General features: G+C 43.8%; 12 protein-coding genes and 2 long non-coding RNA genes across 43 annotated transcripts in view; 6 read left to right on the forward strand and 8 right to left on the reverse strand.

Moving 5' to 3' along the window:
- The window catches only part of INPP5D (inositol polyphosphate-5-phosphatase D), a 79,459-nt gene extending 32,388 nt beyond the window's left edge, over positions 1–47,071 (reverse strand). For 2 of the 3 annotated variants that reach the window (XM_073360193.2, XM_073360192.2), the window contains exons 1-4: positions 44,826–45,048; positions 37,374–37,437; positions 6,160–6,310; positions 839–1,010 (exon numbers count right to left, since the gene is read on the reverse strand). In XM_073360193.2, the coding sequence (XP_073216294.1) occupies positions 839–1,010; positions 6,160–6,310; positions 37,374–37,437; positions 44,826–44,980 (542 nt within the window). In that variant the 5' untranslated portion in view covers positions 44,981–45,048. Of the gene's footprint in view, positions 1–838; positions 1,011–6,159; positions 6,311–37,373; positions 37,438–44,825; positions 45,049–46,864 lie in introns of those variants that run through there. The other variant, XM_073360194.2, reaches the window with a different exon arrangement.
- A 7,562-nt stretch (positions 47,072–54,633) lies between these two features.
- On the reverse strand, positions 54,634–58,940 carry NEU2 (neuraminidase 2). Its single transcript, XM_073358903.2, has 3 exons — positions 58,820–58,940; positions 57,061–57,265; positions 54,634–55,578 (listed from the first exon to the last, which is right to left on the reverse strand). The coding sequence occupies exons 2-3, from the start codon at positions 57,259–57,261 to the stop codon at positions 54,634–54,636; spliced, it is 1,146 nt and encodes a 381-aa protein (XP_073215004.1). The 5' UTR covers positions 57,262–57,265; positions 58,820–58,940.
- An 11,815-nt stretch (positions 58,941–70,755) lies between these two features.
- NGEF (neuronal guanine nucleotide exchange factor) lies at positions 70,756–177,658 on the forward strand. The gene is made up of 16 exons (XM_073360196.2): positions 70,756–70,884; positions 99,068–99,419; positions 103,106–103,226; positions 126,896–127,111; positions 128,939–129,081; positions 145,130–145,404; positions 155,071–155,231; positions 155,460–155,612; positions 157,794–157,923; positions 159,202–159,276; positions 161,882–161,971; positions 164,516–164,679; positions 165,785–165,940; positions 169,229–169,308; positions 172,552–172,656; positions 173,795–177,658. Exons 2-16 carry the CDS (start codon positions 99,143–99,145, stop codon positions 173,965–173,967), a joined length of 2,319 nt encoding a protein of 772 aa, XP_073216297.1. The 5' UTR covers positions 70,756–70,884; positions 99,068–99,142; the 3' UTR covers positions 173,968–177,658.
- On the forward strand, positions 115,817–117,596 carry LOC140917409 (zinc finger protein with KRAB and SCAN domains 2-like). The gene is made up of 2 exons (XM_073360200.2): positions 115,817–116,367; positions 117,034–117,596. Exons 1-2 carry the CDS (start codon positions 115,851–115,853, stop codon positions 117,102–117,104), a joined length of 588 nt encoding a protein of 195 aa, XP_073216301.2. The 5' UTR covers positions 115,817–115,850; the 3' UTR covers positions 117,105–117,596.
- On the reverse strand, positions 117,646–127,105 carry LOC144930831 (uncharacterized). Its single transcript, XR_013636234.1, has 5 exons — positions 126,912–127,105; positions 125,634–125,767; positions 123,117–123,293; positions 120,956–121,402; positions 117,646–119,045 (listed from the first exon to the last, which is right to left on the reverse strand). It is a non-coding gene; the product is annotated as an uncharacterized LOC144930831 (long non-coding RNA).
- A 2,004-nt stretch (positions 177,659–179,662) lies between the features above and the next one.
- Positions 179,663–186,220, reverse strand: SNORC (secondary ossification center associated regulator of chondrocyte maturation). The gene is made up of 2 exons (XM_073358904.2): positions 186,025–186,220; positions 179,663–179,772 (listed from the first exon to the last, which is right to left on the reverse strand). The coding sequence occupies exons 1-2, from the start codon at positions 186,218–186,220 to the stop codon at positions 179,663–179,665; spliced, it is 306 nt and encodes a 101-aa protein (XP_073215005.1).
- A 17,327-nt stretch (positions 186,221–203,547) lies between these two features.
- Positions 203,548–352,241, reverse strand: GIGYF2 (GRB10 interacting GYF protein 2). 7 transcript variants are annotated; one of them, XM_073360202.2, is made up of 29 exons: positions 352,100–352,241; positions 342,621–342,700; positions 336,379–336,456; positions 328,381–328,510; positions 318,452–318,547; positions 300,346–300,454; positions 293,593–293,704; positions 292,981–293,021; positions 265,635–265,814; positions 256,558–256,775; positions 256,301–256,463; positions 256,013–256,213; positions 255,506–255,696; positions 254,361–254,520; positions 250,958–251,124; positions 250,440–250,531; positions 249,206–249,313; positions 248,454–248,554; positions 247,805–247,905; positions 246,977–247,138; positions 228,592–228,762; positions 225,447–225,683; positions 224,338–224,460; positions 220,880–221,071; positions 220,520–220,725; positions 220,029–220,183; positions 211,212–211,366; positions 210,643–210,790; positions 203,548–205,260 (listed from the first exon to the last, which is right to left on the reverse strand). In XM_073360202.2, exons 3-29 carry the CDS (start codon positions 336,417–336,419, stop codon positions 205,193–205,195), a joined length of 3,828 nt encoding a protein of 1,275 aa, XP_073216303.1. In that variant the 5' UTR covers positions 336,420–336,456; positions 342,621–342,700; positions 352,100–352,241; the 3' UTR covers positions 203,548–205,192. The 7 variants fall into 7 exon arrangements, with proteins under 7 accessions (XP_073216303.1, XP_073216304.1, XP_073216302.1 ...); XM_073360203.2 differs by lacking the exon at positions 342,621–342,700 and having other exon boundaries at positions 228,604–228,762; positions 352,100–352,240; XM_073360201.2 differs by lacking the exon at positions 342,621–342,700 and having other exon boundaries at positions 352,100–352,240.
- Positions 275,823–286,588, forward strand: KCNJ13 (potassium inwardly rectifying channel subfamily J member 13). The gene is made up of 4 exons (XM_073360208.1): positions 275,823–275,911; positions 283,650–283,701; positions 284,318–284,805; positions 285,874–286,588. The coding sequence occupies exons 3-4, from the start codon at positions 284,328–284,330 to the stop codon at positions 286,494–286,496; spliced, it is 1,101 nt and encodes a 366-aa protein (XP_073216309.1). The 5' UTR covers positions 275,823–275,911; positions 283,650–283,701; positions 284,318–284,327; the 3' UTR covers positions 286,497–286,588.
- A 29,033-nt stretch (positions 352,242–381,274) lies between the features above and the next one.
- Positions 381,275–419,377, reverse strand: EFHD1 (EF-hand domain family member D1). The gene is made up of 4 exons (XM_073360215.2): positions 418,949–419,377; positions 397,394–397,541; positions 384,760–384,894; positions 381,275–382,991 (listed from the first exon to the last, which is right to left on the reverse strand). Exons 1-4 carry the CDS (start codon positions 419,248–419,250, stop codon positions 382,857–382,859), a joined length of 720 nt encoding a protein of 239 aa, XP_073216316.1. The 5' UTR covers positions 419,251–419,377; the 3' UTR covers positions 381,275–382,856.
- Positions 419,378–441,576: 22,199 nt separating this feature from the next.
- On the reverse strand, positions 441,577–456,854 carry SLC35G2 (solute carrier family 35 member G2). Of its 4 annotated transcripts, XM_073360210.1 has the most exons (3): positions 456,540–456,854; positions 454,945–454,975; positions 441,577–446,487 (listed from the first exon to the last, which is right to left on the reverse strand). In XM_073360210.1, exon 3 carries the CDS (start codon positions 446,462–446,464, stop codon positions 445,229–445,231), a length of 1,236 nt encoding a protein of 411 aa, XP_073216311.1. In that variant the 5' UTR covers positions 446,465–446,487; positions 454,945–454,975; positions 456,540–456,854; the 3' UTR covers positions 441,577–445,228. The 4 variants fall into 4 exon arrangements, with proteins under 4 accessions (XP_073216311.1, XP_073216314.1, XP_073216310.1 ...); XM_073360213.1 differs by lacking the exon at positions 454,945–454,975 and having other exon boundaries at positions 441,577–446,482; XM_073360209.1 differs by lacking the exon at positions 454,945–454,975.
- Positions 456,855–474,470: 17,616 nt separating this feature from the next.
- STAG1 (STAG1 cohesin complex component) lies at positions 474,471–854,791 on the forward strand. 11 transcript variants are annotated; one of them, XM_073360216.2, is made up of 36 exons: positions 474,471–474,668; positions 484,429–484,469; positions 513,744–513,795; positions 546,308–546,448; positions 553,731–553,833; positions 567,486–567,653; positions 589,028–589,124; positions 622,141–622,217; positions 629,568–629,772; positions 634,971–635,122; positions 647,891–647,964; positions 656,733–656,856; positions 672,328–672,426; positions 679,392–679,471; positions 686,801–686,908; positions 695,645–695,759; positions 700,185–700,302; positions 708,287–708,390; positions 728,296–728,388; positions 728,497–728,586; positions 728,772–728,975; positions 735,610–735,680; positions 749,023–749,110; positions 751,286–751,366; positions 766,210–766,302; positions 791,886–792,060; positions 794,962–795,101; positions 806,414–806,515; positions 814,995–815,143; positions 816,801–816,929; positions 829,746–829,951; positions 837,296–837,467; positions 838,462–838,572; positions 850,580–850,694; positions 852,367–852,447; positions 852,539–854,791. In XM_073360216.2, exons 4-36 carry the CDS (start codon positions 546,420–546,422, stop codon positions 852,560–852,562), a joined length of 3,777 nt encoding a protein of 1,258 aa, XP_073216317.1. In that variant the 5' UTR covers positions 474,471–474,668; positions 484,429–484,469; positions 513,744–513,795; positions 546,308–546,419; the 3' UTR covers positions 852,563–854,791. The 11 variants fall into 11 exon arrangements, with proteins under 11 accessions (XP_073216317.1, XP_073216320.1, XP_073216318.1 ...); XM_078854188.1 differs by lacking the exon at positions 474,471–474,668 and adding an exon at positions 475,679–483,756; XM_073360219.2 differs by lacking the exon at positions 513,744–513,795.
- Positions 854,792–861,940: 7,149 nt separating this feature from the next.
- On the reverse strand, positions 861,941–889,067 carry LOC140917420 (uncharacterized). The gene is made up of 5 exons (XR_012160827.1): positions 888,759–889,067; positions 866,634–866,715; positions 864,754–864,865; positions 864,025–864,081; positions 861,941–863,742 (listed from the first exon to the last, which is right to left on the reverse strand). It is a non-coding gene; the product is annotated as an uncharacterized LOC140917420 (long non-coding RNA).
- An 82-nt stretch (positions 889,068–889,149) lies between these two features.
- On the forward strand, positions 889,150–973,655 carry PCCB (propionyl-CoA carboxylase subunit beta). Of its 5 annotated transcripts, XR_012160826.2 has the most exons (17): positions 889,155–889,416; positions 896,919–897,038; positions 900,096–900,164; positions 905,879–905,935; positions 906,713–906,826; positions 910,747–910,857; positions 915,570–915,678; positions 917,608–917,728; positions 920,916–920,997; positions 923,666–923,789; positions 929,676–929,783; positions 931,984–932,084; positions 936,531–936,629; positions 936,864–936,957; positions 970,373–970,455; positions 971,370–971,438; positions 972,396–973,655. XR_012160826.2 is itself a non-coding variant. In XM_073360227.2 (15 exons), the coding sequence occupies exons 1-15, from the start codon at positions 889,249–889,251 to the stop codon at positions 970,417–970,419; spliced, it is 1,524 nt and encodes a 507-aa protein (XP_073216328.1). In that variant the 5' UTR covers positions 889,155–889,248; the 3' UTR covers positions 970,420–970,610. The 5 variants fall into 5 exon arrangements, 4 of the variants coding, with proteins under 4 accessions (XP_073216330.1, XP_073216328.1, XP_073216329.1 ...); XM_073360227.2 differs by lacking the exons at positions 971,370–971,438; positions 972,396–973,655 and having other exon boundaries at positions 970,373–970,610; XM_073360226.2 differs by lacking the exons at positions 970,373–970,455; positions 971,370–971,438; positions 972,396–973,655 and adding an exon at positions 938,251–939,986 and having other exon boundaries at positions 889,156–889,416.
- Positions 973,656–975,792: 2,137 nt separating this feature from the next.
- MSL2 (MSL complex subunit 2) lies at positions 975,793–1,010,721 on the forward strand. Of its 5 annotated transcripts, none has more exons than XM_078854190.1 (3): positions 975,793–976,656; positions 995,914–996,009; positions 1,006,367–1,010,721. In XM_078854190.1, the coding sequence occupies exons 1-3, from the start codon at positions 976,515–976,517 to the stop codon at positions 1,007,956–1,007,958; spliced, it is 1,830 nt and encodes a 609-aa protein (XP_078710316.1). In that variant the 5' UTR covers positions 975,793–976,514; the 3' UTR covers positions 1,007,959–1,010,721. The 5 variants fall into 5 exon arrangements, with proteins under 5 accessions (XP_078710316.1, XP_073216332.1, XP_073216333.1 ...); XM_073360231.2 differs by lacking the exon at positions 995,914–996,009 and adding an exon at positions 994,118–994,165 and having other exon boundaries at positions 975,794–976,656; XM_073360232.2 differs by lacking the exon at positions 995,914–996,009 and having other exon boundaries at positions 975,796–976,656; positions 1,006,367–1,010,720.
- The last annotated feature ends 20,221 nt before the right edge of the window (positions 1,010,722–1,030,942 follow it).

The raw sequence follows: 1,030,942 nt of genomic DNA on the forward strand, positions 1-1,030,942 counted from the left end.
GCTCTTTTCCAAGTAGGCAGATGGAACAGCGAAGGCAGCCAATCAAAGTAGATATCTCCCAGCTTGCCACCTACCCAGTCAGCCCCCTGTCCTACCTCCCTGACAGAACACCAAATTAGCTTCCCTTTGCTGTAACTTGCTCCCTGAGCCCTGGCCCATAGACACATGTCCTGATTTTTAACACTGAGGATCTGGTCACCCTAGATGTAACCAGCTTCCTCTGATGCTTGAATGGGTGTCCAGATTCAACAGGCTATGGTGCGTGATGTATTCAGACAGCCACATACTTAGATGGGGCCAGACCCTCAGCTGGCATAAATCAGTGTAACTCCATTGCAACCAATGAAGACTTGCCAATTTGCACACGTTAAGGATCTGGCCCACAATCTCTATGGTTTAGGCACATGGTTACTATTCTAGCCTCTCCGATATTATCTTACCATACGTTAGGAAATCTCTTCATGGGGGAGGCCAGTACATTGTTTTATACTTCAGGAGAACATTTCTTCCATGCCAGAGCATGAGCGCTACCTTAAGGAGTAGCCACTGTATTACTTTAATGTCTAAGAGAGAATGGACCTGATTCTGACTTCCCTTTAATTGTGTAAATCAGGAGTGACTCCTCTGAAGCCCATGGAGTTACACGGGGTAAAATAAGTGTGAGATTAGACGCAGGCCCCACATCCCCTCTCCCACAATAGAGGGCACTGAAATAGCTGTGATATCAGTGACACCTTTCCCAAATGCAGCACCTTACCAACTCCCGTGAAGGCGTCGGTGTTGATTCGATTGCCCATCTATCTACATTTCTTGAGAGCAGTGAATGACCATAGCTCACCTGCTGGTGTCCTGGGACTGCAGCCGTTGAAGTAGTGTCTCAGAAAGGGACAGTTTGCTGACTTCTGCCACCTTGGAACTTTCATTCAGAGGAGACGCTTCTTTCGTCTCACTTGCCGGGAGTGCCACCAGGAAGGGTCGTGGGGGTAATATGGGTGGGGTTGGTACAGGGTCTGACATGAAGGAAGGGAAACAAAATAATTTTGGCAACACACCTAGAGCACTTGCCTCCCATTCTGATCCACAATATCGTCTGCATCACAGTGGCAGTCAGTGCAAAATCAATCCAGATTAATTGGCCTGCAATCGCTGAACTGAAAAGATCTGAAATTCATCAGATCAGACCTTGCTATTGATAAGGGCCCAATCCTGTTCCCACTGAATTCAGTGGTGTGGTGTAGTGGGCTTAGTTGAGCGCTGTGAACCCAGAACGCATAAGCAATAATCCTGGGCTCTGGCACTGGCTTATTGACTAGATTTGGTCAAGTCACTTAACTTAAATCTCCTGATCATTATGAAGATTGATTAATATTTGTGCAGTTCTTTGAAAATGTGCACATGGTATATCATGGCTAGGTATTATTATTATTATAATGGATCATCAGTGGAGTGGGACAGTGCCCAGGAGCTACATGGGAGAGGGAGATGTATAAGGGGCTACATCTCTGGAAATATGGACAGACACACGGATTTAACTTCCATCCACCGTAAATGAAGCTACTTCAGGTTAAGTGGGTTTAGCAGCCTCCATCCTAGTCTCCATTTGTTCATAACAAAAAAAGGTCTGGGTGCCGACATGATGAGCAGCTTCTCCAGTCACAGAACTCCAGTATCTGAGTCCCTACATCTCCATGACGGGCACAGTGCAAGAGAAGTGGGTTGGGGGGGAGTACAAATAGGCTGAGAACAGGCAGCTAAAATTAGTAAATATGTCCAGAGAAAGGCAGTAACAATGAATGCTGAGTGCAAATCAACCCCTTCCATTTAATGCAGTACGGTCACAGGGGCATTCAGAGCATTCATCCCAGCTGAAAACTCCCTCCACTCTCCAGTGTAGGCCCCCCCAAAGCCACGCCATTCAATTCAACAGCACTCTGTCTCTTTGGTGGGAAGTGGCTATAGCTGCGTTTAACCCAATGATATTCTCCCTTGTTAACAATCTCCCCTCACTTTGTAATGCACATAGTACTTGGCTGTGCTTAAAAATGAGAGAGTGATGCTTATTTTCCTGAAAAGCATGGTCAATAGCTCCTGTGCACATTGTGACTCACAGAGAGAAAGAAATAATAAGCACCAGCATGACTGATTGGTGCTGCAGTTAGATCAGGGCAGGCAAACTTTTTGGCCTGAGGGCTGCATTGGGTTTCTGAAATTGTATGGAGGGCCGGTTAAGGGAGGCTGTGCCTCCCCAAACAGCCAGGCGTGGCCCGGCCCCCGCCCCCTATCTGACCCCTCCTGCTTCTTGCCCCTTGATGGCCCCCCCGGGACTCCTGCCCCTTCCACCCCCCCCACCCCCCGTTCTCTGACAGCCCCCACGGGACGTCTGCCCCATTCAACCCCCCTATTCTCTGCTCTCTGACTGCCCCAACCCCTATCCACACTCCCAGCCCCTGACCACCTCCTGAACTCCCCTACCCTCTATCCAACCCCCACTGCTCACTGCCCCCTTACCGTGCTGCCTGGAGCACCGGTGGCTGGCGGCATGGCTGCACCAGGACAGGAAGCCGTGCCACCCGGCTGGAGCCAGCCATGCATCGTGCAGCACAGAGCACCGGGTCAGGCCGGGCTCTGCAGCTGTGCTGCCCCAGGAGCTCGCAGCCCCGCTGCCCAGAGCATTGCGCCAGCAGCACAGTGAGCTTAGGCTGCAGGGGAGGGGGGACAGCAGGGGAGGGGCCTAGGGCTAGTCTCCCCGGCCGGGAGCTCAGGGGCCAGGCAGAACGGTCCCATGGGCCGGATGTGGCCCGTGGGCCATAGTTTGCCCACCTCTGAGTTAGATCAATACTTCCATGCTTAGATTCCACAGGGATAGGAGACTTAACAACGAAACATATATGACAAAGACATGCTCTAGGCTTTCATCTGGCTCCAGAATGATGGTACCTAAGCACCTTACAAAACTGAATTGTGGGTGTGACTGGCATTACACTAAAAGATCACATTTTCACTTCTCTTCCTCTAGCCCAGGAGTTCTCAAACTGGGGGTCGGGACCCCTCAGGGGGTCACGAGCTTTAAGCCTCCACCCCAAACCCTGCTTTGCCTCCACCATTTATAATGGTATTAAATATATTTTAAAGTATTTTTAATTTATAAGAGAGGTCACACTCAGAGGCTTGCTATGTGAAAGGGGTCACCAGTACAAAAGTTTGAGACCCACTGCTCTATCCAGAGGCAAGTAGAGTGGCAACAAGAACTTTTTTCAACTTCCTGCCCTTCTGTTTATTCTTCTTCCTGCACCTCTCTCCCCCATTCTGAGAGCTGGGAGATTAACAGAGCTGGGCAGAAAATGAGAAAATAACTAACAGGTTTTCCAAAAAATGGTGTCAGTTTCTCATTGAAATGTCATTCTTGTCAATATTTTCCAGCCCTCACAAGATCAGTGAGAGTGTGTGTGTGTGTGTGTGTGTGTGTGTGTGTGTGTGTGTGTGCGCGCGCGCGATGGGCAGGCTATGTCAAAGAGGTTTTACCCTGAAGATAATCAGGTTCATGGTCATGCCCAGCATTTCTAGATAGACAGACAAAAGAGGAGAGAAAGAATGGTCCAGTGATTACAGCATTAGTCTGGGTCTCAGGCACCCTGGCTTCAAGTCCCTGCTATGGAGGCTGGGAGCCCTGGCTGCTCAGGAGCTGTGTGGGCAGGCTGGCAAGTCAGCTGACAGGTTTTCCATTGGGACCCTCTCTGGTTTCTGGTGGTATTTCATCAAAAGAACATAGTCCCATGGAATGTTTAGATTCTGAAGAATCAGCACATTCTAATAAAAATAATGGCTAGTCAAAATGTTTCTGATCAGCTTTGTATAGAACCCTTAACTCCACAGACAGCTACTAGGGTCCCAGCACCAGAAACCTCACTTTCATGTCTCTTTTGGGGGGAGAACCCCATGAAGCAGTGCAGTATTCTCTCTCCTCTCCTCCAGGACTGCTCTTCACTTAGAGCACCTGGCCAACACCAAAGTCCTCCCAAGGGACTGACCTTTGATGGCAAACATCAAAGATTCAGGCTCAAACTGGCCTGCGAAGCCATGATCCTGTCCTAGTGGTATGGAACATGAATCTTCCAGACACAGCAGAAAGGGCAGCTAATGTGCCTCTGCACAAAATGTGGCTCATTCCCGGGGAGTGTGTAGAAAATGGGGGCAGCCAATATAATCCACTGCTTGATTCTGCTCTTAGTGCAGGACAGAACCATTTGCAGCAGCTGACAGAACAAACCAAAAATATGAATAAGAGTCAGAGATATTCTATACCATAGACCTTCTGCCCCCAGCTCCAGGGAGCTGTACGTGGCACAATGGGGTAGGTGCAACAATCCCCCAGCCCTACAATGCTTGCAGAGGGTCTTGTATATGGACACCGTGCAATGTGTGCATGCAAAACAAGGCAGCTAGCAAAAATGTCCTGCACTGCTGCAGCTTGTAACAGTGCAACATTGTAGTATAGACACAGGTGGAGTCCATGATTTCCTTTCTGTCTTAAACCTGACAAACTGAGGTCAGCCATCCTCACGCTACCTGTTTCCCCATCCTCAGTCAGAAGGAAATCCAACAGCAGGCCCCTCGAACCATGTTACGTCAGAAAATCCACCACTGATACTGCAGGCCTGTGATGGAAATGCCAAATCAGGAGGTGTGTGCCAGGTCCAGCCAGGACCTTCTCACCCAACTGTCTACGAGGTAGTAGTAAAGGAATCATCACTGTGGTATCAAAGCGCACCTGAACAAGCTCATAATTATTAGATATATTCTCCATAGCACAGAGGTATAAAGGGTATGTCTGCACAGCAGTGGCAGCCTAGGGTTAGTGGACTCAAGTGGGCTATGTGTGTTAGGGAACCCTGGGCTTGAGCATCTACACTTCATTTTAACCCTGGGTTAAGGATATTCTGATCCCTATTCGAACCTAGGGCTCTGTCATCCACATTGTACAGCACAGACCTGAGTCAGAGTAACCCGCTCTCAGAGTGCCAAGTGCACCCCCCACCCCACCCCAAGTGTCGACACTCTAGCCGTACAAGTGTGGTGCACTATGGGAAAACTCTACTGCCTTCTTTCCTAACTGTGACATTGCTATAGATGGGACTCAGGTCCCCATAAGGACAGTGTGCACCAAAATCTGGCCATGCTCTTGTGTCCAGGAAACAGCTTTCTTTGCAGAAAGCTTCTTTTGATCATTTTCCGTTGCAAACCCTGCAGGCTCTCTGATAGTGTGCTTACAGACCTGTGTTTACCAGATGATGGCTTAACGCTGATCTGAGGTGCTGCCGTTTGCAAAGGGAGGAGTGGCTTCCATTTGCAATAGAGTGCAATAGACTGCACCACAGATTGTTGGCATAGAGAGGACTAAGGGATACCTCTGGAGGACTTCCAGGACCCAAGTCATGCTGGAGCCATGCACACTGGAAAGTAATAGGGTCTCAGCTTAACATGGGCTTGGACCCTCCAGCTCTGCAGGGCCCTGAGCCCCTAGGTTCAAGCCCTAGGTTAACACAAGTGGTGTGTGGATGCAAGAGGGGTTAGGCCTGAGCCCAGGCTCGAGCCTGGGCTTACATTGCTGTATAGCAGAGGTTCTCAAACTTCATTTCACTGCGACTATCTTCTGACAACAAAAATTACTACATGACCCCAGGAGCGGGGACCGAAGCCTGAACCCGCCTTAGCCCTGCTGTCCAGGGGAGGGGGGCAAAGGACAAGCAACACCACCCCAGGCAGGGGGGGACGACAAAGCCAAGGCCAAGGGCTTCAGTCCCAGGCTGAAGGGCTGTAACCTCAGCCCTGCTGCCCAGGGCTGACACCCTTCAACTTTGGCCCTGGGCCCCAGCAAGTCTAAACCAGCCCTGGTGACCCCATTAAAAAGGGTAGTGACCCACATTGGGGTCCTGACCCACAGTTTGAGAACCTCTGCTGTATAGACATACCCAAAGGGGCCTGATTTTCAGAGGCCCTGAGCACTCATACCTCCTAATGGAGTCAATAGGAGTCGCAGGCACATAGCACTGCTGAGAAACTCCAAGAAAGCTCCTGCCAGCACTCCCATCATCTCCAGCATACATCAAGTCTGTTTCACTCCAAGGTCCAAACCATCTACCTTTCCGCTGGATTTTTTACCTGCATCCTCCTCTGGATCATCAGCTGCCTCCTCCTCTTCCCGTTGGACAGGATATTTCAGGTGCCATACCAGACCCATGTTCTCCTTCTTGTAAAACTCTATCAGTTCGTCCAAGTTGTCGAAGTACTTCACCGGAACGCCTTCCGATGCCTGAAACAACCCACAGAACACAGACATTGGCAAACATCACTGCAGATCATTCCCTACCACAGAAATGTCGCTCCTCACTGGAGGCAAAGTAAAGAAAGAGAGAAAAAAAATCGGCTAATACTGTCCAGAGAAAGGCAGCCCAGCTTTCAGCATCTACCTGACCACAGGCTTCCGTGCAGAACAGCTCACACAGTATAAACACAAACAGATATGCACACATGCCCCCGCCAGCATCAGCAAAAACAGCAATCTCAAAGATTCGGTGAAGCCAAGTGGAAGAGATCCCACTTCTATGGCCATTTAATTTTAAAGTGTGTTTGGCTTCAGAGTGACAAAGATCTATAAAAGCAGAAGTATTGATAGGATCGATTCTCATACTTACTGAGAGCAAGGAGCATGGGCAACATTTTATTTTGGTTGTATGTGGTAGGAATCTTCCCTCACTTTTGGATTGCAAGAGAAACACAATCAAATGCACCTATTAGTATCCCTTCCAGTATTCAAATAACTAGGCATAATTAGGCTCAAATAAATGGGCCAGCAAACCATTGAAATTTTAAAAGTTTTAAGATCAAAATGTTGACACTTGAGTGTCTCGAGTTAGTTTTCTAAGTCTATATTTAGGAATTTAAAACAAGTTCAGAGGTGAATCAACCACAACCTTGGGCTTGTCAGCTGGGACTCCAAAAGGATTATCCATGTTTTTAAAAAGTCTGACTTTATTTGGAAAGAAATGTTAAAATGTTCAAGTCCCACAAAGATGAAGGTGATTTCAAGTTCTGACTAATGCCTGTGAGATACTACAGTGGTGTCCACAAAGCTGGGTTGCTATTCAGGCAAGAACATAGAATGACCACACATCTCATTTTGCTGCCACCTACTCAGCATGTGTTGCACAAAGAGAGTCATGAGCTGATAGAGCCTGTGTTAGAGGCATCTTAAGGAGATCCAGGCACCATGAACACAGTGTATTTCATGATGCACTTATTCACCATTGTGGCTAAAGTCACTTTTCAAGATCATCTCTTGCTGGTTGAAACTCTGCAAAAAGTTCACTGCTGGCCCTTATGTCTGAAAACACATCTTTAGGGATAGCAAACATCCTGGGGTCTTTAGAGGCAAAGCTACAGATCAATCAGATCATAAGAATGGCCATACTGGTTCAGACCAAAGATCCATCTAGCCTGGTATCCTGTCTTCTGACCATGGCCAATGCCAGGCGCCCCAGAGGGAATGAACAGAACAGGTAATCATCAAGTGTCACCCTCTTGCCCATTCCCAGCTTCTGGCAAACAGAGACTAGATACGCCATCCTTGCTAATAGCCATTGATTGGCAGCTTCAAGCATAGAGATCAATGAATTGAGGAATGTCAGATCCCCCAGGCTACAGCAGCCACCATTCATGTGGTCCCAGCGTTTTGCCTCCACATTGAGACCTAGTGATATAAAATCATTGGCTCACTGTGGCAGTACACAGATTGACAATCCTCTATACCACAGGTAGCAAGCAAGGATGAAAAGGAGACACCTGTGTCAGCAGCTGCTTCTACAGTTACACTCTAGGACTATCAGATTTTAGGCGCCAATCCAAATGCTTTTCATGGTCTATTCTTCCTGGTGGAAATACAGTTCTCGTTTGTCCTGCAGTGGCAGATCGTGGGCTTTCTGAAATCATAACAAGCCCACACACATACACGCAGCAAGCCCTGATGCAAATAGGAGAGAGTAGCCTATGTGTAGATGATTTCCAGTTCCACCAGGTTACTTTCTACTGGCTTAAAGGGGACCATGAGCAACATACATTTGTGAACACAGTCCCCGTGAGCACTCAATAGCAACAGCAAACACTGCTATCAGGAGGCAAGACTAGAGAAGAGCTATTCTGTCTGATCCGCCCTAGATCACACCATTTATTCTTTAAGTAGTAGGACTTTACCTAAATTTGAAATAAATTGCTACAGAGTCTCAGTCTGGACAGTCTCAGATTGGTGGTGGCTGCGGCACATTAATCTAGTTTTCAAATTTTTGCTTTTATCATTATTAACATACATGAGCTTTCCATACAAGTTTTAACAAATCCTTCTTTGTCATTAACTGTATGTGTGGCCTTTAACAGACCCATTTGGGTTTGGTCAGCCTCGGATCCTTATCAGCATATGTATTTTGTTCAAGAGTCAAACACAGGCAAATCAAGAGCTTGAACATGAGAAACAATGGTACAAACCCCAACAAGCAGAATGACCTCACCTCACATTAAGCAGTGGGGCTCTTTGTCTGGCTTGTTGGAGAACAGGTGTTTCCCATTTAAGGGCTACAGAGCCAAAGAATTACCTGCTATGTGGCAGGCATCTCCATACCAGGTCAGCTCCCATCCCTGGGGCAAGAAGAGCGGGGAGATTACTTATGCCCACATCTGTGCAGCAAAAGCACTATTTCTGAAACACGTTTAGGGAATCCCAGCCATAACAAGATCTCATCTTGATTCCTTCGAGAGAATGAGACCACAGCCCAGAAATTAGGGGAGCAATGTTTTCGGTATCGAGCAAACACATCTGAAGGTTTGGCTACCTGTGGAAAAGTGATCAGGATATATTATTCCTAGTGGACATAAATGTCTTTTAAAAAGCATGGAAAGAAACTTTCACACAAAACATTATCAGGTGCTTTTGAGAATTCAGTCTGAAAGATCTGTGCACAAGGGTGTTCCTGAATTCTGTAATAGTTATTACCAGGACACTGTGGAAAGTGTCACTTTCAGCATAAAGCATAGTACTCAGGCTCAGACACAATGATATTTATGTAAGGCCATTACTACACCAGGTAAAAGGGGTTGCAACAAACTGCTGGTTGGAATATCTAGAACTTGCAACCTCTGCAGAACACTGCAGGTCAAATTCTGCTCTCACTTGCACTGACTTCAAGAGTTACTCAGGTTTTGCACCAGTGGAAATGCAAACAGTGCTTGGCCATATGTATCCGTCCCAGCCATTTTACAGTTGTTGATACTGACTGATGGTAATACCTACGACTCAGAGACCCAGTGAAAATGAAAGAAATATGGCTCCTGTATCTAATCCATAATACAAAAGGATCCTGAAATCAGTGAAGTTACACTGGGACAGAATTTAAGTAATTCAGACTATGTCTACACTAGAGACCTTACAGTGGCACAGCTGTACCAATGCTGCTGAGCTACTGTAAGGTCTCCTATGTAGCCATTCTATGCCGACGGGAGAGAGCTCTCCCGTTGGCATAATTAAACCACCCCCAACAAGAGGCAGTATCATAGCGCTGTCCACACTGGCGCTTCTGTCAGTGTAACTTATGTCAGTTGGGGTGTTTTTTTCCACACTCCTGACCAACAAAAGTTTTACTGACAAAAGTGCTAGTGTAGACATAGCCCTGGTCTACACTAGGAGTTTAGATCGAATTTAGCAGCGTTAAATCGATGTAAACCTGCACCCGTCCACACGATGAAGCCCTTTTTTTCGACTTAAAGGGTTCTTAAAATTGATTTCCTTAATCCACCTCTGACAAGTGGATTAGCGCTTAAATTGGCCTTGCCGGGTCGAATTTGGGGTACTGTGGACGCAATTAGACGGTACTGGCCTCTGGGAGCTATCCCAGAGTGCTCTATTGTGACCGCTCTGGACAGCACTCTCAACTTAGATGCACTGGCCAGGTAGACAGGAAAAGGCCCGCAAACTTTTGAATTTCAATTTCCTGTTTGCATGGTCACCTGCAGCTTGCCACGCTGGCCAGAGCTCATCAGCAGAGGTGACCGTGATGGAGTCCCAGAATCGCAAAAGAGCTCCAGCATGGACCAAACGGGAGGTACGGGATCTGATTGCTGTATGGAGAGAGGAATCCGTGCTATCAGAACTCCATTCCAGTTTTCGAAATGCCAAAACATTTGTCAAAATCTCCCAGGGCATGAAGGACAGAGGCCATAACAAGGACCTGAACCAACGCCGCATGAAACTTAAGGAGCTGAGGCAAGCCTACCAGAAAACCAGAGAGGCAAACGGCCGCTCCAGGTCAGAGCCCCAAACATGCCGCTTCTATGATGAGCTGCATGCCATTTTAGGGGGTTCAGCCACCACGACCCCAGTCGTGTTGTTTGACTCCTTCAATGGAGATGGAGGCAACACAGAAGCAGGTTTTGGGGATGAGGAAGATGATGATGATGAAGTTATAGATAGCTCACAGCAAGCAAGCAGAGAAACCAGTTTTCCCGACAGCCAGAAACTGTTTCTCACTCTGGACCTGGAGGCAGTCCCCCCGTACCCACCCAAGGCTGCCTCCTGGACCCGCCAGGCAGAGAAGGGACCTCTGGTGAGTGTACCTTTTAAAATACTATACATGGTTTAAAAGCAAGCATGTTTAATGATTAATTTTCCCTGGCATTTGCAGCTCTCCTGGATGTACTCCCAAAACCTTTGCAAAAGGTTTCTGGGGAGGGCAGCCTTATTCCACCCACCATGGTGTGGACACTTTACCACACCAGGCCAGTAGCACGTACTCGGGAATCATTGTAGAACAAAGCATTGCAGTGTATGTTTGCTGGCATTCAAATAACATCCATTCTTTATTTCTCTGTGTTATCCTCAGGAGAGTGATATCATTCATGGTCTCCTGGTTGAAATAGAGTGCTTTTCTTAAGGGGACATGCAGAGGTGCCCGTTCCTGCTGGGCTGTTTGCCTGTGGCTGAACAGAAATGTTCCCCGCTGTTAGCCGGGGGGCGGGGGGAGGGGGTGAGGGGCTAGCCACGTGGTGGGGGGAGGCAAAATGCGATCTTGGAACGAAAGCACATGTGCTGTGTATGTAATGTTAACAGCAAGGTTTACCATGAAAGAGTGTAGCCATTGTTTTAGAAAATGTATCTTTTTAAATACCACTGCCTCTTTTTTTTCTCCACCAGCTGCATGTGTTTCAATGATCACAGGATCTTCTCCTTCCCAGAGGCTAGTGAAGATTAGAAGGCGAAAAAAACGCACTCATGATGAAATGTTCTCTGAGCTCATGGTGTCCTCCCACACTGACATAGCACAGACGACTGCGTGGAGGCAGACAATGTCAGAGTGCAGGAAAGCACAATATGACCGGGAGGAGAGGTGGCGGGCTGAAGAGAGTAGGTGGCGGGCTGAAGAGAGTAAGTGGCGGGCTGAAGCTCAAATGTGGCAGCAGCGTGATGAGAGGAGGCAGGATTCAATGCTGAGGCTGCTGGAGGATCAAACCAATATGCTCCAGTGTATGGTTGAGCTGCAGGAAAGGCAGCAGGAGCACAGACCGCCGCTACAGGCCCTGTGTAACCAACCACCCTCCTCCCCAAGTTCCATAGCCTCCTCACCCAGACACCCAAGAACGTGGTGGGGGGGCCTTTGGCCACCCGGCCACTCCACCCCAGAGGATTGCCCAAGCAACAGAAGGCTGGCATTCAATAAGTTTTAAAGTTTTAAACTTTTAAAGTGCTGTGTGGCTTTGTCCTTCCCTCCTCCACCACCCCTCCTAGTGTTTCTCTCCTCCACCACCCCTCCCGGGCTACCTTGGTAGTTATCCCCCTATTTGTGTGATGAATGAATAAAGAATGCATGAATGTGAAGCAACAATGACTTTATTACCTCTGACAGCGGTGATCGAAGGGAGGCGAGGAGGGTGGTTAGCTAACAGGGAAGTAGAGTGAAACAAGGGGCGGTGGTTTTCATCATGGAGAAACAAACAGAACTTTCATACCGTAGCCTGTCCAGTCATGAAACTGGTTTTCAAAGCTTCTCTGATGCGCACCGCACCCTCCTGTGCTCTTCTAACCACGCTAGTGTCTGGCTGTGCGAAACCAGCAGCCAGGCGATTTGCCTCAACCTCCCACCCCGCCATAAACGTCTCCCCCTTACTCTCACAGATATTATGGAGCGCACAGCAAGCAGTAATAACAGTGGGAATATTGGTTTCGCTGAGGTCTAACCGAGTCAGTAAACTGCACCAGCGCGCTTTTAAACGTCCAAATGCACATTCTACCACCATTCTGCATTTGCTCAGCCTGTAGCTGAACAGCTCCTGACCACTGTCCAGGCTGCCTGTGTACGGCTTCATGAGCCATGGCATTAAGGGGTAGGCTGGGTCCCCAAGGATACATATAGGCATTTCAACGTCCCCAACAATTATTTTCTGGTCTGGGAATAAAATCCCTTCCTGCAGCTTTTGAAACAGACCAGAGTTCCTGAAGATGTGAACGTCATGTACCTTTCCCAGCCATCCCATGTTGATGTTGGTGAAACGTCCCTTGTGATCCACCAGTGCTTGCAGCACTATTGAAAAGTACCCCTTGCAGTTTATGTACTCGCCGGCTTGGTGCTCCGGTGCCAAGATAGGGATATGGGTTCCGTCTATGGCCCCACCACAGTTAGGGAATCCCATTGCAGCAAAGCCATCCACTATGACCTGCACATTTCCCAGGGTCACTACCCTTGATATCAGCAGATCTTTGATTGCGTTGGCTACTTGCATCACAGCAGCCCCCACAGTAGATTTGCCCACTCCAAATTGATTCCCGACTGACCAGTAGCTGTCTGGCATTGCAATCTTCCACAGGGCTATCGCCACTTGCTTCTCAACTGTGAGGGCTACTCTCATCTTGGTATTCTTGCGCCTCAGGGCATGGGAAAGCAAGTCACAAAATTCCATAAAAGTGCCCTTACACATGCGAAAGTTTCGCAACCACTGGGAATCGTCCCAGACCTGCAACACTATGTGGTCCCATCGTCTGTGCTTGTTTCCCGAGCCCAAAATCGGCGTTCCACTGCATGAACCTGGCCCATTAGCACCATGATGCCCACATTGCCAGGGCCCGTTTTGAGAGAAGTCTGTGTCCATGTCCTCGTCACTCACGTTACTGAGCTGACGTCGCCTACTCGCCCAGTATCGCTTTGCCAGGTTCCGGTGCTGCATATACTGCTGGATTATGCACGTGGTGTTTAATGTGCTCCTAATTGCCAAAGTGATCTGAGCGGGCTCCATGCTTGCCGTGGTATGGCGTCTGCACAGAAAAAAGGCACGGAACGATTGTCTGCCGTTGCCCTGATGGAGGGAGGGGCAACTGACGACATGGCTTACAGGGTTGGTTTACAGGGAATTAAAATCAACAAAGGGGGTGGCTTTGCGAGAAACTGAATGGCCCCCTCAAGGATAGAACTCAAAACCTCAAGGACAGAACTCAAAACTGGGTTTGGCAGGCCGTTCACAGGGGGAAGGAGGAGAAAATGAATACAAAACAAATCTGGTCTATTTCTTGTTTTGAGCCACTTCATCTATCTTTATACATCTTGCTGGCAGCAGACTGTGCAGTACGATTGCTAGCTGTCATTATCTCCTGGGTGCTCGGCAGAAGACGGTGCAGTATGACGACTAGCCATCATCTTCTGCTGGCTGGAGGTTAAAAGACAGTGCACGGCCTGTAGGACTGAATCGCCCCGAGACGAAACTTAAAAGGGAAATGACCTGACTGAGTCACTCCCATGTTTGCCCAGGCACCCGATTAAAAGAGCACCCAGGACTACGTCGATGACGGCTACCATTCATACTGCACTGTCTGCTGCCAAAAGGCAATTAACTGCTGCTGTGTAGCATTGCAGTATCACGTCTGCCAGCACCCAGGAGACATACGGTGACGGTTTGCTGAGCGGGCTCCATGCTTGCCGTGGTATGGTGTCTGCACACGTAACTCAAGAAAAAAGGCGCAAAACGATTGTCTGCCCCTGCTTTCATGGAGGGAGGGAGGGAACGGGGGCCTGATGATATGTACCCAGAACCACCCACGACAATGTTTTAGCCCCATCAGGCACTGGGATTTCTACCCAGAATTCAGATGGGCGGCGGAGACTGCGGGAACTGTGGGATAGCCACCCACAGTGCAACGCTCCGGAAGTCCAGGGTTGCCCCGGTACTGTGGACACACTCCGCCGACTACATGCACTTAGACCACTTGTGTGGGGACACACACAATCAACTGTATAAAACCGCTTTCTACAAAACCGACTTCTATAAATTCGACCTAATTTCGTAGTGTAGACATACCCATAGCCTCAGTCAGTCTCCTCCTTGTTTCCCTCTTGATTACTAAAGCATTTCCTCTGCTCTGAGATTCCAGTTGTTATTGTTATGAGTTGTGTGAAACTTTGTTATGAGATGAGTTAAAACCTCATTGAGATTGAAAGGCATGAATTCACCCTTCAACTAACATGACTGCTAGAGTAAGCCCCTACCTAAAGACAAAAGGAGTATGTGAACCCACCCAGGAGCTTTTGCTGAGTGTTTTTTTAGGGGTAGGGATGGGGAGGCAGAACAGATAAAAACCTGGGAAAGATAGAGGGAGTAAGGGCTTGTCTACAGCTAGGGCGGGGTAGATTCACACCCCAGTTTCTTGTGAAGTAGATGTCTGTGTAGACAAGCCCAGAGAAACTGCCTGAAGGTGCAGTAGAAAGCATGGTGGCTGACCAGTGTTCCCTCTAATTTTTCCCACACATGTGCAGAATTAATTTTGTTATGTGCACCAATATGGAGGTGATGTGTCATACATAACAAAATTCATGTGGTGGGGGTGGGGCCGAGGGATTTGGAGTGTGGGAGGGGGCTCAGGACTGGGGCAGAGGGTTGGGGCGCAGGTGAGTGAGGGCTCTGCCTAGGGTTGCAGGCTCTGGGGTGTGGCCAGTGCTGAGGGCTGGGGCAGAGGGTTGTGGGGTGGGGTGAAGGCTCTGTGCGCTCTGGGGTGGGGCTGAGGATGAGAGGTTTGGGGTGAAGGCTGTTCCAGGGCCATGGCAAGGAGAGAGAGAGGACTCCCCCAGCTCTCTCTCCCCGCAGCAGCACCTGGGCTGGGGGTGAGAGCTGCCCCTCCCCTGGCTGTGGCAGGTCTGGTCCGGGGCTGGGTTTGGGCCAGGGGAGGGGTGCTCCTCCCACAGCCGCGGCAGGTCTGGGGCTAGGTTGGGGCACCCCTCCCCCAGCTGCGGCAGGTCCCAGTCCAGCAAGTTGCCTGAGCGCCTGTGTGGCGCTTAATAGGCTGCTGCGTGGCCACGTGGTTTACAGGGAACTTAGTGGCTGACCCTGGAAGAAACCTGGGGAGAGGTTTTGGGTCAGGGATGCAGGCTGAAAAGAGTGTTTTTGGTGCTGTGAGCAAAATAAGCTGTTCCCTGCTAGTTGATTCCATCTGTTTTCAGAGACAAAGGACTTTGTACATTCTTTGTAAATACACAAAACTGCACCAGAGAAATATCTAGCAACAATTTCTTCTCCTAACTGGAACAACCTACTAGACCCTGAATTTTGGCTAGCTGCTCAGGTCAAACGGAGTAACATTATTAATACTGTAGAAGTTAAGCACATAGCCATGGATCAGGACCCTATTGTGCTAGGTGCTATACAAACATAGACAGACCAAAAGAGCAGTCCCATCCCAAAGAGTTAATGCATGAAGTATAAGACAAGAGGCAATAGGTGGAGACAGTCAGACGGGGCAAGCACAACAAAACAATTCGGCAACAGTTAAAAAGGAAAGCTGGAAATAGCTACCCATTAAAATGACACCATGAAAACCTAACCCATGCAACACATGCTGAGCAACATCATCACCTGCCTCATCTTGTCCCGCTGAGTTTAATCCATCCATGATTAAAATGACACATACACCTCTTTTTCCATAATAAAGATGAAACCAAAATAAACACCAAGCACAGGCAAACAACAGACCAGATCTTCACTCTACGAAACACAATAGAGTGCAACATACATTTCATAGACTTTGAGAAGGCTTTCGACAGCATTCACAGGACAAGCCTATAGCGCATTCTGCGGGCATATGGAATCCCGTTCCGCATCATCAATGTCATCAAAAGCTTCTATTTCAACTTTACATGCAGTGATGATCACAGTGAGCTCAGTTTTGAAGTCAAAACAGGAGTACGTCAGGGGTGTGTCATGTCTGCAATCCTCTTCAACATTGCCATCGACTGGGTAATGCGGCATACAACAGAAGACATGCCAAGAGGCATTAAATGGACACTCTTCTCATCCCTTGAAGACCTGGACTTTGCAGATGATGTCGCTCCCCTATCACATATCCAACACCATATACAAGAAAAAACAACTCGCCTCAACACATTCAGTCAGCAAATTGGACTGAAAATCAACTGCAATAAGACAGATATCATGATCTTTAATATTGCCTCAGCAGATGGAGAAGGATCAGTCATGTGCTTCGGATGGAAACTGATTCCATCACCAGAGTAGCAATAAGATGGACAGCTGAAGGCAAGCGAAAACGAGGCCGCCCGAAAACAACATGGCGAAAAGCTGTGGAAGCCGAGCTGAAAAACCTGGACACAGCTGGGGAACCATTGAAAGACTTGCCAGAAATGGACAGGAGTGGAGGAGCTTCATCACTGCCCTAAACGCAGGAGGTGTAATAGGAATATGATGCTAATGATGATGACAGGCAAACAAGCAGGTCTGTGCTATCCTCGTCTTACTGCTTAGCTTTTAAATGTGCATCAACCCTCAAGTATATTTAGCGCTAGACATTACAGAAAATTACCCGAGGGGAACAGAGAGCATTGCTGTTTGGATATGGAGGGCTCATTGAAAACATACCAAGTATTTCACACTTATTTTCTCACTTGCTCACAAAGGGCTAGCGTTGAAGGGATGCGCAGAGGAGCTGGACGGTAGTGGTAAACCTCCAGGAGGCATTGAGTCAGCCAGGGCACGCCCAGAAAGTGCATGCTGCACTGGTCTCTTTGCCGGTCTAGAAGAGGTCTACAAGAATGGGTGCTCTCTCACTTGTGCCAGCCAGTGCCACCTCTTAGCCAGTGGAGCTGGGGAGTCAGGTCCTCATTTCCACCCTTTTTGACTTGACCTACACTAGTATTCTTCTTCCAGTTCCCCACTGTTGCACTACCACAGATCCTGTGTCACAGGCAGTAGCAAGCTAGTGTAAACAAGTGACTGGTCTCAACTGCTCTAGACCTGCTCCAATTACCTTGGAGGATTGGAGTAGGACAGTGACATCAGGATCATCAGAGACCAAGGGATTAAATTAGAGAGATTAAACAGGAAACAGCACTGATCCTCACAGGAGGACCAAGGTTTGCCATCCTCTCCTTCCATTATGCTCTAATAAATTTGTTAGTCTCTAAGGTGCCACAAGTACTCCTGTTCTTTTTGCGGATACAGACTAACACGGCTGCTACTCTGAAACCTTCCATGGAGATGCTTTGCCATCCAAGTTCTCTCCCATCCCTCTCACTCTCCAGGTCCCCTCAAGATTTCTCCTGCCCTCCCCCACTCCACTTGTTCCCAAGTCCTCTCCTCCACTCCTAGATCCCCTCTAAATGGCCTTCTATTCTGCCCTAGAAGTTTCCCCATCCTCTCCCTCAATCCCTGGGTTCTGCCTATCTCTCCCCTGCCCCACAGCTGGCCCTAGAACTTTCCATCTCTCGCCTACATCCTTTGCCTCCCCTGCGCAATCTCTTCCCTCTTCTCCACCCTGACTTCCCCAAGCACCGTCCCATCTGCTTGCCTGGTCCCTGGCATCTCAGTGTTTCAAGAAGTAAACTGGACCCTGCAAAGCTCTCTTCCCAGGGACTGCTCTCTCTAGGCCAAATCCAGGCCTGGGATATAGGAAGAGGAAGGATATAGGAAGAGGAACTCCTGCTGCCAAGTGTGGGTCACTTCCTCAACACTTCCTAGTCTACATGGTAACCACAGAAAGCACTCAGCAGTAGGGTGGCTAGGTGTCCAGTCTGGTTGAAAAGAGGACCTGACCGGACACCCAAAGTCCGATTACTACGGGTGGGGGAGGTGGGGAGGAGCCAAGTCATCACCAGCTCCAGCCCCAACTCAGCTGGGCCTGCCTCTTACCTGTGTCGGGCAGCTGCAGCTCCCAGCCCCAGCTTTGCGGGCGAGTCCCTCCTGACCCAGGCAGAGATGGGGAAGAGAAGGGAAGAGTTGCGAGTGACGGAATGGGAGCAGGGCCTCAGGGGGGAAGAGGCTGGGAAGGGTTGGGACCTGTGGGGAAGGGGTGGAGCAGGGACGGGAAGGAGAGGTTCTAGCACTCCTACTAGAGTGTTTGGTTTTAAAATATTACAAAGTTGGCAACCCTACTCAGCAGCAGCCCCTGCTCCCCCTTGCGCTGGTGTGCAGGAGGGCATGCTGGTATCATCCAACAGACCCACCCCTCACCTCTGGAGCATCCACTCCTCCGGTAACTCCTCGGCCCTCCACAAGGGCTGCACTGGCAGACCCGGCCAAACCCCTCAGCGCTTGAAGTCAAGGGAAGCAGACTCCCTACTATACCCTCTAGAACTAGAGAGAGGAGGGCATTGGCTGGAGCGCACACCACCAGTTTTACAGCAAGACTTCCGCAGAGAGCTACACATCTGGCCTGAACAGCTGAAAAGAGACAGCAAAAACTAGTAAAGAAAAGGGGAACCGGATGGACCGGAGCCTGTGGGCTGCCCACAATCCAACCACAAACGAGGGGCTGGGGAACGGGCCTGCACAGCAACCAGTCACAACAGTCGGCTCCAATCCACCCCAGAGTGAAGAAAACCGCCACCGCTGCAGAATCCCCCCAGAACTGCCACATATCAGTTTTACCATCTAAGGAGCAATATTATTTGCAAATACTTTGAAAGGATGAAGACCATGGTCAACAACATTGCTCCTCTGGCACAACGGAACTCTCTATGCTGGTGGTAAAGCTTGCCAGGGGGCAGTCTCAGGCCCCCCAGGAAATAAGGACCAAACCTTCCCACATTCCACTCCAAATACAAGGCACATTTCTTTGACCTGTCTTCTCTCTCATGAATTCTGTAGAACCCATATTTTATGAACTAATTGGAGATTGAGGGTTCATAACATAGAATATCCCAAAATGACCCTGGGTATGGTACATCAGTTGCAGTATAGAGCACTGAATTGCTTTCTTCTCACCATGCAAACTACCACAAAGTGATTTCCCATACACTGACGGCACTGGAATGCAAGGGGATGTCGACTTGTTCTTCATTGACAGGACTTTCATTATGTGATTTTTTTTCCCCTCTCAGGAAAAATCATTCCTAGAATTGGTCATTCATAAGACTGGCGTTTGTAAAATCAAGGTTATACTGTACATCGCAACAGATGCATATGTTAAAAAAATCCCTACCAAACCAAGACATTCCACTGCACACACTTCTAGTCATGTTGTTTGATGCATTGCTTGAAGGCGCTTAGATACTATGGTGACGGGGCACGGTATACAAGAACCTAGATTGAACAGAAGGCCTATAATTCAGCTCCCTGTCCTGCTGGGATACTGAGTAGTCCCAGGTTCCAGAGTAACAGCCGTGTTAGTCTGTATTTGCAAAAAGAAAAGGAGTACTTGTGGCACCTTAGAGACTAACCAATTTATTTGAGCATAAGCTTTCGTGAGCTACAGCTCACTTCATCGGATGCATAAAGTGGAAAATACAGTGAGGATGTTTTTATACACAGACCATGAAAAAAATGAGGATGTCTTTACACACACAGACCATGAAAAAATGGGTGTTTATCACTACAAAAGGTTTTCTCTCCCACACCCCACTCTCCTGTCAGAGTAACAGCCGTGTTAGTCTGTATTCGCAAAAAGAAAAGGAGTACTTGTGGCACCTTAGAGACTAACAAATTTATTTGAGCATAAGCTTTCGTGAGCTACAGCTCACTTCATCGGATGCAGTAGTCCCAGAGACACTGGTCTGTTGCTGATAGACTGGGGCTGTGTCAGAGAACTGCAGAGCTGAAGAGTAAGAAATGTCACAGATTAAGAAATAAAGAAAGCGTTATGCAATCTGTAGCTATGTTCAGTCTCGTGTTCAGGTTTCTGGAGAGGCTCATCTGAAGGCTGGCCTAACCATTCCCACTGCCAAAGGGCAAGGAAAGGAACATATTGCAGGGACATATGATGTTTCAAGTCACACTTGAATTTGTGGGAAAGGATCACAGGTTGGAGAGGGAAAGGATCACAGGTTGGAGAGGAAAAGCAGAAGTACATAGTAAAATGTACTCCTGGCACTAAGTTTCTAAGCATCTGGGCTCCAAAGAGCATTGGAAAAAAAATTATAGACTTTACACTTTGAACAAACCTCCATGGGAGAACGGAGCTGCATAGCCAGGGGCCAGTCAGAGGGAAATATTGACTTCATATAATCTGCTCTGGTTTTTTAAATGAGGAACAGAAATGAAAACAGGCAATGCAAGCAGAAGTGAGTGATCTACAGCAGCCGAAAACAAGGTGGGACTGTATGAGTTATTTTTAGCATGCACACATGCACCTCTTCTCCCCACTCCAATATACACACACAGTTTACCAGGCAGAGTCAAACTGATGTTCATCACCTGTGATTCCCTCTTCAAACCCTCCCACTGTTCCTCTTTGCCCAGGATTGTGATAACTTCTTCAAGGAGAAGATCAATAAGAACCAATATGACTTTTCTTTTCATCCCTCCTTCCAAAACTCTTTCCTCCTTCTCCCCAGACACACACTTGGAGGTCTCTCACCTACTTTTAACTCCTCCATCTGTCCCTTTGGGTCTAGACCTCCTGGCCTTCTTTACCCTTGTTTTCCCTCCCTCTTTCTATAGGCATCTTCTTGTATCTCTCATCCTCCAAAAAACTACCCTCCGTCCTACATGTCTTTTCAATCACTATCCTATCTCCCCTTTCCTCTAAGCTCACTGAACAACTGCTTATATCTACTGTCTCTAGTCACTTTTGGATCTTGGAGTCAAAGGAAGCAGACTCCCTAGTATACACTCTGGCACTGCAGAAAGGAGGGCATTGGATGCACTGCCATACAGTCTAATGTAGCTTCTGTCATTTCCACTCTATGGAAACTAAAGTCTCTAATGACTCGTTCCTGGCTAAATCTTGTGGCCAGTATTTCAACCTCATCTGCATCAAGGCAGCTATAACACTGCTGATCATTTCCTCCTCCTCAACATCCTGTCCTGTCTTGGTTCTCCGATCTCTCTGACTGCTCCTTCAACAGCATTTTTTGCAGTTCCTCTTTCCTCCTGCCGGACCCCTTCTCTGTGAACATCTCATAGGGCCTGGCCTTAGACCCCTCCCCACATCTTACCTCTGAGTGACTTAAGCTTGCCGGTGCCGCCAAAATGTCTTGGCATAGAGGCTCCGAAACTAGCCTTACTGAGAATGCCTTTTAGTATTTCTGAGGGGATTAGTGGAGGGATTATGAAGACATATAAGGAAAACGGCTTTTCATATACAGAACCCAGTGCAAGCTGGGCACAGAAGGGGCTAACTAGGGGCTCTCTACTGGGGTTCTGAATTTTGGTTGGCTGTATTCCTGGAGGTTTCATCACATGACAGACATAATCTTTAATTAAAGATTAACTTTTAATTCCTGGAGACTCCAGGACAGTCCTGGAGGGTTGGCAACCCTAGTCTTTACAGCAGTGCTATAAATAGAAAGCACAGGATGATTGGGGCCCTGAGAGAAAGGGGAAGTGTTCCCTCTCCATAAACCCAGGCCAGTTAGCAAGGAGGAACTGGAAAACTGAGCATCTTATTATATTGCTTAAGGCCAACTGTTTCTAAGCTTGGTGCCTCAGGAGTAGCCTGATTTTCAAAGTAGAGGAGAACTTGCAGCATCACTGCAAGCTGAAAATCAGGCCACTTCCACTGAGGTGCCAAAAGTATTACCAGGAGAAGATTACTTCCTTTAGGCACCTGGTTTGGAAAATGTTGGCTTAAAACATACTAAGTTAGCCAGGTGAAACTAACCAGCTCATTAGACATTTCTCAAGCAGCCTTTTGCATCTCATTCAAATAAGCATTGACGTTTGTTTCAGGAACTGAAGTTAGTGCCTCATAGATGGTTGATAAATGCTTTATCTAAGGCTTGGTCTACACTACAGACTTACGTCACTATAACTACGGCGCTCAAGGGTGTGGAATTGAGTGACAGTTATACCGACCCAACTCCTGGTGTAGACAGCGCTACGTTGACAGGAGGGCTTTTCCCATCGACATAGCTACCACCTCAGGGAGGTGGAGTACCTACACGGATGAAGAAGCTCTCCTGTCAACATAGATAGCACTGTATGTGTAGACAAGCCCTTTTAAAACATCTTGTTAGCTCTTCAGACAAAGTCTCTGTTGTTCAGGTTGAAACTTGTGCTAAGCCTTTACTAAGCAATTTTAGGAGGATTTCTCAGTAACTTGACTTTAGACAGGAGTCACAGCAGGGAGTAACAGCTACTTCCCAAGCCAGCCATAAGCATGATCTATTTTAACACAGCTTTGGGGGCCCGGAGAAACAAGATGCTAAGTGGACAACATGGACTGAGGGGTAGGCTGGAGGGGCTGGAGGACCCCATGGAGGAGTGGGCAGCTGCGGGACCATGGGGTAAGGGGTGGACTCTGATGATTGGAGAAAAATTGAGGGCAGATGGGAGTGAGGAGGGAATTCGGGGGGCTGGATGACTATGAGGTGAGGAGTCTTCAGGGCAGCAAGCAGGTGAGCTGAGCATGGGGATAAGGGGGAGAGGTGAAGGAACGCGGAGGGTTGGGGGGTCTGCAGCCTGGTAACACATGCAGCAGCCTCTGAGGACCAGCTAGGACCTAGGAGGGATCTGCTGCCTCCAACAGAGGAGTAGTTCATGTGAGGAACCTTTTTAATTAGTGCTGGGGACTGTATAGAGGCTTCTGCTTGGGTTGGGGTGTGGATTTTAGGGTGCCCTGAAATGAAGAGAATGGATGGTGGTTTGGGGGTTATCTGGAAGCCAGAACCAGGGGAGGGGAACAATGAGAGTTGTAGAGGTAAATGATGGACCCTGTGGCCCTTGGAGAATTTTTTTTGGGGGGGGGCGAGAGGGAGGGCAGGTACAAGGTGAATGGCCCATGCCATTTCTGAAGCATGGAAGCTGGATGAACACTATTCATGACATATTTCATGAATGGTTTGGTCCTGAAACTACAAGGGTGGCTTATTCAAAGCTGAGTTTGATCTAATGCCTTTTTCTATGTGAGATTTGAGACTAAAATGTTGAAAGTTAATCACTGCTAAATTAGGAGCATGAGAGTACCTGATCTGACTTCATAAGATCTGGAAGAAGCAATTGTTGGCCAATGGGAATAAGGAATTATAATAACCTACAGAAAAGTCAGTGTATAACTTTTAAAAAATCGCTTTTAGCTCTTCTGAAGGCCAACTGGATGGAAATTGGATGTACATATCACTAAACAAAAGACAAACTAAAAGACTAACAACCACACTGTCAATGTGAGAAAAATTCCATCTAGCTCTTTAGAAAGTAACTGAAGGACACCAGTCTTCATTGGCCCTACCACCCATTTCATTAGTTGAAGAGTAAGCTTGACCTGGAGAGATATCGCATGTGAATGTTTGTCATTGTTACCATGCTTCATATCTTCTTATAGAAAAGAATTCTTGCTAAATGAGAGAGCATTCTGCTCTGCTTTTCACATGGCTGTAAATGAAGCAGTTGAGCAGGTTCAACATCCACTTGCCTAGTAGAAGAACACTGAAGTGTGTGTGTTTGAAGCCAGCTGTATCGATAATTGCTGAAAATAATTCATTTTAGTTAGAGATGAGCCCAGATCCAAATACATGCACCTCACAGTATTCCATATTATGGGTGAGGGCTAGACCTGAATGTAGCTGTGGATCCAAACTGCATCTGAGACCTGAAGTGTGCAAGTCCGTACTGAGATCTAACCTCCTCCCAGATCTGGTTTTCACAATCCAGGCCCAAAAGCATAACTTCCACCATTTGGAAAGACAGAGCCTTTTACCCATGCAAACTTTAAATGATTAACATTTGCTAAATATGGACCTTAAAGCACTTGGGCCTAATTTTTCAAAAGAGACTAGTGGTCTTGAGTGCCCAAATTGAGTCACCTTAAAAGGGCCTGATTTTCAGAGGCCAGTTGTTCAGCACTTCTGAAAATCAGGTTATTGAAAATCTTCCTATCCATTATTCCTCATATTCCACCCGGGCCTCATCCTGCCACCTCCTAAGGACTTGTTAATATTCTCTTTATAGGCCCTTGTAAGATATAGCAGAATTGTGCAATTTTCAAAGTAAAGTCTTCATGTGAAAGGCCTTAATGTTTCAGTGAAGTCCAACTAGCGCCCCAAAGTAATATTTACCTGTCTTTATACTACCATCCCACTCAATATATACCCTTTGCCTAAAATTTGCCAAAATATAAGCAAAGGTCAAAATAATAACTTACACATTTCCTATTTCAGGGACCCAATTCCAGTATGCTATAACACAATGCTCACTAAAAAGCCATATGTTAATTGCTAGACATCTAGTTAATACAGTTAAAAATACAAACTGGCAAGGTCTACACGTGGTTACGTAAATCTACAATATTATGTAATCAGCACATTCTATAACACCAAACAGATCAATCATTCTAATTCTATTCATTGGAATGTTCCTCTACTCCACCAACACATTGCACTATGACAAAACTCACGGAAATCAAACATAACCATAATGTTCCCGGAGACTGGATTTCTCTTAACAGTTTTACACATTTAATGAACGAGATAAAAAATCAATATATTACCATTACAGAACAAACCAAGGGAGCGGTGTTACGTTAGAGTGGGTGGTGTAAATCAGATGAGTGGATAGTGTGTGAGCAAGGATTCTTCGGCAGTGTGGAATTAGCTAGATTCTTTAACTGTTTATTTGCAGACAGCCTAATGTTTGGGTAGAGTTTTTATATAATAAAGTATAAGTTTTTGAGTGTCCTGGACTCTGTTGAAACATTTCCAGTCTTAGCCCTTCTAAAACTACGTTTTTGTTTGTCTCGCGATATTTGCTGGTTCACTTAATGCTCCAGCTCCTGGAGTCATGTGATTAAATGGGAATCTCAGCTGCCTTAAAAAAAGTAAGTTTCTAGTCCTCGCGGCTGCAGAGAAAAGCTTGAAAACTTGAAGCCTACACTCAAACACCAGAAGGCAAATAAAAAGAACCCTAACTTCAATATTTTTAAAATCTCCTGATTTTTAGGCCAATCATGATTTTTGCAGGGCCTGACATGATTTTCTGAGTACATGGTGTTGGCAAAAACTGAACTAGAAAAGCTGTTGTAGGTCACTGTTATCTGCTCCTCTGTGGGTATTTTAAATGGCATATCTGTATTTATTTCTTCAGCAGAGTAAGTTCATTTTGAAAAATGGTAAATATGTCATTACAGAACATGCTGCTGGCTTCAGAATTCCTGAGAACAGAGATAATGTGTGTGTGTACACATAACCATAGCATGGGCCAGGTTCTGTCCCCCACTCCATTTTCTGAGGTGCTCCTCTACCCAGGGCTGAAGCCAGACAGAAAGTAAGGAAACCATAACAAATCCCCTAAATACATTCCCCACCCTATCTGCTGTATTGAACGGATCTCAACCGCAGCACAGAATCAGGCCCTAAATTGCATAACCAAAATTACTATTTAAAATACACAATGGAGAAGAGAACTTATGAGGTTAAGGAAGTCAGAATTACTGGAGATATACTGCTCCCTAAGAAAATTATGTAAGTACTCTAGATGTATGAGCATATAAAACAGGATTCATGGTGTCTAACATTTTAGAAAATACTCTTTGTGTTAGTATTTGAGAAATAGCATGGGACTGAATAATTCAAAACTATATGGTAATGCAGATGCACAAGAGGTGCAGAGGTAAATTTACAATTTCCTGTCTTCAGTATGCGTAATTTCTCAGCCTTAAAGTTGCAGTACTTTCTCTATCTTAACTCCTCATTCCCTAAGAGAATCACTTGTGGCAAGTTTTCTGTGGTAACAAGTAAGTCAGGGTGAAATCGATCTTTTTTAATATAAAAGTTTCATTAAATCTATCTTTAGCAAAATAAATTAATCTCACTTTCATATATAAGTTTTGCAGTTTTGCATACTGACTAGATCTTGACTTTCTGAAGACCGAGGGCCCGATTCTGCTCTCGCTGAAGTCCAGGATCAGTTTGGTCATTGGTTTGGATGGGTGCAGGATTCCTGTGTCTTTCCAGGATTGTCAGTTTATGTGATAAAAATGGAACCTGCCATTTTTCACAGAGCCTACATGTGGGTCCAATCTTGCCCTTAGCTCCCACTGAAGTCAAACAATATGCAGCACCTCATAGGATTGGGCCCATAATTTCCAATCACCAGTTTTTAATCAAACAGATGAGTTCAACAATTTTGCATCTATAACAATGAGCCAAATTCCACAGTACTTAATGCCAGGAAGTCCCCTTGGTTCAGGTCTCATTGCATGCTGCAGGGATTGGCACAACGCAGATCACAATAGAATTGTTAGTCAGAATGACAAAACTGCTGCCGGTTCGTATGCAGTCCTCGCTCTCTGTCTGCAAAGTGCTCACAAGGGACCTGGCCGTGCATTCTCTGCAAACCAGAAACTGCTCCTGACGTCAGTGACAACAGCAATGCCACAAGGAATGCGGGTACTGACCCAAGTTAACGCTCTAATCAGATCACGCTAGATGGATCTGCCGCCATACATATACACTGACAGAACATGGTAGAGAATGGAGGGAAGGGTGACACAGTAGCTGTTCAAGGGCACTCTGAGCAGAGTGTCCAAGGACTGAATGAGCATGGACAGTGAATTTCCCTTAAGAAGAGGGGAGAGTATTGCTGTCAGGGTGATATGAACAAGTTGTCCTGCCACTGTGCATGTTCAGCTGATAGAGGATTTGGATCTGTCTGGTACCTTTCACAAACACTAAGTTCACATGTAAACATGGGACGGTCCAGCCCTTTCCCCTATACTGTTTTTGGATATGGGTGACAGGATGGAGGTGGGCAGTGTTGGGAGGAACTCTAGCATCTCTCATATCTTCAGCAAGCTGAGTCCCCAGAACGCTGCAAATACGCTGCTGGATTGGTATAAAGAATAGTATCCAGGTCTGCAGAGCCTGGGGAGGCTGATATTTCCACAGTGCCACTAGAAGGCCATGCAGAGACATGGCCAGGGAGCACTGTGGGGAGTCAGCGCCACAGGAAGTCTTGCCCAAAGACCCAGAGTGACAGTACCTTGCCACCTTCTAATTGGTCAAGTGTCTCTACTTAAACCCAGGGGTTGCCCCAGGAAGTTGTCTGGACAACCACACAGACCTTGGCCTGCTGCAGACTTCACTTCATCTCCTGATCTCTGGTCTCTTGACTCCAGCTTGACTTTGATCCCGATTTCTGCCTCTTGATTCTAACCTGGTGCTACCTCTGATCTCTGATCCCAGCCTGACTCTGACCCTGACTCTTGTTTACGGGACCTGCCTTTGCAATTCCTTCATCTTCATCCTGTCCCTGGTGAGCAGACCTCAGCCCGGCTGTGACCACTCGGCAAGACCGCGCACACCCCCGGTCCCTTACACCTCTGGCTTGAGCTTCATTTGGCGTGCAGACAGTCACAGTTTCTGGCCTGTTTATGAACTGCTCACACATGGTGTCATTCGTTTCCTGTTACATGTAGTCCTGCTATCAGAGCAGATGCTCAAAATTCACTTGATACAAAGCTAGGGACGAACCCTACAGTCCACATACATCCAGAACTCCCACTCAACTCAGTGACAGCTGAGAGTGATCAGGTTCAGGCCCCTCCCTAGCAAAAAATGATGGAAAATCCTGTATTATTAGAGGGAAAAAACACTTCCTGCAACGGTGAGTTGGTATGAATTAATGCAATGCTCATGCTCATGCACAATGTCAGATCATTAGAATGGGAAACTGAAGTCCTGTGTATATCCAGAGAACAAGTAAGGCAGCAGGATATCCATGTACTGTATCTTTAAATCTGTAGCAGGAAGTCAGGCAGCAGGGTAGCTGGAGAAAGTGAAACAGAGAGTGAGACACACACACACACACACAGACAGGCAGAGATGACATGAAGAACACCTTTATTCACATAAAATCACATTAAAAACTATTTAAAATGTTATACAAGTACAATATATACACCAAAAGATATGAAAAAAATAAAGCAACACACATCATAAACGAACATTAAACACGGCTCATTAAAGCATCGTCATCACCAAATTCAAATGACTGTTAACACACCAAGTCAACCGAAAAGTGTCCAGGTTATCTGTCCATTTATAAAACGTGTAATCAGGTTGCTGCCGGACCACAATTAGTGCATAGAACAGCCCTAGCACATTACATCGCTCTACCTTGGCCATTCTGTTCTGGTGAGATTTCAAAATGGCTAGTTTTTGCCTGACCCAGCAAAAAGTTAGCCAGGCAGGAAGCTCACTGAATGCGAGCAAGTTTCAGAGTAGCAGCCGTGTTAGTCTGTATCCGCAAAAAGAAATGCGAGCACTGTATCTCTAGAACAAACAGGGGCTTACAGAAAACCAGCCCCAAACCACTGAAAAGCGACTACAAAAAAAAAGGAATCAAACAGGGACAATGCAGGAAAAAATGAAACACTGTGTCTGAAGCCCAACAAAAAGTCACCCAGGGCCAGGGGCATCCTCCAGGCTGTATTAGGGAGATCACAGAGGATGGCATAATGCTGCACCTTGGTACACATACCACAGAGCGGCTTCTTGGCCCTGGTTGCAAAAGGAACATTCACCAAACCCTCCCAGGACAACAATCTGCCTGGTTGCACAAGGATCTCACCAGCCAGAGAGACAGCTAGTGAGTGGAACACAGGATTCTGCCTGGATGATCAATCCCTGAAATAACTTTCTGCAAATACTGAGCAGCCTGCTGAGGGAGCGCTGCCTTCTCCAACAAACGCACAGAGGGGATTCTGGCCTGAACAGCAAGAGCTGTCGCTGACCTCCAGCTTGCCCAACTAGGAACAATCAGGTGAGCCAGCCTGGTCAACACAGCCTGAGTAAAGGCAGAAAACAGGTTCCTGGAGGAGAGAGCTTCAGCGGGAAAAAGTGGGTTAAAAAACAGCGGCTCTTCCAAGAGCCATAAACTGGAAACTGCCTGGTCCAGCCAGGCACTTTGCAGAAGTTATCAGGCATTAAAATACCAATATAGAATGGGGGCAAATCTAGACTCTGTAATCGACCAGGTCCCATCACAAATAGGTGAGTGTCAAAGCCCATCACCCCCAGCACAATGGAGGAGAGAGAAGGCAAGGGACTTCCAGGTCAGTGGGGAGTCAGAGTACAGCAACCGCTGAACACCTGGAGACAAAAGGCTGCCACTTTGCTGACTAAATCAGTGAGCCCCTCGCCCCCTTCATCTAATGGCAGGAACAGCAAAGCAGGGCACAACCAGCAGTAAATATTCAAAAAAATGGTTACTATGCCTCTGTATCCAGCCCAGAAGGCCCAGGGGAGGATCCAGATTCAGTAGCCGATGCCACAATACCAAGGCCAGAAGATTGTTGGCAGTCAAAAGAGTCCAAGAAGGAGCAGTGTCATTTCTGCAGGCGACCTTACACATTCTCCTCTACCTCCTCCCAGTTCCTTAACATGAATTATTCAGATTCAAAACCGCACCCCCAAAACTTTAATCGCAGACGTGCCCCATTGCAATTGTTGGGGCAACACAGGGGGACTGCTGCGCTGCCAAGAGCCCAGTAAGATCAAATTGCTCTTAGCCCATTTAGTGCAGACAGAAGAGGCCTGGTCATACACTTGTAAACGAGTGCAAAGTGTTTGCACGGCCCTGTCAGATGTTATGAAAACTGAGATATCATCAGACAGGTGAGCTGCTGATCTGCTGATGATCCGTAGACTTTCTCCAAACCAAAAAAGAATCTTGTGGGAGGATCATCGTCATGCAGCTGAGTAAAATGGGCCCGAACAAGGGCTCATTGCACCTTCTCTTTCAACAAGCATCTCAGGAGTCAGTACTTTTCAGTTAAGGTCTGGTGAATCTGCACTGGGTTACTCCCATCAAAGTTGCCATAAAGGCCCAAGATGTCTCATTCCAGGGCACTCACAGCCTGATGCAAGGACTATGTGGCAGCCTGGGTAAGCTGCTAGCAGAACAGTTGGATCTGGACCTTCCCAACACCCCACTGCTGTCTCAGGGACTCAGACAGGGGTTTGTGCTGCTGACAATGCTCCCAAAACACAGTTAACACAATTCAAGTCCTGTAATAATATGGCATTAAAGTGGGAAGCACAGGCAGGAAGAGAGAGAGAGACGCACTGACAGAGAGAGAATGATGATCGGCCAAGTAAGTGGGAGAAGTAGAGAAGTGAACAAACATTCATGGTACAAAAATGATCCAGTTTAACCCCGGAGAAGAAGTTGGGAGTAGCTTTCAGCCAAGAGTCCTAACATCCCTTGATGTCCCAACGCCCTCTCCACTATGCTTTCTTACCAGGGGCCGCTGATGAGCCAGCAATACATGGGCAGGAACCCCTCAAATGACCAGGTCTCCACACAGGAAACATTTCATATTTTCAGAGGTAGCAAACACTGTATAATCTGCTCCATCTATGTGGTGCTTTAACATCAGGTTCAAGGGCTGTTCAGGGTTATTTAGAACCACACCCACCTGGCGCTGGAATTACATAACATGGCTCACACTTAGGTTCTTGCAGCCCAACATACTCATCCTGACAGCAGAAACTATTTTCTCACAATGGGAGAGATCAGACACTAGGGTCACTGAGAAGGAAGGGCGGCGGGGGGGAGCACTGGAAAAGTTACTTTAGTAGCAGGAGTAAACAAGGGAAAAACTGGAACAAAAGACTCCTTGACCCAGTGTCCTGTCCCAAATTATTCACAAACTGCTCCTGGGCCAGGAAGATTACTATAGATTTACTCATTTGAGCGGCAGATTTTATATTAGCACGGCCAATAACCTCACCTAAACTCAGCAACACTTCCTCCAGGGTGCAGGAGACAGCAGGCACACACTGACCCTCACACTTGCAAGTCAAACCACTAAACCTATCTACAGTGGACCCCCTGGAGAACCCACACACACACACCGCCGAAGAAAAAGGCGGTGGGGACAACACCACTAAAACAAAGGAATTGCAAACAACACAACAAAAACAAATCCAGACTATCAGAAACCCAACTAGTGCACACAGCACACACCAAACACTGCCTCACTCTCAGAAACTCCCACAAGAGCGTAGCTTTAGGGATAATCATGTTTCCCTAATTATTCTAACAGAGTTCCTTGTTCAGTATGAGATGAAAGCAACTCCTTCTGTGATACTTCACCATTGTCACATGACAGGGGGAACGGCAATGCAAGCTTCCAAATGCTCAGTCCTATTCTGGAGGGAGCCCCTTTAGCAATGAGTTCATAGTTCAGTCTCCATGCCTTTTCGATCCTTGGCCTGACTCCAGAGTCTGCCAACAAGAGTACCAACTGCGACAGCAGTTTTTGTGATGGTGACACTCATTCAGTAGGAACTAAAATGAGACCAACTCCTCTCAGATACAGTGATACTAAGTAAGGGCCTGACCCAGCCAACCCTTACTATTAGGCATTCACTACAAATGTCACCTGAAATGAGATCTGGCGGCCACTGAAGCAATACTAACTTTTTAGCATGCGTTACGTTCACCCAAAGAGGACAAGAGCCAACGGTAGCCATCTGGCTTACAATGTCAAGGCTACGTACTCTGTTTGATCTTGTCATTAAATGGTATCTCCCAGCAATGCTAGCCTTCTTGGTGCATACTAATATTGCATACTAATACCTGATATTTCGATAGAGTTTTATATACTCAAACCACTGTGCAGACATTAATTAAGCCTCACAACACCCTCCCGAGCAAGATAAAAATGTAAAGAGCTTTATGTGCTGTAAAAAAGCCTTCATTTTAAAATGGGGAGGGGGGGAGAGTGCTGAAATACATTGCCATCTGCAGGATGTGGTTCTGGGTCTCCCAAACCAATGAGGCCTCGGAGACCAGAAAATGACACACACAAGTCAGCAGTCTCAAGAAAGGAAGAAAAAGAGATGCTCATAATTTTTTAATTTCTTTTCACTTTCTGTTTGATGTGGCTTGGCCATGTATCTCATAGGACACCCTGAATACTCTCTGACACTAGGAGATTATGTGCAAGGCATTCTCAGATGTCACTTGCCCAATTTGGCTCCAGATATGACAGGCTAGAGAAGGTAGAGGGAATTTTATATCTATATCTCTCCTGCCCTTAGAGGGGGCCAGGGAAATATTTTTAGTCTTAGCTGAGAGCAACAAAGAGCCCTCATCTGTCTCTGCCCCAGACAGTTCTGCTAACATAAAGGCAAAGTTATGTTTGTTCATTCACAAAGAGCAACCAGTACATCAACCATGGACACGAGATAGCTCATTTCACAATTTTCCCAAAATAAAAACTCACACGGATTTTAATGGGCACCACAGCATCTATGGGAAGCTGGGTTAGCAAACTGTTGTAAAGCTGTTGAAGATATTGAGAGCTGCCAGCAGCTAAGTTATCCTATCTAATAAATACCTGCCACAACTGCAAAAATCCTGAAGAAATGTGTCCAAAGGTCTTTCCTGAACACAAAGATAAACTCCTCTCCAAAAATCACATATACTGGAATAGTCAGATGAGTTTAATCTCCCAAGAAACACAAAGAGTTTGTCTACATAAGGAAAATCAATATGAATTAACTAAAGGTATACATTTAAGGTGGATTAGTTAAACTGCATTACACCACCTGTATGGACACTCTCACTCAAAATTAAAGTGGTCTTAATTAGTTTAAGTCTGAATGGGAGTGTCCACAGAGAGGTCTAATGCAGTTTAACTAATCCACTTTAAATGTACACCTTTAGTTAATTCAGATTTACTTTCCTGCATGTCCTAGTGTAGACAAGCCCTAAGAAGTGGGTGAAGACAATGCTATTAGATAGATCTAATTAGAAAATGGAAATGCATGCACCTCCCCCATACTCAGAAAGATTAAAACAACTGTCAGAGACAACTTTAAGGGAGTAAGTAGCTTCACATCGTGGAAGAGGAAAAATACCCTAACATTTAGCATCACATGAATGCCATCCATGAAGGTGCAATATATTGTGTCTTTCATATTTGGTATTACCAATAAAGATATCCACTAGATTATGGCCCTGATTCCAAGAGCTGATCTGTACCGGGAAGCCACCTGCACCTGATTAATTTCAAATGGCCTTAGTGCAGGCATAATAATCTACCTGTGCACATTAGATTGCAGGATCAGGGCCTATATTTGTAAGTAACGTACACTGATCTCATCTCATGAGTCTTTCCTGTATCAATTTTAAAAAACAAAACAGACGTTAAAAGATTAAAACAATAGATATGTGTGTTGGCGCTCCTTTCTCAGGAGACTGGGACTGACAACTGCTGTACTGATTGCAATGATTTACTCATTCCACTGTATTTTTATACTCTTTTTTTAAATGACGGATTTTAAAAAGACTAAGTCACTCCCCTCACTTAATAGATATTACAGCATTGCACAGATGAATTCGACTTTTTGTAAGATGTCTTTCTAAATCACGTGAAGCATTTTGGATCAGACAAAAACTGAAGCAGGCAACCAAACATGGATTTGATGCCTGGCCCAGCTGGAGCAATGTGTCAAGATCAGAAGGCAGCAGCGCAGGACAGGAGATTTTTGCCCAGTCTCCGTTTGTTTTGACTATGCAGTTCACTTGACAGAAGAGGGCACATACCCTTGCTTTATCCCACAGATATAGAATAATGCATATTAAAAATGGGAGTATGCTGTGTTTTTGAAAACATGAATCAACAATACAGTGTATTTTAGCCCACCAAAACATACAAAGCTATGTTACCATAGTCCCTTTGCCTCCTATAGATCCATCAGAATCCCAACCAATCACGTTACAGATTCAGTGGAATCCCAGAAACTACTTTACACAGACCTTCATGATGATTGATGATTCCTGTAGAAACCTACTGGATTTTAGCAGATCACTCTCAAGTAGACCCAGTGGAATCTTAGTATCACTAACTGCATCCAGTGTCCACTATCAATAGATCCAGTGGACTCGGAGGGATCCCTCCTGACAGAGATCCAGTGGACTTAAAGGCTATGCCCATCCACTGATTCTATATATTTCCCAGTGAGCATTAACCCTCAGAAATCGAGCCACCAAATGAATACCTATTAAACCTGAATCTGGAGCTCGGGGTTTTACTTATCAGACAGAGAAACCTTCCCTGGAGGTTTAATTGTGCGTGGGATGGTGGGGTGCGGTTTTAGTTTGGTGTGCACATTATTTCAAGGCTGGGTGGGTAAATATATATTTTTCACGCTCTTGTTCACGATCATAAAGTGTGTTAGGAATTATGGAAGTGCAATAGCATTTCCCAGGTTAAGGCTGCACAAAGCACTCAAAGCCAGGATTAGATCTCTCTTGTGTATGAATAACACGTCTCCTCCCCAGATATGCAGCCCTCATTCTAAACACAAAGAAGCTTGCTTAAAATATTCAACTAAACTGCTAATTCATGGATGAGTGTTTATAGTTCACAAGAAGAAAACTGAGAAGAACAGTGGAGATAGGATATGGGCAAAAGGTGCAGCAGGGCATGGAGACAGGCTGAGGTCCTGGGAGCTGAGCTGGACGGGGCGCAGGGGAAACAGTTGGAGCTCCTCTGTTTAAAACTTTACACTGTGGGCACACAATGTTCTAACTGATGCTCCAGCTTCTCAAAGCTGGCTGACACCCTCAGGGCTGCTGCTGCTTCGAGTGAAAAGCTTAGAGCGGCAGTCACAGGAACTTGGCACGTTGGTTAAAGGCTTTCTCCATGGGATATGCAAAATTTTGGCTCCACATCCCCCCTTTCTGGTTACCCCCCCCCCCCCGCCCTTTCTAAACCCTCACAGCTAGGTGCCCAGCTCCAGCATTTACACTGGGGGGTTTTATATATATATATAAAAAAAATCAGGAAATTCCCATTCCCTAAAACAAACCTTTTATTTAGAGTTAAGGCTCCTTAACTGTATTTCCTCACAACACGCTAAAAAGTAAGGACACCATTAACTAGTCCTGGGTCCTAGTCCCAGCTCTGCACCGACCTGCTGCATGACCCTGGGCAAGCCATTACCACTCTGTGCCTTAGTTTCGCCCCACTTTGTCTGCTTTGTCTAGTTAGATTATAAGCTCTTCAGGCAGGGACCACCTCTCACGAAGTCTGTATCCAGCCCCTATCACAATAGGCCCCCAACTGCAGTTAGGACTTCTAGATACTATTGTAATATAAATAATTAGGGCTGTCGATTAATCGCAGTTAACTCAGGCGATGTATTAAATATTTTGGAATGTTCTTCTACATTTTCATATATATTGACAAAGAGATTGCACTACAGTACTTGTATGAGGTGAATTGAAAAATACTAATTATTTTGTTTATCATTTTTACAGTGCAAATATTTGTAATCAAATATACACTTTGATTTCAATTACAACACAGAATACAATATATATGAAAATGTAGAAAAACATCCAATTTAATACATTCAATTGGTATTCTATTATGTAACAGTGCGATTAAAACTGTGATTAATTGCGATTAATTTTTTTAATCATGATTAATTTTTTTGAGTTAATCGCATGAGTTAACTGCGATTAATTGACAGCCCTCAAATACTATTTATTTTGGTTTTTTACAGTGCAAATACTTGTAATCAAAAATATTTATATTCTGTGTTGTAATTGAAATCAATATATTTGAAAATGCAGAAAACATCCAAAAATATTTAAATGGTATTCTATTATTGTTTAGCAATGCGATTAATTGTGATTACTTTTTTTTAATTGCTTGACAGCCCTATAAATAATAATAGCAACCATGCCCAACACAAGACCAACCCCAAGCACTGATCTATTGCCATCATGGCATACAACCACTTCAGTACTCTAATCTCCTCTCTAGCATGCTTATTTTCACTTAAACACCCTTAGTGAACCCAGCAAAAATCAAAGTCACACTGCACAAACTTAACTTCATCCTGCCACCTTATTAAACAATGTATCAGGAGTGTACCGATGAAACAGTGCACATACCAATAATGTGTGTATATAGCTTTCTTTCATTGTATTGCCTGGGTGAGATGATTTTTTTAACAGTCCCAATGTAAACCTAAAGTAGAATCTGTGTTATCCAAAAGGTCCAGCTCAAACAGGGATCTCCTTATGCTAGGCACTATACAACATACAGGCCCAAAGTTCATACTATCTAAATTGGCAAGACAAAGGGTTGGAGAGGGAACAGAGGTGGAATGACCTGTGAAAGGTCACACAACTGGTCACTGACAGTTGGGAACAGAAACCAGCTGAGAGTCCCAATGCACTGGATTAAACTGCCTCTTAAATTCTGAGTCTGTAGTTCACTTTGTCTTCTCTGCCTGGTGCAAGGTGTGTAGAGATGCTAACTTTGTGATTTTAGCATGCTAACTGTCATTAAGTTATTAAATAACATAGTACTAGAAGGCTGGAGTTCAGGTCGTTCACTGCAGTGTGACTTTTCAGTTACTTGATGTGTGCACAGTGAGCAGTTGTATTGTTGAATTGAAAGCAGATGTGTCAGAGAGGTTATTAGTGTACTGCTACGGTGGAGTATCGTGGTAGAAGTGGGCTTAGGCTTGGAGAAGGAGATTAGTCTTGGGTTCAGTGTGAATGTTGCTTTGATGAATACAGTTAATTGTTTTAGTGTAAGAGCCATGGTGAAATGATACATATGAGCAATCTTAAGTGTCAGGGCTTGTCTATGCCGGACATCACCACGCGGCAAGCCAGGATGTGAATCTAGTTTGTTGTGCAGTAGCGTCCAACGTGAAGATTGCTATAGCACACTACAAATTCTGTAGTGTGCTTTGACATACTTTCATTTCAAACGGCAGTAAAGCGAAGTGCGCTTGGAACTTTTAGAGCACTGTAGTAGGGTCCATATGGGGCTGTAGATTTGCATTCTGGCTGGCTGTGCACTAAAGTCCCATTCAGACAAGCCCTAAGCCAGATACATATCTGTGGTATGGTGTCTGCATTCAAATATGTCTTACCTGGACAATTAGCTTATTTTCTTTATTGGGTAGAATCCTGTAGGTATAAACGCAATTCTGGAACCTGGAACAGATTGGAGGAGAGGTTGTTAGAACATAGCTATGGGGGAATCTTATCATAGCATCATTCCATAACAACAGAAATTGAATGGAAGACTCTGACATAGACTGATGACTTAATAAGAACATAAGAATGGCCATACTGGGTCAGACCAATGGTCCATCTAGCCCAGTATCCTGTCTTCTGACAGCAGCCAGTGCCAGATGTTTAAGAGGGAATAAATAGAATAGGGCAATAATCAAGAGATCCATCCCGTCGTCCACTCCCAGCTTCTGACAGTCAGAGGTTTAGGGACACCCAAAGCATGGGGTTGCGTCCTTGACCATCTTGGCTAATAACCACTGATAGACCTATCCCTCTGTGAACTTATCTAATTCTTTTTTGAACCCACTTATAGTTTTGGCCATCACATCCCCTGGCAATGAGTTCCACAGGTTGACTATGTGTTGTGTGAAGAAATACTTCCTTTTGTTCGTTTTAAACCTTATGCCTACTAATTTCATTGGGTGATCCCTAGTTCTGTGTATTATGTGAAGAGGTAAATAACACTTCCTTATTAGCTTTCTCTACACCATTCAAGATTTTATAGACCTCTATCAAATCCCACATTGGTCGTCTCTTTTCTAAACTGAACAGTCCCTGTCTTTTTAATCTCTCCTCATTTGGAAGCTGTTCCCTACTCCTACATATTTTTGTTGCCCTTCTCTGTACCTTTTCCAATTCAAATATATCTTTTTTGAGATGCGGAGATCAGAACTTCATGCAGTATTCAAGGTGTTGGCATATCATGATTTATGTAGTTGCATTATGATATTTTCAGTTTTATTATCTATCCCTTTCCTAACGGTTCCGAACATTCTGTTCACTTTTTTGACTGCTGCTGCATGTTGGGCAGTTGTTTTCAGAGAAATATCCACAGTGACTCCAAGATCTCTTTCCTGAGAGGTAATAACTAATTTAGACCCAATCATTTTATATGTATTGATGGGATTATGTTTTCCAATGTGCATTACTTTTCACAAGGGTTTCAAATATCTGTTCATTTCCTGAGGACATATTAATTAACAAAATCCTACAGTGCTTAAGTTTGGGGGCACTTCATCATGTTGTAGAGGCCACATCAGAAAGTGATGATGGACTCCTCTTCAGAGTGAGTTGTTCAACTCCCCTGCTGGCCAGAAAAAAGAAAACAGCACCTAGCTCTGGCTGCCAGAAGAGTGTGCATGCCCGAAAGGAACGAAAAGGGAGAAATCCCAGACACCAGGCCAAATTCAGAGTTGAATGAGTAAATCAAAGGGTTGGTCTACACACAAACTTGTTTAACTAATTTAAATTGAATTGCAATAGGATATTTTTATTCTGAAGTAAGAGTACATACAGAGACCTGCACTGAAATAACAATGGGTATGAGTTGAAACTCACTTGATTATTTTAGTGCAAGTAGAACAGCCATAAACCACACTTTCTTCTACCACCTCCCCAGGGTGGACAGTAAATCAAATTAGACTTACCCTGACTTTGCCCCACTCTGTGGCCTAAACTCATTTGCACCAGACAGAGATGAAAACAGAACCGGACCCCTATCTAAAGGGGGTACTCAGTCTTTGTCCAACGAGGGACACATCAACAACTTGTCAAGAGCTGGAAGTCCAACCTGATGGCAGAGCCGTGCAGAATGTGCAGCCTTCCTTGATGGCTGCTGAATTTTGCTGAACTCACATAATGCCTGGGGTGGGGGTGGGAGGCTGCTCCCAGCAGTATGGAGGAATACATGTTTATTTACTTTCCAGTGGTTACAGATGTGATCCAACAGCTCTCAGCACCTGCCCAGCACTAAGTTAAAACACACTCCACAAACTGGCTCTCTACCAACAAAGGACACAAATTTCAACCCCATTTCCCTCCAAAAACTAATCTCAATTCTGTTTTAGCATCCCCAGGGGCAAAACAGATAAGGCTTGCAGCCCATCTCCAGAGGGTCAGGAAAGGTGGTCTGTGGTCAGCCTTCCCGAGGAGGAGGGTTGGCTGATGCATACCGACATACTTGTCTCCTTTGTGATTTGGTATATATGTTTATTCAAACTAGGCTTTTCTGAATCACATCAAGAGAGAGCGAGAGAGAGATTCCTTAGGGGTTATACAGCCTTGCATTTGGAGTCAGACAGAGCATAAAACCAAGTTACTCATACACTGAGGTGAGATTTTCAATGCTGACTACAGGATTTAGCCACACAGCTCCCTCTGAACCTGGGTTCTTTTAAGCAAGATGCACAAGAAAAGAGCTGGAACGCCCTTCAGAGCGCAGCGCCACCCCACAACAGGTCTGAGGGCTCATTGCGAAGTGATCTGAGATGTTCACGCACCTACCCACGTCTCTTCAGTGCTCCCAGACCCAGCCAGGGGCAGTTCATCAGCTATCAGAGCTCCTTTAACGTCAATGGAGCGATGACAGTTGACACCAGTTGGGGATCTCCCCGCTAGGAGTGGGATTTGGTTTTGTTTTTATCTGTCAATGCAGAACTCTTCCACCACTTCCTCCTGCAGATATGCAAAAAGGGGCTGAGATGAGAACAGTGCTGATTATGTAGCTGATGAGAGAAAATTTGTGTGTATGGAGATTATGAAACTGATAAACAAACCAGCTCAATGACTATCAGGCCATCAAAGCACACTGGGTGCACAATCAGGTGGCAAGCACCGGCTGTCAGAGGTTGTTGTTATGTAGTATTAGAGAGATTTAACCAGAGGAACATCTACAGGGAAAGCTAATAAAGGGCTATAAGGTGATATATGAATGGTATGAGCAAAAGTGGCTCTCCCTGTGGGAATCCTCCTTAGCAATCTCATGACTCAGCCATGCACAAATGGAGAATGTCATGAATCAGTCGGCTAACAACCTCCATTTATCTGCCTTGCTTTGTTGTTATAACTTCATTGCTCTTAAGCTTTTAGCTCTTAAGCACCAGGACTGCTCCACCGTTGGTCCTAGATACTTTCACTTTTCACCTAAAAAGATTCTCTTTGAGATGTTTCTTAAGAATGTTTTTAGAAAAAACCACAAGCATTGCTGATCTTGGACATATTGATGGTATATGCAGCACCCATCAAAGCAATTTCCTGAGGCTAAATGTGTCCCAACATGCTTCCTCATCTGTCTCCTAGCTCCCTCCCCTGCACGAGCTCCTGAAGGCAAAAGAGGGAAAGGGGAATGAACGCATATTTCCTCTCCTCTTCCAGTGTGGCTTAGGCCTTGCTGCAAATCAGAACTGCTCTTTACTGTGTATATTATGGTAGCAGCTATAGGGCCCAACCAAAATCAGGACCCTGCTCTGCCAAGCACTGTACAGATACACAGTGAGACGGGAAACCCCCCCTAGGAATTCAGCTAATACCAGTGTGGACAGATCACATGTGCTACCCTCAGATATTGGAGAGATATTGGATACAACTCTGCTCACCTTCTTTCAGACCATCACTGAGCCGATCAGCAACTGGTAACAAGGAAAACAAATAACCAGCTCTCACTGAGTGCTTTTCATCCAGAGAATTCTAAGTCACAAAGGAAGTCAGCATCATTATGCCCATTTTACAGTCCCAAGGACTTTTCAGCATGTAGAATATGCTGCATGGCTTAGTCTCCAATAAGAGGCCAAAGGAGGTGGCAGCATGAAATGTCTTTAATTGGAGACATGTCCTGGAAAGAGTGGAATTTTCTTTTGTCAGAAGGATCAAGTCCTCTTCATCCACTGTATTCTAATTGGTTTCAGCACCAAAATGAGCTTCTGTACATGCCAGTGCCTTCAGGTGTATGAAGGGAAGCACTTCCCACCTCAAAACATCCGCTCTTTATCACACCCAACACCCCAGCTTTTTCCAGTTTCATTGCCCAGTAGATGAGGGCAATACTGGTCCATCCAGGTCTTGGTGCCTTTGTGTTTGGGACAAACTCTCTAAGAGGTGCTAAGTCCTGCAAGGGAGTTTCTTTTTGGGTTTCCTGGAAGAAATCCTTATCATTGCCAAATGGCTTCACAGTGCTACATCTGAAGAGTTCCGACGCACGAACTTCCAACCTAGTGATTTTGCAGATATTTGTTAGCGCTGCTTTCAATTGGTACATGATCTAGAGCCATTGTATCTGGTCTTTAAAATAGTGATTTTCCTAGAAGGATCTTAAAGGAAAGCCATGGGTTTTTAATAAAGACACACAAGGAAAATACAGTCTTCCCCCCCGTAGCTTCCCTCCCTGTCTAACTGTTTATGTTTTCCATCATCTTGAACAAAAGCACATCAAGACAGAAGGTCCCAGTGGAGGGATAATGCTAGTTTCAGACACAGCTGCTGTTAAACCCTTTCTGAGTTCATGAGCTAGGCAATCATTTCCCGTTGAATTCCTTGAGTGCAAGAACTCAGTAGTCATTTCTAGTTAATAAACGGGCAAACCAAGCGTTCCAGTAACATGGAAAGAAGAAGAATCACTCTGGTCCTTGCCTTTCCTGGGGCAATCAAGTCATAAGGATTAGACTACAGAACAGAGGATGAAAGTGTCTGGAGGAGGGCATTCACTGTGTATTTGCTGTTTGTACAATTTGTCTTCTAAGTTCTATTTTGCTGCTGTCGGAGCAATAAAAGAAGGGAAGGCATTATTACTTACACACACACACCCTCGGTCTGTCATTATTCAAATAATTATTTTCCTGCAACATCCCTCCAGGAAAATCTATTTGGCTCAGCAGGATAAAAAATTATTCAAGTCCCCATTCTAATTTCAATGGAGCTGCTAGATGAATATTAGCTCTGGCTGGAGAATGACAGGTCTGCTTGGTGACAACTTTTGAAGTGCTGAAGTTTGTTTTCGCTCCATATTAGAACCTTTTGAATGTTTTTGCAAAGCAGAATTGTGTCGAAATATTTGGTTTTGTATCCAAAAGGTCAGGGTTTTTATTTGGTTCTCTTTTTCTCTTGGCTCAGAAGAGACCAGAGCGCCCTGGAGCTCAGACATCTTCCTGTTGAAAACTTAATCAAAATTGATACGACTCCACAAAACATCTCGGCTTTGACTAATCATCATATTTCGATAAAAACATATTTAGTTGAAAATGTTCCGAGCAGCTCCAGTAAACATGAGAAGCACTTTACCCTTAACACTGAGAAACTGGGATGGTTTGTTGTTACCACCCGAGCTGGGAGATCTATTCCCAGTGAACAATTTATTCAGCATGTTTAGTCCCTATTCTCTTAGTGAATTATCCACCAGCAGACTTGATTTTATAAATTGTCCCAGTAATCGACACATGGGTTGGGTGACACATTTTGGCCTATAATTTGCTTATGACCTGTCCACCCACGACTACTGCTTCAAGCATTCTCTCTTCCTAATTTGCTATTTGTGCTGCATGATTGGTCATTGAAGTTATGTGGCCTGAGATTTTCAAAAATGGGGGCTTACAGTGAGGTTCTTAGTAGTATATTTAGGCACCTAAATAACAAGTGGCCTGAATTTCAAAAGTGCTGAGTGCCTAGCAGCTCCCAATGACTTCAGAGAAAGCTGCTGGTGCTCAGCACCTCTGAAACCCAGCCCACTTATTTAAGCATCTAAATATGGACTGAGGAGCCTGACTTTTGGCCCCCATTTTAGACAACTTTGGTCACCATGTTGTTTCTGTTCCCTGATTCCTTGTCTCTCAGAACTGCGCAAAGGGCTTTCAAAGATGGCTGCGGAAACGCTTCAGAGGGAAAACTGATGCAAATATTCGCAGCTTCCTAGTGTCTGCAAACAGTATTTTGTTTGTGTGTGTGTTTGTTCAAAGCAAATAAAAGGGATCTTGCAAGCGCCCCTGAAGAAGCCAATTTGTGCTATTTATTCCAAGTTATAGTTCAGGAACAAGTGACTTTGGCACCAGCTCTAAATTACATGCAGACAATCCCCAACCCCAGAGATGTAAATGTTCCATGTCTGCAGACACCCATCCTCCCTCTGCCCCCCATACACAAACACACCTACCAAACACTCCCTGCCCTCCACATGCACATCCCTTCCTTCCATATGCCACCCTCTCCACACACACGCATGCTCTCCCCACTGTGCACTCCCCTCTCTGCACCACCACCATCCCATTACCATCCAACATATGTGCAGGAGGACATGCTAGCCTGCCCCATGCACTCTTTCTGAGACTCACACTCTCCATCATGTATTGTACTGTCCCCAGAAGCTGGAGCTCAAAGGTGGACGGTTAGACCACAGCTCAAGCAGCAGCTCCTCTTTTTAGAACAGAGACAAATGTACTTTAAAGAGGAAGCAGCAGCAAGAAACCTGCTTGTTATTTGGTTACTAAGAAAAACGTGGTGAGATTTTTTTAAAGTCTGTTCCCAGCAGCTGTGAAATGAAATGATTGTTAGGCCTGGGGTCCTAGCAGGCTAATTTGATTTCTCATAGGCTGACACCATCTTTGGATGGTTTATACACAACAAATCTTGCTTCTTGGCAGGGGGTTAGACTAGATAACACTTGTAGTCCCTTTTAGCCCTATGATTCTATGGCATGATGGTTCTCTGCGACAAAATTTAAAAAGTCTCAAACTCTTGAATCTGATCTCTCTCTCTGCCTCAGCCTCTCCTGACACCAACTATATCAGCTGCACTCAGTCAAACAAGACCAGAGCCATTGATCTCTCCAATTCAATCCCTAATCTTCATTCCAGGGGAAGGGTCTTTGACTTGGAGTGAAATAGCTGCTAAGGACACTGGGAGATTTCCCCTCCCCCCCCCCCCCCCCCCCGTTTTTACCATCCTTAGAACCCTGCATCCTCTGTAGGACCACGTCCCTGTTCAGGCTGAATCAGAGACAGCCTCTGTAAGGACCAGTGTTGGCACACAAAGCTACCTGCACATTTGCAGTACACCTGCCAGACTGAAAAAGGCATTTACTGACCAACCTGCGGTGTCAAACATGTGCTGAGCTCTGAGTATTTCAATGGGAGAGAATGCCTGGTGGGCGCCATGCTCAGGGTTTTTTTCCCCCCACTCCAAAGAGAACAAGACCCAAGTGGGAGGGTCATTCAGACAGACCAGAGATAACAGGATGGTTCCCCATCTCTGAACGCATCGATCCATGAGACATCCTTGGATTTTTGTCTCCTTTTGGATCAGGGGTTTTTGGCCTCCCCTCACTAGTGTGGTTTGTTCCACAACAACTGTCACAAATGTGGTTTCTTTCAATCCCCTCCATCACACTCTGTGGCCAGGCCAGGTTAAACCTACCACACTGGTAGGTCGCACCTTCCTGATAGGTGGGGTGGCTGTGTCTCTGTGCTGGGGAGGAGGTAGGGGTAGTCCCTACACAGAGCGGGCAGGAGCAATGGAGCCCCACGAAAGGTAAGAGCTATACTTACAGAACACAGAGCGCGTACGCTGAGGAGATCGACTCACTGGCCCGCACTAGGAAGCTGCCATCCTTTCCCACTTTGGAGAGCAAGTCCTCAGCCTTGGAGCGAGTGATGTTCCCATGGTACCAGCACCGATCCATTGCCAGAGCTGGAGGAAACATTATTGACAATCCAGCAGTCAGTGTTTAGAAGCTGCCAGAGCCGTTCGTGTGTCTCAGTAACACTCAGCAGCTGCAGCTCACCAGCTTCCTGTTTCAATGGTACAGAGAGGGAAAGGAAACCAAGCCGAGGACGACTTCCTCAGAAATCAAACAGCTCAGAGTGAGCATGACACGTTCCTCCAACCTCCGCTCCCCCTCAACACTGTAACTCAAGTGGTTAACCACCTGTGTCCCCCCTATTCTGCATCAGAAAGTCCCAGCCAGGGGCGCAATTCTGCTCCCCCACTTTGGAGCAGCTTCATGGACTTCACTGGAATTTCCTTTGATTTACAGCACTGTAACTGAGAGCTAAGCCAGGTCCTCTCTTTTTCCATCCCTATCCTTCCTCCTCTCTCACTTTCCCTGCCTCTGTCCAGTGGTTAGGGCCCTAGCCTAGGGGTTGGGAGACCAGGGTTCAATTCCCAGCTGTGCCACAGATTTCCTGGGCGACCTTGCACAAATCACTTAGGCCTGGTCTGCACTTGAAAATTAGATCAACCCAGCTACATCACTCAGGACAATGAAAAATTTCACACCCTGAGCACCGCAGTTATGTCAACCTAACCCCCAGTGTAGATGCGGCTACATCGATGGAAGAATTCCTCTGCCAACCTAGCGACCGCCACTTGGAGAGGTGGACTGCCTTACTTCTATGGAAAATGCCTGTCCGTTGAAGGAGGAAGCATCTATACTACAGCAGCAGACCTAGAGCAGCTATAGTATAGACCAGGAGTGGGCAAACCATGGTCCGAGTGCCACATATGACCTTCCAGCCGGTTTAATCCAGCCCTCGAGCTCACGCTGGGGAGTGGGGTCTGGGGCTTGCTCTGCTCCCATGCTCCAGCCAGGGAGCGGGGTCGGAGGCTGCTCTGTGTGTGCACGCTGAGGCTCCCGGAAGCAGCAGCATGTCCCTCCTCCGGCTCCTACATTTACGGGCAGCCAGGGGGCTCTGCACGCTGCCCCCACCCCAAGCGCCACCCCCACAGCTCTCATTGGCCGGGAACTGTGGCTAATGGGAGCTGCAGGGGCTGCAACTAGGACGGGACAGTGCGCAGATCCACCTGGCAACACCTCTGCATAGGAGCTGGAGAAGGGACATGCTGCTGCTTCCAGGAGCTGCTTGAGGTAAGCGCCGCCTGCACCCCTGCCCGAGCCTGGAGCCCCCTCCTGCACCCTGAAATCCTCATATCTGGTCCCACCCCAGAGCCCACCCCCCCAGCCAGAGCCCTTTTTCCCCCGTGCCCCAACCCCCTTCCCCTGCCCTGATCCCCCTCCCACCCGCTGAACCCCTTGGTCGCAGCCTGGAGCACCCTCCTACACCACAAATCCCTCATCCCGAGCCCTCACCTCCAGCCGGAGCCCTTGACACCTCCCCACCCCCCGCACCCCAACCGCCTACCCCAGCCTGGAACCTCCTCTCACACTCTGAACTCCTCATTTCTGGCCCCACCCCAGATCCCACACCCCCAGTCAGAGCCCTCACCCCCTCTTGCATCCCAACCCCAATTTCGTGAGCATTCATGGCCCACCATACAATTTCCATACCCAGATGCGGCCCTCAGGCCAAAAAGTTTGCCCACCCCGCTATAGACAGACCTTAATCTCTCTGTAACACAGTTCCCCCTGTGTACAATGGGGATAATAGCACTGGCTGGCCTTACAGGGTGATGGGAGGGTAAATACATTGAAGGCTGTGAAGCACTTTGAGAGCTACTGATGACAAGTGCTGTGTAAGAGCTAGAGATTATTATTTCCCCTCTTACCCACCAAAGGCCCCTTAGGAGACTAAACAATAACAGGATTATTAGCATTGGGCTTGCTGTCCCCAGAGCGCTCCTTTCTTACCTGCTGTATTGCTGCTTTAATCTTCAATACAATCTGACCTGAAAATCTAGCAGGGTGTCATATGGCACTTGAAGGAACCTTGTAAACTATGCCCAGCCTGCGTGGAAACAAGTCAGTCTTACAGGCAAACTTTGTCCTGGGATCTGGTGACAACAACTGCACATCTCCCTCTGTGACACAGCGTTAGTCGCACTCAAAGGTAAGTCAGACCCCGAAAGCCCAAGGTGGGATGGGACAGAAACACTTGGCCAGTCTGCAAAGGGAGAGGGAGGCTGGTGCTTTCACTTCCCCTTTCTTTGTCTATACATGGCTTCTTTAGGTTCCTGTCCCACCCCTGTGCTCACTTCATGGCATGCTCAGTGCTAGTCTCCAAGGCAGTGAACATGACAACCGAGGGTGTGTCTACAGCAAGCAAACAGGGACATTGCAGAGACACTGACTGTGTGACATGTTTGGTTGTCTGACCCGTACTTACAACTAGCTGCTTTTGACAGAACCATTCTGGTACATGCACACTTTGGCCCCAACTCAAAGCGGTTGGAGAGCCAGCTTAACTGCCTGCTCCGGATTCTGCTTGCCTGGGGAGTCCCCATGCGGTGCAGAGCCAGTGTCAGCTCTACCCAACCCCCCTCCCAGGGATGGGGGAAGTGAGGTGGCTATGTTACAAGGGACATGGTTGGGGAGTCACTGAGCTCCAGCGATCCCCAGCTGCCAGAACAGACCCTTAGGACAAGGGCAGCAGGATGTAACAGAGCAAGCTGGAATTGCACTGGACTGGTCATTGCTTTTGGGGGAGGGAAATTAAGGGGGCTTGGCCCAGAATCTGGCCCCGTGTTCCTGACAGCAGTGGTTGCACCAGCGCATTTGGAGCCTCCGTATGGTCCAGCGCTGCTGTTGAGCTCAGGACTTCCGAGTTATTTCCATACACAAGGCCCTATGTTGTGGGAAGGAGGTAGGAGAATAGCTGAACTGGCGTGGCTGCAATGCTTGTGGTTTCCTGTCCATCCTGAGGAGTAACTACTGTAGACTGCACTGCTTCAGCGGGTGCCATACGAAAGACCTTGTCCCAGGCACTATCACCAATGTTTGTGAGGCACGTGGGTGGGCTGTGTGTGAGCTCAATGTGTTCAGGTGGGCTGGCACAGCACTGTTCTGCCTGGCATGAAGTGCGTGGGTGTGAAAAGGGGACGTTACAATCAATTGCACAGTCCTACACATAGCAGCAGCCTGCTAGCCACAAGCTGGGTCAGCTTCTCAGGACCGGCCATGGCGGCCGCTGCTGTAGCTTCCCTGCATTGCAGTGGTGGCTGATGACTTTTGGTAGGTGAGGCACATACCACAAAGTCTCACGAATTCCAATATATGTCCTCCTCCCGGCACTCCTGGCTGGGGCGTGTCTCTGCTCTGCCCTGCCAGGACTACAGCCCCCCCCCCTACCCCCCCGCCGCTCCTTGCGTCTGCAGGAAGCCCTCTGAAGCTCCGCTGTCATGGCACTGCTCCCTCCCTCCCCAGCCAGGAACGTGGGAGCCGTCCCTGGGCAGGACCGGTTCAGCCTCAGAGTGGCCTCCCGCGCAGCTTGTCCTCCTTGCAGTCCACTGGGCCAGGAGGACGGCAACCTCCCCAACACCTTGCGCCCTTGTGTCTTGGGCCCCTCAGCTGTGGAGCTCTGTCAGTGCTGGGAGGGGGGCCCCCAGCAGCCCTGCTGTCAGAACTGGCCTAAACTGCTGCAATCCTGCCAGGGCCTCACCAAGCCCCTGGTTGCCACATGCTCTCATGAAGAGACTCCTAGGTGTGGTTTGTCACCATGGCAACAAGACAGCTTCCTGAGGCACTCCTGCCTATACCATTATTTGAGCTTCACCCAGAGCCCTACGTTTTCTGGCATTGCGTTTCACTGCGGGGACGGGGAGAGAGCGAGTAGCACATTTAAATTAAATCACAAGCCCCTGCTTGTGGACTTACGTCCCTTATCTAACATGTACATGCTTAACCGTCCTTAAACATCAGCGTATAGACACAATAAACGCAGCGTTGGGGAGTTCGCTGCTGAAGGTGCTGGTTGGGCGTGTCTCATTCGCCTAGGCTGACACGCCGCCACTGATGCATGGTGGCTGCAGCAGGAAGCAGCACAGCTCCAAATGTCAAGGCCATGGTAAACCACTGCTCAACACAGCAGGGAGGAGCGTTCCATACAGTAACCTTACAAGCAGACCCAGAGTGAGTGTTGCTGGTGAACAAGATTAGCCTTGCTGTCTTATAGTACAGGTTCTGCTGACTTACTGGAAGTTCGTGCCAGGTAATAAGAGGCTTTAAATTCTCAGCACCGTGGTGCACCCCTGAAAAGGCACGAGCCCAGCTGATTCGGTCACAAGACTAATTAGTCTCTTTAATGTTTATCTGTGGCTGAAAATACTCCTGCAGGTACCTCAGCGAGGTGTCAGCTTTTGGAAGACTCTGAGCTGCGTCTTCCTTCAGATATGCTAATTCCAGCAAGGGGTGCCCCAGAGAGGTTTTACATGGTACTCACAGTGGAACCACTCTCACTTTAACTTCAAATGTCATGATGGAGGAGCAGCTAGGCCCCATTTCAGTGACTGGCATTGCCAACCAGCACACCAGGTCACAATACCACTCAGTTTGGGGGTCCTCTCAGATGGGAGGCTTGGGGCAAACTCCCCCTTCCTCCACACTGGTGGCCCTGCCCCTTAACTGGCACCCTGCCAATGGCATGTACCATGCATCTGGCTGAAGGCGCCACTGTGCCCAGTTGTGCAGAACAACCAAGCGCAAATATGCAGAGAAGCTGGGGTATGCCACATGTGTTTGAGGTGGACCTCAGAAAAAAAAAGGCAGGTGGCATCCTGGAGGGATACCATGCAGATTCCACTGCCCCAAAATAGCGCTCAGTCCAGTTCCTATGTTGTTAAAAGATTAATCCCACTGTAAGACCATAAACTACAACATGGTCTCAAGTGGCATGTGGAGGACATTGTTTCAAAAGACAATGGGGCCTAGTTCTTATGCTGCTGGTGGGTGAGTCCTATCACAGTGGGAAAAGACTACAGCGGGATTGCCATGTGGTTAGTGTGTGTGGACCCCCTGGAGTCGGATGCCTGATTCCCAAAGAATGGAGTGTGAATCATACTACCCTACCCAGAGACAGTAGTCTGCTCTCTAGCCTCACTTACCGTAACTCCTGCAGCAGTGAACTTTCCTTGTGTGTGTGTTTGTGTTGGAGAAGAGCTGTTCAGGAGATCTGATTAGCTCTTCCACGGGAAGAGGAGATTTTGGAAGTTGTCTTGCCGAGAACTGGCATATATACCACTGGAGGGAAAGCACAGTGATCTTGTTGCACCCTGCAGTCTCTATGATGGGTATCACTACATGGAAGGCGACATTAAAACCGCAGGGCCCACCACCAGGACAGGTACCTGCACTGTTTTCTTCTTCTACTCAGAAGATACTGTGATATCATAATCCCAGCAAAGTGGCACACGTCTGGATTGGTGCCCATTGTAAAACAAGAGAATAAAAAAGGGAAAGCCGGGCACAAGAATCCAAAGCAGAAGCAGCAGCCTGGAAAATAACCCTTTGGACAACCACAGCAGCAGCCATATTTCATTATAATTGAGAGAATGATGCCACAGCCAAAGAACTGGGACACGTTGCGGTGTTGGACAATCACATTTGAAGTCTTAGCTGCCTATGGACAAAGCCCAAACATTTTTTCCACAGTGTGGAGATGTTATTCCACCTGGTCTATCAGAGGTGGTAGGATGCACATATTACATGAACTGGGTTTTCAGCCATAGAGTTAAGGCCAGAAAGCACGACCAGATCAGCTAGTCTGTCCTCCTGCATATAACACCACCCAGGACGCACACACAAAACCCAACGGCCAAAGTAGTACAGTGTGTGCCAGCACCTGCAATTGTGAAAGCAACAGTGCACTGGATCAGTGCTATTTGCATTATGGCTCAAAGCACCCAGCAGTCAGTCACCCCATGAGACCACACAACATCACACTGCATGGTTTGTCAACAAGGTCCTCTCACCTGCTCTCAATAGCTACTGCTGAGCGTGGACAGATGAGAAGAGCCCAGAGAGGCTACCAGGTATCACGGAACAGAAAGCATTTCCTAATGTTAATGACAAGAGAGGTTAAACCTAAGGGCAGATTCCAAACCAGAGCACTTTGCTTAAAATAGCCAGAAGCTGGTCAGGCAATAGTAATATGCTGTTGGCCACAAGGGGGCACTTTGGCCTCTGGCCTAGATCTGAAAACAAACCTGCCAAGTGACATTCTTTTATCAAAAAGAAAAGGAGTACTTGTGGCACCTTAGAGACTAACCAATTTATTTGAGCATGAGCTTTCGTGAGCTACAGCTCACTTCATCAGATGAAGTGAGCTGTAGCTCACGAAAGCTCATGCTCAAATAAATTGGTTAGTCTCTAAGGTGCCACAAGTACTCCTTTTCTTTTTGCGAATACAGACTAACACGGCTGTTCCTCTGAAACCTGTCATTCTTTTATCAGCCACCGAATTGCTTCTCACTTTGTAGCTACTCCAGCCCAGCCTGTTAGTTAGTCTGCAGCTTGGGGAGGGGAGTGGAGTGGGAAATTACAGATTTCTTTGAGCTGGCCATGAGATTCCATAGTTCCTATCATACTTTGTTCCCCAGTCTGTGCCGAGGGTGGGCCGGACCTGTCTACTGCAGGTGCCTTCAGGCGGAACTAGTGGAGTAAGGGAAATTAAGTGAGATCTGGAAGTATTTTTTTTAAAACAGCCACCCAGATCTCTCACGCAAGAATGCTTTTGTGGGCCTCCAGCTGCTGCAGGCTCACCATCTCCCTTTCAAAAGCCAGGAACACAATAAGAAGCAAGCAAGAGGGCACTCAAGCATGCAGAAACTCCAACAGGCAATGGTAGTGTCAACCTGACACAGTCCTACATGGGTCACTGCTCTAACTGGCATGGAAAGGCCCTGCTAAAGCCCCAAAAAGCAAATACTTTACCTCACTAATAAAGCAAATAAATATGTTTCCCTTGGAGCCATTGTGCGGGCACACACACCCACCCAGTCTGTTATACTGCAAATACCTTGGACTGCATCTTTCTGCAGGAACAGAAGAACTGGGTCCAGAGAACTGGGTCAAACTTCCATAGCTCTCCATACTTCCACCCCAGCCTACACCTCTACCCTCCCTTCCCTGGTGTTTGCTGTTGATTCATTTCTGGTCACTCCCTTTGCCACCCACCTGGAAGAAATACTGTTGGAATTTCATGCTCAATACAGGATCACAAACTTTGGGAAGCATTTCATTTTTACTCTAGAATAGAGACGCAGTAGTTCAAATGTGTTTTTTCTCCACTGGGCAATTATTGGATTGCTGAGGCTCATCCTCATCAATAATTTTTTTAAATTGTCTGCCTGGAATTTTAATCAAAATACATGTTTATGTAAATATATATTATGGGAAGGTGTACAAATGTGTTTTCACGCTTGGTAGCCAAAGACCCCTGGCACCAGTGTGTGGATGTGCTGCATCATTTGGTTTTTGAACTTGTGAGCAGTTTTTCATTGTAGTTTACCATTGGCCACAGTGCTGTAATGAAATAAACATTCAATAAGTTGGTCATAAACCGCCCCCCCCAACCAACTTTGTACCTCCCTTCACACCACACCACATATCTACCAGAACCTCTTACTCCCTTGGGGGTTAGAGTACATGACCCTTGCGGGTCCCTTCTAACCCTATGACTCACCATAGGCCAGGCGGCTTCCTTCAAAAAACAACTCCTGAAGATCCATCTACTCCATAAATCCTTCTGGCAAGAATATGCTCATGCCTGTGTTTGCTTGTATTACACTGTGTTCTTGTGAGCCAATTGGGGCAGGGACCCATTAGCGGTTTGACACACTGCACCTCTTTTACAGGGCCACGTACACAGAAAATGCTGTATAATAAGGATAATCATGCTTTCTAGCCACCTGGACTTGCCAGAGATTATAAGAGCAATCTCCAGCCTGTTTTATTTAGAATTCTCAGAAAACACTACAACTCCGATGGTTCACGGCCCACTCCTTGGTTAATAGGACATTCATGCATCTCCCCTCTCAACATAGGTTTCAGAGTAACAGCTGTGTTAGTCTGTATTTGCAAAAAGAAAAGGAGTACTTGTGGCACCTTAGAGACTAACCAATTTATTTGAGCATGAGCTTTCGTGAGCTACAGCTCACTTCATCCCTCTCAACATAGTAAACTTGAAATTGCCATTAGTGGCCATACTTATTGGGCCTAACCCTGTAGTTCTGATGCAGGCCAAATTCCCCCCTCCCCCTTCTTAAGATCTGGTCTTCTTCCTGCAAGTGATCTACTGGAGCTACCCCCGTGTTTGAAAGGGAACAGGCTGGACCACGTAAGATTTCAAGAGAGGGAGTGGCTGAGGCTTTCTTTGCTGTGAGAAATCCTGCTGCATGGGGCAGTGCAAGAGAAAGAGCTACCTAGGAGAAGAGGCTGGGATTGGAGGCGCATGAGTGGTAGATATTAGCTAGACTGGAGTGCGTCCAGGGAAGCAATGACTTGAATTCCAGGAGAGCAATCCTGAACTGGATCCAGGAGTGCTGTAAGCAAGACACGAGAAGTAATACTTCTGCTCTACTCCGCACTGATTAGGCCTCAGCTGGAGTCTTGTGTCCAGTTCAGGGCGCCACATTTCAGGAAAGATATGGACAAATTGGAGAAAGTCCAGAAAAGAGCAAAAAGAATTATTAAAGGTCTAGAAAACATGACATATCAGAGAAGATTTAAAAAATTTGGTTTGTTTAGTCTGGAGGAGAGAAGACTGTGGGGGGACATGATAACAGTTTTCAAGTATATAAAAGGCTGTTACAAGGAGAAGGGAGAAAAATAGTTTTCCTTAACGTCTGAGAATAGGAGAAGAAACAATGGGCTTAAATTGCAGCAACGGCAGTTTAGGTTGGACATTAGGAAAAACTTCCTAACTGTCAGGGTGGTTAAGCCCTGAAATAAATTGTCTAGGGAGGTTGTGCAATCTCTATCATTGGAGATTTTTAAGAGCAGGTTGGATAAACACCGGTCAGAGATGGCCTAGATAATACTTAGTCCTGCCTTGAGTGCAGGGGACTGGACTAGATAACCTTTCGAGGTCCCTTCCAGTCTATGATTCTATGATCCAGAAATGGGTAGGAAGCCAGGGAAAAAGACAGCGGATGGCATAGTATGATATGAGAAAGAGAACAATCCGGCCACAGCATCCTGGCTCCCCAGAAGCTGAGAGAGCAGGGAGGTGCAGTTTTCAGAACACAATGTGCTGATGGCCCAGAGAAGGATTTCAGGAGAGACGGGGTAGGGGAGGAATAAGGGGTAAAGGTAGGGATGACATTATTGCAAAGCACAGGGGATACCAATGATGTCCATTTTCAAAGGAGCATCCCAGGCAGTCTATTAAATAATGTTGGGCAGGTAACGGACACCACATCTGCCCACACACTGGCTGCGTTGGTGAGTCTGAATGGCACTATATGAAAATCACATTCACTCTTGCTATTTGGTGCTGAAAAAGGCAGCCAGGCGGGAAGGGGTGGAGGAGGAAACAGCAAAAGAAAAGCAATCCATTTCATATGGCTTCGCAGCCAGGACAAAGGCAGGCGATAAAAGCCATTTGCTGACAGGTGAGACATGGCAGTGAAGTGTCAGCTAAGGTGATTCTCAGGCAGACACTGAATGCGCCTGTCCACTGTGGCTCAGCACTCGGATGGAAAGGCTTGTTTCAAAGTGAACATAAGGAAGACAATCTCTTTGTATTGCGAGCTGGTGCCAAACTCAAACAGGCAGCAAAACAGTGGGAAGCCATCAGGGCCTTGCCCCATGTGCTGCAGATCTGAATAAGCACACAAGCCCTTGAAGATGAGAGTGGGTCTTGTCCAGCATGCGGGATCTAAGGGACACTTGTTGAGGTACACTCCTAAATTTCTCCGCCCAGCTGGGTCTGTGGGGTGAGAGTAGAGCACCCAGCTGTCCTGACACTCTGACTTCATGTTAGCAGGACTTGGGAAGCCAGTAACACTCCCATGGCAGCCATGGGGAGGTTCTACCAGCTTCTCAATCTGCTGACCACCATCAAAACCCATCCCATGGTTGTAGCTCACAGCCTGGACTCTGGCTCCCTGGCTGCTTCTAGCATTGCAGTACAGCACCCTCTCTCCTTGGCTGTGCACTTCAGCTACCTGGCACTCCAGAGCACTCTCCTTTGCCACAAAGTTCCCCATTGCCCAGGTCTTCCCGTGGTCAGAACTAACAAAGCAGAAGGCATGTGGGGTGGGTTTTTTCCCAGGGTCAAGTATCCGATAGGCGTAGGCAGGAATCACGAGACTCCGAGCCTCATTGAGCAACTGTAAACCGTGGCCTGGTCCCACTGCAAAGGTGGCCCAGTCCTTGTGTGCTGTGCCAATGACAGTCTCAGTGAGATCCTTCGCGGGGCTCCAGGAGCATCCATTATCAGTGCTGGTGACCTGGCACAGATGGACCAAGTTGGTCTTTGTCTTGATCTGGTAGTTTTCAGAGACCTTTCCTGGGACAGCTATAAAGAACAGAATGAGGTTCCCAGTGACTTCATCGTACACAGGACATGGGTTCATGGAACGGTGGCCCTCCAGCTGCGCATTGACAATGGTCTCCATTTTATTCCACTGCCATGTGGGAGTGCAAAGGGGGACAAGGGGAAAAAATAAATCAGTGTTACAGAGGAAGGATCCTTGTATAAAAGATACAGGCAGGAAACAAGAGGTGGAAGAAGAAAATCTAGTGGTTAGAGCAAGAAACTGGAAGTCAATGGTTTATGCCCCAGCGCTGCCACTGACCTGCTGTGTTATTCAGAAAGCTAAATAACGAGACTGGTTTTCACAGGTGCCAAGCACCTAGAGATCGCACTGAAGTCATTGAGATGCCTGAATATGGAGTCAGGTACCTAGCTTTTGTCATCCATGTTTGAAAACTTTGACTTAGCGACTTGCCTGAAGAGACACAGCAAGTCAGAAGCAGAGCTGGGGTACAGATCCCACAAGTCCCAATTCCCTCGGTCTTTTGTTTATATTTAATAGCACACAGCATGGCCATAGAATCACAGGGCTAGAAGGGACCGCAAGGGTCATCTAGTCTTTGTACTAGTTGCACTGCAACTAGAAGATGATTCCCAAGTACAGCCATTGATTGATCATTTTTAGCCTTTGTCTTTACCTGGCATATTTAACCAATATTTTCCTTTGTGGGGTTTGTATATTTTTATTTTAATAAACCTCAGCATGCAGACAGAAATCACCAAATCTCTTTCTGACCAGCTGAACTCTATCTAACTGAATTATTGTGGGGTTACATGTGTCATTATTACTGAATATATATATCACTGTAGTGCTCTGAGACCCCACTAGTGATAGGCAGAGACAGGGTCTTGGTCCTGAAGAGCTTACAATCTAAGACAGTGGATTTCAACCTCTGGTCTGTGAACCCCTGTGGGTCTGCAGCCTATGGGTAAGATTTCCAAAAGGGCTGCACCTCCATTTGAAATTTTTTAAGGGTCCGCAAATGAAGAAAGGTTGAAGACCACTGATCTAAGACAACAAGCCACATCTGAAGGACCAGAGGAGAGGGATATAATCCCACAGATACTGTATTTTAATATATTTGCAGCTGTTAGAAGTTATTACAAATGGATCGAGCATCAACTGCCCCCAGCTTGCCACCAGCCTAGCTGTCATTAACAGGTGAATTATTAAGTTAGCCAATTCACTTTGATGGGCTACACACATGAACCAGTTCCCATATGCACATCCCATACACACTTTTGTGCGGTGTAGCGATTTTTGACTATTTGTAAGCTAGATATTTGTTTTACCAGAATGAAAAGTTATTTACCTCCTGTTTTCACCACCTCCCACCAGGCTTACCCCCCAGCCCGCCTCTCTCTGTCTTGCGTCTCTGGATCCACTCCAGCAGCCCCTCTGTTCCTGTCTCTCTCTAGCTGGCTCCCTGAACCACAGTGGATATCCCAAGGTGCACCAGCAAGCCTATTACACCCTCATTTCTCTGGTTCCCTGTCCTGGCCCCGCACCCAGTGTACTGCCCCCCGAGTAAGTGAACCAAAGCCAAAGCAGCTTTAATGAAATGTGCATTACCTGAACATGGTGGGTAGTCCCATCGTATGTGCCTCTGCGCATTGCTATCAGCTTGGCGTGTTCATCCACCTCATCCTCCCGCTCCTCGGCGAATGCCAGGATGGTGCAGGACTGCGGCACATAGAGCAGGGCTGGGATTCGATAGCTCCAGAATCCCTTTCGGAACAACGTCTCTTCTTGTAGGACAGGAAGTGAAGCCATCAGGCTGTGGGAACGGGGAGAAACGTGTCATGGTTTGATCTACCTATCACACAGCATGAGAGACAGACAGTGACGGCTTGCCAGTCCAGCCCTCTCCCCTGGCAGACAGAGGACCCATGAAATGCACTTTCTGCAACCCTATTTGGCTTTTTCTCTTTCACCTGGCTCTCTGTACAAACCACTTCATATAATCCTAGCCACGCCACTGACAGTACAGTGCAGACTCAGCCCAGGGCCTGGCTGATTTTAATAGAATGGAATAAAATAAGCACATTAAATAAATTAATTAAAATGTGCCCAGAAAATAAAAACAAACCCTTTTAGTTAATGAAATTCAAAGGCTGCCTTTGTTCAAATTAGAGGACTGGTGGGAATGAAACATTACAATATTTTCCCCAAAGAGTTATTGTGGTTTTTCACTATGTTTCCAAAAGCCAACATAGAAACAGGGTCGGTTCTTTTCCAGACAGCACCTCGATATGTCCCAGAAGCCAAAGACAGCCCCTCCCCAAACATGAGCTCTTTGAACCCTACAAAGCTGACTGCAACCCAGACTGACCCTGGTACCAGTCTTGTATCACGTGAGGCTGGCAGGGGGTGAGAGTACTATACGGGAAGTGGGTACTTAGTGTTATTCAACAGCAGACTGAAAAGCAATACTGCTGGGTTCCAAAGGACATCCCATTCAGTGCTTGTCAGCAAGAGGGTCAGCTAGCTGCATCCCAGGACTTAGGAGTGCGAGGTGCAGGAGCTGCTGCTGGAGAACTAGAGGGTGGGGATCACTTGGGAGCAGGATCTTCATGTTTCTAATAGGGATGTAGAAGACCAGGGATGTGGAAAACCAATCAGTGCTCTCCGGAACATATGAGTCAAGACTCAGGGACCTGGGAGACTTTACTGAATTTAATTTGAAAACAAAACCCCCTGAGTGATAGGTCTGTGGAGTCACTGTTGTGGAACAATGGGTCATGCGGTTTTCTGGCCATAGTAGGGGCCTAGCCAGAGAAAGCAAAGGACACTCGACTAATGCAAGCAACAAGCGAATGATCAGAATAGTAAATAATGGGTTTGTCGCCATGACTCTGCACTTGACAATGCCATGATGGGGCAGGGGAGCAGAGGTATTGTATCACTTATTTGATGGGAGGGCTGGCAAGAGAAGAGAACAAAAAGGGATGCAGGGGAAGATGGTTGTGCATCACAAGCTCAGAGTTCAGCCTCTGTAGGGTCTATGGGCCGGTTTTGTGCAGCTCTGCTCCATGTAACCTTGCAACAAAATGAACATCCCTGATTCTTCTCCCCCTTGCCCTGCCTTGGTGCAAATCCACTGACTTCAGCGGAGTTAATTCTGCATAGAGGAGAACCAGGCCCATGGGCTCTGAAGCAGTGTGTGGGCGGAGTGGCAGGAAGCAGGAGACAGTACACTGAGGAAGGGATTCAAAGTGCCTCCTACTTGAGTGGGTTCTTGCAACACTCTCAATGAGGGAGCGTCATATCCACTCATACACACATCTTTGAAAGGGCTACTGGTGCTACTATTCCCATGCAGGACCCATACCCCTTCTGAGGAGATCTTGCTCTTCTGGTAGTTTGTGTAGGTACAATGGAGTTCTCTGATGAGGCTGCAGAACCAGAGAGAGAACTTCGTCCACCAGGAGAGTAATCTGGAGCAGTCTGAGTTTTTCTGCTCTACAAGAGAAAAGAAGATGCATTTAGCAGCTTGTCTAACTGGGCAGCTTTTACTGACCGTCATTACAGTGGTGAGACTATCAATAACGCACCAAGTGTATTTACTCAGTAAGCTTTATCCCCCACTTTGCACTACATAGGCCCATTTTATCATCACTTGAAGGGGAAGTGCTGATCGTGAGCCACAGTGCTACAGGAGATATAAACAAAGAATATGTGTGTATTTTCACACCCTGAAAACACTGAGAATTTTGAACAAGCACTGCTAGGCATAAATTGTTTGGACTGTATTGTATTTATCTAACACCAGTTGTGCCTTTTGCAGAGCTACCTTGCAAGCCACAGAATCACAGTCAATCCAGACCAATGACAGTGAAGAGAGAAGTCTATTCCAGAGAGGCAAATCCTGTTCCACACTTCTGAAGTGCAGGGGACCCATATGCAGCAGAACTGTTACAACTCCACTGCACAGAAGGGCTGGAATTTGGGGAGCCCAAACAGCGGTGTACCTCTTCTGCACAGTAGAGCTCCGCTCCAAAGGGCTCCCTATGTTCTGTTAGGTGGAACGGAGGGGCTTCCCTTGGGTTAAAGGCAGAGGAAAGCGGCTGAGTTGCTGTTCTCCCGTCTTCATTGCACATGTACCTAGACCCTCTGCGCTCAGTGCCCTCCACGTGCAGCAGCGCAGGGGTTCTCAACCTCAGTGTCACAATCAGGTGTCAGAGGGTCACAGTCCCCCTGCACTTCCCACATTTGCCAAACAGGAGGGGCTGTCCCAGGACGTAAGAGGAGGTCACTGGGTGGAAAAGGTTGAGGATTGCTGCAGTAGTGGCCGCAAGTCTAGGGCCCCTGGACAGCATGAGCGGGAAAGAAAGAGGATGACAGTTTATATCAGAGACTACAGACACATTGCAGTTTACCCTGAAATTTATCTGTAAACAGCTTTCAGCCTTTCTACTTCACCAAACTTCAGAGGGCGATTCCTCTAATCCTGTTCTGTGGCACTGCCTGGCAAAGTAGCAGCCGCTAGGTTCTCTTAATAAGCTTTATGCTCTTTACAGTAAAGATTTTTAATACAGGGTTTGTTCTTTTTCATGCCAGAATTTCTGACACTGAAGTCACACCCTCTTAAAGGGAACAGCATTGGCACTGCAGTAGGAGGGAAACTGGGGGAAATGCATCCTCCTGCGAAAAGGAGGAGAAATAAAACACACAAAATCCCAACAAGAGACTACATGGAAGGTGTGAAAGTCCTTTTCCTGGCATTGGCAGAATTCAAGCTGTACAACATGCTGTGCTGGTTCTGTCTGAGGATGGACACACCTGCTGATGGTCACACATTAGTCCCTGGTGTTACTCTGTCACCTACAGAGCAGCAGGGAGGAAGGATTGCACCTGCACTTTCTCTTTTGGCCACTAGAGGTAGCTCTCAGAGCTGAGGATCGGTAGGGAGGGGCAAAAAGAAGGGAAAGAGGAGATGAGAGAAAGTGAGGCACAGGCTAATAGGAAGTGGGAGAGGGCTCAAAGCAGAGGCAGCGTGTGAAAGATGCTACGCAGAATTTTGACTACTGCCTGAAATACCCTGAGATCCAGGACAAAGCAATTGTATCCAGCACATCCAGAGAGCAAAATGGATTAACACAGAGACCGGACCAATGCTGCATTCAAGCTTCAGAATGAGCTCAATTTGTACGTCAGAACGGGGCCCTTGCTGCCTCCTTCTCTCTGCCCCCTTCAACAGCCCCTGTGGCCTGCCTATAGGGTAGAGCCAGCCCATCTGACAGCAGGGGAATGGTGGTGGGCTGGAACACAGCTCTCTTGGAGGACACTTTAAAACAACAATGCAAACACTGCACCACTGGCCTCAGCTTCTGTAAAAGCTTGTTCCTACTAAATGTAAATCTGGGCCTAAGTTAAAATGCCAGCTTGCTTTAACTGGGAGGCAACATGCAGAGGGAATTGTGCCCTCTCTGTCCTCATGAGAAGGATCTGCTGCTTTGCCCTGGAAAATATCCGTTCCCGAAGGGATTTCAGATACAGCTCCAGAAAGCAAGTATGTTTGTTATTCAGTATTGAAAAAACCCAAAACATATAGGAGCCAGAATCTGTTGCAGATGAGCATAGAACTCTTTTTCAGAGTCTTTTCCTTCGGGAGCTGTACATAGCGTCCATTCAAGATGAGCACAGAAATCCAGTCAGCCTCCTTTCTAGCTCAGTATTGGACTAGGGAGTACTTCCTGTCTGACATTAGTCTCTTTCTGCTGTGTCACACCATCAGAGAAATCTCACAAAACAAGAGAATTTGTGTGCCACCTGGAACAGAGTCTGGGCTAAACCCGGATTAGGTCATGAGATTTCTTAAAGAGCCAGGCAGCCGGTAATTCTTTCCAGGACAGCACTTTTGCCCAGTGTATCCCATTCAAAGTCAGAGCAAAGGGGAACTGTTTGTGAGACATGTCACACAATACAATCCCAAGATTATTAAAAGCATTCTGAGTTAGAAAAGAGGAAAGCGCCTAATTTGACCCACTGTTGAACTGGTCCTGAGACTTCTAGCGAGGTTGTAAGTTGAAAGACGTACCTGCAGTAAAAATTTAATACCATGTTTGCCAGGGGTCCAACCTGCCCTAGCATGTCCTTTCCGAAACAATCAAGGTCTTCTTTTCAAGTCACTGTCCTGTGGGAGGCAGGTCCTGTAGTCTATAGGATAAGGCCCACCCAGCACTGCAGAGGCATTTACACTTACACAGACAAATCAACACATTCACTGCTGTACCTTTGGTGGGGTGCAGCTCAAACGACATTCCTAAGAGATCCCACAAACGCTTCATGCACTTCCTCGCTCATCACAATGCTCACCCTTATGAAAAACAGGTAAGAAGCATACAGATTAAAAGAAACACCTCACCCACAGCGTCTCCTGGAAGCTGCACAGAGGGGGGAAAACACACAGTGAACTGGTTATGTACAGCGAAGGCTCACCACTAGACGTCTCCCTACATACTAGCATACTAGACCAGGCAGGATCCTTTGAGAGAAAGAGAAATTGGCAGTTAGTGTGGATAAGTGACCCAAATCCAGAGTTAAATCTGAACCACTTTCCCGTACAAGAAAACATTCCATCTGAACTGGATCAGTTCAGAAGAAAGACATTTAACTTTCTAGCAATAGCAGTTAAGCTACTCATGAGAGTCAGAGCTATTCAATAGAAGTAAGGTGGTGGGGGTGGGGGGAGAGTAGGATGGCTCTGTTCTAGTTAATGGCTAAAAAGTCAGATGGGATGTTTTTCCTTCATGGTCCTGTTGTCCCTTTCTAATGTTTATTCAGTCTCTTAGATAGCAGTTCATTTCAAAGTGTTCTTGAGCCCTGGGATTGGTTTGCCTGAGTATCATACAAGTCATGGGTTCTCATCCCAGAGAGGGGTTGCAACCAGATGTCAGGGAGTGCATGCTTATACATGAGAGGAGGTCCCAGGGTGGAAAAGGTTGGGGATCACTACTAGGGTGACCAGATAGCAAGTGTGAAAAATCGGGACAGGGGGTGGGGGGTAGTAGGAGCCTATGTAAGAAAAAGCCCCAAATACCGGGACTGTTCTTATAAAATCGGGGCATCTGGTCACCCTAATCACTACTGTAAGTAAAGACTGTGGCCCTAATCCACTAGCTGCATCAGAGTGGACTCTTGCACCTTAATGGAACCCCAAGAGTGCTTGGTATGGGAAGAAAGGTGTACCCACATGGATCGGAGCGAGAGATGCAAAGAGATCCAATCCCATCTCCCTGCCACTGCAGAATTGTTCCCTACAGTGCATTTTCTCTTGCTTTGTCTGGCCCACAGAAAGATCTACAGCAGTGGGGATTCCAACACTCCCTTGGGGAGACCATTCCACAGTCTAAATCATCTCTCTGCCAGGAAGTTACCTTTCCGGGGGGGGGGGTGGATGGGTGGGAACCGTTTATCCAAACAACACATTGTACACTGCAATTATTTATTAAACTGCTTTTCAGTATCCATGGAAAAACGTGTTTCTCAATGTAGACCCTAATGCTCCACTCACTCCAATGAAAATCAGGAGTGACTCAGACAGAGTCAATGGCATTAGCGAGAGGAAGAACCAAGCCCTTTATATCTATTGTTCTACACTTGTTATTTCTTTGCTCTTGAATCTGACTGTTATAATGAGAATTTGTTTAAAAAAAAGGTAAGTTATAAAAAAATGCAAATAGGATGTGTGGGTGCATTAATAAGGGGATGTAAAAATAATCCAGAACATAATATAATGACAGTATTTGAACAATGGAGCCCTCTCGTTTGGATACCGTGTTCAGTTTTGGGTGCTACCTCTTAAGATATAGCAGTGACTCCCGACTTGGAAAAGAAAACTGGGAAAAGGAATTTAGAAGTTAATATTGGTGAGTTCATGTGGAAAGAGATTAATAGGACTGTAAGAAAGGCTACACTTAAGGAAGGACTGAGATCTATTCAATTAAAAATTATCAATGCAAGTTATATTCCCCTTGCAAAATGCTGAAAACTGAATTCACTGACTTTGACAACTGATAGAAATGCAACACCAGTGCAGGGAGTTTAGTATATAGTGTTTTGTTGGAAGGTGTTAATGACTGCAATCAATCACAAACCTAGGTAAAAACAACGAGAAGTCCTTGTGGCACTTTAGAGACTAACATATTTATTCAGGCATAAGCTTTTGTGTGCTAAAACCCACTTCATCAGATGCATGGAGTGGAAAATACAGTAGCAGGTATCTATACACAGTACATGAAAAGATGGGAGTTGCCTTACCAAGGATTGGCCTTATTAGCCACCTGAGGACCCATAACTCCCATGGAAGATGATCACACTCGGTAACGAGTAATCGCCCATCATCATAGTTCAGGGGGATTCCCTAGGGACTGAGCGGAAACACAGGGACTGAGGCATTGACTGGTTGCAGTGTGTCTAAGCAGAAAGCCAAGAGGAAGCCAGAGGTGAAGTGGTGAATGTGGCCCTAGGAGAAAGCCAAGAAACAGAGTGCCTTGGGGTCAGGGCCAGTGTAACCACTAGGCGAATTAGGCAGCCGCCTAGGGCTCCAAGATTTGGGGGCGCCAAAAAGGGCTCTGGAGGGATGAGCAGCGACAAGCTCACAGGTGGGAGACAGCCGGGCGGTGCCAGCCCTGGCTCCCCCGGACCCAAGGAGATGAGGCGGGCGGCAGGAAGAGAGCTCTGGGCACCTGGGCTGTGGGGGCGAGGCAAGCCTCGGGCTGCTGGGGAGAGGGCTCCATGTGCTGCCCGGGGGACTCTGCCCTGTCAGGGGGAGGCAGGGGCCTGCTGGTGCCAGGAGCTCAGGGGGCGGACCCTGTGTGCTAGGCTCTGGGGAGAGGGGTGGCATGGCATGGCTGGCCAGCCTGGGGGTGGGGGAGAAGCTGTATGCCAAGCTCTGGAGCAGTGGCCAGGGTCCCGTGGGCCGGCCAGGCTGAGGCGCAAGCGAGCTGGGCTAGAGGGGGCTGCGTGCCACGCTCTGGAGACGAGAGCAGGACTCAGCCATGTGCTGTGTGCCGGGCGGGAGAAGGTTGGGGGGGTGCTGTGTGTCAGGGGGGAGAAGGAGGGGAGCTGAAGGGAGGCTGCGTGTCTGGCTGGATGCTGTGAAGGGTGGGTTGTGTGCCTGGCTGGGGGGGCTCTTTGTGTGCTGGGCTAGGCTTTGGGGGGGAAAGTGGGGGACCAGTGGGCCAAGCCGGCCGGGGAGGGGGCTGTGGAGCGAGGTGGAATGCGCTGGTCCAGGTTTTGGGGGGAGGTGGCGGGGATGCTGTGTGCCTCTCCAGGCTCTGGGGGGAGGCGTGGGGGTTGTGTGCTGGGGGGCTCTGGGGAGGGCTGTGTTCTGGGGAGAGTGTCGGGGGCATGGGGGAGATGGGACAAGTGTACTGCTTCACTACGGTAGACAGTGGCAATGACACCATTTTTCTTGTCGCATGCAGCCGTTAGCATGATAAACAGCCTGTCAGAATGGGTAAGTTTACTAGTTTTCGGAAGTTGTCGCCTGAGGCTAACTATTTTTGTTGAGTTGTTTCAGATCTAAGACTCTGGCAATTGCTGCTGCATCATTTTGCTAATACTTTGTGTCAATTGTGTGTGAGTCAAGGAGGTGGGGGGGGGGAAGGGCACAAGGTGGAAGTTTCGCCTAGGGTGCAAAATATCCTTGCACTGGCCCTGCCTGGGGCACAGGACTGGCTGAAAAAGAGAAACTTTCCTTTCTGAACAATGAAACTGCGTTCTGTTTGTTCCTACCGTGTCCAGGGAAACAGCACTTTGTTTAAATGTTTTGTAAATAAAACAGTGTTGCACAACAGAAATACCTGATTATCATCAATTTCTCCTCCTAACAGAAATAGCCTGGCAAAGCCCCAGATAGTGCCTAATCACTCAGGCCAAGGGTCAACAATGTAGCCTGGATTTGCATGGATCCTACTGTCACAAGATTACTTGCTCCTCCAGGCCCTTTGAGGCAAGAGGGGCTTTTGGCAGTTCAGGGAGGGAGTTCATTTCTTTCTTAATTATTTTCACTCATATCTTAGGCAATTGTTCCCATGGTCACAGTGCTCCTTCCTACGGATAGAGCTCTCAGGCTTCCTGCTCTGGCTAGCTATGTTCATGGAATCACTTATATGTACCGCTAACATTTTGTATTATACATTGCACCATGTATTCATTTTGCTGTTGTTACGAATTACACCTGGTAGGACAAAAAGAAAAGGAGTACTTGTGGCACCTTAGAGACTAACCAATTTATTTGAGCATGAGCTTTCGTGAGCTACAGCTCACTTCATCGGATGCATACCGTGGAAACTGCAGCAGACATTATATACACACAGAGATCATGAAACAATACCTCCTCCCACCCCACTGTCCTGCTGGTAATAGCTTATCTAAAGTGATCATCAAGTTGGGCCATTTCCAGCACAAATCCAGGTGTTCTCACCCTCCGCCCCCCTACACACAAACTCACTCTCCTGCTGGTAATAGCCCATCCAAAGTGACAACTCTCTTCACAATGTGCATGATAATCAAGGTGGGCCATTTCCTGCACAAATCCAGGTTCTCTCACCCCCTCACACAAAGGTGTGTGGTTTTTGGAGGGGAGTGAGGGGGTGAGAGAACCTGGATTTGTGCAGGAAATGGCCCACCTTGATTATCATGCACATTGTGAAGAGAGTTGTCACTTTGGATGGGCTATTACCAGCAGGAGAGTGAGTTTGTGTGTAGGGGGGTGGAGGGTGAGAACACCTGGATTTGTGCTGGAAATGGCCCAACTTGATGATCACTTTAGATAAGCTATTACCAGCAGGACAGTGGGGTGGGAGGAGGTATTGTTTCATGATCTCTGTGTGTATATAATGTCTGCTGCAGTTTCCACGGTATGCATCCGATGAAGTGAGCTGTAGCTCACGAAAGCTCATGCTCAAATAAATTGGTTAGTCTCTAAGGTGCCACAAGTACTCCTTTTCTTTTTGCGAATACAGACTAACACGGCTGTTACTCTGAAACCTGGTAGGACACGCACACAACTGCTGTGAATTACACCTGGTAGGACACGCACACAACTGCTGCGAATTACACCTGGTAGGACACGCACACAACTGCTGCGAATTATTCCTGACAGGTCACGCACAGTTTGAATCTAGGCTGAGGCACAGAAACAAAGTCCACAACTGCAGAGTTCCCAAAAGACACTAAGTTTATTACGCTCAAGCGTGGTGCCCCCCTGCTAGCCGGGGGGGGACCCTGAATACAAATTATACAAAGGTTATATACTTTTTAGCAAAGCATGTTGCCCTCGTGCATCGGAAACCTTAGTCAATAAACAAACCCTTGTCTTATCTACCACCTATCCCTGCTTGGTGCATTCCTCGTGCTATACCAGTATGTTAATTACACAGCACGGTCCTAAAGCCATGCATCAGTAACTTTTATTATCAGAATGGGAGGCCTCACATCAAGGCCAAGAGACAGGGAGTTAGAAACTGACAAAAACCAGATACTGGGAGTCAAGGCAGGCTGGAGACCAGGAGGAGGATTTTCACAAGGATTCAGTATCTAAGGATCACTCCTCCTGATGTATGATGTGCTGGCATTTAAACAATGGTGGGCCCCAAACCAAAATGGAGTCACATGTACTAACTTTTCCTTAACACTGTATTGATCTGAGGGGAAAGTAATTATATATTTAAAAAATGGTGAGATTGGCAAGACCCAGAGAAGGCCAAGGAAGCTGGCTAGAGGTATAATGTGGTTTGCATACAAGGAGAAATTGTAAACTCAGGATTTATTTAGTCTTATAAAGGGAAGAATCATAAAGGAGTCAACTGAGAGATTTTTAGATCCTGAAGGGTACAACAAAACCAGATCATCTTTACACTGCTCCATACTACTACAGCAAGGAGACGTTGAATGCAGCTAATGGCAAGTGGGTTTAAAAGACATAAAAGACTATCCAGCTTCATGCGGTGGTGTGTCTCATGCTGTAGACGAATCATGATTCCAGTTGAGTCTTCACTGAAACTGCTGGACACTCACAAACACTAGCTCACAGACCCCGAAACCCAGCTTGCACTGCCCACAATTTCCACACAAGATCCATCTAAATCTCAGCCTGGATTAACAATCATGGAACAAGAAAAGGAGTACTTGTGGCACCTTAGAGACTAACCAATTTATTTGAGCATAAGCTTTCATGAGTCTCTAAGGTGCCACAAGTACTCCTTTTCTTTTTGCGAATTCAGACCAACACGGTTGCTACTCTGAAACCAATCATGGAACAGACTGCTGATTGCATTGCACCCTCAGGGCTGGATCCTCAGTTTAAGTACATCGGCACAGTTCCGATCGCTTCAGAGAAGCAACACCCATTGACACCAACTGAGCGTATGGTCCATTGCCTTAAACTTGCGGAAGTCTGTGAGGCAGGAGACCAGATTCCAGAATACAGGGGAGCCAGATCTTAAAAGAGATCGGATAATTTTATAACCAACGAACATTTATAATATAGTTGTACAGGGCAAGAAGTCATGGGCTCAAATTGCAGGAAGGGAGATTTAGGTTAGACTTGAGGAAAACATTGGTTAGTCTCTAAGGTGCCAGAAGTCCTTTTCTTTTTGCGAATACAGACTAACACAGCTGCTACTCTGACACCTAATTGTAAGGGTAGTTAAACACTGGAACAAATTACCTAGAGGGTTGTGGAATCTCTGTCATTGGAGGTTTTTAAGAACAAGTCAGTCAAACATTTGCCACGGATGGTCTAGATCAGGGTTTCTCAACGATTGGTCCGAGGACCGCCTCCAGTCCCTGAGATCTCCCTGAGTTTAGGAAGGCAGCAAGCCAGTCCCTGGTATCAAAAAGATTGAGCAACACTGGTCTAGAGAGATAATACTAAGGGCTTGTCTACACTGGCAATTTACAGCGCTGCAACTTTCTCGCTCAGGGGTGTGAAAACACACACACTGAGCGCAGCAAGTTTCAGCGCTGTAAAGTGCTGGTGTAGACAGTGCACCAGTGCCAGGAGCTACGCCCCTTGTGGAGGTGGTTTTTTTAGAGTCCTGGGAGAGCTCTCTCCCAGCGCTGTGCCGTGACCACACAAGCCATGTTAAAGTGCTGCCATGGCAGCGCTTTAGCATTGCCAGTGTAGACTAGCCCTTAGTCCTGCCTCAGTGTGGAGGACATTTCTATGACTCTATGCTAAAGGCCTGATCCAACTCCCATAAAATCAATGGAAAGGTTTGCACTGACTTCAGTAGAGATGCACTGGGTTTTACAAAAAGAAATATTAAAATTGTATACTTCAAGTTATCAACTGAACTATTCAGGGGGCACAAAAAACCAGCTCTTTCCTAGATACTACACAGCTGTCCAGAGGAATTCTGAAACATCACGCCTAAGCCACCACCAGCGACCATTGGTCCGATTAGGGACAACAGAAATGTAGGTACAAATCCTACATAGAACTCAAAGTATTTTTTGTAGAGAACATTTTGCAAAGGGAATTTTGATTAATAGATTCAAAAGGCACAAAAATAGACTGGTTCTGCTTCATACATACCAATAACTAGCTACCTACACAAAAGGAATTAAAAGACAACAGCAATTAAAAAATAGCTGTAACCCTTCTGCCCGTCAGAATTGGCAGCAACAAGGGCCGGGTTCAGTATCTAGGGGGTTCAATCCAATAACACAATGCAAAGCCGGCTCGAGCCCCCACCCAGTGACCTGGGACAAATATATATGGCCCCCGCTGGGCGCCTCCAAGGGGCAATACTTCCCATCTCACAAGCACAGAGTCTGAGTGTAGCAAAAGCCTTTTAATAACAGAGAGAAACACTGTGGCATTATGTTGGGGAAACACCACCAACAGGATTCATAACACAACCCATGAGCAAAAACCCACCCCAAGCAAATTGGGGTGTGCCCTTTCGCTTTGGTTCTTGAGTCCAGCAACCCAAAGTCACTCAAAGTCCCAAAAGTCCAACAACCCAAAAGTCTCTGTCCCTGGTCAGTGCAGCGCCAGAGTTTGAAAGTTTATCTGCAGAGTTTTACCTCCCAACCTGGGTGGAGATGGGGGGGGGGGTGCGAGTGTTAAGGGGCACCTTCTGTGGTCCAAAACGGATTGCTCCACCTCTCCATGGGGCTCTGCTCCACCAGCCATCCCACAAATCACTCTGCCCTGCCAGCCGCCCCCATGAGCCACTCCACAAACTGCTCCACCAGCTGTCCCGCAAACTGCTCCGCAACATATCTTCAGCCCCCCCAACACAATACTCAGTGATTTCAGCTCTTAGTAAGCTCAGCTCTTTTGTGATTTCAGCTTGTAGGAGGGGAGCCTCAGTGCTGGTACACCATTAGCCCAAAGTGAATTGAGCTCAGCAGTCTGTAACTAGACTCCTAATAGAATCAAAATTAACTCTGATATTTCAGTGGAGAGAGAAGGAAGTGCAATTAACATGTAAGACCCTCACCAGGAGGGCCCATACCACCAGGTATTAATATCTATCCCCAACCTCTCTCAACTCACTGAGTTTTAGAACCCATGTCCCTTGCCTAGCAAATGCTACTTAGTTGATGGCGAGTCCCTCCATCATAACAAAAGGCGAAGTACAGTTCCACTGTCCTTGATTCACATAATCAGGATAATAACAATTTATTCTTCCTGCCCCAATAACCGAAAAACTGGGGATCCCACAGCAGCCAAAGTGACCATTTGGGCAGCTATGGGCTCATGCTAGGTGGGGTGGGTGTGCCGATGCAAATGAGATCAGCCCCTGAAGTTCTTTTCCACAACTTGTCACAACTCACTACCAGATGTCAGGGTGGAGCTCATCCTGACTCTGCTTACATAAAATTTAGCAATCACATTGCATTATTTACCGCCATTAGAAAAGCAATAGGAGTGACTAAGCCAGTTTTCCCTACCAGATGTATTATTTCCACTCATTTGAGTTTGGAGTTCTCGCACATCGTCCAAATTTTTAGATCCTCACTCCATCATTAAAGGTTTCTATTGGGCATGTTACACATGCATTGTAGTTAAACCTTCAACCCAGACAGCATGAAGGACGTTTGAAGTGTGTTTGCACTGACTTATCTGAATAAAGGGAGAACTGTTGCTTTAAATTATGTTTGCAGTGACTCTAGAAACTAAAGCAAACAAAGTCCTAGGGAAAACTTTTGCTTTCCAACATGCTGTGATTGGTTACAGAAAGCGCTGGGGCTGAAGGTCATAGATATTGCCAGCAGGGATTTCCCACTCCAAGGATCAGATCTTTGCCGTAAGTCCCTTTAAAAAATTTTGGTAATATAGTACAAAGTCAGTGGATAAACGTCCACTAGTAAATGGATGGTAAATGACCACATGGAGACAATGGACGAGCCATGACAGATTCTCATTAGCAGGTGAGTGAAATTCTATTGGGGGGAGGAGGGGTGTTGATTGATGATGTTGACGGAGCACAATTGTGAGGAAGGAATTTCAGCCAACAAACAAGGACATAAATGAGGAGTCCCAACTGGCACAGGCAGGGTGCCATTGTGTGTAGCTTATACTGTTGGAATGATAGTGGACAGAGAGGAAGGAAACACACAATTGGCACAGCACAGCACAGCACAGCAGTCACAAACAGGTCACACAGGGCATGACTTACTCTGCTGTGGGGCCCTTTGCACAAAACAGGCATTAACAATTTAGAAGAGAAAATGTAAAGATATAAGCAGCAAACATTCCAGGCACCACCCACCCAATTGACATCTCTTCTTCCAGGCCCATGACACAGGCTGTGATTTTGTTCCTGACAGCTATTCATCTGCAATCTCTTGCTAAAAAACTATTTTCCTTCTATTATCACCAGAACAAGCTTTCCCATTAGACTGCCAATAGTTCAGCAGCCAAATCCTTGTGAAATTGCTCAGCACACAATACAGTAATCCAGCAGTTCTCAAACATCATTGCACCGCAACCCCCTTCTGACAACAAAAATTACTTCATGACCCCAGGAGGGGGGCACCAAAGCCTGAGCCCCACCACTCCAGGCGGGAGGACCAATGTTGAAGCCCAGGGGCTTCAGCCCCAGGCAGGGGGGCCTGTAACCTGAGCCCTGCCACCTAGGGCTGAAGCTGAAGCCTAAGCCCCACTGCCCAGGGCTGAAACCTGTGGGCTTGGGCTTTGGCCCCAGCAAGTCTAATACCAGCCCTGGTGACCCCATTAAAATTGAGTCATGACCCACTTTGGTGTCTCAACCCACAGTTTGAGAACCTCTGATTTAATCTACTCTTTCCCATCAGTGAAAAGTTTTGTTTGTCTGTTTTGTTTAAAATGCAAAGTCCACAGGAGCTCAAAATCCCATAAGAACAAGCTTTTTTCTGAGATTTCAAGCTATTGATGGGCTCAGCTGTGTCAGAGGCGCTATGATATATTATTTCCTCGACTGTCTCGTCCATTCCTGGCTAAAAGCAGGAAATTGCACTAAAATTAAAAAAAAAGATTAAAAAATTACAGGAGCCTAACACTTTTGAACCTGCAAAAAGGCCAGGTTCACTTTGAGAGATGGGTGAAGGTTCAAGTCAGTTCTGATTTTCTCCAGACTGAGAAGTATTGATAAGTCCAGTTAAGACTGAATGTAAATATAGGAGCATATGCAGAACAATACTGTCAGTGAGCAGAAAAGTCCTGCCCAGAGATACACAGAGTACATATTGCTATCCGCTGCCATGGTTAGGGGGACATTTTCAGTGCTGGTGAAGGGATTAGCTATACAACCTCCATTAACTTTCACAGAATTACTCGGCTCCAGCAGTTCTGTACTGAAAATTTACATTTTGAAATTACTTATTCAAAAATTTCTACAAGCAGTTGTTACCCATTGTGTGTATTATGGTAGTGCCTAGCAGCAATATTTTCAGACTTCGGAGTGACTCTAATCCTTTCACAGGGCAACGGCCCTCTGAGGCCTGAAGTAATGAAAATTGACAGAAGCCATGTCATAAACATAAAGGGAAGGGTAAACACCTTTAAAATCCCTCCTGGCCAGAGAAAAAACCCTTTCACCTGTAAAGGGTTAAGAAGCTAGGATAACCTCGCTGGCACCTGACCAAAATGATCAATGAGGAGACAATATACTTTAAAAGCTGGAGGGGGGAGAAACAAAGGTTCTCTCTGTCTGTGTGTTGTTCTTGCTGGGAACAGAAAAGGAATGTAGTCTTAGAACTTAGTAAGTAATCTAGCTAGATATGCGTTAGATTCTGTTTTGTTTAAATGGCTGATAAAATAAGCTGTGCTGAATGGAATGTATGTTTCTGATTTTGTAACTTAAGGTTTTGCCTAGAGGGATTCTCTATGTTTTGTATCTGATTACCCTGTAAGGTATTTACCATCCTGATTTTACAGAGGTGATTCTTTTACTTTTTCTTCTATTAAAATTCTTCGTTTAAGAACCTGATTGCTTTTTCATTGTTCTTAAGATCCAAGGGTTTGGGTCTGTGTTCACCTATGCAAATTGGTGAGGATTTTTATCAAGCCTTCCCCAGGAAAGGGGGTGTAGGGTTTGGGGAGGATTTTGGGGGGGAAAGACGTTTCCAAGCAGGCTCTTTCCCTGTTATATATTTGTTAGATGCTTGGTGGTGGCAGCAATAAAGTCCAAGGGAAAAAGGTAAAATAGTTTGTACCTTGGGGAAGTTTTAACCTAAGCTGGTAAAAATAAGCTTAGGGGGTTTTCAGGCAGGTCCCCACATCTGTACCCTAGAGTTCAGAGTGGGGAAGGAACCTTGACATGGTGGCAGAGTGGTGGGATTAACCTGAAATCATTTTGAGATCAATTTGAGATTTTTTGAACAAGAAGCATAGATTTTAAAAAGGGAATTTTTTTTTCCTTTGGGCTGCTGGAAAGCAGGTTTTCAGCTGAAAGCAGTTAAAGGGTTTTTTGTCTCTGCTTGGGGGCCAGAGCAGAGACAAAAGGAAATTGTCTTTTGTGAGCTAGAGTTTTCTCTACGTAAAGGCAGGGTAGTTAACCTCCTGCAGGGAACTTCGCAAGTCTTCACACACCTGAAGAAGTTTTTTTTTTTTTTTTTTTCTTTTTTACCTAAGAGCAACTAGAGGGGTTTTCTGTCTATCTGCCTGGAGACAAAGGTGTTAGGTGTTTTTTTGTTTATATTTTTTTAAGGATTTTTCTGTAGGCTGACCATCCCTATCCGAGAACATAGGTATCTTATTACAGCACAGCAAAATTTTACAAGCCAAGTTTTTTGTTTGTTTTATTTCTAACTCTCGGGTGTAAAGTTAGTTAAAAACAGAGAGGCAAACATGACAGAGCCCAAAACAGAAACAGCTAAAGAGGCTGCCCACAGGAGAGCTATGGAGGCAAGGGGAAAAAAAAATGAAGCATACACTGGAGATGGAGAAGGCAAAGGCTCAGCAAAATAGCAATCCTTCTCCAGGTACTACTTCACATCCCAGGAAGTTCCCCACCTACAAGGCAGGCGATGATACTGAGGCCTTCTTAGAAAACTTCAAAAGGGTCTGCCTTGGGTACAGCATCTCTACAGACCAATACATGGTAGAGCTGAGGCCGCAGCTCAATGGACCCTTAGCTGAGGTGGTGGCTGAAATGCCTAAGGAACACATGAACAAGTATGAACTGTTTAAAACCAAGGTGAGAGTCAGAATGGGGCTAACACCCAAGCATTCCCGTTGGCAGTTCAGAGCCCTAAGGTGAAAAACAGACGTGTCATTTACCCGACATGCCTACCACATTGTAAAACATTGGGATGCCTGGATATCAGGAGCAAGTGTTAAATCTCCAAAAGATTTGCCCTTCCTAATGCAAATGGAGCTGTTCTTAAAGGGTGTTCCTGAGGAAATAGAAAGATTCTTCCTAGATGGGAAGCCCAAAACTGTAATTGAGGTGGGGGAGATTGGAGCCAAATGGGTAGAGGTGGCAGAAAAGAAAAAAAACTGGCTGCAGTTGGAGCGAATACCAGAAGGGACAACCTCAGACCACACCCTACTACCAGGGGCAGCCCAAGGCCCCAACTACCCCCAAGGAACCCTCCAGACACCTTATCGTCCCACCACACCATTCTCCAGCAACCCACCTCACCCCAGTGATCTATCAGCTGGACGATGTTTTAAATGTAACGAGCCGGGGCATGTGAAGGCCAGCTGCCCCAAGAACCCCAACAGATTACAGTTCATTGCACCGGAATCACACCAGAGGTCCTCAGGCCCAGATACCCTTGGAGCAGAGGGAAACTGTGAGTTGTGGGTGGGAAGAAGGTCACTGCGTGGAGGGACACCGGCGCACAAGTGTCTGCTATCCATGCTTCCTTAGTAGACCCAAATTTAATCGACCCAGAGATCCAAGTGACAATTCAACCCTTCAAGTCCAACTCTTTCAATTTGTCCACAGCCAAGTTGCCTGTCCAGTACAAGGGCTGGTAAGGAAAGTGGACTTTTGCAGTCTATGATGATTATCCCATCCCCATGCTGTTGTGGGAAGACTTGGCCAATCATGCGAAGCTAGCCAAGAGGTTGGGAATGGTCACCCACAGCCAGGCTAAACAAGCCGTCATGCCTAGCTCTGTTCTGAAAACTTCTACCAGGACCCGGTCAGAGGTGATGGACCCAGACCCCAGGCCAATGTTTGCAACAGCAATAGTGGATCCAGTCCCAGAGACCCAGACAGAGCCAGTCCCAGAACTGGAACCGGCGGAACAACCAGCACCAGATCCATTGCCAGCACTGAATCCAGTACTTGCAACCCCAACACCAGAGGGCCCCACCAAACCTGAACCGGCAGCAGCCGATAACCCTACACCAGAGACTCAGCTGGAGCCTGAACCCCAACATAGTGCACCAGCGGAGAGCGGTTCACAGTCAACGGAAACAGCCCCATCCCCTACATTGCTTCCAGAGGGACCGAGCCTAGGTCCACAATCCAATAGGAACTGATGTCTCCAGCATCAAGGGAACAGTTCCAGACCGAACAGGAAGCAGATGAACGCCTCCAAAGTGCTTGGACGGCGGCATGGAGCAACCCACTGCATCTCAGCTCTTCTAATTGATCCAGGTTTGTTGTAGAAAGAGGACTTTTATACAAGAAAACTCTTTCTGGTGGACACCAGGAAAACTGGCATCCTCAGAGACAGTTGGTAGTTCCAACTAAGTACTGGGTCAAGCTCTTGAGCTTAGCCCATGATCATCCTAGTGGCCATGCTGGGGTGAACAGGACCAAAGACCATTTGGGGAAGTCATTCCACTGAGAGGGAATGGGCAAGGATGTTTCTACCTATGTCCGGTCTTGTGAAGTATGTCAAAGAGTGGGAAAACCCGAAGACCAGGTCAAAGCCCCTCTCCAGCCACTCCCCATCATTAAAGTTCCATTTCAGCGAGTAGCTGTGGATATTCTGGTCCTTTTCCGAAAAAGACACCCGGAGGGAAGCAGTACATACTGACTTTCATGGATTTTGCCACCCGATGGCTGGAAGCAGTAGCTCTAAGCAACACCAGGGCTAAAAGTGTGTGCCAGGCACTAGCAGACATTTTTGCCAGGGTAGGTTGCCCCTCTGACATCCTCACAGATGCAAGAACTAATTTCCTGGCAGGAACTATGGAAAGCCTTTGGGAAGCTCATGGGGTAAATCACTTGGTTGCCACTCCTTACCACCATCAAACAAATAGCATGGTGGAGAAGTTTAATGGAACTTTGGGGGCCATGATAAGTAAATTCACAAATAAGCACTCCAATGATTGGGACCTAGTGTTGCAGCAGTTGATCTTTGCCTACAGAGCTGTACCACATCCCAGTTTAGGGTTTACACCATTTGAACTTGTATATGGCCACAAGGTTAAGGGGCCATTACAGTTGGTGAAGCAGCAATGGGAGGGGTTTACACCTTCTCCAGGAACTAACAGTCTGGACTTTGTAACCAACCTACAAAACACCCTCTGAGCCTCTTTAGCCCTTGCTAAAAAACCTAAAGGATGCTCAAAAAGAGCAAAAAGCCTGGTATGATAAACATGCCAGAGAGCGTTCCTTCAAAGTAGAAGACCAAGTCATGGTCTTAAAGGCGCTCCAGGCCCATAAAATGGAAGCGTCGTGGGAAGGGCCATTCACGGTCCAGGAGCGCCTAGGAGCTGTTAATTATCTCATAGCATTCCCCACCTCCAACCAAAAGCCTAAGGTGTACCATATTAATTCTCTAAAGCCCTTTTATTCCAAAGAATTAAAGGTTTGTCAGTTTACAGCCCAGGGAGGAGATGACACTGAGTGGCCTGAAGGTGTCTACTACGAAGGGAAAAGTGCTGGTGGCGAGGAAGAGGTAAACCTCTCCATGACCCTTGGGCATATGCAGCGCCAGCAGATCAAGGAGCTGTGCACTAGCTATGCGCCGACATTCTCAGCCACCCCAGGACTGACTGAACGGGCATACCACCCCATTGACACAGGTAATGCTCACCCAATTAAAGTCCAACCTTACCGGGTGTCTCCTCAAGCTAAAACTGCTATAGAACGGGAGATCCAGGATATGCTACAGATGGGGCTAATCCACCCCTCTGGCAGTGCATGGGCATCTCCAGTGGTTCTAGTTTCCAAACCAGATGGGGAGATACGTTTTTGTGTGGACTACCATAAGCTAAATGCTGTAACTCGCCCAGACAACTATCCAATGCCAAGCATAGATGAACTATTAGAGAAACTGGGACGGGTCCAGTTCATCTCTACCTTGGACTTAACCAAGGGTACTGGCAGGTACCGCTAGATGAATCCGCCAAGAAAAAGTCAGCCTTCACCACACATGTCGGGCTGTATAAATTTAATGTATTTCCTATCAGGCTGCGGAATGCACCCGCCACCTTCCAAAGACTTGTAGATGGTCTCCTAGCGGGATTAGGAGAATATTCAGTCACCTACCTTGACGATGTGGCCATATTTTTGGATTCCTGCGCAGAACACCTGGAACATCTACAAAAAGTCTTCGAGCACATAAGGGAGGCAGAACTAACTGTTAAGGCTAAGATGTGTCAAATAGGCCTAAACAGAGTGACTTACCTTGGACATCAGGTGTGTCAAGGAACTATCACCCCCCTACAGGCCAAAGTGGATGCTATCCAAAAGTGGTCCGTCCCAAAGTCAAAGAAACAGGTCCAATCCTTCTTAGGCTTGGCCGGATATTACAGGCGATTTGTACCGCAATACAGCCAAATCGCCGCCCCACTGACAGACCTAACCAAAAAGAAACAGCCAAATGCCGTTCAGTGGACCAAAAAGGTTCAGAAGGCCTTTAACCAGCTTAAAGCAACACTTATGTCTGACCCTGTGCTAAGGGCCCCCGAACTTTAACAAACCATTCCCAGTAACCACAGATGTGTCCGAGCATGGTGTGGGAGCAGTTTTAATGCAGGAAGGACCGGATCAAGAATTCCACCCTGTAGTGTTTCTCAGCAAGAAGCTGTCTGAGAGGGAAAGCAACTGGTCAGTCAGTGAAAAAGAATGTTACGCCATTGTCTACACTCTGGAAAAGCTATGCCCATATGTTAGGGGACGACGTTTCCACCTGCAAACCGACTATGCTGCACTACAGTGGCTTCATACTGCCATGGGAAATAACAAAAAATTTATTTGGTGGAGTTTAGCTCTCCAAGATTTTGATTTAGACATCCAACATATCTCAGAAGCTTCTAACAAAGTGGCTGATGCACTCTCCCGTGAAAGTTTCCCAGAATCAACTGATTAAAATCGTCCTTGAGATGTGGAAAATATTGTTAGTCTTTATATACTTGGTAGTATATTTAGAGGTGCATGTGTCTTTTCTCCTAGAGCTCCAGGAAGAAATCACAGCCAGCATTTCACCCGATCTGTGATCTGGGGGGCGTGTCATAAATATAAAGGGAAGGGTAAACACCTTTAAAATCCCTCCTGGCCAGAGGAAAAACCCTTTCACCTGTAAAGGGTTAAGAAGCTAGGATAACCTCGCAGGCACCTGACCAAAATGATCAATGAGGAGACAATATACTTTAAAAGCTGGAGGGGGGAGAAACAAAGGTTCTCTCTGTCTGTGTGTTGTTCTTGCTGGGAACAGAAAAGGAATGTAGTCTTAGAACTTAGTAAGTAATCTAGCTAGATATGCGTTAGATTCTGTTTTGTTTAAATGGCTGATAAAATAAGCTGTGCTGAATGGAATGTATGTTTCTGTTTTTGTGTCTTTTTGTAACTTAAGGTTTTGCCTAGAGGGATTCTCTATGTTTTGTATCTGATTACCCTGTAAGGCATTTACCATCCTGATTTTACAGGGGTGATTCTTTTACTTTTTCTTCTATTAAAATTTTTCATTTAAGAACCTGATTGCTTTTTCATTGTTCTTAAGATCCAAGGGTTTGGGTCTGTGTTCACCTATGCAAATTGGTGAGGATTTTTATCAAGCCTTCCCCAGGAAAGGGGGTGTAGGGTTTGGGGAGGATTTTGGGGGGAAAGACATTTCCAAGCGGGCTCTTTCTCTGTTATGTATTTGTTAGATGCTTGGTGGTGGCAGCAATAAAGTCCAAGGGAAAAAGGTAAAATAGTTTGTACCTTGGGGAAGTTTTAACCTAAGCTAGTAAAAATAAGCTTAGGGGGTTTTCAGGCAGGTCCCCACATCTGTACCCTAGAGTTCAGAGTGTGGAAGGAACCTTGACAAGCCAGTAAAAAATGAAACTGGACTCAGCTCATAGAAGAAACTCCCCCCACTGAAGCCATCCACCAAGGAAATGCATGAGTACAAATAGGCCTAGGAGTGCACCCAGAAGATCAACAAACTTGGGCTTTGCCTATCCAATAGGGAAGCAAATTCCAGAATCAAGGTCATGCTTAAAGAGCTTATCTGTACAAACACTTAGTGTGCAGCAGGCTAGGGTGTCAATCCACCCTGCACTGGCCTGTGGCACACTGAACGTCCATGTGGGCCCTGCTGCTGTGCACTAAACATTCCCCGGGTCGCTTTAATCTACTCCTGGTTCAATGCAGAGTGGATCAAAGTGCACCGCAGAACTTTTAGTGCACAGCAGCAGAGGCCACATGGCTAGTTAGCATGCAGCAGGCTAGCACAGGATAGATTCACACCTCAGCTTGCAGGGACTGTGTTCTTATAGACAAGCCCTAAGAACATTCTGCAACTGGCCCAGAGTAAAAGTCATGAAGACCAATAGGAACAGTGAAAAGCTAGAATTCCATCAAAAAGACCTGGCAACCGGCATTGTGTGAAGTGCACAGAGATCTAACCCCTGCTCTTTCAGGCTATTACAGTAGCGTCTAGAGGCCGCAGCCCAGATCGGGACCCCCATCAAGTTATGTGCTGTGCATACACATAGCTGTTGAGGGACAGTCTCCTGCTAACAATCTAAACAGACCAGACAAAGGGTAGGAAAAAATAAGGGTTCATTACTGAAGTCCCGGAAGATTAACTGACTTGTCCAAGGTTCCACAGGGAGTCTGTAGCAGAGCTGGGAACTGAACCCACATCTCTTGCCTCCCAGTCCATTGCTTGAAACAAAACTCTCTAGGGTCATCCTACCATTGCCCAGTTCACCCACACGCTTCCTAAAACAAGGCATTAGGGGAGTTGTTAGAAGAGCCCTGTGCCATCCTCTGCAAGCAGAGGCCATTACTGCTACTGTATTAGGCTGGAAGGATAAAAAAAAAATAAGTCAAAGGGAGAGAGCTGTGGAGTCAGTTTCATGTCATGCTGCTGTCAGCGAAAAAGGTTTGAACCTAGGACACATCAGCCAACTATTCATGGCAGTCTGTCAAATTAATGCTTTGCTCCAGTTCCATTTCAACCATGTCTGCTTGCACTGTCAGTGCGAGCAAGCAGATTCCCCTCCTAGCCTCATTAAGCAATGGAGCAGGGATCAGGCATCAGGCTGGTGAGCCTTCAATCTGCAATACGCTTGGACAGGACACTGGCTGACAGGCTGGTGAAGGAGGATTTGACTGTGCTGTCTTTTTATTTGTCAGGCTAATACAGACAAGTGTTGTGCTCTGAGCCAATAATAGAAGTAGCCTTCTGATAAGGTACAGGCTAAATGTTGACGCATACAGGTCAAGTCAAATTTACTTTGGACTGTTACGCTTGGAAGGGAAAAATTCTCCTGCCTGTAACTATACAGCTCTGGTTTTAAGCCCATGTCTGGGAGTGAGGGGAAGTGCATGTGCACAGGATACCAGATGATTGTAGGGTAACATCCAACCTTATGAGTTAGCCCCTTGAGGTAGGGTCTGTGACTGACCCCCCAGCCTTGCTTAGGGGGTGGTGCCGTGTCACGCCCATGGAGGGCTGGTTGTATCTCAGGCTGCACTCTCGGTCCCAGAGCAGCCTGGCACACTCACTGGGCCAGCGAGGAAGACAGTGCAAGATTGATCTTCAGGCTCCTCTCCACAAGTCTGCACTTGGCCCTGCCTCCTCCTTCCCTTCTCCCTAATCACACAAGGACTAATCATAATCTAGCCCTTCATATGACTTTTGGGCTTGGCATGGAGGAGACTGCCTAAAGAAGAGTCTGGTTCTCGTGACATTTCTTTGATGTGGAGAAAGCACGAGCTGCAGTGAAAAGTAAGGAGAGATTTATAAAACTCCATTAGGAGTAAGCAGTATGGCAAAGCCCTGCAGCAGGACTGGGCTCCCACAGGACCCACTGCCATAATAGCGGTAGTGGTAAAATGTACTTTGTTGTGGGCGGGATGGGTTGGGCAAAAAAAACTGGTGGTAATTTGCCCACTAAAACACTAAATTTCTCGTCAGTTTGTCATAAATAGAATTTCAGCAATGTAAAGTTCGGATTTTTTTTAAATAAAGGTTTTAATACTTCAATTTATTCAAGGAGTAGAAAGATTTGATGTCTATTATAACAGGAGTTAAAGTATTTTTACATGGTTTAAAACTATATATTAACTGACCAGGTTTTTTGTTTTTAGTAGCATGGTGGGAGGAGGGGGAAATCTGTCTCTCTTATGGGATTTGCAGGATCTAAAGTTTTTGCAGGTGGGAGCGGGACAAAAATGCAAGAGGCAGTGTGGGAGTGGGCATGGGAATTGCAGCCCGGGACGAGAGTGGGATTAAAAAAAACAGTCCCACACAGGGCTCTACAGTACGGGTTCCTTTTCATACCCACCTCATATAGTTTACTGCCAGAAGCAAGCCTACAGTTCAGGGGGGAAAGCCACAGTACACAGCTTAGACTTTGCCCATAAATGTTTCAGCCTTCAAGAATCAAAGGTGACTGATTTAGAAGCGACAGTTTAGGGCCATGATGACGTGACCTGGGTTTTAATCAGGAACAAAGACATGAGATGTGAGAGTTAATGGCAGGCTGGCTTGTCAGGGTCCATGAAAACACTGCAGTAGGAGGTGTATCTGGTTTGGAGGTTTTTAACCAGGCTACTTAGTAGACAGTCAGGCCTATTGCCCTTGGGACAGACAGCACTTGCATTGCCCAGGAAGAAAACTATAGCTGTGCCCATTTCTATTTCTAGATTTGCCCTGGTTACATGAGAGACACTCATTATGGAAAAAACAAGCACTGAAGGTTATTTCAACTACAGAGGAATAAGAACTCACTGGAAGTTGTACTGGAAACTATCCAGACTGTAGCAGTGAAAGAAGAGAGCTATAGTTGACCGAGCACTGAATAACTGAGGCCACGTCTACACTATGTGAACTACGGTGGCATAGCTATGGCATAATCCCATAGCATGCATCCTGCAGTGACAGAACAGGAGTTCTTCTGTCCACTTCCAGGAACGATGACAGTTAGGCCAATGGAAGCATTCTTCTGGTGACCTAGCTGCACCTAATCTGGGATTTGTGGAGGCAAAACTATGGCACTCAGGGGCATAGATTTTTCACATCCCTGAGCGCTGTAGCTATGTCAACCTAAGTTTTAAGTGTAGACAAAGCTGGAGAACTCTGCGGTCACTGAGTGGAGTATGCAGGCGAACACACTGGCAGAAAAGGTGCTAGGAAAGACGCTAAGAATCTTATTGGGCTGGATTCTACTTAAACTGGGTTTTGAATGACAGGGAGATCTGGACTGCGATTACTGCTATGGTGGGCTAATCTCGTAAAAGCATTGGGCTACATTCAGTCCTGGTATAAACTGATACAATTCTCTTGCTGACCTGTTTTCTGTGCATGTGTCTTTAGTGCTCATGAAAGGTACCAGACTGACAGCTCTGGACAATGAAATCCTTACATTTATGCACATAAAGAGTAGGGATAGGCAACACCCATGCAAGCAACCCGGCCAATTTACCTCTGCCCACATGAGTCACCCTGGGCCCAGGGGGCACGTTGTATGCAGAAGCCTTACAGCATTGCTTTGGAATGTGTAACGCTGACTTGCTGTTTCTGCTCTCTATGGTTAACAATGCCATGTGGACTGTTATGGGGGAGAACCTTACAAGAGTTGAGGCCTTGGGTGTTGCTCTTCCCAGAAGCAGTGAAGTATTGTCTACCCCTTTTTGTATATCACCAGCATATGGTAGTAGTTGTGCTCTGATACCTGTGTTACCAATGAATTCACACTCAGGGGCCCTGCACGCACATATCCCGCTGGCCAGCTATAGCACAACACCCTATTTATTACACTTTATAACACTGCTCCTGCCCATGCGCATTCACTACCAACAGCAATTGAAACCGATTGCCAATCGACTTCTCACAGGTAAGTTAACACCACCATCCCTTTGCCCAAGGAAGAGCAGGGGACCTTGAATCCTGCTTTCTCTAGTGACTTCTAAGTGGAGGTGGGCAGCACTGGAGGCAAAAAGCAGGAGGAGAAAGAGAAGGGGGTGACTGAGAGGCAGAAAGTGGCTAGGAAGTTGTCAATATGCAGAGGTAAGGCAACAGGGCAGGAGGGAGCAGGACAGGGTTTGCACAGAGTTTCACAGAAACACCGAACCCAGGAATGTACTTTTGCTATGACATATGCAATAATTTAAGGAAATTAATAAAATAAAGTTAGGCTTTTGTTTAATTAATTTTAAAGTCTTATAATGAAAACCAGAAAGGCCTGTAAATTTCCACTCATGCTTCTCAATATACTTTAAGAATTAGGTTGACTCTCCCTACATAGTCGCAGTGTATATGGCATGGCCCCACAGGGGGAATGCTTTCATGTCTAAGAGAGAGCTCTCAGCTACTTCCACGCAGTGAGACCCAGGGGATGAAGCATAGATATCTGTTGGACAGGATTGGAGACCTAGGAAGTTAACAAATGTGTCTTTGAAGCACTGACTACATTTGTAAGCTGTATTATGAGCTTGATATGCGATTTTAGTCTTTGTTTTTGCCATATAAAGAATCAACGAACAAAGTATAAACAGAAATAAAAGATGAGTCATTCTACTGGCAAGAAATATATCATGGGTGGCCAAACTGTGGGGCCCGAGCCACATGCAACTCTTTTACCATTAAAGTGCAGCTCATGGAGCCCCACTCCCCCCGTCCTCCCCATTCTCCACCTACCAGACTGGGGTAGGGGGAGCTCAGGACCTCTGCCTTGCACTGGGGTGGTGCGGTAGGGGCTTCTGCCCAGTGAGGAGGGGGGGTCTCGGGGCTTCTGGCTGAAGTCCAGAGTCCCATCAAGCACTTCCCATGGGGCTGAAGCCCTGAGCCCCGGCAGGTGTGCCCTGCCTCTCGAACTTCTGAAGATTGTCGTATGCAGCTCTGAGGGCCTGTAAGTTTGGCCACCCTGAAATATACATATTTATTAATGTTATTCATACACACATTCTGCATATATGTCAATATAGGAGTTGCTACAACTACCCCTATAATTATCTATGGATCCCCCTTTGCTAGGGCACTTAGGGGTGGTGAGCAGGGGTGGCAGGTTGTATAATTTTTGGTGGTGTCCAGAACGGGTACAAGTCCCGCCTCCCGACACCTGCCTAAGGCTCTGGGAGGGAGTTTGGGTGTGGGGGGGTGAGGGGTCAGGCTCTGGGAGGGAGTTTGGGTGTGGCTCTGGGCTGGGGCAGAGGGTTGGGATTCAGGGGGTGTGTGGGAGGAGTCAGGCTCTGGGATGGAGTTTGAGTCTAGGGTGTGGGCTCTGGGTTGGGGCACAGGAGGGGGTGCGGGGTATAGGCTCTGGGAGGGAGTTTGGGTGCAGGGTGCGGGCTCTGGGCTGGGGCAGGGGGTTGGGGTACAGGAGTGGGAGAGGGGTGCAGGTGCTGGGAGGGATTTTGGGTGCAGCAGGAGAGGGGTACATTAAACAGAGGGGCAGGGAACAGGCAAAGCTCTCAGGGATGATCGCTAAATGAGGCCCCATCCCGTAACTGCCCACAACTAAATCAATGTCATAAGAAAACCCGCATGCCACCCCAGCATCCCCCACAGGCCTAATCAGGCCAGTGGGGCTGGAGTTCAACAAATAGGGTTGGTATCCTTCTCTGCGCAGCTGATTGCCCTACTTGTGGATGGATGGTGTCCAGCCCTGGCTGGCTCCGGGTATGGTGGGGTGGGGGAGGGGTGGTTATGGAGTTATGGTCACTGCTTGTTTTCAGCCCCCATGTGTGCCACAGCTTTTTGGGCTTGACTCTCTGCTGTGCAATGATGAATGGGGGGCTCCAGGATTTCCAACTGTGAGAGTCGGAACAGCTGGTCCTCCAGATGCTGTGGGGAGCAACAACCAGCCTCTTTCCCTGCTCATGCTGTCAGTCTCTCTGACTCGACTCACGGGGGCCAGGCCACTTGGGTCATCTGAGCAAGCCAGTCAAAGCCCTGGTCCTGCTGTCACTGCCAAGGCAGGCAGCTGCCTCTGTGCTGCTCTCTGTGCCCTGAAGTCCCCATGCTGGCAGAGGCTGCATCTATAGATAAAATTAGGGAGACACTTTTTATGTGATCTATACCTTAGGGGGGTGTGTGTGTATAGTTGTATGAGTGTATACAAATACACACACACACACCACTTGCTTCTAGCCCTGAAAGATCCTGAGAGACCAGACTTTAAAGTTAGGACATTTTTATATCTAGAGAATCCATTTTAGGTCATTTTTTGAAGGGCTTTCAACGAATGAGTTTTACTCTCTCCCCCTCCAAGCTGCATATAGTTGGTCTCATGGTGACTACAGCATATGGCTTTGCAGAATGCATAAAATGGTGCCAATCCCCAAACATTTTTTAAATCTCTAAAGTGTTTCTAAAACAGGTTCTCTGTTCCACTGTGTGGCCCACACAGAATAGTGGGGCAAGATAAAAAGGCTTTGTTAGCACTAGTTTGCAGTGAGCTGCACAACGCACTAAAGGCTTTGCCTCCTGTAAATAAGGCACCAACCCAAAAGTCGCTCCAATAAAACTGTTCTGTACCACACTGTTGTGTAGTCCACAAAACCACCAATATCTTTCTATAAAATCACAAGCAGTAACTATCTTTTTACTTAGATTCCTGCACCTGGGCAGAGCCCCACTGACTTCAGTAGGGGCCCACCTGCCTGTGGAGCTCTTTAAAGGATCGGGGCCCATCTGAGTAACAGCTACAGCTGAATGAGTGAGGGCTGCAGCTGGATTTTGACCCATATTTGCCAAGCAGTCTTAGGGTGCATATTAAGCAGACAGTTTACAGCATGAGCTGTATTAGCTTCAATTCTGTGAAACACGAGGGAGGAAATCAATGTTTACTAAATGAAGGCTGTAAAGAAGGGGTGAGGCTTGTTTTCAGGTGCAAGTACCAGAGTTACAAAATAATTGAAACCATTAACAAAGAAGCTGAGAGGGTCTAGCAAACATGCATTTGTTTGTGTATTCAGATCATGCTATAAAAAAAAAAGCCACACACTCTCTGAAAGGTTGTTAGGTCAAAATATTGTCCGAACAATGGCCTCATCTGGTTTATTTTGTTTATTTTTAGAATGACAGAAATGCACAAGGCATGGTTTTTATGTTGGTGTTTTACATTTTCAGATAGAACATGAGAACTCATTGCTTTCAGATGGGTAAAACCTTCCAGATGAGGCCACTTTTAAGAGGCTAATACTTTTTAAAAGCAAATTAATAGATTTTTAAGGCCAGAAGGGACCATAATGATCATCTAGTCTGACCCATGGCATAACAAAGGCCACAGAGCCTCACCCAGTAATTTGTGCATTAAACCCACCACTTCTAATTGAGCACACCATTTCTTTTAGAAAGACGTTCAGTCTTGATTTAAAGGCTTCAAGTGACAGAGAATTAACTATGGCCCTAGGTAATTTATTCCAATAAGCTCACGAAAGCTTATGCTCAAATAAATTGGTTAGTCTCTAAGGTGCCACAAGTACTCCTTTTCTTTTTGTGAATACAGACTAACACGGCTATTACTCTGAAATCTAACAAAACAGAGTCCCTGCAGAAAGTGGTGTTGGTGGTTACGGCGGGGGGAGGGGGGCACTCTTTCCCAAATGTCAGTACTAAACTAATGGTCCAGCATGGTGTTAGGCCAGAGGGACCGTAGTCTTAGAGGTGACATCTTTTGGGTGAGAGACAGAGGCAAGATCCTCACCATCTACAGACACTGAAACATGCTGTGTGATTTGCAAGAGTATCAAAGGAAGGAGGGAGTTAGAATTTCCCCAGGAGATTGTGGCCAACTGGTGAATTCATTCACAACAGGTCTAGACACACACTACAGCAGTGAAAAGGCTGGCAGCTACCAGCACTTGGTTTACACTAGCACTCCCACCTGCTCCCCACCATTGTTATCACCAGCGGTAGAATATAAAAGTAAAATCCCCTTATAATGTAGCTGCCACTACCTAAGATGACTGATTGTTCATGGGATAACACAAATGCCTGAGCAAACGGGGTGAAGTGATCCACCATCACTGAAATACTCCTGCTGCCTCAGGTTTGAGGATCAAAAAGTCCACGCAAACTATTTCGATTGAAAATATACACAAAAACTGCTCAGGCCAGCTGCAGTTTCACGTTTCATGTCCTGATGCTGGTATTATGCTTATTTCTTGTATATAGCTTCAACATCTTTGGCTTGATGTAGCAGATAAAAAAGTACTATGCTTGGAACAAATCCAATTCCCATAACGAGTCTGATCATGCAGCCCCACAGTCTGCTCCCATTGTGCACTGAGTACTAGCTGTTAATCACATTCACCACCACAGAGGGTCCTGGCTTTCAAATATAAACAGTTCCATTCCTTTAGAAGCAACCGCAGCTTCCTCCTTCCCACACACATCCATACGACTGACTTTTCTTCCAGGAATCTTAGCAATTTTTAAGGTTACGACAAGTTTCTGGAGCTCTGTCTAACACACCAAGTTCAGCCAACTCTCGTACAACAGCATCTCCATCACAGAATTAAGCTTCTGCTCAAGCAAATTCTTCACGCTCTAAATTTTCTCTCGAGTCACAAGGAAAATCTTTAGTACTGCTTTACAAGCAGCTTTTGGCATCATCATCTTTATTTGCTCTGCCTTTTTTTTTTTTTTTTTTTTAAATATCCTCCTATTCTCCCAGAGCTTGCCATTTGGGCCTGTAAACCAGCATATCTGTCTATAAGATAAACTCAAGTATTTCAGCAAAAACAACAAGGAGTCCTTGTGGCACCTTAGAGAATAACACATTTATTTGGGCATAAGCTTTCATGGGCTAGAACCCACTTCATCAGATGCATGGAGTGAAAAATACAGTAGGCAGGTATAAATATACAGCACATGAAAAGATGGGAGTTGCCTTACCAAGTGGTCAGTGCTAATGAGGCCTAGGGTGACCAGATGTCCTGTTTTTATAGGGACAGTCCCATTTTTGGGGACTTTTTCTTATATAGGCGCCTATTACCTCCCACCCCATCCCGTTTTTTCACAGTTGGTATCTGGTCACCCTAACAAGGCCAATTCAATCAGGGTGGATGTGGCCCATTCCCAACAGTTGACAAGAAGATGTGAGTATCAACAGAGGGAAAATTACTTTTTGTAGTGACCCATCCACTCTCAGTCTTTATTCAGGCCTAATTTGATGGTGTCAAGTTTGCAAATTAATTCCAGCTTTGCAGTTTCTCATTGAAGTCTGTTTTTGAAGTTTTTTTGTTGAAGAATGGCCACTTTTAAATCTGTTATTGAGTGTCCAAGGAGATTGAAGTGCTCTCCTACTGGTTTTTGAATGTTACAATTCTCGATGTCTGATTTGTGTCCATCTATTCTTTTGCGTAGAGACTGTCCAGTTTGGCCAATGTACATGGCAGAGGGGCATCACTGGCACATGATGGCATATAGCACATTGGTAGATATGCAGGTGAACTAGTCCCTAATGGTGTGGCTGATGTGGTTAGGTCCTATGATGGTGTCCCTTGAATAGATATGTGGACAGAGTTCGCAATGAGGTTTGTTGCTGGGATTGGTTCCTGGGTTAAGTGTTTCTGTTTCTTCGTTGTTTTTGCTGATACAGACTAACACAGCTACCCCTCTGAAACCTGCCAAGTATTTCAGTGACAATGCACCTAGGTAGTGATTTGGACTGGCACCCAATTTCAGTATGGTCCATAGTTGGGTGGGTAATGGATCTTAAGAACAGACCCTTAATATATTGCTTTTCAGGGATGAATCACCAGAGTCTAAGACAAATTCTTGAATTCGCTGGAGACATTCAGAGTTTGCCTTGGTTCACAGCATTAGCTTGACTGCTCTACTAGCAATAAGGTTGTTGGATGGCAAGCCAATACCATGTTTAAACATATTATTTAAGCTATTCCTCTTTATCAAATGAGGAAAATATTGTTGCAAATTGAGTACACACTGTTTATACTCCAGCAAATAACATCTGTTAATGCTCTTTGGGTTAGAATATCTACATGGGAATTGAAAGTATCACCTCCATATTTAATGGCCCTTCTTGAACTCATCTCAGGAGACTGTTACAAAACTCTACTAGAATTTTCTGAGGGTATTAACAAACATGTGGACAAGGGGGAATCCAGGGGATATAATGTACTTGGACTTTCAAAAAGTCTTTTACAAGGTCCTTCACCAAAGGCTCTTAAGCAAAGTAGGCACTTATGAGATAAGAGGGAAGGTCCTTTCATGGACCAGTAACTGGTTAAAAGATAGAAAAAAAAGGGTAGGAATAAATGGTCAGTTTTCACAGTGCAGAGAGGTAAATAGGGTGTCCCCCAAGGATCTGTACTGGGATCACTGCTGTTCAACATATTCATAAACGATCTGGAAAAGCGGGTAAGCAGTGAGGTCACAAAGTTTGCAGATGATACAAAATTACTCAAGATACTTAAGTCCAAAACTGACTGTGAAGATTTACAAAGGGATCTCACAAAACTGGGTGACTGGGCAACAAAATGGCAGATTAAATGGAATATTGATAAATGCAAAGTAATGCATATTGGAAAACATAATACCAACTATACATACAAAGTGATGAGGTTTAAATTAGCTGTTACCACTCAAGAAAGAGATCTTAGATTCATTGTGGATAGTTCTCCAAAAACATCTGCTCAGTATGCAGCAGCAGTCAAAAAAGGTAACAGAATGTTAGGATCCATTAAGAAAAGGATAAATAAGACAGAAAACATCATAACGCAACTATATAAATCCATGATACACGCATACCTCAACATAGCATACAATCCTGTCACCCCATCTCAAAAAAGATATACTGAATTGGAAAAGGTACGGAGAAAGGCCACAGAAATGATGACAGGTCTGGACCAGCTTCCATATGAGGAGAGATTAAAGAGACTGGGACTGTTCAGCCTGGAAGAGAGACAACTAAGGGGGGATACAATTGAGGTCAATAAAACCATGAATGACATGGAGAAAATGCATAAGGAACGGTGATTTACCCTTTCACATAAAACACAAAAACCAGGGATCAAAAAATGGAAAAAATAGGCAGCAGGTTTAAAACAAGCATAAGGAAGTACTTCTTCATACAACGCACAGTCAATCGGTGGAACTCGTTGCCAGGGGATGTTGTGAAGGCCAAAAGTATAAATAGGTTAAAAATAATTAGATAAGTTCATGGAGGACAAGTCCATCAGTGACTATTAGCCAAGACAGTCAGAGACAAAACCCCATGTTTTGGGGGGCCCTAAACCTCTGGCTGCCAGAAGCTGGGAATGGATGATAGTAGATGGATCAGTGGGCACCAACCACTGTCAGAAGATAGGATATTGTGCTAGATGGACCATTGGTCTGACCCAGTATGGCCATACTTATGTTCTAATGGTTACAGCTATCCAGATGGTTAAATTTTCCCCAATCATGAAAATCCTACTCTCCTCCACTGTGCTTATTTCTGTTCAGACACCATTGGTGGGTAAGGGCGGCTGTTAGCCTATCAGTGACTCATCTGTTCAGTCTGGACACCATTAACTTCCATGGAGGGGGAGGGGGGAAAGAGTGCCTCTTGCAGAAATAACATTAATCATTTTGTTTCTTTTTTCCAACATCACACACGTTTAATAAGAACGTAGCTGCATCTTTGAACAATCTATGTCAGTAAGATTCACCTTGTCATGCAACATCTCATTCTGTACAAGGCTTCTTTCTTTAAGCTCAAGAAGGACATTTGTGTGCTTTCACAGTCATTCGGCAGGTAACTGAAAGGAATGAGAAATCACACACACGAAGGCCTCAGTTCTGTAAGTGTTTCCTCTGGAGACTTGGATGCAGTGGAAATTATCCCACTGTGGCTAATGACTCCTCTGAAGACCTCAACCCATTGTTTATGAAGAAACAATCCAGTTATCATTTGTTACACACTGACAATGATTTCAGCACCGGTATAGGACATGAGAGATTCTCTGCCCCAAGGTGCTCACAATCTAGGCAGGAGAGACAAAGGGCAAAGCACAGAGGGATTTTGGTTTAAATGATATTGTTACTCACTTACTTGTGGGACATCGTGGCAAAAGCAAGTCGATGGGGGGATGTTGCGGTTCAGTGATGAGACAGAACACAGCTTTATGCAAGCAAACAGGCTGGTCAGCGGAGATGGGCTGTTCTGCCCCCCCTGCCTTCCACCTTCTCCTTTTATTATATTTCTCCCCCTAAGCATTACACACTGCTACACAAAGGAATGTATGACGTTGATTCATATGCTTAGTTACCATCCTCTATCTACTACAATCCTGGTTCTCAGGCCTTGAGCCCAGGCTAAAGAAACCTCCCACAGTTGCTGTCCAAACAATCAAGTTCTCAGGGTTCATATCTAGCCCTTGTCCTTGGATAGAGCAATGTGTGCATTGCTCCTAGGAAACAGTCAGGGTGTGCCCCGCCTGCTTCCAGGTGGAATAGCTAGACATTAACCCTTCAGGGGGAGATGCGAATGAGGAGTGGGTGGCAGTTTGGAGAGCACGGTTGTGAGAGCAGGCTAAGCTTGATCCGTCTCCCATTCAAGTCAATGAAAAAAAACTTCCAGTAACTTTAATAATGCAAGATCAAGCCCTCTGTACTGGTTTGGGGAGGAAACATGGGAAAAGGGGGCAGTTATAGCATCTCCCTTCTTTGTGCTCTCCCCCTTGACAGCAGCTCTTCCTCCTATTTCGTTCTACTGAGCCATGGAAAGTCATACTCAGTGAGTCTCTTTACCTCAGAGTCATTTAAATACCCCCAAATTAACATAATAATCAACATATTTATCCTCAATACATTTTCTATTTAAATGTTAACACCCGAGAACAGTCCAAACCACATCCCAGCTCCAAATGCCCCTGAACTTCAGGGAAGTTTGGATCAGAATCAAACTTTGTCACTGGCCCGTATATCTGTAATGGGCTGAACACTTTTTCTGCTCCTGATCCAAACCTTATGGCTCACAGTAAGAGAGCAAAAGTGAACCTTCTCACCTGCACACACTAACAAACCCCTGCGAGAACTGTCCCAGAAGCCAGCTGTTAAGTATTTATAGTTCAGTGGTACAGAACTTAACCTGACCTTTTGGGGTCACAAGTTGTTGTGCCTATTTCTGAGTAAGCCCACAGTTATGCCACCTGTCTCTTTCCCTTGGCAGCAGCTCATAAAGGGAACAGCTCTTCCTAATATCCTTATTAGCTCCACTGGGCCACAGAAAATTGCATGTGCTTAGAGAGCCCCTGTCAGCAGTAAGGAGGATTTAGAGAGACAGGGACACAACACTGAACAGTTAAACAGTCCACTCAATCTTGACCCAATTTTTGCTGGGGAAAATGGAAGAGCTGACCCGGCCTCTCCTCCTGTCACCGTGCCTCAGTGGGTCACAGCTGAGGATGCCAGATTCAGGACAAACTGCTGAGAAATAGGACAGACTCACCCCAAACTGATGGTTATTCTGCCATTAGATATACTGAGCCAGCAACAAAAGTAAACTTCTGTCTCATCACACTGGTTAACCAGAAGTAAAAAATGCAGTCTCCTTAGGCATTCCAGCCCTTGGCTCACCACGCAGACTCTAGACTTGATGATGAGTGGTGCTGAAAATGAATTTAATCAAACAAAGGGTTCTTCTGATCTCAAAAGATCAGCCACATAGCCAGGTCACTATATAACTCAGATCTTACCCAATAATCAGCCTATTGTCAATCCTTTAGTAGCTAAAATCTAAAGGTTTATTTTTAAGAGGAAAGAAGCAGAAAAGAGTTTAAATGGTTAATTGATTATATACATACAATCACAGCAAGGTATGTAGCAGTGATGGAATAAACTGCTGGTTTGCAAATGTCTCTCTGGAAATTACCCAAACAGCTTGGGGGTCATCAGTCCTTGTTGATAGCTTCCTTGTTAGAATCTAGTCCAGAGAAATGAAGCAGGATATGAAGACAAAATGGAGATGTTTCCAGGGTCTTGAATACCCTCTCCCATGTGGTATACCCTCTCCCCCTCTCACAGCTCACTAGCTCATGAAAGCTCATGCTCAAATAAATTGGTTAGTCTCTAAGGTGCCACAAGTACTCCTTTTCTTTTTGCGAATACAGACTAACACGGCTGTTACTCTGATACTTTGTATAAGATTTGTTGCAATTGTATAACAGTGGTAGCAACATTGATATACATGGTCATAGTTCAATCATACAGCGTCACACTCCCAAATAATCCATAGCCCTTCCTCCTCTCCAGCAAAGCACTCCTGAAACCCATAGGAATCATCTAGAGCAGAAGGCTTAAAAGCTGTTCAGGATCAGCCAGCCTCCTAAGAGTTACAGAGCCCAAGGCACCTTTTGCAAGAGTAGGGGTTGCGCCCCATTTCTGTGGCCCAGCAAATTATCAGAGTGATGAGGGGTAAGAACTACCTGTGATGCTCCATGACTTATCCATGTGATGCTCCATGACTTGACAGTCATCCTGGGCAATCCCTAGATAGTACCAGGTGTTTGGCTGCTGGAGAGGCTGGTCTGCTTGAGGTGCTTCAGAATACTGTCATGTCCATATACAAATACCATAGCACAAGGGTTGCCAGGGTCCTCTGTGGCAGAATGCTCATGTTTCACTAAAGGAGCATATAAGGAAGCCTTTGGGAAATAAAATCATATTGCATTTGCAATCCCAGTTGTCAAATAAGCCTGGCTAGTAATTTCTCCTCAACACAAGTAGTTAGGGACTCTGCGCGTGTCTGCATCACAGGAAGGTATGTGTTGTGAGTAAGTGATTGGGAAATAACATGTCTCACAGGACACAAGAAAGGGGTCAATTTCTTACATTAAAGGAACCCTATAGAGAGGTAAACAGTTATTATAAAGAGGAGGGTGATAAATTTTTCTCCTTAACCACCAAGGACAGGACAAGAAGTAATGGGCTTAAATTACAGCAAGGGAGACTTAGGGCATGGCTACACCTGCAGATGTGGAGTGCTGTGAGTTAAACCAGCCCTCAGAGACCGCAGCAGGGAAAGCGCTGCAGTGTGTTCACACTGTCAGCTGCAAGCGCACTGGCGTGGCCACATTTGTGGTACTTGCAACGGCATTGGGAGCGGTGCATTATGGGCAGCTATCCCACAGAGCACCTCTTCCCATTCTGGCGCTGTGGCTTGTGGGAAGGGGTGGGGAGTGCAGGGCATTCTGGGTCCTGCCCCAATGTCCCGTGATGCATCAGTTCGCATCCCAGCAATCCCTATGCTTCCCACCACATTTGGTGACATCTTTCAATGTTTTTTGTCCTGCACACTCTGTCTTCTCTTTTGGTCTGCGGGAATGGATTCTGAACTGCTGAGGACTATGCTGATGGGTCTTGCCAGCACGTCATGAATTGCAATTGAGTTACTCCTTAAGCTACAAACTGATAGTGAGGAGTCCGACGATGATGTCGACTCACATAACGCATATGACATGAGTTTGCTTGTGGCATTCACGGACATGCTCACCATTGTGGAGCGCCGCTTTTGGGCTCGGGAAACAAGCAGTGAGTGGTGGGATCACATCGTCATGCAAATCTGGGATGACAAGCAGTGGCAGCAGAACTTTCAGATGAGAAAAGCCACTTTCCTGGGACTGTGTGAGGAGCTCGCCCCAACCCTGCGGCGCAAGGACACAAGATTGAGAGCTGCCCTGCCAGTGAGAAGCAGGTGGCTATTGCAATCTGGAAAGTGGCAACTCCAGACAGCTACCGATCGATTGCTAACTAGTTTGGAGTGGGAAAGTCGACCGTTGGAATCGTGTTGATGCAAGTTTGCAGGGCCATTAATCGCATCCTGCTCAGAAGAATCGTGACTCTGGGTAACGTGCATGACATTGTGGCTGGCTTTGCACAAATGGGTTTCCCTAACTGCGGAGGGGTGATAGATGGCACGCATATTCCAATTCTGACACCAGCCCACCTAGCCTCCGAATACGTTAATCGGAAGGGGTATTTCTCTATGGTTCTTCCGGCGCTTGTGGATCACTGTGGGCATTTCATTGACATTAACGCAGGCTGGCCCGGAAAGGTGCATGATGCATGCATCTTTCGGAACACTGACCTGTTCAGGAAGCTGCAAGCTGGGACTTTTTTCCCAGACCAGAAGATCATGGTAGGGGAAGTCGAAATGCTCATTGTGATCCTTAGAGACACCGCTTACCCTTAATGCTGTGGATCATGAAACCCTACACAGGGAGCCTTGACAGCAGCAAAGACCAGTTCAACAGGCTGAGTCGGTGCAGAATGACTGTGGAGTGTGCTTTTGACCGTTTAAAGGGCTGCTGGCGCTCTCTGTATGGGAAGCTGGACCTGGCTGATGACAACATCCCCACGGTTATATCCGCGTGCTGTACCCTCCATAACATTTGTGAAGGAAAGGGTGAAAGATCCACTTAGGCATGGACCTTGGAGGTTCAACAGCTGGAGGCTGAATTTGAACAGCCAGAGAGCAGAGCTATTAGAGGGGCCCCGCATGGGGCTGCAAGGATTAGGGATGCCTTGAGGGACCAATTTGAGGCTGAAAGCCACCACTAATGTTTGGTGCCCTGCACGGGAGTGAAGTGCAGTGGTTCCAATGTTAGTAGGAATCTCTGTTTGCTACATATGATGCACTGACTTGCAGTGCCTGTTGCTTTCTTGGGCTATGGTATCTTTTACTTAATGCAATAATAAAGAATGTTTTCAAAGCCAAAAAATTCATTTATTGAAAAGAAACAGAACTGCTTGGGAAACAGAAAGGGCATGAGACATCTGTGCAGTGTGGGATGAGGGAAGTGGGTGGGGTGGGGTGGGGAATGGGACAATCACAGATTTGAGTATGTCCTGTTATCATACTCAGCCTTCCTGTCTGGAGTGCCATGCAATGAGTGCTGCACTTCAGACTGGCTAAAATGCATGGTGATGGGGGTTGAGTGCAGTGAGTAAGGGTCGTAGTTTGCAGGGCTGGGTGGTGAAGCTACAAGTGTTGGAGGCAACTGGTGGCAATAAGAACCCAGATGTTGGGGAAAGTGGGTTGGCGGTGACATGGGGGCACAAGGAAAAGAGTTTTGGGACACGGGCTGCAAGCAGGGGTGGGCATGGAGGTGCTGCGCCTGCATTGCTACGAGCGCCTGTATCGAGTCTGCTTGGCACTCCATGATGCTTAGCAGCTGCTCTGTGCTTTGGTGCCAGCCATCCACATTCTGCTGGCAGACCCTCCTTTCACTCTCCAGCCACTCCTGCACTTTTTGATTTTCATTAAGGGTCTGGTGCATGACCTCATGCAGCATGTCCTCTTTGCTTCTTTGTGGATGCTTACTGATTCTTTGGAGTCTTTCAGCCATTAATAACAAGGATGGCTGGGATCTCAAGGTTGCATCTATAAAGCCAAAATGCAACACTTACCAGAGGCAGCATTGTTTACACCAGACAGAGCAATGATTCCCCCGTACTTAAAGACAAGCACAGTGTACACAGTAGAAGAAATTGCCCATTCCAAAACGAGCACACATAACCCACAGGAGCCCCAAAATGGTGAGTAAGCATAGGGTCAAACATAACTGATTGTTTCACAGCCGTATTGTCCTCTGGGGTTCTGTGCCTTGGCGGAGAGCCAACAGTAGCAGGGGGCCCCTATACTGAACACTGTCCCCACATTTTCCACAGGAGTTTGTCCTGGAAGATATCTCGCTGCTGAGGGTGACCTGGGAAGCAAGGGAGGGTCTTCTACTGCAATGTGGCTTCTGCCCTGGCCCACATGCAGCTTGCCTGTGTGCAGCAATGGTCCCCCCGCCCCTCATGGCACAGTGGCGCAGACATGTTAGCCTTACTGGGACAAGGAGCACAGTAGCTCTGCCAAGGAACCTGTACAAGCGGATTGCCTAGCTTCTGCATGAGACCTTTGAAGAGATCACTGAGGCCGATTACCGTGATGTGAGATAGTCCGCATCTAGGCATGCATGCAGCCCTAACCCTGCTTGCCCCAAGAGCCCACACTGAACAACTTCCTTCCCAAAATAAAAGCTGCTTACTGGGCCCCTCCTCTGGTGTTCTTCCCCAAGCACCATCCGCTGCAACTGGCTACCTTCCTCCTGGCTTGAAATCAGCTTCTGGCTGCATGCATCTAGGGATACCCGGCTGTCCCCCTCCTCCTCAGCACCCTCTCTACTGCTTTCCTCCTCCTTCTGCCTTGTTGAACTGGGCTCTGAAGTGTCCATGGTGGTACTCGGAGTGGAGGTGGGGTTGCCCCCAAGTATTGCATCCAGCTCTTTGTGGAATCGGCAGCTCATGGGGGAAGCGCCGGAGTGGCGGTTTGCCTCACGGGCTTTGCGGTAGGCATTCTGCAGCTCCTTCACTTTACTCCGGCACTGTAGTGCATCCCAGTCATGGCCCCTTTCCATCATGTCCCTTGATATCTGCCCGAAGGTACTGTAATTCCTATGGCTGGAGCACAGCTGGGACTGGACAGCTTCCTCCTCCCAAACACTGATGAGGTCTAGCACCTCGCCATTGCTCCATAGTGGGGATCGCCTGGCACGTGGAGGCATGGTCACCTGGAAAGATTCGCTGAGAGCTCTCCACGCCTGGCTGAGCAAACAGGAAGGGGATTTTCAAAATTCCCAGAGAATTTAAAAGGCGGGTCTGATGGTTGGTCACCTCAGGGAAGGGCAGTAGAGTTCAAAGTGATGACCAGAGTGACTAGAACAGGCATTGTGGGACACCTCTGGAGGCCGATCAGAGGGCATTAATAGACTAGGGCATCCACACTGGTGCTGCAGCACTCCAGCCAGGGTGTGTCAAGTGTTATGCTTCTCATGGAGGTAGATTACCAGGAGCGGAGTCCGGGCGCTCTACGTGTCTTGCCAGTGCGGACGCATCATGAGTTAGGGCGCCCGGGGCTGCTTTAATGCGCGCTAGACATTTCCTAACGATCAGGGTAGTTAAGCACCAGAACAAGTTCCCTAGGGAGGTTGTGGAATCCCTGTCATTGGAGGTTTTTAAGAACAGGTTAGACAGACACCTGTCAGGGATGGGCTAGATCAGTGGTTCTCAAACTTATTTGATCCTGCCCCCTTCTTTGTGTTTGTAGTTATTTATGCTCCCTTCCCTACCCACCAGGCACCCAGTCAACAGCGACCACTCTCTGGCCACCCAGCTCTGAAGGCAGAGCAGAGAGCAGCAGCTGCTGGCTGGGCAATACCGTGCCACCCTTACTTCTCCGCTGCTGCTGGCGGCAGTACTGCCTTCAGAGCTGGGCACCTGGCCAGCAGCTGCTGCTCTCCGGCCAGCTCTGAATGTGCACAGTAAGTTTCCCCTAAAGCTTCTCACACACACCCCAGAATATACTCCATGACCCTCCAAGGGGGTGCGTCCCCCAGTTTGAGAGCCTCTGGTCTAACTAATACTTAGTCTTGACTCAGTGCAGGGGACTGGACTACATGACCTACTGAGGTCCGTTCCAGTTCTACATTTATATGATTCTATGACACTACCCAGTAGAGTTCCCATTTTTAAATAATTTGTTCTGAATAACAAACTCATCATTGTTGTGATGTTTGTTTCATATGGGATGATGATGTGCTAGTCCAAATTAATGTTCAAGACACATCAATAAGGCTTGGAAGATGTGGGATGGCCCCCATAATCACAATGAACCAAAAAAATCAAGGCAGGTGGCAAATTCTGTATCATTGTAGATGGATGGCGCACTCTGATTTCTGAATTAAGTGGAACTTTCTCTGTTTTTTTTGTTTTGTTTCTGATTCTAAAGCAGAGAGATCTGATGAAGTCTATGGAGGTTACAGGTCTGAAGCCGTTCTGTTCCTAAACAATCATATCTGTTGTCATGGAGACAGAAGAACTGGAAGAGGTGGAAAGGCATTGCAGAAAAGCAGCCAGTGGTGTCAAGAAGGGCAGTTCTCAGCAGACAGCCTCACAGCCGGGTGTGAATTCTGAGGATGAGGAGAAGGCAGAGAGTGCTGATCATGTGACCCAGGACAGTGAGTCACAGACTCACTACATTGCCATTCAAAGAAATTCCAAGTATTATCAGTCCATGAGGCTACGGAGCAGGCAGAAAGAGAGGAATAACAGAGAGGGGATGAATGCTAGGCATGCTGTAGGTGAGTACCAGACCCAGAAGTCACTTCTCTTCCTTTTTCCACTGCAATTGGGAATGATGGGAAAAGAGGGAGCAGGCCAGTGCGGAGGGAGCTCCTGGCAGATCAACACTAGAGAAAGTGGGGGATTCCAGAACTCTTGTTTGAGGACCAGTCCTTGCCCATCTTCCACAACAGGAATTTTAGTGCCAATAGATTACTAGTAGTTAGACTGGAACTGCCAAATAGCCGACTCTTTAAACACGTTCTCATTGCAGAGAACCTGAGCAGGTTTGGAACCTATGTTCTGCCTCTCTCTGAGAGAAAAAATAGTGTAAGCAGGGAAAGCCATGCGGCAAGCAAGGAGGGAGCCAGTTTGCAGGAGCACACAGCGAGGATGGAGTGGAGAAAGCGAGACCTGTACAAAAGAAGAAGAACTGCACAGAGCATTGGGGAAATCAACAGAGAGAACAGAAAGGCAGAGTTGCCAGGGATACGTGCTCCAACATATACATTATATTCTAGATGGGCTGAGTGTGAGACAGGCCACAGAAGCTTTCTACTCTGTCATCCAGCTGAAGAGCACACTCCCCCATCCCCGGCAAATGAGCCATGCTTCTCCTGTCAGCATAACGGACATTTCCCACACCCCCAAACAGAGGCCTGGGAGATTCTCTCCAGAAAGTGGGCATTCAGTATCAAGTGGAGTGCCCCAGGGGTTGGTCCTGGGGCTGGTTTTGTTCAACATCTTTATCAATGATCTGGACGATGGGATAGATTGCACCCTCAACAAGTTTGCAGATGACACTAAACTGAGGGGAGAGGTAGATATGCTGGAGGGTAGGGATAGGGTCCAGAGGGACCTAGACAAATTGGAGGATTGGGCCAAAAGAAATCTGATGAGGTTCAACAAGGACAAGTGCAGAGTTCTGCACTTAAGAAGGAAGAATCCCATGTACCGCTATAGGCTGGGGATCAACTGGCTAAGCAGCAGTTCTGCAAAAAAGGACCTGGGGATTACAGTGGACGAGAAGCTGGATATGAGTCAGCAGTGTGCCTTTGTTGCCAAGAAGGTCAATGGCATATTGGGCTGTATTAATAGGAGCATTGCCAGCAGATCGAGGGAAGTGTTTATTCACCTCTATTTGGCACTGGTGAGGCCACACCTGGAGTATTGTGTCCAGTTTTGGGCCCACCACTACAGAAGGGATGTGGACAAATTGGAGAGAGTCCAACGGAGGGCAATGAAAATGATTAGGGGGCTGGGGCACATGACTTACGAGGAGAGGCTGAGGGAACTGGGGTTATTTAATCTGCAGAAGAGAAGAGTGAGGGGGGATTTGATAGCAGCCTTCAACTACCTGAAGGGGGGTTCCAAAGAGGATGGAGCTCGGCTGTTCTTAGTGATGGCAGATGACAGAACAAGAAGCAATGGTCTCAAGTTGCAGTGGGAGAGATCTAGATTGGATACTAGGAAACAGTATTTCAGTAGGAGGGGGTGAAGCACTGGAATGGGTTACCTAGGGAAGTGGTGGAATCTCCATCCTTAGAGGTTTTTAAGGCCTGGCTTGAAAAAGCCTTGGCTGGGATGATTTAGTTGGTGTTGGTCCTGCTTTGAGCAGGGGATTGGACTAAATGACCTCCTGAGGTCTCTTCCAACCCTAATATTATATGATTCTATGATCTTCTGCTTTCCCAGCCAAGGGGCTCACCTGACTCCATCAGTGAAAGGGCTCATTTTGCCCTGCGGACTGTGTTCAAGGAAAGTTCCTTCCCTTCTCCAAGCCAGCTTATGAGCAGACAGTGCAAGAGCAAGGAGCTGCTGCTTAATATTCTGCTACTGTTCTCAGTGAGGTTCCTGGACAGACTGTCTGTATCCAACGCAGACCTCACCTCCACCCTGTCAGCACAGCAGCATAACGAGCTCAGAGCAGTTCTCTCTGCATCTCCTGCTTACCCACCACCACAACGCTGCAGCAGAACCAGCTCAGAGGAGGACATTGCTCCTGCACACCCATAACATCATTGCACCGGACCAGTGTATAGAATGGCATCTCTTCTGTTTTGCCACAGCACCACTGCAGAAGGACCAGCTCAGAGCAATGCTGCTGCATTACATGTCCACTACAGCATCAGTGCAGTCTGATCTGCTCAGAGCACTGCTTCTCTCCTGCATGCCCACTCTGTCATTCCATTGCTGCAGTAGGATCCACTTAGAACGGGGCTTTTCTCTTGCACATCTGCAGCAATAGTTCAAGAGGGTCATTCAGAGCAATGTCTCTCTCCACCAGGCAACGCAGCAGGATTCACTAGGAGCAATACTTCTTTGCCCTGCATCACTGTAGCAAGCCCAGCCCTGAGCTATAGTTTCTCCTACTTCTCCCTCACCAAGACGGATCTGCTATTCTCTCTCACAGCAACAGGGCAGCGTATGCTTTGACACAAGCCTTAGTCTCATAACAGGAACCTCTTCTCACAGCATTTGCTGAAGTACCTGGAAACAAGGAATGGGTGAGCTCTTTTGTCTTAACTTCAAACCCGTTTGAATAGCATGAGTCCAAAAGTTTGACTCAAATGTTAATCTGTTCACATTCCACTAAGGAAAGACTCTGGAACAAAGAAGAAGAGAAAACCAGTGAAAACAGTGGGATGGAATACAGAACAGGAAGAAAAATCCAAATTGAAAAGCAAGAAGTGAGAGCAGAGAATGGGAATGAGAGAAAAACAAACCTAAAGGAAACTATACCCAGCATAAACAAGGGTCTAGTTTTGGGGGTGGAGAAAGATTTCCTTTAGCTAGCAAAAGAGGTTGGATTTTGTAACCAAGCTCCTCTGGCAGAGAAAGAGCATTTAAATGAGAGGAAAGAAAGGTATGAGAACTTAAGCTAGTTTTGTGAACCCTCAGAAACTGTCCCACAGGTTAGCAAAACCTTGGACTTCAGCCATTCCTTATGGAGACCCCGTGGCATCAACCAGGAGGGCATCTCTGAAACATGCTTCATTTAGGGCCTGGACCTGCACTCACTGAAGAGTGAGAGTTTTGCTACTGATTTAAAGTGGGAGCAGAGTTAGGATTTAGTGCAGAGTAAATCTAATAGAAAACATCCAGCCCCCAAAAGTGAGATGCACCCTTCCATTTCTGTGATTGCTATAGTGAGCCATGAACTTGATTGGGATTTCTACCACAGCTTTCGTTCGCTGTAAAAGCCACTCCGGCTCCTTTGAGGGAAAGAGGAGGAGCAATTAAAAGTAAAGCTCCTCCTCCTCCTACTGAAAGTTTACTTAATTTATCTTTCTATAAACTGAACTCTTTTACTGTGTGCCTGGAAGGGAGAGAGCTACTAAAGTCCTGGCATGGCAAAACAGATACCAGCACACGAGAGAAGTCCACAGGTAACCCTATCAAGTCACTGGCTGCTGGGGGCCAAGGTTTCAGCAGTTAAAAGTCCACTTACATGCACAAAAATGCATTTGTATGTCTACATTCATTTTCTCATTTGATTGCATATGTAATTGGAGTAAATGCACGCGTAATCATCTGCAGGCAAGTGTATGCATATGGACCTCAAGCCTGCTTGTTTGAAAAGTTGAGTCTTAGGAATCAAAATGCAGCCCAGTCTGTGTAAGTCCCTGCTTTCTCCCACCTCCTTCAATTCAAACCAGTTGTTACCCGAAGTACATGTAAAGATTGTCCCTCTTTTCTGTCATAGCTTCACTCAAAAATCGAGACAGCAGAAGCAAACCTCTGAATGTGAATGTATTATCTCGCAAGGGACCCCCAGTATCAGTAAAATCTGAAGTGAAAACCTTGGAAGAACAATGGATACAAAGGTAAGGAGGAAAAGCAAGAGGGTGGTGAGGATTGCCTAAGCTGAACAACAGGGAAGCAATGTCAGAGCTACCAGGCAGAGAGAATACTGAGCAAAATTATATCCACCAATTCATCTCATCTCACCTTAAACTGCAATGCTGTTTTCATCTCTAAAAATTATACTCATCTAGCACCTAAAACTTTTATGCCAAAACTTTATCAGTATGAGTTTGGAGGCAAAGGGTGAAGGACAGGAGGGGAGGAGAGAGAGAGGAAGGGAGTGAGGAAGATGGAAAGGAAGAAGGGGAGAGCTCCTGTCGAGTGGCATTCATTTTGCCTTTGAAGAAGCTGGAAAGCTATTTTTAAGAGTTGCAGTTTTCTTTTGAGGTACAACATGGTATCATCAGGAGCTGGTAATAGAGGTTTGTACTAAGGTACACCTATTTGCCCTAAATCCCTCACCTATGGAGGTAACATAAAGGTCTTGATCCTGCAAATCTTTCTTCAGTGCACTGTAGAGAGGTGAAGGTTGACAGATTCTGTAGATAGTGTGAGCAGACACTATGTGTGGGCACAAGTAAGGCTGAAGAATAGGTGCAAGTCCTCTACAGAGAGTGAAACCTCCACTCCGAGTCCACTCCCTTACTGTGCGCGCGTGTGTGTTGACTTAAGTGGGATCCTTAGCACGCAGATGAAGAGCTTAGCTGTGCATACTCCTCTTTTGCCTCAGTTCTGCTGCTAGGCAGGAAGAAGGGGTGGTTGCAGAGCAGGACACTCTCAAATACAGGATCATGTCCCCTGCACCTTTTACATTATGTTTATATGCACGATACTGAGTCCAAGCCTACACTGTCAAGAATCAAGCCCTGAGACTTAAATACCAGGTGCATTACACCGGGTTGTGTGGTGCCACTTATGGGCAAATGAGTATCAATGAAAGATGTTTTCCAACAACATTACCTAGGACAAGGACTCCAATAGAGAGTTTTAATGCCTAACAAATAAATCAGTGAAATCATATTTAAATAAAGTAAAATGTCCTGGCTGGCACTGGGTGTTCTTTGGTATTAAACCGAGCACTTGAAATCAGACAGCTGCAGTATGCTGGAGTGTTAAACCCATCTGCCTTCCTTTTCCTCTCCCACTGGCGTAATCCTGGCTGTCAGCCTCTGACGTCCTGACACTGCCAGTTATGCAACTATAAAGCATGCAAATTATGATCCTAACTCGGGAGTCAAGAACAATTGAACCTTGCTGTGAACCATATTTCATATGCTGAGGCTTGCAGAGCCTGACAGGTCAGTACAGGTTACAAGTCATGTGTCTACAGAAAGCAGGCAGTGTGACGGTGCTGAGGAAGGATCATATCTACTGCAATTGGGCAGAGAGATTTGGCATAGAGAATAAGACCAGAGTTTAAGCTCCTAAACTGAGCCCCTGTCCTTAGCTTCCCTTCCATAAAAACAGGTGTAATTTACAGGAGCACCACTGGAAATATTCATGGTGGAATAACTACAAGAATCTGGGGCTATCATTGTTATCTCCAAGCATCACTATTCTTACCATTTTACTTTGGAAAAGAGCTAGCTAAGAAGCCTAATGTCATGTACAGTATAGGGAAGTGTAGGACATCTCATACCTAGTATGAAGTTGGTGCCCGTCAGCTAAGGTTTATCTGGGAGAAGGAGGCTGTGGGCCTGGATAGCAGGGACGCTTCCCACTGGTGTAGTTACATAGCCCCATAAGGTGCCTTGGGGGATGCAGCACCAGATACAGGGGGCTGCTTTCTTGTCACTTTGAGCAGTGACATCAACACTGCAGCATCTGTGTCAGCACTGAGGCTGGGCAGGCACAAGGGTGGGGTTTTTTTTAAACATGGATTAAAATAACCAAAGTCTGCAGATTTATCAAGGAATGTGTGTGGAATTTACAACCATGGCAGCTATTTCACAGCACACAGAAACACAACATTATTATTTGGGAAAGGACGTGAGCAGGAATCCTATAGCCAGTTGAAATCACAGGGGAAAATTTGGTACAGATACAGTACAAAGAACCTATTTATCTGACCTTATTTGGACAGGACGTTGGCCTTAACACCCTGTTCTGGGATTCTTAATAACCACAAGTAGCAAAGACCTTGCTATTATATCTCATTCAAAGCATAGCAAATTGTGCTACAAAAATGGTTAATAAAAAGTAAAATAATAAGAATGGTTTACTGTTCACAAACACTGACAGTGATGGTTTGCGGGGTACCCAGAACTGAGAGTTACCTTGTTACCCCCTACCTCCAGCATGAGGGAGTCTTGCTTGTGCTTAGCTGGGTATCAGCTCCCTAATATCACCAGTCTGTTAGCCACTCAAACACTCCTCCGGGCTATGCTAGCGCTTTGCCTTGCAGTTTAATAATAGGTGCACCCCAATCCCTTTGAAGCATTCCCTTGTGATATGCAGCCCCGACACTGACTGCTTACAGAAATACCAGGCCTTCTGTCCCCAAAGGAACAGTATGCACACCAACTTGTAAGATTCAAATCAGGATCAGCACTGTACTTAACTCCACAGCACTGAAATATATTTATAGTGAAAACCAGAGTAAGTTTATTGTCAAAGATTCAAGTGATAGTGACTAAGAATATTAGAAACAAATGGTTACATACAAAACAAAACCATAACATGCTTTCTAAACACTAAACTAACAGGTTAACCTCAAAGTTCTCTGCAGCTTTCAAGCAAGGTTGGCTGAGATCCTGTTTTCATGAATCAAATATACTGTCCATTGACTCCGTAAGTGCAGGATGAGGGGGTGTCTTATTTCCCCTCTTAGATATACCCCCAAAGTTTATTGTCTTTGTACACAGCCAGAATACCTCCCTCCACCCCTCTAGCTTGTTTTTTCCTGTGTGCTCCTTTCTTGTTGAATATGTATGTAACTAGGCATCCATTTTGTTAGCTTACAATGCTTAATTTACATCCCGACACAGAGCTACACATTCCTTCCCATCTATTTTTCATCTTTGCTGGTGACTACTACCTTGATACAGACTTTAAAATATATTTTCAATTTACATACATAACTCCTTACATAGTATCCGTATATACATTTCACAAGGATATTAAGGTCCAGTTTGACATTGGCTTTCATTTAAGAGCCCACATGACATTCTTTGGTGAACTCGAATGTACATACCAGAACCTGAATATTCCTGTAACCCCTTTGCCAGTCAGCATTCAGGGGTTCTTGTGTCACGCTGACTTTTGGAAACACTAAATTACATAAATCCTACAATGTTTCAAGTTTCCTCAGATATATTTAGTGTTACACTGAGGTAGAGTGACCATATAGCAAGTGTGAAAAATCAGGGTAAGGGGTAATAGGAGCCTATATAAGAAAAAATCCCCAAATATCGGGACTGTCCCTATAAAATCGGGACATCTGGTCACCCTACACTGTGGGTTTCTTCTATTCCAGTGTACTTAACACATAGAGGAGGGAGACTACACAGAAACATGAGTTACCATACTGAACTAGAAGAGGCTCACAAAACAAGAGCAGTCCTCACAGAAGGACCAAGGTTTGCCATCTGGCCCTCCCATTCGGATCATTAACCTCCTCAGCTACCCCATTCTGCGCCCTTCTCAAGCTCTCGTCTACCTATAATTCTTCCTGAGCACTTACTAGCTCCCCCTAGTTCTCCCCAGCCTCCCCTCAGTACTCTCCTACCCACAGTCCCTGCCAAACTCTCTTTGCTTCCTCTCAATCACTAGCCTTGTAAGGAGTAGAACTTCAGGCCCTTTTGCTATAAGCCCCATACTATCCACTCTTTTGGCTTTCCCCTGGACATTACAGAGCTCAGCTCCTTCTGGTACTGCTTCCTGTTCTCTTTGGTACCCACTGCCATGGTACCAGAGGGAGCTGTACTAAACAAAAGCACCAGATGCTTCTCTCCTCCCCATAGTTTGCTGTTGTGGACACTAGCACAGCTCTTCAGCTGAAGATAGTTGTGGTGCTGATCAAACAGCATTGCCTGAAGCTACCTCCATCTGGGTTCCCCTTCACACAATCTTTTCAAATATCAGCCTCTACATGAGCATCCCATAAGTAGACTGGCAGACAGAGCAGTTATTTGAAGATGAGAGCCATCTAGTTTGCATCTTTCCTTTATCATCAGCTAATAAGATGCTGACCAGATACTAAATAGAATTAATAGTAACAACAAGGGGGAGGGAACACAAAGCAAAATAGGGAAAGAATTGGTTAATGAATATTTAGATAACTTAGTTGTATTCAAGTCAGCAGGACCTAATGAAATTCATCCTAGGGTTCTTAAGGAACTAGCTGAAGCAATATTGGAATAGTTAGCTCTTAGCTTTGAGAACTCCTGGAGGACAGTTGAGGTCCCAGAAGACTAGAGAAGGAAAAACACTGCATCTATCTTTAAAAGGGGGAACTAAGAGGATCCAGGGAATTATAGACTAGTCAACCTAGTCTTTCAATACCTTTCAATACCTGGAAAGACACTGGACCAAATTAAACAATCAGTTCAAAAGCATCTAGAGGATAATAGGGTTATAAGGAATAGCCATTATTGATTTGTCAAGAACAAACAAATCATGCCAGACCAACCTAATTTCCTTCTTTCACAGTGTTACTGGCCTAGTGGATGGGGGGAAACTGTAAACATGATCTGTCTTGATTTTAGTAAGTGTTTTGACAGTGTCCCACATGACAGTCTCATAAGCAAATTAGGGAAATGTGGTCTATATGAAATTACTATAAGGTGGGTGCACGACTGTTTGAAAGACTGTACTCAAAAAGTAGTTATCAATGGTCTACTGTAAAACTGGGAAAATGTATCTGGTGGGCTCCAACAGAAGTCAGTCAAGTCAGTCCTGGGTCTAATACTATCCAATATTTTCATTAATGACTTGGATAATGGAGTGGAGAAAGTGCTTATAAAATTTGTAGATGACACCAAGCTGGGAAGGGTTGCAAGAACTTTGGAGGACAGATTTAGAATTCAAAATGACTGTAACTGCCCTCCCTCTTGGGGTTAAGGCATCCTCTCTTAGCAGCATCAGGGAGTTATGTCTGTCAGCCATTCTACCTTGAGGCCACACAATCACCCAGATATCAGTTCAGGTCTGCAAAAAAGAGGAATCGACACACCATCAGTCAGCTTGTAACCCCAGCCTCCTGGCTAGGGTACACAGCAGAGACTAGGGCTCCAGCCCTCTGGGTGCAGGCAAAGCACTTCATCACTCTATGGCCCTCTGCCTCCTGGCTGGGGCGGACAGCAAGAATTAGACAGTCAATGTCGCTGGCCTACTGACCTAAACGTTAGTGTGCTGCCAGCCCCGTGCATGCGGCTGGGGTTAGGAGGATCCAGGCTCCAGCGGGTCTCAGCCCAGGGACCTAGCAGTGGCAGGTGATCACGCCACTGGGCTGGTGGGGAAACATGTGGTTGTTGCCTCATGTCCCAGCAGCACAACTGGACCAAAATCTGGTTTTGCTGAGCTACTTCTTACCAGTTCCTGCTGTCACTGCTCTGTCACTGCTGGGATCTGGCTCTCAGTCAGGCAGTGGTCTGGTCTCTCCCCAGGGTCTGCTGTCTCCTGGGGCAGTGGGTTTCCTTTTCTCCACATGGCAAGTCGTGAGCTTTGTTGAGGGCTCAGCTCCCTGCATGGCTTTCTGCCTCCATCCCTGGTCTGGGCTCTACTGAGCTGCAGGGCCCTATTCTTATACTTCCTGTCCCGCCCCCGCACTTGGTTGGCAGCACTCAGTAATACCCCACTCTGCCTCACTACACAGTCCTTAACAAGTTGGAGAATTGGGTCTGAAATCAACAAGGTAAAATTCAGTAAAAACAAATGGAAAGTACTACACTTAGGTGGAAAATGCAAATGCACACAAATGCAAAAAAGGCAATAACTGGCTAGGCGGCAGTACTGCTGAAAAGGATCCGGGAGTTACAGTGGATCACAAATTGACTAGGAGTCAAAAATGTAATGCAGTTATGAAAAAAGCTAATATAATTCTGGGGTGTATTAACAACATTGTTGTACGTGAGACACGGGAGGTAATTGTCCTGCTCCTATTTAGCACTGGTGAGGCCTCAGATGGAGTACTGTCCAGTTCTGGGCACCACACTTTAAGAAAGACGTGGACAACCTGGAGTGAGTCCAGAGGATAGCTACAAAAATTATAAAAGGTTTAGGAAACTTGACCTCTGAGGAAAGGATAAAAAATAACTGGGCATATATATTCTTAAGAAAAGAAGACTGAGCGGGGACCTGATAGACTTCAAATATGTTAAGGGCTGCTATACAGAGGATGATGATCAATGGACATGGAGAACGATTGAAGGTAGGATAAGAAGCAATGGGCTTAATCTGCAGTAAAGGAGTTTTAAGTTAGATATTAGGAAAAGCTTTCCAGTTATAAGCACTAGAATAGGCTTCCAAGGGAGGTTGTGAAATCCCTGTCATTGGAGGTTTTTAAGAACACGTTAAACACCTGTCAAGGGTGGTCTAGACTCTAGGTACACTTGGTCCTTCCTCAGCGCAGGAGGCTGAACTAGTTGACTTCTTGAGGTCCCTTCCAGCCCTAGATATCAATAGAATCATAAAAATGTAATTTAATAGATTCTTGTAATGGTGTAATGATACTACTACCTTCCATTTTCCCATTGAGCTTGAATCTAGAAATTTGATACACATTAGGAGCCACCAACTACATGGGAAAAGTAACAAAATGTGAAATTTCACCTTGATATATCTCATCACAAGGTTACCAGTCTAACAAGATACTTAAACTAGATTATTTCTTTGTTCATGCTGAATATGAAGCCTCCAATTTGGAGAGAGAAAGGTTAGCTGAGGTAATCAGTTATGTTTGTTGGACCTCAGCCAACAGAATAGTCAAAGGCACTGCAGTAGCTAACGAGGAGAGAGCCACCTCTGTCTGAAAGATGGACTATTATCAGCTCATTTGTTTGTGTGCACAGGCACACACACAACAAAGAATATATATGATAATGTAGATGATACAAAGTGTGTTGGGGCGTGATTCTGGGTGCGCCACATCGCTCACGCATGGTGACTCTATGAGAGACTGACGCAAGTCATCCCAAACACATGTTGCTAAAACCTTTATAACTGCACCACCCTGATTTATGTATGTGTCCCATATTTTTACAGAAAAAATATACAATTTTTTTAAAATGTTTTAAAATATATATTTTTCATATCCCTCCATCTGTACATCCTCAGTGCCTAGCAAGTTTAACTGGACATACTTGCAGGGAATGGAAAATTAAAACTAATAAATTTTAAATATCTAAAAGTAGCTTTTCTAGACATAAAAAGGCCATAACTTTAAAATCTAATATTTCAGGATCTGACAGAGCTAGAAGCAAGTGGAAAGCTTCTTTTGAATAGAATAAAACTCCTGTTTGTAGCACGTTGCATGGTCACACAATATCAGACCTTAAACTTACAACTGGGGAAGGACTGAATATTGCCCATACTCAACCTTGGGCCAATGTAACTTTTGTGGAAGCTGCAGGGAGGACAGAGGAAGGGAATTCCTTATTTGGGGGAAAAGGAGGAAACATTTCTGAGGCATTTTTTTTAAATGGTGTGACTTTGAGCTTGATAAGTTTATGGAGGGGATGGTATGGTGAGGTTGCCTACAATGACATGATAGGGGCATTAGATGGGGAGGGCTCTGAGCTACTACAGAGAATTCTTTCCCAGGTGTTTGGCTGGTGGGTCTTGCTGACATGGTCAGGGTTCAACTGACAGCCATATTTGGTGTCGGGAAGGAATTTTCCCCCAGGTCAGATTGGCAGAGACCCTGGGGTTGTTTTTTTTTGCCTTCCTCTGCAGCATGGGGCACGGGTCACTTGCTGGTTTAAACTAAAGTAAATGGTGGATTCTCTGTAACTTGAAGTCTTTAAATCATAATTTGAGGACGTCAGTAACTCAGCCAGAGGTTATGGGTCTATTACAGGAATGGGTGGGTGAGATTTTGCGGCCTGCAAGTGTGCAGGAGGTCAGACTAGATGATCACAATGGTCCCTTCTGGCCTGAAAGTCTATGAATCTATTTAGCTGCTCAGAAATGTGGGATGCTACATGCTAGATCAATCCTTGGAGAAACTGGTTACTCGACAGAGTGCAGGCGAGTCAAAGGAACATTATAAGCAATGTTCCCTCTAATTTTTTATATCCATGTGCGGAATGAATTTTGTTATGTGCACCAATATGGAGGTGATGTGTAGTGGGGGTGGAGCCAAGGGGTTCGGAGTGTGGGAGAGAGCTCAGGGCTGGGGCAGAGGGTTAGGGTGCAGGGGGTGAGGGCTGTGGCTGAGGATGCAGGCTCTGGGGTGGGGCCGGGGATGAGGGGTTCAGGGTGTGAGGGCTCCAGCTGGGGATGTGGGTTTTGGGGTGGGGCTGGGGATGAGAAGTTTGGGGTGCAGACTGCCCTGGAGCTGGGGCCAGAGGACTCCCCCCAGCCCTTTCCCCACCAGCAGCAGCTCCAGGAGAGAGGTGCTTCTCTCCGCTGGCAGCAGCTCCAGGGCCTGAGGAGAGGCGCGCAGTAGCCCTTCATGCCCCCAACTTGCTCCCCTCCTCAGGCCCCTGTGGCTGTGTGCCTGCGCAGCTCTTTGTATCCTACTGGCAGCTTAGAGGGAACTTAGATTATAAGTATAGTTCATCACATGGTTATGTCTATATGGCAGATGTAGAACTTGTCTAGACAAGCAGTGAGTTTGTGGTAAACTGGGGTGTAAATCTACCCTGCACTAGACTATCACAGACTAACTGTCCACATGGACCATGCTGCCATGAACTAAGAGTTACCCAGCGCACTTCAATCTACTCTTGTTTCGAAGCAGGGTAGATCAAAGTGCACTATGGAACTTTTAGTATGCACTAGCAGGCTCCACATGGACACTGAGTGGCCAGCAGGCTAGTGCTAGGTGGATTTTCGCACTAAGTGTTCATAGAAACAAGCCCAGACTGACTAGACAAAGAAACCTATATAAACAGAATCATTTCACCTGCTACTGACATGTGGCCATCTCCGAGTGCACAACAACAATTTTTAAAGCACTTTAAAATCATAGGGACACAGATCTGGAAAGGACCTCGTGGCTTATTGAGTCCGTTGCCCTGCTAACACAAGCGACCCTGTCATATAATCGCATTCATAACTATATCAAGCTCCATCTTAAAATTAGTTCAATTTTTGACCCCACTACTCCTACTGAGAGGCGCTCTCCCTCCCAGAGTCATGAGGCTGCCCTTGTCCTCAGAGTGGCGAGGCCTAGCAGCCAGAGTCCTTGGTCTCAGGCAGTAGTGCCTAACGTTCACAGTCTCAGGCAATGGTACCTAGTATCTTGGGCAGTTGCTGCACCCAGCAGCAGGCACAGCAGCAGGTAAGGAGATCTGGGTCCACCCTATTCCATTGAGTCCCACCTCCGGGGCCCTATGCAAACAGTAGTTCTGGTCATAGGTGCTGGAACTAGGGGTGCTGGGGATGCTCCCGCACTCTTTGGCTTGAAGTGATTTTAATCATATACAGGCTTTAGAGTTTGGTTCAATGGCTCTCAGCATCCCCACTATACAAATTGTTTCAGCATCCAAGTCCTGGTTTCAGGTTCAGGTTCCAACCTCCACAAACAAGTTCCCTGGGCCACTTCCTGTGATTCCAGTTCCAGCAGCTCTGCCATCTTTCTCCCTCTGTCTCTGCAGCCAACTGCGGGTCCTCAGTGGACTCGTCATCTTTAGCCTCCGCAGTCTGGTGCTCAAGTAGCTTCCTGGCTGGAACCTGCAGCGTGTGTCTGCTCTCTTCCTCAGTCAGTCCAGATTGAGCTGAGCTGCTTCCTTTTATATCCTGGTTTCAGCTGGAGCATTCCCAGCAAGGGTGAGAAGGCGTGACCCCCTGAGCCCACAGTGAATGCTTAACCCTTGCTGAGCTAGTGAAGGGTAGATACAACCCATCACAGTAAGATTTGCTGGATCAACAGAGAAAATTAGGTTCAGAAATGAGGGCTCACAACAGAAAATGTCCTGTGTTACCATGCCCCCACAATACCCAGTATCCACATCTGAGGGCTGCTGGCAAAAGTATTCCTGCTAATCTCGATTTTTAGGATAGCATGTAAAGAGGGAGGACTATCACAAAGATAACTGCAACCCAGATCACATAGCAGCTATCAAACTGATGAAGTGCCCAAGATTATTGAAAATGATAGTATATTTGAGTTTGGCAAGAGCAAAGAAAGTAGAACCCATTTCAGTAAATAAAGAAAAAACTAGATTGTGAGAGCAAGACATTTTGGCAGGATAATGTGCAGTTACGGCTATTCAGAGCAATGGGAATGTCAGTGTTGCATATGGATACAGTCCAAAATCTCCCCAGAGAAAACTTTTGTGGAATTTGTTTTCTTAACTTGCAGGCCCCTATTCCATTTTTTCTGGGTGCCTTGAGTAGAGCAGAATGCCTGGAGTAAATCTAAGTGGAAATTCCTTGTTCCTGTAGTCTTCTGGTCTCTGATTTGGTTATTTCACTAGGTTCAGACAATGGACAGAGAGCCTATGATGCCCATTACTATAGTAGCTGACTGCTCATGAATATTAAAAAGAAAAGGAGTACTTATGGCACCTTAGAGACTAACCAATTTATTTGAGCATAAGCTTTCGTGAGCTACAGCTCACTTCATCGGATGTAGCTCACGAAAGCTTATGCTCAAATAAATTGGTTAGTCTCTAAGGTGCCACAAGTACTCCTTTTCTTTTTGCGAATACAGACTAACACGGCTGTTACTCTGAAACCTGTTATAAATATTAATTAATTTGTTTTCACAACACCCCGTGAGATGAGAGGATATTATTATCCCAATGTAACAGGTGGGAAACATACACAAAGAAATTCAGATCAAAGTATTCACTTCTTTTAGATTCCCGATTTGGGTGCCTAGCACCTGATTTATCAGAGCAGTTAGAACTTTATAGGTTCAAAGCACAGCTCCCATTGACTTCAGTTGTGGCTGTGAGTGAGCAGCACTTCTGTAAATCAGGCCCCAGGGCATCCAGTCAGTCACCCAGAAAATGAGGACGATGCAATCAGTGAAAAGTTTGGTTTAAGTGACTTGCCCAACATCAGATAGGAACTGTGGCACAGGCAAGTACAGAAACCAATTCTCCATGGCAGAATTCAATGGCAGTAACCTTGACATCATCCCTTCTCTTCCTGCTATATTCACTACACACCTTCCAACTTCAGCAGCAAATGAAGCAGGGGTCCTACAGACAAGTCTCCTTTACTACTCAACCCTGCCTCATCCCCAGGGCAGGTCCAGGGGGTATGGAAAAATTAGCATGTGATCATGTTATTTAAATACTATCAGAATGCATATGCACAAAGGGGCCAAATTAAAGTTGCACAGGCAACCTTAATTCTGGCATTTCCTAACTGTTGAGTGCTTGACTTTTGCATCCTTAATACTGTTCTTATTGTTTGCAGGTAATTTCCAAGGTTTTAAAGAAAGCAAACTGAAAAGTCAGAAATTCTATGACTAGAGCTGTGTAAATAACCTATTTTCAGATTTGGCAACTGAACTGAAATTTTTTTGTTTTGGAATGACCCAAAACAAATTTTTTTAAAAATTTTCCTCAAATGATTCATTTCAAGGTTTTGTTTTTGTTTTTTAAATCTTTTAAATAAAATGTAGTAAAATTCAAAACAAAATGTCATTTCAAATAAAAAAGTTGAAATGTTTTAACTTTTTTGGAAATTTTTTCCACTGACAAACAATTTGGCGAATTTGACGCAAATTTGCAGAAGGTTGTTGTTGACCCAAATCTGCATTTTTTGGCAACAAAAGTTTCATCCAAAAAATTTCTTCCAGGTCTATATTATTGCATCACAGAGACATGTCCTACCCCCACCTGGCTCTTTCTCTTACTCCCATTCACTTCACCTAGCCAGTCCCAGTATCTACCTTTCAGGCTTCTCATCCCAGTCCCAGTCTCCTTCCTCAGCAATTCATAGTCTGACCTCTTGGGACTCCCCATCCCAGTTTCTGCCACCCCCCTTAACTATCACTCTCGTTGCCAGGCAACTCCCAATCCCCTTCCCCACATAACCCTGTAGCTGTTTGTCCCCAGTTTCCTTGCTTAGCCAGTTCCAGTCCCACCCCCTGGCTCCTCATCCAATCTCTCTCTCTTCTCCACCTTGGTTTCCAGTCACATCCCACACCCACTCACATTCCCAGGGCTTGGCTACACTTGCGAGTTAGAGCACATTAAAGGCACGTAGAGCTCTCTAACTCCGCAGCTAGAGTGCTCCTGGAACTCCACCTCGGCAAGTGGAATAACGTTTTGTGCACCCCCGCTGGAGCGCTGCGGCACCAGTGTGGACGCCTTGGTCTGTTAGTGTGCTCTGATCGGCCTCTAGAAGTGTCCCTCAATGCCTGTTCTAGCCACTCTGGTCATCACTTTGAACTCTACTGCCCTGCCCTCAGGTGACCAACCATCAGACCCACTCTTAAAATGTTCTGGGAATTTTGAAAATCCCCTTCCTGTTTGCTCAGCCAGGCGTGGAGTGCTCTCAGCAAATCTTTCCAGGTGACCATGCCTCCACGCGCCAGGCAATCCCCGGTATGGAGCAATGGCGAGGTGCTGGACCTCATCAGTGTTTGGGAGGAGGAAGCTGTCCAGTCCCAGCTGCGCTCCAGCCATAGGAATTACGATACCTTCGGGCAGATATCAAGGGACATGATGGAAAGGGGCCATGACCGGGACGCACTGCAGTGCAGGAGTAATGTGAAGAAGCTGCAGAATGCCTACCGCAAAGCCCGTGAGGCAAACCGCCACTCCGGTGCTGCCCCCACGAGCTGCCAGGTCTACAAAGAGCTGGATGCAATACTTGGGGGAGACCCCACCTCCATTCCGAGGATCACCATGGACACTTCAGAGCCCAGTGCAACAAGGCAGGAGGACCAAAGCAGGAGCAAGGGTGCTGAGGCGGAAGAAGACACCCCGGCATCCCTAGATGCATGCAGCCAGGAGCTGTTCTCAAGCCAGGAGGAAGGTAGCCAGTCACGGCAGCTGGTTCTTGGAGAAGGACAAACACCAGAGGAGGTTCCCAGTAAGCAGCTTTTATTTTGGGAAGGAAGTTGTTCGGTGTGGGCTCTTGAGGCGAGGAGGGTTAGGGCTGCACGCATGCCTAGATGCGGAATAGGGCGTTGATGTGCTCTCTCACATAGCGGTAATTGGCCTCAGTTATCTCTTCAAAGGTCTCATCCAGAACTTGGGCAATGTGTTTGCGCAGGTTTTTTGGGAGAGCCACTGTGGTCCTTGTTCCACTAAGGCTAACTTGTCCACGCCACTGTGTGTGAGGGGCGGGAGGACCATTGCTGCACACAGGGAAGCTGCATATAGGCCAGGGCGGAAGCCGCATTGCAGCAGAAGACCCTCCCTTGCTTCCCAGGTCACCCGCAGCAGCGAGATATCTTCCAGGATGAACTCCTGTGGAAAATGTGGGGACAGTGTTCAGTACATGGGCCCCCTGCCACTGTTGGCTCTTCCCACGGCACAGAAACCCAGAGGACAGTACAGCCGTGAAACAATCAGTTACGTTTGACCCTGTGCTTACTCACCATTTTGGGGCTCCTGTGGGTTATGTGCGCTTGCTTTGGGACAGGCAAATTATCCTATTGTGTAGACTGTGCTTGCCCTTAAGTACGGGGAAATCATTGCTCTGTCTGATGTGAACAGTGCTGCCTCTGTTAAGTGTTGCATTTTGCCTTTACAGATGCAACCTTGAGATCTCAGCCATCTGTGTTATCACTGACTGAAAGACTCCAAAGAATCAGAAAGAAGTAATGCAGCATTCAGGTAATGAAAATCAAAAAGTGCAGGAGCGGCGGGATAGCGAAAGAAGGGTCCGCTAGCAGAATGAGGAGCACCGGCACAAAAGCGCAGTGCTCCAGCAGCAAAGCATGGATCGGCTGATAAGCATAATGGAGAACCAAGTGGACTCTATCCAGGCGCTCATAGCCATGAGGCGGAGCATTACCAAGCCCGCACCCCCTGCAGCCCTTTTCCAAAAACTCTTTCCCTTGTGCCCCCATGTTACCTCCAACCCACTTTCCCCAACATCCGGGTTCTTACCGCCACCAGCTGTCTCCAACACCTGTAGCTTCACCACCCAGCCCTGAAAACTACGACCCTTACCCACTGCACTCAAACCCCATCACCATGCAGTATAGCCATCCTGAAGTGCAGCACTCATTGCACAGCACTCCAGACAGGAAGGCCGAGTATGATAACAGGACATAGGCAAATCTGTGATTGTACTGTTCTCCACCCCACCCCCTTGCCCTTTCTGTTTCCCAAGCAGTTGTGTTTCTTTTCAATAAATGAATTTTTTGGCTTTTAAAACATTCTTTATTATTGCATAAAGTAAAAGATACCTTAGCCCAGGAAAGAAACAGGCACTGCAAGTCAGCGTAGCAAACACAGATTCCTACTAACATTGGAACCCCTGCACTTCACTCCCGTGCAGGGCACCAGACATTACTGGTGGCTTTCAGTCTCAAATTGCTCCCTCAAGGCATCTCTAATCCTTGCAGCCCCACACTGGGTCCCTCTAATAGCCCTGCTCTCTGGCTGTTCAAATTCAGCCTCCAGGTGTTGTTGACCCTCAGAGTTCCATGCCTGAGTGAATCGTTCACCCTTCCCTTCACAAATGTTATGGAAGGTACAGCACGCGGACATAACCACGGGGATACTGTCATCAGCCAGGTCCAGCTTCCCATACAGAGAGTGCCAGCAACCCTTTAAATGGCCAAAAGCACACTCCAATGTCATTCTGCACCAGCTCAGCCTCTTGAACCGCTCCTTGCTGCTGTCAAGGCTCCCTCTGTAGGGTTTCATGATCCACAGCATTAAAGGGTAAGCGATGTCTCCAAGGATCACAATGGGCATTTCGACTTCCCCTACCATGATCTTCTGGTCTGGGAAAAAAGTCCCAGCTTGCAGCTTCCTGAACAGGTCAGTGTTCCGAAAGATGCGTGCATCATGCACCTTTCAGGGCCAGCCTGCGTTAATGTCAATGAAACACCTACAGTGATCCACAAGCGCCTGGAGAACCATAGAGAAATACCCCTTCTGATTAACGCACTCGGAGGCTAGGTGTGCTGATGCCAGAATTGGAATATGCATGCCATCTATCGCCTCTCCGCAGTTAGGGAAACCCATTTGTGCAAAGCCAGTCACAATGTCATGCACATTACCCAGAGTCACGGTTCTTCTGAGCAGGATGTGATTAATAGCACTGCAAACTTGCATCAACATGATTCCAGTGATAGACTTTCCCACTCCAAACTGGTTAGCGACCGATCAGTAGCTGTCTGGAGTTGCCAGCTTCCAGATTGCAATAGCCACCCGCTTCTCCACTGTCAGGGCAACTCTCAATCTCATGTCCTTGTGCTGCAGGGTGGGGGCAAGCTCATCACACAGTCCCATGAAAGTGGCTTTTCTCATCCGAAAGTTCTGCAGCTACTGCTTGTCATCCCAGATTTGCATGACGATGTGATCCTACCACTCAGTGCTTGTTTCCCGAGCCCAAAAGCGGCGCTCCATGATGGTGAGCATGTCCGTGAATGCCACAAGCAAACTTGTGTCATATGCGTTACTCGAGTCGATATTGTCGGAGCCCTCACTGTCACTTCGGATTATAAGGAATAACTCGACTGCCAAAGATGATGTGCTGGTGAGACTCGTCAGCATACTCCTGAGCAATTTGGGCTCCATTCCCGCAGACTGAAAGGGAAGACAGAGCGCGCAGTACAAAAAAATGTTGAAAGATGGTACCAAATGTGGACGGAAGCACAGGGATTGCTGGGATGCAAACTGATGCATCACGGGGCGTTGGGACAGGACTCAGAATGTCCCATCTCCCCCACCCCCTTCCCACAAGCCACAGCGCCATAATGGGAAGAGGTGCTCTGTGGTATAGCTGCCCATAATGCACCGCTCCCAATGCTGCTGCAAGTGCTGCAAATGTGGCCACGCCAGTGCGCTTGCAGCTGTCAGTGTGGACAGACTGCAGTGCTTTCCCTACTGCACTCTCCGAAGGCGGGTTTAACTCAAAGCTCTCTACATCTGCAAATGTAGCCATGCCCCCAATCTCGCTCCTCATTCAATCTGTGTCCTCTATTATCCCCTGCTCCTGGTCCCAGTCTCTTTGCCCAGCCAATCCCAATTCTCGCCCTGGACACTGGATCCTTGTCATTTCTATCTCTCCTTTCCTCACCTCCTTCCCCCCACCTCACTGGTTCTCAGTCCCAGCTCCCACACAGCTTCTCATCCAATCTCAATCTCCCCCCGACCTACTAGCTCCCAGTCCCTGTGTCCATCGAGTCCCGGTCTCTGCCCCCGTTCCCAATCCCAGTCTGTTTCCCTTCCCAACCATCTGACCAACATCCAAGTCCCCAGTCTCCACTCCCATAAACTCTTGCCCCAATCTTCTTCCCCTGCCAGTCCAGTTCTTGTCCCCTCTGCATTCTTATTAGGCAACTCTCTCCTCCAAATTCCCTGGGTCTGGCAGGGGTGTAATTGAGAACAAAGGACAGAACAATCTCCTTATTCTCAGTTAGATGCCTATAGGCAGCACAGCCCACAACCCCAGACAGCTGCAATTACAGGGGAAATCCTGCTCTGCCCTGGGCTGGAACCTGCTCACTGTGGACCACGTTATCAGGGAGTTTAGCTGTCAGGCTTGAACAAGTCTCTACTGAGCATGTACAAAATGGATTTTTCAAAGGGTTATAAATTGGCCAAAGTTGGGTGGATTTTCAGGGGACAGCAAAAGGCACATCACTGACACAAAGGTATATCTCCCTGCCAAATTTCAAATCCCTGCTCGAAAGCATGGGGGCACAAGGATTTTTCAAAGAAAAGGTAACCAGAATTTTTTAACATGGGCAAAACAATTCTTTTTTCCCCTAGACTCATTCTGAGAAACAGCTGAAACATTTTGGCTGAAATTTGCCACAAAAATTCAGCCCAAGGCAGACAACAGAATGGAAAATTTCAGCCCAAATGGTTAAAGTTTGGAAAAGTTATTATAAGCAACTGAAAACAGCATTTTATAAAAGGAAATGTCAGACAACCTTAATAATGGGTGGTGCGAAGGACACACAGAATCAAAGATTGCTAATTTTAAAATAATAATCAGACCTAACTGGAAGACAGAGACACCATACAAAGGATACCCGAGGCAATACAGAACTGAAATGGGACAGTCCCGGGGGCTTGGCATGTCGAGTGGGGGGCCACCCCTATTTGTCCAGTGCAGGGTTGGTAAACCCGTCACACGTTTGTCAGGATTCCCTGTTGCAATCATGATCAAGGGGCTCAGGACCCCTGGCAGTCAGAGCAAACAAGTAGTCTGTAGCCTTTGGGCCTACTGGCCAGAGCAAACAATGGCAGTTGGGGCTCTGACCCTCAGGGCAGGGCAGGGTAGAGCAAACAATCAGTCTGCAGCCCCTGGGGCGGGACAGAGCAAACACTCAGTCTATATCCAGAGTCCCCAGTAGTCACACCTAGTGGCAATTGCAGACAAGGGTGGGAAGTTTGGGGAACCTGGGCCCACCCTACCACACCAGGTTCTTAAACTGCCTATTAAGGGTTCAGGCATTGGCTCCTAACACATTCCCTGGGTCACTTACTACCGTAAAGCCCATCTCGGGCGTCTCCTCAGCTGACAGTGGCTCGGCATCTCCATCAGTCTCTGTGGTTTGCTAGTCATCCACAGCGTAGTCAGGGTCCACAGTCCCAACAACCTAGAGAGTCAATGGTTCCGCTGCAGGAGCCTGCAGCACACATCCTTCCTCCACCAGCCCTGACTGAGCTGGGATGCCTCCTTTTATCTGTCCCCTCCATCTGGAGCACGCACAGCAGGGGAAAGGGGGTATGGTCTCCTGGGCTCATGAGTGGTCACCCCCGTTGACCCAGTGCAGGGTTGGTACCTCACAGGGACACAGAGCCAAAGCAGAGTCAGAAGAGATAGAACTCCTTTGGTCAAGAATGAACCAAAGGACTCAATGTTCAAAGAATAGTGGTTGGAAGTGGCGGCCAAAAAACTTCAGGGACTGGGGAGTTCCATTGATCCCACACTAGAAAGACAAGGCCCAGGAGTGAAAATTGTGCACAGATGGTATCTTTAGAGACTGTGATTAACAAAGTGAAAAATAGAAACTGATGCCTGAATTCCTGTGCAAAAATAACATATAGGACCTGATGTAACACTCAAAACACTCTACCAAAATATAGAAGTTATGCTTGTACTACTCATCATTGCAGAAAACACTGCTCAGCAGATGCATGCTGTCTAACTGAATCATGAAACATACTTGACTACGTATAGCCTTAGTGGAAGTTATAACTGACCCCACATTTCTCCTGTGAGTCAGCTGGCCTTGGTTGAACAGGGCTGTTTGTGTGAACCCCATTTGTACCCTTTACCTATGCAATACTCCCATTGACTGGAAGTCAGTGGGGGGGGGGTCCCCCCCACCAAGTAAGGTCTGCTAGTCTGGGTGCTCTGTGTTTCTTCTTTTTAGTTTCTGTAGGAGGAAGATTAATGCAAAAAAATTAATACAAATACATATAAAAACCTCTTTTTTCCATCCTCAGGAACAGCCAAGTGAGGTTTTTGTCAAGCTTTCCAATAAAATTCACCTTTGTGCTTAAAATATACATGAGCAATGTTAGTCCAATGGGTTAATTACTTTGAAAAACTATTAGCACCTCAAAATAGGGGTTTAGAATAAAAATCCAGCCATAACTATACTATTGAAATAGGCAAATTATGAACTCCAGTAAACTATCACATTTTTAATATAGCCATGGGCCAGGTCAGCCAAATTTAAAATCTTCTCTATGCTAAAGCTAAGGACACTATGCTAAAGCTAAGGACATTTGGCAACCACTCCACTCCCTACATCCTTGAAGAAATACACACAAACTCACGTTCCCTCTCCTTAGCACAGCCACACTGAACATTCCCAGTGCCAAGAGGGCTAATGAAAGGAGGAGAGGCACACATGGGGATAATTCCCAGTGTCTGAGTGCTTCAGAAAACCCTATAATTCCTAAAGAGAAACTGTGTTGTTTTTTTTAAATTTAGAGCCCAGTCTTCAAGTTGCTTTGTGTCTGCTGTGACATCAGTGAGAGCAGAAAGCACCCAGCACCTAACAGGAGGTGCTCACCAGCTTGCAGGATTGATGCATCATTTTTAAAATGCACGTTATGCCAGTAGTTAGATTCTCTTTTTCCCACTCCTCTCCCCTGCTGGGTGTGAGGAGCCCTTTCTTCTGGTGTGCTTCTTAAGCACTTGTGCTGATTACAAGGAGCTCTTCAGTTATAGATCTAGAGACTGAAGTAGGAGTACGTGGTGTGTATTTGGCAAGGAAGAAAGGGCAACACTTTTCAAAGATTAAAGTTTAAAAATAAAAATATTCTTCCTAGGGGAAGAAAAATGAGCCTGTCACTGCTTAAAAATGGAACAGGTTTATATGGGACTAAAATGTGGGATGTTCCTTATTATCACAGTAGTGACCTCCCATGGTCACAGAAAGCATTCCATTCTCTAAACTCCTGTTTTCACCTCCTCATAGCTTTCAATTAAAAAAAATTGTGGATGCATATTTTTCATGCTTTCATCTCAGCCCAAAGGTGAGTTTTTTGTGGAAAGTTTGAAGAAAAAACATGCAGGCTGTCTTAATTAACAGGCAGTTATAGGATTATGGAAAAAAATATGTTTTCTATTTTTGCATATAACCCAAAATGCTTACGTTTCTAAAAAGTTCAGATTTGTCTTAGACTTACCCCCTGAGAGGGTGGCCCAGCAAAATAGGGGTCAGGATATCTAGGTTCTTCTCCTGACTCTGCCACTGACTTGCTGCAATTTTGAGCATCTTATATTATACTTCTCAGTAGTAACTCAATCTCCTCATCTGTAAAATGGAGATAATACTTTCCAACCTTTGTACAAAGTTTTCAGATCTACAGAGAAAAAATGCAATATAAGAACTAACTGTTAAAATATTTGGTTTAGAAATACTAGCACAAAAGTTATTAAAGTTAAATTCATTAACCTTTTAACATGCATCAGTTTCTTGTGAGATGTATCTAAATAGGTGCCCATGAAAGTTATATTTCATATATTTTCAAAGTGGCACTGAATGCATCCGATGAAGTGAGCTGTAGCTCACGAAAGCTTATGCTCGAATAAATTTGTTAGTTTCTAAGGTGCCACAAGTACTCCTTTTCTTTTTGCAAATACAGACTAACACGGCTGCTACTCTGAAACCCATATTTAATACTGTGTTCATTTTAGCACAATTGGTAAAACTTCATGCATTTTGCTGCTCTGGTAGATAGCAGATAGCTGCTGTGGTAGATAGATTGGTAGATATGGGTTTAGGAAGAACTACCTCACTCTTGGCCCTTCTCTTAAGGCAGGAGTGAAGAATAGGCAGCCCCTCTACCAGGAACAGGCTCATTAAAGTGATTGCCCTCCCATGTAAGTATCAATTCTCTGACACCCCCCCCCCCCACACACACACACAGCTATCAACTCTTCCAATACTCTTACCTCGATGACAAGGGCTCAGCTTTCAATCAGTATCCACTGATCAGATAAACAAGCCTCATTGCAACCAGTGCTCTTGACCACTTTACCCCATTTCCAAGCCTTTGGCCCTCCTCACAGTTGTCTGTCCCCCAGATCCCTCTATGACTGGTAAGTGCTGTATCACCCAGCTTTCCTATCATATTGACCCTCTAACTCGTAACAAATGCCTGCCCCCCACTTCTGGTCTCAAACACTCCTCACTCCATCATATTCACAGATGTGACAAAACACAGACCCCCCTTCCAATTCTCAAACTTCCCATTGTGATAAGCCCCGGACTTTTCCTTTTAGCTGTCAAATGCAATGACTATCCCATGATCCCCGTTTGAGTTATCAAAACCCTCTGTGACCACTAGCAGCTGTTAACCTCTCCCAGCAAACCCTCACAAAAGGCCAAATTCTTCAGTAACACTGGTTGTGATGATTTAGGAAATCCGTGTATGTACAATTTATGAGTTCTGACTGGTATTATGAAATTGCTGTATCATGGATGTGGAGTTAGCCAGGTGCTGTCAGGTCTGTGTTACATAAGGCCCAGACTAGGGACAAAGGAGAGCAGTTAACTTTAACCACTGAGCTCTGCCCAAACAATGTGTATGCTAAGAAAGGTTACCTGAGGGAGGATTGGAAACCAGTTCAACCAAGTTTGCCTACAGAGCTAGGATTTTCTGGGTGGAATATTTCACCCAAACAGGAGGAAAAAGAACTAGCCTTTAAAACTACAGAGACTGGGTAAGTAGGGTGACGCCCTGAGTCACACAGAAAGCTTGCGCAGGAGAGAAACATGCTTAAGGCTTTCATAGCAGTGTGGGCTTGTTTAATTGAGGGATCAGCCAGAAAGAAAGAAACTGGGGCACAGGTGAGAGAGACACCATGGTTGAGAGAAACTGTGTGCAAGGGGGCATCCTGAAGCCCAAAGAATGCTCAAGACTGGTGAAGAAACTGGGGTAGGGAAATACACATAGGTGTTTTATTGTTTGTCTACATCTTTACTTAAATATTGCAAGAGAGATAAAGAGTAATTGTGTTTGGAAAACTTTCTGAAGTCTATCTGTGTGTTGATTTGCTTCACCAATATGTGCCCCTCAAGAGTTAAACTAAACATAGAGCGACCATGGATGGAACTCTGGGAAAGGGTGTACTTAAGCGAGTCTGGGAGTGGGTCACTGTTGGTCCTGGGGGCTGAGGGAAGCTAGGCTTTGTAATCCCATTTCCATAAAGTGGTAACAGCCCGCCTGTGCTCAGGAAATGTGCTAAAAATGCCAAGGGCTATAACCTTTTCTGCCCAAGGGAAGTTTAAGAGCACATGAATCTAGTGTTTTGGGTCCCCTCCTCAACACAGCAGCCTGGAGTTTCCAGCCAAAAGGGGCTCTACCAGGGATGTGTGTGACAACCATTGTAAACCCAGATGGTGTCCATTAAAATCAGTTGAGTTTCTCTGGATTTATACCAGTGTAACTGAAAGAGGTTGGGCCAAATTATCCTGTTGCATTATTTAGCAAATAATACAGTATAATAGAGAAAAAAAAGCTGCTTTTGTCTATACCTTGAGACCCACATACGGATTTCATTATTATTGCCTAAATTGTATGATTATATATTGAAAAAAGCCATATTTATATATGCAAAAGGGTAAATTAAGGTTTGTCTGGGAAATTTAGCTGAGAATTTCCTGTTTAAATCCTCAGATTTTATTTGGCATGAATTACCTTTTTTTCCTGGGAGTTAGCAAATTGTAGCAGAGCAGCACCCAGCCTGTCCACAAGTTTTCAGACTGATCAGAGGGGTGTGACTGGATGCCAAAGTTCAAGCGGAGTCATCCCTGAGGCAGCATAAAGATTACCTGAATGAAGACAGATTTTAGAGTGCTGAAAATATTGATATTTATTGTATGAGCACAAAAAAAAAAATCCCTGTAGAGCTGACAATTCTTAGGTAGAGAGGGGGGTGGAAGGATGAAGGTGCAAAATCCCCTGTATTGGGGAGGAAGCTAATTGTTCTGTGTAGTAATTTGGATTTGAGAGAAAGTCCCTCTGAGGGGAGACTGGAGGAGGGAATTATTCCGAGTTCCAGTTGTCCTCCATCTCAGAATTTGCTTTCAGTAGAAGTAATGCACAATATGCACCAAATCCGGGAGTAATCCAAAAACGCCACACTTCCCCTCCAAAACACACACTCTGCTCCAGGGCAGTGACGTGCAGACGAAGTGGGAGAGGGGGGTTCTGTGCCCCAAACTGAAGGAGGCAAGGGGTAGGGGACACCTCTGTGTGTGGGGGGAGGGGGGGAGAAGACCTGTGCTCTGGGTTTAAGGGGCTAGGGAGAGGTCCTCTGTGTGTGTGCTGGGCTGGAGGCAGTAAGGGGTGGCTGGGTGCACATGTCTCTGAGCTCTGGCTGGGGATAGGGGTGGTGGCTGCTGGAATGTGTGTGTGTGGCGGGGGGGCATGTCTGCCTCTGGGTGATGTACCCAGGGCAGTGGGCTCTGAGGAGAGCTCTCTCAAGGGTGCTTCTGTGAAAGGGGTGCAGCTGTGAGAGGCTCTATCTGGACAGGTGCCACCTATCAGGGGGGTGTAGGTCTCTAGCTGGGGAGGGGCTGTTGGGGGAGTGCAGCTCTCTCCTGGATGGTCCATCTCCTGGGGGCTCTAGTTAGGCCATGGGGCATCTGGGGGCCCAGTCCATCTCCCGGGGGTTCTAGCCAGGCCGTGGGGTGAGGGGCTCTGGGGAGAGCCAGGTTATCTTCAGGTGGCTCAGGACAGGCCGGTCCATCTCCCGGGGACTCTAGCTAGGCCAGGGAGCTCTGGGGGGCTGGTTGGTCTCCCGGGGTCTCTGGGGTTGGTGTCCAGGAGGCTCAGGGGGAGGGGGGCGGTCGGTGTCCCGGGGGTCTGAGGGGGGCGGTCGGTGTCCCGGGGGCTCTAGCCGGGCCGGGGGTCCCTCCCCCGCGCACGCTGCAGGTCTCTATCACCCTCCCGCGCAGGCTGCTGCCTTCCTACCCCCGTTGCCGTGGCAACCGCCCGGCCTCCCCCAGCCCCGCTCCGCCTGCAGAGTCGCTCGGCAGCCGCCGCTCGGAGCCGGACTCGCCGCCGCTGTCACAGCCTCACATGGAGCTGCTGGCTGCGGCGCTCAGCGCCGCCTGCGCCCTGGACCGCGACGGCTCGGCGGAGAGCGCGGCCGGAGCCCGCCCGGCCGGCAGGTGAGGGGCGAGGGTTGACGGCGAGCCGGGGAGGGGACGCCCCGCCGCAGGACCCGCTCACCCCTTCCCACCTGCAGGCGGACCCACCGCCGGGCTCGCGTCCCTCCTCTGCCCCCTGACTCTGAGCCAGAGCGCGGTGACCCGCAGACTCGGACCCTGCCCCGCCAGGGGCTGCTCTCCACCCCCCGACCCCCAATCCCCCGGCTCCGCCCGGGGTTGCTCTCCAACCCCCCCCATCCTCCTGCCCTGCTGGGGGCTACAATCCCCCCTCCCCCCCAACACGCCAATCCCTCTCCCCGGCCCGGGCTGCTCTCCAACCCCTCCGCCCCCAACACGCCAACCCTCCTGCCCCGCCCGGGGTTGCTCTCCAACCCCCCCCCATCCTCCTGCCCTGCTGGGGGCTACAATCCCCCCTCCCCCCCAACACGCCAATCCCTCTCCCCGGCCCGGGCTGCTCTCCAACCCCTCCGCCCCCAACACGCCAACCCTCCTGCCCCGCCCGGGGTTGCTCTCCAACCCCCCCCCATCCTCCTGCCCTGCTGGGGGCTACAATCCCCCCTCCCCCCCAACACGCCAATCCCTCTCCCCGGCCCGGGCTGCTCTCCAACCCCTCCGCCCCCAACACGCCAACCCTCCTGCCCCGCCCGGGGTTGCTCTCCAACCCCCCCCCATCCTCCTGCCCTGCTGGGGGCTACAATCCCCCCTCCCCCCCAACACGCCAATCCCTCTCCCCGGCCCGGGCTGCTCTCCAACCCCTCCGCCCCCAACACGCCAACCCTCCTGCCCCGCCCGGGGTTGCTCTCCAACCCCCCCCCATCCTCCTGCCCTGCTGGGGGCTACAATTCCCCCTCCCCCCCAACACGCCAATCCCCCTGCCCCACCCAGGGCTGCTCTGCACCCCCCCCCACAACACACCAATCCCCCTGCCCTGCCTGGGGCTGTTCTCCAAACCTCCCCTGCCCCAACCTGGACTGATCTCCACTCTCCACACCTTTTCCCCTCCAACACCCCCTATAACCCTCCTCCACCCCCTTACTGACATGGTGTTGACCTCCATTCCAACACACACACACACACCCCACAACCAGAACTCATCTCCGTCACATTCCCCCACCCCATACCTATGTATCAACCGGGGCTGTTTTTCATCACACTCCTTTCTCCCCCCGCCACCATCTCTCTCACCAACGAGGCTGATCCCCATTTCTCTCCACTTTCAGTCCTCCCCATCTCCCTGTTCCAATCCAGGCTGAACTCCAGCAAGAACCTAGATTCAAGTTCCCTCTCCCTAAACCAGGGTATGTGACTGAACTCTCAGCATCCCTTCCCCCTGCCCCCTTCCATGTACTGGAACTGAGATGCATTCATCCTCTTTTCTCCCTACTCTATACGGACCTGAGCTGAACCCCAGCCAGAATCCCTCGGTTACACACACAAACACACACCTACTCTGAGCCTGGCTCTATCACCTTCTTGCACAGGGCTATACTCGATCCGTGATGGGATCCCATACCCCAGCTCCGGGTGGAATCAGGAGAGGTTACTGCTCTCCTGCAGGCCCAAAGCCTCCACTCCCAGTGCTCAAAGACAGCCCCTGTGGCACATAGGGGTTTTTTGGAGAGGAAGGAGTGTGCTTGCCCTATGGAGGTGAATCATAGGGTAGTTCTGAAAGATACACACTCAGGGTCCCTAAATAGTGTGTCTTGCTGGCCACTGATGCTGGTAAGTGCCAGAGCCCATTGGTGTATGTGGAAGCTGGGGTTGTCAAATGCTTGGGCTGAGGGCAGCTCGATTGACAATGCCTGACTGTATATTTCTCTCCCAAAGAGAATCCCCTTCCACGGCTGGACCAGTGCTTATCCCTGATGAGAGCCCCGTGCTCCCAGAGTGCCCAGCTGCTCTCCCTGAAACTCTGCAAATGATTCACCCTATGACAACTGACTCCTGGAAAACGCTCATTGAACAAATAGGTAAGGGCCATGTTTGTTGTGCCATAAACTTATGGGCTGCCCAAGGCATTGTGCTGTCTGACAGAAATACTGCCCCTGTTAACCCAGGCAGTGTTCCTAGATTTCTAGAGTGCGAAGACTTCACTCGTGCATTTCTGATGAGTGAAGACGCTGAATATACATGAGAGAGAAAATAGTTCAAACATTTACGTATAACCCATTAGAACTAAACTTGGCCTGAAATTTGTAAGAAGTGGTTCAAGTAGGTTACTTTCTAGCCTTTTAATCTTGGGGCAGAATTTATATTAGTTAAAGATACCATCTATATAAGATTCTCCTGGATTTTAGCTCCTTAGTGTGAAATTGGTAGTTCTTAAGGTTGCTTGAACCTTGAAAGCAGCAATAATTGGAGAGCAAGAACTAACCCCCCTAATAGCAGGCATGTGCCACCTTCCACTGCTCTCAAGGTGTGAGGACACGGGAAGTGGAAAAAGCTCCCCACAGGAGAGAGCTCCTCCTCAGCCATCAATCCAGATATTCACTGGTCTATTATCATCAATCATTTATGATACAGTAGCACCAAGAGGCCTTATTAGGACCCTGCTGTGCAGGGAGAGCAAGAAACAGTCCCTGCCCCAAAGAGCTTACATTTAAATAGATTAGACAGATAAATAGACAAACATAAAAACAAAAAATGAAAAAACAAGACATCTTTGCTACTTTTTTAAAAATTAAATTTTGGTATCCCCCCCCCACTCCCATTTTCCAGATGCTCCAGCCATTGCTGATCTAGTGTGCTTTTCTTCCACCCTGGCTACGCCACAGAGGTAGATAAGGTAAAGCCCAAATAAAAAGCAATCAAAAGGTGCCTACAAGCCAAAGATATCTAAAGGCAAACCCTTTCAGTACATGCAATCCAGTCACTCCTCTCTACAGGAAGCAGTGGGAGATTCCTGTCTCCTCCCAGGCTTCCTGGGAACGGGAGCATGGACCAGGGTTGCAACACAGCCACTTTTACACTAAGTCTAAATAAATATGGTTCTTTCAACAAAAATCTCAAAATACAAATTCAACATAAAACCCTTTTGAAAAAAGCAACAAGTTATGTATATACACATTCAACCTCAAACGCATATCCACATATTTACTTAAATTTATTATAAATACACTTCCCTATTAAGCATATTATTTGGATTACAGAATCAGTACCTCATTGTGCTGGGTCTGAACAAACATACTATAAGAGAGAGAGTCCCTGCCTGAAAGAGACTGTAAACTAAAGATCTGATCCTGTAATCTGATCCATGTGGATGGATTACTGCACCTGTGTGGAACCCCAGTGGCTTTGTCAGGCTGTGTGTGTCCACTCACATAAATCAGTTTTCAGGATTGGGGCCTAACTAGGGAGAAAATGCAACACAGATAGGGGTGTGGACAGAAGGAGGAAGGCAAGTATGAGAATAACAGGAACACAAGATTGCATATATCAGGGGTGGCTAAGAGCCATATGTAGCTCTTTTACAGTTAAAGTGGGGCTCACAGAGCCCCACAAGCCCTTCCATTCTCTGCCCACCAGATTGGGGGGCAGAGCTCAGGGCTTCTGCCCTGCAGCAGAATGATGGGGCTAGGGGCTTCTGCCAGTGGCGACTGCTACCTGATGAGGTTTGCCCCCCTCTAACAGCTTGAGTCTTGCTCCCCCTTACCCTGAACAGTTCTCCCTGCAGATCCCAGCTGTTTGCCATTGCCTCTCCTCACAACTGCAGCACTCAGCTCACCAGCTCCAGCAGCTGCCATGCAGGGAGGAGGCCTAGTGGTACCAAGTGCTGAGCTAGGTCATCAAATCCTGGCAAAATCTGGGGTGTGGTATGTGACTCCATGGGCCCTCCCAGGTGTCACCTCTGGCTTCTGCCCAGCAGGGAGGTGGGTCTCCCAGCTTCAACCCTGCAGGATGTGCCTGCTGGGGCTTGGGGCTTCAGCAGGAGAAGAGCTGAAGCCCCGAGCACAGACAGGCGCCTCCTGCGGGGCTGAAGCCCTGAGACCCTCCTCCCCGCAGGACTGAACCCTGAGCCCAGACAAGTACCTCTTGTGGAGCTGAAGCCCTGAGACCCTCCCTCCCTGCAGGGCTGAACCCCAAGCCCAGACAGGCTTCTCCTGCAGGGCTGAAGCCCCAAGATCCCTCTCCCCATAGGGCAGAAGCCTCTAGCCCCACCACTCCACCGCAGGGTTGAAGCCCCAAGCCCCAGCAGGTGCGCCTCACCTCTTGAATTTTTGAAGATTGTTGTATGTGGCTCAGAAGGTCAGTAAGTTTGGCCACCCCGGGTATATATTCTTAGCTGAATGTATAATCTGGAGACTTCAGTGGCTTTTATATTTGTTTGATATTTTAAATAAGTGGACACTATCAGGCCACTTGCTCCGCATATCCAACTTAACTCTCCAAAAAAACCCACCAAATAAATACATTGTCAAAGCATTAGATTGTCTATTGTTAAGTGAAAAACATCAGTGAATATATTTATTGGTATCTCTTTATAAGGTAATAGTTCCTGAAATGTAGATAACAAAAATATGTAAAATATAACCCCAAAATCCATAGGTCAGAGTTATGGTTGTGTTATGATAAAATGCACATCTTTGTACTTGATGAGAGTAACATATGTGGTCAGTGTAAAATATATGATATATTTAGCTGTTGATCTCCTTGTCTTTAGGTGCTTGAGTTTTTTAAATTATGTGGTAGGTAATTTAACTGTGGTCACTTAGCAACCTTAACTGGTTTCATAAATGATGTTTTTGTCTTTAATTATGGAGCAGCTGATAGCTATACAGCCTTAACTGTAGAGCAGCTAAGTTTCTATGTAAAGCTTAATTTAACATCCTCTCTAAAATTCACGCACACACACACAAAAAAGGATAAATATTGCTGGGCCAACGGAAATATACAGACCACACTGAAAGACTTATGGGATTATACAAATCAGAGTCTTATTGTATACTGTGTTAGATGCAGATCTGTACTGGCTACACATGTTATGAAGGGATAAGGTACGCTGATATTTTGAGTTTCTCATGGTCTCCATAATGAGCAGAGTTAAGATTGTTGGGGTTTCTTGTGTGGGAAGTGTTACCTTAACTGTTTCTCTCAAGGTTGTGGGGTTTTGTTTTTTAAGCATAACATGTTCTTTTAAAGAATACATGGCGTGGGGAGGGGAGTGTAAATGAGCATTTCCTGATTTTCCCATGTTTGGGTTTTGGAGTTCCATGTTCTGGAGGCATGAAAGGATAAGGTGGCTCTGCTGTAGAGCAGCAGCCTTAACTCCACTTTAACAAAGCTTTGTTATGTGGGAATCCAGTATAAAGTCCAAATAGTGACTCAGAAAGCCATGTTGTTGAACAGTCCAGGCTTTGATATCTTGGCAGCCTGGAAGAGATGCTCCAGGACACGAGTGGGGAGAGAAGGCTGAAGCCTGTCATGGGCCAAAATGGGAAATCTCCTAGAGATTCTGGTAAGCTGTCAGGCAAAACCCTATAGTTGGGAATGAGGAGACTACTTGGACCACTGAGGACATTTACCAGGAACAGGAGAAGTCTGCAGTTAGGTGTAGGGTTATTGATGGGGAGAGGCTGAGCCTTGGAGGATGCTATGGGAAGCTTGGACCAAGGAAGAAATGGAAGGCATTGAGAAAGCTTGAGTAAGTTAGATGCCAGAAGAAGTCAGACAATATTTGTCAGCCAAAACAGCAGAATTTTGGGCATAGTTCAGGGATGTAGTGAACAGTTTTAAATTTGTATACTCGCTGCCTGATCTGTTGTCTCCTTCCTGCTGCATTTCTACTAATCTCCCAAGGCAGATGTGTTATTATAGTCTTAATTTAGTGGCAATGTGTTAATGAAAGGCTTGATAAAGATGTAAAAACAGCGCTAGACACCAAAACAACCTAATTGCCAAATATCGATCTAGTTACTTATAAGGCCCTCATCATTTTAGTGTCTGAGCATCTCAAATCATTAATGGATTTTATTTTCACAACACCTCTGTGAGGAAGAGTATTACATTTTTACAGATGGGGAATTGAGGCACAGGGTGAAGATTAAGTGATTTGTGCAAGGTACTACAGGGAGTCTCTGGCTGAGCCAAGAATCCAGTGGGACTTCCCAAGTTCCAGTCCACAGCCTTAGGCACTGGACCATCCTTCTTACCCTGCTACAAGAAATGCTGCTCCCAGGAAGCTAAAAATCTGCAAACTGATGTGTGTAAGATGTACTTGCGTACACCCATGTTGTACTCTTTAGGAGAAAGATTGCCATCAGTCACAGACTGCACAAGGGTCAGCTGCAGTAGGTTAATTATTCCTATATCCCTGTTAGTGGGCTTTTTGTTGTATAGGCATAGAAGAGGACGAGGTCCTTGCCCATGGGAGTCTACAGTCTAAATTGGATAACATAAGTTAAACTGACAACACATTGTGGTAAAGGGGGAAAGGAAACAGTAACCAGTGGAGAGACATATTATGAGCTGAATCTCCAAGAACCATCTTCTGTTGTAGATCCTTGCAACGTAACCCAACAGGACCTGACTACGAGTGTTGGGTTCAGGTTGAGTCTGAAAACAACCCAACCACTTCGTCTTGGGTCATGTTGTCTCTTATCCCTCCTCCTGTCTCACTGTGCTCTGTATGTGCTGTGAGTGAATGTGCTGAGGAGTCTCAGTATCTGTCATGTTGTTCTGTACTAGATATGGACTGGTTATAGAGCTTGCTTATACACACCAGCTGTGTTCATCATAAGAGCATTTAATGTTCTGCCAGATATGCCTGAGGTTCGTTTAAAATCAGGTTTTTATAGACAGTGCCACCTAGTGGCTGAACAGTTTAGCATTCTATTACATCTTCCCCAGCACGTGAGCTGATTTTCAGTGGCACTCACACTGCCCAGGTCCTGGCCACCAGTCCGGGGGGCTCTGCATTTTAATTTAATTTTACATGAAGCTTCTTAAACATTTTTAAAATCTTATTTACTTTACATACAACAATAGTTTAGTTATATATTAAAGACTTATAGAAAGAGGCCGTCTAAAAATATTAAAATGTATTCTGGCATGCGAAACCTTAAATTAGAGTTAATAAATGAAGACTCGGCACACCACTTCTGAAAGGTTGCTGACCCCTGTTCTACATTCTTACCATTTACAGTATTTACACGGTCATACTGTCTTTGAAGTTCATTATTTTTGTATACCTGAAAACACAGGCCATGATGACTAGGTAATGATGTCCTCTGACTTTGAATAAATCTGCAGCTAGTCTCTTCCAAGGTCTGTCTGGTAGAGGTGTTTATATTCAAGGTTCTTTGTGTTTTGTTTGTCTATTAGTTCTACAGTGTTCACATGCAGATACTTTATTCTTTATGTCTGTGCTGATGCCTGGCCACCACACTGACTTGTTAGCCTGTTCATGGCATTCAATTAATTCTTGATGTTCTTTGAGGTTTAGAATGTCTCCTCTCATTTCGTTAGGAATGACGATGAAGTTGCCTTTAATCATGAGTCCATTTGACTTGCTGAAGTCTTTTGTCACTTCCTTAGTATCCTTTAGATACTTGGTCCAGCTGCTCCAATGTAACTTAGAAACTTCCTGAAGTTGCATGTCTGTCGAGGTTGCTTTCTGTAGCAGGAATAGTCTCTTTTCTCACACTGGTTTGAATGTGTCCACAATATCCACATATGCCTTTACGTCATCTTCAAACTCTCAAGTAGTGAAGTGCAATGCTGGGCTCTGTGACAGAACGTCTGCTGCTACCAGATTTTTCCCAGGAATATATCTAGCAATTGAGTTAAATTACATTAATCTTAGCAATAGACATTGGCATCTCAGAGGTGTTTGATCAGGGTCTTTTCCATTGATGCGGGTTACAAGCAGTTTATGATCTGTTATCACTGTGGGTTTGTGGACATCATAGTAATTGAGAACTGGAGCTGTTGAGATAATTTTTAACCTTTTTGAAGACAGTTTTTTGATTTGGCCCCCACAGGCAAGATGTGTTGGACTTTAACAATTCATTCAGTGGTTTTGTCACTGTAGAAAGGTCTTGTAGGTATTGACCAAGATAATTTATCATCCTTGGTGTACATCTCAGTTCTGGTACATTCATTGGTGCATTCAATTCTTGAATTGCTTTCACTTTCTCAGGGCTAGGATTGATTCCATTTTTGTTTGTCTGTCCCAGAAACTTTATTTGGGGCATGCAGAAAATGCACTTTTCCTTGTTTGTCTTCAGTCTAGACTAACTGCTTAGGTTTAGGACTTCATTGAGGGTTTTGTTGTACAGTATTCTTCCATTGAAGATCCATATATCGGAATATCATCCATGAAACCTACAACTCCATTTGTGTTCGTTAACAGTTCTGCCATCTTTCTTTGGAAAATTTCAGGTGCACTGGTAATTCCAAAAGATAATCTTTGAAAACAAAATCTCCCAAAGGATGTGATAAATGTAGTCAGTTTAGCACTTTCTTTGGCTAATTTGGCAGAATCTGCTTTGAGAATACTTTCAGAGTAACAGCCGTGTTAGCCTGTATTCGCAAAAAGAAAAGGAGTACTTGTGGCACCTTAGAGACTAACCAATTTATTTGAGCAAATAAATTGGTTAGTCTCTAAGGTGCCACAAGTACTCCTTTTCTTTTTGAGAATACTGTACCTCCTTTCACTTTTGGGAGGAAGTCATGCAATGTTGGGACTGCTTCATTAAGTCCTTTAAGATCCACACATTCATATTTTTCCATTTTTCTTTATTACTGGTACCATTGTGGCACACCATGCTGTTGGCTAAGCACTTTTCTTAATTATGCCATTCTCTCTAACTCGTTTTCCACTTTATGAAGTAATGGATGAGAATCCTGCAAGGGATATGTACACTATATGGTTCAGCGTTGTCTCAAATTTATTTGGATCGCCTTTCTAAAGCTCAATATCACCAAATATTCCATTGAGTTCATCTACCTTTCTCATTAAATCCATCATGGCTGCCACACTGTGGCTGAGAAAGGTGTTGGTCTGTGGTCCTTTGATCACATCCACTTGAATGCAAAGGTTTTGTCTTTGTAAACTATTTCTGTGATGAACTGGTTCATGCAATTAAGAATACCTCCATGGCTACCCAGATGCATGTCAAGTGACTTCAGCTCTGGAAGGGGTTAAAGGTGATTGTGAGTCCCTTCTGAGATGACTGGTGAAGTCAATTCCTAAGTGAATTGTCTTGCTATGAATATTCAATTTCACTCTCCAGACAGGCTCTATGTGAATACAAGAAATAGAGCTTGGAAAAAATGGGTCTTGATTCTCTGGAATATGAGTCAACTCCCTGACTGCTTTGGTGAAGCAAACACATGCAAAATTTGCACATTTCATGCATTTATTACATGGTGTACCTCTAGCTGGACATGCATCATCTCTTGGTATATGACTTTTTTCACACCTTGTGTGTGTAGGCTGGAATTTGTCCCTCTTAGCCTCAGAGTTCTCTCTCCTTGCCTCAGCGGTTTTATGATAATAACTTAACACTCAAATGTCTGTTTATAGTTTCTAAGCTAGTTTCAGATTTTTCAGTGTGCTCCTGTCTTTTGTACTGTTTGACTAATTTTGACTGCTTTGCCATCTGTATAGCTGTGCTTAGGGTTAAATCTCTCTTGAGTTGTAGCTGCTGTGAAAGATTTTTATCTGTTAACCCAATAACCAGCCTGTATTTGGTATTTTCATGTTTTTCATTTCCAAAATTACAGTTTTCAGCCAACATTTGCAGAGTTCTTATAAAACGGTCAACATTTTCCCTTGGTTCTTGAATTCTGTGGTGAAAACATCCTCTTTCATAAACCACATTTTTCTGGGATATAAAGTATGCATCAAATATAGCCAGAACCCTTTCATAATCATTTGTGACTGTCTTCAGTAAAGTCAAAAGATTTAAAGATATGGTTTCCTCACTTCCCCATAGCATAAATTTAAAAAGATACCTATACATCTTCAGTTTCTTTGAGGAGTTTGCAATTTGAAATCTTGCAAAACACTGCTTCCAGTCTGTTCGTTGTGAAGGTTTTTCAAAGTTGAAATTCTCTGGGGCACTGAAGAATGGCATGGCGATGAGATCCTGCGTCCTTTATTGCTGTTCCTTCTGTCTCTATTCTTAGTTTACTCCTGTCAACATGTCACATTCTTCTGTACCCGATATGGACTGGTCATAGAGCTTGCTTATACATACCAGATGTGTTCATCATAAGTAGAGCCCTGCAAATCTTGAGGTATCTGCTTTATATCCATGGACCATTTTTGTGGATAGCAGCTCAGATGCAGATACAAATTTTGTATCTGTGCAGGGCTCTGGAGCTGTAGCACAGACTCACCAGAGCAGGTGGAGGGACCTAGGCTTCCGACAGCTGCCAATGCGTCTCTCCCTCACCAGGCTCCAGCCGGGGGTGGGGGTGCCTCGGAGCCGCAGCCTAGCCATGATAAGAGCTGAGAGGGCAGCTGTGGGGACCTGCGGTGGACCCTCCACCTGCCCTGGGCGGGGGGCTCAAAAAGCCCCCGGTTCGTGTCCCTGCCCCCCAGACCTCCCGCCCAGGACAGGCAGAGGGACTGCACCATGGTTCCTCACAGCTGCCCACCCGGCTCTTACCGTGGCCGGGTTGAGGCTCTGAGGCACATGCCCCCCCCAGCCTGAGAGCCACACGTTCAAAGTTCAGAGTTCAAAGTTGCTGAACCTCCACCTTCCCTCAGCCAGGCAGGGACATGGCTGAGGGCTGCTCTCAGCCCCCTCGCCCCCACCATGCACCACGGGCAGGTGGAGGGTCCGCTGTGGTTCCCCAGAGCTGTCTGGGCTCCCCGGCTAGGCTCCATGCTGGCCTGGCCGGGGAGGAGAGGGAGTGGGGGCTTGGGAAGGAAGAAGAGGGTAAGGGGGAGGGGTCTGCCCCTGTGAAAAGTGGATGGACGAGGCTCCCCGTTTCCCCACCCTCCGTTCCGGCTCCACTGGTCACTGCTGCACAGTGCTGTTTAGAGCCCTGCAAATCCGTGGATATCTACAGATATCCATATCCATGGATGCAGATACCTTCAGACAATTTTTGCGGATCGCAGATCAGATGCGGATACACGTTCCTGTATCCATGCAGGGCTCTAATCATAAGTGTCTTAATGTTCTGCCAGGTATGGCTGAGGTTTGTTAAAATAGGGTATGTTACACACAGCGCCATCTAGTGGCTGAGCAGTACAATACGGTTTAACATTCGATTACAGTGCCTCTTACTTGGCAGCACACACAGCTCAGTGAAGCTGTGGAGGCTGGCAGTAGTGGGACACGCAGCTATCACCAGGCCGACGCACTGGGCAGGAGGTGGCTGCAGATGGATAGCCAGCATGGGGCGTGGTGAGCAGGAAGTTCCCCCAGGCCAAGCCCCAAGGACAAGGTGGTGGTGCTGACACAGGTTCGGGAGGAAGTGTTGGGCTTGGGTCAGGCTGGTTCTGAAAACAACTCAACACTCTCCGGTCAGGTTCAGATTGTCTGTGCTCAGCTCTGCCTTGGGTCCAGGGCAGGTTTTAAAATTAGGGCCAAGCAGACCTCTGCAAGTGAAACTTGGAATCTATTCCAGGTGGTTGCAATGAACCAGAATTCATTCCAAATGCCTTCAGGAAACACTAGACTATATATACTGTTACATACAAAATATTAAAAACCTGTGTTAAGTAAGTTCAGATTGCAAAATCGAACACTCATAAGTTAGAAATCCCAGGATGAAGGTTGTCCATGCACCCTTAATTCGTCCCCCTTGTGTGTATGCATTATGATACAGTCTAATTCCATGATCACATACAGTTTTCAGTTTTTAATACAAATGGACAAAATGAAGTAAAATAATAGCAGAGAGAGGTTCAAAATGGGAATATATAAAACCTATGAATAGTATACGATGCAAACCACTACTTCAGCCATTTAAATCAATGTGACAACAATTCCATACTTCCATACTCTAAGATTTGCATTGTTAAAACCAGCTAATACCTAGACAGCCATTGCCCAATAAAACTTTTGTAATAAGAGGTACACATATCTTCAGTGACTCCTTTGACTCTTTGACTCCTCCTCTGTCCCCATATTCAGGCCAATCCCAGATCATAGTTTCTCTCTCTTCAACATCTTAAAAAAATCAATTCCTACCTTTCAGGAGGTCTAAAATGCCTCTCCAGGCCATGATCATATCCTGATTTAACCACCATAGCCTCCTGCTTAAGTTTCCTGATTCTCACTTTGATTCCCTTCAGTCTGTCCCAAAATATTGCAGATAAAATCATTTTCACATGCTGCTCTAGTCACATTAACTCCCCTCACCTTCCATATAGAATTCATGCTTCCCATCCTTATCACCAACACCCTTCCCAAGTCCTTCACAGCCTATATCTCTGTTTTCATATTTTAGTATTTGGTTTTTTGCTGTCTTTGCTCTGCCCAAAGATCTTCCTACTCATCCTCCTTTCTGTCCTTCTCCCACTATCATCTTCATGCTTTCATACTTTCTCTATGTCTGGAACACCCACTAGGTAGGCTTCCCTCTACCTTCAAATCCTTCTTTAAAATGTGTTTCTCTCTCCAACCCTACCTAAGCTGACACTTTTGGGCTGAAGGCTCCTTGGGAAAGGGATGTTGTCTTCCATCTTTGGCAGATCAAAGGAAAGGTGGATCAGATAGGGAACATATTAACAAAACAAGAATTTCATTGACTAGAGTTTTATTTCATGTTCTCCAAAAACAGAAGAAAAGAATCTGCCCAACAGATCCTTATTAAAGGGATCTGCCTCTAAATGTTTACAAAGAGAATAAACCACAATTCCACAAAACAAAAACAAAGTGGGGTTATTTGCCTATAACTTTCAGGACAAGACCCATCAGCGCAACTTCCTTCCTTCCACATGTCTCCTCTACTGTGGAAAAGGTAGTCTTTTTTATATAGTCCCCTTATTCCCCAGCATGCCCCGGGGACTGCATTTCCCAGCCTTCCCTGCTCTCCTAAGGCTTGATCCTCTAAACCAGTGAACACTCTGGGCCCCAGTGCAGCAGAGCATTTAAGCACGTGCTTAAGTTTAAGTACATGAGAAGTCTCACTAAGGTCAATGCTGATTCAGGAGAGTTCCCTTCACAAGCTTTAAATGTTCTGTACATCCCAATTCATGCCCTGTGTTATGTACAGGACTGAGCACACTATTGACGATTAACAGATAACATGTATGAAACCATATAAGCAATAGTAGACTATGAGGAATTATGTAAGTAGCATCGTGATAAACTTCAAGGAAAGTCTCTTTTCTTCATTTACAGTGTAGGAAGCTAACAGAAATGTGTACGGTTTCCAAGGTACAGCTAATCCTATTGCTATTTTAATCCAGTTTTGAATATCTTTCCAGAAAGAACAGTTTACAAGAATTACCACATTCTGTGAGTGTATGTGTTTATGTACACGTTTTCCCATCATAACTCTGTCTAGAAATATAGGTTCAACATTAATTGGTACTGAGTTTCAAAAAAAATTGAAATACCTGGTACACAAACTCCTGACCTGTCTCTCACATTGTTATATAGGAAAACTGTTTATGAGATACAATATCATTTATACATTTTGCCAGATAGATTTTAACCCTTATTGAGTAAAGCAAAATAAAGTATTTATGCAATGGCTGACACCAGCATTGTTGTTCATTTAACAATCACAACACTTAGAATCATAGAAGATTAGGGTTGGAAGGGACCTCAGGAGGTCATCTAGTCCAACCCCCTGCTCAAAGCAGGACCAGCCCCAACTAAATCATCTCAGCCAGGGCTTTGTCAAGCCGGGCCTTAAAAACCTCTAAGGATGGAGATTCTCCCACTTCACTAGGTAACCCATTCCAGTGCTTCACCACCCTCCTAGTGAAATAGTGTTTCCAAATATTCAACCTAGACCTCCCCCCTGCAACTTGAGATCATTTCTCCTTGTTCTGTCATTTTCCACCACTGAGAACAGCCAAGCTCCATCCTCTTTGGAACCCCCCATCAGGTAGTTGAAGGCTGCTATCAAATCCCCCCTCACTCTTCCCTTCTGCAGACTAAACAAGCCCAGTTCCCTCAGCCTCTCCTCGTAAGTCATGTGCCCCAGCCCCCTGATCATTTTTGTTTCCCTCCGCTGGACTCTCTCCAATTTGTCCACATCCTTTCTGTAGTGGGGGGCCCAAAACTGGATGCAGTACTCCAGATGTGACCTCACCAGTGCCGAATAGAGAATAGGGAATAATCACTTCCCTCAGTCTGCTGGCAATGCTCCTACGAATGCAGCCCGATATGCTGTTAGCCTTCTTGGCAACAAGGGCACACTGCTGACTCATATCCAGCTTCTTGTCCACTGTAATCCCCAGGTCCTTTTCTGCAGAACTGCTGCTTTGACAGTCGGTCCCCAGCCTGTAGCGGTGCATGGTATTCTTCCTTCCTAAGTGCAGAACTCTGCACTTGTCCTTGCTGAACCTCATCAGATTTCTTTTGGCCCAATCCTCCAATTTGTCTAGATCACTCTGGACCCTATCCCTTCCCTCCAGTGTATCTACCTCTCCCCCCAGCTCAGTGTCATCCACAAACTTGCTGAGGGTGCAGTCTATCCCATCGTCCAGATCATTAATGAAGACTTTGAACAAAACTGGCCCCAGGACTGAACCCTGGGGCACTGCACTTGATACCAGCTGCCAACTAAACATCAAGCCGTTGATCATTACCAGTTGAGCCCAACAATCTAGCTAGCTTTCTATCCACCTTATAGTCCATTAATCCAGTCCATATTTTTTAAACTTGCTGGTAAGAATACTGTGGGAGACCGTATCAAAAGCTTTGCTAAAGTCAAGATATATCACGTCCACCGCTTTCCCCATATTCACAGAGCCAGTTATCTCATCATAGAAGGCAATCAGCATGACTTGGTCAGGCATGACTTGCTCTTGGTGAATCCATGTTGACTTTTCCTGATCACCTTCCTCTCCTCCAAGTGCTTCAAAATGGTTTCCTTGAGGACCTGTTCCACAGTTTTTTCCAGGGACTGAGGTGAGGCTGACTGGTCTATAGTTCCCCAGGTTCTCCTCCTTCCCTCTTAAAAAGATGGGCAATATATTTGCCTTTTTCCAATCATCCGGGACCTCCCCTGATTGCCATGCGTTTTCAGAGATAATGGCCAATGGCTCTGCAATCACATCAGCCAATTCCGTCAGTACCCTCGGATGCATTAGATCTGGACCCATGAACTTGTGTATGTCCAGCTTTTCTAAATAGTCGTTAACCTGTTCTTTCACCACCTGAGGTCTGCTCACCACCTCCCCATACTGTATTGTCCAGGATAGCAGTGTGGGAGCTGACCTTGTCTGTGAAGACCCAAGCAAAAAAAGCATTGAGTACTTCAGCTTTTTCCACATCGTCTGTCACCAGGTTGCCTCCCCCATTCATTAAGGGTCCCACACTTCCCCTGACCTTTTTCTTGTTGCTAACATACCTGTAGAAACCCTTCTTTTTCTTGTTACCTGTCATCCCTTGCTAGCTGCAACTCCAGTTGTGTTTTGGCCTTCCTGATTACAGCCCTGCATGCCAAAGCAATATTTTTATACTCCTCCCTAGTCATCTGACCAAGTTTCCACTTCTTGTAAGCTTCCTTTTTGTGTTTAAGCGCACCGAAGATTTCACTGTTAAGCCAAGCTGGTCGCCTGCCATATTTGCTATTCTTTCTGCACATCGGGATGGTTTGTTCCTGCACCTTCAATAAGATTTCTTTAAAATACAGCCAACTTTCCTGGACTCCTTTCCCCATCATATTAGCCTCCCAGGGGATCCTGTCCATCAGTTCCCTAAGGGAGTTAAAGTCTGCTTTTCTGAAGTACAGGGTCCGTATTTTGCTACTCTCCTTTCTTCCTTTTGTGAGGATCCTGAACTCAACCATCTCATGGTCACTGCTGCCCAGGTTGCCATCCATTTCTGCTTCCCCTAGTAATTCTTCCCTGTTTGTAAGCAGCCGGTCAAGAGGAGAACGGAACCCTGTTTGGTTCCTCCAGTAGCTGCACGAGGAAGTTGTCCCCAACACTCTCCATAAACTCCTGGATTGTCTGTGCACTGCTGTATTGCTCTCCTAGCAGATGTCCTATTCAAGTATAAACCAAACCAAGGGAGATAAATTAAAAGAATGCAATTTATATTAAATAAATGGAGTGAATGACTAACGGAAGACTAATTGGCACTCCTGTGTTGTCAAATCTAGTAATTCATATTCTAGATCCAAGGAATTGGTTTTCTGGTTCCACCGGATGACTGGAAAGGGCAACATGGGACAACTAACAGCAGCCTTATGAGAAATACTAGATCTTAAAACTTCCAAAGTACAAGATTGTTTTGTAGTTTTCTTTTGTTAGGGGTAGGACCCTGAAAATCAGAAGGAAGTTTTGCCTAATTCAGTGGAACTCCCTCTGCCCCAGATTCTGAAGGAATTTTGGGAAAATCAATGGGAACTTAAGAGTGAATGCTCTCAAAATATATAAATGACAAGACCAATACATTTAGATATTATTTAGGGCTTTGAACAGTTTTAAATATAACTGATTTTATTTCATTTCATTCAGTTGGGGGATATTTATTTTGTTTTCCCCCATTAAGAGCTTCCTGTTCTGATAGATATTCCACCTGGCACTAGAAATCTCATAACTTGTCATAGAGCAAAATCCAATGGTTGGTAGAGCTAAGAATAAAACTCAGGAACCCTGACTCCCAGTTCTCTGTTCCTAACACTAAACCCCAACCCACTTTTCTGTATTTAAACATAACATTGAGGATGAGAGAGCAGATTACCAGATTCATTGAATTAAATGAATAAGTCTACCACTGTCATCTGAAGAGTTTTCCCTAGCTGTAAGATCAGAAATATTAATTGTAATTACATATTGTTGTCAATCATTTAGTAGTTTAAATATAGTGAGGTGGCCTTTAAGACTGCTGGACTGAACAAAATGGTTGCAGTTTTCCCTTAAAGTTTTATCTATTTTTCTATGGCTGACACTTGTCACTGACATATTCAAGCATCTCATGAACATTAAATAATTTATCCTCTTACATCTCTTTGAAGTATTACAGAGAACAGAGGTGCAGAGAGATTAAGTGATATGCTCAAATTCACCCAGGAAGTTAGCGGCAAAGCCAGGAACAGAACCCAGGTCTCCTGAGCCCTGGTCTATCTGGGTCGGCAACCTTTCAGAAGTAGTGTGCCGAGTCTTCATTTATTCACTCTAATTTAAGGTTTCATGTGCCAGCAATACATTTTAACTTTTTTAGAAGGTCTCTTTCTATAAGTCTTTAATATATGACTAAACTATTATTGTATGTAAAGTAAATAAGGTTTTTAAAATGTTTAAGAAGCTTCATTTAAAAGTAAATTAAAATGCAGAGACCGCAGGACTGGTGGCCAGGACCCCAGCAGTGTGAGTGCCACTGAAAATCAGCTCACGTGCTGCCTTTGGCACGCGTGCCATAGGTTGCCTACCCCAGATCTAGTACTTTAATGACCTGATTACCCTTCCTCTCTAAGGACCTGATCCTGTCCCCATTGAAGACAATGGAAGATGCTCCCTTGACTTTAACAGGGGTTAAAGTAAAACAGATTTATATAATGCCATCTCCCTAGCAGATATGTAGATCCTTAATAGTATAGTAGCATCATACAAAGATAAGGGAAAAGCCTTTTCTTACAGACCTTTCTAAAGACGCCACTGAGAAATGAGACAGTTCCATTTTCACATATAGAAACTGATAATGGATTCATCGGATTCTGCATGTACTTCCACAGTTTTGTAATTTTATTCTTTCCGCTTTTGGTTGAGGCTGGGAAATCAACATTTGGCTTTTTCTTTCACTCTGGAATGGATGCTTTCTACCTCTTTGCTTCGATGAACTGAAGTAAAATATTCACGCCAAAATAAATCCATATTCTTTTCCCTATATTGTTCAATAATAGCTCTCTAACCATTATGTTGGCTTCTAGGGCTCTTGTATCAGGAATATCGAGATAAATCTACACTTCGGGAGATTGAAACCAGACGACTGCAAGATGCACAGACAGACCCCGAGGAGTGCTCAGCCAGTGAGGAGACGCCATTAGAGGCAGAACCCACAAATACTGCAGAAAGCAGGACTCCTCCCCAAATCAGCTTGCTCAGGAACTCCACCTCCAGGTTTAACTTGTGGCAGGATCTTCCAGAGATCAGGAGCAGCGGTGTCCTGAATATCCTTCAGCCAGATGAGATCAAACTGCAGGAGGTAATGGAAGGCATGAGAGGGAATAAAGAGTTTATCTGTTGGATTTTTCCTTAAAGTCAGTGTGACTAGAGTCACTTAAGTCAAAATATCAACATTCAAAAATAAGGAAGTTCCACCACAGCCAGTGACAAATTGTGGTCTATTAAATACCCCCATATGTAATGCTAATGAACTTCACTTTCCAAAGAGCATGAGGAAGTCCTGTACCTAGGGCTTAAATTCAGCCAGAGTCCCGGCACCTCTTGTGGAGGCGGAAGCCCTGGCGCCCCCTGACCCTTATGGGGCTGAAGCCCATAGCCCCGAACATGGCTTAGGGTTATGGGAAACTCCTGGAAATAATCTCTGAGAATTTAAGGCCTGCCTGTACCCTACCCCAATCACCAGAAGAGAATCTTGCTGCTGGCAACTTCAATAGCAACAATCGAGAACATAGCTTCTCATTACTACTACTACTGATTTACAAGGAGGTAAAGGAGTAATGAAGTACTAATAATAGTACCCTCTTTGGCCTCCCTCCATGCCAGATGATCCTCTTCTGTTGTCAGAGGCAGGAATCATACTTTCTATTATTCCTAGGAAGAATTACTTTGTTTAATATAATTAAAAATGAATTGGAATAAAAGGAATTAAATGGTTGGTCACCAGTCCCAGTGGAGTTTCCTTATTTCGCAGTGTTGATTCTTTGATTCTGTCCTTACTTTAAAACAGAATGACAATTGCAGTACGCAAAATTGGGTCAATAAGGATGCACGAGCACTTTAACTGCACAGACTAGGCTATCTCTGGACATTGTTTTTGTACTGTTAATTTATATGGCTGTGTCAAATAATGTGTTGAGTGGGTTGTTGACTGTACACTCAGGGCTGTCACAGTGGTGCACACATGAGTGAAAACGTTTATTATGGCTTCCCTGCTCCTGAGACATAGCAGTTGGCACCACCTTTCAGCAGCCCAAGGGGACACTGTTATAAGCTACTATCTAAAGGCTTTGCACCTCAGGCAGCCTCTCTGGGATACTTTTTCCATTCAGGTCAGTGAAGGGATTTAACTCCTTCATGCTTCAGCCAGGATGGTGTACAGACACCCCTTCAGCAGCACTTACTCCTGGGGGAATTCTACGCCAAAAAATTTAAAATTCTGCACACAATATTTTAAAATTCTGCAGAATTCTGTGTATTTTATTTGTCAAAATAACACAATATAATCATGCCATTTTCAATTATTTTGGTAATTTATTTCAAAATACCTGTCAACAAGAATGTCCATAACAATACAGACAACAAAAAAGATTCAGGAAATGTTTTTTGACAAATAGATTCCTTACCAGGCATAATAATACAGAGCTTTGAGTAATAATTCATTTAAACTACTATACAGAACTGTATTTTCCACACCCCTCAGAAGCAGTGGAAAGGCTTTGGAGAGCCAGGGGTAACAGAGGATCTGAGGGAGAGGGAAGTAATTGCTGGAAGTAATTGCGAGTGAACCAGGAGTGTTGTTGGGTGTGGGTGGGAGAAGTATGGAACAGGTTTTTTAGGGGGTGGAGGGGATTGTTCAAGAGTTGGGGAACCTCCCCCATACAGATGCTGGCTGACCCCAGCCTCTCCCATTTGGTCAGGCATATCTGCCCCTGGTCCCTTGTGTCCCTGCACCCCCACTTGCCCCCACTTTCCCTCCATTCCCATGTGTTCCTTCACCACTCTCCCCCCGCATGTGTCCCTGGCAGCCCCACCCCACTAACCCAATGTGGCCCTGCACCCCTACTCCCATTCAGCCCCCACCACAGTCTATTCCCTCTCACTAGCCCTTCTCAGTCCCAGTCTATGTGTCATCCCCCAGCAGTCCCATGAGCCCAGCTCTGTCTGTCTGCCCTCCCACCCATATCCTGTGCCGCCTCCTCACCTGGCCTCAGGGCAGGGTGTTGTGAAGAGTGCAGTCTCTCTTCCTCCCTATCCACTGCTGACTGCTACTGCCAGTGAGCCGGCTCCCTCTGTTTTGGTGCCACAGCAGCCCCTGGTGGGAGAAAGGCATAACTGTAGCACCTCACTGTATTTTCTGTGAAGAAAAAAAATCTGTGGAGGACATGGATTCTGCATGTGCGCAGTGACGCAGAATTCCCTCAGAACTATCTTATAAGTAAGGCTGCATGTCTGTCATGGAGCTCAGGCAGCCCCTGGGCCAGCCGCATCAGCTACTGCTGAGGCAGTCTCAGGCCACCACATCCCTCCCCTCCTCCCCCCCAGCAACAGTAGTTTGGGTGTGGGAAAGTGCTCAAGGCTGGGGTGTGGGGCAGTGCTTACCTTGGGGGATCCCTGGAAGCAGTCGGCATGTCCCTGCAGCTCCTAGGCAGAGGGGCAAAGGGGCTCTTCCCGGCCAATGGGAACTGTGAGCCGGTGCTCATGGCAGTGGCAGCGTGCAGAGCCCCCCCTGGCCTTCCCTCCCCGTAGGAGCTGCAGAGACATGCTGGCTGCTTCCGGGAACCTGCACAGAGCCAAGTAGGGAGCCTGCCAGTCCTGCCAACCCTCACCCCCAGCACCAGTGGGGATCCTGGGCCGTACACCGCTGCTGCCCTCCCCCCCCAGCACCTGCGGTGCCCCCTCCCCCAGCCCACACCCCCAGAGCACCCGCGGCCCCCCAGTCCAAGTTTTAGTCAGGGGTATATAGTACAAGTCATGGATAGGTCATGGGCCATGAATTTTTGTTTACTGCCAGTGACCTGTCCATGACTTTTACTAAAAATACCCGTGACTAAAACATAGCGTTACTTATAACACTGGAATGTCTTTTGCAGCGAGTGAAGACTAGACAATGGTTTTTGTTTGAGTGTATGGGGTATCAGCTGTCTTCATTCAAAGCTAGCAGGGTTGATTTAGGTAGGTTTTAAAATAGGACAGATGGGGTAAGACGTTTTGTTCACCCAGCTAACACTTTAAGCAGAGAAGGCTTGATTAAAAGATATGATGGAGTTAGCAATGACCAATAAAAGGAGCAATAGAATTCACTCTTTTTAAAAATACAGAATGTAAGAAATTTGGTTAATAGGTAGGAAAAGTAGGAAGTAGTACTTCATGAAACCAATTATGACCTTGTTCACACTACCAAAATATGGTGGAAGGAGTGAGTTACTGATTAGAATATTAATACAGCTATGACCCTGGATAGGCAAGACATAAAGAGGAAAGAAGGGTGAGGTGAGATTAAGGATCAGAAGTGAATACAAGAGCAGAAAAATATAAAATAATAACAGGAGGTGTGACTATAAGATAACATGGGCTGAAACATAGGAATGGGAAAAACAAAAGAAATCGTGATGGACATGTGTTGTAGACTACAGGGGTCATGAGGCAATCAGAAAAAGTAACATGCTATTGGAATAATTATCAGAAATGACTAAATCACCCATGGGTAGCTTTAATTATCCAGACATCTGCTGAGCATTAAGCACAGCAAATCATGAATCATCAAGGGCATTCTTGAACTCAACTCTATGGAAGATATTTTAATGATGCAAAAAATAGAAGAACAAGCCAAAAGAGACATTACTCAGGTTCTCACAGTGAACTGCCCTGGAGGAAGTGACAGAATGTGAATGTAATGGGGGAGGGCTTGGAACAAGTGACCATAAATTTAAATTACTTGAGTGTATTAGTAGTACCAGGGGCGGCAGGTTTGTATGATTTTTAGTGATGCTCAGAACAGGTCCAAGTCCCACCCCCCCACACACGCACCTGCCTTGTAAGCCGATATATATTTCTAAAAATAATGGAAAAATGTGAGAGCTCTGGGGTGGGGCCAGTGATGAGGGACTTGGGGTGTGGGAGTGGCTCAGGCAGAGGGTTAGAGTGCAGGGGTGAGGGCTGTGGGGTGACCCAGGGATGAGGGGTTCATGATGCAGGAGGGGGCTCAGGGCTGGGGCAGAGGGTTAGGGTGCAGGGGGATGAGGGCTTTGGCTGGGGATGAGGGAGGGGCTCAGAGGTGTGGTGGGGCTGGGGATGAGGCGTTGGGGGTGCAGGCAGGCTGCCCCGGGGCTGGGGCCAGAGAGAAGGACTCCCCCCAGCCCTCTCCCCACTGGCAGCAGCAAGCTCTGGGGGAGGGGCCCCCATTTCTCCCCTGGCAGCACACTCACCTTGCACCACTGTCACTGCATGTGATCCTAGGGCCCCTCAAGTCCAGGAAGCACCCTCGCCTCCCTGCCATCACATGTGCCCCTTCTTCCCTGCTGCTGCCGCCCTTCACTGTAGCCTCACTGGGGGTGGGGGATGGGGCTGCCCTTTGCCCTGTGTGGGGCAGGAGCGGTGATTGCGGGCGGGGGGCATAGGCGCAGACATCTGCTGGTGCCAGGGGGTGCTCGACTCCCCCGCCCAATGTCCCTGGCCCCGCCCTGTCTCCACTCCTGCCCCGCCCCTGCCCCAAAGGCCCCGCCCCAACTCCGGCCCCACCTCTTCCCTGCTTCCTCCCTTGTGTGTGCCGCGTTCCCAGTCCTCTCCCCTCCCTCCCACAGCTTGTTACATCGCGAAATAGCTGTTTTGTGGTGGCAAGCCCTGGGAGTAGAAGTGGGGACATGGCGCACTCAGGGGAGGAGGCGGAGGTGAGGTGAGCTGGGGCAGGGCATGGAGCTTGGCTGCCGGTGGGTGCTCCGGCCCTGGAGCACCCACAGAGTCTGTGCCTATGGCAGGGGGCCCCCTGTGCTGGTGGCGAGTCCCTCCAGAAAAGGGCACCAGCCTAGGAGTGTGAGACCAGTTTCAAGTCCCTGCTCTGCTTGTTTCCGAGTGATCTGGAATAAAAAACTCTGCTCTTAAAGAGTGTGAGAGTCTGTCCCTCTCTCTCTCCCTCGCCCCCCCACCCCACCCCACCCCACCCCACCCCAATTCCATGTTTGTAAACACTTCCAAAAGATTTTGTTTTTATTTCAGTGTGGAACGAAAAAATTAAAAACCTCAAATGTTGCTACAAAGCAAAATTGTTGTCTGGAAAGCTCAAATACTGAGCTAACCTTTCTTCTTCCCGATCTGTTACAGGGGAGTCACTCTTATTCGGTGGAGGTGACCAAATTTGGTTGTTATTTATTGCCTGTTTGATGAGTATAAATTTAGAGCTACTCTAAATCCACAGTGTAACTTTCACCAATATCAGATAGAGATGTGCTCAGAAATTAGGGCTAGAATGTGATTTATTTACTAACTAATCTTCCAGTTATTGTTTGTTAAATACCTTATTGTCTCATTTAGGCTTTACGCAGTGGGAAAATAAGCTTAACCTTTAGGATTACTTACTTTTTTCCTTTTGCATTTCTTTCCCTTTAGCAACTCCTAACTTCCTCATGGTCTTCACTTTCACTCCCTGTCTCATCCCATTTGCTAAAATGATCAGCAATGACATAGTTAATGCCTCATTTAAAGTGTCATCATTAGTTAACATCCCATGAGATTGATAGGGTAGTGTAGTCCATACTTCTAAGCCATTGTTTCTGGCTGTCTGCAGACTCAGGAAGATAACACTGCATCAGTTTACATTTGGCTTTAAATTTTCTATGGTTATCTTTGCAACTCTGAGGATAGAATCTTTTTTCTTTAAAAAAATATATATTTTTGAGCTATCAAATATTCCATGAAGGCCACATACATACATCAAATGGGATGGATGTTTGAGACCACTGATCTACTAGGTGCCTGGTTAGTGCTTTCCAGAAGAGAGGAGGGAGCCACATCATGCACTAAGCTGCGTCTGCCATTCCTCTTTTCCTGGTCCCAGCTCCATCATGGTCTAGAATTGGATTTGGGGTCTACAACAGTGGAATTGGTATTTTGTTGTTTCAGGAATTCAGAAGACAGGTTTGACTTCAAAGAAGTGACTCAGAGGGAAATTCCTAACATATACCCGTATGAATCCTTATGGAGGTTTGCCTCATTCAGAGAAGGCTCCAGCAAAGGCACAGCCCTCAACCTGAATAATTCTATTGTGGGTCCCAGTTATTTGTTTGGCACAGCTCACTTCTTGTACATGACTGAGTAAACTTACAGCACTAAACTACAATAGACATCTGAAGGGTTCCCTATCACTGTAGTATTTGAACACCTAATAGGCAATGAGTTAATTGTTGCAACACCCCGCAGAGGTAGTGGTGTTTTCCCTAGTTTGCAGATGGGGAAACAAGCCACATAGACGTTAAGTGAATTGCTCAAGTGAATTAGCACAAAAGAAGAGTGATGAAGTTGCAAATAGATTCCAGATCTCCTGAGTCTCAGTCCAATCTCTTAATTGTAAGGCTCACCATCGCTTAAGTCCCAACACGAAGCATCTGAAAAGCTGCTTATGGCGAGCACTGCAGGTATGAAGTCAAGATGTATGTGAAAGGGACACACACTCCCAACTACCAGAACTGTTCCTGTGAGCTGCGAAAGCAAATCTGTCTTGTGCGAGGATGTGCAGCCTTCCATCTGCAAACCTACTTGGTCTACTGCTCCTGGGGATTGGTTCAGAGGCCAGTAAACCCAAAAATGGTCAAGCAGGCATCTGAAAAGTAACATGCTGGAACTTTTTGACTCAGTTCTGCTGATAGGCCTGAAGTGGGCCAGACAGTTTGGTATTTGGATCCTCTGGATCTGGTAAAAGAGCCAGTCCTTGCTTCTGCCACCCCATCTGGATCATCTGCTGCAACAGAATCAGATACAATCACACAGGTGTCAAGTCTTTGCAATTAGTAGCTTGGGTCGCTCTTCCATGACTTTTAGAGACAGTTTTTTTCAGGAAAAGTCAAAAAAGTTATGTGGGAGAGTTTAGAACTGGCTAGAAAATCTCTGTCAGCTGAACAGGAGAGATTTTCTTGAGGCTCCTTCCCTGTAGCTGAGCAGATCAGTGACGTGAGATCTTGGGGAATTGTGGCATCCAGGAAGTTCTGGGGCTTACGAATGCACAGGGACTTCACGTGGGGAGGCTCTTGGCTCGTGAGATGCTCCACTTTTTGGGACAAGGCATCAGCTGTCTCGTTCTGGGCTCCTGGGTGGTATGTGAGGGTGAAATTGAAGTGTGTGAAGAACAGGACCCAGCGAAGCTGCCTCTAGTTCAACACTCTGACTCAGCAGAGTTGCTCCAATATTTTATGATCTATGTATTCCTTTACTGGGTATGGTGCACCCTCCAGATAGTGGTGCCATTCTTCAAAAGGCTGATTTGATGGCTAGAAGCTCTTTATCCAGAATTCCGTAGTTCTGTTCGACCACAGTTAGCTTCCATGAATAGTAGGCTCAAGGGTGGAGGTGCTGTTGGGGACTATGTCTTTGGGAGAGAGTGGCCCTAATTGCCACATTGGAGGCATCGGTCGCAACAACAAAGGGTGTGCTGGGTCGGGATGGACCAGGATTGGGGCACTGGTAGAGGTTGTCTTTAGCAGGTTGAATGCTTGTTGGGCCTCCGGAGACCAAGTGAAGGTGGTGTCCTTGCAGAGAAGTGCTGTCAATGGAGCTGTTTGGCCTGAAACCCCAGAGATAAAGCACCTATAAAAGTTAGTGAACCCCTGGAAGCGTTGTAGCTCCTTGAAGTTTTTGGAGGGCACCAAGGTTAGTTCTGCCTCCACTTTCTGGAGGTTCATTTGGAGGCCATTGGGGGACAGGAAGAGGCCAGACCCTGCCCCTGCTGAAGTTTGCAGAGGGCCACCTCTGCCAAGTGGGCCTGGTGGGGATTGTCAAATATGGTGGAAATTTCTTGGAGGAAGGCATCCCAGTTTGATAGCATTGGGCTCGCTCATTTGAGTAGGGGTGAGGCCCAAGCCAATGCATCTCACGTCAGAAGACAAATAATGAGTCCTACTTTCACTTGGTCATTTGCTTAGGACTGGGGGCGGAGCAGAAACAGCAGCAGTATTGGTAAACAACCCCCTGAATTTTTGCAGTCCCCATTGAAAAGTTCTGGGAGGGAGACTGGGTCCGGATACAGCCACAGTGCATGTCCATCGTGTGGCGTTTTCATCCTGCAGCTGGGCCACCTGCTCTTGTAGCATCTGGTTGCCTGCAGAGTGCTGTGCCAGCTTGGCCCGCAGTGCCATGTTTTCTTCATGGAGCTGTGTGGACTGCCTGCACAGAGCTTGGTTCTCTGTTTTGAGCTGTAGTAATTGGGCTGAGAGTAGCAGAGAAGTTCGTAATCGGGTCCAGGCCAGGGTCCATACCAAGGGCCAGAGTCCGAATGAGGTTTCATGGTTCAAGTCAAGAGGAGAAGCTCAAATCAAGCAGAGGTCAAGTCAGGAATTCAAGGGCAAGGAGCAGGAATGGTCATGGTAGCTACAGAAGATCTGGGCTGTTGCCTGAATACTTCCTGGAATGCACATTGGCTCCCCACCCTATATAAACTCAATCAGGAGCCATGGGGCTGCTGTTTGTCAAACCCTTGAGGCGAAGCTTCCCAGAGTGTGTGTCCACAGTGGGTCATGGGAAGTGGAGTGCAGATTGGTTACAGCAGCAGCTGAATGATGGCCTGGAGCTGTCAGCTGCCTGGTAGCTCTACAGGACTGGGTTCTAGACCCATGGGGCCTTATTTGAAGAGCAATTCTGCAGTCGTTGTTTAGCAGATACCTTCTTCAGTACCACCTCCTTGGAGGTCCTCATTGCTTGCCAGTCTCCCAAGAGGGGATCTGTATTGAACCTAGTAAAAAGAGAAAAGTTATTGACCCGTAACTTGAGTTCATCAAGTAGATCATCAGTATCGTTTCCCATTCTCCATCTTCAGAGTTTGTAAGACTGTGAGGAAGTGGAAGGAACTGAAAGTGTGCCAGAGCTCTGCCTCATTATATAGTCTTGCATGGAGTGTTCCATGGCTTGAGGCAGGGTCTTTCCCTCCCCCTCCCCCCAAACAATCAAAGCTTTCTAGTCCAGTGGCTCTCAACCTTTCATGACTACTATACCCCTTTCAGGAGTCTGCTTTGTCTTAGATACCTCAAGTTTCACCTCCATTAAAAACTCCTTGCTTACAAAATTAGACATAAAAATACAAGTGTCACAGCATATTAGTACTGAAAAATTGCTTAATTTCTAATTTTTACCATATTATAAAATAAATCAATTGGAATATAAATATTGTAGCCCTAGAAGACCTCTGTGTACCCCCAGGGTACGCGTACCCCTGTCTGAGAACCACTGGTCTAGAGGAGTTCAGGCTCGTATGGTACGCACAGGCATATTCTAAGAGTGTGGATCTGTATATTCTTAAGGAACTCCAGTTATAGGTGAGTAATTTGTTTTTGATGCTATATTGCTTTTCTACAACTATGGTACAGTAGGTTGGCTCTGCAATGCAGTGTACACAGCAGTACAGCTTTGTTTTGTCAGTAAATTAATCATGCAGGACTCAGAAGAAGAGGCAGAAGTTGTGTGCCATACCAAGATACCATTTCAGAGTCACTTTCCTAGCCATAATCATATATAGTACATAAGGGGATGCTACTGTTGTACAATTTGAGCTTTCATTGCATTTTGGAGCCAAACTGACTGATTCAGGAATGGATGGTTAACCGTACAGGACTGTGTCAGTAGCATGCAGTATGAATGCTTTCATTATCACTAAGCAATCCTATGAGCTTTCAGAGTGTCTCTTTACAGGTAGAGTGCACAATGAATGGTATGAACTCTCAACCTATTATTATGTTGTTGGTGTTTCTTTTTTGGGATTTTCCTCAAGGCCATGTTTGAACTGGTCACTTCTGAAGCCTCATACTACAAGAGTCTGAATCTGCTGGTGTCTCACTTCATGGAGAATGAACGTCTGAAAAAGATCTTACATCCATCCGAGGCTCACATCCTCTTCTCCAACGTCCTGGATGTCATGGCTGTCAGTGAACGGTAAGACAACTGCGATGAGCCTTTTGGCTCTGCTGAGTTGGGAACAGTGTCTTGTCAGTGTAGCTCAGATGACTTCTGTGCTGGAGGGAGAGAGGAGCTGGCTGGGTGAAGACTTAACCACTTTTAAAGAGTCTGCAGTGGTACTAATTGGTTTCCCCTCCAAATGGTTTGGGTCCGAGACTTTAATTACAGGTCATGATTAATATGAATTCTGGGTTTCTCATCTAGTTTCCTCTTGGACCTTGAGCAACGGGTGGAAGAAAACATTGTGATATCAGATGTGTGCGACATTGTCTACCAGCACACAGTTAATCACTTCTCGGTATACGTAACCTACGTCTCCAACCAGACCTACCAGGAGAGAGCTTACAAGCAACTTCTGTGAGTGCTATTATCTGACCTTGAATTATTTGCAAAAAATCCAACAACCAAATTGTGTAGTCAAGATGACAGCGTTTTATTTTTAACTTGGCATTTGCAGGGGATTGGTAAACAGGTTTGGAAAACATAAGTTCTACCCTTTCCCTGAACTGGAGCTGAATCTATTTAAACAAAACATACAAATAGTTTAAATTTATTTGAAGGATCAGATGACAAGGTTTAAAACTAGCATCCCAAATACATTCAGAGTTGTCATTTACAAAGTGCAAAGAATGTATAGTGTATACAACAGAGCACAAAGCTGTAAAATCTGCATGTGTGTGAAGAGCAGGTAGAGGCAAAAGTTATGAAGATAAAGATAGCTGTATGATTTCAGCTTTGTGATCCTGAGTCTAGTTCAGCTGTCTTGAGATTCTCAGAAAGGCATGTGCCCTATGGATAGCTGATAAATTCTCTTCTTGAAAACTATAAAGCCACTTTCCCCATCTTGCCCTGGTCTTACACTATGTGTAGGTCACCTGCATCAGAGCATTTTGTCCTAAGTGTTCACTCAAGTATATTCAAATCCAGCAAATTTCTGTTAGCCAGCTGGGAATTTTCTTTTACCAGATCAAAATAAGGAGACCCTAGCAATTTGTCTTTGAGCAAATGAATTCATTTCTCCTTAGTAATAATGCCCTGGATTTTTTTCAAGCCAACCAGGTACAGATTTTGCCCTGTACATTTCCACATTTTAGCAACAATCATTTTAGCTAGATTCAGATGAGTATGGAAGAGTACTGCCCCTTTCCTTTCTCTGCTCTCCAGCTCCCTCTCTTAGACTCCAAAAGAAGACACTATAGACCTACCAGATCCTCTGCTACAAGGGAACTCTCTGCTGATTTGGTATACTGCTCTTTTCAAATGTCATGCACCCCAGTGTTTCCTGGGACAGAGGTGAGCAGTGCCTTGTGGGGCACCAGTAACACAAAGAAGTCTCAGAATATGAACAATTTGACGAGAGCAGCTGGCTGAGCCCAGAAGATAAATAGAAGATTGGCTGGATTATGTGATATCACTAAAGGGGCCTGTTTGGATCTGGTGTGGTTTCTGGAGAAGGAGTTTGAAGTGCAGAGTCTTTTGGGTCTGGGAAGGAATGATCAGTTTAAAAAACGGGATGATTTAGTCAAACTTTAAGCAAGCAGGAAAACTTTGCAGTGCTTATCTGCTGCTGTATGTTGTAGTTTCTCCCTACATTTAGTTCTACACTCTCTCAGGCACACAATTATAGCCTATCTTGGATTTGATCATTCAAGCAGTCATGCAAACGTAAGAATACCTGCCTGCCTTATGAATAATTCTTTTGTTTAACTTACTTCTACTGGGCATTTCCAAGTACATGCATTAAAGACCAATTTCAAACAAAATTAATAGTATCCTGACATCTGTGCTGTTTTTGTCAGCTAGGACTCCAGTAGCGTAAGCTTCCTCATAGCAAGTTCTTGCAAGTGTCAGGAAACATCAGTTAGAGGGAGCTTTCTTAGAGTAATGTTTTGTTTATACCAGTTGGGACTTGTGAGATTTCTGACTGCAGCACTGTATTCATATTGGCAATATTTCCACCACTGTGAACTTCAAATGGCAGAACCCTGGCAATGCCCCAGGTGGAACTCCAGCAGTACAAACTGCTTCGCTGCAGTGCCAGATGAGAAGCCTGATAAGATTTTTCATCCTGTCAATAACAGCTAAGACTATCTAAGCTTGAGTTGCTTTATGGCATGGCTTGTTCCTATGACTGTGTGGATTTTACCTTGCCACAATGATTCAACTGTGTAAAAATGTATAATTATGCTTCTGATTCATCTACTTGGACACACACCCCATTCACGCACTCCTACACACTCAGCATCTGCTGCTAAATCTATATGTGCTACACATGTGAACCCACTACAGTGACTTGTACATTGTCTATTTTTCCATCTCCTAATGCTATAAATAAACCCAAATTTAAACCAAAATACACCTAGAAGTGTTCAGTTAATTTATTTTCCCCTTTGTTGAAGAGAGGGCCAAGCAGATGCTGTCTCTGGGAAAGGGAGTAGTATGGAAAGCAGCACCACACACAGACATGCCCATTACAAACACAGGTCTGATACACAAGGAAGTGAGCAAAGCAGTCTCAATCTGTCTGTCTATTCTCAGCCAAGACAAGACAGCTTTCCGGGAGGTGATATCACAGTTGGAGATGGATCCCAAGTGCAAAGGCCTGCCCTTCTCATCCTTTTTGATTTTGCCATTTCAGAGGATCACTCGCCTCAAGCTACTGGTGCAGGTACAGCTCCTCTCTGCTCTGTCTTCTGACAGTCCCCCATGCTCCCTCCAAGACTCCCCTAGCTAGCTGTCATGGAGTGTCAGCCTTTTCATGTTCTCACATACACCGATTCAGACACACACTCTCTCCCCCCCCCCTCCCCACAGCTTCCCATGTCTTACCCAGAGTCAGTATTAAAACTAGGAGAAGCAGCATGGCTTCAGGTACTGGAGGAGGGGAGAGGAGGGAAATGAGGTGGCAGTAGTTCAGGAAAGTGGTGCCATGCAGAGCCAGGCATGAGGAGGGGCAATGCTGGTTAAGGAGAGGAGGAAGCATAGGCCTGCTGGATGAAAGGGCAGGAAGGCAGAGTGATGTAGTCAGAGGAGCGTGCACATGTATGGTCATGGTGCAGAATAGACAGATTCATGTATAATCAGGGTTGGTGCAGAGTCAGGTCTATGGGACACAGGAAGTGGGAGGACAAGAGCTGAAGGGATTAATGGAGAAAAGCCACTTAAGACTCAACTCAGTATTTTCTTCTAGAGGAAACTGCCCTGAAATTACTAAATAGCCAAGGACCCTCTTCCCAAAATAAAAGTGATGCAACAGTCCCCTTCCTCTCTCTCACATACATCTGAAACCTCTGCACAACAGCGTCCCCCTACCCTAAGAGTCAGGCAATTATTTGTGAGCACCAAATGTCTCTTCACACTGTTTTGCTGGTGCTTTCCCAGTACTAACCTGAAGAGATCACCTTGTCCTGGGCTGAGTGTGTGTATATGTGTTTGTGACAATATAGTGCTTGAGAGGAGTTGTAGTGATGACCAGCCTTGGAAATCTCTATCCACAGAACAAGTCCAACAGTGGTTGTCATCCCCTCACTGCCTTCCAGTGTACCTCAACCCTGCCCTGGAGGGCTCCCTTCTAATGATGAGAAGATAGTTCAGTCTCAGTGACATGCTGTCTACTGAGATTACCAACAGCGTTACCAATTGTTGCCAGGTCGAGTGGCTTTTAGTAAAATATGCGTTTGTCCACTAGCTACTGGTCTGAGACCATGGCACTCATTTTACATAGGTTTATTCAATACCCATTTGATGGAAACAGCTTTCAGTTACTGCCAATGTGGGATTAGATCTGACTCAGTGACCTACTTGGGAAAGACTTCATATTCCATTACCTATCCAATATTTATTACTGTTGATAGTCAAATTTGGCCAAAAGGATGGTAGTATCTGAAAAATGTTGTGTGCTATCAAGCAGGGAGAGAAATTAACTTCACCTTTGCTTCCTGTGCAGAATATTCTTAAGAAAGTGGAAGAGAAATCCGAGAAGGAAACCACTGCCCTTGAAGCACACAAAGAGCTGGAAACAGTAAGTCTGGTGGCAAATTTCAGAAGATTGAGAATTAGCCAGCATCCTCAGTGTCTTTAAAAAGGTATTGGGCCATATGCATTCCTGGTGCAATTCCACTGATCTCAGTGGAGTTACGACAGAGATCCATTTGTTTCAGTGTAATTATTTCCCCTTATTCTCCCCTGAGGGCAGACCATGCTAGCAAATAATAGACAGAGGAATTGCTCTTATTAACAGACTGTGTTTTTGCTCTGTAGGAGATTCTAGAGAGAAGAGTTGCCCCCATGTCTGAGAGATTATGAATTGTTTTTGTAGGTATTTGAAGGTGATGGAGTTCATGGGGAGATTGATTTAGTTAGCTGCAGCCAGTAGTGGACTGTATGGGGGTTGGATTTCATCCTGTGGTGCAACTTACTTTTCTGACCTAGAACAGTAGTTTCTTTAATGAGGTGCTTTCTATGAGTGTTTAAGATTGTGTGTAGTCCGGTTCCCAAGAGGCCTATAGGGAGGTGTGATAGAAAGGGGAAATTATGTTAAATCAATTATGTTAGTTATTTCCAGCACACTACCTGCCAGAGTACACATTTTGGGGGAGTCTCAGAACATGGAGAAGGCCTTGTGGTGTCTTCCACCTGGGATTTTCTGATGGTGGGTCACGGTCCTCTTACTTTGTCTATATAGGGCAGTATATGTGAGCTCTGCCAAATACTCTGTCTATATGCAGCTCTGTTTGTTGGGGATACAATTTTCCAGGGTCTTTGAGACATTTGAGAGGTGCCACTCCCTTCTTTATTCTATTATTGTTTAACAGTGCAATTAATCATGCAAATAATCGCAGTTAATTTTTTTAATCATGCGATTAATCATGATTAATTTTTTTAATTGCTTGACAGCCCTGGTAAAAACCAACAAGAAAAGCCTGTGTAAGGCTTTCAGATTTGGCCTGGAATGGTCCAGGAAGCATACTGGCTGAAAATCATTCAAGATAAATCAAAGGCAAAGATCTCTAAAACTGACACTGATGTACTGGAATACTTCATATGACTATATTTTTGCATGCTGCCTTCCAATGAGTGTGATGGCCAGTTGTTTTTAGATCACACCTTGAGGCTGTTGCTCAGAAGTCTGAGGAGGCCTGCTACTGTAGTTGGCCACAAGGATGGCTAAGTTTACCTTGAAAACAGATGATTGTTGCTGTACTTGTCTGTCAATGACTGCCTGGCTTGGTCCATTTTAAAGAGCACGATGGCTCACTTGTACATTTTTAAGTTGGGGTGTAAGGCTAAACCTCATTTATCTGTAATTAGTATATATTGTTATGACAGAGCTCACCCGGTGGCGTTGTTTATATGTAATCTTACAAGTTCTTTTTCTTAGCATGTGAGCAAGTTTTTAGTTGTTGATTTTCTGATGAATTTTCTGTGGGGAGCTGTGACAAGCTACAAGAGAGTTTGCTCTCCACCTTAATCTCTCTATTCTTGAAATAGACTTGCTCCTGGTGAACTGTGTACTGGTGTTTGGGCTGAGATCCCCAAAAGAGGTTATTGCCTGCAAGCTGTTTTGTGACCACATCAATTCTAGTGTAAACAAACAAGTTGCTCTAAGAATATACAGACTTCTGCGTTACTGATTTCTCTTCCAACGGGGAGTTTCAGCCTCCCCCCTCCCCCATACACACCTGCTATTTCTTGACAGAGGGCTGACAATGTCTTATTGAAATTAATATTTGCCTTCCTTCTCCTCCATATGAAGCTGGTACTGCATGTGTACTTTCTGGATTGAATGTACAGGAAGAAGAGAGGTGATTTGTAGCATTGTAGGATTTGGGGAAATATAGTTTGATTATAGCTTTTGTACCTCCGAAAGACCAGAATATTGGCATAACAATGGAGTCAATATCTGAATATAGTTTAGATAGGTGCCATATGACCCCTAAATATAAATCCTTCCTAATATTATATCGTTTTTGTTAATCTTTAAGTGAATTTTTAATGATGGTGAAAAGAACTAACTTGACAGTACCAAAGTTGGATCAGTATTTATTAGTTAGTTCAGTTAGTCAATTTACACCAAAAATTCTCTTAGTGTCAAGTATTGCTATAGAATCTGCATACAAGATGATCCTTTTCTATGTATGTATAATTTGTTGTCTAATTCCCACAACCAATGGACATTCAGCTAAGGACAGAGATTTCTACAAAAAAAGCTCTATGTTAACTGCACTTCTCAGCATTATGCATTTAAAGAAACCTATATAGAGGAGGAATTTTATCATAGTCTTTTGTATTCTTTTAAGGCCCAGTCCAACTCCCATTGAGCTCAATGGAAAAACTTTCACTATGAAAGCTGGATTGGGTCTTTAATGTTCTTTTTCACTTTTGTAATATGTAAAAATTTTGTTGTTCTACATGAAAGTTTTCTGAAATTAAAAAACCCTGCTAACAAGATGGCCAGTTACTATCTCCTTTCCTCCATTATTATAATGCCTACACTGTGGTGCTCACTTACATAGAAAGAACATGTTATACACCAACACTTGCTAAGCAACCCATGGGAGGAGAGTACTGCAGCATGGAGAAGACCTCAATTATAATCAGACTTTTGGATTGTTCTCTTTTCCCAGGTTGTGAAGGCATGTAATGAAGGTGTCCGGAAAATGAGCCGAACAGAGCAGATGATTAGCATCCAGAAGAAATTAGAGTTTAAGATCAAGGTATAAGTACAGACTGATAACCCCTGCAGAGATAGAACAGATATCATCTGGGTATTGCAGACACCCAGAATATTAGGAACATAGTGACCAATTGTGAACATTCTGGTTTGTGACTTGCCCAGCATCACATAATGGCTCTGTGGCAGAGGCAGGGATAGAATCCAGGTCTCCAGTGCAGCATTCCACTGTCTTAACCATGAGACCATCTACTCTCTTCCTGCTGTCCCCTGCCTCATCCACTACACACTTTCCAAGTTCTGCAACAAATGAGGCAGGGGTCCTACAGACAACAGGCTCATTTGCTACACAACCCTAAGGCAGGTTGATCCTGTGCACTGACTAAGGCAGGGGTCCTGTGCAAAAAGTAGTATGTGATCATGTAATTAAAGACTGTATCATAATGCATACACATACAGGGAATGAATCAGAGTTGCACAGGCAACCTTAATTCTGGCATTTTCTGACTATTTAGCGTTTCACTTTGTAACCATAGTGTCTTTTAATGTAATTTTTTTGGATGTAATGTCTTAAATCTTTTTTTAAAAAATACCAAAAGGGAAATTCCATCTCATGGAACCATATTGACCCCCAACTTGGGACATCAGCAGGGTCTGAACTTTCACATCCACAGCACAGACCTTTACTGCTTGAGTTAATGGAATAGCTGGAAGTAGTCATCAGCAGTTATTCTCTATTTGGACAGGTCACTGGCGGGAGTAGGGGAAGGAGATACTTTGCCAGTGGGTTTCACAGTTATTTGCTGACAGCAGAGAAATGTAGGTTTCAGAGTAGCAGTTGTGTTAGTCTGTATCTGCAAAAAGAAAAAGGAGTACTTGTGGCACCTTAGCGACTAACAAATTTATTTGAGCATAAGCTTTTGTGAGCTACAGCTCACTTCATTGGATGCATGTAGTGGAAAATACAGTAGGGGGATTTTATATACACAGAGAACATGAAACAATGGGTGTTACCATACACACTGTAACAAGAGTGATCCGGTAAGGTAAGCTATTACCAGCAGGAGAGAAAAAAACCCTTTTGTAGTGATAATCAAGATGGGCCATTTCCAGCAGTTGACAAGAACGTGTGAGGAACAGTAGGGGGGGAAATAAACGTCTCCAAGTGGTCTCTTTCCCTGTTCTTTGTTTAAAATGCTTGGTGGTGGCAGCATACTGTTCAAGGACAAGGCAAAGTTTGTACCTTGGGGAAGTTTTTTAACCTAAGCTGGTAAGAATAAGCTTAGAGGGTCTTTCATGTGGGTCCCCACATCTGTACCCAATCTCTCTGGTCACTCGATTACAGACCTAAAAGTGGCAATATTACAACAAAAAAAATTTCAAAAACAGACTCCAACGAGAGACTGCTGAATTGGAATTAGTTTGCAAACTGGACACCATTAAATTAGGCTTGAATAAAGACTGGGAGTGAATGTGTCATTACACAAAGTAAAACTATTTCCCCATGTTTATTTTTTCCCCCTACTGTTCCTCACACGTTCTTGTCAACTGCTGGAAATGGCCCACCTTGATTATCACTACAAAAGGCTTTTTTTTCTCTCCTGCTGGTAATAGCTCACCTTACCGGATCACTCTTGTTACAGTGTGTATGGTAAGACCCATTTTTTCATGTTCTCTGTGTATATAAAATCCCCCTACTGTATTTTCCACTGCATGCATCCAATGAAGTGAGCTGTAGCTCACGAAAGCTTATGCTTAAATAAATTTGTTGGTCTCTAAGGTGCCACAAGTACTCCTTTTCTTTTTGCAAAGAAATGTAGAGACTCAGGACTCATGGGTTTAATTCCAGGTTCTGTAACACAGTATACTCTAGTGGTTAGACCCTACTGCCCCTGTGTCTATAGCCTATCACCCTCTGCTCCTATCTATTCCACCCTAGTTCCTGCTCCCCTCCCCTTCTGCTTCTATCCCCCCTTCCCCTTCTTCAATCCTCAGGCTCCTATCCCACACTGCTGCCCCCTGGTTCCTGTGCCTCCTCCCCGCTTCATGTGAATGCATCCGATGAAGTGAGCTGTAGCTCACGAAAGCTTATGATCTAATAAATTTGTTCGTCTCTAAGGTGCCACAAGTACTCCTTTTCTTTTTGCGAATACAGACTAACACAGCTGCTACTTTGAAACCTCCCCGCTCTGACTCCTGCGTTCCTCACTTCCCCATCCCTCCACTTTATCTCTGCATTCCATGATAGCTGCTGCCTCTCTCTCTCCACACTCCTGGTTGCCAGCACTTTAAGTACTAAGGCTGCATCCCCTGTTACTGGAGCCATGTGTACCTCTCCTCACTACTCTGAGGTTTATCTGCATTTCTAGTGTTGTGAGAGTGAAGTAAGGAGTGTGCGTTACTTATCCTGTAAGGGTTACATAGGACTAGAAGGGATCTCCTGAGTTGTCGAGTCCAGTCCTCTGCTATCACAGCCAACCCCATCATGTAATACTGTTCATAAACTTATCAAGATGCATCTTAAAACCAGTTAGGTTGTTTGCAGATCCTGCTCTTCTGATCTTTGCTGTCTCTCTCTTCCATGTAGTCTGTGCCCATCATCTCTCACTCCCGTTGGCTGTTAAAGCAAGGGGAACTGCAGCAAATGAATGGCCCAAAGACATCACGCACACTCCGCACCAAGAAACTCTTTAGAGAAATCTACTTGTTTCTTTTCAATGACCTGCTGGTACTCTGCAGGCAGATTCCTGGGTGAGTTTGGGATGTGGCCAACACCTGGATGTGTGTTATAAGCACACCTCCCCCCTTGGTTCATCCAACCAATTCTTGCTTAAGTTGTGCATAGATTCTTGTCCTATAGTTGACGAGATTATGTCTGAAATATGGCAGTACAGAGTCCTGTATCAGAGACAGCATTTCCAGAGGGGCTGTCTGAATATTTACACTGCCTCTTCTGTGAACTGTGGATGTTGATGGGCTGCATGCCCATACACAGTTTGACCTTTGTGTTACTTAAAATTTCAGGCCAGATCTCTGCTGATGTAAATCAGCATAGCTCCATTGACTTCAGTGGTGCTACACTGAGCTACAGCAGCTAAAGATCTGACTCTAGGATGTTTGGCTTACTACTATAAAGTAACTCCTGGCTGAATACCAGTATGAAGAATCCCGTAGTTTAAGCAAGTTAAACCTCTAGTAAAGTAAGTTCTGTCTGATGTGCTGGGAGTGTCTGATCAGCAGGGAGGTGTGCAAACCAGTGTGTGAGGCAAGGAATTGTATCTAGTACGGTGCACACCATCTGGGGAGAGAAAGCTGCCTCAGCTAGGAGTATAGAGTTTATGACAGGAGAAATATTACAACACAAAATAGATGCCAGAGAACAAAACATTAAAAAGACTTACTGGTAAGGAGTCTATCTGTCCAGTAAAGCATTTCTAATATGCATGTTGTCATAGTGTCAGCCAGGTGCCCAGTACTACTTGCGTAGCACTTTCCAACCAAGAACATAGAAACATTTTACAAACATTAATGTTATAAACCTCTCATCTCAGCCCTCCTGGGAGAAAACATTATCTCCATTTTACAGATGGGAACTGGGACACAGATTAGGTGTCTTGCTCAAGGTCATACAAAGTTTGTGGCAAAGCCAGGAATAGAATCTAGGTCTCTTGATTTTTAGTCTTGTGCTTTAGCCCTCAGACCATCCATCCTCATTCTATCTTGGTGGCATCTCTTCCCCTCACCAGCCAAGAATTTACTCTGTATCATGCCTTTCTCAGAACTTTGTATTGTTAAAGCCAGACTGCTCCCAACTGACTGATTGAGCTTTCCTGACCCCTTTGCTTACCTCTCTCAGCGACAAGTACCAGGTGTTTGACTCAGCGCCGCGAGGGCTTCTCCGGGTAGAGGAATTAGAAGATCAGGGACAGAGTTTGGCCAATGTCTTCATCCTGAGGCTTCTGGAGAACACGGATGATCGGGAGGTCAGCTACATGCTCAAGGCATCATCCCAGTGAGTATGAAACACTGTCATCCCATTAGCAACCTGCATTGCTATTCCCCTGCCTCCTCAAAAGTGTGGTGTCCAATCTGCCACAGTCACCAGTCTGGCATCTACCTCCTCACCAGCTGGTCTCATTGAATTCCTATCTGTGGGGATACCCTGCTATACCAAGTTGGGCTGAGTCCACCCACTGAGACAGCCCTTCCTCCTCCTCCTGATGTAACTTCTCAACACAAGACAGAGCCTTCTGGGGGGATCGGATATAAAGCTAGATGAGTTTCCTTCCAGTACAGGTGTATTTACGGCATCCTCGTGTAACACACTGATTTCTAGGTAGGTCGAGACTTAATTAAGATTCTAAAGGAAATTATATGTCTGGTTTGCAAATCTCTCAGCATAGATATCCAGATGGTAATTTAAATTAGCAGTACACATGCAGTACATTTATACAAGCACAGCTTGATGTGGATCACTAGGATTCAAACCACTTGAAAAATGTAGCATTTTGCCTGTGACTTATCCCCCTAGCTGACCACAGTCCCTGGGGTATGGAGCAGTTACTGTAAAGATAAAGGCAGGAGTCCCAGTTCTGTTCATGAGTATCAAACTCTCTTCTATGGCTGGCCCCAATCCTGATGGCAGCCCTCGCGCTGCTCAGTAGTCTTGAATTCCACTATGCTAAAGTCTGCCTGGATACCCTTTTCTGTCTGACTCTGTGCTTTTTACTTCAAGATCCAACAAGCTCAGACTGGGCAAATGATTCAACACCACTAACACTGGGCCGATTGTTTCAGATGCCCGGGGTCTGGTTTCCAGACTCGCCTCAATGTAGTCTCTCATTGTACCCACAGTTTTGCAGGCCCAGGTAATTATAGGTGTGTCCCCAAAGCCAATATTGACATGTCTACATGACATTTGCACCCTGAAATTGGTGTAGCAGAAGAGGAGACTGGAGTTCAAAAAGCCTTGCCATTGAACATAAATTGGAACAGATTTCCAATCATGGCCTCAGTCCTGCAGCGAGCCACCCACACACTCATTGCAGGATCAGCGTGAGGAGAGAGTAACATGCGATGTGACTGCTCCCACCGCCCTGCAAACTGTGCTACTCTAGGGTGATTAACAGATTTGCTGTACCTGAAAATGGGGATGTTGGGCATCTGAAAGCTATACACCACAAATAAGCACTTAGGGCAAAGGCAGCCCTTGCTTATCACAGCTAGCGTTGTGCTGATTACAGTATGCTTTGGCAGAGAAGCACTAGCATACTGAGCTCCTATTTTCAGTCACTTATACCTCTGTGGAAAAGGCCATTCTCAGCATTATTTCAGTTACCATAATTGAACATGTGGCCCCTTCTGACTTCTAAGTTCCCAGTCAATGCACTTTACGATATTACCTAAGCTCATTAGGTCACACATTCAAACACTGACCTACAGATAGAAGTGATCACACTTTCCAATCAGCACCTCTCTTTTTTGTTTTTATCAGTGTTTTTTCCCAGAGAAACTTCAGTGTAATTAAATGCAAGGTTTTAGATTAATGGTAAGCTATAGTGCAGATTTCAAATCCATAGAAGCCAGGAAATTTAAATTTCTGGCCTCTCCCAGTACCTGTAGCTTTTATGCAAGGCATAAAGTTAAAACCATACCATTTTGATCTTAGTACAGAACTTTGAAGATCCAAAATGTAACTAGTTAGTCTCCAAGCAGAGCTGCCAAGTTCCATGTAGCTCTTTCAGTGGCAAGTATCCTGAATGAGTTTAGTGGAACTCAACAGGTTTGTGTGGAATTTGCCACTGTCTCCTCCAGCTGGCTGGCTGTGGCTCAGTGGGACAGGGCACTCCTTGGCTGGAGTTGGGGTTGGGAGGTAAGTCAGGTGTGAGGGAAGAACTCAGTAGTGGAAGAGATGCAGAAGGAAGGCAGGCCCCAGCAGTTTGTGAGGGGTGGAAGGGGATGGGCAGTCACTGATGGGGAGGGTGAGGAGGGCACTGATCAGGGGAGGGAATGGCTGATGCAGGCAGCTGGAAGAGCCATGAAAGCCAGTGTGAGATGGCTGGATTGCGCGGTGCTGCCGCTGCAGGAGAGAGGCGGTAGATGGAGGCCTCCTGCACACAAGGCCCCTGCAGCATGGATTATCCCAGAAAGTCACCAGTTCAGCTTGTGTGTGACATTCTAACCAGTGTGTGGGAGATGACGACTCAGGGAAAATGCCAGAGTGTCACACAGATGAGTGATGCTTGACAGACATGGCTAAGACCTGACATGCAGAGATTGGATAGCATGCTAATTTCAGGTTGCTGCTTGCACATGGAGAGGATGTGTATGCGTGTGTGTGTGCAGGCAGCTGGAGAGGCAGCCACAGAAAAGGGGCAGGGAAACTACTCTAATAGAGGAACAGAGGAGTCAGAGTAACAGAGCTAAGAGATAAAGGGAAGGACTCAAGGGAGGTGCAGAGAAGAAGCAGAGTTGGAGAGGGAACCACACAATACAGAGTGAGAATGCAGGGAGGCAGGGAAGAGCATGCCAGGGAAGGAAGGGCTCTGACAACTGGCAGGGAGGAAAGAAATTCCAGAGGCGATCCTTTCTGCTCACCGGCTGGAAGTGAGGAAGAGAAGAGGGAACAAACCTGCCTAGTGAGTTTGAGAAGGGCTGAATGGGAAGCCAAAGGTTCCTCACACAATCTGAGCCCTTGGGGAAAGGGTGTGCACCTTAACTCTCTCAACAGCAGATCGAGCAAGGAGTGATGGAAAGCCCATCCTCAAAGCTCCAGGAAGACACCCTGTAGGGAGAGAAGAAATGGCTGGAAAGGGAAGTAGAGGGCTGAGTATGTTACACCTGTTGTGACCCCAGGTCAGCAGCCTGGGAAGAGAACTGTACTAGATCTAACTTGCCAATTAGGTTACCGTCCACGTAGTTGCCCATAGCTATTGCTACTGCAGCAAGTCATCTGTGCAGGGACCCATATAGATTCTACATTATCCTAGGAGAAACAGAGTCTAGTAAAATGCAGGGACAGAGATGGGAATCATTCAGATCTCCCCCAATTTATTCATATTGACCAGGCTAACCTTCAAATGGCTGCTTGTCCAGCTACCAATGAGACATTCTCACTGTGTCCCAGCTGCCCAGAGCAGGGGTCTCTGTTTCTAGCAGAGAAAGGAAAAAAGTTGGAGCTGGCAAACAGAGAAAGCTGGAAGTGTGGGCCAGGCAAGCAAAGCTGGTTGGGAGAGTAACACTGTGCCGCAACCAGACAATTGCACCCTCATAGCTGTGTTCTGTATGTCTCTCGTCACAGAAGTGAGATGAAGCGCTGGATGATCTCGCTGGCCCCAAATCGGAGAACCAAGTTTGTTTCATTCACATCCAGGCTCCTGGGTAAGAGATGCAGCAGAGATGGAGGGAGGGAGAGATGGTTATTTAACTTGCGGTGTGTCATGCTCTTCTTCAGAGATCCCTGCCTGGGCCATCTGACTGCTGGTTGAGTAGCAAATGCTGCAACTGAGGTTGCATCCCTCAAGGCCTCCCCCCTCCACAGGGTCTTGCCAGCACTCTGAGAGAGAGATTGACAAGATTAGCCTCTTGCCTCTCTGTGCCTGGCATTGAGGTTTCTCCCCTGTTCTCCACTTCCAACTCTTCCTCCTGCCCCAGTGACCCTTTTCCTTTCTCCTGCCCCCCTTCACTCCACCAAATCATTCTCACCAGATCACACTAGACATTAAAAACAATGTAAAATCTCAAACTACCGCCTTCCCGCCCACTGCCTCCCATTTGCTCAGTGTATCTACACTTACGTTTTAGCCAGAAGCATTAACACAACTGTAAATTCTAGTGTAGACAGGGCACCAAAACTTCTGTTCCAGTGCACAGTCTGTTCCTGGCTGGATTTCCAGCTCTACTTTCACCCTTCCCACCTTGCTGTCGTGTTTGGCACTGTTGTTCACACTCTCCTCTTTGACATCTTGTCCACCCAGGGCTTCCGTGAGAGCATCCGATCCTGGTTCTTCTGTCTAGGTCCTCCTTCCTCTCACTTTGTGGGGTTTCTGTAGTGGTTCTGTGGTCGTGTGTCCCCCCACCCCATTAGGCTTGGAGGGAGGCCACTCTGCCTTACTACATCACACAGTAAGCAGTCAATTAGCAGGCTAGGCCTCTGGCCTATGGTCAGGGCAGACCAGCACACAGCCTGTTGTCCAGCTTCCTGGCTGAGACAGGCAGCAATTTACAGGGGATTGTTCTGGCCCTCTGGATGGGCCACAGCAACGAGCAGTCTTTAGCCCAAAGCCTCCTGGCTTGGGCAGAGAGCATAACGCTATCTGGGGCTCTGACTCTCTGGGTGGGGCAGAGCAACAAGCCACAGGCAAGGCACAAACCGTCTGGCCTAGGGTGAGTAGGCTGCCACCCCAGGGGTGGGGTTGGCGGCAGGGGATAGGGGGACCCGAGCCCACCCTACTCCACAGGGCCCTGGCCTGGGATCCAAACAGTGGCGAGTGGTCCCATCACTGGGTCAGTAGGGAAGTCACCAAAACATGCTGACTCATTTTCTGATCACACAACTGGACTAATGTCTGGTTTCCCTGGGCTACTTCCTCCCCCCACCCCCTCCTTGGCATAGCTCTGTAGTCCATAGGTCCTCAGTCTACTCGAGGTGAATGGCAGATGGCAGTCCCAGCAACTCCTTTCCACAGTCAGGGCGCCACACAGCTCAGTCTTTGGTCAGAGTCCTGCAATGGGGTACAGATATGTCTGCCTCCTTCCCTGGCTCTGGCCCAACTGAGCTGGAGGGCCTCCTCTTACACTTCCTGTCCTGTCCCACCACTTCCAGCATGAGGGTGGGGCTGGCTTGGCTCCACCCATCAGGCTCAGAGGGAGGCCACTCTGCCTCACTACAGTTTCACAGAACAGTGTACTGAGCTCCCCTTTCTTCAGCTAATCTCCACTCAGCAATCATCGCTGCACAATGACCCTGCATCTTAGTCTGTCTCTCTGACTTCCTTTCCTGGATGTCTGTCAACATAAGCTTACTGTGTCTAAAACAGAGCCCTTCATCTTCACTCCCAAGTCCTCACCTTTCCGCTTAGTTACTGCCAACACCATCAGCAGCTCCATCTCTCAAGCCTGTAACCAGGGGTTTGTCTGCAAATCTTCCCTTGCCCCACAACTCCAAGCAGCTTCCAAATCTTCTTGTGGCTGCCGCCTCCTCACCAATATCTAAGACCTGACCATTTCTTTCTGTCTCTGCTGCTAATTCTGCCTGTGCTCAGCCCAACCCTCTGCACGTTCAGTCCTTCCCGAAGGCTCCCCTCTGCCATGACACCAAAGGGAACTCGCTGACTGAGAGGGGCCAGCTCGATCAGTCCCATGGGAACAGAGTGTACAACCTCCCTGGCCATTGTGCGTCAGACTCATTCCCTAGCCACTGTCTTTCAGCCATGAGCAAATTGAGGCAGGGATTATGTTGCCTTTGTGGTTGGGAAACACTGGGCACACTGTGAGCGCTACCCAAAACGAGGACTAACAATAGTTTGGGGAAGCATCCGAGAGCAGCCCAACCCATGACGCTGTAAGGTGCCTTTTTCCCCCCCCAGCCTGCCCGTGCACTTGAAGCACTTCTCAGGCTTCTCTGATATGGCTCCTTCTCCCCTCCACCTGAACTTCACTCCAGAGACCTGGGGGTTAAGACAGTCCCTTCCCTCTGTAAGCAGTTTGTCAGGCCTTGCGTCGGCTCCCCCTTGGCCTTGCTCACCATTTTGCCTCTTCAGAGCTCGCTCCTATCCTAGCTGGGTCCACTGCCCTAACAAACTGGCACACACACCCCATGAGCAGAGCAAGAGTAAATACAGGGAGGCTAGCCCATGTCTGGGCAGAGCAGGCTGCCACAACAGAAGCCCTTTACAACAAGTGTGCATGCTCCAAGGCTGCAAAAAAGCACACACCAAAAAGGTGTCCACTCTGGCCATAGCCAGAGTGGTCTTTTGCAGGTAGGCCAAGAGCCTCATCCTGACTGCCGTGGAGCTGTTCACAGAGCTGTGGGCCACCTGATTGGGCCTCGTGGGGCAGCCTCCTAGGGTTACCCCAGCCTTCCTCACACTGGAGTTAACACTCAGCCAGGGCCTCTGCACCTTCTCATTGAGCCCTTTATAGCACTGGAGCCAGCCCACTTCCAGCAGCCTACTTCAGCATTCCCAGCTCAAAGGACTGTCCAGCACAGGCATAACCCTGTAAATCCAGGCAGCAGGCATGCCACCCACCTCTCATTGTGTGGGTTAACACCCTGGGAGCATAAGGGAGCCAGGGATAGTATGATACAGCAATACCTGTTCCTAAGTTTACATGCTCCATTTCTCATGCCATATTTTGTGCTGGTACCTTAGAAGCCTCTTCCCCCATCTTGCTCTGACCAAGGGCTTGTCTACATGTAAAAGGCTGCACCAAGAGGGCTTCTCCCGTTGGTATAGGTAAGCTACCTCCCTGAGAGTGCTGGATTTTCCACACCCCAAGTGATGTAGTTATAGAAAAGTTGCTCATGCAGACCAAGCCTATGCCATTTTATACTGTACAGTAGTCACAGGACTCTGGGGCAGCTGGATTACTTTGTCCCTCTCCTTTCCTTCCCATTGTCAGACTGCCCCCAGGTTCAGTGTGTCCATCCATACGTGGCTCAGCAACCAGACGAGCTGTCCCTGGAGCTGGCAGATGTTCTTAACATCCTGGACAAGACAGATGACGGTAAGGGCGATGGGGCTCCAGGCAACCCTAAAATCATTCATCACAAGGGCGACAGAGCTTTCTCCTGTACAGGCTGCTTTTGAACACACACGGAGGTTCCTTCAGATAAAAAAGTGCCCTTGTTGGACAACCTGGGGTTCCCTGAATGTTTGTTACTCCCTGTCTCTCTTGGGACATCAGCATCAGAGGACAGACTCCTAGGGACAGTGACCTTGTAGGCAGTAGCAGAGTTTAGTTGTCATTGGGACTAAACATCCGCTAAGGCCCTCGTTCTTGTACCTTGAACTCCCTCTTCTGGCTGAGAAGTGCAGCTATGTCCTGTCCCTGCTCTGGTTTTCTGTACTGATGTGGCCAGGAACACTTAGCTAAGAGGTGGCATCTGCTTTTCACTCAGTTCTGCTTTTTAGCCAGTTTTGCAACTAGGATACAACATCAGGTGACTTGTGAGTCAGTGGCTCAGAAGGGATTAGACAGCAGGCTCTTCCTGGTTTCCTAATCCTTACCTATATCCGCTAAGCATGTCTCAAGGGCAGTAATTGAACCCAGGCCAGAGGTGGGCAAACTACAGCCTGCGGGCCACATCTGGCCCCTGGGACCCTCCTTCCCGGCCCCTGAGCTCCTGGCCCGGGAGGTTAGCCCTCAGCCCCTCCCCTGCTGGTCCCCCTCCCCCACAGTCTCAGCTCACTGTGCTGCCCGCACAATGCTCTGGGTGGCATGGCTGTAGCACCGCCAGCCACTGGTGCTCCAGGCAGCGCGGTAAGGGGGCAGGGAGGGTTGGCTAGAGGGCAGGGGAGTTGGGTGTGGGTGTGGTCAGAGGGGGCATGGGCAGTCAGGAATGAGAAGAGGGGTTGGATGGGGCAGCGGTCCCAGGAGGGCTGTCAGGGGGCGAGAAGCAGGGGGGGGTTGGATAGGGGGCAGGGGCCAGGCCTGGCTGTTTGAGGAGGCACAGCCTTCCCTAACCGGCCATCCATACAATTTCGGAAACCCAAAGTGGCCCTCAGGCCAAAAAGTTTGCCCACCCCAACCCAGGACCTCCAAAGCATAGCCCTGGTGGCTCACTCTCACTCGTACTCATTCCTGCACTTGGACATTCTACTCCTGTTGACTTGTCCCGCTACATGTTTTCCTTGCCCCTCAGGTTGGATTTTTGGGGAGCGTCTTCATGACCAGGAAAGGGGCTGGTTCCCTACCTCTATGGGGGAGGAGATTCTGAACCCCAAGATCCGATCACAGAACCTAAAAGAGTGTTTCCGGGTCCACAAGTCGGATGACAGTCAGCGGAGGAAGCTGGGCAGCAGGAATCGTCAATGACCCCTGGTCTCCCCAAGCCCTGGAGCACAAAGAATACCTAATGGCTTATGGAGAGGGATGGAGGGCAGATGCTGCAGGCTGAGAGAATGAGGTGGTGGTGCAGGTACTATGTGCCAGGGCACAGGGCCTGGTCTTAACATGCTGCTCACATCCACACCTACAAAAATAGACTTTTCTCGATTTATTAAGTTCTTCCCTCCACATTTTGTATTCCTCTGGAGACCAACCCACGGAAGAGGAGAGGCCACTTGTCTAAAGCTCAAGGAACTATTCAGTGTAATGGATTGCCAGTATTTGGGGTTGGCAGCACAAGTGCTCCCCTGTGCACCGAGGAGCTACTGGACAAGACCGCACCAGAGCCACCCAGGAGGTTCACCACAGCTGTAACATACCAGCTGGTCATATATATATATAAGGGTTGCTTCAGTTGCTTTTCTAGTATAAATGGATAGAATCAACTGGGCTGGGGAACAGTTCTACCTTACGTACCATAGAAAACGGTCTCCTAGTTACCCCCCTTGCTGAGAGATTCCATTGTAGGAATGGGTTTGTGCCACCCCCACAACATAGTTCTGTGCACACACACTACAGCTGAAGCCATTTATCTCTTCCAGGAGGCACGTGGCAATTAACACAATGGCAGTAGGGGCTTTTTGTGGAGCACATGGTGCTTTTCTGGGTCAGAGCACTTAGCAAAACCTCTAAGCTTGGCAGCACCCCTGTGAGTTATGTTACTTTATGTCCCCATTTTATAGGTGGGGAAATTGAGGCAGAGAAGTTGTCTCACCTGAGATCACAAAGGGAAACAGGGCCAGAGCTGGGACTAGAATTCAGGACTTCTGAGGCCTGATGCCCAGTCCTGCTGTTCAGCTATTGAGCCCACTCCTCTCCCCATACTGGTCTTTGAACCCAGTTCTAGGCAAATGCACTACCCCACCCTGCCTTTCAGCAGCCCTAACTCTTTACCCACTCTAGTCCTGCACGTAACCCAGTGTCTAGGGCTCAACCTCCAGGGGGTACCAAATGCAAGGTTCTCTGTGCACAGAACAGCAGCAGAGGGTGCCATCCACCTGCTGCCACAAACAGACTCTGAGAGGAACACATGATGGCTTTCATAGGAGATGAAAGCACAGGCAAGACATTAGCACCCCCCGGGACATGGATGTTGCTTTGCCAGAGTGCACTGCCCTCATTCAGATAGGGTGAAAGGAACTATGGGGCTGCTGAGTTTGCACATCAGCTGCCAAACCATTACACAAGGATGATATTCTAGCGGAGCCAGAGGCTTCAAATGTAGGCCATGGCCCAGCATGTTTGTAAATCTGCAGGACTTTACTCAATCCAGTGTCAGGTCCTATTTGGAATGTAATGTAAACTGACCATTTCCACAAGTCTCTACCACATTCCCAGCCAGCTCTGTGGGCTGTGGAATGTGTTTCCAAAGGGAGGGGCTGCACTCAGACACCCAGCTCATGCAAGGGCAGCCCAGCAGCAGTAGTTGGCCCATCCCTAACAAGGAGAACTCAAGCAAAATAGCTGGAGTTGGCCAGGAAGGTAGGGGACATTTTATTAAAGGTATGTGAGGGCCTGCACATCCTCTGTATACCCAGCTAACCAGCTGTGTGCATGAACTGTGTGTACAGTGTTGATGCCTCTGTCTATATAAGAAAGTCCTCAGTAGCCAGAAGGACAAGGGAATCATTTCCTTATATGATGCAGTTCAACACTGCATGAAACACAGGGCAAGGGATCAAGAGCTTCAGCAGGGAACTGAGAACAGACAGTGGTTGGAAACTGACCATGAATAAGCATCCTAACAACGACTGGCTATTGGGCCTGCTCTGCTCTTAGCAGTTCCAGAGCAGCCCCTTCTCTGAGTGGCCCTTTGTTAGCTACAACAAGGGCAACTGACCCAGGGAATTTATTTGCATGAACATAAAATCAGGGAATTTAAGTTATTCAGCATCTTTCTGTGATGCAGTAAAGCAGAGTCTTCCAGGCATTTCTTGACACTCAGTGCTGCTTCTGATCTCTGCGCCTTCCCCTGGCAGCCTTGCTTAACACCCCTCTCAGACTGGGCAGTATCATGTCAGTGTGGTTGTGGTAAAAAAGATGAGTGTAAAGCCAGCACCTTTTTATTCAGCTAAGAGATGAGTCACCACCATGTGCTTTAGACGCTGTCTACATTAGGCATATTTGCATTGGTGTCACTCAACAGTTGATGCAGTCTTGAGGCATAAACCTCACTGCTGCATGCCTGGATCAGAAGCTCATGCCAGTGTGACTACAGCGAGGTATTTTAGCGTAACTGTCTCTGCTGCAGACAGGCTCTTCGTACAATGCAGTCATTAGTATTGCAGTGCTAACGCAGCGCTGGGAGAGTGAGTGGGATTCAGTTGTGGCTTGCCTAGGAACAGAATTGTTGATGTTCAAGTGTATGCAAATCTTAATGCTGTATTCAACTCCTAGGTACAGCAGTGAGGAGCACCTCAGAAACTGCTGACAAATTCAGTTCCTGCTCTCTTACTCCTGAGCACATTTAGAATGACTTAAGTTAGACAAGTGCCAATGGGTACGTTTACACAGCAATTCAACACCTGTGGCTGGCCTGAGTCAGCTGACTCAGGCTTGGGCTGCGGGGCTGTAATATTGCTGTGTACATGTTTCGGCTCTGGCTGGAGCCTGGATTCTAGGACCCCTCCAGGTGGGATGGTCCCAAAACCCAGACGCCAGCCCGAGCCCAATTGTCTACACAGGAATTTTTAGCCCTGCAGCTCAAGCCAGCTGATCTGGGCCAGTCATGGGTATGCCAAAGGTCTTGTGTTCCCGTGTATTCCAATAAGGGCAAAGCTGACCTCTCAGGATGGTGAGCCAGAAGGGCCTCAGCTTGCCTGACAGACTCCAGCTTGGGTGTGTGGGGCTGGCCGTTAGAAAAACTATTGCCATTTGACTTGTAAATTGAGCATATTTCATCCAGAGATGCTATAAATACAAAGACCACAAATAAATTGTACAGTCATTTTTCTAAGTACAACCAGACTTTAAGCTCAGGGTCCAAGACTCATAACAGCAGCTGTTTACAGGTAATTAGTTTAAAGCCAAAACATGGAAGCTCTAGCTATGAAAAGTATTTAAGACAAATAGATACAAGCATATTAAAGATCATTCAGCCTTGTCCAAATTGTCATGAACATTTCCTAACCCTGGCACTTGCCTGGGACAAAAAATGATTTTTACAATGAAAAAGAAGATACTGTAGTCACTACCTAGGCTAGGGGCAATGAATTTTACCTGGCTGAGATCATTCAATGGCCAACTTCGGAGAAGTGGCATTTCCAGTCTTTCACTGGCCTTTGCCCTCTAGCTCAGAACCCTTGGACTTATGCCAACACCTAAGTAACTTTGTAGTGGTTTTGGGGCCTCCTAACTGTCACACATGGTACATTATATTCAGCCACTGAATCGGGTTTGTTCTATGTACACTTTTAACCTCCTCCATTCCAGACACACAGTCCAACATGTGTCAGTTTCAGGTGGTCTAATGCTGTCGATGGGCTCAGTCTGTGAAACATGAGTACAGGTTTGAGATCCCAGGTCATTATCAGGCTGCCTGAGTGAACTGAAAAGAACTCTTGTTGTTGTTGTTTTTCTTGTGGTGAAAATACAGCTGACTGCGCCAGCAACTTCCAAAGCCTGGCCCTCTTTGCGTTTTCATTGTCTCATCCAGAGCGTAACCATCACCACGGTTTTCATCCTGCATCACGCTCATGTAACAACGCATAGCCAGAACGGAGTCAGTTCCGTTCCCCTTCCTAGTTCTGTCCCAGACTCATGAGCATGTCAGTGAGTGAAAGCAGTAAAGACCTAAAGCAATACTGAACCTTTTAGCTCAAGCATTGGTTCACATCTGGATCCAGGCACCAGGGACAGAGTTAATACCAGTTGACAGTTGTTTGGTGGCCTAGGTTTAAGAAGTTAGAATGCCTAGCTCAGCTGACAGATGGCCACTAACAAGAGACACCATTCACATGCGACATCAAAACCTGAAGAGACCTGTAGATCAGGGGTAACAAGAGTGTCTGCGGGTTGGCGTTGGTGCATGCAAGAGGCTACTCGCACTGATCGTCCCGTGCCATTTTTGTGGAGTGAGGATTTCAGTTCTTACTGTTAGCAACTCAACACCTTTCCCAGTAAATAGCACCTGCTGCTTATCTGACATTTATACAGCACTACAGTCTGCCCCAGCAATCACTACCCTGGGGGGCAGGCACCGCCCATTCAAAAACACCTCACTAAGGGTATGTTTATACTACAGCAGCAGTGCTATGGCATCACAGTTGTTGCATAGATGCTTCCTACAACAAAAGGGATTTTTCCATCAATGTCATTAATGGACCTCTCTGAGAGGTGGTATTCTTCTGTCAGCCTAGTTGCACCTACACTGGAGGTTAGAACAACCTACTGTGTGACACAGGGTGCAAAATTTTCCAGAGCCCTGAGCGATGTAACTAGGTGGGAATAAATGTTCCTATTTAAGTGATGGGCAGTGAGAGCGGTTGCTGGTGGGACAGTCTCAGAGTTCAGCTTCTAACAGAGACATCCATTGTCTCTGGCAATTGCCCACCTAGTTTCACGGTGCTATCGTCACCCTCTCTTGTACCTTTGGATGCGAGAGCCCTTTTGATACGGTCTCACACCGAGAACGAAGGTCCTGTTCAGATCTTTGACAGGGAGCAGCTGCTGCTGCCACCACCTGTGAATGCTTACCACTATGCATCAGAGCTCTCCAGTAGCATCTCAGATATGGCACCATCTCTCAGGGGCACTAAATTGCAAGAGTCCCTATGGCGCTGGAGGGCAATATTGAAAACAGGAGGAAATATGACAAGAGCAAGAGAGCAGTCAGTTACTTCAGCATATGAAGGTATCACAGCCCAGGGATGCAATCATATATGAAAAGTTCAGGGGGACCAGGAGTGGGAATGCAACAATCCTGTAGCTGTATTGAAGGGAACATCTCCAGAATAGTTAGAATGGCAATGGCATCTCTCTAATCCTAGCAGTGGTTGTGATTGCATCACAGGCCACTGAGTATTGATCAGGAGCAAGTAAAGTGTGTGCATCAGGAAGAGTATCTGAAAGTTCGTACCCCGCAATGAAAGGGAGTGGCTCGTAGGGGTGAGTGTAACAGGTGTGTTGGTGGATCAGAAAGCCATTAAGCAAAACCCACAATAGCATGGTGAAGTCAGTTCCCTTGCCTAAGTCCCACCTATTCCTGCCCTCGATGTGCTCCTGCCAGGATCAGGGGGATACTGAAGCTCATGCTGTGAATGCTTTGCTGCTGGTGGCTGTTTGCAGGAAGCAAGGGCAGCAGCTGTGCATAAGTGCCACAGAGTCATGAACCTCACAGCTTCCAGCAAAGGACCAGAATAATTCTGTGGCTCAGAACAGCACGAGCAACCCAGAGATGCTCCTGCAGCATCAGCCCACATGGCTCTAACTTACCACTGAGGTGGGAGTAAAATGTACACGGAGGGCAGTGGTGGTGTTAAAGTCTGTTAAAAGGCCCTCAGACTCCTCATTGAGGTGCTTCCTCAATGGGGCCCTTTGCAGTCACACACAGATGGAGCAGGCCAGAGCCCAGACACACAGACAAGCAGAAGACACTTGTATTAAGAAAAAGCTTTTATTGAGTTCAGGAGGCAGAGAATTTTCGCAGGGTGATGACGATCAGGGCCACAATCACAGACGTGCCCAGGAGAGCAGCAATTACGATGGCACTGATAGCTCCAGGACCCAGAGACCCTGCGAGAGAAAAGAAAGGCTCAGAACAGCACAAAGAGCTGGAGGTCACTCAGAGCTAAAGGCATGTGGAAGAAACTGTACCCACAAATCCCTGGGCACATGGAGCACACCAGACGGCCCAGCTCCAGGACCAGGAAGGCTGAGGCAGGAATGTCCAGTGTGGTCCCCAATAATCTCTAGGCAGCTGCAGGAAATAGTATTTAGTGAGGACACGCTCCGCCCTTCCCCTCCACCCGGGTGGGCTGAATCTTCCACTCCTGCAATACTCAGCCCCCACTGCCCTTGGGCACAATCCCGCATGCCTGGGAAATGCACAGTGCTGAGTGTACTATGGAAATGACAGGCACAATCGTTACACAGAGCCGCCCCACACTGTGCATTTAGCAACAAGTGCTTGCACTGCAGGCCCCGGCACCTGTACGCGGAGGGCCGGGGCTACTGGGATTTTATGGTGGTTGATTGAAGAAAGCCAGTTTCAAACATGAATGTTCCTCCACCAAATCCCAGCAAACTCCAAGGAAAAATGGGATAAAACCAAACCACCTACACTAATAATTAACATTCATTTAAAACCCCTTCCCCATTCCTCCCTCCCCCCTGCAACACCCTGAGTGACAAGCACCATGCAGACACTACAGCTGCTGGCTTCCGTCCCCATGCCCTGCAACAGCCCTCCCTCGGATGGTAGCAAGGCTGCCAAGGAGCAGTGGTGCTGCTGCTGACTTCCCTTTGGAAACCTCATGAAAGCCACCCCCTGCAACCCCGGCGGCTCTGGGCCTGTGACAAAGTAGGGTTGGAAGCCTTGGGGCGGGGTGAAAATGAGCAAGGGAGGGAAGCAGGGAGGGGGAGGAAGATAAGAGGGAAGCACATTTTAAAGCCATGCCTGGATCTGAGTGTTTGCTATAGACTTGAAGGCAGTGCAGTAACCTGGGTGGGGAAGGGACTGTGTAGCCCCAGGGGTGCATGTTCACTAGGAGATAATTGCCTGTGGCCAGATTGCACATGATGGTTGGAGCAGCAGGCAGGGTCTCCGGGACGGTCCTGCCCTTTGGGAGAGTTCAGGAGACAGAAAATTTTCTCAGGGCCACAATCACAGAGGTGCCCAGGAGAGCCGTGATCATGGTGCCACCATAGCTCCAGGAGCTTGTGGTCTCCTTACATCATTACCTCCCTTGGCCCATCGTGAGACACAAGGTCTCGACATAGCTTTGTCCCAGCTGCCTTTCCAGTGAAGCCTTCTCTCCCTTCACCTGCCAGCTGCGCTTGTTTCATTCCAACAGGGGAACGCTCATTGGCATTGTGGGGTGGGCTGCGGGTGGAGGGGTTTCTGGTTGAGTGGTTCTCCTTGTCTCTCTGCCGTTTATCCTGACAAAGCTTTCAGAGGAGAGATGCTGTGACACCACCCAGCCACTGAATTATACCCAGGGGTCACACGGCTGCTTAGGTGCCCATCTCTCCCAGTCAGGAGGTTCAGATGGCAGCAATGCTGTCACCTCAACACAATCACTGAATGCAACTTCCTTGTGTCACATGACAGCAACTCAGGGAACTGTCACTATTGAGCAGGTCTCTGATCAGCTAACTGACCTTCTGACAGCACAGGTCTTTAGCACAGTGGCAAAGGACACTGCTAGCCAATTGACCCTTCCTGGGATCATTCACCAGGACACGTGTCGTATTTTAACCCTCCCTCCACCTTCCAAGTTAACTCACTACAGACTTTAGAAACCAGTTGGGAAAGTGGCATTTCAGTGCCCTGCCCTGGTCTTTAAAATCTTTGAGGAAGAAGTTTGATTATTCTTGTGGGCTAATGGGGAAACAGTCTCAGCATGGCCCCATGTTACAGCTGTGTTGTGGAAAGAGTCACTCAGACAAATGAGCCCAGAATTACTTACAGAGGGAAACAATAGGGACACAGAGCAAAAGGACAAGAGAACAACAACGAGAGACAGGCAGTGGAGGAAAAGAACTTTACAGACACTATTTGAACATAGCTAGAGCATGGAGCTGGAGCAAGACAGCACAGCTTTCCGGAGGCCAGGAGCTGCACAGCAGAAAGCTCTTGCACCAAAAGCAGGAACACCATGGGGAGGGGCAGAGAAGGTAGTACAGGACACACAGAGGGAGTAGGGATAGGAATAAACAAATTCCATTAGGCTCTTATCTCGCGCAGTATCAGAGGAGCGCAGCCCCAAGGAAATAACGTTAAAGGTGGAAGTGTAGGAGGCAATGCATGCGGTTTGCACATGATGAAGGCAGACTCATTTGCATTTTCCATTACTGCAGACATCGTTCTTGTTACACAGGGGACCAAAGAAGATTCAGCAAGACAATATAAACCCAGGGGACTTTGTAAGGGTCAAACATCTGAGCTCCTTGGAACTCCTAGATCGGGTTCCAAACATGAGGAACTGAGGGCTAGATTATTGGAGAGCGCAGCCTGTGGGGACGGGAAGTGCTGTGATGAGACACAATGACCCTGCAGGATGCCAGAGTCTGGTTGATTTCCTTCTCTAGGCCATCTCACTGCTAACCCTAGTAGGTTAAATAGATTTGGGGGCAGGGAATCCATCTTTGTTTTGGATAGTGCCTACGGTTGCCAGGTGTCCAGTTTTTGACTGGAGCACCCGGTCGAAAAGGGACCCTGGTGACTCCAGTCAGCACCACTGACCAGGCTGTTAAACATCCGGTCGGCTGTGCTGCAGGGCTAAGGCAGGCTCCTTACCTGTCCTGGCTCTGTGCTGCACCCGGAAGTGGTCAGCAGGTCCGACTCCTAGGTGGAGGGGCAATGCCTGCAGGCAAGAGCAGCGTGCAGAGCCTCCTGACCCCCCTGCCTAGGAGCCAGACCTGCTGACTGCTTCTGGGATGCAGTGCAGTGCCAGGACATGTAGGGAGACTGCCTTAGCCCCACTGCGCTGCTGACCGGGAGCTGCCCAAGGTACGCCCGTGCCCCAACCGTGAGCCCCAACTCCCTGCCCCAGCCCTGAGCCCCCCCCAAACCTGGAGCTCCCTCCTGTACCCCCAAATTCCACATCCCTGGACCCACCCAACAGCCTGCACTCCCAGCCCAGAGCCTGTACCCCCTCCTGCACCTCAGCCTGCAGCCCCCTCCCATATTCTGAATCCCTTGGCCCCACCCACCCCCATCCTGGAACCCCCTCCTACAACCAAACCCCTCATCCTCAAGCCCAGAGCCCATACCCCCTCTCACACCCCAACCACCTGTCTCAACCTGCAGCCCCATCCCATATTCTGAATCTCTTGGCCCCACGCCCCAGCCTGGAGCTCCCTCCTGCACTCCAAACCCCTCATCCCCAGCCCCACCCCAGAGCCCTCACTCCCTCCTGCACCCCAATCCCCTGCCCCAGCCCAGTGAAAATGAGTGAGGGTGAGGGAGAACGAGCCACCAAGGAAGCGGGGACCCTGGACTTCAGAAAAGCAGACTGACTCCCTCAGGGAACTGATGTGCAGGATCCTCTGGGAGAACAACATGAGGGGGAAAGGAGTCCAGGAGAGCTGGCTGTATTTTAAAGAATCCTTATTGAGGTTACAGGGACAAACCATCCCAATGTGTAGAAAGAATAGTAAATATGGCAGGCGACCAGCTTGGCTTAACAGTGAAATCCTTGCTGATCTTGAACACAAAAAAGAAGCTTACAAGAAGTGGAAGATTGGACAAATGACCAGGGAAGAGTATAAAAATATTGCTCAGGCATGCAGGAGTGAAATCAGGAAGGCCAAATCACACCTGGAGTTGCAGCTAGCAAGAGATGTTCAGAGTAACAAGAAGGGTTTCTTCAGGTATGTTAGCAACAAGAAGAAAGTCAAGGAAAGTGTGGGCCCCTTACTGAATGAGGGAGGCAACCTAGTGACAGAGGATGTGGAAAAAGCTAATGTACTCAATGCTTTTTTTGCCTCTGTCTTCACGAACAAGGTCAGCTCCCAGACTACTGCACTGGGCAGCACAGCATGGGGAGGAGGTGACCAGCCCTCTGTGGAGAAAGAAGTGCTTCGGGACTATTTAGAAAAGCTGGACAAGCACAAGTCCATGGGGCCAGATGCGCTGCATCCAAGAGTGCTAAAGGAGTTGGTGGATGCGATTGCAGAGCCATTGGCAGAGGTGAAAGTAAGCTGGTACGCCCCAGTACAGCATACTGGTAAGAGCTGGTGCGCCGTACCAGGACCGGCTTTCCCAGACGGCAATTTAAAGCTCTAGGGTAGCGGTGGCGGGGCTCTGGCGGGGATTTAAAGGGCCCCAGAGCTCCAGCTGCCACTACTGCAGCTGGAGCCCTGGCCCTTTAAATCAAGATTTAAAGGACCCGGAGATTTAAGGTCCTGCCTCTTCCGGTTAAGGCCACGCCCCCTGCTCAGGACTCTGACGTACCGGTAAGTTCTCTAACTTATTTTCACCCCTGGCCATTGGCCATTATCTTTGAAAACTCCTGGCGATCGGGGGAGGTCCCAGACGACTGGAAAACGGCTAGTGTAGTGCCCATCTTTAAAAAAGGGAAGGAGGAGGATCCGGGGAACTACAGCAATCAGCCTCATCTCAGTCCCTGGAAAAATCATGGAGCAGGTCCTCAAGGAATCAATTTTGAAGCACTTAGAGGAGAGAAAAGTGATCAGGAACAGTCAGCATGGATTCACCAAGGGCAGATCATGGTAATCTAATTAATCTAATCAGGTAATCTAATTGCCTTCTATGACGAGATAACTGGCTCTGTGGATGAGGGGAAAGCAGTGGACATGTTATTCCTTGACTTTAGCAAAGCTTTTCACACAGTCTCCCACAGTATTCTTGCCAGCAAGTTAAAGAAGTATGGGCTGGACGAATGCACTATAAGGTGCATAGAAAGCTGGCTAGATTGTCGGGCTCAACGGGTAGTGATTAATGGCTCCATATCTAGTTGGCAGCCGGTATCAAGTGGAGTGCCCCAAGGGTCGGTTTTGTTCAATATCTTCATTAATGATCTGGAGGATGGTGTGGATTGCACCCTCAGCAAGTTTACAGATGACACTAAACTGGGAGGAGAGGTAGATACACTGGAGGGTAGGGATAGGATACAGAGGTACTTAGACAAATTAGAGGATTGGGCCAAAAGAAATCTGATGAGGTTCAACAAGGACAAGTGCAGAGTCCTGCACTTAGGAAAGAAGAATCCCATGCACCACTACAGACTAGGGACCGAATGGCTAGGCAGCAGTTCTGCAGAAAAGGACCTGGGGATTACAGTGGATGAGAAGCTGAATATGAGTCAACAGTGTGCCCTTGTTGTCAAGAAGGCCAATGGCATTTTGGACTGTATAAGTAGGGGCATTGCCAGCAGATTGAGGGACATGATCGTTCCCCTCTATTCGACATTGGTGAGGCCTCATCTGAAGTACTGTGTCCAGTTTTGGGCCCCACACTACAAGAAGGATGTGGAAAAATTGGAAAGCGTCCAGCGGAGGGCAACAAAAATGATTATGAGACTGGAACACATGACTTATGAGGAGAGGCTGAGCGAACTGGAATTGTTTAGTCTACAGAAGAGAAGAATGAGGGGGGATTTGATAGCTGCTTTCAACTACCTGAAAGGGGGTTCCAAAGAGGATGGATCTAGACTGTTCTCAGTGGTAGCAGATGGCAGAACAAGGAGTAAGGTCTCAAGTTGCATTGGGGAAGGTTTAGGTTGGATATTAGGAAAAACTTTTTCACTAGGAGGGTGGTGAAGCACTGGAATGCATTACCTAAGGAGGTGGTGGAATCTTCTTCCTTTGAGGTTTTTTAAGGTCAGGCTTCACAAAGCCCTGGCTGGGATGATTTAGTTGGGGATTGGTCCTGCTTTGAGCAGGGGGTTGGACTAGATGACCTCCTGAGGTCCCTTCCAACCCTGATATTCTATGAATGTAGTGCGCATGGGTGGGGCCTTGGGACAGGGGCGGGGCAGGGTGTTCGGTTTTGTGCGATTAGAAATTTGGCAACCCTTGGAGTGCCATGTATATCTATGGTGCTAAACAAGCGATAAAGAACAGGATGGCTTATATTGCCAGTGTTCATTTCCCCTTTCCCTGAGATCACAGAAAACAGGACACAGATAACTGAGTTCTCAGCAATACCTTATGGATTTTCTCCTAAACCACAGTAACATTTGCTCCAAACAGAAGGGCTCGGGTGTGCAGATGATGGCTGTGTAACCGCCTGACCTGCCATGGGCTGGACAGTTCTAACAGAAGATGGTGCCGGATGCTGCCTGGGAGGCTCCTACATACCGTTATCATCCAGATGGTGCAGGTCTGTGGTGTCCTCAGGCTCATACTCTGAGGTGTACGGGGGGAAGCCTGTAGAGTCCGAGAAGTGGCTTGTGGTGGTGGCAGCATCAAAGGGGCCCCCTCCCGACGGCAGCTCCGGCGGCTCATTCCACAGCGTGGGGACAGGTCCTTGGGGATACTCTGCTGGAACAAGCATAAATCCCAATTACTCCCCGATCAACCACTGATGCCGCTACAGCACTGGGCTACTGGCAATTGTTCACTGGGATTCCTGCCTGCAGGGACCAGTCACAACTTGCAGCCTGTACTGGCCAGCCTGTCTCACCACTGCCCTCTGCTCTGCAACATGTTAGAGCCGCTCACAATTGCCAGTGTTTACTTGGGGGTGGGGGGCGCTGAGCCTTAATCCGCCCCTCCCCCCCCCAATGGCTCTCAGCTCTGGCCTTTCTGCAGCTAAAGATTCCCTCCTCTATGGCATGGGCATGGCTGAGGCACCAATACTGATGTCGTATGTAAATGACCTCAGCTGAGTTATACTACATGGCAATCTAGCTTGCATATGGACCCAGGGCCTCCAGGATCCCAGAACAGAAAAATACCCCTTATAGAACCATAGAATATCAGGGTTGGAAGGGACCTCAGGAGGTCATCTAGTCCAACCCCCTGCTCAAAGCAGGACCAATCCCCAATTTTTGCCCCAGATCCCTAAATGGCCCCCTCAAGGATTGAACTCACAACCCTGGGTTTAGCAGGCCAAAGCTCAAACCACTGAGCTATCCCTCCCCCCCACTGAGCTATCTAATTAAACCACATACACAAGAGATGTAAGGAAAGCCCCATTTAATGAGGGCACTTTCTTTGCTGCTCTCCGGGCTGCATCAGGCAGACCATCATACTGGGAAGGGGTTGCAAGCACTTTGTAGACCAGTGTTAGAATTCAAGACAAGTATGACAAATTGGAGAATTGGTCTGAAATCCACAAGATGAAATTCTATAAAGACAAGTGCAAAGTATGACGTTTAGGAAGGAAAAAAATCAAATGTACAACTACAAAATGGGGAATAATTGGCTAGATCATGTACTGCTGACAAGGATCTGGGGGTTGTAGTGGATCACAAATTGAACAGGAGTCAACAATGGGATTGCAGTTGAAAAAAGTTAATATTATTCTGGGGTGCATTAACAGCAGTATTGTCTGGAAGACATGGGAGGTAACTATCCTTTTCTACTCAGCAGTGGTGAGGCCTCAGCGGGAGTACCAGGTTCAGTTCTGAGCACCACACTTTGGAAAATATGTGGATAAATGGGAGAGAATACAGAGGAGAGCAACAAAATTTATAAAAGGTTTAGAAAAACCTTACCTACAAGGAAAGGTTAAAAAACTGGGGCATGTTTAGTCTTGGGAAAAGAGACCTGAGTGAGGGTCTGAGAACAGCCTTCCGATATGTTAAGGGCTGTTATAAAGAGGACGGTGATTAACTGTTCCCCATGTCCCCTGAAGGTAAGACAAGAAGTAACGGGCTTAATCTGCAGCAAGGGAGATTGAGGTTAGATATTAGGAAAACTCTAAGGGGAGTTAAACTCTGGAATAAGCTTCCAAGGGAAGTTGTAGAATCCCCGTTATTGGAGGTTTTGAAGAACAGGCTGGACAAGCACCCATCAGGGCTGGTCTAAGTTTACTGATCCTGCCTCAGCACAGGGGACTGGACTTGATCGCTTCTTGATGTGCCTTCCAGCCTGACATTTCTAGGAGTCTCTGAAAAGCACTAGAGACTAGGGGTGACATCCTGGCCCCATTGACATCATTGGCAAAGCCCCATTGACTCAGCAGGGCCAGAATTTCACCATAGGTGCTGGAATCAGAACTGGTGAATGAGCAGAAAGGCAGCTGCCATAGGGTGTACACTGGGGAAGAAAACCGTCCGCTAGGATGTAAGTGGGGGCGGGCAGGAAGAAACCTGGTGTGACTAATGCTGGGGGTGAACGAAGCCTATGCCAGCAAAGGGGCTGCCTGTCAGGGTTAAGGAGAGCATGCTCCTAGGATAGTTTCCACTAGATAATTTTCCATTTCACACAGACGCTTGCAGCAACATGGGCTAGGGAGTGGGTGCTAGAGCACCCTCCTGCTGGGACACTGATTAAAGCTGTGGTTCTCAAAGCCGGTCCGCCGCTTGTTCAGGGAAAGCCCCTGGCGGGCCGGGCCGGTTTGTTTACCTGCCGTGGCTGCAGGTTCAGCCGATCGCGGCTCCCACTGGCCGCGGTTCGCCGCTCCAGGCCAATGGGGGCTGCGGGAAGGGCGGCCAGCACGTCCCTTGGCCTGCACCGCTTCCCGCAGCCCCCATTGGCCTGGAGCCGCGATCGGCTGAACCTGCAGCCACGGCAGGTAAACAAACCGGCCCGGCCCGCCAGGGGCTTTCCCTGAACAAGCGGCGGACCGGCTTTGAGAACCACTGGACCAGAGTACAACCCTGTTTGTTCCAGGCCCTTGCGCTGATCCAGTGCTGTTGCTGCATCTTCTCTCCCAAACACAAAGCTGTGTATAAACATGAGAAACCATAAACACCAAGTCTAAGCCTACAAGGAAGTTTTCCCAATGGTGATTTTTCCTAGCAGCCACATTTCTCAGCAATCATCAGGACAAGTGTTTGTACTGAGGTCGCTGCTTGGATGTATTTACAACTCACTGCAACTCAGAAAATGAAAGCAAAGTACATTAGCCCAGGGCTGTTCAGCTTCTGGCCATTTTCCTCTCCCAAAAGCAATCAAGGTTTAAGTGCTGACAGGGCCTTTGCACACCTAAGTCCTCTGCCTGAACACAGTTAGCTCTGCAGGGGGAGTCAGAAGCCTCCTGCCAGTAGCAGCAGCTGTTTGGATAGGACACATTCCCTGGGAGCATGGCAGACTGGAGCATTCAGAGACTTGAACCCTCCCCAGATGGCGCCCGTTGGGGCTGCCCAGGGAGAAGAGTAAAAGAAACTGCATTCTGTTTGAGGCTGCGATTCACATCCTGTTATTTCTTTTCCCAGCAGGGTCGGCTGGGACTGAGAAGGGCTTTCCTGTTTACGTGTGGCTGGTCCAGAAGTCTGCATCAATGCTCATTTTGTTCAGGTGGGACAACCCAGAGGCCCCAGTGAGAAATGGAGACATTCCACAGGTCCCTGCTGAAACCACTGGGAATGTCACACTGAGATGGAAAATCTAGCGGAGCAGCCAAGGCCAGGGACATCTCAACGGCCACTCTGGCTATCTAGGCTGAGAAAGTTGAGGGCGGGGATCCAGAACAGCCCAGCTTCCTGGGCTGAGAAAATCTAGGCCATACCCAGGGCAACTGCTCAGCGGGGATTCTGTTAAAGAATGACAGCATCTCACATGCTCACTAAACCCTGGCAGGTCTCATTGCTGGCCCACCATGGCAGAGTGGTGAGGGTTGGCTGTCATGTGATATGTAAGTTAAGATACATGCACCCAGAGACCCTCTAACTAGGTGCATGCTATAAACCAGGGGGCTCAGGACAGGGGATCGGGGTGCAAGAGGGGTGCGATAGGGGGTCAGGGTGCAGGAGGGGTGTGGGGTGCAGGAGGGGGCTCAGGGCAGGGGGTTCGGCTGCAAGAGGGGTTTGGGGGGCGGGTCCGGCCCAGCATGCACCGGGGGCAGGGCAGGCTCCCTGCCTTCCTGTCCTGCCCCTGTGCTGCTCTGGGAAGCGGCCGGGACCTGGGGGGGCACAGGGGTCTGTGTGTTGCTTTGGCCGCTCCTCCATGTACCTTCCCCGAAGCTCCCATTGGCTGGGAATGGGGAACCACAGCCAATGGGAGCTTCGGGGGAGGTACCTGGAGGAGCCGCCAGAGCAACACGCAGACCCCTCCCCCAGGTCCCGGCCGCTTCCCGGAGTGGCGCGGGGGCAGGGCAGGCAGGGAGCCTGCCCTGTCCCCAGTGTGCGCCGGGCCGAAGCCGCTCTAGGTAAATACTGGGGGGGGGGGCGCGCTGCAAGGAGCCGGTGGGCCACGGAAAAATAACCCCACGGGCCACGTGTTTGAGACCCCTACTATAAACAGTGATAAACTCAAAACTCTGCATTGGGCTGAGTGGAGAGATTCATTCTAGGCTCCTGCTCAGACATCTGGGTGTCTCAAGGTTCCACAAAACAGAAGCCAGCCAGAAACAGTGAATTCCATTTCAGTGGAATTCACCCATGGGCTGGGGCATGCTGAGAGCAGAGCTCGGCTGTCTAAAACAGTGGTTTTCAACCGAGGGTCCACAGACTAAGGCTAAAATTTCCAAAAGGGTCCGCACCTTCATTTGAAATTTTTAAGGGTCTGCAAATAAAAAAAAAGTTTGAAAATCACTGGTCTAGAACCACATTTTCATCGGTTTGTACATACACAGTGAAATTGACGTTTATTGACATTTACTGATAAAAATCTAATCCTTCCAACTTTAAGTAGGTTGCACCTATATGCAAATTACAGGCAGTGTGTGGAGGAGGGAAACCCAGTGTTATCTGTCAAAGCTACGCACCCAAAGCATTCACAGGCTCAGTACAAAACCAGTTAACAATGCTACATAGTCTGGTCACCATCTACTGGCACATGATCTATGAACTGATTACACTTACACACATTTCTTATTATAATGCAGGGGTGGCCAAACTGCAGCTCACAAGCCACATGTGGCTCTTTTACAGTTGAAGTGCAGCTCGCGGAGCCCCCCCCACCTCCCCATTCTCCCCCAATCAGACTGGGGGTAGAGGGGGGCTCAGGGCTTCTGCCCTGTGGTAGGGTGGTGGGGCTAGGGGCTCCTGCCCAGTGGGGAGGGGGTCTAGGAGCTTCAGCCCCACAGGAGGTGCCTGAAGATTATCACATGTGGCTCAGAGGATCAGTAAGTTTGGCCACTCCTGTTATAGAGCCTGGGGTTTCAGCTACCAAGACACAAATCAAGAGGAAGGAGAGATTTAGTGATAAAGTTAGGCAAGTCAGCAGGTAAAGGTGCAAAACAAACAGAGTTGTGGCTATTTGATTAGCCGCTGGCACTACTAGCCGAGTGGTTTCAGAACAGACCAATGTGTACGAAACTTCTGAGCCCCATTTCTAAACTGCTTGGTTGCATGGGGGAAACTAACGGCCCAAGTCATGACCTCACTCATTGTGTTAACACAACAAGTGCCAGGACCAACACTGGCTAGCAAAGACAAGTGACTCCAATCGAAAAATAGGAGAGAGAATTATTTGATTACATGAGAACTCAAGCCAATATAGCAGTGCATACGCCTCCCAGCTGATCAGGCTCTAAGATGTTAGCTAAAATAATGGGCTCATTGCTTGGAGCAAACACCATTCCTCAGGACCAAGCTCAGTCGCTGGCGTTTTCATAGCAGGGAACGTTCTGAAAGTGATTGTGTGAGAGTTTGTTTTTTCTGATGAACCATACGCTAAGAGGGTAATAGAAAGGTGCTTTATATATTCACACCAGAACGCAGTGCTACATGTCTCGTCTCTCCTGTGGCCATTGGTGGCATCTTTAGCACACAGAACACTGCTGGGAAGGAACTGCATTCATTGCACTAAGGATATTCACCACTGCAGGACTTGCGCAAAACTCAGTGCTAGATAAGTGAAGGAATAACTGATTTTGACTGTGGTTTTAAAGCACTTTTACACCCTCTAGTGATTGTTAAACCTCGATATAATCTGACAGATTCTGGATTAACAGTGCATGCGCCACACGATTTTTCTGCCTTGAGCTCTTGTGGTTTCTAACAGAGTTTTAATTACTAAAGAAAAATGCAACCTCTTTGCAGCCTGTTTTGAAGTGACATTAACAATACTTGTCAGTTTAGAGTATATACAAAAACCTACACACACACGAACTTAAGTAGCCATGTCAAAGACACATGAAGAGTCTGACAGACCTACCGCCACTTGGAACTGTTTAACATATCATCCTTAACTGCCGACTCTGGAGATAAGATGCCATAGGATTATGCAATTATCTGAAACTCCTGCACTAATCAACACAAGAGGGGAAACTAAGGCTATGTCTACGCTGGCGACTGAATGACAAAAATGATCTTTTGGGGGGCGTGGGGTGTTTTTTTTTTTAACACCTCTGAAAGACAAGTTTTGCTGACGACAAGCACCGGTGCGAACAGCTCTTTGTTGGCAGAAGCGCTCTCCTGCTGTCAACACTAACGCTGCTCATTGGGGCTGGAAGTTTGTCAGCAGGAGAACTGACAAACAAAGGCTACACTGTAGCAACACAGCACTGTCACTAAAAGTTGCATAGCCTAAGTCAGAAGCAAGAGAGGACGCTGCCTCGTTTATCCCTCCTGAGCAAAGTACTAACTGCGTGTGTTAAACTAGCAGTCTGCTTTCCATGACTTGCCCTCACTTTTTCCATCCCAACTAACAGCCGTGTCTTCAGATGCCCCCTGTTCCCACTCTTCTGAAATAAGGCTGAACAATCCAGCCCCATGTGTCTCTACACTCATTTACCACACAAAAACGAGAAGTGGCCATTACTCAGATTCTATCCACTTTTACACTGTTACTGGAGTTAACACTGAATGTTCTGGCTTTAGCCAACACAAGCAGGCCCTTAGCTAGCAGTATCTAAATGCATTTTAGGCTCACTTCTTTTATAACCCCCCAAACATGCTGACTTTGTGTTGGGTCTGAGGTTGATGAAATTGATGTTTACAGTAAAGTGTAAGATTCCCAAGAACCAAAGGAGAAATTTGGATTTCTATTAGTCTCTCTGCAGTGCACACACCTGACAGAGCCTTTTAAGTTGCATGCTTTTCTAGCTGTGTAGTTGACATTGTGAAGCCACAAACTAATGATGCAACTTAAGCAGTACAGGATCTGATGTCACACATGGAACTAAATGTGTAAAAAGAAGGTTTTGGTTGCTACACTGCAGAAAAATACATTAAATAAAGTCCTCAGCTCACTATTTTAACACAAGAATGCCACCAACATTTGTGGGAGTTTATTAGTAGTTAAGCAGGGCTTGTATGTACTACCACCGTACAATCCTGGATCAGGGCCCCACTGTGCCACTGCGTTGCCAATCCCCCAGGATTGGCCTGGAGTCTCCAGGAATTAAAGATTAATCTTTAATTAAAGATTATGTCATGTGATGAGATTTCCAGGAATACATCCAACCAAAATTGGCAACCCTTTGTGTCAGGCACTGTAGAAATCCCAAATACATTCTTTAAATCTGTGAAGTAAAACTAACGCATTTAAAACTGTAAGGGACGCAAACCATTTATAAAGAAGGCTTAGAGATTGGGCAGGATATTGTCTTTTTAGACATCCAAGTATTGCATGAAATACACCCGAACTGTACCTCTTAGTAAGCCTGTAGTCTTCTCTGGGTTCTGGCAATATGTATTAACTACTCAAGCATCAGTCTTGTGGTCTGTATTGTCTTTAGAAATCCCCATTAGAAACACAGCCTTACATCCAAGAGTTCATGACAATTTATTCTCTATGGGTGAAATCCATTGGTCTGTGAGGGGCCAGCAAAATAGGGTTTAAGTGATATGCAGTCCTCTATGAATGTTACTTTATGAGAGACATTTCTCTGTTACACTGTAACCCCACTGAAACCAGCCAATGGAACCTGGTGCCTGAAGCCCCTGGGCATTTCACTGGGGTTGTAAGAGAATTTGGCATGCTTCATACACTTTTCCATAAAATCACCTGACAAGAACCCACACTATACTAATCCACTTCTCGAGCCACCATGTGGAAGGACCGATTGGGTATAAATGCAGTTTATCATCTACCAGGAAGGTGAATGTAATACAACATGCTTGGGCAGCATTGATAGAAAAGTTTAAGTATTAAGGCTTAAAATGGTGTAACTATTACGCGAATAAAAAAATGTCACCTCCCTACGAATGGCCAAGTGGCCATGACTGTATTTGGTAGGGATCTAAGTCAGCCTCCACTTGGGAAGATCTCTCAGTATTGTGTGCTCTCCCTAGGATCATCATCTGCTAACCACCACCTGGGCTGCGTAATGAAAGGAAGGAAGCTGAATTAGCTGAGGATTCTGAATCATGAAGGTAGGTAAACACAGCCATGTACATAATGACTCATTAGCCTCGTTTCCCAAAAGCTCTGGCATTTAAAGTGAGGTTACACAGAAATATGCATACTTCTCAGGGATCAATACACTTGGTCCTTAGCTAGGTGCTTCTCAGTGCATCTGACCTAGAGGATACTGCGGTAACCACACCTCCTCAATGAGTATGGCTTATGCTCCCAAGCGCATTCAGCCCTTGCCTACCGTCACCACACCTGCATCTTACCAGGTCTGAGCTTAAGGAAGCTCTGCTCCATTTAGAGTCTTCAGTCCGCCAGGCACGATGAAGGTTAGGAAGTATCGGTGTCCAGGTTCAGTACGAATAACGTGTGACACTACAGCCATGCCTCTCACACAGCAATCAGATGGGGTGAGGAGATGGATCCCACAAATCACAGCCCTTGAGGATAACCAAATATAGGATCTTTCCAAAACAGAGGCACTAGGCACCCTGCAGGCATGTCATATAAACCGCAAGATCAGCAGTATCAAAAGCAGCTGACAGAGTTAACAGCGTGGCTTTTGACTCCTGTCTATTGCTGTGGGTCAGCCACCACAGAGACCAACAGACTCTCCCCCACGTGCATTGTGGTATAGTCTCTGTGATAATGTGCTTCCCTACACCACTAGGGTGTGGTCAGGATAAATTCATTTTCTGTTGCTTTTTGTGGCAAACAGGTGAATCTGGGGAACTCCCCCACCTTTGAAAAATGTTGTTCACTGCATCCGGGTGAATGAACCACTTGTGATTATGGAAGGCTCTGCTGAGATAGTTTGCCAGCTTGTTCTGAGAAACCAGGAGGTAGGATGCTTCCAGGTGAGTTGAGTGGGCTATGCAGCTTGAGGGCTTCCTGACATAGGGGAGAGGAGAGAACGCCGCACTGCTTGTTTATATAAAACATTGCGGTCGTGTTGTCTGTCATCACCGCTGCACATTTCCCTTGCAAATGGGCCTGGAAGGTCTGGCTTGCCAGGCAGACAGCTCTCAGCTCTTTGACGTTGATGTGAAGCGAGAGCTCCTCTTGCAACCAAAGACCTTGGGTCCTGAATTCTCCCAGATGAGCTCCCCATCCCAAATCCTGACACATCTGTGACCAGGGCCAACGAGGTCTGCGGTTTGGTGAAGGGGACCCTCGCACATACCACCTGTGGTTTGAGCCACCATTGGAGAGACCCGAGAACTGGCAGTGGGAGCGTAACCACCTTTTCCAGGTTGTCACGCCCTGGCTGGTAAGTTGACACCAGCCAGGCCTAGAGAGTGTTACACGATATATGTACAAGCTGCCATATGTCTGAGGAGCTTCAAGCAATTCCTCGCTGTGGTGGTGGGGTATTGCTTGAAGCCTTGTATGATGTCTCACATTGTCCAAAAATGAGACTCTGGAAGGAAGGCTCTGGCCTGACCCGAGTCCAACACTGCCCCAATGAACTCTATTCTCTGAGCAGGGGATAGAGTTGATTTGTGTATATTCAGGAGACCCAGCCTGTTGAAGGTGGATCTCATCAAGTTGACGTGTTGCTCCACTTGTGCCCTGGAACGGCCCCTGATCAGCCAGTGGTCGAGCTACAGGAAGACCTGCACCTGCCTTCTTCTCAGGAAGGCGGCTATGACTGCCATGCACTTGATAAAAACTTGAGGGGCTGCTGATAGGCCAAAGTGGAGGACCGTAAACTGATAATGGTTGTGGTTCACTATGAAGCTGAGAAAGCATCTGTGGGCTGGAACTATCGGTATGTGGAAATACAAGTCCTTGAGTTTGAGGGCAATGTATCAGTCTCCTGGATCCAGAGATGGGATGATGGCAAAGAGACCATAGAGAACGTCAACTTCTTCAGGAACCTGTTGAGGCCTTGCAGGTCGAGGATGGGTCTGACACCCCCCCTTTGGCTTTGGGGGATTAGGAAATATTGGAAGTAGAATCCTGGTCTCTTAGCTCCTGAGGAACCTCCTCCATTGCTCCTGCGGCGAGGAGTGTTTGAACCTCCTGCAGGAAGAGTTGCTCGTGAGACGGGTCCCTGAAGAGTGACAGGAAAGGGGGGGTGGGAGGAGAAGAATTGGAGAGAATATCCCACTTCTGCAGGGTGAAGGAACCAGCAATCTGAGGTTATCTGGGACCAAGCACAGTAGAAGTGGGACAAGATTTAGAAATCAGGGCAAAGGATCCATCGAGAGGACTGGTACATCGTCCCCGGGCGCACCTTCAAAAGGCTTGCTTAGAGCCCGATGACTGCCTCGCCAAGCCCTGGCCTTGACTGGGTGGTGGATGGGGAGACTTATGCTGGCCATTCCTGTCCCGCTTCCTGGAGAAGTCCTGCTTAGGCTGGGGAGGGTAGAAGCGCGGAGGGGGTGGGGTTTAAAGTGTTTCTGCTGGGTAGTGGAGGTATGCAGGCCCAACGATTTCAATGCTGCCCACGAAACCTTTAGACTATGGAGCTTGGAGTCTGTCTGCTCTTAGAACAGCCCCATGCTGTTAAAGGACAAGTCCTGAATTGGTAGTTGGACCTCTGGAGCCATGAGCTCGTTCTCACGAGCAAAGGACATGGTTTGTGTAGCCGCGTCCAGTGAGGCCTGCAAAGGAGGTCCATGCCACTGCCTTGCCCTCCTCTATTATGGCTGCAAATTCCACTCTGGAGTCTGACTGGACCAACTCCTTAAATTTCATCATGGAGTCCCATGAATTGAAATTGTAAGTACTGAAGATTGCTTGCTGGTTAACAATCCGAAGCAGGACACCACCTCCCCCACCGGTGGAGTACACTTTCCTGCTGAAGAGGTATCAGCTTCTTTTAGTCCTTGGATTTTGGAGTTGGCCCCTGCTGCCCCATTTCTCTCTTTCATTTGCCGCCACTATGACCAGTGAACTCAGCTGCGTATGAGTAAATAACTATTTGTACCCCTTAGAGGCGATTAAATAGTTCCTCTCCGCCCCCTTTGCTGTAGGGGGGAATGGAGGCAGGAATCTGCCACAAGGTTTTCGTAGTGGCTTGAAACGTTTTAATGAGTGGCAATGCCACCCTGGATGGCCACTCAGGAGTTAATATATCCACCATGGACCTTGAGTGTGGATGACGGGGACCTTGAGTGTGGAGACCACGGTGGTGCTGAGCGGGATAGTGTCGGAGAACAGTGCCTCATCACTGCGGGTTTGCCTCTAGACTGCACCACACCTTGCTGTGCTGGAGGTGTGTCTCGGCTGGCGGGGTCACCCATTGGCATGGGCTCATGGCAGGTCCTGCACAGCTTAAACCCTTGGGATCGAGGCATGCCCTGAACCCCAAGAGGGGAGGGAATTGGGATAGAAAGCCCCCCATTTCTATCGAACTAACTTACTACGACTAACACTAACTAATGAACTATTTACAGAATAATCAAAAGTCCAATCACTAGGGGAAATGCTTGCCAAGGTAAGAAACAGACACGGCTCCAACGACCATCACTGGTGGTAAGAAGAAACTGAAGAGGCGGCGGGTCGGCAGGAATCTATGTACACTGCCATGAAGGCGCAACTCCAGGGGGCTCCACAGCTGACCTGACAGGTGCCACTAGGGTGGTACCGACTGCACGTAGTGCGCGCACACCTACTTGGAATCGACACTAGCAAGCACTCTAAGAACAGTGGGCTAGGACTTTGGGTTTGAGGTTGCCTTCTTCTTTACCATGAAATATTGACCACTGCAGGAAGTCAAGTCAGACTAGATGAGCAAGTGGTCTGATCCCAAACAGCTAATCCTTTGACCCTTTATGTGTGCAATGAGCTCTATGCAGGTGTTGAAAACCCTCAGAAACAATCCGATTCTTTATTCTGTCTTGCTAATATCCTAATTTGCAATTAATGGAGGTTTATGCTCCATAAGGGTTTTCAAGGCAATGCTTCAACAAACCGACATATATACACCTTGTTCTCTGGTGCTTCTCCTGTTATATATAGCACCAGAGGACAAGAGTCATCCAGGATATTTGGGCCAGCAGGATTTACAACATCTGCACATTGGTCCGAGGCTGGCTTCATTTTGCCCACTTTCAAGGGCTTTGCTATGGGAAGCGAGAGGCCTTAACACAGAAGGGCAGGAGCTGGGTGAACTCTGAGGCCCGCAATGGGCTGTCCGGCCCCAGGTAGCCACAGTGGGCATGTGGCCAGCGTAGAGATGAAAAGAGCCCTTCATAGGAAGCACAAAGGGCAGCCTGTGATGCTGGGAGCTCAAGTGTGGAGCTGCACAGAGTGCTGTGGTTAGACTGAATGTTAAATAAACTCATTTACAAAAAGGCAGGGGCCGTGTGCATGTATATGCAGACCAGAGGACTGTCTGTACCCCTTCACCTCTGTTGGGGCTAGGCGGGAAACTTCCCTTTTATGACAGAATGAAATACAGAAAAAGTTCCACCATGCATTAAAAGACTTGATTTAGGGAGAGAGAACCCTTCACACTTAGTGCTGCAAAATAAATCTTTTACACTTTTCGTATCTTTAACGCAAACTGGTTCCCTGATGCTCCAGTTTTAGACACCAAAAGAACTAACCCACCAGGGGCTCAAAGCTGCAAGAGAAAATGTATTTGAGAGAAAGTAAAGACACACTGCTACAAGATACATCCTACCAACACAATGCATTCTGCGGCAGTACAGGCATCATTCAATGAACCGTCCATTCTCTAGTCAGCTAGGGATGGGGTATTTCATACAAAGTATACTATGAAGATGAAAGTAACAGAATAGTAGGTGATGGTCAGGTACAATATAAGTGAAAACCCTATTGTGGTTGGGTTAGTACAACATGCTCCTTATCCCAGACCTACTGGTTATCCCATGGGAGTTTTTGCATGGTAAGTCTGAGTTCCTGTATATATTGTATTGACTTAGCTACATTGCTTTCTTGTGTCCATGTGAGGTTCTAGCTCAGTGAGGAAGCAGTTTAAGGCACCACTGAAAAATAACTAACATGCACTTGCATGGTGGGGAAGATTCTAACAAGCTTAACTATTCTTTGGGGGAAGAGATCAGCCACTGTTGTACTTTAGTTACAAACTGGAATTTAGGATTCAAATGTTTAGTGTGCTACATATATAAATCATCTTATCAGTACACTGGGGTTGCAGTCACAAATTAGATGCTGTATTTCTTAGTTATTTAAAAAGAGTTCCTAGCAGCCAAGATCTTTTCATGAAATAAATATTAGATACCTTTACTTTTCACTTGCCTCTATAAACATTGTGGTTTGATATTCTACAGAATTAAAGTTCTTGTGTGAAATTCCCCAAAAAAGAAAAGGCTAGATCAACTGTACAGCAATTTGCCAGGCAAATGGTCAGAACAATCCTTCTATGCAAGATGCCAAAATGAATTGTGCAGGAACAAATTTGCAGTGTACATCGCAAGCCAATGTAGCTCCAAGACCTCCAATGTTTGGAATACAAGATAAAGGCTTAGCAATGTGTTTAATCAGATAGACAGTCACCTCCTACCTTGCTCCGAACCATCCACTTGATGTTCACACACAGTCCCATTTACACTTAGAGAGGGAAGTCTGTTAAGAGAAGCAGTTCCGTAACATGGTTGCAATACACTGAGGCCAGCCCATGTGGAGAGGACTGTGGGCATAACATTATTTCTTTGTTCATAAAAATCATTAAAGATTAGACAGACAATCTTTAGAACAATTCTTAAATTGGTGGAACAGGGCTATGCCCTTAATATGCACTGGCCAGTGTAACTGCACTGAAACCATGTGAGATGGCAATTGAAAAATTGTTTGTAACAGTCCCATTCAAGATGGGACCTTAGAGAGCAAGCACAAGTCCTACTGATTAGTCTCCTCCCCCTGCACCCTCTTTGCTTTGTTTTTGGGCCTGACCAAGCTTTACTAAACCTCAGTCATAGTTCAGTGCTTTCCCACCCCAGTTCTTAGGGCTATACACAGTTTTGAAGGAAAAACTCAATAACTTAACCCTGCCTATGTAGCTTGGTCTTTTTAAAAATTCCTCTACTATTTGGGACCCAAACATTGCAACATTGTACTTGTGCATGGGAGACAGAAAATGAATAACCAGAAACTGGTTCATCTACTGTTCATTGTCCAAGCTGTGTGAAAGTAGTAACCCAACGAAAAGAACTGAAACATGATTTTAACTTAATTCTGCTAGGATTCAGAGCATACAACTCTTCCTCTCAGCTGCAGAGGCAACCTGCTTGATGCAATCCAAATTCTCAGTAATTCTTATTTTTGAGACTAGGCCTGTAGTCATTTTTAAAAGAGATACAATAGACAGAATTCACTGTCTCAAGCGGCAGATCAAACCCTTCCCCTGTACTAGCTACTTGAATTCCAAAGATGACTTACTGAACTATGAGGAGGGGGTACTTTCTCTCTAGTTACTTATGAAAATCTTTTGGGAAGACTGAAGAGATGGGGCAAAAGTGGGAGGAGGTGGTTAATAAGTAACAGATTCCCTGTGCTTTGGGACTGTAAATCCAAACAAAGATGCTTACCTCTTAGGACAGCAGGGACCACGACTCCAGAGAGCATCAGCAGGACCAGGTGAAGAACGCTGTGATAGGGCATTTCTTTCTCCAGGAAGAGGGTGTCAGAAGGAATTTTTAAAAACTCTTCTAAGTAGAAAAGGCTTGGAAACTTCACTAGTATGATGAAACTTTGTCTAGTCAGATCACAAACCCCTTCATGTGGGAATGCAGACACACACAGAGTGCAAACACTGTAGAGACTCACGGACACCGATTTCCAGGCAGACCTCCCTCCTGAAGTCAGGAACAGCTCCACCCTCTAAAATTTGTGCCTAAAAATTCCTCCCACAGCGTATGTACAGCTGGACCGTTGGAAATCAGTTACCCCTCCCAATCTGGTGAGTGCACACTAGTGGTTGTTGGCTGAGTTCCCCCACAGGATTCAGGACTATGTTTGAAATGCTTACCTTTGGGGTGTCCATCCCATGTCATACTGGAAATTAGAATGCAACAGTATTCATTACAGAAGCCACACCAAAAACAGGCATATGGTTCAATGGTTTACCCTCCTGTGTGTGGGGCAGTTTTATTAGGGCTGGCATCAATGAACAAGGGCCTCCAACTTTAGGGTTAAAGATGCTCTGAAATCAAGCCAGAGCAATTTCTTGGCATCTTTGTTTTCCGGACATAAAACTATAAAGGTAGATTTACAATAAAGACCACACGTGGCGCCCCCCGCACCCCGGGTCACAACTGTCTACCAAGAAGCATCTTCTAAATCACAGACACACATCAGATTTAACCTGACCATAGGCATTTTCCTGCCCCTCTTCTCTTCCCTCAAACATGCTCGAGAAAGAGGATCAAACAGCAGAGGGAAAAAATGCACATTTTTTAACTAGGCTGACCCAAGCACCTCAAATGATAAAGGGATTTGGGAAAGAATTAATCTTCTATAAAAGGAGAGCTTTCCAGTTTACCAGGGATGAGACAGTTTCATCATGTTCTCTCTCAGTGAGTCCAGAATTTTTTTTTTAAAACTGGTATGAAGATTGAACATCTAAACTACAAGGAAGTAAGTAATTTCTGTTCAGAGAAGCACTATAGTTCAGAAAGCTATCCATACACAATATGAGTATATAATCATCACAGTACCCAGTTCTCTGTGCTCTGAAGATGTAGTGAATTAGGTGGGTTTTTTGGTCTTAGATTTCAGATTCAAAAGTTTTTTGTTACAGGATCTCCTTAGAGCCATTTTCCTTTGATATGTAATTCAATACATTCTTAAATCAAGCAGGGATGCTAACCCAGATTCAGGTTTCCTTTTACAACACTTTTTTGCTAGGCTAAATCCTATGCCAGATAAACTGGAAATTGGCAGATGTAGGAAGGACAGAGTGGACTGGAAGTTGCCACCCTAGGCAACTGAGATATTAGGAAGCAGAACTTGCTTCAGAAATCACTTGTGAAAAGAGGCCTCAAATGCCTCTTGCACCACACTCAACATTATCAATTCCCTGCTACACAGAAGCCAGAATGACTCTAGTTCCATATCTTACTAGAAAAGCAAACTGGGAACTGGCATAGCTGTACACGGACTGCACCCACCACAAACTGACAAGAACTATAGTTCCTCTTTTTCACCCCAAATATTGACACAGGTGATCCTGACCATTCTTGAGGCTCATGCCATCTTCTCACAATATAAAAGGAACCAATTTTGCCACTTGAAGACATTCACTCCACTGTAGCACCAACCTAAAAGGGAAGAGGCAGGATGCCAAAATATTTGAATTCAAGAGATAGTGTGCAGTGTCCATTCCAATTTACCCCATTATTTATGGTTAAGAGGAGCCTTTCCATAGACTTCCATAGGAGTCAGATGGGGTCCTCCTTAAAGGGAATGCAAAATTCCCTTCTCCATACACTTTTGCTGTTTCTATTTAGCGAGCACTGCTCCCCTCTTACCTCTCATGTTCCTATTAAGCTGGAAATTAATGTGGCTTCATTTACATTCTTATGTTCTGGCAAAATCACAGCTTCAGAATTACCTTTTGTAAATTAAATGCTACTGGAAAAGGGAATAGGACAGCATTCATGAACAGGTCACATGCACAGTGGCTACTTTGGGACATTTAAGAATTATGTACAAAAAAGATTTCAAGATACCCTCAACCAGACAGCATATTTTAAACGAAGGAAAATTTTGAGCTAAAGCACACTGGGGGTGAAGTGGGAGCACGCCTGGAGATAAGTAGGAAACAAAGTAACATCAATCAATGTAATCCTTTTTTTAACATGTGAACGGTAAAGGACCAATTACCTCTCCATCATGTCCTCAAACTTTAGCAGGATTTTCCTCACCAAAACACAAGCAGCAGCAAACGACAGCTAGTATTTGGATTGGGGAGAAGTAAAAGCATGATTTTGTCTAAAAACGGTAAATGTACAGAATGCCCTCAGAGAGCCCTTCCCCCAAGCTGAAGTGTTCAGGGTAAACCTCTCCCTTCTTTAGTAAAGATAACTGGGCTGGGAGGGTGCTTGCTGGTTTACTCAGATACTTTGTGTGTTTGAAATTCATAACAGAAAACAAGCTAAAGGTTGATCTTTCCTCCATAAACAAGGTGACTGTAAATGCATGTGTGCGTGTATGGAAGGAAAGGGGAGTGAAGATTGTGTGGCAGTTTTCTCCAATCTCGGCCTACTGATGTTTATTTTGAATTCTAAAATTATCAAGTAGAAAAACCAGCAACATTCCACAGGAGACCAGGAATAAAGCAGCAGCTGTTGCTCCACATCCTGTGTATTTGCTTGATGTTTCTTGATGAAAACTTTGATGAAGGTCAAGCTTCAGGTTGGTTTTAGCACCAGGAATAATCTCAAAAATCATCTTAGACAAAAGCAAGCAGAAAATGCGCTCTTAGATATAATACAACCAGGTTTTATTTAAGTTCTCTCTTTTCCCCCCCCCGCACACTGGCAAAAGTTCAGAGGGAGTTTAAAGTTTTGTAAACATTTTAACTACCCCTCTTCCCCCCCTTTATGACTTTACAAAGCAAAGGAGACAGGGAGACCAGATTTGCAACAGTTCCAAGTCTCTCCGTGCTATTAGATCCAAAAACTATATACAAGTCTGCAGCAGTCTCTGTATAGTTACTGTACAAGTTTGGGGGGGAGGAGGAGGAAGAGAGAGGAGGAAGAGGGGAAGATTACCCCCCAAAATGAATAAACCAAATGAAATAAAACCCAAAGCCAAACTGCTCTGGAGTAACTCGAGCCGCCTTCTTCAGGCAGTGATGACAAAGACAGACACCTTTACACAGCTCCACCCAAATGGCAGCCTCTCCCCCCCACAAGCACACTGCAGCCCTCTGGGAATGGGAGGTAGGATCGGGGGGTCAAATTAAGTGCATTTTGCAGTTTCAGGTTTTTGTTTTTTTTAAAACTTCTGCAGAGAGAGCTGGGATTACATAAATATTTAATTATTATGGATCGGAATTGAAGGGATATTCAGCAATTGAAGGTGTAGAAGGGGAATCCGTGCCATTGCCTCACACCTCACTTTCTCCCTCTCCACGGTTTATAGGAGTTCAGATGCTGCCTACAGTCAGGTTCTCTTTTAAATCTCATTCCATTATGAAGAGGATGGTCTCTGCCCCTTAACTTGCATGCAATTGTAACACAAAACTGAATCACTACCATAGGAACCCAGCTGAGACTGTGGGGGATACTTGTTTGGAAAGTAATGTCCTTCCCCACCCAAGACTGTAGCTGTCTCTTAAACGAGACAAATTCACAGCAGAAGGGCCTCCAATAAACTGGTCCTATCCCTATGAAAGTAATATTTAAGGGAGTAATTTCAACCTGAACAGAAGAAATACACCCTCCCCTACCCCCATTATACATTCCCATTTGTCCAGGAAGGCTGGAGGTTGCTGGCGGGAGAACTCCAGTAACTATCATCACTACCTAATGAAGACAGACTCAAGCTTTCCCTCCAAAATTAATGTGCTGAGAGGGGCTGGCAGGGGGTGTGCAACATCAAACCAATCCAAGTTAAACTCCACCACCCACCACCACCTTCTCCTGCTGTTGCCAGTTCTAAAGTTAGCTTATGAATGCAACTCCTGGATTTGGAGAGCACCTCTTGTCCTGATGGAGCACTTAAGTCAGTATCTGTGTGGCATTTTGGTTTTGACCAATCTCTGTTAACCACAAACTCTCTCCATGATTGCAAAAGTTGGATGTGATAAGCATGACCGGGGAAAGGAAGATACCATTTGCAGAATCCCAGTAGACTTTCCAGATAAATCAGCAGAAGAAATGACAGCACAGTGAACGCGTGCTGCCTGCAGTCAGCCTTTTTGGGAATGGGTCCTATCTCCCACCCACCTAGGAGACAGAGCAAAGTCCACATGTCTATAGGCTGACAGAGACAACAATGACTATGCAACCTGGGGCAGAAAGATTTTGTTGGGGCTAGAAGCAGCAGCCTGAGATGATTGATTCTGTAAGTAACTGCAAGGCGAAGAAAAATGCAAGTTGGAGAAAGGACGGTGTCCAAAGGTGGAGAATCCATGGTTAACAGACACAGGAAAAGCTGGTCAATCTGCCCAAGATCAGTAGTCTTCCAAAGTCTCTATTTCTCCCATATTGAGCCGCTCTGATGAGGCATTCACTGAAAATCCTGTAAAACAAAAGAAGCAATGTTTTGGTCTGGCTGTGCATGTGTAAGTATGATATAATCAGTTTTATTTATTATATGCAACTACTGCTTAAAGGAGGAAGTGGAGAATACATGTCTAATTAAACTGTGGGAGAAATTCATTGCAGACTGTAACTACCCAAACTGCAATTTGACCAAGACACCAGGGTTGTCATGCATAGACTTGGACAAAGTGCCATAGGATCTTTAGTGATTAATCATTAACAGCTTGGTCCTGAGTCTCTCAAAAGATGGCACCTTCAGCATCACTGTGCCTGAACACCACGGATAGTACTGTCTCAGAAGGAAGAATGCTTAAAGCACAACACAGTAGTATTTCTAAGATGTTCTTCAGTCGAGTATTTAGGTGGTACAGGAAGCAGGGCTGGCTGGTGCAAAGATCTAACATCCAAGGACTGACCCTGCTCATCCCTGCTTAGCTTCTGAAGATTTGATGAACTTTCAGTCTGAAGTGGTATCAGCTTCCCGTTTAAAACCACTCTTTTACAACTAGAAGCCAGATGGAGACAGCATGCAGATGTACCAATAGGCACAAATTTAGGATTAAAAGCACCATTAAATGTTTGTACTATTTTCAATCCCTACATGCTTTTCATCTATTAACTATTATTCAGGAAATCCAATATACACTTAAAAATAACCCCCAAGTTTTAAATCATATAAATGCTGAAGATCAGATGTACTAAAGAAAGCTGAAAGGGAAAGAATGCACACCAATGTTAGAAATTCAATGCAAAGCCAGTATCTGTAGAAAAATGATTTGGATAAGGATACAAAGGTATTGTCACATCCATTCTAAACTTTGGAACTTGTCAGTTTTGTACAGATCTTATTTGAACACCAAGAGAGAGGAAGCTACAGGGAACCATGCTTTATTTTCTTTAGACAGTATATGTATTCAGAGAGATTAATATGTGATAGCTATGCAATTTAATTTGCTGCATATTATATCCACTTTTTAAAAATTGGATATGTTTAAGGTATTTACTAAGCCAAGTGGGCTCCACTGGATGGTATATTAATTCCTATAATTTGAAAAAAATGTTTTCTAGTTGAGAAAGTCCTTGTAATAAAAGGCTATACATTTAAGCTCTGTTACAAATAATTTTATTTAAAATTCTGTATCTCAATTTAATATCACTGATATATCAGTAGACTTTAACCATTCAATTAAATAACCATAACAGAGTCATTTGACATGCATGTACACAGACAGGGGAAGAGGTAATATTTTTATTGGACCTCTTCTGTTCGTGGAAGGTAAAAGCTTTTGAGCTACACAGAGCTCTTCTTCAGGTCTGGGGAAGGAAGCAAAGGGCATGTAGAGGTAAGTTTGAATTCGTGTTTGCAGTTTTCATATAGAAATGTGCGTATGAACTCTAATATGAAAATACTTATTTTGCTGAAAACAGTATGTGCAATCTAGTGGATAAGGATGCTGATTTTAATATAGTTTGAGGATCACAGTACTGTTTTCAGGGAGTGGTTTAAAATGTATTAAAATCTCTTCCAATGTGTAATATGGATGGATATGTTAATCTTTATTTTTAAAAAATAATAAAGCAGCAGTGTTAGAATATAGATATTCAGGCCTGCCTGTAAAGGCGTATACTTTAAGAACTTAGGTGTATTTTTATCACTTAGCGGCATCAGAGTTGGGAAGGGGAACACGGGGTAAATTCTCTGCAGCATCAGAGCTGGGACCAGAACACTGGGGAACAGACTAACAGCATACAGAGATAAGCCTCACTGGTGTGAAGGGCTTCGGAATATGCTTGCTTGGAAATTAACCCCAATAAACATCGTATTGTCTTCACTTCGGACTTCTGGTCTTTTGCTGCTTGATGTCTGTGTGACAAAAACCAGGGAAGTGGGAGGGTGAAGGGAAAGCCCTCTAACAAGTAGCATCTGAACGAAAATATTAGTGAATACTATCCCTTAAGTTACAAGGTAGCAGCAAACTCATTGAAGTTAATGGGAGTTATGTGGCTAAACCACAATGCAGCTTTTGAAATATTTCCCCCTATTTTTATTTATGAAAGCAGGCAATTCAGAACAAGAAGACTGCCCATTGGCTAGAGATGTAAGGTTTATAAAAAGAACAAGATTATAAAAGATTTTGCCCACTACATGACCCTTTTAAACAAGACAATTAGGGGAACTGTGAAGCTCCCACTCTTCGATTCATGAACTCTGTCCTGTTAAGAGATTCAAATGTGGGAAGGAATGGGTGGGACTGGGGAACACATGTATGTTTGTGCAGACCTCATTCATCAAAAATATCAATTACCTCATTGGAGATCACAGTCTATATGTATGAATAAAGTATGCAGAGTAGTTACAGTAACCAAGCAAACAGGATAGAATCCCTAGCTGTGGTGAAGGTGTACAGAAAGGTAAAAAGACCAAGTCTCAGGGAAAATGATCAAGGGGAAACTGGGAGGGGCTTTCAGTATTTCATGGCTTCGGGATAGAAAACACAAGGAATTACAGGCCAGGGAGAAGTGCATCAGAGGCATAGACAATGAAGCTGTTTCAAACATGGAGACAGAAATGAGATGAGGCTCCAGATTTTGAAGAGCTGTAATTGAGGGAGACATGAAAGGAGAAATTACAGCAGTAAGAGTTCTGGTAGATGAAGCAATAGTACATATGCTATATATAGAGTTGGTTTACAGACGGAGGAGGAGGAGGAGGAGAGAGAAGTGACAGGCTGAGCCCCTCGTCACGGGGAGAGGGGATATGAACAGAAGAGCTGACTGAAGGAGTTATATGAAGCTGGAATTTTAGTTTCCATTTTATCATCGCACAGACCTGGATATGTTCATCCCATACCAGTACTGCACAGATGCCTGCTTTCTCACTCTTTTCTAATATTACAACAAAAACTTAGCACTTATTTAATGCTTTTCAGCTTCAAAGCACTTTAGAGACATCTTCACATCAATCCTGCCGTGGTAAAGAAAGAATCTTCCCCATCTACAAAGAGAAACTGAGGCAAAAGTCAAGATCACAGAAGGAGTCAGTATCAGATCCAGAATTAGAACTCTGGAGTTCGTGATGCCAAATCCTGAACTCAAACAATGTCTGTGATCCTTAACAGGTGACTAGCTTTGCTAATTTCTTTTTAAAATATATTTGTGCTTTCACAGAATGACATTTGATTTTTTGCAAAAGAAAGTATTTCTCCAAACATCAGTATTGCCAATCCATCATTTACATTTGATCTAAAAAGATATGGACCTTTTTGAGGCCTAAGGAACAGAAAAGATTTAATTTTATAATATCCCCATCTAATAGTTAAATTTGCTTTATATGTAAAAAAGTTACATTAAATGGCACTACTGAATTCCTTCCAAAAACCCTAAGGTGGCAGTTAGATCAACATCCTGAATCACTGCAAAATTATTAGTGATATCTTCGTTTAAACTGAGATGTCAGAGGCCTTACTGTCATAAAAATAAATATTCATTTTTAATCTTTAATTAAATCTAGGTATGGAAAGTTAAAAAATGGAAGCAGAAAACCAATGCTGCAAATTCTGTCTTAAGAAAGAACAGATTCTTATGGGTAGCTTTTGAAATGTCAGGAAATGTAATTTTTATTATGCAAGATCCTTCTATATTTTCCCAAACTGCAGTATTTGTTCTCATGATTATATTTACTATATCAGAAAAAGGCTGAATTTAGCTGAAGAGCCTTATTAACCCTTCTTTTAATATCCTTAAAGATCCAGGATATCTAAAGTAGAAGACCAAACTTCAATTAATTTAAAAAGCAATAAAACAGAATCAGCTTCTCCTCTTCACACATCAAAGAGATGCCCAAGATATGTATATCTGATGCTTAGCTAAAATCGTATAGAACCTCAATTTTTCATTTTAACAGTTTACCCGTAATGAAAAATACCCTTGTGTCATAAATATAAAGGAAAGGGTAACCACCTTTCTATATAAAGCGCTATAAAATCCCTCCTGGCCAGAGGCAACATCCTGTTACCTGTGAAGGGTTAACAAGCTCAGCTAACCTGGCTGGCAACTGACCCAAAGGACCAATAAGGGGACAAGATACTTTCAAGATACTTTTCCCTGTGTTAAGAGGGAAGTTTATTCCTGTTTTCTGTAACTTTAAGATTTTGCCGAGAGGGGGATCCTCTGTGTTTTGAATCTGAATACCCTGTAAAGTATTTTCCATCTTGATTTTACAGAGATGATTTTTACTTTTTTTTTTTAAATAAAATCCTTCTTTTAAGAACCTGACTGATTTTTCCATTGTTCCAAGATCCAGTGGTTTGGGTCTTTGATGATTTTGTAACCAATTGGTTAGGATATTATTCTCAAGCCTCCCCAGGAAAGGGCGTGTGTAGGGCTTGGGGGGATATTTGGGGGGGGGGGAGGAGGGAGGGAAGACATCTCCAAGTGGTCTCTTTCCCTGTTCTTTGCTTAAAACACTTGGTGGTGGCAGCGTACTGTTCAAGGACAAGACAAAGTCTGTACGTGGGGAAGTTTTTGACCTAAACTGGTAAGAATAAGCTTAGGGGGTCTTTCATGCGGGTCCCCAGATCTGTACCCTAGAGTTCAGAGTGGGGAAGGAACCCTGACACCATGTAAATTCATTTGTTCTCTACTTCCACAGCCAGAAGTCTTTTCTTCCTATCTCCACAAGGCTTTGCTTGGATTCTTCCAACCTATTTCCAAGGTGAGTAATTTCAGAATCGGGTCAAGTTTGACATTTAAGGGTCAACCAACTCCTCAAGACCACAAATTACAGGAAGAATTGATTCCAAACTGATATTTTTTCCTTTTCTATAAAAATAATTTTTTAAAAAAAAATCTGCTAAATTGGCTCTTTCCATCTGTTTGTAACTGTCAGAGGGGAACACGTTCAGGATTATGCCTTGCTCATCATACTGACTCCTGATAAAACCACCGCAGATGTACCTGTCTAAAAGGCCCCCCATCTTCTTTTTCTGCGTCTGTTTGGGTAAAGTGATAAACTGAGCATGAACATAGGTACCTCCTTAAACCATCTCAGAAGCATATAATTGTATTATATATATTGTACACCACACACCCAGCATCACCTGTAGCAGTGGTAGGAGTACTGGACTGGCAGAGTCTCAGAGCAGCCTTCAAAAATGCAATGAATTTGTTGTAAATAATTTTAAAATACAGACTACTCTAAAGGGGCTTCCCTCCATCTTTCTTGCATATATTTGATGTATTAATGTCTAGGACTTACGAAAGACCCAAAAAGGACTTTGCAGATGGAACAAAAATTATGACCTCTATCCCAAATAAGCCACTTAGAGGAAGATGCTCATTTTCAAGTATCAAAACTCACCTAACAAACTGGGATCTGCTCGAACCATTTTCTGTTTCTTCTTTTTCTTGCCACTCTGCACAGCTTCGAAGTTGGATTGCTGGTTGTTGCTCTGATTCGTCTGAAAGACGGAATGCAGTGCACTATGGTTCATCCCCCACACCGAATCCTGAAACAAACCAATTCTAGATTACAAGTTAGAATTAAACGTTGCCTGCTCACTGGAAATACACAGATGACACCAAGTCACTTTCCATATGACATGGATAGTAGAATATCCATTAACCTATCCAATAAATTTATCTCTTTTCTAGAACTAATCCTGCACCATAAAATTATCTCCCTATAAAGTTATTTACACAAGATCTCAGATAGTTACACAGCTAACAAGGGACAGATAGATTCTGTACAATTCCACAGGAATACCTGAAATATGTTTCCTCCCCCCAGTCTAGATAATTTACCCCTTTCACCACCAAGAGCTAAATACAGAAATGCAGACTGTCACTGAGCCTTTGCTACCCTCTCCAGAAATACTATCAATGTACTTCAAGATCCTCCTTCAAAGCAAAGAACAAGCAAATATGTACCTGCTGCTGCTGACTGGCTTTTTGTTTGGCACGGCGCTCTAGAAACTGCTTGGCAAATTCCTTGGCCTCAGGGGTATCTCCAAGGTAGGCTCTGATGTAATCATGGACCTCATATGGAGACTCCACTTCCTTCAGGAAAGAAACAAACGTGGGAACTGCAATACGAGGGGAAGAAGATGGACCATGAGAGAGACGTGTGCTGATGCAGGAGTGTGTGTGTGCAAAAACCAAACAAACTTTGTATACTTTATTCAATATTCTTTATCAAACTATCAACCATTGTAAACAGCCTCTCCTGTTAAATTCCCCATAATATAGCCCCAGCAAAAAACGGTTACTAACCTTTCCATAACTTGTTCTTCGAGATGTGTTGCTCATATCGATTCTATGTTTGGCAACAGTGCATACAGCACAACCCATCCGTAAGATTTTTCCCTTGGTGGTGTATGTTGGGCTGGCTCTAATGCCTCTGATGCCGCGCACTTATGCACTGGTATAAGGGGCACCGCCAGCCCCACATCCTCTCAGTTCCTTCTCACCAGCTAACTTTGACAGAGGATGGGGTCCATCTCCTCGTAGCATGCCTGAATACAGGACATTATTCAGGATGAGATTCTCTGGGCTGAAACCAGCAGGGCTTTCATCCTCTCTGCTATAGCCACAAAGAGTTGCACAGATCTACAGAACAGCTTAGTCCTCTCAATGTAGAAGGCTTGGGCACGCCTGACATCCAACGAATTAATCCACTGCTCTTCCAAATTCCTGTGCAGTTTTGGGAAGAAACTGGCAGGAAAATGGCTTGGTTGCTATGAAACTGCAAGACCACCCTTAGAAGGAAAACTGGTTGGGGGCACAGTTGAACCTTGCTCTTGAAGAACACTGTGTACAGTGGTTCTGATGTAAGGGCCCAGACTTCAAAGACCCTTCTGGCCAAGGTAATCACTACCAGGAAGGCGACTTTCCAGGAAACAGCCAATAGATGACACAATGCTAGTGGCTCAAAGGGAGGGCCCATGAGTCTTGACAGGACTGGATTTAAATCCCATGGGGGAACTGGCTCAGGAATCTGAGGATGAAGTCTCTCCAACCCTTTAAGAAAGGAGATGGACATCTTTTTTTGTGTGAGAAAACTGACCTATCGCCAGTTGGTGGGTGGAAGGCTACTACTACTACTAAGATCACTACTAGGTGTACCTTGATAGATGCTGAGCCTGACCTTGTTGTTTTCGGTAGAGCAGGTAAATCCTATATAGACTGAAGGGGAGACCGGAGTTGAAGAAAGACCTCGTTGGGAAGACCATATCAAGAAATGCTTCCACTTGGCCACGTAGGTAGCCCTAGTAGATGGGTAGATCTGGTGGACTTGTTCTGAACAGGCTCTCTTCTCCAGGTTCAACCATGGAGCTGCCACAGAGGTTTGGGTAGCGTACACAGCCATGGTCTTGTACTATTGGGTCCAGGTGGAGTGGGAGCGGTAGCAGGGGTGCTACTGACAGCATGCCGAACCACTGTTGGCATGGCCACACCAGAGCTTTAACAACAACTCTAACCTTGTCCCACTTGATTTTCAGAAGGATCTTGTACACTAGAGGAACTGGAGGAAATGAGTAGAATAGGAGCTCTGTCCATTGAAGGCATCTGAAAGGGAGCCTGGGCTCTGTCCACATAGAGATAAAAACTAATGGTATTTCATGTTCTGCCTGGTTGCGAACAGGTCTACCTGAGGAGACCCCCACCTTTGGAAGATGAACCTGGTGACCTCTGGGTGAAGGCACCACTTATGGTGAGAGAAGAAAGATCTGCTGAGGTGATCTGCCAGGGCGTTCTGGGCTCCCGGAAGATGGGAAGCTTCAAGCAGGAGTCCCATAAGCGGATAGCCTCCTGACACAGGGCAGAGAAGCATGTTCCTCACTGCTTGCTGATGTAGATCATGGCCGCTGTGTTGGCTATAAATACTTTTACTACTTTACCCATGATCTGTGGAAGAAACATTTGGCAAGCTAAGTGGACCATTTTGAGCTCCCTGATGTTTATGTGTAGGGAGACCTCTTCCTGGGACCACAGGCCCTTTGTCCTGAGGCAGCTGAGGTGGACTCCCCATCCTAGATTGGAAACGACTGAAACAAGGGACACGAATGATTGGAGAATTGCTAACATAGTTCCTATTTTTAAGAAAGGGAAAAAAAGTGATCCAAGTAATTATAGGCCTGTTAGTTTGACATCTGTAGTATGCAAGGTCTTGGAAAAAATTTTGAAGGAGAAGGTAGTTAAGGACATTGAAGTCAATGGTAAATGGGACAAAATACAACATGGTTTTACAAAAGGTAGATCGTACCAAACCAACCTGATCTCCTTCTTTGAGAGAGGAACAGATTTTTTAGATAAAGGAAACGCAGTGGATCTAATTTACTTAGATTTTAGTAAGGCGTTTGATACTGTGCCACATGGGGAATTATTAGTTAAATTGGATAAGATGGGCATCAATAGGAAAATTGAAAGGTGGATAGGGAATTGGTTAAAGGGGAGACTACAACGGGTCCTACTGAAAGGTGAACTGTCAAGTTGGAGGGAGGTTACCAGTGGAGTTCCTCAAGGATCAGTTTTGGGACCAATCTTATTTAATCTTTTTATTACTGACCTGGGCACAAAAAGTGGGAGTGTGCTAATAAAGTTTGCAGATGATACAAAGCTGGGAGGTATTGCTAATTTAGAGAAGGACAGGGATACCCTATAGGAGGATCTGGATGACCTTGTAAACTGGAGTAATAGGAATAGGATGAAATTTAATAGTGAGAAGTGTAAGGTCATGCATTTAGGGATTAATAACAAGAATTTTAGTTATAAGCTAGGGACGCATCAACTAAAAGTAACGGAGGAGGAAAAGGACCTTGGAGTATTGGTTGATCATAGGATGACTATGAGCTGCCAATGTGATATGGCTGTGAAAAAAGCTAATGTCGTCTTGGGATGCATCAGGAGAGGTATTTCCAGTAGGGATAAGGAGGTTTTAGTACCATTATATAAGGCACTGGTGAGACCTCACCTGGAATACTGTGTGCAGTTCTGGTCTCCCATGTTTAAGAAGGATGAATTCAAACTGGAACAGGTACAGAGAAGGGCTACTAGGATGATCCGAGGAATGGAAAACTTGTCTTATGAAAGGAGACTCAGGGAGCTTGGCTTGTTTAGCCTAACTAAAAGAAGGTTGAGGGGAGATATGATTGCTCTCTATAAATATATCAGAGGGATAAATACCAGAGAGGGAGAGGAATTATTTAAACTCAGTACCAATGTGGACACAAGAACAAATGGATATAAACTGGCCACTAGGAAATTTAGATTAGAAATTAGACGAAGGTTTCTAACCATCAGAGGAGTGAAGTTTTGGAATAGCCTTCCGAGGGAAGTAGTGGGGGCAAAAGATCTATCTTGCTTTAAGATTAAACTCGATAAGTTTATGGAGGAGATGGTATGATGGGATAACATGGTTTTGGTAATTAAATATTCATGGTAAATAGGCCCAATGGCCTGTGATGGGTTTTTAGATGGGGTAAGATCCAAGTTACCCGGGAAAGAATTTTCTGTAGTATCTGGCTGATGAATCTTGCCCATATGCTCAGGGTTTAGCTGATCGCCATATTTGGGGTCGGGAAGGAATTTTCCTCCAGGGCAGATTGGAAGGCCCTGGAGGTTTTTCGCCTTCCTCTGTAGCATGGGGCACGGGTCACTTGCTGGAGGATTCTCTGCTCCTTGAGGTCTTCAAACTACAATTTGAGGACTTCAATAGCACAGATATAGGTGTGAGGTCTTTTTTAGGAGTGGTGGGTGAAATTCTGTGGCCTGCATTGTGCAGGAGATCAGACTAGATGATCATAATGGTCCCTTCTGGCCTAAATATCTATGAATCTATGAATGGCTGGGGGATGACAAAGGCAACACCTGCCGTTGCCGACTGGGGGTCCTTCCACCAGTCAAGGGAGGTGAAGATCGGGTCTGGAACAGTAAACACCAAGTCCAAGTGTTGTATGTTTGGTGAGTGCACTGAAGCAAACCATGTCTGCAGGGATCTGAGGTGCAGTATTGCATGCCATACCAAGTAAGTGCTTGCGGCCATGTGTCCCAGAAGTCTGAGGCAAACCCAGGCTGTTGTGATGGCGTATGCCTTGACCCTGCATATCAGATCTGACATGGTCTGGAAATGGGCCTCTGGACAGAAGGCGTTGGCGTGGGTTGAGTCTAGTACTGCCCCAATAAAATCTATTCTCTGTACTGAGATGAGAGTTGACTTTTTTGTTTATCAACAGACACAATGCTTGGAAGGTAGCTTGGACCAGGCTGATGCTGGTCTTTACTTGAGCACATGAATAGCCCTTCATCAGCCAGTTGTCTAAGTATGGGTAGAATTAGACCCCTTGCCTTCTGAGGACGGCTGCGACCACTGCCATGCATTTCGTAAAAACCAAGGGGGCTGCAGATAGAACAAAGGTAAGGGTGGTGAATTGGTAATGGGTCTGGTTTCTTCTGTGGCCTTGGAAGATGGAAACATGAAAACCGGCATCCTTCAAGTCGAGGGCGGTGTACCAGTCCCCTGGATCCAGGGAGGGAACAATGGAGACCAGGGAGACCATGTGGGTCGAAGACCACCCTGGCTCTTTGGGATTAGAAAATATTGGGAATAAACCCCTTCTCCTCGGGATTAGAAAATATTGGGAATAAAACCCCTTCTCCTCTCAATTTCTAAGGCACCTCCTCCACAGCCCCCACCTGTAGGAGGGTTTGCACCTCTTGGGCTAGAAGTTGCTCATAAGAAGCGTCCCTGAAGAGGGACAGGGATGGGAGGGAAGGGTGGAGGAAAACAGAAGGGTATAACTGTCCACCACTGTACTTAGAACCCAGCAGTCTGATACGATGAAAGACTACACCAGGCTGAAGTGGGAAAGTCGGTCTGAAAACAAAAAGGGGATAGGCTCCGATGAGGGAAACGGGTATAGCACCCTGAGCGCACCTTCAATGTTGGGGCCTCTGGAGTATCTATGCAATCCCAGTAGTGAGACTGAGGTGGATGGAAGCGGTTGACAACACTTGTAACCCTTGCTCCTTCTCCTGAACAGGTCCCATCGTGGCAGTGGCACCGAGAAGCGAGCTGGCTGGTGAGGCCTGAAATGCTTCCTCGAAAGAGCAGGAGCATAGAGGCCCAGGGACCTGAGGGCAGCCTTTAACTCCTTCAGCCCATGGAGCTTTATGTCCATTTTATCTGAAAACAGTGACATACCCTTGAATGGAAGGTCTTGGATTGACTGCTGGACCTCCTGTGGTAGCCTCAAAGATTGCAACCAAGAGCATCACCTCATGGCCACTGCAGAAGCCATTGTTCTGGCTGCGTCCAGGGTCTACTAGAGTGAGGCTCTAGCTATGTTCTTTCCCTCCTCTAAGAGAGTGGAGAACTCCTGCCTGGAGTCCAGAGGCAATAAGTCTTTAAATTTCATCAAAGAATCCCACATGTTGCGATCACATCTCCCCAGCAGGACTTCAAGATATGCAGCTGCAATCTACCTATTGAATACATTTTTCTGCCAAACAGAGCTAGTTTCTTTAAGTCTTTATTTGGAGGTAATGCTTGCCTGGCCTTGCCTGTCCCTCTCATTGGCCGGCACTGGAGCCAGGAGGAGGGTGAGAGTATAAGTACTTTGGCTGTCATGTATTTCTTCTCTTCCCTCTTCAAAGTGGGAGGGAGAGAAGATGGGGTCTGCCACAGGGTTCTGACTAGATCCAAAAGAAGCTACGTTGATGGATAGGGCCATCTTTGATGGTGCTACTGCAGCCAAAATGTCAATGTGGCTATGGAAAGACTCCTTGAGCACCTCAACATCTAGCCCCAGATTAGCAGCTATTCTCTTTAGAAGCTCCTGTTGGGCTCCAAAGTCATCTTGCAACAGCGAGCCACTTGGCTCCAAGGTGGCTTCACCTGGGGAGGAGGAGGAAGAGACCTGTACCAGAGAGGGAGTTCCACCTCATCTTCTGCCCTTATTACCTCCATTGGGCCCACATCATGTGTGTGTCAGTACTGGGCTCGGTACTGGAATCAGGGTATGGTGGTGAATGGAGCTATGTAGCAGCCCGCCTCTCGGATGCAACCATAGGACCAGTGGACGATGGTCCTGGTACAGAGGAAAATCTCCATTAGTTCCAAAATAGTCACTGCATCGGCCACTATCCTCCTGACCAGTTGCCAGTGTGTGACCCATACCCGGGTCCAGTGACATGTAGAATGGGTACCAGCTGCAGCTCTTGGGATGGGCATAGGGCTCCACCGCAGACTCCAAAAAAGAGTCCTTCTGACGTGACCATGGCTTCTGCCATTTGGTGCCAAAGGTCTGGGAACCAGTGCCGGACCAGGGATGACCTTGCAGAAGGAAGGAAGGGCCAGCTTGCCTCTAGAAGGTATCTAGGGCCCAGGTGCTGGGAAAGAGCTTGGAGCACCATGTTCTCTCCTGTTCATTGGAGTTAGTGATTGTCCCATCAGGGTTGGTGATACCGGGAGAGATAAGTCCTTGGTGGCTGCAAAGGCCTCCAGGGTAGAAGGCACTTATCACACTGGAGCCACAATGACTTCCTGGCATCAGCGGGGGTGGGTCCCACACTGAACTCAAAGGCCCTCAGGGTGGAGTCGACTGTGCCATCATGGGTTCGGGGGTGGAGGATGCACTCCACTGCCTTCCCCTTGTTTGCCTTTCTTTGGCACAGAGGAGTGTCCTCTCTCGGCTTTTTTCTCACCACCAGAGATGGAGAATGGTGCTGAGAAGAGCGTGGTGCCAGAAAGGCGTGTCACACTGAAGCTGAAGTGCTTGGTGCCGAATCCGAGTGGCTTGGCTCTAATGCTGGTCTAACAGCAACTTCCGTTAGGATAGCCCTCAGTCTAGCTCAGAGGTGAGCAAACTATGGTCTGCGGGACCATCCTGGCAGCCCTTGAGCTCCCAGCCGGGGAGAATAGCCCTCCTCTCCCGCAGCCTCAGCTCGCTGTGTCACCAGCACTCTGGGCAGCGGGGCTGCAAGCTTCTGCCAGGCATCGCGGCTGTGAGAGCTGCCAGCCTGCCCTGGTACTCTAGACTGCGCGGTGGCATGGCTGGCTCTTGCCAGGCAGCGAGGCTGCCAGTCCTGGTGCTCTGAGCAGCATGGTAAGGGGGCAGGGAGTCCCAGGGGGCAGTCAGGGGAGAGGGGGACGGTCAGGGGACAAGGAGCGGGGGGGTTGGATGGATGTGGGGTCTGAGGGGGGCAGTCAGGGGGTGGGAAATGGGAGGGGGCCAGGCTGTTTGGGGAGACACAGCCTTACCTACCCTGCCCTCCATACAGTTTTGGAACCCCAATTTGGCCCTCAGGCCTAAAAGTTTGCCCCACCCAATGTCTAGCTTCTCTGTCTTTCTTTGTATGAGGCTTAAAGTCCTGACAGACCTGACAGTGCTCTCCTACCTGAGATTCTCCCAGACACTTCAGACAACTGGAGTGTGGGTCGCTCACCTGCACAGGTTTGCCACAGGAGGCACAAGGTTTGAAGCCCAGGGATTGGGGCATGCCTGAGCCCAGGGTCAAAGGGAGCCCCTCTACATTAAAGGAGAAGGACTAACTTTCTACACTAGTACTGTTTACACTAATACTATACTAAGACTAAAACTAAGCTAAAGAGAAGAAACCATTGAAAACACCTTGCTGAAACAAAAAGGGATGTTCCAGCAACCATCAAAAGCGGTAAGAAGGAACTGAGAGCATGTGGGACCAGCACTGCCCCTTATATTGGCGCATAAGCGTGCAGTACCAGAGGGCACGAGAACTGGCCTGACAGATACCACTGAGGGGAAAATCTCCGACAACAGTGCATGCAGCACACTCACACCTAATGTGGAATGAACATGAGCAAACACTCGAAGAACATATTGTGGCAGACATTCTACTATTTTACGTACAGAAAAGGAGACAGTCCCCTCTCACCCTACTGTGATGTGCAAGAAAATTAAGTGTACAACCACGAGGGCAAGTGAACCACTGCTTCATGACTCGCAGTTCCTAACTTAAAAAGAAAAGGAGTACTTGTGGCACCTTAGAGACTAACAAATTTATGTGAGGATAAGCTTTTGTGAGCTACAGCTCACTTCATCAGCTGCATGCATCCGATGAAGTGAGCTGTAGCTCACAAAAGCTTATGCTCAAATAAATGTGTTAGTCTCTAAGGTACCATAAGTACTCCTTTTCTTTTTGCAGATACAGACTAACACGGCCGCTACTCTTAAACAGTTCCTAACTTGACTCATTTTGCAGCAGAGTTAATATCAGAAGCTCAGTGAACCCCAGGCTCAAATGGACCATAAACAATCCTCTGCTCTTATGCCGCAATCAATACAATTTTACTGACTGAAGCATCAGACCAGAGCATAGTTCATTCAAACTGTACCCCAAAAATGCTTTAGAGAGTTACAATGTTAATAATATTGCATGTATTTAGAACTAGGCTAAATTCTCATTCATCTGTGACCTGTCACCTCCATCCAAAAGGAACCATTTTTATGGGTGAGAGTGGGAGAGTCTGGAATTAGTCCCAATTCTATTCTACCTGCATATTTTACCCAAAGAGGGAAGACAATGCAGTGCAGTTTATAGCAATGCCATTTCCCAGCTAATTATGCCCTCTTGCTGAATGAACCAAACAGCACCTTGGTAGAAATGCAGTCATCATCCACAGAATTTCATGTGTGCAAATGTACAAATGTGATGTTGTTCTTCATATACTGTTACAAAGCATAACATTCATTCTTTCCTGCTTCTTACCATCTAAGTTGTTCGCTGTGTTGAGTGCATGAAGCATCTGTTCACACCACTGAGTGAATCCATCCTGGGCTTTAGTAACCCCTTGGAACAACTTCAACAGCTTCTCCTCTTCTTCCGCCTTCTTGTTCTGTCTGCTCGTAATTCCTATGGATTTACTGACAAAGAAATTGTAAATATTGCATACTATGCCTGAAACAGCCATCGATTATCTTAGACAATATTATCTAAGATAACAGTGCATAGCCTACAAAAGCCCATGGATTTACAGAGGGCCAGTAATGTTTAAGAGTCAACTTATTTTCCTAGTGGATAAGAAAAATCAAAGAAATTGGGACTCTGTGGACAGCCTATAAGCTGTTTGTTGCTAAACACTATTTTAAGACAGTGGTACAGAATTTTCAAGAACCAGAGGTGATGAAGCTATAGTTGGTTAAAATATGAGTGCAATACTAGCAGTCCTTTGCCAAAAACAAATTCCTCCCGATTCCTACCTGAGGCTGGCATTGCTCTTGTTTTTATTGGTTGAGTTACGAGGCCCCATTTCTTTCACTGCATCGTCCCAGAACCCCATATTTGAGTTTTTGGTGTCAGCATTGCTCCAGATGCTGCTGACTAGATCAGATGCCCACTGGCTGGTGGGATTAGTGTTTAGAGAGCCCCACACTGAATTCCCAATGCTGCTGTGCAGGTTAGAATGCTGTTGAAACAGAACAGAAATGAGACCCTGGTTATTAGCATCAGGTCTGGAGAAACAGCAGCAATGTCTCAGAAAACCAAAATGGAGTGTGATGAGAGGGGAACAATGCAAGTAACAATTCTCCATGTTCTGGTTAGGTAAATAAGATATGCACCGTAGTACTGCGGACTCTGTTCGGCTGCTGTTGCTGCTGTTGCTTCTGCATCTGCCTCGCCTCTTCCTGCTGTATTTCCAAGAGAGATTTGGTAGCGCCTGTTGGCTTGGTGACATTACCCCAACCTGACATTTTTTGTTGCTGCTGTTGCTGCTGAAGGGCTTTCATCAGTTCACGCTGCTGACGTCTTTGCTGTTGCATGCAAAAAGAAACAACATGCCTTTCTTACTCTCTGAAGATAATTACTATTGGGGATACTGGTTTCAGTTTGTTTGTTTTTTGTCGACATGAGCAGCAGTGTCACAATGTAGGCCTCAGCCTTTAAAGCATGTCAGACAGATATGGGGTTCTCAACCTTTTTCTTTCTGAGGCCCCCCTAACATGCTGTAAAAACTCCACGTCTTACCTGTGCCACAACAATAGTCAGAGGATGAAAATACCACCTATGTCTCTCAAATATATCCTTGATTTTTGTAGTCAAGAGAACTGACAACTTCTTGGACAAAAGGGGGCAGCAGCTTTGAACTGGCATGAAAACTAAAGAATCTACCATTATCTGAACTTCTGGTTAAAGTGTCATAAGAGCTTATGGTACTAATGAAATTTCAGAGAAATTCAAACTGTGTCAAAATTATCATCTGTATATTTTGTTTTGGGTTTAACGTGTGATAGCCTTCCATGTGTCAGTGGCATAGCTTGGCTATGGTTAGGACCTGGGCAATTTTGAACTAGATTAACATTCTTTAATAAATAAGTAACTGAAGATCTAAATCCTACTTTAGAATTGTTAACCTCTTACTCAGGTTAACAGTAGTGTAGACATACCCACAGATGTTAACGGTAAAACAAAATAGCAGCCATGTGAATCCTAAGAGGATGTAAAGATAATATGAAAGGATCCATGCTATTTCAACCCAGACGCAGAACTAGTGACTCCCTCGTCCACACTCCAGGACTTCCACTGCACTGTCCACGTGGGACGTTACTGAATGGCAACCTGGTGCACTGTAGAGTCATACCCTACTTTGCCACCAGTAACTTGAAATGTGGACAAGCCCTATGAGTTGTATCTGAAGTGCCCTAGTCCCGGGATTGAAAACAGGAATGGAAAATGGATCTCTCTCATTTGCTAAAGACGATGACAATCATGCAACATGTCTCCTGTTTTGCTACAGGAAAGGGTAAGAAAGGTAGAAACATATGTAGTAGATTACCCATCAATGCTTTTCACTAATGAATGCAAAAATATGTATCTTCTTTGAGATTCATGTTTAAGTTACTGTTAAATTTGTGTTTTGGAATGTGGTGAACTGTTTCCCAATCCAGAGACTACTTGCAAAGGAGAGGGCTGTTTTTTTTTTTACTAACTGGTAGAGGTTACCTCCCAATGTGGTTGTCTTCCCTCTGATAAAGAGACATTTTAAGTACAAGCTCTTGTTTCGCTCTCTCTGTCAGAAGTGGACAACTTAAAGTGCTAAGTGGGAAATTGCCCAGTTCCTAATCTTGATAACTTATTGTATGCAGTGTTGTTGTAGCTATGTCAGTCCCAGAATGTTAGAGACAAGGTGGGTGAGGTAATATATTTTTTGGATCAACTCCTGCTAGTGAGAGCACCAAGATTACAGAGAGCTTTTCTTCAGATATTATGGATACAGTACCATGAACGCAACTGTAGCCATGAGACCCAATATTTGCAGTATGAGTTCTTAAACTTTTTAACCGGCCAAGTAAATATACAGAAAATTTATAAGACCTCCCAGGATGCTTACAGAAAACACCAAGGGATGCTCAGATTAAAGTTTTACAGTAGTTATAATACCCACATCTCAAACTCTCATCTGCTCCAAATTTCTACTTTGCTGATCTTCTATACCACTTTCTGAATGTAAATCCACATAATATTTTGGTGCAGGATTTTTCAAGCTCTCGTAGCATTTATTATTTGGAAAACTATCAACAGGATCAGCATTACCTGGGAATTTAATGATACCCATAGGGAAAAAGAAAGAGTTCTACACTCTGAACTTGTTTCTACTATAAAAACATCTGCTGTATTGAGCTTCTGGACATCAGACATGGAAGGGAAGATAAGAATTTTTGGCCCAAAGAAGATTATTTCTGTTTTTACAAAAGGAACATCGGGACCCAAACCTGTCTAAATGAACAAAAAATAACTAAGGATAAGTCTACATAGTTCATGGCAGTGAATCTCATAGACCCGGTTGACCTCCAAGGCTCCTACTAGCACTCTAAAAATAGATGTGTAGACTGTGCTTTGAAGTTGCAGCTCGGGCTGGAGCTTAGGCTCTGAAAGCACATTCCCTCCCTGGAGGCTTGCCCACAGGCAACTTGTGGAGGGGCTGGGGGGGGGGGGGGGGGGAGATGTGGGATCATGTGTCCCCCTCCCCAAACTTGCTGATTGGCTTGTACTGAGCACGCTCAGTAACACTGTTGAAGCCAGCTGCCCTCACTCTGCCACCTCCCCCCCGCCACACTATTGACAGACACGGATCATCTCTGGGCTCACTGCTGCAGGTTGTGTAGATATATTCTAAGAGTACTACTTGTAGGTAAGATCCACAACAGCTCTACCCATATTTTGGTACTGTACCACACACACATTTGCAGCCTGTTCAGAAAGATTTGATTCTAGCTGTTGCATGCTCTTCTATGGCACAGCTAAGCAAGCTTTTTCCTCAACTGCCATTTAGAGACATTATACCTGGGGTTTAATATATATGGCATAGCTGATAATACTGCCAAGAATCCACTGTCTTTAGCCATGGCAAGTGAAATCAATCTAGGCCAAAGAAGATCAAGGGGCTAGTCAACCTAGCCACCAATCAGGAGAGTTATTCTACCACTTTAATTTTCTTCTTCCATATGCAAAAGAAAAACAGCCAAAAACCAAAAAGAACAAAAATTGCGGGTGGTCAATAACAAGAATAATGTAAGGATCAACAGCCCTCAAGAAGCACCCCAAGAGTAGCTTTATGAAGTGTCCATCTCAATCCCCACATTTTTCTACATTACGAAGACCTGCTTTGTTCTCTTAGAGTTTCATTTCCCCAACACTCACTTAATATAGTTGTGCAAATGCATCTCACCTTGATCTTCTGTGTTCCAGCACTGAGTGTCAACAAGAATTTACCAATGCACCTGTTATTCAAGTTCTGAATGTCCCCTGAACACATATCTCTAATATATTGCTGGGAGTGGACATTTGCATTCAAATACAGTTTAGGCTACAGGTTAAATTAGCTCTGTAGTTTCAAATAAGTACCTGGTTCTTCACCTGAAAGACAAAACAGCCCAGATGACTTGGTCCTATTTAAAAATTTGCTTATTACTGTTTTTCTTTTATATTTACTCACTTGATCAACAGCTAAGTAGAAACACAGCAAATTTTACTCCAACACATAGTTTACAGACCTCAAACCTACTTCAACTGAATTTACCTCCTCTCGAAGCTGCCGCTCTCTCTCTTCTTCAAGCTTTTGGATTTCTGCCAATGATAATGTGGTCTGGGACTGACATGCTCCTGAGCTGGATTGCTGGCCCCATGTTGAAGAAGAAGGGAGCTGGGAAAAAAGTAGGAAATAATAACAATTACAAATTCTCTGAAGTGAACACTACTGAAACTGCAAACATACAGACAAATCTTTTGATCCCACTGAATAGAAGGGATACTACAAGATACCCAAAGGTCTGCTTTAAAGGTATCAGTTTTTCAGTGCAGTCATATTTTTGTTATATGTGCTTGCAGCTGCAAGGCAGTGTCAGGGCCAGCTGTGTCCCATGAACCATTACGTAATAGGATACAAACTGTTATTCAAAAAAATGGCAACAACTTTGGGGACTAAAACATGTGCATTTGCCGAATAAAAAATTAGTTACAATGCATAAACCATTTTGATCATTTTTTTTCCCCTCAAAAACAGCATGGTATTTACTTGAAGCATATTTAAGGCTCAGTTACCTCACATTGGAGGCTACTAAAACAACTGAAAGCCAAACAGTATAAATGTTTTTCAAATTAAGAACTACAAAAAGGAGGAATTAAAAAAGACTTCTTGTAGGTGCTAGCTGCAAGGTGAGTTGGGGCCTGTGATGTAGAGATCACTCTTATGTGGACCAAGGGATGCCACCTTTCCACCAGACAAACTAAGCCACATGTTTTCAGGTCTCCATCAACAACTCAGTTCCTTAAAAACAAGCCATGACTCTCCTCGAAGTGGAATAAAAAAATTATGTTATTTTTCTCTTCCGGCAATCTTTCTTGGCTGGCTGAGCTCTCTCTTCCTTCCTTTCCATTTGTTTTAATTTACTCTCCCCTTGTTTCTCTCATCCTTCACCAAATATCGAGCATCTCTTCCTCCCCAACAACTCTTTGCTTTCCCTTCTCCTTCCTCCTCATACAGTTCCACCACTCAGTTCCCTTTCTCTTGATTCAGTCCAATTAACTAGACGCCTTCCAAGCTAGTTCCATTGGTCCTACACTATGGGGACGTTTTAACTGCACACATCAGTTGAGTGGGAAGGAAATTAGCTTGTGGAAGAGCATTACCTTCATCTGTGCAAGTTGCTGCTGCTGCTGCTGCTGCTGCAACCGGCGCAGAGCCTCCTGTTGCTGCTGCCTTTGTCTTAATAATTCCTTCTGGCGCTGGAGTTCCAGCTCCTTGTGCTTTCGCTCTTCCTCTTCAAGCTGTAGTCTGGCTGCCTCCTCTTCCATGTGCAACCGGTTTTCCTCTAGTCGACGCTGGGCCTCCTCCTCTTCACGTGCCCATTTGGCAGCTTCCTCTTCCTTCCCAGGATACAAAGAACAGTAAAGTCTCTAAGATGACTCAGAAGATCTAAATTACTTCATGAAACGTGATACTTGGAAGCTTTTTATTTAATTGTACAAATATGGTCAGTAAAGAACACATTTATTCAACTTTATCCTTTTCAGGCTGAGAAAATAATTTGGTCTATTGTCCTTCAAAATACAGATTTCACAATACTCCCTGAATTAGAAGGGAAGCTTTCCTTATGGTGAAAGTTAGCTACAGGTCAGACAGGACAGAGGGAAAACCAAATACTGCCCCACCTTTTCCCTGGGATTTTTATTCATATTATTACTGTGCACCTCTACTACTTGCTACTAGCCCTCTCAGTGAAGTGCTGCTGCCATGAACACATGAAATGAGGAAAAGTAGAATAAAAAAGGGAGAAAAGGTTTGCAGATCAGATTAGAAATGAGGGGGAGGGAAATTAACACCCAAAAGATAAGATTTGTCTATTTCATACCACTAGAACAGCAAAGGAGAAGGCTCTTAAACCAACAAGCACAAGATTATGTGGCGGGATAATGAAGGAAGTATTGCTAGATGAATTGCTAGAGTAGGAAGAGGAACAGAGACAGACACTGACAGGAAGTTATGAATTTTAACAGTGGGCAACTTTAAAGTGGATTCTGAAGCTTATGTGGAGACAATGAAGTTGTCTGGGGACAGATGTGATGAAGACACTTGTCATAACTATAAGGGTAGCCTAAAATTGCTCCTTACCTGTAAGGGGTTAAGAAGCTCAAATAACCTGGTTGGCACCTGACCAAAGGAACCAAGGGGGACAAAAGATACTTTCAAATTGGGGAGGGGCGGGGGGGAAAGGAGGCTTTGTTTTGGGTTCTTTTTTTCTGTGTTCGTTTGCTCTTGGGACTAAGGGGTCCAGACATCAATCCATGTCCTCCAAACCATTCTGAACCAGTCTCTCATATTACAGAAATTGTAAGTACAGCCAGGCAAGGCGTACTAGTTTATCTTTGTTTTCTCAACTTGTGAATTTTCCCTTTGCTGGAGGGAGATTTATCCATGTTTTGTTGTAACTTTGAAACTAAGGCTAGAGGGGGTTCCCTCTGTGTTTTGTGCATCCTTTGTTACCCTGTAAAGTTATCTTCCAACCTGATTTTACAGAGGGGATTTTTACCTTTTCCCTTTTTTTTTTTTTTTTTAAATAAAATTCTTCTTTTAAGAACGGATTGATTTTTTTTCAGTGTCCAAAGATCCAGGGATTTGGGTCTGTGTTCACTTTGTAACCAATTGGTTAGGATATTATTCTCAAGCCTCCCCGGGAAAGGGGGTGTAAAGGCTTGGGGGGATATTTTGGGGGAATAGGAACTCCAAGTGGTCCTTTCCCCGATTTTTTGTCTAAATCACTTGGTGGCGGCAGCATACTGTTCAAGGACAAGGCGGAATTTGTGCCTTGGAAAGTTTTTAACCTAAGCTGGTAAATACAAGCTTAGGGGGTCTTGAATGCAGGTTCCCACATCTTTACCCCAGAGTTCAGAGTGGGGAAGGAACCCTGACCACTTTTAAAAAAAAGTGTAAGATGGCTGGCAGAAGGAGTGGACACATAATGGAATCTATAAAGCTAGAACTTAGGAGGCCACAAAAAAAGGAAGTTACAGTAGCCAAGGCAAGAGGATATGAAGGAGTATGGATAAGGTTTTCAAGCAGGAGTGCAAACTTGGCAGAGTGGAGTCAGGCAGATTGGCAAACACAGGCATTGTGGGAGAAGAGTCAAGGATTATACAGTATTCTGTAGTAATGTCCAAAACACTATATCTTACAGAGTAAATATTTTACACTATCATGGTAGAATACTATAAACATTTTGCCCCCCTTTTTAAATTAATGACCACAGACTGGAAAGCTTAGGCCACAACATATTCTGGAGCCCCAGTCAAATATGTAATGGAAAGTAAAACATTCAACAAATATAGCTCTGTCACAGGCTGGCTGGCCCTTTAAACTATTCCCACTGAGCTGAGTGTGATAGTGACTTGATGATTGATAAAGATGCAGAAGATCAGAGAGAGGACTATTTAAACAGATCTGTGAACTCAGGAGAGGAGACCCAGGAGAGAGTGGAACAAGGGGATTTTCCTCTCTGGGAGAGGCTAAGTGAAGTCAGGCTGGAAGAGGCTCACAGGGAACAAGTTAGGTTCTTGGGGGGTAGAGCCAAAGATAGGACCTGTAAAGAGTAGGGAGACTTCTGACGTAAATTGCTGGAGTCCCTGGGGAAAGGAGGCAGTACGGGGAATCCTGCTAGAGGAAAAAGCCACAGAGAACAAACAAGCAGGCTGGCTCCTGTGAAGGGCCAAAGCACCAATGCTTGTTGGAGAATAGTGGCTTCAGGAAGATTTATGTTAGGCAGGACAGTGCTTGATACCAGAGACAGTGAAAGGCAGTGGAATGCTAGGAAAGGGTTGAGAACCAGGCCCAGAAGATAAGTTGATTATTTGGGACTCTGAACTACATTGGACATTTTGATAATCTGGAAGGGCTCAGAACTAGCTACTTCTCAGCCAGAACTGAGTGGCATGCAAAGACAGATGGCCTGCAGGGGGCAATAGAGACAACCCCCCCTGCAACATGGCATGGTGCAAGGAGGCGCTCCGCTGATGAATGTGAACTGCTACCTACTCCATCTTCTCAACAAAAAAGTTGTGACGGCTTCCCACAGCATAAAGTTTGTTCATCCTTATTACCAGGTTGAAAGGAAAATGTAATCCATGTTCAATCTGTTTAATTCTGCCCACATGCAGTTCCACTACCAGATTCCCATCCTGATCAGAAAGGCTCATCCTCTCCTCAGCTGGTATTACTATTAAGTCTCTGTGTTCACTCAGTTCCAGCATCTCCCATGCCTGAGCACGGTAAATCCCTTACATTCATTTTCACCTGTTTACGAAGCAACTCTTCTCGCTGACGTCTTTCCTCCTCTTCTCTTCTCCTCTCCTCCAACCTTCTAAGTGCTTCCTCCTGTTGTTGTCGTTCCTCTTCCTCCCGCTGTCGTCTTAGTGCAATTTCCTGCTCTCTCTGCCGCCTCAGGGCTTCTTCCTAAAGATGGGAACAAAAGTGATACACACCAATTCACTAAACAGAACACAAGGTGGTCTGGCCACAGGAGTTGTCTCATGGAAACCTGGGCACCCAACCTTTTTTTTTTTTGGTGTGTTAGTGTTAACACAAAGCATATTATAAAAATCCTAGAACCCCAAAAATACAAAGCCATGGGTTAACAAATATTGTGGTAGGACATGCATCCCCAAGACAAGTGAGTTTTGATGAAAACATTGGTTGTTTTTAGGTTGGAATGGTCTCCCAGCTGGTACTAAGGGCGGGGTGGGGGGAGGATGCCACGCCATGGCATGCAGCCCGGCACCCCTGTTGGTGCTGGGTGGGGGGGAAGGGTTGGCGGAGCTGGTAGGGGCTTCCTACCCAGCTCCACATCCTTGCAGCTCCTGGGCGGCAGAGGGACCAGGGGATTCGCTGCTCCAGCCACAAGCGCTGGCTGCCGCAGAGCCCACTGGCCAGGAACCACAGCCAATGGGAGCTGCGGGGGCGGGGCCTGTGGGCAGCATAGAGACCACACACCGGCCCCTCTGCCACCTAGGAGCTGCAGGGTAGCCAAGCCAGTGATACCCAGGGAGCTACCCACCCCAAGGTAAGCGCTCCCCGCTGGCCCCAACACCCTGCCCCTAGCCCTGAGTGACCTCCCACACCTCCAAACTGCTGCTGCTGGCCCAGGGGCTGCCTGGCTCCAGCAGCCCCTGAGCCAGCGCCCACCGCTGCAGAAATCACGGCGGTCATGGAAAGTCTCAGAATCCGTAACTTCCATGACAGACTCACAGCCTTAATCATAACACATCAAAGAGACACATCTTGCAGCATGCCCCAAAGGTCACACTAATTTTGGGCTCTGGTGAATCAAGGGAACGCTAAAACCATTGCCCTTATCAACAGTCCTATACCACATCATATATGTACTGCATAAATGAAGTATAAACATACAAACTGCCATACCAGATCAAACCAATGGACCAGTTTACTGTCCGGGACAACAGTAACCACAGATACTGACAGGAAACTACATAATGGACAATTATGGAATGACCTGCCAAAAGGAAAGTTTTTTATATTCCCCAGCAGTTAAATGCCCTGAAACATAAGGGTTTATATGCTTTCTGTTATCCTACCTAACATAACTGTGTTATTCCAGGAGAATGGCTTTGGTTTCCAACCAGTATGAGAAAAAATGATGACCCTTTGACCATTTTCTCTTTTTGTTTATTTAAACGCTGATATGGCATATTAGGGACGGCCCACGGGCATGCGTAACACACTGTCTGGGCTAATTATGAAGCCAATGCCTACAGCTAAAATATATTCACTCATGAAGGGAGAAGGATGCAGCAGCTGCTTTTTCATCTGTCTGATAAAAGATGGCCCTAATCTTCAATTACAAGCACTTCCCCTGCCCCCAGCGATAATGGGAAGGGACTCAAAACAATTTCTGACTTTCTGATGTGGCTCTTAGGTCTATGGGGAAGGGCTCACAAACTGCATTTTGTTTGTTCGGGGAATGTGAGCAAAGTTTTATCACAGAACATCTCCCTGCCCAGACTTATGGACAGGCACAATCTCCCAGTCAATGACTAGTGCTCAACACTCACTGCCTGAAAATGAACCAAAGACATAGGAGCCACTGGGTCCCCCTCTTGCAAGTCAACAGATCACTAATACCACTGCCCCACTTCCCCTTGTAGAAAGGAGAGCGCAAATGTAGCAAGAGTAGAGAGATTCCTTCATTCCACAGTTATGAAAGGAGAGACACTGTTGCATCATGGGCAGTTGAAAAATTAAGGGGTGGATGTGAGGAGGGAACTGATCTATTTAAGACTGCTAATAATAAGTAGGTTTGATTTATAAACAAATGAAAGCAATAATCCAGATCACAAAAAATTGGGAGCCAGGTGGTTTGAACTCCTGGGTGTGATCAACTGGACTCTGCTGTTAAAAGAGAATCTTAAATTGGATGAATAAAACAGGGTCATACTCAAGAGAGAATAATGCAATCTCCCAGATTTTCAGATACTTATTCCTTGATGTTTCTTTCCCAGCCGTTACAGGGTCTTCATATGCAGAGTCACACAAACATACTTAAGAACAGGGGATCAATAGAGAGGCATACACCACACACAGACCACTCTGACTGGCCATTTCCAGTTTTAGAGGGTCTGAGGCAAAAGCCTTTTGGAGCTCGATAATTTATGGAGCTATTTTTTCCCCCCCATCAATTAACTTTATGGCAAAAGGTTCACATGACTCCTTTGGATTAGAAGAAAAATATGAAATATAAAAGTTTTTCTTTGCAAGAGAAATATGGTTTGATATGCGGATATTTAAAATCTATCCTTGTGTAACTGTCAAAGGCCCTTTATAGACTTCTCAGCAGCTAGACGCTGGTTTAATGGTCCACCATTTGCATGTTGTAACAGAAAAAGAAATACAGGGAGCTTGACTCAGAGTTCCAATTCAACAGATTCTTTTACTTTCCTTACATTGTATTCCAAAAGACAAACAAACATACCATGGGCATGTCTACGCTACAAACTTAAGTTGTCTTAAGTTAAATCAACATACAACCACCGCAGTAATTACAGCAGCTTTTCATGTCCACACTACCCTCCTTCTGTTGGTGGATAACGTCCTCACCAGGTGCACTTGCACTGACTTAAAAGGGGTAGTGTGGGGGGCCGAGAGCACAGTCTCCCAGCTCCAGGTGGAGCTCCCCGTGCGGAGAGCCCTGCTGCCACATGTGCTCCTGGCTCCAAGCACAGATAGCAGCCTGATTCAGAGTGGGGAGCTGGGGGGCCAGCCATAGCTGTGAGCCAGGCACAGGCTCCCTGCTGTGAATCCTACCAGTCTTTCTTGTCAATTTCACGGCTCCAGCATGGAGCCGTGAAACTGACACGAATGACAGCCAACAGTCAATGTAAGTAATGCATCACACTAACTATACCAACACAAGCCTTATGCCTCTTGTGGAGGTGGAGTTATTGAGTGCAGTAGGGCACTTACATAGGCAGGAGCAAGGCTGTAGTGTAGACACTGACATAATTAGGTCAATGTAAGATGCCTTATGTCGACCTAACTCTGTAGTGGAGACCAGATCTATGGTTGCTCTGAAATGTAATCCTCTTGTTTCACATTCATAATCCACTTACCTACAAAAATTTCTGGAAAGCATTATCTGGTGTGCAATGTTCCACGAACAGCCAATATTTAATTTAATGCCTCAAATATTTAATTTCTAAGTTTGAAAGTGTACCAATTCCTCATGTAAAGGTATTAAAGATCATGGAATTGTATACATGTGCTCTGGAAAAAATGGATGATATGGTGTTGGTGCCCTTTAAAACTTGCCATCTACCACTGTGTTACTGGAATTTGCAGTACTCCCCTCACTGTATTTAAAATTGGTAATTATTGCAAATATAGCAAATAAGTGTTTATACTAGGGCTGTTGATTAGGTTAAGCACAAACTCACGCGATTAACTCAGAAAAAGTAATCACGATTAACAGTGGAATTAAAACTGATTAATAGCGATTCATTTTTTTAAACAATAGAATACCAATTGAAATATATTAAATATTTTTGGATGTTTTGCTACGTTTTCAAATATATTGATTTCAATTACAATACAGAACACAAAGTGTACAGTGCTCACTTTATATTTTTTATTACAAACATTTACACTGTAAAAATGATAAACAAAAGAAACAGTATTTTTCAATTTACCTTATACAAGTACTGTGGTGCGATCTCTATTGTGAAAGCGCAACTTACACATTTACTTTTTTTAAAAAAATACACAACTGCACTCAAAAACAATGTAAAACTTTAGAGCTTACAAGTCCACTCAGTCCTACTTTTTGTTCAGCCAATCACTAAGACAAACAAGTTTGTTTACATTTACAGGAGATAATGCTGCCCACTTCTGATTTGCAATGCCACCTGAAAGTGAAAACAGGTGTTTGCATGGCTCTTTTGTACCAGACATTGCAAAGTATTTAGGTGCCAGATATGCTACACTTTCGTATGCCTCTTCATGCTTCAGCCACCATTCCAAAGAACATGCTTCCATACGGATAACGCTCATTAAAAAATAATGTATTAATTACATCTTAGATTGGATTCCTTGGGGGAGAATTGTACGTCCCCTGCTCTGTTTTACCTGCATTTTGCCATATAGTTCATGATACAGCAGTCTCAGATGATGACCCAGCACATTTGTTTTAAGAACACTTTCACTGCAGATTTGACAAAACACAAAGAAGGCACCAATGTGAGATTTCAAAAGATAGCAACAGCACTCGACCCAAGGTTTAAGAATCTGAAGTGTCTTCCAAAAATCTGAGCAGAACGAAGAATGGAGCATGCTTTCAGAAGTCTTAAAAGAGTAACTCTTGATGCAGAAACTACAGAACAAAAACCAACAAAAAAGAAAATCAACCTTCTGTGGTGGCGTTTGACTCAGATGATGAAAATGAACATGCGTCGGTCTGCACAGCTTTGGATCGTTATCAAGCAGAACTCATCATCAGCATGGAAGTGTATCCTTTGGAATGGTGGTTGAAGCATGAAGGGACATATGAATCCTCAGCACATCTGACACAAATATCTTGCGACGCCGGCTACAACAGTGCCATGAAAATGCTTGTTCTCACTTTCAGGTGACATTATAAACATGAAGCGAGCAGCATTATCTCCTCCAACTGTAAACAAACTTGTCTGTCTGAGCAATTGGCTGAACAACAAGTAGGACTGAGTGGACTTGCAGGCTCTAAAATTTTACGTTTTATTTTTGAATGCATTTTTTTTTTGTACATAATTCTACATTTGTAAATTCAATGTTCATGATAAAAAGATTGCACTACAGTATTGTATTAGGTGAATTGAAAAATACTATTTCTTTTGTTTTTTGCTGTGCAAATATTTGTAATAAAAATAAATATGAAGTGAGCACTGTAGACTTTGTATTCTGAGTTGTAATTGAAATCAATATATTTGAAAATGTAGAAAACATCCAAAAATATTTAAATAAATGGTATTCTATTATTGTTTAATATTGCAATTAATTTTTTTAATTGCTTGACAGCCCTAGTTTTTACTGGTAAAGATTTTAAGGGCTGTTAATTCTTTTTCAACTTTCTGTACTCCCAATCTATGTTTGACCTTTGCCTTAGTTTCTTGCATTTAAGTACTAGTTTCTTCTACGCCAAGTTCATTTATTTTGTTACCCATAACAGCTATTCCTAGAAGACCCACCATGATATGAAGCACTAAATACAGGAAGAGTTAGCGTCACAGTCAGTCTTGTCCATAGAATTGATTCTGTGTATTTCTCTATGTACTATCACTCTGTAAAGGATGCAATTTTTCAATCTGATCATTATCTCAGTGAATTGTATTTCTCTCTGAAATGAGCAAACCGATTTTTTATCCTTACAAAAGGTTTTTGATTATCAAAAATAGGATCCCAACCACAAGGGGACGTTTAATACAATACAGAAAAGGTAAACTGGAAAGGAAGAAATCAGAGGGGAAAAATCGTAAATTATTCCCCTCAACACACGCGAGGCAAGTCATACAGCAACTTGTGGACAAATAATCACTGATAGCTAAGCTATAGGAGCTCTAAGTTCCAACATAAACAGTGACAGAGTCCACATTTACCTTGTCTGGTTGCTGAGCTCTCTCACCAAGAAAAAGTTTACAAGCTAGTCATCTCTATTCCATGCTCAAACAACACATATGAAGATTTCCCTGCCATGTTCAACAGTATTTGGGACCTCAAATCCTTACCATGGATGTCAGAAAGCACCCATGACACATATTGCAGGCTTTACTATTTTGTGTTGGAATCCAGCTCCTTTGTACAATGGTTCTGATACCATCTACAGCTGCTGTTTGACTCATGCCTCAATACAGGCTGTAACAGCAGTAAAACTGACAGGACTATACACCTGAAAGTTAAAGGCGACAGAGTGACAACTGGTCTGTTTTCTTCATAATCTTCTCAAACATGCAGTCTTTGGAAACATGAAACAAGTGAGTTTTCTTTTGATCCTTCCTCACATTTAATGCCTTCGAATGAAATGATCAGAAACACCACTGGTATACACAGTATATAAAGATAACTCTCTCTACATAGCTATACTGACAGATCTCAAATGTTTTTTCCAACTTTACCAATCTTTCCTATTCCCCTCATGTCTGTGTTCCTATCTACTCTTTCTATCTTTGCCTCTATATCGCCTTTTCTCTTCTAATACTTTCAACAGAATTACTCTCAGATAAACTTCAAATTGAGATAGCAGATTTTAAGCACATTTTTCGTTCGTTCGTTTTGTTTTTTGTGTTTTGAGAGATAGAGAAAACAACCTTTCACAAGTGTTTTAACAATGACCCTGGAAAAAAGTTAGAATTCTCTCTACTTTCTTGTAATATCCCAACTTATCAGAAAGCATTTTTCCACTTGAAAAAAGGAAACATTTGGTCTTAAAAAATTACTTGCCAAATAAATCTCTTAGCAGGTAAAAATAAAATATAAAGAAGAAATCTGTTTCTCCTACATCCTTTGTTCTTTCTAACCACTTCCTTAAAAGGCACAGAATTTCAAATAAATTAAAGCAGCTTGATGAGAGAAAAGGTTTATTTTTCTACAACATCAATAAAAACACAGTTTAGTGTAGCAGGCAATTTTGTAACAATGAAGCCAGTTCAAGTAACAATGACTGACCAAATTGTTTGACAGACAACCTCCACATGGGAAATATGATGCAGAGAACCAGAAAGAAAAAAACAAACAAAAAAACTTATTTTGTTAAACTGGTACATGGCTGATGTGGCCTTTGGCATTTTTAGTCATAGATGGGGTGTGATGAGGAGCTGAGAAACATGACAATTTTATTTCAATCAAACTCTGTACCTGCAGTGGCCCTCAGCCACACTAGACTCCTGGCTTTAAGGGTTGAACTTTTTATAAGGAAAGCTCACCACATTTTCCTTATTTCATTTCCAAACTCTAAATCCAGAGATGGTTTATCAACTTTGACCTCTTCTATATCTTTTAATTTTTTAAAATGTTTTTCTAGTAATATAGTGCCCAAAAATGTTCATAATATTCCAGGGTTTGTTCACACCAACTATTATGTGAAGTGCCATGATTATTCCTTCTAATTTGCGCTGTTCCTATATTGAGGAAGTACCAATATTCATTTTCCATTCTATATGGATCCTGTCACTATCCTTTTTGTCCCACCCCAATTTCATGCATCTCGCCAGTGTACATACATTGCTGTGCAAGTTTCCTTTCAGATATTTAAAATAAGACTAAGAACACCAGAGAAAATACTTATGTAGGGTTTTCAGTTTTAGATTAACCTAGAATCCATTGAAGCAGAAAAGTGATCAGTTTTTGTAAAATGTTCACTAAAAATACCTGAAATTTACAATGCTTGCAATGCTGAAAACAGCCTGAAGATGGCACTGGCAAGGTCTACAGATCTCCCAATCTGCCTGGGATCTCATCCCCTAGAGACAGGACTTTAAAGGGGGACAATTTTAGATATAGTTCAGGGAAACTATGATCCAGGTCATTAATCTATGATCCAGCTCACTGTTGTACAATGTAGTGAAAAAACACGACTGGATTAAACATGTATTACCATGGAATTCCCTCTTACATAACCTGCAACGTTTACTAGTATCTTTTAGTTCTCTTATAAAATGAATTTATAGTTCACCATCAATAATATATTTACTAACCTTATATACTAGTCTTTTATGCAGTATTATATCAAAAGCCTTCCTGAAGTCCATGCAGAATAAGTCTACAGCTTCACCCTTCTCAGCTCTCACTGCCACCTCCTCAAAAGAAGTTAATTAATTTGTTAATCATTATCCCCTCTATAAATCTGTGCTAATTATCTTTGATTAGTCTGTCATTAGTTACCAGAATTTCTTCCAGTATGGAAATCAGATTTCAAGATTAGCCTGGTTATTCTGTTCATTTTTTAAAAGTATGAACGTAACATTTTTCTTTCCAGTGAAAAGATTAAAAAACGTAATTCTGCCTGACTTTCAGAATTATGGAGCCATGGTAACAGCTCCATAGTCAACATAAGACACTTTCCACTATAAGACCAATTTTGATACCTCTCCCACTCCACCTTCAAATTAAAAAAAAAAAAAGACATTTTTCTGTGAAATTCCATATTGGTAATATCCTGCCAAAAGTGACCATTTCTGTGCAAACCCAAAGTGGATATGACTGGCCATTTCAGAGATAAAGCCAGAAAGTGACTGGCGTTTTATTTCCAAAAGTTTACCATTCTTGCCATTGTATATGTCGGAAATAACCTGGCCTAGGAGCTCTACAGTTAGAACTAGAGTGCATTACACAGAATGGACAACTGAAAAGTTATTTATTACAAAAAATGAGTATGAAACAACTCTCTACTGCTTGAGTGCTACAGTCTACCCTGGCATTTTCCAGCCACAGGAATTCAGTCCCCAACTATGCGACCAATTACTCGCCATTACAAACTGAAGTGATTCCATCTACATAAAGATCACATGCATTAAGAATGGTAAAATACAAAAAAAACCCTTCATAAAAATTGAGGTCACAATAATACAGTTTTATTTGAATGTCAAATAACCAAAACCAAGTATTTGGAAGGGAGGAAATTTTTAATCAAGGTTTCACAGCCAACCTCAACATCGCCCCAGCCTTTAAATCAGAAATCCTCCTACAATTACTCATCCTTGAGGACATAAAATTCTAACATGAGCCAAAAGCCCTTCTGTTATACCACCTACCTACTGTATATGGTCCAGAGACTTACATACAGAAAATCTTCCAGTGCACCACACACCTTTTATGGGATAGTTATACCAACGTTTTCCTTCTTATCATCTGAACAGACCAGAAACTTAACCCTTCTACATACCAATCTCCTGCTATGATTATTCATTTCTCATATACAATTAAAAAAACAATACAAAACCCAAAACACCCACCATCCCATTTTGAGCTAAAGAGATTAATCATCCATATTCACCCTTCCTGTACAGACTAGCAACACTAATATACTGCCTGTATTTGGCTGGGAAGATGACTGACTGACTAACCATCACTTCAAAATATGTATTTGGTAGGAATTTAAGATGTATCAGCAGAACCACCTTAACTTATTCTAAATTCATCATGAGTATGTTGTTACGACCTGATGTTCCCTGATTAAACCATCTGCCACCAGAAAAGCTGCCATTTGTGTATGACATTTAAGCTCACAGATATTGGGTAGCTCACAATCACTTTTAATAGCTGGTTTCAGAGTAACAGCCGTGTTAGTCTGTATTCGCAAAAAGAAAAGGAGTACTTGTGGAACCTTAGAGACTAACCAATTTATTTGAGCATGAGCTTTCGTGAGCTACAGCTCACTTCATCGGATGCATACCGTGGAAACTGCAGCAGACTTTATATACACACAGAGATCATAAAACAATATCTCTGTGTGTATATAAAGTCTGCTGCAGTTTCCACGGTATGCATCCGATGAAGTGAGCTGTAGCTCACGAAAGCTCACGCTCAAATAAATTGGTTAGTCTCTAAGGTGCCACAAGTACTCCTTTACTTTTAATAGCTGAGTAAGCATGACATGAATTACTACTTGCATTGGAGTATACTGTATTGATCAGAGGCATCTAAGTAAGGATTAGGGAACTCTGTGCTATTCACTGAGCACACATGCAGAGGAGGACAAGGTCTTTACCACAAAGAGTTTACAGTCAAAGATGAGATTCAATGAGAGGAAATAAGAGCATAAGTTTACACAGGCTATGTGCATAATTAGATTTTAAATCTTTAAAAATAAATTTCAGCAAAATTTAAATCTCCTATAATGTGGGGATCTTATTTAAATATATCAAGCCCTGCACTCTAATCCAGGTCTTGAGAGTTTGAGGTCTACCTTGAACATATCCATGAAAAAGCTACTCTTTTAGAAGAACTGAAAGTACAGTTCTAAAGTGGAAAAAACACCAAGATCACGGATTCCTCTTACCAGAGTGATGGACCATTAAAAAGACTACTCTGACAGTAAAGAGTATTGAAGCCTACTTGGAGAGGTTTGTGTGAAGAACACAAGAAAAAGCCTTCAGTATTAAGCTGAGGTTCATTTTTAGAAATGGACGATAATTTGTGGTTTTAGTCTTGAGATTGATTTATGGCTACAGGTAATATGCAGGTGGATAGGTAAGTTCTCTATTTTCCAGTCTGATTTAGATTACTTGTCCTCTCAAAATGAAGGGGACAAGCCCTTCCTTATTTAAAAAAGTTTAAACGTTAAGAGTCCACTTGGTAAGAATCTACACACCTTCTGCACTAAGCTCCAACAGGTTGATGGAAAGGCAGATCCTGGAATGAGATTCTCCCCCTTGACATGACAGGTTTCCCATGTGAGCTCCCCAGATAAAGCTCACATCTATTGTAATTCTGTTCAACAGGTGGTCTGTGAGGGGCTTCTGCCAGCAGATATTTCCCAAGAATTTAAGAATATGCTTGTAAAGGATCAGAGATCTGCTCTCCTCCCGGTGGTCCCACTGGGGCAAAAGCTTGGTTTGCAGGTATCAAAGGGAAATACCACGCCAAAGAGAATTTTGATATTGCACATTTCCCTTCTAGCAAGGCTCATTTTTCTATTGGCAGTTACGGTCCTGCTTCTTCAACTGCACAAAGGAGGCTGAACTTAGTTTTGGAATGGTCAACCTAGACAAGAGAAAATTAAGTGTAACTGGACTACTAGATACCTAGAGGGGGTTAGAGTCATGTCCTCTTTAATTTAAACCCCAAAAAGGAGGAAAAAACGTGTTCCATTCACAGAGGGAAATGAAATAGTCACAAGGAGGCTCCTTGGCTGTAGGTCTAAATGAAACAAAATGCAAGGCTGCTTCTTTCAGCCAATGGTCCAGATGGACCAAAGCAAAGCAAAAAAAGACAATTCTCACCATGGCAACAATGTCAGTTATTTCTCCAGTTATTCCTATCCACTAGCCAGGGGATGATTAATGAATCTCCCAGGACAAGAGGAAACTAGAGAGGAGCTCTTCTTTCTCCCTAAGAACTTTTCTCACTCCCTGCTTCTGGAAGGCTGCTTCTTTTTTATGCCCCCCTTCACCGCAATTCAGGAGTCACAGCTGTCAAATCTACCTCCCAGCAGTTTGAATATTCAACAGCTGCCACCTCTTCTCTTCAAGTCTAGCCAGGAGGACTGTGAAACATCTGACGAGCAAGAATCCTTATTTTCACATACTTGCCCTTTGACACAAGGATCACACCAGTTTGGTATGCAGTAGGAATTAATGAGCTTTTCTGAAAAAGCTTTACAAAATCGTTCCATGGAAGACGCCAGGAGATTTCTTGATTTAAAAAAGGAAGCTTTCCATAGGGCAGGGATTGGCAACCTTTGGCACGTGGCCCACCGGGATAAGCCCCCTGGTGGGCCAGGCACGTTTGTTTACCTGCTGCATCCACAGGTTCAGCCGATCGCAGCTCCCACTGGGCGTGGTTAGCCGCTCCAAGCCAATGGGGGCTGCGGGAAGCGATGGCCAGCACATCCTTCAGCCCACGCTGCTTCCCGCAGCCCCAGTTGGCCTGGAGCGGCTAACCACGGCCAGTGGGAGCTGTGATTGGCCGAAATAGTGGACACAGCAGGTAAACAAACCTGCCCGGCCGTGGGCGAAAGGTTGCCGATCCCTGCCATAGGGTATCAACACTCACTGATCAATTTTTCAACCTTGTCTGCTTTTGAAGTATAAAATATCTCGAACAGCTACCCCAGATGCACTGGGAAAGTGATTAAGGGGTCACTGACTTAGATCTCAGAACTTGGGAGCTGTTGCTAAGAATGCCTGAATTCTTGAAGGATTTGTGAGGAATGAATTTTATTAGATAAGATAAGGCTGAAGATTAAATCCAGGTAGTCTTTCTGAATACATTTCTAAAACAGGTCTGTTAGTTCTGGCCCATACCTGACTGAAATGGCAAAAATTTGCCATTAAGCAATAAGGTCTCAGACAGAACCTATACTGTTTCCATAATCAACAACAAAAATCTTACTTTACCCTTCCTGATGCAAAAATAGTCAACCACGGACAATCATGCCCCACTGTTCCCGTAAGAATTGCTAATTACAGAATCACCATGACCAGTTAGATACACCAGTTAACGTATCTATGGATACAAATATGCTATCCTCAAACTTAACTTACAAAACAAAAGTTAGGGCTTGTCTATGCAGTGGGGTAACGTGCTCTGTGGGGGTGCGAATGCTAAAGAGCATTAACATTCTGTACATTAATTGGCCCATGTAGACTCTGTTGATGCATTTGAACATAGTGCTGTTTGAAAGAGTACTACATTAAAGCACACTAGCGAACCTTTAGTGCACACCACCAGGGTTTAGATGGACCAATTAATGCACAATATGTTAGGGCAATTTAGAAATCACACCCATATAGAGCACATTACCCCACTGTGTAGACAAGCACTCAGTGCGGTTTTGAAGACATGTAAAAACCAAATGATCTGTAGTCCAAGTATACTATACTCCACAAATACAATGGACTTTCCCAATATTTGATGTCTGCAGGCATATGCAATGGACTTCTTTAAGCCCTTAGGAAAAAGACAGTTACCTTTTCAGTAACTGATGTTCTTCAAGATGTGTTGCTCATGTCTATTCCACAATAGGTGTGAGTGCTTGCCATGTGCACTGGTGCCGGAAGTTTTTCCCCTAGCAGTACCCGTAGGAGCAGCACCCCAGTGACTCCTGGAGTGGCGCCTACATGGCACTGTATAAGAGGAGCTGCGTGCTCCCACGACCCTCAGTTCCTTCTTGCCAGACAACTCCGACAGAGGGGAAGGAGGGCAGGATGTGGAATAGACACGAGCAACACATCTCGAAGAACACCAGTTACAGAAAAGGTAACTGTCTTTTCTTCTTTGAGTGATTGCTCATGTGTATTCCACAACAGGTGATTCCAAGCTCTATCTGTTGGAGGTGGGAGGAGTTCACAGATCCCTGGGAGAGAGTACAGCCCAGCCAAACCTGGCGTCATCCCTGGTTTGGCAGACAATTGCATAGTGCGAGGTAAACATGTGAACCGAAGACCAAGTGGCAACTCTACAAATATCCTGGATAGGGACGTGGGCCACAAAGGCAGCCGATGAGGCCTGGGCCTGAGTGGAGTATGCCTTTACAATTGGTGGTGGGGGAATACTCACCAAATCATAACAGGTGCAAATGCAAGAGATGATCCAGTGGGAGAGGCGCTGGGTGGAAATCTACCGACCCCGCATGCATTCAGCTGAGGCAACAAACAGTTGAGAGGACTTCCTGAACGACTTAGTCCGTTCCAGGTAGAAGGCCAGGACCCTACGCACGACGAGCATGTGGAGGCGGCACTCCTCACTGGATGCATGTGGCTTGGGGCAGAGGACAGGGAGGAAAACGTCCTGGCCCAAGTGATAGACGGAGACCACCTTAGGGAGGAACACGGGGTGTAGGCGGAGCTAAACCTTATCCTGATGAAAAACCGTGTATGGGGGGTTCAGAGGCCCTCCTGGACAACATAATAGCAACCAGGAAGGCCACCTTCCACGAGAGATGAGACCAGGAGCACATGGTCAAAGGTTCAAACGGGGGCCCCGTGAGATGGGATAACACCAAGTTCAGCTCCCACGGCGGGACAGGGGGCCTAGCATATGGAAAAAGACGGTCCAATCCCTTAAGGAATCGTCCAGTCATAGCATGGGAGAACACAGTGTGTCCTTGCACCAGCAGATGGAAGGCCGATATGGCCACCAGGTGCACCTTGACTGACGAGGGCACCAGGCCCTGGGCTCTAATGTGAAGGAGGTAGTCCAGGATAAGCTGGATCGGGGGTTGGACGGATGGGGGGTAGGGGGCACTGGGGAAACACCCTGCTCGGCGGTCCATCTGGAGAACTGGGACCACTTTGCCAAGTAGGCGCAACGTGTGGAGGAACGCCTACTTTCCAGGAGGACATGCTAGACCCCCTCCAAACACGTCCACTCCTCCCCGCCTAGCACTGAGCAGCCACACCATGAGATGGAGAGCCACTAGGTTGGGATGGAGGAGGCGGCCCCCGTCCTGGGAGAGCAGGTCCGGGCGGAGCGGCAACGGAGTCACTGCCAGGCCCATGAGGGTCCCGTACCAATGCTGGAGCCAGAACATAAAACCCAGGGTCTGCAGGGTCATGCGGGAGTCCTTCATGCCATGCAGCTTTGTATCGGTTTGTTCCACAAACGGAGCCTTGCCGTCAAACGGAAGATCCTGCATGACTGACTGCGCCTCACTGGACAGCCCGGACAGGAGCCACGACACCCTTCTCATGGACACCGCCGAGGCCATGGATCAAGCTGCTGTGTCTGCTGCATCTGACGCCGCCTGCAGAGATGCCCTGGCAGCAGCTGCACCCTCCTCCACCAGCACCTTGAACTCTTTTTTTAATCGCACTCCTGGAGGGAGTCCTCGAATTTGGGAAGTGAACCCCACAAGTTGAATTTGTATCTGCCCAGGAGAGCCTGGTGGTTTGCCTCGAGGATGAATAAACCTTTCTGCCAAAAGAGTCCAGCCTCCTTGAGTCTTTATTTTTCGGACTGGGGGCTGGTTGGCCCTGCCGCTCCCTGTGGTTGACCGACTCAACCACCAGGGAGTTGGGCGCCGGGTGGGTGTAGAGGTACTCATGCCCCTTGGCGGGTAGAAAGTACTTGCGTTTTGCCTTCTTCGAGATGGGAGCCAGGGAAGCTGGCATTTGCCACAGGGCATTTGAAATCTTTGCCACCCCCTCATGGAGGGACAAAGCCACCTGCCCAGTGCTGAAGAGGACAGTACATTGAACAGGGAGTCCGAGGGTTCCTCCAGCTCCTCTGCCTGGAGGTGAAGGCTTAATGCCACCCGTTTTAAAAGTTCTTGATGGGGCCTAAAATCCTCCTGCGGGATGGAGGGGGGCAGGGCCGCTATTGCCTCATCCAGGGAGGGCGAGGAAGCCAGTATGGTGCTCTTGGTATCCGCTGGCACTGGAGGGTTCACCACTTGGTCGGTCTCCAAGCACGGTGCTGAGGACATACGTCCCACCGACCCTCTCCTCAGGGGCCTGGAGGGAGAGGCTGACGTTGCCTCTGAGGCTCCGGCTACCAAGTGGGCCCCCACTGGGGGCTGCGTCAGAGGCCATGGTGCCCACTGGTACCACTGTGCTGGCCACTGGGCCCGGTGCCACTGCACCTGCTGTGGCACCGACGGCCCTGACTGTTCGGCCTGGCCCATGGAAGGGTGACTGAGTGGAGTCTGGGCTGACGAACAACCTGCCGCTGTCACAGGACTGGGAGGAACAGTGGTGCCAGGAGCGACATCGCCCATGGGACCGTGATCTTGATGCAGAGGACCGGTATTGCCTGTAGCTGCTGCTCCGCGATCTGCTCCAACTGGCGGACTGGCGACGGCACAGTGCCAGCTACCTATGACCCGGGCTGTGGAGACGGTGCCTTGGTGGAGACTTGGAGCGGGATTCTGAGTGGGAACGGTGATGACATCCATGCTGCAACCGGCTGCAGCAACCCCTGTGAGACAAAGGCCTCTGACAAAGTCTGCCTCAGTCCTGTCGGTAATCACTCCATGGCGTGGAGCTATGCTGGGAGTCCCAGTCAGACAGTACTTAACCAGACAGTCTGGTGGGAGTAGAGGACGAGCCACGTGGACTGCACCCCAAATGGTCGCTGGGTGGAGAACAGTATCAGGAACGTTCCCGCGCCAGGGGTGAATGTGGAGAACCCAGCAGTGGCTTGCCTCTGGAGCGGGGGGCCGACACCAGCGGCATTCCTGGTAGCGGCATGGTCATGACATCTCTGGATGCCTGCAGGTCCTCCGGCACAGAAGGCATCCGGACATCCAGGAAAGCCTGATCCAACGCGGCCGGGCTACTCCGCTCAACATGAGTCGGAGGCCTATAGGCCGGAAGGGATTGAGGACTGCCCAACATGGGTCTAGTCTCTGCCCCTTGTTTACCTCGGTGCCGCTGCGAAGAAGGCACTTCCTTAGCCTTCTTATGCCCCGTAGACGGGGAGGGGTGCCGACTAGTTGAAGGCACCAAGAGCTCGCCCCGCACTGATGCCGTGGTGCCGACTCGGAGTGGCGTGCCGGAGCCGGGGTCAGCGCCGACTCCATGAGAATGGCCCAGAGCCTAATGTCTCCTTCTCTCTTAGTCCGAGGTTTAAACGACTTGCAAATCTTGCAACAATCATCGGTATGGGTCTCACCCAAACAGCGTAAACAGTTTGCGTGTGGATCACTCCTTGGCATAGATCACCGACAAGTGTCACACGCCTTAAAACCTGGGACGCGGCGCATGCCCCGGCCCGGGTACTCTAACTAAATGAACTAACTGTAACAGCTAACCAACTACAGGTACTAGCACTGAATGAACGAAAAGTTCTGGGGACGAGCTACAGCAAAGCTGGAACAGAGCAGTTCCGATGCACCTTCACCGGTGGCAAGAAGAAACTGAGGGTGAGGGGAGCATGCAGCTCCTCCTATACTGTGCCATGGAGGCACAACTCCAGGGGTCACTGGGGTGCTCCCCCTACGGGTGCTGCTAGGGGAAAAACTTCCGGCACCGGTGTACGTGGCAAGCACACACACCTATTGTGGAATACACATGAGCAATCAGTCAAAGAAGAAATGAAAATTCATGAAATGAAAATTCATCTAAATTAGGAAAAAAGCCTAAAAAGATCATATATGACAAAGTAGAAATAAGGAAGGGTGGAGGGTGGAAGATGGAAGATTAGCAGCCATTCAGGGGAAGAGTAAAGCTTGTTTGAGTAACCTTCACGTTGTATTTCCATACCTTACAATGTCTTTTTGGAATGTAAAAACTATATTTGAGATTTCTAGGCTTTCCAAAGTTTTGTTTTTGTTTATATGAACTGCAAAAATAGAGACACTTTCCAAAAATTTAATCGTCTCAGCTCCAGTTCAATGCAGATTTTTGCTTGGGTAATAGTACTAATTAAAATTAAAGCACTGTAAAACATGTTGACTAATCACTGCAGCCTCCAGATGAAGTAGGAAAAACGTCCTGATTTATAGAGGAGAAAACAAAATGCAGAGAGGTTAAATGACTTACCCTACATCACACAGATCAGATCAACAAACAGAACCCATGTCTCCAAACCCCAGTACTATACCTAATCCAATAGAATCCAATGCTCTCCAGTGTTATTTTTCCACAGGAAACTTTTCACCCTCACAAGTACAAGGGATTGACCAATAATCTTTATCACCAAGGCCTGTGTACTCTGTGGCAGCATTGGGTAAACTCAAAATGTGACATTTTATTCATTTTCTTATTTAATTCATTAACAAAACTAGTAAGTACAGCTGGACTCCGATTTTGTGAAAATAAATTCACTAGCTCATGTAAAGTCATTTGTAAACTACTGGGATGTCAATATTCTGTGAAGAAAAGTGAATACGACAGCAGTGGTAAACTGTACACACTTCTAATCCCCAGCATGGGAATTCAACTATGACAAGGGGAGTATAGATGTAACATAAAATTATAATTAGGGTGTGTCTTTTTTTATGTTTATTAAAAAAAATCAACCCCCCTAAATGAAATTAGCATTTTTTGAGTTTTATGTTGATGTCCAAAAATCAGGGTTGATTGGGGTTTCCTCCTGGTATATACCATAATGAGGAAGGTATATTGTATACATTCCTCATTACAGTAGTATATACTGTATTGTAAACAATTAAAACCTAAATTCAGACACCCTAATTATGAGCCATTTTGGAGAATCACTACATAATCCTACACAGAATAAGCCTACCTAACTCATGAACAAAAAAGCAGAACCCAATTTGAACTGGAACGGTCAGACACACAAAAACCCAGTTCTGAAATCTCTGGCAAGTTTCTCATGCTAAGACAGTACTGAAAAGGAAATATATTTCAGCAACATACCCCTGGTAAAAATACTTCTTATAAACTGTCTTCACACACACTTTTTAGAGATAGATCAGACTGCACAAGATTTTGGAGGTGGGTTTTCCTACAGAACTGCAGTAATACTGACACAGATTTAGTTTTAAACTGTGTTGAAAAAAATTCACCTGCTTTCTTCGTGCCAGCTCCTCCTCTTCTCGTCGTTTCCTCTCTTCCTCCTGTTGCCTCCTAAGAAGCTCCTCTTGTTGTCTTCGAAGTTCCTCCTGTCTTTTTCTCTCTTCCTCTTCTCGTTTGGCCCTTATTTCCACTTCTCTCCTCTCCTGCTCTAGCTACAATTATACAAAACTACAATTAGATACAAGACTAGAGTAGGTAAAGCACTTCTACACCATTCTTTATAGTGATTCCTTCTGAGACTACAGTATCTTAAAATATGATGCACCAACACCATTCTTTGTTGATGATACCACCTGGGAATCTCCTGGCTAGATCTGAGTTCCTATAACATTCTTTACAGTGATTTCTTGGGGGTCTACCACAACTTCTTGTTCTCCAAATCAGTTCTCCTATGCCACTCCTTAAAACTATTCCTGAATTAAGAGGCTATGAAGAGTTGCTGTGAAGTTATCCCCAAATGGTACTTCCTACACCATTTTGTACCATGACTCATAAAAAGGTTCTAGAATATCTGTGAATGTCCCCAACAATTAGCACTCACTATTCCCTAAACTGATTTGTGCAAGAAGAGGCTGGGATTAAGAGTAGCAGTGAGGTCTGACAGTTACTGTTCCTACCCACTTCTGACTGTAAAGGGGGAAATTTAATTTGAATGTTTAGGTTTGACCCAATAATCAAAATAATCCCACTTTAAGACCCTAGAGAGATGTCTGGGAAAGTTTTATTTACAAGTATAAAAATATAACTATTAGTTTAGAACACCAACAGGTCCTTCTACAGTGTAACTCATTTTTTCCAGATGCATGATAGTCTCTAACCTTCGCGGCTTTGGCCTTCTCAAGCTGCTGAAGTTGTTCTAGAGCAGGTCCCTGAGCTGCAGTATCAATGGGGAGATCCCAGACACTGCTTCCTTCCCAAACTGGAAAGCAAAGAAAAGTAAGAGCATACAGACAATAGGATAATTAATATTCACAAGCAACAGTAAGCAGACTAGCAGAAGCCAACTACAGAGGGAAGTCTTGTGTATTCTGGTTACTACTACATTACAAATACTGAAAACATAATGGTGTGCTACACTCTTATAATTATGTTCAGTAAGAGGCCACACTTCCTTACTACCCCAGGGAGCAAGGCCTGATCACCCCAACACTTTTCTGGGAGGCACAGAAGCACCAAGGTGAGGGGTCTAGGCTGGGCTTTACCACCAAATCCCGGACAAAATGAAGTTTGCTACATTTTTACGTCTCTTTGCACAGCTTTATCTCCTTGCCCTCCTTAGCCATTCAAAATGGAATTTATCCTCGAGCATGAGGTGAGTTGAAGACCTGTTTTTTCATTTCTAATGGAAGCGGACATACCCAAACACTGATCTATCTCACCTCCTGCAAGTGGTAAAAAGAGATGCAATAGTTTAAAAGTAAGGTTCTGGTTCTGGACCTAGGGACTTTCCTAGAAGTAGACTCTTACCTGTGGGCTGTGAGGTTGTTGACTGAAGCTCCCAGATTGAGCTAGCATCCGGCACTGACACAGACCTAGTTACAGACGGCATCAGGTTCTGTTCAGATATTCTGTAATACAAACAAGAAGATTCAACATGCCACTTCCAAAGACAGGTCTAGTCTGAACACACAATGGAAATTTTTAGTTCCGTAACATGTCATTGCATTTTCCTTCATTCGCCTCCCTACAAGCCTTTATTTAAGAAAAAACCTGATGCTGACAGTACTACGCAGAAAGTTCTCTCTTGTCTGAAGACTGTTCTGTCAAGTGCTGGGTTAGTCTCCCAGTATGATACTATAAGCAGTAGTTCACAGGCTACCATTTTCAATGGCATCTGAAATTATAGAATTGACCTGCCTCTGCTAGTTGAATACCAGCACATTGTGTGTCCTTATAACAGTGTTTTACCAATGCTGACCAGGACTTTGGTGACAATTTTCCCCACAACAGTGCCAAGCCAGGACTTCAACTGGAAGAGTCTTCTCATTTTCATAAGTTCTCTCCCAAACAGAAGCCAGGGACAAAAAGGTATTCAATATCCACAGCTTTTTTTTTTTTTTTAAATAGTTCACACCCACACTGCCTGGAAAAAAGTTGAACGCACAACCCTAGATATGACCAAGTAATTCTGAAACAGACACATATAGACAACAGGAGAACATCACACTAATAACCACAGCCTAACATGGACAGTAATCAGTAAAGGTCTGAAAACTCACCTCATCTTCAGGGCCTGGAACTGTTGTAAGAGGAGAGCCAGTTGCTGCTGCTGCTGGGATGAGAGAGCTGCTTTTTGCTGCTGTGCCAACACCTGTGCATACTGTTGTCTTCAAAAGAGAAGCAGAGAGCCAATCGAATTTGTTAACTATCAAACTATGTAACATCCAGTTTGTGGAAGTCCCACATTATCCTCAGTCTCCACCCAGTCTAATCCCCACTAATCCAATAAACCAATCTATATGTACTCACACTGATTCCTGAAGGACACCACAAAATGGGATCTGAGAAGAGTTAGGATATAAAAACCACAGTAAACTGGCCTATGTGGGCAGAACAAAATTTCCTCCCTCTCACTTCCAACCATGCAATCTGACTATTCCGTTCTAATTTGCAATTCTATACTTTGTACCATTCCTACCTCCTTCTGCACTTCGCTTTCCCAAAATTGATACAAAGATAATTCATATGCTGACCCTACTTTTGTAATTGTCCAGCTAGCTGTAAAATATCTAGTCATGTCCACATTCCTATTACAATGATAGGCCTCTTGACTTTAGCAATCCTATATTAACAGCCATCATTCAAAGATCATGAAAATGGCATACATCTTTAGCACAATCAAAAAAGCTATCCGATCTTTAACTGCTTTCTTTATTATAGCCTCCTCCCATACAAGCTGTTAGAAATGGGCCAGACCCCAGGAACTCCAATTCTCACCTCACTGGGCAAAAATTGATATCACGCTACAGTCTTCAATAGTTTCCCATATCTCCAAGAAACAATGAGTCAACCGAGGAAAAGAGGGTTCTAAATGGAGTTTTCTATGTTCCTCATAACACCGAAGATGTTCTGTCGTACCCGACTCCAAATCCCCAGAACACCATTTGCAAGGAGGGTCAGGATTCATTATGATCAGGCAAGGTGCTATCTATATAGCATTATTTTATATATACTATACACACACACACACCCCCCACCATACAGACAGAGAGCGCGAGCGTGCACAAGAGAGAGTGCGCACATATCACCAGAGTAATTATGTACTGCTTAAGGAATAAGACACTGTAAAGTGTGTCTGAGGTAGCTAGCTCTAGGTTGAAAGACCACTGCTGTTGGAGTTGCAGCATTCTCAGCCCTACTGCCCAGGGAAACAATGTCCAGAAGTTCAACCAGACTTATTAAAACTGCAGAGCAGAACACAGCCACTAGCAGATCTCAGACTGTTGATCTTACTGTATCAAAAACTGTTGGTACTGGAGGTGCTGCATTTGGTATAGGGCCGTAAGTTCTTGTTGTCTAGTTAGTCGCTCCTGGTCCATCTCGCCCTGTGTTTGGGAATAAGCCACTATTAACTGTGTGAATATTTACAAGTTCTAATATTGCTCTGAACAGGTGATGGAAAGAAGGACAAATGGTACACCCAACAGTATGTAAAGATAAGAATGCATTTTGATCAAAACTTCTGATCATGCAAAAAAACGTGCAGTATCAGCGCTTTTATCAGACATCAGGACTAAGGACTAAGCCCTAATGCCTCGATATAACAAAACACAAGTATATGCTTAAAATTAAGTGAAAGCAGTAATCCCTCCCCTCTCCTCCAAGAGCTGCTGTTTTCCAGAGGGTTCCAAACTTGATGCTGAGAGCACATGAACTTCCAAGATCAAGGATTTATGACAGTACTCAAAGAATAACATTTCTCATTTAAAAAAAAATCATTGTTTGACTTGTGATGATTGTCAAGTGCTTACCAGATGTGGAGGTGGTGCTGGACCTGGAGTGAAAGGAACCCTGCCCCACATTTTCATGATGTCTCCAAGTGGCTGGAAACTCTCATCGCATGCTCTCTTTACTAACAGGGACATAGTGAAATACCCAGCCTGAAACCACTCTGCCATCTCCTGGTTACTGAAGGGACCTGCAATATCACCAACCAATACACGAAGACACAAAAGTCAAGTCCAGTGTGTAGGGAACCAAGAGCATGGAACTCTTAAAATAGATACAATATCTAAATGTCAGTGGCTCACACCTTCAAAGTTCATCTTGCTCTACTGTTCTGAATGACTTATGGGACTGCACATTTATTCCAGATCCTAGATCTGTTCCTTCAAACAACAGTTAATTCAGCACTTCTGACAATAAAGGTACTGTGTAGGATTTATATGGTGCAATTTGTACAGCATTTTTCTGTATAATTTACACACTTTGGGATATTATTTTAGTAGCAGCAAGGTGGAGGAAAGGGAAAATTGCTTACCTTGTAATTCTGCTTCTCTGAAGATATTTTGTAAGATTCTTGCTCCTGGGTTTTAGCTTTCTAGCAGAAGACTGTCAGAATTCCCTCAGATCTGAAGACTATTTTATTTTTGAAAGTAATGATGTAAAGAGGCAGGACCACACGCACTGGAAGCTGCACTTTCCCCCCCACTCAGTATAAATGTGATCCACTGAATATTTCAGTCACTTCTTTCAAACACAATGAAGACAAACTCTCACAAAGCCATTAAAGATAGCCAACATAAGATCAAAAATATGCAGAGAAATACACCTGAAAAATGGTAACCTCCAATGTGAAGAAAGAACAGAGGGTTAGTAAGAATCCTGCAAGAGGATGTCTTCAGAGAAGCAGAATTACAGACTAAGTAATTTTCCCCTCTGTGTAGGATTCTCTCTCCTGTAGAGTAAGAACCATGAGGGATATCTCAAAAGAAAAACACAGGAAAAGCTGGACAGTGTTCTTTTTTAGAGGCCAAATCCAAACAACAATGAACTATACTCAATGGTCCAGCTCTTCACCAGATTCCAATATCCAGTATGGCACAGCCTCCCACAGGAGCTTTTTCCAACTTCAGTCAAGGACGAACTCCCAATCATTCAGAGGGCAACAAGTACTCGTGGCAGTGAGTAGCAAGCAACGTTCAAGCAGGGGCCTGAATTGCACTCTGCTCCACTATCATGGACCTTATTGGTCTAAACACCTTTAGAAACAGGGGAACTCTTCCTATTTTGAGCTCAGACCCAGGAATGAGACCCCTGTGCAGTTGGCATTTTTAGAGAATATATTCACTCTTTGCTTAGAGTGCAAGCTCTTTGGGTCAGGGACTGGTATTTTGTTGTATGTACAGTGTCAAGCACAAACTAAGACAGATTGTTGCCTCTAGGCTCTACTATATTAGCAAATGTAAAGGAAAAAATATTAATAAGCTCATCTGGGCAATTCCTTTACTATACTCTTTATGTCCAGAAACTTCACAGAGGTGTTTCCTATCACCCCTAGAAGCTTGAAGGTAAGCAATACCTCTGAGTCTGGGCCAGGCACAGACCACTCTTGGAAAATCTACCTGAAGTAGATAGTTCGCAAAATTGCTGACAATAAATTAGGTTAGCTACTTACTTAGGCATTTGACCAAACTTCAGAGAATAAACTAATTATTCTATAGCTTTTCCAGTGTAATCTTGACAGGGTGGAATTGCTAGATATATACAGATTCTCAGGTAAGAATGTGCTTCTCCCTCTCTAGACCTTTGCATACTAATAGCCTGTACAATAGGATGTTCATAACAGTGACTGGGATCCCTGGAATGGAGAATTAACTAAACAACTCTGTACATATTGCAAGCCTCTGAGACATGATCAGTTATTGATATGCCTTTGGTATAACTATTGACAAAGGCTGCAGTGGCACAGAATGAGACAAAGTAAGAAAGGGAGCAGAAATCTTTAACGGCCTTGTTGATACGGGCCCACTAGAGAGTTTGCCCACACAATACTAGCATGTCCTGGAGCTGCATTAAGAAGCTTACTATTGACCAGAAAGTAGCTGACTTTTGAATCAAGTCAGCAATTTTCAGTTGCATGTCATTGGAAATTAAGACATGATCTTTGGCTGTGTCCAGAGTTACTTTCAGGTGTTGTGCCTTCAGTATTAGAAACAGGTGGTTCTTCTCCACATTGACCAGAAACTAGGGATGCAAAATGTTAACCGGTTAACCGGTAAGCATCAGTCTTATTGGTAATGTATTCGGTTAATGTTTAAACTCTGCTGTCTGCCCACACCCAGAGTCCTGGCAGCTGGGACAACCATGTAAAACATGGGTGTGCTGCAGCACCCCCCCACCCCACCCCATACCACTAGTTCCTCGCTTATGCTGTGAACTCCTTAATGGTTAAATGTTTAACGGGTAAAATTATATAGTTTAATATAAATTATACAGTTTAATAGTTTAAACTTTTACTTTTTTTTAAAACTGCTATTTACATCCCTACCAGAAACCCATGCTATTGCACGAAGATTAAGGTGGTTTAGTGCTCTGTATGAACTGTTTTCCTCAAGAGGTCTCCAACACATAGGTATCCTACAATAGTCAAATGCCTGTTTCCAACTCCCATGGGAGTGCCCCCAGCCTCAGTCTTATTTTGGTAAAGACTCTGGGACTTGAAGCATCGCATGAGATAGCAGAAATGCAGATAAATGGGATGTTTCTCCCAATTGGGTTATGTGCTGGTGTGTTAAATTTACAATCTACCGGTATCAGTAAGTACCTTACAGAGACTGCTTCTACTATGAACTTATTTTTTCACCTCAAATAGGTTGATCAATTTAGATCAAGTGCAGCTCTCACATCCCCATTTATCTTTTGGAAAATGAAGTACTTACACAATATTTCTAGCTTAATGGCATTGTTTCTATATCTTCAATATATAGATGATGGGAGATATCTTAACTCACTTTCAGGAGCTTGGCTGGGGACACGGATGTCAGGAAACCTCTCTTTTGTGTGTCACAGCAAGTCTATTGAGTATTTTCCAATATTGACAGCAAGGGTCTATAGATTTTCGGTCCCATGGTATCAGGAGATCTGATTAGCTACTGACATGTAAGAAGACAATTTAAGATTTGTTCTAACTTAAACTTATAGAAGAGTCTAATGAGCCAAAAGGCAGTCTACAGGACATGGGATGTATTGGGTAAAGGGATACCTCTTCTAAATCTCTCACTAGAACTGTGAAATCCCTGCACCAATGGCTCTTCTCCCTACACAGTAGCACAGCGTTCTTTTGGTACATTTTGGGGGTTGAATAAATTTGTTGTCAACTTCTCTTAACAGTTCTGTGAAGCAAAAGAGGAAGTGAAAAGGGCACAGACCTACCCTGAATTTCTCCTTGCGGATCCTTGTAGTACCACTTCTGCATGGCTTCATGGAGTAATGGCATGGAGGAACCCTTTGCTCTGTGCTCTTGAAGTTTTGCTGCTAGTCTCTCATCATCCAATGCACTGTCCTGCAGATATGCCACCATTTTCTCTGCCTGCTGCAGTAGAGAGCAAGACACATGTTAGAAAATACTGTATTACAATTAGCGCGCACACATGATGGCATAAGATGTAACTAATGAAACAGCCTGGTGTCGATCACAAACGTCAGGACTAGAAAGCTCAAAAACCATATTTGGTGGGCTACAAGGGGGTTAACAGACTGGAGAACTGCACCTTTAATAACGTACTCCACACCTCTACAACAACTCTGTGCAAGTCTCTCCAATGGCTTTAGAAACACTGAAGTCCCACAATAACCCTTTGAGTTAGATATTGTGCCCAATTTTACATATGGATAAGCTGATGCAAAGAGATATTAAAGGGATTTGCCCAACAGGTCTCATACAACCAATAACAGAGTCAGGAACAGAACACAGAAATAGATATGCTACCATGGGAGAAGCCTCACCTACTACTAATTACTATGATCCCTTTTATTCAGCTGTTCTAGAATGCAGTTTACACATGACAAGGAAAACATGCATATCTGAAACTTTCTTATACGATTTCTAAAATGCTCCATCACATGATCTGGGCATACAGAAAGTCTACTTGTTACTTGAAGGCTATGATACTTTGGTTAATTCATGATATATTACTGAACAGAATCTCTAGTAAGAGATTATACTGGTGAGAGAGGGTTACTGATTGCCAGATTTATGACTTGACTTCTGACATTTACTAAAGAAATAAATTGTTACCTGAACTCCACTGGAAGCAGACAGTGCCAGAGGGAACCTCAAATATTGAGAAATTGAACTACATGCTTTGATTTTTTTCTCAACATAATGACTATAGCACAGAAGTAGCCTGAGTATGAAATGACTTGAAAAACTATTGCCCACAAAGGACTTTACAAGTTACATTGCTCTATTTTTTTTTTAATAGTTCCATCAGAAACGGTTCATTCGTTCAGTGTTCTTCTGTTTTCTGATATTCTGTAAACAGAGGAGGAATTTAAAAAAATTAGAGAAATTCTACCTGCTCTAAGTGTTTGAGACCCTCTTCATCATCTGGATCAGCAGAAATGTTGCCCATGCCTGGAGCAGCTGAGACTGATGTTTGAACTGGCTTTAGAGCAGGATTCGTATTGGAAAGAGGAGGAGAAAGATGAACAGGAGAAACTGTAGCTGGAGAGATCTGTGGCAAAGGTTGAACAGCAGAAGTCAGATCTAGAGAAAGAATCAAAAGTGGGCCATGAAATTCCTCTGACACATACAACATACATACAGATCATAGGAAAATGGTTCTTACAAAGTTAAACATTTGAGAAAGATAACACACAGTAACCTGTAAGCACTAGAATAAAGATCTCCCAGCCAATTTAATAAAAATTGGAAGCACTTTCCACAAACCTTATGAGAGCAGCTGATTAACTCTGCAAATTTTCTGCCCCAAATACCCACCTTTGTCATCTCTCTGAAGATATAAACTAACCAGTACTCCCTCCCAGGGATACCAAACATCATATGTATCTCAGTCTATTACCTTCTCCTCTACTGGGCACTTTGGATGGTGGAGTGTTTGCCGTTTGATTCTCTTTATCTTCCATTTTTTCTGTTCGTTCTGGGATACACTCTTCCTTCCTCTCAAATACACTGGCCTGTAGTGGTTCTTGTGGCTGGAGTTTTGGTGGAGTACCTGACCGGGTAGATGGTGAAGATGCTCTGACTGCTTCTTCTGCTGCCTCTGTAACATTTGAAAGTTTAGGTTTAATTTAGGAGGTTGAAATCTAAGAATGCGGTGTATTATGGATACCCAAGAAATCATTCTTACCTGCTGTTATTGTATCTTTTTTATCCCCCTCCCTCTTGGTTGTCTTTTCAAGCTCTTTGGCTTCTTCACCATGACCCCCTTCAGAGTCAGAATGTTCCTCAACTTCTTCCACAGGTCGAAAATCCATTTCCTGTTCCTCGGGGATTGGCTCCTTCTGAACCTTCTATAAATACAATAAACACAAATAACTTTACAGACGACTTGCCACAACAGGAAATCTATTCACATCATATACAGAATACAAGGAAGGTTCTCACCTTTAACGAGAGAAAAGCCCCAGATGAGTCAAATGTTCCCATTTCTTCTTCTGCGTCTTCCAAGCACCATTCAGGGAGACTGTCCCTGTCATCTTCCATACTGCTACTACCACACCGCACTCGTCGGTAACCCCGCTCATCATCCCGGTCTCGGAAATCAAATTCAAACCTTCGCCGTCGCTCCATAGGTTCGCGCCAGCCTGCAGAACGAGGACCGTCTAAAGGAGGGGGAAAGTAACTTTACAAGACAGTCTCACAGGACAAAAAAACTTATTTGGAAGGGTGATGGGGTAGGGAAAAAAAAGAAGAGGACAAATAGTGACAAAAATTCAGAATGCCACTATAGGGTACAATCTAGCCGGGCATTTTAAAGAAAAATAGCTGGAGTTCTTAGACTATTTCCTTCTATAAAGCCCCACATCTGAAGTCACTGTTAAAAAAACAGCCTAAAAAGGAGTTACATGTCATGAAACGTAGCCAAAGCACCAAAATGAGACCTACAAAATTAGGCACGATTTGATTCAGTAGGATAACCAAACTAGCCCATCAGTGACTGATATATATATTTTTTTAAAACACAAAACAAAACTTTCAACAACACAGTAACAGTTACTTCTTGGAATGAAGAATGCTTCCTTTGCTTTCTATGCTTCTCCCCACCATTGAGGTATCAATTTTAAAAACTGCCCAATTAAGTGCTAATACTATTAAGCAAAATTTATTTTTCTTTATTTTCCATTTACAAATCCAGGAAATTTAATGTAAACAATAGTCAGTGAAAATTAAGGTGGAGCTGTTAAAATTACATTTTAACAAGGAAATACAAAAGGATAAGGCTCCAATATTGGCTCAGCCATATTGTATATATATTTTTTTTCCTATTTTTTGTTAGATATATAGCTTAATATGCTCTGTTTATATCTTGAAAACATATATTAGATGGATTGTGCAATATAGCAAATTAATATTCTGACACAACCGTTACAGTATTCTGATGCAAAAGTCTGTTCTATTTCATTTCTGTATTCTGATTTAAAGTAAAACAGTTTTTAAAGAACTTAGAGCCTGTTCCCCCAGAAGCTTTCATTCTGGATTAAAATCTCTAGAAATGCTTAAGCAAAGATGTAGATGCAATAAGAATGGATTAATGGGGTAAATATATTTCAGAGAACTCCAGTAACAGATATTTTTCTCTTTGATAAATACATCTCTTCAGCAGATCCTTTCTGATGGAGAGTAGCAAGTCCTAACACTCTTGATGAGGCCTAAAACATACAGGTAACTGGAAAGGAACCGTAAAAATATTTTTCTAAATGGTAAACTAAGAAAAGGTAGAGACTATAAGAAGCGGCATGTTTTGTGTTGAATTCTTATATTATTTGTAAACATTTTTACAGAATTTAAAGCAAAACATTCCAACATCCTGATAAGACTAAGGAAATATTCAAAACTTGAAAGTCCCTCTAAAATGAGGAGGAATGAAAACCTGAGTGAAACAACTAAATGACAAATGTACACTTAACTAAAACTATGTCTTAACCACAAGAAGGAAATTCCATTCAGTGAAGAACCAACAATGCTAGATATGACAGCAAAACAGAAGCACCAGGAAAAAAGAGGTTTCAGAGTAGCAGTATTCGCTACAGTATACAGTATTAGTCTGTATTCGCAAAACGAAAGAAGTACTTGTGGCACCATGGAGACTAACAAATTTATTTGAGCATAAGCTTTCGTGAGCTACAGCTCACTTCATCGGATTCATGCAGTAGAAAATACTACTCAAAACTGTTCTTCAAGATGTGTTATATATGCCGATTACTCTGTAGGTGTGTGCGTGCAAATCTTGTGTATCAGTGCAGGAGAGTTTTCTCTCTAGCAGTACCTGTAGACTCCAACCTAAGCATCTACACTGCAATTTTTAGCCCTGCAGCCCAAGCCCGAGTCAACTGACCCAGGCTTTGAGACTTGGCACTGCGGGGTTTTTATTGCAGTATAGACGTACCCTGTGTGGCCAGCATGTAGAGGCTTACAGACTTTTAAGACTGCTCTAGAATCCTATTGCATATAAAGCCTCATCCATCTTGGATGAAAATAAGGCACAGCCCTTGAAAAGGAGTCAATCAATCCTGAGCTGTACTTCTGCAGGAATCCAAAACTAAAACCACAAGTAACGGCACATAGTTATTGCTGTCACGGTGTTAGAATCATAGAATATTAGGATTGGAAGAGACCTCAGGAGGTCATCTAGTCCAATCCCCTGCTCAAAGCAGGACCAACACCAACTAAATCGTCCCAGCCAAGACTTTGTCAAGCCAGTCTTTAAAAACCTCTAAGGATAGAGATTCCACCACCTCCCAAAGTAACCCATTCTAATGCTTCACTACCCTCCTAGTGAAACAGTGTTTCCTAATATCCAACCTAGACCTCCCCCACTGCAACCTGAGACAGTTGCTTCTTGTTCAGTCATCTGCCACCTCGGAGAACAGCCTAGCTCCGTCCTCTTTGGAACCCCCCTTCAGGTAACTGAAGGCTGCTATCAAATCCCCCCTTCACTCTTCTCTTCTGCAGACTAAATAACCCGTTACCTCAGCCTCTCCTCATACGTCATGTGCCCCAGCCCCCAATCATTTTCGTTGCCCTCCGCTGGACTCTTTCCAATTTGTCCACATCCCTTCTGTACAGAGGGGACCAAAACTGGACACAATACTCCCGGTGTGGCCTCACCAGTGCCTAATAGAGGGGAATGATCACTTCCCTTGATCTGCTGGCAATGCTCCTACTAATATAACCCAATATGCCGTTGGTCGTCTTGGCAACGAGGGCACACTGCTGACTCATATCCAGCTTCTCGTCCACTGTAATCCTCAGGTCCTTTTCTGCACAACTGCTGCTTAGCCAGTCGATCCCCAGCCTGTAGCGGTGCATGGGATTCTTCCTTCCTAAGTGCAGGACTCTGCACTTGTCCTTGTTGGAACCTTATGAGATTTCTTTTGGCCCATTCCTCCAATATGTCTAGGTCACTCTGGACCCTATCCCTACCCTCCAGCGTATCTATCTCACCCCCCAGCTTAGTGTCATCTGTGAACTTGCTGAGGGTGCAATTAATCCCATCATCCAGATCATTGATAAAGATATTGAACAAAACCGGCCCCAGGACCGTAGCTCTAGCTGTTGAATCTACTGCTCCGCAGGAAGCCTGCAGAGGTGATTGAAAGGCCTGATGGCCTTCTGCGACAAGAGACTGGAACTGGTTCCCTAGAGGTTTCTGGCAATTTACTCGCAAACTGACATTGCCTCCCCATTAGAATGGTCATACTGTGCCAATACAGCCTGGTGATTGACAATGTCCAGCTGTAATCTCACCATTGAATACATCTCTCCCCCAACAAAGTCTAGTTTCTGGGCACCCCCTTCTTTGGGGGTAGAACTTTGGCCCAGTCTTGACAGTCTCTCTTTTTTACTGCTGTTACTACTAGTGAACCTACCACAGGTTATGAATCAACCTGCTCAAACCCTTGGGATAGAACTTGATATTTGCATTCAGTAAGTTTAGCTATTGGTGGAATTGATAAAAGGGTTTGCCCACGGTCTTGATGGGCTACAAAATGACCTCACTGACAGAAGGAGCTACCTTTCCTGCCTTAGCTGGGTGCAGAATGTCAATGAGCTTGTGAGAATTCTACCAAGAGAAGCCGTCATTCTTCTGAGACGCTCTTTGTAGACTTTGAAGCCATCAAGTACAGAGGAAGACACCGCCAGTACCTAAACCTCATCTGGTGATAGGGATGATGTATTCAAAGGAGACAAGGAAGAAATCTTCTGAAGTTGGTCTTCCACTGCCAAGGTTGCTCATTGCTCTGAAGCTGATGGAGCTAGTTCTGCTAATCCGTGTAAGCAGGTTGATCAGTATCAACAAAAGACCTCTTGCAACTGTACAGAGAAGCCTCTCTTCTAGGTGATCTGCTTCTATAAGGGAGCAGAGATGTTCAACTTGATGCCAGGGGCATCCCCCAAGGCATCAAATATAGACAATGAGGAAACGGATATGGTGCTGGAACCCAGCTGTCTCTCCATCATGGTTTCCAATCTCTGGCTCTACTCTTCTCATAGAGCTGTCAGAGTGCAAGAATGGGATCTGGAGGAAGCCCATGACCGTCTGAAGTATGACACTTAGAGCTCTCTTCGGATTCTGTTCAACAATAAGAATAGTTGGAAAGCCATGGCAGTGCATTACTAGGAGGAGTCCTTAGAGACTGGGACTGGAAATCTAGAGATAGACACAGAGGCTGACTATCAAGACAGAGTATGGTCCCAGCTTCAGTATCTCCAGGAGAGGGAGAGAGAACTGCGCACTGATCCAATTGTGGCAAGGGTGACATGAAAGTCTGATGATAAAGAACTTTATTTCAAATATTCTGGGCGCCACATTTCAGGAAAGATGTGGACAAATTGGAGAAAGTCCAGAGAAGAGCAAAAAGAATTACTAAAGGCCTAGAAAACATGACCTATGAGGGAAGATTGAAAAAATTGGGTTCGTTTAGTCTAGAAAAGAGAAGACAGAGGGCACATGATAACAGTTTTTGAGTACATAAAAGGTTGTTACAAGGAGGAGGGAGAAAAACTGTTGTTCTTAACCTCTGAGGATAGGGCAAGAAGCAAGGGGCATAGGACAATGAGGATAGGACAATGCAGCAAGGGAGGTTTAGGTTGGACATCAGGAAAAAGTTACTAACTGTCAGGGTGGTTAAGCACTGGAATAAATTGCCTCGGGAGGTTATGCAATCTCCATCAATGGAGATTTTTAAGAGCGTGTTAGACAAACACCTGTCAGGGATAGCCTAGATAATACTTAGTCCTGCCATGAGTGCAGGAGACTGGACTAGATGACCTCTCGAGGTCCCTTCCAGTCCTATGATTCTGGATTCATGGGACTTAAAAACTTCAGAATCAATGAAGCAGATTCCAGCAAGGATCTTAAAAGATAAGTCTGTGGGTATAAAAAGACTGCTTTAACAGCAGTAACTTTGGCCTGTCTTCTTGATCCCAATATGCCTGCCTGAAGTCTCAAAAGCTGAGCAGACCTTAGGCAACTGCCTCTCACTGGGTTAACCACCAATAAAAAAGTATTTCAAGTAGTACAAAAAATAAACTCATAAGATTAGGAAACAAGATTTGGATTTTAAATACCCACTATTTATTAACAAAAGGAACAAAAAGAAATTGGGACAGCTGCAGGCTGCTTATCCTGTGCAAGAGCAAGCCATACATAAATTCATGTGCAGTGTGACCTGACACTTTTCTAAACCCATAAAAGGTTGTCAGGTACATACATGCTAGTATGTGGGTATACGCAGAGACCATTCTGAAAGGAAAAGGCTGAGCTAAATAAATGGAAGCAGGCAAGTTGTTGGAAGGGTTTCATTGATTATTTTTAGTAGCACATATGGTTGGTAATGTCTAAAGACTCTGAAATGGGCAAGTGGAACCAGGTTACACCATTGTTGATTTAAACAGATTGCTCAGTGCAAAAACAGGAAGGTATTAAAACTGTTTTCAGGGGCCTGTGACCTACTACTGATTAAGAGAAAAATTCAAACAAAACCATAGCCATCCGAGCTGAAACATCAGTGTGGTATACCTGTTAATTCATCCACTTCTATGTCAGGAGTCTGGCAATTTCATCTCAAATGCTAGAGGATCTTTCAAAGTATGAAGCATTCTAAGAATCACAGATTTTATACCTATCTAGTATTTATAACTAGATTAACCTATAATTATTTGGCCAGCAATCTACAATACAGATCAAAATTCAAACAGGCAATAAGATTTCTTGTAAGTGAACGACAGGGAACTTCCAGAAGGTTTCTATGGAGTTTGTGTACTACGGAACTAATTGACATACACAAACTTCTGAACTTCTAACTTCATAAGGTCCGTATCTTCTTCTTTATAAGAGTAACCAATTGATACGAGATTAAAGTACACCTATATTGCAAGCCTATCCTGGGTAACACCTCACATCCGATTGTCCTGAGGTGCTGTTTTAGCAGTTGTAATTAAAACTGAACTGTGCAACAAAGCAACAGTATGTCTGAGGAAAGAACAGGATGAATCAATCTCCATGACAAACAAACTCTTTCTCCTCCACCCACGTAACAGAAAACATCTGATAATACATTAGTCTAACCTCAGGCTTATTACTAACTACTAAAAACAAACAGATAGTTTGAAGAGAAGAGATAATGGAGGGGAGAGAAGAGTGTGTAGTAATTGCAAGAATGGCTCCTTACCCTACAGTAACCGTCATTTTTTGAGATGTTGTAAACAATGTGGATGCCACTGGAGTGCGTGTGTGTTTCATGTGCACAAGACTGGATTTTTTTAAAAATAGCAGCATACACTGGGGTCACACAGTTCATGTGCCTCCTCAAGCTCTTGTGTGAGGGCATTAAAGGGCGAAGCAGTCGCGATCCTCCCAGTTGAAAGCCCATGATAGCTAAAGAAACCCAACAGGAGAGATGGAGGGTGGGCTGTGGGATCCAGTGCCGACAACTGGATACATCTAGTATGTGTAATTTTTCTCCCAGTGCCAAATATAGTTTTGGGAAGTCAATACATAAGTTGGATTGATTTAGGAGAAATTCTGGAACTCCTTAACGGACATATCTCGGAGGAGGTCTCAGCACTACCTTGTCCCTGTGGAATGTTGTACAGGGAGGGTCACCCACAAGCATGTGATGCTCACTCACTGTTTTGACCAAATTGATAGCCACTAGGAAGACTCTTTGCAGAGTGTGGTGCGTGCAGGGAGCAAAAATACACTGAGGTCCCAGACAGGAGTGGGTTCTTTGGATATGTATGAAGTAGCTCCTTCAGCAACTTCACTACAATGAGGTGAGAGAAGACCCCCCATGTGACTTAACAGGCAGCTGACAAGCTGAAATTGCTGCGAGGTGGACTTTGTTAGAACTGAGCGAGAGACCTGCCTCCTTGAGATGTGTTAGGTACTCAATGATCTTAAGTATAAAGGCCTGGGCTGGGTATAGATCATTTTGGACTGCCCATATCAAGAACCTTTTTGACTTGAAAGAATTTGTCCTTCTGATAGATGTTTTCTTGTTTTGAAATAGGACTTTTTGAAACTACAGGGAGCAGTCTGCCCTTGGTACTTAGACAGTGAACAGCCACAAAGTCAGGTGCAGTGATTTCAGGTCTCGATGGAGTATATGGCTGTGATTCTGTGGCCTGTGAGCTGGATGAACAACTACAGTAGCTTTGTGAGCCAGATCTGCCTTTGTACAGAACCACCAGAATGACTGCGGCTTTGTCTCTTGATTTTGGAAGTCACCCTGGGAATCAAGGGAATCAGTGGGAAGGCCTACAGCAAGCCCCTGTTCTACTGCAGAAGGAAGGTATTGAGTAGTGATTCTGAATTCAGGCCTCCCCAAAGCAAAAGTTCTGGCATTTTGGGTTGTCTGCAGTGACAAAAAAAAGTCTATTGGCAATAGGGCCAGTATGGTACGGTGGCATGCTGAATGGGTCATGTCCTGGTCAACCAGTTGCCATTCATGCCTGTGTAAGGTCAGTGCCCTGTGGTGAGGTTTTCCTGGGCCAGATCTGAAGTAACTTGTGAATGGTAGCAGGGAGGCCTCTCTGTTCAAAGCCAGAGAAAACGCACAGACTGGAGATGCTAACAAGGAACGGCATTCCTCAAATGGCAGTACTGAGGGATGAGGTCTCCGCTCTGATTTCAGTGTCCAGTGCTATGTTCTTGCTGATGTTGTCTCTGAAGGGGATCCCTCAGATTTCATGTGGGGGTATCTTGGTTCTGAATTTTGTGTCAGTGCCAATGCTTTTGCAAACACCGATGTCGGCAATGTCTGTCCTTTCGGCAGTGCTCTTTGGTGAAGGACTTGTTCTTATCCTTAGAGAAGTGGTGTTTCTTCTTGCCTCTCTATTTTTGAAGCCATGTCTGGTCTCAGCTTAACCTTCTCTTTCAGTTTTACCCATAAATTCGGGTGCTGGCATCAGCTTTGGCGCCAAGTTATTGCCGGAGTCAGTTGCATCGATGGGACTGGTGTCATAAGGAGGTTCTCTTTCCTACATTCTTCTCCCTACCTTGAGTGTAACGTCTGCTTCAATGGGCACTGAGGATGACCCCTCCCGCGTACCTTAGAGTTGGAAGTCTCCTTCGCATCCGAGGTAACACACATTGATTGCTCCAGCAAGTGACATTTGAGACATACTTCCCTTGACTTATAAGTCCTCAACATGAATGATTTACACATCACATACTTATGTATGCAACTCTTCCCACAAACAGGAAAGGCACTGATTATGCCCATCAATGAACGGATCAGTCCCTCACAGGTTAGAGAGAGCTTAAACCCTGAAGGCTTGGAGTCTGCTGCGGTGGTTGTAGCAAAGCACCTTGCTCTGCTGTACAGTGGAATATACAGAAAGTCTCGCTTTTTCTTTCTCCCCACCCTGCTCTTTATTTTCCTAGGACATTAAAATCAATAGAAAAATAAGGAAGTGAAGAAGGAATCATCACAAAACACAACTAATGTGGAATTAAGTTTGAAGCTCAAGGAAGCTTAGCAGGTCTAATACATGCCCAGTTCCATCTCGTTGCCTCAGGCAGGGTCAAGGCTGATCCAACCTTTATGACCTCACATGGGAGCAAAAGGAGGCATAGGCTGTATGCTCAACCCCAGACAATGCTATTCAAAAGATTCTGATCTCGCGTGTATGAGGTGCACATAGACCTACAGTAGGATCCACAATGACACATACTCAAAGAATAAATCTGGTTTCCTTCTTAAATGAAGCTCAGTGGCTGGAGGAGACAAGCACGCGTGTGTATTTTTTTTTTAAATACACACTTTGGAGCTTGTCATCATGTGGCTGTATGTTTAGAAGTTCATAGCACAAACTTAAATTTTGTTTAGTGAACAAAATAGCATGAACCTCTCTTCCTACTTTTTCCATAAGCCTTTTGCCTTCCAGTCCCTGTTCACTCACTGCCCTTTTCCTTCAACTACTTTGCTCCACTCCCTTCTCAGATCTCCTCTCACCTGGACTATGAGGACGCCACCTCTCACAATCCCTCCGTGACCCAGCCAGTCGCCAGCCTCCATCATCATCTTCCCCATTTTGCTCCTCCCTGAAGATGCGCCAGTTCTCGCTCTCAGAGCGAATAAACTCGTGTTTCCTCCCTGTTGTTGTTGTCCCACCTTCCTCAAAATTTGGTCTCACTGCAAAGAAAACAAGCATATAAATGAATATGCAGTCCAATCTGAGGACACTAGAAACACATATGGCTTGTAACTTATATCTGGAGCCATCACAGGAAACAAACATCTAGTCCCAAGAATCTCCAGCAGCATTTGAGAAGTGAAGCTTGGATAGATCAATGGGAGCAATGCATTTAGAGGCCAAGAGGAATGGCAATTCATGGGGAAAGTAAGGAGCGGTGAAGAAACAAATGAGGGAAAGGGATGAGGAAGAAACTGGGAGGGAGGCAAGGATGAGACGCAGAGGTTAAGCGAGGGATATGGAAAATAAGGGCAAAAATGAAAATACAGCGAAAAGTGTGTGGAGGGAGAGGAGAGATTGTATTAACAATGAAAAGACATTACATGCTAGAGAAAAAACTGGAATGAAGATAAGAAAAGCAAGAGAAGGAAAGCACTGTAAACTTATTTTTAATAAAATAGAAATTAAAATAATTGTTAGTTGCACAATATGTATATAAAATCTTTTTAGGGGGGCCCTATAAAACCAACTTTTATCAGAATCATTTATCTATAACCTTTTTGGCGCAAACATACGGTGTTGGTGAATTTAAGAGAGTCATTGTAGAATTATGGACTGAACAAAAAATACTGCTGTAACTGCATTACCCTATCTGGCTCTTGGATGAACCGGATTTGAAAATGAGACTGACAGCTGTGGGTGAGGCAATGAGGAAAGGAGTAACTGTATTCAAGTTTAAGAAACTGGCAAAGAAGGTGTAAAATGTTGGTAGATCTGGGACCAATTATCCTTAATCTGCACTCGGTAAACATTTAAAATGCACAGGAAAATAAGAACACAGATACTTAGTGAATACCAATATTTCCAAAAATATAGTTGGTGTAAAGTTTTACACAAAGGTATCCACATGAGCATTTGGTGCAGGATTACCCCAATATGTATGTAGTAGTTCAAACAGACAGACAGACACCCAGCTTTCAGGTACAGCGCTGGGCCATTTTAATTCAATACTGAGTATCTATGTGCTTCTACTAATTTACAGTCTGGAGCACAACACTCCTCCAACCAGTTTTAGGATGTCTAATCTAAGCACTGTTCTGCCTCATGTATTTCTTGTATTCTGTTTTGTCCTGTTATAACTTCAGAATCCTTATGAGCCATATCGATGTGACACACTACTTTCCTATTATTGTTAGCACATGCTAGCCTGGATGTGTTTTGATATCTATAAAAAGGTATCAGTTTTAGTGGTGTGGAAAGGTAGGTTGATTTTTCCAAGTATATCCAAGGTCCTTGTATGAAATAATCATGTCAAATATTTTAGGAGAGAGAATATTTGGTGAAGTTTGTATTTCATTTTGTTATTTTTCCTTACCCTAATGAACCTAGAAACGTGACCCCAACTGATGTTTCTGAAGAAAGAAAAGGCCTTTAGGTCACCTCCTACAAGATATCCTAAGATGATACTCTAAGAACAAAATCACTCAGAAATATGTATAGGTGTTTACAGATTCCTCAGCCTGGCTAACAAGATCATGAATACCTGGATGCAATGATAGGGCACAGGGCAGGATTCTGTACCGATAGTCATGATTTTCATAGCTAAACCATCTTGCCGTCACCACCTGTGTGTGGGTCTGTGTCTATGGACTCCTGGTGATCACTTCACCTATCCCCGTTGCCACTCGCCCAATGGCACAGGACTTTTATGGGTAGGGGTGGGGAAAAAAGTTCTTCCTGTAAAAAAGCCTGCGCATGAGTAATTTAATGTGGGGGAGCTGATGCACACCAGCATTCACAAAAATCTTAGAGGAAGAGGCACATGTGTCCAGTTGCAAGGAGGTCCAAGACCACCAGGGTTTTCTCCTCCACTGCAGCCTTCATCCACCTTCACAGCTGTTGAGAGGTGATACTCTTTCATCTACCTGGTCTACCATTGAGGTCTTATACTGGGTTGTGCTGCATTTTGTGTAGTACCTCGCCTTCAACCTTACCACCATGGGTGACCCTACCAGGAGAACAGGACTCCAGATGGCATTGCTCTTAGGATCTTATGCAAGCTTCTCCATCATGTCAAGGTGGCAGCTCAGACATGTGCTCCTGGACTGGGATAAGGGGGAATTTTCAGCAGCAGCTTTCAAGACTGAGCAGGCCTTTTTAGGAACCCCTCTGCTCACCCCATACGGGGAATGGGCTAGAAAAGGTGCCCCAAATATAGGCTATCCCATCATACCTGACTGGATAACCATGTCCAGAGGGATCACTCCCATTGCAGTTGAAAAACAAAAATGTTTCTTGCAACTTGGAATGTCCATACCCGACTAGACTAATCAAAAAGTGAAAGACCCAAATGCAGAACAGCAATTGCGGCCCAAGAATTCTCATGGTACAACGTCGACATCGCTGCTCTCAGCGAAACACGATGTACAGATGAAGGCCGCTTGAGGGAAGAGGGAAGCGGTTACCCTTTCTTCTGGAAATGAAAACCAGCAAGCAACAGGCAAATACATGGTGGTGGCTTTGCAATCAAAAACCTTCTAGTCAACCACCTGACTGAGCTCCCTGTCGGCATCAACAAGCGCCTTATGACCCTCCGCATCCAACTGGTCAATCAATCATTTGTCACAATCATCAATGCATATTGCACCAACTCTTGACACTGAAGAACAGAAGGAATCAGTCTACACTGACCTTGATAAAATTTTGTCATCCATTCCAAAAACAAGTGAGATAATCCTCTTAGGGGACTTTAATGCAAGAGTTGGTAGAGATTCTAAAGTATGGAGTAGCACCACTGGGAAGGAAGGAGTGAGCAAGACCAATGCCAATGGCATCCTTCTACTTAGCAAATGTGCAGAGCACAACTATATGATCAAACACAATCTTCAGACAAAGCAACAAGTACAAAACAACTGGACAACACCCCCGCTCACAACAGTGGCACCTCTTAGACTATGTCATTGTAAGAACACAGGATCTAAGAGATGTCCAAATCACCAGTGTCATGAGAGGAGTCGATGATTGCTGGACTGACCACCACCTGGTAAGGTCAGTCATGTCCATCAAGATTGCACTGAAACATAGAAAGCAATCCAAATCACACAGGCAGCAATACAGCATCCAAACACTTCAATCCTCAGTGCACCAAGAGAACTTCCAAACACTCCTCAGTGAAAAACTGTCCATATACACACCCAGAAATGACAACACAAGTGTCGAAGATGACCGGGAAGCCCTAAAACAGACCATCCATGAGGTTTGCAAGGAATCCATTCACCCTGCTACCTGCTGCCATCAGGACTGGTTTGACGACAACACCACAGACTACAGCCCTTTCTCAGAAGAGAAAAGCTTTTCTGCAACTGGCAAAACCAACCACTATCCAGTCAGAAGCAGAGCTCCTTCCATCAGCTCATAGCTGAAGTTCAAAGGAGGATCCAAAAAATCAAAAACAAATGGTGGGAGGACAAAGCAAAAGAAATCCAAACATTCGCTGACAGACATGATATGCGGAACTTTTTTTTGAGAGACAAAGACCCTGTATAGACCAAACTCATGTGGCCTCACACCTCTGAGATCCGAAGATGATAGTACCCTTCTTAAGGATAACGAAGCTATCAAAGAGCGCAGGAAGGAACACTACCAAAAGCTTCTAAATCAAGAATCAAATGTGACTGACGACACCATCAACTCCATCCTCAGCATCCAAACAGGGAAACTCTCGCCAACCCACCAACACCTGAGGAGGTCTGCAAAGCAATTAAACAAATGAAGAACAAAGCACCAGGTCCTGATAGTATACCAGCTGAAGTAGGAGGAGAAACACTGTCTAACAAGCTTCACTTGCTGCTCTTCAAAATGTGGTGCACCGAAAAAATTCATGCCGACTTACATAATGCTAACATTATCGTCATTTTTAAAAAGGGTGACAGGGATGACTGTGGCAACTACCAACGCATTGCCCTCCTGTCCAGCACTGGGAAGATTCTTGCTAGAATCTTACTCAGTCGCCTGCTCCCTCTTGCAGAGGAAATACTTCCAGAGTCCCAGTACGGCTTCAGACAACTATAAGGCACAACCAACATGATTTTCGCAGGTAGGCAGATCCAGGAAAAACGTCACCACCACCACCACCAGGATTTGTATATGGCCTTTATCCATCTGATCAAAGCCTTCTACTGTGTCAACCGTTAGGCTTTGTCGAAAATCATGTCAAAGTTTAGCTGCCCAAGCAAATTTATCACTATTATAAGACTCCTCCCCCATGACCAGATGGCTGCCTCTATCCTGTGCAGTGGATCTCCTCTGAGCCCTTTGTCATCCGAACTGACATAAAACACCGCTGTGTACTGGCACCCTCCCTTTTCTCCATTTTCTTAGCAGCTATGAAAACACTAACCCAAGACACTCTACTACAGGGCATTGGCATCCAATATCGGATTGACAGCAACCTCTTCAACCTCTTCAACCTAGTCTCCATGCCAGAACTAAAGTAATATCGGCAACAATAACGAAACTCCAGTACACAGATGATTGTGCTGTAGTTGCACATTCAAAGGAGTATCTTCAAAAGCTCTTAATTGCTTCTCTGAAGCTTACAGAAGCCTAGGGCTAACTCTTAATACAGTATCAGCAAAACAAAAGTTCTCCACCAGACAGTCCCCAGTAATCAGACCCAGCAACGAAAATCTAGATCAGCAAAGAAGAACTGGAAAATGCAGAATACTTTGCCTATCTTGGCAGCCATCTCTCACAGAGGGCAGACAGACATCGAGATTCGGCACAGAATTTGCTGTGCCAAGCTTGTCTTTGGCAGACTGTCTCGCCAGGTGTTCAACAATCACATCATCAGAACACATGCTAGCCTTTAGTTTATAAAGCAGTGGTAATCTCAATTCTCCTCTACAGCTGTGAGATTTGGGTGACCTACAGAAAACATCTGAAAAACCTGGAATGCCAGCACCAGCACTTTCTTTGGAAGATCCTCAACATAAAGTGTAAGGATCATCGCAGTAAGAGTGTCCTCACAGAGGCCAACATCTTCAGTGTTGAGGCCCTGATTATCCAGCTGATAGGCACTGTGAGTGCATGTCTGATGTACGCTTACCAAAACAACTGCTGTATGCCCAACTCACCAAAAGAGAAAGGAAACGAGGAGGCCAAAAGAAATGTTTTAAAGACACGCTCAAGATAAACATCAAGAGATGGGGCATTGACACTGCACACTGGGAGACAGCAGCCCAGGATAGGGTTAACTGGTGAAGACTTGTCAGAGGGAACGTCCACTTTTGAGGAAAATAGCCTTGCCCTGGTCACAGGAAAAAAAGCCAGAAAAGGAAAGACAATGGTCATGCAGCAATCGCAGCCCAACCCGGTCTTCCAACACCACCTGCAATATCTGCAACGGACCTGTGGCTCAAGCATCTGACTTTTCAGTCACCAAAGGACCCACGAAAAATAAAAACTGTGAAAGAGATCATCCTTGACCATGATAGGTAAACCACAAGGAATTACTGATAACAGGGCCTAGTTGGCAAGTGCAGAGCTTATACAATTTTTTATGGCTTATCAACAGACTTCCTAGTTAGTGTGTCTTTTGACACAAAAAATTCTTCTCTAGTTACTTTCTGAAACCATTCTTTTAAAAATATAAGATGACAGCGGAGGAAGGAGCAAAATTTTGGTAAGGCTTTAACTCACAAAGAATTAATCTTTGACTCTTAACTGACATGCCAACTCTGCAATCAGTGAGAGAGGAACATCTTCAGTTTGTGGTTTCAGTGAGGAGTTAAAGCCCTTCTTAGGTTATCCAAGTCCCCTCTACAAGGGATATTATATTTAGTCCACAAGGGCAGGTTCACATAAAACCTTATGACAGAGATTCAGGGTATTTTGTTTTTTAAGGGGATTTAATGACATTTTCTAGTTCACCTGCTTACAACAGTTCCATAAAAAGAGGCTGCCTCATATTCAGTAAGATTAAATTAGCTGGTTAAAACAATTTCATGGTGAGATCATGACATTCCTCCCAAACACAGCAAAGTTTACTATAATAATTCAGAAAGGATGCAGTTTCTTCCATATGATGGTTACTGTATTCAGCATTGGAGTCTAATGTTTTGAGGACTGCTCTTAATTGCACCATTTCAAATTGGTACTAATGGGCTATATGCTCTATTATATTCATAACAGATTTTGAAAATATTTGCATATGTGCATCCATATTTATCATTCTACTGGTTCCAGCCACTCTCTTGATTAAAACTGTCGTCAAGGAAATGACAGTTTTCCTGCCCATTGCTTTAAGAAAAGTAATGGTTCTGTTTTCAAATACTGACACAGCACTACTCTTGTTAAGTTCTCCATTATTAATTTACGAGAAATCCAATTTCTATTTCTAACATTGCTCGAAATGCACAACACCTAAGAGTTGACAAGGCATGATCTGGTGCATGTTTTAGGCCTGCTTGCAAGGACAGGATGACACTAGAATGACCTTGGAGAAAGGAGGTGATGATTTTACAGTCTTGAATTTCTAGTGCAGTACCTGTGTTTTAGGGATGAGGAAAGCGTGTTCAGGAATAAATGTTATGTATAGTGGAGAAAAGCATAATCTTTAGAATTCTGCTATTGGTATCTTTCCAAGCATCTATAAAAGCAGATCTAGATGGTGACATTATGTGACTGCTTTGGTGCCACGCTCCTCAATTAAACAGTAAAGGGAACACACCACGATCTTGCTTAAGTCTCCATGTACCAGGACAACACAAACAAGCCAGTCAATAGGCAGTGACAGACTACAAGGACTAAGGACTCTGATAACTACTAAGGATTTGGCAAAAAATGACCTTAAACCCTATCTAGCTCTACTAAGAGACACTGCTCCATTTTGAAAGTCCAATCAACCAAAGATCAGAAAAAAGCCTCAGAAAAGTGACAACAGTGAAGTTACTAAAATGTGGAGTAACGTGGATCCAACACAAAAATGTACATACAATTTATATAAAGTTCAAATTTTCCACAGTACTAGTAAACTGAATTTACATACAGTTCCCAGAACCCCATCTTACTGGGTTGAAATTACTTAGTATAGCAGTCAGGTTTTGACCATGGCTTTTCTAAGATGAAAAGAATAAAATGTAATCTATGGTCTTGCCTTGCACTAATTGACTGGACTTCCTGAGGAGAAGGAGCAGTAAAAGGGCACCTGTGTTCATGTCTGACACAAAGCCAGCAATGGTGTTTATGGAAAACTTCAGAGAGAGCAAATAGGCATCCAGCCAATAAAGTCTACAGCTGTGCAATTTGGAATAGCGAAGTGACTAACCTCAAAGAACAAGATTGGAATTCTGGAATCCAGCAGTTTGATAACTTGTTTATGTAGAGGATTTTCTATTAGAACAGCAAATAACTTCAACTCCTTTTCACAGTGTCATGAGTTTTCCACAAGATGTATAGTCTATATTCTTTTCAAAGTGGAACAGGATTATTAACAGAAATATTATTGGTAGTGGTGAACTGGGGGGATGGGAGTGGGTGGTGACGATATCTATTCAGTACGATGTTTCTCTCTCCCTTTCCCAGCTCTTTCGTTTCCTCACCAAGGGAAGTTAATAAATACTATGATAATACTTTGCACTTGTTATAGCTTTCAGAGGACCTCAAAAAACTTTACAGAGATCAGTAATTTGTAGGCATGTTTTATAGCTAGAGAAAACTGGACAGCACTGGACAGTCTAGTGGCGTAACACTACTAGACTACAAACATATAAACATCATAATTAAGGCTGCGAGTCTGTCATGGAGGTCACGGATTCCATGACTTTCTGAGACCTCCGTGACTTCTGTAGTGGCTGGATCCAGGGCTGCCTAAGCAGTTCAAGCAGCCGCTGCTGAGGCAGTCTCAGGCCACCACTTGCCACCACCCGACCCCCTCTCCTCAGCACCTGCAGCAGTCCCAGCACACGCGCCGCTGGCCACCCCCTCTTCCCCAGCACCATGACCATGCACCCCCAAAAGCACCCAAGATTTAGTCAGGGGTATATAGTACACGTCATAGACAGGTCATGGGCCATGAATTTTTGTTTACTGCACATGGCCTGTCCATGACTTTTACCAAAAATACCCATGATTAAAAAGTAGCCTAAATAATAATGTAATTCGTCTAATGTCATACAGTAAATCAGTGACCGAATCAGACACAAAATTCAGTTCTCCAGATTCCAATTCTAAACACTAAGTAATACTGCCTCTCCAGATTCCCAGTCTTAGCTCCTCCTCTTCCCACCTCCTGTCTCCTTCTAAGCCCTACCAGTCAAGCATCCTCAGGTGCAGTTTCTAACTAATTTTCCTGGCAAGATTCCTGGATTTCATTCAAAGTCGTCTGTTTTTCACTAAATTCATGAACATTTGCTGGCACTGAAGTTAATGTATCAGAATATAAAAATAAGAAAGAGGAATGCAGCAGGTCTAATTCCTACGTATGTCCCAGTAAAACTGTTCATCTTAAGCATGGGCTAGTATCCCAAACCACTCAAGGAGGGTCTGTTCAGAAACATGTGACCAGAACCATAAGCTTTCTACATTACAAAATATGTCGTCTTATTAAAAAAAAATAAAAATAAACCCACCCCCCCACAAAAACCCAGTTTGTCACAGTGGAAGTGCAATCCTGCTACAATATGTAAGGAAAGTGAAGGACAAATCACAGTCCTACACACTGGCATGAGTGGAGGGTGCCCCCTTGTGCTAAATTACTTTCCCTTGTCCTGGAGGTCATAACATGTCTATCAGAGTTTATGGTGCTGTGCCTGAACATGTATTAAAATGTTCTGCACTAATGAAACAAAGAATTAATGTTCTGTATTTTTTGTTTTTTAAAAAAGGAAAAACCATGAGGGGGAGATTTCATTTCCTAAGTAGGAAAGTCTACATTAATAATTTTCCCAGCAGGCCTTCAGTAGTTTTACTGAAAACAATCACAGCCTTTGTTTCTCAGATCCTCTTATGCCTGACGCTCGCTCAAAGTCCTCACATCAGCAGCTAACAAAGAAAAAAAATGTAAAACACTGAACTTCATCACAAAGATATCCTCACAGCTCATTTTAGTGGTGCTGGAAGCTGGACACCACAGGCATATTTTCAGCTAAAATTGTTTTAATTAGCCAGCTGTTCTACTCAACACTAAATTTGAGGGACACCAGAATGTAAGTGCATGAGTGGTGCATTTTATTGTCCAGAATCAGTTTCACCACATTTTCAAACCACAGAAACTTCCTCTAATCTACATAGTTTCATCACAGTTTAAAGAAAATCCCATGAGTAATTCAATACTTTTACAAAGGAGCAGTATGGAGATGGAACAGGAAGGGCAGGATCTACATCTTCTGACTAGCATTAGACTACAAATCATCTACAGTCTCCAGTGACTGTGACTAGGCTGCACCAATATCCACTGTTAGGTGGAGCCCACACCGTTTGCTAACAAGACTCAGGTGTAAGAGACCCAATGAAAGTAAGGAAGCACAGGAAGAGTACAAATACAAGGATTCCCATCTCCACCCAAATATATTCTGCTTGACTTTAGTTAGGAAAAAATGATAGAGAACATTTCCTATTTTAAAGCAGCTATAGGAGGAAAAAGTTCTGAGGAATTTTGTCCCTTTGAACTTCCAAGTAAAACCTTAAGTAAGATTATGCAAACCTAAAGACCAATCCTGATTAGTGGGAGGGGGGAACGCAGCCCTTCTCCAAATAAGTTCTTGAGGATTTCTCCTCGGCTGCTAGGGTTTGTGTTGGATAAAGAAAGCCCTCCTAACAAACCAGCATTCTTTTCCACCTGATCAGAGCTAATTGGCCCCCCTGCAGACAAAATGACCAATCACATCAGCTTCAGATGAAAACCAACCCCCCCTGCATTATAAACAGAGGATTGAGACATGTAAACCCATTTTAAAGAAGAGATCCCTACAAACTAAATTGTGGAAAGTTTCTTGCCTGTACTGGGACAAGAACATAAGATTACCGCAGTCTACTTTTTGGACCCAAAACCTCTCCCCCTTTCCCCTGCACACTGATAAAAGCTACAAAGACATTGGTAAGTACACGATAAAATTACCTTTTTGACAAAGTTATTTACAATAGCATAATTTTAACTTTTAAAACATAATGCAAATTATTTTCATTGTGTAAAGAAAGCTGAGAGCGCTTTTGCTTTTGAAGCTCCCTACTGGAATATCACCTTAAACAAAATATTTCTGTAATTCTTCTCAAATATGAACCTTTTTTCTAACTGATAATGCCCACAGTGGCATAAGAGGGAAGCCAAACTTTCCATCATTAAGAACCCTGGCAGAAAAGGGCATTGGAAGGAAACTTCACAATGCTCAGCAGATGCATACAACTGAAGCTAAGGTAATCAACTATTGCTGAGGATGGGAAAAGACCAGAGAGTCAAACCGGTATTTATTTTGATTTGGTTCAGATTTGAGTTCAGTTGCATTCAGTGTGTTTGGGTTCAGTTCTGGATCAAGCAACTAAAAGTAAATAAATAGTGGTTTGGTTACTGGTCTGAACTGGTTCAAACCAAATTTCAGTCCAAAAGAATGGAAGAAAATTTAAAAAGTTGAAATTTATTGAAACTATCTTCATTTTTGAACATTTATTTACTTTTTAACTGTACATGAGTTTTCCTAGTTCTTGTGTTGTCAGAAAACAATTTTCGAAATGAACAATTTGTTTGAGCAAACTAAAATACCATCTTCCAAACTAGACCTCTGTGGTAAAGGAATAAATTTGAGTTTGAGGCAACGGCTCTGCTTCAAGTGGGGCAACTGGCAGGAGGAGCTGCCCTGGGGTTGGGGATGGCTGGGAGATCGTCTGTCTGTGGCAGAGATAGGTTGGGGAGCCATTATCTTTCCTCGATATTGAAGAGTTATCTTTAACTTCTGGGACCAGGAGCATTCCACTTCTCTTACCAGGATGAAATCTCAAAGTATGTCTACACAGCAGTAAAAGATCTGTGGCACCAAGTCTCAGAGTCCAGGTCTGGCTCATGGGGCTAAAAATAGCAGTGTAGAGATTCAGGCTCAGGCCAGAGTGGGGGCTCTGAAACCCAGGGAAGTGGGAGGGTCTCAGAACCTAGGCTTGCTGTGGGTTTGTGTGTTTTTTATTTATGTTTTTTGGGGGTTTTTTTTGCTGTGGAGATGTACCCAGAGATGGTACATCTATCTCTGGGCCCCCTGCTCTCTCATGTGCTGTGCAGGTAGCTCCTAAACTTCTCTCTTTCACTACTCTTCTGGGCTAGCCTTCTTCTAGTCTTTTCTCATTATATTGGGGAAGGCCTTTCTGGTTGCAATCACATGTCTAATTGTTATTTTGTTGTTTTATAATGAAAATAAGATCGCAGTAGTTTTTTTGTTGTTGTTTTTTTTTTTTTTAAATGTTGAGCTTAAGAAATGCTGGACCTTTATTTTCACCAGTAACCCACATTTTTTTTCCAGCTCAGTTTTGATTCAGGTTCAGTACATAGGACAAAACCATGGTTCAGGTTAAGTTCTGGTTCAAATAAAAATAGTGGTTCGACCTGATTCTCTAGTTACGGTCTTTTCCAGAAAACCAAACTCCTCTCACCCTTCTACCTTCCCACTGCATTCATCAGAGCCCAGTAAACATCTAGCTTTACATGATGATCTTATGACTAAGGTCAGTTTCAAAGATCTGTCAATGGCGAATTGAGTGTGCCTATGAAATAAGTGTCACACTATGAACTAGCATGATTGTGTTTTGTTCATTTGAAAGCAACTATTTAGGAGCATCATGCATTTACCACCAGGCATGAATTGCACTGGTCTGGAAAATGACTGGTTATCTCATATAGGTCACTGGGATAGTTTGCTGCACACAGGACTGGGGAAGCATTTGAGAAAATGTGAAGTTACAAAGATGGATAGCTAATAGAGGTAAACATGGGCCCATTTTATCCCGATATTAAATATCAAATGTTCAGAGTTTGTGGACCAGCTCCTTGGTCCCCACCTAACTCTCCTGATCTCCCCCAGTGCCCAATAATAAACCTTTATTTAGGACTTTGCATCCAGATCTCTCTAAGAGATTTCACAAGTATTTCCCTTATGGGATGAAGTTTAAACAGTTTCTTGGTAAGGCTTTTCTAACAACTTGAAGGAGACCACATAGTATAGGGCACTCAAATGTCACTTCATAATCAATGGTTGAAATAATGGTCTAACAGCTTTAAGCAGTACAGTAGCATATCAATATTGAGCTAGTCAAAATCTCAATCAATAAGGCTTGCTTTTGGTTTACATTGTAATGTAAACACAACTCCCCTCCCCCCATCCACCCCCACCGTCAATTTTACCTCAAAGTCTTTCAGCAGTTTAAAATTTAATTAAAAATTCAGTGCATGTATTACACTTTCTTTACCTCAGGAGAATATCTTGCTACTTCTCCCTTTTTACCTCCAACAACTGCCTCAGAATCACAGAATATACAGGCCTTGGCATCTGCCCTGGAATTTATGCCTTGCAACAGAACTGTGCTGCAGAAATTAAGTTATTTTAGCTCTGTCAGGTGCAAATTAAATCTTGAAAATGTGAATCAACTGTAAAAACTTACACCTTGCCTTCCTAATTCTGCAAGAAACTTCACATGACAAAGCTATTATTCTAACTGCCCACATTCATCATAATGGGTGTTAACACAGAAACCTAGAGACAACATTGATGTTTAAATATCAGCAATTTTACTACTGATAGTTGAACCACAAGCACCCAGCTAAAGTGATTATCCCACAAACCAAACTGCCCCCGTGCCCCCACAGATGCCAAAAGCACCAACTGTTCCCTTCCCAGCTTCCCCTGACAAATTCTATGATGCAGTTATGCACTCCCAATACAAAAATCTATAGTAAATACGAAGTGTGGGGACTGCGTTAAATAAACTGGATTTAATGTCAAACACCTCAGACACTGCTGTGCAGACTGTTAAATTAAAATTTAAGTGAAGCTGCCACAGAATCTAGAGACCTTACTGCAGAATTTAGGTTCATTTTGCCATGAATTGCACAAAGCCTCAACAACAGTAAACATGAGCTCTCGTTGCTTAAGTTATAGAAATGCCAATTAAATCTGAAATAGGTATAAAACATTTTTTTGTCATTTGTGCTCACGTAATATAAGCTTGGATTTTACTTACCTCCTCACAGCAGTGGCACATTAGTCAATAGGACTCCACTAATATTCTCAGAATCATGCTTCAATACACAGCTAAAAGGAAACTGAAGTCTATGCTAACTAGAACGATAACTGTGAGCTTTTGTGCAGTTACTCCTAGCAAATTCCTTCTTTCATAGCCTTTTTCTCCTTACACCAGTTTGTTGTGAACACCAACTAGACTCCAAACAGTACAATCTACCTCAGAAGCTTTCCAAAGTCAATTAAAATAGAATTTGCAAGTGATGTAATGGAGAGTGGGAAGCTAGGGTAGCACTCTGAAAATGTTTTGCTGGAACTCTGATCCAAATGAGAAACTATTCAAAAGCCTTAACAACAAAGCAAGGTGGTGACAACCTTTGTAGGAGAACAGCCTGAAAGTGCATTTGGTACAATGTCCTCGGTCAGGGTGTAGATATGAAGAACAAATCTTAAGACACATTTGGTGTCAGAATATTCCTGTTCACAGGAATGAGGCTGAGCATGAACTGCCTAGAGAAGCAAGGGAAAGATTAGAAAACCAGGGTGGCATGAAACAGCCAAACTGCTTCAGCTGAAGAGCCACAGAGCAGAGGGCACAAGAACATATATTCAAACTGGCAAAATGAAGCAGAGTATAGGGGTTCAGGACCATGTACTCTTGTAACCATTAAACTCTATAGTGAAAAGTAGCAGCTGATTACATGAACATCAGGGGTATGCTAAAGTGGTATTAATCAGCTGCAGAGGATGGCTTTATTGTGGACAAACCATCAGGGAGCCAAGAACCAGAAAAAAATCTGATTCAATTAAAAAGCCACTTGGGATCTGCTATGGAAAAGAAAATAAAGCATGAACTACCTTGATGCTTAAAGAAGTTAGCTCTAGCTATCCTGCTATGATTTGCTTCAACTCAATTGATTTATCAGAGAAACTGGATTGAGGAATGGACAAGATGGTGAACAGGAGGTAAAGAAAAGAAATAAAAGGAGAAGAGAAAGAAGCAATGCCATGTACACTTCTGATTGAATAACCATCACTTAATTCTCAAAAAAGTAAGAGGTAACATAAGAGGAAGGACTGGAAACATTGGAATAATATATCAAAGGAAGGGGATGCAAAGGAAGACGTTGAGAAAAATCTCTTTGGTAGCAGTAGCTCTTCTAGTCTTGAGGCAGCAAGTCCTGATTGTAACTGACAAGCAGATTCATGAGATAAGAACCGGCAAGAACAAGAGCAGACAAAGGCATAACAAAATCTGATGGACAGATGTTGAAGCTAGTCAGATTCAGACTAGAAACAACTTTTTTTTTTTTTTTTTAAAGCAAGGGTAATTAACCATTGGAACAACTTACCTATGGTTGTGGTGAATTCTCCATCACTGGAAACTTTAAAAATCAAGACTGGATTTTTTTCTAAAAGATATCTAGTTCAAAAAGGAATCAACCCATGGAAGTCCTATGACCTATGTTATGCAGGAGGTCAGACTAGATGCTCACAATGGTTCCTCTTGATCTTATAATTTAATCAATCTATGAATAGGGAAAGTAGAAAATATGTAAATCATCTGACAAAGAGGCGGGGGAATAACAGGGGGAGAGGAGAGAAGTAGGTAGAGAGTGAACAGTTACCTTTCGTCTGACTTCTCAAATACATTCAAGTTGCATCTGCTTTTCAAAGAACACTTGCAGGGAGGAAGGGGGAAGAAAGGAAATCCTCAGACTTCCTAGATTTAGAATTCAAAACCTAAGCCTGTTAGTTTAGCTTCCCCCCTCCTCCTGAAACACTCCTCTCATCCTGAATCAGCTGCACTACTTTTGGACTCTCCATCCATCCCAACAAAGAAGCTTTGTCCCGTGATCTAATTTAACTTAAGACACAATAGGTTCATACCCTCCTGGTTGTTATTTTTTAATAAACATTAAATATGGAGTCTCAGTCATGTACTTTAAAATTATTCACTGCACCACTGATTAGTGACCTGACACTATAATCACTACCACAGAAAGGACTACTTTTCCAGGCCAAATGGGACTACAGCAGCAGCCTATCCTCCTCACCAGGACAATCTCACTGTTAAAGTCTGAAGTGACATTGATAAGAGACTGCTGTGAAAAGCACTGCTTAGGTTAATAAAGATGGAGATGATATTCTTTCATTCTGAAATACCTTCAAGATTGTTACAGTACTGGAATTTCACTAATAGAAAATGTCCGAAACAACTTGATGTAATGAAGAAAGCTGGATGCAGGAGAGGTTGAAATCAATATTAATAAACCATTAGTAGTAATCAAATAATCAAGTCGCTGTATCAACCGAGCTTCAAACTGATCTTGATTGTGCTCTGCATTGTAGTGAAATGACAGTGCTCTACTGTAGTGTGCTGTTTTATCAGAATATGGGGGAGGAAAATGAACCCGAAAAAACTATTCTATATTTGTAAGGGTATATAATACTCTGAGGATTCCTGTTATTGCTTGTCACTACTAGATTTAGTTTTTTCTAAGGAGTAGCTCTGCTCTGCTTTGTACTCTATTGCCCAAACTACTCGTGAAACATGCCATAACAACTGCCCTCCAGACGCCATAACAATTTACACAAAAAGTTTTCCTCCAAGAACTCATATGGTTTATCCCAAAGGCATAAGGTCCCAAAGGTCTACACATATTCATCTTCCTTCCAAGTAATCGAGTACATGTTTCTCAAGACCGCAGCTTATTCCAAGAATCTAAGATGATAAAGAGGCACTGGCTCCAATTTGTTCTGCACACAGTCCCATCATTCCTATCGACTAGCCATAATACTCATTCTATAATCCCCCTCAAGGCACTAAACAAGGCCATTCTGAGTCTTAATGCAACACTCAGCTCTTCGGACCAGTAAAGCTGATTCGTGGTACCTAAAGCACTTCGAAGATTTTACTCTGTTTACTTTGTGATTTCCTATCACTGCTGCAAGACCAGAAACTGTATTCTTGCAGAGCTGTGGAGCACCCCAAAGACTGAACTAATATAGACTGAATAGCCTCAGTGGAGGGCAGTCCGTGGAGGCCAGGATTAGGGTTATTAGCAGAGTAGACTGTACTCAGCACTCCCAATGATTGACTCAGCAGATCGTTACTCATGCTCTGTGCACGGCGGAAGGAGTGGCGCATTATTTAAGAAAATTCTGCCTTGTTTTTCAGAAATATAAAGACCACCTGAAAAGCAGCTCTGTGTGGCTCAAAAGCTTGTCTCTCTCACCAACAGAAGTTGGTCCAATAAAAGATATTACCTCGCCCATTGTGTCTGTCTTGTATTTCAAAAAACTATTAGAATCATTAAAAAAAACCACCTGATCTTAGCCATTATATAGTTGTGGCATATTCACTGCAGGAGATAAGGAAACAACTGTAATTAATAGGAGAATGGAGAATAAAAAGGTGGAAAAAAGCCCCAAGATCCTACTCAAACCATCGGTTATTCCTCAAGCCCCTTGGATGCATGTTCCAAATAGAAGTAAAACATATTTGTATGTATGGGGAACCCACCACCACAAGCAAAGAAGACAGTAAAAGATCTATTCACGATGCTCACCAGGATATGGTAATGATCATATTTAAATCTACATATGAAGATTTTATATCCAGAACAAATTATAAACTCATAAATCAAATGAGTTACAGGACCAATTCCAGGATCAATATGCCATTGATCAAATAGGAGATAGTCATTTCTATCTTTGTTAAAACAGTCCTCATTTTACCATGAACAGGTCAAATCCTAGGTATTCAAACTAAGGCTGGTGGCTACTAATGTGAATATAAAAATTGACATACTGGACTAAGCCAATGATCCCTTTAGCCTGGTATGTACAGTGGCAAGGCCTTCAGAAAAAGGTGTGAATCTTCATAACCCACTTAATTGCACATCCTCTCTTATACATCTTTATGACCTGAAGCATTTGTATAAAGAGAAACTGCTTAACTCTGTTTATTTCTTCAAAATCAATTTGCCTCTACACTAGCTAGTGGCAGTGAGTGTCATCATTAATTAATGCAATGGATTAAAAACCAGAGTTTTTTATTTGATGGCTTTTAATTGTGTGTGTTCTTGTTTTATGGGAAGAGCTAACTAGCAATAGGAGCTCCCAATAGGATTTCTTTCCCATTCAGTATTTATATAAAACTAATTTTCTATTCAAGTGTAATAGTCTCTTAAGCCAAAAGTTTTTAAACTTAGGTGCCCACAGTTCAGCTCCTAACGAACTGCTTATCAGAGGAGCTGAACATCTACAGCACCCAGTCAAGTCCATAGGATCTGAAGGTGCTCGGCACCTCTGAAAAAAAAGGTTATTCTTACTTAAGATCCTAAACATGAATGTAGGAGTATAAGGCACACAATTTGCAATTTTTGGCTCTTGACTTTTATATTCCCTCATATGCAACTTCACCTTTACTTAAAAATTTCCATGAACTTCTCTAAATTTTTTTTTTCCCTCCTGTTGTTGCAGTGGGGTTTGGAGGGTTTTATTTTTTAGTTAAAGTGACCAAAACGGATGCTGTATTTAAGCGGAGAACTTCTCATCAATTTATATAATGGCATAATATTTTCCGTATTATTCTCTATCCCCTTCTTAATACAGCTTAACATCAGCAGTGGCCTGAGTACGTTCAGCAGAAGAGGCTCTCCCCCAGGTACCAAAATTCTAGTCAATAAGAGAATACGGTTGGTAGAGGTAAAGGTAATTTTAAAGAGGCAGAAAGTCAGGAACATCTGTGAGGAAATTTTTGAATTATAGAAGTGAGGTGGCGAGACACAGCCTTCCCCAAGAAAGCAGATAAGGGGAAGAACTGTAGTTAAATATTAGCTTTTTATTATTCTTTAGATTGCTATATTGCTTTGCTAAGATGAATCTCAACATCTAATTGCTATCATCACAGATGTAAAATATTAAAGTCTGTTTTCCACACAAGCTGCAGTGCTACAGCTGCCGATCTGCCATATTAGCACAGGTATTTGACCCAAATATAAATGGGGGGGGGGAATATGACAACTCTGTTTAAATGACTAGGTAGGGGAAATTTTAAAAGTAATCTGATGTTTAACTTAGTCTTTTTTAGCTAATCGTTACCACAAAAGCAGTGATAAATTCCACTCCAAAACTCCTAAATCAATCTTCTCTGGATTGCAATGTTTAAGACATCCTTTGTTGGGTGCAGGTAGTATTTGGTCCCTGGCTGATGTGCCAGAATCTGTGAAGATTAGCTGAAATACAAATATGCAGGAGCTTAATTAATTTTCTCTTTTTAGTTTTCAGAAGATGAGATCAGATATGATAAACAGCAACACCACCAAATCTAGTGCCCCCCTCCTGGATCAAAGGCACTTGAGGATGGTGACTAAAGATGGACACAGCACACTACAGATTGATGGGACCCAAAAGAAAGGTCTGGCATACCTACGAGATGCTTGGGGAATACTAATGGACATGCGCTGGCGATGGATGATGCTAGTCTTTGCTGCTTCTTTTGTCATCCACTGGCTAGTCTTTGCAGTGTTCTGGTACCTCCTGGCTGAGATGAATGGGGACCTGGAGTTGGATCATGATGCCCCACCTGACAACCACACCATTTGTGTTAAGTACGTCACCAGCTTTACAGCTGCTTTCTCGTTCTCCCTGGAGACACAGCTCACTATTGGTTATGGCACTATGTTCCCAAGTGGGGACTGTCCTAGTGCTATCGCCCTGCTTGCCATACAGATGGTCCTGGGGCTCATGTTGGAGGCCTTCATCACAGGTAATCAGGTTTATTTCACAATTTTAAATAGGGTAGGTCCTTTCAACCACATATAGGGAGTAGATTTGGTAAAATTCTTAATCTCATTATGAGTGCTTCCAGATGGGACATAAAAGGAGTAGGGCCAGTTACTAAAAGAACAACAAGACTGAAATTTCAACTTCAAAACAGCTTTATAGCTGTCAATTATAATCCAACTCCTTTTAAGCAGTTAAAGACCTATAAAAAGGAGAGGCACTTGAACAACAGTATTTCAGGATTTGTACTGGAAACCAGAAAGTGTTGCTCTTTACGGCAGCTCCTCTCCTGACACTTCCAACGAGTTATTTTCCTCCATCTTCCTCTATCAACTTCTTTCTTCCAACCTTTCATTAATTTGAGGTTTAAATCCATTTGTTTTGATACAGACTCTCACAGGTTTACCCAAAACTTTAGCTAGTTTGTTTAAAACTGGCTAAATTTTTTTTTACCCCCCTTCACTTTATTGTTAAGTATCCATGGGTAGCCAACACCCAAGAACACTTTAGAATCCCAGTGGTACTTAGTTTAAAGTTACTTAAAATGGCTGAACTATGGAATAATTTTAGACAAATATAGTATACTGTGCAAAAGGTTAGTGTACTGTATTTTAAACAGTTTCATTAAACGAAAGACCACAATTATATACCATAGCCAGTTCAAGGAGTGGATCTTCATCAATCAAGGATCACATCTCTTTCTGCAACTGCACCCTCATTCTCCAAATATTACTGTTTTACACATGCTAACAGATTGTGGAGACAAAAAAGTTCATGGAAAAAGCCACGGCTCTTTAAAAAAAGTGGATTTATTTTATTAATAAATTGAGAATAGAAACTGGTGCCAGCAACTTTTGGTATGATGGGAGCTGTACTATGTGTAGACTAGATCTAATAATTTGAAATCAAGCAGTCTGAGGATAGTTAACAGTATGTCCATCCCACTAAGCCTCCTCCTTTTCTCATGGGCCATTCCATACAACTTGCGGACAAGTAAGAAACTAACCTGACCATCATGATTATAGTTAATTCATTCTTTCCTGTTATGTAGGTGCTTTTGTGGCAAAGATTGCCCGTCCAAAGAATCGAGCTTTCTCCATCCGCTTTACTCATTCTGCAGTAGTGGCACACACAGAGGGCAAGCCATACCTTATGTTCCAGGTGGCCAACACTCGTCCCAGCCCACTCACCAGCGTTCGGGTTTCAGCTATTCTTTACCAAGAACAGGAGAATGGTCAGCTGCATCAAACTAGTGTGGATTTCCACCTGGACAGTATCACGTTTGAGGAGTGTCCATTCTTTATCTTTCCACTGACCTACTACCACTCCATTACCCCATCTAGTCCTCTAGGTGTTCTCCTCCAAGGGGATACCCCTCGCCATTTTGAGCTAGTAGTCTTCCTCTCAGCAATGCAGGAGGGAACAGGGGAAACGTGTCAAAGGAGGACATCCTACCTCCCATGTGAGATCATTCTACACCATCGCTTTGCTTCTATGCTGGCCCGAGGTGCCAAAGGGGAATATCAGATCAAGATGGAGAATTTTGAAAAGACTATTCCAGAGTTCCCAGCTGCAGCAGACTCTAAGAGTCCAAAGAGGACTGACATGAAGATCCGCATCAATGGACAGCACACTGACAGCTTCCAGATTTCTGAGACCGGTCTGATAGAATAGAATTTGGACTTGGTGCCTTTTTTTTTTTTTTAATTACATTAAACTTTCAGGTTAAACTTCCAGCCTTCCTTTTCCCCCCTATTTTCTTTTGTGCTCTCTCTTTTCTCCATCCTTTTGATTGCAGTATAGTGTGCAGAGTAAAAAAGCATAAAGTGCACATGTAAACTGATGAGAAGCTGTTTTAACTGCACAGAATAGAACGTCAGGGACAAGTACCACACTACAAGTTGTGGGAAAGTACTAATGCTACCTGCTGAATTCACTAGACTATGATTAAAACTGCACTGACCCTGAAGTGTGAGACTTTCAGACTCCCACAGTTGACCAAAACCTAATTAAATGGTATGTGGGTAGGACACTACGTCAAAATATGCAGCAACAGTACAATGGAAGACCTAATCTAAAACTAACCTGGGGTTAAATTACACTAGTTTGGGGATCAGCAATGAGGTAGTTCCAAGATTGTTATAACCCTTTTACATTAAAACTTTCTGGGTACATGGTTACATCAATTTTCAGATGACTGAACATCCTACTAAAACCATTGACAGTCTTTTCAGTGGCAGTGAAATGCATTCCAGATGTACTTGTTTATTACGTGAAATCAAGAGTACTGACTGCAGTTCTTCATTCCACCAGGTCAGAAGGGAATACAATATCTCTGTGACAGGTCTGTGAAGACAGCAAGTGCCAAAAATCCTGAAGTGTATATATGTGACACACATGCTACAGTGGAGATATTTTCATATTTGGAAACATTTAATAAATTATTTCAGCAGTAGAAAACAGACTGTTATACAGCAATTCATGTTCTTTCATGTCTCTTGGCACAGTGAAATTTTATGTGTTCTCAGCTTTGCACATCTTACACTTCGAGTAGTTCTGGCACCACAGGATGCACTATATCTACCAAGAACTGCATCCATTTATATTTTATGTTTTTTAATATAAATATCTATATCTGTACACACAGCATATAGATAAATCATATCTACAAAATCAGACACATTTGAATTAATTTTAAAATAAAAAAAATTGAAACAAGTGCTTATTCATGGGACTTTTTTTGCCAGGAGTGCCTCGTAAGAATACCAAGAAGAAAGAACCGTGCTCCTATATGCAACAATTTCTATTATGATCAAATGGGCTAACAGTTAAGTGGACAGTTTGCTGTCAATTCACAGCTTCTCAGCAATGGAATGTGGCTTTAAAATAGCTATTCTGTATTCAGACTGAAACAACCAACAGTTACCATCAAAATAAATGTTGCCATTCAAGGATAATTAAATGACTTTTCCCAGCAATAAATGTGGCATAACCACTACTAGGCAATTTAGACAAAACTATGTTTACACACTGGAGCTGATTTTATTGTAAAGTGACCAACAGCAGGGTATATAGTCTGAAGCCATATTAGGAGGGCACTGTCTAGTGAGAGTCTTTTTTTCAAACCCAGAAGTACAGAGGTTGTCAGGCTCTGGTCACGGAGAACCTGGTAGGATAGCTGTTTTGTCATAAGGTGCCAGCTGCACCTCATTTCCAGAAGGTAATTTCTATTAAAAAGACAGCTAAAGAGATATTAAAATATTATTACTTTTCCATGTTAACTATTGTTGTAGTTGTCACAGGAATGTGTTATGTACCAGAGGAAGAAGGAGGTCCATGCAGAACTGGAGGGCAGGTGGCCATCTCTGAATTCAAAAATACTTCATTGATCTGAAAATGTTTCCATATCCCTTCCCTACAATTCTCCAGGCTTCAAGGGCTGGTTTTATTATAGAGAATGGATACTTTCAGTATTCTGTCTTTCACTCTCAGTATAATGGAACCATATTTTAGCCCACTGTAGTGCCTGTACAGTAACACCAAACACCATCTTGTATTAATACATTAAATTGCCTTTGCCCTCAATGTTCATAGTTGGTCTCGCACGTGCACTTGAAAGTTCAGCTGTTTCTCTTCATAACATTATTGGCCACGCCCCCAAGATATGGAAAGTGGTGGTGATGAGGGGTGGTTGTGCTATATTTATCCTTTTCTATTTTTAAGCCCCAAACCAATATCCTAAAAGTACAGAGGACAACCCTTAAAAAGCAGCAGCAGAACAAGAAATTGTACTGTAAATACTTCATTAAGCATGGAATAAAGTATAAATAGTTCAAACACGAGGAAGGAGCTTCTTTACATATATTGACAATTCTCCACTTTAAGTCACATAATCCTGTATAACTCAATTATTCTGCAATTCAGGAGTGTAATAATACATCTCGGTCTATACTAAGGACATTGACTGGTGAGACCATACCATAGCTATGGACATACCCAGGTAACATAAGGATCCTTAGAGTCAGGGTAATTCTGACTATATTGTACTGAGTATTTTGAATTTTACATCTTCAGTCGTTAAAACTATTCTATTTTAAACCATTCATTATAGCTCTGTTTTTAACTTTTAAAAGCAACAAGTTTAAAAGAGGTAAAAAATGTTCATGAAAATAATTAAGCATGTTTTTTTTAATATTCAAGTATTCCTCACATGACAGGCATAAACATGCACTCAGATGGAAATCTATTTGCCACATTTAACGCTGACTTTCTAAGTGTCTTGTAAATCATAAACATTTGTAACGTGTTAACAGTAAAACATGTATTTCCTGATCACTATTCCTGCTTGGAAACTGATGGACTTGTTTAAGATCAGAGGCTGTGTAAAAACTGGACTGGCATTTGCCTTTCTGTGTGATTTTTCTAGATGTCAGTGATCTAACATATGACTTGTTTAATTGGCAAATAATCTAAGCCTTTGAGAAGCATTTTTGGGTATTTCTGGCTGAAAGCCACAGGGTCTATGGCAATTTGCATAGTAATTCCTGCAATGAATAGTGTATCTTTGCCTTGAATATCAATACCAAGACTGAGGGTTGCTGTTCAGTTTGTGAATTGATCGCATCAACTGGAAAACACATTCTGAATGCTAAAGAATGTGATCATTAGCAGTATATCAATTAATTATAAAGCATGTGAAAATTAATCCTATTTATTGGGCGATTTGTACGGGGTTTCTTATTTTTTTTTTTTTTAACTCAGATATTTTCCTGGGGTCCCATGATTTCTGAATTACCAAAATATTCTAGAGTGGTTTATTGCCTGCTTTCTAGTTCCTACTTATCTATGATATTTTGACTACCCACAACACAGAGGGACACGAAGAGCTGGTGATTCAGTGAATATCTGGTCAGAGAACACGCAAAGGCCTTATTGGAGAACACACTATTATTGGTTGGTTTGGGCAAAGAAGATGCTGTTGGTGGAAAGTGCAAAATTGAGAACTTAAATCCCTTGTCAGGTTTAGCATGGATAATGGTAACCAGTCACTGCACTCCTTTTCTAACGAACTTCATCCCTGAACTTGAGAGAGCATCTCTCGGTAATAAATTTACTTTCATGCCAATTCAGTCCTTCACCTCTTTGCTAAGATTGCTAACAGTGCAAACTGTTATTTTGTGATAGGAATGTGTCCACTAGGAAGTGAAACTAGGATCCTTTTAACCTCAAATCATTTTACATAAGCCACTAGAGGACCATTACATAGCAGTGACTTTTTCCATTACTGACCAAGGTTGAAATCAAACCAAATCATCATTGACCAGCCCTTTTTGGTTAGGAGACAAAGGAAAGAAGTCAAGATTTTCCTTCTCCCGGACACACAAATCCTTAAAGGAGTGACAGGCAAATCTAAGTGGATATAGTTAAAACCCTGAGAGTATTTTATATCAAAAATCTGAACAGTTTACAAATATGGCCTTCAGCCATATTACCTCATGATGTGATCCTGTCTGTTCTCACAAGCTAAACAGGATCAGACTGGAACAGTACCAGAAAGAGATGTGAAAGAAAACAGGTGCAGCAGCAAGTTCTGTCAATGACCTGGTAGTTGGCATTCTTCCCTTTGAGTAAATACTAAAGGCAATAACTCAGAAATCTGTTTGGGGGACACACTCTTTCAGATGAGATACAAAGCCACGGTCTTGACCACTTGTGGTTACTAAAGATCCGAAGACATGCTTTGTAGGAAGAGGAGCATCAATCCTGGCATAATTCCAGCTAGGGTAATTACATCCTGCATACCTAAATTCCTCGTGCCATTTCACTTAGAAGAGATCTGCTTCTCATCCTAAAGTGACATGTAGTGTCAATCTGCATTGCTAAATTGCTGCTGTGGTTTCATTAATAAATGAAGTGAATTCTGTGCATAGTTTGGTAAAATTGCTAAGTATTTTCACATCCATCAGGATGAAACGGTGCTAAAATAAATGTAATTTCATTAAATCAAGTTATTGTTGTAGCCACTAGTGCCTCCAGTCTGCCATTTCTACCCTCATTTGCCTTTGGAAGAATTCTCTACTCTGTTTAAAGGAGTTAGTTTGGGGTTTTGTTCCTCCACAGATTTCCAAGGAAGGAGCTGCAAAACAACAGTACAGTAGCCACTTTGTAGTTACATACTAGAATATCAAAAACATAAACCATAACCCCTAACTACCACCACAGCAGAAACACTCAAAATGGCTAATCTTTTGAACTTCCCCACTTTTTCAGAGAGATTAAATACTGAAGACACAGGGAGGCAGAAGAGTTGTGAGATGAAGTTAGATGTAGACAACCTTAAATGAACCCTAATTGGTCATTCTTAGGAGCAATGTCTCCTACAGAAAAAAGAAGGTCGGGCAGAGTCAGGGACACCTCGCTTAATTTTGTTATCTTTTGAGCCAAAACCTTAGGAACCAAAAAATTAAGCAACCTTAAGACAACACGATAATCAATTCAGATACCTGAAGAGGAGATTCAGAGGGCTTTGAAAATCAGATGGCGATTACAAGCCTTTTTTAAGACACCTATCACCATGGCACCCTTGCAAAATTAGCAATACACACCTACTGACCCTAAAGGGGTGAGGCTTTCAGAGATAAAGGGCTGTTAGACACTGAGGTCCTATTGACTTACAGTAACTGGACCCTTAAATGCCCTTTGTGCTTCTGAAAACTTCCCCTCCCAACAGGCAACGTATTTTCTGCCCCAAGCCTTCCCCATCCACTCACCAAAAAGCCATCTTAGCTTATAACACTTCAAATAAGACAACCGGTACCTCTTCCACTGTACCTTAAAAATAGCTAGACCAGGGGCGGGCAAACTTTTTGGCCTGATGGCCGCATAGGGTTTCTGAAATTGTATGGAGGGCCGATTAGGGGAGGCTGTGCCTCCCCGAACAGCCATGCATGGCCCGGCCCCCTATCCGACCCCCGCTGCTTCTCGCCCCCCCCCACAGGACTCCTGCCCTATCCAACTGCCCCCAGACCCCTCACCCCTAACTGCCCACCACCATACCATCCAACCCCCTTCTCCTTCCTGACTGCCCCCCTTCCCCCCCCCCCGGACCCCTGCTCCCTGTCCCCTGACCGCCCACAGCTGCCCCATCCAACCCCTTCTCGCCTTCTTGACTGCCCACACACCCCAGGACATCTGCCCCCATACAACCCTTCTGTTCCCTGCCCTCTGACTGCCCCAACCCCTATCCCGACCCCTGACCACCCCCAGTACTCCCCTGCCCTCTATCCAACCCCGCCCCCTTACCACACTGCCTGGAGCACCGGTGTCTGGCAGCGCGGCTGCACCAGGAGAGACAGCCGCACAGCACAGAGCACCAGGTCAGGCTGGGCTCTGCAGCTGCGCTGCCCCAGGAGGTCACCCCCTGCCGCCCAGAGCGTTGCGCTGGCAGCGCGGTGAGGCTGCAGAGGAGGGGGGCAGCAGGGGAGGGGTCGGGGGCTAGCCCCCCAGGCCAGGAGCTCAGGGGCCAGCAGGACGGTCCCACAGGCCATAGTTTGCCCACCTCTGGGCTAGACAATAGCTCTGACTAATTTCCTGTGAAAGGAAAGAGCTCCACAGCCAAGAACCTCTCACTGAAAATACTCTGTTATAGGTTCCAGAAGGTATATCAAGAGAAAAACAGCAAGAGCATCCTGACTAATTGCAAATCCATCAAAAAGTATGGTGGACAGAATTGCTTGGATAGTCAGATGTCATATACTTCAGGATCTACATGACAAACACTGCCACCTTGAATGTGCCCTCAGAACCAAATTGAAGTTAGTGCCAAGAATGGAACACACGTGTGTGTGTTCGGACTGGCTTGCCCCAAGTAAGCAGCAAGCTCCAGATGAAGTTCAAGTGGAGGATTTGTTACAACTTCAAAAATGTGTAACTGCTCTCTGTCAGAAGCAATATAAAGATGGGAACCTCAAGGAATTCCTGATGAAGAGGACTCAAACAAAGCAAGAACAAGCAAGAGCTTAAAGAATGTTTTAAGGAACTTTTTGATAGCGCATTTTAGAGGAGTCTGGACCCAGGTACATGAACCTTACATAAAGTAGTAGACCAGGAACATAAGGTTTAGTATGGCATATGTACATATATATTAACAATATCTTACCTGGATCTTTTCGCCCTGGTTTTTCAAACCGCCTGTCTCCCCTAGAAAGGCAGAATAAAAGTTTCAAACAAGGCTTTGGACGCTTGCCATCATTTCAGGTGCAACTCTCGCACATTTCCTCTCTCTCACTAGAGCTATGGGGCCAAAATTTTAAGGGTAGTTCCGTGCCCAGATACTTTTGAAAATGCCAACAGGAGCCTATCTAGATCTTTAGGCATCTTAATACCTTTAAAAATCTAGGCTTAATGCATTGCAAACAGACAAAAGGCTAAAACTAACAGAAGAGCCCTCTCTCCAAGAGCTACACAAACTTTCTCCCAAAGATAGCTACAATGGAAATGACGGTTTCTAGAACACCTCAGTTTCTCACAGCTGTGCTCTGTTCATGCCCACAAGTAATCAGCAATATAAGCTTTTGAACAGTGTTTTTGTTGTAACAGCCGGGATTCTAGCAACATTACTATATGGTCTCCACTTCAGAAATTCCAAGACAATCAACCAGTACATATTCCTACAGAGCCTTTCTGAAATATCTTTTGTGGATGAAGGGTGCAAGCATGGGATCCAAGCACGTGCATCTACAGTATATTTTAAAATCTAGGCTTTTGTTACCTTTCCTCCCAGCTCTGAGATCTGTGCATTTCCCTGCCTCCTCCTCGCCCAAATCCACCCTCCACTTCGTCAAAACTTCTTTGGTAGAAACCACTTTCTCCTCGGCCTCTGCCTGCAAAGACAAAAAAACAAAGAAAAATGTTTGTAAGAAGAACTTTACTTCCCCTTTCTAATGTGAATGTAACCTCATTTTATAATCTTCTCCTTAATGAGACACTGCAACCTGACAGTAGGCAAGTCTTTCCTCCATCTCGTGAGAATAGTATTGGTGTTTAAATCCACTCACTTAATATTTCAAAGCTAAACATTTCCCAAGCAACTGATTTTGGAAATTAACATCTACATTTCAAGAGACATCATTTCTCACAAGCTTGTACACCATACTTCATCACCATGTTTGGAGCTGTGCATGAAGGAGGACAAATTAACAGGCTGCCAAATAGGGAAGGTTTAAGGTGAACATGAAATAACTTTTGGGAATTTGGAAATAAGGTAATTGGAGTCTTGGTTATAGTCCAGCACACCAAGTAATGCACAGAAGAGCTACACAGAACACGGGGAAAGGAGGTGAAATAGCACAGACTGAAGAAGAAGAGAAGAAACTTGGCCTATTATGTAACAGTTCCATTATTAAATGAACAGATTTTACACAAAAGAGAAAGACGTAATAAGTACCACACAGAAAAGATAATCAAGATGTGTCAAATCAGTTTCTACAGAGCTATAGAAAAACCTAGAAGAAACTAACTGAAGCAGAAAACTGAAGTGTATAAATATGTGGTAATATGCAATAGGTCAGTATAAACAGAGTGCATGCTAGAATACTGGCAGTATTGACACTGAAGCACATTAGCCTTATATTATACTCCAAAAAGACAAACTTAGTTTACGAACACATGCAGAATACATGAAAAAGATCATCAAGGCTTGCGCCATTACCCTGAAAAAAAGATTAACAGCAAACGGTCATATGGTAGTCAAAGATACTGAAGCCATGTCTTGACTAAAAAACTGGTTGCATTGTATGTGTTAGAAAATGTTTTAGCAAATATGATTGTAAACAGACTGTACCTAGTGCAGAAAGGGCAAAATGAGTTTATAAATAAGTTAACTGTTTTTGTTCAACCCTAGCTTGCCCCCTAATTGACTCTCCTGTGGCCAAGTTCTCCAACCTTCCCTATTTTCTTATGGAAGTGGAGTGAAAGAGAAGTCTAGAGTACCTGAGGCTGACAGTCTTGATGTAATGTGGAATAGACAAAGCACAGAACACAAGGCCTATCTGATATCTCAAAGGCAGAATGAAGAGTACAGAAGCCTCTCTAATGCAAAGATAGAGGAAAAGGACAAAAAACATGGCGTTTTTCAAAACACTATAAATGGAAGTGGGGAGCATTGCTCTTATTATTTGTACTACAGTAGTACCTAGAGGCCTCAATATGCTAGGTGCTGTACATATATATAGTAAGAGAGTCTCTGCCCTGAAGAGCTTATCTACACAGACAAGACAAAGCAAGTATTATCCCCATTTTACAGATGGGGAACTGAGGCACAGAGATATTAAGTTATCGGCCCAAGATCCCACAGGAAATCTGTAGCAGAGCTTAGAACTGAACCAAGATCTCCTAGGCAATCAGGGGTCTCTAGTCACACCATACACGTTAAGTAGAAAGTAGATGTGGCTCTAATCCCCTCACCACAAATAAATTAGCATGGAGTGTTCATGTAGTCAAATTGTATTAAGAACTGCCATAATAGCAGTGTGTAAAAATTGATCTGGCTGTAATTTATTTTCCCAACTCAGAGATATTTTAAAATAGAATTTCAGACTGTCAATGGCCTAGATATTTGTGAAATGGCAGTGAAAATGGAAAAAAAAGAGGAGAAGCATCCCTATGCCTCAGTTCATAAATAGGCAGCACAGTGCTGGGTCAAGCTGCCTCAGTTATGACCTCTTACTTGAGCAGGAAAACAGCAACAACAACAAAAAGTCTAAGTCTGTAGCCCAGTCCACAAAGACTCAAATCCTTTCCTTCTCTGACGCCCTCCTTCATGAATGTAAACATTCCAGTACTCAAAGCACACAGCTTAACTACAATCCACAGGGAGCTCCCAGGAAAACAAATCAATTAGAAAGAAAGTTCAAGAGCATGACCTTGGATTGCTTGTGGAGTATTACTTTAGAACAGGGAAAACTTGTTAGTCACAACTAAAGTGACACCACACAAAATGTGAAATTTTAGGGGTACGAGCAATTTCGCCCTCCAGCAGAAGGTTTTATGATTAAGCTGCCTTGATAATGCTAACTTAACTGTAAAGTTACACTTCAGAATACTGTTTCACTCAACATTTTTACTGACACTTATTAAAACAGCCTAAAGAAACTTCTGCATAAGAGCAACAAACCCACTTGTACATGCCTAGAAATTTATGGAATGCACCCAAATTAAGTAATGGGGTATTATGGCATTATTGCTAATTGTTAAATTGTGTTTTGAAAGATTATTTCTCTCATAGCTAGTCATCTATTAGATTTGGCAGTTAAGTTAGCCATAGTGAAAGTTCATATTTTTGATGAGAAAAATTTCTATGGCAGACTCTCATCAAACAGATTTATTCTCTGACAAAAAGATTTTCAACGGTAACCTTATTTTAAATACATTCTTCTTTAAAGAACAAGGTTAATAAATTGTTTAATTTTAAAAAAGTCTAAAAACACTCAAAATATATGTAATTCTCAATTAAGGTTACAACAGCAATCTTGACTCTGCCTTTGCTTTCTCTCCTATTCTTCCCCATCTAACTTTCTAATACTGGCCACAGATCACCAACTCTTGCCAGAAAATAAAATTAATTCTCACTTCTGCATCAGATAAATTTAACTAACTTCCAACTGTAGATCCAAATTCTGCTCTTAGTTACACTTGTGCAACTCTATTCCAGACACCAGGCTCGCACAGGTGTAGCCAAGGGCAGAATGAGATCTATAGAAGCTTTATTACTCATGATGAGTAGCAAGCTGCAAGCAACACAGAATGACCTTCAGAACCCAGATTAAGTTTGCAAGACTAACATTAAGAAAGCATTTTATTTCTGAAATGAGAAAATCTGTTAAGGAACTATTGCCATTGAGCAACAAACCATTATAGAATTTTACAATACCATTTTTACAGTCACTCATCAAAGCAGAGCTGCACTTGAAGAACTTCATCCTTGAGTAAAACATTTACGTTGCATATTAAATGTTCTCATCAGTCCTATGCACAGATTTTCATCAAAGACTAATTGATATACATCTTCAGCTTCAAGAACACTAAGGGTTTATTAGCATAATTCTGAATTCTGTCATTGCAGAAACCTCAGTTTATTTCCTGAATTAACAGTTGTCTGGGGAATCCTAAAATCACACCTTAAAACCAAAAAACTGTAACTGTCCTAAAAAAAATGCAAAGAACAAGAAGTAGCCAATATGATTTGGAGTGGACTGCTCAATGATCAATGGTTAATAAAACTATACAGGAAGTGAAAAGGCAGCGAAGAAATTTAAAAAAAGTCAGCTAAAGCTTGGCAGGAGAGACAGGCAATAAAAGAACATCAGAATGAACATGGTATGCAAAGATTAAGGGAAATTTAAAAAGCAGGTGAAACAAATGAGGATGAAATTAATTAAAATCAAGAAAGATGTCTGGACAACTGAAGTAACAAGGAACTTGTATCTGAACAAAGAAAGATTAACTCAGAACAAAAATTTTGCTATCTTGAAAACTGGGTAGGTAGTGGTAGACTGAAGGAAATACAGTAGCAATATTCAAAGAAGAAATGAAGAAGGATTCTATTAATTATAAAGCCAAAAATGTAATGCCTATCCCTATACAAACAACGGATCAAATACCGGGGGGGAAGACTTTTAAAGACAAAATTGATTGCTATTTTTGACAGAACTGAAGAATTGTTGGATTATAGCCAGATTCTGCCACTCTTATTCACAGTGAGTAGTATCTTACTTTGCAAGTAATGCCATTGAAGTCAATTGGAATATTTGAAAAGTAGGTATGTTACTGTGAGTACAGGTGGCAGAATCTGACTAAATTAGTAGATCATTGTAAATGTTAGTGACCAAGGGGAAGAGAAATGCAAGAGTTGCAAAAAAAAAAAAAAAAAAAAAAAAAAAGGAAGGGTAAAGAAATAGAAAGGGGTTTCAATATATAAGAAAAGGTCAGAAAACACTGAGATTCAACTTGGGGGGAAAAATGCAAGCTGGAAGTCCAAGCCTATGACTATTTATTACCCAACAAGCACTGTATGCAGTATAACTGTTTGTAAATTTGAACCCTAACATACCTGAGCAAAGTGTCCAAAACACAGATATTCAACAGGAAAAAGAAACCTGGACAGCTGTAATACTAGCACACACTTAGGTGAGACAGAGCAAATTAGACTTCAGTTAAGAATGAAGTATGGCATCAGAAAAGGCTGATGCAATTCTGCTACACTGGCATCATGTCAAACAAGGAAGTAAAAGCCCCTCTCTCTCGTTCTTTGGTACAACTGTACCTCAAATTTTTAAATAAGTCCTTGGCAACTCATTAGCAAAGAGATACTGAAAAACTTGAATGGAAAAAAAAAATTAGAGAGAGTCAGCAGGAATGGCTATTGAGACAATGAAAGAACTAAATACATACAGCTTAGCTAAACAATCAAGAAGGGGCACATGATAGCAGTCCACAAATATCTGAAAGATGTAGATGCAAAGAGGAAGTAGAATTACAGGGGAGAACAGAAAATTAGAAATAAGAGGAAACCAAAACCAAAACTTAAAACCAAATCGGGAAAAACTTCTGTACATCCAATAGCTATGAAACTGTTTTCAAGGGAGGTAGTGGCAATACCACGACTAAGGGACATTTAAAATTAAATGGGACAGAATGAGGAAAAAATGTGGCACTTGCTGGGCTATGGATATGACCCAAGAAGTCTTTTCCATCTCCAGCTTCTAGCATTCTATATGCAACAAAACACATCTATTAATATATGAAAACATATTGTTGTGCTCATGAAGGCTAGAGAATTAAAGGCTACTATCAACATAAAAATACATTTTTGTTTTTCAAAACAAATTAAAAATAAGTTCAGGTACTATACCTTACCCTGAGCCTCCCTGGCATTATCTGAGGACACATTTCCCCATTTGCTTTAAATGCTGCAGTGTGGAAGGACCCAACAAATAAGGGAAAATAACTTTAGTGAAGTAGTAAAATTGACAAAACAAAGTGCTATCAGCGAACAAAATAAACTGCCAAGAGAGACCTTATGCCTCCACTAATCTCTTTCAGTTTGTTATCTAAGGCATTGCACAGAATAGAGGATTTCTTTCTGATCATTTAAGTCAGTGGCTCTCCAACCTTTCCAGACTACCGTACTCCTTTCAGGAGTCTGAGTTTCTTGCATACCCCCAAGTTTCATGTCACTTAAAAACTACTTGTGCTTACAAAACCACACATAAAAACTACTTGTGCTTACAAAACCACACATAAAAATACAAAAGTGTCACAGCACATTACTGAAAAACTGCTTGCTTTCTCATTTTTACCATATAATTATAAAATAAATCAATTGAAATATAAATATTGTACTTACATTTCAGTGTATAGTATACACAGCAGTATAAACAAGTTCTTGTCTGTATGAAATTTTAGTATATACCGACTTCACTAGTGTTTTTTTATGTAGCCTGTTGTAAAACTAGGCAAATATCTAGATCAGGGGTGGTCAACCTGAGCCTGAGAAGGAGCCAGAATTTATCAATGTACCTTGCCAAAGAGCCACAGTAATACATCAGCAGCTCACCCATCCGCTCCCCCCCAGCTCCCAGCACCTCCCACCCACTGGTAGCCCTGCAGGTCAGCGCCTCCCACTCCCTCCCCACACCTTCCAATCAGCTGTTTCGTGACATGCAGGAGGCTCTGGGGGGAGAGGGAGGAGCGAGGACACTGCAGGCTCGGGGAGAGGGTGGGAAGGGGTGGAGTGGGGGCAGGGCTTGTGCAGAGCCAGGGGCTGAGCAGTGAGCACCCCTTAGCACGTTGGAAAGTTGGCACCTATAGCTCCAGCCCCGGAGTCGGTTCCTATACAAAGAGCCACATATTAACTTCTGAAGAGCCACATGTGGCTCCGGAGCCACAGGTTGGCCACCCCTGATCTAGATCAGCTGATGAACCATTTGGAAGACCTCTGCGTATCCCCAGTTGAAAACCACAGATTTAAGTTAAAACCAACCCTTTCAACTTCTTAATTAATGCTCCTGTTCTCTCCTTTTATAAGCGACTCCAAACTTTTTCAAATACCATCTCATATAATTGGATATTCTTTACAACCCTGAGTCAAGCAACCTTACACTTTCCTTGATATTCCACCTCAAAACTGTTCCTTTCATCACTCTCCTTCAATCCAAATTTATATAATTTAACAAAATAAACACACAAAAGAGGAACCAGATATGTAACTTGCGTTCCTAGTGATCTTGTGGTATTTCAACCCTCATTCTCCCACATGCACTTTCCCTCCTTCGCCAACCCCTGCTGTGTTAGGCCCTTTAAATGGAAAGTTCCTTGGGGGCAGGAATTTGTCAGTTTTATTTGGCTGTATAATTCCACATCCCCTCGTGGTGTTATCCAAATAATGGTGGTCAATTTTCAGACAATTTAACCTAGATCTTTCCCCCATCCACTGTATCATCCCAGTCTTCAGAAAACAGCTCACCTCGACCTCTAGAGGAACTTCGACCTCGAGGAGCCCCTACCACCGTTCCTCCTCCTCGTCCCGTCAACCGCAGGACAGCAGCACTGTTTACAGACATGGAGAAATTTCTCTGCCAAGAAGAGGAGACAGCCAAGGTGAGAAACAAGCAAATGTACCTTTCCCTATGCTTTTTAGAATAAAAATTTTACCTACCCTGACTCTCTTTTGTATACACTCTCTGCAATTGAAAATGCTCACGAACCACAAAACAAATTAAAAGATATGGAAAAAATTGCTTAGATACATGGGGAAGTTACTAAGGATTCCCATTTAAAATACTATTTTTCAGCTTCCTTATCTTCTACTCTTAGTGTTTCCTTTCCTTTCAACCTCTAAACTAACAAAGGCAAACGTTTGCCTTTATCTTTCCATCACCTTTCTGGAAGATACAAGAATGCAGCACAGTCAGCTCCCTGAAGAGCAAGGATGGTAGTATCAGCTAAGATACTATGGTGACGGAGAGCCAGAGAAACAGGTAGAGAGGCAGATGACAAGTCCATGCCAGTAAAGGACACATTAAAATGAGCAGTGAGACTGAAAGTTACACTCCAGCCCCAAAAAAGTGACTTACCTGAAATTCTTATTTTCAAAAAGTAATTAAAAATGTGCTGCAAGTACTGTCTCCCATGCTCCCTGCACATGACTGACTGGAACGTCAATAGCTTAAAATCCATAGTCAGAGAGCCACCTTATAAGTGAGTAATGCATGCCTACTCACGGATATAGCGCACCAATACTATCTCCAATCAGTTCATTTTTAAAGTAAGACGGTAACATTATCTCCTCCATTCTTCAAGAACATGGGGTGCTTGAGAGGTAATCTATTACAATTATTACCTTTCTGAATAATAATTAAAAAGTATAATCTTTCTCCAAAAGTATAGTAACAGAAATAGACCACTTCTGAAGACTCAATATTTTTATGAATCACTAAAAGTTTAACAAAAAAGCTCATTTTAGTAACAGAAAAAACAGTAACAAAAATCCTATGCAACAGTCATGGAGTGCAACGGAAACAAGAAAAAAAGATTTACTAAGGACATTTCAACATAGAACAACTAGCTATATAGAAACACCCCAAATGTTCTGAACATAGACAGTTGGAAGTTTAGGCACTTCTGCCCAGAAACCAATTCCGTAACACAAGCATACCAAACTTGGACTCACGTTGTACTTCCAAGTCCAAGCTTTAAATAAAAAAAATGCACAGAACTCCATGTAGTTGTTCTGTAAGTCTTCTAGAAATTAATCTATTGGGGATAGACTAGCATTGCTTGCATGCCTCTGGACACATCTAACTTAATATGGCCTTGAAGAGTCCAGTCTTCTAAAGGAGTAATGATAAGACGAGCAATTAGATCGCCATTTAGACTATATATTGGTGTCCAAAGAAACAGGAAGCTGCATGCACTTTAGTTTATTTCAAATAAATCCAAACAAATATTTGACATCAATTTGGAAAGGAAGAATCTCTCCAAGAAAAGACTGGTAACTATGAGCATAGCTCGCAAAAATCCTGTCACCCATCACAGGTACAAAACTTTCTTTGATGAGTGTTGCCAACTTCTACAAAATCTGAGTATTCATTTAACGTTTTTTTTCTAGCTCTTATAATTGCTAAGAAAACCTTCCAAAAATTAACTGAACATGCACAGCTGTGATAATATCTTCCTCAGTCTGCAGACAGATTACTTGAGCATCTTTGCTGCTGCTCAGATTTTTGCAAAGTGAAAATTGGCAACGCGCAAATTAATCATATTCATAACCCTAATCAATTTCACTCTGCTACTACTTGGGAAAGTTAAAAGCAGAAACATATGCAAGCTGTGGAATATCTCCCAAAAACAGAGGAGGGGAGCAGGTAAAGTAGTGGTAACACTTCGGATGCTGAGACAACCATGGTGGGAAATTTTAGAAAGGTCTACTGTATAAATGGCCACAGAAAAAAGGTAAACTGATCATACACAATGGTTAGACAGCATACATATAGAAAAAAGGAAGTCATGTAGTCACACTTAATATATCACCAAAAAAACTGTAATCATGAAGGACTGTCATATTAGGAAATTGATCTAACTTCAACGTGTTAACCAGGAAGGTGGTTAAGTAGCACAACTGGTCAGAGCAATCTGCTGTTCTTTTGGATTTTCTCAGAGCAATTGCAAGAAGTGAATTTTACTTTAACTTATAACCTTTACTAAATAGTCTCCTTAGAGTCAGTGGTTCTAATTCAATAATAAATGTACTTGAATCTTCCTTTTACATGATAAGAACAACAGATTGCACGTTTATCTAAAAGAACAATACCTGGTTGCTTACCCATCCATGGAAAAAAAACGTATATACACAAGCATAAAACATTTTGGTGATCTACGGATAGTCAGGAGAGACCATTGTGACCATCTAGACTGACCTCCTGTATAAGACAGCCCACAGAATTTCCCCAAAATAATTCCTGTTTGAACTAGAGAAGTGGCTCTCAACCTTTCCAGACAACTGTACCCCTTTCAGGAGTCTGATTTGTAACTTGGCGATACGCAAGACACCTCACTTAAAACCTACTTGCTTACTAAAATCACACATAAAAATACTAGTGTCACAGCACACTATTACTGAAAAATTGCTTAATTATATGGTAAAAATGAGAAAGTATCAATCAATTGGAATATAAATATTGTACTTACATTTCAGTACATAATATATAGAGCGGTATAAACAAGTCATTGTCTCTATGAAATTTTAGTTTGTACTGACTTTGCTAGTGCTTTTTATGCAGCCTGTTATAAAACTAGGCAAATAACTAGCTGAGCTGATGTACCCTGCGGAAGACCTCTGCATACCCACAGGGGTACACATACTCCAGGCTAAGAACCACTGAACTAGAGCATCTTTTTTAGAAAAACATCCAATCTTGATTTAAAAGTAGCCAGTGATGGAGAAGCACCTCAATGCTTGCTAAGTTGTTCCAATGATTAATTATTGTCACTGCAAAAAATCTTTCTTAGTTTTAATTTGAATTTACCTAGCTTTAACTTCCAGTCAGTGGATCTTGTTATACCTCTGTCTGCTAGATTATAGATCCCTTAATTATTTTGTTCCCCATATAGGTACTTATATACTGATCAAGTCACCCTTAACTTTTTATTTAAATTGAATAGATTATGCTCCTTGAGTCTATCATTAATAAGTCCTGTTTTCCAATCCTCTAATCATTCTCGTGGCTCTTCTCAGAACACATTCCAATTTACCGACATCCTTCTTGAAATGTGGAAAACAAAATTGGACACTGTCCCAACAGCAGTTGTACCAGTGACAAATAGAGGTAAAGTACTTCCCTACTTCTACTCAGGATACCCACTTGTATATCCAAGGATCACATTCATCCTTTTGGCCACAGCATGGCTCTTCGAATTCATGTTCAGCTGACTATCCACCAAGATCCCCCTTTGTTTATGCTTTAACTTTTAATTTATGGGAGAGAGAAAGAGACAGACAGAGCACCATATTGGTGCGTAGATGTATCTTAAACATTTGAAGAAGTAAATAAGTCGGTCTAGAGACCTCACTCTGATCAACAGCACGGGGAGATCTAGCGCATATAAGTTGACCATTTGAGAGTCTAGCTATCAACATTGTGCATCCAAGAAAGGCTCAGTGCTAATTTGTGCATCTGTTGGGATACCAGGCCTCAAGACTCTTAAGGTCCCCAGCACATACACTGGTAAGTATGTAGGATTTAAAACTCAGGAAGGAGCTCTGCAGTAACAGGAGCACTCAATTACTTAGGTTGATTATGGGGGAGCAGGTCCCGCAACCTGGATCCCACTTATCCCTCATGATGACCTCAACGAGGTGTTTCTTGCGGTGGAGAGCTTGGCTTTCCCAGGTACAGATCGGGAACAAGAGGCAGATACTGCACTTGGACGTGATGTGGGCTTTCCCCAAGCAGTACAAATAGTGTTGGTGCTTGTTGTGAGTGAAAACAAGGGAAGGAAGCGCATACCTTGAACTCCAACATCTTTGGCTTATCTAACGTCCCCCAAGCTCTATGTACCCTTAACACACAAGCACTTACAGAGTCTACTGACAGACATTTTGTGATTGAATTTTGGCCATTACTTGAAGCAATCTTCAACACCAAAAAAATAAGAGGACCAAAACACATTAAGTATTAAGAAGCTTGATTTAAAAAAAAAATGTGATCTGAGAAAAATAAGACAGCTTTGGAAGAAAAACTTGTACAAGAAAATTTCAATGTTGGCAGTGGTTTGATGCTTCAAAAACTTGTTTTATTTGTTAAGAAACTAAATTGCTACACTAAACTTCTGGAAACTAAAACGGTCTAGGAAGAAAGGAGAAAAAAATAAGCAGAAAAGGGGAAAAATGAAGTTTCTCAACCTTCTGCAGATAAAGAGAACTGATGACTATAGGCAGTTCAGACAGAGTCAACCATGACACAGTATATGAGTTTGGAATTTGAGATGAAAGAATTTCAGTAATATACTCGGCACTAGATCAGAGCACAAGATTCAGGAGCTGTACCTATACTATCTATACTACTGTTTACCATTGGAGAAAAATCTCTTAGCTGCAAAAGCACTGAAAGAAGTCCAAAAATCAGCCAGTAAGGTAGCAAGAAGTCAGTGAGTGAAGACCAGAAAATAATAGAATAGTCTTGTGCAATTAATGACGTGTTCATTGGTACCAAATGTTCACTCTGTTTTTCAAAGCATTCATTACATGTACAAAAAGGCTTCAATGAGAACATCAGATTTTTTATGAACTTGGGGGCCCATTCAGATGACAGAAATACTGAACTCAGCCCTGGTATGCACTATGAGTTCAGGTCAAATTTAGCAGCATTATATTGATTTAACCCTGCACCCATCCATACGACGAAGCCATTTTTGTCGTCCTAAAGGGCTCTTAAAATCCATTTCTGTACTCCTCCCTGACAAGGGGATCAGCACTGAAATCGACATCGCCGGGTCAAGTTTGGGATAGTGTGGACGCAATTAGACAGGATTGGCCTCCGGGAGCTATTCCAGAGTGCTCCATTATGACCGCTCTGGACAGCACTTTCAACTCAGATGCACTAGCCAGGTACACAGGAAAAGCCCCGGGAACTTTTGAATTTCATTTCCTGTTTGGCCAGTGTGGCGAGCTCATCAGCACAGGTGACCATGCAGTCCCAGAATCGCAAAAAGGCTCCAGTATGGACTGAACGGGAGGTACTGGATCTGATCGCTGTATGGGGAGATGAATCCGTGCTAACAGAACTCCATTCCAAAAGATGAAACACAAATATATTTGCAAAAATCTCCAAGAGCATGATGGACAGAGGCTACAACAGGGACCCGCTACAATGCCACGTGAAAATTAAGGAGCTCAGGCAAGCCTACCAAAGAAGCAAATGGCCACTCCGAGTCAGAGCCCCAGACATGCTGCTTCGATGATGAGCTGCATGCAATTCTAGGGGGAGGCCCTACCACACCCCTGTCTGTGGACACCTGCAAAGGGGGGAGTCTCATGCAACAGGGATGAGGATTCTGGGGACAAGGAAGATGAGGAGGAGGATGAAAGCGCACAGCAGACAAGCGGAGAAACTGTTCTCCCCGACAGCCAGGAACTGTTTATCACCCTGGAGCCAACACCCTTCCAACCCTCCCAAGGCAGGCTCCCAGACCATGAAGTTGGAGAAGGCATCTCTGGTGAATGTACCTTTGTAAATATAACACGATTTAAAAGCAAGCATGTTTAATGATTAATTTGCCCTGAAGTCTTGGGATGCATTCACAGTCAGTACAGCTACTGGAAAAGTCTGTTAACATGTCTGGGGATGGAGTGGAAATCCTCCAGGGACATCTTTATGAAGCTCTTCTGGAGGTACTCCCAAAGCCTTTGCAAAAGGTTTCTGGGGAGGGCAGCCTTATTCCGTCCTCCATGGTACGACACTTCACCAAGCCAGGCCAGTAGCACATAGTCTGGAAACATTGCATAACGAAGCATGGCAGCGTATGGTCCTGATGTTTGCTAGCATTCAAGCAACGTCCATTCTTTATCTCGCTGTGGTATCCTCAGGAGAGTGATCATCCCAGAGAATTGGGGGGGTGGGTTAGTTGGGTTTGTGCTGCATGTTAACCCGAAAACCACAGCCCCTCCTTTTAAATGGCCAACCCAACAGGTGCTTGGTATGGGAAAGGAGGGTGCTGCTGTTTGAAACCATTCCCACATGTTATAAAGGTTGAAGAAGCCGAAAGACTGTGGCTTACCATGGCTGCCTGCAAGCTGAATTCTGTTGCCCGGCCCTGCGTGTGTGATCTCTCACACCAAACTGGCAGGCCCTCAATACAAGAGGCAAAATGCAACCTTGTACCGAAAGCACATGTGCTATGTAAGTTAGCAGCTTGGCTCACTGTGAAAGAGTCCACCCATTGTTCTCTAAAATGTGTCTTTCCTCTTTTCTCTTTACTACTCTCCCTTTTTTTTTCCTCCCGCAGCTGTAAATGTTTCAACACTTCCCTTGTCATCTCCATCCCACAGGCTAGTGCAGATAAGGAGGAGAAAAAATACGCACTCACGATTAAATGTTCTCTGAGCTCAGGCAGTCCTCCCAAACTGAAAGAGCTCAGCAGAATGCGTGGAGGCAAACCATGGCAGACTCCAGGAAAGCAGAAAATGAACACGAGGACAGGAGGGATGAGCGAGATGAGAAGTGGCGGGAGCAACATGAGAGGAGGCAGGATGCAATGCTGAGGCTACTGGGGGATCAAACTGATATGCTCCGGCATCTGGTGGAGCTGCAGGAAAGGCAGCAGGAGCACAGACCGCAACTGCAGCCCGTGTAACTGCCCGCCCTCCTCCCCAAGTTTCATAGCCTCCTCACCAAGACACCCAAGATTGCGGAGGGAGGGGGAGCCCCTCTGAGCACCCAACCACTCCACCCCAGAGAACTGCCCAAGCAACAGAAGGTGGGCATTCAATAAGTTTGGAAGTGCAGTGTTGCCTTGTCCTTCCCTCCTCCCCTCATCCACCACCCCACCCGGTACTTCCCTCCTCTCCCACCCCTCTCGGGCGACCTTGGCAGTTATCCCCTATTTGTGTGATGAATTAATAAAGAATGCACGATTTTGAAACAATTACTTTATTGTCTCTGCAAGCGGTGATCGAAGGGGGGGAGGGTAGTTGGCTTACAGGGAAGTACAGTGAACCAAGGGGGCGGGTTTTCATCAAGGAGAAACAAACAGAACTGTCACACCGTAGCCTGGTTAGTCATGAAACTGGTTTTCAAAGCCTCTCTGATGCGCAGTGCGCCCTGCTGTGCTCTTCTAATCGCCCTGGTGTCTGGCTGCATGTAATCAGCGACCAGGCGATTTGCCTCAACCTCCCACCCCGCCAGAAACGTCTCCCCTTACTCACAGATATTGTGGAGCACACAGCAAGCAGCAATTAGAATGGGAATATTGGTTTCACTGAGGTCTAACCGAGCCAGTAAACTGTGCCAGCATGCTTTTAAACATCCAAATGCACATTCTACCACCATTCTGCACTTGCTCAGCCTATAGTTGAACAGCTCCTGACTACTGTCCAGGGTGCCTGTGTACAGCTTCATGAGCCATGGCATTAAGGGATAGGCTGGGTCCCCAAGGATAACTATAGGCATTTCAACATCCCCAACGGTTATTTTCTAGTCTGGGAAGTAAGTCCCTTCCTGCAGCTGTTCAAACAGACTAGAGTTCCTGAAGATGTGAGCATCTTGTACCTTTCCCAGCCATCCCACGTAGATGTCAGTGAAACGTCCCTTGTGATCCACCAGTGCTTGCAGCACCACTGAAAAGTACCACTTGCGGTTTACATACTGGCTGCCAAGGTGGTCTGGTCCCAAGATAGGAATATGTGTTCTGTCTATCACCCCACCACAGTTAGGGAATCTCTCTCTCAAAACACAGCCTATCCTTCTGCACCACATTACTAACTCTGTGCCTTACAGCTCCATTGGTAAAATGGGGCTAATGCTTCATTTCTTCCAGCCTTTGTCTCACCTATTAAATTTGGAAACCCTTTGGAGCACAAACTGGTCTCCTCTACATTTGTGGATGGTCTACCACAATGGAGCCACAATCTTTGTTTGGGTCTCTCAGTGCTAATGTAATACAAAATAATGAATGAATATTACTTCAACAGGCAGCAAAAAATGCCAATGCAAAAATAATTTTTATTTCTCCCCACTCCCCATTCATATTTATGGAGAGGTGTGTGTATACTGGTATAACAACAGGGAAGAGGAAAGATTCCTCACAAACACATCAGACTTTACTCTCAATAGCCAATAGGATGGAGCAAGAGACTTTGAACTCCCTTTTTAGAAAAGCCGGTTTTGCAGGGTTGAGAGAAAGCAGGATTCCTTCCTAGAGACCTAATCTGAACAGGAATGCTCTCTAAGTCTAAGGAGTGAGACCCACATGGCTGTTATAGGTTGTCTGTGGTGGAAACCATCCTATCTCAGAACACATGATATTCCTTGAAGAGGAATCTCAGACAAGTTCATACCACCACCTAGTAAAAAGCAACATAAGGTGGATCACTTCAGCCTGAAGTGATCTCACTATAAGCTAAAGTCACTATCACCAAGAAAAATAATTTCCATGTAAAACATGAGCTCATAAGTTGGGAAAATAGTTGGGGTGGGGGGAGGCAGTGTGCACACCCCTTTATAATCTTTACCAGTGGTCAGAGCACTTGCCTAGGATGCAGGAAACACAGGTTTCAATCCCCATTCTGGACCAGGGACTTGCATTCAGGTCTCCCTTCTGCCAGGTGACTGCCCTAATCACTAGGCTACAGGCTATTCATGTCTCAATCTTTCCTTTCAAAGATGTTTGATTTTGTAAAAGTACTTAAATATTCATTGGGCCAAAAAAAAAAAGTGAGACTGATTCAGAAGAGGGATTTGAATTCAGAACTGTTAACTCTAATGAAGCACGACAGACCCACTTACTAGAGGCAACAAGGGGTCCTGGGATAAAGAGCTCAGTCTGCTTCTGACAGGGAGGTCCTGGCAAGCTACAGAAAGTGACTGGGCTGGCTATCCACTCTGAAACCCTTAAAAAAAAAAAAAAGTTAAACTTTGATCGTTTATGAGAGGGAGCTTAGGACCAACTCCTGATGCTGCTTTTGTTGGTGCAGATGTCTATCAGATTCCCTTGAAGCCAGCTATTGAGATGAAAACTGACTTTCTTGTAGAAGGAAGCACAGGAACATAACAGACTCAAGAAAACACATGTTGGCCTTCAACTAGAAATGATCCACATTTTTCCAGATCTCTTTGTAAGACCTTGCAGCAAAGTAGACCTACTGACATCCACCCCAAAGCATCCACTCCAGCTATCACATAAACCATACCAAAAAGCCACCCCAGAGCTGATGTTAGAATAGGTTTGTGCTTTAAACTCAGTGTGTCTGAGAAGGAACTTTACCTGGACATGGACCTTTTATCAGAGCTCAATCTGCCCTTTGCTCATGAAAAGCTAGCAGCCCACCACTTGAAGGATTGCAATTATGGGCTGGTAAAACCCTTTGTCTAAAGGAATCCCAGCACCAAAGCTCAGGATCCTGGGGAGCAATAACGTATTTGTGGTAGTGCTAACCCTCAAGATCTTATGTGAGGACTGAGAAACAAGTCCACATTCTCTAGAAATAAATGTGTTTCTCAATTGCCTTTTAAGACTTGGGCCTTGATGTGAAGTGTCTGCCACAACTTTAACTAGTCAAATATATGGGGCAAGAACATGGCAATTCTACTGAACGATAGCTGTTAGTTCAGGTAACTTATCGGTGCATTCCTCCTGAGCATTCTTCCTTCCTCCTAAGAGGTCAAGGCAGTGGATAAAATCCTGAAAAGCAAGTGTCTCTGCATGCAAATTAATTCCAAAGTACAAAACAGAGATGAAGAGGCAGAGTCAGGACACTCAGCCACAAAACAGTGTCCAATAGAATTATCTCGGTCAAGGAACCAAAGTTCCTTTGAAATCTCTGGGAACAAACTTTACCAGCGCTCCAGTGCCAGAAGCCAAAATTGCTCTGGTGTCCACAAATAAGACTATAAAGACTAAGTCTGGCTAGAAGGTAGGGAAGAACAGAAAAACAACACAAAGACAGACATGATGAGAGGACTGAAAAGCCAGAGGGCAAACAGAGCCAGAGGTCTTGCAGAGAGCTCCACTGCTGACTACCATCAAGAAGGAACTGATTGTAAGGTTCAAAAGATGGCAGGCATCCACATGTACATGGAGAGCTGGTACAAAATCAAGCTTGCTACAACTATCCTTAAGAACCAACAACTTTAGAACACGGGTTCTCAATTTTTTTTTCACAGTTTGGGCCACATCTTAATAGAGATTATCCTGTGGACCACTGGCTCTGTCACTCATGGTTGAGCAGCCCACTTTTCCTTTTCCCCCTACTTCCCACTGTTCACAGGTGTATCTATAGGAACTACAGTAGGTAAGTACGCAAGCAATCAAGCAACTTCCTAACATTTTGCATGTAAGCAAGTACACTTTTACCTTTTAATCAAGTTAATAGCTAGAGACAGGAGGACAGTCAGCAACACATGACCAGCCAACTCTTCATAGGCCACAGATTGGGAACCTCCACCTTACAGCTTGGGGAAGTCCACATGTCTCACGGTAAGACAAAGACTGCCACTGAATCCTTGGGGGATTACTCATGATTATCTCCTCTGTAGATCTGATCAAAAACTAGGGTACTCTTCTTCCCTTGAGATGAAAAGCCAAGGGCACTGCATTGTTGCAAATACACCATTCTCACAGGCAAACAGCTTCCTACTGTAAGAGGGAGACCAAGAGCCTTCTTGACAGTTTAAGTAATACATTCCCTCCGTGACATCTGAGAATTTGTATTATCTGGATGGAGATGAATGATGAATACCTTGAGAGCCAAATTTTGGAAACCTGAGATCCAAGAGATTTATTTGTGAAGTCAATCTTCTTTGGCTTCCAAGGACATGAGCACAAGGACCATTTTTACCACCAGAGATGGAAATTGAGGTAATAATGGCTTCCCTTTGAAACTCTGCTACTACTCAATAGTGAGTACTTGGGAAAGTAGTAAAACCATCAAGACCCAGGCAGCAAGTCTGTATTACAATTGACTCCGTTTAGCCGGGGATCCTGCAGGGCTTTGACACCAATTAGATAGCCATCTCTAACATGAGAGTTGACCTCACCATATAAGAGCCACTCAGGAGAGGGATAATTGAAAAAGAATGATTTTGCCTGACTTTGAAAAGTATCCTCTCCAAGGCCCCATTCAACAACCTCTAAGACTGACTGTCATATCTAGAAAAGTTGGAAGAAAATGTCCTCAAAATGTAAAAAGCAGGACAACAATTGTTTTAGCAGGCACAGAAACTAAAGCAGAGGTACTGTTAAGGAGAACAGTGAGTACAGTGCCTTTAAGATGACATAGAACTAAATATGGAGGTCACTCACCTGTAACCAGAGTTCTTCAAGATGGACTTTGCATAGTCACACTTACGGGATGTGCCTCAGGTCCAGCTCTGACTGTGGAACTTTTTGATAGCAGTGCCCGTTGGAGCGTTTTCATGCCCCCTCCTGCCCCTCCCCTCACTGTTCCTGAATGTTCTGAGGGTGAGGCTATAAAAGGGGATGTGGCACTCTGGCCGCCTCAGATCCTTCAAGTGCCTCCTCCAAGTCCCACTTTGGTTGTAATTAAGACTCTGAGGAAGAGAGAAAGGTGGGCAGGATGCGTGAATATATCTCAAAGACCTCCAGCTAAGGTGAGTAACCTCCATTTCTTCTTTGAGTGTCCTCTGCATATTCCCACTCATGAGGGTAGTTTGACAAGCAATACTGCCCTTTGAGGAAGGTGGGACATGGAATCCTAATTAAATAGGGTACTGCCCTGCCAAAAACTGTGCATCAGCTCTGGATGCTAAGTCCAAAGAATAGTGTTTTGTAAACATATGCAGGGAGCTCCACATTGTACAGACCTCTCTAAGAGTAATATGTCTAAGGCATGCCATTGAAGCTGCCTTGGCTCTCACAGATTGTGACCTAATTTCCTTAGGGACAAGGACTAACGCTAAAATGTAGGCCTCATGAATGCAGAGCCTAACCTATTTTGATAGTGTTTAAGATGTGATTGCTTTGAATTTTTTGCTGTCAGCATAGGAAATCAACAGATACGGTGATTTCCTGAATTGAGTCCTATTTAAAATAAGCTAAAGCCCTTTTTGTATCTAACGCATGAAACATTTTCTCCTGAATGAGAGAGAGAGAGAGATCTTGGAAAGAACACTGCCAGTTTAATGGATTAACGTGATGTTCAGTTACCACTTTAGGCAGGAACTTGGGACAGGGATGTAGCAAAACTTTGTCCTTATATAAAACAGTGAATAGTGGGTCTGTAGTTCACTTACTTTTCGAGCAGATGTTTAACTGAGAGGTGAAATAAAGGGCATTCTGCCATTGGCCCAAATGGAGGCTTCATTATCTTTGTGAGGCATTTGTTGAGGTCTCCACACAACAGAAGAATCTAACTCCTGGGGAACGTTAATCCTTTCATAAATCTCAATTCACTTCTGTGTGAATACTGACTTGTTACTGGCATAACCTCTCGCTTATAGATATGGCTACTAGATTAACCTTCATTGATGGGCAAAAAACCTGAAAGTTTCATCTGTTGCAGCTATTCTAATATATGCTAAACTGGAGCCATGGTTGGGGTTACATTATCATTGTTTGCCCAAACAAATCTCTTCCATTTGAGGTTAACGACACTTACAAGTTGATTCTTTCCTACAGTTAATTAGGACACGTATCTCTAGAGAGCAAGACTACTCCAACTCTATCAAAGCCCTACAGCCCTGGTCTTCAGACATGGAGAATATAGGTCTGGGCAATAAACTTTTGTTCTTTTAATTCAACAGATTTGGAGTAAGAGGGAGAGACTGGTAAACTCCTTTTGACAGCCAAAGGTGGTCTGGGAACAACTTATCTCAAACATGCCAGAAGCACCAAAATTACTTTAGTTCTCTTCTGTTGTGTGTTTGTTTTTTGCCTTTTTTTAAAAAAAAAATCATTTTTTAAACCACCCCCTCCCTCCCATGGATTGGGAAAAGTGAGAGGAAGGCATACAGGAAAACCTGATTTCATCTTATGAGGAATGCATCCAAAGGATTGGTTGTCACTTCCTGCTCTCAAGCAAACCTTGGCTCATTCTGCATAACTGGAAAGAGATCTACATCCTGACACCCCAAGTTGAAGATCGTGCATATCATCATCTCTAACACACACTCATGGAGTTCTGTTGCATCTGCTCAGCTGTTTCACAAGACATGTCTCTCCCTGCTAGATGTAGTACTACAGGGTAGATCTTGTGTTGAATGCCTCATTGCCACAGACCTACTGCTTCCCTTCATAGTTGCGCTGAGTGAGCGCCTTCCTGCTTGTTTATATAGTACATAGCCATTGGTCTGTCCATGTCAACATGCACCACCTTCTGACATGAGGAAGAAGAGCTCTTAGAGCTCAAAATATTGCTCTGATTTTTAGCACACTGATGTGCATTCTCTTTTCATAGGAATTCCCATGGTGGCACATGCTGTGTAGTGAGCTCCTCAGCCCACATTGAATGTGACAGGTTATTATTGCTGATGGTGCTGGAGGGCTGAAAGCCACTCCTTTCATAACACTGAGACTCTGAGTCCACTATGGCAGAGACAGGAACACATTCTTTGTCAGCCAGTACTGGAGAGACTCTTTTTAAGCTGGGTGTGAAGTGTAAGACACAGCTGAGTCTATGAAGTCAATTAGTCTGAGAAAGAGGAAGACTTTTGGCAGGGAAGTTAGTGTAGCAAGGACATGGCTCATTTAATCTTTGCAAACATTTCTTCAGGCAAAGCAGCACTGCAGAATGAGTCCAATATCATGCCTATGAAGGTGATCCTATGTGAGAGACTCAATAATGATTTCTCCCAGTTTATCCCTAGGCGTAACTTCTTGAACAGGGAACATACTTAAGATATAGCTCTGGATGCATTTTCTTCTGATAATGCTTTGATTAGCCAAATCATATACAGATAAAAGTGCACTCTAAAAACCCTGGGTGCAGTAGACAGGCCAAATGGAAGAACTCTTAACTGGAAGTCAGCCCCTCCTACCAGGAAACCAAGATACTTTGGTGTGCTGGTCTGACTGACATATGGAAATGTATATCCTTTAGGTCAAGAGCTACAAACTAGTCTTGTGTTGAAAGGGAAGGTATTATACATGCCATGGTTAAACATAATGGAAACGGTGCTTCCTAATGAAGGAATTGAGCTCCCTCAGGTCTAATATAGATCAGAGACCTCCATCCTTCTTTGGAATTAGAAAGTATTTTGAATGAAATATTTTCCCTCCAAATTCCCCTGTTATCTCTTTTATGATTCCTGCTTCCAGAAGAGAGAACCTCTGATCTTAATAAGCTCTCCGGAGAGGGGTCCCTGAATAGGGATAGAATGGGAGGAGTTGGAAGGAGCAAGAGAACTGAATTGGGTATCTGCTGTGTACTATTGTTAATATCCACATGTTGGTGGTTCTAGCACTCTGGCAGTCATAGAGGTTACAGAGGCAGTCTCCAAATAGGGTGGGTAAGGAATGTCTGAAAATCGATCTGCAGTTCTCTGGCCTTATATCAAACTTGAAATCTGGTCCGAAGTTGACACTGTGGTTTCTTTACCTTTTGCACATGGCTTAAAAGATCTTCTCCTTTGGTGCTGCTGCTGTCATTCAGCAGCTGTGCCTCCACAAAAAAATAAAATGGAAGATGAGGACAGACTTACTTCTGATACTTGAACACAAGTACACCAGATTTTTCTTCATGTTGGTATATTCCCAAATTTATGTCTGTAGAGGTCTTCATCCTCTCAAGGACCTAACCTGTCCTATCATCCAATAAACCCTGTCCTCTGAAAGGAAGGTCCTCCATTTTAGCCTTTGTTTCTGGAAGGAATCCCAATGATCTAAACCAGTGTGTCTCAACTTTTTTGATACTAGGGGCCAGCTTGCTGCCTTCCTAAACTGTCAGGGAAATCTCAGGGATTGGTGCCGGTCCACAGACCAGTCATTGAGAAACACTGATCTAAACTATGCATGCCAGAAGGATGGCAAAATCAAGTGCTCTAGCAGAAACTTCAGCAGCAACAAAGGCCTCAAACCATATTTTGCAACAAACTTTCCTTCAGAGATGTGGGCATTAGCCAATTTCCTCTGACCTTCAGGGAAGAATTTCACAAATATTGCCATCTTTTCCCAGAGATGGTACTGGTAGCATGCCATAACAGCTTGCTAATTTGCCACTCCAACGTCACACATAGCATAAGAAAATACTTTTCTGCCCAGAGCATCCATCCTTTTTCCTTTATCAGAAGGCTTGGAGTGAACCTGACATCCTTAGACCTGTGGACAACAGCCTCTACCTTAAAGTGAGTTGAGAGCTGGGTGAGTGGGGGGGGGGGGGGGGAGGGGGAGAAGAGAGAGAGAGAAATCCTCACATATCAGCAGATATAATTTATCAGCCTTTTTTGACATTGCCTGAGCAGAAATAGGAGTTGACATATTGCTTTTGCAATAGACAATCTAAAACCAGAAATGCAGTTCTATTTTTGAAGAGCCAAGGATGTGAAAAAAAAAAATAAGAAGTCTCAGTTGGGGACCTTCAGTGTAGCTGCCATCCTGTCATGTGAAACAACAATGCACCCTCACAGGGGAAAGCGGCTGGAGTAATCCCTACATTTTAATCTGGAATGGTCTGGTCCTTCAGGTTCAGATCAATTTCTAATATTCCTCAGGTACCATAGGCTCTTCTTGTGGCAACGTGTCTGGTACAATGGCAGGAGATTGCTCTTTGTTCCCATGGACTGATCTGCGAGCTTCAGACTCAACAATGGAAAACCTGCCTGAACTCTTGGAAAGGGAAGAGCCCTAGAATAACAGCCATGTTGTGGCTCCAAGCAGTGCCTAGGAGGCGGCCAATAAGGCCATTTAGCCCATCAGGGTACATGCCAATCCAGTTAGAAGTCCACACCTGGTTACATTTCACAGAATCTGCAATGGTATGAATTCCTCTCCATATGTTTGCTTACCAGCAAACTTTTCCTTAGAGTCTATGTGGTAAACTGGCGAGGCTGCTCAGACCTCAATAGTAGAGGGGAGATCAGTGGTCTCAGGGGCAGAACAGAAAAGAGTGATAGCATTTTACTAGGAGAGCATGTGGGAGTTTTAGGTGGTCGGAGAGATGGTGATTCATGAAGCTCCTCCATTCATCTGCTCTTCTCCAGAGGAGAATCAACAGTACAGAGGTCTGATGGAGTTTGTCTCTTGCATCTTTGTCGCTTCCTTCCGGGTCCAAAAAAACTCAATTTGTTGATTCATATGATGGAACTGAGCTGCCATCAGTATAGCCAATTGTCAAGGAGACTTGGAACAGAGAGCTGGATCCAGTGTGTCTGAAATATTAGCTATTTGCTTCGCTGTAAGATCAGTATTCTTCTGATTTAATTCAGGATCGGGCTGACTAGAATCCATAGACAATGGATTCAGAACGTATCCTCCCGCCCCAATGCTTTTGGGCTCTGCTGACAGAGCTCTTCTTGAGCACCAAATCCTTTCCTAACACTGAAGTGACTGGATCCATTGGGTTGGGGGGGAGGGCGGGAGAGGAAGAAGAAGGGAGATGGTGGAGTAGCAGCAGTCTCTCCTCAGAGGCCTTTCCCATCTCTGCTTTCTAATTTTGGATTCAACAATTTTAGCTCTCTTCTTGAGTCCTGCAGGTTTCCTGAAGCTTGAAACCGAAGACAGCACCTTTTGCAGAGATTTCTGCTGTTTCTCACCAGAAGCATCGTGGGGCAGATGCTGGTCTGTGCTCCCAAGGATTTGAGAGATGTGTCGGATCTGAAAAACTTAGCTGTCAGACCACCTGCAGAAGCAGAGGTTGTGGTCTATTCTGATGTTTGTCCAAGCCTTCAGGGGGAAAGAACTGCAGACAGAGTGCCTTCTTGAGCGTCTCTCCTTCCTGGAAGCAAGCTAAGCATCTTGTATTAGGTTCAAATGCCAGAAAAAACAGTGGGACAAGAGGCCTCTTCATCTTTGGATCCACCACTGGATCCTAATCACTGAACCAACACTCTAATCACTAAACTACTACTTAGGGGCAAAAAAAAGAATAAAAGAAAACCTATCACTAAAATGTTAAAACTTTACTATTTACACTAAGATCTAATCTATTATGAATGCTAAAAGTGTACAGAAGGCATTGATCTAAGCCAAGGATCCAGGCCAAGGGCCTAGAGCAGTTACTGATTTGTCAGCGTGGCAGCTGGAAGAGAAATTGCCAGAGCAACATGCCCTCTTTTACAGCCTTACCCTCAGAATGTTCAGGAACAGTAAAGGGAGGGCCAGGAGGGAGAGCAAGTGTCTTTCCACAGGCAATGCTATTGAAAAGTTCCACCATCGGAGCTGCATCTCATGAGCATGAATAGGCAGAGGACACTTGAAGAATCAGCAGCCATGCAATCACCAAAATGGTAAATTAGCATTAAAACTTCTACATTTTTCTTTTAACTGCTATTCTACTGATCTGAAAATTCTGTGAACTCAGAGACAGGGTCCTACAAAAAGCTACATAAATCTCAGACTCATTTCTTGGAAGCTTCTGATAATTTTGGATTACCAGATCAGCTAGGGGATGCCCGCTATTAATAGCGGAATGATGAACAAAGGGATCCTGCTTAAACAATATAGGATGCCAACTGGGTTTTGATGCCAGGAACCTGGACTCTATGCCAACACAGGGCTCTCTTATAGAGCTCTTTGCTCAAGTCTCCCAGTCTTAACCCTTCCCAACCTTAATCTTATATTTTCAGATATAAATACAGCCTATTTGTAATCAGCCATTAGTCTAGCCCCAGTCCACAGAATGTTCTTAGTTATTCAGATTCATTTTTCACAAAATCATCTCTTAAACATCTGCAGATACCAACCTGTTCTTCTTCTGTAAAAGGTACAAGTGCCAGTGGTGGGAGGGGCTCCTCCTGTAAAATAGGTTGAAACTCCTTATCCAGAAGGTCTGAAGGTATCTGCAAGGAAGATAGCATGTTAAGAGCTACACTACAGATCAAGCATTACACCCCGGTATACACATTCCAGAGATGGCACTAGGCACCTTCTAATCTCCACCAAAAAAACTCCTCTCTCTGTTCAATACCCACCTGTCTTTCTCCAGGGTTCTGGAAGCCAACATCCATGAATACAGCCAGCCAAAAGAACAATTATTTATTTTACTGTAAAGTGTGGTTCTTAGAGATATTTTGTCTGTGTGGATGCTACTCTAGGTGTACATGCACCCCATGCACATGCAAACGGATTCTTTTTTGCCAGCAGCATCCACTGGGGCGATACCTGTGCCCTGCATGTCCTCATACCCCTCACCCAAGGACATCAGAGGTGAAGCAAGATCAACTGCCCCTCAGGTCCTTTGTCAATACAGAATCATAGTATTGAAGCACTCCATTTTAACAGGGAAGGAGGACAGGTCATGGGATCCATATGGACAAAACAGCTCAAAGAACCACAGTGACTGTTGAGAAAGCAATTATTCATTCTTCGAGTATTTGGCCATGTGGATCCCACTTTTGATAACTATCTAGCAGTTCTCTCTAAGGAAGTCGATGCTAGGAGTCCTGTTTGAAGAGAGAGACTGCAGGCCATACCAAATTGGACATCTAATCTGGCAACTAGGGAGTAATATAGCGTGTGAATGTGTAGAGTGAACTTCAGGTAGCTGCCCTGTAAAAATCTCAAGCATGCAGATGAAGCTGCTTGGGCTCTACTCATGCACACCATAATGCAAGAGGATGAATTAATTTAGACAGTTCATACAGATCTTTATACAATTAGATACTAACTGGGATGACAGTTTGAGTCAAAATGGCCTGTCTCCTTACATCTAGTCCCAAAGGATACAAAAAGCCTGGGTGACTTGCAGAAGGGTTTTTTCCTACTGAGGGAGTTATGATAGTGTGATCAACATGTCCAGTGTATGAGACTTAAATCTCTCCAGGAGTCAAATGCAGTATAGCTAAAAATACCAGGATATGAACTGATCCAAACGTAAATCTGAGACTACTTTGGGTGAGGTCTGAGAGTCATGTTATCCTTATACAATAAAGCATAAGGAGGCTTTGCCATCAACACTTGGATCTTGCTCACCCTGTTAGTCAAAGGTGGTAGCGAACAAGACTGCAAAGGATCAAAGGAGGGATCCATCAGGGCCAGAAAGACAATATTTAAGATTTTAGAAAAGAGAGGGGCTGCCAAGTAAAGGAAAACTATGGACCATACCTTTCACTGACTTCATAACTATGGAATGTGAAAAGACAGTGTGACCTTAAATAGAAGGGTGACATGCTCTAATTGCAGCTAAGTGGATTCTAATTGAGCTAATGGAGAGAACTGTTTGCTTCCAAGGTAATAAATAGCCCAAAACACTACTAGACAGTGACATCTAGCAAATGCTGAGGAGCTTGAATAGTAGTCTTTACCACTTTAATCTATGTCAGCCTTGTAGAAGCCTTTTTTCTTTGAATAAGAGCGTCCTGGCACTTCAGAAAAGCACCCTCTGTTCATAACGCTCAGCTAGCAATTGTGCATATGGTCAGATGCAGAGATGAAGGACTGGGGGCAGGATTTGGCCCTGATCTTGGGAAATAACATCTGACAAGTCTGGTAGAGCAACTGGAGGCTGCATCCGGAGGTGTATCGGGTCAGGACTACAAATACTGAGGCTATCATTAGTAAGGCCTTGTCTGGTCTCATTTTTCTGAAGACGCTGGGAATTCAAGGGATCATGGAAGAGTATGTATCAGGTCCCTTGTTGGGATGTTGCTGAATTATGAATTGCTGTGATTCATATAAATGAATGCGGAGAACATGAGTTTGGTACGGCTTGGTACATCTGAATTTGCTAGAGGATTCTGGGAGCAGGGATCTCTTAGCATCGGACAGTTGGTATGGAAATTTACTGAGACTGCTGAAATTGCATTTGAATGGTTAAACAGAGGCTCTACCTGTGTGTGTGTTTTCAACTTGAAATTCTGGTCATGTCAGCTGATGGCCAGCTCACCGAGTAAAGAAAACGCAGAAAATGTGTGATTAGTGAGATTGGTACTGAATGACCCAGGTAAAAATTACCCTTTAGGATGGCACCACACTAAGAGCTCAAGTGAATGAATGATTGATGAGAAGGCAAACATCAACTGATCTTCGGTCTTTGTCTTGCAGTCCCTTCTAAAATATTAATTAGAAAAACCAGACATAGAATGCCCACAGGGCAGATTTCGAGGACATGTGACTCCTTTGAGAGCAACGGTATAAATGTTCAGAATATCATATAGTTCTTAGTTCCTCTATTAACATCTGAAGAGGTCCGTAACACTGTAAGATAGGGTCTCAGGGTAATCAACTCCTTGCTACAAGAGACTTTTGTAGGACTTTTGAACCCGAGAACCTCAGGGTAACCAAGACACTGCTTCGGGGGACATTTAACAGACCAAGTACTTGAGAAGAAAAGAAGACTCCATCTAGGACTGGTAGCTATATCTGCTTGGTTTGCCAATCAGGATACCGTGTAAGACCAATAAAGTTACTGTGACGCTCCCCTCTGGTGTTATCTGGACCGGTGATATGCTAGGCCTCTCCAATCCTTGACTCTGGGAGCCAGCCTTAACCTGCTCTGCTGTGAGAACCCCCACTTCTGGGCTGTTCACGCACAGCCTCTGGCTTGTAAGCTGCTCCCAGCTACTTGCAACGATTTACACTAGCCAGTACCTCCAATCCAAGACACAACCCTGGGAACCTCAGTCTTGCAGTGTCCAGTTATGCCCACTGGATGCTGCAAGCTTATATAAATTTGTCAATTTAACAAAGAAATTGATATGTACCAGGCTTGTTCTCCCAAGGGGAGTCTCTGACACACTGCAAACCAAATGCACTGCTTCAGGTAGAATGAACAAACAGATTTATTAACTATAAAAGTAGATTTAAGTGATTATAGTCAAAGCATAACAAGTCAGATTTGGTCAAATGAAATAAAAGCAAAACGCATTCTAAGATGATCTTAACATTTTCAATGTCCTTAAAAAACTTAGATGCTTCTCACCACAGGCTGGCTAGTTACTTTTCAGTCAGGCTTTCCCCCCTTGATCAGCATTTCAGACGCTTGATTGTGGTGGCATCTGTAGATGTAGGTGAGAGAGAGAGAGCATGGCAAAATGTCTCTCCCTTTTATCATGTCCTTTCTTTCCTCTTGGCTTTGCCCCCCACCCCCTTCAGAGTCAGGTAAGCATTACTTCATTGCAGTCCCAAACTGCCCAAAGGAAGGGGGTGACTCCCTCAAGGGTCTAACAGATTCTTTTGTTGCTGCCTAAGCCAGTGTCCATTGTTCCTGTGAGGCTGGGCTGGGTTTGTCCCATCCATGCCCTGAAGAGGTGTGAACTGCCTCTCTGTTCTTGGAGAGTTTTTGCATGGGCTTACTTTAAGCCATGAGGATACATTTTCAGCCTCCTAACTATATACATGAAATCATAACCTAGAACCTTAGTATAACATTACTGTAACAATTACTATAACATCACTATAACAACCATGCTCAGTGCATTATGAGCCTTCCAAAGACACCCAACATGACCAACTTTGCATTGGATACCACACAATCATTTTATAAAGATAAACATTGGGGTGTAGGGTGTCCCCCCGAGGTACAGAGTGTCACAGTTACTGAGGGTATATGCTTGGGGAACTGAAGCTTATTAGGAAGATTATATAACCTTTTATTGCTTGTGTAATTCTCTCAAACTGCTGTGCATTGAGCAAATTGAATCCAAATTTTCACTGATACCGGTAATAATCTGCCCAGCTGTGGGCCATTAAAGATCCATTTCAACATCCCTCACCTACAGGATTGGAAACATGTCTGGGAGGTAACCTCCTCTGCAGCAAAACATTTGACACTTTCTTTAAGCTGGTGACAATTAAGTCTAAGAAAGAGGGTCCCCATTAGAGGAAGATTTGCTGGAGGACAGAATCCTTGAAAGCCCATTCTTGGACTACTTCCTGTAGGGATAATCTGGTAAATACAGCTGTGGAAGTAATCTAATGTTGTATGCACTACTTCCATAAATGTATTTATCTCACTCTCCATTCTCTGGAGACATAGTGCGCATCGCTGTAGTACCATCTTTCAGAGTTTGAATCATGGCTCCCTGGAGGAAGATCATGAAAGCTCTAAATGCTAAACGTATAGCTTTCAGCTTCAGCATGTTATATGAATATGAGATTCTTTTGGGGACCAAAGACCCTGCATCTGTATATGACCTATGTGAGCTCCACATCCTTTCTGGGAAGCATCCATTACCCCATTCGAGGTAAGGAGGTGTGAAGCAAAAAGTATGCCCTAGCAGATTTCTTATGGATCCTTGTATGAGACTAGAAAGGATAGCAATTCTGGAGAGACTAAAACCTATAAGTCTATGTTGTATCTGCTGGGCTGATAAAACAGACTTCAACCATCCCTACAGGGGAAAAACGTGACAATTTGAATGCAGCGTCATTAAAGCGCAAGTTGCCCTGTGACCTAATAAGCTGAAGCAGTCTCACACTGAAGTCTGGGGAGGACACTTCAATTCTGAGATGATGTCCACAATGGCACAGAATCTCTTCAGGCTCTTGCTGTTTTAGAGTTCATAGGAGTGGTCCTAAACTCAAATCGTCTGAGTCGGGAAAGAAAGTGGATTTCTCATGGTTTGCATTGAGTCTCACTGAGGTAAAGAGCTTGAGGACTATTCTTATTGAGCTGGGTATCTTCTGAAGAGATTTGTCTTCAATCAGCCATTCTTCAAGGTATGGATAGGTGAGCTGCTGGGAACTTGCTAAACATTTCTGTTGCCATGGAAAGTCTTACAGGCAGAACTCCGTGCAGGTAAGCATGAGCTTCACACTAGGAAACAAGGTATTAACTGCCTACTGGATGGACAGACACAGAAATATGCATACAGGAAGTCAAGAGTTGCAAACTAAACTTAAAGATCTACAGAAGGTATTATGAATGCCTAGAGTGACTTTCTTTCATCCAACAATGGATGAACTTGCTGAGGTCTGAATGAGAAGCCATCCTCCTTTCTTCTTTGTGATAACCCCACACACACACACACACACACACACACACTTGAGAAGCACCTCCTCCACTACTCCAAGCTATAGAAGGGAGTCCACCTCTTGTCTGAACTGCATCTCTTGAGAGGGGTCCTTGAGGAGTGCTAGATTTGAAGGGCATGGGGGCTGGCAAGGGCTCAAACTGGACCAAAATCCTTTGTTGACGACTACTAGAACCCAATGGTCCATAGCAATTCCAGTTCAGACCTCCAATAAATAAAAAAAAGCAGCTGCCAAACAGGAGAGTGGGGAGGCAGTGTGGGCATACATCCAGTCAGATCAGCCCAGGGTTCTTGACTAACTTGTCTAACTTACTGTCTGAATCCAGATGCAACCTGAGTGGTAGCTGAAAAGAGGGCTGAATTGCTTCTTTGCTGGAAGAAGGGGTCTCTTTCTGTGAAGCTCAGCAGATTTCTGCTGGTAATATGAGCACTATCTTTGAGGTTTGTCCTCTCTCCTTCTCCAAGCTGGAGGATAAAGGCCCAGGGAGCAAAGAATTGTCCTGGAATTCTTCAAAGAATGTCACACTTCATCCATGTTAGAATTAAGTCAGAACCTTCAAATGGCACATCCTCAACGGTGACCCTAACTCTTTCAGTACATCCGCTTATTTCAGCCATTAAGATTCAATATGGTAATAGAAGTAGACACAGCTCTCACATCTAGAGCAGCCTGCAACGTCTTGGCAGTCAGTAAGAATGGACCTCAGCTCCTCCATAGAGTCCTGAGGTAGTTTATCTGCAAAATGGGAGATCTTATCCTACCAGAGGTAGACATAAGTCACTGTCAAAGTAATAAATTTACTATAAGAACCTGAAGGTTGATTGAAGAGTAAAGTTGCAAGGCTGGAGGCCAGTGATTTCCTAGTCCTTGGCAGGTTTGAAAATAACTTCATATGTGGTGTGGATAACCTGCCTGATATTGTGGGATGCAACATGTTGAATAATTTATTGACTTCCTTGGGCCACTCCCAATGTCCAATGCTATGTATTTTAACAGGTCTTGAAAAGCCTTAAAATTATCAATTGCAGATGGTAAATTAGGCTTAACATCTGTATCCACGAAGGTCCATGGGATGACTACAGGTACTGCAGGAGGTAGATATTCTTCCCGACCCTCCTCATTTTTGGCCATATGCTTCACAACATGAGGTGCTTATAGTGCTCCAGAAGGCCTTGTAGAAAGAGACCCGTGATGAGACAAAGGAACTTTCGATGACTGATGTCTAGAAAGTAGAGTTTTAGGGTTCCAAAGTGGCCAGTAAGGCCAGGTTTGCATGACACCAGGTATGGTATATGATACTAAGGTGGAGTCACCCACAGGCCCTAAGGATTCCCATAGACCAGGGGTCTCCAAACTACGGCCCGTGGACCCATTTGTCCGGCACCGCAACCAACATCGCATCAGGTGGCGGGACCCCGGCTGGCAGGAGCCTGCGGCAGGAATCCCAGAACAGCGGCGGGCTGAGCTCTGGGGTTCCCGCTGCAGGCTCCTGCCAACCGGTGTCTCAGCCTGCTGCCAGCCAGGGTTTCTTCATCCAGGCCAGCAGCGGACGCTGGGTGGGGCCAGTGGCGGGACCCTGGCTGGCAAGGGGCCAGCAGCGGAAACCCCAGAGCGGTGGTGAAACTTCATGACGTCACTGCATTCCTGCCAGGGTCGCAGAGCCGATGAGCACACAATAGGTAGGTTAGTAGCAGCAGAAGAAACCGGATGCTTGATGAGTCATTGTTGTTTCCCTCGGTTTTTGTCTTAGCGCATGTCAGACTAGTGACAAACGTATATTCGTTGTATTTAAGTCCGTTGCTATTGGGGCGATTATGTCGGGAAAAGGACAGAAGAGAAAGGTTGATTCTGAATGTCGAGTGTTTAAAGAACAATGGAGTGTGGACTATTTTGTTACCGAATCAGGTAGTAAAGCATTGTGTTTAATATGTAACGAAACCATCGCAGTGCTAAAAGAATACAACATTCGTGAACATGAAACCAAGCACTTGTCAAACTACTCTAAATTTACAGGAAAGCTACGTTCAGATAAATTAGAATCCATGAAATGTTGCCTATCATCACAACAGCTTACATTTAAGAAGAAAACTGAGAACGAAGCTGCAACAAGAGCCAGCTTCCGAGTGGCACTCCTATTAGCAAAACCATTTACTGATGGCGAGCTAGTTAAAATACGTATGATTCAAGCAGCCGAAGAAATATGCCCAGAAAAAGTATATTTATTTAAGACAATTAGTCTTTCAGCGAAAACAGTTGCTCGCAGAATCGAGGACACTGGCAGTAATATAATTTTCCAGCTGAATGAAAAGGCTAAGAAGTTTGAGTGGTTTTCCCTCACACTTGACGAGTCAACCGATGTTGCCGATACTTCGCAGCTGCTGTTGTTTATTTGCGGGGTTGGCAGTAACTTTGAAGTTACCGAAGAACTAGCTTCTGAACATAGCATGCATGGAACAACCACAGGTGAAGAGATTTTCGAAGAAGTTGAAAAGTCACTTTCTCAATACTACCTGCAATGGAAACAACTGAAGTGCGTTACAACCGATGGAGGTAGAAACATGTGTGGTTCAAAAAAAGGTTTGGTTGGACAAATCTACAAAGCTTGTGAAAGTGTGGGATGTCCCAAGCCTATGATTCTTCATTGTATTCTTCATCAGCAAGCATAGTGCAGGAAATATTTGGATGTGTCATGTGTTATGGAACCCGTAGTTTCAACCATGAATTTTATTCACTCGCATACACTTAACTATTGTCAGTTCCAAGCATTTCTGGTGGAAATAGAATCAGAATATCACGATTTGCCCTAACACACTTCAGTTCGATGGCTTAGCTGTGGAAAGGTTTTGTCGCGATTTTTCGAGCTTAGAACTGAAACTGAAATGTTCTTAAATTTAAAAAAAAAAAAAAAAAAGAAAAAACGACCTCTACCTTTACTCTCAAACAATGAATGGCTTTGGAAATTAGCTCTTTTCGTAGACTTGACCAAGCATATGAATGACTTCAGTCTTAGACTACAAGGGGAAAACGGGCTTATCTGTGACCTGTACACCCAGGTAAAAGCTTTCAGGTAAAAACTAGTTCTTTTCGAGTCCCAACTGATGGACTGCTCAACTCATTTTACATGTTGTGAAAAGTTCAACCAAGAAACTGAATCACGATTCCCAGCTAGGCTTGCACAAGAAATCATTTCTGATCTGAAACTACAGTTCCAGGAGCATTTCTCTGACCTTGATGTGAATGCAGGAGAAATACAGATCTTCCAAAACCCATTTGATTGCGATCTCGAAAAACTGCCACCTGAACTTCAAATGGAAGTGACTGACCTGCAATCCAATGACTTGTTGAAGAACAAATATAAGGAAGGCAATCTGGTAGACTTCTATAAATGCCTGCCAAGTCATCAATATGCTCACATAAAAAACTTTGTCCGTGGATTAATGTCAGTGTTTGGCACTACTTATTGTGTATGAAAAAACATTTTTGATGATGAAATATGTGAAATCCAATGACAGATCGACTTTGATGAACATGTACAATCAATTTTGATAATAGGGAACGCTAACTTTGAACCACAGCTAAATGAAATTTTGTCAGTAAAACATCAGTACCATACTTCTCACTAATCCCAAAATAATATTTCTTTTTTTAAACGATTTTGTATATATTTAATTTTTTCCACAGTCGCTTCGGCCCGCGAAGCCCCTTCAAAAATCTAATATGGCCCTCGTCTCAAAGTTTGGTGACCCCTGCCATAGGCCTTTGGATTCTGTCCAACCCATGCCTTTTTTGGTGTCAATGAAAAGAGTGCTCTCTAGACTTCCTTTTGGACTTCTATTCATAGACACTGCAGATTGAGGGACAAATCTAGGAGAAGGTTCCCTATTATGATCTGACAAAGAAGAGATAGGAACACACTTCCTCATACAGTGCAGCCAACCTCAGGTGTTGATAGAGGCTGAGGAGACTGGGATATACGTCTATAAATCAGAAAGAGGGACTCCAGAGGAGCGTGGGGGATAACAATTTTGTAAGTCTGAACATCTTTGGTTCTGGTACTGACAGAAGCCTGTTACTGCCACTGACTGAGTAATGGATGCTGGCATAATGACAAGATTTTTAGGAGCTGGGAAGGACAGTACCAAGCGAGGCAGAACCAAGGGTATCAGTACCAAAGGAGGTGTCATTGAAAGCACCAATGTCAAAGTGGATTGATCACTGACCAGAGTAGGTGCATGATTTAATTTCTTGCCAACAGGCCAAGGCCCATAGCTACAGTAACTACACTAACAAAAACTCTAAAACCCTAACTAGAAGAGCAGGGCTGCAGGATAGTAGATATACACTACTAAGTTCCATCTTGCTGTCAGGAGTGGTAAGAACTAAGGGCAGCTGGGTTTGCTCCACCCTTTGTCCCCTCAAGTGGGAAGAAGGGACACTAGGACATGTTACAGGCATGCCCCCTATGAACACTTCTGGCCAAAAGATTCCAATCTCATATGTATGGTGCATATGTGCACCTAGAGAGAGAACCACATGGACATATATAAAGAACCTGCACTTTTGTTCTCCACTAAGGAATATGCATTTAAAAAAAAACAACTTGGGCACACATCATACAGAGAGACCTCTTTCCATGATCACAAGATTTTGGGATTACAGACAAGCCTTCTTCCTATCCTCCCCTCCCCCCAACACACACCTTATTATCCTTTAGGAAAAGTGCTAACATTTCTTCTCTCCCATAGCGATAATCTGCTAGCTTGTACTTTGGCAAAGCAGGAGAAAGGGGAGGCGATGTCACGCTCCCGCCACTGGACAGAGCTCGCAGCCTAGAACAAAGCAGAGGAGGAACAAAATTAAAATGGACAGAATCTACACCTGTGCAATCATATCACTCCACCAGACATAAAATAGAGTTTGAGATGGATAAAATAAATCCAACAATTGGAATGGACTGGCTTCACAGATACCCTACAGCAGTAGAGGAAAAAATCCCAGGACTATTTTTTTTTTATTATTAAAAAGAAACCCTGCTTACCAAACAATGGCACCAGCATAGCAACAACATTCTGTTGAGGTATAATTAAATTTCTCCCTACAAGCACATCAGGAAATGCTATCCACCACAGCATAAGATGATGGCCTGGTCTCACAATTATTCTTCTACACCCCATGGATTTTCTTTCTTGGAAGCCCTACTTTACCTGTTAGTCTAAAACAATACCAAAATAAACAATTTTAAGCATTATAAAATGTCCTGCAATCATTAGATAATTTTAGTATTTTAAACATTTTTAGATTATCGCTTCCAAACATGTCTGCAGATTGTGTCTGCTCCTTAAGTCAAAAGAACTATCTTTAGGGGTGAAAGAGCTGTACATTTCTTGGAACCCCTTCTAAGATCACAAACAAGAATAATTGGTATGATGCTTTTCCTGATGTGGACACCACCCCACAAAGAAGTGGGACTGAAACAGTGAACTCATTTAAAAAGACAACAGCTGTCTGATGTGACTTTTGTTACGTTACATAGGCTACACTCAAATTAATGATTTACAAGTAAAAAACTCCATAGCCTCTAATTTTCTGAGATATAAACCTGTGTAAACTTTCATAGTTGATGTGATGTTAAAAGCAATAGTGTATATTAATATAATCTGATCACCACCCATTTTGCTATGTTCTGCATATGCAACAGTGATTATTTTAATGTCAAAGTGGTGCAATTCCAACTAAAACTGCAAATAATATTTATTGCTATTTGGTAGCACCAATTTTTTAAGTTTCCTTAAAGAATCTATAGTTTATTTTTACAATATTCCTTCCTCTGGATCAATATATACAGAATATCCCAATAGCCAAATGGAAGGAGAGTTCTAAATCCATTTCTAAAATTCAAGGGTAAAGTTTTCAAAAGCACTTACTGTGACTTAAGAGCCCAAGCCTTTGAAAGTTTTACACTAAAATTTTTCTTCTTCTAAAAAAGACCTGAAGATGTTCAGATTCATTCTGATTCTTGGCTTCCATTGGGACGCAACTCTCCATCACTAATGCTAAAGATATCACCCCACCCATGAACACCTGCTGGAGCATGAACCTAGCCTCAGGAGAGTAAGTAAATGCTGCATGGTTTTGTAAAGTTTATTATTTGTAACTCTCAAAAGATATAAACTAATAAACTTCACAAAACTAATATATGTTTGAAAATATATATATACTTGACCTCCCACAAGCCTGGCTTCATGCTCCATCAAACTTTCATAGAATCACAGAAATTTAGGGCTAGAAGTAATCTCAAGAGGTCATCAAGTCCAGCCCCCTGCGCTGAGGGAGGACCATGTAAACCTATACAGGTGTTGGTCTAATCCGGGATTCTCTAACTCCACTGCACTGCAACCGCCTTCTGACAACAAAAATTACTACACAATCTCAGGAGGGGGGACCGAAGCCTGAGCCTCCCCAAGCCCCACTGCCCCCGGGGGGGAGGGAGGGAGGGAGTGGAGGGGCAAAGTCGAAGCCCAAGGGCTTCAGCCCCAGGTAGGGGACCTGTAACCTGAGCCCCGAAACCAGGTCTGAAGCTCTCAGGCATCAGCTTTGGCCTCAGGTACCTGCAAGTCTAACATCAGCCCTTGCGACCCCATTAAAATGGGGTTGTGGCCCACAGTTTGAGAACCGCTGGTCGAACCTGTTCTCCAAAACCTCCAATGATAGGGATTCCACAACCACCCTTGGAAGCCTATTCCAGAACTTAACTACCTTTATATTTAGAAATATTTTCCTAATATCTAACCTAAATCTCCCTTGCTGCAGATTATAACAACCATGAACATATTTGAAGACTTATCAGGCACCCCCTTAGTCTTCTTTGTTCAGGACTAAATATGCCCAGTCTTTAAACCTTTTATCATTTTTATTGCTCTCCTCTGGATTCTCTCCAATATATGCACAATATAGTTCCTAAAGCATGGCACCCAGAATTGGATACAATCTCCAGGTAAGGCCCTATCAGTGCTGAAACAGTTCTCTCTCACCTCTTACAAACAACACTCCTGCTAAAACACCCCAGAGTGATATTAGCCTTTTTCACAACTGCATCACATACAACTCATTCAATTTGTAATGCACTATAACCCACAGCTCCCTTTCAGCAGGCACACTACCTAGCCAGTTATTCCCCATTTTGTACTTGTGCATTTGATTTTTTCCTTCCTCAGTGTAGTACTTTCCACTTGTCTTTACTGAATTTCATATTGTTGATTTCAGATCTATTCTCCAATCTGTCAAGGTCATTTTGAATTCTAATCCTGTTCTCTAGAGTACTGGCATCCCATCCCAACTTTATGTCATCTGCAAATTTTATAAGCACTCTCTCCACTCCATTATTGAAGTAATTAATGAAAGTACTGAATAGTACTACACCAGGATTGACCCTCCAGGACCCCACTAGATATGCCCTTTCAGTTTGACAGCAAATTATTGATAGCTACTCTGAATATAGTCTTTCAATCAACTGTGCACTCACCTTATAGTAATTTCATTTAGACCACAATTCCTTAGTTTGGTTATGAGAATGTCATGTAGAACAGTGTGAAACACCTTACTAAAACAAAGATATCACATCTACTGCACATCCCTCCTATCCACTACATCAGTAATTTGGTCAAAGAAGGAAATTAGGCTGGTTTGGCATGATTGTTCTTGACAAATCCATGCTGGCTATTCCCTATAAATCTATTATCCTCTAGGTGCTTACACCCTGATTGTTTAATAATTTGTTCTAGTATACTTCCAGGTATTGAAGTTAGACTGACTGTTCCATAATTCCCTGGGTCCTCTTTGTTTCCCTTTTAAAGATACCACTTGCCCTTCTCCAGTCTACTAGGACGTCACCTGTCCTCCATGAATTCTCAAAGACAATTGTTAAACAGTTCTGAGATTGCTTCAGTTAGTTCCTTAAATTCCCAAGGATGAACTTCTTCAGGCTCCAGTGACTTGAATACACCTATCTTATCCAAATATTCTTCAGCCTGGTCTTGCCCTATTTTGGCTTGCATTCCTTCTCTTTTGTTGTTAATGCAGTAAAAGCTGTGTTATCCGGTATTTTACCAACCAGAAAGCTCTAGAATCCGGCATTTCAGGAGGGTATGCAGGGTGTGATCTCTGGGAGGGAGTTTGGGTGCGGGAGGGGACTTGGAGCAGGGGTTGGGGCATGAAAGGGGTTTTCGGGTGCTGAATCCAGGCAGTGCTCGCCTCAGGCAGTTCCCCGCAAGCAACGACATGTCCCTGCTTCTCCTAGGCAGAGGCGCAGACAGACAGCTCTGTGCACAGCTCCTGCCCCGCCCTGAGCCCTGGCTCCGCAGCTCCCATTGACCAGGTATTGCAGTCAATGGGAGCTGCGGGAACCCTCTACCTCGAGCCCCCTCCCACACACAAACTCCCTCCCTCTTAGTGAACAGGAATTTGAGACTTCCTAGCACCCCCCATTCCTCCAACATTCCAGAAAACAAAGCTTTTATTGTATTGTGTTGAGTATATGGTTACCATTAAACTTTTTAGTGAAAACTGAAGCAAAATAGGCATTAAACACCTCAACCTTCTTAATGTCATCAATTAGCTCTCCTTTCACAGTAAGTAGAGGACCTTTCCTTTGTCTCTCTCTTGCTCCTAATCTAAATTTGCTCTAAGCTGCGCAGCTGCCTATGAAGCCCCTCCCCGCTGGCCACAGCATGGGCCTGCCACGGACTTGCCGCGGCTAGAAAGAGGCGCCTCTCCCCTGCACCCGAGCTTCTGTGGCGAGAGAAGGCTGGGGGGGGGGGGCGGGGGGAGGGAGTACTATCTCCCCACTGCAGCCCCAGGGCAGCCTGCACCCCAAACCCCTCATCCCCAGCCCCATCCCAGATCCCGCACCCCAACCCTCTGCCCCAGCCATGAGCCACGCCCTGCACCCTGAAGTCATCATGCCCAGCCCCACCCCAGAGCCCGCACCTTCAGCCAGAGCCCTCATCCCCCCCACATCTGGTCCCCAACCCTCTTCCCCAGAGGGTTACACATCACCTCCATATTGGTGCATATAACAATTTATTCTGCACATGGACGTAAAAAATTAGAGGGAACACTGCTCCTAAAGGATTTAAAGAACCTCTCTGTATTGTCTTTTATATCCCTTGCCAGGCGTAACTCATTTTGTTCCTTGACTTTTCTGCTTTTATTCCTACAGGCTTGTTCTATTCTTTTGTACTCCTCTTTAGCAATCTGTCCATGTTTTCACTTTCTGTAGGATTCCTTTTTGATTCTCAGGTCATTAAAGAGCTCTTGATGCAGCCATATTAGCCTCTTACTATTCTAGCCATGTTTACTTTGCATTGGGATAGCTGGCAGTTGCGCATTTAACATTGTCTCCGTGCAAAACTGCCAGCTGTCCTGAACTCCTTTATTCCTTAGATTTTCTTCCTATAGGATCTTACTACCAGTTCTCTGAGTTAGTTAAGTGTGCTTTTTTGAAGTTCATTCTGAAGTTATTCTGCTGCTCTCACTTCTTCCTTTCCTTAGATTCATTAAATCTAGCATTTTATGATCACTTTTACCCAAATTGCCTCCCATCTTCATTGTTGGTGTGATGTCATAAGCAACTGTGTATGTTAACATAATCTGACCACAGCCTATTTTCATATGCTCTGCATGAACAACAGTGTATATCACAAGGGGAACCAGCAATGAAAGCAGTTCTGGACACCAAAAGACCTTAAAAGAAAAAAGAAAAGGAATACTTGTGGCACCTTAGAGACTAACCAATTTATCTGAGCATAAGCTTTCGTGAGCTACAGCTCAGTACAGCTACAGCTCAGTATGCCGCAAGTATTCCTTTTCTTTTTGCGCATACAGACTAACACAGCTGCTACTCTGAAACCTGTCATTAAAAGAAAAAAGTTTTAAACTAAAAATTGACTCAAAGCCCATCTTTCACTTGGTTATTTAGGTATTCTGTACATATTTGTACAGTTAAGGGAATTCTGTAAAATTAGCTTGTGGGTCACTTTTAATGCAGCTTTTATGTTTTAGTTTGGCACCTTCCTATGGCAATTTCTTTAGTGCCATTTTTATATCAGCAGGACACCACTATATTCCAAACTGCCATACCACAGAGATTGGACGACTCAGTGTAATGTTTCACTTGTAGAAGACCTTTTCAAATCTAACCCAGTTTGAATATGAACAACAGTCATCATCTGAGAAATAAATTGACTGATGAGTCTAATACCAAGTTGAGATTCCTAGGTTTTAAGGCCAGAAAGGGCCATTATCATCTAGCCTGACCAACATAAAATGGGGCTCAGAACTTCACACAGTAATTCCTGCATCAAGCCCCATGATTCATGGCTGAACTAGAAAGAATCCACAAAAAAAGACATCCAGTCTTCATTTAAGACTTCAAGTGATGGAGGAATAATCTGCTACATACCTCTGTAAACTGTTTCAATGTTTAATTACCCTCACTATTAAAAATGTGTGCCTTACTTTTCTAGCTTTCGCTTCCTACCACTGTGGATCTAATTATGACTGGACTGCTAGATTAAACCACCATGTAGTATATTTTCTCCCTGGATAGGTACAGTCAACGATGTCAACCTCTCAACCTTCTCTTCAGTTAATTAATAGATTGAGATTAAGTTTAAGTCTCTCATTGTAAAACATTTTCCAGACAAATCATCTTGTAGTTCTTTCCTAAACCCTCTCCAATTGTTCTACATCCTTTTTAAAAGTACGCCCACAAAAATAGTTACATTTTTTCAGTAGTGGTCTCCCCACTACGTAAGCAGTGGTAGTATTTCTTGTATGCCTACCCCATAATTTATCCATCCAAGGATCATGCTAGCTCTTTCGAAGCAACATCAATTGGTATCTTTGTGTATTGCCTCAGCAGAGAGGTCAAGACTGAATAAGCAAGGGGGGCAAAGACTGAACTACCATCACACCTCTAGAATAGCCTTTATCAGGTCAAGGACAAAGCACATTGGATGGGTATTGTAATAAGACTCTCAAACAATCACTGCAACATGATGTAACTTTCCAACAATGCATCCGTGGAAGCCCACTCTTAACACAGGTATTTTTTCCTTATGAATAAATACTGTGAATGTGGTGGGAGGGAGAAGGGGTACAGATTTCTCAGAGACACTCTACCTTACAAGTTTTTATTTTCAAAACTGAAAACAGAAGGCTTATGTATCTGTAGAACAAGTCCATCATGGGTAGTGTCAGTGCTAGTTTCCTCACCAATATGCCTCAGATACAAGGATCAACCATCTCAAACATCAAGATGCACTATAAGGTGGGTAGAAAGCTGGCTAGATTGTCGGGCTCAACGGGTAGTGATCAATGGCTCCATGTCTAGTTGGCAGCCGGTATCAAGTGGAGTGCCCCAAGGGTCGGTCCTGGGGCCGGTTTTGTTCAATATCTTCATAAATGATCTGGAGGATGGTGTGGATTGCACTCTCAGCAAATTTGCGGATGATACTAAACTGGGAGGAGTGGTAGATACGCTGGAGGGGAGGGATAGGATACAGAAGGACCTAGACAAATTGGAGGATTGGGCCAAAAGAAATCTGATGAGGTTCAATAAGGATAAGTGCAGGGTCCTGCACTTAGGAGGGAAGAACCCAATGCACAGCTACAGACTAGGGACCGAATGGCTAGGCAGCAGTTCTGCGGAAAAGGACCTAGGGGTGACAGTGGACGAGAAGCTGGATATGAGTCAGCAGTGTGCCCTTGTTGCCAAGAAGGCCAATGGCATTTTGGGATGTATAAGTAGGGGCATAGCGAGCAGATCGAGGGACGTGATCGTTCCCCTCTATTCGACATTGGTGAGGCCTCATCTGGAGTACTGTGTCCAGTTTTGGGCCCCACACTTCAAGAAGGATGTGGATAAATTGGAGAGAGTCCAGCGAAGGGCAACAAAAATGATTAGGGGACTGGAACACATGAGTTATGAGGAGAGGCTGAGGGAACTGGGATTGTTTAGTCTGCAGAAGATAAAAATGAGGGGGGATTTGATAGCTGCTTTCAACTACCTGAAAGGGGGTTCCAAAGAGGATGGCTCTAGACTGTTCTCAATGGTAGCAGATGACAGAACGAGGAGTAATGGTCTCAAGTTGCAGTGGGGGAGGTTTAGATTGGATATTAGGAAAAACTTTTTCACTAAGAGGGTGGTGAAACACTGGAACGCGTTACCTAGGGAGGTGGTAGAATCTCCTTCCTTAGAGGTTTTTAAGGTCAGGCTTGACAAAGCCCTGGCTGGGATGATTTAACTGGGAATTGGTCCTGCTTCGAGCAGGGGGTTGGACTAGATGACCTTCTGGGGTCCCTTCCAACCCTGATATTCTATGATTCTAAGATAGATCTTCAGCTTTCTTGTTCATTCTTTGGATATTCTGGAGAGTTTGATGTGTAAGTGTTAGTTATTACAATGACATAAAACCTCCAATTCCTTTCACACAGAGCACTACGTAGTCATATGATGAAGATTACTTTTAGTCACTATAGATCAGAACTAGATTTGAGTAAGTGCTGAACAGACACTGTACCCAATCCAGTTTTATAACCCATTCAGCCTCTCCCTCCTCTCGAATATACATGTCCATAAAGCCTTCCTAGTTTTCAGAATAAGGTCCCAGACTCTGACAAAACAGAAAAGACTCACCATTCAGGCCCGAAGTTAAGTGTTTGAGTTTCTCCTGCCATTTTCTTCTTTTCTAGTCCTCTTTAAAAAAGTGTTAACCTAAAAATAAATAAATCACAAACAAAGAATATCATGAAGACAGCAGAGTAATTTTTTTCTTCATAAGGTTAATGTGTCCTCAATACACAAAGGCAGACTGCAGCTTGACATCCCAGCCATAAGAAATGCTAAAAAGGATAACTGATTAAGTGGGTTCTACTAGTGAATCTAAGCCGGGGTAGCCAACCTGAGCCTGAGAAGGAGCCAAAATCTACCAATATACATTGCGAGAGAGCCACAGTAATACATCAGCAGCCTCCCATTAGCTCCCCCCTCCCCCCCACTCCCAGCCCCTCTCACCCACCAGCAGCCCCACAGATCAGAGCCTTCCCTCTCCCTGGCCGCACCTCCCGATCAGCTGTTTTGTGGTGTGCAGGAGGCTTGGAAGGGGAAGTGGGCACGCCAGGCTCAGGGGAGAGGATGGGAAGGGGTGGAGCGGGGGCAGGGCCTGTGGCAGAGCCAGGGGTTGAGTAGTGAGCACCCCCCAGCACACTGGAAATCTCCGGCCCCGGAGTCCGTGCCTATACACGAAGCCGCATATTAACTGCTGAAGAGCCGCATGTGGCTCTGGAGCCACAGGTTGGCCACCCCTGATCTAAGCTCTATAATGCAATTAAAAATGAAATACAATTACTTTAGATAACAGGATATTTGGTCCCAGACACCACTTCCAGCACCCCTAATTTGATCATGGGCAGAGGAAGAAACAAGGCAATTTGCACAGTCTCTTTTGATATTAATAAGCAATAAAAAAACATCTGAACACACCAGCAAATTCCTACTTAGGAACCACTACTCCTCTCCGCTGCAGAAGTAAAAGTTTGATTAATGAAGTCACAGCTACACATTTTATAAATTATGATAAATTACAGAGCTTGAAAAATCCAGTCACTTATCCATGGCAAATAGCAAGATTTCCTGGGCAAGTGCCAGGATATTTCATTTAAAATGTTCTATTACTTACAATTGCAAAAAAAAGGAGGAGGTTACTTACCTGTAACTGGAGGTTCTTCAAGATGTGTGGTCCCTATCTGAAGTTTACACATGCATGCCATGCGTTGCAGGAGCAGAAAGTAGTACTAGTCTTTCTGTCTGTGCATATCCCCTTGCCTCATATCTCATAGTTTCACCTGAGGTGATAACGGCAGGGTGGACAGACCACATCTCCAGTTCCTTCTCCATCGCAAATTGAACAGATTCACAGCAGAGGAGGAGGGTGGGAAGTGAAATACAGATAGGGACCACACATCTCAAAGAATCTCCAGTTACAGATAAGTAACGTCGTCCTCTTCTCTGAGTGATGGTTCCTACTTTAGTCCACTTAGGGTGATTAACAAGCAATACCTAATTCGGAAGAAGTTGCAAGGATGAGGATGGAATGGTTGAGTGGAGGATAGCCACGCCGAATGAGGCATCCATCGCAGAGTTCTGCACCGACGCATAATGTGCTGCGAAGGTATATACTGAACTCCACGTGGCCACCCTATGTGTGTCTCAAAGTGGTACATCATGGAGGGTGGCCATAGTTGACGCCTGGGCTCACATGCAACAGGCTCTCATCCCAAGGGGTGGAGACAGCCCAAATAACTGATTGATTGTACTGCACCCAAACATCCACTTGGAGATTCTTTGTGTGGAGACTGCTTGCCCCTTAACGCTCTCAACTCTTGTGATAAACAATCTAGGAGACCTCCTGATAGGTGGTCTCCTCTACAGGTAGAAGGCCAAGGCCTGGCAGGCGTCAAGGGACCAAAGTCATCGTTCCTCTGCCAATGTGAGAGGCTTTGGAAAGAAAGCAGGTAAAGTGTATGGGTTGGTTCAGATGAAACTGGGATATGACCTTTGGTAGAAACTTGGGATGTAGCCACAAAGAGACTTTGTCCTTATGGAAAGTGGTGAAAGGGGGGTCTGCCATCATGACCCCAAGTTCACCTACCATTCTTGCTGAAGTGATAGCCACAAGGAAGGTGACTTTCATGGAAAAGAGGGACATAGAGCATGAAGCCAGCAGTTCAAAGTGCTGTTTCATTAGTGCCACAAGAATGAGGCTGAGGCCCCACTGGGGAGTAATAGGTTGTTCAGGTAGAAAAGTTCTGAGGAGACCTTTCCAAAACCTAGTAGTCAATGGATGTGTAAATACAGAGTGTACTTCCACAGGGGGATGGAAGGCTCTGACTACTGCTATGTAGACCTTGAGAAAGTTATGGGTGAGCCCCAACATCTTCAAGAACAGGAGGTAATCCAAAAGAAAAGGAATCTCCATTTCCTCTGGGGAAAGCTTTTCCACTTGGTCCAGTAGGAAAGCCTAGTGGACTCTTTCCTGCTGCTCAAAAGGATGTCTTGCACTTCCGATAAACATTCCCCTTCTAGAGAAGATGCCCATCCAAATACCATGCACTGGGATGAAGAATCTACAGATCAGGATGTCTGATTGTGCTATTGTGTTAGCAGCTTGGGGAAAGTGCGGATGGCGTACTTGTGGCAGGCGTGGTAGAAAGGGGAAGGCATAGTTGATCTAATTTGACCAGCAAAGTATGAGAGAATCGCCTTGGGAGTGGATACCTATATCCTGCAGAGCACCAGCTCCACACTCCCATTGGCCAGTTCCCAGCCAATGGGAGCTGGGGGGTGGTGGCGGCACCTCCGCCAAGGAGCCAGACCTGCTGTTGACCACTTCTAGGGTGCAGCACAGTCCGCGTTGCTAGGACAGGCAGGAAGCCTGCCTCTGCACCCTGGCTATGGCGCTGACTGGGAGCCACCTGTGGTAAGCCCGCATCCCAATCCCCTGCCCAAGCCCTGAGCCCTGCCCCAAACCTGGAGCCCCCTTCTGCACCCCAAACCCCTCATCCCCATCCCCACCCCAGAGCCCACACCCCCAACCCAGAGCCTTGACCCCTTTGCACAGCCCAACCCCCTCCCACAGCCTGAACCCCTCATTCCTGTCCCCACCCAACAGCCCTCACCCCAACCCTTTGCCCCAGCTCTGTTGCATCGGAGGCATCAACTATTTTTTTCAACTGAGTCACCAGGAAAAAAGTTTTAAAACCACTGCTCTACAGCAATATGTGCTGCATTTGTTGCTGGAGTGGGAGGCAGAGAGGTCTCTGGTTGGAGTCCCCCATGGGTTCAAAATGTTGCTTACTACAGTGTTGTGGAATTCCTACTCGTGATTGGCCACTAAGCTTCTGCTGAGAGAGTCTGCAATCGCATTCCGAGTACAGTAATTCCTCACTTAAAGTCATCCTGGTTAATGCCATTTTGTTGTTACATTGCTGATCAATTAGGGAACATGCTCATTTAACGTTGCGCAATGCTCTCTTATAACGTTGTTTGGCAGCCACATGCTTTGTCCACTGCTTGCAGGGAGAGCAGCCCGTTGCAGCTAGCTGGTGGGGGCTTTGAACCAGGGTGGACTGGCAGCCCCCATATCAGCTCCGGGTTCCCTTAAGTTTCCTGTGTGGCAGCCACCCAGCAGCCTATCAATTGCCAGCAGTTCAGCTGTCCCTCCCCACACTGCCATGTGCTGCTCCTGCCCTCTGCCTTGGAGCTGCTCCCCAGAGCCTCCTGCTTAAGGGGGAGGGGGAGAGCCAAATATCAGGGTATCCCCCTGCTCCTGCACGCCCATCTTCCATAGAGCAGTGGGGACACATGACAGGGCTCAGGATGAAGGGAGCTTTCTGGCAGCATCTGCCATCTCAGTTTGCCAATCAACTTAAAAAGGCAGTGTACTCAAGAGTGGGGTCAGCATACTCAAAGGAGCAATGCGCATCTCTCTCTCACACACAGGGTGTGTGTCTCTGTCTCTCTCTTTCATGCTGTCTCCCCTCCCTCCATTCGTGCTACCTTGTAGAGTGTGAGGCTACATTAACAACGAGTTAACCCTTGAGGGCTCAGCCAAATGCTAATTCGTCATTTAGCAGTATGGCATTCCCTGGGAGATAACCCACCCTCTGACTTCACCACCTCAACCAAGCTCCACAATCATCATCACCATGTACCAGTATTAAATTGTTTGTTTAAAACTTATACTGGGTGTGTATATAATATAGTCTTTTGTCTGGTGAATAAAATTTCCCTGGAACCCACCCCCACCCCCCCATTTACATGAATTCTTAAAGGGAAATTAAGTGAAACGATGTTAAGTGAATCCAAAGTCGCATTTTTCAGGAACATAACTACAATGTTAAGCAAGGAGTTACCCAGATGATAGGCTGCCAACAACAGGATCTTGTGGACAATGTACCATTTCCATAGAGATTGACCGCATCGGCACACAGAGCAGTCAACCTTGTGTTCCCTTGTTTGTCGATGTAATAATTAGTGGTGGTGTTGTCTGACATGATGAAAACATGATGGGAGCCAATGGATGAAAGAAATGCTTGACACATTCTCTGTACTGTCTGGAGTTCCAGAATATTGATGTGCATCTGGACTGCCCCCCACCTGCGGTGGCAGGGATCAGGTGGGCTCAGGTTTCAGTCCCACCTCCTGGGGTCATATAGTAATTTTTGTTGTCAAAAGGGGGTCACGGTGAAATGAAGTTTGAGAATCCCTGTGATAACGGAAAAGCATTTACCACAGCGTACTTCAATGATTAATATTACTCCAAGACAAAAATATACAAGCCACCACAATTTTTACAAGAATATGTTTTTCTTTCTTCTGAAACTTTGAAAGTACTGTGCTGCTGTGTTTTTTTGGGCTGTTATCACCACTTTCAGATCTGACTTAGGTGAATGATTGTTTAAAGGAGTGGCCTGTGTGGAACACTATTTATGTGATTGGATGTAGCATCAGAGACATCAGTATCATCTTGTTACAGGATGGAGTTTTACTCTTCTGCACTGAAATCCTTCTCATTTTATAGTTTATTTTAAAGTTATATGCTTAATCAAATTTTTCAATTCTAAAAGAGTTTCGCTTTCGCATATTTAAATTGCTTTTAAATGTCTAATACATTCATCATGTTTATAGGCAGACCACAACACAGCTGACATCATGAAGGAGGTTGAGGAAAAAAAAGTTTTATGTACAGAGATTAATTTTGGGACTGAGTAAGAAACAGTGGGGTAGATCCTCAGCTGGTGCAAATTGCTCTAGCTCCCCCCACTGGAGGTAGGACAATTTACAACCAGATTACGAGCACCAACATGTTTCTGTAAGTCTTTCAGCAAGAACCAGAGCATACCCTTGGATTCAGTGATTTTGTGTACGTTTTCACTGCAGATTTAACTCAGTTCATTGGCACCTATGTCTGAGTATCCAGGTTAGCCTATCCCAAACCCATAAAGCCAAACCGCGCCGTTACTGTGTCCTCGCTGATGCTGCTCTCAGCTGTGTGTGTCAGTGAGGGCTTAGCTTACGGTTGTTCGTGCTGCAGTAAACTAAGCCACTCTATGATACAGAGTGAATTCTCTGTTCTTCTGGGCAGGCAGGGGGAATTATGGAAAAGCAATGAAGGACTGTCTGCATTGGATTGATTTAGCACGCATCCTCAGTGCAAAGAGGACAGGTTACCAGCCCAAGCAAAAGCAGCATCTGAACTCTAGCCTATACCCCAAGACAAGCCAGCTAGCATGGCTTGAAAGCAGCACCACACGTGGATGGGAGAGGGGTTAGGAGCAACATCCATATAAAAGCCTGAGTTTATTCTGCAGTGATGACATACTTCAAGACCCTAGCCCTAGATGTAGTTCTCTTTCTGGCACAAGAAAAAGCGACTGCTACAGCCTTCGGGTCCTTGCAATGGATACAGTCAAATCTACTCATTTGACCATTCTGGACTACAACAGGTTTAAACAAAGCTAGTCATCTTCTTCCATATGGGTCACACGTCAATATCTAGATTGTTCAGCCATCTAACTGCTGCATTATCAAGGATAGCAAAGTATTGTACTTCACCCTCACAATCTTCTAATCGTGCACTCCTCCACCACGTGTTTCACTGTCTGTATCACTACCCCGTAGTCACACTGTGAAGACTGGGCTAAGCCAAATTCCTGCACTGTGGCAGCCACACTGGCTGTCCCTGTCAGAAGCCTGTTAAGCCTAATCCAGGATCTGTGTCCAAAATGCAAACAGATGAATTTCAGAAACCCTTACTTACATTCATCAGCATGCCCGCCTCTCTATCCCAGAAATGCCGCAACTCTGCAAGGACATACCTGTTAGCCAATACGCCGTTGTACATCTCTTGAGATCAGCACTGGGCCAGCAGCACTGGATACGAGTGCATCAATGGCCACTGCAAAATGATATTGTGAAGGCAGTCGTGGCAAGTCAGCAGGAACTACGGGTGTTTTCTTCTGGAGGCGGGCAGAAAAATCTTATGGGAAGTGGGCATTGCTTATGTATATCTATTGGAACCATTGTCAACCTTGCACAAGGCTGTTTTCATCCGTGATAGTCTGCCATGAACTTTTGAAGGTAATGAGATTAATATTTTGTCATGATTATGTTTAGTTAAAAGTCACAGACAGGTCGCAGGCAATAAACAAAAATTCACAGTATCCTGCCATCTGTCTGTGACGGGGGGGAGGAGGAGGAGGAGATGACGGGACAGGACTGACTGCCACGCAGGACAAGACAGCTCCAGACCCTACCGCAGCCACTGGGGGAGGGGAGGCAGGACTGCTCCAGCCCCTGCTTGGATGGGGGGAATGAGACAGCTGCAGCCACCGGGGGGGGGGGAGGGGGGAGAATGTGTGCACCCATGGGACAGCTCCAGCCCCCACTGCAGCCACGGGGGGAGGGAGGGGTGGAGGAGATGAGACAGCTCCAACCCCTGCTGCAGTGGGGGCTGAACCCAAAGAAGTCATGGAGGCCCGTTAAAGTCACGGAATCTGTGACCTCGATGACTAAATCATATCCTTACTAGTGGCATCTTGTCCAAGTTCTGATTGCCTTCTTGTGGCATCCCCCCATGGATAGTATAAAGCAAAATCAAACTAGACAAAACGCGGAACAGAAGTTCACATTCTAAGCAACAAGCTCAACAAAATTTGTAATTTTAGGGAAGCCATCATTGCCGACTTCAAAGCTCTTCCGATTATAATTTACACCTTTACGGCTGCTACATGTTTTAAACTTTGGGAGACCTGAACTCTGGAGAACCAAGCAATATTCTCTCTCAACCTCAGCCATTTTTCCAACACATGCTTAAATATCATCATGAACATGTGAACACATGAGAAGAAATACATAGCTCTCCCCTTTCAAGCAATTCAGTGTTTACCCAGGAGGCTTAAAACATACTTCTCTCTACACAGCCATTTTAACCTTCAGGTCTTGTAGAGCAGGGCTTGGAAAATTCACTCACCTATAGTTAACAGAAAGTTTTCCCTAGAGTGGAGGACTCCGAAGACATTGTTCCTTCAGAATTTAAGCCTCTGTATGTTAATTACATTTCTAACCTTTATGATTGGAAATATAACATTCCCACTTTGAACTACCACAAAATATTCTGAGTCTTTGGGCAGCTTTTGCTTCAGTGCCTGTTACCATTAGTAATATTCTCAAGCAGCAAAGTGAAACTAGCCATGGGTTGGTCACTTTCACAGCTGCTATATAGAACTTTGGACAGCAGAATTTCACTTGCAACTTGCTCCTGTGCAGAAAACCTATCAGTAGCATAAGAGACAGGAAGGGGAAGTATTGAAGGGAGAGCTTGACAAGAAAAAAAGGATAGGTTAAAGATCCTAACCCTGCCCCCCATAAGACCCAAGAGGAAGGATGTGAAATAGCAGAGACCCTATCTACCCACTCATTTTGCATCAGCAGCGAGGAGACTGGCAAAGCATCAGAGTAATGGAGTTCCCCATCCTCCAGCAGCAGAATAGGGAAGGAGAAAGATCTTTTACTCCTTCAACAAATCAGATGCAGATGGGAGCTCCAACATTTTTTAAAACATACTAGCCAGAGAGATGTGAACAATCAAGCCTCCAGGCAGGGTCTAGGGCAGGGGGGGGCAAACTTTTTGGCTTGAGGGCCACATCAGGGTTCCAAAACTGTATGGAGGGCTGGGTAGGGAAGGCTGCGCCTCCCCAAACAGCCTGGCCTCCTCCCACTTCCCGCCCCCTGATTACCCCCCTCAGAATCCCTGACCCATCATATCTAATTAGCACGACCCTGCCACTATCTGTTCCAGAGGTAGAACCGCCTCCTTTCCAGCTATCACATGGTGCTGTAACTAAGAACATAAGAATGGCCATAGAGGGTCAGATCAAAAGTCCATCCAGCCCAGTATCCTGTCTACCGACAGGGTCAATGCCAAGTGCCGCAGTGAACCTAACAGGTCATGATCAAGTGATCTCTCTCCTGCCACCCATCTCCACCCTCTGACAAACCCTAAACTGCTACAAAACACATTAAATCCAACAAAATGTATGTATAACATTCCAAAACATATGAAGTCAAGGCACACAAATAAAAGGATTCCTGGAATGAACAATCATTTTCACATTAATTTACCTAACCAGACCTCTGTAGGCCTCATATACCTATAGCATGTTTTATGATTCTCAATTAGGTTTTCCCCACTTTGCAAGATTTTCCATGCCCCCAGGTAGTAAACATAAAATGTTCAGAAAATGGATATTTCAGAGTGATAAAGCATTTCTAGATTTTCATTGGAAAGGTATTTCAAGAACTCTCCCATGTAGAATCTACTACAAAGTCTTCTTTTCACAAAGGAGCTGCTCTTAAACATGAAAGTATAGCTGTCACATGAGAGGATAAGAGACAAGATGTTGGAGTGACAGGCTAGTAACAGGGCAGTCTGCTTTAACCAACTGACAAAAAAGTTAGCTTTAAATAAAGGTTGCTACCATGTATACATAGGCGCCTGCTTCGCCCCGTGGGTGCTCAACCCCTCCTCCTGGCTCCGTGCCTGCCCACTCCGCTCCGCCCCAAATCCACCCCCTTTCCCCAAGTCCCCGCCTCTTTACCACCTCCTCCCGCAAGTGCACCGCCTCCTCACTCCTCCCCCTCCCTCCTGGAAAGTCCTAAGTGCTGCCAAACAGCTTTTAGGCAGCGGATGCGAAGTGCTGAGAGGGGGAGGAGCAGGCGAGGTGGGGGCAGGTGGAGCTTGGCTGCCAGTGGGTGCAGAACACCCACTAATTTTTCCCCATGAGTGCTCCAGCCCCACAGCACCCACAGAGTCAGTGCCTATGCATGTATATATACACATAACATATATAAGAGTACATCATCAACACTTCCTGGGTCCATCATCTATTCTATAACACAGGGATTCATAGAGAAATCTTTCCTGCCCTGAGCGGAAGAGGTAGGTAGTTACACTCACTTGCTTTGTTTCAAATAGGACTAAAAACTCTGTGTGTTTGTACATCACCTACAACAACGGAGTTGTGATCTCAAATGAGGCCTCTAAGCACTACTGCAATACAAATAGCAAACAATAAGGGAAGGGAAATAGTCAAACAAGGTCACAATTCATTCAGCACCTGATCCAACTCTAACTGAGCCCTATGTAAAGAGGGGAGCTGAATCAAGCCCATGATTTCTTAAGTATGTACTTGTAAGCTGCATATACCCATGGGGGAAGTGGGGGAGGCGGGAGCTTAACTATGTCTCATAACCCTGTTCAGCCTCCACCTATAAATAAGAAAACTTTTATATCCCCTCATCTTACATCATCAGCTTCCAATACGTGCTACAAATTCTCCACATATGGCTAAGACAATGGTTCAACCACCGATTACTAGCTAGTAACACTAACATCTCACCTTTTACATCTCACATGTAAACCAAAAGCTCAACCTTATCCCATTCCAACTACCCACCTGTAAATGGGTCATGAGACCAGAACATCTACCTTTAGTCTTCACACGGTCCAGAAACATCTTCTCCACACATTCTCCCCATTCTACCATGAGGCAGAAAACACATCTACACTCCCAATATAATTGAATTCTTATGTTGTCTTGATTTACCCTCCCTAGAGAGGCTCACTATCCTCCAGATACCGACCACACATCTACCTTAATCTAAAGTCACTTTACACATGCAGACCAAAAAATCTCAGCCTATTTAAATATTATTTACCACACAAGAGAAAGAGGAATCCACATATCTATACAACGTATGACATTTTAATTTGTAGTCAGTGATTTAAGAAGCATTTCAAGTTGTGGTTTGGGTCTGTGACACAAGCATTTCCCTGTTGGATGATCTGAGAACAGAGTTAAAAGATCAAATCATGAACTAAAAAAATTTTACAAGAGTGAAATAAATGTTGCCTACTTAAAAAAAAAGTTGCTTGTTTAAACAGCAGAAAAAAGCCTTCATTTCCAGTTTTATTACATTTATGTATAGCCTGTTTCACCTGTTTACTTGGTGCATTTTACAGCACTTTCCATATCGTCAATCTAATGTTTTCACTATAATGAGTTTTGCATGTTTGTGTGGGTTTTTGGCACAGCTCAGGGACAGAAAAACATTTTGAAAATAGGATTATGTGGTTGTAAAGCACTAAAAAATTGACGGGGGACTCAGAGAGAAGTGTACCTGAAATTACATTGAAGTCATTTTTTAAAACTGAATATATTTCAAATTTATAATTACCTTTAAAGGATTTTAGAATATACAATCTGATATTTTATCTAGGTACACGTAAAATATCATCTGAATGGTGAATATCTTTGTATATTTAACTATCTTCATAAACTGTATTACCATATTTTTAAATGCTTGGGAGAGGGTATGTTAAACTATAACCCTCCTTGGCATACATACATTGTAGCAACCTTAACTTAATTTTAGTAAAGGATTTTTAAAACAAAAAGCCTCAGAAGCTCCATGATGGCTTTGAAAAGCTCAGCAGGATCCCCAACTCTCCGTACTTCATGTGCAATGCAGATCTTAGGAGATGTTTGTGGGTCCTTGGTTCCCTCTACTTCACATTGCCCTACAAAGTTTATGAACTATGGAGAAAGGATGGTCCAGAGGTTACGGCTCTATCCTAGTGCTGAATTCCTTGCTCTACCATCACAGACTTCCTGTATAAGCTTGAGCAAGTCACAGCCTCTCTGTGTCTCAGTTCACCATGTGTAAAATTGGGATAATGGTACTTTCTCTGCCTCTCAGAGGTGTTGTAAGTATAATTCCAATAAAAGACAGATACTCAGATGCTACAGTCATAGGGGCAATATATCTATCTATCTAAGATAGCCAGACTTCTGCAATGCTGCTCACACATCATAAGCAGCTAAGGCAAACATTAAGGTGGATTTCTGCAAATAACTACTTAAGGTAATTTAAACTGTATTTAAAATTTTAAAATAAGGCAGTTTCTTTTAAAAACATCCATAATTTAAGTGTCTTCACCACTTCCTTTCAAACTCTCCAAAAACCCCTCAGATGTATAAAAATACTTTCTGTGCAAAAGTATAAGCAATATGAACATAGGATTTATAATGACTCCCTACTTATCACCATAACTAAGGAGTTACTGCTAAGTGGCTTCCATGTTCAGGGAATTTTTAGCTACCTGTAATTCAAAAACAGGTTGACAAAGTTCCTTCATATTTTGAGAAAGACAGCTGGATGTCATTCTGTAATAAATCCACTGCTGCAAACTCAATTACTAACAAAGACATCCAAACTTGTAAAGCTGGGAGTGAGATCCTGATCCTTTATCTTCACACCCTGCCACTACCACTGGAACTAATAAAGCGAGTTACAGAAAAGTAGTATAGCAGGACCCTACATTCTTTTTAATATGCATGCCACCACAAGAGGGCACACTGTTCACATGTACATCATCACTAAATCTTCTTGGTTATAACCTATTTCCTTTAAGTATAGCCTAAAAGCAAACTTTAAAATCCTTCTTTAAGCTTTTTGTCCCCTGATTGTTTTACATTTAAGATTCACGTATCATTTATCCCAGTATTTCCTTGAACAGGAGTACTGGAGAGCTAGTATGAGCATGACATCACAAAAGCCATGGAATAGAATCCTGAACTGAGATGAAAATTAATTTTTAAATCAGACTGTTTAAAAACCATGGGACTGTTTGTTAACAGCTATTTAACTTAACTACCTGAAGGAACAGTTTGGAGACTAGATCTTTTTGAAACATTTCAATTACGGGGAGGATCGGGGGGGGGGGGGGGGGGGGGAACGACTCCTCTATCCATTATTTGGACTTCTAAAGAGAAGTCTAGCAAAAGAAATGAAAATAACATTTAATATTTTTGACATTTCAAATGTTAAACACAAGCAGAAAATCTAAGGAGAATTTCAGGTCTCAACACATTAAAGAAGAAAAATAAAATAAAATGTTGCAGCAGGGGTCTCCAACCAACTCCCCTTTGCAGGTCACTTTTAACTAATGCCAGGTCTACAGTTAAAACTTAAGTCGACCTAGCTACATCGCTCAGGACTGTGAAAAATTTCATGCCCTGTGCAACATAGTTATGTTGACCGAACCCGCATTGTAAATGCGGCTAGGTTGTCAGAAAAATTCTTCCACTGACCTAGCTACTGCCTCTTGTTATGATGGATCTACTGCAGCAACAGAGAAACATCCCCTTTGTTGCTGTAGTAAGATGATCTGTAGCAGCGCTTGTAGTGTAGACTTAACCTTAAAGTCAGTCGAACTGCTTTTTCCTTGTGTGTTCTAGTACACTGCAAATATCATTTGACAGAATTTAGACTAGCCAAAAGTCCATTCAGCCAACACCCCAGATCAACATGGATAATGTGCATGTGCGCTACCCGTCATCTCTCACTTCCATAGTTCATCCCAAATGGAAAACTTCATTTGCTTCTTTAAAGTATTCATAAATTTGCAAGGCATTATTCAACTTGATTTGTTTTAATTTTTAACTTTAAAAAATTTCAGTTCCTGACAGAGGACCTTTTAGATATTAAGTCTTTGGAAGGAGTGGCATTGTTCTACTTTAAAATGTCCTTTAAAAATGTGTATGTACGGATTTTTCTATTCCCCAGTTGGTGTCTGAGACTTTTCAGAAAGCAAGATGATTGACTATACCGGGAAAATAGTGAAACTGACTATACACAAAGTAAAAATGAAAAAGAGCTCTACACCACCTTTCAGTTATAGTAGTATCTACTTTTAACTATGACCAATACAAGGTTTTCAAATAAAAGGCTGATTTTTCAAGCTGTTTTCCCTTTAAGTTTATTGTACATTTTAGAGAGAAAAGGAATCATTTTAGCATACTTTCAGCCCCTTTGCTGGACACCATTTTATTGGAAAAAAGAAGGGATGTTCAAGGTATTTGAGAAATTATTTTATTGATAGGTTTCAGAGTAACAGCCGTGTTAGTCTGTATTCGCAAAAAGAAAAGGAGTACTTGTGGCACCTTAGAGACTAACCAATTTATTTGAGCATAAGCTTTTGTGAGCTACAGCTCACTTCATCGGATTCATATTGATGCGTTACACAGGTCTCTTGATGCATTTTCAAAGGATGAGTAGTAAACCAAGATGCAATATATATATTTTAATGATCTATGTTAGCTGAAAACAGAGTCACTGGAAAACAGTTCAAAAAAGGCTCTGCAGCAAACCTGGTGACAGAGGATGTGCAAGTATATCCACAAGCCCAGATGACATGGGACCCCGTCCAGCTCCTGAAATCACTAACAAATATTTTACAACTTTGTCAGAGAACTGAAAAGTTATATTAAGTCTTCAGACAGCAGTGGAGTCAACAAACTGTCAAGTTTTGCTATGACTGCTATAAATTTTCACTGTGAAGTACCACTTCAGTTGATGGTACCACTATTTCTGACCTATTTAATACAGTTAACCAGAAGCAGAATCCTGCATTTTGTCCATGCTCAATGAAGAATCCATTCTGTGATACAAGAGCTCTGACAGCAATTACCTCACTGGATCAATGTGTCTATGCTACCTTTTTTTTTTTTTTTAAAGTTCTCCCACTGTTAAACCTCCATGGATTCTCCTGCTCGTACTGACAAGGCGCAGGCTTATTACCACAGTATCAGCTAAGGGCAGGTCCACAGTATGGGGCTAAGTTGACCTAAGTTACGCAACTCCAGCTATGTGAATAACCGTAGCTGGAATCGACATACCTTAGGTCGACTTACTGTGGTGTCAACACAGCACTGGGTGCTTCTCATTCTGGTGGAGTACTAGATTCAATGGGAGCACGACCCCCGGTGGATCTATCACCGCAGCATCGATCTACAGTAAGTGGAGACAAGCCGTAACTCTGATCTAGACAAAGTCTAGACAAATTAGTGACCACCAGTGCCTTGTCTATACTAATGCTCCTACCAAGCCTACTACCAATAGAATTAGCAGCAATAGGTGAGTTCAATAAATGTCCTAAGTCTTGTTGACTCCTAGAACAACTGTTTTTATGTCAAAGAGATCCAGATCATCATAATGTCCAACTATTACATATTCTACTCAAAGCCATGCTCAAAAGTCAACACACTTTTACCTTTAATTAGACGTTAGTAGGCAATAAACACAATGAGTAGAATTGTGGAAAAGGAAACACTTTTCAAAAAGTGGCACAAGCTAGCTCTTGCAGCAAGAAATCAAAGGGTGATGAGCTAAAAATGATTAAATTAAAAAAACAACAAAAGCAGAATTCAGAAATAAAATTTAGAGAACAAAATATGGACAGCAAAAATAATGGCAAAAGTAACAATAAAAAACAATGCCATCAATGTTAAGTTATGGGCATAGGAGAGTGTGTGTGTGGAGGGGGTGGGGGGTGTTACTTCTACTATGTCAATCTGTACTGATCCCCTTGACCTCAAACTTATCTCGATTTAAACTGCAGTTCTACATACTTGAAAGTGCTGGGAGTTCTTCGTTGACATTGAGACTACTTGTCTTGGATTAATACCAAACATACATGATCCTGATCAATGGACTCTTCAGCCTGCCAAGGCCTCCATGGTCACACACTGCTGAGTATTCCCCTTAACACCCAGCTCACTGAGAGAAAGGCCTCAGTCCTGAACCAGCTCTTTTCTCCTAGTGTCTGCAATATGACAAGGCCAGACATGCTCAGAAGAGAGTGGTTTCAGTGCGAACGGAACCTGCCCACGGCTCGCCCAGGACACGGGACGGTCCCGCTGGGCTGGGAGAGGAGAGTTCACAGGAGTTAGAGTAAGAAGGAAATGAGCAGGAACCGCAGGTAGCCCGGGATAATCCCGAGAAATCCTGCAGCTGCCTGACAGGCTCCGGTCCAGCGGCACTCACCCAACCCACGGCAGAACCGGCTGCCAAGGGACCGCTTGGACGGAGCCCCCACCTCACAGAGCCAACAGGGAGTAGGAACAGAACAGGATCAGGCAGCCGGAGTCTCCTCGGAAGCTACGGGGGGAAAGACCAAAAGCAGAGGCTCCAGGAAAGGCCTCTTTCCCATAAGCCAAATCCAAACAACCTCGGCTCCTCACAGGCCGCGGGCCTCCGTGGCTTCTATACCCCAAGCCCGCTGCCTTTGCCTGGGCATGAACTGTAGGCGAGGCCGGTGCTTCCAAAGCGGCCTATGCACGTTCCCGCAGCAGGGCCGCGTCTGCGGAGCAGACACGCCCCGGGCGGGAAGGGGAAAAGCTCAGACACCGCCCGGCGCCCATGGGAGCCGGCCAGAGCCAGCGGGGTTAATTACCTGTGATCCCGGACGGAGAGTCTCTCACAGCCGAAGCAATTCCTCACTCCCAACAACACAAGATGGCGGTCGCGCCGCCACGCATTGTCACGTGATATAGGGCGCCACCTACCCGCGTAGGCCCCGGATGGGAATGGCGGCGGCTTGAGGAAGCACGTCCCAAGCTGAGCGCGAGCTAACAGCTGGGGAGTCCCAACGCCAACGGCTGCCGCGAGCCCCGCCCCACTGCCAGCACAGGGCATCGAGACAGCATGAGGCCGGCCGCGCCCGGCTCTCTGCCTGTCACCCAGCTGTGCCCAGCGCCAATGCTTCCCTTCCCTCGCTGCTCCAAGAGTATGCTGGGCTGTCCTGCCACGGGCCACCCTGGCTCCTGCCCCTCCTTCAGCCTCGCCCTGTCACAGGGCCTAGGCCACGCCATCCTGTCACCCAGCTGGTGCTCAGGTGCCAGCTATGGCCCCGCTCTGCACCCTGCCCCACGTCAAGCTGGAGGACCAGTCTGGTACTTCCCCACAGCCTCTGCTCCATGCCCATCTCACTCTTCTGTGTTCAGCTGCCCTACATCCTCATTTCCACCATAGAGCCTAGACTCCTTCAACCGTCTGACATGTAGCCAACCCCCCCTTCGTCTGCAGCAATCACCCTGTCAAGACATTCGGGCTTCTTTGCCTCGCAGGCAGGTGGTGACTGCAGTGCAACTTGATCAGTGTTCAGGGAGTGATGAAATACACCTTAGAGTACTCAAGGGGTTGACGGAGGAGATATCTGAGCCATTGGCTATTATCTTTGAAAACTCATGCTAGATGGGAGAGATTCCAGAGGACTGCAAGAGGACAAATATAGTGCCAATCTATAACAACAATCTGGGGATTTATAGATCAGTCAGCTCAATTTAAGAACCCAGAAAGATAATGGAGCAAATAAGCAATCAGTTTGCAAACACTTAGAAGATAAAGTGATAAGTAACAGCCAAGATTAATTTATCAAGAACAAATCATGTCAAACTAACCTTACAGCTTTGTTTGACAGTGTAACAAGCCTTGTGGATAGGGGGAAGCAGTAGATGTGGTATATCTTGATTTCAGTAAGGCTTTTGGTACTGTCTCACATGATCTCAAACAAATTAGGGAAATGTAGCCTAAATAGAGCTGTTATAAAGTGGGTACATAATTGGTTGGAAAACCATTCCCACAGAGAAGTTATCAATGGTTCACAGTCAAGCTGGAAGGGCATATCAAGTGGGGTTCTGCAGGTATTGGTCATTGGTCCGATTCTGTTCAATATCTTCATAAATGATTGAGATAATAATATATAGAGTACATTTAAAGTTTGAAGACAGTACCAAGTTCAGAGGGGTTACAAGAGCTTTGGAGGATAGGATTAAAATTCAAAATGATCTGGACAAACGGATAAATTGTCTGAAGTAAATAGAATGAAATTCCACAAGGACAAATGCACAGTACTCCACTGAGGAAGGAACAATCAATTGCATGTATACAAAATGGGAAATGACTCCCTAGGAAGGAGTACTGTGGAAAGGGATCTAGGGCTCATAGTGGATCACAGCAGTAAATATGAGTCAATAGTGTAACACTGTTGCAAAAAAAGCAATCATCTTTCTGCAGTGTATCAGCAGGACTGTTGTAGACAAGACATGAAAAGTAATTTTTCCACTCTACTCCATGCTGATAAGGCCACAGTTGGAGTATTGTGTCAAGTTCTGTGCACCATATTTCAGGAAAGATGTGGACAAATTGGAGAAAGTCCAGAGGAGAGCAACAAAAATTATTAAAAGTCTAGAAAGAATGATCTATGAGGAAAGGTTGAAAAAATGGGTTTGTTGAGTATGGAGAAGAGAAGACAGTAGACATGATAACAGTTTTCAAGTACAGAAAAGCTTGTTACAAGGAGAAGGGTGAAAATTGTTCTCCTTAATCTCTGAGAATAGGACAAGAAGCAATGGATTTAAATTGCAGCAAGGGAGGTTTAGGTTGGACGTTAGGAAAAGCTTCCTGTCAGGGTAGTTAAGTGCTTGAACAAGTTGCCCAGTGGTTGTGGAATCCCTGTCATTGGAGGTTTTTAAGAACAGGTTAGACAAACACCTGTCAGGAATGGTCTAGATAACATTTAGGCCTGCCTTGCATTCAGGAACTGGACTAGATGACGAACTGAGGTCCCTTCCAGTCCTACTCTTCTGTGATTTCAAAACAGGATCAAAGCAACAGCACCCAACTGCATGGGATTCGATGGTGAGATATAGGAAGGTTCAAGCCACATATCAAGTAAACTCAGTCACCCTAAGGGGAACCCCACTGTACCACAGCAGGTATCACCCATGATACATGCTATGTTTATCCAGAAATTGCAACCCTACAAGCCAGGGCCCCTAAATAGAAACACATTAAAAGCTAGTTTTGATGAAGTGCAAGATAGAAGACTGTAAAGGTTTTCTCCCCTTTCCTCCCTCCCCCCACCCCACACCCAAACACATTTACAAAAACAAGATTCAGAAAGGGAAAAAGACTTGCTGCTTCTGCTCCCCTCAGGGAAGATGCTATAACTCCCCAAATTACCACTTGTGAAACTTCCTTATAATCTGTAAAAAAAATCCAAAAAGTTGTTCATATTCTAGGAAGTCTCCAACTAGCAACAAATCTTACTTACAAAAAGTTTTTCATTCAGAAAGATAAAGATAAATATAAATTTTATTAAATTTTAAATTTTAAAAAAAGTGAGATAACTGACAAGGTAGCCTGGGTGGCGTGGGGTCGGGGAGCAGGGAAGGACAAGGCCACATTGCTTTTTGTAGCCACACTACAAATCAAATTGTTTGAATGACAGCCTTCTGGTGCTTGGGCCATCCTCTGGAGTGCTGTGGCTAGGTGCCCGGAGCCTCCTGTCCCCCGTCTTCTTGGGCTTCTGGGTGAGATGGATATGGAACTTGAGGAGGAGGTCAGACGGTTATACAATGGATGCAGCTGGGGTCTGTGCTCCTGTTGGCTTTCCTGCAGCTCCATCATGACACTTCATCATGTCCGTTTGCTCCCCTATAAGCCTCAGCATCACCTCCTGCCTCTGCTCTTCGCGCTCCTGCCTCTGCTCTTCACGCTCACTTAATGATTTCCTGGCCTCTAACAATGAATGCCTCCATGCATTAAGCTGTGCCCTATCAGTGTGGAAGGACTGCATGAGCTCGGAAAACATGTCATCGTGGGTGTGTTTTTTTCGCCTTCTAATCTGCGATAACCTCAGGGACGGAGATGATGAGGGAGTGTAGAAACATTTGCACCTGGAGGGAGGGCGAGGGGGAGATAAAAAGGGAGAGTAAAATTTAAGATGATTTTCTGAGAACAAAAGAGAAACTCTTTCACAGTGAATCAAGCAATTCACAGCAGACAGCACATGTGCTTTTGGTACAAGGTCGCATTTTGCCTTTTATATTGAGCACCTGCTGATATGGTGACACATCACATATGGCTGGGCAACAGAATTCGGTTTCCAGGCAGCCATGGTAAGGCAAAGGGTACGTGGGGTTGGCTTCTTATGCACAACATGTGGGAATGGTTTCAAACTGCAGCGCCATCCTTTCCCATAGCAAGCAATGGGTTGGGTTTCACATTAAAAAGGAGGGGCTGCAGTTTTCAGGTGGATGTGCAGCACACTCCTCCCCCCACCCCACCGCGTGGCTATTCTCTGGATTGATCCCTTCATCCCTCCCCCTGCCGCATGGCTATTCTCCGGGATGATCCCTTTTAGCCAAGCACAAACAGCCCAGCATGAACGGAGTAAATCAAACATTAAACACTATTGCTTTTAAACCCCATACTGTACTTACAAATGTGCACTCACAAGAGCTGCCTTCTCTGGCTTCAGGGTCGGGGATCCCACCTTCAGAGGGTATTGGGTCCAGGGTGATGAAAAGGTTCTGGCTGCCAGAGAGAACAGATTCACTGCTTGCCTGCTGCACATTCTCCTACTCCTCCGCCTCCTCTTCCTCATCCACAAAATCCCCATCCCTGTTGCGTGAGACTCCCCCCTTGCAGGTGTCCTTTGTCTTTTGCTAGGCTTGCCTGAGCTCCTTAACGTTCACGCAGCACTGCTATGTGTCCCTGTTGTAGCCTCTCTCCAACATGCCCAGTGAGATTTTGGCAAATATATTTGCATTTCTTCTTTTTGATCAGAGTTTGGCCAGCACAGATTCTTCTCCCCATACAGCAATCAGATCCAGTATCCTCTGTTTGGTCCATGCTGGAGCTTGTTTGCAATTCTGAGACTGCATGGTCACCTGTGCTGCTGAGCTCGCCATGCTGACCAAACAGGAAATGAAATTCAAAAGTTCCCGGTACTTTTCCTGTGTACCGGACTCATGCATCAGAGTTCAAAGTGCTGTCCAGAGTGGTCACATCGGAGCACTCTGGGGTAGCTCCCGGAGGCCAATATCGTCAATTTGCATCTGCACTACCCCAAATTCGACCCAGCAAGGTCGATTTTAGCACTACTCCCCTCACCGGGGAGGAGTACAGAAGTTGATTTTAAGAGCCCTTTAAATTGACAGAACGGGGTTGGTTGTGTGGACACATCCATTTTTAAATCGACCTAACGTGGCTAAATTCGACCTAACCCCGTAGTGTAGACCAGGGCTAAGTCTCTAAGCCCTGGTCTACACTAGGACGTTAGGTCGAATTTAACAGCGTTAAATCGATGTAAACCTGCACCCGTCCACACAATGAAGCCCTTTATTTCGACTTAAAGGGCTCTTAAAATCGATTTCCTTACTCCACCCCTGACAAGTGGATTAGCGCTTAAATCGACCTTGCCGGCTCGAATTTGGGGTACTGTGGACACAATTCGATGGTATTGGCCTCCGGGAGCTATCCCAGAGTGCTCCATTATGACCGCTCTGGACAGCACTCTCAACTCAGATGCACTGGCCAGGTAGACAGGAAAAGAACCGCGAACTTTTGAATCTTATTTCCTGTTTGGCCAGCGTGGCAAGCTGCAGGTGACCATGCAGAGCTCATCAGCACAGGTGACCATGATGGAGTCCCAGAATCGCAAAAGAGCTCCAGCATGGACCGAACGGGAGGAGCTGAGGCTAGCCTACCAGAAAACCAGAGAGGCGAACAGTCGCTCTAGGTCAGAGCCCCAAACATGCCGCTTCTATGATGAGCTGCATGCCATTTTAGGGGGTTCAGCCACCACTACCCCAGCCGTGTTGTTTGACTCCTTCAATGGAGATGGAGGCAATACGGAAGCAGGTTTTGGGGACGAAGAAGATGAGGAGGAGGAGGAGGTTGTAGATAGCTCACAGCAAGCAAGCGGAGAAACCGGTTTTCCCAACAGCCAGGAACTGTTTCTCACCCTAGACCTGGAGCCAGTACCCCCCGAACCCACCCAAGGCTGCCTCCTGGACCCAGCAGGCGGAGAAGGGACCTCTGGTGAGTGTACCTTTTAAAATACTATACATGGTTTAAAAGCAAGCATGTGAAAGGATTACTTTGCCCTGGCATTTGCGGTTCTCCTAGATGTAGTACTAAGCCTTTGCAAAAGGTTTCTGGGGAGGGCAGCCTTATTGCGTCCTTCATGGTAGGACACTTTACCACTCCAGGCCAGTAACACGTACTCGGGAATCATTGTACAACAAAGCATTGCAGTGTATGTTTGCTGGCATTCAAACAACATCCGTTCTTTATCTCTCTGTGTTATCCTCAGGAGAGTGAGATATAATTCATGGTCACCTGGTTGAAATAGAGTGCTTTTCTTCAGGGGACACTCAGAAGAGCCCATTCCTGCTGGGCTGTTTGCCTGTGGCTAAACAGAAATGTTCCCCGCTGTTAGCCACAGGGAGGGGGGAAGGTTGAGGGGGTAGTCACGCGGTGGGAGGAGGCAAAATGCGACCTTGTAACGAAAGCACATGTGCTATGTATGTAATGTTAACAGCAAGGTTTACCCTGAAAGAGTGTAGCCACTGTTTTATAAAATGTGTCTTTTTAAATACCGCTGTCCCTTTTTTTTTCTCCACCAGCTGCATGTGTTTCAATGATCACAGGATCTTCTCCTTCCCAGAGGCAAGTGAAGCTTAGAAAGAAAAAAAAACGCACTCGCGATGAAATGTTCTCCGAGCTCATGCTGTCCTCCCACACTGACAGAGCACAGACGAATGCGTGGAGGCAAATAATGTCAGAGTGCAGGAAAGCACAAAATGACCGGGAGGAGAGGTGGCGGGCTGAAGAGAGGGCTGAAGCTCAAATGTGGCGGCAGCGTGATGAGAGGAGGCAGGATTCAATGCTGAGGCTGCTGCAGGACCAAACCAGTATGCTCCAGTGTACGGTTGAGCTGCAGCAAAGGCAGCTGGAGCACAGACTGCCACTGCTGCCCCTCTGTAACCAACCGCCCTCCTCCCCAAGTTCCATAGCCTCCACACCCAGACGCCCAAGAACGCGGTAGGGGGGCCTCCGGCCAACCAGCCACTCCACCGCAGAGGATTGCCCAAAAAAAAAAGGCTGTCATTCAATAAATTTTAAAGTTGTAAACTTTTAAAGTGCTGTGCTTAAAGTGCTGTGTGGCATTTTCCTTCCCTCCTCCACCACCCCTCCTGGGCTACCTTGGTAGTCATCCCCCTATTTGTGTGATGAATGAATAAAGAATGCATGAATGTGAAGCAACAATGACTTTATTGCCTCTGCAAGCGGTGATTGAAGGGAGGAGGGGCGGGTGGTTAGCTTACAGGGAAGTAGAGTGAACCAAGGGGCGGGGGGTTTCATCAAGGAGAAACAAACAGAACTTTCACACCGTAGCCTGGCCAGTCATGAAACTGGTTTTCAAAGCTTCTCTGATGCGTACCGCGCCTTCCTGTGCTCTTCTAACCGCCCTGGTGTCTGGCTGCACGTAACCAGCAGCCAGGCGATTTGCCTCAACCTCCCACCCCGCCATAAACGTCTCCCCCTTACTCTCACAGATATTGTGGAGCACACAGCAAGCAGTAATAACAGTGGGAATATTGGTTTCGCTGAGGTCTAAGCGAGTCAGTAAACTGCGCCAGCGCGCCTTTAAACGTCCAAATGCACATTCTACCACCATTCTGCACTTGCTCAGCCTGTAGTTGAACAGCTCCTGACTACTGTCCAGGCTGCCTGTGTACGGCTTCATGAGCCATGGCATTAAGGGGTAGGCTGGGTCCCCAAGGATAACTATAGGCATTTCAAGATCCCCAACAGTTATTTTCTAGTCTGGGAATAAAGTCCCTTCCTGCAGCTTTTGAAACAGACCAGAGTTCCTGAAGATGCAAGCATCATGCACCTTTCCCAGCCATCCCACGTTGATGTTGGTGAAACGTCCCTTGTGATCCACCAGAGCTTGCAGCACTATCGAAAAGTACCCCTTGCGGTTTATGTACTCGGCGGCTTGGTGCTCTGGTGCCAAGATAGGGATATGGGTTCCGTCTATAGCCCCACCACAGTTAGGGAATCCCATTGCAGCAAAGCCATCCACTATGACCTGCACATTTCCCAGGGTCACTACCCTTGATATCAGCAGATCTTTGATTGCGTGGGCTACTTGCATCACAGCAGCCCCCACAGTAGATTTGCCCACTCCAAATTGATTCCCAACTGACCGGTAGCTGTCTGGCTTTGCAAGCTTCCACAGGGCTATCGCCACTCGCTTCTCAACTGTGAGGGCTGCTCTCATCTTGGTATTCATGCGCCTCAGGGCAGGGGAAAGCAAGTCACAAAGTTCCATGAAAGTGCCCTTACGCATGCGAAAGTTTCGCAGCCACTGGGAATCGTCCCAGACCTGTAACACTATGCGGTCCCACCAGTCTGTGCTTGTTTCCCGAGCCCAGAATCGGCGTTCCACAGCATGAACCTGCCCCATTAGCACCATGATGCATGCATTGGCAGGGTCCATGATTTCAGAGAAATCTGTGTCCATGTCCTGATCACTCACGTGACCGCGCTGACGTCGCCTCTTCGCCCAGTATCGCTTTGCCAGGTTCTGGTGCTGCATATACTGCTGGATAATGCGTGTGGTGTTTAATGTGCTCCTAATTGCCAAAGTGAGCTGAGCGGCCTCCATGCTTGCCTTGGTATGGCGTCCGCACAGAAAAAAGGCGCGGAACGATTGTCTGCCGTTGCTCTGACGGAGGGAGGGGCGACTGACGACACGGCTTTCAGGGTTGGTTTCAGGGAGCTAAAATCAACAAAGGGGGTGTCTTTACATCAAGGAGTATTTCAGGCAGGACTTCACGGAGGGTTCCAATAAGAAATGGTGCACCTAAGTTATCGTTCTTATTGGAACAAGGAGGTTAGCCTGGCCTCTGATTGATACATGGCTAGATTTACCTCGCTGCACCTTCTCTGTGAGTGACTGCAGTGTGACCTAGAGGAATGAGTCCCCTAGACAGGGGAGGAGGCAAATGAGTACAAAACAAATCTGGTCTATTTCTTGTTTTGACCCACTCCATCTATCTTTTACATCTTTGGCTGGCAGCAGACGGTGCAGAAGGACTGCATGCCATCCACATCTCATGGCTGCTCGGCAGAAGATGGTACAGTACGACTGCTAGCCATCCTCATCTCTTGCCTGCCTGGCAGAAGATGGTACAATATGACTACTAGCAATCCTCATCTCTTGCCTGCCTGGCAGAAGATGGTACAGTACGACTGCTAGCAGTCCGTATCGCCTGCCCGCTCACCATAAGACGGTTCAATAGGACTGACTGCAGGACTAAAGAGAATGACCTGGTCAAGTCACTCCAAATTTAGTCCCTGCGCCCATGTCTGCCCAGGCGCTCCTGATCGACCTCACAGAGGCGACCAGGAGCACCTCGGACATGAGGATGGCGGCTACCAGTCGTATTGTACCGTCTGCTGCCACAAGGCAAGGGGTTGCTGCTACTGTGTAGCAATGCCGTACCGCGTCTGCCAGCACCCAGGAGACATAGGGTGACGGTTACCTGAGTGGGCTCCATGCTTGCAGTGGTATGGCGTCTGCACAGGTAACTCAGGAAAAAAGGCGCGAAATGATTGTCTGCCCTTGCTTTCACGGAGGGAGGGAGGGAACGGGGGCCTGACGATATGTACCCAGAACCACCCGCATCCCATCAGGCATTGGGATCTCAACCCAGAATTCCAATGGGCAGCGGAGACTGCGGGAACTGTGGGATAGCTACCCACAGTGCAACGCTCCGGAAGTCGACTCTAGCCTCGGTACTGTGGAAGCGCTCCGCCGAGTTAATGCACTTAATGCACTTAGAGCATTTTCTGTGGGGACACACACACTCGAATATATAAAACCGATTTCTAAAAACTGACTTCTATAAATTCGACCTTATTCCGTAGTGTAGACATACCCATAGTAGTTACTCCTGGTTCATAAGGTCACTGCAGGGTCTAGGGAGAGGTGACTTATAGGTAGGGGCCCTTGAAGGAGGTTACTACAGCTATTTAAAGCTGGGGGAAAGACACTGAGGTACAATGATTTAATCAACTTGTTAGATCTCAAATGTAATCCCATTTCCAGAAGGAAAATCATCAGGCACTCAGGGTAAGGCTTCTTCAGCTAAAAATATTACTTTATTTTTAGCCTTAAACAACCATATTAGTACTTGATGCAGCCTAAAAACTATCATTAGCTGCTATGTGACATCAATAAAGGAGTGACCATTTTTAGCTGAGAAAACCATTCTCTAATCAGGGGATTTCAGCCAAATGCATTTGGCTTTACCTCTGAGCTTTCACATGAATAAATACTCGACATTGTGAACTGAACACTGGCCAAGGCTGATGTAATAGTTAACACAAGTCTTTTTTTTTGAGCCAATAAGTTGAAAAATGCATTGCTCAAACTGATTTTGAATTCACAGAAAAATGATAACACATTAAATATATTCAGCAAAGGAACCTTAGAATTTAGGATGAGCTTCATTCTAAAATGAACCTCAGGAGATTGGAGAGACAAGGTGGGGGAGGCAATGTCTTTCATTGTACCAACTTCTGTTGGAGAGAGAGACAAACCTCAGGAGACTGGTCTGAGGGAGATCTGCCTCTACAGCGAAGTTATAAGGTTCTGGCTAGAACAGTGCAAGAGAGGACAGAAAGAGTTGCAACCCAAGCTGTCAGAATAGGAGCTTCCAGCTCTGCTGCAGAAGCAGCTGTGCCTTGTTCCAATGGCTTTTCTTGGCAGAAGTCAGTTAGATCATGTGAACAACTCTTTGTACTTTACTTTGAGAGTTCAGAAGTGGCCTGTGTCTGAGATGAGATACATTTAGTCTGTGGGGACTTTCTTTTAGTCAGAGAAACCCCCTAAAAGTGAAACTATCAACCAACATTTCAAGAAGGGAGCATTTTAAAGATATTCCTCTGCAAAAGTTAGCATTTGTCTGAAATTTTATTTGGAAATTTCAAAATACATTTTAGTATCTTATTCAATTTATCCTTGGACTTCCATTATGGTCAAGCAAGCAGAACAAAAGACTATTACAAACTACAAGACTGTCTGTGGGGTCAAATTCATCCATAGCCCTGGTCTACACTAGGACTTTAGGTCAAATTTAGCAGCGTTAAATCGATGTAAACCTGCACCCGTCCACACAATGAAGCCCTTTATTTCGACTTAAAGGGCTCTTAAAATCGATTTCCTTACTCCACCCCTGACAAGTGGATTAGCGCTTAAATCGACCTTGCCGGCTCGAATTTGGGGTTCTGTGGACACAATTCGATGGTATTGGCCTCCGGGAGCTATCCCAGAGTGCTCCATTATGACCGCTCTGGACAGCACTCTCAACTCAGATGCACTGGCCAGGTAGACAGGAAAAGAACCGCGAACTTTTGAATCTTATTTCCTGTTTGGCCAGCGTGGCAAGCTGCAGGTGACCATGCAGAGCTCATCAGCACAGGTGACCATGATGGAGTCCCAGAATTGCAAAAGAGCTCCAGCATGGACCGAACGGGAGGAGCTGAGGCAAGCCTACCAGAAAACCAGAGAGGCGAACAGCCACTCTGGGTCAGAGCCCCAAAAATGCCGCTTCTATGATGAGCTGCATGCCATTTTAGGGGGTTCAGCCACCACTACCCCAGCCGTGTTGTTTGACTCCTTCAATGGAGATGGAGGCAATACGGAAGCAGGTTTTGGGGACGAAGAAGAAGAAGATGATGAGGAGGAGGTTGTAGATAGCTCACAGCAAGCAAGCGGAGAAACCAGTTTTCCCAACAGCCAGGAACTGTTTCTCACCCTGGACCTGGAGCTAGTACCCCCCGAACCCACCCAAGGCTGCCTCGTAGACCCAGCAGGCGGAGAAGGGACCTCTGGTGAGTGTACCTTTTAAAATACTATACATGGTTTAAAAGCAAGCATGTGAAAGGATTACTTTGCCCTGGCATTCGCGGTTCTCCTAGATGTACTCCTAAAGCCTTTGCAAAAGGTTTCTGGGGAGGGCAGCCTTATTCTGTCCTTCATGGTAGGACACTTTACCACTCCAGGCCAGTAACACGTACTCGGGAATCATTGTACAACAAAGCATTGCAGTGTATGTTTGCTGGCATTCAAACAACATCCGTTCTTTATCTCTCTGTGTTATCCTCAGGAGAGTGAAATATAATTCATGGTCACCTGGTTGAAATAGAATGCTTTTCTTCAGGGGACACCCAGAAGAGCCCATTCCTGCTGGGCTGTTTGCCTGTGGCTAAACAGAAATGTTCCCCGCTGTTAGCCACAGGGAGGGGGGAGGTTTGAGGGGGTAGCCACGCAGTGGGGGGAGGCAAAATGCGACCTTGTAACGAAAGCGCATGTGCTATGTATGTAATGTTAACAGCAAGGATTACCCTGAAAGAGTGTAGCCACTGTTTTATAAAATGTGTCTTTTTAAATACCGCTGTCCCTTTTTTTTTCTCCACCAGCTGCATGTGTTTCAATGATCACAGGATCTTCTCCTTCCCAGAGGCTAGTGAAGCTTAGAAAGAAAAAAAAACGCGCTCGCGATGAAATGTTCTCCAAGCTCATGCTGTCCTCCCACACTGACAGAGCACAGACGAATGCGTGGAGGCAAATAATGTCAGAGTGCAGGAAAGCACAAAATGACCGGGAGGAGAGGTGGCGGGCTGAAGAGAGGGCTGAAGCTCAAATGTGGCGGCAGCGTGATGAGAGGAGGCAGGATTCAATGCTGAGGCTGCTGCAGGACCAAACCAGTATGCTCCAGTGTACGGTTGAGCTGCAGCAAAGGCAGCTGGAGCACAGACTGCCACTGCTGCCCCTCTGTAACCAACCGCCCTCCTCCCCAAGTTCCATAGCCTCCACACCCAGACGCCCAAGAACGCGGTAGGGGGGCCTCCGGCCAACCAGCCACTCCACCGCAGAGGATTGCCCAAAAAAAAAGAAGGCTGTCATTCAATAAATTTTAAAGTTGTAAACTTTTAAAGTGCTGTGCTTAAAGTGCTGTGTGGCATTTTCCTTCCCTCCTCCACCACCCCTCCTGGGCTACCTTGGTAGTCATCCCCCTATTTGTGTGATGAATGAATAAAGAATGCATGAATGTGAAGCAACAATGACTTTATTGCCTCTGCAAGCGGTGATTGAAGGGAGGAGGGGCGGGTGGTTAGCTTACAGGGAAGTAGAGTGAACCAAGGGGCGGGGGGTTTCATCAAGGAGAAACAAACAGAACTTTCACACCGTAGCCTGGCCAGTCATGAAACTGGTTTTCAAAGCTTCTCTGATGCGTACCGCACCTTCCTGTGCTCTTCTAACCGCCCTGGTGTCTGGCTGCACGTAACCAGCAGCCAGGCGATTTGCCTCAACCTCCCACCCCGCCATAAACGTCTCCCCCTTACTCTCACAGATATTGTGGAGCACACAGCAAGCAGTAATAACAGTGGGAATATTGGTTTCGCTGAGGTCTAAGCAAGTCAGTAAACTGCGCCAGCGCGCCTTTAAACGTCCAAATGCACATTCTACCACCATTCTGCACTTGCTCAGCCTGTAGTTGAACAGCTCCTGACTACTGTCCAGGCTGCCTGTGTACGGCTTCATGAGCCATGGCATTAAGGGGTAGGCTGGGTCCCCAAGGATAACTATAGGCATTTCAAGATCCCCAACAGTTATTTTCTAGTCTGGGAATAAAGTCCCTTCCTGCAGCTTTTGAAACAGACCAGAGTTCCTGAAGATGCGAGCGTCATGCACCTTTCCCGGCCACCCCACATTGATGTTGGTGAAACGTCCCTTGTGATCCACCAGAGCTTGCAGCACTATCGAAAAGTACCCCTTGCGGTTTATGTACTCGGCGGCTTGGTGCTCTGGTGCCAAGATAGGGATATGGGTTCCGTCTATAGCCCCACCACAGTTAGGGAATCCCATTGCAGCAAAGCCATCCACTATGACCTGCACATTTCCCAGGGTCACTACCCTTGATATCAGCAGATCTTTGATTGCGTGGGCTACTTGCATCACAGCAGCCCCCACAGTAGATTTGCCCACTCCAAATTGATTCCCAACTGACTGGTAGCTGTCTGGCGTGGCAAGCTTCCACAGGGCTATTACCACTCGCTTCTCAACTGTGAGGGCTGCTCTCATCTTGGTATTCATGCGCCTCAGGGCAGGGGAAAGCAAGTCACAAAGTTCCATGAAAGTGCCCTTACGCATGCGAAAGTTTCGCAGCCACTGGGAATCGTCCCAGACCTGCAACACTATGCGGTCCCACCAGTCTGTGCTTGTTTCCCGAGCCCAGAATCGGCGTTCCACAGCATGAACCTGCCCCATTAGCACCATGATGCATGCATTGGCAGGGCCCATGCTTTCAGAGAAATCTGTGTCCATGTCCTGATCACTCACGTGACCGTGCTGATGTTGCCTCCTCGCCCGGTATTGCTTTGCCAGGTTCTGGTGCTGCATATACTGCTGGATAATGCGTGTGGTGTTTAATGTGCTCCTAATTGCCAAAGTGAGCTGAGCGGCCTCCATGCTTGCCTTGGTATGGCGTCCGCACAGAAAAAAGGCGTGGAACGATTGTCTGCCGTTGCTCTGACGGAGGGAGGGGCAACTGATGACACGGCTTACAGGGTTGGCTTCAGGGAGCTAAAATCAACAAAGGGGGTGTCTTTACATCAAGGAGTATTTCAGGCAGGACTTCACGGAGGGTTCCAATAAGAAATGGTGCACCTAAGTTATCGTTCTTATTGGAACAAGGAGGTTAGCCTGGCCTCTGATTGATACATGGCTAGATTTACCTCGCTGCACCTTCTCTGTGAGTGACTGCAGTGTGACCTAGAGGAATGAGTCCCCTAGACAAGGGAGCGGGGGAAGCAAATGAGTACAAAACAAATCTGGTCTATTTCTTGTTTTGATCCACTCCATCTCTCTTTTACATCTTTGGCTGGCAGCAGACGGTGCAGAAGGACTGCATGCCATCCACATCTCATGGCTGCTCGGCAGAAGATGGTACAGTACGACTGCTAGCCATCCTCATCTCTTGCCTGCCTGGCAGAAGATGGTACAATACGACTGCTAGCAATCCGTATCGCCTGCCTGCTCACCATAAGATGGTTCAATAGGACTGACTGCAGGACTAAAGAGAATGACCTGGTCAAGTCACTCTAAATTAAGTCCCTGCGCCCATGTCTGTCCAGGCGCTCCCAGCCGACGTGGTCAGGAGCACCTCGGACATGACGATGATGGCTACCAGTCGCACTGTACCGTCTGCTGCCACAAGGCAAGGGGTTGCTGCTACTGTGTAGCAAAGCCATACCGCGTCTGCCAGCACCCAGGAGACATAGGGTGATGGTTACCTGAGCGGGCTCCATGCTTGCCGTGGTATGGCGTCTGCACAGGTAACTCAGGAAAAAAGGCGCGAAACGATTGTCTGCCCTTGCTTTCACGGAGGGAGGGAGGGAACGGGGGCCTGACGATATGTACCCAGAACCACCCGCAACAATGTTTTAGCCCCATCAGGCATTGGGATCTCAACCCAGAATTCCAATGGGCAGCGGAGACTGCGGGAACTGTGGGATAGCTACCCACAGTGCAACGCTCCAGAAGTCGACTCTAGCCTCGGTACTGTGGAAGCACTCCGCCGAGTTAATACACTTAATGCACTTAGAGCATTTTCTGTGGGGACACACACACTCGAATATATAAAACAGATTTCTAAAAAACCGACTTCTATAAATTCGACCTTATTCGGTAGTGTAGACATACCCATAGTGTAACTACAGGGACTACAACAGATATACGCTCGGTATGAATTTGGCTCTTAGTAAGCAAACACTCCTACTAGTCTGACTTTTATTAGGTTGTTGAGGTCGTTATGTACATTAAAGCCTTTTGAACTGCTAAACTAATTTGAATGTGCTATTACATTTCCAAGGGAGGGGAAGTGAGGCAGGAATCTTTTATTAACTAAAAGCTGTCAATGACCCATCCTTTTCATGCCATCCTGGCTTAGGGAAGCAGAGTACAGCCTACTTTACTGGGTCAGTGGAGTTAGGAACCTATAGGACAGACTTTGAAAAGAAAAATAAGTATCATAAACCATAAGCTTTAAAGATGTTCTGATGGTACATGCATCTTATCTGCCTTTGTTTGGTTATTCTAAAATGTACTTGTTTTATATTTAGAGATACCAAGCACCTCATCTGTGATTGACAATACTTGATATGCACCCAACAGCTCAGAAAACAAGAGGTTTGATTGCAAGAGATGGCGAACATCTGCAACTCTCCTTTTCACTGGGAGTTCTGACTGAGAGACCCTCAGCATGAGCATGATCTGTCACCAAAAGACAGACAGGGAAGGCAAACACATAATATAGGATAACAGTTTTAAACATCAGTTACAGAGGGGAGCCACTGTCATATTTAACTGCTTATTCCGCAAGACAGACTCACAACATGATGCTGCTATGCGGTGTCCAGGTGGTATTTTGGGACCCTTTAGCATCCTGCAAACTAAACTTGAGTGGGCACAGAAGAGAAGCCATGTTACTCTTTAATACATCCTACCACTGGAGGTTTGCAATAAAATGCTGACAATACCAAAAGGGTTAAAAGTCAGATTTACTTCCCTAAATCATATGTATAAACATAAACATTCTTCTTCACAAAAGAGTAAGAACCCACGCATAAGATGCTCCCTTGATCAATCCATTTCACTAAACTCATGTAAGTTCCCTCCTTCTAGTCTATGTGTACACAGAGCTTTTTAGTTAAAATCTCCCACCACCATACTAAACATTGATGCTGTTCAGTCAATGGCAGTAGTGGTGGGAGCACAAGTGCAAACAGGGCACAGTTGGCCACTGACATTTTCACCATGTCATCTAACCCTGCTCAGAACAGGTTTAAACAATGGTCAAAGTACTAGTGGTTCCTACTGCTGGAAGATTTTTTTAAAAAATCTGCCTATACAAGGCTCCCTTGAGTTTCCTGTCCAGAAGATGAATGATTTTAGGCCTGGTCTACACTGGGGGTGGGGTGGGAGGGATTGATCTAAGTCACGCAACTTCAGCTATGTGAATAACATAGCTGAAGTCAACGTACTTAGATCTACTTACCGCGGTGTCTCCACTGCGGTAAGTCAACGGCTGATGCTCTCCTGTCAACTCTGCCTGCGCCTCTGACCCTGGTGGAGTACTGGAGTCAACGGGAGAGCGGTCGGTGGTCGATTTATCGTGTCTAGACTAGACGCGATAAATCAACCCCTGCTGGATTGATTGCTGCCCGTCAATCCAGCGGGTAATGTAGACAAGCCCTAAGACTTAATTTCATCTGGTGTCTTTTGGAAAAGGGCCTTGTCTTGACAGCACTGCTTATACCAGTGATTTCACCCTTTCCACAATAAGTTATTCACCATATGACTACTTTCCAAGGCAGTGGTCCTACACACACCTTAACCCTAACCTAATCACCTGTAGCCTCCCCTAGCTGTTTAAACGGGTTTTACATCTGTTTATCACAACAGGAGCAGTGCTGAGAGCCAGCATGGCTCCACCTAACACATTAGCAGCCAAGGGATGGACCAGCAAGTAGTGGGAAGCAGATATTTGAGGGCCTAGCCATTAAGTCACCAACAGAGGGAATAGGGATGCAGCTAATATAAAGGGGAATGAGGTCTTATTTTTGAGAGGAAAAAATACCTCTTGTATAATTTTGCTTAATTAAAATATAATAGATATCATGGGCTGATGAAAGCAAGGAATATTGGATTAAAGATTTCCTAAATATTTACACCTTGAGCATTGCCAGACAGGCACTGGTCAATTGTGTTAGTTTAGATCAACAGTTGTGAGCAGGGTGGAACAACTTAAATCAAGGTATTTTAATATCAGTGCTTTTTGTAACACTAACTTCAAAACTTGTGCTACTCCAATTTTAGATGAAAATTTTTAATAAACTAAATGAAATTATGTTTTTGTAAAAGATGACATGACTGGTAATGTCTCTTATTTGAATTTTACAAAACTGCTCTTGACAAAACATAAAATATTGAAAACTAAGGCCATGATTTTGCAGATATGTAACTTAATTCACATGAATAATCCCACTGATTTCAGTGGGACTAATCATGTGCTTGAAGTTATGTACATAAGTGTTTGCCAGAGCAGGAGCAAAAATTGTAAATTAAAAACTTAGTGGCATAAAATCTTTCACACTTCAGAACAGAATTACTTCAATTTGAACAATGAAAAGTTAGTAAACTTTGTACACATACACCAACATTTTCAGAATAAAAAGGGGCCCAAAATTGTGCTCCTGCCATATTTAGACACCTGACAGTGTGGTTTTCCTAAAACTTCTAAATGACTTAGCACAAGTCCCATTCACTTCAAATTGCCAACTCTGATGGAGTACAATTTGGTTGAAACACTTCAGCTTTGACTTTTGGAATTTCAGTATGTTACAAGATGGTATTGTTTACAAAAATAATATCAACTATTTACTTATCAATTTTGCTTGAATGTGTGTTCTCACAATACACAAGTTAATGAGGCCATGGGCTTTACTTTTTCAGCACAGATGAGCATTTTAATTGTGAAAAATTTTACTAGGAAAAATCTATGTAAAATCTGACATACTAACAATTAAGGAACAAATTGGCAAACATTCCAGTTTTGAGAAGAGAAGAGGGATGGATCTGTTTAATATGGTAAACAAGTCATAGGGAAAGCCAGTCAGTGACACCACAACTAGGTCACACTTGCTTTAAGCAATTAAGACTGACAAGAGTCAGAGTCAAAAGCGATGAGCCTCAGGAGAGAGACACCCTCAAAAGTTCCCAGATCAAACACAACCAAAGGACTACAGTCCATCAAGAGAGCCAATATCTTTTCAAGTGATCGTCCACATAGTTTCCTATGCAAAAGAGATCAGATTCTTTTGCCAGCAGTGTATGTTGGGGCCCCAGCTGCACCCTAGATATCCTTTCACACACATACTCACCCCAATGGAAGGCATACAGGGTGGAGCAGGCCCAACTATTCCTCAGCTCCTTCTTATTGCTCATGGCAACAAGAGAAAACCTTTGTAGTGTTCATCTGCTTTCCTAGCAATAAATGCTATCCTATTAATTGTTAGTTACTAGTTAGCTGCTACTGTAGATAATTAGTTTGATTTTGCTTGTTAGCATTAAAAAACCTTTTAATCAGTTAATAGGCATGGGAACCCACACACACCCTATAAGGGCTCCAACTGCCATGCATAAGCAAAATCTCCAGGATTTAAAACCTGCTATTCTTGTAAGTCTGCAATGCCTCTAAATGATGGGCACTCTAGGTGTCTTTTTTTGTTTAGGCAAGGAACGTATACCAGAGGATTGCTCCATCAGCTGCTCATATTCCAAACAGATCCATAAGGACCGGGAAGTCGACCTGAAATTATGCCTTTTTCAGTGCTCCATGAAGACCTTTTTGGACATGGATCTACTGAAGGCTCAGTCTTCCATCCAGCCCCTTTCAGTGAGAGCCCTGGTGAGTCAAGATTCCACACTGAGCTCTAGGGCAAGAAGAGATTCTAGTCATCAGCTTTGATCTCTTTGAGGACAGCTTCAGAAAGGGGTAGGAATAAGCACTGCTCCAGAGTCAAGCTGAGATTTAGGTCATCCATGATGCCTGCAAAATCTAGGCATGAATAGTCAAGGGTCTTACACCTTTTGGACTCATCAGTCCAAGTGCAGCTGCTGCCCTGACAAAAGGTTCCTCTGGCTCCCCAGTACTGACTGTTGAACAGGTGCTTGTGGTACCCACTAAATACAGGGAACACTGTTCCTCCAGCATAGACTCCTCGGCATCAGGCTGTTTGCTACCATTCCTAATGGTACCTAGAACATGGATGGTACTGAGTGATTTAGCTCCCCTAAACCTGGAGTCATCTTTGTTGGCTTTATTGAAAGTGGTGCTGGCTAGACCACCATTCTCTGAAACCTCAGTACTGCAGGCAAGGGAAGCATCAGTAGTACTGACTGCATCACCTTCTTGAGTAGAGACATTAAAATGCCTTTATACATCTGAAAGCATAGCCACACCTCTGGAGGAGCTGTATTTCTTCTCATCCTCCCCATAGGTGTACAGTAGGAATTCATCTCTGACTCACCCTTCCCTCCATGGGGATCACAATATGAATTTGGGAGGCTCTCCAAGGCTTGCTTTCAGGAGGAAAACTCAGAGTTCTCAGAGAACAGCCCCCCTGGTATCCTCCGCTATGTCCACCAGTATCCACATGCCTATTAACCGTGGCCCTACTGGCCATCCTGGGGTGTGCTACCCCTTACCTGAAAGCCAGTAGCTACTGCCCTCCACCTTACAGGACTATATATCTTTCTCCCAAGAGTCAGTATGGACCTACTCAGCCAGGTCAGTTAGTATAGCCTTACATACTAGAGACACAAGATGAGGAGAGCAACAATGATCAGACAGCTATGAGAGAACAATTAATCTCGGCTGTGATTTCCTCATTCTCCTCTGATGAGGCAGTGAAACTCTAAATGTCTTCTCCGGCTGACAATTTTAAGACGTTCCATTATCTTATTAAATGCATAGCAGTGGCTCTTGACATACACTTAGAGGTGGAGCAAGAAAAATTATAACTGCTGGACATTCTGCATCTTCCATGCCTGGTAGACTCTCCATGCCTATAAATCAGGGACAGTTGAAACCTAGAGGGACCTGTGGCAGACTCCAGCATAGATTCTAGCCACATCCAAGCATGCAGACAGAAGGTAACAAGTCCCAAGAGATTAGAATCCTTCTAGTTTTACCCATTGCCAGGATCTCTTATTCTAGCACTTGTCCAAGAGAAATCCAGACAGCAAAAGCCTCCCAAAACATGCTGGAGAAAGACCCCATAAAGCAGGATTTATTTAGACGTAAAGTCTACTTGTCAGCCAGCCTCCAGAAGGAAGTAGCTAATTACCAAGTGCTGCTCACAAAATACAATTACTTGCACTAGAACAAGCTGTCTCAATTTATGGACAGGCTTCCTATGAAATATGGGGAAGAGTTAAATCTATATTGAATGAAGAGCAGCTGATGACCTGCACTTCCATTCAAGCTGCACTTGATTTGTCCGATAGAGTGGCATGCATCATGGCATGTCCACATCTGTGGCAATGAGAAGATTATCCTGCCAGAAACACCTGGAATATCCAGGGAGGTACAAATAACAATAGATGGCCTTCCCTTTGAAGGCAGTGAGCTTTTTAATTCAAAGACTGATCAAACCCTCCATTCTTTAAAGGATTCAGGCCTATAAGCCCCAGCTCCAAGAAGGAAGCAAAGAAGCTAACAGATGGGATTCAGGCAACATCCCTCTGCCTGAACTATTACCAACCCCAGAGGACCTCCGAGCCACCAACAAACAAACAGTTTCCACCAGGGAAAACCCTCAGTCTCTTCCTCCACTGCTGCACACTCTGGGTCTTCAGCCGGGCAGCAAGTTTGATGCCAGTGGCCTCTCACTCTCGAGGATCTCTTCCCCTCTACCCAAACCTTTGGCAGCTTCCTCTTTTGTTTTTAGGAAGCCTGGCCTCTGATCACTTTAGATCAGTGAATCCTGGAAATTGTAAACCAAGGGGTATTCTGTCCAATTCCAGTCACTTCCTACTCCTTATCCCCCTTTGTTGTCTTTTTTCATGGACACTTTTCACATGATACTATTAACACAAGAAGTGGATTCCCTTCTACAACTTAGAGACGTGAAGAAGGTGCCCTTCGATTTAAGGGGCAGGAAGTTTATTTGCATTATTTTTTCAGCTCAGAGAAGGAAGGGGTTGGTGTCACATTATGGACCTTCTAGCTCTCAAGAAATTAATCTGTTGTTTCAAGTTCAAAATTGTGACTGGCCTCCATAATTTCTTTGTTAGATCCTCCACATTGGTTTACTGCTATCAGCCTTCAAGATGGCCTATTTTCACTTATCTATTCATCCAAACCACAGGAAATACCTCAGATTCCTAGTGGGAACATCTTGCTACCAGTGAAATGTCCTGCCCCTTAATCTTTCCACAACACTGAGGATATTCACCAAGTGCTTGGAAATCATGGCAGCGCATCTAAGGAGACCAGTATCCATGTGCACTCAGACCTTGTTGACTGACAGATTCAATGAAAATCACAGCAACAGGTAACCACTTGATCCAAGTAACCATAGAGCTCTTTTCATCCTAGTCCCCAAAGTCAACAGAGAGAAATAGACATTTACTCTGACTCAGAGCATAGAGTTCATAAGAGCAGTGATAGATTTCAAGTTAATGAGAGCTTACTTCCCAAAAGAAAGATTTCATAAGACAGTGAACCTCATCAGCCAAGTTCAAGCTCACCCAAAGACATCTGGGGCAAGTTCTCACTGACTTCTGTGACACATGGCCTAATGCACCTCTCTGACTCAGTTTGCCGGACTTCACCTACGCACTAAGCAAGGGTGTCTGAAATCAGTATATCTACTCAGCAGGCACCACATGGACATGACAGTTACAGTCTATCATTAAATGTGCTATCCCCATTAAACTGGTGGAAAGACCCTCTTCAGCTGAGGAACAGAATACTCTTCTCTGCAGCTCTACTTACCAAAACTCTGGTGAGAAACACCTCCACTGAGGAATGGGAAGCTTATCTAGCTCTGTAAGTTTAGGGCATATTGTCCCTTCCGGAATCGCATTTACACATAAATGTCCTGGAACTCAGAGCCACCTTTCTGGCATGTAAAGCATTTCTGCCTCGATTCCAGGGATCCACAATCTAAGTACAGTACTGATATAATACTTGTGGTATTTTCTATCAATAGACAAGGAAGAGACAGGCTATCTGCACTCTGTCAGGTGGTGGCCATTCAGTTCTGGACCTGGTGTATTCATCACCAGATCACACTGCTGGCCTTGCATCTTCCAGGCATTTAGAAGTCGCTATTGGATCACCTCAGCAGACAGTTCTCAGACATTCACAAATGGTTGATCAAGGATCTAGTGTTTCAGAGCATCCCTCACAAAGGGAGTTAGCTATCAATAGACTTATTTGCCACAGACCAGAACAAGAAAAGTTAGGTGTTCTGCTCCAGTCTTGCCTCCCTGTCAGACCCTTTTCTTATCCCTTGGAAACTGGCATTCAAATGGGCCTCTCCTGCTCCCCACTATACAGAAGGTCCTGAAGAAACTTAGGTGGTTAATGATCATGATGGCCCCTGCCTGAGCCAGGCAGTTCTGGTATTCAGAGCTGATAAATCTCTTAACACAACCTCCTCTACTCTCCCCCAACCCCCACCCCCAATCACCTTACCAGCTCTTCCTGACAATCATGCAGAACCACAGTCAGCTCCTACATCTGGACCCAGCATCATCACATCTGATAGCCTGAATGTTGTCCACCAAAGAAGTTTTTCATCTGAAGTTCTGAACATTCTGCTCCAAAACAGGAAAGACTCAAGCTGACTTATGAAGCTAAAGGAAAGAGGTTTTGTATTTGGGCATCTCAGCACTAGTTCCCTCCCTGACAACACCCATTTCAGCAATATTGCACTATTAACTAATTTCTGTAAGCTCCAGAAAGGTCCATCTAGCAACAATATATGCACTTGTATCTGGGCCACAGTATTTTCTCAATTTACAGTGGCTAGATTCTTTAAGGGCCTTACTCATGCTTTCCCCCCCAGTTTGGGAGCATGATGACCCCCACCACTCCTTGGCACCTTGTAGGCGTGCATACCTGTACCTCACTGTCTATCTCCAAGGGTGGCCACACCTCTTTGCTGTATGTACAAGGGGGAAATTAGCTGTCTCAAGGGGTCAAACCCACCAGCAGGGTAGAGCAGCGAACAGTTCAGGGACCCAGGCCCTTAGGCCGGGCAGGGCACATTGCAGCAGTCTACTGCTCCATTCCTTGGACAGGGGCGAGCACCAAGTGGTCATGGGGCCCACCCAACAGGCAAGCATCAACTGCAGTCTACAGGGCTTAGGCAAGGGGTGAGTGCCAAACACAGTCTATGGGGCTGAGGCCACGGTGCCTGAAAAGCACAGGCCTCCTGGTGTAAGGAGTGGGAGTACTTCCATCCTCTGTACACTACAAGTGGCAAGCCCGCCCAACTCCATCGCATCCCAGCCCAGGGCTCAAATAATGGCAGAGTGGTTTGCCACTGGGTCAGCAGGGAATCCACCCACAACACACTGGTCGTGTCTCTGGCAGCACCACAGCCAGACAGTAGTCTGGTTCCCCTGGGATGCTTCCTATACTCACCCTAGGGTGTACCTGCTTCCAAGGGTCGTCTTCGATCCTCTGTACACTACAAGTGGCAGTCCCAGCAACTCCTCAGTGTCAGGACGTTTGGGTAGCTTCGGGGCCTCCTCAGGACAGCAGAAGTCTTCTGCAGGCCCCTGCATCAGCAGTGGGGAAAACACGTCCGTCTCCTTTGGCAGCTGCTCTCCAACTGACCTACAGGGCCCCGCCTTTTATACTTCCTGTTCTTAAGGAGGGGGAGTACTGCCACGCCAGGTGTTGGACAACAGGGGGGAATGCAGGCCTGCGCCACTCCACCACGTCCCAGCCCAGGGCCCTAACAGTGGCAGAGCACTCTGGCACTGGGTTAGCGGGAAATCCACCCGCAACACACTGACCACGTCTCTGTCAGCACCACAGCCAGATAAGAACATAAGAACAGCCATACTGGGTCAGACCAAAGGTCCATCTAGTCCAGTATCCTGTCTTCCGATGGTGGCCAATGCCAGGTGCCCTAGAGGGAATGAACAGAACAGGTAATCACCAAGTGATCCATCCCCTGTTGCCCATTCCCAGCTTCTGGCAAACAGAGGCTAGAGACACCATCCCTGTCCATCCTGGCTAATTGCCATTGATGGATCTATCATCCATGAACTTATCTAATTCTTTTTTTGAACATTGTTATAGTCCTGGCCTTCACAACATCCTCTGGCAAGGAGTTCCACAGGTTGACTGTGTTCTGTGAAAAAATACTTCCTTTTGTTTGTTTTAACAAACTGCTGCCTACTAATTTCATTTGGTGACCTCTAGTTCATGTGTTATGAGAAGGAGTAAATAACACTTCCTTATTTACTTTCTCCACACCAGTCATGATTTTATAGACCTCTATCATATTACCCCCTCTAGTCGTTTCTTTTCCAAGCTGAAAAGTCCCACTCTTATTAATCTCTCTTCATACGGCAGCTGTTCCATACCCCTAATAATTTTTCTTGCCCTTTTCTTTTTTCCAGTATATCTTTTTGAGATGGGGCAACCATATCTGCACACAATATTCAAGATGTGGGTGTACTATGATTTATATAGAGGCAATATGATATTTTCTATCTTAATATCTATCCCTGAATGATTTCCAACATTCGGTTTGCTTTTTTGACTGCCACTGCACATTGAATGGATGTTTTCAGAGAACTATCTACAATGACTCCAAGATCTCTTTCTTGATGCGGTCTAAATTGGCTCTTACTACTCATTTTATATGTGTAGTTGGGATTATATTGCCCAATGTGCATTACTTTGCATTTATCAACATTGAATTTCATCTGCCATTTTGTTGCCCAGTCACCCAGTTTCCAGAGATCCTTTTGTAGCTCTTCACAGACTTAACTATCTTGAGCAATTTTGTGTCATCTGCATCTTAGATGGTAGTCTGGTTCCCCTGGGCTGCTTCCTATACTTCCCCTTGGGTGTACCTGCTTCCAAGGGTTGTCCTCCGTCACCCCAGGCTACACTGCAAGCGGCAGTCCCACCAACTCCTCAGTATCAGGCGTGTCTGACCATTTGGATAGCTTGGGGGCCTGCTTGGGACAGCAGAAGTCTTCCACAGGCCTCTGCATCAGCAGTGGGGAGAACACATCCATGTCCTTTGGCAGCTGCTCTCCAGATGAGCTATAGGGCCCACCTTTTATACTTCCTGTTCCTATCCCTCACTTCTGCTTCCGGCATAGAGAGTGTGGCCTTCCTGGTTCTGCCCACCACGGGGTGTCTGGCTGTCCCTCACTCTCAGTCTCCAAGGGCAGCCACCTCTTTGCTACAGACCTCTATATAGTATTAACAGATTTGATGGCTCTCCCCTTTGAGCCATTAGCAAGCTGTTCCCTATACTACCTATTAAGTAAATCTGCTTTTTTAATAGCCATTACACCAGGGGAAGGGTAGGGGAGACTCATGTCCTCATGGCAGGTCCCCCTTATATAGCATTACATAAGGACAGGGTTAGTCCCATTCCCAGGTCCTGCCTAAAATAATTTCAGAGTTTCATATGAACCACTCATCTCCATGTTTTCCTCCCCAGTCTTCACACAGCCTTGGGGGAAGCTAAACTTCATTCACTTGATGGCCTCCTACTACCTGAACAGAATGAAATAATTCAGTAACATACATAGAACATTCATGGCCTTTGCTGAAAAGGGTTAATGGTCAGGCCATATCCTTCCTCATAATGATCATCAAAACGGGTACCCCAAATCTATAAAAACATATTGCAAGTTAGCCAGGTTACATCCATCAAGGCACATCAGGGCTCATTTAATTCTGCTGCCCGTTTGAAGAATGCCCTTTTTTCTGACATTTGTAGGGCAGCTACCTGGATTTCTAACCACAGCTTTACAAGAGGCTACTCTTGGGTAGAGGCTTCCAGATCTGATGCCCGCTTTGGTAGGGCTGTCCTGCAGTCACTAAGTAGGACTCCTACTACCCATCTCCAAACAAACTGCTTGTTAGTCACCAAGAGCGGAATCCCCTGTGTACAATCACTCCAAAAAAAGTTTACTCTCAGTAAATGTGGTTCTCAGACAGGTGTTGTCCACAGGAATTCCATGACCTGCCCTCCTACTGTGGAGTTTTATATATGTGAAGGAACTGAGGGATAGTTGGGCCCCTCCACTCTTTATGCCCTCAAGTTGGGAGGTGGCACAAGGACATCAGGGCACAAGAATGGGCCCAAACCTGTTGGCCAAAAACCCAATCACATACACACCAAGAGTCGAATCCATGTGAACAACATCTCAAAGAACCAGTTACTGTAAGGTAATCACTCTCTTTCTCATAACCATAAAGATCCTACAGACCAGATCTGTTCTCTGCCACTATACGTATACTATACGTAACTTGTTATAGCAGTCAATTGAATGGCTCTCTCACAGGACAAGGCAATTTGGAGCAGCTCAGTCTGATTATTCAAAGAAGAGGTACCCATAGGATTGGGAAAGAAATCATTTAATATCAAGCTCTCAGCTATAGCATATATTAAGACAAATTACATGGCCCACTGAGATTCCCAAAGTGGGATACTCAGCAGCAGTATTTACTTGTTTGTGGTTTTCACTCCCTCCCATTCCATCTGGCCATCTTGCACATATGGCGAACAAACAGTTCAGCATCTTACCAGAACAGCTGTCCAAAAAGCATAGAATCATAGGACTGGAAGGGACCTCGAGAGGTCATCTAGTCCAGTCCCCTGCACTCATGGGCAGAAGCAGATGAAGATTTATTGAGGCCCTGGGCACAAAGAACATTGGTCCCCCCACACCCTGCGGGCCCATGGGAGCCAGAACCAAAGGGGCCATGCCCCTCCCACCCACTTTTTAACATGGGCATAGTAGCCTCAGGCAGGTGCGGAGCAATAGCAGCATGGGTGTAGTTTGGGAGGTGCTACCCAGCCAACCTGCAAGCCTCGGGACAGAACGACAGGAGGAGCGGTGCCACACATGGTTGCTGCCTTGGGCAGAAAGCCCAGGTGGCAGCAGGGGCAGCCTGTTACTGGGAATAGGAGGGACCCAGTGGGGACAGCCTGGCAGCAGGAGCCAAGCACAGGCATAGAGTGAGCCTGGGTGCAGTGTGGCAGCCCGTAGCAATGGGAGCTGTACCTGTTACTAGAAGAAACTAAAAGGAAAGAATATTTAAGGACCCCCACCTCCAAAAATAAGTTTGTTTCCCCTGAATTAGGGTCTATCACTTATTAGTTGCAACAGGCAAACACCTGAATGCTCTTAAAGGGTAAATCAAAAGGATTTATTAACAGGCAGGCTAATATAAAACATTTATAAAATAGCTTGGTGGTTTTTACCAAATACAAACAGGTATAAAGTCCAGACCCAACTAGAACAAATGGGCTAGCAATATAAAATGTCTCCATGTTATTCAGTCAGTATGGCCGTAGGCTGGATGGAGTCAGCTCATGTCTCTCTCTTTTGATGTCCAGAACAGGTGTGCCTTCACCAGTAGAAACAGGTAGGTGGTAGAAGGACCGTGCGACCTCCTGGGTGGACAGCAACCTGTCACACTTTGTCAGTCCCTTATGTCATCCCGTTACCAGGCAGATTAGCTTGTGGTCATGTGACCCTTTCCTGTTCTTCCCCTTTGAAACTTCTTGCCTTTGTTCTGTTACTGGGCAGGATTACTTAGGCATTAATGAATCAAAATTGGACACCACAAAAAGGGCACCAAACTGAACAAGAAGATGGTGCACAAAAATGGAGGGTAAAAGACAACAAGAAAAATGAAATGGCTAAAATCCCCAACATGCTGATGGACCCTCCCTGCCTGGCTCATTGCTGCCTGTGACCTTCCCGAGGCTCCCTACCACCTCCCAGGCTGGGGAAGGGCCTCCTCTCCCCTCAGACCATGTTGAGTCCAGATGCAGTGCTCTTTCGGGTCAGTAACTGTCAACCACAGGAGTATAATTGAAGCTTTTTGAGGAAAGTGGATATGGGAAGTTGTTCTGGAGACTTCCTCTCTTCTCTCTTCTTGAACTCCTCATTCTGATTTCTTGTTGCTTGTCTCTGACTTTGTAGTGTGCTGTGCTGAGACAGCAACACTTAATATATTGTGGAAGCTAAAGTTTGTGAAGTGCTGTTATCTTCTAATGGAACGTGTTAATATACAGCAAAGATTAAAGGGAAAAAAATGGTTCCCAGTTTACATAACAAGCTGGGAGATCGGAGGACTAAAAGATTTTAGGAAAATGCACTCTAACCAGTAGTCAGGGCCATGGCTATAGAGAAGACCTATGCTGTTACACTGTTGGATCTGTTATTAATACCATGCCACGTTTCACCATGTCAGCCTTCCGTAAGGACTGTTAGTCCTCTCCTTCCCCCTCCTCAGCCATGCTGGCAATCAGCATAAACTAACAGAAACACAGTAGGTTCTCTGAGGCACTCCATCCTCAATATGATGCTTTTATCTATCACCTACACAAGGTTAGGCCTCTTTACATGTCCTAAAACAAAAAGGAAATTTTTTAGCTGTAAGTACCACCATGTCAAGATTTCCTTACGGAAGCATTGTACATCAGGGAATTCAACTCAGACTGCCAGGGGTGAAAACCAATCGAGTCTCCCTCCCCTCATCTGTCAGCATTTTCAACTTTTTGCTGAGGCACTGGTGTGGGGGAGAGAGGACACAGCCTCCATTTTAAGATTTGAAGCAACTGACAGGGACCAAATGTGAACATTTTTTCAATAGACAGCATTTCACATATTTATACAATACTGTCCCTTGGAAATTAACATCATTAGCCTTTGCATAGCCACAGTACTGTGCTGTAGTGGAAATATCAGGAGGGGGGCTGAGCACATCCTCGCTCATGACAGCTGTTCTGGGCTTTGGAGTAGCCAATAGGCACATTTTAAGAGTGGGATCTGTGCTGAGAATTCTTAGGCAAAATAGTATGTTCGAGGACTTAAAATAAACCCATTGACAAGATCTGAGGTATTAAAGAAAGTTTTATTTGTACATTTTAGCAACAGGAGAAATAATTGAAGATAGAGTTATCTGCTTTGTTGTAAAGAATAAAAACATTTAATTATAAATATTTAGCTAAAAAAGCGTGATTTATAAAATATAATCTGTGGAGATATATACACAGTTTAATTGTTTAGCAATTCTCCCACCTGACATTAAAGATTAGAGGTTTTTCTATTTATTATTCCACACTCACAGTTTAGTGCTCACAGTTTAAGAAGCAAAACAGACAGGTAAAGACACAGAGGATCAATCAGATAGACCACTGGTGTGAGTCTTATCTTGGAAGGAATTTGGGCAACAATAGAGAGGCAGAACATTAATGCATCCAGAGAGGCTTTGCAAGGAAGGATTGTTCCCCTTTTTGGCAGCCTTCAGAATATAGAGACATGTACCTGCAAGTTTTTAAAACTTGTGGGCAAGTCTCTTGTGCTCATAAGAAATGATTGGCTAAGGTAAGGTATCATGCAAGCTTACTAAATTCAACTCTGCCAAATGCACCTCAGTCTTGATTTGTAACCCATCTGCTATTCCCTTTCTGAGCAGGGACTGCTCATCGTACCAGATTGGTTTCATCGAGTAATGACTTTAAGGACTTCATGAAAGTCACTTTTGCACTTACAACCTCAGCATGTGAACAGGTTTCCAGAGGTGAGAGGCTAATGCATCATCCAATTGTACTGCCCAGCTGGCAATATTTCTTAGACATAGATACACCTACTTGCTTCTTCTAAATTTAAGGGCCTAAAAAAGTCTAGTGAGGCTATGGAGTGGTTTAATAAAATGTAATGTGACAGGTCAAAAACCCCATCAGTTTTCTATTCCATCTCTAAAGTACTGCTAATTTTTCTCCTGCCAAAGTCGAGGGTAAGATGTTCTTTGAGGAAGTCCAGCTTCTTTTACTGAAAGCGTTATCAATATGGCATTTCAGAGGGTAAAAGCTGGAAGGCTCCAATTATAGTCTTGGCAAATAGAAAAGATATGTGACTGTCCATTTCATTCACAGCCCTGCTGACTATCCTCCCTGTTCACAGTGCTGCCTCTAAAACCTGTGTATTTGGACTCTGAGGGGGGGAGAGAGGGGAGAAAAGTAAAGGACGTATGATATTCCTGCTAATGTTCAGTGGAGGGTAACATACAGGAAAGTAATCTGTATTTTGTACCTCCTGATTTGCATAAAGACATCACGGAAACTAAACTAAACAGGAGGAAAGGGGTTATGAAAAACAGAAACCAAGGAAAAAATAGAGTCAAGAAACATGGTCATTCTTTTTGGGTTAAGGAAAGCTGATTTGCTACCTGGTTTTTCAGCATTAGGATGAACTTTAATTTCCCTAAGCACTACCTGACAGTTCAGAGTGATGATTATGTACACAGTTCTTATTGTTCATACCATATGAAGACATGGTAGTTGTAAGAGCTGTACCCTTTGGAATTGAGTTAGAAGCTTCTGTCTGAAAGGATGGTGAAGTTCTAGCAGGAGATACTCTCCAGGCACAGTCGTGATTCATGGAAATGTACCAAGTTAAGAGAAGTCTCTTGTGGTAGAATGGATGGTTACTGGCTGAATGCAGACTTTAGCTCCCTGAATGCTGCCCGACGGTGTTTCTTCTCTTCCTCCTCCCGCTTTCGTTCATCCTGCTCTGCCTTGATCTCTGCTTCAAACTTACTGGCTGAAGAAAGGGCTTGAACCTGTAAAGGAAAAGAGCAGACATGAGCTATGGGAAGCATTAAGAATTTGAACTACCTAACAGCACATCTGTCTGCCACATCTTCCTCCAGTTACCATATTCAGTGGTGCCAAAATTGATTAAGGATTAACAATACTACAGTAGCTGGGTATTTACACTGAAGACCTGTTGGTTCAGTTTTATTCTCAAATCAAGAGGATAGTTTCATTTACCAATAGTCGCTTTCCACTGGAACTGAGCCAAACAGAAGGAAAATTGTGTGGATATATTTATTCCAACTCATAGGAAATATTATTGCAACTTCTTTATGACCTTTTGGATGAAATACAAAATGAAGCTAAATGCATGAATTGACTTTCAAGATTTATAGCACAACTGTGTTGACCAGTTCCGTATCTCCCTTCCCTAATCACAGGAACTATGTAACTAGCCATTACAGCATGAGTCATGAAAACACAATGAACTTTCCCCAGTGATAAAAATTCTTGCAGAAAATTTGAAAATTCCGAATTGGGACCAAATAAGAGGACCTCAGTCTGTGGTCCATTTACAGACCAAAGGAAGAGGCATAGTTTGAGAGTTGTTTTTCAGCTGTACTTTCCAACCTTTGTTTTAACAGCTCTGCTATGCTATTCCCAATGAGTATAACAAACATCTATTTTTGTCCAAAGAATTCCTTTCCGACAGTGTTTTACCAGCTCAAAAAACCCAGTCCAACCAAACATGAAGATAGAGCTTTGTCGTGTTATTCAAATCTAATGCTTTATGATGTTATTCCAACCTAGAAAACTGAACAGACAAGGAGAGCAATCTCAAATATTGTATTCAGAACTAAGCTCTGTGTGCTGGTGCAGGAGAAGAGGAAATTCCTTGCAGTGAATATTAAAAGTTGGTCCAGGAGTCCTGGTCTGTGTGGTATTCAGTGATCACCCAAAGCTTAAGGTGCTTGTAAAAGCTCTGCTTTATTCTGTGACCAGTTCCAACTGACTGTGTTTAAGAACAAAAGCTTGACAGCACCCTGGCCCAGACTCTATGGGTATGTCTACACTGCCATCGGGAGGTGTGACTGCAGCATGTGTAGACATACCCAAAGCTAGCTCAATTAACAATAGGAACGAAGCCACAGCAGCACAGACAACTGCATGGGCTAGTCTTGCCTGACCAGGATCCCAGGTAAATAGTCAAGCAGCCACCGCCCATGCTGCCACAGCTTCACTGCTGCTATTACTTGAGCATTACTTATCACACCTCCTGACTGCAATACAGACACACCCTTTCTCTGGGAAGCTTAGCCCCTAATATCTCAGTCTCCAAGATATTTTGTGAACTATTTTTGGATGACGACTTATTTAAATGGCTATTTCAGCCACAGAGATGGTGGGCAGGAGCACAAACGGGATGGATTAAGTAAGACATCTCCAGGGTGCTTGAAAGGGAAGGAACCACCACTTGAGCAAACCCTGGCAAAATAAGCCATTTTATGGTTCATTTATCAGCAGTGAGTAATGCTCAATGCTGGGGCACAGCATACAAGTCTGAACAAGAAGTGGTATAACCCAGCACGACAGTGAGGCGGTGTACTCTGTGTTGAGAAGGAAAATTCACAGCTTCTTAAACTGGTGGAATAAGTGGATATAATCCCTGGTGACACTGGCATACTGTCCAGCAGTCAAGCATAATGTCCATTCCAGGGGACACATTAAGAAGAGAAAACCAGGACTTGCATAGCAAGCTTTTTCAGCTTCCCCAACTCCACTGCACCACCATACCTTAGCTTCAAAGAAGTTCTTGGCTCCTTTAACTCCCTCAGTGGAAACATCTATCTCAGAGAGTTTTGCCAGAGTCATCAGCCCACTGTCTTCCTCAAGCTCTCCGGCTGCAGCTTTATGGAAAATCAGCAGGAACTAGCAAGGAAACAAAAAATAGACCCACCAAAATTCATCACTGAGGCTCAAGCTTTCAAAGAGGTTTATTACTATTCCAAGCACTTGAACTACAAAAGCAGCAACTGATGTACGAACCCCAGGCTAGAAATTTGAAGTTACCACCACAGAAAAACATTTTATAAACAGAAAGGAAAAATGTATTTACAATAAGCTGCCTCCAGCACTTTGGATCCAGTACTGCACGCTCTCAGGCTGGAGAGAGAGGGGCCTTTAGGGAAAGGAGAAGGGGCTTCCCACAGACCAGAGCTTTGGCAGCATTGTGGTTCATGCATTGCCTAATCACGGACACCACCAGGGCCCAGAGGAGAGGATGGTCTCTTCTCTCCCCTCCCCCAGCTGAGCGAGTAGTACAGCTGCATGTTGTGATTCTCTGGAGGGCGCAGCTGCCTCAGTGTGTGCCATAAAGCTGCCACATGTGCTGTCACCCCAAGCCATTTTGGTGGCCCTTATGTCAGAGTTCACCACGCTATGCATTACAGGGTCTCAGATCACACTGCAGAATACATAACACACTGAATAAAAGCATGAGAACAGAAGCCTCTCCCCACCCTCAAATGAATCCCCACTTACTGTCCGCAGTTGTCCAGATAGGCTCAATGGAACCTACATCACACAGGACTCAACTCCATAGACAGGACGGTGCATTGTACGCTAGTGCTTGGAAGGGATCAGGGAGAGCTTTTGACTCCCATGAAGATTCCCTTTAGCTGTGCAGGCCAGTCCAACTTCACTGTACTATATACAGTAGTATAAAGACCATCTCAGGTCAAATGTACCTGAACACTGGAGTATGAGTGTGGACACTTCAATCTTTACTCTTGTGTAGGATCAGGGAGAAATTATGGAACCCAGGACACCCATCCTTTACTTGAGGAACTACCAAGTAGTTCAAGCTCTTAATATAATGCCCTTCTGCCATTGTAGAGAAGGCTGGAGCACTGGATCATTTTTTAAGAGCATGTTAGACAAACACCTGTCAGGGATGGTCTAGATAATACTTAGTCCTGCCATAAATGCAGGGGACTGGATTAGGTGACCTCTCAAGGTCCCTTCCAGTCCTATGATTCTATGATCATGGATCAAAGCCAAATTCCCAAGAGAAAAAATGGTTACTGACCTTCTGTAACTGTTGTTCTCTGGTGATCTTCCAAGAGAGAAGTAATAGAGGGCATGACACTAAAGGTTCAAATGGAGGGCCTGTGAGCCTTGACAGGACCAGGTTTAAGTCCCATGTAAGAATCGGCTCATGGACCTGAGGACAGAGTCTCTCCAAACCCTTGAGAAATTGGACCATCATCTGATGAGAGAACACTGACCAGCTGTTCACTGGTGGGTGGAAGATAGAGATTGCTGCTAAGTGCACCTTGATAGATGCAAGGGCCAAATCTTGCTGCTTTAGATAGAGCAAGTAGTCCAAGATAGCCTACAGGGAAGAATGAACCAGAGAGAGACCTCATTGAGACATCCATCTCAAGAAGCACTTCCATTTGGCCACGTACATAGCCCTAGTTGACTGTTTCCTACTACCTAGCCAGACCTGTAGAACCAGCTCTGAAATGCCTGCTCCTCCAGATTCAGCCATGTAACATCCATGTTGTCAGGTGAAGGGAGGTGAGATTCAGGTGGACCACAGGTTCAGCACAGCTTCAGTGGCTATAGTCTTGTGTGATCAGGTCCGGACGGAGCAGAAGTGGAAAAGGGGACGCTATTGATAGATCCAGTAGTGTGCCAAACCAGTGTTGATGTGGCCACGCCAGAGCTACAACTCTCCGCTTGATTTTCAGGAGGTCTTTGTGAACCAGAGGGACAGGGGGAAAAGCACAGGCAGGGGCCCTGACCATGGGAGCAGGAAGGCATCAGAGATGGAGCCAGGACGGTGCCTGCACAGCAAGAAAAACTGATGGCACTTCCTGTTCTGCTTGCTCTCAAACAGATCTACCTGGAGAGATCCCCACCTTTGGAAGATTAACCTGTGATCTCTGAGTGAAGGGACCACTTGTGTTGAGAGGAAAAGGATCGGCTGAGGTGATCCGCCAGTGCATCCTGGGAGATGTGATGCCTTGAGGTGAATGGAGTGCTTCACGCAGAATTTCCACAGACAGATGGCCTCCTGACAGGACCAAGAATCGAGTACTCCCCTGTTTGTTGATATAGAACATGGCCACAGTATTGTGGGGGAGATCTGAGATCTGGGGGAGGAACACTTGGCAGGCTAAGCATACAGACCTGAATTCCCTGATGTTTATGTGCAGGGAGAGTTCCTCTTGGGACCATAGACCCTGAGTCCTGAGGCAGTCGAGGTGGGCTCCTCAACCTAGGTCTGACACATCCAAGACTAGGGACACTGATGGCTGAGGGGCGACAAAGGGTACCCCCATCATTACCAACTTCGGGTCCTTCCATCAATCCAGGGAGGTGAGGCCTAAGGGAGGAACAGTGAGCACCGGGTCCAAGTGGTGTCTGTTCGGGAAGTAGCCACATCTGTAGGGGTCTGAGGCGGAACCTTGCATGCTGAACCACATAAGTACATGTGGCCATGTACCCCAGAAGCTTCAGGCAAACTCAGCAGTTGTAATTGGGTGTACCTTGACCTTGGATATCAGGTCCAACATAGTCTGGAATTGGGCCTCTGGAAGGAAGGCTCTGACCTGGGTTGAAATGAGCACCACCCCAATGAATTCTATTCTCTGAATTGGAACAAGAGTCGACTTTTGCTCCTTTAATCAATAGGCCCAGCACCCGGAAGGTGACTTGGACCATGCTGATGCTGTTCAACATGTAAGTCTCTGACCGACCTTTGCTCAGCCAGTTGTCAAGGTATGGGTAGACCTGGATGCCTCACCATCCGAGGAAGGCTGCTACTACTGCCATACGCTTCATAAAACCCAAGGGGCTGCAGACAGGCTGAAGGGAAGAGCAGTGAACTGGCAGTGTCATTGATTCACAATAAATCTGAGAAATCTTATGTGGCCAAGAGTGAGAAATGTGAAAGTATGCATCCTTTAAGTCGAGGGCGGCTTACCAGTCCCCTTGGTCCAGGGAGGGAATGATGGAGGCCAGGGAGACCGAGCGGAACCTCAGTTTCTTGAGAGATCTGTTGAGACAATGCAGGTCCAGAATGGGCCAGAGGCCCCCCTGGGCCTTTGGGATTAGGAAATATTGGGAGTAGAGCCCCTTTCCTCAAGTCTTGAGGAATATCCTCCACAGCCCCCATGCATTAGAGGGATCGCAACTCCTGGGTGAGGAGTTGCTTCTGAGAAGGGTCCCTGAAGAGGGATGGAGATGCAGGATGGAAGGGAGGGGATGGATAAAAACTGAAGGGTATTGCCCATTGTCACTGTATTTAGCACGCAGCGGTCTGATGTTATGCGGGACCATGCTGGGCTCAAGTGCAATAGACGGTCCAAAAATAAAGGGGAGGCAGGATCTGAAGCAGGAACTGGTATAGCACCCTGGGGCACACCTTCAAAAGGCCTGCTTGAACCCACTGGAGGACCTATGAGACCATAGCTGGGAGTTTGAGGTGAACAGGAGTGACTGATGCCATTTGTAACCTCTCCCTTTCCTTTTGTAGGGCTCTTGTCTCAGAGATGGTGCTGATAAATGAGGTGGCTGTTGGAGCTTGAAGTGCTTCCTGGAAGCAGACAGAGCGTAGAGGCCCAGTGACCTGAAGGTGGGTCTAGAGTCCTTCAGGCCATGAAGCCTCATGTCTTGTCTGCTCTGAAAATACTCGTGCTTTCAAAGGCAGGGTCCTGGATGGATTGTTGGACCTTGTGAGGTACTCCTGAGGACTAGAGCCAAGAACAATGCCTCATGGTGACAGCACAGGCTGTTGTCCTCTCTGTCACATCAGCTGCATACAGACCTGGCTGGAGAGAGGTCCTGGCCACATTCTGACCCTCCTCTAAGAAGGCAGTGAGTTCTGCCTCCAATCCTGAGGCAGAGAGAGTCTGAACTTGGACAAGGAGTCCCACAGATTGTAATCATATCTCCCCAGCAAAATTGCTGATTAGATATGCAGTTGAAAGCTACTCATTGAATAAACTTCTCCCCCAACAGTTACAGGTTTTTTTGCATCATTTGTTTGTCGTGCTCATCTGGCCCTGCATGTCCCTTTTGTTAGCTGCTGACACAATGAGGGACCTGGGGTGAGTGTGCGTACGCGAGTACAGGTATTCAAATCCACTTGCTGACACAATGTTTTTTTTCTGCCCTCTTTGAGGTAGGGTGCAGAGGAGTTGCCGCCACAGGGCCTTGACCAAACCTATTACAGCCTCATTAATGGGTAAGGCCACTTTGGAGGGAGCTGCTGTAGCCAGAAGGCTGTGGGATGTTTCCTTAAGCACCTCAATTTCCAGCCACAGGTTAGCTGCTATCCATGGCAGAAGGTCCTGATGGGCCCTGGAATCGTCTTGCAGAAGTGAGCTACTAGGCCCTGAGATGGCCTCGTCTGGAGCACGAGGAGACTATGGGAGCCACATCCTGAAAGTCAGTACCTGGGTTGGTACCAGAGTCAGGGCCTGACGCTGAGTGGGAAGGGGCGATACCCCAGCTCTTGGAAACTTCCAAGTAGGATCAATGGGAGGAAGAGCCAGATACTGGGGGAAAGCCCCAAAGGTTCCAGTACGGCCATTGCATAGGCCTCTGACCCATTGGTCAGGTGCTGGTGGGGAAATCTGCACCGAGGTCTGGTGGCACATAGGCTGCATACAGGGTTCCCCTTCGGATTCAGATGAAGAGTCCTCTCCCGGTGACTACAGTGGAGCTGTACCCCTCTCTGCCCCCACATGCTGCCGAGGGTCCAGGGACCAGTGGTAGACTGGAGATGGTTGTGATGATGGGGATCAGGGCTGGCTTGCCCCTAGAAGGTGCTGTTGGGGCCGGTGCTGGGAAGGAGTTTGACGCTCTCTGCTCCTAGTCATTGGAGCCGGCAGTTGTCTCATCAGCATCGGGGGGACAGAGAGTGATCGTAAATCTCTGGTTGCTGAGAGTGTCTCTGGGGTCAAAGACAGTCAGGCTGCTGGTACCGCAGTGGTTTCTGGGTGTTGGCAGAGGGTGCAGCACCAGACAACACTCTGGGTGGAGTTGATGGTGCCACCATGGGACCAGGGGTGGAGGAGTGGCCCTGAACCAGTCGCTTTGTACTGTCTTCCCACTGCTTGTCATTTTTCTGCACCAGTGAGTGCCCTCTGCCGGTGCGCTGCTTTTTGTGTTTCTTTCTCAGAATCGGAGATGGTGAACGGTGCCAGGAACAACACAGTACCAGAGGAGCACCTCACACTGAAGCTCTTGGTGCAGAATCAGAGTGGCTTGGCTCTGAGGCGGGTTAAGAGTGGCTTCCATTAGGATAACCTTGAGCCTTATATTATGGTCCTTTTTAGCACAGGGTCCTGGCAATTCTGGCACTTGTGCCTCATGTGAGTTTCTCCCAAGCACTTTAAGCAACTGGAGTGTGGGTCACTCACGGGCATAGGTTTGCTGCAGGAGGCACAAGGTTTGAAGCCCAGGAACCAGGGCATGCCTGGCTCCTGGGGCAAAGAGAGTCCCTCGATGATAGTCCTTAATGCTAGCTACAATATCTATCTACTCTAAAACTATGTTTAAAAACAACAAAGAATTAGAGTCCAAAACCCATTGGGAAGAAGCCTTGCCGAAGCAAGAGTGGTCATTCCAGCAACTGTCACAGGTGGTAAGAAGGAACTGAGAGGGTGCGTGGCCGGTGGTGCCCCTTATACCTGTGCATAAGCGTGCGGCGTCAGAGGGCACTAGTGCTGGCCTGATACCAGTGAGGGAAAAATCTCCAGCACACACCCCTAACATGGAATGGACAAGAGCAAGCACTCAAAGATGAACTGTTATCCATATTAGAAAAGAGAATGCCTTCTGACATTTCATAGACTGATAGTGGGAAGCAAAAAGATTAGGGATTTTTTTGGTTGTTCTGGGGGAGGGGAGTTAATTTTGTCCAGCTCTAGTGTTAAATCACTACTCAGGATTCTCCAGAACATGGAGAAGACGTAGGACTGCAACACAGCTTTAAGACTATCACCTTGCTAGGCTATTATTTGGACAGAAGGAAGTTTTCTTCTATTGTGTCCATTAAGAATATAGGAGATTTGCTATAGCAAAGGTCCTTCAGTGGTCACAATACAGCTATACCCTGTCACACTCAAGGACGGTTTAAAAAGTGATAGAAGTGCCTATGCAACAACTCATTTTAAAACGCTTACAAGAGCACTTAACTAGAAATGTTTAAGGTACCAAGAGGTACCTGACCAGAGTGCCTGCTAGGTTATTTAAACTGTAAAAATCAGCTTTTTTGCAACATCTGAGAAGCACATTTTTCTTCCCCCAAAAGGAATTCAGTGATCTTCTACAAGGCCTCAAACTTCCCGATGGTGCACCAAGTTTCAGTTAAGGAAAATCACATTTATGTTGCAGTCCTCTGAAGCCAGGATTTATGATGCGAACACTAATACATGCAACATTAGTCTTGTTGAAGTACTGCTGTAATTATGTCTCACCATGACAGGTTTCAGAGTAACAGCCGTGTTAGTCTGTATTCGCAAAAAGAAAAGGAGTACTTGTGGCACCTTAGAGACTAACCAATTTATTAGAGCATAAGCTTTCGTGAGCTATCAGGTGGGCCACCTGATCACTTTAGATAAGCTATTACCAGCAGGACAGTGGGGTGGGAATAGGTATTGTTTCATATTCTCTGTGTATATATAAAGCCTGCTGCAGTTTCCACGATATGCATCTGAGGAAGTGAGCTGTAGCTCACGAAAGCTTATGCTCTAATAAATTGGTTAGTCTCTAAGGTGCCACAAGTACTCCTTTTCTTTTTATGTCTCACCATTGTGCTCTCAGCTATTTTGTAGCCTACACACTGGCTTTCACACAGATTCACCCCTGTGGAGAGGAACTTCACCAGGCCTGATTGTACCACTAAAGTCCAGCATGGAGGGGTTAAGTAACACGTAGGAGCATGTGTGCTCCCTTCATAAGGACAGATTTCAACCATACCAAATGTTAAAGGAGGTTCAGTTCTGTATTTCCTCAATCGGACAGGATTTATGACTGTTCCAGTGCAGAGATCACACTCCTCCACTAGAGGACAGCAGCATCTCAGCATGTCAGCAATCTCAGCCAGTTCCTTTTCCTTTCATCACTAATGCATCAGGAAAAACAGAATTGTTTATTATTTCAAGGACAGTTATGAGCAGCCGATGGAGGTGCAGCAGTTTGAGAGTAGGGTGGGCAGCATAACTACAGTCCTGGCTACTCTCTACCACAGCATCCAAGTTTAGCAGAAGAAGATTTACGCAATAGCCCTGTAAACTTGGTGTGCTTATTAAGGTAGAGCACACAGAAGGCAAGCTGTTTTATGGGGAAGCTTCCTACCCTCTCCAAACAAAATTTAAAATTAGGTGAGGTTTAGCTAAATGAGTAGATCAGCCCACTCAAAAACTTGAGAAGACCTCCTTCCATTCTAGTCAAGTCTGTTTTGTCCTCTCTTCCCTCTGCTAAACAACCCAGATATTGCTTTGGATCTTTGATTCACCCTGAACCTCTGGTTGTACTAGTATTAGTCAGCTGTTCCTCCTCACTGTTCCAACCCCACCCTTGAAAGCCAAACTTCCTGGCATCCAAAAAGTCTACTTGAAACAAAACAGCCCAGAGGTCTGTTGCAAATGCAGTCCAGGAAAGGGTAGGTCAGTGCCTGGAAACACCCAGCCATGACCAATCACAAGAACGTGTGCGCATGAATCACCCTGAAACAGGGGAATCAGGCAGCATTCCTCTTATGGAAGATGGGCTGTTACAGCAGGGAAAATATGCTGCTTTACTAGCTACTTCAGCCAATAAAAGGCATGTGGGACTTACTCACCCAGATAGAAAAAGTTGGAAACACAGATTATGGTGGCCATTTACCAGCTGGTGATGTAGAGGAGAAGCAAAGTGCATAATTCCAGAAATTTTAAAGACTCCGCTGAGAAGCGCAGAGAGCAGGGCACACACTTCCAACCCCATGATCTTGACACCAATGCTCTCCATGATTCTTAGCGACCCAGCACACACACTCCTCCTCTGTCAAAAAGCCATATTGCAGTTACACAAACCCAGACAGAGTGCCTGCTGACCTGCAAAATGACAAACATGGCTACTGTAATCCTTGCCTGGTGTGTACAGCATGAACCTTGAGACATGAGGAGAGGTATTTAATAAACTGAAGTGGAGAGGCACTGGGCCTTGAAGCCATCTATGCACAGCTGGCCACAAACAGTACCTTGGGGAATCTGTAATTTACCTTAACCCAGATAGCACACATGCAAGTTGGGTCAGACTGAACATTTTAGTAGGCACAATGATCCTAAAATGGATTTTACTGATGCTAGATATGGACAGAGTTAAGTATTGCTGTTACAGCTATTATCTGTTCTTTTCTTTGGTGGGTGGGAGTTTGAGCCTAGGCATTGTAGAGTACTTATGCTTCTCTTTTTAAGCATAAGCTGTTTAACCTGAGTCTTAAAGAGGAACTTTGTGGAGTTAATTGATGACATATTTATGGACTCATGACAAAGGTCATAGTACAAGTCAATTTTATAAAAGAACATGCCAGTCAGGTGCAATAGGAATCCAGCATAATACAAGAAGAAAGTCGTTTACAGGCTATCGAGGTAAGCAATTCACATCATGGGGTTTACAGTTTCTTCTGCTCTGGTGCAGAAGTTGAGCACTGTGGGGATACATAGGAGGGAGCAGATGACTAGCAACTATGGACTCCCGCATAACGTCCTGTGACGTGCTGTTGTCCAGTGCAAGTGGTACACAGTGAATAGATGCAGGGGTCTGCTGCTGAAATCACTGCGAGTTGGCTTTGCTCTAAATATGTTCTCATGGAACTTATGCTCCTGTAGCCTCTCCTGCTCTGGAATTGCCTTGGTACAGCAATAGTCACTGAATTAGAAATAGAGTAACAGCCGTGCTAGTCTGTATTCGCAAAAAGAAAAGGAGTACTTGTGGCACCTTACAGACTAACCAATTTATTTGAGCATGAGCTTTCGTGAGCTACAGCTCACTTCTCAACAACTGCTGTTCAGTTTCCAGTTCTAATACCTTCCCACTCCCCAGTATCAGCACCCTGTAAAGACATAAGCCACTTTCTTCCAAGAGAAAGTGGGGAGAAATTGGATTTTTTGGGCGGGATAGGTGCAATTTGCAGCAGCTGCTACAGGTTACCTGTTGCAGACTAATGGAACCTTAGGAACTGTGTCCTGAGGGTTTCCAGCAAGAGCAAGGAAAGCCTTAGTCAAGAGGGGCCAGTGAAGGCGTAGCAAGGCTGAGAAAATTTGTATTTGTTATTCTCAATTATCTGAGGATGCTCTGAAGCTGGAAAGGCACAGGGACCCTCCATGTTGGCACAACTAAATTAGACACACACACACACACACACCCCTCCCACCCCAAACTGTTAAAACTAGAACACTGGTTTTAACCAAGGTTTGCCAAGATTACTCCAAAGAACCAAGAGAAAATTATGGCTAACATATTAACATGGTTCCTATTTGTTGACTGTCAGCAGAAGGGAAGCAGAGTTGGACAAAGCAACAATTGATTCCACCTCACTTGCCAGTGGGAGATACAGAGCAATTTGCTACCAGATAATGCTTGTGAGTTATACAGAAAGGCAGAAACAAGTGCATTTGCAGCTAGGTAAGGGCAGATAGCGAAGCATGGACAGAAAGTGTAGCGTACATGCTGAGACTCATTTTCCAAATGTGTCGTTTATTACAGTAAGATTTAAGAGTGCCTCTTATTTAAGAATTTCACTGCTTAGCCATCATTTTGCATCTGGCTACATGACACAACAGAGCCAGCTGCCGTGCACAGTATTTCAAGTGTTGACAGAAATCTCCCAAAACAGTCTTTATGAGTGAACACACAGGGGGCTGCTGAAGCCAGCAGGATTTGGGGAAGCTGGAACAAGTGGGTGGAGCAGGGAGTAGGCAGTTGCCATTTTTGCTGTGGCAACAGCACAGGAGGGAGCTTACTGACTCAAGGAGGAAGAAGGGACACACACCCTCATGGGAGGCTGCATCTGTCCATTTTAATAATGGCAGTGGTATCTACATGACACCGGAAGTGTTCTCTAGTCCACACATATGCAAAACCAGGCCGCCAACTGAAAACCAAAAAAGTAACATATACCTGTTGTAGAGGGACCCTTGCCCCTCAAGCAGTCGCTTTTGTGAACCTGGAACTATCTGAAGAGGTCTTGTCATCCCAGCAAAGCATCCATGCAGTTTCCATTTCTTGTGTTCACCCCTAGTCTCACCTGGGGCCACAGATGTGGTCTTCTGCTCCACCAGATTCCTTGGTACCATCCAGAATTATCGCAGGCTCCATTGATAGAGCCCTCAAAGAGAGTCCAGTTTATTGTAAAATGGATAGGCTTTGTTCCCTGCCCCAGAGCCACTGCTGACCTAGACTCAGAGACAGACTTTCAGTTCTTCTATTTTTCTTGCCAGAACCAGTAATACCCTGCTCTCTAACATGTTTGTATCCTTGTTCTGACATCACTGTGTTCTTAAAAAGTTAAGCTGCAGCTGGTACCCCCTCCTGCACACAAGTGTCCAGCCATCTGCTTTGGGTCAGCTGGCAGCAGACTTGCCAAGTCCATTGTTCCAAGACATGATCACTGTTCCAACAAGCTACTTTTCAGTGTGCACAAGTGGATGCTGGTGAGAAAGTAGCATGCAGTGGGATGTGTTTAGGTGAGGGGCTTCCAGAAAGCCTGACCTCCTATGCCAGACAGACAGAGTACTTAAGCATTGACTGGTGAGAGGACCGTTTACATAGCTGAAATTAAGACAGCACTTCCCACCTATACTGGGATTTCATCTAGTGTAACTGACACAGTGGTTACCCTCATTCTGAGTAAGTCTGTTCCATCAGATGATGGTAGGAACACTCGTGCAACACAGAAAATAGTGTGTGCATATATGGTGCAATACGCATGTGCTATAAGTATGTGGCTAGGGACATGCTGAAACAGAGTCTAAGCCAAACAGAAAAGTAGGCAGGCAGTATTTACATTTTTCTGCATTTAAAAAAAAAAATTGATTCCCTGCTTCTACCACATTAGATTTCCCTGTAGTTTCACAATACAGTCAGCCTTTTCTGACAATGCACTGACTGAGACATCACCAGGCTGCTCTACTACATCTCAGCCATTGCCACAGGAGGAATTGATATTTTATACTAATTAGTGACCAACTAATTTACAATGTAAACTATCAGCAATGAATTTTTCACAATAAATGTGGTGGCAAACACACCCAACTGGATACAGAGACTGCGTTTAGAGTTGCTGAGAAAGCTGACTTTTCAGAAGCAGTACCCTCAGAGGTGCTAGCATTGAGACCCTACAACGTGACTGTAACAGCTGCTGGTTTCCTCATCTTCACTCATCTCTGTTCATATCCTTTGCAAGCCTAGCAAGCAGCTGTCTGCACTCAGTTGCTGCTGTCCTAGTCTACTCATGCCCCTTCCTACCCAACATACTGCATCTGTTAGTGTCCAGCTGCTGCCTACCCTTTGTTCACACCCTCTTGCACAGCAGCTGCCAGAATTCCCTGGCACTTTTGAATTGAAAGTTACAGGTCCAAACAGTTCAGGGTTCAGAGTCTTGGTTGTGGAGACAACAGAAATCCCCTTTGATAAGTTATGGAGCCCTGCTCTGCCTGCTTGAGGCAAGAGGATAAGCATTACCCCTTTTAGGGGCAGAAGAAAGCTCCCAGAAACAAGACAACTCCCTTCAATTGATCAACACCTGCCACGGCATCGTAAAAAAAGGGATGGCTATAAGTATATTGGATGACACTGTTGCTCAAGTCAACACTAATTATTTAACTGCTAAATCACTAGGCTTCAGTTCTCCTCAGTCAGAAGTAAAAACTGTTCCCATCCAGCTCAGAGCTGTGATAAGTGCATTAAACTGCATTATACACAGGGCTTGAGATAGAGATCAACAAGTTTGCAGACATACTTGTTGACAAGTATTTCAAAATAAATTACGAAAATAATTGAAACTGGCATGATTATATTATGTAATTTTGACAAATAAAATATGCAGAATTTTAAAATATTGTGCGCAGAATTAATTTTTGGCAGAGAATTCCCCAGGAATAAAGAGTTGCATCTTGTCATTCAGTTACACGGTGCTTTATGCAACAGAGTCTGCCTACTTTTCTCCCTTGCTGATTGCACCTTCACCACCGCATAGCCTATCAAGCTCTCTCAGGCTTAGAAGAATCTTGGCCAGGTTAGAAGAAGGAAGGAAGGAAGATCTAGCACAGACCAATTCAGAGAAAGGATGCACCAGCAGTGTTCCAGATTGCTACTGCCTTGGCTATGCAGCCCCCCCATTAGATACTTCTTTGCTAACCCTTACCTCACGGAAGCTGAGCTTGCCATCAAAATCCTCATCCACTTCCTTGATCATGTTTTTCAGGCCCAGGTGGGTCTGAGGTGCTTCCAGCTTCTCCATCATCAGTTTCAGCTCCATTAGGTCTATATACCCATCCTTTCCAGAGTCATACCTGAGGGAACAGAGGGTAAAGGTCAGTATTTGTCACACCCCCTGCTACACTGACAACACAGGGAATTTTCAAAGCTTGGTTTCACAACATAGGTAAGCGGTAGTCTAATTACTGACACTCTAGGCAATGTGTTCTTAGGACATTCCTCCAGAGAATGAAGTGTGAAGACAGAAATCCACCATCAATCCACACGCAGAGACATGGTGACCAAACCAGCTGTTGAAATCTGTTAAGTTTGGGGAAGTCACATGAGGCCTTTGAAATTAGCTTCCTTAGGATAAAAGCAGATTAGTCTGTAGGGAAAAATGCACAAGTGACTTCAGAGCAACTGTGCCAGAAATATGAAGGGAGGGAGTAGGGAGGAACCCACACCACCACCAGACTTTAGGCCCTTGCCCATTGGTAATGTAAATACACATGCCTTGCAGTCCTAGTGAAGTGTTTATCAATCCATGCATTCCTACAACTCAATGCTCTCTAATACATTTGTGCATGGTGTAGGATTCAAGTCAACACTGTATGCCAGGCACATACCAGAGAGCTACCCAATGCCACACCTAGAAATATCTATTCCAGCCAACGTCTTTCACACTACTTTAGAATTTAAAAAAAGATGGGATTGTCACTCAACCAACAGGAAGCCAAAATACTCTGGCACAAGTATTTTACTATTTGAAGGGCTCCCTGTAACAGACAGAGATGCTATATAATCTAAGAATACTGATTCTGTAATAAATTTTATGAATACCGTGTGTGACCTGGTCAATAATGTTACTGTATAGTAATTACTGAGTTAAGACTTTTCTGTATGAATGTACTGAGCCAGCTTACTAGGTGACTATTGGGAAGACCATCAGAGAAACAAGAGGATAGCTATAGCTAAACAACCTCTCAAATACTTGGGGGGCAATTACAGGACAGTGGCCTACTTCCAGGCTCCAACTTGAAGTTATACAGCTGTTTTGCCAGCGTTGGGAACTAACAGATCAAAGGGCTATGAACAGTTATGAAGTGGACTTGTTCTCTGAGAAGAGAGGTCAAAGGACAGGACAAGATTTGAAGTGACACTCTGGTGCAGGGGAAGGAGAGAACTGTTTTGTCAGTTAAGGGAAGAGACTGGTCACCCAGACCCTAACAGTTTTGGGGGTCCATAGGAAGCATAAACCTACCAGAAGCCCGATGTGGAAGATGGGGAGGCACCTGGTAAGGTGAACATGTGTACACTGTTTATCTTTTACAAGATCCTTTCTCTGAAACACTGTTGTTCAAAATACATACATTGGTCATTGTCTTAACCACTGATCACTGCTCCTGGAGCGAACAGAACTGCAGGTATTGAAGAAATGTCAGACCTACTGAGATAATCGTGGTTACCGCCCGGAGAGTGCAACTCAAGGCTTGATCTGAGAGTTGAAGAATCACAGGATTCCTGCTCTAAAAAGGAGCTAGTTGGAGCCCCTGGATCTGAGAGAAGGTACCCCAAAGAGACCAGGAGGGAGGAGAGGAGTAGATAGCCCACTAACTGTGACACTCACTAATGGGGGGCTAGTAGGAATTTTTAGATTGAGGAGAAAGGTGAGAGAGTCTGCTCCTTATGCAAAATAAAGGATCACTTTAGGAATGCACAAGGATCCAGAAATGGGAGTCTGCTGCAGGGTATCTGGCAAGTTAAAGGAGAGAAGTATGGAGCAATCTATTGACTTTCAAACAAAGGTCTGTGATAAACAGATTGAAGGCAGCGGCTGGGTGCAATAAACTGAAGACAAGCAGCTCTTGGTGCAGACACAGACTGCTGTAGGCTAGACTGTTACTTCCCTAGATTCTGAAATAGAAGAGAGCTCTTCACTGTTAAATTTCATGTCAGCAAAACTGCTGTTTCTCATAAGTCAGCAGAGATCCCAGCTCAGAAGCAAGCAGCAAGATGAAAGCTAAGACATTAAATGGACATACTATGCTGGTCTGATCTTTAAATAAAAAAAAAAAAAGTACTTGATTTTCTAGCAGCATGTGCCATGCCAACTCTTTTACAGTAGTGCCTTTTCGTGCTTTGCTGTGGGCTTTAGGCATGTGCTCATAAGGCTTTTACTCTTCCTTTAGAGGGGAACAGCAATACCTGCTGGGTCTTCAGTGGTAGAAGCCAATGGATTTAAAGTGTTAATAGATGAACATGAGACTTTTGATAATTGAGGAGACTTAGGATCACACAGATTCCCCACTGGTCTTCTTCCTTATACCTAGAGAACCACATTGACTCCAGGAGAGATGGAGAGGAGAAGGAAGTGCATTGTAATTAAGGCAATAGGGGTGATGAGTGAATTGGAGCTGAGAAAGCAAAGAAAGGAGCTCTAATGCTGAATGAATAAGGAAGGGATCTCTGCCAGTTGCAGCACTGGCTGGCTGACAAGAGCACAGCATCACTCTGGATAGAGATTCAGTGCGTAACTTAGATAAGAAACCACGGCAGAATGGCCGGAGCTGGGTGAGTTTCCTAAGTGGAAGGAAGAGGGGGGAGGAATCTGACTGCAGGCAAACAACACTACTGTATATCCCATTTTTTCCCTTTACCCTATACTCTTCTCCCTAATCCATTCTCAGCTTCACTCCCTTCCAACATTTCAGAATTCTTAAGTTCGTTCAATACTTTTGATGGCTTCAGAAAGAAAGTCCCAGTCACAGCTTTTAAGCTTTCCTCTTTGGCCAGAGCAAGTCAAATCTTCCCATCCTTCACGTTTCACTCACCAGGAGTTAGGTTTCAACAAAAACTAGCCTTCCCAGACTTTAAGAGCATCATCATCACAGTTCCCTTGAAAGAAGCTCAGTCCAGTTAAGAAGCTTATACAGTCAGAAAAGAAGCTGCAGTAAAAACAAACATGAACAAAGCTGGTGGTCTCTTAGCTGTTGCATGGAGTGAGCAGAGTGAGGTGGGGGTATAACCAGGACCTGTCCCCCTATCCATAAGGGGGAATACACACAGGGGAAAATGGAGACTGCTGCTTCTCCAATGGGTTGGGATGGCTTCCAAGTCTGTCAGAACCCTAAGTGCCAGGGGCTGCTATGGAGCTTTCCTACTTTTCCCATTGTGGATCCAGGGATGGCACCCTAAAAGGAATCCCCAGCACCCTCCCCTTTTCCAGCAGCTTGAAGGGAAGAGGAGGAGGAGTTGGCTTGGCTTCTTGCTTGACCATCACTCTTGGCTAGTGCCTCTTCCACCAAAAAAAGCTTTCAGATTGATCTATAGTCAGTAGATTTAAGGTAAAATTTTCAGAAGCACCTAGTTACTTAGGAGCCTAAGTCACTTTTGAAAGCTTTATGCATAGTCTCCTGGCTATTATATACTTGATAAAGTTTCTAGCTGCATGGTAGCGGGTGCATGGATTGGGGCATATGATTGGTGGTGAGCAGATGTCCTGGGTGGTTGAAGGAAGGAGGCATGAAGGAAAATGCTGACGGGGAAGTATGGGGCTTGTCACTTTCTTCCAATGCTGAAAAAGGAATTGATTGGAATAAAGGAAAGGGTACGATCCCTGAAGCCCTCCCATGTTTGCTTCACCGCAGAACCCTCCTCAAGCTCCCCCCCACCCCCGTTTCCTGTTCACACCTTTTTACAAGAGTATATGGATCCACAGCGGTATACAGAGCTTTTGGGGAAAGGCGGCGGAAACAGAAGAAAAATAGGGAAATTGCTATAGGGATCAAGGTGGGGGGAGGAGAGAGAGTAAACAGACATGAAAATTCAGGGAAAAAAAGCTACAGTATGGTTCGTTACAGAAAAAATTGAGTGAGGCCAGGAAGTTTACCAATGTACCTAGATAAATATTTTCTAGTGTATTACCTGCCTTAGTATTAAGTTGCATTTTAAAAAGTGTCACAGCAATTTGATTGATATGGTAAAAAATATAGTATCCAATGGTTATTCTTTTTTAAGTGCAGGGAAAGGAGGCGCATTAAGTGGCAAGGGGTCTGGTATTTCTCTGTGGCTAGAAAGAAGCATGGTGTGTTTTTCAAGCCCTGACCAGAGCATTCAGTGCTGTCTCCATGACATGTATATCTGAGGCCTGACTAGAAATACGATTGGAATGAATATTCACCATCTGGATTTCTGACATAGGACACATCACCTTTTAAAGATGTGTCCATTAATTCAAAGCTGAAGCAGAAGGATGACAAATGCCTGGAGTTCCTCCACTCCTCATAAAAGCGATGGACTGTGCGCAGACTCCCTAAAAGGCATGGGATGATCTCACTCTTCAAACAACTCATTTAGCATTAGCAAGTTCATCTGCTGTTAGACAACATGCAAGACTTTACAATGTCCATCCTGCCAGGCTTGTAAATATCACTATAACAGAGTCTCAACATGTCACACCCAGCAACCTTTGCTACTGAATGAAACATTTGTTTCCAGATTGGGGTCTTTATCCTTAGCTGGAAGGCATTTCCCAGTTTGATTAGTGCACCTGTGGTGATGGGGAATAAAGCAAGGCAGCATTGGCATCCCTGATTATCGTTCACACATGACTCCTTAAAATGTGGGTTATATAGCTCCAAAAGAAACTGATGTACTGTACATCGTGTATTGTATGCTCACTTTAGCATCATTTTAGTCTAAAAATTAGACATCCCACTGCCAAAAAACTCAGTTTGACTCTGGCTTCTTATTCCATGATATCAGGAGGCTAGTTTGTCAGCTATGACAGCACTCATTTGACCCCTCAGCGTGCTAAGCCAGCCTTACAGTAGAAGGGCTGGCCCTGGAGGGGTTAGCCAACTGTACTTGGGTCCTGGAACGATCAGGCACAGCTTCATGGCTGCCAGCAAACAGGCAGCACAAAGCTGGGATTGTGAGAAATTAGGTCTTGTCAGTAGTGGGCTGAGATGGCAAAACGACATTGTACCAGTAGCACAATAGGTGTTCAGTTCGCAGAGCCAGGTCCAGCCTTCAGAGCAGGGCTTTCCAAAACAGTTTAACCTCTGGATTTTCTGTAACCACTCTGCTCTCATTTCAAGAGCGAGGCAGGGGATAAGAACAGCTCAGGAATACAGTATCAAAAAGCATTCCTGCTTACAGAGCCCTCAGAGCCAAATCTGAAACATAGGAATAGTTATGAACTGTACAGTGTATTTGATAGCTGGCAAGACCCCTTCCCCAGATGGATGGGGGGTGGGGTGGGGAGGAGGGGAAGAGGACTTGTTCTTCCAGACTCGAAAACTCGTTACAGATCCTGCAGAATTAAAACTGCATCCTGTGAATCTTGGATTACAAGCATACCACCACCCCAAACAGGCTTAAGATATAATAATATAATCTTGGTAAGGTTACTCCAGTACTTCAGAGCCACATGACCATGCTATTTAAGAGAGATATATTTGTATGATTCAACAGAGACATGCATCCTCGCATTTCATTGAGGCCTCTGGTTCCGTAACTAGCCTTCTGGGCACAAGCACTCAAAGTGTTAACAGGAAATACAACCCACACAGCCACAGATACATCTCTATTCAACCTGATGAAATCAACCCTTTGATACTGATAGTTAGAGCCCTGCTTGCTCCTTGGCCCTGCGGCAGCACCATTTTGTATGCCACCTGCCCTTGTGGAATCTCCTCTTTAGGGACTTCATCTAAGTTTCTTCCAGATCCCTAAAAAGCGCTCATGCTTATTTTATTGCAAATTGAGTGGTGGTGCAGCCATCCACCATCTACAGAGCATTGGAGGAAGCTAGTCAATTGAGTGCCATACTGAGGAGCAGCAAAGAGGAGGTGCAGGAGAACAAGTGGGTGCTGGAGTACCTTAGAGGTAAGTGGATTTACTTGGGCATATGGGGGGAGAGGAGAAGCTATATCAGCTAGAGCGCCTGTTTTCAGAGCTCATGTTTGTGGGAGATGGTGGTGAGACAGCACCCAGGGCAACCCCCACTAGAACAAGTATTTTTGGAGGAGGAGGGGTGCCATGGAGGGACAATATTTCAAAAGTCACTTGTATACAGAGTTGTATTTTTCATTATAGGTTGGGCCCTTTGTTAATCTTGCAGGTCCTGCTGGGAGCACTCAGACCTGCAGGCAGCTGAGAAGCAAATCCTGCATAGTCTGCATTTGTACTGTACCCGTAGAGAGTCACAGCAGTGGAATGCACAGTAGATAGCCTTGCTCAGAGCAATTGCCATCCCACTGGTGTGCTTGACTCATGCACTTCCACAAGCCCTTGTGTTGACTGTTACAAATGTGGGAGGTTTGTGACAAAGGCAGCAGTGCTGGAGTTCCATACTGTAGATAAGGTGTGGGATAGGAGCAATGACAAGTTATGTATCTAATTTTTGCCAGTGTAGATGCACCCGTATGGCTACACTACTCTTGCCACTTCCTCTGCTAGTCCCAGCAGGGAGACTGTAGCAAAGCAAAAGTAGAGGCCTATCAGAAAGAGCAACAGATAGCAGGGTATGAGTGCTACTCCCATGTGGGCAATTTGATGGTGGCAAAGGGAAGGAAAAGGAGGAAGGAGGAAGAGTTGAGGCGTGAGAAGAGATGAGAGAAGTCTCCTGCACTGAGTAAGTTTCTTACTTCGTATTGGGAAGGCAAGAGGTATGCTACAGAGCCATGAAGTACTTCCCACTGCAGGGCTGAGTGTTTCTATTTACAACACGCAAGGAGAGTTTAAAACTAATTCCTTATCAGTTTAGCACTCAAGGAGCAGGTTTAATTGATATGTGGTAAGAACACTGGAGCCTGACATTTTCCGCTCCTATTAGGGTTAAGATGAAACAATGGGCATTCTCCCCACAAATTCCCCTGAAGGAGACATGGCATGGAGGACAGAGGATGAAGTTCAATTCTCAGATTCACGTCTCTACCCTGTAGCACTGGGCTGCCATTTACGCAGGCTAGAAGATTGTGCCAAGGTGAGCTGTAAGGCTTAGACTCTCCAGAGAGTTTGTAAGAGTCCAAGAGGAATTGATTATAATGGTTAAAATAGTATTCTCATATTGTTAAAATAAAGAGCTAATTAGGTTACAGATTATAATTAGTCTGAGCTGCAGACTTCCTGGTCCCTCTGCCAGAAGAGCATACATTAGTTCTTGCAGTCACCAGAGGCCTTGTCTACACTAGCACTGATTGTTAAGGGGTAAGTTTACTGTAGACAAGCCCTGTAGCTCCCACTGCTAAAATGGCTATGAACAGTGTTGGATGACAGAGTTCCCACCACTGCTACCCTTAGCAGCAGGAAATTATAGGGGGGAAAATTCAAGCATTGACACCCCAGGGGAAAGGGAGGGAAATGGGTGTTTGGTATTATATAACATACAACTGTGAGTTTCCTCCCAAGGGACATGAAAAGTCTGAACAAAACTGAGTCACAACTGGGCAAGCATTAAAGACAATTCTCTCTAGACTAGAACCCCCCAAAAAACAGAATCATTTTGCACCTAAGCTCAGGTTAGTGTAGACCAGTGATACTCCGACTGAGGCTCTTGAGCCACAAGTGGCTCTTTAATGTGTCTCCTGTGGCTCTTTGCAGCCCATGATATTAAAACACTAAATTTAATTAACAGCCAATCAGGATGCTTTTACTATATAATTAACAAATTGTAGTTGATAACATAATACTCGGGCAGTCATTTTGCTGTGAAAATAATTCATAAACTAAATATTTCCCTCGCCATACTGTTTAAATATGAACACACAGTACAATAGTAAATATAACAATGAATTCACACTACTGTGGCTCTTTTGGGTAATGTTGCTCGCTAGTTTGGCTCCTGAACCACTGAGGTTTCAGTATCACTAGTATAGACCCTCTTCCCTTCACTTCCAGGGTCTTCTACCGCCTGGGTTTAACTCAGAGCTCCTGTCTGTCCCACAGTGAACCTGCACTTGAGCCACACAAGTCATAGGAGCAGGGCCTTGAAGTTTAGGAGAATTTGCTTTTCACTACCTTTTTTTTTTTTTTTTACTGAGTTTAAACTGCCAGAGGCAGCAACAGAAGCCACAGTCATGGGTGAATTCCACACAAACAAAGTTGCAGAGTGAAGCATTAAGAAGTTAGGAAATCCCAGAATTAAGGTACTCATTTGTTGACATTAATAGCATTTGCTACAACTAAAATCTGGGGAAATCATAACTAGAGGAAACACCATTATGTCAATACTGCAGGTGCCCTTAACATGACTCAATATGGACTAGAAGGACTATAGGTCTGATCTACTATGTCAGTCCCATGTTCCTACATTAGAATTAAAATAAAAGCAGGCGAGAACCTCCCGGGGTTACCAAAAAAGCCAACACATTTTCCCCACTTTGCAGGACACATTTGAGATGGGAGACCATGCAGCCTAACTTCTACTAGGGTTCTGGCAAAGAGAAATTAACATTCAGCTGGGACGGTCTTCATGATGCAAGAAATGTTTTCCACCTAAGTTTAACAGATAATTAGCATTCAAATACAAATTCTACATTTCACACTTATACCGGATCTGTATTTAATGGACTCATTGTTTTAAACAGTCTGTATTTCAGTTCTCCAAGTTTAAACTTTTTAACACTGTTCCTTTGCTTAGCCTTACATAGGAAGTACCCATGTACATTTCAGGTAGAGAAAGTTACAGCTGCTGGATAGCAGGGCAGTTAAAACATGAACATTGACGTTAAAGTTGTTTAGTTGTATGGGCTGCCCTCCCTCATCTCTAGGAGATCAAGGTACTCAGATTTTCCATAGAGTGGATCACATCTTAAAGGGCAGTTTGGTGCCCAACTCCCATTTGCATCTTTGAGAGTCTCCTGCAGACCAGCTCCCTCCCCATTTATAATTAGTAACGGGAGAGGGAGGGCAGCCAATCCATATAATCAAACATTCCTGTTGTGACTACAGCAGTTGCTTATGCAGGATACATAGGTCTTGTCTACACTCAGCAATCACTGGCCAATTAACTGTGCAGCTGCACTAGGGCTGACCCTAAACATACACAAGATCAAGCCAGAGTTTGCACCAGCTGAGCCTGTCTTGCTCCTGTCCACACTTAGGCATCAACCACTGTACAGCTACACAAAGAGTTGACAGATTGCTAATGACGGCTATTCCCCGAAAACAGACAAGGCAGGGACATCAGTGGTCCAGTGGACAGGGCACTGAGTGGGATGCAGGAAACCTGGGTTCCATTCCCAGCTATGCCTCTAACCTGTAGTGTGACCTTAGGTAAGTCATGTCACATCTGAGTCTTCCCCTCATCTTTACTACTTGTACTTTACTACTTGTACTTTACTACATCTTTTACTACTTTACATTTTTCATGGCAAGGACAGACCTCACAACATGTCTGGTAAAGCACCCAGCACAATGGAGATCATGTTCTTGGTTAAGACCTGTAGTACCTATTGTAACACAAATATGAGAAAGCTAAAGAGCTTCCTTTTATGTATTTTAGAAGTTCAAAGCAAGGAGGCAGCCCAGCAACATGTGACCAGCCAGCTATCCACAGGTCACTGGTGGAGCACGGGCCACAGTTTGGGAACCCATATTTTGTGAGAACATCTAGGTAGGGGAATGCAGTTCTTTTAGCAGAAGAGGCAACGCACCTCCCCCTTTTTCTATCTACTTTAGCCACTGGATATAGCTCCGTAGAGAGTTTCAGGAAGGAGGGGGATTATATAGCTCAGGGCTTCTGTAATGGATTATGAAACCCATTACATTTAGCTCATTACATGCTAAGCTTTCAACACCTATCAACTTTTGCTCACTGCCAATATCTATTATAAGTGGCTCCCAATCCTGCTCTTAACAGACATGATCACATCGCTGAAGATGACCTCTATTTATTGCCACCCTATGGGGCAAAGGAACTCAGTTTTGTAGTTACAGACCTGGAAAAGAACACAGAAGTCATACACACCTGATTGTCTCCCCCTTCCTATGTAGTCTGTTTTTTTAAAATCATGGATTGTAAGCTCTTTGGGATGGACAGTGTCTGCTTGTATATGCGGCTAGTGCTTAATAAAGCTTACAGAGTAGGCCTGGAGACTGAACTTCCCTCTCATGGCCTGCCTCCTCTTGAAACAGGCTGGAGCACCTGGGTAATAGCCACATGGAGATCCTTGCATTGCCTATGGTGTGCCTCTGATTACAGCTAAAAGGAGTCAGGTCTCCAGGGTTACATGTTAATAATATCATACACCCTAGAGGCTTTGTGTGTTCACAGAAGAGAAAGTTTAAAGGAGCGTAGTATCACAAAGGCCAACAGCCCAATCTCATCCTTCAGACATGATACATTGTGCCCTATCATTCTCACCTCATTCGGGCTAAAATCCAACTGAAGGAGCACAAGATGGGGCTTATGGTGAACACAGGTGATTCAGAGACAACTTTTATAAATTCCACCAACACTCCTAATACAGCTTCTCTGGTAAAAAAGGGTTTCTGTTTATACTAGTTGTTTTTAAGTGTTACCCATGGCAGTTTAAAAATTAGACAATCTTCATATTGGAAGGGGAACTCTCCTTGTTACTTTTTCGTTTCCTCTTTCTTCAAGGCCAGATTAGAACAGCAGTAAGAGAGACTTCACTACATGATGTGTGAAAGTATACAAAGCTTATCTGAAAACCAAGGGAAGCCACAGAGCAATTGACTATCTTGCAGCTAAGAAAAGAACCAGAAGACCAGCTGTAGCTGCAAGAACAAGTACCGTATATACATGATCATAAGCCAGTTCGTTTATAAGCCAACCCCTCCCCGCCCCAAAATGGATAGGTAAAAATAGCAAAAACTATATGACCCTTTCATAAGCCGACCCTATATTTCAGGGGTTGGCAAACTTTGGCTCCCGGCCCGTCAGGGTAAGCCGCTGGCAGGTCGGGACGTTTTGTTTACCTGGAGCGTTCACAGGCACAGAGCCCCTCAGCTCCCAGTGGCCGCGGTTCGCCGTTCCCAGCCAATGGAAGCTGCGGGAAGTGGCACCACTTCCTGCAGCTCCCATTGGCTGGGAATGGCGAACCACAGCCACAGGGAACTGAGGGGGTCCATGCCTGCAGACGCTCCAGGTAAACAAAATGACAATGTATTAGATATTCAATTCCATGATTTCACAGTGTTTAAAATCATCAAATTTTGGTGTAGACCTGTTGAAAGGCCGACCCCCGCTCTTTGATGCGTCACTTTTTTACCAAAAATATTCGGCTTATGAACGAATATATACGGTACTAGGGAAACTGTGAGAAAAATATGTTTAAAGCCCCCATGTGGCTCATGAAAGCCAGTTTGCCGATTGCACACCTGGCAATGGAAAGTGGGTACTGATGATACAACATTTCTGAGATTGAATTCAATAAAACCTTTTGCAAGTTGATAACAAGCAAGTGGAGGGAGATGATCTTTCCTACCAAATGGCTAACCAATGCTCAGGTATGGCTCCAGGACCTCACAGCACTCTCAATGCACACAGTCACATGGAAGTTTCTCCAAGATATCTTTCCTAGTTCCTATTCTAGGGATCCATTTACTTCTGTTTTTCACTTTGAAAGTGGATTAAGCTAAAACTCAGATAAAAAGGCACTCATTCTGGAGAAAGAGTATCCATGTGTGGGGTCATACTAAAGTAACTGTTCTGGAATAATTATTCTGGAATGGCTATTTTGGTAAATTTCCAAGTGTACACAAGCCCTAAACCTAAAGGAGATTTTCAGTTTTCATTTTCATTGACTTCTGACACTTTCCCTTATGAAGGCCACCCAAGAGCACAAAAACTCATCTCCAGGACTTTTCCTGAAGATCGTAGGTTATTCACGCACCGATATGTGAATATCACCCAAGGTCAATCTGTAGGGCCCATAGACTTGCAGTCATATCCCCCTTTATATGTGGCAGGAGCAGACCAATTCAGAGTTGTGAGGTAGTTCCACTCTGAGTGTTACTGATGGTGCTAGGGCCACCACATGTTCCCTCCTGGCTGCCTGCCTTGAAGCAAACTCCTCTGATGAGGCGTTATTGTGATCTCCAGTCGTTATGAAGGGTAGCTCAACAGCACAAGAGAAACCCAAGATAATGAATTAAGCACAGGAATGGAGTTCTAATCCTAGGTCTGATACCATCTCAATAAATGCTCTAGTCAAGTCACTTAACCCTTGTGTTCCTCTCCCTCCTTTACTCTGCCTCATAGGTGCTGGACCTAGGGGTGCTGGGGTTCTGCCACACTGCCTGGCTTGAAGTAGTAACAACCACCCAAATACATTGTTTCCAGCTTCAGTACCCCGCTATAAAAATTGTTCCAGCACCACTGCTCTGCCTACTTCATGGAGGTGTTGCATAGATTATAAAGACTAATATATCATTGCAAGTGTTAAAATTCACCAGAATGCAAACAAAATTCTAATGGCTGAGAGCTAGTGGATCCCAGATCTGAGAGCTCATTTGGAGAAATGTCCACTAAAATGCCTAAGTGTTTGGCAACACATGGAGCTCAACACAAAGTCATGCTTCACTTTTGCAGCAGGAGACTGAGTGAGCCGTTCCTGATGCCTTGTTTTTAAAATAAAGTAAGGGGTGCCGTAGATTTTCATATTACAGATTCTTCCCAAAATCCCAGGACTGCCCCTTTGCATGCACGTATGATCATACTGAACAGTTCGGGGAGGGGGAAGGGAGTGGCCTGAGAAATTGTTTCACAGGTCCTCCTTAGAAGGACAGCTCTGTGAGAGAAGAACAAAACCAACCAACCAACCAGCAGGAAGCAAGCAACAGCAGAATGATCAGAGCGGTCAATAGGCAGCCTTGGACAGTACTAGCACAGAAGGTCAATCAGTAGTCCTTGTACAGACCCAAATACCAAGCCACTGGCTACTTTAAGTGACACCTTAAAAGTACAGCACTACTCACCAACTAGTGAGAGCTCTTAGTGCCAGACTATGTATTTGAATACACAATTCCCATTTTAGTCAAAGCATGTTGCTTGTGTTGGGGGACTAATTTGGCTCCAACGATCACTTCAACGCTACCCTCTCCTCTGAGAGTCTGTCCTTTCAGTCACTGCCCTGAGGCCATCTGTCCAAATAGTCTCTCTAGCCAATCTCCTTCTGGAAGTTACATGCCCCATTTTTATTTATGCCCTTGCACTTGTTTACAAGATAGACTCCTGTTTGCACAGGCTCCAACATGCCTAAACTCTGTAATTCAGATTCTAATCTTCCTTCACTTGGCTCTTGCTGCTGCTAACACTCTTCATGATACTGTTGGGTTGCTTTTTGGCCATCTTCCCAGTTTCTCTGGTTTGCAGAATTCTAATCTAGTTTGTCATTAGTTCCTGGAGGTACCTCAAGTTCTCTCAGCTGGTACCCAAGAGCAAACAAACTAAACGAAACTGACTCACCATATTAGCTAGATGTTAAGCTCCCTTCAGTGCTCTCTCACTTCCACAATGAAGAAGATCTACTCCGCGCTTATGGTGAGTAGGAGCATATTCCAGGGTGCCTCAATTTGACACCTCACTCCTTACATTCTCAGTTCAGTCTACCCTACAACATTTTGCTGGCATAGCTATGTCAGGCAGGAGTGTGGAAAAACCTCACCACACTTGACACAGCTGCGCTGGCACAACCCCCACTGTAGACAACTATGCTGACCTAAGTGCTTCTGTTGCAGCAGAAGAAGTTTTTCTGTTGGCATAGTAACATCTACGCTAGGGGGCTAAGCCAGTATAACTATACCAGCAATGCATTTGTAGTAGAGACAAGGCTCAGTCTTGGGAGCTTGTCTGGCAGTTTCATTGCCTAGATCATCCCCAATGTTGATCTTACTGGTCTTCAAAACAACCTTTCCAAATTTTCAAAAGATGAGCCTTCTCCAGGAAGATGGAGGCAAACTGTGTCACCTCTTCAACTTGTGTTGAAGGCCTACGCAAAGTGAGCACTTGAAGAACATGTAGATCCTTTATAGTGGATTTCATTCTCTCTTTCATGCTTTGATAAGCAGTGTGATAGGCCATCATCATAGCTTATTGTTCCAAAACCGCAGCCACGATCTGGTGTCATCACTTATTGTGAATAGTTCCTTGGGAGAACAGGATGTTGACAGAAGGCACCATAACAGGCAGTGTCCAAATGTTTGCTTAGGCTCTCCACAATCACATTTGGGGTCATTTCTCAGCTTCCACCTCAGTCATATTGTCACCAGTCTTTACCAGCCCAGCTCCTGCCCCAATTTAGAATACACCAGTGTTTTCATTTAAGGTCAGTGCCTGGAGGGAATTGTTTTAAAGGAACCAGGTTCTCCAAGACCAGCAGCATTTTGCATCATTTTGTTATTCTACAGCCTTCCATCGTGGTATTTTGGGGAAGGGATTTTCAGGGGCAAAGCTCTTTCTGGACTTCAGCCTCTTGAGTGGTGGAATGTATCTGTGCAGTGTGTGTCTTGGATCATATACCTGTTTTTGGCTCTCCTTTTTACTGAAGACATTCCACCTCACTAATAGTGGTGCAACTGCTGCGAGGCAGTATAGTGACAGTGTGAGAGTCCATTTCAAAGTCCCTATGAAAAACCTACAGTATTGATAAAAAGTTCAGTATCAATTCTGTGTGCGTGGCTTGAGCATGACCATAGTGGCATGCTGTGTTCTGGAGTTGAACACCACAAGATGAGACTAGTTGCTCTGAGTGTTTTGGGGTCAGCTCCCCAGTTTGTGTTGACCAGTTTCCTAGAGTTCACTTTCTTTTTCAACTTCATGTGCTCTTTGAACGTCAGAATTCGGTCTAATGCAACCCCAGTGTACACCGGATGTTCATAGTACTCAAGGGACTGTACTATCCCAGAGTGACTGGACTTTTTGCTTGGCCTGTCTGTTTTAGGTGGAAGGTATACACTTATGTCTTACTTGGGTTGGCAGTCAGGAACAACATGTGATAGTATTCTCCAAGTACACTCAGGGGGCCAGTTAGAATGCACTCAAAGTTCTCAAATCTTTTGACTGCATGGCAATGTAAAGGTCATCTGTATAAGTTAATTTTCACACACAGGGAATTCTGACTGTTTGTTTATTTCTGTAGACAATAAACAGCAAGGGTGATAGTACTGAACCTTAGGGCAATCCATTCCCCTGAGTATGCCATCTGCTTTTCTGACCATCTGTCTTGATGAAGTAACATCAATTCTTGAGCAGAGAGCACATGACCTGGACCATTTTGCCATTTCTCAAAATTGCCAGTTTCAGTTCATAGTGTCATAAGCAGCCAACAGATCAACAGATAGCTTCAAAACCTGCAAAATGACAGGGGCTATCTTCAATGTATTGAGTTAGGTTTACAACTTACCCACAGAATGAATGTCTTGTGTGGAAACCAACTTGGTCATCAGTCAGCTGCCCTTCCACTATTATGCAATTATACCCCTTTTCATCCAGTCATATGCTTGTAAGTTGAGCAGAGTAAGGATATTGGTCAGTAAGTCTTTGCAAGTTCAGTTCTATATGTGGTTTATGTGCAACCACTTTAGCTTGTCTCCACAGCCTGGGTATTTGCATTGTCTCCATGTTTGATAAATTAAAGGGGTGGGGGTAGCTCCCTTTTATGAACACCCAGCCAGCCAGCTAGCTATAAAATCGCTCTTAGTAGTTCTCTACTTGCTTTATCTGTAAAAGGTTAAAAAGTCTCCCTGCATAGGTAAAAGGAAGTGGATGGGCACCTGGCCAAAAGAGCCAATAGGAAGGCTAAAACTTTTTAAACATGAAACAAGACTCCCCTTTTGTCTGTCTGTTGTTGCTCTCTGGAGAGAGGGGACAGACCAGCGATGCTGTAAGAAGTTTTGGGCCAGGTATGAAAAAAATCATCAGATCATACCTAGAAACTACTCATTTGAAAGCCCAGATATGTAAGTAGATCAGGGAATGTCTAGGAAGACACGATTAGGTTTATTTCTTTATGGCTTGTGGACTCCTCTGTGCTAACCCCAAATGCTTTTGTTTTGCTTGTAACCTTTAAGCTGGACCTCAAGAAACTATTTTTGATGCTTAATCCTTGTATTTGCTCTTTTAAAATCTAGCAATAGCCTGAGTTTCCAGATGTATTTTCTCTTTTTGTTTTAATAAAATTTACCTTTTCTAAGAACAGAATTGGATTTTTGTGTCCTAAGGGGTTTGTGCACATGTTGTTTAATTAGCTGGTGGCAACAGCTGATTTCCTTTGTTTTTCTTTTTCAGCTCTTCCCCGGAGAGGGTGCGAAAGGGCTTGAGGATACCCCAGAGGAAGGAAATCCCAAGTGCACCTTCCTGGGTTCTCAAAGGGGTTTTTGCACTTGGTTGGTGGCAGCGTCCACCCATCCAAGGTCAGAGAAAAGCTGTAATCTTGGGAGTTTAATACAAGCCTGGAGTGGCCAGTATTAATTTTTAGAATCCTTGTGGGCTCAGAGTGCCAGAGTATGGAATCAGCCTTGACACCATGCAAGAATTCAAGAAATCAAGTGGCCACTTCTTTGCTCTCATCCCAAAGTGTAGAAGTAGTTCAAATAGATACACCATTGCATCCAGCACCCTTTCCACACTTCAGGATTTTCATGGCTACTGCTAGCTCCGCAGTGTTGACCTGCACATTGAGGAATCTCTCAAGTGACAGCAGAGTTCCTGCTTAGCCTGTTTTGTTTCGCACTTTGCTTTGTGGGCTGGTTTACCATTTAGGATGAGTTGGTGTGCAACTTGGTTGGGAGAGACTGTGACGATAGGCTTTGGCTGATGTCCATTAGGGTTAAGCTTGCAAATGGTGACCCATGCTTTTTGCTATTATGGCATATGCTTGTTGTTTCAATCAGCTCCCCCAGAGGTTGTGCCACTCCTTATTTCCCTGAACCTGATGGTTTCTTCACTGAAGGGATCCAAGTCAAACAGTTCTGAATCTCTCTTATATTGTTGGCTGGTTTGTTCTGAAAGTCCAGGCACATCTAGTGTCTGACATCTCCTGGAGATGAGCTTTTGGACAATCTTCCACACTAGGGAGACAAGTTTGCCGAGTGCTTGTGGGTTGGAGTATTATTACCGACAGATCAGCCTTTTGGAAGTTGAATCTCATCAGGTGCCTTGTTTTCCTGGATTATACTGCAGCCTCTATTGTCACTTACACTAGTCTGTGCTGCCATCTTGGGAACACCTCCCTTCTGAAGCTCCCTATATTTTCAGAGGTGACAAAAGCTATGTCGGAATGAGGGGTGCAATCCCTACATGAGCTTTGAAAGCTACATTTATCCTTGAAATTGTACAACAAGGTCTAGTTTGTTGCCTCCCACTTCATAACTTCTTCCCCATTGTAGTAGTATCCTCAGATGGTTGTGTGACTGGGGAAGTCGCCTATGACAAGGCACGATTTTTCTGACAGGGGAACATCAGTTGGCCATGCAAATTGTTCACTAAGTGGTTTGCAAACAAACTACTGCTATTTGGTCAAGCTCAACCACAAGAGTTCCACTGTAGATTGATGTTTCACAGCAGTATTTCTCATCTATCTTTTGTCACATACAAGTATTGTGCTACTATAGGTGTTGCTTTTGATGTTCACTGCTTTATGCATACCAGGGATGTTTGGTGCTGTTGTCTCTGTCTTGCAGGCACAGGAGGTCTGCTTTCTTGCCAGATATGTCAGCTTTCTCTGCAGAGAATCCCTCCACACTGGAGTTACTCAATAGACTCAGACTTTAAGGCCAGAAAGAACAATCATGATCATCTAGTCTGACCTCCTGAAACACTGCAGCCCACAGAACCTCACCAGTCCCCTTCACTAATAGGCCCATAACCTCTGGCTGAGTTACTGAAGTCCTCAAATCATGATGTAAAGATTTCAAGTTACAGAGAATCCATCATTTACACCAGTTTAAACCCGCAAGTGACCTGTACCCTATGCTGCAGGGGAAGGTGCAAAAACCAAAACAACACAGGTCTCTGACAACCTGATTCAGGGAAAATTCCTTCCCAACTCCAAATACAGCGATCAGTGAGACACTGAGCAGGTGGACAAGACCCAGCAGCCATATATCAGGGAAAGAATTCTCTGTAGTAACTCAGAGCTTTCGCACCTAGTGTTCCATCAGTGGCCACTAGAGATATTTGCTACTAGCAGTCGCAGATCAACTACATGCCATCACAGGCAGTCTCATCATATCATCTCCTCCATAAACGTATCAAGCTCGGCCTTGAAGCCAGTTAAGTTTTTCAGCCCTAGTACTCCCCTTGGAAGGCTGTTCCAGAATTTCACTCCTCTGAGGGTTAGAAACTTTCATCTAATTTCAGGCCTCAACTTGCTGATGGCCAGTTTATATCCATTTGTTCTTGCGTCCACACTGGTGCCTAACTTAAGTAACTCTTCCCCCTCCCCAATATTTATCCTTTGACAACTGCAATTGGGGTCATATTTTGAAAATTGTTTGCAACAATAACAGCTTTTTTTTGTTTTAAAACTGAAGTAGAGACTCAGAGAAACTGAGAAGCCAACCCACCCATATCTCCACCTGAGCCAGTCCTTCAGGGAAATGGCCTACTTAGGTAAATGCTGCTTTAGAGAATGTGCAAGAATTGCCAAGTGGATGCCAGCTGAGACTTGATTTATTGCCACCACTCAAAGCTCAGAAACTTTTGTCACCAGGGACATCATTACTCAAGAGGAGTCATTAGTTAGCCTTTCATTTCCAATTGCTGCACGAAATCAAAAGTTGGTCTTAACCTAATAAAAGTTGAAGAGGTCATGCACTTCTCCTGCATAATACAAGAAGCAGCACAATGACTTGCACTGAGTGCACACAACTCTCCTGTGTATTAGGTTGAAAATTCTTCTATCCCATCCTCTTCATATGTACAAAAAAAAAAACAACCCTAAGAAGGCCACTATGCAATGCAATTAAACAATGGACAGGAGTTTGTCCTCTTCCAGAGTCATCACATTAAACAGAGCTACCAGCAGCTGCTGAACTTTGCAGCCAGGTAAGTTTTATAGGCAAGAGCTCTGTTCAGATTTCCAAAACTGAATGCAGTCCTTTTGCTGAATCTCTCATGTTTTATATTTTAATTGTTTTGTTTGTCTGTGTTATTTGAGCTGGAAGAGCCTCATTATCATTCATTTCCACCTGGATTTGCTCTCTTCTTCCCCCTCCCCCAGATTAATTGGTTTAATTAGCAAAGCATCTCATTCGACTGGCAAAGGGTCTTGTTCCAAAACAATGGTGACAAAAATAACCATTGTTTTACTCGAATTAAAGATGAACTGCAAAAAAAGTTTCAGCAGCAGCAGCCTGGTTTGAAAGCCCCCCACCCCGCTTTAATCAGTCTTCGAGGAGCATACAGCACGCACGCAAGCGCTAACCCGAATACACACATCATTTTAAATTCTCTAGAGTCACCCTAGCTAGCGTCTACTCAGCTACAACACCCCTTTGTAATGTCACAACTGATAATTATTGGTCTATAGACATAGGCCCATCACTAATTGGATAATTTCTTATAGGCATGATGCTAGAGCTGAACGCAAAGATATTTAAAACAAAACAGAAAATCCAACTGAAAATCCAAGCGGGGAAACTCAGGACAAGCAGCGTAGGCATTCTGAGTTCAGAGTAGAAGCAAGTGGGGCTTCTGAGGGTGGGCAACGCCAAGGAATGTTTGTATTTTGAGAGGAAGATGCATACAAGAAAGAGGGAGGAGTTGAGAATGAGGGCAAGAAAGATTTGTAGTAAAAGTCTGTCTCCACACTGCCACTTTCAGCGCTAAACTTTAGTCATTCAGGGGTGTGAAAAAATACATCCTTGAGCAACGAACGTTTAAACGCTGAAAAGCGCCAGTATAGACAGCTCCAGGCGATAAAGCTACCACCACCCGTTCAGGGTGGTTTTATTTATTTATCTTAATCACTGGGAGAGCGATTAAAAAAATTGCATGAGAAGCCCCACTGATAAAGCGTGTTTACATGGGCAGTGTAGACATCAACCTGTACCTGTTACTTTGGGTAAGAGCCAGAGGTAGACAACAAACAGGCACCAATGGAAATCGGGGAAGGATCTGCATGGGGATTGTGGGAGGATCTTGTTGAAAAAGTTGGTGCAGTCTTCCACAAAGAGAAAAAGAGGAGCTATGGCAGGTGAGTGGAGAGCGGTAAGGAGGGAGTCACCAGGTAGTAAATAAACAGCTGGAATTGTGGGTGAGATCAACAGGAAGATTAAAGTTAGGAGAGGGAAAAATAGATGGGGAAGACAGGCTGTGTTAATAGCCACTCAGAGAAGGAGCAGAGTTAGTGCTCTTTGAGGCTCAGCTTTCCCATTTTGTGCACACAACAGTTTACAAAGTGCATTTAAAAGTTGTTTTTATAGTGTTTTAAAAGCTTTTATAATAGAAAAACCCAGCACAGCTTCCAAGAACTGCACTAGATCAGTGATTCAGTGGGAGAGACACTACAGCAGAACTGGGAATTGTGACATCACAGACACTAAAAAGAGGTTCGTTTTGTGTGCAGAATACTCCACTTAGCCTGCTTTAAAGGTGAACTTAAAAGGAAAGATTCAAGGAAGCCCTTTATTTCAATAGTAAACTTCTATTATTGCTTCCAGACAACTCAAGATTCAGGCTCACCACCCAGTTATGAAATAAGATAAAGCATTCTACAGGAATGAGGTTTATATTTTTACAGAGCCAAGTTTTGGAGGAATGCCATGGAATATTTTTCAGGAATCTGCAAAACAGCATATTAACAAACATGAAAAGCCTGTTTTCAAAGAGTGTTTGAGTTACTAAAATAAATGGCAAACAGTCACTTTTAGAGGAACATGCTAAATATTACTGCGGTTTGATGCTAGAGGCAGGGAAAGTAGTGAAGAGTCAAGTGTTTCTGCTGTAAAGTGACTTTTCTGGAATGATAAAGTGGCAAACACTTGCCAAATCAGACATGATTCAGAGAGGAAGAAGCAACGGGTGGTACAGAGGGGTGGGGGGAGAGGAGAAAAGTTTTGGTCTCCGATACAAATACATAGGTTCTGCAGTCGGAGTCTCATGCACAGTCAGCAGCAGTCCAATTAAGCCTATCAATTCCCGGAGTCAGAGCAACCTAACCTCATTCATTCGCACCCGTAAAGTGTGTTTAGGGCTGCAATGCAAGAACCCACATTTTAAATGCTAGTTTCACTCTCAGCTCTGTCAGAGCTCAAGCAGAACTCAGCAGGGGCCTGTCTGTAGAGGATTCCCGAAGTCATCCTCTCCCTTGTGTCTCTCGCCAGCCACACTGGGGCTGGAGGACTGCTCCCCAAAACTCAGCCAGCCAGCCCGCCCGCGCACCGGCGCCAGCCAAAGGTACCCCGCGTCCTGGGCACAACAGGGGCACGGGGCTAACCCCCTGAGCACTCGCACGGCCGGCGGCTAGCCAGGGGCAGGCGCTCTGCGGCCGGCTGGGGTAGGGGGTAGGCGCGGAGATCTGCTTACAGTCGGAACATCTGCTCCATGTCCTTGATCTGCCGCCGGCTGAACTCCTTGAATTCGGTGTAGGGGTTGAAGACCTTGGCCTGGCGGGGCCGTGCCGTGCCATCGTTGATGTCCTGCCTGCGGCTCAGCTTGGCGCCCAGCTCCGAGTCGGCGCTGGCGAACATGGAGCTCCTGCTCTCCTCCTCCTCCTGGCCGGCCCCCCAGCCCGCCGCTGCCTCCTCCCCGCCGGGCGCAGGCTCCGGGCCGCTCTCTTCTAGCAGCAGCCGGCGCTGCAGCTTCTGGGCCAGCTCGTCAGTGGCCATGGCGAGGCGCGCTGGGGACAGGCGGGAGCCGCCCTGCGCTCACACGGCGAGTTCCGAGCCCGCGCCCCGCGGCCGCCCCTGAACTTTATTCCCAGGCTCCAGGAGCAGGGCGGGGCGGAGAGTTAAGGACGCGCCGGAAAGTTCCCTCGCGTGCCTGGCACTGGGGGCCCCAGAAACAGCCCCGAAGCCAGGCTCTCCGGACACGCCCCACTTACCCCTCTCCTAGTCGAGCCCCCCACTCCTAGCCCAACCCCTTCTATACCCAGCTCCACTACCTCACACACCCTGACCCAGCCCCGCCCCCCCCAGCTCCACTACTTCACACACCCTGACCCAGCCCAGCTCACCCCACTCCTAGCCCAGCCCCTCCCACCCCCACCACCTCACACACCCTGACCCAGCCCAGCTCACCCCACTCCTAGCCCAGCCCCTCCCACCCCCACCACCTCACACACCCTGACCCAGCCCAGCCCCTCCCACCCCCACCACCTCACACACCCTGACCCAGCCCAGCTCACCCCACTCCTAGCCCAGCCCCTCCCACCCCCACCACCTCACACACCCTGACCCAGCCCAGCTCACCCCACTCCTAGCCCAGCCCCTCCCACCCCCACCACCTCACACACCCTGACCCAGCCCAGCCCCGCCCACCCCCAGCTCCACTACTTCACACACGCTGACCCAGCCCAGCTCACCCCACTCCTAGCCCAGCCCCTCCCACCCCCACTACCTCACACACCCTGACCCAGCCCAGCTCACCCCACTCCTAGCCCAGCCTCTCCCACCCGCAGTCCACCTCGCTCCCCCCAATACCCTATCCCTTGCCCCACTCCCCCCACACTGAGCCCAGCCTACCTCCCTCCCCGCTCCTACCCACCCCCCTAACCTCATTCCCCCTACACCCAGCCCTGTCCCAGTCCCCCTGCACATACCCTGCCCAGCTCTCCCACCCCACTCAGCCCCCACCCCCTGCTCAGCTCACCCCACTCTCCCCAAAACCAGCCTACCTCACACCTTGCCCTTCCCAGCTCTCCCACCCCACTTTCCCCCCACACACACCCAGTCTGCACCACACGCTGCCCAGCTCTCTCACCCCACTCCTCCCCCTGCTCTGCTCCAGTCCCCTCACACCCTGCCCTGCCCTCCTGCCCTAGTCCCCCTATCCTCCTCTCCCCACACCCTGCCCACCCCACTCCCCCACATCCATTTCAGATCAGCCTTCTCCACCCCACCCTGAGCGGACACTGCTGCGCAGGCCAGCACTGTGGGCAAGAGAGGGGTCAGCTCACCTCTGGAGGACCTTGATAAACGTACGGCAGCTGGCTCTGCTTTGAGCTGCGGGCACCTCCCAGCCCTGCTCTAGCATCAGCCCAGCCTATGCCTGGGGCTGCCCACCCTGAGGGAGCAGGCCCATTCCTCTGCAGGGCCCAGGATAGCACCTGTTTGTTCCCCCTGCGCCCTGTCCTGGGTGCCTGCTGAATGGACTCTCCTTCCCGTGCCAGACACGGCTCAGCGGCCTGCACAGCATGAGGAATGTCATTTCCATGGAGCTGAGATGCTTACCCTGCCACGCCAGCATGAGGACACACAAGTGTAGGAAGCCATACCAGTCCAGCAGCTGGTTCCTCTTGCCATCTGGAAGCTGGCTACCCTAATCTGCTGCAGGCAGGTCAACTATCAGTACTGTGGTGAAGCAAATATTGCTGTGGTTTACCAACAGGTAGTAGACATAGCTAATATACCCAAAATAGAATCATAGATGTGTAGGACTGGAAGGGACCTCAACAGGTTATCTAGTCCAGTCCCCTGCACTAAAGGCAGGACTATTATCTAGACCATCCCTCACAGGTGTTTGTCTAACCTGTTCTTAAAAACCTCCAAAGACAGGGATTCCACAGCCTCTATGGGCAATTTGTTCCAGTGCCTAACTAGCCTGACAGGAAGTTTTTCCTGATGTCCAACCCTTTCTGTAGTTTAAGGCCACTGCTTGTCCTATTCTCAGAGGTTAAGGAGAACAATTGTTTACCCTTCTTGTAATAACCTTTTATGTACTTGAAAACAGTTATGTCCAGTTTGTTTTTCAATCTTCCCTCATGGTTCATGTGTTCTAGACATGTAATCATTTTTTTGCTGTCCTCTGGACTTACTCCAATTTGTCCACATCTTTCCTGAAATGTGGTGCCCAGAATTGGACACGATACTCCAGCTGAGGCCTTATCAGCACAGAGTAGAGCAGAAGAATTACTTTTTGTGTCTTTCTTACAACACTCCTGCTAATACAGCCCAGAACATAGGTGCCTACTTGCCCCCTGCCCTGTGGGTGCTCAACCCCCCCACCCACCCATGCACCTTCCTCGCCCTGCCCCAGTTCCACCTCCTTCCCCCAAGTCCCCACCCGCACCCCGCCTCTTTAGCGCCTCCTCCCACAAGCACGCCACATCCCTACTCCTCCCTACACCTCCCGGAAAGTCCTAAGCGCTGCCAAACAGCTGTTAGGCAGCGGGCGGGAAGTCCTGAGAGGAGGAGGAGTGGGGACTCCCTGCTCGGGGATGAGGGGGGGAGATCTTGGCTGCCAGTGGGTGTGGAGCACCTGCTAATTTTTCCCCGTGGGTGTTCCAGCCCCACAGCACCCACAGAGTCAGCGCCTATGGCCCAGAATGATATTTGGTTTTTTTGCAACAGCGTTACACTGTTGACTCATATTTATCTTGTGATCCACAATAACCTCCAGATCCCTTTCCTCAGTACTCCTTCCTAGGCAATCATTTCCCATTTTGTATGTGTGCAATTGATTGTTTTTTCCTCAGTGGAGTACTTTTCATTTGTCCTTATTGAATTTCACCCTATGTACTTCAGATCATTTCTCCAGTTTGTCCAGCTCTTTTTGAATTTGAATTCTATCCTTCAAAGCACTTGTAACTTCTCCCAGCTTGGTATTGTCCTCAAACATCATGTACTCTCTATGCTATTATCTAAATCATTTATGAAGATATTGAACAGAATTGGACCCAAGACTGATCCCCGTGGGACCCTATTTGATATGCCCTTCCAGCCTGACTGTGAACTACTGATAACTACTCTCTGGGAATGTTTTTCCAACCAGTTATGCACCCACATTTTTCATAGCTCCATCTAGGCTGCATTTCCCTAGTTTGTTTATGAGGAGATCATGGGGGACAGTATCAAAAGCCTTACTAAAGTCAAGATATACCACATCTACCACAAGGCTTGTTACCCTGTCTAAGGAAGCTATTAGGTTGGTTTGACACAATTTGTTCTTGACAGACAAATCCATGTTGATTGTTACATATAACTTTATTATCTTCTAGGTGTTTGCAAATGTATTGATTATTTGCGCCATTATCTTTCTGGGTACTGAAGTTAAGTTGACTCGTTCGTAATTCCGCAGGTTATCCTTATTTCCCTCTTTATAGATTGGCACTATATTTGCCCTAGTAGATTAGCTGGATTTGAAAGAATAGTTTCCTTAATGGTGCTGAGTCATCAGTGGCACATGCACATACAGTTTGCCCACTACAAGGAGTGCATGATTGTCAAATGGAAAGGCTACTGCTCCATCGTTCTGCAGATCTTGGTCAGTATCACTGTTACTTTAGGGGTCTCCACTTAGTTTTTACAGTCTGGGCTTATAAAATCCAATCCTGATGGCAGAAGACTGTTTAGAGACACTGAGCCATTACAGGATGGAGGAAGAATGTACAGTAGAACCTGAGATACCTTGGGAATGGGGGTTGTTCTTAACTCTAACACTTAACAAAACGTTGTTTTTTTCAAAAGTTTACAATTGAACATTGCCTTATACAGCTTTGAAACTTTACTATGCAGAAGAAAAATGTTGATTTCCCTTTTTTTTTAGTAGTTTACATTTATCACAGTACTATACTGCATTTGCTTTTTTCTTTTTTTTTTTTTTGGTCTCTGCTTCTGCTGCCTGATTGCATACTTCTGGTTCCAAATATGGTGTGTGGTTCAATGGTCAGTTCATAAATCTGATGTTTGTAATTCTGAGGTTCTACTGTATAGGCAAGATAGCACTGCCTACAAAACTATGGGGCTCCCCTATGCCCAATCCCATAGTAGTGTGGTATGCAGTACAACATCTACAAGGATAAAGGGAGAGAGTTTTTGCCAGGAATAGGCTCAAGCCATGACTGGTTAGCAGGCCTAATATAGGAAAACGGAAAGTGCATTTGTCATCACTAGGGCTGGATGTGGGTAAGTAAGAGACATAAGCGATGGTAGGTGTACCTGTAGCTTCACATCATCTGGTGACATTATTGCAGAAATATGATAAATTGTGTATTTTTGCAGTATGCAGATCACTGTATTTGCTATTGCTTGTAAGCAATTATAAGAGTTTGATACTTTATTAAAAACTTTGGATAAGCCTCCTGCCTCCTCTTTTCCGAAGCACTCACACTAGTTTAGTGTACAACAAAATCTTTATTAAAAAATAAAAATTAATACCAACCCCTCTATTTAGAGTTATTATAGGCATCCCAGCAGGAAATAACTAGAGGTCAAACATGCATAGGTGCCAACTTCATGAGTGCTCCAGGGCTCATGAGCCACAATGTTTTGTTTTTTTATGTGATAAGTTTATTAAAGATGTCAGATGGAAGTTACTTTGTTTTAAACTGACATTTTACAATGGCACCAGTAGGTGGCAAGAGCATGTACATGGCACGCAGTGAAACTGGAAGGCGAAATTATTAGACCCTGTATATAGTATACTGTAGTATACTGTTATTCACGGTTAAGTAATGGATGTGAGTAGGGCCAGGTTGAAAGATGGATAAATTTGTGTTGAAAAACCAACAGCGGGGAACCTTCAGGAACTCAAAGTGCTTCAGCAAATGCAGTAGAATCTGCTACAACAGTGGACGATCTGACTGCTGAATCTGCTACCAGTAGTTTTGATAACAATGAGAGCAAACAAAACACCAAAGAAAAATGAGGCAAAGGGAGATCTTTTCTAGAGAGTTGGGGAGGATGTGCGCAGTATAAATGGACAGAATATGGTAGTGTGAAGGATTGTGTTTCCTGCTCTGTTTGCTGCAAAGCAGCTATGGCTAGACATTTTCTCCCATTTACAAGTAGAGACAAAGAATCATTAGCAGCTTTTGTGAATAATGGGTTTTGCTCAAGGAACAAAGCATTAGAAAGGTTTTCATCCCATGAAAAGTCTTGTGTACACTAAGCTGCTGCTCAGAACGTATCTGCGTCTGAAAAAGAAGAATATGTAGATAGCCTTATGTTGGCAGGCAAAAAACCTGATATGCAGCATACAAGGATTTCACTGGTGAAAATTATAAATTTGTTGCAGGTTTTAGCAGCACAGGTAGTGACCTTTCACACAGATGAAAATCTGAATTTCATTCAATTGCTACATTTGCATGCTGAAAATGTACCCGAGCTCAAGAGATGGCTACAGCGAACATCTTATAAATGGACGTTTCATGAAATCATCAACGAAATACTCACCCTGATGTCAAATGATGTGCTGCAAAAGCTATGCACATTTGTTCAAGAAAGTCTTTACTACGCACTTATAATTGAGGAAACAGCAGACAGTTCTGTTAAAGAGCAAGTGTCCATATGTTTAATAAGAACATAAGAATTGGCCATACTGGGTCAGACCAAAGGTCCATCCAGCCCAGTATCGTGTCTACCGACAGTGGCCAATGCCACGTACCCCAGAGGGAGGGAATCTAACAGGTAATGATCATAGAATCATAGAATATCAGGGTTGGAAGGGACCTCGGGAGGTCATCTAGTCCAACCCCCTGCTCAAAGCAGGACCAATCCCCAATTTTTGCCCCAGATCCCTAAATGGCCCCCTCAAGGATTGAACTCACAACCCTGGGTTTAGCAGGTAATCTCTCTCCTGCCATTCATCTCCACCCTCTGACAAACAGAGGCTAGGGACACCATTCCTTATCCATCCTGGCTAATAGCCATTAATGAACTTAACCTCCATAAATTTATCCAGTTCTCTTCTAAATCCTGTTATAGTCCTAGCCTTCACAACCTCCTCAGGCAAGGAGTTCCACAGGTTGACTGTGCACTGAGTGAAGAACTTCCTTTTGTTTGTTTTAAACCTGCTACCCACTAATTTCATTTGGTGGCCCCTAGTTCTTATATTATGGGAACAAGTAAATAACTTTTCCTTATTCACTTTCTCCACACCACTCATGATTTTATATACCTCCATCATATCCCCCCTTAGTCTCCTCTTTTCCAAGCTGAAAAGTCCTAGTCTCTTTAATCTTTCCTCATACGGGACCCGTTCCAAACCCCTAATCATTTTAGTTGCCCTTCTTTGAACCTTTTCTAATGCCAGTATATCTTTTTTTGAGATGATAGTTAAAGATGATTTTTCTGTCAATGAGCTTTTCTTTGGATTTTATGAAACACCTCTGTCTGATGCTAATACGCTGTTTACTATAGTAAAGGATGCACTGCTCTGGTTCAGTTTTGACATTAGAAAATGTCGAGAACAGAGTTACAATGGGGCCGCAAATGTCAGCACAGTGGTGTATTGACTGGCATACAAGTTCGGACCAAGCACGAAGAACTAAGAGCTGTGTATGTACACTGTATGACTCATTAAACCCGGCTGTGCAAGATGTGATTAAACAAATACAGCCTGTTCAGAACTTCTTATTTCTAATGTATGAGTTGATTGGTTTTATCAGAAGCTCTCCAAAAAAAAAAAAAAAAAGGTGGCCAGCTTTGAGACCTTACAAGAAGCAGAAGCTCCTGCTGCTCAATGTCTTTGCTCTTTCTGCCCCACGAGGTGGTGTCTATATGCTACATGCCTGAGATCGGTGGCTTCGAACTACGGTATGCTGCTGACCTTGTTGGAGGAAATTGACAGCACTTGTTTCTCTGATACTGGAGGAAAAGCTCATGGATTTGTTACTCAACTTCATAAGTTTGAGACATTTTTCAATCTGCAACTGGTTCTACTTATTCTCAACCAAGGAGAATTAGTTAACACGAATCTACAGAAAATCAGCCTGAAGTTTCAGGAAGCACAAAGAATGATGTTTCCTCTGAGATGCTTCAGCTATTGAGAAACAATGGTTTTGAGGATCTGTGGAAAGAAGCTTCTGCAAAGGCTGAATAGTTGAATCTTGAGGAGCCCTGCCTGCCTAATGTAACGAAAGCATCAAGGCAAACTGATGAAGGAAGCAGTGCGCATATTTTTGCTACACCTATGGATGTGCACAGAAAATTACTTAATGAAGTTTTCAATCCAGTAACGGGGAGTCTTGACTTAAGATTTGAATCTGACATTCAAGAGCATTTGACACAAATGGAACAGTTTGTGAAAATACAGTTTGCGACTGGCAGTGAGATGGTTAAATCAAACAAGTAACAGACTTTTATGCAGACAACGTATATAAACAGAGATTGAAAGTACACCGTGACATGTTCTTGGACATAGCTCTACAGAAAAATATATCAGTCTCCAGTGTTGAGGATGTTGTCATTTTTAAAAACAGAAGGGAATGAACATTTGACCACTATACTTCCAGAGTACTGCAAATTTTATAAGAATCCTTCTCACTGTGCCAGTATCATCCTGTACTGCATTCTCCAGCCTCCAAAGACTTAAAAATTATCTCTAGTCATCAATGGGACAGACGTGACTGAATAATGTAGCTGTCCTTAACATGCATCAAGACCGTACCAGGGAACGAGATTAAATAAGATTGCTGACAGTTTCATCCAGAAAGTTACAGTGAGATGCAATGTCTTTAAACTGGGACGTTAGTGAAGACAGCTTGTAGGTGAGTGCAATGATTTTTATATATTGTAATTCATGATAATGTAATTATGTAGTTCATTACTATTTTAATAATGATTACATTAAGATACCAATGATAGACACACATTCAATAACTAGAATATGAAAGAAGTGTATAAATATGTTGAAAATAGCCTCCTCCCAAAACCAGCAGAGCAACCCTCTGCCCCACAAACACACACACCTCTTCAAAAGCACTCGCCAGCAAAAACAAAAGTCAGTGCCTGTGCACACATGGTAAGAAAAATTGTCAAGGGTTGCATGCACTGTTCCCTCTAAACTGTACGCGTGTGCGCACGCACACAGATCCTAAACCCCGCGCACACTGTGAAACACCCTACGCACAAAAATTTGTACAGAAGCACAAAAATTTAAACAGAAGAAATTTTTTGCACACATGGCCTGTCAAAAATTAGAGGGAACATTGTTTTGCCTTGTAAATTGAACAGTGATCCCAAGCAGCATTGGCTCACTGGTAATGGAATTGGCAATCTCCAGTGTAACAGTTCTTCTTACCCCCTGGTTGTACAGGAGTAGAGCAAACCGGGTACAGTTCTCTGTGCACACTGCCATGCCCGAAGTTCTAACTGATGCCCTCCCAGGTCCCAGTCTGTCCAGTGGCTGCAGGACATGGGAGTGTGAAGGTGTCTGCAGGTGATGGTGCCAGGGGTGGAGCAGGATCTGGTGCTGGAGCAGGTGCCACAGCTGTTGGTCAACAGGCTGCAGACCCCAAAGTGAGCAATAAAGATAGTGGGGGCCTTTTACCCAGCTGTGGCTCTGGCACCACTGCCCCCTTCTCTCCAGCCTGTTCCCACCCCAAACAGATCTTCTGAATATGGCCTCAGGACATCCCCTAGCCCAACTGGCTGCACTTTTGTTTTGGGGTCTGTACCTGCTCCTTCATCCCCTCTGCCACTGGGTCTCCTCCACTGTGGTTCCTGGCCTCTTTGGCCCCCTTGAGGTTTAATTCTGACACAGGACTGCCATCTCCACTCTTCCACCAGGCTCTTTGAGATGCTCCTGTAGAGATGCTGATTTGGGCACATCTGCCAAAAGTCATATTCCTTGCTGTATTGAAACCAGAGGATAACCAGAAACCTGTTGTGATCCTCTAGCCAGCTAGCTTCACAGTGTATGGGGGTTTTACCAGCTGGCATCTCCTCACGCTGTTTGGCTGGGCAGAAGTAGAGTAGGCCACATGGAATGAGGGGTAAATGCTGACCATGTATATAAAAGTCAGCAGATAGTTTCCTGTGGATATGTGATGAGTAGGTAGAAGGGCTGAAAAATACATTGCCTACCACCTCATAGGGAATTGTGGGAATGGATTAGAACAGTGCTTTTCAACCTTGTTGATACCTGGGACCTTCTTAAACTGCGTGAGGGAGATCCCAGGGACCTGTGCCGGTTCACAGACTGGTCATTGAGGAAACACTGGATTAGAAGACTATCACAAACCCAAGCTCCATAACCCAGGCTTCATGTGAAGCCTCATTGCAAAGTAGATGGGTTAGAGCTACACAATAAACCTGGGTTTAAGATTTGTCTGGCAATAGTAGGGTGGTTTGGGGTCATCCTTGGGTAAGAGCCTGGGGTTAAGGCTGCAGTGAAGACATACCCTTACTGTCCCCTCCAGCTAAGGTTCATTAAAGTGTCCTCACATCAAATATTCCCCCCCCCAACTATTGTCCTGAGTCTTATCACAGCTCAGACATCATTTAGCTGTGACCCTCCAAGTACCCTTCACCCCTGACAGCAGTACAGAGCAACCCAGGTGATCCAGGTAATAAGCTTTTGAGTGTCACATTTGACATCCCAAATCACTAGTCCTTTCTGAAGACTTAGGTCATTAGCATTTATCACCTAGATCACAAAGCACTAAGATAAGGAAGTAGCTGTGAGCTGGTAGTAGTGTTCTCAGCAGAGGCCCCTGAACTCTAGTACTCACTCCCCTGCTAGTACTGTACTAAGGAGCCCCATTTTTAGGCTTCCAGGGCACAGTACTAGCACCACAGATTGAGGCTTTTGCTCAAGGGTGATGTTGAAGTATCTATCTGGAAAGCATGTTTGCTAGTTTGGTATTAGTATTTTGGGGCACATTTTAAACACTAACAAATTTATCTGAGCATAAGCTTTCATGAGCTACAGCTCACTTCATTGGATGCAAGTAGCTCACGAAAGCTTATGCTCAAATAAATTGGTTAGTCTCTAAGGTGCCACAAGTACTCCTTTTCTTTTTGCGAATACAGACTAGCACGGCTGCTACTCTGAAACCTGTCATTTTAAACACTGAAGATTAACTATTAACTATGATTTGTAACCTGTCCTTTAAATCAACTTTTGTACCCAGTGACTGGAAGATAGGTAATATTATGCCAATATTTAAAAAGGGCTCTAGAGGTGATCCTGGCAATTACAGACTGGTAAGTCTAACGTCAGTACCAGGCAAATTAGTTGAAAAAATAGTAAAGAATAAAATTGTCAGAAACATAGAAGAACATAAATTGTTGGGCAAAAGTCAACATGGTTTCTGTAAAGGGAAATCATGTCTTACTAATCTATTAGAGTTCTTTGAAGGGGTCAACAAACATGTGGACAAGAGGGATCCAGTGGACATAGTGTATTTAGATTTCCAGAAAGCCTTTGACAAGGTCCCTCACCAAAGGCTCTTATGTAAATTAAGTTGTCATGGGATAAGAGGGAAGATCCTTTCATGGACTGAGAACTGGTTAAAAGACAGGGAACAAAGGGTAGGAATAAAAGGTAAATTTTCAGAATGGAGAGGGGTAATTAGTGGTGTTCCTCAAGGGTCTGTCCTAGGACCAATCCTATTCAACTTATTCATAACTGATCTGGAGAAAGGGGTAAACAGTGGCGTGGCAAAGTTTGCAGACGATACTAAACTGCTCAAGATAGTTACGACCAAAGCAGACTCTGAAGAACTTCAAAAAGATCTCACAAAACTAAGTGATTGGGCAACAAAATGGCAAATGAAATTTAATGTGGATAAAGTTAAAGTAATGCATATTGGGCAAAAAACCCAACTATACATACAGTATGATGGGGGCTAATTTAGCTACAACTAATCAGGAAAGAGATCTTGGAGACATTGTGGATAGTTCTCTGAAGACGTCCACGCAGGGTGCAGCAGTGGTCAAAAAAGCGAACAGGATGTTAGGAATCATTAAAAAAGGGATAGAGAATAAGATGGAGAATATCTTATTGCTCCTATATAAATCCATGGTACTCCTACATCTTGAATACTTCATACAGATGTGGTCTCCTCATCTCAAAAAAGGTATACTGGCATTAGAAAAGGTTCAAAGAAGGGCAACTAAAATGATTTGGGGTTTGGAACGGGTCCCATATGAGGAGAGATTAAAGAGACTAGGACTTTTCAGCTTGGAAAAGAGTAGACTACAGGGGGATATGATAGAAGTATATAAAATCATGAGTGGTGTGGAAACAGTGAATAAGGAAAAGTTATTTACTTGTTCCCATAATATAAGAACTAGGGGCCACCGAATGAAATTAGTGGGTAGCAGGTTTAAAACAAATAAAAGGAAGTTCTTCACACAGCGCACAGTCAACCTGTGGAACACCTTGCCTGAGGAGGTTGTGAAGGCTTGGACTTTAACATTGTTTAAAAGAGAACTAGATAAATTCATGGAGGTTAAGTCCATTAATGGCTATTAGCCAGGATGGGTAAGGAATGGTGTCCCTAGCCTCTGTTTGTCAGAGGGTGGAGAAAAATGGCAGGAAAGAGATCACTAGATCATTACCTGTTAAGTTCACTCCCTCTGGAGCAGCTGGCATTGGCCACTGTCGGTAGACAGGATACTGGGCTGGATAGACCTTTGGTCTGACACAGTATGGCCATTCTTATGTTCTTAAGATTAAACCTCTAAAATATCTGCATCAATAAAGTTCAGCATATTTGTCTTGTAATGAGTCAGTCCCAAGGCCTGACTAACCCCTGCCCACCCACCCCACCCCCCATAGCCGTCCTTTGAGAGCTCTTGCCTGTTTGACCACTGAACAGGGAGGGAAGACTCCCCTGGGCTGGAAAACATGGAGAATATTTTAGCAGAACTATTGTACACATGGAAGAACCCCACTGCTGCAGACTCTGTGGTCTCAGATATTCTCTTGCAGGGTGAAAAGTAGTCTGTTCTAGGAAATATGGGCAGTCAAATGACACCCAGTGCTTAATCTCAGATTAGTTACCAGTTACATGGACACAGCTGGTGACCCTGAATGTTTGTCAGTGAAACATAATATGTTACAAATAGGATAATGCAATTGCAGTACAAACTTTCCCTTTGTTTTAGTGTTGTTACCAGGACGACAAGTTTTACACAGTCTGAAGGGGTGGGGAAGAGAAGGCTGGATATGTCACACACTTTCCCTGATTTAGGGTTACACAGCAATCGGAATCCAGCTCTTGACGTAAGGACTTTTTCAATTGCTCACTGAAAGCACATCACTATTTTCACTAGTGATATTGACACATATGTGAGGTCATTAGCATGGGACAAGGGTGCCCTCTGGTGTATGTGCACCAAACTGACTCACGAGCAGGGATAATAAAGTATAGATCAGTGGTTCTCAAACTTTTGTGCTGGTGACCCCTTTCACAGAGCAAGACTCTGAGTGCAACCCCCCCTCTTATAAATTAAAAACACTTTTTAATATATTTAACACCATTATAAATTCTGGAGGCAAAGCGGGGTTTGCAGTGGAGGCTGACAGCTCGTGACCCCGCATTTAAGAACCTCACAGCCCCCTGAGGGGTCCCGACCCCCAGTTTGAGAACACCTAGTGTAGATTGTCCTACTTTCATCTCTTCAACCTGTGATGATCTTTCTATTTCCCTGCTCCTATAAATTGTGGAAGATACCCCATATTATTCTGAAAATAAGATTCCGACATCTAAGAGAGAAAGTGCTGTTCTAGACAGTTTTCTTTCAGTTTCCAAACATGCCATATTGGAGTAGTCAAGGTCCAAATTTCTTGATCAAAGTATAGTCAAGTTCAGACTCCAGAAATTTTTTTTTAAAAGCTACTATGATAATAAGTAGTAAATAAAAAGATTTTGGGGTCCATTGAAAAGCATCTGGCAGTCCAGATTTGGCCCATGGTCTGCTTGTTGACTACTCCTGTATATGATTGCATAGCCCATAAGCCTACGCATCACTGACATCATATCACATGGTTTACAGGATGGGATAATCTTTTCAAGTGTTTTACTTGTAAATTAAGAGATTTTCATTTTGCAGATTTACATAACCATTAATACTATTACACACACTTTAAATATTTATACACCAATTAAAGGGTTACAGAAGTACAGAATGTTTCAGGGGACTGGAAGTGGGATAGAGATGCTCATTTTTAAGTGACCAGTTCAACTCCAGTTCTTTCTGGTAGTGACTGAAGTTGTAGTCATCTGACCACTCTTCAGTAATCATTTCCTATCTTCATGGTCAAGTGTTCACATTCTACACAAACCCACCATATATGCCAAAGTCATATAGCAGACTGTGAGCTCAGATCTGGATTTAAGATTCTACAGCCCCAGACCTTGCATTTCAAGTCCTTTTTACAGAATCAGAAGAAACCAGTAAAGTAAGAAGTAGGTCTTATCACCTCTCATGCTTATGTCAGGTGGAACCATAAGACTCTTATGCCCTTTCTGTGGTATGAGGTGATGTGCCATAACACTGTTACTTACAGGCAGATTGAACAAGGTAAATTGCACTATCTGGTGTACTTGTCCCTCCATTTCCCCTCACTGCTCCCGTCTCCCACTCCTGTATGATACTTTTCATCTCAGTTTCTTCTTTGAGTGGTTGGGTGACACTGCCTTCTGGCCATGTAGTGTTCCCTTTGAGACAGGGGAATGAAACCATGAGGCTTCTTTGACACCCTCAGACTATACAGGTGGTCTTTCTGGGCTTCAAGCTCATACTGCACCAATTGTCACAGCAGTTTCCTTCATCTGCATTCATCACAAAGCCACCATCTTCATCCCTCCATCCAGGGCTCACATGGTCCTTTATCCAAAGCATCCATGCACACACACACACAGGATTCCATTGCCGCCTTGTCACTTCTAGGCTGCCTCCCCAGCTATTTCCAAGCTCTGGTCCACAGACCTTTCAGACTTCTGCACCAGCTGAGAGTGGTATTGCTGCACCCAGATTCTTATTGCGGGTGGGACCTTTCACCAGTCTTCCCCCTTCCCTGGCTTCTCCAAGGAGAAACTGCCAGGTACTCCCTAGGTCTATAGTCCCAGCCCCTTGCCCAGCAAGCCTTGCTTCCAACCTGCAATCCCCCATTCCCTGAATTCTAGGGCCAGCGGACAATGTGACAGACAAATAACTGTGAATCCACATAAGATAGCATGAAGAGAAGAGAGATGCTCAAGTCTCCTTTCAGCATAGGAAGCCTGACAAAGCCCTGTTGGAAAGAATAGGTGGGGCATAACCCAGAAAAGTGAGAAGGGTAACACAGACACAGGTTTAGAGTTTTGAATGTAAGTGACTAAAGTCAAGCTGCTAATTGAAAGCTACCTATTTTTAAAAAAAGAGAAATGCTGAAGTGAAGAAACAAATCGACAGAGCCAGAAGAGTACACAGAAGTCACCTACTACAGGATAGGCCCAACAAAGAAAATAACAGAACGCCACTAGCCATCACCTTCAGTCCCCAACTAAAACCCCTCCAACGCATCATCAAGGATCTACAGCCTATCCTGAAGGATGACCCACCATTCTCACAGATCTTGGGAGACAGGCCAGTCCTTGCTTACAGACAGCCCCCCAACCTGAAGCAAATACTCACCAGCAACCACACACCACACAACAGAAACACTAACCCAGGAACCTATCCTTGCAACAAAGCCTGTTGCCAACTGTGTCCACATATCTATTCAGGGGACACCATCATAGGGCCTAATCACATCAGCCACACTATCAGAGGCTCGTTCACCTGCACATCTACCAATGTGATATATGCCATCATGTGCCAGCAATGCCCCTCTGCCAAAGAATAAATGGACACCAATCAGACATCAAGAATTATAACGTTCAAAAACCAAAAACCAGTCAGAGAACACTTCAATCTCTTTGGTCACTCAATTACAGACCTAAAAGTTGCAATTCTTCAACAAAAAAACTTCAGAAACAGACTCCAACGTGAGACTGCTGAATTGGAATTAATTTGCAAACTGGATACAATTAACTTAGGCTTGAATAAAGACTGGGAGTGGATGGGTCATTACACAAAGTAAAATTATTTCCCCATGTTTATTCCCTCCCCCCACCCCCCGCTGTTCCTCAGTCGTTCTTGTCAACTGCTGGAAATGGCCCACCTTGATTATTACTACACAAGGTTATTTCCCCTGTTCTCCTGCTGGTAATAGCTCACCGTATCTGATCACTCTTGTTACAGTGTGTATGGTAACATCCATTGTTTCATGTTCTCTATGTATATAAATCTCCGCACTGTATTTTCCACTGAATGCATTTGATGAGGTAAGCTGTAGCTCACGAAAGCTTATGCTCAGATAAATGTGTTAGTCTCTAAGGTGCCACAAGTACTCCTTTTCTTTTTAGTGGTAAGAGTGTAGCTTAAGGAAAGATACATCACAGCAGGTGGTTAGTACGCTCACTGATCAACCACCTTAACTACACTGTGAAAAGATGGTCAGCGCAAAGTTAGCAGATACTACAGAAGAGGAGGATACACAGTCTTCAGGATGAGTTTTGTCATTAAATATGTCTCCCTCCCACCACATTCCCAAAGAGCATGATTTATGTCATGCAAAGTCACAGCAAAAACAGAGGTTTAATCTTCAAGGCTGCTTCCCAACCACCTAAGAACATCACACAGCACCCAATAAACAGTACAGAAAACCAATCCTCTATGCCAATTCAGCCTTACAACCCTCTGAAGACTTTAAAAAAAGAGCCAACTAAACTCATATATATAGAGAGAGGAAACAGACCCTCCCTTCTACATAGCTGTCTGCACCCTCTCCTGAGTGGCTGCCAAAAGGCAGACATCTCTGGCTCTATTTAAGGAAAAGTGGTTAACTGTTTCTCTGCCAACCCAGGGCCAGGGTCTGCACGGCCTGTCCCTCTCCAAGACTGGGATTACATGCAGCTATTTAAATTAACTCACTTAAAAAGTGAGTGTAGTTTCCCCCCGCTTGCCGGGTGAAGAACCCCCAGGTCTCTGCTGGTGAGCACAAAAGTTTTCCATCTATTTTGCTAGGGATCCCTCTCATCCCTGACCATTCCCTTACCTCCTCCAAGGTCCTACATTTTTCTGGCAAGCAGGAAGGGACAAGACTTCCCTAGTAATCTGTCAGTAACAGGCCATTGCATGCTGTTCCATTCAGCCTCGCAGATCATAAAGGTTACACAGACTCTTTATTGATAAGAACAGGCAAAAATATAAGAACACATCATCTTCTTTGACCTACACCAACTGTTTGCACCTTTCTCCATTCCATTCGTGTTCCAGAAATCCCCACAGCACTTTAAGCCTGAAAAGCTGAGCAAACCTGCTGAACTAAATATGTCAGAAACCCCAACAAATCGTTTTCTTCCCCTTCACAAAAGTCCTGAGAAGTCACGTCACAAAGTCATTTAAAGGCTGCACCTTTCATCAGATGTGCATCCCAATCCTGAAAACACTTCCGTATGTGTAATTTCACTAGCATGAGCAATGCATTGATTTTAGTGGAACTACTCATGGTAGCAATAAACATGCACATCAGTGTTTGCAGGATTGGGGCTGGAGATCTGAAAGAAAGGATGAAGGATTGATGGAGTTTCCACAAACGTAAATTCAGAAATTTGGTACAACTCTCATTTCTCATGGGCCCTGCGGTTATAATGGGCTCACCTTCACAGCCTGCTCACGTGCAACTTCTAGTATATTGTAGGTTTAATGCCCTATGATAATTTAGTAGCTCTTTCCCAATTAAACCTTAAATCTATATTATTAGAACAGGAGGCTTTGGAGTCAAATTGTTGTCATGTGGCCACTTTGTAGATCTTGTGACTGGGGCCAGGCTACAAGGGGAGGCTCACAGGTGCTCTTCTGTTTGCCATAACATTTTTATACTTTCATTACATGCCAAATATTGCTCCTACAGTGTGGAACAGAGAAAGTACTATGTTCTTTGTCTTCTGTGGTGAGAATATGTAATTTAAGGTGTACTTTGCCTCACCTGGGGACAGTGCTCGATCCTATCCCAGCTGTGTTCCCCCTGCATTAATTAGAGTTAATGGAAGCTGCTGGAAAGTATACTGCTGGGTGGAATGAAACATTTCATATAGCCCTCTGGGTTTCATGTGGTCCCTTTTGTTATTGTAGATATGTTAGTCTGTTGTAGTTAAAAGCTAGAAACCGTATAATAGATCTAGGTAGGGAAGCCAGGGGAGAGACTCATCATGTGGATTTTTCAGGTCCATCTTGGTAACCCTAACCCTAGCACAGGGAGCCCTAGTGACCCCAGGTGCAACACTAGCATGGAAACACCTTGTCTTAGTAACCTAACCCTGGTGTGAGGATACCTACTGGACACAAGCCTAACCCTAGTGTGGAGACCCCAACCCTTGGTAACACCAGTGGAGAGGCTTACTCTTAATAAACATTTCTAATCCAGAGAGGCCTAGGGACCCCAGGGTAACACAAGATGTATACAAGTTCAGGGTGACTGCTGAGAATTCAGATATGATCAGTTTCAGAAAATTGCTGATTACAAAATACTTTAGAGTGACTGATGACCAGTCAGGGATGAAAAGTTCGCAAACATTGATTGCAAACAAGTTAGGAATAACTGCTGACCATTTCGGCATGATCAGTTCTCCAAATTTGTTGATCCACGGCGAGCCCTTTGCCTCTTGGCTAATGGACTTACTGATAGCAGTAGGAAATTGTAATCCTATATAGAGAGTAGCACTAGAGGGGGATGGGACAGTTTGCCAGAGGTTTTTGCTGACAGCAGAGGAATGGTGAAACTCAGGGATCTTGGGTTCCATTCCTTGCATTGGAGGAAAGTGTGCTCTAGTGAGGACAGACTCTTCTGCCTGTTTCTCCCACTCTTGACCCCTTAGGCAACTTCCCATCCAACCTGTCCCTGTTCTAGCCCTGTCTCTTTCCCACCCCTAGTCCCAGTCTCCATTTAGGCTTCTCATCCCAGTCCCAGTCTCTTTGCCCTGCCTGTACTAGTGTCCCTCTCTGGACTTCCCATCCCAGGTTCCCCAAACATCATCCCCCAACCAGTCCCAGGTCCCTGCTCCTGGCTCCTCATCTGATCTGTCCTTTTCCACCCACCCACTGACTTCCACTCATCCCCCATACCCTCTCTCTCCATCCCCACTGTCTCCAACTCAGTCTCTCCCCGGGCTTCTTATCCAATCTTACTGCCCTCCTAACACCCATCTCCTTGACAAGGAGTCCTTGTCTGTCCCCTTGCTTGACTAGTCCCTGTCTTCCACCCAAGTCCCCATCTGATTTTAGTCTCCCTCTCTACCCTCTGGTTACTAGTCTCCCAGCATTTTCCTCCCTGGCTCCCAGGCCTCCCTTTCCCAACTTCCATTCCTTATTCCCACTTCACTAGCTTTCCCAATCTCCCCAGGCCCCTGCAATGTTTCTTGTCCAATCTGCTCCCCTACCCATTCCCTCCTCCTCAGCCTGACTCTTGTCCCTTCTGCATTCTATTCAGACAGCTTCCTCCCACATACTACCAAGGCCTAGCAGAGAGACAAGTGAGTGCAGAAGAGAGGCATTTTCCCTGCTCTTTGTACGAGACCGGTGCCCAGACTTGGCATGGCCTAGAGGAGCCAAAGTCACAGCTTTCCAGGACAGATTTCCCTCATGCTGTAAGTATAGCCTACAGACTTTGTTCCTAAAAGTATACATTTACATTTTGCCATTACAAAGCATAATATTTACTTACATCCAGCTTTCCTGCACACTTGACTGAGAATTTATTTTATGATCTCAGGAGCAGGAGGTCAAAACTACCTCTGGTTGGCATGGAGCATACTTCTGCTCAGCAGTAGCAGATGTTGTGGACTTACAGGTTGGTTTCCTGTTGCAAGAGAAATCAGTGCTGTGGAGTCTTGGTATTCTTAGTGTAATTTATTTATTTATACTATATACACAAGTCCTGGAAAATAATTGGCTGCAACCAGCATTCAGGAAATCCCGTACTTTGGACATTCTGGCCCAGACCACAGGTCCAGCTCCCTTGGAGCAGCTCCATCCTGATAATTGCTCTGCTTCAAGAGATCAAGGCAGAAAGCAAAATTGTATCCAGTTTGCAAATTAATTCCAATTCAGCAGTCTCTCGTTGTAGTCTGTTTTTGAAGTTTTTTTATTGAAGAATTGCAACTTTTAGGTTTTGTGACAAAGCTCTGTCCTTGCCTCCATGGGTCCCGCATTTCCTGGCAGATTTCGCTAGCCTCAGAGGCTCACTGTGACCCTCCACATAACCCTTCTCTCTCTAGAGACAAGGGTCACAGTCTACTGAGCCATTTTCATCATAAGCCAGTGAGGGGAGGGGAGGAGAAGTTATCTTTCCTTGCACAGTCTCTGTTGTCTCCCAGTCTCAGTGATTAATCAGGGGGCAAAGGTGGGGGGGGAGCCCAGGCCCACCCTCTACTCTGGGCTCCAGCCCAGGGACCCTATTAGTATCAGCTATGGTAGCTGACCTTTTAGAAACATGACATGTACAATTCCCTGGGCTACTTCCCCCACACAGCAGCCCTCACTTCCTCAAGCTCCACTTCACCCTTACCTCAGGGCCTCCTTCCTTGTGCCTCATATGGTGTCTACTACTCAGCCTCTCCAACAGCACAACTTCCTTCCACAGCTCCTGACATGCACAGCCACCTGACTGACTGGGAGGCTTTTAACTAGTTTCAGCTGGCCCCTGATTGGCTTCAGGTGTTCCAATCAACCTAGCATTCTCCCTGCCTTCTGGAAAGTTCTTAATTGGCCCCAGGTGTCTTAATTGACCTGGAGCAGCTTCCATTTCACTTATCCTGGTACCAGAGATTTGTTTAGCCTGGAGCTAATATATCTATCTCCCACTACTTTTCTATAGCCATCTAGCCTTACCCCGTCACAGTCTATAGTCGAGTGACCAAAGAGATTGAAGTGTTCTCCGACTGGTTTTTGAATGTTATAATTCTTGACATCTGATTTGTGTCCATTTATTCTTTTACGTAGAGACTGTCCAGTTTGACCAATGTACATGGCAGAGGGGCATTGCTGGCACATGATGGCATATATCACATTGGTAGATGTGCAGGTGAACGAGCCTCTGATAGTGTGGCTGATGTGATTAGGCCCTATGATGGTGTCCCCTGAATAGATATGTGGACACAGTTGGCAACGGGCTTTGTTGCAAGGATAGGTTCCTGGGTTAGTGTTTCTGTTGTGTGGTGTGTGGTTGCTGGTGAATATTTGCTTCAGGTTGGGGGGCTGTCTGTAGGCAAGGACTGGCCTGTCTCCCAAGATCTGTGAGAGTGGTGGGTCGTCCTTCAGGATAGGTTGTAGATCCTTGATAATGCGTTGGAGGGGTTTTAGTTGGGGGCTGAAGGTGATGGCTAGTGGCGTTCTGTTATTTTCTTTGTTGGGCCTGTCCTGGAGTAGGTTACTTCTGGGTACTCTTCTGTCTCTGTCAATCTGTTTCTTCACTTCAGCAGGTGGGTATTGTAGTTTTAAGAATGCTTGATAGAGATCTTGTAGGTGTTTGTCTCTCTCTGAGGGGTTGGAGCAAATGAGGTTGTATCGTAGAGCTTGGCTGTAGACAATGGATTGTGTGGTGTGGTCTGGATGAAAGCTGGAGGCATGTAGGTAGGAATCGCGGTCAGTAGGTTTCCGGTATAGGGTGGTGTTTATGTGACCATCACTTATTAGCACCGTAGTGTCCAGGAAGTGGATCTCTTGTGTCGACTGGTCCAGGCTGAGGTTGATGGTGGGATGGAAATTGTTGAAATCATGGTGGAATTCCTCAAGGGCTTCTTTTCCATGAGTCCAGATGATGAAGATGTCATCAATGTAGCACAAGTAGAGTAGGGGCATTAGGGGACAAGAGCTGAGGAAGTGTTGTTTAAGTCAGTCATAAAAATGTTGCCATACTGTGGGGCCATGAGGGTACCCATAGCAGTCCCGCTGATTTGAAGGTATACATTGTCCCCAAATATGAAATATTTATGGGTGAGGACAAAGTCATAAAGTTCAGCCACACAGGTTTACCGTGACATTATCGGGGATACTGTTCCTGATAGCTTGTAGTCCATCTTTGTGTGGAATGTTGGTGTAGAGGGCAACATTCCACACAACGATGGAAAAAACCTTTTGTAGTGATAATCAAGGTGGGCCATTTCCAGCAGTTGACAAAAACGTCTGAGCACAGCGCCGGGGGGAGGGGAGGGAAATAAACATGGGGAAAACACCATCCTAGCCACTATGGATGTAGAAGCCCTCTACACCAACATTCCACACAATATTCCCCCCTGCTGTTCCTCAGACATTCTCATCAACTGCTGAAATGGCCCACCTTGATTATCACTACAAAAGGTTTTTCCCCCCCGGCTCTCCGGCAGGTAATAGCTCACCTTACCTGATCACTCTCGTTACAGTGTGTATGGTAACACCCATTGTTTCGTGTTCTCTGTGTATCTAAATCTCCCCACTGTATTTTCCACTGAATGCATACAATGAAGTGAGCTGTAGCTCACGAAAGCTTATGCTCAAATAAATTTGTTAGTCTCTAAGGTGCCACAAGTACTCCTTTTCTCCTGCCTTAGTAGAAGCTCCCCTGAGAGAACCTGAATCAAAAAACTAACAATACATTTTCTCAAAGACTGTACTGCTCAAACACTGAGTCTTACAAATTCTTTTTCTATGTGTAACAGTGCACTCTGGTGACTCCTGCCAGAACACTATGCAAATTACACTGCTCTAACTTGGCCTGCTGGGCTACATTTCCTGGGCAAAGGGCCCCTATGTGTCCAGCCATTCCACCATCTGGAGGACATACCAAAATTAGTTGGTACCAAAATTAATTGCATCCAATGAAGTGAGCTGTAGCTCACGAAAGCTTATGCTCTAATAAATTTGTTAGTCTCTAAGGTGTCAAAAGTACTCCTTTTCTTTTTACAAAATTAGTTGGTTATGTGAAAGGGTTAGTCTTGCCACTGTTCTCTTATGAGATCCAGATTTGCTGAAGGCTGAAACTCATATAAAAGTACTAGTATCAACTGGGAGATGGTCCCCCTGCTTTTAATTCCTCCCCCACTTTAATGATTATATTCTCCTCTTCTTGCTCATCATCCATGGTGGGAACTCTAGGACTTCTTGTTCTGGATCAAAGTCACAAATTATTTTGTTTGTGTTTAAAAAAAGAGAAAGAAAAAACCCAAACAAACCTTTTATAACATTTTTATTTCACAGAAATGTTTGACATTTTATTCTAATTTGGACCTCACCTAATTTTAAAATGTGAAAATTTCCCATGGAACAAATATTCGGTTTCCAACCAGCTCTGCTTATAACTCAGCCAATTTGGGTGAATTTTCACAGAAACAGCAACTCCCTGATCCCAGGGCTACCATTCTGCAAAATTTCAAGGGCATAGAGCTTCTCAGAGAAATGATTGTAGAAGTTATTTAACATGAGCAAAAACCCCACCTATTTTCATCCTAACTCATTCTCTGAAATGGATGAACCATTTTTGCTGAAACTTTCACAAAACAATTATTCTCAAACAGAGACTCAGCATGGAAAAAATTCAGCCCAAATAGATTTTGAAAAAACTGTAAACTAAGTCTTATAATGAAATATGTTAGATTTAACTAAAGACATCACTATGTTGACCATTGATCACTGTCCTGACTTTGGAGGGTTTATAGTTTAGGGTAAATATAAGCTATCTGCTAAGCATCCTTATAGAAATAATAATGAAAGTTATTGCAGCTGTAACAGGAAGTAGAAGAACCAAAATATCCCTATTAAAAGTAGGCTTGGCCATAGGTGGTGGAACTAGGGGTGCTGCCACTCCACCTAGCTTGAAGTGGTTTCCGTTTGGTTTACAGTTTACAGTGATTTACAGTTTGGTTCCATGACTCTCAGCATCCCTAGTATAAAAATTGTTCCAGCACCCCTGGCTTGGCTATAGCTCTTAAGCATTACATTTCTATGACTTAGATGAGGTTTAGAAGTTGACAGTTGGTGTAACATAGTATGAGTATTACATAATTGACCAAAGATTATGGAATGCTTGACCTGATGTTACAGAATCTATCAATAAGCATGTTGTGATAGTTTACCAATGAATTTGGTGATAAACAGATACACCCCAAACAAACAGATAGTCGTGTCTCAAGGGCTTTTTGTGGTAAGAGCTAACTGCATTGACATATCAAAACTATTGGGAAAGGGACTGATGCAAATGGTTGGGTTAACTGCTGGAAATGTAATTATGATTAACTGGAACGCCAAATATGAACAACTGGAACCCTAAAATTGGTCTCCTGGAATACTAAATATTAATATGGGCTGAGAATTGACTTGATCATATATGGTCCCAGATGTACATGGATGGAACAGGAAAAAGTGTAGAAAATTTTGTCAACCCCATCCCTAGCTGGGACACTGGGATGATAACATGGAACAATAGGGTAGGAAGCATGTCCCAGCGCCTTCCTCGTTGCGTGATCTCCATTTACCTTTTCTTCTCTCTTTGTTTCTAATGGTCTCCATAAGGTTGCAACTATGCACACTGTAAGATTGGAAGCATGATCAATGCACAAAACCACTTTATTGTACTTATTTTATTCTTATGTATATTGATTTTTCATTATTTCAATTATATTTGTCTGTATTAACTAAAGATCTTAAAGATTTTGTGTATGCTTCACCAGTTTCATCATCTTAATTAACTAGAAGTAGCTGCATGAATAAAGAACCTGAACCCTAAATCTAGGGTGCACTTTGGGCCCTAGATTAATTGCAGGCACAACTGTCAGCTCCACCTTATATTTTATAATACTATTTTTGTATTTATTAATTTAGCAGTGAACAAGTAAACCCTAAGATCTGGACCATTGCTCTGTTAGATGATTGCAAGCACTGTGCATGTGATGTGAATGATATCATCAACTTGTGTAAATCAATACAGTTCTATCATTATCATCTTACAGCAAGTGAAGCCAATGTAAACTTCGTTATTAGCTTCAATAAGAGCAGAAATAAGCCTTTAAAATGCCTGGATTGCTGCTAGCTCAGCAGACTGAAAATAGGTTTGGAACCATTCACTTCAACTTTCAATTTTAGCACAGTTTGGCAAAAAACACAAGTAATCATTACTGGCAAATTTTCATACTTGGGTAACATTTTGGCACCTAAATATTTATTTCGAGACCACACATTAAAAAAGCCATACCAACTTTTACCTTAACAAGTGTGTGACAGAAGACCTGCCAATGATTTATATTTCATGGCAAGGAAAAACAGAGATAAAAGGTTTTAAACAGAGGCCTGGATAGACTAGATACAACCGCACTCAGTGATCTGTGGAAGGCTATACTTGAATTTGGCATGAGAGAGGCTGCATTACTCATTGTTTAAATATATCTCCTCTGCTGGCCATCTCTGGCAGGATGGATCATGCATTTGTTCACCAAGCTTTACTGTGTGTGGATGTCTTGAGAAAATTGGTTTGGAAAACAAGGAGAGCTGCCTTGGACTGAAGTGGGAGGGAACATAATGAGCGTATGCAAGGCAGTGGGATAGGAAAGAACTCTCTGGGCAGAGCAGCAAGGTGTCATTCTGGCCAGGGAGGTCAGCGACTGGGCTTGCTCTTTATACCTGTGAGAGCTTCCTTTTTATTCTGTAGCTAAGCAACCAGAGCCTGCCTCTCTGGGTTTGGGAAATTACCCAGATAAGGCATGTGATGCAAACTGCTGCTTTTAATTTAATCTGATTCTCTGTCTCGCTCTGTTTATTTTTAACAAATCTATTTTCCCCAGAAACTACTGTCAGGGAAGGAGGGTGTTTCATACCATGCAACCCAGACATGAGTGAATTTCTTCAGCCTCTAGGGACACAGAAGGCAAATCTGTGTTTAGGAGTAGGTCTCTGCTCCAGACTTGGGTAAGAGGCATGGACAGAGGTGTCCTGTCTGAGGGAGGCACATTGCCTGGGGCTACCGTGGGCATGCACAAGGGAAGAAACCGAAGATTCAAGGAGAAGGTGTGAGTCAATAGAGGGACGGATAGCTAGGTGGATTTTCTGCTTATTAAAGTGAGGCAATAATAGTCATGGCTAGAAACATTTCTGAGTTAGAAACATCTGAAACTAGCTTCTAAGTGCATTTCACTCTGACAATTCCAAAATAGCCTCACATCTTTCTTTTCATTTTTGCCCGTGAATATCTTTTTCTAGTTTCATGTGTTCCAGCATTCAGCTAACAGGGAGTTTTAGGACCAAGTCAAGGATTATTATGGAGATTCTGACAGCACCTTTACTGTTAGAACACAAAGAACATCACTTTATTTATTACTCTTCTCCCAGCAGATATTTAAAGAATTATAACCATATACATGTTAAAATTCTTACTTATAAAATATTACATGCTTCAACCAAGTGATGTATACTGTTACTGTGGAACATGAATTTCCTCCTTCAATGGTGAATGTCAACATATGACTTTCTTGTTGCCATAAAATATTCTACAACTGCAATGCCCAGAATGACTAACAATAGTGAATCCTTCTGTCTCAATATTATGTTATACAAGGAGGACTATGACAGAAAGACTCCTATGACAGAATTCTCTATATCTAATCTTAGCAGCTACTGCATACCAGCTGAGAGTAAAGCTAAGTTCACATAATGAAATATTTAAAATTATTTAACACATTGGGACAACTCTGGTGCAACTCTACTGATTTCAACATCATTAGGTCACGTATGAATCTGGCCCATTTCTGAACAAGAAAGTTAGTACTCTGTCCACTCTACTAGACAAAGGACATTGGTAAATGAACATTAATATTGACATGGTGGTGCAGAAACTGTTACAATAAAGACTAAAACAAACTGACACTCATTTAATGGAAGAATCCAGTATCTCCTGATAATCTTGCCTTCCTAAATTCTTCCAGGACAGCTTATAACATGCAAGGAAAACAACAGTGATCATAATAATGGCCCCTCCAATGAGGTCATAAATGCCGGGAAAGATGCGTAGCACTGCGAGCTGCAGAATCATGGCTATCACAATCTCTAAATGTTGCACTGTGCTGACCAGAGCTGGGTGAAATTTATTCAAGGCATAATAGACACCCAGGAAAGCCACAGTCGAACATATGCAGATGGCAATGAGATAGCTCCAGGTTTCTCCATCAAGTGGGATAATTGGTTCTTGAAGAAAAAACATGGTGGAGGCTCCCCACACAGTTCCAGTCCAACCAAAAGTAAACAGTGCAGTCCACATACTGACCCTATCTTTGATTGACTTGTAGACTATCATGGAAAGAGCTGTAGTTAAGCCTGCCATAACTGTCATGGTGTAGCCAAAGGCTTCTTTCCAGACACTGAGCAAAGAGTTTTCTTCATTAACAATGTTGGGGAACATGACCAGGCAAACACCAAAGACACTACTAACTACTGTCATTATGTCTATATAAGCCATTCGTTCATCTATTAGTAAAAAAGCCAAAATGGCACTAAAGACAGTGGTGGTTGCTCTCCACATAATGGTCCCATTGGTTGGGGGTACTATAGAGAAGGAGGTGTAAGCACAGGTAATGGAGATAACATTGCAGACACCATAGAAGAAGAGCTGCAGTCTGTATCCTTTTGGTCCAAAGGGGTCCTCGTGGTAGTAACACACAACAACAACAGACAACACCTGTATGACTGAACGAATGAAAATTAGTTCTAGAGATGGCACTTTGGAACGATCAGAAACAAGTCTAGTTATCAGAGCAACACAGCCATGAGTCAAGGCAGAGGCAAACAGCACTATCCAAGTCTTTCTGGACTGAAATATGCTTCCTTCTGTAAAATTCTGGTGTTGTCCAGTCTCATTGGCTTTCGTCTCTTGGGCTGGCTGAGGTTGGATATCCATAGTCCCAAAGAAGGCTCTTCCTTTCCTTTTTCTGTCACTCAGCAATCTTTTCTTTGGATTGTCCTCCATAAAGCTACCGATATCTTCACTGGTTTCATCAGAGTCCTCTTCTCCAGGTTGGGGATAATGGGATGTATATTTCACTGTCACTGTGTTGGGATGGATTTTCACTCGTTTTTTGACTGGACATTGTTTGGAAGAAGTATCCATTTCCTCAGAGAACTAGGTCTGGTCTTAAAAAAAAAAAAAGTTATTTTTATTCAACCAATATTGTAAAATTCATTTGCATTGCAGTCTTTTGACCATTTAGAAATTATTGGCATGAACCTAACCAAGTTGCTCTTGTCCTCCATGAATTCTCTCTATTTTTATTTCATAATGGAAGTTGCTCAGTATCTTTGAAAACCAGGTCATTTTTATTTAAGTGCCTAAATATAACTTTAGGGCCTAACTTTAGGCACTCACTTTTGAAAATGATGCCTATTATTACATTGCTTCTTAAAAAGAGACATGCAAATTAATAACAATTCTCATTACACTGAGAATAATTTCCTCTTTGGACCCTTCAGGTCAGTTAGTCATTCTGTAATCATTAATGGTTTTTATTCTTTACCAAGTGCTAAGGGGCAAAGAGAAATACAGACCAAAAATGAAATTTGGGTTAGAGAAGACTAGAGCGATTTTTATCAATTCAAAGTGAAGCAACCCAGAGATAGACAGATGGCATCACTGAGCACCTCAGTGAACTAAGCACCTGGTGGACCAGAAAAGTGTAAAAAGTACTACAGTAAATTTTCAAATTCTCTGAAGCTCTTTTTGCATATTATTATTTCCAAAAACTGTTGACTATCAATTTGTTTTCCAAAGGAACTTCAGTTGGAAAAAAAGACGAAGAAATATTATGAAAAGAAGCTATCCACTCCTTGGCAGTGTAGAGGAGAACAAGTGGATTTTGCTACTGTTATGAAATGACAGAGATATCAAACATATATTCAGGCTGCCTAAAGTGAACATTTGCACATTGTTCTATTCAACCTCACCTGGACGCCTCATTTTTCATCCAACATGGTTGAATTGCTACATTTACTCTATAAACAAGAAAATTAATATATTAACAGATTTTCAAGGCCTTGAAGAGACCATTATGATTTCTATTGAATCTGATTTCCTGCATGACACAGGCCAGAGAATTCCAACCAGTGATTCCTTCCGTGTAGGAAACATTTATTTCTATTTTATAAGTAAACATATCAAACCAATAACTCATGTTGGCACTACAGCATGTCTTTTAAAATCACAGATTCCAAGGCCTGAAGAGACAGACCATTGTGGCCATCTAGTATGACCTCCTGAACAACACAGGCCAGAGAACTTCCCCATAATAATGCCTACAGCAGATCTTTTAGAAACCCAATTTGATTTAAATATACTCAGTGATGGATAATCCACAACAACCCTTAGTAAATTGTTCCAGTGGTTAATAACTCTGTTCATTTATGCTTTATTTTTAATCTGAATTAATCTACCTTCAACTTCCAGCCACTGGATTGTGTTAGATCTTTCTTTGCTAGATAGAAGAGCCCATTCATAAGTATTTGTTCCCCATGCACGTATTACAGATAAGGCTGGCAGAATTTGATAAATGGTTAGTCTTCAGTAAATGTTGATTTCTCGTGACACACAGAAATAGACAAAGACATCCACCTACAATAGTCAGCAAGCACAGCCTCCCTCTCCCTTAGCATCCACAGGAATCCAGTGAGCCCTTGCAGCTCCACTGTCATGGCCCATTTTATTCAATCACTGGCCAGAAGGGACAGCCCTACTCATATGGAAACTACGCAACTGCGTAGGGCACCAGGAAATTTGGGGCACCAAAACTGCCCCAAATTTCCTGGTGCCCTACACAGCTGCATGCTGCATCCAGCTCCAGCAGCCAGTCCGATTCCCCTGGACGGCAGGGCCCAGGAAAGCTGCCTCCGCCACACCACTTTCCCCCAGCCCCTGCCCCTGCTCCGCCCCCACCCATCCTCTTCCCACCCCTGCTCTGCCCCAGCCCTGCCCCCACTCCGCCCCTTCCCCCACAAACCCCATCCTGTAAGCTATGTGTCCCAGGGGACAGCAGCAGGGGTCGGGCCCGCCCTGCACTCACTGGGCGGTGGGAAGTGGAGTGACCCAGCCCCAGGCCGCTCCGCTATGCCAACTCCCAGCTGTGCCACTGGTGAGTGCTGGGGGGTGGTTCCCCCCGTTCCCCCAAGCCTGGGAGCCAGAGTGGAGCAGGCTGGGGCCGGGTCGCTCCACTTCCCGCCACCAGCCCGACCCCTGCTGACTTCCTGCACAGGCTGCTCCTGCCTTCCAAAGCCCTTGGGCGCAGCCCCTTCCCACCCCCAAGCAGAGGCCTGGTACGCCTCCCCCCTCCCCCCCCCCGCAGAGGCCTGGGGCCAGTCCCCCTGCAGGGGGGCTGCGTAGGGCATCACAATCTCTACGGATGGCCCTGCTGGCCAGGAGTGTGGGGCTCTTCCCCGGGCATGACCCATTCAGCAGCAGAGAGTCCTCTCATGCAGTCAGGGGCTCATCCTGCTCCTTGCAGTCCTGGCCAGGTGTCTCTGCTCCACCAGGCCAGAACCACAGTCTTCCCCACACCTTGTGCCTCAGTATCTGCAGCCTTACTTTCAGTGCTGGGAGCCCCTGGAGCCCTGCTGTCAGTGCTGCACTAACTCTAACACCAAGAGATAATCCCCCCGCCCCACACACACACACCTTAATTTCATGCAACTGAGAAAATCAAAATAGTTAAAAATGAAAAAGCTTTAAAATAAACATTGATGTTAATCATTTGAAGTTACAAAAATAAATAAATACATTGAATTCTGCCAGGCCTATTTATAAAGACAAGGTGGGTGAGCTAGTATCTCAGGAAGCACTGAATTCTGTTGGTGAGAAAGACAAGCTTTTGAACTTTCTGTGTGTCTCTCTAATATCCTGGGACCAACACACCTACAGCAATATTGCATACAAGCCTACTTAATTACAGTCTGTAAGTCACCCCTTAACCTTCTCTTTGAAAAGCAAAACACATTGAGCTCCTCACATCTATCACTAGGAGGTATGTTTTCTAAACCTTTAGTCATTCTTGTGGCTCTTCTCTGAACCCTCTCCAACTTAACATCCTTCTTGAATTGAAGGTACCAAAACAGGACCCAGTACTCCAGAAGCTGTTGCACCAATGCCAAATATAGAGATAAAATAACCTCTACTCCTTCTTGAGACTCACCTCTTTATGCATCCAAGGATTGTTGTCCCCCTTTTGGGCACCGCATTGCACTGGGAGTTCATGTTCAGCTGATTATCCACCACAACCCCCAAATCTTTTTCAGTCATTGCTTCCCAGAATAGAGTCCCCCATCCTGTACATATGGCCTGCAGTCTTTGTTCCTAAATGTATACATTTACATTTAGCCATATTAAAACACATTATTTGCTTGCACTCAGCTTACCAAGTGATCCAGATCACTCTGAATGAGTACCAAGTGATCCAGATCACTCTGAATGAGTGACCTGTCCTCTTCAGTATTTACCACTCCCCCAATTTTTGTGTCATCTGCAATGATGATTTTATGTTTCTTCTAAGACATTGATAAAAATATTTAATATCCTAGGTCCAAGAATCCATCTCTGCGATACCCCATGGGAAACACATACGCTCAATGATTATTCCCCATTTACAATTACATTTTGAGACCTATCAGTTAGCCAGCTTTTAATCTGTGTAATGTGTACCATGTTCATTTTATGGCATCCTAGTTTTTTAATCAAAATGTTGTGTGGTACCAAGTCAAATGCCTTACAGAAATCTAACTATATTACACCAATACTATTAGGTTTATCAGCCAAATTTGTAACCTCATAAAAAAAATCAAATTAGTCTGACAGGATCTGTTTTCCATAAACTCATGCTGACTTGCATTAAATTATGTTACCCTCCTTTTAATTCTCCATTAATTGAGTCCCCTAACAGCTGCTCCATTATCTTTCCTGGAATCTATGTCAGACAGAGTGGCCTATAATTACCCCAGTCATCTTGTTTACCCCTTTTAAATATTGGCACACCATTAGCTTTCATCCAGTTTTCTGGAGTCCCCATTGTTCCAAGATGTATTGAAAATCAACATTAACAGTCCAGTGTGCTCCTCAGCCAGCTCTTCTAAAACTCTTAGATTCAGTTTACCTGGACCTGCTGATTTAAACATGTCTAACTTTAGTAGCTGTGTTTAACATCCTCTTGAGATACTGTCATGGACCAGGGCATGGATGGTCAGAGCAGTGGCAGTCAAGCCTAGTGGTCAGAACTGGGGTCAGCATCTGGGAACAGTGCCAAGGGACAGAGCTGGAGTCAGCAACCAGGGGTCAGAGCCAAGGATCAGAATCGGAGGCAGGAACTGAGCAGGGCTGGAGAAAGGCTGGGAACAAGGCAAGCACAGGCGCTTAGTTGGGTCAGAGCCAGGCTAGGAGGCAGACATCTCTAGCCTGCTGCAGGACTCTGGACCAGACTCAGGACTCTGGACCAGACTCTGAGCTGCCCCCAGAGGAGACCAAGAGTGGGGAAGAGCTGTTGGGACTGCTGTCCACCACTTACCCTGAGCAAGCTGAGGACCTGCAGACTACGGAGTCACACCAATGGACTGTGATAGAAAGTAGCCCAGGGGAGCCAGACATCAGTCAGGTTGTACTGTCACCATATGATTCAGCATGTTTCAGCAGGATTCCCACTGACCCAGTGGCGGGATCCCCTGGCACTTTTAGGGATCTGGGTTGGAACCTAGTAGAGTAGGGATAGCCTGGGTCCCCCCAACCCTCTGCTGAAGCCTTCTCATCCTAGGCCAGAAGGCCTGTGCCTTGTTTGTGACTTGTCCCAGCCAGAAGGCTGCAAGCCGCTAGACTGTGTTTGCTGTCTGCCTTAGCCAGGAGGCTATGCTAACGATTCCTTATTGTTCTGCCCTGCCCAGGGAGTCAGAGCCTAGACTGTGTTTACTGCCTGCCTGTGACAGGATGGACTAGGTCCAGAGGCGCCCCCGCCCCCTCGCTGGAGGCCAATCGGTCCTGCCTCACCCTGCCCCAGAAAAGAGCAGAGAAGTCCTTCAGGCAGCCTAGAGTGGCTGCAGAGAAGCAGCCAATCAGAGGCGATGTTGGAGCAACCAGTTGGGGCTAGAAGGGCCATATGTAAGGAATCAGCAGAGGCAGAGCAGTCAGGTGCTGCCTGGAGATTGAAGAGGGAGAACTGGGAGCCTGGTTGGTAGAAAGAGCAGCAGGACTGCGGACAGCTCACTGCAGGTGGGACAGAGCCCAGAGAAGGCTGCTGAAGATGGGGTGCCTGTCTGGCTGGAAGATCACCAGGACTATGGAAAGGTTAGTGTGGGCAGGCTGAGCCCAGGGGACTGAGCCCAGAACCTAACCAGAGCAGGTGCGGGTACCGTGATGGACTCTACTGGTCTGGTTGAAGACTGAGTCCAGCGAGGACTGCTGAAATGACACCAACTGAGGGTACTCAGATGGGCCCCTGTTGCACTACTACAGAAAGCAGTGCCCCTGGGGAGGGAGCCTTGGTACTATGACCCCATACCAGGGCTGTGAGAAAGAACTAGAGACTATATACCTGGGAAGTGGGGGACAGTGTGTGTGTGTGACTTGGGCTAAGTCGCTGAAGACATGCCAAACTACCATTGGCCAGCGGGGCACTTGCAAAAGGCAGGTGCCACCCCATTGTAAGAACTGAAAGAAAAACAGGCTCCCACCCAACCAGAAAGGTAAGAGGTAAGAGCCACCCTGTTCAAAAATAGAGTGATTGCAGGTATGTAGTGGCTAAAACAGGGGCGCTCATGAGAGGTGGGTGCTGACCCCATTACACTGCCTTAGCCAGAAGCCTTAGGCTAAAGACTGCTTATTGCTCTGCCCAGCCCAAAGAGTCACAGCCTAGACTGTGTTTATTGTCTGCCTTAGCCAGGAGGCTTGAGCTAGAGTGCGCTGATTAGCTTTTGTTTATTGCCTGATGCAGCAAATCAGAGTCGCCTCCCTCAGAGCCTGAGACCACCACAGATGCAATGAGCCCAGTTCCTCTGTGTGCAGAGGGAACTGCAGGCCAGATGAAGGCATGGGGGCAGGGCTAGACTTAGCCCATATTTGACATGACTGCTCTGGCCAGGGTGTCAGCATACATCATCACAACACTCCCTTCTGGCCTGAACCTGTGACTATAGGATTGCTGGGAAGGAGGAAAAGGGGTTTCTAAACAGTGTGCACCCAGACACCCTCTCAGGATGAAGGTGTGTGACTGTTTGTGGTGAATGGACTATGGTAGCCACCCTGACACGTGGCAGAATGGGATTGTGTGACTAGCCCATTAGGAGGAGTTTGACTGAGTCTGGGAACCCACACAAAAAGAACTAATAGGGAACTCACAGCCTTCCCAGAGGGAACAGCTTTGAGTCTTGTATTATGATTTTAGTGTCTATTACAGTTTAAAGGTCTATTAGTCTGTGTGAGTTTTTTTGTTTGTTTTGTCTGTTTTGTTTTTTATGGGTTAGTGAGTTTAGTTTAACAAAGTTTTAACACAACAGGAGTAAATCCTAAAGTCCATCAAGGTTTCTGCCACAGATGAAGTTGGTGATGTACTCTGGCTCAGATTTCTTCAGTCAGAAGCCCATTTTCATTCTTGGTAACTGGTATCAGGCAACTGATGAGTTTGCACAAGGGGTACAGGCACCCCTGCATGGCTCCTGCAGCTCTCACTTCACTTTTTTTGTCTCTCATACTTGTGCTTGATGTGTTTCTACAGTTTCCCATGGTTGAGACGCTCGTAGAATGTGTCTATACCCTGGTCGAAGGTGCGTTCAAAGACCAGGGCCCCCAGAACGATGGTGAGGGCAAAGGTGGAGGTGCGGCAGAAGAGCACACTGTACAGCTGGGAGCACAGCGGTACGGTGGCCTCCTCCGGCAACTCCAGATGTACTGTAGCATAACTGGTACTGCACAGGCCTACTGTACAAGCTGCAGAGAAGCCAGCCACCAGATGCATCCAATGGTAGTAAAAGTCTTATGGGGGCCTCTGCAGTCCCCACACCACTCCTGTAGTGGAGCTCAGTTACTGTGGTGAACCAAGGGGAATCCAGATCCCAGTCTGAGTTTGCATGTAGGAAAAATATCATCTTAATCCTAAACTGAGAACATCTGATACAGAATTGATGTAAGCAGAGAGATGCAACCGACAGGGTAAAATTCACACCCCATCAGCCCCTCCACCTCAGTTACACAGATACAGTGGTCCCAATACCCTGTGAAAAAGTGGATCCACAGCCCCTCCCCAGATTGCCATGGACCATTTGCAGTTTGTCCCAAACTGACCTTCTATGCCAATCCTGTGTGGGCCATTCCAGAGGGCATCTCCATGGTGTAGGCACCCCTGCATGGCCACACAGCCAGCTGACCCCCAACTCCGTCTATTAGGCTTACATGGTATGGAGTGCCTCACACCCACTCCTGCACCTAGCACACATTAGGGTGACCAGACAGCAAATGTGAAAAATCGGGATGGGGTGGGGGTAATAGGAGCCTATATAAGAGACCCAAAAATTGGGACTGTCCCTATAAAATTGGGACATCTGGTCACCTAGCACAGATCTTGCCCATATTGCATATTATATACAAAATAGGGTTTTAAATTATTTCAAATGGGTTGCACTAGGATAGAAAATACAGTGTTAGAGCCACGGAGATTACACGTAAAAAAGAAAAAGAGAGATTACGTCTGAGTAAAAAAATAAGTTCTGTTTTCTAAAAATGGTAACTCTCCTACATATCCCTTGCAAACTGGACACCATGAAATTAGGCCTGAATAAAGACTGGGAGTGGATGGGTCACTCCACAAACTAATTTCCCCATGCTAATATTTCCCCCTACTGTCACTCACACCTTCTTGCCAACTGTTTGAAATGGGCCACCCTGATTACATTGGCCTCATTACCACTACAAAAGTGATTTTTTCCCTTCCTTGGTATTCCACTGTTGAGAATAGCCCAATTCCACTTTAACTGAATTGTCTCGTTAGTACCGACCCCCCCCGCAACTTGGTAAGGCAACTCCCCCGTCTTTTCATGTACTGTGTATATATACCTGCCTACTGTATTTTCCACTCCATGCATCTGATGAAGTGGGTTTTAGCCCACAAAAGCTTATGCCCAAGTAAATGTTAGTCTCTAAGGTGTCACAAGTACTCCTCATTGTTTTTGCTGATAGACTAACATGGCTACCACTCTGAAAAATTAAAGATTGTGTCTGGAGGGTGAAATAATGCGAGTGGCATGATAGTTTAGTAAAGAGCCTTTCTCTGATTTTTCTATTGAAAAATTTGTTTGAACAAGAGCAACAAAAATATTGTCCAGTAAAATAAAACAAACATGAAGGCTTAATGGCAAACTGTTTTGTTTAATTATAGGAATATAGAAAATAATTAATTTAAAAGCATAGATTAATTACTTTTTAAAGGAACTTATGCCTTTAGCTCTAATTTTTTACTTCACATACTTCATAAAATATATGCTGTATTTGCTGCAGTGATGTGTTCCATATTAAATGTCATCTTTTTAATCACATAATCATACATTTAATTTTGTTCTTTTTAAGAAGTAGTGACTTACTTTTTCTTCCATTACTTTACATTAAAATGACCTAGCCAACAAATGAAAGAGAGACCAGATAAAAAAACCACCAGATAAATACTCCCCAAAGAAACAGATCTTGAGCATTCTGTTATGGGGACTCTATACAAATTATTGCATAACAACAGTTTAATTGAAATGACAGGAATGTTCACACTGGTAATTTGCATAAAATCCCAGACTTTATATTACAATCAATGTATCTTGTGGGGAAAAGCAGGCAGATATATTACTAGACTTAACAGTATTTCAAGTTTCTAAAATAGTGGTAATGGAAGGGAATTTTACTCATACGTTGGGGGCAAGTAGGCATTTATTTATCTAAACTCAGATGGATTTAAGAAGAGTCCAAACTTTGTAAGTTAAAAATCTGTTGTGGAAAGTTGATTCTGTGAGAAAAATCTATGCTACACCGTTTCAGCAGCAGCACTATGTGCCTTTTTGTCGCATATTCTAAATCTCCCCCGGAAAGAAAACTGGATATTTGGCTCCTCCGCCAAAAAAAAATAAATCAGCATCTGTGCTTTAAAGCCTCCTTTTTCTTACAATTCATAGGAGTCTTTATTTTGAATGTGTCAGCCTTTCTCATTGAAATATAAATATATCTTTGTCCCAGAATTAAAATATCAAGTGGCTTAACCATAGTCTCTGCCGACGAGAGAAATACCGTGTGTGGCAAAACAAACAAAAACATATTAAAGTAAAACTATCAGATCTTACGGACTGTTCGGGAACTCTTCCACCCTGCTAATTAAAAACGCTACGTTGATTGATAAACTGAGCCCTACTGTGAAATTCTCTGCAGCTTCCTCCAGCTGCACCCATTCGTCACACCAGCTTTATTTAGGAGGAACATTTCCTTGCCTTGTGATCATAGAATCATAGAATACCAGGGTTGGAAGGGACCTCAGGAGGTCATCTAGTCCAACCCCCTGCTCAAAGCAGGACCAATCCCCAATTTTTGCCCCAGATCCCAAATGGTCCCCTCAGGGATTGAATTTACAACCCTGGGTTCAGCAGACCAATGCTCAAACCACTGAGCTATCCACCAGCAACTGTCTCCTGGAATGAGCCGTATTTCTTTGAAGGGCGAGTTAGTAAATCCTGGAGCCTGGGAGAGAAATGAAAGGGCTTCGATCTCCCTGAACGCCGCAGAGCTAAACTGGAGAGGTGAAAAGGGGGAGTAAATGCAGCCCACATGCCCCTCTGAGCTGCTGAATGACGACGAGAGAGATTTCAGTACCTTGGACACACAGCAAATGAGTTTAGTGCTGTTCCCTAATGATACATAAAGCGGCGTTACCAGTCCTGGACTCTGCTCTTTACCCATTTACCATTTTTGTCTATATTTATGGAACCGGATCAATTGAAGTCGCTTTGAGAATCCATATCTGGTCTGAACAAACGACAGCCTCCAAATCTCCGGCCTTGTAAAGCGCAGTGAGCGTTAATAACAGAGGCAGGAGGTTGTTACTTGAATGAACTGAGCCTGTATACCAGCTGGGATGTCTGCGTTATCTTGCAATAGATCAGTAAATACCAGAAGGGAAAAGGGGGAAGAAATCTCTATTTACCTCTCGCTTAGAAGGAGCTGGTCAAGTCCAGACAATGATGCCTTTAAACAATGAGGTGGCTGCGTGATGTTAAAGGAAAAGAAGGGAGGAAATCTGCTCTCCGGAGTTTGTCAATCCTTCCATCTTTCTCACGCTGTAAACGCCCAAAAGGCAGGACAACGCCGTTAATCCCAGTGTAATGTGCAACAGTCAGCCTGGCGTATTCCAGAAAAGGGTGTTTGCAGAACTAGCCTTGGTTCTCCTTTTTCCACTCGCCCTCTTCTCTATGCAAAGAGGGGTCTGGAGGAAAAGACTGAGGCGACAGCAAAAGACTCAGGCGAGAGCGTCAGAGCAGGAGCAAGTGAGCATGCCCAGTAAGCATAAGGGCCTCTGACTGTAGTATTGTACCAACATTCATTTGTATTTAATGTATATAGAGAGAATATTACTTGCAGTACCTTTCTTTTTCTTGGATTTTAAATATCTTTTCATGGATATAATGCTTATTGGGATTAAGCAACTGGGTTCAGTCAGGGAGAAAAACAAAAACAAAAAAATAAGCATATAAATACAACTAGGTGTATCATCAGAAGTCAAAATGCATCTAATTTATTTCCAGTGTCCAGGGCTGAAAAGATTACGGTGTGCTGTTCTCCAATTACAAAATCTGGGTTGTTGTTTTTTTAAAATAATTTATATAGGCATGTTTTGGCAGATATATAAACAGCAAGAGCTCTAATAACAACCTGCTGTTTGTATAATGCCTGTTCTGTTCATTACCACAAGCCTGTCTGATAAAGGAAATGTATTTTGATATGATAAATTTCTGTAAGACCGTTAGTACCACACAACATTCTGATTAAAGAGATTAGCACAAAAGAACCTCAGTATGGTGCACATATAAAAGGGATTAAAAACTATCTGACTGATGAAATATGGAATTGTTAATTAGGAATCATTATTGATTAGGAGTGTTTCTAGAGGGATTAATTTTCAGCCTAACACCCTTTAATATTGGTGTTTCAGAAGGAAATATTAAAGTTTACAGATGACACCAAGATGGGTCATATGGTAAATAATGATGAGGCCATCCAGAGAAATCAAGATCACTTTGTAAACTGGGGAGTGGGGAGAAACAACCATCGTATGTTTTAATACAGCGAAATGCAAGACCATGAATCTAGGAAGAAACGAGGCCACATTTACAGGATGGGGTGGGGGTGCGGGTTGTATACTGGAAAGCAATAACTCCGTAAATAACTTGGTGTCCTGTTGGAAAGCAACAGAACGTGAGCTCTCAGTGAATGTGATGGCTAAGAGGGTGAATGTGATCCTTGGATCCAGGGGAAGGGGAATATCAATTAGGAGTAGGGAGGTAGTATAACCTCTGTATACAGCATGGGTGAAGCCATTACTGTGATACTGTGTCAATTTTTTTTGCCCACTGTTCAAAAAGCATGTTGAAAAATTAGAGCAGATTCAGCAAAGACCTCAGATCATTCTTGTGGATATCAAATGCCTGCCCCACAGTGAGTCTAAGTTAACTCAGTCTGTTTAGAATCATAGAATCATAGAATATCAGGGTTGGAAGGGACCCCAGAAGGTCATCTAGTCCAACCCCCTGCTCAAAGCAGGACCAATTCCCAGTTAAATCATCCCAGCCAGGGCTTTGTCAAGCCTGACCTTAAAAACCTCTAAGGAAGGAGATTCTACCACCTCCCTAGGTAACGCATTCCAGTGTTTCACCACCCTCTTAGTGAAAAAGTTTTTCCTAATATCCAATCTAAACCTCCCCCACTGCAACTTGAGACCATTACTCCTCGTTCTGTCATCTGCTACCATTGAGAACAGTCTAGAGCCATCCTCTTTGGAACCCCCTTTCAGGTAGTTGAAAGCAGCTATCAAATCCCCCCTCATTCTTCTCTTCTGCAGGCTAAACAATCCCAGCTCCCTCAGCCTCTCCTCATAACTCATGTGTTCCAGTCCCCTAATCATTTTTGTTGCCCTTCGCTGGACTCTCTCCAATTTATCCACATCCTTCTTGAAGTGTGGGGCCCAAAACTGGACACAGTACTCCAGATGAGGCCTCACCAATGTCGAATAGAGGGGAACGATCACGTCCCTCCATCTGCTCGCTATGCCCCTAGCTTATTGAAGAGAAGATTTAGAGATGACTTGACTGTGATCTATAATCGCCTTTATGGGGAGAAGATTTCTGATAATCTAGCAGACAAAGGCTTAACAGGATCCAACGACTTGGTAAAGCCAGACATTCAAACCAGAAAAAAGATGCACATTGTTAACACTGAAGGTCACTAACAGTTAGAACAGCTCACAAAGGAATGTGATGTATTCATCACTTGAAATCTTTACAGTGAGATTGGATGTGTTTTTTAACAAATATGTTGTAGCTCAACCAGAAGTTATGGGCTTGATTCAGGGATTGCTGAGTGAAATTCTCTGGCTTGTGCTATACAGGAGGTCAGACTACATCAGGGGTCTCAAACCCGCAGGGTTATTTTCTGCAGCCTGCCAGCTCCCCGCAGCCCCCCTGACCCCCCCAAGCATTTACCTAGAGCGGCTCCGGTCTGGTGTGCACCGGGGGCAGAGAAGGGGTTGGAATGGGGGCAAGGAAGGGGTGGGACCTCACGGAAGGGGTGGAGTGGAGGTGGGGCCAGGACAGCAGGGGATGGTGATCAGTGGTGCAGCCCTCGGGCCAATGTACTAGTCCTCATGTGGCCCTCGTGGTCATTTGAGTTTGAGACCCCTGGACGACATGATCATAACAGTCCCTTCTGGCCTTAATATCTATTAATTTTATAGAAAAGGTGCTATATACCACATACATGCTTCTGCAGCCTTATGACAAACTGCAGAACCAAGAAGTCTGTGTGAGCTGCCAGGTGCTCACTGTTTAGGAAAGAACAATGATGAATCTTATATTGATCAATTTGCATAGATTGGGATTTGACTACACAAGACAACATCAGGATAAAGCAGGTCCCAACAGGAACACAAAGACCACTTCAAAAAAAGAATTGCAGCTGACTCCTGGGTAGTAGCCTGTGGTGTGTTCCTGAAGGCAAGCAAGAAATTGGACAATTTCTTCTGCTTAGTCAAAGTAGACTCCTTGGCAATTAAGGCATGCTTAAGTATCCGTATGAAGCAGTCTGCTAGTTCATTTGTCACAGGATGGTATGGTGCAGAACATATGTGCTAAATTCTATTTGAAGCTCAACTTCTGAAATTCTTTAGAACAGCATTGAGGTCCATTGCCACTCACCATCTATAACAATAAACCAAATTGGCTAAACAAGGCACAAAGATGCCCAATATTTTGTCTGGATGTCACAGTTGATGGTGAGCTTCACTGACATGGTGCTCAACTGTCCAAATTCTGTTTCAAAAGCTTTGGAGTGTTTGCCCAGTATTTCTTGAAGATTTCAAGGTGTTTTTCATGATCACCTTGATCTCAGTCCAATTCGCCTTGAGCTTCTCAAGCCAAGGTTTGCCAAATAATGGTGGATACTTTCCTTCGATCACATACAAGAGTAAAAGGACCGATGGTCCATCTGGTTGAACCTGGAGTATCCCTTTTGGGACTAACTTTCCCTTTCTAACCCTGGAGATGATGTTGGAAGGACTAGGACATGGGTAGGAAGCAATCCATTGCTACCCTATGATGTCCCTATTGTCTGTCAACCATTCTTGTCCAGTCTTGTCCAGCATCTGTGTCTCCACAGGGTACAGCACTGGTGTCTGTCTGATGTTTGACCAGCCATCACTCCTGACAGAGGGTGCAGGACCACTATCGCCCCTTCCTGAGGAAAATGTGGAAGGCAGTCCGTGAGTTGCTAAAGGTGATAGCCTTAGGGGTTGTGGAGGAATCCCAGAGCAATCAGAGGAGCCCCATTATTGAATCTAGTATCTAAACCAGACAGTTTGAGGTTTTGCATTGTCTTCAGGAGGGCTCTAGCTTTGACACCTACCCCATGTAGATGAGCTACTAGAAAGGCTGGGGAATGCTGAGTGTATATATCCACCCTAGACTTGACTTGATAAAAGGGTACTGGCATATTCCCCTGGCAAGGGCATCCAGGGAGAACACAGCCTTTTCCACTCCCTATCGTCTTAACCAGTTAGTGACCATGCCATTCGGCCTGCATGGAGCCTCAGCCACCTTCCAGCAGCTAAAGGATCGACTATTGTGACCACATAAGCAGTATGCTGCCACCTATATTGACAATATAGTTGTTTACAGTGTCAACGGGGAGGACCACCTATACCACCTCACCGGTATTTCAAGCCCTTGAGGAGGCAGGTTTAACTGCTAACCTGGCTAAGTACCACATGGGGGAAAAGAAGTGACCTACCTCAGGTACTCTATTGGGTGGGGATGGCTACATCCCCATGTGGCTGAGGTCCAAGCATTGAGGGACTGTCCAGCCCCCACGACCAAGAAACAAGTATGACAGTTTCTCAGATTAGCAGCCTTTATAGATTATTTGTGCCCAATTTAGAAATGATAGCCACCCCTCTCCCCATGGACCTCATAAAAGGCCCCAGGCCATGGAAGATGCAGTGGTCAGAAGACTGTGAATGAGCCTTCCAGTCCTCGAAGGATAGGCTGAATTGGGGGCCTGTCCTCTTCCACCCCAACTTTACAAAGTAGTTCATCCTCCAAACAGATGCCTCCAGAATGGGCCTCAGGGCTGTATTATCCCAGGAAGTGGATGGTTAGGAATATCCAATACTGTACTTGAGCTGGAAATTATTCCCTCGAGAGACTAAGTACTCAACAATTGAAAAGGAAGCGCTGGTGATAAAGTGGGCAGTGAAGGCTTTGAGTTACTCCCTGTTGGGAAACCACTTCCAGCTCATTATAGACCAGGCCTCTCTCCACAGGATCAATTCCATGAAAGACACATGCCCAGATCATGAGATGCTACCTCTCCCTCCAGCCCTATGATGTCAAAGTGCTCCACCATCTGGTGAAGGTGCATGCTAACACTGATTTCTTCTCATGGGTGGGGAGGAATAGGGGGAAGAACCACTGACAGGCCCTCACCTGAAGGGAAGGGTGTGTGATGGAATACTAACTCTGCACTGAAGAGGTAAGAGTTTGAAAACAAAACAAAACTGCTCTGTACCCAAGAAGCCCTCTTGTCTTTGCTGGACATTCTCCCAGTGAAGTGACCATTCAAAAGGGAGCAGTTCAGCTCAGTCTGGGCTGACTGAGGAGAGCAGTTGTGTGCAGCAACCTTCTGCCTCCAAGCCACCATGATCAAGCCTCCTAGCTGCACTGCAGGAAGCCAGCTGATTGCAGGAACTGAAGGGAATGACTTGCTGTTGCCAACAGAGGAGCTACCAGAGATGAAGCAAAAGGACCACAAGAGGGACCCCACTTCCAACTCAGGAGACAATGCTGGAGGAAGTAGGATGAAGGTAGTAAGTGACCTAGGGAATGCACTTGGGGGTATTGGGACCTGAACCCTATGTCAGAGCAACTTGTTTTGAAGGGCTCTGGATCAGAACCTGGTGGATTAGGATGCACCCAGGTTCCTCTACCCTCCCCACTCTTGCCACTGGATGATACTATGCCTGTGATATTGTCGCTAGGTAAAGTGACCCCTTGGACTCTCACCGCTAGGAAACACTACCCCTGGGATGCCACTGTTGGGTATTGTATCCCTGAGTGTCACCATTAGGTGGTGTTGTTGGCCCAGAGCACACTGCCAGCCCCCCAACAGAGAGAGATGGGTACTTCAACCAAGGGGGGCTTGGGTACTTCAAATGTCAAGTTACAGAGAATCCACCATTTACACTAGCTTAAATCTACAAGTGACCCGTGCCCCATGCTGCAGCGGAAGGCAAAAAGCCCCAGGGTCTCTGCCAAATCCAATCTGACTTGGGCAGGGGCAGTGAGTTATATGGGCCTGTGGTGCCTATGCTCCAGCAATATTCAGAGCCAGGTCTCTCCCCCAGCCCTGCCTGCCACCCTCGCCCGCCTCCCTCGCATGTCCCTTCCTGTGCCCTGGGGCAGTGGGCGACTGTCCCCTGCAGCTCCAAGCTGTGCTCAGCTCTGCCGGCTCCCGGCATCAACTGCACCCCCCCAACCATTAGTGCCAGGGCAGGCTGACCCTGACCTCCTGCCACGGACAGACCCTTCCCTTTTCCGGCGGGACCTTCCACCAGCACAGGGGGGGCCCCCCTGCCTGCAGTCAGATTGAGGTCTCACCAGCGTGGAGACTTAGCAAGATAACCTACACTTACTTATATTAAAAAATAGAAGGAGAAATACAATCTCTGAAATCTCCCCATTTCTTATTCTACTAACTATGGGATGGGAGAGAGTCTGATGGCAGCCCCATCGCCCCCCACCCCAGGGGGGGAAATTCCTTCCCAACCCCAAATATGGTGGCCAGTTGGACCCTGAGTATGTGCCAAGTGAGTGCTTGGATTTCAACACTTACTTTCTCTGCTGTTTCCATTAGCTTCCAATAGATGGGGTTTGTGTTCAACAATTTTCTTTGATTCTCTTATGGGAGGCTTTTTCGATTTGATTCATTTTAAGGATTCTATTTCATTATCAGCCCCTAATATCAATTGGGACGTCACCCTTTTAAGAAATTGCTCTTAATAGTCCAAACTTATACCCTGGCTTCTCTTTTAACATTCCTTCTTCCTTGTGGCAGACAACTTCTACTAATTCTGGAGTGCAACAATTATTTACAATGAAAACCAACAAAATCCCTAAATCTTCTAAATTTGGAAGATGTTCTCCAAACATTCTTTGACTGTAAACTGATAACAGGTGTTGTTGACCAGAAATCTTAGGAATCTCCTGTGGTTTTGATGGACATGGAAATATGCATCTGTCAAGTTGAGGGCAATGTACCACTTGCAGGGATCGAGGGAGGGGATAATGAAGGCTAGAGTGAGAATACAAAATCTTATTTTATTATACATTTGTTTAGCCCTCACACGTCCTGGGTCAGAGACCTCCTTTTGCCTTTGGAACCAGGATGTAGCATGAATAAAACCCTTTCTCCAGGTGGAGAAGGGGAACCTCTCCAATATCTTCCCAAATGGAGAAGAGACTGGACCTCCTTGAGGAGGACAATCTTGTGAGAGTGGTCCCTGAAGAGGGAAAGAGAATGGGGTGGGAGGGATTGAAACAAAAAAAAGGGTGTATCCCAGTTCCACTGTACTTCCAACCAATTGATTCATGGTAACATGGATCCAAGCATATGGACTATGGGCTAGACTTTTGGAAAACAGGGGTAGGAGAAGCTGGTGTAAGCAAAACCAGTAAACTGCCCTCAACATGGCAGTCAGACTGCTTAGTACTTCTGGGCTGCCTAGAAACAGTTTCCAAAGAAGAGCACAGAGATAGAGGTCTCCTCCTATGATTCTTCCTGGACTGGCCAGATTGTCTAAGCATAAAACAGTGGTATCATTGAGATGACTGAGGGTGGAATTGTTTCTCTTTAGGGAATGGTTTGTAAATCCCCATTGATCTCAATGTAGCCCTTGAGTCTGTGAGATTCTGAAGTTTCTCATCAGTTTGCTGGGAGAAGAGGATTCAATTCTCGAAAGGGAGATCCTGTATAGTGTCCTGGACCTCATGTGGAAGACCTGAAGTTTGAAGCCAGGAACGCCTGTGCATCATTACTGAAGATGCCATGGCTCTGGCTGCTGGATATGCCCCATTCAACACAGCTTGGAGAGAGGTACTAGCCGTGAGTTTGCCTTCCTCCAATATGGCCTGAAACTCCTGCCTGGCATTCTTCGGTAACTTGTCTATGAATACAAGAACATTATCCTAGATGGAGAAGTAATATCTGGCCAGCAAGCCTTGCTGATTTGAGATAAGAAACTAAGACAGAAGTAGAATAAATCTTTCTACTGAAAAGGCTGCATCTCTTTGCCTCTTTTGCCTTTGGAGTAGAAGAAGGGTGCGTCCTTCATGCTCCCTTTTGTTTGCTGCCAATGCAGCCACGGATCCTGAGGGTGGAAAGGATGCAGAAATGTTCATATCCTGCAAGGAGGAATATGGTATCTCCACTCCATCCTCTTGGCTGATGGCAGCAGAAATTATGGCATTTGCCACAATATTTTTGTGGGTTACAGTAGTGCTTTGTTTATAGGCAGACCCACACAGGAAGATTCAGCTAACCCCAGTATATAGATTCCAAGGCCAGAAGGGACCATTGAGATAATCTAATCTGACCTCCTGTATAACACAAGCCATAGAACTTCCCCAAAATAATTCCCACAGCATATCTTTTAGAAAAACATCCAATCTTGATTGTCAATTATGGAGAATCCACCACCGTGCTTGGTAAATTGTTCCAATGGTTAATGACTCTGTTTAAAATGTATGCCTTACTTCCACTCTGAAATTGTCTAACTTCAACTTCCAGGCATTGGATTGTGTTATCCCTTTCTATTAGATTGAAGAGCCCATTACAAAACATTTGTTCCCCATATAGATACTTACTGACTGCAAATCACTTAACCTTCTCTTTGTTATACTAAATGCACTGAAGGTGCTCAATCTATCTCTACAAGGCATTTTTTCTAATCCTTTACTCATTCCTGTGGCTCTTCTCTGAATAATCTCCAATTTAGTAACATCCTTCTTGAATTGAGGGCACCAGAACTGGATACAGTATTCCAGCAACAGTAGCACCAGTGCCAAATACAGAGGTAAAATACATGCTAACTCCTACTTGATATTTCCATTTATGCACCCCAAGACTGCATTAGCTCTTTTGGCCACAGCATCACAGTGAGAACTTATGTTCAGCTGATTATCCACCATGACCCACAAATCTCTTCAGTCACTGCTTCCCTGGATAGAGTCCTCCAGCCTGTAAGTATGGTCTGGTCTTTGTTCCTAACATATACATTTTCCTAGACATACATTTAGACATATTAAAATGCATATTGTTTGCTTATTCCTAGTTTACCAAGTGATCCAGATCATTCTGGAGCATTGATCTGTCCTCTTCATGATTTACCACTTCTCCAGTGTGTGTGTGTGTGTGTGTGCGTGCGTGCGTGTGTGTGTGATCTGCAATCTTTATCAGTGATTATTTTATGTTTTCTTCCAGGTCATAGCATAGGGCCAAGAACCAATTCCTGCAGGACTCCACTGGAAACACTCTAGCTCAATGACCATTCCCCATTTACAATTACAGTTTGAGGCCTATCAGTTAACCAGTTTTTAAACCATTTAATGTATGCCATGTTAATTTAATCATTCTATTTTAATCAAAATGTCATGTGGTACCAGGTCAAATATCTTACCTCAGCACTATTACATTTATCAAACTTGTAACCTCTCCAAAAAGAGTTAGTTTGACAGCATCTATCTTCCACAAACCCATCTTTTTAACATTAATTAGATTATCCTCCTTTAATTCTTTATTAATTAAACCACATATCAGCCCCTCCATTATCTTGCCTGGAGAATTGATCTCAGGCTGACAGGTGTATCCTTACCCAGGAAATCCGATCAGTCTATGGGAGTTTTTTTGTACTACCTTAATCTGGATAGCCAAAAAGGAAAAAACCCTGCTAAATCCTGGTAAACCCTGTGGTCATCCTGAAGAGGGGAAGACCATCCAATGAGGCAGTGGTGTCTGTGGTAAGAGGAAGAGCAGCATAAAGGAGGCTGAGATGGAGTCTTCTGTATTTTCGCACTCCCAAGGGAGGTTCTGGTGGGCAAGTTTGCCTATGCTCAGTACCAACCCTGATACTGATACTGATTTCCCTGATACTGGGGGAAATGTCCTGAGCCTTTTCCCAAAAAGTACACCAACATGTGTGGGATCTGGAGGAAGTAAGAAGGACTTTGTGGTGAGAGGAAACTCCTATGTGTTCCAGTATGGTTATTGATAGGACACAAGGCCCCCACCCCTAACACATCGAAGTATCCAGGACCCTTGATCATCATGGGACCTCTGCTGGGTACCAAGAGTGGAATTCCCCTTCTATCCTGGGAATAAGGGTATAGGAGCATATTTCCAACTCCGAGGAAGAGCCCAAATTGCCCAACCATGAAGGCATGGTATGCTGCATTGAAAGGGACCAGTGATGCATGCCCGGAGACACCAGTACCAAAGGCAGCATGCTGGACTTGCCTCTTGACAGCGCCAAGTGAGAAGGCATTGGATGGTCCAAAGCTGGCCACAGTACTGAGAGTTGGATGCTACTCACAGGTAAGCCGAACGAGGTTTGAGGATCAATCAGTACTGGATGACTTGACTCTTGTACCACTGGAGAATCCAGTACTGAGAGGCATAGTAGATACCATGCTACAGCAGATGCCTCTGGTGTTGTCAGTACTTAGATGCTGCTGCTGTTGCATCAAAGAGGTCTGTACCACAGAATGGGTTGGCCTAAATGGCACAAGCACAGATGCCAGTGTTGGCGACCTGGTACCAACTTCATCTCATATGAGGGAGTGTTTCTCCTCTGCAGACACTCTACCTAGCCTTCCAGCTTTTTTAATAGTAGCTGGTATAGGAGACCTTGATCTCTTGGTAGAGGCTGGCTTCTTGGAAGCATACTGTGTATTTCTTCTTTGGTACTGGGGAAGGGGAGCTGTGCAGAGTCTCCAACAGTGTCTGGAGGGACACTTCTGAGGCAGAAGTGCTTGGTGCCTCTCCAAATGGGAAGGCTGTGAGGGTGGACACAAGGCTGCCTCCATGAGGAGATGGTGCAATCTCATCTCTCTATCATTCTTAGTCTGAGGTTTGAAGTCTCTACAAATTTGACACCTGTTCTGGATGTGACTCTCACTGAGGCATTTCAGACACCTTGAATGATGGTCACTCACTGGCATCGACTTCTTACAGCCAGTACAATACTTGACGCCTGGCGCCCAAGGCATTCCTCTCTACTGAGAGTCAGTACCCAGACAACACGGAAAACAACTGTCTAAATACAAATAAATAAAATAATGAATTAAACTTATACTAAACTACTAACTATATACAGGAGAAAACAAAATTCCTGAAAGGGAGAACAGTTGCAAAGCAAGCCACTACACTCGGACTACAGATCACGGGCCATAAAATGGAATTGAGGGGCGTCAGGGGCAGCTCCGCTCTTCATAACATTGCACAGCAGCATGAGGTGGCAGAGGGCACATGTGCCACCCTGCTAGGTACCGCTAAGCAAAATATCTGTGGTGCTCATGCACTGGGCATGCAAACACCTCAAATGGAATGGACATGTGAGAAATTTCAAAGAAGAACATCTGCAAACATGCCTCATTCTGTATGTTCCTTCTGAGGGTATCCAAGATGATCCTAAATAAGAAAGGACTCAATGCTGATCCCTGATGCACTCCCAGCCTTTACCAACAGTTTGTATGTTAAACCACTAGAAGTTCCAACTATTGACATTGCACCTACATTCATGGCTTGGACAACCTTCACATAATATTTTTCCCTCAAACACCATCAGGTTACTTCCCTTCTAACTTGATCAAAGGTCTTTTCCGAATCAATAAACATCATGTGAATATCTTTTTTTCTCTAAATTTTTCCATTTGCTGCCTCAGTGGAAACCCCCCAGCATTTGCTGATTTTTTCCTAGAATAAAACCATAGTGACTTGCAGTAATACCTACTCCACTTCTTAGTCTCCTATCACTGATTCTTGCCCACAGTTTTATTTTACGACTCATCAACTCTTTACCTCTATAATTTATAGAGGTGCCAGTGTCACCTTTTCTATTATACATTAGCACCACTATGCTTTTCCTCCATCACTCTCATCCAGAACCAGGAATTGAACTCAAGATTCCTTTGTGCTCTAGTAAATAGTGGTGAAATACATTAGCAAAATGTCTCTCATTCCTGACAAGTGAAGATCAAAAACATGCTACTGCTATAATTGTTTCAATAGCTCAAGAGGTAAGGGACAGCACTGCGGATCTGAAGGTCCTAATATCATATAGTGGTCAATATGATTTCACATGACAGCATTTCCTACATTTTAAAAAAATAAATCAGAAGTTGCATTTAAAGAAACCTACCTGGGAAGAATGTTAAGGATGCAAAAATAGTATTCTAAAGTTAGAAGACAACAGAATTAAGGTTGCCTGCACAACATTAATTCAGTCTCCTTCTGCATATGCTTTTGACAATCTTTAACTATATGATCACATACTATTTATTTCATAGGACCCCATGACAAAAATGTAGAAAGTGTATTATTGTAATTATAACTTTCCCTCCATTTTTTTTCTTTACTTAGGATTATTGTAAGAACAGATCTTCTGTTCTGTGGAGCGTTTACAGTCACAGTATTGAAGCTCCTCTCTTGAGAAGGTATTAAGGCAACTGCATGCTAGGAGTCCCAATCTAAACAGGCCACACGTAGGGTATGTTTGCGCAGCAAATAAAAACCTGTGGCTGGCCCATGCCAGCTGACTCAAGCTTGCAGGGCTCAGGTTGTCGGGCTGTTTCGTTGCTGTGTAGATTTCTGAGCTCAGTCTGGAGCCCAGGCTCCAGGACTCAGCAGCCCAAATCCCACAAGCCTGAGTTGGCTGGCATAAGCCAGCAGTAGGTTTTTCTTTGCAGTGTAGATGTTCCCATAGGCTACCTGGAGGCTCAGTCTAGACCAATTGACAATTGTGGTCAGGGAAAACTGCCTTCTTCTCTTTTAAAGTTATCTAGGTGTCAGGTCATAGTCATAGAGTATAAGGCCAGAAGGGATTACCAGATCATTTAGCCCAACCTCCTGTACACCATAGGCCACTTAACAGCACCCCGCCACTGCCACACCAAATCCAACAACCAGAACTAGACCAAAGTATTACAGCTCTCAGGAGACTAAATTATTCTGTGCCACAGGCAGAGAACAGGAGCGACTGAGGGGTACCAATGCCTGAGGTCCCTGCAATGGCAGGCAACTGATTCAGTCAGATATACCCAGAAGATCCTAGCAAGTGACCCACACCCCATGCTGCATAGGAAGGTGACCTGCTCTTTCTCTCCCCCTCCCTCCCGAGATCCTTGCCACTCTGACCTGAGAGAAAATTCCTTCCCAATGCTGCACATGCACATCAGTTAGAGTCTGAGCATGTGAACAACACTCACCAGCCAAGCATCTAAGAAAGATAATTTTCAGTATCGCCTCAGAGCACTGACCCACCCCATCCAGTGACCCATCTCCAGCTGTGGCCATTTCTGATGCTTCAAAGGAAGGAGGGGAAAACCCCCCCAAACCTCCAGAATATATATATACACATCTACCTTTCTGATCCCTACAGATGACCAACTGAAGCCTTGAAGCATAACATTTTAGACCTGTAAGATGTAAACCAGAGGGGACCGCCAAGACTGCCAAGCCTCCTACCGCTGCAGGCAACCACATCATACACTTTACTGAAATGTACCAAGCTCTGTCTTAAAGCTAATGTAGGCTGCCTGCACCTACAACTCCTATTGGAAAGCTGTTCCTGAACCTCAAACCTCTGAAGGCAAGAAACCTTCTAATTTCCAGTCTGAGTTTATTCATGGCTAATTTATACCCATTTGTTCTTGAGCCAATATTGTCCTTTAACTTAAATAGCTCTTCTCCCTCTCTGGTGTTTACCTCCTTCCTGCACCGACGTATTTATAGAGAACAATCCTACCCCTTTCAACCTTCATTTTGCTAGACTAAACAAGCCAAACCCTTTTAGTCTCCTCTTGTAAAATAGGCTCTCCACTCCTCTGAACATCCGAGTAGCTCTTCTCTGCATCCGTTCCACTTCCTCTTTCTTGAGCATAGGTGACCAGAATTGTGCAGAGTAGTCTGTATGAGGTCTTACCAGTGCCTTCTATGGTGGAATGACTATTTCCCTATTTCTACTAGAAATACCTTGACTGATATATCCTAGGATTCCATTTGCCTTTTTTTACAGTTGCATCACATTTATGGCTCATAGATATCCTGTGATTGACCAACATGCCTAGGTCTGTCTCTTCCTTTGTCACTTTCAACAGTTTAGCTCCTGGCTTATATCAGAAATTCTTATTAGTCCCTAAGTGCATGACTTTGTTCTTAGTACTATTAAATCCCATCCATTTCTATGATTTCCATTTCCCCACCTTAAGGTCATCCAGTTCTTCTTGTATAATGCAATCTTTCTCTGTATTGACAATGCCTCCCCATTTGGTGTCATCAGAATATTTCATTAGCACACTCCTACCTTTTGTTCCTAGATAATTGATAAAAGTATTAATGAAGTTCAGTCCCAAGACCGACCCTTGAGGCACTGCACTAGTAATCTCCTTCCAGCTTGACAGTTCTCCTTTCAACACAACCTATCATCTTCCCTTTAGCCAGTTCCTTACCCACCCTACAATTCTTGAACCAATCCCCATATTCTCCATCTTAACTAACAATTTCCCATGTGATTTTGTAACAAATGATGTACTAAAGTCCAAATACATTAGATCCACTGCATTTCTCTTACCTAAAAAAAGAAATTTTCTTCTCAAAGAAAGATATCAGTTTAGTCTGGCACAACCTACCTTTGGTAAACCTTCGTTACATTACATTCCCTTTTCCTAATGAATTTACTTATTCTTTCCCTCAAAATTTTTTGTAAGCCTTGCATACTACTGAAGTCAAACTAATGGACCTGTAGTTGCCTGGATCACTTCTCCCGCATTTGCTCCCTTCTTAAATATAGCTAAAGAGTTATTCATTCCTATGTTGCAGATTGGCGTGCCAAGTCCGTTCACTGCTCCCTACACTAGCTTCAGAGTAGGAACATTTGGGCCACTTCCTGCCTCCAGTTGGTAGATGCACTCCTCACAGCCCATTTGCTACCACCTTCTCTCCAGCCCTACCAGGGAGACATGGAGGGGCCATGAGGAAGGCAGAGCTGGTAACTGACTGGCAGCAAGGGATACCCAGGAAGCCCCCTTGTGCCCTTAAACTGTACCTTCCTCCAAAAATGAAGGGAATTTGCTGCAAAAACATGCCCCCCCCATACAATCTTAACTTTGCTCCTTTTGAGCGATACCCCAACCAATACCTCAGCAATCATACCTGTATCCTTCTGGAGCATGTGGAGAAAGTGGACAAGAGTAGACCTTGTCTTGACTAAGATAAAAGTCAATTTTAGGACAGGCTTAGCAAACATGAGCTAGCTAAAACCAATCTACACTCAACAAATGGCCTACTGCCAAATGGCCTGGCAAACCACCAAAAACTTGCCAGATGTTAGCAGCTATACATCCTTGTCCTAAGGATTCCTGCTGAAACATCACTCTCATAGAAGCCCCAGGAGCAATAGCATGGAGAGCAGAGAGGTGCAGACATGGCGTTCTGGTGGGTACTGAAAATATTTAAGTGTTAAAATAGGGGGAAACACTCATTCTCTTATCTTCATGGATTCCAAGGCCAGAAAGAAACATTACGATCACCCAGTATAACCTCCTGTATAACATAGGCCAAAGATCTTCCCCAAAATAATTTCTTTTGAACCAGAGCATATCTAAAAAATAAAATTCAGTCTTGATTTTTAAAATTGCCATTGAAGGAGAATCTACCATGATCCTTGGTAACCTGTTTCAATGGTTAATCACCCTCACTGTTAAAAAATTTATTCCTTATTTTTAGCCTGAATTTGTCTTGTTTCAACTTCCAGGCACTGGATCTTGCTATACCTTTGTCTGTTAGACTGAAGAGCCCATTATCAAGTCATACCTTAACCTTCTCTTTGTTAAGCTAAACAGATTTGTGCTCCTATCTATCACTATAACACATATTTTCTAATCCTTTAATCATTCTTGTGGCTCTTCTCAGAATTCACTCAAGTACCAAATACAGAGGTAAAATCACCTCCCCACTCCTACTCAACACTGTCATTTATGCATCCAAGGATCACATTAATACCTTGGGCCAAAGCGTCGCAGTGGAAGCTCATGTTCAGGTGATCATCCATCATGACTCCCTTATTTTTTCCAGTCACTGCTTCCCATGATAGAGTTCCCCATCACTGTAAGTATAGCCTATAATCTTTGTTCCCACATATATACACATGGCTGTATTAAAACACGTATTGTTTGTTGCTTCTTGTCATACTTCCTAGCCCTTAGATTTTAGAGCAAGGGGGTCATTGTGAACTTCTGTTTGGATCTCCTACATAACACAGGCAGAAAATAGGAGCTGCAGCTACATCTCTTCGCAAATGGCAGGGCAAGCTCTACCAATTTTCTGCAACTTATCCCTAGATCAATTCAGCTACATCTAACATAGTGAGAGTGTATGAAAATGAATGATAGAATAAAACTGTGTTGAACACAACATGCACATAGATTTTTTTATTAAGGATAGGTGAAGTTTTGGTTTTGTCCCAATGCTTACTGCCAGCTCCAAGCAATGCTAAGGGAGTGTGCAAGACATTATCTTAACTCTGCATTTCTTGGTTTTCAGAGGTTAAGGTTAATTCTGGAATGGCCCAAGGTAGCGTTAGACAACCCGAACTCTAGATTAACGAAGTTTTTGGTAGTGAATTATAGGTCTATTGCAAGTACCAGCATGACACTTGGTTAGATAACGTCACTTTTTTTCTCCCCTTTCTGTCCATTGGACCCAGAAAAGACAGAATAGGAGAGCCAGGCATGTCTGTCTTGAAACTGGAAGCCAACCCCAGAGCCTAGGGGTAGATGAAAGCCTTGTTACTAGCTTGACCACACATCCCTTGAGTGAAAGAAGTCAGAGTTGCTTTGGTGTGGGGGGAAATCTTCTTCCTCTGCTGGAGTCTGCACTTAGATGTCCCCACGTTAATTACATTTGGTTCATATCTAAAAGCTTCCCCCATCAGCCAACAATCATAAAGGCTAGAAACACAGCTTTTCTTCATGAAAGCTAAGATTCTGACTCATCACAAGACTGGGAGGCAAAGCCCAAGGTACATGCCTATGGGGCCTCAATTCTGCTGAAGGGCATACCTCAACACCACTGAGAGACCAACAAGGTCGGTAGGATCTTATTTTGAAGATCTACACAACCTGTGGTGACAACTATTTCATTATCAGGTCTCCAGTGGCTTGTGGGAGGACCAGAGAAGAAAAACACCACTTTCCCCCCTCCTAATTCAAGCCACGGTTCTGGCTGGTTGGGTCAGAGGCAGCACAGAATGGCATAACAGAATCAGTTCACGCCAGGATACCAGTGCTATGCTGTACAACAACCTGAAAGTAGGCCTGGGGTCAGATGCAAACGAAACCCTGCCAGGCCTGCCTTAGAAGGCAGCTTGGAGCATCCCGACAGCCCAAGTACCGTCCCTAGGCAGAACAGGCGCGAAGAGGAGCAGGGGACGAGGCGGCACACTAGGGACCACGAGCTCCAAACTCGCTTCCACCCCCAGGGGCTACTCCGTCCCTCACACAGCAAGGTCCGGCGGGAGACAACCCAGCTCCCCGGGACGCGGCTTGCTGCGGGCACTACGGGCCTCAGGTGAGTGCGCGGCTCGGAGGAAGCGGGGCGCGCGGAAGGAAGGCGCGAGCCCTACGCCCCAGCCCCACGCACGCGGCCCGGCAGGCTCCACCACGGCCCCTCGCACACGCTCCGCCCACCAGCTGGCGCCCTGGAAGAGGAGTTCAGGCGGAGGGGCAGGGGCAGGGGAAGAGCGAGCTGAAGGGCCCCCAGGTTCTTTCCTGTCTCCCAGCCCCAAGGGCAGGCCCCACCCACCGCTAAGCCGAGACAAACACCGGCAAACCGTGACGCTTTACGCTCGTCAGGATAGCGTGCGCGCACACGGCTCATGTCCATGGGGGTGAACCGGCACAGACCGCTCTGCGCATGTCCACGGTTTTCGCGCGAAAGTGGTTTGCGGCGCCCCGCCCCCGAGTGCCGCGCTCAGACGGAGGCGGGGCCGAACGGCTCGTTCGGGAGCGGGTAGTGGCGGCGTGCGGCCGGCAGGGGGCGCCCGGGCTCCGGCGCGCGGCGGCGGCTGCGCCATTGGCGGGTCGGAAATGCCGCCAGATGGCGGTTTAGGATTGCAGCTCCGCTGAGCGCGGCCCCCGCGAACGCCACCGCCCCGGCCCCGGCCTGGCTTCGGCCCGCACCCACCTAGACCCCACGCGCCAGCCGTAGTGCAGGCTCCAGGGGCGCTGCCCGGCCCGAGGTGAGCGGGGCGCGCGGGGGGGGGGGGGCACGACTCTAAGGCGCCGATCCAAGATGGAGGCGCGGGGGGCGGGGGCAGCGGGTTGGGGCCGCTCGCTCGGTCTCCGCGGCGGCTGGGCCGGGAGCTGGCGCTGCCCGTGCGGGAGGGGAGGAGAGAGCAAAGGAGGCGGGGCGGCACGGCTCCTGCCGGAGCAGCGGGTCCCCCGGGCGGGGCGATCGCCGCCATCTCATTGTCTCCGACGGGGCTGCCGGGGGCGTCGGGCGGGCAGAGCGGCCTCTCCTGCCGCTGGGCCTGGGCCTTAGCGGCGGCGCGGGGCTAAGGTCCCCCTGCCTTGTGTTGGGCCAGGCCCACTGTTTCCTCAGCAACCCCTGGAGCTGCGACCCGCTGCGGGTGGTGGGAGCGCGAGCGGGGTTGGCTGCTCTGTCATCGCAGAGGGGGCGGCCGCGGGGTCGGCGGCTTCTGTTATGGGGGGGGCACGGCGTTGTGAACTGAGGGAGGGGGCAGCGGGCGACGACGGTCCTGTGACCTGGGGTGGGCGGTGGGAGCACGAGTGGGGTTGGTTGGGCTCTGACCTGGGGTAAGGCTGAAGAGTGCGAGGGGGGTGTTTGGCGGTGCTGTGCCTTGGGGCAGGCTGTGGGGTCAACAGCGCTGTGACCTAGGCTGGGCTGTGTGGAGCAGGGGGTGCAGCGCTGTCACTTGGCTGGGGTGGGTGGTGGGGGCTGTAATGCTTTCAGATGGGGCAGGCTGCGGGCAGTGGGAGCACAGGCAGTAGCCCTGTTATCTGTGCTGGGTGATGGGAGTGGGGTTGGTGGTAGTGCTAGGATGTGGGTGAGAGGTGGGCAGTAGGATAATTGGCTGCACTGTGAGTTGCAGAGGGAGCTGGGAAATATGAGTGGGGTTGGGCAGTGCTGTGACCTGTGAAGCAGTGTGGGCAGCAGGGGTGGGATTGAAGGTGCTATGACATGGATTGGAGGATGGGTAGCAGTAGTGGGTTGGTGGTTCTGTGACTGGAAGGGTGATGTGGGTGGGTAGCAGGAGCAGGGTGTTCGGCAGTGCTGTGACCAGGGGATGAAGGGGCAAGTGTATAGTAGGGGTGGGAGGTGTGCAATAGAAGCAAGATTGGCAGCAAACTTGGGCAGGGATGTGGGCCACAGTAGCAATGGTGGTGTGATATTTGGGAGGTGGACAGCAGCAGCAGTGGCTGGAGGAGGACATAGGAAGCAATAATCTGGAGTTGTTGGGGTTAAGGATCATTGGCAGCCTCACTGTGACTTGGAGGGGGCAAGTGGGGGGATATTTCTGGCAGAGTTGTCACTTGGGAGGGACATAGTGGGTAGGAGTGTCATCAGAGCTTTGACCTTTGTGGATTGGGTGGAGGTGTAGTGATTTGTATGTCTGGGAAGTGGCAGCAATGGCACTGTAACTTGGTGGCACTGTGACCTGTGTGAAGAATTGATTGGCAGTGGTGGTGGTGGCAATACTGTGAGCTGGGCAGGGAAGGGGGAGGTGGACAACAGGGCATGCCCTGTGACCTGGGGGTGAAGTGGGCAGGAATGGCACTGATGCTGTAGCCTTATGGGGTGGTGGACAGAAGCGCACTGGTGGTACTGTGACCCATAGTGGTAGGAGGGATATTGGCAGCAGCAGTGGTATGGTGATCATGGTGGCGGGGTGAGCAGTGGTGCTGTGACTGGGATTGGGTTATGGTTTATTGTGGCTTTGTGACTTGGGAAGCAGGGTGCCATCATCAGCATTATTAGCACAGTACCTAGTGAGGTGGGGTAGAGGCAGCATCAGCAGCTTTATGTCCTGGGAACAAAAGAAAACATTGGGACTGGGAGCACTGAGATCTGAAGGTGAGGAAGGGGCAGGAGCAAGGTGACATGGTGTTAGCAGGGGGAAGAGGTGATGCTGTGACCTGGCAGAAAGGGTAAAAGCAGCATGAGGGAGGGGAACAGCAGCAGTGTATTGACCTGTGGATGAGAAGATAGGGGCTGCTGAGACAGGGTAACTCGCTGTGTTTCCAAGAATTGTTTTTATTTCTCTTTGATGGCCTTGCACCACTCGAATGCCCCTCATTCCCTGGTAATCTGCAGGGATTCCCCCTCCCCACCCCTGCTTGTTTTAGTGGATGGGAGACCTTTGGCTTCTCACAAGGGGAATGTACAGTAGTTTGCATTATAATTGAAATATACATATTTATGGTTTGAATTTGGTTTTTCAGGTAGGTTCGGTCTCTGACATTAGGGGAGGCAGGGATAGGTGAAGGCCTGAGTACATTGGTAATAGGTCTTGCTATTTCTACTTTCCAAGACTGCCATAAGGTAGCTGTTGGAGGTAAAGCCTTGTCTAGAATAGAGTTACCTGGGTTGTTCTTAATTTGAGTTGGGTATCTCAGTTACAATAACATAATGGATCACATCTACACACAGTAGTCATGTGTCTAAAATTTTAGTCTCCTTCTATGTACGTTGTTGCATCATTCATTCATGTTAGGGTCAATGATCTATGCATTCCAGAGTTCCTGGGCCAAGCTGATTTTGTGTGGTCTTTTGAGAGGTCTCATTTGTTCATTTGTGGATTGTAGATAACTAGATGACTTTAATAAATGATCTCAGGAATTCCCCGGGGCTGGAAGGCTGTACCCTTATCTGCTACCTGGTTGTGAGCACCTTTCCTTGCCTGAGAGCCTGGATTCCTCACTTGAGTGCCTCTTGCTGCACTTCACTGCAATCTTATTTTTTCTCCAGCCAATGTGAGTTCCCAGTGAGGGTGTCCTGGGTGGATTGCTGATCCAGGAATGGCAGTCCAAACAAATGTGAATTATGGGTGAACAAGCTGCAGGAGATACTTATCAGTTATTTTGATTTCTTTATTGGTTAATGAAATGCAGTAGATTGAGTGGTGGTGAGCCTAGCCCTCAAACATAGTGTTGGGACTATTGGTTCTGGCGACCTTGGACGACCAGTAGTGAGTGCAGACTTTCAGATGAACAAGGGCGCGTTTTTGAAGTTGTCTGAGGATCCATCAGGCTCAGATGACACGGCCTCAATATCAGGTCAGATGGGTGTATGTTACTCTCTAGTAAGTGTCAGATGTTGCCAGTTTCCTGTCTGTTGGGAATAAGTTTAGGGTTGGTAGGTTCATTGTGAGTGCCCTAGTCTGTGGCGCTTTGTTTGGCTATAAAAGTGCTGGGCTGTAGACATGTTGTGAAGGCGGCTACTGTCCCTGAAATCATTGAGCTGTTCTTGCAGCTGGGATTCCAAACTGTAGAATCTGCTCTCCACAGAGTGCAAATGAGTACATTAATAAAAAGGGCTGTTATTCAATCGTGATTCAGGTGTTTTAGACCATTGGGAGTGGTTTATGGGTATAAATACTGCAAGTACTAGCAAAGTATAGGACACCAGGATGTTTAGGAACTCTGCAGTATTTGTTTGTGAGCAGGCAGGAGCGCTTTTCTGTAGAACAACATATATGTCAATGTTCCCACTACTATTCTTGGGTACTTTGCTACCCACGGTTTCCCTGGGTCATCACGAGACTTACCCTGACTCAAGGCACTCAGATAGAAGACGTTGTAACTACAACCCTGGCAGATGGATTGAAAGTGCTTCTGGACGGCTCAAAACATGATGGAGAAGCTTACTTAATCATAATGACTGGTCACTACAAAATGTTCTTGCGGTGACAGGAATGTGTTTCTTTCTGCATATTTGATTTTTCCATCAGAGTAGTTGGGAAACACAAATGCCTTGCAAGCAGCTTTCAGCCAGCCGGAAAGCAGACAACTGGCTCATGGGTTTAGCACCAGGTGAGCTGTGGAAATTCGTATGGAGACTATCAATGCACTTTGTGATTGGGAATGCATTTGCAATTACCATGGATTTTGTTGGGAGCTGTGTCTGTCTCATGTTTCTAGCAGTAATGGCGATTCATTCTGTGTGATATTACCTGTGCATTGTCAATAAATGTATTTGTGCAGAGGCCCCTCAAAGAATAATCTGGGGATGCACCAACTGTGCATCTTGCAGTGGTGGAATCTTTTAGTAGCAATGACGGTTGGAGCATTCTTGTTTTTCCTTTCCCTTACAGTTCTGAACATTTGGAACTGAGTGCCTCTGTTCCTTCCAACTGTGGTGGTAGATAGACTAGAAACCTCATCATGTCCTTCAGAATGGATTGTTCCCAGGCCTGCTGTCATGTTTCTAGTATACTCAATTTTTAAATTTTATTTGTTTGTTTTTTACCAAGGATTTTTGGTAGATTTTGGTTGCAATGCCTAACTGTTTTTTAGGAGCCTAAATCTCATTTTCAAAAGAGATTTAGGCACTTAGGAGCCTAAATCCAAAGTGCCTAAAATCACTTTGGAAAAAGAGATTTAGGCTCTGAAATCACACATGTTATAATTGAAAACTAAGGAACAAGAGTTCAAGGTGTTCTTCTTTCCCTGCCACTTTTCTTGATTCATATCCACAGGTGCATGGTTTGGCCTACTTACGGAAGGTCATTCGCCTTCTTGTTGCTCTGTGTGCAGTGCCTTCACCCGAGGACCAGAAAGGAACATCAGAATCGCCTCCAGGCTGTGCCATTGCAGGAAGCATTAGTAGCTAAATCTTCTGGCTCTGGTATGCAGGAATCCATAAGTGCTGGGAGACCAGTCTTGGTTCTGACCATTGAAGGAGCTAAGAAGTCTGACAGTGTCTTGCTGCAGATATCTGCTTCCTTGACTGTAGCTACACCAACCGTTCCAGTCACTATGAATCCACAAAGATCAGCTTTGACTGAACACAAATGCTTGGTCTCTGCTGAAAAAAACCAGTTCACAAGAGCATATCTCAAAGAATCTGCTTTCCCATTTCTGCTCACTGCAGTTCAAAAGCATTCTCATAAGGCTCTGACCTCTAAAGACCTTTGAAACCTCTTTATAAACCTGTAATTCACCTAATGCTTCCTTGGAGATATCAGATTTTACTAATTCCTTGGTTACTATGATGGCTCAAATTCATCACATAGAGTTCCTTGAACTCCTTTGTTCAGATATGCCTTTGGATTGGGGTCCCCCATTACAGCGCTGGATAAGTTTCTATCAGTGTCCAAAGGTAGAGGAAAGAAGTGTAAGGCATTGGAGCCAGTTCTTCCTTCTCTTTCTCCAGGAAGGAAAAAATCTTGCAAGATGAAACCTGTTTCCTTAGCTATGCAAACCTCCCCCTAAGACCTCAACTGGTTCTCCAGGGAAATATGTCTGAGCTTCTCAACTTTGCAATTACTCAAGCTGCTGTTCTTACCTTTAGAGACTTCTTTGAATTGGGCTTTGGATTCACATTCAGATCCGCAATCAGACCATAACTGGTCTCATACCTTTCCTTGCTTTCTTCCCAGAAAATAGATTAGGGAACCTACAACGCATTATCAAAGCTCTTGTTTCCATCTCTTCAGACTGCAAGATCATCATTTCTCTCCCAGGGATTATGCTGGGGAGTTACCTATTGGGTGCTGGCAGGACTGGGAGATACCACATGGGCAATGTGGTCATATGGTTCTTCCCTAGGTATTATCCTCATTTTAAGAGGTCTGAAGAAAAGTAGCTGCAAAGCCTTCTGCCAGGGTTTAGTACAAATGTCCTGCACTAGATCTGTTCTTCCCAGATCTATCGCGGTCATTGATATTTAGGGAACCATCTCCTTTTACTAGTCCTACACATACCGTCTGAAGAGGAAGTAGAACATCTTATTGACTGTCTGAATGCAGATACAGCTACTGATGTTTAAACTTCACTGGATGACTGTTGGGGTGCAACATCATCTTCCTCTCCTTCCAAAGATATGCTCCAATTTCATGAGTTCATAGGAAGGATAACTACCTTAAAAATCCCTTCAGTAGCATCAAAGAAAACTATACATCCAGTTTTTGATGTTTTGGTTTCATCCTCTAGGAGTCTGTCCTCTTAGACAGTTTATTACAGCCAGTGAAAAATACTCACTTAAACCCTGCATCTTGGCAACTTCTAAAAAAGGAGACAGGTTGTACCAACTCTCTCCTAAGGGCTTTCCACACCCATCCTTCTCAAAATTCGTTAGTGGTGGATCTGCAGCTCAAAGTGGTAATGGGACTCAAGTCCACTCTGCAATCTCTGACAGAGAAAGTAAGAAGCTAGATGCTCTGGACATTAAAATAGCTAGTTATCAGGCTGTGATGTCCTATTACTAATATCATTTATAGGAGGAAAATAGCACTGTTTTCCCAGTTGCTGCCAGAAGACAAGAGCAAACTGGTCAAAGCATTGATTACTGAAGGTTGTTTGGTCGCTAACCACACCCTGAGATATTCCTTCAGTACTTCTGATCTAGCATCTAAAGCTGTAGCACCCTCGGTTACTTTGATGTGCTACTTGTGGCTATGCTCATCTGGACTACTTCTGGAAGGAAGAACCTGGATAGAGACTTACTATTTGATGGTGAAGGGCTGCTTAACTGTAAAAGAGAAACTCCTAGAGAAATTAAAAGATACAAGTCTACAACAAAGTCTAGGGGTACCAGTGTTTTGTTACTAGGGACAGTCTCTGCTTTCTGTTCCTTTCAGGGAAATACCAGCTCAACTTCAATAGACACACAAATCCTACAAACTTTTAAGTTAAAAGGTAGATCTGCTGCCTCATCTACCTCTGCACTGGCCTCTTGGTTTGACAGGATTCATGAAAACAAACGGGATTTAAACCTGCAAACAGCCTCTTTTTCATTTGGAAACAGTCTCCCATTTATTAGAGCCTTGGCGTACTGTCACCACAGATCATGAATCTTGGAGATTAACAGGATTATTCCATTCAGTTTGACACTAGCATTCTGCCCAACTCCTGCTTCCTCTTACCTCTTCAGGGATCCTTCTCATGAGAACTTGCTAAGATCAGAAGTTGGTTCACTACTAGAGTTAGTTCCTGAAGAGTTTTGGGGAAGGAATTTTATTGCAGGAACTTTTTGATCCCCAAGGAGGCTCCAACTCATTGTAGACCTTCGGAAGCTCAGTTCTGTCATAAGAAGATTCAGATTTCTCATGCTTACTATAGCTTCACATCCTTCTCCACCCAAGATTGGGTTTGGGTTCTCGATTTGCAAGATGCTTATTTACACATCTCAGTCAGATATTTGCATTGAAAATACTTGAAGCTTGTTGTGGGGGAGATGATCAACACAAGGTTCAATCATTTGGTATGTTTATGGCACCTCAAGTGTTGATAAAACCTTTTTCAGCAGTACAGGCACAATTGAGACGTCAGGATACCCATATCCTGACTTGGATGTTTGGCACCTCATGGTATTCTAATAGAAGGATCTGGAGCAAAAGCTACATTATAAATACATGCCTCATTCAAAATAAATTGGACAAAATCACACCATTCAGAATTGCCAATAAAAGTCATGATCTCGGTTGGAGCTCTCAAAAAGGCAGTGCTTTCCTTCTGGAAGAAAGGTACTTAGAAGTGGAACAGGAGAACTCACGTTATATGGTGATTGATGTTCTTCCTTACACAATTTGCCTTATGGTGTCTGTGATGTACGTAACTGTGCGTATCTAAAGATGAGCTCTCTTCATTGGCTAGCAAGACACTATATATCACGTACAGATGGCATGTTTATGAAATTGATATTGCATTATTGAGAGATGCATCCTTCATATGTTGGGCTCTTGAGCCCTTTCTACCTCAGCTGCAGAGTGGAGTGGTTTAGGTATTGACTATAATGTTTTATGTCAACAGACAGGTGGAGCACATTCCTGTCACCTGTGCAGAGTTGTATAGCCCTGTGGGAGTTGTGCATAGTCTACCAAACTAATCTTATAGCTCTACACCTTGCAGGCATGGACAATATATTGGCAGACCAGCGGGGCAGACATTTACACAGTCAGCATGAGTGATCATTCAAGAATTGGTAGTGAACAATATTTCCCTATCTGGGAATGTTTGGCAAGATGTATTTCCAGATGCCAGAGGTTTTGCTTCACAGTATGAGCAGACAATCAGTTCATCTTGGATCCATACTTTCTAGACTTTTTGGGTAGATCTCCTCTATGCATTCTTCCAATTCCTTTAATTCAGAGAGCTCTCAGGAAAATCAAATATCACAAAACCAGGGCTGGTGTTATTGTCCCAGGTTGGGCAAGACAACAGTGATTCTCAGATCTACTGTGACTATCACAAAGGGTTTATCTGTGTCTGCAGCAATTTCCGATCTATTGGCTCAACAGAGTTCAAATTTGCTATCAGTACACAGAGTCTCTCCACTTGACAGCATGGACCATTGGACTTCGACAGAAGTAAAAATGTTGTTAAAGTTAATTTTTAAAATCAAATTTACACAAATTAAGAAGCAAGCTACTGTACATCTGGGGTCAGGCTTGGGTTATGAGGGATTATAAGTGTTGGTTACAAGGTTCATAAGATATATACATCGTACATAACCAGCATAGACCCAGATTGGGAAACGGGAGTTTTTAAAATGTCAGTAGATAAGTGATGTTGGGTATGCCACCCATAGAATGTATTTAGAGTCCAGGTCTGTATTGGTGTAGTGAATAAGTACATGGGTGGGGTGCATCCCTTGGGTCGTCAGGGAAGGAAGGAAGTGGGTTGTTTCGCTGAGTGGTGTTCTTGATTATTCGACCTGGTACTGTCAGTGTCCTGTGATGTGCTCCATGTATTACTACTTACAGACTCTTCCCAGAGACCAGTGTAGTGTGCGAAGAGCACTTGTAAAGTGGCTGTGGTGTATACTGTGGGGATGAGGATGTGAGTGCAGGCATAGAACCAAAGTGGTCAGGCTAGTTGTCTACTCTTTTGTATCATTAGAACTGGAAAGATCTGCCTGTCCTGCACTTCCATTTCCTGATCATGTATGTATTCTGCATTTGTTGGCCTCAGTCCTGGCTTTGGTCTCTTCCATCAACTCTTCAAGCATCTTTGTCTTTTTTAGCTCCAGCTGATAACACGGGTCATATTGACCAGCATTTTCCCTTTGGAACTCTTGTAGCACGTCTGCCCTGATTCTTCATTGCTTGATGAGGTGGTCGCTCAATGTTTCTGAGGCATTCATGGGTGTGTCTCTCTCTCTCTCTTTTTTTTTTTTTAAAAAGTGTAACCCTGGAGATGTCCTGGGAGGAAGTAGAGGGAACTTTTTTTTTTTTTAAAAAAGGGTGGATCGGGGAAAGGAGTATATAAGCATAATTTCTATAGTTTATCACATTTTTCTTACTTTCCAGCAACATGGATGCTTTTATCTATGGTTTCACATGCCAAACTTAACTTGAGGCATTTTTCTCACCTTATCCAGTGTTAGTGTGATAGACACCCTTTTGTCACTAGTTTACTGTACAAAATTTAGATGAAGTAATTTTTTAAAAATTGAATACTAATGATCAGGTGGTGGGGTCAAGGTAGAAGCTCAAAAGCCAAGGGGAACAGTGGCAGTAAATATTCCATATTATTTTAGGTAGTGGCTACTGTGAACTATAGCAGTATTCTGGAGTTGCCAAAGTGGAAAAGGGAACAAATGTTGCAGGGAGTTGGGCAAAATTCAGCAACATTTGCAGTTGAATTTTTCATCTCTTAGATAACACCAGACTACTGGAGGAAAGGTATAGGCAAGAGTTCTGTTTAAGATGAGATGTGGGGGGAGGAGGCGGCAGAGGCTGGCTTAGCTTTCCACACAATTTACTTGATCCCTTGGAGAATTTGCTTAGTGAAAAGTTTTCTCACATTTTTTCACAGGCATGGGCAAAGAGAAGATCTAAAATTAACAAGCTTTTAAGGTAAAGTCTGTTACTGGTACTTGCAGAATGCAATACCTCCTCTTCCCCAAGTAACTGCAGGTGTGTGTTCGACACCTTCGTGTTGTGTTTTTGGTTTTTTAGGTGTGTGGCTTATGCTTTGCTTTATGGAGGAAAACTGTTTCCCTGTATTGCTTTTTTCCAGCATATGCCGTAAGTACCATTTACTGGCACAGTGGCACATGTGAGCTGTATATGGATTAGCATTTCCTTATATGGCTAATGAATTATGACTTGCTGTTTGCATGTATGTCAGTTGAAATCTGCCCATTACTGTTGTAACAATAAAAATACACTTGGTTAAGCATCAGACCTTTTGTGTGTGCACTTTTCTGTTCCCCCCCACTTCCTTGTCATTTATCAGGAATATGTCTATGTGCAAGGATTGGGGGTGGGGAAAGCAGGGAGGGATGAGGGTGAAGGGACACGTAACATTTTTGCTGTAAAATGTAACATCTGCAGTAGTAAAGCTTTTAACAGTGGTCACCATTACTCCCATACCACATCTTTACAAATATAAAATTATAAATGTTATTTACAAGGCTGAGAAGATGTGTTCTCATCATTGTTGAAGTCTGGATCTACCTCCAGTGATGTGTGTGTTTGAAAGTTACTAGAAGTTCTGGGATTCTGGCAGCGTTTTCCCAGGCCATGAAGTTTCAGCTGTGGTGGGCCCTATTTCAGTGGTATCAGCCACAGTGTTCTGTGACTTGAAGCTTGGGGTCATTATTGTCCCATTTTAGTGGAATGACAGGCCTTACTGTCCATAGTATATTCTGGGATTGTGTTAGGGCATATGCTAATTATAATGTCCATTTCATCGTAAGATTGAAAGTGAGTAAGGCCCCTTCCATATTTGGCATTATTCTTAGCTTTTTGGCAGATATCTTTCAGGCACATTATCCCCTCCCTGAATTGGTTTCCCGTCTAGTGTATCTCCATCTGGATGAGCTTCTTTGCAATGCCATTGTAATAGGCTTTTATTCCTATTACTGGAACCAAAGTCATGCACTGATGGCACCTCACTCCAAAAGTTTACTGGCACTTTTTATGAGTGCCTCTGGCCAGAAGGCAACTTGTAATGCCTTTTGCTAGCCATGTATTTGAATCCAGGACCTTGTGGAAAGAAAAGTTGACTGATGTAAACAGCTCACAAGGAAAGGCCATAACAATGTGCTGGACAATATGTACTGATTTGTATCTTCTAAACCAGGGGTGGGCAAATCTGAGTATGGAAATTGTATGGCAGGCCATGAATGCCCAGTGGGGGAGGAAGACTCTATGGGGTGTAGCATGGGGGGGCTCTATAAAGGATGTTACCAAGGGGGGGGGGTGGAGACTCATGGGGTGTGTGTGTGGGGGGGCTCTGTGGGATGGTACTGGGCACTCCTAGTTTGCCCACTCCTGTTCTAGACCCTGTGACCTCTTGACCAAGGAGAACTGGGAGGGGAGCAGATGGTCAGGCATCCTCACTGGTCATTTTGAGGGACTGATTTAGATTTGTTTTAATCCTGCACTGACCTGGAGGTACACTGACGCACTGAGCCTAAAACAGGGCTAAAGCCTAGGCCTTGACCTGGATTAGCTGACACAATTTGTAATTTATCAAGCTCACAATTTAGAGATTTGGGAATATGGACAGAGGGTGAATTATAGTTGAGGGAATCACTGAGCTATAACAACCATAAATCCTAGTCTAGATGAGGCCCAGGTGTCAGAGAAATGAACCTGAAGGTTGCCAGATCCTTTTCCCATGTCATGCTGCAAGCTCCATGCAATGGGGTAGCTGTGTCAGTCCAAAACTCAATCTTCCCACTCCTTTCAACTGTATCTTTCAAGAGCTTGCTTGTGGTGCATACCCCCATCCTTTCTCCAAATCAGCAGAAATACTGTGGGCTCCCCATTAAGTCAAACCTTTAACGAAGGATGTAGGAGGGTGACACCACTGTCCCAACTTAATTTAGCTAGAATACCACTGTTTTCCTAACAGGTCTTTGTGTCTAACTTTATCAGCAGAATGCAGCAGCCCCTCCCTTCTAACAGGAAATTAAGGTAAAGGGGCTGAGATGGTAAAACAAAAAGAACCAAAAAAGATATTAAAATGAAGGGTTAAAAAATGGACATCTGAATATCTTGTGAAATTTTAAATCACTTCTTCTGTTTATGCATTATACATTTTAATTACAAGAGTCCTTTTTGCCACAGGATTCCGAAGGCCCAATATTTAATTCCTTTCCTACTATCTGCACTTTTTTTTAACCAGTTTAAGTGTATGTTCTTTGAATGTTACCTCTAAAGTATGTTTGCTTTTATATACTTGTAAACTACAGGATGGCTTACTTGATATTCAGAGTTCATAGTGTCACTGAGATTTAATCTTGAAAGTGTCATATCTTGCTACATTCTGTTACTCTTATATATATATTGTGTTTTGCCAGGAGAGTAAACTAACATTAATTTTTATCCATTACCTCAAGTAGATGAGATGAGTAGATTTTGTGCATAAGTAGCTAAAATTTCATGAGAACTAGTGGTGACCAGTGGCTTTGCTGCTCAAGTTTATGGTTTTATTGTAAGTATGAGTGAGGGTGGGTGTGTTGTTCTGAGACATACTGATTTGTGCAGGTGGAAAATGAGGTGTGTGTACTGCAGGGTTTTTTTTGTGTGCTAGTTATAGTGTCGTGTAGGTGGTTCTGTTGATTTGTGTTGGGGGAGGATTATGCTGGGCAATTTTGGGTTGTGGGGAGTTTGATTCACCAACCGCATAACTCAATACACTCTTTGAAGAACTGTGGCAGTTGGGCCAAATAATCCACCATCTGTGCAATCTCTCATATTACTGACTCATTACCTCCATTATAATTGTTGCATGTAAATTAGCTGTAGCTTAAAGGTAGTGAGTGTTATATTTGATATTACAGTGGTTTAGGACTGTTGGCATAGGTAGATGCATGCCTTACTGTTTTTTATATATATAGACATTGTGTGCACTAACTTTAATGCTTTGTGACTCTCTTACAGTGCTGTAAGATGAGACTTTTCTGTCGTAAATGACATCATTTGTAAATATGTGAGAATTGGTTTAAATTAAACTCAAATCCTGAACTTATTTAAACAAAATTCCTTTTATACTGTGTATTTGCTTCCTGGAGAAGTTTTCGTTTTCTTTTATTACTGAAAAAATCTACCCCCTGGATGCTAATGTCACTGTCATATTGATTTTCAGTCCCCTGTAAAGGGAATTTGCGAAGATAGTGATAGGTTTCATAGCAGTACTTATTTCTGCAGTGTCATAGTTGTATGTTGAGCTTGATATCCATAAGATAGGGTCCTACAATGCGTGAGGTTATCACTCAGTAAGACAGGAGAGACACAAGAGGAAAACACATGGGGAAAACAGTGCAAGGGGAGGTGCCAAAACCCTGCAGTAGACTGCTGCATGGGAAGTGTGGATGTGAATGTGCATATAGATTCTGTTTAGCATTTGGAAAAAGTACAGAGTTTGTAAGTGTAATCACTTTGTCTGACAATACAGACAAAAGAAAACTGTAAATTCAGTGAAGGAACTCTGTTCCAGTGATAAACCATTGTGCACTGATTCCATACAATAGTAGTCACGGTAGACATACTAAACTATTACATTGAACATCAGTGGTACATTGTGTACAAGTTGGATACAGATGCTGAAATCATGTATTACCACATGATCATTGTGCAGCCTGAAAAACAGACCTCCACTGATGCAGCAAGCGATGGATTCCTTATTTCTGTGGCGGGAAGCTGCTGCTTCACTCCAGTATGCCAAAAACAGAGAAGTTAGGCACACCTGTGTCACTGTCACAGTGGGGACAGAACACCTATTTTACATCTGGAATCAGGCCAGCAATTGGGTCTTGTGAAAATACAAGCTACCCTGTGAATGGTCAGGGCAAAACAAAAAGAGACTTTACAAGTGATCATGAGCGTGTTAACTTTGTTGGGAAAGTTCATAGATAATATAATTGATGAAACTGTGCATATGAGAAGATTGCTGAGGCGCCTGAAACAGTGAAAATGAAAAAAATATTACAGTACTCATCTCTGAATTTGCATGGCAATATTTTAATGTTTTTTGACATATAAAAAGTTCTTTGCATGCCTCTAAAAATGGACTAGGTGTAGTACTGCTGCAAAGGAAAGACTGACTCGGGACCTGTAGTATAGGCATTCAGAACCTTCACAAACACAGAACGCAGATACATGCAATTCGGAAAGGATACTCTAGTCACCTTCGGTTGCAAAGCTTTCCACAGCTATGTCTGTTGATTGTGACTGAAACTGATTGCAAGCTGTTGCTACTTGTTTCTTTCAAAGAATCTGTTGCAAGCATCACATAAGTTTCAAAGCGTCTTACTGAACTTCAAAAACATGATTGATTTCAATCAAGGAAATCTATTTAATTGTCCAATATTTGGGAGGAATAATTCCATCTAGATCAAGAGCCAGAAACTGAATCTGATGTCGTCCACGTCAACTGGGTAGAGTACTCAGGTGCTGTCTAACCTCACCTGGGAAAAGTAACAAGGTGATAGAGCACAGGATGAGACACTGCAGTCCGTGATATATGCTGTACTTCTCAGGTGGAAAAAAGCGTTTAACTACTATGTACCTCACAGGCATAATTTCTCTGTGGTAGATGGTGTTCTCCTTAAAGGAAGGTAAGTGGTGTAAAGTAGAGGTGGTGTGGTTTTGTGGAATGTTGGTCCATCTTCTTTGGGGAGAGGGGACTGTATAGTTTGGATGGCTTCCACCTCCATAGAAGGGGTACCAATCTCCATTGGGACAGGCTGGCTAGAGTAGTCAGGAGGGGATTAAACTAGTAGCAAAAGGAGAGGATAAAAAGAGGGATGATATGAGCACTTGAGATGATACCAAAATTAGTCAAAACACATGAAGGGAAGAAATTCTTGAATTGCCTTACACCAATGGCAGAAGCTTGAGTAACAGACCAGAGAAATTAGTATTGCTCATTTATCAGCATACATTTGATCTAGTTGGTATTACTGAAACCTGATGGGATGATCCACACAATTGGAATGTTAAAATCAATGTTTCTAACCTATTTTGGAAGATCGAGTAGGCAAAAAGGGAGATGGAGTGGCACTCTGTCAAAAATGGCATTACCTGTTTCTGAGTAACTGATAACTTGGAAGAAAATAACCTTTGAATAGTTATGGATCAGTCTCCTAACAGATACAGCACTAGATGGGATACTAGCTGGTGTCTGCTACAGACCATCAAATCACACTCAGAACCAGGATGACTGTCTCCTTAGGCACCTCTTTCTAATGTATCGGGGGAAAAAGCCCTGCACGTCATTGGGGGATTTCAATTTGAATGACATATGCCTGAGATCTCATGTGGACAGTATTAAAGCATCCTTGGAATTTCTAATCATTATAGATGACAATTTCCTAATTCAAAAAGAGTTGCAGTCAACACCAGGGAATTCTTTATTAGCTATGCCTTGTCCTAACAGATAAAGAGGAATTGATAACAAAACTAAAAATTAATGGTAGCTTAGGTGCAAGCGATCATGAATTGATCAGATCTATAATATGAAGAATAAATCCAGACCAGTCTTTATATATTCTTGATGCTTTAATAGGTCCAGTTTCACAAAACTGAAAACAATTATGAGCTAAATCAGTCAGGAGGAAGAATTTAATCAGAAAAATGAATGATAATTGAGAATCATTTAAGAAAATCTTACTAAGATGCTCAAGAAGCTAGAATCCCACAATCAAGGAAGAAGGCTGTACTAGTTAAAAACTGACTTGGTTTACAGGGGAAGTGAAAGCAGCTATTGTAAAAAAAAAAAAAAAAAAAAAAAAAGGTGGGGGGGAGAAAAGGGAAATTATTATTAATGAATATAAATCAGAAGCTAGGAATCGTAGAAAATTCATAAGGGAAGCAAAAAGACACCAAGAAAAATCTGTGGCCAGCAGAGTTCAGGACAATAAAGAGGAGTTTTCAAAATATATTAAGAACAAAAAGAATCCTGACAGTGGTGTTGGTCCTTCTGCTAGATGGAAATGGTAGAATTGTCAATAATAATGCAGAAAAGGCAGAAATATTCAGCAAATATTTCTGTTCCGTACTGGGGGGAAAACAGATTATGTAGTCTCATCATATGATGATAACTTTATAGATAACTGAATCTTTCCATTCCACTAGTATCTCAGGAGGATGTTAAACAGCTTCTATTAAAGATAGACATTTTTAGTTCAGCAGGTCCAGATGACTTGCACCAAGAGTTTTAAAGGAGCTGGCTGAACAATTAATTCCAATTTTCAGTAAGTCTTGGAGCAGTGGGGAAGTTCCAGAAGAGTGAAAGAAAGCTAATGTTGGGTCAGTTTTTAAAAAGGGTAAATGGGATGACCATGATAATTATCGGCACATCAATATAGATATAGATCCTGGTCAAGATAGTGGAGTGGTTGATCCGGGATTCCTTTAATAAATAATTAAAGGAGAATGCTATTCAGCATAAGTTTATGGAAAATAGAATCTGTCAGACTATCTTAATACCCTTTTTAATGAGATTACAAATTTGGTTGATAAGGGTAATAATGTTGACATAATATATTTAGACTTCTCTAAGGTGTTTGACTTGGTGAAGCATGATATTTTGATTAAAATCTAGAACCGTATAAAATTAAAATGCACGTTAACTGGACTATAAACTGGTTAACTGATAGGTCTCAAACGTAATTGTAAACGGGGAGTTGTCATGGAGTAGGTGCATTTCCAGTGGAGTCCCACCGTGATTAGTTCTTGTCCTTATGCTATTTAAGATTTTTATCAGTGATCTGGAAGAAACATAAAATCATCACTGATAAAATTTGCAGCTGACCCAAATTTGTGGGTGTGGAAAATAATGAAAAGGAAAGGCCACTGATCCAGAACGATCTGGATCACTGGATAAATTGGGTGCATGCAAATAATGTTCATTTTAGTATGGCTAAAAGTAAATGTATACATCTAGGAACGAAGAATGTAGGCCATATTTACAGAATAGAGGACTCTATCCTGGGAAGCAGTGACTCTGAAAGATTTAGGGAGCTATGGTGAATAATTAGCTGATCATGTACTCCTGTTGTGACACTATAGCCAAAAAGAGTTAAGGCGATACTAGGATGCATAAACAGGGAAATCTAGAGGAGGAATAGAGGTTACTTTATTTGTCACTAGTGTGACCTCTGCTGAGCACTATGTCCAGTTCTGGTGCCCTCTATTCAAGAAGGATGTTGATATATTGGAGAGGGTTCATAGAAGAGCCACAAGAATGATTAAAGCTATAGGAAACATTCCTTCTAGTGATAGACTGAGCTCTTTGAGTCTATTTTAGGTGAACAAAGAGAAGTCTAAAAAGTGACTTGATTATAGTCTGTAAGTATTTACCTGGGGAACAAATATTGAGTAATGGGCTCTTCAGTCTAGCAGAGAAAGGTATAACATGAACCAATGATTGGAAGTTGAAGCTAGACAAATTCAGACGGCAAATAAGCTATCATTTTATTACAGTGATCTTATTTAACCAGTGGAACAACATACCAAGGTTTGTGGTGGATTGACCATCGCTGACCATTTTGAAATCAAGATTGGATATTTTTCTAAAAGATATGCTGTGGGAATTATTTTGGAGAAGTTCTGTGGCCTGTGTTAAACAGAGGTTAGCCGAGATGATCAAAATGGTCCCTTCTGGTCTTGGACTCTGAATCTATGTAGGCATTTTGTGATCCAGTTAAAGTAGGGGAAAAAAGAGGACTAGCAGTAATATATTCAGCAGGTACGAACAAAGATATCATTGTTAAGGTAAATGTTTCTACCACGTGCCAAATGTATAGAAAACGGGTAGGTAGGTAACCATATTCAAGTTACAGACACATCAGTTAGAGTCTGGGATACAGATGATGAGGTGGACATTTTTGCTCTAGAGGCCAGAAATTATTGTGCCGTTATTGATGCATATTCAAACTATCCAGAGGTGGCTCAACTAAAGAAACCCACACTGGCTTTCAGAGAAATAGTAGAGCTTGGTTATATTATAGTTTGAGTAAAAACTCTCCCCCCCCCCCCACTGGAGAGTCAGTAGACTTGCTTGATAATGATTTGTCAGACACAGCAATGCCAAAACAACAAGAAGCAGTTGCACCTCTGGGTCTGTCAGCTGACTAGCCTGCTGCAACTTCCAGAAAAACAGTGACAGAATGATTTAGTGGCCCCTCCTCTCCCTCCGTTCCACCAACGACTTAGATTGATTTGTAGAATTAATTTGTTCATATAGAAGATAGAGAATTTTTAATTATTTTTTTTATAAAAGTGTGGCACAGGTGCTATTGTTATGTACAGGTGTTGAGTGTGCCTGAATAATTGAGTTACTCTTCACATACCATCCTTGCCCATACATCCTTAATTTGGTTCCCCTGTGTGTATACATTGATAGTCTTTAATGACGACATTACATATTTTTTTCCACAGGATCCCTAACTTACTCAGCTCATAGGATGGCTTAGGGTGTGAATCTGAGTGATATTGTGAATGAGGCTGTGGTCTGTAGGACGCCTGCTTTGTTGTTTATTGTGAAGAGGCAGGAGGCTGCGGGAAGAGACTGGATGGTGGTCTAGTTAAGGCAGGTGGCCTGTCTTATATTCTGGTTGGTTAACTGGGGCGAGATGTGGAGAAGTGCTGAAAGGCTCATGATTTTGCCCAGGGGTGGGGGGGCAAGGGCGGGGATCGACAGCACAAAAGAGAGAGTCTTCCTGCTCCCAGTTCTGGTGCTTGGCACTACAGTGGAAAATTGTAGCTCAGCCCTTGTAGTCCTACAATGGAAGATGCTCATTCACTTCATTGGGGTAGTGCACGTACAATCTGGGCTCATAAAAGCTGTGTGGGGATGGAGCATGCACAATACACATGAAAACTTTGAAGCCTCTCCTTGGCACAAACTGACTTTCAGAGGTTTTATAACTCAGCCAGATCACAGTGGATTTTCACAAGGATAGCAAAAGGCACATCCCTGACACAAGGGCAGTCATCACCCTGTCTATCCCTACTGCATTTAAAGTCCACACACCAAATTTTGGAGGCACTAGAACTTAATTGTAAGAACATTTTAACATGTGCAGAACAATGTAGTTTCCCCCTAACTTCAGTCTGAGAAACAGCTGAACTGTTTTTCAATTGCAACTTTTCAAAACAGTTCAGCCCCGGGCAGTCACCCCGCAGGGAAAGTTTCAGCCCAAACAATTACAGCTTGTAAAGTTATAAGCAAATTAAAACATGAGTTTACAATGGGAAGTGTTTGGCACTGGCAACCTCTTATAACATCAGGGTGGAGTGATTTAAATCAAGGAACAATGTAAGCTGCCTTTACCTGACTAAGAGCTTTGACAAACCTCAAGTCAACAGTGTTTAGGTCAGAATTGTTAATACCAACAGACCAAAATGTTTAAAATCAGAGGACATGTGCATGTATGGACCTTTATTATTACTTACAGCTTTCATGGGAGAAGGTTGCTATCTGTTGCTTTTCTGGGGAGCAGTTGGTAATTTGCTTATGCATGGCATCAGTATCATGGCCAGCACCATCACCAATAGGTGAAACCCAGAGCTATACTGTCATACCATTGTCTTTTTTTTCCTGATTCTGAAACATGCTCTGACAAGATGTGTTGAGGAATCAAACCAAATGATACTCCATCCTCTGTAGTGTCAATTTCGTCCCCTATCTTATTCCTCCTACCTTCTTTTCTCATCTTTTCTTCCATCTAATAAGAGTCAGCTTGTCTAGTGAGGACAGAGTGAACCTTGCAACACTTTCCTATGACCAAAGAGGCAAGCTAAATGATGCTTTAGCCCAGCTCTAGTTAAGTTTCCCAAGTCCTTGGGTGGGTAATAAGGTAGGACTGTCAATCGATTACAAAAATAGAATACCATTTATTTCAATATTTTTGGATGTTTTCTATATTTTCAAATACATTGATTTCAGTTACAACACATAACAGTGTACACTGCTCACTTTATATTTATATTTGATTATAAATATTTGTGCTGTAAAGAACAAAAGAAATAGCATTTTTCGGTTCCTCATACAAGCATTGTAGTGCAATTTATCATTGTCATAAATATAAAGGGAAGGGTAAACCCCTTTGAAATCCCTCCTGGCCAGGGGAAAGCTCCTCTCACCTGTAAAGGGTTAAGAAGCTAAAGGTACCTCGCTGGCACCTGACCAAAATGACCAATGAGGAGACAAGATACTTTCAAAAGCTGGGAGGAGGGAGAGAAACAAAGGGTCTGTGTCTGTCTATATGCTGGTCTTTACTGGGGATAGACCAGGAATGGAGTCTTAGAACTTTTAGTAAGTAATCTAGCTAGGTATGTGTTAGATTATGATTTCTTTAAATGGCTGAGAAAAGAATTGTGCTGAATAGAATAACTATTTCTGTCTGTGTATCTTTTTTGTAACTTAGTTTTGCCTAGAGGGGTTCTCTGTTTTTGAATCTAATTACCCTGTAAGATATCTACCATCCTGATTTTACAGAGGGGATTTCTTTATTTCTATTTACTTCTATTTTTATTAAAAGTCTTCTTGTAAGAAAACTGAATGCTTTTTCATTGTTCTCAGATCCAAGGGTTTGGGTCGGTGGTCAAATTGGTGAGGCTTTTTATCCAACATTTCCCAGGAAAGGGGGAGTGCAAGTGTTGGGAGGATTGTTCATTGTTCTTAAGATCCAAGGGTCTGGGTCTGTAGTCACCTAGGCAAATTGGTGAGGCTTTTTACCAAACCTTGTCCAGGAAGTGGGGTGCAAGGTTTTGGGAAGTATTTTGGGGGGAAGGACGCGTCCAAACAGCTCTTTCCCAGTAACCAGTATTAGTTTGGTGGTGGTAGCGGCCAGTCCAAGGACAACGGGTGGAATATTTTGTACCTTGGGGAAGTTTAGACCTAAGCTGGTAAAGATAAGCTTAGGAGGTTTTTCATGCAGGTCCCCACATCTGTACCCTAGAGTTCAGAGTGGGGGAGGAACCTTGACAATCATGAAAGTCGAATTTACAAATGTAGAATTATGTACAGAAAAATCTGCATTCAAAAATAAAACAGTGTAAAACTTCAGAGCCTACAAGTCGATTCAGTCCTACTTCTTCAGCCATTCACTCAGACAAACAAGTTTGTTTACATTTGTAGGACATATTGCTGCCCGCTTCTTGTTTACAATGTCACCTGGAAGTGAGAACAGGCGGTTGCATGGCATGGTTATAGCTGTGTTGCAAGATGCACAAAAGAGTCATATGTCCCTTCATGCTTCAGCCACCATTCCAGAGGACATACGTCTATGCTGATGTGGGGTTCTGCTCAATAACAGTCCAAAGCAGTGCAGACCGACGCATGTTCACTTTCATCATCTGAGTCAGATGCCATCAGCTTGAAGGTTGATTTTCTTTTTTGGTGGTTTGGGTTCTGTAGTTTCCACATCTGAGTGTTGCTCTAAGACTTCTGAAAGCATGCTCCACACCTCATCCCTCTCAGATTTTGGAAAGCACTTCAGATTCTTAAATTTAGGGTTGAGTGCTGTAGCACTAGAAATTTCACATTGGTACCTTCTTTGCGTTTTGTCAAATCTGCAGTGAAAGTGTTCTTAAAATGAACAACGTGCTGGGTCATCATCCGAGACAGCTATAACAGGAAATATATGGCAGAATGCGGGTAAAACAGAGCAGGAGATGTACTATTCTCCCGCAAGGAGTTCAGTCAAAATGTAGTTAACGCATTATTTTTTTAACAAGCGTCATCAGCATGGAAGCATGTCCTCTGGAATGGTGGCCAAAGCATGAAGGGGCATACGAACGTTTAGCATATCTGGCACATAAATACCTTGCAGTGCCAGCTACAAAAGTGCCATGCAAACGCCTGCTCTCACTTTCAGGTGACATTGTAAATAAGAAGCCAGCAGCATTATCTCCCTTAAAGGTAAACAAACTTGATGCCTTAGCGACTGGCTGAACAAGAAGTAGGACTGAGTGGACTTGTAGGCTCTAAAGTTTTAATTTATTTTGTTTTTGAGTGCAGTGATGTAACACAAATAAAATCTACATTTGTAAATTGCACTTTCACGATAAAGTGATCGCATTACGGTACTTGTATGAGGTGAACTGAAAAATACTATTTTTTTTGTTCATTTTTACAGTGCAAATATTTGTAATAAAACTAATACAAAGTGAGCACTGTATACTTTGTATTCTGTGTTGTAATTAAAATCAATAGATTTGAAAATGTAGAAAAATATCCAAAATATTTAATAAATTTCAATTGGTATTCTATTATTTAAAAGTGTGATTAAGATTGCGATTAATCATGATTAATTTTTTTAATCCCGATTAAATTTTTGAGTTAATCGCATGAGTTAACTGCGATTAATCGACAGCCCTATAATAAGGTAATGTAATGTGTACTTTGCCAGTGATTTTCCAACAACTGAATTGCAAGTATCAGACAGAATTTTTTTCTTTTTGTTTCCCCTTTTTATTTGTTTTAAGAAGAAATGGTATTGGATTTTAACAAATACCCCAACGATTTACTACAGAGGGTATGTATACACTGCAGCTGGGAGCTTACTACTGCGTCGAGTAGTGTCTCTGTTCGTGCTTTACGTTAGGTATGCATGCATTTCTCAAGCCCTTGATTGAAGATTTCTAGCTGGCAGTGTCCATTCTGTCACTGCATGTGCCCTATGCCTCCTTGTGGCAGATACCGTGGCTGCCTGGGCGACCTGCCATCAGTTCCTTCTCTACCACCTCAGCCTGAGATGGAGTCCTAGCGTGTCTGAATAGAGTGTACTTGGCCTTCTCTTTCTTTTTCCCAAAGTTAGTTTATTGTTGTATTTTAGTGTTTTGGTATAGTTAGTTTTAGGCAAGAGGGTTATTTTTTGTCCCCCCTTTCTTTTACCCTCCAGGAGATTTGTCTTCTCCTGGTGGAGTATGCCTGGTTTGCCAGGCTTCAAATGTTGCCTTTTACCTAGAGTCTGTACTCGTCAGCGACTGGCACTCTGTGTGTCCATTGCTTGGGGGAGTCTCAGGTCTCCTAGAAGCGTTTCTTCTGTTTGGCCCTTAAGTCCAGGGCTATGAAGAACAGGGAAATAAAGCTCACCCTCTGAGCAAGGTTGGGAGATCACCTTGTATGTCTGTCCCTGGACAGATCGAGTGCCCTGTCAACCTCAGGACATGTGTCCCCTAAGAGAAGTCTTTGGCGCCTGCTGCGAAGACTCTCAGAAAGAGGAGCATAAACTCTATAAGGAGCCAGCTCCAAAAAAGACCATGTCCCTGTCAAGATCTGTCTCGGAGGGTACTGTTAAGGCATAGGACGCTTCCTTGGGTATGGGTAGGCCCACAAAGCCCTGGAGTTCCAAGGACAGGAAGCATGGCTCCGAAAGGGCATCTATACCCTCCACCAGTAAGGAGGGTGAGCACAGGGTACCATCGAGTTCAGCCCTGCCACTGTCACCAAAGGATACCACTGCATTGATGCCATCATGCGCTTTAACCAGCCATCTTGGTACTGGATGCAAGCAGCTCATTCGGGGGTACCACTGCAAGTATTGGCACCTGAGATCTAAAATCCCTGTAGTATACCCATTATTGTAGGTGCCATTGGCCCCAGTTACGGTAATGTCCTTTCCAGAACCACAGGAGTTCCGATACTTGAGGGACATCTTGGTGTCGGATGAACCAGAGTCCCTGTTGTTGTTGGGTACCGAGTGTCTTCAGATATTTTTGTAGTTGGCAACACTTTCCAGAGTGGTGATACCTATTATTGAGGCTCTCCTGGAACTGGCTAAGATGATGTGGCAAATGCCTGCCTATTCCACCAGCGTGCGGCAGGCAAATAAGAAGTACCACGTGCCCCTTAAGAATTCCAACTCTTTATTTTCCCATCTCCCACCTAACTCCCTAGTGGTGAATGCAGTGAATCAACAGTATAGGCTGGAGATCTACCCCCACCACAAGAACCAAAAGTGGCTGGATGTCTGGCTGAAAATCTTTCACCTTTGTGACCAATCACACAAGGATGCTCCTCCACTGCTTCCATGATTGGCTCAGAACTGCCTATTCTTTGAACAGGGGCACCTTGTACAGGTGGATGATGGTCCCCTTGCACCTAAAGAACTCCCTAAACAAGTGGAAGGAGCAACTTAATGTCCGTGTGGATGTCCCTTTGTGTTGCCCAACCCCGTCAGTGACTCTAACAACCCACACATCCCTGTTGGATGGGGAGCCCACCTCAACAACCTGGTAGTTTAGAGCAGATGGACAATTTACAAAACCAATCTCTACAACAACCTGTTGGAGATCAACCAGGTTAGTCAGGAACTCTTGCCTCTATTTCCTGCCCCACATCTGGGGCAAAGCAATCAGGGTCAAGATGGAAAACATGTCCTGAATGTTTTACATCAACATGTAGGGAGGAGTAAGATCTGCCTCTTTGTGCATCAAAGCTATAAAGCTCTGGAATGGTGTATACCCTACCATATCCAGATTTCAGCAGTCTACTTCCTAAGCATCCAGAATGCCCTTGGCAGACACTTCTCCCAGGACTATGAATGTCAGCTGGACACTCAGGTTCTTCACAGCATATTCTAGAGATGCCAGAAATTGATCTTTTTGTCACCTCTGTGAACAGGAAGCCACCTGTCTTCTGTTCAGGGGGGCATGGATCACCATTCCCTTGGGGATGCCTTCCTTCTACCATGGCAGAAGAGTCTGTTCTATGCCTTTCCTTCAACACTCCTAATTCTAAGGGTGCTGAACAAGATCAGGCAGAACAAGGCCAGTTATTCTCATAATACCTACCTGGCTGAGGCAAACTTGGTACTCTTACCTGCTTCAGCTGTGTCCGACTGCTGATCAAGCTCCTGACCATTCCTCATATCTTCTAGAAAGTGGGTTGCTCGCATTACCCCAACATGGTGGTTCTGCGCCTCAGGATGTGGCTCCTGGATGGTTCTTGGGAACGGAGGTTTCCTGATCTATAGAGGAGCACCAGGTGTTATTAAACAGTAGAAAAACATAAACCTGCACTACTTAGCTGAGGAAATGGAAGAGATTTGTCCATCGTCGCTACCTCTGGTCTGAATTCATTCCTCTTTCCCTCATCCAAGATTACCTGCTGGATCTGAAGACATCCAGATTATTTATCATTTTGGTCAAGGTATGCCTTGCTGCCATATCAGTCTTTCATCCCCTGTCAAGGAATCCTCCATTTTTGCTCACCCTGTATAGTCTAGATTTATTAAGGATTTGAGTAATCTCTTCCCCCGCATTAGGCACCTCAACCTGGTTCTCAGCCACCACATGAAACCTCTATTTGAACCAAAGGCTTTCCATCATGTTGCCTGGAGAGTTGGAGAGATTGGAGCCTTGATGGTAGATCTCCCCTGTGCCATGTTTTTTAATAATAAGGTCTGTTTATGTCCACACCAAAGGTTACATTGTGTTTTCATCTTAACCAATCTTAGCAGCCTACCAGTATTTTTTCCGAAAGCTCACGGTTCGCAGTAGGAATCCTCTTTCTATAGAAGGGCCTTATCCTTCTACCTGGATAGGATTCCATTTCAGAATCGCCTGGACTCTTCCTGTCCTTTTCAGATAGATCTGAGGGTGCTCCTGTTTCTTCTCAGAGACTTTCAAAATAGGTATCGGGTTGTATCTTTACCTGTTATGAGTTTGCAGGTGCTTGGTCCTCCTCCACCTCCTGGGTGAGCGCACATTCAGACAGATTGCAGGCAACATCTGCAGCATTTTTGAAGAGTGTTCCAGTATCTGAGATATGTAGAGCTGCTACTTAGACTTCAGTCCATACATTTTCAAAGCATTACTCACTGCTCCATGCTGTCAGATCTGATGCTCCACATCTACTCTCCTTCCCCTCTGCTTTGGTTATTGCCTTGGAGATGATTGAATAGAGAAGGAACTAAGGGCGATTTTCCCCTGCATGACCCTATATCATCTCGGTGTCTGCCACAAGGAGGTATAGGGCACATGTGCAGGCTGAGCAGACACTGCTAGCTGGAAATCTCTGATCAAGGGCTCGAGAGGCACATGCCCACCTGTGGGGGAGCACCTATAGGCATACACGTCTCGAAGAACTACAGTAACTGTACAGGGCAAGTAATGTTTCCTTCTCAGCATGAGTAGACAGACACATGGTAGCTCTGCTCGAGCTAGTGGGCAAAAAGTAGCAGTGTAGTCAGGGGTAGCATGAGGGGTGGCTTGGGTTAGCTGCCCACATACACACCCAGGATTTCCGGGTGGGTTTGTACTACTTTGATTGGACCAGTATTGTGCAGTCTCATCTTCCCCAGTGTGTAGTTGCGATAGAGGAGCTAAATGAGGTCTAAGACTCAGTATGTGCAAGATGGTTGATGCTGGTTGGCTGGGGTAACAGAGATTGATGCAATTTTGTCTTTTATCAAGATGTGTGTGATTTAGACATTTCATTAGTTCATAGGCTGCTATTATATGATCAGGGAGTAACTGTGGCTTTTTCACCGGAACTTGTCCAGAAGAACTTACTTTTGCTTTTTGATATGGACTTGACCACAGTTGTCCATGTTTTGTCACTTGATTAGATTCCTATGATGCACTGTACATGAGATGACACCTGATACTATTTGAAAACTTCAATTAATGAGCTATGTGTCTTCTTGCTCACCCAATGGTGGCTCTTGGAGGGAGAACGTAATGTTTGTGCTTCCTCATATATTCTAATTTTCAAGTGCAATTTTTTATAGCTGTAAAATGTTACTAAACTTTGTGAATAAAACTAATACATTTTCTTTTGTTCAAACACTAAAGTTCAATACTAATAAGTTTAGTGGTGAGAAAGGAAAGAATGAGAGGGTAGAAAAAGAAAACATAAATAGGATAAAAGTAGATGAGAGGTAAACTCATCCCTTTTATTTTAGGTGTTTCCACAGTCGTTTCTGTGGAAACAATTTGCTAAAAACTAGCATATAGGCACAAAATTATGCCTCCTTTTAGATTTGTATAGTTGTGTGGTTATAGGCCTAATGAATCCATTCCTTCCGGGTACAATTTGTGTTAATGACAGGGTGGATAATTCAGTGATTTAATAAATAAATAAATAAATAAATCTGTTTTTTATTTAAATCGGATTTTTTTGATAAAATGCTTGTTGAGGAAAACCTACCTAAAGATAGCTTTAATTAAGATACATTATAGCTCAAAGATATCTCATTATGGAATAGGGATTATAAATTCTAATTCTATAGTATGAAACAATATATTCATGTAATGTTTAAGAAAAAGTTAGCAAGTTCCAATAGGTCATGGATTAGAGATCCAATCTTATGGTGCTCCAAGTGCTTCTGTACAGATTATTTAGGTTAATCTTTCTATCTACCCAATGAGGCTCAGTCTAGAAGATACCATCAGAGATGCCTAGTTTTACAGTTCTCAAACTGTGGACTTGTCTCCAGAGATAATGTGCATGTTAACAGCAAAAATATTTTTAAATAAATAATATATAGAGGTGAGAAATAACAGACCTCAACCCTATTGTCCCTCTGCAAATTTGTGTACACAGAGTCAATCCCTTACCTCTCTCTAAAAGTGCAACGTTTCAGAAAGTTCAATGAATAGAAGATTGTTGAGGGCGGAATAGATCTGGACAAGGAGAAGAAGTCTGGAGATAAATGTGAGAAGGGAGGGACAGGCAGTAGAAACAAAAGTGAAACTGTTTGAGCAGCATATTCTAGAAGTCTTGAGGTCTTCCTGAGTGTAGCCTTCATTGATTTGAGATCTACCATACCATTCTCTTGGTAGAAGGGAAAACCTATAATGGCAGCAGGCTGTAAAAGAGACCCAGTTTGGGAATATTTTAATGAAGTTCCTCTACCTGTGGGTAAGACAGGCACACGTGCAAAATGTAAACAGTGCAACAAAGAAATGCAAGGTCTGGTTTCCCGAATGAAACAGCATCATGAGAAGTGTTCCTTCTCAGGAGGAAGCTGTGTTGAAGATGATGAAAGGAACATGTCTGAACATGCAGGATCTTCAGGTTGGTAAACTTTATTTCATACTTTTTCTTAAGGACTGCCTGTCTTCGTTCTGGACGAGTCTGGAATTCTCATGTTTGAGCAAAAAATATAGTTATTCTACAATAAATTACTAAATTACTAAAAAAAAAAAAAATAGCTGAAATATTCAGATCTTCCTTTTACAATTTCAGCTTTAAAGTAGTACTGAGTGTCAGTGAATGCAATGAGTAATACTAAATGAGCAGTATAGTAATACTAATTAAATACCTGCATTGACTTACTTTGTTTAGGAGAATCCACCCTCAGCATACAGAATTCTGAAGACTATCCACCTTCAAGATCACCATCATTTTCTATAGTTTCAGAGTTATCTGCCAATGATAGTGTCAGTCACATCATGTATGTCACATAGCCACAGTATATCACCTGTAGCAAAAAGAAAAAAAAATCTTCATCATCCAGAAACAACCATAGATAAGTTTGTGATAAGAACTAGCAGATTACAAAATGGGGTAATTGATGAAAAAATTGCCCGGTTTGTTTTTGCAACAAACTCTACTTTCTGTTTGATTGAGAACCCACACTTCATTAATATGGTCCAGTCATTAAGACCAGGATACAGTCCACCCAACAGAGCAGATGTCGCAGGCAAATTGCTGGATAAAGTGCACGAAAGAGAAATTGAGCAGTGTGCGAAATGTTTAGGGGGTGAAATTGTTAACCTGAGTCTTGATGGGTGGAGCAATGTCCACAATGATCCTGTTGTATGTGCTTGTGTGACAACAGAAGAAGGGAATGTCTTCCTTACAGAAACAATTGATACATCAGGAAATGCACACACAGCAGAATACTTACAAGAAGTAGCAGGAAAAGCTATAACAAACTATGAAAAAAAATTCAAATGTCTGGTATGCAGCTTGGTCACAGACTATTCTGCAAATGTAATCAAGATGAGAAGAAATTATTTAGAAGAGAGTCCCAAGCTAATAACATACGGTTGCAGTGCTCATTTGATGCACCTCCTAGCCAAAGACTTCAATGTTCCAGTAATAAAGGCTGATGTTGTTGAAATTACAAAATACTTCCATAACAACCACTTTGCAGCAGTTGCTCTGAAAAAAGTGGGAGGAACCAAGCTAACTCTCCCATAAGACGTGCGATGGAACTCAGTAGTGGACTGTTTTGAGCACTGTATCAAGAACTGGCCTAATCTGTTGACAGTTTGTGAACAAAATTGTGAAAAAATAGATGGCACCGTCACAGCCCACGTTCTCAACGTTGGGCTGAAGAGAAACGTTGAACACATGGTGAGTATCCTGAAGCCTGTTTCTGTAGCCTTGAACAAAATGCAGAAAAATAGCTGTTTTATTGCTGGCACTGTTGAAATTTGGAAGGAACTGAGTGAGATCTTAAAAAGAGAAATAAGCAATGACAGAGTTAAATTACAATAATTAAAAGAACGAATGGGACAAGCACTATTTCCAGCTCATTTTCTTGCAAATATTCTCAATACTCGGTACCAGGGTCAAACTTTAACTGCTGAAGAAGAGGAGTTGGTTATGACATGGACATCCAGCAATCATCCCTCCATAATGTCAACTATAATAAACTTCAGAGCTAAGGGTGAACCATTCAAGAAATGTGTTTGATGATATTTTAAAGAAAGTCACACCAGTGAACGAATGGAAGTCATTTAAGCACTTAGATTCAGAGACTGTTGAAGTGATGATCCCACTTTTAACAGAAGTAGCTTCTTCTGCCGGTGTAGAAAGATTATTTGTTTCCTTTGGATTAGTTCATTCCAAATTGAGAAATCTTTTGGGACCTGAAAAAGTAGGAAAGCTTGTTTTTCTTTTCCAGATTATGAACAAACAGGAAAATGAAGATGAAGATGACTGAATTAGCTGCAGAAGCCAATATTTTAAGTTTCTCATGTTGCCCTGGCTGACATCGTCAATTTAATTTTTTTTAAAATTCATTTAACTATTTTAGTTTAAAACAATTTTAACAAAAAGAAACCTGATTTTAAAAAACTTGAATGTTTAACTAAATTCAAAACTTCATATGCTTGTTTTGTTAAAATATTACATGTTTGCTGTTGAAGAAAAAAATCCAGAATACATAACGTTGTTTTAGCTAAATAAAACAATTTAAATGTCTGTCTGGTGATGTTCTCCTCCTAATACAGCATGGCAAGAAATACCTCAAAATATTAAGGATTAACCTGATGAATTGGAGATAGTTCACCTCCCAATGACTTCATAAATATCTGCTTCAGTTACCTTTGGTAAATGAAATAACCAAACAATCATTCATTTTCTGATATAGCTGTAAAACTAACCTGAAAAGTTTTCAAAATAAATCACTTAAAAATGTATAGTGTGTACCTTCTAAAAATGAACCCTTCATCTGTCTCTGAGTTGCGAAGAATATGTCTTAAGGTTATAACAACAAACGAGAATGCACTTTTATGTAGAAATCCATGATTAAATCGAATCTTCCTGACTAGTGATTTAAATCATGATTCAAATCAATTTGATTTAAATCCGATCTACCCTGGTTAATGATTTGGGTCCCTAGCTACCACAAAGATTGTCTCGATGCAGGATTTTCCCTGATGAAAAAGATGAATCAGTACTCTTCAAAAAACCCAGCTTCAGATATAAATGTTGGGTCCAATGGCATGATTTTCTCAGTGAGTGATCCATGACTCCTGGATTTCCCTCCTTCTGATAATCTGGCAGAGGCTGAGTTCGTCTTTTTTTTCCCTCAAGGCTTTTGTGTGGAGAGGCAGGCTGGAAAGATTGGGGATTATTTCTCAGGGAGTTTGCTGATGCTTTTAGAGTAGGCTGAGTTTTAACTTTGTCTACTTAATTGGTTTGTATTATTAAACTGTGTTGTATTTTAGGTTTTAAAAGAGTTTATCTTACTCTGTAAAGCTACATGAATAAAATAAGATACTTGTAAACGTCACTGGATGTTATAGCAGTACCTACATTTGTCCAGTCACATTTGGCAATTGACTCACAAGTCCTGTTTGTAAATTCAAGTACAGGTACTGGATGGTATGTGCTTTTCAGGAGGAATTTAAATCAAGTAAAGGTGGCGTAGTGTTTATCTATCAGTAATCTGCTAGGCTGTTTTATCCATTCTATCACTTACTTCTGTACAGTCTGTTGAAGTTAAAATTGCCTTGGGGAAGGATAGAAAAATGTTCTATTGGGGTAGCATTAGTGGCCTTCTGTAGGCCTCTGAGTTTGGGTTTGAGTATGTAGAAAGATCTCTTTAATATTACTAGAGAAATTCTTTCATTATGGGACACTAACTTCCCAGATATGGATTGGAGAGCAAATGTTAATAATGGTAGAGTCCTGGATGAAATAGATTTCTTTAACCAGTGAGCCATCAGAGGTGGTCTGTTTTTTACTTGATTTTGGTAAGTAGTAAGAACATTATAGAAAGCTGGTCATAGAAAATAAACTTGGATTGAGTGATCATGAGTTGATTCAGTTTAAATTAAATGGAAAAATAGTGTAAAAAAAAGTGTTTGATTTCTAAAGGGGCCATTTGGGAAACTAAGAGAATGAAATCGTCTGGACTGAAGAGCTGAGGGACTTAAATGTGAAGGATGCTTGGAATTTAAGTCAAAGATACAAAAACTGTTCAGAATATGCAACCGAAGCAAGAGGGAGGAATTTGTAGGGAAGGGCTCCAGACCTGATATACTGACTGACCCCTCAGAAAAGATATTAGGGGTAAGCAGAGAGACCAAAAAAAAATGGAAGAAGAGATTGCGTTTTAAAAAAAAAAAAAAAAAGAGGGTGGGGAAGCTAATAGATATTGGAGGTCAAAAACTGTAGGGACAAAGTGAGAATTGTCAAAAGTGAAACTGAATAAGGCTTTGCATAGGAAATTAAAGCAAATAGTAAAAGGTTCTTTAGCCATATAAATAAAAAGAGAGCAAGAAGAGAAGTGGGATTGCTGTGTAGCTGGGATGGCTAGGTAGGGTGGGGTAGAGATTAAGGATAGTGCAGGTGTGGCCCAAAAACTAACAAATACTTTGCCTCAGTATTTAATAAGGATGATAATGTAGAACATGGAAGCAAAGGCAGGATGGCTACATAGGAATGAGTATATAGAAATATGAATTACCACCTTGAGGTGGAAACAAACTCAAAAAGCTTAACATTCAAGTCTGGGGGATTGGATAAATGTCCGTCCTAGTATGCTGAAAAAATTGGCACCAAATTTGTAATTTTTTTACATTAGCAGATCTAGATAACTTGCATCCAGGAGTTTTAAAACGGTTGGGGAGCTCACTGGACCTGTTGATTTTCAGTAATGCTTGGAGTAGCGGGGAAATTGCAGAAAACCAGAAGAAACTTAATGGTGGACCAATTTTTTAAATGGTAAATGGGATGACCTGGATAATTATAGGCCTGTTAGCCTGATGCCAATCTCAGGCAAGATAATGATGCCGTAAATACGGCACTTGAGTAATAAAGAATTAACATAGGGTAATGTAATGAACAAAAATCAACGTGGGTGTATGGAAAATAGATCCTGTCAAACTAACTTGATTTTTTTTATGAGATAAGTTTGGTTGATAAAGGTAATAGCATTCATGTAATAGACTTTTCTGAGTCATTTGGCTTGGTGCCGCATAAAATTTTGATTAAAAAAACTAGAACAAAATAAAATTAACATGGCATATATTAAATGGATTAAAAACTGGCTAACTGCAGAGAGGTTTCAGAGTGTGTCTATAAATGAGGAATTGTCATCACGTGGGTGTTTCCAGCGGAGTGCCATAGGGATTCGTTCTTAGCCCAATGTTATGTAACATTCTTATCAAATACTTGGAAGAAAAAGTAATATTGTCACTGATGATAGTGGATGACATGCAGACTGAGGAATGGTAAATAATGAAGAAGAAAGATCACTGATTCAGAATGATCTGGATTGCTGGGTAGATGGGGTGCAAGCAAACAATATGCTTGCACGTAAATGTATACATCTAAGAACAAAGAATATAGGCCATACTTACAGGATGGGGGACTCTATCCTAGGAAGCGGTGGCTGTGATGGATAATCAGTGGAACTTGAGCTCCCAATGTAATGCTGTGGCCAAAAGAGCTAAGGCTGTTCTGGAATGCATAAATAATGGAACCTTGAGTAGGAATAGAGAAGTTATTTTACCTGTGTATTTGGCACTAATGCAACTGCTGCTGGAGTACTGTGTCCAGTTCTGGTGTCCTTAATTCAAGAAGGATGTTGATAAATTGGAGAGGGTTCATAGAAGAGTCCCAATTTGAACAAAGAAGGCTAAAAAGTGACTTGATTACAGTTTATAAATATTTACCTGAGGAACAAATATTTAATAATGGGCTCTTCAATCTAGCAGAGAAAGACATAATATTATCCAATGGCTGGAAGTTGAAGCTAGACAACTTCAGACTGGAAGCAAAGCATACATTTTTCACAGTGAGGGTATTTAACCATTGGAAAAATTTACCAAGCATCGTGGTGGATTTTCCATCACTGACCATTTTTAAACCAAGATTGGATGTTTTTCTAAAAGATAGGCTGTGGGAATTATTTTGGGGAAGTTCTATGGCCTGCATTATACAGAGGTCAGACTGGATGATCAAAATGGTCCCTTCTGGCCTTGGAATCTATGAAGTTGCAAGTCCAATAGCAAAGTTTTTAAATAAATCTATCAAAACTGGAGTGGAGAATAACTAACATTGTAGCTGTATTTAAGAAGGGGGAAAAGGTGATTCGGGCAACTAGTGACCTGTTAGTCTGACTTCAATAGAATGCAAGACTTTTGAACCAAATTTTGAAGGAAAGAATAATTAGAAATATGGAGTTAAGTGAAAAATGGGACAAAATGCAACAAAGGTCTGCACAGGTAGACTGTGCCAGACTAACATGATACTTTTCTTTGAGAAAGAGGAATGATTTTTTAGATAAGGGAAATATAGTAGGTCTAGTCTGTTTGCATTTTAATAAAGCACTTGACCTGGTACCACAAGGGAAATTATCAGTTTTGTTGGAGAAGATGGGGATTAATACAAGAATAATAAAATGAGTAAGGAATAGGCTAAATGGGAGATAACAGATTATGCTGGAGGGAGGTTACTAGTCAAGTTCCTCAAGTATTTGGACCAATCTTATTTTAATGTTTTTTATTAATTATCTTACCACAAAAGGTAGGAATGTGCTAATGAAATTTTCTGATGACACAAAGGTGGGAGGCGTTGTCAATACAGAGGAGGATCAGAATATTATACAGGAAGAATTGGATGACCTAGAGTACTGGATGAAATTAGACGAAATTTAATAGTACAAAGTGCAAGATCGTGTACTTAGGAGCTATAGCAAGAATTACTGCTATAAGTTGCTGGTTCATCAGTTGGAAGCAGCAGAGGAGAAAAAAGACCTGGATGTATTAGTTTACAGGATAATTATGAGCTACCAAAGAAATGCATTTGTAAAAAAAAAGCAAATGTGATCCTAGGATATGTGAGGTGAATTGGTAGATATAAGGAAGTGTTAATGCCATTGTACAAGGCACTGATGAGACCTCATCTGGAATACTGTGCACAATTCTAGTCATTAAAGGACAATGTTGGAACAAGAGCAAATGGGTGTGAGCTAACCATGAAAAAGTTTAGGTTGGAAATTAGAAGAAGGTTTCTGACCGTGAGAGGAGTGAGATTCTGGAATAGCCTTCCAATAGAAATAGTGAGAGAAAAAAATCTAACTTGTTCTAAGATGGAGTTTGATAAATTTATGAATGGGAGTATGACATGGTTGCTTGCAATATCGGGACTGGACTCGATGATCCAGGAGGTCCCTTTGAGTCCTATGTAAGCACTAGGATATGATGGAATTATAATTAATAAGCAGCATGAATTTTCTAAAAACATCTGATTCCAATGATGAAGGCTGAGGGCCATTCTGGCTGAAGAAATGGACACAACAAACTACACCCCTGCCTGTCCTTCTGCGCATATTCCCTTCATCAAGTTGTTGTTGTTTATGCTTGGTGGTGGTAGTTAATGAAGGCTTTATATGGATGGCATCACTAAAAGGCTGAAATTTAAAGCTGTGGTCTTTGACGTACAGTCTTGGCAATGGTGAGGTCTGTCTGGGTGGAAGAATATAGCTTATATGCTGATAATTGCCTGAACTTCTAATTTCTGTACTTTTTGCAGTAATTTATATTTGTTTTCTTTACACCCCATGATTCATGATGTTTGTGACTCCTTTAGTCTGCATTGCATAGCATTTGTATTGTGTTTACCACATTACTGTTTGTTATTAAATGTCTTCCAAATAATCTAACTAGTCTATTCCACAAGATTGATTTCTGTGCCATTGTGATGAAGGCCATCCCAACTCTCTAGATCTCTCTTCCATGTAACGTGGCTAACATTCCATGAAAACAAATCCCTCTACTCTATATCACTTACCTAGCCCAGAGGTTCACCTCCCCTTTGCTCATGGGATAAGAGGGATCTCCAAAAATATCACCTGGCCTTTCCTCCCTTCCAAGATCCCTGAAGTGTTCAATAATCTCTGAAGCATAATGTCATGTCACTCGTGCCAGTTTGTTTAATTGCCAGCGGAGTTTTGTGCATCAACTTCAGAATGCCATCTTATCATATCTCTTCTCTTAATTCCGGGAAGACGGCACACAATTCTTCTGTCCTTTTTTTGTCTCTTGCAGAATTTTTTACCCACTTTTCTTAACATGGAGTCCCTGAAAACAGGGACTGTTCTCATCTTCTCTTGAGCAGGTGTGATGTCCTTCTGGATTGAGCTGAGCAGCCATCCTCATATGTGTCCCTTGCAGCTCTTATTTTGTTCGTCTAGTGAAATTTCAAAGAGAGATTTTTCTGCAGATGCCTTGTAGACTACATAAGAACAGCCATACTGGGTCAAACCAAAGGTCCATCTAGCCCAGTATCCTATCCTCTGACAGTGGCCAATGCCAGGTGCCCCAGAGGGAATGAACAGAACAAGTTATCATCAAGTGATCCATCCCTTGTCGCCCATTCCCAGCTTCTGACAAACAGAGGCTAGGGACACCATCCCTGCCCATCCTGGCTAATCGCCAGTGATGGACCTATCCTTCATGAACTTCTCTTTTTTAAACCGTACTTGATGATGTATTCTGCTATGTAGAAGGCCTTCTGGTTCACTTTCCTCTAGTGATCATAAACTGCCAATCCTCTTTTTCTGATTTCTACTTTCGACTCCTTCATTGCTAATTCCTTCCCTTGTTGAATCTGTGGCGATGATTTCTAGATCTTGTTGTTCAAGAAGTCTTCATTCTCTTTGGTGCTGTCAGATTGATGGTTCTTCAAGACCACAAATCTTTTCTTCCCATCAACTTGCATTTCACATTCAGGAAAACTTTTCTTGTGCCTTCAGTCAGGAAGGAAAACATGTACATCTCCTCCCAGACTGCAAATACTGTTCCAATGTTGTCCATTATTACTCATGTAGAAATCTACCTAGGTAGAAGATAAGCAAATTCCCTGCTGCAAATTCCTTCAAACACTCCTGTTAGTGTTTGCCTGGTCATAGAATCATAGAATATCAGGGTTGGAAGGGACCTCAGGAGGTCATCTAGTCCAACCCCTTGCTCAAAGCAGGACCAAACCGCAGCTAAATCATCCCAGCCAGGGCTTTGTCAAGCCTGACTTTAAAAATATCTAAGGAAGGAGATTCCACCACCTCCCTAGGTAACACATTCCAGTGTTTCACCACCCTCCGAATGAAATAGTTTTTCCTAATATCCAATCTAAACCTTCCCCACTGCAACTTGAGACGATTACTCCTTGTTCTGTCATCAGCTACCACTGAGAACAGTCTAGATCCATCCTCTTTGGAACCCCCTTTCAGGTAGTTGAAAGCAGCTATCAAATCCCCCCTCATTTTTATCTTCTGCAGACTAAACAATCCCAGTTCCCTCAGCCTCTCCCCATATGTCATGTGCTCCAGCCCCCTAATCATTTTTGTTGCCCTCCGCTGGACATTTTCCAATTTTTCCACATTTCTTGTAGTGTGGGGCCCAAAACTGGACACAGTACTCCAGATGAGACCTCACCAATGTCGAATAGAGGAGAACGATCACGTCCCTCAATCTGCTGGCAATGCCCCTACTTATACAGCCCAAAATGCCATTGGTCTTCTTGGCAACAAGGGCACACTGTTGACTCATATCCAGCTTCTCATCCACTGTAATCCCCAGGTCCTTTTCTGCAGAACTGCTGCCGAGCCATTCGGTCCCTAGTCTGTAGCAGTGCATTGGATTCTTCCGTCCTAAGTGCAGTACTCTGCACTTGTCCTTGTTGAACCTCATCAGATTTCTTTTGGCCCAATCCTCCAATTTGTCTAGGTGACTCTGGACCCTATCCCTACCCTCCAGCGTATCTACCTCTCCTCCCAGTTTAGTGTCATCTGCAAACTTGCTGAGGGTGCAATCCACATCATCCTCCAGATCATTTATGAAGATATTGAACAAAACCAGCTCAAGGACCGACCCTTGGGGCACTCCACTTGATACCGGCTGCCAACTAGACATGGAACCATTGATCACTACCTGTTGAGCCCGACAATCTAGCCAACTTTCTCTCCACCTTATAGTCCATTCATCCAGCCCATACTTCTTTAACTTGCTGGCAAGAATACTGTGGGAGACTGTGTCAAAAGCTTTGCTAAAGTCAAGGAACAACATGTCCACTCCTCATCACGTTCTCATCCACAGAGCCAGTTATCTCATCATAGAAGGTAATTAGATTAGTCAGGCATGACTTGCCCTTGGTGAATCCATGCTGACTGTTCCTGATCACTTTTTCCTCTTCTCTAAGTGCTTCAGAATTGATTCACTGTTCTCTGATTCAAAGCTCCCTTTGCAGCTGGCTTATATAGGTTGTATAATTGGGTCAGCACAACTCCTTCGTTAAGAAGAAGAATTTTAAAAACACCTGGAGAGATCACACACATGGCCTGGAGAGGCTTGAAAACCCAATCACAAGGTCCTTACAGAAACATACCAAACTCACAAATTAGCCAAGGCTGTTACCTCTGAGCACAGGATATGCAGTTACTCCTCAGAAACACCCCTTTTACCCTGATATGGACATTCTAATCTATTGTACAGGCTGTAAGGAAATGGTGACCATTTTAACTGAAAGTAGCCTATGGCCTCAGTCCTACTGCAAGTAATTAAAATTTGCTTGAGCACACAAGGTGTTTATTCCTTTGTCTCTGCAGAACTGAACGATTAACACCTGTGGGTGAATCCTTGTGTTAAACAGAAGAATTTTTCATGTTCAGTTTCTGAAGATTGGTGGAAGAGCCTTAGGTTCCTTTCAGAAAATTCCTCATAACTAACCTTTGGCTCATTTTACATTCTGTCATTCTGTCCACCACATCTGAAAATGGAGGATGGCTGTATTGGCAGTGATTAAATTATGAATCCAAAACAGGTACCAACCTGTGGAAGTCCTTGCCTGAGGAGGTTGTGAAGGCTAGGACTATAACAGGGTTTAAGAGAACTGGATAAATTCATGGAGGTTAAGTCCATTAATGGCTATTAGCCAGGATGGGTAAGGAATGGTGTCCCGAGCCTCTGTTTGTCAGAGGGTGGAGATGGATGGCGGGAGAGAGATCACTAGATCATTACCTGTTAAGTTCACTCCCTCTGGAGCAGCTGGCATTGGCCACTGTCGGTAGACAAAAAGAAAAGGAGTACTTGTGGCACCTTAGAGACTAACCAATTTATTTGAGCATGAGCTTTCGTGAGCTACAGCTCACTTCATGTAGCTCACGAAAGCTCATGCTCAAATAAATTGGTTAGTCTCTAAGGTGCCACAAGTACTCCTTTTCTTTTTGCGAATACAGACTAACACGGCTGTTCCTCTGAAACCTGTCGGTAGACAGGATACTGGGCTGGATGGACCTTTGGTCTGACCCAGTATGGCCGTTCTTATGTTCAAATGTTTGTTTGGAGAGCTCCTAAATTTCCATCTGGAAGTGGTGGTTCAGATTTGAGGTCATGCTTTATATCTCAAGCTTTGTTGGCATTGTGGAATTGGTTGGCAGGAGAAACCTAATACACACTTGATTTTTGCTTTTCTAGGTATCAGTAGTGCCAGCCAGAGGTTCCATTGCATGTTAATACATTCTTAAAGGTAAGCTCCATTGATCAATCTTCCAGCCTCAAATAGCTAATGCCTTAGGGATACATAGTCTTGGTACAGACGCAAAACATGAATTATACCTGGTGACATTACAGAGGAGTTAAGGTTGTGGTGTGGGATTTGTGGTGATGGGTAATTGTGATAATGGTAAAGTGTATGGTTGTGGCTAGAGCATTGAAGGGTATGTGCTGTAATGGCTTAACCTTTTTCTTTCCTCGCTTTTTCATGTTTGTCTCAGGTGTATTGTATGTAGTACAAGTTAACTTGACTATTTTACAATTAATTTTTTGTATATTAATGTGGTTTTTTCATGCTTAAAGGTAGATGATTAAATAAGAGGGGCAAATCTGTCGGGGATGGAGAAGTGTACACTTCACATCAGTGCTGTGTGCCAGACCCCCATATATAAAATCTTCTGCCTAGTAGCATAGAATCTGACTGAAAAATGTAACTATATTGATGGAGTCTGTTTTTTATCTATAAAACAGAGAAGAGTATATTTGACAAAAATTTGTCATACGTAGTTTCAACTATTATGAATAATTCTTAAAAATAACCCAAAATGGAATTACACGTAAATATTACATCAGATGTAAAGTAGAGGGTTACATCTCTCTACCTAATTATGTAGTAAATAGTTTCACTGTTAACAGTGAAAGGTTGGACTGCCAAGGGCAAAGTTAATAAAAAGCCCAATTTCAGATATTCAGTATTTAATTCAGCAAGAGAAAATGTGTAAAAACTAACCGTGTGTGAAATTCATTCTAAAAGGACTTTTATATTTAGGAGAGAAAAAGATTTTAAACTCATTTTAGAACACAACCCTAACTAAGGTATAGCTACAAGGCTCCACTGTAATCATAATAATGGTAGCGATGGGAAGATGTGACAAGTAGATGAGAAAAGTGAGCTGGGTGTGAGGGAAGGAGGCTGGAGTGTCAAAAATAGGATATTTCAGCATAGTTTGAGAAGATCCTCTGACTCTTTTCTCCTGGTCTAATGCTCAGAAGGGAATGGTACGTTACTGAACTAGAAATATCTTAAGCTTTTGTGCAAAGCAAATTAGACATGATCTGGTCGTTCAATATTAATGACAAAAACAGCCAATAGCACTTTGTATAGTATAATACAGAGAAATTTCTTCACTGATCAAAAAAGTGTCAGTTGTTCTGTGTCTGACCCATGTCATATCACATCTAGGGTACTATTTAGAGTTCTAGGTCTCGGTATCCAAAAAATGCTGCTGAACTGGGGAAAAATATTTTAGCACCTGGAGGAATATATTTAGAGCTACTAAAGGTTTAAAAAAACCTAAAATATGTACGGTGCAATAACTAACAGGGATATAACCATACGTATGGTCAGTATTTAAAGGGAATGAAATACTCCAAGGAGGAGTAATTGTTTAGGGTTTAACAATGGCATGTCTATAGATATAAGTTGATTAAAATTGACCAAAGGTATACTTAATAACAGAGAGGTCAGTTAGACTGGAGTAATCTCCTGCCACTTGAATCACTTAAAATTAGACTGGACAAATCATTTGAATATTCAGCACAATCCTTTATTGGCAGGTGGATGGGTGGATAAAATAACCTAGTAGGGCTTTATTTCTAAATACAGCCAGGGGAAAATCTGTGCGCTTGGATATTCCTTACACTCGCTGTTCATTGGTTTTAAATGAATAATTCCCCATTAAATGCGATAAATTACACTAACCCCATCCCATATGTAATGTGCGATGTGAATAGTATGATGAATAGTTAGAATTGGGGTTAATTTTTCTTGGCATGTTCTCTTGCTGCTGTTTATGTTTCAGTTAATGGAGGAATATAAGCTATTCTTAAATTGCCTCATCATATCGCCTTTGGTGTTTGTAGTAAGATGTTTCCATATTAATGCTGTTAAATGAGTGTAGAAATTACTTGTAAACTATCTCCTATCTGTGGATGTGATATATCTTGACTTCAGCAAAGCTTTTGATATGGTCTCCCACAGTATTCTTGCCAGCAAGTTAAAAAAGTATGGATTGGATGAATGGACTATAAGGTGGATAGAAAGCTGGCTAGATTGTCTGACTCAATGGGTAGTGATTGACGGCTCGATGTCTAGTTGGCAGCCAGGATGAAGCGGAGTGCCCCAGGGATCGGTCCTGGGGCCGGTTTTGTTCAACGTTTTATTAATGATCTGGATAATGGGATGATTTGCACCCTCAGCAAGTTCGCAGATGACGCTAAGCTGTGGGGAGAGGTATATACGCTGGAGGGTAGGGATAGGGTCCAGAGTCACCTAGACAAATTGGAGGATTGTGCCAAAAGAGATCCGATGCGGTTCAACAAGGACAAGTGCAGAGTTCTGTACTTAGAATGGAAGAATCCCATACACCGCTGCAGGCTGGGGACTGACTGGCTAAGCAGCAGTTCTGCAGAAAAGGACCTGAGGATTACAGTGGACTAGAAGCTGGATATGAGTCAGCAGTGTGCCCTCGTTGCCAAGAAGGTCAACGGCATGTTGGGCTGTATTAATAGGAGCATTGCCAGCTGATCGAGGGAAGTGTTTATTCCCCTCTATTCGGCACTGGTGAGGCCACACCTGGAGTATTGTGTCCAGTTTTGGTCCCCCCACTACAGAAGGGATGTGGACAAATTGGAGAGAGTCCAGCAGAGGGCAACGAAAATGATTAGGGGGCTGGGGCACATGACTTATGAGGAGAGGCTGAGGGAAGTGGGATTATTTAGTCTGCAGAAGAGACGAGTGAGGGGAGATTTGATAGCAGCCTTCAATTACCTGATGGGGGGTTCCAAAGAGGATGGAGCTAGGCTGTTCTCAGTGGTGGCAGATGACAGAACAAGAAGCAATGGTCTCAAGTTGCAGTGGGGGAGGTCTAGGTTGGATATTAGGAAACAGTATTTCAGTAGGAGGGTGGTGAAGCACTGAAATGGGTTACCTAGGGAGGTGGTGGAATCTCCATCCTTAGAGGTTTTTAAAGCCCGGCTTGACAAAGCCTTGGCTGGGATGGTTTAGTTGGTGTGGATCCTTCTTTGAGCAGGGGATTGGACTAGATGACCTCCTGAGGTCTCTTCCAACCCTAATATTCTATGATTCTAAGGACCATGTCAGATGAAATGTTTGGATTACTTTAGTAAAATAGTTTTCTGCTGATGTAGGGGCTCGAATAGTATAGAAACTGGGTTGCTCAACCGCTGTATTATCTTGCCTGGGATCCAGGTCAAGCTCTGACAGGCTTATAATTACCTAGGTCAGCTTGTTTACTCTTTTTAAAAGTTGCAGCAATATTAGCTTTCTTCCAGTCTTTTGGAACTTCCTTGCTGCTCCAAGATTTTTTTGAAATTCAACATTAATGGCTCAGTAAGTGTCTTTGGTAACCTGTCGAATCAAGGAGCTTCACCAGTTTGGACAAGGAAAGATTTTGGTACCCAGTTCTCCATCCAGGAACTGCTCTCACTTTCCCCACCCTCTGTTCTGGCTTTGCAGGGATTACACTACTATCAGCGACTGACCGGAGATAATAGCAGCTTCTCTGCAGAGAGCAACGATCTTGGTTCTGTTCTTGGAGCCTGATTGTAGCTAGCCTTTTTGTGCCCTTTGTACTGCCTTGGAACACTTTCTCATCCAGTAGCAAAGAAGTCTAAGGCCAGCCCCACTCCAAGGTAGTCACTGGGGCCTTGGCTGCTGCTAGAACCTGCCAGGGAGGCTATTAGGGGACCAAGTTGGGTTTTTGTTTCTGAAATTTTTTGATAATAGAGAATTTATCTGCAAATCCTGTTGCTCCCTTAAAGCCTGTAGAGACTACTTATGGATTCTAAATCCAGAAGGGACCACTGTTCTGACCAATCTATTCTGACCTGTATAACACAGACCATAGAACTTGCCTGAAATAATTCTGTTTTATACTAGAACAGCTCTTTTAGAAAAAAGTCCTGTCTTGATTTAAAAATTACAAGTGATGAAGAATCCACGATGACTGTTGCTAAATTGTTCTAGTAGTTCAATTTTTTACAGTGAGGATATTTATGCCTTGCTTCCAGTCTGAATTTGTCTAGCTTCAACTTCCAGGCATTGGATCATGTTAGACCTTTTTCTGCTACGTTGGAGGAACCCATTATTAAATATTTGTTCCCCAGGTAGATAGACTATAATCAAGTCACACCTTCACTTTAAGGTAAATAGATTGACCTCTTTGAGTCTTACCATTATAAGGCATGTTTTCTAATCTTTTAATCAGTCTTGTGGCTCTTCTATGAACCATCTCCAATTTATCAACATCCTTCTTCAATTGTGGACATCACAACTGGACACAGTATTCCAGCAGTGGTTGCATTAGTGTCTAATACAGAGGTAAAATAACTTCTCTATTCCTACTCTACCTTCCCCTAATTATGCATTCCACGGTAGCCGTAGCTCTTCTGGCCACAGCATCACATTGGGAGCTCATGTTCTTCTGATTATCCACCACAGCCCGCCATATCTTCTTCAGGATAGAATCCCCCATCCTGCAAGTATGGCCTACATTCTTTGTTCCTAAATGTAAACGTTGACATTTACTACTTGTATTAAAACACACACATTATTTGCTTGCACTAGTTTACCAAGTGACCAAGATCACTCTGGGTCACGCCTTTCCTCATGGGACAGGAAAAACCTCAGAGAAGGGTGCTCCACAATTTTTTTTCTTAGGACGCTTCCGAGTGTCCTTAAGTAATCTGTTAACTGTGTGATATTCTGTTAGGCAGTGTCATTAGTGCTGATATGAACCATCACCAATGGAACCTTTCCAGTTGACTTCAGAAGCCTATCCAGTCTTGGAGTGACATCTTGTGTTTTGGCTCTGTGCAGGCAGCACACCGTCCTGTTGTCCACCTGTGACTTGCAGAATGCTTTTTTTGATTCTTCTGAGTATTGAATCTCTAGCAAGGCGCTTCAGTTTTCCTTGGATAATTGATGATCTATTTGCAGGCAAACTTGATTTTATTACAAGTTGTGCCGAACTGCCCTCAACATGTGTCCCCCACGCATCTGTCCTTTCTTTTTGGACCTACTGAGTCTCGAGGGGTATCTTACACTGTTTCCACATTAAGGATCTGGTATTGATTCAAAACTTCTAGCTATTTGGAAAATACTCCTCGTCTTTTTCTCTGTGGTGGCCACAGCCTGCCCATCTTCAGCTGTCTTCAGCTGTGTAAAATGCAACTGTGACCTCTTGCCTCTAGTGGTTACAAACTGCCAGCCCTCCTCTCTGATTTCCCCTCTCTCTGATTCTTTTGTCTCCAGCTCCATTCTGTCTTGAACCTAGGGTACTGATGTTTCTCAAACCTGGCTATCTAGGAAGTAATCTGCTTCTCTTATTCTCAGTAGCATCTCTACTTGCTCCTGCAATCCAAGAATCTTTTCTTCCAGCACATCACCAACTTGCACTTCATGCACATGAAATCCTTTCTGTCTTCAGGCAGAAAAGAGAACATGGCACATCCGTTACAGGTCATCACCACTGTTCCATCACTGGCCATCTTGATATCACAGGTGCAGTGCTAAACTTGGAAGGAAAGCCTCTCTTACTCCCTCTCAAGTCCCTCTGACACTCCACTGTTAGGTGCCTCTTTTCATTGTTCTCAAGTTTGCCTATCAGAGTGATTTTTTTTTTTATACCGCGTCTTCCCTGTTTAGCTCAGCTCAGCCCCATCCCTCACCACCAGGGAGCATTTAATCACTCTGAGATGTCAAACAGCTGGGCTGATCAAAGCTCCAAGGGCTAGCCACTTTGCTTACTAAGAGGCCCATGGCCCAGCTACAAAGCTTGTACATAGAAAACAAAACAGGCAGACAACCCACAGATGGACCAAATGCACCACTCACTGCTGCCTCCAAGCACAATCTGCAGCTACTCCCTCTGAAACTCCCTGTCTCTGTTAGTACAATCAGCAATGTCTAAAAACCCTAAGATTTGTTTAATGCAGGAGCAAATCAGTCTCTTAGCCCTGGTCTACACTGGGGGGGATCAATCTAAGTTACACAACTTCAGCTATAAGAAAAGGAGTACTTGTGGCACCTTAGAGACTAACAAATTTAATAATGTGAATAATGTAGCTGAAGTCGACGTACTTAGATCTACTCACCGTGGTGTCTTCACTACAGTGAGTCAACTGCTGCCACTCCCCCGTCAACTCTGCTTGCGCCTCTTGCAGCAGTGGAGTACAGAAGTCGACGGGAGAGCACTCGGGGATCAATTTATCGCATCTAGACTAGACAGGATAATTTGACCCCCTCTGGATCGATCGCTGCCCCCCAATCTGGTGGGTAATGTAGACATACCCTTACAGAGGTGGTTCAGAACTCCCCTAAACAAAAATATTTTTTTCAGCATGGTTAAATCATCCTTATGGTTTCCAGAAAGGTTTAGAATATAAAACTGGTGTTGGAGCTACAATTCGTCAACAAATATGTATGCTCTATCATTCCATCCAGAACTTGAAGAAGCATCTTAGCAGCTATTGTTCTGGGAAATTTCAGACTTCTATTGATCTAAACAAAACCTATCCTCATAGCAATCTGATCTTGCCTTTGAAGATTCTGGATTTTGGGGGGGGGGGGGGGCGTTGGAAGAAAAATACTTGTAAAAACTGCCATTTTGGTAGCAACAATCCTGAGAGTGTTTGCCACAATGTTTGTAGCGGAGAACCATGCATGCATACTTTCTTGGATGATCTCAACTGGGCAAATTCTAGAAACGAGGCTGAAGAGTATATCAAGATAACAGTACAGATGTTATGGATTCATAGTAAACTAAAGAACATTTTTAACCTACAAGGAAGCTGGGAGTATGGACAAGACAATTAAAAACTACACTGCTCCAGGGAAGACAGCAAAAATTACATTCCACTATCTCAATGGTTCCTGTCCAACAATCAGTCAAATTTAGAGTATCTGTTGAGATTGTTGATGGTGTGCCCTGCAGTTGTATTAAATATTACTTTAAACATTTTTATAAGGGTTTTTCTGTGCCCTCACCTTCAGAAATAGCAAAAGAAGTTTTTAAAAAATTAGGGAATGTGCCTCTTCTTTCTGATGAAGCTTAATTTAAAGCAAAATTTGCTCTTTCTTTTACCCTTAAAAATAATAAATTTAAGTCTGTTTTTCCCTGTTTTTGTTGGAGGATTTCAGGTGAGGATTTATTGTAAGCTCTAATACTTAATTGAAGGGATGTGTGTGTATTGAGTCATTATTGAAAGCTTCCTTTAACTGAAGTTAATTAGCTGCTGATGTTAAACGGCCGTGAACAAAACCTAAGCTTTAAACCATCTGACTAAAAATCCCGTGTCTCAATTGCCCACCTTTCACTCTCTTTGATCTTGTGATTTCAGCATTTTACTAGCTTCCAGTGCATCTTCAAGCCCAGATGAGCTTGAATTTTTTTATGTGAAAAGCAAGGAAGGGAAATCTCTGAAAAACACAAGCAAACCGATCCCCACCTTCCATACACAGGCCTTTATGCATCTTTTTTTTCCTTTGCAACCTTGTGTTTATGTATTACAGTAACCTATTACATGACCACATGCATACTTTTTCAAATATTAGGTTTATTTCTGCATCCTTAGGAGATGTGTGTGTGCAATGACTCTGCATTGGTAATCGGCTGAGATGAAGCTGGGTTTAAGATCAGTCTTACTACAGTGCTGAATGATAAGGCTCTGATCCAGCAAAGTTCTTAAGTATGTGCTTAACTTTAAATATGAGAGCAATCCCATTGAAATCATTGGGGCTGTGCTTATTTATGTTCTTTGCCGTTTAGGGCAAGAGTTTTTAGTTCCTTATAGAATCAAGCCCTGAAAGCTTAAGTCTCTACCACTTGAGCTAAAAGAATTGCTTGTGAGATGCAGGCTGTTACCCTCAATGTGAACCAGTCACTATAGGGAGGTATGGTTGCATATACTTAACCAGTGCACTACACTCAGTAGCAGAGCACAGCTAATTTACCTACTTATTGAAGATGCATGTGGGCCGAGGCAATTTCTCATACCCCTTAGATTTGCCTTTCTGATAGACATAGTATCTTTCAGAAGGATTTCAATGAACACCAATACTTTGCTGTTCAGAAAGATATAGCGCTCATAAATGGTGTGTCCTTTCTCCTGAAATTGAACACCTTTCATATCTCAGCAAGTTACTTTGTTACCTTTTGTGATGTATATTTAATCATAAAAAAGTGGTGGTTGAACAGCACTCTCAGTCTGCAAGAGGGACACTTTTCTAGGCAATTCAGAAACTAGGGCCCTGTTTGTTTTGTACTATTCAGTGGCAAGGGACTTCCAAAGTTCTCATAAGCGCACTGGCTTAGAGTTTGAATTAATGAAGTGTAGGAAGTAAGAGGATCTCCTCATCTTCAGCTGCAAGTACCAACTGCTGTTTCATGGGTAAGAGCTCATGTGTCGCAGTTAAGGGGATAGTAAGGAAATGCTTGGTCCTTGATTCATACGTTTCATGGAACTACAATTTAATTTACTAGCATCACGGAGTAATGTCTTAGACTCTCAAGCCTTTAAATTTGCACAATTTAATATTTTTACGTTTCCCTGATGATGATGTTCCCTCGCTAGGATTACTAATTTACTATTTGTCATGGTTGTAGATATCCTTCTACTAATATTAGACTCTAAGCTTAATATCTTTATTTTCTCCCTAATTTAAAGGGACACTGATTTTATAGATTGGTAGCTATTAATGTCAGAAGAGGCACCATTATAATCCTATAGACTGACCTCCAGCTTAACACAAGCCATAGGTTTCACCCAGTGATTCTCTGAAGTCTAGTGAGACTGGGTCAACCATATTTTCCTATTTTAAAAAATTCTCTCCCTTGTTGTGGAGGTATTTTGCACAAAACAAACAGTAGAAGCCTAAATTATTGTACCCTCCGATATTCACCAAATTCTTGGCTGATCATACGGAGGATTTCACACACTGGTCAGGCCTGTTGGTTATAATTTTCTGTCATTCCCTATTAAAGATTATCCAGAGTATTTTTCATACTTTATGAATTTTGTGTGTGTGTTTCAGTAGACGTGTAAGTTTTAAAGCCTGGTATTAAAGAAACCAGCAATTGTTTTTATCAATCAGGAGTCTAAATATAGAATGTATACCAACATACATCTCATTTTGTGTATATGGTGAACATAATGCTTTTCATATTTTGTTTTCTTCAGTGTCTCACTTTGATATTGTGCTATTCTGAACGTTGCTTATTAATTGACAAGACATGCTACACTGTACGATGGCACTTAAAATGCATAATATGTACTGCAGAAAGAAATCGTTGCTATAGCAACTTTCTAGTAGGTCACACACAATGTTGTGTATATATGATTTGGCTGGTAACGCAGACCAGTATGCCTGATGGAAAAATGGGAAATGTAGGAGTCAGGGAAAAAGCAGCAAAAGCCACTTAAAATCAGCTGACACAATAACAATAACACTGTTTCGAGTTAAAATGAGAATTTTTTTTAAATTTAATTGAGTTATTGCACAAACTGGTAAGAAATGGAATTCCAGGAACTATAGTTAAATTTTATCTACTTTTACAAAAACTGCATAAACAAGCTATTTAATAATCTTCCCTTCTGATTTTTCCCTTTGAAACTGTGGCAGTTTAATTGAAAACTGCATTCCTTTTTAAAATAATATTCAGAAGAAAATGTCAGTGCAATGGCTAACAAAGGTGATTTTCTAGAGGCAAAGCAGATGTTACATACTAGAATTATGGGATTTAAAAATAAACTGAAGGGCCATGCACTTTTCCCTGTTTCCGGGTATTGCTATTACATTGCAATAAGAAAAACAGTAGAAACAATTTAGTAACTACGAGTAGCATTTTCAAAGGGGCTGAAGGGAGTGAAACACCCAGTTCCCATTGATATTTGCTTCTTTCGGCCTTTTTGAAAATTTCAATCTATATTGTGCAGCTGTTTTTTTCCGTATTCTTTATATGTAAACACAGACATTTCATAAAGTACAGTAGAACCTCAGTTACAAACACCTTGGGAATGGAGGTTGTTCGTAACTCTGAAATGTTGAAAACTGAACAATACGCTGGGCAGCACAGCATGGGGAGGAGGTGACCAGCCCTCTGTGGAGAAAGAAGTGGTTCGGGACTATTTAGAAAAGTTGGATGAGCACAAGTCCATGGGGCCAGATGCGCTGCATCTGAGAGCGCGAAAGGAGTTGGCAGATGTGATTGCAGAGCCACTGGCTATTACCTTTTAAAACTCATGGCAATCGGAGCACGTCCTCAAGGAATCAATTCTGAAGCACTTAGAGGAGAGGAAAGTGATCAGGAACAGTCAGCATGGATTCACCAAGGGCAAGTCATGCCTGACTAATCTAATTACCTTCTATGATGAGATAACTGGCTCTGTGGATGAGAACGTGATGAGGAGTGGACATGTTGTTCCTTGACTTTAGCAAAGCTTTTGACACAGTCTCCCACAGTATTCTTGCCAGCAAGTTAAAGAAGTATGGGCTGGATGAATGGACTATAAGGTGGAGAGAAAGTTGGCTAGATTGTCGGGCTCAGTGGGTAGTGATCAATGGCTCCACGTCTAATTGGCAGCCGGTATCAAGTGGAGTGCCCCAAGGGTCGGTCGTGGGGCCGGTTTTGTTCAATATCTTTATAAATGATCTGGAGGATGGTGTGGATTGCACCCTCAGCAAGTTTGCAGATGACACTAAACTGGGAGGAGAGGTAGATACGCTGGAGGGTAGGGATAGGGTCCAGAGTCACCTAGACAAATTGGAGGATTGGGCCAAAAGAAATCTGATGAGGTTCAACAAGGACAAGTGCAGAGTCTTGCACTTAGGACAGAAGAACCCCATGCACGCTACAGACTAGGGACTGACTGGCTAAGCAGCAGTTCTGCAGAAAAGGACCTAGGGGTTACAGTGGACGAGAAGCTGGATATGAGTCAACAGTGTGCCCTTGTTGCCAAGAAGACCAATGGCATTTTGGGCTGTATAAGTAGGGGCATTGCCAGCAGATCGAGGGAGGTGATCGTTCCCCTCTATTCGACATTGGTGAGGCCTCATGTGGAGTACTGTGTTTAGTTTTGGGCCCCACACTACAAGAAATGTGGAAAAATTGGAAAACGTCCACTGGAGGGCAACAAAAATGATTAGGGGGCTGGAGCACATGACTTATGGGGAGAGGCTGAGGGAACTGGGATTGTTTAGTCTGCGGAAGAGAAGAATGAGGGGGGATTTGATAGCTGCTTTCAACTACCTGAAAGGGGGTTCCAAAGAGGATGGATTTAGACTGTTCTCAGTGGTAGCAGATGACAGAACAAGGAGTAATGGTCTCAAGTTGCAGTGGGGGAGGTTTAGGTTGGATATTAAGAAAAACTTTTTCACTAGGAGGGTGGTGGAATCTCCTTCCTTCAAAGTTTTTAAGGTCAGGCTTGACAAAGCTCTGTCTGGGATGATTTAGTTGGGGATTGGTCCTGCTTTGAGCAGGGGGTTGGACTAGATGATCTCCTGAGGTCGCTTCCAACCCTGATATTTTATCATTCTGTAATTGATTTAATACAGCTTTGAAACTTTACTACACAGAAGGAAAACGCTGCTTTTAGCCATCTTAATTTAAATTAAACACAGAAACAGTTTCCTTATCTTGTCAAATCTTTTATTTAACTTCCCTGTATTTTTTTAGTAGTTTACATTTAACACAGTACTGTATAGTACCTCCTTTTTTTTTTTTTTTTGTTCTCTGCTGCTGTGCTGCTTGATTGTGTATTTTCTGTTCCGAATGAGATGTGTGATTGACTGGTTAGTTCGTAATTTTGGTGTTTGTAATCTGAAGTTCTACACTATTGCAGGGGCAGGCAAACTTTTTGGCCTGACGGCCACATCGGGTTTCTGAAATTGCATGGAGGGCTGGTTAGGGGAGGCTGTGCCTCCCTGAACAGCCAGGCATGGCCTGCTCCCGCCCCCTATCCGACCCCCCACCCGCTTCTCACCCCATGATGGCCCTCCCCGGGACTCCGCCCCATCCAACCCCTCCTGTTCCCTGACGGCCCCCCGGCAACCCCTTGTCCATCCAACCACCCCTTCTCCCTGACTGGCCCCAGACCCTGCCGCCCCTAACTGCCCCCCCTGCCCCATTCAACCCCCCCTACTTGCTGAATGCCCCCCCGGACCCCTGTCCCATCCACCCCCCCGCTCGCTGACCACCCCCAGAACCCATGCCTCTGGCTGCCCCCCGCCCCATCCAACCTCTCCTCTCATTCCTGACTGTGCTCCTGGGACCCCTGCCCCATTCAACCCCCCTGTTTCCTGTTCTCTGACCGCCTCAACCCCTATCCACACCCCTAGCCCCTGACCACCCCCCAATTTCCCCTGCCCCTCTATCCAACCCTCCCCACGCTGCCTGCCCCCTTACTGCGCAGTCTGGAGTACCGATGGCTGGCAGCACGGCTGTACCAGGACAGGCAGCCACGCAGCACAGAGCACCGGGTCAGGCCAGGCTCTGCAGCCACACTGCCCAGAGCATTGTGCCGGTGGCGCAGCAAGGTAAGGCTGCTGGGGAGAGGGAACAGTAGGGGAGAGGCCTCCCATGCCCGGAGGTCGGGGGCCAGGCAGGATGGTCCCGTGGGCCGGATGTGGCCCACAGGCCTTAGTTTGCCCACTTTTGCTGTATCGCTTTATAGTTTTATGCAAGTTAGTAGATATCAAGCCATTTGGATTGTTAAATGGAAAATTCAAAATAGATGTAATAGTTTCAGACCTGAACACAGTAAATGCAAAATCTTAGATTTCAATAGCATAAATTCTCTCACTGAACACATATACAATGTTTTAACTGACTGGTTACTGTTAATAGTAAAAAGAAAAGGAGTACTTGTGGCACCTTAGAGACTAACCAATTTATTTGAGCATAAGCTTTCGTGAGCTACAGCTCACTTCATCGGATGCATACTGTGGAAAGTGTAGAAGATCTTTTTATATACACACAAAGCATGAAAAAATACCTCCTCCCACCCCACTCTCCTGCTGGTAATAGCTTATGTAAAGTGATCACTCTCCTTACAATGTGTATGATAATCAAGGTGGGCCATTTCCAGCACAAATCCAGGGTTTAACAAGAACGTCTTGCGGGGGGGGAGGAAAAAACAAAGAAGGATTCTAGGTGGACTCCTCCTGAAGGTCGAAACAGCAGACTGGACTTCTACATAGAGTGCTTCCGCCGACGTGCACGGGCTGAAATTGTGGAAAAGCAGCATCACTTGCCCCATAAAGCTCAGCCGTGTGGAACACAATGCCATCCACCGCCTCAGAAACCATTCTGACATCATAATCAAAAAGGCTGACAAAGGAGGTGCTGTTGACATCATGAATAGGTCGGAATATGAACAAGAGGCTGCTTGGCAGCTCTCCAACACCACTTTCTACAAGCCATTACCCTCTGATCCCACTGAGAGTTACCAAAAGAAACTACAGCATTTGCTCAAGAAACTCCCTGAAAAAGCACAAGATCAAATCCGCACACACACACCCCTGGAACTCCGACCTGGGATATTCTATCTACTACCCAAGATTCATAAACCTGGAAATCCTGGGCGCCCCATCATCTCAGGCATTGGCACCCTGACAGCAGGATTGTCTGGCTATGTAGACTCCCTCCTCAGGCCCTACGCTACCAGCACTCCCAGCTACCTTCGAGACACCACTGACTTCTTGAGGAAACTACAATCCATCGGTGACCTTCCTGATAACACCATCCTGGCCACTATGGATGTAGAAGCCCTCTACGCCAACATTCCACACAAAGATGGACTACAAGCCGTCAAGAACACTATCCCCGATACTGTCACGGCAAACCTGGTGGCTGAACTTTGTGACTTTGTCCTTACCCATGACTATTTTACATTTGGGGACAATGTATACCTTCAGATCAGCAGCACTGCTATGGGTACCCGCCATGGCCCCACAGTATGCCAACATTTTTATGGCTGACTTAGAACAACGCTTCCTCAGCTCTCGTCCCCTAATGCCCCTACTCTACTTGTGCTATATTGATGACATCTTCATCATCTGGACCCATGGAAAAGAAGCCCTTGAGGAATTCCACCATGATTTCAACAATTTCCATCCCACCATCAACCTCAGCCTGGTCCAGTCCACACAAGAGATCCACTTCCTGGACACTACAGTGCTAATAAACGATGGTCACGTAAACACCACCCTATACCGGAAACCTACTGACCACGATTCCTACCTACATGCCTCCAGCTTTCACCCTGACCACACCACACGATCCATCGTCTACAGCCAAGCTCTGCGATACAACCGCATTTGCTCCAACCCCTCAGACGGAGACAAACACCTACAAGATCTCTATCAAGCATTCTTACAACTACAATACCCACCTGCTGAAGTGAAGAAACAGATTGATAGAGCCAGAAGAGTTCCCAGAAGTCTCCTACTACAGGACAGGCCTAACAAAGAAAGTAACAGAACGCCACTAGCCATCACCTTCAGCCCCCAACTAAAACCCCTCCAACGCATTATCAAGGATCTACAACCTATCGTGAAGGATGACCCAACACTCTCACAAATCTTGGGAGACAGGCCAGTCCTTGCCTACAGACAGCCCCCCAACCTGAAGCAAATACTCACCAGCAACCTCATACCACACAACAGAAGCACTAACCCAGGAACCTATCCTTGCAACAAAGCCCGTTGCCAACTGTGCCCACATATCTATTCAGGGGACACCATCACAGGGCCTAATAACATCAGCCACACTATCAGAGGCTCGTTCACCTGCACATCCACCAATGTGATATATGCCATCATGTGCCAGCAATGCCCCTCTGCCATGTACATTGGTCAAACTGGACAGTCTCTATGTAAAAGAATAAATGGACACAAATCAGATGTCAAGAATTATAACATTCATAAACAGTTGGAGAACACTTCAATCTCTCTGATCACACGATTACAGACATGAAAGTTGTGATATTACAACAAAAACCCCTTCAAATCCAGACTCCAGTGAGAAACTGTTGAATTGGAATTCCTTTGCAAATTGGATACAATTAACGTAGGCTTGAATAGAGACTGGGAGTGGCTAAGTCATTATGCAAGGTAACCTATTTCCCCTTGTTTTTTCCTACCCCCCTTCCCTCCTCAGACGTTCTTGTTAAACCCTGGATTTGTGCTGGTAATGGCCCACCTTGATTATCATACACATTGTAAGGAGAGTGATCACTTTACATAAGCTATTACCAGCAGGAGAGTGGGGTGGGAGGAGGTATTTTTTCATGCTTTGTGTGTATATAAAAAGATCTTCTACACTTTCCACAGTATGCATCCGATGAAGTGAGCTGTAGCTCACGAAAGCTTATGCTCAAATAAATTGGTTAGTCTCTAAGGTGCCACAAGTACTCCTTTTCTTTTTGCGAATACAGACTAACACGGCTGTTACTCTGAAACCTGTTAATTGTAAGCTTCTAATACGATACATTGTGTGGCAGAGTTATCACAAAACTTAATGTTTACGTTTCCTGACTTGTGTTCACTTTTTCCTCTTTCATTGCATGTAGCCCTTCTTCAGTGACTTTTTCTTCAAATTTTTAGACTAGTACATTCTTGTGTCAGATAGTTGAATATGGGACTTCAAAGGAATTTTTTAAAATTAAAAAGTTAATACTTACTCTCTTTCTGGGGCAGCCATATTACTGTTAAAAAACTGACCTGGGGTGGAATGACTTTGTCCCACTGATTTCAACAAGAAAAGTCAACTCTGACCTCCGTGTGGTGTTGTCTCTGTGTATTTCTGGGGCCAGATTTTTGAAAGTGCTCAGTATTAGCAGCTTCTGAAAATCTGTTCACTTCATTTAGGTGTCTAAACAAGAGCTGATTGCTTTTTAAAAGCCAGCCCCGTTGTGGGTGCTGAGCACACTTGAAAAGCACTAATTCTGCTTCAGTGGCAGGGATAGTAAATAAAGTTTAGAGTTTAAATTAATTTGTTACTTTTATAGGGAGATGGAATTTAGGCCATGTGCAAGAAAATATGTAAACTGTACACTTCCACATACTGAGAGTGGTCTCTGAAGGAGCCTTTCCCGTATCTCATGGTTTCCCACTATGTGGAAGGATGGGAGATTTCTCTGGCAGTTCTAATTGAAAGCTATATAATAATGGCTTAAAGAAAGTCAGTCTGCATTTAACAGGGAAGTACTTCAAGAATACTCTTACTGTAGCCACCTGGCAAGATCAAGTACAAACGACTGTCAATTTGTGCTGTTTTTTATTATTCAGTTTCATAAAGTGAAAACACTGTCAAGACATCTTCATCCCTGCTCAGAAGGTAGAGAAAAAGAGGAGACAGGCACAATCTCCCTTGTGGTTAAAGCATCACTTTCTCATCCCTTTCCTGCTTTCAAAACCATTAGTTTCTCCAACAGCTGCTAGCAAAGTAGCTATTGTTAATATAAAAAAATCTGTGGCACATAGAAAATAAAATTCTTCCTTGTGGGCACCTGGTGCTCCATGATCCATTACAACTGGTTGTTCCTCCACATATTCCAAACACAGAGGCTGTTCTTTGAACATTTCTATCTAGTTGCACAATGTACCTCTAGCAGGTGAGCAGTTTGGAAAACTGACAGTTTTTCTAGCTCCCAATGTCTTGCCTCTGGTTGAAGAAGCAGGAGGTCCTCTTGGCCTCTTCTTCCCTTTTACCCTTCTAATCTCTAGGCAAAGAAGTTTTTTCCATTGGATTTTTTTTTATTTTTGTCTTTTTTTCCTTACTAGGGCAGTAGCGAGGAGGCTATTTTTGAGGGAACTGGTATTTGAGGAGGAAACATGGCAGCGTAGTAGGCTCAGCTAAGATCAAAGGGCCTCCTGCCACAGCCCGGCTTTGCAATAACGTGCTGCCTCCCTCACTGTGCAGGAATGTGGCAGGCAAGCCTTAAACTGATGGGTGGAAATTCATAACAGGAGCTGGCTTTGGAGATCTCAGTCACTAGACTCTTGCTACTCAGAAATTCAGACCAAGGTGAAGAATGACAGTAAGTGCTCACTCCAACAGGAGCAATATGTCAGGCAAGCCTTAAGCAGTAAATTCATCAGCAGGATTTGGCATTTTGGAAGTATTATGCCAGAGAGCCTTGGCTGTTTTTTCCTCTTCTGACTGGGGTGAAATATGTTGTCTTGGAGGCTGGTAAATCAGAGGGGCAGAAAAATCTCAGGTGCAGGACCCCATCCCTGAAACACCACCACTCCTTTCAGACTCCCATTGTAACCAGGTATTTTTGCCCTGATTGCTCTAGGAAGGGCCTTAGCCAGTCTTGGTTGTGGTCATTATCCTGAACCTGTGGTGTCTCATGTAAAGTGCTTTGCATATATTGGAGAAGGGCACTTTCTGTCCATATGCACCATCTGCTGAATCTTTATTCCAAGAGTCTGTAAGGACAGATGAAATAGGTTACAAGCAGTCTTGCTCCAAGAGTCTTTATCAGCAAAGCCTAATAGGATTGGGTGTGTCTAATATCATGGAACACAGAATGAAAAGATGTGTTGGCTCGGGGCTCAATACCAACTAAGACCAAGTTGCCTACAAAGATTCTAATATCAACACCAGAATTATCTGCAGAGCCTGCAGTGTGCACGGCTCATAAGAGACTGTATTAGATGAAACTGAAAGCCCTTTAGTACCCACTATGCTCAGACTCATCAAAGGCAGAGCCATGTGTAAGACGATCGTCTGGTGTGGTTCCAAGGAAGGCAGGTAAGGAAAGAATGCCCACTGTTGGCAGGGCTGGACTCCAGATGGGAGATTCTTCAGATCAATGGCTTCAGCGTGGCAGTACATGGAGCTACTTCAGTTGTCAGAGGGGATATACAGGATGTGGCCATTGTTACGGGATCTATTATTGCAACAACAAAGCAAGATCTTTTGTCCAGAACCTGTGTATTTCATAGAGTAGGATATCAGGTTTGGAAGGGACCTCAGGAGGTCATCTAGTCCAACCCCCTGCTCAAAGCAGGACCAATCCCCAATTTTTGCCCCAGATCCCTAAATAGCCCCCTTCAAGGATTGAACTCACAACCCTGGGTTTAGCAGGCCAGTGCTCAAACTACTGAGCTACTGTGTAATAAGACTTGAACAAACCTTGAAAGATCTTGTTCATTGGATGTTCAGCAAATGTTACTAGCTTAAGTGGTCGAGATTTATGACATGGATGGACAACAAACCAGAGCAATCAAAACTGGCTTCTACTCAATATATTCTAGAATATTTACTGCATATGAAGACTGAGGATCTGTGAGATTATTTGCCAAAGGTTCATTTAATGGGTATATCTGCATACCACAAGTTGATAATAAATTGGTATTTACTCATGGGTCAGTTAAAAGGCTCCTGAAGGGACTTGGAAATCTTTATCCACTAGTGAAAGATCCTGTACCTGTTGGGGACCTCAGTTTAATGTTAGCACAGCTGATAAAATGCCATTTAAATCTTGGGGGAGTGTACATTATTTCATTTATCTTTTAAGGTTGCCTGTATTATTATAACTGCAACGAGGCAGTTCAATGAAGTAAATGCCCTTCTGACATATCCTCCTTTCTCTATGCTTTACAGAGACCTGACTCAAGATTTCTAACCCATATTGTGTCAGATTTCAGAGGCACTCAAACTACAGCTGCCATTCCCTCCCACCCCCCAAATCACACAGTAACGGGGAATCCACGATTTGTAATTTTGATGCCAAAAGACCCTTGCTTATTATCTTAATAGAACTCAAGAATTTTACAAATTTAATAAATGGTTTTTCATATCTAGACACTCATAAAGGTCAGCCAATATCCTTTTTAACCATTTCTAGATGGATCAAATGGTGTGTCAGGAAAGTTTATAAAATAGCAGCGCTCTCTTCCCGCATGGTATTAGCTTGCGTTCTACCAGACCAGTGACCACCCCCATAGCTTGATTTAGATGTGCATGTGTTGAAGGAATATGTAAGGCTGCCACTTGAGATGAGACTCCGTACCATGCGTTCATGAAACATTACATTTTAGATCTGGCTGCTAGAGCTGATGCAGTTTGGTAGAACTAGAGCTGTACTTCAGTCTTCATTTTATTAGAACATTGCATCCCTTCTCCTGGTTGGGGTAGTGCTTGCCAAATTTATCCCATAAGTGGGAATATGCAGTGGACACTCAAAGAAGAAATGGAGGTTACTTGTAATCAGAGTTCATCCAGATGGACTTTGGATATTCATATTCCCCTCTTCTTGACATTGTAATAAACAATTTCTCTGAGGCAGAGTTGGAAAGAACTGAAGTGGTGGTGGTCACCAATGCCCCCTTTTGTAGCTGCCGACCCACATATACACAGCTATAGTTCTCTCCCCTCCCCACAAAGAACAGTTTTCTTTCAAAGCTTTCAGGCTTTCCAAATCAAATTTTTAAAAAATCCACATCGTGTTGGCCATTCTTCCTTTGGATCAGTAAATGGGCAATGAAGGACAGTGTTGCAGACTTCATTTTGCTAGCAACTATTACTCCTTTTCCCGAGGATATTTTTGAGGTGTTCATTCAAGATTATTCCTAATAGGAAGGAGAGTGGAGGGGTTTTCTGATAGAGATTGTATCTCAGGATTTTTCACTGTCCTACAGGAAGCTGTCAGTTTCTTTGCCACCATTGCTACTAGCACTTTGCAACATTGCAGACTCGTATCCAATTCCATGCAAAGCTCCTTGATTTCTCTCATGTTCCATGGTGTGTCTGATGACCATTATATGACAGGAAATTCATGGATGACCTGTTGATAACCCATCCATATGAAATTAACCAAATCTTTCAACTACTCAAGTCGCTTGGCTTCATCTATCTTCAGAGGAGCTGCTTAGTGCCCCCTCATGGTCTGGCCTGTCACTATCAGACTTTTCTTGTTCTAGTCCAGTTGCCCAAGGAAATATTTCACAAGTTGTATTTTTTGCTAGGAGCTTCTCATGTATTTGTCCTCCAAGTAGTCTGTCTAATTTGTTTCAGAGTGGTAGCTTTGTTAGTCTGTATCAGCAAAAAGAATGATGTGGCATTCTTGTGGCACCATAGAGACTAACAAATTTATTTGAGCATAAGCTTTCGTGAGCTAAAGCCCACTTCATCAGATGCATCCAGTGGAAAATACAGTAGGAAGATATATGTACACAGAGAACATGAAAAAATGGGAGTTGCCATACCAACTCTACCGAGACTAATTGATTAAGGTGGGCTCTTATCAGCAGGAGAAAAAAAAAACGTTTGTAATGATCAGGATGGCCCATTTCAAACAGTTGACAAGAAGGTATAGTAACAGTAGGGGGAAAATTAGCATGGGGAAATAGTTTTTAGTTTGTGTAATGACTCATCCACTCCCAGTCTTTATTGAAGCCTGATTTAATGGTGTCCAGTTTGCAAATTAATTCCAATTCTGCAGTTTCTCATTGGAGTCTGTTTTTGAAGTTTTTTTGTTGAAGAATTGCGACTTTTAGGTTTGTAACTGAGTGTCCAGGGAGGTTGAAGTGGTCTCCAACTGGTTTTTGAATGTTATAATTCTTGACGTCTGATTTGTGTCCATTTATTCTTTTGTGTTGAGACTGTCCGGTTTGGCCAATGTACATGGCAGAGGGGCATTGCTAGCGCATGATGGCATATATCACATTGGTAGATATGCAGGTGAACAAGGCTCTGATAGTGTGGCTGATGTGATTGGGTCCTATGATGGTGGACAGAGTTGGCAATGGGCTTTGTTGCAAGGCTAGTTTCCTGGGTTAGTGCTTCTGTTGTGTGGTATGAGGTTGCTGGTGAGTATTTGCTTCAGGTTGGGGGGCTGTCTGTAGGCAAGGACTGGCCTGTGTCCCAAGATTTGTGAGAGTGTTGGGTCATCCTTCAGGATAGGTTGTAGATCCTTGATAATGCGTTGGAGGGGTTTTAGTTGGGGGCTGAAGGTGATGGCTAGTGGCGTTCTGTTATTTTCTTTGTTAGGCCTGTCCTGTAGTAGGAGACTTCTGGGAACTCTTCTGGCTCTATCAATCTGTTTCTTCACTTCAGCAGGTGGGTATTGTAGTTGTAAGAATGCTTGATAGAGATCTTGTAGGTGTTTGTCTCCGTCTGAGGGGTTGGAGCAAATGCGGTTGTATCGCAGAGCTTGGCTGTAGACGATGGATCGTGTGGTGTGGTCAGGGTGAAAGCTGGAGGCATGTAGGTAGGAATCGTGGTCAGTAGGTTTCCGGTATAGGGTGGTGTTTACGTGACCATCGTTTATTAGCACTGTAGTGTCCAGGAAGTGGATCTCTTGTGTGGACTGGACCAGGCTGAGGTTGATGGTGGGATGGAAATTGTTGAAATCATGGTGGAATTCCTCAAGGGCTTCTTTTCCATGGGTCCAGATGATGATGTTATCAATGTAGCGCAAGTAGAGTAGGGGCGTTAGGGGACGAGAGCTGAGGAAGCGTTGTTCTAAGTCAGCCATAAAAATGTTTTTCAGTCTCCCAGACCTATGTTACCGGAGGCTCTTGCTTTGAAACCTAAGAATTTTTACCTTCTGGAGCATAAGTATTCAGGAGAGTTAACTAACTTCCTGCTCACATCTAGAAACAAATCTAGTCTTTTCAAGAGATTCAGAGAACTTGATCTTTATGATGCTTTAGAAAGGACAAGAATCTTATTTTGTCTCCTGGCTTGGACCCAGTCAAGAGCCCTAGTCTTCTGTTAGGAGCTTGGTAGCACATCCTTTCCACTTCTAGGCCTTTTTTGCAGTACTCTCACACTTTCTAATGTTTTATTCATCTGGAATTCTTATTTGCATTGTTTTCCCAGATGAGGTGATTCTTCTGTATGTACAAGAATTCTCTTTCCTCCATAATTGTTTTTCATTTCAACCAATCTACATATTTTCCTTCCTTGTGTGTCAATCCCATTCACAACTAGGAGAATCAGTTGCATACTTCAGATGTGGTCAGGTCATTCAAATTCTGTTTATGCAAAATTAATAATTTGAAGAAAATCAGATGCAACCTCAGGATTAGTTGTGTGATCTAGGAGAGGGTGCAAGGCATCCATATTCACTATTTTCAGATGGACAAATTCAATAGTTTGTCAGGTCTATGAACTTCTGCATTAAAGATCCACCCTCTTTCTGAGAGGGCTCCCTCAATCAGGTACATGGTCATTTTCTGAGTAGAACAGCTTAGTAGTGCTTTTGGGTAATTTTGCCATATATCTGCCTTGTCTTTTGTGAATTCTCTTATTTATCACTTTTAAAATAGATTGTCTGATATGACTTTTGAACATGGGGTTCTGGTGTGTCTCTTCGTTTTTATTTATTAAAACCTTTCATATGGTAGGGAAAGGAAGAAGAAGAAAGACCAAAACAACCCAAAACCCACCAAACAAACCCCGAACACCCTCAGATAAGAGGTGTTTATTATCTTGATTCATTTTTAAGTTACATTCCTGTTTGTGGAGATTGGTTTTACAGCTAGCCGCTTCCTTGTTGTAATGGATCACGGAGCACCAGGTATCCGTGAAGGAGAATGGTAAAACTTACTTACCTATCTGTAATTCTTTCTTCTCTGAGGTCATGTCTACACTACAAAACTAAGTTTATTTTATGTAAGTCGACATCAAGTCTCCGATTTAAGGAAGTCCGTCTTTCTCATTGTGTCGGTGGAGTGCATCCTCCCTAGCAGGGTTTGCGTTGACACACGGAGCACTGCACTGTGGGTAGCTATCCCACAGTGCATGTAGCAGAGTGGATTTTTGGGTTGGGCTTGCAATGCCTTATGGGACCAAAACATTTGTGTGGGTGGTTATGGAAACATGGCATTAGCCTCCCATGATGCACTTACCTCCCTTCCTCCCTCCCTGAAATCAATGGCAAACAAACCAAGCCTTTTTCTAAAGCCTGGGTTACCTGCGCAGAAGCCATAGCACAATAAGCATGGACCCTGCTCAGCTGTACACTGTTGTTGTGAGCATTACAAACACCTCGTGCAGTATTTACACAGCCAGTACAGGAGCTGCTGTGCAGAACAATGTGATGCCACGCAAGCGGCCCTGCTGGAAGACAGAGTGGAGCAATTTACATTTGCTGGCGACAGTCACGCATCACCTTGACGACATAGTTGAGTGCCGCTTCTGGGCTCAGGGAACAAGCACTGAGCCACAGTAATGTGATGCTTATCTGTGGTGTTCCTTACCAAACTGTCCCCTTCATTGCATTTTCTCCCCTGTAACCTCCACCCCCACTAACTGCCATGTGTTGAATGAATAAAGAGTCTTTTCTCCTCAATATGTTAAGTTTTATTATGCACACAAACACATAGAGACAGCAAAGAAAAGTAAGATAACCTGAGGCAAAAGGGCTGATAACGCGGGGGGTGGGGGGGAGAAAAAAGGACAGCTTGCTTACCGATGTACTGCAATAATGATCAAAGGTGTGGGAATGGGTGCCTTCTGGTCCTTGTACCCTCCTCTAGTGGTGATTGGGGGAGGAGTATGTGGAACTTGGCAATGATGGCAGTAGGTTCAGTATAGGCTGCAGAGCTACTCTAGCATCCAGCTGCCATTCTTGAACCTCAGCCAGATGCCTCAATGTGTCTGATTGCTCCTTCATAATCCGCAGCATCTCTTCTTGTGTGGCATACTCTTTGTTCCCTGCACGCTCTCCTGTCCTCCATGTCCAGGTTCTCCGACAGTGTAATCCTCCATGCTCTGAGCTCTGTCTTGTCACTCTCGGAGGCGTGCATTAACTCATTGAACATGTCCTCCCGAATCGTCTTTTTCCACGTTCTAATCTGGGAAAGTCTCTGTCCCGGTGTGGAGGATGCACCGACTGATAAGGTTTCAGATGCAATACAAAGCACAAGGGTAGCATTGACAGTGCATACATTGCTTTTGGTGCAAGGTTAATCCTTTTTATAAAAAAACGTACCACTCAATGCACTTCAGTGCAAGCTGTAGTGTAATCACAACTGCTGGCTACTGCAAGAGTCGGATTGTTGCTCCAGCCATGGTGAGTAAGACCACGAGGCATGGGTGAGAGGTCTTGTGCTACAGCTTTTGTGAAGGCATCCTTGGGATCACTGGTTGGAACTTCCGAAAAGCACCCTTTCCCCTAGCAACCTGTATGGTGCTTGAGGACAGGCACTAGTGTAAAGCCCCCCCAGATAGTTCGTTTTCTACAAAAGCAACACGGGTTTGGGGAGGGAAGGGAGACAAACAGGAAGCCACCCCTCTTTTTTTAAAAAGCTGGTTGCAATGCTCAGTGATCCTTTCCAACCACAACCATGGCACGTTTGGGAAATCGTGGTTGTGAGACTCAGATTTCACAAAATAGGGGCAGATTACTTGTTGAATTGTTTGTGGTTTAAAGGTTAGCATTGAAAACTTCCCCTGTTTCCCCTAGGTGACCATATGCGATATCACTCTCCTAGGGGTAACAAAGGTGGCAAGGGAGCAGATGTTGCAAGTGTTTGGGTACAGACCTGGTCCTTATGCTGCAATGCTGAGTGCTGCAATGATGCCAGCAGAGTTAATACTGGAGTGGCGCGGGAAAGTGTCCTACCGTGATGGATGAAATAAGGCAGCCCTTCCCAAAAAACCTTCTGCAAAGGATTGCAGAGTACCTCCATGAAAGCTTCCTAGAGATCTCCATGGAGAATTTCAGGGTCACTCACATGCACATAAACAGTCTTTTTCAGAGAGCACCCTCTGCAGAGCTGGAGTGGCCACCGATACCCATTGCACCTACTTTTTTGTTCAGAATAAACATTAAAAATAGTACCATGTAACCCCTACGGTTTGATTGGAAGTGTAAACTCACCAGAGCTGCCTTTCCTGGCATCACGCTCTGCTGCCAGCTGGTCCTGTGTGGGCGTGGGCTCCAGGGTTAAAAACAGTTCTTGGCTGTTGAGTAGAATGGATCATCTGATTACTTGCCACACATTCTGCTCCTCCTCTTCCTCATCAACAATGTGATCTTCATTGCTCGTGGTCGCCTGGTGCTCCTGGGGGTATCCATGGAGCACTTTCGGGTAGTGGTGGGGTCGCTGCCGAGAATTTAATGCAGCTCGTCATAAAAGTGGTATGTCTGTGGGGAAGAATGATTGTTCGCCTCCCTTGTCTTCTAATACACTTGCTGAAGCTCCTTTATTTTCATGTGACACTGCAGCGTATCCCTGGTGTAGCCCTTCTCCTTCATGCCCTGCATGATTTTGGCATAGATGTCAGTGTTCCTTCTGCTGAATCGGAGCTCTGCCTGCACAGACTGTTCTCCCCACACAGCAATAAGATCCACCACCTGCTGTGTATTCCATGCTGGAGTGCATTTGTGGCCTTGTGTCTCCATGATCATGTGTTGGTGAGCTCTCCACGCTGAGCAAACAGGAAATGAAAATTCAAAAGTACCCGGGGCTTTCACAAGGGAGTGGCTGTTTCCTGTGTACCTGGCTGACGTGCAGTGGAATTGAAAGCACTCTCCAGAGCGGTCACAGAGTGCTGTGGGACACCTCCTGGAGGCCAATTCATTCGAATTACACAATGCAGTGTCTACACTAGCCCCATGTTGACCTGTGGATGTCAAATCAAATGCTACGCCTCTCGCGGAGGTGGAGTACAGAAGTCGACTTTACAGGCCGCTTAAGTCTGTGGAAAGGACTCAGTAGTGTAGACACATATGTTATTCAGTCGAACTAACACAGCTTATGTCGACCTAACTTTCTAGTGTAGACCAAGCCTGAGACACTACCCAGGACATTACCAATTTTTGCATTAAGTGCCAGTTGGAGGGGAAATCTCATTTTGTTTTTTCTTATGGAGTATTTTTACAGAGAGGGAAAAACCTTAGAATTCTTTCCTATTGGGATCTAACTTTACTGTATAAGAAATGAATAAGTAGATAGCTAATCTTTTGTAATGTTTATTCATCAAAATTGATCATTTCCCTTCTCAGCTTGGACTGGTGACTGGGGCTTCAGTTCTCTGAACAGCTCCCCTTGCTGGGAGCACATTATGAAACTTGAATGCTTAAAATAAAAAAAAGGGGCTGGAGTTTCTGGCTTGGAAGTTGAGGAGGAATAAATGAGTTGTAATGGATCACAGAGCATCAGATACCCACTTCAGAGGAGAAAAATTTATGGTTAGATAAATCATTTTTTTTACTGCTCTGGAGCAGCATAAAAAATGTATTGTTAGTAGTACTGTTTCAGTAGTGCCTCATGACCAACTGAGATCAGGGCCCACTGTGCTAGGTGTGATACAAACTCAAAATCTAGAAGTTTCCTGCTGCCAGCTGAATATCTGGCTGGCTCCTCCCAGGAGTTTTTCATTTCCAAAACCATGTGGCTGAAAGGGGAGGGGTGGGAATACATGGGCCCTGGTGACCCTGGTTGGGGAGGGCTCACTCCTGCATGGTTCTGAGTCCCAGAGTGGAGGGAAAAGGCATATCAAAATAACAAAATGCTTGCTGTGTCAGTTGTATTGTTCATTTTCATACTTAATCCTGTAAAACTGTCGGTTCTTTTTTGAGTGTTCTCTGCATATTCCCACTCATGGGATGCACCAGTTGGTTCAGGCTAGATAGTGGAAACATTCTAGTAGAAGTGCCTGTTAGATGCCCCTCCTAGCCCTTCTTTCTGTGTTTGTTAATCTACTGAATGTAAGACTGTAAATGGGGTGTGACTCTCCCACTTCAGTTCTTTTCAACTGCACCAAAAGACAGAGGTGAATCTCTCCAGGTCCTTTGGCTCCACATTTGTTTTCAAAGTAGGTTTAGAGATCTTAGTACTAGTTTTATTGCTAATCATAGTTAGGAGAGCTTAATAGTTATAACTTAATTCCTTGGTTATAATTAATAATAGTTAGCTCTTCTGTTCCATCTCCAGTTCCATGTTGGAGTTGAAGAATTTAAAAAAGTGTGTATCCTGTCAAGTGATCTTCCTGATGTCTGATGCTCAACCTAGTCTCTGGTGTGCCTGGATGAGGGCCATTCTCTATTAAGGCATTCAGTTTGCTCAACATTCCCGCCACAAACTCAGAAAGATCTACAGAACAGGCTGCAAGGCTTGCTACTTCAAGAACTGTTGGCTGTGTTGTGTTGGTTACAAATTTGAAAAAGTGCCCAATGCTAAGGACAGGAGTCCTGTCTTGGCTCCTGGCAAGTTCAGATTCAAGGAGAGAGAAGTTCTGTATAAGACATTGGTCTCTGTACCAGGCTCTGGATCCAAGGCAGTATCTGAATGGAAGGAAACCTTTCAAGCCATGAGTGAAAGTAAAGCGTTCTTCAACTTTGTCATCTCTGTCAAATATCAAGTCACAAGTTTGACATGGGTTTGCAGCTCTTAATCCTCATCAACAGTGTATCCACTTCCCCGCCATTTGGAAGCCAGCTTTCTCAATTCCTCCAGACAGGAACCTCAGTCACATTGGACAGCTGTGTTTTGGAAGTAATAGAGAAAGTCTCTGCCTTTGAATTAGAAAACGTTTATCAGTCCCCTTCCTCTCCCTTTTCAGGGATCTGTCCCACGAGAACACATTAAGAAATCCAGTCTCTGATTCTATTAGGAGCAATAAAGGAGGTTCCAAGGGGGTCCAGAAAGGGGTGTAATGCACAAGATATTTCCTAATATTAAAGGAAGTTGGAGGTCTCCATCCGCTATTAGACATGAGAAAGCTTAACACACATAGCAGGAAGTTCTAGAGTCATATGTTGCCTCTGGTGTCTATTAACCATTCCCTTTTGACTCTAAGTTGGTTTTCAACTTTTGAGGTAAAGGAGGATGCATATTTCCATATCTCTATAAGACTAAATCTTCACACACATCTACACTTCGCTATCTGCCAGGATAATTTTCAATACAAGGTTCTATCTTTTGGCTTTTTCTGCTGCACAACCGTTTTAATATTAGTTGTGTTAGCAGCTTGTCTGAGATAGTATTGTTATGGTATTTTCGTCTATCTATATTTGGATGATTGGCTTCTCAAAGTTTCAACAAAAGAAGGCCTTATGAAGAACATCTGCCTTACGTGTACTCTTTTGTGGAAAATTTAGGACTTGATGAATATGAAAAAAATCTCCTCTTTCCTACACAAAGAATTGCATTCATAAGGGGCAGATCTTGACTTTCAAGAAGGCAAAGTCTTTCTTCCAATGGCGAGATTTCTAAAATTTCAGTCTGTCATACAGATATTGATACAAAATCTCCTCTCAAAAGATAATTTTCTTTCAGGGACTTGGGCAATTTGTCACATTTTATGCCAGACTCAGAATGAGACCTTTTCAGCATTAGTGGCACAATGCTCCCGGAAATAGTAATGTATTGTTGGCCTATACAAATCTGAAAAGCAAAAGGCTAGCCTGTTCAGAATTGTCTCTCACAAAAGCAATTCTAGTGTCCTTGTTGTGGTGGACTCAACCAGAGAATGTTCTCAAAGGAGTATCTTTCAATCCTCTCACTCCTTTGTTGATGATCACTTTGGATACTTCCAAGAAAGGATGGAGAAAGCATGGAGACTATATATTGATTTGGAAATGTTGGAGCTATGGAGAAAAGGCATCACATATAACTAGGTCCCTACCAAAATCATGGTCCATTTTGTTCAATTTCGTGGTCATAAGATTTAAAAGTTTTAAAATTTAATGATTTCAGCTATTTAAATCTTAAATTTCACGGTATTGTGATTGTAGGGGTCCTGACCCAAAAAGGAGTTGGGGTGGGGGGGTGTCGCAATGTTATTGTGTGTGGGGGGGTTGCAGTACTGCTACCTTTACTCCTGTACTGCTGCTGGCAGCTGTGCTGCCTTTAGAGAAGAGCAGCTGGAGAGTGGCGGCTGCAGGCCGGGAGCCCAGCTCTAAAGGCAGAGCTGTCTCCAGTAGCAGCACAGAAGTAAGGATGGCATGGTATGGTATTTCCACCCTTACTTCTGCGCTGCTGTCTGCAGAGCTGGGCCCTCAGTCAGCAGCTGCCACTTTCCGGCCACCCAGCTCTGAAGGCAGCACTAGCAAGAAGTAAGGATGGCATGATATGGTATTGCACCCTTACTTCTGTGCTGCTGCTGGCAGGGTGCTGCCTTCAGAGCTGGGCACCTGGCCAACAGCCGCTTAGCTCTGAAGTCAGTGCAGAAGTAAGAGCAGTTGTGACAATACTGTGACATCCCCGAAAATAACCTGGTGACCCCCCCTCCCCCTGCAACTCCCTTATGAGTCAAGACCCCCCATTTGAGAAACACTGGTCTCTCCAGTGAAATCTGTGTAGTATAGGGTAAAAACATACAAAAGACCAGATTTCATGGGGGGGTGACCAGATTTCATTGTTTGTGACACGTTATTCATGACTGTGTATTTGGTAGGGCCCTACATATAAATATGCTAGAACTGAGGGCTATCAGTGTAGCTCTGAAATAATTTTCTATGTCATATCCACAACAAGGTAATATAAGTTGTCATGGAAAATACAGCAGCTGTCATTACCTGAACATGTAGGAAGGAGTTCACGCATGTCAACTATACAAGGAGGCAATCAAACAGTCGTGGGACTGGTGTATGTGCAACAATTGCTCTTAACTTAGCAAGCAAGGACAATGACAAAGCAGACCAACTCAGCAGAGACCTTACACAGCTGCATGAAAGTTCTGTAAAGGATTCACTAATTCAAAATATATTCAGCTTTTGAAGGTTTCCAGAGAGAGTTCTCTTCACCAACATGCAGTGCCCTATTTCCAGACAGAAACATTCTATCCATTGTCCTCATGTTTCTTCTGAATTGGGGGAGGGGACTGTTGTTTGTATGCTTTGCACTGATACAAAAGGTACTGGGAGAGAGAAGACATGATAGGACCAAGGTAATCTTAGTAGCTTCTCCATGGTCAAGGCAACAGTGGTGGGTGTTTGCCTACTACTGAAATCTATGAAAGGCTCTATCTTTAAGGATTTAGAGAATTTCAGGCCAGAAGGGATCATTAGATCATCTTGTTGGATCTCCTACATATCACAGGCCATTAAAATTCACCCAGTTGCTCCTGTATTGAGCCCAGTAATTTGTGTTTGACTAAAGCGTAACTTGTGTTTTGACTAAAGCACATGATCCAGAAAGAGGTTATATATCTTTTGATTTGAAGACACCAAAAGATGAAGAATCCACCACGTCCCTTGGCAGTTTGTTCCAATGGTTAATCGCCTTTGCTGTGAAAAACCATGAATGTGTGCCAGTTCAGAGTTTCATAAGGATAAATGTTATATTTAATCCACACAAACTGCAGAGGCTGAAAGAAAATGTTGTGTTTTGTTATGGGTTACCCATTTCGCATGCTGGTGTTGCACATTTGTAGTTTTGGAAGCTGAGAGATGTGCTTCGCGCTGACAGGAATGGGGAAGCACACTAGGCAGAGCTGCCGCTGCGGCCGCTTCTGACTGCATCCATTTTCCAGAAGTGGGAAAGGTTATGGCATGTTGTCGTCACTATTAAATATGATGTGTTGCTCCTGGTATATCTACTTTCAGTAACTTTTAAATGGTGATAAAAGGACACGGAGACAAAAACCTTCCTAATGCATGTTGCAGCTTCTCATGCTGTTGAAGAAGTTTGACACAAATCATAGAAGCTGCTTCATCAATGCAGTTTCTACCTTTGTTTCCCAGGCAGGTGCAGCTCCCCTTGTCATTTCTCTAATCTTGTGGAACCCACTTAAGTACATCAGCCAAGTATAAAAGTTAGGAAATTAATGCAAAAAATCCCTTTATTTTATTGACTCTTTAGGGTGCATCCTGATGGATCCTTATCAACCCAAAGCTTTAAAGGCATGGAATGAAGATATTTAAGGGAAAGTTCCTAGCATTCATTTCCCCCTTCACAGTGACTGCTAGGTTTTCTATAACACACTGCAGCACTCCATAATTAAGGCTATGTTTTAGTCATGAGTAGTTTTAGTAAAAGTCATCGACGGGTCACGAGCAGTAGACAAAAAATCACGGCCCGTGACCTGTCCATGACTTATACTATATCCCTGATAAAATCTTGAGAGAGCTGTGGGTGCTTGTGGGGGCCCCACAAGTGCTCCAGGGATGGCAGCCCAGGGGGCTCCAGTGGTGCTCAGGTGGGAGCAGCCCAGTGGGTGCCGCAGGTGCTGGGCGGGGTTGGTGGGACTCGCAGGCTCCCTACCTGGCTTCTCAGAAGCGGCAACATGTCCCTCCCTAAGCTCCTAGCTCCGCAGCTCCCATTGGCAGGGTACCGCGGCCAATGGGAGATGCGAGGGTGGTGCCAGGAGCTGAGGGAGGGACATGTTGCTGTTTCTGGGGAGACCCCCAAGGTAAGCACTGCCCAGAGTCCTCACCCCCTTCCGCGCCCCAGCCCTGAGCCCCGTCCCACACCCAAACTGTTGGTGGTTTGGGGGTGGCCCGAGACTGCCCCAGCAGCAGCCAGGCAGAAGTCACGGAGGTCACAGAAAGTCATGAAATCTATGAAATCCGTGACAAACTTGCAGTCTTATCCATAATGCATTCACTTTCATTTCCCACAGATACTGAAAAACAGCACACACGCTTTATTTATCAAACTCACATCTAATGCAACAACTTTACAGCAATCCCTCATATTCTGCTGTATCAACAGATCAGCCCCTCTGAGTTTCACACAGTCCATTAATTTGGAAAGTTGTTCCGTAGAAGTCGCCTTTGTGATGTGATTATCTCACTGGTCTACAGACTAGAGGATACCTCTTGTGAGAATGCATACTTGTCTCTTTTATTTCAAGTTCTGCCTTTCTGTGTAAGGTGGATGAATTTAGCCCTGTATTACAGTTAGACATTCTTGTATCTGCTGTTTGGATTGCATAGAGGGAACAATCATCTAAAATGCTCTCATCCTGCATTTTATTAGGTAGTCTAATCAGGCAGCTGGAGTTCTAGGAAGGGAATGTTAACAAGAAGAGTTTTGTCTTAAGGCCTTCAGCTCAGGATTAACTTTGGTTGAAGTTAAACCCTATTGAATAGGTTCCGTTTTTCCTGGGTTGAATAGAAAGTGTGTTCACTAGTCCCTCACACTCTATACTCTTATATTTACATTTATTTTGTACTGTTTGTGTCTTTAGTTTTTTGTTTTCTTCGAATATTATGTATACAAAACTATGTTAATGTGACTTCAGCATGAATATATATCTAGGAATACAAAATGCCATACATGTAAATTCTTAAAAAATGTCATATTGTCTAGTGTTCAGATGCATGTTGCTGGGCCCAGTTGTAATGATGATATGTAATATATGATGTAATGCAAGGATATAGCCAAGTTGCCATGGTGTATTCATTCTGAATTTTTGGAGTTTCATATGATTGAAATAGTAAACTTAATACAGAGCTAACAGATTTTAGTCTATAACAATGTTTCATTTAATATATTGAACGTCCGTTTTGAAATCATGACTTTAACAAGTTTTCATCTTTTTATTTTATAGGTTGGACTTTGAGATTAATGAAAATAGTTATCAGGAAGTTGTCTTGTAACGTCATCACTAGAAGAAATTCTATGTAGTTCTAATATTTCATAGAGGGTGCTGTGCTACAAAAATGATTACTTCAGATTTGCCGGTGTTACAGTGAGTAGTTTAAATTTATTTTTCTTTTTTATTTGAATTCTTCACGTTACCAAAAATATGAAGAAGAATACTTCTTGGGGAGGAAGGGATGGCTTTGTGCTTAAGGTTGAGACTGAGATTAAGGTGCATATTTGTGTCTTTGGTAAAGACTTCTTGTGTGGGCTGTAAGTCACCTGAAGTAGTAGTCTGCTTTGAAAAGTGACTATGTAAAAGTGGCACCATCTCACTGAACAGATATGTTTCTTCCTTTTCTTCCTGCATCAATAATAAAAATATTTTTTCACCATTTCTTATTTCTGATAGCACTGCAGAGCCAGCAGAGCTGTGGAAGTATGAGCTGGATTCTAGTCCTCACTCGTTTTCAACAAAATTGTTAATTATTCCAATTGTACATTCTCCTTTATAGCCAGGTCTACATATCTCACAAAAGATCTTCAGCGTCTGCTTTAGATAATAGGCTGGCTGTGTTTGCCTATAAGCAGCCCACAATGTTTGCTGGGGAATGTAAGTTGGTTGTGAAGATGAAATGAGTCAAATGGATCTCCACCTACATAAGGTACAGAGCAGTAGAATGGATTGAATGGAGTGGCTGTCCAGAGGGTGAGCTGAGCAGATTGAAGGATGCAATTCTAGGAGTATCCAAGTCTGGGTAAAAATTGGGGCAGAACTTTGTTGCCTTGTTAATATCTTTACTAAAAATCAAACCCTACGGAGGGGTCAACTTAGATTTTATGTAGTGTGGACTGTGTGTGAGAGCAGGTTAGGAAAGGCACCAGCTTACATGCTGCTTGGAGGCAGAAACTAAGCTCTTCAGTCATTTCCTGAGGTCTGGGCTCCAGCCTTGGATTGCCGACCAGTTCTCTCCTATCTTTAAATGGCAGGAGGACAACATATTTCCTTCTCCAAAACAAGAGCAGTTTTTAAAAAGTATATTCTAGAATTTTAATTTTTTCTACTTCATTTGGGACATATTTGTGCTTGGCTGTCTAACTTTTCTAAGCAGGACTACTCTTCAAGATTTGCTGAAACCTTGAACCATCTTTCTCTCCCGCAGCTCAGTGTGCAAACAGCACACTTGGGAAAAAGAAGCCATGATCTTTCTCTTCCTAAAGTGACTAGACTGAAGTTTTTGCTGCTGATGTTCCCAGGCGCCTTCTACCCAAGTAGAAGAGAGAAGTAACTGTTCAGGCTTCCTTGCCCTGCTGGCAAATTCCCTTCCCCCAGCATTCAAGAGGACTGTCAAGAAGCAGTCAGAAAAGATCACTTCAGCCTACCAACCTGAACTGTGATCCTGGGGAAACTCAAAGCTCAGCATAGCAGGAACAGACTGCTGCACCTCCTGAGAAGCAGATCCTTCATAACAGGACAGACATTGGCTCAGGAATGAAAGCCTCATGAATAAAGGGAGGTACTTTCAGCAGCTTTTTAGGGATCAATGGCCACGATAATGTCCAAATGACTATTTCCTTCTTTGTGTCTCAAGAAATGAGCCATCCATTCTGTTGTGTAGGAACCTTTTTTAGATTTTCTGCCCTGCAGCTTGGGAGTGGGAGAACCCAGATAGTTTTGCTGGCATTAAGACCCCATAGGCTCAATTTCATCTAGTCCGTAGTACCCAGCCATCTCACCCTGTGACCTTTCATCATGGGGTTAATACCTGTATTTTTGCTGGCACTCCCTGTTTCAGAAGGATTCCTTCCAAAGAGAGGTCTGTCTTCAGAATGCAAAACACCTGTGCCTCAGAGTACTCCAAGGCCAAAAGCAAGGCCTTCTGTAGGTGCTCTTGTGAATCCTACAGAGAAGATGCTACACAACAACCTGAATTCCTAGTCTGTTTCTGAGGTGCTGCAGAACAGCCCCAAAGAGAAGCAGAGTTCATTTCTTTCTTTGACCTTTCTGACCCTTCCAGAGATTCCAGGCAGTGTCTCAGGCATTCGAGGAAGGGCACACCCTCCTTTAGTGCTTTTCCAGGTGACTTGGTCTGATGGTAGCAAGTACCGCATTTACCCCTGGCAAAACTTTAACAACCTCAGCAACATTAGCAAATGTCCATTATTGATGTAGATGCACTAGTTAAGGGTGTGGTGTGTGTTCACAGCAAAAATGTGAGGTTATCACTAAAGTTTGGCTTGCAGTGTAAAGTGTTGTGTAGTATGTTTTTTTATCTGTTTGAGGCAGAAGGGAGTTTCTTGATGATTTGTGTAGTTTGTTGTTCTCAGTAGAAACCTGCTGTGTGAGGAGTCTGATACAGTTAAGAGCTGTCCAATAACCTGGCATTTCCTTATGACCATTAACTTGTCACCAAAGGTTTGCTCTTACCCAACCTTAACTGGCTTAAAATTAAGTTTGTTTATGCTAATGTGGCACTTCTAATAGAGGAGGTGTAGGAGGCTATTGGAGGCACATGGAAAAGTGGAGAAGGGATGGCTCTCCTCACTTTTCCTTACGGTGTGAGGAAAATGACTGGAGCACAGATGTTTATGATAGTGGTGAAAGCAGAGTCAAGTGAGGAGGGTAGGAATGGGTTGAGGAGGGCAGGAATGGGTACAGAAATATCTGTGTATCAGTTGTCACATCATTATTGCAGGGCTAATGAGGTAGGTAATGTTCACCTGAGAAAAGACTTTTCCCTGTGAATCTGCAGGACCTGTTGCAGGATGGAGGAGATGAATGCCACCCAGTTCCCCTATTTATCCCATCCCAATTTTATGGAAAGATGTGAGTAAGGGCGAGGTTATAGAAGATTCCCCACTTCTTGTTTGACTTATGAGATGGCAGGTTAAGGCACTTTGTGCATTCTTCTCTCGTGGCCTAAATCTTACTCCAGCTCAACAATGCCTATACCATTATGGGAGAACCTGTCCTACGTAGCATCTGCTCTGCCAAGCCATTCAAGGCTCTTCAGAGTAGAGGAGCCTCTCTTGAAGCCACAGAGCTTTGAAAGAACCTAGGGAACCTCCAGCACTGGAGCTCATAGCTCCTGTATCCTGGGAATCCTGGCTGCTGCTTCCCATAAGTGGGCCTGGGTTCACAGCATACAGGAGCTAGGGACCTCAGTGCTGGGGACTCTCCTGCTCTTGTGGAAGGTCTGTGGCTTTGACAGAGACTCCCAGGCTCTGAGGTGCTATGTATGTTACATATGACAGGCTGCCCTTGCCAAGGAGTGGAGGCTGTCCTTTATGTCATGTCCCCACTACATCAGATGGAAGGGAGGCTGTGAGGAGCACATCTTCCCACCTGACCATGTGCACCGTTGGAGTCCTCCTTGAGCCCTCACTGCTGCCCCCTTTGCAGGAGGACTCACCTGCCTCATTAGACTGACAGTGTCATGTGGTGAACTTCTTCTGATGAGGATCCCTGCAAACCAAAAGTATCTTGCTATCCAAGAAAGGTGATTGAGGAGTGGGTCTATCAGACAGATTAAGAGAGTGCTTTGCTTCCTATAAAGAGTAGAGGGGGGAAGATTGTAAATTATTCAGTTGTTCCTTCCACACCCACCATACTAATGTGATGGTCTCTATCTTGTCTGACACATCAGGGATTGAACAGAGACTCTCCAGATCTTCAGCAAAGAGCCAAGCATTTGGTTTAGGGCTGTAGCAGACTTACACCTCCTGTTGATTGTGTAAAAAGGGGACATGTAACACTTACTGACTAGTGGAGTTACGCTTATGCTTTATATGTCCAAGAATGTGACCATGCACCCTAGGGCTAGGAGTGCTATAGGATTTGTTGAGGCTAGGGGAAATCTTCAGAGATTAGGAGATCTGGAGGCATGCTGTGGCAAAGGTAAGGGGAAACTACTGGGGACCTTCCTCCCACAGTCTCCTGGACCCCATCTCCTAATAGTTTTCTGTCCAGTTTTGTGAGCACCAGGCTGGTCATCTTCTCTGAGGCCATCCTGGCTTTAGTCCTGTTGGAAACAATATTAGATGGTAGGCATCTTTACAAAGGGCAGCCTCACTTCCACATGCAAATGGTGGTTCCCTTAGGCAGTGTATGGCTTCAGTCACATTTGGTCACAGCCAATGGTGGCTGCTTTGAATAAGTCAGTTAGCTACATAATAACCATTACCAGTATTATAGACGTAAAGAAAAGGAGTACTAGTGGCACCTTAGAGACTAACCAATTTATTTGAGCATAAGCTTTCGTGAACTACAGCTCACTTCAGCTTATGCTCAGATAAATTGGTTAGTCTCTAAGGTGCCACTAGTACTCCTTTTCTTTTTGTGAATACAGACTAACACGCTGCTACTCTGAAACCTGTTGTTATAGACATAATCATCAATTCCACTTCTGCTGTACTGCTGCAAACTGGTTTGACCCCACTTAATTAAGTAAAGTAGTTAATTGTTTATCATTTTTTCTTTGCATGGTTTTTCTTTTTCTGAGAATAAAGAATTCTTTCTGCGTGTATTTTCATGACAACAAAAGTGTTCCAAAAAAAAAAGTGACACCCTTTCAGAAAATCACTTTTTTCAGATTTTTAAATACTCTGATATTTGACAACTACAAAACCTTGGAACTCAGATACACTTTAGAAAATTCAGACATATTGAGATTTATAATATCCATTACTTTTCTCTAAAAATATTTAGGTGAGAACAGAATTACAAAAGTCTCAAGGGGAGATTCTGACACAACCGTAACTATGATGTTCATATAGTTAAATGTTTGTTCTATTTTATTAGTGATGTTCCCACCCAAATTTACGGAACATATTTGATAAAATCACATTGGAGGATCTGTGGACCTGGCCCTGAAGGAAGATGGTGCCAGATCCACTGAACTGATCCACACTTGTTTGTGTTTAAGACTGTATAATCTTAACTAAATTGGCCTGATTTTCCCTTCACACCTAATTTATACCAGTGGAACTCCGTTGACTTCAGAGGAGTTACCCATGATTTTCATTAATGTGAGATAAAAATGAGATCCTGATAATTCTGAAAGGTGGATCTGGTGCTCTGCCACAAGTGGTCTTTGACCCATAGAGATATTGTTGAATTAGTTTATTGGTAATACAAGTGAAAGTTAAAATAAATTCATTCATGTCATCTTGAGAAATAATCTCATTTATGAGATCTTCAGGGGCAGAACCCAGTGCTCCAGAGGATGAGTGACTGGTCTGGTTCTTCAAGTAGCAATCCTCTGGTTGAAGAGCCATTGTAGGACCAGTGGACCTGACTTCCAGAAGAAAGGACATTTTTGTGTAACAATTTTACTATTTAAAGTGTGGTCCTGCTCTAAAAAGTGACACTGTGGGCTTCCACACTTAGGGCTGGTCTCCACTACGTAGCTAGGTTGACATAAGGCAGTTGATGTCGACCTAATTATGTCAGTGTCTACGCTACAGCCTTCTTCCAGCTGATGCACATTCCCTATGTGGCAGGACACCTCCTTCATCTCTCCAGACTTAGCACTTCCTCCTCTGGTGATGGTGGGCCTGGGGTAATCAGCCTCATTTAGGGCAGAGTTTGCCTTCCCTCTTCTGTGCTCCTTTGGTTGTATTTTCAGGGTCGGCCTATGGGGTGATCCTCCACCAGACAAAAAGGAAACCGCCTCATAAACACAAAAACCCCAGGGGTATACCTTTCGCCTCCTCCTTGCCAGTGCAGGGTGTCGTCCTGTTGATTGCTCTGGGGTGTCAGTCTTTCCTCTAGCAGGTGCTAAGGTTTGTCTGTTTCCCCTATAGGAAGGAGCACAGGCTCTCACCCTGGCGTAGGTTATTTTCCTGCTGCCACTAGCCTGACCGGAGCTTGTCTCTCTCTCTTCTCCCTTTCTCTCACCAGAGGAGGGGTTTTAAAAGATCTCAGGCAGCCCTTAATTGGATTCAGGTGTCTCTAATTGACCTAAGGTAGCCCTTTCTCAGCTAGTAGGGAAGAGGGCGTTTAACATTCTAGGGCTAACATATCTGCCTTCCAGCACCCTCTTGCAGCCTGTCCGGCCTGACTTTGTCATACCTACTACATTGACATAATAACTCCACCTCCACAAGAGGTGTTAGGCTCATGTTGGTGTAGCTAGGGTGACCCAGGGTCTGTGTAGACACTGCGTCCCTGCCGTCGGCTGTTGGCTGTCTTGTCAATTTCATGGAAGGAGCCCAGCTGCTTCCTGGAGAGCTGGGCAGCTGGACCCTGCTCCCAGCTGAGAGCCTAAGTGAGAAGCCCTGGCAGCTTTGGAGCTGCTGGGAGTCAGGGTGAGAAGCTTCAGACCCCGCTGGGAGCTGGGCAGGGAGTAGAGCCAAGAAACAGAGGCAACTGAACCTCAGTCTATGGGGATGAGAAAGCTCCGGGCGGCTTCCTCCATTCTTCCTGGGGATCGGGGTGTGTGTGTGTGGGGGGGCAGCCCACTGAGAGCCTGTGGGGCAGCTGGACTCCCGGCAGGGAGTTGCCAGTGGAGTGGAGAGACTGGGCTCTCAGTACCCCACGCTGCCCTTCTTAGGTCAGTGGAAGCACTCCTCAATGAGGATGCGCATCACCGACCTAAGGAGAGGGTAGTGTGGACATGCAGTAATTACTGTGGTTGCTGTATGTTGACCTACTGTAGGTTGACTTCTACTTCTAGTGTAGACATACCCTTAGTGTCTCAATGACTTACAGATCAGATTTGCTCATTGTACAAGTGAAATGGTTTTCCTAAGTCCCAGAGTCACAAACTCAACCTGGGATGAGAAAATCAATCTGACTGTCTCTCTGATTTGTGCATCATCACCAGCAATAAAGATTCTTCAGGATAAATCCTGCCCTTATTTGCACTGTGCAATCCCATTGTCTTTGAGTGCAGTTGAGGTTAGAATTTGGTCTTTAGTTGGAATTTACATAACCACTTTAATGAAGTGAGAGCTAGAATAGAATCCAGCTTGCTTACCTGATATCTGTATTGGCTCTCAGGGCTAACGAGTAAATAGTAGTAAAATCTTATTTTGGTCATGAGAACAAGCTGATACTACTGAGTACACATGTGAATGGATCTGTTAAGAAGGTGCTGTTTAACGTAGTCAATTTTCAAAGTAGAATTTCACTTTAAAAGAGCCAGTTATTTAAATGAGTCTTCAGGTCTGAGAGGATACAGTGTAATTTCTAACTTCATAAAACTTACATAGTTTAGCATTCCTCCATACATAGCAGTGTTTGATGAATTTGCAGAGTGAATGCTGCACAAGGCTTTTAAAGGATAATTTGTTTTATTCTGTACTATACCTAAATATTTAATCAGTGTCAATTATAAATTAATAACTTGTTTCAAATAATTTTAATTTAACTAGTATTTTTTCCCTAGGGATTCAACAAATGAAACTACTGCACATTCAGATGCTGGCAGTGAGCTTGAAGAAACAGAAGTCAAAGGAAAGAGAAAAAGGGGCCGTCCTGGCAGGCCTCCAGTATGTGGTGTTTAGTTTTGTGTTGTTGTGCATCAATTTAAACTTGACTGCAGATTGTTCTCCCATCCTGTCCTCTTAGTGATCACATTGTAGGTTTGCAATGAACAATTTGTCAAACTATATGAAGATTTATAGTGCATAATACATGTCAGACTGATTTGAAAATATTGTTTGCTGAAATAGAAGTATAGCATCTGATTTAAAAGATAAGCTGGTAATAGCCATTAATACTTTTTTCTTTACATACATACATATTAAAATTTTACATTTTGTTATTTGTCCTATAATAATCTTCCCAGGCATGAGAGTAGTTTTATTAACCATAACTTCTTTCTACTATTAAAATTTGTAATGGATACTTCACTTAAATGCTGTGAAACGATACTTGAGTCATCTTTAAGTGGCTTTTAATTTCTTGAGAACTGGAAAGTAGGCTCACACTTTTAATATAATGTTTAGTTGTTCCCTAGGGAGATCTGTTCATGTAGGTTAAAAGATTAAGATAAATGAACATATTTTGTGTCCTGAATCCAGATAAGGAGCTTTGTTCTTTAGTATAATATAGTTATCGCTAGATTTGGTATCTGCTGTATAGGTATTTACTAACAGAAGGTTCTTCTTCAGGGGCCTTTGTACATTACCACATCATGAATGGGAATGTACCTAGGCAATTCAAAAACTTACAGTAACTAGTAAGTAACCCTTTTTATGTTTATAAGATATTTATTCATAAGAGAAGTAACTTCCTCAGCAGGCACATATATAACTGTGGAGGCTGTGTTTTATCAAGCTGTTCACTCTAGGTAGATTCAGTCATCACAAGTATTAATATTAATGTTTGATTGTATAATCAGAATTACACAGTATGTAATAAGATTTTTTGTAAGAGTTTTACATAGTTTTTTGTGAGCTTTTAATAATTTTGTCTATTTGCCAATTTGTTTCTTCCTCATGACTGTTCTGGTGTCAGCTCAGCTAGAGTACATTAATGGAATATATGTTATAAGCGATCATGTAAGTATATAGAACATATCTGGTGTTAGAATATCTGGTTCTAAAAGGTTGATTATAAAGATTTGAAAATCCATCCAAGTACATGTACAGTAGGAAAATTACATTGTTTTCCTGTAGAATTTTAATCCTTAATTATCTATTGGTATGTTAGGTTTGTAGTTAACAGCTCTATCCACTGAAGGACTTCCAGCTTACCAGATCCGTTTTGCAAATGTTTCAGAATCTGTTGGAAGCATAGGACTGGAATGGACCTCCTGAGTCATTGAGTTCAGTCCCTTGCTATCACAGGCAACCCTGTCATAAACTCCTGTTCATAAATTTATCAAGATCCATCTTAAAACCAGTTAGGTTGTATGCTACCACTATGCCTATTGAAGGATGTTCCAGAACCTCACTTCTCTCATGGGTACAGGGAACTTCTCACACTGGTCTGGTCATGAATGCTGAGTACCTGTCTTGCATCCAGAAACCACTTCAATTATTTTTTGTCTTAAGCTTTCCAGCTGATCTTGCTGTCACATTTGTATTGTTTCCTTGTGAGTCCTCAGCTGAGTGTCTATGTGCTAGAAAGCAGCAGTTTCCTCTCAGTGCTCTTTCTGAGAGCATCTTTTGTAGGTTTTTTATTTCTTCTCTCCTTCCCATGATTCCTAATTATATATATATATATATATATATGGAACTCTTTAGAAGGGATTCTAAGAGCAGCCTGGGGGAAAATCCTTGATCCAGTGGCATTTCCTTCTTGTGGTCAGCACAGCAGAGGCTCAGCTGCACTTCAAAAGACTGCTCTCTATAGCAGTTTTCCTACTCACTGAAGTCTGGAAGTATGGCCTCTTCGTAGTGGCCCAGGAGAGCTTTTTTTTAAACACACACAGGCAGCCTCCTACCTCAGTGCGATGTGGAAAATTTCTCAGATGGCCAATCTCAGAAGGAGAAAATGCTTTAAATGTACTGGTGAGACAACACCCTGTTTTCAGTGGTGATCCTTTGGACCAGCACCTGCAAGCCAAGAGACTTTCTACTCTTTATCTCTCCAAACTCCTGTGTTTTTTCCCTCTGATTGCCACCTAAGGGCAAGTTCCATTGATCCTCCATGGCCTGTCTCTTAAGTTTGAGATGGAAATACTTGAATGGCTTGTTCTTTTGAGAGGCTGAACAAGAACTCTCCTGTCCAAGGGCACTATCCAAATCAGACGCAGAAGGTTCCCTTCATTGTCCCTTCCCAAAACCACTGCCTGCAGATCTTCCTTGTATTTGTCAGAGAGCTCATCTGTTTCAGTGACCTCTTCCTACCCAAACCAAAAGACCCAAGCTGCTGCTGCTCCTCCTCATCTGAGAAGTATACCACAAAGAAGGTCAACATCAAAAAGCAATAAGCCCGATTCATTTTTCTGTGTTTATCACAACAACTAAGTCAATTGTTTTATAAATCGACAGTCCAGCCTACTGTAATACTATCTGTTCTACTGGTCGCCTCTCAGAAAGGATATTTAAGAATTAGAGAAGGTTCAGAAAAAAAAATGTGATTTATTAGAGGCATGGAAAAACTCTTACATGAAGAGAGATTGAAGAGATAGGGATTGTTTACCTTAGAAAAAGGCAAGTAACAGGGGACATGAAAAAAGAATAAAGGTAGATTGGGAGTATTTCTTCTTCCCTGTCTCGTGACACAAGAACAAGGGGACAGTGAATGAAACTGAAAGGAGGACATTCAGAACTAAGAAAAGGAAATACTTTTTCACACAACACCTAATTAGACTGTGGAACTCCTTGCTACAGGATTCCATTAAGGCAAAGCATCTTGCAAGTTTCAAAGAAGGATTGATCATTTACATAAATAACAAAAATATCCACAGTTGTTATGGTTAATGCTTAAAGAAAGTTTTGAAAAGGATATGAAACAACGTACTTCGGGGTTCAACCACACTCCATTTGGGGTTAGGGTGAGACCTTCATGGGTGACAGATTATCTCACATCTGCCTAATGCAAAGTTTCATAGATTCCAAGGCCAGAAGGGACAATTATGATCATCTAATCTAATCTCTTGTATAAAACAGGCCATAGAACTTCCCCAAAATAATTCATAGCTTATCTTTTTAGAAAAACATCCAGTCTTGATTTAAAAACTGTGTTGTTACAATGGTTAATTATTCTCATTGTTAAAACTTTGCCTTATTTTCAGTCTGAATGTCCAGCAAATGCATTTACACATTTCTCTGCTAGAATGAAGAGCTCATTATTAGATATTTGTTTGCCATGTAGATACTTGTAATCAAGTCATCCTTTAATCTTCTCTTTGTTACGCTAAATAGCTTGAGCGCCTTAAGTCTATTGTAATCCTTTAATCATTCTCGTGGCTCTTCTCTGAACCATCTTCAGTTTATCAACGTCTTTCCTGAATTGTGGGCACCAGAGCTGGAAACGGTATTCCAGCAGTGGTTGCACCAGTGCCAAATAGAGAGGTAAAATAACCTTCCTACTTGAGATTCATCTGTTTAAGCACCTTCCTCTGAAAAAGCTGGTGCTGGCCACTGACCAAGACAGGATACCGGACTAGATGGACCACAGACCTGATCCAGTATAACAATTCCTATGTTCTTGAATTTTGGCTGCAGGGACATATTTTTTTCTTTTCCAACTAATCTGAATCAGATATAGTAATCTCCTTTGGAGGGAGATGACCTGGATGGCTGAGCTGTTACATACCAATCTGGAGATCAAATAATAATCCATTATTCATTCAGTTCAAGAAAGACCTCCCTCAAAATGCAGTTGAAAGAAATGAAAAAGTAGTTTTTCTGATCCTTAAAAGGCTTGAGAAAAAAAGTGGACCCTGTATGGTTCTGTCCAGCTAAGAGGCCCTCAACATAGTATTTTTAACAATGCATCAGTTACAACAGGATCTGTGATCTCCCCATTAATTCTCTATGCTCTTCTTGATTCAAATACAGAAGGGAATAACTAGTTGAGAACTAAAGGCAAAATCATATTAAAAACTCAAATCTTATAAAATAGCTTTTCATAAATTAATAGATTTTAAGCCCAGAGTGAACCGTGACCATATAATGGGATTCCCTGAATATCACAAGCCACAGGAAAGCTTCACCCAGTGTTTACTGCATGAGACCCAATAACCTGTGGTTGAGCTAGTGTGTATTTCCTAGAAAGACTTCAGATCTTCATTTAAATACTCCAAGTGATGGAGAATCTACCCTATTCCGTGGTAATCTGTTCTTGTGGGTAAATACTGTCACGGTTAAAAATTTGCACCTTATTTTCAGTTTGAATTTTTTAACTTCTGTTTATTGCCATTGGATGATCTTATGCTTTTGTCTGCTAGATTAGAATGCTCTAATAATAAATAACTTCTCTTCATATAAATATTCGTATACCATGATCAAAATCCCTCTTAATGTTTTCTCTGATAAACTAAATATATTGTACTCCTTAAGTCTCTCATTGTAAGGCATGTTTTCCAGACCTCATGTTGTTAGCTATCTTGTACATTAAAGCCTTTGGTGGCATTGTATTTTTGGACAGAGTCGTCTTCGCTCTAGATCACAGAAATATATAGTTGCTAATTTGGGGTACAGATATTTCCCCTAGAGAAAACTTCATCCCAGCAACACTGATGGCACAAAACTACTCTGCTAATCTCTCATTAAAACCTTGAAGGATTCCTCAATGAAGTACTGTGGCACTGAAAACGTTTCTCCAGCAGTCGTGAAAAAGGCTCTTCTTGTGGGAGGGTGGTGGTGAGGATGCTGAGCCAGCTTGCCCAAGATTTTTGGGGGTCAAGCTGAAAAAAAATGTTCATGCTTGGACCAGTACAGCCACAGCCACGTAGGCTTTAGAAATGATCAAAAAGGGATATCATAAAGATTTTCAGTGTTCTCCTCCTATTGCATTCCTTTTTCCCCACCCAGAGAAGTAGTAAGTCATACTGGACTCAATTCAGAACTTACTATATCCATCAGCAGAAGAGAGGAGCAGGTTTATACTTCAAATTCTGTGTTATCACTAAAAAAAAAACAAAACAAAACTGGAGGCTTCCACCCATTACTCACTTTCTTGTCTTTGGATCTGCAGATACGGAAAGCACAATTTGGATGGAAATGTTAGCTCTCCGTATTTTGGAAATTGCCCCTTCGTGATATCCTTTGTTCAGCTGATCTAAGAGAAGTCTTTCTCTGTGTCCCCATTAACTCCTGCTAATCAATATTTTCTCCAGTTTGCTATCCAGAATCAATGTTTGCAAATTAAGACTTTGCCACTGAGCCTCTCACTTGCCACTCGGATGTTTCTGAAACTGATGAAGATCCTAGTACCAAGTCGCACATAGGAGGGACTCATGTCTTTCATTACCTATTTAACCTCTTGGTAAAAGCTTTGTCCACAGAATCAGCAGTCCAGCACAAATCCAGGACAACTCAGGTTCATAGTTTAACTTACAGTGTAACTCCTTAATGCCACTTCAAAACACCTGCCACCTGGGGACCAAATAAAGTCCATCTTGGGCATTGTCTAATTATTTTGTGAAAAAAGCCTCAAGACATATAGTACACAATAGATCAGTTTCTCAATACTCCACAATCTTGACATGGAGCTGCTTTTGGTTAACTAGCTTGGTAGTCTAATATGTAAACATAGTCCCATAGGCAGTGCTTTCTCTGTATATGTCTGAATAATGTTCTCATAAGAAATGGGAACTTCCTTCCTATCTCTTGTAGGGTCGGGGCTGGCATCTCGAGTCCATATGCTCGCAACTTCCTGATCCTATGTCGCCTAGCCTCAATTTAAGTTAGAGTTCTGAGGAACAAACAGCCCTAATGTATGCCACTGGTGTAAGGTCCCTCAGTGACCTTAAACCATGGGGTATGAGGCACAGTTGTGCTTTACTCTGCCTTGCTCCTCCTCCTTTCTCCTAGCCCATCCGCTGGCATGCATCTGACTCACCCTTTCTTCCTCTTATGCCAGGGGTATGGAGAAGGCTGGCACAGAAGTCAGTTCTTCAGCCTGCCCTAGCTTTTTTCCAGGTGAGAGTTTCCCTGTGCAGAGGGAATTCTCTGCTGGGCATATCTGGCCATTTGAAGTCCACATGTTGCTGCTATGTTCAACCATGCCAAATGGGTTTAACAAACCACAGACTATGACCCTTAATGCTTCATTCTATGCTTTGTGGAAGTCTAGGCACAACCTACTCAGCATCAGTAAACCCCTGGTGGAGCCTCTATCAAGGCCTGGATGAACAGAATATTTTTCTATGTTTCAAGGCAAATAGTCACACCAGGAGACTTTCTACAGAATAAATCTTCTTCTTTGAGTGCTTCCTCATATCAGTTCCAGTTAGATGTGCGCACGCTGCATACATGGCCGTCGGAGAGTTTTACCCCAGCAATACCTTATGGGTTGGCTGTGGAACTCCCTGGAGTGGCACCTTCATGGCACTCGATATATACCCCAGCCTACCCAGTGCCTCCTCAGTTCCTTCTTACCACCCTTGACAGTTGCTGGAACTGTGGAGTCCTGCTTCACTTGCTCTCCACTCTCCCTAGTGTTTATCTAATAGTTAATAGTTTATAGTTGTTGTCGTTAGTTGTAGTTGGTTTACTTCGTGTTAGTGGGGTTGGGGGGCGTTGCCCTTCCTCCCCAATTCTTCTCTTGGTCTCATGCCCAAAGCTCAAGGATTCAAGCCCTGCGGTTCCTGCTCTAAGCCCATGCCAACGGGTGACCCCCATGACTCTTGCCTGAAGTGTCTCAGGGAGGCTCATCAAGCAGAGAGGTGCAGGATCTGTAAAGGGTTTCGTCCCCAGACTAAGGAGGAGTGGGATTTTTGTTTAAAGCAGCTCGTCATGGAGGTGGCTCTTAGCCCTCAGCATCCTGCAGCGTGCTAAGAACCAGCACCATGCGCCTCGGTGAGCAGCGACCTGGCAGCAGCAGCAGGAGTGGCACCGCAGTTGGACTCTAATCGAGACCCACAGCACTGATGCTCCCCAGCATCGCAACTGGCGGCATCGGCCTGGCATCGCTCCCATTCTCCTGACCAGAAGCAGCACTGGAAGCAGGAAAAGGGTGGCATGCTTCTGCAGAGACCAGTCTCCCTGGAACCGCTGGTGAAGGTACGTCCTGGAGCGGAGCATCTGGGGGCACAGGCTACGACCCTGACACTATTGACAGTGGCCCCGAGGGGAGAGCTGTTGAGTCCGGTACTGCTGGACTCCCTGGCGTGCAGCATGGTTGAGACCCAGTTGCCATCTACCCCAGATACTTTTGCGTCTGCAAAGGATCTTATTGCCATGACGGCATCGGCATCCCTCCCGTGGCACCATGCCAGGGCAAGCTGACCCTGAACCACCCGTCGGCACCACTGGTTGAGCTACGTCACTGATCCCTCTCTTGGCACCATTCCCAGTCCCGCCGCTTGCAGTCCCAGCACCGCTCTCCTTTGTGGCGCCGGTTGTACTCGCGGTGGTGCTGCTCTTGCTCCTGTCGCCAGTCCAGGTACTGCTCTGCCCGCTGGTTGTTGTTAAGGAGCAGATCCTGGACTTGCCGCCATTCAACATCTCTGCCCAGATCCAGGTGCCGTTCCAGGTCTCGGTACCAGTCCGCTCCCCAGCCTCACTCACCGTTGCCGTGAACTGGCGCAGATCTGCTTGGCACCGGCTTGGCCATCCAACTCTGCTTCTCACTCTTTGGGATCAGAGGTGGGGTCATGTTTTTTGGACCTTAGCTTCCTGGAGGGAGGGGTAGGGTCTTGGCGGGCGCAGGGGCCCAGTCAGTGGCCGTTCTGGATGCCATGGGCATACCACCAGGCCCAGGGTTCTCCGTCTAGGGCTTCAGTCCCATCCGAGCTGCGAGTGCCAGAGGCTACTGCCAGCCGGCCTGCCCCGGGGGGCACGGAGACTGTGGTGGCTTCTCTCCCCGCTTCAGGACCTCCTCAGACACCAATTCCTGGATTGGCCCCCAAAGTCAGTGGCACAGAACAACTAGCCCCAGCTCTGCAAGGAACCCTCCACGACCCTCTCCCCCGCGTGGCCGCCTCCTTACCCGACGAGGCAGTAGCAGGCACTGCTGTCTTGGGTCCCACTCCGATAGACCTCCGTGCCCACCAGGACCTCCTGTGCTGGGTGGCACGGAATATGAACCTTCGGGCGGAAGAGGAGGTAGAGGTGGAGGACCCCATGTGGACATTCGGACTGCAGAAGCTCCATCGGGGTGGCCCTGTCCCTTAGTCAGACCATCCAAGATAATGTCAGGACAATCTGGCAGACCCCTGCGTCCATCCCCCGACTGCAAAGGGGGTGGAGCGGAGATACTTTGTCCCCTGTTTGCTCGTGGTTGCATCTGTGAACGAAAAGGAACGACATGGCCAGCCGGCCCCAGCGACCAAGTCAAAGGACGCCAAGTGCCTTGATTTGTTTGGACGCAAAGTTTATTCTTCGGGGGGACTTCAGCTCAGGATTGCTAATCAGCAGGCGCTCCTGAGTCATTACAATTTTAACTCCTGGAACTTCATGCTGAAGTTTAAGGAGTTGGTACCTCCTGAGTCCAGAGAGGAGTTTGGGACTCTGGTTGATGAAGGCAAAACAGTGGCACGGACCTCTTTGCAGGCCTCGCTGGACCCTGTGGACTCTGTCGCATGTACTTGGTCTTCAGGGATCGCGATGAGGCGTATCTCCTGGCTATAAGCCTCTGGCCTGCCCCCAGAGTTTTAGCAAACACTGCAGGACCTCCGCTTTGATGGCGAGGGCCTGTTTTCGGAAAAGACTGACTCAAGGCTACATAGACTTAAGGATTCAAGGGCGACAATGAAGTCCCTGGGCCTGCACACACCGGCTACCCAGCGGAAACCCTTCATGCCTCAACAGCCACAACAATGCGCATATCGTCCTCAGCTGAGATAGGACTTCTTTAGGAGGTAGGGGCATAATGGCAGGAGGAAACCCTCCAACCCCCCATCAGGACAAGGCCAGGGCCCGACCCAGCCTTCGTCGGGCTCAAAACAGGCCTTCTGAAGGGACGCCCAAGGATGGTGTACCGGACCTCACTCAGGATCCTACCCCACCTTTCTTGAGGCGTTTATCCAATTTCTACCATGCTTGGTCTCAAATAACCATGGATCGCTGGGTCCTCTGCATGGTGGAAGTGGGATACTCTCTCCAATTTTCTTCCTCCCCACCCTCCTTCCCTATCCCTCTTCAGGGACCCTTCTCGTGAGCAACTCCTTATTCAGGAGGTTCAGACGCTCCTTGCCATGGGGGCAATCGAGGAGGTTCAGAGGGAACTAAGGGGCAGGGGTTTTTACTCCCGATATTTCCTAATCCTCAAGACAAAGAGCGGGCTTCGGCCCATTCTGGACCTGCACAGACTCAACAAGTTCATGGTAAAGTTGAAGTTCTGCATGGTTGTCTTGGGCACAATCATACCTTTCCTGGAGAGTGGTATGCCACCCTCGACGGGAAGGATGCGTATTTCCACATAGCTATTAATCCAGCACAGAGACGCTTCCTCTGCTATCAGTTCATGGCCCTCCCCTTCTGTCTCTTTGCGACCCCTGAGTGTTCATCAAATATATGTCAGTCGTGGCGGCCTTCCTCTGTCGACAGTGGGTGCAGGTATACCCTTACCTCGATGGCTGGCTGGCTAATCCAAGGATGCACCAGGGAACAGGTACAGTCCCACCTGTTGGTCATGGACACCAACATGTCCACCAACAGCTGGACCTCCTCCTCAATGTGGCAAAGTCGATTCTAGAACCGACCCAGAGAATAGAATTCATCGAGGCGGTTCTGGATTCCATGCAGGCACAAGCCCTCCTGCTGGATGCTCGTTTCCAGGCTATAGTGGGCCTTGTTTGAAGCCTTTAGAGCTTCCTGACCACGTCGGCAAGAAGTTGCCTGAGTCTTCTCGGCCACATGACTTCCTGCACATATGTAACCAGGCGTGCCAGACTTCGACTCCACCCGTTGCAAGCCTGGTTAGCATCATTCTATCTCCAGGTGGAGACAGCCTGAACTTGGTGGTCACCATCCCGGAGTGGGTCCTGGCCTCCCTCTGCTGGTGGCTAGATTGCCGGGTGGCATGCAGAGGAGTCCCATTTCAGAGTCCGCAGCCCTCCTTGTCTCTGGTTATGGATGCATCAGCCCTGGGATGGGGCGCCCACCTCGGGGACCGTCAGACGCGGGGCCTATGGCCTCCGTCCGCGCTCTCCCTTCATATCAACTTCTGGGAGCTGATGACGGTGCGCTTTCCCTGTCAAGCTTTCCAGGAGCGACTGCAGGGTTGTTGTATGGTGGTCCTCACAGACAACACCATGGCCATGTTCTACATCAACAAACAAGGGGGGCCCACTCCTTCCTCCTCTGTCAGGAGGCCGTTGGACTGTGGGAATTCTTCATAGCCCGATCTTATTCACCTGGTGGCATCCTTTCTGCCTGGGGTCCAGAACATGCTGGTGGACCGCCTGAGGAGGTCCTTCTGCTCCCACGAGTGATAGCTTCAACCGGATGTCATCCACCCCATCTTCCGAAGGTGAGGGTTTCCCCAGGTCGACCTGTTTGCCTCTTGCAGCAATCAGAAATGCCTGGCTTTCTGCTCCCCGGGCTCTCTCACAGACGCCTCCTGCTCCCATGGACTGGTCGTCTATTTTACGCCTATCCCCCATTCCCTCTTGTGTACAAGGTCCTGCTCAGGGTCCTGCTCAAGCTGACTCTGGGGCTGGAGCACAGGGACAGGGCGTGAGTGATTCTGATGGCTCCAGTGTGGCCCAGATAGCGTTGGTACACCACGCTATTGAAGCCGTCTGTGGACGCTCCAGTCCCATTGCCTGTTCTTCCTGACCTGCTTACTCAGGATCACGGTCACCTCTACCATCCTGACCTGCAGTCTCTCCACCTCACGGCATGGATGCTGCATGGCTGAACCCTTCAGAGCATCTGTGTTTGGAATCCATACAGCAAGTACTGATGGGCAGCAGGAAACCCTCCACTTGGGCCACATATATGGCTAAGTGGAAGAGGTTTTTATGCTGGTGCACCCAATGCAGCTTGCCCCCTCTCCAGGCGACCATGCCTCTCATTTTGGACTACCTCCTGGATCTGAAGCAGCAGGCCCTGTTGGCATCCTCTGTCAGAGTTCATCTTGTGGCCATCTCGGCGTTTCACCTGGGTGCGGATGGCCACTCTGTCTTTACCAATCCCATGGTTGGCAGGTTTCTCAAGGGCCTGGACCACCTCTACCCCCAGGTTCGGCAGCTGGTCCCCACATGGGACCTTAACCTGGTCCTTTCCAGACTCATGGGGTTCCCGTTTGAGCCGCTGGCCACCTGCTCCCTCCTCTATCTCTCCTGGAAGATGGCTTTCCTTGTCACTATCACGTCAGCGCGGAGTGTCTCTGAGCTGAGAGCCCTCACCTCGGAACCCTCTTACAGTTTTCCATAAAGATAAGGTGGAGCTTCGGCCTCACCCAGCCTTTCTCCCAAAGATTATGTCGGCCTTCCATACCAGCCAGGACATTTTTCTCATGGTTTTTTATCCAAAACCACATTCCAGTCCCTGGAAACAGTGGCTGCACTTCCTTGATATCTGTAGGGCCCTTGCCTTCTACATTAAGTGCATGAAGCTGGTTAGGAAGACGACCCAGCTCTTCGTTGCGGTGGCGGACCGGATGAAAGCCCTCCCGGTCTCCTCAGCAGATCTCTTTATGGATCATTTCCTGCATCCGCGCTTGCTATGATCTGGCTCGTGTACCGACCCCAGCCCTCACCGCTCACTCCACAAGGGCTCAGGCCTCGTCTGCCAGCTCTGCAGAGCAGCAACTTTGTCCTCAGTGCACACTTTTGCCTCGCACTGTGCCATTGTCCGGCATGCCAGAGACGATGCGGTATTTGGTAGAACGGTACTGCAGTCCATGTTACTTCACTCCGACCCCACCGCCTAGGTAAGGCTTGGGGGTCACCTAATTGGAATTGATATGAGCAAGCACTCAAAGAAGAAAAAATGGTTACTCACCTTTGTAACTGTTGTTTTTCGAGATGTGTTGCTCATATCCATTCCAAACCCGCCCCAGTTCCCTTCTTTCGGAGTAGCCGGCAAGAAGGAACTGAGGAGGCGGTGGGTCGGCTCAGGTATATATTGAGCGCCATGAAGGCGCTACTCCAGGGTGCTCCACAGCCGACCCACTGGGTGTTACTAGGGTAAAACTCCGTGCATGCGGCATGCGTACACATAATTGGAATGGATATGAGCAACACATCTTGAAGAACACCTGTTACAATGGTGAGTAACCGTTTTTTCCGGAGCTTTGGGCAGCAGTAAGCTCAGTAGAGAACTTTCTTCACAAAATTCCCCAAAACAGTTTTACCATTCACATGGCAAGTGACAACAGAACGAGAGTGGCCTGTGTACAATTATGCCATCAGAAGATTAACTCTTTATAAGGGACTAACTGTCTTGAGCAAAATGATTTACATACATGGCAAGGCTGATCTGCAAGCTGTTTGGATCAGGTAGACCACACAAAGGGGAGCTATAGGTATGAAGGAACTAAAGAAATCTTATATTAAATTACACAGATTCATAGGTAGAACTCCTGTTGACTTCAGGAGGGCCAGGATTTCCACCACCAATTTAGTGGCAAGAAGCGACCATATCATCAATTGTATTTGTCCATATAAATCCAATTATTGATTAATTTTAGTGGTGTGGAAAGAGAACAGCTAAGCCAGGGGTGGCCAACTTGCGGGTCTTCAGAAGTTAATATATGCCTTGTATAAGCACCAACTCTGGGGCTGGAGCCACAGGCGCCAACTTTCCAATGTGCTGGGGGGTGCTCAACCCCAGGCTCTGCCACAGGCCCTGTGCCCAGTCCACCCCTTCCTGCACCCTCCCCTGAGGCACTGCCCTCGTTCTTCTCCCTCTCCCCCAAAGCTTCCTTCACGCAACGAAACAGCTGATCAAGAAGTGCAGGGAGGGAGGAGGAGGCGCTGATCAGTGGGACTGCTGGTTGGCGGGAGGCACTGGGAGCGAGGAGTTGGGGGGAGCTGATGGGGGGCTGCTGATGTATTACTGTGGCTCTTTGGTGATGTACATTGGTAAATTCTGGCTCCTTCTTAGGCTCAGGTTGGTCACCACTGAGCTAAGCCTTTCTTATGGGCAAATAAGGAGCTAATAACAAGCTGTAGTTGGATGGTGATGAAGGGGAGGAACACATTTTCAGAATAACAATGTGCGGTTGGTCCCTGTGAACTTGGTAATTGTGTCCTAAGGTAAATAGGATGCAGTAATTCTGTAAATAAGATTCACTAGTTATTGTGTGAGTATATGACAGAGATGTTTTTGTTGCACTGACCATAATTTTTAAATTTCTTGTCTTTTATGCATAATTGCAAGCATGATATTGCATTGTTTTATGTATTTATTGTATTGGTTAAGACTAGTATTATGGAATATGTCCTGTTAACTCTTTGGTGCTAGGAATTCATACTTCATAACTTGACATTACACATAAAATGCCTACTAAGTACTTATCACAACAGTTGTTTATTGATATGTATAAATGGTTTACAAGACATTTCGAATTAATTCATTCAAATGTTATAACTACACCCAATTTTCATTATGCTGTTCCCTTTATTTAGTCTGCCAATAAGAAACCTCGAAAGTCTCCAGGAGATAAGAGCCGTTCTGAACCTGGAACTAGAGGAATAGGTCGTGGAAGAGCTAATGGTCACCCTCAACAGAATGGAGAAGGCGGAGACCCTGTCACTTTGTTTGAGGTGGTGAAACTGGGGAAAAGTGCGATGCAGGTAAAATAACTAATGTGGTGTTTGTTCATCTTTGTTACAGCTTGATCACTCAATATTTTCACTAAACTGTAACAAACAACTTTTGTAAACTAGTGTGTAGTAGTTGTTTTTTTTGATGACCTGTATCAGACTGACGGAATCTCTAGGTATTATGTTAAGATTTTCCCATCAGCTTGTATGTTGAAGTAAAGAAAGAAATATGGAATGTGATCAAGCTGGAGATTATATGTGGAATAACCATAGTCCTAGAAGAAGTCTTCTACTTCAGTTAATTTCTTCACTATTTTGTTATTTTAAAATGGAAAAACAAGTGAGTACGAATATTAGGGAATATATTAAAGCAGCTTTTTATGAAGGTTATCATGTATTAAGTATAGCAAGGCAGAAAAGATGTGAGATGTTTAATCACAGCAGGTAAACTTTTCAAAAGTACTGAATTGGCTTAGAGCCCAAGTCCCATTTTCAATTCTAGGGAAAAGGATTCACAGCCTTCACCTCCAGGATTACAGGCTTTGGCTAGTGGAATCATTCCACTAGAATGGGCTAGTCAATTATTTTTTGTCAAGATCCAGACTCCAGAGAAAATAATTTAAATTTTAATAATATAAGTAAATAAAAAGATTTCGGGGTCCATTCAAAAGCGTCTGGATTTGGTCTGCCATCCATCTGTTGACTACCCCTGCACTAGAGCGTTGATTTTCACTGTGGACCCCTAGGACTGCAGTAACCTTCCTGGTGCAGTGTAGGAATGAAGTATTTTGACAACTGAGTAGTAGAGGATTCAGATATTGGGAAGGAAGGTAAGGTTATGAGAGAAATGCTATGCTTGGTCTGATGCTTATATACGTATGAGCATCTCTTAGGGAGACTTAGGCTAAACCACTTAGGTGCTTTTGAAAATTTTATTCTAAATGACTTAGGCGAAGTCCTAATTTCAAAAGTCACTTAATGAATTTAGGACTCTAAGTCTCATTGACTTTTAGTAGCACTTAGGCTCCTAAGTGCCTATGTCACTTTTGAAAATGAGACCATCTGAAGTCACTTAAGCCCTTTTGAAAATTTTACGCACCAGACATAAATCCATGATGGGACTGGATTGTGGATTAAAGTAGAGAATGTAGCAGTAAACCTGAAGAAAATCAGAATTCTAAAATCTTTTACATTTTGTAAATTTGGGGATGTAGGTGTTACTCCTCTTATCTAGTAGGTGAAGACGGAACAAATTTTCTCATAACAGAACTATGGAAATCTTCCTGATGCATTTTCTTCATTTTGTTTTACTGCATCAGAGCTATCACTTTTGTTCGTTTTCAACACATTTTCAGTTTTGCTTTGGCAGGATTCCAAGCTTATTTTGGAATTTGTTTTCAGTTTTATTATGAGGTAGGAAATATGATATGATCTGTGTTGGGTGTTTATCTGAGAGCCATTGATATAAATGGAAGCCAGAGAAAAGGTACAAATGACTGCTTTGCTGGTGGAGATTTTTTTTTATTTTTTTTGTGAGTGCCTTTGTGAGTGGAACTCAGTTGTTTAGGAATAGTTGCATTGCTTCTGTTCTGAATAGGATCCATAAATATAGCAAAACATAAAGGTGGTGGGAATACAGACTCCAATGGTACAACCTCTTCTTGGCAAATTTCAAAGGAGAAATTTGTGTGTGTGTTGTGACACTTTGGGATTCAATTCAGAAGAAACTGAGATAGGGAGAGTAGCAGTTCGTTCTCTCTCTCTCTCATGAAGGACGTGTGCTGAGCTTGTTGGAAGAGGGGACTTGTTAGAGGGCAGGAGCCCTGGGCACATGAAGAAAGTAGTAGTGTGGGCGAGGTCGCTCTCATGCCTGCGGTAAAATTTTCAGAAATGCCTAAGTCCCATTTTCAATAGTAGCTTAGGCACTTAGGTGAAATTTTTACTCCGGTCAACAGTAAGAAATGACTCATTACTGACAATGCGTGTTAGTACACATAGATCTGAAATTATGCATAACACTTGTTTAGTTGCAAGTGTAGACAGAGAATAACCACGTTCACCAGTGTTCCTGAAACCACAGTTAAAAACTGGTCAGACTTGGATATATATATATATATATATATATGCCTTTTCTCCCCTTTCATTCCTTTTGAGGGCCTCCATGCTGACTTGTAGAGATTGTTGTATGCAGTGTTGTTGTAGCTATGGTGTTCCTGGGATATTAGAGAGACAAGGTGGGTAAGGTAATATATTTTATTGGACCACTTCTGTTGGTGGGAGAGACAAGCTTTCAAGCTGACACAGACCTGAAGAAGAGCTCTATGTAAGCTTGAAAGCTTCTCTCTCACCAACAGAAATTGGTTCAATAAAAGCTATTACTTCACCCACCTTGTCTCTCTTATAGAGCTCGTGACACGATCATTTGGAATGGACAGAGTTGTTGTTAGTGGCTCTTTCTGTGCAGATCTTTGCAGTGCACAACAGTAACATTATTGAACCTACCAACTTTCAGAAAATGCTACATATTCTTTTGTTGGTAAGATGGCACTCTATCTACATATACATGTGCACAGATGTGTTTTTTTTTTAAAAAGTGCTGGGTAATATCTCTCTTCCTATAATGGAAACTGAATCTTTTCAATCAATAACATAGTCTTTGAAATTACAAAGCAACTTTACTGCTCTTCTGCTTCATGTAGTTTTATTTTCAGGCCGTCCTCATGTTACTGTTTACCCTCAGGAGATCTCTGTGCTCCTAGATTTTTCTGGCATTGCCTTTGCGAACTCATCAAGCTCAAGTGAACTCACTTCACATTCATTGCAGACCTTCCCTGTATCTTGATCTGTGGTAGGATTCATTTGTGTCTTTTGTTCAGGATAAGGTTCTTCTAAGGGAATTGTAATTGAAGATGTAGAGTTGTTTGTATTTCTACGATGTGCTACTCTTTGCAAATAGTCCCTGCCCCTGTCTGTTGTCTTTTTTGTTAGGTGTTGCCTGTACTCATATTGACCGTTCTATGTGGAGTTCAAAGAGCCTTTTGGTATCTGTGTCATAGTAGTATTTGGCTTGTTGTCATTGCTGTTTAATTTGTTCTCTCAACCTTTCCACTGCAGCTTTGTTCAAAAGTTGTTCTGTAAGTAACAGTCTGTATGTGGTGTGACATGAGATGCCATGCTGGCCTGCTCTCCATGCCTTCTGTTGGTGTATTTTCCCAGTCAAGTGATGCTGTCAATGGGTCTTTGTCATGCCTGTGCGCCTTTTTTAGCAACTACTTGTCAATCTTGAGAGCTGCTTCTGCTTTACCATTAGACTGGCTGTGATGCAGAAAGGATGTGGTGTGTTCAAATCCTGCTTATGCTGCAAACTAAAAATTTACCTACAGGTCTACTGAGATCCATTATCTGTAGCTACAGTTTATGGGATTCTGTGCTGATTCTTCATAGCATTAAGTGGTAGAAACTACTCTTGTGTGCATGGGATTTTTTCCTCATAAAATCAGAAATTATAATCAAGCATTCGGAGGGATACTTGATTTCCTAATAAACATAGATCCATGCCTGACTCGCTCTGCGGTAGACCAAATATTTAGTGTATCATGAGAGATTTGCTAGGAATTCATTGCAGATACTTCACTGGTGTATGAAATCTTTGACTTCACTGCTTATGTTGGGCCTACACAGGACATCTTAACCTAATGTAAACATGTTTCAACACCAACAGGCTTCAGTGAATGAAAGCTAGCATTTCAGGATTTCAGACCTTTAGATCTTTACCCTACTGCCTTTATATAGAATACCATTTTGTAGTGTCAGTATATTTGAAGTGAATATTGGCTAGACAAAGAAAATCTAAGTGGCTTAGCAGATGTCTTCCTGTCTGGTCATCCTGACATAAAGACTGTTCCAAATGCTTAAAATTGACTGTGCAGTTGGGTATGTCGGTATCTGGGTCACTTGCTTATCTGTCACACAATAGAAATCTGCTTGGTTGATGTTCCTGATGCAACTCCGCCTCCTGGTGCATGTAGAAGATTTCATAATCTTCTACATGCAAGGGCTGTCAAGCTGTCTTTTGGCATTCGTGCTGTGGACAAAAGGTATGCACAGTCAAAACATCAGGATGAACATCGAAGACGGTCTTTTGCATCGTACATTCAAGTGATATTTTTGATATTTCAAGATACTTTGGCGCTGTTAACAATAGCTTTTTGAATATTGATTCCAAAGGTTTGTTGTCTTTTTCTGCATGGATATGATCATGGCCCAGGAGATACTGGTCAATCTTGGTATATGAAAAAGTAGTGAGTAGGAATTCTCTCTGTATTTGAGCATGGGTTTGCTTTGTTGGAAAGTGTGTCCTAGAAGCAAGTGATGACTTGCTTTGACTGATCATTTTGTAATATTGCTGTACCCATTCCACATTCAGTAGCATTATATTAAATTATACCATAATATTTCAGGATCAGATGGTTAATTGCTCACTTTTGGACCTGTTTGAAAGTCTTTAGCTTATGGATTTCCCAACACCATCCTACATCTTTTTTAGTCAGTCTTTTAAGGGGTTTACCGGTCTGTGAGAAGTATGGAAGAATTAACAAATCTCAAAAAGGACTATATTTTTTGCACATTTTTGTTGACTGGGCATGTCCAAAGTTACTCAAACCTTTTTGTGGTCTGGTTTTCATAGATTTTTGAATCCAAAAGTGACCATTGTTCTAGGAGAGCAAAAGAACGTTGAGACTGGTTTTCTGTTTCAACTTCACTTTTCTAAGTGCTCTAAAATCTACAGTTACTTGGATTGTATTAATACCTGGTGTGCCTCATAGGGATGTGGGGTTCTGATAGTGATCCCAATTTGGGCTGACTGGAAAACTGCCTCTTTATCACAGGTCCAGGGTTGGTTGTTAGGGAATGTCCTGATCATTGAATCCAAGTTCACCCCTGGCATTGAGAGCTGAAGTCCAACCCAGGGCAGAAATCTGAATTAAAAAAAGGAAGCAGGCATATTGCACCAGTGATCCTCTAGCAAAGACAATTTTTATTTTGAGGAAGTGCAATCCAAGAAAAGCATAACATTCAGAAGGTGCGAAAACTTTTAAAAAAGAAAACATAAACTATACAGGCAAATGCTCTCTGGGAGGGGAGGAGTAGACGGAGGGAGGGGTTGGTTGGTCAGGTGATGGGGCAGGGAAGGGGACTAGAGGGAGTGGGAAGAGGATGTGTGGGACATTGGCAATGGGAATGTGGCGGTGTTGAATTCTCTTATTTAATTTGTTCCTCTCACCAACAAACCTACATGCATTTGGTTGGAGGCATTCTTCTTTCTTATATGTTCTCACCATTACTGTAATCCTGGCTGCATCCACACTTGCTTCTTTGAAAAGCTTCCATTGTTCTTCTATGCAGCGTTGTTGTAGCCATGTTGGTCCCAGGATATTAGAGAGACGAGGTAATATTTTTGTTGGACCAACTTCTGTTAGTGAGAGAAACAAACATTTGAGCTTACACAGAGGTCTTCTTCAGACTCTAGTTTTTCTATGTCATCTGTCAGTGTTTTTAACTCTACGAATCTACTGGGGAGTTGCACCTTGAAATGCACCTTTGCTGACACATCTGCTAAATTTCTACTATTATGCTCACTGCCTTGAGTGAATATGTCGTCTTTAGTTTTATTTTGATTGTCCCAGTGACAAGATGGTCACTTCCAACATCAGAGCTTGTATACACCCTGGTGTGCAACAGTTATCTTCACCAAGACCTACTAATGAGAACGTGTTCAAGCTACTTCTGGATGAAGACATCATTTGATCTTCTTGTCAGTTTGTCTGTTCTTGTGTGAGAATAGTGTTTCCCCAAATGCAAAGATGATCTTGTCTGCAGAGTTCAACAAAATATTCACCATTTTCATTCTGCCTTAGGATGCCATATCTGCTCATAATGTGTTCATATCCAGTATTATCAACAACAACCTGTGCATTTAGATCTCCCATCAGGATAAGGATGTCATATTCCTTGGTATTGCCAAGGGTACTCTGCTGTCTCTCATAAAAACAGTCTTTGATCAGTTTGTCATTATTAGTTAGTACTGAACAACTGTGTCTTTTGCATAGATCGTCAGTGAGCAGTCTGTATTCTTAAATTAACAGGTTCCCATTCTTTCAGTAGCTTCCTTACTCAATAATAAGCCTTCTTATTTCTGATGTTTATCATCCGAATAGGGAACAGTCACACTGATAATTTGCCTTTTCCAGTCCATCTCATCTCACTCAGTTCAAGTATAATTAGGCCAAAGATTTTAATTTCTCTGATAACTCATGGCAGTCTGCATGTGCTCCAAAGCGATCTAACATTCTAACACCGAATTCTTTTCTTAACCTTACTTGTGAAGATACCCTGTTTCAGATGGAGAGCTTCCTTGTGGCTTTGATTCTCCATCATTACAATGTTGGCTAGATTTACTGGTTGGCCAGAACTATCTTGTCTTCTGTCCAGTGGATTGTAGTTCTCTACAGTTGGTGTTTGTATTTGCAAGTCTGACACTTGCCTATGATTTTTGTTTCTGTAACAGCATTTTTTACATTTGTTAGCCTGACTCTCAACAACCTACCAGGAAGGTATGTTTAATCTGGCTTCTACCCTTTGACCTATCTGTCTTTGGTGACCCTACAAAGAATTACACTCCGTCCAGCATAGCTTTCAGGGTCTTCAGAGCTCTCAAGCCTTCCCATCATGTCAAGGTACTGTCCCAGCTATTCTAGAACAAAAATATGCCAATAAAGACAAGGAAGTTAAAAGATCAGCCAGAAGAGATGAGAGAATAGATGGAAAGCAAAGCAAGAGAAGCTGAGAAGGTGTACAAGAGAAGGGATTATAAAAAGCTTTTTCTAGTATCCAAACACCTGACATCACAGTTCTCAAATTGTTGAGGCATTGTGAAGGCTTTGGACGGTACACTTTTAACATAGTGGAAACCTGTTGGATGAAACATGACAAGGCTGTGCTCAACCAGCCAGAACCATTAACACACATTCAGTGATGCGAAGAAATAGCAAACTTACCTATATTCCCTGAGAAGATTTATTGAGAAAAGCTTGGAATACCTGCCGAAGATTATTTTTAACTTCACTGATGTTACAGAAGCATTTGTTAGTGTCCACAGAGAAGCACTCTGGAAGATCTTGACACACTACGGAATTCTAGCAAAGATTGTTGTTTTGATATGTCTTGTATGACAAGTCTGCATGCTAGGCTAGAGAGCAGACACAAAGAATAGTTTTAAGATTTTCTGGTGTAAGTCAAGGTTGCCATACTATCCCCACTTCTGTTCTGCATTGTCATAGACTTTGGGATGAGAACAGCGATGGTTGTTGCCGAAGATACCGCTATTGTTTGGGCAAGAGGTAAACTGCCTTCAAATGTATGTGCTTAACTACCAGGCATTACTTTCAAAATATGACCTTTTAAACTGGGATTTCATTACAGTATTTGACAATCTCCCAGACGATGTTTGAGAAGAGTTTAATTCCTTGGTTATGGAGGGCCATTTTGTTGCAAGGACTTCTTTTCGGGCAGCACTTTTTGCTGGTGACACAGCTTCTGGGGCAGTGGTGACATCTGTCACAAAGCATAGAGCCTCATGGCTTTAGTTGTCTGGGATCCCTATAGAAATACAACAGACTCTTGAGGAACTACCTTTTGGGGGATGCAGTCTCTTCTCTGACAAGACTGATGAAGCGTTGCATTTTCTCAAGGATTCTCAAGCATCACTACTTGGCTTGTTGTCTTGGGTTCTGTACAGCAGCCTTACAGAGGAGGCAATACACATCTCTGTATAGACAGCTTTAGTACGCTTCCAGACAGGCTGATAAGTCTCAGGGGCATCTTAAAACTCTGAAGGCCACCAGATCCTACTACTCTAGACACATCACACCGACACTCATCTGTTCCAAAGCAGTCTGTGACTGCTTTCCTCCCAATCACTTCCCTTGGAAACAAGTTGTGCCATTTTTTTTGGATCAGTGAATTCTGAGAACTGTGAAGATAGGTTACATGATTTAATTTCAGGTTTCAGAGTAACAGCTGTGTTAGTCTGTATTCGCAAAAAGAAAAGGAGTACTTTTGGCACCTTAGAGACTAACCAATTAGAGCATAAGCTTTCGTGAGCTACAGCTCACTTCCTCAGATGCATATCATGGAAACTGCAGCAGGCTTTATATATACACAGAGAATATGAAACAATACCTACTCCCACCCCACTGTCCTGCTGGTAATAGCTTATCTAAAGTGATCATCAGGTGGGCCATTTCCAGCACAAATCCAGGTTTTCTCACCCTCCACCCCCCCACACAAATTCACTCTCCTGCTGGTGATAGCCCATCCAAAGTGACAACTCTTTACACAATGTGCATGACAATGAAGTTGGGCTATTTCCTGCACAAATCCAGGTTTTCTCACATCCCCCCCACCCCCATACACACACAAACTCACTCTCCTGCTGGTAATAGCTCATCCAAACTGACCACTCTTCAAGTTTAAATCCAAGTTAAACCAGAACATCGGGGGGGGGGTAGGAAAAAACAAGAGGAAACAGGCTACCTTGCATAATGACTTAGCCACTCCCAGTCTCTATTTAAGCCTAAATTAATAGTATCCAATTTGCAAATGAATTCCAATTCAGCAGTTTCTCGCTGGAGTCTGGATTTGAAGTTTTTTTGTTTTAAGATAGCGACCTTCATGTCTGTGATTGCATGACCAGAGAGATTGAAGTGTTCTCCGACTGGTTTATGAATGTTATAATTCTTGACATCTGATTTGTGTCCATTTATTCTTTTACGTAGAGACTGTCCAGTTTGACCAATGTATATGGCAGAGGGGCATTGCTGGCACATGATGGCATATATCACATTGGTGGATGTGCAGGTGAACGAGCCTCTGATAGTGTGGCTGATGTTATTAGGCCCTGTGATGGTGTCCCCTGAATAGATATGTGGGCACAATTGGCAACGGGCTTTGTTGCAAGGATAAGTTCCTGGGTTAGTGGTTCTGTTGTGTGGTATGTGGTTGTTGGTGAGTATTTGCTTCAGGTTGCGGGGCTGTCTGTAGGCAAGGACTGGCCTGTGTCCCAAGATTTGTGAGAGTGTTGGGTCATCCTTCAGGATAGGTTGTAGATCCTTAATAATGCGTTGGAGGGGTTTTAGTTGGGGGCTGAAGGTGACGGCTAGCGACGTTCTGTTATTGTCTTTGTTAGGCCTGTCCTGTAGTAGGTAACTTCTGGGAACTCTTCTGGCTCTATCAATCTGTTTCTTTACTTCTGCAGGTGGGTATTGTAGTTGTAAGAAAGCTTGACAGAGATCTTGTAGGTGTTTGTCTCTGTCTGAGGGGTTGGAGCAAATGCGGTTGTATCGCAGAGCTTGGCTGTAGACGATGGATCGTGTGGTGTGGTCAGGGTGAAAGCTGGAGGCATGCAGGTAGGAATAGCGGTCAGTAGGTTTCCGGTATAGGGTGGTGTTTATGTGACCATTGTTTATTAGCACTGTAGTGTCCAGGAAGTGGATCTCTTGTGTGGACTGGACCAGGCTGAGGTTGGTGGTGGGATGGAAATTGTTGAAATCATGGTGGAATTCCTCAAGGGCTTCTTTTCCATGGGTCCAGATGATGAAGATGTCATCAATATAGCGCAAGTAGAGTAGGGGCTTTAGGGGACGAGAGCTGAGGAAGCGTTGTTCTAAATCAGCCATAAAAATGTTGGCATACTGTGGGGCCATGCGGGTACCCATAGCAGTGCTGCTGATCTGAAGGTATACATTGTCCCCAAATGTGAAGTAGTTATGGGTAAGGACAAAGTCACAAAGTTCAGCTACCAGGTCAGTATCGGGGATAGTGTTCTTGACGGCTTGTAGTCCATCTTTGTGTGGAATGTTGGTCTAGAGGGCTTCTACATCCATAGTGGCCAGGATGGTGTTATCAGGAAGATCACCGATGGATTGAAGTTTCCTCAGGAAGTCAGTGGTGTCTCGAAGGTAGCTGGGAGTGCTGGTAGCGTAGGGCCTGAGGAGGGAGTCTACATAGCCAGACAATCCTGCTGTCAGGGTGCCAATGCCTGAGATGATGGGGCGCCCAGGATTTCCAGGTTTATGGATCTTGGGTAGTAGATAGAATATCCCAGGTCGGGATTCCAGGGGTGTGTCTGTGCGGATTTGATCTTGTGCTTTTTCAGGAAGTTTCTTGAGCAAATGCTGTAGTTGCTTTTGGTAACTCTCAGTGGGATCAGAGGGTAATGGCTTGTAGAAACTCGTGTTGGAGAGCTGCCGAGCAGCCTCTTGTTCATATTCCGACCTATTCATGATGACAACAGCACCTCCTTTATCAGCCTTTTTGATTATGATGTCAGAGTTGTTTCTGAGGCTGTGGATGGCATTGCGTTCCGCATGGCTGAGGTTATGGGGCAAGTGATGCTGCTTTTCCACAATTTCAGCCCGTGCACGTCGGCGGAAGCACTCTATGTAGAAGTCCAGTCTGCTGTTTCGACCTTCAGGAGGAATCCACCTAGAATCCCTCTTTCTGTAGTGTTGGTAGGGAGAACTCTGTGGATTAGTATGCTGTTCAGAGGTATTTTGGAAATATTCCTTGAGTCGGAGACGTCGAAAATAGGATTCTAGGTCACCACAGAACTGTATCATGTTCGTGGGGGTGGAGGGGCAGAAGGAGAGGCCCCGAGATAGAACAGCTGCTTCTGCTGGGCTGAGAGTATAGTTGGATAGGTTAACAATATCACTTTTCAGCGACCTCTCTCATGGGTCTGCACTTTGGGAGGTGCAGATTCCTCTGTATCTGAGCTAGAGAGGGAGTGCTCTTTCAACATAGGGGAGGGATTTCTACTCTCAGTACTTCTTTATGCCTCAGGTCTGAGGACTGTCCTAGATTTGCAAAAGCTAAACACGTTTATCAGCAAAATGAAATTTCGGATGGTATCCCTTGCTTCCATTATTCCTTCCTTGGATCCTGATGACTGATGTGCTGCTCTTGATTTGCAGGGTTGCAAATCATGTGGGCATCTAACCGAGCCATAGAGAGTATCTGAGGTATATAGTGACAAGTCTCCACTACCAATATACTGTTCTCTCCTTTGGTCTGCCCTTGGCTCCAAGGGTCTTCATCAAGTGCATGTCAGTTATAAATGGCTCACCTCAGGAGAATTGGCAGGTATTTCTGTATCTGGAAATACAGAAATACCCACTATCTGTTTGATCTACGGCCAGTTCAGTCAAGAAATGGAGGATAACGTGCAGTAAACTCACTCCCTTTTGTTCAGCTGGGTTGATTAATAAACTAGGACAAATCAGTTCTGTTAACTGCCATCTTATGCTAGGATGTTCCATTTTTTCCACACTCTGTTTGGTAGGTTTTTTTAATGGATTATAAGAATTTACCCACCAGTTAGAAGAAAAGGAAGTACTTGTGGCACCTTAGAGACTAACAAATTTATTTGAGCATAAGCTTTCATGAGCTACAGCTCTAAGGTGCCACAAGTACTCCTTTTCTTTCTGCGAACACAGACTAACACGGCTGCTACTCTGAAACAACCAGTTAGAGATTCAGTTCTATCTTGAGACTTAAACCTGGTGGTTCTTGGTTCTTCCTGTTCTTAAACCTATTATGATGTAACTAAAGTATTGCCTTCTCAAAAATTATCGGCTTATTCCACCAGATCTCAGTAGCATTTCTAAGACCTATGTGCCACATGGACATTTGCAAAGAGACAACTTAGTCACAGTACATACCTTTTGTAAAGCATTATACCATCACAACTGGTTCGAGGGCTGATCCAGATATTGGAAAATTGTTATGCAACCTTCAGCTCCCATCATCAGAGGGAATACTGTTTGAAAGTCATATCTGTTCCATTTTGGGTGTATACAAGTACTTGAAGAAAAAATGCTTACTTACCTGTACTGTAACTCTAGTAATTTGAGATGTGTTGTGCACATATTTATTCCACAACATGCCCCCCCTCCTTCCTTTTGTGTTAGTCTTATTTCCATCATGCTTCTCAGATGAAGGAACTGAAGAATGATTGTGTGGCTCTGCCCCTTTTTACCTTCAGCTGGTGGGATGAGGCAATAAGAGGTTGTATAAACACATTAGAAACATGAGACAAAGGAAAGTGTAATTTCGCTATTTAGGAGGGAAGGAGAGCTAATAATGGATGACCTTAAGAAGGTTGAGATGTTTCCTTCAAGAAAAGGAGTACTTTTGGCACCTTAGAGACTAACAAATTTATTTGAACATGAAACAATGTTCTCTATGTATATAAATTTCCCCACTGTATTTTCCACTGAATGCATCCGACGAAGTGAGCTGTAGCTCACGAAAGCTTATGCTTAAATAAATTGGTTAGTCTCTGAGGTGCCACAAGTACTCCTTTTCTTTTTGCGAATACAGACTAACACGGCTGCTACTCTGAAACCTGCTTTGCTTCAGTCTTCACTAAAAAAGTTGTGTGACCAGATACTTAACACAGTATTAACAACAAGGGGGAAGGAACACAAGCCAAAATAGGGAAAGAATTCTTTTAAAAGAATATTTAGATAAGTTAGATGTATCCAAGTCGGCAGAACCTGATGAAATTCATCATAGGGTACTTAAGGAACTAGCTGATGCAGTCGTGGAACAGTTAACAATTATCTCTGAGAACTCATGGAGCACGAGTGCAGTTCTAGACAACTGTGGAAGAGCAAGTAGAGTACCCCCCTTTAGCAAGGGGGAAAAAAGAGAACCCATGGAATTATAGAACAGTCAACCGAACTTCAGTATATGGAAGGATATTGGAACAAATTAATTAAAAAATCATTTTGTAAGCCCCGAGAGGATAATAGGGTTATTAGGAATAACCAGCATGGATTTGTTAAGAAAAAATTATGCCAAACCAACCTAATTTTCTTCAACAGGGTTACTAGCCTAGTGGATAGGGAGAAGAAACAGTGATATATTTTGATTTCAGTAAGGCTTTTGATACAGTCCTACGTGTGCATAAGCAAACTAGGGAAATGCCATCTAGATGAAATTACTATAAGGAGGGTGCACTGCTGGTTGAAATCTTTTATTCGGAGTGGTTATCAACAGTTTGCTATCAATCTGGGAGTGCATATCTAGTGAGGTCACACAGGGGTCGATTCTGGGTCCAATACTGTTCAGCATTCTCGTTAATGACCTGGATCATGGAGTGGATCCTTAAGTACCCTATGATGAATTTATGAAATCTGCAGATGACACCAGGCTGGGAGAAGTTGCAAGCCCTTTGTAGGACTGGATTAGAATTCAAAATCACCTTGACAAATTGGAGAATTGGTCTGAATTCAAAAAGATGAAATTCTATGAACTGGAAAGTACTTCATGTAGGAAGGAAAAATCAATTGCACAGGTACAAAATGGGGAATAATTGGCTAGAGGGTAGTACTGCTGAAAAGGATCTGGATGTTCTAGTGGATCACAAATTGAATGAGTCAACAATGTGATGCCATTGCAAAAAAAGCTAATATTTTGGGGTGTATTAACAGGAGTATCATATGTAAGACATGAAAGATAATTGTTCCCCTACTCGGCACTGGTGAGTTCTCCACTGGAGTACTGTGTCCAATTCTGCACACCACGCTTTAGGAGAGATGTAGATAAATTGGAGAAAGTCCAGAGGAAAGCAACACAAATGATAAACAAAATTTAGATAACCTGACCTCTGAAGAAAAGTTTAAAAAAAAATTGGACATGTTTAGTCTTGAGAAGAGAAGACTGAGGGAGGAACCTGATAAGTCTTCAAGTATGTTAAGGGCTGTTCTAAAGAGGACAGTGATGGATAACAGTCTGGTCTCCATGTCCACTGAAGGTAAGCGAAGAAGTAATGGGCTTACTCTTCAGCAATTGAGATTTAGGTTAGATATTAGGAAAAACTTTCTAATTATAAGGATACCAAAGCACTGGAATAGGTTTTCAAGGAAGGTATGGAGTCTGTCACAGGAGGTTTTTGAGAACAGGTTAGACAAACATCTATCAGGGATGGCCCAGGTATACTTGGTTCTGCCTCAGCGCAAGGGTTAGCACTAGATGACCCCTCAAGGTCCGCCCAGCCCTACCATTTTTATGATTCTTGATTCTATGAGCAGATGTGGGGCTCAAGAGCCACCTCTTTGGGACTGGTAGTGAAAACTCTCCGACTTGAATACACTGGGCATGCACGCACTTAAAGTGGAATAGATATGTGTACAGCACATCTTGAAGACCAAGAGTTATGCTAATTAACATGTAAGTAACCATTTTCCAGGTCTACAGGGAGTAAAATAGACACCAGAGCACTTAAGTATCAGGGCACTTGCTTCTGCCTTCAAGCCGCCCAGGCAGATTAAGATTTATTGCTGATTTTTGCACAAGGTATGGACCATGTAGCAGAAAACCATGTGCTATAGTAAACAAAAATTAAAGCTGCAAAAAGGATAATTATTAAAATGTTAAGTGAAGGCCTTTTCCCTCCATCTGTTTAGTGGTGCCTTCATGCTCGGTATGTTTGTTTACTGCTAGCACCAAACCTTTGGTTAGGCTTGCTGGCTACGCACTCATCAGACAGAAGGTTTTAATCTTACCTGTAAGTTATTTTCTCTGATAGGCATTCAGTATCCCCCTGCATGAGAAGGAATAGAAGATTTTTTTCCACTGGTAATTCTTTGGTGTATGTCTGTGAATAGTGCCATAATAGAGGCTCAAACTAATTGTATACGCCCATATTTAAAAAAAAAAGAAAGAAAGAAAGAGAACAAAAACATGCCACCATGGCTAAACAACAGAGAGAAAGAGGTAGTTAGAGAGGAAAAAAAAAGTTTAAAAATTGGAGGTCAAATCCAATGAAGGAAAATAGAAATGAGCATAAATTCTAGCAAGTCAAGTATAAAAGGCCAAAAAATAATTTGAAGAGCAACTAGCAAAAGACACAAAAACTAACTGCAAAAAACTTAAGTACACCAGCTGCAGGAAACCTGCCAAACAATCAGAGGGGGCACTGGACAATCAAGGTACTAAAGGAGCACTCAAGGAAGACCAGGCAAGTGCAAAGAAGCTAAATGAGTTCTTTGCATCTGTCTTCACTGCAGAGGATGTGAGGGAGATTCACGCACCTGAGCGGGTCTTTTTAGATGACAAAACTGAGGAACCGTCGCAGATTGAGGTGTCAGTAGAGGAGGTGTTGGAACAAATTTATAAATTAAACTAGTAAGTCATCAGGAGTGTATAGCATTTACCCAAGAGTTCTTAAGGTACTCAAATATGAAACTGCAGAACGACTAACTGTGATGTGTAACTTATTACTTAAATCAATCTCTGTACCAGATGACTGGAGGGTAGCTAATGTGACACCAATTTTTAAAAAAGGCTCTAGAGGCAATCCTGGCAATTACAGGCCAGTAAATCTAACTTCAGTACAAGCCAAATTGGTTGAAACTATAGTAAAGAACAGAATTATCAGGCATAGAGATGAACATGTTATATTGGGGAAGAGTCAACTTGGCTTTTGTAAAGGGAAATCATGTCTCATCAACCTATTAGAATTCTTTGAGAAAGTCAACAAACGTGGAGAAGGGTGATCCAGTGGATATAGTTTATTTGGACTTTCAGAAAGCCTTTGACAAGGTCCCTCATCAAGGACTCTTAAGCAGAGTAAACTGTCATGGGACAAGAAGGACTCCCTCATAGATAAGTAACTGTCTGAACAAAAGGCAGGACTAAATGCTCAGTTTTCACAGTGGAAAGAGGTAAATAGTAATGTCCCCCAAGGATCTGAACTGGTACCAGTACTGTTCAACGTATTCATAAATTATTTGGAAAAAGGGGTAAACAATTGGGGGGATGGGGGAGAAGGGGCAAAGGCTGCAGGTGATACAAAATTACTCAAGATAGTTAAGTCCAAAGCAGATTGCGAAGAGTTACAAAGGGATCTCACAAAACTGGGTGACTGGGGAACAAAATGGCAGATGAAATTCAGTACTGATAAATGCAAAGTAATGCACATTGGAAAACATCCCGACTATACATTCAAAATAATGGGGTCTAAATTAACTGTTATCGCTCAAGAAAAAGATCTTGGAATCATTGTGGATAGTTCTCTGGAAACATCTGCTCAGTCAAGAAAGGTAACAGAAAGTTAGAACGTTTGGGAAGGGATAGAAAATAAGACCAAAAAGATCATAATGCCACTATATAAATCCATGGTAATCCTCATCTGGAATAGTGTGTGCAGTTCTGGTCTCCGCATCTCAAACAAGCTATGTTAGAATTTGAAAAAGTATAGAGAGAAATACAACAAAAAATTAGGGGTTGTCATAAATATAAAGGGAAGGATAACAACCTTTATGTATGCAGTAAGATAAAATCACTCTGGGCAGGAGGTACAGAATCACTTACCTGCAAGGGGTTAATCAGTTCAATTAACCTAGTTGGCACCTGACCAGAAGGACCAATAGGGAAAGAAGATACTTTCAAATCTGCCGGGGGGGGCAGCAGAAAGGAGGTTTTGTTCGTGCTCTTTATTTTGTTCTCTCTGGAGACAGAGAGAGAGACCAAGCAGGTAATCCAACTCCTACTGAAATGATACAACTAAAATTACAGAAATTGTAAGTAATTGCAAGGAAATACATTAGATTATCTTTTGTTTTAGTTTGTGAATTTTCCCTGTGCCAAGAGGGAGGTTTATTCCTGTTTTGTAACTTTCAAGTTGAGCCAAGAGGGGAATCCTCTGTGTTTTAAATCTTTTTATTACCCTGTAAAATTACCTTCCATCCTGATTTTACAGAGGTGCTTCTTTTACTTTTTTTTTATAATAAAATTCTTCTTTTAAGAACCTGATTGGTTTTTAGTGTCCTAAAAACCCCAGGGTCTGGTCTGTGCTCACCTTGTTAACCTATTTGGTTGGTATATTATTCTCAAGCCTTCCCAGGAAAGGGGGTAAAAGGATTTGGGGGGGATATTTTGCCCGGGGGGGGAAATAGGGCTCCAAGTGGCCCCTCCCTGAATGTTTGTTTAAATCACTTGGTGGTGGCAGCAATTCTGTCCAAGGACAAGGAAAGGAATTTGTGCCTTGGGGAAGTTTTTAACCTAAGCTGGTGGAATATAAGTTTAGGGGGTCTTTCATGCAGGTCCCCACATCTGTACCCCAGAGTTCAGAGTGGGGAAGGAACCCTGACAGGGGTATGAAACAGCTTCTGTATGAGGAGACTAAAAAGAATGGGACTGCTTATTTTTTGAAAAGAGAGGACTGGTGGGGTGCTGGGGGGTGGGGCATATGATAGAGGTCTATAAAATCATGAATGGTGTGGATAAAGTGAATAAGGAAGTATCATTTACTCCTTCACACAGGTGTCTCCCAATGAAATTAATAGGCAGCAGGTTTAAAGCAAACATAAGTACTTCTTCACACAAGGCAGTCAACATGTGGAACTCATTGGCAGGAGATGCTGTCAAGGCCAAAAATATAACTGGGTTCAAAAAAGAATTAGATAAATACATGGAGGATAGGTCCATCAGTGGCTATTAGTCAGGATGATCAAGGATGCAACCCTGTGCTCTGGGTGTCCCTAAGCCTCTGGGCTAGCCCACACTGGCAATGCTAAAGTGCTGCCATGGCACTGCTTTAATGTGGCTTGTGTAGTCATGGCAGAGCGCTGGGAGAGAGCTCTCCCAGCACTCTTTCAAAAAAAAAAAAAAAAATCTCCACGAGAGGCATAGCTACCACTGCTGGTGCACTGTTTACACTGGCAGTTTACAGCGCTGAAACTTGCTGCGCTCGGGGGCTGTTTTTTCAGTGTAGACAAGCCCTCTGCCTGCAGAAGCTGAAACTGCATGACAGGATGGGTCACTCGCTAATTGCCCTGTTCTGTTCATTCTCTCTGAAGCATCTGGCATTAGTGAACGTCAGAAGACAGGATACTGGGCTAGATGGACCATTGGTCTGATCCAGTGCAGCCATTCTTATGTTCTAATGATATAAGACTGGTGTGTTGAACATGGCAATTAGAGAGTGATCCATCCCCTGTGATACAGTTTCAGCTTCTGGCAATCAGAGGCTTAGGGACACCCAGAACACAGGGTTGCATCTCTGATGTAGGGACAAAATTAGAAAGGCCAAGGCACACAATGAGATCAAACTAGCTAGAGACATAAAGTGTAACCAGAAAACAGTCTACAAATACATTATAAGCAAGAGGAAGAGCAAGGACAGGCCTGTTACTCGAGGGGGGGAACAATAACAGAAAATGGCAGAGGTGCTTAATGATTTCTTTGGTTCGGTTTTCACCAGGAAGGTTGGTGGTGATTGGCTGTTTAACATAGTGAATGCCAATGAAAATGAGAGGAGGCTAAAATAAATTAAGAGCTTGTTAGACAAACACCTGTCAGGAATGGTCTAGATAATACTTAGTCTTACCATGAGCTCAGGGGACTGGACTAGATGACTTCTTGAGGACCCTTCCAGTCCTATGATTCTGTGTTGATTGTTGTGAAACAATGTCACATGGTAAGCTTTAGAAAATTTCATGTGGCTACATGGGTAGAGGAGACGCACATCAGGTCTCAGCCAGTTTCAGTTCTGAAAACAATTTTTAAACTCCAACATATGTGAGTGAGGAATACCTATGTCATCATTAGAGCAGCATTTCCCAAAGTGTGCGAGACAGTGCTGTGGGAGGGCACAAAATATTAGATGAGAGAAGTGGGAAGAGAGCTTTTAAATGTTCTCTAGAGTTTTAGTTTTCGTTTAAAAAAAGCAGTCTCTTGCTCTTATGGTTGCAAAGAAAGCCTCAAAAGTGTGAAGTGGGTAAAAGCGATATATAGATATATGCTTGAGTTTGTAGAGAGACTGAAAGAATAGCTCTCAGGTGTGAACTGCATCATTCATTTTTATGGGTGCTAACTCAGATGCCACTGATACTTTAAACCTCAACTTTAACTGTTTCATTGCTCATCAAAGGATGTAAGAAAGGTGAGGAAGTATCATATCATGCAGATATACTCAAGCATTTTTCAAAGTATGAGGCAGGTTGCAGGGAAGTTGACCAAATTAAGATGGGTATCCCTTCACCTATGCAAATGTGAGGTTGCGGGGGGAGGAGGGGTAGAACTGATTTCATTTTTTTTGAACTGAGGACTCAGTTTGAGAAACACTGATGTGGGAAAGTAATACGCTACCAGTTCATAGAACGTATTTTTAAATCAAATGGGAATCCACACAGAAAATACCGGCGCAAAATGTAATGATGCAGCACAAAACTGATATTTTAGTTTGAGGCCAAACTTTTCTGCCTTGTTTTATTTTGCAAGTAGAAGATCCAATAGTTTAGTTTTGTAAGACTTCTCAAGGAGTATGTGTGTGTGTGAGTGAGTGAGACCGACTAAGTGGCTGATAAACCTCTCAAAGCCAAGGCTTCTCATTATGAAACGTGCCAAAGCACAAAGCCAGAGAGAAACTCTGAGTGCCAAGCGTCTCACTGATGGCTCGTCTTGTCTTCCTGCTCTCCTGGATTAACTGGAGCAGGGGGGCATTTCTGAACAAGGGTTCTGGTTTAGGCTCATCAGTGTGTGTTGGCTTATCTCATGCTAAGTCTGTGACTTCAGGTATATAATTATCCTCCTTGACCCTCTTCGTTGGCCAGCTGACAGCAGAACCCTGGTAAGCGTATGCCACCTGGGGGTGTCAGCATTTGTTGCTGATTTAGAAATTGCACATGGACCTTCTGAGGTCCTACATTTATAGCAGCTTGAAAAGTGGCAGAATTCCTTTAAAGAGTTGCTTTACCCAACTGTTTGGAGACTACACCTTCTCTTTCCTCCCATTGTTTTCCAACCACTGTTAGGGTGCAGAAACCAGTTATGAGTAAAACTGGAATTCTTACTAATTTTAAAGAAATTCCCTGTAAAGCTAACCTTTCCAAAGTAGTGTCTTAAGTCAAAAGAAAACTTGCACAAGACATTGCCCCAGAATAATAAAAAATCTGGCTTCTGCGTAAAGTTCTCTCTCTCTCAAAATAATAGAAAAAGCTGGTTTCCTTTCCATCATGTAACATAAATAAACATTTATTTATTTATTTTACTCAAATAAAAATGTGTGTAATTGTATTGCTATGCTGTTCATCTTTGGAACTAAGGAAACTAAGGGTTTTAGTAATGTTGCTCCCTAAATTAAGGGGTGATAGTGTTGGGAAATGAGAAGAACCCTGACATATTTTACTTCTCTCAGAAGACACAGATTTCATGGTAGTGGGGTCTAGAGGAACCTCATACCCTCTTCTTGCTCCTTCAGAGAGGCTGATGCTCTTTCCTAGCTTTTTTCCATTGTCTCCGCCTCTACCATTTTCCTTGCCTGCATCAGCTGCTGTAATACCATGTGACATCTCTGCTTCTGCCCCAGCAATTATAGAGTACCAGCATTAGGTTTTTAGGATTAAGTTGGTGCATGGGGAACATCTGAATACATTTCTAGTGTGTGTCTTTGCACACTTTCTAGCTGGGTTTGTGTCTGTGCCATACACTCTCTCTTACTCCTTGATTGCCCTCTTCCACTGATGGTCAGTGTTCATTTAGTGCCTTAACTTATCAAGCAGCTGAGCCTGCTCTTCATCCATGGTGACCTAGCATATGATAGATGTCAAACAGCTCTTGTCCTCTGTCTACTTGTCTGTCCCCCTCCCTGCTATCATAACTGTTGATGGCAGACTTTGTACACCTTGTTATGAGTAATGTAAATGTTCCCCAATACTGTGGTCCACACTTGAGTTCTTTGAGACCATTGCTCAGTTTTTTGTTGCAATGCTATAGGTGGCTCTTTGGTTGTCAGCCACAATCAGCGTAAAGAAGTTCCACCTATTATTTTTTAGTTTAGAATGTTTCCCATCACCAGCTGTTTAATCAAATTATGTGCTCTATTTTAAAATTGTGACCCATGGCTCACTGACCATTATCAACATTAGAAAACTTCCATCTTGCAAAATAAATAAGATGCTTATCCCCAGAGAGCGTTACCCTGCTGAAAATGTTTTCTTGGAGGAGTTCTGAAATAAGACAGAATGCTTCTGTTCTCAACAAACTTGTTAGATTGAATAAATACCTCAAGCACAGTTTTGGTTTTTAAATTATTTTGCCTTTGAACAGCTAACTATTTATCCTAGTATAACACTAGAAAACAATGCATGTAGACCTGGGCTCTAGCAGTATTTATTCTGTCTCCACTGGCTAAGGGAAGGCATGTTGATTTCTGAATTTGTACTCACACAGTTGTGGGAAGTACATTCTCAGTTATAAAATTACTGTCTGAAAAGTCATTTGCATTTATAAATCTTTTTAAGAGTATCTGATACATTTTCTCTTTTTCTTGACAGTCTGTGGTGGACGACTGGATTGAATCATATAAACAAGACAGGGATATAGCACTTCTGGATTTAATCAACTTCTTTATCCAGTGTTCAGGATGTCGAGGTACCTTGGAAACAAGTGATTTAAAATAAATCTAAACTAGGTGACAGTTATACAATGTATATTTCAGTGTAAGTGCTGCTAAACATGCAGGAGACCTGGGGTCAAAACTCCTCATGCATGGTTTAGTTGTTGTATTTTGTGTACTTCATGGAATAATTCCAGCTAAAGTTTGTTTGTCGAGAGCCTTCTCTCTCTCTTTCCCCGTCCCCATTCTAAAGAGTACAACTCCTCAGAGATTGGTATGACTCCATCAACTAACAAAAAAGGAGACAGGATTTATTAATCAAGGTAGGTATATATTTATATATCCCTGACTCCCCATTTCTATTACCTCCCGAATCTTTTTTTTAAACCAGAAGCCCTCTGTGCAGCTGTATCTTAACTTTTTCCTTATTTCTTTCCCTCTAGGAGTTAAGTTTTGAAAATTGAAGAGAGCGGATTCTTGTTTATGCTTCAAACAGCAAAGACCACTCATTTGGGGATAGGGCACCAATCATGTCTGTCTCAAATTCCCTTTCAAGCTATCAGGGATAAGGCAATTATCCTGTCCCACCCTCAGACTTTATCCATTGCTGTGGGATTGGCAGCCCTTGTAGGATCTCACCTGCCACTCCATCTTCTTTGTGAGCATACACTAGGTCCGTGGTTCTCAACCCAGGGTCCGGGGCCCCCTAGGGCAGCTGCAAGCAGTTTTCAGAGAGACTGCCAAGCATGGCCAGTATAAGACTCACTAGGACCCAGGACAGAAAGCCTAAGCCCTGCTGCGCGGGACTGCACCCTGGAGCCACGAGCCCTACCACCTGGGGCTGAAGCCAAAGCCTGAGTACCTTAGCTTCGCAGTGCCCCCTGTGGCGTGGGATCTTGGGCATTTGCCCTGCTTGCTATCCCCTAACATTAGCCCTGGCTTTTATATGCAGAAAAACAGCGTTGTGGCACAGCTGGACTGTGGAGTTTTTATAGTATGTTGCAGGGGCCTCAAGGTTGAGAATCCCTGTGCTAGGTGTCTTTGTTCTTTCACTTATCCCAAATAAATAAATAAATAAATAAGGTCCTAGTCACCTGTTAGTAGATAGCAGCAGGAGAGAGACTCCAAGAGACTCAGGATCTCACTTTCTGCTTGTTTTGGCTGGAATGGAATAGTTAAACCAGTGATACTTAGACTGAGGCTTGAGAGCCACAAGTGGATCTTTAATGTGTTGCTTGTGGCTTTTTGCAGCACATGATATTAAAACACTGTGTGATTTAATTGTTAACCAATCTAAGTTATTAACCAATTGTAGTTGATAAAATAATATTTCTGGGTCAGTCATTTTGCTGTGAGAATAATATATATAAAAATAGTAACTGGAAAAATGAATTCACATTACTGTGGCTCTTTTGGATAATGTTGATTACGAATTTGGCTCCTGAACCACTGAGGTCTGTTTGAATGTAATGGTACTTTATTTTTTTCCCCCAAGCAGTTTGAGAGACAGTTTTAGGTGCAGTCCCCATGTTCTCTCAACAGTCAGAGGCATCAGACCAACAGCATTCCCTTTCTACTCCTAAGGAGCTTGCCTCAGCAGACCTTTTGGCAGAATGGGAGAAGGAACTTCTGTTATAGGCTGTACAGCGGGGTTCTCCTGGGATTTGGGGCTCTCTTTTCCGTGGTGGTTAGGGTTGAGGGTTCAGATCACCACTCTGTGTCAGTGGCTCTAGTACTTCTGGCTGAGGAGATTCCTCAGAGTGTTTTCAAAACTTGTTGGGCAGCTTGCTTCAGAGTGGTTATATTCTGTCTGTTTGATCTCTTCCCCCCTCCCTCCCAATTTCCATTTGCTGTTGGGATCCCTTTATATTGCTTTTGGGCTGGCATATTAAACGTTAGAACCCTAAGATATGTATATTCATTATTGAAGTTTTAAGGTGGGGGATGGGCACTCATTCTCTGCTGCTCTCCCCTAATCTTCTGAATGGCATTCCATCAAGCTCTCCCTGTCAGGGAAAGCAGCAATTCTAGATCTGAGACACTATTTTTTGATCACTGCCAGAGAGTGATGCAGGTTGAGTGACACCAACACCCACAAGCTGCTGGAAGAGCCCGCACCCCCTGGGAAGGCGTCCTGTCACCACTGACTGGTAATTACAGTGCTACAGGTGCCTGGCAGCAATTTACTTTCCACAGGGGGAGAGAGAAAGTGTTGTCATTGCTCTTGAGATGACTTTGTCTGTCCATTTCTCTATACTCTTATCCTCTGGTACCCATGGTGACATCAACTTCAGCTCAGTTGCTCTCAGTTTAGATTGTTTAGTTGCTTATTACACACAATTGGCAGTGGAGAAAAAAATGGTGTTCTACTGAGGATAGCAACAGTTGGAAAGAGGGTTCAACTCCCTGGTGGCTCTCCGGCTGACCACACACAGTTCTTTTCCCTTCTTCAATAACCTGCCTAATTTCTAAAAGGGAGAAAGTATTTTCTTCACCTATTAGCTCTGTGCCTTCATATTGATATATAGGCAATATTTAGGATGATATATGAATGGGTGGAAATCTCATCCAGAGGAGAGTTGGATTCTTTGTAACCCCGCTCTTTGAGATATGAGCTATCTACTTGGATTAACCAACTGGCCTGTATCCTTAATCTGAAATACTTTTCTTCACAGGCAGATGAGGACTGGGATCATATTCTGAGTATATCTAAGATTTTTTTTTGTTAATTTTGCCATTCAGGATGTGCTATGCATGGAATATAATATTTGAATTTAGGATTTTCACGTGACTTTACACCCTTCTTACTGTGGCAAATATTAACAGAGATAAGAAAGAGCAAGGCAGCATTACACTCACAGAGTCTTATTGTGGGTGGAGAAGAACTTCCCATCTATATTGTTGGAATTCTGAACTCTTCAGTTGACTGGCTGTAACATTCATATCCAAATGTGGAAATCGCAACTGCACTAATTGGCATTCTTCTATGTTCATTTTCATCCTTTAGTCCTCGATAAGGCTATGTTTTAGTTACGGGTATTTTTAGTAAAAGTCACGGACAGGTCACGGGCAGTAAACAAAAATTTTCCCAAAAGCATTTTGGAAGTATACACATGAAGTCAAGATCATTCAGGAAGTCCTGTTCTTCAGGACCAGTTTTATTAACTCAGAAGAAAATAAAATAATTCCTTTTACCCCTATCACAGGGACAAATTCAGTCTTTTCCCAGCCTTTCTGTCTGGGCAAGTTTGATCTCTCTTTCCTGAGGTTTTCATAAAGTCTACTCTGTTGGGCATTAAACTAATGAACACAAAGTCCAGCTGTCTCAGCCCTCAAATTTAATCAGTTCAAAGTCCAGCTGTCTTGGCCCACTGTTCCAAGTCTATTTTCATAAGACTTACCAGTCTACTCCCTTTGTCCAGCAGGAATCGACAAGATTCCCTAAACCCTCCTCTTCAGGGTTTCCCCACAGGAATCAATCTCTCACCTGTTGGGTCTGTCTCAGGCTTGTACTGGCCCCCAGCCTTGTGTGCCTCAGGGCTCTCCTCTCACTGAGCTACTAACTTTTTATTTCTTCTTTTAGTTTCTCCCCACATGTGGTATTAATCACTTCAATTAAGCTCCCTTGTTAGGAAGGTACTCTAATCAGATGCCCTTGCTCTAGAGGCCTAATTAATCAATTTAAGGGGTATGCTGATCCGGCACAGGTGCACTGGCCCTATATTACCCTCAGGAGTCAGTTACTCTGTGTCTTGAGGAGTGTTTGAGCTCTGCCCACTAGGGATCCTTAACTGGAATTTCATTAAGAGAAATTAGTGATTAAGCATGTTCCCAAGGTGATTTCCCTTTTCACTTGGCTCAGGAAGCCTCTCTCTACCTTATTTTGTCCATCTATTCTTGAATGAAAGGAACTTCTATAATCTGTTTTTATCATGTGTCCCAAAAAAGTCCAAGTGCTTCCAAGGCTTCTACGACTCAGTGGGTGTGGATTACATGAAATAATTTTATGACTGCCTGAGAGATGGATGCTCTGCCATCTGTCAGTGCTTTTCTCTGAAGGCCAATGACTGAATCAGATTTGTGGGTTGAAAGAGGAGTTGCAACCCTTTGGAACCGAATGAAAGCATCTATCTGTTTTTTTTAAATATCTTTTCTTATCAGACTTCACAAGTCAGTTTTGATGGATGCTCTTAGTAGTTTTGTTTAAATTGTTGATTAACTAGACATTAGATAACTTGGCTCCATCAATTTATTAAATCAGCCCAAGCATAGAGGTTTGTACATTACCAGTCTGGAGAACAGTCTTGCAGTAATTAAAAAATGTAACATGTCCCAAGATATGAGCTCAATTACTTGTTTATTACAAGTAGAAAATTCCGCTGTATTATTACAGACCTTACTTCTCTTTCTTATTTAGTTTCATACCCATATTTTAGTGTACAAAAACATCTGTACCGACCATCCCCAGCCTAGGTCATACCTAGCATACTTCATGTTTGGCAAGCCTCAACAAAACATATATCTTGTTTCTGATAGATTTTCTATATATGAAGAACAGAGGGTATGGATATACAGTTTAACTACTAGTACGTTTCCCCAATAATGCTTAGCATGAGTACAAGAGATTCTGGAAGTATGATAATTGGCTAGCAGTACTCTCTTTGGGAAATGGATCTTGCATTATGAATCCATTTGCCTTTCAAGTTTTCTTTGTGGCTTACTCTGGTTATAGTTAACTCCATCTAGGCTAGAAATGTTTGTTCTAGATCAAAGGAGTGGTAAGTGTCCACAATAGCCTTTATAAATGTGCTAAGTGCCTGAACGAAAGCTTATGCTCAAATTTGTTAGTCTCTAAGGTGCCACAAGTCCTCCTTTTCTTTTTGCGGATACAGACTAACACGGCTGCTACTCTGAAACCTGAAGATAGTTGGCAGTCAAAAAACTCATGGTAAAGTCTAGTGTAGACAGATTCTAAATTTTACAATCCTGAGGGCATTCTGTGCGAATACATTAAAAATTCTGCATGCAATATTTTAAAATTGTGCAGAATTCTGCAAATTTTATTTGTCAAATAAATGTGGAGGCTCCAGTATGGCATTGGGGTGCACAGGCCACTGGCTGCACAGAGGTGGGAGATCACTGTGCGGCTCCTCCCCACCCCAGGACACGGACTCAGCGGTGAGGCTGCAACCAACCCTGTCACAGCGCAAGAACCCACCCTGCCCCAGAAACACCCCAGGGCCTTGCCCCTCAGTGTGAGCAGGCAGGCTCAGCAAAGCAGGATCCAAGTGTGGAGGGGCTTAAGGTGTGGGCATCCAGATGTGGGTTGAGAGGGTTCTGTGTGGGGCAGTCTGGGTGTGGATGGTTCAGTGGGGGATCTGGTTGCGGGGAGGATCTGGATGCATAGGGGCTTGTTAGAGGTTCTGGGTGCAGTAGTAATGGGACTCTGCAGGGGGGTCCAAGTGAAGATGGTTGGAGCTCAGTGGGGTGGGATCCAGGTGCAACTGGTTGGGGCTCGGTGCTGAGGATCCAGGTGCAGGTGGCTCATCAGGATAGTCCAGGTTACAGGGGAGTGGGGCTCATTAGGGGTGTTCTGAGTGTGGGGGGTGAGGCTTGGTATATGGGGGTCTGGATGCATGGGGTTTGGGCGGATGGGGGAGCAGTTCCCCCTGCTGCAGCTGAGGAGGAATGGGCACAGGAAGTGGCGGGCTGGGGGTTGGGAGGGAGTTTGCAGAGTTTCCTGCATGTGGGAGAGAAATCTGGGGGTGGGTATGACCCAGCTCCGGATGCTGTGCAGCATAAGAGGAAGTTTTGTCTCTCCTAGCCCAGCTGTGACTAGCAACTGAGCCTGGCGCAGGGCAGGAGCCACCAGCCAGGTCTTCCCCAGTCCTGCCCCCTCCCGCACAGTTATTTACTTCCCTGCCAGCTGCCCTAAGCACCCGAAACATATTGCTGGGGAGGGTCGCATGAGTGCTCTTTTGGCTTCCTTTTGCTTCCCCATCAGAAAGTAATTTTTCTGCGGGGAAGCAAAGAAATCTGTGGAGGACATAAATTCTGTGCATGCACAGTGGTGGAAAATTGCTCCAGGAGTATGTTACAGTATTACTAAGTGGATAGTAAAAGGAAGCTTTTTTTGAGTCTGACTCTTCTCATGTGGCCAAGCCCAAAGTCCTGTCTCGATGCAGATATAATATACCTCATCATACTATACTTATCTTTTCCTTTCAAGACTTAAGTGAATCTGAATTTTCTTGTTTTTCTATAACATCACATATTTTCTGATTCATATAATCTAGCAGTTCTTAGCAGATGAGATCAATACTTCATTTCTTTGATTCTGAGTATTTTTGCTAAGCCCCAGAAGGATTAGTGAAGGATCATTTGGTAGCAGTTCACTAACAGTTTGTAATACTGGGGTATAAACAGCATCCCAATACTCTCTTTAATAATTGGACACTCTGTCACTCCGAGTGCAGAAGGTGGGGGCCCGCAAGGATTCTAAAAATTAATACTTGTCACTCCCAAAGTTAAAGCTTTTTTCTGACCGTGGCTTGGTAAACGCTGCCACCACCCAAATGCAAAAAAAACCCCCTTGGACCCAGGAAGTATCACTTGGGAATTTCTTCCTGTGGGGTACCCTCAAGCCCTTTCACACCCCCACACCCCCCGGAAGAGCTGAGAAAGAAAACACAGGAAATTAGTGGTTGCCACCAGCTAATCAAACAGCATACGCACAAACCTCTTAGGACACCAAAAATCCAATCCTGTTTTTAAAAAAGGTAAACTTTATTAAAAACAAAAAAAGAAGGAAAATACATCTGGAACTTAGGCTTTTGCTAGATTTTAAAAGAGCAGTTATGACAATCAAGCACTCAAAATAGCTTTCTTGGGGGTTCAGCTTAAAGGTTACAAACAAACAAAACCATTTGGGGTTAGCACAGAGGAGTCCACAAGCCAATAAGAAATAAAAGAAATAACCCTAATCACGTCTTTAGACATTCCTTAATTTTTCTTACATATCTGAGGCGTCAAAAAAGTAGGTTTGAGGTATGAATTGATAATCTATAATCATACTTGGCTTAAAGCTGTTTACAGCATTACGACTGCATATCCCTGCAGCCCAGAGAACAATAGACAAAGTTTCTTTCCCAATTTTAAAAAGTTCTACCTTCCCATTGGCTCTTTTGGTTAGGTGTCCACTCCTTTTCGTTTACCTGTGGGCTTGTTAACCCTTTACAGGTGAAGCAAGCAGAGAACAGACCAAGAGGGATTTTACAGCCAACTGGCTGGTTCACTGTCCATCCAAGGGAGCTACTCCTCCCCCCTTCATGAATCACAGACGCATTCACCATATCTGCATAAAATCATCTCTTTTATCACAGTTTCTCAAACAAATATCCCCACTCAATCTATATATCTTTTTTAACTTTGCTAGTGTAAGGTAGCAAGACCACAAGTAGTATCTTAGAGAAATTATTTTATCATACTACAGATTGAGTTGGTTTTTTGTCACAAATCAAAGCCCATTACTTGGGTGTAATTTGTCTATCCAAATCCTTTCCACATCATTTTGGAAATTCATGTTTCTTTAAGAAAATGGTTAACAAAGATTCATATAAATTACAGTAATACTGGTCTACTTGGGCTCATAGGGCTCAGGCTGCAGGTCTAGAAATAGCAGTGTAGACGTTCCTGCTCAGGCTGGAACCTGGACTCTGAAGCCCAGAAAATTGGGAGCAAGGGTCTCAGAGCTCAGGGTGCAACCCAAGTGGGAATGTGTACACTGCTATTTTTAGACCCACAGCCCAAGTCAATTGACCCAGGCTGAGACTCAGTGCTCTGGGTTTTCCTTTGCAGAATAGACATACCCGTGGTGATTAAAACCGTTGCCTGTCCATAAGACCCTAGATGTACAGGCTTTTAGTTTGCCCTTTCTTATGTTAAACTCCTGAGATTTCTGTCTTTTAGGAGGAAAACATAACCATGAAATCTGCTTTAGGTAATGAAAACCATGAATGCTCGGCTCTGATTTTCAGTGTGAAGTGGCCTATAAAAAGAATTCTCCAATCCCTAGAGATCTGCTCAAAGACCTCTGCCATTATGGAAAAAGAAAAGGAGTACTTGTGGCACCTTAGAGACTAACCAATTTATTTGAGCATGAGCTTTCGTGAGCTCTCTGTGTGTATATAAAGTCTGCTGCAGTTTCCACGGTATGCATCCGATGAAGTGAGCTGTAGCTCACGAAAGCTCATGCTCAAATAAATTGGTTAGTCTCTAAGGTGCCACAAGTACTCCTTTTCTTTTTGCGAATACAGACTAACACGGCTGTTACTCTGAAACCTGCCATTATGGTTCACTCTCTAGGAAGAATCTTGTTTTAATGTAGCCAACCTGCTGTACTGTTAAGGTGATTCAAATCACCTGAATCCATGACAATAAACAGGGCCAATACATGTTAAAATCAGTGCCAAGTGGTCATGGTTTTTGCAGGAGGTAACGAGACCCAGCAGTGCTGGCAAGATCATATTTGATTTGCATAAGTCTCTGACTTATACATGTCTTCCTCTTCCACTTGTATGGAGGATCCTAAAGAAGTCTGCTTGTCATGAGACTCCTCTAATCCTCATTGTCCTGGATTGTACAAGGTGGGATTTTTACGTGGGTCTGCTGATGTTCTCCCAAGGGGTAAGAATCCATTTGCTTTAGGCCACGTCCTCCTTCAGCAAGGCTCAGTAGTGCCTCCAAACTCAGGTTCACCAAGTCTCTTGGCTTGGTTTGTGAGAGGGAACTACTGAAGTGTGTCAAATGTGTTAGACAAAAAAGAAAGATTAGGGATGGTGTGGGTCTGCTTCTCAATGGAGAATGTGAGCTGGTAACAGAAGATGATAGGAAGACAGAGCTGCTCAATGCCAACTTTACTTGAGTCTTCTCACAAAAAATATTTGACAGATGATTAGCAAAGTTACAATAGAAAATAAAGGGGAAAGGGTGCAGATCGGGATAAGTAAAAAATCCACCAGAGGTCGTCTGACCAATTTGAGTGAATGCAAGTCTACAGAGCCTGATGCTATTCACCCCAGGGTACTGAAGGAATTGGATGAAGAAATCTCAGACGCACTGGCAATAATATTTGCCAACTCATGGATGACGGGAAAGGTGCTGGAAGACTGGAGAAAGGCTAATATAGTGCTCATCTTTAAAAAGAGGGAGCTGGGGAACTATAGACCAGTCAATCTGACTTTGATACCTGAGAAGTTACTGGAGCAATGTATAAAACATTCAATTTACGAATACCTGGAGGATGAAGCGGTAATTACTAGCAGTCAGCATGGATTTACTAAGAGCAAATCATGCCAAACTAGCTTGATTTCCTTGTTTGACAGGATAACTGGTTTGGTGGATAGGGGGAATGCAGTGGACATAATATATTGGACTTCAGCCAGGCTTTTGACACAGTTCCACATGGCATTCTGATAAGTAAGCTGAAGAAATGCATGCTCGGCATCCCTACCATTAAGTGGATACATTGATGAAACAACTGCAGACAAAGAGTAACTATTAATGGAATGATGTCAGATTGGATGGCGGTCTCAAGTGGGGTTCCACAGAGATCTGTTCTGGGTCTGGTGTTATTTAATAACTTTATTTATGATCTGGATGTAGGAATAGAGAACATATTGATCAAATTTGCAAATGACACAAAGGAAGGAGGTGTTGCCAACACTTTGGAGGAGAGAGCTAAAATTCAGAGGCATCTTGATAAATTGAAGGACTCGGCTATAGACAAAATGAAATTCAACAAAGACAAATAGAAGGTACTGCTCTTAGGGAAGAAAACTCATGCACAAATACAGAATGGGGGATAACTGGCTTAGCACAACCTCAACAGGAGTCAGGAATGTGATGCTGTTGCAAAAAACACACCCATGCAGTTTTAGGTTGAATTAACAAAGGCATAGCATACAAGTTTTGGGAGGAGAGAGTACAACCCTACTCGGTGCTGTGTAGGCTAATGGTTCTCAAACTTCATTGCACTGTAACACCTTTCTAAAAACAAAAATTACTACACGACCCCAAGGTGGGGAACCAAAGACAGAGCTTGCCCAAGCCCCTGGTGGGGGGCCAAAGCAGAAGCCTAAGGAATTCAGCCCTGGGCATGGGGCATGTAACCTGAGACTCACTGCCCAGGGCTGTTGCCGAAGCCTGAGCTCCACCGCCCGGGGCTGAAGCCCTTGAGTTTCAGCCCCAGACCCCACCAAGTCTGCTAGCCCTGGTGACCCCATTAAAATGGAGTCGTGACCCACTTTGAGGTCCCAACCCACTGTTTGAGAACCGCTGGTCAGTTAGAGGTACTGTATCCAATTTTGGTCACAGCTATATAGAAAGCATGTAGAGAAACGAAAGGATCCAGAGGCGAGTGACAAAAATGATCAAAAGGATGGAATGCAAGCCGTATCAGCACAGGCTGAAGTAACCGGGTATGTTTACCTTGAAAAGAGGAGATTAAGAGGGGATATGATTGCGTTCTTCAAATACTTGAAAGGCTTCCATAAAAAAGATGGAGAGAAGTTCTCTTGCCACAGAGAGCAGGACAGCAGGCAGTTTCATTTTTCCATTTAGTAGTGGATGCAAACAACCATCTGGTTACATACCAATCTATTATGGGTTAATTGGTTGGCTTGCAAAGTTTCTTTATTGTGGAGGAAATGGGAGGACTTGGGATATTTGTAACTACAGTAGAACCTCAGAGTTACGAACACCTTGGGAATGGAGGTAGTTCGTAACTCTGAAATGTTCATAACTCTGAACGAAACATCACGATTCTTTCAAAAGCTCACAACTGAGCACTGACTTAATACAGCTTTGAAATTTTGCTATGCAGAAGAAAATTGCTGCTTTTAACCATCTTAATTTAAATAAAACAGTTTCCTTATCTTGTCATATCTTTTCTTAAACTCCCCCCCCCTTTTTTAGTAGTTTACATTTAACACAGTACTGTACTGTATTTGCTCTTTTTTTTTTTGTGTGTGTCTGCTATGCCGTCCGATTGTGTACTTCTAGTTCCAAATGAGAGGTGTGGTTGACCGGTCAGTTCGTAACCCTGAGGTTCTTCTTTGAGTGATTGCTCATATGCATTCCAATAGGTGAAGCATATTCTCACCAGCAACTACACACCGCACCATAGTAACTCTAACTCAGGAACCAATCCATGCAACAAACCTCGATGCCAACTCTGCCCACATATCTACACCAGCGACACCATCACAGGACTTAACCAGATCAGCCACAGCATCACCGGTTCATTCACCTGCACGTCCACCAATGTAATCTACGCCATCATGTGCCAGCAATGCCCCTCTGCTATGTACATTGGCCAAACTGGACAGTCTCTACGTCAGGGATCCCCAATGCGGTGCCTGCGGGGCAGGTGCGTGCGCCTGTAGGACACTGTGCCACCAAAATGCCGCCGAGACGCATTGCTGTTTCTCGGTGGCAGTTCGGCGGTAACGCTTCTTGCCCCCGCCACATTTCGGTGGCGGGATGTCAGGCGCCTGCCACGGTCTTCTGGTAATAGGAATATGTTATTCCCACAGAAAGGTTGGGAACCACTGCCCTACGTAAGAGGATAAATGGACACAAATCAGATATTAGGAATGGCAATATACAAAAACCTGAAGGAGAACACTTCAACTTTCCTGGACACACAATAGCATATTTAAAGGTAGCCATCCTGTAGCAAAAAAACTTCAGGACCAGATTTCAAAGAGAAACTGCTGAGCTTCAGTTCACTTGCAAATTTGACACCTTCAGCTCAGGATTAAACAAAGACTCTGAATGGCTAGCCAACTACAAAAGCAGTTTCTCCTCCCTTGGTGTTCACACCTTAACTGCTAGAAGAGGGCCTTATCCTCCCTGATTGAACTAACCTCGTTATCCCTAGCCTGATTCTTGCTTGCATAGTTATACCTGCCTCTGGAAATTTCCACTACATGCATCCGACGAAGTGGGTATTCTCTCATGGAAGCTTATGCTCCAATACATCTGTTAGTCTGTAAGGTGCCACAGGACTCTTTGCCTCTTTTACAGATCCAGACTAACATGGCTACCCCTCTGACACTTAATCAGGAAAGAAGGTTAGATGCTAAATGATTGTCAACATCAGGTAATGTTTTTTTGGGGTGATTGTCCATACACCATCCTTGATAGAAGTTGGTAATCTCTCCTACCCAAATAAGATGTTGATAATCTCCATCAACCCTGACCCTAACTCTTCCCTGATGGCCTTCACCAGAAGAAAAGAGATGGGTCCATAGCACTTGTGCGATAAAATATCCCTAGTATCTCAACCAACAGCAGTGACCTAAACTAGAGAAGCGAAGAATTAATGTTTGTCTCCTCCAAATATTGTTTTGTGTCCATAAAAGCAGGCGTTCAGTCTGAATCTGCTTGATTTTATCTGGAAAGTAACAGTTTCTTCACAGTGAAAGGAAGTCATATAGTTTACCGAATTATGAGAGCTATGTTGAATTAGGCTGTTTGCTATTCAAAGGAGGTCCACTGTCAGATTTATCAGGCATGATTGTAAATGTAAAGCAAGTTTACCTTCGCCATAGTCATGGAATAAACTACATAAAAAAAATCTTTTCATGCAACTATTGAGATTTAGGATGTGAATTCAACTATCAGAGCCCTAGTCACATTCCCTCCATCTTCAGTTATTGCATGTCACCTGTAAATCATTGTGACCTGTGAGGACAAAACTATGGAAAAGAATGCCTAGGGGCAACTAAGCAGTAACTGAGGACAAAAGATCACTGTAAGGTCCTATCAAGTATTAAGTAGAATGGTTGATTTTCCTCAGACTCTGAAAATGATCAGTTTTCAATAATCTCAGGTGGAAAACCATCAAAACACTCTGTGCACCAACCTCAGATCACAGGAGATAATGAGTAGCCAATGAGTAGAATCAAATTTCCAGTTGCCCCACTTTTATTCTCTGCTCCAACACTAGATCAAAAATATGTGGCCAGTATATGAGTTGAGCCAGCAGTCATCCAGGTTTTAGTGGTGGCTACAAAATCTGAAAATGTCTCAGAAGAATGGCAGGTAAAATGGAAATTAGGAGGAGTGAAAGTAAATCTCAAGATCAGATATTGGAAGCCCGAAGCCTGCAAGAGAATGGGTCTGCTAGAACTCCAGGGAGCAAAGGGTACAGCTAAGATAAAGGTATTGCAGAGAGGGTAGCTGATTTATTTGCATCAGTGTTCATAATATAGAGTATGTTGGGTAGGGTACACACACTATAATACAGCAAAAAAAAGAGATAATGAGATCCAGAGTTTGTAAGGTGAAGCTAGACAGATTCAGTCTAGATATAAGGCACTTTTTTTTTTTTTTTTTTAACAGCGAGCGTAATTAACCATTGGAACAATTGACCTAGAGCTGTGGTGAATTTTTTTATGAAGTCTTTAAATCAATATTGGATATCTTTCTAAATTATATCATATAGCTCAGACTGATGATTAGTGTGAGATTCTTTTACCTGTATGGTGGAGGAAGTCAAATTAGATTATCATAATGGTCCCTTCTCACCTTAAAATGTATGAATATATGAATCTGGACCTTGCACCCGATTTTTTCAGTTAATAAAGACATACTGTCCTAGATTGAAGTACCAGAAGAGGAAGTGTGAAACAAACTCTCAGATTGAGTATCAACAAATTACTAGGATGAAGTGTACTGAAGCACTTTAAGAATGAAGTGGCTGCACTGCTAACAAAAATATGCAATGTCTCATTATAATCACCTATTATATGAGAAGATTGGAGAGTTGCAGGTGTTTTACTTATATAATTCCCAGTGTTTTTATAAAAGGTATCAGCAGTCTTTACTTCAGTATCAAAGTAATTGGTTGGAAATATAATTAATGAATAAAAGAATTAAAAAGACCTAGAGAAATATGATAGTGACAAATCAGCATGGCTTTCGTAAATGAAAATAATGTGATCATAATCTAGTCAAATATTTTGAAGATATGAAGAATGGAGTTTATAAAGGAGAATGAGTTGGCATTTATCTGAACTTTCCACAAGAGGCTATTAAGGAAGCCAGGACACATGGTGTGAGAACTAAAGTACTGTCATAGATTAAAGACTAAGAGAAAAAGAATAGGAATATGTGATCTACTGTTAACATGGCAAATGGTTAACAGTGGTGGTTCTTCAAGTGCTTGTTCATGATGATTCCGTTCTAGGTGTGTGCGCGTCCACTTGTAGTTGTTGGAGACTTTTGTCTTAGCGGGATCTGTAGGGTTGGCTGCAGCGCCCCCTTGATTGTCGCGCTCATGCTTCGGTATATCAGGTGCCGCTGACCCTACACCCTCTCAGTTCCTTCTTACCGCCCGTGATGGGTGGTTGGAGTGCCTTGCTTTGCATTGCAAGAGTGCTCATGGTTCTTTCAGCCCATTGTTCTGTCTCTTTTGTAGTTAGTCTTCAGGTACTTGGTTTGACCGTTAAACTTTAGAGTCCTGGTTGGGACTTCGCTGCAGAGTGGGGCATGCCCCATTCCCCAGGTTTTAAGCCATGTTCATCATGTATCTGGCTGATGCCCATTAGTGACCCGCACAATAGCTGTTTGAAGTGTCTGGGGGAATCACTCAGAAAAGACAAGTGCAGAATCTGCAGAACTTTTGCCCTTGAACTCAAAAGAAACGGGATATCCACTTGGGGGCCCTCCGCATGGAAGCTGTGCTTCATCCTGCCTTGGAGCCCTCCCGGTCGGACTCCACGCCTAGTACTTTGGTGTCAGCACGCACCGCACCGCCGGCACTGGAACCTCCCCAATATTATTCCCCTTTGCCGGTGACAAAAGTGGCTGAAGCCGAAGGGCCTGTCGGCACTGCAGGACAAAGAGGCTATGGGCAAAGGGCCCGTTAGGCCACATGCTCACCCTGGAGCTATACTAGGGTATCGCTGTGATCAGACCCTCTAGCCCAGCCAGGGATCTGCTTCCAATTCCTGGGAATGGCAGGGGATCTTGGCCCTTCATAGGCCACTTGTGCCAAGGACAAAGTAGGCCGGCCGGCACCGCAGATGCCAAGCCAGGTGATGGACCCAGTTAAGGCCCAGACCTCTAAGGGCAAGACGGTTATGGGACCTCACTCCAAAGTAACAGAGCATCGCTGGACCGCAGGCATAGAGCCCTGTCATTGTGACCTAGGACCCTGGCACCGTAGCCTTGATCTGCGGGTAGAAGACCCAGGTTTGTAACACCAACATCGGCCCCTACGAGGCATGGGATGCCTGAGTCATAACACCGATCCCCGTACCTGTGGTACCAGCAGGCCTCCTGCCAGAGATCGCCGTGACGCAAATCACCATCACCTAGGCAATCCACCTTGCATCAATCCCCCTCGGTGCGGGAACATTACACCAGTCTCCATCACCCTGGTACCGCTCTTCAGGCAGACACCGTTCCTTGACCTTTCCTTATCAGTCGCCGACAAGAGTCAGCCGACAGACTCAGGCATCTATGGCTCCATCCTGGTCACTGGAAGGCCAGTGGTCTGAGCTGGAGGGAGAGTTCAGCCTCTCACCTAGGAGAGCTGAATTGTCAATGGCCCGTCATGCCTGTCCTGTACTCCCACCATTCCTCCCAGGCCGCATCGGACAAACTGCCTCTGGCCCAGCTGGCACTGGCATTAGAGCATGGTGCAGCGTCTGACCCAGGAGCAGCACAGTGGGATGTGTAAGGAGCCATCCCTGGACAGGCCAGGGGAAGCCGCCCCTCTCCCTGTGGTACAGTCATCTTCATCATCCCTGGACGAGGTGGTGGTGGGCCCCTTGCAAGTGAGCAGTCCCCCATATGATTTCAAGGAGCACCAGGCATTGCTCAGAAGGGTGGCTGCTAACCGGAACCTGGAGGTCTAGGAGCTAGCGGAGGAGTCCAACTACCTTTTCAGCGTCATACCCTTCCTCATCCCGGCCCAGGTTGCAACCAAAATCTAAGGGTCATTTCTGTTCCCACTATAATAATAAGACTCAAAAGTGAGAATCAAGTGGAGGGTTTCTTCAGAGAACAAAAATTACAAGTAAATAATTTCCTTTTGTGCCTACCTAAATTCATGGATATAGCTGTATTTCAGTAGTGGATGAAATCATCCCTGTTTGTAGTTCATATATCTATTTGTGAAGCACTTGAGAAACAGTAAAATAAGACAAGACATAAATGCAAAATATTGTTCCTTTCTCTCTGGGTGGTATTAAGATTTTTGAAAAGTTTTTTCACTATCAAGCAGCAGAATTTTACCCTTAATACGAGAGGAGAATCAAAAACATCCCAGTGAAGGATTTTAAGGTCTTTGGTCTAAACCTGCTAGCAGCCTGCCTATGGAAAGGAAACTACCAACTTTACCAAGTACCGGATTTGAACAAGAGATTAATATTTTTGGTGAAACTTGGGGGTTGAAAACAATTTTTTGTGGAAAAATGTTTTTGATTTAAATTTTGAATTTTTTATTTCAAAGTTTTAAAATTTTTGTTGGGAAAACTGAAATTTTTGATCATTGGAGAAATGCCTACTATCAGTTTGTTTTTTTCAACTAGAAAAGTAAGAGAAAATTTAAAAAAATGAATAACATTTCTTTTACTTTTAACTTTTCTCGCTGTTTAAATCAGAGAAAGTGGCACAAAGTAACACTTTTTAAAGTTTTTCCCCACAGGAAAAAAAGTCGAGTGTGTTTCCCCCATACACACTTTTATTTACTAATTTAATTGTCCCCCCTTTTTTCTGCTGAAAAATTGTTGGGATGTTTAAAAATTGAGAGAAAGTGTGTGTTCCCCAATTTCTTGCACTTTTTTGCTCCGTCCACTTTTTTACCAGAGGAAAAAGGGGGAGGGTAAAGAATTAACAAATAGACAGAGTCTGCATTTTCCTAATCAAAACCAGACCAAAACATTTTTTTAAATTTAATTTTTTTATCAAAAGATAAAATTTTCTCAAAAGTGAAAATGTTTTCTATTTTTAGATTTTTTTTTTTTTTTTGTGTGTGTGAAGAGAAGAGACCACTTTCTCTAGTTATTTTGTCTCGTCGGTTTTTAGACCCTGCTCAGAAGATGAATAAATGTAGTCTCAAACAAATTTTCAAAAATAGCAGTAATATTTTCTAGAGGAAATTCTGCTTTAGTTTAATGAGGGAGATCCAGTTCCCTAAATCTAAGTCATTTCAATAGAATATTCTTAAATCTTCATTCTTTTGTTGTGAAGTGTACCATCCTTTATCAGTCTGGTTCAGATCCTATAACTTTCTACTGTAATTCCGTTTACAATGTTTCTGTGAATCTGTTTATTTTAATACCCTTACTCAATATAGCAGATAATTTACTACAGATTAAGCATGTGGATAGAATGAGAATTATTCTGACTTCTTTATTTTTGACTTCTTTATGGCTTTCAAAATTGTGTCTTGATTGGCTCCAACTAGCCTTTGGGATTTCTGAAAGTGGCCATCCAACCAGGGAACTAGCATTTTGGCATATATGGAGACTGCAAGTATCAGTGCTCTCCTCCTCCCATCACTACTTCCCTTCCACATGTTGGGATAGTTAGTGACTTTAAGGTTGATAAACTTTTAGAATACTGGATTTGTCCTTTAGATCACTTTTCAAAGACATATTAAAGCTGCTACTTCTTAGCATTTAAATAAATAAATAAATAAAGATCAGTTGGTTGAAGGGAGAGGAGAATTAAAAGCACCATAATGTTGTTCCTCAGAGCTGAAAGAGGCTAGCATGTCCAACTCTGCTGAGCTCTGTCAGAGCTTTAGCAACTCCCATGATTCAAGCACAACAAATGGAAAGGACTGGCCTCGTGAGGAAAGGAATTGTAGGTGTCTCTGAGACTTTATTCATGTGTAGTCTGGGAGCCTATAAGATCCATTGGGAGGCTATAGTTAAATCCTTTTCTTTTTGTAATTTCTTTTTAGGATCTCTCTTTCATCTTCCCTTCTTCTTTACTACTACTGAGAAATAGGGCTAGAAATAAAAGTAACAGAGGACTGAGCAAGGACTCAATACTTCCAGCAGGGGAAGCAAAAAAGACTGAGGGAAAAGAGGGTGGAGCCTGGCTATATATTCCTCCTGTGGTTGTCTTTTTTCTCCTAGCTTTGTGGTAAGTGGAGGTATAATGCTTGCTGTATGGAATCTTGTTTTGTACAATGGGAGAAATGGGAACATATGACAAATTTACTTGTCTGATATGGCGGGGGGGGAAACCTGTTAAAAACAAAAGTGGGCCAGCTTATGAAGAAATTTAGAAGTAATAGTATTACTGGCATGGAGCTACTGTGCTCACAATAGCTATCTTGTCCAGGCTGCACTGGCCGTTATGGTTTAGTTCAGCCACCATGTGACTGGGATATTGGAGCTGGGGTTTGGTAGAGTTTCCCTTTTCAGGCTGATTCACCTTTGGAACTGGGTTAATACATTACCAAACTTCCTCATGGGGTTGAAATAAATCACTAGACAATGAGACATTTCCCCCCTGTCTACTAGTCTGAGGTAAGTCACAGGGTTGATGTAGAGCGGTAACATTTATTTGTATTTATTTATAGCTCCTGTGCATCTGCCATAAATTATAAAAACCATACATAAAGCTAACCAGCTAGCAGAATACAATGTACCCCTCTTCCCCCAACACATCTAACCCCCATCAGAACCCACCAGCATGTGGAAATAGATTCATCTTCTAGCATGCCCTGCTGGTCAGTTGATCAGAGCTATTTCAGTCTAGTTTAGGAAGCTGTTCCAGACCAGAAGGCTCCTCACAAGGAACATGAATGCTAGCCTCCTCTGTTTGAAATCAAGGGGATCCAGCTTAAGTACTTCTGCTGATTGCAGCTGTGGTAGTATGACCTGGAGAGAAGAGGACTCAAGTATGAAGGTCCCAAAGCCATTTATGGCTGTAATAATCCCAACATCATAAATTCAGTCAGAAGCTGATAGAACGAGAGCACTAGCATCATGTGCTCTTACTGAGAAGCTCTGCTTAATTGGTAGGCTGCTGCATTCTGCACCAGCCTATGTAACTGGACTGACTGAGGATGTAGCGCCACATAGAATGCATTGCAGTAATCCACTATAAAGGTGGCAAAGATATGGATCACATTAGCAAGGTCCACTTCCAAAAGAAACAGTTACAATCTCCTAGGCCCAGGCAGAGGTGAGAGAGTCTGGAAAAATCCCAGAAACTTCCTGTTTTTTCTCAAGGTCTGGAATGGAAAAATTAGAAATGTTGGTTAAAAAAAAGGAAGAAACTCACGAGAAATATTTTCTTTCAGAACGAACAGCAAAAGAATTTTTAGATTGTTTAAAATGACATAATTACTGCTGCTGCTCTTTAGTCCTTCAAAATGCTTTCTAATAGCTATTAACTATTTTAAATGAAGTTAAATTTAAAAAATTTATAGTATTAGGCAATTACAATTCCTATATACCATAGGCCTATATACTGTATATAGTGATGTAATCCTCCAGGGCATATTATTACAGTCCCTAGTCAGTAGAGGGCGCGTCCATGTTTACTGAAGAACAGGAATGAGTACAGGGCCTTTTCTTGTGGATTGCTGCTTGCCTGCATCTGGTGACTTCTGCCCTGGACATGGAGTTTAATGTGGAGACAATGTGAGCAGGAGGGGAGAAGCAGCTGGTAACCTGAAGCTGCTGTCCTCTTGACTAGACCCAGTGAAAAGCCCACTCATCTCAGACATTGTTTCAACCTCCCGCTGAGGGGAAGCAGTCTGTCCTGCCGGGAAACAAATGTTCTGCTGCTTGCCTGTTTGTGTAGAGTCATTGGGGCAGATTACAAGCATAGGCCTCTTTCTGGGTCTTGAAGGAAAATCTTGAGGGGCTGGAATGGACCCTGCCTGAGAGTCTTGATCCTGAGATCTACAGGAGGAACCAACCACACCCAACACGGAGGAGGTCTCTCCCCCAGCAAAAATGGTGCATCCATCTTCTAACATATGGAAGTATTCCCACACTGAAAAGTCATTCAGATTAAAAAACAAAACAAAACAGACTTGTATTGTGCAAATACTGCCAAATGAAATACCAGATGTTACCAGTATTACCAGACACAGCCTTACGTGTATGAAATGCCCTGCAGACATTAAAAAATCCTCCATGAGTGGAAATAAAAGCCAAGAATAAGAAGTGAGGTAAATGGCACTGAAAGTGGTTGCAGTTGCAGCCCATGTTCTCAATCCAGAAGTCCAGCTGGTGAACTTGAATTGGGAACAGTGAACCACGGCCACAGGGAGCTGAGGGACTCCATGCCTGCAAACCCTCTAGGTAAACAAAACTTCCCGACCTGCCAGCGGGTTATTGTGATGGGCCAGGAGCCAAAGTTTGCCAACCCCTGAAATACAGGGTGGGCTTATGAAAGGGTCATACAGTTTTTACTATTTTTACCTATTCATCTTGGCAGAGGGGGGTCAGCTTATAAATGAACGGGCTAATGAACGAGTATATCCGGGTATGTTAAGAATAGAATGGTAACACAAACTTTCTAGCAAAAACAAAATGGGAAGGTGTGGTGGTGATTTGAAATTTAAAAAACACAAACGCTCTTCAGGAACCAGTGATAATGTTGCCTAGCTACCTCACAGAAACCTACAGTTCCTTTGTCTTCATTATTGAACGTTAGTTATCTCACTGTAAAATCCCCAACTTTTTGGCAGCGCAGACAGTCTCAGAGACTACATCCAAGCTGGCCCCTTCTGTCAGCTCGTGTGTGTTTCCCATCCAGGCTAGTAAATAGTCACGAGCTGCAAAAGAAGATTCTCTGACAATTGGAGACTGAGGGAGAGCCCTTAAAAGGAAATGGGGCAATGTGACCAGCCATTAAGAGCTTCTTTTCACTTTCACTCATTTGGGGATGACAGATGCAGTGAGGGATGGGGAGGATTTTGCAGTTTGTATTGCATGTGAAGGAAGTTGGGTGACTGATAGAGAGTGAGTGTTGGGGATGGAATAGAAAATGGTCCCATTTATTGACACTGCTACAGACCTGGCAGAAAGTTCTTCTCACACGCTGTTCCTTTCCCAAAGACTATATTACAGACAAGTTGTATTTTAATTTGGATAAGACACTAGAAAACTTTGAACTATGGTAAGAAGCAGGTGTTAGAACAAAAACAAAAAAACCCACACACCTTATATGAGACAAAAAAAATTTAATGATTGGGGAAAAAAATTTCAGTGCTCTATTTATTTCATGCACGTGCCCCTAAACAGAATGCCATAAATAGCATCCTAAAAAGAATACAAAGGAGAAGCTAGAGAACAAAGAGCATTCATTTCTGGAAAGGCATGTGAAAAATAAGAGGAGGCAGAGCGAGAAATCCAAAAGGAGTTCATTTTTGGAGTAATAACATAAGAATGGCTATACTGGGTCAAACAGATGGTCTATCTAGCCATTTATCTTCCTACAGTGGCTGCTGCCAGATGCTTCTGAGAGAATGATCAGAAAAGAGCAATTAGTGAGTGATCGATCACGTCATCCAGTCCCAGCAGTAAGAGGTTTAGGACACCCAGAGCACGGGGTTGCATCCCTGACCATCTTGGCTAATAGTCATTGGTGGAGCTATCTTCCATGAATTTATCTAATTCTTTTTTGAACCTAGTTATACTTTTGGCCTTCACAACACCTCCTGGCAATGAGTTCCACAGGTTGACTGTGCATTGTGTGAAGATGTTCTTCCTTATGCTTATTTTAAACCTGCTGCCTCTTAATTTCATTGGGTGATCCCTGATTCTTGTGTCATGTGAAGGAGTATATAACACTTCCTTATTCACTTTTCCCACACCATTCATGATTTTATAGACCTCTGTCATATCCCCTTGTGACAGGGTTGGGACTCACCCCCTCCTGTTGGTACTTCTGGTAATTAGCTCAGTCCATGTGGAACACCCTCCAATGGTAATGTCCCATCCAGCTCTCACCCTCTGTTGGCATCTGGACCTGCGTTGCTCCCTTCTTATGGCATCCTCTTCAGGACACTGCCCTCCAGCAGTACCCCCTAGTCCACACTCACCCCCTTACAGGGTGGGGCAGTTAACAGCAGTCTTTCCGCATTGCCCCAGCAGCCAACCACACACCCAAAGTCTAACTCCTTTTGTCAGGGGTTGGGTGCAGACCACTATGACCACTTCTAACAACCAGGTGTAAGTGCAAGGGGGAGGACCCAGGCCCGCCCTCTACTCTGGGTCATGACCCAGGGACCCTTTAGTGGCAATCTTCCTGCCTGCCCCCCTTCTCCCCCTGGGCTGTTTCCCCTTTGGCCCCTTTTCACCTGGCAGTTACCAGGCTGGAGTTCCCTTCTACTCCCCCCCTGCTCACCGAGTACTGCATTGTCTCTGGTGCTAGTTTCCTCACACAGGAGCCAGACTTTCACCCTCTGAAGGCCTGGGAGAGACTGCTTGCCTCTTGCCTGGGCAGCCTTTATATAGGGCCTAGCCTGGCCCTGATTGGCTCCCCGCAGGCCCTCCCTGATAGGCTGCCTGTCTGCGCAGCTGCTCTGGCCTGCTGTAGCCCAATCTGGCCTGGGAGTGGGGCACCGCCCCACCACACCCCCCTTAGTGCTTTTTTTCCCTAAGATGAACAGTCCCATTCTTTTTAATCTGTTTTCATATGGGAGCTATTCTATACCCCTTATCATTTTTGTTGCTCTTCTCTCTGCCTTTCCAATTCTAATATATTTTGTTGAGATGGGGCGACCAGAAATGCATGCAGTATTCAAGGTGTGGGCAAACCATGGTTTATATAGTTGCATTATGATATTTCTGTCTTATTGTCTATCCCTTTCCTAATGGTTCCGAATATTCTGTTGGCATTTTTGACTGCCTCTGCATGTTGAGTAGATGTTTTTGGAGAGCTATACACAATGATTCCAGGATCTCTTTCTTGAATAACAACAGCTAATTTAGACCCCATCATCTTGTATGTATAGTTGGGATTATGTTTTCCAATGTGCATTACTTTGCATTTATCAATATTGAATTTCTTCTGCCATTTCATTGCCCAGTCACCCCATGTTGTGAGACTCCTTTGTAACTCTTAACAGTCAGCTTTGCACTTAACTATCTTGAGTGATTTTTGTACTGTCTGGAAACTTTGCCACTTCACTATTTTACCCTTTTTTCTAGATCAGTTATGAATATGTTGAATAGTATTGGTCAAAATACAGAACCTGGGGGTGCGGGGCACCCTGCTATTTACCTCTCTCTGCTGTGAATACTGACCATTTATTCCTACCCTTTGTTTGCTATCTTTTAGCTGGTTACTGATCCGTGAGAGGACCTTCCCTCTTATCCCATGACCGATTACTTTGCTTAAGAGCCTTTGGTGAGGGACCTTGTCAAAGACTTTCTGAAAGTCCAAGTACATTACATCCACTGGATCACCCTTAACCACATGTTTGTTGACATCCTCAGGGAAAGATTTCCCTTTACAAAAGACATGTTGACTCTTCCCCAACATATCGTGGTTCACTATGTGTCTGATAACTCTGTTCTTTATTATTGTTTCAACCAGTTTGCCTGGTACTGAAGTAGAGGACTATCTTCCTGAATCTGAAGTAATAAGAAAAAATTGCTTTGACATTCTGTAATAATGGCATCTCTCTCAAATAAATCTTACATTGATTTATGAAACTGGCAACACTGTCTCTAGGGAGTGACTATAGTGAGCAAGAACTTGTTTTTGTCTTTACATGGTGGACTTGCACAAGGATTGCATACTACTGGTCTATGATGGAGGAACATACAGTTGGTAACCAGTAGGTATTCTGCCTATTGATCCATTGTTTGTACTTTTGTTGTCTCAAAAGCTGATGCTGAAGTCTTGGATGAGTACATTAACATTCAAAGCAAGGAATTATTTAAAAAAAACCTAAAATGTTTTGAACATTGATAAAGCAGGCTGGACGTGAAACAGAAGAAAATGGGCACTATTGAAGTCTTCGGCCATGTGGGAAATAAAGTCCTGCTAATTAACAGAGAAAAGTGTATTTGTATAAATAGTGCAAAGGGAGATCTTGCCAGCTGTGAAGAAATTCAGAAAGCAATACATATCAGACAGAATTATAATCATGATTGATTCTAGGTAGGTACTTCATAAACTGTTTGTTTTTTTTCTCTTTGTACTATACAAATATTTCCATTTGTGAAAACGAATAAAAAAGTTTTATAAAAAGTCGTTTTGTGACTGGATTTTGTTTAGGCGTCTTTAGATTATTACAGATTGAGTGATATAACTGTTATTAATAACTTTCATATAATCATTATGAGAACTGATTTGTTTTTAGATTGTGAGGGAGATTTGTAGCTGGAGTCAGGTGCCTGTCAGATCTTTGTGCCTTTGAAAAACTGCCTCTTTAAATCTCTGGGGCAGGGACTGTATTTTTGCATATTGTATAGTGCCAAATGAATTGTTGGCACTAAATAAAGAATTATTGTACTGTTTCATTACAAATAATCAAACCTTTACATTGTAACCTTCCAAAATAGTCTGCACTGATTTTAAGAGTTATTTTTCTGTAGTCTGAAAACTTATTTTGAGAAGGGTGCTGTCTATAAGCAATAATAATGATCATTGTTTCTTTCATGTCTTTGATGAAATGCGTTGAAAAGACTTGTAGTTTAAGGTAGTCACAAAACAGTGTAGCAGTGTTGAATTAAATTAAACACTATACTGCTTTGAAAAATCTTAGATTCTTCTAAGGCGGAGACCATTATGTCACCTAATATGACTACATTGTATTTTCACTAGTTATTCCTTTGTCAAGGCTATAACTTCTGGTTGAGTTAAAGTGTATTTCTAGAAAAACATCCAATCCTGATATAAAGACTTTAAGTGATGGAAAATGCGTCATATCTCTTGGTAAATTGTTCTAGTGGTTAATTACACTGCCTTAAAAAAAATCTTATTTCTAGCCACAATTTATGTAGCCTCAGCTTCCATGTAAGTTGTTCTGATGGCAGCTAAAGATCATCTGGCAGTCTGATATTTTTCTGTTAAGTACAGAAAATAAGAGATCAGTTCTGTTGTCTCTACTATTTCCGTCAGCCCCTCAGGTCAGGCCTCTCCTCTGTTTCTAAATAATCATTAATAGCTTTATTCTCAGATCCTCTCAAAGCATCTGTGTGATGGCATCCAGAATTCCCTTCTTTCTCCTAGTCTCTTCTCTCAGTCTTGCAGCACTTGGATCTCCATGCTGTTTACATTATGCCCCTTAAGACTCTGCTTCCACTTTATAGAGATGCAGCCTCTTCACTGGTCATATCTAATTATGCAAACCTGCATTGCATTTTGTTTCTCCGTGGAACTCCACTTCCAAACACCTTACTGCATCTTGGTAGCTCCACGAGTGTCTAGTTTCTGGCTCTCTAGTGACTGTTCCAGTTAATATGAACAGTTAGCAGTTTGTTTTAATTTTTTGCCAATAACTTAGAACACTACCCTAAAAAACTGGTAAGCTTGAGTACATGAAAGTTTCCCTCTGACGGTGTCCCAGAGTTTCTTCCAAGGTTTTATTCCTTTTTATGGGCTTCACTGCTCTGAAACTCTAAAAGGAGTATGAAGCTGACTGTGTATGCACAAGTCTGTCAGCTTGTTTCTGCTGCACATAGTAGGCCAGATTTTCATAAGTGTAAAGGCTACAACATCATGTTCACAAACCCCAATAACGGCACAAATATCTAGTTTAGCGTGTGCAATTTTGAAAGTCTGGCCTTTGATCAGGTTCTCTGGCAACCTCAACAAGATTTGACTGCATTTTATTCTCTTCCTTCTATTCCTCCCATTAATTAACTGGGCAATGATAGTTTTGTTCTCATTCCTTTCTAACCAAGAAATGGCATTTTTTCCTTTATTCTTTAAATCCAACTGAGATCACCACAAAATATCCTGTTTGCCACAAATTCCATATCTTTTGGATTGAAAACTGCATAACTGATGTATCTCAAAAAGTAATTGTTAATAGGTAATCCTCATCAAGTGAGGGTTTTTCTAGTGGGGTCAATAGGGATCTGTTCTTGGCCCAATGCTATTCAATATTTTTATGAATGCTTTAGAATTACATATAAACCCATTGCTAATAAATCTTGCAGATGGCACAAATATTGGTGGAGTGGTAAATGACATAGACAGGTTACTGATACAGAGCGTTATAGATTGCTTTGTGGTAACTGGGGTGAAGTTATACATTTTTAATACTGGCAAAGGCAAAAATTCATAAATATAGGAATAAAGAACATAGGCCAAATTTCCAGAACAGGGGACTGTATTCTGGAAACAGTGATTGATGAATCCGATGAAGTGAGCTGTAGCTCACGAAAGCTTATGCTCAAATAAATTTGTTTGTTTCTAAGGTGCCACAAGTACTCCTTTTCTTTTTGCGAATATAGACTAACATGGCTGCTACTCTGAAACCAGTGATTGAATAGGAGTTAGAGGTCATGATATATAGCTTATGGTCCGGTGGTTCCCATTACAATTCTGCTGAGGGCAGGAGTAAAAAGGTGGTATTACCTCTGCGTGTACCATTATTGGAATACTGAGTTCAGTTCTGGTGTCCACACCTAAAAAATTATGTTGAAATGTTGATAAGCATTCAGAAAAGAGTTACATTAATGATTTGAGGTTTGGAGAACTTGCCTTACAGTGACAGACTTAAGAAGTTCAATCTGTTAGTTATAAAGAGGATGGTGATCGGTTGTACTCCATGTCTGCTGAAGATAGGAGAAGTAATGGGCTTAATCTTCACCAAGGGAGATTTAGGTAAAATGTTGGGGAAAACTTTCTAATTATAAGAGTAGTTAAGCTCTGGAAAAGGCTTTCAAGGGAGGTTGTGGAATCCCCATCATTGGAGGATTTTAAGAACAGGCTAGACATATACTTATGTCGAGGTCAGGGATGGTCAAGGTTTACTTCTTCCTGCCTCAGCACTGGGGGCTGGACTTGATGACTTCTCAAGGTCCCTTCCAACCCAATATTTCTATAATTCTGAATTAAAACATTGTTTGCTTGCACCCAACTTACAAGTGATCCAGATTGTTCCGTGTCAGTGACTTGTCCTCTTCAATATTTATTACTCCCCCAGTTTTTGTGTCATCTGCATACTTTATCTGCGATGATCTTATATTTTTTCCAGGTCATAGAATCATAGAATATCAGGGTTGGAAGGGACCTCGGGAGGTCATCTAGTCCAACCCCCTGCTCAAAGCAGGACCAATCCCCAACTAAATCATCCCAGCCAGGGCTTTGTCAAGCCTGACCTTAAAAATATCTAAGGAAGGAGCTTCCACCACCTCCCTAGGTAACACATTCCAGTGCTTCACCACCCTCCTAGTGAAAAAGTTTTTCCTAATATCCAACCTAAATCTCCCCCACTGCAACTTGAGACCATTACTCCTTGTTGTGTCATCAGCTACCACTGAGAACAGTCTAGATCCATCCTCTTTGGAACCCCTTTCAGGTAGTTGAAAACAACTATTAAATCCCCCCTCATTCTTCTCTTCCGCAGACTAAACAATCCCAGTTCCCTCAGCCTCTCCTCATAAGTCATGTGTTCCAGTCCCCTGATCATTTTTGTTGCCCTCCGCTGGACATTTTCCAATTTTTCCACATCCTTCCTGTAGTGTGGGGCCCAAAACTGGCCACAGTACTCCAGATGAGGCCTCACCAATGTTGAATAGATGGGAACGATCACGTCCCTTGATCTGCTGGCAGTGCCCCTACGTGTACATCCCCAAATGCCATTGGCCTTCTTGGCAACAAGGGCACACTGTTGACTCATATCCAGCTTCTCGTCCACTGTAACCCCTAGGTCCTTTTTTGCGGAACTGCTGCCGAGCCATATGGTCCCTAGTCTGTAGCGGTGCATGGGGTTCTTCCGTCCTAAGTGCAGGACTCTGCACTTGTCCTTGTTGAACCTCATCAGATTTCTTTTGGCCCAATCCTCTAATTTGTCTAGGTCCCACTGTATCCTATCCCTACCCTCCAGCGTATCTACCTCTCCTCCCAGTTTAGTGTCATCTGCAAACTTGCTGAGGGTGCAATCCACACCATCCTCCAGATCATTTATAAAGATATTGAACAAAACCGGCCCCAGGACCAACCCTTGGGGCACTCCACTTGACACTGGCTGCCAACTAGACATGGAACCATTGATCACTACCTGTTGAGCCCGACAGTCTAGCCAACTTTCTCTCCACCTTATAGTCCATTCATCCAGCCCATACTTCTTTAACTTGCTGACAAGAATATTGTGGGAGACAGTGTCAAAAACTTTGCTAAAGTCAAGGAACAACACGTCCACCACTTTCTCCTCATCCACAGAACCAGTTATCTCGTCATAGAAGGCAATTAGATTAGTCAGGCATGACTTTCCATTGGTGAATCCATGCTGACTGTTCCTGATCACTTTCCTCTCCTCTAAGTGCTTCAGAATTGATTCCTTGAGGACCTGCTCCATGATTTTTCCAGGGACTGAGGTGAGGCTGACTGGCCTGTTGTTCCCAGGATCCTCCTTCTTCCCTTTTTTAAAGATGGGCACTACATTAGCCTTTTTCCAGTCGTCCGGGACTTCCCCCGATCACCATGAGTTTTCAAAAATAATGGCCAATGGCTCTGCAATCATATCCGCCAGCTCCTTCAGCACTCTCGGATGCAGCGCGTCCGGCCCCATGGACTTGTGCTCGTCCAGCTTTTCTAAATAGTCCTGAACCACTTCTTTCTCCACAGAGGGCTGGCCACCTCCTCCCCATGCTGTGCTGCCCAGTGCAGTAGTCTGGGAGCTGACCTTGTTCGTGAAGACAGAGGCAAAAAAAGTATTGAGTACATTAGCTTTTTCCACATCCTCTGTCACTAGGTTGCTTCCCTCATTCAGTAAGGGGCCCACACTTTCCTTGACTTTCTTCTTATTGCCAACATACTTGAAGAAACCCTTCTTGTTACTCTTAACATCTCTTACTAGCTGCAACTCCAAGTGTGATTTGGCCTTCCTGATTTTACTCCTGCATCCCTGAGCAATATCTTTATACTCTTCCCTGGTCATTTGTCCAATCTTCCACTTCTTGTAAGCTTCTTTTTTGTGTTCAAGATCAGCAAGGATTTCACTATTAAGCCAAGCTGGTCGCCTGCCATATTTACTATTCTTTCTACACATTGGGATGGTTTGTCCCTGTAACCTCAATAAAGATTCTTTAAAATACAGCCAGCTCTCCTGGACTCCTTTCCCCCTCAAGTTATTCTCCCAGGGGATCATTAATAAATATGTTAAATTAGCATAGAACAAAGAACTTGTCCCTGTGGGACCCCACTAGAAACACATTTAATATGTGCTATGTTAATTTTATATCATTCTAGTTTTTTAATGAAAATGTTATATGGATATCAAGTCAAGCAGTAAGCTGCTCTTTGCTTCATTGATTGTGTCATTGACTCTGTCTGCTTGAAGCTTAATAGTTGAGACACTGTACTGTTGCTGGATGACTTTTGTACAACAGTTACTTCACAAAGCAGATCCCTTGTTGCTCTGATGGCTCAAAATGACGTTACCACCATGCACACCATCTTTGTGAGGTACAGCTGCAAAGTTTCTGATTGAACTAAACCACTGAAGCAAGTATCTACGAAGCATGACTGCTTTGAACAAAGTTTGTAAATGAGGCAGTGCCTTATTCCTATATAGTCTTGGTGCAGCTGCACTTAATGAATCAGAGATATCAGTGCTTGGAAGTCTTCAAAGCGGGTACATTGTGCCCTGAATTATCCCTCAGTTCTTTATAATGACATTTTTTCAAGAGGCTCATGGCCCTCAGAGCCCATCCTGAGCCAGAGGTGTTGAAATGAATGAGCAGAAAGAAATGGAAGTGTTTGTAGAGACTGCATATGGGGACATGGTGGAGCAGGACCACCTCAGAACTGACTCCCCTGGTTTTCTTTTTGAGAAAGGTTGTCTCATGATGGAAAGGCACCAAGGAGGCTTGCAGGGGCACATCCCCTTAGATGAGGCCTACCTTCTCACTGAGATAGAGGAAGCTGATAATTCTTCGCACAGTGAGAAGTTTGCTCCAGGAGATGGGATTACAGTTGGGACACAAAAGCTAGGCTGTGTTGATGGGCAGTTTGATCATCAGGAATATAAACAGCTACATGTATAGTGATTGTAAAGTAACTTTCACTTGCTTGCCTGCCAGATGTAAAGATAGCAGATATCAAGGGGAGGAGAGGGTGATGAATTGGAATGTCTGGCAATGGAAAAGGGCCTTGATATAATTGGCATTACAGCAATGTGGTGGAATGACAAAAATCATTTTGGGACACTGGCAGTATGTGGGAAAGACAGACTAGGCTAAAGAGGTGGAGGAAGGTCATTGATAGGATTCCATAGAACATAGTGTGATATAATTCTGAGTGGAGTGAATCACATAGTTGAATCTGTGTGGATACAAATTCCAAACTGTAAAAATACAAATATTCTTGGCAATAGGGTTATACTTTCAGCCTCTAGCTCAAGAAATGGATATTGAGGGTATGTCTGCACTGCAGCTGGGAGGTGTGATTCCCAGCATGGGTAGACAGATTTGCATTCGCTCAGCTTGAGCACTAAAAAATAGCTGGGTGGATGTTGTGGCACAAGCAACAGCTTGGGCTAGCTGCCTAAGCCTGCCTAACCCCCTGGGTCTGAGCTTGGGTGCTAGCCTCAGTTGCCTCGCAGGACACAACATCCACATTGCTATTTTTAGCACATTAGCTCAGCTCGAGGTAGTGTGTGTGTCTCTACCTGTGCTGGGAATCACACCTGCCAACTGCATTATAGCATACCCTGAGTTCACAATATAGTAAGAGAGATAAGAGGTACCAAAGTCTAACAAAATGTTAGTACTTAGGGACTGCAACTGTTTGCATATGGATTGTTTAGAGAAACAATTTTTCAATGCTTTCAGCAAGTGTTTCTTGGAACAGCTCGTTCTAGAGTGCACACAAAGAGAAGCTATTCTTGACTTGGACTTAAATAACATGCAGGAGTTGGTTCAAAAGTAACAGTAACTGAACCATTAAGTAATAGTGACCACAATTTAATTATGTTCAACGTCCCATTGGGGAGGAAAGATAGCTAAAACTAAAAGTGATGCTGAACTTTGAAAAGGGAAAGTTCAGTAAAACGAGGGAGGCAAAGTAAAAAGCAAGGAAAGTAAAATCCTTAGATATGGCCTGGATGCTACTTTAATATTACAATAATAGAGTCTCAGAATGCATAAATAGTTCTGAACAAAAAGGGAAACAGGAGGGTAAGAGTAACCCACCATGACTAAATAGCAAGGTTTAAGAGGTTATTTGAATTGCCTGGAGTTTCTTCAAACTTTGGAAAATTAACCCTAGTGAAGCCAGTAATAGGAGCATGATTTACAGTAGGAGAAAATTTAGGAGGGTTAAAATGGATTTCAAAGAGGAAATAGCTAAAAATATAAAAACAAAGCACAAGAAATTATTTGTGTATCACAAGTAAGAAAGTTAAAATAGAAGAATTAAAATATAAAAAATGATTTAACATTGATATTACATTTCTTCAAATTATTAGAAGTATCTCAAGGTAGCATTTTGGGATTCTTGTTTAGTGTTCATTCATGAGAGTTTTAATAATTTCTTAAATGAAAGGAAATTACTGGACTAAAAAACTGTATTAAGATTGAGTGCATATCGGTAATCTCAGGATATAAAATATTACAGGGATGTTGTGATTATTTCAGAAACAAGTAGTACAAATCCAGGAAAGCTAGAGTTAATTTGAAACTGTATTTCCATATTTTGGGTTTCCTGTGTTTGTAATTCTTGTTCTGGGGATAATGTCAACATCCCTGCAACATTTTATACCCTTAAATTATGGATATGTGCTCTCAACCTTAAGTCTAAACAGATTTTTGTCTGGGACTATAATAGCATTTTTCCCCTAGAAGCTAGGCGTCTATCTCTTTATTTGAATTTTGTGGATGTAAAGGTGAGGACTTTGCAGATCTGGTGGAACTTTTTGCAAAAGTAAGGGTGCTGTTCCTAATGTAATTAACTAATTTGGAATGTGGGTATGATGTGTATAGAATGTGGGCAGGATATGTGGCTCCATAAATATTCCTGTATAGCTTGTTTATATTTTTCTTCATTTCTTCTGTTAAAATGTTTTCATGCAGTGAATGCAAAGCACAGAAAGGCTGCTGAGTTCCAATCCAGAGTGCACTCCACTTTACTGGAGTGCACTCAGTCAGTTGCACTAAATTGATGTAAAATTATTTGAGTCACATATATTGATTTTATTTTTCATCAACAAGTTTAATGTATAAGTATTACATCATGCTTGTTTTAATCGTAGTTTTGTTTAGTTCTGACAAGTAATCTTGATGATCAAAATGATAATGGACACTGAATCAGAAAGATAATATTCATTTGGTTTTACCATAAAACTTAAAATGATTTACTCTGAAAACTAATTGAAAAAAGGCATGTGGAGTTCCTTATATATTTATTTTTTCAATGACTTCCATATCAAATATATTAGTTGTACAAATCAAAAGATGGAGGATATTCTAGCTACCAGTGAGATAGTGTTTCACAGAACAACTGGTGTATAAGCAATTCTTGAAAAATGTTTTGGAATTGTTAACCTCTATATGAACAACCACAAGCAAGCATATTATGGGATATTAGTTAACTTCTCATTGAAGGAATAACACCGCTAACTTTACAAAATGCCACCAGTAATGGCTCAGGGGGAGGGCACTCTGGAGTCTTACAACTGTCCGGGATTCTCCCTCTCTTGACGTCAGGTTCTATCATGTCCTGTTAAGAGTATTCCTGCTAACATTACTGCTAGATAAGCTTTCAAACCAATTTCAAATTGCATAGCAGTGGAAAAATTTTAAAATGGACTGACATTATGAATGATGTATAGAAGTAAAGTGGACTAATTGTAATTGTTCATTCATTACATCACAGGTACTGTAAGAATTGAAATGTTCAGGAACATGCAAAATGCAGAAATCATCAGGAAAATGACTGAGGAATTTGATGAGGTATAGTATATAAATATTTACACTGAAGAGTTTTTGAAAACTGGAAATATAAGAGTGCAATATATTTTCCTTCAAAACTGCATAATTTTGTTTGATGGGCACTGAGGCTTTTCAGAAATCACTGGGCTTTATTGTAATGGATAAGCAATATCTCAGTAGAAGAAACTGTACTGACTGAGGGGCTTGTCTACACCAAGCAGCTTTTAGCAACAAGGCTGTGTCGACACAGCCTTGTCGCTAAAAATCAGTTTGTGTACACTCTCTTTTTCGGTACTTTGAGAGTAGAGATACAGATGAAGTGACAATTTAAACAAGTACATAAGAAGTTAGAAGGTTGCATTGTATGGAAAAAGTATAAGCAGAGTCTAGCAGAGGAATAGAACGAAAATACTAAAAATACGTAAATGGTAGTTTCTAGAAACATCAATCAGAGACACAAAAGGACACTTAAAAAAACAATTATCCCACACCACTGAAGTCAGTGGTACTTCTGCAATGGTAGTAGGATCAGGCACTGCTGGTTAAAGGATAGTTACAGCAAGGGGTCACAAAAGGAAAGGATCTTGCCTAAGAAATCTGAAGTTATTTTTGCATCGTGGAGTTCTGCATGGAGTTTGGTGTTATATATATATATAAAAAACCCTTCTGCCTTGAATTGTTTGACTGTTCAGAGAGTGTGGGGTGGGGAATCAAATGGCTAGTGACAGCTGATAGATATCCAGTCAGAGTTCTTGAAACTCAGAAGGAGGAGAATCAGTGTTGGAGAAGGGAAGCTAAAGAGTGTAGGAGGAGGACTGGCAGGGAATGAAGAGGCAGGGCTTTTCAAATGCATTCTATATATGCTGTGGACACTTAAGGGAAGTGGGATAATAGATCCTTTATATGGGTCAGATAGTAGCAGCCTTTAATCTTTGCCTCAGTAAGTATCCAGTAACTCAGTTATTTCCAGATCACTCTTTTCTTTGTCCATCATCCTTCCCCTTTCTCTTCCAAACATGACTTGACATGAAATGGTTTCTCATAATCAGGAGGTAAGGTGGGTGAAGTAATATCTTTTATTGGACCAACTTACACAGAGTTCTTCTTCATAAACATAGCATTCTGAGGCTTTTAACATGTATCATACGCCAACAAAATGCACATGGTAATATGCAGCACAAATGAAATAAGCCTTGTAGGATGACAGACCCAAAGTGCATGAGATCAAATGGAATCTTAGAAGTTAGGAATACAATAGTCTTATCAGATGACCAAAAGTTGCAAGCAGTGAAGTTTCCACCACTTCTTTTGGGAGACTACTCCACAGTGTAATTCCTTTCACTCTGAGGAGGTATTTCCTGATATTCAACTTACATTTTGTTTCTCTAAATATAGCATCAGTACAGGATGTTTAGTCATGGGACTCATACTTCCAATGTGAGACAGAATCCTTTAGCTGAAGAGTTTTGTGGATTCCTTGTTTGACTCTTTGAGGTACAAAAGTGCTAGATAGTGTGCAAGGCCATTCTGGCTAACAATACGTACTTCCACTATTTCTGTCTTGAGAAACATGAGAGTTTCTTGATCTCATGCAGTGAAGGAAGTCCCCAAAGTAACTATAGTTTGACACCACGGACTGCTGCTTTGGCTCTCTCCTGATCATGCAGCCATAGCTTTCTTGCTTTTAGACATGCCTTTTCACTTAGATCCATAATAATGTAATTATTTTTGTTGGCCTGTGATGCTTACTCAGCACTCTGGGTCTGTTGATCCTGAGAGTAAAGGCCTGTTCAGCCCTGTGACTCATCTGCAGCTTGTCTTGCAGCAGCCACTTCATTTCTCCCGTTGGAGCATTTCCATGTTTTATTAGTTGTTTCATGGTATTCAGAGGCTTATTTTTCCATGCCAGAACTTTGCCATTTGTTTGACCCTTCTTACATGTTTTTCAGCATTTTGGCATATTTTGTCAGAGGTTCAGTGAATGTTGTTGTTTTGCTTCACCACAGACTTGCAGTGCTACTTACTTTCTGCTGGTTGTTTTGGAGCCCTCTCTTGGTCTTTTGCTGTCTTCTTCCTCAGTGCTCCAATGTGTGTTTCTCTCAATGCTTTCTACTTTTTAGGATTTTATCTGCTGTCTCAGTCCCTGTGGAGGAAGGAAAGTAGCTCAGCAGTTCATGAGGTGGAAAGATTTCAGTCAAGGACGATGTGCTTGCAGGTGCCACCTAGAGCTATCATGTTTCATAGGGAAGACTCAAATCCCTCCTGGAGGAATTACAAAGAGGCTCTCAAAGTCTGGTTCTTCTTTGAATGATGGTACCTATTGTATTCCACTGAGGGCTACGCATGCATACCATGCACCCAGAGTCAGAGAATTTGGAAGTACTGTCTGTTGGTCAGTACATGTGCCCTGGCTCACCTCATGTTTCCATCTGAGGGGGTAAAGGGTGGGGTGGACCCTTTGTCTCTCCAGTACCTTCTTATCACCACATGGTCCAGTCAGAACTTTCAGTGTCCTCATCTCTGACACACTTCTAAAAAAGGATATTTGTAAATAGTTTTTAGATATTTTTATAGCAGTTTTACCACTTTTATATTCTTCTTAGTTTAAGAATTTATAGTTTTAGCAATTGCTTTAGATAGACTTTAGGGTTTTCACTCTCTTGCCCTTCCCCCCCGTTCCCCATATGGGTACTGGAGTATGGCCAGAACTCCAGGCTTCAAACTCTGTGCCTCCTGCCCACAATCCTTCTCAGTCAGTGACAACAGCCAATGCTGCCTCTACTGCCTGGGAGAAACTCACATTGCAGCCAGCTGCAGTGTTTGCCACTCCTTCCCCAGCCACACCCGAGAAGGCCAGGCACTTCACCTCTGGAAGCATCTCATGGCGCTTGCCATGTGACTGCACTTAGACCCAGGCCGGGAACCTCCTCTGTACATCGGTCTGATTCAGGGAGGTGTGCGCCTCCCACTACTACGTCCAACTCTGATGCTGGCGGAACCAATCCCACAGATCCCATGGCAGGGCCTATTCGGGAGATGATGAAGCACTCCCATAAGCATAGGACATAACCTTCCTCCAAATCCAAGATGGACACTCCCTTCACCAGCTTGGCCCAAGGAGACAGAGTTCGTTCCAAGTCCCACAGGCATGAGAAAAAGATCCCATAAACAATGGGATCCAGAGAGATCTGGAGCCACAGCTGCACCTCAAGATGTCTTTGCCTTGCTGGATCCGGAGTCTCCCCCTCCATCAGGTCCCTCCACTTCCAAAGAGATCATATCCCCACCATGGGATATGCATGTGACACTGGGTCCCTCACCCTTTGCTCCTATGCTCTACACTCTCCCATTGGCTCTGATAGTACTGTCATTGGAATCAGAGTCTGCCTTTTCCTCTTCTGATGAGTCAGAACTGGGGGAAGAACCACCCTTACCATACTACTCCTGTGCATGATCACGGAGACCAGCATGTCCATGCAACAACTGCTTCCTCATCTATTCCAAAGCCACTGGTATCCCATCCTATGGGGACCCCCACAATCTCAGGCGGATCCAGCCTGTTGGTCATATTGAGTACCATCACCTGCTTTCCCCCTTGAATGGTCATTCCAGCAGGGACATGGATGTTATGGTGGAAGACGAACTTTCTAGCCCAGTCCCAGCGGTTCCACCGGAACTAGCAAGATTCCCTTCTTTTTAATCAAATGGAGCAGTTGCTATATCATCCCCTCCCCACCTGATGACTTCAGACAATTCCAGGAGCTTCTGCAGAGAGTTGCAGGGTGCTCTTGGTCAGTGGCGAACATCAACACTGCTTCTATTGCTTCGGAGAAGCCCACATTGCATCCAGGGGCAGTATCTGCCAGTCCTTCCCTAGCCATACCTGAGAGGGCTGAGCTGTTCTCCGGAAGCACATTATGGAAGTCACCATGAGGCCTCCCTCAAACCCAAGCTGGCCAGGGGATCCCCCCTGTACATCGGCCTGAAACAGCCAGGAGCACGCCTCCTGCTACTGAATCTGGATCTGGTACCAGCGGACTATGGACCCCACGCCAGGACCTAGTTGGGAGGTGAGGAAGCATGCCCATAAACGTGGCTTTAAATCGTCCTTGAAACTGAAGAAAGGGGATGCTCCTTCCATGAGTTCGAGTCATGGAGAGGGAACGCGCTCTAAAGCACATAAACACAAGACGAAGTCTCACAAGCAATGGGATCCAGCGATCCCGCATACCAGACTGCAGGTACTGTAGACATCAGCATCCCATAAAGTGCGGAACCCATCCACTCTGGGGAAGTCCACTGTTCCACCATTGGTGCTGTGTAAGGAGAGGGCACCCTTAACACCAGGGAGATCAGGAAAAGCACTTGAATACCAAGACATCTTCAAAGAACCAAGATCGCTACGCTTGCTGGGAACCTGCACCTCTTGGGAGACTATTTCTCCCACTCATGACGTCACCATTACGAGACCCCTTACCTCCTGTTCCGATGGTTTCCACACCTCTGATGGAACCGGAGTCCGCTTTTTCATCCTTGGAAAAGTCAGACAATGGGCAAGGACCATCCATCCCCTACCACCAGTACAGGTACTCCAGAAGACCATCTACATCGTGTCAATATCTTCCATATCCACCACGGGGCCCGCCACAACATCCTCCAGATCCAGCATACTGGCCCTGTGGGGGGCCCTAGTCCCAATACTCCCCCTCACCCCCCAAACACGTCCGGTCCCCAAGGGAAATTTCACCTGCCTCCCCATTAAGGGAGCCTTCGAATAGATGATCAGAGCCGATGCTGGAAGAGGAGCCTCTTAGCACAGTTCCAACGGTGCCACGGAACTGGAGAGATTTTCTTCTTCCTCACCAGATGAGGCAGTAACCTCAGCGTCCCCTTTGCCTCCAGATGACTTCAGAAAATTCCAGGACTTCCTCTGTAGAGTGGCAGGGGAGCTTCATATCCCCATAGAGGAAATCCAGGTTACACAACATAAACACCTGGATACCGTTCATTCATCTGCAGCAGCTTCAGCTGCTTTGCCAATCAATGATGCCATCCTCAAGCCAGCTAGGACAGTATGGCATACATTGGCCACAGGCACGCCTATCCCCAAAGCGGGGTTCCAGCTAAGGGGTCTGAGTGCCCCCCCAATTCAGTTGTAGTCCAGCAACACCCACTTTGCACACCATGCAACAAGAGGGCAAGAAGTTGGACCTTTCAGGCTGCAAGGTCTCTTCCTTGGCCAGCCTTCAATTCAGGATTTCAAAACCATTAGGCTTTACTAGCTAAATATGATTTCCTGAATTATAGCAAACTGGAGTAATTTACTGGAAAACTTCCACAGCAAGACCGAGCTCACTTCCAGGTGATCACGGAGGAAGGAAAACTGGTGGCAAGAACAACACTTCAGTCAACGGTGGACATGGTGGATACATTTTCCAGGTCTATGGCTTTGGGCATAGCCATGTGGAGGGAGTCATTGCTCCACTCCCTTGGTTTCCCTAGGGAGGTACAGAACACCATCAAAGATCTCCATTTTGATGAATTTTATCTTTTTAATCAGAAAATGGATGATTCACTTCAGACCCTCAAGGATTCCAGAGTTACCCTACATTTGCTGGATATTTATACACCTGCCCTGAAGAATAGGTTCCGCTGCCCACACAATGCTACAAGTCCTCCCAGTTTTTCCATCAGAGACCTTGTGAGCTTCCACAGAAGCAGTAGAAGACAGAGATCCTGACCCCAGGACCACCTTCACAGCCTTCCTCCATACAGGTGCAACCCCTAGCTAAAAGATATTTCTGGAATATTCTCAAAAGCCAGCAACCATGCCTACCACCATGCGACCACCCTTCCGCCTTCCCTTTTCCCCCAAGCTTAAATGTAATAACAATGGACAAATGGGTGCTAAATGTCATCCACCATGGGTATGTGATTGAGTTCATCACACTACCTCATCTACAGCCCCCCCCGATCACTCCTCAGGGATCACACTTATGACAGCAACTTCACCCAAGAGGTGAGCTCCTTATTGCAGTGAAGAGTGATAGAGTGAGTTCCTGTGGAATATCAGGGCAAAAAGTTCTAATCAGCTTACTTCCTGATATCCAAGAACAATGGCGGATGGAGACCAATTCTGGATCTGCAGTTCCACAAGTCCAAGTTTCTTATGGTCACACTAACAGCGGTCATCCCATCCTAGAAAAAGGCATGTGGTTGTCTCTTGATATGCAAGATGCCTTCACATTGATGTCCATTTGGCGCATAGACCGTTCCTGAGGTTCATGGTCGGCTCGCCCCATTTCCATTAGTGCTCTTCCATTTGGACTCTCTACCATTCCCAGAGTCTTCACCAGGGTCTTCACTGAGGTTTTTCCATTCTGTGCACTGAATAAGGCAGTGTCTTGTGGGAAAAAAACATACACAATGATGTAATTAAAGACTGTATCTTAATGCACGTACCTGGGGAGAGGGGATGAATTAAGGTTGCACAGGCGACCAGAATTGTGGCATTTCACAGCTTTTATCTGCTTGACTTTGCAGTCTTAATGTTCTTTTAGGTTTTTGTGTGCATATTTGATTTGTATAGAGAGAATATATTATTTTAGTGTTGGCTGCCAGATAGTAATTGTAGAGTGTGCAGCTTTCTTCTTCAATACTAACAAGTTATATGAAAATAAAAGTTTCACATCTGCTTATTTACATTGCACATTTCAGTCTGCTGTGAGAGAGGAGTCCTAAGGGAATAATAGCATTTTGATCACATAATTAAAGGCTGTATCAAAATGCATATGCACAAGGAAGCAGACTTAAAGCTCCACAGAAACTTTAACTTTGCTATTGCCTGACTTTTGAGCATTTAATTCTGAAACCTTCAAGTTTCATAGGGTTGTTTTGATGGAATACATAATCACAGATATTATGGAGAGACGGCAGTCGCTCTATAGTTAACGCTGCCACTGAGTTTATATTTTACATGTGGTCCTTTCACTTCTGAGGATAACAAAGCACTTGCAAACTGTATGTGCAGTGCCATTGAAATGCAGCGATGTCTGAGATGATGAGGTTGGGAGGATAGTAAAGGAGAGGTGACTGATCACACTGAACTGAAGGTTTCACACTCTCACTCCTACCATGTAATGGTGACTAAAAAGTGGGACTAGAAAACTGGTTGTGTGCCCAGTGCAGTCAATAGTAAAGTTCCCATTGCTTCAGTGGTGCAGGATCCAGCCCTAAGAGAAAGGGAAATCCATATGCACAAGAGAAAATCATGTGTGTTTTCCTTTTTGTAGAATACAAATTCTGTGTATAAAATAGGATTGAATGGGAAGCATTTGTAATATAGAGTATAAATGTTTTCTCTTTTTTCAGGACAGTGGTGACTACCCTCTTACCATGCCTGGGCCACAATGGAAAAAATTTCGATCAAACTTTTGTGAGTTCATTGGAGTGCTGATTCGACAGTGTCAGTATAGCATCATTTATGATGAATATATGATGGATACAGTGATCTCTCTTCTGACTGGTTTGTCGGATTCCCAGGTCCGAGCTTTCAGGCATACCAGTACTCTTGCTGGTAAGTAAGCACAAAGGGGAGAATTTTCCATATACTTATTGGCCTAAGTCTTTCCCCACTGAATTCAAAGGACGTTTTACCATTGACTTAAATGGAAACAGAATAAGACCTACACGAAGTGCTTTTGGAAATTGCACTCAAATTCTAAATATCACACATATTTTAATTGTACTAAAGTTCAGTTTTCCTAATTAAACACATGTACATTAAACTATAATATAAAAAGTAGGAATTATTCAGAAGTATGTTTAAATATTAATAGACAATTGAGTTGTTTTCTGTTTCATATTTTTCAATGCAGTGGCTTATATTTATACAGCCTAATGTATAGCTTTCCAATTCTTTTGGCATCTTTGATGTTTTAAAACATCATTTTTATTGAATGAATGTATTGTTTGAGAAAAATCCTTGACTGTCAGTCCGAAAACTGAAATGCTCTGCTTACCTCCCAGCCATATACAGTACAGGCAGTAGTAGTGCAAACTGTTACTGATGGTTCCCCGCAATGTGCCACGAACCGGTCCAGAAAGCTCACTTCGTGTCTCTGAAGGTTGCCACTTACAGTGAAGGCAGCTTTCTGACATAGACTCTTGTCCACAAAGGACTGAATTGAGATGAAGTCATTTCACACCCACCATTGACCAACATTCAGTTCTTCTTCGAGTGATGGTCCATATTGTATTAAGAACATAAGAACTGCCATAGTGGGTCAGACCAAAGATCCATCTAGCCCAGTATCCTGTCTTCCAACAGTGGCCAATGCCAGATGCCTCAGAGGGAATGAACAGAACAGGTAATCAAGTGATCCATCCCCTGTCGCCCATTCCCAGCTTCTGGCAAACAGAGGCTAGGGACACCATCCCTGCCCATCCTGGACCTATCCTCCATGAACTTACCTAGTTCTTTTTTGAACTCTGTTATAGTCTTGGCCTTCACAACATCCTCTGGCAAGGCGTTCCACAGGTTGACTGTGTGTTGTGCGAAAAAATACTTTCTTTAAAACTGCTGCCTGTTAATTTCATTTGGTGCCGTAGTTCTTATGTTGTGAGAAGGAGTAAATAACACTTCCTTATTTACTTTCTCGAAACCAGTCATGATTTTATAGACCTGTATCATATCCCCCTTTAGTCATCTCTTTTCCATGCTGAAAAGTCCCAGTCTTATTAATCGCTCCTCATATGGAAGCCGTTCCATACCCCTAATAATTTTTGTTGCCCTTTTCTGAACCTTTTCCAATATATCTTTTTTGAGATGGGGCAACCACATCTGCACGCAGTATTCAAGATGTAGGCATACCATGGATTTATATAGAGGAAATATTATGTTTTCTGTCGTCTTATCTATCCCTTTCTTAATGATTCCCAGTGTTCTGTTAGCTTTTTTGACTGCTGCTGCACATTGAGTGGATGTTTTCAAAGAACTATCCACAATGACTGTAAGATCTTTTTCTTGAGGGGTAAGAGCTAATTTAGACCCCATCATTTTATATGTTTAGTTGGGATTATGTTTTCCAATATGCATTACTTTGCATTTATCAACATTGAATTCATCTGCCATTTTGTTGCTCAGTCACCCAGTTTTGTGAGATTCCTTTGTAACTCTTTGCAGTCTGCTTTGGACTTAACTAACGTGTAGTTTTGTATCATCTTCAAATTTGCCACTTCAGTGTTCTCCCCTTTTTCCAGATAATTTATGAATATGTTGATCTGTACTGGTCCCAGTACAGACCCCTAGGGGACACCACTATTTACTTCTCTCCATCCTGAAAACTGACCATTTATTCCTACTCTGTTTCCTATCTTTTAACCAGTTACTGGTCCATGAGAGGACCTTCCCTCTTATCCTATGACTGCTTACTTTGCTTAAGAGCCTTTGGTGAGGGACCTTGTCAAAGGCTTTCTGAAAATCTAAGTACACTATATCCACTGGATCACTCTTGTCCACATGGTTGTTGACCCCCTCAAAAGACTCTAGTAGATTAGTGAGGCATGATTTCCCTTTACAAAAAAACATGTTGACTCTTCCTCAATAAATCATGTTCATCTATGTGTCTGATGATTCTGTTCTTTACTATAGTTTCAACCAGTTTGCCCAGTACTAAAGGTAGGCTTACTGGCCTGTAATTGCTGGGATCGCCTCTGGCGCCTTTTTAAAAAATTGGTGTCACATTAGCTATCCTCCAGTCATCTGGTACAGAAGCTGATTTAAATGATAGGTTACACATCACACTGATTAGTTCTTCAGTTTCACATTTGAGTACCTTCAGAACTCTTCGGTGAATACCATCTGGTCCTGGTGACTTATTAATGTTAAGTTTATCAATTTTGCTCCAAAACCACCTATAATGACACCTCAATCTGGGAAAGTTCCTCAGAATTCATTTAGTTTCTCCTCAATGGCCTTATCATCCTTGAGTGCTTCTTTAGTATCTTGATTGTCCAGTGTCCCCATTGGTTGTTTAGCAGGCTTCCTGCTTCTGATGTACGTAAATTTTTTTTTTTGCTGTTACTTGTGGAATCCACTGAGGGTTATATGCATGCACCATGCGTCCAGAGCTGGAGGTTTTGAAAGTAGTAGCATCTCTTGGTCCAAGCATGTGCCCTTGCTCCACCTCATGGTTTCGTCCGAGGTGATAAAGGCCAGGGTGGACCGACCACCCCTCAGTTCCTTCTCACTGCTTCCCTTCCTCTCTCCCTTCCTTCCCCCGGGACTATGGCCAGGATTCCATGCTTTAAAAGCTGTGTTTCTTGCCCGTGCTCCTTCTCTGTGAGTGAAGAACACCAGCGGTTCCTCTACTGCCGGGGCAAGGCACACATGGTGGCACTTTGCACCATCTGTAAGTCCTTCCTGCCCAGGATGAGGGAAGCCCGTGAGCTCTGCCTTTGCAAATATCTAATGGAGGAAGCAATGAGGCCCTGGGTGCACTAGGATCTAGGCCCAGGAAACCCCCCTGTACAGCAGCCACCACTGGCAGTGAGCACCCCTCTGAGCACCGCACATGCCTTGGAACCAGCGGTACTGAAGACTAAGAACAAGTCCCGACATGAGAGCAGAAGACAGTCTCATGGGCATAAGAGCAGGTCCCCGCAGTGGACTGCTCCCAAGCACAGTGTTTCCTCCCTGAGCTGATCCACGTTGGGTGAGACGTTGCTCACAGAACCGGCTGGAGTGGATTCCCCAGATGGAAGGTAAGGCCAGGCGCAAATGGGATCCGATGGGGATCACACCACACAAACAACCAGAACACTCACTGGTACATGCACCATCCACTATGCTGGTGCCCACATGCCTGCCATACAGGCTGGCCCACCAGACACCCGCCAGGCCCCTTCAGCATCTCCACTGGGGCTCCATGGACCCCTGGCCACTCAGAGACATTCTTGACAGCGGAGGAGTTAATCCTCCCATCCCTGCAATCTCTCCAGCTTTCTGTTCACCTGCAACATTCCTACTCCTAAGGATGAGCCCCTTCTGCTGCTGACAGAGAAGCCCGTCTCTGACTCATCACAGCACTCTGGTATGAACAGTCTTTTGAATCTGAGGAATTCTCAGAGCTGGACCAGTCATTTTCCTTGATGTTGCACCAGAGTCTTGGATATATGACCCAGACTTTCCTCCCCTCTGGCATATGACCCTACAAAAGGGGCCTGGTACTGTGTCCCATGGACCCCTCTTTTTGGCTGTACTGGGGACCCTGGGATCCCTGCCACAGACACCATGTACTATCTCAGGCTGCTAGCTCCACCGGTCCCGCCTGGTGTATCCTCGTCACCAGATGAGGTGATCATCCCTTTCCTGCTCTCTCTGCCGGATCATCACTGACAATACAGGACTTGTTGCAGAGAGTAGCGGCAGACCTGGGAACCCCATTGGAGGACATTCAGGACCCACAACATTGACTCCTGGACATCCTCCAACCCCACGGTGGCCATCCTGGAACTGGTGTGGGCCGTGTGGCACACACCAGCCACGTGTGCCCCCACACTTATGTGGGTGAAGAGGAGATACTTTGTGCCAGCTAAGGGGGCAGATTTCTTGTTCCCCACCCATTCCCCAGCTCCCTTGTTGTCCAAGTGGATACAGAAGTCCACTCCTTCAGACGAAACAACTAAGAGGCTGGATCTGCTGGGCAAGAAAGTCTGTTCTTCTGTGGGCCTACGATTTCACATTGCCAATTTCCAGGTTCTTCTAGCCAAGTATGACTAATAACTACAATAGGCTAGCAGAGTTCAAGGACAAGATCCCTCTGGAACACCAGGAGCAATTCCAGGCACTGATAGACAGAGGGAGGTTGGTCCTCCAGGCAGCAGTACTTTGATGCGTGCGGGACTGGGTGGGCAAAAAAACAGACTGTGGTCATTTGCAGGAAAACGCTAAGTCTCTCGTCAGTTTGTCAAATAGAATTTCAGCAATGTAAAGCAAAAAAAAATTTTTTTTTTTAAATAAAGGTTTTAATACTTACATTTAAGTGAGGGCTAGAAAGAGATTTCATGTCTATTATAACAGGAGTTAAAGTATTTTTTTTACATGGTTTAAGCATGAGTTGTTTTATTCTTTTAGTGGTAAATATGTCGATTTCTATTTTTTTTATATATATATATTAACCGATGATGTTGGGTTTTTTTTAGTATCATGGGGGAATCTCTTTTCAAGGATTTGCAAGATCTTAAGGTTTTTGTGGGTGGTAACAGGATAAAAATGCAAGAAAAAATGCGGGAGTGGGTATTTTGGGGTGGGACGGGAGCGGGATTAAAAAAATAGTCCTGTGCAGGGCTTTACTTCAGCTCTCTTGAACAGAGTTGTTATTCATATTCATTTTCCCTAGTGTGTCAGGATCAACACAGACAGTTTTCAATGGAGAAAGGAAAGTTATTTCCAGTAACTGGACTTCTCCAAGTATATTGATTCTGTAGAGCCACACTCACTTACTCACTTGCTCTCCTTCCCCAGCCGGGAATTTTAATGTTACTCTGAATATTTGGGAAGGAACAATGAGGGTTGTTTTTTATATACTCTCAGTTCTAATGTTTGGATCAGTGAGGGGGATGGGTGTGACCTTGATGGGAACTGTTTTCCAGATGGTTCTGTATCCATGTGTCAAGGGTTGCTCACGTCCCGTGAGTGTGAATCTGCAGAGGCAATATGCTTGAGCTTCAGTTACAGGTGAGTAACGTTCCTTTATCTTCCACTCTTTACAGCTATGAAGCTTATGACTGCTCTTGTGAATGTTGCCTTAAACCTGAGTATTCACCAGGATAATACACAGAGGCAGTATGAAGCTGAGAGAAACAAAATGATTGGTAAGAGAGCTAATGAAAGATTGGAGCTGCTGCTTCAAAAAAGGAAAGAGGTAAGTCAAAGAACCAAAGCTATTTTCCTAGTTATATCATTCACTGTTCTGAAAACCTGTAAAAGAATATCTAATTCACAAGTTATTTCCTGAAAAAAATGTAGCCTTTTATAGTATTTATAATTTTGAAAATATGAGTGTGTTTTTTGTTCATAGTGCAAATTTTCAAATTAGTGTATAGTCAGCCTCTTGTCTACAAAGGGGAGCAAATCAATCAAGTACACCAAACAGATTTTTGAAATTTAAATTATTCATGTTTTCTTGTTCTGTACTTGGGGAGAGAGTTTGGTTTTGTGGTTCAAGCACAATATTAGGAAGCAAGAGAGGAGTTCTGTCAAAGAATTTCTCTGTGGTCTCGAGCATATTACTTAGGGCTACATCATCAAGTGTTGGGTTTACACACACAGCTAAGATTGTAAGCAATAGCGCTTCTGCACATATAGAATGATGGCTATTTTCTAAGATTAATGTACTTGATGAGGAAGGCAGAAAATTAGTCCAGAATTGTGCATAGCATGCAGATTTTCGCTAAACATAGAAAAATGAGATTTTGAAGCGGATTCTGTGCTCCATCCAACTGTATTGTCTGCTTCTCCCTTCCCCCAGCACAACTGTAGCTCAGAGAGTGACATTACTTCTTTTTGCACTTTGAAAGAACACCAAACTAAGGGGATATTAAAGTCACTTGGTAAATGCCAGTCTGGTACTAGGTGAGAAAAAAAACATTACAGGGATGATGTAATTATCCAAAAATGGAGTATTAGATCCCAGGAAATTCAGAGTTAAGTTTGCACTTAAAAGAAATCAAAATATGATAAGTACAGAAGTGCACAGATAAGTCACCCAAACAACTTTAACTGTACCCTGTAGTGATGCCATGCAAAAATTACATGATTATGATAAAGGCATTTTAGTGTTTGTTGTCTTAGATTAGATAAAATTGATTTAAAAAAATAGTTTTAAAATAATTTCCCCCTCATGATATCACTACAGTGCAGAGTTAAGGTTGATTGGGTGCCTTAACTGTGCATATATTTTGGATTTTTTGAAGTGTAATCTTTAAGCTGAATTTTATTAATTTATAATGCTTGGGTTTGGGATATATATAGCTTCCCTGTGATGTTTTTACCCCTTTTCATAGATTTGAAGATCATAAGGTTCTATTGTGATCATCTAGTCTGAGCTCCTGTATAACATGGGCTATAGAAATTCTCCAAAATAATTCCTACAGCATATCTCAGAAAAACATCCAATCTTGATTTAAAAATTGTCTGTGATGGAGAATCACCACTAACCTTGCAAAATTCAGTAGTTAATTACTCTCACTATTAAAAATTTACTCCTTATTTCCTGTCTAATTTTGTCTAACTTCAACTTCCAGCCATTGGATGATGTTATACCTTCCTCTGGTAGACTGAAGAGCCCATTATTAAATATCTGTTCTCCCCTGTAATCAAGTCACCCCTTAAACTTCTCTTTGTTAAATTAAATAGATTGAGCTCTTTGCGTCTATCACTATAAAGAATTTTTTCAAATCCTTTAATCATTCTTGTGGCTCTTCTCTTGAATTGTGGACACCAGAACTGGACACCGTATTCCAGCACTGATCACACCAGTGCGAAAATAGAGACAAAATAATGTGACTACTACTGCTTGAGATTCCCCTGTTTATCCATCCAAGGATTACATTAGCTTTTTTGGCCACAGAGTCTCACTGGGAGCTTTTATTCAGGTGATTATCCACTACAACCCCTATATCTTTTTCAGAGTCGCTGTGTTCCATGATACAGTCCCCCATTGTGTAAGTATATGTAGTTGGGATTATTTTTTCCAGTGTGCATAACATTTATAAGTGCAAAGAAGAATTTCATGTGCCATTTTATTGCCCAGTCACCCAGTTTTGTGAGATCCCTCTGTAACTCTTCACAGTCAGCTTTGGACTTTACTATCTTAAATAATTATGGATCATCTGCAAACTTGTCTTTGCACTGTTCACTTCCTTTTTCCAGATCCTTTTATGAATATGTTGAACAGCAAAGGTCCCATTACAGATCGTTGGGAAACCTGGCTATTTATATTTCTCCATTGAGAAAACTGACCATTTATTTCTACCCTATTTTTCCTATCTTTTAGCCAGTTACTGATCCACGAGAGGAACTTCCCTCTTATACCTTGACTACCTAGTTTTCTTAAGTGCCTATAGCTCTGTCAAAGGCTTTCTGAAAATCCAAGTACACTGTATCCACTGGATCACCCTTATCCACATTTTTGTTGACACCCTCAATGAACTCTAATAGATTGGTGATGCATCTTTTCCCTATACAAAAGTGGTGTTGACTCTTCCCCAACAAATCGTGTTTGTCTGTGTGTCTGATAATTCTGTTTACTATAGTTTCTACCATTTTGCTTGGTACTGAAATTTCGTTCATCAGCCTATAATTGCCAGTATCCCCTTTGGAGCCCTTTTAACAAAATTAGTGTTACATTAGTTCCCTTCCAGGTATCTGGTATGGAGGCTTGTTTCAGTGATAGGTTGCATACTACAGTTAATAGCTCTGCAATTTTTATATTTGAGTTCCTTCAGAACTTGTGGGTGAATACCATCTGGTCCTGGTGACTTATTACTGTTTAATTTATCAATTTGTTCTAAAATCTCTTCTACTGACACATCAGTATGGGACTGTACTTCCGATTTGTTGCCCAAAAAGAAGCTGTTTCTGCTTCTCTCTCTCTCTTTATCTTCTTGCCAGCTTGTCAGTTCTCACCGATGTCCTGGCCTATTCATTTAACCCCTCTATCCTTTTCTAAATCCAGGGTCCTCTAATATTTAGTATCCTCCTTTTTGGTCCTAGGCTTTAGCCTTGGGAAGCGTAAGCTGTTCTTAATCTGACTGGAGCCAAGTAGGGTGTATTTCCCTGTAAACAGATTCCAAGGACTCTTATCTGTATCATAATTTTACGTTTCCTTCTTAGTTCCTTTAATACAGTAGCTCTCAACTGTTCCAGACTACTGTACCCCTTTCAGGAATCTGATTTGTCTTGCATACGCTCAAGTTTCACCTCACTTAAAAACTACTGGCTTACAAAATCAGATATAAAAATACAAAAGTGTCACAGCACACTGTTACTGAAAAATTGCTTACTTTCTCATTTTTACTATATAATTATAAAATAAATCAATTGGAATATAAATATTATACTTACATTTCAGTGTACAGTATATAGAGCAGTATAAAGTCTGTATGAAATTTTAGTTTGTACTGACTTCTCTAGTTCTTTTTAATGCAGCCTGTTGTAAGACTAGGCAAATCTCTAGATGAGTTAATGTACTCCCTAGAAGACCTCTGCATACCCCCAGGGATATGTGTACCCCTGGTTGAGAACCACTGTTTTAACAACCCCTTTTAATCTAATTCCATATCAAACAATCCATGTTAAACAATTACATAGAAGGGCACACTGTACTTCTTAGAAATAATACAGATATTTCCCAGTTCATCAGCCTGTTGTTTAGATCATTCTGGGCAAAGAAAAGACTGACACAGATGTTAAATTTCTCAAAGGAACCATTTTAAAATTAAATGTAATTCATAAATTCATTAATGGATTTACTTGTAAATTCAGAGAAAATTTATTCTGGACTCAAGTTTATGGGGAAACTCAACTTAGCCTTAACTATGGAACTGCAACTCCTGCCTCCATAATAGGTATACAAGAAACAGGTAACATTTTACCACTTCTACAGGAATGCATGACAAACCTGTCAAAAAGATGATGGCCACGTGAGATGCATGACACTTGGCAGGCCTATGAGGTACTAGTGTTCGTTGGTGAAGAGAATAGGGATCTGTACAGGGTTTGTATGGACCACAAACCCTACTATCTGTATTTCTAATAGTTACTATTACCATTACTATTACCTATCTCTTCCTAATAACTGGGATCCCCACCTACACAAGAGGTTACTGTGACATCATCTGGACTGAGGGTCCCAACTATAGGATCTTTTCCCTCTGCTCCAGCTTGATGTTCTTTTTCCTTGAGACTTTCATCCTCCTCAACAGCACAGAGGCAGTTAAAGTGAGGGTGAGATTGCTCTGCTGTAGCCCTGAAAGTCTCCTCTATATATACCTCTCCAGTTCAGCCACTCAGGTCTCAAGAGTCTGTACTTGGTCTCTGAGGGGAATGAGCCAGGAACACAAAAGGCAATAAGAAGAGGCTCTTTAAATGCATTAGGAGCAAAAGAAAGACGAAGGAAAGTATAGGTCCTCTACTTAGCAGGGAAGGAAAGCTAATTATTGATGTCATCAAGAAAGTCAAAGTGTTTAATGCCTATTTTGTTTCAGTCTTCACTAAAGAGGCTAACGGTGACTAGATACTCAACACAATTAATATTAACAACAAGGGGGAAAATAGGGAAAGAACAGGGTAAAGAATATTTAGATAAGTTAGATGTATTCAAGTTGGTGGGGCCTGATGACATTCATCCTAGGGTACTTAAGAAACTAGCTAAAGCAATCTTGGAACTATTAGTAATTATCTTTGAGAACTCCTGGAGGATGGGTGAGGTCTCAGAAGAATGGAGATGGGTAAGCATAGTACCTTTCTTTAAAAAGGAGAACAAAGGAATAAGAGATCAGTCAGCCTAACTTTGATATCTGGAAAGATACTGGAACAAACTATTAATCAGTTTGTAAGCACCTAGAGAATAATAGGGTTATAAGGAATAGCCAGCATGGATTTGTCAGGAACAAATCGTGTCAAACTAACCTAATTTCCTTCTTTGACGGGGTTACTGGGCGGGGGGGAAATAGATGTGATATATCTTGATTTTATTTCAGAGTAGCAGCCATGTTAGTCTGTATCCGCAAAAAGAAAAGGAGTACTTGTGGCACCTTAGAGACTAACAAATTTATTTGAGCTCAGATAAATTTGTTAGTCTCTAAGGTGCCACAAGTTCTCCTTTTCTTTTATCTTGATTTTAGTAATGCTTTGGGCACAATCCCACATGACGACATCCTCATAAGCAAACTAGGTCTAGATGAAATTGCTATTAGGTGGGTGCAAAATTGATTGAAATACTGTGCTCAAAGAGTAAGTATCAATGGTTCACTGTCAGACTGGGTGGGCATATCTAGTGGAGTCTCACAGGGGTCAGTCCTTGGTCCAGTACTATTCAATATTTTCATTAATGCTTGGATAATGGAGTGGAGAGTATGCTTATAAAATTTGCAGATGGCACCAATCTGGGAGGGATTGCAAGGACTTCGGAGTACAGGATGAGTATTCAAACTAACCTTGACAAATTGAAGAATTGGTCTTAATTTAGCAAGATTAAATACAGTAGAGACAAAAGCAAAATGCTACATTTAAGAAGAAAAAAATTAAATGCACAAGTACAAAATTGGAAATAACTCTTTAGGTAGCAGTACTGCTGAAAAAGATCTGGGTTCCATTGGATCATGAATTGAATATGAGTGAACATTGTGATGTAACTGCAGAACTGGAATGTTGCATGTAAGATATAGGAGTAATTGTCCTGCTCTACTTGGTACTGGTGAGGCCTCAGCTAGAGTACTGTGCCCAGTAAGGATAGATGTGGATGGAATGGAGAGAATCCAGAAGACAGCAACAAAAACAAAAGATTTAGAAAACCTGACCTATGAGGAAAGATTAAAAAAACTGTTTGTTTAATCCTGAGAAAAGAAGACGAGGGGAGGGAGGAGCCTGTCTTCAAATGTATTAAGTTCTGTTAGAAAGAGAACGGTGATCAGTTATTCTCCAGGTCACTGAAAGTAGGGCAAAAACTAATAGGTTGGCTCTGCAGCAAGGGTGATTTATGTTAGATATTAAGAAAAATCTTTCTAACTCTAAGGATAGTTAAGCACTGGAATAGGCTCCCAAGGCAGGACATTTTAAAAAAAAACAGGTTGGACAAATACCTGTCAGGGATGGTCTAGGTCAGGAGTTCTTAACCTTCATTGCACCGTGACCCCCTTCCAACAACAAATTTACTACATGACCATGGGGGAGGGCCACAGCCCAAGCCCCACTGCCCTGGATGGGGGTGGAGCTTAGGCTTCAGCTTCAGATCTGGGTCCCAGCGAAGTCTAATAGTGGCTGTAGTGACCCCATTAAAATGGGGTTGCGATCCACTTTGGGGTCCCGATCCACAGTTTGAGAACCGCTGGTCTAGGTTTATTTGGTGCTGCCACAGCACAGGGGTTTGGAATTAATTCCAGCCCTACATTTCTGTGATTCTATGAATTGGCATGTCAGACCTTTTAAAGCTTTTTGGGCTGTCTGCTGAGTAAGGAAGACAACACTGCACTGGTTTGCACTTGATCCATATTTGTAAGGTTTTCTTTGCAACCAAAAGGACTGGAAACCTAAGCCAAAATTTTTAAGCCTCGGTGCCTAAAATTAAGCACTTCAGTCTATATTTAGGAACCTAAATAAAAGTGTCCTGATATCAAAAGACACCCAGCGTCTTCAGCCTAAATTGACTTCAGAGGTGCTCAGCACCTCTGAAAACTGGGCCACTTTAATTTGGGTCTAACTTTAGGCAACCAGGTTTTTAAATGTATGAATATATAGATTCTGGATTACATTTGTGCAACATTGGGTAGATTCTCTATCAAATTCCATGGACTTGAAAACTTAGAATACACAAGGCTCTGAAAATATCTCTGCTAAATAGCCCCCTTCTCTCTTGATGCATCTGCACCAATGAGATGGTCGTGAGCTCCTGTTAACCCTTACTGCTGTGTTTTGTCCCTGCCAGGCTTGTTGGCTTCTCTCTCTTGTCCCTCTACTTGCTCCCTTGTGATCCGCTAGCCAGAATTTTCAAAGGAGGTATTTAGTGAACAGGCATGAGGTGGCTAAAGGGTCAGCCAGTGACCATATGAATGTCTGTTCACAAGGACATTGTGCTTTAAAGATTCCTGAGAGGAGCCAGAGGTAGTAGGGCACACCAGCATGCCCAAATGATTGACAGATATTCAAAACATGGGTGCCAGTTTGGCAGGCTACTTAGGGATATGTTGCTGTGCCCATACCTGCCAGTGTAGCATGTGCTGATAGATCATTAAGATGCAGATTCACCTGCACATAGAAAATCACCTGCTACAGAGTTGGACATGCTACCAACAAGCCTGATAGCGTTGCCTTATCTGTTTTGGTGATGGTCCCAAAAAATAGCAAGGAGAAGGTTCAGTTCCTCAGTAAGAAATGTTGGTGCAGGAACCAAGGCTTCTAGAGATTTGCTCTGTAAGATGAACACTGATCAGAAAAAAATAATTGACCGCGTCAGTGCTATGGATAGGCCCTGGAGGATTATGAGGAGATCAGGGATGACAGAGGGACTTGCATGTACATTCCATATGACCATAAAGAGTTGTGAATGGTGAAGGGCTATCTAGCTAAGTTGAGGAAGAACAGCAGATAACTCAGTAGGTGGTCTAGACCATCATAACAAAGTCATGCAGGAGATTGCTGGTCTGGACACATTAGCAGTGAGCAGCTAGGTATTTTTTAATGCATCACTGACTGGTTTTGTGACCAAAACAAAAAGATTAGAGGCTTTTCTGATGTCCTGTTGGTGTCCCAGTGTCTGTGTTTGCCAGTTCATTTCTTATTGACCAAGTGATCTTTATTGCTCCTTTGGTTTTCATGTGTTGGCAGTTTCTGCCAGTCCACAACTTGCTATCTTACTAGATCCTTTAGCTAGCTGAGGCGTCTGATGGATGGAGATTCTTACCTGGCCAACACTCCGTCTGGGGGAATTACCTGGGGGTGGAGACTGATCTGGTAATTTATAAGTAGATTCTGTATTTCCTCCTGGATATGAGAGAGGAACATCCAGAACTGGGCCAAGAGAGATGGCAGGCACAAGGGAGATGCTTTCTTTTACTCATGCCAGTGTCATGGCTGATGGTGCGGAAGCCCTGACAATGGAAAATAATATACAAATCTCAAATTTCATCAACGGTTGGCTCAGAACATAGTCTCTCATCAGCCCTTAACCATGTTGAGATGGCAGAGACCAACATGTGGGCTCACGGGGGCATCCCACCTCAGGCTATCCCACCTCTGTGACTCAGCATCAACAGCACTAGTTGTGAAAGGGGCCAGTGCCCTGCTGTGCTTCCACTTGCTACTGCTGCTCAGCACAGTGGCCAGCTATTGTGGGTCCATTCTCAGCTAATCTCAGAGCCACTGTGGAAAACACTCAGAAAAAAAGGAGGAGTGAACCCTCCATTCTGTCCCGTGACCTACCCCATTGAATCTTGTACATTGTAGCTCATTTTCCCATTTGAACAGAATGTCTGTGTATTGCTTTGTGCTCTTTTTCTGTACTCACAAGAACAGCCATACTATCTAGCTCTGTATCCTGTCTTCCAACAGTGGCCAATGCCAGGTGCCCCAGAGGGAATGAACAGAACAGGTAATCATCAAGTGATCCATCCCCTGGTGCCCATTCCCAGCTTCAGGCAAACAGAGGCTAGGGACACCATCTCTGCCCATCCTGGTTAGTAGCTATTGATGGACCTATCCTCCATGAACTTATCTAGTTCTTTTTTGAACCCTGTTATAGTCATGGTCTTCACAACATCCTCTGGCAAGGAGTTCCACAGGTTGACTGTGCGTTGTGCGAAAAAATACTTTTTTTTCTTTTGTTTTAAACCTGCTGCCCTGTTAATTTCATTTGGTGCCCCCTAGTTCTTATGTTATGAGAAGGAGTAAATGACACTTCCTTATTTACTTTTTCCAAACCAGTCATGATTTTATAGACCTCTGTCATATCCCCCTTAGTTGTCTCTTTTTCACGCTGAAAAGTCCCAGTTTTATTAATCTCTTCTCATATGGAAGCCATTCCATACCCCTAATAATTTTTGTTGCCCTTTCCTGAACCTTTTCCAATTCCAACATATCTTTTTTGAGATGGGGCAACCACATCTGCACACAGTATTCAAGATGTGGGCATACCATGGATTTATATAGAGGAAATATTATGTTTTCTGTCTTCTTATCTATCCCTTTCTTAATGATTCCCAGTGTTCTGTTAGCTTTTTTGACTGCTGCTGCACATTGAGTGGATGTTTTCAAAGAACTATCCACAATGACTGTAAGATCTTTTTCTTGAGGGGTAAGAGCTAATTTAGACCCCATCATTTTGTATGTTGAGTTGGGATTATGTTTTCCAATATGCATTGCTTTGCATTTATCAACATTGAATTTCATCTGCCATTTTGTTGCTCAGTCACCCAGTTTTGTGAGATTCCTTTGTAACTCTTTGCAATCTGCTTTGGACTTAACTATCATGAGTAGTCTTGTATCATCTGCAAATTTTGCCACTTCAGTGTTCTCCCCTTTTTCCAGATAATTTATGAATATGTTGATCTGTACTGGTCCCAGCACAGACCCGTAGGGGACACCACTATTTACCTCTCTCCATTCTGAGAATTGACCATTTATTCCTACCCTATGTTACTGCCTCCCCCATATTATTTATAAACTTCAATCTTGTATCCTTAACTTTTCTTTGATACTGTCATGGGGTCCACTTACCGTTGATGGTGCCTCCTCCTGGGGATTAGCTCTGTCAGGTGTCGCCTTCCTCTGGTGGTGTCCCTACCTATTGTCCTTTCTCACTCCCAGGCCCATCTCCCTCTGGGAACCACAGCCTCCTCTTCATGACTCAGCGTTCCTTCCAGGTCACTATGTAGTTCCCCCTTGCGTGCCCCACAAAGTATTTCCAAAACAAATTTTCCCGGCCAGTCCACTTTCCTTTGCCTGGTCTATGCCATGTGCTCAGGGGCTGTTAAGGGAACCAGGGCCCGCCTTCTACCCTGGCTTCCAGCTCAGGGGCCCTCCAGTCAGCAGCTAAGGCCTGCATTGTCCTACCTTTCTGCTTTCCCCCTGAGCCTTTTCTACCTTCCTGGTTCCCCCCTGGTTTGCCAGCCTCCCAGTTCCCTTCTCCAAGGGAGTTACTGCAGCCTACTTCCTACAGCCCCCTTCTGCTTTCAGGGCTTTATACTGTTCCTGTCTAGATAAGCCTCCCTATTTCATCAATTCCCTGTCCCCTGGCTCCTCCTTCAGGTGCAGCCTGGACAGTTAGATAGGCCCAATAACCCCTTCCAATCTTGTGTGGGGTGAACACTCCATCACAAATACTTACCTCATTTCTGCGTAAATTAACAGTTCATTTCAGAATTCCTCCTTGGGTTCCAATTCTTCCTCAGAGTGGACAGGGCTCTGTGCTCATCTTTATCCTCATTGTCCTTCTCTTCTTCTGCCTCATCTAGGTTGACTCCAGCCATATATTTCTGTTCATGTGACTGACTGTCTGGGTCTTGTGCCTCAGCTGCTGCTTCTTTAGTATAGGATATGAGGTCAGCAAAGGCAGTGCTGATTGAAAACTAGCACAGCCTATGCCTTTGCGGATTCATGTGCTTAATCGTCTAATTTGTGTGTCTAAATTGGCTTGAGTTCGAAAATACTGTGTTGCCTATCCTTGAAGCCATGCCCACAATCCTGTCCTTTTGTGTATACTCATCCTTTTGTACAGGGGCTGTATGTGCCCAACTATCCCTTTTGCACTTATCCCTTGCTTGCACTGTGGAATAAAACGTGCCTATGGGGATCTGTGTGCGCATTTTTTTGAAAATTTAGCCCTTAACTTCTGTGTACCTCAGTTTTTCCATGTATAAGGTGGTGTATAATGATTTCTCTCCTCTCAGGGAAGTAGGGCTGCCAACCCTCCAGGATTGTCCTGGAGCCTCCAGGAATTAAATATTAATCTTTAATTAAAGATTATGTCATGTGATGAAACCTCCGGGAATACGTCCAACCAAAATTGGCAACCCTAAAGTGTGAGGCTTAACTATTCATTTGTACAAATTACATTGAGATCTTCACATGGAAGGTAGTATAGAAATGCTAAGAATTATAAATGAAATCACTTGTTGAAATTATCTGGTCTGTGCTATGCAGGCGGTCAGACTAAATTATGATAATGTTCCCTTCTGGCCTTCGTATGTTGAATCTATGAAAAAAATGTTAATTATTATATATATATCTGTGCAATCTGTACTGGCAATCCAGTACAAAGCCACAATATAGAAGACATGAAATATTTTCATTCCTGCACTTTGTAGTGTTATACTTTGATATTAAGAAATGCTGTGAATGATAAAAAGGAAGAGTTAATGCCTTTTTTGATGGAACAGTTATGATTTTGTGTGGTAAAGGCAGTTATGCCTTGAAAAAGGACTATGTAAAACGGGCACCTTCTTTCTCAGCAGATCTGTTCTTTTTGTGTAATCTGGGTCATATTTACTTAATTTAGTGACAAAAGTAAGATTTTACTGTTTTTTCGTGTTAGGCCTGGTCTACATACAATTTTTGTATTGGTGTAATTCTATCAATTGAGGGATACTTTTTTAGTTGTGGTTATACAGGAGCAATCCAGAGTGGATGCAGTTATACTGGTATAAATGTGCTTATACAAATGTAGCTTATTCCTCTTTCCATATGGGAATAAGATGTAGTGACATAAACATATTTATACCATTATAACTGTATTGACATTTGGGAGAGGAGGAGATAGGCCACTTTATCTATAGTTTTGTATGTAGAGAAGCCCTAAGTCATGCAAAGCCAACACAGCTGAAACTGAGTGAGCTGGATTTTATTCACTTTTGCACATGATCAGTAGAATTACTTACTAATTTCCAGTTAGTTACACCTGTAAATCCCAATTGGAAACACCAGAGTTATACAGGTGTAATTGGAAGACATAATTTGTCAGTAGATTTAATAGTAGTAATGGTGACATGCAAGATATTAATAATTCATTTGAACTCTTCCCTGGGATGAGTTTTCAGAACAGGAACTCAGAAAAGCAATTCTTTTACTTGTAAAATCAGCATATTTGATACAGAAATCAATAAGGGAGAATAAACATGAATCCCCATTATGCCATTTTTTAAAGAGTCTGTTTTTACAGTAGATCTTCACATTAGGGCACAAGGCTGGGTGTCAGGGGACTAGCCCCAACTCTAAGCACCTAGGTGCCAATTCTAGAAAGTTTCCCTATTCAGTAAAGCAATTAAGCATATACCTAACATTAAGCATGTGCATTGAAGTCAGTGGCAGTTAAGCACATACTTAAAGTCAAGCAGATGCTTTAATGCTTTCCTGAATTGGGGCCACAAGTTTGAAAAATTTATTCTTTTAAATTCATAATTAGGCCTTGTAAGTTTTTAAGGCCCGGCTTGACAAAGCCCTGTCTGGGATGATTTAGTTGGTGTTGGTCCTGCTTTGAGCAGGGGATTGGACTAGATGACCTCCTGAGGTCTCTTCCAATCCTAATATTCTGTCATTCTATGATTTCCAGAGATGCTGAGCACCTGCAGATCCATTTACTTAAATGAAGATTGAAGGTGGTCAGCAGAATTGGGCACTTAATCTCTCCTTGCCTCAATTTTCTTTGCAAAAAAGGGGGCTCATACTTAGTCAAAGGGTTGCTTCTCAGTCTAAATTCATTAATGTTTGTAGAATGTGTTAACTTCCTTCCATGAAGGCACTATATATGTATAAAATGTTTTTATTTATACCTATTGGGAAGAAGAGAAATGCAAATTATAATACCTTTGAATGAAGCATACTTCTCAAATCAAGTAGTATAATGTTTCAGGATGCTAATACTATAAATTATCAGGATGCCAGTCTGAAATATTAGTGATCTTTTATTTCTTTTTTGCAGCTGCAAGAAAACCAAGATGAAATCGAAAATATGATGAACTCTATTTTTAAGGGCATATTTGTTCATAGATACCGGTAAGAGAATGAGCATTGTAGAGGGCCTTATTTGCTGAATTCAATAAAAATTTATGTTGATTTTCTTGTGGTGTAACATTCTAGGTCCTCCTGAAACAAAACTAAAACCATTATAATCTTTTAAGTTAAGAAAGAGAATTTAGGTGTCTCCCTTTTTTACCCAAATAAATAAGATACCCAGACAACCTTAATTTGGTCCTAAGTAACACCATAGGGGAGAAAAAATGAAAAAAATGAATCCACTGTTAAAAAGCCGTTTCAGCTAAGGTGGGACCACAAAGACTGAAATGCCATAATAATAATAATAAGCATATGGTTATTTCATGTTGTACAGAGCAAAAAAGTTAATTGGGTGCCTTCACTATCCATTTAAATGCCTTAACATTTTGGATGTCTTCTAAGTTTAACCTTAACTCTAAATTTCCTGGATTTGTAATTCTTGTTTTAGCTACAATTGCAAACATTATTATAGTGATTTTTGTCCTTAAATTACTGATGTGTACTCTCCATCTTAATTCCAATTTAACAATGTTTTTACTTGGGAATTTGGGGGAAACTTTAAATAAGTTTTAGAGCCAGAAAAACCAGCAGGTTCTGGCAGCTTTGTGCTAATTTGGAGCAGTGCAAATCAATTAATTTACAATGGCTAGTTAAAATTAATTTATGACTGCTTCACATCACAGATAGTGCAAAGCAGCTGGAGCATACTGGTGAATTTGTTCCTTATTTTACAACTGATTGCTTGGCTTATTTATGTAAGATAAGATAATATGTTAACATTGTAATTAATTGTTTAAAAACATGTAAACTTGCGAAGTAAGCTTCCAGGATATGAAACTGTGGAATTCAACTGTTTTAGTCATAAAGAAACATGTTGTTCAACTTTAAAATTTTGCAAAAGGAAAAGGAGTACTTGTGACACCTTAGAGACTAACAAATTTATTTGAGCATAAGCTTTTGTGAGCTACAGCTCACTTCATCGGATGCATTTTGGTCATCTGTGAAAGCCTTGAGGCAGACTGGGCAAAAAGAGAACAGTGGGTGGGTAACAGTAGGGCTGCCTGGGGGGTGTGAACAGAAATATGTGGGGATGTTAGGAAGTTCATAGAATCATAGAATAACAGAGTTGGAAGGGACCTCTGGAGACCATCTAGTCCAACCCCCTGCCCAGAGCAGGACCAATCCCAACTAAATCATCCCAGCCAGGGCTGTGTCAAGCCTGACTTCAAAAACTTCTAAGGAAGGGGATTCCACCACCTCCCTAGGTAACGCATTCCAGTGTTTCACCACCCTCCTAGTGAAAAAGTTTTTCCTAATATCCAACCTAAACCTCCCCCACTGCAACTTGAGACCATTACTTCTTGTCCTGTCATCTGCTATCACTGAGAATAGTCTAGATCCATCCTCTTTGGATCCACCTTTCAGGTAGTTAAAAGCAGCTATCAAATCCCCGCTCATTCTTCTCTTCTGTAGACTAAACAATCCTAGTTCCCTCAGCCTCTCCTCATAAGTCATGTGTTCCAGTCCCCTGATCATTTTTGTTGCCCTCCGCTGGACATTTTCCAATTTTTCCACATCCTTCTTGTAGTGTGGGGCCTAAAACTGGACGTAGTACTCCAGATGAGGCCTCACCAATGTCGAACAGAGGGGAATAATCACGTCCCTCGATCTGCTGGCAATGCCCCTACTTATACAGCCCAAAATGCCATTGACCTTCTTGGCAACAAGGGCACACTGTTGACTCATATCCAGCTTCTCGTCTACTGTCACCCCTAGGTCCTTCTCTGCAGAACTGCTGCCTAGTCTGTAGTGGTGCATTGGATTCTTCCATCCTAAGTGCAGGACTCTGCACTTGTCCTTGTTGAACCTCATCAGATTTCTTTTGGCCCAATCCTCCAATTTGTCTAGGTCCCTCTGTATCCTATCCCTACCCTCCAGCGTATCTACCACTCCTCCCAGTTTAGTGTCATCCGCAAACTTGCTGAGGGTGCAATCCACACCATCCTCCAGATCATTAATGAAGATATTGAACAAACCCGGCCCCAGGACCGACCCTTGGGGCACTCCGCTAGATACCGGCTGCCAACTAGACATGGAGCCATTGATCACTACCCGTTGAGCCTGACTATCTAGCCAACTTTCTACCCACCTTGTAGTGCATCCATCCAGCCCATACTTCTTTAACTTGCTGACAAGAATACTGTGGGAGACCGTGTCAAAAGCTTTGCTAAAGTCGAGGAATAACACGTCCACTGCTTTCCCTTCATCCACAGAACCAGTTATCTCATCATAGAAGGTAATTAGATTAGTCAGGCATGACTTTCCCTTGGTGAATCCACGCTGACTGTTCCTGATCACTTTCCTCTTGTCTAAGCGCTTCAGAATTGATTCCTTGAGGACATGCTCCATGATTTTTCCGGGGACTGAGGTGAGACTGACCGGCCTGTAGTTCCCAGGATCCTCCTTCTTCCCTTTTTTAAAGATGGGACTACATTAGCCTTTTTCCAATCTTCCGGGACTTCCCCCGATCGCCATGAGTTTTCAAAGATAATGGCCAATGGCTCTGCAATCACATCCTCCCATTCTTTTAGCACTCTTGGATGCAACGCATCCAGCCCCATGAACTTGTGCACATCCAGTTTTCTAAATAGTCCTGAACCACTTCTTCCTTCACAGAGGGTTGGCCACCTCCTCCCCATGCTGTGCTGCCCAGTGCAGTAGTCTGGGAGCTGACCTTGTTCGTGAAGACATAGGCAAAAAAAGCATTGAGTACATTAGCTTTTTCACATCCTCTGTCACTAGGTTGCCTCCCTCATTTAGTAAGGGGCCCACACTTTCCTTGGCTTTCTTCTTATTGCCAACATACTTGAAGAAACCCTTCTTGTTACTTTTAACATCCCTTGCTAGCTGCAACTCCAGGTGTGATTTAGCCTTCCTGATTCCATTCCTACATGCCCGAGCAATATTTATATACTCATCCCTGGTCATTTGTCCAATCTTCCACTTCTTGTAAGCCTCTTTTTTGTGTTTAAGATCAGCAAGGATTTCACTGTTAAGCCAAGCTGGTCGCCTGCCATATTTACTATTCTTTCTACACATCGGGATGGTTTGTCCCTGTAACCTCAATAAGGATTCTTTAAAATACAGCCAGCTCTCCTGGACTCCTTTCCCCCTCATGTTATTCTCCCAGGGGATCTTGCCCATCAGTTCCCTGAGGGAGTCAAAGTCTGCTTTTGTGAAGTCCAGGGTCCATATTCTGCTGCTTTCCTTTCTTCCTTGTGTCAGGATCCTGAACTCGACCATCTCATGGTTACTGCCTCCCAGGTTCCCATCCACTTTTGCTTCCCCTACTAATTCTTCCCAGTTTGTGAGCAGCAGGTCAAGAAGAGCTCCGCCCCTAGTTGGTTCCTCCAGCACTTGCACCAGGAAATTGTCCCCTACAGTTTCCAAAAACTTCCTGGATTGTCTGTGCACCGCTGTATTGCTCTCCTAGCAGATATCAGGATGATTGAAGTCGCCCATGAGAACCAGGGCATGTGATCTAGTAGCTTCTGCAACTTGCCAGAAGAAAGCCTCGTCCACCTCATCCCCCTGGTCCGGTGGTCTATAGCAGACTCCCACCACGACATCACCCTTGTTGCTCAGGCTTCTAAACTTAATCCGGAGACTCTCAGGTTTTTCTGCAGTTTCATACTTGAGCTCTGAGCAGTCATACTGCTCCCTTACATACAGTGCAACTCCCCCACCTTTTCTGGCCTCCCTGTCCTTCCTGAACAGTTTATACCCATCCATGACAGTACTCCAGTCATGCGACTTATCCCACCAAGTCTCCGTTATTCCAATCACATCATAATTCCCTGACTTTGCCAGGACCTCCAGTTCTCCCTGCTTGTTTCCCAGGCTTTGTGCAAGTTGATTGGAGATGACAAGGGGAAGGGGAATCCGAGGTTTCTGCCTGGGTAAGGTGGACAGAGGAATTTAGTGGTAATGTTAGAATAGAGGGAGAAGACCAGACATGTGCATGGGTCTTATGGAGGTCTATTATGTGCAGAGGGGCTTGGGTTAGGAAGAGCAATGCTGTGAACTAGGCAGGTGTCGGAGGTAGGCTCTCAGGCCTTTGATGTCAAGGCATGGTGCTTGAAAGGCTGCTCATGGCAATGTTGCCTCAGCTTGACTGTGGGAAGCTAAAGCAGGAACGTAGGGGGAGCCTTTAAAAGACAGAGGCACTGCAACTCAGGGTCTGGGATCCCCCCACCTCTTTGAATAGCACTGATTTCCCTAATACAGCCCTCTTCTCTACAAACAACCCTTTTGCCCCTAGGCTTTATGCACAGCCTTGCTTTCTTTTGCCCCATACATCCACATTCTGTTCCTGTCTCCCACATAGCCTCATTTACTATCTGCTTGGTTCTTTCAACACTATAAAGCAGCACTGTGGAAAAACAGGAGAGTTGCCAAGTGCTTGGAGGGCAAGGATGAGTGAATGAAGATGTGAAGGGGCACAAGGGAAAGGTCAGCAGGTCTCTGATATGTTGCGAAGTAGAGAAGAGGATGTCCAGGGTCGTGGGTTAAGTGGGGATATGAGCATGATACTGCATTCAAAGGATTTGAGGTGGGTTTTTTTGCATTTGTGTTGTGATGGAAATAAGGTGGCTATCCTGCTTCCATGCTTACCTCTCAGGGTCTGGGACTGTGATTTGTCAAGTAGTTTACAGTGAAAGAGATGAGCTGGCACTGGATCTGTGGCATTATGTAGCCAGGTTTGATGGTGCAGACTAGAACATGGATATCTTATTGGTAACCAGATTATGAACGACAGAATTCCTCTGCCCACTGACATTGAACTGCATAAGCTGAAGCTCTTGGGCTTGATTGTGCTCTGACACCTCATTGTAAAGACATTAGAGTTATACCATTGAAGTGGGCATAATCCTAACCCTAAAACTGGTCTGAGAGCAGAATCAGAGTGTGCTGGTATGTGCCTTTTCATTAGCTCTAAATGAGAACTCCAGATCCATCTAAGTAGAAACGCAAGCTGATGTGTAATGGATTTATTAAGTGTTGGTCTACTGCTGGACCAGATACCTTGGATGAGAGAGGTTTGCTTGACACTCCCTAGCATTATGTTGGTGTCATGATGTGGGAGGAGTCAGAGGTTGCAAATCATCTTCTTTTAGTGCAGAAAGGGGACACAGAGGTATTTTAGGCTTTGAATTACGTAACTAACATGAAGATGGGAGGTCGTGGTCTTGTCACCAAACAGAGGGAGGAAAAAGCTCTTCTCTCTGCTAGTAGCAGTTTTGAGGGATTTTGCAGCCCTCACCCCCACCCACACATTGTGGTGGTATAGCCTGTAAAAAAACAAAAAAATTCCATACTCCATTGGATGGAAGAGTAACACTTAAAGCTGACTTACTGGCCCATCTCCCACTGGTGACGGTGGTGGGAAGTAACTGTAGCTGCCATTGCTGCTAAGGGATAGCGGAGAAGAGTAGATGGTTTTTCAAAGACTCTCCTGTCAATCCAAGCACATTCTCATGCTGCTGCCAGCAACGAAAGCCCTTGTTTCTGTCAGTGTTGTTTTGGGAAGGAGAAACCTGATGGAAGACTTCTTGTCTGCGGACAAGGGGCATATGCCAGTATTCACACAGCTGGCTCTATGAGATGTTTGCCGCCATTGATCATGGGATTCTGCTGTCTCACTATATAGATTTAACAGAGGTGTTGAGAGGGTGATAATAGGCTGCTCCTCTGCCTGTCTGCAAAGCCCTTACCTGTGAAGTTAATCAGGGATCCATCCTCTCTCCAGTTTCTTCAGTTTGTATGGAGCCATTTGGAGAGATAGTGAGATGACACAGACTGAAATGCCAGCAGTATGTGGACAACGTAATGCATTACATCTAATTCCAGCTGCCCCAGCTCTGCTGGTGCCCAAGGAACATACAAACTTGAATGAAGGGTAGCTGACTGAAGCCAAACCCAGGCAAAAAGAAAGTGATGTTGGTGAGGAGAGGGAAGCGCTTCAAAGAACTCTCCGCCCCTATAATGGCCTTAAAGCTTTCTTCCCTCAGATGATCAAGATGGTCTGTAGACTTGGGGTCCTTTTAGTCTCCTCACTCCATGTACAGGTAGTTATGATGGCAAAAAAATGCCTTTTCTATGTACAATTAGCTAGGACATTCTTCCCCGTCCTGATGGATTCATACTTGGTCACAGTAATCTATGCATTGGTGACTTCCAGGTTTAATTAGGAATGAAACTTTAGACCTTAGAAAGGTTCAGCTGGTTTGGAATACAGCCTGTCTGTGTAGCAACACAGGGTGTTGTCTGTCATTCTACTCCTTTACACTGGCTTCTCTTTTAATATTAAGTGAAATGGAAGATTTCAGTACTGATAACTTATTGGAAAAGGTACAGAGAAAAGCAACAAAAATGATTAAGGGTATGGGACGATTCCATCTGAGTAGAGAGTAAAAAGACTGGAACTTTTCAACTTGGAAAAGAGAAAACTAAGAGGGGATATGATAGAGGTCTATGAAATCATGAATGGTTTGGAGATAGTGAATAAGGAAGTGTTATTTACTAGGTTCAAGGAATTCAGTAAATCACAGAGTCTGTTTGTCTTTTATGGTACTGAGAGTAAAAGACAGGCAATTACATCATAGTGCCTAAGTGAGTTAGGCTTTGTACAGAGGAATGTTACAAAGAAACTAGGGCTGTCGATAAATCACAGTTAACTCATGTGATTAACTAAAAAAAATTAATCGTGATAAAAAATAATCATGATTAATCACAGTTTTTATTGCACTGTTAAATAATAGAATACCAATTGCAATTTATTAAAGGGGAGAGAAAAGAATAGCAAAGAGAAAATGCAGCTTCTGTCTCTGATGTTGATTTTCACTTGCATCCTCATTACTGAAAAAAACAGATGCAGCACATGGTCTAATCAACCACTCTGAGACCTGGCAAACTTTACTAGCATTGAAGTGTTTAGGATATTGTTTTTAGTTGCCTTTTTGGTCATGACTCATACCAGTGTTACAGAATATGCAGTCTTCAATGGGTGAGCCAGACTCTCATTAGACAAAAGAAAAAGGAGAGGGATATAAGAGAAGAAATAAATGGGGAAGGAAAAGAACACACACAGGTGTTTCAAAGGGGGGAGGGATAGCTCAGTGGTTTGAGCATTGGCCTGCTAAACCCAGGGTTGTGAGTTCAATCCTTGAGGGGGCCATTTAGGGATCTGGGACAAAAATTGGGGATTGGTCTTGCTTTGAGTAGGGGGTTGGACTAGATGACCTCCAGAGGTCCCTTCCAACCCTGATATTCTATGATTCTAATGTGTCACACTCACACACACAAAGTCTCACATCTCTAGTAGTATTCAGGATTTAGCCAAAGCTGGTGGAGGTGGCAATGTCATCTGGCTCCATCTCTCTGGCCGGGTCTGGTCAGGGCATCTTTCAGGATTATGATGAAGGAGATCTGGATTCCCAGGAGACTGTTGGTGTGGCAACCATTATGGTGAAGCTTGCTCCTTTCTCTTCTCTTGCCTTTCCATCAGCCAGCATCGTGTTAACCTCCATCTGTTCATCTATATTAATTTTGTTTAAGGGAGTGGTAGGCAGAATGGTTCATCCTCTCATTATTTTGTCCTCCAATAAAACCACTTTTCAACATACCGATTTTGGTTCATTAATTTTTGGTCTCACACTGTTCTTGTTTACCAGCTATTACCTTTACTCAGTCCTTGAATTATATCTGTCGGCCTTTTTGTTTGTACTAATACAGTCTTTCTCTCTCCCTTTTGGAACTTTTCTCATCATTGTTTATTATTATAGGCTATTCTCGCACTTTATGAATGTTCACACACTTTTTATAGTTGAGCTCACGATTAGGGTAAGTTTTTAAACCCAGTTATCACAGCAGATGGGACCCATAGAACCACCCAAGACCAGTAGGTTGGGCTGCAACCTGGGTGTTCACATCCACAACTTCCCTGACTGCAATGAAGATCCCTGGTCCTCTCTCATGTGATCAGTTTGTATACAGTCCTGTGGCTTGCCCCTGCATCGGCTCCTTTGGTCTCTCTGCAGGCAATGAATCATAGGACTGGGTCAAACCTGGTGGCTTTGCAACCTTCAGCTTCTCTCCCCACCTTGGAGTCATCCAGCACCTCCAGTTCCTCACGTTCATCTCAGGAATGGAGATCTGAGCAGGGTTCTCTGGCTGAAAAAAACTAGATTGATTCCTCCTCATTGCTTCCAAGCTTTCAGGCTCCTCTTCACAAAAGGAGCCTGAACACTTATAGAAGTATCCAGACAAAAAAAGAGTCAAGCAACCAGATAGATCTTTGTAGATCATATGTTGGAAACATGGAGTAGACGAAGTCAAGACATTAAGATCGACAGCTACTTATGGAACTTTGAAATAATGGAAGAAGAGATGGAGTAATTGAGGACTGGAGTAGAGTGAAAATCTCTCTTTAGGATGGCAAAAACAGCATACTTAAATACAGAGGGGATGGGATGAAACTGATAAGTTGGTGTGTTTGAGGATAAGTTTAGAGACATCAGAGTTGAACACAAGGATAAAAGAGGACAAAATCAGAGTATGGATACGGTGGAGAAAGTAAAAACAGACCTATAAATATTGTGGTATTATAAGGTGCTAGTAAATTGTCACTAGACTAATGGGGATGGAGGGAAAATTGTATTTGATTAGAATCTTGTTAAAGAGTATTATTTTTTTTTCTTTTTCTCTAGTGATGCTATTGCTGAGATTAGAGCTGTTTGTATTGAGGAAATTGGAGTGTGGATGAAAATGTACAGTGATGCCTTCCTGAATGATAGTTATTTAAAATATGTCGGTTGGACACTACATGACAGGGTAAGTAATATTTTCCAGAGTATGACACCAGGAAAAGTAAATGTTTTCTTTTCCTGTTCAATATATCACCTTTTGATTTTTCTTCCTTTCATTTATTTCTTGACTGATATATTTCTGTAGTCATCATCTTTTGTATAGCTTAAAACCAGCAATGTTAGATGTCCAGGTCTAGGCTGGTAATCCAGTTGATTGCTTCAGGTGACATGGAGTGGATGACAGAGAAACTACTAAAATATGATTGTTTGGGACGTTGGCTGACACGATGTCGCATAGTTTGAAGTTCATTTCCATACTCACAAAAAGGTTTGGATCTCAGTTTCCATTTATGGAGGCGGTTAGTTGCCTCTGATTTTCATGGGGGAAAAACCCTGAGTCTTTGAGCTCTTGCACTGCAAGCCAAAAAGTTTTTCTGGATTTAAGTCAGAGTCTTCAGATATTATTTAGGTCTTCCTGTATTGGGAGATCCTTGTTCCCTCAAATATGATGGGACCCCTGCAGGAGTCCTGTGTTGCAACAAATTTGGGGTGAGTGCATGTACACCAGTACAGGAAGCTACGGTTGTGGCTTTGATTTTTACTATGCCTGTAATGATATGCATGACTGTGTTAAGTTGAGAGTTGACAAGTGATGTGAGGGAGCTATGTGCCCAGATGGGTGAGCAGTATTCTGCAGTATAGTTGACAAGGGCTACTGCAGAGGTCCGTAGAATTTTTTGCATCAGCTCCCCAGGTCATTCCTGCCCATTTTTGGATAAGATTTATACGCATCTTTATTTTATCACGGATATTTTTCAGGTATAGTGCTTTTTGAGATTTTGGTCTATGGTTACACCAAAATATTTTGGGATAGGATCGTATCTTATCTACTGGCCACAGAAGTCCAAGTACAATTCTGGTCTACTGTTTGATTGTTTAGATTAAATGCTGATACAACTACCTTAGTGGGGTTTGGTTTTAGTCAGAGCAATGTCATCAGCACAGACAAATTTCTGTGATGATGTTTGAGGAAGGTTGCTCATATAGATATTAAACAGAATTGGTGATAGGGCTGATCCTTGTGGTAGACTATCATTGACAGTGCATGGCCTGCTGACCTGGTCACCAAGGAAAACATGAAATCTGTGATTGGTCAGAACTTCTCAGAAGAATTTTATCATTGCATTGCATGGAATAACTTTGCTGGCTTTTAGAAGGAGGCAATAATATCCCTCATACCATATTGTATGCCTCAAATAAGTCTAAGAAAGCCGCCTCAGTTGTGAGTTTTCACTGGAATTCCACCTTTGTGTGGTGTTAAGGCTAATACTTGGTTAGTACAGCTGCAGCCTGGTTATATACCTGCTTGTTTGGTTGGTAGCATTGCTTTTACAGGCAGTATGATCCTTGCCAGTAATAGTCCCTCCATAAGCTTGTATGACATGCAGAGGAGTGAGATAGGCTGGTACTGTAAAGGATTACCGGTTAGCTTCCCAGGTTTGGCAGCCTCGCACCGGATTCTCAGGACAAACCCTGAGGAATGGATATTGGAGAACAGTATTGCCAGCCATTTTTTGTACTTAGCTCTGAGATTTTTAACACATTCTGGCAAAACACCATCAGGTCCTGCAGCATTCCCAGCTTTCATGAGTGAAAAGGTCTTATTGACCTCCTCAACAGTGAAGGGCAGTGGTAGCAGGGCAGAGGCAAGTGGTAAAATGACTATTTGCCAGAGTATTCTGCGCACATTGCGCTCAATAAACTTGTCCTGTGGTGCTTTTTATGTGCATAAGAAGTATTCCTGCAGTCACATCAACTGAGACTTTAGTATTTCACTGTTTTACTGGCTTTGCAGGCCCATGCTGGTGCAATAATATCCAAGCTTAGCAACTGGAGTGAGTAAAGTACAGAGCTTCAACCATTTCAGTCCATCCTTGGCGGTGCACTAACTTCAGTGACTCTAGTAAGGATTCAGAGTAACAGCCGTGTTAGTCTGTATTCGCAAAAAGAAAAGGAGTACTTGTGGCACCTTAGAGACTAACCAATTAGCTGTAGCTCACGAAAGCTCATGCTCAAATAAATTGGTTAGTCTCTAAGGTGCCACAAGTACTCCTTTTCTTCTAGTAAGGATGTTGAATATTTACATAAGCAAACACTTGGCACTCCTTTCTGTTTTCTTCATTCCACAATAAGGTATATCCTTTTCAATGGCCATAAGGGATGTTTTTTCTTATGCCTATTTAGATGATTTGGATGAAACAATCAAAATTTTCAGGTGTTGTTGGAATCACATAGATGGTAGATTCAGTTGTCACAGTGAATCCCGGACAGTTTGCCTTTTGCAACTCCCATTGCAATTTAGGCAATGACATGATTACTGGGAGTCCAATCCCAATATGGATTATCACCAGTCGATGCTGACTGCATGGAAAGTTGCCAAGAATATTTTTGGAGGGATTCTGACAGATTCTGAACTAGTCTTTGGTGAGGAAACCTAGTAGATCTAGGTTGGTTGGTTTCAGTGGGTTCCAATGGGAAGAATGAGAAGTGTCTCTCTCTGTCTTTCACACTGAAAAGGAGCTAGATGTCTTCATTTGATGACTGTTCCAGAAGTGCCTTGCCTGCAGTATCATTACTAACATAGCCCCCACAGTGCGTGGTGGCTATTGAAATCACCAACATATATAACCAGGTGATAGGCTGTAGGTAATGGGGGAGAAGGCTCGTCAACATTCTGTGATTTATACACATTAACTACTGTTATATTGTTGATTCTTATTGAGATGGTAAAGATTCCAGAGTTGCCCCTGGCATCTGTTTTGTCATAATCCTTAATGTCCTGCTTGCATATATAGCAAGACCAAGTTTTGGGTGATGGGAGAGGTGACGAGATTGTAGCTGGCAATATGACAGCGTGATTCTTGGATGTCATCTTTGATATGGGTTTCTTGCAGAGTAATATCTTTGGCTATGTCTACACTACAGACCTTATAGCAGCACAGCTGTACCGCTGCAGCTGCACTGCTGTAAGGTCTCCTGTGTAGCTGCTCTATGCCGGTGGGAGAAAGAACTCCTGCTAGCATAATTCAGTCACCCCCACTGAGCGTCGTCGGTAGGTATGTTGGCAGGAGACACTCTCCCGGTGACATAGCACTGTCCACACTAGCGCTTTTGTCAGTGAAACTTTTATCAGTCGGGGTGTTTTTTTTTTCATACCCTTGACTGACAAAATTGCTAGTGCTGACATAGCCTTTGATCATGCATTGCATACATATTGCAAGCTAGGTAGTTACTATTAGATTGGGATGCACCTTCAACATTCAACTGGCAAATTTGAAAGGCTGAGGCTTATGATTCTCTTAGAGTGGCTCTGGAAGGAGTCACTTTTTGCAGGATAACTATTTCCTTTGATCAATCCAGGGTTTTGCTGAGTGACATTTGGATGCTGATTTGATAATCTTGGTTATATCTAAGTATGTGACAGGGCAAACCATGAGAAGGTTGTCATCACCTGCACATATCAGTAGTTGAATTAAATAACTGCGTGCTAGCTGATGTCTGAATTTTTTGATGAGTTCTATCTTCACTGGAGTGTTTATCAGCTGTTCCCTTCCATATTGCTTTTCCTCTGGTCATGGGAAAGGGGACTGGTCTTCCAGGGACACCTCTGAGAATACTTGCTATCTGGAATGGTATGGACGGAGAGACTTAAATAGCGTTTTGACTTTATTACATGCTTCATTAGTCTTTCAGTCAGCTGGCAATTGAGAGGAATAACCTGGGCCTCCAAGTCATCTTTACTCAACAGGAGGAGACAGTGATCTCTGGTATCCTCCAATCTAGAGAGAGGAAAAGGAAAGCTTCCTATATATCCTGGGAATAGACCATTTACTGGAAGCCAATAAGAAAGCAGCTAAAGGTTTCATTGAAGAGGGCAAGCTTGTTTCTCAACATTTCCTGAAAGCAACCTATAATGCTTCCAATGAAACAGCTAGATCTTAGGCTACAAACATCACATTTTGGAGCTACTCCTGGCTGTTCTTGTCAGGTATCTGTGGGTGCCCGGATAAGAACTGAAGTCCTTTTCTTAGAAAGACAGCAAGAGAGAAGGTGTGTTCACTCACAAAGTGGATGAACCCTTGCAATAGTTTAAATGAGACTAAGTTTCATAGACTTTACGGTCAGAAGAGGCCATTATCATCATCTAGTCTGACCTCCTGCACATTGCAGGCCATAGAACCTTGCCCTCCCACTCCTCTGATGTGACCTCTGGCTGAGTCCCTGAAGTCGTCAAATCATGATTTGAAGATTTCAGATTACAGAGAATCCAGCATTTACTCTAGTTTAAACCTGCAAATGATCCGTGCCCCATGCTGCAGAGGAAGGTGAAAAACCTGCAGAGTCTCTGCCAATCTGACCTGGGAAAAAATTCCTTCTCAACTCCAAATATGGCAGTCAGTTGGACCCTAAGCACATCAGCAAGAACCACCAGCCAGACACCTTTGGGAAAGAATTCTCGGTAATAACTCAGATTCTTTCCCATCTTGTGTCCCATCGTTGGTTATTTGGGATATTTGCTACTAGGGTGGATTTCATTTAAATCATGATTTAAATCACTAGTCAGGAAGACTTGATTTAATCATGGATTTCTACATAAAAGTGCATTCTTGTTGGTGGTTATAACCTTAATACATATTTTTCACAACGCAGAGATAGATGTAGCGTTCATTTTTAGAAGGTACACATGATACATTTTTGAAGTGATTTATTTTGAAAACTTTTCAGATTAGTTTTACAGCTATATCAGAAAATGAATGATTGTTTGGTTATTTCATTTACCAAAGGTAATTGAAGCAGATATTTATGAAGTCATTGGGAGGCGAACTATCTCCAGTTCAACAGGTTAATCACTAATATTTGGAGGATTTTCTTGCTATGCTGTATTAGGAGGAGAACATCACCAGACAGACATTTAAATTGTTTTAACTAAAACAACAACGTTATGTATTCTGGATTTTTTTCTTCAACAACAAACATGTAATATTTTAACAAAACAAGCGTATGAATTTTTGAATTATTTAAACATTCAATTTTTTTAAAATCAGGTTTGTTTTTGTTAAAATTGTTTTTAACTAAAATAGTTAAATGAAATATTTAAAAAAACAAAAAACAAAAATTAAATCAACTATGTCAGCCAGGTCAACATGAGAAGCTTAAAATATTGGCTTCTGCAGCTAACTCACTCGTCTTCACCTTCATTTTCCTGTTTGTTCATCATCTGGAAAAGAAAAACAAGCTTTCCTGCTTTTTCAGGTCCCAAACGATTTCTCAATTTGGAATGAATTAGTCCAAAGGAAGAAAATATTCTTTCTACACCGTCAGAAGCAGCTACTGCTGTTAAAAGTGAGATTATCACTTCAACAGTCTCTGAATCCAAGTGCTTAAGTGACTTCCACCAGTTCGCTGGTGTGACTTTCTTTAAAACATCATCAGCAAACACATATTTCTTGAATTGAGCAGGGGGCCCTGCTTTGGGCAGGGGGTTGGACTAGATGACCTCCTGAGGTCCCTTCCAACCCTGATATTCTATACTATGATTCTATGAATGGGTCACCCTTAGCTCTGAAGTTTATTATAGTTGGCATTACGGAGGGATGGTTGCTGGGTGTCCATGTCATAACCAACTCCTCTTCTTCAGCAGTTAAGGTTTAACCTTTGTACCAAATATTGAGAATATTTGCAAGAAAATGAGCTGGAGATAATGCTTGTCCCATTCGTTCTTTTAATTATTGTAATTTAACTCTGTCATTGCTTATTTCTCTTTTTGAGATCTCACTCAGTTCCTCCCAAATTTCAACAGCGCCAGCAATAAAACGGCCATTTCCCTGCATTTTGTTCAAGGCTACAGAAACAGGCTTCAGGGTACTCAGCATGTGTTCAACATTTCTCTTAAGCTCAATGTTGAGAACTTTGGCTGTGACAGTGCCATCTGTTTTTTTCACGATTTTGTTCATAAACTGTCATCAGATTAGGCCAGTTCTTGATACAGTGCTCAAAACAGTCCACTACTGAGTTCCATCGCACGTCTTGTGGGAGAGTTAGCTTGGTTCCTCCCACTTTTTTCAGAGCAGCTGCTGCAAAGTGGTTGTTATGGAAGTATTTTGCAATTTCAACAGCATTAGCCTTTATTACTGGAACACTGAAGTCTTTGGCTAGGAGGTGCATCAAATGAGGACTGCAACCATATGTTATTAGCTTGGGACTCTCTTCTAAATAATTTCTTCTCATCTTGATTACATTTGCAGCATAGTCTGTGACCAAGCTGCATACTAGACATTTGAATTTTTTTTCATAGTTTGTTCTAGCTTTTCCTGCTACTTCTTGTAAGTATTCTGCTGTGTGTGCATTTCCTGATGTATCAATTGTTTCTGTAAGGAAGACATTCCCTTCTTCTGTTGTCACACAAGCACATACAACAGGATCATTGTGGACATTGCTCCACCCATCAAGACTCAGGTTAACAATTTCACCCCCTAAACCTTTTGCATGCTGCTCAATTTCTCTTTCATGCACATTATCCAGCAATTTGCTGCAACATCTGCTCTGTTGGGTGGACTGCATCTTGGTCTTAATGACTGAACCATGTTAATGAAGTGTGGGTTCTCAATCATACGGAAAGTAGAGTTTCTTGCAGAAACAAACCAGGCAATTTTTTCATCAATTACCTCTTTTTGTCATCTGCTGGTTCTTATCACAAACGTATCTGTGGTTGTTTCTGGATGATGGAGATTTTTTTATCTTTTTGCTACAGGTGATATACTGTGGCTATGTGACATACATGATATGACTGACACACTATCATTGGCAGATAACTCTGAAACTATAGAAAATGATGGTGATCTTCAAGATGGATAGTCTTCAGAATTCTGTATTTTGAGGATGGATTCTTCTAAACAAAATAAGTCAGTGCAGTTATTCAATTATTATTACCATACTACTCAATTAGTATTACTCATTGCATTCACTGACACTCAGTACTACTTTAAAGGTGAAATTGTAAAAGGAAGATCTGCCTATTTCAGCTGTTTATTTTTTAATCACAACTGTATCTAAAATCATAGTACCATAGAGTAACAACTATATTTTTTGCTCAAACATGAGAATTCCAGACTCGTCCAGAAGGAAGACAGGCAGTCCTTAAGCAAGAAGTATGAAATAAAAAAGTTTACCAACCTGAAGATCCTGCATGTTCAGACATGTTCCTTTCATCATCTTCAAGGCAGCTTCCTCCTGAGAAAAAAACACTTCTCATGATGTTGTTTCATTTGGGAAACCAGACCTTGCACTTCTTTGTTGCACTGTTTGCATTTTGCATGCATGCCTGTCTTACCCACGGGTAGAGGAACTTCATTAAAATATTCCCAAACTGAGTCTCTCTTACGGCTTGCTGCCATTATAGGTTTTCCCTTCTAGTGGGAGAATGATATGGTAGATCTCAAATCAATGAAGGCTTCAATGAGAAAGACCTCAAGACTTCTGGAATATGCTGCTCAAACAGTTTCACTTCTGTTTCTACTGTCTATCCCTCCCTTCTCACATTTTTCTCCAGACTTTTTCTCCTTGTCCAGATCTATTCCGCCCCCAACAATCTTCTATTCATTGAACTTTTTGAAACTTTTCACTTTTAGAGCAAGGTAAGGATTCACTCTGTGTACACAAATTTGCAGAGGGACAATAGGGTTGAGGTCTGTTTTTCTCACCTCTATATATTATTTATTTAAAAACATTTTTCCTGTTCACAAGGGTGTTATCTCTGGAGACACAAATCCACAGTTTGAGAATGGCAAAAGTAAGCATCTCTGATGGTTTCTTCTAGACTGAGCACTGAGTCCTATTGGGTAGTGTGACAAAGTTCCTACTCTACCTTGGTGGGTCTTGTGCTTATTGGTGGATTTGCTCGCCTTGGAGCTTCACGGCAGCCCTCAGCTTGGCCATTTTTCTGAATCCACAGTCCAGGTCGACAACTCCTGTGTCTGTCCAGGAGTTGGGAGGATTTGCGGGGGACCCGGGCCCACCCTCTACTCTGGGTTCCAGCCCAGGGCCCTGTGGAATGCAGCTGTCTAGAGTGCCTCCTGGAACAGCTGTGCGACAGCTACAACTCCCTGGGCTACTTCCCCATGTCCTCCTCCCAACACTTTCTTTATCCTCACCATAAGACCTTCCTCCTGGTGTCTGATAATGCTTGTGCACCTCAGTCCTCCAACATTCCGTGTTCTCACTCTCAGTTCCAAGTGCCTCTTGCTCCCAGCTCCTCACACGCACACCACAAACTGAAGTGAGCTCCTTTTTAAAACCCAGGTGCCCTGATTAGCCTGCATTAATTGATTCTAGCAGTTTTTTGATTGGCTGCAGGTGTTCGAATCATTCTGTCTTAATTCTCTCCAGAAGGTTCCTGATTGTTCTGGAACCTTCGCTGTTACCTTACCCAGGGAAAAGGGACCTACTTTGCCTGGGGCTAATATATCTGCCTTCTATTACTCTCCTATAGCCATCTGGCCTGACCCTGTCACAGTAGATAGAAAGATTAACCTAAATAATCTATACAGAAGCCTCTGGAGCCCCATAAATTTGAGTCCCTAATCCATGAACTATTGGAACTTATTTACAAAACTTTTCTTAAACATTACATGAATATATTGTCTCATACTATAGAATTAGAATTTATAATCCCTATTCCATGATGAGATATCTTTGAGCTATAATGTATCTTCATTAAAACTATCTTTAGATAGGTTTTTTTCCCAAAAATGCATTTTATAAAAAAAAAAAAATTAAATAAAAAAAAATACGATTTTTAAATTTTTTTTTAAATTGATTTTTATCCACCCTGTTTGCTATTAGCAGTTGCAGATTGGCTACATGCCACTTAGGCAGTCTCATCATACCATCCCGTTCATAAACTTATCAAGCTCAGTCTTGAAGCCAGTTAAGTTTTTTGCCTCCACTGCTCCCTTTGGAATGCTGTTCCAGAACTCCATTCCTCTGATGGACAGCAACCTTTGTCTAATTTGAAGCCTGAACTTGTTTATGGCTAGTTTATATCCATTTGTTCTTGTCAACATTGGTGCTTAACTTAAATAACTCCTCTCCCTCCCTGATATTTATCCCTGTGGTGTATTTATAGAGAGCAGTCATATCTGCCCTCGGCCTTCATTTGGTTAGCTATACAAGCCAAGCTTTTCGAGTCTTCTCTCATAAGGTAGGTTTTGCATTCCTCTGATCAACATAGTAGCCCATCTCTTCACTTGTTGCAGTTTGAACTCATCTTTCTCAAACGTAGAAGACCAGAACTGCACACAGCATTCCAGATCAAGTCTCACTAGTGCCTTGTATAATGGCACTAATGCTTCCCTATCTCTACTGGAAATACCTCACCTGATGCATCCTAGGATTGCATTAGCCTTTTTCACGGCCACATCACATTGGTGGCTCATAGTCATCATGTGATCAACCAATACAGAGTGTCTTACTCCTCCTCTGTCACTTCCAGCTATATGTCGCCAGTTTATAGCAAAAATTCTTGTTAGTCTCTCAGTGCATGACCTTGCACTTTGCACTATTAAATTTCATCCCATTTCTATCACTCCAGTTTTCATGGTCATCCAGATCTTCTTGAATGATTTTCCAGTCCTCCTCCATATTAGCAATACCTCCCAACTTTGTGTCATCCACAGTTTTTTTCAGCACACCCTTGCTTTTTGTACCAAAGTCATTAATAAAAATGTTAAATAAGATTGGTCCCAAGACCAATCCCTGAGGAACTCCACTAGATACCTCCCTCAGCCTTGACAGTTCACCTTTCAATATGACTTGTTGTAGTCTCCCCTTTAACCAGTTCCTTATCCACCCTTCAATTCTCATATTAATCCTCATCTTTTCCAATTTAACTAATAATTCTCCATGTGGAACTGTATCAGATGCTTTACTGAAATCAGGTAGATTAGATCTACTGCATTTCCTTTGTCTTAAAAAATCAGTTATCTTCTCAAAGAAAGAGATCAGGTTGGTCTGGCATGATCTACTTTTTGTAAAATCATGTTGTATTTTATCCCAGTTATCATCATTCCTCTATTTTCTTAACTACTTTCTCTTTCAAAATTTGTTCCAAGACCTTACATACAAATGAGGTCAAACTAACAGGCCTGTAGTTACCATGACGTTAAAACATTGTGCTCAGCTTTTAAAAAGGAATACTCCTTGTCCTCAAGCTCCTGTTAAAAAAGGCAATGCAATGTTCCCATGTCAACATTCTGAAACTTTTAGTCATTCTCTCCAGTGTACCAGAAAGCAGTCTAAAAACCAGTCTGCAAGACACCAGTCTCCAGGAGGTTCCTCCCAGTCTTAAGCCGCCTCCAGTTTTGATGCATTTGTCAGGAGTACAGAACCAATTTCATTGTGTTCTTTACTTTCCTTTAGGACCAGCAGGCCCACTACTAAACAGCTTGAAATCAGATCATGCAGAATGGCTACTGCATCCTTTTCAGTTTTCACTGCATCCTTTTCAGCTCTAGGCTGCCTCTAAATCCTGCTTCCACATCTCTTCAGGGATCCTGATGAGATATTACTTCTAGGTGAATTCTCTTCTACAGAGGGATCCATAGAACAGGTTCAGACTGTGTACCAAAGGAAAAGCTTCTACAGCAGGCACTTCCTCATCCGAAAGAACCTCTCCACCATATTATCTTGTGGAAACTGAGGAGTTTCATCAAAAGATAAATTCTGCCTGCTGTCTTTGGGAAACATCACCCCCATCCTCCCGCCCTCTGACTGTCACAGTTCTTTCACCCTAAAGGACATGTACTTCCATGTACTAATACAGCCATTTAGTGTGAGCAACAGACACTTTCAATACAAGGACCTGCCATTTGGACTGTCAGCAGCACACACAGTTTTCACCAAGTGCTTGGCAATGATGGCTGTCCACTTAAGATGAAAAATCAATTTCTATCCTTACTCAGACAACTGGATGACAAGAACTAGATCCAGTAACCTACTCAGGTTATTAATTCAGACAGCCTGCAGTATCTTCAGATCAGCTGGGAAAAGTTTTCCCTAGTTTCCGTCCCGCAGATATCCTTTCTAGATGCAGTTCTGGATTCCATACAAGTCAAAGGAGAGGTCTGCAGCAATCTCGCCGTATCAAAATCATTTTATATCTGCAAGATTTTTCCTGATAGCTTTAGCCATTTATGTCACCTCTTAGGCTTGTCTCAGGAGGAGACCTCTCCAAGATTCGATGGTCTAGAATTACAATAACCTACCTTATGCTTTCTATACCACAGAAATCACATTACAAGAGTCTGTCATCTCTTAAGCTTCCTCTGCAATAGTAATCACAGAAACATCCAAGCTAGAGGGCACCCGACCAAGGAATGACAATAACCAGCCTCTCATGAGTAGAAATATGCAAAAGCTCACCAAAAGGAAAGAGGTTACTTAATAGCAACTGGTTTCATAGTGGTAGCCATGTTAGTCTGTATCAGCAAAAATAACAAGGAGTCCTTGTGGCACCTTAGAGATGAACAAGTTTATTTGGGCATAAGCTTTCGTGGGCTAAAACCCACTTCATCAGATGCATGGTGTGGAACATACAGTAGGGAGGTATAAATACACAGCATATGAAAAGATGGGAGTTGCCTTACCAAGTGGGGGGTCAGTGCTAATGAGCCAATTCAGTTAAGGTGGAAGAGGGCTATTCTCAACAGTTGACAAGAAGGGATGGAAATCACTTTTGTAGTGCTAATGAGGCCAGTGTAAACAAGGTGGCCCATTTCAAACAGTTGACAAGAAGGTGTGAGTATCAGCAGGGGGAAATTAGTTTTTGTAGTGACCCATCCACTCCCAGTCTTTATTCAGGCCTAATTTGATGGTATCCAGTTTGCAAATTAATTCCAGTTCTGCAGTTTCTCGTTGGAGTCTGGTTTTGACATTTTTTTGTTGAAGAATTGCCACTTTTAAGTCTGTTATTGAGTGTCCAGAGAGAATGAAGTGTTCTCCTACTGGTTTTTGAATGTTATAATTCCTGATGTCAGATATGTGTTCATTTATTCTTTTGCTTAAAGACTGTCTGGTTTGGCCAATGTACATGGCAGAGAGGCATTGCTGGTACTGGGTGTGGATGGGTCACTACAAAAACTAATTTCCCCCTGCTGATACTCACACCTTCTTGTCAACTGTTTGAAATGGGCCACCTTGTTTACATTGGCCTCATTAGCGCTACAAAAGTGATTTCCACCCCTTCTTGTCAACTGTTGAGAATAGCCCACTTCCATCTTAATTGAATTGGCTCGTTAGCACTGACCCCTCACTTGGTAAGGCAACTCCCATCTTTTCATATGCTGTATATTTGTACCTCCCTACTGTATGTTCCACTCCATGCATCTGATGAAGTGGGTTTTAGCCCACGAAAGCTTATGCCCAAATAAACTTGTTCGTCTCTAAGGTGCCACAAGGACTCCTCATTGTTTTTAATAGTAACTGTAGTTCTTCAAGGGTTGCTTCTGTGTACTTCTATATATTATTTTGAGCAGCCCTTGAGGTCCAGCAATGAGCACAGTATAGGCAGACACAAGAATCAAACCCTGTCTTTTTCATGAGGTTTCAGTGACTTGTATTATTTTTCTGGGGTGCCTTATGCCCACTTTGATACCTGGAAAGGTATGGGAACAATTATTAAACAATCAATTTGTAAACACCTGGAGGATAACAGGGTTATAAGGAATATCTGGCATCGATTTGTCAAGAAGAAATCATGTCAGACCAACATAATTTCCTTCTTTGGCTCACTGGCCTAGTGGATGGAGGGGGAAGCAGTAGATGTGATATATCATGATTTTTAGTAAGGCTTTTGGCAGAGTCCCATGTGGCATTCTCATAAGTAAACTAGGGAAATGTGGTCTAGACAGAATTACTAAAAGGTGGGAGCACAGCTGGTTGAAAGACATACTCAGAGTAGTTATCAATGGTTCACTGTCAAACCGGGAGGGTGTATCTAGTGGGGCCCCCGGGGGCAGTTCTGGGTCTGGTATTAGTTAATATTTTCATTAATGACCTGGTTAATGGAGTGGAGAGTATGCTTATAATTTATAGATAACACCAAGATGGGCGGGATTACAAGCACTTCGGAGGACAGGATTAGAATTCAAAATTACTTGACAAATCGGAGTATTGGTCTGAATTAAACAAGATGAAATTCAATGAAGACAAGTGCAAAGTACTTCACTTAGGAAGAAAAAAGCAAATGCACAAATATGAAATGGGGAATAACTGGCTAGGTGGTAGTACTGCTGAAAAGAATCTGGGGGTTCTAGTGGATCACAAACTGAATGAGTCACCAGTGTGATGTGGCTGTGAAAAAGGCTAATATCATTCTGGGTGTATTAACAGGAGTCTTGTGTGTAAGACATGTGAGGTAATTGTCCCATTCTACTCGGTACTGGTGAGGCCTCAGCTGGAGTACTATGTCCAATTCTGGACACCCCACTTTAGGAAAGATATGGAAAAATTGGAGCAAGTCCAAAGGAGAGCAACAAAAATGATAAAAGATTTAGAAAACCAGGTAAGATTAAAAAAACTGGGCACATTTAGTTTTGAGAAAAGAAGGCGGAGAACGAACGTGATAGCAGTCTTCTAACATGTTATAAAGAGGACAGTGATCAGTTGTCCCTCATGTCCACTGAAATTAGGACAAGAAGTAATGGGCTTAATATGCAGCAAGGGAAATTCAGGTTAGATATTAGGATAAACTTTCTAACTTAAAGGATAGTTAAGATCTGGAATAGGCTTTCAAATGGAGGTTGTGGAATCCCCATCATTGGAGCTTTTTAAAAATAGTTTGGAGAAACACCTGTCAGCTATGTTCTTAGTTTAATTGGTCCTGCCATAGCTCTGGGGACTGGACTTGATGACTTCTGGAGGTCTCTTCCAGCCCTACGTTTCTATGATTCTATGATATTTTTACTTAGGTACACTGTATTATGAATTTTTAAGCAGTAAATTCCCAATTATAACCTTTTCATTGCCTACACATGGTATTTTTCACCATGGATTCTTAGAGCTTATAAATCTTTGCGGATAACTTTTTTGCCAGAACCTGGTGCATTTGATTAACTGTAGTTTGTTTCCTGATGATAGATAGGTTCACTAGACTGGCGCTTATCTACCCCCCATCTCCTCAGAGTTAGAGATGATGGGTTTTTCTTTTTTATATTTCTTAGCTTTGTTTACCATACAGTGTGTTTGAAAAGGCATTGAGAAGAGATCGGTACTTGTGGAAATTTTGCACAAGCTGACCGATGCCCCCTGCTAATGGCTGTTCTCCAAGATCACAACATGGAGCAAAGTCAGATCAGCCTTTCATATTGTAAAGAGAAAAAATTCACTAGGGGGGTCAATCTTTTGCATATTCAGTGTACATCTTCAGAAGACATTGTTAGAGATGGAAAGCAGGAGCAGGAGGACCCAGAGGTGGAGTGAGTAAACGGACTTCTTTATTGCGGTACTTGTTCCCCTCGACCCAATTGTCGAGTAAGCCCCAAATTAATCATATCACACTCTTTTATCTAAGTTAATATGTAAATACCCACATTACTACAATGCCCCCCAAAACCCTTATTTAATAATATGAATGCCTATATAGTGAATATTAATAGCTATATACTGAATATAATTATACTCACCCCTGTTTACAGCATTAAGCATATTATACAGATATTTTTACCTTGCAGATACATTTCTTTGCAGTAATTGTAGCCACAAGTTCCCTTAATCAGCAGTTCACAGGGGAGGGAGGAAGGGGCCATGACCCTGAGCTCGTTGATGTAGCCAGGAGAGGAAAGGATGGGGGAGATAACACTTCTTCACGCAAAGGGTATCCTTCAGACAACCATATTCCTTATGCAGCTGCAACACTTATCTATCCTTAACAAGCAGAAGGAAAAGGATGGCAACTTCATCTATCAAGCGAAGAAATAGTGCTTGCCTGTGCCTTACTCCCCATTACCATGATAGCAGTTACCCCGGTCTTTACTTAACCCTTAGATACCCCAACAGACAAGAGTTTCAAATTATTTTTATATTTTTTTTCCTGGTTTTCAGTTTTTTTGTTTGTTTGTTTTGTTTTCAACATCAACTGAAAGAACTTTTAGAAGCCAACTTTGCACTCAGTCCTGCCTCCATAAACTTCGGTGGTGCAGGATGGGTCTTTTCTGTATAGAGAAGCAGAAGAATTATAACACTTGTTTTTGTAGAACATTCCCTATTATTTTTATACATTTTAATTTAACTGCTAGATTGTTTAACGATGTTGGTTTTGGTAACTTATTTACATAGAATTTTAAATGAATAACAAAACTAGAGATTACTAGGTGGATGCTACTTAATCTTCATGTGCGTTTCATTAGGATATTTTGGCTAATCTTAGTGTGTTTTTCTTTAGCAAGGTGAAGTGAGGTTGAAGTGTTTGAAAGCTCTACAGAGTCTGTACACCAACAGAGAGTTGTTCCCTAAACTGGAGCTATTCACTAACAGATTCAAGGTAAGAGTAGAAAGAGGAAATGTGATTTTTGAAAAGACTATAGAACTGTAGAATTGTGTCTCATCTATCTAGTTGTTTCACTTCTCTTAAGTCATGTGCATTAAATTATGTGAAGGAGACTCACCTGCTTCTGCCACTGATTAAGTTCTTTTCATGGGGACTGTCCAGCTACAGTGGTGAAACTATCATGTTTTCAGTAGGAAAGGGGCTCTTGGTCTTTTAAATTAAAGAAATGTGACTTATTTCAGAAGCAGAAATATTTCTGAATGAAATTTATGAGGGTGATACGAGCACATTTATTTTTGAAGTTATTTATCAAACATATATCACTAGATCTGGGCATGATTCTTTCTTTCCCACTTGTCCTCTCACATTACCAAATAATCCTATGATTTTTATATTTTAATCTCAGTGAATTTTAGGGCTCATTGAAGGTTTTCCCATGTACTATAATATTTACTTTCATATATTATATATATATTATATATATACTCTCTCTCTAAGAGTGTGTGTGTGTGTGTATATATATATATATATATATATATACACACACACACACACACACACACACACACACACACACACACACACACACACACACACACACTTTCTAATATAATATAATTCATAGATTAATATCGAAAGGGATGCCGTGAAGATAACTCTTTAATGAAAGTGTGTGAGAGCATGAATGACTGACTGACCTCAGGGCACACCCCAATAAGGCAATATCTACATCCATAAATGTCATTATAATTGAAATTAACATGCAGTATGTTAATCAGTAATGTAAAATGTTCATCCAAGGGTACTTCTCTGGAATGATTCCACACTATTCTTTGAAAGGACAACCTAATAGGTTGTTTCTGACTGGGTGATGGAATTGCTGGGATTTACCATATACCTTATTTAGTTATAAAACACACGGTCTTTTTATAATAGCTAATAGGCAGATGGGCTAATTTAATAAAATGTCATGAAAAAATAATTTAAATGAAAAATAACTTTTCTGTAGTACTCGCCAGAAAACAATTCAAGGCAGAGCCACGCTATAACCAGCCCAAGATGTCATCCTACATGGCATCTGGGGAGGGGAGTGGGAAAGAATTATGCACATCATGTGACACAGGCCTAAGCTTTTATGTGCCTGCGGTATTAAGACCCTTTGGAACAATCTGGCTAAAGTTATAGCCATTGACATATTTTTAATTCGGTAGGTACAAAGTCCTTCTGGAACCATCAAAGCAGTAATAAATTAACTATGGGAACATTCACACAAACACACATTCACACTCTCCACTGTACAGATGTATGTGCGTCCAATGCATTCAGGTCAGAGACTGTTGCCTGCAGTATTAGTGACACATGCACCTCTGCTATGCTCACATGTGGAGCTGGAGTATAAAAGGGGTGTGGCTGCCACCTCCCACTCAGTTCTTTCTCACTGTCCATGGTGAGAGTTGATGCTTCCTGTTGCTCTTGAGCTTTGTTTTTCCTTGTTAGCCAGCTTCTACAAAACCTTTATAAATAGTTGTTGATAATGTTTAATGCAGTGTAGTTGTAGCCATGTTGGTCCCAGGATATTAGAGAGGCAAGGTGGGTGAGGTAATATCTTTTATTGTTCGTTTTTGTGTTGGAGACTGTCATCAGTTTTTTTAGGGTTTTTTATATATATATATATATATAGTTGATATATATATATATATATAGTTTTGGATTTCTTGTGATTTCCAGGTAGCATTCCTGGGTTTTGTTTTTCCCTCTAGTGTATGGGAGCATGTGATGATTTCTTGTTTGTTTTTGTGTTGGAGGCCGTCATCAGGTTTTTTTGGTCCCTTGAATGATCTTTTACTAACTACTTATGCTAAACAATATGTTTTACCTCGTACTTTGCTGTGTTGCTGGGAGTTCCTTTCCTAGACCTGAAGAAGAGCTCTGTGTGGCTTGAAAGCTTGTCCCTCTCACCAACAGAAGTTGGTCCAATAAAAGGTATTACCTCACCCGCCATGTCTCTCTGATAGTGTTTAGTGTTAATTTATTTAGGTTGCGCTGGGGGTTGGTCTCTCTATGCAGAGATCCTCAGGATTTGAGCAGTGTGCCATTTGCAGGGCCATGATTCCTGTGAGTAATAAACTTGTGTTGTCTAGTTTGTTCAGATCAGGAACATGTTAAGGACAAATATTCAATATGTACCTCTCTTTTCCAACAACAAAAAAAAGCAAAGGAACTTCAACCTTAAAGTACGTTTACTAGAAAAGGCAGGTGCTGCATCCCTTTTCAGAGCCTTACCCTGACCATGAGAGGATGGAGACTTCTTCGATGAGGAGTGCACCTCTAGTTGCTCCAGCCCCCAAACCAAAATCGTGAGAAAAAAGATTCTCCTCTTCTTCTCCCGTGACCTCCTCAGAATGCTGAAAGCCATCATTTTTGGCCATCATTGAGTTTGGTATCACTTTTTCAGTCTGAGGAGCACATACCTCCAATATCAGTAACTTCAATGTTGATAGGCATTCTTCACAGCAAAAGACCTATTATGCCTTCTTGTGCCTGACTCTCCAGTATTGCACCATGAGGTATTATTAATAGCACCGGCTTCATCTACAAAAACGCTGTTGGCACTGTGTACTTTGTAGCACTGCCTGTAATATTGGCACCATCAACATAGTCTGGATATCAGTCAGCATTTCACCTTCCACAGCTGCTTCCACCAGGGTCAGCAAATCTAGCTTTAGCATCAGTGCTGCTGGTGCAATAGCATGCATTGCCCATGCTAAGACCTCCATCAAAACAGTTTCAGATTTGGAGCATGACAAGGTGTTTCTCCTAAAAGGCCTTTTAGCTCTCCTGATAGATGATATTTGAAGGACTCCATCTGTGACATGGAGCAAGAGTGTTACCCTTACAGGGTTGTTCCAGCCCTCCACCATAGATTGTGCAGACCCTGGACTAAGAGAAAGTCACCTTCTCCTGTACCTGTTCCAGTCAGGGAAGACCTTCTCCTGGTTTGTCACCTATCCCCAACGTAGAACTGACTAATGAACTGAGGGAGAAACCCACACATTTTCTACCATATATGTCTTCATTTTTGCTTGATGAGACCATTTGCTGGAGTTTTCATCTCCTCCTGAAGCATTTAAGATCTTTTCCGATCTTAGGAGGAGGGTGGCCATATTAACATTTGTGCCAGCAGGGGTTCTGCTGGACAACCCTCACAAACTTTTTGACATTTTATAGACTGCAGCCCTGGGAAGGGTTGCCCTTCCCATTAATGAGTCCCTGTTAGACTGTGCTAAAACCCTATGGCAGGCCCCAGAATCTGTACCACCCACTGCGAGATATGTGGACAGACTTTATCAAGTTCCTCAGCAGGAATTTGATTATTTTTTCAGCCATCCTGTACCAAAACCCTAGATAGTCACTGTGGCTAATGAGCACTGAAGGCAGACTCAGTCTAGGGCTGCCGAAAAGGGCAAAAAACATAAGATATTAGACTTATATGGTAGAAAGGCCTCTATCACTGCAAGCCTTCAAATGAAGGTGTCTCAATACATGTTTACGAATTGGGTAGCAATGTGAAGGAAGGATACATCATCCAATTCACTTCCTTCCCTTTCCCCACCATCCCTGTTCCTTTTCAGGGACTCATCTCACGAAGCTGTATTACTTCAGGATGTGCAGTCTCTTTTGGAATTGGGAGCAATAGAGGAAGTTCCTTACCAGCAGAGAGGGAAAGGTTTCTATTCCCATTACTTCCTGATTCCCAGTATAGGAGGTGATCTGAGGTCCATTTTGGATTTGAGAAAACTGAATGGATCCATCAAGAAAATGAAATTTCAGGATGGTTACCTTCACATCTATCATTCCTTCTTTGGAGATTGGCAACTGGTGTGCTATATTCAGTTTGCTTAATGCTTACCTTCATGTGACAATACATCCGGCCACAAAAAATATCTTTGAATCATAGTCGGGAACACACACTAACAGTACACAGTGCTGCCCTTCAGTCTGTCCTCAGTAGGAGGGTGATGAAGCACTGGAATGGGTTACTTAGGGAGGTGGTAGAATCTCCATCTTTAGAGGTTTTTAAGGTCCAGCTTGACAAAGCCTTGGCTGGGATGATTTAGTTGGTGTTCGCCCTGCTTTGAGCAGGGGATTGGACTAGATGACCTCCTGAGGTCTTTTCCAACCCTAATATTCTATGATTCTATCCCATAGGGTGTTTACAAAGTGTATGACAGTGGTAGCAGGCCACCTTCATTATACTGTTGTTCAAATACTGAGATAATTGACTAGTCCAAGGAACGTCAAAGGGACAAGTCCAAAACAGCATCTTCATGATCAGAGATCTGTTCTCTTATCTGGGCTGAAATTAAAGGTAGAGAAATCAGTATTACTACCAACACAACAAATATATTCCATGGGGGCAGATCTTGATGCCACAATGGCGATAGCTTACTTTCTGACAGATGGGTTCCAGTCCATAGTCACCCTTTGTAAAGTCCTCAGGTTGCACTTGAGGTTAACAGGACATTCTTACCTCCAACTTGAGGTGCACATGACTGAGCATGCCTGACTTCACCTCAGAGGCCTGCAGGCCTTTTCTCAGTATACTGTTCAAACAGGCATGTTGATTTGCACACCTATATGAGTGCTTCCAATCCTAGGCTGGTGGATGGCTCTCCAGAACATCTGCAAAGGGATTCAGCGTTGACTCTTCTAGCAGATTATATGAATCATGGGCTTCGGTGCACATCTGGGATGCATTCATGCTCAGGAGTTATGGATGACATGGGAGGTTATTCTCCCTGTAAATATATTGGAACTTTGAGCCATTTATTGGCCTGCAAGACATTCATCACCACCATCAGAAGTTCTTTAGCTCCCCCGACAGTGGCCCATGATATTGTGGTATTTAAAATTTGCTGTTAGAGGTTATGTGAACTTTCATTTGATCCTTTGAGGACAGTAGATTTGAATTTCCCTTTCCCTGAGATTATTTTCTTAGTGGCCATTTCCTTGGCCAGGACTAAGAGGAAACTAGCAGCACTGAGGTCTCTTGCCTTACATCTAACCACTAAGGACAAGATGGTTTGTCATATCTATCCCAGTTTCCTACCAAAGATGTCACTGCATTTCCCACTTAATACAAAATATTTGTTTTCCAAGCTTATGCCCTTAACAGTACTTCACAAAAAGAAACTCTTACTCACTCTGGACTTCCACAGAACTTTCAAATTGTATTTGGAAAGGAAATCTCCTTTCTGGAAAATCATTCCACTGTTTTCTTCTCTTTGTAGGCGCCAAACAATCTTTAGGAGCATCTAGATATAACAGAGATACCTTGTCCCATTAGGATCAAGGATCACTCTCCTGAAGCACGATCAGCAAGAGGCAATGCTTCCATTAACAAACTTTTTAGGGCAGTCACTTGACACACCTTAAATATTTTTACTAAGCATCACAGGTTAAATGTGCAGATATCAGCTTATGCTTTTGGGTACTTAGAGCCATTGTCCCTTGAAATTCTGGAAGGGCGTGGGGACCAGGAATTGATTTGCTCAATTCATGGCCATTCTTAATTTCACTCCCTAGTCCCCCTTTCATTCCTTTTAGTTAGCTCTCTTCTGTTCTTTCTCAGCCCAGGTATTTTAAGAGTAGCATTTCACAAAACCCAAGGTCTGTTCTAGAGTAAGCCAAGTCTCAGAAAATTATGTCCCCAGTTTTTCTGTTGCTTGAACAATGTATCAAGACCCAAAAGAAATTGTGTTCCAGGGATCAACAGACATCTCTGCAGACAAGGAGGGTGTTTGTTTCAAGCTGAAAGAAATCAAACTGGGAAAGGAAAGTAAGGAACCAGTAGAGGAACTCCTCAAAAGCTTGAAAATCCTGCCATTGAATTGGCTATTGGTCTGCTTGTGTTCACAGAGAGCAGAGACGGATTAGTGGGGCCCTGGACCAGAGCAAGTGGGGGCCCCTCCCCACCCCTTCAGCCTGCAGTCCCATTCCCACCCCCTCCCCGCACTGCTGCTGGGGAAATGTGGTCAGAGTGCAGGGGCTTGTCCTGCCCCCACCCAGCACTCCTGCTGGGGAGCTGTGTCAGGGTGCAGAGGCTTCCTTCCACCCTCCTGGCACTTCTGCCGGGGAGCAGGGTCGTGGCTCAGAGGCTTCCCCCTCATGAGCACCAGGCAGGCAGAGTGGGGCAAGCTCCCCTGCCCTGACTCCACTCCCCGGTAGGAGCGCTGGGTGATGTGTGTAGGTGCCCATTTTTCTGGGGCCCCTCCAGTTGGCCAGGGCCCCTGAGCATGGGCCCTGTTGGTCCGGTGGCTAATCCACCACTGACAGAGAGAGAGAAGGAAAATCCATAGTTGTACCACCAAATTCCTCACATTTCTTATGGAAGGCATGTAGGATAATTATTGAGGCCAGATGGTGGCTTAAGTCACGGGCATGCAAAGGGCCATGCTGCAGCAGCTGCTTCAGGTGAGATTCTCTGCACAGTGCTCCTTTTCACATGCATACACCCTGCCCCAAATGCACTACTGAAGCTCTGTTGGTCATTGTGAAGGAAAGAAATTGGGGCCACAGCCATGCCCTCATCCAGCCCAAGCCAATCCCCTTTCAGCAGGCTGGTACTGAGGAGACACTAGCTCAGAGTAGTGCCTCAGTTCCCCAGCCTGAGTTTGCCTGACATCTGCATGGGATGGTAGGAGGGGAAAGTTCCTTGACACATGTTCCCATTCCTGTTGCATGTACAGTGTTAAATTCAGGACATACAGAACCTGACATATCTATCACCACGAAGGCACATTGTACTAGATGAACTTAGCATGTTCTAGAGAAGTCAGATGGTTATCATGTTTCTGTGGAAAGGTATGTCCATCAAAGACTGTTTATTTTGTAACTTAAATATTCATTTTCTGAAAACGTTGTGTGTGTGTTGTCATTCTAATACAACTACTTTTCAGGATCGCATTGTATCAATGACACTTGATAAGGAATATGATGTTGCTGTGGAAGCCATTCGATTAGTCACTCTAATACTTCAGTGAGTATTTTTCAAAGCTAGCATAATTCACTATGAGAAGCACTTTTGCCAGTAATATGTATCAGGTTTAGATTTCTCATGCGTATTATGAAGGACTTATAACACTGAAGGTGGATTAAATGTCATAATTTCACTGAGCAATTTTTGGAGAAGTTGGAATAGGATAAATGGCTGCATAAAAATACCCTGGTGAAATTCAGAAATTTACTAACTCCTTGGTGTCAGTAGTTTCAGTGTATCCACTGTTACAAACAAATCCAGACTGGCAAAATAGACTGACGGTACAAGCAGATCATTTTAACTATGTTCTCTGTTCTTTTTTTCTTTTAAATGCCAAAAGCTACTTGCGTGCGAAGTTCAACTGAGAATTTAACCACATTAAAGTCAGGATATGCTCTGGTAACCTTAACTTTGCAACTTTAATTCTGTTCTGTTTTCAAGTCAAAGATACAAAAACACAAGAGGAAATTTCCAAATTTAAGAATATATTTCATAATATAAAATGCTGCATCTGTTTATGCGCATACATGAATGAAGAAAAACTGTAGTGTCAATTAAAAAAAAACACACTGAAGCATAAAATGGAAGATATGTTTTTGTTAAATACACACTGAAAATCCCTAATTTAAAAAAAAAAATTTCAGTATGTAATATTGTTTGTGTGTTCATGTCTGGCAGAACCGAAAGTTCTCATCCTTGAAAGTGCCCAATATTGAATTGAGACCAATACTTGTTATAATTCAAGAAAAATGACTTTTCAAAATATTATGATGTTTGTGTGCTGTCACTGTAATATCTGAAAAAAATAAAGATCATGATTTACATGAAACAAACTGATGGCACATTATCTAAATTTTTTGAAAATTCAATAAAAAAAATTAATTCCCCAAAATTGTGATGACAATTCTGGGCACAACTCTACAGTTAAGGTTGAAGTAAGGATTAAGCATCTCTGTTAAATGATAATGATACAGTGAATTGTTTCCAGATTTATGGCACTCAAAGTATAAGTATAGAATGAATTTTCAAAGAAATCTGATAATTAGTTTGTTAATATACCTCAACATGTTTAGATTTCTTTAGTTTAACCTTAACTCTGAAGTAAAGATACTTACTTCAGAGAATACTTCATGTTAAATTCCCTGGTTTGTATCTAGGGAAGGAAACTTTGCTTGAAAACTGGGATAGGGAGGATTAAGGCAGTATGAGGTAAGCCATGGTCTTGACTGTATGATAACAGGAGAGATCAAGCAGGTTTTTGCTGCTAGGAGGAATGTTTCATGAGGCTTGTCCTTTGGGTCAGAAGCCCAGTGAATTAAGTAGGAATTTTTCTACTGACTTCATTGAGATTTGGATCAGGTCCTTGATGAAAAATCCAAATAGGTTTCTAGAGCTAAGAGAGGGGTTCAAAACTTGCAACGTGAGTGGGGATAACGTAGGAGATTGGTAATAAGTGTCTAAGATTTTCACTGGAGGATAACATTGAGGCTTCCACATCTGTCTGGGTGTGGAGCATAGAAACAGGGTTTGAGAATAATCCAGAATGTATGAAAGCTGTGAGAAGTGTTGCTTGGCTCTCTAGGGCTGGGAAATAGATAGCAATCAATATAAATTAGAAGTTATGATGTGCAGAAAATACATAAGGGAAATGAAAGAGATGAGGGAAAAATCTCTGGCTGGCAGGACTAAGGACAATAAGGAGTTTTAAAAATATATTGGGAAAAAGGGAAATAATAGCAATAGTGTAGGTCCATTATTAGATGGAGAGGGTAGAATTGTTAATGATGCAGAAAAAGCAGAATGTTGAATAAATATTTGTGTTTTCTATTTGGAAAGTAGCAGGATGATGATGTACCCATATCTAGGGGTGGCATAGCTTGATTTTTACTTTTTTTTCCTAATTTTGACCATTTTTATCAATTTTTATTTTTAAGATTTCCCCCCCCTATTTTTAACTATTTTATTTTAGAGTTGTGGGGGGGGGTGGGATTGGGGTTAGGGCATCTCTGCCAGTGGGAGAGTTCCCAGTGCAGCTGTGGGGCATGACACCAGGGCTCCAGAGTAAGGGAGGCTGTGGTCCTGGCTCAGAGGAGCAGAGGCCCCTAGTCAGGATTGTAAAGAGGAGGACAAGCCCCTAGTCACGGGGAGGCCACCCAGCTGCTGAACAGTTATGGCTCCGGGACCATTCCCATGCTTTTGGCTGGTGAGTGATGGAGCAGGGCCATGACATCAGAGTTGCAGAGGACTTACCTCTTGATTGGTGACACCTGATCCCTGGAGGCGCAAGATGCGGGGAAGGCTGCAGGGTCAGAACAGAGCCCTCCCTGCCAGGGCTGTGAAAAGGAAGACAAGTCTCTGTCCGTGGAGGTGGGCACAGAGTCATTCAGCAGTGGGTCAGCCACCTCTGCAGCTGGGGACAATGATGACTCCTCTTCCTCGTGGTCCTGGCCAGGATTTTCTGCTCTGCTGAGTCAGGATGTGAACAGTGCCTCACTCACTCACCAGCCTGAAGTGCAAGAGCTATTCCCAGCTGATGAGTGAGAGGGGGCTGAAGAGAGCTCCCTACCCTACACCAGGAGCCATTAAGTAATTCCCCCTGACCAGTGGCTCATCTTGCTTCCCCTCCTTGCTGTCTTGGCCAGAGGTATCTGCTCTGCCCTACCAGGACTGCAGCCTTTCCCTGCACCTTGTCCCCACAGGAATCAGGTGTCACCTGCCCTGTGGCCATGCAGGGAGCCCTCTATAACCCCGCTGTCACAGACCCGCTCACTCATTCTTGTGACAGCTTCTGGCTAGTGAGTGAGCGAGCGAGTAGGCCGTGACATCAGAGTTGTAGAAAGCTTCCTGCATGGCAGGTGACACACAATCCCTGCAGGCACACTGACTGTTACCATTTGATATTTTTTCATTGATCTCATTGTGTCAGCTGAAATTGACCTTTACCAACAGATATCTATTAAAATTGAAATCTGTCAAGCCTATCCATATCGTATGAGGATGATGACATACTTCCCAATCCATTAGTAACTAAGGAAGATATTAGACAACATCTACTAGGGATAAATGTTTTAAATCAGCCTGCCTGGATAACTGCACCTAGGAGTCCTAAAAGAGTTGGCTAGAGATCTCTGGCCCGTGAATGTTAATTTTTAATTAATCTTGGAATTCTGGGGAAATTTCAGAAGATTGGAAGTGAACTGACCTTGTGCAAGTATTCAAAAAGGACAATTGGGATGACCCAGCTAACTATAGGCCAGTGACATGAGTCCTGGACAAAATTATGGAAAAATTGATACAGGATTCAAGTGATAAAAAAATTAAAGGCCAGGCATATAATTAATGCTAGTCAAGATGGTTTTATGAAAAATAGGGCTTGTCAGACAAACCTGATTTCATTCTTTGATGAGACTGCAAGTTTGGTTGATGAAGTTAATTGTGTAGATGTATTTGACTTACTACCACATGACATTCTTATTAAAAATTAGTACTATGCAGTATCAGTAAAGCACACGTTAGAAACTAGATAACCGATAGATATCAAAAAGTAACTAATGCAGAATCTTCATTTAATGAGGGTGTTTATAGTGGGGTTCCACAAAGATCAGTAGCCTATTCCATGTTTCTTTAGTGATCTGGAAGTAAGCATAGTATTACTGCTGATAAAATATGTAACTGGCACAAAGATTGGTTGACTGGTAAACAATTATGAGGACAGGACAGACATACTGAGGGTACATCTATGCAGCAAAGGAAAACGCATGGCTGCCCCATGCCAGCTGCCTCATGCTTGTGGGGCTTGGGCTGCAGGGCTCTTTCATTGTTTTGTAGACTTCCGAGCTTGGGATGGAGTCCAGGCTCGGGGACTTTCCCACCCTGCAGGGTCGTAGAGCCTGGGATCCCACCCAAGCCCAGAAGTCTATACAGCAATGAAACAGTCCCACAAGCCCGAGTCAGTTAGCATGGACCAACTGCAGGTTTTTCTTTGCTGTGTAGACACATCCATAGTGATTTGGGTCACTTGGTAAACTGGGCCCACGCAAACAAAGTTTGGTTTAATACAGCCAAATGCAAGGTCATACAGCTTGTAGCAAGGAAGGTAATACCTACAGAATGGGGGATTATATGCTCCGAAGCAGTGGCTCTGAAATGTGTTTAGAGGTCATAGTGGACAAGCAACTAAACATGAGCTCCCAGTGTAATGCTGTGGCAAATAGGGCTAATACAATCATGCGATATATAAATAGGGGAGTAATGAGTAGAAGTAGGGAAGTAATTTTACCTCTGTATACAGCATTGGTGAGACAGATATTGGAATAATGCATACAGTTCTGGTGTCCACATTTTAAAATGATGTTGAAAAACTGGAGAGTGTGTCGAAAAGAGCCACCCCCACCCCCTCCCAAAATCCTCACAATGAGGGACTTAAAGAAGTTCAATCAGTTCAGCTTATCAAAAAGATTGATAAATGGCTTGATTACAGTGTACAGCTACCTTTACAGAGTGAAAATACTGTGTACTTACAGGTTTCAGAGTAACAGCCGTGTTAGTCTGTATTCGCAAAAAGAAAAGGAGTACTTGTGGCACCTTAGAGACTAACCAATTTATTTGAGCATGAGCTTTCGTGAGCTACAGCTCACTTCATCGGATGCATGCCGTGGAAACTGTAGCAGACTTTATATATACACAGAGAATATGAAAAAATACCTCCTCCCACCCCACTGTCCAGCTGGTAATAGCTTATCTAAAGTGATCACCAGGTGGGCCATTTCCAGCACAAATCCAGGTTTTCTCACCCTCCACCCCCCCCCCCCAGATTCACTCTCCTGCTGGTGATAGCCCATCCAAAGTGACAACTCTTTACACAATGTGCACATTGTGTAAAGAGTTGTCACTTTGGATGGGCTATCACCAGCAGGAGAGTGCACATTGTGTAAAGAGTTGTCACTTTGGATGGGCTATCACCAGCAGGAGAGTGAATCTGTGTGGGGGGGGTGGAGGGTGAGAAAACCTGGATTTGTGCTGGAAATGGCCCACCTGGTGATCACTTTAGATAAGCTATTACCAGCTGGACAGTGGGGTGGGAGGAGGTATTTTTTCATATTCTCTGTGTATATATAAAGTCTGCTACAGTTTCCACGGCATGCATCCGATGAAGTGAGCTGTAGCTCACGAAAGCTCATGCTCAAATAAATTGGTTAGTCTCTAAGGTGCCACAAGTACTCCTTTTCTTTTTGTGTACTTACAGGCTTTTTATCAGAGAAAGGCATAACAAGACCCAGTGGCTGGAAGGTGAACACAGACAAATTCAAATTAAAAATTAGGCACACCTTTTGAACAATTAAGGTGATTAACCACTGGAATCAAATATCACGGAAGTGATGGATTCTCCATCTCTTGATGCCTACAAATCAAAACTGGTTATCTGTCTGGAAGATACAGGTTAATCAAACACAAGTTATTGGATTCAGTACAGATTTGTAGATTCTAAGGCCAGAAAGGACCGTTGTGATCACCTAGTATGATCTCCTACGTAACACGGGCCGTAGGACTTCCCAGAATAATTCCTACAGCATATCTCTTAGAAAAACATCCAATCTTGATTTAAAAATGGTCAGTGATGGAGAATCCACCGTGACCTTGTCTGTGATGGAGAATCTCCCATGACCCTTGGTAAGTTGTTCCAATAGTTAATTACTCTCACTTTAAACATTTATACCTTATTTCCGGTCTGAATTTGTCTAGCTTCAACTTCCAGATGTATCATGTTCTACCTTTCTGTGCTAGAATGAAGAGCTCGATATTAAATATTTGTTCCCCATGTAGAGACTTAGAGACTGTAAACAAGTCACCCGTATTCTTCTCTTTGTGAAACTAAATAGCTTCAGCTCTTTGAGTCTATCACTATAAGGCTGTTTTTCTAATCCTTTCATCGTTCTTGTGGTTCTTCTCTGAACACTCTTCAGTTTATCAGCATACTTCTTGAATTGTTGACACCAGAACGGGACACAGTATTCCAGCAGTGGTCACACCAATGCCAAATACAATTATAACTTCTCTACTCCTCTCCAGATTCCCCTGTTTATGCATTGCCAGAAGCTGGGAATGAACGACAGGGAATGGATTATTTGATGATTAGCTGTTCATTCCCTCTGGGCCACCTGACATTGGCCACTGTCGGAAGACAGGATACTGGGCTAGATGGACTTTTGGTCTGACCCGGTATGGCCATTCTTAGTTCTTATGATCCCATTAGCCCTTTTGCCACAGTGTCACACTGGGAGCTCATGCTCAGCTGATTATCCATCAGAAGCCCCAAATCTTTTTTATAGTCACTGCTTCCCATGATAGAGTGCCCCAGGGGTAGTCTGTGTGGAATGCTTTGTCCTGTGATATACAGATCAGATGACCTAGTGGTCCCTTCTAGCCTTACACTCTATGGATCATCAACAATGTTGCCAATCTCAAGAGAGGAAAAATCATGATTTAGACCCCAAATAATAGTTGAGGATTGACAAAGCAAGAGCTCCGCCCCATCCCTATATGAGAGTGTTGGGGGCAGGTGCGCATTGCCTTCCCCTCTTCCCACTACCAAGGAGTTCTGAGCTGAACATTTACAGCAATCCAGAGCAGTGCAAAGGGGATAGCTGAAAATGGAGATTCTGGCCCCACGAGTTTTATCTTCGTGCAAAAGGTATTGTGATTAGATCACTCTTTTGGTTTTGATTTTAAGTTCAGGGTTTTTTAATGGTTATCTCAGAAAGGTTAAATGGATTTTGAGCCCACTTTCCAAAAATAGTTTATCTTTGGCTGAATCTATGTGTGTGGCATCTCAGCCCAAAATAAATTTTCTGGGAGAAATTAATGTTCAAGTCTAAATGAACATTTACAATGCATTCTCAGTCTGAACTACTGCATTAGTTGTAACTATTTTGGTAAATTCTGAAATGTGTACACTTCAATAGAAGCACAATTTTAGATTTTTTTCCCCAAAAGAAGCCTCTTAAAATATTGGCAAATTATTAAATTTGAATGGCAACATTTTTAGTTCTAAGAAAATGTTTAACCATTTCCTAGTGTGCTACATTCATAAGAAGCAGCCACTTTAACTCAAAGGTGGGGTTTTTTTGGTGGTGAAGTGTTTAAAAATTTTTGGGGCCTAATCCAAAGCCCACTGAAGTTAATGTCCCATTAATTTCTGTGGGGTTTAGATGAGGCCCAGGTAACCCTGTATTTATATAAACTGTCTATCATAAAAGTTACTTATGGGAGGTGGTGGAACTGAAATTAAACATTTGTTTTGGTTCAGGTGTTACTTTCTGACTTTTTCAGTGGAAGTGAAGAAGCTCTGTCCAATGAAGACTGTGAGAATGTTTATCACTTGGTGTATTCAGCACACCGGCCGGTTGCAGTAGCAGCTGGAGAGTTCCTTCACAAAAAGTAAGCTACCTCTCATCCTGGAATGAGAAAAAGATTCATGATAGCTTCCTGAGACCAGAAATGCCTAGTGAGATCTAGAAGTGACAGGTTGATGTATAGTAAGTATGGCCTGATTCAGCAAAGCACTTAATCACAAGCTTAACTTTTTAAGCACTGACTTTCAATAGGAATACTTGCATGCTGTGACAGGGTCGGGCCAGGTGGTTGCAGGAGAGTGATAGAAGGCAGATATATTAGCCCCAGGTTAAGTAGGTCCCTTTTCCCTGGGTAAGGTAATAGGGAAGGTTCCAGAACAATCAGGAACCTTCTGGAAACAAGACAGGTTGATTAGAACACCTGCAGCCAATCAAAAAGCTTCTAGAATCAATTAAGGCAGGCTAATCAGGGCACCTGGGTTTAAAAAGGAGCTCACTTCAGTTTGTGGTGCACGTGCGAGGAGGTGGGAGCAAGAGGCGCTAGGAGCTGAGAGTGAGAACGTGTACTGATGGAGGACTGAGGAGTACAAGCATTATCAGACACCAGGAGGAAGGTCCTATGGTGAGGATAAAGAAGGTGTTGGGAGGAGGACATGGGGAAGTAGCCCAGGGAGTTGTAGCTGTCGCACAGCTGTTCCAGGAGGCACTCTAGACAGCTGCATTCCACAGGGCCCTGGGCTGGAACCCGGAGTAGAGGGCGGGCCCGGGTTCCCCCCAAATCCTCCCAACTCCTGGTCAGACATAGGAGAAGTTGATCTGGACTGGGTTCACGAAAACGGTGAAACTGAGGGCTGCCGTGAATCTCCGAGGCGAGCAAATCCGCCAGTAAGCACAAGACCCACCAAGGTAGAGGAGGAACTTTGTCACAATGCTTAAAGTTAAGCATCTACTTAAGTGCTTCGATAAATCAGGATTTATATCGTGCTTTTCTTGCTGTACAGTTTAGACAGTAATTTCTATTAATTTAGGACATTAAAGTGCAAACAAATATGATTGTATGTACTTGTTTGTAAAGATTTGTTAATTTATGTGCAAATCCCTTGAGTTTGTGTTGGGTTTTTATTGTAGCTTCTGGTACTACAAATTGTGGACATGCCTACATGATTGTATAATATACAGTTATTATTTTAAAGGCATTTATTTTACTCAACTTTGAAATAATAGGATACCAATTTACTTCCAAATTTAGCAATTTTAACAGGATTTTCTTATTTTAAAAACTACCTCTCTGGTCATTTTCTTGCATGTCAAAAAATTGAGTGAATTATTAGTGGTAGCTAGATACCTTTGATGCCAGGTGATCAGAGGTGTTGAAGATTTTTCCTTCACTCTGCTGTATAGCATGGGAGAGCAGCTAACTCAAATACAAAGGGCCAGATCTCAACTGGTTGTTCCTTTGCAGTCTAGACCAGAACAATATTTTTAACACTCTGAAGTCTTTAATATTAATTTTCCCATCCCCATTTTTAGAATTGTTAAAGATTTTTGCAACTTTTTACAGAAATTTTTTTGTATAAGAATTCATTTTAATGGAATTTTTCAAACCAGAGGACACTTGAAAGAAAAGGCCTTATATACAACCAGCTGTTTATTTCACCAGCGATATTTTGTGTTCCCTTTGTTTGCATTTTGAAAATGAGGGTGTTTTTTCCCCCAATAATACCCTAGATTTCCTCCTTGATCAGGCACAAAAAACATGATTCTGTGCTTGTGGTATCAGTCTTTTACTATGAAAGTGGATGTGATGCAAATTCAGTAATATGACCTTACTGCATGATAGATAATGGAAAAGAGTTTTTATACATTGTAGTAAAATATCTTCAGTAATTAACAAATGTGGCAAAACAACTATGAAAAAATCTGAAAGATAAATTAGTTTGTGTAACATGACAATTTCTCCCAGTGTGGAAAGTCTCTTCTGAAAGTCTCTTTTGAAAGTAATGTTATCCTATTTCCTATAAACAGGCCCACCAAAGTGTGTGTGTGGGGGCAAAGGGAGCAATTGCCCAGGGGCCCGGGTGATTTAAAAGGGCCTGGGGGCCTGCGGTGGCAGCCAGGAGCCCTGGGCCCTTTTAAATTGCCCGGTCAAGCTGCAGGGCTCCTAGACACGCGAGACCACACTGGCCAATCGCACTGGTCCGCGGGGCCCAGAGCGGTCGTGCACGCCTAGGAGTGACGGGCAGTCCCAGAAGTGACAGATTCGTCACTTCTGCCATGGGCCCTGTCCCCCTTAGGGATAGCCCTGGCACCCAGAATTTCTGTTGATGGGCCTGCCTATAAATGTGTCCTTGAAGGACAAAAGTATTGAAGGAAAAACCATAACTGTGTTGCTCAGTTCTGCAGTTTACAATGTTTGCAAATTAGAAGAAAATTGGTACCATAAATAAAATGTGAAATGTATCTTTCATCACCACCATGCCCCTTTTGAAATGCATCCCCAGCCAAGACTCTTCTCCACCACTGCTTGTTCTCCAGTGTGCCCTCCACTCTTGGTTTCACATCCCCATCCCCATTCACCTGTTTTTCCTCCAGACTTCACATGCAAATGGAGCTTCCGTTATGTTGGCTTAATTTACATGTGACATCTTATCTCCTGTCTGGAAAAAAACCTGTTGCAACTTGTCCTGGTTATACAGATTACAACATATTTTTAGTATGTACACATCACTCTCTACATATCAACTGTACATATGTCTCTCAGTGTTTATGATGACCAGTATTATATAAGCTTTCATTTGATACCTCACACAACATTCTAGATAGATAAATTCTATGACAGCAATGTTTTTATTGTAATGAATGGGGTTGCTGACACAGAATAGTGAACCCTTTGTTAGCTGCTTCTGTGTCATAGCAACACCTAAAATCTGCAGGAAAAATTTGTGGTGATGTGATGAGGAGAGTACCTGAAATCCCTATCAAGCCAGGTAGGGTCAGTAAAGTTCCTACAGCCAATCCTCACTCCTTAGGCATCTGCGAACACAGAAGAACACAGAAATTGGTATACCAGATAAGGCCAGAGGGTCCATCTAATCCAGTATCTTGTTTCTAATAGTGGTCAGTACCAGGTTTTTTAGAGGAAGTGTAAGAAATCACATAATGTATAATTATAGATTAGTTTCTTCCTAACCCCAAGCTATTAGTGATTAGCTTGTGCCCTGAAGCTTTAGGTTCTTGTTCGAGTGATTGCTCATGTTCACTCCATATTAGGTGTGTGTGCTCGCTACATGCACCGGTTCCAGAAGTTTTTCCCTCAGCAGTATCCGTAGGGGACTGACTCTGGCATCCCCGGAGCGGTGCGTACATGCTGCGGTATAAGGGGTGCTGCCAGCTCCCTCCACCCTCAGTTCCTTCTTGCCACCAGTGACAGTACTGGAACATCCGCTGCTTCAGCTAGCATTGTCTCGTTCTCTGTTCATACAAACTCTGTAGAACTTGTAGTGTAGTTGTAGATCGTTGTTGTTACAGTTAGTTATCCTGAGATGTAGTTCTTGAAGTTCTCATAGTCCCGAACGGGACTCAGCTGGGGGATGGAGCATGCCCCAATCCCTCAGGCTTTAAGCCTACAATCGCTGCAAATGGCCTATGCCCCTCAGTGCTCCATATACCAGCTGCCTAAGGCGCTTAGGCGAGGGGCCATAAGCGATAAGTGTCGTATCTGCAAGTCCTTCAAACCTAGGACAAAGAAGGAGCGCGATATCCATCTAAAAGTGCTCCTAATAGAGTCGACACTCATTCTGGCAACAGAACAGGAGTTCGAGTGTGCACCGAGCACCATGGCCTCCATGCACAGTGCTCCACCGGCGCTGTCCACAAGCCGGCACTTGTCTTCCTCCACGGCTCTAGTCAAGAACCCGAAAAAGACTGTGAGGGGAACATCTCCTACCTCCTGCAAGGGAAAGGAGAGGGCTGGGCACGAGCCAAGACCTGTGCCAGGCAGCTCAACGCTCCCTTCCGGAAGTCAGACCCTAGCGCAAGTCGAGTGGTGCAACCTATCCCATACTTTGCCCGCGACTCCAGGTAGCATTGCAGGCCCTGGCTAGCTTCAGGTGCCATTGACACCCGAAGTCCTTCAAGCAGCTCAGGAGATCCTGAGGGTCCTTGTGCCACCCACACTGGCTCCAGTGGTACCCCAGTCTTGGGAAAACCCATGTTGGGACCTATGCATGTGTCACCGCCGAGGGCCTGGTACTGATCATGGGACCGATCAGGGATCAGAGAGAGCTGATTGCTGGGCCATCATCACCTGTCTCCAAGAAGGAGGTCGCCTTACTCAGGAAGATCCTCCCAGCAATTGGCTCATAGTAGCTCCCGGTCCCGTTTGACATCCCTGTACCAGTCGAGTAGCGTGAGGCATGGATCGTCGGGTATCCAACGCAGATCCGCCAAACGCCGTCGGTCCCTGAGACCCTGACCGGCACCGGTCAGACGAGAGCCACCACTCTGCCGAATCCTGGTCACCTGGTACCGACTGCTCTTCTTATAGCTCCAGCACGGAGCAAGGTTCCCTGACTGCAGGACAAGCCCCGATTCCTGTGGTGCCGCCTACATCATCAGCACCGAAACTTGTCCCATGGCCCCAAGCGCAGTGGCCGGCGCCATGGTACTCGTGAAACCCTTGCGGGTTCACCCATCATTCCCAGGCTGCCCGATTGGTGTTTGGAGCTTCGGAGAGGCCAGTGGTCTTGGTATCTCGTTCCCCTCTGCTGCTTGAGGCTTGGGGGGTTGGGGGTCAGACTCCACAGGTCCAGGAGGATTCAGGGAAGCAAACTGGTGGACTACCAGTGGAAGTGGAGATTCTCACGGCACCGGCATCGTCCTCGTCGTCGCCAGACGAGGCTATCACAGGGCCCCCTCACCCAGTTCCTCAGGATGACACCAAAGCACACCGAGAACTTTTGAAGATGGTCGCTTCCAACCTGGGGCTTCAGACAGAGGAACTGGAAGAGCCCTCAGACTCTCTGTTTGACGTCTTCGGCTCCTGCCAAAATGGCTCTACCCCTTCATGAAGGGGTTTTTAAAATCACTAATGCCCTGTGGCAGACTCCCTCTTCCCTGGCCCCTATCTCAAAAGGGCTGAACACAAGTACTTTGTGCCTACCAAAGGGCATGAGTTCTTATACTCCCACCCAGCCCCCAATTCCTTTGTGGTCAAGGTAGTTAACCACAAGGAGAGGCAAGGACAATCTGGAGCCACCCCCAAAACTAAAGCCTTGAGGAAGCTGGATCTCTTTGGACGTAAGGTTTATTTGTCTTCCAGCCGTCAGCTGAGAGTGGCCAACCACCAAGCCCTCCTTGGCCGATATGACTTCAGATATGGCAAGCCATGGCCAAGTTCGAAGGGTCGCTCCCTGAAGCTTCCAAGAAGGATTTTCAAGTGATCCTTGGTGAAGGCATGACTGCGGCCAGGGAGGCCCTCCAGGTGGCGTCAGATGCTGCTACTCTGGCTGCCCGTGCCATGGCTTCCGCTTTCTCCATGCGGTGAGCCTCTTGGCTGCTCCTCTCTGGGTTGTCCACCGAGGCCCAGCAGTCAATGCAGGACTTGCCCTTCAATGGCCAAGCCATATTTGCGGAGCAAAGAAACAGCAAGTTGCATGGCCTCAAGGACTCCTGCACCAATCTGAAAACCCTGGGTCTCTACATCCAGGGGAGCCAGTCTCGGCAGGACCAGCCCCACAAACGAGCCAAGGACTACAAACACTGCCTGAGCCACCCACATCCACCCTCTGCCCAATCGGGCTTGACCCGGAACAAGCAAGAGGCCAAACGGTCGTTTTGATGGTGCGCCCCAAGGCAACCTACCAGACTATTCCCTGGATCCATTTTTCCCAGTGTTCTCCAACTACCTTTCCTTTTTCCTCCCTGCTTGGACTGCTATAACTTTGGACCGCTGGGTCCTTAGCACAGTGGAGCAGGGTTATACCCTTCAGTTCCTTTCTACCCCCATTCCCATCCACCTTCCAGGTCCCTCTTCAGGGACCTTTCTCACAAGAGTCTCCTCATGCAGGAGGTAAAGGGGTTACTACAGCTGGGTGCGGTGGAAGAAGTTCCTCTCGAGTACAGGTTCTATTCCCGGTACTTTTCAATCCGAAAGGCCAAGAGCGGTCTACAGCCCATCCTGGACCTGAAAGACCTCAACAGGTATATGAAGAAGCTTACATTCCACATGGTCTCCCTGGCTTCTATCATCCTCTCCCTGGATCCGGGGGACTGGTATGCCGCCCTCGACTTGAATGACACATACTTCCACATAGCAATCTTTCAAGGATACGGATGCTTCCTCCAGTTTATGGTGGGCCCCCACCACTACTAGTTTGTGGTCCTCCTGTTCGGCCTGGTGACAGCACCGAGAATATTTATCAAGTGCATGTTGGTGGTAGTGCTGACCTCAGGTGTCAGGGTATCCAGATCTACATGTACCTCGGTGGCTGGCTGGTCAAGGGCAGCTCCAGGTCTCAAGTCCAAAGGTATATCGTGGTGCTTCAAGCCATGTGCCGCTCCCTGGGCCTCCTGGTAAATGACAGAAAGTGGATGTTAGTGCCGGTGCAGAGGATACAGTTCATTGGAGTGGTCTTGAACTCAACCCGTGCCAGAGCGCTCCTGCTGCTGGAAAAGATCCAGACATTAACAGACCTCATTGTGGAAGTCTCTGTGTTGCCCCTGACTAAGGCCAGGGTCTGTCTGCATCTGCTGCGTCACATGGCAGTGTACACTTACGTTGTCCGCCATGCCAGACTCCAGATGTGGCCCACGCAGCAATGGCTGGGGACGGTCTATTCCCAGTCCTGGGACACCCTGGAAAAGATTATCATTCCCCGGTCAATACTTACCTCGCTGTGATGGTGGACCGACCACAGGACAGTCCTAGAGGGGGTTCCGTTCAACACCCCCCCTCACTCCATCGAGTTGATGCTGGATGCCTTGGACCTCGGCTGGGGGACGCATCTTGGCGACCTCTAGACAGAGGGGATGTGGTCCCCGGAGGAGGCGAAGTTGCACATAAACGTCAAAGAGCTCAGCACAGTTTGGCTGGAATGCGGAGTCTACCTATCCCACCTGTTGGGCAAGGTGGTGCAAGTCCTGACGGACAATACAGCCTTGATGTTCTACATCAACAGGAAAGGGGGAGTGTGCTTGTTGGCTCTCTGTGAGGAGACACTCCGTCTGTGGGACTTCTGCATAAGCCATGAAATCCACCTGGAAGCTTGTCACCTTCCTGGCGCTGGTGGACCAGCTCAGCAGGGACTTCTCCACCACTACGAGTGGTCGCTCCACCTGGAGGTAGCCTACATGATCTTCCAGAGGTGGGGAATTCCCCAAGTGGACCTGTTCACCACCAGACAGAACAGGAAGTGTCCTTGGTTCTGTTCTTGGCAAGGTCTGAGCAGGGGATCCATCTCTGACACCTTCTTTCTGTCATGGTTGTGGGGACTGATGTACGCGTTCTTGCTGATTCCGCTCATCAGCTAGGCACTGACAATGATCAAGAGAGACAAAGTACAGGTTATCATAACCCTGGCATGGCCTCGCAAACGCTGGTTTGTTAAACTCATGAGCCGGGCACAAGGCCCCTCCCTGGCCCCTGCCCAACTGTCTGGACCTGCTGTCACAGGACCACAGTCGGCTATTGCATCCCAATCTTGCGTCCCTGAACCTCTGAGCCTGGATGCTGCATGACTGAACCCAGAGGAACAGACCTGTTCGGATGCGGTTCAACAGGTCCTCCTAGAGAGTAGGAAGCCCTCAACCAGACTGACTTACCTGGCCAAGTGGATGATGATTTCCCACTGAGCTTCTGAGCGTGGCATCTCTCCCTCACGTTCTTCCGTTCAGTCCATCTTGGACTACCTGCTTCACCTGAGGAGCCAAGGTCTGGCACACTCCTCCATTACAGTGCACCTCACAGCCATCTCCGCTTTCCATCCTCCGATCCAGGGCCAGATGGTGTTTTCTCATGACATGGCGGTCAGATTCTTGAGAGGCCTCAAGAGACTCTTCCCGCAGGTGTGGACCCCTATCTCACAGTGGGATCTTAGCTTGGTCCTCTCCAGGCAAATGGGCCCACCCTTTGAACTGCTGGGCTCCTGCTCCCTTTCCCACCTGTCACAGAAAATCTTTTTCCTGCTGGTGGTGACGTCGGCGAGATGAGTTTGAGATTAAAGCCTTGACCTTGACCATCCGCACACGGTCTTTTAGAAGGACAAGGTTCAGTTGCAGCCACACCCAGCCAGTTTGTAGAAAACTAAGTAAAAGTGAAGAGTAAAAAACATACAAAGGTTGGACTGTAACTCATTTTTATCCTCAATATTTTTATGAAATAAAGGTCAGTGTTGGGGTGGGGGGAAAGCCTCCTTTCATAGTTAGCATTTTGTTTAAATACTTGAGTTCAGTTTATGATTACTGAGCAATGGTTAAAGCAGGCTGCAATCCAGTTTAGAGCCTCCTACATACAGTTAGTTTTTATATTGATAGTGTCACAATAACATTGTTTTTCAGCAAGATAGCTATACCAGCCCAAGACTTAAAAACTTTAAAATACCAGCTATAATATAAACATTTTACGCTAGTACATTTCATAATTTTTTCATTGTGTGACATGTTTCTGGCCCTGTGATGCTGAACAAATGCAGTTTGTTTGTTTTTTAGGGGAAATGGTTTCTGCTTTTTTTAATTGTATTTTATGAATGAACATGTTAGCCATAATGTTGAGCAAACAAAGCTGTTTAATATAAATATTATAACTCCTGTTACTTATTTCTAGACTGTTTAGTAGGCATGACCCCCAGGCAGAAGAAGCATTAGCAAAGAGGAGAGGACGGAACAGTCCAAATGGAAACCTCATTAGGATGTTGGTTCTTTTCTTTCTTGAAAGTGAGGTAAAAACGTTTCTGATACCAATTTTATATATTTAGCAAAACATGAAACTTATTTAAGGTGATTGATCAACTTTTACAAACAGGTTTTAATGCGAGTGACACCATATGCATTGGATCCCCTTCTCCTTGTCTGTAAAGTAAACTCAAACCAATATCCTGCCTAGGATTTGTTTTACTCTTGCCTGTCTTCCGTGTAATCAACTCTGCTTTCCCCACTCTGGCTACTATCGTTCACCAGAATGTATATTTTGGTGGTGCCTATTGCAGGACAAACTAAAAGAATGAGTCTGTGGAATGTGCTTTAAAAAAAGGAAGCAATCATATTTTCTGGATAACTTTATTTTAACCAATCCCAAAAAGGAACAAAATCTAATTAAAGTCTCACTGCTTGAGTGTCTTCCAGACACCCTTTGGAGACATTTATTTATTTATTTTATGGTCACACCAAATGTGTACTAGTCACTTTCCGGACATTAAAAAAAGTCTGGTGCCTATTCCAGGGAGCTCACAATCTAAAAACAGATAGACAGACTCATAGGCAGAAGATACTAACAGGGTAACAAAAACAAGGCAATGTATATACAAGTTAATGCCATTCACTGTAAGCTGCAGAGCAGAAATTGGTCTTAAAGGGGACTTAAATATGAGTAGGGTAGCAGCCTTCTGATGGTTTCAGGAAGGTTGTACAGTGCATAGGAAGTTGCATGATCGAAAGCATGGAGGTGACTGTAAGAAGTTGACAAACAGACGAGCCTGGGAACGTTGGTGGAGTGGAGAGATAGAGGCAGCATAAAATTTGAAAAGGGAGGGACAGAAATGTGGAGAGCTTTGAAGGAAGCTTTATTCAATAGTAAGTAGATAGCAAAGGAAGGATTGGAAGAGGGGAATGACATGATCAAATCTGTGGACAAGAAAGGGCAATGTTTGTGTTTGAGAAGCCAGAAAGGAGGGTGTTTCAGTAGCATAGGCAGGATATAATGAGGGCTTTTACAAGAGGTTTGGTTGTGGGAGTGGAAAGAAACAGATGGATCTTAGCAATATTGAGAAGTAAGAAGGGGAAAGATTTGAATATAGTCCAATGGGTATTAACATCTCCCAGAAACTCACAAGTAGCCAGTGGGGATCAAGGAGCCATGAGTGCAACCTTTAGTGAGATACTTTACTTATAACGTGGGCCACTGCTGTCTACACTGGTTTCTGCCACTGGAAGGTTTTGAAGCATAGCCCTATGTGGAGTAGATTGCCATATCTAATCTAGGTTTGTGATGGAGAGAGGTATGTATGTGTCCTCAGCATAAAATGATCACTGAAGCAAGATGAGATCTCCCAGAGACAGGGTTTACAGTGAAAAGAGAAAGGTCTAAGGGCAGAATCTTGGGTGACCTGCACACAGAGCAGAAGGGAGGAGGAGGCTCTGCCAGAAGGACACTAACAGAATGCTCAGAGAAACGTGAATATGTGCCTCAAAGTAATTACAGCAAAAATCATCGCAAAATAAAAACATAAGGAAATGGGTTTATTTGTTTGCTTCTTCCAGGAGAGAGGTCTCTAGAGCCTGATTCTTTCTGTGTCTCTCCCTTGGTCTGTCAAAGGTGCTGTTGTTATACATTCCTCACATTCCATCAGACCTTGCTGGAAGCTAGGTCTACTGTTATGACAGCCATGATGAGCTTCAGTTCCCAATGTGCTTTGCTCCATTGAAACTCAGAGAGATTACCAAGAGCCAGCCTTGTCCCACCCCACTGAGGAGAGAGGAGAATTCAGCTCATGGAACTCTAGCCTTGGTCCCTAAAGCCAGGTTCAGCAAAATGTGCTTTCTTGTGTAAACCATATAGTTTCCCTGAGACCACTTCTTCTGCCTCAGTGCCAGTGTCTGCCTTTGCTATCAGAGAGATGTTTCTTAAAGACAACCTAGAATAGTGTGGTGCTAGCTTAGCAGGCTACACTTCATAAGGATTGTGAAGGACATGGGGCTGGTATGTAATAATTTATGAATACTGTATGTGACCTGGTTATTGGGCTCATAATTGTATAGCTATTTTGGCTCACTGGGAATTTTTACAGTACACATATGTGTCTTAGTTTAATAGCAGGAGGTTGGGAGATGAGCAGGAAGGCCAGACAATGGCTCCAGCTAAAATACCTCCTGGTAAATACTGCAAGGGCTAAGAGAGAATACCAGAACTATTAACTGTGAAGAACCTAATTCCTTGGCTCCAGCTAAATTACACTGTTTGTTTGCTCTGCGTGGGAGCCAAAAGATCAATAAGACAAAAAGACTCTCAGATTAGAATCAGTCATAGAATATCAGGGTTGGAAGGGACCTCAGGAGGTCATCTCGTCCAACCCCCTGCTCAAAGCAGGACCAATCCCCAATTTTTGCTCCAGATCCCTAAATGGCCCCCTCAAGGATTGAACTCACAGCTCTGGGTTTAGCAGGCCAATGCTCAAACCACTAAGCTATCCCTCCCCCCTTAGAGGTGAGGTAGTTATCAGGGAGCTGTTCAGGGGGAACAGGCACACACAGAGATCATCCTTGGGAGTCTGAACAAATTAGACTTTCCAGGGAGATGGTAAACTTTAGATAAGATATTTGTTTGTGGTGTTGGTTGTAGCTATGTTGGTCCCAGTATCTGAGAGAAACAAGATGGGTGAGGTAATATTTTGGTCCAGCTTCTGTTGGTGGAAGATATAAGCTGTCAGGCTACACAGAGGTCTTTTTCTTCCCCAGACCAGAATAAGAGCTCTGTATAGCTCAAAAGCTTGTACCTTCCACCAACAGAAGTTGGTCCAATAAAAGATATTACCTCACCTACCTTGTCTCTTTAGATAAGATAGACATCCATGTAGCCTTTTTATTGTTTTTAAACCCTTTTCTCTTACATTATGCTTTGTCCCTACTGTTGAAATTAAACAGCACTTTGATTTGAAAGGGCTGTCTGATTGCTTGTGTTTACCACTGGTTGCAAACTCCCCAAGGAAAGAACCAAAGATACCCAAACACGGTCATACCTGTCCATAGGATACTGTAGCCCAGGACCCAGTTTTAGAGTGGGAGAATACAGGGATTCCACTCCAGGAGAGGTAAAGCCACAAGGTCTGAACACCTATGGAGGTGCACTCGGGAGGGCAGGGGGGTGGGGGCAGAGGTACAGCTAGCCCTGTGACCATGACAAGCATCAAAGAGCTTTTATATCCCATTTCAGTTCCTCTTAGAACAGCCCATCAGTACAGAAGTTTATGAAAGCTGGCACTTACATCAGCCTCTAACACCCAAGGTTTCTTTCTCCGGGGATCAGCACCATATTTGGTAATTAGTCAAATCAGGATGCTGTGGTCTTACTTGTTGATGGTAGCTCATGATTTTCTTACAAGTCAGTGGAAGCGAATGGCTATTCTTTCCAGAATGATTTTTCTCAGTTTAACTGAATGGTGGTGTTATGAAGAAACGTCTGATGGGATTTTCAGAAACACTCAACATTGGCTTAATTCTGCACCGATTTAGGTAAATGAGAGTTTTACCATTACTTTTAATGAGACCCGAGTTAGGCCAATGCTGAGCAGTTTTGAAAGTATTGTCCATTATGTATCCAGATCTCAGAGCTACACTCAATAGCTATTTGGTTCCTGTTCCGTGTGTATGCTGAAAAGTGGATAGGTCTGCACATAAAGTGAAAAATCTTTATAATAATTTCTTGTCCATAAATAATGCCTTTCCTCCTAAAATTTTTAACATTTCTTAGATAAATGTATCCAATCCAGTTGCTGTTGTTGAGCTATGTTATTAAACAGTAATCATTAGTTTCAAACTTTTAGCAGTCTAGTTGTAAAGTGTTACATTGAATGAACACTATTGTGTAATTTTTCATTATTACAGTAGATATTGTGATGCTTAAGATGTATACTATATTAAAACTAACATGAAATTCCCTATGCCTATTACATACGGTTAATAAAAGAAAAATAAACACCTCGATAGAATGTGTCTCTTCTTCTCCCCCCATCCCCCACTGTCCACTATTATGACACCTTAACTCTACAGAAAAGTGTGACAAGCATTCTGGTGGGATTGGGGCTTAGACTAGATGACCCTTGCAGTCCCTTTTAACCATATGATTCTATGATTCTTCTCATGTCATGATACAAGCTGTGACCTGGAAGACACCTGCAAGTAAAGTGTCATATAAGAAAAGAGCCCTCATTTCTTTCTCATACTCCACTCACCCTTCCATAAAATAAAAGTTTCACCATGGTTATGCAGTTATATGGCTTTTTGTTGGAAAGTGGACCTTCCAACATTAATTTCAAATTTAGTTTTCCTTCTTAGTGATATAAGAACACTGTCTTCGCTCAAACCATTATAATAGTTGATGAAGCTCTGTTTGAACCAGAAAGCTTTATTGACATTTGATTTGTTATTTCTAGTTGCATGAACATGCAGCTTACTTAGTGGATAGTTTGTGGGAGAGCTCTCAAGAACTGCTGAAGGACTGGGAGTGCATGACAGAATTGCTATTGGAAGAACCAGTTCAAGGAGAAGAAGGTATTTGTGTCACTTTGTTAAATACATTAAATTGATGTAATAAAACATGGTTAATTCTTCTTAATAAAAATGCTGTTAATCTTTGGATGATATGAATGTCTGATTCCAATCCTACATTTAGAAGTGATATGCAAAATGGAAATATTATATTTTAATTAATCTGATTTTTGGGAGGGGTTAATGCAGATTTTCAAGTAGAAGGCAGCACATTAAATGGGAACTGCCTTAATTCGTCCTCAAGACACAATGATCAAAGGGACACTTTTTTTTGTTTGTTTCATATTTAATTGAAACAATGGCATTACTAATTGCTCACTAGTTTTCATCTTGCTGTTTGCTTGCCTCCTTCATTCTGACATTGTCTACAGTTAGAGGCCAGCACCTTCTTTTCTTATCTGAACAGTGATGTGACTACCATGTTATTGGGCACTTTAAACTGGGTAATTATAATAATAATATGGCTTTGAATAGAGCCAATACTTCAGGTGATAATTATTGAATTTAGGGGTTTGTATAAAACATTGCTTTATCAACAACAAGTTTATTGCTAAAAACAACTATGTCTGGAAAAGTGCCAGTTTATTCAGATGTAAAAACTAAATCTAGAACTATTCAAATGTTGAGAAAAGAGGGGGAAATGGAATCTTGCTGCTGAATTCCTTTGCTGAATCTAGTGTAATGAATGAAATAAAAAATAGATGCCTGTGTTTGTGCATACCATCATGGGAATATATGTTAACAATAGACTTATCAAGCCTGAAAGACAATACTTTCCAAATACAGTTCTTCTGTATCTCATATTGAATTCCTCTATTGATTTTTTCTGACATTGTAATTAGGAAATCTACTATCTGAACAATCTATTAATGAACGTTAACTCATTGCTCTTTGGTTAACAACTAAGAGTCGTTGCTAAGTTCAGTTTCTCTCCTGTGACGAACACTCAGGAGAGGCCATCAAGGAGTATGCTCCCTGATTTTGTGGACCATTCTGCACCTGCCCCAGTGCAAGCCAAGGGCCAGATGTATCTTATACCAGCTGAGAATTGATGCAATAGAGCTGTGCTCCACTCCTTTCTGACTCTCTCTGTGTCTGTGCATCCCAGTGCCAGGGTGGAGAGAACAGTTGGTGCAGAAGCTGATTCTATGAGCTTTATGCCAGATGAGAGATCCTCTCTGCTGGGCCAATTCACAACTGGTCTCCTACAAGGAGATTCCAGCTCCATAGCACCAATCAGGTAGTGCAAAGGAACAGGATTGTTGTAGAGATTTTGGCCCAAATTCAAGTTCTTTAACGTTTCTTTGTAAATCATTGCTGTGATTAGGGAATTATGGTGGGTATTATAGTTGAGGCTCATTACTTTTTGAAACTCTCAACCTTGGGAATGAAATTTTCCATGCTTGGCCTCTGCCTCAAGGTGAATTATTCAGGAAAATTTGAATGTAAACAGTTCAAGTGTTTTTGAATGAGAGGTGAAAGGAAAATATGTATTTCCCCCATCCCCATTTTTGGATCTTTCTTGCAGCTGAGGAGCAGTGCATGGCCTCATTTAAAGGAAGTTGGATTTAGTTTGATTACATGATTATTCAAACATAGATAACTCACTGAACACACACAGTAGATATTTTTCAATTGTTCTTTGAATGGTTGCAGACTTGTATTCCTCTCAGGTGTGTGCTGGCCCAGCGAGCTGAAGCTGGAGAACTTTGCTTAGCAGTTCCCATCAGGGGAGTCCATGCACTCTCTGACTCTTCATAGCCCCTCCCGAGTTTATTTAAGGGTAGCGTTGTCCCAATGCCCCTCTGTTCCTCCTCATGGCTGTGGCTTGGGTCAGAACTTTCGGGTGGGGTATGTTACGTTAAGCTTTGGTGTCACAGTGATTTTTCTGTGAATGTGTGTCCATAGTTATTTAATTACAGTTAGTAGTAGTAGTACACTTAGTAATTAGTTATGTTAATTATTTAGTTAAATAGTATTTAGCCTAGTGCAATGCCATCGCCAGATTTTAAACACAGTCCATAATGTGGGGTAGCTATCCCTAACAGTGATCCTCACACTTGCTGTTTACTGTGTCTCAGAGAAGGGCAAACATAAAGGGAAAGTGTTCCATTTGTAAGTTGTTCAAAAAGAGAATGCACATAGCCAGAGACATACACCAGAAGCAGCACCTTATGGAGCAAACCAAGAGGCCCATTTTGGTGCCGGGAGCCTCCACAGATCATCTAGTCCCTCAGAGAACCTCAGAGCTGGCATAGGTGTTACCCGGGGTTTTCAGAACCCACAGCAGGGGCAACTTAACTATTTCACTCCAGGCAGTGTCAGGAATAAATCAGTAGGAACCCAGCAATTCTGTCTGATCAAGGTTAAATACAAGTAAGCATGCTCTTATCTAACATGGCAGTTTATTTGATTTAAGCACACACAGACATAAGCAATAGGTTTAAAACATCCCAGATATTTACCTAACATCTGGAATGGTATTGAGTAATTAACAGGAGGATCGCAGTGGCCAGTTACTCACTTGCTGGGGAGAAAGGGTATCAGGAAAAACGTCTCTCAAGATGGCTTCAGAGAACTGATCCAAAGTACACTCTATTATCTAGACTTTATAACTAACTTCTACAAAACACATAGGTCATAATAATCCCTACTAAATTATCAGTTTTCCTGCTTTCAATAAACTTTTAATATCAGAGGCGTCTAGATTCAACATTTTCCAACCACCAAGATTTTCAGTCTCAGTTGTTTCCTTGTCTGTCCCCTGCCCCCATTCTGATTAGCAGAAATTGCCAGCTAGATATGACCTTGTATCTAAAAGCCCACTTCAAATTAACCCTTAACTATGTGGTGTTCTACTTCATTAATTTATGGTGGCTGAATGCACATAATGTGGTTGAAATTGGCTTGATCACATTCTGGGGTCTACACACCCCTCAAATCCAGGGCAACACAGGCTGCTGTTGCCCAGCCATACTGTGACTCTTCTCTGAGGAGAAGAGATCATTCTTCCTCTGGTCCTCTGAGGAAGAGGAGTTACGAGACTTACTGGAGCCATTCCAGAACATGGAGAGATTCCTCCTCTTCTAAGAAAAGTGCAGGCCATATGCAGGATAGAGCAGGGCTGTCTGCCTGCTTTCTTATATTGAGACAAGATCAATTCAGCAGCACACAGTCAACTCTAGTACCATTTGCAGGTCATCCTCAAGTTCAGTACCAAAAATATCAGTCTCAGTATCAACCATATTGATCCCACAGGCTTATCAGGAAGCATCAGACTTGCTTTACCTCTTTGTTAATTCAGGAGTGTTCAGCTGTGGTGGTTTCTTCTGCACCTTGGGCAAGCAGCCAATTTGATTCTCCTTTTGAGGGCAGCATACTGCTTGCCAACTTCCTGATTATATCCCGTCCATTTGGGGACAGGCTATCCTGCTTCTACAGGTCTTGGGAAACAGTAACTATGTACAAATGGATATTAAGCTTTGTGGGATAGGGATATGCCATCCAATTCCTGTCCATCCCCCTTTTTTCACCTCATCCCTTTTCAGGGAGCCCTGTCATGAGTCTCTGCTTCTTCAGCAGATTCAGACTCTGCTTGCTTTAGGAGCCATAGAAGAAGTTTCCCTTCAGCATCGAGGAAAGGGATTTTACTTACATTATTTCCGGATCTGCAAGTCCAAGGGAGGGATGAAATCTATTCTAACCTCCAAGGTCTCAACAAGTACTTCAAGTATATGGGATTAGGTATGGTAACCTTGCTATAATTATCTCCATATTAGATTAAAACAACTGGTTTTCTGTCCTCCATCTTCAGGATGCCTATTTCCATGTGGTGATTTTTCCCAACCCACAGAAATTTTCTGAGATTTGTACTGGCAGGTCAGCATTATCAATACACATTACTCCCATTTGGCCTATCCTCAGCCCCACGTGTATTTACCAATGCATACCTGTAGGGGCAGCCTATGTAACATTATGTGGTGCAATCCAGACCAGTGAGAGAGTGTCACTTCTTGTCCTGTAATCCTGAGTGCCCTAAAATGCACTGATTATGGAGATCCCTGTCTGGACATTCCCAGTCACCACACAAGCATGCACTAAGTATCTGTGTTTTCAGCATCCCTGGTTCATCATCTCTGACTTCAGCAGCCTGCTTGTTACATCATAGCCACACAATGATCTCCGTCAGCCTTGGTTACTACTAGCCGAGTGACCCCCAACACACACCCCAGTCCCAGATTTCCCCAAAACCATCACCCCTGAAATGTCCAGCCTTCTACTGGAACTTTTAGGGAAGTAAAAGTTACCCCATTAAAAAGACAAAAACACAGCAGTTTGTTAACTCCAGTTAAAGCAACAATCACTTCAGTTAAAACAAACACTGGCTTGGTTTAGATTAAATGTAACATGTAAATGTTTGTTGGCAAAAAGAGATAAGATTCTAAGTGAATTCAAGTGTAAGGGAGAAAGTCAAAAATGGTTACAAGCAAATAAAAGTGAAAAATGCTTTCTAATGACTTCAATCTTGGTTCAAGGTAACCTTCTTACTACACTTCCTTCCAGTAAAATGGCTGACCACACCCTGGGTCAGAATCATAGTGGTCCATACTGATCTTAAGTCTACAAAATGTTTAAGAAATTGCCAGAAAATAGACATTATTTTCTGCCAATGAAAATGATGGAGAAAAAAGGGTAGCAGAGAATATCATTAACATCCAGACTTGCTGAGGCTACTTTTCAAAAGTGAAGGGGAAATCCTACATCAAGTAAAATTGTTCATCCTTGTACATTCCCCATCAAAATATCCACATGGCTTGGTGGAAATATGCAGGGTCAGTTTTCCAGGTGGGGTAGCTGAGGAACAGAGCTAATGACTTGCCAGAGATTATAATTAGTAAATTTGTGGCAAATCTGGCACAAGACACCCTGGTCATTGAGGTGGCAAGATCCATAGAGTTTATACACTAGAGCACAATGACTCTTAGAAATTTATTCAAAGCTTTGCCCTTGGTTAGTAAAATGTATGTAATAATTCATAACCTCATTTGTAAATTGGTTTGATGGCTGCAGGTAATAAGCACTAGGTGAGTCCAAAATACGGGCATAAAAATCAATGGAGTAATTTGGTGTAGAGTAATTCACTCCCTTTCAACCTAATTTTTCACTGCCATGCACCTTTTGTGGACATTTACATCTGTTTAAAATGAATAAAAGGTGGGTGAAATATGCAAAGCAGTAGAGAATTCAGGCCCAATATTTTCAGTGACATAATTTAATAGGCTAACTACAATGCTGTGGCCTAGTGGGTTTATCAAAGACTTTGGAAGTAGGAGACTTGGCTTTTAGTTTTGGATTTGATGCTTAATTTGCTATGGCTATTTAGTGAGTAGGTGAAAGTAGACTTTGCTGTTCACACTTTCATATCTAAGTGACATATGTGAGGAAAGAACAAGAATATCTTGTCAGATGCGCACTGAAAAAATAAGTGCTTAGCAGGAATCATTGTTAGCTTCACCATTTACATTTTTAATTTGTTTATATTTTTAAACTACCTTCATTTATCTGAAGAAACCAAAATATAAAACATTATATAAACCTGGGAAATTCCAAAACCAAAAAATGTTGTTTCAAAAGTCAGTTATGATTTTTAGGTATAGTTATCTATCACATTATTTATAAAATCCAAGCTCTTAAAATCTAATCCTGGGAAACATGATGAGCAAGAAATGTAGAAGTGCTTAAATGACTTAGGCACAGTCGCCCTGTGTCCTACCCTCCCAATTCTTAAGTCATTTAGGTGCCTTTTTAAAATCCCACTCAGTATTTACAAACATCATCATCATTTTAATGTAAAATACATAAAAACTAGAAGAAAAAAAACACATTGATGACTGCTTTATTATAAATTTGAAATAAATAATATTTATCACTGTTGTAATAGCTTTTTCTAAAAGGGATAAACCAAGGTGCAGTAAAGTTAAGCGACTTGCCTAAAGTTACCCAATTCAATGGCAAAGTCAGGAATAGAAGTTGGGAGTTGTTGCTCTGAGTACACTGCTGTTATCACTAGACTACATAAAGGCCCCATCCAGGCAGACACGTGTTCCGGTGCAGAGCTCCAATGGCTTTAGTATTTCAAAGGCTACTGTATTGTTATTTAAAAGAGTAAAGGTGATGAGCAGGTCTGTTACCCTGACATTGATCACAGAAATATGGTACAGCTGCTCTAAAATTCATCCAGGAAGGAAGGAACAGATGATCATAAATCCATGTTGAATGGTATTAATTTTATTGAAAATGGATCTTGTTAAACAAACTTGATATTACTGTTTGATGAGACTGCAAGCTTTCTTGGTAAAGGTGTTGGACTATGTTGTACTTGTAAGCAATTTCACTTAGTACTGCAAGACATGCTAATTTTAAAAAACTAACATTATACAAAATTAGTGTAGTACATATTAAATTGATTAGAGGCTGGCTAACTGATAGATCATAAAATGTAATTGTTAGTGGTGAATTGTTATTGAATGTGTGTGTTTCTAGTGGGTTCGCACAAGGATTAGTCATTGGCCCAGTGCTATTTAATGTTTTTATCAATGATCAGGAAGAAAGTATTAAATGATTCTTGCTAAAGTTTGCAAATGACAAAAAATGGTCAGCGGATGAATATGAGGAGGGCAGGTCATTGTTACAGAGTAATCTAGGTAAATTGATAAACTGGGCACAATTAAACAACAGTCATTTCAATACAACCAAATGCAAGGCCATATGTATGTAGGAACAAAGAATGCAGGCCATATTTACAAGGTAGGGAACAATATCCTGAAAAAACAGTGACTCTGAAAAGGACTTAGTGGTGATAGTGGCTAATGAAGTGAACCTGAGCTCTCAGAGCAATGCTGTGGTTAAGGAGGCTAATGCAATCCTTGGACATATAAACAGAAATTTCAAGCAGGAGTAGGAAGATGATTTTATGTATGTGGGACTCATGATTTCTAGCATCCACACTTTTTAAAAGGATGTTGAAAAATTGGAGAGGATTCAGAAAAGGGCCACAAAAATTATTTGAAGGCTGGAAAACTGCCATAGGGGTGAGAGACTTAAGGATCTCAATCTATTTTGCTTGTAAAAGAGACAGTTAAGAGGTGACTTGATTACAATCTATAAGTGCCTATATGAGAAGATCTCTGATGGTAGAGGGTCTTCTAATCTTGCAGAAAAACACAAATCAGGGTACAATGGGTAGATGGTGAAGTTAGATAAAGTCCAACTGGAAATAATTTATGAATTTTACAGTGAATTTAATTAACTACTGGAACAATCAATTAAGGGAGTGTGATGGAATATCCATCACTTGAATTATTTTAATCAAAGCCAGTTGCTTCTCTAAAAGATTTCTAACTCAACCAGAATTTATGGGCTTAATAGAGGAATCACTGCATAGAACTCTGTAGCCTATGTTCTGTAGGAGTTCAGAGTAAAGGATCATAATTGTCCCTTCTGGCCTTAAAATCTGTTAAACCAGGAATTTCTGATAATGGTGAAATAGATTATTTTGAAAAGCTTATATAATGGTACTGAATAGATTGTATTCTAAACTAACATTTAACCTCAGGGTAGAATTTTCAGAAGTGCCTAAGTCCCATTTTCAACATTGACCTTAGGTCCAGATGTTCAAAGGGATTTAGGTGCCTAATTAGAATTTCACAAGCACCTAGGCACCTAACTCCTAATTAAATCAATGGGTGCTTGTTAAAAATCTCATTAGGCATCTCTCTGCATCTTTAGGATCCTAAATGCCTTTGAAAACCAGGCCCTAGATCACTTTTTGAAAATGGGATTATGGCTTCTAAATCACTTATGTACTCTTGAAAGTTTTACCATTGACTAGTTTTCTGCATTTTATGCACTCATACAATAAAATCACCATGTACATGATTACTTTAATACAGATGATCAAATCTACTTTCCTTTTCTTTCTCCACAGCAATGTCTGACCGACAAGAGAGTGCTCTGATTGAGTTGATGGTGTGTACAATTCGACAAGCTGCTGAAGCACATCCGCCAGTGGGCAGGGGGACTGGCAAGAGAGTGAGTGTTATTGAAATAGATGGTTCAGACCTTTGTATTACTGTGAAATGTTTATGTTATAGGTATTAGATATATTGTAATACTTTTGTCTGTCGGGTTCAGTGTGTGAATGGTTGGGTGATGTTGGTGCCTGTGACATATAGGAGGTCAGACTGGATGACGTGGTGGTCCCTTCTGGCCTTATACTCAATGATTCTGTGATATTATATTGATGTACTGTAGAACCATAGTGACAGATTGTTACAATTGACAAAAATTTTTATGGGACTTTTGTAACCATCTAATTGTGTTCTGACTTGAATTATTTTTTGGAGAAAAGTAATGGAAATGATAAATCTGAATATGTTAGAATTTTTTAAAGTTCTTTTGCATTCCTAAGTAATTAGGTAGTTGTAAAATTATATCTTGAGAAAAATCACTTTCTTCAGATTTTTAGACAAGGCATCTCATTTTTTTTTTTAATGCTTTTGTTGAAAAATGACAGACAATACATTTTATTAAAATCATAGAAAAATAATTCTTTATTCTCTGGTTTAAAAAAAACCCAGACAAAATTATTAACTGCTTGACTTAGGTAAGTATTGTCAAATCAGTTTGCAGCAGTATAGCAAATATGACAAAGGGTTCATAAATGTTAATTATGTCAATATTCCTCAGCTTTACAGAATAAGATTCAACTAGGGGTCACCAAATGAAATTAATAGGCAGCAGGTTTAAAACATACTAAAGGAAGTATTTCTTCATACAAAGTACAGTCAACCTGTGGAACTCTTTGCCAGAGGATGTTGTGAAGGCCAGGACTATAACAGGTAAAAGAACTAAATAAATTCATGGAGGATAGGTCCATCAATAGCTATTGGCCAGGATGGGCAGGGATGGTGTCCCTAGCCTCTGTTTGCCAGAAGCTGGGAATGAGTGACAGGGAAAGGATCACTTGATGGTTACCTGTTGTGTTCATTCCCTCTGGGGCACCTGGCATTGGCCACTGTGAGACTACAGGATTCTGGGCTAGATGGACCTTTGGTCTGACCCAGTATGGCTATTCTTATGGCTGTAGACTGTTGTTGAAATAGATCTTACAGTTCAGTCAAATACTGCAACAAAATTTAACCACAGTAAGGGTTTCCTAAGATGATTTCCATCTGCCATAATTGAGTTGGAGAGGAATTTCCCTATTTCACATGGTTTCCATTTCCATTTGATTTTTTTAAAGAAACTGTTTGTCTTCTCACAGAATTGATACAAATTGCTCACTTAGAAAGGAGCATGCAGACTTTCCATTCCCCTAGCAAATCAACTGTGTTCATCCATAGATACTAGTCACAGCCAGTTAACCTTACTTAACTCTGCTCCGGGTTGAAAAGACGAACCCCATCCCTCAACAACACTCAGTACAAATAACAAGAAAATTAACGCTATCAAAGACTGCTCACCTACCTATGGTACTGAGGGAATCCTATAACAAGTGCTTGGTGCCAGCTGCAACAGTACTGAAGCCATCCTCCATAGGTTCCCACTCAGCCCAATCTTTGATACAGTCAGTATCTCAAGAGTTTACATACCCTAAGGATCTGATAATACTTTCTGAGCCAGAGTCTCCTCTGTTAACAAGTGCTGGGGATTAGTCAGTTGTCAAGACTCTCTCGGTCACCGATCCCTCTATCATCTAGAACACCACATTGCCCTCATCTGCTCTGCAAGCTCAACAGCTATGAGTATGTGGAAGAGGACTCATCAGATTCTCAAATTTCAGGGCAGGTTTCTAGAACACATTGTTTTCCCTCCTACACTGACGGATTATAGGAGAATAGACATAAATGACACCCACATGGCAGGAACACAGATGGCTGCCACAACCTATGCCATTTGGGCCTCCTCAGTGGCCTTACTGGGATCTGTGGGTGTTCTATCAACAACAGTTTACATTGAGGTCCTCGCACTACCGGAAGGAACAGAGAAGAGTTCATTCTCCTCTCCCCCCTTTACCATCATCTAGGCCAGAGAGATCTTTAAGGAGCAAGAGGCAAGGGTCGATGAGGAGGTGACACCTCTTTCTAATATATCCTACTTACGTGCTAATTAAGCTGTCATGTCTTCATCACCTTCTATGGCGGGTGACTTTGGGCAGTTTCATGCACTGATGAAGCAGATTGCTGACATTCTGCAGATTCCCTTAGAGGAGATTCAGGAGTCTCACCATAAACTCTAGTATGTTACAAACTTCAGAAGAGCATCTTGGCTACGGATGTTGGGCTTTACAAGAGAGGTGCAGAGTACTGTCAACAACCTCATTTTTGATGGTCCAAGCTCTTTGGGGACCTGATGGATATATCTCTCCACACTTTAAAGGACTTGAGCTAAACTGCAACCCCTAGGGATTTACACTCCAGTAAATAAAAGGATATTTATTAGGTCTCAGATGACACAGAGAGCATGCCCATCCATATTCAACATATTGTAGACCTTCTGCACCTCTGTCCAAGAGACCAAGATACACAAAAAAGAAACCGTCTTTGGCTACAGCTACATCATCTTAACCATCCATGTCCTCCAAGTGACAGTTTTGATGGCTTTGTCAAGAGTCTCAACCGTCCAACTGACAAAGTCTTACAGCTGCACCATCTTACACCTTTCCTTCCTTTTGGGTGCCCTCTCTCCCATTTTCAGGATGCATGGGAACATATAACATCAAACAAATGAGTTTTGGAAACCATAACAGCTGATTACACTATCCATTTCAAATCTATCCCTCCTACCCATTCCCCATCCCCATCCCTCTTCAAGGACTCCTCTCATGATCAGTTGCTAGAGCAAGAGGTGACCTGTCTTCTACATTTAGAAACTATAGAACCAGTTCCTATGCAACATAGGGGATTCTATTCAAAGTACTTCCTGATTCCCAAAAAGAATGGAGGGGGGTGGAGGCTAATTTTAGACCTTAGGTCTCTAAATAAATGTGTAAAGCAACAAAAATTCAGGATGGTGACACTTGCAGAAATAATTCCTTTGTTAGAAGTAAGAGATTGGTTTGCAACTCTCAACCTAGAAGACTCATTTTAATGTCTCTATTTACTCTTCACTACAAGAGATTTCTTTATTTTCTAATAAACAATGAGCCCTACAAATACAGGGTGCTCCCTTTTGTTCTATTTTCAGTATCAAGGATATTTTCAAACATTCTGGAAGTAGTTGCTGTTTACCTACGTCGTTTGGGTATAATCATTTTCCCACACATAGACAATTGTTTGATCAGGGACAGAGAATGTCAGGAAGCGCTGACATCAGTAAGGATCACTTGTTCCCTGTTTCACAGCTTGGGCCTTCAAATTAACCTTAAAGTCCTCTTTGACTCCTCTACAGCATTTAGATTTCATAGGAGTTTCCCTGGATGCACTGACAGGCAGAGCATAGCTACCATACAACAGATTTCATGCATGAGCAAATCTCATCTAAAAGATTCTGGGTGGTCCTCAAGTAATAAAAGATTGTCTTCAGCTGCTAGGACACATGTCAGCTTGTGTCTTTGTAGTGTGCAGCGTGCCAGATTACATCTCCGAGTTCTACAGGGTATTACAAACCAAACAAATGCAGTTTAGGCAGATTAATATCTGTACCTCAGTGGGTTCCTCACTCACTCAACTGGTGGAAGGACCAAACCAAAACCTGCACAGGTGTTCCATTCTTGTAGATTCCCCCTACCATACTGATAATATCAGATGCTTCATTTTTGGATTGCGGGTTACATCTGGGACCTCACAAGATTTGAGGAAAAATGGACACTGCAAGAGCAGCTTCTATACATTGATCTTTTGGAATTGAGAGCCGTCAAAAATGCTTGTCCACACTTTCTACTGCTAATCAAATCAAATTCTGTAAAGATAATGACCGACAACATGGCATGCATGTATTATATCAAGCATTAGGAAGATGCACATTCCCCATCTCTCTGTGCTGAAGTGATAAAACTCTGAAGTTGGTGCATAGCCAACCACATATTCATTTCAGCTTCTTGCCTCCCAAGGTATTGAGAACTCTAAGGCAGATGACCTCAGCAGACATGTCTTTCAAAATTACGAATGGGAACTGAACTACTGAGTCCTTCACAAGATATTCTGAGCCGGGAGGTTACTCTGTTTGCCATGGCAGCCAACGCAAAACGTATCAGTCTGACAGTCCGTATCCCAACGTCCACCCCTTTTTCAAGACTATGATAAATTTTGTACAAACTATGCATTGTAAGGTATCATCTGAAAACTCATGATTTGCTGATCATTATTGCCCTGGTCAAATGTGTGTGGCAACATTGTATGTAAAGTTATAAGATTATATTGTATGCAGTTAAGACATAATCCAAATCTAGGAAAGTAGCCACAAACCAGTTCCTCGGAGACAAAAGGCAAACTGATACCTCAAGTAGTGTCAACAAAATCAAATGGACTATCGTCTGTTTAAACAGCCATTCTTTGCAAGAAAAAGGATGTGAGCAAGAAATTTACAAAGAAACAGCTGAAGGTTCCTGATGCCACAGATTTTCTGTCTCCTAAACCCCAGCTGGAGATGGTTCTCAAAGGAGAGGAAAAAGTATAAAGAATGAAAAACAGATGCCCAAATCATTTTTTCCTTCAACTCTATTCACGGCATCGATAACACTTGAAGGACAAAGGAAGCATCATTGGATTGGGGAGGGATCCTGGCAGAAAGGAATTCGGCCAGTAAGACTGCAAGAATACGTGGTGAGAGAGACTTTTGCTTTGAGTTCACTTAGCTTGTTAAGTTAGGTGTTAGTTGTGTTTCACCTTTTATTTCTTTGTAACCAATTCTAACTTTTATGCCTCCTTACTTGTAATCACTTAAAATCTATCCTTCTCTAGCTAATAAGCTTGTTTTATTGTTTTGTCTAAACCAGTGTGCCTGGACTGAAATGTTTGAGAAAATCCGTAAAATGCCAGACTTTATATGAGCTTGGATTGCCCAGGAGTGGGCTGTGGAGTACCAGACAGACATTTCTGGGGAAAGTTTGGGACTGAGTGTTGCCTTGCAGTGTAATTCAAGAGTGACTGGCCGTAGCACTCGTACAGTGTATCTGAGAATAATTTACGTGCTGGAGGCTGTGAGCAGATCAGGAGAGGTTGCTCTCACAGCAAAGCAGTGTAAAAGGCACCCCAGGTTGGAGAATTGAGATGATACAGCTGTTAAACAGCCCAGATTGTACCCTCAGGAATGTCACAATCAGGTAGTGCTCCATATGATACAAAACATTCTCTTCATCTCATGGATGAAAGGACTTCTCTATGCGTATCCACTGACACTGTTACTATTAAAGGTTCTCAACAAGATGAAACAAGATCGAGCCAGAGTCATATTGATTGCACCAATGTGGCCCAGACAGGTCTGGATCCCTATTTGATCAAACTCATTTCTCGCCCTTCCTGGAGGCTTACAGTCAGTCCTCACCCACTGACCCAAGATACTGGTTGAACACTTCACTCCCACCTGCAGATTCTGAGGCGCCAAGCATGGTTCCTTGGTGGTTCTTGGCAATAGAGATATCCTGTTTGTCAGAGGTGCAACATGTTTTATTAAATAGTAGAAAAGAATCTACAAGACATACTTACATCCCAGAAACGGAAACAATATTATCTTTGGTGTAACAGTCGTCAGATTTTGGCTACTCACTCTCCTTTTCCCTGGGTATTGGATTACCTATTGGAACTGAAAAATCAGGGTTTTCTGTGAATTCCATTAAGGTTCACTTAGCCTTCATGACAGATCCCTTATTTATGGTATTCACCAGAGAGAAAGAGTCATTATGTGCACATCCAAGATTTTATCTAAGGGGTCTTCAGAATTTCGTGTTAAACCATTCATCTCCCAGGGTTTTTTCCCCAAACCACCGGACTACTCAAGAAGCCATATTCCATAGCCTAGATGTCAGAAGGGCATTGGCATTCTACCTTGATAGGACCAAACCATTGAGAAGATCTTCAAGACTATTTGTGTCCATTGTGGACAGAAACAACGGTTCAGTACTTTAGAAACAGAGGTTATCAAAATGGATCTCCAGCTTTATTAAGATCTGTTATGACAGAATTCATGTTCACACTCCTTCCATTGTGATAACACATTCCAGAAGAGCACAGTCTACATCCAAAGCCTTACTTACAGATGTACTTCTGTTCATCTTTTTTTAATCATTAAGCTTTGGTATCTGTGGCAAAATCAGATGCTGCTGTACGCAATGTACTTCTCTTCTGTATTGGACTCTGTTCTGAACCTTCCACCTCCTTAATGGGATGTGATACAGCATGGCCAGAAGGCAGCAGGAGAGTGATATAGGAGAGATATGTAAGTCCCAGAACGAGGAGAAGCCTTATTCCCTGTAGAGGGAAGAAAGGTTTCTATAGATTAATTAAAAGCACCTGAAGCCAATTAGAGCATCTGAAGCTAGTCACCTGATAAAACCCACCTGCTTCAATCAGCCAGGGGAAAGAGTTGGAGGAGAGTGGTTTGGAGTTGGAGCAGAGAACAGTTTGAAGGAGTTGGAGCAGAGTGGTGAGGAGTTGGAGCAGAGGAGAGTTTGGAGAAGTGCCATGGCTGGCTAGAAGACCAAGACCGTAGGTAAAGAGACACCCGGCTTGTGCAGAGAGAGAGGGCAGGAAGCACCACAAGCTGAAGAGCAGGAGAGGGCAGTAGCCCAGGGGAAGGAAGCACTAGTTCAAGTGGTTTTCCACTATCCCTAGGGCTCCTGGGCTGGGACCCAGAGTAGAGGGCAGGCCCAGGTCCCTCCCTCTGCACTACCCTTTTCTGGGTTACTAGTGGGACAGTAGATTCCCTAGTTCAGGGGCAGGAAACTGCGCCCTGAACCCGCCCCCCCAAGAAGAGGAAGCGCGGGACCCGTCATAATCGTACTGGCAATTTGCCATAGGGAGTACTGCATGGGAGTGACCTGAATAGGAGCACTCACAGAGACATTACTCGAAGAAGAAGGAGAGATTACTCACTTTGTGTAGTAACTGCAGTTCTTCAAGATGTTTGTTCCTGCATGTGCTCCACTACCCACCCTACTTTCTTTCTGCTTTGGAGTCTCCCTTGTGGGTCTTTGTGGTGGAGAAGGAACTGAGGGCGGTTAGTCTGCTCAGCCCCATATAGCCTCAGCTTGAGGCACAAGGATATGTGGGGCACATGCATGGGCCAAATGGACACCACTACCAAAAGATTCTGACTAAAGGGACAGTGCATAGGCCCACCTGAAGTGGAGCACCCACAGGGGGAGACACCTTGAAGAACTCAAATTACTGCACAAGATGAGTAACCTCTTCTGACAGTGAGAATGGAATCATAGGTGTCTTGGCATGCCATTGGTCTGTTTACTTACAATCCGGATTTGATTTACAGCATTTGGTTTCTTTTGCCTAAACACCTTGAAGTTATCCATATTTTTATCAAACTATCACAACCATGGAATGCTATGTAGTACTTCAGTAATAGCCCGCCTAAAATCTGTAAGTATAACCACTTTCCCATCTCTCTTTGGTCGAGGGGAAGGGTCTTATGCTTTCCTATAGCAAATTACATACAACAATATGTAGAAAGAATCATAGAATCATAGAATATCAGGGTTGGAAGGGACCTCAGGAGGTCATCCAGTCCAACCCCCTGCTCAAAGAAGGACCAATAGCCAATTAAATCATCCCAGCCAGTGCTTTGTCAAGCCTGACCTTAAAAACATCTAAGGAAGGAGATTCCACCACCTCCCTAGGTAACGCATTCCAGTGTTTCACCACCCTCCTAGTGAAAAAGTTTTTCCTAATATCCAACCTAAATCTCCCCCACTGCAACTTGAGACCATTACTCCTTGTCCTGTCCTCTTCTACCACTGAGAATAGTCTAGAACCATCCCCTCTGGAATCACCACTCAGGTAGTTGAAAGCAGCTATCAAATCCCCCCTCATTCTTCTCTTCTGCAGTCTAAACAATTCCAGTTCCCTCAGCCTCTCCTCATAAGTCATGTGTTCCAGACCCCTAATCATTTTTGTTGCCCTTCGCTGGACTCTCTCCCATTTATCCACATCCTTCTTATAGTGTGGGGCCCAAAACTGGACACAGTACTCCAGATGAGGCCTCACCAATGTCGAATAGAGGGGGGCAAAAAAAGCATTGAGTACATTAGCTTTTGCCACATTCTCTGTCACTAGGTTGCCTCCCTCATTCATTAAGGGGCCCACACTTTCCTTGGCTTTCTTCTTGTTGCCAACATACCTGAAGAAACCCTTCTTGTTACTCTTGACATCTCTCGCTAGCTGCAGCTCCAGGTGCGATTTAGCCCTCCTAATTTCATTCCTACATGCCCGAGCAATATTATTATACTCTTCCCTGGTCATATGTCCAACCTTCCACTTCTTGTAAGCTTCTTTTTTATGTTTAAGATCCGCTAGGATTTCACCGTTAGGCCAAGCTGGTCGCCTGCCATATTTGTTATTCTTTCGACACATCGGGATGGTTTGTCCCTGTAACCTCAACAGGGATTCCTTGAAATACAGCCAGCTCTCCTGGACTCCTTTCCCCTTAATGTTAGTCCCCCAGGGGATCCTACCCATCCGTTCCCTGAGGGAGTCGAAGTCTGCTTTCCTGAACATTAAACATTAAAGTTGCAAAGTCGAGCACTCAAAGGTTAGGAAATGCCAGTGTTAAAGTTACCTGTATAACCTCAATTCAGCCCCTTGAGCATATGCATTATGCTACAGTCTTGCACAATGTCATTTACTGATCCTGTGGCAGGGCCAAGGCTAGAACCCATCTCTGCGGATTTCCAGCCCAGTCTCAAACGTAAGAGAACATCTTTCCTCCTCTTGTAACCTTCTGCCTCATTTTACAGTCCATCCTGTGCACTGAATAAGGCAGGGGTCCTGTGGAGCAAAAAGTATGTGATCATGTGATTTAACACTATCATAATTCAGATGTACAAGAGAGCCAAATTAAGGTTGCTATGCTTCCTGAATATGGGGGAGGAGTAGTGTGTCTCAGGCTCACAGCCAGTGGAGACAGACAGTAGATGAGCTGCACATGTGTACTCTGGTACACTCCCTCACCGAGGTTGCAATGAGGTGTGTAAACTCTGCTCCAGGCAGGAAGGAGTTAAGTTGTTGCTCTGGGCTGGAGTGGCCCCGTCCCTTCCATACCTGCAAGTCCTATCAAGAGTGGAGGAGGAGCAAAAGAGGAGGGGAAGCTCAGCTTCACAGAGGGTAACTCTGGGAGCAGAGCACTGAGCTTCCCAGCTCACAGGGAGAGGCCTGTCAGCAAGTAGAGCCTGTTCCCTTGCCTAAAAGAAAACCCCAAGTCCCCTAAGCTGAAGGGGGCTGAATCGTATTCCTTATGCTGGGCACCCAGCAGACTATGAACTTGATTGCGCACCATCCAAGGCCCCTCTGAAGGAAGAGAGGCTGGAGGCCCAACTGGGACTGACTGTAAATTCCTTTTCCTTAATTTATTTTCCTGCTCCTAAGTTTTTTGTTGTTTGTTGGGTTCCCAGAAGGGGTGAGCATCCAGAGAGATTCAGCTGGAGGGTTGAGACTCTGTCCCCTTCAGAATGCTTCCACTAGAGTGACTGGACCTAGAGTCAGGATAGAACCCCGTTAACACCTCAAGGGGACACTGTTGAAACACCAGAACCCTGACAGAGGTCCATAAATTAGCGTGACAGAGCAGGAGGAGGAAAATTGTGGGCAAAGACTGCCTTGTAAGACCCAAGGTCTGAGTCCTTTCCCAAGTGATGTAAGTAGAGAGAGCCCAGTGAGCAGCTTTTGCCAATACAGAATTAGAATACTGGACTTGCGATACAGTTACCAGGTTTATGCATGGGCAGCTGTTCAGAATTTTAATGTCTTAATTGGAGAATTGTCCCTGTGAGTGCCTGTGAGCATGGTGAACCCCATAGAATGTTCCACACATAGAACTGGAAGGAACCTCCTGCATCATCCATTCCAGTCCCCTAATGTCATTGGCAATATAATCATGTAATCTTATCATAAACTTATCAAGATCTATCTTAAAACTAGTTAGGTTGTTTTCCCCACTACTCCTGTTGGAAGGCTGTGTCCAGTTCTGGTGCCCACAATTCAAGAAGAATTTTGATAAATAGGAGAGGGTATGTATGAGAATAATAATTAAATTTTTAAACTAAACTTTATCAAACTTTGTCGTGTGCACTAGCTAACAGTATGGATTACTTCATAGCACAGGTATGAACTTTTGAAAACAAGAGTGGAAAACCAGCTGTTGTGACTCTTAACACTGTGAATCTGGTTCTCTGTGCATTTTTGAAAAAACAATTAAAACATTTTCAAACAGTATCTGGTATTTCAGATAACTAAGACAATGGAAAATAAGTTATAGATTCAATGCTTAACTTGCTCATATTTTTCCAGCTTCTCTATGCTGCTTCACCTCAGTGCAAAGTGGCCAGAGTCTGTCAGTGAATGTGACCATAAAAGTTACCTTAAAAAATTGAGATTAATACTTCATATCTGGCACTCATTGTCCATCTCACATGGTTGCATTCTGTTTGGGTTTCTTTTTCAACATTCAGATATGAAATTTTAATAATTATAATAATAAAGAGAAATTCTCAGACTTGAGTATGTTAAGCTGAAGTTAAGGATGAGAGAATAGATTGGTAATATGAGGGTAAAACACATTACATGCATGCTGTAATTATCTCAAAAACGAGCATTTCAAAACCAGGAATTTCAGAGTAAAGGTCAAATTTAAAATAAATCCAAACATATGACACCATTTGAGGGCTGAGATAAGGTTGTTTCTATGCCATGACTGTGCATTTCCAGGCCATGACGTGTTTGTATGAAGGAACACTTACCTCATTTATTACCTAAGTGCAGTTTTGCCTCAGCTTCCCTCCACTGCTAGACTAGTTTGGCCCTTCAGCCAAACAAAAAATCCTCCTCTTCCAGGGTAAAGTATCCTTCTCCACATGGTCAGAGGCTCAGTAGTTTCTGCTCTCCCTGGGCTAACCAGACCTTTCCCTTCAGTCCAGGGCCTTCACTGTGACTCACTGGGGTCTTGAGACTGCCATTCACCAATTTGTGGGGGGCTGGCTACCATAGTCCACAATTACCAATACATAGTATCATAGGGTATGTCTACACTACGAAATTAGGTCGAATTTATAGAAGTCGGTTTTTTTGAAATCGGTTTTATATATTCGAGTGTGTGTGTCCCCCCACAGAAAATGCTCTAAGTGCATTAAGTGCATTAACTCGGCGGAGCGCTTCCACAGTACCGAGGCAAGCGTCGACTTCCGGAGCGTTGCACTGTGGGTAGCTATCCCACAGTTCCCGCAGTCTCCGCTGCCCATTGGAATTCTGGGTTGATATCCCAATGCCTGATGGGGCTAAAACATTGTCGCGGGTGGTTCTGGGTACATATCGTCAGGACCCCGTTCCCACCCTCCCTCCCCCCGTGAAAGCAAGGGCAGACAATCATTTCGCGCCTTTTTTGTCTGCTGCCAGCCAAAGATGTAAAGGATAGATGGAGTGGGTCAGAACAAGAAATAGACCAGATTTGTTTTGTACTCATTTTCCTCCTCCCCTGTCTAGATCACACTGCAGTCAGTCACAGAGAAGGTGCAGCGAGGTTAATCTAGCCATGTATCAATCAGAGGCCAGGCTAACCTCCTTGTTCCAATAACAACGATAACTTTGGTGCACCATTTCTTATTGGAACCCTCCGTGCAGTCCTGCCTGAAATACTCCTTGATGTACAGGCACACCCTTTGTTGATTTTAGCTCCCTGAAGCCAACCCTGTAAGCGGTGTCGTCAGTCGCCCCTCCTTCCGTCAGAGCAACGGCAGACAATCGTTCCGCGCCTTTTTTCTGTGCGGACGCCATACCAAGGCAAGCATGGAGGCTGCTGAGCTCATTTTGGCAATTAGGAGCACATCAACCAACACACGCATTATCCAGCAGTATATGCAGCACCAGAACATGGCAACGCGATACCGGGCGAGGAGGCGACATCAGCGCGGTCCCGTGAGTGATCAGGACATGGACACAGATTTCTCTGAAAGCATGGGCCCTGCCAATGCATGCATCATGGTGCTAATGGGGCAGGTTCATGCTGTGGAACGCCGATTCTGGGCTCGGGAAACAAGCACAGACTGGTGGGACCGCATAGTGTTGCAGGTCTGGGACGATTCCCAGTGGCTGCGAAACTTTCGCATGCGTAAGGGCACTTTCATGGAACTTTGTGACTTGCTTTCCCCTGCCCTGAAGCGCATGAATACCAGGTTGAGAGCAGCCCTCACAGTTGAGAAGCGAGTGGCGATAGCCCTGTGGAAGCTTGCAACGCCAGACAGCTACCGGTCAGTTGGGAATCAATTTGGAGTGGGCAAATCTACTGTGGGGGCTGCTGTGATGCAAGTAGCTCACGCAATCAAAGATCTGCTGATATCAAGGGTAGTGACCCTGGGAAATGTGCAGGTCATAGTGGATGGCTTTGCTGCAATGGGATTCCCTAACTGTGGTGGGGCTATAGACGGAACCCATATCCCTATCTTGGCACCAGAGCACCAAGCCGGCGAGTACATAAACCGCAAGGGGTACTTTTCGATAGTGCTGCAAGCTCTGGTGGATCACAAGGGACGTTTCACCAACATCAACGTGGGATGGCCGGGAAAGGTGCATGACGCTCGCATCTTCAGGAACTCTGGTCTGTTTCAAAAGCTGCAGGAAGGGACTTTCTTCCCAGACCAGAAAATAACTGTTGGGGATGTTGAAATGCCTATATGTATCCTTGGGGACCCAGCCTACCCCTTAATGCCATGGCTCATGAAGCCGTACACAGGCAGCCTGGACAGTGGTCAGGAGCTGTTCAACTACAGGCTGAGCAAGTGCAGAATGGTGGTAGAATGTGCATTTGGACGTTTAAAGGCGCGCTGGCGCAGTTTACTGACTCGCTTAGACCTCAGCGAAACCAATATTCCCACTGTTATTACTGCTTGCTGTGTGCTCCACAATATCTGTGAGAGTAAGGGGGAGACGTTTATGGCGGGGTGGGAGGTTGAGGCAAATCGCCTAGCTGCTGGTTACGCGCAGCCAGACACCAGGGTGGTTAGAAGAGCTCAGGAGGGCGCGGTACGCATCAGAGAAGCTTTGAAAAGGCAGTTTCATGACTGGCCAGGCTACAGTGTGAAAGTTCTGTTTGTTTCTCCTTGATGAAACCCCCCGCCCCTTGGTTCACTCTACTTCCCTGTAAGCTAACCACCCTCCCCTCCTCCCTTTAATCACCGCTTGCAGAGGCAATAAAGTCATTGCTGCTTCACAGTCATGCATTCGTTATTCATTCATCACACAAATAGGGAGATGACTACAAAGGTATCCCAGGAGGGGTGGTGGAGGAGGGAAGGAAAATGCCACACAGCACTTTAAGCACAGCACTTTAAAAGTTTACAACTTTAAAATTTATTGAATGACAGCCTTCTTTTTTTTGGGCAATCCTCTGTTGTGGAGTGGCTGGTTGGCTGGAGGCCCCCCCACCGCGTTCTTGGGCGTCTGGGTGTGGAGGCTATGGAACTTGGGGAGGAGGGCGGTTGGTTACAGAGGGGCAGCAGTGGCAGTCTGTGCTCCAGCTGCCTTTGCTGCAGCTCAACCATACACTGGAGCATTCTGGTTTGGTCCTGCAGCAGCCTCAGCATTGAATCCTGCCTCCTCTCATCACGCTGCCGCCACATTTGAGCTTCAGCCCTGTCTTCAGCCCGCCACTTACTCTCTTCAGCCCGCCACTTACTCTCTTCAGCCCGCCACCTCTCCTCCCGGTCATTTTGTGCTTTCCTGCTCTCTGACATTATTTGCCTCCACGCATTCGTCTGTGCTCTGTCAGTGTGGGAGGACAGCATGAGCTCGGAGAACATTTCATCGCGAGTGCGTTTTTTTTTCTTTCTAAGCTTCACTAGCCTCTGGGAAGGAGAAGATCCTGTGATCATTGAAACACATGCAGCTGGTGGAGAAAAAAAAAGGGACAGCGGTATTTAAAAAGACACATTTTATAAAACAGTCGCTACACTCTTTCAGGGTAAACCTTGCTGTTAACATTACATACATAGCACATGTGCTTTCGTTACAAGGTCACATTTTGCCTCCTCCCACCGCGTGACTACCCCCTCAACCTTCCCCCCTCCCTGTGGCTAACAGCGGGGAACATTTCTGTTCAGCCACAGGCAAACAGCCCAGCAGGAATGGGCTATACTGAGTGTCCCTGAAGAAAAGCACCCTATTTCAACCAGTTGACCATGAATTATATCTCACTCTCCTGAGGATAACACAGAGAGAGAAAGAACGGATTTTGGTTGAATGCCAGCAAACATACACTGCAATGCTTTGTTCTACAGTGATTCCCGAGTATGTGTTACTGGCCTGGAGTGATAAAGTGTCCTACCATGAAGGACGAAATAAGGCTGCCCTCCCCAGAAACCTTTTGCAAAGGCTTTAGGACTACATCTAGGAGAACCGCAAATGCCAGGGCAAAGTAATCCTTTCACATGCTTGCTTTTAAACCATGTATAGCATTTTAAAAGGTACACTCACCAGAGGTCCCTTCTCCGCCTGCTGGGTCCAGGAGGCAGCCTTGGGTGGGTTCGGGGGGTACTGGCTCCAGGTCTAGGGTGAGAAACAGTTCCTGGCTGTCGGGAAAACCGGTTTCTCCGCTTGCTTGCTGTGAGCTATCTACAACCTCCTCCTCATCATCATCTTCTTCGTCCCCAAAACCTGCTTCCGTATTGCCTCCATCTCCATTGAAGGAGTCAAACAACACGGCTGGGGTAGTGGTGGCTGAACCCCCTAAAATGGCATGCAGCTCATCATAGAAGCGGCATGTTTGGGGCTCTGACCCAGAGCGGCTGTTTGCCTCTCTGGTTTTCTGGTAGGCTTGCCTCAGCTCCTTCAGTTTTACGCGGCACTGCTTCGGGTCCCTGTTATGGCCTCTGTCCTTCATGCCCTGGGAGATTTTGACAAAGGTTTTGGCATTTTGAAAACTGGAACGGAGTTCTGATAGCACGGATTCCTCTCCCCAAACAGCGATCAGATCCCGTACCTCCCGTTCGTTCCATGCTGGAGCTCTTTTGCGATTCTGGGACTCCATCATGGTCACCTGAGCTGATGAGCTCTGCATGGTCACCTGCAGCTTGCCACGCTGGCCAAACAGGAAATGAGATTCAAAAGTTCGCGGTTCTTTTCCTGTCTACCTGGCCAGTGCATCTGAGTTGAGGGTGCTGTCCAGAGCGGTCAGAATGGAGCACTCTGGGATAGCTCCCGGAGGCCAATACCATCGAATTGTGTCCACAGTACCCCAAATTCGAGCTGGGAACGTCGATTTAAGCGCTAATCCACTTGTCAGGGGTGGAGTAAGGAAATCGATTTTAAGAGCCCTTTAAGTCGAAATAAAGGGCTTCACTGTGTGGACGGGTGCAGGTTTAAATCGATTTAACGTTGCTAAATTCGACCTAAAGTCCTAGTGTAGACCAGGGCATAGAATCGTAGGACTGGAAGGGACCTTGAGAAGTCTTCTAGTCCAGTCCCCTGCACTTAAGGAAAGACTAAGTATTATCTAGACCAACCCCGACAGGTGTTTGTCTAACCTGTTCTTAAAAATTTCCAATGATGGAGAGTCCACAGCCTCCCTAGGGAATTTATTCCACTGCTTAACCACCCTGACAAGAAGTTTTTCTTAATGTCCAACCTAAACCATCCTAGCTGCAATTTAAGCTTCCTGTCCTATCTTCTAAGGTTAGAGAGGACAGATTTTTCTCCCTCCTCCTTGTAGCAACCTTTTATGTACTTGAAAACTGTTATCATGTCTCCCTCCCTTCCCCCAGTCTTCTATTCTCCAGAGTAAACAGACCCACTTTTTCAATCTTCCATCATAGGTCATGTTTTCTAGACCACTAATAATTTTTGTTGCTCTTCTCTGGACTTTCTCCAGTGTTTCCAAATCCTGGAGTAGAGTAGAAGAATTTCTTCTTGTGTCTTGCTTAAAACATTCCTGCTAATACATTCCAGAATTTTATTCCCCCCCCCTTTTTTTTTTTGCAACAGTGTTATGCTGTTGAATCATAGTAAGCATGTGATCCACTATGTCCCCCAGATCCCTTTCCACAGTACTCCTTCCTAGGCAGTCATTTCCCATTTTGTATGTGTGCAACTGATTCTTCCTTCCTAAGTGGAGTACTTTGCATTTGTCCTTATTGAATTTCATCCTATTTACTTCAGACCATTTCTCCAGTTTGTCCAGATCATTTTGAATTTTAATCCTTTCCTCCAAAGCACTTGCAACACCTCCCAGCTTGGTATCATCCACAAACTTTGTAATTGTACTCTCTATGCCATTATCTAAATCATTGATGAAGATATTGAAGAGAACTGGACCCATTTGATATGCCCTTCCAGCTTGACTGTGAACCACTGATGATTACTCTCTGGGAATGGTTTTCCAACCGCTTTTGCACCCACCTTATAGTAGCTCCACCTAGGTTGTATTTCCCATGCAAGACAGTATCAAAAGTCTTACTAAAGTTAAGATATACAACATCTACTGCTTCTCGCCTATCAGGAAAGCTTGTTATCCTGTCAAAAAAAGCTATTAGTTTGGTTTAACATGATTTGTTCTTGACACATCCGTGCTGACTGTTATTTATCACCTTTTTTATCTTCTAGGTGTCTGCAAATTGATTGCTTGATCATTTGTTCCATTATCTTTCCAGGTACCAAAGTTAAGCTGAATTGTCTGTAATTCCCCTAATTGTCCTTATTCCTCTCTTTATAGATTGGCACTATATTTGGCCTTTTCCAGTCCTCTAAAATCTCACCCATCTTCCATGACTTTTCAAAGATAATTGCTAATGCTCAGATACCTTCTCAGTCAGCTTCTTGAGTATTCTAGGATGTATTTCATCAGGCCCTGGTGACTTGAAGACATCTAACTTGTCTAAGTAATTTTTAACTTGTTCTTTCCCTAGTTTAGCCTCTGATTCTACCTCATTTTCACTGTCATTTATTAAGTTAGATGTCTAATTGCTACTAAAGTTTTTGGTGAAAACGGAACAAAATCATTTAGCACTTCTGCCATTTCCACATTTTCTGTTATTGTTTTTCCCCCCTTACTGAGTAACGGGGCTACCCTGTCCTTGGTTGTCTTCTTGCTTCTAATGTATTTGTAGAATATTTTCTTCTTACCCTTTATGTCTCTAGCTAGTTTAATCTCATTTTTGTGCCTTGGCCTTTCTAATTTTGTCCCTGCTTACTTGTGTTATTTGTTTATATTAATCCTTTGTAATTTGACAGTTTCCACTTTTTGTATGACTCTTTTTTGAGTTTCAGATAATTGAAGATCTCCTAGTTAAGCCAGGGCGGTCTCTTTCCTACATAGTGGTATAATTTGCTCTTGTGCCCTCAATAATGTCTCTTTGAAAACCTGCCAACTCTCTTAAACTGTTTTTACACTTAGAATTGCTTCCCCTGGGATCTTACCCACCAACTCCCTGAGTTTGCTAAAGTTTGCTTCCTTAAAATCCATTACTTTTATTAGGCTTTTTTCCCTCTTACCATTCCTTAGAATCATGAACTCTGTCAACAATTTCATGATCACTTTCTCCCAGTTTGCCTTCCACTTTGAAATTCTCAACCAGTTCCTCCCATTTCTCAAAATGAAATCTAGAACAGCCTCTCCTGTAGTGCCTTTCTCCATCTTCTGAAAGAAAACGTTCTCTCCAATACATTCCAAGAACTTCTTGTATAATCTGTGCCCTGCTATGTTATTTTCCCAAAAGATGTCTGGGTAGTTGAAGTCCCCCATCACCACCTAATCCTGTGCTTTGGATGATTTTGTTAATAGTTTATAAATAGCCTCATCCACCTCTTCTTCCTGGTTAGGCGGTCTGTAGCAGACCACTACCATGACATCACCCTTGTTTTTTACTCCTTTTATCCTTACCCAGATATTTTCAACAAGTCTGTCTCCTATTTCCATCTCAACCTCAGTCCAATTGTATACATTTTTTATATATAAGGCAACACATCTTTCCTTTTTTCCCTGGGCATACTAATTTTCAGCTGCATTTTTTTCAAAGAGACCATCAAATCAATGCCTACCTCTCTCCAAAGGAACTTCCACTCATGGTAAAAGACTCACTGGTGTCTTCAGGCCCCACCGGATGCCACTGATCAACAAATCAAGATACACAGATATAATCAACTTCCTTGCACGTTTCTAGAAGAAGAAAAAAATAGGCCAGGAGTCTGGATGTGTTTCTCTCCCTTCCTAGAAGTACTGGGAAAAGAACTCCCTGCACCAGTTGCAAAAGTTATGTTGTTACAACTCAGGGCACTGGAAATTGAGTGGTGACTTCTCCTGTCTGATTATTCCAGTCTACCCAGTCTACAAGAATAATGACTAGAGTCTAAAATGGGGATATTGATTGGCTTGTTGAAGGTCGGCCACATTCCCGTTGTTCCTTGGCTATCTTATTGTAAGTCTGTCTTAGACCCAGAATGTACCAGTGTCATACTGATCACCTGGACTGGGACTATGAAATTTTAGGGCCCAGGACCAGCAGCAACTTAGGAGTGCCTATAATGGCACACCATGTAAGGGAACATACTAATATGTTTTAGGGTGTTTGCAGTAAAAGCTGATAAGGGGTTCAATTTGGGTCGTTATCCATTCTAGCCCTACCACTGGGACAGACCCTTCCTAGCAGTATGCCTGTTGAATCCCTGCCTGACTTCTTACACCAAAGCCAGGCATCTTACTGACTACTGTCAGGAGAGACTCTGGTCTGATCTAGATGCAAGTCTTAAGACCTCCATGACCCTAGGATCTTGGAAGGTGGCCTGTCTGTGGGTCTGGGTGGAGCTGGTGAGCAGAGTCTCTGCACCCCACTTACTATGACTCACAGCGTGATGCTGTGGCCAATAGAAGTAATGCGATTCTTGGAGGCATAAACACGAATCTCGAGTGGAGAGGTTATCTTACCTCTGATTTGGCACTGATGCAACTGCTGCTGAAATACTGTGTCTGGTTATGGTGCTCACAATTCAAAGAATGATTTTCATAAATTCAAGAGGGTTCAGAGAGGAGCCATGAGAATGATTAGAAGTCACGACTTCTAGGGATAGACTCAAGGAGATCAAGCTATTTATCTTAACAAAGAAAAGTTTAAGGGGTGACTTAATGACAGACTATAATACTTACATGGAGAACAAATATTTAATATGGGCTTTTCAGTCTTACAGAAAAGGTCTAACACAATCCAATGACTGGAAGATGAAGCTAGACAAATTCAGACTGGAAATAAAGCTGTACATTTTTACAGTGAGCGTAATTAACCATTGGAACAACTTAGCAGGGGTCATGGTGGATTCTCTATCATTAACAATTTTTAAATCAAGTTTGGATGTTTTTCTAAAAGATAAGCTCTAGGAGTTATTTTAGGGGAAGTTCTATGGCCTGTGTTATACAAAAGGTCATATTGGATGATCACAATGGTTCCTCTGACAGCCAAATGTTGGTCCCATTATAGGCAATAGCAAAATTTTCATTAACTTCAGTATTGCCAAAATGGCCTCAAAAATGGGGGATATATGGAGACAATATCACAATGGAGGAAATGAGGTTTTCCCTTAAGGTAACTGGAGTTCTTACTGCTTTCCCATTCACATGCTCTGCATCCCTGATGATCTCTTTTTTAATTCCTTCCTTCCTTCCTTTAAAAAATGCCTACACTGGTTTTAATTTTGAATTAGCTTCCACTTTTGGGATCTTGACCCTTCGATTTATTATTGGATTAATGACATTAAGACATTTAATTATTTTATAGCACATTTTTCCTTATTTTTACAGGTGTTAACTGCAAAAGAAAGGAAAACTCAGATAGATGACAGAAACAAATTGACTGAACATTTCATTATTGCGCTTCCTATGTTACTTTCAAAGGTACAGTTTCCCACAAAATATATTCTTTACTGATAATGTATATAATTTTTTCATTCTGTAGTATAGACATTAATTGCTCTTCATTTTCTTTATTTCAATAATCTCTAGTATTCTGCTGATGCAGAGAAAGTAGCAAACCTTCTGCAAATCCCCCAGTATTTTGACCTGGAAATCTACAGTACAGGCAGAATGGAGAAGGTATGATACACTATGCAGGCACTCTGATGGCTTTCAACTGACTGATTAGTCATGTTCATATTAAATGGCTACATTTGGAATAGGATGTAATAATCTTTTACTGCTTAACATTGTCTTCTTGAGTTTCATTGTTTATGGAATATTCTATGTAATGTGAAAACTGACTTTTTTTGTCTGATCCACAGCATCTGGATGCCTTGTTAAAGCAGATTAAGTTTGTTGTGGAGAAGCATGTAGAATCAGATGTTCTAGAAGCCTGCAGTAAAACCTATAGCATCCTGTGCAGTGAAGAATATACCATTCAAAATAGAGTTGACATAGCCCACAGCCAGCTGATTGATGAATTTGTGGACCGATTCAACCATTCGGTAGAGGATCTGTTGCAGGAGGTTTGTTCTTTAAAAATTAACCTTGTTTTATCGTCTAGATTTGCGTCTTTGATCCTTTCTCCATTCTGTAAAATCCATTGTCAGTTTTCTGCATCACCATCAACCACCTGATAAGTTGTCATATGCATTCACAATAACACATTGCTCAGTTGTAAATCATGATCTGTAAATCAAAAGAGGTGACTCCCCCCATAGAAGAGTAAATGAAAAACTTCAATTCCAAAGTGGTATAATTACATTTCAGTTAAGATTTTTTCTAATTAGGTGTCAACCCTTAATGCTAATCCCCTAACCTTAACTCTAACCCTTTCTGTCTTTCTTTCTTTCTATAGCAGTAGCATCCAAAGACAACACATACAGAATAGGTTAGGCATTGTGCTAGATGCTGAAAAATAATTGACTCAATGAAAGACAGGTAACAGTCCATCAGCCTTGTTTACTCCTTGCTGAGGCATCAGCTTGCCCATCGTCTCGGAGGAACTGGTTTGGCTACTCCCCAGACTTCTACTTTTAGTCTTGATCTCAGCATATGTCTATAACTGCACATATAATACTGCTGTGTGCGTTTTGCCATGATGATATTAAGTAAATTATGAGTTTTTACATGACATCTCACAAGGCATACTTTGTTCAAAGATTATTACGATAGTGTGTAGGGCGTCGACACCAGGGTACATTCTGTTACGGGAGGTGGGATATTGTGTTGTTTTACATATTGGAGGCATCTGGGACTTACTTATAGAAGGATGGAGTTTGGAAGAGAGTTTGGTGTGTGATGTGTGGGTGTTACAGTATGTTAAATTCTCTCTTGAACCCTTAGCTGGACATTTTCTTAAAGGGTTTGTGTAGGCTGAGTGTTAACCTTATGCAACCTTAAATATTCTTTAAAAATGTGTAATAATTTCTTTGCTTTTTAAGGTGAATATAGTGGATAGGTGGAAAATAAGATCCCTTTTCTCCCCTTAATAAAGTTATGTGAACTTGCACATACCATAGTAATTTTGAATAAGCCATACAAGTGTAAAAGGTCAAATAAATGTTTATATTTTATAATTGTGTACTAAAGAGAAGAAACATTTTAATGTTGTTTTCCTGAGAGAGGTGGAAAAAAGATATTAAAGGAAAGATCTGCCTTTGAAAGAGTAAATGTATAGCTTGGACTTCAGAACATGTACAGAAAAACTCTAAAAAGCATATTAGTCCCCTTTCATCATATATTATTATAATTGCCAAAATATTAATCTGCCTTTTTATTTTAGTTTGAGGTTGGCTTTTTGAAAAACTAATACAACTTTTTAATCATTTTTCAAAATAACATATAATATGAAAATAACTAAAAGAGATATCACTTAGTAGCCACCGTTGAAAACATTGGCTTGATTGACTTGCTAAAGTTCCCGTAGGAATTTTGAGGCAGAGTTAAGGATAGAGCTTGGTTATCGAGACATAGCCTAGTGCTTTAATCACAAGACCATCACATAGAGAAAATAGTATCCAATAATTTATTTAAAGACTATCATTTATTTGTATGTCAGTGTTTTGGAGAGGTGAATATGCAGGAATAGCCCCATTTTTGCAAACAACATAGCTAAACACAGATTTGGCCTACTGTTTTTGAAAAGCAATGAAGTTAAATACTCAACGCTTAGTTCTAACATGGCAGAGACATGAATTCTAGTTCTGGCTGTGTCAGAAGTATGGCAAAATCGTCAAAAGTGCCTAAGAGACTTATGAGCATAAGTTCCATTTTCAAAAGTAACATGCACTCTTGCCTCCTTAGCCCTTATTCAATAATAAGGGCTGGAAGCACACAAGAATATTAACACCAGTCCATGCAAGCACTGAGACTTGAACTCTTGGCCTTTGTGGCTTCTAGGCCAAAGCATACTTTGATGGAGAGCGCTCTCTCTCTCTCTTAGAACCTTCCTAGGTAGTGAGGCTATGTCAATATTGCTGAAATTCAGGAGCCTCATTCTGATGTTTCTTTCTAGTTAAGTAAAAATTGTCTATTTTTGAAGAGATGGGCCAAAAGATTTCAGAAAAGAGGCTTGTAGTTCAGAGAAGGGCTTGTAGTTCTGTGAACTTTGAAGTAACTGGATGCTGTAGTTTTTGAACAAAAGAGGTACAGAATTTCCCCACATCATACAAAATTTCTGTAAAATGAAATTTTGACTGTTTATTTTTCTAGGAACGTTTGCTAGAAACCAGAACACCCCCAAAATACCCAGAATCCTTTAGGAGTACTTTCCAAGTTTTGGTTTTTTTACATCAGGCCATTGTTTCAGTTCTAGAGAGGTTTTAATGTCCTGCCAAAGGTAAAATCCAGCTCCATTCCTTACAGTGGAGCCATTATTAGTCCTTCTAGAAGATTCCCTTAGGTTTGGTGTTTTTTTTAAACTTTTTATTAAGGCAAAGTTATAATAGAAAATTAACATACTATTTCATATATTATTTATTCAGGATCAGGTTAATATTTAATGAACCTGGCTAAACAGTCTGGTTTGCTGGCTGAAGAGCCCTCCTCTTTTGACAGGTTTCAGAGTAACAGCCGTGTTAGTCTGTATTCGCAAAAAGAAAAGGAGTACTTGTGGCACCTTAGAGACTAACCAATTTATTTGAGCATGAGCTTTCGTGAGCTGTAGCTCACGAAAGCTCATGCTCAAATAAATTGGTTAGTCTCTAAGGTGCCACAAGTACTCCTTTTCTTTCTCCTCTTTTGAGTATGCTTGATAGGGTGACCAAAAATTTCTACATATCTGTCCTATTTTTGGCACTTCTCTTGTGTACATACTTGGTGAGAGAATTTTTCCATTACAAGGACAATCCATATTTTACTATACCTTAGTGCCATTGTAGGAGGGGGAATCACATTTTTTCCAATAATGTTCAATACAAAGTCAAGTTGCTAACTATAAAAAATGAAGTAATTTGCCTTTCTGTTTAAAATGTACATTTTTTACTGTAGCTTTTAAGTAAGCAGGTCAGAGGATCTCTAGGAAGCCAGCATTTAGTCATAAGATTAATCTTTTTAATAATTTCCATCCTAAACTATCTAATTCCTGGACACAATCACCAAATGTGCAAGTACATTCCACTTTCCCTGCAACTCCTTCAACTAAGTGCTTTCCTAGTAACAAAAATTTGATGGATCTTAACTGGAGTCAAATGTCATCTGTACAGTAATTTTTGAAACAATTTTTTTTAAGAAGTACACAAATTGAGGACATATATCAATATGTGTTTAACTACTTATGCTAAACAATCTGTTCCATCTTGTATTAGCTGTGACACGGAGTAAGCTTCCCAGACCTGAAGAGTAGTTAAGTGTAAGCCCGAAACTTGTTTCTCTCACCAACAGAAGTTGGTCCAATAAAAGATATTACCTCACCCACCTTGTCTCTCAGATTTATCATAGTTTATTTTGAAACCTTGATACCTGCCCAGATTCCCAAGTCTCTTGTTCTATAATTTTTAATGAGTATTCTGACTCCTGCAAATATAATAAGACTTCATCGGCAAAAAAAGCTATTTTGTGATCTAATCCAGCAGATGTTTTGATATCCTTTACAAAGAGACTGTTTCTCACATTTATTTCATATGGCGTCATTGCCAAAGCAAACAACAGAGAGGATAGTGGGCAATGCCTAGACAAATTAAAATGAGGGGATTGATGACCATTAACCAAAGCAGACATTAGAAGATGAACATATAGGGCTGATATGCCCCTATAAAACTGGCTTCCAAAACCAAGATACTCCCACTCCAGTGAGTCAAAGGCTTTGTCAGCATCCAAAGAAAGCAGCACATAGGAAGGATTGCTAGAATTAAAATTATAGATCATATTCAGAGTTCTTCTGATGTTGTCAGATAGATGTGCTGCCAGCAAGGAACCCAGACTGGTCAGGGTGAACATATTTGAGCAAGATAACGCTGTCTGCTAGCACCTTATCATAAACTTTAGCAGGCACATTAATTAAAGAAATATGTCTACATGATGCATAACTGGTAAGAATTTTTCCCTCTTTAGGAATAACCATGCCTCTTTCCATAAATCTGGAAATTCATTCCCTGCACTATAGCATTAAACAATTCAGTTAAAATACGGATCAGCACTTGCCTTAGAGCTCTATAATATTCCCCAGCAATCCAATCAGGATCTGGAGCTTCCTTGGATTTTAAATTCTTAATTACATCTGCAACTTCCCCTGCAGCAATTTGCCTATCAGGAGCTGCCACATCATCCTCTGAGATCTGAGAAATGTGTAACTATCTCAGTGATTTATTTATAAGTTCAGGATTTGGATGTTAAGTGTACAAAGTGTGGAAAAACTTAACACTTGTTTCAGAGATCTAGTTGATACCAGTTACTAAATCTCCCTTTTTTTTTCTTTGAGTTACTGCACATGTCGATCCTACTATGGTGTTTATGTGCCCCAGCACAGGAGTTTGGAACAGTTTCATTAGCAGTGACTAGTGGGGTTGCACATGCACCCTGCATGCCCTCATGACCCTCTCCCCCAAGGGCAAACCCAGTCTCTTTGCATCTCATAACCTGGATAACAGTTGGATGTCTACAATAGACAGGGAGTGTTCTTCAGAGGTGCAGAGCATTCTTCTTCAGAGTAGGAAATTATCCACTAGGACTATCTACACTGTCAAATGGAAACATTTTTCTTTATTGGCAAAGTCTACAGGTTATACTCATGTCGATATTCTATTCCAATAATATTAGATTATCTCTTATTTTTAAAGCACTCAGAACTATATGTTTTGTCAGTCAAAGTCCATTTGGCAACAATATCTGCATTTCATCCTCCAGTAGTGGGAGATACAATTTTCTCTCATCTATCAGTGAATAGATTTATGAAAGGGTTTGTCCACATTTTTCCTCCTGTGAGAAAAATTGCTCCAACATGGGACTTCTGTTTAGTGCTGTCTTCACATATGAACCCTTTGCACCTTTATGAGATTGTCCAGTTTATCCACTATCACTGATATATACTTCAGATGTGAAAAGGTTGCTGTTATGGCTCTATACATAAAACATCAAGACTTTTCATTGCTGATGATAGTAAATGAAAAGGGATGGCTGTTTCATCACAGACACTTACAAAATGTGTATTGGATTGTATTAAAACTTCTTATGATATTAATGAGTCCTCCACCAAATATCTAAACTCACTCCACCAGAGTGCAAGCTGCATCAATAGCATCTTAAGTTGGGTTCCAGGATTGGAAGTATGTAGAGCAACTCCCTGGCCTTCACTTCATATGTTTGTGAAACATTATTGGTTAGTAACCACTTCAAGATATGATGCTAGTTTTGGAAGAACTATTTTAAAATCTCTTTTCACATAACTACTAGCTTCCCACTCGTTAAAGATGACTACTAGCTAATTACCATACGTATGATCCACAGTAACTCAAAGAAAGAATGGTTACTTATCTGATAGTAACTATGGTTCTTCGGGATCTTCTGCACGTGGATCCCATGACTTGCCCTCTGTCCCCACAGCTCAGAGTCTTATAAATGAGGATTTTGGGCAGTAAAGGAACTGACTGGTGGTTGGGGTTGCTGTGCCTTTTATGCCCTTGGGGGAGGTGGGGCTTAAGGGCATTCAGGGAGCATGTATGACCCCTGTTGGACACTGACTGAACAGAAGTCAGCTGTATATACAGATAATAGATTTCCAAAGGGGTCCACACCACCATTCGAAATTTCCAGAGAGGTCTGCATCTCCATTTAAAATTTTTTAGGGGTCCACAAATGAAAAAAAGGTTGAGAACCACTGGTTTGATGCACTAAGATGTGTAAGGCACTCTGTTACTATGGTGATGGGGGCAGGATAAGGACCTGAACTAAATTAGAAAGTCTGCCATTAGTCTGTGTAAACTTCTGTTGCATCAGTGGAGTCTCTGCTATGAAATGAGGATTGTATTGATGCAGTTCTTCTAGTCCCAGCTCTCAGGCTATAATTAAAACACAATTAAATCCTTTTTACAGAATGAGTTTGAAACTCTGCCTCAGGTTTTTTCCTCGGGAAATGACTACAGTAAAAGCTGTTTTATCTGGCATGATGGAGGAATTGGGGGGGGGGAGTGCCAGTAAGTGAAAAATGCCAGTTAACTGAGAGGGGGGGCGTTTGGGTGTAGGAAGGGGTGCAGGGCTGGGGGTTGGGGCACCCCAACTCCCTCCCAGAGCTTACATTCCGCACCCCCTCCTGCACCCCAAACCCCTGCAGGCCCTGCACCAACCAGACTATAAACCAGACTTTCAATGAAGATCAGAAATGCTGGTTTATAGAGCATTCCGGTTGGTGAAGTGCCGGATAAAACAGCTTTTACTGTTCTACTGTAGGAGGTTGTTTGTGTGAGTATTAATACTGTGATGTTGCTTAATGCAGTCAGACAAGTCTTGCTGATTTCTTAGTACTACCCAATGGTTATTTAAAATGTCCATTATTATTATTTTACATTGAAATCAAGAGCCTAGGCACAAAATAGTGATTGTGGCATCATGAACCCTTTCAAATGTCAACATAAGATACTGTGTAACTATTAATCGTCCTCACCATGCAAAGAGAGAAGCTTATTTGTATTGCTGAATCCATGATGAATATGCTTTCATTTCCAGGGAGAAGAAGCAGATGATGATGATATATACAATGTGCTTTCCACTTTGAAGAGATTAACTTCTTTTCATAAGTATGTGATTTTACTTGGATCAGCTTTGTCTAGTGATGATGTATAATGTTAGCCAATAAAAGATGATACTCAAAGTTAGGAAAGATGAGGAAAATGATGTGCTAAAATAGGAAAAACAAACTGAGTACCAGGAGACATACAGCAACAAGGAGGGCTTTGATTCAGCAAAGCACTTATACACATGCTTAAGTCCAATTGAAATCAATGCCTTATAACTATTTTGGTTGGGCGTGTGATGTTTTTATGGAAATAGTTATGCTGTAAAACCCTCTAGGTGACTTTTACTGGTAGAGTTTATTCTCCAGTCTTCACAGCAGTAGCCCTCCCTCTGTCCACGTCAGCTGGGGGCAGAACAGAGCTTTGCTCTGAGCCAAGGCTTAAGACCAAACCTTCGGAAGAACTCTCCAGAATTTTCTGCCTCCGAGAGGTGCACAGCAGACTGAAGGACTCTCTTTGTGTCAGAGCTTTCATAGGATTTTTAAAAGACTTTTAACTAAAATGTCAGTTTCTTCATTGGTTTGAAGGTTTTTCTCCTCAAAACTGCAGAACTAAAAAAAAAAAAGTGGCTTTCTGAAAGGGATCTGAATGACAGCACTTTGCCTCCCTTTCCCCCAGAGACAGCAGGCCACAGGAAAAAACCTGATTCCCAGCTAGCTTGTGAGAGAAATCCATGCTGAGACAGTTGAGCAAGGCTCTATGAAAGTTCTCTTCAGTGAAACCAGGCCAGAATCAGTGTCAGGGAACTGAGCATTCTTTAAAGCCCTCCTACCTGTCCCACAAGCCCTAATCCCTCAGCCTGCAGAGGAGGTAGGTAGCGAATCCAGCCAGCATGTAGGCAAGGTCTGTGCTGAGATGACGACAAAGCATCCCCTTTTCCATAAGCTGCTTTACCTGCAAGGTTTTAGCAGCCATGAAAGGTGCCAGTGCCTGAGATCTCACTGATACCAGTGAATCACTTGTCTCCAGTGGCACTGGTTCAGTCCTCATTCTGTGCAGTTAGTTCAGCATGGATCCAGCAGCAGGGAGCATGATCTGGCGTGATTCATATCCCCTTCCTTGTGTGGTGGACCTATATCCTCTCCCCAGCCTCCAGGGATCACGTAGGAGGTCATAAAGTATCTACTATTTTCTGTAGGGCAACATGCAGGATACATGCCTGCAGACTGTCTTTTCAGTCTCCTCGGTAATGCCCTCTCCCTCACAGGGCCCTTCCCCCTTTCTCTCAGGGGTTTGACACAGGGACTAGTGAAGGATATTGCTCATAATCAGCTCCAAATGAGATAGCACAAACTCTTAAAATCTCTCAGGAGAGTGTATCCCCTCTAGATTCTCTAGTCTAAAGAAAAGGAGAGTTCTCTGAAACAGGGGTTTTGAGCAAGATACCTCAGACTTTCAATTAAGCTTTCCAGAGTTCAGCACAAATTGGAGGAGGAGGGAGTCTGACTTCACAGGTATGTTTTTAGAAAATGAAATACTGGAGGGGGGAAAAGGGTAAAGTTGGGGAAAAGCTGTGTAATTCTTCCTCACCTGGTTCATGCAAGACTAATTAAGATGGAGTGAGAATTCCCATTCAAGACTTACTTATACCCACATTCTAAACGGTGTTCTGTATTCTGGCTAAGGTTAAGCCTGCTGTAGAATACTTTGTAAAATGCATAGTCATACCAGCTGAGGGAGTATTCCTGCCAGTCAGGAGAATAAGATTAACACTCAGATCAAACTTGGATGCAGTAGCAGCAGCCCTGAGAGTATTGGCTGCAGTCTCTTATTGGGGAGGTCTATGCTCAGTTTGGAGGCCATTGTGAGCATCCACCAAAAAAAAAAAAAAAAGATGATCTATTTTAAACAAGATTTCCCTAGCAGTGTTTTCAGGACTGATGCTTCACCTGACTCTGATTTGCTGTGTATTCAAATCTCACAAAAATACATCCTGGGGGCAACTATGGCTCCACTTGAAGAAACTAGACTTGCAGGCTAACATCTGGTGTCCTTCCAGATATTTTGTTGGTAGACTTGTAGAATTGAATCTCAAAGCAGTCAGTCAGGAAAAGAAAGCAGCCTCCTTCTTCCAGTGAGAGAATCTTAAAACTTCCTTATCTCAGCAAGTATTCCCTCTGTAGCCACTGCTCTTCCAGGTTCTACTATAGAGATTACACATGAGGAGGAAGCCATTGCTATGTTTCCTGAGGCTTGGAAGATCTAGGCTGGACTCTCTCGAAAACTGTCCAACTCCAAAAACTTGTCTCTGATTTTGAGTGTACCATGTCTTCGGAGATCCCCCGCACCTCCTTGGGGTGTTTCAGTTAAGGCTGTCATCTGGGAGTGAACCACATCCGAAAATGGGGGCTTGAGGTAATCAGAAGATGAAGACCGAGTTCTGTGGAGAGAAAGATTTTGGAAAGGACACAAGATTCTTTGTGGTTCAAAAAGAAACAATAGCATGCAGCCCACTTCAGATCTCAGGTCCCTCAACAAATCCATAAGGAAATCAGTATTCCAGGTAGAAATACTGAAATCCATCATTAAAGAATTTTCTTCCCAAGTCTTCAGAATATGAAAATAAATCCCTAGAAATCTACTTAAGATATGATCAGGGAGAATTATACACACACATAAAATCATAGGACTGGAAGGGACCTCAAGAGATCATCTAGTCCAGTCCCCTGCACTCATGGCAGGACTAAGCATTATCTAGCCCATTCTTGACAGGTGTTTGTCTAACCTGCTCTTAAAAATCTCCAATGATGAAGATTCTACAACCTCCCTAAGCAATTTATTCCAGTGCTTAATTACCCTGACAGGAAGTTTTTCCTAATGTCCAACGTAAACCTCCCTTGCTGCAACTAAGCCCATTGCTTCTTGTCCTATCCTCAGAGGTTAAGAAAAACAATTTTTCTCCCTCCTCCTTGTAAAAAACCTTTTACATATTTGAAAACTGTTATCATGTCCCCACTCAGTCTTCTCTTTTGCAGACTAAACAAACTGAATTTTTTCAATCTTCCCCCATAGGTCATGTTTTCTAGGCCTTTAATAATTTTTGTCGCTCTTCTCTGGGCACTCTTCAGTTTGTTCACATCTTTCCTGAAATGTGGTGTCCAGAACCGGACACAATACTCCAGTTGAGGCCTAATCAGCACGGAGTAGAGTGTTAGTTTCTGCCCCAACAAGAGGCATTTTCAATATAAAATATTCCCTTTTTGGACTTGTAAGTTCTACTCAAATGCCATATCATCCCTCCCTTCAAGTGAAAGGGATGTCTGAATGACATTCTCATATTACACAGAGTCCAGTAGCCATTGCTAAAAGCCTTCAGAAAGATGGCTTTGAGCAAACAAGTGTAAGGGCCAGTTACAGCCTTCACAAAACTCCAGCATCTAAGTTATCATCCAGCACAATCTTTATTTCAGAAGGGAGATGGCAGAAGATAGTGTCCGATTTGCCAAACATTAGCATATCTCTCCTAAGATTAGAGTTTCTGCCTGAGCTTCTGGGGTTGTTGGTTTCATATGTGGATAACCCAGCCCAATTCTTACTTCTCTTCAAGCCAGCAAATCAGTATATAAAGATCTTGGTCCAAATCCAGAACTAGTATCCCTTGGTGAATTCATTCTTAATATTATTTAACTACCACCTGATGTCAGGACCAAAGAAGCTGGCCAGCAAAACAGATACCAACAGACTCCATGTAGGTGATACTCATGGCCCCCAAAAGGAGACATGGAATATAACCTGTCTCATGCTAAGGCCCATCAAACTCACATCTCCATTTCCAGCAGATGACTCTTCAAAATCATGGTCTGTATGTAACTGCTAAAAAGGGAGAAAACATTCAGCACTGCTTAGGGAAGTAGCTTTGTTCGTGTCTTGAATAGAAGCTGTCGCTCTGTTCTTCAAGGTTCTATAGCAAGAAGTGTAATGAGTCAGCTGGCTCAGCAAGACACACTTAGAAACAAAGGATTGCAGTCTAGATCAGCTAGCCTTTCAGTGCATCACAGGACAGTTGAAAGCCTATTGATTAACCTATTTGCATCCATGTCCAGCTAGAAAAGCAAAAGAGGTAAAACATTAGGAAGAGACATTCAAAAGCAGAGGCAGTGATCCCCTTATCTCAGAAGTGAGCTAAAGGGCTTTCTTTATGCCTTTCCTCCTCTACCCCCCAAGCCCCTGAGAATAAAGATGGTAAAGATGATGGTGAAGGAACAGACCACAGTGATTAAAATCACCTTGTTAACTCTTGAGTCTTAGTTCTCCGACAGATATAACTGTAACCTCCTCTCAAACTTGCAGCATGCACACACCCACACACACCAGGGATCTATCATGAACCAGTATTCCGTGTTGCCTAACCCATCAGCTGGGAAGCTGAGAGGAAGCAAGTACAGCTACTCATTGTAAGAAAGTGATTAACATCTTCCCAGCATCTTAGAGGAAATTCAGAATTATGTATATGTATCATCTGATGTTGAGATATCAGTCTAATATGGGATACACATCAAGGCAAAGTCAGCTGAAGCAAAGGACATTCTGGTGTTTTTACAACATAGCCTGACTATCGGGGTCAAGGCCAACACTTTTGGAAAGACAAGTCAGTGACTGCAGGAATGTAGCACTGTAAGAAACCTATAAGAATCCTTCATCATCACATAACAGATATCTGAGGACCACCAACTTTATCATTTTCTGGCATAGGAACAGAAGAATGGCCATAGTGGGTCAGAACAGTGGTCCATCTAGCCCAGTTTCCTGTCTTCTGATGCTTCAAAAAGAATGAACAGAACAGGACAATTGTCAAGTGATCCATCCCCTGTCATCCAGTACCAGCATCTGGCAGTCAGAGGCTTAGGGACACCCAGAACATGGAGTTGCATCTCTGACCATCTTGGCGAATAGCCATTGATGGACCTATCCTCCGTGAAGTTATCCAGTTCTTTTTTTAACCCAGTTATATTTTTGGCCTTCACAACATCCCCTGGCAACAAGTTCCAAAGGTTCACTGTGCACTGTGAAGAATGATTTCCTTTCGTTCGTTTTAAACCTGCTGCCTGTTAATTTTATTGGGTGACCCTTGTTTTTGTGTTATGTGAGGGATAAATAATACTTTCGTATTTACTTCCTCCCTACCATTTGTGATCTTATATACTTCTATCATACCATCCTGTAGTCATCTCTTTTCCAGACTGAACAGTCCCAGTTTTCTTAATGTCTCCTCATATCGAAGCTGTTCCATACTCCTAATCATTTTTGTTGCCTTTTGTTGTACCTTTTCCATTTTAATATATATATATATTTTTAGATGGGGCAACCAGAACTGCCCGCAGCATTCAAGGTGTGGACATACCATGGATGTATACAGTGACATTATGATATTTACTGGCTTATTATCTGTCCCTTTCCTAATGGTTCCTAACATTCTGTTAGCTTCTTTGACTGCCGCTGCACATTGAGCGGATGTTTCCTGAGTATTATCCACAATGACTCTAAGATCTTTTCCTTGAGTGGTAACAGCTAATTTAAACCCCATCATTTTGTGCATAGAGTTGGGATTATATTTTCCAATATGCATTACTTTGCATTTATCAACATTTAATTTGGTCTGCCATTTTATTGCCCCATCACCCAGTTTTATGCGATCCCTTTGTAACTTTTCAGTCTGCTTTGGACTTAACTATCTTGAGTAATTTTGTATCACTGCAAACTTTGCTACCTCAGTATTTATCCCTTTTTCCAAACAATTTATGTATATGTTGAACAGCACTGGTCCCAGTAGAGATTCCTGGGAGACCCCACTGTTTACCTTTCTCCATTCTGAGAACTGACCATTTATTCCTACCTTTGGTTTCTTATCTTTTAACCAGTTACTGATCCATGAGAGGACCCTCCCTCTTATCCCATGACTACTTAATTTGCTTAAGAACCTTTAGTTCTGAAAGTCTTTCTGAAAGTCCAAGTACAGTACATTCACTGAATCACCCTTGTCCACATGTTTGTTGACCCTCAAAGAATTCTAATAGATTGGTGAGGCATGATTTCCCTTTACAAAAGCCATGTTGACTCCTCCACAACAAATCGTGTTCATCTATGTGTCTGATAATTCTGTTCTTTACTATAGTTTCAGCCTTTTCGCCTCGTGCTGAAATTAGGCTTACCAGCCTGTAATTGCTAGGTTTGCCTTTGGAGCCTTTTTTTAAAATTGAGGTGACATTTGCTATCCTCCAGTCATCTGGTATAGACACTGATTTAAGTGATAGATTACATACCACAGTTAGTAGTTCTGCAATTTCGTATTTGAGTTCTTTCAGAACTCTTGCTTAAATACCATCTGGTTCTGGTAACTTGTTATTGTTTAATTTATCATTTTTTCCCCAGAACTTCCTCTGTTGACACCTGAATTTGGGACAGTTCCTCAGATTTGTCACCTAAAAAGAATGGCTCAGATGTAGGAATCTCCCACACATCCTCTGCACTGAAGACCAATGCAAAGAATTCATTTAGCTTCTCCACAATGGCCTTGTCTTACTTGAGTGCTCCCTTAGCACCTCAATCGTCCAGTGACCCCACTGACTTGTTTGGCAGGCTTTCTGCTTCCGATGCACTTTAAAAAAAAAAAAAATACTGTTTCTTTTGAGTTTTTTGCTAGTTGCTCTTCAAATTCTTTTTTGGCCTAACTAGTTATACCTTTTCATTTGATTTGTCAGAGTTTGTGCAACTTTCTATTTTCCTTAATAGGTTTTGACTTCCAGTTTTTAAAGGATGCCTTTTTGCCTCTAACTGCCTCTTTTACTCTGTTGTTTACCCGTGATGACATTTTTCTGACCTCCTTACTGTGTTTTTTTTATTTGGGGTATACCTTTCCCTATTTCATTGGTCCCAATATGCAAATTCATAGATATTAAGATCAGAAGGGACCATTATGATCATCTAGTCTGACCTCCTGCACAATGCAGGCCACAGAATCTCATCCACCCACTCCTGCAATAAACCTCTCACCTATGTCTGAGCTATTGAAGTTCTCAAATCATGGTTTAAAGACTTCAAGGTGCAGAGAATCCTCCAGCAGGAGACCCATGCTACAGAGGAAGGCAAAAACCCCCCAGGGCCTCTTCCAATCTGCCCTGGAGGAAAATTCCTTCCCAACCCCAAATATGGCGATCAGCTGAACCCTGAGCATGTGGGCAAGGTTCACCAGCCAGATACTTAGGAAAGAATTCTCTGTAGTAACTCAGATCCCACCCCATCTAACATCCCATCACAGGCCATTGGGCCTATTTACCATGAATAGTTAAAGATCAATTAATTGCCAAAATCATGTTATCCCATCATACCATCTCCTCCATAAACTTATTGAGTTTAATCTTGAAGCCAGATAGGTCTTTTGCCCCCATTGCTTCCCTTGGAAGGTTATTCCAGAACTTCACTCCTGTGATGGTTAGAAACCTTCATCTAATTTCAAGTCTAAACTTCCCAATGGCCAGTTTATATCCATTTGTTCTTGTGTCCTCATTGGTACTGAGCTTAAATAATTCCTCTCCCTCTCCGGTATTTATCCCGTTGATATACTTACAGAGAGCAATCATATCTCCCCTCAACCTTCTTTTGGTTAGGCTAAACAAGCCAAGCTCCTTGAGTCTCCTTTCATAAGACAGGTTTTCCATTCCTCGGATCATCCTAGTAGCCGTTCTCTGTACCTGTTTCAGTTTGAATTCATCCTTCTTAAACATGGGAGACCAGAACTGCACACAGTATTCCAGATGAGGTCTCACCAGTGCCTTGTATAACGGTACTAACACCTCCTTATCTCTACTGGAAATACCTTGCCTGATGCATCCCAAGACCGCATTAGCTTTCTTCACGGCCATATCACATTGGCGGCCCATAGTCATCCTGTGGTCAACCAATACTCCAAGGTCCTTCTCCTTCTCCATTACTTCTAATTGATGCATCCCCAGCTTCTAACTAAAATTCTTGTTATTAATCCCTAAATGCATGACCTTACACTTCTCACTATTAAATTTCATCTTATTGCTATTACTCCGGTTTACAAGGTCATCCAGATCCTCCTGTATGATATCCCAGTCCTTCTCTAAATTGGTAATACCTCCAGCTTTGTATCATCCGCAAACTTTATTAGCACACTCCCACTTTTTGTGCCAAGGTCAGTAATAAAAAGATTAAATAAGATTGGTCCCAAAACCGATCCCTGAGGAACTCCACTGGTAACCTCCTTCCAGCCTGACAGTTCACCTTTCAGTATGACCCGCTGCAGTCTCCCCTTTAACCAATTCCTTATCCACCTTTCAGTTTTCATATTGATCCCCATCTTTTCCAATTTAACTAATAATTCCCCATGTGGCACTGTATCAAACGCCTTACTGAAATCTAGGTAAATTAGATCCACTGTGTTTCCTGTGTCTAAAAAATCTGTTTTTTCTCAAAGAAGGAGATCAGGTTGGTTTGGCACGATCTACCTTTTGTAAAACCATGTTGTATTTTGTCCCATTTACCATTGACCTCAATGTCCTTAACTACTTTCTCCTTCAAAATTTTTTCCAAGACCTTGCATACTACAGATGTCAAACTAACAGGCCTGTAGTTATCCGGATCATTTTTTTCCCTTTCTTAAAAATAGGAACTATGTTAGCAATTCTCCAGTCATATGGTACAACCACTGAGTTTACAGATTCATTAAAAATGCTTGCTAATGGGCTTGCAATTTCATGTGCCAATTCCTTTAATATTCTTGGATGAAGATTATCTGGGTCCCCCAGTTTAGTCCCATTAAGCTGTTCAAGTTTCACTTCCACCTCAGATATGATAATACCTACTTCCATATCCTCATTCCCATTTGTCATGCTACCATTATGCCTAAGATCCTCATTAAAGACTGAGGCAAAGTATTTGTTTAGATATTGGGCCATGCCTAGATTATCCTTAACCTCCATTCCATCCTCAGTGTTTAGCGGTCCCACTTCTTCTTTCTTCGTTTTTTCTTATTATTTATATGGCTATAGAACCTTTTTACTATTGGTTTTAATTCCCTTTGCAAGGTCCAACTCTACTTGACTTTTAGCCTTTCTCACTTTATATCTGTTCCCAGTCTATATCTGGGAAGATAAAGTCTCCCATGATCACGCAGTTTCCATTAGTATTTACTTCATTAAAAACATTAAAGAGGGCTCTATCCATATCCAAATTAGAGCCCGGTGGTCTATAGCACACCCCAAGCACTATCCCAGGGGAGGCTCCAGTAGTTTTCTTCCCCAGTGTGATTTTTGCCTAGAGGGACTCTGTCTTAGCCATTCCATTGCTTCTTACTTCTGTACATTCTACCTCATCATTGATATACAATGCTACTCCACCACCTTTACCTTTACTTCTGTATTTCCTGAACAGCACATACCCTTCAATACCTGTAGTCCAGTCATGACTACTATCCCACCATGTTTCTGTTCTCCCTATAATATCTGGTTTCACTTCCTGCACCAGTAGCTCTAGTTCCTCCATTTTGTACCTAGGCGCCTCGCATTTGTCTACAAACATCTTAATTTTTGCTGTTTGGCCTCGCTCACATTCTTTAGCCGTTTAGACATGCCCATTCTACAGCCAGTATGACCTATTAGACTGGTATCCACACTGCCCTTCCTCCTTATGTCCATTCTCCTACCCACGGCTGAATCTTTTCTTTCTTTGTTTTCTTCCCTCTCAATGCTAAAATCTGGCGTAGAGATTACCTGGACATCTCCCAACCATCTCCCCCAAATTCCTAGTTTAAAGCTCTCTTAATCAGTTGTGCCAGCCTCCATCCTAGAAGTCTATTTCCTTCCCTGCTCAGATGAAGTCCATCCCGAGAGAACTGTCCTCTGTCCATGAATGCCTCCCAGTGGCCATACATCCCAAAGCCCTCCTTATAGCACCACTGCCTGAGCCATCTGTTGATAGTCATAATCTTGTCACACCTTTGTTGTCCTTCATGATCTTAATCTGTGGGCTGCAGGTCCTAACAAGAGCATCTTTCAGCTTCATAGTTGGTATGTCATCTTCTCACTGAAAGTGTCTTGCCTGCTCACCACCTTCTTTCCCCAAGTGGGGGTTGAAGCTTAGTGTGCTCTCAGTGAAACCTCAGTTTACATGTTCTATGATACACAGTTGTACTATGAACTAAACATGCTTCCATCTCTAAGGTCATCTCAATTTTCCTCATATAATAGGAAATTGTATTGTTACCCTACGGGCTGAATCCATGCATTCTAAGGAAGCAGAAATGCATAAGTTGAGTGTGAACAGAGCCTACAATGGAATAAAGGTGCATATAGCAGAGGCATTCAAAGCCTCCAGTACAACTGCCGTTACCAATATGAAAAGAGGAGTGGTCTTGTGGACAGAGAAATACACTCTTTTATAGATTCCGAGACCAGAAGGGACCATAGTAATCACCTAGTGTGACCTCCTGTATAGCAAGGCCAGAGAAATTCCCCAAAATAATTCCTACTGCAAGTCTTTGAAAAACGTCCAATCTTGATTTAAACATTGTCAGTGATAGAGACTCCACCATGACCCCTTGGTAAGTTGTTCCAATGGTTAATTACTCTCACTGTTAAAAATTTGTCTTATTTCCAGTCTGAATTTTTCTAGCTTCAACTTTCAGCCATTGAATCATGTTATAGCTGTCTCTGCTAGACTGAAGAGCCCGTTATTAAATATTTGTTCCCCCGGTAGATACTGCTATACTATGAGCAAGTCACCCCTTAACCTTCTCTTTGTTAAACTAAATAGATTGAGCTGTATTTCACTAGAAGGCATGTTTCTAATCCTTTAAACATTCTTGTGGTTCTTCTCTGAATTCTCTCCAATTTATCTACATCCTTCTTGCACTGGGGGTATCGGACACAGCATTCCAGCAGCGGTCACACCACTGTCAAGTATAGAGGTAAAATAACCTCTTTACTCTTACTCGAGATTCTCCTATTCATGCGTCTCAGGATTTCATTAGTTCATTTGGACACAGCATCACACTGGAGCTCCTGTTCAGCTGATATCCATCACGACCCCCAAATCTTTTTCAGAATCACTGCTTCCCACAATAGTGTCCCCTATACTGTAAGTATGCCCTACTTCTTTGTCCCTAGATGTATACATTTACGTTTAGCTTAATTGAAACACATATTGTTTGCGTGTGCCCAGTTTACCAAGTGATGCAGATCTCTATGAATCAGTGATCTGTTCCCTTCATTATTTACCACACCCCCAATTTCTGTGTCATTGCAAACTTTTGAGGAGGGCCTGTAAAGTTTACACATAACCTTAAATCCTCACTTTCCGTTGACATCCTCTCCCTGCTAATGCAGCATTTGGTAGAAGGGTGTTTCAGAACAGGGTGCCCCAATAACCCTGAAATGTCTTTTCAGTTCTACATACATAAGTTGAATCTTCCCTCCCTAGGGATGACTTACTGCTTTCTGCATCCCACTGTAAAGACTGTCTGACATGGAGGGAACTAAGAGGGAAAATTCTGTCTTATCAGTGAATTTTCATTCTTCAGTACCCTCCATGTCAGACAGTCTGATCCTCCCTCAGAGTATTGCATTATGACCAGGTTTTCTTCTGGCTGTTGTTCATTGGTTAACTAGTTTGGAAGGGAAGAGGGTGTTCCTCCAGGAAATCCCAAAATTTCATGTCAAAACTCTTCTGCAAATAGTTTGAGTTGAATAGCACTTTTAAACTTTTGTATAGTTAGTACTTTTCCAGCTTTGGAGGTTATCGTTCTGGAGAATTTTTCCTGAGGGGCAGGCCTAAGCCCAGGCATAGAGCAAAGATCTGGTCTGCCTTCAGTTGCCATGGAAACAGAGAACACCCCCTGTGAAGACTGTCTGTCATTGAGGGTCCTAGAATGAAAATTCATAAACAAGACAGAATTTTTATTTTCTCCTTCCCTACAGAAATAAACTGTTTCGGCATGACTGCATCTACACTAGGAGGTTGTGTACTGCTTTAACTCTGTTGGTATTATTCAAATGGTACGACTTTTGTGTGGACAAGTCTTTGTGCTTTGTTGAATCAGAGTCAGTGTACACAACGTTATTCAGAGACAGTAACCTGGGAGCCTAGAATTTATATAATACACATCTTATTGTCATGGAGCCAAGCCTACCTGAAATTCAACTTTTATGTGCGAGGGTTGTTTTTTTTTTTTTTGTCTTTAGGGTCTTCTACAATTCTGCTTTTCAAGAGCTTTTAATTAAATGACAATATGAGTGGTTACAAACCAATAGCAGAGACTGCCCAAATATTTCCTCACTTTTCAGTACAAGAGGATTAGTTTTTATAACTGCGTATAATAATCAGTGCTTCAGCAATAAGAGTGTAGCTTTACATTAAGGCCACGTCTATACTTACTGGAGATCTATGCTGCTCTGATGGATGCAGCGAGGGTTGATTTAGAGGGTCTGGTGAAGATCCGCTAAATCAATGGCATAGTGCTCTCCGGTCGACTCCACTACTCCATCAGAATGAGAAGAGTAAGGTTAGTCGATGGGAGAGTGTCTCCCATTGACACATCGCGGTGTAGACACCGCAGTAAGTCAACCTAAGCTACGTTGACTCCAGTTAACATTCACGTAGCTGGAGTAGTGTAACTTAGGTTGACTTATCATGGTAGTGTAGACAAGGCCTAAGTCATTGAAATCAGTGAGGTTGTACATAGGTGCAGGCATCCACCCATATGCTTCTCTTTGCAGGATCAGGCCCTTGTAACCTGATGTGAAGTGACTGGTCTCATGAGCTTTTCTCAGTACTCTTCCTCTCCAGTCTCCTGTGACTAGATCCCTTCTGTCTTACATTAGATGTTTTAGAACGTTTACTATTTTAAAATTAAATATTTTATTGGAAATAACTGGAGAAAAATACCTAAATTTAGTTTGCCTAAAATTATTTTTCATTTAAAATATTCTATTTTACTTCCCTTGTGGGTATCTGCCACAATGCCTGAGAAATGTCTGCTGAAGTTCCAGCAGTGTTTAGAATCTCAGAAGTAAGCTGATTTAGAGGCAAGTTCGAGACATGATAGTTTGACCATGATTCAGCTACCTCTGTGTATATATAAAGGTGTATGGTTTGCATTGATTTTAGTTCTGCATTAGCAAAAACCTCTTGTGGTAAAATATTCCTAATTTATGAAAAAGCACAACTTCAAATTTTAATGTAGTGTGAACTAACTTATACAAGTGTCTTTCAAACTGCTCTGTTGTCTCAACATTGCAAACAAATACTGAACTATTGATTTGAGTCGCAAAGACCGTTTTCTTCTCATGAAACTCAACTAATGTCTTTTTATTGCCTCTTCTTTTAGTGCTCATGATCTCACAAAGTGGGATCTGTTTAGTAACTGCTACAGATTACTGAGGACTGGAATTGAACATGGAGCTATGCCAGAGCAGGTACAATTAACAATATATACATTATATCGTTTGGGGGAGTTAAACGCTTTATGAGTGTTAATAGAATAATCATAGAGAAGCACAATAAGTTGATGCCCTAGCCTTTAAACCACAGTTTAAACCATGCTTTTTGGTCACACAGTGAAATTAATTTTAATGAAATTCCTGGATTTTCAATGAAAGGTCGCTATTAGTGAGGTGCAGGGCCGGGAGTCAGGAGACTTGGGTTCTGTTCTTGGCTCTGCAGCTGACTCACTGTGTGACTTTAACCAAGTCACTTAGGCCCAGGTCTTCAAAGGCATTCAGGCATTGCTATGCCTAAATACCTTTAAAAAACTGGTCCTTAAATCTTCCCGTGCCTCAGTTTCCTCCTCTATAAAATGAAGATAACGTTATGTACTCTGCTATGGAATGTGCTACATACATGCTAGGTAAGATTAGAATTATGATTACACTGTAATGCTGGCTCAGTGACCATTTAAGTATTTGTCCACAGTGGAACAATCACTGGGCCAGAGAGCAAGAATGACTTTGTAGTCCAGTGGTTAGGACACCCATGTAGGAGACCCAGCATCCAGTGCCCCTGCACCAGTCACTCATCATTCAACAGGAGACATGGAAGGAGTCCCACCTCAGAGTATCCCATAGCTTAGTGGTAAGAGTAGTCTTCTGAGGGGTAGGAGACCCCGGTCAGATCCTTTCTCCCCCTATGATGGAGAGAGGAATTGAACCTGGATCCCCTAAATCCCAGGCCAGTGCTCTAATGACTGGGCTAAAAGTTATAAGGTTGGCACCTCCTCCTCCAATAGCTTCTTGCTAAAATGGCTTAAGGTGCCTAACTGTAAAGAAGGTTCCTGGCTTCAGAATTGCAAGCGGAACTAGCTGCTTCCCTGGATCCCAGACTAAGAAGCCTGTCTCTAGCATGCACTCCTGATCAGCATCTCCCATTCGCTGTCTTAGGTGGCTCCCCACCTACCGTTCTTGCTTTTATGAATTGCAGTTTAAGGCACCTGTCTCTCCTTATTCATCATATAGGAGCTTAGGTGCCTAAGTCAGGCTTTGGCAATCACAATGATTTTTCCAGGCACCTAATAGTTAGGCATTGTGACGCTGAGCGTGACAGCACCTAACTCCTTTTGAGCATTCAGCCCTATATTTCTGAGCTGAAACACCCTCCTCAGGTCTCTCTAAAGCTGCTGCTGAGAGGCTACAGAGGAGTCAGCCAGCAGGACAGCCTGGTTCATGCTGGAACCATGCTGCCCAGGGAGAAGAGACTGGCAGAGTAACAACTGTCTTTATAACTGTCAACTGTCCTTTGGTTCTGTGTTTTAGTAGGGGTGTGACCCCCTTCCAAATTGCTCCCATTTGAGGGCCAGTGGAAAGAAAACACTGAAAAGTGAATCTCATAGAGTTTTCCTCACGAGCCCTCAACAGCGGTATTTTTGCAGAATGGGATAATTTGGCCTTTAGTACTATCCTCACATAAAACTTCATTGTGAAGTACTTAGGGCTGCCACAGACATAACACACCTGACAAAAAACCTTCAGCATAGAGAAATAAAAAGTTAAGTACTCTTCCAGTATAGCTTCTCTGTCCATAGACATACTTCTATGTTCATTTCTGCTGATTATGGGACACATCGCTGATCTGGACAAGATTTTGAGAGGAAGTCACCATTGTCCTTTAATTTTCTTACTGAATTACAGGTGACACCTCCCACTGATATCTCTGTAGCACTAATATTATCCCTGCCGTCTCCATGAGACGTGTGTTCTCTTTGATTTGCGTCATGTTACCAGACTGTCATACTGACAGTTTAAGAATTTGATGGATTAAAACATGCTTTTACATGGAGATATCCAGATGCTGGGTCATACTTTTGTCATGTTCAGACTTGCCTCTGTGCCTTTCTTTACTCTGCTCTGACAGACAAAGAATCTGTTACAGTTTTCCTTCCCAGCACCTACAATTTTTTCCCCCACCAAATGCGGTAAATGATCTTTACTTATACTAAGACAGCTAAGGGGTAAAATCATACCTTTGAAAATGAGAAGTGCTACACGAGAGCTATTATCACTTCTTTTCCAAAATTCTTCATAAACTCTAACTAAATTTTAGACTTGTACTTGATGCCTTCCCATTTATTGGCATTCTTTGTGTTCCCTCTATTACAGATAGTTGTTCAGGCACTACAGTGTTCCCATTACTCTATTCTCTGGCAGCTGGTGAAAATCACAGAAGGCTCCCCCTCCAAAGTAAGTAAAAATTCCTATATATACAGCTGTTACTGAAGAAGTTTAACCTTGCTTAGGTCACTAAGTACATTGGGCCTGATTCCCCATTCCCTGCATTATGTGCAGTCATTTTTACACCAGTGCAAAGTGGGTGTAAATCATTACCATTCTGATTTACTAGCATTTAATACCCACTTTGACCAGACAGAGTACAGGGCAATGGAGGATCTGCCCCTGTTCTGTATTGGAAGTTGATCCTGGTTGATTTTTCATTTCTGAAGATGTCTAATACACTTCTCTAAGGGCACAGACGCCTGAGCCAGAGATTAAGTGTTGGTGATACAGCTTATCTAATTAGAATGGATTGCAGTTCGGGAAATAATGTTGATTTGTAGCATCACAGATAACTGAACATCTACATGGTATTTAGTTTTTAATGAATAACTATATTTTTAATGTTGCCAAAGGCAAATGTAAGTTTGCTAGTAGTGGATGTTACTAATGAAGCACTAAGCAATAACTATCAGCATTATTAAAGCAGAAAGGTCTCTTCGTAATATTAATGTTATTGTTTTAAAACAATGGCACAGAACTAAACCTAATTATCATAAAACCATGGGCAGCAGCAAACACTTTGCACACACAAAGTCCTGGACTGTCCAACATCTTATCTCTATACACGCATCACCTCCCGAAAGACCCCTTGTGCTCCTGACTTGCATTGCAGTTTTTTCTTTATGTAACAGATACAGCCTTCCCATGTCAAATTAAACTCTTACAGTTTGTTCCTTAGTCATATTAATAAAGAGTCTGATTAAGAAAAGCATCTCTATTCAGGACAGGACTTAAGCATATGTTTAAGTGTTTCTGGAATGGGGCCAAAATGTGAAGCAATGTCTGCTATGTCAGTGTAACTGTGCTATAAAACTGGGACACAAAGAACTTTTCCACCTTCTAAGGATCAGCCTCTTTGTAAAACGAAAGGAAGTTGTAGCTCATTATAAAAATTATTTTTAGTACCCTATATCAATGAATAAGCATGTACTAAATATGATTCTGACACAGGAGGTAAGAGACAACTGCATTCTAGCATGCATAATTATCCAGTAGGACACATTAAAAAAATCCTACAAATGATTTTAAATTATTTTATTTCAGACTCACTTTGTAATGCATATATTTTACTGCATAAAAACAAAAAAGAGCTCACTTTCCCATCTCTCTTTGAAAGAAAGAAATGCACAAGTAGGTTAAGATATCCCCAGTAACACTGTATAAAATGCTGAGTCTAGACAAGAGGCAAATGCAAATTTTATTGTAGAAAGAGTTCTAGGAAATGACTCATGCTCTAAGCAAGCAGGAATGCAAATGTTGTAAAGATGTCCTTGTATATGTATCCTTATTCAAACTAATTCTTTTAATAGTAGGTCAATCCATATTACATTGATGCAGCTAGACAGGCTTGAATTAGAAAAAGTACCATTCCTAGAGTTTTTATATATTTGTAATTAGATGGCACAAACTGTGAAAGACCATTTGCAATATAAATTAATTCTACATTTGGAAGCCTGTAATTTACCTTTTTTAGTTTTTAGTTTCTAAATTTTCTGTTCTAACTTTTGGACTTTTCCTTTCCTATATGTGCATTGATCATGTGCTGAATCATTTAAAAGTAATTGGATAGAATTTTGAATGACATCATACTAATAAGTAATACAGCTGTGGAGCTGTTACTATTTGGATGGCTTGGATTTGTCCCCAGAATGGCACAAAGTCTACTGGAATGTGTCTGAGGTTTGCTCTTCCTGATCAAATGAAAAGGAGCATTATGTTGTCTTTATTCCAAAGCCAGAGACAACATCCTTCATCTGGTGACTTCTGCTCACTTTTCCAAAAACCTCAGCCTGGCTAACAGCGGAAGGCAAGGTAAAGGGAAGCACCTCAGAGAGAAGCAAGGTGCAGCATCTGTTGCTCATATGTGCTTTCACAGATTCTAAGGCCAGCAGGGACCATTGTGATCATCTGATCTGACCTCCTGTATAACACAGACAATAGATGTTCCCCAAATTAATTCCTAGCACAGATCTTTTAGAAAAACATCCAAACTTGATTTAAAAATTGTCAGTGATGGAGAATTCACCCTTGGTAAATTGTTCCAATGGTTAATTACCTTTACCATTAAAAAATCATGCCTTATTTCAAGTCTGAATGTGTCTAGCTTCAACTTCCAGCCATTGGGTTGTAGTAGACCTTCCTCTGCTAGACTGAAGAGCTCATTATTAAATATTTGTTCCTGTCAGTCTCTGTGGATAGACTGAGCACTGCTCCTCTGGACTGGAGCAGGTGAGCTTAATCCAGCTAATTAAAGAGCTGGGCTATACCTGGGTCTATGAAGGGCTGCTAGGAGGCAGCTGAGAGGGAAGGACTCTGACGGGCTGAGTCCTGCTCAGCAAAGGCCACACAGGAGTGGACCTAACTCTTGTGGTGAGTCCCTGGAGTAAGGGAGGGTTTGGGGAAGCAATCCTGTGGCTGCTGCTCCAAGGCGGGAACAGAACTGGCTGAGGCTAAGATGATGCCAGGAGCTGGGCGTGGTTGCCATGAAGACAGGGGGACAGGTACTGACTTAAGACTGCATTCTGGTTGGTTGGTTGTTTAACCTTTATTGTAAAAGAATAAACCTCTTCAATTGAGACTGGGCTTGGCAGCCCATGTTTGGAGCCAAGGTGAATCGGCAACCATCCCAGTGATACCTAATCTACCCCTAGACTAAGTAGAAAGATGGAGTTGGTGATCAGCCTGTTAGTGGCAAGGCAGCAGCAGCAGGTAGCCACTATGCAGAAACAGCAAGAACACCAGCACCAGACCCAGACTTTGCTGATGCAGATGATGGAAAAATCAGCAGAAACAGCAGGAGGCCCGGTTCACTACACAACAGAGTTGGCAAGAAGTCCACTCCAAACAATAGGCGTGGATACAGAAGTGGTTGGGCTGTGTCACACCTGGTAGTGCAATTGGTGATGAGACTCGGGTCCAGTTGGCTCCGGGCCTTGCAAAGCTTGGACCACAATATGACCCGGCGGCCTTCCTCCAGACATTCGAGTGAGTGGCAAAGGCAGCAGACTGGGAGGAGTCTGTTTGGGCAGTCTACATAGCACAGTTTCTGAATGGGGAGGTGCAGGTGGCTTACTGGGTAATAAGTGATGAGCTGGCCAACTCCTACCCGGTGGTGAAGGTAGCTATCCTGGACTGGTTAGGGCTGACTCCAGAAGCTTATAGGCACAGGTTCCTGGTGGAACCGTTCCCCCAAGGGGCACATCTGCAGCCTCTTGACGTGGTGTGTCTGCCCAGAGACGAGGTCAGGGGAGGAAGTTCTGGGTCAGGTGGTCCTTGAACAGTTCCTGAAAGTTCTGCCAAAGAGGCACAGAGCTGGGTAAAGTGCTTCCAGCCGGCCCCAGTGGAGGAAGCGGTGGAGTCAGCTGAAGCCATCTCTGAGTGACCAGGACAATGTAATAAACTGAGGGGAGTTCACCAGGGGGTAACCCAGGGAAGCCCTCAAGTGGGAAAGACCCTGAGTATCCTAAACTCTGGAGGCACACAGCACCTCCAAGGGTTCTGGAAATACTAGTGGGAAGGGACCAAGGGGCTCTGGGGTTTGCTTCCCTCATGGCCAGGCCAGGCATATTAAAAAAAAAAATTGCTCAATTATGAACTGTGACTACCTAAACTGTTACTACAGTGGGACCAAGCTGTGGGGTCCACTCTGAGAGTCCAGATGGGCACACAGTGGGTAGTAGCAGTTAAGGTGGGAGGAACTGTAGTTAAGGGACTTGTTTTGGGTGCACTCTCATTCTGGAAGACCAGTTGAAGTTAAATAGCCTGGACAGACACCTCCCAATGAATGTCTCCTGTATCTATGGTGAGATCCAAGTCTACCCCACTGCAGAAGTTAAGCTGGAGGCACGGAGTTGGAGAGCTTGACTGCATGTCCGGGTGGTAAAGGGCGCGTTGGCCCATAGTTCTGGGGAGAGACTGGGTGGGTTTCTCAGCCCTCATGCAAAAGGGGCTAGGACAGCAGCCTGGGACCAGGAGGGTCCAGGACCATCTAGGAAAGGAGGTAAGGGGGCTGGGAGCCAGAGTAAGGATGGCAAAGGGGGACTGAAAGGGAGAACACAATTTTCCCCGAGGCCTGAGGGACCATCTTAGGAAGTGTCAACAGGAGTTGGACAAGGTAAGAACCTCACCGGAGAAAATCATCAGCCAACTTGTCAGGTTAGAACAAGAGTTGGTCCGGGTGCAGGTGGGAGCCAAGGGGCAGAGGAAACAATGCTTGGCCCTGCACAAGAATTGGCCCAGGTTCAGAGAGGGAAAACTCAGCAGGATACAGTGAGGACGCAGACGGAGCCCTAAGTGCAGCAGGATACAGCAGGGACCCAGACTGAACCCCAGGCATAGGAGAGTAAAGTGAGGAACCAGACGGAGGACCTAGATAGAATTATGCTTAGCAGAGTACAGAGGGGACCCAGACAGAGCCCTTGGTTCATCAGGATACTGTAAGGACCCAAATAGAATCCCAAATTCAGCAGGGTACCTTAGAGACCCTGACGGAGTCCTGAGCTCAGCAATGTACAGCAGGGACCCAGACAGAGTCCCAAACTCAGTAGGGTGCCGTGGGAACCCAGCCTGCACTACCTGCTGAACAAGCTAGCATGGGGACTCAGACAGGACCCCTCCAACAGGAGAAGTCCTAGAAGGGGGCTGGGGTAGGAACGAGGATACCAGGGCGGGGAGAACCAGAATTGGATTCAGTAGTCCAGGAGAGCTGGCTGTATTTCAAGGAATCCCTGTTGAGGTTACAGGGACAAACCATCCCGATGAGTCGAAAGAATAGTAAATATGGCAGGCGACCAGCTTGGCTTAATGGTGAAATCCTAGCGGATCTTAAACATAAAAAAGAAGCTTACAAGAAGTGGAAGGTTGGACATATGACCAGGGAAGAGTATAAAAATATTGCTCGGGCATGTAGGAATGATATCAGGAGGGCCAAATCGCACCTGGAGCTGCAGCTAGCCAGAGATGTCAAGAGTAACAAGAAGGGTTTCTTCAGGTATGTTGGCAACAAGAAGAAAGCCAAAGAATATGTGGGCCCCTTATTGAATGAGGGAGGCAACCTAGTGACAGAGGATGTGGAAAAAGCTAATGTACTCAATGCTTTTTTTTCCTCTGTCTTCACTAACAAGGTCAGCTCCCAGACTGCTGCGCTGGGCATCACAAAATGGGGAAGAGATGGCCAGCCCTCTGTGGAGATAGAGGTGGTTAGGGACTATTTAGAAAAGCTGGATGTGCACAAGTCCATGGGGCCGGACGAGTTGCATCCAAGAGTGCTGAAGGAATTGGCGGCTGTGATTGCAGAGCCATTGGCCATTACCTTTGAAAACTCGTGGCGAACCGGAGAAGTCCCGGATGACTGGAAAAAGGCTAATGTAGTGCCAATGTTTAAAAAAGGGAAGAAGGAGGATCCTGGGAACTACAGGCCAGTCAGCCTCACCTCAGTCTCTGGAAAAATCATGGAGCAGGTCCTCAAAGAATCAATCCTGAAGCACTTTCATGAGAGGAAAGTGATCAGGAACAGCCAGCATGGATTCACCAAGGGAAGGTCATGCCTGACTAATCTAATCGCCTTTTATGATGAGATTACTGGTTCTGTGGATGAAGGGAAAGCAGTGGATGTATTGTTTCTTGACTTTAGCAAAGCTTTTGACACGGTCTCCCACAGTATTCTTGTCAGCAAGTTAAGGAAGTATGGGCTGGATGTATGCACTATAAGGTGGGTAGAAAGCTGGCTAGATTGTCGGGCTCAACGGGTAGTGATCAATGGCTCCATGTCTAGTTGGCAGCCGGTATCAAGTGGAGTGCCCCAAGGGTCGGTCCTGGGGCCGGTTTTGTTCAATATCTTCATAAATGATCTGGAGGATGGTGTGGATTGCACTCTCAGCAAATTTGCGGATGATACTAAACTGGGAGGAGTGGTAGATACGCTGGAGGGGAGGGATAGGATACAGAAGGACCTAGACAAATTGGAGGATTGGGCCAAAAGAAATCTGATGAGGTTCAATAAGGATAAGTGCAGGGTCCTGCACTTAGGACGGAAGAACCCAATGCACAGCTACAGACTAGGGACCGAATGGCTAGGCAGCAGTTCTGCGGAAAAGGACCTAGGGGTGACAGTGGACGAGAAGCTGGATATGAGTCAGCAGTGTGCCCTTGTTGCCAAGAAGGCCAATGGCATTTTGGGATGTATAAGTAGGGGCATAGCGAGCAGATCGAGGGACGTGATCGTTCCCCTCTATTCGACGTTGGTGAGGCCTCATCTGGAGTACTGTGTCCAGTTTTGGGCCCCACACTTCAAGAAGGATGTGGATAAATTGGAGAGAGTCCAGCGAAGGGCAACAAAAATGATTAGGGGACTGGAACACATGACTTATGAGGAGAGGCTGAGGGAGCTGGGATTGTTTAGCCTGCAGAAGAGAAGAATGAGGGGGGATTTGATAGCTGCTTTCAACTACCTGAAAGGGGGTTCCAAAGAGGATGGCTCTAGACTGTTCTCAATGGTAGCAGATGACAGAACGAGGAGTAATGGTCTCAAGTTGCAGTGGGGGAGGTTTAGATTGGATATTAGGAAAAACTTTTTCACTAAGAGGGTGGTGAAACACTGGAATGCGTTACCTAGGGAGGTGGTAGAATCTCCTTCCTTAGAGGTTTTTAAGGTCAGGCTTGACAAAGCCCTGGCTGGGATGATTTAACTGGGAATTGGTCCTGCTTCGAGCAGGGGGTTGGACTAGATGACCTTCTGGGGTCCCTTCCAACCCTGATATTCTATGATTCTATGATTCCAGCAGTAGTTACACCGGTACCAAATAACCAGTAAAATAACCTCTCTACTCCTACTTGAGATTCCCCCATTTATGCATCCCAGGATTGCATTAGCTCTTTTAGCCACAGCATCACACTGGGAGCTCATGTTCAGCTGATTGTCCACCACAACCCCCAAATCTTTTTCAGAGTCACTGCTTCCCAGGATAGAATGCCACATCCTGTAAGAATGCCTACATTCTTTGTCCTAGGTTTACATTTAGCTGTATTAAAACACATGTTGTTTGCTTGTGCCCAATTTACCAAATGATCCAGATCACTCTGTATCTGTGATCTGTTCTTTTCTTTATTTACCACTCCCCTAGTTTTTCTGTCATCTGCAATCTTTATCACTGATGATTTTATGTTGCTTCCAAGTCTTGATAAAAACGTTAAATGGTATAGGGCCAAGAACCGATCCCTGCAGGATCCCACTGGAAACAGACCTGCTCGATGACAATTCACCATTTACAGTTACATTTTGAGACCTATCAGTTAGCAAGTTTTTAATCCATTAGTTTGTGTAGCAGGCCTGAGATTTGGTATGCTGACTGAGCACAAATCCAGTCTGCTGTATGTCTGCCTTTCCTTCATTTTGGGAGCCATTTGATCCATGTTCTTTTTGCCATGGGTTGGAATTACCACATTTCAGTGTGTGTTAGAGATTATTCACTTCTGATGGGTAATCCAATTCCATCCCGTCAGGCACAAATCTGGTCATAGTAATCCATGCATTTGTGACCTTCCAGGTTTGACTGTTTCAACTCCTTATAGTGGGAATGAAGCCAAACTTGATGAAATAAGCTGAAACTGCTACAAAATGCAGCAGCCCATTTGTTGAGTAACACAGATGGCTATGAACATACTGCCTCTGCTCTGCCCTCAGCGTTGGCTCCCCATCACTTACAGAGCCAAATTCAGTTTCTGTCATGGTATTCAGAATGATCCATCAGATTGTCCCAATTCTAGGAGATCATCTCTTCTTCCTTGACCATGACTTCCTACAACAGCTACATTCCATCAGAATTATGACCAACAGAAGATGGAACTTTCTTGAGAGTGGGACCCAAATTTTGTAAGTCACTTTTAGAGAGATAAAAATGGTCACTAGCCTCACAGCTTTCAAAACTAAATGCAAAACCTATTTACTTGTGTTACCAAATGTCTTCATGTAATCCTCACATATATGTGGAGGAGAGAAGGAATGAGGCAAAAAACATTCTAGTTTTCAAGCTACTTTTACAGGAAGGGAAAGAGAGAGAAAAATGTTTGTTAGTTGTAGTTCTTATATTTAATTGGGAGGTGCTCAGTCACTACAGTGAAGAGGAGCATATAAGTACCTAGACAGATTTTTCCCTGCTTGGGTTTTGAGCACTGTCACTCGCAAGGTTCTGGACACATTAGTAGAATATTATGCCACATCTTGTGTGCTGCATCCTTCTCCTTTTTGCTGATGGGGTTGTTGATGTTTCCTTTTAGGAAGACAGGGTGCCAGTTGCTTTAAAGCAGTGGTTCTCAACCTTTCCAGACTACTGCACCCCTTTCAGGAGCCTGATTTATCTTGCATACCTCCAAGTTTCACCTCACTTAAAAACTTCTTGCTTACAAAATCAGACATAAAAATACAAAAGTGTCACAGCACACTATTACTGAAAAAAATGCTTACTTTCTCATTTTTATCATATAATTATAAAATAAATTGATTGGAATATAAATATTGTACTTACATTCCAGTGTATAGTGTACAGAGCAGCATAAACAAGTCATTGTCTGTATGAAATTTTAGTTAGACTTCACTCGTGCTTTCTATATAGCCTGTTGCAAAACCAGGCAAATATCTAGATTAGTTGATGTACCCCCTGGAAGATCTCTGCTTACTCCTAGGGGTACATGTACCCCCATTGAGAACCATTGCTTTAGAGGAGTCACTCTTGTCCTCTGCTCAAAAAGTCATCTTTTCACATTGGGAATCTTGCTAAGCATTAACCCGAATCTAAACTTCCATTTTTGGTTACAAATATGAAAAAGGTTGTGATCATACAACTTTTGAGTATCTTGATCTTGTCAGTCAGGACTCCTATCTGGGTTCAGTACAGAGACTGTATTTATTGTGCTGATCAATGGTCTTCACCTAATGTTGGATAAAGATTTTGTGCCCAGCTGATATTAGATCTATCAGCTGCCTTCAAAACTGTGGATTTTTAACATGCCTGTGGAGCCTGGCAGGAATGGATTGGACTGTCCTTGGATTGCTTTGTGATTTACTCACATGAAGATCCTGGAGAGTAGTATGGGCAATTGCTCTTCTGCACTGAGGGCCAACATGTGAACTACCACAGAGTTCTGTGCTGTCACTGTCTTATTCAGTGGGTGTGCAAGGTCATTAAGAGAGCCATTTAAAGAGATGTTTAATATGTTGATAACACACCAGTGCTGTCCATCTTGCCCAGGCGAAGCGTGCTCCTGGTGACTGGGCTAGACTAGTGAACTTCGGAAAAGTTACAAAATTTTCCTTTTGTTGCTCTGTAACTTTCCAAAGTTGAGGAAAATGTTACAGAGTGGAAAATGAAAAAAACATAAAATTGAAGAAAACTAAATCCTGGACATTATTTGTTCTATTGCGTCTTGGACAAATGTTAATTATAATCTTCAGTCTCTGTACTGAACTCATAAGTATTTTATGGAACCTAGGGCTGGAATACGATCAAAGTTATGTCAATATTTAAAAAGAGTAAACAGGATGACCCAAGTAACAAATGACTGGTTAGCCTGATATTAATCACAGGCAAAATCATGGAATGGCTGATACAGTACTCTACCAATAAACAGTTAAAGGTCAGAAACAAAATTAATACCAATAAATATCACTGAATGGAAAACAGACAAACCTGATACTGTTCTTGACATGTTTGCACGTTTGGCTGTTAAAGGTAACCATACTGATATAATGCATTATGGCTTCTGTTTAAGATTATACAAACTCACTATGGTCCGTATTCAAAGGATTAAAAACTCCTTAACTCTTAGATCTCAAAAGTAATTGTAAATGGAGAACCACCATCATCCACTGGGGTTGTTTCTAATGGAGTCCCACAGGGATCTATTCTCAGCCCAATACTATTTAATATTTTTATCAATGACCTAGAAGAAAATGAAAAGTCATTTAAAGACTGCAAATGATACAAAGATTGGTAGTAAATAATGATGAGGTCTGGTCACTGTTACAGAGTAATGTGGATCACTTGAGAAACTGAATGCAATTAGACAACAGGCATTTTAATACATCTAAATACAAGAACCTACATCTGGGAACAAGAATGTAGGTCACAAAGGATCAGGGACTCATCCTGGAAGCAGTGACTTTGGAAAAGTTTTAGGGGCCATTGTAGCTAGCCAACTGAACATGAGTTCCCAATGTGATGCAGTGGCCAAAAGGGCTAACACGATACTTGGCTATGTTAATAGAGGAGTCCTGAGTAGGACCAAGGAGGTGATAATACCTTGGTATATGTCATTGGTAAGACTACTACTGGAATACTGTGTCCAAATCTGGTATCCACACTTTAAAAAGTCTATTGAAAAACTGGAAAAGATTCAGAGAATAATTCATAAATAATTAGTGGTTGAGGAGCTAACTCTATTTACCAAAGAGAATATTAAGAAACACCTTGATCATGGACTACACAGGCAGAAGATACCTAACACTAGTGGCTGGAATATGTTGGGGAAGAGTCAACATGGCTTTTGTGAAGGGAAATCTTGCCTCACCAATGTAATTACTTGAGTGTCAACAAGCATGTTTTTTTCTATTTTACTGTTTTACTTCGTTAGTCCTGAAAAATAAGTATTAAAAAATACTTTGGCAGGTACAGAGCCTTCATCAAAAGTGGTGGCTCGTTCAATTAAATCACAGGCAGCTTCTGCAGGCTTTCTGGCCCAGATGCCCATCCTGTACATTAGTAAGGTGGCAACCTGGTCTTCGATCCACACATTTACTTCCCACTGTGCCATCGCTCCTCAGTCTAGAGATGATGCCAGATGTGGACAGGTTGTCCTACAATCTCTGTTTGAGTAGATGCCAAACCCACCTCCAGCTTGAACTGTGTGTCACCTAAAGTGGAATGGACATGTGAATCACTTTTGAAGAATTAAAAACAGTTACCTGACTTTTCCATAAATACTGTTGTTTAGGGAATGTTACACATCTCCATTCCACTATCCACCCTCCTTCCACTGGAGTCTCTCCAGGACAGGGATGGCCAACCTGAGCCTGAAAAGGAGCCAGAATTTACCAATGTACATTGCCAAAGAGCCACAGTAATATGTCAGCAGCCCCCCGTCAGCTCCCCCATCCCACTCCCAGTGCCTCCCACCCACCAGCAGCCTCGCTGATCAGTACCTCCCCCGTCTCCCTGCACCCCCCAATCAGCTGTTTTGTGGCATGCAGGAAGTTGTGGAGGGGAGGAGCGAGGGCACGGCGGGGGAGGGGGCGGGAAGGGTGGAGTGGGGGCAGAGCCAGGGGTTGAGGAGTGAGCACCCCCTGGAACATTGGAAAGTTGGCGCCTGTAGCTCCAGTCCCAGAGTCGGTACCTATACAAGGAGCCGCATATTAACTTCTGAAGAGCCACATGTGGCTCCGGAGCCACAGGTTGGCCACCCCTGCTCCAGGAGGAAGGAACTCAGGAGGGTTGGGGGCAATGGGGCCCTTTATAACTGCATGCACTGGCGCAAGGCAGGGGCACTCATGCTGCCCTAACAGGTACTGCTGAGCAAAAAACCTTTGATAACTATGAATGAGGTATTCAAACAGCTACAGTGGAATGGACATATGCAACACATATCTTGAAGACCAACAGTTAAGGAAAAGTAGGTAACCATCTTTCCCATCGCCCAAATCTATAATTCCATCGGATATCCCCCCCGATCCATCAGTTACCCACACACTTCCCAATGCACCATTCCCAATGAATCCTCCGTTCTCCAGTCCCTCAAACCTCCCTCCCTCTGGTCCCCAAGTCGTTAATTCCTGTTCCTGGGCCAGTACGTCAGCAGGTTTTTCTACAAAGCAAGCTTGCCTTTCTAGCTCCCCTCTCTGCAGATTGTTAGGACCTTGTGATGTTGTTGGACTTGATTCATGTTTATTGATATTTAACAGATTTTTCTTTTCCTGTTGAATTATCCTGGTACCAAGTTCTAGATAAATACCATGTAGGTTTACTTTGTCGTCTTAAATTTTTGTTTGAAAACTTTTAAAATTGAAATCTAAATTTAAAATTCAAGCTTGTAGCTGGTATCTGTATTTAAAAATATCTTGGATGTGGTGATAGTATATTCTTATTATTGTTTATTATCAGAGTGGTACCTAGACCCTTTTGCAAAGTTCCAATTGTGCTAGGTGCAATACAGACAGTGCCTCTCCAGAGAGCTCCTTGTTTTCTTTTCATTGCCTCTCCATTTTTGCTTGGAGAGCTGTAGGCTTGATTGTGTGTGAAATTATTTGTCAACTCTTTTATTTTTCTTGTCCTGGCAATCTATTATTAATAGATTGGGAATGGAGGTTTAATATATTATTAATAATAGGGGGGGAATACCAAAGAAACCCACCATAATAGCATTGAGCTTCAAAAACAGGAACTACACAAAAATTAGGAAGCTAGTTTAAATGGAAATTAAAAGGAACACTCAAAGGAGTGAAATCCCTGAAAACTGCATGGAAACTATTTAAAAACATCATAATAGAGTTTCAAATTAAATGTATATTGCAGATAAAAAAAAAACCGTAAGAGGACCAGAAAAGTTCCACCATCGCTAAACGGGAGGAAAAGAGGTGGTTAGAGGCAAAAAGACATCCTTTCAAAATTGGAAGTCAAATGCTAGTGAGGAAAATAAAAAGGAGTATAAATTTTGGCAAGTTAAGTGTAAAAATATAATTAGGCAGACCAAAAAGGAATTTGAAGAGCAAATACCAAAAGACCCAAAAGCTAATGCAAAAAGTTTTTTAAAGTAATCAGGCAGGAAGCCTGACAAACAGTCAATAGGACCTCTGGAGAATCAAGGTGCTGAAGTAGCACTCAAGGAAGGTAAGGCCGTTGTGGAGAAGCTAAATTAATTCTTTCCATTGATCTTCAGTACAAAGGATGTGAAGGAGTTTCCCACACCCAAACTATTCTTTTTAGATGACTAATCTGAAGAACTCTCCTAGACTGAGGTGTCAGTTGAGGAGGTTTTGGAACAGATTGATAAACAGTAATAAGTCATCAGGGCCAGATAGTATTCACCCAAGAATTCTGAAGGAACTAAGATATGAAATTGCAGAACTACTGACTGTTATGTAACCTATCACTTAAATCATCTTCTTTTCCAGATGACTGAAGGATAACTAATGTAGTGCCAATTTAAAAAAAATGGCTCCAGGCCAGTAAGCCTAACTTCAGTACCAGGCAAATTGGTTGACATTATAGTAAAGAACAGAATTTTAGACCCATAGATGAACACATTATATTCGGCTTTTCTAAAGTGAAATCATGCCTCACCAACCTATTAGAATTCCGTGAGAGTGCAACAGGCACATGGACAGTGATCCAGGGGGATCCAGTTGATATAGTGTATTGGACTTTTAGAAAGCCTTTGACAAGGTCCCACACCAAAGGCTCTTAAGCAAAGTAAACTGCCCTAGGTTAAGAGGGAAGGTCGCCTTATGGATCAGTAACTGATTAAAAGATAGGAAACAAAGGGTAGGAATAAATGATAAGTTTTCACAATGGAGAGTGATACATAACAGGGTCCCTCAAGGATCTGTACTGGGATCAGTGCTGTTCAACATGTTCGTAAATGACCTGGAAAAGGGGGTAAAGAGTGAGGTGGCAAAGTTTGCAGACAGTACAAAATTACTCAAGATAGTTAAGTCCAAAGCTGACTGCAAAGGATTACAAAGGGATCTCACAAAATTGGGTTACTAGGCAAGAAAATTGGTGATGAAATTTGATGTTGGTAAATGCAAAGTAATGCCCACTGGAAAACATAATCCAAAAATACATACACAATGATGGGATGTAAACTGGCTGTTACTTCTCAAGCAAGAGACCTTGAAGTCATCATGGATACTACTATGAAAATATCCACTCAATGGGCTGCATTAGTCAAAAAAGCTAACAGAATGTTAGCAAACACTAGGAAAGGGATAGTAAATAAGACAGAAAAATACCATAATGCAACTATATAAATCCATGGGTTATCCACACCTGGAATACTGCATGCAGTTCTGGTCACCCCATCTCAAAAAGGTTATATTAGAATTGAAAAAAGTATAGCGAAGTATAGAGAATCAATGCAAAATGATTAGGGATGTGGAACAGCTTCCATATGAGGAGACATTAACAAGACTGGGACTGTTCATCTTAGAAAAGAGATGACTGAGGTGGTATGATAAAGGGCTATAAAATCATGACTGGTGTGGAGAAAGTGAATAAGGAAATGTTATTTACTCCTTCACATAATACAAGGACCCAGGGATAACCCAATGAAATTAATAAGTAGCAGGTTTAAAACAAACATAAGGAAGTACTTCTTCACACAAACACAGTCAATCTGTGGAACTTGTGGATGATGTGAAGCCAAAACTATAACTGTGTTCAAAAAAGAATTTTATAAGTTCATGGAGGATAGGTCCATCAGTGCCTGTTAGCCAAGATGGTCAGGGACACATCCCCATCTCCAGATTTAGGGTGTCCCTAAACCTCTCACTGCCAGAAGCTGGGACTTGATGACAGGGGATGGATCACTCACTAATTGCCTTGTTCCGTTCATTCCCTCTGAAGTATCTGGCACCAGCCACTGTCAGAAGACAGGATACTGGGCTAGATGGACCATTTGTCTGACCCAGAATGGCCATTCTCATGATCTTATGTTTTAGTCCTCTAATTAAAGAATATTATCCCTTTTCGATGTTTATTCAGGAGGACTTGTTGGTATTGAGGAAAACTGTGAAATCCTTTCTGGCTGTCTGCCAGCAGTGCCTATCGAATGTCAACACTCCAGTCAAAGAACAGGTAAGAAATGCACTCACATGTTCTTTACAAACGTTTGATTATTTAAGCATAGCAAGAACCAAGAAGAAGTTTTTATTAGATCAGTCTTGTGATGAAACAATCTTCTGTGCTATTCTTTTTAATAAACCAAACAAACTGTCCATAGAAATATATTCATACAGACTCTTTCTGAGCACACCATAACACATCTAGAGCCAAATTCATCCTGCACCATAGGCAACAAAATGCAATATCCCACGGGTACATGCTGTGACAGTTCTTCACTTCTGTGTCTGTGCCAATTTGAGAGTGGAGAACTCTGATACTTCTAGAGCTGCAAGCCATTGGCTCCAGTAAGGCATACTGCACTCTTGCCCAACAGGAGAACCAGTGTCTCCCGTACCAGTTCTTTTATTGCCGCTATGATATAGGAATACCCTGGAGGACACTGAATCAGTGATCTCAGATGTTGTTTTACAATGTCTTTCTATTTACAAATAGCCACTTCTTCTTAAGGAAAACTCAGTTTTTCTTAAAAATTGATATATCCTGTCAGTGTCTCTTCCTGTTAGTTCCTAACTCAAAAAATCATATTTGGGGAATATTTTAGTTCTCATAATGTTCACTTCCTTGAGACTCAGGGCTTACTGCTTCCTTCCCTGTTTCCCAGGTTGGTTGAAATTCTGTGTGCGTGCGCACATGCATTATGATTGTATGGGTAGGCAGCAGATTTTCATAGTTGAGTGTAATTGCCCATTACTGTGTATTAGCTATTGGAAGGGTCTCCTGTCAGAATTGGCCCTTATATATAAAGGTTTATCAATATTTTGTGCAATCTCATCAAAAGACAATATAAAGTTTGCTTCACAATATCTATGTTCTGTAAAACTAGGTTGGTTTGCATTAATTTTGTCAGTATCCTTTAATATATTTCTGAAGGCTTTCCCAGGAACTTGCCCAGCATCAATGTGAGGCTAACCATCCTGTCGTTACCTAGATTATCCCATTTATCCTTTTTAAATTTTGGCACATTACCTTTTCTCCATTTCTCTGAAACTTTCCCGGTGTTCTAGGATTTGTTAAACATCAACAGCTCCGAGATTTCCTTAGCCAATTCGTCTTAAACTTTTGGGTACAACTATCCCTTTCTGCAGATTTAAAATATTTAACTTTAGTAGCTGCTGCTAACATTCTGCCTAGTTACTGTTGACATAAAGCATATTTCATTATCACTGTAGGATGTGAATATGTCATCCAGCTTCTTTTCAAATTCAGATCAGAAATATTTATTGAACAGTTCTCCATTTTCTATATCAGCATTGACAATTTTACCATCCTTATCTAGTAATAGACCTATACCATTGCTAGGATTTCTTGATTTTGTTCCTGAGATCTTTTTTAAATTCCTTTGTATTGTCCTTAACCCTAGTGGCCAAAATTTTTTTCACTGATATCTTTAGCTTCCCTTATCAAATTGTCTGTATTTCATAACTGCTAATTTATAGTCATTGCTGTCAACTTCCCCTGTTTCCATTTGTTTGAGTGATAAAATTTTATTACTGCATTCATTTCCCTTCTTATCTAGGATGGCTTTTTACTCTCATTTTAAATCAAAAAAGCCTTATTTTGTGATTGTCAGATTGTGGGTTTTTTGGTGTATCTGATAAAGTTTTCTTAAACAACTGCAAATTATAATTCACATTGTTTTGTCTAAGTTTCTCCTCCCGGTCAGTTTTGTTCATAATTGTTTTCAACTTCGGACAATTGGGCCTTTTAAAGCACTGATTTTTAGAAGCTCCAAGGACATTTCACACTGGTAGCATTAATCCTCCATCATATGTCCCCCAGATTGAAAGCACCCATGATAATTCAGTTTTTCTTTCTACATGGTATAAATAGATGTTTAAAGAGCTGTTCATCCTGTTGTCTAGTCTTATTTGGTGTCTAAAACAGATGTTTAGCTGGTTTTGTGCTTTATCATTTGCAACTCTGAGCCAGAAGCATTCCAGGTCCTGCATTTCAGAACTGTGAATTATTCAAAAGCTGCTAATAGTATCTTTGATGTACAGTGACATTGCCCTTCCCTCCTGCATGCTCTATTTTTCCCAATAAGGTGTAGCCAGTGATTTTAACATTCCAGTCATGTGACTCATCCCACCAGATTTCCATAATACTATTTGTGTCAAATTTCTTTTAAAAAATGAGTATTTCTAATTCCTGTTGTTTATTTCCCAGGCTTCAAGCATAGATATGTAGACAATTAAAGAATTTCTTCTCTTTATCCCTTGACACCTTGATCCTTTACATTCATGATACATGGAGTCTGAGTTATGTGTTTTTGTATTTGCATTTTGCTTCCCCCTTAATACTCTTCTCTTTTGTTGCTAGTTGAATGCTCTCCTGACTAGTCCATCCTTGGTTCCCCATCTACTAAATCCAAACCATACTCTGGTGATTTGGGGAATAAGACTGCACAATTTATGAATTGTGTGTGAGATTATGAATTCCTAGAATTCCAAAAGGATAACAAAGGAGGTATATTGACTTAAGTGGAGACATACTGAACTCTATACAAAAGAGTCTCTGGCTCCCACCCAGGAGAACTGGTTTATCAGAGGACCAGTCACCTAGCAATGAAGTCAACTGGTAAGAGTCTGGGATCACTTGTTGAAGCTAAATGGAGTCACCTGACAGAGGAGACTGCAAGGTTATACAGAGCAGAAGCTGCTCTACTGGCTCTCTCTCTCTGGCTATTTTTATCAGCTTAAGATGAGGGAAGCTGCTGCAGGAGCTGGGTGAGGTAAGGGGGCAGAGGAGCTGACTATCTGAAGTCGGGATGGTCCCCCAAAGGAAGGGTGAGCTAGAGAGAGAGAAATGCATGTAGGGTTTATTATTTTTGCGTGTGTCTTTATATTTCTCAGGTGAGTAAATAAAACCCAATAATGTGTTAAATGTCTGTGCAAAGTGTGTGTTTGTTATGGGCTACATCTACCACATGGCTCCAGAGAGACCTAAACTGTAACCCAGCAGGCTCACACATTCAATGGAATCCTGGCAGAGGCTGTGCTTAAGCTGCAGGTGGAGTCTAAGTTGTCAGTGCTGGTTCCAGGGGCTGGGCAGCTGGGTCCTGTGTTTCTAACTCTCAGATGGGAGTGTTAGACAGAGGATCTTCACTCTGAGTGTATGCCTAGGGGCCCTAAGACTGGGATAGTGCCTGGGCTCTGTTCAGATTCTAGAGCAGGGATCTCAAACACGCGGCCCGTGGGGTTATTTTCTGCGGCCCGACAGCTCCCCGCGGCGGCACACCCACCCCCTCCCCCGCACAGTGTTTACCTAGAGCGGCTCCAGCCCGGTGCCCCCGCGCCACTCCAGGAAGCAGTTCCCCGTTCCTGGCCAATGGGAGCTTCGGGGGAGGTACCTGGAGGAGTGGCCAGAGCAACACATAGACCCCTGTGGCCCCCCCAGGTCCCAGCCGCTTCCTGGAGCGGCGCGGGGGCGGGGCAGGCAGGCAGGGAGCCTGTCCTGCCCCTGGTGTGCGTCGGGCCGGACCCACCCCCCGAATCCCTCCTGCACCCCAACCCCCTGTCCTGAGCCCCCTGATGCACCCCACACCCCTCCTGCACCCCAACCCCCTGCCCTGAGCCACCTGCCGCACCCAGATCCCCTGACCCACCCTGCACCCCGACCCCGTGCCCTGAGCCCCCTGACACACCCCTCCTGCACCCCTGCCCTGAGCCCCCTGCTGCACCCTGCACCCCCTGGGGGCAGGGAGGGGGCGGAGTTGGGATGGGAATTTTGGGGAAGGGGTTGGAATGGGGGCAGGGAAGAGGCGGGGCAGGGGCGGGGCCTCTTGGAAGGGGTGGAGGGGGGGCAGTGGGGGGGGTCAGTGGTGCAGCCCACGGGCTAATGTACTAGTCCTCAGTGACCCTCGTGGTCATTTGAGTTTGAGACCCCTGCTCTAGAGATTTAAAACACATGGGTAATCAGATCCCCACACAGCCATCTGGTGGGCTGCTAGCTCGACCAAATCTGTGACACATATGTTGTCCTCTCCCCATAAAAGGTGACCCAAAGTTCCACATATATAAAATCCTCTACTTTTGCCTAGCCACTTATCTAGCCAACAGTTCACTCCAGTATCATCTCTGTCTTATTTTGCTCTGTAACAGGAAGAATCCCAGAGAAGAGCATTTGGACTTTCCTCTCCTTCAGCTCCCTTCCGAGATCCTTGAGGTCTTTGAAAATCTGCAAAGCATCATCTGAAGTTCTCATTCATACCAATATATAACATATGCAGGTGGAGCCTTGCCCACTGTCTTCTGGATCCCATCCAGTCTTGCTTATCTTGTCTTCACTACAGGAAGAGAGCACGCCATCCTTTTGTCCCTTGCAGAAGATTCTGTCCCTTCTTCTTAATGTCATGCCTCCATTGAGGATTGTCCGTCTTCTTTGGACAGTCAGAAATCTTTTCCTGGTCATGCTTGGCATCCTCGTCGATTGGGCTGAATGTCCATCCTCAAGTGTGGCCCATGTAGACTCCTGTTCCTTTCCTCTGGCTAAATCTTCAGAGACATATCTGCGGTTGCCATGCTGAGTACCTGATAGTGATGGGATACCTCTAGATGAGTAGAATTCCTCCTGTTTCTCTTTCCTTGCATGGTCACAGACTGCCCATCTTCTGCTTCTGGCCATGTTGAATGCTTCCTTGTGCTCTTTCCTCAAGTGGCCATGAATTGCCAATCCTCCACTCTAGTTTCTATTCTATCCTGCTCCCTCATATCCTGTTCCTTTTTCTTGCTGGATCTGTGGTAGTGATGCTTGAATTCAGTTGTCCAGGAACTTTTCTGCCTCTCTGATGCAGTGCAGGCTCTGTAGTTCAAGAACATGACTCTTTTCTTCCATTTTATCCATCAGCTTGCACTTCATGCATAGGAATTATCTTCTGGCAGGAAGCAGAACATAGCACATCCCATCCATTGCAAGTCACAATAATTTTTCCATTGCTGACCATCATCTTGTCTGGTGTAGTATACATGTACCCTAGACAGAACAGTGTCTAACCTCCCTGTGACAGAGTGTACTAGGCATTCACTATTTGCTGCCAGAGGCCCCATCATCTTGGCACACCTTGCCCTAAGAAGGTGCCCTGCTGGTAGGGAAGAGCAGGGAGTTCATATCTCCAGGAGAGAGGCCTTTCATGATCAGCTGCAGGTAGAACCAGAGTTGGTCCTGTGGTACCTAGAAGGGCCAAGAGTAGGCAGAAGCCAATTAGAGCCCAGCATGCGAGATAAAAAGAGCTGACAGCTTCCACTAGGGATGAATTCTGAGTTAAACCAGGACAGGGAAGAAACATTCTCCCTGCACTAACTCAGGTAAACCGCCTAGTCAGGAGCCTCACTTTGACAACATTGGCCTTAAGTATCAGGGGATAGCCATGTTAGTCTGTATCCACAAAAAAAACAAGGAGTCCAGTGGCACCTTAAAGACTAACAGATTTATTTGGTCATAAGCTTTCGTGGGTAAAAAAACCACTTCTTCAGATGCATGGAGTGAAAATGACACATGCAGGCAGTGGTGAGCTGGAGCCAGTTCGCACTGGTTCGCTAGAACCGGTTTTTAAACTTAGAAGCCGTTTTAGAACCAGTTGTTCCACAAGGGACAACCAGTTCTAAAAGGGCTTCTAAATTTAACCGGCCAAAAGTGGTGCCTTAGGCAATGACTCCATGGGTGCTCCAGCCCTGGAACACCCAAGGGGAAAATTTGGTGGGTGCAGAGCACCCACCAGCAGCTCCCCGGCCCCAGCTCACCTCCGTTCCACCTCCTCCCCTGAACGCACCGCCCCGCTCTGCTTCTCCGCCCCCTCTAGGCTTCCCGCGAATCAGCTGTTCGCGCGGGAAGCCAGGGCAGGCTGAGAAGCAGAGCGGGGCGGTGCGTTCAGGGGAGGAGGTGGAGCGGAGGTGAGCTGGGGCCAGGGAGCTGAGCGTGGAGCACGCAGGGAGTCGGTGCCTAAGGCACCACTTTTGATGTGATCAGTGGGGGGAACGCCACTCCCCCCTAGCTATGCTCCCCTGCCCCTAGGAGCCAGAGGGACCTGCCAGATTCTTCTTGGGAGCTGCCCCAGGTAAGCACCGCCAGGACTCCCCACCTCGCCTCCCAGCAGGTACCTCTGGCTCTTAGGGGTGGGGTGGGCACCCACTATGGTGGCCCACGAGACCCTCCTGCCCGGTTCTGGGAGCAGACAGGGGACGGGGGTGGATGGGGCAGGGGTCCTGGGGGGGGGGGGCGTCAAGGAACGCGGGGGGGTTGGATGGGGCAGGAGTCGTGGTCACTCTAATGACCAGTGATTTAATTTGTATGCACAAACATGGAGCTGATAGCTTTTAGTGTGACTCAGCACCAGTCCCTCAGCTCTTTGACTGTCTCTTGACCCTCATGTTCTCTGGGCTTTCTCTTCAGTCAAGTTCCATCTATCAGATATCTTGGCCTGTCATATTCCTCGGGACAGATTCAAGTTATCTACTGTTTCTAGATTCATGAAGGATCAACTTAACTTCCACTCACCAGTGAACCTGAAACTAGTCCTCACAAAGCTGTGGGATATCATTTCAGACCCCTAAGGAGTACACCTTTTAATACCCACCTCTGAAAACACTTCACTGTGACTATCAGCTGCACCAGAAGAGTGAGTGAGCTTCAAGCATTAATGGCTGGATCTCCTACAGAGTCAGCGATTTTAAAGCCTGACCTTGACTGTCATCTAGTCTGACCTGTTCCATAATACAGCCATAGTTTTCACACACTGTGTTCCTGCATTTAGCCCAACAACTTGTGATTGAATAAGACCATGCCGTATAGAAATATATCCAGTCTTGATAAAACTCTTGTTAGAGAGCTTATTCCTTCACTCTCCCACTTCCCTGGTCCTTCTCGCATGAACAAAGAGCAACAATACCCGAAGTCCAAAGGTGCAAACAATTAGATGTTTATTGGGGTGAATTTCCAGCAAGCTTAAATCCAAGTTCCTTTTTCCTTATTTTCGAATCCCAATTTACTTCCTGTTTGCCCCTAATTTATATAGTAATATTCTTAGCTATACCTTAACCAATCATTCTACTGAAATTTAACTAACCAATCCTAACATATTGTAACATGATTAGCTAACCAATTATATCCCACCAGCTTCATTAGTTTACACCCAGCAAAATTAATTATACAGCAGACAGAAACAATCACAGAACCAGACAGAGACCATGCCAATAAACAATAGCAAAGTGGGAACTATAATGACAAAACAATACAGAGGTGAGGATTTCACAACTTCATCTATAAAGGCATAAGAGTTTCCCAGCTGTGTCTGTTGATAAGTGAGTTCTTACCAGACAGAAAACTATCAACCTAAATTTTCTTTTACATCTTCTAGGCACTTCCCTTTCTCTGGAGGTGATAGGCGCTATCAGGACAGGATTGTATTCCTAACAGCCCAATAGCACCTTCTTTCAATGTGACTAGTTTGGAATGTGAGGATGTGACCGGTCGCTTCCCAGCTTATGGCTGCTTCTGTCGCTTAGCCAAAGGCCTTAGCCTAAGAACAGGGCCTCAGACTGTCACAGTAAGAGAAGGACCTTACACTGGCAGACAGTGATTTTGATTCTTTCTTTTATACCTCTAACTAGCCAAGTGATAAGAATACAACTAAATTCTTAAAGTACAGGCCTTTGCAGACAGGCCTGAATATCTATATCCTAACAACTCTAGATCGGGGTGGGCAAACTGGCCCGAGGGCTGCATCCAGCCCTCCAGATGTTTTAATCCGGCCCTCGAGCTCCCATTGGGGAGGGGAGGCAGGGGCTTGCCCCGCTCTGTGGGGCTCCCAGAAGCAGCAGCATGTCCCCCCCTCCGGCACTTATGTGTAGGGGCATCCAGAGGGCTCTGCATGCTGCCTCCACCCCAAGCGCAGCCCCCGCAGCTCCCATTGACCAGGAACCGCGGCCAATGGGAGCTGCAGGGGTGGCACCTGCGGAAGGGGCACCACATAGAGCTGCCTGGCCATGCCTTCGTGTAGGAGCCAGAGGGGGGAGAAATGCTGCTGCTTCTGAGAGCTGCTTGAGGTAAGCACCGCCCAGAGCCTGCACCCCTGACCCCCTCCCTCTCCCCAACCTCCTGCCCCAGCCCTGATCCCACCCTCTGAACTCCTCGGTCCCAGCCCGGAGCATCCTCCTGAACCCCCAACCCCTCATTCCCAGCTCCACCCCAGAGCCCACACCCCCAGCCAGAGCCCCAGTTTCGTGAGCATTCATGGCCTGCCATACAATTTCCATACCCAGATGTGGCCCTTGGGCCAAAAAGTTTGCCCACCCCTGCTCTAGATAATGGAGAATTCGGTACATCTCTTGTTAAGCTGCTTCAGTGATTAATTACCCTCACTTCTAAAATGTACAACTTATTTCTAGTTTGAAATTTTTAATCTTTGAATTTTAGCCACTGGATCTTTTTATATCATTGTCTTCTACTTTGAAGAGCCATCTATGATCAGGTACTTTCCCTCTTTAGGTACTTATATACTGTGATTAAGTCACCTCTCATCGTCTCTTTGGTAAATTAAATAGATAGAGATCTTTTAATCTCTCATTTCAAGGCACATTTTCCAAACCTCAAATCATTCTTGTGGCTGGTCTCTGAATCTTCTCCAGTGTTTCAACTTCCTTTTTAAAAGTGTGGGCATCAGAATCAAACACGGTTACATAATATTCTAGTAGAGGTCTGACCAGTTCCATATACAGTGATAATGCCATCTCTCCACTCCCACTCGATAGTCCCCTAGTATTACATCCAAGGATTGTGCTCACTACATTGCACTGGGAGTTCATGTTCAGCTGGTTCTCTTAGATTACCTCAAAGCCCTTTTCAGAGTCCCCACTTTCCAGAATACAGTCCCTTGTCCTGTAAGTGTGACTACATTCTTGTTCCTAGATGTAGGACCATGCATTTGAGCATATTTCTTGTTTTAATTGCATCTAGATTACCAAGCAATCCAGATCACTCTATATAGTGACCTTGTCTTATTATTTACCACTCCACTAAACTTTATCAGCAATGATTTTATACTTTCTCCTAGCGCTCATTGAAAAAATACTGTACAGTGTTGGGCCAAGAACCAATCCCCAGAGGACCCGAATAGAAACACCCCCATTAACTGATGATTTTTCATTAACAATTATATTTTGTGATTGATCAGTTGTCTAGTTTTTAGTCCATTTAATTTATATATATATAAATAATATTTGGTTTTGTTTTACAAGGACAATATTGTCCTCAGGCTTCATTCTAAGGTGTTTTGGGATTTCCACATAAACCAGAGTACCTCAATACAAGTATTGTTCTCTAAATCCCGTGCCCATTGTGACAGAGCACTGAGGATTGACAGATGGGTCAGCACTCTGATCACTGTAGCCTCAATTAGTTCCCTTAGAGATGGCTCATTGAACAATTAGGTAATCAAAAGCAGAGGCTGAATTTAAGAAACTAATTAGCCCTCAGATGGCTAACCTGATAAAAGCTAGGAAGGAAGTGTTACAAAGTAGGGGAGGACATGGCTAGTTGAGCCTGGAATGAAAGTGATCCCTAGAGGGGGAGATCTCTTTTCCTCCTAGGGGCCCTGGGAAAGAGGGGCTGAAAGATATAAGGATTTAAAATGGTGATGTTTCACTATACTGGTGTTGGAAGGATTTAGAATAAAATACATGCTGAACACTAAAAGAAAGTCGGTCTGAGCAGTTTCTGGGACATCAGAGGACTGGGACAGAGCATTGCCCCGTCACATCCTGCGGAGGAGAGTAAGGTAAACGGCTTATATGTTAAAAGGGAAGTTAACTTTTATGTAAATCTTTTACGTATGTAAGGAATCCCTCAGATTATTTGTATGCTATGGAGAGCATTGTCAAGAGAATGTCACTTCTCTCCAGAGGCTCTCTAAGTGGATTACAGTGTGCATTGAATTGTGTTATACTCTGGCTAACCTTACAGCTCCTTTAGGCCTTATAGTGTACCCCTCCAGCACTACTCACTGGGGGTGTCAGGGTTCCCTCCCCACTCTGAACTCTGGGGTACAGATGTGGGGACCGGCATGAAAGACCCCCTAAGCTTATATTCCACCAGTTTACGTTAAAAACTTCCCCAAGGCACAAATTCCTTCCCTTGTCTTTGGACGGTATTGCTGCCACCACTAAGTGATTTGAACAAACATCCAGGGAGGGGCCACTTGGAGCCCTATCACCCCCTTCCCCCCTCCAAATATCCCTCCCCAAGCTCCTTCACCCCCTTTCCTGGGGAGGCTTGAGAATAATATACCAACCAATAGGTTAACAAAGTGAGCACATACCAAATCCCTGGTTTTTAGGACACTGAAAATCAATCAGTTTCTTAAAAGAAGAATTTTATTTAAAAAAAAAAAAAGTAAAAGAATCACACCTGCAAAATCAGGATGGAAGATAACTTTACAGGGTAAATAAAAAGATTTAAAACACAGAGAACTCCCCTCTGGACTCTACTTCCCAGTTACAAAACAAAGGAATAAAACTACCTCTTAGTATAGGGAAAATTCACAAACTAAAACAAAAGATAATCTAACGCATTTCCTTGCTATTACTTACAATTTCTGTAATTTTTAGATGTATAAGTTCAGGATCTTTTAAGGAGCTGGGTTACCTGCTTGGTCTCTCTCTTTGTCCCGAGAGAGAACACACAAAGAACACAAACAAAACCTCCCTTCCCCCCCGAGATTTGAAAGTATCTTCTTTCCCCATTGGTTCTTCTGGTCAGGTGCCAAGTAGGTTTATTGAACTGATTAACCCCTTACAGGTAAGTGATTCTGTACCTCTGGCCAGGAGGGATTTGATGTTACTTAATACATAAAGGTTGTTACCCTTCCCTTTATATGTATGACGGGGGCCTTATTCAACAAAGCATTTCAGCATTGTTTAAGTCCATCTCTATCCAGCAAAGCACATATGCATGTGCTTAACTTTAACCACAAACTTTAGTTTAATTGATGTCAGTAGGATTTAACCACATGCATAAGTAGGGATCTACTTAAATCTCAAAGAAATCACACATTTTTCATGGGTTGGTCACAGGATAAATAGCAAATTTCACAGATGTGTTCCTACAGTGTGTATATATACAGCAGGTATTGCATTCAGAGTAACAGCCGTGTTAGTCTGTATTTGCAAAAAGAAAAGGAGGACTTGTGGCATATTAGACACTAACCAATTTATTTGAGCATAAGCTTTCGTGAGCTACAGCTCATTTCATCGATGTGTAGCTCACGAAAGCTTATGCTCAAATAAATTGGTTAGTCTCTAAGGTGCCTCAAGTACTCCTTTTCTTTTTGCAAGTTTTGCATTGTACTACAGTTACGTTTGTAAGTTTCCCTGGATAAGGGAGCCTGCTAAATCAGGGTTTTTTCAAACTTTTTTCTGGGACCCCCTTTGAAAATATTTCAGGCTGTGATGATCTCCCCCCTCCCCCCCCCAAAAAAGTTACCCTTCCCTTTCTCTTCCCACCCCTCACCACCACCACCCCATACACACACACCATGCCACCCTTATTTCTGCACTGCTGCTGGCAGCGGCACCGCCCTCAGAGTTGGGCACCTGGCCATCAGCTACCGCTCTCTGAAGGCAGTGCAGAAGTAAGTGTGGCAATACCGTGATCCACTAACAATAGTCAAATTTCATGGGGAGACCAGATTTCATGGTCTGTTATGCTTCTTTCACAGCCATGGATTTGGTAGGGTCCTGTACATAAGTTCTGCACTGAATAGGGGTGGTCTGTTGAACTGGGGCTTGGATTTGGTTTCCTGCTTAGAAACAGCAGAGTTGTTTTAGTCTCTTTTCAGCTGAGTATCAGAGGGGTAGCCATGTTAGTCTGTATCCACAAAAACAACAAGGAGTCCGGTGGCACCTTAAAGACTAACGGATTTATTTTGGCATAAGCTTTCATGGGTAAAAAAACCCCACTTCTTCAGATGCATGGAGTGAAAACTACACATACAGGCATAAATAGGCAGGCACATGAAGAGAAGGGAGTTACCTTACAAGTGGAGGGCCAATTCAGTCAGGGTGGATGTGATCCACTCCCAATAATTGGTGAAGAGGTGTCAATAATACCAAGAGAGGGAAAATTGCTTTTTTAGTGAGCCAGCCACTTCAGTCCCTATTCAAGGCCAAATTAATAGTGTTAAGTTTGCAAATGAATTATAGCTCTGCAGTTTCTCTTTGAAGTCTGTTTTTGAAGCAACACCTTGTCAACAATGGTTCTCCACTTGTAAGGTAACTCTCTTCTCTTCATGTGCCAGTATATTTATGCCTGTATCTGTAATTTTCACTCCATGCATCTGAAGAAGTGGGGCTTTTTATCAACGAAAGCTTGTGCCCAAATAAATCTGTTAGTCTTTAAGGTGTCACTGGACTCCTCGTTTTTTTTCAGCTGAGAACTCTTCAACCCACTTTCCCCTGGGAAGTGTGCCTTCCAGATTGCCTTGAGTGGGACCATACAGAGATTTCCAGAGAAAGAAAGATTACTAACCTGTAAGTGCTGCTGTTCTAGGAACATCTCTGTTTATTCAAACTACCCACCAATATTCCCTTCTTCCTTAGGTTCTCTATTTATTCTTAGACCCTGAGACTGAGGAGAAAGGAACAGAGGTGGTTGAAAAGCTGCACTCCCTTATAGAGACTCAGGTGCTGAATATTCACAGGCACCACATGGCACTTATGCAACGTACAGTTACTAATTGTAAGCTGGTGGAGCAGGACCTTATCTGGTCGTTTTAGTAGCAGTTCAGAATAGTGGTGGGCATAGATCCAGGAGTCAGGTGCCGGCTGAGGGTGAAGCTGGAATCACGGTCAAGGGTCGGAACCAGGGTCACGATCAGGACACCAAGCCAAAGAGTAAGTTGAACTCAGGGTCAAGAAGCCAAGCCAAAAGTTGGAACTGGAGTTAGGATCAGGAACAAGGCAGGGCATCAAAGACTAGACTGGAGAGGACAGGGGGTTGGGCTGGAACAAGGGCTGGAGGAAGGACCAAGACAAGCCCAGCTCCGGGTGTGGTACGCACTGAGCAACCACTATGCTGCTGTCATTGTAAGGCTCAAGTGGCAGGCTGCTGGCTCCCCTGCCCAATCAGGAAGCAAGGCCATTTGGAAAAGGCTCATTGGGCCTGCTGGGCTTGCTGATTTGCCTAGCTATCAGTCAGGGAGCCAGCTGTGCTCCTGACTGCCCCTTCCCCTAGAGGACCTTCCAGGGGCCCTGGTCTTAGTTTGTTGGAGTTTCGCTGGTGAAATTCCTATAACAGGAAAGGGGTATGGATGTTTTCTGTGGCCTCCCAGGATTGCTTCTCCAGCCCGTACCCCTTCCAGTCCACTAGGTATTGGAGCTTACCCTGATCCATTAGGAATCAAAGATTTGATGGACCTCATATTCTTCCTGCCTTGGACCATTATGGGTGATTGTGGTGGATCCATCTGACTGGGGAAGGGGTTGTTGATTGGTTTAGGTGGGAGAAATGAAAGATGGGGTGGCTCTTGAGGGTCTCCAGGAGCTGGAGTTTGAAGATCACTGGATATATTTTCTGGGTGGTCTGAAAAGGCTGGAGATAATTGTAGTTGAGCTTGGCAGAGGGATGGGATGACTTTAAATTCTGGGCTGGAAGACAGACCTTATTACCTACATTTAAGTCCAGGGCAATATAACAATAGTGGTCAGCATAGCTCTTAGAAGACTCCTTGGCAGCAACCAAATGCTCTGTAAGCTCTGATGAGTTTGAAGATGGAGGGCCAAGTCCATGGCTGCCAAAACAGAAGGGGCCTTCTGATAGTTCAGGCTGAAAATGGGGGAGAAAATCAAAATATCCAAAGAATGGGCTTTGCTGGGTGGAGGCATGGATTGCATTATTATAAGCAAATTTGGCTAGGCATAATGGGGGAATCCAATAGTCTTGGTAAAAATTCAAGAAACAGCAGAGGTACTGTTCCATTGTTTGGTTGACCCTTTCGGTCTGGCTGTCAGTCTGAAGATGGTAGGCAGTTGAGATGAGGGGTTTGGTGCCAAGAAGGCAGAGGAATTCTTGCTAGAACCAGGAGACAAATTGGGTGCCCCAATCAGAAATGAGGTCTTCTGGCATGCCATGGCATGCTAGAAGACATGTTCCAAAAAGAGCTGTGCCATTTCATGGCCTGATTGAAGGGTATGGTAGGGGTGAAATGGGCCATTTTTTTCAGGAGGTCCACAATTGTCAGGACCACCAAGTGCTCTTGAAAGTGAGGCAACTCCACGATGAAGTCCATTGAGAGGGTGGACCAGGGGTGTGGAGGCATGGGAAGGGGCTAGAGAAGGCCCAGTGGTCTCATGTGATATTTTTCAGTGTGGGCACAGAGATCACAGATGATTTAACTGGGAACTGGTCCTGCTTTGAGCAGGGGGTTGGACTAGATGACCTTCTGGGGTCCCTTCCAACCCTGATATTCTATGATTCTATTCTGTGATTCTATGATTCTATCACACATCTTAACATAGTCCTTGATGTCTTTTCATTTGTTTACCATCAGAAATACCTTGAAATCAGATTCTTAAACTAGACAAAATATCCTGCCCTGGGGAAGTCATGGCACAACCTCAGTACTTGTAGTTGGGGGTCTCCCTCAGGAGTGTAATGGTGATCCCTATGGGTAGAGGAGGCCTTGCTGTAGATGGAAGCTTGACCCCAGGGAGGCATAGGGATTTTCCAGGGACTGGCAGATTGGTGCCATAGATAGGTCACTGGGGAGCAGATGATGGTCATTAGATGGCCTTTGCCAGTCCTTCTGATGAAATGGGAGGGTTTGATAATGGTGGTCAGAGCTTTCTCCTCTACTTTGTAGTGCTCGTTCTTGTGGGACAGGGCATCTGCCTTCTCCATTTTAGTCCCTGGGTGTAGGTGACTGTAAAATTGAATCTGGATAGAAAAAGTGTACACCAGATCTGGCGTTGGTTTAACCGTCAGGCTGTCTGTCTGTATTCTAGTTTTTTGTGATCAGTCCAAACTTGGACAGGAGTGTGGGCCCTTTTGAGGAGATAATGCCACTCCTCAAAGACAGCCCTCATGGCCAGGAGTTCCTTGTCTCATGTCATAGTTTTTCTCCATTAGGGTCAATTTCCAGGAAAAATGGTGCAGAGGTGAAGTAGCTGGTGGGAAACTGCAAAGTGGGAAAGAACTTCACCTATTGCAAAGTCTGAGGCATCAGTTTCAATGATTAAGGCCTGAGTGAGGTCTAGGTGGGTTCAAATGGGGGTGGATGTGAAGGGTCTTTTCAGGTTATCGAATGCGGCCTGTGTGTCAGTGGACCAGGTGAATCTGGCCCTTCTCCTTGTGGAGGGACATTAAGGAAGCGACCAGGCTGGAAAACCCCTTAATGAATCACCTGTAAAAATTTGCAAAACCCAGGAATCACTGTCTCCCACACACATTTGAGGGTGCCTTCCAGTGTCATCACCACTACCTAGCAGGGGTCTATGGCGAGGCCTACTGGAGAGATAATGTAACCCAAGAACTACACCATCTCCTTGTCAAGTTCACACTTCACAGGCTTGGCATAGGGTTGATTCCGTAGCAAAGCCAATCTAGAATGATATGTACATGACGGTCATGGAGCTCTTGATTTTCAGAGAAGATGAGAATGTTGTCTATATAGATGGACCATGCCAGCTAGGAAGGTGGAGGGACGAATAAATTGCTTCCATAGGTTTTCCTCTAGGTAATTCCGGAATGGCCTGTGTAGGTCTGGCTCAGAGAGAGTTTAAATGCCTCCAAAGAGAAGCTCCACTCCCCAGATGGAGTTTGATAGGGCAGTCATAACTGTGGTGCAGTGGTAGGGTGTCCATCTTCTGTGTGTTGAACATCTTGGTGAACTCCAGGTATTTGACAGGAATCTTAGGTGTGGTTGGGCCCACCGTTTTGTGTCTCTGGGAATCTTGGGGGTTGGAGCGCACTATAGAGTGTGGTCAACTGAGGACAGGGGCTCAGGAAACATTCTCATTGCAGGGAGCAGAAGAGCACTGTCCTTGACTGCCAGCAAATTAGGGGGTCACGGGCAATGAGCCATGGGGCACCAACAACAACTGGTGAATGCAGGGCACGGATCACCCCAAACTACATGTTTTTCTGGTGGCCACTGCTGGTGGTGATCTCTGTGGGCACCATCTCATATGTGATGGGCCCTAAAGAGAGGGGTGACCCCTCATTGGGCTCAACAAACTCAGGAGAGTCTTTGCGGGGGGTAGTAATCTGATGATTTTTGACAATTTCTTGGTTGACACAATTACCAGATGTGCCTGAGTCAACAAATGCCTCCAAGCAGATGTCAGGCATCATGGAGTGCCAGAGGGAGGGGAAGATGTGTGATGTGCTGGTTAGGGATTCTCAAGATTCCAGCAAAGTGGCAGCAGAGTGGCTTACTGTGAGGTGAAGTAAAACACTGACCCAGCCCCGGCCCCCCTACTGGGACTGGGTTCTGGTGTTTCCTAACCTGGAGGAGTTTTGGTTCTTGGCTGAGCATGTTACAGAATGCTTGGATTCCTCGCAGTACAGACAGAGAACTAGAGCTTTTTCTCATTGTACTTTTTCTCATTGTAGAGTTGGGGTCGAACTTGGTCACTCTGCATCGGCTTGGGGTCTGTTGGATTACCCAGAGTTGCATATGACAGAGAGGTACAATTTGATGAGGGTCAGGGACTGCCCTTGTTCCATTAGCCCGTTAGCAATCAGGGTGGATAAAAATCAATGATTTTTTTAAAAGAAATCAACTATTTTTTTTAAAAAAATCGGATTTTTTTGATAAAATGCTTTTTGAGGAAAAAACTTATCTAAAGATAGTTTTAATTAAGATACATTATAGCTCAAACATATCTCATCATGTAATAGGGATTATAAATTCTAATTCTATACTATGAAACAATATATTCATGTAATGTTTCAGAAAAGTTTTGTAAATGAGTTCCAATAGTTCATGGATTAGGGACCCAATTTTATGGGGTTCCAGGGGCATCTTTATCGATTATTTAGGTTAATCTTTCTATCTACCCAATGGGACTCAGTGCTCAGTCTAGAAGATACCATCAGAGATGCCTAGTTTTGCAGTTCTCAAACTGTGGATTTGTCTCCAGAGATAACATGTTTGTTAACAGCAAAAATGTTTTTAAATAAATAAATATATAGAGGTGAGAAAAACAGACCTCAACCCTATTGTCCCTCTGCAAATTTGTGTACACAGAGTCAATCCCTTACCTCTCCCTAAAAGTGCAAAGTTTCAAAAAGTTCAGTGAATAGAAGATTGTTGGGGGTGGAATAGATCTGGACAAGGAGAAGTCTGGAGATAAATGTGAGAAGGGAGGGACAGGCAGTAGAAACAAAAGTTGAAACTGTTTGAGCAGCATATTCCAGAAGTCTTGAGATCTTTCTCAGGGTATGTCTACACTATGGAATTAGGTCGAATTTATAGAAGTCGGTTTTTTAGAAATCAGTTTAATATATTCGAGTGTGTGTGTCCCCACAGAAAATGCTCTAAGTGCATTAACTCGGTGGAGTGCTTCCGCAGTACCAAGGCTAGAGTCGACTTCCAGAGCGTTGCACTGTGGGTGGCTATCCCACAGTTCCCGCAGTCTCCGCTGCCCTTTGGAATTCTGGGTTGAGATCCCAATGCCTGATGGGGCTAAAACATTGTTGCGGGTGGTTCTGGGTACATATCGTCAGGCCCCCGTTCCCTCCCTCCCTCCATGAAAGCAAGGGCAGACAATCGTTTCGCGCCTTTTTTCCTGAGTTACCTGTGCAGGCGCCATACCACGGCAAGCATGGAGCCCGCTCAGGTAACTGTCACCGTATGTCTCCTGGGTGCTGACAGACGCGGTACTGCATTGCTACACAGTAGCAGCAACCCCTTGCCTTATGGCAGCAGATGGTGCAATACGACTGGTAGCCGTCATCGTCATGTCCAAGGTGCTCCTGGCCATGTCGGCCGGGAGCGCCTGGACAGACATGGGCGCAGGGTCTAAATTTGGAGTGACTTGACCAGGTCATTCTCTTTAGTCCTGCAGTCAGTCCTATTGAACCGTCTTATGGTGAGCAGGCAGGCAATACGGATTGCTAGCAGTCGTACTGTACCATCTTCTGCCGGGCAGGCAAGAGATGAGGAAGGCTAGCAGTCGTATTGTACAATCTTCTGCCGGGCAGGCAGGCGATACGGATTGCTAGCAGTCCTATTGCATCATCTTCTGCCGGGCAGCCATGTGATGTGGATGGCATGCAGTCCTTCTGCACCGTCTGCTGCCAGCCAAAGATGTAAAAGATAGATGGAGTGGATCAAAACAAGAAATAGACCAGATTTGTTTTGTACTCATTTGCTTCCTCCCCCTCCCCCGTCTAGGGGACTCATTCCTCTAGGTCACACTGCAGTCACTCACAGAGAAGGTGCAGCGAGGTAAATCTAGCCATGTATCAATCAGAGGCCAGACAAACCTCCTTGTTCCAATAAGAACAATAACTTAGGTGCACCATTTCTTATTGGAACCCTCCGTGAAGTCCTGCCTGAAATACTCCTTGATGTAAAGCCACCCCCTTTGTTGATTTTAGCTCCCTGAAGCCAACCCTGTAAGCTGTGTCGTCAGTCACCCCTACCTCCGTCAGAGCAACATCAGACAATCGTTCCGCGCCTTTTTTCTGTGCGGATGCCATACCAAAGCAAGCATGGAGGCCGCTCAGCTCACTTTGGCAATTAGGAGCACATTAAACACCACACGCATTATCCAGCAGTATATGCAGCACCAGAACCTGGCAGAGCGATACCGGGCATGGAGGCGACGTCAGCACGGTCACGTGAGTGATCAGGACATGGACACAGATTTCTCTGAAAGCATGGGCCCTGCCAATGCATGCATCATGGTGCTAATGGGGCAGGTTCATGCTGTGGAACGCCGATTCTGGGCTCGGGAAACAAGCACAGACTGGTGGGACCGCATAGTGTTGCAGGTCTGGGACGATTCCCAGTGGCTGCGAAACTTTCGCATGCGTACGGGTGCTTTCATGGAACTTTGTGACTTGCTTTCCCCTGCCCTGAAGCGCATGAATACGAAGATGAGAGCAGCCCTCACAGTTGAGAAGCGAGTGGCGATAGCCCTGTGGAAGCTTGCAACGCCAGACAGCTACCGGTCAGTTGGGAATCAATTTGGAGTGGGCAAATCTACTGTGGGGGCTGCTGTGATGCAAGTAGCCCACGCAATCAAAGATCTGCTGATATCAAGGGTCGTGACCCTGGGAAATGTGCAGGTCATAGTGGATGGCTTTGCTGCAATGGGTTTGCTGAGTTGAGAATGCTCAGAGAACTGTGGTGGGGCCATAGACGGAACCCATATCCCTATCTTGGCACTGGAGCACCAAGCCGGCGAGTACATAAACTGCAAGGGGTACTTTTTCAATAGTGCTGCAAGCTCTGGTGGATCACAAGGGACGTTTCACCAACATCAACGTGGGATGGTCGAGAAAGGTACGTGACACTCGCATCTTCAGGAACTCTGGTCTGTTTCAAAAGCTGCAGGAAGGGACTTTATTCCCAGACCAGAAAATAACTGTTGAGGACATTGAAATGCCTATATGTATCCTTGGGGACCCAGCCTACCCCTTAATGCCATGGCTCATGAAGCCGTACACAGGCAGCCTGGACAGTAGTCAGGAGCTGTTCAACTACAGGCTGAGCAAGTGCAGAATGGTGGTAGAATGTGCATTTGGACGTTTAAAGGCGCGCTGGCGCAGTTTACTGACTCGCTTAGACCTCAGCGAAACCAATATTCCCACTGTTATTACTGCTTGCTGTGTGCTCCACAATATCTGTGAGAGTAAGGGGGAGACGTTTATGGCGGGGTGGGAGGTTTAGGCAAATTGCCTGGCTGCTGGTTACGTGCAGCCAGACACCAGGGCGGTTAGAAGAGCACAGGAGGGCACGGCACGCATCAGAGAAGCTTTGAAAACCAGTTTCATGACTGGCTAGGCTACGGTGTGAAAGTTCTTTGTTTCTCCTTGATGAAACCCCCCGCCCCTTGGTTCACTCTACTTCTCTCCCCTCCTCCCTTCGATCATTGCTTGCAGAGGCAATAAAGTCATTGTTGCTTCACATTCATGCATTCTTTATTCATTCATCACACAAATAGGGGGATGACTACGAAGGTAGCCCAGGAGGGGTGGTGGAGGAGGGAAGGAAAATGCCACACAGCACTTTAAAAGTTTACAACTTTAAAATTTATTGAATGCCAGCCTTCTTTTTTTTGGGCAATCCTCTGTGGTGGAGTGGCTGGTTGGCCGGTGACCCCCCCAACCGCGTTCTTGGGCGTCTGGGTGTGGAGGCTCTGGAACTTGGGGAGGAGGGCGGTTGGTTACACAGGGGCTGTAGTGGCAGTCTGTGCTCCAGCTGCCTTTGCTGCAGCTCAGCCATACACTGGAGCATACTGGTTTGGTCCTCCAGCAGCCTCAGCATTGAATCCTGCCTCCTCTCATCACGCTGCCGCCACATTTGAGCTTCAGCCCTGTCTTCAGCCCGCCACTTACTCTCTTCAGCCCGCCACCTCTTCTCCCGGTCATTTTGTGCTTTCCTGCACTCTGACATTCTTTGCCTCCACGCATTCGTCTGTGCTCTGTCAGTGTGGGAGGGCAGCATGAGCTCAGAGAACATTTCATCATGAGTGTGGTTTTTTTTCTTTCTAATCTTCACTAGCCTCTGGGAAGGAGAAGATCCTGTGATCATTGAAACACATGCAGCTGGTGGAGAAAAAAAAAGGGACAGCGGTATTTAAAAAGACACATTTTATAAAACAGTGGCTACACTCTTTCAGGGTAAACCTTGCTGTTAACATTACATACATAGCACATGTGCTTTCGTTACAAGGTCGCATTTTGCCTCTCCCCACCGCGTGGCTACCCCCTCAACCCTCCCCCCTCCCTGTGGCTAACAGCGGGGAACATTTCTGTTCAGCCACAGGCAAACAGCCCAGCAGGAATGGGCTCCTCTGAGTGTCCCCTGAAGAAAAGCACCTATTTCAACCAGGTGACCATGAATGATATTTCACTCTCCTGAGGATAACACAAGAGAGATAAAGAACGGATGTTGTTTGAATGCTGGCAAACATACACTGCAATGCTTTGTTGTACAATGATTCCCGAGTACGTGTTACTGGCCTGGAGTGATAAAGTGTCCTACCATGAAGGATGCAATAAGGCTGCCCTCCCCAGAAACCTTTTGCAAAGGCTTTGGGAGTACATCCAGGAGAGCCGCGAATGCCAGGGCAAAGTAATCCTTTCACATGCTTGCTTTTAAACCATGTATAGTATTTTAAAAGGTACACTCACCGGAGGTCCCTTCTCTGCCTGCTGGGTCCAGGAGGCAGCCTTGGGTGGGTTCGGGGGGTACTGGCTCCAGGTCCAGGGTGAGAAACAGTTCCTGGCTGTCAGGAAAACCGGTTTCTCCGCTTGCTTGCTGTGAGCTATCTACAACCTCATCATCATCATCTTCGTCCCCAAAACCTGCTTCCGTGTTGCCTCCATCTCCGTTGAAGGAGTCAAACAACATGGCTGGGGTAGTGGTGGCTGAACCCCCTAAAATGGCATGCAGCTCATCATAGAAGCGGCATGTTTGGGGCTCTGAACCGGAGCGGCCATTTGCCTCTCTGGTTTTCTGGTAGGCTTGCCTCAGCTCCTTCAGTTTCACGCGGCACTGCTTCGGGTCCCTGTTATGGTCTCTGTCCTTCATGCCCTGGGAGATTTTGACAAAGGTTTTGGCATTTTGAAAACTGGAACGGAGTTCTGATAGCACGGATTCCTCTTCCCATACAGCGATCAGATCCTGTACCTCCCGTTCAGTCCATGCTGGAGCTCTTTTGCGATTCTGGGACTCCATCATGGTCACCTCTGCTGATGAGCTCTGCATGGTCACCTGCAGCTTGCCACGCTGGCCAAACAGGAAATGAGATTCAAAAGTTCGCAGTTCTTTTCCTGTCTACCTGGCCAGTGCATCTGAGTTGAGGGTGCTGTCCAGAGCGGTCACAATGGAGCACTCTGGGATAGCTCCCGGAGACCAATACCGTCGAATTGTGTCCACAGTACCCCGAATTCGACCCGGCAAGGCCGATTTAAGCGCTAATCCACTTCTGAGGGTGGAGTAAGGAAATCGATTTTAAGAGCCCTTTAAGTCGAAATAAAGGGCTTCATCGTGTGGACGGGTGCAGGTTTACATCAGTTTAACGCTGCTAAATTTGACCTAAAGTACTAGTGTAGACCTGGGCTCAGTGTAGCCTTCATTGATTTGAGATCTACCATACCATTCTTTCAGTAGAAGGGAAAACCTATAATGGCAGCAGGCTGTAAAAGAGACCCAGTTTGGGAATATTTTAATGAAGTTCCTCTACCTGTGGGTAAGACAGGCACGCGTGCAAAATGCAAACAGTGCAACAAAGAAATGCAAGGTCTGGTTTCCCAAATGAAACAATATCATGAGAAGTGTTCCTTCTCAGGAGGAAGCTGTGTTGAAGATGATGAAAAGAACATGTCTGAACATGCAGGATTTTCAGGTTGGTAACAACCAACAGGAATGCACTTTTATGTAGAATCCATGATTAAATCGAGTCTTCCTGAGTAGTGATTTAAATCAAATCCACCCTGTTATCAGTCCTAATGTACAGCTTGATCAGGGCCCCCGAGGGCACGTGCGGGTTCTACCTGAGCTAATTCATCTTTAAAAGGATCATTGAGTCCTTGCTGGAAGTGATTTTGTTGCACGGCCTCATCCCAGCAGGGATCGGCTTCCAGGCGTTGAAACATGGTTGCATATCTGATGATAGGCTGGGACCCCTGCCAGAGGGCTTGGAGTGCAGCTTCTGCAATGCGCTCTCTGTTAGGGTCATCAAAAATACTTGCCATTGTCTAGACAAACTCCTCAAAGTGTTCAAGAAGAGGGTTAGACAGCTCCAGTAGTGGGGAAGCCTATACCAGGGCCTCTCTGGTAAGCAGACTAATCACAAGTCCTACTTAGGAACAGTCTGTGCGGTGTGATAGCAGTTGCAGTGTGAAGAGCAGGTGATATTAATTCGTAAACCCCCGGAATTGGGACAGTCTCCAATGAAAATGTCAGATGGGGGACCTTGGGCTCTCAGGTAGCAGGTGGAAGGGTCAGGAGCTTGCAGGCACCATCCTGGCATGTACACCTGAGCCTGAAGGACTGCATTCTGTTCTAAAAGTGTGACCCTCCCTACTTCTGATCCTTGTGGACTGTTCAAACTGTAAGCTGCCAGGGTGTGGTCGGCCTTCTTAGGGCGGAGTGGGACCTTATCTGGTGGTTGCAATGGCAGTTTGGGATAGTGTTGCGCGTCCATGTAGGAGTCAGGTGTCAGCACAGGGTGAAGCCAGAATGAGGAGCCAAGCCAAGGGTCAGAACCAGAGTCAGGAGCAGGGCTGGGAGCCAAAGACTAGACTGGAGCTGGGGTGAAACCTGGAACAAGGGGTGGAGGCCAGGAGCAGGGCACAAGCACAGCTGGAGATGTGGTATGCACTGAGCTACTGCTCTACTGCTGCCGCGTCAAGGCTCATGTAGTGGGCCGCAAGCTCTTCTGCCCAGTCAGGAAGCATGGTCATTTGGAGAAGGCTCATTGTGCTCAGCTGAGCTTTCTGGGTTGCCTAGTGATGAAGCTGGGGGCCAGCTGTGATCCTGACACTAATAACTGAGATTTAGTCATGGGTATTTTTAGTAAAAGTCATGGACAGGTCACAAGAAATAAACAAAAATTCACAGCCCATGACCTCTCCATGACTTTTACTAAAAATATCCATGACTAAATCTCTGCTCCTGGGCCCAGCTGCTCTGGGGGGGCCCTGCCCCAGTGGTAGGGGCTGATTGCTCTGGGGGACCCACTACTCCAAGGCCCCCGGGGACCACTCTCCCGATGACCCCGGGACCGCTGCTGCTCGAGTGGTCCCCAGGGCCACCCTTGGAACCGATGCTGGGCGCTCCCTGGGGCCACTGCTCTGGCCACTCCTCGGACCATTGCTGCTGGGGCACTCCCCAGGACCGCTGCTTGGGTGCTCGCTGGGGCCAGCTGCCCAGGGACACTCCAGTAGCGGCCAGTGCGGCTGGCCCCGGGGCCGCTCCAGCGGCGACTGGCTGCGGGATGCCCGAGCAGCTGGCCCCAGGGTCAGCCACACTGTCTCCTGCAGCTGTGGAAGTCACGGAGGTCGTGAAAGTCACGGAATCTGTGACAGAATCACAGCCTTACTAATAGCTAACCTCCCCTCCTTTTGTTTCCAGGAAATCAGTACCTAAAAAAGCAGTAAATGCATATATCATTGGCAGGCTGGCATATTCAAGAACATGTGAAGTTCAGTTTTGTCCTAGAATTGTCATCTTCTGCAGCCAACTTCAAACAGTTTTTATCTCGAAGATTTAGGGCAACAGCACATATCTTTAGAAAGAATTATGGCTGAGACTCAGGCTCACAGCAAGAATCAAGGATTTGCTTAGTTAGCAGTGGTTTTTTTAATTCCTTTTCCTAGACTAGTGCCTTAACTCATCAATTCCCTCATAATTTATTTCATTTTGTATGTCATTCTAGTTTTTCTACCTAATTTTTTTTAGAGGTAACTATCTATCTCATTATTTTAGTTTTTATGTAATTCTTTGAACCAATGTACATTCTATCTTTTATCTCAGTTTTCCCCTGTTGCAGCATCTTAACTTTAGGGGGGCAGTGCAGTCTCGTGGATAGAACTCTAGACTGGAACTCAAGTGACTAGGACTCAGGAGTCCGTCACTAGCCTGCTGGGTGACCCTGAGCAAGTCATTTCAACTCTGTGTACCAGAGTTTCCCCATCTGTAAAATAATACTTTCCTCTGTTGCAAACACTTTAAGAACTATGCATGAAAATCTAGGACTTCTTATAGTTACTTCACTGTTGCATGTTTTATTGAAATTCTCCAGGAGCTATAGAGTGTCAGAGTAGGGATCTGTCACAGTATGTATCTCTGCAGAAGAGATAATTACCTGCTGCCTACTCATCCCTGCAAATGAGCATGTTCAACTTCCATGGATTTCAAGGAAAACTGGGCACTTTTGATCTTTTGTTCTTGTAAGATAAACAGCTGTGATAGATCTTCACTCACTAACCCACCTTCCCATCTCAGTGTTGGGAGTTTTGTTAACTCTCATTTTTCTTTTTTTCCAGTTCTAATTTTTTTGTTTCAGTAATAAAGAACTGGCAGTTCAAGGCAGTGGGGGTCCACCTGATGGCACTGGAAAGGTGGCAAACCATATCCTGTCAGAAGTCAAAGGCGTAAAACTTAAGAGTTATAGAAATTCCCTGTGATCTCCTTCACAAAACATGGACCCACAAGTATCAAACTATCACAACTCTGCATTTTTGCAGAAGGGCAATTACCAGTTAGTGGTGGGAAAATGTCTAGAAATTATATAAACAGCATATTTATATTTTAAAATGATCTTGACCCTTATGGGTTAACTGAATGAAGTAACTTTGTGTTTCAGGCTTTCATGCTGCTCTGTGATCTCTTGATGATTTTTAGCCACCAGCTGATGACTGGAGGTAGAGAGGGTCTTCAACCTTTGGTGTTCAATCCAGACTCTGGGCTCCAGTCTGAACTCCTTAGCTTTGTGATGGACCATGTCTTCATTGACCAAGATGATGAGAACCAGAGCATGGGTATGTTTAGCCATCGCGTTTTGTACTTGTCCTCTCTCACCCAACACACAAGACTTTTGCATGGCAAAACTTAATCTGGTCAAGTATAGATTCTGTTCAGGTGATGTCTAAAAAGGAAGACAAATTATACCACATACTCCAAGACAATTTCTCATATTTCCTCACATATCAAGCTATGAAGTCTTTGGTTGTAGAGGTGGCTGTACAAAGATCTAAAGATGGACAGGTGCATTCTACTCCTTCAAATAAGTCTGGATTTACTGGGGAGAAAAGTCTCTCTTCCTCTATTTTAGGTTTAAGCGTGGTGAATTACCAAGCTATAGTGGCACACTACCAATATCCTCTTTGGGGAAACATGTCAGTGTTCACCAAATCTCTCCAAGATAAACATAGAAAACACTCATGTGCCATCATTACGGAGGGACATTAAGTTGTCAAACATGCCCTGAAAGCATTGTTTGATTCTTCAGGTTCTGCAGTTAGAATCTGCAATTTCCATTGGAAGGTATGTTTTGCTTAGATCTTCAGGCTTTCTCTGAAACCAACTCCAAGGCTGATGATTTCCCCTTTAGGGAAAAGGATTGTTCAGATCCGGAACCAATGAGTTTCTGGAAAAATGAAGGAGCAGGTACAGACCTAGACTCCTGGGCATTTATCAGCAGTCCAGGAAGAGACCTGGAGTATCAGTTCTCAGGTACCAACACAACAAAATTCATCATCTTCCTTTTCCTCACACATTACCCAAAGGAGACCATATTATCATCAACAATATCGTCCTCAACAGTCTTCTCAGCAAAACAGAAGGAGCTTTAAACCACAAACAGGAGGTGAACCAATTATCTTCACAAGCTACTGTGCCAGGCCTTAGGTCCCAAGTTTGACAAAGTGCCTGAGAGCTGTGGTCCAATTTTAATCTAGTCTCATTCCATTCAGAGACCATCTGCATCTAAACATCTATTACCACAGACAAATAATTTTAGAAATTATTCACAAGTATCCAATAGAATTCAAAATTATTCCTCCTCAATCCCCTCCTCCAATCCCTATCCCCAGGGACCCCTCTCAAAAGAACCTGTTGAGATCAGTGGTTCTGCCCTTCTTGCCCTTCTCAAATACTGCAGCTGAGGCCTCACCAGTGCCAACTAATGTGGGACAGTTATCTCCCGTGATTTACATTCGACACTCCTGTTAATACACCCCACAATGATGATATGCTTTTTTGCAACTACATCACATTGTTGACTCATATTCAATTTGTGATCCACTAGAAACCCCAGATCCTTTTCAGCAGTACTTCCACATAGCCAGTTATTCTCCATTTTGTATTTGTGCATTTAATTTTTTCTTCCGATATGTAGTACTTTGCACTTGTCTTTATTGAATGTCATCTTGTTGAATTCAGAACAATTCTCCAATTTGTCAAGGTTGTTTTGAATTCTAATCCTGGCCTCCAAAGTGCTTACAAACCCTCCCAGCATGGTGCCATCTGAAATTTTATAAGGATACTCTCCATTCCATTATCCAAGTCATTAATGAAAATATTGAATAGTACTGGACCCAGGACTGACTCCTGCGGGTCCTACTAGATACATCCTCCCAGTTTGACAGTGAATTATTGATAACTACTCTTTGAATATGGTCCTTCAGCCAGTCATGCACCCATCTTATAATAATTTAATCTAGACCACATTTCCCTAGTTTGCTTATGAGTATGTCATGTGGGACTGTGTCAGAAGCCTTACTAAAATCAAGATGTCTCACATCTAATCCTCTGTTAAGGTCACCGGTTTTTATACTTACCTGTGGGCTTTTTTCACCTGCCCCCTTTGAACCTAGGTTAAAGCCCTCCTCGCTAGGTTGGCAAGCTTAGGCAGCAGTACTGCCTCCACAAAGCAACTCTGACCCTTCAAGCCTTCTCTTCTTCAGGGCGCAACTGCAACACGAGCTGGAGGCAGAGGGAATTAGGGGAACATTGGTGGGGTGCTATTCATGCCCTTGGCCCAGAGCAACCAGGACCAGAGCGATATGCCCATCACTACTGTTTGAAAAAGTTCTGTTCCCAAGTAGCTGGTTCTGTAGAGGCAATATAGTTAGAGAACAGGTGTTACAAAAGGTAAATGCCCCCCTTTTATATACCAATTTTTTCAGAGTAGCAGCTGTGTTACTCTGTATTCGCAAAAAGAAAAGGACTACTTTGGCACCTTAGAGACTAACCAATTTATTTGAGCATAAGCTTTCGTGAGCTGCAGCTTATGCTCAAATAAATTTGTTAGTCTCTAAGGTGCCGCAAGTACTCCTTTTCTTTATACCAATTGTGTTTCTTTAATCTGGTTGAATTCACTCCACAGTGAAGTGATCACTGTTCTCAACATGTGTATCTAACGTACTTCTTTACCGAATTGGTGGAATCTCATTTATTATGTCGTGGTCTGTTATTTTCACGTTTGATTATTATATCTTGTTGTTTTCATTGACAGAGGGAGTGCTTATGTTGCATTTTATGTTAATGTTTCTAACAATCAAGTGACATTTCTCTTCTATTATTTGTTGCTATTTTGAAGTGCCAGGAATGTCAAATCAAAGCATGTACTAGAGATTTTGTTGCAAAAATCATTCTGCAATGTGATCGTTGTTTCTGATTGTTCATATGTGAAATACATAGGTTCAATGCAACCAGATTAAATAAGCATTTGTGAATTGTTCTCTTGCCAAGATTGTTAACAAAAAAACAGCTTGAATTTCGCTCTCTTTGGTTTTAGTTTCTCCTGAAAGTACATTAGATATCTTTTTGGCGAGTTTAATTTTACAAAAACTGTTGATTTTATTAAACAAAAATAATTGGGTATTGTGTTGCCTTAAAAAACAGCAGATGTTAATAAATATTTTCTTTACTGTATTTAGAGGGAGATGAAGAGGATGAAGCTAACAAAATAGAGGCTTTACATAAAAGAAGGAACCTTCTGGCAGCCTTTAGCAAACTTATTATCTATGATATAGTAGACATGCATGCAGCAGCAGATATCTTCAAACACTATATGAAGGTATGAGTCTATATTTTTATCTTCTCCTCCTCCTCCTAAATGAGCACAGAAACTATAGCTGGAAAAGTCTTAAAATATTAGTCCATTCTTTTCCTCTCTCTGCTATTTTCTTTCCTTTTGCATATTCTTGAGTGCTGTCTCCAGTCTGATTTCAATTGATTACTGAGATGCAAAAAGCTCTGTGATTAGGTTGCAGAAAATTTTTGAAATCAGAGCCAGGTGTTGAACTTCAGCTTGTATTTCTGCTTATTTTTACCTAAGACTTAAAGAGCCCTAAGTGCTTCCTAATAAAATATATATTGTAAGGGCTTTTATGATAGCTTGGCTATTATGGTAGAAGAGCAATTGAGGAGCAGGAGTAGAAACCTTAAAAAAAATTCCTTAAAACTAGAGACACAAAATATGCAAATAAAGCAGTGCCTATTTATGAAATAGGCCAGTTGGATCATTTCACTTTCTTCATAAAATCTCCAGATTTCGGGACCTGTAGGCATAATAAGTAAATAGGGACTTAGTAAAAGAATCCAGAATCCAGCTTAGAGTTCTTTTAAAGTTCAGACCTGGTCTACACTAGGAAACTAGGTCAGTATAACTTTGTCGCTCAGGGATATGAAGAGTCCACAACCCTGTGCGACACTATTAAACCAACCTAACCCCTGATGTAGATAGCATTAGGTTGACAGGAGAATTCTCCCGCCGACCTAGCTACCACCTCTCAGGGAGGTGGAGTACTACACTGATGGAAGAATGTCTCCTGTCGGGGTAGCTAGTGTCTTCACTGAAGCACTACAGCAGCGCCACTGCAGGGTTTTAAGTGTTGAAAAGGCCTCAGTTTGAAGTATAGATATAATTTTTAAGGTATATTTAGCTATCTATATAGGGTTTTATAAAGCCGCCTAGCATGATCCCTGGAATGCATATTGTCGTCTTCATTACTATTTAAATGGTCACAGAGTGATCAGCATAGTAGAAGACACAATGTGAAAGTAGTTCTTACCCCAGATTGTTTACAGTCTAATCGAAACAAAGAAGCAGGTCACATTGTGAAAGCCAGAGGAACAAATAACATGGAGGGTTTTTTGCTTGTCACTTTTGGTGGACACTGAAAGAACTGCAACTTTAGGAGGGAGGGTGGATACTCTGACTCTGCGGGATGAATAACTCTGGCTTTGTATGTGAAGATAAGCTGCTCCTTTTATTGCTGTTTAAGTTGTGTGTTTTTCAGTATTTGCCAAAGTACCTAAAGCAGTGGATATGTACTTTTTATATTTTTGCTCCCAACCTCATTAACAGTCCTAGTTTACAGTCACAGGTAGGAAGCATTTGTGGGTTTTCGGTGTGATACTGTCCTCTTATTTCTAGGTTTCATAGAGCCGCTCTGCTTAAAACACAGCAAACAAAAAATCCTTCAGAAACCTGTACCTCTTCCATAAAACCTTAAGCTTGGTCTAAACCACCTTTGCTCTCCTCCCCGCCCTGCCACCCTTGAGCTCTAGCTACCACAGCTTTAGAGATCCTGACTAAAATTTTCAAAAATAAGAAGCTAGAGTCCTAACTCAATATTTAGGTACCTGAAGGTCAGTGGGGCTTCTCATTTGGTATTTTTGAAAATTCCTCCCCAAGGCACTTTTATATGGACTTAGGATAAAATTTTCAAAAGTGTTTATGTGACTTTCCATAAATTCATAGATCCTAAGGCCAGAAGGAGCCATTGTGATCATCTAGTCAGACCTCCCGTAAAACACAGACAATAAAACTTCCCTAGTATAATTCCTAGAGCAAATCTTTTAGAAAAACATATTGATTTAAAAATTTGTCAGTGATGGTGAATTCACCATTACCCTTGATAAATTGTTCCAAAAGTTAATTACCTTCACTGTTAAAAATTTACTCTTTCTTTCCAGTCTGAATTTGTCTAGCTTCAACTTCCAGCCATTGGACTGTGTTATACCTTTCTCTTCTAGATTGAAGAGCCATTATTATTTATTCCCCACGTTGGTACATACAAATTGTAATCAGGTCACCCCTTATCCTTCTCTTTGTTAACCTAAACATAACAGAAATATTTATTGAACACTTCCACCTTTTCGGTATTATTATTGATAATTCTACCATTTCCATCTAGTAATACACCAACACTATTATCAGGATTCTTTTTGTTCCTAGTATACCTAAAAAACAGGTTTTAATGTCTGGCCATAAGTTTCTCCTTGTGTCCCTTTGCTTCCCTTATTGATTTTCTACAGTTTCTAGCTTCTGAGTTATACTCATTACTATCGATTTTCCCTTTCTTCTATTTGTTATGGTTTTGGGGGTTTTTTTACAGCTTCCTTTACTTCCCCTGTAGATCAGATTGATATTTTTAACTAATATGGCATTCCGACTTTGTGGGCTTCTAGTAAAGTGTTCTAAAACAATTCCCAATTGTGATTCACATTTTTTCTGATTAAATTCTTCCTCCCAACTGATTTGGCTCATAATTGTTTTCAGCTTTGTGAAACTGGCCCTGTTAAAGCACCAAGTGTGTGTGTGTATCTATAATATATTACCGATCTGGACTTTATTCTGTTTCCACATTAAAAATATTATCAGGTCATGATACTTAAGGTACCCAAACTACCGTTAATCTTCAGTTCTGTGATTAGTTCCTTTTTCTATATCAAGACTAAATCTAATATAGAATTCCCCCATGTTGGTTGCAACACTTTTTAAAATAGGAAATAGGCATCTATCACATGTAGAAATTCCAAGGAAGTTTTAATACTGGCAGCACGAGACCTTCAGAGTGTGTCAATCAGATTGAAGTCCCCCATAATAATGCAGCTTTTTTCTCTACAAATAATAGATAGGTGCATAAGGAGCCAGTTATCCTGTGATTTGGTGTTCTGTAGCAGACACTAACTGATACTCCATCTTGTGCTTTATCTGTTAGAACACTGGTAAGTATTCAAGATAATTTTCTTCTGAATGATCAGTGACTTGGAAACAGGAAATGCGATTTTTGACAGAGTGCTACTTCCCTTCCCCTTTTGTTCACTCAGCCCTTCCTAAATAAAACATAACCTGTGATTTTAACATTCCAATTTTGCAAGTCTTCCTACCAGATTTCTGTAATACTGACTAGGTTTAACTTATGCTAATAAATGAGCAATTCCAATTCCTCTTGTTTATTACCCTCCCCTTTTATTATTAGTTTACCACCCAGGTGACTACTTTAGCCATCCTGTTCCTGAGGATGTTATACCAATAAAATAAAAACCAGCAGGATCTTATTAAAGGGAAAAAGGCAAAATACCACATTTATTGTGAATACAGAAAGAATCATAGTAAGCAGTTAGTTATAGCTATAACATTCCATTCAATCTCATATTTATTCACACATTCATTCATGCACACACACACACAGGTTCTGCAAGGTTGTTATCATAGTTACCAGCCTTAGAGTTGCCCATGCCAAGCCACTGGCCAGGTGTCCTGGACATGAGGAGGGAGCAGGGCCTTGTCAGATGCTCATCTGTTGCTCTTGGAAGTTGGTTTACAGAATCAAAGTTTGGTTGGTTACAGAACCAAAGTTCTCACTTTCTAGAGTCCATTTTTATAGGAATTTCTTCCTAGGCCAGTCTATGGGAATTGCTTCATCATGCTGTTGCTGAATCAATCAGCAGATGGCACATTCCTGACGGCTCTGTGCTGCTAGATGTTATCTTGTTCTTTGGTTCTCCCATTCTTGAGGCTGTTGGGTGGATTCCAGTCTGCCCTCCGGGGGTCCTCTGGTTATTTCCACTTGACGCCTTCTTCAGCCGATGGACACTGGATTCTTAGGCTGGCACCTCCCTGATCATTCAGTTATTATCCACACCAAGCATCCATCCACATACATCTTCTATCTCTATTTTAATCACAATTGTTAATACAAGAAAAGGGCGGGGAATCTCTGGGTGCTGTTTCTGTTGTTACAGAGTATTGCTTTGAGTCTCTCTCTCTGTGAATTGCGTTGAGAACAGACTCTGTCTTAGAATGTACTAACACAATTAGCAGCTTGCAAGTTTCACACATAGAGGGAGAGAAACAGTACCAAAAAACCAAGAGACCTCTTAATTAGTAATACCCTGGAATTTAAACTATGGGGAGTCAAACTCATTTCTGATTTTAATACAGAACTTCTTTAATAAGATCCTGCTGGTTTTTATTTTATTAGTATAACAAGGAGACTGGTTCCCCTTCTACTGAGGTGGAGGCCATCCAAACTGTTGAGCCCTTTCTCCCCATAGAAAGTGGACCATTGCTCCACAAAACCAAAACCCTCCCCCCACTTACCTACGCAGTGGTTCTCTTCCAGAACCTTCTGCCTTCTATCTTTCTTCAGTCATGGGACAGGAGGGATCTCAAAGAAGATTATTTGAATATTCTTTTTCTTCAGCACACTTCCAAAGTCCCTGAAGTCATCAACTATCTGTGAGATACCCCGCGAGGCAGCGTTGTTAGTGCTGATAAGAACCATCACCAGTGGATCTTCACTTGTCAACTTCAGAAGTCTGTTCAATCTGAGTGACATCTCATGTTTTGGCTATGAGAAGACCGCACACTGTCCAGCTGTCTGCTTGTCCTTTGCAGAATATTCTTTCAATTGTTCAGTAATGAATCCACAGCAAAGATCGTCTGTCTTCCATGGACAGTTGGAGAACTCTGTGTGCAACCTTGCTTTTCTTACAGGTTGGGCAGACCTACCATCTACAAGTGTACCCAACTGGTATGCTTTGTACCAAATGGATCTTGAGAAGTATCTTCCACGGTTTTCATATTGACGACCTAGTATCCGTTGGAATCCTCTTGCTGTGTGGAATTCCTCCTGGTCTTCTTATCTCTGGTGGCCACAACATGCCTATCCTCATCTGTCTCCAGCCTTGAAGAATGCTGCCATGACCTCTTGCCTCTGGTTACAAACTGTGAGGGGTTGCGAACTGCAAGGGGTCCTCTCTGATTTCCTGTCTCTCTAACTCTTTAGTGACCGGTTCCCTTCTTCCTTGAACGTAGGGTACTCATGTCTCCCAAACCTGGCTGTCTAGGAACTCCTTAGCATCTCTGATTCTCAGTAGCGTCTCTACTTTCCTGTTCAATCCAAGAATCTTTTCCTCCAACACAGCCATCGGCTTGCACTTTTTGCACAGGAAGTCCCTTCTAGCTTCAGGCAGAAAAGAAAATATGGTGCATCCATTATAGATTACCACCACTGTTCCATTGCTGACCATCTTGAAATTGTGCATAGACCTGAACCTGGAAGGAAAGCCTCTCACATTCCCTGTCTATACTCCCTCTGAAACTCTTCTGTTAGCTGCCTCTGTTCATGGCATTTGAGTTTGCCTGACAAGTGACTTTTTATACCAAGAACATAAATCCCATTTCAGAAGCACCTAAGTCATTTTAGGAACCTGAACCTAAAGGTTTTAGGAACCTACTGAAAGACACTTAAGCCCTTTTGAGAATTTTATGCTTTAGAATCTAACTTGAGGCTCCTATTTTTGAAAAATTTGACCTATGTCTGTGTCAGGCTATCTAGAGTGTCTCGCAAATGTGAATATGAACCTCAGGGCACACTGTTACTAACCAGGGCACAAACCCCAAACTGCTTGTGGGTTCTGTACTTAGACTTCTTCAAGTATCAAGTGTGAACTCCTCAAGCACTATAACTAGGGCCCTACCAAAGTTATGGTCCATTTTGGCCAATTTCAGAGTCATTGGATTTTAAAAATCATAAATTTAATGATTTCAGATATTTAAATCTGAAATTTCAGTGTTGTAACTGTAGGAGTCCTGACCCAACTCCGAAGGCAGCAGCGCAGAAGTAAGGGTGGCATAGTATGGTATTGTTGCACTACTGTTGGTGGGGCGCTGCCTTCAGAGCTGGGCGCCTGGTCAGCTGCCGCCACTCTCTGACCACCCAGCTCTGAAGGCAGCACAGAAGTAAGGGTGGCAATACCATGACCTCCTACAATAACCATGCAACACTCCATCCCCACCCTCCCCAATCCTTTTTTAGCTCGGGACCCCCAGTTTGAGAAATGTGGTATTCCCTGTGAAATCTGTATAGTATAGGGTAAAAGTACACAAAAGACCAGATTTCATGGTCCGTGACGCATTTTTCATGGCAGGGATTTTTATTCCCTTCCCCCGGAGTTCAAGCTGTGATGGGACATGTCTACCTGCACATCTCCCTTCATGGGCATTGGGCTGGGGGGGAGCAATCAAAGAGGATTTTCTCTTAGTTCAAGTATAAAAGGATATAGTTAGAAATGGTTGAAAGCAAATAAAAGTGAAAAATGCTTTCTAATGGCTAAGACTAAATACAACAAGCTACACCCTCTGTTCAAGATAGTTTCCTTACCAATCTGCCTTCCAGCAAGATGGCTGTCGATCCCTCTGGTCAGGATCTTCGAAGTGCTTGATTCCTTTGTCTTTTTAGGTAAAAGATAACTTTGTGCCTCTCTTTTATAGTACAGTGAACATTTGAAATTGATTCTTCTGAAGGTCCCCCCCCCCCCGCCCCAAAGTAAAGTTTATTGAAGCTGTGAGGAAGATGACATGATGGTTCCTGGTGAAGGAAGTTTCATGCATGTTTCTTCCCCTGCTGCTGTTGGCTAAAATGGAAATTTATCTGTTTCCTGCAATCTCCTCCCCCTGACATGATGCAGAGTGGTTATCTCCTCCCTTTGTTGCCTTGATGGGTCTGTTTACCTTTTATGCAAATTGCATTCCCACTGTTTCTTAATGTACTTTGGAAATATCTTCAAGGTGGCAGATATTCCTTTATCTATAATGAGGCAACTTCACCACAGCTTGTCAAACACACTTTAAGAACATAATTCCCAATATGTTTGTAATTTTGAATTTCTCCTCCATGCATACACCCGGCAATAACATTAATGATCAGTATGTTGTCACTTTCTATTGATATCTTACATGACCCTTTTTTAGATACAGGTTATGACATTAGTGAGTGGGTACGCTGAACTGGTCAGTCCCGTGGAACCTCACTACCACTTACCAGTGAGCCCTCTGCCTCTTGCATTGGGGTGCTGTTAGGATCACACCTGTCTGACACTCTGGCCAAATGATAAAATTCGTTATGGAGATTTGCACAGTGGGCACATGGTGCTCTGCATATCATCTCAAAGCATTACAAATATGGTTTGTTTGCCTCCTTGGACAGAGTTTTTGGCAGGTGTGTCCTAAAGGAGATTGTTCATATAAATATTTCTTTAAGAGATGTCTACAATACAAGCTAGGGGAGTGAGTCCCCTGCTCATGTACACATACTCGCACTAGCTCTCATCAAGCTGGCATGAGTATAAATAACAGTGTAGCCACGGTAGTGCTGGTAGTGGCAGTGGAGGCATGTCTGAGCCACACCAAGTACAAACCCAGCTGGGTGTGCGGTCCCATGGGGGATACCTAGTGACTTCTAGATGGTTCAGTAATGTCTGCAGTTTCCAACTTCTGGATCTTCCATTCTCTCTTCCATTCTCCTACGCTGTGGACATGTGGCGGGGTGATTGTTTCATAGGCCTGGCATGACCTGTATTGATCTCATGCTTGTCTGAACCATGTAATAGAATATATAGAACATAGAATATCTGGACAAAATATTCTAATCTGACACTAGTTGCCAGAAAGTCACCTTCTGACTTTGTGTTAATTGGGCTCTTGCACAGTGACAAATCTCTAAAACACCTGTCACAATCCTAGGCTCTCTGCTCTTGAATGGAAACCCACCTTCCTTCCCGTATCAGACCCTAATTAGATCAAACCAACATGGAACATCTTACTTTCTGTTATCACAACTAGATAATCTCTTTGCAGGTCTAGTAGCTATAAGAAACAACCAGAGAAATGCCACATCCAGGATTACAGGGGTATTAGTCACTTGGAACCCAAACTGAACCAAGTCTTAATAAATAACTTGGAAAAGTTTTGTAAGAAGACTGACATTTCTACAGGAAAAAGCCTGACTTAATCATCATCCAATATAGCTCAAGAAAGAGGGTTCAGGACTCCATCCACATAATAAACTAAATTCTATGTTAATTATTACTCATTAAGAGTAAATAACCAAAAAAGATAGATCACAATGGAGTACAATTCCCTTGTTCTTACATCACACTACAAAACCAATCCAGAAGCAGATTATGGGGGATTTCACCTTCCATTCAGTTACAGGCACTCATTTGTCATTTACAGAAAGAAAAAGAAATTTAGGCAAAAGTTTCTTAATGCATTACTCAAGTAATATATTAAAAATTAAGTTATTTAACAGTTACACTGTAAGTCACATTTTATAGTATAAGAGTTAAAGCATAAAAATGTCTCTTTTCTCCTGCAAACGGGGTTTTTAGGTTACAATTTTAGAATCTGCAGGTGAAATTCTGACCACATTGATGTCAGTAGGAGTTTTGCTATTGACTGCAGTAGGGTATTTCACCTGCAGTGTCTTAAAATATTCTTAGGTGGAGGTTAAGCTGTGAAACCTTAGATGTTATTCCAGTGAGGCTTTTATAGTTGAGGAGTGTGGAATAATACTCAATTTAGTTGTAGTTCCCAGTACAAAATCAGACTGCAGACACTTATGTGTGGCTCAGTTTGGTGGTTCTCCCACATACTGGTCTCAAGTACTAGATGCATAGCTTTCTTCCTCTTGGATTCCATCCTTGGACTCTACATGAGCTGGTGGGCGTGCAAGGTACAGAGATGCCTTTCTCTGACCCGGGAGTGAGGGGGAGTTCTGCTTCTTGCTTGAAAGGTGAATTATCAGTCCTCAGCTCATGCTGACAAGATCTAGGAAGAACTTTTAACTTCCAGCCTGGTTTTCACCCTGTGTTCTTTTATAGTTGCATACTGGCTAGTCTTACTTTCATTTTACCTGTTACGTTCACACCAACATATGCTCCAATAAATTGGTTAGTCTCTAAGGTGCCACAAGTACTCCTTTTCTTTTTGCAATTTCCCAACTATAACTTTCAACAAGGCTCCACCAACTGCGGGAATCACCCGCCCCATTCATGCTTCAGTTGTTTACAGACTAGATCCCTAGTTCTCAGACTACTTCCTCCTTTTGCCTGGGACTAAATTGGACAGTAGGCACAGAGATGACCCGATATTATTTAACACTTTACATGAAATATTTCCAGTGCCAACATAGATGGTCACTGTGTAGTGTAGGTAAACAAGGTAGCCAATAATGGCCCTGTGATGGGGTATATAAACCTTACACTGGGATAGAAGAGAAGTTAAGGTACTGTTTTGGGGCTTAAGTGGCCACGCCCTACCGCACCTGCAAAGCCTGCTCCAACTGGAGGAGGAGTTTAAAAGAGAGCCAGAAAGCAAAGAAAGGGGGAGGATAGCAGGGAAGGATAGCCTTATCCTAAGAGCTCACTGAGTGAGGGTACAACAGGAGTCCTTTTTGCAGGAAAAGGGTGTCCATAAGTGGCAGTAGCTAACTTAAGCACCAGAAGAGGGAGTAGCTTGTCCTTAAGGATTAAGAAATCCTTCTCTCTATCCTGTGTTGGATTGTTTGGGAGACTCACAAAGTTGGTATCAATCCCCTTGAGATAAGGTGAATAGACAGCGTAAGCAGTAGGTGTGTGAGGCCTTCAGGGGCCCAGAGTTGGTCCAGAAACTCCTTTTTGGGGGATGTAAGATTTTGTTACCCCGGAAAGGCATGGACATGAAGGCCAGAGGACTGAGTTACTGAATGCATCTGATGAAGTGAGCTGTAGCTCACGAAAGCTTATGCTCAAATAAATTTCTTAGTCTCTAAGGTGCCACAAGTACTCCTTTTCTCATCTACCAGAAGGGAGACCAATACTGTGTCAGAGCACCCACCACAGGGGAAGCTAAAGACGGGGGACAGTTGTGACCCAGAGACCCAACCACTGGTAAAGCCAGCCCTGTCACAAGCTCTCATTTGTATTGTATGGTCCAGACCCATACTTCAGTCCTCCTTTGCACTGGTGTTCAATGGATGCTGGTGACTTGCTTGGCCTGTCTTCACAAATATTTGGTGATATCCTGCCTGCAGTATGTGCCCTCAGAGGTATTAGTCAGAGTCACCATCTGATAATGTAGTACTTGAGGCACCTTAGAGACTAACCAATTTATTTGAGCATAAGCTTTCGTGAGCTACAGCTCACTTCATCGGATGCATACTGTGGAAACTGCAGAAGACTCTGAAACCCATCGGATAATGTGTCCTACTTAACCTGGAAGTTCCTCCTACAGCCTTGGTTCCTCTTCTGCTGTTGTCTCAAATGTAAATTTCTTGTCACCACCTTCAAAGCTCTAGATAACATTGTCCCTTCTTGCATATCCTCCTCTGTCAAGCATTACATTGATCCCTGTCGATTCCTCTCGCACCAGGCTGGGAATGCTGTGATCCTGTTGGTCAGCATCTCACGATCACCTCTGTTTCTTCTGTTAGCCTGACCCCTGTGTCTGGTATGACCTTCCAGAGTTCGTTTGTGTGGCCCCTAGCCTGCCCATATTTAAATCCCTCTTAAAGATCCAGTTCTGCTCTGCTACTTTTAGTGAATCAAGGTGACTTGTATATTAATTGTATATTATTTGTCTATTTTTGTTCATGTTCCTGTTATCCTATTCTACTTGCTGCTTCATAGATTGTGAGCTCCTTAGAGTGAGAACCATCTTTCTGAGTGTTTGGAAAGCACTTTGCATGCACAATGTAAATACATGATAAATAATAACAGTAATAAAGGGAGAAAAATAGCCCAACCATCCCATCTACAGGGGTTTGTTGAAGTTTGTTTATAGTAGAGGTATCATGCCATCCGTTCACTCCTTATTTAAAATATAAAATAATTTCTATTATTTCTGTTGATACTTCATTCTTTGGATACATGTGTAATCAATTTTGAGCTGCCTAATATAGTCCTATTTTAGTTTCTAAGAGTGAGATCTTTTGAAACCTAATTTTTAGGCAATCACCTTCAAACTATCTTCCCAGCACAGTAGGCAATAATTTTGATTTGTATTTTTCATTCCATTTTTTAAAAAGGAACTGACAATTAAAGCAATTGCTGACCTCATCACTGGGTAGGTGGGTCCCAGCCACTGATGAGTCTGAATTTACGTATCAGGTCATTGCATATCTGTCACATGGATTCAGGAGCAGGGCTTTATTGAAACTACTGCCTTCTCAAAACAGGAATGACAAGTAAACTGTTTTTATTATGAAAATCATGAAAGTTATGCTGAATAATAAATTCTGCCTTTAAAAATTTATTTTTCCCCTTTTCTCACAGTACTACAATGACTATGGCGATATCATTAAGGAAACATTGAGTAAAACAAGGCAAATTGATAAAATCCAATGTGCGAAGACACTGATTCTCAGTTTGCAGCAGGTAAGAATATTAGTTTTTATGCTCGTATAATCCCTCATTCCAAAAAATCCCTGTGCTTGGCTTTGTCTAATGCCCTATACTCCCAATCAAAAGCCAGTCTAATGCCAAAAGGATCTCTCATTCCTTTCTCTGTCAAAGATTTAGTCAGCAGGACAGAGCTTCAGATGGGAAGAAAAGGAGAGAAGAGGGACCTTGAAGGCTAGTCTGGGTAGTGGTGGTTCCTACTGTGTCCACCCATCAATGCCCAGGGGGTCTAAGTGGATAGTGATGGTGTTTTCTCCTTTCACATAAGAAGCTGGAAGTGCTGCATCATGTTTTCTCTAAATATGGACTTAAGGAACTCAGGCAACATTTTGAAAAACAGGAACCTAAAGTTGGGCTCCTAAGTCTCTAACTATTACAAAGCATATTTTCCAGTCCTCAGATTATTCGTGTGGCTCTTTTTTAATCCTCACCAGTTGTCCTACATTTGAAGTGTGAGCACCAGAACTGGACACAGTCTCACCACTGCCATACAGAGCAATAATATCACCTCCCCACTCATACTCGTTATTCCCCTGCTTATACATCCAAGGATCACACTACCCCTTGTGGCCACTCATCACACTGGAAACTCATGTTCAGTTGGTTATCTACTATGACTGCTAAGTCCTTTTCAGAAGAACTACTTCCGAGGATACAGTATTCAACCCTGTAAATTTGTCAGGCATTTTTTATTCTTGAATTTGGCTATATTAAAATGTGGTATTTGAATGCATCCAGTATACCAAACAGTCTATATAAATGACCTGTCCTCATCATTATTTACCAATTATCAATCTTTGTGTTGTCTTCAATTTTATCAATAGCAATTTTATATTTTCTTCTAGATCACTGGTAAAAATTTGAATAACATTGCCTTGAGAACCAGTCTGTGCAGGAGCCCACTAGAAGCACTCCCCTTGTTGATGATCCCCTGAACACTTTCCTTCAATGTATTAACAGGGAATATCAAGTAGTGGGGAGGTTAAATTCACCACTGTGCAGAAAGTCTGTGTTGGGAAGAGGTTCTTTCTCCACCTATTTCATGGGCAAAAGGGCTGGGGCTGGCCATCAGCACAGCAGTGAATTTCACTCTCTGAGATTATCATCAGTGTCACTGATCCAAGATTGGTAATAGCTGAACTACATAAGAATGGATGTACTGAGTCAGACTAATGGTCCATATAGCCCTGTATCCAGTCTTTCGACAGTGGCCAGTACCAGATGCTTCAGAAGGAATGAACAGAACAGGGCAATTAGTGAGTGATCCATCCCCTGTCATCCAGTCCCAGCTTCTGACAGTCAGAGGTTTAGGAAGACCCAGAAAATGGGGTTGCATCCCTGACCATCTTGGATAATAGCCATTGATGAACCTATCTTCCATGAACATATCTAATTCTTTTCTGAACCCAGTTATACTTTGGCTTCATAACATCTCCTGGCAATGATTTCCAGAGGTTGACTGTGTGTTATATGAAGATATACTTCCTTATGTTTGTTTTAAACCTGCTGCCTATTAATTTCATTGGGTGACCCCTGTTTTTTGTCTTATGCGAGGGAGTAAATAACTCCTGTCTCTTCACTTTTTCCACACCATTTATGCATTTATAGACCTCTATCATATCCCCCCTTAGTCATCCCTTTTCTAAGCTGAACAGCTCCAATCTTTAGTCTCTCCTAATATGGAAGTTGTTCCATACCTCTGATCATTTTTGTTGTCCTTCTCTTTACCTTTTCCAAGTCTAATAAATCATTTTCTAAGATGGGGTGACCAGAACTGTCTGCAGTATTCAACATGTGGGCATACCGTGGATTTATATAGTAGCATTAAATTTAATATCTTTTTCCTAATGATTCCTGACATTGTTAGCTTTTTTGACTGCTGCTGTACATTAAATAGTTATTTACAGAGAGCTATCCATATCTGTCTTGAGTGGTAATAGCTAATTTGGAATCAGAATAAATAGAAATCATCAACTGTCTCCAGAATAACCTCTGTTCTTCTCATCATATCTCTTACCAGGACCTTGCATGCAACATACTTTTGCTTTTATCTAGATTACAAATGGCCTTGGCCCATATTATTCACTAGCAAGTCACCAAAAAATATTATTCATCTCTATTTCAATATCTCCCTTTTATCAACTGTTCTGCCTCTTCTCAGTTTTATCTTCATCTAAATTGACTGGGGGAGGGAGGGTGTGAGAGAATTACAGGGTTTGCCTGTTGTCTATCTCTGTTAACAGATGTTGGAACCCTCCAGGGAGATACCAGTTCATTTCTGATGACTCCTAGCAGATGTGGCCATTAACTCCACCTGAATATAAAGGAGGTGGAAGTAGCTCTTTGGAGCAGAGGGGTCTAGTGTTTGGGACAGAGAGGTCCTATAGAAGACACCTAAAGATTAGTCAGGCCTGGAGAGATGGCTTGGACTAGAGTTTATATTGAGTTGTTATTATTTATCTTGTCAATAAAGCAAAAACCCAGGAAAGGGATGAGTAACTCCTGATAAAGTGTATTCCGACTTTGCAGCAGGGTGGGAATGCCACTTGCTTGCAGGGGGAATATCTTTTGGGGATGCCAATGATCAGTGGTTCTGTTCATGTTTTTTCCTTCCCTTAATAGCTGTCGTATGTCCTCCTCCACATCCCTGTCATCCACAGTCTAAACACATCTCTCCTGACAGTGCATCACTTCATAATCTATTTCCCACATATTTCTGTGACTTCAGCGCTTGTTAGCTCCCTCTTGATTCTTCTCCACAATGCCAATCAGCCGTCACATTTTCCACATAAGGCATTGTGGCCTAGTGAAGAGGCCATTGGGCTGATACTCAGGATATTTATAAATTCTTAGGCCAAAAGGGACCACCATGATTTCCTGTATAACACAGACCTTCCCTGAAATAAATTTCTGTTTGACCTAGTGCATATCTTTTAGAAAAACACCCAACCTTAATTTAAAATTCAGTGTTGATAATGAATCCAACACAACCCTCGGTAAATTGTTTCAGTGAGTAATGACTCTGACTCTTAAACCTGTATTCTATTCCCAGCTCTGCTGCTGGTCTGCTGGATGACCTTTGGCAAGTTACTTTCCCTCTGTCTGCCTCTGTCACATGCTTGAAATTAATAACAATTTGAGATTGCAAATAATAGGCTCAAATGGAACTTTTTAATCAAAGTGTAACAGTCTGAGATTAGTACAGCACTATGCAGAATACAGGAAGAATAGGTACATCATCACCATTGGAGTAAGCTAAAGAGCCTCTGTGTCTCTCTCCTCTGTAGCTGGTGGGATTTGCACTCCCCAACTTTACCTTTCAAGCCCTCTGTTTTTTATAGAGTGTGAGACAAAGAAACTCCATTTTGGAGGGTAAATTGCTTTCCCACACTTAATTTCACTGTTTCTGTTTCTGACATTTTCATTTTACCTATTTATTTATGGATTTTTTATGTTATCTTTAGGTTACATTAAGACAAAGGGAATTCTGTTCCACTCATTATTACTGACAGCTGTGACAACTGGCTGTTGTCACTGAGTTAAAAACATCTTTCAGTGGATCCTTATTTCATCCCTTACAGAAAATATCTGCAATAATAAGTGCCTGTTATCAATCATAGAACATAATTAGGTTATAGGCACCCCTTATGAATCACCCACTCTTGTTTACACCATATTTCTGTAGACACTTTTTGACAGTTTGAGGGGTCTTTTCCTTAGACATCTATATTCCCACAGATTTGGAGGCACCAGAAATAATGAGGTACAGTCCAATACTTGAAAACAACGAGGAGTCCGGTGATACCTTAAAGACTAACAGATTTATTTGGGCATAAGCTTTCGTGGGTAAAAAACCCACTTCTTCAGATGCAATACTTGATCATGTGAAGTTCCTGAATATAAGTCACTTACAGATTAAGAACCAACGCTCTGGGCCTTAGAATTCAGACACCCTTTTTGCTAATATTGTAAAAGATTGTAGGAAAATACTGAATGTGCAAATTAATTTAATATGTGAGAAGAATTGGAAAAAGGATTAATATTTACTAACAGTTTCTGCATCTCTAAAATAGAGATAATCAAACTGACCTCCTTTGTGAAGTGCTTTGAGATCTATGGATGAAAAGCACTAGATGTAAGAGCTAGGTATTGTTGTTTTTCATAAAGAAATAGGTCATGGCACAACTTCTGTCAAGTACTGCTTGGGAGCACCAGAGCTCCTGCTTGCCAAGTCACCATGGGAATTTGAATAGTACTCAACTGTGAGCTCCCTTGGCCCTTCTTCTACTTATACATAGCTTCCAGACACTGGGTCTTGTTATGCATTTCTCTACTAGATTAAAGAGCCCTTTAATACTCAGTATTGTCTCCCTGTGAAGGTACTTATACCCTGTAATCAGATCACTTAGTCCTCTGTTTGATAAACTAAACAGATTGAGTTCTTTAAATATTTTAATGTAAAGCATTTTCTTCAGCCCTCGAATCAGTTTTGTGGCTCTTCTCTGCACCTTCTCCAATTTCTCACAACATTTTGGCACCTGAGGCAGGCACCTCAGATTACTCCCCCATGCCCCCCTCGCTTGGACCCAAACTTTGAAAGGTCTCAATTCTGCCTTCTTCCTGTTCTACTCCTCTCATGGTACTGCTCTGCTACCTACCCCAATAAAGGAGAACTAACCACTTAAAATGCCTTGTTCAAAAATTTTAAGTAACACTTAACTTTCAAATGCCTGAACAGCAAATGAAACTTTTCTTGTCTGCATTGTAAACACTGACATTTTTATCTGTTTGAATGATCAAAGTGGTGCTTTTCGTGCCTTCTTGGTTGCAAAGATTTGAACTGCTTCCTGAAGGTCCACAGTCTGGGCCAGCTCATACTCTGTTGAGATGGTTGCAAGGCCAACCAGCCTCTCCTGTGTCATTGTGGAGTGTAGAGGTGTCTTTATTAATTTCAGCTTGGAGAAGCTGCGTTCTCCACTGCTAACTGTTACAGGAAGTGTTAGAAGTATGAGCAGAGCAACAAAAGCATTTGGAAAGAGGGTGGTCATCTTATTTGTGCACAGATATTCCAGAACAGCCTTGGGAGTTGATCCCACTGAAATGTATCTTGAAAGGGCTTTTAGTTCATAATCTAAATCACTCGCATCAATATCGCGCATGTCATCATGTGTCAACACTGTCTCCAGTGCCCTGCATTGCTGGTGTAGGTCTTCTTCAGGTATAGTGAGGAGTTTTGGAATATCCTACAACATCCCAAATATACTGCTGTGTTCCTTGAGCTGCATGAAACGTTCAACTGACTGTATTGCACAATCTAGCACCTAGTTAAAGAATTCAACTTTGAATTGTTGTTTGGGGTCTCTTATGGGATTATCCCATGCCTCATAATCAAAATGTCTTCTTCGGTGACTCTTGTATTCTTGAATGGGTGGGAAAATAGCTTCAGTGTGAAGTTCCTCTGCCAACTTCTGTGCACTCTTTAGAACGTTTTGAAATCTCTCATCTGACCGGTAAGACTGTAGGTATGACTTTGCTTTGTCCAGTTGTTCCATTGCTCCAGATATATCAAGGTCAACACCTTGGAGTCTCATGCTTACAACATTTATTTCAAACAGTATGTCATGCCACAACACTAAGCCACACAGAAATTTGAAGTTATGTGTGTTTCTGGTGATTCCATTTCCCTCTGCCAGTGTTCTCCCGAACCATTCCTGTCATAGCATTATCCTTCATAATGGCAACTATGGCATCATCTATCTTCCCAATTTGGTGTTTGATAGGCTTTATCGCCTCCACTCGACTTTCCCATCGTGTGGCACTCAGGGGTTTCAGTGTCCGAGAGGATGTTCCCAGATGTTGCTTCAAAATTTCCCATTGATGAGTTGATGCAGAGAAAAATACATAGATGCTTTGAATTACATAAAAAAAATTCAGCAGCCTCACTAGAAGCTGATGCTGCATCACTGACCACCAAGTTCAATGAATGAGAACTGCATGGGACAAAAAAAGCTCGAGGGTTTAACTCTCGGATCCGTGTCTGCACTCCTCTGTTCTTTTCTCTCCTGTTGGCACCATTATCGTAGCCCTGACCTCTCACGTCAGCTATCGCAATTCCCATATCTTCCAGCTTTTTAAGAAGCACATTTGTCATATCAGCTCCTGTAGTATCGTCAATGTCAATAAATTCTAGAAAATGCTCTCTGACAGTCACCATTGCAGGGACATTTCCATTAGGTTCTGTTGTTGTTACAAAACGCTCCATTAAAGTCATTTGTTCCGTATGGCTGATGTCAGGTGTGCAATCCAGAATAAGAGTAATATCTTGCTGACTTCAGATCTGCCACAATCTTCTGTTTGACTTTTGTTGCCAGTAACTGTATGATCTTATTTTGAATTGTTTTTCCAAGGTAGTGGTGTGTGTATATTTCTTGGGTGGTGACTCTTCTTAGATGCTCCTGGAGTACAGCATCAAACTCAGCCATCAGCTCCACAATTTTAAAGAAGTTTCCATTGTTTGGCACATAGAGCTGATCTGAAGTGCCACGCAGTGCTAGGTTTGGGGTAGCAAGCATTCTCACAATGTTTTCAGCACATTTTGCCAGTAAAGAGACTCTGATGCAATCTTCTCTTAATGCTGATCATCTATGGTGGCCTTTAACCTTCGTCTCATCTCAAGCTCTTTCCACCTATGGAATGCTCTCTGGTGATTTGCTGCCGTCTCATGGCATGCCAGATTTCTAGCCAGATTTTTCCAGTCCTTTGTTCCTGTAGAACCCAATGTGGCTGGAACATTAGACTGGAAGAGTTTGCAACAAAAACAGTATGCAGCATTCTGGGTTTTTGAGTACATAAGCCATGGCCTCTCCACTTTGTCACCATTGGGGATTTCTTGCCAGTAATGTGTTGGATGGAAACTTCTATTTTCATTGTCTTTGGGGAGCATGAAGTTTTTCACTTGCTGTGGCCCATGCAGTACAAGGAAGTCCCTCAGGCTACTGCTGAAGTGGGTCCACAGTCCTGGATCATCTAGACTTAAGGAACTAAACTCAGCAGCAGCAGCTGTTTCTTGCGCCTCCACCACACTCTTCTCTGATCTACACTTTTCTTCAGAAATGTGCATGGTTACATCCATTTGAGATGGAGATACGGATGCTGCAGTAGCTGCCAGGTCACCTGCACTCTGACTAACTGGCAGATCAGGCATCTCCTCACCACTCACATCCTCACCAGGGCCGGAAGGCTCACCGTGAACATTTGTGTCTGTGTATCTCAGGAGAGCTCTTTCCTGCTTAGATAGAAAAGTTTCCTTTGCTTGCTTTCTTTTTCTGAATGCTGCCCCAGAGGGGCGTTTTCTTCTTTCACTCATGACTGCTGTTCTGTGCCAGCTATAGTGGCTCTCAACACTCAGTTGAAGGGGATAAGTAAGCAGACTGGTAGCAGGGCCTGAGGGAGGGAAGATATCAAAATCTTAAGGGCCTAACTGGCTCCTACTACTTCACTTGACTGCCTGTTCTCCTCAAGTGGGTTCAGGGAAGCAGCAGGAAACAAGAAGCTACCTGGGAAGCTGGTGTTAATCAATTCAGGCTCCTGGGGTGCTAGAGAGGTACATAAGAGGCTGCTTCTCCTCTCTCTCCCTGCAGCTCCTGCTGCTTTCTGTTATTCCCTCTCACCTCTTCTCCTGCCTGCCTGCCTGTTATGTCTCTTGTGCCCTCCTTCCTCCAGCACAGCACTCCACCATCTCTGTGCATCTAGAGCAGAGAGAATACATATGCACCAGCAGCAGACACAATTTTCTACACTCTGGGTCCTAGTGGTGCCCCCCCCCCCCCCCCCCCCCACACACACACACACACTGGCTGGCACCTGAGGCAATCACCTCAGTTCGCCTCATGGTAAGGCCAGCCCCGATTGTGGGCCACCAGTATTGGTCTCACCAGCATCTCCTTATGCCTACTCACTACTCCCCTTTATGAACATCCAAGAATCACATATCTTGTTTGAATGGGCCAGTTTACCAACTGATCCAGATCACTCTGTATGGCTGCTCTGTCCTCCTTATTATTTACCACTCCGTCAATCTTTGTCTCATCCACAAATTTTATCAGTAGTGTCTTTATATTTACCTGCAGATTATTGATTAGAATGTTGAAAACAGGCCTACCACTGATCCCTGTGGAACCTTATTAGAAACACCTCCATTCAAAGATGATTTCTTAAAATGAGGTTCTTTATCAATTATTTAACCTATTTATTCAGAAATGTTACATGAGTGAGAAATTTGCACTGAGAGCCACAGCTTTCCACTGTGATTCCTGCTTCAGGAGCTGCTAAAACAGGGCCTGATCCAAAGCCCATTGAAGTCGATGGAAAGGCTCTCATTTGTTAAGGTAATCATCCTTCTTTAGAAAAATGTTTTCTATCTCATGGGTTTTTAACACTTCAATTCTTTCTCTAGCTGTTTAATGAGCTTGTTCAGGAACAAGGTCCCAATCTGGACAGGACGTCTGCCCACGTCAGTGGGATTAAGGAACTGGCCCGTAGGTTTGCCCTCACCTTTGGGCTGGATCAGATCAAGACAAGAGAGGCCGTGGCCACGCTGCACAAGTGAGTGGTGTGAAATATTCAGTCTTCAATTAAACTAAAAGTTTGCCTCAGCATATTCTTCCCAAAAGGAGAGAGAGAGAGAGAGAGAGAGTGTGTGTGTGTGTGTGTAAATATATACATGTGTGTGAATGTGAACATAGAGAGGCTATTTGATGATGACATGAATACAAAGCTTTTATCATGATGAAATTGAGATGGCCATGTTGCACATGTATTACAGTGCCATATGTGAATTATACAGGCTGTACCAAACAAGTGCTGATAAAGTGCTTTATACCACATCATCATGGATTCATCATGCACCACATTTTATTTAAAAAAAACTGTTTTAAAAATGTTTTGGAGACTTAATTTAAAAATATGGACTGTTTCTTTTATCTGACTAAATGGTTCAGAGATACAAGGTTAGTGAGGTAATACCTTTTATTGGACCAATTTCTGTTGGTCCAATAAAAGATATTACCTCACCCACCTTGTCTCACTGATATCCTCGGACCAACACAGCTGCAACTACACTGCGTATCTGGTTTGGAGGGAGAGGAAAAAACTGGTACATCTAAATTACTTCTTAAAAGTAGCTCAGTTAACTTTAACATTTTTATGTGTGGAATAGTTTTAAAGTTCACTATCTCAGAACCACCCAGGGCTATAAGCAAATGCCTCGACTCATTGGAAAGATGGGAATCTCCATTTGGTATAGAAGTCCTCTTTCTAGACCTGCAGGGTCACACTGCCAATCCTGTACCACAGTGTATTTTAATTAGGTGTGAGGAAAGAATTTCCACATATTAATCTCTCACATTTTTGTGGCAGGTTAATTTTTAAATATGGTGGTAGTTTGAATTTCCTCAGAAGTTTGTAATATTTGAATAATTCTTGGAAGAGTGAAACATTGGTGGACAGAGTGCAGTTGATAAGGTCAAAGGCACATGAATGCATATGTTATTAAAGGCTGTACCATTATGCATACACACAAGGAGTCCCAATTAAGGTTGCACAAGCAACCGTAATAAATGGCATTTCGCAACTGTTGAGTGCTTGACTTTGCGACCTTAATAATGTTCTTTTAATGTAGCTTTTTTTTGGTATAATATATAATAAATAAAAATACAATATGCTGCACTTTTATTTTTGTCTCTATAGCTAAAGGTTATAATGTATTCCCATTATAAACAGAATTATTAAGTACCGCATGTAAAAGAGCGTAAAGTGTTTTAATTTAGTGTACTAAATTTAACTACTGGAATAATAGAAATATTTTCTAAAATGTTTAGCATTTCTTTACTTATTTTAATTTGACACAAGCTGTTTTCAGGAGGATGGAAAAGACATGAACAAAGAAAAAGAGACAGAAAAGATGAAGAGTAAAATATAAAGAGAAAAGAGGAAAAAAATAGTTAGATTGAAAAGATGGAAGAGAAAGAGAGTAAAATCCACAAATACTTATTGTGTGTGTTTGATATGTCACTCAAAACATTATGAATTTTAAAAGTTCCTTTGACTTCCTTATCTGTTTCTTTAAAAATAAAATATGTATTTTGTATTTGTGGCACTAGAACTAAAAAAGTCTGAGACTCTTAAAAGGAATGAAAAGCTTACAGCAGTACAGGAAATTGTTCACAAAATTGTAAACATTTTACATCTTTCTTTACTATAGAGATGGCATAGAATTTGCCTTCAAATACCAGAATCAAAAAGGACAAGAATATCCACCTCCTAACCTTGCTTTCCTTGAAGTGCTTAGTGAATTTTCTTCTAAACTGTTGCGACAGGACAAGAAGACTGTGTAAGTGATATTCTGTTTTCTTGTTATGGGCTTTGCTAAACTGTATTATTCATCATTGTGGTGGGTGGTTAAACTGTGTGCTTTAAGGTATTTGCAATCAAAGGGCCTGGTCCTGCAAATATGTATACCTGTGCATATGAGTAGTCCCACTGAAGCCAATGTTTGAACTTAAACTTAACCATGTGTATGTTTACAGGATCACTGCTTTAGGCCCAGATCCACAAAGGTACTTTATGCACCTAATACCCAAATTTAAGTGTCTGTGTCCCAGCTTTAGGCTCCACAGCAATCTGCAAAACTCCAGCTCGGTTGCTGCCTAACCATTGATGTAGGTCTAGATAGGGCAGAATGGTGTTGACCCTGAAGGCTAGAGCAGGAAGGCTGAATTTGACATGCAGGGGAATGGATATGGAGGAACAAATGAAGTGATTCAAAGAGAGGGTTGATGTGATAGGAATGATGGGTAAGGGCGATTATTTTAGTGGCAGCATTTTGGAAAGGCTATAAGCAGGAGATGTGGGTATCAAAAAGAGAGGAGAGAGAATGTTGCAATAGTCAAGGCAGGAGATTAATAGAATGAGGACAAGACATCAAACATCAAGACAGATAGGAAGAGTGGGATTTCTAATATATTGTGGAAGAAGAAACGTCCGGATTTTGTCACAGCCTGGATGTGGTCTAAGGAAAGTGAGGAGTCAAAGATTACTCCAAAAATATATTCCTCTTTTACAGCGGAATTGTCTGTTTTTGTGAAAGATCAGAAATTCAAGATTTGGTCATTAAGATTTGTGATTGCAAAGAACTATCTAGAGGATTTCTGACCTCAGTGGCTCTAAGGCAGGGTGGGCAAACTTTTTAGCCCAAGGGCCTCATCAGGGTGGGGAAATTGCATGCAGGGCCATGAATGTAGGGTTGGGGCAGGGGGTTGGTGTGCGGGAGGGAGTGTGGTGTGCAGGAAGGGGCTCAGGGCAAGGGGTTGGGACACAGGAAGAGTGCCGGGTGTACGAGGGAGCTCAGGGAAGGGGGTTGGGGTGTTGGAGGGGGTGCACAGTGCGGGAGGGAGCTCAGGGAAGTGGTGCAGGGAGGGGTACAGCGCGTGGGACGGGGCTCAGGGCAGGGGGTTGGGGTGCAGGAAGGGGCTCAGGGCAGGGAGTTGGGGTGCAGGAGGAGTTCGGGGTATGGGCTCTGGCCCGGTGTCGCTTACCTGGAGCGGCTCAGGGGTGGCAGCAGCATGCACCAAGGCCAGGGCAGGCTCCCTGCGTGCCCCGGCCCCAGCCCCACGCCACTCCGGGAAGCAGCCAGCCCCACGTCCCTGCGACCCTGGGGGAGGTGGCGCAGAGGGCTCCGCACACCTGTGGGTACCTCCCCCAAAGCTGCCATTGGCCATGGTTCCCCGTTCCTGACCAATGGGAGCTTTGGAGGAGGTACCCAGGGGCCGCAGGGACATAGTGCCAGCTGCTTCCCGGAGCAGCGTGGGGCCTGCGGCACCACGGAGGTGGCAAATCTGCGGGCCGGATCCAGTCCATGGGCCATAGTTTGCCCACCCCGATCAAAGGTCATTCTGCCAAAAAATTCTCAGGTGTGCTATCAGTTCATGTAGTGTAAAGACCACTTCCTTTTCAGTTTATCATTGTGAAAATCATAGGCCTGGTCTGTACGAGAGGGAAAAAATCGAACTAGTTAGCCTAGTTAAACCTCTAGTATAAACACACTTAAACCAGTTTAAACTCTGTTTATGTCAATTTAGCTTGCATCAGTAAATTACCAACTTAAGATAATATAAGACAGGCTTAAACCAGTTTAAGTATTAGGAGTTTACGCCAGTTTAGCTACATTGAATTTCAAATAGAATTAATTAAACCAGTGCATTTGTCTAGTATGCACAAGGCACTCATATCAGCTGCCCTGCCTTGTGTTGGAATTTGTATGATTCTTTTCCTGAATGACTGACTGATCTAGGGCAGTTAGGCCAAGACTTTAAAGGGCATGTCCAGAGTGAAGGAGGTATTTGCCTATTTGAGGATTTTAATCATGAGAGAAATCACTCCATCATGCCCCCCATAAACCTTCTCCATCTGATGACAGAGACTGTCTCCATTTCCCAATGGAGTAGCACCTTGTTTCTGGTCTGAATTTGTGTAGTTTCAACTTCCAGCCTTTGAATCTTTGTCTGCTAGATTGAAGAGCCTTCCATTATCAAATTTCTGTTCCCCACGTCGGTACTTGTAGACTGTAATCAAGTCATCCCTTAACTTTGTCTTTATTAAGCTAAATATATTGAGTTCCTTGAGTCTGCCATTAAAAGGCCTGTTTTCTGATCCTGTAATCATTCTTTTGGCTGTTCTCTGAACACTCCTTTATTTATCAGCATCCTTCTTGAATTGTAGACACCAGAACTAGACACAATTCTCCAGTAGCAGTCATCCAGTGTCAAATATAGAGTTACTATAATCTCCCTACTCCTACACAATATTCCCCTGTTTATGCATCCAAGGATCGTATTAGTGCTTTTGGGCATAAGGTTGCACTGGGAGCTCAAGTCCAGCTGATTGTCCCGTGGCCCCCAAGTCCTTTTCAAAGTCTCTACTTCCCAGGATTAAGTCCTCCATCCTGTAAGTATCTCCTGTGTTCTTTGTTCCTATATATGTGGCTTTACATTTGGGCATATTAAAATGCATGCTGTTTGCTTGAACCCAGCTTACTAAGGTATCCAGATCACGCTTTATCAGTGATCTGTGTTCTTTGTTATTTGTCTTTCCTCCAGTCTTCGTTCTGCTAAATTTATCTGTAATGATTTTACATTTTCTTTCAGGTTGTTGATTAAAATGTTCAATAGCAATTAGCAGGACCCCACTAGAAACACACCTGCTCGATGATGATTCCCATTTGCAATTACATTTTGAGACCTATCAGTTAGCCATCTTTTAATCCATTTAATGTGTGCCATGTTGATTTTGTATTGTTCTAGTTTCTTTATCAAAATATTGTGTACAGTATCATGTCAAATGCATTACAAAAGTCTATTACATCAACGCTGTTACCTTTCAGAGTAGCAGCCGTGTTAGTCTGTATCCTCAAAAAGAAAAAGAGTACTTGTGGCACCTTAGAGACTAACAAATTTATTTGAGCATAAGCTTTTGTGCATCCGATGAAGTGAGCTGTAGCTTACGAAAGCTTATGCTCAAATAAATTTGTTAGTCTCTAAGGTGCCACAAGTACTCCTTTTCTTTTTGCTGTTACCTTTGTCAACCAAATTTGTAATCTCATCAAAAAAGTTACCATGTTAGTTTGACATGGTCTGTTTTCCATAAATCCATGTTGATTGGTATTTATTATATTATCCTCTTTAAATTCTTTATTAATTGAATTCTGTATCAGCTGGTTCCTACATTTTGCCCGGGATTGATGTCAGGCTGACAGGTTTGTAATTACCTGGGTCATACTATTTACTCTTTTTAAATATTACAACAACACGAGCTTTCCACTATTCCTCTAGAACTTCCCCATTGTCCCCAAATTTACTGAAAATCAGCATTTATGGGCCAGAGCTCCTCGGCCAGCTCTTTCACAAGTCTTGAATGTAAGCTATCTGTGCCTACCGATTTAAAAATGTCTAGTGATAGTATGTTTAACATCCTCCTAAAACACTAGTGGGATGGAAAGTATTTCATCATCATTTGGTGTGACTACATCGTCTGACTTTTTCCCAAATGCAGAACAGAAATATTTACTGCCTTTTCTGCATTATTATTGACAAATCTACCATTTCCATCTAGTAATGGACCAATACTATTGTTAGGATTTTTTTTCCTTCTAAAATACTTTAAAAACTCCTCCTTAATGTCTGTAACTCTGCTGACCACAGATTTCTCATACTTTTGCTTCCCTTATTATTTTTCTACAATTTGTACCATCAGACTTATATTCATTCTCCTTTCTTCCATTAATTATATTTATATTTAATTATATGTTATAGTTCTTCTTTGAATGCTTGCTCCTGTCCATTCCATGTTAGGTGTGTGTGCTTGCCACATGCACCGGTGCCGGAAGGTTTTTCCCTCAGTGGTATCCATAGGGGACAGGCTCTGGCGCCCCCTGTAGTGGCACCTGTATGGTGCAGTATAAGGGGCACCACCAGCTCCCCCCACCCTCAGTTCCTTCTTACCGCCAGTGACGGTGCTGAAACTTTCCTGTGCTTCAGCAAACCTTTCCTTCTCCAGATCTGTTAGTTGCGAACTTTCTGTTGTAAATAATACTAACTAACTGATATAACTAGTTCCCTCAGTGTGTTGTTAGTTAGTTGTGGTGTCCCAGATGGGACTTAGCCACGGGACGGGGCATGCCCCGCTTCACGGTGTTTAAGAACTGTGACCGGTGTAAAAAGTCCCATACCAGTTGTTTAAGGTGCTAAGAAAGAGTGGGACATTCGACTTAAAGTGCTCCTTACGGAGTCGGCGCTGACACCGGCACCAGAGCAGCCGCGATCGGGCTCTGTGCACAGCATCGCGGCGTTGGTGCAGAACACCCCGCTGGTACCATCATCGGACAGGCAAAAATCTACCTCCCCAACACTGGCCAGCAAGAAGAGGAAGACTGGGAGAGGTCGGTCTCCTGTTCACAAGGGCACGGAGAGAGCGGGAGGCGAGCCTAGACCCACAAAGGACAGCTCATCATCTCCAAGTGGGAATCTGGCCCCAGCCTCAGTTGAGCAGGTTAGCCCATCCTGGGATGTGCCCGTGCCCCCGCCCACCGCTGACAGCGGCACAGGAGTCGGGCACCTATAGATGCTGTCGACCCCGGAGGCCCTGCAGGTGATGCAGGATATCTTGTCCCTCCCGGTGCCACCCGCGTCAACGATGGCAGCTCCAAAATCAAGGGGTAAGCGTGCCCTTGGACCACCCCCTCAGTCCCCTTCTATGCAGCTCCGCTCGCCACTTCAGGGAGCATCCCACCACCGCTCACCTGCTGACAGCCACCATGCATTAGATGTAGGGCTGCCTACTAGTTGGAGCCCTCGGTGCCAGTCTCTGGATTTCAGCCATCGCTCTGTGAGCTCGAAGCATCAGTCACCGGTAGTGTGGCACAGACCTACCGAGGCATGCACGACCCCATGACCCAGGTACCGGGAGCTTCATAGCCACTCCCCTTCGGTACGACGCCAATCCTGCAAAAGCCCCCATCTGGACTCTCAGTACTGGTCACAGGCCTACAGATATAGGTCGCCACACCAGCGTCAACACTCAACATCTCGGAGTAGATCGCCAGGATACCACCGCGGGAACGCTGACGCTGGTCTCTGGGATCTCAATGCGGTGGGTCGTTGCCCATGTACGGATCCCACTCAGAGCATGGAGGTGGATGCAGTCAGGACCAAGACGCCTGGTCAGCCTCAGTGCGGTCCTGGTTTCCGGAACACAGCCCTCCCTCTCAGGGCTCAGAGTTGCACCAAGAACTCCTGCAGGCAGATCAAGGTTCTCCTTTGACAGCACCAGTCCTCCCTGCGGCACCGCCAGGATTACCATGGTCCCAGAGTCAATGGCCTATGCCATGGCACCCCGGAACCCATGGGGGTTCCTGCAGCTGTCCCAAGGGCATAAATCAGTGTTGGGAGGCTCCAACAAGTCTTTGGCCACGGTCTCCCACCCATCTAAGAGGGAAGCCACCATGCCTGGAACCCCCCAGATGCAACATACAGGGGAAGAAGGCCCTGCTGAGCAGGTCACAGGCCGTGACACTTGCTGCACCTGCATTGTCCTCCTCGTCCCCTGATGAGGCCATCATGGGGCCCCCGCTTATAGTCCCCCAGGACAATGCCAAAGCTCATCAGGAGCTTTTGAGTAGGGTAGCCTCAAACTTGGGACTAGAAACTGAGGAGCTAGAGGAGCCCTTGGACACCCGCTTCAGCGTCCTCATCTAGGCAGCCCCAGCTAGAGTCATGCTGCCAGTGCATGAAGGGGTGACTAAGATTACCAAGACCCTCTGGCAGACCCCCTCATCACTACCCCCAATCTCCAAGCATGCAGAGCGCAAGTACTTATGTGCCTGCAAGAGGGTATGAAGATATTCATACCCACCCTGCCCCGAACTCTTTCGTGGTGTCTGCAGTCAATGAGCAGGAAAGGCAGGGACAACCACAGGCTACTCCCAAAAATAAAGAGGCAAAGAAACTGGACCTTTCTGGGAGAAAGGTTTATTCGTCGTCAAGCCTACAGCTGAGGGTGGCGAATCATCAGGCCCTATTGGGCCTCTATGATTTTAATATTTGGCAATCAATGGCCAAATTTCTTGATTCCCTGCTGGAGGACCCCAGAAAAGAGTTCCAGGCCATCCTGGCAAAGAGGTAGGGAGTGGCGAGGGCAGCGCTGCAGGGCGTGGCTGATTCGGCAGCGCAGACCATGGCTTCAGCCATAACTATGAGGAGGGCAGCGTGGTTGCAGTCCTCGCGCTTGTCGGTGGAGGTCCAGCAGTCCATCCAGGACCTCCCCTTCAAGGCCAAGCTCTGCTAGCGAAGAAAACAGACAGTAAGCTACGTAGGCTGAAGGACTCGCGCACTAAGCTCAAGACCCTGGGCCTATACACTCCAGTGCAGCAGCAGAGGAAGCCATTTAAGCCGCAGTCTCCCAAACAGCAGTGCAGCCAGCCTAGGCAATAGCCCTTTTAGAAGACGGGCAAGGGCTATAAACATAGTCAGGGCCAGCAGGCCTCTACCTTGGCACAGGCTAGCTTGTCCTTCTCCCAGCAGGGGTCGAAGCAGGCATTTTGAGAGTGTGCCTGAGGGCGACATTCCAGCTACAGTCCTGGATCCTGACCCCCTCCACTTCTCCAACCACCTTTATTTTTTCCTCCTGGCCTGGCCGTCTATAACTTCAAACCGTTGGGTCCTCAGTACTGTGGGACAGGGCTATACCCTCCAATTGGTTTCTACTCCCCCATTCCACCCTCCCTCCCAGTCCCTCTTCAGGAATCCGTCTCACGAGAGTCTACTGCATCAGGAGGTGCAAGGCCTGCTGCAGGTAGGAGCCGTGAAAGAAGTCCTCCTAGACTTCAGGGGCAAGGGGTTCTACTCCCGTTACTTTCTGATTCCAAAGGGTGCCTGTGGCCCATCTTGGACCTGCAAGACCTCAAAAAGTATCTTAAGAAGTTGAGGTTCCACGTGATCTCCCTGGATCCAGGGGACTGGTATGCCACCCTCGACTTGAAGGACACATACTTTCATATAGCAGTCTTTCAAGGACACAGATGCTTGCTCCGCTTCACAGTGGGATCCGCACATTATCAGTTTGTGATGCTCCTCTTCAGCCTGGCAGTGGCAGCGAGGGTGTTCACAAAATGCATGTCAGTGGTGGCAGCTTACCTTAGGCATTGGGGTATCCTGATCTACCCGTACCTCAACGACTGGCTGGTCAAGGGTCACTCCTGGTCCAGGATGCTGTCACGATGCTGCTGACCATGTGCAGGAGACTGGGCCTGTTGATAAAATAGGAAGAATTAACGTTTATCTCTGTACAAAGAATAGAGTTTATCGGGGCAGTCCTCGACTCCACCAGGGCAAAGGCATTTCTGCTGCATGACAGATTCCAGACGATGAGGGACCTCAGCGCCAGAGTCTCTGCGTTTCCTCTCACGACAGCCAGGGTCTGCCTATGGCTGCTGGGCCACATAGCTGTGTGCACATACGTCATTAGCTATGCGAGGCTCTGAATGTGACCCCTCCAGTCATGACGGGCCACAGTCTATGCCCCGTCCAGGAATCACCTGAACAAGGTTTACATCATCCCACCGGAGATACTCACCATATTGCCATGGTGGACTGACTCCGGAAGAGTCCTCGGCAGAGTCCTGTTTGACAGCCCACGTCCTTTGCGGATGCAAGGTACGTGGTCCACAGAGGAGATGATGTTGCATATGTCAAAGAGCTCAGGATGGCTCACCTCGCCTGCGTGGTTTTCCTCCCACAGTTATCCAGCTGAGTGGTTCGAGGGCTAAGTGGTTCGCATGCTGACAGACAACACAGCCTCGATGTTTTATATCAACAGGCAAGGGAGAGTGCACTTGTGAGCCGTCTGTCAAGAGGCACTCCGCCTATGGGATTTCTGCATCCAGCGTGTGATCCACCTGGAAGCCTATCACCTCCCCAGCATCAGGAACATGCTGGCAGTTTGGCCTCGGCAGGTCCTTCTTTCCTCACCATGAGTGGTCAGTCCACTCAAAAGTGGTCCAAATGCTCTTCCAGCGGTAGGGAACTCCCCAAGTGGACCTGTTCGCCACCAGGCAGAACAGGAGATGTCTTCAGTTTTGCTCCCTGCAGGGCCTTGTCAAGAGTGCATTCTCAGACGCCTTTCTCCTGTCCAGGTTTGGGAGACCTGATGGACACATTCCCACCCATCCCATTCATCAGCAGAGTCCTGTCAAAAATCAAGAGGGACAAGGCCAGAGTCATTATGATCTCCCTGGCGTGGCCGCGCCAACATTGATTCGGCATGCTGTGGGATTTGGCAGTAGCCTCCCTGTGGCTGCTGCCCGACCGTCCGGACCTTCTCTAGCAAGACCATGGTCGCCTCCTGCACCCCAACCTCACGTCACTCCACCTCATGGCATGGATGCTACATAGTTGAACCCAGAAGAGCAAGCCTGCTCCAGGGAGGTGCAGCAGGTCTTTTTGGGAAGTAGAAAACCCTCCATTAGACTGACTTATCTGGCAGAGTGGACGAGGTTCTCCCACTGGGCATCTGAACATAGCATCTCCCCGAAGTGCTCTTCTCTTCGGTCAATCTTGGAATACCTGCTCTTCCTGAAGAATCAGGGCCTGCCCCTCTCTTCTGTCAAGGTTCACCTAGCTGCCATCTAGGCTTTTCATCCACCAATCCAGGGTTGATTGGTGATCTCGCACGAGATGTCCGTCAGGTTCCTGAAAGGCCTTGAAAGGCTCTTTCCTCCTATTAGGGATCCTGACCCACAGTTGGACCTCAATCTGGTTCTCTCCAGGCTCATGGGTCTGCCATTTGAACCCTTGGGCTCTTGTTCCCTTTCCCACTTACTGTGGAAAGTTGCCTTCCTGGTGGCAGTGACATCAGCTAAATGAGTGTTGGAGATTAAAGCCCTGACCGCAGAACCACCTTACACAGTTTTCTTCAAAGACGAGGTACAGTTGAGACCCCACCCAGCCTTCCTGCAGAACATGGTGTCTTCCTTCCATATCAACCAGGGCATCTTCCTCCCAGTGTTCTGTCCTAAGCCGCACAAGACCAATGAGGAGAGGCAGCTGCACACTCTGGACTTCCGCCATGCCTTGGCATTTTATCTGGAGCGTACCAAGCCCTTCCACAGGTTGATGCAGCTCTTCATCACAACAGCGGAGAGGATGTAGGGCCTTCCGGTGTCATCTCAAAGGATCTCCAACTGGATTACCTCCTGCATCTGGGCCTGTTATGAGTTGGTGCAGGTCCATCCGCCGCCTCTGGTGAAGGCCTTCTCAACGAGAGGGCAAGTGTCTTCGGCGACCTTCCTGGCACATGTCCCCCATCCAGGACATTTGCAGAACTGCAACATGGTCTTCGGTTCACACGTTCACGCAACATTATGCCATCACCCAGCCGGCCAGAGATGACGCTGGGTTCAGCAGAGCTGTTACAAGATTGTCAGGGTTCCCTCCCCACTCTGAACTATGGGGTACAGATGTGGGGACCCACACGAAAGACCCCCTAAGCTTATATTCTACCACCTTAGGTTAAAAACTTCCCCAGGGCACACATTCCTTTCCTTGTCCTTGGGCGGTATTGCTGCCACCACCAAGTGATTCATACAAAAATTCAGGAAAGGTCACTTGGAATCCCTATTTCCCCAAAATATCCCTCCAAGCCCCTTCACCCCCTTTCAGGGGGAGGCTTGAGAATAATATACTAACCAATTGGTTACAGTGTGAACACAGACCAAACCCTTTAGTTTTTAGGACACTGAACATCAATCAGATTCTTAAGAAGAACTTTATTATAAAGAAAAAAGTAAAATAATCACACCTGCAAAATCAGGATAGAAGGTAACTTTACAGAGTAATAAAAAGATTTAAAACACAGAGGACTCCCCTCTGGACTCAGCTTCACAGTTACAAAACAGGAATAAAACTGCTCTTAGCATAGGGAAAATTCACAAGCTAAAACAAAAGATAACCTAACGCATTTCCTTGCCTTACTTACTATTTTTGTAATCTTAAATTAATCATTTCAGGTATGTTTTCAGGAGATGTTTTACCTGCTTGGCTTCTCTCTCTGTCGGGAGAGGGAACAAACAAAGAGAGCACAAACAAAACCTCCCTCCCTCACCAGATTTGAAAGGATCTTCTTTCCTTATTGGTCCTTTTGGTCAGGTGCCAACCAGGTTATTTGAGCTTCTTAACCCCTTACAGGTAAAGCGATTCAGTACAGCTGCAAGGAGGGATTTTATGCTACCCTTATCTTTATGTTTATGACAAACCTACACATCCATGAACTCCTACCCGCCTCCGCTGGTACTGGTTGGGAGTCACCTAACATGGAATGGACATGAGCAAGCACTCAAAGAAAAGATAGTTATCTGTTCTGTAACTGGTGTTCTTTGAGATGTGTTGCTCATGTCTGTTGCGTGACCCGCCCTCCTTCCCCCCTGCTATTGTTTCCAGCAAGAAGGAACTGAGGGTGGGGGGAGCCGGCAGCATCCCTTATACCGTGCCATACAGACACCACTCCAAGTGGTGCCAGAGCCAGTCTCCTACGGATACCACTGAGGGAAAAACTTCCGGCACCGGTGCATGTGGCGAGCACACACACCTAACATGGAAGGACATGAGCAACTAATCTCAAAGAACACCACTTACAGAACAGGTAACTGTCTTTTGATGTCACTTTCTCTCTAAGCCAAGTTGATGATGTTAAGGAGTGGCTTTCTTTCTCTATTTATGGCCCTTTTAGATATCTATTAAAATGTTTTTAAACAATTCCCAGTTATTATTCAAACTTTTTGTGCACTGATTTGGCTCATCAGTTGTTTTCAGCTTTGTGAAATTGGCCCTTTTAAAGCACTAAGTATATATATTACTCATTTGGACTTGTTTCTGCTGAACATAACAAATGTGATCAAATCATAGTCACTTGTACCTAAGCTACGAGACAAGGTGTGATATAGAATTTCCCCTTGTTGGATTCAGCACTTTTTGAGTTAGGAAGTGTAATTATAGATAAAATTATAGATCCATCTATAACTTTTAGAAATTCTGAAGGTGCTTTAGCATCGGCAGCATGAGACCTCTAGCATGCCACTCAGATGAAGTCCCCCATAATCACACAGCTTTTTTCCCTACATGTTATAGATATGTGCGTAAGGAGTCAGTCATCCGGTTCTCTAGTGTAATTTGGTGATGTCTAGCAGATACCATCTTGTGCTTTATCTGTTAGGACATTGATCATAAGCATTCAAGATTATCTGCTTCCAAGTCATCAGTGACTCAGAAACTGGTAATGCAATTGTTGACATAGAGTGCTTCTCCCCCTCTCCTTTTGCTCACTCATTCCTTCCTAAATAAGTTATAACCAGTGATTTTAACATTCTAGTCATGTGAACCTTCCCACTAGATTTCTGTAATACCTACTAGGTTGAATTTATGCTCATAAATGAGCCATTCCAGTTCCTTATGTTCATTATCCAGGCTCCTAGCATTGGTGGGGAGGCAATTAAAAAATTTCTTCTCTTCACTTCCTTTGGTGTCTTGATTAATTTTGTTCTCAGCATCTTGACTTTGTGCTAAATGAGTGCTCATTTGTTTTCTCTTTTCACCCTCCACACTTGTTTTTAATTTAACACCTCCTGACTACTCTAGTTGGGTCCTGTAGCTCAGGCAATAGAAGTTCATACTTTTAGCTCCAGAAGTCCTGGGTTTGGCCCTCACTACCAATGACACATCCAGGGGTATTGTGTTAAATGACAGTGTAATTAAAGGTTGTATCGTAATGCATTTCTCAAAAGAATAGAATTAATGTTGCCTAGACATCCTGAATTCTGAGATTTCCTAACTTTTGAGTACTTGACTTCACAAGCGTAACAATACTTTTTTAACATAGTTTTTGTATGGATTATCATATTAATCTGACTGGCTGTTTTAGATTGTATGGTTAAATAATTGAAAAAGACAAACGACAAAAAAAGCCCGAAATTCACCAGAATATACACAAAAACTTGTGGTTGGTGGAGATCTAATTTGGAGAATAGACCCTCAGTTTTTTTCCAAAAGTATGGCAAGTATATATGAACTCCTGCCGGAACAATTGGGCTCCAGTGCTTACAGATCATCCATATCTTTAATTTCAAAATAATTGGTTGTATTTGACAAAATAATTCTCTCACTGTTCCTCTGAAAAAAGTATGCCAGTGCTTGGAATATTGCCAAGTTAAATCCATCTGTTTACATGGATGGAATATGTATGTTGATTGTATTGGGGATTGAGACGAGAAATACCATTCAGGTATAGTATAAATGTAGTAAATTATTTCAGACCACTATGGGTGTGTTATGGGGGAAAGAGCACTTTGCATTGTTCCTCAGGGAATATTTGTAGACAGTTAAGCAGCTGTTTTAACTAGTTCTGAAGGGAATTTCATTGAGTCATCTTCAGTCAGAAAGATGGTGCCTTGCCAGCATGTATTTGTATGATTAAAATAGGAAGAAACAGCATGGGAGATCTTCAAGGCCTCAAGATAAAAGTGTGAAGAGGGCCCCTTAAGGATTGGGCAGAGGGGAAATGATGCACACAAAGTTGTTATTTTAGACATTGTCTTCTGTTTTCACAGTCATTCATACTTGGAGAAGTTCCTGACAGAACAGATGATGGAAAGGCGGGAAGATGTATGGCTTCCACTGATTTCCTATAGAAATTCACTAGTTACTGGGGGTGAAGATGACAGGATGTCTGTGAACAGCGGAAGTAGTAGCAGCAAAGCATCTTCAGTGAGGAATAAGAAAGGACGACCTCCACTTCACAAAAAAAGGGTGGAGGGTATGTATGGCTTTACATTATGCATTAATTAATACATTACATTAATTAACCCTTTTCTTTCATGAGTTCTGTCTGGCTTTGGAGTTGACACTGAAATATACACATACACACTGCATAGATAACAAAAATCTTGTTTTACAAATTCCGGTAGATTTTTCTTTTTCTTTATGAAATCGTTTACACAGATCCCCACTCTTGAGGATATATGCTGAGATTTGCAGATCCAGATCCATTAAAAGCATTTGGTCTTAGCGTGGAGATAGGATATGATTACAAAGGTACATGTTAGCCCTACTATTTGTTCCCCCTCTGATTTCTGTTTTTCTAATTTGTGTTCCGATCGGGAAATTACATTCTCTCACTAGCGTTGCCACACAAACCCAAGTGCTAAATTCTGACATAGCCTGACATTTTGGCAAAAACACAGGAAAAATGATAAAAAGGAAAAATATAAAAATTAGTAAAGCTTCAGAGAAAGGTGACTTACTAGTATCTAGTTCTTGGAGGTGATGGTCTATATTGGGCCACATTTGTCGGATGCACATTCATCCTTGTTACAGAGCCATCTAGAAAACAGTGTCCATTGCAACCTTGCACATGCTTCGTAAAGGATCCACATGTTCATACATAATGGCGTATAGAGAGCCAACATCCCGAGCTCCATCCATTCCTTGTCTCCACCTACTCTAAGTACCATTGTAAGACTCCAAAGAAACAGAGAAGTCAAGTGGGAAGTCAGAGAAGTCAAGAAGTCAAACAATAGTAACCTTATCCCCTCCTAAGCAACGCTTGCAGGACTGCTTTCCCAAAGTGGGCATCAAACCTAAAGACAAAATCGACAGAGTATTGCTGTGCCTTGATCTTCACTTAGAGACATTTCTGAGTCCTGCTCTGAAGGCAACTTTTATATAGATTAAATGAGTTTTAAAACCTTCAGGTACAGACACTCTTGCAAAGTCATTGCAGGTTTTCAGTCAAAGTCTGAGTAGAAATTAGTTACCTCTGTGTTAGTTTCTATATTCAGAAATTATCTAGAGGATTTACAAAAAAGCTTAATCCTTTCTAAATTGCTACTGAGGGCATGTCTTCACTTACTGGGGATCGATGCTGCTGCAATCGATACACCAGGGATCGATTTTAACGGGTCTAGGGAAGACCCGCTAAATTGACTGCAGACCAGACCTGTCGACTCTGGTACTCCACTGGAATGAGAAGAGTAAGGTAAATTGACAGGAGATGCTCTCCCATCGACGCAGTGTGGTGTAGACACCGCAGTAAGTCGATCTAAACCATGTGGACTCCAGCTATGTTATCACGTAGATGGAGTTGCGTAACTTAGGTCGACTTACTCCGGTAGTGAAGACAAGGTCTAAAAATTCATTGGGAGCATGCTAGGGCAGAAGAAAATCATTACAAGCTGACCCTATTTAGAGCAGCCCTGAAACTTCTCTATGTTTCATCAATAATTGAATCAACCCCCAGCAGCCTTGAGGACCAGGAAGGATGAAAGGAGGCAGAAAGCCCTTGAGGTATAGCTGAGGATTTGACCCCTAGGCTAGGCAGCCTAGCCTCTTCTGGTAAAATATGAGGCCTAAACAAAACACTGGTAAATTAATGGATCGATCTTGATGAAACTCAGTGAGTGAGAGCAATTTTTTATAGATACATGATGCATGGAACCTTCCCCTAAGGCTCAAATGGTGATTTCATAGGACATGTAATTACCAAGTTCAAGTCACAAGAAGATGTGGATCTTTTAGTTGCAGGGGACACTACCAAAATCTCTTTACAGTAGGGATAGTACTGCCGTCCTCTCTGTATTGGAGTCTCCAGTCTCGGATCCTGTGTGCAAGGGAACTGAGGGGGGCCAGGGAGGCACTGTCCTTAAATAGCCATGCTAGGGTTTACAAGGGGCTAAAAGGTGCATGCACTGCCCTTATGGGTACTACTAAGCAAAGTTGTTCAGCTTTAGCATGCTGAGTGTGCATATACTGGAGTGGAATACACGTCTGCACCCATATCTCAAAGGACAGTTACAGTAAAGGTAAGAAACCGTTTTATATGGTGCTAGACAACTTGTAAACTCTCTCAGAACTATGGAAAGACATAACGATGATAGTCAATAGTAATAGCAGTAATTGCCCACAGAAAATCTGATGTATTTTCCATGGGATCATTTGGTTGACATTTGAAATTAGACATTGGCATTTGGCACTGGTAGCACTGAACCCTTATAAGCAGTTAATAAAGGAATGGGAGAACCTAGAGTCACAGTTAAGAACTAGAATCTTCAGATGTAATAATCTAAAATCCAGTATGGAATCAAGTCCTCCCTTTTCCCTGAAAATAAGGAATGACTATGACTCTGTCTATAGATGTTTAAGTAGGATATATCACTGTACTATCTAAGTGCTGCATACTGATTAAAAACTTAGTAAGCCAGATTCTCTGGTCTTTCCTGTTCTGTTTTCACTACCACAAAGGAGATGGATTCAGTTCTAATTCCCCTTATAGGGATTCTTTGCATAGAACACCATAGCCATCACCTACAACACTCTCTCTGTGGTCATTAGTGAACGGGATGTGTGTATCAACAGAAGGAGGAGCAGCAACAGCTAATTGCACTCTGACTGTGCTTAACTGGTGGACAGTGTTACCAGGGCCATTAATAACGGGTGCAAAATAGAGCATCCTCCAAGTTGCTCCAAACTGTGCTGGGGCTAGAGCTGCAGCAGGAAATCAGGGAGCCATACCTGACTTACTTATGCTCCCCCTGCCCCCCTTTCCCCTCCCACCCACACACACATTTTCTACTGAGCACAGAAGAGGCTCAGGCCCAGTATCTGCCTGGTCTGTCAGTTGTAGGAGAGCTATGAGCTTGCTGATAATTCTCTGTTTTGCTCTAAGATTAATCTTGGTCTGGTACTTTTTTGTGCTCCGAATTTTCTTCTGTTTGTTTCTTTAGGGAATGTTAGGGCAAAGAAGTGTGGTTTATAGTGTGACCTCAAGAGGGTGGTTTGTGGGGCTGTTTGTTTTCTCTTGGTGGAGTATTCCAGAGTCTTGGGCCTGTTGTTGAGATGGTTCTGGGTCCTGGTAAGTGTAGCATTTCTGATGTGTGCTGCTGTTCTTGAAGGAAAAGCCATCTGTGGAATCAGCATGGGCCTATCCCAATGAAGACTTTATAATCTTAGTACTAGAAGCTTCATCAGGATGCAGTTGTACATGCAGAGCCAGGGCAGGCTGTTTTTTGGCTCATTTCACTTAAGAGACAGGTAGCTCTGTTCTGTTGCAGTTGTAATTTCATTAATTTCTTCTTTAGACTGAAATAGAGAGAAGTGCAATAATGTAGCCTGTGGGTGACAAATACTTGGTTAACTGCTGTGACCAAGTCTTTGTCCAAGAGATGTGGACAGAATCTTCCCACCAGAGGGTAAGTGAAGTGACCAGCAAAACTGCATGCTATCTTAGCTGCTGGAGAGCATGTGCTTACTAGCTTCTCCAAGAAATTCCAGTTTGCATTACTTCATATTCTCCTAAGTTTATTTTAAGCCATCTGATCTTCATGTGTGCTCCAGTCTCACCCAGACATTGTTATCTATGAGAAAGTAGTGACTGCACTGTTTGAAAAGGATACATAAAGCTGTGTCTCATCAACTTGTGGTGGTCATTGCATCCCATGGCATCTCCCTGTAACCTTAAAAGGTTATACACAGATGTTAAATAGGAGTAGCGATAAATCATTTAACCAGACTTATACCATTAGTATTTGTATCAGTGTTATTTGCATTGAGTAGCAGCTAGGATATGGTCACAGTAGGACCCCAGTGTAGCAGGCACTATACAAACAAACGTAACAAAAAGTCAGTCCCCGCTCCCAGGAGTTTACAATCCACAAGAGAAAATAGATTGAACAGAGATCTAGTAAGGTTACACTGTGAAAGAATGCTGTGTGGCCAAAAACATAGATACATTATCTTTCTCAGTTAGGAGAGAAAGAAAAGAATATGTCAACAAAGGGAGGAAGTTAATATCGTATGCTGTGTTTCTGATTGTTGCCTGAAGAAATGTCTGGGATACCCAAACTGATAAATAATGTGGTCACTGATGTCTAATCTCAGGATATATATATCATATATATATATCATAAGGATGGAGGCATCAACTCCATTGTCTACAAATATTTTCAGAATTGCCAAGTCCTTTCTCCTGTGTGGCTGGACTGAGATCAAGAACAATAGCAGTTTGGCCCCTTTAAGTTCTTTTTCTTTTATAGTACATGTAACAAACAGAAATCTGTTTCCATCCCTCTGATCAAATGCCACTATGATGATTCCTCTTTTAAAGGTTTTATGGGCTTTACTTATGAAATATGGTAGACTGTTCCAAGTAGATAAGAGATTTTACATCTACATTCAGACGCCCTTCTTCCTGCAAGGACAGCCAGCAGTCTGACATTTCTGAACCTTACTTGATTTTCTAAGGATTCCATTTACTGCAGTTGTTTTATAACATGATTCCATTATTCAGAGGTGCAGTTTTTAGATAACTGGATAGTATTGTCTAAGTCCTGCACTTTTCATTATTTTTTCCCATCTTGGCTTCCAGCTTAGTAAATACTGTATAGCAGAGATACCCTGAATTTAATTTGAACAGATGTGTTGCAGGAAATGTTTTAAGAATTTAGGAATGAAGTGGCTCTTCTGTAAACAAAAATATGCAGACCGTCAATAAAATCAGCAGTTATGCCAGAACATTGGAGGGTAGCCAGTGTTTTACCTGTCTTTAAAAGAAAGTTCTTGAGATGATACTGGGAATTCCAGACTTACAAGACTTACTGTAGTATCTGGTGAACTCGTTGAAAGAATAGTTAAAGATAGAATAAAACACCTAAATAACTGTGATATGGTAGGGACTAACTAGCAAAGCTTCTGCAAAGGAAAATCATGTCCCACTAGTTTAATAGAGTTCTTTGAGCATCTCATTAGCAAAATGGTGGGTAAAGGAGAACCAGCTTGATATAATTTGTTTGGACTCTCAAAAGGTCTTTGCCAAAGTCCCTAGGAAGATTCTATTAAGGAAATAAGTAGGCAGATGAGAAATTTATTTCATGAATTAGAAACTGGTCAAGAGACAAACAAGAAAGAGTAGAAATAACGAGCCAATTTTATCATAACAATTGACTAATAGCAGGTTGCCACAAGATTCAGGATTGAGGTATTGAATACTAGGATCCAATTCTAGGGTTAATGAGCCAGAAAAGTTGTTGAGGACCAAGACCAGGCAGGGGTTGTGGGCTGCGATGGGGTGAAGATGCAGTGGCTGGTGAGTGGGGTTGCAGGATGGTGGGTGTGGAGTGCAGGGGACAAAGGGCAGGACTGGGCTGGGTCAGCCTGCTGTTGGCTGGCCCAGTGTGTGGGGGCCAAGGTGCCTGACTCTACCCGGTGGGAAGGAGCCTCCCAACTCCTGTGCTAGAGGGATGGGCATCCATGCTGCCCATTCACCTGGGTTCAATGGGCTGGGAGCTGTCCCCTGCTGATGTCCATGTCCCTCTGTGGCTGAGCAGGGCTTTTGCTCCCCTTTAGAGCCCTGGGCACCTGGTGCCAACCCACCTGGAAAGGGCACACATTGGGGTCTGCCTTGTCACTCTCCAATCCAGCTGCTTGAAGTTTGGGGGTGCGGGTTGTAGCATCAGGGAAGACACTAGGGGTCCAAGGCTAACTTTTAAGGAGGTGGTAGGGGCGGCACACTGATGTTTTGCCTAGGGCAGCAGATTGGATCCAGTGGCCTCTGCCAGTGATTAGGCAGTTGGACTGTGAGGTCTCTGCTCAGGATGTGTTAGAGGATCCCAGCCAGGGGCAGTGCCTGGAGTCTGTTCAGGCTCTGGAGGCTTAAAGAACACAGGGATTCAGTTTGGATCTCCTCACAGCAGTCTGGTGAGTATCCAACAGGGGGAGCTCAGCCAGATCTGGGACAGGCTCAGCCAACAGTCTGGTCCAGAGTCTATATATGGCTGATACTCGACACAAATCTGCCTTCTATATGGATTTCCACTGGCATTACTTCGTCCCCAAAGGAAATCAAGCACAAAGGAGGAACTGAAAAGATAAATTTGAATGGCAGGGGTGCTTCAGGGGCATTTGTGTTAGGGTAAATTCAAGAACAAGCAGGCAACAGTTAAGCCCAAAAAGAAAAAGGCATGAGAAAAATGACAAAATCCAGTGGGATCTCCCTTCCCCGCCCTCCTTTCCTAATTCCTCTCATTGCTTACTTCTCCTTTCTGCCATCAGTGAAACTGAGATCTCTTGTCTGTTCTCCTCTAATCCCTCCGGCTGCCTCAGCAACCTTATCCCATTTTCTGATCTCCCTTGCCCACGCCATCATCAGCTCCCTCATCTTTCTTCTCAACCTCTCCGTTCCCTGTGGTTCATTCTCTTTGCAGTACAAGCAAGCATCCTTTTGTGTCCCCCACGTTAAAAGAACTCATGGTTGATTCTGGTTGCATCTCCAGCTACCACCCCATTTCCCTTCTTCCCTTCATCTGTAGGCTCATTGAACGCTCTGTCTGCAATTGCTGCCTGGAGTTCTTTTCCTCCACTTCCATTGTAAACAGAGACTCTCCTTTCTAGCTTCTGCTCACTCCACTCCCACCAAAGTCTCTGATGACCCATCCTTGGCCAGATCTCCATCCTTATCTTGTGCTCCCCGTCATCTGTTTGTTATATCCACATGTTGTGTCTCATGTTCTAAATAGATTGTAAGCTCTTTAGGGTGGGAACCATCTTTGCTATGTGTATGTTCAGCACGTGGTTCTCTAGGCACCGCTGCAATACAAATATTTATGGTTGATTATTATTATTGTTTATTAGATATACTTGCTTTGAGGTTGAAATGTTGTTGGGAATACCTGGTAGTTCAAAGAAGGGGGGTGGATCCTGTTCCTAATCCTTCTTTGGCATAAGGAGTTGGGATCCTTCCTCCTCAGTACTAATACAGAATTAAATTAGAGCTGGAAATTAAACTTCTTGGAGATTAATCCAAATTGATCCATCACCCAGTTACCTATTTATAGTGTAAAATACTGAATTTGTAAATTTCCAGTTTTGCAGAATTTGCTCTAACTGAGGTAGGGAGCTGTATCAAAATGTACCAGTGGATGAATACATAAATTCAAATCCTGAATTAGTACTGTATATGCGTTCTAAAGCTTATACTTTATGCAATATGTGCCGCCAATAAATATCCTGTTTAAAAGTTGGCCTGAATAAGTTATTAATCATAATAATATTGTGCTGAATAAATTCACTATCTCAAATAACTAGCTAAATGTAATTTTTCTTTTTATAGATGAGAGTCTGGAAGGCTCATGGCTAAACAGGAACGACACCATTCAAACACCAGGGGCTCTGCAAACACCACAGCTCACTTCAACTGTATTGAGAGAGAACACTAGACAAATGGGAGAGCAGATTCAAGAGCATGAGTCAGAACATGGATCTGAACAAGATTTTTTACACAAGTATGTACCAAGATGTTAGGCTCAAATGTATTGTGCTGAACAAGAAACACATGCTAAACAAAACAGTTGGGATAGCAGTAGCAGTTATACAACATATTTGTGGTTTTACATTTGCAGCATATAGTTTAGGGGGGAAAATCTTTTAGCTGGTAGTTCCATGGGTAGCCTAGTATAAATTGTGTCAATAATATCATTTTTTAGATTCTCAGGAAAAAAATCTGTTAAAACAAAGGTAGAAAGGGCATAGCCATAATTTAGGAGGGAAATATATTACAAGGATGCTGAAATTATCCAATGCAATAACAATATGATTATTTTAAGGCATTTTAGTGTCTGTGGCCCTCAATTAGTTTTAACTGATTTTTAAAGACATGGAATTTTTCTTTTCTTTTTTTCACCACCACAAGGCAGAGTTAAGGTTATTTGGGTCCCCTAACCGTGCATTTTCATAACTTGAAAAATGTTTGAATTTCTTTTAAGTTTAACTTAAAAGCTCTTTTCCTAAGCTTATAATGCTTGTTTGGGGGATAATTATAACATGCCTGTAACTTATTTTACCCGAAATTACTGATCTTAACTCCAGCTTTTTTAGTTTGTCTTGGAATTTCCTTGGTTATCTTAATTTAAAAGTTCATACATGAACATTGAACAAGAAACTTTGAGAATGCTACTATATGATATTTCTAGTACTTTGAAGATATGTAATATCAACCATACATTTCGTTTGTTTGTTTTAACTTTTATAGGCAGATTCACTGGTATGCTCTGGCTGCTTTGTCATTCTGGAGCAAAGCAGCCAGGCCATACTAGCCAATGAAACTGAGTTTACAGGAACTTTGTTTTGCCAGTGTAGTGCAAAGCCACCAGAGTATATGCCCGGTTCCTCCTGTCTTGAAGTTGGCCTGAGAAGGAATTTACTGATGTGGCATCTAAAAATCATAAATACAAAATCAGTGCTGTGACTGAGTTAGTAACGCTGCTCTCTATGTGTTAGTCCCCAGATGCAGATATCTTGGTTGGGCCAGCAGAAGCTAGAAGATTTAAATCGAAAGGACAGGACAGGAATGAACTACATGAAAGGGAGAAGTGGTGTAAGGCATGCAGTGTAAGTGTTCAAACCACCAAAGATCCTCTTCATGATGAGTAATTGAATCAATGAATCCGTTAATGATGGACTTAACCCTGCTCTGTGTAGTTGCTATTTTATTAGGGTTTGTACAACATTTTATCTTTTTTAATAAAAGCACACTAACAGCTTTATGAAGTTATGATGTGCATCAGCAGAGGGAGGGTGGGCTAAGGTTTGGCACTCAGCTCTGCAAGACATTGATCTCTCTGGCCGTATCTATCAAACCACTTTAAGCATAAGAGTACTCCCACCAAAGTTAGTAGGACCACTCATATGCATAATCATTTGCTGACGTGCTTTGCTGGTTGGGGCCAGAGTGCCCAGCACCTTACAAGATCAAGCCCTTAATGCTCAGTCCTGGGAATCAGTTTTGGGTTCTGTTCCCAGCATTCGTGGTGATTTACTGTGAAACCTTGAGCAAGTCACAAGACCTCTCTATACTTGCTTGCCCTATTGTAAAATGAAGCTATTACCAGTTGCCTGTCCTGGAGGGTCGTTGTAAGGTTTAATGCTTCGAGTAGCATCCCTATGAGTGCTCCACTTCGCGCATGCACCTCTTGAGCCCTTGATCAGGGATTTTCAGTTAGCAGCGTCTGTTCGACTCGTGCATGCACCCTATGCCTCCTGGTACCAGACACCAAGGCTATACAGTTCTCAATCCCCTCAGCCTGAGACAGAGCCTTAGTTGTGCATCTTGAGCATACCTTGGCTTTTTTATTTTTCTATAGTTAAGATAGTTAGTATTGTCAGTTGTTAGTACAGTTATATTAGTTAAATAAGCATTGAGAGGACTGTTTTTTCTCTCCTCTCTTTTCCCTTCAGGAGGCTTGTTTTTCCTAGCAGGGCATGCCTTTGTCGCCAGGCTTCAAATGCTGCCTCTCCTGCCGAGAGGTTATACCTGTAAGGACAGCCACTCTAAGTGTGTCTGTTTGTTGGGGGAGTCCCACGTCTCAAAGAATTGCAACCTCTGCCTGGCCCTCAAGTCCAGGGCAAGGAAGAACAGGCAGATTAAACTCACACTATTGATGATGGAACACTACCTTCGGTCAGCTTTTGAGTCAGGCCAGGAGACACCTCTCCACATACCTGTCTCTGGACTGATCCAGTGCCCTTTCAACCTCAGCGCAGGCTTCCCCTAATAAGGTAAAGACTTTGGAGGCTTCATTGAAGACTTCTAAAAAGAGGAGCGCAGACTCTCACATTAAGGAGCCAGCTCTGAAAAAGCCCAGGAGAGTTCTACAGAGAGATTTACAGTCTCCAAAGCCTCAACCTCTTGACTTGATACCACTGAGTTGAAGGACTCCTCTTCTGGTATTGTGGAGGTGGTGAAGTCCCAAAACTTAAAGGAGAGACACGGCTTCTATAGGGCCTCGGTATCCTCTACCAGCAAGGAGGGCAAACATAGGCATTCTGGATTGGCATCATCAAGTTCAGACCAGCTGTTGGTACCTATGTATTCGTCACCAAGCAAGCATTGGTGCCAGACACCATCAGCTTCTACTTCAGTACACTCTCCATCAATGGTACCATCAACTTCAGCAACTGTGTGCTCGGCTACTGCATCAGTAGTGATCTCCTACTCAGTACCACAAGAATTCAGGTACAAGATACAAAGGATCTCTCTAAAACAGATGAACCAGAGTCCCTGCTCTTTGTAGTTACCATGTGTCTCTCGGTAGCAGGACCTCAATCTCCTGACCACCTTCCTCTGGTAATGCAGGACTCTCCACCACTTTCTGTGAGTGCTCCTCCTTTGAATGAGATGGAGGAGGATGAAGGAGACTTCCAGTTAGTCTCCTCTATTTCTGTTCAGGGTTCTCCAGCATATCCCTTCAGGAACCTACTCTCTGACAGTCACAGGGAAGATCATTATCAAGCCATGGTGGAACCAACCCTATATGCCATCCCCCCTTCCACATGGGTCTCGCCATGGCCATACTTGGATCCCAGGGCTGCCTATTGGAAACAATTGGCCTGACCACCAGTACCATCTTATAGGGAGGCCAGAGTTATCTCCTCCCCAGCCAGCCCCCTCAAGACTACAGGAGGAGATGTTTGAGAAACAAGAAGCCAGGGCACATAAGGAGACCATCCCTCAAATACCTATTTCATCCTCTTCAGTTGAAGCAGTTGCCTCCACCATCATCCATGGTTGATGATTTTCAGCAATTTTAAGGTTTCATAAAGAGGGTAGCTGACTCTCTTCAAATTCTACGTGAAGAGTTCAAGGATTCATAGCACAAACTGTTGGATATCCTGCAGTCAGCAACACCCTTTAGAGTGGCATTACCAAACAGTGAGGCACTCCTAGATCTAGCTGAAACTGTACGGCAGACACCTGCTATTATTCCACCGTTGTGTAAACAGGTGGATAAGATATATTATGTCCCTCCAAGGATTCTGATTTTTTGTTCTTCCACCCTCCACTTGACTCCCTATTGGTGGATGCAGTAAACGAGCAAGGTAGGCAGCACTTCTCTAAGTCCACTGTATATGACAAAGACTGGAAAAGACTGGATCTCTTTGGACAAAAGTCCTATGCATCAGCAATCCTACAATTCAGGATCGTGAATTATCAGGCAGTCATGGCCAAATATAATTTTACAAATTCACAGCTTTTATTGAACATCTGACACAGGAATATAGGGAGCAGTTCCAGTCCATCATCTCTGAAGGTGAATTATTGGCCAGAACTGCTCTTCAAGCATCCTTAGATGCTGCGGACACTGCTGCCAGGTCCATCTCCATGATGGAGTTATGTGCAGGGCATCATGGCTCCAACTCTTGGAGTTTCAGAGAGAAGTACAGAACACTTTGGAGGACATCCCCTTTGATGGTTATAAGCTTTTCTCAGGGACCACAGATGAGTCCTTGGACATGCTGAAGGATTCTAGGGCTACTTTACAATCCCTGGGTATATATACATCTACAAATAAGAAAAGGTTTAGTAAGTCACAGACTTCCCAGAGATTGTGTCCTGGATTTTCTGGATTCCATAGAGCTTCCGAACCACCAAGGAAAAGACACAGATTTCATAGAAAGAGGGCTGCCCAACTACCCTCCACAACCACCCAATCATCTTTGAAGCAACAGTTTAGATGGGTTGGTCAGGAGTTTGAATCCTCCCTCACATCTAATTTTACAGCTGCTCCCATTGGCCCTTCTTCCCCCCTCTTTGGAAGAACTTTGCCTATTTCCAGCATGCTTGGGGGAGGATCACTACAGGCAAATGGGTTATTAGGGTCTGTTGGTCCGTTCATGCACCCTTGCTCCATCTCATACTTTTGTCAGAGGTGATAAAGGGTGGGGCGAACCGACTGTGGCCTCAGTTCCTTATCTCTGCCGCATGGCCCGAGTCGGAGCCTCTGCTGTTCTCTTGTCTCTTGTGATGCTCTTTCTAAAACACAGAAAAAAGACTGTTTTATGCTTGTATATAGTTAGTATTTTTGTTGTTTTTGCAGTAGTTTAATGTTAGTAGTAGTTTTTAGGATTTTTACAGACTTCAGGATGCTGTTTACCGGTCTGCTTTCCCCATCGCCCTTCCCAGCACACATACCTGGGTATTGGATTATGCTGAAGATGCTGGGGTTCAAGATCTGTGCCTCTGGCCCTTGCTTGTTCTCCATCAGTGATGAGCACCAACACTGCCTTTACTGCTTGGGAGAAGCCCACATTGCATCCGGGTGCAGTATCTTCCTCTCCTTCCCAAGCCACTCCTTCCACACCTGGGAAGGTCAGTTTGTACCTCAAGGAGCACCTCATGGTGGTCACCATGAGGCCACAGTAGAATCCAGGCCGGGGAAACCTTCCCCACTCCCCCCATCCCCGTACAACGGCCTGAGCGATCTAGGAGCACACCTCATACCACAGAGACCCAGTCTGGTTTCACTGGTACCAGTGCTATGGGATCCCATGCTGGGGCCTAGTCATGAGGCAAGAAAGCATGGCAGTAAATCTTCCTCCAGGCCCAAAAAGGAAACTGCACTGTCCACAATTTCCAGCCATGGAGTCACACACAATGCCGGACCCACCAATTCTGTCCACCAAGTCATACATCCCTTCCAGATCCGCACCACTAAAGTCAAGGGAACCCTCAGTCCTCCGTTCCAGCTCCAGTTCTGACTGCAGAGCGTGTACCACTGACATTTGAGTTGGCTCCTGAGCCTCATGAACTCTTTGTCTTGGAGGAGGTGATGTCTCCATGTCTTCAGGTTCAGTCGCCACTTAAGGGGGTATGCTGTCAAGATCATGTTCCTTCCTGCTCCCTTACACCTCCTGCAGTTCCAATGTTTCTGAAGGTACCACCGTTGGAACCAGGCTCTGACTTTCAGCATCGGAGGACTCAGATAAAGCACAGGATCTGCCCCTCCTGTACCGTCAATATAACTATCTGAAGGTACCGCCGACTCACTGGCAGTGCTCTCCCTTTCTCCAGCAAAGGAATCATTGGTACCCCACTTCTGGGGGCCTTCCGCAGCAACTATTGGATCCACCTTGTTAGCTGTACTGGGGGACCTGACCCCAGTATCCGCATTCGGAACCTTCCCACTCAGCTTGTGAGGAGTCCCCCATCTGGTTTCTTCAACTGTTATTGAGTACGCGTTCACGCATTGGAGCCTAACTCCAATGATACCACTGGAACCAGAGAGTTTCTCTTTGTCAGCCTTGAATATTGCAGTGTCTTCGGCTCCCTCCTCACCATCAGATTACTACCGCCAGTTCCAGGACCTTTTAAGCAGAGTGGCTGAACACCTCCACATCCCACTGGAGGAAGTATAGGAAAAACAACACCAGCTGCTTGACATCTTGCATGCCTCATTACTGACCAGAGTGGCTCTACCAACTGATGCCATTCTGCAACCAGCCCAGACTGTCTGGCATACTCCGGCCACTTGCGCACCCACCCCAGGGGGGCAGAGAAGAGGTACTATGTACCTGTGAAGGGGTCTGAGTTCCTGTTCTCTCACCTCCCACCCAATTCCCTCATTATATAGGTGGCGACGGAGCAGACCCAGCAACAGCACCCACACTCCACCTCAGCAGACAAGGAGGGCAAACAACTAGACCTGGGTTTCAAGGTCTTCTCCTCTGCCAGCCTTCAATTTGAAATCTCCAATTACTTGATTCTATTAGCTAAATACAACTTCCTTACCTACAGCAAGTTGACAGACTTTGCAGACAAGCTTCCTCAGCAGGATTGTGCCCGCTTCTAGGCGATCTTAGTGGAAGGGAAACTGTTCTTGAGGACGGCACTCCAGGCTGCAGTGGACGCAGCAGACACTGCTTCGTGCAAGATGGCTAAGGGAATTGTCATGAGGAGGAAATTGTGACTACATTCTTGTTTCACAAGGAAAGTATAAAACACCATAGAGGACCTCCCTTTCAATAAGTCTCCTCTCTTCAATCAGAAGACAGGCAATTCCCTCCACTCACGTAAGGGTTCCAGAGCCACTCTTCAGTTGCTGGGTATCTCCACACCAGCAGCCAAGTGCAAGCTCTACCACCTGCCACTGACGGAGCAATTCAGAATTCCTCACTTCTTCCATCAGCAGCCCTATGAGCTTCCTTGCATACGACAGAAGATCCAACAGCCCCGTCCTCTCTGTTCATCATCATAGTCTTCAGCATCTCCTACTCAGTCTTCACAGAAGCAATATTTCTGAGTGCATCTAGAGAGCCGCCAAGCAACTTGCCTCTTGCCATACACCCAACCCACCCCCTTACAGGGGCATCTAGCACTCTTTTTATCAGCTTGGAGCATAATAATAATGGACAAGTGGTTCTGGATGTCATTCAGTGTGGCTATACAATCAAGTACACAATGCTACCTCATCCACGTCGCCCACCCCAGCCCTGCCTCAGAAGCCACTCTCATGACAGTATCCTTGCCTTAGAAGTGGACTCCCTACTGAAAGGGGAGCAATAAAACCGATGCCTATGACCTATCAAAGCACAGGGTTCTAGTCCATGTATTTCCTGGTTCCCAAGAAGAAGGCAGGTGGAGACTGATCTTATACCTCCATTGTCTCAACCACTTCATACTCAAGCCAAAGTTTCATATGGTCATCCTAGCAGTCATCATACCTTCGCTAGAAAAAGACGTGGTTTATGGCTCTCGATATGCAGGATGCTTACTTTCATGTAGCTATCCATCCTACCCACAGATGTTTCTTGATATTCATGGCAGGTCCTCAACACTTCCAATACAGGATTCTGCTGTTCGACTCAGTACTGCTCCACAGATCTTCACCAAAGTTTTCTCTGTGGTAGCAGCCCACCTCTGGAATCAGGGTGTCCTTATATTCCCTTATCTTGATGACTGGCTGCTAGCAGCATTATCCAAACGGGAGGTTCGAGCCTCGACCTCTGTGCTGCTCATACTCCTCTCCTCCCAGGGGGTGAGCATAAATATTGAAAAATTGACTTTGATACTCACTCAGTCCCTAGAATTCATAGGGGCCTGCATGGATTCAGTATTGGTGCATGCCTATCTACCAGAGGACAGATTCCAGACCCTCCAAGAACTTATTGATGGTGGTCTCCATTCCTTCTGTTCTTGCCAGGGGTTGCCTTTCCCTTCTTGGCCTGTACGTATGTTATCACCTTCACTTGTCTTCGCTTTCACTGCCTGCAGCTGTGGCTCCTGAGGGCCTATTTTCCCACGCACCATACCATAGACTTCCTACAGACAGTACCACCCAAGGTTCTCTTCCCCTCAGGTCAAGTCTGCACCAGAATACCGTTCCTTCCGTCCTCCTTGAACATGATGCTCTTTACTGATGCATCGCTTGCTGGATTGGGTGCCCACATGAGCAATCACATGACATGCGACTTGGACTGCTCAAGAATCCTGGATGCACATCAACATCCTGGAACTTCAGGCCATGCAGAGAGCATATTGTACATTTCTCCTATCCTTTCACTTCTTTCATGTTCTCATCATGTCAGACAACACCACCACCATTTACAGCATCAAGAAACAAGGGGCCATGAGGTCGCCAGCACATTGTGCAGAAGTAGTTCATTTTGGGGATTGGTGCATTGTCAGCAGCATATCTTCCCGGGTCTCCAAACATAATTGTGGACTCTCTCAGCAGGAAATTTGTATCCGATCATGAATAGGAACTCCACAGCACCATGGTCGCATACATTTTCAACCTCTGTGGGACTCCAACCAGAGACCTCTTCACTTCCAACGCCAACATCAAATGCCCACAGTACTGCTCACAGTGAGGGTGGAGGGGTTGGCACCCTCTCCCAAGGTGATGCCCTAGTCATACACTGGTTGAAACAGATCAATTATTCCTTTCCTCCCCTATTGCTCCTGCCATGTGTCCTACACAAGATCCAGCAGGAGAGAACAACGACCATTGTGATCACCCTATTCTGGCCTTGCCAGTTCTGGGTTCCCCTCCTTCACTATGTCAGTGCATCCCCCACTTCTGCTGGTAGTTTCCCTGGAACTCCTCACACACCATGGTGTCTGTTGATCAGGATATCTGATCTTGCCATTTCACCTATGAGTTTGGTTTTTGGGTGGACATCTTCGCTAGAGCAGTACAAGACATCATTTCAAGTAGCAGAAATGAGTCAGTGACGTGGTCCTATAGGGCCAAGTGGAAATGTTTCACCTTATGGGCCCAGCAGAGGGGTCTTGCCTCTGAGGATGTAGACATCCCTCTTATTCTGGACTACCTCCTGTCCCTGAAGGCGTCAGGACTCTCTCTCAACTCCATCAAGGTGCACATAGCTGCTATCAATGCCTTGCACCACCACCACCCTTCATGGAGGGGCACTCTGTCTTTACACACCCCTTGATTACCACATTGTGGAAGGGCCTCTTATGAACTTATCCACCTGTTCAACCCATTTCTCCCCAATGGGACATCAGTCTTGTCCTCTTGGTGTTGATGAAATCATCATTTGAATCTATGGCCTACTGCACCCTGTCTCTCCTTTCCATGAAGGTCATCTTCCTGGTAGTTATTACTTCCGTGAGAAGGGTAGGCGAACAGGGGGCCATGATGGCAGAACCCCCCCCCCCTTTGCCACATTCCATAAGGACAAGGTTTCACTGCACTTGCACCCCAAGTTTCTGCCAAAGGTGGTATCCTGCTTTCATCTCAACCATCCCATACACTTACCTGCTTTCTTTCTGAAGCCTCACACCTCAACGGAAGAACGGCACCTTCACTCCCTCAGTGTCCACAGGATCCTGGCCTTCTACTTGCATAGGACGAGATAATTCAGGAAGTCCCCTAGACTCTATTGCTCTAGTGGAAAAGATTAAGGGGCAAGTGATCTCCACTCAAAGGATCTCTAAGTGGTTTTCGGGGTGTATTATGCTCTATCAGTTGTCAGGACTGTCTCCACCCCTTGGGGTATGAACCCACTCCACAAGGGCACAAGCATCAACTACAGCCATGCTTCATGATGTACCACTTACAGACATATGTAGGGGGCCATGTGAAGTTCGGTACGTACCTTCTCTTCCCATTATGCCTTAGTATGAGACTGCAACGGATGCCTCGTTTGGCATGGCTGTTCTCCATTTCACAGTTCCATCATCTTCCTCATACCCTTGTCCTAACTAGGTGGTGGTTGTTAATCACCCTCAGTGGAATACAGTAGGGACCATCGTTCAAAGAAGAAGAGGCTGTTACTTAACTATAACTGGAGGTTCTTCAAGATGTGTGGTCCCTATCTGTATTCCAGTCCCGCTCTCCTTCCCCTCTACTGCGGATCTGTTTCATTTGCAGTGGAGAAGGAACTGAGAATGTGGTTGGTCCGCCCCGCCCTTTATCGCCTCAGACAAAACCATAAGGCAGAGCAAGGGTGCATGTGCGTACCAGTGGACACTACTGCTTTAAAAATCTCCGGCTCTGGACTCATGGCGCATGTTTATAAGCCTCAGTGGATTACAAATAGGGACCACACGTCTTGAAGAACCTCCAGTTACAGGTAAGTAAAAAGTCCTCTTTTTCTTTCACTAGAGAAAGGGGATTGATCATCAGCCCTCTAACTACAAGATACCTATTTTTGTACAATGATTCACCCATCACACAGGAGCTACCTACACTTCAGTATAGGCCAGGATCATGTACAGTACCAAGTGCTCTCTTTTGGTCTTTCCTCAGTCCCAAGGGTGTTCTCAAAGGTCTTGGTGGGAGTGGCTGCTTACCTCCAACAAAAAGCGATCCTAGTCTTCCTGTACTTCAACAACTGGCTACTCAAGGGCTGTTCTTGTGAAGCAGTGCTATCTTCCACCCAGATAGCCCTTGCTCTGTTTCAGGAGTTGGGTCTGCAACTTAACGTAAAAACATCCATGTTAACCCCTGTACAGAAGATAGAGTTTATAGGGGTGCATCTAAACTCATTAACAGCCTGACCCTACCTTCCCTTAGACAGATTTGTAACTTTGTCAGGTCTGGTGTAGGCAATTCAAGGGAGCCCTTGGACCACAATAAGGAACTGTCGAGCTCCTGGGACACAGGGCACCTTACACCTTTGTGATCAATCACTCAAGGCTACGCCTCTGCTGCTTCCAGGGTTGGTTCAGAGACATCTTGTACAGACAGGTGATGGTTCCTCTACAAGTGAAAAAGTCCCTAGACTGGTGGAAAGATCAACTCAACCTCTGTTCAGGTGTTCCTTTCTGTCGCTGAGATTCATCAGTGACTTTAACAGACACATCACTTCTGGAATGGGGAGCCGACCTCAGCACCCTCACAACTCGGGGCAGATGGACAACTCAGGAAACCAGTCTCCACATCAATCTATTGAAGATCAGGGCTGTCAGGAGGGTTTGCCTTCATTTCCTACCCCTCATCAAGGGTGAATCAATGAGGGTCATGATGGACAACGTATCCTGTACATTCTATATTAACAGCAGGGAGGAGCAAGATCCCTCTCCCTATATGCCAAAGCCATGAAACTATGGAACTAGTGCATAACTTATCACATCCAAATTTCAGCAGTCTGCCTCCCAAGTGTTCAGAACACCACAGCCAATGTCCTCAAGAGGCACTTCTCACAGGACCATGAAGGGGAGCTAGACACCCATGTTCTCCACAGCATATTCCAAAGATGGTAGATCTCTGCGCCACCTCCAGAAATAGGAAGTGCCCTCTCTTCTGCTCAAGAGTGGGTATAGGCCACCAATCCCTGGGAAACACCTTTCTTCTCTCTTGGAAGAATGTATTCTACGTGTTTGCGCCAACGCCACTGATACTAAGCTTGATGAACAGGATCAGACAGGACAGAGCCAAAGTTATACTAATAGTGCCTACCTGGCCAAGACAAGCTTGGTTCTTTTACCGACTTCACCTGTGTGTCCAACCATAATTCAGGCTTCCAACCATTCTTCATCTCTTGTCGAAGGATGCCAGTCATGTGTTTCATCCCAACCTAGTGGTTCTCCACCTCAGGGCGTGGGTCCTCAATGGTTCATGGGGTTAGTATTCTCCTGCTCTATAGAAGTACAACAGGTGTTACTGAATAGTAGAAAGAGGTCAACTCATGCTATTTACCTGCAGAAATGGAAGAGATTCTTCCTTTGATGTTGTCCTCACTGCCGCCTGCCTGAGTTGAAGACACTTTCAGCCATCCTGGATTACCTCTTGGATCTGAAGAAATCAGGGTTATCAGTTATTTCAGTTAAGGTTCATTTGGCCACAATATCAGCCTTTCTTCCTCTGGTAGAAGGATTTTTGCTCACCCTGTACCTAGGTTCATTAAGAGCTTGAGGAATCTCTATTCCCAGATTAGGGACCCCACTGCAACCTGGGACCTCAACTGGGTATTTTGATACTGCGATAGGTTCAAACGGCAATCAGCTCTCTGTTCCATTTATCTTTAGCCTATTTAGTAGCCATCACATCAGCCAGTAGTGTCACGGAGATTGGTGCTTTGGTGACCCTGCAGGAATCCTATTTTCATACCCTGGATGTTAGAAGAACTTTGGCTTTCTACTTAGATAGGACCGAGCAATTTAGAAAGTCACCTAGGCTCTTCATCTCCTTCACTGGTAGATCCAAGAGCTCCACAATCTCTCCTCAGAGACTATCAAGATGGATATCTCAATGTCTTATCACTTGCCATGATGCTGCAGGCATTCATCCCTCCCAAAGGTGATAGCACATGGGACCAGAACGCAGGTAACATCTACAGCATTACTTAAGAATGTTCAGTATCTGATATATGTAGGGTGGCTACATGGGCTTCAATACATACATTTTTGAAACATCAAGCCCTGATCCATGCCACCAGATCTGATGAGGCACTTGGTATTGCAAGTATCTTCAGTTCTGCACTCACTTCCTAAACTCCTTGCTCCTTCTGGGGATACTGCTCAGAAGTCACCTGAAGCGGAGCACCCATAGTACTTGAAGAAGAGGAGGTTACTCACTTTGTGTAGTAACTGCAATTCTTCAAAATGTGTCCCCTGATGAGTGCTCCACTACCACCCTCCCTTCCCTCTGCTTTAGACTGTTCTCTATGGGACATGGGTGGAGAAGAAACTGAGGGTGGTTTGCCCGCATGCCCCTATATCGTCTCAGTGTTCAGCATGAGGTGGCATAGGGCGCATGTGTGGGCCGAAAAGACACTGCTAACTGAAAATCTTCAGTCAAGGACTCAAGAGGCGCAGGTGCACCTGAAGTGGAGCATCCATAGGGATACACATCTCAAAGAACCAGAGTTACTGCAGAAAGTGGGTAACCTCTTCTTAAATGTTTGCAATGCGCTTATATAGGACTGTTTATCTTAATCTTTCAAAGAGTGTTAAGTTATTTTGACATCTGAGATCTCCATTCAGTAGCTAACATGATAAATGGGTTATTTTTGTTTTCAGCCTAAAGTATTAATGTTCAGCCCAAAGAGTGGAAGGCTGGTTGTTTGTAATTAAAAATTTTAAAAAAGGAGAAGAAAAAACCATGGTTGGAAGTGTTAAATGCCTTGATAATGTTTTCTCTTTAATAATCAGACGGGGTCTAATGGAGGATGATGCTGAGCCCATCTTTGAAGATGTAATGATGTCCTCACGAGGTCAGCTAGAGGATATGAATGAGGAGTTTGAAGACACCATGGTCATTGATCTGGTCAGTAAGGCCTGAATATTAATAACAAGTTTTAAATGGGTCAGGATAGTTAGAGGGTAAGAAACTACAAAAACAGCTTCCCAAAATGATCTGCCTGCCTTCTAGTTTTTTGAGCACCTGATTGAGGGAGATGATTGGAGGGCCATCAACTGTAAGTACGGACCCCACTGATCTCCTGATTGTAGAAACACAGGAACTATTACTCAGCCACAGCTCCTTCCAGTGTAGTGTCCTAGTCTAGGTAGTAACAAGTACCTGGTGCTTGAAGAAGGTAAAAAAAACCTCACCATAATACACCTCGCCAGTTGTGAGAACATTCTTTCCTAACAGATCTGTTTATACCCCAAAGCATGAGATGTCATTTCCCTTGTATTGTTTTGATGGGTGGCTAATTATTCATAGTAGTAGCAGTACAAGTGCCTCAGTCGTCCAAATGGTCTTTTTTAAAATCCAATAACTGCATTTGCCTCAGTGACCTCTTGTCACAGTACTGGCTGGCTACATACTGCCTAGTATTTCCTTTTATTGGTTCTGAATTTACTGTCATTTTAATTTTGAATGTGGTTGCTTCGTATTATGTGAAATGTGGAAAAGGAAGGACTGATCAGCTTTCACTGTACTATCTTTAGCATTTTGCATACTTCAGCCAAGCTCCTTTTATCCTATCCATCCTAAATAATCATAGGCCAAATTTTCAATCTTGGGTGTTTGAAGTTAGGTGTCTAACTTTGAGTGCTCAACATATTGTAAGATTGGGTCCTAAGAGCTCTGCTTTTCTGCAAGGATGTCACTAACAATTCAGTTGCTGCCTCAAAGGCTCAGCTGTTATTAGCACTCGTATCCTTTTTTAAAAAATAATAATAATAAAAATCACTTTTTTATGGGTAATCCAATAAGAGAGGAGGCAAAGGATTTGATCCAGGTCCCATTCAGATCAATTGAAAACTCCCATTGACTTGAATAGTGTAGGATGAAGCCCAAAGGGAACAAATATTCCCTAACACAGACTACACTGTATTGAGACCTTTTTCGAAAGTCTGATTTATTTACTGTAGGTGCATTCCAATTTCAAAGCTGGACTGGCATGAGAAAGGTAAATCTTAGAAGTGAAGAGTACCAGAGAGTTTCATGAAGCCCAGTCTATGGCCCTGATTCTGGAAAGCATCCCTATTCAGGAAGGGCACATAAGCAAGTGCTTAAAGTTAAGCACATGCTTAAATCCCATTGGAAATAACTGGAGTTAAGCACATACTTGAAGATAAGTGTGTGCTTGAGTACTTTCCTGCACTGGGGCCTATATTAGGCCTGGTCTAAGCTTAGCAGTTAGGTCAACATAGCTATGGTGCTCCAGGGTATGAAAGATTCATACCCCTACACACTGTAGCTATCCCAACCTAACCCCTGGTGAAGATGCAGCGAGGTTGATGGAAGAATTCACTACAGTACCATAGTTGTGCTGCAATAGTGCCTATAGTGTAGATGTGGCTTTAGTATCTAGAAATCCTTGCCAAACCCAACTCACCAGAGGAAGCCACTAACATGCTTCTGTACATTGTGTGTATCCTGTACATATATTTCTTTTAAGTGACATGAACATAGTATGTTACTCTAAATGAGGAACTGTTCCTACCTGAATACAGGGAACAATTCAATAAATGACTTCTTCTTCCAGCCACCTTCAAGAAACCGACGAGAACGAGCTGAATTGAGGCCGGACTTCTTTGACTCTGCAGCTATCATTGAGGACGATTCAGTAAGATTTTACTTAGCACTGTTTTCCATTTGTTTGAGGGCTTTTTATTTTACCTCCAAAGTTAACTGATGTTTTTTAATCATTTTTCTAGGGATTTGGAATGCCTATGTTCTGAAGTCTGGGGAAGACGTTTTACAAATTTGGAACTCTATTGTTTAGAGCTAGAGGCCTATATACTGTGATAGCTTGTATGAAAACCACATTTTTGATGTGATATGGTTTGATTTTTAACCAAATGATTACAGTCAATCCCATTTTGTAGTGAAAGAGGAGAAGAGGACCTTCTTAATGATACAAAGGAATGTTGGCCAATCCAATCACCTCAGAAAGGCTGACCTAAAAGAATCGTTTGTATCCCTGTTCTTGACTGTCCTTATACAGATGGTTTTTTTCCTGGATGGGAAGGGAGTTTTAAATTGTTAAGACAGCTGTCAAAATAAACACTGTTCTACACATGTTTTCTGAAAACATTGAATGAAAACAAAAAACTTTTTAACTTTATTTTTCTGCTGTACAATTTAAAACTGTTTTAACATTTGCCTTTTTATGTTTTAAAAGCTAGCCATTTTTATTAAACCTATGCCTGTCAGTGACTGACTAGCAATGATGCTATAAGCAGGTCATCCTGGCTGCAGAAATGTGTTTTTAAACACACTGGATTTGATTAACAGTATGGTACGTGTATATCCTCTCATAGGCATTGAAAAGAGCAGAACACTCTTACAAAAGAGGTTAGAAATCTAATGAAGTGCATCTCTGCCAAAAAAGTCAGATTCTGATATGATAAACCCAGATTTTATACTCTTGAGAAGATTTATTTTTATTTATAATGGGGCATAAAATAAGAGATGTCCATGAAGCCACTTTTCCAACAGATGCTGTGTAACATTCATTTTATATAGCACATGGGGACACAAAAACAGTACATTTTCTATTGGTACTTGCTCTGTGCATTTTTAGCAACTTATACCAGCAAATAAAGTATTCTCAGTAAAACACACAAATGGTTCTCAAGTAGTCACTTTGCTGTTTTTACTACCTATTTCATGCCCTGCCAATCCAAGGTACATAAACAGCAACTTTCCTATATAAAATAGATCAAGGGGGGAGAAAAGGAATCGCTTTAGCATTCTAAAAGCAATTTTAACTGTACCATATAAAAATGTCTACTTTCCATGCCGCAAATACCCTTTTGTGCTATTTTTGTAAATTAATTTTGCCAGTTAGAAGTACTGTACGTGCTGCATAGAAATTTGTGCTTAGATGGTGAAGTTCTTAAGCTTACAATGGAATACAGCTACATTTTCAGTGTTAACTGTGCATATTAAGAGTAATTCTTTGAAAAAATACAGTTTTTCAAAAAAGTAAAAAAAACCCAAAAAGTTCTCAGCTAATTCATTGTAATAAGAGATTTTCAGTGTCTTCAATGATTTGGAATCTCATTATGCTTAGATTTTATGACTCTGCCTAGTAGCTGCTACTGTAGTTTAAAACTGGCCTGACATTCAGAGGTGCTGACCACCCACAACTCCCACTGACTAAAGGACCTCTGAAAATCAGCACCAAAACGTTAATCTTCCTTTCTGAGTTTGAATGTTAGCATTTGAGATACAAAGCGTATTGACCCACTTCAAGCACAGCAGGTTTAGAGTTGCTTTTATTAGCAACTGCAAAATTATCATGGAGCTTTCTCTTTTACAAGGTCATTTGGAAAAAACCATCATGTACACCTAGTACTTATCTTTGGGGAGGAAAAAACAACTAATGTAAAAACAAATCATTCTTTTCATTCTTTTAACAGCTGAGATTTTTCTCAATGTGTACAGTTCTCAGAAAGTCTTGGTTGCCAAAAATGTTTAACTCGGTAATTCAGCCATTCCTCAAGTGTAGATGGGGGACTATTGTAACAGCCTCTGAGGTTGCTGGATCATTTCTTTATAACCAGGGTGCAAGTTACCCCCAGGGGATAGAGGGTGGGCAGGAATGGCTGCATTATCATGTCAGCACTGTAGTTCTGTGAGCATAGTAGCATAATAAATGCTGCATGGTTTGAGTCATAGTCACAGACAAACCTCGTGCTTCGCAGTCCTCTGTGTGGAAAACTGAACCCTGAGTTATAGATTGTAAACTACTGTATAACATAACAAAGGTCACTTGGACGGCCCCTCCAATGGGTTTCCAGTTCAGTTCGCAGTCAATAGGTTTTTTGTATTGAGAGTGTCTCCTTGATTGGTTTTGCTAGTCATTCTGTAAATTGTACATTTACAATATGAGGTTTTTTTTTTCCTTTTGTACAATTTAAAACTGATGCTTCACCTTTCCTTTAATAAACTATTCAAAGTCATGTGTGTGTGGTGAGCATCCTCTTCGCCATACATCATTTTAAAATAGCATCTGGCCGGTCATCACAGAACATTCCCGTAGTTAAGGTTGAAAGGCAGCTTTCACTTTAAGCCGCAACTCCCTCTCCAGACTCCATGTGGCTATTGCTCATGTTCAGGCTTAGGTCTCAGGGCAAAGGAGATTTGTGTGTGATGTTTGCAGTAAATCTGATGAGTTGTCATTTGAGTCTGGGAATTTTGAACTATTACAGGCTTTCTCATTAGAGAACAGCAATGTCTTTGCCATGATTCAAAGACACATTTCAGGTGAATTACACTCCTTCCACTTAAAGCTCAAGTAACCATGTAGGTAGAGTACAGGGATGATTCAGAAATAAAAAGGTTTAACATTCCAATGGGCTGGAGTTTGTGATAAAGATTTACAAATTCACCAAGGTGACTGTCTCCTCCACTGCTACTGAGAGTCTGAAAATCTGGCATGACTTTCACCAGTGCCAAGCTGTGAATGCACTCGCTTCTACAGTGTCAAGGAGAACTGAGATATCTACTGGTGAACTGGTGAAGATGCAGTGTGGTCCAAGGGGTAGTGCGCTGAGCTAAGATTCAGGGGACCTACATTTTGTTCTAGATCTACCATTAGCAGGTTGGGTGATCTTGTTCATGTTGCATCACCTCTCTGGCCTGGATCTACACAGGGACTTAGGCATTGCAATACTACGCAGCATGATACCTAGCAAATCACAGGAACACCACTGCAGTCCCCATAGCCTGAGCTAGACTCCTAGGTTCCTTATACAATGAATGGGGAGAGATAGGAGCTTTAGAATGTGATCCACAAAAGCCAGCACACTAGGCAGAGAGCTGCCTGAGCTGCCAGTGGGAGATGATGATACAGGTACATGCTAAGCCTCGTCTCTCTCTTGGAGAGAGGCACCTATCTCTGCTATTAAGTTACAAATGGAAACAAGCTACTTGGAGTCAGGCAGCTTAGGCACATAAGGCATTTCTTGTGGGAATGAGTTAGGCACCTGCCTCAGTCCATGCACACGGGAGGGGAAGGCAGGGAGAAGAGGAGGTGGTACCCACCTCATAACTTTTAACCCAGTAATTTAGAGCACTTGCCTGGGATGTGCAAGACGCAGGGTCAATTCCCCCTCTCTGCCAAAGGAGAGGTGAAAGAATTTGAACAGGCATCTCCTGTTTTTCAGGAGGACGCTCTAACCACTGAGCTCTGGGCTATTCTGATGTGGAGGACATTCCCTACAAGTCTGTTCTATTGATGCCATTCCAGTTTGGATAAACAATGAAATAGTGATGGGAGCACGGTGACTGATCCTAGTATTTTCCACCTCCCAGGTGGGTGCCTTAACCACTGGACTACAGGGTCATTCTCTCTTCCTTATTTTCTGACCTGGTGGGGGTTAGAAGTTGGGAAACTGAGTCTCAAATCCACCCAATTTAGGCTTAATCAATTTTCCTATTTATAAACTTCAGAGAGAATTATTGTCACGTATATGTCTGGACATACATTTATGCCAAATAAATAGGGCTCTACCAAATTCACGGCCATGAAAAATGCATCACGGACCATGAAATCTGGTCTCCCCCCATGAAATCTGGTCTGTTGTCTGCTTCTACTCTATACTATACAGATTTCATGGGGGAAACCAGTGTTTCTCAAATTGGGGATCCTGACCCAAAAGGGAACTGCAGGGGGGGGTCACAAGGTTATTTTAGGGGAGAGTTGCAATATTGTCACCCTTACTTCTGCTCTGTCTTCAGAGCTGGACATCCGGAGAGTGGTGGCTGTTGGACAGGTGCCCAGCTCTGAAGACATCGTGCCACCAGCAGCAATGCAGAAGAAAGGGTGGCAATACCATACCATGCCTGCCTTACTTCTGCACTGCTGCTGGCAGCAGCTCTGCCTTCAGATCTGGACAACTGGAGAGCATCAGCTGCTGACCAGGATCTCAGTTCTGACGGCAGGCAGCGCTGCCGCCAGCAGCAGTGCAGAAGTAAGGGTAGCAATACCACAACCCCTCCTATAATAACCTTGCAACAAAAAAAACCTCCTTTTTGGGTCAGGATCCCTACAATTACAACACTGAAATAGCTGAAATCATGACATGGATTATTTTTAAAATCTTATGACTGTGAAATTGACCAAAATGGACTGTGAATTTGGTAGGGCCCTACAGATAAATAAACAGCCCAAGTTACCACATTCCAGGTGGGACATACCGCAGTACAATCCAGACTAGTTGGGGGGCTGTGTCATCCCTGTCCTGCACCTTGGAAGAGGAGCGGGGAATCCCTGGGATGTTTGTCCCTCCTTTTTCTGCTTTCAGTCCCTATCTTGAAAAACATTTCCAGTTTAGATCCAGGAGACAAAAAGTCTATGTGGAAGAATGTTCCCTATTCAGCTTTTTTGCCTGTTCAAATTTCCTGTTTTCCCACTCTGCTTGATGACCCTGTTTACTGCTTAAATGCAAATTAAGGCAAGCATACGTTCCTTCCTTTATTTAGGACAGACGTGACTTCTGCTTCGGCAGAGCTGTGGGGTTTGGAACATGTGTAATAACATCATAGAGGGAAGTCTTGTAACTTCCCATACAGTGTTGCCACATGTTTTTTACCATGACAATACTGACCAGCAAATTAAGAATTTTCAAATGATACCTTACAAGTCAAACTTTGTACAGAGATTATTACAATAGCTTGTAGGGTGTGAATACAGAGGTGCATTCCATCTCACCTCCCTCCTTTAAAAAGCTGAGGTAGGATTAGCTATTGGCTGACCTGGAGGCAGCAGGTCAGGGCCCTCTTTCCTGGACAAGGCATCTTCCACCATCTTTTCTTTTCCCTTTATATACAGTTTGCATATCAAATCCGTTTAAATCCTAGCCCAGTGTCTGAAGCATCTGTACACAGTTCAAACACTTGGTCAAAAGCTGGACTAGCGAGAAAAATTTTTCCAGACAAGATTTTTCTTTACCTTATCAAAACCCTCTAGACATGTCTTTGTCCATTCTACTTTGTTAGGCTCAGTCTTTTTACATAGATCTGTGACTGTAGATACAACGTCACTGAACCCACACGCAAACTTTCTGTAATAGTTTACCAGTCCTATGAAAAATTGGACCTGATTTTTAGTTTGGAATTACAGACCAATTTACAGTGGCTTCAACTTTCATGGGATCTGGGGATATTTGACTCCCACCTACCCAGTGTCCCAAATCAGGAATTCTGGCTGCTCCAGTTTTTTACACTTAGAGGATTTTATGGTTAGGCCTGCCTTTTTGAGTTTTGACAGCTCAATTTCCAAATGTTTTTTGTGATCAGATCAAGTGTTGCCAAACACTGCATATGCCCTTGCAATATTCTACAAATCATTTCACACTTGGTTGACGAGCCTCTGAAAAGTGGTTCCTTCATTAATTAAACAAAATGGCAGCATTGTGAACTCCGACTCTCATATCAGTGATGAAAGCAATTTTTTTCTGTGCTTCCTTATGTAAAGAAATTTGCCAGTAACCTCTAGTTAAATTCAAAGAACTGAGATACTTAGCTTTGCTCAAAGTGTCCAGCATGTCATCAATTCTAGGCCTGGGACACACATCTGGTACTGTGACAGGACTGAGTTTTCTATAATCAACCCAAGGCTTTACAGTGTTATCTCTCTTAGAGACCAAGCCAACAGATGCTGCCCAAGAGCTGTCAGACTCTTTAATTACTTCCAGGTCTAACATGTTTTGTATTTCTAAACGAATTTGTTCCTGTATCTTGTCAGTGGCACTGTAGGGTCATCTGGGAAGTGGCTGTGTCCTTGTGTAATGATTTTATGAGTCAGCAAGTATATCCTCCTCCATCATGTCTTTTAACTCTTCTCTGAACTTTTGTACATATTAAGTTATTGGCTTGCCATCTGCCTCAGTGTTAGAGCTACTGCCTCAGGATATATGGTGGCAAAATCCACCACCATCAAGATATATTTCTTCACCCTTTGGGTAATACGTGGCAAAGGGCCCACACTGTCCATTGCTAGCCTCAGAAATGCCTCTTGTACTACAGGCAATGGGTGTAAGGGAACTTTCTCCATATGCTCCAGGTCAGAGCTTCTACTCTCATCTCTCTGTGACGCATAAAAAAAAAAAGCCAGTTTTTAGTATTGTACATACGTAGTTAATTTTTGTTGTTTTACTGTAGTTTTAGTAGTAGTTGTTTTAGGAGTTTAGGATGCCGTTTTTGATGGTTCCTCCTCCCCACAATCGCCACACACGCACCCCTGGGTTCTGGATTATGCCAAAGATGCCAGGGGTCAAGATCTGCACTTTCTGCCTGCACTTGTTCTCGGTCAATGCTGCCTTTACTGCTTGAGAGAAGCCCACATTGCAGGTGCAGTATCTGCCTCTCCTTCCCAAGCCGCACCTGGGAAGGTCTGGCTCTCTGCCTCAAGAAGAACCTCATAGAGGTTGTCATAAGGTCACAGTGGAACCCAAGCCAGGGAATCCCCCCATACATCAGCCTGAGAAACCCAGGCATGCACCTCCTACCACGGAGATCCAGTCTGGTTCCACCAGTACTAGTGCTAGGGACCCTGTGCTGGGGCCTAGTCGTTAAGCATGGCACTAAGTCTTCCTCCAGACCCCAGAAAGACAATGCACCTTCCACAAGTTCCAGCCATGGAGAACCCACGCTTTCCAAAGCTCACAAGCATGACAAGAAGTTGCACAGACCACCAGACCTACCGGTTCTGTCCATCAAGCCATGTATGCCTTCCAAGTCGACACCCCCCTAAGTCAAGGGAACCTTCAATTCCAAGGCAGCTCTCTGTTCCAGTTCTGGTTTTGGCTGTGGGGCGTGTACTTTTGACACCAGGGAGACTAGAGCTGGTGCCCAGGCCTCATGAAATCTTTGCTTTGGAGGCAAGGTCTCCACGTTTTCCGCTTCAGCTGGTGCCAGAAGAGGTATGCTCTCCACCCTGGACTTACCTACTTCAGGTCGTGTTTCCACCCACTCCCCTATGGCTCATATGGTTCCACCAGTACTAATGGTACCGCTGTTTGAACCAGGATCTGATTTCTTGCCATGGGAGGATTCAGATGGAAGGCAGGGGCTGCCCCTCCCCTACCGTATATACAAATATCCAAAGGTTCTTCCAACAAAGGAGTCACTAGTACCCTGCTCCTTGGGGCCCTTCACACCATCCGATGGATCTGTCTCCTTGGCCATAATGGGGGTCCTGGCCTTAGTATCCACCTTTGGAACCTTCCCATTCAGCCAGGGAAGAGTCCCCCATCTCTCCTCTTTGGGCAACCTTGTGTAGGCATTTGAACAGGTGTTAGAGGATGTACCGCTCAGCCTGGCTCCAACAGTACTGCCAGAACAGGCGCAGTTCCCTTTGTCGTCTCCAGATGCCATAGTGTCTTTCGTTCCTTCTTGCCCCTGGATGACTACCACCAGTTCCAGGACCTCTTACACAGGGTGGCTGAGGCCCTCCATGTTCCACTGGAGAAGGTACAGGACAAACAGCACCAGCTTGTTGACATCTTGCATGCCTCAGTACCAACCAGAGTGGCTTTACCGATCAATAATGCCATTCTTCAACTGACTAAGACTGTCTGGCACACTCTCGCCACTTGTGCACCCACCTCCTAGGGGGCAGAGATGAGGTACTATGTACCAGTGAAGGGGTCTGAGTTTCTCTTCTCTCACACACACACACACCCAATTCCCTTGTGATACAAGCAGCGATGGCACAGGTCAGGCAGCAACACCCACACTCCATCCCGGCACACCAGGAGGGTAAATGCCTGGACGTTCTGGGTCCCAAAGTCTTCTCAGCCAGCTTTCAATTCCAGATTTCCAATTACCTGGCACTAAATACGACTTCCTTACTTGCAGCAAGTTGTCAGACTTCGCAGACAAGCTTCTGCAGCAGCATTGTGTCTGCTTCGAGGCTATCTTAGAGGAGTGCAAACTGGTTGTGAGGATGACGCTCCAGGCCACTGTGGAAATGGCGGACACCTCTTCATGCAAGATGGCTACGGGGATCATCATGAGGAGGAAATCGTGGCTATTTTCATCTGGTTTCCCTCAAGAAGTGCAGAATACCATAGAGGACCTCCCTTTCAATAAGTCTCATCTTTTCAATCAGAAGACCAGTGATTCCTTCCACTCTCTCAAGGATTCCAGAACCAGTCTACAATTGTTGGGTATTTACACACCAGCGCCAAAGTGAAAGTTCTACCACCAGCCACCCACAGAATGATTCAGAATTCCTCAATTCTTCTATCAACGGCCCTATGAGCCTCCTCACAAGAACAGAAGACCCAACCGTCCTGTCTTCCAGGCTCTTCCTCATAGCTTTCAACATCTCATACTCAGTCTTTGCAAAAGCGATATTTCTGAGTACACTTAGAGAGCCACCAACACCTTGCCTCTCCCCATACACCTAACCCACCCCCTTTGGGGGACACCTAGCACTCTTTTTACCAGCTTAGACAGCGATAGCAATGGATAGGTCCTGGATGTGATTCAACATGGCTATATAATCTAGCTCATGATGCTACTCACCCATACCCTGACCCCACCTCAGGGACCACTCTTATAACAGTATCTTCGCCCTAGAGGTGGACTTTCTTCTACAAAGGGGAGCAATAGAACCCATTACAGTGACTTACCAGGGTGCATGGTTCTATTCCATGCCGGGTGGATTTGATTTAAATCATGATTTAAATCATTAGTCAGGAAGACTCAATTTAATCATGGATTTCTACATAAAAGTGCATTCTTGTTGGTTGTTATAACCTTAATACATATTCTTCACAACACAGAGATAGATGTAGGTTTCATTTTTAGAAGGTACACACTATACATTTTCAAGTGATTTATTTTGAAAACTTTTCAGATTAGTTTTACAGCTATATCAGAAAATGAGTGATTGTTTGGTTATTTCATTTACCGAAGGTTAGTTCACCTCCCAATGACTTCATAAATATCTCCAATTCATCAGGTTAATCATTAATATTTGGAAGGTTTTCTTGCCATGCTGTATGAGGAGGAGAACATCACCAGACAGACATTTAAATTGTTTTATTTAAGTAGAACAACAACATTATGTATTCTGGATATTTTTCTTCAACGGCAGACATAATATTTTAACAAAACAAGCATATGAATTTTTGAGTTTAGTTAAACCTGATATTAAACAACTTGAATGTTTGTTTTTGTTAAAATAGTTTTTAACTAAAATAGTTAAATGAAATATTTTTTAAAAAAAATTTAATCGACTATGTCAACCAGGTCAACATGAGGAACTTAAACTATTGGCTTCTACAGCTAATGCAGTTGTCTTCACCTTCATTTTCCTGTTTGTTCATAATCTAGAAAAGAAAAACAAGCTTTCTTGCTTTTTCAGGTCCCAAAAGATTTCTCAATTTGGAATGAATTAGTCCAAAGGAAGAAAATATTCTTTTTACACCAGCAGAAGAAGCTACTGTTGTTAAGTGAAATTATCACTTCAACAGTCTGAATCCAAGTACATAAGTGACTTCCACCAGTTCACTGGTGTGACTTTCTTTTAAACATCATCAGCAAACATATATTTCTTGAATGGTTCACCCTTAGCTCTGAAGTTTATTATTGTTAGGATTATGGAGGGATGATTGCTGGATGTCCCTGTCATAGCCAACTCCTCTTCTTCAGCAGTTAAGGTTTGACCCTGGTACCGAGTACTGAGATTATTTGCAAGAAAAAGAGCTGGAGATCGTGCTTGCCCCGTTCGTTTTTTTAATGCTTGTGATTTAACTCTGTCATTGCATATTTCTCTTTTTAAGATCTCACTGAGTTCGTTCCGGATTTCAACAGTGTCAGCAATAAAACAGCGATTTCCCTGCATTTTGTTCAAGGCTACAGAAACAGGCTTCAGGGTACTCAGCATGTGTTCAACATTTCTCTTAAGCCCAATGTTGAGAACTTGGGCTGTGACGGTGCCATCTATTTTTTCACAATTTTGTTCACAAACTGTCATCAGATTAGGCCAGTTCTTGATACAGTGCTTAAAACAGTCCACTACTGAGTTCATCGCACGTCTTGTGGGAGAGTTAGCTTGGTTCCTCCCACTTTTTTCAGAGCAGCTGCTGCAAAGTGTTTGATATGGAAGTATTTTGCAATTTCAACAACATTAGCCTTTATTACTGGAACACTGAAGTCTTTGGCTAGGAGGTGCATCAAATGAGCACTGCAACCGTATGTTATCAGCTTGGGACTCTCTTCTAAATAATTTCTTCTCATCTTGGATACATTTTCAGCATTGTCTGTGATCAAGCTGCATACTAGACATTTGAATTTTTTTTCAGTTTGTTATAGCTTTTACTGCTACTTCTTGTAAGTATTCTGCTTTGTGTGCATTTCCTGATGTATCAATTGTTTCTGTAAGGAAGACATTCCCTTTTTCTGTTGTCACACAAGCACATACAACAGGATCATTGTGGACATTGCTACACCCATCAAGACTCAGGTTAACAATTTCACCCTCCAGACCTTTCGCACGCTGCTCAATTTCTCTTTCATGCACTTTATCCAGCAATTTGCTGCGACATCTGCTCTGTTGGGTGGACTGTATCCTGGTCTTAATGGCTGAACCATGTTAATGAACTGTGGGTTCTCAATCATATGGAAAGGAGAGTTTCTTGCATAAACAAACTGGGCAATCTTTTCATCAATTACCTCTTTTTATAATCTGCTGGTTCTTATCACAAAAATATCTGTGGTTGTTTCTGGATGATGGAGATTTTTTATCTTTTTGGTACAAGTGATATACTGTGGCTATGTGACATACATGATGTGACTGAAACACTATCATTGGCAGATAACACTGAAACTATAGAAAATGATAGTGATCTTGAAGGTGGATAGTCTTCAGAATCCTGTATGTTGAAGATGGATTCTCCTAAACAAAATAAGTCAATGTAGTTATTCAATTATTATTACCATACTGCTCATTTAGTATTACTCATTGCATTCACTGACACTCAGTACTACTTTAAAGGTGAAATTGTAAAAGGAAGATCTGCCTATTTCAGCTATTTATTTTTATCACAACTGCATCTGAAATGGTAGTACCATCGAGTAACAACTATATTTTTTGTTCAAACATGAGAATTCAAGACTAGTCCAGAACGAAGACAGGCAGTCCTTAAGCAAGAAGTATGAAATAAAAAAGTTTACCAACCTAAAGATCCTGCATGTTCAGATATGTTCCTTTCATCATCTTCAAGGCAGCTTCCTCCTGAGAAGAAACACTTCTCATGATGTTGTTTCATTTAGGCAACCAGCCCTTGTATTCCTTTGTTGCACTGTTTGCATTTTGCATGCATGCCCGTCTTACCCACAGGTAGAGGAACTTCATTAAAATATTCCCAAACTGGGTCTCTCTTATGGCCTGCTGCCATTACAGGTTTTCCCTTCTAGTGGGAAAATGGTATGGTAGATTGCAAATCAATGAAGGCTACACTGAGAAAGACCTCAAGACTTCTGAAATATGCTGCTCAAACAGTTTCACTTTTGTTTCTACTGCCTGTCCCTCTCTTCTCACATTTATCTCCAGACTTCTCCTTGTTCAGAGCTGTTCCACCCCCAACCATCTTCTATTCATTGAACTTTTTGAAACTTTGTATTTTTAGAGAGAGGTAAGGGATTGACTCTGTGTACACAAATTTGCAGAGGGACAATAGGGTTGAGGTCTGTTATTTCTCACCTCTATATAGTATTTATTTATTTATTTAAAATCATTTTCCTTCAGCAACCATCATACCATCACTGGAAAGAGGCACGTTGTTTAGGCTCTTGATATGCAGAATGCCTGTTTTCACACAGACATCCATCCAACCCACAGCAGGTTCCTAAGATTTGCTGTAGGCCATCAACAGTTCCATTACAGGGTCTTACTATTCGGACTCACCACTGCTCCGTGGGTCTTCACCAAAGTTTTCTCTGTAGTGGAGGCCCAGCTCCAATGATCCACAAGGGAGGCTCCAGCCGTGACTTCCATACTGCTAGGACTCCTCTCCTCCCTAAGGGCAAGTGTAAATGTTGAAAAATCGGAGCCCACATCAATGGGATTTTGGCACAAGCCTATCTACCAAGGGACAAGCTCCAGATGCGACAAGAGCTGATTGCCAAGATGGTCACCAGTCCTTCTGTTAAAGTCCAGACTTGCCTTTCCTTTCTTGGCCACATAGTGACATGCACGTACATCACCACCTTTGCTCGTCTTCTTCTTCACTGTCTCCAGCTGTGGCTCCAGAGGCTCTGTTCTCCCTCAGTACATACCATGGACCACCCATTGACCATTTCCCCAGAGGTACTCTCCTCCCTCAGTTGGTGGATGGACCCAAATCAGGTCTGCACTGGAGTATCTTTCCTTCCATCCTCCCTGAGCATGACTATCATCATGGGCGCCTCTCTCCCCATATGGGGCACCCACATGGACAGGCACATAACACAAGGGACTTGGATTGCTTGGGAATCCAGGATGCATATCAACATTCTGGAGCTACGGGCGGGGGTGCAGAAAGCATGCTGCATCTTTTTCTCATACCCCCACTCCCATCATGTTCTGGTCATGTCAGATAATGCAACCACTATTTATTACATCAACAAACAAGGGGACACGTGGTCACTAATGCTTTGTGCAGAATCAGTTTGTCTATACTAGGATTGATTAATCATCCACAAGGTCCTGTTGTCAGCAGCTTATCTTCCGGGGACTCAGAATGTGCTTGCATATTCTCTGAGCTGGAAATTTGTGGCCAACCAGAAATGGGATCTTCACGACAACATTGTCAGCGATGTTTTTACATGATGGGGGACTCCAACCAGGAACCTTTTTGCCTCCCACACCAACAGCAAATGCATCAGGTACTGCTCAAAGGAGGCCTTGACACCTGTTCCCAAGGTGATGCCCCCATAATCCACTGGTTGGACCAGACCAATTATTCTTTTCCCCTGCTACTGCTCCTGACATGTGTCCTCCACAAGATCAGGTGGGAGAGAGCCGCGGTTATTCTCATCGCCCATTTTTTACCTCACCAATTCTGTTTTCCCCTCCTTCTCTGCCTGTCAGCTGCTCCCCCGCGTCTGCTGCCGACATTCCCAGAATTGCTCCAGCAATGCATCAGCAAGATCAGGCATCCTGATCCACAGACATTTCACCTCAGAGTTTGGGTTTTGAATGGACATCTTCGCTAGAATGGGAATGTTCATCAGCAGTACAAGACATCCTCTCAAGTAGCAGGAAAGAGTCCACAAAGCATTCCTATTCCTAAGTATAAATATTTCACTTCCTGGGCCCTACAAAGGGGTTTTGCCCCTGAGGACATGGACGTTCCCGTTCTTTTGGACTACCTTCTGTCCCTGAAGATGTCAGGACTCCTCTTCAAGTCCATCAAAGTGCACATAGCGGCTATTAGTGATTTCCACCCACCTATGGAAGGGCACTTTGTGTTTACACATCCATTGACTAACAGGTTTTGGAAGGCCCTCCTTTGCACCAATCTACCCATTCAACCTGTCACCCCCCAGTGGGACCTCAACCTCATCCTCTCAATCTTAATGTATTCACCCTTTGAGTCTTTGGCCTAATACTCCCTATCTCTCCTCTCCATGAAGGTTGCCTTCTTGGTAGCTATTACTTCCACGAAAAGGGTAGGCAAACTGAGGGTCATAATGGCAGACACCCCCCCTTTATCATATTTCATAAGGATGTTTCCTTGCATCTGCACCCCAAGTTTCTGCCAAAGGTTTTATCCCACTTTCTTCTGAACCAACCCATACTCTTACCTTCTTTCTTCCCAAAACCTCATGCATCAGTGGAGGAATAGCACCTTCAATCCCTCACATCTGCAGGGCCTTGGCCTTCTACCTGCAGAGGATAAGACCATTCAGAAAGTCTCCTAGAGTATCACTATAGCTGAAAGGATTAAGGGACAAACAATTTCCACACAGTGGATTTCTAAGTGGATGTCAGGGTGCATTACGCTCTGCTATCAGTTGTCAGAACAGTCTCCCCTCCTTGGGATATGAGCCTACTCCACGAGAGTGCAAGCATCAGCTATGGCTGTGCTTCATGATGTACCACTTTCAGACACATGTAGGGCAGTCACATAGAGCTCGGTACATATTTTGCTCTTTACACCTTTTGTGCAAGACTCTGCGACAGATGCCTCGTTTGGCATGGCGGTCCTCCCTTTGATGTTTTCGTCATCTTCCTTGCAACCTACTCTTAGTTAGGACTGCTTGTTAATCACCCCAGTGGAATACAATAGGGACCATCATTCCAAGAAGAGGAGGAGGTTAATTACCTGTAACTGGAGATTCTTCAAGATGTGTGGTCCCTTTCTTCCCGCCTTCCCCACTCCTGCGGATCTGTTCTATTTGTGGTGGTGAAGGAACAGAGGACTCGGTCAGTTCACCCCACCCTTATTACCGCAAATGAAACCACAAAAAAAGGGCACATGCACAGACCCATGGATAGTACTACTATAAAATTCTCTGGCTCCGGATGCAATGGCACCTGTGCATACCCTCAGTGGAATATAGATAGGGACCACATATCTTGAAGGACCAGTAACTTCCTCTTTTCTGTGCCCCCAAGTGACCAGCAAAGGGACAATCATGCTAGTAACATTAATTTTCCACAGTGCTGGGCAGGCACAACCAAATGATGAAAGGGTTGCCCAAGGCTTTTGTTTTTTTCCTATATGCGCCTCCCTATACAATCTCCCATCATCAAAAAAAAAAAACCCCACCATCTCCCCATTTTCCTTTTCTGGGGCTCCCTCTAGAACACATCCATGTATGTTCTCTAGAGTGGGATCTATCCTTTTTTCAAAGGCAAAATGCTGGCAGCTGATATCTGAGACAGCTTCTTTAGTCACAGAGGTCATCTCCTTCCCCCCACCCCAAAGGCATGCTGCTTTTCTCTGCCATGCAGGAGCTAGCCTTAGTCCCTGGAAACGCATTGTTTCCTTCTGCTGCATAAGAGTTAGAGAGACCTTCCCTTCTCCCCTCAGCAGTTTCTTGAACTTTATCACTCCCCTCTGGGATCCCAGCACAATATTCCCTTTTGCTACAGATTACCACATTAATAGCCTTAGCCATATGCAAAAAATCATCCCAATGAGCATTTAAATGGGGATACTATCCAGCACCCCCTACTGATACCTTCCGAATCTCCCCATTCCACATACATCTTGGCTAAAGGAACAGGAATCTTATGTCCTCCCACGGCCAGATCCTCCACTTCTTGGTCAAGTAACATGTCAGTCTTTTGGACCATGCTTCCCTTGACCAGAGAGATCTGGGCTCCGGTGTGTCTCCATCCTATTCACTCCTTGTTATTTATTCTGGCAACTTTAATAAATTCCATATATACCCCTGTAAGGGCAGTCCTCATCAGGTGAACTGTAGGTACCTCTAGGGCTTCTGTGTTAAGGACAGCTGCATTAATATGGGTTGGACGGGGCTTAGTTCTTTTTAGCTCAGGGCCTTGATTTCTCAAGTACTGAGTGGGGTTATACTGGAACCACCTTTTTAGATCCTTTTCCTTCACACGAGGTTTGCAGTGAGTATTTCCAGGTGAGGAACCATTCTCGGGGAGAGAGTGCTTAGGCTTCCAACCACCCTGCTTCTTCCTGGGGTAAAAACAGGATTCCCCCAGTCCTTTACACTGGGTTTGTAGCCCTCCTTCTGTGGTTTCCTCTCATTAGATATCTGGGCTTGCACAAAGGAATCGGCGAGGGTGGCCATTGCTTGCACAGAATTTAAAGCAAATTATGAGTTTTCAAATGATACCTTACAAGACATGCTTTGTACAAACATTATTACAATACTGTGTAGGTTGTGAATACAGGGGTGTATTCTATCACATTGGGGCACTGGGAAGTCCTTCCATGATAGTGGTCGCTTTCTGTGATGCTTTGATCTGGTCCTTCAGTCCCATTCTTCAGTTTAGGGGCCAATATTTCTCCGGTTTGGGCCCACATTCACTTAGGTCTTCTATACACTTCTACATAACAAATTACTTAATCTTTATCCAATTGGCTATTAACTCTTTTAGTTTTTTGTAAGCCGTACATTATGCATGTGCAAGCTTCAATTACCAACTTCTGCAATTTTTCCCTGGTGGGTTTGCAGTTTCTGGGTCATGTCATTTTTATGTCACCCTGCTCTGGGTCTTCCCAGGGGGAAAAAAAAAAGTGGGGGGAGGTGCGGGAGGGGACAACAGATATGGTTGTTGTGACAGGTTTGTGTTTTTAACCTCAAAACTTGCAGCACATTACGTTACCTTTGTTTTGTTAGCAATAATATTATTTTAAGCACATCAACAATTTTATGTAAAATAAGTTGCAAAACAAACAAAAAACACACACACACTTATGCCAGCAAGGCCTTGGCCTAAGTATTACCTCACCTGTGGTATAGGTAATATACCATTACTCATTAACTACCCATAATTACATATCATTTGGAGAGCATGCCATGATTCTTTAATGTCAACATTTCCTACTTTCTTTAAACATGGGGTTTTCATTCAAAGATCAAGTTTCTTTGTGAATCATTACAAAGAAAAGTCATGAAAACTTTCCTGTGAATCCAGTTTGGTGGGTGTCTTGATTTTAGAGACTTGCTATTTAGTTGATTTTAATGGTACCCCAACATCCACCCTCCCTCACAACATGCTTGGAAATATATTTGCAAAGGTGTCACTTATTTTACATGCTGTAAAAATGGTACATTCTAACACTAGTTTCCTTTTTAGTTTCTTTAGCAATCTTTTAACATACACTTTATTTTACAGCACATTATAAGCATTACTACAATTATCAACATTTGTATACAAAATAATAGCTTAAAACTAAATGGCACAGCTGGATATTGTCCAATTGTATTTATTTGATTTCACCAGCTAACTGGCTTAATAGTTGTTATATTTGATTATTAATAAATAATAAAACATCAATTGAACTGATTAACTGAACATACCTTCTGTTAAGGTTCTCTCCCCACTTTGAACTCTGGCATACAGATGTGGGGACCCACATGAAAGCCCCCCTAAGCTTATTGTTACCAGCTTAGGTTAAAAACTTCCCCAAGGCACAAATCCTTTGTCCTTGGACAATATGCTGCCACCACCAAGTGATTTAGACAAAGAATCAGGGAAAGGACCACTTGGAGTTCCTAATCCCCCAAAATATCCCCCCAAGCTCTTACACCCCCTTTCCTGAGGAGGCTTGAGAATAATATTCTAACCAATTGGTTACAAAGTGAGCACAGATTAACCCCCGCCAGGTCTTAGGACACTGAAAAAATTAATCAGGTTCTTAAAAGAAGAATTTTATTTAAAAAAAGGTAAAAGAATCCCCTCTGTAAAATCAGGATGGAAGATAACTTTACAGGGTAACAAAAGATTTTAAAACACAGCAGAACTCCCTCTAGGCTTAGTTTTAAAGTTACAAAATACAGGAATAAACCTCGCTCTAGCAAAGGGAAAATTCACAAGCTAAAACAAAAGATAATTTAACGCACCTTGCCTTACTTACTTACTCTTTTAGCAATATTGAGACTCATTTTAGGATGGTTTATAGGAGGAGGAGTTTTCTGACCTGATGCTTTTCTGCTTCCCAAGAGAACACACAAACAAAGCCTTTCCCCCCACCAGATTTGAAAGTATCTTCTTTCTCCACTAGTCCTTTTGGTCAGGTGCCAACCAGGTTATATTATGAGCTTCTTAACCCCTTACAGGTAAGAAGGAATTCTAGGCTACCCTTAGCTGTATGGTTATGACACGCCCCACAAATCACAGACGGTGCTGGACAGCCTGTTCCACGCTGCCTGTGATTTCTTCCTGGAGCTGTAGGAGAAAACAGAGTTAATAAGACACATGCACCTTTAGATATACTACTGATTATATAAAAACTAACAATATGTTCCACATTTTAAGGACAATTTTAACCAGTTGATTTTGGGAAACTTTTACAGGAGAGTGCATCAGCCACTTTGTTAGCAGTTCCTGTAATGTGTTGTATTTTAAAATTAAAATTTTGGAAAGCTAAACCCCACCAAAGAAGTTTTTTGTTATTTCCCTTGGTAGTATGAAGTCACTTTAGCACAGCATGGTCAGTTTGCAGGTGGAAACGCCGTCCCCAAATGTATGGGTGTAACTTTTTCAGAGCATACACAATGGCATAACATTCCTTTTTGGTGATTGACCAGTGGCTTTCCCTCTCAGACAGTTTTTTGCTGAGAAACACAACAAGATGGAATTCTTGATCCGGTTCTTCCTGCATTAAAACTGCTCCCACACCACGCTCAGACGCATCTGTGGTTACTAGGAAAGGTTTGTTAAAGTCTGGGGCCCTTAGCACAGGGTCAGACATGAGTGTCACTTTAAGCTGGTTAAAGGCCTTCTGACACTCTTCAATTCACTGAACTGCATTTGGCTGTTTCTTTTTGGTAAGGTCTGTCAGTGGGGCGGCAATTTGGCTGTAGTGTGGTACAAATCGCCTGTAATATTTGGCCAAGCCTAAGAAGGATTGGACCTGTTTCCTTGACTTTGGGACAGACCACTTTTGGATAGCATTTACTTTGGCCTGTAGGGGGTTGATAGTTCCTTGACCCACCTGGTGTTCAAGGTAAGTCACTCTGTTTAGGTCTATTTGACACTTTTTAGCCTTAACAGTTAGTCCTGCCTCCCTTATGTGCTCGAAGACCTTTTGGAGATGCTCCAGGTGTTTTGCCCATGAATAAGAAAAGATGGCCACATCGTCAAGGTAGGCAACTGCATATTTCTTCAATCCCACTAGGAGACTATCTACAAGTTTTTGGAAGATGGCGGATGCATTTTGCAGCCCAAAAGGGAACACATTAAATTTATACAGCCCTACATGGTTGATGGAGGCTGACCTTTCCTTGGCGGATTCATCCAGCGGTACTTGCCAGTACCCTTTGAAGTCTAAGGTAGAGATGAACTGGGCACGTTCCAGTTTTTTCAATAGCTTATCTGTGCATGGCATTGGATAGTTTTTTGGGTGAGTTGCAGCATTTAGCTTACGGTAGTCCACGCTTATTTCCACATCCGGTTTGGGAACTAGAACCACTGGAGATCCCCACGCGCTGTTAGAGGGGCGGATTACACCCATCTGTAGCATGTTCTAGATTTCCCATTCTATAGCAGTTTTGGCTTGAGGAGCCACCCGGTAAGGTTGGGCTCTAATTGGGCGAGCATTACCTGTGTCAATGGAGTGGTACGCCCTTTCGGTCTGTCCTCAGGTGGCTGAGAACATCGGTGCGAAGCTAGTGCACAGCTTCTTGATCTGCTGGCGCTGCATATGTCCAAGGATTATTGAGAGGTTTACCTCTTCCATGCCACCATCACTTTTTTTTTCGTAGTAGACACCTTCCGGCCACTCAGCGTTATCTCCTTCATGGTCTGTAAACTGACAAACCTTTAATTCTTTGGAATAAAAGGGCTTTAGAGAATTAACATCGTACACCTTAGGCTTTAGGTTTGATGTGGGGGATGCTATGAGATAGTTAACAGCTCCCAGGCGCTTTGGATCATGAATGGCCCTTCCCATGACGCTTCCATCTTATGGGCCTGGAGCACCTTTAAGACCATGACCTGGTTCCCTACTTTGAAGGAACACTTTCTGGCATGTTTATTATACCAGGCTTTTTGCTCTTCCTGAGCATCTTTTAGGTTTGCTTTAGCAAGAGCTAAAAAGGTTTGGAGGGTATTTGGTAGGTTGGTTACAAAGTCCAGAATGTTAGTTCCTGGAGAAGGCGTAAACCCCTCCCGTTGCTGCTTCACCAATTGTAGTGGCCCCTTAATCTCAGGGCCATACACAAGTTTAAATGGTGAAAACCCTAAACTGGGGTGTGGTACAGCCCTGTAGGCAAAGAGCAACTGCTGCAACACTAGGTCCCAATTATTGGAGTGCTCATTTACGAATTTACATATTATGGCCCCCAAAGTTCCATTAAACTTTTTCACCAGGCCATTTGTTTGATGGTGGTAAGGGGTGGAAACTGAGTGGTTCACCCCATGAGCTTCCCAAAGGCTTTTCATGGTCCCTGCCAGAAAATTAGTTTCCGAATCTGTAAGGATGTCAGAGGGCCAACCTGTTGGATCATATTAAAGAAGTTCTGTATTAAAGTCACAAATGAGTTTGATTCCCCATAATTTCAATTCCAGGGTATTACTAATTAAGAGGTCTCTTGGTTTTTGGTACTGTTTCTCTCCCTCTATGTGTGAAACTTGCAAGCTGCTAATTGTGTTAGTACATTCTAAGACAGAGTCTGTTCTCAAAGCAATTCACAGAGAGAGAGACTCAAAGCAATACTCTAACAACAGAAACAGCACCCAGAGACTCCCCACCCTTTTGTTGTATTAACCATTGTGATTAAAATAGAGATAGAGGATGTATGTGGATGGATGCTTTGTGTGGATAAACTGAATGATCAGGGAGGTGCCAGCCTAAGAATCCAGTGTCCATCGGCTGAAGAAGGTGTCAAGTGGAAATAACCAGAGGACCCCACCCGGAGGGCAGACTGGAATCCACCCAACAGCCTCAAGAATGGGAGAACCAAAGAACAAGATAACATCTTGGAGCCGTCAGGAATGTGCTATCTGCTGATTGATTCAGCAACAGCATGATGAAGCAATTCCCATAGACTGGCATAGGAAGAAATTCCTATAAAAATAGACTCTAAAAAGTGAGAACTTTGGGGTCTGATTCTGCAAACCAACTTCCAGGAGCATCAGATGAGCATCTGACAAGGCCCTGCTCCCTCCTCATGTCCAGGCCACCTGGCCAGTGGCTTGGCATGAGCAACTCTAAGGCTGGTAACTATGATAACAACCTTGCAGAACCTGTGTGTGTGTGTGTGTGTGTGTGTTTGTATGAATGAATGTGAGAATAAATATGAGATTGAATGGAATGTTATAGCTATAACTAACTGCTTACTATGATTCTTTCTGTATTCACAATAAATGTGGTATTTTGCCTTTTTCCCTTTAATAAGATCCTGCTGGTTTTTATTTTATTGGTACAACATTTGAGTGGTTCACCCCATGAGCTTCCCAAAGGCTTTTCATGGTCCCTGCCAGAAAATTAGTTTCCGAATCTGTAAGGATGTCAGAGGGCCAACCTACCCTGGCAAAAATGTGTGTTAATGCCTGGCACACACTTCTAGCCCTGGTGTTGCTTAGAGCTACTGCTTCTGGCCATTGGGTGGCAAAATCCATGAAAGTCAGTATGTACTGCTTTCCTTTGGTGTCTTTTTTGGGAAAGGACCCAGAATATCCACAGCTACTTGCTGAAATGGGACCTTAATTATGGGGAGTAGCTGGAGAGGGGCTTTGACCTGGTCTTGGGGTTTTCCCACAATTTGGCACACCTTACAAGACCGGACATAGGTAGAAACATCCTTGCCCATTTCCTCCCAGTGGAACGACTTCCCCAAACAGTCTTTGATCCTGTTCACTCCAGCATGGCCACTAGGATGATCATGGGCTAAGTTCAAAAGTTTTACCTGGTACTTAGTTGGAACTACCAACTGTCTCTGAGGATGCCAGTTTTCCTGGTGTCCACCAGAAAGAGTTTTCTTGTATAAAAGTCCTCTTTCTACAACAAACCGGGATTGATTAGAAGAGCTAAGAGGCGGTGGGTTGCTCCGTGCCGCTGTCCAAGCACCCTCGAGGCTTTTATTTGCTTCCTGTTTGGTCTGGAACTGTTTCCTTGATTCTGGAGACATCAGTTCCTCACTGGATTGTGGACTTGGGCTTGGTCCCTCTGGAAGCAATGTAGGTGATGGGGCGGTTTCCGTTGACTGTGAACTGCTCTTCACTGGTGCACTATGTTGTTAATTCAGGCTCTGGCTGAGCCTCTTGCATAGGTTAATTTGCTGCTGCCAGTGCAGGCTCAGTGTTACCCTCTAGCGTTGGAGCTGTAGAAGGGGTTGCAAGCACTGGACTCAGTGCTGGCAATGGTTCTGGTGCTGGTTGCTCTGCCAGTTCCAGTTCTGGGACTGGCTCCGTCTGAGTCTTTGGTAACACAGACTGGGCCCTTGTAAAAGGCTCAGGAACAGAGCTAGCTGTGATGGCTTGCTTAGCCTGGCTGCGGGTGACCATTCCCTCCCTCTTGGCTAGCTTTACATGGTTGGCCAAGTCCTCCCCCAGCAACATGGGAATGGGATAATTATCATAGACTGAAAAAGTCCACATTCCTGACCACCCCTGGTACTGGACAGGCAACTTGTCTGTAGGCAAGTCAAAAGAGTTTGACTTGAAGGGTTGTATCGTCACTTGGACCTCTGGGTTGATTAAGTTGGGATCTACTATTGATTGGTGGATAGCTGACACCTGTGCTCCAGTGTTCCTCCACGCTGTAACCTTCTTCCTGCCCATACTCACAGTTTCCCTTTGCTTTGAGGGTATCTGGGAAGCATCTGGGCCTGAGGACCTTTGGTGTGACCCCGGTGTAATGAACTGTAATCTATTGGGGTTCTTGGGACAGTTGGCCTTTACATGCTCGGGCTCGTTACATTTAAAACATCGCCCAGCTGACTGGTCCTGGGGTGTGGTGGGACAATAAGGTGTCTGGAGTTTTCTTTGGGGTGTAGGTGGGGCCTTGGGCTGCCCCCGGTGGTATGGTATGGTCTCAGGGTGTCCCTTCTGGTATCCACCCAAACTGTGACCAGGGTTGTTCCTCTCTGCTACCTCCACACGTTTTGTTCTGATTTTCCTCGCCTCTTTGGCGGCCTGGGACTGCTTGTATTGATCAGTATAAGAAGCAAGACTTTCTGCTGAGTCCATTTTCTTATCCCATAACCACTGTTTTACATCATTATTGGTTATGGTCAGGAACTGCTCCTGTATAACCAAATCACACATTCCTTTAAAGCTAGTTACATCCCTTCCTTTGACCCATTTATCCAACAGATCCTTTATCTGGTTTACATAAGCCACATTACTTAGTCCAGCCCCTCTTGTAAGGGCTCTAAATTTTACTTTATAAATTTTAGGTGTAATTTGAAATTGTTTTAAAACCAAATTCTTAAATTTACCATATTTAGAAGCATCCTTAATAGGCATCTTGTTGAATATGTCCAGAGCTCTTCCAGTCAATTTTGCTACCAATGTGGTCATCTTGTGATCATCAGGAATTGTATGGAGGGTGCACAGTCTCTCAAAGGTGATGAAATATTCAACCACATCACTGGATTCATTATACTGCGGACATAGTCGCTCCCATTTGTGGATTTTTGGGGAAGTGGAGCCAGCAGCTGAAGGGTTTTGTCTCTTCAACTTCATAACAGCCTGTTCATGCTTTTGGGCCTCAATCTGGGCCTCCATAGCCCGCTTCTGGGCAGCCTCTTCCCTAGCTTTTTCTGCCTTCCTAGCAGCTTTTTTTCTGGCCACTTGTGCATCAATCTCCATCTGTCTAAGTTCCAGCTGTCTTTCATGTTCCTTTTGTATTTCTTCAGCTTCAAATCTGGCTAATTTCAGGGTTTTTTGGACGTCACTTTCTGTCATCCTAGCCTTTCTGCACTTAGCCTAGCTTAACCTGAGAGATAGAAAGAAAAAAACCCCCTATCTTGTGAATTCCCTTGCTGTAACTTGACTCCTCTGCCTTGAGGCAGAGGAAAAAAAACTCCAGCTGCTCTCAGCTTAAAACCTCCCTGCTTCCAAGCAGCCAAAAGGGGGGAAAAATTTTTTGTCCTTTTAAAATCCTAAGCTCTGTGCTTTTGGTTCAAAATGATCCCACCACGCTGCCACCATGTCAAGGTTCTCTCCCCACTCTGAACTCTGTGGTACAGTTGTGGGGACCCACATGAAAGCTTAGATTAAAAACTTCCGCAAGGCACAAATCCTTTGTCCTTGGACAATATGCTGCCACCACCAAGTGATTTAGAAAAAGAATCAGGGAAAGGACCACTTGGAGTTCCTATTCCCTCAAAATATCCCCCCAAGCCCTTACACCCCCTTTCCTGGGGAGGCTTGAGAATAATATCCTAACCAACTGGTTACAAAGTGAGCACAGATCAACCCCCCTGGGTCTTAGGACACTGAAAAAATTAATCAGGTTCTTAAAAGAAGAATTTTATTTAAAAAATGGTAAAAGAATCCGCTCTGTAAAATCAGGGTGGAAGATAACATTACAGGGTAACAAAAGATTCAAAAAAACAGCAGAACTCCCTCTAGGCTTAGTTTTAAAGTTACAAAATACAGGAATAAACCTCCCTCTAGCAAAGGGAAAATTCACAAGCTAAAATAAAAGATAATTTAACGTGCCTTGCCTACTTTCTTACTCTTTTTGCAATATTGAGACTCATTTTAGGATGGTTTATAGGAGAAGGCGTTTTCTGACCTGATGCTTTTCTGCTTCCCAAGAGAACACACAAACAAAGCCTTTCCCCCCACCACCACCAGATTTGAAAGTATCTTCTTTCCCCATTGGTCCTTTTGGCCAGGTGCCAACCAGATTATTTGAGCTTCTTGACCCCTTACAGGTAACGAGGATTTCTAGGCTACCCATAGCTGTATAGTTATGACACCTTCCCTTCATAATTATATTTAACTATTGTGTGACCATACAGTATTCTCCATTTCCCACATATGTGGCAAGTCTCTAATGTCTACTCCAGGTATTCAGCTTTTATTGGGCAGTTGAGATGAGTTCTTTCTTGGGTTTCTGTCTCATTTCTGTTTTATACCATAGATTACTCCTGGGGGCATTCTTGGCCAAAAAATTTAAAATTCTGCACACAATATTTTAAAATTCTGCAAATTTTATTTGTCAAATAACACTACATAATCAAGTTTCAATTATTTTGGTAATTTATTTCAAAATACAATAACTCCTCACTTAATGTTGTAGTTATGTCCCTGAAAAATGCGACTTTAAGCGAATTCAGTTTCCCCATAAGAATTAATGTAAATAGGTGAGGGTTAGGTTCCAGGAAAAAAAAATTTTGCCAGACAAAAGGCATTATATACATTTTAAATAAGCAGTTTAATACAGTTGTAAGTTTTAAACAATTTTAAAGAAACAATTTAATACTACAATCATCATTGCTGAGTATGAAGCAATGGGAACATCATTGCTGAGTATGAAGCAATCGGAGGTGCCCCCCTTTACCCTACACAGGCACAGCCCACTGGCATGGCAGACAATGAGGCAGGGAAGGAGGCTGAAGGTGCCGTAGGCTAGAAGCACGTTGCGCAGCTGCAGCGGCAACTTCCCCTACTGTGCAAGCACCAGGGCAGGAGGCTCAATTCTCGGCCCCCACCCATTCCATCCCTTCCCCCAAGCCCTCACTCTTAACTCGCATCTTCTCCCCCACCACCTCCTCCCCCTTTACTCCACATGCCGCGTCCTCGCTCCTCCCCCCCTGCCTCCTGCCCACAGCAATCAGCTGGTTTGCGGCATGCAGGGCGGGAGGGGAAGCCTGCACGCCGAATCCTCACTAATCCCCCCTCCCTCCTGAACACCGCAAACCAGCTGATTGCTGCAGGCAGTAGGCAGGGAAGCAGGGGAAAGGCACTGATCCACGGGGTCCACCGGCGGGCAGGAGGTGCTGGGTGGGGGGGCTGCCAGCTATGGACAAAGCAGGCAGCCAAACGACGTTATAGTGGAGCTTTGCACAACTTTAAACAAGCATGTTCTGTAATGGCGCAGGGATGTAAGATCGAAACATTAAGCTAGAGGATGTTAAGTGAGGAATTACTGTACCTGTTAACAAGCATGTCTGTAACAATAGAGACACAAAAATTCCCCCAGCAGTAGAGAGTTAAAGAAACCCCTATGACAAACCAGTTCCTGTTTTCCTGCCCCTTTCACCTGCCCCCCCCCAGCCCATCCAGGGGGCCAACACTCACAAGCCCTCCATCCCAGGGCCCAGTCACAGCCCCTCCCCCAGCCAATACACCTGAACTCCCTCCCCCCAGAGCCCAGCTGTGGGGGGCCGGGCCCAGATACCCGCACCCCCTTCACCCCCAGAACCCAGCTATGGGAACCCCCCCTGGCCCGTATACCCATACTCCCTTCCCCCCAGCGCCCAGGTGTGGGGCCCCCCAGGCTCGATACCTCCACCCCCGAGCCCATCCAGATACCTGCACCCCCAGAGCCCAGCCACAGGGCCCCCCCTTGCCCAGATACCTGCACCCCCTCCCCCTGAGCCCAGTTGTGGCCCACCCAGGGATCCAGAGGGAGAAACAGCCTGATGCTTCGTCCCAGGCTTGCACTCAGTTTCCTGTGCACCACCCTCTCTTTCCCTCAGGGCATGGTGAGAACTGCAGCTGTCAGGAACCCTCTAGCTCCCTTCCTCTTCCCGCAGCAGTGTCTTCTATATACAAACAGGGCTCTGCTGGGTCCAGCAGCCCCCAGTGGCATCCAGCAGCACTGCAGCCCATTTCAGGAAATTCAGGAAATGAGAAGGGAAATTCTGCACGCAGGTTAATTTCTGCAAAATTCTGCATTGCGCAGTGGCACAGAATTCCCCCAGGAATAATAGATGGATTGCATAGCTCCTGGGGAATCACATCACCCAATCTGTTTGGCTTGCACCTTTGTGTAACAGTCCAGAAGGGGTGTCTGTCACCATTCCATGTGGTTCACCAGTGTCTGAGGTACCTGTCCACATTACTTCAAAATAGAGTCTTTGAGGATAGCTACCTACATACTTTGGTCTCATACACATCCGTCTTCTCAATGGTTGACAGGGAAAGTGAGAAATAAGTCTTCTGAATAGTAACTATAATCAAGAGGAGACATTGTTACCTCAGCTAGATTTCAGAGGATATCAGCCTCCGTGCACAGTTGTACCAATTCAGCAAATATTTATTGGGAATGAAGCTAGGCATTTCCCCTGCTTGGATCCCTTTAAAGGTTTTTGACTGTTTCTGAATATATATAGAACAGAATGTATATTACACACACATATACCCCTATTGCATTTCATGTTACCCATAGTGTGATTTCCAACAATCATTATTTTGACTAATTAACCCTTTCCTGGGTTTCCTTTTTCATTGTAGATATTTATCATTACTTGATCTATTTGCCACTCTTGCACCTTTGTTGTGGCATCTAAACATCAAACAGTCTGTCTTTATCTCACACCTATGTTTGTAGCTTCCCACAGATTAACTTCTCTCAGGTGTTCTTCTACCTGCAGCAACCACTGAACAGTTACAACAGCGTTGTACCAAGCCTGGCACAGCACAAAGCAGTTGTTCAGGCAACACCATTTTATACCTGTCAGGATTTCAAACGGTGCTATCCCCATTGTTCTATCTGGAGTAGCTCAAAGAGCTGTCAGTATTAAGGGAAATTTAATGTCCCAATCTTTTTTTATTTTCTTCAATGTGTTTAGTAAACATAAAATTTAAAGTGCTATTATTTCTTTCTCCCAATGTTGATGAGTATGGCTGCTCAGTGATTTTTTTTCCTGTATTCCCAGCATTATTACGGTGTTACGCATTCTCTCACCACTAAAATGTGTTCCTTGATCTGAACCAGTTACCTGTGGGCATAGATGCTGACTCTGTGGGTGCTCCAGTACTCACTGGCAACCAAGTTCCCCCCTCACCCTGCCCCCAGCACCTCTCCCCTGCTGATCACTCCTCCCCCTCCCACCCAGCATCTCCTGCCTGCTGCAAACAGCTGTTTCACAGTGTGCAAGTTGGCTTTGGGAGGGAACGGAAGTAGTGAGGACATGGCACTCTCGGGATGGGGTGGAAAGAGGAGGGGCAGGGGCTTGAGAACAGGGGCGGGGCCTGGGCGGAAGGGGGGGGTCAAACACCCCCTGGGTAAAGGGGAAGTTGGTACCTATGCCTGTGGAAAGTTCACATCTGATAAAGCTTTGCTCAAGCAGAACTTTAACAGTAGCAACTGCCTCATTGTTTCTTATAGGGATCACTTCTACCCATTTGGAGAAAGCATCCACAATGACCAAGGTGTATAGATTTCCTCAGGCCATTTTTGGCAATGGGCCAATAAAATCAATTTGTAGTTGAATCCAGGAACATCAATTTGTTGATGTCTCCATTTTGCTTTTCTGTTGACAGGTTCAGAATTTACTTGGGCATAAACTAGAAAATTTTCTACATATTACCTAACATCCTGATTTATCCATGCCAGCCAATCAATCTGCTGTATTCTTGACAGTATTTTTAATACCTTGATGGCTGCCACTGGGTATATCATGACACATAAATAAAAGTGATTTTATATTTCTCTGGTACAATCCAAAATCATTGATCACTGGGTTTGGCTACCCAGATTGAGTCTCCATCACGGGTTTGTACAATCATTAAGGGACCTCCTTTCTATTCTTTTGAATCTCTGTCTGGGCTCAATTTAGCTGTGATAGGGTCTTGGTTTTACAATCTGGCCAAATCAATATTCCCCTGTTCAGGTGTACCAGCCCCAGTGGGCACCTCAGGCTGTAGCATTTTCCACAGAGAAGCATCCACAGATGTTATCTTGGCTTCCAACTCAGCCTCTGAGTTCCAGCATGCTCTGGGGGAATTTTTCACCTATGCCTTTACCTTTACTACAGCCAGCAGGGCAGCCTTAGCTCTTTTAGTTGCCAGATTTTTTTATATGTAATATTTTGTAGTGGGAACGCATATTTTGTAGTGGGAACAGGAGCTTGGCTTGTTTAGCCTAACTAAAAGAAGGTGGAGGGGAGAAATGATTGCTCTCTATAAATATATCAGAGGGATAAATGCCAGAGAGGGAGAGGAATTATTTAAGCTCAGTACCAATGTGGACACAAGAACAAATGGATATAAACTGGCCACCAGGAAGTTTAGACTTGAAATTAGACGAAGGTTTCTAACCATCAGAGGAGTGAAGTTTTGGAATAGCCTTCCACGGGAAGCAGTGGGGGCAGAAGATCTATCTGGCTTTAAGATTAAACTTGATAAGTTTATGGAGGAGATGGTATGATGGGATAACATGATTTTGGTAATTAAATATTCATGGTAAATAGGCTTAATGGCCTGCGATAGGATGTCAGATGGGGTGGGATCTGAGTTACCCAGGAAAGAATTTTCTGTAGTATCTGGCAGGTGAATCTTGCCCATATGCTCAGGGTTTAGCTGATCGCCATATTTGGGTTTGGGAAGGAATTTTCCTCCAGGGAAGATTGGAAGAGCCCCTGGAGGTTTTTCGCCTTCCTCTGTAGCATGGGGCACGGGTCACTTGCTGGAGGATTCTCTGCTCCTTGAAGTCTTTAAACCACAATTTGAGGACTTCAATAACTCAGGCATAGGTGAGAGGTTTTTCGCAGAAGTGGGTGGGTGAAATTCTGTGGCCTTCGTTGTGCAGGAGGTCAGACTAGATGATCATAATGGTCCCTTCTGACCTTAGTATCTGTGAATCTATGAAGGGTTTACCATACCTAGAGTGAAATCCATGGTAAATCCAATAGGGCAATCACTTAGTCAATGCTTTGCACATCCACAGTATTCAAACAAAGCCAAGCAACCACTTCAGACACAAATTTGGGGAATGGTCATAAAGTCACTTTTGTTCTTGGAGATTTGTGAATAAGGAGGTTCTGGCATCAGAGCCTGCAACTCTCAAACTCTCCTTACAGACCACTGAGCTGCAAGCAGAACGAAGCATCTTTGCTGCTACCAAATGCACTGCCTGGTCATGAGACCACAGTCAGATTCCAATAAATTACTGGTATGAGGCAAGCAAAAAATTCAACTTCAGTAAGAGAAGTGACCAGAAATGACTATGCATACCAAGAAATAGCAGACAACCTGGCTGCACTGGGAATTCAACAGCACTGGTCACCAGTCTGGGAGTAGAGTAAGCAGCTCAGGAGAGACTACCAGAAAGCTAGGGGTGAGAACACCTCTGGGAACTCCCTGTCATCCTGTCTCTTTTGAGGACTTTGCCTGGGTGCTGGGAACTGCATCAAGCACTGAGTCCCCAGTGGTTTATGATAGCCTGATCAGCCAGAGTCGTGACCTTCTGACCCCCAAATCTAGTACCAGCCCAGAGAGGAGCCAACAGGTGCCTCATAGATCAAGCCAGCAAAGTGACTCTGGGGTTCCAACCAATCCCCGAAGAAACTGTGCCACTGGAGCAGATGCAGCATGTCCTGGGCCCATACTCGGAGGAGCTGTTTGATGACCCCCTTGGAAGAACAGCCTGCTGCAAAACCAGCAGCAAAAACAGAAAAGTAAGAAAAAGCCCCGAAGGCTGGTAAGTGTTTGGCTCCTTGTTTATTGTTAATGATAATAGTCAAATGGGAGGGATTTCCAGTTTATGACCCATTGCACTTTTTATTACAGGACATAAGTAGTCATGTGTATCTACTAATGGTGGAATGTACCCCAGCATCTTGGCATCACTTTCCACACCACCACCACACAGCATTCAAAATAGAGACCAAGAAACACAAACAACTGTTAAACAAGCATTTAACTTTAAAGTTTTTTTAGATACTCGCAAATGCTTAAAGATGTGCTGGGGCGTTAAAAGAAAGAATACTGCCTTCCCTTTTAGTATGCCATAGCGTAACAAGCTACCTGTAAACAGTAAACTGTACATGAAGGTTGGGGAAAATGTAGAGAGTGGGTGAGTAAATCAATGTCTGAAATACCCCAGGGTGTGGGGGTGGGGGGAATTGTGTGCAGTATACAAATATATTGGGCAAAGGGGGGTGACTGTCCATGTAGTTCTTTGAGAGTCCATATTGTCAGGTGTGTTTGCATGTAGTCCATAGTATATTTAGTCAGAGCAGGCTGCATTGTAAGCTATAGAGAGACAGTAAACCGTGTGGATGCTAACACAGCATTCTGTTGATTTCCCTTTAATTTTGACCCAATCCTGGGTGCTGATAGTTGCAAACTTTTCGCAGAGTAGGAATTCCCCATGGGTAGTCTCATTTCAGGAAAGGGTATATTTTCTGGGCTCTCCTAATCAGGACTGTGGTCCACCCCACTCATAGATGTGCTGCTCAGTCACCATAAGCTTGAAACCTCTGTAGCATAGACAGCTGGCTTACCACTGGTAGCATGGCATAAAATCTCTTTGGCATTCAGGAAACTCCAGGATTGTCACGTCCCCCAGACTGTGGAATGCCTGAAAGGACTGAGAAACCTTAGGTAGTAAACCATGGCATAACCCCACTGCCCCTGGCTACAACAGTCTGCAATTTTTAAACATATAGCATTTGTAAATGTCATCTTACCATTATGTGTGCACTCTTTTCACTCTGCTTAACTCAATTATGGCCATGGAGCTTCTAGGAACAGAAGTATTCATCTGAGAACATAGTGAGGCTGAGTTTTACAAAGTATCATTTTTTTGGCTTTGAGATTCCACAGGCACTTTTTTCTGAGGATGCACTGAACTTTTTTTTGAAGTACTGAGACAATGTACTGTTTGATGTCTGCTTTCAGGCACTTCCACCTCTGCCACCCAGCCACGGTCCAGCAGGAGCCTGGGATTTTGAACGGTCAAGGAGTGGTCAAAGAGGAAGCATTTCTGTAATTAACTCATAGTGGACATCCTGAATGGAGTCAACAAGCAGACACAATACTAAAGGGAAAAGGATTCATAGGAGTGGAAAGGCATGGACAGGCTGTAGAGCACACTGATAGATTTTCAGCGCAGCTTCTGGAGCAGGAATGTTGCTTGAGGGAGGAAGACTGAATACAGCAGAAAACCCTGTTTGAGCAGCTGCTTGTGCTAATGGCTGCAAGAGTGCAAGCTCCTGCTCCACTCACACCAGGTCCTGAGACCTCTCCGACATGCCCTGCAGCCCAGGAACGCACTGCACAATGCCATAGTTGGGTGGCCCATGAACCGGGACTCAATGCTTGTTGGACAGGGCAAATGTACCCCCAGAAGTCCTCTACCTCTCCGCAACAGCACCCAGTGCATGCTACTTGTGCTAGAAAGGAAAAGGAGAACAGGGGGCCAGAGACCGGCAAAAATAGGAAACTGGTTTCAGTGTTTTGCACTGTTTCATGTTCGCTACATGCACTTTATTTTATTACTGGTTTTAGTCTTCGTTTATTAGTGGTGTTTCATATTGTTCATAAAGAAAGACTTTTATTTTATTCAGAAAATTTATTACTCCTGGGGGAATTCTGCACAAAAAAATTTAAAAATTCTGCACACAATATTTTAAAATTCTCCATATTTTATTTGTCAAAATAATACAATATAAACACTCCAGTTTCAATTATTTTGGTAATTTATTTCAAAACACCCGTCAACAATACAAACAGCAAAAAACATTCCCCCAGGAGTAAAGTGTTAAAGAAACCCCTACCACAACCCAGTTCCAGTTGGGGACTGCTCAAGGAAACTGTGTGGTGCCCCCAGATCCCAGACACCTGCACTCCCATCCCTCCAGACCCCCTGGCACAGACACCCACACCTCCTTCCCCCCACAGTCCAGCCACGGGACACCTCCCAGCCCAGACACCAGTATCCCCCCTCCCACCAGAGCCCAGCCATGTGGCAGCCCCCTGACACGAGTCCCCACATCCCACAGAGTCCAGCCACTCACGCCCCCCACCTCCTATGCCCCCCCTTCCGCCCAGCTGCGGAGTAGCCCCTGGCCCAGACACCAGCCCCCACTCTCCACGGAGCCCAGCCGCGGGGCAGCTCCCAGCCCAGACACCAGCACCCTTTACTTCCCCCAATTTCTTTACCCTCCAGCTAGGGGATGTGGTGTGGCCCTGCCCTTCCTCACCTTTTGCGACAGCTGGCTGGGTCTCCCAGACCCTCCCATCCCTGGGAGAATGAAGATCAAACAGCATGCAGCCTCTAGCCCTGTTATAGTCTTGGTCTTCACATCTTCTGGCAAAGATTCCACAGATTGACTGTGCACTGTGTGAAAAAATACTTCCTTTTGTTTGTTTTTAAACCTGCTGCCTATTAATTTCATTTAGTGACCCCTTGTTCATATGTTACGAGCAGTAAATGACACTTCCATATTTATTTTCTCCACACCAGTCATGATTTTATAGACCTCTATCATATTCCCCCTTAGTCGTCTCTCTTCCAAGCTGAAAAGTCCCAATCTTATTAATCTCTCCTCATATGGAAACTCTTCCATACCCGTAATCAGTTTTGTTGCTCTTTTCTTTACCTTTTCCAATTCCGATATATATTTTTAGAGATGGGGTGACCACATCTGAACACAGTATTAAAGATGTGGGCGTATCATAGATTTATATAGAAGCAATATGATATTTAGTCTTATTATTGATCCCTTTTTAATGATTCCCAACATTGTTAGCTTTTTTGACTGCCACTGCACGTTGAGTGGATGTTTTCAGAGAACTATCCACAATGACTTCATGTTGACTCTTCCCCAGCAAATCATGTTAATCTGTGTCTGACAATTCTGTTCTTTTTTCAACCAGTTTGCCCACGACTGAAGTTAGGCTTACCAGCCTGTAATTGTCAGGATCACCTTTGGAGCCTTCTTAAAAAATTAGTGTCATATTAGCTATCCTCCAGTCACCTGGTACAGAAGCTGATTTAAATGACAGGTTACATGCAACAGTTAGTACTTCTGCAATTTCACATCTGAGTTTCCACCTGGCATTGGTCAGAAGATAGGATACTGGGCTACATGGACCTTTGTTCTGTCCCAGGACGGCAATCCTTAAGTTCTCACTAGCATCTGGTCCTGCTGACTTATTACAAGTCGTCAAGAACACTATCCTGGATAATGTCACGGCTAACCTGGTGGCTGAACTTTGTGACTTTGTCCTTACACTATGGATGTAGAAGCCCTCTACACCAACATTCCACACAAAGATGGACTACAAGCCATCAAGAACATTATCCCCGATAATGTCATGGCTAACCTGGTGGCTGAACTTTGTGACTTTGTCCTTACCAATAACTATTTTACATTTGGGGACAATGTATACCTTCAAATCAGCGGCACTGCTATGGGTACCCGCATGGCCCCACAGAATGCCAACATTTTTATGGCTCACTTAGAACAACGCTTCCTCAGCTCTCATCCCCTAACGCCCCTACTCTACTTGCGCTATATTGATGACATCTTCATCATCTGGACCCATAGAAAAGAAGCTCTTGAGGAATTCCACCATGATTTCAACAATTTCCATCCCACCATCAACCTCAGCCTGGTCCAGTCCACACAAGAGATCCACTTCCTGGACACTACAGTGCTAATAAACGATGGTCACATAAACACCACCCTATACCGGAAACCTACTGACCGCTATTCCTACCTACATGCCTCCAGCTTTCACCCTGACCACACCACACGATCCATTGTCTACAGCCAAGCTCTGTGATACAACCGCATTTGCTCCAACCCCTCAGACAGAGACAAACACCTACAAGATCTCTATCAAGCATTCTTACAACTACAATACCCACCTGCGGAAGTGAAGAAACAGATTGATAGAGCCAGAAGAGTTCCCAGAAGTCACCTACTACAGGACAGGCCTAACAAAGACAATAACAGAACGCCACTAGCCGTCACCTTCAGCCCCCAACTAAAACCCCTCCAACGCATTATCAAGGATCTACAACCTATCCTGAAGGATGACCCAACACTCTCACAAATCTTGGGAGATAGGCCAGTCCTTGCCTACAGACAGCCCCCCAACCTGAAGTGAATACTCACCAGCAACCACATACCACACAACAGAAACACTAACCCAGGAACCTATCCTTGCAACAAAGCCCGTTGCCAATTGCCCACATATCTATTCAGGGGACACCATCACAGGGCCTAATAACATCAGCCACACTATCAGAGGCTCGTTCACCTGCACATCCACCAATGTGATATATGCTATCATGTGCCAGCAATGCCCCTCTGCCATGTACATTGGTCAAACTGGACAGTCTCTACATAAAAGAATAAATGGACACAAATCAGATGTCAAGGATTATAACATTCATAAACCAGTCGGAGAACACTTCAGTCTCTCTGGTCACATGATTACAGACATGAAAGTTGCGATATTACAACAGAAAAACTTCAAATCCAGACTACAGCGGGAGACTGCTGAATTGGAATTCATTTGCAAATTGGATACAATTAACTTAGACTTGAATAGAGACTGGGAGTGGCTAAGTCATTATGCAAGGTAACCTATTTCCCCTTGTTTTCCTAACCCCTCCCCCCCCGTCAGACGTTCTTGTTAAACCCTGGATTTGTACTGGAAATGGCCCACCTTGATTATCATACATATTGTAAGGAGAGTGATCACTTCACATAAGCTATTACCAGCAGGAGAGTGGGGTGGGGGGAGAGAAAACCTTTTGTAGTGATTAACACCCATTTTTTCATGATTTGTGTGTATAAAAACATGTTCTGTATTTTCCACAGTATGCATCCGATGAAGTGAGCTGTAGCTCACGAAAACTTGTGCTCAAATAAATTAGTTAGTCTCTAAGGTGCTACAAGTACTCCTTTTCTTTTTGTTTAGTTTATGAATTTTTTCCAAAACCACTTCTGGGACAGTTTAGTTTATCAATTTGTTCCAACGCCTCAATCTGGGACGGTTCCTCAGATTTATCACCTAAAAAGAATGGCTCAGGTTTGGAAATCTCCCTCAGCTATATCCTAGAAAAGCTCCAGGCCCAGCTTGGTCCTTGCCTCAACGCATACAGCCTAGCAGCCCCAAGAGCCCTGGCCTCCAAAGGCGGCCGCTGTGGAGAAGGGAGTCCCCAGAGCCCTGACTCCAGCTGCGAGGGAGGCCGGGGCTCTGGGGGCTGCCAGGCTCCCTGGGGCGAGGCAGCTGCCTTTGCCACACTGGCAGGTTTCCAGCATAAACTTGCTTGTGTTTTGGCAAGAGTCTTGTGGCCTCTGCAGTAAGTTAGGCGAAGGGCCGGCAGTACCTGCAAAGCTTCCCACCCTTACCGGGAGACGCTGGGCCAATAAAAGTTATTCCCTCAGCCGCCTGCTCGCCTGTAAATTTGCTCCAGCAAATCAGCCTTTCCCCGCCAAACGGAGCGTATCCGACCGGCTCCCTCGCCCCTCACGGCAGCGCCAGCGGCCGCCGCGCCGAGCGGCTGGGGAACAAAGGGCCGCGCGTCACAAATCCCCAGCGTCCCGCCTGGCTGAGCGCCGACCGCGGGGCGCTGGCGGGCAGGGGAGGGCGGGGCTGGCCCGGCCAGAGCGGCGCTGGGAGCCGGGACAGGCCCGCTCTCACTGGCGGGCTCGCCAGGGCTGCAGGCTGGGACTCGGCGAGGCCGGGTGTCAGCAGCGCCGCCCGCCCCGCCCCGCGTGGAGGCCACGGCCGGGCTGCGGCGGCCTTGCCTGGAGCGGAGCCGGGGGCGGGGCCGCGCGGCCTGTCAGACGCCCGGCCGCCCACAGGCCCCTGCGCACGCGCCGTGCTGCTCTCCCGGCTATGGCCGCGCTACGGCTCCTGCGGCGGCTCCTGCCGCTCTCCGGGACGCGGCTGGTCCGGCCCCGCTCGGCCGGCGCCCCCAGCTCCGTGCCCGAGCGCATCGCCGAGAAGCGTCGCGCCGCGCTGCTGGGGGGCGGCCAGGCCCGCATCGATGCGCAGCACAAACGGGTGAGCACTTCGGCCGGCCTGGCCTCCCCCGACACAGGCGTGTCGTCCCGTCCCCCCCCGGCGCCTCTCCCTGATCCCCGCCGGTACCCCTGGCCCGGACACCCGCTCCTCCCCACCCCGGTCCTTACCTGATCCCCGATAGGGTGACCACACAGGAAGTTTATAAATCGGGACAGGTATGGGGGATAATAGGGGCCTATATAAGACAAAGCCTTGAATATCGTGACTGTCCCTATAAAATTGGGACATTTGGTCACCCTGATCCCTGATGATACCCCCTGGCCCTGAACCCAGCCCCTCTGCCAGCATCGCCCCCACCCATGCCTGACCCCGATCCTGTCCCTCTTCCACACTCCCTTCCTCCCCCAGCACCTGACCCTGGTCCCTGACAATACCCCCTAGCCCCTGACAGCAGCCTTCTTCTCCAGCCCCTGATTCTAGCCTCCCCTTCCGGACCCTGAGAACAACCCCACTCTTATATCCCGCGTCTTCCCCTGATCCCAACCCTTTCCTCCCCCGATCTGGCCCCTGACGCTGGCCCACCCCTGAGACTGCTTCCCCTCCCACCAGCCCCTGAGACTGATTCGCCCCCAATTCCTTCCCAGTCTCCTGACCCTACTCCCCACCACCTCTCCCTGACACTGACATCCCCTTCCCCCCAGTACAGACACTGACCCCTGCAGCCACCTCCTGATGGCTGTGACCCCTCCCTGCACTGATTCCATCACCCACTCACCCACCAGGCACCCAGCCCTGACCTTCTCTGGGACCAGTGACCTGCCCCTATATGACCTGAACCCTCTATCCTCAGCTTGGCAGTGTCCCCATGGGGCTGGCACCCCTATCCCTGCCAATGGGGTCTGGGTGATTGTCTCTCTCCTAGCAGGATGGGCTATGGGGGGACGAGTCTCCACTTGCTCTCAAGAAGAGGCGCTAGTTATCAATGGACTCCCTGCCATTATGTCCCCAACCCACGTTTTTATTAAAGAATTGTAGCAGCACTCTCTCCAAACATAAGACTGCAGAGGTCAATGCATGCAATGTGAAGGACACAAATAGTCAGATCTGCATTAAGGAGCACATTCCACAGGCAGCCCTGTTCTTAAGTAACTCTAAAGTTGCCAGCACAATTTTGTTTGACCTTAACAGATTGTTTCTATCAGGAACATTATTTTTGTTGATACAATCAATAGTTGTTCATAACAGGTTTCACTGTACATATTCTGCTGATGGAGGTCTTTGATGAGTTACCCTGCTGGACCTGTGTTTCTGGGTACCAGCCACTATGACATACCAGGGCACAATCCAGACTAATGAGTAGCTGTTTCACCCCTGGACTGTAACCTGGAGTGCCCTTTACAATGTGTTGCTGCTTGTAGCCTTCAACCTGGACTGCTAACAAACAACCTCCATCATGGAAATCGCTCTCAGCTATGTCTATGTATGTGTGCTGCAGCCAGCTAGCCACACTCTGGCTCTTACCAGCCTTGATTATGTTGCAGGGTGACCCCAATACATCACCAGTCCCAGATCTTCCCACAGAAATGTTTGTCCTGTACTGCCCAGTCCTCTCCTGAAATCTGTTATTCCTTGAAGGGAACACAGAACCTAAGTTGAGACTTCACAGTTGATGAGTCTTCTCAGACATGGTTCCCTTTCTCCAGGAATGTCTCAGGCCCCATGAGCAGCATGCAGAAAACCACTTTCTTGGATGTACTCGTGCCCAAGGATACTTAACACTGGGTTGCCTCATTGGAGCATCTAATCTGATCTGATCTATGGATACTGGGAGCCACAGACTTGGATGACTGAATTTTTTAGTTTTAGCCACATCATTGAAGAGAGGCCAAACCTTGTTCATGAGGCAGGCCATCAGAATGGTCATAAATGTCTTGAAGTGCACACACCTTTTCTTGTACAGATTATACTATATGTTCCTCTCTGCTCCGAGAAATCGGAGATCTGATCTCATTAAACTCTGTGCAATCTTTAGTGCTATTTTTCACCCATATAACCTAATATGCCTTTCCAGTGTAATTTATAGCCAGGAATGATGGAATCCCATTGATTATTTTGTTTCTCATTCTGCCATATTTCAATATTGTTCATTGTGTCTCGGTCGTCTTCTACTGTCAAGCATTCCATTTTACCTTTGTTTGATTTTAAGTTGCGTAGACATTTATTGTTTTATTTTTTACCATGTACCTATTTTACCAAACTCCTTAGTTTGGCACCGTTTTCAGAATTTACCCATTCCTGCTTCAGTTCAGCTGTAATTTCTGGTCAGTCCTTTACTGGGTGCAGAGCTACATTTGTATTACTGACAACCCTAACCAGATCCCCTTGTCTATCTTGTGTTCTCATGGGCTATTTCTCAATACAAGGATGATATCTGCCAGGGTGAAAAGTCATTAATGAGTCTTAAGATGGCTGAGGAGTCCAATTCATGCTTTATAGGTTTTTCCACATATGTGACAAGTGATTGCTTTGAAAGAGCACAACTGCTGGCTAGGATGCTATAGCTTTTCCTTCCTCCTCTGCTGTTTCTCAGCCTCTTGAGCAAGGCGATTGTCTTCAAAACCGGATGAGGGTTGATGTGTGATGCAGTACCACTGCAGTGTGTTGCCAGTCAGCTCTTCCCAATTCATGATCACTGCCTCCTTTCTTCAGATATACTTACAGGGTGTTCTTGCGGCATTTCCTCTGTCCCCACCATGGGTTCTCTTATCATGGATAAGTTGAGAAAAGAGGTTGTGCTTCAGAAGACAAGTATCAGCCATCTGCACACAATGACCAGCCCAGTGAAGTTGATGTTTCATACTCTTCGCCTCAGCACTGGTGATGTTAGTGCAGAGAGAACACTGGCATTGGTGCGATGGTCTTCCCATCTGATACTGAGAAGCCTCCTAAGGTAGCACTGTTGGTACCATTCCAGATGCTTAAGATGGCTTCGGTATGTCACCCATGTCTTGCACCCATAAAGAAGAGTGGGGGATGATTACTGCATTGTAGACCAGGATCTTAGTTTCCATCCGCAGATCTCTGTCAATAAAGACATAACGGAGCAATGTTCCAAAGATATGCTGGCACAACAGATCCTATGTTCAATCTCCACATCAAGATTGGCTATCTGGGCTCAACGTTGGGGGTTCACCACTAATGACAGTTTGTAGGAGAACGGGGGCAACTTGTGCTGGGGCAGGCTGGTGGAGCACCTTAGTCTTCCGAGTATTGAGGGAAAGTCCCAGGCTATGATAGGTGCCTGAGAAGAGCTCTAGGTGGGTTGCAAGTCAGCCTTAGTGTGTGCGAGGACAGCACAGTCGTCCCCATACTGAAGGACAGTAATAATAGTCCTGGTGACTTTAGTTTGAGAATGAAGACATCGCAAATTGAAAAGCAGGCCATCCATGCAATACTCATCCCATTATAGAGTAGCCTGAGAACATGAATGAACTTCAATGAACTACTGAATCTAGTCAGCACCTTTGATAATGCTTCACGATTGATTGAATCATCAATAAATGCCATAAAGAATGGCTGGTGTCGTTCTCTACACTTCTCTTGGATCTGTTGTGCAAAAAAACCATGTTGGTGGTGCCCCATGACAGTCTGAAACCACATTGGGATTCCTGAAGGACGTCTTTGGCAAGAGGAAGGAGACAGTTCAAAAGGATGCGGGCAAGGATCTTCCCGGCAATGGAGAAGAGGGCAATATCTTGGTAATTCCCGTACACTGGTTTGTCCCCTCTATCTTGTGTACTGTTGAGTTGATGTGGTTGTGGGGGGAGGGGCTTCAGGCCCAACAAGGGATAAAATGTTAATAATAGGCACCCACTGTGGAACTGGAAGCGTGTCAGGGAATCCTACCCGTAGAAGCCCTATGCGTACTCCTTTTTGCTCACAGACAGTTGCTGCTTGATTTCAGAGATGGATTCTTGCATGCTAAGTCTGTATTTTTATCTAATCAGAACAAATCATAAGGATTATCCTCCCCTCATCCAGTTAGTCAGCTGGACTTGCTCGCAGACCTGAGAAAAACCTACATTCTTGGAACTAGTCTATTTAACTTTCCAGGAGGCTAATTCAGGTCACACTGAACACCCATTGTTTCATGTTCTCTGTGCATATAAATCTCCCCACTGTATGCATCCGATGAAGTGAGCTGTAGCTCACAAAAGCTTATGCTCAGATAAATTTGTTAGTCTCTAAGGTGCCACAAGTCCTCCTTTTCTTTTTACTTGGACAATACTGATTGGCACAAATCTTGTCCCAAACTTTGCTTTGGTAAATCCTCTGATTTTCCTCCTCCGAGGATCTAGCTCAGGGGTCTCAAAGTCCCGGTCCACAGGCCATCTGCAGCCCGAGAACCTCCCCACTACAGCCTGCAGAGGAGAGACGCACGCAGCCACACTGCTGGCAATGTCTGCTGCAGGCGCCTCCCCCCCACAGCTCCCATTGCCTGCGAGAGAGGGACAGAGATACCATCACTAGTTGCCGGGCAGAGTCAGCCATGGAGTCAGCATCATTAGTTGCTGGGCAGCGTCAGCCATGGAGGCAATGTCACTTTTTTCCACAATGAATATAAACAAGTCAAAATACCGAACACAACTATCTGATGCACACTTTGCTGCACTCCTGAAAGTTTCAACTGCTCAGTCACTGAGGCCAAACATCAACAAACTGACAGAACTGAAGTGTTGCCAGGTGTCTGGCAAGCACTAAAAACTCTCTGGCAGACAAAGAATTGTATAAAGTTGTATGACAGCTTTATTATTTCTAAGAAATTTGAAATAAAAAATACAATATAAACAAGAGGAGGGGGTCTCCACCCACAAGAGAAAGTCTGTTTAAGCCCATGGGAGACCCCTCCATTTTGTCTTCAGCTGGCTAAGGAGATAGCCTCTCCACCCCACAAGGATACCTGAAAGAAACTGGAACAAAGGACTGTCACTAAAGGGGGTGTGAGTGATTGCTGGACCCAGATTAGAAGGAGATTAGTCTGTAAAAGGAAACTTACTGGAACTGACAGGTTTCAGAGTAGCAGCCCTGTTAGTCTGTATCCGCAAAAAGAAAAGGAGGACTTGTGGCACCTTAGAGACGAACAAATTTATTTGAGCATGAGCTTTCGTGAGCTATAGCTCACTTCATTGGATGCATGGTTTTGTCTGCATTCAGTTTTATTAGACATAGACTTATGGGTTTTATTTTATTTTGCTTGATAATTCATTTTGTTCTGTCTGTTACTACTTGGATCCTTGGATCTGTCTGTTATACTTAAATCCTACTTTCTGTAATTAATAAAATCACTTTTTACTTATTAAATAACTCAGAGTATGTATTAATACTTGGTGGGGCAAACAGCTGTGCATGTCTCTCTATCAGTGTTATAGAGAGTGAACAATTTATACAGGTTAAAATGGATTTATTTAGGGTTTGGACCCCATTGGGAGTTGGGCATCTGAGTGTCAAGGAGAGGAACACTTCTGAAAGCTGCTTTCAGTTAAGCCTACAGCTGTTAGGGGACAGGGTTCAGACCTGGGTCTGGGGTTGCAGCAGGCTAATGGGTCTGGCTCAAACTAGGCAGGGCACTGAAGTCCTAAGCTGACAGGGCAGGAAATCAGGAGCAGAAGTAGTCTTGGCACATCAGGTGGCAGCTCCCAAGGGGTTTCTGTGATCCAACCCCTCACACCTCCATGTTATCCCTTTACCCTGACACCAAAACTGAGAAACCCACTTGCTTTGCTTATCTCTGGGAAAGAACACTCTAGACCAGTAGATTAAAGAGTCAACAACATGAAATACTATTTTGAATGTTCACATGATTTTTCTTTTTTCATGTATCAATTTAAGAAATCAAAGGTGATAGCCCTGGTCTACACTCAGGGCTGTCCCTAGGGGGATCCGGGGCCTGGGCCGGAAGTGATGGATTCATCTCTTCCAGGGCCTACTGCACCAGCCCATAGGGCCCAGAGCAGTCGCCCCGATTCACCCTACCCAAGGGACGGCTCTGTCTACACTACAAACTTATCTCACTAGAACTGCATGACTCTGGGGTGTGGAAAATCCACATCCCTGAGTGACGCAGTTATGCTTACCTAACTCCCAGGTAGACAGACAATTGGCTGGCTTCTCCCATCGACATAGATACCGCCTCCTGGGGAGGTGGTGTACCTACACAAATGGGAGAAGCTCTCCTGTTGTCATAGGTAGCATTTTCACTAAGCGCTACAGCATCACTGTAAGTGTAGACAAGCCCATGTAGTCCCTTTATGCTAATACTCTGGGGCCAATGTTTTCAAAAATCTGCAGCTGCTGGGTGCTTAGCACTTTTGATTTAAAAAAAACAAACAATCAGTCACTTGTTTAGAAGCAAAGTTACAAAAGTACGAGACTTAACTTTAGGCTCCTTGTAATAGGGAACACCTCTTGAGTGCCTCCTGCCTCTGCATCTGGTAGTACAGGTCTTTCCCTGCTCCTGGTGGCCCCTGCAGGTTCTCAGCTTTGCTAGGCACATCTCTAGTGGTTCAGCCCTCCAGCCAAGTCACACAGTCATAATGAATGAACTCCTTCCAGGGTAGCGCAGAGTTCAAACTGTTATCCGCCACCAGGGTCTTCAGCCCGGTCTCTGGGTCCTTTAAATCCCACCCTTCCCTCAGGCTTCTGAAAAAGCTTTGTCCTCTTCTCAGCGCTTAGGCCATTTTCCCAGTGGCCAGTTGGGCAACCCAGGCCCACCCACTATTCCTTGTCCAACCCAGGGACCCTATAAACAGCAGCTATATACTGTTTCCTTTGATTGGGGGGGAAAAAGAGCTTCACAATAATTGATAACTACCTGGCATTGTTACTGAGCAATGGACCTCAGTACACCTGAACAGCTTATTGGACTGTACCAGCCTGTCAAAAGCCTTGAATATACTAATGCCAAAAAGAGGCGAGGGATAAAGAGCAAAGGTCTGTCTGAAATCCAGAGATGAGCTATCTAATTCTTTCTCTCTTTGTCTTTTTGTTTTCCTCTTTTGTTTGTTCCAGTGTCCAACATTGTTATTGTGATACATGGTTTGAATTGGGTTAGTTGTGAAAGGATTACTTCCATGTGCTTTCTGCCATTAGAAAAATAATCCTAACATCAAAATAAACTGCTCAGAGTAAACAAAAACAGTCATCATATCACACAGCTTTTTAACAGAACCTCTCAAGGACCACCCACCACCTCTGTCCTGATGTTCCTTCTCGTGACAATGGGATTCCCTTTTCAGCTGTTTTCTGTTTCCAGTTTGTTTTGCATTGTGTTTGCCTTAACTGATACCGTGATTTCTTTCCTTATTTTAAATATTGTGGGGAAGGGGTCAAGCACCTGCTTAGTGAAACAAATATGGGGATGCTTCTGGACTCTTTGATAAATATTAATCCCCACGTGTTTTCTTTTAATTGTATTAAGTTGTGCCTTTCCAGGATGTTTAACCAAATGATGATTCTGTTAAATGTCGTTTGCTGCATTTCAGGGAAAGCTGACAGCAAGGGAGCGAATTCTTCTGTTGCTGGACCCTGGCAGTTTTGTTGAGTATGACATGTTCGTGGAACACAGATGTGCAGACTTTGGGATGGAGTCTGATCAGAATAAGGTATTTCTGTTCAGTCTCTCTCTTGACCTTTTAATCCTTATGGTGATAAATTGTTCTCCTTATCTAGTGAGGACAGGACAAGAATTAAAGGGCTTCAATTGCAGCAAGGGAGATTTAGGTTAGACATTATGAAAACTTCCTAAATGTAAAGGTAGATAAGCACTGGAACAAATTACCTAGGGAGATTGTGGAATCTCTGTCATTGGAGGTGTTAAGAACAGGTCAGACAAACACCTCTCAGGGGTGTTCTAGGTAATACATAGTCCTGCCTCAGTGTACGGGACTGGAGTAGATGACCTACCAAGTTCCCTTTCAGTCCTACAGTTCTGTGGTTCTTAGGATTCTGTGCTGTAGCCCCGTGGCTCTCAATCTTTCCAGTCTACTGTACTCCTTTCAGGAGCCTGATTTGTCTTGCATACTCCAAGTTTCACCTCATTTAAAAACTTACAAAATCAGACATAAAAATGCAAAAGTGTCACAGCACACTCTTACTGAAAAATGGCTTACTTTCTCATTTTTACCATATAATTATAAAATAAATTGATTGGAATATAAATATTGCACTTGCATTTCAGTTTATAGTATGTAAAACAGTATAAACATGTCGTATGAAATTTTAGTTTGTACTGACTTCACTAATACTTTTTATGTAGCCTGCTGTAAAACTATGCAAATATCTAGATGAGTTGATTTACCCCCTGGAAGACCTGTGCGTACCCTCATGGGTACACGTGCCCCTGGTTGAGAACCACTGCTCTAGCCAACCCACCTATTCTCAAACAGGCTTCCTGCTTCTGGTAGACATTGCAAAGAGTTTCTTGGTATTTGTCTTTATGTATTTGGTTGCTTTTCAGATTCCCTCTTTACATTCCTAATTTCCATTTTACCTGCTATAGTTGTGCTCCTTTCTGTTCGCTTCACTTGGGTTGATTTTACTTTTTTTTTTTTTTTTTTAAGGATACCTGTTTGCTCAAATAACCTCTTGAATGTTGTCTCAACTTCATATATAGCAGCTCTGAAACCTAGTGGTTAGAGCCTTGGCAATAGGTCACATTAGAAACAGAAACATAGGCGAACACATTTTTGTGTTTATATTGCGGTTGATGCAGAAATTACTAGGTGAAATCTGTGGTCTGTTTTGCAGGTCAGGTCATAATGTCCCTTGTGGCCTTAAAATCTATGAAATGTGCATGTAGACCCTGGTAATTACTGTGGCGAGTGGTTGGTGAATGAAAATATGACAAAATGGAAAGTGTCCAATTCAATATGGGTACTTGGCAGATATGTGAAATAGTGTATGTTGTGGTGTACATGACATAAATTAAAAAAATTAATGTTTGCTACAAGTGTTTTAAAGAAAGTCAAACAGCTAGCCCTGGTGGAAGCCACCAACTTAGCACCCTGAACTGGAGTTTGTTGAAGTGCTAAACCAGCTTTTCACAGCAGTAGCCTCTTCTGTGGGTGCAGAGAATCAACTTCTCTGTAGGAGAATAACTTTAAAAATGCAAACCAAGACTGAAATCTATTACAGTATTTAGATCAAGATTTGCTGATTTAAAGCGTGATTACAATTGGTGATTTATATCCCTTTGATTTAGGTCAGGCCACCCTGGTATTAAAGCAACGGTGTCAAACTGTGGCGTATACTTAATTATGGTCTTGGGTATGAATTTATGACTGGGTATTCCCCTCGGTCCACAGCAGATTACCAATGTCAGTGGAAGGTTTATGCAAGAGACCAAAGGGAGTATGTGGTATTTATGTAATAACCATTAGTTAGTGTTTATTAAATGTATTGCAGTAATGCCTAAAGGCCATACTCTGTAGTTCCTTTATTCCACAGACAGACTGTGCAAATAAGTGGATTTAAAATCTGCAAACCCACAGTCTGCTGTCCATCATCAAAATGTCTCCCTCACTTATGTACACGGTGAAATGGGTCCTGGACAAAGTTAAGGTGGTTTGTGTATGTGACATCCAGCTTAAGGCACCCAGAACTGTGAGCCATCGTGTAACCCTTCTGCCTCAACAAGTGAATGCTTTGCTGCTGCTGCTAAACTGTGTCTCAGCTCCCTGCCACACCAGCCTGTCTCTGTTGCTAGCAAACTCTTCAAGACTCAGCCAATCTAAACCTTGCCTTGCAGATAACTATCTGAGAGCCCCAGTTCCCAAGTGCTGCCAACACATCTTCCTGCAGAATTTCAGAAATGATTAGGTTTGCCGCCTCCAAAGAGACAGAGCACACGCCAGCCTGTTAGGGTAACCTTGACTTCAATACACAATGCTGAGATGATTTTGTAATAGAAGAAGTTGTTTATTAGTGAAGAACAAAGATTTAAGTAACGCCAAGCAAGGGAAAAAAGCTTGATAGCTTTTTAAACATATATGTAAATGTGCTTTCATTGTCCTCTGCCAGCAATCCAGACAGACAGACAGGTGAATCCCATTCCTTTGTCTAGAGTAAGCGTATGACGTATACACTACTTCCCAAACCTATTTAAGAAAATATTTCCAGTACACATATATCATCTTTTGAATACAACCTGTACATGCATCACACAGTGATTTTCAGGATGTGGCCAGTTTACATATGGTACCTTACATGTCACCTTTTAGATACATGTTATGACAACAGTGTGTTGAGGGAAATGAGTGCATCAGGTCTGATATAGGTTACAGTATGGTGGTCCCTCAGCCAGTTGACATTGATGGGCTCCTAGGGTCACAGTGTGCCCATAACTATGTTTCCTTATGTTCTGATGTTTATTGGGGGGGTGGGGTGGTGTCACCTTAACACCTTAACTTTTCTGAAATTTAAATAAAGCTACAAAGTTCTCAACATTTTTTCCCTATTAAGTTTTATTTATATTATAGTAGTATTCCAAATGTCCTTATCCGGATGGGGGGATGTTAGTGCCCAGCACAAACACAGAGGAAGAGACAGCCCCATTCCCAGGCTAACAAATATTTTGTCTGTGAATTCAGAAGACGTTGACATAATTTTTTAATGACCCTTATTACTGTTCTGACCTATGTGTTCTTTGCTCTTTCATGCAGTATCCTGGAGACAGTGTGGTAACTGGCCAGGGCCGGATTAATGGGAGACTGGCTTATGTCTTCAGTCAGGTATTCTTTTGCTTTGCGTCAGTTACATGTTGTGAGCTTGACCTTTCAAACTTGCTAATCTTTTGTAGATTTTGTCTAAATTGTTTGTCTTTTAGCATATCTAAATTATGTAAATTGTCCATTGAGTTAATATTGTTCCAACATAACAGTGTGATAATGCACAACATTTTACAATACGGGGCAGCAGGGTAATAGGAATGTTTTAACAATGTGTAGCAATGGGTGAGGGGGCAGTTAGGTAAGGAGAGGCTTGCAGTGTTGATGATAAACTCATTTTGTGAGAGATGTGATCAGGAACATGGGTGGTGAGAATTTGGCCTAGAAGATGAGGAGACTGATGTTTGTAGAGGACAGGGAGCTAATGGGAATCTTTCAGGATGGGGGACTTGTTATTACCAATAGGTAAGAAGGCTTGATGGTAATACTTTAACAGACTGAAGTTATGAAATGACTTGAGTTGGGAGTTTCAGTAATCAAGGCATTAATTCATGATCAAATGATTGAGCAGTGCATCGTGGGCTGGTGGCACATACAGGATTTGACACTGATCCTGCAATGGGATCTGTGTGGATGGACCGCTAAACCTGCATGGAGCCCTGGCAAAATCAGTGGGGCACTATGAATCACTGCAGTCTGCCTGCTCAAATCTGATTGCAGGCTCAGGCCTTGTGTTTGTTACAGAAGCCAGAATAGCCGGAATTTGGGATTGAGGATCATCAGGCAAACTTGATTGCTTTTCCAGTTAGAACAACAAAATTTGTTGAAGGGACTACAGTAGATGGAATATTTGGATTTTTCCTTGAAAATATTTTTTTTATTGAGGTATAAAATACCAGCTTTTCGCCTCTGAGGCGGTATTTTGATTTTTTTTCTCATCGTTTAGGCAGCAGTTCTTAGTGCTGTTTCCTTCTCAAACTTCATGGTACACCCTTATATCTTGAGATTCTTCAAGGCAGTCCTAAAGAAACCTCATAGGCAGCATCTTGTCTTAGTGGAATCTGTTGTAATTTAGATGGAATAATGGGACCCAAAGAGTCAAAGGTGTTAACATAACCCAGTTACTGCCCAACATTAAACAATGATAAACAAAGTTCAGGGTTTGGTATGCAGAGACCTCAGCCTTCTTTGTATCAATGTAAACACACTATTAAAATCCTTTTGACCTGTAAACAGTTTAAGCATTTGAAATATGAAATATTAAATAAGGCTTTTATTTTAGTAGCATCCCCTTTTCCCTTTCCCTTTAGCTGGAGAGTATTTAGAAAGAAGAAACCCCCTTTTTGACAGTGTCTTAAATGCTATTTAAAATGGTAATAACTGTCCTTTTTGGGCCAAGAGAAGAAGTTAGTTGAAATGGGCTGAAGTTGCTGCTGCTGTTAAAGTCCAATCTCATTTCCTAAGAAGACAAGACAAGCACACATGAGGGAGAGAAAAGAGAAGCAAAGATAGAAAATTGCAACTTTGGTCTCTGGAGTGAGTTGACTCTTGTTTGCAGCTTACTGCTGCAAAACATAGGCACAGCACATGGTCTTATAAGCCACTCTGAGACCTGGCAAACTTGTACCAGCATCGAGCTTTCATTTGCCCCTCTCTTATCACAGGTGTACAGACCCATTTTGGCTCATTGATTTTGTTGGTTCCACACTTTTTTTGTTTACCAACCATGATCTTAACACAGTCCTTGAATTTATCAGTAGGCCTTTTTATTTGGAATAATGCAAGTCTTTCTGTCTCACTTTTGCACCTTTTTCCCATCAGTATTTGTTGTGATAGGTTATTGTGACATTTTATGAATTTACACTCACTTTTCAGAGTTGAGCTTGCAATTAGGGTGAATTATGTATCACAAGATAATCCCTCTCTTTTATGAACCAGTTTTGCCTAGGATCAGACATTTGTTCATGAAATTACAATTAAAAAAAACAAAATCCTGATTTAGTTTTAAGCATGTAGAAAAAAGGAAAAGAAAAAGGTACTTAGTTATATTTTACCATTTGCAAATTTCTTATTCCAGAACTGGGATTTAGAAATTTTACTTGATTAAATATTACAATAAGTACAGTTAAGACTTTTAAATGTCAATGGAACTTAAGAGTTTACAGCTCACTTTGTTCGTCACTAATACAAAACTTAAAACTGCTCCTGTTATATGTTTGTAAGATGTTTCAGAACAACCCAGTTCTTAATTACTTCCTTGGCTGTACATCCAGGATAGGTAAAGATGGAACCACCTCCCCACGGTTTTGTTTTGCACTGCTTACATAGTTAAACCTGTACATTTACACAAACTGAAAATTTTATACACCTAATGGTTAAAATAGATTACTTGGAGAACATTTTTAGCCCTGATGACATTTTTACCTAAGTGTGTTGCCTTCCTTAAAAAGAAGCAACAAAATGGTTTTCTTTAGAACCATTTTTGCATTCATGAACTATTTGCAACACCCAAAGGAGGTAAAAATTCACCAGCTTTTTAGTCTGTAACAGACCTTGCCCACCTGTTTCGCCACCAATATTTGTGAGGACAACATGGCCATTGTAGAACTTCAGCCCATTATGGAGATATAACTTGCAACACTAGCACTGTGCTGTGTTACATGCACAAAACCGCTACAGTTATTGACATAAAAAACAAAACAGGAAAAAAATATAGCAAATTGCTAAACCACAAAACAATCACAAAACGGTTTGGTGCTGCAATAGTCCTTGGTTGTGGTGGTTTGAAATTTAATTTACAGTTAATGCAGATGGTGTTTTGTTAACAATGGGGAGAAGGAGGATTACCCATGGAGTTGTTTTCGTAAAGATCTGCTTTAGCAACTTAATCTTTAATATTTAAAACACTTCATTATTGCCACTTTTTCCCCCTTAAAAATATCTTTTTATTAAACCTTCTAAATTATTACTAATTACAGGAACTACAAACCTTAAAGTAAAAGAAAAAAACAAAACAAAGCATTTGTTTAAAATATTGTTTAAAAACCTGAACTTTAAAACAATTAACCCTTTTTTTAAAGTAAAAAACATTAACAGTTTACTTTGTTTTAAAATACTTCAATGTGTTAAACTTGTTTAAAATAAGCCTTCAAACTTTGAAACCTTTGCTTGTTTGCCAAGATGCCCTCTTCTCAGCATGTATTTACTCTTTTAGGCTTACCCAAGGACAGCAAAAATGTTGTATTAATTTAGATGGAATAAAGGGGCCCAAAGACACAAAGGTGCTAACATAAGCCACTCACTGTCCAGCATTAAAGTGTGTCAAATAAAGTTCAGGGTTTGGTATAAAGAGACCTCAGCCTGCTTAGAACCATGGCAAATACACCATTAAATGTCCTTTTAACAATTGTTTTAAAGTTCGGGTTTTTTAAAACCATTTAGTGTCCTAAGAAGACAAAACAAGGCAAATGCACAAAAGAGAGAAAAAATAGTAAAGATAGAAAATTTCAGTTCTGTCTCTGGAGTTGACTCTGAGTTGCAATCTTACTGATGAAAAAACACAGGCACAGCACAGGTTCTTATGGCAAACTTGAACCAGCATCGGACTTGTTAGGACATAGTTTTTAGTTGCCTCTTCCAGGTCACAGGCTTACAGCAGTGTTGCAAACTATAGTCTTATTAGACTCTTACTAGACAGAAGGACTAAGGAGAGGGCTAGGAAAGAAGAAAAAATAAGGTGGGCGGGAGAAAAGAACACATGGGATAGGGAAACAGTCGCACATCCCAGGTAGTGTTTGTGATTCAACTGGAGCTGGTGGAGGTGGCAAGGTCATTTAGGTTCCTTTGCTCTGGTCAGACACTTTTCAAACTTGGGACAAAAAATGTCCAGAGTCCCAATAAATGGTGGCAGCCATAATGGTGAAACTCACTCCAGTAGCCAGTTTTCTCCCCAAAGCCTCTTTCTTTAAAAAACCAAAAAAGGGGCAAAATATCCCATACCCTCATTTTTTTGTCTACCTATTCAACCTAGTTTTCAACACCCATTTTGGCTCATTAATTTTTGGTTCCACACTTTTCTTGTTTACCATTCATGGTGTCAACACAGTCCTTGAGTTATATTAGGAGGCCTTTTTTGTTTGGATTAATGCAGTCTTTCTGTCTCACTTTTGCACCTTTTCCAGTCAACATTTGTTGTGATAGGTGATTGTGACATCTCATGAATTTACACTCACTTTTCACAGCTAATCTCACAGTTAGGGTAAATTTGTAGGCCCAGTTATCACAAGAAGTCTTAATCGAGTCATAAAAGCATTGACTAAACCTTAATTCATGTCTATATTTGACAGTGAAGATAAACTATCACTGTAACAAGCCAGGCCTTTCTTGGTTATCCCCTCGTGAGAGGATGTTACCCTGCAGGATCCCAGCCTCAGTCCCTCCCCGTACTTCTCCAACTCACTCTTGGGCTCAGAACACCTTTGTCATGGGGTAGTTGTTATACATTATTATACATGTCTCAAAGACATTAGCAGTGAATTCCCATCTTGTATCTCAGACAGCTCTGTCTCAGCAGCCTTTTTCACTCTCAACTCTTTTATAGTCCCCAATCTTCCTTTAAACCGAACAATCCTTGGCTTATCCCCATCGTGCTCTAATGGTAGTCAAAGATTCAAATGAAGCAATAACACAACCAGTGGCTGCCTGCCCTGGGCTTAATAAAAGACTCATGTCCTTTCTGCATTGTTTCCCAGCTCCCCGACACACTTCTGGCTCGAGAGTCTCCATCTCATGCTCTCCATGCTTCCCTGCTTCTGGTCGCTCTCTCCTTTTTTCTTGCTCCCAAGCCTCCTTATATAGCTCCTGTTCCCAGGTGCTATCCCTCCTAAACAGGACCAGCCAGGGTGCATCTGTTCAGTCACAAGAGGACTGAGACCCTCTCCATTAATGGGGCTCAGTCACCCTGTGATAATTACCTTAGCCAGAACAGTCATTGCTGTGCGAGCTTGGGCAAGTCACTTCCCTCTGTGCCTCTGTTTTCCCTTTCCCACTTCGTCTGATTTGTCTTATTTAGGTTGTAAGCTCTTTGGGGCAGGGGCCATATCTTGCTATGTGTGTTTACATCTTGCTGTTTCCTAGTGCAATAGGGTCCTGATCACAGCTGGGGCCTCGAAGTGCTACTGTAATACAGACGGTAGTAAAAGAGGAAAAGATACTCTTGTTGAATGGGAGAGAAAATAAAAGCAGGGGGGACACAATACGTTCATTAATTATTTTTAATGTAAAGTTTAATGGTATAATACACATAAAATAGATGCCTGATGTGAGAAAAGTTGTATTTTTGAGGAAAAGCAAAGAGGCGGATTAATAATCAAGGTGGTGAGGAATGGAGATGGGAAAGCAAAATAAAATAGAATGGGAGGGGAAACACAGGTGGAAATACGTGGGATGAGTTTACTGTTCAGTAACAACCTTTCACATCAGGGTAAGGCAAGTTTTCAGGTTGATTTGAGAATTGTTTTCTACAATGAGGATACCACTGGAAAGCCTAGGCTGCATGAATCTCAGAATGCAAGGTCAGATTCTGATCCTCCATTAGTTATATGCCAGAGTAACTCTACTGTAGTTACTATTGATTTATACCAGTGTAACTGAGAGAGAGAATCAGGTCTCAAATGTATGACCCCAACATTATCTTGAAAAAACTAACGCAAGAATATAATTTCATTTGACAATTGAACTGTTTCTATGTGCAATTTTAAAATGTGTTTTTCTTCCAGGATTTTACTGTATTTGGAGGGAGTTTGTCCGGTGCTCATGCCCAAAAGATCTGCAAGGTAAACATTTTAGAGGAGAAAAGAGCAAGTTGCCAATGCCTCTCTGGCAATATGTTGTGCTACTGCCTTGAATAACCCGATCTGAGAATGGCTTGGACTCTGCTATATGTTGTTGGCAAGTTGAAAGTTGCTGTTGCTGCTTTGGAGATCAACTGGCCCAGAAGAATATATCACTGCCCTTATTCAGCCCTTACCATCGTCTATTTTTGTACAATATTTATTTTCCTGGTCAGTTCCTAATATACTTTAAATTTATTATCCACTTCTCCCTTTTGTTTGTTTACCACATGGGGTCTAATTACATGATCGTGCCATATTCATTGCATAGGCTGGGCAGTGAACACTGCAAAGCAGTGTGTACATAGAAGATAAGGCAGGGAGTTCTTGCATTCAGCACGGGTTGGATGATTCACTGTGAGGCAGGGGACCCTCACTGAACACTGACTCACTGCATGTGAACCATTTAACTTGCATACAGAATGAGACTAAAGGTTGTAACTGATCATGTAATTGAAGACTATGATAATCCATACACCAAAGGGCAGAGTTAAGGTTACACAAGTGACTTTAATTGTGGCGTTCCCTGACTTTTGGGTGGTTCCCTTTGTAACTGTATGATTTTTGTGTGGAATATGTAGTGATTTTATTTTGTTGGCGGTTTTAGTGGGGCAAATGCACATTAGTAAGTTTAATTTACCTCTGGTGATTTTCAGCTTGAGCTGGGCTGGTAGTGATTGTTCATCTTGTCTAATCAGCAGTTTGTCTGTTTATCTCCAGATCATGGATCAGGCTGTCATGGTTGGGGCTCCTGTAATTGGGTTGAATGACTCTGGAGGAGCCCGTATCCAGGAAGGAGTAGAGTCTTTGGCTGGCTATGCTGATATCTTCTTGGTAAGTGGCCTATTAGATGAGATCTACTGATGAAGCACTACATAAGATTTATTATTATTATTATACAATGGATTTTTAAATTAGAGGAGAGGAAGGGACAATTTACTAAATATAATAAAATACCTTCTGAGTCACATTAAGGTCTAGATTCCCATGTATATGTATATGGGATGTAGGTCAGAAAAGCAGAACTTTCTTTAAATGAGACTTACTCCTGGATCTCTGCTCTCTAGTGTGTTACAGGTGGAGCTAGCCTAGCTGTTAAGGCTTTTTCCTAGCTTGGCAGTGCATGACGCTCCTTAATCATCATTGTGCACATCCTCACCTCTGACTGGGAATCTAGTCAGTTTCTTCTTGTTCGTAGTTATTGAATACAAACCTGGCAAGGAGCATTTTATAGCAGACACTCTTTCAAGTGCCTATATAAACAGTAAAAGCAAAGAGATGCAGGAAGAGACATTCTGCAATACATTAGAACCACAGCGAAGACCACGGTCAGGATAGGCACCTTACTCAATGAAGGGGTAAAACAATAACAGAAAATGTGAAAATGGCAGAAGTGCTAAATGATTTTTTTGTTTCGTTTTTTACCAGAAAGGTTAGGAGCGATTGGATGTTTAACATAGTGAATGCTGGTGAAAATGAGGTAGGATCAGAGGCTAAAATAGGGAAAGAACAAGTTAAAAATTACATAGACAAGTTAGGTGTCTTCAAGTCACCAGGACCTGATGAAATACATCCTAGAATACTCAAGGAGCTGACTGAGATGATATTTAAGCCGTTAGCAATTATCTTTGAAAAGTCATGGAAGAAGGGAGAGATTCCAGAGGACTGGAAAAGGCCAAATATAGTGCCAATCTATAAAGAAGGGAATAAGGACAGCCCGGGAAATTACAGAACAGTCAGCTTAACTTCAGTACCCGGAAAGATAATGGAGCATATAATCAAGCAATCAATTTGCAGATGCCTAGAAGATAATAAGGTGGTGATTAACAGTCAGCATGGATTTGTCAAGAACAAATCATGTCAAACCAACCTAATAGCTTTCTTTGATAGGGGGAACAAGCCTTGTGGATGGAGGGGAAGCAGTAGATATTGTATATCTTGACTTTAGTAAGGCTTCTGATACTTTCTCGCATGACCCTCTCGTAAATAAACTAGGAAAATACTACCTAGATGGAGCTACTATAAGGTGGGTGCATAACTGGTTGGAAGACCGTTCCCAGAGAGTATCATCAGTTGTTCACAGTCAAGCTGGAAGGGCATATCAAGCGGGATCCCACAGGGATCAGTTCTGGGTCCGGTTTTGTTCATCTAAATCTTCATCAGTGATTTAGATAATGGCATAGAGAGTACACTTATAAAGTTTGCAGACGATACCAAGCTAGGAGGGGTTGCAAGTGCTTTGGAGGATAGGATTAAAATTCAAAATGAGCTGGACAAACTGGAGAAATGATCTGAAGTAAACAGGATGAAATTCAGTAAGGACAAATGCAAAGTGCTCCACTTTGGAAGGAACAATCAGCTGCACACATACAAAATGGGAAATGACTGCATAGGAATAAGTACTGCAGAAAAGGATCTGGGTATCATAGTGGATCACAAGCTAAATATGAGTCAAAAGGAAAACACTGTTGTAAAAAAAAAAAAAGTAAACATCATTCTGGGGTGTATCAGCAGGAGTGTTGCAAGAAAGACACAAGAAGTAATTCTTCTGCTATAGTCAGTGCTAATTACACCTCAGCTGGAGTATTGTGTCCAGTTCTGGGCATCACATTTCAGGAAAGATGTGGACAAATTGGAAAAAGTCCAGAGGAGAACAACAAAAATGATTAAAGTTGTAGAAAACATGACCTGTGAGGGAAGATTGAAAAATTGGATGTTTAGTCTGGAAAAGAGAAGACTGAGAGGGGACATGATAACAGTTTTCAAGTACATAAAAGGTTGTTACACGGAGAAGGGAGAAGAATTGTTGTTCTTAACCTCTGAGGATAGGACAAGAAGCAATGGGCTTAAATTGCAGCAAGGGAGGTTTAGGTTGGTCATTAGGAATAACTTCCTAACTGTCAGGGTGGTTAAGCACTGGAATAAATTGCCTAAAGAGGTTGTGGAATCTCCATCATTGGAGGTTTTTAAGGGCAGGTTAGACAAACACCTCTCACAAATGTTCTAGATAATACTTAGTCCTGCCATGAGTGCAAGGGGCTGGACTAGATGACCTCTCGAGGTCCCTTGCAGTCCTACAATTCTATAAGAGGGGTTTGAAATAAATATGATGCAAGTACTTCCCACATCTGAAAATACCTGACAAGTTCAAATGAGAAACAAAAAAATACAGCTTGAGAGAGTACCTCTTTATATTCAGTGGTGTATGAGTTAAACATGAAACCATTGAATGTACCACCACTATCAAAATGAAATTGCTGTGTACTATCAAACCAGGTACCATTGAACATAAAATTATTATCAAGATGAAATTACAGCTTACAATGGGATTCTGTAGAAAGAACAGTTTATCATAACACAATTCAACATGAGATTGCAAATACTAATCGTAATCCACAGTGCCCATCTGAGTATTAAAAAGTATAAGAGCAGCTTATGATATGTCCTGTTCTGGATAGGCATGAATGCTGCCATCAAAAATACGTTATCAGTGTTAAATCCATAATCAGTACAGGAATTTAAATGCAACAAAAACTACTGATACGCTGAGATTCCTGATTGCCCTGGGTCCAGGGTTGGTACAGATCTCTATTTCTAAGACCATAAGAATTGCCATTGGTGGGAAAGGCTCTGCCAACTCCCCACTGCTGAAGCCCATCTCCTCCTGCGGGAATGACTCTGGTATCTCCCCTCCGCTGGAGCATTTCCTCACCACGGGGAAAGACTTGCCGCAATGAAAGGTTCTGGAAAGGGGGAGGCACCGGGGAAAGGCTCTGGCAGTGGGGAAAGCCTTTCCCTTCTGCCTGCCCCCACAAGACTCTTTCACTGACACGCTGTAGTGTGGATGCAGCCTTCTTTTCACTGCAGCATATAGCCACAGATATCCTACACTCTGCTGATAGTGGTTAGTGTAGACGTAGCCTTAGAGTGGCAGGATTCAGTGTGTCCCTTTTTTTTTGTTTTATTTTTCCTCCTTTTTCTGTTACCTGCAGCTGCATCCTGAGCCAGCCACATACATACATTGCTTTCCACTGTCTACTGCCACCATACCCCACCCAGTATAACCCACTCATCCAGCCCTTCAATAGACATACTATAGGATAGGAGCCCTGCTTTTTGAAAGGCCTCATACAGTGTCTCAGAGCTGGGCTTCCTCGTGCAGACCTCGTATGCCAATTCAATTTTAGGCTTTTAGTGCTCATTCAAATAATGAGAAATGTGGAAACCCAAAGCGTTTCTGCTGAAAGTGTTTCAGCAGAGCCCAGCTAGTTACCCATGCCAATATGAAAATATTGCTGATGCTTTTTGAAGAGGCAAAAAGTTTTGACTTATGTAGTGGAGAGCTTGATGCCAGTATGGTGGTGGTGTAGGGAGAGGTTGTCAGTGGGGGAAGGTTGCTAGTGACTAAAACAGCTGGTCCTATAATGAAAGGTTGAGCTTTGTCCAGAATACAGGTGTGTGGATCCTGCATGCCAGAATTAAAAGAGAGGATGGCACAGAAAATTCTTATATCCATTCTTCATATCCAAAAAGGCTGTCTGCATTCTCTTTTGTCATTTCTTTATTGTAAAATTGAGTGTGTTTGAGAAAATATATGTTCCTCTCCTGCCTGTCATTGGGGATTCTTGTGGAATCTTTGTACATCTTATGACTTGCTTTTTTCTTCCCTTTGATGTATGTCTATTGGAAGCTTTTGCAGGGATGTAAGAATCAGGAGATTTTTATTATAATTGGTTGCTTCTTTTCTCTTGCAGAGAAATGTTCTGTGCTCAGGAGTAGTCCCACAGATCTCCCTCATCATGGGTCCCTGTGCTGGTGGAGCAGTCTACTCTCCTGCTTTAACAGATTTCACATTCATGGTGAAGGTAAGTGTGACCCTAAGAACCTCTCAAAGCCAACTGGCAAAGGGTTCACTATTCTGTAACAGCAACTCCTAACAAGCCTGACAAATTCACTACACCTAGCACACTGCTTTCATAGTATTTGTCCATAAAGACTGTCATATGAGGTCTTTAATAAAAGCCACAATCACACAGGTCATTAATAGCATTGTGAAATGTACGTACAAGGGATGTGTGTGTTTGAAAAAAAAATATAAAATATGTTCCTAAATGTCTGAATCAAGGCAGAGTTGACAAACAGGTTTCTGCCAGACAAAGGATATATTCACCTGTCTGCCCCGGTTCACATGTAAATTTAAGCATTGTAAGCCAACATAATGGAAGCCCCATTTGCATACAAAGTCAGCACAAGGATGTGAAGTCACCATGCAGTCAGCACACCAATGAATAAACCACAAAGATCATCTTGACTCTGGGGACAGACAATGACGTTGGGGAATATAAGGGAATGCAAAAAGACACCTATTTATCCTGCACCTGAGAAAGTAATCAGTTTGATTTACAATCATGAAAATGGGATCCCAACCAGCTTAGTTGGAAACTCTGCAAGCAAGTTTTGGGTGAGATTCATAGATTCTAAGGCCAAAGGGACCATTGTGATCACCTAGTTTGACCTCGTGTATAGCACAGGCCACAGAACTTCCCCAAAATAATTCCTAGAGCAGATCTTTTAGATAAACATCTAGTTTTCATTTAAAAATGGTTAGTGATGAAGAATCCACCATGACCCTTGGTAAATTGTTCCCATGACTAATTACTTTCAACTTTAAAAATATACTTCTTGTTTCCATCTGTATTTCTCTAGCTTCAACTCCAGTCATTGGATTGTGTTATACCTTTCTCTGCTAGACTGAAGAGCCCATCGTGAAATATTTGTTCTTCATGTAGAAATAGACTGTAATCAAGTCAGCCCTTCACCTTCTCTTTGTTAAACTAAATAGATTGAGCTCCTTGAGTCTGTCATTAGAAGGCATATTTTCTAATCCTTTAATCATTCTCATGGCTCTTCTCTGAAGCTTCTCCAATTTATCAATATCCTTCCTGACTTGTGAACACCTGAATTGTATTCAATATTCCAGCAGTGGCTGAACCAGTCCAAATACAGAGATAAAATAACCTCTCTAGTCCTACTCAAGATTTCCCTGTTTATGTATCCCAGGACCTTATTAGGTGTTTGGTCACAGCATCACACTAGGAACTCGTGTTCAGCTGATTATCCACCAGGATCCCCAAATCTGTTTGAGTCACTGCTTCCCAGGATAACATTCCCCATCCTGTAAGTATGGCCTATATACAGTAGACCTCAGAGTTACAAACTGAACCAGTCAACCACACACCTCATTTGGAACCAGAAGCACACAATCAGGCAGCAATAGAGACACACCCCACACACCCCCAAAAGGGGCAAATACAGTATGTAAACTACTAAACTTAAACTACTAAAAAAAATTAAATAGATTAAATTTAAAAAAAAAGTCTTGACAAGGAAATGAAACTGTTCTTGCACTAGTTTGATTTAAAGTAAGATGGTTAAAAGCAGCATTTTTCTTCTGAATAGTAAAGCTTCAGTGCTATATTAAGTCAATGTTCAGCTGTAAACTTTTGAAAGAATAACCATAACATTTTGTTCAGAGTTATGAACATTGCAGAGTTACGAACAACCTCCATTCCCGACGTGTTCATAACTCTGAGGTTCTACTATACATTTACATTTAGCTGTTAAAATCCGGATCAAACTCTGTCAGTGACCTGTCTTCTTCATTATTTACCGCTCCCCCAATTTCTGTCTCATCTGTAAACTTTATCAGTGAATGATATTTTCCTCCAGTTCATTGATTTAAAATGTTAAATAGTGTAGTGCCAAGGACCAATCCTTGTGGGATCCCACTGAAAACATACCTTCTTGATGACAATTCCCCATTTGTAATTAAATGTTGAGACCTATCAGTTAGTCAGTTTATAATCATTTTAATGTGTAACATGTTCATTAATCCAAATGTCATGCTGTACCTAGTCAAATGCCTTGCAGAAAGCTAAGTATATTACATCAATGCTGTTATCTTTATCAACCAAACATGTAAACTCATCAAAAAAAAATCAAGTTACTTTGACAGGATCTGTTTCCCATAAGCGCAGATGATTTGCATTAATTACATTACCCTTCTTTGGTTCATCATTAGTCAAGATGAGACTGCTTTTGGACAGATGGTTAGCATGTTAAAGTTTAGTCTCTAGAAAGCATATATTGATTTTGTTTTATATGTCATCCTTCTGCTTCCAGTATCCTTACGATCTCATAAATCTTAGCCTTTTGTGACAAACTTGTGTTTGTTTTCCCTGTAAATCTATCTCAGTGCTGTGATGTTATATGGGAACTATTGTCAGTAAATCAAACAAGCTGGTGTGTACACTGTCCCCTTGTGAATAGCAAACTTGGTATTTCTGTGAGTAGGCACTGATGGGCTGGATATCACAGGGGAATGCTTCAAAGGAGCTCAGGGAGTGGGATGCACCTACTGCTAACCTGCAAAGAAAAGTGAGGTCTAGCATTGCCCTCAGGACATTGCTTGGGTAGCTAGCAGGCTGTTGTTGTCAGGCAGCTGACACCCAGTTAAGCACCATCAAGTCTCACACTGGAGGCAGGGCGGGCACCAAAGTTACTCACAGTCTTGGGCACCCTGAAAGAGCACTGCAGTGGGAATACAGCATCTGTTGATAACATGGAGCAATCTCATCTAGATTTAGAATCATGGATGTGCTTTCATCTTTGGAACATCTTAGGAACTAGAATCCCCTACAGAAACTTCATATAAGAGCTGCTAGCAATGGCGTTATGCCATATTTTAAATAAAGAACACTTGAATATTTTCCCCAAAAAGCAGTTTTATGCTTATTTTTTTGCATTGGAAATATACTGTCTTCCTTGGGTCTGTTGGATGTAGATTGAGAGCTTTCGCAGCCCTTAAATAAAGGGGTTGGGATGCTGAATCTTTAACAAAGAAAGTTTTTTCCCCTAAAATAGCTATGTAATTCAGAGGTTTAAACAATCTAAATAACAATCATTTCCCCACTCAATCAGTTGTACCAATTTTTCTAAGGGAAACAAGTTCTGAATATTTTTACATTTAAAAAAAAAACAGAAGGAACTTTAAAAAACTTTCCAGTTTCCATCTATACAGTAACTCCTCACTTAATATCGTCCCTATTAACATTGTTTTGTTGTTACATTGCTGACCTATTAGATAACATGCTCCATTAAAGTTGCACAATGCTCCCTTATAATGTTGTTTGGCCTCCTGCTTTGTCCACTGCTTGCAGGATTCTCTGGAAGAGCAGCCCATCTTCATAGGGGCTTGGAACCAGGGTGGGCCAGCAGCCCCCCTATTAGCGCCCCTAAGTTCCCTGTGATGGGCAGTTCAGGTGTCTAGGTGTCCCTCCCACTGCTGCCCTGCTTCTCCTGCCCTCTGCCTTGGAGCTGCTCCTGGGAGCCTCCTGCTTTCTGTGGAGGGGGGAAGAATTGTGCTGATGTCAGGGTGTCCTCTCCCGCCCCCCTCCCCCTCCCCCCCCCCTTCCTCCACAGAAGAGGCGAGGAGGGACATGACAGGGCTCAGGAGGGAGGGAGTGTGCTGGAAGCTGCTGTTCTACTTAAAAGGGCAGCGTACTTAAAGGGACAATGCTCGTCTCTGTCTCACACGCACACACACGGTGTGTGTCTCTGTCGCACACACATGGAATCTTCTCAGGCTGGTGGCAACTCACTGACTGAAGCAAGGCCAGGGAAGAGGCAGCTATTTGGGTGGGGTCTGCTGGGATTGGGTTGGAGGAGGTGGGGAAGGAGAGAGATGATCTCCCAAGCTTTCCTCTGTATTTCCAGAAGCAGAATTTTGGCCCTGTAAAGGGCTGCAGACAGACACTTGTTATAGGAGTTGGTTACATCTAAGATCAATAGTAACTGAAAGCTATTAAAGAAAAAATGTACTGTCTCTTCTGTTGGTGTGCTTTCTGCATTTGACTATACAAGAGACATATTGAAGCTGGCAATACACATGTACAGAATTAGGCAGTTTTTCTAGCTGAAACTTTTGTGTGGCTTTCACAGAAAAAGTAGGTATTTTACTCTTCCAAAATCTCCTAGTCTAGTACTGACGAGACTTTATTTAGCTTAGTTTGGGACATAAAATAATTGCACTGTTGATGCAATTGTGTGTAAACCAGAATGAACTTTTGTCCCAAAATTATTTTTCTGCATGAGCTGAGAAAGAAACTGTGCAGACAGGTAAATACATCAAGAATAAAAGATGTGGGAAAATGCCAAAACTGTAGAGGCACTGGAGTGCCTTTGGATTAGGGATGGGTTTTGTTTTTCACTTAAAGTCAGGAATTCAGTCTCAGGCTTCATTCTCTGTCTTTAGAGAAAAATGCAGAGTACTCTATCCAAATTAACAACACACAATCTGTGGGAAATGGTTACATTTTCTGGGGATTTTCAACTAAATATGTTGTTTAATTAATCTTGACTCTAAAAAAACGGGACCTTGAAGAAATTTCTTCTCTGTTTCACCTTTTTTCATATCCCTTTAGGGAAAGTATGAGAGAGGAAGAAAATCACCTATATTTTTCTATCAGTGAAGTGCTGTTGCAGCTTGGAACTCACACTTCACAGTCTCCTTTTTCAGGACACATCCTATCTGTTCATCACTGGCCCTGATGTAGTCAAGTCGGTTACCAATGAAGATGTTACCCAGGAACAGCTTGGGGGAGCAAAGACACACACTGCAGTATCAGGTGAGAGCTGATGATTTTACTTCGTTAGCGTATGATCCAGTTTTCCAAACTGAATGAATCAGCAGTTTCAGCATAGATGTTAGAACTACTTTTTCTCACTAGGAGCCCCCATGTGAAATTCTTCACTAAAGGTTATTGGGTTTGGGGCACTGGATTTTGGGCACTGAATAACAGTAATTATTTTTGCACTTTGTAGTATATCCATGGAATAACAACTACTAGAAGTGCATTGAAGGTTTTAAGCAAGAATAATATGATGCTTTCACACATGAGGGGGAGTTTATATATATTTTCAAGCCTTTTAAGTCATTTTAACTCAAGACTATAGAGTGTTTTACTGCATTATGGTAGCAAACCTGTGGCTGAATTTGCCATCCCTTTCCAGCATTTCTTTTCATTCCCTTCTAATGCTTCTCTTGCTCTTTTGGAACAAAGTTACCTATGCGACATCTTGACTTGGAGATGACTTTTAAAAAAAAAAAAGAGAGAGAGAGAGAGAGAGACTAAACAAAATCTGGCTAGCAGGAGTTTTATGGCTGTGAAAGTCTAATTTTTTGTTTAAAGAAAGAATGCTGAAACAAAAAAGAAATGTTGCCATAGTTACAGTTGAAGCTAGTTCTTCATTTTAAGCTTAATTTTGTCCCCCTTTCTATCTTTGAGAAAACTGAAGTAAACCCATGTGAACATGTCTGTGTGAGATGATGCTAGAGTTAGGTATTTTAAGGGAAGCTAAGGGGATGTTGGACAAAGTAATTTTTGGAGGTGTGGTTATTAATATTTTAATAAAATTATCCATTCTTAGAAATTGTCAAGTCTCAGAAGCCTTTTTCTGGCTCATATCGCAGAAAAGACTTGGCATAGCTCCAAAACTGTCTTATTCTGTTGGCCTCTGGGAGGACTGGTGCCTTTAGCTAATTTAGTGGAGTTGGTTTGGTCAATCATTTACTTACTAAAAGTAAGTCTATGTGAACACTCTGCATCCCTGAATGGGGCCCAGACAGGCCTCATGGCCTTGTAGACTTTATAAGGCTCAGATCAGAGTAGGCTGTCCATTGCAGAGGAAGGGGAACGTTAAGCATAGGAAAGAGGGTATATGTGGTATGCATGGAATGTGAGGAAAGGGGTATATAGGGTTGCCTATGGGTATCACTGCAGACATTTACCATTTCTACTGCATCCATCGCTGTAGTATCTAGGCATTAAATACACCAACGAAGCGTGAGGAGCAGTATCAATTGGTGTCTGGGAATGGACAACTTTTTCCACACCTCAGTAGTCTTTCCCATGAGTAGGAATATTCATAGGACACTTGAAGACGAAATGAAGATTACATACCTGTAACTGGAGTTCAAGATGAACTCTACATAGTCACACTTCCCCTACTACCTTTCCCCACTTCCTCACAGTCATGCTTACCAAAGAACCTAGGATTAAAGAGGAGAAGGAACTGCGGGGGATGGAGCACTCATGCCCCTTTTATATCCTTGCTATGCAATGTTCTGTATTCACTATGAGGAGGGCCGAGGAAAGCGCACGAGTAACTGCTGGCAAGAGTTCTACCATTCAGGCTGTACTGGTCAAAGCCTAGCATGAGTGTACGTGCAGAGTCCATCTCAAAGAACTCTGATTACAGGTGAGTAACCTTCATTTGGGTCTAATACAACATCCTGGCGTCTAACCACAATGGGCTTCAAAAAGTAGTAAAGCTATTTTTTAAAATACAAAGATAAGGAGAGCTATCCAGAGCTGTCAAGGAGGAAGATTGACATGCTTAGATGCTTCTCAGACACTTCAGCCTTACTGGAGTTGAAAACTTGATGTCTCTGCTGGCTTCAAAAATGTTGATATGGTTGATGACTTTATTGACGTGTGTTAGAAAATCTAAATGGAGGCCTTGTGAAGTAGTATTATTTTGGCTTTTTTCTCCAGGGGTCGCACACAGAGCCTTTGAGAATGATGTAGATGCTTTGCTCAATCTCAGGGAGTTCTTTAATTACCTACCTCTCAGTAACCGTGATCCAGCCCCAGTTCGCAAATGCCATGATCCTAGGTAAGTGAGGGGCTTGCACATGATCTCTCAGACTTGATGTCAGTTTAATGTCATGTGTTTTTCTGGCAGTGTGAATACAAGGAAATGAGCATCTTGCAGCTGGACTTCTGATTTTGGCCTTCTTCACCGATTAATTCCCTCTTCCAACATGTATGTGCGAACATGTTTTGTTAGCTCTTTGTTTAGGAAGTTTTATATGTATACTTTGTTTAGCAGTTTTATAAATCATTGTCCCTTAGCTACCAGAAATACAGTATTAACCATTACAAAAATGAACTGATCAGTCACTGTTTACAGATTCATCCTGTGTTCCTGTGAGGCAGGAATAAGTTATAGGACAAACCTTTTTATCCAGAAACAGTATTTCCAGGATGATGTATTTTCTTAAACAGGAGGACACTTCTGCCTTTTCTGATATTAACAAACCAAGAGAGTCTATTATACTGATTAATATTCTGAGAAGTTTGTCACATGTTGTTTGTAGTCTTTTGCCATGTATGAACTCGATGAGTAAATTTTCCATATCAGTAGAATCCCATGTGGATTTTGTTTTTTTTAAACAATTACTCTAATATTGGGCAATTTATTTTTTTCTGTGAGAGGCTACCAATAATCTTGCAGCTACTAACAGATGAGAGCTTAATTCTCTATTTCCTAGACTGGGATCCATTTCCACTAGCAAGCCTCAGAAGGATTACCACATGATCTCTGTGTAATAAATGTTCAATAGTTTGTAATATGAGGTTATGAACTGCATCTCAGTGCTCTAATAATTTGACATGTACAACATATAAAATAACCTTTTTTACCAGAAATTTCTTCAACATTTCTTGCCATCCATATTTTTTAATATTTGCTATTCAGTGGGTACGCCAATATCTTAAATTAATTTTCTCATATAGTGCTATGAATCAAGATCGCTGGTCTTTTTCCCCCAAATCTAAGCCCATTTCTCTGAGGTAATATGTCTGCCTAAATCCTTGTCCTGTTATATATACGGATATTTTCTTGCAAGGAAAATTGTCAGTAAATGCTATTAAAATTAGTTTCCTCTATAAAAGAGTTTATTTACAGAGCTGAGAAATATAGGGTTTTATTCTATCCTCATTGAAGTCAGTGACAAAGCTCCAATTGACTAGCTTTGATCAGGGCCATAATACCTAAATTGAAAGTACTCATCTCATGGGAAAGCAGGCCAATAAAAATTGGTGTTGTTTTCTAAAGGAGTTAGAAGATTCTCTCTTTAGTAAACAATCAGTCAGCCATGAATATTCCATTTCTCTTCCACTCTGAATAACTCTAGTTCATTGTTTGTGTTAAAGTCAGGACTATAGGCAAAAACTAAAGGGAGGCTGTCACTGCCTCCTGGTGCGGTCTTTCGAGGACTCTCAGCCACTCCTCACTGAACTTCCTTAGTTTATCCTCAGTCCGGTCCCTAACTGGACCCTCAACCTAATTAAGTCTATCAGCCCTCCAATTGGAGGGCTGGCAGTCTCCCTTACTCTCCTGGCTGTTTTCTTGGTGCGGGGCTGTTTTCTTTGTTATCCTTGGCCTTTCTGCCTCCCTTTCCTTCTCTTACACTCTCCCCTTTATAGCAGGTCTTGTTTACTCTGTTGGTTGCAGCTGTGGGTGCCTGCCTCCATGATTGGCAGTTCTGGCAGCTGCATGGGGGATGTGATCAAGCTGCTTGCTTGTAAACAGGAGGAACTGTCCTCCCACTCTGTCTATGCTCAGTATGAGGTTTGTAGACCCCCATTACAGAGGCCCTTGCTAAAGGGTGCCTACAGATTTCTGGAGGTGTAATTTTATTAATCCTTGATAACCTAGAAATGTTACTGCAATTTTCTTGGTCAATAAAAACTAGTATTTGCCTGGATTAGAGTGCCTCAACCAACAACTGCCTACAGTTGGCTGGTTTGATAGTACCATATTACATTTGGAGCAGCTGGTCCATTCTGCGTAGTGGGTCAGTAGAAAGCTGCACCCATTCTCAGCCTTCTCTTACTTGTATAATTCTAACAGCGAAGTCCGGATAACTGCTGGAGTTTTATGATTTGAAGAAGGCTTTGAAACAAGACCAGTATCCTGGGCTAAAAGTTCGTTTTATTGATGGCTATTCTCTCTCACCAAGAGACTGTGGTATTCCTCCAGCACTCCAGAGCTCTGTGTATTTCCTGGAGTGATGGTTTGATGTTTCCATTGTACAGATCCTCTAAGTTACTTGAGATTGGATTCTAAGTATCTTGCAGAATTTTTTACCCATTTATACCCAAACATTTTCTGGACAATTGATGTCTCTGAGTCTGTTAAATGTATATCTTATTTTCGTTTTAGCATGATTTAATTAAAACCAGTTGCTTTCTTCAAATTAAGGATTTCTTTAGATAATCATTTTAGGGAAACATTTGGGTAAAATATAACAGCTACATGACAAACTATTTTACTGTGTATTCCTGCCAGTTTTATTCCATTAATAAATGTATTCTCCCTTGAGCAAAAGACTTTGCGGCCAGTGGAGAAAGCAAAGGAGAGTAGTCCCTTCCCCCCACCCCCTTGCATAACTCAGACAGGAACATCGTCAGCCCATGGATTTGCATTACTGCTTTAGGGCTGATATAAAGAGGAGTAATGTTATTTATTTTAATTTAGACAGGTTGACTGGAGCTTTGTATGGTTACAGGCAACTTTTTCCTCACCGGTGATTCTCTCCCTTCCCCCTCTCACCCTCCAACTGTGTCCAGCTCAATGATTGGGGAGACAAAAATGAGAAGACTTCTCCCCTTTCCCTTAAAACATGTTCTCCTGCTGCTGCTCCTTCCCACTTAATACTTCCAAAACCAAACTATTTTCAGTCTCCCCACACCCTCCTGTCTCTTGGTAGCAGCTGGCTCCTGTGTTACTGTGACCAGCAGAGCCCGCAGCAGACGGAAGATGTACACATCCTGTAGTCCTGCAAGAAGCCCCCCCTCCGCTGTTCTACTTCTTAATGCACAAGTAGCCAGGTTAAAACTAAGGAATTTTTTTTCTCTGTGTTTGGAAGGCTTGGCTGAAGATGCCAGCATACAGATAGAGTCTTGCCAAGCAGACCCCAATGGGAGGAGTTACAGGTGTATGTCTTCTGTATGGAAATTAATCTCATTTTGTGAATACTCATGTCATTTTTAATTACTTTGCATTTTATCTGAAGTAACCGCTTGGTTCCTGAGCTGGACACAGTTGTCCCAATGGAGTCTACTAAAGCCTATGATATGGTCGACATTGTACATTCGGTAAGCCTTCTGTTCTAAAGAAAAAAAGTATTTATGTGACAAATTATTAAATGGCTCAAAATGCTGGAAGCAAACTAACAGAATGCCACAGGAGACCTACTTACAGTTAACTCTGTCTTCACAATAGCCATTCAGATAATTCTTTCTCCATGCATTGATCATAAACCCAGAGGTAACAAAAATTGCAAAAATAAGGAATCTAATGTATGAAAGGAATTTTAGATTTGGGATTTGTCTTTAGGACTCATTTTCCTCTTTCAAATGTTCATCCATCACATAGAAGGAAGACAGTATTGTTCAGGTTTCTTTTCTTAAAAAGTGGTTGACAGTCCCCAGATAAAAAACTGGAAAATTGTACACCTTACTGCACTTATCTTTTTATTTCTCTTAAGTGTTTAAATAATGCAGTGTGTTTTACTGTTTTCCTTAATTTAAAGGGAAACAAACTTTATTTGGTGATTCCAATCTATTCGTAGAAATTTGAATTAAAAGAATTTTATTAAGTTTACAAAGTCAAGCACTCAGAAGTTTGGAAATACCAGAATGAAAGTTGCATGGAATGAGGCACAGGTGTCCTGTGGAAAAAAATAGTATGTGATGTGATATAATGCAGATGTAGCATTAAGGTTACTTGAGCAATATTCATACTGGAGTTTTGTAACTTTTTTAGTGCTTTATTTTGCAGTCTTAATGTTCTTAATATATTTTTCATGTTTTTTAACAAAAAAATAAATATCAAGCGATTGTTACAATCTCCCCTGCAGGTCATCATCAGGGTTTGAATTTTGCACCTCCAGATTCCTGGCACAGAGGTCTACCACTTGAGTTAAATGTTTGCTGTAGTATGCTGTTATCCTCTGTGGACCAGCCACAAGGGGCAACACACTGAAGCAGTGGGTTTCATTTACAAGAATAGGTCAACTGTATTGGCAGCGTGCCTTGGCACATAGATTTTCAGATTTTCCGAGAGGCAGTGTAGAAAAAGAGGTGTGAATTGGCTCTTCCATAGTAGGGTATAGTCTCAGGTTTGACAGAAGTGACTTTGTCCAGTCTCTAATGAGCCTGTAAAATAGGGGGTGAGGCTGATATTTGCCTGCCTGCTAAAGTAGAGTGTATGTGCATGGACTTATTAATATTGGTCTGTGGAAAAGATGAAACCGCAGAAATCATGTTCTAATTCAGGGGTTCTCAAACTGGAGGTCCGGACCGCTCAGGAGGTCACGAGGTTATTACGTGGGGGGTCACGAGCTGTCAGCCTCCACCCCAAACTCGTCTTTGCCTCCAGCATTTATAATGGAGTTAAATATATAAAAACGTGTTTTTAATTTTTTTTGGGGGGGGGGTGTCACACTCAGAGGCTTGCTATGTAAAAGGGGTCACCAGTACAAAAGTTTGAGAACCACTGGTCTAATGGCTTCCAGCATTTTCCTCTAATCAAATGGTATTCTGATGGGGGAAAGCTTGAGTAACAGGATGCATTTTTATCTGGCAGTTCAGCTGTGGGGAGCTGCTTCAGAATGGTGCCAGAGGCTCAGTGGGGTCTGGGAGCATGTTCAGTGTGGGTGGAATGTTCTGAATATTAAGGCACAAACCTCATCACATTCTGCTGCTAGAGCTAAAAGCTTGGCCACTAGGGGTGAATTGTCATGGGGGTAAGCAAAGGACTTATCCTCCTTCCAAAATTCAAGCACCTGCTCCAAAAGAGAGGATGGGATTTTCACAAGTGCCTATGTGAGTTAGAGAGAAAAGCCCAACTAATTTTCAATAGGACTTGTGCTCCTAGGCCAGGTGCTGCTGAAAATCCCACCCTGAAGCACAGAGCTGTTTAAAATATGGTTACATATTTTTGCATTATTACAGCTGTCTGTCCTTTACCATGTACTCAGAAATAGCTGAACTGTTTTTACTCAAACTTAACAAAACATTCTGAGGCAGAGATCAAGCATGGAAAACTGCAGCCTGAATGATTGGTAGGCAAAGTTATTGTGAGCAACTGAAAACAGGGGGTCATGATAAAGTATTAGGAACCCATCATATAGGTATCACTACGGCGGTGGGGCACAGAAAGTAATTGGGCTATGAGGGAGGTTTGAAGAACCTTCCTTGCCTGTCCCTGTAGGTGGTAAAAGCAGAGCATGCCTGAGAATTGCTTTTCAGGGAGACAGCCCTGTCTTGTTTCTCTTACTGTCTCAGTTAGATAGATGCCGTTGACATAGTATGTGCTGCTTCTGTGCAAATAAAATCAAGTCCCAGTTCTGCTCTGTTATGAGCCTCTTACATCCTGTGCAACCCCAATTACTTTGATGGAATTACACAGATTGCTTGTCAGGGAAGAGCATGATGCACTGATCGTCACAGATGAAGCAAAATGCTTTGAATTCACCTGAGTTAAGTATTAATGTGTTGCAAATTAGAAAAGTGCCCTTATTACAGCGGAATCCTTTGAAAGGTTTGCTTTGGTGTCATGCTGAAGGAGCACCCTGATAGAATATATTCAAAAGTAAATGCAGCATCAAAAACATATTGACATATGCATTTGTAAAGAAGAGAGATTTATTTTTAAAACCTTCTAATTCCCAAACAGTTTTTTTTCTCTCTCTGTAACATTGAGATTGTTGTAGCTCCCAGCATCTACCCCTGAGGATTTGTCCAAATCTCATTCTTGCAGATTGTTGACGAGAGGGAATTCTTTGAAATCATGCCCTCCTATGCCAGGAACATCATTGTTGGATTTGCAAGGATGAATGGAAGAACTGTTGGAATACTGGGTAATCAACCCAAAGTGGCATCAGGTAGGAACTAGGTGCCTGGTGCTGGGAATATATATTTCTAACAAAAGGGTGTTTGTAAGCTGCCTGCTAATTGTGTTTTGTTTATTATGCACATTGTGAGGACATATGTCACCATAGTAACCAGGTGTACTTTCAGAGTAACAGCCATGTTAGTCTGTATTCGCAAAAAGAAAAGGAGCAATCGAAAAGATGCATCCGATGAAGTGAGCTGTAGCTCACGATAGCTTATGCTCAAATAAATTGGTTAGTCTCTAAGGTGCCACAGATACTCCTTTTCTTTTAGGTGTACTTTGAGTGTCTAAAAGTTGGGTCTATGATTCATTTTCCCCTAAAAGTTTAATAGTAGAATAGGTTTTGTGGTAGGACTAGCATTTTGTGTCACACATTAATGATCTGGAGAAGCAGGATAAACAGTGGCAAAATTTCCAGATTATGAGCCTGAATAATTTTGTGTCAAGATTAGAGAAACCAATGAAAAACTTCAGTGGGACTAAGCAAACCTAGTTAGACGGGCAGCATAGCATGATGACAGATAAAATTCCATGTTGACCAGTGTAAAATGATTTATATTGTCTGGAATAAAAACTATTCTCAACTGCTACCACTCAGAAAAGACAACTAGTATCTTTCTGATCAGCTCAGTGAAAACCTCTGCTCAATGTGCAGCTAAGGATGCATAATAAATGAGAAGATACTACTGAAAGAATTCTAAATCCATACCATAAATCAGTGGTACCTCATCACATGGAATATAGTGTTTGGGCTTCTTAGCCAAACAGACACAGCTAGGGTTGCCAACCCTCCTGCTTTCGCCGGGAGTCTCCTGGAATAACGCTTTATCTCCTGGAGGCTACCTCAGCCAAACCGGGAGATTTTGGGCACTAAAAGTCCGGTGGTGCAGCAGAGCTAAGGTAGGCTCCCTACCTGCCTTGGTTCCACGCCACTCCCAGAAGCAATCGGCATGTCCCTGCAGCCCTGGGGGAGGGTTCCCTCCCAGAACCCACACCCCATCCTACACCCCAGCCCAAAGCACGCACCTTGCACCCCATCCTGCACCCAATTTCCCTCCCAGAGCCCGCACCCACTCCTGGACTCCAGCGCCCTGCCCTGTATCACCAGCCTGGTGAAAATGAGTGAGGGTGGGGAAGAGCGAGCAAAGGAGGCAGGGAGGATGGAGTGAGTGGGGGGAGGGGCCTCGGTGAAGGAGCAGGACAGCGGCCTGGCCTTGGGAAGGGGTAGGGCATGGGTCTTTGGGTGCGTGATTAGACAGTTGGCAACCCTAGACACAGCTGAAAGAGAGAGGATTCACAGGCAGCCAGCGAGAATGACTAGGGACATAGAAAAACTGCCATCTGAAAAATGAAAAGATTAGAACCATTTCGTTTAGCAAGATGACGAATCTGAGGGACATGATAAAGTTATATCAGGTAAACAGTATGGAGAGGGCAGTTCAGATGCTTCTAGTCCTCTTTTCTCACAGTAAACAAAAATGGAAGCTTTCAGTGAAATCAATAGCTAGAAAACTGAAATCTGATAAATGTAGTGCTCTTTTACATAACACACAACTAGCCTGTGGAGCTTATTGCCATTATATCTATGTACAATTAATTGAGGTCAAGAGCTTAACAGACTTTAGACATTTTGTTTGATAATAATCACATCTGAAGTTACCATAGTAAGGATTCTTTTTAAAAGATGAAAAAATGTTGAAAGGCTATAAACTCTTGGGTTTCAGGGCATACTTTAATCTGTAACTAACTGATGGGGATTAGCCCTTATTTCCCTTGCATATTTCTCTGACATCTCTCTAGTACTAGCCATAGGTTACTGTTACTGGATTAGATAGACCCTTGGTCTGAGCTGGTATGGGAATTCTTAAGTTACTTTGAAGGGAGTTTTGTTCCCTGTATTAAATGAAGTTGTCTCTATGTGGTAAATTACATTTCTGAGACAATTAGATGGTCGTATGACTACCCATGGTGGTTCTTTTTCTGAAGAACAACTTGATCAAATACAAACATTTGCTAAGTTAAATTGCTATCATACTGTTACCTGAGAAAATTAGCAGGTTTGACTGCTGTTTTGCTTTTGATTCAATAGTTTTAATTTTGGCAAAGATGTTTAAAAGCTCAAGGCTATCTCTGTTCTGTATCAGTTTTGTATAGTTAAGTATAATAAAATATATAAATTTTATTTGTTTTTTGGCATGGAAACAGAGAAACTTCTTGGAGTGTTTTAGTGAGTAGCGAGGACATAATAGCAGAGCTGGTCTTAGGAAAGAACCTTGGATCAAGTGATCACAGGTTGATTGAATTTAAATTAAATGGTAGGATAATTAAAACAAGGTCATCAACTATGGTTTTTAATTTCAAAAGGGCAGACTTTCAGAGATTAAGGGAATTAGTTAACGAAGTCCGCTGGACTGAAGAGCTCAAGGACTTGGAATTTCTTCAAATCAATTATACAAAAACTATCAGAAATTTTCATCCCAAGAAAGGGGGAAAAACTTGAAGGGAAAGGCTCCACGCCCAGCTGGATGAATAACCACCTCAAAAAGGTTATTAGAAGTAGGCAGAGAGCCAATAGGGAATGCACAGGGGGGTTGATTAGCAAACATCATGGAGGTTAGCAATTCTCACTTTATTCCTACATTTTCTAAAGTCAAGCTGCATTAGCTGTTGCCAAGGAAATTAAAATAAATAATATATTTTTTAGTTATATAAATAAACAGAATAAAGAAGGATGAGGTTGGGCTGCTATGTAGTGTGAACGGGAAGGGGATAAAACTAAAAACTAAAATGAATACTTTGCCTCAGTTTTCAATAATGATGATAATGTGGAATATGTATATGGATGCAATACGGCTGATGGAAATGAGCATCTAGAAATGAAAATGACCACATCTGAGGTGGAAGAAAAATTTAGAGCTTAATGCAATCAAATTGAGGTGGGGACTAAATAACTTCCATTTTAGAATACTGAAAGAACTGGCACATGAGATTGTTAGTCCAGTAGCAAGGATTTTTAATAAATGTATTATTTGGGGGTAGAACCATGTGACTGGAGAATAGCTAACATCATACCTCTATTTAAGAAAGAGAAGAAGAGTGATCTGGGCAATTGCAGACCTGTTAGTCTGACCTCAGTAGTATGCAAGGTTTTAGAGCAAATTGTGAAGGAAGGAATAAATAACATCATAGAGGTAAATGGTAAAAGGGATGTAATACGACATGGTTTCACCAAAGGTCAATCATGCTAGACTAACCTGAGTTCCTTCTTTGAGAAACTGACTGATTTTTTTTTTTTTTTAGATAAAGGAAGTGCAGTAAATGTAATATACCTGGACTTCAGTAAAGCATTTGACATGGTACCCCAGGGGAAATTATTAGTTAAGTTAGGGAAGATGGGGATCAGTAAAAGCATTGTAAGATGGAGAAGGAATTGGCTAAAAAGGAAAAGACAATGGGTTATGCTGAGAGGTGAACTATTGGGCTGGAGGGGAGTTATTAGTGGAGTTCCTCAAGGATTGGTCTTGAGACCAATCTTATTCAATATTTTTATTAAAGACCTTGGTTCAAAAAACCAAGACCAACTAATGAAATTGGGTTATGAAACAAAGTTGGGAGGCATCGTCAATGCAGAGGAGGATCAGAGTATTATACAGGAAGATCTGGATGACCTTGAAGACTGGAGTGATAGAAATGGGATGAAATTAAATAGTACAAAGAGCAGGGTCATGCACTTAGGGTCCAATAATAAGAATTTGTGCTACATCAGCTGGAAGTGACAGAGGATGAGCGAGACCTGGGTGTGAGAATCAATCATAGGGTAACTAGGAGCACCAATATGAGGCTGTAAAAAGGCAAATGTGCCTCTTAGGATGTATCAGATGAGGCATTTCCAGTAGAGAGAGAGAGACTTATTAATACCTTTGTACAAGACACTGATAAGACCTCATCTGGAATACAGTGTACCGTTCTGGTCACCCATATTCAAGAAAGTTTAATTTCAAATGGAACAGGTGCAGAGAAGACTTACTAGGATGATCAGGGTAATGGAGAGTCTGTCTTATTAGAGGAGACTGGAAGATCTTGACTTGTTTAGTGTAGCAATAAATACATTAGAGGGGTAAATACCAGGGAGGGTGAAAAGCTGTTTAAGCTAAAGGACAGTGTTGGCACAAGAACAAATGGATATAAACTGGCCAGAACAAATTCAGGCTGGAAATTAGAAGAAGGTTTCTAGCCCTCAGAGGGGTGAGGTTCTGGAACAGCCTCTTAATAGGAGTTGTGCAGACAAACAATTAGTTTTGAGAGAGATCTGGACAAAATTTTGAGTACAGTTGTATGACAGAGTTATGTGTGAGGTGGAGGTTAAGGCTCAACAGTTGTAGGGCTCATTTCTGGTTTATATCTTATGTTCCTAAAGTTCAAGCTTAAGGGTTTCAGCTGGCCACATGCAGAGGTCAGGAAGGGATCTTCTCCCCCCTCGCCCACTGTATTCTGGGAGATTTTTTATCTCCTTTCTGTGAAGCATCAGGGATGACCATGATTGGAGATGGGACTCTGCATGGGGTGGGCTAGGGCTCTCAGGTGGTACCTAGCATTCTCTCTCTTGGGTGCTTGGCTTGACTGGTTCTTGCTCACGTGCCCAGGATTTAACTGATTGCCATATGTGGGGTTGGGAAGGAATTTTCCTCCAGGTCAGATTGGCAGTGACCTTGGGGGAGTTTCACCTTCCTCTGTAGCGTGTGAGCATGGGGCACTTGCCAGAATTATCTGGATATAATTAATGGACCACTTCACCTGGAATGGTCCCTTAGACTGTATCTAACTACTTATGCTAAATTATCAGTTTGATCTTGTATTTAGCTGTGACACCGAGTGCCATTCCCAGGCCTGAAGACAAGTACTTGTCTAGCTCAGCAACAATAAAATATTACCTCACCCACTTGGTGTCGCTAATATCCTGGGACTCACACAGCTAGAACACTGCAGATACCTCACTTAATTATTTCCCTGCAATTGCAGGGGCCTCAAGCACTAGTGCATCTCACTCCCTCGTGTTCTCTTCATGTGGATCTTCTAGTTTGGTATTATTTCAGTTGTTGAGTTAGTGTGTGGGTCCTGGGTAGTGGTGGTGGCCTGTGACATACAAAAGGCCAGACTAAATGATCTAGTGGTCCCTTGTGGCCTTACATTCTGACTGTATGAACTGAAAATGCTGGTGTTGCTCTATGTGTAAGTGTACATTTGTGGTTTTACGCTGGATGTGGAGAGATACGTATAATGGTTAATGATGAAGTTATCTAAGGTTTATGGCAATGAAGAGAAAAAGGGATACAAAAATACTTTTAAATGGTACTGTTTGGATTGTAAGTTCTTTGGGGCAGGAACTCTCTCTCATAGTATTGTACAGCACTTACCACAACACAGTCACAATCTGATTGAGGCCTCTCTGTGTGGGTGCAATGCAAAGAAATAATATGAAATGAATACCGATAGAATACATGTCACATTCTTAGTGTTAAAGTAGTACAACCCTGTAGCATGTTATATTATTATGGGAGAATATCCCATAATATTAAAAGCACCTAGGTCTCTCTAACTTTCAGTTAGAGTTAGGTGTTTTAAGGTGTTTTACATTTTTTTATCCATGACCTTGAAGTGAAGTGAGGGGGGAAACATCATGAACCAGACAAACAATAGTCCTTCTCAACGAGAAATACAGAAACAGGAATAATTTGGATGAAATACAAGATAATACAGCCAAACTATAGAGTGAGATCCTGATAGTACCCTGAATGCACTGTCAGAAGGTTAGAATTTATTAGAACAGTGTAAAAGCCCCATAAAATATGTCGTCCTCTCTGTTTTTGAACACTAGGGTGTTTAGACATAAATTCTTCTGTGAAGGGAGCCCGTTTTGTTCGATTCTGTGATGCTTTCAACATTCCTCTGATCACTTTTGTGGATGTTCCTGGATTTCTGCCAGGTAGGCCCTCCATATTTGTAACTCCCTATGATTGGGGTGGGAGGGCAGTTGAGCTAGAATATTTAATACCATTTCTCTTTGTTTCTTTATCGAAAAATTTTATTTGTTTCTTCTATTATCAGGCAGGGTGTGTTCATCCCCTGCAGGTGCCAGAGCAGTTGCAAAGCCATCATGCAGGGCTCAGCCAAAGACTGGCTGCTTCCTTGCAAGCACCCCATCGCAGCTAGAGCAGAAGTTATTTGCACTTCTAGTTAGTTAGTTGGTAGTAAGAAGTTATCGGTACCGAGACAAGCATGGTCATGAAGTGGGACCTGTCCATTGTCCCAGGGCTGCTTGCCATGTGGCTCCAGCATCCTCTTCTGCCCTTACGTCAGGGCCTCAGCCTGCAGGCCCTAGCAGCCAGCCAGGACCTCTCTCTAGCTCCCCCGCTCGCTGCTTGCAGCATTGTTCTGTCCCAGGTGCTGGCGCTCCTTCCTCCTGCTAGGAGCCTGGTCTTCTCCCCTGGAGCTTCATTCAGCTACTGAACTCTGCTCTGCACTGCAGCCCTTCTTATATGAGCCTGCCTGGCCATGACTGGCTACTCCTCTCAGCCCCTTTCTAATGGGCTGCCTCTGGCACAGCCTTCCTAGGGCTGCTTTCAACCCCTTTTCTCCCACTGAGGGGTAGCTGTTCACAGGGTCCTCTGATGATTCGTTGCATACCTTTAAGAATTCCAGAGTCACTCTGAGATCTCTTGGGACTTACACACCTATAAACAAATGAAGGTTTAGTAGATTCCATATGGCTCAAAGATCCTGCCCCGCTTCATTCTCCGGCTCCCAGAGACTGTTTAAATCACCCAGGAAAAAGTCGAAATTCCAGAGGAAGAGACCACCTGCTCCCACTACTGAACCATCATCCTCATCCAAGCATCAGTTTCAATGGGCTAGTTGAGGGCCCAGAACTGTCCCACTAAACTGAGCTGTATATACACTATTTTTCCCACCTTCCACCCTTCAGAAACTCTCTCTCCTGCTGTCTTCTCACATGGGAGAGAATCACATTGGACAAATGGGTGCTGGAGATTATAAGATCTGGGTACGCTATCCATTTTACCTTCCTCCAGTATACCCACCTCCCATCCTGTTTCTCTTCAGGGACCCCTCTCACGAGCACCTGTTAAAGCAAGAAGTCAACTCACTTCTGTGAATGGGAGCTGTGGAACTATTTCCTATTAAGCACAGAGGGAAAAGATTTTATTCCAACTATTTTCTGGTCCCAAAAAAGAATGCAGGGTGGAGACTGATTTTAGATCTAAGCTTCCTAAACAACTTTGCCAAGTCTCAGAAGTTCAGGATGGTGTCTCTTGCAGCTATATTTCCATCATTAGAACCAGGGGATTGATTCCTCAACCTTCAGGGGAGCCCAGGACCTCAGAGTGATGGAGGAAAACTCTTTGCCTGCCTGCTAATTTCACTTCTAAGAAAGGACATGTCAGCAAATCCTCCCCTTATGACTGCTTTATGTTGGGAGAAGTGTAGTTAGGATTTTTATCTATCATTCCTTTTCACAGTAACTCAGGAGAGCTGCTGTGTCTCCCTGAAGTTTTTTTACCCAAATTAATTGCAGTATGCCCATGGGAGCCCAGTATTTGTTTTCCAGTATGGCCTGAGATTGTATTTGCTATTTGTGTTTGTAATTATTCTCTTGTGTAGGATTCACAGCTCTTGCGAGTTCTACGAGGGAGTGTCTTTTCCTGCTGCTGACCCTGAATGATGGCTTTGAACTGTCCTTGAGTCTGAAGTGGAAAAACACACCCTTCTCCATGTCAGAGTACTACGTTTCCAGAAAAGTGAAATGAACGGATAAGGAGGAATTTTTCTCTGATAAATAGGTTGGGGTCTTGTACTATTCTCAGCTGAACCAAAATTTGCCACCAAATGGGAACCTATTAACAATATTTTTATGGTATCGTGATGCCATATAGCTGCTGTTCACCTGTGGTATATGTTCACTGGAGTTCTCCATATGAGTTTTCTTTACCCTATTGTCCAGCATGGAGATGTGGAGAACACTATTGTACAGTAAACACTACTGGTGGTGTGTGGCTTTGATCAGTGATAGCTGACCTGCTGGCAGCATCTGGAGACAGCTGTCCAGGTGAAGTGATGTGTTTTGGGTAACTTTCCTGAAAAGGTTTTTTGGTTCTCATAATTTTTAGGCACAGCTCAGGAGTATGGAGGAATCATACGTCATGGTGCAAAACTACTGTTTGCCTTTGCAGAAGCAACTGTCCCAAAAATTACTATCATCACCAGAAAGGTAAGGTGGCATTATTTCTTGGTGTTCTCGAAGACCTCCTGTTCTGCTAGAAGTAATGTTATTCAGAGGCAACTTCCTTCTGGAGTCCTGTTGTCTCTTGCTTCCTCTCTCATAAGGCTTCTTTCTTTCAACTTTCAAGCAGCTTATGTGTCTACTCACCTGTCAGAATGTTGCTACAACTCCTCCATGCCCTTTGCCACTAAGCTCCTTCAATATTCTGTCTGCTCTCACCTTCATTTCCTCGCTTGGCTCTCTTGTAGACAAGTGTCTGATCCCTCCATGTCACTGAACTTCTGTCAGTGAGAGCACAAATGACCTAACTCTGGCCAGATCCAGACATAGTCTCTGAACTTTTTGTCACTTTAGACAATTGAGTCCTATTGCCTCACCTCCTGGAGCTGCAGTGAGTCTGTATTCTCCTTCCTTCCTTCTCTGCTCCTCTGTTAACCTCTCCTTACATGGCTGCTTCTCTATCTTATGCTTTTTCATTGTCCCTCAAAGCTCTGTGCTCAGTACCCTTCCCTTCACCCTTCTGTTCCTAGCTATCTGTTCTTTGTTAGACTCCGTACTGATCAGTGCCTTGTAAATGCAAACTCTACATACCTTAGCTGCTCTCAAAGGTTCAGCTACCATCATCTCGCTCTTCCTTCTCTGTTCAGCCTCACCTTTTGAACTGTTTATAAGACACTCTTCCAACTCAACATGCCAAAACTGAACTTCTTATCTTTCTACCCTTCTCCCTGCTTTCTCTATTGTTGTCAAAAACTCCAGAATCCTCACTTTCTCCTAACCTTGCCACCCTGGTGTCATTTTGACTCCTCCTTGTAGCATAATACATTCACCAAACCTTGCTACTGTTTCTTCCTGTCTAATCTCTCCCTTTTTCTTCTCTGTCCATATCGCTAAGAACCTGCTCCTTGAGCCCCTTCAGGTCCTCGTTTTGGGGGATGCATGCCTGACTCAAGGGTCCCAGAATGTTCAGAGCTGTGTAACCATGAGAGGGTGTGCATATAGGGCCCAGTGTTATAAATCATGACTGTTCCCTCAGTTTGTGCCATCACGAGTGGTCTTGGGACCCTAACCATTCCTCTTTCCCTTTCTCTTGTGCACGTCTACTTGAACTGAAACTTAGTGTGTGTTTATTGTAATTCAACATTAGTAGTAGGAATGAATGAATGAAGTTTGGTTGGCTGGTTTCCCTATTGTTTGTAACGGCTGACAAAGTGAAATGCCCAGTCTTCAGGTTGTGGGCCTTGTGAAGTAAAAACGCCTTCCTTCTCACTTGCCAGCACTGTTTGTGTCAGGGGTATCCCTGTAAGCCTCTTTTGCCTGTGCAACATTTGCTTTTAGAATAAGGACTAGCAGAGATGGCTTTAGCTGCTCACCTTGTGGAAACTGCATTGCAACACTGAGGCATCTTTGGGTCCAGCACCCAATAAAAAATCTGAATAATTGGATCGGGGAATATCAAGAGTCCGTGGAAGTACTGTTCTGCTGTCATGTGAAGGAAGGTTCTTCCAAGAGGACAGATGAAGAAAAACTTAAGACGATGATTGTGTTCTCAGATCATGTCTTTGCAACACTGTGCAGATTCTGCATCCAACTGGCTTCTCTTTGTTCCTGTCACAATTCTGAATCATAAGAGTAGAGCTGAGTGATTTAGATCTCAAGAGGCCTGTGAGAGTGAGTCTGCAGGAGGAAAAAAAGCAACTTTGAAAACATGGGGAGAAAAAGTGTATTCTATAAGGACAGCTACTGACTAAGCCAGAAGGATCGCCAAAAAGGATTGCAAAGAAGGATTGCAAAAAAATTTTTAAGTATCTCAGAACCAGTAAGCCTGCCAAATAAGCACTGGGGCCACTGGACAATCGAGGTGCTAAAGGAGCACTCAAGGAAGATAAGGCCATTGTGGAGAAGCTAAATAAATTCTTTACATCAGTCTTCACTGCATAGGCTCTGAGGGAGATTCCCGCATTTGAGCCATTCTTTTTAGATGACGAATCTCAGGAGCTTTCCCAGATTGAGGTGTCAATAGAAGAGGTTTTGGAACAAATTGATAAATTAAGCAGCAATAAGTCACCAGGACCACATAGTATTCCTTCAAGAGTTCTGAAGGAACTCAAATGTGAAATTGCAGAATTACTAAGTGTAGTTCATAACCTATCATTTAAATCAGCTTCTGTACGAGATGACAGTAGGGATAGCTAACGTGTCACCGATTTTTTTTAAAAGGCTCCAGAGGTGATCTTGGCAATTGCAGGACAGTAAGCCTAACTTCAATACGATGCAAATTGGTCAAAACTATAGTAAAGAACAGAATTATCAGACACATAGATGAACATCATGTGTTGGAGAAGGGTCACCACGGCTTTGTAAAGGGAAATCATGCTTCATCACTCTATTAGAATTCTTTGAGGGGGTCAACAAACATGTGGAGCAGGGTGATCCAGTAGATATAGTGTTCTTGGATTTTCAGAAGGCCTTTGACAACGTCCCTCATCAGAGTTCTTAAGCAAAGTAAATAGTCATAGGATAAGAGGGAAGGTCCTCTCCTGGATCAGTAACTGGATTAAAAAACATGAAGCAAAAGACAAAAATAAATGCTCAGTTTTCAGAGTGGAGAAGTGAATTGTGGTATCCCCCAAGGATCTGTACTGGGACCAGTGCTGTTCAACATATTAATAAATTATCTGAAAAAAGGGGTAAACAGTGAGGAGGCAAAATTTGCAGATGCAAAATTACTCAAGACAGCTAAGTCCAAAGCAGAGTGCGAAGAGTTACAAAGGATCTCAGAAGACTTGGTGACTGGACAACAAAATGGCAGATGAAATTCAATGTTGATAAATGCAAAGTAATGCACATTGGAAAACATAATCCCAACTATACATATAAAATGATGGGGTCTAAATTAGCTGTTACCATTCAAGAAAAATTTTACAGTCATTGTGGACAGTACTCTGGAAACATCCTCTCAATGTGCAGCACCAGTCAAAAAAAGCTAACAGAATGTTAGGAACCACTAGGAAAGGGATAGATAATGAGACAGAAAAGATCATAATGCCACTATATAAATCCATGGCACACCCACACCTTGAATACTGCATGCAGTTCTGGTTGCCCATCTTATCAAAGATATATTAGAAATGGAAAAGGCACCCAGGGCAACAAAAATGATTAAGGGTATGGAACAGCTTCCATATGAGGGGAGATTAAAAAGACTTGGACTTCTCCTTTTCCAAGCTGAAATGACTAAGGGGTGATATGATAAATGTCTATCTTGAATGGTGTGGAGAAAGTGAATACAGAAGTGTTGTTTACCTCTTCACATAACACAAGAAACAGGGGTCACCCTATGAAATTAATAGGCAGCAGGTTTAAAACAAACAAAAGGAAGTACTTCTTCACATAGTGCACAATCAACTTATGAAACATTGCTAGGGGATGTTGTGAAGGCCAGAAGTATAACTGGGTTCAAAAAAGACTGAGATAAGTTCATGGAGGATAGGTCCATCAAAGGCTATTAGCCAAGATGATCAAGGATGCATCCCCATGCTCTGCGTGTCCCTAGTTTCTGTTTGCCGGAAGCTGGGAGTGGATGAGAGGATGGATCCACTCGATGATTGCCTGTTCTGTTCATTCTCTCTGAAGCACCTGGCATTGGCCACTGTCGGAAGACAGGATACTAGGCAATATGGACCATTGCTCTGATCCACTGAGGCCATTCTTATGTTCTCCTTAGTTGCTGCAAATTCACTGTTTCGTGGCTTGGCAACATATTATTTTCATGTAAATTTCTGAACTCTTAAGATAGCTTTTGATTTCTCTTTTTTATATTCAGCATTGATTACACTGCTGACACCAGCAATATAATAATAAAGATGCTAAAATTGGAGGTCTTGATTCTGCACTAATTGGCTATTTGGTAGAACCATAAAGTTGAGGTTAGTATCAACTGAATTCTAAACAGGTTCAGTTTTCCTTTTTCAATCTGGTACAGTTTTGCTCATAAGTACCGTTCCCAACCTGCAACGGCAACTTGTTTGTCATTTTCAAAAGGTCTTTCTGAGTCGAGACCAGCAGGCGTGTATTATGGCACTACTGTACTTTCAATACATTAACCCTTTCATGATAAGGAAGGAGGAGGCCCTTGTGATGGACACGTTTTATAAAAGCAGATGTGAAAAGCACTACTTTCATGTCATTAGGTTTAGACACCTCTGTTGTCTCACTTTAGTGCTTTTGTTAAATAAAGGTCAACCTTGACACAGACTTTCTGTGAATTTTGGAGCAAAGTTATGCCAATGCTGAGCAGTTGCTCTCGAAATGGACCAACTTGGGCTCTCTTCAGTGCGTCCTTGTCTCTGGAATGGGCAATAATTGCAGAAGGGATTTCGTTTGTTGCTGTTGTGCACTTGTCTGATATCAATGACTTCCTGTCTCTTCCAGGCTTATGGGGGTGCATATGATGTGATGAGTTCGAAGCATTTACGAGGAGATGTTAATTACGCATGGCCTACAGCAGAGGTTGCAGTAATGGGTGCAAAGGTAAATGCAGGCTGTGTTTCACTTCTGACTTCCAGCAGCCATAGCCATCTCTGAAAATCACTGAGGAGGCTTGCTGAGATTAATACAACTGATTTTCTCTGAAGTATTTTACACGTTTATAGCACAGCTTTTACTGTAGTGCTTTAAATTCTGTGCCTTAAATAAAAGAGCTTTTTTTCACAATGGATTAATTATTTCAGTCCAGTTTCAGGGCATGTTTGTATGTCTTTCTAGGGTGCGGTCCGGATCATTTTCAGAGGAAAAGAGACAGATGCAGAAGCAGAATATGTGAATAAGTTTGCAAATCCCTTCCCTGCGGCTGTCAGAGGTACCTGGGACTTTGGTCTTCGAGTTCCTTTCTTAAATTCCTTGCTTAAAGTCCTTTGAAAGTCAAATTTCACTTGTGTGGTCTGTGGTCACTGGCTAATACTTTGATCAAATATTAGGTTAATCACGCAGGGCATTTTAAAGACAAGGGATTTAGGAATGAAAGTGGTACTAATCATAATTTGGAAATTATTCAAACACTCTTATTTTTTATTATTATTATTTTATTTTCCAAATTCCAGCTACAAAACAACACATCTGAAGGGCTTCTAATACAATTTCTTTGAGGCACTGGTGAGATGTAGGGCACAGGGCCATGTCTAAGGTGCTGATAAGCATATTAAAAATGTTCTAAATTGAGAGGCATTTCAAAACTTGGACAACTTCCATAGTACTTCAGAGCACTCTGACAGTTTGGGTGGAGTTTAATGAGGTGTGCTGGTCAACTTTAGAAGGGACCAGACTTCTGGCTCAGCTTCAGTTCCCCAACATACACTACTGCCCCCAGGTGGTAGGCACTTGGTTTTTGTTGTTAGTGGATTTAATTCTGTATTTCCATATATTTAAAAGTTTATTTCTTATAAGTTGAACCTTAAAGTGCATTTTTACTCTGAAAAATGTGTGTGTAGAAATGTGTCTTTCTCAATCGGACGATCAGTTCCCCGTATGTTTTAGTTACATCTGTTTACTCTACTGATCAGTATATTCATTTGTACCACTTTTTAGTCCCATCAGTAGCACAGTGTGGTAGCATGCACAACAAGATGGATTGTTTTCTGGCTAGTGGATTATCAACAGAAGTGTTAAATGTTTTCACTGCAGTGTTTATTGTTGGGGCTTGAGCCAGAAAAAAAACAGAATTTCACTATCAGATGCCAGGTTGAATTCGCAGAATTGACAGAGAATACATCTTGTCATTTGTAAACTGAACTGACTTGATTTGAACTGCAAGGGACTATACATATAGAACTTTCCAATGAAATTTACAGTTATTCTTGAATTGAGCCCCACTGTAAGTCTAAATTTCTTGGCTTTCTGTTGTTTACTTATTTGATGATAAAGTTTATGCAAGGCTTTTTAAGTTATTGAAACACATTGTCAACTTTAACTTCCGTTTAATTCAAATGCTTCTCTTGTGAGTTAAGTTACAAATTAGCAGTTGCATGCAGTTCTCTAATACATGAATTGTTTAGTTACTGCATAGTTTTGATGTTGCAAAGTAATTACAACGAGATATATTGTGGTTGGGAGGCAAAAGTGTTTGTGTGTAATTTGTTTTTGGTAAATTAAACAGGGTTTGTTGATGATATCATTGAACCTTCTACCACTCGAATCCGCATTTGCCGTGATCTGGAAGTGCTGGCTAGCAAAACGCAATCCAATCCCTGGAAGAAGCATGCGAACATTCCACTGTGAATATGATGAAGAATTGGTTACAAAATGAAGCCACTTTTAAGACATGCAGAAGTGTTCTGAATACATATATTCTTTAGTTAAAGTGGAGAACTTGAACTTAGCACTATGAACATTTCTTTTAATTTTAATTTGCTTAAGTATTATATAGCAATAAATTTTGAGAGAGTGATTTTATCTGGTATAACATGATTACTTTTAATTAACAGATTCTTTATTCAGCCAACAGTCCTGAAATTGCTTCCTCCTTAGAAATCATGAGTCCAAACAGATTCCAAGACCTCAGGGTCTGATCTTCTGGGATGGAGACAGGGAAGGAATGTCCCTTGAGTTCATTGGCTTTCCATCGTTGTTTGCCACAGACAGAAAGGGCTCCAATAGAGAATCATGCCTTTGGATCCAGTCAGACCTTGGTATAGTTGGGATTTGGGCAGGACAACAGTCTGGGAAGGATGCATCATCTCTGGATCCTGGCTTGTTGGTTCCATCCCTGTATTACAGCACCCATCAAATTTGTTAGCCAAAACTCCCAGTATGCTCCCTCTAATGGTGCTGATGGTAGGGTTCTTGTTGCATTTGGAACCATCCTGAATGCAGAGTCTTGAGGAATTTGCTCGTGGGCTCCGTGGTTTCACTTCCTCTAATGTTCTCTCCAGAACAGCTAGTTTTACGCACCCATTGAAGCAACACTCTTTGGGTGAGATTGCATTCTCATATGTGGGTGTAATAACACTTGGTGGGTAGAAACTTAATTGTTTGACTAATTAAAGTTGGATTAAATGAAAGGGGTAAAATGTGCAAAAGTATCCTGACATTGCTCAATTCATTGTTACTTTTATCACAACTTTCTGTTGCTCTTTATGACAAGAGCTTGACAGAAAGTAAATTAATATATAACAGTGGAAATTGGTAATGGATAATGGAAAATAAACATGGTATGCAAATTACTGCACTCCAACATGCAGATTTGTCCATTTGGGAAATTTAAATAGCACACTGAGTGGTGAGTTAAGTGCTTTGTGTGTAAGGGACTGGTGCCTTGTTCCTGTGGGGTGTGATGTTGCGGATTGTCAGAAATCAGGACCTACAGCAGAGCCAGTCTCTGGGCAACCTAACAAGCGCAGCCAGCATGTAGTAGGCTGCCTGATTGGCTTCACTGCCTGAGCAGTGGAAAGAGCCAGCAGACAGGCTCTTAAGTTCAGCAGCTGCTTAAAGCATTCACTCAGAGCTGTGGTAGCTCCTACACCTACTTGTTCCCAGTCTTGCTCCCACCTTCTTCCAGCCCTGCTCCGGTCTTTCCCCAGTCTTGCCTTGCTTCAGGTAACAGGCTTTTGACGCTCGGCTCCAATTCCTGTCTTTTTTTTTTAACTCTGGCATTTGACTTTTGACTCTGGTTCTGACCCTGAGCTCCAATTCCTGACTATCTACTCCTGCTCCAGCCACTAGACGCAACCACAATGTGCTGGTCTGTAACACAGATGTAGGTGTCATGTGTGAGGATGTTGGCATTGCTTCAATTATGTGATTTTTCGCTTTTTAATTTTCATGTATAAGGTTTATTTGTTGTATGTATGACACTGAGAAAATGAAATTAAAATCCACAAAGAAAGAGAACAATTGGTAATGTTTTCCACTACCAACACCGTGACATCAGACTACATGCATGTCTGCTATAAAACAGTACAGGGACGTACGCGTGCACACACACACAGAAAGGTTGGGGGGCAGAGAGATGATTAGAGGAAAGAAGTAAGCAGGCCAAGGCGGGTTACACAGCCTCTGCTGTCAGCAAAGTGTACATCTGTGACTGCAGCGAGCATAATCCAGCTGATTTAAATACCTAACTGTAGTACTGTGTGGTGGAAATGGGTATCTGAGTGCAAAGTAATTTTATCTAAAAATTACTAAAAGAACACGACCAAATTATTAAAATTGATAACTGGGGAATTATTAACTGATTGTCAGGTGACTAGTTCAGGGAAACTAAAATCAAAATATCTATTTGTGTTTTTAGATAAGGGAAGTGCAATAAATTTTATATACTTGAACTTCAGTAAAATATTTGATAAGGTGCACATGGGAAATTATTAATTAAATTAGGGAAGATGGGGATCAGTACAAGAATTGTAAGATAGGAACTGGCTAAAGGTGAGATCAGTATTATTTGATATTTTTGTCAATGACATTGGCACAAAAAGCAGGAGCATGCTGATGAAACAAAGTTGGCAGCATCAATACAGAAGGAAATCACAATATTATACAGGCAGATCTGGACGACCTTGAAGACTGTAGTGAAAGAAATGGGATGAAATTCAGTAGTACAAAGTGCAAGGTCACTTAGGGTCTAATAATAAGAATTTCTGCTACAAGCAGGAGGCTCATCAGTTGAAAGCAACAGAAGAGGAAAGACACCTGGTTGTGTGCGTTGATCGCAGGATGACTGAGCCATCAGTGTGACGCAACTGAAAAAGGCAAATGCTATCCTAAAATGTGTCAGACAAGGTATTTCCAGTAGCGATAGGGAAGTATTAACGCTATTATACAAGGCACTGGTAAGACCTCTTTGGAATACTGTGTACATTTCTGGTCACTAATGTTAAAGAAAGAGTAACTGGAAAGAGCTTGGCTTTTTTAATCTACCAAAAAGAAGTCTGAAAGGGTATATGATGGCTCTCTATAAATACATTCAGGGTAATACCAGGGAGGATGAAGAGGTATTTAAGCTAAAGGACAGTGTTGGTACAAAACCAAATGGATATAAGTTGGCCATGAAGAAATTCAGGCTGGTAATTAGAAGTTTCTAACCTCCTTCTCCAAGTTCCTGCACATGGATCCCACTTACAGTGTCCATGTGCCCCAGCACAGGAGTTTGAAGCATTTTCACTAGTAGTGTCCTGTAGCAGTCGTGCATGGATCCTGCATGCGCTTGTGTCCTCATAAAGGTCATTCTTATAACTGTTTCCCATGACAGCTGTCTGTACTGTCTGGGTGAGGAACATATCATTAAGCCCTGTTCTACACTAGGACTTTAGGTCGAATTTAGCAGCGTTAAATCGATGTAAACCTGCACCCATCCACACGATGAAGCCCTTTATTTCGACTTAAAGGGCTCTTAAAATCGATTTCCTTACTCCACCTCTGACAAGTGGACTAGTGCTTAAATTGGCCTTGCCGGATCGAACTTGGGGTACTGTGGACACAATTTGGCGGTATTGCCCTCCGGGAGCTATCCCAGAGTGCTCCATTGTGACGGCTCTGGACAGCACTCTCAACTCAGATGCACTGGCCAGGTAGACAGGAAAAGAACCACAAACTTTTGAATCTCATTTCCTGTTTGGCCAGCATGGCAAGTTGCAGGTGACCATGCAGAGCTCATCAGCAGAGGTGACCATGATGGAGTCCCAGAATCGCAAAAGAGCTCCAGCATGGACTGAACAGGAGGTACGGGATCTGATGGCTGTATGGGGAGAGGAATCCGTGCTATCAGAACTCCATTCCAGTTTTCGAAATGCCAAAACCTTTGTCAAAATCTCCCAGGGCATGAAGGACAGAGGCCATAACAGGGACCTGAACCAGTGCCGCATGAAACTTAAGGAGCTGAGGCAAGCCTACCAGAAAACCAGAGAGGCGAACGGCCACTCCAGGGCAGAGCCCCAAACGTGCCGCTTCTGTGATGAGCTGCATGCCATTTTAGGGGGTTCAGCCACCACTACCCCAGCCGTGTTGTTTGACTCCTTCAATGGAGATGGAGGCAACACAGAAGCAGGTTTTGGGGATGATGATGAGGAGGTTGTAGATAGCTCACAGCAAGCAAGTGGAGAAACCGGTTTTCCCGACAGCCAGGAACTGTTTCTCACCCTGGACCTGGAGCCAGTACCCCCCGAACCCACCCAAGGCTGCCTCCTGGACCCGGCAGGCAGAGAAGGGACCTCCGGTGAGTGTACCTTTTGAAATACTATTCATGGTTTAAAAGCAAGCATGTGAAAGGATTACTTTGCCCTGGCATTCGCGGCTCTCCTGGATGTACTCCCAAAGCCTTTGCAAAAGGTTTCTGGGGAGGGCAGCCTTATTTCGTCCTTCATGGTAGGACACTTTACCACTCCAGGCCAGTAGCACGTACTTGGGAATCATTGTACAACAAAGCATTGCAGTGTATGTTTGCCGGCGTTCAAACAACATCCGTTCTTTATCTCTCTGTGTTATCCTCAGAAGAGTGAGATATCATTCATGGTCACCTGGTTGAAATAGGGTGCTTTTCTTCAGGGGACACTCAGAGGTGCCCGTTCCTGCTGGGCTATTTGCCTATGGCTGAACAGAAATGTTCCCCGCTGTTAGCCACGGGGAGGGGGGAGGGTTGAGGGGGTAGCCATGCGGTGAGGGGAGGCAAAATGTGACCTTGTAACGAAAGCACATGTGCTATGTATGTAATGTTAACAGCAAGGTTTACCCTGAAAGAGCGTAGCCATTGTTTTATAAAATGTCTTTTTAAATACCGCTGTCCCTTTTTTTTTCTCCACCAGCTGCATGTGTTTCAATGATCACAGGATCTTCTCCTTCCCAGAGGCTAGTGAAGATTAGAAAGAAAAAAAAACGCACTTGTGATGAAATGTTCTCTGAGCTCATGCTGTCCTCCCACACTGACAGAGCACAGACAAATGCATGGAGGCAAATAATGTCAGAGTGCAGGAAAGCACAAAATGACTGGGAGGAGAGGTGGTGGGCTGCAGAGAGTAAGTGGCGGGCTGAAGACAGGGCTGAAGCTCAAATGTGGCGGCAGCGTGATGAGAGGATTCAATGCTGAGGCTGCTGGAGGATCAAACCAATATGCTCCAGCATATGGTTGAGCTGCAGCAAAGGCAGCTGGAGGACAGACTGCCGCTACATCCTCTGTGTAACCAACCACCCTCCTCCCCAAGTTCCATAGCCTCCTCACCCAGACGCCCAAGAACGCGGTGGGGGGGCCTCCGGCCAACCAGCCACTCCACCACAGAGGATTGCCCAAAAAACAGAAGGCTGGTATTCAATAAATTTTAAAGTTGTAAACTTTTAAAGTGCTGTGTGGCATTTTCCTTCCCTCCTCCACCACCCCTCCTGGGCTACCTTGGTAGTCATCCCCCTATTTGTGTTATGAATGAATAAAGAATGCATGAATGTGAAGCAACAATGACTTTATTGCCTCTGCAAGCGGTGATCGAAGGGAGGAGAGGAGGGTGGTTAGCTTACAGGGAAGTAGAGTGAACCAAGGGGCGGGGGGTTTCATCAAGGAGAAACAAACAGAACTTTCACACCGTAGCCTGTCCAGTCATGAAACTGGTTTTCAAAGCTTCTCTGATGTGTACCGCGCCCTCCTGTGCTCTTCTAACCGCCCTGGTGTCTGGCTGTGCGTAACCAGCAGCCAGGTGATTTTTCTCAACCTCCCACCCCGCCATAAATGTCTCCCCCTTACTCTCACAGATATTGTGGAGCGCACAGCAAGCAGTAATAACAGTGGGAATATTGGTTTCGCTGAGGTCTAAGCGAGTCAGTAAACTGCGCCAGCGTGCCTTTAAACATCCAAATGCACATTCTACCACCATTCTGCACTTGCTCAGCCTGTAGTTGAACAGCTCCTGACTACTGTCCAGGCTGCCTGTGTACAGCTTCATGAGCCATGGTATTAAGGGGTAGGCTGGGTCCCCAAGAATAACTATAGGCATTTCAACATCCCCAACAGTTATTTTCTGGTCTGGGAATAAAGTCCCTTCCTGCAGCTTTTGAAACAGACCAGAGTTCCTGAAGATGCGAGCGTCATGTACCTTTCCCGGCCATCCCACGTTGATGTTGGTGAAACGTCCCTTGTGATCCACCAGAGCTTGCAGCACTATTGAAAAGTACCCCTTGCGGTTTATGTACTTGCCAGCTTGGTGCTCTGGTGCCAAGATAGGGATATGGTTCCATCTATGGCCCCACCACAGTTAGGAAATCCCATTGCAGCAAAGCCATCCACTATGACCTGCACATTTCCCAGGGTCACTACCCTTGATATCAGCAGATCTTTGATTGCGTGGGCTACTTGCATCACAGCAGCCCCCACAGTAGATTTGCCCACTCCAAATTGATTCCCAACTGACCGGTAGCTGTCTGGCGTTGCAAGCTTCCAGATGGCTATCGCCACTCGCTTCTCAACTGTGAGGGCTGCTCTCATCTTGGTATGCATGCGCTTCAGGGCAGGGGAAAACAAGTCACAAAGTTCCATGAAAGTGCCCTTACGCATGCGAAAGTTTCGCAGCCACTGGGAATCATCCCAGACCTGCAACACTATGCGGTCCCACCAGTCTGTGCTTGTTTCCCGAGCCCAGAGTCGGCGTTCCACAGCATGAACCTGCCCCATTAGCACCATGATGCATGCATTGGCAGGGCCCATGCTTTCAGAGAAATCTGTGTCCATGTCCTGATCACTCACATGACCGTGCTGACGTCGCCTCCTCACCCGGTATCGCTCTGCCAGGTCTGGTGCTGCATATACCGCTGGATAATGCGTGTGGTGTTTAATGTGCTCCTAATTGCCAAAGTGAGCTGAGCGGCCTCCATGCTTGCCTTGGTATGGCGTCCGCACAGAAAAAAGACGCAGAACGATTGTCTGCCGTTGCTCTGACGGAGGGAGGGGCAACTGACGACATGGCTTACCGGATTGGCTTACAGGGAATTAAAATCAACAAAGGGGGTGGCTTTACATCAAGGAGTATTTCAGGCAGGACTTCACGGGGGGTTCCAATAAGAAATGGTGCACCTAAGTAATTGTTCTTATTGGAACAAGCAGGTTGGTCTGGCCTCTGATTGATACATGGCTAGATTTACCTCGCTGCACCTTCTCTGTGAGTGACTGCAGTGTGACCTAGAGGAATGAGTCCCCTAGACGGGAGTAGGGGGGAAGCAAATGAGTACAAAACAAATCGGGTGTATTTCTTGATTTGATCCACTCCATCTATCTTTTACATCTTTGGCTGGCAGCAGACGGTGCAGAAGGACTGCAAGCCATCCACATCTCTTGGCTACTCAGCAGAAGATGGTACAATAGGCCTGCTAGCCATCCTCATCTCTTGCCTGCCTGACAGAAGATGGTACAATAGGACTGCTAGCAATCTGTATCGCTTGCCTTCTCACCATAAGATGGTTCAATAAGACTGACTGCAGGACTAAAGAGAATGACCTGGTCAAGTCACTTCTAATGTAGTCCCTGCACCCATGTCTGCCCAGGCGCTCCTGGCCGACGTGGCCAGGAGCACCTCGGACATGACGATGATGGCTACCAGTCCTATTGTACCGTCTGCTGCCACAAGGCAAGGAGCTGCTGCTGCTGTGTATGCCAGCACCCAGGAGACATACGGTGACGGTTACCTGAGCAGGCTCCATGCTTGCCGTGGTATGGCATCTGCACAGGTAACTCAAGAAAAAAGGCGCAAAACGATTGTCTGCTGCTGCTTTCATGGAGGGAGGGCGGGAACGGGGGCCTGGCGATATGTACCCAGAACCACCCACGACAATGTTTTAGCCCCATCAGGCATTGGGATCTCAACCCAGAATTCCAATGGGCAGTGGAGACTGCGGGAACCGTGGGATAGCTACCCACAGTACAACACTCTGGAAGTCGATGCTTGCCTCGGTACTGTGGAAGCACTCTGCCGAGTTAATGCACTTAGAGCATTTTCTGTGGGGACACACACACTCGAATATATAAAAACGATTTCTAAAAAACCGACTTCTATAATTCAACCTAATTTCATAGTGTAGACATACCCCAAGTGTGAGATTTGCAAGTCCTTCAAGAAGTGCACACAAAAGGAGAGAGAGTCCAGAATGAAGCTTTTTCTGATGGAAAGCTCCAAGAGAGCTACTTCAGACTCAGAGACTTCTGTTTTCACGTCGTCTCTCTCCAGTGCTCCTGTCACCAGAAATGTGACACCTAATTCTGGAGCAATTAAGTAGACAAAAGAGACTCAGAAAGGTTCTCCAGAGAGTCAGGGACCTCTGCTGTCCAAGGACTGAGTGTCTGACTCTCAATTTCACAGCACTGAGCTCTGTCTCTGCTTCCAAGAGTCTTCAAAGGAGGAAGACTTCAAAGGAGCCTCTCATGCTGGGGATTGCAGAACAGCTAGTGCAGATGAGCTCTTCCTGGTGTGGGGAAAAAGAGGAACTAGGAGCTGATACAGAAACTACCCCCTTCTTCAGCTGAAAGATCTCAGGGAAAAAAAGGATCATCTGCCTTCCTCCTCTTCAGCACCATCTACAGCAGCACTGCCTCTCTCAGAACCAGAGTGCTCAGGACAGTCTTCTGCAGAGCTTCCCCTGTAGGCACTGGCAGCTTTGATCAAAGCCTGCTCAGCACCAGCAGGTTCAGGTGCAGAGAAAGCTTCAAAGTAGAGAGCGGCACCTACAGCATCCTCACTACAGAGACCTTTTACAACTACATTTTCAGCTCCAAAAGCTTCTTTTGTATCTTCACCAAACTTCAGGGTCACTCCAGAACCTCAGTCACCAGTCCTGGAGGTTTCCCCGATCTCGGTAACAGACAGATCGTCTCCTCAAAAAGAAGTGAGGGTACCTCTAATGAAAATGTCTTTGAACCAGCATGTCAATGCAATTAAGGATTTGAGTACCATTTAGATCATTCAGTCTCTTGCCATGGCTTCTGCATTCGAGGTTTCTTCCTCCAAAGTCTCTGATTCCTCTGCAGACTCTGACAGGAGCCCTCCACAAAGAGGGAAATCACACGGGTTGAAAGAAAATAAGTCTAGGGAGGCATATGGAAAAGAGCCTCCTAATAATCCTGAGAATGCTAATTCTAACTCTGCTGCTTCGTTCTCTTCAAACTGGCCAAACATCTCTTTCTCCTATGGTCCACAACTGTGGCCATATTGGCCCTCATGTCCTCAGTAATCACAATTTCAAGGACAAATTCTCCCACAATATACAGGATCTATTTGTGAGTCACCTGCTATAAACTGTTGTAATACTAATAACTCTACTCGTCAAGTTCAAGATGCAGAGGAACAGCAGATTTCAAGTGATGGTGAAATACCAGCCCATCAAGACAATCCTTCTGATCCTGTACTTCATTCTTCTTCCTCACCATATAAAAACAATTTCACAGACTTCAGCTGATGATTTTAACACCTTTCAGAAATTATTGAAGCATCGACCTAACTACATCGGCTTAAGCACTACACCTCTTGCTGAGTTGGAGTTATTAACTCAGTACAGTGGGCAAGTTACATCTATGTGAGCTGCATTTTAGTGTAGATACTTAGAGTTGGGTCTATGTAGGCTGCCTTTTGTCGGCCTAACTCTGCAGTGTAGATCAGGCATTACTGACTACATGTATTGTGATGCAAGACTCATCATGGCTATCTGTCAGTTTTACCAAAAGAAGTGCAAACGATTATTAAATATTTGTCCTTCAATGGTGGGAATCTATTCGGTGCCAAGGCTGATGAATCTCTGTGTTCATTAGAAGACTTGAGATCCACACTCAGATCATTGAATTTATACACTCCTTTCAAAAATAAACAGTTTTGTCATCAATCTTCACTCCTCAGATATAGGAACACTCAATATCCTTCTTATTCATATTCCTAACAGCAGGGACCTTCTAAACAATCTGTAGAAGGAAGGCTAGATGTTGGAAGAAGTCAGCTCCACTACCCTCTTCTGTAAGTAATCAGTCGGATCAGACACAAAAACATAAAATTTGATGTGATGATTGAGGATCTTGGACTAATTTATAAAAGTGTTGTATACCCTTTACTTCACCCTTTGGTTCCCATCTATCTTATTTCCTGGAGACTTGGATGGCAATCACCACAGATCAATGGGTCCTTCAAGTAACCAGGGATGATTCTGTTGTTCAATTTCAATCTTTGCCTCCTTGCCACTCCCTTTCCTGGTTCCTTTTCAGGGACTACTCTCATGTGAGTTCCAAGCATCAGGAGATAGACAACCTGTCAAATTCAGAGGAATAGAGTGAGTACCTCAGGAGTATATTGGAGAAGGTTTCTATTCTCCCTATTTCCTCATACCAAAAAAGAAAGGTGGCTTATGTCAGATTCTAGATCTCAGGAACCTCAACAAATTAATCTGATATGCCAAGTTCCACATGGTAACTCTCGCTTCAGTCATCCCTACACTGGATCCCATGTATTAGTCCATTATGCTCAATTTACAGGATGCTTACACACACAAAATATCTATGTTTTATGGCTCTGGGGAGTCAGTACCAATTCACAATGGCGCCTTTTGGAATTTCATCAGCACTGAGGGTGTTTACAAAGTGCCTATCAGTATTTGCAGCCCATCTGTGCAAACAAGGGTCGTATATTCCCCCAGACAAGCCAGTCAACTACATAAGGGCGAAGTTGTGGCAGCAAAGAAAGTGATTCATTTATTTCGATCCCTGGATTTGAGGATTAACTTTAAAAAGTGAAATCTGATTCCCTCACAGTCCCCTGAGTTCATTGGTGCTCTCTTAGTCTCAATAGCAACGAGAGCATTCCTCCCACCAAACAGTTTCCAAATTTAAAAAAATAATTTGATTTTCCACTTTTGCACTCAAAATTGTGCCTCAAATTTCTTGGTCATCTGGGTTTATTATGTACATTTGTAACCCCATTTGCCAAGTTACATATCAGTCCATTTCAAGTGTGGATCAAGTCTGTTTACAGACCAGCAATCCCTGATATGTCAGTGAAAGTGCTGATTCCAGATCAAATTCTATCCTCAACGGAATGGGGTATGATAGAGGGAACTGTACATGTGGTAATTCCATATACCCCCTGATTTGTGTCTAAAACTTTGATAATAGATGCATCCAAGATGGGCTGGGTAAAACATTTATATCGTATTCAGGCTCATGGCCTCTGGTCCGATCTAGAATCCATGATTCACATAAATGTACTAGAACTAAGGGCGGTGATATTAGTTTGCAAAGCATTTCTACCTAGCATAAAGAATTCTTCAAGTTCTCACAGACAATTCCACAGCTACCTATTACTTAGACAGGGAGGCACAACATGAGGCCTTCTTTGACAACAAGCCGTAAAACTTTGGAAATGGTGCATTTAGAATCACACCAATCTGACAACTCTTTAACTCCCTGGAGAGAAAAATGGTCTAGCAGAAAAATACACTAAGCAGAAAAATACACATCCTATGAATGGGAATTAAAAAATTCAGTACTAAACCAGATTTTCTGAAAGTGAGGGCTTCCCCAGATAGACTTAATTGTGTCAGTTCAAAACAGGAAATATCCTATATTTTGCTCTCAAGAAGGAAAGAGTCCAGGATTTCTAGCAGGTGTATTCATGATTTCTGGTCACATCATCTGATGTGGGCTTTCCCTCCATTCCCACTGATTCCAAGAGCATTGCAGAAAATAAGGCAAGAAAAGGCTCAAGTTATACTGGTGGCTTCCGGTTGGCCTCTGTCGCACTCTGTCATTGCGTCAGTGCCTGTCCTGGGTGCCTCACAATGCTTTGCTGCTGTAGCTCCCAGCCCAGGCTGCTCACACCTAGTCTGCCAGCATGCAGGTCGTACCCTGAGTGTCTGTGTGCTGGACAGCCCTGGATCAGCAGCTCTAACCCCAGTAGCCTTTCTACAGCCCCACTTTGGCTTCCACCAGCCTTGGTTACCACTTGCAGGTTGACCCCAACATGCTCCCAGTCCCGGATTTTCCCCAAACCATATGTTCTGCAATGTCCAGCCCTCTCTAGGACAGCTAATAGGAATAATAAAGTTGGTTTGTTCTTCTAAATACACAAAAACATATCACAAATCTTATTAACCTAACTGGGTGTAAATATACCCTTCCCTTTAAACACCACACTGTTGTTTATGGTTAAAATGAAGTGAATTCATTAACAAAATATATATAGGATTGAGTGAGCTCAGGAATAAGGAATGAAGATAGAGTTACAAGTAAAACAAAGTATGCTTCTGTCTAAAATTTAATATAGCAAGATACAGGCATTAGTCAAGATGGTTTCTCTCACCGGTCATTTTCTTACCAGTGATGGCTGACTTTCCCTCAGTCAGGTCCTCCTAATTTCTCTTGTTGTCAAGGTACAACACAGTACTAATTTCTTCATCTTAGATGAAAGATCTTTACCTAAGCACATTTCACACATATATTCGATTCAAGAGACTTGAATCTGCTGCTTGGTTGAGGAACTCATCTTACACAACTTGCAGCTTGTGTCTGTCTAGTTATGGATGCCAAAGATGGCTTCTGTCCTTGCTTATATCTCCCAAAGCTCAATGACTTTGCTTCAAGAGGCAAGATGACCTCATGGTATTCTTCCCTTCTTGTGGGCTTCCTATCTCCCTATATTATTTCTGTGTTAATAGGGCATCCATTGTTTCAGATTCCACAATGCTTAATTTACGTATGAGACAGGTAGATAGGTGTGACGTTATGTACTATCTGAGTAAACTATACAATGACTATCCATAATTCCTTACATAGTGTTAATACATATACAGTATTTCACAGTGATATTGATCACCAATATGTCATTAGCTTTCAGAAAAGACCTCACTCTGTTCACTTTTGTAACACAGTAATATTGTATACAGTCAGTTGGTTCAGTTGCTTATCACTTGAGGCTCTGGAAGGGCCGGGGCACTCAAACAGCTCAGGAGTTTTCAGAACCAGCTATGCAAATATTCCTGCCATATAGTCCTGTAGCCGGACCCTCTGTTGCCTAATTTGTATGTGGAAATGAGGCATCCACCTAAGAAAATTACCATGCAGGAAAACCCAGCATGTAAGCAGGGTATTTTCAGAGAGTAGCTCAGTCCCGCAGCAGGGGGAGGATGGTTGCAGTTGGCACAGAATGCACAGGGCAGGGGCAAGGCCCAGTTTGAGGGATGGGAATGCAGCCAGGGCAAAAAGTCCTATTTTTCTAATGATGGAATTGATGCACTGAGCTTGGAGGCAATCCCTGCACCCTGCGTTTTGACCAGCTGCTTGGCCTGTAGCTGTGGAACTCAATTTATTGTACAGATAAGTAACCTCTCATTCTCCATCAAGTATATGGTTTTATAAGTGCTCCACCATAGGAGACTCTGAAGTAGTAACCCAGTGTGGAGTGGGGTGCTAAGGAGATAAATCCAAGATAGTTTGGAGGACTCTGTTACCAAAGTTGTGTCAGCCCTAGAAGCAGGTAAGATTGATGTAATGCTTGGTGAATGTTGAATGAAGGACCAAGTTGCAGTCCTGCAGATTTCTGCTGTGGGAACATCCTTCAGAAGGGCTAAAGATGTGGATTGAGCCATAGTGGAATGGGCTGTCCTCTATGGGATGTGTTTCAGAGTAACAGCCGTGCTAGTCTGTATTCGCAAAAAGAAAAGGAGTACTTGTGGCACCTTAGAGACTAACCAATTTATTTGAGCATGAGCTTTCGTGAGCTACAGCTCACTTCATCGGATGCATACCGTGGAAACTGCAGCAGACTTTATATACACACAGAGATCATAAAACAATACCTCCTCCCACCCCACTGTCCTGCTGGTAATAGCTTATCTAAAGTGATCATCAAGTTGGGCCATTTCCAGCACAAATCCAGGTTTTCTCACCCTCCAACCCCCCACACACAAATTCACTCTCCTGCTGGTAATAGCCCATTGAAAGTGACAACTCTCTACACAATGTGCATGATAATCAAGTTGGGCCATTTCCTGCACAAATCCAGTTTCTCTCACCCCCTCACCCCCCTCCAAAAAACACACACACAAACTCACTATCCTGCTGGTAATAGCTCATCCAAAGTGACCACTCTCCCTACAATGTGCATGATAATCAAGGTGGGCCATGTCCAGCACAAATCCAGGCTTTCTCACCCCCCCCCCCCGTTTTTTTTTTCCCCAGGGACGCGCACACACACACACACACAAACTCACTCTCCTGCTGGCAATAGCTCATCCAAACTGACCACTCTCCAAGTTTAAATTCAAGTTAAACCAAAACGTCTGGGGGGGGTAGGAAAAAACAAGGGGAAATAGGCTACCTTGCATAATGACTTAGCCACTCCCAGTCTCTATTTAAGCCTAAATTAATAGTATCCAATTTGCAAATGAATTCCAATTCAGCAGTTTCTCGCTGGAGTCTGGATTTGAAGTTTTTTTGTTTTAAGATAGCAACCTTCATGTCTGTGATTGCGTGACCAGAGAGATTGAAGTGTTCTCCGACTGGTTTATGAACGTTATAATTCTTGACATCTGATTTGTGTCCATTTATTCTTTTACGTAGAGACTGTCCAGTTTGACCAATGTAAATGGCAGAGGGGCATTGCTGGCACATGATGGCATATATCACATTGGTGGATGTGCAGGTGAACGAGCCTCTGATAGTGTGGCTGATATTAGGCCCTGTGATGGTGTCCCCTGAATAGATATGTGGGCACAGTTGGCAACGGGCTTTGTTGCAAGGATAAGTTCCTGGGTTAGTGGTTCTGTTACTCTACTTGCGCTATATTGATGACATCTTCATAATCTGGACCCATGGAAAAGAAGCCCTTGAGGAATTCCACCATGATTTCAACAACTTCCATCCCACCATCAACCTCAGCCTGGTCCAGTCCACACAAGAGATCCACTTCCTGGACACTAAGGTGCTAATAAACAATGGTCACATAAACACCACCCTATACCGGAAACCTACTGACCGCTATTCCTACCTACATGCCTCCAGCTTTCACCCTGACCGCACCACACGATCCATCGTCTACAGCCAAGCTCTGCGATACAACCGCATTTGCTCCAACCCCTCAGACAGAGACAAACACCTACAAGATCTCTGTCAAGCTTTCTTACAACTACAATACCCACTTGCGGAAGTAAAGAAACAGATTGATAGAGCCAGAAGAGTTCCCAGAAGTTACCTACTACAGGACAGGCCTAACAAAGAAAATAACAGAACGCCACTAGCCGTCACCTTCAGCTCCCAACTAAAACCCCTCCAATGCATTATTAAGGATCTACAACCTATCCTAAAGGATGACCCAACACTCTTACAAATCTTGGGAGACAGGCCAGTCCTTGCCTACAGACAGCCCCGCAACCTGAAGCAAATACTCACCAACAACCACATACCACACAACAGAACCACTAACCCAGGAACTTATCCTTGCAACAAAGCCCGTTGCCAACTGTGCCCACATATCTATTCAGGGGACACCATCACAGGGCCTAATAACATCAGCCACACTATCAGAGGCTCATTCACCTGCACATCCACCAATGTGATATATGCCATCATGTGCCAGCAATGCCCCTCTGCCATTTACATTGGTCAAACTGGACAGTCTCTACATAAAAGAATAAATGGACACAAATCAGATGTCAAGAATTATAACATTCATAAACCAGTCGGAGAACACTTCAATCTCTCTGGTCACGCAATCACAGACATGAAGGTCGCTATCTTAAAACAAAAAAACTTCAAATCCAGACTCCAGCGAGAAACTGCTGAATTGGAATTCATTTGCAAATTGGATACTATTAATTTAGGCTTAAATAGAGACTGGGAGTGGCTAAGTCATTATGCAAGGTAGCCTATTTCCCCTTGTTTTTTCCTACCCCCCCCCCGACGTTCTGGTTTAACTTGAATTTAAACTTGGAGAGTGGTCAGTTTGGATGAGCTATTGCCAGCAGGAGAGTGAGTTTGTGTGTGTGTGTGTGTGTGTGTGTCCCTGGGAAAAAAAAAGTGGGGGGGGGGGGTGAGAGCCTGGATTTGTGCTGGACATGGCCCACCTTGATTATCATGCACATTGTAGGGAGAGTGGTCACTTTGGATGAGCTATTACCAGCAGGATAGTGAGTTTGTGTGTGTGTTTTTGGAGGGGGGTGAGGGGGTGAGAGAACCTGGATTTGTGCAGGAAATGGCCCAACTTGATTATCATGCATATTGTGTAGAGAGTTGTCACTTTCGATGGGCTATTACCAGCAGGAGAGTGAATTTGTGTGTGGGGGTTGGAGGGTGAGAAAACCTGGATTTGTGCTGGAAATGGCCCAACATGATGATCACTTTAGATAAGCTATTACCAGCAGGACAGTGGGGTGGGAGGAGGTATTGTTTCATATTCTCTGTGTGTATATAAAGTCTGCTGCAGTTTCCACGGTATGCATCCGATGAAGTGAGCTGTAGCTCACGAAAGCTCATGCTCAAATAAATTGGTTAGTCTCTAAGGTGCCACAAGTACTCCTTTTCTTTTTATGGGATGTGTGTATCCTAGTAACTTTATAGCAGGTCAAGATACAAACACAAACCCACTTGGGCAGTCTTCAAGTGGAAATTTGCTGTCCATTTGGCAAAGGATATAAAGGGTCTGGGAAAGGACCTAAAAGACTTAGTCTTGTTGAGCTAGAAGGAAAGAGTCCTCCTGAAGTCTAGTGTATATGGACTAGCTTCCTTCCTCGAGGATAAAATACCAGAAGACTAGTCTTCTGATGGATCTGAAATTCTGATGAGACTGGGAAAGACGCAAGGGTAGGGATGTATAACGGCTCTCTCATGGTAGAAGATAGGGTGTGGTAGGTCTGCTATGTATGCCCTGAGTTCTCCGTTCTTCTGGCCATTGTGATGGCTATCAGAAATAAAGTCTTGAGGGAGAAGTATAAGAGGAAGCACATAGTCATTGGCTCAAAAGACATTGAGCACAAAATTAAGGTCCAATGGGGGAGCAAAGTTTCAGATAGGAGGAAATAAATTATGTAAACCCTTAAGGAATCTAACCATGGTTGAGTGGGCAAAGATTGAAGCCCCTTCAGTAGGTGAATGGAAGGCCAGATAGTGACCAGAGGTACTCTGAGCTCATTGACAGACCTTGTGTCTTTTAGTACAACAGGTAATTTAGGATCCTTGAAAGTGGGACTTCTGAGGCTTGCAGAGAATGGTGAGAGCACAAGGAATGGAAACATTTCCACTTTTGCAGTTAAGTCTTGGAAGTAGTCGGTTTTCTGCTAGACAAGAGAACCAACTGAATGTTAGGAATTGAGCCTTCAGAGTTGAGGGGTTGAGATGATTCAGGGAGCCTGAGTTCAGTGACAGGAGATCTTCCCCAAGGGGAAGACAGAGAGGATTGTTATGGCAAGGCAAAGGAGATCTGAGGACCACACTTGTCTTGGCCACAACAGTGCTATGAGGATAACACACCCCTCCTTGTCTCAATCTAAGCAAGTTTTGAGGAGTAGATGTATAGGTGGTAAGTGTAGCGTAAGATTTGGGACCAGGATATTAGCAAGGCATCTCTCAGGGAGTGGTGGCCATATCCTCCCTTGTAGCTGAAAGAGTGACATTTTGCATTGGTTGAGGTTGCAAAGAGGCCCCAGGTTCAGCAGATGCTGTGGAAGATGGAGTTGTTTAACTCCCGCTTGTGGTCCTGCTCAGGGATTCCGCAAGTGTGTTCTGAAGGCTGGTAGATTATCTGCTGAGAGTTCTATCTGATGGGAGATGCATGAGTCGTAGTCTTGTCCAGCATTATCCGGATAGAGTGGCCTTCTATGTTGTGAAGAAAGTGGTCACAAGCATAGTGGACTGCCCTTAGATTTAGGATATTGATGTGGAGCACTATTTCTTGTAGGGACTATTTGCCCTATGCTGTGGCCCCTTGTAGTTTGCCCCACACAGACACCAAGAGAGAGGCATCCATTGTGAGGATTTTTGATGGTGGAGGACATAAGAATGGGTGTCCCACGCAGACCTTCAGTGGGTCTTACCACCACTGGAGAGAGTCTAGTACCTGCGTAGTCACCATGATTCGTTTGGAAAGACGGAGTCTGTTTAGGGTGTTCATAGTACTTAGTCATGCCTGAAGACATCTGAGATTCAGTCTCACATGTGGCTTAATGATTGTGGAGGCCAACACATGTCCCAGGAGTTGTAGACAAGTCCTTGTAGTTGTTTGGGTGCTGTCCCGTAAAGATCAGGTTGGACATCGTGGAGAATCTTTCCTTGGAGAGTTAGGTCCCGGTGGTTAGGAAGTTTAGCATGGCTTCAATGAAGTTTACCTGCTGGACTGGTATTAGTGTAGATTTCTTTAGATTGATGCAAAGGCTCAGGGACTAAATAGGACTAGGACCTTGGTGGTTGCTAACTGGGCCTCTTGTGTGGAATGGCCCCCTGAGAAGCCACTCATCCAGATACGGAAAAACTGGGTTGCCCCACTGATTCAAGTGAGCTACTACTGCTGAGGGCACCTTGGTAAAGACCCTTGGAGCCCTGGAGAGCCCAGTGGGGAGGATGTAGTATTGGTAATGTTCCAAGTCCATGACCAAGCATAGAAAGTGCTTGTGGGTGGGGTGAATAGCTATAGGGAAGTAGGCATCCTGGAGGTGAAGGGAGACAAACCAGTCACCCGGATCTAGGGATGGGATTATGGTGGCTACTATTACCATCCCAGTGAACAGAAGCAGCAAATGCAAGTTTTTCAAGGGAGTTGTCCAGGTGAAGGAGAGACTACATGACCTTTAGGGTGAATTTGTTTGTTTGTCGTGTGCCTGCTTGATTGAAATTTATAGTGTAGTCTCTTGTGGAAGCTGTTTGTTGAGCCTTGAAATGGAGCCCTGCACAGATACAAAATTTGTATCCGCTTTCAATGTGCGATCTGCAAACATGGTCCGTGTATATCCGCATCCATGGTTTGCATATATCTTCATCCACAGATACAAAGTGGATACCTGCAGATTTGCAAGGCTCTAGATGCAAAATTTGGATCCACGTCCATCTGCGATCTGCAAACATGATCCACGGATATAAAGCAACTATCTACAGATTTGCAGGGCTCTACCTAGAAGCCTGGTAGGCAAGGCTGAGAGCTTCCTAACAAGGCTATAGCCTGCTATCCTTTGATCCCTAATCCCTTAAGGATCCCTTGATGAGGGGCAAGGGCTAACTCAGGGAGAACAGTGGTTTAAAAAGCCAGTTCATAAGTGACCAGAGGAGCTAGCAAATAGGAGCATCAAATGGGAATTTTGTGAGGGAGTTTAGAGAGGGACCGTGATACACCACATAAACATTCTCTAAACTTAGGCTAATAACTCACCACCCCCAAAGGCCACTCCCTCCCTCCCCTCATAAAGAACAAACATTTTTAAAAAAAAAAACCACTGCAAGAGTAAAAATATTTCAGGCAGAAGTCTAGGAGCAGAGTGGCGGCTATCCAGTTTATTGCACTGAATGCAGCATGTACAATTACCTACTTTGTAGAGAGTTAGCATACATGTGCCTTTGGTGCAAGCAACTCTTGGCCTTCAGAGACCATGTACAGGCCCTTGAGACCAGAGTGGCTGAACTGGAGGAACTGAGTGAGACAGAGAGGTACACAGAGAAGATTTTCAGGGGCACAGTAGAGCGGTCCTCCCCCCAGTCTGACAGCCTCTGTGATGTTGAGGGGGATGAAAGTCTTGGGGAAGGAGAACATTAAGCTAGAGTTGAGTGAAACAATCCCACAGTTGAGGCTCTCCTTCCAGAGGATGACATGGTATCCTCATGCACTGAGGATACCCCTTCAAGGGGTTATTCAGTTATTAGGAAGAGTCAGGTAATTGTAATAGGGGATTCAATTATTAGAAATACTGATAGTTAGCTTTGTGGTGAACAGAAGAACCGCAAGGTGAATTGCCTGCCAAATGCAAAGGTTGTGGACCTCTTGAGACATCTAGACTGACATGTGCAGTGTCAGGGAGGAGTTGGTGGTCATGGTACATGTAGATACCAGTGACATAGGGAAGGATAGGAGAGAGGTCCTGGAGGCCAAATTTAGGCTGCTAGGTATGAGATTAAAGTCCACAGTCTCCATGGTAGCATTCTCTGAAATGCTTCCAGTTCCTCTCACAAAGCCAGTTAGGCAGGCAGGCAGACTTTCAGGGACTTGGTCTGGGGAAGAGACGATGCTGTTGAGAGGAGGGAGTTAGCAACTGCAAAACCTTTGGGGAAGGATAGGCTCCACCTAAATCAAAACAGAACCAGATCCCTGGCATGTGAAATTAAAAAGGTCATAGAGGAGTTTTTACACTAACAGCGTGGGGGAAGCCAACAGGTGCAGAGGAACATATGGTTCAGAAAGACGCATCTCTCAGGGGAGGATTTATTAAAGGGCATACTCAATATCCTAGTAAAGAGAAGAGGGTAGAAGTTGATGAAGTGCAGATAGGAACTAAGAGAAAAAGTCAAATGAAAAAGAGTCCCATTCAGTTATATCACATGAAGGCAGACCAATAATAACACAATTTAGAAGTGCTTGTGTACAGATGCTAGAAATCTAAATATTAAGATGGGTGAACTTGAGTGCCTGGTGTTAGATGAGGATATTGATAAATAGGTATCACATAAACTTAGTGGAATGAGGTTAATCAGTGGGACATGGTAATACCAGGGTACAAAATATATAGGAAAGACAGAGTAGGTCATGCTGGTTTAGGAGTGGTACTATATGTGAAAGAAAGCATAGAGTCAAATATAGTCAAAATCTTAAATGAATCAAATAGTACAAGAGAATCTCTATGGATAGAAATTCCACGCTTAAATAATACAATATAGCAATAGAAATATACTGCCGATCAGCTGACCAAGATGGTGATGCTGACTGTGAAATGTGCCAGGAGATTAGAGAGGCTACAAAAACGGAATATCCAATAATACTGGGGGATTACAACTATCCCTATATTGACAGGATACATGTCTTCTCAGAACAGGGTGCAGAGATAAAATTTCTATACACCATTAATGAGTATATAGAAGCAGCTAATCCTGGAACCTACAAGGGGAGAGGCAATTCTTGATTTAATCATAATTGGAACACAGGATATGGTCCAAGAGGTGAATATAGCTGAATGGCTTGATAATGGCGACCATAATGCAATTACATTTAACATCTTTGTAGGAGGAAAATACCAAAGAACCCGCCCCCCCTAGCATTTAACTTCAGAAATGAGAATGACATAAAAATGAGGAGGCTAGTTAAACGGAACAGTCAGAAGAGAGAAATGCCTGCAAGCAGCATGGAAACTTTTTAAGAACACCATAATAGAAGTTCAAACTAAATGTATACCCCAAATAGAAAACAAAACAGTAAGAGGACCAAAAAAAAACAAAAAACGCCACCATGGCTAAACAACAGAGTCAGAGGTGGTTAGAGGCAAAAAGGCATCCTTTAAAATTGGGAGTCATATCCTACTGAGGAAAATAGAAAGGAGCATAAACGCTTGCAAGTCAAGTGCAAAAGTATAATTAGGCAGGCCAAAAAAGAATTTGAAGAGCAACTAGCAAAAGGTGCAAAAACCAACAGCAATTTTTTTAAGTATCTCAGAAGAAGGAAGCCTGCCAAACAGATCAGTGGGGCCACTTATCGATCAAGGTGCTAAAGGAGCAATCAAGGCCATTGCAGAGAAGCTAAATGACTTCTTTGCATCGGTCTTCACTGCAGAGGATTCCCACACCTTCAGCCAGTGGTTCTCAAACTTTTGTACTGGTGACCCCTTTCACATAGAAAGCCTCTGAATGCGACCCCCCCTTATAAATTAAAAACACTTTTTATATATTTAACACCTCCCACTGGAGGCAAAGTGGGATTTGGGGTGGATGCTGACAGCTTGCAACCCCCCATGTAAAAACCTTGTGACCCCCTGAGGGGTCCTGACCCCTGGTTTGAGAATCCCTGCCCTAAGCCATTCTTTTTAGGTGACAAATCTGAGGAACTGTCACAGACTGAGGTGTCAATAGAGGTGGTTTTGGAACAAATCAATACATAAAACAATAATAAGTCAGCAGAACCACATGGTATGCACCCAAGAATTCTGAAGGAACTCAAATATGAAATAGTGATGTAACCCATGACTCTCTGGTAATTAGCTAATGTGATGACAATTTTTAAAAAGGCTGCAGAGGTGATCTTGGCAATTGCAGACTGGTAAGCCTAACTTCAGTACCATGAAAATTGGTTGAAACTATAGTAAAAACAGAATTATCAGACACACATATGAACACAGAATGTTGGTGACGGGTGAACATGGTTTTTGTAAAGGGAAATCATGATTTTTATAAATCTGTCATATCTCCCCTTTGTCATCTCTTTTTTAAATTGAACAGTTCCAGTCTCCTCATGCCTCACCAATCTATTAGAATTCTTTGAGGATGTCAGCATGCAGCTTGGACAAGGATGATCAAGTCTATGTAGTGTACTTGGACTTTCCTTTGATCAATATCCCTCACCAAAAGTTCTTAAGTAAAGTAAGGAATCATGGATAAAAATAAAGATCCTCTCATGGATCAGTAACTGGATAAAAGATAGGAAATAAAAGGTAGGAATAAATGGTCATTTTTCACATTGGAGAAAGGTAAATAGTGAGGTCCCACAGGGATCTGCACTGGGACCAACATATTCATAAATGATCTGGAAAAAGGGGGTAAGCAGGTGGCAACATTTTCAGATGATACTAAATTATATAAGAAAGTTAAGTCCAAAGTTTATTGCAAAGAATTACAAAGGGACCTCGCAAAACTGGGTGATGGCAAGAAAATGGCAGATGCCATTCAGTTGTTGATAATGCAAAGTAATATATACTGGAAAACATAATCCCAACTATACATACAAATGATGGGGTCTCTAAACTAGCTGTTACCACTCAGAAAAGATCTTGGAGTCGTTGTGCATAGTTCTCTAAAAACATCTGCTCAGCATGTAACCTCAGTCAAAAAAGCTAACAAATGTTAGGAATCATTAGGAAATGGATAGATAAAAAATATCATAATGCCACTATAGAAATCCATCGTACACCTACACCATGAATACTGCATGTAGTTCTGGTCACCCCCATCTCAAAAATGATATATTCGAATTGGAAAAGTTACAGAGAAGGACCACAAATATGATTAGGCATATGGAAGAGCTTCCATATGAGGAGACTGGGACTGTTCAGTTTTTAAAAAGAGACGACCAAGGGCAGATATGATAGAGGTCTATAAAATCATGAATGGTGTGGAGAAAGTGAATAAGGAAATGTTATTTACCCCTTTCTATTTTCACTGGGAGATCAGTAATACAGCCAGCGGCCACTTGATGACATTGGTATGTTAGTGAATTTGCACAAAGCATGAAAAACACCAACATTTAACAGGTGTACCATGTGACGGTTGTCACATATCCCATATCAACCACCTCCAGGATCCAGGTGTCTGAGGTGATGTGCTTCCAGGTAGGTAGGAAGCGGGACAGGCAGTCTCCAAAAGTGGGGAATGAGATGATAAGAGTTGTGCAGCAGTGGATCAGGAGGGGGAAGTTGTTTGACACTCTTGTCCAAATTGTCATAATGGTCTAGAGGGATGTGCAGATCTTCTGGGGTCTGGATCTCTTCTTAAGAGTCTTGGAAGATCTGGGGTAGGCCGATTGTGGGAGGTACTGTTATGGTTGGGAGACCTGCTGAAACTTCTCTTTGTGGTAGGGATGTATATTCCCAGTGACAGCAGTGTTGCCCTGCTGCTTTAAGTAGGTGGAACAAGGAGTCCATGTCATCGCTGAAGAGCTTGGGCCCTTTGAAAGAGAGGTCCTCCACAGTATTTTGCACCTCCTGGGAGACCAGAAAACTGGAGCCAGGGTGCTTGCCATATAACCACTGTGTGGCTAAGGATTGTGACACCATGATGGCAGCATCAAGAGCAGCCTGCAGGGAAGCTTTAGCTAGATAGATCAGAAGGCCTAAGGGGACTGTCTGTGACTCCATGCTAAGGCTGTTACAGTGCCTGAGGAGTTTACACTTGTTACTTGGTTGGTGAACTCACAACCAGTTTGGGGTTTGTGCCCTCCCTCTTACCTGTCTACCCTGAGATTGGTATTCTTCCTTGTAAGCCGACAGTGTGACAGAGGGATTCTGCCACATGCTTCATTAAGTCCTGAAAGGACCTAAAGTTGTCAATGTCGGAAAGTGGTGGTGGTGTTACCTCCTCAGGGAAGGAGGAGGAATTGGCCAAAAAGGGTGAATCTTCTTTGTTCGATGGCTTCTGCTCCTCTTGGTCTCCTCAGGTGCTGGGGGTGAATGGTACTGGCGGGCGATCTTGTGGTGCCTACAAGTGTTGCAGTACCAGCAAGTGGTGGTATTTCTTCTAAGCTCATACTTCGTAAAGTTGGTCACCATAATCCAGAGGTTCCAGCAAGCCCTCTGAGGAGCTAGGTCAGAGAAATGTCCTCAAGGATACTTTTCTGAGGGAGCTAGGACATCCAATGGGCTCTGGGAAGTCCTCTTCAGGGTAGGCCCCTGGAGGACTATGGTGATATAGTGCCGAAACAGAGTCCTGTATGGAGACCCCAGAGTCTGAGGATGTGTTATCCTCTGAGCTGAAAGGGTGGTTCAGACATTGGTGCTGGTACCGGCGGCAGGGGATCAGATCCCAATCTGATGTGGGAGGGCTTAGTCACCAGCTATCAAGGCAGTACTGGTGAAGGGGCCCTTGTGGGTCTCCTTAAGAGAGGGGACTCTGGTTCCTCCAAGAGGAGGAGAGTCTTGGGAAAAGCATCTGGAGGGTGCTGGAGAACTGTGATAGTGTGCAGTCATAGCCTGAGCTGGAACCAGAGCCCAAAACAGGGATTGATGCAGAGCTGGAGTTGTTGCATATGGTACCGGAGAGCCTGATGTGATGCTGTCTCTGAGCTTGGAGCACTGACGTTCCAAAGAAGACGGCACTGGGGAGAACGCCACATGGTCATCTTAGTAGCTCCAAGATGATGATGGTACTGGAACCCTTTAGTTTTAGTTGTGCCTAGTGCTGAGAGATGTGAGATGTGCCAAGGCAGGAGCTTCTAGAAGGCCTCTCCAAGCGGGGCTTCTTAGGCATCAGCCAGACCCTCAGCAGTACCCATTATGGAATGCAAGGTCTCCCAAGAGTTGGTTTGTGAGGTGACCTTCCCATCTTTCTGGAGTTGCTGACAGGTAAGTGGGTCTTCTTCCTTTTAGAGGTCTTCATCTTTGGAACCACCTCTGAGGCTCCAGAAGTCGACAGAGTGGCCTGAGAGATAGTGGCAGATGTGAAGGGGCGGGAGGGAGAGAGCTATGGAGCATTCTAGCCTCTTTAGTTTTACAAGACCAGCCTTTGAACCCTGTGAAGACATTACACTCCAACGGAACATGAGCATCTCTGAAACACCAGAGACAACTAGTGTGCTCATTGCTACAGGGAAAAGACCTGTGGCAGGTCTGGCAGGGCTTTTACCTTCAGGTTTTAGGCATAGCCCAGGGAAATGCCAAAAGCACTAAGGCAAGAAGATGGGGGCGGGAGGGTGCTGGAGAAAAAATAACTAAAATAATAACAATAAACAAAAAGAGTAAGAGAAAGGTGTAAGCAGTGGACAGCACAACTGCTGTCTCAAGCCACAGACATTTAAGAAGGAGCTGAATGGTGGCAGGTCCATGCCTCCTTACATGCCCTGGCATCAGAGCACAAGGTGATGCTCTGTGCAGGTACAGACCTGCAGATGTTACTATTTACAATCTCCAGTTTAGAGTGCACAGGCATGCACACCTCCTACATTGGAGCACCCATAGGGACAAATATTCAAAGTGTACTTGCTTTTCTTTTGAAATCCAGTCACTGGTAGAACAGTTGGTTTAAAAAGAAAATACTTTTACCATAGCTCTTGTATAGCACTCTCTATCTGGAGCTCTCAAAGTGCTTTACAAAGGAGGCACATATCATCAATGCTGTACTACAGTTGTGGAAACCAAGGCATGGGCCTAAACCCCAGACTTAGATTCTACAAGGGGACAACACACTGCCACACAACCTTATCTAGATGGTAACTGTGACAGTGCCTACCATAAGGCTTTATGGAAATATGCTTATGAATGTATATATGACATAACTAGAATATGTTTTATGCTACATATGCCATGTAACATATCTCTGTAAAGGTTATCATCTACTGAATCTATTCATCCAATTTTATGCATGTATCATTTTTGTATTATGAATATTGGCTGTATACTTGTTTGATTTTAAATAACCTTAGTAAGGCATTTGGTCAGCATCTTTAGGAAGGAATTTGCAAGCTATGTGTCCAATCAAGAAGCACTTAATGCACAATGGATCTTGGAAGGCTCCAATCCACATAGGAAGTCTACCTGAGGACGTTCAAGGTAGCATGTAGGCAATGGCTGCTGCCTGTAAAAACTGAGTCATGCATGGACATGTGACTTGCCCATGTGACTCCAAAACTCCATCTTGGAGCTGGACTTTGCATAGGAGAAAGGAGGGGTCTCCACCCACAAGAGAGAGTCTATTTAAGCTCGTGGGAGACCCCTCCATTTTGTCTTCAGCTAGCTAAAGAGAGAGCCTCTCCACTCCCCAAGGATACTGGAAAGAAACTGAAAGAAAGGAAAGAAAGAAAGAAAGTAACTACAGGGGGTGTGAGTGATTGCTGGACCCAGACTAGAAGGAGACTAGTCTGTAAAAGGAAGCTTACTGGAATTCTTCTATGGGTGAGGTTTTTATCTGCATTCAGTTTTCTTACTGTATTAGACATAGATTTGCATGTTCTATTTCATTTTGCTTGGTAATTCACTTTCTTCTGTCTGTTACTACTTGGAACCACTTAAATCCTACTTTCTGTATTTAATAAAATCACTTTTTACTTATTAATTAACCCAGAGTATGTATTAATACCTGGGAGGGCAAACAGTTGTGCATATCCCTCTATCAGTGTTATAACGGGTGAACAATGTATGAGTTTACCCTGTACAAGCTTTATACAGGGTAAAACGGATTTATTTGGGGTTTGGACCCCATTGGGAGTTGAGCATCTGAATGTTAAAGAAAGGAACACTTCTTAAGCTGCTTTCAATTAAGTCTGCAGCTTTGGGTCACATGGTTCAGACCCCAGGTCTGTGTTGGAGCAGACTGGCATGTCTGGCTCAACAAGACAGGGTGCTGGAGTCCCAAGCTGGCAGGGAAAGCAGGAGCAGAAGTCTTGGCACATCAGTTGGCAGCCCCAAGGGGGTTTCTGTGATCCAACCTGTCACAGTAACATTGTTTGAGTTTTGTTTTTGTTTTTTACCATTAAATTTCCTAGCTTTTTGAACAGGGAAAGATATGTTGCTGGTGGGAGTTAGTAGAAATTTAGACAGTTGTACGTGTCATGTCCTGTAACTTGCACACTGAACCAATTAGCCTTCCCCTCCCATCAGCTGGGTCCCACCAGCCCTGGTTTGGCCCCACCTCAGAAGCCAAGTCCCTGAGCTATTCACTGTGTTCCCCTCTTCAACCTGGCTTCCTCCCCCAGTACTGTACCCAGGGCCCTCCACTGTAATCATCTCCTTGATGTCCTCACTCCCTGGTATACAAATATTTCTATTGCTGTTACTTCCCCCCCCTCCCATAACTCAACTCACAAGCAGTTCCTGGAGCGAAGAGCAGCTATGTTACAGTGGAGTGGTGTTCCTGGTCATGTATCACAATGGTTGGCAGGAGTAGTTTGTCACATAGCCAGCGAGAGAAATCACAAACAGGGTTTCTGTTCCAAAGTACAGTTTTATGCTTGAGAGAGAGATCCTTTGACCCCTGTCCAATAGCTGCACCCCAGCTCAGAGAAACAGTGAGGTGTTTTGAACCAAACTACCATAACCCTTTGAAACTTTGTAGGTGAGCCAAAGTCCCACTATGTTTTGTGTTCGTAATTCTTTGTCTTAAAGATCATCTTAGGTTCAACCTAAACTGACCCTAGTGCTTTGTGTTAAACTAATACAGGTTGAACCTTTCTAGTTCGGTACCCTCAGGACCTGACCAGTGCCAAACCACAGAATTTGCCAAACCACAGGAGGTTAATATTATAGCGAGGGGGTCTCTTTAAATTTTTATCTCACCGAGGCAAATAAACGGAACAAAATTTGCAATGCCACCTAGCCAAGGCTTACCGACTCTCTTCATAGCAAAGTGTTAGTGTTGTTGCACAATGTTACTGTATTGGCACAAGAAAATAAGTATATAAAGCGTAAAAAACATAAAATAATATGAAAAAGAAATAGATGATAGTACACGTAAATCTATAATTTACTCACCTAAAATGATGCCTGAATTCCACTTCCAAAGTGATGTGACAAGAACTGCTAACTCAAATTACATGCGAGTTACATCTGGGGTCTCTGCTATAGGTATACCCAGGGTAGATGAAGTGGAGACAACATGATTTTCGACTGTAGAATGCTGCTTACCACTCCTCTTCACTACCTTTAACCAATCTTCCAGCTTGGCTTGTCTCATGTATTTTGGTTTTTCTTTAATGAGTTTTTCTCTTATCATGTAGAGAGACATGATTTCTTGCTCAGAAATGAAATGTCTTTGCTCCAGTCCTTCTATTACATTTGTTGCCAACTGAATGCATTTATCGATAGAAATTTTTTCTTCGACATCCTCATCACCATCACTGTCTTCTTCGTTATCTTTGTTTTTTCCCTGCTGTACCATTTGCACAATTTCTTCAACCGTCATTTGACTAGCAATTGGTGCATCTTTGTCAGCTTCCACCCAGTCTAGTAAATTTTCCTCTGCCAAATCCTTGGTAGCTCAAGTACTACAGTGTGGGACATACCACTGGCATACTCCATTAACTCACTAACAGTTTTTTGGTTTTCAGACACTTGAAATCCAGTGACCTCAGACTCGTCATTGACATCAGGACTGTCCTAAAATATTAGGGCTGGCCACAATTTGTGCCATCCATTCTTCAGAGTAGATGGAGTTACTCTTTCCCAGTCTCTAGCTAGTGTCCAAATCACATCCTTGAGGTTAAATTCTTTCCTAAATGTTCTCAAACTCTTCCCATCATTAAGCAGTACTAGCAATTGGTGCATAAACTTGGACCTGTACATACCCTTCAGGGATCACAAGGCTGAATCAGCGAGGTACCGTTTGGGAGTAAATACAGTCCCACCACATCATCTTTGAGCAATGGGCTCTTACCTCCGGTACAAAATATTTCTCAAACCACTTGAGACATAGATTAATCGTTATCCATCCCTTTTTCTTGCCACAGTATATTACTGGGAATATTTTCACCTCTTTGAATGCCCTTGGGTTTACACATTTTCCAGTAACCATGAGCTTGCATTTGTGCGTGCCTGCTGTGTTGCTATAACCAAGGACAGTTACCCTGTCCTTCAACTACTTCGTAACCAGATGGTGGCCCCTCTGCATCAGAAGCCAACTTTTTTTTAGGCATACAACACCAGTAGAGAGCAGTTTCATCGGCATTCTATACCTGCTCTGGGAATAACGTCTCATTTGCAAGTAACTGCAAATTTGTCAATGAACTTAGCAGCAGCTTCCATATCTGCACTTCTTTTTTCACTGCACACACCATGTAGATGAATGCCATGCCTGTTTTTAAATTTCTGAATCCATCCTTGCAAATGCTGCAGGTTAAGTTCTTTGTGGAATATTTTTGTTTGTGCCACCATCATCTCACCTGAAATTCTAACACCTTCGTTCCTACAAAGCTTGAACCAATGTATAAGCGTACTATCTAAATCACTGCTTTTCCCCTCCTTCAATGTCTTATGAACACTCATACTTCTTTTTACTGTCATGTTCGGCAAAAAACTTAAGGATTTGATTCTTTTGCTTCTTCAAATCATACACTGTAAATGACCCTACATTGTAAAACTCTCACAAGGCACGTACCGATGTGCCCTTTTCCAATTTCTGCAGCACTGCCTTTTGCTGTGTGGATATTGACACATGCTTACGCTTAGCAGCATTACCAACACTTCCACTGCTTGCTGGACATATTTAGGGGTAAATTAGAGCTAAATAACACCACAGAACACTGAGAGCCAGGACTGGCGGGACTTCGCTGGACCATGGGAATCTTGGCCCCACCCATGATAAGCGCACATTCGGCTAACTAAAACCATGCTGGACCACGGATGTTGCCGGACTAGAGAAGTTCAACCTGTAATCAGGAAAAGGTCTGTAACCAATCAGTAGGAGTGTACTTAATCATCCACTTTGATTTTACTCTGACTTTGCTGACTTAGTCCCAATACCCCAAAAGGGACCACTTGTAATTAATATGGGGAAAATGTTTTCTGTGATTAATAAAACAATAATCTATCAGAAGATGCTTTTAGATTATCAATCATAGAAACCAGATACCAATCTGCCTGAAGCGTCAGGTGATCAGGCTGAGACTGCAGGATCAATAGGGGAGGAGATGAAAGAGCACACCAAGTAACTAAGTTTTAAAGCTTTATTAATAAAATAACAGTGGTGAGCGCTGGGGGCTCCCCACATCATTCAAGGGAAGAAAGCATTAGTGCCCATGCCCTAACCACTTTCATACTCTCACATGCACAACCCAAGGCTGGCCAAGCCTGGGTGTAATGTCAGAAGAAAATGGGGAAGGGTGGACGAGAGTTCTGTCCTGTACACAGGCCGTCCAGGGTCCGCTGTTGATCTCAAATTTGCTTCAGCTCTCAGGAGGGTTTTAAGTCCTGGGGTCTTTTGGAGGTGTTTCGTTCAGGGACCTCTGTCCCCTGTGCTCATTGTACCAGTCCAAACCGGCTTTCCGTGGCTTCCTCAGCTTTTCCAAAACACACCAGCTTCAGGGACACACTTCTGTTATTTTTCCACTCACTGACCTTCGCTGTCTCACTGGCTTTTGCAGCCCCTGCAGTTCTATTCAGCTGAATCCTCCTTTCTCACGGCTGGACTGGGTTGGAATCCAGGCTCCTGTCTTTCTTGGCAGGCAGCCGAGAGTTGGTTGTGTGCTGTGGCCTTGGGCTGGAGTCAGCATCTTATCTTCGAACCTACCTGGAGTGTCGAATTAACCTGTTCCTTTCTCCCTTCCTCCCCCTTCGGCCTCTCACAACCTGCAAAGAAATCTTTCACTCCACACTCACACCTTCAACCCCTCCCAAGATCCTTTCCAATGCATATAAAAGCATTAGCAATATACAATGCTGATGCTTACCCAGGGGACCCACTGGGTAATTTTACCGTGACAGTAGGCCCTGGGAATTGGTGGGCGTGGATGTAATAGGGCCAATACCAACAACAAACAAGGGATACCAGTACATCTTGGCAGTCATGGATTATCTTACAAAATGGGTGGCATAAATCAGCACATGAAGTGGCAAAGAAAATCGGTAAAATTATAAATTGATTTGGATATCTATAGTGGATACTGACATATCTTGGTTCTGGATTCAGTAATGAGGTAATGATTTATTTTTGAGATATTTTTCACTATTTCTTCAACCACACTATTGGATCATGGATATTTGACACTGACTATGGGCTTCATTGTCTTCATTATTATAATTTTTTTTACTGTAAATTGTTCCTGACATGCTTTTCTGTCTATTTATTCACCAATTTTTTTTATAACAAACTGATTGCAAACTTACTTTTCCATGTAGTCATTCTAAAAGATAGAATAGGAAACCACAGTAATTACATGTAAAATCAGTTGAAAATAGGAGAAGGAACATACATGCAGACATTTCCAAAGGAAACTTTATGGCATTTTTTTTCTTTCACTTTAACCTGGCCCTTTGTGGGGAAAAATGGGGGTATAACATAGCTTCATCAGCTCATACCTCCCACAAACCAATAGACTGGATGAAAACACCAACAAATCCATCAAATTTTAGAGGGGAAAATTTCAATACTAAATACAAGTAGCGTACACCAGACCATAAGCTACATATTGGTAATACCTCTTCAGGGTCAATTTATTACATTGCAAGTCTTTTTATTGTATTACATGTGAAATGAAAAATAATCGAAGCCACGCACTGTGGTGTTCTCCTCCGTAGACCTTCTTGATTCCATATAATCTATCTCAATCAAGACATCATGTTTACTATTTGTTTTCACAAACTAATCAATCACCATTTCTTACAGAGCACTGCAGAAGTTGGTTGATACCACTGGGAGTAATTGGGATAAATTTTTTGATAACCTTTTATTTTCTTTGAAATCTAAACAGCAGATGAGAACAAAAATGTCACGCTTTCAACTGTAGTATGGCTTTGAAGCAACATTCCATACAAGGGCTCAGAGAATTATACAGTAAGTGTATTTAAGTATCATCAGTACTTAAGGACTAAGTAGTAGCGCAAACGGTGCTATATAGAGGAATGAGTAAATATGGTAAGCATGTACTGAAATTGGGAAATACAGCTGTAGCCAGTTAGTTCATTTTATCATTTATTTATCATTGTAATGTGGTGTTCTGGTCCATTCATATGCTATTTCATACATAATAAATGCTAAATAGATTTAAGTTACTAGGCCATAGGCTTAAGCATGCTTGATATGAGTGGGTGATTTAGAATAACCCTACATCAGTAAGGTCTTGAGATTACTGCAAAAGATGTGCCAAAAGGTAATGTTATGAAAAAATAGATTTAAATAAACTGCAAGCTATTGTCCAAGATCACGAGACCCCTGATTGTAACATCATGAAAAGTCCTGTTCTGACTGCAGGGTATATGTTATGCACAGATGCTAATGAGAATAAGAGGAATTAAGACCAACCTATGAAAAATGAGGCACCCCAATATTCTTGGGGTGTGGAAGTACAGATAAGGAAAAGAGGGTTTTCCTTAGGATAGCTTTGAGGATGTGAGTATGACTAAATTCATAGTCACTGCATGCATTTTTGTAGGATTTACATATGCATGGGTAATTGTAACTTTACTTATTGCTTTAATAAAACTTGTAGTACAGATAAAACTTGTGAGTATGTCTGTAGTCAATATCCTTGGACTTTGTGCGTTTCTAAAGTCTCCAAATTTGAGAAAAACACCAGAGGTGATGTTCACTTTGAGCTTGAAACTGTAGCAACAGGAGCTGAAGCCATGATAGTGTAATACGAAATTACTAAATTAAATTTAAATACAAAAAGAAGACTACACGGTGTAATCTAGATTGCATGGTTTGCCTAATTGACAAGTATAACTGCATTTTTCTTTTTTTCAAAGAACACAGACTGGAATGCAAAATGATGTATTATTTCTTCTTTACAATGCACCAGGTCATTTGGGTTATTTGTAAGTAAGATGTTTTCCATTGTTATACTTTGGGATTGTATCCACTAATGTAGTACTACATAATAGGATTCAAATACAGCTATGATATAATTTCCTGTATTTTGTGGGTTTTCAATAAATTTAATAGATTCAAATGAAAATGGAACTTCAATGTAAGGCTTGAAATGCTGAAGATTGCAGTTTAAAAAATAAAATGCTAGTCTGAAGAATTTGTTGTTATATTGGTAATGTATATTTAAAAAATACACCAAGAAATTCACAATATGATTTTCTCTTGTGTATTAGTGAGATATTACACATAAGAGTATCCGCATGCAGTGTTTTGAAAAATCATTATAAAATTGTTGAAATGATCATATTACCAATAACACATGTATATATTTTAAATTTGCACATAACATTCATGGAATCAAAAGAATTGTTAATAATTGAGCCCTTCTGTGGTGAGACAAGAGATGTGAAAGAACCTTCCTGAGGAATTGGAGGTGATTTTTAGGTACTTATTTTCAGTTTACAGGTAGTGTTAGTTTGAAACTATTTTCAATAAATATCCTATAACAACAATGAAGACAATATGATACTGACAGCTACAAATAAAAATGGAAACAACACATTCTTGTACTTACTCTGTTTAGTACTGGACATTGACTGAACTTGTAGGATTTGAGCATGGACTAACTAGTTCATTGAATGTGGACTCAAAATAATAGCCTTTAGCATGAGTGTGAAGGTGGTGTTAGCAACACATGACATAGCAAATCAAATGATGTATAGCAAAAGACTCTATACCAATAATATGAAACCAAGTGTGTGTGTGATATATATACTATGAGCATGAAGTAATTGCAACCATTCATTAAATAGAAAAATAAAGGATTACTGATCATCTAGAGTACCTGTATGAAAAAATGAAACCCACTTATAAAGTTGGCTACTTATATGCCTTATACATTTCAGATGGTTCATCTACTGCAAAGCTGGAAAATCCACAATGGGACTCTGGAAAATAAAAATTGTGGAACACAGGAGACAAGCAGTTGGACACAACAGTGGGCCACCTCATTCTAAAATTATTCAGTGTCAAATTTTGATTATTTCTTAATGATGTGTAATTATGATGTGTTTTCTAATTACAAGTATTAGTTTGCAGAAACATATTTAGAGCATAAAGACATCAGTACTATGGAAACCACACAAGAGACTCTAACTATGTATAGAAGAAAAATCACCATTCTTTTAATTAAAGAGTCAGGTAATAACTTTGTTACAAGTACCTAGTGAGACCAGAGTATATGGAAAGATAACAGGAAGAGTGGAATAATGTCATATCACAAAGTTATCAGTAGGTTATGTCACAGGTTTGATTCTCTAAGGGTCATGAATAATGTCTTTGATTAGTGAAAAATGGGGAGTGCATAGATGGTTGACATTGAAAGAGCAATGAAATCTAATTGGATATAGTTATATCCACCAGCAGTCAACTAAAAGTTTGAGATAAATAGACAAGGGTACCAAATATAATTTAAAATATGACCCCCAAAAAAGAAAAATATTTGCAAATCAGTAACTTAATACTTGATATAATTGACATTCATGAATAAATCAAGATTTCTATTTAGAGTTTTGGTCACAAGGTAATCATCATTTGAGTACATTATATTGATTTTACAGAGAGCATGAAGGAGTACTGCACCTTGTCATATGCAAAAATGAAAATTGCATAGTTAACACCATGTTCGAACAGATAACTAAACAGAATACTGTATGATTGTTTATAGCACATGAACAAAAGTCATGGCCCAAGACCCAGCCAGGTCTAACCTGATGGAATAACTTTGCTAAGGACCAGGATTGTTGTAATAATTCCACATTAGTAAATATTTCCAGTGTCACTGACTAACTTTGACTAATGATTATATGTTCAAGGAATATTATTTTATAATTGTATGAATTAATTGAAATTATATTTAGCATAATTAGTTCTGTGTCATCATTTTTTCATCTATTACTTACCAAAGGTACAGTTTGACTCTTGTAAGAGGTGAGCATATGTGCCCTACCTTCCAGAGGGAACCAGTGAAAACATCCTAAGTGATAAGAAAGAGTATGACTGCAGAAAGTGTGTATAGTTGGGATGTTTACAAAAAATGTATATAGTATGATTTATTTTCTTATAGTAAATATTTTGATTTTCTTGGAATTATACTGTTGGAATACAAATGTGTAATAGAGAAGTTCAATTTTAATGTTCATTTGAGTAAAGGAAAATATATATTAATCACTGTTTCTAAAAATGGGTTTAGATGCTTGATTTTGAAATAATGTTGACATGTAAAGTAAGCTATTCTTGTTTATATATCCTGTTATAAGAAGTTGTTAACATTTGAAAAATACCTAGATAGTAGCAAATTGTGACAAGGCAGCAACCATCTATCACAATTTGCTACCCCTGGATCAGAGGATGGGAACAGTGGGAGGTGACAAATTGTGGCATGGCAGCAAAACCAAACCACCCATAGATGTCAGTAACTACTACCAGTAGCAAAGTGTGATGACAGCAGTTTTTGACATTACACCAGGCGGGGTCCCTGCTGAGCTGGGCTGAGCTGAGCCATGCTGGGGTGGGGTCTGTTCTAAACTGTGCTGAGCCAGGCTGGATGATGGGGAGGTCCAGTCTTTGCTGTGCTGAGCCAGGTGGGGTGTGTATGTGCTGAATTGTACTGAGCTGTGTTGGGTGGGGGCCTATGCTTGGCTGTGCTGAGCCATGCTGGGTTGGGGTCCAAGCTGGGCTGTGCTGAGCCAGGCTGCGGGCCTGTGCTCAGCTCTAGTGAGCCAGGATGTGGGCGGGCTGGGGCTGTACTGAGCCATGCTGAGTGGTACAACATTGTACTAAGCTGGGATGTGCATGGGATACGTTCTGGGCTGGACAGGGTTGAGGAGGGGTATGTGCTGAGGGGGATCCATGCTGGACGATGCCGAGTTGTGGTCTGAGTTTGGCTGTGCTGGGGTCTGTCCTGACCCATGCTGGAGGTGGGGTGCTGAGCAGAGCTGGGCAAGGACTGAGCTGGGCTGGAGTCCAGGCTCTGCTGTGCTGAGCTGAGGAAGGTGTATGTGTGTGTCCAGGCTGGACTGTACTGAGCCACGCTGGGTGGGGGCTGGGCTGAGACTGGCAGTGGTCTGTGTTGAGCTGTGCTGGGTGGGGGGTTTGTGGGGGGCTGGGCTGAGCTGGGTGGGGGATCTGTGCTGGGATCCGTGCTGGATGGGGGGTTGTGGTGGGCTGAGCTGGGATCTGAGTAGGGATCCATGTTGTTCTGAGCTGTGTTGGGATCTGTGCTGGGTGGGGGGTTGTGGTGGGCTGAGCTGGGTGGGGGATCCGTGCTGGGTGGGGGGTTGTGGTGGGCTGAGCTGGGTGGGGGATCTGTGCTGGGATCCGTGCTGGATGGGGGGTTGTGGTGGGCTGAGCTGGGATCTGAGTAGGGATCCATGTTGTTCTGAGCTGTGTTGGGATCTGTGCTGGGTGGGGGGTTGTGGTGGGCTGAGCTGGGTGGGGGATCCGTGCTGGGTGGGGGGTTGTGGTGGGCTGAGCTGGGATCTGAGTAGGGATCCATGTTGTTCTGAGCTGTGTTGGGATCTGTGCTGGGTGGGGGGTTGTGGTGGGCCGAGCTGGGTGGGGGATCTGTGCTGGGATCCGTGCTGGATGGGGGGTTGTGGTGGGCCGAGCTGGGTGGGGGATCTGTGCTGGGATCTGTGCTGGATGGGGGGTTGTGGTGGGCTGAGCTGGGATCTGAGTAGGGATCCATGTTGTTCTGAGCTGTGTTGGGATCCGTGCTGGGGTGAGGGTTGTGGTGGGCTGAGCTGGGTAGGGCTGGGCATAGGTGCATCCCACGCTGTGCTGAGCGGGGCTGGACAGAGTGCTGTCTGTGCTGGGCAGAGTCAGGTGGGAGGCTGCGCTGGGGGCCGAGCTGGAGGTCCATGCTGAGCTCAGCCAAGGTAGGCAGGGGTAAGAGGGCGGGTCTGTCCTATGCTGTGCTGAGCCGGGCTGGTTGGCGGCGAGGGCTATGCAGCGATGGGCTGGAGGCCAGTAGGGTCTGTGCTGGGTTGTGCTAAGGGCTGGGCTGACCCGGGCAGGGCTCCGTGCTGCGCCAGGCTCTGACTATATTCAGCCAGGCTGAGCAAGGGTCCGTGTTGTACTGCGCCATGCAGGGTGGGGATGTGGGCGGGGCGGGAGTCCGTGTTGTGACGGGCCGGGAGACCTCCGAGCTGTCAGGGGCTGTCCCCGGCGCTCGCTCCTTCGGCATGGCCGGGTACCGCTAGGGGGCGCTGGCCACCCCCTCCACCCCCCGGGGTTGGGCCTCTGCTGCGGGGAGAGCGGCGGCCGGGCCGCGCATGCGCCGTGCGCGGAGCCAGGCGGCGGTGGCAGCGATGGCTCCGCAGTGACGGTTTGGCTCTAACGGTTGCTATTGACATTGCGGCGCGCAGCGGATCCTGCCGAGGGCCCAGCGGGGGAAACCATCGGCCCCGCGCAGGAGGCCGCGGTAGCGGCGCGGTGATGCGGCGGTGCTGAGGCCCGGTGCATCCGCCCCCTCCCCCGCTGTTGGATCGGGAGCCGCGGCCCGGGCCGCCGCCGCCGCCCTGCGCTGGGCTCGCGGTTCCTCCCCGCCCCGCGCCCCCATGCGGGGCCCCTGCTAAGCCGCAGGCGGGACGGGTGAGGGCGTGTGGCCGACAGGAGCAGGCCCGGCGGGCGGGCGGCCCGGCATGGCCCGCAGCCTGGAATAGCGCCGCCGCCGGGCCCGCTACAGGCGGAGGAGGAGCCTCGCCACCGCCGGACAAGCCAGGCCCCGGCCCCGTGACACTGCCGGAGAGGGCCGGGCGGGCCCTGCGGGGCGACGAGCGAGCCCGGCGCAGCGCGGCCCTTGGCCCCGCCCAGCCCGCGCCGGGCAGCGCCTCGGCCCCGGCCCCCCGCTCGGGCTGCCGCTCGGCTCCAGGGGCCCCGGACCCCCGCTGACTCTCGGCCGGCGCGGACTAGCCGCCGCCCTTTCTTCTCACCCCGGAGCCGAGGGCGTTGGAGCGGCTGCGATGAACCCGGTGAATGCCACTGCTCTCTACGTGTCAGCGAGCCGCCTGGTGCTCAACTACGACCCCGGCGACCCCCAGGCCTTCTCTGAGGTCACCAAGCTCCTGCCTTACTTCCGACAGTCCCTCTCCTGCTGTGTTTGCGGTGAGGAGCTTTATATTGTTCGCTGCACAATGAATTCGGGGCCTTGTGCACCCTTGGGAACCAACAGCGCTGAAGCCTGATTATTTTTACACCCACTTAAATGGGAAATAACACAAATCTTACCGTTGTTTAACGCCTTTCCAGGAGAGTGGGGCACATCTATAAGGTGTAACACCTTTTAGGAATCTGTATAGCTTTCAGTGAAGTTAGATTTTCCCCCCCACACTCCTATTGCATATTTTCCAACAACTCCAAAATTGCTCACCTTGTGCCTCAACAAATTGGAGAAATGTAGACAACATTCCAAGAATGAGTGTGCTGGGAACAAAATCCCTCTAATTTTTGAGATCTTATAAGATAGCCAATAAAGGATTTACCATGAAAGTTTCCAACTCCACTGGAAAACATGCAGATATAGAAACCTTGCTAATTGAGTCCAAATTTTTTAAGTATAGCTTTGTGCAAAAAGAAGCATTCAGTATCTCAGATTATTGTATATAGTAACTTGTAACCTTTGTGTCCTGTTACAGAGAAGCTGAATTAGAACCAAAATGTTTTGGCAACAGGCATGGGAATCAAAACATTTACACGTGGGTGTACTGTATTTCCCTATCTACTTGGTTTGCAAAGCAATAGGTGTGCCAGTGCAGTTCATGCAGTGGCTAAGTGCACTGAGTGAGGGGATAGGATGCTGTTGGTGGAAATAGAGCTGGTGGCATTCTTGTGTGGCTAGATTGGGAGCATGTGCAAGTTGTTGTGGGTTTGTATTGCTAGCTGGGAATGGAGAGTACAATTCTCAGCTGCCTTAAAAACTAGTTGCTCTTGATTGTCTTTAAAAGATTTCTGGAAAGTGTGCAGTACTGGTCAAAAAGGAAAACAAAACATTGGGATGCATAAAGACACTAATACAGAAAGTATGCTATTATAGAATCAAAGTATACTCCTTTCCTGAAATACTGTGGGTCAGTTATGGTCAGTCTACCTCACAAAGGATATAGCTGAAAAAGAGAGCACTCAGTAGTGAGTGATAAGAATGATTAGAAGTAGTGGGAAAACTTCCATTGATAGAACAGGAAAAAAAATTGGGACAGTTTTTTTAGAAAGCAGATGAACAAGGTGGGGATGTGACAAAAGATAAACAAAACACAATGGCATAAAGAAAGTAGACCAGGAACTTTTATTCTCCTTTTCTCATAATGGAAGAACAAAGGGACAGTCAGTTAAATTAAGAGGCAGCAAATTTAAAACTGAAAAAAATTTCACATAACAAATAATTACCCCATATAGTTCATTGCCATAAGATATCGTTGTGGCCAAGAGCTTAATAGGATTCAAAAAAGGACCTGACATTCATATGGATAACACAGACATATAGCATTACAACAGTAAGGATTAAAATAGACAAAAAAAAATTCGGAAGGGATATAATCCCTCATGCTTTTGGACAGAAATCTAACTCTCACAGGTGGGGTTTAGAATAAAATGCTTCATGCAGATAGGTTATTCCATAACTTCCTGCTGTGTGGTTTCTTTAAAACATGAGATACTGGCTGTTATTGGAGACATGATACTGGTCTGATTCAGTATGTCAGTTCCTGTGTTCCATTTTATGTTGCTGATTCAGACCCTTATCCTGCAAAGTTGTCTTATGCTTAACTTTATTACCATGAGTAGTCCCACTGAGCTACTCCTGGTAGTAAAGGTAAGCACATGAATGGGTAATTCAGTTTGATTTCAGTGAGACTACTTAGGATCAGGGCCTTAGGTGATAAGTCTTCTCAGTTAGTCTCAGATGCTGTTTCCTATATAGGAGCTGCTGGTTGTTCCCGGGAGGGTATGTCTACAATACAGCACTGCTACAGTGCCATAGTGTAGGCATTTTGTATATCAACAGAAGGGATTTTTTGTCAATGTGTAGTTAAGCCAGCTCACTGAGAGGTGGTAGTTAGGTTGACAGAAGAATTCTTCTGTCGATCTAGCTGCATCTATAGAGAGGGTTCGGTCAAGCTAACTACAGTGCACGTGGCATGAAACATTTCACAGCCCTGAGTAGTATAGCTAGGTCAAACTAATGTTTATAAGTAGACTAGGCCTTAAAATCATATAAATTAGAGGTTAGGTCAGATTTACTACCATCCCTACCCCTGCTTTCAACACGAAGGTAGGATTGTTTCTTATAGTACAGATACTGCTCCCATCTGACTCAATGTTCTACTTAACCCTAGTCACTAACATAATATGATTCTTCTCCACCCCTCCGCCCGATCGTTTGACTCTGGTCTCTACCTCATTGGTTCTCAACCAGGGGTCTGGGGTCCCCTGGGGGGCCGTGAGCAAATTTCAGGGGGTCTGCCAAGCAGGGCTGGAATTAGACTTGCTGGGGCCCAGGGCAGAAATCCAGAGCCGCAATGCATGGGGCTGAAGCCTGGGGCCCCGAACCCTGCGACCCGAGGCTGAAGCCAAAGCCTAAGCAACTTAGCTTGGCGGGACCCCTGTGGGTGGTGCCCTGGATAATTGCCCTGCTTGCTACCCTCCTAATGCCAGCCCTGGCTTTTATATGCAGAAAAACCGTTGTTGTGGCACAGGTGGGCTGTGAATTTTTTATAGCATGTTGGGGGGGGCCTCAGAAAGAAAAAGGTTGAGAATCCCTGCTCTACCCCTTGACCTCCCTTAATCCTTCTATCATCTTTCCTTGCTCATGCTTAATCTCTTTCATCAGGCCCCTTTACTTTTGTCTTCCCATATGCTATTTCTCTTATTTTAAAAAATCCTTCCCTTAATACCTCCTCCTGTCTTTAACTACTGTCCCATCTCCCTCCTGCCCTTCTTAACCAAGCTGCTTTATTTATTTTCATTGCCTTGACTTTCTCTCTGCTAACTTTCTCCTTGGCCCTCTGTAGTCTTGTTTTCATGCTCCACTGAGATTGCTCTTTCTTCGGTCATCAGTGGTGAAGTTCAGGAGCTGTCTTTTCTTTTCCATCTTCTTCTTCCTTGCCTTTTCTGTCTCTTTCACTGTGGTAGACCAGTCATCCTTTTCTGTTTGCTTTCCTCCATAGATTTGTGCTGTTTTTGCTGCTTTCTTGATGTGTAGGGATGGCCTGAATTCTCGCAACTGCTCCCTGCCCTTCCCACCAAAAAAACCTTATTCTTTTTGTTTTTTGTTTTTTAATTTGGAAATATCAGCAATGTCAAGTATGATTTTTCCCTGGTTTATTTTCTGGAAGACCTCAAAGTGTTTCATGGATGTGTATTGTAAGCTCTCATTTCCTTATTGAAGAAGTAGAGGCAGGGATAGTTAATGAATCTTTAACAAAGGTGTACTTTCTCCAAAATGTTAGTCATTGAAGTTAAATAGGTATTAAAGATGACCTAAAAATAACTTTATAATTGGATTTGTTCCCTTTTTAGGCAATTTTAATGATTTTTAAAGTTTTTATTGGCTTTTTAAATTAGAAATATCAGGAGAGCAAGTCTGGGATGAGAAATAATGAGAAAATATGAGGGCTGTGTTTGACTCTAATTAAATGGGCAATGGATGTTGGATCTTTAACAAATGCTTCCTTTATCCAAAATGTTAATAGTTGCAGTTAAACAGGCATTAACAAAAACCAAAGAATTTTAAGCAGTCTGCCTTGTCTACATGCAGAAATTGCTGAGCCAGTTTCACTAAAATTAATTTTAAAACCCCATTTAATTTAGTTAAACCTGTGCAAACTCCTGTATGGGCTCTGATGCAGGTTTAAAACTGACTTATGTAGAAATTAACTTATTCCTGATCTTGTGCTCCAGGCACCCTCTCTCCTTTTAAGCCTTCCTCTAAACCCACATTGTTCCACAATCCTTCATTTAACTATTAAAAACAAATTGATCATTTCATTTTAAAAAAATGTAGCTACTAAAATAAGAAATTAGTATGATTCATACTTTATCTCCCAATCTGTTTTGTGGAGTCCATGCTTTTTGTCTGCTTCCTTATCTCCAGTCCCTCTTTTTGCCTCTGTGTTGTTGTTTTTAGATTCTATGATGAAGTGGAGCTCTGTTCACTTAAGTGGGGTTTCAGGTGGATCCAGTGTCCCCCTGCACAGAATGTGTTGCCAGATTACTGCCTTGTTCATAAAGTCTTAAACGCCAGAATTTATTTTAATGTGCACAAATTTTGGATGCAGCGTACAAAATAAAGAACAGTATATTGTATAGTCTAGTAGTTTTAAAAGTCCCAAGTGATAGGACTTCCCGCACTTCCCTTAGGAGACTATTCCACAGCTTAATATATCTCACCATCAGGAGACTTTTCTTGAAATGTAACTTAAGTTTCACCTTTTAAAATTTTGTTCTGTTATGCCTAATTAATCTTCTGATACCACCCTAAAGATATCTCATTTAACATTCTAGGTTCTTCCAAAACAGAAATCTGTAAAAGGGCAAGCATATACAGTGGCTGAAATCAGTTTTGAGGTATAGTAATTCCTTAAAGCAGAAGAAATCTCACATTCTCTTGATAATACTTTTAAAACTGTCTTAGGGCTTGTCTGCAGACTGGTCTATGGAGGTGCGAATTGCAGAGAGCTCTGAACCACCCTGTGTAGACCCTGCTGGCACAACTAAAAGGTATTTAGTGTGCACTAGGTATTGCACACTATACCTTTTAGTTTGTGCCAGCAGGTTCCACACAGGGCGGAGTGCTACATGTTAGAGGGCTGTGTACACCAGTCTTGGCAGAAGTTAGTTGTGGCATGACAATTAAAACTCTAACACAGGCCTGGTTTATTAGGAAAATTTCCACTGGTGTAAATATATTGATGAACTTACACGTAATGTAGATATGCTGCACCAATGTAAGTTACTAGAGTAAACTCTGCATCAGTGCATGGTCTCTACACTGTGGGTTTGCTACAGTGTAATTGTACTGATGAAGTTACACTGATGCACATCTGGAGTGTAGACATGACCATACAGTGATATTTACTTTTACAGTGCTGTAGGTGTGCGTGATGCTTTTACAGACAAATGCAAGAAGACTCTTCTCCAAAGAGCTGATGATGTAGAAACAAAACACTCTAGGGTTTCTGTGAGGCATTGGTGCATTCCTTAGATGTGTTTGGGGCATAAAAATTAAGCTTACTAATGCACACCCTCAGGTCGTCTTGCTGTTAAAGTATGGTTTGTTAATATTACAATTCATTCTAAAAACAAAGTTTTGTAAACATTTATGCAACATATTCTTCCACTATGGAAAAGGTAGTTACTATTTGAAGGGAAAGGTTATAAGTGCTTTTTCTACTGCTTTAATATATTTTTTTCTCACCTTGTTTCTAGATTCCTTAGATAATTTGGACCCCTTCAGGGCTTGTTCAGAAGTTCAGCTGACTTTTCAGCATCAGCTTGTCACTAACAGACAATTGATAACTCTTACTCTTACAAACACTAAATTTGGAAAACTGGAACTTTCCCGGTTAAACTTTTATACTAGAAAGTGAGTTAGCTTAATGTGGCCACAAACTGCCACAGAAATACTAGCTTAGCACTTTGCAGGGAGAGGCGGTTCTAAAGGTTCACGGTTTGTGGTGTACACTAGATATGGTGGTGGAAGAGTGTTTTGCTTGTTGATGAGGAAATAGAGGGTATATATTGGTAGGTGGCTTAACTGTTTCCTTGCTTTTGTGGGAGGTTTTTTGGTCAGGTGTGTATAGCAACTTTAATGGCATCACTGAGCATTAATTAAATAATGTATGAACAAATGAAAGAATGCGGTGGAATAGATGAAACAGTCTTTGCTGTTCTAGGACACTTACCTACTATATTATGTAGCTATTTTATATCACTGTCTGTTTTAGAATTACCCAGAAAAACTGTCACTCTAGTGCCCTAGAATATTTGTACTTGTGGGGATCATTATAGGGGGAAAAATCATTTTCATGCAGTGTTTGTCTAAGTCAGTGGCTTTCAACCTTTCCAGACTACTATACCCCTTTCAGGAGTCTGATTTGTCTTTCATATCTCAAGTTTCACCTCACTTAAAAAGTACTTGCTTACAAAATAAGACATAAACATACAAAAGTGTCACAGCGTACTATTACTGAAAAATTGCTTCTTATTTTTACCACATATTTATGAAATAAATAAGTTGGAATATAAATATTGTAGTTACATTTCAGTGTATAGTATATAGAGCAATATAAACATGTCATTGTATGAAATTTTAGTTTGTATTGACTGCTGGTGATTTTTATGTTGCCTGTTGTAAAACTAGGCAAATATCTAGATGAGGTGATGTACCCCTTGGAAGACTTCTGTATACCCCCAGGTGTATGCATACCCCTGGTTGAGAACCACTGGTCTAAGTGAATTAAGCTGTGTGTTGAAACTTTTACACATTAACTAGGATCCCAGATCATGTAGGGTTTAGGGATTATTTCACTAGGACTCAGGCAGCATCTCCATGTTAGTCTGGTACAGGGAATTGCTTTTTTCTGCATTTTTCTCTTGTTTCAGCATCCAGGGCTAAAGCTATCTTTTGGAGGGCAATTCTGCCATCCTTGTTTAGTTAGAACAGCTCAGTTCACCTTCCTAGGTGTACTGCTCACTAAACTCCCACATGTAAAAACATGCAAAGGATATCTTAGAGGAAATGTTACGTATCACTAACTGGAGTCCTTCAAGAATTGCTTGGAGTTCTGCGTTAATTCACTGAAGTCTAATTTTTAACTGAAAGGATGAAAGCAGTTGGGGCCATACAACCCTTATATGTGCTCGCTTTGGCAGCACATATACTAATAACCTCTGCTCTGAACTTTCAGGGTTGTGAAAAGATGTTTGTGTGGCTCCCAAATAGGTGTTACTTTCTAGAAAGTTCCAAGGCTCTCAGGTGTCTGGAAATGGAAGAGGGAGGTGTCCCACACGTGGGAATAGGCAGAAGCAACACATGCAAAGAACTCCAGTTACTCATGCATAACTTCAATTAGGTGAATACAAATATTGGGCTCTCCCTTATAGTTGTGGATGATTCCTCACAGAATAAAGACAATCCCTATTAAATAAAGGTGGTTAAGTGGAGTTCTAGAACTCTGCATTGAATAGCATTCTTCCTAGGTCAAGTGGAATGAAGACTGAGAAGTCGATGAACCAGATCCCAGTGTTTCCTTTCGCATTTCAAAAGCAGCCTGGATTGGTTCAGAGCTTGACAAATACTTTTCATTGACATACGTTTTTCTTTTTTTCCCTTCCATCTTCACTGATGGAAAATAGTGTTGTCTGGTTATCAAATACTGGCAGTTTTAAACACATTTAACCATTCCTGCCCTTGAAAATGTACATGAGGAAATATCAAAATACACCTCTTTCAAAGTTTGTGAATAATGTGACGACTTTGGGCAGGTAGACCATCACCAGTGGGATGAACAGGATACCTACACATGGCCCTCCATTGCAATTGCCCTTCCTCCATTCCCCTGATGATCACCAACATAATTTATAAAAATCCCCCCAATGTAGAAATAAGGGAATGTTTAAGTAGTTTTTTTTTTAAAGGAGAAAGTTATGATATTGTAAATGTACATATAGTTGCTATATGTGGAGGTACCTGGGAAAGAGGTGGCAGAGGGGAGATGGGAGAGTTAACTTTTGTAGGGTTTAGCCCCTTTCCAGAGGAACTCTTTTCCATAGAAGACCTTTTGCAGGAATTTTAGCTAAGGTTAGCCCTAGTCATGAAGTATCAGCTCCTGGGCTTTACACCTGGGAAAACTCCTTGTTTAGGGTTGCTTGCTGTATATCGCATAGGTCTTGACTACACAAGAAAGTTATACCAGTTTAGCTTAAATTGGTTGTAAACAAAAAAGTTCTTCCTTTGGCTCAGGATAAGTTGAAAGGTAATCTGGAGGGAGGATTGACCATGCTTTTTCCAGCTAATATAAAATTAAGCATTTCTGCTGAAAAACTGTCTACAACTGGCTGAGGTCGGTATGGAATTAAAATGAACCTAATATTGATTTGTAGGTTACCCTCTTTCACCCCAGAGATTCTTACTGGGGTTCTCAGGTTCCTCCTTGGGGTGCTGAAGACACTGAGGCTGACCAAGTTGGCTGACATCCATATCCACACAATATCCAAACATAATTCTTCTTTTGGATTAACTCAGGAATTAATGCCTGCCATAACAAATGTGTAGCTGTTGTAGGTGGTTGCTGCCTTAATCCATAGCTGGCCACATTTTGGTTCCTATATCTGAGATGAGACTGAAGTTTCATAATGCAGGATTATACCATTGTAATGGACCCACCATTACATTCTACAGTTTGAGATTGAAGTATTTCTGTCCCATGGTAGAGATGGGAACGGAAGAATCTGTTTTGAGGAAAGGATTCTTTTTCTTCTAAACAGCTAGAGCATAAACAATTATTTAAATCATACTTGGCCAGATATAGCAAAAGACTTCAGCCACCATTGTTCTAGTAGTCTCCTTACTTGGTTCATCAGTAAAACCAGAGTAACATGTGAGTGCAAAGCCAGTTGGGGGTTACCATATTGATTATCATGGACAGAAGATGAAGCCGCCCACCATTGTAAACCATCAACAACCATCAATCATATTATCCTTTTTAAGATCTATGAAATCTAACCATTTCCATCAGTCTCCTCTGGCAGGTCACCAAAACAGATCATAATCTTCCATCTCCTCTGACTGTGTCATAGCACAGCATAACTTTTCTGGGTAGTGAACTGCCTAGCTAAGCCATGATGTCAACACCTTACAAGTTCTTGGCAATGAATTAATCTTTAAACCCCTCACCTCTAGATTTCATTCTGCACCGTCGTCTTTGTCTATGAGTTCCTGGATATTTTAACCTTCTAGTAATACTGAACTCCATCTCTCTTCTCTCATGCATTTTAGGAGAGAAGTTTATTTATTGTTGTAATATTGTGGAGATAGTTATTTAATTTTGATGGAATCAGAACCCTTTTTGTTTTATGCAGTTTCAGAGTACCTAGATAACTTGATGCAAAAATTGAATGCCTTAGGAGTCCTTTTAAAATATTTAAATCTCAAAAAGTATTTACTTTAAAACATTCAAAACATGTTCTAGCTATCAGTAGGATAACCATAAACATTCATTGAATGCATTAACTACATATAGTGCTTTGAAATCCATAACAAAAATAAATTAATGTTGCTAATTACAACAAATGTATGAATTTTCAGAGGTTTGATTATACATAAAGAATGAAGAGGTAAACTGCTCTTGAGCAAAAGGGTGACAGACAAGTCAACTCCAGATCAAGAAAGTATTTAATGACTTAAGTCAAAAACCGTTTGAATTTTCAAAATTTCTCTTTTGTTATCAGAGTAAATCTGGCAAATTTTAAACTAATTTTGCCAACCCAAAAATTAGATGTTAAATCAATATTGAATGGCTTTCTAAAACCTAGAGCATGTGAGCTTATTTGAGGAATCACTGGGTGAAATTCTGTGGTCTGTATTACACAAGAGGGCAGGTTAGATGACCATAATGATCCCTTCTGGCTTTAAAATCTATGAAAAAAGTTAAAGGAGTGAAAAATTAGGCTTTATATAGTGGCAACTGATTGCAGTCTTAACTACAGGGACAGATTTACTTTGTTGGCAACAGAGAATATTTCTGCAAAGTATGAAGAGAATTAAATTGTACTTCTGTGATTGTAGTTTGTGACCCAGTGCTGTTCCCACATGGGGTACGAAAACACCAGAATTTTTATACCCCTAAAAAGGAGACAAGCCAGAGACTTCATGAAGTCCATTAGGAACTTTGGTATTGCTAATCAATTTTATTTGGAAGGTGCTCAAATATTGGGTTGTTTTATTATCAAATCTTGAGATAGATTGATATCATTGATATAGATAGATTTTTTTGCCATTGACTTCAATGGGAGCAGGCTAGGTTTTGTATTTGAATGACCATATTGCCTGTTTGTTTGCAGCTTAGAAATAACATAGATCCTTCTATAGGTAATAGATATTTCTTTAGATCAAGCTGCATATGTTTGTTATTTTGGAGTGTGGTATGTGTCCTGTCTCTCCAGGTTTGTGAGTAGTTGCTCCTCTATAGCTAATGCTTTCATAGGGTCACAGAGTCTGGTCTGTGCCCCAGCCTGTAACCCATCTCCTGAGAGTGACCCCTTTAGTGTGCCAGGCCCCAAGGACCCACATGGTTCCACAGGGGCAAGCATGTGGCCTCCAAGATTCCAAGACTGGACTGTCGGCATCAGCAATCCCTGTCTCTCTCAATGATTCCCTGCAGAGAATCCAGCCAACCCAGACCTCTAGCAGGAGGCTTATACTGTGCCCCTTCAGGGCATGTCTACACTTACAATTCTGCATTGGCGCCATGTAGCGCTTTAATGAAGACACTCTAAGCAGATGGGGGAGAGCTCTCCCATTGGCTTAGTTAATCCACCTCTCTGAGAGGTGGTAGCTATGGCTCCGGGAGAAGCGCCAACATAGCGCTGTCTACGCTGAGTGTTAGGTTACTATAACTACGTTACTCAAGGGTGTGAATTTTTCACATCCTTGAGCAATGTAGTTATACTAATATAGGTCTGTAGCCCAGATCTCAGTGGGTATTTACAGCAACACAGGCAGCCTTTTCAAAACAACATAACCATTTATTAGTCCCTTGGCGCACAGGGTCTGAAAGTCCTTAGGTCAGCACAGAGAAATGAAGGTTAAAGCATAATCCGTTCTGGTTAACCCAGAGCTCCAGCCAAGCTGTAGTGAACCACATATTTAGGCTATCTCTCTGTTTGACCTCTTCAGTTACCAGTGAGACAGCTCCCAGCTTCCTCCAGAAACCAGCACTTTATCCCTACACTTCACACTTTCCGTTCCTGTGTTTTCAAGCTGGAATCTTTGCTCAGCTTCCCTGCTGAGAGGTAAGGGAAATTCATCTCCCTCTGAGTCATTGGTTGCAAGGTGTCAATGTCCTGGTGATTGGGTTTCCCATTGTCTGCTCAGATTTTCCATTTATATGGGGTTGGTATTGGTCAGTCCTTTTTAATGATGCATTCAGGCTCAGATGCACACACCTGTAGCTCTTAGCTTGTCCTGAGAGCAAACTAGACCTCTTTTCCCCCACTGGGTAGCCATGCAAAATATAGGGGAAATTGAGGCACACACAAACCCCCATTAGAACACCACAGAAATTTCCCACTTACAAATGCATGCAAGTTTTTATGATTGTCTCTCTGAGAGAAGATGCTGCAAAAGTTTTGAAGAAACTGGATAAGAGCTTTTCAAGAATGAAATTCTTGAAACGGCGCCTATTCAATTTTTTTATAATGTGATTATCTAGTCTGACATCCTCTATAACACAGGCCATAGAACTTCCCCAGAATAATTCCTAGAGCAAGATCTTGTAGAAAAACATGCAATCTCAATTTTAAAAATTCTCAGTGATGGAGAATCCACCACAACCCTTGGTAAATTGTTCCTGTGGTTAATTACTCTCACTGTTAAAAGTTTACATCTTCTTTCCAGTCTGAATTTATCTAGCTTCAACTTCCAGCTATTGGATCATGTTATATTTCTCTGATAGATTGAGGAGCCCATTATTAAATATTTGTTCCTGTGACGATTTGCCACTTACCTCTCCTCTCATGAGTACCTTCTGTTTGTTGGGTGTGAACCTGCACGCGCTCTCTGCTCCCAGCACCCCCTGTCGGCTGTTAAGCTAGTCAGGTGGGTCATCAGTGACTCAGCCCTCCGACTAAGTCACGCATAGTCTAACGCATGAATGAACAAAACCTCTTCTGGGGTGAAAGGTCCAACAGGGCCTGTCCCTGTGCCCTTGTTATTGTCTTTAACCCTGTCTCTGGGCTCAGTTTTCAGCCCCTTCCTGTCTAGCTTTCAATCTGTCCCTGCCTTGTTATAGAGCAGTGCCCCCAGGGCCTTCTCCCTGGAGACTCTGAGTCCTGCCCTTCACTTGGGCCTCTAAACAACACTTCTCCCAGGGACCCTACAAATAGCAGCCACATGCTGCTTCCTTTTAATTTTGTTGCTGCTGCTATTCCTTGGGCCACTTCCCACATAGCCCCTTTCTCTTCACATCCTCGTGGCCATTCCTCCGCCTAGGAACATGTCGCCCCTTCCAGGGTGCCATGTGGAGCCAGGTAGGGAGCCTGCCAGCCCCACACCAACCGGACTATAAACCGGACTTTCTATGAAGATTAGAAATGCCGGTTTATAAAGCTTTCTGGTTGGTACAGGGCCAGATAACACACCTTTTACTGTATATTGTTGGTTCATAGTTAGGTTGTGATCTACTGTAACTCCCGGATCCTTTTCTGTAGTACTCCTTTGTAGGCAGTCTTTTTCCTTTTTGTATTTGCGCAATTGATTATTCCTTTCTAAGTATAGTACTTTGCATTTGTCCTTACTGAATTTCGGCCTGTGTAATTCAGACCATTTCTCTAGTTTGTCAAGATCACAAAGAATTCTAATCCTGTCCTCCAAAGTGCTTTCAGTCCCTCCAAGCTTGGTATCATCTGCAAACTTTATAAGAATACTTGCTGAATCATTATCCAAATCACTTATGAAGATGCTGAATAGAACCAGACCCAGGACAGATCCCTGCAGGACCCCACTTGATATGTCCTTCCAGCTTCATTATGAACTAGTGATAATTGCTCTCTGAGTACGGTTTTCGAGCCAACTCTGCACCCACCTAATAGTGGGTTAATTCTGGTAATATTTTATTAGTTTGTTTAGGCTAAGGACATGTAAGACAGTACCAAAAGCCTTACTAAAGTCGAGATGTCTGACATGTACTACTTCATCCCCTATCCACATGACTTGTTACCTTGTTAAAGAAAGATATTAGGTTTTTTGACATAATTTGTTCTTGACAAATCCATGTTGACAATTACTTATGACCTTATCTTCTAGTTGCTTGCAAATTAATGGTGTGCTTATTTGCTCCATTATCTTACAATTCTCTGGGTTGTCCTTATTTCCCTTTTTTAGATAAGTATTATATTTGCCCTTTTCCAGTTCTCTGGTGTCTCTCCTGTCCTCCACAAGTTCTCAAAGGTAATTGCTAATGGCTCAGAGATCTCTTCTACTAATTCCTCAAATATTCTAGGATGTATTTTATCAGGCCTTGCTGACTTGAAGACATCTAACTTATCTAAGTCATTCTTAACTTGTTCTTTTTTCTATTTTAGCCTCAGATCCTACCACATTTACACTGATGTTTGCTATGTTAGTTGTCCAATCACTATTAACTTCTTTGGTGAAAACTGAAACAGTTTGGTCAATGTTGCATTTTATGTCATTGTCTTTCCCTCCTCATTTAGTAATGGGCCTATCCTGTCCCTGGTCTTCCTCTTGCTTCACATGTATTTATAAAATGCTTTCTTTTTACCCTTTAAACACCTGGCGAGTTTAACCTCATTTTGTATCTTGGTCTTTCTAATTTTGTTCCTATGTGCTTATGTTGGGTTTTTTTAATATTCATACTTTGTAAATTTACCTAGTTTCCTCCTCTTGTTTGAATCTCTTTTTGAGCTTCACGTAATTGAAGATCTGGTTAAGCCATAGTGACCTTGTCCCATATTTCCTATCTTTCCTATGCATTGGTATAGTTTGCTCTTCTGTCCTTATTAATGTCTCTTTAAAAAAGAATTGACGACTCTCCTGAACTCTTTTTTCCCTTAGACTTGCTTCCCAATTCTGAATTTGCTGAAGTTTGGCTTCTTGATGTCCATTGCCTTTATTCTGCAGTTTTCCCTCCTACCATTCCTTAGAATCATGAACTTTATCATTTCATGATCACTTTCACCCAGGCTGCCTTCCCTCTTCAGCTTCTCAACTGTTTCCTCCCTATTTGTCAGAACCAAATCCAAAATAGCCTCATTGCTTTCTCCACCTTCTGTAGTAAAAAGTTGTCTCCAGTGTATTCGAAGGACATGTTTGATGATCTGTGCCATAGTCTGTTATTTTTCCAACAGATGTCTGGGTAGTTTAAGTCCACAGTCACCAACAAGTCCTGTGTTTTGGATGATTTTGTTGTTTTTTAAAAAAAAAATCTCATCAGCTGCCTCTTCCTGATTATGTATTCATAGGCCACTACCATGACATCACCCTTGTGTGTTACCCCTTTTATCCTTACCCAGAGTCTTTCAATAGATCTGCCTCCCACTTCTATCTTAACCTCAGTGTAAATGTATACATCTTTGATATTCAAGACAACACCATCTCCTTGGAACAATCTGTGTTGGTGTCTTCAGAGCTCCTCAATGTCAACACTAACCGTAGCCATCAGATGCCAGGCTCCTGTTTGGTTCCAGAAGAAATCCCCTTGAATTGGAGAAGAGGGCTAGCTGCATCTTGAGATCTGCCTTATTCTTCTCAGAACCAAGTTGGAAGGTTGTAAGGAGAGTGGTCACTTTAGATAAGCTGTTACCAGCAGGAGAGTGAGTTTGTGTGTGTGTGTGGGGGGGGGGGTGAGAGAACCTGGATTTGTGCTGGAAATGGCCCAACTTGATTATCATACACGTTGTAAGGAGAGTGATCACTTTAGATAAGCTATTACCAGCAGGAGAGTGGGGTGGGAGGAGGTATTTTTTCATGCTTTGTGTGTATATAATAAGATCTTCTAAACTTTCCACAGTATGCATCCAATGAAGTGAGCTGTAGCTCACGAAAGCTTATGCTCAAATAAATTGGTTAGTCTCTAAGGTGCCACAAGTACTCCTTTTCTTTTTGCGAATACAGACTAACACGGCTGTTACTCTGAAAGTTGGAACCAGCCACCAATCTTTCTCTATCAGGCCTCGTGGGTCATTGTCACCATTATCAGAGTTGGGGATTGAGGACCAGACTTGTGTTCTCCCAACCCAAAAATCTCCCTTACGTTCTGATCTCCCATGCACATTAGCTCTATCCCTAATAAGTGGAACCATGAACCTGCTTGGCAATGTGGGGTCCTCTGTCTTAGCATGACAGAGACCCATCCCAGACCACCTCAGAGAACCAGGTCATCCCTAACAGTCCGAGCCTTCTGACCACCAGATGAGTATCTAGGAAAGCTATTTTATTTATGATGATCCCCTGCTCTGTCTGCTCCTCATAATGTCTTCTCCAGGTAAGGCAGTGGCCCAGAACCCAGCATCCCCATCTGACAACTTCAAGGCATTCCAGAAGCTTTTGGCCAGTGTAACTGAGACCCTCAGTGCAGAGCTGACAGAAGTGCAGGAAAAGTTTTATAAACTATTCTGCATGCTCTTTTTCCCATAGCAAGGGAGCCTAGCCATGCCAATAAATGAGGGTATCCTTGAATGAATCAAGGACCTGTGGTTCACTGCAATTTCCTTCCCCCCAACAAGGAAAGGGGAATACTGATACTGTCAAGTGGTTCAGAAGTTGTTTAAATTGTGGAGGCTTTTTTCTGCAGGAAAAACTACTGCACCAGTGTTCTGGAAATGAGCGTGGTCCTATTAGTACTAATACCTGGTATCCTAAAAGTGGACTTGATTTAAATGGGTGGTCAGGCCACCATGTTTTATATAAACAAGTAAAGCGGTTTTGCATTGTACTTTGTCAGTCAGCCCTGAAGGTTTGGCAGTGACTTGGCCACAAACTTTCCTGCTTTCATACCTGGCAGGGTAGGGAAAAAAAATACCTCAGTTGGTTTATGTAAGGTTCTCACAAGTAGACCTTTGATCTGTTATTGATCTATCAAATCTTTCTCCAATGGGAGATGCCAGCAATTTATTTATTTGCTACCAACCCGAGTAGGTATCTGCCAACCATCAGCTCTTCACGCTGAAAAAATACCAAGTTAGGAAGGAATGCCTTCTCCATACATGTTGATGACTCCTGTACCTCCTATTCACGGGTATTTCTGATTGCAAAATTTCTGTTTTAACTCAGTAGCACAAACTCCCTTCCTCCTTAGAGCATCTTTTCCCCTCTCCCCCAGGTTGTCCCTTACTTGAGTTAGCTGAGTTCTTGAGATTTTGATTGGTTTAAGCCTCATATTTCAGGAGGTATTCTTATTCCTCCTGTATGTGTGTTTTGAAATGTCTCGAATTGTCTAATATATTTAAAAAAACAACCTGTTGGGCATTGGCCTTATTTATTACTGCCTATAGTAGTATTTTTGTCTTGCTTGTTTTATTTTGAAACCTCATGTGAGGTACTTAGTTTCCAGGACTGACACAGAGGAGAACATACTCTCATCCATAAAGTTATCTTTAACTCTGCTCCTCTGAAGAGGTAATGCAGAACTGGTAGTTGCCAGTGTGTATTCCCTAATTTTGTGGAGAAAAGTTTGAGGTGTTGCAGGGTGGATTTGATTTAAATCATGATTTAAATCACTAGTCAGGAAGACTTGATTTAATCACGGATTTCTACATAAAAGTGCATTCTTGTTGGTTGTTATAACCTTAATACATATTCTTCACAACTCAGAGATAGATGTAGGTTTCATTTTTAGACCGTACATACTATACATTTAAGTGATTTATTTTGAAAACTTTTCAGAGTAGTTTTACAGCTATATCAGAAAATGAATGATTTTTTGGTTATTTCATTTACCAGAGGTAATTGAAGCAGATATTTATGAAGTCATTGGGAGGTGAACTGTCTCCAATTCAATAGGTTAATCATTAATATTTGGAGGATTTTCTTGCCATGTTGTATTAGGAGGAGAACGTCACCAGACAGACACACAAATTGTTTTATTCAACTTGAACAACAATATTATGTTTTCTGGATTTTTTCCTTCAACAGTAAACATAATATTTTAACAAAACAAGCATATGAATTTTTGAATTTAGTTAAACATTCAAGTTTTTTAAAATCAGGTTTGTTTTTGTTAAAATTGTTTTTAACCAATATAGTTAAATTAAATATTTTTGTTTTGTTTTTAAAAATTAAATCGACTATGTCAGCCAGGTCAATATGAGAATCTTGAAATATTTGGTTCTGCATCTAACTCAGTTGTCTTCACCTTCATTTTCTTGTTTGTTCATAATCTGGAAAAGAAAAACAAGCTTTCCTGCTTTTTCAGGTCCCAAACGATTTCTCAATTTGGAATGAATTAGTCCAAAGGAAGAAAATATTCTTTCTACAACGGCAGAAGAAGCTACTGCTGTTAAAAGTGAGATTATCACTTCAAGAGTCTCTGAATCCAAGTGCTGAAGTGACTTCCACCACTTCACTGGTGTGACTTTCTTTAAAACATCAGCAAACATATATTTCTTGAATGGTTCACCCTTAACTCTGAAGTTTATTATAGTTGGCGTTATGGAGGGATGATTGTTGGTTGTCCATGTCATAGCCAACTCCTCTTCTTCAGCAGTTAAGGTTTGACCCTGGTACCGAGTATTGAGATTCTTTGCAAGAAAAAGAGTTGGAGATAGTGCTTGTCCCATTCGTTTTTTTAATGCTTGTGATTTAACTCTGTCATTGCATATTTCTCTTTTTAAGATCTCACTCAGTTCGTTCTGGATTTCAACAGCGTCAGCAATAAAACAGGTATTTCCCTGCATTTTGTTCAAGGCTACAGAAATAGGCTTCAGGGTACTCAGCATGTGTTCAACATTTCTCTTAAGCTCAATGTTGAGAACTTTGGCTGTGACGGTGCCATCTTTTTTTTTTTCACAGTTTTGTTCACAAACTGTCATCAGGTCAGGCCAGTTCTTGATACAGTGCTTAAAACAGTCCACTACTGAGTTCCATCGCACATCTTATGGGAGAGTTAGCTTGGTTCCTCCCACTTTTTTCAGAGCAGCTGCAGAGCAGTGGTTGTTACGGAAGTATTTTGCAATTTTCAACAACATTAGCCTTTATTACTGGAATACTGAAGTCTTTGGCTAGAACGTGCATCAAATGAGCACTGCAACTATATGTTGTTAGCTTGGGACACTCTTCATTCTCTTCTAAATGATTTCTTCTCATCTTGGATACATTTGCAGCATTGTCTGTGACCAAGCTGCGTAGTAGAAGTTTGAATTTTTTTTCGACAGTTTGTTATAGTTTTTACTGCTACTTCTTGTAAGTATTCTGCTGTGTGTGCATTTCCTGATGCATCAATTGTTTCTGTAAGGAAGACATTCCCTTCTTCTGTTGTCACATAAGCACATACAACAGGATCATTGTGGACGTTGCTCCACCCATCAATACTCGGGTTAACAATTTCACCCTCTAGATCAGAGGTGGGCAAACTGTGGCCCGCAGGACCCTCCTGCCTGGCCCCTGAGCTCCTGGCGTGGGAGGCTAGCTCCCAGCCCCTTCCCTGCTGTTCCCGCTCCCCCGCAGCCTCAGCTCACTGCACCACCGGCACAATGCTCTGGGCGGCGGGGCTGCAGACCCGCGGCCTGACCCGGTGCTCTGTGCTGCGTGGTGGTGTGGCTGGCTCCAGCCGGGCGGCGTGGCTGTAGCACCACCAGCCACCAGTGCTCCAGGCAACGCAGTAAGGGGGCAGGGAGCGAGGGCAGGGGGGTTGGATAGAGGGCAAGGGAGTTCGGAGTGGTGGTCAGGGGGTGTGGATGGGGTCGGGGAGGTCAGAGGGCAGGGAACAGGGGGGTTCCAGGGGGGCAGTCAGGAAGGAGAGGAGGGGTTGGATGAGATTGCAGGGGGGCAATTGGGGCAGGGGTTCCGGGGGCGGTCAGGGAGAATGGGTGGTTGGATGGGGCAAGGGTCCCGGGAGGGCAGTCAGGAATGAGAGGAGACGTTGGATGGGGTGGCGGGGGACATGGGGGCGGTCAGGGGACAGGGAGGGGTAGATGGGGCAGGGGTCCTGGGGACAGTGAACGAGGGGGTTGGATGGGGCTGGAGTCCCCAGGGGGCCATCAGGGAGCGAGAAGCTGGGGGGGGGGTCTGATAGGGGTTGGGGGCCAGGCCATGCCTGCCTGTTTGGGGAGGCACAGCCTCCCCTAACCGGTCCTCCATACAATTTCGGAAACCCGATGTGGCCCTCAGGCCAAAAAGTTTGCCCGCCTCTTCTCCAGACCTTTTGCACACTACTCAATTTCTCTTTCATACACTTTATCCAGCAATTTGCCTGCAATAACTGCTCTGTTGGGTGGACTGTATCCTGGTCTTAATGACTGAACTATGTTAATGAAGTGTGGGTTCTCAATCATACAGAAAGGCAAGTTCGTTGCGTAAACAAACTGGGCAATTTTTTCATCAATTACCTCTTCTTGTAATCTGCTGGTTCTTATCACAAACTTATCTGTAGTTGTTTCTGGATGATGGAGTTTTTTTTCTTTTTGCTACAGGTGATATACTGTGGCTATGTGACATACATGATGTGACTGACACACTATCATTGGCAGATAACTCTGAAACTATAGAAAATGATGGTGATCTTGAAGGTGGATAGTCTTCTGAATCTTGTATATTGAGGATGGATTCTCCTAAACAAAATAAGTCAATGCAGTTATTTAATTATTATTACCATACTGCTCATTTAGTATTACTCATTGCATTCACCGACACCCAGTACTTCTTTAAAGTTGAAATTGTAAAAGGAAGATCTGCTTATTTCAGCTATTTATTTTTTATCACAACTGCATCTAAAATGATAGTACAGTACCATAGAGTAACAACTATATTTTTTGCTCAAACATGAGAATTCAAAAATAGTCCGGAAGAAAGACAGGCAGTCCTTAAGCAAGAAGTATGAAATAAAAATGTTTACCAACCTGAAAATCCTGCATGTTCAGACATGTTCCTTTCACCATCTTCAAGGCAGCTTCCTCCTGAGAAGAAACACTTCTCATGATGACGTTTCGTTTGGCTAACCAGGCCTTGCATTTCTTTGTTGCACTATTTGCATTTTGCACGCATGCCTGTCTTACCCACAGATAGAGGAACTTCATTAAAATATTCCCAAACTGGGTCTCTTTTATGGCCTGCTGCCATTACAGGGTTTTCCTTCTAGTGAGAGAATGGTATGGTAGATCTCAAATCAATGAAGGCTACACTGAGAAAGACCTCAAGACTTCTGGAATATGCTGCTCAAACAGTTTCACGTTTGTTTCTACTGCCTTTCCCTCCCTTCTCACATTTATCTCCAGACTTCTTCTCCTTGTCCAGATCTATTCCACCCCCAACAATCTTCTATTCATTGAACTTTTTGAAACTTTGCACTTTTAGAGAGAGGTAAGGGATTGACTCTGTGTACACAAATTTGCAAAGGGACAATAGGGTTGAGGTCTGTTATTTCTCACCTCTCTATATATTATTTATTTATTTTAAAATATTTTTGCTGTTAACAAGCATGTTATCTCAGGAGGCACAAATCCACAGTTTGAGAACTGCAAATGTAAGCATCTCTGATGGTATCTTCTAGACTGAGCACTGAGTCCCATTTGGTGGATAGAAAGATTAACCTAAGTAATCTGTACAGAAGGCCCTAGAACCCCATAAAATTGGGTCCCTAATCCATGAACTGTTGGAACTTATTTACAAAACTTTTCTTAAATGTTACATTAATATATTTTCATGCTATAGAATTAGAATTTATAATCCCTATTCCATGATGAGATATCTTTGAGCTATAATGTATCTTAATTAAAACTATCTTTAGATAGGTTTTTTCCTCAACAAGCATTTTATCCAAAAAATCTGATTTAAATGTAAAAAATCCAATGTTTTTTATTTGATTTTTTTAAAAAGAAAATCATTGATTTTTATCCACCTTGGATTTAGGTCAGGTATTAGGAAAAACTTTCTAACTCTAAGGGTAGTTAAGTACTGAAAGAGGTTACCAAGAGAGGTTGTGAAACCTCCATCCCTGGAGGTTTTTAAGAACAGGTTATACAAACACCCCTCAGGGATGGTCTAGTGTACTTGGTCCTGCCTCAGCATGGGGGTATGGACTAGAGACCTCTCAAGGTCCCTTCCAGTCCTACGTTTCTATGATTCTGTGATTACAAAGTAATTGTATCATTTGACTCCCCATAGTGCATTGTGTACTGCTGCTTGTTTTACATTTATAACAAAGTAAGGCCCTGATCCTGTTCTGTGTAGTAGGCCAACCAATGCTCTCATGTAGAGCCGCAGTGAAGTGTATGGAGCTCTCCATGGGTGCAGCACTATATCTGCATGCTGCCAGATGGAGGACTGAGGCTACAAACTTGTACCCTTTTTTATATAACCTGAACTTTTCATTCTGTAGAATGCGAATGTGCCATGTGGGCTGCAAATACATCAAGTAGACAGCATGTTGGACAATTCTGACTTAAGTAATTTACAGGTTTTTAAACTTATATACATACTTTCTGAGATGTATTTAACTGAGAGGAAAGTCAAGTAATCATTTGGTAAAAGAAAATATATCTATTAAAATTCTTTTTTTCTTTAAGTGGAACTGGTGTGTAGACAAATTCTTCAGTTCCGCTTAACATTTCACAGTGGTTGACCTTTTGAAATAGAAACTTCAAGTTTAGTTCAATATAGTTTTTAATTCAAATGGGTACATGTGATGTTCAGTGTTGTTGTGGCTTTCCTTAAGGATTTAATAGAGTATTAATAATTATCTTTGACAAGTCTGAAATGTTATCATTAGGAGGGTTCATCAATAGCCTGCTGATGGTTCAGCTCTGTTTCTCATCCACACATAGTCAGCTTGTGGAAAGTGACATGGTGTCAGTGCTAAGGAGGCCAATGAAGGTGGAAGTGGCCTATTCTCAACAGTTGACAAGAAGGTGTGAGTATCAGCAGAGGGAAAATTACTTTTTGTAGTGACCCATCCACTCCCAGTCTTCATTAATTAATTTGCAAACTGGACACCATCAAATTAGGCTTGAATAAAGATTGGGAGTGGATGGGTCACTACAAAAAGTAATTTTCCCTTTGCTGAGACTCACACCTTCTTGTCAACTGTTGAGAATAGGCCACTTCCACCTTAATTGAATTGACCTCATTAGTACTGACCCCCCACTTGGTAAGGCAACTCCCATCTTTTCATGTGCTGTAATATATATACTGCTTAGTGTATTTTTTCACTCCATGCATCTGATGAAGTAGGTTTTAGCCCACAAAAGCTTATGCCCAAATACATTTGTTAGTCTCTAAGGTGCCCAAAGGACTCCTCGTTGTTTTTACAGGTATGTCAGGGGCCTTAGAATGCTATGTCCCTTTCCAGCCATGGTTCACAAAGGAACTTCTCTTGGGAGCAGCTGCCTAACAATTCTAACTATAGCTCTATAGCCCTTGATGCTTATTCTACTTTAATTAATTACATTTTCATTGATTTTGTTTGTCTGAGTCCTGTGCTTTGGATGATTTTGTTACTCTTTTTCCGGGTTAGGTAGTCTATAGTAGACCCCTACCATGATATCACGCTTGTTTTTTACCTCTTTTGTCTTTACCCAGAGACTTTCAACAAATTTGTCTCCTGTTTCCATCTCAGCCCCAATGCAAGAGTAAACATCTTTGATATACAAGGCAACACTGTGACACTGCACCCCATAGTGTTCACAGTGATATTATGATAGGATTATGGCAAAATTATGATGCATTTTGTACAAGATAAGTCATGCAAAGTGGACTTTGGGAAAAGTTATGGTTTGCTGAATATGATTATTCTATTTGTATGCATGTATTATTTTTGCATCTAAAGTTATAAATATTGATTATGTATCTATACTTCAAATATAGTTACACTTAGGTAACACCCACTAGACGATGCTTTCAGTCTAAATAGCTGGTTGTAAAGGGCCTATAAAGGTTTATGGGCCATTAGAAAGAACAATAGGCCTTAGGAGAAGCTTATCTCTAAGGCTGCCTGTCTGTCATGGATTCCGTGACCTCCATGACTTCTGCAACAGTCGGTGTGGCTGGCTCCAGGCTACCCCTGGGCTAGTCGCTGCTGGGGCAGTCTTGGGCCACCGCGACCTCTCTCCCCGCAGCAGCAATAGTTTGGGTGTGCAAGGGGGCTCAGAGCTGGGGCAGAGGATTGGGGTGCAGGGTGGTGCTTACCTTCGCGGGGACTCCCCAGAAGTGGTCTGCATGTCCCTGCAGCTCCTAGGCACAGGGGGTGGGGGCTCTGCGCGCTGACCCTGCCTGCCTCGGTTCCCGGCCAATGAGAGCTGAGGAGCGTGGGCAGTGTGTGGAGCTCCCCTAGCCTTCCCTCCCGCTAAGAGCTGCAGGGACATACCAGCCACTTCTGGGGAGCCACACAGAGCTGGGTAGGGAGCCTGCCAACCCTCTCCATCCCCCAGCACCAGCGGGGGTCCCAGGCCATGTGCCACTGCCTGCCCCTCCCAGCACCCCAGCCCAAGTTTTAGTTAGGGGTGTATAGAACAAGTCATGGACAGATCACAGTCCATGATTTTTTGTTTACTGCCCATGAGCTGTCCATGACTTTTACTAAAAATACCCATGACTAAAACGTAGCCTTACTTATCTCCCACCTTGTGAGCCTTCCTAAGAACGCTACAGACAGCCTGTGAGTGGTGGCTGCTGTGACTCTACAAGAACATGTGACCAGGCCACATGATGCTGGACTCCATCTTGGGATGTCAGTATTTTTCCACAGACTGGTTTGGGAACCAAGCTTTGGAACAAAGGGTTCCCGCCATATGCAAAAGCTATATAAGGCAGGGAATATCGTCTTCTGTGGTTCTTCACTCCCCGCACAAGACGATTCTGGGAAACACCTGAGGAACAAATACTGAACTGTGGGAAGTGCTGGACCCAGGCTAAAGGGATTTCTAGCCTGTGTATGAAACACCTGGGGATTCCAGGCTGCAAAGCCAAGTGTAGTTTGTGCCTTAAGAATCTATGAGTCTGCTTGTACCATCAGTTAGGGTGAGAGTGGATATGAATAGCAGATTATCTAGTATATTAATCTTAGGTTGCATTTTTGTTTATTTGCTAGGTAATCTGCTTTAATCTGTTTGCTAGCACTTATGATCACTTAAAAATCTATCTTTTGTAGTTAACTTTGTTTTGTTCTAATCTAAACCAGCTTTGACTGGAGTGCTTGGGAGAAATCTCTGCTTGGTTACCACAAGTGTACATTGCTTTCTTCACATTGAGGGAGAGGCAGACCAGGCATTATACCTATATTTGGCCAGGGCAGGATGGTACTGCTCCAGGGTCCCAGACTAGGAACCTGGTGGTTAGAGAGCCGTGTGTAACTGCAGCTGGGTGTATCCCTACCTGTATGAATGCTGGTGAAAGTGCAGGCTGAAGGGCTTTGCAGCTTGTCACAACAGTACAGTGTGAGAGGGAACCCAGGCTGGTGGGCTAGGGGGCTCAGTGTTACCCCATTTCCAGGTGGCACCCCTGGGGGAACCTGTCACAGTGGCATAGTTGTACAGGATCATATGCACAGCTTGTTGTTCTGAGTCAGATTTGCACTTTATACACTGGTGGCGATTTTAAGTGAGATTTAGAATAGAATATCAGGGTTGGAAGGGACCTCAGGAGGTCATCTAGTCCAACCCCCTGGTCAAAAGCAGGACCCATACCCAATTAAATCATCCCAGCCAGGGCTTTGTCAAGCGTGACCTTAAAAACTTCTAAGGAAGGAGATTCCACCACCTCCCTAGGCAACGCATTCCAGTGTTTCACCACCTTCCTAGTGAAAAAGTTTTTCCTAATATCCAACCTAAACCACCCCCTTTAAGTGTGGTGGCTGGAGAACAGTCAGAAGTTACCAGTTTGTCATTTTCTGTTTTCTTATTTTGGGCAAGGGAAGCCGGGACAGAAAGGCAGGAAAATGGGTGAGTGAAACTAGTAAGAAGTTGGAGCTGTGCAGATTGCAGGTAGAAGAGAAGGAAAAAGGACACATGAGACTTATGGAATTAAAACAGCTGGAAATTGAGACCGAGAATACCAGACAAGTAGCTGCACACCAAAGAGCCATGGAAACAGAGGATGCTAAGCAAAAAGCTGCACACCAGATAGTTTTGGAGCTGAAACAAAATGAGGCTGACAAAGAAATGGAGATCCAGAAATTAGCCATGGAGGACAAAGAAAAAGGGAAGAAGCACCAACAGGACTTTACAGAGAACCAGAACCCCCCCACACCAGTGAGTCCCACCTCTCCAAAAATCCACAAATGGGAATGGTTATGCTCTGCATAGAGGGAAACGGGATATTGCTGAATATTGTATCACCTTCAAAAGGCTGTGTGTATTTCATGAGATTCGTGAGGACCAAAATATGCCCACTTTAGCTGCAAAATTGTCTGGGATTGCTCTGGATATATTCAATAAGATACCAATTAGAGATGCTTCAGATTATGGTAAATTCAAGGAAATGGTTTTAAAACAGTTTCAGATTACACCTGAAACATGTAGAGTAAAATGTAGAAGCCTTGAGAGGGGTGCTGGGATGAGTAATGTGGCCTGTGTAAACCATATGAAAGATTTGATGGAAAAGTGGGTAAAGGGAAAAACTGTTACAAGTTTTGAAGGAATGGGTGATCTTGTTGCTCAGGAACATTCCCTGAGTATATATAGACATTATGTGAAACTAGTGTTTATGGGATAAAAAGGTGAAAACTGTTGAACTGTCTACTCTAGCTGATCAATTTGAGCAAACTCAAGCATCTTTTGCAAACAAACCACAGAAAGAGGAGTTTAAACCTGGTGGGAAGCAGAGTTCCCATTTTACTCCTGGGAAGGAGGATGGAGGGGAGTCTGGGTGCTCACTTCCCCAAATCCATTCCTCAAGTCCTTGTCCCAAATCTCCTGTAAAAACAGAGGAGCCCAGAAGTACTATCACTGTAATTCCACTGAGCACCTGAGGAATAAATGCCCTGTGCTGGGTGGTAACAGGCTGCAAGCAACTCATTGAAATGCTGCTACCCTGAGCACAGAGTTACCTCAGGCAATTGCCACTTATACAGATTTCAGAGTAGCAGTCGTGTTAGTCTGTATCCGCAAAAAGAAAAGGAGGACTTGTGGCACCTTAAAGACTAACAAATTTATTTGAGCATAAGCTTTTGTGAGCTACAGCTCACTTCGTTGGATGCATTCAGTGATGAATGTTAGTCTTTAAGGTGCCACAAGTCCTTCTTTTCTTTTTATCGTACAGAGTTTGTTAAAAGTAGCTTCTGTCCAGCCAGGCATCAAGCACATAAAGGCTGTCAGGATTAATGGCAGAGAACACGTGGGGTGGAAAGTCACTGGGCAGAAACTTCTGTGGTTAGGAGGAAAGTTACTGCCAGGGCAGATGGCAGAGCTTTTATTAGTGGGAGGTTACAAAATCCTTGTGCCTTTGGCTAAAGTGCATATAGAACCTGAGGATTTGGAAGCTGTATTGGCTGTGGCTGTGGTAAATGATAACCCGATTGCTTTGTTGCTGGGGAGTGATTTCTTCAATGTAGCTTGGAATGTCAAGGAGAAATTTTATGCTGGAACTTCAGAGGTAAAGAGTGAAGTCTCCGGAACTGCTGGAGGAATGGGAGAGTGTCTCTGATTCCTCTGCAGCAGTGGAAAACTGTATGCTTCCATGGGTGGGTGTGGTTGAGACCAGCTCCTGCACCTGGTAACCAAAGGCAGGGTCTCTTTTGGGGGGAACCCGTCACAAACACCTCTCCTTCCCCCCCCCCCCCCCCCGCCTGTCCTTCCCGAGCAAGATGTTCCCTTCTGTAGCAATATTCCAGTCATGTGTATTGTCCCGCCAAGTCTCTGTGATGCCAGCTATGTCATAGTTGTGATTATTCACTAGTATTTATAGTTCTTCCTATTTATTTCCCATATTTTTTGCATTAGTATACAGATATCTAAGATACTTATTTGATTTCCACACTGCTCCCTCTTGTTTCTCCTTTGTCCTTGCTATAATTGCCACATGCTCCCTTCAGATGTCCCTTCACCCATGTCCTCATGTTTTTGACTTACCTGTGAGCTTTTGTCTCCTGACCCCATTGAATTTAGCTTAAAGCCTTCTTCACTAGCTTAGCCAGGGTGGAACAAGGAATTGGGAATAGAAGATTGTTGCAATACCAGTATCTCCTTTCATTCACTGAGAGAAGAGGCAACAGGAACTATATTAAGAACTTCCATCTTCTGCTAAAGAGGTTTCCAGGAATCCCAGCATAACTGGATGGCACCATTGCCACAGTTCTCTCTTCCTTATTGGGAGGGTGAACTCTGGGTAAATAGAAGTTTTGTCATTTCATAAAAAGTTACTTTCAAGGGCCATATTGCCTCCTTAAGAGGAGAGGAATGCTCAACTTTTTTTGACATTGTCTGAAGGTGTAGGAATTTTTCAATTCTGGTAATTTTGTGGAGGTATCCATGGGGACATTTAGGTCTGATTTGTGTATTTTCAGTAGATATTGCTGCTATGTTTTCCAAAAGAGCTTGTTTGGAGGCCTAGCTTACCAGCACAAGTGTGCAGTGCATTTATTTGCCCTATAGGGTAATTTGTCTGTCTGATCAGTAAACACACTTTTGAAGTCCAGAGGCCAACTGAGATGGACTTTTGTATTGATGCAGTACTTGGGGTTCATGAAGTATTATCTGTAACAGTCAGGCTGCAGTCACCTCAAAGGGAAATCAGAAATTTAACACCTTAAAAATGAGCAGTTGATTTAACTGATTGCATACTGTGGTGTTGTACTATAAAACCATGTTGAGTAACGTCTTTTTTGAAAGCTTCTGATGTTCTGAACTTGATGGTCATTATGAGATGTATGCAGACTATGGTTATTAATTTATGTATTTGTGTATATAGAAAACTGTGCTCATATTCCATGGGGCAGCTTCAGCTGTATCTCACAGTAGAGTGGTGAAGCAGTCAGATAGGGAGAGGCACCTTCCAAACCAGTTATTTTCACAAAACCAACTTAAAATACCCATATATTGTCCAGCTCAGGAAAAGAAAATGATGGACCATTAGAGTTAATGGGGAGACATTGAGACATCCTGGCTAGAATTTACCTCACTCTGAATAATTATGAGTTATCATGCCAGGTGAGAGAGAGAGTTTAAAAAAAAAGGGGGTGGGTGGGAGGTGGGATCCTTTTTAAAAGGAAGCTTGAAACTGAAGTTGTCATCCAGAAATTGAGGGACCGCCTCTAGGAGGGAAGCTGTCCATGAATGTAGGATCCCTCATATAGCTAGGGGTATGCTGAGAAATTGTTGAAAGGCAATAAATAACTTGTATTTTATCTTCAGGTACCTATGCCGGGAGAAGGTATTTGATAGTAGAGGGCTCCATAATCTAGCAGACAGAAACATAACAAGATCCAATGGCTGGAAGTTGAAGCCAGACAAATTCAAACTGCAATATTTTCTAGTCTGTGTCCTTGTGGTTCTTCCCTGAACTCTTTCTGTTCTTCTTTGAGTGGTTGCAGACACGTATTCCATTCGTGTGCGGGCACCCAGCACACACAAGCCAGAGAACTTTGCCTAGGAGTACCTGTAGAGGTGGCACTTAACATAAGAATGGCCATACTGGGTCAGACCAAAGGTCCATCCAGCCCAGTATCCTGTCTTCCAACAGTGGCCAGTGCCAGGTGCCCCAGAGGGAATGAACAGAACAGATAATCATCAAGTGATCCATCCCTGTCACCCATCCCCAGCTTCTGACAAACAGAGGCTAGGGACACCATCCCTGCCTATCCTGGATAATAGCCATTGATGGACATGTCTTCCATGAATTTATCGAGTTCTTTTTTGAACCCTGTTTTAGATTTGGCCTTCACAACATCCTCTGGCAAAGAGTTCCACAGGTTGACTGTGTGTTGTGTGAAGAAATACTTCCTTTTGTTTTAAACCTGCTGCCTATTAAATTCATTTGGTGACCCCCTAGTTCTTGAGTAGTTTTGAATCATCCACAAATTTTGCCACCTTACAGTTATTTCCTTTTTCCAGATCATTTATGAATATGTTGAATTGTACTGGTCCCAGTACAGACCCTTGGGGGATGCCACTATTTACCTTTCTCCATTCTGAAAACTGACCTTTTATTCGTACCCTTTGTTTCCTATCTTTTAACCAGTTTCTGATCCATGAGGGGACCTTCCCTTTTATCCCATGACAGCTTACTTTGCTTAAGAGCTCTTGGTGATGGATCTTGTCAAAGGCTTTCTGAAAATCTAAGTACACTGTATCGACTGGATCCCTCTTGTCCACATTCTAGTTGACCCCCTCAAAAAATTCTAGTAGTTTGGAGAGGCATGATTTCCCTTTATAAAAATCATGTTGACTCTTCCACAACAAATTATCTTCCTTATACCCCCTTCATGTTTTCATTTGTCAGTGCTTCTTCCCTCTGTACTGTTTCCATTTTGACTTCCCTAATTTTAACCTTTGATTTTCAATTTCTGTTTTAACCCTTCCCACTTTGTACAGATGTAGCTCTCTTGGTTAGTGCATTAGGGACATTGCATCGTGTGTCACCACATTGAGATGAATGTGGTGTTTAAGGGGCAATGCTGATATTGTTTTGCTTGGCACTGTTTTCTAAAGGCTGGATTAATGGGCATCAGCAGATCAGATTATGTTGAAATTTTTCTCTGCAATATAGAAAAGTTTTAAACACAACATTGTTTTAGAACTGTGAGTACAGCAATTGTAATGAGTCTAAAATCTCAGTTCATATTCTTTGCACACCTATGATTTTTCTCATGACCTCGTTCATCACTGAACACTATACAGGCAATTCATACCGCTGTAAATAGGAAGTCCCTCTTATGTTACCCTGACAGCCTATGCCAGTTGGTCTGCTCTAATAACCTTCTTTTCTTTTTCCTCTTAGGAAATTTGCTACAGGATCCTATTGCTCCCACCAACTCCACGTGTCAGCATTATGTCTGCAAAACTTGTAAAGGCAAGAAGATGATGATGAAACCATCATGTAGTTGGTGCAAAGACTATGAACAGTTTGAGGAAAATAAACAGCTGAGCATTCTAGTGAACTGCTACAAAAAGCTGTGTGAATACATAACACAGACTCCATTGGCACGAGATATAATACAAGCAGTTGACTGTTCTGCAGATCTTTTGGCTTTGCTCAAAGATGGATCACCACTCCATGAAGACACAGAAAAAACTTCTGATGCAGCCATGCCTTTGTGTTTGACACATTCTCCATTACCTTCAACCTCAGAACATGCTAATGATCCTCAAGCTAGTTTTTCTTCAATGCCTGAAAGCACACATAATATTGATATTAGAGGTTCTGTTATCAATGGGTTGCCCAATTGTAATGGGCTTTCAGTGGATAAACTTGGAGTAAATATTCCTTCCCCTGAACATGCAAATACAATTGATGTGTGTAGTACTGGAGAGTACATAAAAACTGAGGATATCTCTAGCAGTCTTCAGCCTGTGTGTGACACAGTTTCTACTAGTGACTTGTGTACATCAGGCCTTGACATCTGCAGTTTCAATGAAGATATAAAACCTGGCTCACTGTTGCTTAGTGTTGAGGAAGTTCTCCGAAGCTTAGAAACTGTTTCAAGCACTGAAGTTTGTAGTTCTGATTTGCAGCCCAGCTTGGAAGCCACCGTATCCAATGGTCCTTTCCTGCAGCTTTCTCCCCCACCTCTTAGCCATAATGTTTTCATGTCCACAGGTGCTTCTCCTCATGGGATCTCATGTACAGCAGCAACACCTAAGGTAGTTAAGTTAAACCGAAAGCGATCTCGATCAGAAAGTGACAGCGAAAAGGTTCAGCCACTACCCATTTCCAGCATCATCTGTGGCCCAACGTTGGGAGCATCAGCTCCAGTAACAGTGAAACAGGAAAATAAGATGTCTTTGCAGCCTGTAGCAACTGTACCCAATGGAGGCAGTACTCCTAAAATAAGTAAAACTGTACTCCTGCCTAATAAAAGCATGAAAAAGAATCTAGAACATGCCCCCAAGAAATCTCACCCGAAAGCCAAACCAGGAATACTGAAAACAAAAGACAAAGCAAAGGAAAAGGTTGCTAGCAGCAATGTTATGCCAGGAAGTCCGACAAAAACTGCATACAAAAAGCCACAAGAAAAGAAAGGGTGTAAATGTGGTCGCGCCACCCAAAATCCAAGTGTTCTTACATGCCGTGGCCAACGCTGCCCTTGCTACTCTAACCGTAAAGCCTGCTTAGACTGTATATGCCGTGGCTGCCAAAACTCATATATGGCTAATGGGGAGAAGAAGCTGGAAGCATTTGCAGTGCCAGAAAAGGCCTTGGAACAGACTAGGCTTACTTTGGGCATTAATGTGACAAGCATTGTGCGCAGTGCCAGCACAAGTACCAGTGTAATTAATATGACAGCGTCACCAGTAACTACATTTTTAGCTGCCAGTACACACGATGATAAAAGTTTGGATGAAGCTATAGACATGAGATATGACTGTTAAATCATTTTTTTGTCTCTTCCCTGCCCTTAGTAGGGGAACTGCTACAGTTTTAAGGCAGCTATGGTTCTGTTTAACTTGCCGAAGCTCCTGCCTATAGATCACTTGTATCAAGTGTTTTTCATTGCTATGTTATGTGTGTTAGTGTCTGGGAAATAGTTTGCGGATAATGGAGGAGTTACCCTAAAACTGTCCTTAGATCTCACAGCACCTCATAGTTTGAGATCAGATGCTGATGTAAATGGTTTTAATACAAGATGACCTTTGGCAAGGAACATATTAACCTCATTGTACCAGTTAATGCTTTGTGCTCAATTAAAGCTTCCGATTAAATGTAAGGAAGTGATATCTAGTCAGTCCATCAAAGTTGTGCTAGTTTATGATTTGTGAAAATAACTACCAATTACACTGCCATAGGAGTCAGTGTTGCTAGCAAATCACATCCCATTCCTGTTGAAAGTACAGTATTAGCTGAGGAATGTAGTCTTTGAATGACCCATCTTTTTTGATCATGAGTGTTGGTTCTCTAGAGCATGGAACAGTTACAAATCAATTTCATGGAAAGAGAAGTTGTCCCTCATTGGAATTGGCTAAGAAGTAACTGCAATTAGCTGGAGTCAATTGTAAGGTGGCTTTCCCTCCAGATCCTGCTCAAGTCTCTCTGTAATCACTTCATTCACTTTTTCTAAAAAACGTACAGGTAGGTGTGTGTCTGGTATATTTTATGCCCTGTGGCACTAACTCCATTCATCTTTGGCATGTTGCTGTTCACTTAATCCTGAGAGGGGAAACAACTAATAAACAAAGAAGGGCCAAACACCACATATGTAAACTCATTGATTTCAGTGGGAGTTGTTGCATGTAGTATCTGAGAAGAATTTGACCCTAGGTTACAAATATAAAAAATAAATCTGGGCTGGGTTAAAATCTTTGTCCATTGGTACCCCCCCACCCCAAAAAAACCAAAAACAACAAAACATAGTGGTTTATACAGCCTTTACCTACCATTGGTTTCTCTCTTCTTCACTTAAAGATATAAATGAGGTTAACCCTGTATTCTGATGCACTTGGGATCTATTTACCCTAGGAATATGGCCCATTGTTACTTGCTTCCCCTCAGTCAGGAAAGAGAACTGATGGGTAAACAGGATCAAGTTATTCTCAGTACTCATTAGGTAAAGTATGCTACACAGCTTATTCCACCAAGTGTTCAGCTCACTCTTCTACATTCGATATGCCCAACTGGTTGGTTTCCAGTTAATCCCTGAAAATAAGGAAATAGTTCAAAGAAGGCTTTTTGCATTTTGCACAACATTACAGCAGTTTTAAGATTTTTTTTATGCCATTCCAAAGAAGTCAGACTTCCTCATGATGCAGAGATATCTCATCTTTAAATGGTATAGCACAAATAAAAGATGGTATGACTAGTATACAAAGCATTATCCTTCTAATTTAAAAGACAGTTACTATTATAACAGCATGTCTAAAGAGAAACAGTGCTAAAATTTTTCAAATTCCATTTTTGGCAGCCATATTCTTATTAATTAAATGAAATCTCCAGTGAATTATGACATAATGTTGGATATATTTTGATTGTGCACAAAGCACGTACAATGATGGTTACCTGTCTAAGAAATAAGCAAAAACTTTTTGGACACAAATCAAATGACACCACCTTTTGTTTTTGTAGTGTACTTTGGTGTCATTTTCTGTGAATGTGGTCAGATAATTTTTTTCGTTTTGTTTTGTATTCCCCCCCGTCTTTTTTGTGGGGTCGGGTAGGGTGGGGTGTTAAAGCCATAGGATGAAAAATGTGATGTATGTGTCCAGTCTGTACTATTTTGTTTTTGTTTTGCAAGAAGAGTTGAAAAATATTTTTGATAACGAGAGTAAATGGTGGAAAATGCTTCTTAGTATTCTTGTCTTTATTTGCCAATCCAAGTACCTGAATTCTCTGTTTTTAACCCTCATGAGGTTTAATGATGTCCTATTAAAACATATTTAGTTAAATTTGTATGTGATTTTGTGTGTTGACCAAGAGGATCCTACTATTTTCTACTTTGGTGGTTTGACTTTGACCTACTCGTGTAAATCTGTGTTTATTATTCCACTACATGTAAGTAAAGTAATCAAGTGACAAACGGATTTTAGTGGAGTTTGAGTAACATGGGTAGTAGCTTCTGAACACTTCCGCAAAGCTATTAAGTTTTGCTGAGATTGTTGTTAGTACATTTATTTGTACTCTAAACTATATACTTCAGTACACATTCCTCAATGTAGGAGTAGTTTGGAATTATTTATTTTTTACTGTTTCATTAAGTGAAGTTCCAGTTGTTGGCGATTTAGGTGAAGTGTGTTTTGGAACCATTGATAGGAGACCCCTGATCATTAATGTAACATTGCTAAATGGTAAATTCAGGTTGTTTTAAAACCAAGTTTCCTTTTATGCTACCACGTTCTTGAAATGTGTATTAAAATGTAAATTGATTAATAAATGTTAGTTTTCTAATTCTATTTTGTAACTGCTGAGGGCATCAGTGTGGCATGTATGAATGCTTTTTAGTTTTCAGAAGAAAATTGTTTCTTCATAATTTAAAATTAGCTTTTGTTTCTTTTCATTTTCTGCCTCCCCTGTATGTTGAGGAGTAAATTAAGCAGTGGAAAAGGATTATGAGTTTGGAGGAGAGAACTTCAGTGAAATAATTGCATTGGTCCTGTCTCTTTAGGACCATTTAAAGCAACCTAAATACTAGCTTAAATGGTCTTTACCTTCATGCTGGCTGTTTTTTGCCTGTCTACACTAGTGAGTACCACAATTGCTATTACAAGTGTCGCTGCCCCCATGGAGTGGTGCAATAATGGGAAACCTTGAAGGCTGTGCTAGTGTAAATAAGACCACTTGGGGCTACCCTGCATTTGGTAAGTGTGTGCTCTTTCTCTCTCGCCTCAGAGTTTCTGCAGTAATGCATTACTCTTGCAAACTTCCTTCATATTCTCTAGTTTTAGAACTGCATCAGCAACAAAATGTAGCCGGTGAAGGATCACTATCTTCAAAGATATTTCTGATGTAAGCTGCTTCTTAGCTGAGAGCATGCTGCACGAATTGGAAGATCAAAAACTTTTTTTCAAAAATTGGATCAGTAACTTGTCTGTCCTTTTCTGGGATGTGTAATATTTCTCTTGGAAAGTGCAGTTCATGTGATACAAAATGAATGTGGTGTTCACATCCATACCATCTGAATACAAGAGAGAATCCTTTGTCAAGGAATAGACACATTAAAACATTTTCCATGAATCAAACTACTATTTATATATAACAAATTTGTCAAAGTTGCAAGTGCATCTAGTTTGGCTAGACTGTCAATTTATTATTTTTACGGTAACAAAAGTATGCTTCATGTACACTTCAAAAGTATGTTTAAAGAAACCTAAAGAAAAAAGACCGCAGTGGTCTTACATTTATCTAATTGTAAAAAGGCACCAAGAGGGAGAGAGACAAATAGGGTAGATGAAGTAGTAAGTTGATATGCACAGGTGCAGTTTGGGCATTTGCAGGTCATGAAATTCTGTTACGTATAAATAACTTCTGAGTGTTTTTTCACCTTGTAGCTGATATGGCAAAGGTGAGTTTTAAGAGGGATTAAAATGAGGCGATGATGGCGGCTTGATAAGTGGACATTGTGAATATGTTCCATGCTGGAAGGACAGTGTGTGGAAAAGAATGTGTGGGATTAGGAGAAAGAAACTAAGGTAGATGTTGAACTGAGCTTGAATTGGAGGGGGAAGAAGGGGCTGGGTCTCATTATTTTTAGGCACTACCCAGATTTTGATTCATTCAAAGAGTTGGGGGGGGGGATTTGGCCCCCTTCTCCCTTTGTGGCCAGCAGCAGGGTCAGGAGCTACTGGGAGAACAGCAGCAGCAGGTGCTGCCTCCCCATGGTAGGGGGAGCTGGAGTGCAGTAAGGGAAGAGTACATCACAACTGGTCCTCTTGTCCAGACTTGGTACTTCACTGATGTATCCCAGGCTCCGACAACCCAGTCTGGAAAAGCCCCTGCATCCTGGCAAGAAGTGATAGGTGCTATCTAGTGCCTTGGCCAGCTGCTTGACAGAGATCAGTTCCCACCGTTCCTCCAGCAACAGGGCTGAGGGGAAGAGAAGGGAAAGGGGGTCAGAAATTGGGCGAGCTGGTGCCAGAGGGGAGGTTGTAGACTGGTTGAATTGGGAGGAGAGGGGACCTGGCATCCACAAGGGGGAAATTGGACAGAGAACTGGTAGTTGCAGGTAGAAGGGGTGCACTGTGGTAGGTGCACAAGTGGAAGTTACATGAGGGGAGCAGGCAGGGCAGAGGACAGTGGGTAATGGGTAGGGGAGTTGGGGGTGTTAGAGGTAGGGGCAGAAGGTGGGGGATTATGCAGTAAGGATAGGCAGGGGGAGGGCTGGAGAGGAGGAGGGTCAGTAAGTGGCAGTTAACAGGAAAAGGGGGCAGTTTAGGGGTAGGGAGGCATCGGGGCAGAAAGGGGAGTTGGGGCAGAGAGGAGAAGGCAGTCTCAGTGCAGCTGAGTTCGGCTTTGCAGCACCAAAGTGCTAGCACAGGAGTCTGCCAAGGGATACTCTGGCACCTCAGTCCTGCTGCCTCCAGGGCCAACCATATTCATTAAGGGCCCCGTTCATTATGGTCAACCCCTACTTTTCCCCCCAGAATTTGATCATTGGTGTTGAGGCTGATGACATTTTGACATTTGTGGATCAGTCAATGGTGGGGCAATGCCCCGGCAGACTGAGTCACGGATACAGATCAAGTTTCAAATGAGCAAGGTCCCTAAACATGTGAATGAGAAGTTTGACCTTGATGACCAGGGTAATGGGAAGAGTTGCAGCTTAAAAGATGTGGGCAATGTGATCTGAATGACTTTGAGAGAGAGGATTTTTGGACAACACGAGGGGAACATGTGATCAATAATCCCCATGCTATGACCCCTCAGTAGAATGAATTACTTCTAATTTGAAAAACAAACCAATGCAAAGTAAAACAACAAAGGTAAAACCATGCTAGCACAAGTGATCTCCACGCTACCTCTTTGATGAATTTCAGAACCTTTGCTATTAAGTCTCTAATTCCTGCAATCATCATCTAATTATACATAAAAAGCAGGTTAAAATACATACAGATTAAATTGCAAACATTGTTTAAATGTATAGTTCTTACAGTAGTTTGTGTTCTTTATTGAAGCTCACTTTGATTGCATGAATTTAAGATACTGTGATTTTAAAAACAGCATACTTTTCAAGTTGCCTGTACAAGTGGTACCCTCGGTACCGAGCAAGCATCGGAGACTGACATCTACAATGCTTGCAGTGTGCCTACCATCATGGTACCACTGACTCCAGCTATGATGACCTCAGCTATGACATTGGTACCAGCGTCCTTTCCAGCACAGTAGGAGTTCCTGTACTTGAGGGACATCTCAGTGTTGGAAGAGCCAGAGTCCCCATTATCAGGTACCAAGCAAGCATCTTTTGGTACTGAAACCTCAGTCTCTGAGTAGCCATTCCATGTCACAGGACTTTCCTCCAATCTCCTTGGCTGCCCTCATGTGGAGGAAGAGGACTGCCAACCAGTCTCCTCGATTTCTGAGGTGTTCTTCTACATACCCCTTTGGGACTCCGCTTTTGTGCAGGAAGGACTTTGCACATCATCAAGGATAGTGGAACCAACCTTGTATGCCACCCTTGCTTCTTTATGGACCCCACAGTGGCCATATTGGGACCCATTGGCTGCCTATCAACAGCAATTTAACAGACCACCAGTACCATCCCTCAAAGAGACCGGGGTTTCACATTCTTCCTCTACCCATCCATGACAGGAGGAGACATTTCAAGAGCAGGAGGCTAGGGCATATGAGGAAGTCATTTCTGAGACTCCCATTTCATCATCACCAGACGAAGCAGTTATTTCTTCCACGGCCAACAACTTCAGGCAGTTTCAGAACCTCATTAGAAGGCTACCTGACATCCTACAGATCCCTCTGGAGGAGGTCAAAAATCTGCAACACAAGTTGCTAGATATTTTGAAGTCAGCAACACTCTCCAGAGTGGTGCTATCTATTAATGAAGCTCTCCTGGATCCAGCTAAGATGGTATGGTAGATGCCAGTCACTGTTCCACCAATGTGCAAAAGGGCAAATAAGTGTTAGAGGCTCCTTAAGGATTCTGACTTTTTATTTCCCTGTCTCCCACCTAACTCCAGAGTCGTGAATGAACAGGGGAGGCAGCACATTTTGAGAACTATTCCCTATGACAAGGACCAAAAGCAACTGAATGTCTTTGGATGAAAATGTTACTAGTTCGGAACTGTGCAATTCCAGATCATGATCAGGCTGTCATAGCCAAATATAAATTGTTGATCCCAGGTCTACACTACCACTTAGTTCCCTATATCTTATGTCTGTGAATAAGCAGCCCCACACACACACCCTGAGCAACATATGTTTCACCAACCTAAGTACTGGTGTGGACAGTGCTGTGCCCACCGACATAGCTACCATCTCTTGTGAAGGTGGATTTATTATGCCAACGGGAGAGCTTTCTCCCATCAGCGTAGAGCATCTTCACCAGTGGTGCGGCTGCACCGATGTTGGGCTTCTAGTGTAGACTAGTTGTAATTGCAATAATCTCATGGCTTTTATGGAACAGCAGCCACACAACTGCAGGAAGCAATTCCAGTACATAGTTGCGGAGGGTCAGCTATTGGCCAGAACATCTCTCCAGACATCCCTAACTGCTGTGCACACTGCTTCCAGATCCATCTCCGTGGTGGTAGCTGTGCTCTGGGCATCTTGGCTTCAACTTTCAGGGTTTCTGAGAGATTCAGAACACTGTAGAGGACTTCCCCTTTGGTCTAAGCTTTTCTCAGAGACCATGAATGACTCCCTTCACACCCTGAAGGACTCCAGGGCTACCTTACGTTCCTTGGGCATTTACACACCTGTGAACAAGAAATGTTTCAGCAGGTCAGACTGCCCAGAGATCACACCTTGCTCAGTTCTTGGAGTACCACAGACATGCAGAAACCCCTGCAGCGAGAGACTGGTTTCAAAGGAAGAGAGCCACTCAACCACCCTCCATGACCACCCCTAAACAGCAGTTTTGATAGGTTGGTTGAGGCTGTGAATCCTCCGACTCCTCTGACTTTACAATTGCATCCTGTAGCCTATCTCCCACCCTTTGGGGACCGCCTTGTCCATTTCCACCAGGCTTGAGAGCAGATCACCATGGACCAATGGGTCTTAAAAGTCATAACATCGGTCATAAACATCCAGTTTATGTCACTCCCTCCCTTCCACGCTTGTCTCTCTTCAGGCACTCCTCTCACGAGCTTCTACTAAGAGAAGAGATGGACTCTCTCTTCCTTGTAAGAGCAATAGAATTGGTTCCTTCCTCTTACAGGGATGGGGTTCTACTCGAAATACCTCCTAGTGCCAAAGGAGGATGGAAGTTGGAGGCTGATTTTTAGATCTAAGAGAGCTGAACAAGTTTGTGAAGCCTCAAAGTTCAAGATGGTGACTCGAGCAATGATAATTCCTTCACTAGAGGAAAGGGATTGGTTTTCATCCCTCAATCTACATGACTCCTATTTCTATAATATTATACATGCGTCACACAGGAAATAGTAGTTCACCATAGGCCAAGATCTTTTCCAGTACCGAGTGCTTTTCTTTGGTCTATCTTGGCCCAAAGAGTGTTTTCAAAGGTGCTAGGAGTAGTGGCAGCTTACCAGCTGCAGGAAGTTATTCCTGTCTTTCCACAGTTCAGCTGTTCCTTTTGAGACAATATTATCAATCTAGAAGACCCTAGCTCTCTTCCAAGAGTTGGGCATACAGCTGAATGTAAAGAAATCCACACTTGTACTGTTACAAAGGATATGGGTTATAACTGTATTTGGACACAGTGACACCCAGAGCATGTGTCCGTTTAGACATATTTGTGACCCCATGAGGACTGGTTGGAACAATTCAGGGAAGCCCTTGGACCACAATAAAGAACTGTCCTCAACTTCTTGGCCATACGGCAGCTTGCACTTTTGTGACCAGTCATGCAAGGTTACACCTTTGCTGTTCCCAAGGTTGGTTGAAAACTGCCTATTCTCTGACCAGGGACACCTGGGACAGGTAGGGGGGAGTCCCCTTGCACATAAAGAACTCTCTAAACTGGTGGAAGGAGCAATTCCATGTCTGTGTGGGTGTCCCTTTCTGTCACCCAACCCCATCAGTGACTCTAACAACTGCCACATCCCTTTTAGGGTGGAGAGCCCACTTCAACATCCTGACAGTTCAGGTCGAGTCAGATGGACAGTTCATGAAACCAGTCTCCACATCAACCTGTTGGAGCTCAGGGCAATAGGGAACGATTGCCTCAATTTCTTGCCTCTCATCAGGGAGAAGATTATTAGCATCATGATGGATGATGTCCTGCATGTTTTACATCAACAAGCAGGGAGGAGCAAGATCCCCCTCCTTGTGCACCAAAGCAATAAAACTCTGGAACTGGTGTGTAGCCCCCCACATCCAGATTTCAGCAGTCTACTTCCCAGGCATCTGGAACACCACTGCCAATGCCCTCAGCAGACACTTTGTCCACAACTGACATTCAAGTCCTCCAAAACATATTCCAGAGATTGATCTTTTTGCCACCTCTGAGAACATCAAGACCCCTCTCTTCTGTTCAATGGGAGCCTGGTTCACTGCTCCCTTGGAGATGCTTTCCTTCTACTGTGGAAGAGGCTGTTCTATGCCTTTCCTCCAATGCCCATAATTCGAAGAGCAATGAAAAAGATCAGGCAGGGGAAGGCCAGAATTATCCTTGTAGAACATACCTGGCCAAGGCAAGCTTGGTACCCTTATCTGCTTCAACTCTGTGTCCACCTGCTGACCAAGATTCCTACCATCCTTCATATATGGGGGCTATTATTTCTGCTCAAAGGCTTTGAAATGGATATCGGGTTGTATCTCTACTAACTGGTATGTAACCAATCACTTAAATCAGCCTCTGTACTACATGACTGGAGGGTAGCTAAAGTAACACTGATTTTTTTAAAAAAAGGCTCCAGAGGGGATGCTGGCAGGCTGGTAAACCTAACTTTAGTACCAGGCAAATGGATTGAAACAAAAGTAAAGAACAGAATTATCAAACACATAGATTAATATGATTTGTTGGGGAAAGAGTCAGCATGGCTTTTGTAAAAGGAAATCATGCCTCACCAATCTACTAGAATTAATTGAAGGGGTCAACAAATATGTCATCAAGAGTGATCCAGTGAATATAGCATATTTGGACTTTCCGAAAGCCTTTGACTAGGTTCCTCAACCAAAGGCTCTTAAGCTAAGTAAGCAGTCATGGAATAAGAGTGAAGGTCCTCTCATGCATCAGTAACTGGTAAAAGCTAGGAAACAAAGAGTAGGAATAAATGGTCATTGTGGAGAGTTCTCTGAATACATCTGCTCTATGTGGAGCAGCAGTCCAAAAAGCTAACTATGTTAGAAACCATTAGAAAAGGGATAGATAATAGGACAGAAAATACGATGATGCCACTATATAAATCCATGATATACCCACACTTTGAATATTGCAGGCAGTTCTGGTTGCCCATCTCAAAAAAGATACATTAGAATTTGAAAAAGTAGAGACGGCCAACAAAAATTATTAGGGGCATGGAATAGCTTCCATATGAGGAGAGATCAAGAAGACAAGGACTGTTCCATTTAGAAAAGAGATGATGAATGCAGGATATGTTATAGGTTTATAAAATCATGAATAGTGTAGAGAAAGCGAAAAAGTGTTATTTACCTCTTCACATAACACACAGAACCAGGGGTCACCCAATGAAATTTAATAGGCATCATGTTTAAAACAAACGTAAGAGAGTATTTCTTTACCAAACACATAGTGAAGCTGTGGCCCCACTGATTATTTAGCAGGCTTCCTGCGTCTGATGTGCTTAAAACAATTTTTGCTATTAGTTTTCGTGTTTTTTGCTAGGTGCTCTTTGAATTCTTTTTTGGCCTGCCTAATTATGCTTTATTTGCCAGAGTTTATGCTCGTTTCTATTTTCCTCAGTAGGATTTGACTTCCAATTTTTAAAGGATGCCTCTTTGTCTCTAGCCACCTCTTTTACTTTGCTGTTTAGTCACGGTGGCAATTTTTTGGTCCTCTTACTTTTTTTTTTTTTGGTGGCATACATATAGTTTGAACCTCTTTTATGGTGGTTTTTAATAGTTTTCATGAAGTTTACAGGCTTTTCACCCTTGTGACTGTTCCTTTTAATTTCCATTTAACTCACCTCCTCAGTTCTGTGCAGTTAAATGCTACAGTGGTGGAGTTTTGTTTGGTGTTTTCCCCCTTACGAAGATGTGAAATGTAATTACTTTATGGTCGCTATTACTGAGCAGTTCAGCTGTATTCTCCTCTTGGACCAGATCCTGTGTGCTAGAGCCCTGCATGGGATTATTTTTAATCCCGCTCCTGCTATAACTGCAGCAGGTCCTGCAGGACCTGTGGGATCCTGGTCCTGCTGCAGGGCTCTACTGTGTGCCACTTAGCATGAAGTAAAAAATCTTGCCTCTCAGTCTCACCAGTGTCCTGTTCTGTTGGGTCTGTTGGGTCATGCATGGCTACTCTGTTCCTTTCATGTTTCTGATAATCATAGAATCATAGAATATCAGGGTTGGAAGGGATCTCAGGAGGTCATCTAGTCCGACCCCCTGCTCAAAGCAGGACCAATCCCCAATTTTTGCTGCAGATCCCTAAATGGCCCCCTCAAGGATTGAACTCACAAAGCTGGGTTTAGCAGGCCAATGCTCAAACCACTGAGCTATCCCTCCCGCCGAATGAAGCCCGTTAGTCGCTCGTGCGCAAGCAGAGCCTGACAGCAACTGGCAGAAAAGGGCGTTTCATCAGCCACAAGCTACGGGTCTCTCGCCTCCGGAGCGCTCTGCCGCCGCTGCGGAAGAAGCGGGCGGAGAAACCCTGCCAGGGCCCCGAGTCTCAAACGTGGCAGATGTGTTGCCAGCATCATGGGGTTCTGGGGTTCTTCTTGGAGGCAGGAGGTGGTTACTATGCTTATACAAATAGAAGGGGAAATAGTGGCCAGCCTAGTGGATTTGGGATGTGCCTAGCTATGGCTGCAGGAAACTTGGTGGGATTTGAGTGCCTTTGCAGAGAGGACTTCTGCATGATAGCTCCCCTGTGAGTGGGAAATTGGGCTGACTCATTGACCAGACCCATTTTTGTGCAGTGAAACTGGGTTTCTCCTGAGGGCCCCTAGGAGAATCAGGCAGGTGCATGGCTTCAAAAAAGGAGATTCTGGAAATGCCATGTGGGTCCTGGGGAGCTGAAAGGGTTGCACAGAGAGAAGGCAACAAACAGCATGTCCTGGACATGGTTCTCTGCCAGGCTGGTACATACTTCCCCAATGTGCACCTGAAAGTCCCCTCACCCTTTTTGCAAGTTTTGAGCCTGCTGGGAAATGCTTGCTGCCTTCTTGAGGCATGTGATGATGTCCCACCTGCTCATAAGGGCGGTGGGAATGGCTCTCTGAGCTCACAAAGGAACCCTGGGAAAAGCCACACCCAGGAAGGTTGGAGGTGAAATTTGTACTTGCTCCATTGGTTATCTGCATTATGGTAGCAACCAAGGGACCCCCATTTAGGGATCAAGGCTCTTCTGTGCTAGGCTAAGTCAATCCCCCAAGAATTGTGGACTCTACATGGCATATGGACTGTGCTTTCAGAACAGCTTGGGAAAGGTGGCTGCTTACTGAGGGTTGTCTGATTTCAGCTTTGTTAAACTCCCATACTTGTGAACATGTTTTCACAAGTTGTCAAGGTTCCTTCCCCACTCTGAACTCTAGGGTACAGATGTGGGGACCTGCATGAAAACCTCCTAAGCTTACTTTTACCAGCTGAGGTTAAAACTTCCCCAAGGTACAAATTAATTTTACCCTTTGCCCTTGGAATTTCCACTGCCACCACCAAACTTTAACTGGGTTTACTGGGAAACGTAGTTTGGACACGTCTTTCCCCCCAAAATCCTCCCAACCTTTGCACCCCACTTCCTGGGGAAGGTTTGGTAAAAATCCTCACCAATTTGCATAGGTGACCACAGACCCAAACCCTTGGATCTTAGAACAATGAAAAAGCATTCAGTTTTCTTACAAGAAGACTTTTAATAGAAGTAAAGGAATCACCTCTGTAAAATCAGGATGGTAGATACCTTACAGGATAATTAGATTCAAAACATAGAGAATCCCTCTAGGCAAAACCTTAAGTTACAAAAAAGACACACAGACAGGGATAGTCATTCTATTCAGCACAGTTCTTTTCTCAGCCATTTAAAGAAATCATAATCTAACACATACCTAGCTAGATTACTTTCTAAAAGTGCTAAGACTCCATTCCTGTTCTGTCCCCAGCAAAAGCAGCATACAGACAGACACAGACCCTTTGTTTCTCTCCCTCCTCCCAGCTTTTGAAAGTATCTTGTCTCCTCATTGGTCATTTTGGTCAGGTGCCAGCGAGGTTACCTTTAGCTTCTTAACCCTTTACAGGTGAGAGGATTTTTCCTCTGGCCAGGAGGGATTTTAAAGGGGTTTACCCTTCACTTTATATTTATGACACAAGTGCACTGGTAATACTTCAAATGTTGATCCTTCTTCACTTTACCTTCTGTGAAAGGCAGGCTATTTTAGAGGGGATATTAGATTTTTTTCTGTTGTTTGAGCCTCAATGTTGCAAGTCAAGTAAGCTTTGTAATTTTTTTCTTGCCTCAGTAAATTGGAGAGAGAAACTCCAAACACTGCTATCTATGTGTTGTTGGGAAAGCCCAAAGCAGCTGTTGAAGGAATTCCGCATCTTCGGAACTAGGTTTTCATGTAGCAATATTTCACATTAAATGAAATATTAAGTGAAGCAGATAAAAGTTCAGCCGCTAGCTACTGTGCATTTTCTAGGAAAGACTGTTGCTTGACTGATGAAAAAGTTCTATACCAGCTTCCCTGTTGGCTCTTGATAAATGTTAACAACAGCCCATTGTTTTGTTTCATTAGTGTTTTAAAACATTATTTCAATTTAAAATGTGTCTTCCCCTTCAACCAGAGGAAGGGGAAAACATGACAGAAGCAGTAAGCTGAAAATGAACTAATGCATGTCTTCCCATCACTAAAGAGACATTGAGTCTAATGGTTGTAAACACAGGGCTGGGAACTGGGATCTAATCTAGGTCCTGATACTGATGTAAGCAGGGTCTGAATGAGTTCTCCCCGACAGGTAGTTGAGGAGGGAAAAGGCTTCAGGACCACACTGTATTTACCTGAACACACCCATGCTGCCTAGGTATCCAGCAGACAGAGCTGTGTTGCCAAAGTGATCAACTTTGGCTGGTGTTGGGTTACAAATCACTTTAATGCTGAATGCAGGGGTAATGAAATGTTATCCTTACTGTCTGAGTAAAGGGCAGCTGAACTGTGCTTAGCTGGTCCTGATGGAGGGAGTCACCCTCGGATGCCACATCCCTGTGAAGGATAAGAGGGGGTGGGGACAGGTGTCGGGACAGGTGTCCCTGCCGGGAGGTGGGGCTCTACCTAAGAGTCCTAAGCAAGGTTTAACCTGCCCCTCCCCACTGTTCAAAGATAGAGCTAATTAAGGCTCCATTAGGAGTATTTTGTTTTAAGTGATCACTAGACCAGAAATCGCTTGTTGTGGGACAGCATTTCTGGACAGCCTGCTTCAGCAATGAAGTTCCCCAACTAAGAGCTGAGTGGCACCTCAGCATGTGTGAAAGCAAACCCCAAAAACAATAATATGTGTTGGTGGTGACAGTGAAACTAACTGGCCAACTGCTGCTCGCAATGGTACTCTTGGTGGCCATGCTAGCTTTCAGTTTATTCATACAGTGCTGTAATTTCTGTGTGTTCAGCATTCATTGCTTTGGCCCTGTGGAAGGTAACAGAGCAAAGGAGCAGGAAACTTTAGAAACCAAAAGTAAACGGAAAAATGTGTGATAGATTGAAATGGCCAGAGGAAGTGAATTCAGGGCTGGTAACTTGCATGCACGTGTCATTTGTAGGTTTGCAGGGGAGCCATTCATGAAATTAGTGCTTATTTCTGGTTCCCTACTTGTTTTCAGTCAGGGAACAGGGTGAAATTGGCTAATTGCTTGGAAAGTAGAGCTCTGAAAATCCATGGATATCCACAGCCCATTTTTGTGGATTGTGGATGGAGACGGACCCAAATTTTAACCTCAAGAGACCGACCTGCAGAGGTTACAGTAGAGAAGCAGAAGGTGACAGAATGCAGCAGAGTGGCTGGCAGGAAGCCAGCGGAGTGGAATGGTGGCCAATGGGCCGGACGGCAGGTGGGGCAGCTGGTGGGCGGCTGGCAGAGCGGCCAGTGGAGCAATGGATGGCTGGTGAGGTGGCAACATCCCAGAGCAAGTGCTTACATGGTGGATTAAGCAAGGTGCTTTCTCTCTCTCTCCCTCCCTCTCCACCCTCCCCCCCCCCACAGTGGGAGGTGAACTCACACAGATGCACCTCTGAATTCTGGGTCTTCACTGACCAAGGACAAGCACTGTGAGTGGAATGTGGTGTGGGAGCAGAGAGGGACACAGTAAAGGAACTTTTGGTTGTAGAACTCAAGAACCTGAGGAGAAAGACACTGCCCAGCATACTCTGGGGTGGGTGTTTTGCTCATGGTTTTATGTTTATGAATCCTGCTAGCGGCATTTTCCCGAATTAATACCAGGTGACATCCCTCCTTTCATTAAGTTTCTTTTCTACACTCAGACTCTGTGCTTGCGAGAGGGGAAGTATTGCCTCTTACAGGCGCCCACAGATAGTGGGCTATCACCAGCAGGAGAGTGAATTTGTGTGGGGGGGTGGAGGGTGAGAAAACCTGGATTTGTGCTGGAAATGGCCCAACCTGATGATCACTTTAGATAAGCTATTACCAGCAGGACAGTGGGGTGGGAGGAGGTATTGGTTCATATTCTCTGTGTATATATAAAGTCTGCTGCAGTTTCCACGATATGCATCTGATGAAGTGAGCTGTAGCTCACGAAAGCTTATGCTCTAATAAATTGGTTAGTCTCTAAGGTGCCACAAGTACTCCTTTTCTTTTCACAGATAGTGTGTAATTTTCCCAGGTTACTAGGTGGGGGCTTGAGCCAGTTCTATGTTGTATTGTTGAAAGGGAACCTCTTAATATTGAACCCGGCCCTGGTTGCTGCTGACTCCACCTGGCAGAAGAGTTACATTAATTTCATTGAGGGCCTTGACCAAGTTATTTAACCTGTCTGCTGCTGTTTCCCCTTCTGTAAAGTGGAGACAACTGCTTAGAGAGGTTCTGAGGATTAGCTGCTGCTTGTGAAGGGGTGTAAATGCAAAAAACACTACAGAAAAGCCAAATATTACTATAATTAGGTGTGATCATGAGACTTGAAGAAAAAATAATCGCTACTGTTTCCTTAGCTGAAATCTACCAGAAATAGAAATTAAGATCCATGTTTATCTGTATACTGTCCACGGATGTTTTCCCTACCCATGTAATAATTTGAGAATCAATAGTACTGTGCATTACAAGCCTCTCTCACTCAAGGTACAAAATCTTAATAGCAGTGGCAAGATAAATTTGTGAACAGCTCAGACAGTGCATGTCAGTATATCACTATTTATTATAGAGGTGAGAGTCATGACTCCATAGTGAAGGCTGAGTGGAATTTTGTATTTAAAGCAAGGATTCAATTTTGTGTGTGTAAAAAGTGTGTAAGCAGAGTTTGACATCTAGTGATGAGCTGTTGAAGAGGACTACAGGAGCTGATCTCACTTGCATGGGCACACCCACCCTGCCTAAGTGCTCAGCATGAAGGGATTGCTTGCCCAAATGGCCACCTTGGCTGGTGTTGGATTCCCAGTCTCCTTGTTATAGGGGAGGAGTAATAAAGGGTTGTGATCCTTGTAGTGTGCATCCAGGATAGCAGAACTGTACTTGGCATTTCCTGATTGAGGGACTCACCCTCAACTAAACAGTACTTGCGAGGCAGGGGACCTGGGTTCCAAAGCCCAGTGAGTTGAGAGAGGATGGGGACAGGTACTGGTGGTGTGGGCTTTACCTTCAGGGGGTTGGACTAGATGACCTTCTGGGGTCCCTTCCAACCCTGATATTCTATGATAAGGGCCCCAGACACCATTTGAGACTTCCTCTCTCCACTGTGTAATAGAGCTAATTTAGATTCAACTGAGAGTCTTATTACATACCATGGAGCTGCAATCACTAATACCCAGGTCTAAGGGCATTCTACACTACGAAATTAGGTTGATTTTATAGAAGTCTATCTTTAGCAACTGATTTTATACAGTCAATCATGCATGTCCCCACTAAGTGCATTAGGTTGGTGGAGTGCATCCTCAAAACCGTGGCTAGCATCGACTCACAGAGTGGTGCACTGTTGGTAGCTATCCCATAGTCCCTGCTGTCCATTGGAATTCTGGGTTAAGCTCCCAATGCGTGATGGGGCAAAAACATTGTCACGGGTGGTTTTGGGTACATATAATTAGTCTCCCCTCCTCCCTCCCTCCTTGGAAGCAAGGGCAAACAATCATTTCATGCCTTTTTTCCTGGGTTATCCATGCAGACGTCATAGCACAGCAAGCATGGGGCCCGCTCAGCTGTACACTGCTTTTGTGAGCATTGCAAACACCTCACACATTATCCTGTAGTATGTGCAGAGCCTAGCTAGGAGCCACCAGCATGAGGAAGATTGTGAGGAGGACTTGGACAGACATTCCTGAAAGCATGGGATGTAGCAATTGAGATATCATTGAGGCATGTTGATACAGTGGAACACCAATTCTGGGCCCAGCAAACAAGCACAGACTGGTGGGACCGCATAGTGTTGCAGGTAAGGGATGATTCCCAGTTGCTGCAAAACTTTCGCATGTGTAAGGCCACTTTCATGGAACTTTGTGAGTTGCTTTCCCCTGCCCTGAAGCACAGGAATAACAAGTTGAGACCTGCCTTGACAGTTGAGAAGCATGGCGATAGCCCTGTGGAAGCTTGCGATGCCTGACTGCTACTGGTCAGTCGGGAATCAATTTGGAGTGGGCAAATCTACCACGGGGGCTGCTGTGATCCAGTAGCAAGGGCAATCAATACCCTTCAGCTAAGAAGGGTAGTGGTTCTGGGAAATGTGCAGGGCATAGTGGATGGCTTTGCTGCAATGGGGTTCCCTAACTACGGTGGGGCGATAGACGGAATCTATCTATCTCTATCTTGGCACCAGACTACCTTGCGAAAGAGTACATAAACCGCAAAGGGTACTTGTCAGTGGTGTTGCAAGCACTGGTGGATCACAAGGGCCGTTTCACCGACATTGACGTGGGATGGTCGGGAAAGGTGCATGATGCTTGCATCTTTCAGAACTCCGGGCTGTTCAGAAAGCATCAGAGAGGCTTTGAAAAACAGTTTCATGACTGACCAGGCTACAGTGTGACAGTTGTGTGTGTTTGTCCTTGATGCAAAGCTGCCCCCTTTGGTGAATGTACTTCCTTGTAAGTCAGTCTCCCTCCCACCTTTGACCACAGCTGGCACAGGAAATAAAATCCCTATTGTTCTGAAGCCATTCACTGTTTATTTATTAAAAAAAACCTTGAGATCACTGGCAACACTGACTAGTAAAAGGAGAAGGCCTGGGTGTAAAAAGTGTTTGATAACAGAGTGGGGTGGGGGAGGAGGGAAGGACAAGGCCACTTTGCTTATTGTAGCCACACTACAAATCAAAGCTGTTTGAATGACAGCCTTTTGTTGCTTGGGCCATCCCCTGGAGTTGAGTGGCAGGGTGCCCGGAGCCTCCCCACCCTGCATTCTTGGGCGTCTGGGTGAGGAGGATGTGGAACCTGGCGAGGAGGGCAGGCGGTTCAACAGTGGCTACAGCAGGAGTCTGTAGTCTAGTTGCCTTTCCTGTAGCTCCACCAGACGCCTCATCATGTCCATTTGCTCCCCCATTAGCCTCAGCATCTCCTCCTGCATGTTATGATCACGGTCACTATATGCTTTCCTGGCCTCTGCCACCAAATGCCTCCATGCATTCAGCTGTGCCCTATCAGTGCAGAAGGACTGCATGAGCTCTGAAAACATATCAGCGGGAGTGTGTTTTTTTCGCCTTCTAATCTGTGGTAACCTCAGGGACGGAGTTGATGTGGGGAGCATAGAAACATTTGCAGCTGCAGAGGAAAAAAAGGAAGAGTTCACTTTACAGAAGATACATTTCTGAGAACAAAAGGGAGACTTTTCACAGTGAATCAAACAATTCACAGCAGACAGCACGTGTTTTAGGTACAAGGTTGCATTTTGTCTTTTATATTGAGCGCCTGCCAGTATGGTGACACATCACACATAGCTGGGCAACAGAATTCGGTTTGTAGGCAGCCATGGTAAGCAAAAGGGTACGTGGGGTTGGCTTCTTCCGTGTTCATAACATGTGGGAATGGTTTCAAACTGCTGCGCCCTCCTTTCCCATACCAACCAATGCTGATTGTGTTTGCCATTTAAAAGGAAGGGCTGCGTTTAAAAAGAGGGGCTGCGGTTGCCATTTAAAAGGGCGGCTGCGGCTTTGGGGTGATGTGCCGCACACCCCTGCCCCCAGCGTGGCTATTCTCCAGGATGATCCCTTTTAGCCAAGTGCAAACAGCCCAGCATTTCTGGGGTCTAATGTGTCGGGGATCACCAACCAGAGGGGATTACAGTTCCTTTACAAAACTTCCCCTATTTCAGCCAGGTGACCATGAATGATATCACTCTCCTGAAGCTGACACAGAAAGATAAAGACCAAATGTTGCATGAATGTGACCAAAACCCAGGACCATTCGCTGCCGTGCTTTGTGCTGCAATGATTCCAGACCACTTGCTACTGGCTTGGTGTGGTAAAGTGTCCTACAGTGGAGGACGAAATAAGACAGCCCTCCCCAGAAACCTTCTGCAAAGGCTTTCAAAGTACCTCCAGGAGAGCTTCATGGAGATGTCCCTGGAGGAGTCCTGCTCCATCCCCAGATGCATAAACAGACTTTTCCATTAAAGCTGTACTGGCTGCAAATGCAGCCCAATCGTTCAGGGCAAATCAAACATTAAACACAATTGCTTTTAACCCCTGAAGTGCTGTTACCAATGTGCACTCACCAGAGATGCCTTCTTCGCCATCAGGGTCCAGGAATAATAGGCCCTGGCAAAGTATTGGCTCCAAGGTGAGGAAAAGGTCCTGGCTGCTGGGGCGAACAGCTTCTCCACTTGTCTGCTGTGCATTCTCCTCCTCCTCTTCTTCCTCAGCCACAAAATCTTTGTCCGTGTTGCGTTAGGCTGCCACCTTGCAGGTGAGGCTTCCCCACTAACGGCTGAAATCACTGAGAGCTGTGTTAAGTGGAGGGTCCTGAAGACATCTTGGCAAGTGGCCAGCAGGGTGGCTGGGGGAGAGAGCCAGAGCAGAGCGCCACAGAGAGGGGTGGCAAGTGAGTGCCTGAGCAACGGAGCGAGTAAGGTGCCGCCTTGCCCCATCCAGGGTGGGAGGTGAATTCTGCAGATACACCTCTGAACGCCGGTCTGCACTGTCCAAGGACAGCAACTGTGAGTAGGGTGCAGAGGAGGGATGGGCACATTAAAGGGACTTGTGGGTTGCTGGACTTAAGAACCTAATAGGAAGAAGCCACTACCCAACTTACTTGGTGGTGGGTCTTTTGCTTATGGTTTATTTTTATAAACCCTGTTTGTGGTGTTGCCCCCAAATTAATCCTGTGTTATTTCCCTCCTTTTATTCATTTTTTTTTGCTATGTTCAGACTCTGTGCTTGTGAGAGGGGACGTATTGCCTCTTAGAGGTGCCCAGGGCGTGGTGTGTAATTGTCCCAGATCACTGAATGGTGGCTCGAGTTGGTTTTGTGTCATATTGTTGAAAAGGAACCCCTAGATACTGAACGTGGCCCTTGTTATTGCCAACTCTGACTGGCAGAAGGGTTACAACTGCAATGTGTATAGCCTCCCCCAGAATTACAGGATTTACTTTTGTGGCATCAAATGAATTTTCAGAGAACTGACAACTAAGCCATTTATTAGTATGAGTTGAAAGACCCCTTTTTAATTAAGAAATTTAGCACCCTGTGCCAGATCTGTCTTTTGTCCCTGATAATCTCCGCACAGGAATTATCTGCGCAGAAATTGGGAGAGAGGTAAATTCTGTGTAGCTCTTGTGCAAAGGGCTGTTTTTGAAAACAGATATTCAGGATTAACCATACATTTTTTCTATTTTTCTTCACAGCTGAAAGTTTCTCCTTCAGCCATCTCCTTTTGTTAGTGTCTGTGATCCCAAATTATTGATTTTTAAGTCAATTATTGATTGACACTAGATTTTTAAAAATATTTCCCCCCTCGTGTTACAGGGCAGAGTTAAGACTGTTTGGGTGCCTTTACTGTGTAGGCCCATTCCTTAATAAGGTTGGATTTATTTTTAAATTCAAATTTTCTCCAAATTTCAAGGTTACAACATTTATTTTTGGGCTAATTATAACATCCCTTTACAGGCTTTTACTTTAAATTAGCAGAGTATGTACTTAACCTGAACTCCATTTAATGCATTTGTTTGTCTGGGAATTCCCTTAAAAAAAGTCTTACATAAATGGTAAAAAAAGGAACAGAAAGAGAATGGTTCCATTTATTATCTTTAAGGCTGTGAGTGTGCCATGGAAGTCACGGATTCTGTGACCTGCCTGACTTTTGCAGTGGCCAGTGTGCCTGGCTCAGGGGCAGCCCCTACGCCAGTCACAACAGCCGCTGCTAGGGTAGTCTCGGGCCAACCCCTCTCACCCCACCAGCAGCAGAGTTTGGGTGTGGGAGGGGGCGGGGCACAAGATGGAGGTGGGCTTTGAGCAGTGCTTATCTAGGGGGCTCCCCAAAAGCAGCAACCTACCCCCTTGCTCAGCTCCTAGGCAGAGGCGTGGCCAGGCAGCTCTGTGTGCTGCCTCTGCCTGCAGGCACTGCCCCCGCAGATCCCATTGACTGGAGTTCTCGGCCAATGGGAGCTGCGAAGCCACCACTCTGGGCGGAGCAGCACTCAGAGCTGCCTGGCCTTGCTTCCCACTAGGAGCTGAGTGAAGGGGATGTCGCTGATTTCAGGGAGACCCCCAGGGAAGCATTGACCAGAGCCTGTCCTATGCTCCAACCCCCTGCCCCCTCCCACACCCAAACTTTGCTGCAGCTGGAGAGGGGGACATGCAGAGCCAGGGAGGGAGACTGCCAGCCCTGTCAACCTCCCCCCCCCCCCCCCCCCAGCAGGGTACCTGGGCCATGCGCTGCCACCTGCACCCCCTCCAGCACCTGGGCTGCCCTTCCCCAGTGCCCACAGTGCCCCTGGACAGTCCTCCCCCCTGCAAGATTTAGTCAGGGGTATATAGTAAAAGTCACGGACAGGTCATGGGCTGTGAATTTTTGTTTACTGCCTGTGACCTGTCCATGACTTTTATTAAAAATACCCATGACTAAAACGCAGCCTTAATTATCATCAAATAGTTCCGAGTGATTTGAAGATATGCAGTATCAATCTTTTCTAAAATTTGAACTTACCAGGGCTTCACTGGAACACTGTGGCTGCTTCATGCTGCTGTGGGCCAGTTCAAAGCACCCAGGGCATTCTGGCATTAGCTGACAGCAGCTTTGTATCATCTCAGCAGCACAAAGCAGCCAGAGTGTACACCCCAGGATTCCCCTCCCATCTGTGCTTCACATGCTCCCCCTACCCACACCTAGTGTTCCATCCTGCCCTATCCCTTTTGCGCAGATTTTCCTTCTTCCTTACCTCCCAACGTTCCTCTGTGTACATGCAGCCTCATTTCCCTCTCCCTCCTTTTGCCCTGTTGAATAGATCTGGTAAAAGAGGCAATTTTTGAAAATAACTATTCAGGATTAAGGCTAAGTTTGTTTTTTTTTTAAACCATAATTCCGCATAACTGAGATTTTTTTCTTCAGCAGTGATTGGTGTATCAAATCTTCTTACCTGGAAAGACTGTCAAGCAGTGCTTAATTTGTGCCAGGGCTAAGCCCGGCAGTTCATGGCCCTGTCACCTCTGGGCTTCCCATGTCAGTTTTGAAAATAAAAAAAATTGCTTGAGCCCCAGCTCGTAACTGCTTGAGCCCTGGCATCTCTTTCATTACAAGTTAAGCACAGCTCTCAAGAAGTTTCCCTCTTCTCAAATGGCCACCATTTCCCATTGCTCCCAATGGGACTGAGGCCACAGGCTGTCCTTAGCAGAGATAGCTACTGTCTTCTGTTTGTCCCAGTAGGAATGAAGGCAAATTGTCCGTAGGAAATATGGTGTCCCTATGCTATCAGGAGGTAGAGAGGAGCCGATGAATGAAGATGATGGTAATCTTTGGTAAGGGGAGATGTGGCCTCAGTCCCATGAGAAGATACGTTACTAATAAATTCATGATTGTTGCACAGTATCGCTAGAGGGCAGAGTTAAGGTTGTTTAGGTACCTTTACTGTACATTTCCATACCTTAACATGTTTGGATATTTTGAGGTTACCCTTAACTCTGAATTTCTTCAGGTTGTAATGCATGCTCTGGGGATCATTAGAACAGCTCTGCAATGTTTTAACCTAAATTACTCATGTACACTCAATCTTATTATTATTTATTTATTAATTATAGGCATTACAGTAGTACCTGAAGGCCTGGGCCTCATTGAGTTAGACACTTGAAGGGCAGTGACAGATTTTGCCATATGTCTGTAGTTTACAATATAAGTCTAAGATTATAGATAACACTTGAATAAAACAGATGGGGGGAGCATTAGGAAATGGAGATAATTAATGTCAGCATGAGAAGCAGCACTCCATAGCACATCACTCCCTAATCATTGTTGAGTTTTTTGTAGGCATCACAGCAGAGAAGAG

Source organism: Lepidochelys kempii, chromosome 9 (assembly GCF_965140285.1).
Source record: "Lepidochelys kempii isolate rLepKem1 chromosome 9, rLepKem1.hap1, whole genome shotgun sequence".
In the NCBI taxonomy this organism is placed as follows: domain Eukaryota; kingdom Metazoa; phylum Chordata; order Testudines; family Cheloniidae; genus Lepidochelys; species Lepidochelys kempii.

Excerpts from the sequence above, each read along its gene's own strand:
- NGEF (XM_073360196.2), top strand. The coding sequence starts at position 99,143 with ATGGAGACAGAAGAACTGGAAGAGGTGGAAAGGCATTGCAGAAAAGCA. Across the intron at positions 99,420-103,105 it reads GAATGCTAGGCATGCTGTAG|CTTCACTCAAAAATCGAGAC; the intron begins GTGAGTACCAGA and ends TTTCTGTCATAG. Across the intron at positions 157,924-159,201 it reads GCCTCAAGCTACTGGTGCAG|AATATTCTTAAGAAAGTGGA; the intron begins GTACAGCTCCTC and ends CTTCCTGTGCAG.
- GIGYF2 (XM_073360202.2), bottom strand. The coding sequence starts at position 336,419 with ATGGCAGGAGAAACTCAAACACTTAACTTCGGGCCTGAATG. Across the intron at positions 318,548-328,380 it reads TTTTCCTAAAGGATAATAAG|ATACCTTCAGACCTTCTGGA; the intron begins GTGTGTGTTGGG and ends TCTTCCTTGCAG. Across the intron at positions 256,776-265,634 it reads GTGGCGTCCTCATAGTCCAG|ACGGTCCTCGTTCTGCAGGC; the intron begins GTGAGAGGAGAT and ends CCCCTCCTTTAG.
- SLC35G2 (XM_073360213.1), bottom strand. The coding sequence starts at position 446,464 with ATGGATACTTCTTCCAAACAATGTCCAGTCAAAAAACGAGTGAAAATC.
- MSL2 (XM_078854190.1), top strand. The coding sequence starts at position 976,515 with ATGAACCCGGTGAATGCCACTGCTCTCTACGTGTCAGCGAGCCGCCTG. Across the intron at positions 976,657-995,913 it reads CCTCTCCTGCTGTGTTTGCG|GTGATATACTGTGGCTATGT; the intron begins GTGAGGAGCTTT and ends TTTTTGCTACAG. Across the intron at positions 996,010-1,006,366 it reads AAATGATGGTGATCTTGAAG|GAAATTTGCTACAGGATCCT; the intron begins GTGGATAGTCTT and ends TTTTCCTCTTAG.
- PCCB (XM_073360226.2), top strand. The coding sequence starts at position 889,249 with ATGGCCGCGCTACGGCTCCTGCGGCGGCTCCTGCCGCTCTCCGGGACG. Across the intron at positions 906,827-910,746 it reads GCTATGCTGATATCTTCTTG|AGAAATGTTCTGTGCTCAGG; the intron begins GTAAGTGGCCTA and ends TTTCTCTTGCAG. Across the intron at positions 920,998-923,665 it reads TGGTCGACATTGTACATTCG|ATTGTTGACGAGAGGGAATT; the intron begins GTAAGCCTTCTG and ends TCATTCTTGCAG.
- NEU2 (XM_073358903.2), bottom strand. The coding sequence starts at position 57,261 with ATGGCTTCACTTCCTGTCCTACAAGAAGAGACGTTGTTCCGAAAGGGA. Across the intron at positions 55,579-57,060 it reads GGACTACCCACCATGTTCAG|TGGAATAAAATGGAGACCAT; the intron begins GTAATGCACATT and ends CCCACATGGCAG.
- KCNJ13 (XM_073360208.1), top strand. The coding sequence starts at position 284,328 with ATGAGATCAGATATGATAAACAGCAACACCACCAAATCTAGTGCCCCC. Across the intron at positions 284,806-285,873 it reads GTTGGAGGCCTTCATCACAG|GTGCTTTTGTGGCAAAGATT; the intron begins GTAATCAGGTTT and ends CCTGTTATGTAG.
- EFHD1 (XM_073360215.2), bottom strand. The coding sequence starts at position 419,250 with ATGGCCACTGACGAGCTGGCCCAGAAGCTGCAGCGCCGGCTGCTGCTA. Across the intron at positions 397,542-418,948 it reads ATGGAGCAGATGTTCCGACT|GTATGACTCTGGAAAGGATG; the intron begins GTAAGCAGATCT and ends CTGTTCCCTCAG. Across the intron at positions 384,895-397,393 it reads GCAAGCTCAGCTTCCGTGAG|TTCCTGCTGATTTTCCATAA; the intron begins GTAAGGGTTAGC and ends TTTCCTTGCTAG.
- SNORC (XM_073358904.2), bottom strand. The coding sequence starts at position 186,220 with ATGCTTGTTCCAGCAGAGTATCCCCAAGGACCTGTCCCCACGCTGTGG. Across the intron at positions 179,773-186,024 it reads GCACCATCTGGATGATAACG|GGTCTCTGGGTCCTGGAGCT; the intron begins GTATGTAGGAGC and ends TTTCTCTCGCAG.
- LOC140917409 (XM_073360200.2), top strand. The coding sequence starts at position 115,851 with ATGCCTCCACGCGCCAGGCAATCCCCGGTATGGAGCAATGGCGAGGTG. Across the intron at positions 116,368-117,033 it reads AACACCAGAGGAGGTTCCCA|ATGCAACCTTGAGATCTCAG; the intron begins GTAAGCAGCTTT and ends TTGCCTTTACAG.
- STAG1 (XM_073360216.2), top strand. The coding sequence starts at position 546,420 with ATGATTACTTCAGATTTGCCGGTGTTACA. Across the intron at positions 728,389-728,496 it reads TTCCTATGTTACTTTCAAAG|TATTCTGCTGATGCAGAGAA; the intron begins GTACAGTTTCCC and ends AATAATCTCTAG. Across the intron at positions 735,681-749,022 it reads AGATTAACTTCTTTTCATAA|TGCTCATGATCTCACAAAGT; the intron begins GTATGTGATTTT and ends CTCTTCTTTTAG.